At 47.0% G+C, this 1,153,433-nt stretch overlaps 5 protein-coding genes and 2 long non-coding RNA genes across 11 annotated transcripts in view; 4 read left to right on the plus strand and 3 right to left on the minus strand.

The window, feature by feature from the left end:
- LOC119967323 (synaptotagmin-like protein 2) overlaps window positions 1-148,221 on the plus strand; it is a 572,979-nt gene extending 424,758 nt beyond the window's left edge. For all 5 annotated transcript variants that reach the window (XM_038799699.1, XM_038799698.1, XM_038799700.1 and 2 more), the window contains 10 exons: window positions 18,216-19,520; window positions 99,483-99,577; window positions 100,933-101,052; window positions 111,370-111,545; window positions 115,795-115,897; window positions 118,443-118,604; window positions 122,712-122,790; window positions 123,863-123,962; window positions 136,030-136,235; window positions 147,248-148,221. In XM_038799699.1, coding sequence (XP_038655627.1) covers window positions 18,216-19,520; window positions 99,483-99,577; window positions 100,933-101,052; window positions 111,370-111,545; window positions 115,795-115,897; window positions 118,443-118,604; window positions 122,712-122,790; window positions 123,863-123,962; window positions 136,030-136,235; window positions 147,248-147,387 — 2,486 coding nt within the window. In that variant the 3' untranslated portion in view covers window positions 147,388-148,221. The remainder of the gene's footprint in view (window positions 1-18,215; window positions 19,521-99,482; window positions 99,578-100,932; window positions 101,053-111,369; window positions 111,546-115,794; window positions 115,898-118,442; window positions 118,605-122,711; window positions 122,791-123,862; window positions 123,963-136,029; window positions 136,236-147,247) is intronic.
- Window positions 148,222-182,142: 33,921 nt separating this feature from the next.
- On the minus strand, window positions 182,143-531,117 carry tbc1d32 (TBC1 domain family, member 32). The gene is given in 35 exon segments (XM_038799703.1): window positions 182,143-182,730; window positions 200,108-200,296; window positions 233,730-233,870; window positions 235,259-235,413; window positions 253,321-253,436; window positions 268,623-268,692; window positions 295,711-295,788; window positions 314,741-314,857; window positions 323,577-323,670; window positions 342,351-342,459; window positions 342,560-342,682; window positions 350,410-350,498; window positions 353,773-353,892; window positions 373,269-373,387; window positions 392,081-392,168; window positions 397,311-397,449; window positions 399,264-399,352; window positions 402,491-402,689; window positions 413,257-413,384; window positions 414,864-415,006; window positions 415,352-415,444; window positions 422,188-422,325; window positions 426,838-426,934; window positions 434,787-434,846; window positions 473,267-473,417; window positions 473,760-473,821; window positions 473,915-473,955; window positions 473,958-474,017; window positions 485,291-485,369; window positions 499,303-499,428; window positions 499,901-499,972; window positions 517,185-517,362; window positions 518,873-519,034; window positions 520,897-521,055; window positions 530,882-531,117. Coding segments are annotated over 35 exon segments (3,903 nt in total). The 5' UTR covers window positions 530,890-531,117; the 3' UTR covers window positions 182,143-182,619.
- Window positions 531,118-542,784: 11,667 nt separating this feature from the next.
- Window positions 542,785-548,031, plus strand: LOC119967326. The gene is made up of 2 exons (XR_005460960.1): window positions 542,785-543,086; window positions 547,353-548,031. It is a non-coding gene; the product is annotated as an uncharacterized LOC119967326 (long non-coding RNA).
- A 2,760-nt stretch (window positions 548,032-550,791) lies between these two features.
- Window positions 550,792-579,036, minus strand: hsdl1 (hydroxysteroid dehydrogenase like 1). Its single transcript, XM_038799704.1, has 5 exons — window positions 578,951-579,036; window positions 578,291-578,774; window positions 554,967-555,412; window positions 554,049-554,273; window positions 550,792-551,006 (listed from the first exon to the last, which is right to left on the minus strand). The coding sequence occupies exons 2-5, from the start codon at window positions 578,508-578,510 to the stop codon at window positions 550,920-550,922; spliced, it is 978 nt and encodes a 325-aa protein (XP_038655632.1). The 5' UTR covers window positions 578,511-578,774; window positions 578,951-579,036; the 3' UTR covers window positions 550,792-550,919.
- A 1,783-nt stretch (window positions 579,037-580,819) lies between these two features.
- Window positions 580,820-668,075, minus strand: LOC119967328. Its single transcript, XR_005460961.1, has 4 exons — window positions 668,004-668,075; window positions 598,462-598,586; window positions 592,801-592,930; window positions 580,820-580,885 (listed from the first exon to the last, which is right to left on the minus strand). It is a non-coding gene; the product is annotated as an uncharacterized LOC119967328 (long non-coding RNA).
- Window positions 635,871-660,343, plus strand: LOC119967327 (gap junction Cx32.7 protein-like). The gene is made up of 2 exons (XM_038799706.1): window positions 635,871-635,948; window positions 658,766-660,343. The coding sequence occupies exon 2, from the start codon at window positions 658,781-658,783 to the stop codon at window positions 659,672-659,674; it is 894 nt and encodes a 297-aa protein (XP_038655634.1). The 5' UTR covers window positions 635,871-635,948; window positions 658,766-658,780; the 3' UTR covers window positions 659,675-660,343.
- A 14,116-nt stretch (window positions 668,076-682,191) lies between the features above and the next one.
- Window positions 682,192-700,648, plus strand: gja1b (gap junction protein alpha 1b). The gene is made up of 2 exons (XM_038799707.1): window positions 682,192-682,442; window positions 697,113-700,648. The coding sequence occupies exon 2, from the start codon at window positions 697,124-697,126 to the stop codon at window positions 698,270-698,272; it is 1,149 nt and encodes a 382-aa protein (XP_038655635.1). The 5' UTR covers window positions 682,192-682,442; window positions 697,113-697,123; the 3' UTR covers window positions 698,273-700,648.
- Window positions 700,649-1,153,433: the final 452,785 nt, after the last annotated feature.

Raw genomic sequence — 1,153,433 nt, forward strand, 5'->3', positions numbered from 1 at the left:
CCCGCAGAGTCCCGCCACGTGGTTCACCACATGTGGTCCTGCCCGGCAGGACCTCGGCCTTCTGACCATGCTGATGGGGACGGCGGGGGGATCCGACTCCAGGGGGAGGCCTCCATGGTGGCCAGGCCCGCGATCGGTTGGCACGCTTATTCTCCTGTAGGGCTCCGCCATGTTCCGTGTGGGCCAGCACGAAGACAGCCGCCGCGCGCATGCGTGGCCCCGCAGCCAGCCGCCGTGCATGCTGGGCCCCGCCGGCAGCCAGAGCTGCGGGAGGCATGCCGGGGCCCTGCTAGCCCCCTTGACGACGGAATCAGCCCGGGCTTTCTATGAAAAAGTCTGGAGTGATTCCCGCCCATTTTCCGGCAGGCGTGGGGACTTAGTCCCTAGAAGGGAGAATCCCACTCCAGGTTCTTCCCAAACTGCAAAAAGACCTCAAAATGGCTTAGGCCGGGATTGAATGAAAATTGTTTTCCACTGGAAAAAAAACACAGACAGCATTTTGCACTCCAATTCCTGCCTCGTTTTAGCTATAGAAATCTGGCCCTAGGCCTCAAATGTTAAACTTGTTGGTACGACACAAAAGAAGCACTTGTATAACCATTAATTCAGTTATATACAGCCCTGATTATAATCTCAGTAGGTATACTGGGAAGATGCTCTTTACCATAGAAGTGGCGTTAAATTATGAAAGAATAGTATTAAATTATGAAACCTGCCGATAAATGTAAGCAAGGAAATCCAGCATCTACTAGTCCAACCCATATTTCTATAGCGTGCTGTCTAACGAGAATGACTGTAAATGATTTCTCCCCGCGCAAGCCCAAAAATTGTGTTTACACACCTAGGGCAGGATTCTCCGACCCTCCGCGCCGAAATCGCACTCAGCATGGGGATGGAGAATTATCCAAAATAGGCTCCCACGCCGGCACACAATTCTCTGGCAATTTTAGAACATAAGGACATAAGAACTAGAAGCAGCAGTAGCCTCGCTCTTCCATTCAATACAATCCTGATTGGCCTCATCTTGGCTTCAACTCCACTTTCCTGCCTGTTCTTCATAACCCTTCGACCCCATTACTAATTACAAATCTGTCTATCTCCTCAAATTCATCCACTGCACTCTGAATCACAGTCACAGAAAGATAGGGCAGCACGGTAGCATTGTGGATAGCATAATGGCTTCACAGCTCCAGGGTCCCAGGTTCGATTCCTGGCTTGGGTCACTGTCTGTGCGGAGTCTGCACGTTCTCCCCGTGTGCGCGTGGGTTTACTCCGGGTGCTCCGGTTTCCTCCCACAGTCCAAAGATGTGCAGGTTAGGTGGATTGGCCATGCTAAATTGCCCTTAGTGTCCAAAATTGCCCTTAGTGTTGGGTGGGGTTACTGGGTTATTGGGATAGGGTGGAGGTGTTGAACTTGGGTAGGGTGCTCTTTCCAAGAGCCGGTGCAGACTCGATGGGCCGAATGGCCTCCTTCTGCACTGTAAATTCTATGATACAGTGCAGAAGAAGCCCTTTGGCCCATTTAGCCTGCACCAACACGTGTGTAAGTTTCCCCTCATGTCTCCACAGCTTCTTTTGCCAATTAACTTAATGCTGCACCCTTCCATTCTTAAACCTTCCATGTGGGAACAGTTATTCTCTGTTTACTCTGTCCAGACCCCTCATGACTATGAATGTCTCTATCAAACCCCCCTCGGTCTTCTTTCCTCTTAAGGAAACCAGCTCAAGCCCTGAAGTGGATTCGAACCCACAACCCTCGGAGTCACAATGCATGTCACCAACTGATCCATGGATCAACTATCTCAAGTTGAATGGCTCAGCGCCGTAGTTTCTAAACACAGGCACAGAGCAAAAACAGGAGAAGCTGCTTTTCCTTCTCTCTCTGGGCGCGATTCTCCAAAATGGAGACAAAGTCTCGACGCCAGAGTGAAAACCGGAGTGTTTCACTCCGGCATCGGAACCCGCTCCCAGCCCCCTATTCTCCCGCCCCCGGGGGGCTAGGAGCGGCGTCGCATATTTTCCGCGCGTTGGGCCTTGCGCCGTGTAAAAAGCGGTGCCGCATAAAAGAAGCAGCCGGCGTTGCGTAAATGAAGTCACCCGCGCATGCGCGGTTGCCGTCGTCCCCGAGGCCGCCCCGCAAGAAGATGGTGGATGGATCTTGTGGGGCAGCGGAGGGAAGGAGGTCCTCCTTTAGAGATGTCGGCCCGTCGATCGGTGGGCCCTGATCGCGGGCCAGACCCCATCAGAGCCCCCCCCCGGTGCAGGAACCCCCCTCCCCCCCACAGGCTTTCCCACACAGTTTCCGCGGGCAGCAACCAGGTGAGGACGGCGCCGGTGGGAACCTGTTGTGTTGGTGCGGCCGCTTGGGCCATCCAGGCCGGAGAATCGCCGCTCGCCTTTTGCAAACGGCGAGCGGCGATTCTCTGAGAGCCAGCAATGATTCTCGCCACGCTGGTTTGGGGGGGGTGGGAGAATCGGGTGCCGGGGGGGCGTGGCGGGACTCGCGCGGCGCCCCGGCGATTCTCCCACCCGGCGTGGGGGGGGGGGGGGGGAGGGGGAGAATTCCGCCCTCTCTCTCTGCTGACTGTCCAGGCCTGGCTCTGTAGATTCACAACACTTTGAGAGAAGAAATTGCTCCTCAACTCTGTTTTAAATCTGTCACCCCTCTTCCTAAAACTATGACCTCTCTTCGAGATTGTTCTTCAAGAGGAAACATCTGTTCTACATCTACTTTGTCAATGCCTTTTATAATCTTATATACCTCAATTAGATCTCGAGAGAGTATAGGACTAAACTGTTGAATCTCTCCACATAAGACAAATCTCTCATGAATCAATCCAATGAACATCCTCTGAAATATCTCGAATGCAACTACATCCCTCCTCAGGTAAGGGGACCAAAACTGTACACAGTACTACAGGTGCGGCCTCACCAATGCCTTGTACAGTTGCAGCAAGACTTCCCTATATTAGAACATAGAACATAGAACAGTACAGCACAGAACAGGCCCTTCGGCCCTCGATGTTGTGCCGAGCAATGATCACCCTACTCAAACCCACGTATCCACCCTATACCCGTAACCCAACAACCCCCCTTAACCTTAACCTTACTTTTTAGGACACTACGGGCAATTTAGCATGGCCAATCCACCTAACCCGCACATCTTTGGACCGTGGGAGGAAACCGGAGCACCCGGAGGAAACCCACCCAATTCTATTCCTTTTGCCAAAAATGGCAAATTCCATTTGCCTTCCTTATTACCTGCTGTACCTATATACTAGTTTTCTGCGATTCATGCACGAGGACACCCAGATCCCTCTGCACCAAAGCACTTTGAAGTTTCTCTTCATTTCGATAATACATTGCCTTTCTGTTTTTACGACCAAATGGATAACCTTGCACTTCCTGTCCATATCCATTTATAAATTCCTTATTTCCTCATTGCAAGTTACTATCCCACCTATTGTAGTGTCATCTGCAAATCTGGTTTCTATCCCTACAACCAAGTGATTAATATGCTACTTCTCTGGCCTCGTCCTTACTGGTAGGGCAACAACACTAAATTGTCCAGAGCTGACTTGGCACATTGGCCTCTGTTGATATGCTGGCCACTGTCTGAACCAATAAACTGTGGACACCACCCCTCACCATCCACCCCCCACCCCACCCTTCCAATCCCACATGTCCCAACCCTACCACAGGAAATCTCCTGCACCTGGTTCTATCCAGTTTACCATATATGCCTTATAAGGAATGGGTGACAGCTTTGCCTCTTACCAGGCTAATAGTAAACGTGCTGAAAAGATTGTAGCTCTGGCTTAAATAAACCTCTTCTGTCTCTGGGAGGTTCTGCTGATTTCTTGCTGAATTTATGGCAGGAGAATGCACAAAATCTCAAGGAACTTTGGCTCCTTTATGCAAAATAACCATTTGGACCTCATTTTGCAGCAGCAACTACTACGTCATCACAACTCCATGAAGATAACAATTATTCATTAGAAATAAACACCTCAGCACACAGGACTACCAATATGCAGTAGAATACATCGATAATGGATCAGGATTGAAATTCAATAAGAAGTTGAAGACTTAGGAAAGTGAATAAATGGAAAGAAATAATTTGCACATAACCCTTAAGACAGTTAAATTATTATAACAGAATGAATGATAGGTTCTTACTCATGAATCACAGATGGTGTCAGTCTGGCAAATGTTGTCACATAAGTAACATTCCTTCTACATCTCTATTCAACATGGCACGTGTAATGTTAATGTGAAAGCTTCTCATTAAAAATACATCTATTTCATAACAAACATGATGGATGGTGTATTCGGGCTAATGTTGATGAATTATGCTTGAATGTACTTCTCCAATTCTGGTAATTCTAACATCTGGCATCTCATTTTTGCATTTTTCTAATGCATCTATTGTGATTCACACTGTAGAAAACTAAGCAAGAAATTGTCTATAAAGTTTGCATTTGGTTTCAATCATGCTATGGTAGGAGTTCCAAAGCAATGTAAAAATGTTGTTCAACTGAACAAGCTCCCATCCTTCAAATAGCTGAGACAAGAGACAACTCAGTACTAAGCTAGGTGGAAATGTAAGCTGTTGGAGGACACAAAGATGCTGCAAAGAGATATAGACAGGTTAGTGAGTGGGTAACAAGATGGCAGATGGTCTACAATACAGGGAAGTATGAAATTATTTAATATGGCCATGAGAATAGAAAAGCAGAATTTTTTTTTAAAGGTGAAAAACATGGAATTGTTGATGTTCAAAGAGACTGTTGTGTCCATACAAGGAACACAGAAAGTTAGCATACTGATGTAGTAAGTCATTCGGTAGGCACATAGCATGTTGTCCTCTCCTGCAAGTGGGTTGGAATACAAGAATAAAGAAGTGTTCCTGCAAGGTTTTTGTGAGGTCACATCTGGAATATTGCGTGTAGTTTTGGTCTCCACATTTTAGAAAGGATAGGCTTGAAGGATATATTTGAATTGAAGGCAGCACAGCGAAGGTTCAACTAAATTTCTCCCTCGGATGAGGGGTTTGTACGATGATGAGAGGCTGAGTAAGTTTGACCTAGATTCTTGGGAGTCTCGAAGAATCCGAGATGATCTTAATTCTGAAGGGGTTTGATAGTGATTGTTTCCACTAGCTGGGGAGTCTGAAACGTAGCGGCCTAGTCTCAGGAAATGGGCCAATCATTTCGGACTGAGTTGGGGAGAAATATCTTCACTCAAAGGGTTGTGAATCTTTGAAATTTGCTACCCCAGTGGGCTGTGAATGGTCAATCATTTAATAGTTTTAACGCTGGGAGAGACAGAGTTTTGGTCTCTTGGGATTAAGGGAAAAGGGGAGTGGGCCGGAAAATGTGATTGAAATCCAGAATCAGTCATATTGAATGGTGAAGCATGCTTGATGGGCCCTTCTGCTCCTAGTTCTTGTGTCCTCCAAGGAGATTGTGAACAGATTTTATTAATTTTTAATATCTAACTTTTGTGTCAAGGCACAGAATGATTCTAAAATAATCATGTCCTTCTTTGCTGTTTATTAAAGGTAATGTGTGGGTCTGCAACATATAATAATTCCAGGATGGGGACGTACTGTGGAGGGCAGGTGACCAGGATTGAATAGTTGAACCATTGAGATGAATATTTAAAATAGATAAAATCAAAGTTTTTATTTTGCTGGTTCAAATACAAGGTTAGAGTAATTTCCCAAAGTGGGACCACTATGTTGACAAGATTACTTACTGAAACAACAAAAAATAGACACTTGTGCATTTAAATTGGTACATGAAGGTTGATTGGCATACTAAACTCCCAGCATACTGGCCAAGAAATGCATGAACCTGTCCAGCTGAGCACAACCCGCCATAATGGCTACTGCCTGAAATAGGCATCAGTCTTTTTGCATATGTAAATAAGCAGCTAACATCTTTTAGGCCCCCACTTCCAGATTGGTTTGCCCAAAGGCCCTCAATAAAACCAGACATTTATATTGCCCGAGACCTACAATGTAGGTTTTTCACATTTACTTACTTGACCCCACATTCAACAAAAACTCAGCACCTCTGCTGACTCACCTGATCGGAGACACTCTCTTCACCTCACTCTGATCACCACCTTCCCAACCTCACTTTGCCCCCTACTCCTACCCTCCCTCCCACGCCACCCACACACATCACCACTAATCCCAACGCCACTTACGTGAGGTCCTATGCAGAAATTTCGGCAGCCTGACCAGGCACTAGTGGATGTACCATGAGCCTCACTATTCAGGCACTGGATAGCAATCTTATGTGTTCAACAATAGGCATGCTTGAACTTCTAGACCATGATTATCGCCAAAATATAACTATTATATTAAAAATGGTGGTTCCATAATTCAGTTTTCCAAGCTCAAATTGACACCTGAAACATTAACGTCATGAGTGGTCATGGAAATTCAGTCCATGATTTTCCATCCATTTAAATGGCATATCCGAAGATTTGATCCCCTAGAGTATGGAATCATTTCCTAAAATGTTAATTGCAAATCTAAGAGTGATTGAACTGCCCAATAATCTCTGCATCAACCATGAGTCACTCCTTTACAAACGACAGTGGTCAGGACATGGTGGAGGCTGGGAGCTGCTATTGTCTTGTGCAGATACTTAATCTCTATGCAACAAGATGTTGGTAACTGAACTGTTATTTTTAATGCCCCCATACAATTCTGGTAGAGTTTCTCAAGTCTAAATATATAAAAGGACACAAAGTTCCTCAAAAAGCAATTATTTCTTTAATTTTCAGAAATAGATTTTGGGATGGGAAGGTGTAATGAACTCCAATTGGCTTTATTGGTTGGCCAATTGGAGTATGAGCTCCCTCAATGATAGCTCATTGAGGGGGGCCCATATAAGCACCTGTGTAGGCTTTATCAGCAGTCTTAAGTTGACTGGACTGCTAGCAGCACTTTTTGTAGCTGCTCCTGTAATATCGTTATTGTAAATAAATATTGGTGTGGTGACGGAACTCCTGCCTCCCGTCAGCGCCGGCCCCAGGGTTGCCGGCCCCAAAGGGGGGCGGGGCCGGGGCCGGGGGGGGGGGGGGGCGGGGCCGGGGCCGGGGGGGGGGGGGCGGGCGCGGGGGGGGCGGGGCCGGGCCGGGGGGGGGGGGCGGGCCGGGGGGCGGGACCGAGGGGGGGGGCGGGGCCGAGGGGGCGGACGGGGGGGGCCGAGGGGGCGGACGGGGGGGGGGGGGGGCGGACGGGGGGGGGGGGCGGCCGAGGGGCGGACGGGGGGGGGGGCGAGGGGGTGGACGGGGGGGGGGTGCCGAGGGGACGGACGGGGGGGGTTGCAGACGGAGGGGGGGGGCGGACGGAGGGGGGGGTGGACGAAGGGGGGGTGGACACCCTGGGGGAGGGCGGCCACTGCGCATGCGCTGGCTGGCACGGGCCCAACTGCGCATGCGCGGGACCCGAGTCTCTGGCGCCCCCTTGCACATGGCGCCCCGGGCGACTGCCCGAGTTGCCGGTACCTTGGGCCGGCCCTGCCTCCCGTGGATTACTACAGAAAGACTCCGAGCAGTTGCAAAAAACAAGAAAAACTAGCTTTTTTTCTTCTGCAATTGCCCCATACGTTTACTTCTGTGTGACACGTAGGAAAATATGGCTCTTATTGTTACAAGAGTTTGATTGAGTTGCAATCTGGTATATTGGGTATAATTTAAACTGGCATTTTTAACATTGTCGTGTAAAATACAAATCTTGAGCAGATCGATGCAAAGACAGATTTGACCGAAAGCCATCTCGATATTGATTTAACATGTGTAGTGGTACTAAGTACTGTCAGTCTGATAAGTTATCATGACTTCAATCAGTTTTATAACTTCAGTCATCAAATCAAAGCAAAATATTCCACTAGTTATTCGTAACTCTTTGTAAGTTCAGCGTTATTTGGCATAAGAATGCCGTTGCAGTCAGTTACTATGTATGCCCGACACAATTGTTGTCAGATATGTGTGCTTCAAATCAGCTTTAGATTCTAGTTCCTAAGTCTATTATTCTAATTCTCATTCAAATCTGTTTATTGCTAAACAACCATGTTCTGCTGATTGAGCCATTATGTTGCAACAATATAGCAAGCATTTCTTTGCTAAATTAGGAAAGATAGAATTTGATAAAAGTTGTGAATTGTAACGTCAAATGCAGAAGAATAAGAAATGAGTAGCCTTTAAATTAGAACAGTGAATTTGTGGAATGAGCTATCCAGAAGGCAATGGAAGCAAATGGTACTGAATTGTCATTAAAGACTGGATAGATATTTGACTTAGCAAGTGATTGCAGAGAATGAAATAAAATAAACACTCAATTGTGCTTTGATGATCTCCCCATAACCAGAGTAATGTTTTGGAGCACATTATGGGACAGCTGGAGAAAGTGTACTCACTGAGCTAAAGGGGAAAATATTGGAGTGTTAGGTTGGGGTGAAAATGTTGTTGAGACAAAGAGGTTTACAGGCATATTTGTGATTACTTTGGATGATTTTAAAGCCTGTGTTATACGATAAACAGGACAAATTTTATTATCTAATGTTATTCATTGGAACTGGTATAATTCCTATTTACAGTGCAGTCTGTAGCTTTTTATACTGGCTTAACAACAGTACTAGGCTCACTGGATGATGCGATTTGCCGTCCTTCGATGAGATATTAATTGGCTAAAGGTCAGACCTGCTGTGGAGGCAAGCCCACCATCAAGAGTTGTCTGTCAACCAAATGACTGGCTGCTCTGAAGTCCAAACAGCAGCAGGTTCCAGCGGTGGCCACTGCTGGGACTATAAATAGCCCCTGAATGGAGTCTGGACTGAAGGTAAGTCCAATATATTGGCAGGGTTGAGCTGGCAGGCCCTAGTGAATAGGTAAGGGCTGAGTTTGAGAGGTTGGAGAGCGAGGGTTAAAGAGGGGGAGGAGGAGTATGACCTTGTTGGAGTGGAGCATTCCTCTGATGGACACAGGGAACACCCAATGGTGGCATACCACCCTTGGCCAACATTAGCCATGTTGCAGGTAAAATAGCAGCGGGGATGGGATGAGGCACTTAAGTGGCCATTAATTGCCTCAGTAGTCACAAGGATAGGCAGGCTGCATGATGCCTCCACTGCATCAGTAAAATGAGAGACAGGTCGGGAGCAGGTAGGTGGGTGGCGGGTAGGCCATCGACTGCATCTTATGATCCTGCCTGCCTTCAAATCTGCTGGCGGGGGACCGTAAAAGTACCACCCTATGACTAGGAGTTGGTTTTCACTAGTCATGGGGTCAGATAAATAAGTGCAGTGCCCAGAAAAACATGCAATTTCATTACCCCAGGGGCTCTAATTTGCACTGAGCATTCATAATCCATTCTGACATATGCTGTGGCTTGATGTTTCTGACACCCTCTGGAATTGTTATTGATTTATGTTTGTTCCTCTGATTCAGTGGAATATTTAAATATCACTTATCTTCAAGAGATGATTTTTGAATCCTTGCTGCTGTCAGAGAGCCTCACTCATGGCCGACCATAATCAGGAAATAATTACTGAGCTATTGACAATGCTCTACTCATTAGTGCTAATGGACAGAAAATTGAGGGGAGCATGCCCATTACATTTTGATAAATACAGCTATAAGAATGGCTCTTCAATGTTAATTAGAAAAGTCAGCCTTTAAGTCTCAGAATGTGGGCTGTTTTCCCCATTTCATTTGGTATTATTTAGTGATACTTTAAAAGTATACTGTATGTATAAAACAGAAATTGCTAATGCTAGATTGGCGATAGTAAGTGTCAGGTAGTTTGTGCTGATAAAGTTGGTCGATAATATTTTGTGACAGTTCATCTGCAGCATTTGATTTTGGACCTTTTTCAATTTCTTTTCATGGTTTCTGTTTCTCGTGTAAGCAGTTTCATTTAGTGTTATAAATTCCTTATCATTTGTGCATTGTTGTTTTTGGGTAGCTATCTATTCAAAGCTTGTCAGGATTCATAGTTTTTAGGGTTTTAAAAAAAGTAAAAACGGAAAATATTTATCTTTTGTTCCCGTACCAGCCTCCCCGGACAGGCGCCGGAATGTGGCGACTAGGGGCTTTTCACAGTAACTTCATTGAAGCCTCCTCGTGACAATAAGCAATTTTCATTTCATTTTCACATGAGGGCCCTGTAGGCTAGCATTTGTGTTGTTCCTGTTAAAGTTAGGTATCTATGACGTTCTGCTTCATATTTTCAGTGTATATGATCATTTGTGTTCGTACTTTTGAAATGTCAGTCACTAATGCTCCCATATCTTCATTTGAACAACCTCCCTTCATTTTTGTAACGAGGTATGTTAATTGTATAAATTAAGATCAAGTATCTGCAGTGGTTGGGAGGGGGGTGGGAGGCTGTTGCCACTCATTGAATGATGATATGTGCACATGTAAAGAGACACTTCTTAACACCAGACGTCGGTTGTAGGGTTAGGAGCCATCCATATTCACTTTGTGAATTAACCTAAAACTGACAAAAGAATTGATTTATGGTCTCCTCCTTCACCAACTGTCTATATGAAGTTTAACAAGGTATGGGGAATTAATACTAAGCTTCAATATTTCCAATTTGTTTTACATTCACTTGCATGCAGTTCACATTGTTAGCATGCACTTCCACTCATGTTTTTGGCTGTTGTAAAATTACTGGGGAATATTGGTTGGATTTCACTCTGGAATGTCAAGACATTGCTTGTCATTTTCTGAGACCTCCTGCATAAAACCGTGTAACTCTACATTAATTAGCACTAAATAGCTAGTTTCGTTCCAGATGCCGCTAGCATCTGTGGTGCAGAAATGGAAGTGTCACTCTGTTACTTCAGGGCGTTTCCCTGAGGACAACATTGACGTGCAGTGAGCTATTTAAACTTGGGAGACTTTGATACTGATCTTGGATGCCATAAGTGGAAATGTTTCTGTTCCCCAGCAGTGATTATCATATCATGAGGAGAACACGGTAGATTTCATGAATGATAAACTGATTGAATATTTCATTTGACAAGGATTATTCGCATGTTTTTCAAAAGACAGTATGCAATTTCTTCTCAGAATCTTTATGTAAAAGTATTTTTTTGGCTCAGAAATTGATCCAACTCCACACAAATAAAAATAGTTCTCATTCTCTTTGATCACAAAGAACTTGTAATCTTGACATAAAATTTTCACCATTTCCTTTCATTGACCATCTGTCTGGGGGATGTTTGTTAATTATTTGTTGCTGGATAATAGTGTTTTCTGTCCATTTATTTTCAATATCCTACATTCAACAACAGTCAGATATATGAGACCCCATCCTCCACTCTCCTATCTTTAATAGTTCTATTCAGCTTTGGCCAACAATGATTAGGTTTTTTGCTCACTATACCCAAATTCAAATCGTCTGGAACAAAATGGGCCCAGTACTCACACCTGGAGTACATTGCACCTAACCTTTATCACATTTATCAAGATCCTTGTTTCCTATTTAATGTGCACTTCATACACACATAGATTGAACTTTATGTTTACCACCTTCCTCAATGTTTAAGCCAATGTGAGCCATCTTATCAAAAAGCATCTGAAAATCCACAAAGAGTACATCATATTCCCTATATCGATCTTAATCACTACTCCAAAAGATTTGGTGGCGTGATTTGGTTTTTACAAATCCATGCTGTCTCTCCTTCATTAATTCATTAACTTAATTTCTAAATGGTCTGGCATAATAACAAATTAAGATTCTAACAGTTCACCGTGATATTAGATTTTCTGGTTTACAGATATCCAATTTATCCTTGTTCCCTTCTTCTACAAATCGATGGTGAATCTCACATCTCAGGCACCATTTCATGGAGATGTAGCAGAGTCCTATTTTGGGCTTGTTTAGCAGGGTGTTTCCCGGTGCTTGCAGTGCCAAGGCCAACCCTGCTATTAAACGGAGGAGCGCCCCTCCAAGGCTGCACAGGCTCAGTTTACCAGTCCAGGAAGAGACCAGGTGCTATATTTAACTGGTGCCCCAATCTCTGGGCCCCCAACATGGCCTCTGGACTCCACAACACCCCAACTTACCAATGAAGGTGTCCTCAAGCACTCCACCTCATAAGGGCAAGGCACCCTTGGGCACCTTGGCACTGCCAGCCTGGTACATTCGCAGTGCCCCTGCCAATCTGGCAGGGCCACCTTAGCACCCTGGCACTGCCTCGTGAGATTTACCAACCTCATCACATCATGCGTCGAGTGCGATGAGGCCGTTAGATCGCGCCCAGTGTGTCTCAATTTGGATATCAAAGCAGGACCGAAAGACGTTGGTTGAAACCTTTCCACTCTTATTTCCAAATTCTTTGAACTGCATAGATGCATTGATGGGCGGCATGGTAGCACAGTTCTTAGCACTGTTGCTTCACAGCGGCAGGGTCCCAGGTTCAATTCTCGGCTCGGGTCACTGTCTGTGTGGAGTCTGCACGTTCTCTCTGTGTCTGTGTGGGTTTCCTCCGGGTGCTCCGGTTTCCTCCCACGAGTCCCGAAAGACTGTCAGGTGAATTGGACATTCTGAATTCTCCCTCTGTGTACCCGAACAGACACCGGAATGTGGCAACTAGGGGCTTTTCACAGTAACTTCATTGCAGTGTTAGTGTAAGCCGACTTTTGACAATAAATATTATTATTATATATGCTTGACATCAAGGTTTAGTTGACTTGCTCCAATATGAGTTGCAGGTAAATGAAATCAAATTTTGCATTCTTCAGTGGGATATCAACTGTGACCTAAAGCTTTCCATGAAGCAAAGCAACTGATCACAATATCTCGAACAGCAGGACATTTTTTCACATGGAAAGGGATCACATTACAGGTTGACATATGACGGGCCAGGTTAGATGTCATTGCTGGCTGAAAACTCTTGGCGAATAGAACGTTACCCATAAAAGAGAGAAACTCCAGGATTACGATGCAAGATTTCTTTATGATCATAAAGTCAGATGGTTCAAAGCAATGTTGGCCAAATCCACTTGTATCAAGGAATATTTGTGTTTGTGCGATGAACTGATGGTAGAAAATGATATTAGGCTGAATTGAAAAGCTTTCAAGGCACCTCTGCAGAACATTCAGGAAACAAAAGGCTGGAGATCTTGTCAACTGACCAGACATGACCAGAGACATTCAGAAGGTTTTACAGTGATCTACTTTGGTCAGTAAAAAATTAGAATTAACCAACAAAAGAATATTGCAGGAGAAAGTGAGTCTGGATAAGTTGATTGTAGGGAGCCTACAGTTACCAGAGATGTAAACAGGAGATCCGACTACATCAGAAATAAATAATAATTACGGGACCTGCCCCTGCACAGTAGATGAGACTATGGGCGCGATTCTCCGGCCTCATTGCACTCTCGCTCGAGTGAAACAAGGCCGGGGAATGTGGGAAAGGCCAAAAACAAGAACTGCGCCAAGTGCCAAACAGTTTGCGATGCAGCCAGCCCGCTCCCATAGGCAAAATCGGGATCTTGGCGTGGCGACGCGAGAAACCAATTATCACCACTTAAGGCCCATCCCCATACAATTAACGGGAGCCACCCCTTATCAAATGATTCATCGGGTTCCCAAACACATGGTCACGCTGGCGTCGATTAGTACAGTGCTTCTGCGGGGAGCCAAGGCGGTGAGTAGCCAACTTTACTCAGCCAAAGAGCCCAGGGTTGCTGGGCTTGCCACCCAGTGTTCGATGAGGGATGGGGAACCCTGACTGGGGGTGCGGGGTGAGGGTTGGGAGGGGGCAGGTGCTGGATGGGGGTGTAACCATGTGCAGCACCACCAAGCCAACCCCTAGATTGTGAATATCCTCAGGATGGGGTTCTGATGTCTCAACCATTCCGGTGGTGCCCTGTAGTACACCATCAGGAGGGCCGTCCGCTTTCTGCTGGTCTGCTGTGCCCTCCACAGGGAGGAACTGGAGGATCTACTGGAGGCGGCAGCGGCGATGGTCCGGCAAGCCCGGAGGGCCATTCTTGCCCGATTAACATAGGACGTGGCCTAGTCAGGCATAGCTACCTTACCCACCCCCACCCCATTTCCCACCCTCCCAGGGTCTCTGTCACATCACCCCAGGTGTTGGGACGGTGTTGGGAATGTGTCGGCACTGTCAGCGGGTGACTGCCGAGGGCAGGGAGGGTGATGATAACCCGCAGTGAGCTGGGCGCTGGTGCTCCTCAACCTATGACATAGTCTGACCCCTGTCTGTCTGCTGAGTGCTCAATCACACCCATCACCTGCATGCAGTGTGCCTGTTGAGAGGAGGAGATGCCTGGAGATATGGCCCAGGGTTTAGATGTCGGTCCGCATTGTGGAAGAAAGTGACAGACTCGTCATGATGGTTGTGCACAAGGTTGTTTAATGTCTAATACAAACCCCCACTCCCCAGCCCCCTCACCCCCTACCTGCATCTTCCCCCCCCCCCCCCCCCCTCAAAGAACAAAGAACAATACAGCACAGGAACAGGCCCTTCGGCCCTCTAATCCTGGACCGGTCATGATACCAACCTTGGCCAAAACCCTCAGCACTTTGTTATGCTGTATCACTCTATGCTCATCCTATCCATGCATTTGTCCAGATACCTTTTGAATGTCATTATAGTATCTGCTTCCACAACCTCCCCTGGCAACGCGTTCCAGGTCCTCACCACCCTCTACGTAAAAGCCCTGCCTCGCACATCTCCTCTAGACTTTGCCCCATGGACCTTAAACCTATGCCCCTGGTGACTGACCTCTCCACCCTGGGAAAGAGTGCCTGCCCATCCACTCTATCCATGTCCCTCATAATCTTGTCGACCTCTATCAGGTCTGCCCCTCAACCTCAGTCTTTCTAATGAAAACAGTCCGAGTCTATTCAGCCTCTCCACATAGCTAACACCCTCCAGGCCAGGCAACATCCCAGTAACCCTCCTCTGCACCCTCGCCAAAGCCTCCACATCCTTCTGGTAGTGTGGTGACCAGAATTGTGCGCAATATTCCAAGTGCGACCGTACCAAGGTTCTATACAACTGGAGCATGACTTGCCAGTTTTTATACTCGATGCCTCGTCCAATGAAGGCAAACATTCTGTATGCTTTCTTGACTACCTTGTCCACTTGTGTTGCCACCTTCAAAAATCTGTGGACCTACACGGCCAGGGCCGGGATTCTCCCCTACCCGGCGGGGCGGGGGGTCCTGGCATGTTGGAGTGGCGTGAACCACTCCGGCGTCGGGCTGCCCCAAAGGTGCGGAAGTCTCCTTTAGGGGCCAACCCCTTACATTGAGGGGCTAGGCCCATGCAGGAGTAGTTCCCACTCCGCCGGCTGGCGTGAACAGCCTTTGACGCCACGCCAGCCGGGGCTGAAAGGCCGGCATAAGTCCGCGCATGCGCCGGAGCATCAGTGGCTGCTGACGTCATACCGGCGCATGCGCAGGGGAGGGAGTCTCTTCCGCCTTCGCCATGGTGAAGACCATGGCGAAGGCGGAAGAAAAAGAGTGTCCCCATGGCACAGGCCCGCCCGCCAATCGGTGGGCCCCGATCGCGGGCCAGGCCACCATGTGGTCACCCCCCGGGGTCAGATCACACCGCGCCCTCCCCCAGGACCCCGGCGCCCGCCTGCGCCGCCAATCCCGCTGGTCAGGTAGGTGGTTTAATCCACGCCGGCGGGAGAGGCCTGTCAGCGGCGGGACTTCGGCCCATCGCAGGCCAGAGAATCGCCGCGGGGGGCCCACCAACCGGCGCGGGGGCCCGCCAACTGGCGCGTCCCAATTCCCGCCCCCGCCGAATCTCGGGGGGGCGGAGAATTCAGGACACGGCAGGGGCGGGATTGACACCGGCCCCGGGCGATTCTCCGACCCGGCGGGAGGTCAGAGAATCCCGCCCCAGGTCTCTCTGACTTTCTATATTCCTAAGAGTTTTACCATTTACGGTATATTTTCCCTCTATGTTAGACCTACCAAAATGTATTACCTCACATTTGTCCGGATTAAACTCCATTTGCCACTTCTCTGCCCAAGTCTCCAACCTATCTATGTCTTGTTGTATCTTCTGACAATCCTCAACACTATCTCCTATTCCACCAACCTCAGTGTTATCCACGAATTTACTAATCAGATCGGCTACATTTTACTCTAAATCGTTTATGTACACCAGCACCAATCCCTGTGGAACACCACTAGTCACAACCTTCCATTCAGAAAAAACACCTGCCACCCTTTGCCTTCTGCGACCGAGCCAGTTCTGTATCCATCTCACCTCTGATCCCGTGTGACTTCACCTTTTCTACCAGTCTGCCATGAGGGACCTTGTCAAAGGCTTTACTGAAGTCCAAATAAACAACATCCACCACCCTCCCCTCATCAATCATCTTTGTCACCTCCTCAGCATGACCTCCCTTCACAAAACCATGCTGTCTATCACTTATGAGTCCATTTGTTCCAAATGTGTATAAATCCTGTCCTTGAGAATTCTCTCCAATATTTTACCTACTACTGATGTGAGGCTCACCGGCCTATAGTTTCCAGAATTATCCCTGCTACCTTTCTTAAACAGTGGTACCACATTAGCTATTCTCCAGGTACCGCGTCAGTGATCACCGTCAGTGATCCTCGATGTGCTTAGACTTCCTGGCTCTACCACTATGTCTAGGTGTGTCTCCAGGATGCACATCAGAGGTGAGGGTAACCAGCTGTTTACGCCATCCCCTGACCTTTACTGCGCCTGACGGGCATCCTCTGGGGCCCGAGGATCAGGTGCACTTGTCAACAGCACATGCACAGCCGTGCTGCCCTGTCCCGAGTGCTGACTTCGAGATGGAACTCGGGGGTGCTGGTGATCAACATCTCCAGTCCATAGGATGATTCTGGATTGGCACCCAGCACTCCCTCCTCCTGGTTGGTGCCCATAGGACTCTGGGGTTTACCTCGGTGTCATCCGTTAACCTCCGATTTGCTGAGGAGACACAGAGATGGCATCGTTAGCCACACATATGATTCACAGTGGTAGGAGGGGGTGATGTGACGGAAGGGTAGTGGGGTGAAGGGAGGGTTGGGGTGAGTTGAAGGGGGGGTGAAGGGAGAGTTGGGGTTTACATGGTGAGTTGGGGAAGGTCTTGGATGGGGAGGAGGACGTTGGTATTTACTCACTCATGCTGCCTAGTGTAGGTCATTGACCTTTTTTCGGCACTGGAGGCCAGACCTCCTGGTCACAGATGGTGCAGATGTGAGGAAAGGGAAAGATTCCTGGCTTGAATCTTCAATGAACTGTCTGATTTGCTCATCAGCTCTCTGGCAGAGCAGTTCAAAGTGAGAAGACCACTTCAAAGTTCAAACAAGTCAGACAAGGATGACTGTTTTGAACATCGGGTTGCCTAAGATAATTTATCAGGAGTGACCTTCAAGTTGCCCAAGGCTAGTAGGGGAAGTACAGATATGGGACCTGCATCCTGGGGAGAGACCTAGAGTCAACCCACATCCCACAGCTTGAGCCCAGCCAACCCACAGGACCCTTGGGGCCCTCCGTCTGCAGATTGGCAGCAGGAGAGGGACGCATGAGCAATGGGTTAACTCTCTTGGCCTAGAATGTCAGGCTAGTGTGTCACTACCAGGGTGTTAGTGGCAGGGGGAAGTGCACTGTTGACAATGCCAGAGGGCATGGCCTGGAGCGGGGACTTGTGGGGGGGTGGAGAGATCGGGTCGCCCTCATGCATGCATGGTATGGGGTGAAACCCATTATTCCCATGGTGGGGAAGGATGCCCTCCTTAATGAGGGTTGGTGGGTAATGTCCTTGTCAGTAGGGGGGGTCAACATTTGCATTGTGGGGTGGAGGTGAGGGGACGCCTGTCTCCGGACTTTGGGATTGAGGTGCCCATTCAAAATAACTGCCCAAGACCAGTAACTGCAGGGAAACTGATGTGTTTGCCGCTATGTATAATTTATCACAGTGAATACCACCTCAGCGATGCTCCGAGAATCAATGGAACAGTTTGATTCTTGAACTATGGTAATTCACTCTTCATTCCTGACTCAGTTTCAACCATATTTTGTGTCTTTAATTCTTTCAGTTTCATTTGAAATCTGCTCAGGAGGTTTTTCTTAATATTTGAACGTTTATTAGATGCACATTGCTTATAGAATATAAGCCTTGACCTTTTCTCATACAGCCTTCATTACATTTTCACAGGAGATGACCTCAAGTCACACATGAAAAGAAATAATGAAGATCCTGAGAGTGACTCTGTAATTCCAAGGTATGCAAATGAGGTGCTTCTGTCCAACAAGCACTCATCCGATTCAGCAGCTGTGTCTGAAACAAATCCATATTCTGATTTTACTATTCGTCAACCATCACACTCAGCCAAACAAGAAGAATTGTGGACACCAAGGGAAGACACAGCTCTGCAGAGTGCAAGACAAAGTACCAAGAACCTAGACGCAGAGACAGACAGAATTGGCCAATCCGGTTTTTCACCAGTGGAGACTGAAGCATCCGGAAGTCCGGATGTTTCTGCACAAATTGGTTATTTTGAACATAGTCCTACAGCTGCACTTGACACTCACTATTCCGGGATGCCAGGCAATGATGTAGAAATTATGCAAGAACCCACACCAAACAATGGAACACCTGTGTCAAGTGCAGAAATACCCTCCAATTCCAAGGAAAACAACATGCGCAATACTGATATGAAGAGAAAGAACCCATTCTTAAGATATTCATCAACATTGCTGTCAGAAATTATGCAGGGTGCGTCAAAGTCACTAAAAGATGATGCTGAAACTGCCATAAAATCAAACAAAGCGGCAGTGAAAAATGAAAGGGTTGTGAGTGAATCTCCTGACATGGTTAGTTCAAGACCTTCAGTTTTAAAGTCATTTGCAGCCAGCACAAAGCTCAATGAATCAAAGGAGAAAGGTCAACAGAGGCGCACCAACTTGGACCAAAGTTCTGAGTCAAACTTAATGAACAACGCACCTAGCCAAATCAAGAAGCCAGGAGAATATAACGATGACACACCAAATCTAACGTTAGGAAGAGGAGAGACTGAGCATTCGAAAAGAAAAGGCATTCTAAAGCGCAGTCCAAGTACTAGCTCCACTGAGTCAGAAAACCTATCCAAATGGACCCCCATTCGGCCCACAGAAGAGGTGGGAGTAATGTCACTCCAATCTGAGGATTCAGATGGCAGCACAAAGATGGAGCCAGGTAGCAAGCAAGTGAGATTCTTTGCTACAATGAGAAACAAGCCTCTGGAAAATATAGTTGAAGGGCAAAAAGCTGATAAAGCATTGGCAACGGGCAAAAAAAAATCCATGCAAGAAGACCACAACGTCAGCATATTCCCCTCAATGTCTCCAACTCCAGCTCAAAAGTATAAAGATGAGCCAGATGTAGATCAGTTTTTGACAGACAAAGGGACGACGGAACAGGACTATTTTCCATCACTGAAATGGGGCGAGACCTTGGACACATTACAGAAAAACTACCAAGGTATGTTTGTAATATAAACAGAAATTGCTGGATTTGAAATTGCAGCATCTAAAATTGCAGCATCTGTGGAGAGAGAAACAGAGTTAACATTTTGAGTCTTGAGGCGGCACAGTGGTTAGCACTGCTGCATACGGCGCTCAGGACCCAGGTTTAATCCCGGCCCTGGGTCACTGACAATGTGGAGTTTGCACATTCTCACAGTGTCTGCTTGGGTTTCACCCCCACAACTCAAAGATGTGCAGGTTAGGTGGATTGGCCAAGCTAATTTGCCCTTAATTGGAAACAAATATATTTGGACACTCTAAATTTATTTGAAAAAAATATTTTGAGTCCATACCGAGGTAGCCCCCCACCCCCCCCCCCCCCCCCCCCACCCACACCCTGCCAACTGTGGTTGACAGGGCTCTCAACTGTGCCCAACCCATCCCCTGCACCTCTACCCTCACCCTTCCTTTCCCTCCCAGAACCATGACAAGGGGCGAGATTCTCTGACCCCCCCCCCCCCCCCGTCGGGCTGAAGAATCGCTGGGGGGGGCAGCCTGAATCCCTCCCCCGCTGGCTGACGAATTCTCCCGTGCCGGGGTTTTGGTGGGCACTGGAATCGCGCCGTGCCAGTCTGCAGCTGCTGGCAGCGGCCCCCCCGCCGATTCTCCGGTCTGCGATGGGCCGAGTGGCCGCCCATTTTCGGCGGTCCCGCCGGCGTAAATCAAACCAGGTCCATACCGGCAGGACTTGGCTCTATGGGTGGCCTGCAGAGTCCTCGGCGGGTTGGGATCTGGGCCAGGGGGTTTCCCCCACGGTGGCCTGGCCCGCGATCGGGGCCCACTGATCCATGGGCAAGCCTGTGCTGTGGGGACACACTTTCCCTCTGCGCAGGCTGCTGTCAACCTCCGCGATGGCCGGCGGGGAGAAGAACCCCCCTGCACATGCGCTGGGATGATGCCAGCACACGCTGGTGCACCCGGGCATGCGCCAACTCGCACCAGCCGGCGGAGGCCCTTCAGCGCCGGTTGGCACGGCTCCAACCCCACCGGCGCTGGCCTAGCCCCTTCTGGGCGGCCCGATGCTAGAGTGGTTCACGCCATTCCTCGGCGTCGGTACAGCCCATCCCGCCGGGTAGGGTAGAATCCCGCCCAAGGTCCCCTTATCCTCACTTTTCATCACATCAGCCTCCATTTTCAAAGGATCAATCTCCGCCAACTCCAGCTTGATGCCACAACAAAATATGTCTTCACCTGTCAGCATTGCACAGTGGTCCACAACCCATCAGCTCCAACCCTTCATCCCATTTCCAGAGCACCTTCCTGAGCAATTGCAGAAGATGCAACACATCCTTTACCTCCTCCCTCCTCACCGTCCCCCGGCCCAAACGCTGCTTTCTGGTTTAGTCGCATTTCACTTGCGCATCCTTAAATTTAGTCTACTGTATTCACTGCCCCCAATGTGGTCTCTTCTATGTTGGGAAGACTACCCACAGGGTGGGTGACTGTTTTGCGGAACACCTTCGCTCTGTCAGCAAGCATGACCTCAAATTTCTAGTGTTGGGCATTAGAACTCGGCATCTTACTCTCATGCCCACATAGCCAGCTGCGGTGTGCTCAATGCTCCAGTGAAGCCCAACTGGAAGACTAACACCTCATCTTCCGATTAGTCACGCAACAGCTTTCTGGACTCGACACTGAATTCAACAACTTTAGACTGTGACTTGATTCCCCCCCCCCCCCCCCCCCCAACCCATCTTGACCCCCTTGACTTGTCCCGATACAACCCCACAGAGCCATATGTCCTTTTTTTTTTAGTTTTGCTTCCACTGAGCACTGACCTCTGTTGTCCTATCTACACTTCTGTTATATTATCTTTATGCCACTCTTAGGACTTCTCAATCCCTATTGGAACCATCAACACCCTCTTTCTCCCATGTCCATGACATTTTTGTCAATCTCTCCTCAGTTTGGATCTATCCCGGACCTTTCACTGAGTCCCACTGGCCTCTCCAATTATATGATTCATCACATTTCTATTCCTCTTCAGTTCTGCAGAAGGGTCACATGAACTCAAAACATTAACTCTGCTGAGTTTATCCAGCATTTTGTGTTTCCATTTCAGATCTCCAGCAATTGCAGCATTTTGCTATTATCATAAGTACGCTTGTAACCTAATTGTCTAAAGGCATTTAATTTATTTCTGTTGAAATAATGAAAGTCCTTTTTCTTAATAGCGTTGGCAATTGCTATTTTGTTATCCCTGGTGAAAATGAATGATAATTTAGCATTTTCATGTTGATAAGAGTCAGATTTCAGAGAATTTAGGAGAGTGAGGGAGATAAGGAAGTGGATAAGGATAGAGGGAGGGAAGGAAAGATATGTTGGGTAGAAGAGAGAGAGAGAGAAGGCAGAAACGAGTGGAAGTGGGTGAGAGGTGAGAAGAGGATACAAGACATGGGTGAGTTGGGTGGAAGTGGAAATGGGCAGAGAACAGGAGTGGCGGAGAAGGAGCAAATATTTTTGATTTTATCCTTAAGAAGGTTAAGGTTTGAATGAAAATGCCTAAATTAAATGAGTAAAATAGTAGGGGGTAGGGAGCTGCCAGTGAACAAATACAGAACAATTTTGAGGCAGTGAGCAATGCGCTGACATGGGGCCTGCCGATATTCTGTCAGCAGAAGGGCAATTTGGTTCTGACCCTGATGATAGCTATCTGCATCAAGTGAGCCAGAAAGGGTGTTCATTATCATGCAGTGCGAGTTTGAGGGAATGAGTTTGAAGCGGTTCAGCAGTGTAGGAACAGAATAGCAAAGCGGTCAATGAAAAAGTAGCAGATATAGTGGTTCCAGTGTCATGAGAGGTCTGGTGCACAAAGAATAATTTGGGAGTGAAATTACAGATGCATTATTAACTTAGAGATAGCATGCCTGGAAAGTAGCATATCAGGATATCCTGCACTTCTAGCCTTCCGCTGTATTGGACTAGCTTGGTTGGCATCTGGGCCCACAGGTAGGTAGACGGGGGAGGCTATTCTTTGGGGGACTGCAACAATCCTTAACAGCCCAAGTTATTTTTAATGAAGCCATGTGGAGAACTCCTGTCCCTCCTGACCTTATAAAACAGCTGGGTACTTATCTATATGTAATTCTTCAACTGGGAGACCAGCTGTTACTGGGCAGAGTTTGTGCTGAGAACCCTTCACCTAGTTGAATCCTAAATTGTTGGTCCTCAGTCTAAAATATCTACATTGGATGTGTTCTTGTTTCTGTGGCCCCTTATTCTGAGGACCGATATAAATGGTGAAGCCACAGTGACAGCTGAAACCTGGTAGTAAGCTCTATCCTGTGACTTTCAGATTGCTACTGCTCCATTTCGACTGGGCAGGTGGCCTCAAAATCTCCCTCCTTCAAGTGGAGCAGAATCAATAACTTTACCTCTGATTGAATGATGGGCCTATTCTATTCTAAGTGTTTTGAGATTCAGTGAATGACTACACCAAAGGCAGGTGAAAATACTGAAATGATGCTGGTAATTGTTCATATTTTATCTGGTTTTATCGAGGCGATTTTTTCCCGCTGTATCTTAAAATATAATTTTGGAATGGTTTTAATATGAACTTGCATAATGTGGTGTGCGTATCTATATTTTGAAAGCTAAGATATGCTAAGTTTGTGGACACGGCTGCAGAATTTTCAAAAATATGATTATGCAATTAGTGAAAAGTATGTAACCATTGTTTGGATTTCCAAAAAAGTCCACTGTAAAATAGACTGTTCTTTGTGTTGCTGAATTCAGGATGGTTGGCGTTGTGTTCACAAAGACTACACTTCATACATGGATATCTAGCTCCCTCTAGTGATTGAATTAGACATTTCATTAACCCTTGCAGTTCTTACATTTATGTCACATTGACCTAGAATGATTATCTCTTGTCCTTTTGGAATCTACTTCCAATGGATCTGACTCATTCTCTAAACTGAGTCTGTTTTTCTTTTGATGATGCTTTGTTTCTCACCCGGGATTAGAAACTAGAGACTTATTTTTGATGTTGGAAAAAGGTTGTAGATGCTTTTATTGAGAATTGCCTGTTCACTTCTGAAATACTCTCCTATAATTGAAGTTTTCTTTTGTGACCTTTTCTGCCACTTTGAACTCCTGTCAGTACATTGACATCCAGAAATCGAAGCTGCCAGAAAGGGAGAAGCTTTACCCCTGTGGCTCATAGCAACCAGGCATGTGTTCAGCTGTGTGAACAGTTGGTGTTACCCAGAGGTTGACATCAAGCTCAAATCATTATATGTGGTATAAAGCTTTATAGTGCTCAACCACGGGTCAAGTGAAAATCTATCAAACAGAATTTGCAGTTTGTGTCCAGCAAACAGTCCATTTCAATTGAGGATTTTACCACCCAAACGTTGAGATGAAGTACGTCTGCATAAGAATCAGATCGCTTAATCCTTGAAACATTCCTGCTTGTTTTACAAAGTACACTAGTGTAACCAGTGGAATATTTTATCCACCCGTAAAATCATATTTTCTCAAGTTGTAGTTCATAGATTTCTCACTTTTCTCATTCATTTTCTCAACTCTTGGAGTAAAATATGTAGAATCCACATTTTTCTCAGAAGTTTGTACATGTATGGGACAAACCACCAAAGTTGATAGTGTTGAGTTCTTCAAAGTTTCTTTTTAAAATTGTACAGCCTGTTAATTTCACAGGGTTGTAATCCTGACCCACTGCAGACCTCCAACCGCTGAGGTTTTCAGTTTGTCAGTGGGATGGGTAAGTTCTGGATTTCTGCATATCTGATGTATCCTAGCAGATCTCACCTGGGAAATTCCTCCAGTCGTTTGCTTGCCCTAGGCAGTGTGCCAGGTTCCCCCTCTTCTGGAAGAAGTATCTGGATATGCAAGCAGTCCTCTTACAAAACAGTTTTTTTTTACCCTTCACAACGACGCTTATCGACGCATCTTCAACAGTCCTGACCCCGACCAAGCATTCACCTGAGGAAGGAGCTGCGTTCCGAAAGCTAGTGATTTGAAATAAACCTGTTGGACTTTAACCTGGTGTTGTAAGACTTCTTACTGTGCCCACCCCAGTCCAACGCCGGCATCTCCACATCCTGACCAAATTTGGTCCTGAAGAAGTGTCATATTGGATTAGAAACGTTAACTTCTGTTTCTTGCTCCCAGACCTGCTGAGGTTTTTCAGCAGTTTTAAAAATTTATGATCCTTTAATGCACGGCTAATTTCCATTTCAGGCAATGATTCACCAGTCAGTAGCCTCCTTTATCCAATCCCCCTCACTGTCACATAAACATGTATCTCCATGTAAGGGGATCACCTTTGTTTGGCATTTTTGCTGAACCAATGATGAAGTTTCAGAGTATTAGTTGGAAGATCATAATCCACCAACCCATAAACAAGATGTGCAAAAACATGACCGTACACCAACCAACTTTACCGTCAACTTGATATTAGCCTTTCAAAAAGAGGCTATTTGGAAAAGAAAGAAATACAGCACATTTCAGGACCACTGGAATTCTCAAAGCATCTTATAGCCAATCAAGTACTTTTGAAGTGTAGTCAGTGCTGTAATGTGGAAGCCAAAATATACGTGGTGAACTCCAGCAATGTGATAATGGGGAGAGAATGCAGGTTGCGTATCGTTAATCCGAAACCCTTGGGGCCAATTACATTCCAGATTTCAGATCATTTTGCTTTTTGGATATCCATAAAACTATGGTACAAAATTCAGTTTGTTAAATAAGTTTCCATAAACTTGCACCACAACAACAGAAGCCTAAGCTGGTTATAGTCTAAAGTGAATAAAATGGCGAGAAAAGTATACATCACTGAATAATAAATGCGTGCAGATATGTGCACCACAACAATTGCAATCCGACCCATTCAGCCAGACAGCTAGATTTCCCATGCTAAAGATTGCGGAGGTTCAAAGAAAGTGTTTTCTGGATGTGTTCAGTTTTCAGATTTATAGATATTTGATCTGTATATGTTTTTGTTTGAACAAACAAAGACCAATACAGCACAGGAACAGGCCCATTGGCCCTCCAAGCCTGCGCCGATCACGTGTTCTATCTAGACCAACTTCCTCTATCCTTCTATATCCCGTTTGTTCAAGTGTCTATCCAGAAAAGTCTTAAAGGTTGCTAATGTATCTGCCTCAACCACCTCACTTGGCATTGCATTCCAGGTCACCACCACCCTCTGTGTAAAGAACGTCCCCCGCACATCTTTGCTGAACCTTTTTCCCCTCACCTTGAACTTGTGCCCCCTTGCAATTTTCCTTTCCGCCCTGGGAAAAAGCCTCCAACTGTTCACCCTAACTATAACCCTAATCATTTTATAAACTTCATCAGGTCGCCCCTCAGCCTCTGTCGCTCTAAGGAGGGCAATCCCAGTTTATTCAATCTCTCCTCATTGGTAATCCCTCCATATCAGGCAACATTCTGGTAAACCTTTTCTGTACTCTCTCCAAAGCCTCCCCATTCTTCTGGTGACCAGAATTAGACACAGTTTTCCAAATGTGGCTTAACTAATATTCTATATAAATGCAACATAATTTTTGAGCTTTTATTCTCGATACCCCGTTCTATGAAGGTAAGCATACCATATGCTTTCTTCACCACCATTTCCACCTGTGCTGTCACTTTTAAGGATCTGTGGAACTGCATGCCCAGATCTCTGTGTCTCTACACTCCTGATAGTAGAGATTTATTTAATTTAATTTTATAGTTCCCACCTGAATTGGGTCGACTGAAACGCATCATGTCTTATTTGGACTCGTTAAATTCCACCTGCTATTTCTCAGCCTATCTATATCGTGTTGTATTCTCAGACAATCTTCATCACTATCCGCAACTCCTGCAGTCTTAGTATTATTCACAAACTTGTTAATCAGACCTGCTGTGTTTTCTTCCAAGTCATTTATATATATTACAAAGAGCAGAGGTCCCAGTACTGATCCCTATGGAACAACACTAGTTACAGACCTCCATTCAAAAAGACACCCTTCCACTGCTACCTCCGTCTTCTATGGCCAAGCTAGTTCTGAATCCATCCAGCTAGTTCACCCCTGACCCCAAGTGATTTAATATTTTGCACCAGCCTGCCATGAGAGACCTTATCAAATGCTTTACTTAAGTCCATGTAGACAACATCAACAGTCCTTCCCTCATCAATCATTTTTGTCACCTACTCAAACAATTCAATTAAATTAGTGAGACTTGACCTCCCTCGTAAAAAATCATGATGTCTGTCACTAATAAAACCATTCACTTCCAAATGTGCATAGATCCTGGGCTGGATTCTCTGAGCCCATGCGACAAAATCGCATTCAGCGCGGTGGCGAATGGGCGTTCGCGCGGGAATTGTGGCCGGTGCCACTGAAGCGATTCTCCGGTACCTGGAGAATTGCTTGTGAATCGTGCGTGCGGTCTACTTGGCGCGGGTAGGGGACCATTGACAGAGGCCCCGGGATTCACCGAGCGTAACTGCCCGAGTTCCCGATGGCGTGGGTCTACCCACGTATCGGCCGTCGGGAACCTCGGGTGGTGCCTGTGGACTCAGACCGTGGCTGCCCTGGTGGTGGGCAGGGGGATCCCTCACCGGGGGGGGGGGGGAGGCTACATTTTGGGCACCGCTCTGCGGTGCGAATATGCCATGTTGCACAGGGCGGCCGCCGCAGTCCGCATGCGTGGACTACCGACCGGAAGTGCGAGGCCCTGTATCCACAGCCAGAGCTGCGAGAAGCACTCCGGAGCCCTGCCAGCACCCTGCAGGTAAGAGAATCGCTCAGGATTTTCTTAAGGAAAGCCCAGAGTGAAACACCAGCGTTTTGACACTGGCATGGGGACATAGTCCCATTTTTGGAGAATCCAGCCCCCTATCTCTGAGAATCTTTTCCAACAATTTCACTATCACTGACGTCAGGCTCACTGGCCTATAATCACCTGGATTATCCTTGCAACCCTTCTTAAATAACGGTACAACATTAGCTATCCTCCAATCCTCTGGGATCTCACCTGTGGCCAATGAGGACACAAAGATTTCTGTTAGAGGTCCAGCGATTTCATCTCTTGCCTCCCTCAGTAAACTATGATGCTGTTTGAGGGATAAACGTTGCCCAGTATAACTCTCTTTCCACTTCCTTGAAACAATGTTGTGGGATCTTTCACACCCACACAGGCAGATAAACGAGGCCTCATCTTAATTGATAGGCTGCACTTCTGACAGTGCAGCACTCCCTCAGTACTGCATTGGGGTGTCAGCCTTGAATTCTGTTTTGCAAAGGTAAATTTGGCATATTACCTTAAATTGCTCAGCAGTTCTTTCCAGGTGTATAATCATGGATGTCAATTTGACCAACATACTTTTACTTGTGACACTCGTAAACATTATTATTAATATTAGTTCTACAGAAAATACTGGACAATCCCAGCAGGTCTGACAGGATCTGTGGAGAGAGAAGGGAGCTAATTTTTCGAGTCTGGATGACTCTTAAGACTCAAAATGTTAGCTCTTTTCTCTCCACAGATGCTGTCAGACCTCCTGAGATTGTCCAGTATTTTCTGTTTTTGTTTCAGATTCCAGCATCCACAGTAATTTGCTTTTACTTTTACTTCGATACATGTCAATTTTTGAACACCAGCTCAAGGCTTCAGTCTTAACAGAGGCCTTAAGGTAGAAAGCCACAAAGATTGTACTGCCAAAAGACTACAAGTTATTGGATTTCTACCTTATGCTAAATTTTGCAGTTATTTTACTTTGATATCAAAATGATTAAAGTAGAATTTAATTATAGTTGAAACATTTGACGGGATGGAATGAAAGACACATTGATTTTCTTTGTGTTATGTGAGAAGAGTTGGTGAAATTATCTCCGCTTCTGACAGGCATATGCAAGCAGTATGCAAAAAGAATGAGTAATTAAATTTAATTAATGTATGAGCAGTGAGGGAAATACAACCTGGGGACAGGCAAGATTATATTTTTTGAAAGGTTAGGAATTATTGACAACTTTGAATATGGTGAATGCAATTGCTATGTCACATGGTGATTAAAACATAAAGGGCATAATTTATCGAATACAATATTTACATAAATAAATAAAACAATGTGCAATAAACCAAAGCTGGCTAATTCTTGGAAAGTAACATTAGGTCTTGAAAAAATACATTTTGCCACAAAGTCCTGTGGTGATATGCATCACTTTAGATACACAGGGGATTAATGTAAATACACGTAGACTAACTAAACACTAGAGGGAGCACCAGAGACATGACACACAGACACTCAACCAATAGGTCAGTAAGATAGGATACGACCGATGGGCATTCACAATACACACAGAGGTGACACTACCAGAGGGGGGCATTACACCAACCCATATATAAAGGACACAGCACACATGATCTTCCTCTTTCCAGTGGAGATACTCAGTGAGTACAGACACAGGGTTGATTCAATATCACACCCACCACGTGGATTGTAGAAGACCGGTTTATCAGTCTGAGTAGCTATAGAAGGATTAACAGTCGTGGTGAACCCAAGTAGGAGAATTGTAAATAGTTCAATAAACGTGTTGAAGTTATCTCCACGCCTGAACCTTCCTTTGTCAGAGTGCACATCAAGGAAGCCGCTTATGCTACGCCAAGAGCATAACAAGACAAATCCTATTTACATTATCGGCAGAATTTAAGTAATTAATGACCAAGGTTACACAACACACTTGTGAGCCATTGCTGCCCCATTCACACCATGTAGTGGCATTTAAAAATAAATACATTGTATTTTTTGTGCCGTAGTTTTATCCATTTGAAAATATTATCTCGGACCTTCAGCAACTCCTTGTCTACTTTGTCAGATTCTGTTCCCTCTTCCCTCAGTTTTGTAACAATGAGGGAACAATAACCTAATGATTATCCTACTAGATTGGTAATCCAGAGAATCTGGCCCAGATTTCCATGCCTCCATTTGCATCCCAGGCAGGGTCCGATTTAAAAATGGTGGGCAGGATCTAATTACAAGGTTCTCACCCCATTACAAAGAAACAAAGAAAAATACAGCACAGGGACATGCCCTTCAGCCCTCCAAGCCTGCACCAACCACGTGTCCTATCTCGACCAACTACCTGTATCCTTCTATACCCCGTCTGTTCATGTGCCTATCCAGATAAGTCTTAAAGGTCACAAACGTACCTCCCTCAACCACCTCACTTGGCAGCGCATTCCAGGCCACCACCACCCACTATGTAAAAAAATTTCCCCCACACATCTTTGCTGAACCTTTCCCTCCTCACCTTGAACTTGTGCCTCCTTGTAATTGTCATGTCTGCCCAGGGGAAAAAGCTTCCAACTGTTCACCATATCTATACCCCTAATAATTTTCTAAACTTCTATCAGGTCGCCCCTCAGCCTCCATCTCTCCAGGGAGAACAATCCCAGTTTAATCAATCTCTCTGCATAGCTAATACCCTCCATACCAGGTTACATCCAGATACCTTTTCTGTACTCTCTGGGATAAGGGTGCGGGTATTGACCGGCAGGTAGCAATACTTCCTTTGCCTACTCTATTGTAGGAGTGGGTATTTCAGACCGGTACAATTTTGGTGGATTTGTGCTGGCTTTTGTAGAGGTAGTTCATCAAATTTGAAAGGTGCTGCCAACCTTAATTTTCATACTTAGATGGTGTATGTTTTTTTTTCCAATTAAGGGGCAATTTAGCATGGTCAATCCAGCTGCACTGCACATCTTGGATTGGGGGGTGAGACTCACACACACACTGGGGGAATGTGCAAATTCGACACGGACAGTGACCCAGGGCCGGGATCGAACCCCGGTCCTCGATGCCATGAGGCAGCAGTGCTAACCACTGCACCACCATGCTGCCCAGTGTATAATTTAAGTATGATTTAATGCACTGATTCTGAAAGGTTAAGGTTATCATTAATTGACCAAGTGTTCACATGCATTAGAATACTTTATCGACTGGATAATGGGCTCTTCTGCATTCAACACTATTGAGAATTTGACAATCTGCCCTCTTGGGTACTGTGTTTTCATCTTCAGATTGATTTTAAAGTCTGAAAATCTGTTAAGTCTTTGAAAAAGTCTTACAGTATTCACTATGGGCAGAGCTCGTAAGATAATTATAATTATAACATATAATTAAATGTTCAGAAAATTAATAAGATAAGGAAATATCCATTTATAATGTTGGGGAGGTTTTAAACTAATGTGGCAAGGGAACAGAAACAAAAGGCAGTAAGGGGGAAAGTCTAAGGCAAAGAAGCCACAGTCAAAAATCAGCAAGGGCCACAGTACAGGGTACAGTGACTGAGGAGAGCTCAGTGAATAGGCCCAGTAATAATAAAAGGAATAAAACGGGAAGTAAAAACATAAATGGAAAGTGAAGCAGCAGGTTATTACATGAAGATATGGGTTCAACGATAAGGAAATTAGGAGAAAAGTTAAAAGGAAAAATAACTTTGGAGAGGTTACTGATAGAGGTGTTAAGATTCAAAATGGAGGTATAAAAGCCAACATAAGGGTACTTTATCTAAATGCTCGTAGTATTCGGAATAAGGTAAATGAGTTGATAGCGCAAATCATCGTGAATGACTATGATTTAATGGCCATTACTGAAACATGGTTAAAGAATGGTCACGACTGGGAGTTAAATATTCAAGGGTATTAAACTATTCGGAAGGACAGAGTGGATGGTAAGGGAGGGGATGTAGCTCTGTTATTTAAGGATGACATCCGGGCTATTGAGGATAATGATGAATCCACTTGGTTGCAAATCAGGAATAGTGAGGCAAAAAAGTCACTGATAGGAGTAGTCTAGTAACATTATGGTGGGGCAGGCAATAAACAAAGAAATAACTGATGCATATCGAAATGGTATAGCAGTTATCATGGGGATTTTAATCTACATGTCAATTGGTTTAACCAGGTTGGTCAAGGCAGCCTTAAGGAGGAGTTTATAGAATGTATCCACGATAGTTTCCTAGAACAGTATGCAATGGAACCTACGAGGGAACAAGGGATCCTAGATCTGGTCCTGTGTAATGAAACAGATTGATGAATGATCTCAAATTTAGGGATCCTCTCAGAAGGAGCGATCACAATATGGTGGAATTTAAAATACAGATGGAGGGTGAGAAGGTAAAATCAAACACTAGTGATTTGTGCTTAAACAAAGAAGATTACAATGGGATGAGAGAAGAGCTGACTAAGGTAGACTGGGAGCAAAGACTTTATGGTGAAACAGTTGAGGAACAGTGGAGAACCTTTCAAGTAATCTTTCACAGTTCTCAGCAAAAGTTTATACCAACAAAAAGGAAGGACGGTAGAAAGAGGGAAAATTGACCGTGGATATCTAAGGAAATAAGGGAGAGTATCAAAATGAAGGAAAAACCATACAGAGGGGCAAAGATTACTGGGAGACTAGAGGGTTGGGAAATCTTTCAGGGGGAAACAGAAAGCTACTATAACAATCTATAAAGAAGAGTAAGATAGATTATGAGAGTAAACATAGAATATAAAAACAGACAGTAAAAGTTTCTACAAACATATAAAACAAAAAAAAGAGTGGCTAAGGTAAATATTGGTCCTTTTTTAGAGGATGAGATGGGAGATTAAATAATGGGAGATGAGGAAATGGCTGAGGAACTGAACAGGTTTTTGGGGTCGGTCTTCATAGTGGATGACACAAATAACATGCCAGTGACTGATGGAAATAGGGTATGACAGGTGAGGACCTTGAGATGATTGTTATCATTAAGGAGGTAGTGATGGGCAAGCTAATGGGGCTAAAGGTAGACACGTCTTCTGGCCCTGGTGGAATGCATCCCAGGATACTAAAAGAGATGTCTAGGCAAATTGCAAATGCACTCGTGATAATTTAGCAAAATTCACTAGACTCTGGGGTAGTCCTGGCGGATTGGAAATTGGCAAATGTGACACCACTGTTTAAATAAAGGAGGTAGGCAGAGAGTGGGTAATTATAGGCCAGTTAGCTTAACTTCGGTAGTAAGGAAGATGCTGGAATCTACCATCAAGGAAGAAATGGCGAGGCATCTGGATGGAAATTATCCCGTTGGGCAGACGCAGCATGGATTCAGAAAGGACAGGTCGTGCATAACTAAATTAGTGGAATTTCTTTAAGGACATTACCAGAGCGATAGATAACGGGGAGCCAATGGATGTGGTATATCTGGATTTCCAGAAAGCCTTTGACAAGGTGCCACACAAAAGGTTGCTGCATAAGATAAAGATTCATGGCATTAAGGGTAAAGTAGTAGCATGGATAGAGGATTGGTTAATGAATAGAAAGCAAAGAGTGGGGATTAATGGGTGTTTCTCTGGTTGGCAATCAGTAGCTAGTGATGTCCCTCAGGGATCAGTGTTGGGCCCACAATTGTTCACAATTTACATAAATGATTTGAAGTTGGGGACCAAGTTCAATGTGTCCACGAGTGGTAAAGCAAAATGTGCAAAGGATATTGGAAGTCTGCAGAGGGATTTGGATAGGTTAAGTGAATGGGCTAGGGTCTGGCAGATGGAGTACAATGTTGACAAATGTGGGGTGATACATTTTGGTAGGAATAACAGCAAAAGGGGTTATTATTTAAATTATAAAATATTAAAACATGCCGCTGTGCAGAGGGATCTGGGTGTCCTAGTGCAAGAGTTACAAAAAGTTGATTTACAGATGCAATAGGTGATTAAGAAGGCAAATGGAGTGTTGTCCTTCATTGCTAGAGGGATGGAGTTTAAGACTAGGGAGGTTATGCTGCAACTGTATAAGGTGTTAGTGAGGCCACACCTGGAATATTGTGTTCAGTTTTGGTCTCCTTACCTGAGAAAGGACATACTTGCGCTGGAGGGTATGCAACGGAGATTCACTAGGTTAATACCAGAGTTGAGGGGGTTGGATTATGAGGAGAAGTTGAGTAGATTGGTACTGTACTCATTGGGATTTAGAAGGATGCGGTGGGATCTTTTAGAAACATATAAAATTTTGAAGGGAATAGATAGGATAGATGCGGGCAGGTTGTTTCCACTGAGATGGTGTAATTTTTATTCTGTCCTGCAAAAAGTTTTTTTTTTCTTTTTTTTTAAATTTAGAGAACCCAATTCATTTTTTTCCAATTAAGGAGCAAGTTACTGTGGCCAATCCACCTTGCCTGCACATCTTTGGGTTGTGGGAGTCAAACCCACGCAAACACGGGGAGAACGTACAAACTGCACACAGACAGTGACCCAAAGCCAGGATCGAGCCTGAAACCTCGGCGCCATGAGGCAGCAATGCTAACCATTGTGCCACCGTGCTGCCCGCTGTCCTGCAAAAAATTGGCACTGAAAGCATCTCTGCCAATATTGGCTACTGCACCGCAATTTAACGCTCCAATGAAATTTAATTGATTAGATATAGGACTTCTGCCCCTTACTCTGGAGGAAGTCCTGCTTCAGAAGCTGCAGTGGACGGACTGAGATTTCAAGCAGTCTCCAGAATCTAAGTCCCTGGAGTCCAGGACTAGGAAGGTTTGGGGGCTCAGGGCAGTGTGGGGCAGAAGGGTTGATGGAAAGACCAGGGCGGAGAGAGAACTCACAGGGTGTTGGGGGTGGCGGTACGGGGAGTTCTGATGTTGAGAAAAGGCTGTCGATGGAGATACTACCTCCCCCATTTTCAGCCAAGACTGAGCAGGGTCACTTTCTGATCTTCCTCCCATACTAAAAATGAGTTATCAGGTGACTGAGGTGACCAATGCATAACCTACAATCCATGGCGGGGATTTTCCCATACCCGGCGGGGCGGGGGGTCCCGGCGGGACAGAGTGGCGTGAACCACTTTGGCGTCGGGTCTCCCCAAAGGTGCAGAATTCTCCGCACCTTTAGGGGCTAGGCCCGCGCCGGAGTGGTTCCCGCTCCGCCGGCCGGCGCGAACGGCATTTGGTGCCCCGCCAGCCGGGGCCGAAAGGCCTTCGCCGGCCGGCGGAAGTCCGCGCATGCGCCGGAGCGTCAGCAGCTGCTGACGGAGGTCTCTTCTGCCTCCGCCATGGTGGAGACCATGGTGAAGGCGGAAGAAAAAGAGTGCCCCCCCGGCACAGGTCCGCCCGCCGATTGGTGGCCCCCGATCGCGGGCCAGGCCACCATAGGGGCACCCCCGGGGCCAGATCGCCCCACGCCCCCCCCCCCCCCGGACCCCGGCGGCCCGCCCGCGCCGACACCAGAGGTGGTTTAATCCACGCCGGCGGGAAAGGCCTGTCAGCGGCGGGACTTCGGCCCATCGCGGGCCGGAGAATTGCCGCGGGGGGCCCCCGACCGGCGCGGTGGGATTCCTGCTCCCGCCGATTCCCGGGTGATGGAGAATTCAAGACACGGCGGGGGCGGGATTGATGCCGGCCCCGGGCGATTCTGCCCCATGTCACCGGTGTGGCAGGTGATGGTTAAAAGAGCAGGTGGCTGGCCTCCACCTTTGGTGATCTTGGTGATGTGTTGGGTTAGCTGGGTCTACGAGGACTGCGTTTACTGCAGTGATGAGAAAGACAGGCTTCCAACACTCGATTTTATTGAACATTTAACCATAATGCATACTTTAACTGTGGGTTGAACTATGCTGACTTGACTGGAGACCTGAGGCTAACCTGACCAGACTATCTTACTACCACATGGTGTTTGTTCTAATTGCTGCTCACGAGTTCTGACTGTCTCAGAGGCTGGATCCTGAGAGAGCAGGAAAACTAGTGCCCTCTGGCTTTATAGTGGTTGTGTCCTGTCTGGTGATTGGCTGCTGTGTTCTGTGTGGTCATTGGTCATCCTGTGTGTCAATCACTGCCTGTCTGCACACCATCATATACCTGGATGTATATTATGACACTTGGGTCAGGATTCCCAGGTATTGGTGAGGATATTGTACTTTTTAAGGAGGTTTTGAGGGTGTCCATGAAGCACTGGAGGTGGTGGCCTAGTGGTATTGTCACTCACTGGACTCGTAATCCAGTGACCCAGATACTGCTCTAGGGTCCCAGATTCAAATCCCTCCACTGCAGATGGTGAAATTTGAATTCAATAAAAAACATCTTTAATTAAAAGTCTAATGTTGACCATAAAACCATTGTTGATTGTCGCAAAAAACCATCTGGTTCACTAATTTCCTTTAGGGAAGGAAACCTGCCATCCTTACTTTGTCTGGCCGATATGTGACTCCAGGCCCACATCAATGCGGTTGACTCTTAATTTCCCCTCAAGGGCTATTAGGGATGGGCAATGAATGTTGGCACTTCCAACTACGCCTACGTCCCATGAACGAATAAAAAAAAGTTTCCTCTGCCCTTCTGGGGCTTGCTTGCCATGTCATCGTGTTTTGGGAATTTCACTTGAGGCATGTTGCCGATGTGGCCTGCACAGGCGAGCTGATGGAGCATGATCAATGCTTTGCTACTCGGGAAGTTGCCCTGAGTACACTGATGTTGTGCACCTACCTTGCCAATGGATTTGCCGAATCAATGCTGCGGTAAATTCATTTATAAAGGCTTTGATAAACAGCTGTGCAATGGGATCATGTTTCTTTGAAGTGGATTTTAAATGGATGTTTGATTATTTTGATAGTTCTATGAGTATTTCAAAGCCTTCAGTACCATTATTACAGGACTCTTATATTTACCTAATGAGTAGGGCTCCTATAATATAGCTCCTGTCTGTCATAGATACTGTAATAATGAGTATGGAGAATGCATGGTGTCTTGGTGGTATGGAGGGAGCATGGGCATATGGGGGGCATGCAGGGTATAGAGGGGGCATTTGTGTTATGAGTGTGGCATGGAATGCAAGAAAGATGCATGGGGTACGGGTGGGGATTGAGGGGTGAGTTTTTTAGCGGATGAGGGCTATGGAGCCTAAAGACCATGTTGAGAACTGGACTAATGACGCAGCAGATAAAGGTGAGCCTTCTAACCTGCCAGCCTTGGCATTTGTCTGCCTCGTTCACCACCTCAATCATGCTTTTGGAAGCAGCGGGCACACCTTCAGCTTGTGCCTATCCGTACGAAAAGCAGGTGGGCACTACCGGGAGGGAGGCACGATCAGGGAGCTGCGAAATAGCACCGTCCAGATTCCTCGTGATCTTTTAAAAATAAAATTAGAGTACTCAATTATTATTTTATTAAGGGGCAATTTAGCGTGGCCAATCCACGTAACCAGCATATCTTTGGGTTGTGGGTGTAAAACTCGCGCAGACATGTGGAGAATTTTCAAACTCCGCATGGACAGTGACCCAAGGCTGCGATTCGAATCCCGGTACTCAGCTTCCTAATCCCAGTGCTAACCACTGCACCAATGTTGCCCCATTCCTCGTGATCTTGAACATCTCGTCAAACTTCCTCTGTCTTTTTTTTGTCCAATGAAAACAGTCCTAACTTCTCCAATCTATCTTCATAATTGAAATTCCTCTTCTCTGGCACTTGTGAACGGTTTCTCACATTCTCCAATGTCTTCAAATTCTTTCAGTTTTGTGGCTCCCAAAACTGGATGCAATACTCCAGTTGAGGATGAACCAATGCTCTGTATAAGTTCAACATAACTTCCTTACTTTTGTCTCTAGGCCGCTATCAATAAAGCCTCGGATGCCATATGCTTTATTCATCGTGCTTACAACTTGTCCTTCCACCTTGAATGCTTTATATTCACATACATCAGGGACCGGATTCTCCCAAAATGGGACTATGTCCCCACGCCTGGTGTTACACTCTGAAAATTCCTATAAAAAAGATGAGCCGATTCACTGACCTGCACAGAGATAGCAGGACCCAGAGCGATTCACGTAGCTTTAGCTGTGGATACAGGCCCCTGCACTTCCGGTTTTGAGTACGCACATGCGTATGGCAGCAGCCTCCACCGGCCTTGCCAAGCGCCATGGCGGACTCGGACCGCGGAGGCAGATAAATGTAGACCCCACCGATCGGCCACGAGCCCAAAGGTCCTACCGCGCAAACTGTCTCAGGGCCGCTTATAAGGCCCCCCCCCCCCCGTGACCGATCCCCCTCCCCTCCACCAGGGCTTCCCGAATGGCGATATGTGGTTAGAACCATGCCGTCAGGAACTCGTTGGGTCGGGAGCGGAGGATCGCTGGACGAGCCTCTGCAATGCGCCCCACGGAGTACAACCACGCGAAGTATTCTCGGGTCCCGGAGAATCACCAGACTGGCACCGGGCCCGATTTCGGCGTCAAATTGGATTCTCTGTCCCTGTGCCAAACACGATTTTGGCACGGGGCTGCGGAGAATACAGCCCCAGGTCTTTTTTGCTACTGCTCCTCTACGTTATCTGTTCTCCTTGTTTTTCCTCCCAAAATTAATCACTTCATAGTTTTCTGCATTAAATTAAATTTACCACTTGAACACCCGTTCCACCAACCTGTCTTTTAAAAAAAAAATATATATATTTTTTAATTTAGATTACTCGATTCATTTTTTCCAATTAAGGGGCAATTTAGCGTGGTCAATCCACCTATCCTGCACATCTTTGGGTTGTGGTGGCGAAACCCACGCAAACACGGGGAGAATGTGCAAACTCCACACGGACAATGACCCAGAACGGGGATCGAACCTGGGACCTCGGCACCGTGAGGCAGCAGTGATACTCACTGCGCCACTGTGCTGCCCCTTAAATATATATTTAAGAGTAGCCAATTCTTTTGTTTTCAATTAAGGGCCAAGTTAGCGTGCTAAATTCACCTACCCTGCACATCCTTGTGTTGTGGGGTGAGACTCATGTTGACAGATGGAGAATGGGCAAATTCCAAACAGACAATGCCCCAGGGCCGGGATCGAACTTGGGTCCTCGGTGCCATGAGGCAGCAATGCTAACCACCGCGCTGCCGTGTTGCCCCACCACCAACTGTGAATGCCCGTTTGAAGTTCTACACTATCATCCTCAGAGTTCATGATCATTTGCAAGTTTTGTCTGATCCACACGTTTTGAAGTTGTGGGCTGTACATCAAGGTCCAGGTCATTAATATTTATCAGAAATACTGAACCTTAGGGAATTTCCACTAAAAACCTTCCTCCAATTCGAAAAACATCCATTGACCACAATGGATTCCTATCAACTTTGTAGCCATGTTACTGTTATCTTTTATTTTCCCAGTAGCTCTAACTTTGCTGACATGTCCATTTTATGGAACTTTTATCAAAAGCCTTTTGGGAGTCCATGTAAACTTTGTCAAAAGTATTACCCTCATCAGTCCCAAATCAACAGGATTACCTCATTAACCCTGTTTGAAGAAAAGGTATATTTTGAGGTGATCTAGGTTTTTAAAAAATATATTTTTATTCAGGTTTTAATTTTATACAATACAAAATAAACACGTTTGTGTAGACCAGATACAATTTACAAAAGCCAAACATTAGAGATAACCCCCAAGTCCTTAAACACTCCCCCATCCTTTTTATTTTACTTTAAAATATTTTTGTTGAATTTTTACAACTTACATGTGGCCGTGGTTGGCTCAGGCTCCCCGACACCGTTCACGTTTGTCCACCACCTCCAGGAAGAACCTGTTCATTCAGGTTCTAGTTAGGTGTGCTCGATGCACCACTTTAAACTGCATGAGGCTTAGCCTTGCCCAGTAGGAAGTGGAGTTGGCCCTACTCAGTGCTTCGCTCCAGAGTCCCCACCCAACCTCCGTCCCTTGTTCGTCCACCAATTTCCGTCTTGCTCTATCTCGTGGTGTCCTCGCCCTTTCTACCAGTCGTCCATACATGTCCCCACAGTTCCCCTTCTCCATCCCGTCCACCTCTAGCAGTTCCTCCAGCATTGTGTCTTTCGGGACCCTAGGTACCTCGTCGCCCCTTGCAGAGAAAGTTTCTGATTTGTAAATTCGGGGCACCTGTCCGTTTGGTAGTTCCAGTCTTTTTGTAAGCTCTTCCAGGGTTGCGATTCTGTCTCCCATGCAGAAGTACCTAATCGCTGGCACACACCGCCCCCCCCCCCCCCCCCCCCCCTCCATCCCGTCTTCATTTCTTACTAGTGGCGTCTAGCATGACGTTTTTAACGTAGCTCCCTCCACTGGATTGGATGGGTGGATGGCAGCGCTGTCCTGGCGAGGGCCCGGAGGGTTGTTCCTGTACAGGAGGACTTCTCCATTTTCATCCACTTCTTGCTCCGCTCCCGACTCATCCCCCCACTCATTCACTATGGCTGCCTGTATGCAGGTGCGGAATGGCCAGACCTCCCGTGTTTCTTCTCCTCTGCAGAGTATTTTTGGGTATTATTGGATTACCACCCCATCCCACACACACACACACACACCCTCAAACGCCATAATAATTTAAAAAATTCCTTGTAAAAAGGCCTTGGGGATGAAGATCGGTATGGAAGAGGAACCTTGGCAGTACGTTCTACTTGATCGTCTGCACCCTCCCTGCCAGGGAGTGCAAGAGTGCATCCCATCTCTGGAGGGCACTTTTAACTACCGCCTCCTGATTGGTCAGATTCCATTTGTGGATCCGTGTCAAGCTGTGGGCTGTCTGAATCACCAGGTAGCGGCATTTGTTTTAGGCTGGTTTGAATGGTAGACCCTCTAGCTCCAAAACCTCCCCTGTTCGGGTTCAATGGGAATACCTCACTCTTGCCCAGGTTGAGTTTGTTATCCGCGAATTCCAGGAGCCTCATGATTTCCTTCAATCCATTCAATGGTTCCGAGATGTAGAGGAGCAGGTCATCCTCATAGAGTGAGGCTCTGTGCTCTCTGCCTCCTCTTCAGATGTCCTTCCAGCCTTTTGCGTCTCACAGTGCAACGCCAGGGGTTCAATTGCCAGGGCGAACAGGAGCGGGGACAGGGGGCATCCCTGCCAGGTGCCTCTATGCAGCTGGAAGTATTCAGAGCTGGTGGTGTTGGTCTGAACGCACGCCTTGGGGATATTGTACAGGAGTTTGGCCCAAGAGCTGAACCCTGTCCCTGGATCAAACTGCTCCAGTACCTCAATGAGGTACTTCCATTCAAACTCTGTCAAAGGCTTTTTCTGCATCCCGGGAGATGATCACTTCTGGTGTTCTCTCCTCAGATGAGGTCATTATTACTTTCAAGAGCCTCCTGATGTTCGCAGTTACCTGTCTACCCTTGGTAAAGCCCGTCTGGTCCTCTGCAACCACTTCTGGTGTGTAGTTCTCCAGTCTCTTGGACAGGACTTTCGCGAGTATCTTTGCGACTACATTAAGCAATGAAATTGGTCTGCATCATTCGCATTCCGTCGGGTCCTTGTCTTTTTTGGGTATCAGTGATATCGTGGCCTGTGTTAGGTTTGGAGGCAGGGTGCCCCTTGCTAGCGACTCTGCGAACATCTCCCGTAAGTGCGGGGCCAGATCTGGTGCCTATGTTTTATAGAAGTCCGCTGGGAACCAATCAGGTCCCGGTGTCTACCCCGCCTGCATGGAGTCGATGCTCTCATTGACCTCTCCCAGTCCTATTGGTTCTTCTAGTTCCCTCTGCCTATCATCCCCGACGACTGGCATGTCTAGTCCACTGAGGAACCGTTTCATCCCTGAGTCCCCATCAGGGAGCTCAGAGATGTACAGTCTCCGGTAGAAAGCCTGAAATGCTTGGTTGACCTTTTTAGTTCGGCTAGCAGTCTGCCTCTTTTTCCTGTCTTTTACCTGGGCTATTTCCCTCGTGGCTGCCTGCTTTCTCAGCTGGTGAACCAGCAGACGGTTAACCTCCTCCCCATGCTCATAAAAGGTCCTCCGTGTCTGGCAGAGCTGGTGTGCTGGTTGTGGATAGCAGGTTAATGCCCATTAGCCGCTTTTTCCTCTCCACCAGGAGCTCTACGATCGGGACCTCAGCATATTTTCTGTCGACCTCCAGGACGGCAATCAGTTGTTACCTAGCGTCCCTAACTTTACTAGCCTTGCAGGCTACAACCTCTCCCCTAATCACCGCCTTCAGTGCCTTCCAGAATGTGGAAGGTGAGACTGCCCCATTCTGGTTGTTAATGATGTACTCACTTGCGGCCTGTGATGTTTTCTGGCAGAAGACCTTGTCAGCCAAGAAGTCCGTGTCCAACCTCCATGTGGGGTGTTGGGCACAGTCCATCTCCAACTTCACATCCATGTAATGTGGAGCGTGGTCGGAGGTGACTATCGTGGAGTATTCCGCTCTTACTATTTCTGGAAGCACTCATTTCCCCATTGTAAAGAAGTCGAGACGGGTGTATACCTTGTGCACTGGTAAAAAGAATGAAAATTCCATCTCACCATGGGTCTACTGCCCCCATCTGTCCATGAATGGTCCAAGTTCCCTAGCCATGCCTGTTTTTACCCCATTGTGGGGTTCGATCAATTGTTAATGCGTCCTGTACACAGTTAAAGTCCCCGCCCATGATCAGTTGATGTGTGTCAATGTTGGGGATTTCCGTCATGGCATTCTTTATGAATCATCCCAGTTGTGTCATCCCAGTTGGGCGCGTACAGGTTTACTAGGACTACTGGTGCCCATCTAGAACACCGCTGACCATGGCATACCATCTCTCTGGGTCCGCAACTGTCCTTGGCGCTGTAAACATCGTCCTCTTCCAAATCAGAATTGCTAGCCCCCTGGTCCTCATTCCGTAACATGAATGATACATCTTTCCCACCCAGCCCTTCCTTACCCGCAGTCGGTCTTTCTCCATCAGGTGCGTTTCTTGAAGATCATGCCAGCTTTCAAACTTCTTAAATGGGCAAAGACTCTAGAACTTTTCACTGGGCCGTTAAGTCCCGTAATGCTCCAGGTGACAATCCTGGTGGGGTTTTTTTGTGACCCCCCAACAATACTTACCATGATGTCGGGGCCCCTGTGCTTCGGGGTTTCCCTTTGTCCTGGTGTCAGCTAACATGGCTACCAACTGTATGCCTGCCATGTGGGCATGCCCCCCACACTACAGGGTTTCCCTTTGTCTAGGGACGCTCCAAAGTGGCTACTTGCTGCGCCATCTTGTTCCCTCAACCTGCACCTTACCTGCTCAATCTGAGACCCATCTCTTTCTTCCCTCTTGCCCCCACCTCCCCCGCTACCCCCTCTCCCCCGTGCCTCCCGCTAACCCTCTCCCAAACGTTCCCCCTGCTACCGCCTCTTCCCCCCATGTCCCCCCTCCCCATCTCCCCCCTTATGTTCCCCATCCGTGTCCCTGTGGTCCCCCCTCCCTCCTGCCAGGCGCTGCCCCCCTGCTGGGAGGTAGGCCTCAGCCCCCTCTTGCTATCTATCATACCTTTTTGCGCTCGCTTTCCCTGCTAGTGTGATAGCCCTCTCCCAGGGCTGTTCTTACCCCTGTCCCATGCCTGCTAACTATCCATTCCCTCTGTCTATACCTCACCCTCTCCTGCATTCCACCACCCTCGACCTTCCTGTGATCTGATCTTTCTGATCAAATCGAGGCAGTGGAGTCCCGTGCAAACATATTGTGTGTCCAATCATAGTTATTTTTTTCCCTCTTTTGTCCTCTGCTTTGCCTTTTAGCGTTGCCTTCCTGCCCCTTGTCCAGGCTGCTTGTCTGAACAAACCCGCCTGCCTCTGCTGGGGTGTTGAAGTAATGTTCTTTATTTTGGAACGTGACCCAGAGCCTGGCTGGGATCAGCATTCCAAATCTCACTCTGTTCTTACACAGGGCCAATTTTGCCTGGTTGAACTAGGCCCTGCGCTTTGCCAAGTTTGCTCCAATGTTCTGGTAGACCCGGATTCTATGTCCTCCCCAGCTACTCACCTTTGTCTGCCTCACCCACCTCAGGATCCTCTCACGATCCTGATGCAGTTTCGCGATTATCGCCCTTGGTATTTCCCCCGCTTTGAGCTTCGGCTAGGGGCGATCTGTGCGTTCTGTCGATCTCCACGAGTTGAGGAATCTGCCCATCCCGACTAGATTACCCAGCATTGGGGGCCACATAGTCTGTCGGGACCCTGCCCTCGATCTCCTCTGGCAGACCCACGATCCGTTTATTCTGGCGTTGGGATCTATTCTCCTGGTTCTCGACTTTCCCCTTCAAGCTCCCTGGGTCGCCACCAACCTTTTGATCTTGGCCTCCAGAGCGACAATCCTGTCGCTCTGGTCGATCAACGCCTTTTCCAGCTCAAGGATCGTCTTCCACCGCGCCTCCACCTTCTTTCCCAGTGCATCGATCGCCACCTGCTTGGCGATGAATGCCTCCCCTACTGCCACCTTGACTGCTACCTGGATTTCCACCTCATCACGGTCAGTTCCTTCGTCAGGAACATCTTCCATCCATCTCCAGGTGGGTGAAGGCCGTTGCTCGTCATCAGTCTCCTTCCGGGGTGGCCGGGGACCCCTTACTCATGGGGTCCGCCGACTCATCCACTCGCTGATCCTGACCTTTCCCTCCACCGTCTATGCTGTCTCACAAGCTCGCGTTTGCTGGCACGATGGTTCTGTTCTTTACCTTTCTTAATTGTGGGTGAGATTCTACTGAATTTTCAAACTAATTTCGACCAGAAGTACTAATTATTTTTTTTTAAATTTAGAATACCCAATTACTATTTTTTTTCTCAATTAAGGGGCAATTTAGTGTGGCCAATCCACCTAACCTGCACATCTTTGGGTTGTGGGGGTGAAACCTACGCCGACATGGGGAGAATGTGCAAACTCCACACGGACAGTGACCCAGGGCTGGGATTCAAACCTGGGTTCTCAGCGCCGCAGTCCCAGTGCTATCCACTGCACCACATGCCACCCATAGAAGTACTTATTATGCCATGTTCTGGAGAAGAGCCATCTGATGTGCATCTGCTCAGCACATCACTGTCACCGGAAGTCCGTGAGCTAGGATTTTTCAGTCCTTAAATGACCATTTTGTGTTATATTCGAGATCAAGATTGTACATCAAAGTCGAATACAGTACGAACCTGCATTAATCCCAGGAAAATACACACATGACATTTTCACTCAACATCATTCCCCAAACTCTTATCTTCTCTTTCAAACAACTCTTTGTTAACCTCTAATTTTTGAACAGCCTTTCATGTTGAATTTTATTGGAAATTGCTGCATATTTACCCGTGTCATGCTCCTCGTGTGCGATGTGGGAGCTCAGGGACACATCCACTGTCCCTGGCTCCTTCATGTGCAAGAAGTGTGTTCAGTTGCAGCTTCTGTTAGACCGCTTGACGGCTCTGGAGCTGCGGATGGACTCACTTTGGAGCATCCGCGATGCTGAGGAGGTCGTGGATAGCACGTTTAGCGAGTTGGTCACACCACAGGTGAAAGTTACTGAGGGAGATAGCAAATGGGTGACCAAAAGACAGAGCAAGAGTAGGAAGGCAGTGCAGGTGTCCCCTGCGGTCATCTCCCTGCAAAACAGATATACCGCTTTGGATACTGTTGGGGGAGATGGCTCACCAGGGGAAGGCAGCAGCAAGGTTCATGGCACCGTGGCTGGCTCTGCTGCACAGCAGGGCAGGAAGAAAAATGGCAGGGCTATAGTGATAGGGGACTCGATCGTAAGGGGAATAGACAGGCAGTTCTATGGACGCAATCGAGACTCCAGGATGGTATGTTGCCTCCCTGGTGCAAGGGTCAAGGATGTCTCGGAGCGGCAGCAGGACATTCTGGGGGGGGGGGGGGGGGGGTGACCAGCCAGCTGTCGTTGTGCACATAGGCACCAACGATATAGGTAAAAAATGGGATGAGGTCCTACAAGCGGAATTCAGGGAGTTAGGAGTTAAACTAAAAAGTTGGACCTCAAAGTAGTAATCTCAGGATTGCTACCAGTGCCACGAGCTAGTCAGAGCAGGAATGTCAGGATAGATAGGATGAATGTGTGGCTCGAGAGATGGTGCAAGAGGGAGGGATTCAAATTCCTGGGGCATTGAGACCGGTTCTGGGGGAGGTGGGACCAGTACAAACCGGACGGTCTGCACCTGAGCAGGACTGGAACCGATGTCCTAGGGGGGGTGTTTTCTAGAGCTGTTGGGAAGGGTATAAACTAATGTGGCAGGGGGATGGGAACCGATGCAGGAAGTTGGAAGGTAGTAAAACAGGGACAGAAAGCAAAAGGAAGTAAGGGGAAAAGTGCAAGGCAGAGAAGACATAGTCAAAAATCAAAAAGGGCGACAGTACAAGGTACAGTGACTGAGGAGAGCTCAGTGAATAGGCCCTGTAATACTAAAAGGAATAAAACTGGAGATGTTAAGATTCAAAACAGAGGTAAAAAAACCAACATAAGTGTACTGTACCTGAATGCTCGTAGTATTCGGAATAAAGTAAATGAGTTGATGGCACAAATCATCATGAATGACTATGATTTAGTGGCCATTACTGAAACATGGTTAAAGGATGGTCATGACTGGGAGTTAAATATCCGAGGGTATCAATCTATTCGGAAGGACAGAGTGGATGGTAAGGGACGTGGTGTTGCTCTGTTATTTAAGGATGACATCCGGGCAATAGTAAGGGATGACATCGGTGCTATGGAGGATAAGGTTGAATCCATTTGGGTGGAAATCAGGAATAGTAAGGTGAAAAAGTCACTGATAGGAGTAGTCTATCGGCCACCAAATAGTAACGATATGGTGGGGCAGGCAATAAACAAAGAAATAACTGATGCATGTAGAAATGGTACAGCAGTTATCATGGGGGATTTTAATCTACATGTCGATTGGTTTAACCAGGTCGGTCAAGGCAACCTTGAGGAGGAGTTTATAGAATGTATCCGCGATAGTTTCCTAGAACAGTATGTATTGGAACCTACGAGGGAACAAGCGGTCCTAGATGTTGTCCTGTGTAATGAGACAGGATTGATTCATGATCTCATAGTTAGGGATCCTCTCGGAAGGAGCGATCACAATATGGTGGAATTTAAAATACAGATGGAGGGTGAGAAAGTAAAATCAAATACTCGTGTTTTGTGTTTAAACAAAGGAGATTACAATGGGATGAGAGAAGAATTAGCTAAGGTAGACTGGGAGCAAAAACTTTATGGTGGAACAGTTGAGGAACAGTGGAGAACCTTCCAAGCGATTTTTCACAGTGCTCAGTAAAGGTTTACACCAACAAAAAGGAAGGACAGTAGAAAGAGGGAAAATCGACCGTGGATATCTAAGGAAATAAGGGAGAGTATCAAATTGAAGAAAAAAGCATGTAAAGTGGCAAAGATTGGTTGGAGACTAGAGGACTGAGAAATCTTTAGGGGGCAACAGAAAGCTACTAAAAAAGCTATAAAGAAGAGTAAGATAGAGTATGAGAGTAAACTTGCTCAGAATGTAAAAACAGACAGTAAAAGTTTTTACAAATATATAAAACAGAAAAGAGTGGCTAAGGTAAATATTGGTCCTTTAGAGGATGAGAAGGAAGTTTTAATAATGGGAGATGAGGAAATGGCTGAGGAACTGAACAGGTTTTTTGGGTCGGTCTTCACAGTGGAAGACACAAATAAACTGCCAGCGACTGATAGAAATGAGGCTATGGCAGGTGAGGACCTTGAGAGGATTGTTATCACTAAGGAGGTAGTGATGGGCAAGCTAATGGGGCTCAAGATAGACAAGTCTCCTGGCCCTGATGGAATGCATCCCAGAGTGCTAAAAGAAATGGCTAGGGAAATTGCAGATGCACTAATGATGATTTACCAAAATTCACTAGACTGTGGGGCGGTCCCGGTGGATTGGAAATTAGCAAACGTGACGCCACTGTTTAAAAAAGGAGGTAGGCAGAGAGCAGGAAATTATAGGCCAGTGAGCTTAACTTCGGTAGTAGGGAAGATGCTGGAATCTATCATCAAGGAGGAAATAGCGAGGCATCTGGATAGAAATTTTCCCATTGGGCAGACGCAGCATGGGTTCATAAAGGGCAGGTCGTGCCTAACTAATTTAGTGGAATTTTTTGAGGACATTACAGTGCAGTAGATAACTGGGAGCCAATGGATGTGGTATATCTGGATTTCCAGAAAGCCTTTGACAAGGTGCCACACAAAAGGTTGCTGCCTAAGATAAAGATGCATGGCATTAAGGGTAAAGTAGTAGCATGGATAGAGGATTGGTTAATTAATAGAAAGCAAAGAGTGGGCATTAATGGGTGTTACTCTGGTTGGCAATCCGTAGCTAGTGGTGTCCTTCAGGGATCCGTGTTGGGCCCACAATTTTTCACAATTTACATAGATGATTTGGAGTTGGGGGACCAAGGGCAATGTGTCCAAGTTTGCAGATGACACTAAGATGAGTGGTAAAGCGAAAAGTGCAGAGGATACTGGAAGTCTGCAGAGGGATTTGGATAGGTTAAGTGAATGGGCTAGGGTCTGGCAGATGGAATACAATGTTGACAAATGTGAGGTTATCCATTTTGGTAGGAATAACAGCAAACGGATCTGTGCAGAGAGATCTGGGTGTGCTAGTGCATGAGTCACAGAAAGTTGGTTTACAGGTGCAACAGGTGATTAAGAAGGCAAATGGAATTTTGTCCTTCATTGCTAGAGGGATGGAGTTTAAGATTAGGGAGGTTATGTTGCAATTGTATAAGGTGTTAGTGAGGCCACACCTGGAGTATTGTGTTCAGTTTTGGTCTCCTTACTTGAGAAAGGACATACTGGCACTGGAGGGTGTGCAGAGGAGATTCACTAGGTTAATCCCAGAGCTGAAGGGGTTGGATTATGAGGAGAGGTTGAGTAGACTGGGACTGTACTCGTTGGAATTTAGAAGGATGAGGGGGGAATCTTATAGAATGATTTAAAATTATGAAGGGAATAGATTGGATAGATGCGGGCAGGTTGTTTCCACTGGCGGGTGAAAGCAGAACTAGGGGACATAGCCTCAAAATAAGGGGAAGTAGATTTAGGACTGAGTTTAGGAGAAACTTCTTCACCCAAAGGGTTGTGAATCTATGGAATTCCTTGCCCAGTGAAGCAGTTGAGGCTCCTTCATTACATGTTTTTAAGGTAAAGATAGATAGTTTTTTGAAGAATAAAGGGATTAAGGGTTATGGTGTTCGGGCCGGAAAGTGGAGCTGAGTCCACAAAAGATCAGCCATGATCTCATTGAGGGGCTCGAGGGGCCAGATGGTCTACTCCAGCTCCTAGTTCTTATGGTCTTATTTGTAACCTAATGATTTTCAACTCAACCCCTCTACTACTTTCCTCAATCAAATGGCTGCTTTTGGACTGTTCGACTAGTTGTCTGACATTAAAGGCTGGATTTTCAAGCCCTGCTGGGCTTACAGGATCAGAGGTGGGCTGGCGTTGAAAATAATTCACCGGCCTGGCGTTATGGTTCCCTGGCACCTTCTTTCCCCTGGGACGTTTTCCTGAAGGAGGAAGGGGAGGTTTGAGGGTGTGAGGCAGCAGGCGGAAACCAAATGGCTCTGTTAAGGGCAGAAGCCAACTCGGGTTTTCCAGTTGGCGACCAGGTCCCTGTAAGCAGGGGGGGGGGGGGGGGGGGGGGGGGGTAATAATTGGGAGCAGTGCAGCTGCCTAGGTGACAGACCTGGGGAGCCAATGCCCCAGACAGGCTTAGAGACCCCCACCAGCCTCTGATCTGCAGCCAGCAGCATCCCTGTGGAGCGATCCCCTGCTCCCCAAAGTGATGGCATTGTTGCCTGATCTTTTTTGATTTTACATGTCAAAAGGTTGGGGAGCTCTCTCTCTCTCACTTACCTTACATCACAACCTGCTACTGTTTTCAAACTGTAGGGTCTCCTGTTGGCCAACCCGTTTTGAGAGCCTGCCTCACGTCCTTAATTGGATGATGAGTCATTTATTAGCCAATTGGAGTAAACTCACAGGTGAGTGACTATTCTCCAACCAGTGGGGTCTTCTGGTCCCCATGTGAGCCTTAGGATCCTGAGGCCTGCAGGGACAATCCTGCCCTGTGTTTTATATGAGTAACAAATTCCTCCAACTTCACAATAACCTATTGTTATGGCCCCTCATCATCCTTGCTGACTTGTCACTGCTGTAGTTCACTTAAAGGCCAGTGTCTCAGGTTGAATCAGGCAGTTTGTAATATGGGGATCTTTTTGACTCCAAGCTGAACATTAGATCCCACATTCTATTCATTCCAAGACATTTTACATCTGCAATTTTGCCCACTAGCTTGTCCCCTGCACTGCCGCAGTCCGTATCACCAGATAATCTCCAGATTCAACCACATATAATACTCATCCTGCTGGATTCTCATTCTCATTCTTCCATAAATCTCACCTTGTCCAAAATCTGATTAAAGAAAAAGTATACTTTGCGGTGTTGTAGTTTTGTTTACGCTGCGATTAACATTTTGCATGACCTAAAGCAACCTACAGATTGTTTGGTCATTCTCACTTTGTTTTCAGTCATTTATATTGAGAGTAACATAGATTTATTTCACCATTTTCAGTGAAGATATTCCAGTTTTAAAATGGAGACAAAACCATAACAAATACTTGGTCATCTCCATTGAAGCCACCAGACAGATAGATAGCATGACCTTGAAAACCTATGACCCATCAGATTGCATCTTCAGGCAGTTTGTCTTCTGTCATTGATATTGGTACAATTGACACAATTGAACTGGTGGCCAACACAGGACAAAATAGTTTACCTGTCAAAACCGTTAAGGATTTGCGATTTATTTAATAAAAGTTGAATACACAAGGAAAGGGGTGAGAAGTTTTATTAGCATCTTCACTCAGTATAACATTGTGAAATTTCAGCATTCCATTTATCTCTTTGGACTTGGATATGATTGCTATGCCTCCAGGTTAGAAGCACTATACCTGTCAAAATTGCAATATTTAACAAATACATACAGAAGAGGAAAAACGTGCCCTTCAGAACCTGCGTGTGTCTCTGTATGTCAGTCATTAATGGTTAGCTGCCATCAGACTATTTCTGTCCAAGTTGAAAACCTGATTGTTTTTCAAGCCTCCATTCACTCATTCAAGATTGTAAGAGCAAAAAGTTAAGAGGACAGAGCTTGAAGATCACTATATCTTGTGTCAGCGAGTTGGAACACAATGGGCGCGATTCTCCGCTCCCCACGCCGGGTGGGAGAATCGCGGGAGGGCCGCTCTGGCACCCCCCGCGATTCTCCCACCCCCGCAAAATGGCGTGTCGCGTTTTGCGACACGCCGCTCGGAGAATCGCTGCTCGCCGTTTTTCCCGGCGACCGGCGATTGTCCGGCCTGAATGGACCGAGCGGCCTGACGACCCCGACAGGTTCACTCCGGCGTCGGCCGTTGCGGAGAATTTCGGCCAATGAGTGGATATGGTGCTGAGAAATTGTTATTGTGTTTGTATAAATTATAAAGCTTTTCAAATATATTTGTAAATTAATTCATTGTCTTACAAACAATTCAAATGGCGACAATTCATATGGCTGTCTAGTTTTGACACACATTATACAAATGTAAATGTAAATTTTAGTGATGACCCAAACATTATTTATGAAGAAAATATTGCTTCTATTTGTTGAATAACAGTTGTTTAATACATCACACAGTTTTTAATACATTAGCAGCTAGAGGTGGTGTTTCCAAAATTTTCATTTTGTCTCCTTTCTCACCTTGCTGGGATATTTGGATGGTAATTTCCTCAGAGTTGCTTCCACTTAACCAATATCATTTTATTGGAGATGTGGCAGAGCCCTGGTTTTGTCACACAAAAGAGGGTTTTTAACATACTTCCAGCATTCGAAACCTGCTCATGTATCGGGTTACATTTTCACCAAAGAGCCAGAAATAGGAGCTGTATTTGTTTTGGAGTCAGAAACCTGCCTACGGTGGGAAGCTGATTTAAGTTCAGGGGCGAAATTCTCCGACCCCCAGCAGGGTCGGAGAATCGCCTGGGGGCGTCTAAAATCCCACCCCCGCCGTGGCAGAGATTCTTCGCCACCCGGGAAGTGGCGGCGGCGGAATCTCGCCACTCTGATCGGCGAGGCCCCTGCGGTGATTCTCCAGCCCGGATGGGCTGAAGTCCCGCCGCTGGGAGGCCTCTCCCGCCGCCGAGGTTTAAACCACCTCTGGAACGGCGGGCTCAGTGGAGCGAGCAGGCCCCCGGGGTCCTAGGGGGCGGGGGGGGCGATCGAATCCCGGAGGGTGCCCTCACGGTGGCCTGGTCCACGATCGGGACCCCCACTCAGACTCCGGGCCAGTGCCCTGGCTGCACTATTTTCCTCCACGCCCGCCATGGCGAAGAGAACCCCACATCGCGCATGCGCCGGCAGTGATGTCAGCGACCAGCTGCCGCTGAAGTCACTGCCGGCGCATGCGCTGACTGGTGAAAGCCTTTCGGCCAGCCCCACTGCCGGGGACGCCGGTTTTTTGCACCGGTCTTCTGGTGGCAACCACTCCGGCGTGGGGCTGGCCCCCAAAGGTGGGGAGAATTCCCCACCTTTGGGGAGGCGCGACCCCTGAGTGGTTGGCGCCACTCCCCTACTCCGGAACCCTCCGTCACGCCGGGCAGGGGAGAATGCCGCCCCAGGTCTGCACATGGGGAATCCCTTGTTTGTCAAGGAGACAGGTTTCTGGACTGAAGTGTTGGCTAGTGTAGACTTGAGAGATGAACAGACACTTCCAACACTGATGAAGGTTCAACATAATTTTATTAACTACTTCTAACTAACTAACACACGTTGACTGTGGATCTAAATTATGCTAACTTAAACTAGAGACCTAAGCCTTGTCCGAACCAGTTGATTCCCTCAGCATGTGGTGTGAGTCTGTGCTGGGCTGGATGAGTTCTTGTTACACTGAGAGGCAGCACCCAGAATGAGCGGGAACCGTGGTGCCCTCTGCCTTTATAGTGTGTGTATTCTAACTGGTGATTGGCTGCGGTATTTGTACATGCTGATTGGTCCCTGTGTGTGTCCGTCAGTGTGTGTCTGCACCATGATATACTGGTGTATATTATGACATGGACCACTAGGAGTCAGTGGGAGCAGGAAAGGAGGCGGATCATATTAAGTGTGGGTCTGATTTTGACACCAAATGGTATCCATCACTGAGGCTACTGGTTGACTTAAGGAAAAAATCTGCTGATTGTGCCAACATCTTCCACAGAATCAGAGGGAAGTGTGATATCACAGGTGAGCTCAAGGCCTTGATCAAGTGGCAAGGCTACCCTTGGTTTCATCGATGCTCACTTGGATCTAATGTTGGAGGCCAGGAGTGGGAGGTGATAGATTATCTTCCTGGAGGCTGGTGCATGTTGTACAATAGGTAGGTCTCTGTTAAGGGGCATCTCCCTCTGCCTTCTCTTCCTCTTCCTTTCTCACCACTTCCTCCTCTCAGTTGACCAATTTCCTTTCACGGCCTCATTGTCCACACCTATCACGAGAGACATGATGGAGTGCACAGCTAACTACCACATTGACTGGAGGAGGGTACTGGAGGACCCCACCTGACCAGATCCTGGAATCACATCTTCAGAAACCAGCCCAATAATTGTCCTTGTGAGCCTGCAATATTAGTATATAAACTCTGTGCCTGTGTCTCGGCTGCTGGTAGAGGGGAGGAGATTATCCTTTTTCTTCTGATATCCGTCCAAGCACTTTGGGGTAAGAGTGAGGATCTAAGACAACCTGTACTACCAGAGGATGAAGGAATCATAGTAGCTGCCAAGAAAGTGAGCGCGGACATACGGGAAACTCTAATTGCGGTTGCAGATCAGTCAACTTTTGAGGCAGTGAAAGTAATTTTAGTTGATGAAACTGATTAGATGGTCATCTAGGGAACAATTAATGTTGCCCTGCAACTGTGCGAATCCAGCGATGACAGCGAAACCCAATGCACTCAGGCGAGGTTTTTGTGAAATGGATGTAAGGGCTGGCTCTCACAAAGAGGCGAATGATGACCTGGGGCATACAGTGGTGGGCAGCCTCTTGAGAGATGCTACTGAGGTCCTCAGCTGATCCTTGGATGGTGCCAGAAGTGGAGACGTTCAAGGCCAGAGTGACTTTGACGGCTACTGCCGACTTGGCAAACAGATTTGGCTGTTGCCGGTTTCCCTGAGAGGTCATTCACCTGAACAATATCCAAATCGGTTTATCCCTTTTGCATGGGATTGGCCACAAGAGATTCCTATATTGCCTGCCTAGCTCTCTTGTTCAGCCTGGTGGTCACCCATTCCCTTCCTGCCTGTGCCTGCGGTGTAACCACATCTCTATACGTGCCATCCACGACACTCTCCGCCTCGCGGTTGTTCCACAGTGTACCCAGCCACCTCTCAGCTCTGAAACCTAGGCTTCCAGGAGCTGTAGCTGGAGACACTTCCTGCATACATGGCGGCCCTGGCCACTAGAAATGTTCCTGGCCTCCCACATGGAGCAAGAGGAGCAAATCAAGGCTTTGAGTCCTCCTGCCATGACTTACCATTTTAAATTAAAGCTTTGGAAGATGCTTGATATTAGATTAAATCCATTTCTCTATGCCCCTCCTTGTTTGGCCTCGTCACTTGAGAGCAATAATTGGAATTTTAAAATTGAGGCATTCTTTAACTGAACCAATTTCATTTTTCTAGTTCCAATGGTAGGAAAACAACAATTTATCGAGTTATGTGCACTGAAACAGCTGCAATGTTGATTTTGATAAGCAGTTTAAGTGTGTGGCATAAATCAGCCTTTGATTGATGATCAGACTTTTCAGGAGACTAGCGTGCTAAATGTGTCAATGCAATACTGCCCTAGCTCCATGTTTAACCAGGAGTGAAATCAGATGTTTGCAGCAGTATAAATTATGATCTCAAGGTGCTCTCAGTCCAAAGACCAAATCATATTACCTTTTATTCCTTTACCTACTGCTAACTGTTCTGTGCTGTATTTTTCTATGTTCTATGTAATTGTCTAGAGATATGCAAACATGGTCTTTATGATGTCAGAATGGTCCCTACAGCATGCACATTGATGTTGTTATGGACAGGAGGAGGTTGAATTTTAGCACCCATGAGTTCTCCTCTCACAACCCATCCCATAAACAGAAAGGTGGTTTGATTTGCTTCCCCCTTTATAAGCGATGGTATATTTCTCAACCATTCAGTTTTGGTGTGATCCCACTTTCGACGAATAACCCCACAGCATGAATGAGGAGAAGAATCACCACACAGCCTCCTTTACACTCATACAATAAAGGTGGGTTAGAGAAAGGAAATATTTACAGGGCAAAGACTACAGAGAAAAGAATTATTGTTTCACATGAGTAAAGATCATCATAGTCCAATGGTGCATTCCTTCACTGAAGTTTGCACGCTGGAAACTGATGCCAGATAATTCTCTTTTCCAGTAGAGTTGACTTCCACGATGAGATAGATATGCAGAGATGAATTAGTTTTGTGGGTGATGCTACACAAGTTCAGAAGTTCCGGTACATGGGGCCAGGCATTCAAACCTGGGCAGAACCCCTCGATGCAAAGACTTTGCAGCTCCACAAGGCAATGTTACAGGTTCCACCAGCTACTGGGTGATGTCACATGACTCCCACCTCTCCACTTAGGAGGGGACAAAGGGTGTATATCCATTGACTGCGTTCTGAAATTTCAGATGTTCCAACCATTAAGAATTTGAAAGAAAATTTGCAGGGCTTTTGTCCTAGTACACTCTGGAGGACCAATCTGGGTTCTGAAATGTGAATGGCCTTGGTATTGTTCCTTTCAATTTGGTCTCTGCAGCCCACATGGGTCATTATGGTCTCTCCATTGATAACAATGTTTGTACTTTCCTGATACTGCCTGATTAGCTCCCATTGTTCAATGGTCACGGACAGACATAGTTTCATCCATTTAAAAAGATAATTTTCCGGTTTTAAAATTTTGAAAATTAGCCATGATGATATATATTTAGCAAAATCTAGAGTTTTAGCTCCGTTATAGTATTTTACACGCCATATAGCTGCATCTCCAGATCTAAGAAATTCATGGATAGGCACAGTGGAACAGTGGTTAGCACTGCTGCCTCACAGCACCAGGGATCCGTGTTCAATTCCAGCCTTGGGTCATTGTCTTTGTGAAGTTTACACGTTCTCCCTGTGTCTGCGTGGGAATCCTCTGGGTGCTCCGGTTATCTCCACATCGAAAGATGTGCAGGTCAGGTGGATTTGCCGTGCTAAATTGCCCCTTCATGTCCAAAAGGTTAGATTGGGTTACAGGGATGGGCAGGTCGTGGGCCTAGGTCGGGTATTTATGAGAAGGTCGGTGCAGAAACGATGGGTTGAATGGCCTACTTCTGGACTGTAGTCCAGATGATGCTAATTGTTTATTTCTCATTCTAATTTTGGAGTTTTACTGATTCACTACTGAAAATAACCTGGGGATATAACAATGAAAATTATTAAAAACTGATGAAAAAGTTCACGCCCATGAACTTAACGTAACTGACAATAATTTCATCATGCTTCAGAGAAGTCACAGAATAAAGCCTATGAACGTCACACTACTGTTTGGGAAGTTTTCCTCGCACTGAGGTTTAAGCACACAGAGGCTTAAGCACAATGCTATAGGATTGTCTTACTTAGACTAAGGACAGAATCTTGAAGCAATGGGGTTCTCAGCCATCAACTGGAGAGCCAGCGAGAGTGCTTCATATCTTTCAGGAAGACCCATACCATCACGTTCCACCTTGGAAGTTGACAGGCCAGTGAAGTCCTTCTCCTCCTCCTTCCAGCCCACCCCTCCCTCCCCCTCCCAATTCCCCCTCCACGGGAAAATGCACAAGATTCCATCCTAAGTTTCCCCAGACATAAATAAATACATTGTTCTACTTGATTGAGCAACCTGTGTCGCAGGAGAAATATTTTGCAGGCCCATACTTTCTGACTGCTTTTAGAAGGTGTTGGTCAAGTTTCTGTTGTGTTCATTTCAAAATGAGACAATGACATTTAGAGTCCAGGCAGTTAATTCATCCTAGAGAACAAGGATTTGAGACACTGTAGCGAAATGCAAAGAAACACAGTGATATAAACGAACAAATGGAGAGAAATTAAAAAGTAAAAAAGGTTGAAAGATGGCCTAACTCCGAATCTAACCATTATTATATATTGTAATGTTTCTGCACCATGTACATGTTTTAATCCCAATAGCGATGCAATCTTCTGCAGATGAGGGAAAAGCTGTGCAGGTTAGATGAGACTTCTGATCTGACAGCATCACCCAAGCTCCATTAGAAGATTCCATTTTCCAACACTATGATTACTCTTGCTGATGAAATGTAAATGCCAGTTACAACTTTTCCATTGATAAAGCGTTCTGTGATACTCTGATTATAATACTTGTTCTCATTCTGCATTTGAACAGGATAATTGTCATGTCACACGGTCGCTATTAAAGTACTAAAGTGATGAAACTTGACCTTTTTTCTCAAGGAAATTAAATCAGATTTTTACACATTTGTCTTCATCTTTAAGCATTAATGTTGTAATCGCTTTCATCCTTTATGTAATGTGTGCAAATTCTATGTGCTACTGTTTTCAGTTTTGACTGTTGCTCTGTAACTAAGATGATATAACCTGAAGGTAATTGTTTTGACCTGCAAGTGTTAGAGAAACAAGAGTTGAGCTCCAATTTATCAAAAGTTAGGTTCAGGTTGAGGATCAGGTTTGATGAAACTCACAAGGAGTGTTACTTGATCTAATAGACATCTAAAAGGTTAGGATCATTATGGTAAGGAGTCTTCCTGAGCAATTAATCATCTTTACAAACAAAGAGTATGGTGACGTTTAAATTGATGACACTTGACAAATTACTTTTATAAAATGTAAACATCTAATACACAATGTTCAATAGCCGGCAGTTTCCTTCAAATTCAATTTGGTGATTTTGCAATATAGGGCGTGATTTTTCTGCCTCATTACCCACGAGCTCAAGATAAACGAGGCCGGTGAATAGCAGGAGAGGGCAAAAACGAAATCCGTGCCAGGTGCCAAACAGTTATCTGTACAACCGGCCCTCTCCCCTAGGCAAGATCGGGATCCTGCCATTGGATGACAAGAAACTATACAATAAACGAGAGCCACCTGTTATCGTACAGGCTCCCGTCATTCACCGGCCTCCTCAGCAAGTGGCCACGCTAGTGCCGATTAATACTCCTTTGTAAAAACGTGAACCCGGCGGAAGGGTTTCTGTGGGAAGCTGAGGAGGTGAGTAGTCATCCTTGCTTGCAGGCATAGAGCCCAGAGGTGCTGGACTTCTCGCCGCTGTGCTCAGCAGAGGATGGGGTACCCTCGGCTGGGGGTGGGAGGACCCTCTGCAGGGGTGGCCCACCATGGGAGGGTGGGAGGGGGCAAATGAGAGGCAATTGCTCGCAGCATCACGCTGCCAACTCCTAGATCGTGTGTACCCATTCCTGCCGCAATCTTATCCCTGCTCGTCTGCTCCATCAACCCCCACCGACTGCTGAGGTCTTGGCTGTGCGGCTGAAGGTGATTACTAATAGGGAATGGCAATCGTGGTTAAGTGAGCGCTTCACACAACCCACATGTATTTCCATGGGTGGGCAGGCCATGTAGCAGGTGGGAGTCGTTTCCTAGCATCCCAATCACACCTTGATACCTGGACAGTATGCCAGAACATTGCTGGAGGCAACACCACACATGCAGCAGCAAACATCTGAAGACCCAGCTCCGAAGACATGTCCATGGCCGGAGGTGGTGTGAGTGCCACAGGGAGGGGGCCAGCGCCTGGTCCGGTTGAAGCCAGTGAGTGTCCGGGGTACAGGGTCTGGGGCCCGGTGAGGGGGATCTGCTGCCGCAGAGTGTGCGTGGACAGGACGTTCCAGGTAGGGGCGAGGGGGGAGGGAGCAGTGGAGGAAAGGAGGGTCCCGGGGTTGGATCCACTGCTGTTTGTCAGTCTAACGCTCATCCCAAAGCCTTACAGATATTGAACGCTAAGGCAGGGATGTTGGATGCACAGGTTGCCCGAGTGGTGCTGGTGCTACGCGATGTGGCCAGACGCCAGAGAAGGCAGCAGCAGCAGTGCCTGCAGAGGCTCGAGGGGGCAGCCCACGTGCTGGGCCCCACCCCACACCCTGAGCACCTGGCCGCCCATCAGGCTAGGGAGGGACGCAGAGGGGGAGTTCAGTGACGGCGCAGGGTATACAGGTGCCGCTGGTCCTTTGAACAAATGACGGACAGTGTGTGCCACCGGAGGCTCCGCCTCAACAAGGAGACAGTGCAGCACCACATTCTCACTGACTTGGCATCACAGAGGGGAGGAGGAGGGCACCCGCTCCCAGTGGTTGTCAAGCTCAGCGCAGCCTGAACTTTTTCATTGTGGGATCGTTCCAGGGCTCGAGTGAGGACCTGTATGGTATCCCACAGGCAGAAAACTACATTGAGGTTGACATGGACCAACCCCAGCAAGATGTCCGGGCAGTAGGTTTGCCTGCCATCACCGGGATTCCCCAGGCCCAGAGGGTCAGAGATGGCACGCGTATTGCCTTGCACTCACAGGATCATCTGGGTTCCCCTATATCAACAGAAAGGGGTTCCAGTCCCTGAGCTGAGCATCCTAGGAAGCATCCACGACAGCTACATCCTGGAGCAGTCATCCCTGGCCTCTTCGAAGAACATTCCAGGATGGGCGGCTAGCTCTTTGGGGATGAGGACCTAGCCTATGACGTCAGTCGGGGGGCCAGAGACCGAAGCAGAGACCCTGTACACGGAGGTCCATGCGGCCACCCGAGCTGGCATTGAGTGATGCATCAGACTCATCCGATGCCTCAACTGCTCCGGAGATACCCTCCAGTACACACCCGGAGGGTCGCCCGCTTTGTTGTGGTCTGCTGGCTCCACAACCTCGCACAGCAGTGGGGCGACGAGCTGGAGGTTGGTGATGAGGAACATGCGGCCACCTCGGAGGAGGGAAGGAGAGGGACGGGGGCGAGTGTGATGAAGAGACGCCAGACCAGCAGGGGCCAGCAGTGGAGCCTGAGGCCCAGCCAGAGGCTGCAGCACAGGCGGCAGCAGTGAGGGCCCGGCAAGCCCAGAGGGCCATGGAGGCTCACGTGCTCGCCTGCCTCACCCAGGACGTGGCCAGGTTCATTGTCGCATCCTTACTCACTCACCACCCCCATTTCCCACCATCTCGGGTGTGGGTCACATCACTCCAGGGTGATGGGATTGTGTCGGCACTATCAGCGGGTCACTGTTGACGGCGGGGAAGTGATAACCCGCAGAGCTGAGCGCCAGTGCTCCTCAATCTATGCCATAGTCTGGCCCCTGCCTGTCTGCTGTGTTTTCGCTCACACTCATCACTTGAACGTGGTGATGCATTGCAGAAGAAAGTGACACAGGCATCTTACTGGTGTGCACAAAGGTGTTTATTGTTCAATATATGTCCCCACCTGCCTGAAAGTGCAGCCCCTCCCCCATGATCCTCGATGTGCCTGGTCCTCCTAGCTCTACCACAATGTTTAGATGTCTCTCCACATCAGAGGTGGAGGCAGGCAGCTGCTTACCTCATCCCGTGCTTTGATGCACCTGGTGGCCTTCCTCTGGGGGCTCTGGGGCCGGCTAACGTGTTGACAGCACATGCACAGCCATGTTGCCCTGTCCCGTGTGCTGACACCGAGGCATGGCCTCATCAGAGGGGTGGTACTCGGGAGAGCTGGTGGCCACCATTGTTGACCCATGGGATGGGTCCTGATTGGCACTCAGCACCGCCTCCTCCCGGTCGGGGCCCGTAGGGCCCTGTGGTTCACCTTGGGATGGATGGGCAGCTGGTTTGAGCGCCGGATGCAGCTGCATCATCTGGCTCTGCCAGTCCTGGTAGCTCCCCGATGCCTGCACCATCGTGCCAATGCCCACAGCGGTGCTCCTCGGTGACTGGGACACATCTTCCGGTGACCAGGCCACGCTCTGCAGCGCTGCGGCAATGCCCACCTACGACTGGGACAAGCTCCGCAGAGCCTCGGCCATTCCCATCTGAGAGCGGGACATGTCACGCATCACTTCATTATGGTCGGCCTGGTACTGGGTGACATCCCCCAGTGAGGTAACATACTGCCGAGACCCTCAGCCATGGTCGTCACTGGCTGCATGGCGCCTTGGACACCTTCACTCATGATACCGATGTCGTACACCAGACGCTCCACTGTGGTCGTCACCCTAGCAGTGACCTCGGTGCCACTCATTGCTGTCGCTATCTCCTGCGTGCGTAGCCTCTGGGACCTCTCCAAACTGCTATGGATCTGCTGATGTGACACTGACATCTCCATCTGAATGTCCCTGCCGCTCCCTAATGTCTCCATCAGCAATAGATCATATTGGGAACTTATTACCAAGTATTACGCAATGTTCTCTATCTGGATTGTCAGGTGAATAAAGGTGATCCATGTATTTATTGATCCTCTTCTTCTAAACCGGTGAAAATTTGAGATCTACTTTGCACCTCTCCTAACCAATACGAAAAAACAGAGGTGGAGGAGAAAGTGTTGCCATTGTCATTCCCGCTGGGGCATCAGTGCAGTTGGAAATAAGTCGCAGGAGAAGGAAGAGGCCATTCAGCCTCTTAAGCCTGCTCTGCCATTCATTAAGATCATGGTTGATCTGCTTGTGGTCTCACCTCCACTTTCCTGTCTGCTCCCTCATATTCTTCACTCCATTGTCTATCTAACAGCCTTAAGTAAATTCAGTGACCAAGCCTCCACTGCTTTCGAAGGAAGTGAATTCGACATACCAATGATCCTCTGAGAGAAAACATTCTCCTGATCGCCCTGCACTGAAATGGTGGTTTAAATCAGGCTTAACTAACATGAATCAGCAACTTTATGCAGTGCAGAGCTGATCCAGAGTGAAATGCCAAGGGCGCGATTCTCCCAAACAGGGAGAAATCGTAAGGCTGGCGTCAAAAACGGGCGGGTTTGACGACAGCCTCCCCCCCCCCCCCCCCCCCGACCGGGAACCGATTCTGGTCCCCGGTCGGGGCTAGCATGCCGCGGCCGTGAACTCCGGCATCGCAGGCTTAACGAATTTCGTTAAGCCCGCTTGCCAGAGTTTGCGACGGCTGACGCGTCATATGACGTCAGCCGCGCATGCGCGGATTTGAAGACTCCAACCCGCGCATGCGCGGGTGACGTCATCGCGCATTTGCACGAAACCCGCGCATGCGCGGGCCGGGATGCCCCTCAGCCACCCCGCGTATTGATACAGCGGTGCGGCGGAAGGACAAAGAGTGCGCGGGAATCGGACCCGCTGCCCGCGATCGGTGCCCACCGATTGCGGGCCCATGGCACCCTTGGCACGGCCGTGGTACTGCCGTGCCAATCGGTGCCATGGTTGGCAAGATCCGAACTTTACGGCCGTTTTTACGAACGGCCAGACCAGGTGTGTTTGCCGTTCGTAAAAACGGCCGTAAAGGGCTTGGACTTCGGCCCATCGGCCAGCTGAGAATCGCTGCTCGCCGTAAAAAAACGGCGGCAGCGATTCGTGTCGGGAGTCGGGCGTGGGGGGGGAGGGAGAATAGCGGGAGGGCGTCAGACTAGCGTGGCCGTAAAAATTTACGACCCCCTCTATTCTCCGCACCGTCGTGAGTGTGCGGAGAATTGCGCCCCTTGTTTCTTTTGTGGATGAATTGCAAATAGAGTTACAAAATCTCCTCCACAGCAATTAATTATTTGAGAGGAAGTTTTGCAAAACATCTTTCCATCTTTATCAGGTCCATGTGGGCTGCAGGTTTATCACAAATCTGAAACATAAAAGTTACTGATACTAATCTAGCAGTGCAAAGCCAAAGTCAGGGCTCAGCTCAATCTGACTCCAGAGAAAAATTAGCTGACTGTAGTTACCTACTAAACAAGGCAGTAGGTAAACACTTTGAAGCTAGTTTATTGCCATACACCGTGGGATGAAGATGTGAAAGGTACTATGGATACTGGGGAGTAGTGGGGGTGGGGGTGGGGGGGGGGGGGGGGGTGCAAATGAAAACTCCTTTATTTTCATAAGCTGGATAGGAGTTGTTTAAATTTTTTTGGAATAGGTTGTGGCCTATTTCCCCAAACCCTCTGTGAGGTCAATTTGTTAGGTGATTCACTGCAAACTCTATTTAGGGTCACAGCAGAAGTCTAGTTTACTTACACATTCAGACCTGGGGAATGGTCACATAGGGTTTGAGGAGGCTGACACATGATGCAGATTGCAGGTCAGCCTGGAGTCCCACTGTGATATTTGCAGGCTGCACTTCAAACAACAAACTGAGGTGTGAATTTCAAGTGCAATATTAAAACTTGCTAAAGACCAGCACCTTAGGCCATTTGATATTGTCCATTAATGAGTCAGTTGCAGACTAACAACCAGTTTCTAGGCCTGTGGTCAAAATCCATTTTCATCACAGCAGATAAATGGTGGCATTTAGTGCCGCTACAGGAATAATGGGTTTTGAACAATGGAACATTACAGCGCAGTACAGGCCCTTCGGCCCTCATTGTTGCGCCGACCTGTGAAACCAATTTAAAGCCCATCTACACTATTCCATTATCATCCATATGTTTATCGAACGACCAATTAAAAGCCCTTAATATTGGCGAGTCCACTACTGTTGCAGGCAGGGCGTTCCACGCCCTGACTACTCTCTGAGGAAAGAATCTACCTCTGACATCTGTTCTATATCTATCTCCCCTCAATTTAAAGCTATGTCCCCTCGTGCTAGACATCACCATCCGAGGAAAAAGGCTCTCAATGTCCACTCTATCTAATCCTCTGATCATCTTGTATGCCCCTATTAAGTCACCTCTTAACCTTCTCTCTAATGAAAACAGCCTCAAGTCCCTCAGCCTTTCCTTATAAGATCTTCCCTCCATACCAGGCAACATCCTGGTACATCTCCTCTGCACCCTTTCCAATGCTTTCACATCCTTCCTATAATGCGGTGACCAGAACACGCAGTATTCCAAATGCGGCTGCACCAGAGTTTTGTACAGCTGCAACATGACCTCATGGCTCCGAAACTCAATCCCTCTACCAATAAAAGCTAACACACTGTACGCCTTCTTAACAACCCTATCAACCTGGGTGGCAACTTTCAGGGATCTATGTACATGGACACCGAGATCTCTCTGCTCGTCCACACTACCAAGAATCTTACCATTAGCCCAGTACCCTGTCTTCCTTTTATTCCTTCCAAAATGAATCACCTCACACTTTTCTGCATTAAACTTCATTTGCCACTTCCCAGCCCAGCTCTGCAGCCTATCTATGTCCCTCTGTAACCTGCAACATCCTTCCGCACTGTCCACAACTCCGCTGACTTTAGTATCATCCGCAAATTTACTCACCCATCCTTCTACGCCCTCCTCCAAGTCATTTATAAAAATAACAAACAGCAGTGGTCCCAAAGCAGATCCTTGTGGTGCACCACTAGTAACTGAACTCCAGGCTGAACATTTCCCATCAACCACCACCCTCTATCTTCTTCCAGCTAGCCAATTTCTGATCCAAACCGCTAAATCACCCTCAATCCCATGCCACCGTATTTTCTGCAAGAGCCTACCATGGGGAACCTTATCAAACGCTTTACTGAAATCCATATACACCACATCAACTGCTTTACCCTCATTCACCTGTTTGGTCACCTTCTCAAAGAACTCAATAAGGTTTGTGAGGCCGACCTACCCGTCACAAAACCGTGTTGACTAACCCTAATCAAATTATTCCTTTCTAGATGATTATAAATCCTATCTCTTATAATCCTTTCCAAGACTTTGCCCACAACAGAAGTAAGGCTCACTGGTCTATAGTGTAGCCACCTGGGTTGGCCACTTCCTCACACAAAATGGAAGAACGCAAAGGTTACAGGGAAAAATGGACAGTTGCAAAGAGACAAGAAGTTTGCAGAATCCCCTGTGTATTCTAGCTGCTAAAGAAACCAGACAGCATTGTAACTAATGAGCTGCGCATATTAAGTGAGCGATTCCCGGTGATTCCCAGGCACAATGGACACAACGATTAGAAGAGATTGAAACATTCTATAGAAGGTCAGACATCCCGGCGCCAGTGGAGTCTGAAACAAAGGACACAAATAAGGTGGAAAGAACCGCCCAGTGATCGAGGAACAGCCCCGTTATTGGGGAAATTCAAATCAATCGATTGGGAAGAGACCCAATCGATTGCAAGTTTATAGAGGGTCCACCCAGATGGGCGCGAAACCCAAAACAGTATAAGATGGAGACCCCGACCCCAACTCGCTCTCTTAGCCAGCCTCTCTTAGCCAGCCTCTCTCAGCCAGGCACTCCGCTCTCTCAGCCGGCCCTCCCAGCAGAACACCTGTGCAGCAACTCTCCAGGACCGTGAACATGAGACAGAGAGGCCAGGCCAATTGCTACACTGACAAGTAAGTGTTATACAACACACGCTACGAGAGTAGACACTCCTGACCCCTTTAGTCCACACCAACTGGAAGCCTGTGGATCCAGGACAAAGTAAGAGGCCATTGTTCCCTGATCCGGCAGTTCCCTTATTCCAGATAAGTATTGGCCTGTTAGTGGTAGGAATAGCCTAGTCTTTTAGTGTTATATGCATGAGTAGTAAATAACTGTGTAATAATAAACGTGTCTTGTTGAACTTACTAACTGGTGTATTGAGTCATTGATCTGAACTTGAACTTGAATCTTGTGGCGGTATCTTAATGATACCTCGCGACTCCAGAGCTAAGTAATAAACAGAGCCAATTGAGTGTAAAGCACACTCACCCAGAACGAGCAACAATAGATACCGGGGTTGTCTCTACTCCCCTTCTTGAACAAGGGGACAACATTTGCTATCCTCCACATGATGGCTGCTGTAAATAATACGACCAGACTGGGGAGACAGGTGGTCTGCTGGTCCCTGGTTTTGTTGATTATAATGTCATCACAACGAGAAGTGTGAGATTTCACAAGAATGAGTGTTTAAGTTTTGTCCTGTAACTGATGTTGGAAATTTCAAGAAACTGTGGCCAGCTAATGAATCATGTGACCTGTAACAGCCACCTCTTGGTTCAACAAAGTCCACTTTTTAACATAAGACAAAAATATTGGGCTGAATACTCCATTCCTGTGACTAAGTGTTGATGTCAGGACAGGATTCACGACAGCAAATCTGGCACCAAACCTGGACCAATTCAGCGATTGTGGAGTGGCTAGCATCAATACTACGTGGAACGCAATTGATTCCAATGGAAAATGGTGCGGGATTCGCTGGGCCCTCGGGATTGACGCTTGGAATGCTGAAAAGCTGAAGCCGCATATTACAATCCCTACACAAACTCATCCCAGCCAATAAAATGGCACTGGTTGTGCTAGAGCGCAGCCACACAGCTGATGGGTCGGCTGGGGCCAGAGGGCACCTAGGGCCATAAGTTCACAGTGGGATGCCAGTGTGCCAGTGGCGTGCACGGCTGCCTGGCTGCCTTTCCGGCTGCGGCAATGGTGTTCCATGCCCATCCACCCCGATCCCTCAGCATACCTCCTGGGTACCCCTGCTACTCCTCCCGACCCTGCAGAAGCCCCCCCCCCCCCCCGGCCAGCGGCACAACGATCAGCAAACTATGGCGATGTTGGACAATTTCCGTACCCCCCCTCTCCCTCTCCCTCAGCAGCCAACACGCCGGTTTCACGATTTTAAAAGCACAAGTGAACTATCATGAATTCGGCCCATCGGAGGCGGAGATTTGCGGAAGCCCTGGAGTATGCCGGATCAGGCCTGCTAATGATATGCAAATGGTGTTTACTGTACATGAGTTCTGGACCGCATTGATGCCGCTGTCAAGGTGACGGAGAATTGCGATTTGGCGTCAAATCGGCGTCTGCTGCGATTTTGTCAGTCGGCACCCATTCTCTGCCCAATCATCCTTCCCCATTTCAACGTCAGCCAATGGAGAATCCCGCCCATTATGTTTGATTTACCAGTTTATGATCTCTTTCATATCTTAGGGACATGGCAGCAAGTTCGTTCATCTTTCTATCAAAAAGAAGAAAAATCTATAAGAAGGTATTTTCACAAAATACGGACTTGATACATCTAGCGGCCTCCCAGAGAGTTTTGGAAAGGAGGCAGTGGTCCCTACCAACATATACTTCACCTGCACTCGGGCCTGCTCAATTATTGCTGCACTCGGGCCTGCTCAATTATTGCTGCACTCGGGCCTGCTCAATTATTGCTGCACTCGGGCCTGCTCAATTATTGCTGCACTCGGGCCTGCTCAATTATTGCTGCACTCGGGCCTGCTCAATTATTTCTGCACTCGGGCCTGCTCAATTATTGCTGCACTCGGGCCTGCTCAATTATTGCTGCACTCGGGCCTGCTCAATTATTGCTGCACTCGGGCCTGCTCAATTATTGCTGCACTCGGGCCTGCTCAATTATTGCTGCACTCGGGCCTGCTCAATTATTGCTGCACTCGGGACTGTTGCTGTTCCAGAAGTGATCTGTTTGAGCTGCTCGCTGAAAAATACGTTTCACTGTACCTCGGTACACGTGACAATAAACAAATCCAATCCAATCTAATGGCCATTGGAAGCGGTATCACCTTTTGGCAAATCTACATATTAGAGCGAGACATCTAGTCTCACTCTAATATGCAGCTTCCCGAGGCATTGTGATCTATCCCCTTTGCCTCGGAGACCTCTGCAAGCACTGGTTTCCACAAACCGGGACTAGGTGGAACGTCACTTGTGGGGGTCTCCCAGGGAATCGAAGGTCCCCAGGTGCATGCCCTTTAGAAAGGGTGGTATCTTGGCCATGTTGGCACCATCTGGGCATACTGGCAGGGTGTCATCCTGGCACTGCTGAGGTGTCCAGGTGGCACTGCCAGCTGGCAGGGCAATGAGCACCGGGAAACACATGGCTAAATGTGCTCGTAGTGGGACTTTGTTCCCATTCCATTAAATTGTGCCCATAGTTCCAAGTCAGGATTGTGTGTGACTTGGAGGGAAACTTGAAGATGATTGTATTCCCATGTGTCTGCTGCCCTTGTCCTTTGGAAGGTGCCACTGAAGGAGGCATGGTGATCACACTGCTACCACTGTGCAGTGGCGAATGTTTAAGGTGGTGGATGGGGTGTTGACCAAGCGGGCTGCTTTGTCCTTAATTGTATACAGCTTCTTGAGTGTTGTTGGAGCAGCGCTCATCCAAGCAAGTGAAGATCATTTAATCACAAACCTGACTTGTGCCCTGTGGCTAGGCTTTGAGGAGTCAGGAGGTGAGACAGAATTCCCAGCTTCTGACCAGCTCTTGCAACCACAGTATTTATTTGTTTTTTCTAATTAGGTTTCTGATCAATAATAACACTTGGGAAGTTGATAGAGGAGGATTCAGCAACGGTAATGCCATTGCACCTCAATAGGTGATTAATTCTCTCTTGTTGGAGATGGTCATTGACTAGCGTGAATTATAAATGTTTACTTATCTGACCAAACCTGAATGCTGTCCAGGTCTTGCTGCATATGAATACAGATTTGTTAATATCTGATGAGTCACAAATGGTGCTGAACATTGTGAAATCATCAGCAAACTTCCCCACTTCTGATGAAGACAAGGTCATTAATGAAGCAGCTGAAGATAGTTGGGCTTAGGACTGTTCTAAGGAAATCCATCAGCAAATTTCTTCGTCTCCAACAATCAGAAGAATATGTGAGGGAGAGGGATCTGTTCAGAAATCCTATTCTGCATGTTTCCACTTGTAGTTAATCAGGGAGGAGATTATTAGTTGAGAGCAACCTTGGCATGGATTTTAAAGTCATTAGACATATTAGATTTAGATTTATTGTCACGTGTATCGAGGTACAGTGAAAAGTATTGTTCTGTCTACAGTCCAGGCAGATCATTCCATACATGAAAATATAGAACATATGATAAATGCACAATGTAAATACATAGACACAGACATCGGGTGATGTATACGGAATATAGTGCCACAACTGTAGAAAAAATGTGTTCAGTCCATGCGAGCTCCATTCAGGAATCTGGTAACAGCAAGGAAGAAGCTGTTTTATCAATCTATTGGTGTGTGTTCTCAAACTTTTGTATCTCGTGCCCGGTGGAAGAGGTTGGAAGAGAGAATAACTCGGGCGGGAGGGTCTTTGATTTTGCTGTCGGCTTTCCCAAGGCAGCAGGAAGTGTCGACAGATTCAATGGATGGGAGGCGGGTTCGCAGGATGGCCTTTGCTGTGTTCACGCCCCTCTAGTTTTTTACGGTCTTGGGCTGAGCAATTACCATACCAGGCTGTGATGCAGCCAGATAGGACGCTTTCTATGGTGCATCTACAAAAATTGGTAAAAGTCATTGTGGACATGCTGAATTTCCTGAGGGAGTATACGCTGTTGTATTTCCTTGGTCATAGCGTCAACGTGGGTGGACCAGGACATATTGTTGGTGATGTTTACTCCTAAGAACTTGAAGCTGTCAACCACCTCCACCTCGTTTCTATTGATACAGACAGTGGCTTGAACTACCTTTCGCTTCCTGACGTCGATGACCAGCTCCTATGTTTTGCTCACATTGAGGGAGAGATTGTTGTCATTGCATCATGCTACTAAGTTCTCTATCTCCTCCTGTTCTTCAACTCACTGTTGTTTGAGATCCAACCCACTACAGTCATATCATCAGCAAACTTGTAGATGGAGTTGGAACCGAATTTGCCACATAGTAGAGTGTGTATAGGGAGAATAGTAGCGGGCTAAGTACCCAGCCTTGCTGGGCCCCAGTATTGATGACTATCGTGGAAGAGGTGTCGTTGTTTATGCAAACTGATTGTGGTCTGTGGGTCAGGAAGTCGAGGATCTAGCTGCAGAGTGAGGAGCCGAGTCCTATGTTTTGGAGTTTTGATATGAGCTTGGCTGGGATTATTGAAGGCAGAGCTGTAGTCAATGAATAGGCACCTGACATTGGAGTCCCTGTTGTTGAGATGCTCCAGAGATGAGTGTAGGGCCAACGAGATAGCATCTGCTGTGGACCGATTATGATGGTATGTGAATTGCAGTAGATCAATGCAATTTGGAAGGTTGGTGTTGATGTGTCTCATGACCAACCTCTAGAAGCACGTCATTATAATAGATGTCAGTGCCACCGGTCGATAGTCGTTGAGGCACTTTGCCTGGCTATTCTTCAGCACCGGTATGAGATGAATATTCATACATTGCATTTGCATAATCAAAGGCCCCTCCCACCCGGCTCATTCACTCTTCCAACTTCTCCCATCGCGCAGGGGATACAAAAGTCTGAGAACATGAACTAACAGATACAAAAACATCTTCTTCCCCACTGTTACCAGACTCCTAAATGACCCTCTTATGGATTGACCTGATTAATACTACACCCCTATATGTTTCACCCGATGCCAGTGTCTAGGTATTTACATTGTGTACCTTGTGTTGCCTTATTATGTATTTTATTTTCAAGTACTAAATGATCTATTTGAGCTGCTTGCAGAAAAATACTTTTAGAACATAGAACATAGAACATAGAACAGTACAGCACAGAACAGGCCCTTCGGCCCTCGATGTTGTGCCGAGCAATGATCACTCTACTCAAACCCACGTATCCACCCTATACCCATAACCCAACAACCCTCCCCCCTTAACCTTACTTTTAAGGACACTACGGGCAATTTAGCATGGCCAATCCACCTAACCCGCACATCTTTGGACTGTGGGAGGAAACCGGAGCGCCCGGAGGAAACCCACGTGCAGACTCCGCACAGACAGTGACCCAGCAGGGAACCGAACCTGGGACCCTGGAGCTGTGAAGCATTTATGCTAACCACCATGCTACCCTGCTGCCCCCACTGTACGTTTTCACTGTACGTTGGTACACGTGACAGTAAACAAATTCAATCCTATCCATTTAATGATCTGAGTAAATAGGAAGAATAAAAATGTAAAAGTTGAAAGCTAAGTGATAATTTTAAATACCAAAATTTAAAAATGCAAGCAGATATATTTATATTTATCGACATTAATATTTCATGATGTTCCCGAGTGATGATGCTAGTGATGTTGTGACATGTATTGCAAGAATTCCCTATTTGCATCTTAAAGGAGGTCATCTTCAAATAATCGATCTTTGGCATTCAGAGTTTAAAAGTAGAGCACGGTCTGCTTTTGAATGCATCATTGAAAATCAAGTACTAAGAGAGTGGGCCATCATATCGCCCTAATTCCTATGTTAAATAAACAGACATTGTAAAATTGCAACATTTAAAAAAATTTTTTTTTATAAATGTTTTTTATTGAGTTTTCAAGTTTTATATTGAACAAATTACAAATTATTAGAGAGAGAACAAAAAAAAAACCACGCAAAAATTAACATATATATTTACAGGTAAGCATCTTCATAATAACAACTGTGGCCGCCCCCTTTAGCCGGCTTACATATTTTACACTCCCCAATATGGCCGAGGCACATGTTTATAGGCATTTATTTACAGTTTGGTTTTGGGCCTTAGCTAGCCATCAAACCCCCATAACGAACCCGTAGCGCCCCCCCCCCCACCTCCCCACCGCGGCCACCTTCCCCCGATTCCCATCCATTTTCCCCTGATTCTTGGCCACCTGACTATTCTTCCTCTTGTACGTTGGCCACAAACAGGTCCCGGAACAATTGCATGAATGGCTCCCATGTTCTGTGGAAGCCGTCGTCCGACCCTCGGATGGCGAATTTGATTTTCTCCATTTGGAGAGATTTCGAGAGGTCGGACAGCCAGTCTGCAGCTCTGGGCGGTGCTGCTGACCGCCAGCCAAACAGGATTCTACGGCGGGTGATCAGGGAGGCAAAGGCAAGGGCGTCCGCCCTCCTCCCCAGGAATAGATCTGGCTGGTCTGAAACCCCGAAGACCGCCACTATCGGGCATGGCTCCACCCTCACCCCCACCACTTTGGACATAGCCTCGAAGAAGGCTGTCCAGTACTCCACAAGTCTGGGGCAAGACCAGAACATGTGGGCGTGGTTGAAAATTCCAACATTTAAAGAACTTATTCATTGATATAATTTACAGTTCTTGTAATTTCAATATGCAATATGGGTTAATTGATGATTTATGTGGACAAAGCCTACAAATACATACACGTGATCAGTAATAAAGAGGTTAAGCTATTTTCAAGCAGAAAAATCCAATCAGATGGGTTTCTGGCTCAACTCGAAACAAAGGTTGTGTATAATATTATGCCTTGCACAAAAGTCAGTGATCCATTCCCCAATGATTTACTCCTCAGTGATCTACCATATGAATACATTGGTGTGTTAATTCATGTATAATTAATGATTGAACTAGGTTAGAAGGTCCAGCAATCAGACCTTTAATGATTTTTAAAAAGCACTTCTTGGAAATATTGCAAGTATTTACTGGGATTTTTGGAGGATACTGACTGCATTGTTGGAAGATTCAAGTCAAATTCAAGTTAAGCTACTTTATTCCTGTCTTATTTTGTGCTGCATGGGTTAGTGCAAGGTAATGAGGACACTTCCGGAACATAAAACATGCAGGAAGGCAGATTTAAGTCAGTCCTATTCCCAAGGGAAGCACAAACTGATATGAGAAGCACATGCTATATTACTGAATTTCGACTACTTTGTAATTTGCAAAAAGAAATTTGCTTTTGCAGATCAGAAACTGTGTCCTACTTGGATTTCTTTTGATTTGATTTTTTAAAAGCAATAATTCATTAGCATAATAAAAATGTTGCAATCTTTGTGGGATTTCAGAAGCATTTCTACTTCAGAATACTAGAAAATGATTTACATTCATTTCATATTTAATAAATTACATTGCTATAAACCTATTTGCTCACAGCCATTAGAATTTTCCAATCTTTTTTAATGGTATGTACCAGAAAAATATGTGCCCATTTGGAAAAGATATTAACTACAGTTTTTAAATTATATGTTTTAATATCAAGGCTTATTTTTTAAATATGTTTTGTGAACACATTCCCAATCGCGTTACTGGTGCAATGAACTCTTCTTTGAATTGGTGCCCAATAATGTTGTTAAATAGTATTTAACCTTAACCAACCATTATTTTTTTTAAATAATGAATTTCCAGGAGTTCAAATCCAGTCATTAAACAGTGATAAACCAAAAAAGAGATTAACATATCTCTTAGCCTGAACCATGATTTGATTACAGTTTGAAAATCGTTCCCCCCACGTTGATATTTTCAGCATATTATTTTTAGATATATTTCCTTTATTTTTTAGGAGGAGTAATTGTTATTATAGTGTCTGTAGTTGATAAGTGTCAGATATTAAAAATAAAATTGATTAGACTACAATGGACACGATCTAACGGTCACATTCTGCCGGAATCGGGATGGAACATGGCCAGTAGATCCCGTGAGAGGCCTCTCCCAGGATTTTCGATGGTCGCTACACGTTGTGAGATCTAACGAGACCTCGCGAGATCTTGAGATATGAATCCCGTCCACAATGACGGGAACCAGACTTGCAGGCACCAGATTGAAACAACACCCAGGATCTACCAGTTTCACTGAGGAGACCCCAGCCAGGCGCCATTTCGCGCTGGTCCCAACAAATGGGGACCAGGCTGAATGCCACTTGGGAGGGTGTCTCCCAGGTGATTGGAGGCCCCTGGGTGGTCAGCCTCCAGGCAGGGTAGCATCTTGGCACAGTTATCCTGGCATATTGGAATTGACCAAGTGGTACTGCCATGGTGCCAGGCTGGCAGTGCCAAGATGCTCAGGCGGTAAAAAAAACAGTGTGCCGTTAGATAGCAGGGATGTTCCGGGCACTTGAAATCTCACCAGAACGTTTTTTTTTTGGTTGGATTATATTCAATATCTATTTCGATCTTATTAAAATATTGCAGTTGTATAACCTCACTTGACATCTTGTTGCTATAGTTTTGTGATCTTTTTATAGGAACCTTTTTTTAATTCACATTCTTACATCCATGTTTCCAATTGGTTTTGTATGTGTAAACTCCGCTCGAGTTGCACCTGGCTATCCAAGGTGAATAGTGGGAGAGCTCCTAAACGGGGTTCATGTCAGGCGCTGAACTGAGTGCGATGCACCCGGCCTACAGCACCTGATGTAATCTGTTTTACGCCCAGTGGGGCAGTGAATCAGATGAGCATGTTTAAATGAGCATTTCAGTGTGCTCAGATTGTTTCGAGCCGTAGTCTCCTGGCTCCCGAGATTCACCACCATCATCACCACCACCCACAATGGTGGAGCTGGGGCCCGCACGAATCACCACTAGAGACCAGAACAGTTGACCACACCAGGGTGCTTGGAGGCCATTCGAGCTGCTGGGTTGCGAGGGACATGGCAAGACTCCCTGACACCCTGTCAGTGCTAACCTGGAGGGGCCATGAACGGAGGTCAGGGATGAATTTAGTGACCATCTAGAGGGGGTGTCATTAGGGGGACTGAAGGGAGACCCTTTGGGAGGGCTCTGAGGGAAGCGATCTCTGCAGGGGTGCTGGGGAGGGGAAGGAGGGACCTATATTCTTACTTTGAAATCGGGGTGACCTTTAAAAACGGTGTCCCAATCTCTTGAGGCCAGGCTTGCTGGCTTCTTCAGGTCCCACACATCACTTTTTCGTCGTGTTTCACCACGGCTCCAAAAAAATGATTTAGCTGTGGAAAAACTGCGACGGGAATCACAGTAGAACAGCCGGTGCAATTCGTAACAGTTTTCCCACCTGAAATGGCAATAATATTTGGTGATAATTCCACCCCATGTCCCTGCACTGCAATTACATAACTTGACTGCAATGTAATTTTGTGTACTGTTTGTGAAAACTTTTGATTTCCATTCTGAAAACAGGATCACAGCCTCCATCCATTATGTTTATTTCCCTGAAGCAAAGTTTTGCTTTCAGTTTTTATTATTTTCTGTACTCTTTATGACCATTTAATTTTACGATCCTTGTTCTTATTGAAGACACAGTTGGCGTCCAATTTATTCTCTCATTCTTGAAATAAAAATAAACATTGACATGCCTCTGTGCCTTAACCCTGAGAGTGAGTGCCTGCACCTTCACTCTTATCAGATGTAGCTGAACACCTGATTGGTCTGCCTTCATTCAAGTACCATCACTGCTCGGGCTGCTCTGTGCTACAGAATGCTTCATTCTGTCCATACTCCTTTGCTGCTCCTGCATCCTCTTGGTGAATTGTTGCAAATGAGTCTCCATAAACTGGCCATTCTTCCATTGCAGGATCTTATGCGCACATATACCTGATACATTGCAGTGCTCACGTCGTGAATGGCTTCCTCCATTTCTCACACCAGGGACTTCACTGCCAAACTCTGCAACATTTCCATACATCTCCCATTACTGCTCTATCAGTACCCACCTTGTTTATGCTCCTCGAAGCTCAATATCTTGGCCCATAAACACGTCTGCCCAGAGTGATGGGGTTGCTCATAGCGGCCTATGCTTCCCTCACCGATGCCTGCTCACATGTGTTGTAATGTTTGTGCTGTCTCACTAATTCCAAAGTCCCTTGAGGGACGGTCAATATATCTGCATTGATGGAGGGTGCAGTTGACTCCTGTGATGGTGGTTCCTTAGAGTATAAGTCATCCTCCTGTGGTAGTCGTGGCCTCCTGATGATCCTTCAGCATTGGTCCTTGGTAAGATCAAAAATGTCTGTTATTTTACATTCCTCGTTTCAGCAGATATCTGTCAGTGCATCAAGTGGTATCCATTGAAAATTACACCACAAAGTTGGAAGCCTTTCCAAGGCCTATTCAATAAACTTTCAAACTCTCTGCCCCAAACCAACCTCGCTGCCACACTTCCAATGTCAAAGGTTGTCTTCATCATGGCTTCTGTATTGACTGTTATGGGCCAGGGTTTAAAGAACCCCAAAGTGTATCATGGCGTTCACCTGACCCACAACTTTTAATAGATTGTGGTATGGGGAGCACACGGCCCACTCTACAGGTGTGGTACAGCAGAAATGGAAAAGTATTTTTTAAATTAAACAATGTTTATTCTATGAACTCAAGTTAACCTTTTTAAAACATACAGTAAACATCTTAGCAACCATTAATTCAAATACAACCCCCAAAGAGTACAACACTAAGTAAACCTTTAAGCTTTCCTATTTAACATCCATACAACTTAAAAACAAAACCTTTATCAGAAGCACGTCAGGTTAAAGTCACTACTGAAAACATATATAATTTTGAATTCACCAAATGATCAACAGATAGTCTTTTGATGGTAGAGAAAACAGCAGTACACCTGCTTGGTCTGGCTTCAGCTCCAACACTGAAAACAAAACTAAAACACACCCTGCAGCCTGCTCAAAAATGAAAGTAAAGGGCTGACAGACACCTCAACACCACCCACTCTCTGACATCACTGCAGTAGTAAACACCCATTTTGTAAAGGTACTCTCACTACAGATATTTATATACACACCATTTATAAACACTCATTTCTTAAAGGTACTCTCACATGACATGACCACGCCATCCTCTGAACAAGTCCTGAAGCCATTTGTACCAATAATGTGGCTCAATTGGTTGCTTGAGAATTGTTAAATGGTTTATTACTACAACTACAACTACAAACATAATTGTTTTCATTTCTGCTCACCAAATAACAATACAAGTAAACAATTTTTTCTATTTGAAACATTAAGTTCCAATAATTTCATCAGCACATCTGAAATAATGATTGAAAATAGTTTTGACTTTTGACCAGAAAAATAATTTCCTGACATACTTTGAAGTAGATAAACAAATTTCTCTTACCAGGATTACAGCACTGTTTGTAACCGATGTCCCAAATTCAATAATTCCATGAATCCCATCTGTTAACAATGCTCTTTTTGTTTTGCAAATTTCTGAACGTCTACTGTAGTTTTGTTTTCAAGTATACTATGAATGAAAATGTAGGTGGAATTTTTCAACGCAAAAGGGATTAAATATACATTTTGCTATGTCGCCAAGAGCTTTGTGCATTTCTGTTGGATAAGTTGGTATAACAGTTATCTGTTCTACTTCAGACCATTAAGACCTCACTTGAAGTCTGCATGGATTCAAAAAAACTCGAGAATAGATTGGAAATGAGATTTTGTGCTTTATTGCTTTCTTGTTATACTGGATCCGAGCCAATAGTGAGGTCAACCATGATTGCTATTTGTTACTTACATAGCGGCAAAAGAAATTCTGATTTTTCAATTGTATCTTTTCTACATTGCTGTTACAACTTCACTACAATGTGCAAACCTCAAGCAAAATCCCTAAGTTATGATTTAATTACTGAAGTACTTCCAGGTGTGTAGTTTGTATCCTATATTGTTTCTTAAAATAAAAAAGTGCCTAATTTTTGTGGCAGCAACGAGAAAAGTCAATTCAGACCACTCCTATTCACCATTCACCATCGAGTCAATTTGACTGATTTAACCTCCTGAGGGCACATTCGGGAAATGTTTTGCATTACCTTCATGCTGGTTCAGACCTCCAATCATTAATTCAGCCCAATATTCCCACATCACCTGTCTATACTTGACCCTACAACCTTCAGTCTAGCTAAATGGGGATGCAACTCTTTTTGAAGAGATTAATCACATATCACGAACTGAGTTTGTGGTTGTTTGGTGGGGGAGGAAACCTGGCAGAAGTTAGTTCATTTTGCTTTTCATTTAAAGTCAGTGTACTCATTTCTGAGCCAAAAGGCTGAGGTGGGCCTTAAAGAGCCAGTGTCACCATCAAATAGAGGGTAGCTTTCCTTGTGTACAACAACATCCCTTTTTCATTCTCATCTAAAAAGCAGAAAAACATTTATCTCACTGCTGTTTACGGGATCATAGTGAGTACAAAATGCCGACATACCAATAATCATTATCCTTCACATATAATTCAATGAAGTGTTTGCAAACAACTCTGATAAATGTGATATGGCACTTTATTGGGGTGCAAGGCTGGCAGTGTCAGGTGCCCAGGTGGCATTGGCATGCCAAGGTATCACCCAGCCTAGGGCCTGACCACCCTGGGCCCCGACTGGCTTGGATAACCTCCTCTTCTCTCCCCCCCTCCCCCCAAGTACTCCTGGTCCACATTTGTGGAAACCACTGCTAAAAGGAGCCTGTTCGGGAACTCCCAGGCGAGGCTGCTCGATCCCGTGCCTTGGGTAACTCCGGCACAAACATATTTAAGTGTGCTTAACTGGACACTTAAATATGCCAATCAGATCGTAATGCCCCGCAAGACCAAGTTAGATCTCTCGAGGTGCAACGAACATCTTCAATCTCACAAGATTTACCGGCCTGTGGCCATTCATTTGCCCATTGCAAATCGGGCATGATGAGGCCAATAGATCATGCCCATTGAGTTTATGGAAGATGAAAGCTTGCCATATGTCTATGTTGGGTAGAATAGGATTATCCTCAATTATGATACCTTTCACAGTCATGTAACCCATAACACTCTCTGTCTAGCTTCAAAATAAAGAGTGGCTATTTGTACTGAGAGGACCAGTGGCAATTGTTCCTGAGAAGAATTGATGGGTTAAGTTTTACAAGAAAGGAGAGATGGGCTTGGGGGTGCATGTATGAAGGTGAGCAAGAAGTCTCTTGGCAGCTGTCGGGGAAGGCACTTGAATATTATAACAAACAATTAAATTATGTTTTAGCCAAGCAATCTGGATTTAACAGCCAGTGAACTTTGCTTTGAGCAATGTGAAACTTTCCAGTGTCTCTGAGGTGTACGCATATGAGGGAGAGCTTCCTCAGTGGAACTGGGAAGATATGGGGCTGGATTCTCCGATTGCCGACGTGGAAATCGCGGGGCGGTGCCATTTTTACGATGCTCCGCCCCTCAAAAACGGCTTACTCGGAGAGTACACCGCACGTTGTATGAACGGCCTCAGAACGTCACCTGAGGCCCTCCCCGATGCTCCGCCCCCCCAATGGGCCAAGTCCCCGATGGCGTGTGGCATGTGTGCTCAAACCGTACGGGACCTTGCGAGGCGGCTGGGGACTGAGTCCAGCACCGCCACAGTCTGGGGGAGCCGTTCTGCCGGCAGGAGGGCTTCGGCGGGGGCTGGGGGGACTGGTGGGGGGTAGTCTGCGGGTGGTGAGGCTGGTCGGGGAGGGGGGGCAATTTTTGGCAGGCCAGGTCTGCACGCGTCCGGCACCATGTTGCACAGCGTGGCCACAGACCCGGCCATCCTGCAGCCATATCCACAGGTAAAGCCGGGGGCTATACGCTGGGTGGCTGTGAGCTCCTCCCACCCGACGGAGGATCTGGTCGTAAGATCGGAGAATCCAGCCCATATTTCTGAGGCTGTTTGCCCATTATTTTTCTGGCTTCTCCATTTTTGCATCACCTTGAGCTCCTCAGCTCTTCAAATACCAGAGCAGCACAAAAACAAAATACTGTGGAAGCTGTAAATATGAAATAAAAACAGAAAAGGCTGGAAATACTTAGCAAGTCTGGCAGTATCTGTGGAGAGAGAAAGCAAATTCAGGTTTCAGGTCTGTGGCCATTCATTCAAGCCAACATGACTTGAGCCTGCTGCTTGGACCAAGTTCAGTCAATCGTCCTTGTTTTTTTTTGCTCTTGCGGAGGCCAATCTCCTCATACAAGTTTAGCTGAAATATGAGACTCCTAGGGTGGGGGATTAAATTACAGCCACCATTCTATGTGTCGTTGTATTCCTGGAGCTCCAAGCTATGTCAGAGGAATAAACACCTGATTCAGCTACAAAGAATCCTAATTAACATTTAAATTGCTTTTGGTATTTGGCTGGCATACTGGCTTTGAACTTTATGCGTTCTGTATGTAGATTTGAATCCAGATGAGACTGATTAGATGGAAGTTTCCTTTACAGGTCCGATGTGAATTGAATTTAGACAGTTTTGGCCCACTTCCTACAAATCTTAAATTCACATCACAAAACTATCCAAATCTGATAATAGTTTGCCCTCAGAGAGGCTAGGAGGATGGCTAGCTCAAGGACTGGAAAATATTACAAATATCAAATTGGCAGCAACATACTTATTGGACTCTTTTTGGTTTTAAATTCTATCCCCGAAATGCCTTTAATTTATATAATTTGGGCAAAGCAAAATTTAATAAGAATGAAGAGATTAAAGTCTGTGAGGAAAAATTGATTAGTAAATGTATTTGTCGGACGGACAAGCTGGGATTTTACGAAGTGGTGGTCGCCTGGTTCACAAGACAGAGTCATAGAATCCCAACAGTGCAGAAGTAGCATTCTGCGCCGACCCTCCGAAAGAGCACCCTACCTAAGCCCACTCCCCCGCCCCATCCCTGTATCCCCATATACCCAGCTAACCGTTGGACTCTAAGGGCAATTGATCATGGCCAATCCACTTAATCTGCACATTTACGGGCTGTGGGTGGAAACCGGAACAGATGTGTCAGGGGACATAAAGTCAGGGGAAATTCCACCTCAGCTGTTTCTAGGTGTCCTGACTAGACCTTGTAGGCATCCAATAATTAATTGCCTGATGTCTGGCCCCCAACTCTTTTAAGGGATAAAATAGCACCCCAAAGCTACCAATCAGTCAGAAGGCTAGCAACTCTTTAGCGCCAGCAGCACTATTGGAACGGGTAGTCACTGCTGGCTCTGCATGTGTCCCAGAGCAACATCATGGACACCGCGAGGGAAGTGAGATCAGGTTATCCAGGGTCAATCACTGGAAGCTGTTTCACTATCACCCATTAGCACTATTGCGCAAAGTCAGAATTACACCAGTAGATGCTGGAATTTTTGAAAACACATTCTTGATGGGAAAAACTGGCCTTTAGTTTTTGTCGCAATTTACCGTGGCCAATCCACCTACCCTGCCCATCTTTGGGATGTGGGGGCTAGACCCCCGCAGACATGTGGAGAATGTGCAATCTCCACACAGACAGTGACCCAGGGCCGGGATCAAACCCGGGTCCTCGGTGACATGAGGCAGCAGTGCTAACGACTGCACCACCATGCTGCCCAAAACTGGCCTTTTAAGTAAAAATATTGTTCATAATTCATGTTTAGAAAATAAATTAATCATCTGGATTAGTCACCAATCATGAAAATAATAAAATTCCTGTGGCTGAGAATCTCATTAGAACTGGTGTGACTTCTTCACTGTAACTTCCACTTATATTCACGTATATGTAATCTTCAAATGCATAAACAGTCTAAACTGACACTGTCAGCCTGTGGGTTTTGATTATAATGTAAAAGGAATGATGCTCAAGCAAATGTTACCTCTAGGTTAATATTCCCATTAACAGGGGATACCCATTATTGAGCTGTGTAGTAAGTGTAAATATAACTTAAGTGCAAACAGAAAAGAGAATTAGATTTAGTGACATATCTGTAAGGTATGATGTAAATGAGTTCAAGTGACGTAGACGAAGATGAATATCAAACTGGTTTATTTGAACTGCTATACCTTGCAAATGTTATGGCTTTGGGGACAGGGCACTGAGAAGATTTCCTGGATGAATTTGGACACGGTGAGCCATCACTGCTCGTTGAAATGGATATAGCAGAATAACAAATGTATGCATTTGAATGCATCATTTATATTTCCCAAACCCATTTTGAAAATAAACTCTCATTAAGAGGCTTTGTAATAGAATCATTCAATACATTGTTCTGTGTGGGCAAAAAATAATTAACAATTGACAGGGCTATTGGATAGTTTATTTGACAAACAGGTCTTTTCATATTTGTGTATTTTCATATTTCTATTATGTGTAGCACAATAGTCAAAACATTTCATCATGAGAATAAACAAAAATATTAGATGGCACATAATTTTTTTATAAGTTAATGAGCCCTGAGATATTCCTGTCAATTTGTATTGTACCATCAGCAGTCATTTAACATTTCTCCTTATCATAATGTTATGGGCCAGGGTTTAGAGAACCCCAAAGTGTATCACATCTCAGCAACCATTAATTCAAATACAACCCCCAAAGAATACAACACTCAGTAATCCTTTAAGCTTTCCTCTTAACATCCATAAGACTTAAAACACCTTTTACCAGAAGCACATCAGGTTAAAGTCACTACGGTTATTAGTTTTAAATCACCAGGATTGATTTACAGTCTTTAGATTACAGAGAGAGATTCATACACCTTCTGGCTGTGACTGCAGCTATCCAGCTCTGAAAACGAAACTAAAACACACCCTGCAGCAAACAGCCTAAAACAAAAGTAAAAAACTGACAGACAGCCCAGCTCCACCCACTCTCTGAGATCACTGCAGTAATAAACACCCATTTCTTAAAGGTACTCTCACATGACACCTCCCCAGGAAAAATAAATAAACCATCAACTTCAAGATGGTTTCATTTTTCACCTTTTCTCTATCCTATAAGAAATGCACACAGTAAATATACTTTTTCGTTTCAAAAAACAACACACGCAAACTCACAGTCATCTGGATTTGGTTCATCACTTTGAGTTAGAATCATTAAAACCTCCTCCTTTTTCTCTCCTTCCTTTTCAAAGTACCTTTGAAGCATATTCACATGACACACTCGGTGAATTTTCCTTCTATCTGGCATCTTTACCACATAATTCTCCTCTCTTACAGTTGGTGGATAGCGATGAGGATAGTGAGAAAGAGCGTCATAGTCAACGGCTTGGTGGGAATCTATTCCCGTACCAGCCTCCCCGGACAGGCGCCGGAATGTGGCAACTAGGGGCTTTTCACAGTAACTTCATTGAAGCCTACTTGTGACAATAAGTGATTTTCATTTCATTTCATTTCATTATTTAAATATGTCCAAGCATTGCCAAGGTTTGACGAGAAGGAGGTATAAGCCTTTTTCGTTTCATTTGAGAAGGTAGCTAAACAAATGAAATGGCCACAGGACATGTGGGTATTACTGATTCAAACAAAGCTGATAGGTAGGGCTAGTGAACTGTTTGTACTACTACCGGAGGGGGTATCTGGAATGTATGAGGAGGTGAAAAAATCTATCTTTTGTGCGTATGAACTAGTGCCTGAAGCCTACAGAGAAAGGTTTAGAGATTTAAGGAAATAATTTGGTCAAACATACATGGAGTTTGAAAGGCTCAAACAGAGTAATTTTGAAGGTGGATAAGGGCTTTGAAAATAGACCAAACGTATGAAGCTCTCAGAGAAATTATAGTTTTGGAGGAGTTAAAAATTCAATTCCTGATGTAGTGAGAACTCATGTGGAAGAGCAGAGGGTTAAAACGGCGAGATAAGCAGCAGAAATGGCAGATGATTATGAATTAGTTTATGAATCAAAGCTTGGTTTCCGACATCAGTTTCAGCCTGTGAGGGATAGAAACTGGGGACATGAGTATTACTCAAGTGGTAAAGGTAAAGGAGATCTGATGGGACATAATAAGGAGAGTGTACCTCAGATCAAAAAATAAATCCAGGAGGGTGGAAAAGAAATGAAAAGTTTCAAATGTTTTCACTGTAATAAACTAGGCCATGTAAAGTCACAGTGTTGGTGGTTGAAGAAAAGCAATGGGAAGGCTGATGTGGTAAAACAGAATAAGACAGTGGGGTTTGTTAAAGTGGAAAAGGAAAGCCCAAGTGAAGCGAAGGAGATGCAAAAGATTATACAGCCTGATCAAGAGGTGATTGATAAGAACGTGCCAGATCTCATTAAAGAATTTACTTGTGTGGGTAAAGTTTACTCATGTATCAGGAGGAGCAGATAAAGAAGTCACAAATGTTGTACCTATGGAGCCCCTCCCCCCCCACAATCCCGAGCAACCTGCACCCCCAGATAACTAAAGTGAATCCTGCCCTACAGAATGGCAAATCCCCCCCCCCCCCTCACCCTGACCCCACCCACGGCCGAGTCACCATGGAATATTAATTCTCGTCTAGATTTAATTTGTACCCCTAGAAGGATCCAAACAACCGAAGCAGCTCCAGTATTCCTCCTATTGACACACTCGTTTCCGACACATACAATAACAAGTCACCGGCATTTAAGGACACCCTATGCTCCATCCCCCGCCCCCCACGCTATCCCTTTCCCCGAACTTTGGGCCAATGGCTCAATCGTGAGTGCAGCAGCAGGGGGGACATAAGACATCTCTGCCTAGTCCTACGGTGGAGAGGAAAGTATTCCGAGCTGATGTTACTTGTGCGGACACTCGCCCTCGGCTCCTTATATAGTAGCTTTACCCAGTCCACAAATCTTGGTCCAGTCCCAAACTGCTCCAGAACTGCCATTCAACCCGGTCATATTTCTTCTAGGCGAATTAATGCCACAACCACCACTGTTTCCTTCCCTTCTGCCAGTGCCATAACCACGTTCAATACCCTCCTAATGTTCGAAAAGAGCTGCCTCCCTCTCACAAACCCCATCTGGTTTAGGGGCTGATTTAGCTCACTGGGCTAAATCGCTGGCTTTTAAAGCAGACCAAGCAGGCCAGCAGCACGGTCCGATTCCCGTACCAGCCTCCCCAGACAGGCGCCGGAATGTGGCGACTAGGGGCTTTTCACAGTAACTTCATTGAAGCCTACTCGTGACAATAAGTGATTTTCATTTTCATTTCATTTCACATCTGCCAATTTTAGCTGACTGTCATGTTTCATGGCCTTTTTCTGAAGTTCAAACTCTCTCTCTTTATCTTTTTGCCTGATCTATATCTCCTTTTCTCTTTCTTTTTGTTCTTCTAGGGCTATTCTTTCTGTTTTCCTTTCTTCTTTCTCTTTTTCCTCTCTCTCTCTTTCTCTCTCTCTTTCTTTTTCCTCTCTCTCTTTCATATTCAAGCTTCTTTAATTCTTTCCAATGTTCCATTTGTTTAATTTGTAACTGAATTTTTGCCATTTCCAATGAGTCAAACTGTATCTCAGGTAACTTTAAATGCTTAGCCACCGCCATAATTACCTCATCTTTTCACATTTTGTCAGGTAATATTAACTGCAATGTTTTTGCCAAATCTAACAGTCTGTACGTAAGGTACTGCATGTGACCGTCTCCACCCCCAAAAACCTCAAAGCCTCTGAAAGCGCCATTGTCCACAATACACTCCCGACTTAAACTGAAATACCACACCTGAGTAGCAACCACAATATGCTCACCCCTCACTGTCTTTAAGTTCACTAAGCCAATCTAATAGATAGACTTTTATCCCCCTCGAGCCCCCAATTTGTCATGTGCCAGGGTTTAGAGAACCCCAAAGTATATCATGGAGTTCACCTGACCCACAACGTTTAATAGATTGTGGTATGGGGGGGCACACAGCCCACTCTACAGGTTTGGTACAGCAGAAATGGAAAAGTATTTTTTCAAGTAAAACAATGTTTATTCTATGAACTCAAGTTAACCTCTTTAAAACATACAGTGAACATCTTAGCAACCATTAATTCAAAACAACCCCCAAAGAATACAACACTCAGTAATCCTTTAAGCTTTCCTTTTAACATCCATAAGACTTAAAACACCTTTTACCAGAAGCACATCAAGTTAAAGCCACGACTGTTATTAGTTTTACATAGAACATACAGTGCGGAAGGAGGCCATTCGGCCCATCGAGTCTGCACTGACCCATTTAAACTCTCAGTTCCACCCTATCCCTGTAACCCAATAACCCCTCCTAACCATTTTGGACACCAAGGACAATTTATCATGGCCAACCCACCTAACCTGCACGTCTTTGGACTGTGGGAGGAAACCGGAGCACCCGGAGGAAACCCACGCAGACACGGGGAGAACGTGCAGACTCCGCACAGACAGTGACCCAGTGAGAAATCGAACCCGGGACCATGGCGCTGTGAAGCCACAGTGCTATCCACTGTGCTACCGTGCTGCCCTTCTGGACCATAGTTTTAAATCACTAGGATCAATTTACAGTCTTTAGATTGCAGAGAGAGACTCTAATATGCCTTCTGGCTGTGACTGCAGCTATCTAGCTCTGAAAACAAAACTAAAACACACCCTGCAGCAAACAGCCTAAAACAAAAGTAAAAAACTGACAGACAGCCCAGCTCCACCTACTCTCTGACATCACTGCACTAATAAACACCTATTTCTTAAAGGTACTCTCACTACAGATACTTATATACACAGCCATTTATAAACACCGATTTCTTAAAGGTACTCTCACATGACAATAAATAATCCATATTAGACTAGTTTTTTCATAAATATTTTAGTCCCTTTTTAAAGGTTCTCCTGCTCTCCTACATTTTCCCTGCCATGCAGCATCTCCCTACTTAGCAATGGAAAATAGGTGGGAAGGATACCTTGTTACCAAACCCCTTCCAATGGTTACTCTCTAACACTATGAATCCAGTCATAGTACATATTTTCGGACGGTGGAATTTAACTTTGTACCACCAGAGAAAAGTATGGTCAACCCAGTTCTAAAGTTGACAAACTGACAACTATAATAAGAACTAGGAGAACTTAAGAGCTAGGAACCGGAGTAGGCCATCTGGCCCTTCGAGCCTGCTCAGGCATCAATCTCAAGCATTATTCTGGCTGCAATTTAAAAGGTTAACTCTGGGATTTTCACATCTAGCCTTAATATTATCTGAGAGAGAAATAGATGGCTATCCCTTTGACTCTCAGTTAACTGTAACGTATAAAGAAAAGTAGTCACCATAGTCCCAGGTGACCATAGGCTGCCTTCCCATACACCTATTCAGGATTACCACACCTCAGGGGAGGAGAGAGGTTGAGAAGATGTTGAGAAGGAGAGAGGTTGAGAAGGATAACCTCAGCCAGTACGAGAATCGAACCTGTGATGTTGGCCTCGCTCTGCATCACGAATCAGCTGTCCAGCCAACTGAGCTAAACCGATCCCCAGTGTATTTTTTATCAATTTTTGAAAACATTGAGTGTACGTATATGTGCTTGGCTATTTGGAATTTGGAAGAAGGTTCACCAGGATGATCCCTGGGCTGAATAGGTTGTCTTATGAGGAAAGATTTTGCAGACTGGGCCTGTGCTCGAATTGGAGTTTAGAAGAATGAGAGGTGATTTTATTGAAACATACAAGATTCTAAGGGAGCTTGACAGGGTGGATGCTGAGAGGATGTTTCCCCTCCTGGGGGAATCGAGATCTAGAGGTTACAGTTTTAGAATAAGGGGTCTCCCATTTAAAATGGAGATGAGGAGAAATTTATTCCGTGAGGATTGTAAATATTTGGAATTCTCTGCCCTAGAGAGCAGAGGAGGGTGTGTCATTGAATGTATTCGAGGCCGACGTAGACAGAATTTTTGCTTGACAAAGGATTCGAGGATTATGGGGTCAGGCAGGAAAATGGAGTTGAGGCCACAATATCAGCCATGATCTTTACGGGCTGAATAGCCTAATCCTCCTATTCCTTATGTTATTTGTCAGGAACTTCACTTTTTTAACACAAAGAAGTCACGTAGAACTAATTGCATATCACCCGCTACGCATTATTCTAAACAGATACCAATCTCTGTTTTGTTGAAAATTTAGAATGCCCAATTTTGTTTTCCAATTCAGGGGCAATTTAGCGTGGCCCATTCACATACCCTGCACATCTTTGGGTTTTGGGGGTGAATTCCACACAGACACGGAGAGAATGTGCAAACTCCACACAGACAATGATCTGGGGCTGGGATCGAACCTGGGTCCTCGGCACAGTGAGGCAGCAGTGCTAACCACTGCGCCACCATGCCGCTTTACAGGTACCCGATGGCTGTTTGCTTCAGCTCAGTTTATGACCCAGACTACAAGGTGAATAAAGAAATTTGCAGGTGGGATTACGTAGCACATCTGAATTCTGTCTCTTTAAGACACAATATAGTAATTTTCAAATACACTGCAACAGTGTATTTTGACTGATGATGTGTAGCACTTCAAGCTTATTCTCATAATGTAATGTCAGAGGCTGCAAACGGGTCGCTCAAAGCTATACCTGTTTGACTGAGGAAAACTGTGAATATAAATAGATGTCATCTGTGACATTGTGAGATGATAAGAAGCTGTGAGGCATGAGCCGAGTTGTTTCCAAATTATCCAACAGATAACTGAAAAATAACCAGTCGCCTGCCCAGTCCCTTCTGGAAATCACAGCACCAGTTCCAACGGGGTGGAAATCTGGAGGAACCAAGTTCCACCCTATTTTCCATCACAAATAAACTTCCATTTACCTGCTTTTTGTGGGTTTTAATAGCCTAATTATTTGAAATATCTAACTTTATATAATGGGGCAAGGCATGTGTTAGAATGGGTCAACTGGGCATGAGTCTTTGAGGCTACAACAACCAAGGGGGAGAAGGTCTGGGAAGGCTGTTTCCCCCACCCCCTCACCAGGAGGTCACGCTGCAGGATTTGATGGACTGCAGTTAGGTGAGCTCTCCCAAGGACGATGGAAGGGCACAAACTCTCCAATCAAGCACGCGTGAATGGAAGTGACCAAGGATGTCAGCAGTGGAAGTAAGGTCCCGCCAGTTTAGGAATGTTTACCCAAGAGGATCCAGAACTTCCTGAAGGTGGCAAAGGTGAGTGGCAGAACATTTACGGGTGCCAAGCCCCACACTGTCTTGCCCAGCATCCTCCTGCACAGCACTTCTCTGATCTACAGATCTTGCAACTTCACTCGTTCTCCTCACTCTGCAGGCACCTCACATCCCCGTTTGAACAGCCTGCGCATATATTGTTCTCTCTCACTCATACCTCAGTCTCCCTCCCTCAATGTTGTCCTTCCCTGCCAACAAAACACAAACTCTCTGCTTTCTCTCCACAAGCAAATAGAGAGGGAGAGCCCCAGGGGATGGCATTCCAGTGACAGGCATCTTGGCAGTCACTGGCAATGTGTGCCTACCTGACCCACTGGGAAGGGGCTCCTGCTCTAGGAGGCTGCAGTTGTCAGCAACCTGTGAAATCATGAGCTTCCCAGGGCACTACCTCTTAGACATGTCAGGAAATCTTACCCTCTGCCTATAGTCCCCATGTTGGAGGTCTCACCTCCTTGGAACTGGATCTCTGTTCTGTCCTGTGGAGTGGCCTGCGGCTGTGTTGAAGGCAACTGGTGCTGTTAGTACGTGGCTTCTCTTGTTTTCCATCAGCGATACAAGATGGATCGGCTAAAGCTACCTCCATGACCGAGTGAAGGTTGGCTGCAGGGAAATGCCGTGATCAGAGTTCCCTCCCCCCCTCGCGTGATCTCATGAGATGTTGCAATGTTAAGCCTGTCAATTATGGGCAGGATCACTGTTTGACAAATCTACTAGATTTCACTCCAATAGCTCATCTCACTCTAATATGCAGTTTGCTGAGGTAATCAAGGTGTTGTTATCTATCCCCTTCGCTTCGGAGATCTCGGGCAAGTGCCATTTAATGCTGGTCTCCCCAAACAGGGACCAGATGGAATGGCACTCATGGGGGTCTCCCAGGGAATTAGAGGCCCCCAGGTGCTTGCCCTCTGGGCAGGGTGGCACCCTGGCACTGCCAGCCTGGCACTATCTAGGTCCCCTGGCATTTTCTGCAGAATGGTGATCGGGCTGGGGGCTGGGGCGGCGGGGGGGGGGGGGGGGGGGTGCACTGTGCCGGTGTGAGGGTGCAGTGGAGGCTACAGGGGACGCCTGGGACCCCTTATGGTGAGTCGGGTATGGGGGGTCGGTTTCGGGGATCGCGTCGGGAGCTCAAGAGATCGGGGCGCCATTTTTAAACAGCGTCCCGATCTCATGCTGCACTGATGGTTTCTGGCGAGCGGAGCTCCTCAGTGCAGCAAACGAGGCTCGGTGCAGCCTCGGGAACCCGTTCACCCCTGAGGCCCCATCTCGAACCTTTGGGCATTAGGTAGCGGGGTGTTTCTCGGCGCTGCAAGTGCCGGGAAACATGCGGCTAAACAGGCTCGCTATAGGACTCTGTTCTCACATGGTTAGATCGGGCTCTTAAATTCTGCTGTCTTTATCAGAGCTTGTACCAAGTCCTGTTCACACATTTCCCTTGTAATCCCTGATCTACATTAACTCCCAGTTAAGGAATATTTTGATTTTAATAGTCTCAAGCAATTTTTAGATTCCTCCATGGTCTTGCACCTCTATATCTCTCTAATAACCTCCAGCTTCGCAACCCTCCAAGATATCTGTGTTCATCTAATTCTGGCTCCTTGAGCATCCCCAATTTTAATTGCTCCGCCATTGAATCAACTGCCTCAGCCCTAATCTCGGAAATTCCTTCCCTAAACATCTTCACCCATCTACCTCACTTTCCTCCTTTAAAATCGACCTCAAAATCTATCTGTTTGGACCAATCTGCCCTAATATCCTCTGATATGGCTCGATGTAAAATTTTGTTTCAAAAAGCTCTTGTGTAATGGCTCGGGGCATTTTGCTGCTTAAAGGTGCTTTACGAATACAAGTTGAGTTTGCTTTTGACATTTAATCTACTTTATGTAGTCTGTTGTAAGACTCGCCACTGCTAAAGGAAGAGCCTGAGGTCACCAGTATCTACAGGAGACAGTGAATCAATTTGGGATGTGAATGGTTCTGCTACAACAATAAAAATCTGAAAATTGTCGTGTTGCATTTTTATACCTTAGAGGTAAATTTGGACTAGGGTTTAAAATAAAATAATGTTTCTGATAGAAAGAAGAAAGATATCCATCTTTTAAACCTACTTTTGTGATAATGTTAGCAGCGTAAAACAGCTTTCAAATAGATTGAATCTTGGTGTATTTATTTCTGTCTGTCCAAACTCAATATCTGGCTGCCCTGCGGATATATGTCCTCTCCTTCAATCATTCCTTCCACAAAATGAGCTATAATTTTGGATTGAAACTGTGTTTATCCCCAGTCAATCTGATGTTTGTCCGGTGTGAACCTACCTCTTTAATCAGTTTAATTGATTATGGTGCTTGGCAAACCATGTGTTTATGATCATACAAACAAGGAGCAGGAGTGGGCCATTCGGATGCTCAAGCTTGCTTTGCCATTCAATAAGATTCTGGCTGATCTGTAACCCCAAATCTACATCTCGCCGACCCCTGATAACCTATCACCCCTTTGCTTACCAAGAATATGGGCGCACGGGTAGTGATGTGTTGGGCAAGCTGGGTCTATGTGGACTGCGTTTGATGCAGTGTAGAGAGAGACAGGCTTCCAACACTTGATGAGATGCAACGCGATTTTATTTAACATCTAACTATATTACATGCTTAACTGTGGGTTGACACTATGCTGACTTGACTGGAGACCTGAGGCTAACCTGACCAGACTAACTGACTACCACATGGTGTTTGCACTGGCTGCTGCTCACAAGCTCTGACTGTCTCAGAGGCTGGATCCCGAGAGTGCGGGAAAACTGGTGCCCTCTGGCTTTATAGTGGTTGTGTCCTGGCTGGTGATTGGCTGCTGTGTTCTGTGTGCTCACTGGTCATCCTGTGTGTCAATCACTGCCTGTCTGCACTCCATCATATACATGGATGTATATTGTGACAGGTAGCATAGTGGTTAGCACTGTTGCTTCACAGCTCTTGGGTCCCAAATTCTGTTAGCTATGAGGAGAGGTTGAATAAACTTGGTTTGTTCTCACTGGAACGAAGGAGGCTGAGACCTGCTAGAGGTCTACAAAATTATGAGGGGCATAGACAGGGTGGATAGTCAGAGCCGTTTCCCCAGGGTAGAGGGGTCAATTACTAGGGGGCATAGGTTTAAGGTGTGAGGGGCAAGTTTTAGAGGAGATGTATGAGGCAAGTTTTTTACACAGAGGGTAGTGGGTTCTTTAGAACTTTAGAACAGTACAGCACAGAACAGGCCCTTCGGCCCTCAATGTTGTGCCGAGCATTGACCACCCTACTTAAACCCACGTAACCCGTATACCCTTAACCCAACAATCCCCCCTTACACTACGGGCAATTTAGCATGGCCAATCCACCTAACCCGCACATCTTTGGACTGTGGGAGGAAACCGGAGCACCCGGAGGAAACCCACGCCCACACGGGGAGGACGTGCAGACTCCACACAGACAGCGACCCAGCCGGGAATCGAACCTGGGACCCTGGAGCTGTGAAGCATTGATGCTAACCACCATGCTACCGTGAGGCCACCATGCTACCGCGAGGCCCAGGTTCCTGGAACTCGCTGCCGGAGGAGGTGGTGGAAGCTGGGACGATAGTGACGTTTAAGGGGCATCTTGACAAATACATGAATAGGATGGGAATAGAGGGATACAGACCCCGGACGTGTCGAAGATTTTAGTTTCAACAGGCAGCATGGTCAGCGCAGGCTTGGAGGGCCTAAGGGCCTGTTTCTGTGCTGTACTTTTCTTTGTTATTTGTTTGTTCTTGTTTGTTCGATTCCCACTTGGGTCACTGTCTGTGTAGAGTCTGCACGTTCTCCAGGTGTTTGCATGGGTTTCCTCCTGGTGCTCCGGTTTCCTCCCACAAGTCCCGAAAGACGTGATATTAGGTCATTTGGACATTCTGAATTCTCCCTCTGTGTACCCAAACAAGCACCGGAATATGGCGACCAAAGGCTTTTCACAGTAACTTCATTGCAGTGTTAATGTAAGCCTACTTGTGACAATAAAGATTATTATTATCTATCCAGCTCTGCCGAGATTCTTGGTCATCAAGGGGATGAAAGGTTATCGGGGGTAGGCTGGAGGCAGATTTGAGGCTACATCAGATCAGCCATGATCGTGTTAAACGGCGGAGCACACTCGAAGTCCTGAATGTTTGATCTCAGTATCAGTATTTTAAAATATTAAAATTGCTATTTGAAGGTAGTAGAACCACACCAGCAACACCCCACTCCCCGCCCCTCCCACACACATGAAAAGCCCAACTGCCAATCCATCAAATTAGAAAAGTATGGCAGTTGAATGCTTTCTTTGAAACTCCAGACCATGATCATGGGCTCAAATGCAGGTGGAACCCACTTTGATACTTTGTGAGATTGCCCAGACCTACATCTGCTGACCGCATGCAGTGTCCCAGTTTAATATCAATCCCACCTGCCATATTACCACTGATTATGGAGTGGCAACATGCTGGAAGTCCCACCCTAGTAAAACAAGATAAAACCATTTCTTGTTTAATTCCAGTGACTGGTCCCACTGCCTGAGACAATAATCCAGTTTTTAATATTCTGAAATAGGCACCTGTGAAATATAAGTTGCATATGTACTTTTGAAGCTTCCTCCATTGGTAGCTCAGATCATTTTATGTGTGCTTGGATATCACTACTTCAATGTCAGCTTGCTGGTGGATGGCCTGCCTGAAGTAAGGAGCAAGTACAATTTGCATTTTTCCATGGAACCAAAATAAAGGAGAATCGCAGGGTGGAATTCCCCCATCTGGGACAAAATCCCGCGGCGGAGGTGGGAATGTGGAGTGTTTCCCACCGCAGAGGCTGGTCTTCCGGCCCTGGACTCGTGCAACTGGGTGTTTAGCGCCGTTTCCATGGCAGGGAAGACCTGATGTCTCGCAGTCTGCCATCCTATCTGGGTGCCATAATTGAAAAGGTGCCTAAAATCACTGACCACTATTGAAGGAAAAATATGGACCTCTTAAAAATGAACAGGTATCTTCAGGAGCTCTCTGTGGCAGGGAAATGGACCTACTGTGAAAGAAGATGAATCTTCAGGAACATTGAAGCTGGAAGATGGACCTCCTTGATGACAGTGAATCTGGAAGGTCCACCTGTAAATGCGGCCCCTGCCCACTGCTGTGGTGTTCCAAGGTTGTTAGTGGCCTCCATCCTGAACTCTGGAGGTAGCCCCGGGAATTTGTGAAGTGAGTCCTGACTTCTGCAAGCCATGTTGCTCCATGGCCTTGTGGAGAATCAGGAGTGGGTGGAAGATTCCAGTCAGGATTTCACCTGCTTCCCATTAGCGGGATACAGATCAGCTTCACACTGACTTCCAGCGGGTTTCCCGATCCACGATGGAGGGCGCCAGCTGAAGATACCTCAGGAACTTTTTTCATTCCCGCTGTTGAACCTGTCGGTAGGGGGCCTTGCGAGAATTCCACCCTCAATGTCTTTTATAGTTGAATTCATTGATTTTTGCAGGATTCTGAGAATGCAGTCTCAAATGAAATGAAATGAAATGAAAATCGCTTATTGTCACGAGTAGGCTTAAATGAAGTTACTGTGAAAAGCCCCTAGTCGCCACATTCCGGCGCCTGCCTGGGGAGGCTGGTACGGGAATCAAACCGTGCCACTGGCCTGCTTTGCCAGCGATTTAGCCCAGTGAGCTAAACCAGCCCCTGGTTTGATATGAAATGACAAACCTTTCTTAATAATTTCCATTGTACATTAATCTCTTTACAGTTTTTAATATTTATGTTATTATCTCTCTTTTCCACCTCTGCCTTTGCCTCTACAGATGGATTCCACCAGTGCAATTTACTACACTATGATTATAATAGGGGCCTGCTTATTAGTTGTATTCCCGAACTAGTAATCCTCTAGAGAACATGGGATTGCCCTACTTGAGAATTAAAATTCTGTTTAAATAAAAAGTGTTCACCGTGACCTTGGATTCTTTCATATTGTTTTAAAAATCCAACAACCTCTAGGGAAGGAAAAGTGCTGTCTTTATCTTTGCTGGTCTCTATGTGATTGTAAACCCATAGTAATCTGGTTGACTTTTAATTGACCTCTGAAGTGGTCTGGAAAGTCACTTTAATTGAATGAAACTGCTCGAGAGATGCAAGGCAACCCACAACTACCTGCTCAGAGCCTTGGGATGGGTAATAAATGCCTGCTGTGCTAGCAACATTCATATCCTCAAAATGAATAATATAAAAGAGCCCGAGGGATTTTTAATGAGAAAAGTGTGCACTTTGAGGAGATTTGATTGATGCCTTTAAAATAAAGGTTCATACTCAATTTGCGTGCATTGGCTGTTTGAGCTAAGCGCAGTAGTAGGATCTGAAGCTGATGATACTCTGAAAAAAGTTGCCTCTCACAACTAATTTCGTCTTTGACTTGTGTAGTACAAGTCAAAGATGAAATTAGTTGTTGGAGGCAACTTTTTTCAGAGTATCATCACCTTCTGGAACAAGTTTCACAGAACTACATAGAATCTACAACACAGTAGGCCATTCAGCCCGACTAGTTTGTGGCAGCATTTCTGCTGTGGAGAATGTAGAAAGTGTAGATTTATTGCAGAGTATTTTTTCAAACAAGCCTCTCTATTTTTTGTCGGTCTCATTTTTAAAAATCTCTACCAGGATTTTATTTGATATCTGGGTGGAAGATAAGTCAAATGGAAATGATGGAACATTGTCATTACACCATGACAGTTTCAGTGGGCTGGCTTGTCCTATCCTGTCCTTTGTTTTTGTACATCCACTCTCTAACCATCCTATTAAGAGGTATTCTTTGGAATGGGATCCACTGCAATAGAAAAAGGAGGGCAGAGAGGAATGATGCAATGAAAACAGAATTTGATGCCTTGATTTCTGGCAGGGGGTCAGTGCTGGCGTATTGTTGTCAGTAGGCTGGGGTTTAGAATAGCAGGCCTCAGATGTGTGGAACTTTTTCCAGAGTTGGAAAGAAAAAAAATGCACATCCTGGAAGGACACAGCAGTTCCATCAGAGTAGTTACTTAATTACAATTCCGGAAGGTAGGCCTGGATGAGAAAGCCCAGCCAGACAATTTCAGCTTGGGTAATGTAAGTTTTTTGTTTTCTGATCAGTCTACTGAGCTGATCTACTTGGATTATATCTTAATCACAAAGTGTAAACTGTGGAAATATTTTCTTTTGGAACAATTGCAACATTGAAACTCCCGATTTTCCAAACTTGCAATATTCTGAGAAATATTCCATCCTTCAGCAATGAAGAATGTAGCTGGGACAGGTTTAATAGTTCTAAGGTAATCATCACGAACCTTGGAGATTATTTAATTCTTATGTTCCGCTGATGCTTTTGGCAACCTTAATGAAATTTGAAATGAGTTACAAGCCTTCCAGTGTAACTATATTGTCAGATAATTGCATTTGTGCATTAAAGCCCTGTTGAAAGATTGAGAATTTTTTAACTGACAGCTGTTCATTCAAGACGTATGGTGGATTATATACTTTCTAAGTAGCAATTTATTTAGCTGCTGTTATTAAAAAAAAAAATCCTACTGTAATGAAGAAACGATGAAACATCTTGGCAAATTCTTTAGGCACTGGGGACATGGCAGCAAATTATGTAGCTTGATTTAAAATATTTCCAGAGCCCCAGAATGGATAAAAAGCTGAGTGTAGATTAATCAACCCTCGCACTTCAGAAGTTATCATCACTTTTTCCTTTACTTGTTATTATATCATGCCACTGCAGTTTCTAGATAGTCCACAAAGGTTCTTCAAATGGGGCAGAAGTTATTACTGCAGTTCCTGAGAGCACAGCCTGACGTCGAGTACAATTTCAAATCCATGCACATAACTAAGATGAAGAGTTTAAAAACATGACCAGCACTGCTGATGAGCTAATAGTGCAGATGACAAATCATGTTGAATCTGTAGGGGTTATTCAGAAGGATCGCAAGTGGCTTAAAGTTTATGATTGCAAAAGGACATGTATTGTTTTTAAAATAATTACTGCGATTGACAGGATGAATGATGGTGACATAAAGATGGCAGAAATGATTTGAGGTTACCGTAGATCAGTCTGAAAAATGACTTTTCAACAAGAAATAACTATTAATAAAGCTGTCAGAATGTTGGGAAATTAGCCAAAAGGTCAATTCTATATAATTCAGCAGTTTTGAATATTGCATTCAGTTTTGAGCATCAAGCTTCCCAAAAGGATAATGATACAGTAGCAAGTGTACAAGGCATTTGGGGAAATTAAGAAAATGAAATGGAATGAAATGCCCATCTTTCCTTATTTTCTTTCAGGTTGAAAGAGATACAAGGACTTCATCTCCTTAAGAACTAAATGTTCAGAATTCACGGCCATAGTTAAATAAGTCCCGAGATCTACCCGGTTCGTAATGCCTTGCAAAATCCAATGAGACCTCGCGAGACGTTGCAATGTAAATCCCACCCATTGTAAATGCAATCACTTGGCAAATCTGCATATTAGAGTGAGACAGCTAGCCTCATTCTACTGTGCAGATTCCCGAGGTACCTGAGGCTTTGGGATTAATCCCCTTTGCCCCAGAGATCTCGGGTGAGCGCCATTCAGCACTTGTCTCCACAAATGGGGATCAGATGAAACGGCACTTGTGGGGGTCTCCCAGGTGATCGGTGGCCCCAGGTGTTGGCACTCCACTAAAGCATTGGCCCGCTGCAGAGGAAGCAGCTAATCAGCAGAGTTCACCCCAACCGGAGGACACCTGCACCATGGCCTTTGGAACCCTCCCTGGTTCTCTGTCCCTCTCAGGGCAGCAAGTTCACTAGTTCCCCATCCCTCTGGATCGCCAGCTGTCTCCTCCTTGTGAGCCTGGCAGCAGAGATGATGTTCAGGAGGGCAGGCTTGGGTTTTCTGGCCCACCCTAGGCAAGAGGTGTAGCTCTGCTCCTCACTGGCGTGGAACTGTGGGCCCAACCTCGGAGGACAGGTCTTCGATGAGCCATCCTGGTGGCTATCGTGAGTGTGTGCAAACTGAAGTGCTTAAAAACATTTCTATCTGCCAAGCTCTTCTACTCTGGCCCCAGTGTTTAGAATGCCTGCTGGGCCGGGAATTGCTTTGAATTTGTGCTGGCGGAATGCTGGCCTATTTGCATGTCCTGCCTTTCTGACTGCATAGCGCCCACAATAGGAACGCAAACCACACGAGATTCATTCCGGACGGCAACTCTTGAGGTAGAGAGCTGGAACTGCCACGAGCTTCCTGACGCTCGACAAAGTGAGGTTGCCACTGGTATCAAATGTTAATTGGTTGACTTAACGAGGTCCCACGGGCTTCACACTGCAAATGATGGTCCTGCCGACTGATTTACCGCCAACAAAGGGGAGCAACCCATAAACCGATCCCGCAGAGCAAATCCCACACAGCGTGCAGTCATGCTGAGAAGACCAGCCTCATGATTCAAGGATACTGTCCTGGCCAGATTGTTGGACGCGATTGAGTCCAGATGTTATGCCCTGTTCCCCAAGGAGTTTGGAAGTTCAGCCAAGGGCAGCCAGTGTCATCTGGGATGAAGTGGCAGTGGCCATCATCCCGGGGAGTGTCACCAGGAGAATCTCCATTGGGCCACACTGGTTGGTTGAATCTGACCCCCTGTGCCTCCAGGCTCTTTGCCTTGGAGTGAAGATGGCCAATCACCTTCTTGGTTCTCCACAGCAGCTATTCTGCCAGCTTCATGTTTTTTAAAAGGTGCACTCATTGGCGCCCGCATGACCACTTGCTGGGGAGGCGGTTAGATCACCGGAGGCCACTAACGCTCCCGTTAACGGTATGGAGATTGAGCTTAGTGGTGATTTATTGGTTTCTCGCCACACCACAATAGGAGTGGGCTGGTTAGATCTCAAACCAATTAGTGCCCGGCGTGGTTCCCGATTTTGCCTCTCTTGCGATCTAACGGCCCCGCACTCTCGCTTAAGCATGGCACTGCATACAATCACGTCCTTTGCCTCCCAAATGGAGAATCCTGCCCAGATCTGCAACTTTTCAAGTTTACATTAATAGCCCCTCAGCCCTGTACTCTTTGCCAACATGAAGGACTAGAGCAGCATAAACGAATACTCTCAGCTCCAAGCCACTCGCCATGTCGATGTGGGGATTTCATTAGGTCAAGATTCTGGAATTCTCCATCATGAAATACTATTACCACAGGGACAGCAGTGATTCAGGTAGAAATCCCACCACCTCCTTTTTTGGACAATTGGGGGAAGGACAGTAAATTCAACCTTCACGTATCAGCCTCCCCGAACAGGCACCAGAATGTGGTGACTTGGGGCTTTTCACAGTAACTTCATTGAAGCCGACTTGTGACAATAAACAATTTTCATTTTTTCATTTTTCAATAAATTTAAAAACAAAATACACCCCAGGAAACTCTACAATGTATGCAGCTTTGAAACTATTAACCAGACTCATTATTCCTCCTTGTTTTTTAAATAACATTAAAAAATCAATAGATAACGTACTCAGGGGATGCACCCCTGCTGCAGTTGAATTGCAAATCAAGCCGTGACCTCACCCAACTTGTCTTTCAATTGAAGCCAATAGTTTTGTTATGGAATTAAATGTTGAATTAAAAATATCTGATAATTGATTTTAATTATAACCATTATTAATAATTCATACATTCACTTTAGGGTTTCAATGAAATACCTCAATGACAATAATTATGTTGGGCTTTCTTCTGATTATTTTGTCCTTAATGAAGGAACAAAGGAGCCAACTAGGTTAAGAATTTTTCAAATAGCTTTGTTAACAATGAATCATCCACAAAGAGCATTGATCTGCTTGGATTACCAAAATGGAACTTCTCTACTGCCGGAATTTTGAAATAAACAGCTCCATTTCTTGAAAGAATACTTTCTTGGCTTTGAGGAGCCAAGCGATAGCAGGTTCATAAATGTCTTCTTCCCACGGATGGATCAGTGATTTTGTGCAATGACAGAAGATTGTAGTTCAGAAAACAGTGCCAGTGTCCCACATTTACATTCTTGCAAAGGCCTCACGGAAGTGCTACAGTTGCCAGAGAAGTATTTATCATAACAACGAATGATCATACAATGCTGTTATTTTGTAGCACTGAAGACTGTGTAGGTTGGGGAGTACAAAAGAGAACATGGCTTGAATTGTCTAATGAGATTATCCTTCAGCTTTATCAGAGTGTGTAGATCAGAAGCATCTTCAGGTCGCGGTGGGGTTGATTGTTAATACATTGATTTCCTTTTCTTCTGGAAATATGCTCCTGTTGATCAGTTTGGTTGAAAATTGAAACATTCTGTGCAGCCATGTTTGAAGAAGGAAGAATGAATGCAGTAGAAAATAAGCTTCTGAAGTGGGATTTAAAATGACAAAAGGGGAAATGTAATGTTGCATCTAACTCTAAGTACCTGCAACAAAGTATTTGCCTTAAAAGTACTTGAGGCTAAACTGGGTACTGAAATTAAACTGTTTCATTACCATCACTAACATTGTCCATATTAATGTCCACAAAACTCACTACAGAAATAAGGACTGTGGCTAACTGTCAAATGTTCTGTTCCTAATTTCAGTGCCTCGTAATGATTATTCAGACTTCAGTTTCAAAACAAATAAACCCTCCTCACTATCGACCACCAGTGAAGTCTCAGTTTCTACTTTGCCATCGGTAAGCTTTCTGAGAATATGAACCATTTTACCTTGCCATGCATCATGCAAAATCAATTGTAGTCCAATAGATATTGTATAATTATGAGGGACGATTTTGGAGCTCACACCAGTCATGAATGGGATCGGCGACGTGGTTGGAGGGGGGGGGGGGCGGAATTCAGAGAGAATTGGGAAATCTGATTCTCTCCAGAGAGACCATGATTCACGATTTTCCCCGCCCCTTACTGCCAGGTCAAGAGGTTCACGCTCTTAGATTTTAATGCATTTAAATATTGTTATCGGGCCCCCGCAGTGGTAAGTATAGCCTTCGGGACAAGTGGAAGATTCCTGGGCAGTGGTTTGGCACTGACGCCTGGCACAGGTGTTGGCACTGCCAGGCTGACACAGTGTTAAACTGGCAGTGCCAACCTGTGCCAATGAGTAGTGGCAGGGGAGGGCCCCAGTGGGAACCCCGTGGGAGGGGTTATCTATCTGTGAGCGGGCACTGAGGTTGGGGGGGGGCGTGGATTTCCGGCGATACCTCTGCGCTGATGGTATGCGTTGATGATTGAAGAGGTGGAGAGGAGAGCTCCGAAAACTCTGTTGTGTGGGCAGTTAGTTCTCAGTGCTGATTGGGGCGCTCTTTAAAGATGGCGCCCCGATCCCTGTGTAGCCCGTTGCTGGCTCTGTCAGCCCCGTCCCATTAGAATGATGGCATAAACCACGCCCACTCATTTTTTTCTCTTTAAAGAGACTCAATATCTGCAGAGAAAACAGGTTTCTGCAGCTGCAAAGTTACACACTAGTTTCAGTCACAGTCATAGTCATAGAGGTCTGCAGCACAGAAAAAGCCCTAAGGCCCATTGCCTCTCTGCCGGTCAAAAATAACCACCTAAGTATTCTGATCCCATTTTCCAGTCTTGGCCCATAGTCTTGTATGCCTTGATATCACAAGTACACATCTAAATACTTCTTAAATATTACGAGGGTCTCAGGAAGTGAGTCTGAGCCTGACACAGCCAAACGCTGGTAAGATTCCACCCATGAAAAGTATAAATTTGCTCCTGTAAAAATTGCGTTGCTTAAAGAATAGATTATCCCTCTGAGATGGACAGCCAAGAACCAGTAATGCACCATCTCATTAAGTTTATATTTGTCTTCAAAGTTAAATGCTCTGTTAATATCCCATTCTTGCATTGCAAATAGAAAGCCCCTTGTTGGTTTGGAGCTGAGCATTTATTTTATTATTGATGTGTATGAAACATTTATTATTAATGTGTATAAAATCCATCATGTGTGAAAAATAAACACTAGGCTTTCTTGTACATAAAAATTTCAATAGCTTCACTGATTTATGATTCTGATTCTTGCTAGAATGATCCACAAAATGAAGAATATGATTATTTTGATGATTTAACATCCGAATCTAGCTTTGGATCAGACATCCTGAAGCAGACAGATGTGTCTATTGGTTCAAATCTTCAATCTTCCAAGGTGAGTCAGACTGTGAATACGTTCGGGTGCTTCCATGCTGTACTAAAATTAAACAGGCTATATGGTTATTTTTGTTAAGGCAAGTGGGCAGATTTTGCATTAGGGCCATTTGCTTGATTGAGTACTAAAAGGCCATAATTATCATCATCACAGAATGCCAATCAAATCAATGATCTATGATCTCTAATTTATGAATCTATGAATTTGGCATGTGTGACCATGGAGGAAAGAATCTAACCCTGCTTCACTCAGATTGGCCGTATTGTTGGACCATACCTTTTGTGTTGTCGCAAAGAAAAACTAGTGGAATGATGCTACATATATCATTTGATATACAAATATTGCTAATGTACGAGATATACAGCAAAACTGTGAATGCAAGAAATTTCACCGTGGGTAAATCAGCACTTGAAGGAGAAAGCTGATGACACACAAAAATAATCACAATGGGAACGCAGTTGGACACGAACTTGGCATAATGTCAGCTATACCTGAATCCAATATTCTCAGAATTGTAGTGCGAAGAATGAAAAATGTACATAAAATTTAAATTTTTGAAGTAGTGAGTTTTGAATTATGAAGTTTAAAAAAGGGATTCAATGATCCAATTTGTACTCCCTCGAGGTTTAAGGGTGACAATCCCACTGAAATTTTAAGACCTCTGATCATCTTTTTAAAATGTTCCCGTGTTCTTTTGATTGCCATCCCAATAAACCCCTTCACCACTTTTCCTGAAGAATAAATATTTCAGTAATTTACTGCGTAGGGTAACACTCTGTAAATTCCCTGGTTTACAAATGTCGTCGTGGAATATTTCACATCTAGTCAAGAAGTCAAGAAGACAGACATCCCATTTGAAAGACAATACAATACTCTCTCAGTGCTGCATGGATTGCCTCCCTTAATTGCACTGTGACTAACTGCACCGCAAGGACCACTGCAGTTCAAGAAAGCAGGTGGCCACCAACATTTAAGGGCAGTTAGGATTGAACACCAAATGCTGACCTTCCCAGTGGCAGTAACATCCTCGGAATTAATAAAATAACAACATTGAAGCCTCAGCCGAGATTATGTGTTCAGGTCCTGGAGTGGGTGTAGAACTCCCCAACCTGCTGACTCAAAATGCAAGAGTGCTCCCACTGAATCAAAATCATAATTAGCAATAGAAAAAGTCACTCTCGTCACCACCCACCTTTCCATCTCTAATGCTTAATTCCTTTCTATAAAATGTATCAGAGTTCTTCTTGTTTATTTCATTTGTTCCCATTTTCATGGAAACATAGGGCGAAATTCTCCCCCCCCCCACGACGGGTGGGAGAATAGCGGGAGGGCCTTCCCGACTTTTTTGACGCCCTCCCGCTATTCTCCCCCCCCCCCCCGCCGAAATCCCGACCCGAATCGCTGCCGCCGTTTTTTTACGGCCGGCAGCGATTCTCAGCTGTTAGAAGGGCCGAAGTCCCAGCCCTTTACGACCTTTTTACGAACGGCAAACACACCTGGTCCTGCCGTTCGTAAAAACGTCGTGACAAACTCGCAAAAAATAACCATGGCACCGATTGGCACGGCAGTACCACGGCCGTGCCAAGGGTGCCATGGGCCCGCGATCGGTGGGCACCGATCGCGGGCAGCGGGCCCGATGCCCGCGCACTATTTGTCCTTCCGCCGCCCCGCAGTATCAATACGCGGGGCGGCTGAGGGGCAACCCGGCCCGCGCATGCGCGGGTTTCGCGCAAAAACGCGATGACGTCACCCGCGCATGCGCGGGTGGAATCTTCCCACCTGCGCATGCGCGGCTGACGTCATATGACGCGTCAGCAGGCGCTAACTCCGGCAAGCGGGTTTAACGATTTTCGTTAAGCCCGACTTGTCGGAGCCTCCGACGTCGGGCTGCTAGCCCCGACGGGGGACCAGAATCGGTCCCCCGTCGGGAAGGGGCGCGCTGCCGTAAAACCCGCCCGGGTTTTACGGCAGTTTTACGATTTCTCCCGTTTTGGGAGAATTTCGCCCATAGAATTTACAGGGCAGTGGAGGCCATTCGGCCGATTGAGGGACGAGCACCCTTTTCTTTTCTATTATTCCATGGACCCACTTTGAAAAATGAAATGAAAATGAAAATCGCTTATTGTCACAAGTAGGCTTCAATGAAGTTACTGTGAAAAACCCCTAGTCGTCACATTCCGGCACCTATCGGGGAGGCTGTTACAGGTATCGAACCGTGCTGCTGGCCTGCTTGGTCTGCTTTCAAAGCCAGCGATTTAGCACAGTGAGCTAAACATGCCTTTAAGCAGAGGACTCAAGCTGAAACATGCTGCTTGTCAGGACATTGTGTAGCTTGATTTTGTATTTTGGAGAGGAGAAACAGACTTGTCAGCGTGAGTGAAATCTTAGGAACCAGCTTTGGAGTAAGTCAGCTCGATTGGCTAACAGGCAACAGTGGGTTGGTCAGGGACGTTGCTCTGTCTGGCAACAGTCAGAGATCGGTTCCTGCTTCATACGAGGACTGGGCAGAAGTGTTTGACTTTGGAAGTGAAAGGGACAGTCTCTCTCTCTCCCTCTCGCTGCTGGTGAAGAAGTGCTTTATTGCTCCAAAACCTATGAACGCCTTGCACATCTTTGCTGTGAACCGGAAATAATGCTGAATCTACAGGGAAAGTAGACAACCATGCCAGCGAAAATTATCTCAAGCCGAGAAGGAAGAAATCCTGAAATGAAAGATGGACCTCAGAACGACATAACTTGAAGTCACCCTACTACATCAAAGAACCCTTATTCTTCTATTTTTATTATTGTTTACCTCTCAATCATCCTTTGCCCTCTGTGTTGCTTGTCTGTGTGTGTGTTTATAGAGAGAGTAGGTGAGACGGGTTTGCAGATGGGGAGGGTTGAAGGTGTATTAAACAGTTAGTTACTTTTTTTGTCAATTTAATTATAATACGATACATAATAAAAGGTTCCATGTGTTAAAGTTACAAAACCTGATGACTGGGCTCAGCCAGTCATTTGATAAAGTTCCCCATGGTAGGCTGATGGAGAAAGTAAAGTCTCATGGGGTCCAGGGTGTACTAGCTAGGTGGATAAATAATTGGCTAGGCAACAGGAGACAGGAAGTAGTAGTCGAAGGGAGTTTCTCAAAATGGAGAACTGTGACCAGTGGTGTTCCACAGTGCTGGGATCACTGTTGATATACATAAATGATCTGAAGGAAGGTATAGGTGGTCTGATTAGCAAGTTTGCAGATGGCACTAAGATTGATGGAGTAGCAGATAGTGAAGGGGACTGTCAGAGAATACAGCAGAATATAGATAGATTGGAGAGTTGGGTGGAGAAATGGCAGATGGAGTTCAATCCAGGCAAATGCGAGGTGATGCATTTTGTAAGATCCAATTCAAGAGCGATCTATACGGTGAATGAAAAAGCCCTGGGGAAAATTAATGTACAGAGAGTGTTAGGTCCATTGTACCCTGAAGGTGGTTGCGCAGGTCGATAGAGTGGTCAAGAAGGCATACAGCATGCTTTCCTCCATTGGAAGGGGTATTGAGTACAAGAGTTGGCAGGTCATGTTACAGTTGTATAAGACTTTGGTTCGGCCACATTTGGAATACTGTATACAGTTCTGGCCGCCACATTACCAAAAGGATGTGGATGCTTTGGAGAAGGTGCAGAGGAGGTTCACCAAGACGTTGCCTGGTATGGAGGGCGCTAGCTATGAAGAAAGGTTGAGTAGATTAGGATTATTTTCATTCAAAAGACGGAGGTTGAGGGGGGACCTCATTGAGGTCTACAAAATCATGAGAGGTATAGACAGTATGGATAGCAAGAAGCTTTTTCCCAGAGTGGGGGACTCATTTACTAGGGGTCACGAGTTCAAGGAGAAAGGGGTAAAGTTTAAGGGAGATATACGTGGAAAGTTCTTTACGCAGAGGATGGTGGGTGCCTGGAACGCATTGCTGGCGGAGGTGGTAGAGGCGGGCACGATAGCGTCACTTAAGATGTATCTGGACAGACACATGAATGTGCAGGGATCAGAGGGATACAGATCCTTAGAAAATAGGCGACAGTTTTAGATAGAGGATCTGGATTGGTGCAGGCTTGGAGGGCTGAAGGGCCTGTGCCTGTGCTGTAATTTTTCTTTGTTCTCTTTGTTCTTTAAAAAAAAATCCAATTTCAGTTGTGTTGTGACTCCAGCTCAAGTGGGGCTGGAACTAGCCCAGGCTGTTATGGTAAATGTTGTATTTAATTATGTTGCCTGAGTAACAATAGTCTAAAAGGTATTTTATTGTGTGAAGTATTTTGAAAACTTTCAATGTAATATGGCACTGTTCCCAATAAAATTTTTAAATCAATGGACAATTGAACACCAGTGTTAGAAAGAATAAAACAGTTCAGATTGAGACATAGGTTTGGTTGATAGGAAAATGTTAAGGTTTAGTACAGAAAGATTGGATATTGCTGTTGCCACTCTCCAGTGTGAGGCAGCACAGAACAAAGAAAAATCAGAAAATGCGGGAACCTCCGCAGGTCAAACGACAACTGCTGAGGGAACATGGAAGTCAACAAGTTGGAGGTACAGACCCTTTGCCTGACTAGAAGAGCACAGGTGAACGTTTTTGTAAGAGGATCAGAGCAAGGGAAGCATGATTGAGGGGGGAGAAAACAAAATCACACACATACCGGCAACCCTGGTAACCCCACCCCACCTCCAGTCAGCTTCATAGTAAAGAGGGGGAAGACTGAAAGCAGCAGTTTTAACAAATTCTAACACTGAGCATATATATCGGGCGGTTAAAGGGAGCTACTGAAGAAATGTGGATGTTTGAGAACTGTGCATGCATTTTGTAAGGCACGAGTACTTAATTCTAAATGCTGAATTATTAGACATTTCAATTCTATTGCTGTCAAAAGTCATACAGTAGTTCCATAAAAAAAGCTATAATGTTGGTACATAAATAGATATTCTTAACACAATGTACATTATCGGAAGTTAATGGTATAATGGTTATATTATTGGATCAGTAAATATGTAAGTTCAAATCCCACAATGCTATGAAACATGCCATTGTCACATCTTTACGATGTGCTCAAGTACTTCAAAGTCGATGAAGTATTTTGGAAGGGCAAATGTTATAATAGTCAAACAATATGAAGTACCACATTGAGCAGTGAGATAAATGAACACACACTTCTATTTTAATAGTGTTGGCTGGGAATTCAATATTTGTCAGCACAACTCCTTTCCCTGAACAATATCACAAGAAAATATATGTTCATTTGAGCGGACTGATGAGGCCTCAGTTTAACATCTTATCTTAAAGAAAACACCACAAACAGTGCAACATGCCCTCAATACTGCATAGCTATATCAGGTTAGACTAAAATTTCTTCTCAGTTAGAGACTTTTGGTTACTATCACTAAATAAAGGCTGGCCTTTATAAAGGTTGGTCATTTATCTGCTGGCATCAGGAACACATGAACAAGGAAACTGTTAGTTTTTTTTCAAATTCCAATTAGTTCACTTATACTCAATTCATTACAACCAATTTTTGCTTGTATGCCACACAAAACCAGATTGCATTTTTGACTTTGAGGGTGCAATTCTCCCCTTTGCAGACCACATGCCCTGGCCAGCTGGAAAATTGGAGTGATTCCTGCTGGTGCTCAGAGTGACATTGAGGCACTTATAAAATCTATTTCACAGGATCAGGGTTCTCGTGCCATTCCATCGCACATAGTAAATGTTTTAAAGAGGATTGGGGTTTTCACTGGACCTGAGAGGGGTGGGGCCTAATCTCTCTAACTGGTCCGACTCCTCGGAGATCTGGGCGCCCTGTTCTCAGAATACTGTTACAGCGCCCCTCTCCCCTCTCCCCGATCACTGGCAAGCCCTCCCCAGCATGTTGTGCTCCAAGAGGTGCAATGGGTTGAGTACCCTTCCTAAAACTGGTCTTTCTTAGAAAGTCTTCAGAACAAAGACAGCCTCCTTTAAAAACAAATCTGTAGTTAGAGAAACAGCTGCTCCTTGGTGTTATGTAGAGCTATATAAATAAACAATGGTAATCCTTCCTTTGAAACTGCCTGGACCTGCCAATCAAAAAGCTTTTAAAAAGTAAAGGTCTGTGAAATTGAATGTAAACAATGTAGTTTAAAGCTTTTAGGCTTCAAAGGCTTCAAAGCTTGCAGAGAGGCTTCAATTAGTTAAAGGGCTATGAAACTGACAGTGAAAAACACTTCAAAGGTATACTCACAGACACTTGTACTTCCATTTCACAGATCTTAGTTCCTTTTCCCTTTGAGGGGAAGAGCTGACTAGTGGTGGTTTAACCTGAGGATCACCACACCTTAGGTGAAAGGCAAAGGCGGGCCTTCATGAATAACCTCAGCGGGTACGGAGTTGAACCCGTGCTGCTGGCCTTGCACCTGTTAGTTCACAAACCAGCTGTCTAGCCCACTGAGCTAAACAGACAGTTTGAAGGGTTTAAGGCTACATATGGAAAAAATTTCCCTTTATTCTCAGTAGATTTTAACATTGACATACTAACAGTTAGTTTAAAGGTTGCAGATGGGAAGACCAGCCAAACAACCGCCATACCAGGAAAGACCCCCCGACCCCCACCTCCCATGAAGGATCCCTTCAGCACCATGGAGGCAAGAGTAGCGAAGGTACTCACACTCTTGCCGCCATGCAAAGTTCAAGCCACCAGGTCCCTGTTTCATAGGACTTGCACCAATTCACACCAGCGGGACTCTTGACTGGACAGTGGCATCAGAGGAGGCTGCTGAGTCAGGCTTCCAATCTGATAATTGCATTGAAATAGATACAGATTAGAACTTTGCATGTTCCGGCGGGGCGAGGTGGGAAACCTGTCATGGCTGGTAGGGCGGACCAGGAGGCTTGCAATGAGTTTGACACTTGGGATGCAACCCTATTTTTTCTCGATGCCCAATACCAGGGGCCATTGTGAATCCTGCCGTGAGCTAGCAGACTCAGAGAATCCTGGGCTTAATGGCATTTGAAATAATCTAGTGGGAAGCTTAGTTGCCAAGACAGCTAGCAATGCGGTATTAATTTAGACTTACTGACCATGCTTTGAACTGGACCAGCCATAATCAACACCATTGCAACAAGTGCAGGGCAAAGGTTGATGGACTACTGATATTTGTCTGATAGACAAACTCACAATGCTCTAAAAGCTCAAAAACATATAGGAAAGAGAAGTTTGTTTCATTGCTCCCCTGTAATATCTATCCGTCCCTCTCGAACTGTAACATTTAGAGTAGAAAGTTAAGGAAACACCCTCATCGCTAAGTTGCCTGTTCAAACACACATGATTTTAGAGACATAGGGCGGGATTTTCCGACCCCCCCCCCCCCCCCCCCCCCCCCCCGCTGGGTCGGAGAATTCCCGGGGGGGCGGCGCGAATCCCGCCCTGCTGCTCCGACGTTGGCTGCATTATTCTCTGGTGCCGGTTTTCAGACGGGGATCATGCCACGCCGGTTGGGGGCCGTTGGCAGCGGTCCCCCTGGCAATTCTCCGGGCCCCGATGGGCCAAGCGGCCGTCGGTTTCTGGCCAGTCCCGCTGGTGTGGATTGGACATAGTCCCACACAGCAGGACCTGGCTGGTAGGTCAGCTGGTGCGTTCCTCATGGGGGCGTGGGGGGATCCAGTCCCGGGGGAGTCCCCAATGGTGGCCTGGCCCATGATCAGGGCCCACCGGTTCTCTGGCGGGCCTGTGCCGTGGGGGCACACCTTCCTTCCACGCCGGCCCCTGTAGGGCTCCACCATGGCCGGCATGGAGAAGACAACCCCCTGTGCAAGCGCCAGAATACGCCGGCCAGTCTGCGCATGTGCTAAACCATGGCGCCGGTTGTGCACATGCGATTGCTCACGCCGTCCCTTCAGCGCTGGCTGGCGTGGCGCCAACCCCTCCAGCGCCGACCTAGCCCCCGGAAGTGCAGAGAATTCCGCAACTTCCTGTTGGCCCGACTCCAGGGTGGTTCACGCTGTTCTTGGCACCGGGCCAATTCACCGATTACGGTGAATCCCGCTCATAGAGTCATAGAGTTTTACAGCACAAAAATAGGCCATTCAGCCCATTGGGTCTGCACCAACCAACAAACACTTCTCTGTTCCACTCCCATTTCACAGCACTTGGCCCTTACCTTTGGTAGCTATGCTGTAGAAAGTGCTCACCAGATACTCCCCTTTAGAGAGAATCCCCACCAAAGAGGGGGTGACCCAGCAAATCTGTCGTGGGTTGGTGATGGAAGTGCATTGTGGGGGTGGTGGAGGAGGAGGAGGGGAGTCCACCGCTGGACTGGCTATCAGGCCGCCTGCACAAAATGGCGGTCAGATAGCGAAATTCGCGAGGGAATCCTTCACAATCCCCACCATGCAACAATTTGCATGTCAACGGATAGTGATTGCCTCTGGATTCTTGCTGCCAGCGTGAGCACAAATTGAAGGCGATTCATCTCTGTCGGGAGAACATTGGGCTGGATTCTCCGATTACCGACGCCAAAATCGCATTCAGCAATTGGCCGGAGAATCCCTTTTGATGCTGAAATCGGTGACGGTGCCTGTTTTTGGATGTTCCGCCCCTCCAAATCGGCGTCATCGGTGAGTATGGGCTGACTTTCCGACAGCGTGGATCACTTGTGCTCTGAGTTTTCGTCAACCTCGCATGGCGGCAGCGGACTGTGTCCAGCACCGCCATAGGCTGCAGAGGGGGGCGAGCCGCTCCACTGGCCAGGGGAGCTTCGTTGGGGGCTGGTGGGGGTTGGTTCGGTGGTGGTGAGTGGGGGTTACAGGGTGGCACTATCTGGCAGGCCGTGTCCATGCGCTGCCGGCGCCATGTTGTATAGTGCGACCGCTGCAGGTCGCCGCCGTGCACATGCGCGGCCATGGACCCGACAATCCGTACCTGCAGGCAAAGCTGCGGGATTTTCCATGGCGCGGCTGCTCGCTCCCCACCAGACTGAGCACCGGCGCTGACTTTCTGGTCATAATTCTAGACCTATGCTCTGGACATAGCCTCAAAATTGGAGAATCCAGCCCGTAGTCTCCCAAATGGAGAATTTAGCTCATTATCTTCCTTTGAGAAAGCCATGCTGACTATGCTTGATTAATCCTTGCCTCTCTAAGTGAAGATTAATTCTTGTATCAGAATTTTTTCCTACCACTGACGTTAGACTCACTGGCCTTTAATTACCCAGTTTATCTCTACTTTCCTTCCTGAGTAATGGTACCATATCCACCATCCACCAGTCCTCTGGTACCTCTCATATGGCAATCTCACCCCTTGCCTTACACAGCAGCCTGGGATAGATTTTATCTGGGCCTGGGGGTTTATCCGTTAATACCTCCCTCCCAATATTTATTTGTTCAGTTATATCACAGTCCCCCCTCTTATTTCAATACCTACATTGTCCTTCACCGAGAACACAGATGCAAAAAACTAATTTAAAACCTCACCCACGTTTTCCGGCTCCTCGCACAGATTGCCACTTTGGTCCCTAAAGGGCACTCCCCTTTCCCTATTTTCCTTCTTACCTTTAGTATACTTATAACACAGGGCAGCATGGTGGAGCACTGGTTAGCACTGCTGCCTCACAGCGCCGAGGACCTGGGTTCTATCCTGGTCCCGGGTCACTGTCCATGTGGAGTTTGCACATTCTCCCTGTGTCATGGGTCTCACTCCCACAACCCAAAGATGTGCAGGGAAGGTGAATTGGCCATCATAAATTGTCCCTTAATTGGAAAAAAATTAAGTGGGTACTTTGAAATTATTTTTAAAAAATATATATATATATACTTATAAAATGCTTAATATACTTCTAAAACATAATTTTATTTGGAAATTCCTTCATCAACTCCAGGCTAAAGTCCCATAGCAGCTTTCTAAGATCAAAATGGGGAGAACTGGCATGTACAGATAGCAGTGGTTAAAAGATCAGGGAAGCACCTTTGAGGGTAGATACGGATGAACAGTAAATACAACATTGCCTGTGTTGCCTATATCCTGAAGCCAAATTACAAAAATATATATTTGACCCCATTTGCAAAATCTGCCTATTTGTTTCTGAAGTTGGAAGGCAGACATCTATAAAGAAATGATACAAATCGTTGCTCATTCTCGTCTTATTGTTAAACAGCTTAACAAATAAATAGACGGGCTATTCAATTATTTTGATAATTCTGCAGTCCTTTGTAATATCTGCTTTGTATCATAGTGGTTTAGTAATCATATTTAGTGGTTTGTAATTCTGGAATTTCATGTTTGAAATAAAATATTGAATTCTGCTTTGTTATTATGTTCTAGCTGAGTGGCAGTTTGCTGAGTCTATACAGTGATGCTGGGGACTTTGGAGACGTTCCAATTCAGGGAGCTGTACAATTTAAATTGCATTATGAAGAAGTAAAAAAAGAATTCCAGATCCATGTGATTCAGTGTCGAGGGTTGGCTGTGGCTAACATCAGAAAGTACACCTCCGATCCGTAAGTAAACTCTTGCCTTTCATTTTTTTTCAGGAACTTGACAATTGCAAGCATTCTGCTCAATTAATTTAAAAATCTACAAGGCCACAGGTGATTTACTATCGCAACAAATAAAATATGGTTTTCTTAAAAGACAGCTCTCTACTTAAATTTTGACACTTCAGTTTCCTTGGTGGAGAATGCTACTCTACTTGAATACTTTCTGCTTTGACAGAATTAATGTATGTGCAATTGGCGTGTTTTGTAGGAACCAGACTTATTTTGAAAGACAGACGATAGGAGCAATGGCTTGATTATTTTAACCCTTCATAGCAATGGGTCATTTGTGTTCACTCAGTAGTTTAAGAGTAATCTGGTTGTGATTTTCTGGTTTATTGTTTGCTTGACCAATGTTTTGGAACATATAAAATGTCCAAAGTTCAGTACGTACTTGCAAGATGGAAGGATCTTGGAGTTCACAATGCATCCTCTTCAAGCAAAATGACATTTGACACTAATTTATGATTGGTACAAATATTCTACGGCAATTTAGTGGTCGGAGGGGCGGGGGATTAGGTTAAATCAACTTCTTAGATATTCAGAAGAATTTTTTATTTGATGTGTGGCATCTGTCTATGCAATGCAGATATGTCACATCTGGGTTACATGGCGCGGAGGCAGGGGCTGGCGCAGAAGAAAATAGGCCTGGGGAGCGAGAGGTCGGCCCACCGATCGGTGGACCCCGATCACGGGCCAGGCCCCATCGAAGGCCCCCCCGCTCCCCCCCGGGGTCAGAGCCCCCCCCCAGGTCAGAGCCCCCCCCCCCCCCCCCCCCCCCACCCCCCCCCGCAGGTCGCCCCCTGATCCTGCGTGCAGAGTTCCCATCAGCTGCAACCATGTGTAAACGGGGCCGGCGGGAATCTGCCTGTTTAGAGCGGCTGCTCAGCCCATCTGGGCCAGAGAATCAGCGACCCGGCTGCGCATAGCAACCCGCACCAAATGCGCGGGCGCCGATTCTCCGCTCTGCAGAGAATCGCGCGCTGGTGTTGGGGCGGCGTGGCCCGGTTTCGGGGATTCTCCAGCCCGGCCCTGGGCTGGGAGTATCCAGCCCAGGGTTCTGGCACCGATGCTATTTTTCATGTTCTTTCTTTACTCCTGCCATAATCCTGCAGTTAATCTACAGAGGCTGTCTTCTTACAAACAAGAACTCATGGAAAGCTGTGTAGCCTTACTGAGATCCTGGACACCAAGTCCTCATCAGAAAGTTATTCTCTGCTGACAATTCTAACATTCCATAACAAGGAACACTTTCAGAGGCAAAGGGTCAGACTTTTTGGTGCCAGTAAAGAGTCTTATTTGACCATCAGCGTCAGGAATACAAATGTCATAGACCATGATGCAATACTATAATCTATCAGCATTGACAATGTGATGTTAGAGGATGTTGATAAGTTCACTTATCTATCCCAGAGAGTTGTGGATGTTCCATCATTGAGCCTATTCAAGACTGAGATTGATAGATTTTTAGTCTGCCAGGGAATCCATGAATACTGGCGACAGGCAGGAATGCAAAGCTGAGGTAGAAGATCAGCCATGATCGTATTGAATCATGAAGCAGGCTCGAGGGGCCGACTGGTGTACTCCTGCTCCTAGTTATATTCTTAGGTGTATGTTAGTGCTTGAGCTTACTGTTAATTGCCCTTGACAGTCTTGAAATTTGTTCCATTATCTGCCAAGTCAGATTGTTCTTATCTCAGGTGTTTTACTTTATTGTCAATACATATGCATTTGTCAGCTCTTCAAATAAGATCTGAGCCTCCTTTCAATTTGCATAGGTTTTCTTGTGCACATTAATTGGATTTATTCACAGCAGGCATTTTTTTCAGGCAATTTCTCTCTGAACTGCAGTTGAGCCAATTGAACAGGATGAATGGCATGTTATGTTGTTGATAACTGGCTAATCTGTAATAATACTTGAATAGATTTAATTACTCATGCCTTTTGAAGTTTTTTTATGAAGCATTCCTAATGAGTATCCAATTAGAATGTATTTAGACTACACAGTATCTTTAACTCATGACATTAAAAAATTATTTTAACTATATTGTGTTTAGCAAACTCTACCTCCAGTTTATATGCATTTCATTTCAAATAAAGAAAAGGTATGAAATTTTAAAATGCAAAACTAGTCAGATTCCATGGCGAATGTAAATTTGGGAAATCCTTAAAATTCCTTTAGCTATCATTTGCTTATAAAGTAGCTTTTCTGTAATAATCAATGCTGTGAATGCAGCCAATTTCAAAGATTAGGGGGCTGCTAGAGAGGTCCATTTTTGAGCCTACAATTTAACTACTTGGGGTGTTCCAAATTTCAGCTTTGATATCACAAAAATATGGTGCATCGAGGTCATGTGCATCCAGCATAGAGAGTCGGGGCCAGGAATATCCTAGCTCAATTTCATACAACTTTTAGTACCTGCTTACCAATTGGCATTAGTTAATTGGCATTTTCATGGTTTGAGTCCTGTGTGTGCCATTACGAGACCAGGAAAGGAAAATGTCCAGGCAAAACCACACATAAGTATAACAGAGGCATTGAAATGTTTATAATAAGCTTATGGCTGGAACTAAATCAAATGATTTGATTTGACGCTAGTCTTTGCTGCATATGAAACAACAAGCTGCAAAATATTTCAGGAGAACAGTAGGCACTAAACATCTCTACATTGGGCAGTGATAAAATGTAATGAGACAGAAAATAAACTGAGAAAGAAATGTTGGAATTTGAAAGGTGATGCTACTAAAAGGTATTACTTTCAAAATGGTGGTCAGCTGTAACTTCAATCAACATTGATAGTTCAACCAGTATTTATAGAAAAGTGACATATACTCCATCACATGCAAGACAACCTCAATTGATTTTATATGCCGGAGGAGAATTCTGTCAGAGGATTGTCATTATGTTATATTATGCTTGATTGGTTTATATACTTTACAACTAAAATTTGAAAACCAACACAGTGTTCAGAGGCCAACGTAATGATGCATTGTTATATCAATTTGTAGGTATTTAAGCTATTCCCAGCTAGTTTATTATGAACAGGAAATCCCCAATTTTAAAAGGTTATTGAAATTCAAAATATTTTAAAACTCGTTGAGGTGCCCGAGATTGAGGCCATAGGCTGATATATCCGTGTTGGGCCCACAATTGTTCACAATTTACATAGATGATTTGGAGTTGGGGACCAAGGGCAATGTGTCCAAGTTTGCGGATGACACTAAGATGAGTGGTAAAGCAAAAAGTGCAGAGGATACTGGAAGTCTGCAGAGGGATTTGGATAGGTTAAGTGAATGGGCTAGGGTCTGGCAGATGGAATACAATGTTGACAAATGTGAGGTTATCCATTTTGGTAGGAATAACAGCAAACGGGATTATTATTTAAACGATAAAATATTAAAGCATGCCGCTGTTCAGAGAGACTTGGGTGTGCTAGTGCATGAGTCACAGAAGGTTGGTTTACAAGTGCAACAGGTGATTAAGAAGGCAAATGGAATTTTGTCCTTCATTGCTAGAGGGATGGAGTTTAAGACTAGGGAGGTTATGTTGCAATTGTATAAGGTGTTAGTGCGGCCACACCTGGAGTATTGTGTTCAGTTTTGGTCTCCTTACTTGAGAAATGACGTACTGGCGCTGGAGGGTGTGCAGAGGAGATTCACTAGGTTAATCCCAGAGCTGAAGGGGTTGGATTATGAGGAGAGGTTGAGTAGACTGGGACTGTACTCGTTGGAATTTAGAAGGATGAGGGGGGATCTTATAGAAACATTTAAAATTATGAAGGGAATAGATAGGATAGATGCGGGCAGGTTGTTTCCACTGGTGGGTGACAGCAGAACTAGGGGACATAAGGGGACAAAATAAGGGGAAGTAGATTTAGGACTGAGTTTAGGAGGAACTTCTTCACCCAAAGGGTTGTGAATCTATGGAATTCCTTGCCCAGTGAAGCAGTTGAGGCTCCTTCATTACATGTTTTTAAGGTAAAGATAGATAGTTTTTTGAAGAATAAAGGGATTAAGGGTTATGGTGTTCGGGCCGGAAAGTGGAGCTGAGTCCACAAAAGATCAGCCATGATCTAATTGAATGGCAGAGCAGGCTCGAGGGGCCAGATGGCCTACTCCTGCTCCTAGTTCTTATGTTCTTATGTTCTTATATCGAATATAAGCATGAATCCCAGAAACTGTACTTATGAAGGTTTTTTTTGTCTTCAAACAGGTACGTAAAAACCTACCTTCTACCTGATCATTCACGACCAAGCAAACGCAAGTCATCTGTAAAGAAAGCTACACTGAATCCTCAATATAATGAAATTCTGAAGGTATGTATTTTTTTTAAATTAGAGCTTGTAGGTTACTTTCCATCTGCAAATTAATACAAAATATAGAAAAACTGCTCTCTCCTGCTGCTGGAATAATGGCACCAAGAGAATTGCTCATTCAAAGTGCTGGTGCAGACACGATGGGCTGAATGGCCTCTTTCTGCACTTTCACAGTTCTGTGATTTTGTATTTTTGTTCAGTGACTACTCAATTCAAGCTTTCTTGAGCCACTTTCTATAACTGAAACAAACCTATAAAGTGAGAGTTTGAGAAAAATGAAATAAAAACAAAATGAATTGAATCGGTATATTAGAAAGGAAAACTATGCAAAATACACCAGTAAAGCTGTGATTTGCTTCTAAAGCTGTGATGTGGAGATGCTGGCATTGGATTTGGGTGAGCACAGTAAGAAGTCTTACAACACCAGGTTAAAGTCCAACAGGTTTGTTTCAAACACTCGCTTTCGGAGCACTGCTCCTTCCTCAGGTGAATGAAGAGGTATGTTCCAGAAACATATATATAGACAAAATCAAAGATGCCAGACAATGCTTGGAATGCGAGCATTTGCGGGTAATCAAATCTTGACAGATCCAGAGATAGGGGTAATCCCAGGTTAAAGGATTAAAATCCCAGGTGTGAATTGTCTCAAACCAGGACAGTTGGTAGGATTTTGCAAGTCCAGGCCAGGTGGTGGGGGGTGAATGTAATTGCAAGTCCAGGCCAGATTGTGGGGGGGTGAATGTTACCCCTATCTCTGGATCTGTAAAGATTTGATTACCTGCAAATGCTCGCATTCCAAGCATTGTCTGGCATCTTTGACCTTGCCAAATATATGTTTCTGGAACATACCTCTTCATTCACCTGAGGAAGGGGCAGTGCTCCAAAAGCTCGTGTTTGAAACAAACCTATTGGACTTTAACCTGGTGTTGTAAGACTTCTTACTGTTCTAAAGCTGAGTTTAGGATAAAGCAATGATGAAGAAAAGGGGATGTTAAAAATGAGTTACTCAAAGCAAGTAATAGAACATAGAACAGTACAGCACAGAACAGGCCCTTCGGCCCTCGATGTTGTGCCGAGCAATGATCACCCTACTCAAACCCACGTATCCCCCCCATACCCATAACCCAACAACCCCCCCCCCCCTTAACCTTACTTTTTAGGACACTACGGGCAATTTAGCTTGGCCAATCCACCTAACCCGCACATGTTTGGACTGTGGGAGGAAACCGGAGCACCCGGAGGAAACCCACGCACACACGGGGAGGACGTGCAGACTCCGCACAGACAGTGACCCAGCCGGGAATCGAACCTGGGACCCTGGAGCTGTGAAGCATTTATGCTAACCACCATGCTACCGTACTGCCCACTAATCATCCTTCTTGAGTGAGTGGGGGAATAAGTAAGGTCTGTATGGGACTATGTTGATTCCAACTTACTTGACATAACTAATAATGGAAGATTACAAACGAGTTGGTCTGCTGGACATACTCAGTAATTCCAGGGCCATTGATGACTGATCTGCTACATTGGCTCATAGATGAGAGTTTAACTGGTTAAACTCCAGTGGTAGCTCTGTACACAGGATACCTTAACCTTATCTTTGGCTACCTTATGACTAAATTCTCAGGACATAGGTAGGTAGGGTATGTGCAACTTAACGTGGATTTCTCAATAATTTGATTGAAACATAGGCCAGGATTTTCCAGAGATGCCAGGAGTGCTGTTACCTGGGCCGGAAATGGGGTTTGACCACTTTGGCTGGCAGCGGAACCTGAAGCTTCATTTCGTAAAAAGTGATGAGGTTCCGTAGAGATGTCATATTGGACTTGAAATGTTAACTTTGTCCCTCCCTCTCCACAGATGTTGCCAGACCTGCTGAGTTTTTCCACCATTTTCTGTGTGTATTGTTTCTGAGGTTTCATTTTGCAGACAGCAGCCAGTTCAGTGGATGCTGCAAAAGCTGCAGTTCTACTAAGGAACCCTGCCCATCCTCAAGACCTGCTGGTCCAATCAGAGGGTTGGCAGCTCAGCAGCTTCAGCAATGTCACCTGGACTGGTGGTCACTGTTGAGGTAATCGGCTAACTTGGGTCCCCAGCAAGCAGATCAAAACTAACATGTAAAAACTTACAGGGCTGAGTGCTGAAGTCATTGTTTTTTTTTAGCATAATTACATTTATTCTTTTATACTATTTTCATTTTAAATATTTTTACAAGTTTAGAACATGACTAAGAATCTAATGTTGTCAATCCTGATAACCCGATGGCCAAAGATATAAAATAATACTCACCTAAAATGCTATTCGGTAATTTCAGTATCATCACTCTTGTTATGGGTTGAGATAAATATCTTTAACTCTGGAAAAACGTTGAGTAATCAGAATAACCAATTAACATAAAACAACCTTGGGCAATATCAAAAGAAATGCTTGCATTGCACAATCACAGATAAAGCAGTTAGTATAACTCTTGTATAGAATTTTGCAGAAACGCTTATAATATATCCTGGATTGGTTGAGTTAATGTTTATTGAAATGTTCTTTTCAGTACAAAATAAAGAAGCAAGAGCTCCGGAATCGAACACTGAATCTCTCTGTGTGGCACAATGATACTCTTGGTCGAAATGTGTTCCTTGGTGAAGCAGAGGTGGAGATGAGTAATTGGGACTGGAATGATAACATGCCAAACTGGTACAACCTGCAGTCAAAGGTAAAAATTGCCTTTTGCATGAGAGATAAATTTTTAACCATACAAGTCAACAACTATTAGTCATCCTGAATCGTGGGTTCTAATCAAGTTCTTGGAAAATGATTTAAAGTTTAAACCCCCAGTGATCCTGAAAAACAGAGAAATTGTAGTATTGGAAACTGATCACCCTGCATTGTCACTCTGGGGATTGGGTGGGTGGGCACTGAGGCAGGTGGCAATCTGTCTTGATCGCAATGAAGGAAAGCAGCAGCTGGCCAACAGTTTGCAGAGAAATATCAGACACCAAGAGGCCACCACCAGAAAGGTATGTCTTGGGAAGGTGTTACTGAAGTACCTGCTGCTTGGGGTGGGAGAGGAGGGTTACGTGTGCTCAGGGTTAGGGTTTTATCCCTTGTGCAACTTGGGGTAGGGCACCTGTTCCACCTGGTCTCAAAGAAAGTAAAAAAATGAATGTAAAAACTTGCTTCTATGGGTTTCTTCAATTCCTCTAAATAACACCAGGAGTATTGTTGATACTGTGCCATTCAGTTCATTTATTTCCAAAACCATAATGATTTAAAACTTGTCTTATGATGTAGTTATTCACTCAGTTCTGCCGGTGAACTCGGTGTTGTTGCATGTACCATGTTCCGGTAAGACATTAGGAATTTGTTCACTCTTCTTTCCAATGTTCTCTGGTCCTTCGATGTTTTGATGGAATATTTCAATGATTGAACAAAATGTTTGGCCATTCCATTTTTAATTATAGTTTTTATAGTATTTACAGTGCAGAAGGAGGCCATTCTGCCCATCGAGTCTGCACCATTTCCTGGAAAGAGCACCCTACCCAAGGTCAACACCTCCACCCTATCCCCATAACCCAGTAACCCCACCCAACACTAAGGGCAATTTTGGACACTAAGGGCAATTTTATCATGGCCAATCCACCTAACCTGCACATCTTTGGACTGTGGGAGGAAACCGGAGCACCCGGAGGAAACTCACGCACACACAGGGAGGATGTGCAGACTCCGCACAGACAGTGACCCAAGCCGGAATCGAACCTGGGACCCTGGAGCTGTGAAGCAATTGTGCTATCCACAATGCTACCGTGCTGCCGTGTTGCAGGATGATGCACAGCTGACCTTTTATGGTTTATACTGTTTCCCTTCAAGTAGCCCTCAAACCCCTTCGAAGTGAACTGAGAACCATTGTCACTGCCAACCTGCTCCGATGTTCCAAATCTTGTGAATATTTTGTCCAGTTTCTCAATGGTCTGCTTACTCATCATGCAACTTCCAGGCAGCACGGTGGTGCAGTGGTTAGCACTGCTGCCTCACTGCACCGTGAACCTGGATTTGATCCCATTCTCCCTGTGTTTGCATGGGTCTCACCCACACAATCCAAAGATTTGCATGGTAGGTGGATTGGCCAGACTAAATTGCCCCTTATATTGGAATTTTTTTTTCAAATGATCGCAACTTCCAGCCATTTAGAGTGTGTGTCCACAATCACCAAAATCATGTGACTATCCAGTGGACCACCATAACCAATGTGTTTTCTCTGCCATGGACGAGTCGACCATTTCCCATGGATGGAATTGAGTGTTCCTTAGTTTTGCACAGGATTGACATTGCCCTACTTTATCTTCAATTTGAGCATCTAATCCTGGCCACCAAAAATAAATACATGCCTCATCCTTACCACACCAGGTTGTGCCTCATGTAGTCGGTCAAGGATTTTACTATGCAAACATGGAGGAATAATTATAATGGATTCCCCATAATAGAAACTCCATTCTGTACCGTGTGATGTAGGGTTTGAAGTCTGGATTTTTCTTATGGTGAACGTCTGACAGCGTTCCTTTTAGGACCAAGTCCATCACGTTTCAAATCACTGGGTCACTATCTCTGAACTTGAGGTGAAGTCACAGGTACACAATCCAGGAGTGAGAAATAGAGGATATTGACGAATGGTTATTCAGATTCATGCTTGACTTGTAACAGCAATCTTGACAAAGCATCAGCATTTGCTTGCTGCTCTGCCTTGCTTTGACAATATCAAAGACCATCTTTGTAACCTACTAGCTACAAAAGAGGGTATACTTTATAAGGCCCAAAGATTGTCATCAAGAGCCGATGATCTGTCAATGGAGTAAAATGATGCCAATTAAGGGGGCACTGAAAATGATGCTCAATGCCTCTTTTTCTAGCTGAGTTTAATTTGTTTCTGCACTAATAAGAGTGCGTGAAAAAATTATATCAGTCGTTCCTCTCCTGAAGGTATTATGTGCGAGACAACTGCACCCACCCCATAGGGCAATGCATTGCAAGCAAGTTGTAACTTCAGTTTGGGATTGTAGAGAACCAACCACTCTAAAATCTGCAAGGCATCTTTTACCTCATTGCATGCATTTTTGCATTCTTTTCACCATGCCATGCCAAAATGTGTAAAGACTTCAACCGTATTATTATCAGTAATAATTGATCAATCCTAAAAACAGCCTTAATTGTGTCACATTTTGAGGATAGAGATAGAGATAGAGAAATACAGCACAGAACAGGCCCTTCGGCCCACGATGTTGCGCCAAACTTTTGTCCTAGGTTAATCAAAGAATTTTGGACAATTTATCATGGCCAATCCACCCAACCTGCACATTTTTGGACTGTGGGAGGAAACCGGAGTACCCGGAGGAAACCCACGCAGTCAAGGGGGGGTTGTGCAGACTCCACACAGACAGTGACCCTAGTCAAAATCGAACTTGGGACCCTGGAGCTGTGAAGCAATTGTGCTATCCACAATGCTACCGTGCTGCCCTTAAGATTGCTACCATCTTCTTGGGTATCTTGTGTAACCATCTTTATCGATAATATGATCAAGGTAATTTATGATTGACTTGAAAAAGTCCCACTTTTCCCTTTTAACTCTCAGGTTGTAACTGCTTCAGGGTAGCTCCAAAATTCTCCAAGTGTTCCTGTTCATTTGAACTAGTGATGAGTATATCATCTAAATAACTTCTCACCCCATTCAGTCCACTTAAATTTGATCCAATGATCTCTGAAAAAGAGCAGGAGCAGATGTTATTATAGATCATAGATCATAGAATATACAGTGCAGAAGGAGGCCATTCGGCCCATCGAGTCTCCACCGGCTCCTTGAAAGGGAACCCTACCCAAGCTGACACCTCCACCCTATCCCCACAACCCAGTAGCCCAAGCCTTCTTTGGACACTAAGGGCAATTTTGTATGGCCAATCCACCTAACCTGCAATCTTTGGACATTTTATTCCAAAAGGGTGGGATCCTCCGTTTGCGAGATAATGTTCTCCCGCCGGAGTTGAATTGCATCTGATTTGTGCTCCCAGGAAATGATTCCCAACCTTTGCCATGCAAATTTATGCACGGTGAGGATTGCGAGGGATTCCCTAGGGAATCCCGCTCTTGGGTCGCCATTCTGAGCAGAAAGCCACATACACCATGAGGGCGGCAATCGAGGGATTCTACCGGTTCCACTGGAGATGGCAGCTGTTTATTCTGTACTTTAAAAAGCAGTTGATCACCCAGAGTTGCTAGGGTGGCGGGGAGGAGGAGGAGGGAGTTGGGGGTTGGGGGGCGGACTTTGGTGGGGATCTTTTCAGTTTGGGGATGGGGGGGAGGGGGGGGGGGCTGGTTTTGGGTTGTTTGTTATTGTTCTATTGTTATGTTTAAAATTGAAAATGTTAAATAAAAATATGCTTTTTAAAAATTGCTGAAGTATGACACTAATGCCAAGTCACACTTTAAGAGTCCGGAAACCTTGTAGACCTACTTTCAATATTTTTAATGGCAAATATAAGTGACTGCTGTTACCTACTGTCTTCGAAAATAACAATAAAAAATAACCAAGGGCGTGGGGTTTTTCACAAACACACAAGCATGCACATGCAGTGATCTATTGCTCAATTTATGTAACCTGCGTCCACCAGTGATGCATTGTACTTTTAAATATTGTGGTATAATTGTAGGTTAATCTATTGGAGGAGTTCATCATGGCAATATGTACCAAAACATCTGAATTAATTGGGGCATATATACGGTGGGCTGCCATCTTTATCTAATATTATGTGATCTAACTTCTATTCACTCTCAGCCATCCAATCTACCTGAGGGAAACGTCAATCAAGGAGAAATCTGTGTGGCTCTCAAGTATATTCCAGCTGACTTAATAGGTAATCTCCCTTTCATTTGTAACACTAGGATCAGTGTTTCCAATCAAACACTATTTCAACCCGGTGGAAATGCATTATGATTTCTCCACCTTGGAGTTTAGAAGAATGAGAGGGCCTCTAACTGAAACATTAGAAATTTTTAAAGGGTGCGACAGGGTAGATCTAAGAAGATATTTCCTTTGGCGAGAGAAGTTATAATATGGGGCGAGCCTCAGAATAAAAAAAGCCAAGCATTTAGGACTGAGATGAGAAGAAATTTTGTTACTCAAAGGGCTGTGATTCTTTGGAATTCTTCATATGTAAATGCCTAGTCTTGGAGTAGATTCAAGATATGGGCTGAAAGATCTCTTGAGCACTAAGGGAATTAAGGAAGCTGAGGTCATGTTCTTATGAAGACACATTCTTATGTTCTTTTTGCTCTTTTACTTTCAAAAAATTAATGCATGGGATTAATTGACAGACACCTGAACTATTTTGTTTCATGCCACCTGGGTCTGCAAGAAGATAAGCAAGATTTTACCTTATGCATGCAATAAAGTTTATAGCACTAAATAGTGTAACAATACTGTCCTCCCTCCTCCTCCCCCACACTCAAAGGTACAATGCTAGTGTCTAGCAATGCAGTTTAAATACCTTAATGGTATTATACTTGCTTCAGGTTACAAAATGTAGCGTTGCAATTGTAACCCATCCTGATATACTCCTGGTACCAAAATATTGAACTTCAAGGTTAAAAGGAAACTTTAGTGGAGGAGCAAGATGATGGGGTTAAGTCGCTATTCACATAAGCCTATTCTCTAGAATAAACAGTATTAAATATAACCAAGAAAATGAAACGGTCGGTAAATTCTGTCTCTTACTGCAATTAATTTTGTTTAGAATCTGAATAGAGTAATTGTTCCTATATTTCCCTCCTCCCAAACCCTCACATCTGGGTAAATTGGGTTGTTAACTTCAGACCATTTACATGAGAAAAGCGCAAACTCATTCATTTAAGTTTTGGTGACAGATATTGTGTTCAAGATTTCTTGAAACAATCAATGCATAACAGATAATGTGCAATTTCCTTTAGATGGGAACGTACCACACAATGGGGAAGTTCATATATGGCTGAAAGAAGCAACACAGTTACAGCCACTAAAACCTGGCGGTGTGGATTCTTTTGTGAGATGGTAAGTTCTATTAGACTCAGAAGAGTATAATTTTTTTGTATACTGCAGTTATTTGAAAATATTAAATAGAACATGCAGTGAATACATTCAAAAGTCTCTGGTGATGCTTTACATAACTCAGCTAAAAACTTTGCTGTAGAGGTTACAAGAGGACATTAAATTTTGAAGCTCCTTTCCATTTAAAAGCACACTTTAAAAGCGGAATTGATATTTGCTCTTGGGTTTTGCAAAGGTTTTTAAATTGAACTTGGTTGATGCACGTCTTCAAGAATTGATGCCTCCTTCTTCATTATCTCTCAGAGAAATTCAGTACATTTTCTGGTGAGATTGTAAGGATTTCTCTGAGTACTGATCCTTCTATTTGCACGCCACCCTGCTGCAGTTCCATTCCTTTCTCTTCCTTCCCTCCAACTTGGATTTATCGACTGAAGCTCATTGTTTTGAAAATCTGGTTCATCATTAAATACCTTTAGGTCTAGGAATGAAGGATTTAACTGTAGATAAATGGGAGCTTCTGAACGAGAAACTGATGTGTGACCCTGAAGCTTGGATTAAATTACAGTTTAAAAGCTAATCTATGTTTATCTTGCAAGGTAAGAAGTAGAATAGTAACACTCGAACAATGAATGAATTATCTCTAGGCTTGTAATGGAGTCTACACTTACTTCAATAAAAGATTTGAATTGTGTCACTAGTTTCTACATCAAAGGAAGGTAAAAGCAGGTTGTAAACAAGAGAGTTCTCTAACAGAGCCAGCCACTCTGGGAAAATGGGGGCAGAAAACTCCATTACAAATATGAATTATTATTTTATTTGTTGAAAATAAATTTCAAGTGACAAATTCATTTTCTTTTCCAATTAAGGGGCAATTTAGCGTGGCTAATCCACTTACCCTGCACATCTTTGAGTTGTGGGGGTGAGACCCACGCAGACACGGGAATAATGTGCAAACTCCTCATGGACTGTGATCGGGGGCCAGGATCGAACCTGGGTCCTGGGCATCGTGAGGCAGCAGTGCTAACCACTGTGCCAACCCAAATATTAATTATTGATATGGGTTATAAAATCAAAGAATTATATTGAAGGTGAAATAATTCATTTACATTTCTGTTTTGGACCATTTCAGAACATGCCGCCTTGCCGTAGAGATAGTGATTCAGGGTGGTACCTTGGTTAGAAGAATTATTTTTGTCTAATTGATTGATTGTTTGTTGATAGAAGTAGGAATGTTCAGTTCGAGAACAGCCTTAGGCAAATGCACATTTGGTCTTCTGTGGACTACAGCTCACTGAATATGAGAGAGCCAAAGGAAATTAATGCTAGCCAGGTCTGCGTTTAAGCAGAGAAAATATTAATTTTATGGTTCACCATGCTGAATGCAATCGGGAGGGGAAAATTGCAGGAACCAAATTTGTCCTGATGCTTAAATCCCGAAGATGACAGTGCAGCCCACACTCGAATTGAAAAGTTCGTAGTCATTTAAAGAAAACTGGAGGACTACTTGGCCAAAAGCAAAGGATCCACATAGAATCATAAATAAAAACCATAAGTCCTGGGAATACTCAGCATGTCTGGCAGCATCTGTAGAGAAAGAAACAGAGTTTATGGGCACAATTTTCCCCAAAACGTCAAGGTGTGGTCTGCTGTGGGAAGCAAAGTGCAATTCCCGCTGGTTGAATCGACGCAATCCATCCACAGTTAGAAAATTTAATTGGTATCCAGGCGAGGGTAGCGGTGAGATGTGGGTGAGGAGGATTCTGGGAGAAGTCGGCTCATCCACGACAACTGAGAAGGGAGTTATGGAGAACCCAGTGTCCAAGAACAGTAAAGCTCCAAACATTGCATTGCTGCAGTGTTCCCATCCTTCCCTCCTCCTCAAACCAAAGGAAGAGATAGAGACTGTTAGATAATTATTTGTGGCTTAAAAACAGCAGAGCTGAACTTCCGCTGAGGGGGATGTGCTGAGCAGTAGCAGGGAAAGTGGCTCTCCTCTGGGAACTCAAAAAAATGGTATTTTTAACATGAAGATAGCCCACCAAACTTGTTGCACACCCCCCACCTGCTCCCTCACAAGACAGCCCCAACCACCGAAAAATTATTGGCATTAACTCCAAGACCTGGAGGGTTGGCAGAGTCACCCAAAACCTGGTGAGGAGGAACGGGACGATAGCGAGTCAGAGCCAGCCACACCTGAGCAAACTGGGCTGCCGGGACCACGCCAGACTGTCCACTGATAAGTGAGTGGATGGACCTCATGACACAGAGCTCCAGAATCACAGAGATGCCATCAAGCTGGAAATGATGGTGACAGTGAAGCCGGTGGTCACAGACACTTTGGCCCCTTCAAGGTTGCCTTGGAAAAAACAGAGCGGCGACTGGACGCAACAATCAGGGACCTAGAAAAAGCGGCACCCGACCAGAGAGACTGAATTGCCTCCCTTAAAACATAAATGGCAAGATTGCTGGTGATGCAAGGGGCACTGAAGGGGAAGGTTGAGGACCAGGAGAAGCGGTCCCGTCACCAAATCTCTGTATTGTGGGGCTACCGGAGAGCATCGAGAACAGAAACCCCACAAGATATGTGGCCCAGATGCTGGGTACTCCTGTCAGAAGGGAGCTTGAATTGAATTGAATTGAATTTGAGTTATTGTTACGTGTACCGAGGTATAGTGCAAAGTATTGTTCTGCTTACAGTCCAGACAGATCATTCCATACATGAAAAATGAAAATGAAATGAAATGAAAATCACTTATTGTCACAAGTAGGCTTCAATGAAGTTACTGTGAAAAGCCCCTACTCGCCGCATTCCGGCGCCTGTTCGGGAGGCTGGTACGGGAATTGAACCGTGCTGCTGGCCTGCTTGGTCTGCTTTAAAAGCCAGTGATTTAGCTCAGTGTGCTAAACCAGCCCCTAAAACATAGGGCATGCATGAATACACAATATAAATACATACGCACAAGCTTTGGGTGTTTGGGTGAGCATAAGGAGTTTAGCACGGTAGCATGGTGGTTAGCATCAATGCTTCACAGCTCCAGGGTCCCAGGTTCGATTCCCGGCTGGGTCACTGTCTGTGTGGAGTCTGCACGTCCTCCCCGTGTGTGCGTGGGTTTCCTCCGGGTGCTCCGGTTTCCTCCCACAGTCCAAAGATGTGCGGGTTAGGTGGATTGGCCAGGCTAAATTGCCCTTAATGTCCTAAAAAATAAGGTTAATGGGGGTTGTTGGGTTACTGGTATAGGGTGGATACGTGGGCTTGAGTAGGGTGATCATTGCTCGGCACAACATCGAGGGCCGATGGGCCTGTTCTGTGCTGTACTGTTCTAAGTACCACATCTTTAGTAGAGAAGATGTGTGAAGAGATCAGATTAGTCTATAAGAGGGTCATTCAGGAGTCTGGTAACAGTGGGGAAGACGCTGGGCGGGTTTTTCCATCCCGCTGCACCAAATTTGCACCGGTAGCACAGTGGTTGGCACTGTTGCTTCACAGCACCAGGGTCCCAGGTTCGATTCGCAGCTTGGGTCACTGTCTGTGGAGAGTCATCACAAAGAACAAACAAAGAACAAAGAAAAATACAGCACAAAAACAAGCCCTTCAACCCTGCAAACCTGCGCCAACCATGCTGCCCGTCTAAACTAAAATCTCCTGCACTTCCGTGGTCCATATCCCTCTATTTGCATCCTATTTATGTATTTGTCAAGATGTCCCTTAAACGTCACTATCGTCCCTGCTTCCACCACCTCCTCTGGCAGCGAGTTCCAGGCACCAACTACCCTCTGTGTAAAAACTTGCCTTGTACATCTCCTCTAAACCTTGCCCCTTGCACCTTAAACCTATGCCCCCTAGTAATTGACCCCTCTACCCTGGGAAAAAGTCTCTGACTATCCACTCTGTCTATACCCCTCATAATTTTATAGACCTCTATCAGGTCGCCCCTCAACCTCTTTCATTCCAGTGAGAACAAACCAAGCTTATTCAACCTCTCCTCATAGCTAATGAAAAAATGAAAATCGCTTATTGTCACAAGTAGGCTTCAATGAAGTTACTGTGAAAAGCCCCTAGTCGCCACATTCCAGCGCCTGTCCGGGTAGGCTGGTACGGGAATCGAACCGTGCTGCTGGCCTGCTTGGTCTGCCTTATAAGCCAGCGATTTAGCCTTGTGAGCTAAACCAGCCCCTAATGCCCTCCATACCAGGCAACATCCTGGTAAATCTCTTCTGCACCCTCTCTAAAGCCTCCACTTCCTTCTGGTAGCGTGACGACCAGAATTTAACACTGTACTCCAAGTGTGGCCTAACTAAGGTTCTATACAACTGCAACATGACTTGCCAATTTTTATACTCAATGCCCCGGCCAATGAAGGCAAGCATGCCTTATGCCTTCTTGACTACCTTCTCCACCTGTGTTGCCCCTTTCAGTGACCTGTGGACCTGTACACCTAGATCTCTCTGACTGTCAATACTCTTGAGGGTTCCACCATTCACTGTATATTCCCTACCTGTGTTATACCTTCTAAAATGCATTATCTCATGTTTGTCCGGCTTAAACTCCATCTCGCCGCCCAAGTCTCCAAACTATCTAAATTCTGCTGTATCACGTTCTCCCTGTGTCTGCGTGGGATTCATCTGGGTGCTCTGGTTTCCTCCTACAAGTTCCAAAAGACGTGCTGTTAGCTAATTTGGACATTCTGAATTCTCCCTCTGTGTACCCGAACAAGCGCCGGAATGTGCCAACTCGGGGCTTTACACAGTAACTTCATTGTAATGTTTGAAGGCTGATCTGACTTCACAAGTTGTGACGGTGGGTATGGGTGTGTCAAGGGCAACCGGGGCAGTTGACAGCGGTTTGATGGTTTCCTGCTCGAACCAAGCATAGAATGCATTGAGTTCATCGGGAAGGGGGCGCTGCTGCTGGAGATTCTACTCGACTTCGCTTTGTAGCCCGTTATGTTGTTTAAGTCTTGAAAAACCGACGAGAGTCTATGTCGTTAGTCTGTGACTCTAGCTTAGGCTGGTGCTGTCTCTTGGCATCCCTAATGACTTTGCGAAGGTTGTACACTGTGATGGTGGTGGCATACTCGTTTAGGTTGGCCACTGAATTCTTGAATACTGACTAGTCCACTGACTCCAAGCAGTCACGTAGGAGCTCTGCTGCTGCCTCGGACCAGCATTGCACAACCTTCTTAACTGGATTCTCCCGCTTAAGGTTCCACTTGTATGCCGAGAGAAGGAGCACCATCTTATGGCCCGATTTTCCGAAGTGCGGTCGGGGGATGGAACGGTAGGCGCCGTTGATGTTTGAGTAGCAGTGGTCGAGAATGTTGGCACCCCTGGTGGGACAGGAGATGTGTGGTGGAATTTTGGCAGTACGCTCTTGAGGTTGGCCCGTTGAAGCCACGATGAACAAGGCATCCGGGTATTCTGTTTCATTGTTATTTGTAGTGATGAGCAGGGTGGCATGGTGGAACAGTGGTTAACACTGCTGTCTCATGGCGCTGTGAACCAGGTTCAATCCCGGTCTTGGGTCACTTTCCATGTGGAGATTGTACATTCACCCCATGTATGCGTGGGTCTCACCCCCCCAGAACCCAGAGGCGGGGGGCGGGGGGCATGTTGGTGGTCTGGTCAGACCCTAGGATTCCGGACTCCCGGAGATAGGCAGAGTCCACAGGTCACTCTGGCCGAAACCTAAAGTGGGGCAGCAGCCAAGAGCCATAATAGCAAAGCTGCACCGATACTAGGATCGGGAGTGTCATGTGAGAATACCTTTAAGAAACGGGTGTTTAAGAAATGTACCTTTACGAAATGGGTGTTTATCAGTGATGTCAGAGTGTGGGTGGAGCTGGGCTGGGCTGTCAGCTTTTTACTTTTGTTTTAGGCTGTTTGCTGCAGGGTGTGTTTTTATTTTGTTTTCAGTGTTGGTGCTGAAGCCAGACAGAGCAGGTGTACTGCTGTTCTCTCTGCCATGAAAAGACTCTCTTGGTCATTTGGTGAATTCAGAATTATAAATGTTCTCCGTAGTGAATGTAAACCTAATGTGCTTCTGCTAAAATGTGTTTCTTTTGTCTTCTGGATGTTGTTTGGGAAGTTATTAAGGATTACTTAGTGTTGTATTATTTGGAGGTTGTATTTGAATTGATGGTTGCTGAGATGTTCACTGTATGTTTTAAAAAGGTTAACTTGAGTTCATAGAATAAACATTGTTTTGTTTTCAAAAATACTTTTCCATTTCTGCTGTACCACACCTGTAGAGTGGGCCGTGTGCTCCCTGTACCACAATCTGTAAAAAGTTGTGGGTCAGGTGAACTCCATGATACACTTTGAGGTTCTCTAAACCCTGGCCCATAACAGGAGAAGATCTTTAATTGGGCAAGGCACATTCGGTCCTGCCAGTGAGAAGGCCATTCAATCCGAGTTTACCAAGACTTTGGGGCAGACCTTGCCAAGCACCGAGCTGAATTTAATACAAGATTGAGGTGTGATTTGGGATGCTATACCTGGCCAAACAGTGGGTAACCTTCCAGGGGAAGGGATTCTACTTCACCACCTTGGCCAAGGCAGACGGGTTTGTGCGCAGACATGAGCTGGGAAGGCAGCAACAATAGTGCCAACAGTGACGACAAACCCGTTTAAAAAAAAAAGACATTTGGCCTGGACAGAACTGCCTCACTATTGACCTAGCTTTAACCACTAGGAAGGAGGGCGTGAGAGTAGAGAGGTGCGGAAGCAGGTGGAGGGGGGTGGGGGGAGGGTGGAGAAACACCAGGTGAGGGAAGATGGTGGGGGGGCACCACACTAGTAAGAAAGCAAGTGCTGGTGAAGGGAAGGCCGCGGCACAGCTCACCACAGGGAGGGAGTGCGTGACAGAAGTGTGGGGGGTTGGAGGAGTTGCACTCGCAATTGGGGGAGAAGACAGGAGGTGTAATAGGTGGGTGGAGGAGGGGGGGGGGGCTCACAGGGGCATGAAGAGAGGATGACAGATCCAAGAATGCGAATTGGGAAGGAGGAGGGGTGGATAAAATACTGCCTACAATAGGTCGCACATAATGGCAGCAAAAAGAGCGACACGAAGAGCAGCCATCTTGGATGGTCCCCAAACTGAGGGAAACTCCGGAGTGCAGGGGCACATCCACAAGGTGAGTATGGTTGATCCCGCAGGAGGGGGGGAGAGGGGGGGGGTTGAACAGAAACACTCCATCAGGATAGTTATCTGGAACATCAGGGAACTTAATGGCCCGGTGAAAAGATCTTGAGTCTTTGCCCATCAGAGAAGTCGGAGGGGATGTTATCTTCCTCCAGAAGACACACCTGAGGGAGAAGGACTGACTGCGGGTAAGGAAGAGCGGGGTCGGTCAGACGTACCAATCGTGTTATAGGACGAGGGCTAGGGGGGTGGCCATTCAACTGAACAAGAGGACTGCATTCGTGGCAGCAAAGACGGTTATGGACCTGGGTGGACGGTATGTCATGGTTAGTAGTACTCTGGAAGTAGCACCAGTGGTGCTTGTGAACATGTATGCTCCCGACTGGGCTGATCCGGAATTCATCCCAAAATAGATACACTGACTAATCATGGAGTTGGGGGGGGGGGGGGGGTTGAAAGTGGTAATGACCCCATCCGGGGAGAGAACACTAGGTGATCATCTCCCTGGTCGCAGAAAAGGCCTTTGGCAGGGTCGAGTGGAACTGGAACAGTTTATGTTTGGGCCAGGATTCACCTCCTGGGTGAAACCTCTGTACAGTGCTCCCAGGGTGAGCATATGGACAAATATCACCAGCTCTCGATACTTCTCGCTGCATAGACTCATGAGGCAGAGATGTCATTGTCCCCACTATTGTTTACTCTGGCAATTGCCCTCAGAGCATCGAAGGGGTGCAGATATCCAAAGGTGATAGGATAGAGTCTAACTCAATGTGGATACCTGCTCCTCTGCATCTCAAAACCCCAAACCATCGGTGGCGCAGTGGTAGCAATCTCACGGCGCCGAGGTCCCAGGTTCGATCCTGACTCTGGGTCACTGTCCATGTGGAGTTTGCACATTCTCCCCGTGTTTGCATGGGTTTCACCCCCACAACCCAAAGATGTGCAGGGTAGGTGGATTGAACATGCTAAATTGTCCCTTAATTGGAAAAAATGAATTGGGTACTTTAAATGTTAAAAAAAACCCGAACCATCATGGAAGGGATAATGAAACTTCTCAAAGATTTTGGAGCCTTCTCAGGCTACAAGCTTAACCTAAGTAAGAGCGAGATCCTCGCTGTGAACCCACAAGGGGGAGGGGGAGAGCTGTAGGGACTGAGTTTAAACTGGCCCAGGCCAAATTCTGCCAACTGGTGATCCAAATAGCCCATGGCAATAATTTGTTGGATATAAAATATTAAAACTCCATAAAATCATTTTTTTTAAAAAGACTTTTTTTGGGAGGGGGACGAGCTTTGCATCAACATTGAGAGGGGTGCGGCCTAAACAAGCCGGCAAGCCTGGCTTCATAGTCCTTTGTAAAGGGTGCTCCATCTCTAAGAGACACCAAGGCCTGCAGCACCCACCCCCAACCCACCAACATCACCGGTAACATGTCCTCAGGGCTCCCTCCCACCATTCTCGCTGGCATCAACTCTCTCTTTTTCTCCCCCCCCCCCCCCCTCCCCTCCCCCCCCCCACAAAAGATCTCCGGCATTGGAGGATGTGGGCCCCCCACCCAGTGGGTCTCTTTTCATACTCTTTCCTACTCAGTTCTCGCTGGCATCACCCCCACTCCGGAATCACCAGTACAAGCCCCCCTCCCCATGAGAGCGACATTTTGCCACAGGCTCGCCAGATGCCCTGCACCACTTTCATGCCCCACCCCTTCAGGCCCTTGACAGCGCCAACCTAGCACTGTCCCCAGCTCGCTTGGCGCTGCCAGGATGGATGGGGCAGTGCCAAGCCACTGAAAACCTGGGGGCTCCAATGTCCTCTGAGCCCCCCCTGGAGTGGTCATGATGTCTGGTCTCCGGTGGTGGAGCCCAGTAGTGATGACCACTAGCCTCAAGTTGCGACAGTTGGGGGGTGGGAATACCACGAGCCGGGAGAATCCGACTTTAAACGGACGCAGCATATGCTAATCTTGTTCACACATAACGAGGGCGTGAACTAGATTACATCACCTGCAGCAGGCTGGGAGCATCTTTTACTGGTTTGCGCCCTGCGCAAACCCCATTTTGAAGCTATCCTGTTATCCTCCCGGCAAAGTGGGATTTGTGGCAGGCATGATGCAGCCGAAGAATCGCCCCCAATGTTTTAAGTCAAATATGGCTCTTCAGAACCCATAGAATCTTACCTCAGAGAGTAGTTAAAGCACTGAGTGGCATGGTAACAGTGGGTAGCACCGTTGCTTCACAGCGCCAGGGACCCGGATTCAGTTCCTGACTTGGGTCACTGTCTGTGTGGAGTCTGCACATTTTCCCTGTGTCTGTGTGGGTTTCCCCCACAAGTCCCGAAAGATGCGCTGTTAGGTAATTTGGACATTCTGAATTCTCCCTCTGTGTACCCAAACAGGTGCCGGAGTGTGGCGACTAGGGGATTTTCACAGTAAATTCATTTCAGTGTTACTGTAAGCCTACTTGTGAGACTAATAAAAATTATTTTCAAGATTATTAAAAGGCAAATTATTTCCGGATGGCAGTGGCATACTTTTGAGGTGATCCTTAAAGAAGTAAATGAACCTTCAAGATTTTGTAAGATAAAGGAAATCTTTAGGATGGATTGGTGGGGAAATGTTGTGGGGGAGGCAGCAGTAACAAATAGAACTGAGTGTATGGCATAAGTCTTTCTAAACTGTAGTGTTAAGGTCGTGGTGCTTGCTTTGTTTAATTTATTTTTGTATACACTTACAAACGTTTTTGGTTCAAAATATCAAATCTTGTGGGGTAGTTCCGTCAGTTGTTAGTGGGTGTTTCGATTTCTTCTATAAATGGTCCCGAACAGGACTGTAGCGGCATTAATTAACCACTAAAATACTGGCAGCCTCTTAACAGTTCTGACACTGCAATAATGAATAAGTGTGCATTAAAATCCTTTAAGCAGAAAAACCACAAGCTACTGTCAGAGAATGTCTCCAAAAGCTATATACAACTTTAACTTTAAATGCACCTTGGAGAATCGCGCGCCGGGGTCGGGGCGTCGTGGCACGGTTGCGACGATTCTCCGTCGCGGGGCTCAGAGAATCGCCCCCATAATCTGAGATTTTAAAATCAAGAGGCGCAATTCTCCGCGCTCACGAAAATTCGGAGAATAGCGGGCGGCGTAAATTTTTACGGACACGCTGGTCTGACGCCCTCCCGCTATTCTTCCCCCCCCCCCCCCCCCCCCACGGCCGCCCCCCGACACGAATCGCTGCTCGCCATTTTTTTACGGCGAGCAGCTATTCACCCCTGGCCGATGGGCCGATTTCCAAGGCCTTTGACGTTTTTATGAACGTAAAACACACCTGGTCTTACCGTTTGTAAAAACGGCCGTAAAGTCCCGATCTGGGGAACCATGGCACCGATTGGCACGGCAGTACCACGATCGTGGGCAGCGGGTACTTAACCCGTGCACTCTTTCTCCCTCCGCCGCCCCGCTGGATCCATTCACGGGGCGGCTGAGGGGCATACCGGCCCGCGCATGCGCGGGTTTCACGCGTATGCGTGATGACGTCATCCGCGCATACGCGGGTTGGAGCCGTCCAATCCGCGCATGCGCGGCTGACGTCATCTGACGCGTCAGCCGTCGCTAACTCTGGCTAGCGGGCTTAACAAAAATCGTTAAGCCCGCGATGCCGGAGTTCACGGCGGCGCGATGCTAGCCCCGACCGGGGAGCTGAATCGGTTCCTGGTCGGGGGGCGGAGGCTGGTGTCAAACGGGCCCGTTTTTGACGCCAGCTTCCCGAGTTTTCGTAACTCGGGAGAATCGCGCCCAAGATTTTCAGACGGGTAAATACTGAAGGTTTATTTCCACTGGAAGATGAATCACTAACAAGGTATTAACTAAGGATTAATAATAAAAGATGATTGCGAATGTTGAAAGAAACAAAGATTGCTAGTAACTATTGAAGCAATGATTCTAACATTTAACAGGGAATTGCCATTTATTTGCAACGGAAAAATATAAAAGAACATTGTGAAAATGAGGTTTGAAGAGACAATTGCAGCTGATGTAATGGTCTTTATCTGTGCTGTAGATGTCATGATCCTATTTACTTAGTGATTGATCAGTTATTTAATTTGAACTTTTGTGACCCTACACTGACATTCACAGGTTGAATATTTGCCTTCAGTAATTTTAACAGACCACATCATTAGGTTTTCCATGTGGAACATTTTTGATGTTAAATGAGAGTTCACCTTTAGGCAGCTCTACTGCAACTAATGTTCATCTCTTCCTACCTTTTCAACATTGAGAACATCAAAAAGATAAGTTCAGAAAAGATTGATTGAAAGGCAACCAGTTCTGATAGTTATTCAATCCTATTACTGGGTATGAAACTTTCTTGGTAAACTGGTCACAATTTACCATTGAAAAATGGTAAATCTATCTGAGATATTTCAATTTTAGCCTCTTCTCTCTGCTCTGGAAACTAAAAGTTATGATTTTAATATAAAATTATTCTGTGGACAAGTAGAAAAAGAATGATTTGGCTCTAGTGGGTTAGCAGCTTACATAGAGCTGCCTGTTATTTTTTATGACTGCTCCTTTTTTAATATATTGATGTGATTTCTTTCATGTTGTGTTAAGCTATGGGGAAGATAGATGTATAAAATACAGCTTTATTTTATGCTTTCAAAACTGGTTGGTTCTTTCATGCATCTGTATTTTATAAAGGTGTTCCCACACATTAGACATAAAATTATAACATTTTTGCTTCTTCAACATCATCTGAATAGCTGGTGAGGTTGTAAAATATGTATGGCCGAATTTGGTCCTCAGCAAGATTCACTGGATGCATGAAGCACAACTTGAAAACAAATGTATCATTGTAGAATTTGTATAATATTAGACTAAGTAATATCTGAAGCTGTTGACTGTCGTATTTTACTGATTCTTTTCTTCTAGTTATATTCTACCAGACACCAGTAAGAACAGCAGACAGAAGACTCGAGTCGTAAAGAAAACTCTTAATCCGATCTATAACCATACAATGGTATACGATGGATTCAAGTTGGATGAAATAATGGAGGCCTGTGCAGAACTATCCATTTGGGACCATGAAACCTTCACCAATCAGTTTCTTGGGGGAGTTCGCCTTAATCTAGGCACAGGTATGAAAACTTTGAATTGTAATTTTCTGTCTGTAATCTATTTATAATGTAATGTCGAGTGGAAGGCAGGAGTTTAGATCCTGACAGGCAGAGGTAATCTTTGGAAATATTCTGTAATATACTTAACCGTTCCAAGTGATGTGATCTTGGACAGGCTTACCTTTCTTCTTTGCTGATGGGTTGGTCACAGAACAAATTGATCATCATGTATCACTCATCACAACCTTACCACAGAGACTGCTGAAAAAAAGTGGAAGTTGCACAGCTTTACCCCAAATACGTTTTTAAAAAATACAGTACTGGGACACAGCAGAGCTGAAAAAATGTGAGATTACAGCTTTTGAAAAGCACTTTTCCTTTGGGGAAACTATTTCCTATTTTTAAAAAAAAATTTCTATTCTAAATTTTCACATTTTCTCACAAATTTACACCCGACAACGAACAACAATTAGTAATGAATGCAATGTCAATCCCCATATCAATAACAACGATCCCATCCTCCCACCAAACATTAGCCCGCATGTTAACATAAACAGAAAGGAATCAGGAATCACCCAAAGTCACTATTAACACATATAGTCCCCCTCCCCCTACCCTGCCAGATCCCCCCCCTAATAGTCGATCTAATCCAATTTTCAAAAATGCATAATGAATAACGCCCATGAGTTGTAGAACCCCTCCCATCAGTTCAAATTTGACCTTCTCAAGAGTCAAGAATTCCAGGAGGTCCCCCCACCACGGTAGGGCACAGGGTGGAGAGGTTGATCTCTACCCTAACAGGATCCGCCTTCAGGCGATCAACGAGGCGACGCTACAACATCTGCCTCCGCACCCGCTTCCATCCCCGGCTAGTCCGACACCCCGAATATGGCCTCCCGAGAGCCCAGGTCCAGTTTCATGTGCACCACTTTAAAGATTACCCTAAAAACCTCCTTCCAGTAATCCTCTAGATTTGGGCCAAAACACATGAACGTGGTTTGCCCCCCCCTCCCCCCCCCCACCCCCCCCCCCACCCCCCCCCCCCCCCCCCCCCCCCCCCCCCGCGGCAACATTCATACACATACTCTACCCCCTCAAAGAACCGGCTCATCCTCGCCCTTGTAAGGTGTGCTCTATACACCATCTTCAGCTGTATCAGCCCCAACGCCGCACACGGGGTGGAGGCGTTTACCTTCCAGATTACCTCACACCAGAACCGCTCCTCCATACCCTCTCCCAACTTTCCTCCCACTTTGCCTTGATCCCCTCCAGCAGTGTCTTTTCCTATTTCAAAATAGCCTTGTAAACCACTGATACTACCCTCTTCTCCTGTCCCCCTGTTGTCAGCACCTCCTCCACCAATGTGGAAGCCGGCTCTACTGGGAAGCTCTATCTCCTTTCTGGCAAAGTCTCGAACCTGCATCTATCTAAATATTTCCCCCTGCTCCAGCCCATACTTCGCTCCCAGATCCTTCAATCCTGCAATCCGACCCCCAAGAAACATATCTTTTAGTGTCTCAATTCCTTTCCCTTCCCATCTCTGGAAATTTCCATCCCCCTTCCCTGGCTCAAATCTATGGTTCCCCGGAATCGGCAAATCCCTTGACCCTACCCCCAATCCAAAGTGCTGCCGAAACTGCCTCCAAATTCTCAACAAAGCCGGACTACCGGACTTCCTGAGTATCTCCTAGAGGCCATCGGGAGCGGCGCTCTTGCTAGCGCCTTCAATACCGACCCCCTGCATAAACTCTCCTCCATTCTGACCCATTGGGAGTCAACCCCTCTGACCCAGCTCCGCACCTTCTCCACATTCACCGCCCTGTAATAATAAATCAGGTTCGGAAGACCCAAACCCCCTGCCTGCCTTCCTCTCTGTAGCAGCACCTTTCTAACTCCGGCCACTTTCCCTCCCCATATGAACGAGGTAATCATCCCTTCAATCTCTCAAAAAAATGTCTTTGGCAGGAAAATCGTCCGGCATTGGAAAATAAACAGGAATCCCGGCAGCACATTCATTTTAACCGCCTGTCTCCGAACCGCCAGTGACAGAGGGAGACCATCCCACCTTGCCAGATCAGCTTTCACTCTCCCCACCAAACTAGAAAAGTTGTACCTATGAAGCCCCCCACAATCCCAAGCAACCTGCATCCCCAGGTATGTAAAGTAAGTCCCTGCCCCACGGAATGGCAGCCCCCCCCCACCCCTGCCCCAACCCCGGACAAGACACCTCAAAATATTCACTCTCATCTAGATTTAATTTGTACCCCGAGAAGGACCCAAATGCTTGATCCGGCTCCAGTATTCCTGCTATTGACATACTCGGTTCCGACGCGGATAATAAGAAGTCATCGGTATATAAGGACGCCCTGTGGTCTACCCCCCCCCCCCCCCCCCCCCCCGCACTGTAATTTCCCATACCCCTAAACTTCTTAACGCGATGGCCAATGGTTCAATCGCAAATGCCAACAGCAGGGGAGACATAGGACATCCCTGCCTCGTCCCACGGTGGAGAGAAAAGTATTCAAGCTAATAATATTTGTGCGGCTTTACCCAATCCACAAACCTTGGCCCAATCCCAAACCGTTCCAGAACTGCTATCAAGTACCCCAATTCTACCCGGTCAAACGCTTTCTCGGCTTCCAATGCAACAATCACCTCTGTTTCCTTCCCCTCCGCCGGTGCCATAACCACGTTCAATATCCTCCAAATGTTCGAAAAGAGCTGCCTCTCTCTCACAAATCCCGTCTGATCCTCGCCTATCACCTTCGGGAGGCACGCCTCTAGCCTACCTGCCAGTATCTTCGCCAATATCTTTGCGTCCACGTTTAAAAGTGATATGGGTCTATACGACCCAGACTCCGTCAGATCCTTATCTTTCTTAAGTAACAGGGAAATCTTTCGTAGGTAACAGTGATGCCTGCCCCAAAGTTTGTGGTAACACCCCCGTCCCTATTGCCTCCTCAAACATCAATGGGACCAGCTTATCTTTGAATTTTTGATAATATTCCACCGTAAACGCATCCGGCCCTGACACCTTCCAATTGCATCTTTTATCTTCTGTTCCACTATCGCCCCTTATAATGTAGCCCTGTCCCCCTCCCCTAACCTCGGGTACTCCAGCCCATCTAGAAATTCCTGCATCTCCCGGTCTCCCCCAGGTGGCTTTGACCTGTAAAATCTCTCATAGAATTCCTTAAAGACCTTGTTAATCTGATCTGGAGCTACCAATAACTTCCCTTCCTTGTCCCGCACCTGGACAATTTCCCTTGCCAGAGCCTCCCTCCGGAGCTGTCCCGCCAACATACATCCCACCTTCTCTCCATGCTTGTAAACTGTGCCCATTGCTCACCTCAGTTGGCGAGCCACCTTCCTGGTAGATAGTCAGTCAAAGCTCGCCTGGACTTCCTTCCTCTGTTCCAACTTTGCTGGGTCCCCATCTTCTGCATAACTCCTATCTACCTCCAGCACCTCATCTATTACCCTCTGACTCTCCAGCCTCTCCTCTTTTTCTTGCCTAGCCTTGAATGAGATCACCTCACCCCTCACCACCGCCATTACAGCCTCCCAGACAACCACCTTCAACACCTTCCCCCATGCAGTTAAAACCTACATATTCCTCAATTACTTTTTCAATTTTGTCACAGAACCCTCGGTCCCCCAATAGTCCCACATCAAACTTCCACCCTGGTCTCTGTACCACCCTCTTCTCCAGTACCATACCCACCCAATGCAGAGCATGGTCTGATATTGCAATTGCTGAGTACTCCGACCCTTTAATCCCAGCTAGTAGTGCTTTCCCACCATGAAAAAGTCGATCAGCGAATACACCTTATGGACCGCAGAGAAATACGAGTACTCCCGCTCTCTCGGGTGCAGAAACCTCCAAGAGCCCGCCCCTCCCAATTCCACCATTAGTCCAGCCAGTGCCTTTGCCCACCCCCTTTCCCCCCAGACAGGACCAGCGAGCACGGCCGTGACCTGTCCAATCTTCGCGACCACCTTCGCGATTCCCACATCGTCCCAATTGGGACCATATACACCCACCAGCGCCACTCGCCTCCCCTCCAGTGTCCCTGTCACAATCATATACCTACCCCCCTGATCTACAACCACCTTCTCCATCTGGAACCATACCCTTTTGCAGACCATTACCGCTCCCCCTCTGGCCCTTCCGTCAAATCCAGAGTGAAACACCGAACTAACCCAGCCCTTTTTAAGTCTCACTTGATCCTTCACCCTCAGGTGCTGGATCCTGCAGCATTGCTACATCGACCTTCAAACTTTTAAGATGCGCAAGCACCCTTGACACCTTGGCTGGGCCTCATGTTCCACATGACTATCCTAACTGGGGATCTCTCACCAACCCCCCTCACCCTTCTTATCCATCATCGTCATACCACCGGGCCCTGCCCCATGAGCCTGACCCTTCCCAATCCATTATTAGCATCAAATCCCTCCCAGAATCCCGCCCTGCACTTCCCCTTGAAAAAACCTCACTCAGTATCAATCCTCTCCCCTGCTCTTATGGGCCTATCGAAACCTGGTAACCAGGCTCCAATGTCCACAGCCCTCCTCTCACCTTACCGGTCACTAGCCGACTTTACTTAGCTAGCAACCCCCCCCCCCCCGCAAAGGCATGCTGTCTCCTCCCACCCAGTCGCAGAAGAAAAAGAAAAACAATCTAACCCATACAATTCAATACAATAACACATAACCGTTGCAACAAAAAAGGGGAACAAAAATGCCAATCAAACCAAACAAAAACTTAAACTCTATAACAATGTGAAGTCAAGTAATTACAATACAGGTCAGTGAAAGGAAAGTTATAACATTTATACATTTTCCAGCTCCCCAATCACAGTCCATGATCTCTACTCCAGCTCCTCTCCTCACTCCAGTCCCAAGCCTTGTGCCTTCATGAACGTCTCAGCCGCCTCCACCGTTTCAAAATACAAATCTTTGGCATTGTACGTCACCCAACTATTTCCTATTTACATAAAAGCAAATTACTGCGGATGCTGGAATCTGAAACGAAAGAGAAAATGCTGGAAAATCTCAGCAGTTCTGGCAGCATCTGGAGGGAGAGAAAAGAGCTAACGTTCCGAGTCCGATGACTCTTTGTCAAAGCTGTGAAGCTTTGTAGCTTTGACAAAGAGTCATCGGACTCGAAATGTTAGTTATTTTCTCTCCCTACCGATGCTACCAGACCTGCTGCGATTTTCCAGCATTTTCTCTTTATTTCCTATTTAAGATGGTTTCATTGCAACATGTTAGGTCCCAATTTCCTAGTCTCGCTACTAATTAATTAAGAAAGTCGCTATTTAAACAGATGACGACAAAATTGTGTATGCATCCTCATGTTTGCCATTTAACTTTCACAAGGACCATGTCAACTATAGTTTTCTAGCTAAACTAAGTTGTTTTACATAACTTTGTACTCAATAATATGAGGGATATAAGTCCTAGTGAATGCACTCCCAGGTTAGGCATAGTTTAGGCCAGAAATAGAGTTAATCTCCCTCTTATCTGCTGCATCAATATCTTGCAGCAATTGCAGATCAGGAGACTACATCAAGGAGACAATTTCCACTTCTCACAGCAGTCTCCACAGTAAGACTGCCGATTAGTGATAACTGACGGTCCGTTTGTTCTGTGAACAACCCACCAACAAAGAACAAAGTTGAGCCTGTACAAAATCATTTCACTTGGGACCTTTACAACAAGCAATGAAGAGATTTTCATCCTTATTGCCCTCTGTCGACTTTAATCCTAGATCCCAATGATGAAAGAAAAGTGTTTTACCAAGTAAACCACAGTCTCCTTTTTTCCTAATATACTATGACAGTAACACAATAAATTCAGTTGTCAAGCTTTCCATAACTGTTGCCATTTCAGTCTATCTAAAGTTAAAATTAATTATTTAAAATTCACATAGGATAGCATTGGTTCCCCTCATTATTATTCCTAACACAAGTATAGCAAATAATATTACAGGAGAGGGGTTGGCGTAGTGGTACTGTTGTTGGGTTAGTAATCCAGAGGCTAATGATCTGGAGACCCAGGGTAATGATCTGGGAAATCTGCCGTCCTTTCCTGGTCTGGCCTACATGTGACTCCAGACCCACAGCAATGTGGTTGACTCTTAAATGCCCTCTTAAATGGGCTAGTAAGCCACTCAGTTGTACTCAACTGCTACAAAAGCACACAAAAAGAATGAAACCGGACAACCATCCAGAATTGACCTCGTGGCCAGAAAGGATAACGGCAAACCCAGCTCTGTCGACCCTGCAAAATCCTCCTTATTAACATCTGGGGGCTTGTGCCAAAGTTAGGAGAGCTGTTGCACAGACTAGTCAAGCAACAGCCTGACATAGTCATACTCAGATTCATATTTTACAGACAATATCCCAGACACCACTATCACCATTCCCGTGTATGTCCTGTTTCACCAGTAGTAGTATACAGTCAGGAGGAAGTTGCCCTTGGAGTCATCAACATCACATACAGTGGCAGTCATGTGTACCATCTACAAGATGGACTGCAATAACTCACCAAGGTTCCTTAGACAGCACCTTCTAAACGCTTGACCACTACCATCTAGAAGGACAAGAGCAGCAGATACCTGGGAACCCTGCCACCTGGAGGTTCCGCCTCCAAGTCACTCACCACCCTGACTTGGAAATATATCACTGCTCCTTCATGGTCGCTGGGACACAATCTTGGAATTCCTCTCTAACAGCACAGTGGGTGTACCTACACCCCAGGGACTGCAGCGGTTCAAGAAGGCAGGCTCACCACCACCTTCTGAAGGGCATCCAAGGATGGGCAGTAAATGCTGGCCTAACCAGTGACGCCGCATTCCAAGTGAATAAATAAGAAAATGACTCATTTCATGCATTATAAAAATATAGGACTACTTAGTTAAAGTGCAAGAAAGGACATTTTTATTTGCTAGGCTGCGTCAGTGACATTTTCAGTGTGAGGTTTTCCATTAGATCATTTTTTTTTTATAAATGTTTTTATTCAGTTTTCATATTTTATATTGAACAAATTACAAATTGTTAGGAGAGAAAAAAAAAAACAAACACGCAAAAATTAACATACATATTTACAGGTAAGCATCTTCGTAGTAGTAACTGCGCCCCCCCCCCTCAACATGTTTATTTAGTTTGGTTTTGGGCCTTAGCTAGCCATCGAACCCCCGTAACGAACCTGTAGCCCCCCCCCTCCCGCTACCTTCCCCCGACTATTCTTCCTCTTGTACATTGGCCACAAATAGGTCCCGGAACAGTTGCATGAATGGCTCCCACGTTCTGTGGAAGCCGTCGTCCGACCCTCGGATGGCAAATTTGATTTTCTCCATTTGGAGAGATTCCGAGAGGTCGGACAGCCAGTCCGCAGCTCTGGGCGGTGCTGCTGACCGCCAGCCAAACAGGATTCTACGGCGGGCGATCAGGGAGGCAAAGGCAAGGGCGTCCGCCCTCCTCCCCAGGAATAGATCTGGCTGTTCTGAAACCCCGAAGACCGCCACTATCGGGCATGGCTCCACCCTCACTCCCACCACTTTGGACATAACCTCGAAGAAGGCTGTCCAGTACTCCACGAGTCTGGGGCAAGACCAGAACATGTGGGCGTGGTTGGCCGGGCCTCTTTGGCACCGTTCACATCTGTCTTCCACCTCCGGGAAGAACCTACTCATACGGGTTCTTGTTAAGTGGGCTCTATGTACCACTTTTAGTTGCGTCAGGCTGAGCCTTGCGCACGTGGAGGTGGAGTTGACCCTATGCAGTGCTTCGCTCCAGAGTCCCCACCCTATCTCCATCCCCAGGTCGTCCTCCCATTTCCTCCTTGTTGCGTCCAGTACGGTGTCGTCCCTATCTACCAGTCGGTCATACATGTCACTACAGTTCCCTTTCTCTAGGATACTTGCGTCCAGTAGGTCTTCCAGTAGTGTCTGTCGTGGCGGTTGTGGGTACGTCCTTGTCTCCTTTCGTAGGAAGTTTTTGAGCTGCAGGTACCGTAGCTCGTTCCCCCCAGCTAGCTGAAATTTCTCTGTCAGTTCGTCCAGTGTTGCGATCCTGTCGTCCGTGTATAGGTCCCTGACTGTCAGTGTCCCCCCGTCCTGCCTCCACCTTTTGAAGGTGGCGTCAGTCAGTGCTGGTGTGAACCTATGGTTGTTGCAGATGGGAGTCCTGTTCGACATTTTGGTCAGGCCAAGTTGCTGCCGCAGTTGGTTCCAGGATTGGAGGGTGGCTGTCACCACTGGGCTGCTGGAGTGTTTTTTGGGTGGGGATGGGAGTGCTGCCGTGGCGAGGGCCCGGAGGGAGGTTCCCATGCAGGAGGCCTCCTCCGCACGCACCCACTCAGCTTCTGGCTCCTGGATCCATCCCCTTACTCGCTCGGCTGTTGCTGCCCAGTGGTAGAATTGTAGATTCGGGAGGGCTAACCCTCCCCTGGTTTTTGTTTTTTGTAAGACCTTCTTTGGGATCCTAGCATTTTTACCCCCCCATACGAACGCCATGATGAGTTTGTCCAGCGCTTTGAAAAAGGCCTTGGGGATGTAGATCGGAATGGATCTAAACAGGAAGAGGAACCTGGGCAGTACGTTCATTTTGATCGTCTGAACTCTCCCCGCGAGGGAGAGCGGGAGTGTGTTCCATCTTTGCAGGTCCTTTTTAACTTCCTCCGTCAGGCTGGTGAGGTTCCATTTGTGGATCCCTTTCCAGTCATGGGCTATTTGGATCCCCAGGTAGCGGAATTTATGTCGGGCTTGTTTGAACGGCAGCCCCTTTAGTGCTGCCCCCCCCCCCCCCCCCCCCCCCCCCCCTTGCGGGTGTACTGGGAAGATCTCACTTTTGCTCATGTTGAGTTTGTAGCCCGAGAAGGCTCCAATCTCTTTCAGGAGCGCGATGATTCCGTCCATGCTGCTTTGTGGGTCCGAGATATAGAGGAGCAGATCATCCGCATAGAGTGAGACTCTGTGCTCTCTACCTCCCCTTCGGATCCCCCTCCAATTTTTTGCTGCCCTGAGCGCGATTGCTAGCGGTTCAATTGCTAGTGCGAACAGCAGCGGGGACAGTGGGCATCCTTGTCTGGTGCCCCTGTGCAGCTGGAAGTATTGGGAGTTGGTATTGTTGGTCTGTACACTCGCCATGGGAGCGTTGTACAGGAGCTTTACCCAAGCGGTGAACCTTGTTCCAAGCCCGAACCGCTCCAGTACCTCTATGAGGTATTTCCACTCGACTCTGTCGAAGGCCTTTTCTGCGTCCAGGGAGACGATCACCTCTTGTGTTCTCTCCCCGGAGGGGGTCATTATCACGTTCAGCAGGCGCCTGATGTTTGCGGTAAGCTGTCTACCTTTGACAAAGCCCGTCTGGTCCTCTGTGACCACCTCAGGTACACAGTCTTCTAGCCTTTTGGCTAGGATTTTGGCCAGTATTTTGGCGTCTGCATTCAGCAGAGATATGGGTCTGTATGACCCACATTCCGTTGGGTCTTTGTCTTTCTTAGGTATCAGCGAGATTGAGGCCTGTGCTAACGTGGGTGGCAACGTGCCCCTAGCTAGCGAGTCTGTGAACATCTCCCGCAGGTGCGGGGCCAGCGCTGTCGCAAATTTTTTGTAGAAGTCCGCCGGGAATCCGTCCGGTCCCGGCGCCTTCCCCGCCTGCATGGAGCTAATGCTCTCCATGATCTCTCCCAGTGCTAGTGGTGCTTCCAGATCCCGTTTTCTGCCCTCTCCCACAACTGGTATGTCCAGTCCGTCAAGAAACCGGTTCATCCCAGCCTTCCCCGTTGGGGGCTCTGAGGTGTACAGCTCTTGGTAGAAGGCTTTGAAGGTTTTGTTAATCCTCTCTGGTTCTGTTTCCAACGTGCCTCTGGTATTCCATTAGATCATTGAAATAAATTAGAGATAGGACTTAGAATCATAGAATCTAAGGCAAGGAGACGGGCCTTTGACCCAAACTCGTCCATGCCAACTAAAAAGCCTATCTCAGCTAACCTATTTGCCTACATTTGGCCCATTTCCCTCTAAATCTTTGCTGTCCATGTATCTGTCCAAATACCTTTTAAATGTTTTCAATGTCCCTGCCTCAACCACTTCCTCTGGCAGCTCATTCCACATACACATTGTGTACAAAAGTTGACATTAATTTTTTCCTCTCTTAACTTAAGCCTATGCCCCTCGTCTGCGTGGGTCTCCGAGATTACCACCCTCGAGGTCCTGCTTGACCTTTTTCCTAGCTCTCTCTAATCACTCCTCGGGACCTCAACCCTATTTCTATTTATATCATTTGTGCCAAAGTGCACAACAACTTCTGGCTGCTCCCCCTCCCCCTTGAAAATGTTCTGCAGCCGCTCTGAGATATCCTTGACCCTGGCACCCAGGAGGTAACATACCATTCTGGACTCCCCTTAGTGGTCACAGAATTTCCTGCCTGTCCCCCTTACTATCAAGTCTCCTATTACTATGGTCCTGTGTACCGTTACCCTTTCCCACAGTCCCCCATTAGCACCATTTGGACAGGCACTGTTCAATCCTGGATGTCATGTCACTAAGAGAGGTTTCAGTTGGTGAGTTTGATGGTTGAAGCTTCCCTTGCATGTCGGTGTTGATTTCAGTGTCACCCCAGAAACTTCTTCAATAGAAAATAATGATACTGGTGAAGCATTATTCAAGATTGTAATTCAGTATAATTAGAATTTCATTGAATACACAGCACACAACTGGCAATAAGGCCCAAATAATCCCAGCTAGTTTTTATACTCCACAAAAGCCACCTCCACACTAATTACATCTTCTTCCCTGCCTTCTATTCCCTTATCCCTCATGTTTGCATCAAGGCACCCCTTACACACATCAATACAACCTCTTGAACCACCCCATGTGACAAGATCCATATTTTAACTACTGTCTAATAATTCACCTCTCCTTTTATTAAACAGCAATACAGTAAGGATTTTATGTTGAAAATGCTAAACTGCCAATCAGTATTAATTTCCTTTAAGATTGTTTCCAATTGTTTCTTCCACAGGGATTAGCTATGGGCGAAGTGTGGATTGGATGGATTCCAATGAAGAGGAAGCTGCTCTCTGGAGGGACATGATAACCAGCCCTAATCAGTGGGTGGAAGCAGCTCTGCCCCTCAGACCTACTATGTCGAAAAGAAAGTGATGAGCTCTTTAGTTACTTTGTCCCCTGACTTTGTTTTTTACACAGAGGGTAGTGCCTGGAACTCGCTGCCGGAGGTGGTGGTGGAAGCAGGGACGATAGTGAAGTTTAGGGGGCATCTTGACAAATACATGAATAGGATGGGAATAGAGGGATACGGACCCCGGAAATTAGAAGATTTTACTTTAGACAGACAGCATAGTTGGCGCAGGCTTGAAGGGCCGAAGGGCCTGTTCCTGTGCTGTACTTTTCTTTGTTCTTTGGATGCTTTGATATAACTTAATGATTTGCTCGTGTCAAGAAAAATATGATGTCTTTGATGTTTTTTTTCCATTTATCAGCGATTCTTATTTTCAGGGGTGATGGGTTGTAGAGACATGCCAAAGTAAAAAATAATTAAACTGGACAAGAACTAAGTGGACAGGAGCATTTGGAGAGTGGTAAAGTACTCGGCGACCACAGAAATGTGGATATTTCTGAAGAATGAAGACAGAACAAGTGTGAAAGTTAAAGAACTAAAGAAAGAGATTTGGGAAATCTAAAAAGCAAGTAAATGAAAAACGACTAGGATATAAAGTGTGGGAGGTAGCTATTTTAATGAAAGTCAGTGTTGTACTCATCCCGAAGTTGGCAAGAAAATGTCTAAAAATGTTGAAAGCACAAGTGCTTCATTGCTAAAGCCTGCCTGTCCGTGAAATGTCGAATACAATGTTGAAAAGGTTGAATAAGCAAAACGATTTATTTTTAGGCTGATCATAATCATGTAAACATTTTATTCAAACTTTGCACCTTTTCATATATCAAAATGTTATTATAAATATAGTATTTGAAATTAAACACCGCATTCATCTCCTTTTTTTGAAAATCATGGTAGTGTTTGAGTAAGTAAACAATTCAAAATGAGTCCAAAATGGGTATACCTGGGGCGTGATCCTCCGACCACACTGTGATGAATTATAAACCTAGTAATTCACACTGTGTTGTATCATATGTATTGCGTCCTTGTGGGCTCTGTATACGAGCCGTTGCGCGGCTCTGCCCATAGGGGGAGATGAGGAGTTTGTATTGGGCTCCACCCTTGGCTCCGCCCATGGCTCCTCCCACTAACCGGAGGTATAAAGATCTGCAGTCGTGAGCCTGCTGCCAGTTCATCTCGTCGCAGGCAGGCTCAGTTGTGAGACTATTAGAACCACTGATCACTTCCAATCATGTGTCTTGTGAATTTATATTCTCATCAGTTTAATAGTCTTAGGAAACTTGAAGAAAACAACTATAGAATCAGCCCTCAAACCTGACCGACTAGAACTCGACCCGCAGGCTGCAGAGGCGAAATAAATCTTTCTACACTGGCTCAGATGTTTCAAGGCCTACCTGGCTGAATCAAGCACTTCAGAAACTACGGAGGAGCAGAAACTCAGCCTACTGCACGCAAGGGTGAGCCACCGTATCTCTACTCAACTTAACAGTACTACCTCATAGGGCAGCACGGTGGCCTAGTGGTTAACACAACCGCCTCACGGCGCTGAGGTCCCAGGTTCGATCCCGGCTCTGGGTCACTGTCCGTGTGGAGTTTGCACGTTCTCCCCGTGTCTGCGTGGGTTTCGCCCCCACAACCCAAAAATGTGCAGAGTAGGTGGATTGGCCACACTAAATTGCCCCTTAATTGGAAAAAATAATTGGGTAATCTAAATTTAAAAAAAAAAAACAGTACTACCTCATATACGGCGGCCCTCGCCATGCTCGATCGAATGTATGTGCGGCCCATCAACGAGGTCCACGCACGTCACATTTTTACGACCTGCCGCCAGCGCCCCGCGGAATCGCTGGACGAGTTCCTGCGCGATTTAAAAGACTTAGCTCGGGACTGCAATTATCAAGCCAGCAAGCATATGGAGCTCGCTGTTCGAGATGTGTACGTGGCAGGGCTCAGGTCAAACTATGTGCGCCAGCGGTTGCTTGAAAAAGGGTCCAGAACTTGGAGGACACTGTAGAGTTAGCAACAACCATGGAGGTCTCGTTCCGCAGCCTCACCTTGTTCCCCGCGGACCAAGCGACCCCATCCTGGGCCCCCATCCAGCGACTGCCCCAGGCCTGCGCCGCGCGGCTACCCACTCACTACGCAGCCCCAACACCCACGGCAGCACTGCCCGGCCCGCAACGCAACCTGCAGCAGCTGCGGTCGCAAAGGATACTTTGCCCGGGTCTGCCTGGCGAAGAAATCCACCACTCCAAACTCTCCCGCAGCCTAGAGCACTCGCTTCCAAAACTCGCAGGCCCCGAAATGCTGCAGCCTGTATGCTGACTGCTGACTCCGCCCCCACCCGACACGTGCGACTCATGGGGGGTGCCATCTTGGCAACCCTCCTCCACGCGGCCGGCCCCGTGCGACTCGTGGGGGCCGCCATCTTGGGCGCCATCTTCCTCGCCGCCCGCCACGTGCGATCCACAGGGGTGGCCATCTTGGGATCCATCCACTTCAAACTCTGAAACTCACCTCGAAGACTCCAACCTCAGCGGACAGTCATCACAGGGCCACTCCAGCACAGCTGATCGAGCCGCCCGGAGGACCGCCACTACATGGCGTTCGAGGCAGATGGCCGCCTCTTCCATTTCCTCGGGGTTCCCTTTGGCGTCACGAATGGGGTCTCGGTGTTCCAACGAGCAATGGACCGAATGGTGGACCAGTACGGGCTATGGGCCACGTTTCCGTACTTGGACAACGTCACCATCTGTGGCCATGATCAGCAGGACCATGATGCTAACTTCCATCGATTTCTCCAGACTGCCCAGAAACTCAACCTCACGTATAACACGGAGAAATAGGTTTTCCGCACGACCCTCCTGAAATCAGTCCGCGACCCACTTGCTGGGCGCGGCCCTGAGTTTGAAAATGACTGGTGGACAGCAGAGCTAAATAAATAAATTTTTCACTGCTGCATCTCTTCCAGATTACAAATTAGCACACCAGGGAACCTGCATATGTTTTACTTCACTGAGTCAGTGGTTTATATTGGATGGGATTGGATTTGTTTATTGTCACGTGTACCGAGGTACAGTGAAAAGTATTTTTCTGCGAGCAGCTCAGCAGATCATTAAGTACATGGAAAGAAAAGGGAATACAAGAAAATACATAATAGGGCAACACAAGATATACAATGTAACTGCATAAGCACCGACATGGGATGAAGCACACAGGGTGTAGTGTTAATGAGGTCAGTCAATAAGAGGGTCATTTAGGAGTCTGGTGACAGTGGGGGAGAAGCTGTTTTTGAGTCTGTTTGTGCGTGTTCTCAGACTTCTGTATCTCCTGCCCGATGGAAGAAGTTGGAAAAGTGAGTAAGCCGGGTGGGAGGGATCCTTGATTATGCTGCCCACTTTCCCCCGGCAGCGGGAGGTGTAGATGGAGTCCATGGATTGGAGGCAGGTTTGTGTGATTGACTGGGCGGTGTTCATGACGCTCTGAAGTTTCTTGCGGTCCTGGGCCGAGCAATCGCCATACCAGGCTGTGATACAGCCCGATAGGATGCTTTCTATGGTGCATCTGTAAAAGTTGGTAAGGGTTAATGTGGGCATGCTGGATTTCCTTAGTTTCCTGAGGAAGGATAGGCGCTGTTGTGCTTTCTTGATGGTAGCGTCGATGTGGGTGGACCAGGACAGATTTTTGGAGATGTGCACCCCTAGGAATTTGAAACTGCTAACCATCTCCACCTCGGCCCCGTTGATGCTGACAGGGGTGTAGGGCAGCACGGTAGCATGGTGGTTAGCATAAATGCTTCACAGCTCCAGGGTCCCAGGTTCGATTCCCGGCTGGATTACTGTCTGTGCGGAGTCTGCACGTCCTCCCCGTGTGTGCGTGGGTTTCCTCCGGGTGCTCCGGTTTCCTCCCACAGTCCAAAGATGTGCGGGTTAGGTGGATTGGCCATGCTAAATTGCCCGTAGTGTAAGGTTAATGGGGGGATTGTTGGGTTACGTGGGTTTAAGTAGGGTGATCATTGCTCGGCACAACATCGAGGGCCGAAGGGCCTGTTCTGTGCTGTACTGTTCTATGTTCTATGTTCTATATGCTCCTACGTGAGGGAATCATAGAGGCCAGTAATAGCCCCTGGAGAGCTCAGGCGGTGGTCGGCAAGACCGGGAAGAAATTCCGAAAGGTAGTGGACTATAGCCAGACCATTAATCGGTTCATGCTCCTTGATGTGTACCCCCTCCCCAGGATTGCAGACATGGTGAATCAGATCGCCCAGTATCGCATTTTCTCCACGGTGGATCTGATGTCTGCATACCACCAGCTCCCAATCCGCCCGGAGGACCACCACTACACGGCGTTCGAGGCAGATGGCCGCCTCTTCCATTTCCTCGGGGTTCCCTTTGGCGTCACGAATGGGGTCTCGGTGTTCCAACGAGCAATGGACCGAATGGTGGACCAGTACGGGCTATGGGCCACATTTCCATACTTGGACAACGTCACCATCTATGGCCATGATCAGCAGGACCATGATGCTAACTTCCATCGATTTCTCCAGACTGCCCAGAAACTCAATCTCACGTATAACACAGAGAAATGGGTTTTCCGCACGACCTGGCTAGCCATCCTCGGCTATGTCGTGGAAAACGGAGTCCTGGGCCCCGACCCGGACCGTATGCCCCCTCTTACAACTCCCTCTTCCTCATTGTCCCAGGGCCCTCAAAAGGTGCCTGGGATTTTTCTCTTATTATGCACAGTGGGTCCCTCAGTATGCGGACAAAGCCCGCCCACTATTTAAGGCCACACTCTTTCCTCTATCAGATGAGGCTCGCCAGGCCTTCACTCGGATCAAGGAGGATATCGCCAAAGCGGCCATGCGGGTGGTGGATGAATCCGTCCCTTTCCAGGTAGAGAGCGATGCCTCAGAGGTAGCTCTCGCTGCCACACTAAATCAGGCAGGGAGACCAGTCGCCTTTTTCTCCCGAACCCTCTCCGCTTCGGAACTTCGACACTCCTCAGTCGAAAAGGAAGCACAAGCCATCGTGGAAGCTATACGTCACTGGAGGCACTACCTCGCAGGTAGGAGGTTCACCCTCATCACCGACCAAAGTTCGGTTGCCTTCATGTTTGACAACTCACAAAGGGGCAAAATTAAAAATGATAAGATCGTACGGTGGAGGATCGAACTCTCCAGCTACAAGTATGATATTATGTATCGACCGGGGAAGCTCAACGAGCCCCCAGATACCCTGTCCCGCGGTACGTGCGCCGGCATGCAAGACGACCGCCTGAAAGCTGTCCACAATGACCTCTGCCACCCGGGGATCACCCGGCTCGCCCACTACATCAAAGCCTGAAATCTGACTTTCTCCACCGAGGAGGTAAAAGCCATCACCAGGAATTGCCCAATCTGTGCGGAGTGAAAACCGCACTTCTATAGACCAGACAGGGCCCACCTGGTAAAGGCCTGCCGTCCCTTTGAACAACTAAGCATCGATTTCAAAGGGCCACTCCTCTTGACCAATCGGAATGTGTACTTCCTGAACGTCATCGACAAGTTCTCCCGTTTCCCCTTTGCTATCCCGTGCCCTGATATGACCTCCTACACCAGGGGTGGGCAAACTTTTCCGTGCAAGGGCCACATTCAGAAATTTACAATTTTAAAGGGCTGCATAGTATATTAAGTAAAATAATTAATATTTAAAATAGCCAAAATAAAAGGTTTTTAAAGAAAAAAAGAGCAATTTTTATTAATTAATATTTTAAAGTAGAAACTTCACATGAAACACATGTTGTGCCGAGCAATGATCACCCTACTCAAGTCAACGTATCCACCCTATACCAGTAACCCAACAGCCCCCCCCATTAACCTTAAAATTAAAAAAAAATTAAAAAAAAAAAATTTTTTTTTTATGACTTGATCTTGGTGGGCCGCATAAAGACCTTTGGCGGGCCGTAGTTTGCCCACCCCTGTCCTACACAGTCATCAAAGCAGTGCACAGTATCTTCACCGTGTTCGGTTTCCCCAGCTACGTACACAGTGACAGGGGTTCGTCCTTTATGAGCGACGAGCTGCGTCAGTACCTGCTCGACAAGGGCATCGCCTCGAGCAGGACTACCAGCTACAACCCCGGGGGAACAGGCAGGTGGAGAGGGAGAACGCGACGGTCTGGAAGACCGTCCTACTGATCCTCAGATCCAGAAATCTCCCGACCTCCTATTGGCAGCAGGTCCTTCCCGACGTGCTCCATGCTATTAGGTCCCTCCTATGTACAGCCACCAACCAGACCCCTCACGAACGGCTATTTGTTTTTTCTAGGGGCACTACCACGGGGGCTTCGCTCTCAGCATGGTTGAAGACACCGGGCCCAGTTCTCCTCCGGAAGCACGTCCGGGCCCACAAAACTGACCCACTCGTAGAGTGAGTGCTCCTACTCCACTCGAACCCCCAATACACCTTCATCAAATACCCTGATGGCCGTCAGGACACTGTTTCCCTCTGGGACCTGGCGCCTGCAGGATCCAATCCTACCACTACTACCGCCGAGGTACCCCTCACACTACACCCCGCACAGCCCTCCGTGCCCTGCGCCCCCGCACCTCCAGGTTCACTGCCTATGGGTTTCTGGCGCTCCTCGTCGCCAGTCGAACCAGTTGGGTACGAAGCTCGGACCGAATCACCCCCGGAGTCCACCATCGTACCTTCACCGACCGCCACCACTCAGCCACCAGAAGCGGCTGCAACCCCGGTGCTTTGCTGATCCCAGAGGACGACTCGGCCGCCGGACCGGCTCAATTTGTAGACCCATCACCCCTGCCGGACTTGATTTTTTTACAGGGGGTGAATGTGGTGAATTATAAACCTAGTAATTCACACTGTGTTGTCTCATATGTATTGCGTCCTTGTGGGCTCTGTATATGAGCCGTTGCGCGGCTCTGCCCATAGGGTAGATGAGGAGTTTGTACTGGGCTCCACCCTTGGCTCCGCCCATGGCTCTGCCCATGGCTCCTCCCACTAACCGGAAGTATAAAGATCTGCAGTTGTGAGCCTGCTGACAGTTCATCCCGTCGCAGGCAGGCTCAGTTGTAAGACTATTAAAACCACTGTTCACTTCCAATCACGTGTCTTGTGAATTGATGGTCTCTTCACACACTGTGCCAGTAAAGCAGCTCACCATGGCACAGTGTGGCTGGTGAAAGCCGGGAGACCCTGGGCGGGATTCTCTGATCCTGAGGCTAAGTGTTGACGCAGTCGGAAACGCCATCGTGTTTCTCGACATTGTCAACACGGCCTCAGGATCAGCAATTCTGGCCCCTACAGGGGACAAGAACGGCACTGGAGCGGCCCGCACAGTGGCTCCCTTCTCCGCGCCGGCCCCGACACAACATGGCGTAGGGCTACAGGGGCCAGCGCGGAAGAAAGGAGGCCCCAGCCCGAGAGGCTGGCCCGCCGATCGGTGGGCCTCGATCGTGGCAAGGCCACAATGGAGGCCCCCCTGGGGTCGATTCCCCCCCCCCTTCCACCCCCACAGGCCGCCCCTGGACCCTTCCACGCCGAAGTCCCACCGGCGGACAGCCGGTTAAAATGGCGGCGGCGGGACTCGGGTTTTCTGTTAAGGCCAATGGTGCTGATTCTCCACTCTGCAGGGAATTGCATCCTGGCGTCGGGGCGGCATGGCGCGATTCGCGGCAGTTGCGGCTTTTCTCCGGCCCAACCCCGACCTGAGAGAATCCCGCCCTCTGCTCCCGGGATCTACACGGCTCACAACGTCTCGTGAGATCCATCGCAATCTTGCGAGGCTTTGCGATGTAAATCCCGCCCATTGTGGGTGGGATCACTTTTTGGCAAATCTGTATATTTGCGCGAGACAGTAAGTCTCACTCTAATGTGCAGATTCCTGAGGTACCTGAGGCTTTGGGTTTCATCCCCTTTGCCTTGGACACTTTCGGCGATCTCCTTTCAGCAGGAGTCCCACCAATGGGGACCAGAATGAACGGCACTTGTGGGGGTCTCCCAGGGAATCGGAGGCCCCCAGCTGCATGTGGTGCCACCTGGGCACCCTGGCAGCATCAGCCTAACACCGTGGCAGTGCTACCAGGTGACATTGCCAGCTGGCATGTGTACTGCCAAGCTGGCATATTTTGCATGCATGCGATTGGGCCAGATGTGCCCTGCGTTGGGGAGCAGGGAACCATTTCATAGTGCGTTTGGGCTAGGCAAGAGGTAGAGGATTGCTTCGGGGATCTCAGATCGGGACGCCATCTGATCTCTCGCTAGGCTGGGAAGTTCCAGCAAGCAGAACTCCCCAGTGGCCGAAACAAGGCCATGTGCAGCTTCCGCCCTGCGTTCCCCGTTGAGGCACCTTACACGACCCGAGTCACGTGGAATAGCCATGTGGTTCTCAGCACTGCGAGCCCCTGAATTATTTCAATCCAGTGACCCAACAATAAAAGTAAATTGAATCTCCGAGTTGTTAAACTAAAAACATTTTTAAATGTTTTGCCCTGCGAGGTAGGTCAGGCTGAATGAACAGGATTGATTGAACTGTTTGAATAGGTGACTCAAGTAATGGACAAGGCGACATATATGTGGACTTTATTTTTAAAGTGTTATGATGCAAGTTGTTAATACTGGAAAATCAGATCTCAAAGATAGAATCAACCAAGCCAAGTTTCACTCTTTTATTTTAGAAATGGTGGAGATCAGTTACATTCACTTGAGTCCACCAGTGTACTTTTAGCACAAAGAATAAAATGGTTATTAAACAAAAAAAAAAATTCTGTATCACACTGGAAGAAAACGTTGGAAAGGTTTCAATACTAATAACACCAAATGATTCAAATTCACACTATTCCTTTTTTCCCCAGTAACCCTTACAAACACAAAACCCCAGTGACAATTTACCACTATCTCAACACCAGGCTCAATTTCAAATAATTTCTTCCAACGGATCTCTGAGCAAACACATTTGCTTTTCTTTAAACTGTATCTCTACTTGAGATGTCAAAACTGCAATTGAAACTTGCTATTCTTTCTACTTCAGGCCAAACATTCAGTTCCCCATTCAGTTGTCAAGCAGTTCTGCAGGATTTTGTATTAGAGAGATCAGACCTTCTGACTTTACCCTCTGGTGTATACACTCTAACTGACAACTCTTCTGTGGTTCTGTTTGTGTGTGTGTCTGTATCCCTATCACTAGGCAACAGCAGGGTATTTTCTACTTTTTTAATGTGACTAAACCACTCTCACCATCGTAACCCATCTCTTTACTTCAAGAGTTGTGAAACCGCATTGAAAATAAATATATCCAAACAGGGCCCCAGAAAAGCATGAAAACCTCCAAATGAAACTAAACTAGATTTGACCTTTCTTAACAAATACTAACTAGAAATTCAACTTAAAACTATGCATTGTTCCTAACAAATGTCCCTCATAAGAAACTTTTTGTTCAAGTTAAAGTACATAGAGCTGACAACAGATTATTCAGCTGGTTTGGAAATTGGCTGAGTGACAAGAGAAAGAGTTGGGACCATGGGAAGGTACTTAATAGGCAGGAGTGTTCTTCAAGGATTAATTTTGGGGCTTTTACTGTATTTGTTGCTAGTTTAGACGATGGGGGAGTAAGTCAGGTTTGTAAATGACATAAGGATATTAGCATTGTTAACAGTGTAGATGAAAACATCAAATTATAAAGAGATATTGACAGATTAAATGAATAGGCAAAATTGATGCAAGTGCATTTTAATGTAGGTAAATGCAATGTCATCCGTTTTGGACAAATAAAGATAGATGATTCCACCCTCAATGGTGAAAAGCTCAAAACAGTGACAGTCCAAAGAGACTTGGGTCCATCTACAAAGGCCGTTAAAATGTTAAGGACAGTTACAGATTGTGGGGCTAACAATTGCACACAAAGACTCGAGGCATTTACAATCAAGGCTTTATTGCTGTGTGATGCTATTCCTCCGGCGGCAGCTGTAGAATAGGATTTCAGTGACTCACATGCATATTTATACACAAGCTCCCTGTGGGCGGAGCTAGCCGGCAGAGGCTTACCGGTGGAACCTGTATTACAGGTACAGCCATACATCCCCCTACTGAAAGTACACATATCAACAGTGGTTATATCACCACACAGATCAATCAAAAGGCTGATTGGAATACTGGGCTTCAAAATCTAGAGGGCTAGAATACAGGAGATAGAAATTATGCAAGTTATACAGAGCTCTGATTGGACTGCACTAGGTGTACTGCGAGCAGTTCTTAGCACCATATTTTTAGGAAGAATATAGAACAGTAGAGCACAGTTTAGGCCCTTCAGCCCACGATATTGTACCGACCACTCATCCTAATCTAAGATCAACCTAACCGACACCCCATTCAATTTACTGCTGTCCATGTGCCTGTCCAAGAGTCGCTTAAATGTCCCTTTCTCATAATGACTCTGACTGCACCACCTCCGCTGGCAGTGCATTTCACACACCCACCACTCTCTGTGTAAAGAACCTGCCTCTGACATCTCCCTGATACCTCTGGTGTTCAGAGCAAGGAGCCGACAGCCCTGCCCACAATGGAGCAGCTGCTGCAGACTATGCAGGAGGGCTTTTTGGCTTTGAAGCGTGACAACTTGGAGCTGCTTCAGAAGTCGATTGATCGGATGGGAAAAAGGCTGGATGATCAGGCTGAGAAGCTCCAGCAGTTGGAGAAGTCAGTGGAGGAGCAGGCTGACTTTCAAACGGTGGCGGAAGTGGATATTCGGAGGTTGAGGGACCAGCAAAAAGTGCTTCTGGAAAGGCTGGAGGACCTGGACAACAGATCTCGCCGGCAGAACGTGAGAATCGTGGGCCTCCTGGAGGGGGCAGAGGGGCTGGACGCTGACGCGTATGTGGAGGGTATGTTTCAGAAGTTGCTGGGGAACGAGGTGTTCCCGCGTCCGCTGGTGATGGACAGGGCACACAGAGTGCAGGTGAGGCAGCTGCGACGAGCGAGTCCCCCACGAGCGATGGTGGTACGCTTTCACAGGTACCTGGACAAGAAACGGGTGCTGCAACGGGCAAAGTGCACACAAAGCTGTACTTGGGACAATACCACCCTGCGTGTGTACCAAGATTTGAGCGCAGAGGTGGCCAGGAGAGGGGGGGGGGGGGGGGGGGTGGTGCGGGTGTGCATTTAGTTGGGTTAGACCAGGGGTTGGAGGATAGGATGGTGTTGCTAGGGGGTGGAGGGGGGGAGGTCGTTCTGCTGACGGGGATGGAAACAGGGCATGACAAAAGTGAGGAGGTCATGGTGGAGCCGGTCAGGAGGCAGGCCAGATGAAGTGTGGCACATGGCTGGGGGGCTGGCCAAGGAAAGGGGATGGCTGATCGGCAAAGGGGGGGGGGGGGGGGGGGGCGAAGTGCCCCCCAGTCAGGCTGATCACCTGGAATGTTAGAGGATTAAATGGGCCAGTGAAGAGGGCGCGTGTGTTTGTGCATCTGCGGGTTCTGAAGGCGGACATAGTCATGCTGCAGGAGACGCACTTGAAAGTGGCAGACCAGGTTAGGTTAAGGAAGGGCTGGGTCAGTCAGATCTTTCATTCGGGGCTTGATTCTAAGAGGAGGGGGGTTGAGATCCTGATTAATAAAAGGGTACCATTTGAGGCGGAGGGCACAGTCATGGATGGGGGTGGCAGGTTCGTTATGGTGAGGGGTAAGCCCAAAGGGGTGTGAGTAGTCCTGGTCTGTGTGCATGCCCCTAATTGGGATGATGTGGATTTTATTAGGAGGATGCTGGGGAAGATCGCCGACTTGGACTCGCGTAAGCTGATCATGGGCGGGGACTTTAATACAGTCCTGGACCCGAGTCTGGACCGGTCATGCTCAAGAACGGGCAGGTTGCCAGCGATGGCAAAGGAACTGAGAGAGTTCATGGAGCAAATGGGGGGAGCAGATCCGTGGAGATTTAGCCGGCCGACGGGGAGGGACTACTCGTATTACTCCCACGTCCACAAGGTGTATTCCCGAATTGACTTCTTTGTGGTGAGTAGGGACCTGCTGGCCGGAATGGTGGGGACAGAATATTCGGCAATTGCCATATTGGACCATGCTCCGCACTGGGTAGACCAGTAGGTTTGTAAGGACAGCTTTCAGCACCCACCATGGAGGCTGGAAGTTGGATTACTCGCGGACAAGGCGGTGTATGAGAGACTGAGGAAATGCATGCAGAAAAACCTGCAGATGAACGATACTGGAGAAGTCTCGGCAGCGGTGCTCTGAGAGGCGCTGAAGGCAATGGTCAGAGGGGAGCTGATTTCAATCCGGGCATACAGGGACATGCCAACTCAATCTATCTTTACTAATATCTGAAATAATCAACTTGATGATTCACTCAGAAATTTACTCAACCCACTCAGCCATACTCTCAAATCAAACAACACAATCTTGTTCCTTTAATTACCTAGTTTTGAGTTTTGAAATTAATGGAAAAGATTAGCAACAACCCTTTTCACACTACTGACGTAGGCCAGTTTCATTCCCAAGATATCGGGAGGATGACCTTCAGTGCTTATTAAATTGTATGGAAAAGGGAAATCTAAAATTTACTGCAAGCTAATTTGTAATATGAAGATAAAGAAACTCAACATTGAACTAGTAAAAGGAAAATTTATGAGAAGTACACAAAAGTTCGTCACCCAGGCAGTGGTCAATGTACAGAATGACATTTTGGATGGAGTAATGGGGGAAAACACTTTGGAAATATTTAAAGAAACAATTAGATACTGTTTTGGGTGGCTTAAATATTTTCCTGGATGGTTGGATTTGTGATGATAAGTAGATTGTCACCTGTATTATCATCTGTATGTAAATAATAATATATGTATAACTGTTGTAGTTCCAGCATCCGACCAGCAGGTGGTGCGAGTATGCAAGCCCATGAGTCGGACACACCATGTGTTCCAGGAGGTGTTAGTAAGGAGTTGGTAGCTGTTTGTATTATATTAGAGTAGCTCTGTAGTATCTTAGTGTAAGACCATTATTTCCAACAGTATTAATCTTAGACATTTTAGTAATTTATTGGTGTAGTGTTAGTAATAAATAACTTTGTTTATGAAACAAATGTTCTTTATTTACACTACAATATCAAGATTCACATTAGCCCAATCAAAGAACATTACAGGATTTAGATGGCCTTCCTTATCCATAATTATCTAATGATTTTATAATCCAGTTAGATTAATTTACTGTTCATCTCCTTAATTAGAGGAGATCAATTATCTCATACATCCTCAATTCCACCAGCACATTTATAATACATTATCACCGATGCCTGTTCAGGGAAAAATCAGCAATCAGCAAAACTTACTCTCTCAGCATGCCAACTCAATCTATCTTTGTTTTTATAAATGTTTTTATTGGGTTTTTTTTGAACAAGGTTTAATTACCGTTATGTACACAGAATAAGAAACACATATATATATATACACACATTTAGAGGAGAATGGCACACCCCAACATAAAAAAAAATACAATAACATATGAAATGGAATAACTGGTGGAGTCTTGTGCACCAGCTTGACAGCGGCATCTCTGTACATCTTTCAAAATTACCCACACCACATAAGTAGGTGACTGCCTGCGGTGGGGGGTGGGGGGGGGACTGGGGGAGGCAAGCACACCTTTGGGTGCCGGGGAGAAAATCACAGTGTGCGATATTTGGCTGTGCTGTGTGTTGCTGTCGCCCGTCCTTCCCGGACGGGTCTCGCTGCCGTCCCACGCTCGCCTCCGCTTCTGCCGCTCCTCCCGTCCTCCATCTCCAGTTTCCTCGTTCCCCGCTCCTGGAGATGTCATGCACATTTTGGCATCCCGTGTCCTCCCTCCAGCTCCCGCTTCCCTGCCCCCCGCCGGCCCTCCTCTCCCCCCCCCCCCCCCCCCCCCACGGTTCGCCTCCGTCTCCCCAGGTTTAGCTGTCTTCCCCCCTCCCCCCTCCGTGGTTCGCCCATCTCTCCTCAGGTTTAGCCATTCCCCCCCCAACTCAATCTATCTTTACTAATATATGAAATAATCTACTTGATGATTCACTCAGAAATTTACTCAACCCACTCAGTCATACTCTCAAATCAAACAACACAATCTTGTTCCTTTAATTAACTTTGCAATTGATATGCTCAGCTGAGAAGCCCAATCAGTACAATTCAACACAGCGAGCACCAATTTGTGTTCATCCCAAACTTGCTTGCATTCCATTAAAGCTTGGCCTGGGTTATTCTCACATTAGAAATGCTTTTTTCCCTTCTCTTTCTGAGTGACTATGAGGGTAAAACTGACCGAACCTTCAAAGGTCAACGATAGTATAATAATAATTATTAGCAAGGGCAGTTGGGTGGCACAATGGTTAGCACTGCTGCGTCACAGCCCCAGGGTCTCAGGCTCAATTCCAGCTTCAGGTGACTGTCTGTGTGGAGTTTTCACTTTCTCCCCGTGTCTGCGTGGGTTTCCTCCCGATGCTCCTGTTTCCTCTCACAGTCCAAAGATGTGGAGGTTAGGTGGATTTGCCATGCTAAATTTCCCCTTAGTGTCCAAAAGGTTGGGTTACAGGGATAGGGTTGAGGCGTGGGCTTAAGAAGGGTGCTCTTTCCAAGAGCCAGTGCAGACTCGATGGGTCGAATGGCTTCATTCTGCACTGTAAATTATATGATTCTAAGTAGGCTTACATTACACTGCAATGATGTTACCGTGAAAATTACCCAGTCGCCACACTCCGCCTGTTCGGGTCCACTGAGGGAGAATTCAGAATGTCCAATTCACCTAACAAGCACGTCTTTGATTTAATTCACTGTCAGAATGTTCTCAGCCCAGCTCAACCTGGTTTCCTCCCACAAGTCCCGAAAGTCCCGTGCTACATCCAAGGTAAACCCTATGGGCAGCACGGTAGCATAGCAGGTAGCTCTGTTGCTTCACAGCTCTAGGGTCCCAGGTTCGATTCGCAGTTGGGTCACTATCTGTCTGGAGTTCTCTCCGCGTCTGAGTGGGTTTCCTCCGAGTGCTCCAGTTTCCACCCAGAAGTCCCGAAATACGTGCTAGTTGGTAATTTGGACATTCTGAATTCTCCCTCCGTGTACCCGAACAGGCGCCAGAACAGGCGCCAGAACAGGCGCCTACTTGTGAAAATAAAGATTATTATTATTGTGGGAACTTCAAGCGGGATTCCCCAGCGCATTTTTGGGATCCCCAAAATGTGATGCTGGGGAGCCAGGGACTTATGGTCTTTTACATGGAGCTTTCATGATTACAAGGCAGACCAAAGTGCTTTACAGCTAATTATGTACAGTCACTGTTATAATAAACATGGCAGCCAAATTCTACACACCATGATCCCAAAGCGAGTAATAGAAACAAGACCAGATAATCTATTTTAGTGATGTTGGATGAGGAATAAATATTGGGGATGACATTGAAGTACTTTCCTGCTTATCTTTGAAATACTGTAATGGGGTCTTTTCTGTGCATCAGAGGAAAGCCTTAGTTTAATATCTCATCTGAAAACTGGTAACCTCCGATAGTGCAGTGTTCCCTATGTTAACCTAAATTAGATGTTCAGGGCTCTGGAGTGAGACTCACACACACAGGGTGCAACCACTGAGCCAAGATGCCAGCCTTAATGTTGACATACAGGCACTTAAATGATCATTGGATAACAGGCAGTAGAGGATACCTGGGAGACAATTCATTCTTAACCTAGCAGTGCTCAGTCATGGGGCAAAATGTAACCAGAACATTCTCCCACTAAACTGGTTGTGATCATTCATAATATTTTCATGGTATGCATTGCTTAACTGTTCACTATTCAAACTCATTGGGCTACAAAGTTGGATGAAACCAGTGAACAGGCAGAAGAATCATAGGGTGGAATCTTACCAGCAAATGGGAAAGTGTCAGTTCCGGTGACAAAACAATACAAATCGAGGGAGATTTCTCATGGAATTTTCAGTCTTTCAAGCAAAAATGTTTCTTTTGTTTTGGCCAAGCTCTTCCGGTACAACACTGGCTTGGGCCTGGCAATGTAGAAAATTGTCCACATATGCCCTGTACACAAAAAGCAGGACAAATCCAACCCAAGCCAATTACCGTTCTATCAGTCTATTCTCCATCAGCAGCAGTGTGATGGAAGGGGTCATCAACAGTGCTATCAAGCGGCACTTACTCAGCAATAACCTACTCACTGACGCTCAGTTTGGGTTCCACCAGGGTCACTCAAGTTTCCTGACCTCATTACAGTCTTGGTTCAAACATGGACAAAAAAGCTGAATGTCAGAGGTGAGGTGAGAGTGACAGACTGCCCTTTACATCAAGGCAGCATTTGATCAAGTATTGCATCAAGGAGCCCTAGCCAAACTGGAGTCAATGAGAATCAGGGGGAAAACTCTCCACTGGTTGGAGTCATACCTGGCACAAGGGAAGATGGCTGTGGCTGTTGGAGGTAAGTCATCTCAGTCTCGGGACATCACTGCAAGAGTTCCTCAGGGTAGTGTCCTGGGCCCAACTATCTTCAGCAGCTTCATCAGTGACCTTCTTTCCAACATAAGGTTAGATGTGGGGATGTTCACTGATGATTGCACAATGTTCAGCACAATTCGTGACTCACACTGAAGCAGTCAACGTGAAAATGCAGCAAGACCTGGACAATATCCAGGCTTGGGCTGACAAGTGGCAAGTAACATTCGCGCCACACAAGTACCAGGCAATGACCATTTCCAATAAGAGAGAATCAAACCATCACCCCTGAACATTCAATGGCACCACTGGCAACATCCTGGGGTTACCATTGACCACAAACTGAACGGGACTAGTTATATGAATATTTTGGCTACAAGAGCAGGTCAGAGTCTAGGAATCGTGTGGCGAGTAACTCACCTCCTGACACCCCCAAAGCTTGTTCATCATCTACAGTCAGGAGTGTAATGGAATATTCCCCACTTGCTGAATGAGTACAGCTCAAACAACACCCAAGAAGCTCGACACCATCCAGGACAAAGCAGCTTGCTTTATTGGCATCCCTTCCACAAAAATTCAAACTCTCCACCTCCAGCGCACAGTGGCAGCAGTGTATACCATCATCAAGATGCACTGCAAGAACTCACCAAGCCTCTTTAGGCAGCACCTTCCAAACCCACGACCATTGCCTTCCATAGATAGAGCAGCAGATAAATGGGAACACCACCACTTAGACATTCTCCTCCAAGTCACCAGCCTAGCTTGTAAATATATTGCCATTCCTTCAGTGTCGCTGGGTCAAAATCCTTGAACCCCCTCCATAATAGCACATTGGGTGTACCTACACCACATGGACTGCAGCGTTTCAAGAAGGCAGCTCACCACCACCTTCTCAAGGACAATTACGGATGGGCAACAAATTCTGGCCTAGCCAGCGAAGCCCACATCCCATAAAAATGAATTAAAAAAAAACTCCAAACCTGAAAGTCTTATGAGGAGCTTCACACTATTATCAGCAGAGTCCCGATGCCAGAACACCTCTAATTACTGGGGGATTTCAACGCAAGAGTGGACATGGACCATGAGGCCTCATTGCTTGGGAAAGATAAATGAGAACTGACAGAGACTACTTGAGATTTGCTGCTAACATGCACTTTGTGCAACAAACATATTCTTTCAGAACAAATCATGCCACAAAGTGCCCTAGAGGCATTCAAGATCAAGCCATTGGCACCGGCTGGACCTAACCGGACATGACCCTCTCGTCAGCATTCTCAATCCCTGCAGCTATATCAGGATCAGCCATACTGCCTATGCAGATAAACACTCTCTGTCACTTCCACACAGAATATAGAAGCAAAATGGGACAACATTCGAGACCATTTATAATTCCACATTCTCAACATATGAGAAGCAAGAGTAGAAAACGCTGACTGTGTAAGGTTATCATCATTTCACTGAAGCCAAGTAATCAGCTTTCATTAATTGTAAGAGAGATCTGAACAAGAAAACTCTGAATGCACTAAGAGCTGCTCAAAGTAAGGTCCAACATACAGCTAGGTAGTGCACCAATAGCTACTGGTTAACCTTTGCCAGAATATCCAGATGTCCTCTGTCATAGGGACGTGGATGATGGCATCAAAAAGGCAACAGCTCCAGCAAAGAAACCAGCTCCATTGAATAAAAAGGCAGGGGAGTCATTACCAGCTGCAATAATCAGTTAGAGAGATAGGTGGAGCACTATCTAGAGACAGCAAAAATCACTAAGAGCTCTGGACCCCCATAGAGTGCCTGTGTCACATGGATATTGAACCCACAGAGGCAACGCTATTAGCTCACCTATCATTGCCAAAGGTCCAGGTGCTGATACTATATGACATGAACTCATCAAGGATGGAAAACGGGAACTCCAGAACTCCAGCTGCATCACCATGAACCTCACTGTCCTTGCTGGAGGGAAAAGGCAGTTCCGCACGATATATATGATGCACAACTTGTGACCCTGTCCAAGAACAAGGGCAACCACAGTAATTACAGCAACGATTGAGGCATCTCCCTGCTGAGCTTCATGAGAAACGTATTTGCCCTTGTCAGACTATACATCTTGGCTGAACGCATCTATCCCAAATCCCAGTGTTTTTTCAGAACTAAAAAAATATTCTTTTAAAAATATTTTTATTAAAGGCATTTTCACATACATACAAACCAAAGAGAAATAGCACTAACATCAACACACAACATACCATAACCAAACTCCACCCCTCTCCTCCTTCCAGCCCATGCCCCCCATTTCTTTTGTCAGAACAGCAAGCAAAATAAAAGAAACCCAGCCCCCACAATCCCCTGCTGACGTTTTACCACTCGTTAAAGTAGTCGATGAACAGCCTCCATCTTGAGAAGAACCCCCTCCTCCAAAACCCTCAATAGCAAACTTTATTTTCTCAAGGTTCAGATACTCCGCCAAATCACTCACCCATACTAGGCGGCTCGGAGTCCCGCCACCCAAGCAATATCCGCCCTTGGACTATCAGGAAGGTGTCATAATATACATCTGTGTATATAATGGAGTGCAGACAGGCAGTGATTGACACACAGGATGACCAGTAAGCGCACAGAACAGAGCAGCCAATCACCAGACAGGACACTACCACTATAAAGCCAGAGGGCACCAGGTTTCCCGCTCTCTCTGGACCCAGGCACTGAGACAGTCAGAGCTCGTGAGCTAGCCAGTGCAAACACCATGTGGTAGCTAGTAAGTCTGGTCAGGCTAGCATCTGGTCTCCATTCAAGTCAGCATAGTGTCAACCCACAGTTGAACATGTACAATAGTTAAGACATTAAATAAAATTGTGTTGCATCTTATCAAGTGCTGGAAGTTTGTCTCTCGCTACACTGCATCAAGTGCAGTCCACATCGACTCAGCCTGCCCAACACATCAGAAGGCAAAGACCAACAAGTCGGCCTCTGTCACCCACTGCTCACCCGGATCCTTCGACACCCCAAATATTGCCACCCGGCTCAGAACCACCCTCAACCCCAGAATCTTTGACATTGTGCCTGCAAACATTTTCCAGAACTCCTCCAGGCTCAGACGTGTCCAGAGCATATGGATATGGTTTGCTGTGCGCGCTGTACACCGCCCATATCTTTCCAACACCCCTGCAAAGAACTGGCTCATCCTGCACACTGTCCTGTGTGCCCTATACACCACCTGCCCTCCCTGGCCCCACCATCCCACTCTCTCCCTCTCCTCCAGCTACCCCACCCGCCCCGCCACCACAGACAGACCGATCCCAAATCCCAACTGTGAGTGGGTGAGCAGAGACACAGCATAATCAATTTAACCCATGCACCAATAATCAATTGAACACAGTGGGAAAAACAGCAATAGCAAACAAACAAACTGGCATAAACACAACCCCTTCCCTCACAGGTATCTCCCAAGTCCAATGGTCTCACAAGTCCCCCAGTCCATGGTATAGAACAGAACATAGGACAGTACAGCACAGAACAGGCCCTTCGGCCCTCCATGTTGTGCCGAGCATTGTCCGACACCAAGATGATCTCATAAAATTACTCGCTACCTCTAGCATATTGAAATAAAACTCCTGATTCTGGAACGTGACCCACAAATGAGCAGGATACAACATACCGAAAACCACGTCTTTTCCCAGTAGGTCTGCTTTGACCCTATTAAACCCAATCTGTCGCTTGGTCATCTCCGCGCCCTCGATCCCCTAATGCAGACCTACAATCCGAAGATTGTGTCTCCTCGGGCGATTCTCCAAGTTGTTCACCTTCTTCTTTAACTTCTTCTGACCCTCCACCACCAGCACGACTTCTGCCTCCAACGAAGCCAACCGATTCTCGTGGTCAGCCACAGACTCCTCCACCTTCTGGAGTGACACATGATGCACCTCCAGCCTCTGCTCCATTCTCTGTATGGCCGAGCAGCTCTGGCCAGTTCCTCGGAGGCCTTCATTCTCAGCAGCTCAAAGTTCGCCGTCAGGAGCTCCAGCAACTTGTCCGTGGACCACTGCACAGGCAATGACGCCAAAGCGCTCTTTGCCACCTCCCTTATGTCGTGGTCCAAGAGATCTCTTGGTCTGATTGTTGCCCCTTACTTGTTGCACTTCTCATTTGATAGACCCCAGATATGCCCTAGCGAAGGAGAATTTTTAGTCCCTTATACTCAAACACTTTCCTCCTGCATAACTGAAATGGGCGAAAAGAGCCAAAACAATTCCACTTTGAGCAAGAGCCACCTATGTGTGGCCACTCACACCAAGGCTGCCATCTGAAGACCAGAATAGAAAATTCACAATTGATATGTCCTTCTCAGTCTGACAGCTCCAAGAGAAATGCCGTGAACAAAGGAGACCATTATCTTTTGCCTTCATTGGTTTCACTAAAGCAATCGACCATGTGAGCAGAGGTGATCTATTTAAGTTGCTGGAGAAAACTAGCTGCTGTCTGAAGTTGCTCGTTGCGATCTCCTCTTTCCATGGCGTGGCAGATAATGCCAGCTATGAGGGGCATCATCAGAACCCTTTGAGGTATGTGGTGGTCAAACAGGGTTACATTCTGGTGCCAACACTTTTTCACTTATTCTTCTGCTTGCTGCTGTCATATGGCTTCTGTTCATTTTCTGATACTGACAGAAAGCTGTTCAACCCACCTGATATCCAAGGCGCCAAGTCCTCATCAGAGAATTGCTCTATGTGGAGCATGATACACCAACCTTCCATACTGAGGAACACCTTCAGCGGTAAATAGACAGACTCTCTCACAACAATGATGCATTTTGTTTGACCATCAACATCAGGAAGACAAATACCATAGTCGAACAGAGAACCCGCGACCTGCGGGTGGGTGTCGGGAGGGTCGCGGAGCCGTCCGTCGCGGCGCTCCCGATCGTGCAAATCCGCGCGCAACAGCCGGCTGTTAATAATGCCAGCTGCAAGCGGCCTTCAAAATGTCCAGGAACAGATGAAAAAAATTCGGCCGCACTGCGCATGCCGCAAAACTAAGCGCATGCGCACTGATGATCGGGCACGCATGCGCAGTGTGGCCACATTTTTTTTAATACGGTCGCAGCCTTTTCTTTTCCAAGTTCGGGGGGCCAAAGCAACCAAAGGGACAATTGGGACCCAAGGGACCTAAAACCATTTCCTCCATTTTTTCAGAAAAAAACAAGGTAAGAGAAAATGGTGGGTAGCGCAGGTCGGCTGGCCTGGGTCGCGAAGGTCGGCCGGCGTGTGTCGCGAAGGTCGGCCGGGTTGAGTCCCGAAGGTTGGCCGTTTCGTAAAAATGGGTCCCCGGAAAAAACATTTGAAAAACACTAGTCTAAGATGTTGCCATACCACCATCTATCAACATTGACAATGTGAGACTGGAGGATATTGATAGTTTCACAAATCTATGCTCTGCAATCATCTGCCACGTGACGGTAAAATCTACACATGCACTGCAAAAGCTGCAGCTGTTATGTCAATACTGAGTTAGAGAATGTGTAACAACAACAAACTGAATAAGAACACCGAACTGGGAGTCTACCAAACCTGTTCATTTCTCTACAGCAGTGAGGCCTTGACGACATATTATATGTCGAAGAAAAGGCTGTACAGTTATCACCTTCGCTGTCTCAGATGGATCGTTGTCATCTCTTGTCAGGCCATGATCGCCAATTTAGTTCCTGGAGTGTGCTAATTCCATCAGCATACATTTCTTGCTAGGTCAACAATGTCTGCACTGGCTCAGCCACATTCTAGATGGATGACAGCCATATATAAAAACAAACCCTCTTTACAGTGAATTGACCAATGGATTTATTGTCTTCCATCTTCTTTGGATGCCAGATTACCACCTCGTTTTTCGGTTTGCCTGATGTTGCTCCTGGCATGCCCTCCTGCACTCTTCATTGAACCAGGGTTGATCCCTGGATTGGCAGTAATGGTAGATTGGGGGATATGCCGGCCATGAGGTTGCAGATTGTGGTTGAATACAATTATGTTGTTGTTAATGGCCCACAGTGCCTCATGGATGATTAGTCTTGCGTTGCTAGACCTCTTTGAAATCTATCTCATTTACCACGGTTAGTGCCACACAACACAATGGAGGGTATCCTCAATGTGAAGACGGGACTTTGTCTCCATAAGGCTGTGCTGTGGTCAGTTCTACTGATTTTGTCATGGCCAGATGCATCTGCAGCAGTCAGATTTGTGTGGATGAGGTCAAGTATGTTTTTCCCTTGTTGGTTCCCTCAACACCTACCGCAGTCCAGTCTAGCAGCTATGTCCTTTAGGATCTAGCCAGCTTGGTAGTACTACTGAGTCACTCGTGCTGATGGACATTGAAGTCCCTCACTTGGCTAGTCTCACTCAGTTTCTGGTCAATGGTAACCCCCAGGATGTTGCGAGTGGGGGAGTTTCAGCGATGGTAATGCCATTGAATGTCAAGGGGAGATGGTTAGATTGTGTCTTGTTGGAGATGGTCATTGCCTGCCACTTGTGTGGCGTGAATGATACTTGCTCCTTGTCAGCCCAAGCCTGAATCTGGCCAGGTCTTGGTGCATATGGACATGGATGGTTGCCTCAACAAAAACTCATTCAAGTTAATTAATTTTCTTGAACAAATTTGTTCAGGCTTTCTTTAATTTATCCGCACTTGCCTGATGATTGTCAACTTTGTCCTACTTATAGTTTCTGAATGTTTTCCAACTACCGAGGTTACAACAACTGGTCAGTAGTTGCTGGGTTTAATCCTTACACTATTTAAAACCCCGACTAGATCATGCAAACTGTATATCATGGATACGCATGGATAGGCCGATGGCTGTCACTTTCGGTTCTGAAAAACGCCTAGTCCATGTCAGACTACCCTGAAATGTGAAGGTCTCTCAAAGATCTGTGCAAAAGATGCAGCAAACTGTTTCACATTACTACCATTCAGCAGCAACAAGAGTGGTATTCACTATTCTTCAGACTTCTTATTTAAACCAGAAGCGGTGCTGTATCTTAAGAATCTTTTCCTGCAAAGCCCCCAATTTAGCGATTGGCCTGGGCCTTGGATTAGTCCAAATTGATTTGGAAGTGTGGAATTGTGATCCATGCTCAAATTTTTTTAAGTATATGTTTGGCTTTAAGAGCTGTCTGAATTTCAAGATAGCGTCCTCTTTCACCTGGAGACACAGGGGCTTCGTGGTTTCAGTGGACTCCACTACTCAGCTTGAAAAAATAATTTAACTATGGCTGCCTGGATCAGCTGCCTGCAGACTTCTCTTGTTTTCATATTTTTGAGTTACAAGTCCATCAAATTTGAGCTTTTGCTTGCCTTTTAATGAGTTGACTAGTTTCCATGTTCTCAAAATATTTAATGACCTTTTTTAAAATTTCTGACGAGCTTCGAGGTGTTCAGACGTTGGGAATTGGGTTTTAGTGACAGGTTTGTCTAAAACTGCGCTTCTGAAGCTGAATTACTTTAAAAGACTTAGAACATAAGAACTAGGAGCAGGAGTAGGCAATTTAGCCCCTCAGGCACGCTCCATAATCCAATATGGTCACGGCTGATCTCATCTCGGACTCAACTCCACTTTCTTGCCCGTTCTCCATAACCCTTCATTTCTAATTTAAAAATCTGTCCATCTCCTTAAATTTACTCCATTTCTCAAGGCTTGCTGCCCCCTGGAATTTTAAAAGCTGTCCACTATAGTTCTGCTGACTCTGCACTGTGAAGTTGGACTTTCAAAGGAGACTCAATTAAGTCTTCTTCTGCAGTCAGAAATTCTGAATTTGTACCTTCAGCTTCCAAGCCGTGGGAGATTTTTCCTGGCAACGTTTCCCTCTGTGCTAATTTTCAGGTCAGAGTGCTTTTTGAAAGCTTCATCAGTCTTCCAGCAGTTTGGCTTGTCTGTGCATTTTCATGAGATTTGGGCTTTTTCCACGAGCTGCCACCATGTTGTGGGGTATTGATTGTGTTTCAGAAGGTTTGAAGAAGACTTCATAGCTTTAACAGGTTGATTATAAGTTTCCATTAACTACAAGAACCATTTGCAAACATCGGGCAAAGGGTACAGGCAAGGAGCTGAGGTCTGCACTCGACTGACTCTGGGTGCAGGCTCTCTTACATGATCATTTGGGTGGTACTGTACTCAGTCTCACACTAACTCTATATATGCCAGACCCTATTCTTCAAATCCATACTCCATGTGCTTATCTGCAGCTGCAGCTCATCAACCCTATTTAACATGTAGTTATGTTTCAGTATAACCTATAAAGGGTTGCAGGAATTAATATATATCTTAATTTCATGAATATACTTTAAAATTTGTTTTAAAAATCATAAATCTGGAAATTATTGTTAATACTGGTGGACAATTTGTACCACATTCCTTTACAATTTTAATGATATTACTAATTTTCTCAGTTCAAACAAAAATAAGACTGAGGAATGTTATATGAACACATTGAACAATTGTTCACCAATTAATTCTAAAAGCTATGCTAATTAGTGTTAATATTGAACAGATGACAGTACTGTTTTCGTGTGACTCTTTATTACAAATCATTTGCAATTAAGCACAGATTTCCATACTTGTAGGATGGGATTGCAATGGACTTTGCTCCTGCTACAACTGATTTGACCCTATTAAATCTCTTAACATCAAGTTTAATTACGTACTCCCCAAAAAAAGTACGTCATCAGAAGCTTGCTGTTTGGATGCAGCAGGATATTGGCCCTGTTTTCTCAGGCTTGCAGTAGTTAAGTGTTCCTTGAATAAAAGTAATACTGTGATAGAACATAGAACAGTACAGCACAGAACAGGCCCTTCGGCCCTCAATGTTGTGCCAAGCAATGATCACCCTACTCAAACCCACGTATCCGCCCTATACCTGTAACCCAACAACCCCCCCCCCCCTAACCTTACTTTTTAGGTCACTACGGGCAATTTAGCATGGCCAATCCACCTAACACGCACATCTTTGGACTGTGGGAGGAAACCGGAGCACCCGGAGGAAACCCACGCACACACGGGGAGGACGTGCAGACTCCGCACAGACAGTAATCCAGCCGGGAATCGAACCTGGGACCCTGGAGCTGTGAAGCATTTATGCTAACCACCATGCTACCGTGCTGCCCTACACCCCTGTCAGCATCAACGGGGCTGAGGTGGAGATGGTTAGCAGTTTCAAATTCCTAGGGGTGCACATCTCCAAAAATCTGTCCTGGTCCACCCACATCGACGCTACCATCAAGAAAGCACAACAGCGCCTATCCTTCCTCAGGAAACTAAGGAAATCCAGCATGCCCACATTAACCCTTACCAACTTTTACAGATGCACCATAGAAAGCATCCTATCGGGCTGTATCACAGCCTGGTATGGCGATTGCTCGGCCCAGGACCGCAAGAAACTTCAGAGCGTCATGAACACCGCCCAGTCCATCACACAAACCTGCCTCCAATCCATGGACTCCATCTACACCTCCCGCTGCCGGGGGAAAGTGGGCAGCATAATCAAAGATTCCTCCCACCCAGCTTACTCACTTTTCCAACTTCTTCCATCGGGCAGGAGATACAGAAGTCTGAGAACACGCACAAACAGACTCAAAAACAGCTTCTCTCCCCACTGTCACCAGACTCCTAAATGACCCTCTTATTGACTGACCTCATTAACACTACACCCTGTATGCTTCATCCCATGTCGGTGCTTATGCAGTTACATTGTATATCTTGTGTTGCCCTATTATGTATTTTCTTGTATTCCCTTTTCTTTCCATGTACTTAATGATCTGCTGAGCTGCTCGCAGAAAAATACTTTTCACTGTACCTCGGTACACGTGACAATAAACAAATCCAATCCCATCCAATATAAACCACTGACTCAGTGAAGTAAAACATATGCAGGTGTGCTAATTTGTAATTTGGAAGAGATGCAGCAGTGAAAAATGTATTTATTTAGCTCTGCTGTCCACCAGTCGTTTTCAAACTCAGGGCCGCGCCCAGCAAGTGGGTCGCGGACTGATTTCAGGAGGGTCGCGGCATGATCGGTCACTGCGTTCCCGATCGCTGAAGGAATGGCAAACGGCCGAGACTGGCTTTTAAAAATGCCGGCCGCGGCAGACGTTTTAGATTGCTGTACATCCCGCTCGCACATGCATGCCAGATCAAGCAGAGCGCAGGTCCGGAGCCCAGCGGGATGGACCAACCCCACCTTGAACTTGTATCCCCTCGCGATTGACCCTTCACCTAAGGGGAACAGCTGCTCTCTATCAATCCTGTCCATGCCCCTCATAATCCTGTACACCTAGATCAGGTGGCCCCTCAGTTTTCTCTGCTCCAGTGACAAGGAGCCCCAACCCAAGCCTATCCAACCTCACTTCATAATTTATATGCTCCATCCCAGGCAACATCCTGGTGAATCTCCTTTGCACTCCTCCAGTGAAATCACAACCTTCCTCGAATGGGTGATCAGAATGCACAGTACTCCAGCTGTGGCCTCACCAAAGTTCGACACAACTCCAACATGACCTCACTGCTTTTGTAATCTATGCCTTGATTGATAAAGACAAGTGTCCCATTGTGGTGAATTCATACTGTATTGTAATTCACACTGTATTGTATTGCATAGTATTATGTCTTTGTGGGCTCTGACTGGGAGCCGTTGCGCGGCTCTGCCCATAGGGGGAGATGAGGAGCTTGTACAAGACTCCCCCTTGGCTCCTCCCATTGCTCCACCCATGGCCCCTCCCACTACCAGAAGCATAACGTGCTGCAGCCGTGAGCCTGCTCTCAGTTCTTCTGGTCGCAGGCAGGCTCAGTTTTAAGACTATTAAAACCATAGTTTACTTCCAATTGTATCTCAAGTGAATTGATGGTCACATCACCCATATGGCTTTTCACCACCCTATTAACCTGCCCTTCTGCCTTCAGAGATCTATGCACAAACACTCCAAGGTCCCTTTGTTCCTCGAAATTTCCCAGTGCCAGGCCATTCATTGAATACTTCCTTGTCACATGGGATACAGGGAAACTTAATAAGTTGGATTCAAAATTGGCTTAGTAGTAGGAAACAAAGGATGATGACAGCTGGCTGCTTTAGTGACTGGAAGCCAGTGTCCAGTTGTGTACCACAGGGATCTGTGCTTGGTCCCCTATTTTTCATCATTTGCATAAATGACGTAGATGACTATGTGGGGGTTAGGATCAGTAAGTTTGCGGATGTGGTAAACCACTGTTACATCTGTATTAGGTGATGTAAGGTAGGACCTGTACTACTGGTTCGCCGGTAGCCTCTGCCTGCTGGCTCCGCCCAGTAGGAGGAGCGTGTCCTCTATTCAGCAGCCATTTGGTCAGCTGCTGTGGGAGGCCACACATCTTACTGCAATAAAGCCACAGTTGTATCCAACCTTAGTCTTTGTACAATTGATCGTGCATCAATTTATTGCAGTAAGATTTTCTAAAAGATGGACCTCCGAATCAAACCAGATCGCCTGCAGCTGGATCCGCACTCAAGCGACGGCAAAAAGGACTTTAATCAGTGTCTAGCTTGCTTCAAGGCCTATATCAACTCAGTGACGACCCCTCCGACGGAGGCTCAGAAGATACAGATCCTGTACTCAAAGTTGAGCTCCAACGTGTTTCCGCTGATCCAGGACACTCCGACCTACGCGGATGCCATGGCGCTCCTCAAAGAAAACTACGCACAGAAAACGAACACACTCATCGCCAGGCACATACACGCCACTCGCTCTCAACTCCCTGGTTAGTCCATAGAAGACTTCTGGCGGGCCCTAATCCCACTTGTCCGGGACTGTGACTGTCAGGCCGTTACGGCCACTGAAAATTCCAACCTTCTTATGCGCGATGCATTTGTCATGGGCATTGGGTCGGACCTCATACGCGAAAGGATTGCTAGAAGGGGCCACGCTCGACCTAGCTGAGACTAAAAAGCTAGCACTCTCCATGACGGTCGCCTCACGTAACGCTCAGGCCTACCCCTCCGGGCGTGCGGCCCACCCCTCCTATCCCCCGTGGACCTCACAGACGGCCGCCCCAGCCGGGGCTTTACCCAGCCAGTACGCCTGCGCCACATGCCAACCCGCGCACCCCGGGGGTCCCCGATGTTACTTCTGCAGCCAGCAGAAGCACCCTCGCCAACGCTGCCCGGCTCGCACCGCCATTTGCAAGGCTTGTGGCAAAAAGGGGCACTTTGCCACGGTATGCCAAGCCCGCGCAGTCGCCGCTATTGCCCCCTCCCCCCTGACCTACACACAGTGGGCGCCGCCATCTTCACCTCCCCGGACCACGCGCAGCCAGCGGACGCCGCCATCTTCACCTCCCGGGGCCGCGAGCGGCCAGTGGGCACCGCCATCTCCCCCCCCCTTTGAGGCGGACGGTCGTCTCTATCACTTCCTCAGGGTTCCTTTCGGCATCACTAATGGGGTCTCGGTCTTCCAAAGGGAGTTGGACCGAATGGTCGACCGGGATGATTTGCGGGCCACCTTCCCGTACCTAGACAACGTCACCGTTTGTGGCCACAATCAGCAGGACCATGACGCAACCTTGTCAAATTCCTCTACACCGCCACTCCCCTCAACCTCACCTACAACAAGGATAAGTGCGTGTTCAGCACAACCCGCTTAGCCATCCTCGCCTATGTGGTCCAGAATGGAGTTCTGGGGCCAAATCCTGACTGCATGCACCCCCTCATGGAGCTTCCCTTCCCCCACTGCCCCAAGGCCATCAAACGCTGCCTGAGGTTCTTCTCCTACTACGCCCAGTGGGTCCCAAACTATGCGGACAACGCCCGCCCACTCATTCAGTTCATCCACTTTCCACTTACGACCAAGGCACACCAGGCCTTCGCCCGTATCAGAGCTGATATAGCCAAGGCCGGGCTGCACGCAGTAGACGAGACACTGCCCTTCCAAGTAGAAACCGATGCATCAGACGTCGCCCTAGCCGCCACCCTCAATCAGGTAGGCAGACCCGTGGCATTATTTTCCCGCACCCATCATGCCTCAGAAATTCAGCACTCGTCCATTGAAAAAGAGGTCCGAGCTATCGTTGAAGTTGCGCAGCATTGGAGGCATTACCTGGCCGGCAGGAGATTCACTCTGCTCACTGACCAACGGTCGGTAGCCTTCATGTTGAACAACACGCAGCGGGGCAATATCAAAAGCGATAAAATCTTGCAGTGGAGAATCGAGCTCTCCACCTATAATTACGAGATTTTGTATCGCCCCGGCAAACTCAACGAGCCCCCAGACGCCCTATCCCGAGGTACATGTGCCAGCGCACAAGTAGACCGACTCCGGGTCCTGCATGACAGCCTTTGTCACCCAGGGGTCACATGATTGTACCATCTTGTCAAGGCTCGCAATCTGTCCTACTCCGTCGAGGAAGTATGGACGGTCACCAGGACTGCCACGTCTGTGCAGAGTCCAAGCCGCAATTCTACCGGCCGGACCGTGCACACCTGGTGAAGGCCTCCTGCCCCTTTGAACGCCTCAGCGTGGTTTTCAAAGGGCCCTACCCCTCCACCGACCGAAACACGCATATTCTCAGTGTGGTCAATGAGTACTCCAGATTCCCCTTTGCCATCCCATGTGGCAAAAAGGGGCACTTTGCCACAGTATGCCAAGCCCGCGCAGTCGCCGCTATTGCCCCCTCCCCCCTGACCTACACACAGTAGGAGCCGCTATGACGTCTGCCACCGTCGTCAAAGCCCTAAACACAATCTTCACTCTGTTAGGTTTCCCTGCCTACATCCACAGTGACTGGGGATCCTCATTCATGAGTAATGAGCTGTGTCAGTTCCTGCTCAGCAGGGGTATCGCCTCCAGGACGACCAGCTATAATCCCCGGGCAGGTAGAGAGGGAGAACGGGACGGTATGGAGGACCGTTCAACTGGCCCTACGGTCCAGGAACCTCCCAGCCTCTCGCTGGCAGGAGATCCTCCCTGATGCACTACACTCCATCCGGTCACTACTGTGTATCGCTACGAATAATCCATGAATGTCTTTTTGCCTTCCCCAGGAAGTCCACATCTGGGGTGTCGCTCTCCACTTGGTTCGCAGCTCCAAGACCAGTCCTGCTCCGTAGGCACTTCCAACTCCACAAGGCGGACCCGTTGGTGGATAGGGTGCACTTGCTCCATGCCAACCCCCAGTATGCCTATGTTGCGTACCCCGACGGCCGCGAAGATACTATCTCCCTCAGGGACCTGGCACCAGCAGGCGCCCGGCACCACCCTCCCCTCCTCCGGCACACCCAACATTAACCCCACCAGGACCATCCCTCCTTCCCCTGCCCACGCCAGAGGATGAAGAGGATTTTGGCACACTCCCGGAGTCATCCAACATCAGGCCAGCATCGACATTGCCATCGCCGCCACCGCTACATCACTCCCAGCGGAACGTCAAGGCACCAGACCGGTTGAATCTCTAACTGGCACCGGACTTTCAAAGGACATTTTTTTTTCCCTGATAAAACACTGTACATAAATTCACTACTGTATATAGTTCTCCACCACCCCGTCAGACTCATTTTTAACAGGGGGTGAATGCAGTAAACCACTGTTACACCTTTATTAGGTGATGTAAGGTAGGACCTGTACTACTGGTTCGCCGGTAGCCCCTGCCTGCTGGCTCCTCCCAGTAGGAGGAGTATAAATATACGTGTCCTCTAGTCAGCAGCCATTTCAGCAGCTGCTGTGGAAGGCCATACATCTTACTGCAATAAAGCCACAGTTGTATCCAACCTTAGTCTCTGTACAATTGATCGTGCATCAACGGATGACACAAAGATTGGCCGGATGGTTAACAGTGAGGTTGAGTGTCTTGGATCATGGGAAAATATAGACGGGATGTTCAAATAGGCAGAAAAGTGGCTGAAGGAATTTAACCCTGAAAAGTGAGAGGTGATAGTTTGGAAGGAGTAATGTGACTAGGAAATATTCAATGAATGGCCTGACACTGGGAACATTCTATAAGTCACCCATGTGAGATCTTGTCAAAGTGTTTGCTGAAGCCCATGTAAACAACATCAACTGCACTACCCTAATCTACACACTGCTCACCTCCTCAAAAAGTCCAATCTAACCTGTTAGGTATAACCGCCCTCTGACAAAACCATGCTGACTATCCCTGATCAAACCTTGCCTCTCCAAGTGGAAATAAATTCTCTCCTTCAGAATTTTCTCCAATAGTTTCCCGTCCGCTGACGTGAAATTCACTGGTCTGTAGTTCCCTGGCTTATCTCTACAACCCTGCTCAAATAGTGGAACCACATTAGCTGTTCTCCAGTCCTCTGGCACCTCCCCCATGGCCAGAGAGGAATTAAAAATTAGGGTCTCAGATCTTGCAATTTCCTCCCTCGCCTCCCACAGCAGCCTGGGAGAAAATTCATTCGGACCTGGATATTTGTCCACTTTTAAGCTTGCCAGCACCTCCAATACCTTATCACTCAAGAACCTCACAGTCTCTCTCTCCCTGAACTCCCTCTCTCAACCAGTGCTGAACAGTGCTCACCCGAGGTGGAGGTGATGAATCCCAAAGCCTCCGGTACATCAGGAATCTTCATATTAGTGAGGCTCACTGCCTCTCGCTAAAATGCATTTACCAAAATGTGGTCCCGCCCACAATGGGCGGGGATTTACATTGCAACATCGTGTGAAATCGCGTTGAACCTTGAGAGGCATTGCAAGCCGGGTAGATCCCAAGAGCACAGTATCCTGGCTTTTATCAGTCATGCTGCGCCGTGTCGAGCTGCTTTTCCAGTGCAGCGTGGCTGTTGGGCCCTTAGCCTCCAGAGAATCCTGCCTGTGGAATCCTGCGACTTTATTTTATTTTTAAAATTAAAAAAAAAAAATTAGAATACTCAATTATTTTTTTCCAATTAAGGGGCAATTTAGCACGGCCAATCCACCTAACCTGCACATTTTTTGGGTTGTGGGGGTGAAACCCATGCAAACATGGGGAGAATGTGTAAACTCCACACAGACGGTGACCCAGGCCCGAGATTCGAACCCAGGTTCTCAGCGCCGTAGTCCCAGTGCTAACCACTGCGCCACATGTGGCTTTATTTTCTTATGACATGTTTTGAATCTCAAACTTTGTTGGCTTTAAAAAAAAAGGTAAATGGTCCCCAGTCCGATCTTAACAAACACTTGGGGTCTGGTCCAGGGTCCGAACAATGGGCGGGTTTCTCCGATTGCCAACGTGTTTCTCGGCGGTATGCCAAACATTGATGGCAGGATTCTACACTCCCACCATTTGTCAATGCGATTTCCCATTGAAGCCACCTCATGCTGCTGGTAAACATGCAGGCGTGGATGTACTGCCAGTTCAAAAAGTGAATCACACGGCTACAGAATTCCTGCCAATGTCTTGAACTCGTATTCATATATGTTCCTGACACTTTTAGTCTCTCAATGCTGCTTCTCTATTTTCAGGACAAAATGAGTCATGAGAGGGAACACAGATAATGATGGGATGAGGGCCCTGTAATTTAAAGCTATTGATATATTTTGAAAAAGATAACCGGCAAATAATTGGCATAGAGGACATGAGGAGGTATGGGAGGATGAGATTGAAGGCTTTTTCCCACTTTCTTCTTTTTTTAAATAAATCTAGAGTATCCAATTCATTTTTCCAACTAAGGGGCAATTTAGTGTGGCCAATCCACCTACCTTGCACATCTTTGGGTTGTGGGGCGAAACCCACGCAAACACAGGGAGAATGTGCAAATTCCACATGGACAGTGATCCAGAGCCTGGATTGAACCTGGGACCTCGGCGCTGTGAGGCAGCAGGACTAACCACTGTGCCACCATGCTGCCCCTTTTCACATTCTTAACGAGTGATTTACCAATTACTTAGATGCCACAGCACAACTTGAGGTGGAATAATTTTTACATTGTAAGAGGTATTAAGTAGATCCCTCTTCCTTGTGGATTTTCCTATCCAGTGGAACCATTGGATTGGGCAGCACATTAGCTCAGTGATTAGCATTGCTGCCTACAGCGCTGAGGACCCGGGTTCGATCCTGGCCCTGGGTCACTGTCCTTGTGGAGTTTGCACATTCTCCCCGTGTCTGCGTGGGTGTCACCCCCACTTCCCAAAGATGTGCTGGTTGGGTGGATTGGCCACGCTAAATTACCCCTTAATTGGAAAAAAATAATTGGGTACTCTAAATGTTAAAAAAAATTATAGTAGTGAAGCCTTATAAAAGGTTGAACCACTGGATATTTATTTGCAGTTGGGTTCTCTTTAATATTGAAATCAATGTTTATGAATAGGGCACTCTAAATTTATAGAAAAAAATAAATAGTAATTACTGGGAATATTCATCAACAAGTTAAATTTCATTAAATGGGAGGGATGTCGGACAGATTGTGACTCTCCACCCAACCCCTCATCTCAGAAAAAAGAAGAACTCACATATACTTTTAATTCAACAACCCAAGAATCCAATGAACAGTATCCTACCGGAATTTTGCCAAGTGTCAGGCTCAGACTGAAAACTGGTGTGTAACTCTCCAGTTGCACAGACCAGATTTCTCTCCAAATCTTAAGCCTCTTTAAAGAAAGAAAATGTGGACATGATTTACACCATCACTCTGGCAGGCGACCCCCTGATAGACCCAGCAACAGGCTCCACAGAGATCAGGGTGCCACCTTTAAAGATCAACACTGAAACAGAACGGCCCTCAGCTCTCACCACAGAGGTATTGGGAATTCTCCTCCATCCACTCCTGGCAATCGCCGGCGTAGTACCTCCCCACACCCAACAATCATCGGCGGCATTCCCATCTCCCTGCCAACAATCATCGGCTGCATTCCTCCTCTTCCCCCCCCCCCCCCACACATAAATTAACCCCCTTCCCCCATGGGCACGTCACTGGCACTGTCCTGTGGTACTGGGTGGCAATGTCAGATTGGCAGTGCCAACCCTATCAGGGGGCGCATGTTTCCCCCCATTGGATTTTGCGCCCATGTTGCCAATCTTGCGCACGGCTAATGTGGGCTCAAAATTGCCCCCAATATCTATTATTTTACACAAGTGACATTTCCAGCCTATTTATATGTTAGGAGATTCAATGAAGTCACATCAGCTACAGTCTCTTGAGATAAGCCAATTAACAAATGCCCCCATAATTTTAGCAAAAGGTTCATGTAAACCTCAGAGACAATTGTGGAGAACCATCATGAGGGCTGTGAAAATTGAGCCCCCACTGTTTTCAACATATATGCTCCCATGATAACATACTACAGAGAAGATTATTTTGGTCAGCAGAAAACAGAAAAACGTATCCACATAATCCTCCCAAAACTAGATTTTATTTAACTTGCTACAGAAACATTTTGAGAGATTATGGTAAAATTTATTCAAACCTTTGCAGAATTGCTGATAACATGTTTTTCATTCAATGAGAAATCATATTTATTGCACATGTAATGAACTATCCAAACCCATACAGCAAGTATGTTCTTAGAGAATGTCATCCACTGTGAGGTTATTTCCCAGCAGTTAGTCAGCAAGATAGGCATAGTGTCTTGGTAGGCAGATAGTTTTCTACCAAAGTTGCCCACTTGGCTTTCGTTCTAGAAGATTCAGAAATGGAGTTAAAGCATAAAATGTGCAAATCTGTAACACAATAGCTTTACATTGTTCAAATAAGATACTTTGAAACAATTCTGTTATTATCATGGTGAAAACATAACACTAATAAGAATTAAAGATGGTGGAGCTAGTCGGTAGTAAATACATTTTTAATTTTTGAAGTTGTTTTCACTGTTTATGATTTAATGTTCTTCATTTCTGTCAGTATAGTTGTTCTGTAGGATTGTTCCAGATTTCCCATAAATTCCAGGTAACTGCTAACGCGAAATCCATGGATTGCTTCCTCCTATATAACCAAAAATGAAAAGAAAGAAAATCATTCTGATAGAATGCTGAAGCACGTAGTCAGGATTAAAACACCATGATACCTTCTCTGAAATTATAAAGGCACCATTTTCTCAATTGCAAAGGCCAATGAAAATGGGGAAAATAACTTTAATACACTTTTTTTCTCATTACTACTGCTATTTAATATAGGGATACAGTACATTATATTGTGGTTTTAAATATTACCACATATTTGTAATTTATGAAGGAATATGATCTAGCCATCAAAAAGATAATGCCAATATAGAACACTTCAAAGATCTCATAGAATTTACAGTGCAGAAGGAGGCCATTCAGCCCATCGAGTCTGCACCGCCTCTTGGAAAGAGCACCCTACCCAAGGTCAACACCTCCACCCTATCACCAAAACCCAGTAACCTCACCCAACACTCAGGGTAATTTTGGTCATTAAAGGCAATTTATCATGGCCAATCCACCTAACCTGCACATCTTTGGACTGTGGGAGGAAACCGGAGCACCCGAAGGAAACCCACGCACACACGGGGAGGATGGGCAGACTCCGCACAGACAGTGACCCAAGCCGGAATCGAACCTGGGACCCTGGAGCTGTGAAGCAATTGTGCTATCCACAATGCTACCATGCTGCCCCAAACTGTTATTTAATCATAGATGAAGACATGTTTGAGGAAATCCCCAACTCCCCATCAAAGATGATCTTGGACTCCCATTAACTCTGGATGAAGTCGAAGCAGCTTTTAAACATGTTGAGTTTGGAAAAGCTACAGGCGTGGGTGGAAATTCCTGTGGCGATTTTGAAACTTGGAGAAGAGATCACCCATGGGCGGCATGGAGGCACAAAATAGCCTCCTTCTGCACTGTAGGAATTCTATGGAATCTTCATCAGTTCTTCCTGAAAAGCTGGGACAAAGAAGAAATTCCTGCCAACCTCAGGGATGCCGCCAACTTCAAGAAAGGAGACAAAGCGGATTGTGGGAACTACTGAGGAATCTCCCTACTCTCCATCGCCATAAAGATCATCGGCCAAACCCTCGCTAGCCACCTCTCCCAGTATCTGAAGAAATCTTTCCAGAAAGCCAGTGTGGCTTCTGACCAAACGGTGGAACACTTGGACTTGATTTTCACTGCTTGACAACTGCTAGAGGAAGCAAGGAGCAAGATCAGCCACTCTACATGGCCTTCGTTGATCTGAACAAGGCTTTGACTCAGTCAATTGGGAAGTGCTGTGGAAGACCCTGTCAAAGGCAAGCTGTCCAGAGAACTTCATCAATATCCTCCGACTCCTCCACGACAAGATGTTGGTGACTGTCCTCACCAACTGAAATAAGATTGAAACCTTTGAGGTCAAGACTGAAGTCAATGAAGTACCATTACCCCCACCCTTTTCTCCACCTTCATCGCTATCACCCTTTACCTTGCCAAGAAGCTTCCCAGTGGAGTGGACGGTCTACAGGTTGGATGGAAAACTTTCAACCTCAACTCGTTAAAATCCAAGAAGAAAATGCACTCTCTCTCGTGGAACTTCAGAATGAGGATGACATCGCCATCTCCACTCTCTCAGAAGAGAATCTACAAGCCATGCTTGATACCTTCGCAGAAGCACATCAAAGAATCAGTCTCAGCCTCAATCTCAAGAAGACGTCCTTTGCCAACCCGCCCTAGGGCAACATCCGGTCTCTCCCTCCATCAAGATCAATGGAGAAACCCTACCAAACTTAGGATATTTCCTCCATCTGGGAGCCACCTCCCATCTAAGGCTGACATCGATGAGGAGACCCAATATCGTATCCAATCAGCAAGTGCCTCCTTCCAACGCTTAACGCAGGAGTCTTTGATGTCCGCGACATTCATGCTGAAACCAAGTTCCTCGTGTACAAGGTAGTCCACCTCCCAACTTGTCTATGCAGCTCAAAACCTTAGGACTACGTACAGACGCCATCTCAAGGCCCTGCACAGGTACTATCAACACGGTCTGAGATGGATTCTCCACTTCAGCAGGGAGGACAGGTATACTAACATCAGCGTCCTTGAAGGAGCCAAGAGTACCAGCATCGAGGCCATGATCATTCTAAACCAACACTACTGGGCCTGCCATGTGCTTAGGATATAAGAGTCCTTACTGCCAAAGTAAATCTTCTTCGCCCAGCTCAAGTAAGGCTTCCGAACAAGATGAGAATAAACGAAGCACTACAAAAAACCCTGAAGGCTTACCTCAAGTAATGCAACATAAACGTCAACACCTGGGAGATCCTTACACAGAAGAGGCCTACTTGGAGGAACTTTCCGATTTAAGGGTTGATCACAATCAATGGACACGAAACGTAGGTGTAGTCCGAAACAAAAGGCTTTAATCAGCAATAAGTGTGCCCAGCAGCAGGAGTACAGAAATGACCTGGCTGCTGGGGAATACGGGTTCTTATACCCCGCCTCACAGGCAGAGCTACCTTCCTCTCGACCAATGAGAATAGAGGACACGATACTTGGGCCAATGGGCAGTGAGCTCTCTGCACCAATGGCAGCTCACACTCCCAGGTACTGTAATACCCCTAGTCATACTACCAAATTCACCCCTTGTTGAGAAAGGAACTGTGTTGGGGGGGGGGGGGGGGGGGGAAACGTGTGTGGGGAATGAGGACGTGGGGGGGAGGTGTTCCGTGCGAGTGGGTAAGAGACTGGTAGTATGACTAGTGATGTTGGTTCAAACCTCTCCAACGGTGGCTGCCCACTGGCCCGAAACTGTGTACAGGGTGTCAGAACACGGTAACTATATACAGATTTGAAGGAGAGAAAAAAAAACGAGAGAACAAGCAACAAGGTCCATTAATAGTTCACATAGACACAATCAGCCGATCGGGGGCCTTGGACGTCCTCTGTGACCTGCAGACCTTCGCTGGAGACGTTGGGGTTGAGGGCGTCCGTGACTCCGGGAGCGACGATCCGGTCCTTGTGGCTGCGTCCGTACCCCTAGGCGGCGTTGGCGAGGGCCGGGGAAGGGGCATCCGGTCCTCTAGGCGGCGCGGATAGGGTGTTGGCGGGCTGGGGGGGGGGGGGGGGGGGGGCCTGCTGGGAGACGTTGCGGATGAAGGGGGGTTGGCGCCGGGGGTGATGGCGGGGATCCGGCGGGTGACAGGTCCCGTAGGGAGACCGTGTCCTGTCGGCCGTCGGGATACTCCACATACGCGTACAGCGGGTTCGCGTGGAGCAGCTGGACTCTCAACCAACGGTTCCGACTTGTGCACCCGCGCCCGTTTCCGGAGCAGAATGGGCCTGGGGGTAGCCAGCCAGGCCGGGAGTGGGGTCCCTGAGGAAGAGTTCCGGGGGAAAACAAGAAGGCGTTCGTGGGGCGTTTGGTTAGTGGATGTGCAAAGTAGTGACCGGATTGAGTGGAGGGCGTCTAGGAGGACCTGTCTGCAGGAGACTGGGAGATTTCTGGACCGTAGGGCCAGCAGGCGCTCTTCCAGACCGTACGGTTCTCCCTCTTGACCTGTCCGTTCCTCCGGGGGTTTTAACTGGTCGTCCTGCTTGAGGCAATGCCCCTGCTGAGCAGGAATCGACGCATTTCGACACTCATAAAGGAGGACCCCCTATCGCTATGAATGTAAGCGGGGAGTCTGAACAGCGAGAAAATGGTGTGAAGGGCTTTAACGATGGTGGGTGTGGTCATGTTGGGGCAGGGGATGGCGAATAGGAAGCGGGAGTACTCGTCAATCACGTTGAAGAAGTACGTGTTGCGGTTGGTGGAGGGGAGGGGACCTTTGAAGTCCATGCTGAGATGTTCAAAGCGGCGGGAAGCCTTTATATCAGATGCATTTTTTCATGGCGGTAGAAGTGCGGCTTGCACTCCGCGCAGATGTGGCAGTCTCTAGTGACTGTCCTGACCTCCTCAATGGAGTAGGGCAGGTTGCGGGTCTTTACAAAGTGAAAGAAGCGGGTGACCCCCGGGTGGCAGAGGTCCGCGTGGGGGGATCGGAGGCGGTCCACTTGCGCGTTGGCACAGGTGCAGCGGGACAGGGCGTCGGGAGGCTCGTTAAGCTTTCCAGGACAATACAAGATGTCATAGCTGTAGGTGGATAACTCGATCCTCCACCGCAAGATCTTGTCGTTCTTTATCTTGCCCCTCTGTGAGTTGTCAAACATGAAGGCCACCAACCGTTGGTCTGTGAGGAGGGTGAACCTCCTGCCAGCCAGATAGTGCCTCCAGTGTCGCACAGCTTCTACTATGGCCTGTGCTTCCTTCTCGACCGAGGAGTGGCGGAAGAAGGCCATGGGTCTGCCTGCTTGGTTGAGGGTGGCTGCCAGAGCTACATTGGATGCGTCGCTCTCGACCTGGACGAGGAGGGACTCGTCGATAGCGCGCATCGTGGCCTTTGTGATATCCGCTTTGATGCGGCTGAAGGCCTGGCGGGCCTCCGTCGACAGGGGGAACGTGGCTGATTGGGCGGGCTTTATCGGCGTAATTGGGGACCCACTGGGCGTAATATGAGAAAGAAACCAAGACAGCGCTTGAGGGCTTTGGGGCAGTGGCGAAGGGGAAGCTCCATCAGGGAGCACATGCATTCTGGGTCGGGCCTATTACTCCATTACGCACTACGTAGCCGAGGATGGCTAGACGGTCGGTGCGAAACACGCATTTGTCCTTGTTGTAGGACAGGTTTAGGAGCTTTGCGGTTTGGAGGAATTTTCGGAGGTTGGTGTCGTGGTCCTGATCGTGGTCGCAGATGGTGACATTATTGAGATACGAGAAGGTTGCCCGTAAACCGTGTTGGTCAACCATTCGGTCCATCTCCCTTTGGAAGACCGAGACCCCGTTTGTGACACCGAAAGGAACCCTTAAAAAGTGGTAGAGCTGCCCGTCTGCTTCGAACGCAGTGTACTTGCGGTCGCTTGTGTGGATGGGGAGCTGGTGGTTGGCAGACTTGAGGTCCACCGTGGAGAAGGCCTTGTACTGCGCGATCCTGTTGACCAGGTCAGATATACGGGGGAAGAGGGTACACGTCCAGCTGCCTAAACCTGTTGATGGTCTGACTGTAGTCTATGATCATCCTATTCTTCTCTCCGGTCTTTACCACCAGAGCCTGTGCTCGCCAGGGGCTGTTACTAGCCTCGATGACCCCTCTCTTCAGGAGCCGTTGGATTTCGGACCTGAAGAAGGTCCAGTCCTGGGCACTGTACCGTCTGCTCCTGGTGGCGACGGGCTTGGAATCCGGGGTGAGGTTTGCAAACAAGGACGGGGGATCGACCTTGAGGGTCGCGAGGCTGCAGACAGTGAGGGGGGGGCATGGGGCCGCCGAATTTAAATGCTAGGCTCTGGAGGTTGCACTGGAAGTCTAACCCAGGAGTGCGGCCGCGCAGAGGTGAGGGAGGACGTATATCCTGTAATTTTTAAACTCCCTCCCCTGGACCGTGAGGTCCGCTATGCAACTCCCCGTGATCAGTACTGAGTGAGAGCCGGAGGCCAGGGCAATTTTTTGCTTAACTGGGTAGACAGGGAGAGCGCAGCGCCTTACCGTGGTGGGGTGGACAAAACTCTCTGCTCCCGGAGTCCAGCAGGCAGTTCATCTCGTGGCCGTTGAGCAAAATCTTTGTTGTTGCCGTGTAGAGGGTGCGGTGTCGAGACTGGTCCAGAGTGACTGAAGCGAGTCGTGGCAGATAGTTGGAGTCTTCATCAGGCAGGGAGTAGTCACCCGCGGGGTCCTCGGTGCTGATCCAAGATGGCGGCGCCTGTCGACCGCACATGGTGGGGGGGTGGAAAAAATGGCTGCGCCCGTTCCCCGCATGTGGAGTCGGGGGTCCAAAATGGCAGCGCCCAAGGGTCGCACGTGGCATCGGAGGCGTAAAATGGCAGCACCCGGAAATCGCATGTGCCGTTGGGGGATGGGGGTAGCGAGGTCCGCGGGCCGCATGGGGCTCCTGAAGAGAGCGAACGGGGAGTCCCGCGGTCGCTGCCTGGTTGCAGAATGGTCTGGGCAACGTTGTCGGGGGTGCTTGGCCTGGCCGCGAAAATAGCAACGGGGTCCCGCGGGTTTCTCGGGGCGCCCTGCGGCGCAGGCCTGGGGGGAGTAGGTGTCCGTGGGGGGAGAGAGATGCTGGATTCCACGCTGCCCAGGGGGCCGCTGCGCGGTCGGGGGCGTACAAGCGTGCGTTTTGGTTTGCGACATCTAGGGAGGTAGCGAGGGCCCGTGCCTCCATGAGGCTTAAGGTTTCCCTTTCTAACAGTCTCTGGCGGATCTGCGAGGACTGCATGCCTGCAATGAAGGTGTCTCGGATTAGGAGTTTAATGTGCTCAGCAGCAGATACCTGTGGGCAGCCGCAGTTCCTCCCCAGCACAAGGAGGGCACGGTAAAATTTGTCCAGTGACTCACCAGGGATCTGTTGTCTTGTGGCCAGTAAGTGCCGAGCATAGACTTGATTAACCGGCCGTATTAAGTGTACTTTAAGTAGGTCGATGGCCACGTCGTAGTCTGTCGTGTCCTCGATGAGCGTGAAGATGGCGGTGCCGACGCGCGAGTGGAGGATGCGCAGTTTCTGCTCCTTCGTCAGGACGTTTTCCGCCGTACTAAGGTAGCTGTTGAAACAAGCCAGCCAGTGCTTGAATGTGGCTGTTGCATTCGCTGCGTGGGGGCTGAGTCGTAGACACCTCCGGCTTGATGCGGAGCTCCATCCTTTAAAATCTTGCAGATTAAATTGATGTACAATCAATGGACATGAAATGTAGTTGTAGCCCGAAACGAAAGGCTTTAATCAGCAAGAAGTGTGCCCAGCAGCAGGAGTACAGAAATGACCTGGCTGCTGGGGAACACGGGTTCTTATACCCTGCCTTGTAGGCGGAGCTACCTTCCTCTTGACCAATGAGAATACAGAGGACACGATACTTGGGCCAATGGGCAGTGAGCCCTCTGCACCAATGGCAGCTCACACTCCCAGGTACCGTAATACCCCTAATCGTACTACCACAAGGGTCACAATTCTTCGAGGACACCCAACTGACAAGGGGTGGCCTGGGAAAAGAATACCAGTGATCTTGAGCCCATCTCCCGGAAACATCTGCCAAGTGTGCGGTCAAAGCTGTGGCTCTAGGATTGGGCTCATCAGCAATGCATGGACCCACAGAACCCATGAACTGTAATACGGAGTTTCTTAGGTGGATAATCACACTCGTTAACGAGTGATCTGCAAAGTTGAACCGAAGATTGCAAATAAATTCAAAAGTGATAACTGAAGACTAAAGAAATTACAAATGAAGTCCCTATCGTATCTTACTACTGGTCAAAAAACATTATAGCACAGACTTTTAAAACTGGCACAGGGATTGGGATTGCAACCTTCCACATGCTGCAGTTACAGCACACCATCTTCCTTGCCATGACTATACAACTTTATTGATTTGATCAAAATGTATTAATTGAATTGATAATTTTAGTTTTATTAGTAATTGACATCCAATGTTACCACCATTGCTGAATCCCCCACTATCAACATCCTGGGGGGTTACCAATGACCAGAAACTGAACTGGACTAGCCAGATAAATACTGTGGCTCAAAGGCAGGTCAGAATCTAGGAACATTAAGGCAGGTAACTCATTTCCTGATTCCTGGAAGCCTGTCTACAATACTCTCCACTTGCCTGGATGATTGTAGCTCCAGCAACACTGAAGAAGCTTGACACCATCCAGGACAATCTGCTTGATTGGCACCCCTTTCACAAACATTCACTCTCACCTATGCACAGTGTGTATGATCAACAAGATGCACCACAGCAACTCTTCGACAGCACCTTCCAAACCCACAACTGCCACCTTCTACAAGGAAAAGACTGGCAGACACATGAGAGCACCACCACCTGGAAGTTCCCCTCCAAGCCACACATCATCCTGACGTTGAAATATATTGCCGTTTCTTCGATATCGCTGGGCCAAAATCCTGGAACTCCCCTACCTAACAGCACTGTGGGTGTACCTAGGCCACATGGACTGCAGATGTTCAAGAAGGCAACGAACCATAACTTTCTCAAGGGCAATTATGGATGGGCAATAAATGCTGGCCGAGGTAGTGATGCCCACATCCCATGAGAGAATGAAAGAAAATTGATTTATCTGGCTTCTGCACCAAATTCCACATTTTAATATTTTTTCTGTGCTTTACACTTGGTGAATGGAGAATTAGGGATTGTTACTCGCATCTCAGATTGTTAGGCTGTTCACGGACAGCTCAGCCAGAAATGGACGGCCAAGGCTGTCTCCTCGCTTCCTCTTCCTGCTCTTCAGCTGCTCACTGTAAAGCTGGTGGCAAGAGATAGGCCCTCATAATTACAAGCTTTGTGAGCATACAGCAGAGAACTATAAATCTTAACACCCATTCTGCCAAGTACTGCACGACTCGTCCAGAAAGGTGGAGGCAGTGGACGCAGGGACAGTGGAGGTAGGGGCTGGTTTAGCTCACCAGGCTAAATCGCTGGCTTTTAAAGCAGACCAAGCAGGCCAGCAGCACGGTTCGATTCCCGTACCAGCCTCCCCGGACAGGCGCCGGAAAGTGGCAACTAGGGGCTTTTCACAGTAACTTCATTGAAGCCTACTCGTGACAATAAGCGATTTTCATTTTCATTGTTTCAGCACACCATTATATTTCATGTGGCAGCATGGCTTTTGGTCTATTCATGCTGTGCATGTGTATGAATTGTGCACTGGCATCATGAGCAATACCATCAATGGATAGCCCCTGTTACAAATACTTCTTTAGCCTGGAATGAGCCCGACGCATAAAGGTTCCTGGCCATGGTCACCTTCACAACCATGAGCAATGAGTTATTCATCCAACTCCAAGATTACCGTTGTGACTGCAGTAGCCTACAGATTCCAGTTGAGGTCATCATTACTGAAGTACAGATGGCTGACACATTACTCCTTGCTGAGGTTCAAGTAGTGAAATCGCTCCTTTTACATCATGGCTGGATACAGTCTCCTGTTCAGAGCCTTCTTCTTCTCATTCTCTTCTGACAGTTTGTCCTGTTCTGTGTGTTCTGCCCATTTTCCCAGGCATTATATACCCCAAAGGAAATATACCTACTACAATACACATAAGAACATCTGATACACCACTTCAATGTAGAATTTAGCAATTTTAAAGAACTGCTGAAGACATCAAACACTAAAGCGTCGCAACAGCCACTAGAGATCAATTAGCACCTAGCATGAAGGCAGTTGATGATCCCTTTAAATGGCAGTAGTGGTCCTTCATATTGTTAAGCATGATTAAGAGAAGGCATTAGATGGAGTTTGACATCCAAATGACAACGTTGGCGTCACGTCAATGTTATGGCTGATTGACGTCATCACCCGTCTACTGTATGTACTTCCAACAGATATTCACTGATATGCCACAGACTCTTTTGAACCTCTAAGGTCAGTTGTACTGTTCAGACAAAGAGCTATGCACCTGAATGAATTTTTAAAAAATTAATTAAAAGTGGAGAGGAAACTTAACGCTTTCCACAATGTTAAATGGCTTCCTTTAATCTTTTCTTACATCTCAAATACTCTCCAAAATACAAATATATTGTTGAGCTACGTCACGGTAGCACAGTGGTTAGCACTGTTGGTTCACAGCGCTTGGGTCACAGGTTCGATTCCCGGCTTGGGTCACTTGTCCGCATGTTCTCCCTGTGTCTGCGTGGGTTTCCTCCGGATGCTCCGGTTTCCTCCCACAAGTCTTGAAAGACACGCTATTAGGTCATTTGGACATATTGAATTCTCCCTCTGCGTACCCGAACAGGTGCCGGAATGTGGCAACTAGGGGCTTTTCACAGTAACTTTATTGCAATGTTAATGTAAGCCTACTTGTGACAATAAAGATTACTATTACTATTACAAGTGGGCTGCAGGAAAGGTGGATAAGATTGGGGGGGGGGGATTAAATGCATATTAAGAAAGAAAGAAATGGTAAAAGACAGTTAAAATGAAATGAAAGGGTGTTTTCATTTCATTTTAACTGTCTTTTACCATTTCTTTCTTTTTTAATATACATTTAATTTCCCCCCTCCCCAAATCTTATCCGCCTTTCCTGCACCTTTCTCCTCTTTGCTTCCCCCTTCCCCTCCCACCACACCTACAGTTCATCCTCTGATGTTAGTTTCCCTGCTGTTTGACATTTCACATCTATTGTCCCCTCTGGGGACTGCCATTAACACTCTTTATCCTTGGTATCTGTGGCCAATAGCACAGAAAATAGGTTTCCCTGGGTTTCTGTGGCTATGACACATCTTTCATTCTCACTCCACAGTATAAATATTTCCCACTTTCTCTGTCTGTTAGCTTTGACAAAGAGTCATCGGACTCAAAACGTTAGCTCTTTTCACTCCCTACAGAAGCTGCCAGACTTGCTGAGATTTTCCAGCATTTTTCCTTTCGTCGAAAATAATGAGCACTTTCTCCACAGTTCTCTGTATATCAAGTTACGGAAGAGGCCGTGACAGCACCAATTACACTATTTGGAAGGCAGGATATGAACTTCAGATACATAGTTGGAAGGAAAAATACGAACATAGAAAAATAATGCCGGTCTATGCCATTGAATAATTACAACATCACTAATGCAAGAAATTTAGCCATAGTTTACAGACTACATGTATTTAAAATGTAACAAATTACACACAGTGATGCTTTATACTCATTACACACAATGAACTACCGGCATGGTGGCACAGTGGTTAACACTGTGGTCTCACAGCAACAGGGACCCAGGTTCATTGAGCCATGGGTGACTTGTGTGTGGAGTTCACGCATTCTCCCAGTGTCTGCTTGGGTTTCATCTGGGTGCTCTGATTTTATCCCACAGTCCAAAGATGTGTAGGTTAGGTGGGTTTACGGAGATGGGGTGGGGGAATGGGCATAGCTAGGGTGATCTTTCAGAGGGTGGGTATGTACTCGATGGACCGAATGGGCTGATTCAGCAATGTAGGGATTCTATGAATACAGCTAGAGATGGAACTTAAGATATTTACAGTTTAGTTACATGTATATTTAATTTGTTGCACATAATAGCTTTAATTTAGAAAAGCAAAACAAGAGTCAAAAAATTTGAGAATAAATTGGAGTATTCTACATGCTGTAGAATGAATGGTAAACTACAAGAATTTTTATGGAGTAAAAAAGTATTTAAATATTAAAAAATATTTTGATATAGCAAATATCTACAAGTACATGCTAACAATTGTATTCCAATTTGAGTACAACATGAATACCAATACGTCAGTTACCGAATAGAAAAATATCCAAGATATCCAACTTCAATCATATTTCACTAGTTACCACCTGCCAAAATCAATAATATTCAGGATTAAATTACTGGAAAAGTACTTTATTTCACCATAAAGTACCGAAACAGCAAATTCTCTGAACAAAAAGTCTTCTGAATCCAAGGTAAATAATGAAGCAGTTACTTTTCTGCTCACACGCTTGGTTTATGGTTGTTCAATTACCATTACTGCAACAAAGCTCTGCCATCTGACTTTAACCTCATATTTTGTCATTGCAACTACATTTTCTTATTAAAAAATTATTGCGCTGTTTAATAATATACTTATGCCTCAGTGTATCAACGGATGTTTATGCATTTTTCACCATTTTCCTTCAGATTTGCAAATGCAAGCCACTTGCTTGGAAATACACTATAGGGATAATTTTTGAAAAGCAAACATCTACATAGGTTCTGTGCTTAACACAACATCATCATATTTTCTTTTCTTTGGAAGAGTAACTGGCAGAGTGTGTCTTGTACATCGTGTAATCTGCCTAAAATGATACATTGGGCTAGTGACTTGCTGTCAAATTAAGTGAGGCCACTGCCGTTTTGTCATTATTCCTGTGCAAACTTCATGAGAGGGACAGATGCAGATTTAGAAGTGTAAATTCTAATATTCTACTCTTATCTCGCTGGCGGGATCTACTGGTCTCGCGGATGGCGAACACCCACCGTGGGTTTCCTGGCAGCGTGAGGTTCAAACAACGGGAAATCCTGTTGGCAGCAACGTTACCAGACGATTCTGCCACTGGCCCAATGGCGGGCTGCATCCACCGCTGCAAAACGCTGCAAGGACGAATGGAAAATCCCACCCACATATCATTGCCCGCCGTATCAATTGAATGGCCAGAAGCTGCTCCATTTCAGTCTGAGTAACCTTATGATGGTAAGTATCAATTACTGCCAGATAATCTCATTGGCACAGATAATTACGTATTACATCTGAACCAAATTTCAATTCTGCATCGGGATCCCAGGTGCCAAAACAATTTGGGGTCCTGCATTCATATCACAGATGCGATGCAATTTCAAATTTAAATTAACTGATTGGCAATGAAGCAGGTTTGGTGTCAAATCAGAGGCACCAGAAGCAGCCTAGAGTGTGACTTGGTCCCCAAGGAACCTTGAAAAGGCAAACAGAAACCGTAACTGAACACCAGATTTTTAAATCCCTTCCTTGATAGATTATGTGGCTAAGAGGCAGGAGATTTTCTTCCTGGACTTTGGCTGAATCAGGGTCCTCCAGGAGAGAAAAATCGCTTGGCCTTCAACAGCCATGGCATCACAAGAGAACCTTGGCCCAGTGCTGCAATATGACCTCCTAGGCTAATGAAAACAATGTAGGTGAGAATGTAAACTGTGAACAGGACACAAAGAATCTGCAAAGAGATATAGATAGTTTAAGTTTGAGGTCAACAAGGCAACAGATGGAATATAACTCAGAGAAGTATGAGCTTGTTTACAGGTAATGAAAAAAATATATTTTTTAAAGACATGAAACTTATAAATGTTGATGTTCAAAGACACTTGGATGTACTCCTACCCTTTAGGACTGAGGTGAGGGGAAATGTTTTCACCCAGACAGTGATGAATCCGTGGAATTCAGAGTTCACACAATTTTACCTCTCTCCCACCCATGTCCCCCCTCCGCCCACACCTACACCTTAACCTCTGATTAGTGTCTCTGCTGTTTGGCCTTTCACACCTTTATTCTCTCTGGGGACTGCCATTAGCATATCATTGCCCGCTGTATCAATTGAATTTTCCCTTGGTTCGGTGGCTATGACTCATCTTTTATTCCTTCACCCTACAGTATAAATATCTCCAACTTTCTATGTCTTTTAGCTTTGACAAAGGGTCATCTGGACTCGAAATGTTAGCTCTTTTCTCTCCTTACACATGTTGCCAGACCTACTGAGATTTTCCAGCATTTTCTCTTTTGGTTTCATCACCCTCCTGCCTTGTATATTGACCGCTGCCAATGCTGACACAGACCATTCACCCTGAGTGACATAACACAGTCCCTGGGAGGGTGGAACAGAGCGTTTGAGAGGACAGGTAATGAGTGGGTGAGTGGGGGGATGGTCGGTGGGAGGGGAAGGAGAGGGTAGTCTGAGTGAGGCGTTGGGACCGGGGCACGAGTGGGAGGGGCGGGGGGAAGATAGCACAGCGGTTAGTACAGTTGCTTCACAGCCCCAGGGTCCAGGGATCGATTCCTGGCTTGGGTCACTGTCTGTGCAGAGTCTGCACATTCTCCCTATGTCTGTGTGGGTTTCCTCCCACAAGTCCCGAAAGACATGCTTGTTAGGTAATTTGGACATTCTGAATTCTACCTCTGTGTATCCAAACAGGTGACGGAAGGTGGCGACTAGGGGCTTTTCACAGTAACTTAGTTACAATGTTAATGTAAACCTACTTGTGACAATAAAGATTATTATTTTTATTATTAGATGACGGATGAAACCCTATCCTATGTGAAGGGGGTGAGGATGAGGTACCCCTGGACATGCCAGACCCTCGCTGCCTTCCGCCACCCTCCGGTTGGTACCACGGGTCCTCCTGAGCTTGGCTTCCAGCCCATCCTTGACCAGTTCCTCTTCGGGAGTGGCCACATGATCCTCCTCCTCCAGCACGTCGTCCTCCTGCTGTTCCAGGTTGTGGAGGTCACAGCAGACCGCCACAAAGCAGACCCCCAGTCTCCGTACTGGCATCATTAACCAGATCTGCATCATTAGCCAAGTCCTAAGCAGGTACCTCTTATCCCCCAAGAGCCAGCGGGTCACCGACTGGAGACATCCCAGCGATGGCGGAAAATCGTGCTGCCCGGGCACTTTGGTGGGATTGGTCCAGGTCAAAATTTATGTAGTTGACTGCCTGTGCAAACAGGACAACTGTGACTTTACAGATGCACTTGTGGGCTGTTGGTTAGAATATGCCACACAAGTCCCTGCTCGAGCCCTGGAATGACCTTGAGGTGTACAAATTCATGGCTGAGGTCACCTTGACGGCCACGGGAACGGGTATCCTCCTCCTCCACGTGGTGCCAAGTTCACAAGATCATGGCATGGGTGTTGTACATCTCCTTGTCCGGGCGAAGCCTCCTGCGGTATACGCTGTCCGTCATCTGTTCAAAGAACCAGCGATGCTTGCACACCCTGGGTTGTTGCCAGCCTCCCCCTAGGTTTCCCTCCCTGGCCTGATGGATGGCCGGTGTGTGGGGCAGGGCCCTTCACATGGGCCGCCACCTTGAACCTCTGTCTCGCTGCTGCTTCCACCTTCCCTGGCGGCTGGCCATCAAATGCCACTAACGGCAGCTTCCGCAGGGTATAAGATATCATGCACAGTTTAATATCTGTAAGGAATTGGAGAGGGTGTGAGACTGAGACTGACAATTGGATGTGGTTTCCACTCTGGAACCCTCGGATCCCCAAAGCGTACCCCACCCTCACATCCCTTACCATCCCTCAGGGTGCCATCCAACATGCCCTGCACATGCACCCCTGGCCGCAGCGGTGACCCCTGGGCTGCGGACCCAGAACTCTGTACCCTGTAGCCTAAACACCCACTGGTACCAGCACTTGGACCAGGTGCTGGTTCCCTCCCCAGTCAACAGACCCACTTTCTAGTTGTGGGGATGTTATCAGTGCTGAGGTCCAGCTCTTGGGGTTTCTAATGCTACCTGCTGCCTCTGTGATGTTAATGCCTCTCGAGTTCAGGACAAGTAGCCAGGCCTCAGATCCTGATTGGGATGCTAGGCAGTAACAACTGCCTGCTTTCCTAAAAGGGCACTACTTAAACTATCCAAGATATGGAGATGCCGGCGTTGGATTGGGGTGAGCACAGTAAGATGTCTTAAAACACCAGATTAAAGTCCAACAGGTTTGTTTTGGATCACTAGCTTTCGGAGCACTGCTCCTTCCTTAGATGAATGAAGAAGCGGGTTCCAGAAACATATATGTAGACAAAAAGCACTGGGCTAAATCGCTGGCTTTGAAAGCAGACCAAGGTAGGCCAGCAGCACGTTTCAATTCCCGTACCAGCGTCCCCGAACAGGCGCCGGAATGTGGCGACTAGGGGCTTTTCACACTAATTTCATTTGAAGCCTACTTGTGACAATAAGCGATTTTCATTTCATTTCGAAGTCAAAGATATAATACGATACTTTGAATGGAAGTCTTTGCAGATAATTAAGGCTGCAGGTCCAGACGGAGCAACTGGAGAGAGGAACAATCACAGGTTAAAGAGGTGAGAATTGTCTCAAGACAGTTGGTAGGATTTCGCATGCCCAGGCCAGATGGTTGGGGGGGGGGGGTTCTCACGTGTAATGGTGGTACCCATGTTGATGACCTGGCACGTCTTGCAGAGATTGCCTTGGCAGGGTTGTGTGGTGCCGTGGTAACTGTTCTGAAGGCTGGGTAGTTTGCTGCAAACAGTGGTTTGTTTGACGGTGCTCCAGTTTCCTCCCACAATTGCCGAAAGATGTGCTGTTAGGTAATTTGGACATTCTGAATTCTTCCTTTGTGTTCCTGAACCGGAATGTGGCAACTAAGAGATTTTCACAATAACTTCATTGCAGTGTTAATGTAAGCCTAAAGATTATTATTATACCCCTCTTCCTCATGTGCGAATCCTTAGCCTTAAATGCTATTTGTTTCAACCACTTCACGTGGCAGCAAATACACATTCTCATCGTTATGAAACTGAAATGTCCTCAAATGTGTTGCTTACATTCCTTGCTCTGAACTCACCCACAGAACCTCAATATAACATCTCATCCTAAACCAGCCCTGCCAATAATGCAGTACTTAGAACTAAGCCAAGCTGAACCATCATATAATGACTAGATTTTATTGACTTTAGTTTGGACTTGAACTGACTACGTTACTAGCCTTGTCGTATAACCACATTATGAGATCAAGTTCAGTACGCGAGGCTTTGTCTATTTTTGATGAGCAGACTTGGCCTATTGTCAATAATCTTGATCTCACAATGTAGCATATGTGGTGATATGCATCACTGTAAATACACAAGGGGTTAATGTAAATACACGTAGGCTAGCTAGACACTAGAGGGAGCACCAGAGATGCTGCCTGCAACCCTGGACCCTGAAACACCACAGCAGTGTGTGGAGGGAGCATTTCATTCTCAGAAGGTTCATCTTCCAGTCTCACAGTGCTCCCAGAGATCCATCTTCATTTTCAGGAGGTCCCAGCCTCTTTCTTCAATAGTGGGTCAGTGATGTTGGATGCCTTTTCCATTTGTTGCCCAGATAGGATGGCAGATGTGCTATCAGGCGTTCCCTGACATGAAAATTGGTACAAAACGCAGTTGTATAATTCATGGGATTGGGGCTGGAAGATCTGGCTTATTTTACTGCCCGACTGAACAGCGGGAAACACTCCACATTCCCACTTCTGTCACGGTACTTTCGACAATTCCATCGACAATTCAAGTAGAAAATCTCATCAAAATATGGGACAAAGAACACTGGAATGGGCTATTTGGCTGATTGAGTCTATCAACTGCATTGGTATTTATTTACTCACAAATATCATCACTCGTAAAACAATAACGTTTTTAGCTGACTTGAAAAATTAAGTCATACAGAGAACCTACTGTATTTAGATGAACAAAGAAACCTGACCTGAAACTAATTCCACTGATAATGGGTGGGATTCTCCGTCCCGCCAGCCCCGTTTTCCGGCGCGGTGCGCCCCCGCCGGCAACGGGATCCTCCATTCCAGCAGCCGGCCAATGTGCTTTCCCATTGTGGCTATCCCACACCACTGGGAAACCCCCAGGCATGGGTCCACTGTCAATGAAGCGGAGGATCCCGCCGACAGAGAATCTCGGAGAATGACTTCACTGATCTTCAAAGTGAATTGGCTGCACCATCAATTCTTGCCATCGTATTATTTTTATTGTTATAATTCCATTCAGTCACTGTCAGAAAATCTCAGCACACACTTTGTTTAATATGCAGATATAAAGGATTTATCTAGTGTCGCTTATTGCTGTAGGTACAAAGTGCTTTAAAAAATATATATACTTTCTGTGCTTACCTTGAGAAAAACCTGGAGATCTTGAGTCTGCATGTGGTGAAGAATGTCTTGCTGTAAGTGTTTCAGCAAAGCTATGCACATGTAAACTTGATAATCAGGGCCCAAGATAATACAGATGGCAATGTAGTGTCCAATCTCAGTCCAGTTTAAATAGTTCCAGAAGCATTGAGCAAGCCAGTGTTGACAAATCTGTGCAGCATAAAGAAAAACAAATTATTTACAGATTTCTACTGGCATAATGAAACTCAATCTTGAATTCGATCAATATGCAATGTTACAATCTCAGTCGAGGCCAATAACTCTACTTAAAAGCAGAAATCTCAATTATTTACTACATGAAGCCACAATGAAAACAAGAATTTTTTATAACAAATCACTTATACACTGAAACCCCAAAGTCACTATGAGTTAAATAGGAATTTATAGACAAATTATGGTAGCATCACCATAGTTCTAAGTGACCACAGGCTGCTTTTCCTTTTGAGGGAAGAGCTGACTGGGTGATTTAATCTGAGGATCACCACACCTCAGGCGAGGGGCAAGGTTAAGAAGACAGGGCCTTCATGAATAACCTCAGCTGGTACAGCAATTGAACCCGCGCTGCTGGCCTTGCTATGCATTATGAACCAGCTATAGCTATATGAGCTAATCTGACCCCCCAGGTCAATTATTACACGTTAAAAGGCAGATCAACGAAGACAGATCTTATGAATTAGCTCTGCAGCCAATTCAGCATATACGTCATCAATTTCAGTCATAAAATTATATTTAAAAAAAAATGCCTTCCTCACAAAGCATTTCAGCTCCTCTTCTTCTAGGACTTAAACGGATCCCTCAGCTAACAAGAGAGTAAAATCAACCTGAGTTCTATTGGCTCAGTCTTCCCAAAGTGGCAGCTGTCTGCAGAAACCCCTCAACTCTGCTTCCAAAAGTCTGGATGGCGTAGATCCACCAATTGTATCTTCAAGAAGCAGAATGGGGCAGCACGGTAGCACAGTGGGTAGCACTGTTGCTTCACAACTCCAGGGTCTCGGGTTCGATTCCCGGCTTGGGTCACTATCTGTGTGTAGTCTGTACATTCTCCCCATATCTGTGTGGGTTTCCTTTGGGTGCTTCGGTTGCCTCCTACAAGTCCCGAAAGACGTGCTGTTAAGCAATTTGGACATTCTGACTTTCTCCCTCTGTGTCCCTGAACAGGCGCCAGAATGTGGCGACTAGGGGGCTTTTCACAGTAACTTCATCATTGCAGTGTTAATATAAACCTACTTGTGACAATAAAGATCATAAATAATTGCAGCAACTACGGCCGGAATTCTCCCATGCCCCCGCCAGCGGAATTAATGCTCGGTGGAGACGTTGGGGGAATTTGACAGGAGGCACAAAGGTCAGTTCAAAATCAGTGGGAACTTCCAATTATGTCTGCCACGGCAGATTAAGAATCCTGCTGGAGGCTGGTGTGAAACCAATTTGCATCCCACTAATGGGATGCAGATGAAGGCCTGATAAAAATTTTCTTCTGGCACAGAATCTCTGTGATACCAGTGGGAAAATACATCGGCCCAGAACACGTCTGGACCAACGTAACTTACAGAAAGTGATGCTGACCTGAAGAAGGCCTGGAGTTCCTTCCGGAGTTCCTGATGGAGACTGCCAGCGAGCTTGGACCCTAAACACCACAGTGGGTTGCAGACCATCTATCAGGTGGATCTTCCAGCTTCAGTGTTTTTGAGGAAGTCCCATCTTCCAGCCGCAAGAGTGTTCCTGGATATTCATCTTCATTTTTTAATGGTGGGCCAGTGATGTCGGATTCCTTTTAAATACGGCATCTGAGTACGATGGTGGGACGTGCGCTATCAAGGCTGCATCACCACGAAGACGGCGCAAAACCTCCAGATGCACAATTAATTACACCGACGGGGGACAGAAGATATGGCACAGTTTCCAATCAGCCTCTGCAGCAGGAAACATTCTCCATTCCTGCCCCTGGATTTGTGCCATTTATATATATATATATATATATATATATATATATGCTTATTCTCAGCTTCTGTATATAGCCTCTTCTTCAGCCTGCCTACACTGCACGGAATCATCATCTACTACTGAACTCTGATTGTTCCATCTCATTTTATAGCTTCAACCAGAAATTTTGGTTTCAATCTCAGTTTCAGTGTTAGTTTCCTTTGCAACTGGATGGTCAGTTTCCCTTTTCAACTCGGGTCTGACTCAAAAAATACAAGATTTGAAACCATGGATTCCATCACAAGTATGATGAAACATGTTGGTCAGTGAAAACCAGATGCTTTAGAACATAGAACAGTACAGCACAGAACAGGCCCTTCGGCCCTCGATGTTGTGCCGAGCAATGATCACCCTACTCAAACTCACGTATCCACCCTATACCCGTAACCCAACAACTCCCCCTTAACCTTACTTTTTAGGACACTACGGGCAATTTAGCATGGCCAATCCACCTAACCCGCACATCTTTGGACTGTGGGAGGAAACCAGAGCACCCGGAGGAAACCCACGCACACACGGGGAGGACGTGCAGACTCCGCACAGACAGTGACCCAGCCGGGAACCGAACCTGGGACCCTGGAGCTGTGAAGCATTGATGCTAACCACTATGCTACCGTGCTGCCCATTATTTGAAATGGTTTGAAATTATTTGGTCCTTGAAGACTATAACTCAAAACGTTGAGTTCGTCTTTGGACATCGCAAGCACAATGACAGCTCCGACACAGAAAGTGATGATATGGTCCTTGAAGACTACGACTCAGACGATATAAAGCTCCCCTTTATTTATAATGCACTCAGTCTCTGGTCATTACTAATTTTTTTAGTTGGTCTTTTTCAAAAGAATTTATTTTAATTAAAATACTGCAAGAGATACACTCATTATCACCTTATTTTATACAAAATATGGTGGCACGGTGGTGCAGTGGTTAGCACTGCTGCCTCACAGCAGGTTTAATCTCGGCCCCAGGTCACTGCCCATGTGGAGTTTGCACATTCTCCCTGTGTCTACGTGGGTCTTACCCCCACACCCCAAAGATGTGCAGGTAGGTGGATTGGTCATACTAAATTTCCCCTTAATTGGGGAAAAAAGAATTGAGCACTTTAAATTTATATTTTAAAAAATGATGTAATACAAACATTCCGGGTAAGAATAGTCTTCACATTTAAACCAGCAGGAGTGTGTGTGTGGTAATATGCATCACTATAAATACACAAGGCTTTAATGTAAATACACTAAGACTAAATAAACACTAGAGGGAGCACCAGAGACATCATGACATACAGACATACAGCTAATCAACACATAGATAGAACTCGACCAATGGGCAGTCAAGACACCCAGAGGTGACACTACCACAAGGGGGCAATCCATATAAAAGGACAGGGCACACATGTTCTTTCTCTTTCCGCAGGTGACACCAAGAGAGAATGACAGGAGCAGGTCGGAAGCATCACACCCACCGCATGGCTTAGAGCAGACTGTTTAGTTTGACTAAGTTACTACAGCAAGATTAGCAGGAGAGTCAAACTCAAGTAGGAGAATTGTTAAATAAATGTGTTAAACCTATCTCCAAGTCTGAACCTACCTTTGTCAGAGCATACATCAAGGAAGCAGCTTATGCTACATGAAGAAGCATAACACAAGCTACCAGTAGTGCCCTGTTGAATCCATAAAGTTCAACTCAAGATCCGTGACTACCAGCAACAGCATCCAGACAAGATGTTCGAGATTCCGGTTCCATAGCAGCGCAGGTATCACGGCAATCTCAATGCCGTGCATTCAAACAGAGATTTGAGATCTACCTGGTAGTGTCCGACCTAGATGGCATGGCGGATGCAGAGAAAATAAAGATTCTACTCACCATTGCGGGTGCAAGTGCAGCAGAAATCTTCAAGATCTTCAAATACTCAAAAGGGCAAGACAAGAGAGACTTCCAGACAGTCCTGGACATGTTTGAAAAATACTGCGAGGAAAATACGAGAGAGAACGGTTAAAGAGGCGCCAATACTCACGACGAGGTGAAGGTAGGCCTGCAAATGCAGAAAACGGCAGTTTTGATTGGCAGCTATCTTGAGAAAGGAGCCGCACATGCGCAGTTCCCCAAAAGACGAGAACCAGCAAAACAGTGTTTTGCACATGCGCGAGAAGCTGCGCATGTGCAGTTGAGCAAAGTGCGCACAGAAAAGGAAGGTTCATTTGCGCATGCGTGTGAAGCCACGCATGCGCAGTGCGCAAAGAGTGCACAGTAAAGGAAAAGCGATCTGCGCATGTGCAATCCATTCCTACACTCTACGCCACAAGCATCATGACGTCAGAGGCCCCGGATCATGCCCACTTAAAGGGGAAATGTCCCAAAAGAGTGAAAAAAAATGTTAAAGCTGGAAAACACAATTCTTTCACCTGGGATGATAGCACAATGCCTGAACTTCGACCAGTAGCTGAAAGCATCCTCTACAAAACCCTACAACAAGCCATTAGCACCGCCCAAAGAAATGATTTAGTCCTTGAAGACTATAACTCAAAACGTTGAGTTCGTCTTTGGACATCGCAAGCACAATGACAGCTCCGACACAGAAAGTGATGATATGGTCCTTGAAGACTACGACTCAGACGATGATTTCACCATTGGACGTGGCGACCTCAGTACCAAATCCGAACCGCAACGAGATGTGTTGTACAGTGAAGAATCGGACACAGACATAGACGTGTTCTTTGGATTTCAGGATCCTCAGACCAGCACAGACGACATCCTAACCCAGAAGTATAGGATTCTGCTGCGACCTGATGCTAAGAGAAGAGCGGTACAAGCCCACAGAGAGCGGCCTGATGCCAAGAGACAGAGTGAGGTCAAAGCCCACAGAGAGTGGCCTGACACCACACCAGTGATCCACGCACCACGAACAGTACTCCACGCACCACAAAGAGTCCTCAAATCCGCACAGAAAGCGATGACAGATTCCACAATGAGACCACTGCACATCTCCACACAGAGAACACAGAAAGAGCATTTGTGCCCTGCTCTTTTATATGGGTTGCCCCCTTGTGGTAATGTCACTGATGCGACCATCAATTCATTTGAGACATGAGTAGAAGTAAACCGTGGCTTTAATCAACGTAGAACAGTGCCTGCCTGCGACTGAACCAATGCTGAGAACTGCCTACGGGTCGACTGCTCTTTATACCTCCCTTCAAGGGGGAGGAGCCATGGGCGGAGCCCATACCTGCCCCAACATGATCCCCTATGGATAATGCCATACAATGGCCCATAGGAGAAGCCCACAAGGGCAACAGTGTAGCACAGAAACAAATATACAAATACAACTGCGACAGCACAGATACAAATACACTGGTGGATTATTAGTATAATACATTCACCAGTCACCTCTGGGTGTCTTGACTGCCCATTGGTCGTGTCCTTTTCTATGTGTTGATTACATAGAATAACATAGAACTTACAGTGCAGAAGGAGGCCATTTGGCCCATCGAGTCTGCACTGGCTCTTGGAAAGAGCACCCTACCCAAGGTCAACACCTCCACTCTATCCCCATAACCCAGTAACCCCCCCAACACTAAGGGCAATTTTGGACACTGAGGGCAATTTATCATGGCCAATCCACCTAACCCGCACATCTTTGGACTGTGGGAGGAAACCAGAGCACCCGGAGGAAACCCACGCACACACGGGGAGAACGTGCAGACTCTGCACAGACAGTGACCCAACCGGGAATCGAACCTGCGACCCTGGAGCTGTGAAGAGATTGTGCTATCCACAATGCTACCGTGCTGCCCAATAAGCTGTATGTCTGCATGCCATGATGTCTCTGGTGCTCTCTCTCGTGTTTATTTAGTCTTAGTGTATTAACATTAACCCCGTGTGTATTTACAGTGATGCATATCACCACAGAGTGATTTGATAGCAATCAGAACAAAGAAAGTCCGGCACAGGAACAGGCCCTTCGGCCCTCCAAACTGCCACCTCTGGAGAACTCCATCATTTACCTCCTCAAGGCAAACTTTATTTTGTCCAACTTGAGAAACCCAGCCATGTCACTGACCCAAGTCTCCACACTCAGGAGCTTCGAGTCCCTCCACATTAACAGGATCTGTCTCTGGACTACCAGGGAGGCAAAGGCCAGTATGTCAGCCTGTTTCACTCCCTGAACTCCCGGGTCTTCTGACACACCAAAGATCGCCACCTTGGACTCGGCATCACCCGCGTACCTAGCACCTTGGACATTGCTTTGGCAAACCCCTGCCAGAATCCACCAAGCTTCGTTAATGCCCAAAACGTATGGACATGGTTTGCTGGGCTTCCTGCACACCTCGCACATCTATCTTCTACCCCCAAAAATTTGCTTATCCTCGCAGCCATGTGTGCCCAGTGTACTACCTTAAACTGTATTAGACTGAGCCTGGCATATGATGAGGAGGAATTAATCCTGCTTAGGGTGTCTGCCCACAGACCCGCCTCTAACTTCCCACCTAGCTCCTCCTCCCACTTGCCCTTCAGTTTCTCCACCAGGGTCTCCTCCGCCTCCAACTCCTGATAGATATCCAACACTTTCCACTCCCCCACCCAGGTACCGGACACTACTCTGTCCTGTATCCCTCGTGGCAGGATCAACGGGAAAGCCAACACTTGTTTCCTCAGAAAGACCTGGACTTGTAAATATCTAAAACGATTCTTGGGCAGCAGCTTGAGCTTGTCCTCCAGCGCCTTCAGACTGGGAAAGCTCCTGTCAATGAATAGATCTCCCACCCGTCTAATTCCTGCTCTCAGCCAACATCGGAACCCGCCATATATCCTGTCTGCCGCGAACCTGTGATCATTGCAAATCGGGGTCCAGACTGACGTACCCTCCACCTTCTTATACCTCCTCCAATGCCCCCAGATCCTCAATGCCGGCGAGAACGGCAGAGGTGCCATTACCAGTGTTCCCAAACTGGTGCCTTTGTATGACGCCGCCTCCATCCGCTCCCATGCTGACCCCTCCCCCATTACCCACTTCCTAATCATCGCTATATTCGCTGCCCAGTAGTAGCTGGAGAAGTTCAGCAGCGCCAGCCCACCCTCCCTCGACTGCGTTCCAGCAACATTCTCTTCATCCGGGGGGTTTTATTCGCTCATATAAAGCCCGAAATAATCTTGTTTACCCGCTTGAAAAAGGCCTTAGGGTTGAAGATGGGGAGGCACGGGAAGACAAAGTGCCTCCCGTCATTTTCACAGTCTGCACCCTCCCTGCCGGCGATAGCGGGAGCATATCCCATCTTTTAAAGTCCCCCTCCATTTGTTCCACCAGCCTGGTTAAGTTGAGGCTGTGTAATGCCTCCTATTTCCGAGCCACCTGTATTCCCCGGTAGCGAAAGCTCCTCTTTACCATCCTGAGCGGCAGCTCCTTCAGTCTCCTCTCCTGCCCCCTTGCCTGGATCACGAACAATTTGCTTTTTCCCATGTTCAATTTGTACCCCGAGAACCTGCCAAATTCCCCCCAGATCTGCATAGCCTCCCCCATCCCTTCCACCGGGACCGAAATCAATAAGAGCAGATTGTCCGCATACAGCGAAACCCGGTGCTCCACCCCACCCCGAACCAGTCCCTGCCACTTCCTTGATGCTCTCAGCAACGGGAAGAGGGGGCACCCCTGCCTCATTCCTCGGTGTAGCTTAAAGTACCCAACCTCAGCTGTTCGTGCACACACTCGCTACCGGCGCCTGGTAGAGCAATCACACTCAGTCGATGAAGCCCTCACCAAACCCAAACCTTCCCAGCGTCTCCCAAAGATACTCCCACTCCACCCGATCAAAAGCCTTCTCCGTGTCCATTGCAACCAACACCTCCGTCTCCTCTCCTTCCGAGGGCATCATAATTACATTTAAATGCCTCCAGACGTTACCATTGAGCTCTCTACCCTTAACAAATCTGGTTTGGTCCTCCCCTATCACCCCCGGATACAGTCTTCTATCCTAGTGGCCAAAACCTTAGCCGGCAGCTTGGCATCTACATTCAAAAGCGAGATCCAGGTCTTGTTCTCGTTTAAGGATGAGCAAAATCGAGGCCTGCGACATCGTTGGGAAGAAGATTCCCCTCTCTTTAGCCTCATTAAAGGTCCTCATCAGCAGCGAGCACAACACCTCCGACACCTTCTTATAAAATTCTACTGGGTAACTGGGTCCCGGAGCCTTGCCCGACTGCATGCCCTTCGGTCGTTTAACAATTTCCTCTGCTTCAATCGAGGCCCTCAGCCCCTCGACCAGGTCCCCCTCCACCCTAGGAAACCTCAACTGATCCAGAAACTGCCTCATCTCTTCTACACCAGGCGGGGGTTCAGACTCATATAGTTTATTACGAAATTCTTTTAAAACGTTGTTCACCCACCCTGGGTCCAAGACCATGTTACCCTCCCTATTCCTTACTCCCCCAATCTCCCTGGCCGGTTCTCCCTTCCTAAGCTGGTCCGCCAACATCCTGCTCGCCTTTTTGCCATATTCGTAAACCGTCCCCCTTGCCCTCCTCAACTGCTCTACCACCCTCCCCGTGGTCAATAACTCAAACTCTGCGTGTAGTTTCCGATGCTCCCTCAAGGACTCCGCGTCCGGGGCCTCGTTCCACCTTTTCTCTGTGGGACCGAATCAAAATTAGTTCCCCTCTCACAACTGCTTTCAGAGCCTCCCAAACCACCGCTGCTGATCCCCACATCCAGTCTCCAGAGCAGGCGCTGCCCTCTCTCCTTACTCAACCGCAAATCCACCCAATGCGGGGCATGATCAGAGACTGCAATCGCCGAATACTCCGTCCCCGCCACCTTCGGAATTAGTGCCCTGCTTAGAGCAAAAAAAAAATCAATGCGAGAGTAAACTTTATGGACATGAGAAAAAAACGAAAATTCCTTCGTCCTCTGCCATTCAAATCTCCACAGGTCTACCCCCCCCCCCCATCTGCCCCATGAAACCCCTCAATTCCTTCGCCGCAGGAGGCCTCCTTACAGTCCTGGATTTTGACCGGCCCAGATCGAGGTCAATGACCGTGTTAAAGTACCCCCCCGTGATCAAGCCATGAGACCCCTGGTCCGGGATCTTGCCTAATACCCGTCTCATAAATCCCACATCGTCTCAGTTCGGAGCGTATACGTTTATAAGCACCACTTGTACACCCTCCAGCTTCCCACTCACCATAATATATCTACTCCCTTTATCTGCCACAATTCTTCCAGCCGCAAACGCCACCCGCTTACTGATCAATATCACTACCACCCTGGTCTTTCAGTCCAGCCCAGAGTGAAACACCTGACCCACCCACCCCTTTCTCAATCTTGTCTGGTCAATAATCTTTAGACGAGTCTGCTGAAGCATTGGTAGGTCTGCCCTCAGCCCCTTTAAATGCGCGAAAACCCCTCATATTCCACGTAATCAGTCTGGACAGGGGGCTGTCAACCCCCACTTGCTGACTAGAACATAGAACAGTACAGCACAGAACAGGCCCTTCGGCCCTCGATGTTGTGCCGAGCAATGATCACCCACCTTAAACCCACGTAACCCAACAATCCCCCCATTAACCTTACACTACGGGCAATTTAGCATGGTCAATCCACCTAACCCGCACATCTTTGGACTGTGGGAGGAAACCGGAGCACCCGGAGGAAACCCACGCACACACGGGGAGAACGTGCAGACTCCACACAGACAGTGACCCAGCAGGGAATCGAACCTGGGACCCTGGAGCTGTGAAGCATTGATGCTAACCACCATGCTACCGTGAGGCCCCCAAATGCTACCGTGAGGCCCCGTAGCCTTAACCTTTTAATGGCCAGCCAAGAGCCCACGCCCCCCGCTTCCCCGAGCTCCCCCACAAGCAGCAACCACCACCGACCTCCCTTTTGTTCCCCGATAATAGTTCCTCCCCTGTCAGCGAAGTCACCCTTTCGCCCTCTCCCCCCTCCCACACCAGCCCCCGAAACCTAATCCCCCAGGTCAAGCACCTCTTAGCACATGTGCACCCCCCCACCATGCTTCCGAGAGTCAGCTGACCCATGCTGACCCCGACAGCCCCCGCCCTTGGTGCCAAACAGTCTGGCTCCCTATTGTTCGAACCCCTCTCCTAACATGCATAAACCATTTTTTTTTATCATAGAATTTACAGTGCAGAAGGAGGCCATTCGGCCCATCGAGTCTGCACCGGCTCTTGGAAAGAGCACCCTACCCAAGGTTAACACCTCCACCCTATCCCCATAACCCAGTAACCCCACCCAACACTAAGGGCAATTTTGGACACAAAGGCAATTTATCATGGCCAATCCACCTAACCTGCACATCTTTCGACTGTGGGAGGAAAATGGAGCACCCGGAGGAAACCCACGCACACACGGGGAGGATGTGCAGACTCCGCACAGACAGTGACCCAAGCTGGAATCGAACCTGGGACCCTGGAGCTGTGAAGCAATTATGCTATCCACAATGCTACCGTGCTGCCCTTTAAACCGTCATTTAAAAACTTTGCAGTCCCCAGCAAGTAAAATAAATTAACATAAATGCAGAAACAATCGCTTGAAACCAGACCCAGTCTCCCACAGAATCGGGGCCCCCCTCCCCCCTCCGCATCCAATCTCTGCAAAAACAAAGCACCCTCAAATCACCACCCCAGCCCAATACTTAACCCAGAACTACATAGTCTTATTTGAACCGATTCAAGAATTACAAAAATTACAAACCGCAGCCACACAACTCCTTTAAGACTTAAGTGTCCTTTAAGACGCTTCCAACTTCTTTTCCTTGATAAAAGACCATACATCATCCAGTGCCTCAAAGTAAAAGTGCCGGTCTTCGTGCGTAACCTAAACCGCGCTGGATACAGCATCCCAAATTTCACCCCCTTCTTGAAGAGGATCGCCTTCACCCGGTTAAACTCAGCACGTCTCTTGGCCAGCTCCGCTCCCAGGTTGAGAAAACGCCCCGGGCCCCATCAGCGTCTCCAGCATACTCGCCACATATGCTCCCGCATTCGACCCCTCAATTCCTTCGGGGAGGCCGATGATCCTTAAGTTCTGCCTCCTGGACCTGTTCTCCAGGTCCTCCAACTTCTCTATCTAAATAAGTCTTAAAGGTTGCGAACATGTCTGTCTTAACCACCTCACTTGGCAGTGCATTCCAGGCCACCACCATCCTCTGTGTAAAAAACTTCCCCAGCACATCTCCACTGAACCTTTCCCCTCTCACCTTGAACTGGTGTCCCCTTGTAACTGTCATTTCCGGCCTGGGAAAAAGCCTCCAACTGTTCACCCTATCTATAACCCCTCATAATTTTATGAACTTCTATCAGATAGCCAGAAATATCTGGCTGATATTTCCATTTCCCAGCTCAAGCAGCGCTCCAGCCAAGATTAGCTAATTTAGTACAAACTAGAAATTGAATCAAGGACTTTCTTACCTTGATGGCCAAGTGTTGCATATTGCAACCCTTTTATTCAGGGGTGTCAGCCACATTCCAGCTGTTGCATGTACAGCTGGAGGAGGAGCATGTACCCCTGAGACGGAGTCCCCATCGCATGAGGGATCAGTCGTATGTGGTACGTTATCTTAAAGACTGAAGTCAGACATTGTCAGAAAGTAAGGAACACCAGTCTCATCTCACAGCAAATCTTCATCCTCTGTCCTGCAAACAAGACCGCGGATACTGCCAACCTGGTGGTGATGCTGAGATGACCCTTGCAGGGGGGACGTGTGGTTTTGGAAAGGAGTGAAAGGCTAAAGGAGAGGGAAGTAGGGAAAGGTGGAGAAGGAAGGGATGAAAGGTTAAGGGAGAGGGAAGAGGGGGAATTGGGGTGTGTTGCATGAAAGAAGGTGGAGGATCTGCAGATGTTTTGACCTCCTAATCGGTAAATCAGGAGGTGATCAGGTTGTCCCTGGTGCGACGGCACTGAATAATGTGTTCAGCGGCCTGCTGAACCAGTTCCAGGTCCTTGCCTGGGTCCTCTTGGACATCACCCTCTTCCGATGAATCCTGCTGTTCTTCCCCCACCTCCTGTGCGATATTCTACAGGACTTAGGAGGCCATCATGATGCATACAGCCTTCTTGGGGCTATGTTGGAGAGACCCTGCAGAGTGACCCAGGCAGCAGAAGCATATCTTGAGGACACTGATACACCGCTCGATTCTTGTTAAGGAAGGGAATTCCCTGTCCAGCTGGTGCTCTGAAGGTGACATGCGTGTCCCTGGACTTGGGATATTCCAGCAATGGCAGCAAATGCAACACCCTGGGCATCCTGGTTCTGGTTGGAGTTTGTTGCCCAGGATTAAGAGTCTTGGGTGCACCTGTACACATGCGATTGCAAGATTCCACAGGTCCCTGCTTGAGCCCTGGAACAGGTGAGAGGCATAGAAGTTTAGGGAAACTGTCAACTTGACTGAGCTGTGAGCTCTGTTTCACAGAGACATGGCTCACCCCTGCCTCACCGGACTGTGCCATACAATCTGAAGGCTTCTCAATTCATCGTGCGGACTGCACTGCACCGTCTCAGGCAAAGCGAAGGGTGGGGGGGTTTGCCACCTCACCAACTCCTCCTGGTGCTTGGATGTGGTGACCCCGGCGACCTGATGCTCTCCGGACCTGGATTACCCTGAAGTGGCGCCCATACTATCTTCCACGTGAGTTCACTTCAGCCATTATCACAACTGTCTACATCCTACCCCAGGCTGAAGTGAAGGCGGCGCTGGACGAACTGTACACAGTTATAAACAACTATGAATCAGAAGGCCTTGTTCATCATGGCCGGGGACTTCAACAAGACCAACCTCAAGAGTATATTGCCAAAATTCCATCAGCACATCTCCTGTCCCACCAGGGACGACAACACTCTTTGACCACTGCTACTCAAAAATCAAGGGCGCCTACCATTCCATCCCCCGACCTCACTTTGGTAAATCAGACCACAAGGCGGTGCTCCTTCTCCCGACATACAAGCAGAAACTCAAGCGGGAGAATCCAGCTAAGAAGTTCGTGCAGTGCTGGTCCGAGTAATCAGAATAGCTCCAACGTGACTGCTTGGAGACAGTGGACTGGTCCATATTTAAGAACTCCGTGACCAACTTAAATAAGTATGCCACCACCGTCACAGACTTCATCAGCAAATGTGTGGTCGGAATGCGTTGCAAAGAAAGCAGTACGTACGTTCCCAAGCAGAAATCATGGCTCAATCACGACAGTGACTCCCTACTGAAGGACAGGTCTGAGGCATTCAAGTCAGGCGACCCTGACCTATACAAGAAATCCAGTTAGGACCTCTGCAAAGTCATCCGCGATACCAAGAGAGACTATCAGACCAAGCTAGAGTCACAGACTAGCCTTACAGACTCTCGGCGGTTGTGGCAAGGCATAAACAACATAACGGGCCTCAAAGCGAAGCCAAGCAGTGTATCCAGCAGCAGCACACCCCTCCCTGATAAAGTCAAGGCATTCTATGCTCGGTTCAAGCAGGAAACCAACTGTTGTTGAAAATACAGAAAAATGTGTCATTTGAAACATGGAAGTCTGGCAATATCTGGTCTGAGAGAAACATGAGGGGATACAGGAAAAGATCCCATGAAGGGTTAATAGCAGCTGCAAAGAGCAGGATTAAAAAATGCAGATTCTTTCTCACAAGCAGGCTTAGCAAACACACTGGATTCTTGTATTAAGCTAAAAACAATGGTTCACACCTTCATTGAAAGTAACTATCTTAGGAAGCATCTGGAAAAGCATGGATGTGAGTTTTAATTGAATTAAGTGACAAACGTTTAAAACAGGCAGGTCTTTCGAGTTATAACCAAGTGGATTTTAGCATACAGCTAAAAGCAATGGTTCACACCTTCATTGAAATTAACTCTCTTAGTAAACAGCTGGAAAGGGAAGGTTGACGTTCAGATGAATTTGGTGAAAATTTTAGGTGTGAAATTCTACTAACATCAAGTAAATTAAAAAAAATTGGAGATAACCTGTCTACGAGAAACATAATTTAAAGTCAGAATCAAAGTCAAAGTTATGAGCTGGGGACACAATTGGAAAATCAAACTATTGAAATGACAGGAATTAAAAGTAACACCTATTGAAAACAAAGTATTTTTTGAATATCACAAAGCAACTTTGAACATCGCAAAGGACACTGTAATCAGATCTGAGAGGTGAGTTTATGCCCAAAATGAATACTTAGTTGTATTAGAATGTTTAGATCAAAGATACTTTTTAAAAATCAAAGTGAAATAAGTTAATTGACAATAAGGTCATAAAAACTGAATAACTGTAAGAAAGAAAATATAAACCCAGGGAGCAGAAGCAGAAGGAGAGAAGAACCAGAACTCAGAGAGAAGCAAGCATATTCAGCTTAGCCAGCTCGGTCATGGGAAAGATGAGACAAGCAGCTGATCTTAAACAGATATACATCCAAGGAAGACTAGAATTTAAACAGGAGTCAGAGTCAGCTGAGAGATAGCTAGCAGAGCCAGCTCTCATAGCTCAGTACATGGAATCGACAAGACACAGCAACAGAGCTAACCAGCGAATACATCTCAAGAAGACCAGACTTTAAAGACGATTGATTGTCACGGTGAGCTTGAAGGTCCCTTCAACCAACCAAAAGGTTCCACAAGCAAGATCTTTTTACCTTTCTGTAAAGAAAGTGATTTCAGCTTTTAAAAGAAAAAATATAATAATAAAATAACTTAATTTAACCTGAAATAGTGGTTATTCCTAAAGTCTACTTTACTTACTTAGCAATGCAGGACCCAGGACATCGATGCTACTAAGTGGTGAGTAGATAAAATCTTCGGTTAAAGTATGGGTTATACCGGGGGATAACTTGAAAATATAGTTTGTCCTGAATAGCACCCACCGAAGCCTGCATCGGAGTCAGGGAGTGAGAATCCCTGTTCACCATTTAGAATGTCGGCCCTTTTTGGTATAGGGGGAATTCTAAGAATAATGGTGAGTTTTCAAAAACACAACGATTCGCTGTCGAGTGCCGCAGCAGCCCATTACACACCCATACCCACATCACAGCTTCCAAAGTCAGATCGGCTTTCCTGAAAGTGAACCCTCGGAAGGCGACGGGTCCGGACAGGATCCCTAATCATGTACTGAGCCTGCGCGGTCCAGCTGGCAGTTGTGTTCGTGGACATCTTTAACCTGTCCCTACTCCGCTCCGAGATCCCTACCTGCTTTAAGAACACCACCCATCATACCGGTGCCAAAGGAAAAAAAGGCAACATGCCTCAATGACTACCGTCCGGTGGCCTGACTTCAGTCGTAATGAAGTGCTTCGAGAGGTTGGTCATAAAGCGCATCACTCCATACTCCCAGAATGCCTTGATCCACTGCAATTTTCATACTGTCGCAACCAGTCCACAGCAGACGCCATCTCCCTGGCCCTACACTCATCCCTACAGCATCTCGAAAACAAGGACTCCTACATCAGACTCCTATTTATTGACTACAGCTCCACCTTTAACACCATAATCCCAGCCAAGCTCATATCAAAGCTCCAAAACCAAGGACTTGGCTCCTCAGTCTGCAACTGGATCCTCGACTTTCTAACCCACAGACCAAAATCAGTAAGAATAAACAACAACACCTCCTCCACAATAGTCCTCAATACCGGGGCCCCGCAAGGCTGCGTACTTAGCCCCCTGCTATACTCCCGGTACACACACAACTGCATGGCAAAATTTGGTTCCAACTCCATCTCCATGTTTGCTGACGATACAACCATAGTGGGCTTGATCTTGAATAACAACGCGTCAGAATACAGGAGGGAGGTTGAGAACCTAGTGGAGTGGTGCAGTGACAACAATCTATCCCTCAATGCCAGCAAAACTAAAGAGCTGGTCATTGACATCAGAAAGCAAAGTACTGTACACACCCCTGTCAGCATCAATTGGACCGAGGTGGAGATGGTTAGCAGTTTCAAATTCCTCGGGGTACACATCTCCAAAAATCTGTCCTGGTCCACCCACGTTGACGCCACCACCAAGAAAGCACAACAGCACCGATACTTCCTCACGAAACAAAGGAAATTCGACATGTCCACTTACCAACTTTTACAGATGCACCATAAAAAGCATCCTATCTGGCTGCATCACAGCCTGGTATGGCAACTGCTCGGCCTGAGACAGCAAGAAACTTCAGAGAGTTTTGAACACAGCCCAGTCCATCCACAAACTGCTCCCATCCATTGACCTCCATCTACACCTCCCTCTGCCTGGGAAAAGAGACCAGCAGAATCAGAAACCCCTCCCAACCAGTTTACTCGCTCAAAGAACAAAGAAAAGTACAGCACAGGAACAGGCCCTTCGGCACTCCAAGCCTGCACCGACCATGCTGCCCGTCTAAACTAAAATCTTCTACACTTCTGGGGTCCGTATCCCTCTATTCACATCCTATTCATGTATCTGTCAAGATGCCCCTTAAACGTTACTATTGTCCCTGTTTCCACCATCTCCTCCGGCAGCGAGTTCCAGGCACCCACTACAGTCTGTGTAAATAATTTGCCTCATACATATCCTCTTGTCCCTCACACCTTAAGCCAATGCCCCCAAGTAATTGACCCCTCTACCCTGGGAAAAAGTCTCTGACTATCTACTCTGTCTATGCCCCTCATAATTTTGTAGACCTCTATCAGTCACCCCTCAACCTCCTTTGTTCCAGTGAGAACAAACCAGGTTTATTCAACCTCTCCTCATAGTTAATGCCTCCATACAGGCAGCATCCTGGTAAATTTATTCTGCACTCTCTCTAAAGCCTCCACAATCCTTCTGGTAGTGCGGTGACCAGAATTGAACACTATACTCCAAGTGTGGCTTAACTAAGGTTCTATACAGCTGCAACATGACTTGCCAATTTTTATATTCAACGCCCTGGCCAATGAAGGAAAGCATGCCGTATGCCTTCTTGACTACCTTCTCCACCTGTGTTGCCCCTTTCAGTGACCCATGGACCTGTACATCTAGATCTCTCGGACTGTCAATACTCTGAGGGTTCTACCATTCACTCTATATCCTCTACCTGTATTAGACCTTCCAAAATGCATTACCTCACATGTGTCCGGATTAAACTCCATCTGCCATCTCTCCACCAAAGTCTCCAAATGATCTAAATCCTCTTCCTACTTCTTCCATCGGGCAGGAGATACAAAAGTCTGAGAACACGCACGTCCAGACTCAAAAACAGCTTCTTCCCCGCTGCTACCAGTCTTCTAAACGACCATCTTATGGACTGATCTGATAAATACTACACCCCTGTATCCTTCACCTGATGCCGGTGTTATGTAGTTACATTGTGTACCTTGTGTTGCCCTATTATGTATTTTCTTTTATATCCTTTTCTTTTCATGTACTTAATGATCTGTTGAGCTGCTCGCAGAAAAATACTTTTTACTGTACCTTGGTACACGTGACAATTAACAAATCCATATCCAGCTGGACTCTGCTGTTCTGGGACAGGCTCCTTTCATGCAGGATCTTCCCTGGGCTAGCCCTAGCGTTTACGCAACTGTGCATCTGTGACAACAGTAATGGCCAGGCAGATAGCTAGCCGAGTTGAAAAATCCATTTCTATGCAGGTGAAGGGAGGAGAGACAGAGACTATCACCAAGGTGAGCATTCCGTTGACCATCCAAAGCCACATGACTACATGGTCACCCTGCGTTGCACTGCTGAGCCACCCTCAAACATTTCCCACCCCTCACCATCTTCCCCCGGGCCATTAGATATCATATCGCCCATGCTGCCTCCTTTTCCCCATCAGAGACTGACAGCCGGTCCTTGATGTGGGAAGCCGCTCTCCTTCCCACCCTTCCCTGCCACCTGGAAAACTGCTGTTTGCCACAACAGGTGTTAGCGAGGGCTCTGTGGTTTCTGTCCTGTTTTTCACTGTGGGTGTCCTCATTGGGTGAGCTTTGTGGCCTTCATGCCAGAAGGGGGCAGCTGGTTGTGTGGTGGAGACATTCATACAGTGATGTCATGTAGCTCTAATCTAAGAGACAGGAATTCTTCTTTTCGCCGGTACATAAGGTTTATTTGTGTATTCATTTATTTGTTATGGGGCGATCTCTGTTGCTGGCGGTGAAGAAAGCCGAATATTCTGCGATTGTTATCTCTTGGTGGATGTGGCACTAAGAGGGGGGGGGGGGGGGGGGGGGGGGCGGGGGGCGGAGAGGGGACATGTGGGCAGGTCCTACAGATGGGTGTCACTGAAGGATGAGCGTGTTTGCTGGGAGCTGAACTGCAGTGTACTGTGGAGCCAGGATTTCACACAGAGGTTGTGACAAGGAACTGGTCAGCTTTCCTGGCTGGGCGTGGGATGGTTGGGATCAAGCTGTTTGATAACAATGGAGTGCGCCGGACGTCAAGTGGTGACATGTAGGAGGAGGTCGCATATTCGGTAGCTCCCGTCAGAGATCTTGATTTTTGACCCTTTTCACCCAACTTTTGGGGAGAATTTGAATGGAAACTTGTGCCAATTGAGAGTGGGTTCATAAAGGATGTCTCAGAACCAAAGAAAGAATACAGGGAAGAAAGGTGTGAACGCTAGCCCACCGGCAGAATCAAGTGTAGTGCAGGGTGCGTTGGGAGGAAGATGGCGGAAGAAACCTCTCTGAGTGGGGCCGCTCCTATCAACAGTGGACAGCTGGCGCAGGTGATGGTGGCTGAATTCGAAAGGTAGTTCAGCAAACATTTTGAACAGCATGGGAGAGAGATGTTGACGTGTCTCAAGCAGTCGATGAAAGACACACTGGCCCCGATAAAGGAAGCACTTGGCAGGATGTCAGAGACGGTGTGGGAGCATGGTGAGGTGTTAAACAGGGTGGAGGAAGCACTGTCGAAGCATAGTGATCAGCTCGCTTTGCTGGAGGCTGAGCTGCTGAAGGTGGAGGACAGGAACTAGGGCCTGAGAACGAAGGTCAAGGACCTGGAAAACAGGTTGGGGCGGTAGAACGCCAAGGTTTGTGGGGCCGCCCGAGGGGATTGAGGTCCCGAGGCTGACGGAATACTTTTCAACAATGTTTGCAAAGCTGTTGGGAGAGGAAAGGGTGGTGGTGCCCCTCCCCTTTGAGCTGAATAGGGTCCATCGGTCACTCCGACCGAAGCCACAGGTGAACAAGTCACCAAGAGCCGTGATAGTCTGTATTCAGAGCTACCGGATGAAGGAAAAGGTACTGTAATGGGCCAAGCAACACCATTAGGTGAGGTTTGATTTGATTTATTATTGTCACGTGTTAGTATAGTGAAAAGTATTGCTTCTTGCATGTTATGCAGACAATGCATACAGTACATGGGGAAGGAAGGAGAGACTTCAGAATGTAATGCTACAGTGAAAGCTAGGGTGTAGAGAAAAGATCAACTTAATACAAGATAGGACCATTCAAAAGTCTGATGGCAGCAGGGATGAGTCGGTTGGTATGTGACCTCAAACTTTGGTATCTTATTCCCGATGGAAGGTGGAGGAAAAGAGTACGCCCGGGGTGCGTGGGGTCCTTAATTATGCTGGTTGCCTTTCCGAGACAGCGGGAATTGTAGACAGAGACAATGAATGGGAGGCTGGTTTGTATTATGGATTGGGCTACATTCACGACCTTTTGTAGTATCTTGCGGTCTTGGGCAGAGCGGGAACTATACCAAGCTGTGATACAACCAGAAAGAATGCTTTCTATAGTGCATCTGTAGAAGCTGGTGAGAGTTGTAGTTGACATGCCAAATTTCCTTAGTCTTCTGAGAAAGTAGAGTCGTTGGTGGGCTTATTTAACTAACGTGTCGGCATGGGGGGGGGGGGGGGGGGGGGGGGGGGGGGGGCAGGACAGGTTGTTGGTAATCTGGATACCTAAAAACTTGGAAGCTCTTGACCCTTTCTACTTCGTTCCCATTGATGTAGACAGGGGTATGTTCTCCTCTACGCTTCCTGAAGTCGATGACGATCTCCTTCCTTTTGCTGACATTGAGGGAGAGATTATTGTCGTTGCAGCAGTTCACCAGATTCTCTATCTCATTCCTGTACTCTGTCTCGTCATTATTTGAAATCCGACCCACTACGGTGTTGTCATCAGCAAATTTGAAAATTGAGTTGGAAGGGAATTTAGCCACACAGTCATAGGTGTATAAGGAGTATAGTAGGGGGCTGGGGACACAGCCTTGTGGGCACCGGTGTTGAGGATGATCGTGGAGGTGTTGTTGCCTATCCTTACAGATTGTGGCCTGTGGGTTCGGAAGTTCAGGATCCAGTTGCAGAGGGAGGAGCAGAGGCCCAGGCCACGGAGTTTGGAGATGAGTTTTGTAGGAATAATGGTGTTGAAGGCTGAGCTGTAGTCAATAAATAAGAGTCTGACATTGGTATCTTTGTTATCTTGGTGTTTCAGTGTTGAGTGCAGGGCCAGGGAGATGGTGTCTGCTGTGGACCTGTTGCAACAGTCGGCGAACTGTAGTTGGTCAAGGCAATTCGGGAGGCTGGAGTTGATTCGTGCCATGACTAACCTTTCAAAGCACTTCGGCAAGGTGGGAAGGTAGTGGCATTCGGAAATACCAAGATGTCATGGTGGAGCTGGTGTGAAGGCGGGGGCCTTCAACAGGGTGAATGCAGCACTTTACAAGAGGGGAATGTGCTTTGGATTGGTCTACCCGCCAAAGCTGAGGGTCACACATAACTCCAGGGATCACTTCTTTGAGACAGTGGAGGAGGCATTTGTGAAGACAGAAGGACTTGGACTGAACTAAGGGTGGTGGAAGTGGGACATAATGGGGGTTCTTGGGAGGGGTATGTTCGGGATGTTGGGGTAATAAGGGGAGTGTTCGCCTGTTTTTGTTCTCCTTTATGACGCACCGTACTGTTTCTTCTCTATGTAGTTATTGTTAATTGAAAATAGGTTTGAGGGATGGTTCTCTGTGAGTTGCTTCTTTCCTTTTCCAGAGGTTCCAGGCGTTGGAGCAGGCATCTGGAATCGGAGAGGATACTAGCAGTTGCTGGCGGAGTGGGCGGGGGAAGTTTTGATACTTCAAGGTGGATCGGTTGGGTGTGGAGGGTTTCTGGTTTCTATGTTGGTCATTGGGGGTGGAGGGGGACCGGACCGAGCGGTTGCTTTGCTAGTGAATGGGAGCAAGGTGGGGCGGGGGGCTGCTGAACGGTTTAGACAGGTTTCGGCATGCCGAGGAGGTGTGAATGGTGGTGGGGGGGGGGGGAGGGGGGGATGAAAACAGTGGAAAAACGTGTTGGTTCAAGAGGAAGTGGCTGGAGGATTTCTGGAAAAGCCGTGAGGGGTAGCTTGCTGACGGTCACTGGGGGTTGTTCTTTGTCTTATCCAATGGATGGGGCTGGGTGGCATCTTCGCTGAGCACTCTGAGGAAAATGATGGGGGGATGGGGGTGTAGGACCCCCGTCCGTTTGGTGGAGTTTCTGTTCATTTGAAGGCCCATGTGGTGCGTTTGCAGGTAACCCACTCACAGATGAAGGTACAGGCAAGGGTCTGTAAGGGTTCGGTAGGCCATGTGCTTCACTCAGGCTGGTGTCGTTTATAAGAAAGATGAGGGGAGCAGACCCGTGATGGTTTTTGCACCCGGGGGGACAGGGAATTCTTCTTTTCACCGATCCATAAGGTCTATTCGCGTATTGATTTCTTTGTTATTGGGCAATCTCTGTGCCGGTGGTGAAGAAAGCCGAATATTCAGCGATTGTTATCTCTTGGTGGATGTGGTGCTGATGAAGGGGCCGGCTCAATGGCTGGCATGAAGTTAAGATGTGAGGCTGTTAGTAGATTTGTGGTTTTCCATGAGGGCGAGTGATGGAATATTGATGGATGTGCAGATTAGTTGGATTGGCCGTGCTAAATTTCCCCTTAGTGTCCAAAGGACGGGTTACGGGGGATAGGACGGAGGCGGGGGCTTTGGTAGGGTGCTCTTTCCAAGAGCCGATGCTGACTTAATGGGCCGGGGGCCTCCTTCTGCACTGTAGATTCTATGATTCTATGAATAAAAACAGGGAGCTTTCGCATTCGCGCTGTGGGAAGCCTGGAAGGCAGTGGTGATAGGAAAGATAATTTCACATATGGCGCAGATCGATAGGGAGTCTAGAGAGGAATGCCAGCGGCTGGTGGATTACATTTTGGTGGTGGACGGACATTCTCTCTGCTTTTTTGTGGATTTCGCCCCCATAACCCAAAGATATGCAGGTTAGGTGGATTGGTCACGCTAAATTGCCCCTTAATTGGAAAAAATGTATTGGGTACTCTAAATTTATTTTTAAAATGTTGGCGCAAAAGATTTTGACTAAGGTATTGGCTCTCAGGTTGAAGGACTGGTTCCCTCAAATTGATGGGGAGGATCAAACGCGATTTTAAAGGATAGGCGGCTGTCCTCTAGTGTGCAGTCCTTGTTGAATGTGATTTTGTCTCTGTCAAATGAAGGAGCAGGATGCTATTGTGGCATTGAATGCAGAAAAGGCCTTCAAAAGGGTTGAGTAGAGCTACTTGTTCGTGGTGTTACAGGGATTCAGGATCGGGTCCAAGTTACTATATAAATGCCCTAAGGCCAGTGTTCATATGAATAAGGTGATCTCAAAATATTGCCAGTTGCACAGGGGAACGAGGCAGAGGTGCCCTATGTCCTCTCTCTTGTTTGCATTGCCAATTGAGCCTTCAGCCAAAAATTTTGAGAAGTGGAGGAGGATAATGAGGGGGTTGGTGGAGCATAGGGTATCCCTGTATGTGAATGATCTGTTATTATAGAACATAGAACAGTACAGCACAGAACAGGCCCTTCGGCCCTCGATGCTGTGCCGAGCCATGATCACCCTACTCAAACCCACCCTATACCCGTAACCCAACAACCCCCCCCCCCTTAACCTTACATTTTTTAGGACACTACGGGCAATTTAGCATGGCCAATCCACCTAACCCGCACATCTTTGGACTGTGGGAGGAAACCGGAGCACCCGGAGGAAACCCACGCACACACGGGGAGGACGTGCAGACTCCACACAGACAGTGACCAAGCCGGGAATCGAACCTGGGACCCTGGAGCTGTGAAGCATTTATGCTAACCACCATGCTACCGTGCTGCCCTGTTATTGTATGTTGCAGATGTGGTCCCTACAATAGGGAACATAATGGCCCTGATGAAGTGGTTTGGGGCTTTCTCCGGATACAATAAATTTGGAAGAAAGTAAGTATTTTTCGGTTACACCGCCGGGGAATAATAATAATCTTTATTGTCACAAGTAGGCTTACATTAACACTGCAATTAAGTTACTGAGAAAATCCCCAAGTCGCCACACTCCGGCGCCTGTTCGGGGACACAGAGGGAAAATTCAGAATATCCAAGTTACTTAACAGCACGTCTTTTGGGACTTGCGGGAGGAAACCAGAGTACCCGGAGGAAACCCACGCAGCTACGGAGTGAACGTGCATACGCCGCAGAGACAGTGAGCCAAGCTGGTAATCAAACCCAGGACCCATCGGCTGTGAAGCAACCGTGCTAACCAACTGTGTTGCCCTAGGGAGCTAACCTGGGGATTTGCCATTCCGTTTGATGGTCACTTACTTTAGGTACTTGGGGTTGCAAGTGGCTCGGGATTGGGCCCCAGCTACATAAATTAAAATTTATTGAGATAGATGAGTAGGGTTAAGGCCGATCTACAGAGCTGAGATAGCCATCCTTTATCGTTGGCAGGCAGTGTTCAATATCTGAAGATGAACATTATGCCATGTTTTGTTTTTCAATGCCCTACCTATTTTTTTTTAACCAAAAGCATTTTTCACTGGGGAGGGGGGTAGATTGATACGTCCTTCATTCGAGCAGGCAAGGTAGCCAGGATTTGGAAAACGATTCTGCAGAGGTACCGGCATTCTGGGGCTTGTCATTGCTGAGCGTGATACACAATTATTGGGCTACAATTGAAATGAATGAAATTAAAATGAAATGAAAATCACTTATTGTCACGAGTAGGCTTCAAATGAAGTTACTGTGAAAGCCCCTAGTCGCCACATTCCGGCGCCTGTTCGGGGAGGCTGTTACGGGAATCGAACCGTGCTGCTTGGCCTGCTTGGTCTGCTTTCAAAGCCAGCAATTTAGCGTTGTGCTAAAAAGCCCCTGCAATTGGAGGTGTTGCACTGGTGCGGGAAGGCAGGAGGCAGTTTGGGTAAATTTGGAGTCAGGTCCACATTAGGGGTCAGGGTTGAGGGATTGGCGAGGAATTTGTTTGTCGAGGGGAGGTTTATGAGTTTAGAGTAGCTTTCAGAGATGGTTTGGGCTTTCGCAGGCGGAGAAAGCTTTCGGTATCTGCGGGTTCGGGACATTACAACGAAGATTTCCTGTCATTCACAGCAGTGCTGCCATCGTCGCTCGTGGAAACGGAGGAGGGGAGTACATCTGGACTTTACGGGGAGGATCTTGGTTAGAGGATGTTGCATCCCTGGAGGGGATTTAAGGCCAAATAGGCGGAGTTGGGGGCGGAATTGGAGGAGGGAGTGGTGTGCTGTGAAGCCCTGTGAAGATGAATGCTACTTCTTCATGTGCGAGTCTCGGTCTCAACTCAGGATCTTATTGAAACTTACAGGATACTGCGAGGCCTGAATAGAGTGGATGTGGAGAGCTTGTTTTCACTTGTAGGAAAACAGAACCAGAGGACACCATCTCAGACTAAAAGGGTGATCCGTTAAACAGAGATGAGGAGGAATTTCTTCAGCCAGAGGGTGGTGAATTTGTGGATGCTTTGCCCCAGAAGGCTGTGGGGCCAAATCACTGAATGTCTTTAAGACAGAGATAGATAGGTTCTTGATTAATATGGGAATCAGGGGTTATGGGGAGAAGGCAGGAGAATGGGGATGAGAAAAATATCAGCCATGATTGAATGGCGGGGCAGACCGATGGGCCGAGTGGCCTAATTATGCTCCTGTGTCTTATCGTCTTATTAAGAAGTCTTACACCACCAGGTTACAGTCCAACAGGCTTGATTCGAATCACTAACTTTCGGATTCAAAACAAACCTGTTCGACTTTTAACCTGGTGTGTAAGACTTCTTACTGTGCCCACCCCAGGCATCTCCACATTATAGTCTTATGGTTTTCAAGGCGGTATGCCATGTGCATTTAACAAGGGCTGGGATGAGTTGGCTGTTTGGAGAGGGAAGGTGCCTGGCAAACCAAGTGCATATGTTCTGGCCATGTCCAGAACTGGTGAGAAAGTGATTTCTGATCCATGAAAATATTGGTTTCCCATGATGCACTTCATGCAACATCATTTTTCAGTGCAAACACAGAATTCCAAAAGCCTAGATTTTTAATCACTGCTGTTGTAATTAATGCTGGGCAAAATTTTCCAACATCAGGGTAAAAATGGGTCCTGAACCACAGTGTTTGCAGTAGGACCAGCTCGGGGATTTTTCTGGAGGCAGGCTCCTAATTGGTTGACTCCAGTCTTAATGTCCTAATAAGGATGGCCTACGGTTTCCTGATACTGCTGGCTCAATCACAGGGCTGGAAACTCTGAAGTCTCTGAAGGGCCACTGGGAGGGGTGACCATTACTGAGGTATAAGGATGCCGAGTTAAGTTTAAAAAGAAAAAAAAACAAACAAGTCAAAAAAATTTAAATAAAGAGGTTAAGAATAAAGGTCCATCCAGATAGCCCCTTTGGGGCTGGGGGAAGGTGAAGTGGAAGAGGCGTACATGGCCCCCTGCTTAGACCATAAAATATCCAGCTCCATTGACACAGTCGGTTGCATTAAGGGGGCTACTCTGCAGCTGGCAAGATGCCAGGTGACTGATTTGATGGCCCAGTTGGTGTCTTAATGCTTCCAATCCTGCATCCAGTCCGCTGCTGAGAAATGTTTCTGGTAATAAGAGTGTGCTGGGAAGCTGCCTCAATGTGGCTTTCCAGCATCATCTCTGTGCCCCACCTCGTCTCCCAACACCCAGGGTTAATTTTGTCCCATGTAAAATTGTTTGGGTTCATGTCAATGTTAAAATAGTGACCACTGGAAATTTCGGTTATGTGGCCACTGGCATTTTAGAGCAGGGTTTTTCAAAGTACAGATTGCGAGCTGAGGCTGCTTGTCGGAGGGTCACGGAGCGATTGACGGTGGCATTCTCGTGGTGGTGTAGTTAGCTCTGTACAGAGCTCCTGTTGCTTTCATTAACAGCCTACAAAGAAGAAACTTAATTTGGGAACAAAGTACAAAGATGATTTCTTGAGTATGGTTTTGTCAATTATGCCAATGCAAATAAGAATGCGAAGCCATGTGTATTATATGTAGGGAAGTACTGGCAAATGTGAGTAGTGTCAGATTTTGAAAGAGGAGGTGTGAGTGAAAAAGTCAATTATTAATTTATAGCTGCTCCAAATGAAAAGACTATGCTGCCTGTACCTGACCTGTGATAGCACATTAAAAACGTGCCAAAAGCCCATGAGGCTGTCAGCATTCTGGAGTAGCAACTCCCAGGAGTATCCAGTGCTGAGTAAAACGAGCATTGTACTTTTCTTGCCCTGAGCAATGACCTACATGTGTGAGGTAGAATTTTTGTTCTCACAAAGATGAAGAAACTGGCTGACGTCTGCAGGCCTTATCTGCACACACTGAATAGATGAAAATCCATGCCAGAATTAACGTTTTAGATTGGGACCTTCATCAGAACCTTTCCCACTCATCCCATTCTAATTACCTCTCCCAAATCTACTCCCAGGATCTCTATTTCTTTTGCTTGTGAGAGTCAAGGCTTCTCAAGTGCACTGATACACCTTCAATTACTTCACATGACAGCTAGTATCACATTCTCATCATCTCCATGTAATGAAATTCCTCCTAAATTCTTCATAACTTTCTATATTCATGCCCATCTGTTTTGGACTCAGCTACAAGTTAATCTTTTATACCCTTAACACAGCACCTACATAAATGTAGTTCACACAGTGATAAAATGAAGTAGTTGCCTATATTATAATTAGGTTTTGGTGTGATGCTTGAAACCATGCTCTGCTCAGAGTAAAACCAAACTCAGCCTTACCAGACCGTAATATTTCCCTGTGGCATTGTTTATTCATCCTCACAGTTTGTTCTTTTATTGACTTGGTATCATTAGCAAACTTGAATCTAAGTACAGATGATTTGCAGATAAGTCAGTCTGAGAAACATTCATGTTGCACAATACTGCAGGGAATTTCAATCTCCATGAATTGGTGGGTGAGAGTGGGTGAGGAAGGGGATTTTTTTCTTTTTAGAGCAGGAGTTTAACCCTGTTCCAAAACATTGATTCTAACTTAACAAAGGTGCATTTGGATACTGGCGAAGAATCAACTTGCTGAAATTGGGATTTCAATGGGTGTGGGTGGATATTTACTGGAGCAATTACCATCCATAGATGTTAATTAAGCATTTTAAATAGTTTTTAGTTTGGCTCCAAATTTTACTTGAGCAGAATAGGTTTTGCAAAGCTTGGAAAACTGACTGGGGAAATAGAACCACATTTGAGCAACAGTTCAGCTGGGTTCTTAAATTTGCCATTTCTATCTAAATAAAAACTCACTTAATGCAGTGCTGTATCAGTTCCCTTCGGCATATGTTTGTAGAGAAGGTTGATGGGAATGCTATATTTTTCAACTTTTGAGGATTTAAATGAACTAGATCGCAATGGAAGGCACTGGGATATGTTCAACATCAGAAGAGTGAGAGTATCACATTTGCGCAGTGATGACATGCTGTGGAAGAATTGGGCCATGACAGGAGACAGGTTTTCAAAGGAAGAGGTTAAAGGGGCTCAACACTGAAATGAGAACTGGAGAACAGCATGAAGATGGGGTGTCATTTGCCAGATAATCTGCTAATTCTGCTACATGGGATGCTCCAATATCTCCAATTTCACCTTGTCTAAAATACAGTCTTCTCCCAAGCAACAAATGCTTGTCAGGAAGCATTCAAGGCTCAACCTTTCAGCTGCTTCAAGAACAAGTCAAGTACAGCACAGGAAGAGACCCTTCGGCCCTCCAAGCCCACGTGACCATGCTGCCCATCTTAAACTAAAATCTTCTACACTTCCTGGGTCCGTATCCTCAATTCCCCAATGACCTTTCATCAATGACCTTTTCTCCATCTTTAAAGTCAGAAGGACAGGATGCTCGCAGATGATTACACAATATTCAGCAATCATTCACAACTCCTCAGATGCTTGAAGAAGTCCATGTCCACATGCAGCAAGGCCTGGACAACATTCAGGCTTGGGTTGATATTTGTCATGAAGCACTGAAAGTATGAATTGGCCCTTGGGATGCAATAATAGGAAGACATGGACGTAGTATGAATCATTAACTTTTATGTGGCATTATTAAAGATAGGAACTGAAACAAAATAACATTTGGTAAACACCTATGTACAAACCATATAGAATGACAATTTCTTCCACTATGCATCTACTGTTTCTATGTGATGCAAATGGTGGGTTCAGCAGATCCACATGCTGATCGCTCTGCAAGTGAAGGTTGAGATATTGAAGGATATTCAACTGAAATCTCAGACAGTGCCAGGGAGGCAGATGGGATTGACGGTGTGAGAACCTTTGTGGCAAGGGCTGGAGACAATGATTTTGACGTACCCAATGTTTAACTGTAATCCACTGTCATTCCTCTCAGTTTTCTTTCGACTGGCGCAAGATTGATGGTCGATAATTGTCTGGTGTCTTTCTAGAGGCGGAGGCTTGAAAAATATCTCCAACCTCAATGATGGGGAAGGCCAGCACATCAGTGCAAAAGATAAGGCTGAAACATTTGCAACAATTTTCAATGAGAACTGTTGAGTGGACGATTCATTTCGGCCTCTTATAGAGGTCCCCAACATCAGAGGTGCCAGTCTTCAGCTAATTTGATTCATCCACATGGTTTCAAGAAATGGTTGAAGATACTGGATAACTGCAAAGGACATGAGCCCTGACAATAATCCGGCAATAGTGCTGAATGCTTGTGTTCCATAAGCTGCCGTGTTCTCAGTCAAGCTCTTCCAGAGCTGGCATCTACCCCGGAAAATGTGGAAAATTGCCTAGGCATGTTTTGTGCACAAAAAGCTGGACAAAGCCAACTCAGCCAATTACCACCCCATCAGTCAAATTTTTTTATCAGTAAATGATAGAATGGGTCATCAGCAGTGCTATCAAGCAGCAGTGCTTCGCAATAGGCTGCTCATTGATGCTCAGTTTGAGTTTCGCCAGGGCTACCAGCTCCTGACCTAATTAAAGCATTGGTTCAAACTAGGACAAAACAGCTGAACTCTCGAGGTGAGGCAAGAGTTACTCCCTGGACACCAAGACCGCATTTGACTGAGTGTGGCATCAAGGAGGTCCCGAGAAAATTGGAGTCAATGGGAGTCTGGGCAAAATCTCCACTGGTTTGATTCATACCTAGCACATAGGAAGATGGTTGCAGTTGATGGGGATCAATATCTCAGGCCCAGGAGATCACTGCAGGAGTTCCTCAGTGTAGTGCTCTACGCCCAATCATCTTCAGCTGCTTCATCAATGACCATCATTCAGCTCAGAAGTAAGGATGATCACTTGCACAGTGCACAATGCTCAGCATTCTTCCGAATTCCTCAGATACTGAAGCCATTGATGATCAAGTTCAGCAAGACCTGGACAAAATACAGGCTTGGCCTGACAAATGGTATAAAAGTGCCAGGCAATGACCACCTTGTATAAGAGATAACCTAACTATCATCCCATGACATTCAATGGCATTGCCATTGCTTATTCCATTATCAATATGGGATTAGCACTGGCCAGAAACTAAACATATAAATACTGTACCTACAAGAGCAGGTGAGAGGTTAGTAATCTTACAGCGAATAACTCACCACCAAAGCTTGTCCACAATTTACAACGCACAGCTCAAGTGTGGTGGGATACTCTCCATTTACGTGGATGAGGGCAGCTCCAAAAATGCTTGACACCATCCAAGATAAAGCAGCTGCTTGGCTTGCACCCCAACCATAAACATTTACTATCTCCACCACAGATTCACAGAGGCAGCAGTGTGTACAGGATGCACTCCAGCAACTCACCAAGGCAGCACCTTCAAACCCACGACTGTAACTGTAATGAACTCCAATTGGCTTTATTGGTTGGCCAATTGGAGTATGAGCTCCCTCAATGATAGCTCATTGAGGGGGCCCATATAATCACCTGTGTAGGCTTTGTGAGCAGTCTGAGTTGACTGGACTGCTAGCAGCACTTTTTGTAGCTGCTCCTGTAATATCGTTATTGTAAATAAATATTGGTGTGGTGACAGAACTCCTGCCTCCCGTGGATTACTACAGTAAGCATCTAGAAGGAAAAGGGCAGCAGACTTATGGGAAAACCATGAACTGCATGTTCCCCACCAAGCCAAGTATCATTCTGACTTGGAACTAAATTGCCATTCCTTGGATTCACCTGAGGAAGGAGCAGTGCTCCGAAAGCTAGTGTTTGAAACAAACCTGTTGGACTTTAACCTGGTGTTGTAAGACTTCTTACAAAGATTACAGCGAGATGGATGTAAGATGCTGATGAAATTTACTAATCCAGCATTTATCACAATTATTTATTTGGCTCTATATATGTACACCCGCATAAGTAATAAGTAATAGTAAAACATTAATATTTTACTTAATTAATGTTCATTGATTCTCAGTTGGCAGAACCCTAAATATTGGGTCAAAAGGTTGAGTGCTCATACTTGTTTGAACTCTCAACCTCAGCCGACAACTCCAATGCAGCACTAAAGGAGTACTGCACTGGTAAAGGTGCTGTGTTCAAGTTGAAACATAAACCAGAAATCTTGGGCTGGATTCTCTATTCTCGAGATGAAGTCCCCATGCCAGCGTGAAAAGTGAGGTGTTTTACACCAGCTAAACTGGCGCAAAACGGCCACCGAGTCCCTGTTCCGTAGAGGGAGGGGGAGGGGGAGGTGGCTAGCAGCCAGGCAGCGTAGAGCTCTCAACTCTAGCTGCCAAAGGGCAGCACGGTGGCCTAGTGGTTAGCACAACCGCCTCACGGCGCTGAGGTCCCAGGTTCGATCCCGGCTCTGGGTCACTGTCCGTGTGGAGTTTGCACATTCTCCCCGTGTCTGCGTGGGTTTCGCCCCCACAACCCAAAAAAAATGTGCAGAGTAGGTGGATTGGCCACGCTAAATTGCCCCTTAATTGGAAAAAATAATTGGGTAATCTAAATTTATAAAAAAAAAAAAAAAAAAACTCTAGCTGCCAATACAGCCTGGAGAGTTGTTGGGTCCGTGGCCATGCAGGCAGATGGCCTGCAGCAGCCGCGCCGTGCTTCTTGGTGGATGCCACTCATGGACCCGGCACGTGGAATAGTCTCCCACTTCGGTTGGCTCGCATACTTCGGACCGCCGCACCACAGTGCCCCTCCCCCGCCAGCGGATCGGCCCTCCTCGGACTGTGGCGGCACTGGACTGAGTCTGCAGCCACCACGCTGAGATCCCGACGGGCGAGACCGTGAGAGACCCACGCGTCGGGAACGTGGCTGGCCGAGGACGAAGCATCGCAGGGCAGGCCTCAGCCAACGCATGGAGGCTGTGGATACGGCGCATAGAGTATGCTGCTTTTCAGGGGCAGAGCATTGCAAAAGCAGCACCGCTCCCGATTTCAGCGTCATCGGGGATTCTCCGCCCCATTGCCAAACGCGATTTCGGCGTTGGGGATCAGAAACTCCAGTCCCTTACCTGTTTGTTTTGATGGTTCATGTGAACGTAAACTTTAAAAAAATAAATTTATTCCCCCAATTAAGGGGCAATTTAGAGTGGCCAATCCACCGCACATCTTTGGGTTATGGAGGTGAGACCCATGCAGACATAGGGAAAATGGTGTGAATATAAACTTAACGCAATTCAAAGAAGAGCAATATCCAGTCCCTCCTAACCAATGTCTGCAAAAGGAAAATAGCTGACAAGTCATTTCTCTCATTATTGTTTGGCACAGATTTTGTTTATTCATTCATGGGATTAATTGCCATTCTAATAGCCCTTGTTCAGAGGGAATGTTTTATTTCTCTGGGTCTGGAGTCACATGAAGACCAGGACAGCTAAGGGTAGCAGGCCTTCTTCCCGAAAGAACATTAGTGAACCAGATTGCTTTTTATAGCAGTTGTAGTCATTGCTAGACTTTTTAATTCCAGATTTTTATTGAATTCAAATTGCACAATCTGCCATGGTGGGATTTGAACTTTGGTCGTTGGATTACTAGTCCAATGACAATACCACTACTCCACTGCCTCCCCAACCCCAATATCTGGTCATTATTTCAATGTCCTTTGTGCGATCTTGTTGTGCACAATTACACTGCAACAGTGACTACACTTCAAAAGTGCTTCACTGATGGCGATGTTCTTTAAAACTTTTGGAGATTATGAAAACCACTATATAAATTAATTGATGACATTATCCGCTTAAAATAGTTTGAAATTGAACCACTGAAAATTTTAAAAAGTGGGATAAAATTCTATCTTCTCAGGAACAAGCATCCAAGGGGGATGGGGTCGCATTTCTAGCATGAGAGATTCTAAACTCCACCCATGCAGAAGGGGGTGGGGGATGGTATTTTCTGCCCTTATTTACGTGGGACAGTAATGGAGGAGAGGGCGAAGAATTGAGCAGGAGACACAAAGCGGCTTTTACGCCAGTGGATATCCTTGCATCCCGCCAATGATGTAGCGGGGATCCCGACTCTATTTACATCTACGTGCATATGCATAACAGACATTTACTCCTGATTGTCCCCCCACATTAGACTGTCTATTCACAAGGGCATGCGTGAGTAAAGACAGGTTCTCCATGATATGCACCTGGCAAACAGAACCCACCAGAGGTGCACAGCTCAGTACAGGCAGGCTCACCCCTTGGCAGTACCCGATCACGAAAAATGATATAAACATTAGCCTCGATTTTGAGACACACGCAGTAATATTATCTAACAAGCGATGTTCAATTCAGGAAAATCTAAACAGAAGGCAATCTTCCACGACTTATCATGAGTCCTTAGAAATATGGTAACAGATGCAGGGCAGCACGGTAGCATTGTGGATAGCACAATTGCTTCACAGCTCCAGGGTCCTAGGTTCGATTCCGGCTTGGGTCACTGTCTGTGCGGAGTCTGCACATCCTCCCCGTGTGTGCGTGGGTTTCCTCCGGGTGCTCCGGTTTCCTCCCACAGTCAAAAGATGTGCAGGTTAGGTGGATTGGCCATGCTAAATTGCCCTTAGTGTCCACAATTGCCCTTAGTGTTGGGTGGGGTTACTGGGTTATGGGGATAGGGTGGAGGTGTTGACCTTGGGTAGGGTGCTCTTTCCAAGAGCCGGTGCAGACTCGATGGGCCGAATGGCCTCCTTCTGCACTGTCAATTCTTTGGTAAATTCTATGGTAAATACCAATATGCACATACAGGTATTGCTACAAAACCCAGATTTTTAGAAATATCTTCAACACATGAAATTAAATTTGGGCTCATTGCTAGGTGTGTACACAATCCACAGGTCATTAAAATTAATATCATAAAATAGGTTCAAACTTCCAATTGTAGCTATGAAACTTACACATGCATGCCTTTGATTTAAATTAAAATTTCACCTGTGAAGGAGTGAATCCTGACATGCGGAATGCTGAGAAGACAAGTGGCACCTCTGACTTCAGTAACATCTCAATGTAGTAAGCTGTGCAGGAGTACACAGGATGAATACCGGACCCTGCACTTTCCACAGAAAGGTGGATCTGCCAAAGTGACAGCAAAAACAAAATAGCAACATGAATGAGATTGATTAAAAACTAGAGGTGTCCTCCTTTTGGAAAATCTATCAAACATATTATCCACTTGATTATCTTGATTCATTTTCACATTATTTTATCCCTAAATATAATCGAGCTGGAAAGAAACAATTATCCTTCAGTAAGCTTAAAATTCAGAATATGTTTTGAATACAATGGCAAATAACATCTAACTGTGGTCATTTGGACTAAAACTGGGAAATATTATCATATAAAAATTGGTGGAGCCTTTCAGCTGCATTAGTATCCCACTTTCATCAATTTAAAGAAAACACCCAATGGATTTATGTCACCACCATCCCTTTCAAAGAAACAACTATCCTCACTATCTTAACACTCAAAACTAACTGATAGTTAGGAAAATATCTCTCTACACATTCAATCCCCGTTGAACTCTGTGCATGTTGAACAAAGGAGGCAGGGAAATCGAAGGTTCAGATTGTTCATACTGTTTTTTAAGTATATTATTTGGTCTTTATTGCATATGGTTTGGTGTTTGATATAGAAAGATCAAAATGAAAACAAACATAAGAATACAAGAAACTGGAGCCCTTTAAGCTGGCTCCACCATTCAGTAAGGTCATGGTTGATCAGATTGTGGCCTCAACTCCATTTTTCTGCCTGCCCTATGATTTTAGACTCCCTGTATATCAAAATATGTCATACCCAGCCTTGGATATATTCAATGATTCGGTCTCCAAAGTTTAATGAGGTAATGAATTCGAAAGAACCTTATTATACAAATGAGCTTTTCTCTCAAAGTGGTTTGGGCCTCTCACCAATGACCCCTGTGGGAAGCCCATTGCTGGGTTGAAATATGGTAAAGTAAAAATTACACCATTCACTTTTTGCTAGAATATGGAATTAGTCAACGTCCAATATCTCATCCAAGTAGGAATTATTCATATATGAATGTTGACAGTAAAAGATAGGTTTTCCTGAACAGCATGTTTATTGAATGAAATGTGCCTGGATTACATTTTGACTTGTGGGTCGGATCAACTCTGATAATAAAGGCAGGCTCCTTGTTCTACTTGCATCTTTGCCCCAGAGGGAAATCAACAATTTTTTTTTACACTGAATTAAACTCTCAAAATGCAACAGTGGGAATAGCCATTATAAACCTCTATTAATATAACCAGTACTCTGCTCCTGTCCTGTGGCCCACTGGCACAATGCCAATGATCCCAGCTCTCAAAATGAACTACTCCTCCCATCATCCTTCGGCTGAAGTCCTCTGGGTGTGGTTGGGTGGTGCATCTTAAAGTTTTCCATATAGAACGTAATAAAAAAAGTTAGTAGTTAATTCCAGATTTTACATCAGGAAAACATACAGAAGAATGCAGACGGGCCAGCCAGAGAAAGGCCGAGGTGAGAAGGCTCGAAAATTGTTGCAGAAATTTGATAGTTCTCTCTCCATCCCCTGACATTATCAAAAATGCAGTTGAGGCAAACCAGTCATGCCCAACATAACCTCCCTGTTGACAGCCTGTAAGCTGCAGTCAAGGAAATCTAACAGCATAAATCAATTTTGAAAAACACATCTTTGTTGTCATGTTTGCAGCACTGAATTTGAATTCGGATTTCACATCTACTTAAGTGCAAAGCAACTATGTTACGTAGGTCTACAGAATGCATGTTTTTACATCATCTTTAAATAACTAAAGTGAAAATTATGGTAACTATAAAGCAACTTAATTAATAGGATGCATAAAAGATAAATGTTCCATTAAATAATGGATCAATTACAACCTGAATGTTTATCTTAAGTAGCATGTGCCCGGTTTAGATAGAACATAGAACATAGAACGATACAGCGCAGTACAGGCCCTTCGGCCCTCGATGTTGCACCGACATGGAAAAAAACTAAAGGCCATCTAACCTACACTATGCCCTTATCACCCATATGCTTATCCAATAAACTTTTAAATGCCCTCAATGTTGGCGAGTTCACTACTGTTGCAGGTAGGGCATTCCACGGCCTCACCACTCTGCGTAAAAAACCCACCTCTGACCTCTGTCCTATATCTATTACCCCTCAATTTAAGGCTATGTCCCCTCGTGCTAGCCACCTCCATCCGCGGGAGAAGGCTCTCGCTGTCCACCCTATCTAACCCTCTGATCATTTTGTATGCCTCTATTAAGTCACCTCTTAACCTTCTTCTCTCTAACGAAACAACCTCAAGTCCATCAGCCTTTCCTCATAAGATTTTCCCTCCATACCAGGTAACATCCTGGTAAATCTCCTCTGCACCCGTTCCAAAGCTTCCACGTCCTTCCTATAATGAGGCGACCAGAACTGTACGCAATACTCCAAATGCGGCCGTACTAGAGTTTTGTACAACTGCAACATGACCTCATGGCTCCGGAACTCAATCCCTCTACCAATAAAGGCCAACACACCATAGGCCTTCTTCACAACCCTATCAACCTGGGTGGCAACTTTCAGGGATCTATGTACATGGACACCGAGATCCCTCTGCTCATCCACACTACCAAGAATTTTACCATTAGCCAAATATTCTGCATTCCTGTTATTCTTTCCAAAGTGAATCACCTCACACTTCTCCATATTAAACTCCATTTGCCACCTCTCAGCCCAGCTCTGCAGCTTATCTATGTCCCTCTGTAACCTGCAACATCCTTCCGCACTGTCTACAACTCCACCGACTTTAGAGTCGTCTGCAAATTTACTCACCCATCCTTCTGCGCCCTCCTCTAGGTCATTTATAAAAATGACAAACAGCAACGGCCCCAGAACAGATCCTTGTGGTACGCCACTCGTAACTGAACTCCATTCTGAACATTTCCCATCAACTACCACTCTCTGTCTTCTTTCAACTAGCCAATTTCTGATCCACATCTCTAAATCACCCTCCAGCCTCCGTATTTTCTGCAATAGCCGACCGTGGGGAACCTTATCAAACGCTTTACTGAAATCCATATACACCACATCAACTGCTCTACCCTCGTCTACCTGTTCAGTCACCTTCTCAAAGAACTCGATAAGGTTTGAGGCATGACCTACCCTTCACAAAACCATGCTGACTATCCCTAATCATATTTTTCCTATCTAGATTATTATAAATCGTATCTTTTATAATCCTCTCCAAGACCTTACCCACCACAGACGTTAGGCTCACCGGCCTATAGTTACCGGGGTTATCTCTACTCCCCTTTTTGAACAAAGGGACCACATTTGCTATCCTCCAGTCCTCTGGCACTATTCCTGTAGCCAATGATGACCTAAAAATCAAAGCCAAAGGCTCAGCAATCTCTTCCCTGGCTTCCCAGAGAATCCTAGGATAAATCCCATCAGGCCCCGGGGACTTATCTATTTTCACCGTGTCCAGAATTGCCAACACTTCTTCCCTACGCACCTCAATGCCATCTATTCTAATAGCCTGGGTCTCAGCATTCTCCTCCACAATATTATCTTTTTCCTGAGTGAATACTGACGAAAAGTATTCATTTAGTATCTCGCTTATCTCCTCAGCCTCCACACACAACTTCCCACCACTGTCCTTGACTGGCCCTACTCTTACCCGAGTCATTCTTTTATTCCTGACATACCTATAGAAGCTTTTGGGTTTTCCTTGATCCTACCTGCCAAAGACTTCTCATGTCCCCTCCTTGCTCGTCTTAGCTCTCTCTTTAGATCCTTCCTCGCTTTCTTGTAACTATCAAGCGCCCCAACTGAAATTTCACGCCTCATCTTCACATAGGCCTCCTTCTTCCTCTTAACAAGAGATTCCACTTCTTTGGTAAACCACGGTTCCCTCGCTCGACCCCTTCCTCCCTGCCTGACTGATACATACTTATCAAGAACATGCAATAGCTGTTCCTTGAACAAGCTCCACATATCCAATGTGCCCAACCCTTGCAGCCTACTTCTCCAACCTACACATCCTAAGTCATGTCTAATGGCATCATAATTGCCCTTCCCCCAGCTATAACTCTTGCCCTGCGGGGTATACTTATCCCTTTCCATCACTAACGTAAAGGTCACCGAATTGTGGTCACTGTTTCCAAAGTGCTCACCTACCTCCAGATCTAACACCTGGCCTGGTTCATTACCCAAAACCAAATCCAATGTGGCCTTGCCTCTTGTTGGCCTGTCAACATATTGTGTCAGGAAACCCTCCTGCACACATTGTACAAAGAACTACCCATCTAATGTACTCGAACTATATTTTTTCCAGTCAATATTTGGAAAGTTAAAGTCTCCCATAACAACTACCCTGTTACTTTCGCTCTTTTCCAGAATCATCTTCGCCATCCTTTCCTCTACATCCCTAGAACTATTAGATGGCCTATAGAAAACTCCCAACAGGGTGACCTCTCCTTTCCTGTTTCTAACCTCAGCCCATACTACCTCGGAAGAAGAGTCCCCATCTAGCATCCTTTCCGCCACCATAATACTGTCCTTGACTAGCAGCGCCACACCTCCCCCTCTTTTGCCCCCTTTTCTGAGCTTACTAAAACACCTAAACCCCGGAACTTGCAACAACCATTCCTGTCCCTGCTCTATCCATGTCTCTGAAATGGCCACAACATCGAAGTCCCAGGTACCTACCCATGTGTCAGTTCCCCTACCTTATTTCGTATACTCCTGGCATTGAAGTAGACACACTTCAAACCATCTACTTGAACACTGGCACCCTCCTGCAAAGTCAAATTTGTGCTCCTGACCTCTATACTCTCAATCTCCCGTAACCCAAACTACAATCCAGGTTCCCATGCCCCTTATCTTATCAAATCATACGTTTGAAGGAACTTATGGTATTTATATATCGATTGTTTCAAGCATAATGGGGTTATTGCAGTGCTTCATCTTGCTGGAGAACCAGCATACCTTGCTATGAACAGGTGTTACAATCCCAGTTGATGTTATAACTGGACAGAAAGATCCCAGAATGGAACCCTGGTTCAAAAAACCGCAATTTTTAAAAATCAAATGTGCAGTAAGAGTCAAAGGAGTGTTAACTGGTTTTAACAACAAAAAATGTTTTCTTAAACATGAAAAAATTAGGTAATACAATACTCCTTTGTTCCTTCCTTAGCTTCACAGTTACACAGATTTTAAGATTAACATGGATGACAAAGTACACTTGAAGGGGCAATGGTCTCACGAGCACACAAAGTCCCTTTGATGCACACAAGAGGCCAGTGGTCAATAAACACTCCACTTTATGGGTGCCTCTTCAGAATCCCCCCAGATGACTGCCACTTAAACGTTTTCAATCTCTACTTTTCAAAATACGCTTTAAAATCTTCTCTCGTAATCAATCATGCTTTCCTTCCATGAGGGGTTTGCATTCCAAACTCCATCCAGTTTCAAAAGACTCATGCGAACAGAGTTTCCACTCCACTTTCGCCAGCAATCCACTCCAGGTTTTACACTAACCCCTTTTTCGGATTTATTTGACATGCTGCTTTTACACACTCACATTCCAAACTGCATCTGGTTGCTTGACAATTATTTCAATTAATGTCTCACAAACTGTGGAAAGACATCACAACCTTCAGGTATTTTACTGACTCCCCACTAACTAGCTCATTGACAGTTCTTCTCCCAGTTCTTCTTTGCTCCTTTAATAGGCTCCCTGGAAACTCCTCTTCATTTCTCTAGCTTCCGTAAGGACCCTCCCTTTAGATTTCTGGCACTGGCTTCCTTAACCATTACTCCATTGTATGGCTTTTCTTCAGCAAAACAGAGAGAAGCTCCCTCTCTAGCTGCCTGTCCCCAACTACTGTAGCTTCCAGTTAAAACCAAATAATAAAGGAAAGGTTTTTTTTCCCCTTACAAGGGCATCTAATTTCTAAGCAATTAGATTTATTCTTCATGCTGTAGCTCTCTCTATCACAGTTGAAACTTAACCAACTCCCTCGCACATACAAACATCTTTGTCTAGCATGGATCTAACTACAGGTCATTTCTAGGCACAGGGACATTAAATTAAACCCATCTAGTACTATAACGTATTTGTAATATTAACCCGTACAAATATAAATCCCTTAAAATCACCTTTGGCTTCCCATACTAGTAAAGCATGGGGTTCCAACCTATGATCACCTCACTGGTAAATTTCTGGAGGTCAAGAGTTTTGCTATAATAGGGAGGAATAATGAGGGGCATTCCTGGATGTTCATGGCACCTCTCTGTCAACTAAGAACATCACAAGCAGAGGCCTGCCAGCAGAATGTTTTACTATAATTCTTAAATAGTTAAGAGAACATTGTATGAAAAGAGTCTTGTTAATCATTTAAAAAAAGAAAATGCCTGTAAGGTTAGTTCTTGACCAAAATTATTTTGCACTCTATGTGTTGGGTTTTGATATCAAATGTATTTCTGAAAGTTGGAAGCAAAATGGCTTAATTCCCTCTGTAGCTAGAAGCAATTTTGCAACACAGTTGCATAATAAGTTGGATGTTAAAATAATCAAATTCATACTGTGCTTGCAACTGTCCAGTTGAGACAGGTTGGAATATGTATATATATGCCCGCCATCAGCCGGACTACTTTATAGAGTTACATTTTCCTGATTTTCAAGATGGACAATTACTGCGCTGATGAAATAGCTCCAGATGATCACATGTAAGCTTCTGAACAGTTTGAAAGTGAAAAGAGACGGCATAGTGGTGCAGTGATTAGCACTGCTGCTTCACAGCAACCAGGATCCGACTTTAATCCCGGCTCTGGGTCACTGTTCGTGTGCAGTTTGAACATTCTCCCCGTGACTGCGTGGGTCTCACCCCCACAACCGAAAGATGTGGCAGGTTAACAATAATAATCTTTATTATTGGTCACAAGTAGGTTTACATTAACCCTACAATGAGGTTACTGTGAAAATCCCCTCGTCGCCACACTACGGCACCTGTTCGGTACACTGAGGGAGAGTCAGAATATCCATTGACCTAACAAGCACATCTTTCGGGACTTGTGGAGGAAACCAGAGCACCCGGAGGACACCCACGCAGGCATGGGGAGAACGTGCAGACTCCGTGAGATAGTGGTGCAAGCTGGGAATCGAACCTGGGACCCTTGCGCTGTGAAGCAACAGTGCTAACTACCGTGCCGTATGGTGGATTGGCCACGCTAAATTTCCCCTTAATTGAAAAATAAAACACAAAGTGAAGAAAGGCTAATGGTTCACACCTCCTGGAATAAAACACTCCTTTTATTGCATAATCATCCCAGCCAAACCAACCCAATGGTCTGCAGATGAGATGGTGTGCCTCAGCCAGCTATGAACAATTCCTAGTCTCCAGTGTGGTGCCAATGGCTTAAGCACTACCGTTTCCAGACACAATGGTTTCAACTAGAGGGCTTTGTTTAGTCAACCTGAAACCAGTGTCTCCAAGAACAAAAGGAATCCTGACTCCTATTAAACACCTCAAGATTTCAGCCCTGGAAAATACATCCTTTGTCTAACATCTAGAAGTGGAAGTAGGTATGTCACATGACCTCCCCCAACCTGCTAGAACTTGTAATATTGCACTGTGAACCTGAACTCGGGCAGTTATGGGTTGACCTCTGAAGAGAAACAGTAGCTTCAGGCAAGCAGTCTTGTTTGTCTACAATCTTACCATCAAGCACATGGCAGCAGAAAGACTCTGGTCCCTTATCAAAACTGAAAACTACTGGAACATTGGAACTTGTGTGTCTTCAAGGCTAACTCAACTCCAGTTATGCCACTTCGCCTGATGGAAGCCTCATTTCTGGAAAGACCGGTCACCTTGCAACAGTCAACCTCCCCTCTGAAGAAACATTTCATTCTACTTTTGATTCTGGACACACAAACACTAACTTGCATTTTTTTGAGGTCTGCCCTGAACTCCTTCCTTTCCCTTATTCCTCTTTGTATTGCATGGAGTGTAAAATGAAAGGGGCATACGATGCAAAACCCCTTTCTGTATGTTGTGGACGTGTGAAATAAACAAAGCCCATTTATTTTATCTTACCTCGAGTTTGCTGCGCTACTTACACATAAGGATTTGAACACTCCAAATTTGAGTGTTGGGGTAAACATACCACCCTTTATAAAGGGAGGAAATCAAAAAACAAAACACTTTCTGTTTACGGATGGATAGAAATCACAGTAAGTATGCAGTCCAGTAAAGTAATAAGCGACCTGTCGTCAGACACACCATGTTCAGAAACCAGGTGACAGTTGCCGCCCCAAAGAGCTGTTATGGATTTCTCATTAATTTCCACCCAGACGCTTGTCACCCTGTGAGCCAACTGGCCTCACTGGAACTTGTGTGAAGCATTGCCAATGTCAACATTTTTGAATCTTCTCCCAAGCAAACCTTTCTTTTGGACGCTTTCCATAAGGACCCACCTCCAGGGTTTTGAGTCTCATTCCAATGTTCCTCTCCCCTGGATCACCATGTGCATTGAAGCTTCCACACATTCTCTCAGGTATTCAGCTGTACCATCAGAACACAACTGCTTCAAAGGCCCGTAGAAAGGAGTTACAAACAATCTGCTTGGATCTCTGGCTTCTCAGAGGCTTATTTTGCTTTAGTCTGCTTTCTACAGCTTTGATACTTTAAACTTGGGGTCTTCCTCTGCTCCTCACTTTAAACTTCATGGAACAGTGTCAGTTCCAAATTCTCATTCCTGATCTTCAATGTCTTAGTTTAGGACCTACTCCCTGCAGTTTCCTCTCCCAGTAGACTGCTTAGTATCTTCTTTGAGATCCAGAACTCACTTCACGTTCACTGTTACTTTAACTTGACAGCAACTCATCTAAGACTCTTCCCTTTATTTTCCTCAGCAAACTGCTAGCATGTCTAGCATGTTAGACAGATTTAAACTGCTCCCTTCATCTTACAGCATAGTCACAAACAGATCAAAAAACTGCTGTTCTGTGTCTGTGGGTTCTCCTCTCTGGTCCTGTGTTGCCAGTCAGTAGTTTTTCTCTACTTAGTTTTTTTTTACCTTCATTAAACTACTTCAAGAGTTGTAAAACTAACCTCATTATAATGTAGGTATACAAATAGCTCCAGACCTGCTGTTTCCACTGGAAAGTGAAACCATACCCAGGTTTCACCTTTTTGTTCCCGATCTGGCGGAGAATAGACCACCGAGGGAAAAAAGAAGTCAGTACCGGTCTGTTGCGATGCTCCAAACCCCTGCCAGTGGCCTCAGTGTGTTACCTGCCCTATGCCAGCGGGACTATTTGCAGTTGATTAATGAGCTGGAAGCCCAAGTCTCCACCCACTGTTATACACCAACCCCACAGGAGGGAATCTTTTGGGCAGGATTTGGTGCATGTTGGCCCAAGTGAGGCTCTGATGCGGTGGTCCCCGCTGTGGGCAAAACAGGTCAATGCATAACTGAGGTGCCCCCTAAAGTCCATTGGAAGGCTCCCCCCGCCCGACAAAGAGAGGCATCCTCCCCTCATACATTACTGAACTAACTGGTCCCAGCCCAGCACTTAAGAGGGTGACCCCTCCCATCTCCGAGCCCGATCCATCAAATCGCTCCATCAGAGACCTACATCAGTCACCTCTGCCTGAAAGCTGAAGAGCAATCCAGGCAGTAGAGTTAAAACTCACTGCATTTTAATGTACACCTCCTTAACAGCTGCTGCCTCAGACTTTTTTGAAAGCAGCAGCTGCTACAAGTGTCAAAGACTTCCTTGAAAGCCAAGTACACTTAAAACCCCATGATAGTCATTGAACTGAAAATATTTCTTTCAAATTCACACAATACATTGCATTAACCTGTGATTGACAGTTTATTATTCCAGAGACAGGTGCTTGGTATGTTCATCTATCTTATCCTTTATGCTTGAATGCATCTCAAGAATCCTGATTTGATGTTAACCGCAATGTTTAAACATTGTTGATATGATTTAACAGCTCCACACCACATCTAAAGCACTAAGTGTTTTCTGCTGTGAAAAGGAGTAAGTGAAAGCACATGTGGGAGAAGGGAGGCCGTGCCGGACCTTGGTATTGGCGGCCTGATATTATATTCCAACGGAATCTGGCGAGCTCGCCCTAATGTATAAGTTAGTATGATAAAGGAGAGACACTTGCATCTGGGCGCCACTTCCAGTGCTGGCAGAGATAGTAGAGATTCTCCAGACATTTAGGTCTCCAGAATGGATGGGATGAATTTGTCCTGTATTTCATATCTGTGATTCTCAGGCATGCACATAACACAACTGTGCATGCAAAATGTGCTTTGCTCCTTCTTTTTGTTCCCACATTTTTAAGCCCCCCCCTCCCCCCCCCCCCCCCCCCCCCCCCCCCCACATACACAGCCTTGACAACCCCTTCTGCCCACTCCCACAGGATCCCTAGTCCCAGTAACTCCACCGCCCCCTAACTCCATTGACCCCAGCTCCCACAGGCTTGTCACAAAACCTCCCCACTCCAGGCTCGTACAGCCCCCCATGCCTAAGTGTCCCTTACTTTTCCCCCCCAGAGTTGGTTGCCCTGGTTGTCAACATTTCAAAACAAATTTAACGCTGAATTAGATTGAAAATCAACCCGAGCTAGTGCTAGAAAAAGAGAGAAAACTGAGTGAATCTTGCAAAAATGAAATAGTTGCCACAATAATGGGGGAAAAAACATCCTACTATCCAAGCGATAGCCTGAAGAATATTCATAGACAAGAAAAACAAGTTATAAAGACTCTTAAAATGGTCAGTGTATTAGAAAAGTCATTACTAATCTTCGTTAGATTAGAAAAAAAGGGAGCAATAATATAGAGGCATAACATATTATTTAAAGAAAGAGAAATGTTATATTATTCATAAAGAGCTGCTAACTAATTGTTATGGGAACATATATCCTGGAGTGCCACATCTTACTGCTGCACTGCAGTCACATGCAGAGTACAATGTACCAGCCCACCAGCCACAGGAGAGATGAAAGAAATACACTCCTGCATTTTGAGTCTAAAGTGTGATTTTTCTAGCTTATGGGAACCAGATGACATGACAAAATATTTACCTCTTTCACCAAGCGTTTTGTCATTTTTTTGAGGATCAGTAGCAAAATTCAATATACAATGAACATATGAAGTGCCTTTGGTACTGGCACTGTAAAATTTATTGTAAATGGTACACTGATCAGCATCTGCAAAAAGTCCTCCTTTTTGGTGGGAAACCTTTAGTCACATGCAGTACCTTACGGACAAAGACTAAAAGCAGACTGTTAGATTTGGCAAAAACATTGCAGTTAACATTACCTGACAAAATGTGAAAAGATGAGGTAATTATGGCAGTAGTTAAGCATTTAAAGTTGCCTGAGATAGTTTGACTCATTGAAAACGGCAAAAATTCAGTCACAAATTTAAAAAATGGAACATGACAAAGAATTAAAGCAGCTTGAATACGAGAAAGAGGAAAAGAGAGAAAGAGAGAGAGGAAAAAGAAAGAGAGAGAGAGAGAGAGGAAAAAGAAAGAGAGAGAGAGGAAAAAGAAAGAGAAAGAGAGAGAGAGAGAGAGGAAAAAGAAAAGGAGAGAGAAGAAAGGAGAAAAGAAAGAATAGCCCTAGCAGAACTAAAAGAAAGAGAAAGGGAGATATATATCAGGGAAAAAGATAAGGAGAGAGAGTTTGAACTTCAGAAAATGGTCATGAAACATGACAGTCAGTTAAAATTGGCAGACGTAAAGGGAAACGTACAGTTGGATGATTGTGATGAGGATAGTGAGAAAGAGCATCAAAGTGGAAGGCTTAATGGGAATCTATTTAAATATGTCCAAGCATTGCCAAGGTTTGATGAGAAGGAGGTAGATAGAGCCTTTTTCATTTCATTTGAGAAGGTGGCTAAACAAATGAAATGGCCACAGGACATGTGGGTATTACTGATTCAAACAAAGCTGGTAGGTAGAGCTAGTGAAGTGTTTGCATCACTACCAGAGGAGGTATCTGGGACGCATGAGGAGGTGAAAAAAATCCATCTTCAGTGCATATGAACTAGTGTCTGAAGCTTACAGATAAAGGTTTAGAAATTTAAAGAAAGAATTTGGTCAAACATACATGGCGTTTGAATGGCTCAAACAAAGTAATTTTGATAGGTGGATCAGGGTCTTTGAAAATAGACCAAATGTATGAAGAACTCAGAGAAATTATGCTTTTGGAGGAGTTTAAAAATTCAATTCCTGATGTAGTGAGAACTCATGTGGAAGAGCAGAGGGTTAAGCTGTGAGGTTAGCAGCAGAAATGGCAGATGATTATGAATTAGTTCATAAATCAAAACTTGGTTTCCGACATCAGTTTCAGCCGGTGAGGGATAGAAACTGGGGACATGAGAAATACTCAAGTGGGAGAGGCAAAGGTAACCTGATGGGAGAATAAGGAGAGTGTACCTCAGATTAAAAAAGAAATCCAGGAAGGTGGAATTAGAAATGAAAAGTTTCAAATGTTTTCACTGTAATAAACTAGGCCATGTAAAGTCACAGTGTTGGTGGTTGAAGAAAAGCACTGGGAAGGCTGATGTGGTTAAACAGCATAAGACAGGAAAGCCTAAGTGAAGCAAAGGAGGGGCAAAAGATTGTACAGCCTGATTAGAGATGATTGATAAGAAGGTGCCAGATCTCTTTAACGAATTTACTTGTGCGGGTAAAGTTTACTCATGTGTATCAGGAGGAGCAGTTAAAAAAGTCACAATTTTAAGAGATACAGGAGCTAGTCAATCTTTAATGGTAAGAGATGAGGAGTTATGTAGTTTGGGAAGTATATTGCCAGAAAAGGTGGTAATATGTGGAATTCAGGTGAGAGGAGTAGTGTTCCATTATAGAAGATAAGGTTGGAAAGTCCAGTGAAGAGTGGTGACGTGGTTGTAGGAGTAATAGAGAAACGGTCTTGTCCAGGAATACAGTTTATTTTGGGTAATGATATAGCTGGATCGCAGATGGGAGTGATGCCTACGGTGGTTGATAAGCCAATGGAAAATCAGACAACTGAAGTGTTGAAGGACCAATATCCTGGGAGTTTTCCAGATTGTGTAGTAACAAGGTCGCAAAGTCATAGGTTAAGACAAGAGGAGAAATCAAAGAGTGAAGATGATGTTGAAGTGCAATTAGCAGACACAATTTTTGATCAGATGGTTGAAAAAGAACAAGAACAGGTGGAGGATGATGCGAATATTTTTAGTTCAGGTGAATTGGCTAGATTACACAAAATGTGATGAAACAGGTGGCGGACAACAAATCCAAAGTTCGTAGTTTTGCCAGTGGAGATAAAGTTTTAGTATTGTTATCAGTGGTAGGTGAACCTTTGAAAGCAAGGTTTTGTGGACCGTACCAGATTGAAAGGAAATTTAGTGTGGTGAATTATGTGGTAAAAGCACGAGATACAAGGAAAACTCACCGAGTGTATCATGTGAATATGCTTCAAAGGTACTTTGAAAGGGAAGGAGAGAAAAAGGAGGTTTTAATGATTCTAACTTAAAGTGACAAACCAAATCCAGATGACTTGGAATTTGACAAACCTCAAATTAAATTGGAAAATGAGGATATTCTTAAAAATTGGGATAAATTGTTGAGGTACCTGCCAGAGGAAAAACAAACTGACCTAAAAGAGTTATTGATCTCACATGGGCAAGTTTATAGACATAAATTGGGAAGTACTAAAATGGCTTTACAGGATGTACATGCGGGAAATGCTGTTCTAATCAAATTCAGAATTATAAATGTTCTCAGTAGTGAATGTAAACCTAAAGTGCTTCTGTTGTTTTCTGGATGTTGTTTGGGAAGTTATTAAGGATTACTTAGTGTTGTATTCTTTGAGGGTTGTATTTGAATTGATGGTTCACTGTATGTTTTAGAAAGGTTAACTTGACTTCATAGAATCAACATTGTTTTGTTTTAAAAATTACTTTTCCATTTCTGCTCTACCACACCTGTAGCGAAGACCATGTGTTCCCCATAACCACAATCTATTAGACGTCGTGGGTCAGGTGAACTCCATGATACACTTTGGGGTTCTCTAAACTCTGGCCCATAACAAAAGGGATAACAGTGAACCAATTCCACCAGAAATGGGGGGCCTTCTATGATCATGGGAGCACGGACAGCCACCTGCTGGCTCACCAGTTGTGAATGCAGGCAACCACAAGGGAAATAGTGCAAGTGAGATTAATGAGTTAATTTGCGACTTTCTACTGAGAGCTGTACACTTCCAAGCCCTTGAGTGCGATTTGATGACAAAACGGTTCCTCGACGGGCTGGACATACCAGTTGTAGGGGAGGAAAGTAGGTAGAGCCTGGAAGCTCCGTTAGAACTGGGGAAGTCATGGAGAGCATTAACTCCATGCATGCGGGGAAGATGCCGGGTTCGGACGGATTCCCAGTGGACATCTGTAAGAAATATGCAACAGCACTGGCCCTGAACCTGTGGGAGATGTTCAATGACTCGCTGTCGAAGGTACCCTGCCAGCACAGGCCTCTATATCACTGACCCATAAAAAGGAAAAAGATCTGACGGAGTGCAGGTTACACAGACCTTTCTCACTCCTAATCACTGATGCCAGAATTCTGGCGAAAGCCCTGCCGAGGGTGACAGGGAGTTGCGTGCCGGAGGTATTTGCAGAGGACCACATAGGCTTTTTCAAGTCAGACAACTAACAGCAAACATCAGATGCCTGCTGAACGTGATCATGACCTCACCCAGGGGAGAGACACCAGAGGTTATCATCTCTAGAGATGGACCGGATCGAATGGAGGGTACCTCATAGCGGTACTGGAACAGTTTGGGTTCGGGCCAGAGTTTACCTTGAGAGTGAAGCTACTGTACAGTGCTTTCATGGAGAATGTACAGACAAACCCCATCAGATCTTGATAATTCCTGCTGCACAGAAGCCCTAGCAATTGAGTCACTGACAATCGCTCTTAGAAAAGAGAAGGGTGGAGAGGCATTTAAAGGGGGGACAGAGAGCATGGAGTCTCAACTCGATGCGGTGACTTGTTCATCCACGTCTTGAACCCCGTACCCAACATAGGAGGAATACTGGAACTACTGAACGAGTTTGGAGCCTTCTCAGGTTACAAACTCAATCTAAGCAAGAGCAAAATCTTCCCAGTGAACTAGCGGGGGAAACCAGAGCTGGTTACCTTTTTTCGTAAAGTGGACACAATCATTTCTGACTTTGTATGGGTGGGGAAGGGGAAGGTACCAAGGGTAGGGAGGACCCTGCTCCAGAGGCAGAGGTACCGGAGGGGTTGGCGTTGCCAAACTTGCTTCATTATTATTGGGCGACGAATGTGGACAAGGTGCGGCAGTAGTGGGAAGGAGAAGGGGTAGAGTGGGTTAGGATGTAGGAGGAATCTTCTGAGGGGTCTAGTTTGAGGGCTATGGTGATGGCAACATTGCCAATGGCTTCGAGTAGGTATTCAGGAAGCCCGGTGGTGCAGTCCACAGTGAAAGTATGGAATCAGCTGAGGAGGCATTTTAGGGTGGAAGGGATGTCTGTGCGAACGCCGCTGTGCGAGAATCAGGAGTTTGTGCTGGGGGGATGGATAGTGTATACAGGAGGTGGAGGGAAGTGGGCTGGTCAAGGTGAGGGAGATGTATTTGGAGAAACGCTTTACCAGTCTGGAGGAGCTAAGGGAGAGGGCAGAGCTGCCGAGGTGGAGTTAGTTCAGGTATCTGCAGGTTAGGGACTTTGCGCGAAAGCTCTGGAGAGGATTCCCTAGGTTGCCGGGATACATCCTGCTGGAGCAACTGCTGCTCCCAGATGTGGAAGGGGAGAGAAGAATTGGGGATATATATAAGTGGCTGGGGTGGGGGGGACGAGCGGGGGGTGAAGATGAAAGGGAAATAGGACGCGGAGTTGGAAGGGGAGATCAATTGGGGAGCATGTAGTGAAGCACTGCGTAGGGTAAAAGGGACCTCCTCATGTGCAAGGATGAGCCTGATACAGTTCAAGATGGTGCACAGGGTGCATATGACACGGCGAGAATGAGTGGGTTCTTTCAGGGGGTAGCAGATGAGTGTGAGAGGTGTGCCTGCGAATCACGTGCACATGTTTTGAGGTTGTGAAAATTGGGAAGATTTTGGGCGGGAGTGTTCGCAGTCTTAGCCAGGATAGTGGAGGAGGAGGTGGAGCCGGACCATTTGGTGGTGATATTTGGGGGTCTCAGTAAAGCTGGAGCTCATGGAGAGGAGGAAGGCCGATGTCTTGGCCTTCGCCTCTCTGATTGCACGGCGGCGAATTTTGCTGGAGTGGCGGTCGGCATCGCCACTGGGGGGTAGCATCTTGGTTGGGTGACCTGTACGACGTCCTGCATTTAGAGAAGGTAAAGTACGAGTTAAGGGGCTCTTCAAGGTGGTTTTAGGAAAAGTGGGATATGTTTGTGACCGTGTATGAGGGGCTGTTTGTCACGGGGGAGGAAGGGGGTGAAAAACAGGAAAAATCTGTACAGATTGGATAGTTGATTGTAGGGAAGCATGTTTAATGGGGTGTTTATTTGCTGTAACCTGTTTTGATACATGTTTGTAATAAAATACATTAAAAAAAAGTTACTGTTCAAACTGGCCAGACCAATTCCGATTCCTGGGGATCCAAATAGCTCACATTGGACATGTCTCCATAACTGAAACCTGACAAGTCTGGTGGAGGAGGTAAAAAGGGACCTGCAGAGGTGGGACACGCTCCCACTCTCTCTGGCAGGGAGAGGAGCAGATGATCAAGATGAACGTGCTGCCCAGGTTCCTTTTCCTGTTCAGATCCTTCCCGATCTTCATCCCCAAGGCCTTCTTCACCTCAGTTGATAAACTAATCATGGTGTTTGTGTGGGGAGGTTAGAGCCCGAGGATCATGAAAAAGATACTGCAAAGACGGAGAAACATGGGAGGCTTGGCCCTCCTGCACCTCAAATTCTACCATTGGGCTGCCACTGGAGACAAGGGGCCGATACTACCGCAATGGCCGACGCCGGAGTGAAACCCGGAGTGTTTCACTCCGGCGTCGGAGGCCACTCCACGCCCCCTATTCCCCCTCCCCCTCAGGGGGCTAGGAGTGGCATTGCGAGAAACTCGGCCGCTGGGCCTTGATGCTTGCGTCAAGGCAGCGCGCCGAGAATGACGCGGCCAGCGGCGCCCAAGTGACGTCAGCCGCTCATGCGCAGGTTGGCCGGCTCCAATCCGCGCATGCGTGGTTGCCGTCTTCCCCTCCACTGCCCTGCAAGACGTGGCGGCTTGATCTTGCGGGGCGGCGGAGGGGAAAGAGTGCATCTCTTAAAGACGCCGGCCTGATGATCAGTGGGCACCGATCGCGGGCCAGTCCCCTCACGAGCACACCCGTGGTGCTCGATCTTCTCTCCGCCCCCCACAGGCCCCACACTTACCTGTCGCATGCTGTTCACGCCGGCAGCGACCAGGTGTGGTTGACACCTGCGTGAACAGGTCGGGATCGTCAGGCCGCTCGGCCCATCCGGGCCGGAGAATCGCCGGTCGCTGTGAAAAACATTTTGGGGGGGGTGGGAGAATCGCGGGGGGTGCCAGAGCGGCCCTCCCGCAATTCTCCCACCTGGCCTGGGGAGCGGAGATTCGCGCCCAAGGTACGGGGATGGGTCAAGAAACTGGAGGCGGAATGAGTCAGGATTGAGGAGAGCTTCTGTGCAGAAATGTCCCCCACGGACAAGCTCCAACTTCCAAAAGGAGAAGATACAGGCAAATAGGAAACTTCCTTCGAAAAGAGGTGACGACGTTCCCCAGATACCAGGACAGACGTCTGACCGCGGACGAACTATGGAACAGCAACTGCATGGACATGTATGGACAGATACTAGAAGAGGTACATACACCCCTTGACAAGACACGGGAGAAAGGGGAGGGCAAACGGGTCATGGAGATAGGGGGAGGACTCTGGATCGAAGCGTGCACAGGGTGAACTCCACCTCCTTATACTCAAGGCTGAGCCTGATGCAGCTAAACGTGGTGCATAGGGCGCACTTAATAAGAACAGAATGAGTGGGTTCTTCCCAGCGGTAGAAGACAAATGTGAAGGGTGCCAGGAAGGCCCGGCCAACCACACCCACATATTCTGGTCTTGCCCCAAGCTTGTTGGTTACTGAACGACCATATCTGAGGCCATGTCAAAGGTGGTGAGGATAGGGGGAGCCATGCGCATTAGTGGTCGTCTTCGGGGTATCGGAACAGCTAGAGCTCTTCGTTGAGAGAGGGGCAGATGCCTTCGCCTTTGTGTCCCTGATGGCCCAACAAAGGTTCCTGCTCGGTTGGTGATCGGCTGCGCCACCCAAGGCGGCAGACTGGCTGTGTGATGTAGCAGAATTTCTCAAACTGGAGAAGATAAAATGAGCCGTCCAAGGTTCAGAGGAAGGCTTCCATTATGCATGGAGGGTTTTCATCAGCCTGTTCCAAGACCTGTTCATGATCAGAAACCAATATGTAAAGCGGACGGGGTGGGGTGGGGGTGGGAGGGGGGGGGGGGGGGGGGTGCAGGGAACAAGATCAAGATGGGCAATGGAAAAGCAAAGGGGTGTGAGAAGTATAAGTGGGGGGGGGGGGGGGGGGGGGGAGGAAGCAAGGAGCAAGGGGGTGGGGAGTGCCATCATGCAAAACACAGGGCAAGTAGCGAGCCAGAAGGGACAAGCAGCAGGGACGCAATACCAAGGTGGACAGCCCTCGTATGTTCTAATACCAGGAGGCGGCATGTAAATAATCAAAACATGACAGTTACGGCAACTGACCATCAGGGGCAGAAACGTAGGGGCCCTCACAAAGAGTAATCTATTTGTTGTGTAATATTGTTTCGTTTTGTCTGTTTTCCTTTCTGTACACCCACCTTTTTTGAGATTCCTCTGTAGTATTGGGTGTTAACCCTGGAGAATGCATGGTGAATAAATATAAAACCAATAAAAATATTAAGAAAAGAAACTATTTCTAACAGAAATTGCAATGTTGCAATTTCATGCTTATGCTGATGAGCTGTAAACCTAGCACTTTATAACGAACAAGGTGCAATATGAAGAGACATAATTTATAGACATGGTGAGTTATTGAGATGTAGAATACACTGCCTGATGCTAGAATTTAATTTGGCATACAGCATGACATAATCTGAGTGAAAAAATATAAATAAATTCCTGATCATTATGTCTCTAAACAAACCTACACGGCTCTCTACTTCTCGGAACCACATTAAAAAAAAAAAAATCACTGGTGAGTTATATTGTTGGGACTATTCTGATTAACGAACATCAAATAGAAATTAGTAATAATAATGAAAACAACAAATAACGGTTTGGATTTGAAGTGGGATCAAGACATGAAGGCAGAGTTTTGAGAATACAAAGTAATCAAATCTGTCCAGTACATGTAATTCATAGTAAAAAAAACAAGCGTACGGCTTTGCACAAGCAATGACTGTTTAAAAGCCAAAGTATCAAACTGCACAGAAGGATACAAAGTGAGGAGCTTATGGTAGTTTGTTGCTGTTTCATAAATCTTTCACAACGCATCAGCAAAACTGAAAGCTCCTGGTCAGAATCATCGTTTAGTAAACCAAGAAACCTGCCATATCTGAAACAGAGAGATTTTGAAACATACTCAGTAATTAGTTATATCTCAGCATCCGAAAAAAAGTGAGACTTGTGGATTGGTATCTTTTTGTCAGTTAAATATACTGCTTAAGAGCATCAGCCAAAATATATTGCATTAAAATCTTTATTATCCCACATGTGCAGGTGGTTCCAGACAATCAAAGTGCTGTTTACCGATGGAATACCTTACAATGCTCATCGTATGAACAAAGATGCAAGTAGTTAGGAAGTAAGAACAGTATTATTTATATGACTAACCTTCAGAGGTACATTAACCATAAATTTAAGTATAAAATAATACAGTACACAGGTGCAGGTACCGGATATATTCTCAATTGCTTCCTTGGTAAAGTGACGTGTCCTTATGGGGACACACCAGAAATTCCAGCTCGATGAGAATTTCAGCTGTCGTGCCTGATAACACAAAGTTTACTGTAGTTTTATTTGTTATGTTATGTTATAGAACATAGAACAGTACAGCACAGAACAGGCCCTTCGGCCCTCGATGTTGTGCTGAGCAATGATCACCCTACTCAAACCCACGTATCCACCCTATACCCATAATCCAACAACCCCACCCCCCCCAACCTTACTTTTTAGGACACTACGGGCAATTTAGCATGGCCAATCCACCTAACCCGCACATCTTTGGACTGTGGGAGGAAACCGGAGCACCCGGAGGAAACCCACGCACACATGGGGAGGATGTGCAGACTCCGCACAGACAGTGACCCAGCCGGGAATCGAACCTGGGAACCCTGGAGCTGTGAAGCATTTATGCTAACCACCATGCTACCGTGCTGCCCTATGGGCCAGTGTTTAGAGAACCCCAAAGTGTATCATGGAGTTCACCTGACCCACAACCTTTAATAGATTGTGGTATGGGAGCACATGGCCCACGACTGGTGTGGTTTATTCTATGAACTCAAGTTAACCTTTTTAAAACATAGTGAACATCTTAGCAACCATCAATTCAAATATAATCCACAAAGAATACAACACTAAGTAATCCTTAAGCTGTCCTTTTAACATTCATAAGACTTTAAAAAACCTTTAAACAGAAGCACATCAGGTTAAAGTCACTACTGAGAGCAGTTATTAGTTTTAAATCACCAAAGGATTGATTTACAGTCTTTAGTTTACAGAGAGACTCGTATACCTTCTGGCTGTGACTGCAGCTATCTAGCTCTGAAAACAAACTAATACACACCCTGCAGCAAACAGCCTAAAACAAAAGTAAAAAGCTGACAGGCAGCCTAGCTCCACCCACTCTGACATCACTGCAGTAGTAAACACCCATTTCTTAAAGATACTCTCACATGACACCTCCCCCTAAGAAAAAAAAATAAACCATCAACTTCAAGATGGTTTCATTTTTCACCATCCAAGAAATGCGCACAATAAATATACTTTTTCATTTAAAAAAATAACACACGCAAACAAATATAATAATATAGTCCATTTTTGTTCTTCTTCCTCCAACTGAAATCCTTCTTGATTGACAGTCTCTTTGAAAAAGAAGGTGTCTGCATGATCCGTCCATTGCTCTACGTCTCGACATTTCTCTTTATAGTCAGATACTTCAGTTCAATCAGTTCTGGGCAGCAGGGTAGCATGGTGGTTAGCATAAATGCTTCACAGCTCCAGGGTCCCAGGTTCGATTCCCGGCTGGGTCACTGTCTGTGTGGAGTCTCCACGTCCTCCCCCTGTGTGCGTGGGTTTCCTCCCACAGTCCAAAGATGTGCGGGTTAGGTGGATTGGCCATGCTAAATTGCCCGTAGTGTCCTAATAAAAGTAACGTTAAGGGGGGGGTTGTTGGGTTACGGGTATAGGGTGGATACGTGGGTTTGAGTAGGGTGATCATGGCTCGGCACAACATTGAGGGCCGAAGGGCCTGTTCTGTGCTGTACTGTTCTATAATCTGATCACAGAGTCCCTTGTAATTCTCCAACACAGGAGCATTGGTTATCACAGCTTTCAGGCAGTCAAATGCCTGTTGAAAGTCCGCTGTTTACTGAAATTTGATGTTTCTTCAGCAAGTCTATCAGTGGAGCAACCACGCTACAAAGCTTTGACACAAATATTTTATCAAATCCACTCATGCCAAGAATCACATTATTTCCCTTCGTCTTGAGGGTATTGGAAACTCCTCAGTAGCTGTTGGTTTCACATCACGTATGACCATGCAGCCCTGTCCGATTGTATGGCCAAGGAAAGTGATATGGCCTTTTCCAAATTCACTTTGGCTAGGTTTATCACCAAACCCGCCTCCTGAAGTCGATCGAATAACTCCATCAGATGTTTTAAATGTTCTTTCCATGAATAGGTGTCTACCATCTGGAGTCACAAAAGCTGAAATCTCCTTCGCCCTTTCGGATAAAGGTACCTGCCAGTAACCTTTAAGTAAATCCATTTGAAAATAAAAGCTGATTGCCCCATTTTCTCAATGCAATCCCCCAAACATGGGATAGGATAAAAGTCCATTCTTGTAACTGTATTAACCTTTCTATGGTCCACACAGACAACCGTTGGGTACCGTCTGGTTTAGGTACCATCACTATGGGGGAGCTGCATTGGCTGCAACCCACTTCAATTATGCCATTTTTTTTTTAAAACAAACAATTTTATTGAGGTAGTTTTTTGGCATTGTAAACAGTTACAAACATCAACAGAAAGAAAGCAAAAAAGGCAAAAATGTGCAAGCATCCACGTACATTCAATACTTCAGTCGTAACATACTGCACAAGCCCACTCCTCTCCCACCGGTACTACCCGCCATTTTACCCTTCTACTCTACCCTCTCTCCCCCCCCCCCCTCCGCTGGCGTTCACTCTCCTGCAAAAGAAGTCAATGAACGGTTGCCACCTTCGGGCGCTGACGTTCACTCTCCCGCAAAGAAGTCAATGAATGGTTGCCACCTTCGGCGAACGCCTGTACAGATCCCCTCAAGGCAAACTTAATTTTTTCCATACCCAGGAACTTGACATGTCCGTAAGCCACAACTCAGGTCTTTGGGGGCTTTGAGTCAATTATGCCATTTTTAAGCATACTCTCAATCTCTTTGTTAACCTGTGCCAATTTTAAAGGGTTAAGTCTGTATGGATGTTGTTTGATTGGAACAGCATTTCCCACATCTACATCATGTATAACTATTTTAGTACTTTCCAATTTAACTCCACCAACTTGCCCATGTGAGATCAATAACTCTTTCAGGTCAGTTTGTTTTTCCTCTGGAAGGTAACTCAACAATTTATCCCAATTTTGAAGAACATCCTCGTTTTCCCATTTATTTGAGGTATGTCGAATTCAAATTCAAGTCATCTGGATTTGGTTCGTCACTTTGAGTTAGAATCATTTAAATCTCCTCCTTTTTCTCTCCTTCCTTTCAAAGTAGCTTTTAAGCATATTCACATGACACACTCTGTGAGTCTTCATTCTATCTGGTGTTTTTACCATATAACCCACCACACTTAATTTCTTTTCAATCTGATAAGGTCCCCAAAACCTAGCTTTTAAAGGTTCACCTACCACTGGTAACAATAATAAACTCTATCTATACTGGCAAAACTACGAACTTTGGATTTCTTGTATGCTGCCCGTTTCATCACATAATGTGAAACTTTCAAATGTTGTCCATCCAATTCACCTACTTTATTTAATCGTTCCCTAAAATGTGACACGTAATCCAATAATGTAATTTCCGATTTTCACTCACCAATTTTTCCTTCATCGATTTAAGTGGGCCTCTTACCTCATGATCAAAAATTAGTTCAAAAAGACTAAATTTTGTTGACTCATTCGGTGCATCCCTAATTCCAAACAGTACGAATGGAATTCCTTTATCCCAATCCTTTGGTTAATCTTGCCAATAAGCCCTCAAAATTGTCTTTAATGTCTGATGCCACATTTCTAACGCTCCCTGTGATTCTGGATGGTACGCAGTTGATTCAAATTGTTTTATTCCTAAACTGTCCATAACTTCTTTGAATAACCTGGAGGTAAAATTTGATCCTTGATCCGATTGTATTTCTGTGGGTAGTCCATATCTAGTAAATAATTTAAATAACTCCTCCACAACCTTTTTAGCTGTAACATTATGTACTGGAATGGCCTCTGGAAACCTAGTAGACACATCCATTATAATCAATAGATATTGATTCCACTTTTCATTTTAGGAAGCAGTCCTACGCAATCAATTAGGACGCGTGTAAAAAGGTTCCTTAAATGCTGGAATGGGTACTAAGGGTGCTGGTATTAACACTGCTTTACGTTCCCTATCACTTGACATGTGTGACATGATTGACAACATTTAACTACATCTTTATGTAGTCCAGGCCAATAAAAATATTTTTGGATTTTAGCTTGAGTTTCCTTATTCCCAAATGACCTCCCACTGGTACCTCATGTCCAACTCGCAATACCTCCATTCTATACCCTATCGGCAATATTACTTTCATTCGCCTGCATATGTAAAGGTCTCCATTTTCTCATCAAGACATTACTTTTGCGGTAATAACACTCTGGTATACACTCAGATTCCTCTTCCGTGTATGCTTTCTGATACATCCATTTTATTTCTATATCTTTTTGTTGTAACTCCGTCAATTTTCCTGAACTTAAAATATCCCCTCATGCTCCACCTGTTCGTATTCTTTTTCAACCATATGATCAAAAATTATTTCTGGGGCGGCACGGTGGCACAGTGGTTAGCATTGCTGCCTACGGCGCTGAGGACCCGGGTTCGATCCCGGCCCTGGGTCACTGTCTGTGAGGAGTTTGCACATTCTCCCCGTGTCTGCGTGGGTTTCACCCCCACAACCCAAAGATGTGCACGTTAGGTGGATTGGCCACGTTAAATTGCCCCTTAATTGGAAAAAATGAATTGGATATTCTAAATTTATAAAAAAAAAAAAAAAAAAAAATTATTTCTGATAATTGTACTTCAACTTCATCTTTGATTTCTCCTCTTGTATTAACCAGTGAATTTGCAACCTTGCTACTACACAATCTGGAAAATCCCAGGATATTCGTCCTTCAACACTTCAGTTGTCTGATTTTCCACTGGCTTATTAACCACAGTAGGCATCACTTCCCACCAGTGATACAGCTATATCATTACCCAAGATGAACTGTATTCCTGGACAAGATACTTTCTCTACTACTCCTACTACCATTTCACCACTCTTCACTGGACTTTCCAACCTTACCTTCTATAATAGAACACTACTCCTCTCACCCTAAATTCCACGTATTGCCACCTTTCTGGCAATATTCTTCCCAAACTACATAACTCCTCATCTCTTACCATAAAAGATTGACTAGCTCTCGTATCTCTTAAATTGTGACTTCTTTACCTGCTCCTCCTGATACACATGAGTAATCTTTACCCACACAAGTAAATTCTTTAAAGAGATCTGGCACCTAATCAAGCACCTCTTGATCAGGCTGTACAATCTTTTGCACCTCCTTCGCTTCACTTGGGCTTTCCTTTACCACTTTAACAAAACCCACTGTCTTATCCTGTTTTACCACATCAGCCTTCCCAGTGCTTTTCTTCAACCACCAACACTGACTTTACATGGCCTAGTTTATTACAGTGAAAACATTTGAAATTTTTCATTTATTTTCCATCGTCCTGGATTTCATTTTTAGTCTGAGGTACACTCTCCTTATTATCTCGCATCAGATCACCTTTACCTTTAATACGTGAGTATTTCTCACGTCCCCAGTTTCCGTCCCTCACAGGCTGAAACTGATGTTGGAAACCAAGCTTTAATTTATGAACTAATTCATAATTCATCTGTCATTTCTGCTGCTAATCTCGTGGTTTTAACCCTCTGCTCTTCCACATGAGTTGTCACTACATCAGGAATTGAATTTTTAAACTCCTCCAAAAGTATAATTTTTCTGAGACCTTCATACAATTGGTCTATTTTCAAAGACCCTGATCCACCTATCAAAATTACTCTGTTTGAGCCTTTCAAATGCCACGTATGTTTGACCAAATTATTTCCTTAAATTTCTAAACCTTTGTCTGTAGTCTTCGGGCACTAGTTCATATGCACCGAAGATGGATTGTTTCGTCTACTCATACGTCCCAGATACCTCCTCCAGAACTTCACTAGCCCTACCTATCAGCTTTGTTTGAATCAGTAATACCCACATGTCCTGTGGCCATTTCATTTGTTTAGCTACCTTCTCAAATGAAATGAAAAAGGCTTCTACTTCCTTCTCATCAAATCTTGGCAATGCTTGGACATATTTAAATAGATTCCCACCAAGCCTTCGACTTTGACGCTCTTTCTCACTATCCTCATCACTATCATCCAACTGTACATGTCCCTTTACGTCTGCCAATTTTAACTGACTGTCATGTTTCATGGCCATTTTCTGAAGTTCAAACTCTCTATCTTTTTCCCTGATCTGTATCTCCCTTTCTCTTTCTTTTTGTTCTGCTCGGGCTTTTCTTTCTTTTCTCCTTTCTCCTCTCGCCTTTTCTTTTTCCTCTCTTTCCTTTTCCTCTCTTTCTTTTTCTGCTCACACTCTTTTCTTTTTCCTCTCTTTCGTATTCAAGCTACTTTAATTCTTTCTCGTGCTCCATTTGTTGAATTTGTAACTGAATTTCTGCCATTTACAATGAGTTAAATTGTAGCTCAGGCAACTTAAAATGTTTAGCCACTGCCATAATTACCTTATATTTTCGCATTTTGTCAGGTAATGTTAACTGCAATGCTTTTGCCAAATATAACAGTCTGCTTTCAGTCTCTGTCCGTAAGGTACTGCATGTGACCGTCTCCACCCCCAAAAACATCAGAGCCTCTGAAGAGCCATTGTCCACAACACACTCCCTACTTAAACTGTAACACCACACCTGAAAATCAACCACAATATGCTCACCCCTCACTGTCTTTAAATTCACTAAGCCATCCAATAGATGGAATTTTAACCCGGACGAGCCCCCAATTTGTTATGGGCCTGGGTTTAGAGAATCCCAAAGTGTATCATGGAGTTCACCTGATCCACAACGTTTAATAGTTTGTGGTATGGGGAGCACATGGCCCACTCTACAGGTGTGGTCCAGCAGAAATGGAAAAGTAATTTTTAAAGCAAAACAATGTTTATTTTATGAACTCAAGTTAATCTTTTAAAACATACAGCGAACATCTTAGCACCATCAATTCAAATATAATCCACAAATAATACAACACTAAGTAATCCTTAAGCTGTCCTTTAAACATCCATAAGATTTTAAAAAAAAACCTTTAAACAGAAGCACATCAGGTTAAAGTCACTACTGAGAGCAGTTATTAGTTTTAAATCACCTGTAGCCACCTAAGATGGACACTGGGCTAAAAATGGAGAACTGCTAAGACTTTAGGGAGAGAACAGTTTTAGCCAGAACAAGCAGTTGTGTAGAAAGCTAATTAGCATTCTGCACGTATCGAAACCAGTTATGGCCAGGTGCAAGATCTCAACCAAAGGTGTAAATGGCAACAGCGTTTGCATAGTAATGAGGTGCTCAAGATCCAGGACAGCACAATAGATACATTTAGATATGAATAGATACTTTCGAGAGAGGCCCAGACGAAACGGCACCATAAGTATCTATCACAAGACCCAGAGAGACCGCCCCACCCATCGAGGAGAGACCCTCAGATTGGGGGATTTGTAAAATATTGATTGGGACATAACCCAATCGATACAGGGCAGGTAAAGGCCCGCCCCGAAGAGGCACGGACATTGGGGGACCTATAAAGATAGACCCCGCACATGGTTCTGTCTGTTTTGTGGCTCCGGCGTTTGCTGATACATCGCATCCTGACTCCAGTTCCATCACCAGCCGTTGAGCCACCAGCCATCGAACTGTAAGTTTCACCACGACGCTCACTACGCGAACCAGCCCTGCTAGACCCTGACGACCTGTAAGCTTTCTGAGAGTTGCAGACCAAGAACGGGACGAAGGTCTCGCTCCCTGACCTTGCCTGTTCCTGTTTAGCTAAGTATTTTAGTCGTTTAGTTTAGTAGTAACTTAGTCTCTTTAGCGTGTGCATGTGTATTTATTATATTTGTGATAATAAATATCAATCGTTTGGAACTTACTAATCGGTGTAGATTTATGACTTTGAACCTGACCTTGATATACTTGTGAGGTGTCTAGATACGGCACCTGGCGACTCCTGAGCTGAATTACACACACAGAGCTGTAGTAGTGTTAAGCACACGGCCTTTAAACGGAGGCGTGTTAATACACTCCAATAAAACGTTTCACACTCAAGTAAAACGTGCAACACACCAAAGGATCGATTTACCGTCTTTAGATTAGAGAGAGAGATTAATACACCTTCTGGCTGTGACTGCAGCTATCCAGTTCTGAAAAACGAAACTAAAAACACTACCCTGCAGCAAACAGCCCAAAATGAACGTATAAAGCTGACAGACAGCCCAGCTGCACCCACTCTCTGACATCACTGCAGTAGTAAACAACCATTTCTTAATGTACTCTCACTACAGATATTTATATACACACCCATTTATAAAGATCGATTTCTGAAAGGTACTCTCTCACATGACAGTTACGACACCTTGGGTTCGTGTGCAGTCAATTCCGGCTCCATGTGGCGACTAGGGGCTTTTCACAGTAACTTCATTGAAGTCAGCTTGGGTCATTGCCTGTGCAAAGTCTGCATATGCTCCCTGTATCTGAGTGGGTTTTCTCCGGATGCTCCGGTTTCCTCCCACAAGTCCCCGAAAGATGTGATATTAGGTGAAGTGAACATCTGAAATCTCGCTGTGTGTACCTGAATAGGCGCCGGAGTGTGGCGATTCGGAGATTTTCACAGTTACTTCATTGTAGTGTTAATGTAAGCCTACTTGTGACAATAATAAATATTATAATTACTTTAATTTGCCCCAACCTCTATACACACACAGACACAAGCACAGAGGGGAGGAGAGGGGTAAAAATAATAATTAAAAGTCTTTGTATCAGATCGTTGTCTTTAAGCAGATCTTCCTTCAAAGTAAGCTTTCTAATCTAGGTCTCTGTTTGTAGCCTGTAACAGTTTTTCTGCAGATTCATTCATTTAGGTTCTCTACAGTTTCAGGAATATATCAACTCAGAGCCTTTCGAGAGAGAGAGAGAGAGAAGAGCAGGTCCTTCCCCTGTGTGCCCAGGATTCAAAACTGTCCAAAGCTAGCAGCACCATATACTACTTTGCAACTTCTTGAATTCCTAATTCTCTCTGCTGCTTGACTTATTGATGCAGGGACATTAAGGATCCATGGATCAAAATGATAACATCAAAAATAAAGAAAAAGGATAAAAGGGAAATCAGCAGGATTCCCTGCTCCTAACCTTTTACTCCTAACCTTCAGATCATAAATTAAAGTCTAAAATAACACAGTATACAGATGCAGGTATATGGCACCTCCCTCTTGCCCTGAAAGGAATGAAATGTCAGGGCACTGATGTTTCATTATGAGGTATGCAAGACATAAATCACAAATACATATCCATTCATCCAACCACATTATACAAGTTCCCTTTCCAGTCTTTACATTGGTAACCAGTCAGCCCTTAAATCTATTATCCTTTCCAGGAAGGTCTACAATTTGAACATTGAAATGTTGAATTAATAAAGTCCGAAGGAATAATCTTGCGTTCTGGGTTTTAAAACCTATCTATAAATGCAAGCGGTTTATGGTGTAAACCATGTTTTGTTTGTTGTTGTGTCGGACAAATGCTTCAAAGTGCTGAAGGGTTAGTATCAGTGCCCCTACTCCTGTCACTGGCACCTGTGGCTATTTTAATAGTCTGGAAAGTCCAGGACAGCCAACACCCATTTGCCCATTAACATGGCCTTCAATCTCCCAAACTCCACTTGATGTTCATTGGTTCACGGCTTTTTCGCTTGTTTCTGCTACATATCCAACATGCACTGTATTTCAGTCTCTAGCTGAGCCAGTCTCCGTGGTTGTAGTCGAGACGGATGTGATTTTATTGGTCCAGAGTTTCTGTAGTCCATCATGATTAGTTATTGTAGTGCACCTTGGTGAGCCTCTATGAATCTGTCTATATATTTTTCAGTATCTTTATTAGATCTTCTCTCTATTCTACTGCTGCTAAAGTTTGCATCTTTGGTTTTAGAGCTCTCTCTGATACCTTGTCGGTCCATCGGAGCCCAGAGAATCGCCGGGGGGCCGCTGTCAACAGCCCCCGACCGGAGTGGCGGGAATCCCACCAGCGCCTGAAAAACAGCGCCAGAGGATAGGGACGCCGACATTGGGCGGGATATGGGCCTCCCCCCGGGGATACTCTGACGCGGCGCAGGGTCGGAGAATCCTGGCCAATGTGCCGCCCTTTATCAGGTTTCTGACTGTCCAAATTGGAGGGGGCCCCCTGGATGAGTTTCTCCTGTACTTGTCTCTTTCTGTCTCTCGTGTAATGCAGTCAGTCTTTCCTGATTGTTCAATGAATGTTCAACCAAATTTCGAGGAACCTCTGCAGCCAAATTGCCAGCAATAGTGTCAAATTGAGGTAAATATTTGGTTAATTTTTAATCGACAAACACTCTTCAACCCCTCCAGCTTTACATTCTCCCTTTTCCTTCACATGGCTACTTTGAGTGACAAGTTGAGGGTTCAATTTTCGCAGAGTTCGTTGGCTTAAATGCAATATTCTTCGTTTACAGTTTTTGCCTCTTCCCCAAGTCTCCATAATCAGTTATTATCTCTACTTAGTGACAATTTGTGCTTTCCAGTTTTCAGCTGTTCTTATTTACTCTCAGAATCAGAGGGTAACACATTGTTGGTTCCATGAACTTTCAGTTTTTTGTTCTCAAATGTGGTTGCAGAGTCATGATATGGTTTTTCACCCATCTTCCTTGTCATTTTCAAAAGGAATTGATCACTAATTATGTAATCTTCTTTGCTATTTGCTTCCTTTAACTGGGAGAGACACTGTGGGCCTTGAAAAGGATGTGGGTTAACTGGCTGTTTGTTTTGTGTCACTTCACAGTCATTGCTGTCCTCATCCTGAATATTTGATGTCGTGATGTTACGTATATTGTCCTTCACAATGGGCGTGCTCTCGGAAATATTTGCACCTGAAATGAATAGCAACGGATTTTACTGCAAGAGACAGGAACAAATTATTTTTAAAATGTCCAGTTCACTTTCTTCCTCCAATCTACTGTCTTCTTTCCTAGCCATGGAAGAAATTCTTGCCATTTATTCAAGATCAATTAGTGACAGGTCTTTTCGCTAGCAGTTGTTTATCTATTCTTCATAATCAAAACCTAAATCGAATTCACAATTCTCGTCTGACTCTTCATTACTGTTATTATTAGATTCAAACCCCTCTTTCTTAGGGTCACCTTCCGTTTTGAGGATTCCAGAATCTGGTTCTCTACTGAATTTTTGACAAATTTTTGTGAGGAATCATTCTTGCAGATATAATTTCATCATGGGCGGAACGATAGCACATTGGTTGGCACTGTTGCTTCACAGCACCAGGGTCTCAGGTTCGATTCCCAGCTTCGGTCACTCTGTGCGGGATATGCACATTCTCCCCAAGTCTGCGTGGGTTTCCTCCAGGCGCTTTGGTTTCCTCCCACAAGTCCCAAAAGACGTGCTGTTAGGTGAATTGGACATTCTAAATTCTCGCGAACAGGCGCCGGAATGTGGCGATTAGGGGATTTTCACAGTAACTTTATTGCAGTGTTAATGTAAGCCTACTTGTGACAATAATAAAGATTATCAGTGTCAGCAGAATCAGATTCACTACCATGGTCACTTGATGTGTGATTAATGTCTTTCAACATTTCTTTCTTTGAGCCATTTAATGCCCAATGAGTTTTCCCACTTCCCACGCCCTGCCATTGGCATCTCATGTGCTATCTGCAGTACTTCCCTTGGGCTCTCTGCACTCATGCGTGAAGCTACAACCTTCACTTCTGCCATATCATTCCCAATAATATGTCTACTCCATCCACTGGGAAGTTCTCAAAGATCCTGACAACTACTGGATCCGACACTAAATCACGCTTGAATTGTACTGTATACAATGGAGCTGGGATATAATCTCCACCTGTTCTATTCAATGAAAGCTTAGCTTTCATTCAACTTTCCGGAGGGAAAAGCAAATCTTTCTCTCGTAAGGGAGTTTGAGTAGAACAAGTGTCCCTTTAGATAGTTGTGGGTTTGGCTACATCTGTTGAGGAAAATGGGGTGACCTACCCCTTAGACAAAAAGCCTGCATATCTCTCCTCTACCTCATTCATCACACCTGCTCCCACATCAGTATTTACCTCAGGTCTCCAAAGTCCTGTTAAAGCTACAGACTGCCCTGTGGTGTTCTCCACTTTTTTTTTTCCTTTTCATAATCCACTTCATAATCCACCTTATGAATTCTAAGTCCCATGGGCCTTCCTTCCAATGTCCAACATGCTGAACGAACGTGTCCCACCTTATCACAATGGTAACACCTAGGCCTTCGAGTCTCACCTCTACCCTCAGTACCTTCCTTCCTGGTCTGAGGAGATCTTGGAGCATTCCCAGCTATCCATTCCTTACCTTGACTATCTGCTCTCCTTTCACTCTCCCACTTCCTATCCCTTTCAAAATTATGGGAGTGATAGAACCAAGGTTTAAATTTATGGATTAGCTCATAATTGTCAGCTATAATTACTGCTTGTCCAGCAGTCATCACACTTTAGTCTTCAACATGGGTTCTTATCTTACAAGGTTGGGAATTCTTAAATTCCTCTAAGAGAATGACCTCTCTCAGAGCCACATGAACTGTTGCAGCTCTCAATACTTGTATCCATCTATCAAAATTGTTCTCATAGATAGATTTTTCATAGAATTTACAGCGCAGAAGAAGGCTATTCGGCCCATCGAGTCTGCACCGGCTCTTTGAAAGAGCACCCTACTCAAGGTCAACACCTCCACCCTATCCCCATAATCCAGTAACCCCACCCAACACTAAGGGCAATTTTGGACACTAAGGGCAATTTACCATGGCCAATCCACCTAACCTGCACATCTTTGGACTGTGGGAGGAAACCGGAGCACCCGGAGGAAACCCACGCACACACGGGGAGGATGTGCAGACAGTGACCCAAGCCGGAATCGAACCTGGGACCCTGGAGCTGTGAAGCAATTGCGCTATCCACAATGCTACCATTCTGCTTAACTCTTTTGGATTCAGCATACGTCTACCCAGCTGTCTCCTTAAATTCGGAAACTTTTGACTATGTGCTCGGAAACCAATTCTTATGCCCCCAGAATAGGCTTTTTGTACCTCATCATAATTCTTAGACACCCCCTCTGACAGGGAAGCATAAACCATCTGTGCATGCTCCGTCAATTTACTTGCATGGGTAATGCCCACTTTTCTTCTGGCCACTCCATTTGCATTGCCATTTTCTCAAATGCCATCTACCTCCTTCTCTTCAGATTTTGGGAGGACCTGATATATTTAAACATATTGCCGTTGGATTCCGTTCTAAGATTAAGCTCTCCTCTAGTTCCTGGCAGCTCCCCTCTAATTTCCAGTGCCTTAAGCTGTAACACTCTCTCTTTGCTTTTTCCTTTCTCTCTAATTCCAACCTCTTCATTTCCAACTCCATTTCATTTTCTTTTTGCTGCATCTCCATTTCTTTTTTTTTCTGCATCTCCATCTTTTTCTTTTTGCTGCATCTCTAATCATTTCATCATAACTGAATTTTAGCTAATTCCACTGTGTTTCTGGCATCTCTTTCAAATATAACTGTTGAGTAATCGCTTCAGTTATCTCTACCGTCTTAGTTTATTGCTAGTATCTCTGTTGTTAATTCACCTGCCAATTTGGCTAGCTAGTCTTTTCAAATCTTTTTGAATAAACCAGAGACAAGTTGTCCACCTGAATAAAAATCTTAGCAGCTTCCAGAGACATCCTGTTATATTGCTACACATCTGGTATCTCTTTTTAATTTATATGCTGCTGTCTAACGTTCCAAAGATTCTGGAACCGAGGCCCCAAATTATGTTACAACACTCTGGGCTAGTGCGCGGTCAGTTCCAGCCTCACTTGACCTGGAGTCACAACACAATTGAATTAACCAATAATTTTTAGAGTCTTTGGCTATTGGCTGCCCATTAATTGCAGTCACCAGCTTTGTAAATTTAAACACAATTAATTGTTATTTATATGAAGGACTATAATGTAGCATGCAACAAATACAACTGGTTAACTATTATCTAAATCTTAATCCCCACTTGAACTTGCGCTCCCACCCTCGCTACCCACACACCCACACCCACAAACGTTTAAGCAGACCTTCCTTCAAAGTAAGCTCTCAGATCTCGGTCTCTATTTATAGCTTGTAATTGTTTCACTGTAGATTCATTCATTCAGGTTCTCTGTAGATTCAGGAATACATCAACTTGCAACCTTTCTGGAGAGAGAGAGCGATAGAGAGCAGAGCAGATCTTTCCCCCAAATGTCCAGGATTCAAAAACTGAACTGCTTGGGCCTCTGACAATCATTCCACTTGAGTAGGACCCAATCATCACCTGTCACTGGGCAGCACATGGCTTTTTGGCCAATTCATTGGCTACAACCAATCAATCGAACTGAATCCCAGCCCATCTCTCGGGTGCCGAGAAGTTTGTACCTTGCTTTCCAAAGCTAGAAGAACCATATACTATGTTGTAACTTCTTGAATTCCTCATTCTCTCTGCTGCTTGCCTTAAACATACATGTACATTAAGCATCCATGGATCAAAATGCTAACAGCAAAAATAAAGAAAGGGGAAAAAGGGGGATCAGTAGGAAGAACCCTTGCATAATGATTAACAATCATTGAAGTATGGTGCCAGTATTAATGATATGTCAATGTGTAATATTATGAAATATACAACTGGCATACTGTAAAAAAAAACTATAAATCCTATAATTGTTACTTATGAAATGTTTATATATTTTGCAATGGTTTAGCGCCACCTAATGTTAAAAAAATACATCAACATACTTTAACGGAATTCAATGTTCTATAGCCCACCAAGAGTTATCTGCACATGTCCAATCTCACAATTAGAAATTCAGAATATTCTTTGTGATTGATCCAATGATCTGCTACATTGAAAACAAATTAAACACACAGTTTAAAAGTGCGCAAAATACCTCACAACTATCTTTATTCCAAGCTGTTGAATGGGAGAGTGGCTGAGATGTTTGACACTTGGATCAGAAGCTATGAAAAGAAAACAAGGAAATATTCAGTGCAATTTTCAGATGTAAGCCCAGCATCTCTACTACAATATATCGCGGCAAAATTTCAAAACCTGAACAGCAATGGAATAAGAAAGCAGAATTACTGATTCAATCAACGAACGTCTTCCTAATATTATTGCAACCAAATAATACTGTCCTTGCATTACTGGGGAAAAAAAAACAGAGGGGCAATGAAGAGATGTTCTTTTAGATAACCATTTTGGCTCAAAACACTGAGGGTGGAATTTACCGGCTGTTCACGCCAACAGGATTTTCCGGTTTCACCGACGGTGTGCGGGTTTCCCGACGACGCGGGGTGCAGTCAACAGAAAATCCTGCTGACAATGGCGGGACCAGAAAAGCCTGCTGGAGGGCCACCTCTGCCGCCGAGAAACACTCAGCGGGTTGGTTGGTAAGTCCCGCCCTTAGTGCAATATCTGAAAAGGTGGCAGACTCAATGGCAAATTTCAGAAGAAAATTGGAGAAATATTTGGAAAAAGGAAAATACACATGATATGGGCAGCACGGAGGTGGAACTAATTGAATAGCTCTTTAAAAGAGCTGCTACATGATGGGCCGGTCCTGGTGTTGCCCCAGACCAATTAGATACTGGACATCCTTCTTCGAGGTCCAGGGTTGTGGGGCGAGGGTGGAGCCTTGCCCGATGATGGCGGCCTTCATGGTATCAGAACAGCCAGAAATTATTATGGGGAGAGGGGCTGATGCCGTGCCGTTGCCTCCCTGATCACCTACTGAAGACGCCTGCTCAGCTGGAGCTTGCCAACACCACCCAAGGCTGCAGACTGGCTGTCCGATCTGGCAGAATTTCTCAAGCTACAGAAAATAAAATATGCCATCAGAAGATTGGCAGCTGGCTTCCACAAAACGTGGAGGATGTTCACCAACTTGTTCCAGGACCCGTTTATGATCAGCACCCAGTAAAGTAGGAAGGAAGGCAGGAATGAGTGGGGCCCAGGACAGTCCCCAAAATAAGGAAGATAAAAGGGGAGAAGAAGAGTAGAAAGGGAGGAGGGGCAGGGAGGTTGGAGGATAAAAGCACCAAAGGAAAACTTTGTCAAAAAGTCAACCAGTCCAGGTGGGACACATATAGGTTATGGGGGGCTCTGGCTACAAATATCCAAACCTCCTTGGATATGGGGATGGTGCCAGAGAACTGGTATCAGAACAGCCAGAGCTTTTTATGGGGACAGGGGCTGGGGATAAACTTGGCAACTACAAACCAACTACATACAATGATGGTGAGTAGAGAAACTATCAGACAATAATTCAGCATTAAATCATTTCACATCTGCAAAAATATGGATGAATAAATGAAGGTCAGAATAGGTTTTTTAAAAAAAAGGAAAATCATGCTAGACTAACATAATTGAGCTTTTTGATGAACAAAGGACATGGTTAGTGATGGTAGTGAAGTTTGTACGTGGACTTCCAAAAGGCATCTATCAAAGTGCAACATAATAGGCCTGTAAGCAAAATTAAAGCCCATGGGATTATTGAAACATTATGGATTCAAAATTGGCCATAGAACAGAAAACAGGAATTGTTTTCAGACTGGAGGGGAGTACATAGCAGTTTTCCTTGAAGTCAGTATTAAGAATACTGCTTTTTTGATAGATGTTGGTGTCATGGACTTAATACAGGAGGAATAACTGCACGGTTCAATTCCCGAACCAGCCTCCCCGAACAGGCGCCGGAATGTGGGATGAGGGGCTTTTCACGTAACTTCATTGAAGCCTACTTGTGACAATAAGTGATTTTCATTTCATTTTCAATTTTTCATTTCACAGTTTGCAGATAATATAAAACTTGGAAATGCTATCATCAACGTTGAGGGTAGTAGTGGACTTCAGGGGGATATAAACTGACACAATGGCCAGACACATGGTGAATAACATTTAATGCAGAGAAGTGTAAAGTGATACATTTGGCGGGAAGAATGAGGAGAGGGAATATGAACTAAATGGTACAATTTAAGGAAACAGCAACCCAGAATATGTGCACAAATATGTGAGAGTTGCAGCACGGTAGCATTGTGGATAGCACAATTGCTTCACAGCTCCAGGTTCGATTCCGGCTTGGGTCACTGTCTGTGCGGAGTCTGCACATCCTCCCCGTGTGTGCGTGAGTTTCCTCCGGGTGCTCCGGTTTCCTCCCACAGTCCAAAGATGTGCAGGTTAGGTGGATTGGCCATGATAAATTGCCCTTAGTGTCCAAAATTGCCCTTAGTGTTGGGTGGGGTTACTGGGTTATTGGGATAGGGTGGAGGTGTTGACCTTGGGTAGGGTGCTCATTCCAATGGGCCGGTGCAGACTCGATGGGCCGAATGGCCTCCTTCTGCACTGTAAATTTTATGAAGATCAAGTTGAGAACACAGTTAAAAGAAAGATGTGGAATCCTTGGTTTTATTAATACAGAAATAGAACACAGAAGTTGTGCTAAACCTTCATTTTTTTTTAAACATTCGCTCAATTCTGGGCACCACATTTTAGGAAGGATATTAAAGACTTGGGGAGTGTATTATTATAATGGTACCAGCGACGAGAGGCTTGAATTAAATGTAGAGATAGTAGAGATAGATGTAGAGGTGGCTTTGATATCTATCATTGTGAAGTCTTTCGAGAGGTTGGTCATAAGACACATTAACTCTATACTCCCAGAATGCCTCAATCCACTGCAACTTGCACAACCGGTCCACAGCAGACGCCATCTCCCAGTGCTACACTCAACCCTGGAGTATCTCAACAAGGATTCCTATGTCAGACTCCTATTCATTGACTACAGCATCGCCTTCAACACTATAATCCCAGCTAAGCTCATATCAAAACTCCAAAACCTCGGGCTTCACTCCTTCCTCTGCAACTGGATCTTCGACTTCCTGATCCATAGATCAGTAAGGATAAACAACAACACCTCCACAATGATAGTCGTTAATACAGGGGCTCTGCAAGGCTGCGTACTTATCCCCCTACTATATTCTTTATACACACACAATTGTACGGCAAAATTCAGCTCCAACTCCATCTACAAGTTTGCTGATGACATGACAGTAGTGGGTCTGATCTCAAACAACGATGAGTCAGATTTCAGGAGGGAGATAGAGTCTAGTGACATGGTGTAACGACAACAATCTCTCCCTCAATGTCAGCAAAAGTAATGAACTGGTCATTGACAGCTTCAAATTCCTAGGTGTGCATGTCACCAACAATTTGTCCTGGTCCACCCACTTGGTCACCACGACCAAGAAAGCACATCAGCGCCTATGCTTCCTCAGGAAACTAAGGAAATTCGGCATGTCCACATTGATTTTTACCAATTTTTACAGATGCACCATAGAAAGCATCCTACCTGGTTGCATCATTGCTTGGTATGGAAACCGCTCGGCCCAGGACCGTAGAAACTACAGAGTTGTGAACACATTCCAGTCCATCATGTGAACCCGCTTCCCATCCAGTGACACCAAATCACCCACAATCAACATCCTGGGGGTTACCATTGATCAGAAACTGAACTCGATTAGCCATATTAATACTGTGGCTACCATGGCAGGTCAAAGGATAGGAATCCTGCGGCGAGTAACTCACCTACTGACCCCCCAAAGCCTGTCCACCACCTACAAGGCACAAGTCAGGAGTTTAATGGAATGCTCTGCACTTGCCTGGATGAGTGCAGCTCCAATACCACTCAAGAAGCTCGACACTATTCAGGGCAAAGCAGCCCGTTTGATTGTACCTCCATTCACAAGCATTCAAACCCTCCACCACTGGCGAACAGTAGCAGTCGTGTGTATCATCTACAAGATGCACTGCAATAACTCACCAAGGTTCCTCAGACAGCACTTTCCAAACCCACGCCCACTACCATCTAGCAGGACAAGAGCAGCAGATACCTGGGAACCTCACCACCTGGAGGTTCCCCTCCAAGTCACTCACCACCCTGACTTGGAAATATATTGCCGTTCCTTCACTGTTGCTGGGGCAACATTCTGGAACTCCCTACCTAACAGCACAGTGGATGTACCTGTACCGCAAGGACTGCAACGGTTCCGGAAGACAACTCACCACCACCTTCTGAAGGGCAACTAGGGAGGGGCAATAAATGGTGGTGTAACCAGCGATGCCCACATCCCATAAATGTAATTAAAAAAAACACTGTCTACACCTCTCTGCGTTGAGAAAGCAGGCAGCATAACCAAAGACCCCTCCCATCCTGGTTACTCCCTTCCATCAGGCAGAAGATACAAAAGTCTGAGAACACACACTAACATATTCAAAAACAGCTTCTTCTCAACTGTTACCAGACTCCTGAATGACACACCTATGGACAGAACTCTCCACACATCTGTTCTACTGTGTAGCACTCCATTCCGTATGCTTCATCCAATGTCTATGTATTTACATTTGTGTATTTATCGTATGTCCTCTGCTTTTCATATATGGAATGATCAGCCTTTCACTGTACCTTGGTACACGTGACAATAAATCTAAATCTAATCAAAATCTAGACAGAAGAAGTTGGGATGTTTTACTTAAGAGCAGAGCAAGAGTAGAATTGATTAAGGTGTTCAAAATCATCAATGGTTTGGCTAGAGTAAAGGTGAAGAAATTATATTCAGTGGCAGGAGAGTCGGTAATCAAAGGACACAGGTTTAAGGCAAAAGATCCAGCGGCAACATGAGGAAACCTTTACACAGCAAGCTGTGATCTGGAATATACTACCTGAATGGATGTTGGAAACAGCTACAATGATAACATTAAAAAGGGAATTGGACAAACAATTGAAGGGAAAATAAACAAACAATGGGGAAAGACTTAGATTAAATGGAAAAACAATGAAGGAGAAGATAAGAATTAGGAACAGGAGTTGGCAATTCAGCCGCTCGGGCCTGCCCCACCATTCTATACAATCATGGCTGATCTCATCTCGGCCCCATCACCACTTTCTCGCCTATTCTCCATAACCCTGCAATACATTTCTAATTTAAAATCTATCTCCTCCTTAAATGTACTCAATGTCTCAGCATCTACTGCATCATGTGTCGAGAATTCCACAGATTAACGACCCTTTGAGAGAAGTAATTTCTTCTCATCTCTGTTTTAAATCTGCTGCCCCTTATCCCAACACTATCATCTCTCAATCTAGATTACGCCGCAAAAGGAAGCATTGGTTCTATGTCTACTTTGTAAATACCTGTCATCATCTTAGATACCTCAATTAGATCTCCTCTCATTCTTCTAAACTGGAGAGTGTACAGGCCTAAATGGCTCAATCTCTCTGCACAGGACAATTCCCTTTTCCTGGAATCAATCAAGTTTTTTTTAAATTTGCCCATGGGATGTGGGTGTCACTGGCTGTGTCAGCATTTATTGCCCATTCCTGAGGGGATTTAAAAGTCAACCACATTGCTGTAGGTCTGGAGTCACGTGTAGGCCAGACCAGGTAAGGATATCAGATTCTCTCCTTTACAGGACATTAGTGAACCAGATGGGGTTTTACGACAATCAACAATGGTTTCGTGGTCATAATTAGACTTTTAATTCCAGATTTTGTGCAAATTCCACCAACTGCCCTGGTGGGATTTGAACCCAGGTCCCCAGAGCATTACCGTGGGTCTCTGGATTACTAGTCCAGTGATAGTACTACTACGCCACTGCCCCCTCTGAACTGCCAGTAATGCAGCTACATCCCTCCTTAAATAAGGGGACTAAAACTTTACAGTCACACCAATGCTTTGTACAGCTGCCATGATGTGGAGATACTGGCATTGGACTGGGGTGGGCAAAGTAAGACAATCAGGGGAAGGAGCTGCGGTCTGAAAGCGAGCGACTCCAAACAAACCTATTGGACTCGAACCTGGTGCTGTACAGCTACAGCAACACTTCCCTACTTTAATACTCTATTCCTTTAGCTATAAAGACACAAAGGACTAAATGGCTTATTTTTGTGCTGTATCTTTGGTGATGGTGCAGGTTGGACAAGGTATTTGAATACATGTTTATGCATATGCAAGGGTCACAACTGGAAGTGATACAATCGCCCATGTGGAGGCACTATGATGCCGAATTGGGATTGCATGTTAGAACAGTCTCTCAATACCCAAGTACATCTCTGCTGAATCTACGACTGAGTTTATATTGATCTAAGCAAAAATAATACAACATAGTGGCAGTGGTAGTGAATCAGCAGCCTAACAAGAAACAGGAAGCAAGTGGCGCAATCTGATCTTAAGTCTCCAAATAGAACAAAAATACAATAAATACAACAGCAAAATTAGTCAGTGAGACAGAGCAGGAAGACAATACTTCCAAGCTCTGGAATCTGGGGCAATTCCTGCTGTGATATCAAGTGCACCTAACCAGAAGACGACTTGTGGCAATTGTAGGTTCTCCCATCAGCTGCGCAAGTGCTCAGCTTATACGTAGAGACACATGCAAGGCCTGAAGATTCAAAGGATACCGGGTTAAGTACCGCAGGAAGTCTGGCAGCAAAGGCAAAGGGAACAGCCGAAATAGACCAAAAGTGGGTCCAAAAATGAGATCCCTATGTAGCAGGCAATTTAGGAGTTAAACAGACCAAGGGGAAAAAAAATCTGCTAGCACAGTTGGAGGGAAATGCCCACCCCTAGCTGAGTTACGTTGTCGCCATCAGACATAAACACTCTAGTGGGAATACACAGGATGCCACAGATTCATTGTTCTTTGGGACATGCCTGTCTGACCTGCTATTAGCCCTTTATAGAGTCTGATGGCCTCTTTGTCCATCAATGGGAGTTGCATATCAATAGAATGGTTCTGTTCTTTTGTGTGCGCAGCAGTGGGCAATCAGGCAGCCATGTTGGCACTGATGAGTTTAAGCCTGGAAACGTCAGCAGAGCATATTTGTCTGAGGGGCTGGGCAGAGCGGAGAGTGAGATTGAAAGAGAGAAAGAGCGAAAGAAACTGGGAGTGGACGTGAGAGTGAGCGAGAGAGAGAAGGAAGGAATGCTGTTTTGAACAGTTATAGAGGAGAAGTCTTTGGAAGTTTTGAACAGTTACAGAGAAGTCACCACCAAGGCTGGCTTTGGAAAAAGGGTTCAGAACGAATGTCCCTGACAGAAGAAAAATTGCTTCGTAAATGCAAGTATAGCCTTTTCTGATTGTGAAAGTGGCATGAGAACTGTAAGCCCTCATTTCCACCCTATCCCCGTAACAGTGTTGTTTTATGGAAACTAGTGTGTTACGATTTAAAAAACTGCATTTAATCTGTTATTGTTAGGGTTCACGTTTACAAGTTTAAATTTAGTTTATTTATTTTCACAAAGTTTGTTTATAAAATAACCAAGCCCCATTTCCTATATGATCACTCCTGGAATGAATCCATCTTTTCGCAATGTCTTAAAACTTTGAAAAGTTATGACTCTGGTTCAGCCTCTTAGTCGCCTCTGGAGAGTTGTTTTTCTTTTTCTTTTGTAAATTTGAGTACCCAATTACTTTTTTTTCCAATAAGGGGGCAATTTAGCATGGCCAATCCACCTAACCTGCGGTTTGTGGGGGGGAAATCCATGCAGATACAGGGAGAATGTGCAAACTCCACATAGACAGTGATCCAGGGCCGGGATTCAAACCCGATCCTCAGCGCAGTAGTCCAGTACTAACCACTGCTCCACATGCCACCCCAGCCGCTTTGATAGTTGACCAGGTGTCCATAACAGTGGACTACAGGAAGTGAATGTCGTCACCAAGTGGGAATTGTTTCCTGTGCCACAGTTGGAGGATCATACTGAAGAAATCAGACAGTCTAAATCCATCACAAAATTAGACTTACTAAAGGGATATTTGGCAAGTACCTTAGTCCGAGAGGCATGGTGTCAGTGGTGAGCATTGCTGCTACCAGCGCCTGGGACCCAAATTCGATTCGAGCTTGGGTGACTGTCTATGTGGAGTTTGCACGTCCTCCCAGTGCCTGTGTGGATGTCCTCCGGATGCTGCTCCAGTTTCCTGGAGGTGCAGGTTAGGTGGATTGGCCATGATCAATGCATGGGGTTATAGGGATAGTGTGGAGAGTGGGCAGAGGTAGAGTGCTCTTTTGGGGGTCAGTGAAGACTTGGTGGGCCGAATGACCTCCTTCTTTGCTGAGCATCTTCGGTCTGTGAGCATTCAGGATCCTGACCTTCCTGTTGCTTGCCATTTTAACAAAAGACCCTGCTCCCATGCCCACATGCCTGTTCTTGGCCTGCTGCAATGTTCCAGTGAAGCGCAACGCAAACTGGACGAACATCTCACCTTCCGGTTAGGCACACTACAGCCTTCCGGCCTGAACAGTGAATTCAACAACTTCAGATGATCAGCCCCACCTCGTCCCATTTGTTTTCATTTCATTTTAACTGCCTTTTACCATTTCTTTCTTTCTTAATATACATTTAATTCCCCCCCCCCCCAATCTTATCCACCTTTCCTGCACCTATCTCCTCTTTGCTTCCCCCTTCCCCTCCCTCTGATGTTAGTTTCCCTGCTGTTTGACATTTAACATCTTTTGTCCTCTCTGAGGACTGCCATTAACACTCTTTCCCTTGGTATCTGGCCATTAGCACCCAGTTTCCCTGGGTTTCTGTGGCTTGACTCATCTTTCATTCTCACTCCACAGTATAAATATTTCCCACTCTCTCTGTGTTATCTTTAACAAAGAGTCATCGGACTCGAAACATTAGCTCTTTTCTCTCCCTACAGATGCTGCCAGACTTGCTGAGATTTTCCCTTTCGTTTCAGATTCCAGCATCCGCAGTAATTTGCTTTTATCCAGTAGCAATATGGAAATCCAGGATACTTCCAAACAGTCCAAGTGAGCATTAAATGCCTAAGTTATATGCAATGGTTGGAGCCGAGTCCACAAAAGATCAGCCATGATCTCATTGAATGGCGGAGCAGGCTCAAGGGGCCATATGGCCGACTCCTGCTCCTAGTTCTTATGTTCTAACCATGCCATGTATATGCCTTCAAAACCTCTTCGGTGCAATTTAGCAGACTGTGGTTGAAGTCTGCTGAACGGCGTGTTTCTCAGTAGCAGCAGCGCCGGGAAACATCCTGCTATCCAACAACACTTTGCCTTTGTTTTGGTCTGGAGTTTCTCCCCACCGAGGTCGCACTTAGAGAATTTTCTAAAAGGCTCCTCGCAGACCGGTGTGCCATTTTGTCCAGCAGCCCTGTATCTCTCCCCCACCCCCCTCAATCCCTCCAACCTTTCCCCCGGGAAATCCTTCTCCACCCCCCCCACCCCCTCGCTCACCTGGCAAGGCTCCCCACCCCACCCCCGGGCCCAACCATTGGCAGTGCCAACCTGACACCAGGGCATCCTGGCACTGCCAGCCAAGCGCCCTGACAGTGCCAATGAACCTATCCTGTCCCCGACCACCCGGGGGTCTCCAATGGCCTGGGAGACTTCCCCAGGTGCCATTATGACTGAGTCGCATTTGTGTGAACCAGTACTAACAGCACCCTGGCGAGGTCTCCCAGGGGTGGCTAGTGAGGTCTGAGGCATGGGTGAATCCGTCATCCTTTCGTTTAAATGTCCAATTATGCTCATTTAAGTATTCCGATCTGGATGTTGCCCAGTGAGGGTGAGATACAGATCGTGCCGGGCAGAGCAATTTGGGTGAGTTGCGTAAAGCCCATTTTGGGTTTAGCACGCGATTCACCCATTGTGCCCACACTCATGCCCGGTGCAACTGGGTTGCTGAATCACACTCCTGATCTTTTTTCCTACTTCTAGGTGCAGCAGGCGTACTGGCATTGCCACTGGACTGATGAACCTGAGACCCAGGATAATACTCTAGGGACGCAGGTATGAATCCTGTCATGACAGATGGTGGAAATTGAATCAAATAAATACCTGGAATTAAAAAGTTTAATGGTGACCATTATTTATCGTCATAAAAACCCAACTCGTTCACTAATTCACTTTCAGGAAATCTAAAGTCCTCACCTGCTCTGGCCTACAGGTGATTCCAGATCCACAGCAATGTGATTAACTCTTAAATGCCATCTGAAATGGCCTAGCAAGCCATTCAGTTGTAGCAAACCGCTACAAGGTCAATAAAGAGGAAAGAAATCGGGTAGACCACCCAACATCAACACTGACACTGGAAACAACAACTGCAAACCCAGCCCTGTCAACCCTGGGGGATTGTGCCAAAATTGGAAGAGTTGCCTCACAGACTAGTCAAGCAATAGCCCAACATAGTCATACTCACAGAATCAGACCTTAATAGAAAAGTGAAAGGATTCTGCCTAAGTAGGCTCCCTTATCTCAGCAATGTCTCACTCTGTTGACATATCTGACAACTGGAGATTGGAGACAGCCTCACTGGCTTTCAAGGGGAGCGCTGTCTTGTCTTCAACATTTACATGGGCCTGCTCCTCCGCAGCTAATTCTGTGGTTTCCTCGTAAAAGATGCTGAGCACTCCTGTCTGACACTCCTCTGTATTCACTCAATTACACTGCCTGGTGGCCTTACGAGTGTCACTTACCCTGGCTGAATGTATCAGATAATTCATCCTTTTCCTGCATATCTGTGCAGTTATTTTGTGGTCCCCATGGGCGCTAACCTCTGGCACCTCTGTTTAGGCTGTCATGATCAGTCACAAGGGTCTCCTGTGACATCTCTTGGAAATAAGACCACCCGCCTTTCCTGGACCACCTGGAGGAGAACCGTGGGGCCACACATTTTCTGCTCTGAGACATTATGATGGATTTTGAATCCGGATCTTCTGGTTTATAATGAGTGAATGGCTGTCCAGGTACCCTTTAAATCCACTGCCATGGCGTTTTAGCCCCAAAAGTGAAAGGTGGGGAAGGTGACTTCCTGCCCCTACCATTGCAAGATTCACTGAAATCCCAGTGTATGCATATATGAGCTAAACAGTGAGTTTAGCTTCCCACTTCATGCCTCCCACTTCAAGCAGAAGTCTCATTTCCGCTCTCATCACGCGATGTAGACTCCAGAACACATTCCAGTGCCCTGTTCTCTCCCAATAGTTTTGAACTAGTTATAATCTTTTCTCTTAGAAAGATGCAATGATCTCTGCTCGATTATTCACTGCAGCAAATCAATCTCCTGCAATTCATTATGTAGAGAATTTTTTCTAAGCTCCTTTTTCACATTTTGTGTGACAATTTTAAATTGGCATGATCTTTGTCATTTTTTTCTATTCATTCGTCAGAGTATTGCTAATCCCTAGTTACATTTAAGATGGTGCTGGCGTGTCTCTAGAACCACTGAAGTTTGTTTGTTGAAGGTACTCTCACTGAACTGATAAGGTAGTGAGTTCCAAAATTTTGATCCAATGATAGTGGAAGAGCAGTAATATATGCCTAAGTCAGCATACTGTGTGACTTGGAAATGATGGTGTACTCTTGCACCTGATTCTCTTATCCATTATCTTTGGAATCCCCAAAGGTGAAGAGAAAAAGATTGGTAAAGACAAATGTAGGTCCCTTAGTCAGAAACAGGGAAATGTATAATAGGGGACAAAGAAATGGCTGAACAACTGAATGCATACTTTGCTTCTGTCTTCACAAATGATGCCACAAATCAGATACCAGAAATGTTGAGGAATGCAGGGTTTAGTGAGAGGGAGGAACTGAAGGTAATCAATATTAGAAAAGAAACTATAGAGCAGCACGGTGGCGTTGTGGTTAGCACTGCTGTCTCTCGGCAATTCGATCCCGGCTGGGTCCATGTGGAGTTTGTACATTCTCCCCGTGTTTGCATAGATTTTGCCCCACAATCCAAAGATGTGCAGGGCAGGTGGCCACACTAAATTGCCCCTTAATTGATAACAAATTAATCTAAAATAAGCACCTAAGTGTTCTAATCCTATTTTCCAGCACGTGTTCCATTGCCTTATATGCCTTGGCATCGCAAAAGAACATCTAAATACTTTTAAATATAGGCTCCACAAATATTGCCTCCACAACCCTTTCAGGCAGTGAGTTCCAGACTCCCACCCTCTCTCATAAAGTCGTAGAGGTTTACAGCATGGAAACTGGCCTTTCGGCCCAACTTGCCCATGCCGCCCAGTTTTTAACCACTAAGCTAGTCCCAATTGCCTGCATTTGGCCCATATCCCTGTATTCTCTGACCGATATAACTGTCTCGAGTCATAGAGGTTGGGTGAAAAAGTTTTTCCTTGCATCCCCTCTAAATTTCTTGCCCCTTACCGTAAATCTACGCCCCCTAGTCATTGATCCTCCATCAAGGGAAAAAGTTTATTTCAGTCTACTCTATCTCTGCCCCTCATAATTTTACACATCTCTATCATGTCCCCCTTCAGTCTCCTCTGCTCCAAGGAAAACAACCCCAAATATCCAATCTCTCTTCATGGGTAAAACTCAGCAGCCTGGCAACATCCGAGTAAATCTCCTCTTCACCCTTTCCAGTGCTATCACATCCCTCCCATATTGTGGATTCCAGAACTGTACACGATACTCTAGCTGTGGCCTAACCAATGTTTTATACAGTTCCAGAGTAACCTCCCTGCTCTTAGACTCTAAGCTAAAAAAGGCAAGTGTACCATATACCCTCTAAACCACTGTATCCACCTCCCTGCTACTTAGGTCTCGGATTCTCGGTGCTGCCCAGGACCCTGCCATTCACCATGTATTCCTTTGCCTTGTTTGTCCTGCCCAAGTGCATCACCCTCATACTTATCTGGATTGAATTCCATTTGCCATTGAATAGCCCATCTGACCAGCCCATCTATACCCTCTTGTAATCTAAGGATGTCCTCCTCACTATTTACAACCCCACCAATTTTCCTATCATCCACAAACTTACTGATCAACTCTCCTACATTCATGTCTAAACCATTGATATAAACCACAAAAAGCAATGGCCGAAACTTGATCCTTTGGGGCCCTACTGGACAAAGGCTTTCAGCCAGTAAACACCACTTAACCATCACCCTCTGCTTCCTGCCACTTTCTGGATCCAATTTGCCAAATTTCCTTGATTCCCATGGGGCTTTTGGCTATCAGTCTACCCTGTGGGACCTTATCATTTGTTGAAGTCTAAGTAGACTATGTCAAATGCATTTCTCTCATCTACACACCTTGTCACCTCTTCAAAAAATTCAATCACGTTGGTCAGACATTGACCTCACCTTAATAAATCCATGCTGACTGTTCTTGATTAATCCCTGCCTCTCCAAATACAGATTAATTCTGTCTCTCAGCATTGCTTCCAATAGTTTCCACACCACAGAAGTCAGACTGACTGGCCTGTAGTTTCCTGGTTTACCCCTTCGTCCCTTCTTGAATAACATTAGCTATCCTCCAGTCCTCTGGCATGTGTGTCTGGCCAGACAGGAATTGAAAATTATTGTCAACACCCCTTACTTCACTCAAGAGCCTGGGATGCATTTCATCTGACCATGGCGATTTGTCTACATTTAAGCCTGCCAGACTTTTGTCTTCCTCTATCTCCTCTTTCAGTTCTCTATGTGTCGTAAGACCATAACATCATAAGAGATTGGATCAGAAATAAGCTATTTGGCCCATTAAAATTACTCTACCATTTAATAAGTCATGCCTGATCTGATTGTGAGCTTTACTCCCCTTTCCTCTCTGTGCCCTATAACCCCTAACTCCCTCGTCAATCAAATTCAATAACTGTTCGTCAAAGCTTTGCTAAAGAGTCATCCAGACTCAAAACATTAGCTCCGTTCTCTCTCCATAGATGCTGTTGGATCAGCTGAGATTTCCAGTATTTTCAGTTTTTGACTTCCTAGTTACTTGCTGTATCTGAATGTTGACGTTTTGTGATTCATGCAAAAGGACACCCAGATCCATTTACACTACATCATTTTGCAGTTTCTATTTAAATTATATTCTGCTTTTCTATTCTTCCCACGAAAGAAAACAATCTCTCATTTCCCATATAATATTCCATCTGCCAATTTTTTGCCCACTCACTTAACCTATCTATATCCCTTTGCAGAAACTTTCTATCCTCCTCATAACTTGCTTTTCTGCCTATCTTTGTATCATCAGCAAATGTGGCTACGGTGCAGTCTGTCCTTTCATCCAAGTTATTAATATATAATATTGAGAGATTGTTATTACTTGTGCTCATGGCTGAGCATCATGGCAATGCCACATGGCTAATTGCATCACTTCTGGTTAAGACACGTACTTTGCATAACCATGCATTCAAATAGTTTTGCTAACCTCCATTTTCACAACATCCCCTGAATCTGTTAAGTTAAACACTGCTTTGCATACAAAGAGATATTTCTTATGGGGTATCAGTGCTACATACTGTTAGTGTAGTATTCTATATAATCTTCAAATTAATACCTTGAAATGCATTTTACTTTAACACATTCTCACATTAGTAACACTATAAACCTATATCTATCATTGAAATAAGTCCTTACTTCTGAGCAACAATAAACACTCCTTTAGATAGAACATTATACCAATAACAACTTAAAATGGAAACTCTCCAAAGTGCTAACTACATTCCATTTTCTTGGAAACGTGCTGCTTAGCGGCAGACTTGACTTGACCAAGTAACAGCTATGTGTGATTGTGATTTTGAACTGTCTGCTTTATTGGTCTGAAATTCGTTTTGGAATGGTTGCCTTCAGGTGTCAATGTGCTCAGTTTGGTACCTGTTCTTGCTTCATCGGCAAACTGCATACCTTCGCACACAGGCAATTTGTTTATGGGATGTGGGCGTCGCAGGTTGAGCCTGCATTTATTGCTTTTCCCTGAAGACATTTGAGAGTCAACCACATTTCTGTGGACCTGGGAAGTCACACGTAGGCCAGACGAGGTAAAGATGACAGGTTTCTTTCCCTAAGGACATTAGTGAAACAGATGTTTTTTTACGCCAATTAACAATGGTTTCATGGTCACCTTTAGATTTCTAATTGCACATTTTTATTGAATTAAAATTTCCCCATCTGCCATGGAGGGATTCAAACCTGGGTCCCCCGAGCGTGGCTCTGGGTCCCTGGATTACTGGTCTACTACACCACTATCTCACGGATGCTGTCGGATGCTCTGTTGTATGGCTAGTGGAGTTCTTTTGAGGTGTGACCTATTTCTCTTAGTGTAGCTCCAATCAGCATCTTGTAGGATAGTGGTTCCTTGCAAACCAGAAGACATAGGAGTAGAAGTAGGCTATTCGGTCCATCAAGTCTGCTCTGCCATTCATAGAAACATAGACATATAAACTTGGGAGCAAGATAGGTCATTCGGTCCTTCAAGCCTGCTCCGCCATTCAGTATGATGCTGGCTGATCCTCGATCTCAATGGCATATTCGCTTTTTCCCCCCATTTCCCTTGATGCCATTAAAATCTAAAAAAATGTAGCTCTTTAATACATTCAGTGACTTGGCCTCCACAACCTTTGCTGGAGAAAAATCCACAGGTTCACTACTCTTTGAATGAAGAAGATTTTCCTAATCTAAGTCCTAAGTGATCAACCCGGTTTCCTGAGACTGTCTCCTCTATTTCTGGATTCCCCAACCAGGGAAAGCATCCTGCATTTAGTCTGTCCAACACTGTTAGAATTTTATGCGTATCAATCAGATCTCATTGTGAGTGCTTAGAGACAGTGTGAAGGTTAAAAGACTGAATCTCTGCACAGTAGTCTGACCAATTGAAAACCAGAGCTTTCCTAGATGTCACAAAAATGATAAGGTGTGCACATCCAAATGTTCTCGTCTCTCCTGTTCAATTGTAATATTAATATTGTAATATTGAGTTAACATGCAACTTTGGAGGGAACAGGTAAGTTAGACTTGATTGCATGTAGGATTATAACTGTTTGTGCAATTGACTGCAGCCTTTCTGAGACTTCACATGGCAAATGTTTGGCCGGTTCATCCCCTTATCAAGGGTATGAACAGACCTTGCATCACAGAATTGCAATAAAATTGCACTGGATATTAAAAGACTGGAGAATTATCCCATTAGGTGAGGGTGAGCAGAATGTGTGTTGGACCGCACAGTGGACTGAGAGGCTACCTATGCGAAACATCAAAAGCTCTTACAGGGCTCCGAAGGGTCCATGCAGGAAAGAATTTTAACAGTTGGGGCATCCAGAATGACAGATATGTCTTGCAGTAATACTCAGGGCATTTAGGACTGAGATTTGTAGGACTCTGTGCAATTGGAGGATCATGTTTAGTTGGTCCTCACCACCCACAGTACAGTTGAGGCACTGTCAGTGAGCACACTCCAACATTACTTCAATATTTTCAGGATGATAAATATTCCAAGGGTTATGGGGTTAGTATGGGCAAGTGGTGACCGGGGACAAGTTATAAGAACTTCCAGAATCAAGATGTATGTAGGAGGATTCTCAAGGGGCCAAGTGGTCTACTCATACTGTTCTTCTCTGTGCATCCATGTCTCTGATTCTGCCTGAAGGAGCTGGAAGAACAATGCAACTTGCTTGATTGGCACCTGTAGCCCTGTTCCTTAGCCTACTGGGAAATATGGGAACTCTGTGGCCTGATGGGAAATATGGCCAAGTAACAAAGATACAAAAGAAATCACAGAGGCTTTCTGGAGACTTTCTGGGAATGCAGTTTCTACAACAGGATGCAGGACAGCAGGAGGCCCCTGGCTTCAAAACGAGATCATTCACAGCTACGTGATAAGGCAAAAGACATAAAAGGAGGGTGATTAAAATCAAATGACAGCAGACAGTTGCAGATCTTGAGCAAGGAGCCACATAATCTTTGTAGTCACAGAAACTGTTAATCTGCAAACCGTTTTATGGCACAATGGAAACAATGGATTCTGTTTACTGGATCTGTGAAACAACCCAGCAGCCCGAGGGTCGTAAAACTGACATCATTGAATCTTCGAAAAGCTGGAAGAAATCATATAAAGAACCAGGGATTCAAAGCAGTAGTGAAAACCTGGGGACAAACCATCACAGAAGACTACCTCGAGTCAAGGTCTCACTGACCAGTAAAACATCCTTTGAGAAAGCTTGACCAGCTGTTCTGATTAAGGTGGCATTTGGAGTTTGATTCATGAGTTGAGAAACAGTTACCACTTATTGAGTTAAAAGTCTGTGTGACACTTTATTAAGGCTATGTGTTAGTCTATGTGACAATAATTAATTGCATAACAATCGTGTGACACATTTGATCGGAATAAAGTAATCTTTATTCAAGAATACTTGTAAAAGTAGTCTGTGTGACGTGCCAGTTGTGACCCTCGTCGAGGAGGGGCAACACACCCCATCCACCGTTAACATTCAATCTCTCCACCATTGGTTGATGGTGGCAACCTTGTATACCTTCTACAAGATGCACTGCAGAAACTTCCAAAGGCTCCTTCCATACATATTGGGAGTGATTCTCCCTTCTGAGGACTAAGTCCCCATGCGCACCGGAAAACGGGCGAGAATCACTCTGGGCTTTTTCCTCCAAGGTATGGGGTGATTCTCCGTTTTCCAGGGGGATAGCAGTGCACTGGCGTGGGTCCCAGAGCTCTTGGCTCTGGCCGCCGGCGGGACCCTGCTAGCCAGACCACGCGGCCGCAAGCAGGTCCATGCATGAGCGCGGCGGCCTACCTCGGCGCATGCGCCGCCGACATAGCGAAGCCACACAGCGGGCCAGTGCGGAGGAAGATAGGTCCCTCCCAGATAGTGATGGCCCGCCGATCAGTGGCCTCCGATCGCAGGCCTGGCTACCGCTGAGGCACCGCCCCCCTGCCTTCCTGGAGTCAGATACCCCTCGCCGGTTGGTACCCCCATGTAAATCACACCGGCGGGAGATCGACCGGTCGACCTCGGAGAATTGCCGCAGGGGCCTGTTCCAACAGCCCCAAACTGGTGCCGCGTCGACCATGCGCGCGGGGCCGGTGGGTCCGCAGAAGCGCCGTCGCGCCGAATGTCCGGTATGAACGACTATTCTCCGCCCCTGCACCGGGCGCAATTCCGGAGCGGAGGGTTCGAGAATCCCGCCCAAGGACTTTGTGAAGGTATAGGAAAGCTTTTAGTTCCACTTACAGTTACCCGAGGTCATAGAAGAACAGAGCGCCTTGCCCAATTCTGCTGTAATAAATCAAGGAACAGAAGCCTGCCAGCCATCAGAGAATTTAAAACCAAATGTAAAGGATAAGTATCGGCAGCTTTTTCTGCCTGAAATCTATTAGCTATTAGATTGTCACTGGTCCATTGTACCCTTGTAATGGTTTCTGCATCTGTCTCCATGACATCCTGAATCAGAACACAGGCATCCTGAGAGCTCAATGAAAACTGTGCAAAAACATGCATTGTCATATGTCATAATTGATCACATATCCGCGACGCGTTCAAAGAGTGGAAACTTTTCCTGGTAATGAATGTGACTGACTGATGCCAGGGATCTCTCAACGATATGTGTTGCATTTGCAGGAATTCAGCATTCTGGCTAGCTGGCTCTCAGGATTCAAATGGAATTTGACAATGTTCTCCTGAACATGGCATGTATCACCTCATAGGCACACTTGTGAATTACTGACTGGGAAATAGATCACAAGTGGACCAATTGGTTTAAGACCACAGTGAACCTTCGGCTCGCAGTCAACTGGCGGCTGGTTCCTAGCATCCAAACCTTCCTGACATCCTGCTGCCCTAGCTGCTCTGGCCACTGCTCCTCCTGGTCTTGGATTAACCTGTGTTGGTGCCTCCTCATCAGGATGAGATCCAGTAGGAAGGCAGGGTTGCTTGATGCCTGCATTAACTATGCCCCATTTCATCTGTAAATGAATTGCAGTGATCCATCGAGCCACTATATTCTTTGTAGATTAGCTTCCATCTCCGAGCCTCGAAACATGGCATTCCCATCCCCACCCATTCCCGGTGAAGAACATCCTGGAAGGCCGCAGATGAGTGTTCCTTCAATTTACACATGACTGTCCAAGGAGAAATTGCACATTGATCATGTGTGAGAAACCTTCCTCAGAAATGATTCAGCTTGCCTCCATTATCCGTGAGAATCCACGGATATCATTGCCTTGATATTACAGAAAGACTTACCACATAAGCTCTTGGCAGCTATGACTATTTACCCGGGAAGATTAGGGTTTGGGGTAGGGACTCGCTGCCATCCACCACCCATGCTCACTGGAGGTATCCATCTCCCTTCCTTGCTCCCTTTCTCCTTCCTTGCCTCCAACAGCAGCAAATCCTAATGAGCAAAGATTGTCTGGTAGCTCCAGATCTTGATGGGCCTCCATTTGAATGTAACCCTTTAGTCATGGAGCAATTCTGGATTATTGGACATTGGAGTCTGGAGAGAAGAACACAGCGGAGCCTGGTTCGCCACAGAATGGACGAACGAATAATAGGGTGCCCCTTTGGTTAGCCCAAAAAACTGGACATTAATTGCTGCCACCCAAAAAGAGACTTCTCCCATATGCTTCAAAAAAAAAGCAAAATACTGTGAATACTGGAGATCTGAAATATTCAACAGATCTGGCACCATTTGTTGAGAAAGGCTCTAAAGAGTCATATTGGACTCGAAATGTTAACTCTGTTTTCCTCTCCACTCTTTCCTGCTCATCGTGGCTCCCTTTCCAGCCTCCACACAGCTTGGCCCACCAGCATCCGATCTCATTCAAGAAGCTGACATTTCTGAGCAGTCCCCAAGTAGAACAAAGCAGTGGCTACTCACTACAAAAGCCCGGAAGAAGTCAACATCACCAGGTGCACGCCACTTATATGTTTTGTAAATGTGAATGCAAAGGTTTTTTGTAAATGTGAATGCAAAAGTGTCGGAGAACTTAATTTCAAATGCCACTTAATTCTGGTGAGCTGGCCTTTTAATGAGCATGTGACATGCAAATGTACACAAAAGAGTTTAATGATACAGTCATCAGGAAGGTCAGGACGTTTTTAAAGTTCTGAGAACTCAATTGCAAAGTTTAACTGTTGGGAAACTGATTTTGAGGAAGTGGGACCCAGACTTAATAGACAGTTCCGAATGAGATTCTTTTAATAAGTTCATAAGATATAGGAGCAGAATTAGGCATTTGGTCCATCAAGTCTGCTCTGCCATTCTATCATGGCTGATATGTTTCTCAATCTGTTACCTACAATGCTACAGATCAAGAGTTGAACTGCAAAATCAACCAGAGCATCTCCTCCCGAGAACACATGAGCATGAATAGACAATTTAGCCCCCCGAGCCTAAATACCTTCAAAATAATCATGGCTGATCCCATCCTGGCCTCAATACCGCCCTGCCTGTTCACCATAACCCTTCAACCCATTAGCAATTAAAAATCTAACTCCTCCTTAAATTTACTCACTGTCCCAGCATCCATCGCAATCTGGGGAAATTAATTCCATAGATTCACAACCCTCTGGTAAAACCAAAAAGAAAATGCTGGAAAATCTCAAGCAGGTCCGGCAGCATCTGTAGGGAGAGAAAAGAGCTAACGTTTTGAGTCCAGATGACCCTTTGAAACCCTGGTTTCAGATTCCACCATCCGCAGTAATTTTCTTTTATCAGCCTGGTAAATCTTACTGCACTCCCTCCATAGCAAGAACATCCTTCCTCAGATAAGGACACCAAAACTGCAGATAACATTCCAGGTGTGGCCTCACCAATGCCCTATGCAACTGCAGTAAAACTTCTCTATTCCTATACTCAAACCCTCTCGCCATGAAGGCCAGTATACCATTTGCTGCCTTTACTGCCTGCTGTACCTGCGCGCTTACTTTCAGCGACTGATGCACAAGGACACCAAGGTCTCATTGAGCATCCACCTCTCAATTTACATCCATTAAAATAATAATCTGCTATCCTATGGGCATGATCTGCTTCAGTATTTGAGGAGTTATAAATGGTACTGAACACTGTGCCATCATTGTTAAACATTCTCACTTCTGACCGTGTGATGGAGGGAAGATCGTCGATGAAGCAGCTGATAGTGCACAAAGTGCACAAAGACACCAATGTCCCGCTGAGTATCTACATCTCTCAATTTACACCCATTCACATTTTTGCTACCAAAGGGGATAACCTCACATTTATCCACATTATACTACATCGGCCATGTAATCGCACACTCACTCAGCCTGTCCAAATCCCACTGAAGCATCTCTGCATCCTCCTCGCAGCTCATTCTCCCACCTATCTTTGTATCATCTGCAAATTTAGATATAATACATTTAATTCCCTCGTCCAAATCATTAATATATAATGTGAACAGTTAGGGTTCTAGCACAGATCCCTGTGTAGCGAATTCAACCTCGTATTCAAAAAGGGAGGTAGAGAGAAAACCGGAAACTATAAACCAGTGAGCCTAACGTTGGTACGATGGAAATTGCTGGAGTCCATTATCAAGGATTTCATATCACAGCATTTTGAAAGCAGTGGTGTAATCAGACAAAGTCAGGATGGAGTTGCCCTGGGGATCCTCTGGACCCCATGAATTCTCCTGGCACATGGACAAGGAAACCTCCTGCTTATTACCACGTACTGTACCCCCTCGGCTGATAAATCAGTAGTACTCCATGTTGAACGGCATTTGGAGGTACTAAGGGTGGTAAGGGCACAGCATGTACTCTGGGTGGGGTACTGCAATTCCATCACCAAAAGCGCTTGGCAGTACCACCACAGACCGAGCTGGCCAGTCATAAGGTCATAACATAAGAACTAGGAGCAGGAGTAGGCCATCTGACCCGTCGAGCCTGCTCTGACATTCAATAAGATCATGGCTGATCTTTTTGTGGTCTCAGCTCCACTTACCCACCTGCTCATCATAACCCTTAATTCCTTTACATTCAACGAGGTAGCCTCAACTGTATCACCGGGCAAGGAATTCCACAGATTTACCACCTCTTGGATGAAGAAATTCCTCCTCAACTCAGTCCTAAATCTGCTCCCCATCATTTTCAGGCTATGCCCCTTCGTTCTAGTTTCACCCTCCAGTGGAAACAACCTCCCTGCTTATATCTTAACTATTCCCTTCATAATTCTATGTTTGCAGAAGATCCCCCTTCATTGTTCTAAATTCCAATGAGTATAGTCCCAGTCTACTCAGTCTCTCCTCATAAACTAATCCTTTTAACTCAGGAATCAACCTAGTGAATCTCCTCTGCACACCCTCCAGTGCTAGTACATCTTTTCTCAAGTAAGGAGACCAAAACTGTACACAGTCCTCCAGGCGTGGCCTCACCGGTATCCTCTACAGCTGCAACAAACCAACTTTTTGCGATTCATGCGATTAGGGGGCAGCAGGGTAGCATGGTGGTTAGCATAAATGCTTCACAGCTCCAGGGTCCCAGGTTCGATTCCCGGCTGGGTCACTGTCTGTGTGGAGTCTGCACGTCCTCCCCCTGTGTGCGTGGGTTTCCTCCGGGTGCTCCGGTTTCCTCCCACAGTCCAAAGATGTGCGGGTTAGGTGGATTGGCTATGCTAAATTGCCCGTAGTGTCCTAATAAAAGTAAGGTTAAGGGGGGGGTTGTTGGGTTACGGGTATAGGGTGGATACGTGGGTTTGAGTAGGGTGATCATGGCTCGGCACAACATTGAGGGCCGAAGGGCCTGTTCTGTGCTGTACTGTTCTATGCCAGGTCCCTCTGCACAGCAGCTGGCTGCAATTGTTTACCATTTAAATAATAGTTCATTTTGCTCCTATTCCTACCAAAATGGATGACTTCACATTTACCAACATTATATTCCATCTGCCATACTCTTGCCCCTCACTTAAACTATATATATCCCTCTGCAGACTTTCAATGTCCTCTGCACACTTTACTCTACCACTCACCTTAGTGTCTGCGAACTTTGAAACATTACACTTGGTCCCCAACTCCAAATCATCTTTTTAAATTGAAAACTCCCTGAAGCACACCATTACCCACTGACTGCCAACCAGAAAAACATCCATTTATCCCCATTCTTTGCTTCCTATTAGTTAACCAATCCTCTATCAGTACCAATACATTAGGCATAATGCCACGCACCCCTATCTCATGCAACAGCCTTTTGTGTGGCACCTTGCTGAATGCCTTCTGGTAGTGATGATGAATTGTGTTGTCTATGTCTGTCTTCGTTGAGAGGAGGCTCCTAAGATACGGAACTAGGTCCACATTTTTCAGGATCACCACTGATCTTAATCGATGTCAGGGTGCGGGAGTTGTCATACTATGGTCGCTGGTTGGAAGAGAACATTAGTTTTCTAGATGTTTCGCAGAAGGTACATTTTCTCAAATGCTTTAGACAAGAATTCAACAATGATGTAGAGTTCAGTTTTGAGTGAGCACACACAAGCTTCATCAGTAAACTGATTTCATAGAGATGTTCTAAATCATGAGGGGCTGGGCAGAGTAGGTAGGGAAAAATTGTTTCTGCTTTGTTCAGATTTAAGACTAGTTTCAGATGTAACTAAATCGCCCTCAAAGCCAATGTAATATTCTATTGTCATACAATCGCTCTTCTCCAGTCGCTCCATTACTACTGGGCTATTAATTACATAGTACAACAATCGGCATATTAAAACTAATTTTTGCTGCTTGAGACACTTCAAGTAATTCTATAATGCCTGTACTCATTATTTATCATAACTTCAGCACACCATGTGAACATTTATTTTCCCTTTAAGTGTAAAATGTAAATATTTATTCAGTAACATCAGGATTTATATAACAAAACTTGCATTGCTCCTAGTCCTTTTCATGGCTGAATATTTTATCCAAATGAAGATCATTATTCATGTTATTTTGTGAACAAATTTACACATTTGCAACAATCACCAGTTGCACTATGATGGAAATTAAATCTGTTAACATACGTGACTGAAATAAATATATTGTCAGACTGGTCTTGAAAATTATCATTTATTTTCCTTCTTTCCAGTGGTCTTCCCTCCCACCTCTCCATCCCCTCACCCTCTGACTGCGTAGTGGTAGTATTGCAGGTTCGGTAGGGATAAGCTGCCCAAATGTTTCCCCCTTTGCAATGTCACCGCGGGGATCTTTGGGGTCTTTTCACCCCACACAAATTCCATGACCATTTTGTCTATCCTTTGGAAAAAGGCCTTGGGGATGAAGGTCGGTATGGATTTAAACAGGAAGAGGAACCTCGGCAGCACGTTCATCTTGATCATCTGCACCCTTCCCGCCAGGGAAAGCGGGAGTGCATCCCATCTCTGTAGGTCTTTTTTAACTTCCTTCGCTAGACTGGTCAGATTCCACTTGTGGATCTGTGTCCAGTTATGGGCAATTTGGATCTCCAGATAGCAGAATTTGCTTTGGGCTAGTTTGCATGTATTCCCTCCAGCTCTGTCCCTCCCCCGCACGGGTTCACTGGGATTGCCTCGCTCTTGCCAAGGTTGAGACCGTAGCCCGAGAAGGCCCCAACTCTTCCAGAAGTTTCACGGTTACTTTCAGGCCATTCTGTGGGTCCAAGATGTAAAGGAGAGCATAACTCTGTGCTCTCTGCCTCCTATTTGGACGCCCTTCCAGCCTTTCCCGTCTCGCAGAGCGATCACTGGGGGTTCGATTGCCAGGGCAAATAAGAACAGGGACAGTGGGCATTCCTGCCTTGTGCCTCTGTGCAGCTGGAAATATTCAGAGTTGGTGGTGTTGGTCTGAGCGCTCACCTTGGGGGCGTTGTATCAGGAGTTTCACCACGTGGTGAACCCCGTCCCCAGCCCAAACCGCTCGAGTACCTCAATGAGGTACTTCCATTTGACTCTGTCGAAGGTCTGTTCTGCATGCAGGGAGACAATCACCTCTGGTGTTCTCTCCCGGATGGGGTCATTATTACATTCAGTAGTCGCTTGATATTCGCAGTTAGCTGTCTACCCTTGACAAAGCCTGTTTGTTCCTCTGCGCTCACCTCTGTATGAAGTTCTCCAGTCTCTTAGCCAGGTTGCAAATATCTTCGTGTCTACACTGAGCAGCAAAATGGGTCTATATGAACCGTCGTGTCTTTGTCTCTTTTGGGTATCAGTGATATCATGGCCTGTGTTAGCATTGGAGGTAGGGTGCTCCTTGCTATCGAGTCTGCAAATGTGACCCGTAGGTGTGGGGCTAGGGCTGGCGCAAATCTTTTCTAGAAATCCGTTGGCAACCCATCAAGTCCCCCCCCTCGGTGCCTTCCCCACTTGCATGGAGAAACACATCTTTACAAATACCATGAAGAGCATGTGAGGGATACCGTACTTTTCTATTGGATTACTTCAGCAAATCAGAAAAATTGCATAAGATAACATTACAAACATTAAACTTAAAATAAACTGCTGATCAGTACAAATTTTGAGTACATCCTTTGCTTCAGATTTCTAACCATTTCATAACATTTTATATTCTGACCAACAAGTGTGCAAGTTCCATTTTCACAACAACTGCTCGAGTCCATTTTGTATTTGCTACAAATTAATCTCCTGTGTACAAAATTACTCAAAGCATTTGGAAAGAATGTTTGCTCAGGAATAACTCCAGATGTAAGCTGGGTGTTCTCTTTTCCAAATGTGCAAATGCTTCAATATTACTCGACAGATTTATAATAAGAACAGCTGGGAAAACAAGATTGATTTTGGAAAGACTTCTGGGGCGAAATTCTCCGCGGACCGACGTGACGCCCATTTCCGGCGGGTAAAAGCGGTGCGGATGACTCCGGCGTCAGGACCTTCTTTTAAGCCGGTAATCTCCGTTCCCGAAAGGGCCAGCGTTACGCGTCAGTTTCACCCGCTGCGGAAGTGGCGAGTCCCGGCGTTTGTGTGGTGGGGAGAGAGAGACCCGGCGTTTGGGGGGGGGGGGGGGGAGGAGGAAGAGAGACCCGGCGTTTGGGGGGGGGGGGGGGGGGAAAGAAGAGAGACCCGGCATTTGGGGGGGGGGGGGCGAGGAAGAGAGACCCGGCATTGGGGGGTGGGGGGGGGGGGGGGAAGACGAGAGACTCGCCGTTGGGGGGGGGGGGGGGGGAGAGAGGGGGGGGGGGAGGGGAGGAAGAGAGACCCGGCGTGGGGGGGAAGAGAGACCCGGCGTTGGGGGGGGGGGGGTTGCGGCGTTGCAAGAGATGGGGGGGCGGCGATGGAGGGGGGTAGGGGCGTTGGAGGGGGTAGGGGCGTTGGAGGGGGTAGGGGTCGTTGGGGGGTAGGGGTGGTGAGGGGGGTAGGGGCGTTGGAGGGAGGTAGGGGCGTTGGAAGGAGGTAGGGGTGGTGAGGGGGGGTGGTTGGGGTAGGGGGCAGCGCCGTGCAGAAGGGGGGCGACGGTGCGTTGGCCCCGGGCATCCGTCGCCCCCCCTCTCTGCACGCCGCTGCCCCCAAACACCCCCCACCATCCCTACCCCCTCCCCACCGCCCCTACCCCCTTCCCCACCGCCCCTACCCCCTTCCCCACCACCCCTACCCCCCTCCCCACCACCCCTACCCCCCTCCAACGCTGCAACCCCCCCTCCAATGCCGCAAACCCCCCTCCAACGCCGCAACCCCCCCCCCCCCCCCCCCGCATCATCATCAATGGTTGACGCCGTATTAAAGCTACTCTGTTTTTCGCCGACGTGACCCATGGCCACGTCGGCGGGACTTCGGCCCATCCGGGCCGGAGATTTGGTGAAAGAAAAATGTAATGAAATCCCGCCGGCGCCAGCTGTTTTCAGAGGCTGCCGGCGGGATTTGCACAACGCCGGTTTTTGGCCGGTCGGAGAATTTCGCCCCTGAACAATCATATTCTTCTCAGAAACACATTTTAAATATCAACTGATTGATTACTTAAACCCATCAACCTATGAACTGTGATTTTGATGACATTATTCACAGCATTTTCTGGGCCCATGTTTTAAAACTTGACTCACTGAATTAAACACCTTATTGCTAATCCTAAGAAGAATACTATTTGAATAAATTTTGTTTTGAAAAAATAAGTTTGACGTTGGCACAATTAGTATTTTAATTTTTAAATATTCTTGTAAATCAAAACAGCTTTCAATGTCAGGTTATGTTGCATTTATTCTCTTGGGCAACAGATAAAAACAACTCACCATCATGTGGTCTGAAGAAACACTCTGATGGATTGTCAGAGAGGTGGTCCACAACTTTTTCAAGCAATTCTGCAAGAACTAAAATTTGAAGAAATAAATAAGACATTCTTCGACAACACAATAAGGTCTGCCATTATTAAAACGGCTATTTTTTTTAGCCAAGTTATATTTTATCGATTTAATGTTGGAAAATAAAAGAGTGAACATGGTTTTCACTTTTTTATGACATTTCAACAATAGTATTCAGTCTGTTAGAGATAGCACTAGAAAAGTGCTCAGTTGAATTATAACAAAAATAAGAAATAAGTAATAAAAAGTGTGCAAAGGAAATTAATTAAAAAGTGACCACAACAAACTAAATGTAGGGAGTTATTTTCAGAATTTCATTTTGTTTATTATTTCCATTTTATTTGGAGGAGTGCATTTTGGTCAGAAAATCTGTCGGATTAGTTGTTTGCCAGTAGTACTACAGACTTCAAATCAAGGTGTTTTGTTGGCAATGGCATTGGAGGGAATTAAGTTCAGGAGTACGAATCAGGAGCTATCCGGGTTGCATTGAGCTAGGGCTTGGTTGAACTGGTGTTGTAATGCTTCTGACTTTGACATGCTCTCATCTTCCTTTTCATCTTACCTTTTCCTTAGTCAGAGTGAGTCAAGAATTCTGAATTCCCATTCCCAGAGAGCAGTGCAGGGAGAGTTATTGAAAGGCCAAGTGAGTTAATAATAATAGGTTCTTTATTAAAAATGTAGTCAACACCTTATAGGGGGTAGACACAAAAGTAGAGTTGAGGCCTGAGGGGCGTACGTCTGCTCCAAATTTGTATGTTTATATGTATGTATACATTGAAACCAGGGCCAAAGAAAAAGAAAGACTTGCATTTATATAGCGACTTTCATAAACTCGTGATAACCCAAAAAACTTTATAGCTAAATAAGTACTTTCGAAGTTTATTCACGGCTGTCGTGTGTCATGTGAGAGTCCCTTTAAGAAAAGTATTTTTTATCAAATGGCTGCAGTGATGTCAGTGCGTGGGTGGAGCTGGAATGTGATTCTGCTTTTTACTTTCGTTTTGAGCTGGAAGCTCTTTTTGGCTCTGTGTTTTAGTTTCACTTTCAGTTTGAGAGCCGCATTCAAACCAAGCAGATGTGTATCGCTCTCTCTCTCTCTGCGATCTAAAGAATGTCTCCAGATCACTTGATGATTTCAAAGTAATACCTGTTTCTGTAGAGAATTCAAACCTACTGTCTTTGTTAAAAAATGTTTTGACTTATGGATGTTGTTAGGAAAGATGTTAATGGTTACTTAGTGTACTGTATCTTTTTGGGAGGTTATCAGTGTTGGTAGTTGATAAGATGTTTACTGTGGGTTTATAAAATGTTAACTGGATTCAAAAACATTGTTTTTGTTTTAAAAATCTTTAGATCTCTGTTGCATCACACCAATTAAGTGGGCCCTTGTGCTCCCCATCTAACCAAAATCTATTCAAAGTTGTGGGCCAGGTGAACTCCATGATATACTTTGGTGTTCTCTAAACACTGGCCCATAATATGTGCAGCAAACCGTCAGCCAATTGTTATTACAATCCCACAGAAACAGCAATTTTATTATGTCCTGATAATCTATATTTATTGTACTGACTGAGGTATAACTATTAACAAAGGTACCAAGGATAGCTCTTATTTAATATAGTGTTCTTTTTGCCCACCTGAAGGGGGCATATGGCTTGGTTTAATGTCACATTCAAAATCTTCCGTGGTACGCCACGGAAGAAAACCCTGCTTTATATAGCATGTCTCATAACCACTGGACATTTCAAAACACTTTATGCCAAATGAAGTATTTTCAAATTGTAATCACTGTCATTGTATGGTATGCACAGCTAATTTGAGTACAGCAAACTCTCACAAACAGCAATGTGATAATCTGGTTTGTGATGTTGTTTGAGGGATAAGCATTTTGTAGGATGCTGGGGATAACTGTCCTACTATTCTTCAAAATACTCCCATGGAATGTTTTTACATGGAGGCAAATGGGCCTCGGTTTGACATCACCTCTGAAAGGCAGAAGCTCAAAAAGTGTAGTGCTCGCTCTGTATTGCAATGGAGTGTCAGCCTAGACATTTGTGCTCAAGATTCTTGAGAGGGACTTGAACCCACAGCTTTCTGACTCGGTGGCAAAAGTGCTAACTGAGCCACCATTGATAAAGCATCACCCATGTTTGTTTTCAAGTGTTTGCCAAATCAGAACACTTGGCTTATTCTGCACGAAAGGACAAGGGTTACAATTTTCAGAGGACAAGAGGTTACACTTTCTTGAGATACATTCCAGCCATATGAGCAGAGGTTCCTCTGTGAACTGATCTTCCTTTACAAAGTTAAAGATGTTTGGTAAAGATAACATCTATACTTTCACAATTTATTAAAATACTGTACTAGTTTCTCAATTCAAACTGATAGATCAAAGTTATTAATTTAAATGATTTTCCTCAATTCTAACCTGAATTCCAATTCATTCTATTTTACAAATTCAAATTGAAATCCATCGTCTCAAATCAAATTGACTTGTATTGTTAATTCAACAGAGGTTCCAGTTAGTTATACAAGTCGCTGTCAGTCCTAATTGAAATTCTAATCCCTCTTCTTAATTAAGTGCTGTAAATATGCTTTTCGATTTCATTACTCACTCTCACCACTGGGCACTCCCAGGTAATGTGCAGAATACGCCTGATTATGCTCCAATGTGCTGTAGCTCAAACCCAAGAAAAACATATCTTACTGCATCATTATGAATTTTCCATCAGCCATCCTTGTAATTTCTGAGCAAGATTACTAATTTAGCATCAATTCTGTCCTACTCCTGACTTCTGTCCAATTCCGATAATTGATTGTGCATTAATACAAATCACACAATCTATTTTACTTACATGCTGTAGTGTAATTAGCTGATTGCTACAAGTTTGTAGCGCAGATTTCTGAGTTGTTATGAGCAAGATTTGAATTCTCGAATGCATGAAAAGTTGCAAAAGCTGTGAAATGCTAAGCATTTTAAAATGAAAGCGACAACAGAAAATCTAGACTGAAATTTCAGGGGAACTCTTTTGGTGTGGATCAGGAGTAGGACAGAACTTTCAGCAGCCCTCATAGATACTGAGTCACATGGTTCCAAATTTTGAGATCTGGGGCGGGATTCTCCGAACCCCCCCACCGGGTCGGAGAATTGCCCGGGGCTGGCGTCAATCCCGCCCCCACCGTGTCCCGAATTCGCCGCCACTTGAGATTCGGTGGGGGCGGGAATCGCGCCGCGCTGGTCGGCAGGCCCCCCTTGGCGATTCTCCGGCCCGCGATGGGCCGAAGTCCCGCCGCTGACAAGCCTCATGGATGAAACCACCTACCTTACCGGCGGGAGCAGGCGGCATGGGTGGGCGCCAGGGTCCTGGGGGGGGGGGGCGTGGGCCGATCTGTCCCCGGGGGGGGGGTGAGGGGGGGTGCCCCCACAGTGGCCTGACCTGCGATCGGGGCTCACTGATCGGCGGGCGGGCCTGTGCCGTGGGGGCACTCTTTTTCTTCTGCCTTCGCCATGATCTTCACCATGGCAGAGGCGGAAGAGACCACCCCCCCTGCGCATGTGCCAGGATGACGTCAGCAGCCGCTGAAGCTCCAGCGCATGCGCAGACTAACGCCGGCTGGCAAAATCCTTTCAGCCCCGGCTGGCGTGGCGCCAAAGGCCGTTCACGCCAGCTGGCAGAGCGGGAACCAATCCTGCGTGGGCCTAGCCCCTCAACATGAGGGCTTGGCCCCTAAAGGTGCAGAGACTTCCGCACCTTTGGGGTGGCCCGACGCCGGAGTGATTCACGCCACTCCAACACGCCGGGAAACCCCGCCCCGCCGGCTAGGGGAGAATCCTGGCCCAGGTGTATTTACATATGCGTGACAGATGTTGGGCGAGATCTACCAGCCGCGTTGTACCCGAAAAGCAGCGTAGCTGGTGGAAGACAGGAGATTCCTCTTCCGGGATCTACGCAGTTCACCACGCTTCCCGAGAATGAACGTGATCTTGTGAGTCGTCGCAATGTGACTCGCGCTCACTGTGGTGGGATCACTTTCTGGCAAATCTGCATATTAGAGCGAGATAGCTAGTTTCACTCTAACATGCAAACGAAGGCATAGGATTTAACCCTTCGTGCGAGTGCTAGTCTCCACAAATGGAAACGGCACTCTTGGGGGTCTCTCAGGGGATCAGATGTCCCCAGGTGCTTGCCCTCTGGGCACCCTGGCACTGCCAGCGCCACCTGAGTGTTAGTCTGGCACTGCCAAGGTGCCAAGCTCGCATATTTCACAACAGGGATCAGGCCCAACAATGCCCTGTGTGCAAGCAGCGGGGGGGGGGGGGGGGGGGGGGTGTTGAAGGGCGGGGGGGGCAAGGCGGAGCATGATTTCATACTAGTGTCATGTGAGAGTACCTTTGAGAAATGGGTGTTTATCAAATCGCTGCAGTGATGTCAGAGTGTGGCTGGAGCTGGGCTGTCTGTCTGCTTTTACTTTCGTTTTTGAGCTGGCAGCCAGAGTATCTGTTTAGTTTTGTTTTCACTGTTGGAGCTGCATCCAACCAAGCAAGGTGTAAGTTTGATCTCTCTCTGCATGAAAATAATATCTTCAGGTCACTTGCTAATTTAAAAGTGATAACTGCTCTCAGTAGAGAATTTAAATCTGCTGTCTTTGTTAAAGAGGGTATTTGTCTTATGGATGTTGATGGGAAAGATTAAGGTTACTTATAGAGTACTGTATTCTTTGGGGAAAGTATTTGAGTTGATAGTTGCTCAGATGCTTACTGTGCGTTTCTAAAATGCTAACTGGATTCATACAATAAACATTGTTTTGTTTTAAAAGTACTTTAGATTTCTGTTGCATCACACATGTAGAGTGGGCCCTTGTGCTACCCATAGCCAAAATCTATTAGAAGTTGTAGGTCAAGTGAACTCCATGACACATTTTGGGGCTCTCTAAACCCTGGGCTGTAACACTAGTCAGCACTAAGGATGGCATATCAATGGAAATCAATCCACATTGAGGATTTGTCAATGCTGAGGACTCTGTGGCTACTAGCAAGACAAACGTTTAGGGAAGGGCTATATCTGGAGATTTCCTAAGTTGCTGAATTGTACAGAGAGCTTGACACAATCGGAAAGTTGACTACCGATTGTTGAGTCATGGTAAACCGTGGTCGTGTTTAGACCAATTCAAATGGTAAACAAAGGTATTTCTGTTGCAGTGACTGATTTGCTTTCTATTATAACTGGCTGGAAAAAAGTACCCCGGCCACTCGCTACTGATCTCTGCTGGCGCTAGGAGCGGCACCCAGTTGCGATTCCCTCCCCTTTACCATGTAAATTTATGCATGGAGGAGAGGTCATCAGATTCCGTTGGAATTTTTGTATCAGGCCGCCCACCATTTTGAGTGAGCAGTCCAATACAGAGGCCAAGCAGTGGAACCCCCTTACCCTATAAAGCAAATACTGTCCCCCACCCCAGGGGGTTTCCGCTGTTAAAAAGGAGTGAAAGCACTTAACTGCTTTTGAAGTGGTGAGGAACTATCAATCATAGAAAGAGTGTTCATAAACACCGTGGTGAGCATAAAAGTAGGGTACTTGAGATGCATTCAAGCATCAAGGGAAAGAAAGATCAATAATCCACCAAGCACTTAGTCTCTGGAGTAATAAGACTGTCAACCACCAGCTAATGCAATGTATTCCAGCTAAGCAATTTATTGCTGTATGAAATTGAATGGAAAATTTGCATTTCAAAGCCTGATATGGGATTTTGAGGCCTTTGAAGTGCACTTGGCTTTCGAGGAAGCCGCTGCCACTTGCAACAGCTGCTGCTTTAAACACTTTTTATCTGATTGGTGTCTGAGTGTCTCTATTTCTATTGGTGTCGGTGTCTCTATTTCAGAGTCAGAAGATACAACATTGAGCATGTTGGCGTTAAGAGAGTTTGGAGGCGACCCAGCAGGCTGGTTCAGCAATGGAGACAGATAATCGAGAGGAACCTCGCAAGCGAGCATCCTTCATGAGTGAATGCGATCTAAATGTCGTTGCATCAGTTGCCCCTGGAGCCAAACATGGTAAGAGACTGGTCCTGTTTAGCAGACGACAATCTAAGAGAGCCAGCGATCACTGTCATTGAACACTGTGTCGTCAGGCATGAAGTACTAACGAGGTCGATATTGAACTAGGCAAGCCCTTATAAATCTTGGTTATGGCACAGCTTCATGGGATAATCAAACTTAGTCGTGAATGAAGCCTGCGACCCATTAACATCTCAGCTTTGAAACCCCAGTTACTGCCTGTGGCGTGGTCCTGTATGAGAATATACATCTTGCTAGCTTGGTGATCATTGAGCCCGAAGTCTGTTTCTTTAATAATAATAATCTTCATTAGTATCAAAAGTAGGCTTACATGAACACTGCAATGATATTACTGTGACAATCCACTAGTCGCCACATTACAGCACCTGTTAGACCCCATTTAGCAATCTGCATGGCCTTCTCTACCAAGCCATTTGATGTTGGATGGTATGGGGCAGTACGGACATGGCGAATCCCATTGAGCTTGTAGCCACCTGGGGTGACCACTGCCCAACACAAAATGGAAGATTGCAAGGAATGCAGGGAAAATGGACATGTTGCAAAAGCAAGCAGCTTGCAAAGCCCTTGTGTATTCTGGCTACTGCAGAAACCAGTTCTGAATGCTGCAGAAACCAGACAGCACTGTGAAAGAAAACAAGTAAGCATACTAATGAGGCGATACCGGGCGATCCCCAGGTACAATGGAAACAAGTTAACACAAATCGATACATTAAATGGAAGGCCAGATTTTTCGGCGCCAAAAGAAGTCCAAAACAATAAGTCCCAAGAACCGCCCAGGGATCGAGGAACTGCCCCGTTATTGGGGAATTCAAATCAATCGATAGGGAACAGACCCAATCAATTGCGAGTGAATAAAGGGTCCGCCCAGACCCTGAGAGAGGTATAAAACAGAGACCCCGACCCCAGCTCGCTCTCTCTGCCAGCCTCTCCTTGACCAGCCAGCCCGCCCAGCAGAACACCGTTGCAGCAGAAGAACCTTGAGGAGAAGAGGCCTGGACAGTAGCCGCCAACACGCAAGTGTCATACAACGCACGCTACGAGAGTAGACACTCCTGACCCCCTTTAGTCCAATACTACTGGAAGCCTGCGGACCCAGGACAAAGCTAGAGGCCGTTGTTCCCTGATCCTGCAGTCCCCTTATCCAGATAAGTATTTGGCCTATTAGTGGTAGGATTAGCCTAGTCTTAATAGTTTTATATGCATGATTAGTAGATTATTGTAATATAATAAACGTGTTTTGTTTGAACTTACTAACTGGTGTATGGATTTATTGCTTTGAATTTGAACTTGAAACTTGTGGCGGTATCTTAATGATACCTGGCGACTCCACAGCTAAGGAACGAAACAGAGCCAAATTGAGTGTTAAGCACACTCACCCAGAACGAGCTTCACAAAAGTAGCAAACCTTTCACACGTGAAAGAGGCCCCATTACTTGTTACGAGCACCTCAGAGATTCAGTGGGTGGAAAAGGAAATGTGCAATCACTCAACGATCACCCGAGAGATGATCATCGCCACCTTATGGACCTCCGGCCACTCTGAGTGGGCATTCACCAGGACAAGAAATATCAAACGCAGGAATGAACCAGCAAAATCGGTGCATGCAAGTCGAGGGGCATCCCTACCACTCCAAGGGCGTAGGATTGCACCTGGTGCTCTTGACAGATGGAGCACTGTTGGGCCAATGTCTCGACATCCGTGTCCAAATCCAACCACCAGACATAGCTTCTCGCCGACATCTTTATTTTGGACACTCAGAAGTGCTTGTTGTGAAGTTCCTTCAACACAGTTGCTTAGCCTTTCTTCAGAACAACAACCTGTTGCCCCCACAGGAGGATACCATCTTCCATGGTCAGCTCCGAGAACTTGGAGGGGAAAGCCTTCAACTCCCTAGGTAGCTGTAGAAGCTGGCCACCGTATAGCACCAGATGCCGCATTTTGGCAAGGACGGGATCTGTTTGCGTCCATTCACAAATACACGAGCCAGTGATGGGCAAGGTGTTAAAAATTCAGGACAGCGAACACTCCGTGCTGTTTGGGGATTTGCGGATTCGGTCTGCAGGGAAAGATGGCTCAACACATCAGCATGTGCAATCTGGGTTCTGCTCGAAAGAGCATTAATAGGTAGCCAATATACAAGGCCCAGCACGAAATTCTCGCAAACACAATTCACAGAAGAGGCCCAGCAATGGCTTGTGATCCGTGACAATATAGAAATGGTGGCCACAGGTGAACTGATGAAAACGCTTTACATTAAATATGACCTCCCGACCTTTTTTTATTTGGGCATATTTTTTCTTAGCTGCAGCCAGCATTCAGGTGGTAAAGGTGATCAGACATTCACACCCATCGCTCATCCAACGAGACACGACTTCCCAAATGGCGAAGCATTGCACATGATGTATAATGGTTTTGAAGGGTTGAAATGCATCAACACCTTCAAAGAGGCAACCGCTGTTTCACATTCTTAAACGCCTCATCGCCGACAGGGTGCAATGTAGTGGAGATGTTCCACATCGGGTAGCTCCCGCTTAAAATTTGTTTGTAAGAAGTCTGAAGTCCGGTCCTGGGGGAAGGTTTTTTTGGAACTTTTTTTTGAAAGAGTGAAAGAAAAAGAAAAATAATAAGTCGTTAAAGGATCTGAAAAGCAGCTGGGAAGAAGGGAGCTAACGCGGGTTCACCGTCGAATGAGAGGACCAGCAAAAGCGCTGAGAAGATGGCGGATGCTGGACCGCATGGTGGGGCCGTAATGCTTCCGGTGAAAAAAGATAACCGAGGTGATGGCTGTGGAGGTGGAAAAGCAGTTTGCGAGGCACGTGGAAGCGTTGAGGAAGGAGATGGCGGTCGCACTGAAGTCATTGGTGGAGGAGGCAATTGCCCCGGTGAGGGTAGCTGTGGCAAAGACATCGGCCGAGGTGAGAGAGAAGGGCAAGAAGATGAAGGAAGTAGAGGAGGCCGTGTCGCAGCACAGCGACCAGCTCACCTCGATGGGGGACGAGCTGCAGGGGGTTGTGGAGGTCAACAGAGGACTCCGAGCAAAGCTCGAGGACTTGGAGAACCGCTCAAAAAAGCACAATCTGAGAATTGTGTGCTTGCCCAAAGGGACAGAGTACTCCGCTAAGATGCTGGCAGAGTTGATGGGGCAAGAGTGAGAACCCCTCCCGGTATGAGCTGGACCGAGCTTATTGTTCGTTAAAGCCGAAGCCCAAAGTACATGAACCGCCAAGAGCAGTAATTTACTGCTTCCATAAATACCACATGAAGGAGAAGATGTTAAGCTAGGCGAAGCATAAGCGCAAGGTGCAGTGGGACGGTGCTAGAGTTCGGATTTAACAGGACTTGACGGTGGAGTTGGCAAAGAGACAAGCGGCGTTCGGCTGAGTGAAGGCGGCACTGTACAAGGGGGTGCGATTTGGTATGGTATGCCTGGCGAAGCTGAGGGTGACATATAACGCCAAAAATTTTTTTTTTCAAACCAGTGGAGGTGGCTGAAGCGTTCGCGAAGGCAGAAAGGTTTGGGACAGACGCGAGGAGCGGAGCTGGGAGAGAGATTGTGGACTGTGATTGGGGAGCTGGAAAATGTAAAAATGCTATAACTTTCTTTTCATTGACTTGTATTGTAATTTACTTCACTTCACATTGTTATAGAGTTTAAGTTTTTGTTTGGGTTGATAGGCATTCTTTGCTGCAACGGTTATATGTTATTTTAGTGAAGCGTATGGGTTGGATTGTTGTTATTTTTTTGGGTGTTTTGTTTTCTTTTGGGACTGGGTGGGAGGGAAAGTTATGCCTTGGGGGTGGGGGCCACCGCCCTAGCTAACTAAAGTTGGCTAGTGAACGGAGGTGAGGGGAGAGGGGTGCTGCGGACATCGGAGCCTGGTTAGCAGGTTTTGGTGGGCCCACAAAGCGAGCAAGGTGGGGGGGGTCAATACTGGCAGATGTTTTTTCGAGAGGAAGTGCAGGGGGGGATTCTGTGAGGAGGGGGAAGGGGTTCGATGTTAATAATGGACAGGGGCGGATAAGGCTCATGAGAGGGGCCCGGTGGTATGATGGTGATGGATAAGAATGGGGGGGTGTGCGGTGAGAGACCCCCCAGTTGGGATAATGAGGTGGAATGCGAGGGGGTTAGGAGGTCCAGTCAAGAAGTCAAGGGTATTTGCGCATCTTAGAAGTTTGAAAGCTGATGTAGTAATGCTGCAGGAGACTCACATGAGGATGAAGGATCAGGTGAGACTTAAAAAGGGCTGGGTTAGTCAGGTGTTTCACTCTAGATTTGACGGAAGGGCTCGAGGGGGAGCGGTAATGGTCAGCGAAAGAGCATGGTTCTAGATGGAGAATGTGGTTGCAGATCAGGGGGGTAGATATGTGATTGTGACAGGAGTGCTGGAGTGGAGGTTAGTGGCGCTGGGAAGTGTATATAGTCCCAATTGGGACGATGTGGGATTCGCGAAGAAAGTGTTTGGGGCCATCCCCGACTTGGACACACACAAACTGCTAGTGGGGGAGGGGGGGGGGGGGGACTGGAACTTGGTGCAGGAGCCAAGGTTGGACAGGTCACGGCCGCGCTCGCTGATCTCATCATGGGGGGTGGGTAACTCAGCAATTGCAGTATCAGATCATGCTCCGCATTGGGTGGATATGGTACTGGAGAAAGGGGTAGTACAGAGGTCGGGGTGGAAATTAGATGTGGGACTGTTGGGGGACTGAGGGTTCTGTGGCAAAATTGAAAAAGTAATTGAGGAATATGTAGATTTCAACTGTATGGGTGAGGTATCGAAGGCAGTTGTCTGAGAGACTCTAAAGGCAATGGTCAGGGGAGAGATGATCTCGTTTAAGGTCAGGGTGGACAAATCAGAGAAGTTGAAACGGCAGAGAGTAATAGATGAGATGTTGGAGATAGATAGGAGTTATGCAGAAGATTGGGACCAAGTTGGAAAAGAGGAAGAAACTGCAGGCGGGCTTTGACTATCTACTAGGAAGACAGTGTGCAAACTGAGGTGAACAAGGGGTGCAGTTTACGAGCATAGAGATAAGGCATTAGCAGGTCAGCTTCGGAAGACAGCGGCAGCAAGGGAAATTGTTCAGGTGCGGGACAGAGCAGGGAAGTTGGTGGTGGCTACAGATCTGATTAACAAGTTCTTTGAGGAATTCTATGAGAGGTTGTGCAGGTCAGAGCCACCTGGGGGACACCGGGAAATGCAGGAATTTTTAGATGGGCTGGAGTACTCGAGGTTAAGGGAGGGGGACAGGGCTACATTAGATGGAAGGAAAGTGGAGCAGGAGATAAAAGATGCAATTGGGAGGATGCAGTTGGGGAAGGTGGCAGGGCCGGATGGGTTTCCAGTGGAATATTATTAAAAAATTCAAGGATAATCTGGCACCCCTAATGGTGGGGATGTTTGAGGAGGCGATAGGGAAGGGGGTTTACCACAAACTTTGGGGCAGGCATCAATTTCCCCGTTGCTTAAAAAAGATAAGGATCCAACGGAATGTGGGTCATATAGGCCCATATCACTTTTAAACATGGATGCAAAAGTATTGGCAAAGATAGAATCATAGAATTTACAGAGCAAAAGGAGGCCATTCGGCCCATCGAGTTTTCACCGGCCCTTACAAAGAGCACCCTACTGAAGCACACGTATTGACCCTATCCCCATAACCCAGTAACCCCCACTTCACATTTTTTGGACACTAAGGGCAATTTATCATGGCCAATCCACCTAACCTGCACATCTTTGGACTGTGGGAGGAAACCGGAGCACCCGGAGGAAACCCACGGACACACGGGGAGAATGTGCAGACTCCGCACAGACAGTGACCCAGCCGGGAATCGAACCCGGGACCCTGGAGCTGTGAAGCAACTGTGCTAACCACTATGCTGCCGGCAGGTAAGCCTCCCGAAGGTGATAGGTGAAGATCAGACATGGTTTGTGAGAGGGAGGCAGCTCTTTTCGAATGTGAGGAAGGTATTGAGCGTGGTTATGGCACCGGCGGAGGGGCAGGAAACAGGTGGTTGTGGCATTGGACACCGGGAAAGCGTTTGACCGGGTAGAATGGGGGTACTTGATGGCAGTTCTGGAGCAGTTTGGGATTGGACCAAGATTTGTGGACTGGGTAAAGCTACTATACAAGGAGCCGAGGGAGAATGTTCATACAAATAACATCAGCTCGGGATATTTTTCTCCCCACCGTGGGACTAGACAGGGATGTCCTAGGTCCCCCCTGCTGTTTGCTCCGTAGATACAACATTTCTAGTTTGGTGGGGAGAGTGAAAGCTGATCTAGCAAGGTGGGATGGTCTCCCTCTGTTACTGGTGGGTCGGTACAGGCGGTTAAAATGAATGTATTGCGGCGATTTCTGTTTATTTTCCAATGCCTGCTGATTTTCCTGTCAAAAGCATTTTTCGGAGAGATTGAAGGAATTATTTCCTCATTCATAAGGGGAAGGAAGGTGGCCAGAGTTAGAAAGATGTTGCTGCAGAGAGGAAGGCAGGCAGTTTGGGTCTTCCGAACCTGATGTATTATTACTAGGCGGCGAATGTGGAGAAGGTGCGGAGCTGGGTTGATTCCCAGTGGGTCAGAATGGAGGAGAGGTTGTGTCGGGGTTGATATTGAAGACGTTAGCAACAGTGTCACTCACGCTGGCCCCGAGGAGATACTCAGGGAGTCCGGTAATAATAGCTTCATTGAGAATTTGTAGGCAGTTTCGCCAACACTTGTGGGCAGGGTCAAGGGAAATTTTAGGAAATTTGAAGAGAAGGGGATTAAGACACTAAAAGATTTGTTTCTTCGGGGTCGGTTTGCAGGATTGAAGGAGCTGGGAGCGAAGTATGGGCTGGAGCAGGGGGAAATGTTTAGATAGGTTCGAGATTTTGCCAGGAAGGTGATACAGAGCTTCCCGGTGGAGCCGGCCTCCACATTGCTGGAGGAGGTGCTGACGACAGGGGGGCTGGAAAAGGGGGACAATGTCGGTGGTTTACGGGGTTATTTTGGAAGAGGAGAAGGCACCAGTGGAAGGGATCAAAGCAAAGTGGAAGGAAGAGTTGGAAGAGGGTATGGAGGAGGGGTTCAGGTGTGAGGTGCTCCAGAGAGTGAACCCCTCCATCTCGTGCGGAAGGTTGGGCTGATATAGCTGAAGGTGGTATATAGAGCACACATCACAAGGGCAAGCATGAGCTGGCACTCTGAGGGGGCAGAAGATGTGTGTGAACGTTGCCGGGGGGTGGGTGGGGGAGGTTGGGGGGGGGGGGGGGGGGGGGGGGGGGGTGGATGGCTCCGCAAATCACGTTCATATGTTTTGGTCCTGCCCAAAGCTGGAGAGTTACTGGAAGGAGGTTTTTAGGGTAATCTCTAAAGTGGTGCACGTGAAGCTGGACCCGGGCCCTCAGGAGGCCATATTTGGGGTGTCAGACCAGCCGGGGTTGGAAACGGGTGCGGAGGCAGATGTTGTAGCCTTCGCCTCGTTGATCGCCCGAAGGCTGAAACTGTTGGGATGGAGATCAACCTCTCCACCCTGTGCCCTGGCGTGGCGAAGGACCTGTCGGAATTCTTCACTCTTTAAAAGGTTAACTGAACTGAGGGCAAGGATGGTGGATTTCTACAATTCATGGGCGTTATTCATTATGCACTTTCAACAATTGGATAACATCGAACATTAGTGTGTGTGGTTGGGAGGGTTGTGGGGAGGGGGACCGTATGTGTTAATGGTGACTATGGGTGATTCCGGATTCCATTTTGTCATTTGTTTATGTTAACATGCGGGCAGTTGTTTGAGGGTTGGTGGGAGGATGGGATTGTTGTTGATATGGGGATTTACATTATATTCGTTACTGCTTATTGTTTATTATTGGTGGGTGCAAATTTGGGAGAAAATGTGTAAAAGGAGAATTAAAATATTTTAAAAATCGAAAATGCCTCATCATGAGCCTTGCTCCATTCCCAGGGATGGTGCTTCTTGAGGAGCAAGCGTAGGAGGGCTAGGACAGTTGCTGGAATTGGAATAAATCACCCATAGTAATTTACTGGTCCAAGAAAAGGAGCAAAGCAAGTGGCGTCTCATAGGGCGGTGGCATTTTGATAGCTCTCATTTTCTTGGCAATCATGTGCAGGGGGTCTCGGTCCACCAGGTACACTAACTACATGCACTTGGCACGGTGCAGGCAGACGCCATACTCTGAAAAATGTTCAACATTGCATCGAGGTTCTTCAAATGTCCCTGATCTGTGGTCCCGCGACTAGCACATCGTCTAAGTAAATCGCAATGCACGGTAATCCACGCAGAATGTTCTCCATGACACATTGGAATACTGTGCATGCCGAGGATACCCCGAACGGGAGCCGGGTGTACTCACAGAACATAATGTTTGTATTAATCGTGATGTACCTCCACCATGATGCATCAAGCTCCAGCTGTAGATAAGTAAATGTAAATAATCTTTATTGTCACAAGTAGGCTTACATTAACCCTGCAATGAAGTCACTGTGAAAAGCCCCGAGTCGCTATATTCTAGCGCCTGCCCGGGTACACAGAGAGAGAATTTGGAATTTTTAGCTAGTACGGGAATTGAATCCGTGCTGCTGTCCTTGTTCTGCATCACAAACCAGCTGTTTAGCCCACTGAGCTAAACCAGCAATGCTAATGTCCACTTTCAGAAATGTACAGCCACCAGCCAATGTTGCATACAGATCCTCGATGTGCGGTAAAGGATAACAGTCCAACCTCGAAGCTGTGTTCACCGTCAATTTATAGTCACCACAGAGGCGGACTGTCTCATCCGGCTTCATGACGGGGATCACCAGTGCCGCACCATCAACGATGCAAACAGGCCTAATGATGCCCAAACTCTTCAGACAATGAAGCTCAGTCTTGACGTTCTCCAATAAAGCGTAGGGAACTAGGCGGACAAGGAAATATTGGGAATGGGTCTCCAGGTCCACCTGGATCTTGGCCAGAGTTCCTTTTTTCTTAAATGTTTTAAAACATTTCCAATTAAGGGGCAATTTAAGATGGCCAATCCACCTACCCTGCACATCTTTGGATTGTGGGGGGTGAGACCCATGCAGACACAGGGAGAATGTGCAAACTCCACATGGACAGTGACCTGGTGCTGGGATCTAACCCGGATCCTCTGCACTGTGAGGCAATAATGCTAACTACTGCGCCACCATGCCACCCACGCCACAGCCCCTTTAATGGTACCCAAGCAACGCTGGAGCACCTCCGGGAACTTGCTCAGTACTGCACAAAGACTACCAGATCCCACTTTAAAGATGTGTTGCCAATCCAACTACAGCAGGTGTCGCCAATTGCAGCCCAACAGGATAGGTCTGTTTCCTTGCACAGCAATGAAGGGAAGATGAACTGATTGGCCCATAAACTACCGGAGTTAGGGTGGAACTCACAATATTCAGTCGTACCACCGTATAAGTGGCCAAATGAGATGCTGTGTTGTGCCAAAGTCAAAGTATGCACACCTCCACCAAGCCAGGGGATCAACCTTGGTTCAATGAGGAGTGCAGGAGAGCATGGAAGGAGCATCATTACGCATATCTAAAGATGAAGTGTCGACCTGGTGAAGTTACAGCACAAGACTACTTGTGTGCCTTACAGCATAAGCAGCAAGTAATAGACAGAGCTTAGCGATTCCACAATATTCGCATCAGATCTAAGCTCTTCAGTCCTGCCACATCCAGCCGTGAATGGTGGTCGACAATTAAACAACTCGCTGGAGAAAAAAGCTCCACAAATATCTCCATCCTCAATGATGGAGGAGCCCAGCACATATGTGCAAGAGACAAGGGTGAGGCATTCGCAACAATCTTCAGCCAGAAGTGCCGAGTGGATGATCCATCTCGGTCTCCTCTGGAGGTCCCCAGCATCATAGATGCAGTCTTCAGCCAATACGATTTACTCCATGGGAACGGTTGAAGCCACTGGATACTGCAACGGTTAAGGACCCTGACAATATTCCAGCAATAGTACTGAGGACTTGTGCTCCAGAACCTGTTGCACCGCAAGCCAAGCTGTTCCAATATAGCTACAACAATGGCATCTACCCGGCAATGTGGAAAATTACCCAGGTGTGTCCTGTACACAAGAAACAGCACAAATCCAACAAAGTCAATTATCGTCCTATCAGTCTACTCTCCATCATCAGAAAAGTGATGGAAGGAATCATCAACCATGCTATCAAGCGGCACTTACTTAGTAATAACCTGCTCACGGATGCTCAGTTTGGGTTCCAGCAGGGTTACTCAGCTCCTGACTTCATTACAGCCTTGGTTCAAACATGGATAAAAGAGCTGAATGTCCGAGGTGAGGTGAGAGTGACTGCCCTTGGCAGCAAGGCAGAATATGGCAAGAAGGAGCCCGAGCTAAACGGGAGTCAATGGGAATCAGGGGGAAATCTCTCCGCTGGTTGGAGTCACACCTGGCACAAAGGAAGATGGTTGTTGTGGTTGGAGGTCAATCATCTCAGCTCCAGGACATCACTGCATGAGTTCCTCAGAGTAGTGTCCTAGGCCTAACCATCTTCAGCTTCAACATCAATGACCTCCCTTCCATCACAAGGGCAGAAGTGGGGATGTTTGTGGATGACTGCACAATGTTCAGCACTGTTTGCGACTCCTCAGATAGTGATGAAGTCCATGTCCAAATGCAGAAAGACCTGGATAATGTCCAGGCTTGGGCTGATAAATGGAAAGTTACATTCGCACCACACAAATGCCAGGCAATGACCATCTCCTACAAGAGAGGATCCAACCATCGCTCCATGACATTCAATGGCATTACCATTGCTGAATCTCCCACAATCAACATGCTGGAGGTTACCTTTGATCAGAAACTGAACTGGACTAGCCATATTAATACTGTGGCTACCAGGGCAGGTCAAAGGCAAGGAATCCTCTGGCTGGTAACTCTCCTCCTGACCCCCCTAAGCCTGTCCACCATCTACAAGGCACAAGTCAGGTGTGTAATGAAATACATTCCACTTGTCTGGCTGAGTGCAGCTCCAACAACACTCAAGAAGCTTGACACCATCCATGACAAAGCAGCCCCCACCCACAAACATTCAAACCCCTCACCACTGGCGAACAGTGGCAACCACCTACAAGATGCACTGCAGTAATTCACCAAGGTTCTTTAGTCAACACCTTCCTACCCCAGGACCACTGCCGTTTTTAAGGACAAGAGCAGCAGATATCTGGGAACTCCACCACCTGGAGGTTCTCCTCCTAGTCACTCACCACCCTGTCTTGGAAATATATTACCGTTTCTTCAGTACCGCTGGGGCAAAATCCTGGAACTCCCTCCCTAACAGCACAGTGGGTGCCTACACCTCAAGGATTGCAGCGGTTCAAGAAAGCAACATACTACTAAAGGGTGGCTTACCCTTCTGAGGGGTAACTAGGGACGGTCAATAAATGCTGGGCTCACCAGCAATGCCCACATCACGTAAATGAATTTTAAAAATAAACTTGTTTTATAATATCATGGTTCTCTGTGCCACCACAGAAATGCCAGACCTCGTATCCAACTCTACTTAGAACATGTGGCCATTCACCTGTATCAAAACATGAATAGATGCTACACAGGGTGATGCCAAACAGTTTAGCTGCATCTAAACCTTATCCTCGGCTTCTTCTGGGTCATCCGGATACAAGGCCAGGCCCCGGGTCTGACACCTACCTCGGCCCGGATGCCTGGACGGCTGGCCCTCCTGCGAGTACACCTAGACCGGTGCCCACATGCTGCACACGGGCAGGAATTGCCTTCAGTCAAGTCTGGTGACTTCCACGCCTCGACAGCCGTCTCTCTTCACCCAGAGACCAGAGTCGCAGCAGCATTCTGTCCTGACCATGGGGATCAACATGTTCCATCCCTTGTATCTCTTGGATGTCGCTTTCTGCGTTTTTCCGGGATAATGAGATCCGCTGCCTGCTGAAAGATCAGGGAAATTTTGGCCAAAGACTTTTTCTGTTTTTCGATATTATTTAGACCACAGTCCAAACAATTGCAGAGCATATCTGATAAAGAGGTTCCATACTCTCAAAACTCGACTATTTTTCAGAGCTGTGATACAGACTCGGCTACGGATTCACCGGGGAACCTCTCTGTCGTATTAAACCAATATCTTTAAACAATCACTGATGGGGTTGGGTTATAGTGTGGTGCGCCACAAATGCCACGAGCTGGTCGAACAATTACATATTTGGCACCGCCTCTGGATCACCCCGAACGTGTGAGCGCAATAGTATGACCATCTGCAGTTTGTTCTCCCTGATGTTGTTGGTCCAGAAGAAGTAATGCATTCTTTCTGCGTATTAGCTCCAGTCTTCAACACCAGCATCAAATGCATCTAACCATCCAAACAGAGGCATGGTGAATGGAGTAAATCCAAATCTGGGTCCAGAAAAATCAGGGAGGTGGCTCAGTTGAGTCGGTCGCAGCGTCAACAGTAAACCAGTTCACTCCTCGTCGCCAGTTTAATAAGGATACAGTGAGTCCACACCGAGTAAAATAAAGAAACATTGTTTTAATTACAACACGATATGTACACTGCCCGGTGAATCCCTCCCAGGTTCCTATTCTGGTCAGTGCCTTAAATGTCGATCTTCTTTACAAAGGTTAATAGAGATCTCGTACCCCACAAAGACCACAGGGAACATCATCCTTCCCACCTCGTAGATCCCGTGTTGGCTATTACACGATGATACTAAAACAGAATTGACAAAACCATTGTTGTAAAAGAAAAATACAATTTTAACATTCAATGATACTGCAAAGTTTCCACTAGAACTGCTGATAGTTGGAGTATATTTTGTGCTTGAATAATAAAGCTAGTTGCCATGTACAATCACAATAAGTTGGTATCTGTGTACTTACTGTTTCCTTTGATGATGTCAGGTTTGGATGTCATGATTTTACAGAAGTGCTTTTTGCAGTTCCCCAGCCATCCTGTCTGCTTCTCTGAATTTTTCAGCATCTTGTTAAATTCATTATCTAAATAATGACCAGATTAGCTATTATTACATTGCATAACATTATCCAAATATGAAAAAATACCTTATTAATTTTGTTTCAGGCAATATTGTAGTTGAGTGAGATAAAGGAAGAACAAGATTGCATTTATATAGCACCTTTTACACCCTCAGCGCTTGCCAAAGCACATTACCGCCAATTAAATACTTTTGAAGTGTAGTTAATTTTCCAATAACAGAGAACATGGCAGTCAACTGATCCCACAAGTAACAATGAGATGACGACATCATTTCTTTTGGCGATGTTGACTAAGAAAAAATATTGATTGGAGCACCTCGGAGAACATTTCTGCTCTTCTTTGAATGGTGCCATGGGATTTTTTATTTCTGTGTGAGAGGGAAAACAATGTAGAATTCCTTTCATACTCCACTGGGGGTTAATTATATGCTCAAATTTCTAGTGGGATTTGAACCAATAAAATTTTGTGTCAAAGGTGGGAGTGCTACCACTGAGCTAAAGTTGATATCCAAGATAGATATAAATGTACTCAGTCCAAACTGTTACTGAACTAAAATTAATAATGTTGGTTAGCTGACATAATTGAATTTTATACAGGTAAAAACACATTAATGGCAATATTATCCTGGAAACATTTAAAACAGAAAAGTTCGTTCGGGCATTTTTGATGCCTCGGCATTGTTTCCAAGTCAGGTCGCAGGGGACCTCAAAGACAAAATGTTGGCTCATAACTATGGAAATTTAATTTACATTCAATACTGGAGCAATGATTTTCCTAGACATGATTAAACCAACAATACTGATTTGGGGCCAAATGTTCACAGGTTTCCAGCTTAAAAGTTATATAAAAATTAGGAAGAATGACTCATCACATAAATATCAGAAAAGTTTGCTATTCTGGCTGTTCCACTTGGTTCGATGGCTTAAATAGCTCAGTTCAGAACTTAATTTATATTCAACATTACATTGGACTGACTGCTGCACACTAAAGGAGAACACCATTAAGTAGTTATTATTACTGTGTACTTACATAGAAACAAACAGAAAATAGAAACATGACGAGGTCATTTGGTCCTGCGAGCCTGCTCCACAATTCATTATGATCATGCTTGATCATCAAGTTCTACCCTGATCTAATTTTCCCCGCCTCCATACCCCTTGATTCCTTTACCCCCAAGAACTATATCTAATTGCTTCTTGAAATTTTACAGGTGCACCATAGAAAGCATCCTATCGGGCTGCATCACAGCCTGGTATGGCAACTGCGCGGCCCAGGACCGCAAGAAACTTCAGAGAGTCGGGAATACGACCCAGTCCATCACACAAACCTGCCTCCCATCCATGGACTCCATCTACACCTCCCACTGCCTGGGGAAATTGGGCAGCATAATCAAGGATCCCTCCCACGCGGCTTACTTACTTTTCCAACTTCTTCCATCGGGCAGGAGATACAGAAGTCTGAGAACACGCACGAACAAACTCAAAAACAGCTTCTCCCCCACTGCCACCAGACTCCTAAATGACCCTCTTATTGACTGACCTCATTAACACTACACCCTGTATGCTTCAACCGATGCCAATGCTTATGTAGTTACATTGTCTTGTGTTGCCCTATTATGTATTTTCTTGAATTTTGTTTTATTCCCTTTTCTTCCCATGTACTGAATGATCTGTTGAGCTGCTTGCAGAAAAATACTTTTCACTGTACCTCGGTACACACAATAAACAAATCCAATCCAATCCAATACAAATTACACAACATTCTGGCCTCAATTACGTTTTGTAGTAGTGAATTCCACAGATTCACTACTCTTTGGGTGAAGAAAGTTCTCCTCATCTCAGTCCTAAAAGTCCCTTAACCTCACACAATGACTCCTAGTTCTGGACTCCCCCTCCATTGGAAACATTCTTTCTGAATCTGCCCTGTCTAATCCTGTAGAGTTTTTATGAGATCCCCTCTCAATCTTCTAAACGCCAATGAATATAATCCTAATTGACTTTTCTCTCCTCAAATGCCAGGCCCACTATCCCAGAATCAGCCTGATGAACCTTTGCTGCACTCTCTCCACATCAAGAACATCTTTCCTCAGATAAGAACACCAAAACTGCCAATAATACTCCAGCTGTGGCCTCACCAATGCCCTATTGCAGTAAAACATCCATATTCCTAGACTCAAATTTCTTACCATGAAGGCCACCATACCATTTACCTTCTTTACTGCCTACTGTACTTGCACACTTTTACTTAGAGCGAATGATTCGTGAGGTCACCAAGGTCTTGCTGAGTATCCACCTCTCTCAATTTACACCCGTTCAAATAATAATCTGCCTTCCTATTTTTGCTACCAAAGCTTATAACCTCACATTTATGCACATTATACTGCATTGGCCATGCACATGCCCACTCACTCAGCCTGTTGAAATCCCGCTAAAGCATCTTGACATCCTCTTCACGACTCACCCTCCTACCCAACTTTGTATCATTTGCAAATTTGGAGATAATGCATTTAGGTTCCTCCTCCAAATCATTAATATATAATGTGAATAGTTGGAGTCCGAGCACAGAATCCAACTAGTCAATACCTGCCAATCGAAAAAAAAACATTTATTTCAACTTTTTATACCCTATCTGCGAACCAGCTTTCTAGCCATCTCAAGACACTACCCCACAATCCCATGCGCTTTAACTTTACATCATAATCTGCTGAGTGAGACCTTGTCGAAAGCCTTCTGAAAGTTCCTTGGTCAATTCTACTAGTTACATCTTCAAAGAATTCTAGTAGATTGTTCAAGCATGATTTACTTTTCGTAAATCCATGCTGACTTTGTCCGATTATAACACTGCTTTCCAAATGCTGTGCTATGAAACATTTAATAATGGACTCGAGCAATTTCCCTTCTACCGATGTCAGGCTCTCTGGCCTACAGTACCCTGTTCCCTCTACCTACCTATTTGATCAGCGGGGTTATATTTGTTACCCTCCAATCTGTAGGAACCATTCCAGAGTCCAAAGAATTTTAGAAAATGACCAACGGTTCTACTATTTCTCGGGCCACTTCCTTAAGTACTCTGGGATGAAGATTATCAGGCTCTAGAGATTTATCTGCCTTTTTCCATTAATTTCCCCAACCATTTCTCTACGAATATTAATTACCTTAAGCTCCTCACTGAAGCTAGTGTTACTCAAAACATCCGGTACATTATTCATGTCCCCTTTTGTGAAGCAGAAGCAAAGTACAAATTTAGAAATTTAATTCCTAGGCCATTTCTTTGTTCACGGTTATGAATTCCCCCGTTTCTGACTGTAAGGGGCCTACATTAGTTTATTTTTGTAATTATTTTTGTAAATATTTTTATTCTCCTTTTTCACATTTTCTCCCAAATTTACACATAGCAATAAACAGCGAATGCACTGTCAATCCCCATATCAATAACAACAAACCCACCCTCCAACCAAAATTAGTCCGCATGTTAACATAAAAAAATGACAAAGAGGAATCAGGAATCACCCATAGTCACCATTAACACACACAAACCCACTCCCCCAACCCTCCCAACACTCCCCGCCCATCTGTTTGATGTAAACCAATTCTTGAAAGTGCATAATGAATAACGCCCATGAATTGAACAACCCCTCCATCCTTCCCCTCAGTTCAAATTTCACCTTCGCAAGAGTCAAGTGTCAAGAATTCCAGCAGGTTCCCCCTCCACACCAAGGCACAGGGTGGAAAGGTTGATCTCCACCCTAACAGGATCTGCCTTTGGACGATCAACGAAACAAAGGATACAACATCAGCCTCTGTGTCTGTTTCCATGGCCCAATAAGGAGGCTGCTAGCCGCCGCTGTTCCCCAGGCCTGGGTGCAAGTGGCAGAAGCCGTTAGTGCCATCAGCACACTGTCCGGGCCATCCAGCAGTGTCGGACGAAACTGCATGAGCTTATCATGGCGGCCAGAGTGAGTAGGCAGCACTGTGCCCCTGGCACAAACTCCCATCACACATACGGGTCACTGCCCCCCCCCCCCCCCCCCCCCCAACCACCACCGGAACCTGGAGGGCGTCCGACCCCCACACTGCACCACATTACGCTACCCATACCGGCTGTCATGGCCGGGTACTCTGACCACTGAAGCCATCACCTATCCACGTCTTGGGCTGCCTGCGATGGACAGTCTAACACTGTGTATTTTCTGTTTCTCCCTCCCCCCAGGAGATGGCCGCCCATTACCGTCGGGAGTGGAAGACGACTGGAGGGGGACCTGGACATGGTTCGCCGGCTGAAGGAAAGGGCATCCGCTGGATTGGAAGTCAGCATCAGGCTGAGATCCGGTTCCACATTACACGTGTGTCACCCTCCTCCTTCTACACCACCCTCACACACCTCCGCTCCACCACCACCCCCCAACACACATCCCTCCCCCTTGCAAACCCCGCCCCCCCCCCCCCCCCCCCCCCCCCAATGAGTCTTGCCTTATGTCTTGCAGGACCTGCTGGTGATGGGGCAGGCCCTTCTGGTGTCCCCCATTCTTGTCCCCAGCCACAGCCAGAACCACAGGTGCCGACCAGCGACGATGACAGCAACACGGATGCAAGCCATAGATCTGAGACCCAGGACACCCCAGAGCTCAAGTCCGAGGATGACACAGACTTCCCGTCACAGCTGTCTCCAACACCCTCCACCATCCCAGAGACACTCACCTCGGTTGAGCATGTTGGTGAAGAGGCTCCTGGGGCACTTTCTGATGCGCACCACACCACATACAGCAGGTGGAGGTAAGAACACCCAAGGGGGTGGACGACCCTAGGATCTAGCTGCCGTCCAGGCGGGTTTCGGGGCTTCTGTAACGGGCAGTCCCATCAATCTTGGAGATGCAGTCGCAGAGCCAGGGACTACATGAGGGGTTGTTGGCGTGCATCCAGCAGCTGCAAGCCCTGGAGTCCAACCGTGTACAGGAGCAGGAGGTGATGCCAGCTATGCCTGCAACACACGCCAACACTGCATGGGTGGTATTCGTGGTGGAGGCCTTGGGGACGAGGGTTTACAGCTTTGGATTAGCGGGCCCTGGCTGAGAGCATCGGCGACTTTGCCCAGGCCCTGCCCAACGTGGTGCAGGCAGAGAGGGAGGTGGCCCAGTCCCAGAGGGAGATAATGCAGTCACTGCTGATGTGACGCAGACCCTGGTTGAGATGGCAGGGGGCCTCAAGGACTGACAGCACCAGAGGAGCCTCAGGGGTTAGCTCCGCTCACACCCTGTTCCATGGAGTAGTCCCGGGGCCTGTGCCGGTGACTCCTGCAGGGGAGGTGCCGGAACACTGCAGTACCTTGGATTCCACCCACCACCATCTCCCCCCGGTCCCCTCCGCATCTGGTGGGCAGCAGGCAGAACAGGGCGGCACATCTGTGACAATCGAGCAGCAGCTGGGCCCATCCAGGCCCGGTCGGCCGATAAGACACCCACCAAAGGGGACCAAGGCCGCAGGGCGGGAATCACAGCAGAGTGCCTCCACTCTTGATGCACGTTCTGGGGATTTACCGTTATGGCCCGTAAGACCTGAAAGATAAGCACCAGTTAAGTTGGCACGGGTGAAAGGCAGTTTAGCAACAGGGGCTAGGGCCCTGAATCTATATATATGTTTTCACATTAAATACCTGGCCTGTTCTGACCTGCCTTGGCGCTCTGTCAGAAGGGTGCGAGGGGTGGGTTGATAGGGCTGGCCACAGAGGGGGTGGGGTGCATGGGTGAACATTGGGAGTGGGCTTGGCCCAGGAACGCAGTTCAGCCAGTGCTCACCACTCAGGTGTCCCAATCCTATCCCACGGATTCAATGGAAACGTGTGATGGAATGGCCAGTTCGCATGCAAGGATCACCCAGAAGATGGCGGTGGAAAGTTCTACTGTGGGCAGGAGTCAGATTTTGTCAAACAATACGGAGCACCAAAGCTCATCGCAGAGCAGGTCATGATCCTCCTCAATCCATGGACCATAACTGCAGTTCCTGCTAACCCAAGGCCCACACCCCATAGTGTGGCAGCTATGAATAAAGAGGTTACAGGCAGGGGCAGAGGGGGTTGGGGGGGCTGTGGCTGTTCGTGTAAATAACTCATCCATCTTTTGAATGCTCAGAGCATTCAGGTACACAACCTTATTGCTAGTCCTTTTAACGTTCCTTGTTCCATCCCTATCATTGTTTTTTACAGTGACATTATGATACAGGCCCTTGTGTGGGATGGGGGTTGGTGCCAGAGGCACTGTGCTGCCCACTCACCCTGGCCGCCTTGAACAGGTCGTGTAGTTTCCTCCGGAAACACAGGCCAGTATGGACGGTGTTGCTCGTGGCACCCACTGCCTCCGCCACCTTTGCCGAGGCATGGCGAACGACATGGCTGAGAGCTTCCTTCCACGGTACAAGGTACCTTGTCCAGGAGAGTTGAGCTCAGCGTCTGCGAAGTCGGTGCTGCACGTCTTGCTGCCATCTTATTGGCTGGGATGGCGTGTGTGGGAAGTGAAGTGTGTATATGCAGCTGCAACTTGTCGGCCTCGAGTGCCAATCACGAATCCGGCACCATTTCTCATTGGAAACGATTGTGTTCCATGTGGCACCGGTGCTAGCCTCTTAACAGTCATTGAATCAGTCCAGGTGCGGCGCCAGTTCTGCTGTTGTGGAAGTGCATGAATCCTGCACCGGTGTCAACACTTCGTCTAAGGCACAGAGAACCCAGCTGAAAGCATCTGCTAAGACTTTCAGTCAGAAACGTCGAGTGGATGATCCACCGTGGCCTCGTCCTAAAGTCCCCAGCATCACAGATGCCGGTTTTCAACCAATTTGATTCACTCCACACATCAAGTAACAGTTGAAGGTACTGAACACTGCAAAGGCCCATGGGCCCGGCCAATATTCTGGCCATAGTACTGAAGACCTGTGCTCTGGAACTTGCAGTGTCGCTAGCCAAGCTTTTCCAGCACAGCTACTGCACTGGCAATGTGGAAAATTGCCCAGGTATGTCCTGTCCCCGCTCCAGCATATCCTTCCTGGCTTGGGTCACTGTGTTGAGTCTGCATGTTCTCCCCGCGTCTGCGTGGGCTTCCTCCAGTTGCTCTGGTTTCCTCCCACAAGTCCCGAAAGACATGCTTGCTAGGTGAATTAGACATTCTGAATTCTCCCTCAGTGTACTTGAACAGGTACTCGAGTGTGGCGACTAGGGGATTTTCACAGTAACTTCATTGCGGTGTTAATGTAAGCCTACTTAGACAATAATAAAGATTATTATTATTATGCCCTGCCAGCAGGGATGCATACTGGTCCGATTCACAACTCGATCAGTGTGGCATGCACATTTCCTACCTCCTTGCTCTCCCTCATCAGCCACGACGCCGGTTTCACGATTTAAAAAAACACAAGTGAACCTCACCATCAGGACTTTCGGCCCACTAGAGGCTGAGACCCCGGAGAATACCGGGTTGGGCCCAGTCATGATATGCCAACGGTGTTTACTGTACATAGAACGCTTGTAGAACGCTATGATGCCGCTGTCGAGGCGATGGAGAATTGCGATTTGAAATCAAATCAGCGACCCGCCGTGATTTCGGCACTGGAACCGATTCTCCGCCCAATCCAGATTCCAGCGTCAGCCGACGGAGCATCCCGCCCCATATCTTTTACACTGATGTGCTGTGTTTCCCCACTATTGTGTATGGGGATATTTGTGGGGCCTCCTCCTGAATTGTTTAAGTATGATTATTGGAGTTTGCACATTATCATAGTGTCTGCGTGGGTCCCAGAAACGTGCAGGTTAGGTGGATTGGACACGCTGAATTGGCCCTTAAGTGGAAAAAAAATCGGGTACTCAATTTATAACAAAGAAAAAAAAAATGATTATTAAGGTTGACATTTTAGAAAATTACGCAACAAAATTATACATCGCCATAAACAAGGAAAAAAACAGCCCGAGTACAGAGGGGGACTGGACAACAATATTACAACTGTCTCGATACAATAATTAGGCATAATTAGATACCTCCACAGCTCCATCTGAGACCAAGGGAGAAAAATGATGAGGCCATGAAAACATGGTGCACACCCTCCCAAGACACGTCAGCTTGCAATTAAAACGAGAGTTTCAGTATACATTTTCCACGTCAAGTTTGGGTATGCAACATAATCTCCCTCAACTCTAGGAGCACCAAAGGCACCAACGAGTCACCACAGTCTCCTTTCTTCAGATACCAGACACATCTGTACCCATGCAGTAGCCAAGTACGGATTCTTCAATCCCAATCTTATAAAAAACAAAGGAAATGCACAAAAGCCCCTGTTTTAAGGGGAGTTACATGTATACCACACAACGCTACGTAACATGGGCAGCACGGTAGCACAGTGGGTAGCACTGCTACTTCACAGCTCCAGGTTCCCAGGTTTGATTCCCGAATTGAGTCACTGTCTATCAGCTGGTCTATCTCCACCCTTAGGATTATTTTTTCTAGTTCTACAGTTATAATCAGAAAGTATTCAAGCAATGGCAAAGGCGTTTATTCCATCTACAGCAATCTACACAAAATAATCCTCTCAATAATACGGGAAAACCATGTTACCTGGAAAGAAATATGAAAGAATGTTATGTGGAATCCTTAACTGAAGTGTTTGGCAGCTTGTTTCCATTACATTAAACATTGCAAAATGCAAACTACACTGGCCACTAATGCACTAATTTCTGGAATCTTACCTTGTTTTAGAGTAAGATTTTTCAATGGCTCTCGTAGGTAACACTTTGGTAAAGGGTAAGAAGAAAATAGTGGCCAACGATATGGGTCATTTCCCTGGGGTGGGGGAGAAAGAATGCAATGTTAAATTGTAAGAACAAATGTAAACCAATGTTTCCCCACATCGCAAAGCATAGCTTATATATTTATTGAGACTTTGTAAAATAGTATCTTGGGTCTTTGATGTTTTTTGTGTTCACTGCTTTCTCACTGTAGACAGCATATTGTAATGCAATGCCACTAAACTGTAAAAAAATGCTGAATGATAGATAGCCTATTCTTTCTCTGTGAATATAAAAGCTAACATAGCTATCCATGCAGGCACCATTCTTAGATCATACCGATGTCTATGCATGAGATGTTGAAGCCGCAAGGGAAAATAACTACTGTAATTTCAGCAGGATAACTAATATTTCTCAATGACAGTAATTTCCTTGTCCTTTGTATGAAGTTGACGGCTAATAGAAGCATGTAGCATACAAAGGAAACACTGCAGCAAATACTACATCCAAAGCATACTGATGAGCATTATCACAAAATGCGTCTTAGTTTGTCTGAAAATAAGCTAAAAAAAAAAGAACTGCCACAGAAAGATTATAGATCACATCCATCATGAATTGCGCACAGCTCAAATTATTATTTAATATTTAAAAATCCAGACTGCAGTGATGATGTAAGTTTTACTAAGAGTGCAGAATTCAAATAATTATGTATTGTTATTATTGATCATTAAGCATTTGAAGAATTCAGTAGAATTTGTGACAAATCAAAAATATGCACTCGTATGGATCTTGAAACAATACTAATTCAATTTTTATTGCTACAATTTCTCACGCTGAGAATTCATCATAGATTGCATTAAGAAAGCTAGAAAGGTCCTTAGTAAGAAAATACTTTGTTGTGGCTGTTACCACCATATCAATAGAAGTTCTAGAATGTTTTAAAGTAAAATTAACTACTCAAAAATCTTTGAATTGCTGAGTTAACAAAGTGGATATTTAACAAAGTTTACAATAAAAATAAATAATAATGGTGAGGGAAAAATAAAAGCCACCTGGAAAATATTTTAGCTAATTTATTATCAAGACAAGGAGAAAGAGCACTTCAGTGGCATGATCTGTTCAAACACTGTACTTCTCAGTTTGAAGAAATTCTGTAATATTTCTCTCTGATGCTGTTACAGATTCTAAGTTAAATGAGTCTGGACTGTTTTAATCAGATTCCCAGTGAATAGATATTTGTAACTCATCGTCTCCCTGATGTGGCACTTACTGGCATTAGTTCCCCAATACTGCTTGATAAAGCAAGATGTTAATAAATTCATGACCTAACAGTAATCCATGATTAATGAAGTTGTGTGTGGGCTGTGCCAGCCTGCCCGTGAGTTGAATATTTCTTTATTCAATAGTTCTCCACTATAATACTAAAATGACAACAACAAAAAAAAGTATAAAAAAAATCTCCAGGGACGTGGCATCGAAGGCAAAAACATATTTATTCCCTATGTTGGTCTGTTGTCTTGATTTAAAAAAATAATGTTTTCAATTAAGGGGCAATTTAACATGGCTAATCAACCTACCCTGCACATCTTTAGGTTGTGAGGGTCAGACCCACCCAGACAGAGGGAGAATGTGCGAATTCCACAGACAGTGACCCAGGGCCGTTCTTAATTTTAAGAAAATGACTAAACCATCTTAGATATTATGCATTATCAATGTGGGGAAATACAGTGAGCACAGAGGTCACAGGCTCTCTCTCCTGAATGACATTTGCATGGGTCCTTCCTGCTCCTTCATGTTTATTCCCTATCTGTTTCCTTGTTTTCCTCTCTTTTATTTCTGTTGCATTTTTGATCCAGGGTTGTTGAATGGACCTGTGACTTTAAGGCAAAGCAGCCTGCACCTTAAATTCAATCAGCAAAATCCCAAAAGCCGTGCTGTTTTAGATGGATATCAGTGATGACCTGGATGGATTGATGTGGATTGATGTGGCTGGTGGCCACTGAATTGGCCTAGAAGGCTGTGATCTTGTCTGATGATTCTGTTCCCACTGAAATGGTTCAGAGACCTAAAGAGATATCAGTTTAGCTTTTGGAAGCTCAGGGAGAATAGTTCGCTTTTCCCCCCAGTGTTTTTTCCAGAAATAACCAGCAAATTATCACCATAAGGTCACTGTATTACAGACTGTAAACCAGAGAATTTAGACCATGCTCATACTCTGAGGAAAGTGCACAGAAGAACTCATCATCTGAAGCAAGGACTCTTATTTTTTTTTAACCTCAATACATATTATTTTTACCCCTTTCCACCCCTCTTTGTTTTTCTTCTGTTTGTGGGTAGAGGGTGGGCAGTTAAAGGGGAGTCAGGTATTACCTTGATGCTAGTAGCTGTATTCACTGCATATTACATATTCGTACTCGTCATAAAAAAACGTAATTGTGTTTAAGCTGGGAAACTTGGTGACTGTAATTTTTTGAGAGCCATGGGCCAAAGATTTTGAGTATTTGTATAGGAAGTACTGATCAATTCCGGCACCAAGGACCTGGGTCAGTGTCTGTGTGGAGTTTGCACATTCTCCGTGTCGTGTGGATCTCACCCCCCCCAGAACCCAAAAACGTGTAGGGTAGGTGGATTGGCCACGCTAAATTGCCCCTTAGTTTGAAAATTTGGAAATAAAAAAAATAATTATTGATTAATTCACTTGTGTTGTGATTCCAGGCGTGTGGGGCTGGAATTGACCTCTCACTAGCCCTGGGTGTCATAACACATTATTGAAGAGATTGGGTTCTCAAAAAAAGTTCAGTGGTTTTCATGGTGATGCTTTTCTGGTGCCTGTCCACAATTGATTTTTTCCCTCCATTTCACAACTTGGTATAGTGCTACGAATAACTAATTAATATGTTTTAGAATTTAACTTTTAATTTTAGGAATTAAAGTTTTCACTGCAGACAAATGGGGCATCTAGTTAAGAAACTAATAAGCAATCCTGCAGTAAATCGAATTCAAATAGGTTTGGAGTCAATTACAGATTAAAAACTAACTTATGTTTATCTGACATGGTCATAGGTAAAGTTGTGAAAGCAATCAACACTAGGGGCCTTCTACTTTAGCATATTAGAGTTAGAAGATATGTTCTTACTTCAATAAAATACTTAAATTATCTATGCAGTTCCCAGATCAAAATAAGATAAAATCCTTTTGTAAACAAGAGAGTTCCTTAATAGAGTCAGCAATTGAGGGATGGGTTAGTAAAACTGATCAGCAATACAAATTATCTATATGGGTTACAAAATCAAAGAGTAGCATGAAAAGAAAATGATTGGTTTACTTTTCTGTTTGAGAGCATCCAAGAGCATGCCGTGTTGTCAGGGAAACGAGGTGTTAGAGTGGAACTTCCTTTGTTAATTTATGCGTGTATTTGCTGACAGAAGCAGACAGTTCAGTTTGGGATTCATAACGGAAAAGCATCTGGTAGGTTTACTCTAGCTCACAGCTAGCGGAAGAAATTTACAATGCTTTTCACAGAGCCTTCTAGTAGAATGCAGGCAGCTTTAATTATTAGATTAGAACAAGCTATACAGAATTTGTGGCAGCAAACGGGGGAAAAAAAGTTTATGTATGTCCAAACATAGGGCAAGGAACCGAAGAGTCACAGTTGAGGTCTTTAAAGACAATTGGAGGATCGCTTAGCCAAAACTTAATGGAAGAATCCCCATATATTTGGTATCTGAATTAATACATGGAATACTAAGGGGAAGTAATGTAAAATCCAGAGGGCTGTGATGTAGCTTTTGGGTTGGTCCCAGGAAAAGTGAATGAACCTTGAAGATAAAGGAACTTTTGGCGAGAGAAAGGGGTGGGGAGAAAGACAAAGTAAAACGAGAGTTTACAGCATAAATCCTTATAATCTATTGTGTTAAATTGGTGGTGTTTGTTTTTAATTTCTCCTATATACAAAATAAAGTTTTTTTTGTTGAAAAAAACATGAAATCTTGTGGAACAGTTCTGTCGGTTAATTGTGGATTGTTTTATATCTTTAATTATTTACAGTACCTAACAGAGGATTGTTACAGTGGTGCAAGTTGAAGTCTTAACATCTGGGTTGCAGTCCCACTACCATGACCATTACACTATTACATTCAACACAACTTGTGGCCAGGCAAGAGCCATATTGAAAAAAAATCATATAAGCAATGATTTAATTTAAGATGTTTTCCAAAATAACATCAGTGGTACCTCTATGTGACCAACCCTGTTCTTACACATTATAGAAGAGCTTGCTTTGTCCTCCAGCTCCATTTGCTCCAAAAGGCATTTCCTCAAAAAAATTAATTAATCATTTTTATTTCTGACATGTCTTGGGAGATGGCCGAATGAATGCCCCTTATGCTCAGGATATTCCATGGAATCATTGTGATGCTGTTAAATGAAGTGGATAATCTTTGTTTATAGATTGGATGCTCCATACACTGCTGGTGATTGAACAAACGACACCTTGAGCAAAGAGATGAATAATTCCTTCAATGACTACAGCTCGTTATATGAACGATAGAACGAGTAACCTATAGAAGTCCATTAAGAGTGACCACTTATATGAATGACAGTTAGCCCTATGACATTATAGATTATTATTATAGAATTTACAGTGCAGAAGAAGGCCATTCGGCCCATCGAGCCTGCACCGGCCTTTGGAAAGAGTACCCTACCCAAGGTCAATACCTCCACCCTATCCCCATAACCCAGTAACCCCACCCAACACTAAGTGCAATTTTGGACACTAAGGGGCAATTTACCGTGGCCAATCCACCTAACCTGCACATCTTTGGACTGTGGGAGGAAACCGGAGCACCCGGAGGAAACCCACACACACACGGGGAGGATGTGCAGACTCCGCACAGACAGTGACCCAAGCTGGAATCGAACCTGGGACCCTAGAGCTGTGAAGCTTTTTGTGCTATCCACAATGCTACCGTGCTGCCTCGAGTTGCAAAACACTTTTCACAAAGAAGATTCTTAAATTAAGTTCATTGTTGTGGGGGTGTGTGGGGTAAACACTGAGAATGGATAAGAAACTGTTGGAAGAGTGGAAAACAATTGGGATAAAATTGGTCTTCGGCAGGAGTACAAAATGAGCAATAGCAAACTGGCAGCCTGCTTAACATTGCACTCAATTTTCTTTTCTGATTAATGTGGGAAGGTGTGCAGATTAATCAGATTGATACTCAAGCTTAACGTGATGAATTATGAGGATACTATGCATAAACCCAGCAATCATTTTTTAAAAGGTTCTTTCCAGGAACATGGCATCGCTGGTGTCATGACAATGGATCATAGCCCCAAATTACTTATTGACATGTTGAACTTTTAAATAAGACGTGATTTTAAAGAAAGGGCATACGAGCTGATACTGTAAAATAAGCCCAGGCTGAACATTCTGATATTGATTAACTTGACCAGAGAGAATTAATGTTGGGCTGGATTCTCTGGTTTCACCAGCCATGTGTTTCTTGGTGGCGTGCCATTTGCTTGTGGCGGGATTCCATCAATGGGATTTCCCATTGAAACCACCACATGCTGCAGCAAAACCTGCTGGCTGGGCTGCCCTGCCAGTGGGAAAAGTGAATCCCGACGATGGGAGAATTCCAGCAGCTGTATTTTTTTCAGACAGGTACATTCAAAGGAAAACCTGCAATGCAAAATTGAACTGTAATGTCCTATAGAGACAATGGAGGTTGATTACTATCTCAGCAGAAACCATTATCCTGTGAGATATATATCCCAGAGTGTAGTTATGGTCTGAGTTGAAATAAAGCAGCTCTGGGCGAATGCCACGTTTGTGTTTTTCAACTTCCAGGAATACACGAGAAAAGGAATTAAAAACCATCGGCAACCCTGATTTGTGTGGTAGTTTGGTGTTCTCGTTCTACTGTGCTAGTCTGCTGTGCAGGCCACATCTGAAGAACTTTCACCAGGCATCCCTGCACTTTCAGGTAAAACAAAGTCTCTTTCTCTCGGATTGCTAGAAGCAAGTCATAGACGAAAGAAAAAAACTGGACAACTCCTTTTAATTAACCTGAGAACCAAAATCGCCAAACCCACTGCTCAACTGCCAAAGTCAATGCTACCGGAATCACCCAATTTAACGGCCGCGACGTTTCACCATCTACGGACAAGCCTAAGACTGATATTTTTTAAACTTTTTTTTTTTTTTTTACTTACTTTTCATTTCTAATCTGTATGTGTGTTGTGTTATAATTTTCTTCTCATGTGTTGGTAACCAATAAACTCGCTCTTTCTTTAATTCAAGAAGACCTGGTGAAATTGGCTCCTTTTAGGACATAAATATATTTATTTAGACTGGGAAAAGGTATCCCTGAAGGAAGGGGTCCTTTTTAAATCAACCTTGTTGTGACCAACAGAAGGGGATGAATAAAAAGGGGAGCTAGTTCATTCCTCCTCATCCAGGGGCATAAGAATTTGGGGGCCTTTGGTCCGGAATCAGAACACTGTCTGTGTGGAGTTTGTATGTTCTCTCCGTGTCTGCGTGGGTTTCCAAGACAGGAGTGGCTTGGAGGAGAACTTGTAAGTGGTGGCATTCCCTTGCATCTGTTGCCTTGTCCTCCGAGATGGTAGATTTTGCAGGGCATGAGGTTCAGGCAGTTGACAACTAAACTAATTGAGCTGTTTAAAATGGTTAAGAGATTAGAAAGGTATGACAAATAAATTATTTCCACTGGTGGTGGAATAAAGAAAAAAAGACAATCATAAATTTAGAGCTGGGCCATTTAGTATGGGATCAGGAAGCAGATTTTTCACACAGGATAGTAGAAATCTGGAACATTCTCCACTAAAATTATGCTAATATGGAGGAGGGGGAAGGTTGCATCATGGGCAAAAGAGGTGAATTCAAGAAGTCAGGTCAAAGTCACTGTCCTTGGGCGGGATTCTCCCCTACCCAGCGTGACGGGGGGTCCCGGCATAGGGGAGTGGCGCCAACCACTCCGGGGTCGGGCCTCCCCAAAGGTGGGGAATTCTCCGCACCTTTGGGGGCTAGCCCCGCGCCGGAGCAGTTGGCACCAGAAGACTGGCGCAAAACAACGGCGCCCCCGGCAGCGGGGCTGGCCGAAAGGCTTTCGCCGGTCGGCGCATGCGCCGGCGGTGACATCAGCGGCCAGCTGCCGCTGACGTCACCAACGGCGCATGCGTGATGTGGGTTTCTCTTCCACTTCCGCCATGGCGGAGGCCGTGGCGGCCGCGGATGGGAAAGAGTGCACCCAGGGCACTGGCCCGGAGTCTGAGCGGGGGACCCCGATCGCGGGCCTGGCCACCGTGGGGGCACCCCCGGGGTCCGGTCGCCCCCAGCCCCCCCCCCCCCCCCCCCAGGACCCCGCTCGCGCCGCCACCAGAGGTGGTTCAAACCTCGGAGGCGGGAGAGGCCTCCCAGCGGCGGGACTTCGGCCCATCGCGGGCCGGAGAATCACCGCAGGGGCCTCGCAGATCGGAGTGGCTTGATTACCGCCGCCGCCACTTCCCGGGTGGTGGAGAATCTCTGCCACGGCAGCGGCCAGATTTTCGGCGGCCCCAGGCGATTCTCCGACCCTGCTGGGGGTCGGAGAATTTCGTCCCTTGATACCGATGCAGCATTTGGCCAACTGTGGCATCAATATGCCCAAGCAAAATTGAAGTCAATAAGAATCAGTGCAAAAACCTATATTAGCTGGAGTCATACCTAACACAAAGAAGGATGGTTGCGGTTGCTTGAGGCCAATCATGGAATCATACAAAATCTATTACACAGAAAGAACCCATTTGGCCCATTGTGTTTGCACCAGACATTAATCTCAGCCCTAGCATATTGGTGCACAAGTTCCTCAGGGTCATGCTGTACAGGATGAACCACTTTCAGCTGCTTCAACAATAATCTTCCCTCCGTCACTAGGTCAGAAATGGGAATGTTTGTTGATGATGCATGAAGGCCACCTCGGGTAAATAGAACCAAATTACATCGAATATTTTAAAATAATAAAAATAATTCTCTTTATTGTCACAAGTAGGCTTACATCAACACTGCAATGAAGTTACTGTACCTGCAGTGAAGAATGAGGCCACCTGACCCATCGACTCTGCACAGACCCTCCGAAAGAGCACTCTACCCAGACTCAGTCCCCTGTCCCATTGCCACAACCTAACCCGCACATCTTTGGACACCAAGGGGCAATTTAACCTGCCCAATCCACCTAACCTGCACATCTTTGGACTGTGGGAGGAGACCAGAGCACCCAGAGGAACCCATGCAGACACTGGGAGGACGAGCAAACTCCACAGTTAGTCATTCAAGGACGGAATTGAAACCAGGTCCCTGGTGCTGTGAGGCAGCAGTGCTAACCACTGTGCCACAATGCTGCTAATGCTGACCTTGGCATACAACATGCAATAGGCAATCCTTCATCATCAAAAGTATCCATGCTGCCCATGTCTTCATTATACCATTGTGAATAATTAGTTAACATTAGCTCTAAAAACAAACTGCACGAATGATGATATGCTGCCCTTTAGAAAATGTCACCTGCTCCAGTCAATTGTTTTACAGACCAAGCTTTTCACATGCAAATTATGAAAATTAAGGGAGCAACCCACGTCAAAATATTCTGCATAGCCCAACCACAGTTCTCGCTGATGCTTCAGTCACCTCAATGCTAATCTTTTCAATTTTGTAAAATGAGGACTTGGGATATTTTTCTCATATGTAGCAGCTCAAACCACTTTCATAAGTGAATCCCAACTTGCTGAACTTGATTGTTAGGCCCAGCTAAAGCTGGGATCGAAAGGCTGTGGATGCCAAAAATGTGCACTGTCAGCGTGCTGACTCCCCAGCTACATTCCACTTTTGGGCCATTTGTGTGGAAAACACCTTTGACCACAAGGCAATGAAGTAGTGGTCAGCACGTAATGTACTCGAGGCCCTCAAGGGAAAAGGAGACTGTGGAAGATGTTGGATGGTTCGCTGAGCAGACTGTCGGAGTCGTCTGGCAGAACGCCTCACCACCAGAACTGTCAAACAAGCACCAAGACCTAGCTTGGCTGGTGGTAAGAAGGGCCCTCCCCGTCAGATCCTTCATGTACGCCCAAAGTCTCAGCACCGTCGCACGCTGCCCTCGGAGTGGCTTCAGGGCAGATGAGACGGTCGCCCACCTCCTTGTGGAATGTGCTTTTGCAAAGAAGGTCTGAACAAAGAACAGTACAGCACAGGAACAGGTCCTTCGGCTCTCCCAAGCCCGTGCCGACCATGCTGCCCGTCTAAACTAAAATCTTCTACACTTCCTGGGTCCGTATCCCTCTATTCCCATCTATTCATGTATTTGTGAAGATGCCCCTTAAATGTCACCATCATCCCTGCTTCCACCACCTCCTTCGACAGCGAGTTCCAGGCACCCACTACCCTCTGTGTAAAAAAACGTGCCTCGTACATCTCCTCTAAACCTTGCCCCTCGCACCTGAAACCTATGCCCACTAGTAATTGACCCCTCTACCCTGGGAAAAAGCCTCTGACTGAGGAAGTGAACAAACGCAGGGGGTGGACCGCAGGACCCTGAGCGTACTGTGTTCACAGACAGAACAAAGGAAAGAGCAGAGCATAGCATGGCTCGCGGGGGATGGGAACCTCGTGGTGAGCATGGTGAAAAGGATGCTGGGGTTACAATGCAAAGTGACCAATTAGGATATAGGGCCAGGTCAGGAGGTGTATAGAATGACCAATGGGAAGCTTATATGTGAATCTTACTGTGATTTTGAATATATCAGCAGAAGTTTCTTTGTATACTTTCTCTTTACTCCTGGCTGCTACAGAAGACAGTGTGTGTGTCCTGTAGCTCTATGGATTGATGCAGCCTTGCAAGTTAGTTATTATTAAATGATATGATACCTGCAAATCCATCTCAGATTTTATTGAATCTAGACTGACAGCAAATTAACCAGGAATCAACATGACTATCCACTCTGTCTATGCCCTTCATAATTTTGTAGACCTCTATCTGGTCGCCCCTCAACTTCCGTCGTTCCAATGAGAACAAACCGAGTTTTTCAACCGCTCCTCATAGCTAATGCCCTCCATACCAGGCAACATCCTGGTAAATCTCTTCTGCACCCTCTCTAAAGTCTCCACAGCCTTCTGGTAGTGTGGTGACCAGAATTGAACACTATACTCCAAGTGTGGCCTAACTAAGGTTCTAAACAGCTGCAACATGACTTGGCAATTCTTATACTCAATGCCCCGGCCAATGAAGGCCTTACCTCACATTTGTCCGGATTAAACTCCATCTGCCATCTCTCCGCCCAAGTCTCCAAATGATCTAAATCCTGCTGTATCCTCCGACAGTCCTCATCGCTATCCACAATTCCATCTACCTTTGTGTCGTCTGCAAACTTACTAATAAGACCAGTTACATTTTCCTCCAAATCATTTATATATACTACGAACAGCAAAGGTCCCAGCACTGATCCCTGTGCAACACCACTAGTCACAGCCCTCCAACTAGAAAAGCACCCTTCCATTGCTACTCTCTGCCTTCTATGACCTAGCCAGTTCTGTATCCACCGTGCCAGCTCACACCTGATCCAGTGTGACTTCACCTTTCGTACCAGTCTACCATGAGGGACCTTGTCAAAGGCCTTACTGAAGTCCATATAGACAACATCCACTGTCCTACCTGCATCAATCATCTTTGTCACCTTTTTGAAAAACTCTATCAAGTTAGTGAGACACGACCTCCCCTTCACAAAACCATGCTGCCTCTCACTAATACGTCCATTTGCTTCAAAATGGGAGTAGATCCTGTCTCGAAGAATTCTCTCCAGTAATTTCCCTACCACTGAAGTAAGGCTCACCGGCCTGTAGTTCCCTGGGTTATCCTGGCTAACCTTCTTAAACAAAGGAACAACATTGGCTATTCTCCAGTCCTCCGGGACATCACCTGAAGACAGTGAGGATCCAAAGATTTCTGTCAAGGCCTCAGCAATTTCCTCTCCAGCCTCCTTCAGTATTCCGGGGTAGATCCCATCTGGCCCTGGGGACTTATCTACCTTAATATGTCTCTGGAGAGAGATGCAGTGGTATTTGTCAAGGTTCATCCCGAGCAGCTCTGTGACACAGGACTCTGCTCTACGGACTTTTTCCAGGGACACACACCGAGACATCAACTGCTGCTGGAGGGTCATCAACTCGGTGAAAGACGATCTTTGGTCTGCCCGAAACTTGCCGATCTTCCAGTGCAAAGAAGATCGAGTGTTGCAGACTGGCACTTTCCAAGGTCCAGGACTACGTGCTGAGGGACACACTCAAGCTTGGGGCAGCTGCCGCCAAGAGGCAATGGGGAAAGGCCACTGTGTAAGGTCTTCCAACAAATGTACACCGAGGGGCTTGTAACAGTGTAAAACCCCTCGGTCTGGTCATTAACACTCCAATGTATAAAGGCATTGAAAGAAACATGACGATATAAATACTTACGAAAGAATTGTAAAGTAAACAGGGAAACGTGCGGAATGTCATCCCAATTGAATGTAAGAAAGCCAAGTGAATATGTAACTTAGATGGAAATGTACAATCACAACAATTCAAAATGTTCTGTAATGTTTATTAGAAAATTTATGAATAAAGTATATTTTTTGAAATAAAAAATTTGTGCGGAAACTGGATGGGGAAGGGAGGGAGCAGGGCCTTCCTGCCTGGATGCAGCAATCAATGCAGGTTGTGAACTGGCTGAAAAAGCAAATTTTTTAACTTAAATTTTAAAAGGTTGGCGGGCATTCCCATACTTTGCATTGATTGCAACCTCTGATTGGCTCTGCAGCCTCAAGATCCACCCACCTATCTTAATTGGATGACAAATTTCCCATTAATTGCCAACCCATGAAAAAATAGAATGCGTGACTGTTTCCCACACACTGGGCTGAATTGAATATGTGATGTGCAGGTCTCACGGTAGACCCAGAAGCGGGTGCCATTGCCACACTAGAGAAACATAACCTGCAAATGACACAGCAGCAATCTGGAGAAAGCACTGTTTTCAGAGTGGAGCCCTTCATCTTGAAGGCTGACCTTCTTGAATCTGAGGTTAACTAGTGCGTACTGCAGCAACCTGAATACTAACCAGTGTAGAATCCCACGTGAGGATTGCGGTTCAACCAGGCTACTCTTCATAAGAGATCGCAAGCAGAGACTGTCTGTGTGGAGTTTGCACGCTCTCCCCGTGTCTGCGTGGATTTCCTACCGGTGCTCTGGTTTGCTCCCACAGTCCAAAGATGTGCAGATTAGGTGGATTGGCCATGATAAACTACCCTTAGTATCTAAAAAGGTTGGTGGCGTTACTGGGTTATGGGAATAGGGTGGAGGTGCAGGCTTAAGTGGGGTGCTCTTTCCAAGGGCCGGTGCAGACCCGATGGGCCTCCTTCTGCACTGTAAATTCTATTATTCTATGACTCACCAAGGAGGTCTGGAGAATGATCAAAGTGGAGGTGACTGCATGGAGGTCACCATACCCCATACTCCCAAGCCTGGGTGCACTGCCACAAAGTGTCAATGACATCCTCCCTTCTGCCAGAATGAGTCCGACCGACCACTCCCTTCATCAGGGATTGCAAATGGCAACATGGAGTGGAACGTCACATGAAGAGGGTCTGACCAACTGGATGCAAGGGGAAGCACCAAAAATAGCTGACTGATGACACATGGCAGCATCTCAACAACAGCCAACCATTTATCACTGTTCACATACATACACGCATGCACTTACACACACATACAGAACACCCACCACCAAAAATCTCCTGTGGACATAATTTGGGAGTCCACTTCTTGGGCCAACGGGATGCCACCAGCTTGTGTCATGATGGTTCCTGCAGGAGAAATGGGCCTTCAATAGTATTGAGGGGTCAAGAACTGCGACGGAGTGCCTAACATTAGAGCACTGATGCTGGAAATGGATTGCAGGATGATTGCAGATGAAGAAACTGAAATGGAAACCCAAAATAGTGAAAATGCATTGAGCTCATGATCCCACCACTGAAAATAGAAATGCATAGCAAGGAGGAGAAGGAGGAGATGTGCATCTCAATCTCTTACTCTGTTCTTTCTTACAGGTACAGCACTCGAGAAAGACAGGCAGTCTCAAGAGACCAGGGGCCTGCAGTCAACCTTTGAAAAGCAGATGTTTTGTGAAGAAACAAACTTTTTTTTTAATAGTTATGACAGAGCTCATTTGAATCGAACTGAAGCCGTCTTAATGACCAAAATACGATTTGGTGTTTGTTTTTAAATCCGTTTGAGGGAATGGTTAAAACAGTGTGAAATTAGGATGACACCTTGGGCGGCAGTCTCCATTGGCCGATGCTGAAATCGGGAAACGCAATTGGGTGGAGAATCGGTTTTGACACCAAAATTGTTTCATGCCAAATCGCAATTCTCTGGTGTCTCGCTGGCAGCGTCAATGTGTTCCACTCTGCACATACAGTAAACACCCTTAGCATATCATTAGCGCGCTCACCCGGTATTCTCCAGGGTCTCGCAATCTCTGCTTCCACTGGGATGAATTCTTGACGGCACAAATCACTTGTGCTGTTAAAAATCTTGAGGGGGAGAGAGGAAGTAGGACACGGCGAGGCGCGACCGTGGGTTACCGGTCCTGACACCGGCCGGGCTATCTTGGGTGACCGGGGGGAGGGAACCCCCCCACGGGACTGGGGCGGTATCCAGACATGGACCGCTATTGCTGCGGCCTACAAGGCACCCATCTTTTTTCTTATATAAATTTAGAGTACCCAATTATTTTTTTCCAATTAAGGGGCAATTTAGCATGGCCAATCCACCTATCCTGCACATCTTTTGGGTTGAGGGGGTGAAACCCATGCAGACACCGGGTGAATGTGCAAACTCCTCACGGTCAGTGACCCAGGGTCAGGATTCAAACCTGGGTCCTCAGCGCTGTAGGCAGCAATGCTAGCCACTGTGCCACCGTGCTGCCCGACAAGGCACCCATCTTGTTGCGCACGCCACCGACCACCCACCTTGTCCACTGGTTCTGCAGAGTGCCACCGGACGTATGCATCCCCTACCCCACCATACGTCATGTTAGCTTAGTGCATTCCCCCATGCCCAAACAGGTCCAACTGGCTATACAGTGGTTCCGGTTGGCATTGTTAACTCTGCCCCCACATGTCCTCCTACCACCCCGCCTTCTGCACCCCTGGCCCTATCTGTACAGGTGCCACGGGGATCACTGCTCTGGCACCCGTCCCTGCTGTGGTTTTCATAGCCTAAGAATTGCTGCTTCTGCTGACATTCTTGTACCAGGCCACTCAGGTCCCTTGCATTGCAGAGTTCTCCAATCTCTCTTCATTTGGGTAAATACTGCTTTTCTATTCTTCCTGCATAAGTGAGTTCACATTTTCCTACATTACACTCCATATGCCAAATTTTTGCCCAATCATTTAACCTATATCTATCCCTTTGCAGATTCCTTGGCCTGGATTTTCGTCAAGTTGGATGACTCAAGCGCCCTTTAAAAATGGTGGCGTGTTCCCATTCTGGGATTCCTAACCCCATTCATGGGCAGTGTGATTGTCAGATTGCCTTTTAAGGGTACTGGCTGCTTTGGGTCATGAGCCTGGACTCTGTAAATCCGACCTGTTTGACTTTTGCGGAACCAAGCATTCATTCCCTCCACCATGACACACAGTAGGAGCAGTATGTACCATCTACAGGATGCACTGCAGGAAATCATCAAGGCTTCTTAGTCAGCACCTTCCAAACTCGAGACCACTACCATCTAGAAGGACAAGGGTAGCAGGTACAGAGAAACATCACCACTTGGAAGTTCTCCTCCAAGTCACACTTCATGCTGACTTGGAAACATATTGTCGTTCCTTCATTGTCTTTGGATCAAAATCCTGGAACTCCCTCCCTAACAGCACAGTGGGTGTACCTACACCACGGGGGCTGTCATGGTTCAAAAAGGCAGCTCAGCACTACCTTCTCAAGGGCAATTAGAGATGGGCAACAAATGTTAGTCTAGCCAGCGATGCCCACATCCTGTAAAAATGAGTTTTTAAAAAATGTCCTGGTTCTCAGAATTTTCATGAACGAGGGGACCTTTAAAAGGGTGAGCTCAACAGGAGCCTCCTATGCCAAGCTATGCTCCTATCCACCTCCATGACCCTCATGTCAAGCTATGTGCCCCAACCACTTCTCATTCCCCCAAAGCCTAAATATGTGCCCCACCCACCTGCATTGCCTCTCATGTTCCCCATGCCAAGCAATGACCCTTACCCATCTCCATGGGCCCTCATGTCACTTGCATGCCCATTGGTTCAATACAATGTATAGGTAATGAACCCAATATTGACAACAGGATGTGTTTAAAAAACTTTTCACTATGTTAAAAAACTCCCTGCACTGCAGAATAATAAAAGTGAGTTTCACCAAGAGGACCTACAGGCACTTCAAAACTCTCGATCTTAGGTAAACAAACATTGTGAAATTAGGAGCAATTTTTTTTGGAGGATTAGGTGCTTCATCAGAGTAAGGGATGTCTGGAATTTCAGCCAAGCCTCATTATACAATCTATGGGGGAGGTATGCAGGGCTATATCCTGCCTTGGGACGAAGCGGGGGGGGGGGGGGGGGGGGGGGGGGGGTCTGCGTAGGCATAGGAATAGGAGTCAGTGCAGAAATTACAACAGACCAGGTAAGAATGGATACAAGATAAATCATTACTGCAGACGTGGACCACGAGTGGAAAGGTAGTGAAGTTTATTCAATGTATTTGAGCGCAAGGAAGTTATTATACAATGGCCATAATCATAAGGATGCCCCTGATCACTTTGACCATTCTCAATGGTTTCAAACTGATATTGATACAACAGGTAATTAGAGAGGTAGATGACAGTTAAATGGAACAGAGGTTAGAGATAGAATGAAGGGAGTCACGAGCAACATTTTTAAGAAAATGATGATCACAGCAATTTTGCTATACTCCTACTACAGTAGTCCCCCGTTATACCGCGCTCCGCAATACCGCGGTTCGCGATATACCGCGGGGGGGCTTATGGACCCCAACTGTCAGTTGTGTCAATTTCAGCGGCCGGCTCACTTTGATCCGGAGAGGGAAGCTGCTCTCTCACTGAAACAATCATCCGGCCGCTGAAATTGACACTGCCGGCTGCTCTCTCCCTCCAATCCAACTTTTAAGTTTTAATGTTTCTGATTGGAGGGAGAGAGCAGCCGGCAGTGTCAATTTCAGCGGCCGGCTGATTGTTTCAGTGAGAGAGCAGCTTCCCTCTCCGGATCAAAGTGAGCCGGCCGCTGAAATTGATACTGCCGGCTGATTGGAGGGAGAGAGCAGAGAACACAGGAGGAGGGCATACGGGCCTCTGCAAGACCAGCATGGTCTCACATCGCCCCTCCCCTCTGTAGCTGGGATTCAGGCTGTGGCTGCTGGGGTACAGGCTGTGGCTGCTGGGGTACAGGCCGTGGCTGCTGGGGTACAGGCCGTGGCTGCTGAGGTACAGGCTGTGGCTGCTGGGGTACAGGCCGTGGCTGCTGAGGTACAGGCTGTGGCTGCTGGGGTACTGTGGCTGCTGGGCTTCAGGCTGTGGCTGCTGAGGTACAGGCTGTGGCTGCTGGGGTACTGATTGGAGGGAGAGAGCAGCGGGCAGTGTCAATTTCAGCGGCCGGCTGATTGCTTCAGTGAGAGAGCAGCTTCCCTCTCCGGATCAAAGTGAGCCGGCCGCTGAAATTGACACTGCCGGCTGCTCTCTCCCTCCAATCAGAAACATTAAAACTTAAAAGTTGGATTGGAGGGAGAGAGCAGCGGGCAGTGTCAATTTCAGCGGCCGGCTGATTGTTTCAGTGAGAGAGCAGCTTCCCTCTCCGGCCACTGAAATTGACACTGTTTTAATTAGATCCACGATGGGGGTTTTAAATTTATTTAAAAATCTATGCTAGCGCTTCCCATTGTGAGTCTACGGGGGTCTGACCTCTCTCCCCGCCCCCCGTAGACTCTCAATGGGAAGCGCTAGCATAGATTTTTAAATAAATTTAAAACCCCCATCGTGGATATCCGCGGCTCGGTTGCAACGCGGGTGGCTGTCTTGGACCCCGACACCCGCGTTATAAAAGTGGACTACTGTATACCCCTGTGCACACAACTCCATCTACAAGTTTGCTGACGACACGACCATAGTGGGCCGGATCTCAAATAACAGGAATAGAATACAGGAGTCAGAATACAGGAGGGAGATTGAGAACCTAGTGGAGTGGTGCAACGACAACAATCTATCCCTCAATGCTAGCAAAACTAAAGAGCTGGTCATTGACTTCAGAAAGCAAAGTACTGTACACACCCCTGTCAGCATCAACGGGCCGAGGTGGAGATGGTTATCAGTTGCAAATTCCTAGCGGTACACATCTCCAAACATCTATCCTGGTCCACCCAATTCAATGCTACCACCAAGAAAGCACAACAGCACCTATACTTCCTGAGGAAACTAAGGAAATTCAGCATGTCCACATTAACTCTTACCAACTTTTATAGATGCACCATAGAAAGCCTCCTATCTGGCTGCATCACAGACTGGTATGGCAACTGCTCGGCCCAAGACCGCAAGAAACTTCAGAGAGTCGTGAACGCAGCCCAATCCATCAAACAAACCTGCCTCCCACCCATTGACTCCATCTACACCTCCCGCTGCCTGGGGAAAGGTTTAGCACACTGGGCTAAATAGCTGGCTTGTAATGCAGAAAAAGGCAGCAGCGCGGGTTCAATTCCCGTACCAGCCTCCCCGAACAGGCCTCCGGAATGTGGCGACTAGGGGCTTTTCACAGTAACTTCATTGAAGCCTACTTGTGACAATAAGCGATTATTAATTATGATTAATTAAACCAGGCAGCATAATCAAAGATCCCTCCCACCCGGCTTACTCATTCTTCCAACTTCTTCCATCGGGCATTGGGCAAGATACAAAAGTCGGGGAACACGCACGAACAGACTCAAAAACAGCTTCTTCCCCGCTGTTACCAGACTCCTAAACGACTCTCTTATCAACTGACCTCATTAACACTACACCCCTGTATGCTTCACCCGATGCCGGTGCTTATGTAGTTACATTGTATACCTTGTGTTGCCCTATTATGTATTTCTTATTTCCTTTTCTTTTCATGCACTTAATGATCTGTTGAGCTGCTCGCAGAAAAATACTTTTCACTGTACCTTGGTACACGTGACAATAAACAAAATCCAAATCCAATTGTAGAAGAACAGGAGGAACATAATTGTTATAATTATGAGTTTTATAAGATTGTTATGATTTGGGACTGTGTAACTAATTTAGGGCGATATGAAGGGGGTCTTGCGGCTTGTTCTGAAGTATGCCAGTCAACAGATCTTGGTGAATTATTTGTCTGTACAGGGATCATGGCACAATGGAAAGGTAGCTATTTATGATGTCTGTGAAGGATACAAAGGAGGAGCAGGTGCATAGCATGGAGATGATTTTTATGAGGACTAAATGTCGGAGAGGTAAGTCAGGAAAAAGGGATAGTAGAAGAGGAGGAAGAAGGTAACAGATACTATCAAGGCTGGAGATAAAGAAATCAATGAGTCAGCAGTGGTCAATAAAAAACACACATCATTCTATTTGAAATAACAAAACTTATACAAGAAAATAAAAAAAACAATGTTTTTCCAACCTTTTGCAAAACTCTTGGAGGTAAAACCCGTTCTGATGGTCCCCCAATCAGATTCATACGGACAAGTATATGATTCCTCTCCACAGAGAGACCATCAATTATGAAATCTCTGAAATAAATATTTTAATTACTACAGGAAAAAAAAAAGAGTTACTTAGTTTTTTCAATGTAAATCATGTAGTATGTTAAGGATATTACCACTTCCTTACCCTGGATTTTCCAGGTTTTCTCTAACATTTTCTTGTTGTGCATTCAAGAGAATTTCTGATACATGGTACTGGGATTCTAAAAGTAGAAGAATATCCAGATTGCAACACATAACACTTAGTAGCCTAGGAAAAAAAAACAAAGACAGAGATTTATCAGTAGTCACTGAGTAATTGGTTGCTTGGTACAAATGAAATGCATGACTAATAAATTTGTTCAAACTTACAGATGAGAAAAAATCAGGGGGAAAAGTACTGCTTTGCCAAGAGGGGATACACATGAAGCATGGAGGGCAGTGTGACCACAATTTTCTGTCTGTTAAAACTTACCTCTATTCAAATTCTCAGAATGTGCTTCCATAGTGCAAGGTTCTTTGTCAGGAACGTCAAATTGTTTAATTTACCATGCATTAAATCAAGATGAAAAACTCCACTGACATTATGATGTACTTAGGTTTCGAACAGATGATACATTTTATGTTCAATGCAACGGAAATAGTTGGATGATTTTATTTACAGTTATAAAGACAACCCAGCAGTTACATCCATTATATCCTTGAGAAGTGGCAGGAGTTCTTCTGAGACTCTAGATGAGACTACAGAAGACATTAAGTTAAAGATAATCTGGCAGGGTCTGGAGACCTTTATTTAAAAGAATATTGGCTTGTTTCAAGTAATCATGTTTATCGTCGGCGTAGGAGATGACTCTCACAAGGGTCTCCAACGTACTACTTTGCCTTCTGTGAGCTCCATTTGAAGTCAAGGGCCAGAATTCAGTGGCCCTGAATAGAAAAAAAAAGAGATACTGTGGAGGAAAACCATAGAATAGATAAAATAGATGGCGGGGAGGAAAACACACTCTGGAAATGTTATGGTCGCCCATGAGAAATCAAAGATAGAGGCAAAAATTCAAGAAAGATCACACTACCCCCTTACATAGCATATTACATTATGTCTCATTAGGAGCGAATAAATTATGTAGAGTTTGATGGAGGAGTGAGCATGAGAGGGATCGAATTTTTGAGGAGCTGCTCCTCCAATCACACTGTCTGGCTCTCCAACTCTCAATGCTCCAGCTCCCCCAATCACAGGTTCCCTCTTTCCTGCTCTTAGTGCTCTCCAGAGTCTCTATGGTTGAAGAAATAGCAAGGCGCGAGTGCCAGACTGTGTGATTGGAGAAGCTGGTACAGATTTTCTCATCGGTCCTCCTTCTGCCATGCAGGAGACATTTGGCTACACCATTACCAATTACGTTGAGAAGAGGGCGAGGAGAAGCCGGAAAAGAAAAGAGGAGGATGATGGTGGCCGTAAACCTAGTAACGAGGCCGGAAATAAGGCTGAGGGAACTGCCACTCAGCCTCGTGCTAGCCTAGTTCCGGCTGCCAACCGTGTGGATGAGGCCGGAGTTCTTGGCTGACCTTTCACCCTTCCACACTACAAGGGTCCCAAGGATTTTGGGGGATGACATTTTGAAAGAAGGTGACAAATGAAGAAAATTTTCAGAAGCACTGCTGAATAGGATTTGGGGTTTTCAGGTCTGCTGACCATAAAAAAACTGTTGGTCGATGAAGGCGTGTCTGGGACCTCAAATGAGTTGTGTCCAGTAAACATAAACATCATCTCCCTTCTGTTTCCTAAAGCGAAACCCACAAAAAAAAACCCTCTTTGAAATATGAACAGTAGACCTTTTGTTGAAAAGGGGAAATCATTAGTACTGACATGTTAATAACCAAATAGTAGCTTTATGATCACTGGAAGCCATGTTCTATTTGAGGTTGTTTTGTTTCTGATTTCATTATCGATTGATTCTCCCGAACCAGCTCTACTGATAATTAAACATCTAACCTTTAATTTTTAAATTGGTCAAAATAACCAGAATTAATGCTCATTTGGTCCATCCAATCTATGGGGGATGGCAACTGGATCTAGGCTAGCACGAGGCTGAGTGGCAGGTCCCTTAGCCTTGTTCCCGGCCTTGTTACAAGGTTTACGGCCACCACCATCCTTCACTTTTCTTTTCCGGCTTCTCCTCACCCTCTTCTCCAGAAAATTTCAAAAGTGTTTTAGCGAGCAGGAATTCCCGCTGGTTCCCGGTGCTCGGCCCAGCCAGGCTGGCAATGCTATTCAACGTTAATTGGTCCACTGAATGAGGTGTCACAAGGTCGCTGCAAATGAAGGTTTGCCAGCTCATTCGCCGGGACCATGCTCACCGGCCCCCGCTAACAAGGTCGAGCAGCACTTAAGCTGCATTTTCTCAGTCAACCACAGCCAGCTGGCAACAATGCCGGAAGGAGACCAGCTACAAGATAGAGGACGCAGACCTGAGGAGGCAGCTAGACACTGGAGGCCAGGAGGGTTGTCCTGATCCCCCAAGGCTCCAGAAGGGTCAGCCGTAGGGCAGCCTGTGCCGTCTGGGACGAAGTGGCGGCGGCAGTGAGCTCAGGGAGTGTGTCCAGGAGGACTGGCCTCCAGTACAGGAAGATGATCAATGACCTAGACCGGGCAGCACGAATGAGTACATATCAACACCACCCCACTCCCCCACCCTCCACCACAACAGGATCCACTCTCTCCCCCTTCAACTTCCCCAACCCTACCTTCACACACCCTTCCCACCACTGCGAACCATGCATGTGGCTAACAATGCCCTCTTTGTGTCTCCTCAGGAAAAGATCTCCCATAATTGTTGGGAGAGGGCCTCGACTTGCAGTGGTGTGCCAGGCATCAGGATCCTCATCACCTTCGAGGAGCGTGCCCTACAGATGACCGGCGTGGCTGAGGTCACCAACGTGGAAACTGGCGGATGCCACAGAGATGAGGAAGTACCGGGCCCCATCTGGAGGACCTGTCAAACTGAGATGCCTTACTGACTAACCCATCCCTCCCACTGACTATATATCCATTCGCCCGGAGGTCCTCCAGTCGACAGAGCAGGCTCATCCCGGGTGGCACCCTCTCCAGCCTCCCAGGAGACCACCTCGGAGGAGAGCTCAGAGGATGCCACCTTACTAGTCGCATCACAGCTGTCATCCCCACCCTCCACCAGATACACGCACCTCAGTGGGACATGTTAGTGGCCAGACTTCTGGGGCACAATCTGGTGAGCACCACACTTCTGATGATGTGCCTCTGATGGAGGCAGCACCCCCAGGCAAGACAGCAGTCGGAGGTCTGCTGAATCCCAACCTAATGCTGAACAGGGTTACCCGGAGCTGATGGAGACGATAGGGTGCGGCCGGGACCTTCATAAAGAGATGTTTGCGACACTCCAGCAGATCCACAACGGTTTGGAGGAGTCCCAGAGGCTACTGGCAGGGGAGATGTCGCCGGCAATGCATGGCACCGAGGCCAACACAGCAAGTTGGGCGTCCGGAGTGAAGAGCCTGGTGCACAACTTTGCCACCTTTAGTGAAGGTGTCAAAGGCGTTATGCAATCAGTGATAGCCATGGCTGAGGGTCTCGACAGAACGCCTGCCTCGCTGGGGGATGTCGTCCAGTACAAGGGTGACCTTGATGAGATTCGGCAGGACATGTCCCGCTCTCAGATGTGAATGCCCCAGTCACAGGTGGGCAGGGCTGAGGTGCTGCAGAGCATGTCCTACTCACTGAGGAGCATCGCTGAAGGCGTCAACACGATGGTGTGAACCATGGGGCACCGCCAGGGCTGGCAGAGCAACATGGTACAGGGGCAACTGCCCCTCCGTTCCATGATGAAAACCAGGGTCTTATGGGCACCGATTGGGAGGAGGGAGCGCTGGCCGCCAACCCGGACCCATTCCATGGAGTGGCGACAGTGGCCACCAGCTCCACCCCTCTGATGAGGCCGTAAATCTCAGCCAGCAAATGGGACAGGGCAGCACGGCTGTGCATGTACTGCCGACAAGTGAGCCAGGGCCCTCCGGCCTCAGAGCCCCCAGAAGACGCCTGCCAGGGGAATCGAAGGCTATGGGATGTGGTAGGCAGCTGGCTGCTTCCACTTCAGATATGCATTGTAGTGGTAGAGCTAGGAGAGCAAAGCACATCAAAGATCACTGTGGGCACTGGGTGGGAGGGGGCGTTGGTAGGGAGTGAGGGTGCTGGGGGAAGGGGCAGCACCATTGGGAGGGTGGGGAATTGTCAAACACAATAAACACCTTTGTGCACAACCAGTATGATGTCTCTGTCACTTTCTTCCACAACCCTTGGCTCACCTTTCCAGGCATCTCCCTCTCCCTATGGCACTCACCCACCATTCGCCATGGAAATGTCCCCAGCGCCGCGTCCTATCCACTAGGTGTTTGGATGTTGGCTGCTGCAGGTGTGCGTTGCCTCCCACAGTGTTCAGGCGCAGTGTCCATGCATCAAGGTGTAATTGGGATGCTAGGCAATGGCTCCGATATGTGACATGGACCGCCCACCCACAGGAATCTACTTGGGTTCAGTGAAGTGCTCACTTAACCACGATTGCCAATTTCCTATTAGTGATAGCCTTCAGCCACACAGCCAGTGGCCTCAGCATCTGTGTGGGTCATAGACGGTTAGTGGGGCAGACAGGCATGGACAAGGCTTGCCCCAGGAATGGGTACACATGATTCAGGGGTTGGCATGGTGGTGCCACATGGGTTGCCCCCTCCTAGCGCCCCCCCCCTCACTCTCTGATGGCAACCCACCTCTGCAGAGGATCCCCCAACCCCAGGCGATGGTCTCCCATCCACCAGCAAAGCACGGAGTTGCCAAGCCCAGCGCCCCTGGGCTCTTTGACTTTGAACAAAGAAGGCTACTCACCTCCTTGGCTCCCCACAGAAGCCCTTCTGCCAAGTTTACGTTAACCAAAAGGAATACTAATTGGCGCCAGCATGACCACTTGCTGGGGATGCCGATGAATGACGGGAGGCCGTTGGATATGGAGTGGTTCTCACTAATTGTATGGAAATGGGGCTCAAGTGTTGATAATTGGTTTCTCGTCATGCTACAGCGAGATCACAATTTCGCCTCTGGGAGCGGGCAGTTTGCAACACAAACTGTTTGGCGCCTACGCGGTTCTTGTTTTTGGCCTCTCCTGCTATTCACCGGCCTCATTTTGCTTGAGCGAGACCGTAACAAAGCTGGAGAATTGCGCCCCGTGTCAAATTTAAGTGTGAATGATCATTTGAGGTGCAATAGCTTGGAAATGAGAAGTAGCTTGATGCAGAAACACTGATTTGTGTATTGTCCTTATTGCATAATTGGACCTTTTAAGTCAGTACCCTGATGTGTTTGTCAGCACTCACTTTAAACAAAAGTATTAAGGGGAAAGAAACTTGAAACTGGGAGAACAAACGCAAATAACGCTGGAGAGTACTAAATATTTACAATTAAGTTGTAAAAGGGGCTGCAGATGTGAGACTCCTAAAATTGAATAAATGCTGAGAATCTACAAAATTAATTTGACAAAATAAGCAACCAGATGGAAGAATGGTGGATAAAATTATTAGAATGGTAGCGACACCTATTTTCATGAGAATTAAGGCAAGTGCAATACCAAATGAGAGTTTTAGATGGTGTGTTAGCAATTGTATCCCTGAACACAAAACCTCTAAAGTTTCCAATGACAAAGAAACGGTGTGCTATTGTAACTCTTGTAATTATGTACATACTACCCAAATGGCTTGAAGAAAAGTAATGATCCTGTATTCTTATTCAACTTGTAAAGGCCTTAACCACCTGTGTGAAATAACAGCTAGTCTTGAGTTAGCCGTAATTTCTTCCAGCCATACATTTTTAAGAGTATATCATCACCATCAAGTCCTTGCCAAGGACTCTTAACCCTACAAAACTGTTTTCACCCCTTAATATCTGAAGCAGACTGTTAGAAATATTTCATTTGTATTTGTTCTATTTAACCCCGAAAATGAGCTTCCAACCCCACGTCCTCTCCATCACAAACTCACACATCATCCATGCTTTCACCTGCATCACAGCCACCTGTCATTAAAACTGTCATCCAACGTTCTCCTGGTTGACTGCCTATCCTCCGCATTTCGCTCATTCAAAATGGTTCTGCCTGTATCCCATCTTGCATGTCTATTCCTGTCTATTTCCCTGATATTGCTAACTTAAATTGTTCCCCAGTCCCTGAAAAGATAATTTAAAATTCTCATTCTTGTGTTACATCACCATTTCCTGGCCTTTCCCCTCTCAAATCTGTAAAGTATTATAGCAACTCCTGTCCAACCCAACTGGACATCTCCTTTCTCTAATTCTTGGCATTTGTGCATCCTGACGAGCCCACCACCCCTCCCTTTCCATATGTTCGGAAATTACATTTTCAGTTCCCAAGGCACCATGATCTGAACCACAAATCCTAATTTTTCTGCGCCCCACAGCTTTAAAATTTTCTTTAAAGGCAATGCATTGATCGCATATTTTAAGTTACCTTTCTTGGTTTGGCATTAATATTTTTCGTACATCCCTGTAAGGTACCTTGGGACTTTTTTTTCTATTTAAAAACGCTTTAGAAATTGCAAGTTGTCATTGCTGTTGTAAAATTAATTTTACAAAATTTAAGGGGGGGATTTTCCAGGTCCCCACAATGTGTTTCGGAGTGGCAGGAGGCAGCCTGCTGTTGGTCGGTGGCGGGATCTTCTGGTCTGGCCACTGTAATTGGGAGTTCCCATTGAATCCACCCCCACCGCCAGGAAATCCACGGCTGGGGTTCGCCATTGGTGGGATCAAAAGATCCCACTGGCGAGAATGGCCAGAAAAATCACACTGCCTTGTGTCTCATCTACAAACCAGGAATAAAATTGTGCCTTCCTTTTACAGTAAAAATTGTTGATATTACAAATGTTTGAAATAATTTGTCAAGAGAGACCAGGAACCTCACCCATTCGATATAAAAGAAAAGCTCTGTAATTTCCTTAACCCAAGCATCGGTTGCAATGATACCCCTGCAGTACATTCAGAATAAAAACAGAAAATGTAGGATAAACTCAGCAGGTCTGCTGCCAGGTCTGCTGAGTTTATCGGGTATTTTGTTTCATTTTAGATTTCCAGCATCCACAATATTTTGCTTTTATTTGCATGCACTCAGAATGTTTGAATAAATAGTAAGTAAATAATTCTTTAGGAAGGATAATAGCAGAAACAATGTCACCTTCTGGAATGATAAATAAAACAATACACCAATGCATCACGTCATAAAACACACTAAACATAGCTAGATTTAGTCATTACGCCCAGCCTTGAAATCTAAACGTTGTATTTTAAAAGATGGAAATCCTGGACCTTCTTACATAACAACAATGTGGAATGCCTACAGTACATGATTACAGTACCTTCTCAAGAGCAATTAGGAATGGGCAATAAATGCTGGCCTTGCCAGCAAAGCCCCCATCCCTTAAACAAAAAAATTAATGATGTTTCAAGAGTATCAAGAATCTAATTTCATTCCACATAGTTCTCTAGGTGACAAGACCGAAGGTGACACAAATCACTCAGTCATAAATATGCCTGCTGCACAAACTTAATATAATTTCTTAACAGAGATGAACATATCCATCAGCGATTGAAATTAACACTACAACTCAGTTCTCTCTATAGTTCAGTCATTTTATCCAATGGTTAGCTGAATTATATGCATGTCTCCCAGACACAGTCCCTCATGTATGCCAAGTTGCTTTATCTCTCTTGGGGTGATCGTCAGGATACTAAGATTAATTTGAACACCCATTTAAAATTAGGGAGGGAGGAATAACAACTAAGGATTTCTAAGCACAGGCTACATTTGAAATGGTCAATAAAGAATTTCCAGTACAATATTATTTAATATTTGAAATTAACAAGTATGTCAATCAACAAATTTTGCAGCTTTAAAGAACAGGATTCCAGCTTACCTAACACCAAACATATGGGAATGTTCATAGTTAAATAGGGAGTGTATTTTGGCATTCGAATTCACAATTATCAGCCGATCAATTACATCCTTTGAAGAAAAATAAATAAAAAATCAATTTTAAGTACCATAAACACATGTTTAAAAGTATAAATTATAGAAAATGACTAGATTCGAAAGTTTACTTTATATATTTTGTGGACATATACACTTCAACAAATTAATCGTTCAATGAGTCTGTATAAAGGATCTATATACAATCATGGAATATAGAATCCCATTTTGTGAATATTTTAAACTAGTATTCTCGCAGGGAAACATCATATGGAGGCAATTTTAAAAATAAATATAAAGAATCCAATTATGTTTTTCCAATTATGGCTCAATTTAGCATGGCCAATCCACCTACCCTGCACATCTTTGGGTTGTGGGGATGAGACCCACGTAGACACGGGGAGAATGTGCAAACCCCACAGCTAAAGTGACCCGGGTCCTCGGCACCGTAAGGCAGCAGTGTTAACCACTGCGCCACCATACCGCCTGCATTGGGGCAATTGACTTGGGGTGAAATAAATGAGTACATGTAACTGTATGTCATTTACAATGCAATATATATGCCATATACTGAAAGATTGCTGATGTTTGGAAGCAAAAACAGTAAGGCAGATTACTATTGAGTGGTTGTAAATTGGGAGAGAGGATGTGCAGTGTCCGTGTGCATCAGTCGCTGAAGGTAAGCATGCAGATGCAGCAGGCGGTAAAGGAGGCTAATGGTACGTTGGCCTTCATTGCAACAGGTTTCGAGTACAGAAGCAGGGATGTGTTGCTGCAATTATACAGGGCCTTGGTGAGGCCACAACTAGAATATTATATGCAGTGTCGGTCTACTTTTCTGAGGAAGGACGTTCTTGCTCCCGAGGGAATGCAGCGAATGTTTACCAGACTGATTCCAGGGATGTTGAGATTGTCATACGAGGAGACATTGACAAGGTTAGGATTGTTCTTGCTGAAGTTCAGAAGAATGAGGGGGATCTCATAGAAACTTATAAAATTCTAACAGGACTATACAGGGTAGATGCAGGGAAGATGTTCCCGATGGTGGGTGTGTCCAGAACCAGGGGTCACAGTCTGAGGATTCAGGGTAAACCATTTTGGACAGAGATGAGGAGACATTTCTTCACCCAAAGAGTGGTGAGCCTGTGGAATTCATTACCACAGGAAATAGTTGATGCTAAAACATTAAATATATTCAGGAGGCGGCTAGATATAGCACTTGGGGCGAATGAGATCAAAGGCTATGGGGGGAAAGCAGGATTAGGCTATTGAGTTGGATGATCAGCCATGATCGTGATAAATGGCAGAGCAGGCTCAAAGGGCCAAAAGATCTCCCCCTGCGTCTATCTTCTATATATCTATGTTGAGATCAAAATGTTTAAACAATGATATTCAATGGCATTACCACTGTTGAATGCCCACCATCAACACCCTGGGGCATTGCGATTGATAGAAACTTAACTGGACGAGTCACATGAATATTATGGCCACAACAGAAGATCAGAGGCTGGGCATTCTCTGATGAGTAACTCAACTCCTGACTACCCAAGGTCTTTCTCCCATCTACAAGGCACAATATCTGAAGTGTGCTGGAATGCTGTCAACTTCCTTAGGTGAGTGCAGATCCAACACTCAAAAAACTCTACACCATCAAGGACAAAGTACCCTGCTTAATTGACAGCCTCCATTGCTTTAAACATTCACTTTCTCTACCAATGGTGCACTGTGGCTACATTGTGCACTATCTACAAAAGAGCATACTCACCTCCTCTTCACAGTCAATGACATTACCATCACAAAGTTCCACAGTATCAAAATCATGGAACAGTAAATGCACTGGGTCAGCCACATAAATGTCATGCTTACTAGATAAGGTCAGGGAGAAATCGTAAGGCTGGCGTCAAAAACGGGCGGGTTTGACGCCAGCCTTCCCCCCCCCCCGACCGGGAACCGATTCTGGTCCCCGGTCGGGGCTAGCATGCCGCCGCCGTGAACTCCGGCATCGCGGGCTTAACGAATTTTGTTAAGCCCGCTTGCCAGAGTTTGCGACGGCTGACGCGTCACATGACGTCAGCCGCGCATGCGCGGATTGGAAGACTCCAACCCGCGCATGCGCGGATGACGTCATCGCGCATTTGCGCGAAACCCGCGCATGCGCGGGCCGGGATGCACTTCAGCCGCCCCGCAAATGGATACAGCGGGGCGGCGGAAGGACAAAGAGTGCGCGGGAATCGGACCCGCTGCCCGCGATCGGTGCCCATCGATCACGGGCCCATGGCACCCTTGGCACGGCCGTGGTACTGCCGTGCCAATCGGTGCCATGGTTGCCAAGATCCGAACTTTACGGCCGTTTTTACGAACGGTCAGACCAGGTGTGTTTGCCGTTCGTAAAAACGGCCGTAAAGGGCTTGGACTTCGGCCCATTGGCCAGCTGAGAATCGCTGATTGCCGTAAAAAAAACGGCAGCAGCGATTCGTGTCGGGAGTCGGGCGTGGGGAGAATAGCGGGAGGGCGTCAGACTAGCGTGGCCGCAAAAATTTACGACCCCCGCTATTCTCCGCACCGTCGTGAGTGCGGAGAATTTCACCCTGGGTATTTTGCATCAAGGGGCTCACCTCATGACTCCCTGATGCCTCTATCTGTGCACGGCACATCAGGAGTGTAATGGAATATTCTCCACTTGTCTGTATAGATGTAGCTCCAACCCCACTCAGTAGCTTGACACTGACTACGACAAAGCAGTCTCTTCATCAATATCCCATCCATTGACTGAAACATTCAATCACGTCATCGCTGACATTCCATTGTTGCGGTGTGTACTAGCTTCAGGATTCATTGCAAACAGTGAGAGATTCTTCAGCAGCATTTCCCAAATGTTTAACTCCATCATCTGGTAGGACAAGGGCAGCAGGTGCATGACAACACCACTGTGTTCAAGCTACCCTCCAAATTATACACTATCCTGGCTTGGACATACTATTTCTTCAATGTCGCTAGTTCAAAATCCTGGAACTTGTTACCTAGCAGCATTGTGAGAGCATCTTCATCACACAGATTACAGCATGAAAGGGAGGTTCACCACCACCTTGTCCAGGGCAACTATGGATGGGTAATACATGCTGGCCTTGCCAGTGACACAACAACCCAAAAAGGAATTTTAAAAAGAAAACTGTCACTTCATTTGACAAAAGAAAGCTCCTATTGCTAAAGTTTAAGGTAAACAAATTTATCTAAAAAATATGCAGAACTTTTAATAGCAATAATAAATCAACAACTATAAAGTAATTGAAAACAAATGCTGTTCACTTACAACAATTGAGGTGGGCACTTCACGCAAGGAGTATGATCCCTTGTTTGGCAATGGCAGATTGCCTATAAGTTCATACACAGCGTAGAAAGACGAAAGCAGGTTCACCAGAGCTAGGAATGACTTGAAAACATGAAGACACAAACATGATATTAATATTTATAAAAATGAAATGGGTTTCATAGTTATAATGAAGAAAAATTATCCAACATAAAACCATAAATATGATATAGTGATTAGAAGAGGTTTAATGCACATGTATTTTTTGTTTAGAATACAAATTGCAACGTCATATTCAACAAGATCATGACCAGTTAATTGTCCCCAGCCCAAATACACCTAATTGTCACACCTATATATAAACTGTCTTCATGGTAATTACAAACATCCACAAAAGTGACTACACTTCAAAGTACTTCAGAGACTGTAAAGTGCTTTGAAACATTTGGTGATTGTGAAAGAAACTATATAAATGCAAGTCTTCCCCCAACCCCCTAACATCCCCCACCTCCTCCCCTAACCTCCCCCACCCCCTCCATACATGGCTAAATGTGATAACTGACAGACCTGTTTTGAACAATGGACATGGACTGATAGATATTTTAAATAGTTACTAATATGTATTCATATCTAAGGTTCTATAAAACTCACATCAGCTTGGCTCAGTGAAACAGATCCATCTCAAAAGGATTTCAGTTCAACCCTCACTCCAGATCGAGATGACATTTCTGAGCCGTACTGAGGGAGTATCGTGCTGTATTTCAGGTGAGATGAATGCAAGGCCTGTCTGCTCTCTCAGGTTGAAGTATATGATCATATAATACAACATGAAGAAAAACAGGCACTTCACCCATTGTACTGGCCAATGTTTATCTTTCAACTAAAACAGGGGACAGCTGTTTGTCCCAGTACGGTTTGTAGGGCCTTGCCACATTTTCTGCTTTACAACAGTGCCCACACTTTATTGGCCAAAAAGAAAATTGAGTAATCTAGAAGTTCTTTATTCTTATATTTTGCAAATATGCCATTCTTCCAAAAAACAGCAGTACTCTGGCACAGAGTCTGTCCCTGTTGCTCAGAAGGGAAGGGAGAAGAGGAACAGAGCACTTGTCATTGGGGACTCCATAGTTAGAGGAACAGACAGGAGGTTCTGTGGGAACGAAAGAGACTCACGGTTGGTGTGTTGCCTCCCAGGTGCCAGGGTCCGTAATGTCTCTGATCGTGTTTTTGGGATCCTTAAGGGGGGGGGGGGCAGCCCCAAGTCGTGGTCCAATAGGTACCAACGACATAGGTAGGAAGAGAGATGGGGATTTGAGACAGAATTCAGGGAGCTAGGGTGGAAGCTGAGAGCTAGAACAAACAGAGTTGTTATCTCTGGGTTGTTACCCGTGCCACGTGCTAGTGAAGTGAGAAATAAGGAGAGAGAGGAGTTGAACACGTGGCTACAGGGATGGTGCAGGAGGGAGGGTTTTGGTTTCCTGGATAATTGGGGCTCATTCTGGGGTAGGTGGGACCTCTACAAACAGGATGGTCTTCACCTGAACCAGAGGGGTACCAATATCCTGGGGGGGAGATTTGCTAGTGCTCTTCGGGGGGGTTTTAAACTAATTCAGCAGGGGGATGGGAACCTAAATTGTAGTCCCAGTGTACAGGATGTTGAGAGTAGTGAGGTCAGGGACAGGGTTAAAAGTTCGAAGAGGGCACCGGCAAGCAGGACGCTGGTTTGAAGTGTGTCTACTTCAATGCCAGGAGCATCCGGAATAAGGTGGGTGAGCTTGCAGCATGGGTTGGTACCTGGGATCTTGATGTTGTGGCGATTTCGGAGACATGGGTAGAGCAGGGACAGGAATGGTTGTTGCAGGTTCCAGGATTTAGATGTTTCTGTAAGAACAGAGAAGATGGTAAAAGAGGGGGGGGTGTGGCATTGTTAATCAAGGAAAGTATTACGGCGGTAGAAAGGACGCTTGAGGACTCGTCTACTGAGGTAGTATGGGCCGAGGTTAGGAACAGTAGAGGAGAGGTCACCCTGTTGGGAGTTGTCTATAGACCTCCGAATAGTTCCAGAGATGTAGAGGAAAGGATTGCAAAGATGATTCTCGACAGGAGCGAGAGTAACAGGGTAGTTGTTATGGGGGACTTTAACTTTCCAAATATTGACTGGAAATACTATAGTTCGAGTACTATAGATGGGTCAGTTTTTGTGCAGTGTGTGCAGGAGGGTTCTCTGACACAGTATGTAGACAGGCCAACAAGGGGCGAGGCCACATTGGATTTGGTACTGGGTAATGAACCCGGCCAGGTGTTAGATTTAGATGTAGGTGAGCACTTTGGTGATAGTGATCACAACTCGGTTATGTTTACTTTGGCAATGGGCAGGGATAGGTATATACCGCAAGGCAAGAATTATAGCTAGGGGAAAGGCAATGATGATGCTATTCGGCAAGATTTAGGATGTATAGGATGGGGAAGGAAACTGCAGGGGATGGGTACAATCGAAATGTGGAGCTTTTTCAAGGAACAGCTACTGCGTGTCCTTGATAAGTATGTACCTGTCAGGCAGGGAGGAAGTTGTCGAGCAAGGGAACCGTGGTTTACTAAGGAAGTTGAAGCACTTGTCAAGAGGAAGAAGGCGGCTTATGTTAGGATGAGACATGAAGGCTCAGTTAGGGCACTTGAGAGTTATAAGTTAGCCAGGAAGGACCTAAAGGGAGAGTTAAGAAGAGCGAGGAGAGGACACGAAAAGTCGTTGGCGGATAGGATCAAGGAAAAACCCTAAGGCTTTCTATAGGTATATCAGGAACAAAAGAATGACTAGAGTAAGATTAGGGCCAATCAGGATAGTAGTGGAAAGTTGTGTGTGGAATCAGAGGAGATAGGGGAAGCGTTAAATGGATATTTTTCGTCAGTGTTTACACTGGAGAAAGACAATGTTGTCGAGGAGAACACTCAGGTTCAGTCGACCAGGCTAGATGGAATTGAGGTTCAAAAGGAGGAGGTGTTAGCAATTTTGGAAAATGTCAAAATAGATAAGTCCCCTGGGACAGATGGGATTTATCCTAGGATTCTCTGGGAAGCCAGGGAGGAGATTGCAGAGCCTTTGTCCTTGATCTTTATGTCGTCTTTGTCGACAGGAATAGTGCCGGAAGACTGGAGGATAGCAAATGTTGTCCCCTTGTTCAAGAAGGGGAGTAGAGACAACCCTGGTAATTATAAACCTGTGAGCCTTACTTCGGTCGTGGGTAAAATGTTGGAAAAGGTTATAAGAGATAGGGTTTATAATCATCTTGAAAAGAACAAGTTGATTAGCGATAGTCAACACGGTTTTGTAAAGGGTAGGTCATGCCTCACAAACCTTATTGAGTTTTTTGAGAAGGTGACCAAACAGGTGGATCAGGGTAAAGCTGTTGATGTGGTGTATATGGATTTCAGTAAGGCGTTTGATAAGGTTCCCCACGGTAGGCTATTGCAGAAAATAAGGAAGTATGGAATTGAAGGTGATTTAGCGGTTTGGATCAGTAATTGGCTAGCTGAAAGAAGACAGAGGGTGGTGGTTGATGGCAAATGTTCATCCTGGAGTTCAGTTACTAGTGGTGTACCGCAAGGGATCTGTTTTGGGGCCACTGCTGTTGTCATTTTTATAAATGACCTGGAAGAGGGGTGTAGAAGGATGGGTTAGTAAATTTGCAGATGACACAAAGGTCGGTGGAGTTGTGGATAGTGCTGAAGGATGTTATAGGATACAGAGGGACATAGATAAGCTGCAGAGCTGGGTTGAGAGGTGGCAGATGGAGTTTAATGCGGAAAAGTGTGAGGTGGTTCACTTTGGAAGGAGTAACAGGAATGCAGAGTACTGAGCTAATGGCAAGATTCTTGGTAGTGTAGATGAACAGAGAGATCTCGGCATCCAGGTACATAAATCCCTGAAAGTTGCCACCCAGGTTAATAGGGCTGTTAAGAAGGCATATGGTGTGCTAGCCTTTATAAGCAGGGGGATTGAGTTTCGGAACCACAAGGTCATGCTGCAGCTGAACATAACTCTGGTGCGGCCGTACCTGGAGTACTGCGTGCAGTTCTGGTCACCACATTATAGGAAGGATGTGGAAGCTTTGGAAAGGGTTCAGAGGAGATTTACTAGGATGTTGCCTGGCATGGAGGAAAGGTCTTACGAGGAAAGGCTCAGGGAATTGAGGTTGTTTTCGTTAGAGAGGAGAAGGCTGAGAGGTGACTTAATAGAGACATATAAGATAGTCAGAGGGTTAGATAGGGTGGACAGTGAGAGTCTTTTTCCTCGGATGGTGATGACCAACACGAGGGAACATAGCTTTAAATTGAGGGGTGATAGATATAGGACAGATATCAGAGGCAGTTTCTTTACTCAGAGAGTAGTAGGGGTGTGGAACGCCCTGCCTGCAACAGTAGTAGACTCGCCAACTTTAAGGGCATTTAAGTGGTCACTGGATAGACATACGGATGAAAATGGAATAGTGTAGGTCAGATAGGCTTCAGATGGTTTCACAGGTCGGCGCAACATCGAGGGGCGAAGGGCCCGTACTGCGCTGTAGTGTTCTATGTTCTATGTACTGGACCATCTTATTGACCAAAGATTCATAGATGCTTGTACCGTACGAGGAGGCCATTTGGTCCATAATGTCCATGCTGGTCAACAAAGATCTGACTATACTAATCCCATTTTCGAGCGCTTGGCCCAAAGCCCTGGCAGATTCAGCCACCCTTTTCAGGCAGTAAGTTCCAGACTCCCACCAATCTCTGGGTGAAAAGGTTTGGTCTCAACTTCCTTCTTAGCCTTCTACCTCTTAGTTCAAATCTATGCTCCTCGGTTATTGACCCCTCAATTGAGATTTAAAAAGTGCCTTCCTTTCCATCCAACCTATCCCTCATAATATTATATGCCTCTATAAGGTCCCCTTCTCAACCATCGCTGCTCCAAGGAAAACAGACTCAGCGGGCGGGATTCTCCGAAATGGAGAGAAACATGCCGACGCCGGAGTGAAACCCGGAGTGTTTCACTCCAGTGTCGGAGGCCGCTCCTCGCCCCCAATTCCCCCCCACCCCCCCGGGGGGCTACGAGCGGCGGCGCGTGAATCCCGAGCGCCTGGCCTTGACGCTTGCGTCAAAGCAGCGCGCCGGGAATGACGTGACCAGCGGCGCCTAAGTGACATCAGCCGCGCATGCGCAGGTTGGCTGGCGCAAACCGCTCATGTGCAGTTTCCGTCTTCCCCTCCGCTGCCCCGCAAGACATGGTGGCTTGATCTTGCGGGGCGGCGGATGGAAAAGAGTGCATCCTTTAGAGCCGCCGGCCCGACGATCGGTCGGCACCGATCGCGGGCCAGACATCTCATGAGCACACCCGTGGTGCTCGATCCTCCCTCCGCCCCCCACAGGCCCTACACTTACCGGTCGCACGATGTTCACGCCGGCAGCGACCAGGTATGGTTGACGCCGGCGTGAACCGGTCGGGTTCGTCAGGCTGCTTGGCCCATCCGGGCCGGAGAATCGGCGGTCGCCGTGAGAAACGCTGAGTGGCGATTCTCCGAGCGGCGTGTCCGCGTTTGGGGGGGTGGGGGGGGGGGGGGGGGGGAACGTTGGGGGGGGGGGGGGGTGCCAGGGCGGCATGTCGTGATTCACCCGGCCCTCCTGCGATTCTCCCACCCGGCGTGGGGAGCGGAGAATCGCGCCCAGCATTTCCAATCTATCCTCATAGCTCAGACTGTCCAGCTCAGCCAGCATCCTGGGCGGCGGTGGCGTAGTGGTATTGTCACGAGACTGGTGAACCAGAGACCCAGGGTAATAATCTGATGACCCGGGTTTGAATCCGCCGTGGCAGATGGTGGAAATTGAATCCAATAAATATCTGGAATTAAAGATATAATGAATCCCAGCTGGTTCACTATGTCCAAGGCGAAGGGGTTAGATCCCAAAGCCTCAAGTAGATTAGGTGAGCGCATGTTAAGAGTGAGACTGATTATTCACTCTAATAAGTAGATTTTCCAAATACTGATCCTGCCCACAATGGGTGGGATCCAGATCGCGGAACCTTGCCAGATCCTGTTCGATCTCTCGAGGCGTGGCGAGCCAGAAGAGGCCTCTCCCGGCCGTGTCAGGACCGGTAGATCGTGTCATCGGTCTCTCAGAATTCTTACTGATAACTTTCCCCCCCCCCCCGGACTCCTTCCGAAGTTAGACTGACTGCATACTTTCCTGATCAATCCTCGCCTCCCTTTTTTTTAATAATGGGACAATATTAGCAGTCCTCCAGTCCTTGGCACCTCACCTGTGGCTAAGGAGAATTTGAAAATTACTGCCAGTGCCCCTGATATCTCCTCCCTTGCCTCCCTCGACAGCCTGGGTCTGCGGATTTATCCACTTTTAAGACTGCTCACCCTGCTAGTACCTCCTCTTTATGTTAATTTCCTCTAATAGTCCTAATGTCTACACTTGGCTTCGCCCTTTTTCATCGTGAAGACTGACCAAATGTTAATGAAGTTCTCCTTACAGAATACAACTGGTTGACAGTGAGATGAAATGTTTTGTTCAATAAAATGTCACTAATTATTTTTCTCAACTCAGACCTTTGAAAATTTTAACTGCTTCATGGTCTTAACTGAATAGACCAGTGGTGGGGAGGACAAGAAACCAGAGCTGGATGCACCACTGGAGTTTGATGAGATTATGGAAATGCATTAATTCTATGAGGTCAGGGAAGATGCTGGGATTAGATGGGTTCCCGGTAGACTTGTACTAAAAATTTGCAACAATGCACCTGCAGGAGATGTTCAATGATTCACTGTCGAAGAGGGCCCATCAAGGACAGGGGAGGGAATCTATGCGTGGAGCCAGAAGAAATGGGCGAGGTTTTAAATGAGTGCTTTGCATCGGTATTCACCAAAGAGAAGGACTAGATGGATAAAATTGCTTAAGGCTGCACAGTAATTAGTTTAGAATGTTGCTGAAAATGCTGTTATACAATCATGTGTATAACTAATTCACCAAATGCATTGACATTATGATGACATTTTATTGTTTGAATAAAATATAATTATACAGAAATATCAGGACCGTGGGGCTGAAGTGCCAAGAAAACCTCAACAACAACATTGTCAAGAAACCAAAAAGGGAGTGCAGCCTAGGACAGACAACATAAATGTGCTCCACGGTCTCCACGAGGCCACAAAAGTGGCAGGTCTATGGCAAGGCCGTGAAGTGATTTAATCGATAGTTGCACGGTACTGCCATGCGCAGCACCCTCCACCCCAGGTCCCCTAGTTTTATGGGGAGGACACCACCCTAGAAGGACCTCGAGTGGGGACCTCCGCCATTGGACGGCAATGAGGCAAGGCGTGCCCGGGCGGCGGGCGAGGACAAAGAGGAGGACGGTGTGCAACAGTAGACCGTACAGGAAACCCCTCCGCGTGGTGTGAAAAAGCACGGAGGGCATTTCCACGAGGCGGCTGGTGTTGTGGGGCACCAGCACCCGGGGGGAGGGGGGGGGGGGGGGGGGGGGTGTTCCGGGGTTTGGGACCAATGTGGAATTCCGTCCGAGCAGTGGTCCGCTCAGACGGGATGCCACCGCACAACCGCGCCGTCTCAAGTCCCAATGTGCCCACAGGGCCGAGCACGACCGTTTTGAGGGCTTTGATAGCATTGGCCGCACGCTGGACAGACACCGCTCCATGCCTGGCAAGCTCGTAGGGTGTCATCCAGCCCGCTCCTCCGCCACCCAGTATGTCCCCGGTCCTGGTCACCCCGGCATCCACAGCCCTTCGCTCTGCCAGCCACCTGAATGGATATTGGCGGAGGTGCGGGTTCCTGAGCAGCGGCTTGCTTACGACAGCCACTACTCCTGATGTGGGAGAGCTGCGGCGCGTGGCGGCCGTGTTCCAGACTTTGAGAAGGTCCTGGTACAAACGGGCAGCGCCAACAAAGCGTTCCAAAGACCTTTTGGCCAACGACCAGGAGGCTGCACGTCGTAGTTCAGGCCGGATACACCTCACCAGGGCACACCATATGGAGGAGGCTCAACGTACAGGTATCGCTGCAGAGTCTGAAGGTGGAAAGTCGCGACCTGGATGCGAAGGCACACCATCGCACAAACGCACTCCGCAATCGGGAGACTCAGGACCTCCACAGCGACCCCGTGCAATCCTTTGTCCCAGAAGAACCGAATCAGAGTCTCTGGATGTGAGGAGCAAATTCAGGGGGATGGGTGCAAGTGACCACTGGTCCCAACAGCATTGGAGGCGCTCAGCTGGTTTATGATGAGAACTCGACTCCTGTGGGACAGCACCTCGCGGCAGTCTGTCCAGCGTCCCAGGTGAGTGGTGATCTTGGTCTCCAGTTTCCTGCCAGTTCGCTGACTAGTTTCCTCTTGCCGGGCAAAGATGGATTCCCAAGTACAGGATAGTGGTCCAGCTTTAGCTGAAGGACCTGAGCTCCTCTGGGAGGGGGTCCATTTTCACGGACAGACGAGGAGAGTCTGGAACATTAGCCCAGTTGAATCCTAGCAGAAGACGCGGCGGAGTACACAGGCCTGGCACTCTCGCATCCTCACAGGTCACTGGGTCAGTGAACATGAGGAGCACGTCATCAGCGTAAGCCAAGGTGACCAACTCAGTGTCCAGCTCGCGCAGAACCAGCCCCGACAACCTCCTCCGCAGGAGGCGCAGGAAAGGCTCCACGCACAGAGAATAAAGTTGGCCGGACAAGGGGCAGCCCTGACACACTCCTCTCCCAAAGCGAAGGGGCGTCGTCAGGACCTGTTAACCTTAATCAGACACTCTGAGGCAGTGTACAGTGATCGGATCTAGGCGACAAAGTGTGTCCTGAACCCGAAAGCTCGCAGAGTCCCGAACAAATACTCGTACCCCACCCTGTCGAACGCCTTCTCATGGTCAAGAGACAGGAAGGCACTTGACATACTGGTCCTCTGGGTAAAATGAATTATGCCCCAGACCAGACGAATATTATCGTAGGTTGTGCGGTCCGGGACTGTGTAGGACTGGTCAGGATGGATCAACTGGTCCAGCACGGGGCCAAGGCGTAAAGACATTGCCTAGGCCCCGGCCTGAGGAGTGAGACCGGTCACCAGTTTGAGTAGGCGGAGATCCCCCTTCTTGGGCAGCAGGGCAATGAAGGCCCTGCGCCACGAAAGGGCATCTCCCCAGTCGCGATACATTCCCCCAGATCCCCCGCATAGTTGCTCCCCAGGACATCCCAGAACACCCTGAAGAACTCCATGGTCAGCCCGTCCAGCCCTGGGGTTTTGCCCCGTGACAAGCTGTCCAGGGCGCCAGCCAGCTCTTGGAGATTGATGGTTTGATCGAGTTTCCCAGCGCCCTTCGGGCCAACCTGCAGCAGGTCCTCCCACAAAACTCAGCAAGTGCCCTCGCTGGATGGCTCCGGAGAGAAGAGGTTGGAATAAAAGTCCCTAACCAGGGTCCTCAGCCCCTCCGGATCTGAGACGAGGGACCCGTCGTTGGCCAACAGCATAGAAATCTGCCGACGGGCCCCGCGTCCTCTTTCCAGCGAGTAGAAGAAGGGGGAGCCGTGGCCCATGTGCATCAGGAGATGGATCCGCGACCTCACGCACGTGCCTCGGGACCTGGCAAGTTGCAGGTTCCGCAGCGTGCCTTTCTTCTCTCTGTACACCAGCCACAGGGCCAGGTCCTCATCGGGCTGAGCAAGACCTGACTCCAGATTGAAGACTTCCTCAGCCAATTTGGCGACCTTGGAGTTTCTGCCCCGCCGTAGACCCCTTTGTGTACCCGTGACAGAAGGCGCGGACGTGAGTCTTGCCCATGTCCCACCATAGCCTCAAGGAGGTGAAGCCACCCCGCTTCTTTCTCCAGCCGGCTCAGAAACAGCGAAACGAGTCCAGGAACCGCCCGTCCTCCAACAGCAGGTTGTTAAAGTGCCAGTACGCGGACCGTGCCCCAGAGCGGGACGCAGCGAGCCCTGCCCACACCAAGTGGTGATCCAAGCAAGGCACCTGCTCCACAGAGGCCGTCGGAATGCTGGGCAAGCACATCTTGGAAATGTAAAGACGGTCGATCCTGGACGCTCTGAATGGAGGGAGCACAAAGGTTACATCCGCAATTCAGGATGAGAGTCCACCAAGTCGAAGGACCTAACCATATCCGCAACTTCACCACCGCCGGCGAGCTGCGCTGGACTCCACCACGGTCCTTGTCCTGGAGGTGCAGTTAAAATCCCCTCCGAGGACGATGCACTCGCCCACCTGGGTGATGCCTAGAAGAGGTGGACACTTTTCGTAGAAAGTCGCCTGCTGCGGCCCCGACCAGGGGGAGGCGTAGACATTCACAAAGTGAAGCACCACATCCCCGTCGCGGACCAATAAGTGCAACAGATGGCCTGGCACCGGCTCCTTGACCACCAAGATCACCGGCTGAAAATATGGAGCCAACAAGATGGCCCCACGTTCGGGAAGGGTGGCTAAGTGACTCATGAAGACTCCCCCCTTGCCACTCCAGGGTCCACTGAGCTTCGTCACCCGGAATGGCATGGGTTTCCTGCAGGAAGCACACCCCGTCCTTTCCGTCCTGGAGGATAGAGAGGCACTGGCAATGGCGACGTGCGTCCTTGCTGCCGTTGATGTTGAGGCTGGCTATGGTTACCTCCATGTCAGTTGTAGCGTGTGTCTTTCACCAATCATCTCAGTGCTCGGGGGAAGTAGAGGGTCGTTGCCCCCTCCACTTCCTCAGGAGCCCCGCGAGGAACAGAACAGCTTGTCCCTGCTGCCCCTGGTTTGGTCCTGATCAAATTCCCGCACCTCTCTGGCATAGATGCGGGCGGACCCGAGGAGCAGCCCCAGATTTCCCCAACTGTCCTGGGCTTGCCGCACACCGTCCTGGTGACCGTGATGCATTTTCAAAAATGCTCGGAGTTCTCCCGCAGAGATGAGGGGAGATTCGGTGCCGGGTGTGAGGGCGCCCTCTGTCTCGCTGCAGAGTGTGTTTAAATCCTCCTCCTCACTCGTCACCGAGCAGCCTTCCTCCTCCAAGCGGTCACCACCTAAGCCCGAGCCCGCAGCCACATGGACTGTGGCGGGTGCCACAGGCCCACCAGCTAGCCCTAGGCCCGAGTCGATCCCACCCCCAGGATCGTCCTCCGGCGGGTCCCTCGCAGGCTCCCCCCGCGATTCAGGGCAGCGGTGGCTCCGACCCCGCCTCTACCATCGTGCTGGGCCCTCGGAGGGACCCGGGAAAACTCCTGTGAAGGAACCTGGGCTCCCTGGCATCGTCTGCTTAGGTGTTGTGAGCGGGGAACCCTCCTCGCCGTCGCCCCATCCCCCCATGACCGGAATATGTAGGGACACTGTTGGCTGCCGCCAGCCCCGGCGATGAACAAAAGGAGGTGACCGGGGTGGAAAACTGCACCTGGCGGAATGAGCCCTCGGGGGTCATGTCTCTGCCCGGCCCCGGGCCTCCCTGCTCGGGGACGATGGCAGCTTGGACGCCTCGGTGGCTTTGGAGGCCTCCCTGGCTTTCTTTTTAACAGGGCTGCGCGGCACGGTGATGGGGACAAACACTGGAGACACCCAACCCCACTCGCCCGGGAAGGGGGTAGCGAGCTCCACCACCGCTTCCAGCCCAGGCAGGCTGCGCTTGTAGAGGGCAGGCTCATCTCGCTGCGGGGCCTCCACCGCTGGAGGGACCTCGGCAACATCCCCCCCCCCCCCCCCCCCCCCCCCCCCCCCCGCATCACCCAGCTCTTGGGACTGTGGCGAGGCCGGGACAGCCTCCAGCTCGGGGCCGTACACAGGCTCCCCACTGCCCTCCGGAGCATGTGAGGTGGTCTCTCCGGGCCCCTCATGTTGTTGTGAGGCGGCGGCGGTATGCCAAGGTGAGGCTGCGGCCTCTGAGTTGGTTGGGACGGGCACGGGGTCAGTACTCGTGGTGGGGCCAAGGTATGGATGGGCCCGGTCCGACCGCCATGCTGTCAGGCTAATCATAGCAACTGTTATCAGTTTCTCAGCGTAGACCAGGAATCAAATATGTGACCTTCTAACATTGAATGACTTAGTTTTCAAATGTACAAACTTGTAGAACTATCACTTGGATTACTTCAATTTACATATAGACTGGGTAAACCTAGTCAGCACTAATGTTAACAAAATGATGAGGGCATGGACAGGGTGGATAGTCACAACTTTTTCCCAGGGTGGAAGGGTCAATTACTAGCGGACATAACGTTTAAGGTGTGAGGGACAGAGTTTAGAAGAGATGTGCGAGGGAAGTTTGATTACACAGAGGGTAGTGGGTGCCTAAAACTCACTGCTGGAGGACGTGGTGGGAGCAGATACGAAGGTGAAGTTGAAGGAGCATCTTGACAAATACATGAATAGGATGGGAATAGAGGATTACAGGGCTTGGAATGTGGAGAAGGTTTTAGGTTAGATGGGCAGCATGCTCAGTGCAGACATGGAGATCCTAAGGGCCTGTTCCTGTGCTGTACTTTTCTTTGTTCTTTATTCTAATACTGCGGAGGATTAATTCTTGGAGTAATACATTCAGCCAAACTCGTGGCACCACGGTTGGTTCTGCTGCAGAGGGGAGGGGTGATAAGTGTGACAATGCAATAGTTATAGGGGATTCAATTGTAAGGGGAATAGACAGGCATTTCTGTGGCCGCAAACGAGACTCCAGGATGGTATGATGCCTCCCTGGTGCTAGGGTCAAGGATGTCTCGGAGTGGGTACAGGACATTCTGGAGGGGGAGGGTGAACAGCCAGTGGTCGTGGTACACATCGGTACAAACGGCATAGGTAAAAAAAAGGGATGAGGTCCGAAAAGCAGAATACAGGGAGCTAGGAAGAAAGTTAAGAAATCGAACCTCGAAGGTAGTGATCTCGGGATTACTACCGGTGCCACGTGCTAGTCAGAGTAGAAATGACAGGACATATTGGATGAATACGTGGCTGAAGGGATGGTGTCAAGGGGAGGGTTTCAGATTCCTTGGGCATTGGGATAGTTCTGGGGGAGATGGGACCTGTACAAACTTGACAGGTTACACCTGGGCAGGACTGGAACTGATGTCCTAGGGGGGCTATTTGCTAGAGCGGTTGGGGAGTGTTTAAACTACTGTGCCAAGGGGATGGGAACTGATGCAGGAAGTCGGAAGGTAGTAAAACAGGAACAGAAACAAAAGGCAGTAAGGGGGAAAGCGTAAGGCAGAGAGGCCATAGTCAAAAATCAAAAAGGGCGACAGTACAAGGTACAGAGACTGAGGGGAGATCAGTGAGTAGGCCCAGTAATACTAAAAGGAATAAAACGGGAAGTAAAAACATAAATGGAAAGCGACACGGCAGGTTGTTACATGAAGATATGGGTTCAACGACTAGGAAAATTAGGAGAAAAGTTAAGAGGAAATATAACTGAGGAGAGGTTACTGATTGAGGTATTAAGATTCAAAACATAGGTATAAAAGCCAACATAAATGTACTTTACCTGAATGCTCGTAGTATTCGGAATAAGGTAAATGAATTGATGGCGCAAATCATTGTTAATGACTATGATTTAGTGGCCATCACTGAATCATGGTTAAAGGATGGTCACAACTGGGAGTTAAATATCCAAGGGTACAAAACTATACGGAAGGACAGAGTGGATGGTAAGGGAGGTGTTGTAGCTCTGCTATTTAAGGATGATATCCGGGCAATAGACAGGGATGACATTGGTGTTATGGAGGTTACGGTTGAATCGATTTGGGTGGAAATCGGTAACAGTAAGACGAAAAAGTCACTGATAGGAGTAGTCTATAGGCCACCAAGTAGTAACATTATGGTGGGGCAATACAGAGAAATAACGGATGCATGTAGAAATGGTACAGCAGTTATCATGGGGGATTTTAGTCTACATGTAAACTTGTTTAACCAGGTCGGTCAAAGCAGCCTCAAGGAGGATAATTTCCAAGAACAGTATGTAATGGAACCTACGAGGGAACAAGCGGTCCTAGACCTGGGGCGGTATTCTCCCCTACCCGGCGGGTCGCCAACCACTCCGGCGTCGGGCCTCTCCAAAGGTGCGGCCTTTGGCGCCACGCCAGCCGGCTTCGGGGCTGGCCGAAAGGCCTTCGCCGGTCGGCATGAGTCCGCACATGCGCCAGAGCATCAGCGGCCACTGACGTCACCACCGGCGCATGCGCGGTGGAGGGGGTCTCTTCCGCCTCTGCCATGGTGGAGGCCGTGGTGGCAACGGAAGAAAAAGAGTGCCCCCACGGCACAGGCCCGCCCGCCGATCAGTTGTCCCCAATTGCAGGCCAGGCCACCTTGGGGTCACCACCAGGGCCCGATCGGCTCGCACCCCCCCAGGACCCCGGGGCCCGCTCACGCCGCCTGCTCCCGCCAGCACAGAGGTGGTTTAAACCATGTCGGCGGGAGAGGCCTGACAGCGGTGGGACTTTGGCCCATTGCAGGCCGGAGAATCGCCGCGGGGGGCTCGCCAACCGGCGATTCCCGCCCCGCCGATTCCCGGGTGGCGGATTATTTGAAGAATAAAGAAGAGTAAAATAGATTATGAGAGTAAACTTGCTCAGAATATAATATATAAAATAAAGAAAACAAAAAAGAGTGGCTAATGTAAATATTGGTCCTTTAGACTAGAGGATGATAAGGGAGATTTAATAATGGGAGATGAGGAAATGGCTGAGGAACTGAACAGGTTTTTTGGGTCGGTCTTCACAGTGGAAGACACAAATAACATGCCAGTGACTGATGGAAATGAGGCTATGACAGGTGAGGACCTTGAGATGATTGTTATCACTAAGGAGGTAGTGATGGGCAAGCTAATGGGGCTAAGGGTAGACAAGTCTTCTGGCCCTGATGGAATGCATCCCAGAGTGCTAAAAGAGATGGCGAGGGAAATTGCAACTGCACTAGTGATAATGTACCAAAATTCACTAGACTCTGGGGTGGCCCCGGCGGATTTGAAATTAGCAAACATGACACCACTGTTTAAAAAAGGAGGTAGGCAGAAAGCGGCTAATTATAGGCCAGTTAGCTGAACTTCAGTAGTAGGGAAGATGCTGGAATCTATCATCAAGGAAGAAATAACGAGGCATCTGGATGGAAATTGTCCCATTGGGCAGGCGCAGCATGGGTTAATAAAGGGCAGGTCGTGCCTAACTAATTTAGTGGAATTTTTTTAGGACATTACCAGTGCGGTAGATAACGGGGAGCCAATAGATGTGGTATATCTGGTTTTCCAGAAAGTTTTTGACAAGGTGCCACACAAAAGGTTGCTGCATAAGATAAAGTTGCATGGCATTAAGGGTAAAGTAGTAGCATGCATAGAGGATTGGTTAATTAATAGAAAGCAAAGAGCGGGGATTAATGGGTGTTTCTCTGGTCGGCAATCAGTAGCTAGTGGTGTCCCTCAGAGTTCAGTGTTGGGCCCACAATTGTTCACAATTTACATAGATGATTTGGAGTTGGGGACCAAGTGCAATGTGTCCAAGTTTGCAGACAACACTAAGATGAGTGGTAAAGCAAAATGTGCAGAGTATACCGGAAGTCTGCAGAGGGATTTGGATAGGTTAAGTGAATGGGCTAGGGTCAGGCAGATGGAATACAATGTTGACAAATGTGAGGTGATCCATTTTGGTAGGAACAACAGCAAAAGGGATTATTATTTAAATGATAAAATATTAAAACATGCTGCTGTGCAGACAGACCTAGATGTGCTATTGCATGAGTCGCAAAAAGTTGGTTTGCAGGTGCAACAGGTGATTAAGAAGGCAAATGGAGTTTTGCCCTTCATTGCTAGAGGGATGGAGTTTAAGACTAGGGAGGTTATGCTGCAATTGTATAAGGTGTTAGTGAGGCCACACCTGGAGTATTGTATTCAGTTTTGGTCTCCTTACCTGAGAAATAATGTACTGGCGCTGGAGGGTGTGCAGAGGAGATTCACTAGGTTAATCCCAGAGTTGAGGGGGTTGGATTACGAGGTTCAGTCGACTGGGACTGTACTCGTTGGAATTTAGAAGGATGCGGGGGGATCTTATAGAAACATATAAAATGATGAAGGGAATAGATAGGATAGATGCGGGCAGGTTGTTTCCACTGGCGGGTGAAAGCAGAACTAGGGGGCATAGCCTCAAAATAAGGGGAAGTAGATTGAGGACTGAGTTTAGGAGGAAATTCTTCACCCAAAGGGTTGTGAATCTATGGAATTACTTGCCCAGTGAAGCAGTTGAGGCTCCTTCATTAAATGTTCTTAAGATAAAGATAGATAGTTTTTTTGAAGAATAAAGGGATTAAGGGTTATGGTGTTCAGGCCGGAAAGTGGAGCTGAGTCCACAAAAGATCAGCCATGATCTCATTGAATGGCGGAGCAGGCTCGAGGGGCCAGTTATTCTACTCCTGCTCCAAGTTCTTATGTTCTAAGAACCAGCACTGTCTCAGAATAAGGAGTGGGCCATTTAGGACTCAGATAAGAAGGGATTCCTTCATTTACTGTGATGAATCTATGGATGGTGGAATCAAGAAAAAAAAGACAATATTAAATTTAGAGCTGGGCCGTTTAGTATGGGATCAGGAAGCACATTTCCCACACAGGGCAGTAGAAATCTGGAATATTCCCACTAAAATGATGGTGACATGGGGAAAGTGGGACGATGGTTGCAACATGGGTAAGAGGAGCAAATTCAAGGGGTCAGGTCAGAGTGACTGTCCTTGATACAGCATTTGGTCAACTGTAACATCAATAAGCCCAAGCAACGTTGAAATCAATGGAAATCAGGGAGAAAACCTACACTAACTGGAGTCATTCTAATGCAAAGAAAGATGGTTGTTTGAGGCCAATCAGAATCAGACAAGGTTTATGGCACAGAGCCCACTTGGCCCTCTGTTTTTTCGCCAGACATTAATCTCAGCCCTAGGATATTGCTGCACAGTTCCTCAGGCTAGTGCTCTGTCGGAATAGCCATTTCAGTTGCTTCAACAACAATCTTTCCTCCATCACAAGATCAGGGGAGGAATTCCCCGCCGTGTCCCGAATTCTCCGCCCCCCCAAGAACCGACTGGGGATGGAATTGTGCGGCCTTTCCCGCCGGTGTGGTTTAAAACACTTCTGGTACTGGCGGGATTGGGAGCGCGGGCGGGCTCCTGGGTCCTGGGGGGGGGACGCGGGGCGATCTGACCCATGGGGGTGCCCACGATCAGGGCCCACCGATCGGCGGGTGGGCCTGTGCCATGGAGGCACTTCTTTTTCTTCTGCGCCCGCCATGGCCCCTTCACCATGGCGGGGGCGGAAGAGATCCCCTCCCCTGCGCATGCGCCGGTATGAAGTCAGCAGCCGCTGACGCTCCGGCACATGACCTGACTTCCGCCGGCCGGCGAAGGCCTTTCGGCCCCGGCTGGCGGGGCGCCAAAGGCCGTTCGCGCCGGCCGGCGGAGCGGGAACCACTCCGGCGCGGGCCTAGCCCCTATTTGGGGAGGCCTGACGCCGGAGTGGTTCACGCCACTCCGTCCCGCCGGGACCCCCCGCCCCGCCGGGTAGGGGAGTATCCCGGCCCAGAAGTGGGACTGTTTGCTGATGACGGCACAGTGTTCAGTATTATTTACAGCTCCTCAAGTACTGAAGAAGTCCATGCCCATATAAAGTTAGAACTGGATCACATTCAGCTTAAGCTGATAAGTGGCAAGTAACACTCACATCACAAAGGTGCCAGGCAATGGTCACCTCCAACAAGAGAATCTATTTCTCCTCGACATTTATTGGTATTATCATTGCTGAATCCCACACCATCAAATCCCGAGTGATATTATTGACCAAAAATTTAGTTGGACGAGACATATGATGGTGAGAAGAGTAGGTCAGAGGCTGGGGATTCTGCAGTATCACACCTTCTGACTCCCCAAAGCCTGCCCACCATCTACAAAGCACAAGTCAGGAGTATGATGGAAAACTCTCCACTTTCATAAATGAGTGCAGCTTCAACAACATTGAAGAAGCTCAACACTGTCTGGGAGAAAACAGCCCACTTGTCAACACCCTACCCGCCACCTTAAACTTACACCCTCCATCACTGCTGCATAGCCCTAGTAGTGCACACAATAAGCAACTCACCAACTGCAGCATCTTACACGACAAAAACCCTGTTCCTCATATGTTTAGTCAGGCTTCCCTTAAATGCAGCTGTACAATTTGACTCAAATACTCCCCGAGGTAGTAAGTTTCACATTCTCACCACTGGATTCTCAATTTAATTTCTTGGTGACTACTATATTGATGTTCTGTAGTTTTGTTCATCCCACAAGTGGAAACGGTCTCTGGGTTTAATTTATCATAATTCTGATTTTTAGTTGGGTCAGTTAAATGATAGATTTTCTGTTTTACTTGGCTACAGGGATCCTTTGTAAAGAAAATGTAGACAATTAAATTCTCCCCAAAAATGATTGGGTGACATTTTGGGCAGGTTTCACAGGGTGATTCCCAACGAGTGTTTGGGCGCGATCCAGATCTCCATTCTCACACACATAAATCATTTTTTTGGAGCTTGGATAGTTTCAGTGAAAAATCCCACACTTCGAATTTTTTTCTGCAGTGGGGATCGAAAGACGCTGCCAAGATCAGTTCCTCAGAGACTGGGGCACTATTTTTGAATGCTGCCCAGATCTCAGGTTGATTGTCACCCACAACCCCCACTCACAGGCATCACGAACCCCCCAAACATCCCATCACTAAAAGTCCATGTGACCGTCCCCCCCACACCATCCAGGCCTGCGGGATCAAGTGAATATACCTTGCCATGGGGTTGCTGAGGGCACCCGTTCAGTTCACCCTCTTTCAGACCACCTCACCCCTCCATACCCCCTCTTTATGGGTATAGCCCTCTCTTAGGCCCCGCACCTTGTCAATGCCCCTTGGCATCCTGGCACTGCCAACCTTGCAGGGTGCCAAGTTGGCACTGCCCAGAAGCCAGTCCTGTCCTGACTACCAATGGCATTCAAGTCCCTCGCCCCTCACATTTCTGGAAATCAGTACTAATTTGTGCCCGTGAGGTCTGGCTAGTGGGGCCGGCGAATATCAGGAGCTGCAAAACAATGAGCTAAAAGCTGCGCGTATTTAAATGAGCCTAATGACTCATTTAAACGTGTTTATCTGGATCTAACCCAGCAAGGTCGGGTCGGGTACACTGCATGTGGCTTGGCACCCGGCGCAAAACCCGTTTCTGTCCTCTCCTGCTGTGCACCCGGTGTAAAGGGATCAGCGCCGGACTCAACGACTTGGAAAAATTGTTCCGAATTTTAAACTATCCTAATCCAATTGGAAATTGGCAGTCTGAGAGTCCACATAATAGCTGGTGCAAGATACAGATAACTTTTGATCAAAGGGAGCTAATTACTACACTATATCAAACCTGGTTTTGCTCTGGGATGAATTACCTGAAATGGAAAGCATATAATTCCTTAGACTGAAATCACCTAACATCCACGCCACCATTTCAAACTTCCTCCCTACCTTCTGACAGCTTCTGTCTATGGGCTCCACTGGTGTTGGTTTGGGGTTGATCATTCTTGCATCATCTCTTCCGCACTCCAGAACAGACCATAGCTCCATTACAAGGGCTTTAATGAACCCTAACAGCAAAAATAGATTCCATTGTTCAAATGATGGCACACTAAAAATACAGTACAAAATATGACAACTAACATATACTATATTGAGTAATCAGATATTCCTTGTCAAATGGGCTGTCAGGCTAGCTGAAGTTACTCACTTATGACTTGCTACCTTACATATTTTCTTCGTCCTGTGGCTAAGATTGTAATCTCATTACTTGCAGCTTACATTTCTCAAAAATGTGAAAATCCAATATCATCAAAACAAGAAAGAAATAAGGCCTGAATGTTTGGCAGCATTCATTTAATATTCTTAAAAGTGCTAAGAAGAATAACAATGGAGTTTTTTACATTATTTGCATTTGGCAAAACTGCATTATAAATCTTCAGCTGCACACATAAATTTTGGGATGCAGGAATACTTATTGAAACTATGGACATTGAAGAATCTGGCGCCTATACTTATAAGGTGGTGATGGTAAGTTTTTCGGAATACTGAGAGGACTGATAGGTTTATGAAGAATCAAGGGGATTGCTGTAGGCAGTCAGGGAAGAGACCAGAGATTAAGAAAACAAGTATGAGAGCAGTGAGAGCAGCTGCAACATGCAGACAGTAAGATGGGTTGTTGTGTAGAAGACATGGAACTGCAACTACCGATGGGGCCAGCAAGCAGTGGAAGTGGTAAACCAGAAGCAATCAAAACTCACTCTTCAATCACCCTCACTACCCTTCTCCACCACCCTTTTATTGCTTTCTCTATCCTTTTACACTGCCCTTCACCACTTTATTCTTCCATTTCTTTTTAATTTTTTTTGATACCAAACTGAAGAACATCATTGTTGCAATCCCAAGAGCAAAGACAAAAGGTACGAGGCAAACAACATGCTGCTAAATATTTTTATATGTTGCACTGGGAGATGAAGGCTGATATTAGGTGAACAGGATAGTCGGCCTAAAGCAGCCCATTAAAGTGACAGCAATTAGATGGGATGTGATGAGAGAAGAGCTTGAAGCAGCACTGCAATGAGCTGACAGTAAAGGTGGGAGCAGGAGCTATGAGAAGTAGGAGGGCGGCTCCTCACTCTCTTAGTGACAATTTTAAATTGGTGAACATTTGTCACAGACTCCATAAATAGAACCAGGGTAAGCTCAGTTGGCTGGACAGCTGGTTCGTTATGCAGAGCAAGGACACAAACGGAGGTTCAAATCCCATAATGGCTGAGGTTAGTCATGAAGGCCTGCCTTCTCAATGTTGTCCCTCTTGAGGTGTGGTGATCCTCTGGCTAAATCACCACCAGTCAGCTCTCCCCCTCCGAGGGAAAATGAGATCCAAACTTTTATATTAAAAAGAACAATTAATATAAAATCAAGCAGAGTTCAGATATTAAATACTGTCTGATGTTTAGGCATTTCAATTAATATACCAGTGATGTAAAGGGTATGGTGCATATTGGTAACATAATACCATAAACTAGAAGATATAATTATGAAGAAAGGCTGAAATTGTTGAAATTTACTCAGCTTAACTTGGACAGTATGTGACTATGGGAAAGGTTTTAAAAAATTGAGAAAAGTTTTTCAGCGAGCAAGTGGCGATAGTTTGTTGCGACTGATTGACACGACGATTACAAGGGAACAAAGAAAATTCTAAAAGCATTAAGGGCACGATCTAATGAAAAATCTAACGGTGTGAGAATTGACAGGTGCTTCCCAAGGGCCGACCTAGCGACACCACCACCCATATCAAACCCCAATTAGGGCCGGTAATGATGCCCCAGGGACTTCACGTCGGAAATGACTGTCCCACCACCTGACTCATCTGGACCATGCCCGGCAGCCCCCTGCTAATGAGGGGGAGCTGCTCTTAAACCGATACTACAGAGCAAACCCTAGACGGCACGTAGCCATGTCACCACGCAGACCGGCTCGACAATTCGGAGATGCTAAACAGCCAGGCTGTTGCACGCCTGTTGGAGTCCAGACAGGACGCCCTGTGCCGCGGGCAGCAGTTGCTGAACATCAGAGTCCTCGCCCCAGAAATCGCAGGGGAGTACGAGGAGAGAGAGCGGTCACCGACGTCGAGCTTAGCCTGGGTCACATGTGTATTCATCGTCCCCCACCCAAATGACCTGCCACACGTGTGTTGTTCATGCCAGACAAATTGATCCTTCCCTCCAACTGACAACATGTCCATTCTCCTGCAGAATGGTATCGGCCCATCTGGGGTAGCCCCACCACCCCCTGCATTGCAAGGTAGTACCTCTGAGGAGAGTTCCAAGGGTTCTACCATTGAATCGTCACAGCGGTCATTCCCACACTCCACTCGCGCAGAGACATCCACCTCACTGAGCGAAAGTAGTGGACAGACTTTTGGGGCACAATCTGATGAGCACCACACAGTTGCTGATTCACATCAGATGGAGACAGGAGAGGAAGCAGTCGGAGATCTGCTGCATCCCAGAACCTAGCTGGGTCCCAGTTCGATGCCAAGCCTCCGGACCAGGTTATCCTGGAGTGATGCAGACACTTGACTGCTTTCGTGAAATTCAGAAAGGGTTGTCAGCACAGCCGATTGGAGGAGTCCCAAAGACTACGGGTGCAGGAGATGGCACCGGCAATGCGTGGCACCGAGGCCAACATTACTAAGGTGGCAGCCTCAGTGGGAAGCCGAAGCACGATGTCAGCACCATGAGTGGTGGTTCCCAAGGGGTTGCTCACTCAGTGATGCTCAGCAGCATATTCCGGTCACTGGGGATCGTGTCCCTGATGCAAGTGCACCTTTCCGAGGCACTGCAGAGCATGTCCAAGTTTCAGGTGGGCATTGCCGAAGCGCTGTGGAACATGTCAAATTCTTAGGTGGGCATTGCCAAGTTGCTCCAAAGTATGTCCCAATTGCTGATGAACATGTCCCAGACACAGGTGGACATTGGCAAGTCACTGCAGAACATGATCCAGTGACAGAGAGGTATTGCTGAAGGCAGTGACACCACGGTGCAGACGAGGAGCAGCCAGGGCTGGCATTGCTAGATTACACAGGGGCCTCTGGAGCTCAACTGCCCATCCGATCCAAGGACCCCAGGGCCCTCGAGGCACCGACCAGGAGGAGGAAGCACTGGAGACCAACATAGAGTCTCCCTACAGGAAGACAACGGCGGTCAACGGTTCCCACGAGTCCCCCCCTTCCTGACAACGGCACATCCCGGGGTCAGTGGGCGAAACAGTGCGGCAATTCGACGCGGCCCTCCTGTCCCAGGCCCTCCCAAGGATACCTGTCAGGGACATCAAAAGCCACAGGGAATGCTAAGAAGCTGGCTGTATCCACCTCTGATGTGCACACTGGGGACACACCAGACGTAGCGGCAGAGCGCGGAGGGCTTAGCAAATAGAGGATCACTGGGAGGGCACTGGGGAGCTGACAGCCTCGGTAGCTAGGTTCAGTTAGGGTCACCATTGTACACCGTTAAAACACATTACACCCGAGACATGGCAGCCTCTGTCACATTAATCTGCACTACGGGCCAGCCTGCACATCCCACCCCCAGCATCCTGGGCACCTTGTTCCCAGATCTGGGCACTCCCCACCCCTCCCATGGTGTTGATCAGGTGGAGGATTACGAGAGGACGAATGAAGCCACGCCCTATCAGAAGCAGGCAAGATTGACGGCTTCCCAGTTCCTCCGGCATGCCGGACCCTCGCCTCCGCCCGTTCTCCATCGTCTAGCAGCTCCCGCGAGTACTCCAGAGCCCATCCTCCAGCCTCTCCTGGTCTAGCCCATCCTCGCCCTCCTCCTCAGACGAGGCTGCATGTTCCTCCTTCTCCACATCCAGCACATTGCCCCGCTGCTATGCCAGATTGTGGAGGGCACAACAGCCCACCACAAAGCGGGCGACCCTCCGGGGGGTATTCTGCAGTGCACCACCAGAGCGGTTGAGGCATCAGAACCACATTTTGAGCAGTACAATGCACCGTTCAATAACAGCCCAGTGGCCAGATGGGCCTCGTTACATCGTCTCTCCGATCTCTTTACTGGCATTATTAGCCTGATAGTCAGCGGGTACCCCTTATATCCCAAGAGCCTACTGGTCATCCTGCGCAGTCCCTCAAAGACAGCAGGATCTCCAACTGCCCCATGATGTAGCTCTCGTGTACACTCCCTGGACACATCTTCAGGTGGTGATTGCACACAAGTTGAACGTTCAGGGAGCGGAACCCTTCCTGTTAATGAAGGGCGCTCATGGACCACCTGCTGCGCGCAAGGTGACAAGCATGCCATCTACTACCCCCTGGACCTGTGGCGTCCCGGCGACAGCGGAGAATCCTGCTGCCCGGGCGCTTTGTTGGACCTGGTCCAGGTCAAAGTTTACAATCCCTGCGATATCTCAGGTGCCTTCCACAAGCTGGCAGACCTCACCCTGCACACTCACCGCTGGCCACACCAGGCACCCCTTAGCACCGGACCCTAGCCGGAAACATTACTTGGACCGGTTGCAGATTCCTCCCTAAACGACACACCCACCGCTGGTCGCGAGCAGCTGTGGCCAGCTTTTGGGTGTTTGATTGTTGCTGCTGTCTCAGCGGTGTTGATGCCTCAGGGGTTCAGACAGTGTCCAGGCTCACAGTGATTGGGATGCCAGGCAAGTAACAGCGCGCCGATGTCATGGCATGCCTTCTGCTACTGCCTGTCTCTGTGGGAATCCATTTGGGAACTGTGGATTGCTCGCATAACCAAACATTGCAATGCCCGATTAGCAATAACCTTCAGCTGTGCAGCCAGAGGCTGCCAGGGTCAGAGGGAGTTAAAGCGACTTGCACCATAATACCATGAACAGGGGTCTGTCTTGAAGGTGTTCTATGGGCCAGACAGGCAGTACTAGAGATTGCCTGTGTTATGGGTATACACAATTTGGAGGGAGGGTGGCATATTGGACCCACAGGCGCTGAGCCCCTCACCACCCCTCCAGCCGGGGCAACCCACCCCCCGATAGGGCACTGCCAGCTGCCACGAGCTGATTGCTCGATTTCGAAGATGGCTACTCACCTCCTCTGATCCACACAGCAGCCATTGCGCTAACTTTGTATTTTTAAATAGGTATGCTGAAGGGTGCCCGCATAACTGCTTGCAGGGGAGTCAGTTAGATCACGGGAGGCCATTCGATAGGATCCTTCCTGTTAATGAGATGAAGATAGACCTAAAATGGTGATTATTGGTTTCTCGCCATGCCATGGCGGGATCCGGATCTAGGCAACGGGACCGGGCCAGTTTAGTTGGAAACCGATCGCCGCCCGGCACGGTTCCCGATTTGGCCAGCCGTGATCCAGCCGGTTAGAGACCGCAGTCTCCCGCCCCAGGAGTCACCAGCCTGAACGTCGAGGCCTCACCCGGGCACCTATTAGTCACTCGTCTCCACAAGCGGGACCGGATATGACGGCCACTCTGGGAATCACAGTGGTCATTGTCACCCACCAGGTGGTCAGAGCGGGATGGAGTAGTGCCCTGGCACTACTCCTGGTACCTGGAAACCGTAGCAGCAGCAATCTGGCATTGCCAGGGTGTCAGGGACAGTGCCCAAGTGCCAGGCTGGTAGTGCCCCATGCAAGGTTGGCAGTGCCAGCCAAGGGGTGGGGCCTGGGAGGGCATTCCCATAAAAGGGGATGTGAAGACAGGGTATGAAGGTGGTGATGTTGATATGAGGGAATCATGCGTTTGAGCCAGGGAGGATGGATGTAAGGTTCAGGAGATGGGAGGAGAAAGGGGTGAAAGAGATGAAGGACCCGTTTCTGGAGGGGAGATTTGCATGATTAGAGGAGTTGGGGATGAAGTATGGGCTGCAGCATGAAGAAGGCTTTAAATATATGCAGGTGTGGGATTTCGCAGAAAGAGTCTTCCAAGTTGCCCGATGGCGCTGCCCTCCTCATTCCTGGAGGAGGTACTGCCAAACACACCCTTTCAAAATGGCACCCCAATCTCTGAGGAGGTGGTCTGGCTGGCAATTTAAAAAAAATAATAATTTAATGTACCCAATTCATTTTTTCCAATTTAAAAGGGGCAATTTAGCGTGGCCAATTCCACCTAATCTGCACATCTTTGGGTTGTGGGGGCGAAACCCACGCAACCACGGGAAGAATGTGCAAGCTCCACACGGACAGTGACCCAAAGCCTGGATCAAACCTAGGACCTCGGCGCCGTGAGGCAGCAATGCTAACCACTGCGCCACTGTGCTGCCCCTGGTTGGCGATTTTAGTTCCCCATTGTAGAACAAAATTCTAAGTGTGAGACTGACCGATGAGAAAATCCCCAGCCCCAAAAAATGACTAAGGGCGTGATTTTATGGACATGGATAGAAGTCAGGAGACCCCGCTCCCAGGATCTACCTAGCTCGCATCACCTCGCGGAAGCTAGAGCGATCTCGTTACAACATTAATCCCGCCCATTGTAGGTGGGATTATATTTGAGCAAATCTGCGTATTAAAGCGACACAGCTGGTCTCGCTTTAATGAGCAGATTCCCGAGGTACCCGAGGCGTGGGGTTTATCTCCTTTGCTTCGGGGATCTTTGACGAGCGCTATTCAGTACCGGCCTCCACAAACTGGGACAAGACGGAATGGCACTTGCGGAGGTCTCAAGGGGATCGGAGGCCCCCAGGTACATGCCCTTTGGGTAGGTTGATACGATAGCAGTTCTGGTGCCATCCGGGCACTGCCAGCCTGGCAGTGCTCCCATAGTGCCATCCTGGCACTGCCAAGGTGTCCCAGTGGTGCTGCCAGGATTCCAGATTGGCACTTCCAAGGTGCCAGGCTGGCCTTTTTTGGGGCAATTGCGATCAGGCCAGGGGTGCCCTGCGTGGGTGCAGGGGGTTGGGAGGAGAGTCGGGGATCGTTTTGGGGCTCCAGAGATCTCTTACTACACTGAGGTGTTCGGAGAGCAGAGCTCCTAAGTGCAGAAAACGGGGCTACGTGAGGCTTCAGGTGCATTCACCGCTGAGGCCCTTATCTGATGCGAGTGTCGTTGGAAAGTGTTTTGTTTCTTGACGCCGCGAGCGTCAGGAAACACATGGTTAAATGCGCCTAATATGGGATTTTGATCCCATTTAGATAAATCATGCTGTATGTGTGGGTGAATACAGATTTGGATCTCACCCAAAATTCCAGTCGAAATCACCCTGCCAAAAACACCCAAAATGTCATTTGCACCCTAACTGTTTCCAGCTAAAAAGCTTGGGAGCTACAAATTCCTGGTTCATTGCCCCATGCCAATGCCTTGACTAATCACAGCCAACTTGCCGATTTTGAATTTGAAACTAAAGCTTGCCGGTTAACTGTTCTCAGTTTCATTTTCTATGTCAATGCCTCTACCAATCAGATTCCATTTGCCAAACACCCAGCACTCTTCTCATGCAGTATAATTTGTTTCCCTTACTGTTGGTTTACCTTGTGTAGCTTGTCCTGATGAGTGCAAGAGGAAAAGCTCTGCGATTATATTAGAATTGATGGCTCTAGCTGAGTTAGCAACAGCACAGTTGTGAGGATGGAATAACGTGCAATTTCTACTATTTTACTAGTAAAGAGTTATAGAAATATTGGTTGAAGGATTTAAGCAAATCTTCTGTTCACTTTGGCATGAGAATTATATGATGATAGCCTAAATAATGAATTTGTTTGATGAACATGATCTGAAAAGTGTTCAACAATAGTATTAAGGGTTAATATACTACTTACTTTGCATATAGAATTTACTTTGCATTGCAAATGTAATATATTCAACCATTCCATGGTTTTAAATCACAAAATCAAGAAAGATTGTAGGAAGGGGATAAAGGGGATAAAGGTAGGACAGCTCAAGAGAGGTCAATAAAAGTAGAGGTTAGTAAAGTTTCCAGAACAAGTAATAAAGCACACAGTATGGAAAAGGACAGGACTCGAACCAGGCATGGCAGATAAGGGGACAACTAGAAGGGCAGATGGTCAATGCAGCACTGAGGGTGCTGTATCCAAATGCACACAGTAAACGGAACAAGTTAAATGAGCTTGTAGTGCACTTGACAATGTTGTACAATGTTGTGGGAAACACAGTGGCTGCAAGGACAGGGATCTAAATATCCAAGGATATGTATGCTATCGAAAGAACACACTAAGAAGTCTTACAACACCAGGTTCAAGTCCAACATGTTTGTTTCAAATCACTAGCTTTCGGAGCACTGCTCCTTCCTCAAGTGAATGGAGAGGTATGTTCCAGAAACATATATATAGACAAAGGCAAAGACGCAAGATAATGCTTTGAATGTGACCATTTGCAGGTAATTAAGTCTTTACAGATCCCGAGATAGGGGTAAGCCCGGGTTAAAGAGGTGTGAATGATCTCAAGCCAGGACAATTGGTAGGATTTCAGAAGCCCAGGCCAGATGGTTGGGGATGAATGCAATGCGACATGAATCCAAGGTCCCTGTTGAGGATGTATACTCATGTGTGCGGAACTTGGCTGGAAGTTTCTGCTCAGCGATTTTGCGTTGTCCCGCGGCCTGAAGGCCACCTTGGAGAATTCTTACCCGGAGATCAGAGGCTGAATGTCCTTGACTGCTGAAGTGTTCCCCGACTGGAAGGGAACATTCCTCCTGGCGATTGTCGCGCGATGTCCGTGCATCCGTTGTTGCAGCGTCTGCATGGTTTCGCCAATGTACCACGCTTCGGGACATCCTTTCCTGCAGCGTATGAGGTAGACAACATTGGCCGAGTCGCACGAGTATGTACCACATACCTGCTGGGAGGTGTTCTCACGTGTAATGGTGGTACCCATGTCGATGATTTGGCATGTCTTGCAGATATTGCCATGGCAGGATTGTGTGGTGTCGTGGTCGCCTCAACTGGGACCTTGGATTCATGTCGCATTACATTCATCCCCCACCATCTGGCCTGGGCATGCAAAATCCTACCAACTGTCCTGACTGGAGACAATTCACACCTCTTTAAGCTGGGGTTACCCCGATCTCTGGATCTGTAAAGACTTAATTACCTGCAAATGCGCACATTCAAAGCATTATCTTGCATCTTTGACTCTGTCTATATATATGTTTCTGAAACATACCTCTCCATTCACCTGAGGAAGGAGCAGTGCTCCGAAAGCTAGTGATCTGAAACAAACGTGTTGGACTTTAACCTCGTGTTGTACTCGTGTTCTTATTGTACTCACCCCAGACCAACGCCGGCATCTCCACATCATCGAAAGAACAGGCAGATGGGCCAAGTAGTAGCAAATTAAATTAAATCGATAGCAAGAAGCAATAGAGGGTCAAAAGGCGTAGAATCTGTGTGGGTACAGTTGAGGAATCGCAAAAGGAAAAAAGATGCTGATGGGAGTTATGTACAGGCCCTCGAGTAGTAGTTAGGATGTGGGAGAGGAAATAAATCAGGAGATAAAAAAGGCATACAAGAAAGGCAATATTACAATTATCGTGGGGGACTTTAATATGCAGGTGGCATGGGAAAATCAGGTTGGTAGCAGATCCCAAGAAAAGGGATTTGTGGAATGTCTGTGTTTTTGGATCAGTTTGTGGTAGAGCCCATTTGGGATCAAGATTTGGTGATGTGTAATGAGGCAGACTTAAGGTAAAGGAGCCCTTTGGGGCAGTGACCATAATATGATAAAATTCATCCTGCAGTTTGAGAGGGAGAAGCTGGAATCAGATGCAACAATTACAATTGAATAAAGGTAACTACAAAGACATGAGGGAGGAGTTGGCCAGAGTTGTTTGGAAGGGGAGCAGGGAAGACAGTTGAACAGTAATGGTAGGAGGCTTTGTGGGTTATTTGAGAGTCAGAACAGAAATTCATCCCAAGGGGGAAACATGCTAAGGGGAGGATGAGGCAACCATGGCTGACAATGGAAGGCTGGGACAGCATAAAAACAAAAGAAAAAGCATACAATATGGCGAGGATTAGTGGGAAGCCAGAGAATGGGAAGCCAGAGGATAAACTAGCAATTAATATAAAAATGGATAGCAAGGGCTTCTTTAAATATATAAAAAGAGAAAGGCCAAAGTGAACCGAGGCACCTTAAGAGAAAGAGACTGTAGAAATAATAATGGGGGACCAGTAAACAGCGGAGGGCTTAAATAAATACTTTGCATCAGTCTTCATGGTGGAAGACACAAAAACATTTCAAAATACAAAATAGTAAAGACATAGAAGGGGGGAGGAAATAAATACAATAACAATTATGAGTTATAAAGTACTCAGGAAACTATTGGGGCTAAAGGCTGACCAGTACCCTGCACCTGATGCATCCCCATGTTAAAGGGAGTAGCTCCGGAGATGGTGGCCGTACCGGCCTCCCCAAACAGGCACCGGAATGTGGCGACTAGGGGCTTTTCACAGTAATTTCATTGAAACCAACTTGTGACAATAAGTGATTATTATTCTTATGCACTGCCAGTAATATTAACAGAATCCTTAAATTCTGGAATAATCCCACAGTAACATCTTTTTGGAAAAAGCACGTAGTTACAGGTCAATCAGCTTAACATCTGTCATTAGGAAAATGGTAGTGTCCATTCTAAAGGATGTAATAGCAAAGCAATTAGAAATACATGATATAATCAAGCTAGGTCAGCATGACTTTATGAAGGAGAAATTATGCCTGACAAATTAATTAGAATTATTTGAAATGGAAATGAGTAGGATAGATGAAGTGAAACCAATAGATGTAATATACTTGGATTTCCAAAAAACATTTGATAGAGTACCACGCAAAAGGCTACTGAATAAGATAAGAGCATATGGTGTTAGGGGTAGTATGTTAGCATGGATAGAGAATTGGCTAATTGATAAAAAACAGAGTTGGGAAAGAGGGGCTTTTTCAGGAAGCAGTAACTAGTGGAGTGCCTCAGAGATCCATGCTGCGGCCACCATTATTTACAATGGCCACAGTTCTCCGCCCTTCGCTGGGGACGATATTCTCTGACCCCGCCGTCAGCAGCACACCCTGCCTACGGGTTTCCCAGTAGCATGGAATGGCTTCAATGGTAAATCGCACTGACAGCAGCGGGAGCAGAAAATTCCACCACCAGCCAATGACGCGCTGTCTCCCGCAGCCGAGAAACACACAGCTGGGATGCCAGTGAATATTCCCAATATATAGTATTGATTTGGAAGAGGAAAATTAATGCACTATTGCCAAATTTGCACATGACACAAAATTAAGTTGGAAAGCACGTTGTGAGGATAATACAGAGTCTACAGAGGAATGTAGACAGGTTCGGTGAGTGGGCAAAAACTTGTCAAAGGGAATATAATGTAGGAAAATGTGAAGTTATGCACTTTGGTAGGAAAAATAAACAAGCTGAATAATATTTAAATGGAGAAAGACTCCAGAAACCTGTAGCACAAAGGGGTTTGTGGGTCCTCGTGCATAAATTACAAAAAACTTGTGTGTAAACTAAGGAAATTCGGCATGTCCACACCCACTCTTACCAACCTTTACAGATGTATCATAGAACGCAACTGTTCGACCTAAGACCGCAAGAAACTTCAGAGTCATGAACACAGCCTAGTCCATCACACGAACCTGCCTCCCATCCATTGACTCTATCGACACCTCTAGCTGCCTGGGGAAAGTGGGCAGCAAAATCAAAGACCCCTACCACCCAGCTTATTCACAATTCAAACTTCTTCCATCAGGCATTAGATACAAATTCTGAGAACCACATGCACAGATTCAAAAACAGCTTCTTCTCCGCTATTACCAGATTCCTAAACGACCCTCTTATGGACTGACCTGATTAATACTACACTCCTGTATGCTTCACCCGATGCCTGTGTCTATGTATTTACATTGTGCATCTTGCATTGCCCTATTATCCATTTTCTTCTCTTTTCATGTACTAAATGATCTGTTTGAGCTGCTCGCAGGAAAATACTTTTCACTGTACCTCGGTACAGGTGACAATAAACAAAACAAACAAAAAAACAAGTTCAGCAGGTAATTAGGAAGGCAATAGGAATATTGGCCTTTATTTAAATGGGAATGGAGTATTAAAATAAACAAGACCTGCCGAAACTATACAAGGCACTAGTTAGGCCACATTTGGAACACGGAACAGTTTTAGTTCCCTTATCTAACGAAAGATACAGCATTGGAGGCAGTCTAGGTAAGGTTGATTCGGTTGATCCCTGGTATCGGGGGATTTTCTTATGAGGAGAGGTTAAGTAGGTTGGGCCTGTACTCACTGGAGTTCAGAAGAGTGAAAAGCTACCTTACTGAGACAAAAAGGATTCTCAGTGGGCTTGAGCTCTCGGGTTGCAACCTCTGGATTACTTCCAGTGCCATGTGCTAGCAAGTATAAAAATAGGAGAATAGCACAGATGAATGCGTGGCTTAAAGAGTTAGTGCAAATGATTTGGAGGAAAATGTAACTGGTCTGATTAGTAAGTTTGTGGACGACACAAAGGTTGGTGGAATTGCGGATAGCAATGAGGACTGTCAGAGGATATAGCAGGATTTAGATCGTTTAGACTTGGGCGGCGAGATGGCAGATGGAGTTTAATTCGAACAAATGTGAGGTGATGCATTTTGGAAGGTCTAATGCAGGTAGGGAATATACAGTGAACCCTCAAGGGTATTGACAGTCAGAGAGAATTTGGTGTACAGGTCCACAGGAAGGGGCTACACAGGTGGAGAAGGTAGTCAAGAAGGCATACGGCATGCTTGCCTTCATTGGCCAGGGCATAGAGTATAAAAATTGGCAAGTCATGTGCAGCTGTATAGAACCTTAGTTAGGCCACACTTGGAGCACAGTGTTCAATTCTGGTCGCCACACTACCAGAAGAATGTGAAGGCTTTTGAGAGGGTGCAGAAGAGATTTACCAGGAAGTTGCCTGGTATGGAGGGCATTAGATATGAGGAAAGGTTGAATAAACTTGGTTTGTTCTCACTGCAATGAAGGAGGTTGAGGGGAAGTCTACAAGATTGGATTGGATTGGATTTGTTTATTATCACGTGTACCGAGGTACAGTGAAAAGTATTTTTCTGCAAGCAGCTCAACAGATCATTCAGTACATGGAAGAAAAGGGAATTAAACAAAATTCAAGAAAATACTAGAAAATACATGAGAATACATAATAGGGCAACACAAGATATACAATGTAACTACATAAGCATTGGCATCGGTTGAAGCATACAGGGTGTAGTGTTAATGAGGTCAGTCAATAAGAGGGTCATTTAGGAGTCTGGTAACAGTGGGGAAGAATCTGTTTTTCAGTCTGTTCGTGCGTGTTCTCAGACTTCTGTATCTCCTGCCCGATGGAAGAAGTTGGAAAAGTGAGTAAGCCGGGTGGGAGGGATCCTTGATTATGCTGCCCGCTTTCCCCCCGCAGCGGGAGGTGTAGATGGAGTCCATGGATGGGAGGCAGGTTCGTGTGACGGGCTGGGCGGTATTCACGACTCTCTGAAGTTCCTTGAGGTCCTGGGCCGAGCAGTTGCCATACCAGGCTGTGATGCAGCCCGATAGGATGCTTTCTATAGTGCATCTGTAAAAGTTGGTAAGGGTTAATGTGGACATGCCGAATTTCCTTAGTTTCCTGAGGAACTATAGGCGCTGTTGTGCTTTCTTAGTGGTAGCGTCAACGTGAGTGGACCAGGACAGATTTTTGGTGATGTGCACCCCTAGGAATTTGAAACTGCTAACCATCTCCACCTCGGCCCCGTTGATGCTGACAGGGGTGTGTCCAGTACTTTACATCCTGAAGTCGATGACCAACTCTTTAGTTTTGCTAGCATTGAGGGAGAGATTGTTGTCGCTACACCACTCCACTAGGTTCTCTATCTCCCTCCTGCATTCGGACTCGTTATTTGAGATCCGGCCCACTATGGTCGTATCGTCAGCAAACTTGTAGATGAAGTTGGAACCAAGTTTTGCCACGCAGTCATGTGTGTACAGGGAGTAGAGTAGGGGGCTAAGTACACAGCCTTGCGGCGCACCGGTATTGAGGACTATTGTGGAGAAGGTGTTGGTGTTCATTCTTACAGATTGGGGTCTGTTGGTCAGAAAGTCAAGGATCCACTTGCACAGTGGAGAGCCAAGTCCTTTGATATGAGCTTGGCTGGGATTATGGTGTTGAAGGCGGAGCTGTAGTCAATAAATAGGAGTCTGATGTAGGAGTCCTTGTTTTCGAGATGCTCTAGGGATGAGTGTAGGGCCAGGGAAATGGCGTCTGATGTGGACCGGTTGCGACGGTATGCGAATTGAAGTGGGTCAAGGTGTTCCGGGAGTATGGAGGTGATGCGCTTCATGATCAGCCTCCCGAAGCACTTCACTACAACTGACGTCAGGGCCACCGGGCGGTAGTCATTGAGGCATGTTGCCTGGTTCTTCTTTGGTACCGGTATGATTGTGGTCTTCTTGAAGCAGGTGGGGACCTCGGAGTGGAGTAGGGATAGGTTAAAGATGTCTGTGAATACCTCTGCCAGTTGGTGTGCACAGGCTCTGAGTGCACGACCAGGGATCCCGTCCGGGCCCATCGCCTTCCGTGGGTCACTTTCAGGAAGGCCGATCTGACTTCGGAAACTGTGATGGTGGGTATGGGTGAATTATGGGCTGCTGGGGCACTCGACAGCGGATTGTTGGTTACCTGCTTAAACCGAGCATAGAATGCATTAAGTTCATCGGGGAGGGGTGCGCTGCTGCCAGAGATACTGCTTGGCTTCGCTTTGTAGCCAGTTATGTTGTTTAGTCCTTGCCACAATCGCCGCGAGTCTGTCTGTGACTCTAGCTTAGTTTGATATTCTCTCTTGGCATCTCGGATGGCTTTGCGGAGGTCGTACCTGGATTTCATGTATAGGACAGGGTCGTCTGCCTTGAACGCCTCAGATCTGTCCTTCAGTAGGGAGTCAATCACGCGGTTGAGCCATGGTTTCCGGTTGGGGAACGTACGTACTGCTTTCTTTGGCACGCAGTCGTCCACACATTTGCTGATTATGAAGGGCATATAGAACATAGAACAGTACAGCACAGAACAGGCCCTTCGGCCCTCGATGTTGTGCCGAGCAATGATCACCCTACTCAAACCCACGTATCCACCCTATACCCGTAACCCAACAACCCCCCCTTACCCTTACTTTTTAGGACACTACGGGCAATTTAGCATGGCCAATCCACCTAACCCGCACATCTTTGGACTGTGGGAGGAAACCGGAGCACCCGGAGGAAACCCACGCACACACGGGGAGGATGTGCAGACTCCGCACAGACAGTGACCCAGCCGGGAACTGAACCTGGGACCCTGGAGCTGTGAAGCATTGACACTAACCACCATGCTACTGTGCTGCCCTTACATAGACAGAGTGTATAGTCAGAGACTTTTTCCCAGGGTAGAGGGGTCAATTACTTTGGGGCATAGGTTTAAGGTGTGAGGGGCAAGGTTTAGAAGAGATGTACGAGGCAAGTTTTTTTTTTTTTTTTTTTACACAGAGGGTAGCGGGTGCCTGGAACTCGCTGCCGGAGAAGAGGTGGAAGCAGGGACGATAGTGACGTTTTGACAAATAAATGAATAGGATGGCAATAGAGGGATACGGACCCCGGAAGTGTAGAAGATTTTAGTTTAGACAGGCAGCATGGACGGCGCACGCTTGGAGGGCTCAAGGGCCTGTTCCTGTGCTGTACTTTTCTTTGTTCTTTGTTCTTAGAAGGGAGGGTTTTAGATTCCTGGACCACTGGGACCGTTTCTGTGGAAGGTGGGACCTATACAAGCGGGACGGTCTACATCTGAACCAGAACGGAACTTACATCTTTGCTAGTGCGTTTGCTAGTGCTGTTGGGATGGGTTTAAACTAATTTGGCAGGGGAGTGGATGCAGATTGTTAGCAGAATAGGGACACCGCATAACACAGGAAAGCAATTAAGTCAGAGAGAATACAGCAGTAATAAGTTTCAGGAGAGTAAGACAAGGCTGAATGTCCTCTACTTTAATGTCTGGAGCATTACAGGTAAAACGGATGAGTTAAGGGCGAGGGTTGACGCGTGGAGTTATGACATAGTAGCCATCATTGTTGAGGTAGGGACAGGATTGGTAGCTTAACATCCCGGGATACAGAATCTTCAGGAGGGACAGGGAAGGGGCAAAATAGGGGAAAGACATTGCACCAATAGTTAAGGAGTCAATTACTGCTGGAAGGAGAGATGATATCTTGCGGGTGGAGTTAAATGAAGTTTTGTGGGTAGGGTTTAGGAATAAAAAAGAGACAGCCACAATGTTGGGTGTTTATTATAGGCCCCCAGATAGCCAGCGGGAAATTGAGGAGCAAATATATGTGCAATTTGCAGAAGTGCATAAAAATAATAATTGGGTAAGTATAGTGGGTGATTTCAACTTTCCCAACATTAACTGGGTTAGTCATTGTGTTAAGGGCTTAGATGAAGCAGAGTTCACAAAATGTATACAAAAGAACTTTTTAGCTCAATAGGTGGAGGGTCCAACAAGGTATGGTGCAGTGCTGTACCTAATTCTGGGGAATGAAGCCGGACAGGTGGTTGATGTGATGGTGGTGGAGCATTTTAGTGATAACGACCACAATATGGTTCAATTTAAATTTGTTATGGACAAAGAAATAGACAAATTGCAGAAAAAGGTCTTGGATTGGGGAGAGCAGACTTAGTAAAATAACCAAAAAGAAAATGCTGGAATATCTCAGCTAGTCTGGCAGCATCTGTAGGGAGAGAAAAGAGCCGTTGAGTCCAGATGACGCTTTGTCAAAGCTTCAGTAAAATAAGGCAGGATCTGGCCAAGTTGGATTGGAACAAGTTACTGGTGGGGAAGAGCAGTGGGGGAGAGCACAACATGTTCCCTCTAGGAAGGAGCAACAAGCCCAGAGAACCATGGATGACCAGAGATATTCAGGATCCAATGAGAAGGAAGAGGCTTTTAATAAGTAAAAGGGGAGCAAATCAACAGGGGATTTAGTGAAGTACAGAGACCATTTAGGAAAGCACAGAGGGGATATGAGGAATCTCTAGCTGGTAAAAGCAGGGAAAATCCCAAGATACCTCTAAGTATATCAATGGGAAGAAGATAACTAGGGAAAAAGTAGGGCCCATGGGGGTAATCTGTGAGTGGAGACAAAGGACATTGGTGGGTGTTAAATGAATATTTTACATCTGTCTTTACCCAAGAGAATGAGGAGGCAGATATGGAACTTGGGGAGAGAGACTGTGAGAGAGACTATTCCAATTATGGCATAGATTAAAAAAGCTAGAAGTCATGTTGGAGTTATATAGAACATTGGTGAGGCCACAGCTGAAATGAAATGAAGTGAAAAATCGCTTATTGTCACAAGTAGGCTTCAAATGAAGTTACTGTGAAACGCCCCTAGTCGCCACATTCCGGCGCCTGTTCGTGGAAGCTGGAACGGGAATTGAACCGTGCTGCTGGCCTGCTACGGTCTGCTTTCAAAGCCAGTGATTTAGCCCTGTGCTAAATATGCAGTTCTGGTCACCACATTATTGGATTGGATTGGATTGGTTTATTGTCATGTTTAACGAGGTACAGTGAAAAGTATTGTTCTGCATGCAGCTCAAACAGATCATTCCGTACAGGAAAAGAAAATACATAATAGGGCAAACATAAAATACATAATGTAAATGCATAGACACAGGCATCAGGTGAAACATACAGGTGTGTAGTACTACTCGGTAGAGAAGATGTGTGAAGAGATCAGATCAGTCCATCAGTCCACAAGAGGGTCATTTAGAAGTCTGGGGAAGAAGCTATTTTTGAATCTGTTACTGTGTGTTCTCAAACTTTTGTATCTCCTACCCGATGGAAGGAGTTGGAAGAGTGAGTAAGCCGGTGGGAGGGGTATTATAGGAAGGAAGGATGTGGTTGCACTGGAGCGGATGCAGAGGCGCTTCACCAGGATGTTGCCTGGGATGGAACATTTATGTTATGAAGAGAGGCTTGGTTTTTTTTGGCTGGAGCAGAGAAGACTGAGGAGGCGACCTGATTAAGGTGTACACGATTATGAGCGGCACAAACAGGGTTGATAGAAAACATCTGTTCCCTTTGTTGAAGGGTCGGTTTTGAGGAGACACAAGTTCAAGGTGAGGGGCGGGAGGTTCAGGGGGGTCTTGAGGAAAAACGTTTTTATCCAGAGGATGGTGACGGTCTGGAGCGCGCTGCCTGGGAGGGTGGTAGAGGGGGTTGCCTCACATACTTTAAAAAGTACTTAAATGAGCACGGTACATCTTAACATTCGAGGCTATGGGCGAAGTGCTGGCAAATGGGGCAGATCAGGTGCCTTTCATGCAGTGGTGCGGACTCAATGGGCCGAAGGGCCTTTTCTGCACTGTATTTTTCTGTGTTTCTATGACTAGGTAGATGCTGACCAGAGGGCAGGATCAGAGTAAATGCCGCCCATTTAAGGCAGAGATGAGGACAATTTTTTTTTCTTAGAGGGCAGTGAATCTGTGGAATTCTTTACCGCATAAAGCTGTAGAGGATGGGCCGTTAAGTATGTTCAAGGCTGAGACAGATTTTTAATCAGTGAGAGAATCAAGGGTTATGGGGATAAGGTAGGAAAGTGGAGTTGAGGATTATATCAGATCAGCCATGATCTCATTGAAGAGCAGTGCAGAATTGATAGGCCAAATGGCCACCTTCTACTCTTACCTGTTAGACTTATAGTCATCGGCTCAATTTGGTAGATATATCTTGCATGAACATTTACCTGAACTTTGCAGTGCCACAATGCCAGGGGCTGTTGCAGCTACCTGCGTAACCATTACTCCATATCCAAACTTTTCACATTTGCTGACCTGTCAAGTTAAAAGAAAAAGCACGGTAAGTAAATTATCTGCATATAATTTATGTTTCGCATTATATCACTTAGCATATCAATAATACTATCAATGTTATTTAAATACATTGAAAGTTTGAATAAAACAGGTCTGCCAGTTTGTAATTGGAATTCCAGTGCTTTTGTGCTGGATTTACTATCAGAAATTAGGGTGAGCACTTCATACCAATAGTGAAAGTCATTTTGCTGGAATTTCAAATGACTGCAATGGTGATGGTCACAGAGAATACTCTATTAATTGGCAGCAAGAGAACCTCTGAAATGGCAAATTATTCTTTTGTGGGCATACAAGACAAATATAGATAAATGTACTCTAACAAGTGTAAATGGACTAAAAACTAGGCAACAATATCTTCAAGAAAGAAGTTGTCCTATTGTTTGCATGGTTCAGTGATCAATTATTAGTCCTTGAAAAACAGTAACCAAAAAACAAAGTTAGTTAGTCAAAAGCATCTTTGTATTTGGGGAGAATGGGAAACCACCAAGGTTCTGCTGGAATTCCTATTTGTAAACAATGGTTAGGGATAGAACTGTCCTCGACTCTGGCAATTTTGTTATTAAAACAATGATTGATACTCATTGCCTGGGCTGACTCATGATGCTTGCCCACTTAGGTATGTTTCAGGGCACAGCACTCATAGGGCAATTCACAAATGCCACTGTGTCCTCCCTCTGAGGACACAGTGAAACCAATATGCTGTATGATAAGCCCCCAAATCACCTCAAACTGCATTGGGGGTCACGCCATGTCAGTGAGGCATTTAATTTCAGTGGCCCTCAACTTCTGCACCTCTGGTTCATTTCAGGGCTCAGCGGAGGATTTGTGCAAGATCTCGCAATCAGCTACACATAGTTGTGTCAAGCTAATGACTGATACCATCTTCAGACATACCTGCACCTTCATCAACCTAGGATAGACGAGGGCAGCCAGACAGAGAGAGCATGAAGGTTTGCAGCAATGGCTGGGCTCCCCCTCCGTCTCCAGGGTGCTATAGACTGCATGCATGCAGCCATTAGGGAACCAGCAGGAGAGCCAGGAGAGTTTAATCAACATGTGCATGTACGACTTGATGAATATACAGATTGTCTGTGACCACACGATACAGATTCTACAAGTCTGTGCCCATTATCCAGAGAGCTCACACGATGCATACATCTTGCAGTTCTCCCAGGTACCAAGGCAGCACATGGTTCCTGAAAATGTGGACTAATGGCTCCTAGGTGCAAGGGCTATTCCTTGAAGAGGTGGCTGATGACCCCACTCTGTTATCCAAGAACTGAGGCAGAGGAGACAATAGGAAATTATCAGTGGATGACCATCACCATCAAGAAACCAATTAGAAACTGATCATGCACCCTTAAACCAATCATGGCCTTCGCACGACAGCGTGAGAGTGTGGGACCACATTTTGCCTTATGCCTTTGGTTGAATCAGGAAGCAAGAACCACATTGAGTCAGTAAAGTCATTGCCTAGCTTTATTAAATATAACTTTTATGGCTTGATAAATGTTTTTAGAGTTACATCACTAAATTGTCTCCTATGCCTGAATCGCTAAAGTCTTAATATAAAAAATGAATATTGAGAAAGCAGATTTGGAGGTGAAATACCTCACTTAAAAACTAACAGCCCAGATGACCATACCAGGATGTTGCAGATGAAATTTGCCAGGCAAATAGTTGAACTAAAAATGACATAAGAATCTCTAATTTGTCATAGTAAATGAACTTTCATTAAAAGAATACAAAAGAGTGTACAGTTATAAAGTGCCTGATTTCATTTCAGAACCTTTTCAAATTAATTACTGTTCAGTTACTGTTGTTATATTAATAAAATAGATCACCATTTCTCGCACCTGCATATCTCAAACAGTAACGAGATGAATGAAACATTGCACTTGTTTGATGTTGGCTGAGATAAAGAGATGGTGGACAGGACACAGAACAACATTATCTGCTCTTCTTCATGTAGCACCACGGGAATGTTAGCAATCATCTAAACCATCGGACAGGTAGGTGGGGTTAGAGGTTAATATCTCACCTGAAATCTATTATTGCCACTGACAATTTAGCTGTCAATTCCGCACTTGGGTATCTGCCATGCGTGGCGTGTCAACCCAGATTATAGGCTGGATTTTCATTGTACAAACCGGAATCGGGAGTCACGGATTTCCCAATGTCATAATCCAGGCTCCAGACAACAGTGGCCACCACACAATCTTCATGGCAATTTGGTGGAAAAGGGCCATAATCATTATGTCTCCTGCAACAAACCCAAGTCAGCGCCGGATGCAGAAGTGGAGACGCGCGGACACCAAGGTGGCCAGGTTGAAATGGCCCATTTCAGGAGATAAGTGTGAGGCTCCCTAACTCCGCTAACTACCTCACCTCCTAGCCCAACCTCACTCCCTTTATCCTCCCCTCACCCCCTAATCTACCCTCACACCACTCACTCCCTTTATCCTACCTCCACTCACCCATACACACTTCCAGTATCTACTACATATAAAACTCAGGAACGTGATAATAACATTGGGAAATCTTTAAAGAATTCAAAAATCTGTCAAAATAAAACAAACAGTACTCCAAACAATGCTTCGAAAACCATAATCCTCGGAAACAGCTCATAAATATGTCAATATAACAAAGTTTATATTTCCCTTAACAGTTGTGTTAACACTCCTATTGAGCTGAATCCATGAGTGTGGCTTGGAACTCAGCCAAGCATTTCATCGATTAGAATCCCTACAGAGCAAAAGGAGGCATTCAAGCCCATTGAGTCTGCACCAAGCCTCTGAAGAGCTCCCCCACCTAGGTCCATCCCCCGCCCTATCCCTGTAACCCCATCTAACCTTTGGACACCAAAGGACAATTTAGCATGGCCAATTCACCTAACCTGCACATCTTGGACGTGGGAAGGAACGGGACCACCTGGAGGAAATCAACACAGATAGGGGGAGAATACGCAAACTCCATACATTCACCCAAGTCTGAATTGAACACAGGTCCCTGGCTGTGTGAGACAGCAGTGCTACCACTGTGCCACCTTATAATTTACAATGCGATTCCCTTGCATCTGTACAAACTATTCTTACTGAGCTGAATCCATCAGGTAAACGTCAAACTCAGCCAGGTTTTTACAGTGAATGGCATTTTTGAACAGCCATATCAAACACAACTTCCATAGCTGAATACATCAGAGCATTGAAGCCAGTCAGAAACTGTCATCTATTAAAGCTTTCAAACAACCAAAAAGATAGCTGAGCTTAATTTCAAGAAAACATCAAATCAAAGGGGTGAATTCACACAGTGATAATCGTATTTTCACTATTGAACAATACAGAATAGCACTTTACTACGGGATAATGTACTCAACTGCATCTGAAACTTCATTTCGATTACCATTCTGTTAAATTTAATGTTCATTTACCATTCCTAAAAAGACCCTATCATCAATCACTGTATTAAAAGAGATATAATTTATGATAACAGTATTTCACTGTGACATTTGAAGTTGACAACACTTCTTGAACTTAGCTGTCATACAGTTCCCGACTCCAAACTATAGTTCACGACAACCTCTGAGCAGGTGTTAACCATGTTGCCTTCAACAAACCTTGCGCTCTGACCCCTTGAAAATTACCGGCGGGTTGAAATTCTAAATGAAAATGGCAATTTCAGTATAGCTGGATACAGATACCTCCCATTAAACCACATGATCGAAATTGTTTGCATCAGGAATGGGAGTGGGAACGTCTTCTCGTTCCAATATAGGTAGACCTGTGTCAGAATGGGAAAATCTGGCCCTATATCTTCAGGATCGGGAGGAAGATGTAAACTCAATTAAATTTGAGTATAAAAAAGATGACCTATGCCAGTGCTCATGATGATGGACAGATTATGGAGTGTGAAGCTCAATTCAGGGTCAAGTACGATACCAAAGTGGTGTACTGTCTGAAATAGAAGCGGAAAATGCTGGATAAACACAAGAGCTCTGGCAAAATCTGTGGAGAGAGAAATAGAGTTAATGTTTCGAGTCTGTATGACTCTCCTCCTGAGAATTGTCTGATTCATCTTAAGTGACCATATGCAGAAAGAATAGAGGCTAGGTTGCTGTGATATCGCATGAGCTATATCACAGAGTGGCTTTCATTTTGAGAAAATTCAGGATCATTGATAAATTGAGAGTGAGAATCAATGTTTGTCAATGAGTTGAGGGTGATTTAGAAAATAATTAGGTGTCTTCAGCATATATGTGGATAATGTACTGAAATGCATCTGAAATTTCATTACTTTCACAATTCTGTTAAATTTAATGTTCACTTACCATTCCTAAAAAGGCCCTATCATCAATCACTGTATTTAAAAGAGATATAACTTATGATCCAGTATTTCATGATGACATTTGAAGTTGACAACACTTCTTGAACTTAGCTGTCATACAGTTACCGACTCCAAACCATACTTAGAAAAGAATTAGGTGCCTTCAGCATATATGTGGAACTAAACCATGGGTGGGATTCTCCTTCCCGCCAGCCCTGTTTTTCGGCACGGCATGCCGCTACTGGCAGCTGGATTCTTTGTTCCCACAGCCGGCTAATGAAGGTTGCCCATTGTGAGCACCCCCATGCCGTCGGGAAACCCGTGGGTGCACTGTCGGCGAAGCGGACAATCCTGCCAATGGAGAATCCCGGCGCATATCTATGGCGAATGTAACAAAGAGGCAATATGTAAACAAGGAAGCGGTGGATACCAAAGATAGAACCTTGGCACTCTCCTAAATTAACCATGCAGGGAAGGAGACAGAATCAAGCTATACTGGGACAGACAGCAATGTAAAGAGTGGTTCCACAGATGGACAAGGCTGAAGGAACCACGTAAAAGGACAGATTTGTCAGTCATCTCAAATGTTGGAGCGGTTGAGGAGGACAAGAAGAACTATAGCTAATCATGGGTTCAGGGTGATACAGGAAAGAATGATCAAAGGTCAACAATCCAGAATTCTAGACACAAGTTTGGAACTGATAAAATAACAGATTATAAAAGGGACAACATATACATCTCTTCATTCCCAAAAGATGAATTATCAAATGATTCACATACCTGCAACTTTTTAGTAAATCTACTGAACATGAAGATCACACACTCATTGAGTGCTCCTGTTTGCTGCAGAAGTAACAACCCTTTTGGAGTAGCAGCAAAGTTTAGCAGATTGTCCAGCAACATTTCTTCTAAGATCATCCTGACAAGAGAGTTAAAGGGTTTCATTTTTTATGGTGCCCAGGAAATCATGCTAATTTATTCAATCATGGTTATGATAACATACCAAGAATAGGATTCCTCCTAAATGCAGTGTAGTACCAAAGACAGAAAAGTAAACAAAAGTAAAACAACATTCCGTAATATACTCATGTAACAGTCAAATGTTTGTGATCAATTTTTCGACAAAAAGTTCAGGGGTTGACTTTTACACAGGTAATTGAGGGGCTTACGTTGAACTAAAACACTTCCATTTGATACAGCTAACATGCCTCAAAAGGACCATAGGGTAATGGGGGATGCGTAGTTCATACCAGCTGTTATTGTCTCTCTCACTCTGTTTTTATTACGGAGACCCCCACAACCAACACACTCCAAGAAAGGAAGCAGCAATTTGGCTGGTACTATGGTTTCAATGATGCTCAAGGGTCAGGGAAAGGAAAGGGCCACTGATGTATAACGATGATGGCTCCCAGCCCTTGTCCTGAGCCGTACTGCAAGGGAACTCCTCTGACTGCATTTGCAAGGGTTAGATTAGCAAGGCCTGCACCTTCCTATCCCCAAAAAAGGCTGAGAGCTGAGGACACAAGACCGGGAGTTCATTTATTTCAATTTTGCTCTGGAAGCTGATCCCTGCAAGCCCAGTGCCATGTGCACTGTTAATTACTCTTTTCTGATCTCTTAGTTTCTCCCCACAAAAATCAATTTACATTCTTTATGCCTTAATTGACAAGAATGAACTGGAGGAATTATGGTAAGTGTAACTATTTTAACAAATAATGAATGTATTTTTTTGATGTGATTGTAGAGCTCTGAAATGTTTGGCTTTGATCCTGAAAAAGTAGGGTCATACGAGGTGCTTTAGATCAACAATCATGAGATTGACTTTTACACAAGCATATATGTACAAGAGGAAAAAAAAGATTTCTAATTTTTTAAAAACCAGCTTTACTAATATGTATAAGTATAAGAAAGATTAATTTTCTTTATGATTCATCCAGTCTCATAAATGTACTTTATGTTGTGTTTAAAAAAAACATTTTGTGCTGAATTATTCCTTAGGATTCCATAGCAATATATATCTCTGCAAGATGATGAAAATAATACTTAAAACAGGATTTGATTTTTTTGTGTTCATTCAGATATACGATTTTTATCTTCACTACATGGGTGGTAAACATCCATAAATACCAGCCAAAGATTACTGTTCAGCAGTAAGATGAAAATTAGGTGCACTATATAAAACCCAAATCTGGCGAGAGTTAGAAGAATAGCCAAAAGATGTTAGGAAAGTGAGTTTTTAACATTTTGGTGAGGTTTCCTTGTGGGTCAAGAGGAGTACTCTCCTGGCTGCCATAATGAGCATGTGGAGCTCCGAAGAAGGAAGAAAGGAGCAATGTAGGTTGGAGGAAAGAGCAGCAAGAGTGCCTTTCAGAAGCCACACCCCTGCCGATGTATCCAATTGAGGGATCTGAGAGTGCCAGATAGTGGGGGAGGCTACTAGCAAATCCAACAAGGTTTGCTGGGTAACCTTTCAAGGGAGTTTAATCCCAGAGCCACTATTGAATTGGCTCTTAATTGGCCGAGGAATCCCGCATCAACCCCTTCTGTCTTTTTCAGAGGACTTAATCGGGAGAGGATTCTTCAATGCCAGGAGACGAATATGAGGCATTCCCATAATCAAGTGGGCCCAGATGCCATGTTTTGCTGTAATTGGGCATGCATTAAATCCAGATCATTGCTATTAACCAGTATGATCACGCACAATTGCAAAACAACAATTCGGGTACACACTACGTATTTTGTAATCCTTGAGCAGTTGACAGAGTCCTTGATGTTCCACTTCCTGCTGTTGGAGTATGGTATCGTTCAGAAAGTAAACAGGCCTTAGTTCACAAAAAAAATTGAATTTGGAAATTTCATATTTACAAAGATTTTGTGAAGTCCCTGTTTAAAAAAAATATAGATCCATAAAACATATTTGAATATTCAAGTCCCACTCACCATGTGCATGAAAATATAGATAAAGACTCATTCACCAGCAAACAAACCAGAGCCTGTATTCATTTTTAGAACTACATTTTTACTAGCAGATGCCCATGATAACTCTCCTGGTGAGCCAAACAATTGTCTGTTTTTTAACAATAAGGGGAATTATGTCATGAAACTGATAAGATCAGGGTGCTGTTTCACAGCAAATGGATAAATGAAATTCCATTTTAGCAAAGGCATTCTGATATTTTTTGCTAGTGCTTTGGGAATTCAATTCCATCACTGTTAATTAGCTATGAAGACAGTAAATGAGTAACCTTTACATGTATTAGTATTCATACCTGTGTGTTTCATTTTATCGTTTTTCAGTCTTAAAGCTGAAAATATGCTAGTATGTAAGATGTGCAAGATGGAGCAAGATATTTAGCAGTGCTGGACAGAATGAAGTTTCAAACGCTTAGATGAGCCGCTTAGATGAGCCTTGAAACGTCACAGCGTACAAGGCCACGGACCAAGTGATGGAAACTGGAATTAGAATATAGGTGTTTAATGGTTGGCACAGACTGAATGAATCTCCTTCTGTGCTGTAAAATCTTCGAGAATTGTAAGAAAAATCGGGTAATAATAGTAAGGGATTTCAACTTCCCCAATATTAACTGTATAGTCAAAGTGTGAAAGGCTTAGAGGGGTGGAATTCTTAAAATGCATCCAGGAGAGCTTCTTACGTCAGTACGTAGAAAGTCCTACAAGAGAGGGGGTGGTGCTGGACCTAGTTTTAGGGAATGAAGCCGGGCAAGTGGTCAAAATTTCAGTGGGGGTGCATTTCAGTGACCATAACTGATTTAAGGAAGTTACGGAAGGGACAAGGATGGACTTGAAATAAAGGTTCTGAATTAGGGAAGGCCAATTTTCATACAATAAGACAGGATCAACAAAAGTCGACTGTGAGCAGCTACTTGTAGGAAAATCTACAACAGAACAGTGGGATTCATTCAAAAATTAAATGAAGAGGGCAAAGGGCCAACATATATCAGTAAAACTGAAGGGTGGGAGCAATAAATCCAGAGAACCCTGGATGTCAAGGGATATCCAGGGACTGCTAAGGAAGAAAAAAGGGAGGCTGATGGCAGATACAGAGGTCTCAAAATAGCGGAAATCCTAGAGGAGTAGAGGGAGTGAAGGGGTTACTTTTAAAATAAATTGGAACGAAGATAAGCATGAGAAAACACTGGTGGGCAAAATAAAATGTCATGGGATTGTCACTTTAAGAAATGTTTGTCTTGTCAAGTGGCTGCAGTGATGTCATTGTGTGGGTGGAGCTGGGCTCTGGCTCTGCTTCTTACTTTCGTTATGAGCTGGAAGCTGATTTTGGCTCCGAGTTTCAGTTTTGTTTTCAGTTGGAGAGCTGCATTCAAACCAAGGAGGTGTATTTTGGTCTCTCTCTCTGCATGCTAAAGAATGTCTCCTGATCACTTGATGTTTTCAAAGTAATCCCTGGGCGCGATTCTCCGCTCCCACGCGGGTGGGAGAATCGCGGGAGGGGCGCTCTGGGACCCCCCCGCAATTCTCCAACCCCCCTCCAAAATGGCATGTCGCCGTTTGCGACATGCCTCTCGGAGAAACGCGGGCCGCCGTTTTTCACGGCGGCCCGCGATTCTCCGACCCAGATGGGCCGAACGGCCTGTCGTTCCCGACCGGTTCACGCCGGCGGCAACCACACCTGGTCGCTGCCGGCGTGAACATGGCGCCAGCAGCTGTTTTGTGGCTTGTGGGGGGGCGGAGAGGGGAGTGAGCACCACGACTGTGCTCGGGAGGGGACTGGTCCGCGATCCGTGCCCACCGATCATCGGGCCGGCATCTTAAGGGGACGCACTCTTTCCCCTCCGCCGCCCCGCAAGATCAAGCCGCCACATCTTGCGGGCAGCGGAGGGGAAGGCGGCAACCGCGGGTTTGAGCTGTCATCCATCGTGACGTCAGCTGCGCATGTGCGGGTTGGAGCCGGCCAACCTGCGCAGCTGACGTCATTAGGCGCGCCGGCCACGTCATTCATGGCGCGCCGGGCCTTGACGCCAACGACAAGGCCCGCCGGCCAAGATTTACGGCACGGCTCTCCTAGCTGGTTGGGGGGGGGGGGGGGGGGGGGGGGGTGATAATAGTGGGCCAGAAGCGGCCTCCGAAGCCGTCATGAACCTCTCCGGGTTTCACGACGGCGGCGGGTGTTGCGGAGCATTCCGCCCCTCTTAAGGAATGCAAACTACTGTTTACAAAGCAAACCTTTGTTAAAAAAGGGTCTTTGACTTATGGATGTTGTTAGAATGTTACTAAGGGTTACCTATAGATTATGTATCTGTGGGATTATCAGTGTTGGTAGCTGATAGATGTTTACTGTGTGTTTATGAAATGTTACCTGGATTCATAGAATAAACATTGTTTTGTTTAAAAATACTTTAGATTTCTGTGCCTCACACGTAAAGTGGGCCCTTGTGCTCCCCATAACCGAAACTATTAAAAGTTGTGGGTCAGGTGACCTCCATGATATACTTTGTGTTACTCCCTAAAACCCTGGCCCGTATATAAAAGGAAATCCCAAGGGATTAAGGGCAATAGGTTGACCAGAGAACGATAAAGGGCTCATTATGTACAAACGTGGCAATGTAGTGTGGGGGAGCTGGGATGTAGGGAGGTTTTATAATTGAGTACTTTGCAACTGTGCTCACTATAGAGAAAGATGATGTAGGTAAAGAAATCAGGGAGGGCGTCTGTGATGTCCTTGAACAAATTAACATTGAGAAGGAGGTGGTATTAACGGTTTTACCACGCTTAAAAGTTTTGTCTGGTTCACAATTTCATTCACACAGAGAAATATAATTAGTGCAGAGTTAAGAATAATTAATAAAATGAAGAAAGATTTCCTCAGTTTAATCATTAGCTTATCCCTGTCAGAATTTCCATAATACTTTTTCTAAAAAGGTTCGACTTAAGGGGAAAAAAAGGTAGGTTGCAGCTATTAACGCTCTATTTGTAATCATTACCTTTTTCCATGCTTTAGATATGGCTTCATGTAAGCCATAAGGCATCAGTACCTCCAGACCCTCACATGTATTGTACATCTGACGACAGACAAAGATAAAAGCACCCTTCAGAGCAGAGGATGGTTCTGTTGAAGCTAAAATAGGAAGCTCCCCATCAAGTAACCTTTTGGTGAACTCGGCAATTACTTTTGCAGAAGGACTGGCAACATAAAAACAAAATATAACTCTCGTGATACACAGCTCATTCAAAATTCATCTTTTAATTTGTTACAATTAAACTCAGCTTTGTTGCCTGGTTACCTACCACCATTCTTGACAGGATGTACCAGGACTATAAAATTTTGCTCTGACCAATTGGGATTGCCGATTGCTGTTTTTAGTGTTTAACATGAAGATCGCCCAGTGTAGTAGCTTCATTAAGCACTTCATTAAGTACTTCCATATCCTAAGATATATCTGGTGATACCCCAAGCATGCTATTTGAGACTGCACTGAACTAGGATTAGTCTCCTGTCTTTGATATTTGTCAATAGTAGGGACATGTTGGTCCATGAGTTCAGATTATGGAGGTACACAATTTTGTTACAGCCCCCTATGCCTTCATTTTGGAATGCTTGATCAATCCTTACTGTCCTATTAGCATGGTGGTCGGGCCAGAATACACAATAGAAGATATCTTTACAGAGGTGATGAGACTTGTCCGGATCAGAACTGTGTGATAGTTGCTAAATTCTCCAGGACTTGGTCACTGTGCTAATATGGCCAATCCACCTTTGGTACACGGAGTTTATTCTGCACTCCGCTTCCCTCAATTTCCTCCAAATTAGTTTCAGCTGCAAGACTACAGCTGAAAGGTGATGAACAGATTTCCCTGATTTTGGGTCCGAAATCGCAGAATTCATCAATGTTGAAGATTCACGCAACGTCCATGTGACTATATTACTGCTCCTCACACATGATGGTATACCCTACCAATCGGAAAGGGCAACTCCATGATGGCGATGGAAGAGTCTGACATGTTGATTAATTGCTATGATTGCATAGGGTATGGCAGCGTGGTGACGCAGTAGTTGGTACTGCTGCCTCAAGGCACCGAGGGCCCGGGTTCGATCCTGTGTGGTCCGTGTGGAGTTTGCACATTCTCCCCGTGTCTGCATGGGTCTCACCCCCACAACCCAAAAAGATGTGCAAGGTAGATAGATGGCCACACTTGATTGCCCCTTAATTAGAAAAAAATAATTGGGTATTCTAAATTTATACTTTCAAAAAATTATTACATAGGATATACGGCAATGAAACAGACCATTCAGCCCAACTAGTCCATGATGATGTTTATGCTCCAATCAAGCTTCTTCCCATTTTTTCTTATCTAAGGCTACCCTCCTCCCCTCATATGTTTGGCTGGTTTTCCTATTGATTCATCGATACTATTCATTTAAACTACACCCTGTAATATTAATTTTCATATTCTTACTAGTCTTTCTGTCAAAAAGGTTTTTCCCTTATCCAATTCTCTATTGATGTTGTAGGAGTATGTCAAGCAAAAATAAAAGAGGAAAGGTGGCTCAACCATGGCTTACAAAATAAATTCAGGATACTATTAAAACCAAAGAGGAAACATACAAAATTGGCAGAAAAAGCAGCAAGCCTGAGGATTGGGAACAATTTTTTTTAATTTTCAAATTAAGTGGCAATTTAGTGTGGCCAATCCGTCTACCCTGCACATCTTTAGATTGCGGGGGTGAGACCCACACAGACACGGGGAAAATGTGCAAACTCCACACAGCCAGTGACCCAGAGCCGGGATTGAACCTGGTTCCTCAGCCCTGTGAGGAAACAGTGCTGAGGGAACAATTTAGAATTCAGCAGAAGAGGATGTTGTTTGTGGGGATTCCGCAATGGTAATGCCAAGGGCTGAAGGTTAGATCCTCTCTTGTAGGAGATGGTCATTGCCTGGCACTTGTGTGGTATGAATGTAATTTGCTACTTGTCAGCCCAAGCCTGGATATTGTCCAGGTCTTGCTGCATTTGGACATGGACTGCTTCATTATCTGAGGAGTCACGAATGGTGCTGAACATTGTTTAGTCATCCGCAAACATCCCTCCTTCGGATCTTATGATGGAAGGGAGGTCAGAAGCAGCTGAAGAAGGTAGCTGTTGCCATTATACAAAAAGAAAATATACATTAAATAGACAGTTCCCCCACCTGAGCCCCCCCCCCCCCTCCCCCCCCCCCCCCCCCCCACCCCAATTTCTGCTGCTGCTGACATTTTACCACTCCCCGAGAAAGTCAAGGAAAGGTTGCCACCACCGGGAGAACCCCAGCAAGGACCCTCTCAAGGCAAACTTTATTCGCTCCATGCTGAGGAACCCAGCCATGTCACTAACCCAGGCCTCCACACCCTGGGGGGGGGGGGGGGGGGGGGTGGTTCGAGTCTCTCCACATTAACAAGATCCATCTCCGGGCAACCAGGGAGGCAAAGGCCAACACCTCAGCCTCTTTCGCTTCCTGCACCCCCGGATCCTCTGACATCCCAAAGATCGCTATTGTTGGACTCGGCTTCACCCTTGTGTCCAAAATCTTGGACATAGCCCTCGCAAAGCCCTGCCAGAATTCTTCCACTCCTCACCTCCTCCCACTTGCCCTTCAGTTCCTCCATTGAGGCTTCCTCCGCCTCTTGCAGCTCTCGGTAGATGTCCGACACCTTCCCCTCTCCTACCCAGATGCCAGACACCACCCTGTCCTGTATCCTTCGAAATGTCCCGACCTGTTTTTCCCCAGGGTAGGCTGAACTTCTCCTCTAGCGCCGTCAAGCTAGGGAAAGTCCGATCTATAAACAGGTCTTCCATCCTTCTAATGCCGGCCCTATGCCAGCCTTGAAACCCCCCGTCTATCCTGTCCGGAGCAAATCTAAGGTTGTTACGTATCGGGGGTCCAAACTGAGGCTCCCTCCTCCATCCTGTGCCTTCTCCACTGACCCCAGACCCTCAGTGCCGCCGTCACCACCGGGCTTGTGGTGTATTGTGCCGGCGAGAACGGCAGCGGTGCCATTACTAGTGCCCCTAGGCTGGTGCCTTTGCATGATTCCGCCTCTAGCCGCCCCCCTCCCCCCACCGACTGCGCTCCAAAAACAGCCTTTTAACTCGCGGGGTCACACAAATCCCGTAATTATCCTGTTCACCCGCTTGAAGGAGGATTTGGGGATGAAGATGGGAAGGCACTGAAAAACAAACAGGAATCTGGGGAGGACCGTCATCTTCACAGTCGCCACCCTTCCCGCCAGGGAAAGCGGGAGCATATCCCACCTTTTAAAGTCTCCCTCCATCTGCTCTACAAGCCGAGATAGATTGAACCTGTGGAGGGCATCCCAGTTTCTAGCCACCTGTATACCTAGGTAACGAAAACTTCTCTCCACCATCTTGAGCGGGAGCTCCCCCAGTCTCTCCTCCTGACCCCTAGCGTGGATTACAAATAGCTCACTTTTCCCCACGTTCAACTTGTATCCCAAGAAGATCGGGGGAGTGAGGAATAAGGAAGACAATATGGTCTTGGGCCCAGAGAAGATCAATGAAGTCTTCAAGGAGTTTTATTGTAAACTGTCGGAGTCAGAACCCCCGAGGGGAGGGGAAGGGATGAAGACCCGGGGCCTTGCCCGACTGCATACTTGCTAGGCCCTTAACTATCTCCTCCAACTCAATCGGAGCCCCCAGTCCCTCCACCAGATCTTCGTCCACCCTTGGGAACCTCAATTGATCCATAAAGCTCCCAAAGTCCCTTAGGATCTGCATGACCTCCTCCATCCTCTCTATCGGGTCCGAAATATACAATAGCAGGTCGTCTGCGTAGAGTGAAACCTGGTGCTCCTCCCCCCCACCCCCGGACCAGCCCGCTCCTGTTCCTTGAAGTCGTCAGCGCTATGGCCAATGGCTCAATTGCCAGGGCAAATAGTAGCAGGGATAGGGGGCACCCCTGCCTCATCCCTCAACGCAGTCTAAAATACTCCGACCTCAGCCGGTTCATGGATACACTTGCTATGGGGGCCTGATACAGTAGCTTGACCCACCCTATGAATCCCTCACCAAATCCAAACCTACCTAATACTTCCCAAAGGTACTCCCATTCCATCCTGTCAAAGGATTTCTCTGCATCCACTGAAGCGACTACTTCTGCATCTCCTCCTTCTGAGGGCATCATAATAATATTCAAGCGCCTCCTCACATTTGTGTTCAGTTGTCTGCCCTTGACAAACCCGCCTGGTCCTCCTCAATCACTCCCGGGACGCAGTCCTCTATTCTGGTTGCCAAAATTTTTGCCAGCAGTTTGGCATCCACATTCAGGAGCGATATCGGCCTGTAGGACCCACAGTGAAGCGCATCCTTCTCCCTCTTCAAAATGAGCGAGATCAATGCCTGCGACATCGTCGGGGGCAGGGTTCCTCTCTCCTTTGCCTCGTTAAAGGTTCTTAGCAGGAGTGGGCTCAGTAGCTCCGAGAATTTCTTATAAAATTCTACAGGGAAGCCATCCGGACCCGGGGCCTTGCCCGACTGCATACTTGCTAGGCCCTTAACTATCTCCTCCAACTCAATCGGAGCCCCCAGTCCCTCCACCAGATCTTCGTCCACCCTTGGGAACCTCAATTGATCCATAAATTGCTTCATCCCTTCCCCTCCCCTCCCCTCGGGGGTTCTGACTCCGGCAGTTTACAATAAAACTCCTTGAAGACTTCATTGATCTTCTCTGGGCCCAAGACCATATTGTCTTCCTTATTCCTCACTCCCCCGATCTCCCTGGCCGCCTCTCTCCTGCGAAATTGGTGTGCCAGCATCCTACTTGCTTTCTCCCCATACTCATAGACTGTCCCCTTCACCTTCCTCAGCTGTGCCTCCGCCTTCCCAGTAGTCAGCAAATCGAAATTCGCCTGCAATCTCCGGCGCTCCTTCAGCAGCCCTTCCTCGGGGATCTCCGCGTACTTCTTGTCTACTCTAAATATCTCTCCCACCAGCCTCTCCCTCTCCGCCCTCTCCCTGTGGGACCTAATAGAAATTAATTCCCCTCTAATAACTGCCTTCATAGCCTCCCAGACCGTTGTTGGTTACCTCCCGTGTCATTTGTTGTCACATAGTTTTGGATGCTCCTCCTTATCCACCCACACATCTCTTCATCCGCTAGCAGTCCCACATCCACCCTCCAGAGGGGGCGCTGCCCTCGCTCCGCCCCCAGTCGCAAGTCCACCCAGTGCGGGGCATTGATCGAGACCGCAATGACCGAATACGCGACCCCCTCCACCTTCGGGATTAACGTCCTGCTCAACACAAAAAAGTCAATCCGCGATTAGACTTTGTGGACGTAGGAGAAAAAGGAGAACTCCTTCGTCCTTGGCCGTGCAAATCTCCATGGGTCCACGCCCCCCATCTGATCCATGAACTGCCTCAGGACCCTGCCGGTCTTTTTCCCGACCTGGAGTTAGACCGGTCCAGTGCCGGATCCAGGACAATGTTAAAATCACCCCCCATGATCAAGTTACTTGACTCCAAGTCTGGGATTTTACCCAACATGCGCCTCATGAATTCCACGTCATCCCAGTTCGGAGCATAGACGTTCACTAACACCACTCGAGCCCCCTGCAGCTTGCCATTCACCATTACGTACCTGCCCCCCCCCCCCCCCCCCCCCCCCCCCTGTCCGCCACAATACTCCCTGCCTCGAATGCCACCCGTTTACTAACCAGAAGTGCCACCCTCTGGTCTTCGGGTCCAGCCCCGAATAGAACACCTGGCCCACCCATCCCCTCCTTAACCTCGTTTGGTCAGCGAGTTTTAAGTGCGTCTCCTGTAGCATGGCCACGTCTGCCTTTAATCCCTTTAAATGCGAGAACACGCGGGCCCTTTTGACCGGCCCGTTCAGACCCCTCACATTCCACATGATCAGCCTGGACAGGGGGGGTGGGGGGGGGGGGGGGGGAATGTTGACTCCCCCCCCCTCCCTGCTGACTCGCCATCTCCCTCTTTTAGCCAGCCACGTGCCCGCGCCCCCCGCTCGCTCAAGCCCTCCCGCCGGAGGCCCCCCAACCCGACTCTCCATCCGTCCCCAACAGTTGGCTCCCCGTCAGTCAGCAAAGCAGTGCCCCATCCCCCCCAACCCCCCAGTCCCAACCCCCCGTGCCAAGCACCCACTTAGCACTGATTTCCTCCCCATTACGCTTCCGTAAGTCAGCTGACCCCGGCCGCTCCCGCCTCTATCTCGAAACTTACTATTGTCTCCTCCTTCGGGCCCCCAACACCCCTCCCCCACAGGGTAAGAAGGCAAGAGCCATCCACATTCTTCCCGTGCAACGAAAAACACAACCCGGTCGTTACCCCGCGCCCTGAGGGAAACACAGAAAAAAAGAGAAAAACCCCAGAAAAAGAAAAGCGAACAACTTAAATTCTACTGCCAATTTTACATCAGGCCAACAACCGGTTACACATCCCTGCCAGAGTGTTTCACCACGTGCAGCTGCCTCTTAGTTCGAGTCCAGCTTTTCATGTTTAATAAATGTCCTCGCCTCTTCCGGCGTATCAAAGTAATAGTGCCTGTCCTGGTACGTTAGCCAAAGCCTCGCCGGATGCAGGATCCCGAACTTCACCCCTTTGCTGTAGAGGACTGCCTTAGCCTAGTTGAATCCCGCACACCTCTTAGCCAGTTCAGCTCCCAAGTCCTGGTATATGCGAATCTCGCCGTTCTCCCATTTACTGCTCCGCTCCTCCTTTGCCCAACGCAAGATACGCTCCCTGTCTGTGAAGCGGTGGAACCTTATCACCATCACCCTCGGTGGTTCGTTCACCCTAGGCTTCCTCGCAAGGACTCTATGCGCCCCGTCCAGTTCCAAGGGCCGCGGGAAGACCCCCGCGCCCATCAGCGTCCCCAGCATTGAAGTCACATACGTGCTCACGTCCACCACATCCGCACCTTCAGGGAGGCCCAGAATCCGCAGGTTGTGACTCCTGGACCTATACTCGAGGTCATCCAGTCTCTCCTGCCATCTCTTTTGTGTAGGGCCTCGTGCACCTCCACTCTGACCGCCAGGCCCAGGATCTCATCCTCATTATCAGATACCTTTCTCTCCACCTCTTTAATCGACTTCTCCTGGATCTTCTGAGTCTCCACCATCTTTTCACTGGGGGCCTTCATAGGGGCCAGCATCTCCGTCTTCAGCTCTGCGAAGCAGCTTCTCAAAAACTCTTGCTGCTCTCTCGACCACTAGGCCCACGCTGCTTGGTCCGCGGTGGCTGCCATTTTGTCCTCCAGGACCCGCTCCGCTTGCCTCCCCGCAATCGCTCTTTTAACGGCCCCGCTCCTGGTTCCCTCCATGCAGCAGTGGGAGGAACCTCTCCAGCATCCTTTGCCACACCGGGAATCACCGTCAAAGTGCCACTGCCACTCCGTGTAAAGGCCCAAAACTCCGAACACGGCGGGAGCTGCCGTGTGCGCGACCTATTTGGACATGGCTGCTACCGGAAGTGCTGGCTCCTCCATCATTGATGATGAGGATATTTATGGAGCCTCCTCCTCCAGTAAGTTGTTTAATTGTCCACCACCATTCACAGCTGGATGTGGCAGGACTGCAGAGCTCAGATCAGATGTGATCATTGTGGAATCACTGAGCTCTATCTAATATTTGCTGTTTATGATATTTGCCACACGAGTAGTCCTGTGTTGTAGCTTCACCAGGCCAACACCTCATTTTACCTCATGTTGCTCGTGGCATGGTCTCCTGCACTCTTCATTGAACCAGGGTTGATCCACTGGCCTGGTGGTAATGGTAGAGTAGGGGATATGTCAGACCATGATTTGCAGATTTTGGTTGAATACAATCTGCTGCTGCTGATGGCCCACAGCGCTTCATGGATGGCCAGTCTTGAGTTGCCAGATCTGTTTGAAGTCTATCCCATTTCGCACGGTGGTAGTGCCACACAACACAATGGAGGTATACTCAATGTGAAAAAGGGAGTTTGTCTCCACGTGGACTGTGCAGTGATCACTTACTGTCATGAACAGATGCATCTGCAGCAGACAGATTGGTGAGGATGTTTTTCTCTCTTGTTGGTTCCCTCTCCATCTGCTGCAGTGCCAGTTTAACAGCTATGTCCTTTAGGAACCGGCCAGCTCGGATTGTGGTGGGACTAGCAAGCCACTCTTGATGATGGACATTGAAGTCCCCCACCCAGAGCATATTCTGCACCCTTGCCACCCTCAGTGCTTCCTCCTTCATCAGCTGAAGGTGGCCGGTACGTGATAATCAGCAGGAAGTTTCCTTGCCCATGTTTATCCTGAAGCCATGGGGTCCAGAGTTGATGTGGAGGACTCGCAGGGCAACACACTCCCGACCACTGTGCCGCCACCTCTGCTGGGTCTGTCCAGCCGGTGAGACAGGACATACCCAGGAATGATGATCGCGGTGTCTGGGACCTTCTCTGCAAGGTATGATTCTGTGAGTATCATCAAGTCAGGCTGTTGCTTAACTAGTCTGTGAGATAGCTCTTCCAACTTTGGCACAAGCCCCCAGATAGAACATACAATGCAGAAGGAGGCCATTCGGCCCATCGAGTCTGCACCGACCCATTTAAGCCCTCACTTCCACCCTATCCCCGTAACCCAATAACCCCATCTAACGTTTTTTGGTCACTAAGGGTAATTTATCATGGCCAATCCACCTAACCTGCACGTCTTTGGACTGTGGGAGGAAACCGGAGCACACGGAGGAAATCCACGCAGACATGGGGAGAACGTGCAGACTCTGCATACTGACCCAGCCGGAAATCGAACCTGGGACCCTGGCGCTGTGAAGCCACAGTGCTATCCACTTGTACTACCGTGCTGCCCAGTTAGTAAGGAGGTTAGTAAGGACGACTTTGCAAGGTTGGCAGGGCTGGGTTTGCAGTTATCATTTCCGGTGCCTAGTTCGATGCCGGATGGTCCGTCTGGTTTCATTCCTTTTTTGTGTTTTCTTAGTGGGTGAGTGCAATTGAGTGGCTTGCTAGGCCATTTCATAGGGTATTTAACAGTTAATCACATTGCTGTGGTCTGGAGTCACATGTAGGTCAGACCAGGTAAGGATGGCAGATTTCCTTCCTTAAAGGACATTATTGAACCAGATGGGTTTTTACAACAATCAACAATTGTTTCATCGTCATCATGAGACTTTAATTCCAGATATTTTATTGCGTTTAAATTCCATCACTTTTGTGGTCCCCAGATCATTATACTGGGTCTCTGGATTACTATTGCAGCGATAATACCACTATGCCACTGCCTAATGACACAAAACTGGACAGAATTGTGAATTGTGAGAATGCTAGGAAGCTTCAAGGTGATTTAGACAAGTTGAGTGAGTGGGCAAACACATGGCAGATGCAGTACAACATGGCTAAATGCAAAGTTATACACTTCAGTGTGAAAAACAGAAAAGAGTGCTATTTAAATGGTGATATATTGAGAAGTGTGGATGTACAAAGAGATCTGGATGTCCTTGTACATCAGTCAATGAAAGTGGGGAGGCAGGTGCAGCAAGCAATTAAGAAGGCAAATAGTTTGTTGGCCTTCATTGCAAGAGGATTTTAGTTCAGATGTAGGGATGTCTTATTGCAGCTACATAGGGTCTTGGAGTACTGCTTGTAGGTTTGGTATCTCTACCGAAGAAAGGATATACATGCCAGAGAGATAGTGCAGCGAAGGTTCACCCGGATTGGCTGGACTGTCCTATGAGGAGAGATTGGTTCAACTGGGCCAGTATTCACTTGAGTTTAGAAGGATGAGAGATCCGATTGAAACATCTAAAATTCTAACAAGGCCAGACAGACTAGGATATTTTCCCTGGTTGGGGAATCTAGAACCAGGTGACACAGTCTCAGGATATGGGGTGGACCATTTAGGACTGAGATGAGGAAAAATGTCTTCATCTGTGGAATTCTCTACCACTGAAGGCTGTGAAGGCCATGTCACTAAATGCATTCAAGAAAGATTTTTTTTTAGATTTTACTGGCTTAAGAAAGAAGGAATATGGCCTTGAGATAAAGTATTAGCCATGATCATATTGAATGGCAGAGGAAGCACGAAGGGCCAAATGTCCTATTCCTGCTCCTAGTTTCTATGTTTTGTTTGAACAATTGGTTTGAAAATTTGAGCACCAGTCACCAAATGTTGTTAAAACAATTTTAGAGGGCTGACTGGACTAAGGTTACTTTAGTTATCTCAGTATGATGCCTAGACCATTGTTGGTAGCTCCATCTAAATTTGAGAAGACATTTCATAATGCTCTGTATTTTATAAGGAAGATTTGAATTAATGGAATTAATGTCAAATTAACTACCTTGGCTGAAAATGTAGCAGTGGAATGCATGATGCAACAATGAATGGGAGAGCAGCTCAGGAGAAGTTTCCAACAGAATTTAGCAAAGAAAGTTTCCCTTTGTCCTTCAGTTTGAGGTATTGATATGTGGCATGGAGGAAGGAACATTTATATTAAACTAAAATATACAGATGATTGAAAGTTATATGACCAAACAACATGCAATGCAAGGTGTCCCATTTGTTTAACTTAAAGGGCAAAACCAGATGGAGAAATCGGAAGTCATTTAGCAACTAGACAATGTACCCATTTCACTTGTGAACTGCAGTTGGCAAAAGAGAATCAAAACTGGTTTGCAAGAGATTAAAAAATACATATTTTAACCACAGTCTCGTGATACTACTTTTATTTTCTCTTGAGTTGTATATATATTCTTACCAGTTCCTTGCAGCTTCTTTGTTATTTTCACCAAAAAGGAGCAATGAAAGTCCTCGGTCTGTGGAGGCTATCCTTGCCAAAATATCTGCTGTATTTATCAGCACTGTTTCAATACCGGTAACTATCATCTATTCAAAGTAAATAAATTGGTATGATTACCATTACACCTTTACTTCAGAACAAAATAAACTAACCGGCGCAGCATTTTCCACATATAAAACTTTTACAGATTTTTTTTGCAGTTGCTGGTTGCAGACAAATATCGCTTTTTGTGACTTTTTAATAATTGAATTTCTGCCCTTGTCAGGCTGAAGAATGCAAGTGCTGGGAGCGCCATGTTTGACATAATAAGAGTAGATGGATGGTAAATCACTCTCTTCTCTTTCCATTGACAAACCTCAGCAGGATAACACAAGATACTCTCATAATTTCCGACTGAGACTACTAACTTCTGTCAAATTAGAAGACAAGATATAGAAGAATTAGGCCATTCGGCCCATCGTGTCTGCTCCGCCATTCAATTATGTCTGATATGTTCCTCATCCCCATTCTCCTGTCTTCTCCCCAAACAATTTTGTACTGTCCACATTCATTTCTGCATAGAACCATGTTGCAATTTGCCAAATTAATTTCATAAAGGTTCCTGACTATTGATAAAGTCAGGAAATTCACCTTATTAGTTTCACTAATCTCAGAAATGAAAATCACAGCACCAAGCAGTGTTCCTCTATTTCAAAATTAAATACAAATAAAGGATACCACTTTTCTACATTATATTTTGTATTGGCTGCTCCACGGTAATGAAGCAAATTTACTATTGTGCCACATTATTACCAATGCAAGTAAAACAATTACATATCTTAATGATATTGAAAGGTACAGACTTCAGTGTTATATGCCCAGCAATTCAGGCATGTAATTCCTATCCCTGAATAAGGTTACCCCAATATTGGGTCACAGACCTAATTTCCATCGAGTCAGTGAGTCATGTAGTACTGCTGGCAAATAATTGTTGGCCATCAGCTCACTGCTGGCATCACAGTAACCCTCAGGCAAGTGAGTTTGGGTGAGGGTATGACGATCAGTAGCCAAGAAGGCAGAGCAACAGGATGTAAAGAGGTAATTAAAAGCCAGGGAAGATCTGACTAGGGAAGCTGTAACAGCTGGGAGTGGCAAGTGCCATGACTGGCAGTGGGAGGTGGGTACAGGTGTTGAGGGAAGCAGAAGGACAACAACTATTGCTCTCAAAATCATATTCAGCAAGTACAGTGGCCTTCCAGAGGATTGGCACCACACTGTGCTGCACTTGGCGAGACAAACACAAGGATTAAAAAATTGAAAATAAGTACATCAACATCATTTATTCTGTCTGATGGGAATGCCAACCTCCAGGGATCTATCTTATCTAATGTGTTAGGAGGTACACTTCCGGTTGCTGTTTTGGGAGCACAGTCGACCATTTTGTGCCTAAAAAGCAAAATAGAATAGTAACATTTTTGGGAAGTTGAAAATGTTATGGCTACATGCAAGTTAAAAGCATACATCAAAAATGTATAATTATAACTAAAAACCTAAAGCACTGATAAAATTGAATTAAATTACCCCACCTGTTCTCCTTTCAGCAATGTGGATATTGGAAAGAGAAGTGAATCTATAACAATGCTTCTGTAGAGGCATTCAGTAGCACATTCTTTTCGGCCACATAACATGCGCAATACTTCCATCACAAGATTTGCAGGAGCATAAGAATCTAAAAGAAAAGTGTTTGACACATACTTAACAATGCTCAACTGTTGACTTTTCAAAATTTGATGGAAAACCACAGAAGGCCCAGCAGCATTTGAATAGGGAAGAGATGGTTGTCATTTCTAGCAAAGTTCTGACAAATGGATTTCTATTCGAATGATGACCTTGACATTTGATGTAGACACCTTTTGTCAGAACCATTACAGAAAACAATAGAATATCTTCATTTTTCAGATACTGGCAGATCCCATGTGTATTTCTATTTTTATTTCTAATTTTCAATTGCAGTCTTGTTCATTTTGGCCGTATGGAGCTTTAGTAAAATTGTATCACAGTGTTTGGTTATTACCTGTTTGTGTAATATTTCCATTCTGTGCTGATTTTGGGTGTTGATACATCATCCGGATTAACAGTACTAACAAGTCCATTAGAGATACTGGTTCTAGTTTAAAACAAAATATTAGTCAGTTTTTGGAATCAATTTTTGCTGAATACATGGCTCCTGGCTTCAATCCTTATTGCATTGTAGGTAAAGTCACCATAAGCACAGATGACCACAGGATGATTATCACACCTCAGGCAAACTGGCCAGTTTAGCTCAGTTGGCTGGATAGCTGTTTTGTGATGCAGCAGCATGGTTTCAATTCCCATACGGCTGAGGTTATTCATGAAGGCCCACCTTTTCAAGATTGGGACTAGACTCATTGGAATTTGGAAGAATGAGGGGGGATTTGATGGAAATATATAAAATTGTGAAGGGAATAAGATAGAAGCAGGGAAGTTGTTTCCAATGGAGGGTGAAATTAAAACTAGGGGACATAGCCTCAGAATAAGGAGGAGCAGATTTAGGACTGCATTGAGGAGGAACTTCTTCACCCAAAGCGTTGTAAATTTGTGGCATTCCCTGCTCAGTGAAGCTGTTGAAGCTATCTTGTTGGATGTTTCTAAGGCAAAGATAGATAGATTTTTGAACAGCAAAGGAATTAGGGTTGTGGTGAGTGAGCAAGTAAATACAATAAACAAATAATCTTTATTGTCACAAGTAGGCTTTCATTAACACTGCAAAGAAGTTACTGTGAAAAGCCCCTAGTCGCCACATTCCGGCGTCTGTTCGGGTACACCAAAAATTCAGAATTCTCAGCTGGTACTGGAATTGAACCCGCGCTGCTGGCCTTGTTCTGCGTCACAAACCAGCTGTCTAGCCCACTGAGCTAAACCAGCCCTGTTGTGTGGAGCTTTTAAAAGATTAGCTGTGATCTTATTGAATGGTGGAGCAAGCTCAAGGGCCAAATGGCCTACTCCTGCTCCTAGTTTTTATGTTCTTGCCCTTCACCAGAGGTGTGGTGATCCTCAGGTTAAATCACCACCGGTCAGCTCTCACTCTCCAAGGGGAAAGCAGCCTGATTGCATCATGTATGAGTAACCCATCACAAGAAATGCATATAAAAGTTGTTCATTGGAACCTTGCCCGAAAGGCAAGACTTTCTGGACAATCTATGCATCAGAATAGTATTTAAGTTAATACGATCATCAATTCTGATGAGAATTTCAGAGGTCACAGCAGTATTCATAAAAGGGAGGATGATATGAAAGGAAGAGAAATAGGGAATTCAAACAAGGTATTTTACACAATTAAATATGCAGTGTACAGTTACCAATTTCTGGTAAACAAATAAAGTGGTTGGATTTAAAATTAAAAAGAAAATATTTTCAGCATGATAGGCATTGAAGTTTCACTTCTTCTGGATAATTATGTATTTTGTTGTTTCCTGGCTGCAAAAGCATATTTCATTGTTCTCTTTAGTGCTTGCCTTTAACTCTAATTTTGCTCCAACCTAGAAATTTAGGAATGTAAGGTGGAAAAAAAGCTTCAGTGTGTAAAACATTTACTTGGTGCTTCCACTGGAACAAACATCTTTTGACAGAACTGCAGCATGCCAGGGCTGAAAGGAATCTACTCTAAGATGTCAGTACAATAATGCCCAATTTGAGCTCAGTGCTTTGTTAGGGAACAACAATTCTGATGTTTTATCTCTCAGCAGGTTCCTTATGCTCTCCAACACTTCTGCTCAGGTTCACAGAACAGGTGCGTACTGATAGTGACAGTATTTTTGATCCGTGCCTCGATAGCTTCCCATGGTAATGCAGCTCTGCTGTAGAAAGTGTGTTGGCGTGCTGAGATGCAGTACTCTGAAACCTCAACCTAAACTCCTTTGGGACATGCCGCTAAAGATATGCGAAGTATGACTGATTTTCAGCAAATTTTTCTGCAGGCTTCAAATGTATTCTTTCAAAAACAAGGAGCACATACGTTTATATTGGGAGAATGGCCTCAGAGCCCTGAAATGGGTTCTGTGCTTGGCACCGAACAGAGCGCGATGCTGCAAGCCCCCTGCAGGTGATGAAATCTGTTCAGGCATTCGCCGGGCATTTAAATATGCTGCGTCCAGATAAATCCAGATTCTCCAGACTCCCTGTATTCCCCCCCCACCACTAGCGTGATGCAAGGCCACGGGGATCACTACCAGAGGCCGGATGTGATTACTATGCTGAGCGGCGAGGCAGGGGGGAGCAGTGTTAGTTTGCCACTGCCAGGGCCTGAGGTTTGCACTGCCAAGGAGCAGGGCCTTAAGGGGGAGGGGGGGGGGGGGGGGGGGGGGGGGGCAGGGCCATGAAGGGGGGGTTGGGAATTTGGTGGACCCATAATGGGGTGTTCACTTATCAGGGTAGGAGGGGGCTGGTACCAGCGATGGTGTAGGGACGTGCCTGATGCCGGCTTCGTTGGGGGGAGGCTGAGGTGGAGAGGTTTTTGCCAGCAAGAAGGGTTCAGGGTCTGATGGGAGACCCTTTGGTTCCTGATGAGAGGAGGGACCGCACGTCACTCAAGCCCAGGTGCCTGCAATGTTTGGGAAGGGTGGTTGGGGGTAGGGCTGTGCTTTCACTTTGAGATCAGGGCATTCTCTGTGAAGCTGAAACTTGCATCTTTGGGTCCCACATCACTTTTTTGGTGGGTGTCATCCCCGACTCCAAATAAATGACTATGTGTGTGAATTGCGATGGGAATCACGCGAGCACAGCCTGCGTGATTGGCACCGGTTTTCCCACCTGTAATAACACTTTGGGCAGGATTTACTGGCTGTTCACAACGGTGGGAAATTCCAGTCCCACGCCGGCGCACGGGTTTCCCAGCAACGAGGGGCGCTGTCAACGTGATTTCCGCCTCCACCACCGCAAAACATGCTGGCTGGTCGGAAATCCCCGCCCATAGTCATTTTTGGGAGAATACGATCTACAATCTGCAAAATTTTTACTTTTGAAAAGATTCGCTCATTTCTTAAGTAAAATATTTTTCTCCTTAACCAATTGACAGGAAAAATACACCATGTGCTCCAGAAACAGAATCAACTAAAAATGGATACACACAAAGACCAATCAGCATCTGTGAGAAGAACAGGTAGTATCATCAGAAAAATAAGAGATGGGCAGGCCTGTTAATAATATGGATAAAAGAGGAAGGAAAGGTCACAAAGAAGCAGAAGAATTACCGGTTTACTAATTGCTGGATGATGCATCATATCATCAAATAAGGACTACTTGTGTGCCAAACAGCATAAGCAGCAAGTAATAAGACAAGATCTATGTTTCCACAACGAACGCGTCAGATCCAGGCTCTGCAGTCCTGCCACATCCAGTCATATATGGTGGTGGACAATTAAACAACTTAATGGAGGAGGAGGCTCCACAAATGTCCCCATCCTCAATGATCCTCACCTGAGAAAGGAGCTGCGCTCCGAAAGCTCGTGTTTGAAACAAACCTCTTGGACTTTAACCTGGTGTTGTAAGAATCCTTACTGTGCTCACCCCAGTCCAACGCCGGCATCTCCACATCATCCTCAATGATGGAAGAGCCCAGCTCATATGTGCAAAAAGAGATGGCAGAGGCATTCACACCAATCTTCAGCCATAAGTGCCGAGTGGATGATCCATCTCGGTCTCCTTCAGTGTTCCCCACCATCACAGATTCAGTCTTCAGCCAATATGATTCAGTCTACGTGATATCAAGAAACGGCTGAAGGCACTGGATATTGCAAAGGTCTTGGGCCCTGACAATCTTCTGGCAATGGTGCTGAAGACTTGTGCTTCAGAACTTGTCACATCCTTAGCCAAGCTGTTCCAGTACAGCTACAACAGTGACATCTACCCGGCAATGTGGAAAATTACCCAGGTGTGTCCTGTACACATGAAATAGGACAAATCCAATCCAGCAATTACTGCTCTATCAGTCAACCCTCCATCAATAGCAAAGTGATGGAAGGAGTCATCAACAGTGCTATCAAGCGGCACTTACTCAGCAATAACCTGTTCATGGAGGCTCAGTTGAGTTCTGCCGGGGCCACTCAGCTCCAGACCTCACTTCAGCCTTGGTTCAACCATTGACAAAAGAGCTGAATGTCAGAGGTGAGGCGAAGGACTGCCTTTGACATCGAGGCAGCATTTGATCAAGTATGGCATTGAGGAACCCCAGCTAAACTGGAGTCAATGGGAATCAGGGGGAAACTCTCCACTGGTTGGAGTCATACCTGGCACAAAGGAAGATGGTGTAGTGGTTGGAGGTCAATCATCTCAGCTCCAGGACATCACTGCAGTGTCAGGGTTGTATCCTATGTACAGCCATCTTCAGCTGCTTCATCAATGGCCTCTCTGCCATCAGAAGTGAAGATGTTTGCAGATGACTGCACAATTTTTAGCTCCATTTGCAATTCCTCAGATAATGAAGCAGTCCATTTCTAAATGCAGTAAGACCTGGACACTATCTCGGCTTGAGCTGATAAGTGGCAAGTTACATTCACGCCACACAAGTAGCCAGGTAATAACCATCAACTACAAGAGAAGATCTCACCATTGCCCCTTGGCATTACCATCGCTGAATCCCCAGAAACAACATCCTAGTGGTTACCATTGATCAGAAACTGAACTGGATGAGCCATATTAATACTGGGGCTTCCAATAAGGTACCAAAGGTTAGGAATCCTACCGCAAGTAACTCATCTCCTGATCCAAAACCGGTTCACCATCCACAAGGTACAAGTCAAGAATGTAATGGAATACTCTCACTTGTCTGGATGAGTGCAGCTCCAACGACACTCCGGAAGCTCGACTCCATCCAGGACAAAGCAGTCCGCTTGATTGCTCCCCTTTCCACAAACAGTCACAGCCGTGTGTACCATCTACAAGATGCACTGCAGTACTCACTAAGGTTCCTTAGACGGCACCTTCCAAACCCACGACCAATACCATCGAGAAGGACAAGAGCAGCAGTTCCCTGGGAACCACATTACCTTGATGTTCCCCTCCAAGTCAGTCACCATCCTGACTTGGAAATATATCGCCGTTCCTTCATTGTCGCTCGGTCAAAATCCTGGAACCCCCTCCCCAACAGCTCATTGGATGTACCTACACGTCAGGGACTGCAGAAGTTCAAGGAGGCAACTCATCACCACCTTCCGAAGGGCAACTACGGATGGAAAATAAATATTGGCCTAACCAGCAAAGCCCACATCCCGTAAGTGAATTTAAAAAAAGACTACCCCCCACTGAGCACTCCGAAAATGATGAATGTGATGTGATTTGCAGTTACTGAAAAAAAAAATTCTTAGAACCACCATCTATGCTCAGCCAATTAGCTTTATTACCATCTTTGCTCTCTGCTTTATAAAAGAGTGTGTTAAAAGATTAACTTTCAATGCTTAATCCTGCACAAATACTATCAATGCCATTACTCATCTCAAGCCACTAACTGAGACTGAACCTGACTGTTCATAAACTTGCATCCTATTTTAAGCCCAAATTGAGTTTGTGACTCCATATCCTCGGCATCGCACTGTAAAATTTGTTTTAAGATGTGGCACAAGTCAAAGGCACTATACAAATTGAAATTCTTGTTTCTAGTGCTAGTAAAACTTGATCGTGAAAATCCCTAACATTACACCATCTACAGTTGTGAAAGGTATTGCTTTTAATGGAGGCATCTTTACAATGGATTAATGGAGGCATCTTGACAATGGAATTTTCCATCGGGCATGTTGATGTAAGTGTTTCATATATATTTTGAAATGAAATGTGTGCATCTCCTAATATTGTTACCATATAACAGATTTTTCATTTTACCTCTTTAAAACCCAATTTACAACATCAGCAGCACTGGGGGAAGAGGTCCTGGGATTCAGGAGTAGTAGAAGAAATCTTTTAACTTGTACTGAGGATCTGGGAGTAGGGAAAGTTTTCCCCCAGGATAGCAGAATAGGAGAGGGAAGTCTTGACAGCTGATAGGGTGAAGAACAGAGTATGGGAGTATGGTAATAATGGGAGAGTGATGGCTGGGCTTGGGCAGCAGTGCAGTGGTGTGGCTACTTCAAATTGCATGAAAGTAAAAGATGTGGGGCGGAATGCTCCGATCTCCCAGTTGTGTGTTTCTCAGCAATGCACCGTTCATGGCCGCAGGAATCTCTCTTCCTGCCGCTTGTCAATGGGATTTATAATTGAAGCCACTCACACCACCGGAAAACCCACGGGCAAAGTTACACTGCCAGCGAGAAAAGAGAATCCCCCCAGCCATAGTCTGACGTAGCAAACCTCTTTAGGATCTTCAGCTGCCATCTTATTGTGACTTCAAAATTATACCTAGAGTCCAAGAAGCATGAATCCATTAAGATCTCTGCCACAAGCTGGAAATACCCAATAGTTCTCAACAGTTCAAAGCACATATTGTACTTTCAAACTTGTTCCCCTCTGGCAGAAATTCTTCCTAAAATGGAAATGGAATTTAGGGCCATTTTGTGGCAGCCTCTTAGGCCTTTCACAGTGTAGGAAAACTGCCAACTTTTGTGTTGTGTACAAAATCCAAATTTCTTTAAATGCTGTTTCCTCCTATTTATCCTGTTCAAGATTTCTGTGTCATCCAGGAAAATAAAAATTGAGGGATCCCACCACATGTAATATGTGATTTGTATATACTTCAGCGGCTTCACACTATATCTGCGTATTTTTACATTTCAAATTTCATACATAGACTCTCTAAATATGCATATTAAAAGTATAAAGCTGTTGGCACGCTAAAGCAGCTCAGAAGAAAGCATCACATCGTATTTTATAATTCAATCTGGTAACTAATTTAGATATTTGTACCTTTTCTGTTTTTCACCTTTACAGGAAACAGCTTTCTACCATGCGTATACATTAACAATCTTCCCAGAAGACAAAGTGAATGCACAAAGTAAATATATTGCAATTCATGTCCTGTGTAGTATGTCCTCCGGTCACTGTCTTTAGAAACAAAAGAAAAATTAGAACCTGTGCAAAAGAAGTAGAATTTTCTCATTGACATTCAACTTGGCAATAATCCCTCCATAAAACATAAGCTAGTAAAGAGATTGTTTTAGGACTTCCGGTGGCGGCACATAGAGGGGAAGTCGCATGTTGGGTGGCTCCTGCTTGAGATGTGTTTTTAGGAATTTAAAATCCGGCCCTGGGGGCAACTTACGAATGATTGAATGAAGGAAGATATAAGGAAGACAAAGGATGTCAAAAGGATTAAGAAAAACAGCCATGAAGAAGGGAGGGAGTGAGTGTTCACCGTCGAGTGAAATGGCCAGCCTGGAGATGGCTGAGGCAGGGCTGCTGGGTGGGGCCAAACTGCTTACGGCAGAGATGACGGAGGTGATGTTTTTGGAGCTGGAGAAGCAGTTTGCGAAGCGCACGGAGGTGTTGAGGAAGGAGACGGCGGTGGCTTTGAAGGCGGTGATGGAGGAGGCAATTGCCGCAGTGACGGTAGCTGTGGCGAAGACATCAGTAGAGGTGAGGGAACAGAGCGAGAAGATGAAGGTTGTGGAGGCCACGTTGCAGCACAGTCGAGGCAATAAGGGGCTTCGAGCACAGCTGGAGGACCTGGAGAACTGCTCACGGTGACAAAATCGGAGGATTGTGGGCTTGCCTGAGGGCGTGGAGAGCTCGAGGCCAACCGAGATGTTGGCGAAATTGATGGGGAAGGGTGAGGAGCCCTCCTGGTATGAACTGGACCGAGCCCATCAGTCGCTGAGGCTGATGCCAAAGTTAAATGAGCTGCCAAGGGCTCATCTGCTTCCACAAGCACCATATGAAGGAGAAGGTGTTGAACTGGGCGAAGCAGAAGCAGGAGGTGAAGTGGGCTGGTGCTGGAGCTGGCATATACCAAGAATTGACGGTGAAGCTGGCAAAGCGGCGAACGGCTTTCGGCCGAGTGAAGAAGGCATTATACAACAGCGGGGTGTGATTTGGTGTGGTGTATCCAGCGAAGCTGAGGGTGGCGTCCAGCGCCAGAGATTTCTACTTCGAGACGGTGGAGGCGGCAGAGGCGTTCGTGAAGGCAGAAGGCTTGACAGAAGTGAAGACTTGAAGTGAAGAGGGGTTGTGGACTGTGAATGGGGAGTTGGGAAAGTATATAAATGTTTTGTTTTTTTGACCTGCATTGTTATTTATTTACTTCACACTGTTATAGAGTTTAAGTTTTTTGATTGTCATTCTTTGTTGCAACAGTTTTACGTTACTTTATTGAGATGTTTGGGTTTGGTTGTTTTTCCTGGGACTGGGCAGGAAAGGAGGGGAGGTAAAGCCTTGGGTAGGGGCCCCGTGCTAGCTAACTTAAGTCGGCTAGTGAACGGAGGTGAGGTGGGGGGGGGGATGGGGCTGCGGACACTGAAGCCCGGGGACACTAAATCCCGGGGAGCAGGTTTCGGTGGCCCTAAAAGGTGGTTTGGGAAGCTCCAAAAGCGGTGGCGAGGGGGGTGATGATCTCGTTTAAGGCAAAGGTGGCTAAAGAGGAGAGGGTGGAGCGTCAAAGAGTAATAGATGAGATGTTAGAAATAGACAGGGATTATGCAGAAGGCAGGGAATCAACGGAGTTGGATAACAGGAAGGAGTTGCATGTGTGTTTTGACCGGCTGTCCACAGGGAAGGCAGTGCGCCAATAGAGGCGGGCAAGAGGAGCGGTTTACAAATATGGAGAAAAGGCCAGCTTTGGAGGGATGCAGTGGCGAGGGAAATTGTTCAGGTGCGGGATACAGCTGGGAAGTTGGTGGTGGCTCCAGATTACATTGATAGGGTGTCTGAGGAGTTTTACGAGAGATTGTATAGGTCGGAGCCACCCGGTGAGGATCGGGAGATGCACGAATTCCTGGATGGTTTGGAATAACCGAGGTTGGGGGAGGAGACAGGCCCATATTGGAGGGGGCGATAGCGGAGCAGGAGATAAAAGATGCGAATGGGAGGATGCAGTTGGGGAAGGTAGCAGGGCCAGATGGGTTTCCGGTTGAGTATTACAAGAAATTTAAAGATAAGTTTGCGCCGCTGATGGTGGGGATGTTTGAGGAGGCGATAGGAAAGGGGGCGTTGCCACAGACTTTGGGACAGGCATTGATCTCCCCGTTGTTCAAGAAGGATAAACAGAATGTGGGTCATACAGGGCCATCTCACTTTTGAATGTGGACGCAAAGGTGTTGGCAAAGGCACTGGCAGGTGGGTTGGAAGAGTGCCTCTCGAAGGCGATAGGGGAAGATCAGACAGGTTTGTGAAGGGGAGGCAGCTCTTTTTGAACATTAGGAGGGTATTGAATGTGGTCATGGCACCAGCGGAGGGGAGGGACATTGTGGTTGTGGCATTGGACGCCGAGAAGGCGTTTGACCGAGCAGAGTGGGGGTATTTGATGGCAGTTCTGGAGCGGTTTGGGATTGGGCCACGATTTGCAGATTGGGTAAGGCTGCTGTATAGCGAGCCGAGGGCGAGTGTCCGCACGAATAACATGAATTTGGGATATTTTGCTCTGCAGTGTGGGACCAGGCAGGGTTGTCCTATGATCCCCTGTTGTTCGCACTTGCAATTGAGCCATTGGCCATCGCATTGAGGAGTTCGGAGGTGTGGAAAGGGATAATGTGGGGGGGGGGAACATAGGGAATCTTTGTCTGCGGACAACTTGCTGTTGTATGTATCGGAACTGAGTGGGTCGATGGGGGTCATAATGGAGCAACTACGAGTATTTGGCCTTTTTCAGGATATAAACTAAATTTAGAAAAAAGTGAATATTGTGTGTGTCTCAGCAGGGGTGGGGGGGCTACCATTCCGTAGAATGGGGACTCACTTTAGATATCTGGGGGTGCAGGTGGCACAGGATTTGGGGGGGGCTCCGTAGGTTTAATATTACTAGTTTGTTGGGGAGAGTGAAAGCGGTTCTGACATGGTTGGGTCGTCTCCCTCTGTCACTGGCAGATTGGGTACAGACAATTAAAATGAACGTGTTGCTGCGATTTTTGTTTATTCTTCCTGTACCTGCCAATCTTCCTGCCAAGGGAGGTTGAAAAGATGATTACCTTATTTATATGGGGGGGGGGGGGGGGGGAAGAGAGACTCCCAGTGGGTTAGAATGGAGGGGAGTCTGTGCAGGGGGTTGGGGCTGATGGCGTTGGCAACAGCATCACTCCCGATGACTCCGGGGAAATACTCGGAGTCCAGTAGTAGCAGCAACGTTGAAAATCTGGAGGCAGTTGCTAGGCTGGGTATGGGGGTCAAGGGAAATGCCAACTCGGGTGAATCACAGATTTGAGCCAGGAAAGTGGGCATTAAAGGATTTATTTCTAAGGGGGCCGGTTTGCAGGACTGAAGGAGCTGAAGGTGAAATATAGTTGGGGCAGGGGAACTGTTTCGGTATATGCAGGTCCAAGATTTCGCTCAGAAGGAGTTACAGAACTTTCAGGCGCTCTAGCCTCCACACTGCTGGGGGAGGTGTTGACGACAGGGGGAATGGAGAAGGGGGTGGTGTCTGCGATTTATGGGGCGATTCAGGGAGAAGAAGAGGCACCGTTGGAGGGGATTAAGACAAAGTGGGAGGAAGAGTTGGGAGAGGGCATGGAGGAAGGGTTGTGGTGTGAGGTGTTTCGGAGGGTGAATGCCTCAACTTTGTGCACGAAGTTGGGGCTGATACAGCTGAAGGTGGTGTTTAGGTCACACCTCACAAAGGCGAGGGTGAGCCGACTCGAGGGCGTAGTGGATGTTTGTGAGCGTTGCGGGGAGGGCCCCCACAAACAACGTTCGTATGTTTTGGTCCTGTCCAAAGCTTAAGGGGTATTCAAGGGTGGTCTTCAGGGTAATTTTGAAGGTGGTACATGTGAAGCTTGAGACAGGTCCTCTGGTGGAATATTCGGGGTATCGGATCAGCCGAGGTTGGAAGTGGGTGCGGAGGCAGATGTTTTAGCCTTCGCCTCGTTGATCGCCCGAAAGTGGATCCTGTTGGAGTGGAGGTCAGTTTCTCCACCTGTGCCCTGGCGTGGCGAGGGGATCTGTTGGAGTTTTTAAACACTCGAGAAGGTGAAGTTCGAGTTGAGGTGAAGGATGGAAGGGTTCTACAATTCATGGGCTTTGTTCATTATGCACTTTCAAGAATTGAATGACAACGAACATTGTGTGTGTGTGTGTGGTGTGTGTGTGTGTGGGGGGGGGGGGGATTGTGTCTGTTGTTGGTGACTATGAATGGGGTGATGGTGGATTCCTGATTCCTTTTCTTTAATGTTTGTATTTAAAATGTTGAGGGTTGTTTGGGGGTTGGTGGGAGTGAGGAATTGTTGACCAGGGGATTGACATTGTATTTGTTACTGTTGGTTGTTTGTTGGTGGGTGTAAATTTGGATGAAAATGTGAAAAAGGAGATTATTTTATCTCATGACTTTTAATAAAAATTACATATGAATACTTGATTGAATCTTTTTCAGTGCATTGCTCTAAAGATAAGAATACAGATAGCAAAGCTACTTACTTAGGTGATACAGCATAGTAGATAAATTGTCAGTACCATTGTCCTCTAAATTTTTCGAATCAAAATAATTTAAGCACTGGCGAACAGCGGCATTTATCTGTACAAAAATATATAATGAATGCTTTAAATTTTGCAATGACACTTCATATTACTACTTCAGCACTGAACATTTTCTCTGTAGCTATTATAATCGGCATATAAGAGAATTACAGAATTGTTACAACACAGAATTGTTACAGCATAGAAGGTTGTAGCTCCACCAGTTCTTCAAAAGAGCCTTTTCCCGTAACCTGCAAAGTCTTTTTTTTTCAATTAATAATATAAGTTCCTCTGAATGCCTTGATCGAAGCTGCACGGCTTCAATAGACTTAGTAATTAATATATTTGCTTTTCTAATGCTAATTATAAAAAATACATTATATTTGGAACAACACATTTCCTTATTCTTAACAATCTTTGAAGTCCAAAAATGTTAATGATTTTCTTATCTCAAGGAAATCTGGGAATTATTAAAGTGATAATTACCACACATTTTCTAAATCAAGGATCTTCCATTAATTAAAGAGACATCACTAAATTTCAGATTTTCTCTGCATGACCTGGTGCAGTTAATAAATTGGATCTCTAATTGGAAAATAATGTGCTGCAAAATTAGTCAATAACTCAGTCTTCAGTTTTTTTAAAACAAAATTGAGGAATTCCTTCTGAAACAGTAATTTCAAATGAATATTTTAACGCTACAATGAACACCAGTGCATACTATAAGCTTTTGTATTTCTACTTTCAAACTGATCACTGTTATTTAGCAATCCTTCAGACCAGCATTCTTTCACAATCATGTTATATGTATCACAATCAAGAACCAATGGTGGACTGAGAAAGCTAAGAAGCTGCAACTCCTCGGCGACAAGCACAACACCCGGGCTTTTTCAGTGTCAAAGCAATATATGGACCGAACATCCTAGGCCTTAAACCGGTGCGGAGTAAAGACAGAACCCTTTGAGAGTCAGAGAAATCATCAGCCTTCGATGGAGAGGACACTTGAAAATGAAAAATGAAAATCGCTTATTGTCACGAGTAGGCTTCAATGAAGTTACTGTGAAAAGCCCCTAGTCGCCACATTCCGGGGCCTGTCCGGGGAGGCTGGTACGGGAATCGAACCGCGCTTCTGGCCTGCTTGGTCTGCTTTAAAAGCCAGCGATTTAGCCCAGTGAGCTAAACCAGCACTTCAAAGAATCCTAAATAATGATGCAATCATCGATGAAGACATGTTTGATGGGGAATATTTAATTCCCCATCAAATATGATCTTGGGAATCCCACCAAGCGTGGATGAAGTTGAATCCATCATTAAATACCTGAAGAATGGAGAGGCCGCAGGAGTGGATTCCTGTAGAGATTTTCAAACTTTGAGGAGAAGAGATCACCCCTCATCTCCAGCAACTATTCCTGAAAATCTGGGACAGGAAATAAATTCCTGCTGACCTCAGAGATGCCATTATCGCAACCATATTCAAGAAAGGAGATAAAGTGGACTGTGGGAACTACCAAGGAATCTTCCTACTCTCCATCACCAGGAAGATCATCGCCCGAATCTTCGCAAGTTGCCTTCTCCCAGTCACTGAAGAAATTCTTCCTGAAAACCAGCATAACTTCCGACAAAACTGTGGAACGATGGACATGATTTTCACCACATGACAACTTCAAGAGAAATGCAAGGAGCAACATCAACCACTCTACATGGCCTTCATCGATCTGACCAAGACTTTTAACTCAGTCAATCGAGAAGTGTTATGGAAGACCCAGTCAAAGGCTGGCTAGTCGGTATACAGGTACAGCATGTAATTAAAAAGGCAAATGGAATGTAAGCATTTATTGCAAAAGGACTGGAGTATATAAGTAAAGAATTGTTGTTGCAATTGTATAGGGTGTTGGTGAGACCATATCTGAATATTACGCCCAGCATTGGTCTCCTTATTTGAGGAAGGGTATGGTGGCATCAAAGGCAATTCAGAGAAGGTTCACCATATTGATTCCGGGAAAGAAAGGGTTGACATATGAGGAGAAATTAAACAGTTTGAGCTTGTACTCGCTGGAGTTTAGAAGGATGAGAGGGGATCTGATCGAGGTGTAAAAAATAATAAATAGGATTGATAAATAAATGTAGACCAAATGTTCCCCCTTGTGGGTAAATCTAGAACAAGAGGTCACGGATATAGGTTGAGGTGGTAGATATACAACTGAGATGAAGAGGAACTATTTCTCACAGAGGATAGTGAATTTGTGGAACTCGCTGCTCCATCGTGCGTTGGAATCGGAGTCACGAAACGTTTTCTGGAAAGAGATATATTTTTGATTAAACAACAGGTTAAAGGGATATGGGCAACAGGTGGGGAGGTGGATTTGAGACCTGGAAGAGATAAGCCATGATTGAACTTCTCATAAAATTCCAGGTCCCGGGGCTTTACCCGATTACATTGCCTCCAGCCCCTCCAACAACTCTTCATCGACCTGCGGGAACTCCAGTACCTGCCAGAAATCGTCTCGTCGTCTCCTCCCCGGCTGGTTGTTACCGATTTATACAGCTTACTGGAAAAATCTCAAAACACACATTCACCCCATCGGGTTCAAAACCAGCTTTCCACCTGCGTCCCTCACTTTCCCAATCTCGCTCGCCACCTCCTGCTTCCTCAACTGATGAGCCAGCATCTTATTAGCTTTCTCCTCGTATTCATAGACCGACCGCTCCCCATACCCTCCTCAGCTGCCCCACTGCTACCTGCGGATAGGAGACCAAATTCCAACTGCAGCCTCTGGCATTCTTTCAAAAGCCCATCCTCCGGAGTCTTGCATATCTCCTGTCCGCCCTCAAGATTTCTCCCACCAACCTTTCTAACTCTATCTGCTCCGCCTTCTCCTTGAGTGCCCGAATAGAAGTAAATTCCCCTCTAATAACTGCCTTCAGCACCTCATAGACCACACCTTCTGCCACCTCACCCCTTTAATTGATTTTTTTGTATCCCTCTCACCTGCTCACACACCTCCTCCTCCGCTAATAGCCCCACATCCAACCTCCATTGCAGGCGCTGGGACCTTTCTTTACTCACTCGCAAGTCCACCCAGTGCGGGGCGTGGTCTGACACTGCTACTGCTGAATATTCAGCCTCTACCACCTCTGCCAGCAGAGTTTTGTCCATCACAAAGACATCTATCTGGGAATATACCTTATGTACATGAGAGTAGAATAAAAATTCCTTACCCCTCGGCCTCCCGAATCTCCACACATCGACCCCCCCACATGCTCCCTAAACCCCCCTGGCTCCTTCGCCATAGCTGATACCTTCCCTGACCTAGAACTCGACCGGTCCAACCTTGGATCAAGGACCGTGTTGAAATCTCTCCCCATAATCAATCGATGAGAATCTAGGTACGGAATCTTCCCCAGCACCCTTCTCAAACTCTATGTCATTCCAGTTTGGGGCATATATATTCAACACCACCCACATTCCCTCCAGTTTCCTACTAACCATAACATATCTCTCACCCCCAGGATCCGCCTCTATATTCCCCACCTCGAACGCCAGCCACTTATTAACCAAAATCGCCATCCCCTTCGTTTTAAAGTCTAACCCCGAATGAAACACTTGTTCAATCCATCCCTTCCTCAACCTAATCTGATCCCCCACCTTCAAATGTATCTCCTGCAGCATGGCCACTTCCACCTTTTCACGTTAGTGTCCCTTTAAGAAATGTTTTTGGCTTATCACATGGCTTCAGTGATGTCATTGTGTGGATGGAGCTGCGCTGTGGCTCTGGGAGTTGTTTTACTTTCACTTTGAGTTTGAACTAGTTTTGTTCTGCACAGGTTGAAAGAAAGTTTTTTTCTCTATCTGCATTTTAAAAGCTGTTTCCAGACTGCTTGATAACGTGAAAAGAAATAACTATTTTCTGGAAGAAATTCAAACCTGCTGTTTTGGAAAGGAAACAGGAGCATCCATACCAGGTCTTGAGTGCAGTGCTGGGCCACCCCTTTGAAAAAGGGTTTCTGGTTTATGGGATCTTGTTATTAAATTGGAACAGCTAAAGAGGGAATTTATTAAGGGTTATACATAGATTACTGTAGCTGTGTGGGGCATTTGTGTTTGTAGTTGATAAAAATGCTTATCATGTGTGTTTCTAAAAATGTTAACTACATTCGTAGAATAAAGCTTGTTTTTGATTAAAAGTGCTTAAGGCCTCTGTTGAATAACACCTGAAAGGCAGGCCCTTGTCCTCATCATAACCAAAACCAATAAACAGTTGTAGGTCAGGTGAACTCCATGACATACTTTGGTGTTCACTAAACCCTGGCCCATAACAAATTGGGGGTGTGTGGGGTAAATGTCTATCTTTCGTGATTGGGTTGGCTTAGTGAACTTAAAGGCAGTGAGGGGAGAGCCTATTTGTGTTTGCTTTTCAGGTGTTGTAAATATTAGTTTAAATATGGAGTGTGTTATGGACAATGGCTCTTTCAAAGGCTCAGAGGCTTTTGGGGGTGGAGAAGGTCACACGCAGTACCTTACAAACAGAGACTAAAAAAAGGCTTTTAGATTTAGCAAAAACATTGCAGTTAACATTTTTGTCTGACAAAATACGTAAAGAGGTAATTGCGGCGGTAGCTGAGCATTTAATATTGCCTGAGACACAGTCAGAATCATTGGACATGGCAAGAATTCAATTGTAGATCAAGGAGCTTGAACATGAAAAAGAATTAAAGCAGCTTGAATACAAAATGAGGGATAAAGCAAGAGAAAGGGAGATACAGACCGTGGAAAAAGAAAGAGAGAGATTTTGAACTTCAGGAAAAGGGCCATGAAACGTGACAGTCAGTTGCAATTGGCGGATATAAAGATCCCCAAGTCACCCCCCCCCCGCACTGTGCTTCCGTGAACTAGCCCGCCCAGCTTGCCTGGCAGCCCACGCTCCTGGCGCCTAGAATCCTAGCTGATTCCCTTTCTCCCCCTTCAACTGTGCAAACAATCAAAAGAAGAGTAGAAACGAACAACCCCTCACCAAGCCCAAACACAGGAACCAAGCCCTCATCCCTTAGCAAAGAACGATAAACAGACCTGAAGCCGAAAAAGAGAGAAAAGAAGAAAAAAGAGGGGGGGGGGGGCAAAGGGCTATGGCAGCCTTGAACACCAAAAACATTAGTTTTTTCCCCATCCACAGTACAGAACAGTAACTTCACATCTCCTCCACCAATGTTCAAAGTCCTCCTTCTCCTGCCAGTCCATTGCCGTTCATGAACTCAACTACCTCTTCCGACGAGCCAACATGCAGCTCCCGGCCCCCATATGTCAGCCATAGGCAAGCCAGGTACAGTAGTCCAACTTTACGCCCTCTTGTATAGGGCTGCCTTGACCTTGTTGAAGCTCGCCCTCCTCTTAGCCAGGTCTGCACCCAGGTCCTGGAATACACGGATCTTGCCACCTTCCCAGGCGCAACGCCTCATCTGCCTGGCCCACCTCACGATATGCTCCTTATCAAGGAACCGATGGAGCCGCACCACCATTGCCCTCAGTGGCTCGCTCCCCTGGGGCTTGCGCATCAGTGCCTTGTGGGCTCGATCCACCTCCAACAGCCGGTCAAATGCACCTTCCCCAAGCAGCTTCTCGAGCATCTTCTCCATGTACACACCAGCATACGCTCCTTCGCAACCCTCTGGCAGATCCACAATCCGAATGTTCTATCTGCGTGACCGGTTCTCCAGATCCTCCACCTTCTCCTGCAGTCGCTTCTGCTGGTCCCGCACCAGTCCCAACTCCGCTGCCGTCGAGGCGAACTGATCTTCATGCTCCCCCACCAGCTCCTCCAACTTCTGGATCGCCTGCCCCTAGGCTGCCAGTCTCATCTCAACGCAGTCAACCACCGCCTTGATCGAGTCCACCACCCGGGCCAGGTCCTCAAAACTTTCTTTCCGTTGCTGGGTGAACTCTCATTCAAGAAGCTCACCAGCTTCTCCATCAAACACTGAGCTGGTAGGGCCCTACCCTTCCACCATCTCCGTGTGCATTGCCACACCTGCTGCACCAACTGATTTCCTCTTTCTCGGGCACTTCTGGTCCGCAGCTCCATAAATGAGGGGGTCAATCTCCTCTGCTCACACTCCTACACCTTTGTCCTTCACAATTCCAACTGAAAACTGGGGGAAAGTCCATAAAAAGACTGCCACAAGCGGGAGCTACTACACGTGCCACCACTCACTCCATGGCCGCCACCGGAAGTCCTCCCAACTCTTCTACATGATTTAAAAACTTGGACTATGTACAGACAACACATCAACGCACTGGAGAGGTACCATCAGCTCTGTCTGAGTCAAATTATCTGCATCAGCTGTGAGGACAAGCGTACTAACATCAGCGTCCTTGAAAGAGCCAAGAACACAAGCTTCAAGGCCACGGTCACCCAAAACCAACTCCGCTGGGCTGACCATGTTCTTCAGACACCAGAGTCCCAACTGCCAAAGCAAATTTTCTTTGGCCAACACAAGGAAGGTACCCGAATAAGAAGAGGACAAAGGAAGTCCTTCAAAACACCCTGAAGGCTTACCTCAGAAGAGACCTTCTTGGAGGTGCCTCCTGACTAAAGGGGCACAATTCTTCTAGAACACTCGATGGCAACAGGAGATCAGTAAAAGGAGCCGGAGAAAGAAGTACCAGCAATCTCGAGTCAATGGACCAATCCCATCTCCCGGACACACCTGCCAAGTGTGCAGTTGGAGATATGGCTCTTGGATTGGGCGCATCAGCCACACAAGAATCCATAGAAGCCATGACCAGTGACACGGAGTTTCTTAGGTGGACAATGATACTTGTTAGCAAGTAATCGCCAAGAAGATATGTATCACATACTAAAGTACAGTTTTCTTGACGATCCCCCAGATATGCTGAGAAATTAAATGTATACCAGAATATTAAAAGCACAAACTTACCTAAAAATATTTACATCACTATAAACTCTAACAACTTCCTACTTAAAGGTGGCTGATGCAGCCTAATGAATATATCTTCCTCCCAAACTTTAAACCTTAGCCTGTCCAGTTTAACACCCTGGCATTCCAAACCTTGGCCGGGATTCTCTGAGCCTCCGCGCCAAAATCGCGCTCGGCGCGGGGGCACAGAATGGGGCATCAGACTCGTGATCCCTTCCCGCAATTCTCCATGGGAGTCGTGCAAGTGCGGTCGACGCGGCGCCGGTCGGGGGCCATTGAAAGAGGCCCTCGCGCCGATTCTCTGCCGGCAGCTGGCCGAGTTCCCGCCGGTGTGGTTCTAACATTGTTCCAACCGGCAGGCACTCGGAGTGGCGGCTGTCACGGCCACCCCGGTGGAGGGTGTGGGATTCCGTCACCGGTGGGGAAAGGATCCTCCAGGATGGCCAGGGTTCCGATCAGGGGCCACCAATCGGCGGGCGCACGCAATCTGGGGGGAGCCGGCTTGCTGGGTGGGTCTGCCATGTTGCGCAGGGCCGCCGGCGCAGCCACGACCCGCGGCCGCAAGTGCAGGGCCCCACATTGGCAGTCGGAGCTGCGCGGAGCATTCTGCTGCCCTGCTGGCCCCCTTCAGGTAAGTGAATCGCTGGGCCAAGGGGCCCGATGACGCCGGCGTGAAACGCTCTGGTGTTTACGCCGGCGTTAACACTTATCCACCGTTTCGGAGAATCCCAGCCCATAAATGTACAACTCCCCTGCAACGTATGATTTGATTCCAATCACAAAACGTACAAACATAAAGCATAATATATTGTGAGTCTGATGTGACCTAACAAGTAATCATACTACAACTAGTAGAAGCCAAGGTGTGTTTCCAGACATTAATACCCTTTCTATTCAATCCTTCAATTTCTCCAACATTTCATGTTACTTCTTAAGATGCAAGAAAAATACACAGTTCTTAAGTGTGGAAGACTTACCAAGGACTTGTATTTATTTTCAAGGAGTCTTAGAATGACTGTTCTGCTGTAGTAACCATGCTAGGAAATAGGAACAAATTGTATTAATCTCCTGAAAGATCAAATAGCTGAACATGAAGAACCAAGTTAATTTATGTTTTATGTAAATAACGTCTTAAGTATGAAAATGTTGAAAAGCAACTTCGTATTATCAACATGGTTTGGCACAGTTGACTTCCATTACTCCCAACAAAATTCTGATTCATAAAATCATTTCCCATTACATATTAATTCATAACTGGATTATGGCCCTTTAATTATGATTTCTCTTAATGTTTACACTGGATTTGCTTCTCTTAATGCTTACACTGGATTTGCCAAGTATGACCACTGTACACATATTCTCCTGCCTTAATTTTTATATGTCTGATATTACACATATAATACTTTGCTGAAAAGATCATTTTATTTTCTGCAATTTAATATTTTTGGTTTCTGCAATGTTACAAATAGTTGTGAGCATTTGTATCTGTTTGCATGTGTAGATTTACACATTGATGTGATTTCAAATGTCATATTTATAATTAAAGGCTAAAATAAATCTGACACGTGAGCCCAGAATAGTGGGGTGTAAAAATATTCCCCATCAAGTAGGATGCTTCTATTTGAAATCATCGAGAAGCTTCAAACCAGACCTTATTAGGTGAATTCATCCCCAAAATGCCTACAATCTGGAATTTTCATAGATGGCCGATAGGAGGACTGATACAGCTAACGTAAATGCTGAGCTAGAGTGTCAGAAAATGGGCAAAATTATAGAATTTACAGTGCAGGAGACCATTCAACCCATCGAGTCTGCACCGGCCCTTGGAAAGGGCACCCTTATTAAGCCCACACCTCCACTCTATCCCCGTAACCCAGTAACCCCACCTAACCTTTTTGGACACTAAGGGCAATTTAACATGGTCAGTCCACCTAACCTGCACATCTTTGGACTGTGGGAGGAAACCGGAGCACCTGGAGAAAACCCACGCAGACTCAGGAAGAAAGTGCAGACTCTGCAGTGATCAAAGTCAGGAATCGAACCTGGGACTCTGGAGCTGTGAAGCAACTGTGCTAATCACTATGCTACCATACCATGCGTAATTCTCCCAAAAGGTTTTGAAGTGTGGTCTCTGGCAGGTAAAACAATACGATCCCTGCCGGGTGGGTCTGTGCAATCCAGATTGCCATCCACACACACTTAAACATGAGGTTAGGTGTGTGGACCTAGATATCGGCAAGCTTGGCTCCTCAGAGTTTGAGGTGCCTTTTTTTTTTTAAAAAAAGGTTCCATGAACTTAAGACAACCTTACAGAACTCCCCCCCCCCCCCCCCCCCAACCGTTCTCCCCAATGCAAATCACGTTTCACGTTACGGCCCTCTTGCGAGTCTCCGGCCATAGCACAATCTGCGCCTGCGCAAGCAGGGTTGGAAAATCACACCCCCAGCCCCTCCCTCCCCTCGCTCCAACCCCCAGGCACCCCTCCCCTGCCCCCCACCTATCTGACTCATTCAATTCAAGGTCTGGAGATAATTGAAGCAGACACTGAGGCCTGGATATTAACAGTGGTGAGTTACATAGGTGGATCAGGAGGTTTCCAATAGGGGAAGTCTAAGTTTCCCTGCATGGAGTGGGGTTTTAACTTTTAACCTTCACAGCTTTCCCATCTGCAAGACTGCCTGTTCAGAAGAGTTTTCTAAACCAGCAAGGTGGTTTTTTTATTCCCAAATGTGTTCATGGGACTTGGGCTTCGCAAGCTGGGCCAGCATTTATTCCCATTCCTAATTGCCCTTGAGGGGGCAGTTAAGAGTCAATCACATTGTTAGTGGGTCTGGAGTCACATGTGGGCCATGCCAGGTAAGGACGACAGATTTCCTTCTCTAAAGGACATTAGTTAGCCAGGTGGAGTTTTACAATTGGCAATGGTTTCTTGGTCATTATTAGACATTTTAAATTCCAGATTTTTAATTAATTCAAATTTCACCATCCACAGTGGTGGAATTTGAACCTTGGGGCCCCAGAGCATTACTCTGGGTCTCTGGTTTACTCGTCTAGTGACAATACCACTACACCACCACCTTCTCCTCCCCAAACACTACCGCCTCCCCAAGGTCTTCACAGTAGGCTGCAGGAGCCGTCAAGTCTGATCCGCAACCTCAGGTGGTGCCAACGGCGCAATCTACTGGCCGCTTTGCACCCGAATGGCTTCCTGACAGTCGTTACACTTTGCGAGATCTCCCCGGGTCTCCTGAGATGTTGCAATCCAGATCCCGCCCACAAAGGGTGGGATCCAGTCCCGCAGAGTGAAGTCAGCGTAGAAGCTGAGTTGCCTCTGCACTGGCTGGATTGAGGCCGCATCTACCAGCCTCACTGAGGAGACCCTAGCTGGGCGCCGTTCAAGACTGGTCCCCATGAATGGGGACCAGGTGGAATGGTACCAGTGGGGAGGGAGCTCCCGGCTGGACAGCTTCTGGACAGGGTGGCACTCTGGCATGGTTGAGGCACCCACCTGGACACCATGACAGGGCTACCCAGCCCTATTACATAATAGGGGTTAATATCAATAGATCTACCATAGGTATGAAAAAGTTGAGAACACAGAGGGCTATAGGGCCAGGTTTAGCATAGTGGGCTAAACAGCTATCTTGTAATGCAGAACAATGCCAGCAGCGCAGGTTCAATTCTCGTACCGGCCTCCCCGAACAGGCACCGGGATGTGGCGACTAGGGGCTTTTCACAGTAACTTCATTGACACCTACTTTTGACAATAAGCGACTATTATTATAATTAGCCAGCCTTGGTCATGACCAAAGCATATGCAAGTGTTGCAGGAGCCAAATGGTGTCACGTACATGCAGGATCCAGCTAGAGTATATTCCAGTAAGTCTTGCCCTAGGCAGTCAGAGCCTACGTTGACTATTAAGTTAAAGAAGACCATGTCTAATACACAGTGTGAAGAATACATTCTTCAATGCATGAAAAGACTCGACTGCCATAGATGGCAAGAAAGTTCAGTATTCAAGTCCCACTCCCAAGATGCCTTAATATTAGCCAAAGACAGACCAAAGAGTTTTTGAATAATGTTATTAATGCATGAAACAGTTTCATGAAACATTGGTAAGTGGTGGAAACTTGCCAGCAGAGCCGGCGGGAAACTCCCTGAAAATCCCGCCACAAATGAACTCTCAAATTTTTCCGCTGAATCAAGCCCAGACAAACAAAGAACAAAGAAAATTACAGCACAGGAACAGGTCCTTCGGCCCTCCAAGCCTGCGCCGACCATTCTGCCCGTCTAAACTAAAATCTTCTACACTTGGGAGGAGCTGAAAGGGAGCAGTAAGATTCCCTACTTTTTAAAAAACGTAACTTGCAGTTTTGCAGTGAGTGGGAGGAGCCAAATTGCGCTCTGGGAAGGTGAGTGAATTGATTTCACCTGGCAGTTTCAGTGCTTGGGAGGAGCTGAAAGGGAGCGGTAAGATTCCCTACTTTAAAAAAAGCTTAACCTGCAGTTTTGCAGTGAGTGGGAGGAGCCGAATTGCGCTCTGGGAGGGTGAGTGAACTGATATATTTGGGCAGCGGCTAAACCCGAGACACTACACATGTAGTGTCTCCCACCCGCCCTCCTCCTCTAACCAAAAAAAAAGACTATGTTGAAAAGGAGCAGCGGACATCAGGTTCTCAGTGGGAGCAGTGGCGAGGGGTCTTTGCGAAGGTAAGTTTACCTCTTTAAAACTTTAAAAACTTACCTGGAAGAGCGACATCACAGCAAAGCAGAGATATGATTGGCTGGTAAGGAAAGTGCTCCAATTAGCAGCAGCTAGGAGAAATTTAACTCTTCGTGTGTTGGTAAGTATTGTGATTGGTAAGTAAAATCTTTGTTCCTTTCACTTATTAATTATTTGATAGTATAGTTTGTAGTCAGTTAAGGTAAAGGGTAAAAATGGCAGGAGATCCCAGACCCGTGTTATGTTCCTCGTGCTCAATGTGGGAGTTTAGGGACGCGGCCGATGTCCCTGACTCCTTCATGTACGCAAGGTGTGTCCAGCTGCAGCACCTGTTAGACCGCATGACGGCTCTGGAGCTGCGGGTGGACTCACTTTGGAGCATCCGCGATGCTGAGGAGGTCGTGGATAGCACGTTCAGTGAGTTGGTCACACCGCAGATTAGGATTGGTGAGGGAGACAGGGAATGGGTGACCAAAAGGCAGAGAAAGAGCAGGAAGGCAGTGCAGATGTCCCCTGCGGTCATCTCCCTCCAAAACAGGTATACCGTTTTGGATACTGTTGGGGGAGATGACTCACCAGCGGAAAGCAGTAGTAGCCAGGCTCATGGCACCGTGGCTGGCTCTGCTGCACAGAAGGGCAGGAAAAAGACTGGCAGAGCTATAGTCATAGGGATTCAATTGTAAGGGGAGTAGACAGGCGTTTCTGTGGTCGAAAACGAGACTCCCGAATGGTATGTTGCCTCCCGTGTGCTCGGGTCAGAGATGTCTCCGATCGGCTCCAGGACATACTAAAGGGGGAGGGTGAACAGCCAGTTGCCGTGGTGCATATAGGCACCAACGATATAGGTAAAAAAAAGGATGAGGTCCTACAATCAGAATTTAAGGAGTTAGGAGACAAGTTAAAAAGTAGGACCTCAAAGGTAGTAATCTCAGGATTGCTACCAATGCCACGGTACAATCAGAGTAGAAATTCAAGAATAGTCAGTATGAATACGTGGCTTGAGAGATGGTGCAGGAGGGAGGGGTTCAGATTTCTGGGACATTGGAACCGGTTCTGGGGGCGGTGGGACCATTACAAACCGGATGGTCTACACCTGGGTAGGACTGGAACCAATGTCCTAGGGGGTGCTTTTGCTAACACTGTTGGGGAGGTTTTAAACTAATGTGGCAGGGGGATGGGAAGAGATGATGAACGCAAAGGGACAGGTGGTCTGTCATGCATTTGTTTTAATACGACAAATGTAGCAGGTAAGGCAGATGAACTTAGGGCTTGGATCAGTACCTGGGAATATGATGTTATTGGTATTACTGAGACTTGGTTGAGGGAAGGGCAGGACTGGCAACTGAATATCCCAGGGTATAGATGCTTCAGGAGGGATAGAGAGGGAGGTAGAAGGGGTGGAGGAGTTGCATTACTGTTCAGAGATGATATCACAGCTGTGATTAAGGAGGGCACGATGGAGGTTTCGAGCACTGAGGCAATATGGGTAGAGCTAAGAAATAGGAATGGTGCAGTAACATTGTTGGGACTTTACTACCAAAACTTCAAGGAGGGCTTGCTTTGCCAAATTCTTCCCATAATTTTAGGTGTGCCAGTATTCATAAGCTTATATATTTGGGTCCACTTACTTTAAGGTAATGACAAGCCTGTTTGGACAACTGTGGAATATTACTCTTGCCTCTCTGTCTCTCCTGTTTCCTCATTATGTTCACAGTTACCAGCTTGTATGAATCGCTAAGCACAAAATAGCATTGTGTTGAGCTGTATTTTGGAAGGTCTAATGCAGGTAGGGAATATACAGTGAATGGTAGAACCCTCAAGAGTATTGACAGTCAGAGAGATCTTGGTGTACAGGTCCACAGGTCACTGAAAGGAGCAACACAGGTAGAGAAGGTAGTCAAGAAGGCATACGGCATGTTGGCCTTCATTGGCCGGGACATTAAGTATAAAAATTGGAAAGTCACGTTGCAGCTGTATAGAACCTTAGTTAGGCCACACTTGGGAGTATAGTGTTCAATTCTGGTCGCCACACTACCAGAAGGATATGGAGGCTTTAAAAAGGGTGCAGAAGAGATATACCAGGATGTTGCCTGGTATGGAGGGCATTAGCTATGAGGAGAGGTTGAATGAACTCACTGGAACGACAGAGGTTGAGGAGCGACCTGATAGAGGTCTACAAAATTATGAGGGGCATAGACAGAGTGGATGGTCATAGACTTTTTCCCAGGGTAGAGGGGTCCATTACTAGTGGGCATAGGTTTAATGTGCGAGGGGCAAGGTTTAGTGAAGATGTACGAGGTAAGTTTTTTTTTAACACAGAGGGTAGTGGGTGCCTGGAACTCGCTACCGGAGGAGGTGATGGAAGCAGGGACAATAGTGATGCTTAAGGGGAATCTTGACAAATACATGAATAGGTTGGGAATAGAGGGATATGGACTCCGGAAGTGTAGAAGATTTCAGGTTAGACGGGTAGCACAGTCGGCGCAGGCTTGGAGGGCCGAAGAGCATGTTCCCGTGCTGTATTTTTCCTTGTTCTTTGTATTTAGTCTGTAGCCTGAAAAATTACCAAACTGGAGCAGAATGCCAACAGCATTGACACACAAAGGTCAGACATGTACAACAAAAGATCATCAGCATAAAGAGAGACCTTATGAAATAAACCAGCCCGTTAATTCCAATGACATCCTTATTGGATCGAAGGGACACAGCAACTGGTCCAATAGCAATAGCAAAAAGAAATGGAGATAAAGGACAGCCATGGCTGGGGCCTCTGTAGAGGGGAAAATAAGCAGTGTATGAAAGGTTGGTTTGAATCAAAGCTACAGGTGGTGAATATAACATTTTTTTTTTTTTTTTAATATAAATTTAGAGTACCCAATTATTTTTTCTATTAAGGGGCAATTTAGCGTGGCCAATCCACCTACTCTGCACATTTTTGGGTTGTGGGGGTGAAACCCACGCAGACACGGGGAGAATGTGCAAACTCCACACGGACAGTGACCCAGAGCCGGGATCGAACCTGGGACCTCAGCGCCGTGAGGCGGTTGTGCTAACCACTAGGCCACCGTGCTGCCTTGTGAATATAACATTTTAATCCACAAGATAAAAACTGGATCAAAACCAAATTTTTCTAAAGCTTTGAATAAATAATCCCATTTCCACGGTCAATTGCATCTTTGGAAATTATAACTTCTGGTAGAGAAGGAATGTTGAGGTAAATAATATTAAATAGCTGCCTTGAGTTGGAGAATGACTGTCAATGCTTAATAAAGCCAAATGAATCAGAAGAGACAACAGTTGGCAAAATGGGCTCCAAATGGAAGGCAAGATCTTTGGTTTGTATCTTGTAATCTCTTTGTAGCAGAGAAATAAGGCAATAGGAGCTTCAAGCAAGGGGTCTTTAACATTTTTCAACAATAGTGAGATACAGATTACCATAAGAGATTCTGAGAAGGGTAAACTAAGCAGAGGAGATAAATGGGAGGCAAGCATTTTCTAAAAATCAACAGAAAAGCCATTAAGTCCTGGAGATTTACAACTTTGCAGCTTGATTGCTTGACCTATTTCTAGGGTTGAAAGGGAACTATTAACAGGTCTCAATGTTGGAATATCAACCTTGTCAAAAAAAGAATGAAAACTAGAATTGCCAGCCGCTTGAGAGGAATACAGGGTGGACGAGAAAGTTTTAAACTGATTGTTTATATATCTAATGTGGAAATACCAGTTTCGATGCGAATTTTAGAGTACCCAATTATTTTTTTCCAAATTAAGAGGCAATTTAGCGTGGCCAATCCACCTAACCTGCATATCTTTGGGTCGTGGGGGTGAAACCCACGCAGACACAGGGAGAATGTGCAAACTCCACATAGACAGTGACCCAGGGCCGGGATGCGAACCCGGGTCCTCAGTGCTAACCACTGCGCCATTTGCCACCCTCGAGAGGTGCGAAATTGGTAACAAATATTTTGCTAGCTTTTTCACCATGTTCATAGTACCGTTGTCTTTTTTCAGAAAAAGTTGCTGAGCCTAGTTGGTGGATAAAAGATCAAATTCTGTCTGTAAACTGTCTGGGTGCTTTCCGAAGGAGGAGCAGAAGCGTTCTGCCAATCAATTTGGAGTATAAGGTCAATTAATTCAGATAGGGGGCAGCACAGTGGCGCAGTGGGTCAGCCCTGCGGCCTCACGCCGCTGAGGTCCCAGGTTCGATCCCGGCTCTGGGTCACTGTCCGTGTGGAGTTTGCACTTTCTCCCCGTGTTTGCGTGGGTTTCGCCCCCACAACCCAAAAAAAAAAAGATGTGCAGGCTAGGTGGATTGGCCATGCTAAATTTCCCCTTAATTGGAAAATGAATTGGGTACTCTAAAAATATTTTTTTTTTTTATTAATTCAGATAGAAGATTTGAATGCTGCTTAATGATCCTTACAGTGTATAAAATGATCTAACCATGGATCAGATGCCTTAAATGCTTCCCAAATAGTGGATACAGTTACATCAGGTGTCATATTGATGTTTAGAACAAATTAATCTGGGAGGAGTTAAATTTAATAAATTCTTCATCAAACAGGATCAATATGCCAAGTACGTGGAGAGGCTACTTTTTCAGGAAAGCATCGCTTCATTGATATGGGCGGCACGGTAGCACAGTGGTTAGCACTGTTGTTTCACAGCACCAGGATCCCAGGTTCGATTCCCAGCTTTGGTCACTGTCTAGGCGGAGTCTGCACGTTCTCCTGGTGTCTGCGTGGGTTTCCTCCGGGTGCTCCGGTTTCCTCTCACAAATCCCGAAAGAAGAGCTTGGACATTCTGAATTGTCCCTCAGTGTCCCCGAACAGGTGCAGGAGTGTGGTGACTAGGGTTTTTTCACAGTAACTTTATTGCAGTTAATATAAGCTTACTTATGGCAATGATATCAATTAGTATTATGGTCAGATATAAAAATGCTATGAAATTCACTGGAATCTAAAAGCAAAAGAAGTTTAATATCCAAAAGAAAAAATCTATTCTTGAATAAGAATAACGATCTGGAGACTTGTAAAATGGAATTAATAACAAAAGCTGATCTAGCAAAAGCATATTAACCAGCTTTAGAGTGGTCAAGAAGAGGATTTAAAACAGAATTGAAGTCCCCACCCAGAATCAGATGATAACTGCGAAAGTTAGGCAAAGAGAAAAACTGAGCATTATCCCAACTAGATGTATATAGATTGCCAGATTTATATGTTTACTAAATAAACTACCAGATGCAATCACATAACAGTCTTTAGGATCTATAAGGATCTGAAGTGACAAATGGGATATTTTTATGAATTAAAAATTAGGAATTGAAAGCTCCCTGATTTAGAGTGAAATTGGGAGTGAAAGACCTGCATCCCATCCCTCTTCCTGAGCCTAAAATGATCTAAATTGCACAAATGAGTCTCTTGAACAAAAACAATATCAGCCTGGAGTTTCTGCAGGTGAGAAAATACCGTATGCATTTCACAGGGTGATTCAGCCTTTTTACATTTCAACTAACAAAATTTGTCGAAACTTTGGACATATTGCATACAATGTTTTTTGATGTCATTGCAGAAAAAAGGAAAATTATCAACTGACCAAACAGGCACCCAAGGGGAAACAAATAGCGAACTGATGACGTCTACTTAAAGAGCAGCCAAAGAAAGGAAAATAAGAGAGAAGAGAAAAGGAACAAAAATAGAAAATTGACCCCAACCCCAGCCTTCCCCAAATGGAGGCTCTTCTAAAGCTAGATGTGAACATAGCCATCTTAAGATAACCCAAAAGAACTTGGGTCCAAAACCCCAGCTTGGGCTCGGCAATAGCATTAATATTTCAATGCTGAAACTGTAATCACAATAGGGCCGCATGGAGGCAGTGGTTGGCACTGCTGTCGCACAGCTCCAGGGTCCCAGGTTCAATTCCGGCCTCGGGTGACTGTGTGTGAAGTTTGCATTTTCTCCCCGTGTCTGTGTGGGTTACCTCTGGGTGCTCCGGTTTCCTCCCACAGTCCAAGGATGTGCAGGCTAGGTGGATTGGCCATGCTAAATTGCCCCTTCGTGTCCAAAAGGGTAGGAGGGGTTACTGGGTTACGGGGATAGGGTGGAGGCGTGAGCTTAAGTAGGGTGTCTTCCCAAGGGCCAGTGCACTCACTGGGCTGAATGGCCTCCTTCTGCACTGTATCGAAGTACCAAGTGATTACAAATATCATAATCAGAGGGCGCGATTCTCCGCAAATGCGGCGAGTCGTAAAGGCTGCCATGAAACTGGCCATGTTTCACGGAAGCCTCCACGCCCCCTCCCGGGATCCGATCCGGGCGGGGCTAGCAGTGGGGCCCCGTGAATCACAGCATCGCGGGCTTAGCAACCGTCACTAAGTCCGTGTGCCAAGCGTCACGCCGGCTGACGCGCACGATGTCAGCCGCGCATGCGCAGATTGGATGGCTCCAACCCGCGCATGCGCGGGCCCGTCATCTCTCTCGGCCGCCCCGCGGACTGATCCTGCGGGGCGGCGGACGGAGAAAGAGTGCGTTCGTTACGGACGAAATTCCCGCGATTGGTGGGCACCGATCGCGGGCCCATGCTCCCCTTGGCACGGCCGTGGTACTGCCGTGCCAATCGGGGCCCTGGATGCCCAGAACGGGCATGTTGCGGCCGTTTTTACGACGGCAGCAAGCAGGTGTGTTTGCTGCCGTAAAAACGGCCGTAAAGGCCTGGGAACTCGGCCCATCGGCCTGGGGAGAATCGCTGTTCGCCGTAAAAAACGGCGAGCAGCGATTCGTGTCGTGGGGCGGCCGTGGGGGGGGGGGGGGGGGGGAGAATAGCGGGAGGGCGTGAAAAATGTCGGGGACACCCTCCCGCTATTCTCTGACCCGTCGTGGGCAGCGGAGAATCGCGCCCAGAGTCTTCCAACCTTCGCGGTTGCTCTTATTATAGTATTGCCTTCATGCATTCAACATCAGCAATATGTTGAGGCAGCTGTATAAGAGGAGACAAAATACTTGAAAAGAGAAAAATAAGCTTCCCACAGCTGAAATTCAATGGAATGTTGACAGCCATCGCAGGCTATCAAACAAATCAGTGAGTCGACCAGGAGCCATGCTTCATGTAATACAATATTTAGCTGATTCTGGATCAAGGAATATTTTCTGAGCACCATTGCTATCCTAATGACTATTAATCTGGAAGGATTGCAGTAGGAGATCCTTAAGCTTCACAAAGGCAGCTCTTTTCTTGGCTGCCATTGCAATGAAATCTGGAAAAATAAATATTTTGTTGCTTTTACCTTTCTGTCTAGTCAGCTGCAGAATCTCTTCCTTGATGTGTTTGTAATGGAATTTAATAATGGAAGGCCTTGATCTCATCCAGGCCGTGGTGTGCTGTGATTAGCAGCAGCATCTGAGGCAAATCCAGCAAATTTTTCAGCAGCTGTGCCACAAATTCAGTAGAGCGAAGGCCCTCCCAGTTCTCCCCAACTCCAGAAATCCTGAGTTGATCTCCTCGACCTTGCTTCAAGGTCTTCAGTTTTAACCATCAATTTGTGGACTACTGATGAGAGTGAAACCACTTTATTCTTAAGCTGTACCACTCTGTCTGAATACTTATTGGTGATGTACTTGAGACTGGCAAGGCGCTTCCCATGTGATGAGCAAACAGCATTTGATCAGACAGTAGCAATCTGACCATGAAGTTCAGTAGATAAAATTCCACCTTGTTGTCGATTTTAAATCAAAGTTCTGACCTCCGAGAAGCAAGAGCAACAAGAATTTTGTGTTTTCCATGTTTGGGAGTTCTTTTGTCAGATGATCAGCAGACATAAACAATGCAAAGGCTTGACGGACCAATCTGTGCTTTCGATCTTTGATCGAGGCGGCACCAAGATGAAACAAAAATGGCACTCAAGTCTGGCAAAAAATAGAATAGACCCGGAAAAAGGAAAAAAGATGACAGTAACAGCTAGGTAAAGCTTGGGCACTATGTAAATTGAACGGACAAGGGAATTGTTGTGTTTTGTTCTTCAAAACTAAGTTGATCTGGTTGGCAGCTTGGAAAAAAAAACAATCTTCACATCACATTGCTTGAGAGCACTCCTCCAAGACATCCATTTTTGAGTGTTCAAATTCAACCCAAAACATCAAACGTTTACCATCATAGAAATTATTGTTTACCTCAAGTACAAATTTCAACTCACCCAAATCTGTGAAATTGAACTTGGCTGTGTCATTTGATGCCGAGTGTAATTTTACCTGATGGAGTCCATGTTGCACAAGCAGACTTCTGATGCCAAAAATGGTGGATTTCGTGTTAGCATTAGCAATTGAGCATCTGCCATTGGTATGCAGTGCAGGCAGTTCATAATGTAAACCAGTGTAACATTGATTTGATACCAGCAGTGCAATTTTAGAGCTCAAGCTTTCAGCGATTGTGATGACCGGGATAGGAGGAGTGTACAGTTTATATTTTTTCACTACTCCACAGGTCGCACCAATAGCTTCCCTGCTGTTGGACCCAGAATAAAACAGACTTGAACCAGGCTCGAGCAATACACTCAATGATTGATAGGTGAGGCGAGAGGGACTGCCTTTGACATCAAGGCAGCATTTGAGTATGGCATCAAGGAGCCAAAGTTAAACTGGAGTCAATGGGAATCAGGGGGAAAACACTCCGCTGGTTAGAGTCATACCTGGCACAAATGAAGATGGTTGTGGTGGTTGGAGATCAATCACCTCAGCTCCAGGACATCACTGCAGGAGTTCCTCAGAGTACTGTCGTAGGCCCAACCATCTTCAGCCATTTCATTAATGACTTGCCTTCCATCATAAGGTCAGAAGTGGGGATATTTGCGGATGATTGCACAATGTTCAGCACCATTCACAACTCCTCAGATAATGAAGCAGTCCATGTCCAAATGCAGCAAGAACTGGACAATATCCAGGCTTGGGCTGACAAGTTGCAAGTCACATTCGCACCACACAAGTTTCAGGCAATGATCATTGCCTACAAGAGAGGATCTAGCCATCACCCCATGACATTCAATGAGATTACCACCGCGGAATCCCCCACAATCAACTTCCTGGGGGTTACCCTTGATCAGAAACTGAACTGGATTAGCCACATTAATCCTGTGGCTACCAGGGCAGGTCACAGGCTAGGAATCCTAAGGCGAGTAACTCACCACCTGTCAACCATCTACAAGGCACAAGACAGGATTGTAATGGAATACTCTCCACTTGCCTGGATGAGTGGAACTCCAACAACACTCAAGAAGCTCAACACCATCCAGGACAAAGCAGCCTGCTTGATTGCTCCTCCTTCCACAAACATTCAAATTCTCCACCACCGACCAACAGTGGCATCCATGTGTACCATCTACAAGATGCACTGCAGTACTCACTAAGGTTCCTTAGACAGCACCTTCCAAACCCACGACCTCTACCATCTAGAAGAACAAGAGCAGCAGATACCTGGGAACCCCACCACCTGGAGGTTTCCCTCCAAGTCACTCACCATCCTGACTTGGAAATATATTGCCGCTCCTTCACTGTTGCTGGGACAACATCCTGGAACTCCCTCCCTAACAGCACAGTGGGTGTACCTAGACCTGAAGGACTGCAGCGGTGCAAGCAGGCAACTCACCACCACCACCTTTTGAAGGGCAACTAGGAATGGGCAATATATGTTGGCATAACCAGTGACGCCCATACTCCGTAAATTAATTTTTTTTAAATACAAGACAAACTTGTTTCATAAAATAAGTTTCAAGAACTGCTCAACACACAATTGTACTCTGGAAGTATAACTATCTATCAGTTTCTAAAAATTAATGCACAGACACCTAAATAAAAGGTAAACAGACTATGCGGCTGCTTAAACAATGTATCCACTACCCAACCATTCTGGAAGAACCCTGCAGTACTTGGTAGATTGCATGCCAAGATTTGTGGTGGTCTTCTGCATACTACACAACTCTCCTATCATGAGGTCTTGCTCTAAACACAATAAATTGGTACATTGCTATCTGTAGTGCACCACAACTATATAAGCTATAACTTTAACCCATTACATGGATGGGTTTTAAATGGATGACATGCTGGAGTAAACAAAGGTACAATAATAATAATCTTTATTGTGATAAGTAGGCTTATATTGCAATGAAGTTACTGCAAAAAGCCCCGGGTCGCCACATTCTGACGCCTGTTTGGGTACACCAAAGGAGAATTCAGAATATCCAATTCACCTAACAGCATATCTTTTGGGGCTAGTGGGAGGAAACCGGAGCACCCGGAGGAAACCCATGTAGACACAGGGAAAACGTGCAGACTGCACAGACAGTGACCCAGCCGGGAATCGAACCTTGGACCCTGGCGCTGTGAAGCCACAGTGCTAACCACTGTGAGACCATGCTGCCGGCAAGAAGAAATGGTTTAAGAGTTGGGTTTTAACAAATATTGTAAAGATGTAGGGAAAGTAGAAGTGGTAGTGCCTGTGGAGAAAGTTCCAAAGATTAGAACCTATTCAGCTTAAAGATCATCCTCGAAAAATGGGCAGAGGGATGGCAAATCAATGTAAAGCTGAAGTCACTGCAGTAATACGTTTGAGAACAGTTACAGGACTGATGAATTTGCAGAAGTAGGGTGGTGTCAAGATGAGGAGCAAATCTTTTTTGTTTTGAAGGCTAAGAAGTCAATGAAGGTGAGAGAAGAATGAGAATTTGGGCAAAACTAGAGAACAATTTGGACCAAGTGGAATTAAGAGGAAGGAGGATAGGCATTTTGGAAGAAAAGCACTGGAATAACAGAGTCTGGAATTAACAAAAGAATGGATGAGGTTAGGTAAATTGGATATTCTGAATTCTCCTTCAGTGTACCCGAACAGGCACCGGAGTATGGCGACGAGGGGATTTTCAGAGTAACTTCAATGCAATGTTAATGTAAGCCTACTTGTGACACTACTAAAGATTATATTATTATCCCACACTTCCCTGGGTGACACCCCTCTTCAAGCTACCCCTCACAGGCCCCCCAACCCTTCCAGAACCCCCCAACTGTCATCCCCGTCCAACATCCCAGAAGCTCCGACTTACCTGCCCTGTACCCCCCACCCTCCCCCAAGCCATCATGGGCACGGCCTCCCTTGGGCCCTGGGCCTTGGCAGTGCCATCCTGGCATCCAAGGTGGACTGCCAGCCTGGCATCCTGAAAGGGCTCCTGCCAGCATGGCAGTGCCACCCAGGCACCTTGACAGTGTCATGGTGGCAGCTGGGTAGTGCCACGGCGCCCACCTTCCAGGGGGAGGGCCAAGGAACGAAACTGCACTGTCCCCGACCACCCAGGGGCCTCTAATGGCCCGGGAGAACCCCCCCACCCTCCGGCCTGGTCTATCCATGTGGACCAGTACTGAATGGCATCCGGCTGCAGCCTTGCTGGGAAGGATGGTAGAGTGGCTTCTCTTGGGATCTACCGGCCACATTCCTTTCTTGCACGAGCGCAATGCAGCCGGTTAATCGCGCCCAAAGTCTGCTTAACTAAGTTTAGGTAGAATTTTTGCATTTCAAATTTCATTCCAGCAGGCTGAATTCCAGCCTGATCCCCAAGCCGAATAAACAACAATCCAATCATTTTAACATCCAAAAATTCAATTAATCCTAAAAATAAATTTCCTTAAATTACTTACTGCATTAATTAGATGTTAGCTATGCATGAATCTTTTCATTGCCTGATCTTTTTGAAAATGATGCCTTTGTCTTAATTAACTGCATGTTGATGCTGATTCTGCTATTTTGAGTGGATTTAAGTAATTTCTATATATGAAAGCAATCAAGTTGCAAGAGGTCAGTAGAGAAGGCAGTGAGAAACTTCAGTAAGACACTGAAGTGCAGTTAACTTGAAACTGCTTTCGATGATGTGAAACTCGGAATCATTTGAGTCACGTATTAAGGTCATCGGCGGTCCTTCGAAATCAAGGGTGATGTCCTAGTCTTCACGAGTTTTCAGATGACTGAGGAGTGATTTTATGTCCTCAAGCTCTTCCACAGTGGGGGCATGTTGTTGCACAGGGGAGTGCAATTCACAGCCCTGATTGGTTTCCCTCTCTTTCCTCTGCCACCTCCGTTCTGTCTCGCTGTCAAGTCACTGAACCACGAAGCAGCTCGATGGGCCAGGTGCTGAGTGGTCAACAGTCTTCTCATCCCAGTATTAATGCCTCTGTGCTTTAAGGTGGTTTTAAGTGTCTCCTTTTACCTTTTCTTTTGGCTGCCATTAGAGCATTGGCCAATGGAGAGCTGGGAGAAGAGAAACTGCCAAAGGAGGCAGTTTCCAGGCATATGGACTCAATGGCCCATCCATCGCAGTTGGTTCCGCAGAAGCAAGGTTTCGATGCTAATAGACACAGCTTCAAGGAGGATGCTAGCATTGGTCTAACAATCTTCCCATTTGATGGCCAGTGATAGTAATCCACTATTTCCTGATAGATCGGATAGGTAAAAAGACTATTCTAATGTAAAAATTTAAGTCCAGTTTTAATACCCATTTTTAAAATAAAGATTTCAGCACTCATAACCTCAGGTCATGATAAAAACACATAGCTTCAACAGAGACACTAAAAGCCTGACACATGCATAAACTAATTGGAGATAAAAACAAAATTTTCACTAAGGAAGATGAAAAAGCTATCGTTCTAATGAACATATTTTCAAAGTCAGTTTGACACATTAAGAAATAAGCTGTACCAGTAATCAGATCAAGGGCAAGGAAGCACCATAGCAATATGAAGGCACCATTGTCCAGAATGTGGATAAAGCAAAGTCAGCAGAAAACCAATAGAAACCAGTCTTGATAATGCATTCCATAACATACACAAATATTCAAACGTGAAACATTCAAAACTTCTGTTGCACATTAAGAATCGACAGTTAACCATTGAATCAAATGTATTTGATTCTAACCCAAACCAATTACGACGACATAGAGATGTAGCCAGATGGCTCTACCCTTAAACATGATGGTCCGTACGGCCATCTTTTTTCGGGATCATTCTATACTTTGATCTAAAGACTCGCTATCTTTATTTTCATATTTTCACTTTTCCACTCTAACCCTTGAAGTTAATGCAAGCTGTTTTCCCATAAGCAAGAAATCATTTCTGTATTATTTTGAAATTGTTTATAAGTTACTTCTCTTTGAGTCGTTTGCTAGTCGGCCTTTATTGAGAATAGATTTAAGTTTCTACTAATTGTAATCCAATAGAGGCATTAAAAGATTCCTGTCTGCATCCGAGAAATTTAACCCAAATTTTTACTGTTTCAGTGTCGCAAGACTTCACTAAATCCGCATGGTAGATCTCTTCAGCCAGGATTCGACGCAAGTACTGCTAATGGAAGCTCTCATGGATCGTAATGTGGTCTCGCTACAGTCCCGATTTTACTACAGTAGAGGAGGATGGTTAAAACAACGGCCTTATAAACTAGAACCCTTGCAGGCTTGTAATGGTCCATGCTGTCAAAGACATGTTGGTACAGCTTGAAGGCAGCAGCACTGGAGCTGGTGAGGTTTAGGGTTTCCTCATCAATGGTAGTTCCTTGGGAGAAGTAGCTGCTGAGATACGGAAAATACTGCACATACTCCAGGACCACCCCATCTAAATGGCTGGTGCGGGGATGCTCATCTGGCCTGGGAAAGTTTAGTGAAGCACCTTTGTCCAAGCAATGTTTAAAGACAAAGCCTCTTACAGAAGGTGCTGAAGAAGCCAAACATTCTTTGCATGTCCTGTGCGCCAGCACGCAGCAGTCACCCCCATAAACTGAAGGTCTCAACCAAGGTTGAAAAGCTTCCAATCCAGACGATACTGGATGCTGACAACAGGTGATAGGTCATCTCAGGTGTGAGAAACTTCAGTTTAGACACTGAAGTGCAGTTAACTTGAAACTGCTTTCAGTCATTTCGAACTCCTGAATAATTTGAGTCACATATTATGGTAAGATAGTATTGTAAAGCAGTGTTGCTCAGCATTTGTAAAGGTTTCCGGATACCAAGAATGTCCCAAAATGCCTGTTCTCAGTTGGACTTGCTCTTTTGTTCCATTTGAATGTGTTTTGGCTGCCACTTCAGACATGTTCATGACTTCCATCTCCCATTTTCCTTGGCCCCTCTCAGGCCTGTGCCTGCTCTCTCTTCTTTCTAACTTTTACTTTTCTTTATCAAGGTATTTTGTAGCACCCTGCATTCATCATTCAACACATCTCAGTGTTCTGCCTTCCTACTCTCCTATTTTTCTAGGCTTCAATAAGCTCAAAAGATGATCTCTGTACAGCTTACTACCTCAAGATATTTTCCCTGAACCTCTCCAGCTCCCCAGCCTCATTTAAGGTTTCCTTAAAAACTTTGACTAAACAAATTCATCTTTCATTGGCTTGTGTTCGTTTAGATTCCTTATGCCCCTGTGGGCTAAGCGATCCTACACCCAACAAATCAGGGGCGGGATTCTCCCGCACTTGGCGGGATGGCCCGACGCCGGCTCCAAGAGCGGCGCGAACCACTCGCGCGTCGGGACACCCGGAAGTTGCAGAATCTTCCACACTTCTGGGGGCTAGGCCGGCGCCGGAGGGGTTGGCGCCGCGCCAACCATCGCCGAAGGGCTGCCGCGGGCCGGCACGGGTTGGCGCATGTGCAGAACCGCCGCCGTGTTTCCTGCACATGCGCAGGGGGTTTCTTCTCCCCGCCAGCCATAGCGGAGCCTTACAGAGGCCAGTGCAGAGGGATAGAGTGCCCCCACGGCACAGGCCTGCCCGCAGATTGGTGGGCCCTGATCACGGGCCAGGCCACCATGGGGGCCCCCCGGGGCCAGATGCCCCCACCTCCCCCTTTCCCCCCGCAACGAGGACTCCGCTAGCCGCCCTCCAAGCCAGGTCCCGACAGGATGGACCATGTCTATTTCACGCCGGCGGGACTGGTCAAAAACGGATGGGCGCTCGGCCCATCGGGGCCTGGAGAATTGCCGGTGGGGCCGCTGCTAACGGCCCCCGACCGGCGCGCCGTGATCCCCACCCCCGCCCGAAAATCCGCGTTGGAGCGGCGGGGCAGGATTCACGCCGCCCCCCGGCGATTCTCCGACCTGGCAGGGGGTCGGAGAATCCCGCCCCAGATCTCAGCTCTACCACATCCAGTTGTTAATCGTGGTGAACAATTAAACAACTAATGGCAGGAGGCTCGATCTCAGTATCCTCAGCCTCAATGATGGAGAGCCCAGCAAATCATCGCAAAAGTCACGGTTGAAGCATTTGCAACAATCTTCAGACTGGCCAGGTAGGTGATCTATCTCAGCCTTCTCCTGAGATTTTTAGCATCATAGATGCCAGTCTTCAGCCAATTCCAGTCACTCTACGTGATATTAAGAAAGGGCTGAAGGCACTGGATACTGCAAAGACTGAGAGCCCTGACCACATTCTGGCAACAGTACTGAGGCCCCGAGATCTAGAGTTAGCTGTGCCCCAAGCCAAATTGCTCCACGACAGCTATAACACTGCCAGCTATGTAACAATGTGGAACATTTCTCAGGTATGCCATGTAGGCAAAAAAGACATGACAAATCCAACCTAGCCGATTACTACTCGCGGGTCTATCCACGATCATCAGCAAAGTGATGGAAGGGGTTGTTGACAGTGCTATCAAATGGCACATACTCAGAAATAACTGCTCACTGATGCTCAGTTTGGATTCTGCAAGGTCCAATCAGCTCCTGTTTGCATTACAACCTTGATTAAAAATAGGCAAAAGAGTTGAGCTCAACAGTGAATGATGATCCATCTCAGCCTCCCAAGGTTTCCGGCATCCCAGATGCCAGTCTTCAGCCAATTCACTCTACATGATATCAAAATAATGGCTACTGCAAAGGTGAAACTGAAGAGTTGCGTTCCAGAATTAGCTGTGCCCCTAGCCAAACTGCTCTACTATAGCTACAACACTGGCAACTACCCAGGAATGTGGAACTGCTCAGGTATGTTCTGTCCGCAAAAAGCAAGACAAATTGAACCCACCCAATTACCGACCCATCAGTCTACTCAAAGATGGAAGCGATTATCAACAGTGTTATCAAGCGGCACATTCTGAATAATGACCTGCTCATTGACATTCAGTTTGGGTTCCACCAGGGCCACTCAGCTCCTGACTTCATTACAACTTTAGTCCAAATATAGACAAATAATCTGAACTCAAGGTGAGGTGAGAATCAGTGCCCATGATATCAAGGCCGCATATGTCACAGTATGGCATCAAGGAGCCCTAGCAAACTGGAGTCAATGAGAATCAGGAGTAAAATTCTGCACCAGTTAGTTATACCTAGCACAAAGGAAGATGTTAGTGGTTTGCAGGGTAGTATCCTAGGTGCATGCACCTTCAGCTGCCTCATCAATGGCATTCCCTCCATCATAAGGTCAGAAATGGGGATGTTTGCTAATGATGATACAACATTCAGCACCATTCGCATCTCTCAGTTACTGAGACATATGTAGCAAGACCTGAGCAACATTAAGACTTGGGCTGATAAGTAGCAAGTAAAATTCACACTACACAAGTATCAGACAGTGATCAGCTCCAACAAGAGAATATAGCCATCAACCGTTGAAATTCAATAGCATTACAATCGCTGAATACTGCACTATCAATATCCTTAGAGTTACCCTTGACTAGAAACTCAGCTGGCTTAGTCATACAAATACTGTGGCTACAGGAGGACAGTGGCTTGAAATTCTGCAGCGAATAACTGACCTCCTGACTTCCCAACTTTGCCCATCATCGACAAGGTACAAGCCTGGACTGCAGCTCCAACAACACACAAGAAGCTCAGCACCATCCAAGGCAAAGCAGCCCACGTGATTGGCACCCCATCCACCACCTTCAATATCCACTCCCTCCAGTGAACCCACAGTGGCAACAAAGGCCTTCACCCTACAGGCTCCCGAGACCTGGAAAACACTGCAGAAGCTGGGACCTTCACTCTGCTGTTCTCCAACGACCAGACCAGCATCCCAGCAGCTGGAGCCCACTACCCCCACAGCTCCCAACCCCTCTGACCCGGAGAGCTGCGACCTCCTGCAGGCCTCAAGCACTCCATCCACTCCCCTCCTCTACAGTCGCCCCCACACTCCTAAAAATCAACTCCCACAGCCTAACAATCACTAATACTACTCTTTTAAATTTACTTGCAGGTCTAGATCCTCCGTCCTCTGAAGGAAGACCACGATCTGGAAAGGACCCTGCGGACCCCAACACATGGACAAGGCCATCGCCTCATCCGCAACCGCGACCCCAGAGACGTCATCCACTTATCGGCCTTTGACCCACCCATTCCAGAGCGTGGTCTGGACATCCACCAACCTGTGAAGACAAACCGCAGCCAGAAAGCGACCCAGAACGCGCGACCGCGCAGATCCACCTACCGACACAGGAACCGCAAGCAGGGCAACAAATCCTTCATCCACACACCGACCAGAGTGAATAACCTCATTGGACAGAACTATTCCCTGAACAGTGCATACTCTCACCGTCTCCCAGACTCGAAAAGAAGCTGTCACTCCAGGAAGCGTGGAAAACGTGCAGGCCTGCAGGTGAGAGTGAAACAATGCGGCCCCAAAGCCCCTCTACCTAGCTTACTCCGAGCTAATATCCAATCTCTAGAAAACAAGCTAGACGAACTTAAAGCCAGACTCACTTTTCAAAGAGAACTAAGGGACTGGTGTGTGCTCTGTTTCACGGAGACATGGCTCAATTCTGCTTCACCGAACCGTGCCCTACAACCAGGGGGCTTCTCAATCCACCGAATGGACCGGACAGCAGCCTCAGGTAAAGCTGGGAGAGTTGGGGTCTGCCTCCTAATCAACATCTCCTGGTGCCTAGATGTAGCAACACTGGCGAGTTTCTGCTCCCTGGACCGAGAATACCGGACGCTAAAATGCCACCCCTACTACCTTCTGGGGGAGTTCCGCTCCGTTATCCTGACGGCAGTTTACATCCCACCCCATGCGAAAATCGCACTGGAAGAAATATTCACCACCACAAATAGCCTTGAAACGGAACATCCCGAGGCTTTGTTCATTGTAGCTGGGGACTTCAATAAGTCAAAGGTCAAGAACGTACTACCAAGTTACCACCAACATGTCACCTGTTTCACCAGAGGCCCAAACATCCTGGACCACTGCTACACAAATATCAAACGTGCCTACCGCTCTATCGCCCGCCCACACTTTGGCAAATCTGACCACAATGCTGTGCTCCTGCACCCGGCTTATAAGTAAAAACTGAAGCGGGAGAAACCGTCACAGAAAGTCGTGCATTGTTGGTCTGAGGAATCAGATGATGTCCTACGGGACTGCTTAGTCAGTGGACTGGTCAGCATTTAAAAACTCTGCATCCAGTCTGAACGAGCACGCCGCTACAAAAGACTGTGTGCCAAAGAAGCAAATCTGCGTGTTTCCCAATCGGAAACCCTGGATGAACAGAGGGTATCCAACTGCTTGCTGAAGGTCTAGGTCTGAGACGTTCAAGTCAGGCGACCCTGACAGCCTTCGGCAAGGGTAAAGCATTGGGCTTACTGTTGGAGGCTTACAACTATGTTTTTCAGCATTAGTCTGGACGCAAATTGTTTATAAGGATGCATTAAATCACCTACCCCTACCCAAGAGCATTCTGCCACCATCTGTACCCCAGGAGATCATTCTAGCTTTAAACCTCCTAGATACACTGCCAGTGTCCCCAGGACACATCCTCTGCTACACCCACAGTGGCACAGTGGTTAGTTGGATGGCACAGTGGTTAGCACTGCTGCCCCTCCCTGGGTTCAATTCGCGCCTTGGTTTACTGTCTGTGTGGTTTGTACATGCTCACTGTGACTGCGTGGGTTTCTCATGGTGCTCCAGTTTCCTCCTCCAGTCCAAAGATGTGCAGGTTAGGTGGATTGGCCATGATAAATTACCACTTAATGTTCCAAAGGTTAAGTATGGGGTTGTGGGTCTAGGTAGGGTGATCTTTGAGAGGGTCGGTGCAGACTCGATGGGCCGAATGGCCGCCTTCCGCACTATAGTGATTCTATTCTATTCTAACACCGGTGCCCCACAAGCTGTGTCCTCAGCCCCCTACTATACTCTTTATACACCTATGACTGTGTGGCTAAACCCCCCTCCAATTCGATTTTCAAATTTGTTGATGACACCACCGTGATGTACAGAGTACAAGAATGAGATAGAGAATCTGGTGAACTGGTGCAACAACAATAATGCCTCCCGCATTAAACAAAACAAAACAGATTGTCATCGACGTCAGGAAGCATAGTGGAGAACATGCCCCTGCCTACATCAATGGGAACGAAGTAGAAAGGGTTGAGAGCTTCAGGTTTTTTGGTGTACAGATCACCAACAACCTGTCCTGGTCCCCCCCATGCCGACACTATTGTTAAGAAAGCCCACCAATGACTCTACTTTCTCGGAAGACTAAGGAAATTTGGCATGTCAGCTACAACTCTCACTTCTACAGATGCACCATAGAAAGCCATCTTTCTGGTTGTATCACAGCTTGGTATGGAGCCTGCTCTGCCCAAGACCGCAGGAAACTACAAAAGGTTGTGAATGTAGCCCAATCCATCACGCAAAACAGCCTCCCATCCATTGGCTCTATTTATAATTCCCGCTGCCTCAGGAAGGCAGCCAGCAGAATTAAGGACCCCACGCACCCAGACATACTCTCTTCCACCTTCTTCCGTCAGGAAAAGATACCAATGTTTGAGATCACTTACCAACCGACCCAAGAACAGCTTCTTCCCTACTGCCATCAGACTTTTGAATGGACCTACCTCATATTAAGTTGATCTTTTCTCTACACCTTGCTCTACACTGTAACATTATATTCTGCAGACTCTCCTTCCTTCCCTATGAAAGGTATGCATTGTTTGTACAGCATGCAAGAACAATACTTTTCACTGTATACTGGTACATGTGACAATAATAAATCAAATCAAATCAAAAATGCACAAGATGCACCGCAGCAACTCAACAAGGCTCCTCTAACAGAACCCTCCAAACACTCATCCTCTACCACCTGGAAGACCAATGGCTAAAGATCCATGGGAACACTACCACCTGCAGGAAACCCTCCAAGCCATACACCATCCTTGGCTTGGAACTATAGTGCCACTCCTTCAGTTGTTGGGTCAAAATCTCGTAAAACATCGTCGGTGTACCCACACAACATCCAACTTGAAAATTATTATATTAATACAATTTTTTGTCACTATTAACGATTGACTAAAAGTTGCAGAATTGTATAATGCATGAGGTACTAAATCTACAGGGGAAAGCTATGAGGAGTCAGGAGGTGTAAATGTTGCAATACCTATATCTGAATGTGGCCAGCATTAGTGAAAAAAGCCAAGCCTCTGGAAGCAGTATTTAGAATGGAGAAATAAAAACAAAATAGATGAAGGAAGGTTGATAAACATTTGGAGAAAAGAATAACTTAAAAGTGGTATAGAAAACTCCCCAGAATCTGAAATTGCCTGATAGATAAACAACATCAGATATCCGACACAGGAATGGATGCCGACTCACAACAGAAATCACAAGGAGTGCGATGGGAACATGAAGCAACATTATTACCCGAAGAAAAAATTTGATAGCAATGGGAAAACATAAGTATTGCATAAAGGAATTGATATATTTAATGCAATAAGGGTCTTTTGTCTTTCAAGTGCCTGGATAATGATAATACCTGATGTAGGAGGGGGTGACTTCAACACGGTCCTAGATCCGAGAATGGACCAGTCAAGTTCTAGGTCAGGGAAGATATCAGCAATGGCAAAAGAACTGTGGGGATTCATGGAGCATATGGGAGTGGTTGATCCGTGGAGATTTGAGAACAACGACACAGAAGAGACCGTGGCTGGGGTGGTGTGCGAGGCACTGAAGGCGGTTATTAGAGGGGAATGTATTTCGATTCGGGCCCACAGGGAGAAGACTGAACAGGCGGAACTGGACAGGTTGGTAGGAGAAATCTTACCGGTGAAAAATGAAATGAAATGAAAATCGCTTATTGTCACGAGTAGGCTTCAATGAAGGTACTGTGAAAAGCCCCTAGTCGCCACATTCCGGCACCTGTTCGGGGAGGCTGTTACGGGAATCGAACCATGCTGCTTGCCTGCCTTGGTCCGCTTTCAAAGCACACTCCCTTCCACCACTACTCTCTGTCTCCTGTTGCCCAGCCAGTTCTTTATCCATCTAGCTAGTACACCCTGAACCCCATACGACTTCACTTTTTCCATCAACCTGCCATGGGAAACTTTATCAAAGGACAGATGTGGGCAGTGTGCAGGTAGCCCAGCGAACCATGTACATATGTTGCGGGCATGTCCGAAATGGAGGGGATTCTGGCAGGGATTCATTATGTCAGAAGTCCTGAAAGGGAGGGGAACTCCGAGTTCAGAACTGCCAATATTTGGGGTATTGTAAGATCCAGGGGCCAAGGTGGGGGAGGGAGGCATATGTCCTGGCCTTCTCCTCCCTGGTGGCCCGGAGACGGATTTTGCTGGGATGGAGGGACTCAGAGCCGTCGAAGGCAGGAGTGTGGGTCAGCGATAGGCAGAGTTTCTCAGTCTGAAATTAATCAAGTTCGCCTTGAGAGGATCAATTCAAGGGTTCGCCCAGAGATGGCAAACGTTCATCGATTTCTTCAAGGAAAATTGAACGTAAGGTTGGGGGGGGGGGGGGGGGTGTGTGTGTGTGTGTGTGTGTGTGTAAACAGGAGTCAAGGCAATGTTAGATAAGAACAGGGAACTTAGTATACAGGTAATTAAGGAATAGGGGACATAATTTTCTGTTTTTTGTTTGTTTAGGTGTTTCGCGTGTGTAGGCCATCGCGCTTGTTTAAGAAATGTTAATGTGTTAAACTGTGAAAATTACAAATGCTTCAATAAAATATTTTCTAAGAAAAAAATAAGTGATGTAGAACATTCGGAAAAGGTCAATGGAGTAGCCTAAAGTTATGGTTCACATTGCAGCACACGTAGAAAAAAAAAGGATAGAGGACTAGGCCAGGGAAACATCTACAAATAGGATCTGCTTTAACAAAACTGAACGAAATATTTACTGAGGTTTTGCACAGAGTCTAAATGAAGCAGTACGGGAGGAGATTAATCACAAAGTTAGTGGAAAGGAGCTAATGTTGAAGTATTTTACGAAGGAATATGTGACTCAAAAGTGAGTATGGAAAGACAAGTTTGATTAGGAAGGACAAAGAAAGGTGTGTATGTGTTAGAAGGCATCAGTGCTCCAGTATTTATTTAATTCATTTATGTAAGCATTGCTGGCTAGGTCAGCATTTATTGCCCATTTCTAATTGCCCTTAAAAAGATACTTGAACTGCTGCAGTCCCTGATATGTGGGCACACTCACCATGCTGTTGGAGGGGGAATTCCAGCATTTTGATTGAGCAACAGCGAAGGGTGAGTAGTGAATATACAGTAAATTGCAAAATTCTTAGGAATATAGAAAGTCAGAGAGATCTGGCAGTGCAGGTCCACAGATCTTTGAAAGTGGCAACATAAGTGGACTGGGTAGTCAAGAAAGCATACGGAATGCTTGCCTTCATTGGAAGGGGCATCAAGTATAAAAACTGGCAACTCCTACTCCAGTTGTTCAGATCCTTGGTCAGGCCGCATTTGGAACATTACGCACAATTCTGATCGCCATATTACCAGAAGGATGTGGAGGCTTTGGAGAGGGTGCAGAGGAGGTTTACCTGGATGTGCTTGACAATGCCTCCTCCACCCCTTTAAACACCTCACCTGGCTCCCCTACCACCATTGACGTCTTAGCTAAAGCTTCCTTTACCAGGTCAATAGTCTCACCCACCACTGGTGGTCATCATCTCTTTCCAATGAATATCAAAATGCTTAGAGAACAACCGCTCAAACTCCCCCACCATCACTTCGGCCAGATTATCCACCGTAATGGGCGGGGCCCCATTCGGCAAGCTTGCAGCCGCCATCTTTCTTACTGCTGGACTCAAACCAAACTTGCCGGTGGACTTTAGCTCGCCCCCTTCTTCCCAGATTCTTCTTCTGGAACTTGGACATCCTCAGAGTTCTTCACACTTTCCAATACCTAATTAGCCAAAATTGTTCCCCCCAAAACACTAATAATAATAATTTTAATTATTGTCACAAGTGGGTATGGTAGCGCAGTGATTAGTACTGTTGCTCTACAGCACCAGCGTACCAGGTTTGATTCCCGGCTTAGGTCACTCCCCGTGTCTGTATGGATTTCCTCTGGGTGCTCCGGTTTCCTCCCACAAGTCCCGAAAGACGTGCTGTTAGGTAATTTGGACATTCTGAATTCTCCCTCTGTGTACCCAAACAGGAACCGGAATGTGCGACGAGGAACTTTTCACAGTAACTTCATTGCAGTGTTAATATAAGCCTACTTGTGACAATAAAGATTATTATTATTAAGTAGGCTTACATTAACATTGCAATGAAGTAACTAAAAATCCCCTAATCGGCACACTCCGGCTTCTGTTCGGAGATACAGGGAGAATTCAGAATGTCCAATTGACCTAAAAGGAAAAAAAAAATTAGAAGTTCTCGCAGGAGCCACCCAACGCGTGACCTCCACCTACATATCGCCACTGGAAGACCTCCTCGTCAAACATTTAAAATAGAAAAGCAATGTTAACTTACAAAATATTGCACCTACACATTTTTAGGAAAAATAGAAAAAAATGAAAGACTGGTCATATTCAACTGCTGGTTTAATTGCATACTTAAACAGGCAAGCTTTTATTTAAACATGATGCTCGGATTCAGGGGAAATAACAAGTAATAAAGCATATATTTAGAATACAACAAAGGAAGGCCAAGAAACTGATAAAGGGGAGAACAGAATATGAATGCAATCTAGAAAAACATAAAATGGACTGTAAAAGCTTCTATAGGTATGGAAAAAGGAAGTGTTTGGCTCAGACACATGGGTCCATTATAGGCAGAGTTAGGAGAATTCGGAGTAGAGTGGCAGAAAAGCTAAATGATTACTTTGTGTCTGTTTTCACTGAAGAAGATATAGGAAATTGCCCAAATGTAGAAATCTAAGGGATTAGGAGGAATGCAGAATTGAAGGAAATTGGCATTGACTGATTGATATTTGTCACATGTAACGAGGTCCAGTGAAAAGTATTTTTCTGAAGCCAAGGGAACGTACACAGTACGTACATAGTAGACAAAAGAATAATCGACAGAGTACATTGACATTGGTTACAGTGAAGAACAAGGCCAACAAGAGCGAGCATAAGGCGTCGTCAATAGTGCTGGTCTTCAGACTTCTGTCTGATGATAGGGCCTGGAAGAGGGCAAAGCCTGGGTGTGAGGGGTCTCTCATAATGCTGTCTGCCTCTGAGGCAGCGGTAGGTGTATACAGAATCAATGGGAGGATGGCAGGTTTGTGTGATGCGCTGGGCTGAGTTCACCACACTCTGTAGTTTCTTGCGATCTTGGGGCCGAGCAGTTGCCATACCAGGCTGTAATGCAGCCGGATAGGATGCTTTCTTTGGCACATCTGTAGAGGTTTGTGAGAGTCGATGCAGACATGCCGAATTTCCGTAGGAAGGAGACGTCGTTGGGCTTTCTTGACTGTTGCATCAACGCGCCTGGACCAGGACAGACTGTTGGTGATGGTGACCCCCAGGAACTTAAAGCTATCGACCATCTCTACTTCAGAGCCATTGATGTAGACGGGGTGTGGTGGGGTGGGGGGGGGGGGGGGGGGGGGGGGGGGGTGTAGTGCTACGCTTCCTGAAGTTGATGATCAGTTCCTTGGTCTTTCCAGCATTTAGAGAAAGGTTGTTTTCGGTTCACCGTGCAACCAAATGATCTATCTCCCTTCTGTAGTCTGATTCGTCCTTGTTGAGATACGACCCAACCACAGTCCGTATCATCTGCAAACATATAGATTGAATTGGAGTGGAATCCTCGCCAGACAGTTGTTGTGTGTAAGGGAGTACAGTAGAGGTCTGAGCACACATCCTTGCAAGAGCCCGGGTTTGAGGACTATTGTGGAGGAGGTGCTGTTACTTTCCTGGACAGATTGCGGTCTGTTGGTGAGGAATGCAGGATCCAGCCGTACATGGAGGGGTTCAAGTCCAAGGTTGCAGAGTTTGGTTATTAGTCTTGTTGGGATAATGGTATTGAAGGCAGAGCTGTAGTCTAGGATCAGCGTCTGATGTAGGTGTCCTCATTGTCGAGATGTTCGAGAGTTGATTGTAGGGCCAAAGAGATAACATCTGCTGTGGAACGGGTGCCGCGGTGGGCGGACTGCAATGGATCGAGACCATCTAGGAGGCTGGCGTTGATCCGCCTCATGAATAGCCGCTCAAAGCATTTCATGATAACAGACGTCAGGGTCACCAGTCGGTAGACGGTGAGGCACGCTACCTTGTTCTTCTTTGTACGAAGTACTTATAAGTACGAAGGTTCTATTGGAGAAATTAATGAGACTGAAATTTGATTAGTCGGGACATGGTATTATGATCCCAGTGTGTTAAAGGAGGTTGCTATAGAGATGGTGGATGCATTGCTGATCATCTTCCAAAATTCCAGATTCTAGAATGGTTCCTGAAGATTAGAAGATCGCAAATGTACCCCGCTATTTAAGAAGGGAGGGAGAGAAAACAGGGACCTGCTGACCTGTTATCCTTATTCAATGGTAGGGAAAATGCTGGAATCTATTAAAAGGTTATGATAAATAGACACTTAGACAACCATGATTTGTTGGGCAGAGTCAGCATGGATTTATGAACGGGAATTCATGTTTGATGAACTTGCACAAAAATACTTTTTACTGCACTTCAGTACATGTGACAATAAATCAAATCACATCAAAATGTTGGAGTTTTTTGGAGATGTTACTGACAAAATTGATAAAGAGGGTCATGGATACAGCATATTTGGACTTTCAGAAAGCTTTTGATAAAGTCCCCTATAGGAGGTTAATTAGCATAATAAAATCACATGGGATAGGAGGCAACATACAGTGATGGATTGAGGATTTAAGACCTGGGTGTCTTTGTCCACACGTCACTGAAGAATAGTGTGCAGGTGTAGCAAGGTATTAGGAAGGCGAATAGAATGTTAGCCTTTACCTCAAGTGGATTTGAGTACGGGAGGAGTGAGGTCTTCCTTCAATTGTATAGGAATTGGTTAGACCACAGCTGGAGTACTGTGCAGATTTGGTCCCCTTACCTCAGAAGGGTATTATTGCCATAGCGAAAGTGCAACAAAGGTTCACCAGAATTGTTCCATGGATGGCGAGATTGTCTTATGAAGAGAGAATGGGCAAATTGGGCTGGTATTCTCATGAGTTTTGAAGAATGAGAGGTAATTTCATGGAAACCTACAAAATACTTGCAGGAATAGACAGGGTAGATGCAGGTAAGATGTTTATCTTGGTCAAGGAGTCAAGAACTAGGGGTGCAATTTTCAAATAGGGTGGGAAACACTCAGGACCGTGATGATGAGAAATATCTTTACATGGAGGGTTTTGAATCTTTGGAATTCTCTACCCCAAAGGGCTGTGGAAGCTCAGTCATTCTGTATATTTAAAGCAAAGTTGATGTGGGTGTAAAAGGCATTGAGTGTCCATTCAGCCATGCTGGTGATGGCAGAGCAACAGGTCGAATGGCCTACTTCTGTTCCTATGTGTTACCATTTTAGCAGTAAATTATTGAACAGAGAGGGGCCCATTCGTGCAGTTGATTAGGTGGCTAGTGTGTGGTTCAGAATAACACCAACTGCACATCTTGTTTCCGATACTTAAAAAAATTATTCATGGGATACGGGCATTACTAGCCACTAGCATTTATTGGCCATCGTAATTGCCCTTCAAAAGGTGGTGGCATGCTGCTTTCTTGAACCGTTGCAGGCTCTGTGGTGCAGGTACAGTGCTGTTCAGAAGGGAGTTCCAGGATTTTAACCAAGCGACAGTGAAGGAACGCTGCTATAGTTCTAATTCGGGAGAATGTGCAGCTTGAAGGGGAACTTGCAGGTGGTGATGTTGGTGTTAGAATAGAATAGAATCACTATAGTGCCGAAGGAGGCCATTCAGCCCATCGAGGTCTGTGCCACCCTCTCAAAGATCACCCTACCTCGACCCACAACCCACCCTATCCCACACCTAACCTTTGGAACACTAGGGGTAATTCACCTAACCTGCACATCTTGGACTGGGGGGAGGAAACTGGAGCCACCTGGAGAAAACCCACGCAGACCAGTGAGTATGCAAACCACACAGACAGTAAACCAAGGTGGGGATTGACCCAGGGGCAGCAAGTGCTAACCACTGTGACAGTCCACTAACCACTGTTGATGTAGCAGAGGATGTGTCCTGGGGACACTGTCAGTTACTGTCCATAATATACCACAAGTATATGATGGGTGCACAGACAGACATTGATTGACACACAGGATGACATGAACACACAGAACACAAGCAGCCAATCACCAGACAGTGACACGGCCACTATAAAGCCAGAGGGCACTAGTTTTCCCACTCTCTTGGGATTCAGCATCTGAGACAGTCAGAGCCCGTGAGCAACAACTAGAACATCCACCATGTGGTAGTAAGATAGTCTGGTCAGGTTAGCCTCAGGTCTCCAGTCAACTCAGCTTAGTGTCAACCCACAGTTAAAGTATGTATGATAGTTAAAAATTCAATAAAATAGAGTTGCATTTCTTCAAGTGTTGTAAGCCTGTCTCACTCACTGCTACAGTAAACGCAGTCCTCGCAGACCCAGCTTACCCAACACATCACGTGGCACTGGCTGGACTCTGAAGAACCTGGGCATCAAATCCAGATTTACACATATCTTGGTTCTTACACCCTTAATCAAGCCCAATTATTCGTGGAAGACGTCTTTATACCTCCTTAAAACATATTGGAGGATGCCATCAGATATTTTGAAGATATCTAGCCAGTTGAGCCTAATCATCGGGTCGCCACTCGCTTCTCAACAGACGGGTCTATGTTGTTCCGACCAACCAGAGATATGACTCGTGTCCTCTGTGAGGCCAGTGTACTGGCTGTTCCAAGGATATTCAAAATTTCTCCAGTGTATGTTTAAAGCTTAGCTGTAGTACTCTTCAAGTTTAAAAGACTGCGTTCCTGCAAGAAGATATTGGATGGTCTGCTCACCTACCAAGTTCACCGAAGTCCCGGGGCCAACTTCCATTTTAAGAGGTCTACCATTTACCCGCAAGACAATTTCAATTGGAGGCACCTTAATCCATTGGAGTGTATTCAACCAATGTGCTCGTCTTCAGAGCTCTTCTCATTTTCAGTGGTACTGTGGACTGCTGCTGCTGTCTTTTTTTTGCACTGGCACGCTTTGCATCGTGCTGCAATGTGCTTGTATGTGCCTCCTTCAGTTACATCGGAAAGCACTGGAACTCCCGTACATGGCAGGTCTCCTGGGGATGGTTCCCGCTCCGCAACGATAGCAGTTCAACTCCTTCCCGCTCCTCGAGTTCTGGTCCTGTCCCGTGCACTTTTATCTAGCCACAGATATCGCAGCCATACCCTAGTTGGTTAACCTCCCCTTTAGCAATGCTTTGAAGCTCGGCAGTACCTTGTTTGCCGCATTATATCCTCTGAGCTATCTCCGATTGCTTTTTCCAATGCAATTATGGTCTCTGCCAGAAGTTTCTTCAGGATATTAGGCTATGGATCCCACAAACCAACCGACTGCGCAACATGCCACTCAGCATGGTCCCCAACTCAGTGCTCATCAATCTGACGAAGCCTGTATATGAAGGCTGAGACAGACTCTTCATGGTCCCTCACTGTAGAGTTAAACTTAAAACGTTGGGAGGATAATCAAGGTCCTTGGGTTAAACACCTTAACTTGATCGCCTCTCCACCATTAAAATTCAAAAGGGAACACAATCCAAGTTTATACAGTCTGTCATCATTAACTTAATTCTTTAAGCCCTTGTAAAGTTCTACGTGTCTGTACAGTACCTTTCCAGAGTCAATGTTTCTTTCCTGAGATCCATTGTCCAAAACTGAACTCTGGACTCCAAAAGGGATATGTCCAGAGCATTGTGTGAAGTGTCATGGGGAGGCCATGGTGTAGTGGTATTTTTACTGGACTATTAATCCAGAGACCCAGGGTACAGCTCTGGGGACATGGGTTAGAATTCCACCACGACAGATGCTGAAATTTGTATTCACTAAAGATCTGGAAAATCTACTGATAACCATGAAACAAATGTTGATTAGTGTCCTTCAGAGAAGGAAATCTGCTGTCCTTAACTGGCCTACACGTGACTTGAGATGAACAGCAATGTGGTTGACTCATAACAGCCACTCAGTTCAAGGGCAATTAGGGATGGGCAATAAATATTGGCCTTTCCAGCAATGCTCACATCCCATGAAAGAATAAAAACTCACTTTAATTGCTACATTCTATTCAGCTTTTAGGTATTGTGGGGGCAGCAGGGTAGCATGGTGGTTAGCATACATGCTTCACAGCTCCAGGGTCCCAGGTTCGATTCCCGGCTGGGTCACTGTCTGTGTGGAGTCTGCACGTCCTCCCCGTGTGTGCGTGGGTTTCCTCCGGGTGCTCCGGTTTCCTCCCACAGTCCAAAGATGTGCGGGTTAGGTGGATTGGCCATGCTAAATTGCCCGTAGTGTCCTAAAAAAAGTAAGGTTAAGGGGGGGGGGTTGTTGGGTTACGGGTACAGGATGGATGCGTGGGTTTGAGTAGGGTGATCATGGCTCGGCACAACATTGAGGGCCGAAGGGCCTGTTCTGTGCTGTACTGTTCTATGGTTCTATGGTGAACCTACGATCCAACTTATAGTAATTTATGCACATTGACATCTAATTTTCCTTTGCTGCTCTTCAGCTCTCAGACTGCAAATAATAAAATATCCCAAAGTCTTGGCTTCCTTCCAAGTGTATGTCCTCACACTTCTACACGTAGAATTCCATCTGCCAGAGTTTTCCCCCCCTACTTTCTTTTCTAATCCACAAAACCTGTTGTGCTTCCTAACCTAGTGTTATCCAAAAACTTTGATGTACAATTCTCCATTATAAATGCACACATTTATGGGAAGTTCAGGACCCAGTACATAGAAACATAGGAATTATGAGCACTAGCACATCTTTAGTCTGTGGCAGGAAACCAGAGCACCAGGCGGAAACTCACGCAGACACCGAGAGAACATGTGTCACCGTGCCACCCTGCTTCAGTATATGAGGAGTCATGAATTGTGCACTATCATTAATGACTGGTGGCGGCAAGACTACAAGCTCATATCTGATTCTATGGTTGCGGGATCGGTTAGCTTTGTTTATCGTATGCTGCTTCCACTGTTTGGCTGCAAATAGTTCTGACATTGTGAAATAATCCATTAATATCCCTATTTTTGACCTTCTGATGTAGGTAAGGTTGATGAAGCAGCTCAAGATAATTGGGTCTAGTTCACTACTATGAAGAGCTTCTGCAGCAAGGTCTCGGGACGGAGATGATTGACTTCCAACAACCACAACCATCTTTCTTGGTGATAGGTATAACTCTCACCAGTGGAGAGTTTCTCCCAGATATCCATTGACACCGGTTTTGCTAGGGTAACTTGGTGAAATCACCTACCTCTTATGTCCATGTTTGGAGTAAGGCTGTAATGAAGTAAGGAACTGAATGGCCCTTGCAGAACCTAAACTGAGCCTCAGTGATCAGGCTATTACTGTGTAAGTGCCGCTTGATAGAACTATCGAAAACGCTTTACATCACTTTGCTAATGATCAAGAGTAGACTGTTGGGCCACGTTGAATTTGTCCTGCTTTTTGTGGACAGGACATACCTGGGCAATTTACCACATCGTCAGGTAGATGCCAGTGTTTTAGATGTACTGGAATGGCTTGGCTAGGGGCACAGTTAAGTCTTCAATACTATTGTTGGAATGTTGTCAGGGCCCACAGCCTTTGCAGGATCCAGTGCCTTCACTCATTTTTCAATATCAAATGGAGGCCAAAGAATGACATCTGTGATGCTAAGGACCTCAGGAGGAAGCCAAGATGTATTATCCATTATGCACTTCTGACTGAAAATGGGTGCAAATGCTTTAACTTTATCTTTTGCGCTGATGTATGGGCTCCCCCATCATTGAAGATGGAGATATATATGGAGCTTGCTCCTCAGGTTAGTTGTTTAATTGTACACTATCATTAATGACTGGTAGTGGCAAGACGACAGAGCTCGTATCTGATTCCATGGTTGTGGGATCATTTAGCTTTGTTTATCGTATGCTGCTTCCACTGTTTGGCTGCAAATAGTCCTGTATTTTAGCCTCACCAGTTTGACACCTAACTTTTCCATATGTGTGGTGCTGTTCCTGGTTCCAGCTAAGAGAAACGTGTGACCTGCCTCCTCACTCTGCCCCTGAGAATGGAAAGGAATGGCAACCCATCCCTGGCAACTGCTAAGAATAATAGTTTAGCATAAAGAATCAGCAGACAACAAGACAAGTACATGCCTTCAGACACAGCACACATGAAGGAATTAATAATATTTCACAGAGTAGACTTCCGGTGGCGCCCTCGAGGAGGCAGGTCGCAGGTCGGATCGCTCCCGCCCGAGATGGGCAAACGGACCTTTGTCAACGGACTTTTTAGGGACCTGGCAGCCTGAATTGGTGGAGGAGACGACAGGGAAGAGGCTTTCTTCCCGGGGTATGGGCAGCTGGACCAGAAGCGGTCGAGTGGAGCGGCAAGGATCGAAGCGGGAGCAGCGGGAACCCAGGCCGGGCGGCCAGCATGGCGGACGGCGGGGACCGGGGAGCGGAGGCTCACTGGCCAAGGGAGGAGCAGATGGAGTTTTTCAAGAACTGCTTCGCCGAGCTGAGGAGGGACACGTTGGACCCGATGAGAGCGGTGATGGACCGAATGGTCGAGACACAGGCGGCCCAAGGGAAGGCGCTCAGGAGGTCGAGGCGAAGCTCTCCAGTCAGGAGGGCACGGTAACGGAGCTGGAGCACGAGGTGGAGGAGGCTGAACGCCCGTCAGAGGAGGATGCAGGAGCAGCTTGAAGAGCTGGGGAACAGAGCCAGGAGGCAGAATTTACGAATCGTTGGCCTCCCCCGAGGGGTCGGATGTGGGCGCATACGTGACGGGTATGCTTGAGGCGCTGATGGGACCGGAGGCCTTCCCTCAACCCCTGGAGTTGGATGGGGCACATAGAGCCCCCGCAAGGAAGCCCAGGACGGGTGACCGACCGAGGGCCTTGGTGGTCCGCTTTCACCGGCTTGCTGACAGGGAACGTGTGCTGCGATGGGCCAAGGCGGAGAGGAGCAGCAGATGGGAGAACTGCGAGGTACGCATTTACCAGGACTTGGGAACGGAGCTGGCCAAGAGGCGTACAGGATTCATCAAGGTAAAGGCAGCCCTCTACAAAAAGGAGGTGAGGTTTGGAATGCTATATCCTGCAAAGCTTTGGGTTACGTTTGAGGAACTCCACTACTACTTTGAGACACCAGAACAGGTTTGGACCTTTATTAAAGACAAGAAGCTGGACTTGAACTAATGGGCACTTAGTTCTTTCAGTGCTGTACAGTGGCGGCGGCCTGTTAACTTAAAATTGCTCTGATTAGGACTTTTACTAAAAAAAGAAGCTGGACTGGAACTAAAGGACTTGGGGCTTTCAGACATTTTTGTGTGGCGGCGGTTTTGTTAAACTATCCTGTACTGTAATGTTTTATCCAAGATTGTTTTCAGCCTGGGACAGAGAGAGGGGGCTGGAGGGCGCACTGTTTAGGGTCCTTTGGGGGGATTGCATGGGGGGGGGGGGGGGGATTGCAATGGGGGGGGGGGGGGGGGGACCTGTGCTTGGTACCTTTTGGTGCGAGATCGGGGCCTCTGATAGGGGGATGGGCTAGGCACGGGACTTGAAAGGGCTCGGTGGGATACAATTAGGTTAATGGGTCCCTGGCGTGTGGGGGGAGGGCCTGAGTGCTGGGACGGGAGACAGGTAGGTGCCAAGGGCAGGGGTCAGTGAGACTAGCGTAGGTCAGGGGGCACCAGGGAGATCGGAGGGGGGGGGCGGGGCGGGCTAGGGCCAGCGCAGGGCTGACCTGGCAGGGTCAGGCCTGGGGGGAGTAGGGGAGACCAGGCGGGAGGGGGGCGGGGAGGGGGAAGAGGGTTAGGGCCACGTTAGTTTAGTTGAACACGTGTGGCATGGGCAAACAGAGCTGGCAGGAAAGTGCCTTATGGAAGGATCTTTGGCTTCAACACTTATTAACATGTTTATTCTTCCCACTGTTCGTTTTCACTATGTTAAGGCTCTTTGCACAGGGCCATTTTTCGCTCTGTAACTGTACAAATTGTGTTAAATAAAAACTTCAAAAAAAAAAAATATATATATATATTTCACAGAGTAGTGCTAAGAGAAATCGAAAATGAGACCGTGTGAACAATTTTGAAGTGGTACAGTCTTAAAGCACACAGAGATAAATAGAGGGCGGGAGTCTCCAATCTCGCAGCAATTACGACGGGTGAACGGGCCGCTCCCACGACTAATTCTGCCCCTACGGGGGCCAACACGGGCACTGGAGCGGTTCGCACCGCTCCAGCTGCAGATCCCGGTGCGAATTGTGCGCCGCGGGATCCACGCATGTGCAGTTGCACCGGTGCCAATGAGGACATGCACAGTGGCGCCAACGCGCATATGCACAGTGGCCTCCTTCAACGCGCCGACCCCGATGGAACATGGCGCAGGACTTCAAGGGCCAGCAGGTAGGAAAGGAGGCCCCCAGCCACTGAGGCCAGCCCGCCGATCGGTGGGCCCCGATCGCGGGTCAGGCCACATCGAAGACCCCCCACCCTCCCACCCCCAAAAGCCGCCACCCGACTCTTACATTCCGAGGTCCCGCTGGCCCACAGCAGGTTAGAACGGCGCTGGAGGGACTCGGCTCTTTTCTTACGGCCGCTCGGCCCATCCGGGCTGAAGAATCGGCGGGTCGGCCACGTAGAGGGCCCACGACCGACGACACGCCAACCACACCAGCGCGATTTCTCCGCTCTGCAGAGAATCGAGTGCGGCCTCGGGGCAGCGTGGTCCGTTCGCGATGATTCTCTGGCCCGGCCCAGGGCTGGGAGAATCCCACCAATGTCTTTGATTAAAACGGGGAGGGAATCTTAAAGTGCATTCAAGGAATTTGCAATGCTAATTTGGTTGTAGATAATAATGCAAATAAACCAAGTGACCTCAACCTTGGACCAAAATTGGGTAATAATGACCAAAAACCCAGTTAAATCACCAATAAAAACTAGTAATAGTGCAGTCCAAAATTGAGAGTGTGAATTCCATGATTCTATTAATTTGTCAAAAATCCACCCTGTGGGCAGCACGGTGGCCTAGTGGTTAGCACAACCGCCTCACGGCGCTGAGGTCCCAGGTTCGATCCCGGCTCTGGGTCACTGTCCGTGTGGAGTTTGCACATTCTCCCCGTGTCTGCGTGGGTTTCACCCCCACAACCCAAAAATGTGCAGAGTAGGTGGATTGGCCACGCTAAATTGCCCCTTAATTGGAAAAATAATTGGGTAATCTAAATTTATAAAAAAAAAAAAAAAAAATCCACCCTGTATAGAATTATTACCGTTGTTTTAAGGTTTACTGTATGCTATCATTATGGTTCTTTTATATTAATTATTTTTACCATCCACTTATTGAACCAGGAGGCCTTTGTATCCAACAATGCCAGAAAATGGACAGGTTCCAGTACACGGTGTGAAGTTTCAGCTCTGAGATTCTGTTCATGAGTTACTGACAGCAATGACAAAGTGCTCTCCACTATCTCCTCCATAAACCTTTAGAAAATTGAAAATCAGAGATTTACAACTGCTGTTAATGCTGTGACAAATTCTTAGCTGTGAATCACATAGATACACATTACAGTATTATTCATGCTACTTTTTAAGGTGACAAGCTAAGCAATATATTTTATTTTTGCAGGAAAAGTTCCATAAGCAAGGTTTATGTCAAGGTTTCTCATCTGTCAAAATTTTTGTGATTTGAATTTTTCTCAAATATATATGATTAAGCTCTCAGAATGTAAAGCCACAAAAAGTAAATGACTAAGTTTTTAGTTATAATGTAAAATAATGCTCATTAGTTCTAATGCATAAAATCGCAATAATTTAAAAATATACTTCTCTGGATGGCGTATCCAAAAGGATGGAACTTCTTTCTGAAACTCATTAAGGAGGCGAAACTGTAAGCAATATTAAGGTTATTAATTTAGAAAGATATAAAAAAAATTACAAAATATTATATTACAACTTGCATCAACAAACATTAAAGTTACCTTTTTAAGTAACTGTACAATATCAGGGCTTGTTATATCATGCCAGCAAAAAGAGTGGGAACTGGACTTTGCTGAGAAGTAAAGCAGGACTCCAAATGCTTCGCTACAAGTAAACAGATATACATTAAGATACATATGTAATAAAGCACTCCATTATGATACAGACAAATTACCAAAAAAAAGGTAAGATAGCAAGTAAATAAATAGTGATAAATTCAACATGTTAAATAAAGTAAGAAGATTTAACGAAATGGTGCTACTGAACCACTCTTGATGGATACTGAAGTCCCTCACCCAGAGTACATTCTGTGCCGTTGCCACTCTGTTTTCTCCAAGTGGTGTTCAACATGGAGCAGTACCAATGCATCAACTGAGATAACCAGTAGAAAGTTTCTTGCCAATGTTCGACCTGATGCCATGAGGCTTCATTGGGTCCAGTTAATGATGAGAACTCCCAGGGAACTCCCACACAACTACAGACTACTGTACCGCAATCTCAGTTGTCCCTTTCCTGGTGTGAGAGCACATATCTAGAGATGGTAATGGTGGTGTCCAGAACATTGGCTTTAGTATATAGTTCTAAGAGGAGGAGCATAGGGATATTGGAGAAGGAGAACATCATTCGTCCTCTCAAGTCATTTCCACCATTTAACTGAATCATGGTTAATCTTCTACCTCAATGCCACATTTCCACATTATCCCTTTAATATCTAGAAATCTATCAATCTCTGTCCTTAATATACTCAAAGACTGAACCTTCACAGCACTCTGGGGTAGAGAATTCCAAAGATTTACCACCCTCTGACTGAATAAATTCCTGCTAATCTTTGTCCTATATGGCTTACCTGTTATTCAGGTACTGTCCTTCCTAGTCCTCGATCCTCTCGCCAGGATAAAGGTCCTTCCTGCATCTATCCTGTCAGGCACTGTAAGAATTTTGTGCGCTTCACTAAGATCTCTTCTCATTCACTTAAACTCAGAGTACAGACTCAGTCTCCTCAATCTTTGCTCTTTGGACAACCTTATATTCCAAATTCGTTGAGGACTTGTTTCGTCAGCCTGTTGCTTGTCTAGACCTTGGGATAGCTCTCCCAAAATTTGGCACAGGCCCCTCAGATGTCAGCAACAAGACTTTATAGGGTCGGGTATGTTTTTCTCATTTCCAGTGCTGAAGTTGATGCCTGGTGAACTGTCCAGTTTTATTCCTTTTTCAAATTTTCTGCAGCAGTTTGGTACAACTGAGTGGCTTCCCAGGACATTTGGGCAGCACGGTAGCATAGGTGGGCAACACGGCAACATATTAGTTAACACAGTTGCTTCACAGCTCTCGGGTCCCAGGTTCGATTCCCGGCTTGGATCACTGTCTGTGTGGGGTCTGCACGTTCTCCCCGTGTGCACGTGGGTTTCCTCCGGGTGCTCCGGTTTCCTCCCACAGTCCAAAGATGTGCAGGTTAGGTGGATTGGCCATGCTAAATTGCCTTTAGTGTCCAAAAAAGGTTAGCTGGGATTACTGAGTTACGGGGATAAAGGGGATAGGGTGGAGGCATGGGGCTTAAGTAGGGTGCTCTTTACAAGAGTCGGAGCAGACTCGATGGGCCAAATGGCCTCCTTCTGCACTGTATATTCTATGATTCTATGATTTCAGAGGGCAGTTAAGAACCAACCATATTTCCACGAGTGTGGAATCATATACAGGCCAAGCCAGACAAGGATAGCAAATTTAATAATAATAATAAACTTTATTGTCATAAGTAGGCTTAAATTAACACTGCAATGAAATTACTGTGAAAATCCCCTAGTCGGCACATTCCGACGCCTGTTCGGTACAGAGACAGAGAATTCAGAATGTCCAATTCACCTAACAAGCATTAACGGAGGTAGTAGTGTGCATGGATGAGGAGAAGGCATTCGACTAGGTGGAGTGGTGGTACCTGTTTGAGGTCCGAAGGTTTAGATTTGGGTTGAAGTTTGTGGCATGGGTGCGTCTGTTATATGTGGCACCAAGGGACAGTGTGCGTACCAATGACATGAGTTCACGGAACTTTGAACTACACAGGGGAACAAGGCAGGGTTGTCCGCTGCCGCCGCTGCTGTTTGCACTGGCTCTAGAGCCTCTGGCAATAGCTCGTGGTAAGGAGAAGTGGTAACAAGAAGTGGTAAGGAGAGGTGGTAAGGAGAAGTGGCAAGGAGAAGTGGGAGGGAAGATAAACTGGGGAGTATGGAGTGAGGCGCTACAAAGGGGAAATGCGACCTCCTTGTGTGCAAGGATGAGCCTAATACAGTTGAAGGTCATACATAAGGTAGATATGATGCAGGCAAGATTGAATGGGTTTTTTCAGGGGGTGGTTGACGAGTGAGAGAAGTGTGGGCGAGGTCCAGCGAATTACGCACATATGTTCTGGGGCTTCGAAAAGTTGGAGAGATTCTGGGCGGAAGTGCTTGCGGCACCAGCAAGGACAGTGGAGGTTCAGCCGGGCCTCTGATGGAGGGGAGGAAGGCCGATGTTGCGGCCTTCGCTGCTCTGATTTCCCGAGGACTAATTTTATTGCAATGGTGCTCAGCAACGCCACCGAGGTTAGTGGCCTGACTGGAAAAGATTAAATATGAGTTAAGGGGTTCAGCGGAGGATTTCGAGGCAAGATGGGGGATGTTCGTGTTCGTGACCATGTTTGAGGAGTTGTTCGGGGGGGGAGGGGGGGGCAAAAAAGGGGAAAGATTTGTACAAACTTTATAACTGAGTGTTGGGAAGTTTGTTTGCCCGAACTGTTTGTGTGTTGTAACTTTTCATATACATTTGGAATATAATATATTCAAATGGGAATGTCAAAAAAATACTTCTCAGAAGCCTTCTTCTATTGCTGCAGCTGCAAAGGCATAGTATATTGTATCACAGTGAGATGTATGACTTTAGGGAGATTAAACAACATCAACATTGTGTTCATCTGCAATAGAGCAGTTCTACATAAAATAATAAATGCTAAAATATTGGTAAATGACCAAGTCCAATGATCTCCAACAGACAAGTGAGGTTATCTTCAAAGCCTGGACAGAATACCAAGTTGATGTCTGGTTCAACAGGCCATGGCAAGTCACTCGCATGGAGGCAGATAAACAGGTGAGCTGTGAAAGCTTTAAAATAACTAGTTCAATGGAAGCAGACTCTGAACTATTTCACCTGGCTTAGGGCAGATCAGCAAACATAGATAGCTTACTTGCCAAATTCCTAAAAATTCTAAATGGAGGAGGGAGAAAGAGGGAATCAGCTATGTGCTTGGGGGAAGAGTACTAGGAGCTAATGTCTTGCCTCCAAGTTGACCTTCTACAACTGTAGAAAGATGTTCTCTTTGAGTCACACAACTCTAGATACAACAACTCTAGATACAGTCAGCATTGCATAATCCAATTCTGAACTTTTTCCATAAAACGGATGGTCCCAGTAAGCCCAGAATGTACTGTGGGATCTCACTGGTATCAGTAGCTCTTAAGGTAGTTCATTTTAGCATGCATATGTGATCATACTGTGACGCTTCATGGAGTCTCCTCATCCTTTGGCAATCTCTCTGCATCTAGATTGTCTTTCTTCCACTAAGATTTAACCCTCGGATGAGCTGGATGGGGTTCAGCTTGTAGTGTCGGAGTCGCTGTTGAGCGGTCTCTCACTTCGGTGGTGTTGTGTGCATCCGAATGATGGCCGCCATTGAAAACGTTGTCTTGGATGTAAATCTCAGTCCTGCAATGCAAGTCGCCAGAGCTCCCTTGGAGGATTCTGGGGTAACTTTGAAAGTGCAGTGGAGGCAAAGAGAGGTTTTTGCACTCATAAGAGCACTTTCCCTGGTGATCGGCCAGGGCCTATGCTGTGGACCGCCTGGGCGTTGGAGAGATGACATTATGGAAGTGATGGTGCCTCATGCTTTGATTGTTGGAATCCTCGAGAGATCCCGAAGCGGGCTCACTGATCGTGACTTTATCCTGCATTTTACCCTGCAATTCATCTACATTCATAGAATCATAGACTTTAACAGTGCAGAAGGGGGCCATTCAACCCATTGAGTCTGCACCGGCCCTTGGAAAGAGCACCCTACCCAAGCCCACACTTCTTCCCTATCCCCATAACCCCACCCAAACTTTTCTGGATACCAAGGGCAATTTAGCATGGCCAATCAACCTGACCTGCACATCTTTGGACAGTGGGAGGAATCCCAAGCACTCAATGCCGGAGAACGTGCAGACTATGCAGACAGTGACCCATGCCTGGAATTGAACCTGGGACTCTGGAGCTGTGAAGCAATTATGCTAACCACTGTGCTACCATGCTGCCCCATTCTACATTCCTGGACATTGAGCCCTTGTGTAAGGTTATCTGTTCTCCTGCAAGGAAGTGCACTATGTGAGCGTGAGGGCGGGTGTTGTCGATATGTTTGAGTAAAGTTATGTTGAGTTGATTATGTGAAGTGTGATCTGTGCAGTTTTACTCCATGTTTGTCTATGTTATGTCTTATAATCCTTGTGGTTGTGGTAGGGTAGTGTTCAGATTTTAATCACCCCCTATCTTGTTCATAAGGAGGATGAGTGCAGCTGGACCAGGATGGCGGGTGGTTGGTTGGGGTTGGTAGGATCAGTTCAGTCCTCACCAGAAGCAGAGTTACACTTTTGGGGCCCCACACTCTCCTTGTTTGCAAGAGCCCCACGTCACACCCCAACCCCTGGTCACATGGCAACCTATCCCCAATGACATTGAGCCCCACCCCCAATAATGTCAAGCCGCGCCGACAGTGACATCTCTGCTCACCTCTCGCCTCTTGCTTGATTGGCCAAGTCTCGACAACCGCATATGCTCCTGACTGGCTGCTGGTTATCTAGCCAGGACTCTGCTCTCTCTTGCCCTCGTTGCCTTGTCATTGCCCATCCGCCACCCTCAGCCCTGGATGTGAAGTCGCCATGCTGCTTCCCTTGGCATCCATTGGCCAGCACCGCTTCCTGGCCTCACTGAAGGCTTAGTAGACTCACACCCCAATGCGACATCGGCAACCTCATTTTTGCGTCAAGCTGCCCGCCAGACCGAATGCCAGAAACCTGGCTACAGCTTTGCACCTTGACTCAATGAATGCATACCAATTATGAGATCCGTATTTGAACTGCTCCAAGACTCCACCACCTCTCAACTTCTGGCAAATGTTTTCCGCACTAAAGGGGAGTCACCAATCAAAGCATGATGTTGTTTCGTCTTGACTGCTGATGAGCCTATCAGCAAATTTAGAGCTACCAAGGCTCTCATTGGTGTTTCCATGACATTCCCACCAAAACAGTCACCTCTCCCTACGGGCCGCCCCAAAGGTCAGGGCTCCACCCTACAGCATTATGTATTTCATTGAAAGTTCGTCTTGGGTCCTCACTGAGATTGAGGATAGTCCATAGTTAGAGCAAGGAGTTTTTTTTTCATATATTATTTTTAATTTTGAGGTTTTTTAATTTAAAAATCTGCGTTTTTATCCTCGGATAGCCTTGCCAGATTTTGTAATCTGGGGAGGACTGGGTTACTACTTTGAGTCCCTCTCTGTGGTCCTCTTTAGAGCTAGTCGAACAACATGACTTAATACTGAGCACGGTTAGGTGAGACCGGTTAGCTGTGGTCCGGTTGTTGACGAGAATGATCGCTCTTTCTATCCATTCTGTGATAGTGGTCATTCTGAGTTATTTCAGGTGTCTCTTGCCAGGGGCTTTATTTCTCTCTCTTCATCCAGGTGAGCAGGGTGCTGTTTCTAATCCTGGCCTGGGCTGGTGGTCTGGGGGAGGTTACCCTAGTTGTACCAGGGAAGAGGGAATTGGCACTCCCTCCCAGGACACCCAATTGTTGGGAGTCTTGATGATTCTTCTTCTTATTGGGTTGAGATCCTCCCCATCTGGGGCTGAAGTGATCATCCTTCTCTTCTGAGTATTAGGGGGACGGTGATTTTCTTTGGATGGGATGGGAGTGGTATGGGCTCATTTGGGAGGCAGGGTGGGCAGCATGGTAGCATTGTGGATAGCACAATCGCTTCACAGCTCCAGGGTCCTAGGTTCGATTCCAGCTTGGGTCACTGTCTGTGCGGAGTCTGCACATCCTCCCCGTGTGTGCGTGGGTTTCCTCCGGTTGCTCCGGTTTCCTCCCACAGTCCAAAGATGTGCAGGTTAGGCGGATTGGCCATGCTAAATTGTCCTTAGTGTCCAAAATTGCCCTTAGTGTTGGGTGGGGTTACTGGGTTATGGGGATAGGGTGGAGGTGTTGACCTTGGGTAGGGTGCTCTTTACAAGAGCCGGTGCATACTCGATGGGCCGAATGGCCTCCTTCTGCACTGTAAATTCTATGAAATCTATGAAATCTATGAGACCCTGGGGGGGGGTATAATTTCCTGAGTGTTGGGATGTGCTGGGCTAGGCCAGGTCCGACACTGTGGCGAGTATCCTGTTGCCCCTGGGGCGTCCATTTTAGAGTGTACCTGTTGGGGGCATCCTGGGTAGTTAGGCTTTGCTTCTTCGATGCGGGGGGATGCCATTTTCGTTGATTTGCTTGCGCCGCAATAATATGGATAGGTCCGAATCCCTTGTTAACCTGTGGATTGGTTCTGGCAGTTCTAGCTGTTCCTTCATTTTCCGTTCTTGGGAGTGTCTGAAGGTTTGATCATAATCTGAATATGTTGTTACCGGTCCACTCTGCACAATAGTATGGAATGATGTTGGTTCTGCACTAAGACTTAATTTGGGGTGAAATTGGTTTGTGTAGTGCAATCAACTCCTCTTAGTACATGGGTTGTCACATATTTTCTTTATTTTTGTAACGATAGGTATGGAGAATCTGTGCTTGACTCCTACATGGGTGCTGATGGGACTGGTGTCCGAGGAGGCTTTGATGGGTCGTTGGTGCCTTTGGTGACATTTGATGTCTGTCGATTGTTTCAAGCCAGTTATGTTGTTCTCCTATTTCTCTCTCTATTCATGCATTGAGCCATTTTTTTCCCTCGATACTTTCTTATGGGACGTATTATTTTGTTGCATTCTTTAAAATGTAAAATGTTAATAAATATACTTTGAAAAAATGAATATTCATGATATTGTGCCTTAACTTAAAGGTAATTTCAGCTTTTAAATCTTTCACTATACTGTATATTTCACATTCTAGCATTGAAAGCACTGAAAGGTCATTGGAACCCAAGGACTTTTAAACCAAAGCACATGTTACAGGCAGGGGAAGAGAGGCAAACCTGAACTCCCTTGTCGTCTGTCCATAAGCAAAGGTGTTAATTTTTGAAGTAGGATGTGGCATGTTTCCTGCAACCTTCAGTTTATGAGCTCAATTTTTAAAGTGACTTGCAACAAATGATCTTTAAAAGATAAATCAGAAGTATTGTTTATTCAAACATTCGAATCTGGGGATGGGTGCAAATTCATATGCACCCACATACACACGCACATAAAAAGAAGACAGGAAAGAGGGCATTTTATAACTATGAATAATTTAAAAGAAAAACGGATCTTAGTTCCCATAGATATGGATCTCAGATCCTATAATTGCCAGAGTGCAAAACGTCAGAGTCCAGTGACGGTTCCTTCGCAGAGGATTACAGTTCCTTTAAAGTTGATGGTGACACAGTGAGATGAGGTTAGTACTTTGTCTGCTTGGCAGGCATCTTCCAGAGAAGCAGGCTTTGTGAAGACTTAAACTTGATGCAATTGTCAGTCAGTCTCGAATCCTGCTGAGGTGTTTGCAGGCTGGAGGTCAAACAGCAAATTGAGTTGTTAGTCTCAAAATGCAATATTAAAACTTTCCAAAGGCCAGGCACTTAGTGATGTTGTCCATTAATTAATCAGTCGCAGGCTGAAGAACAGTTTCTATGCCTCTGGTCAAAAATAGGAGACAGATGATAACTACTAGTGCCTCTATAGGTATAATACATTTCAATAGTTTGCTATAGGATTAGGCTGAGAATACACATCTCCTGCTTGTTCCTGGTTTTGTTGATTGCAATTTGTCCTCACGATGAGATGCAGGAGATTCCACAGAATGAGGGTTGAGCTTTTAGATCATAAGACATAGGAGCAGAATTAGGTCACTCGACCCATCGAGTCTACTCCACCATTCAATCATGGCTGATATTTTCTCATTCCCATTCTCCTGCCTTCTCCCCATAACCCCTGCTCCCCTTTGTAATCAAGAACCTATCTATCTCTGTCTTAAAGACACTCAGTGATTTGGCCTCCACACCCTTCTGCGGTAAAGAGTTCCACAGACTCCCCACCCTCTTGCTGAAGAAATTCCTCCTAATCTCTATTTTAAAGGATCATCCCTTCAGTCTGAGATGGTGTCCTCTGGTTCTAGTTTTTCCTACAAGTGGAAACATCCTCGCCACGTCCACTCTACCCAGGCCTCGCAGTATCCTGCAAGTTTCAATAAGATCCCCCCTCATCCTTCTAAACTCCAACGAGTACAGACCCAGAGTCCTCAACCGTTCCTCATATGACAAGTTCTTCATGCCAGGGATCATCCTTGTGAACCTCCTCTGGACCCTTTCCAAGGCCAGCACATCCTGCCTTAGATACAGGGCCCAAAACTGCTCACAATACTCCAAATGGGGTCTGACCAGAGCCTGTATTCTAGTCCTCTTGACATAAATGCTAACATTACATTTGCCTTCTGAACTGCTGACTGAACCTGCCGATTAACCTTAAGAGAATCGTGAACAAGGACTCCCAAGTTCCTTTGTGCTTCTGATTTCCTAAGCATTTCCCCATTTAGAAAATAGTCTATGCCTAAATTCCTCCTTCCAAAGTGCATAACCTCACACTTTTCCACATTGTATTTCATTTGTCACTTCATTGCCCACTCTCCTAGCTTGTCCAAATCCTTCTGTAGCCCTCTTGCTTTCTCAACACTACCTGTCCCTCTACAGATCTTTGTATCATCTGCAAACTTAGCAACAGTTCCTTCTTCCAGATCATTTATGTATATTGTGAAAAGTTGTGGTCCCAGCAGACTCCTGAGGCATACCACTAGTCACCGGCTGCCATCCTGAAAAAGACCCCTTGATCTCCACACTCTGCCTTCTGCCAGTCAGTAAATCCTCTATCCATGCCAGGATCTTACTCCTAATACCATGGGCTTTTAACTTATTTAACAGTTTCCTATATGGCACCTTGTCAAAGGCCTTCTGGAAATCTAAATAAATTGCATCCACTAGTTCTCCTTTGTCTAACTTCCTTGTTACCTTTTGTCTTGTAACTGGGATTTTACAGAAAGTGTAGCTAACTTGCGAATTATGTGATCTGTAACAGCAATCTTTCAGTTCAGCAAAGCCACTTTTTAAAATAATCAACAAAGAAAGGTTTGATTTAAATAATGTGTTACCTCTTTGATGTCTTAGGGACAGGATACATGTAAATTGCCTCATTTTTGAGGGTGGTAATGAGGGAGAACTGTTTGTGGAACACTGCTATGCAAAGAAAGTGCTCCCACTTTTACCAAAAGTGTGACTACAGTTCAAAATTACATAGTTGGCTGTAAATGGGTTAGGCAGTCTCAGAAAGTGATAAGGCTCCATATAGGTGCAAGTTCTTTCTTATTTCAATAATATTAATTTCTTCAAAGAATCCAACATTTTTGATATTTTTCTAATTTCCTGAATGTGACTTTGACAATGGAATGGTGAGCTGAACCATTTCCACATGAATCAAACAGTGAATGAGAAGAATAACCAGATATTTTTATGGTGTTGGTTGAGGTAAGAGTGTTGGTCAAGACTTCAGGTCTGCATGCTTTTTACATACCATCGCAGGATATTTTGCTTCTACCTGAGCAAGGAGGCAGAACTTTAGTTTAATACCTCATTAAAAATTGCAGCAATCCCTCAGTAGAGCACTGAAAGGTTTAGATTATCTGCTTAAATCACAGATTGAGATTTAAACTCTCAGCATTCAGATTCTAAGACTGGGTTGCCATCTGAGATAAACTGGCACGTCCTAAATCTTTTCTATAACATAAATTTTATTTTCTATTTGTCACATTTTTCATGTGTAGAACAAATAACATCATCTTTCCAAAGCTATACTTATTCCTCTTCCTGTCAGTTCCAGATGGCATTGTCCTTCAACAATTACTAGCTCTTCACTAAACTACTTCAATATTTTTTCCTTCCAAATGTAGGAAATCACCTCATAAATAGTGCACTCCACCTGTGCTTTCACCAAACCGAGTGCAGCAAACATATACATTAAATGCTTCAAATCCTAGATGCGTTTAAAGACCTTAACAAATGAAGTTGCAAAACTGGTGACAGCTAATCTATGCTAACAAAGCAAATAGAATTAATGGAGGTAATCAAAATCTGTGAACCGATCAAGTGTAATGAATCGAAAGCAGGTAAAAGTCAAAGAATGTATACAGGTCATAGCAAATAAAATGGAGTCAGACAGTCAAATTAAAGTATTGTAAAACTCAAAACAGTTGCTTTAAAATATGCTGTAAACAGCACTGTGTAATAAACTGCTGTCACCTTACATGAAGTTGATCATTGTACTCGGGTTTATTGCACAAATATTATATATAAAGAGATCAAAGATTAGATGGCCATAATAGGGTAAATTGATAACTATTTTATTCGCAATGGTTTCAAATAAAATAAATTGAAAACCACAAGGTGGTTGCAGAAAATTGTAAATTAGAATTCTTTTACCTGACAACTGAAAAGATTACTGAAATACTCGTTCCTTACTGAAGAATAAATCAAGTGACAACTATAAATCAAACACCCATCCAAATAGATTTAAAAGGCGAAAGAAGTTATTATCTATACATAGTCAGCTAAGGTGCATGCAGCAATTTGTATTTTTCGTTGTGGAAATTTCCTCTGATTAGGATAATAGAGTAATGCGTGATCACACTGTGCAATCACTCATTTACCAATTAACTTTATTTATAACTAGCTGCATGAACATCAATATTTTTTCCAATGTGAACATACAAAATTAATCCATTTAAGGTCATAAAATTGGAACAAAACATAAAAATGGAAAATATAAATTCAGCAAACAATTCATATCAAATGGGCTCCAAATGATATACCGGCAGAATAATTGTGTATGTGATACGATAGTATAATCTCCTTCACATTCAATTGGATTTCACTTTACTTCCAATAAATGAATCCAGGAATTTAATTACTCTTAACAACTCTAAGCACAAGAGTTTGTTGATGTAGGTCTATTTATTCATAGATATATTTTTTTCTATATATGTTTTTAAAACATTGCAACAAGACACATTCATATGATCAAGCCACAAAGAACAGATTCAAATTTCAGTAAGGTTTTAAATGGTTTAAATTGTAAGCATTTTTTAATCCATACCCAGACTTGTGTAGGTTTCTCTTGTAGTGGTGAATGTTGATGATGAAAATGTTTTTGCATAAAATCGTAGACTTTTGTCCTAAAGAAAATGAGTGCAATGCATCATTTTTAAATCACTGAACATTCTGTCACTATTGCATGCATCTACAAATTTTAACCATTCAGTAAAACATGAATACTTAAAGTTGGGCTTTCATGTGAAAGTGTGTGGTTTAAAAGCAATTTCAAATCAAGCAGCTATGATGTACAGGGGAATGGATTCTTATTAAGACCAATTCTATGCAAGCAGTTTTTCTTCAGGAACCAGACTTGCTTTGAACAATAATGCTTTGCATAGACATGATCCTTGCCAAATGTCAGATAATTTAATGTTGGGTGATCATTTTATATCAATATATTTAGCCAGTCCATCCCCATTTAGTGGTCTACATAGAGACAACTCCTCACTTTCAAGTATCATAAAAACTCTACTCAATGTAAATTATTTTCAATTTAAGCCTGATGCACCCCCACCCAAGTATCATGATTAATACGCTATTTAGCCAAGGAAACATGGCTGCCCATGTGGATAATTCTATTTTTTCTCCCCAATTGTTTCTACTCACTATCTTGCAAGTACAAACAAATATCAGTAACAGAGCAAAAAGAAAATTTTGAAGACCTATTTCTCCAAGTTATGGTACACACGGAACTGCACAAAATGCAATTCCCTTTTAATGTATCACGTGAAAGGAATTATAAAATTATAAAATAACATTTATTCTTAAATCTATAATTATTTTCCAACTTCACATTGATGTGTTAGGCAGGCTGGGTCGATGTGGACTGCACGTGATGCAACACAACACTTGATAAGATGCAACACAATTTTATTTAACGTCTTAACTACTACACATGTTCAACTGTGGGTTGACACTATACTGACTTGACTGGAGACCTAGTACTAGCATGACCAGACTTGCTAGCTACCACATGGTGTTTGCGCTGGCTAGCTCACAAACTCTGACTGTCTCAGTGGCTGGGTCCAGAGAGAGCGGGAAACCCAGTGCCCTCTGGCTTTATAGTGGTAGTGTCCTGTCTGGTGATTGGCTGCTCTGTTCTGTGTGTTTACTGGTCATCCTGTGTGTCAATCACTGCCTGTCTGCACTCCATTATATACATAGATGTATATTATGACACACATTACTGCTGTTTCTTTCATATTGGGGAGACAGCAGTGTAGTGGTAATGTCTCTGAATTAATAATCCTGAGGTCCAAAATAAATTTGGTGATAGGGATTCAATCTCACCATTTGAGTCAGTGGAATTTAAATTCAATTGATAAATCTGGAATATAAAGCTAGTCTCCATACAACCATAAGAGCCCACTTGGTTTACTAATGCCCTTTAAAGAAGGAAATCTGCCAACCTTCCCTAGTCTGACCGACATGTGATCCCAGATTTACGATGGCCGACCAAGTCACTAAATTCAAGGACAATTAGGGATGGGCATCAAGAACTGACTTTGCCAGTGACACCCACGTCCCATTAAAGAATAAAGAAAACAAAATCCCATTGTATATTTTTGGCCTCTTCCAAATGCTTTAAGGCAGGGGTGGGCAAACTTTTCCGTGCAAGGGCCACATTCAGAAATTCACAATTCACAAAGGGCCGCATAGTATATTAAGTAAAATAATTACTTCACCCGGTTATGATTCTGGGCGCCTCATATAGAACATAGAACAGTACAGCACAGAACAGGCCCTTCGGCCCTCGACGTTGTGCCGAGCAATGATCACCCTACTCAAGTCAACGTATCCACCCTATACCAGTAAGTAACCCAACAGCCCCCCCCCCATTAACCTTAAAAAAAAAATTTTTTTTTTTAAATTTTTTTTTTTAATGACTTGGTGGGCCGCAGAAATACCTCTGGCGGGCCGCATGCGGCCCGGGGGCCGTAGTTTGCCCACCCCTGCTTTAAGGGCATAAGAAGAATGAGGAGTAGGCCATACAGCCTCTCAAGCTTTGTCCATCTTTCAATACTATTATGGCTGATCTTCAGCTCTAATTACACATTTTCCACCCAATCTCCATATCCTGGAGTCAACCTATTTCAGACTTGAATATACTAAATAGCCGAGCAGCCAAAGTCCTCTGGTGTAGAAAATCCCAACTACTCACAACCTTCTGAATGAAGAAATTCCTCCTAGGGCAGTACGGTGGCGCAGCAGTAGCACTGCAGTCTCACACCGCTGAGGTCCCAGGTTCGATCCCGGCTCTGGGTCACTGTCCATGTGGAGTTTGCACATTCTCCCTGTGTTTGCGTGGGTTTTGCCCCCACAACCCAAAGATATGCAGAGTAGGTGGATTGAACATGCTAAATTGCCCCTTAATTGGAAAAATGAATTGGGTACTCTAAATTTACTTTTAAAAATAAATTCCTCTTCATCTAAGCCTTAATTGATCAACGACTTATCCAGAGACTATGACTCCAGTTTGAGAATCTCCATCCAGGGAAACAACCTGTGTCTACCCTGTCAAGCCGCTTCAGGATCTTAAGTTTCAATGAAGGGTATTGGCCTAAACTATTCCATCTATCAAAGGACAACCCTCTGGTCCCAAAAATCAATCTAATGAATCTTAGATGTGCTGACTCCAGGTAAAGTACATCTTTTCTTATCTAACAAGACCAAGTCTGAGCACAGCATTCAAGGTGTGATCGCACCAAAGCCCTGTACAAGTGTAGCAAGACCTCCTCCTCCTCCAAATCCTCTTGCAATAAAAGACAACAGGTCCTTTTTAACATAGAACATAAAACATAGAACATACAGTGCAGAAGAAGGCCATTCGGCCCATCGAGTCTGCCCCGATCCACTTTAAGCCCTCACTTCTGCACTACCCCGTAACCCAATAACCGTTTGGACAGCAAGGGCAATTTAGCATGTCCAATCCACCAAACCTGCACGTCTTTGGACTGTGGGAGGAAACCAGAGCACCCAGAGAAAACCCACGCAAACAAGGGGAGAACGTAGACTCCGGACACAGTGACCCAGTGGGGAATCAAACCTGGGACCCCTGGTGCTGTGAAGCCACAATGCTAACCACTGTGCTACGTGCTACCCACAGCTAATATTTTTCTTTCTTTCCTTGACCTCTCGGTCTCCATTTCTGGTGATAGACTGACCACCAATATCTATTAAAAATCTACCGATTCTCACAGCTACCTCCACTGCAGCTCCCCACGCCCCGTTCCCTGTAAGGACTTCATTCTTTTTCCCCAGTTTCTCCATCTCTGTTGCATCTGGTCTGATAATGTCACCTTCGAAAATGGTGCTTCTGACATGTCTGCTTTTTTCCCTAACCAAGGTTTCGCCCCACCTGTGGTTGACAGGACACTCAACCGGGTTGGACCTATTTCCTGCACCTCTGACCTCACCCTTTCCTTTCCCTTCGCTCCCAGAACCTTGATGAAATCATCCTTGTCCTCAATTTCCACTTCACTAGCCTCCGCATTTAAAGATCATCCTCCGCCATTTCCACCAACTTCAGCATGATGCTACCACGACCCCCTTTCAGCATTCCATATGGGCCCCTCCCTCCATGACATCCTGGCCCATCACATCCACCAAATGGAGGAGCAGCATCTCATCTTCTGGCTAAACAAGTTGCAGCACTCAGGACTCAACATTAAGTTTGACAGCTTTCGATTGTGACCTTTCTTCTCCACCTTAAACCCCTTTTAAAAAATATCCCAGACATGTATTGCCTCAATGCAATCCCTTCCGCCCACGCTACTTAAGTTGCTACGTTTGGTTGCAATCTCTCGCAGCTATATTTCAATATCTAACATACTATTCCTCTCTTTAGCTCTGAAGAACAGCCAAAAGGACTTGAAAGAATAATTCTACTTTCTCGTCTTACAGATGTTGCCAGATCTGTTGAGTTATTCCAGCATCCTCTGTTATGTAATTTGTCTTCCTAATTGTTGCGTTCTTGTGCTCGCCTGAACATTAACATTTATAACTTTCTCACCATATGAAAAACATTTTGCTTTTCTATTCCTCCTTCCAAAGTGGATTACCACACAATTCTCCAAATTACATTTTATCTGCTGTATACTTTGCGGCCTCCTCACAACTTACTTTTCCACCTACCATTGTATTGCCAGCAAACCTGGATATAGTATTGCTGGTATGTTCATTTAAATGATTAGTATAGATTGTAAACAACTGAGGCCACCGCACCAATTCTTGTGGTACGGCACTCTTTTTTAAAAACAGATTATCAATTCCAAAAGTTCTGCTTTGTCTGCTATCCATATTATCCCAACCCCACAACTCCTTATCCTGTGTAATAACCTTTTATGTAGCACTGTATCAAATGCCTTTTGAAAATGTTGCTATACTACATCCATTGGTTCCCCTATTAGTTACATTCTCATAAACACTTCCTAATTTTTCATACACAACTTCCCTTTCATAAAACCTATGTTGACTCTACCCGACATAACTATACCTTTCTAGGTGCATTAACACCACTAATAATAGATTCAAGCATGTTCCCAATAACTGATGACACACCAAGTGGCCTGTAGTTCAGCTTTGTCCCTCTCTTCTTTCTTCAATAGCAGTTTTATATTTATTAACTTCCACTGGGTCTGTTATAGAAACTAGGACATTTTGGAAGATCACAACCAATTCATCCACTGTCGCTGCAGCCATCTGTTTAAGAACTTTAGGATGTAGGCCATCAGGGCAGGGGATTTGTTGGCTCTCAGTCCAATTAATTTCTCTAGTGCTTTGCTTCTACTAATATTATTTTCAGTGTTTTACTCTCATTAACTCTTTGGCTGTCTCCTATTTTAGGCATTTTTTTTGTATTCTATGATGTGGAAACATATACAAAATAATTGTAAAACGATTGTAAGTCCCTTCCATTTTCTTATTGCCCATTATAAGTAGCACAAGGTGTAGAGGAGAGATGAGGAGGAACCTTTTTTCGCAGAGGGTAGTGGGTGTCTGGAATTCGCTGCCTGAGTTGGTGGGGGAGGCAGAGACCCTAAACTTATTTTAAGTATTTGGATCTTCACCTTAAGTGCTGAAAGCTAGAAGGGTAATGGCCTGGTGCAGTAAGGTAGAATTAGAAAGGGCACCTGGTTCGCCTCAAGATAGGTCGAATGGCCTCCTTCCGTGCTGTAACTTTCCTATGGTTCTATTGTAATTTCTCCCATCTTAGCCTAAAAGACCAACATTTACTTTAGTTACTTAGGGCGCGATTCTCCCAGAGAGGGAGAAATCGTAAGGCTGGCGTCAAATCCGGGCGGGTTTGACGCCAGCCTCCCCCTCCCCGACCGGGAACCGATTCTGGTCCCCGGTCGGGGCTAGCATGCCGCTGCCGTAAACTCCGGCATTGCGGGCTTAACGAATTTCGTTAAGCCCGCTTGCCAGAGTTTGCGCCGGCTGACGCGTTACATGACGTCAGCCGCGCATGCGCGGATTGGAAGACTCCAACCCGCGCATGCGCAGATGACGTCATCGCGCATTTGCGCGAAACCCGCGCATGCGCGGGCCGGGATGCCCCTCAGCCGTCCCGCGAAGTGATACAGCGGGGCGGCGGAAGGACAAAGAGTGCGCGGGTATCGGACCCGCTGCCCGCGATCGGTGCCCACCGATCGCGGGCCCATGGCACCCTTGGCATGGCCGTGGTACTGCCGTGCCAATCGGTGCCACGGTTTTAAAAATTGGCACTTTACGGCCGTTTTTATGAACGGCCAGACCAGGTGTGTTTGCCGTTCGTAAAAACAGCCGTAAAGGGCTTGGAACTCGGCCCATCGGCCAGCTGAGAATCGCTGCTGGCCGTAAAAAAACGGCGGCAGTGATTCGTATCGGGAGTCGGGCGTGGGGGGGGGGGGGGGGGAAGAATAGCGGGAGGTCGTCAGACTAGCGTGGCCGTAAAATTTTACGAACCCCGCTATTCTCCGCACCGTCGTGAGTGCGGAGAATTGCGCCCTTAGTTTTTTTTGTAGAAAATATTTTATTGAGGTATTTATAATTTCAACATTTTAACATTCTAAATAGAGCAGTCAACACATGCAAAAACCCCACAATAACATACCTAACTACCCCCCGCCTAACTCCTAGCTACCCATATATTAGATTCCCTGCCCTTATTCTTCACTTCCATGGCTCCCCCTTCCATGGTCACAGTTCGGTGACCATACCAACGCCCCCTCCAGTTTCATGTGTTGCTTCCATTGCCCCCACACTCGCAGGGCTGCCACTACCACTGGACTTGTGGAGTTACGAGCCAGCGAAAACGGCAGAGGTGCTGTTAACAGAGCCTTCAGACTCATGCCCTTGCAAGCTGTCGCCTCCACTCGCTCCCACACTGACCCCTCCCCCAATACCCATTTCCTAATTATAGAAATATTGGCCGTTCAGTAATAGTTAATAAAGTTCAGAAGGGCCAAGCCCCCTCCACCGCGTCCCCGCTCAAGAAGGACCTTCTTCACCCCCAAGGGCTTTTCCGGCCGATATAAAACCTGAGATCGCCACATTCATCTTCCTAAAAAGTGCCTTGGGGATGAAGATTGGGAGACACTGAAACACAAAATGCTATCTCAGACAGACTGTCATCTTCACAGTCTGTACTGTCCCCGCCAATGACAACGGCTGCACGTCCCACCTACAGAAGTCCCCTTTCATTTGCTCAATCACCCTGCCCAAATATAGTTTACTGAGCTGACACCAGTCCCTTGCCACCTGAATCCCCAGGTACCCAAAACTCCTTCCCACCACTTTGAACAGCATCTCCCCAGTCTCCTCTCCTGCGCCCTTGCCTGGATCGCAAAAACCTCACTGTTGCCCATATTCAGTTTGTAACCCGAGAACCGGACAATTCCTCCAGTCTTCCCATAATTCCAGCGATTCCCCCCACCGCATCTGTTATATAATGGAGTGAATCATCCACGTAGTGTGAGACCCTATGCTCAACACCCCCTCTCACTATTCCCCACCAAATGTTCGATGCCCTCAGCGCCGTTGCCAAAGGCTCTATGGCCAGGGCAAACAGTAGTGGGGAGAGTGGACACCCCTGCCGTGCCCCCCTGCACAGACTAAAATACGCTGATCGAACCCGGTTGCTCCTTATATTCCCTACTGATGCCTGAAAAAGCAACCGGACCCAATCCACGAATCCCTGTCCGAACCCAAACCTTCCCAAGACATCCCACAGGTGCTTCCCCTCCACCAAATCAAAGGTCTTTTCTGCATCCATGTCCACCACCACCTCGACCTCGCGCTCCTCCGCAGGCATCATTATTACATTTAGGAGCCACCTAATGTTGGACGTCAGGTGTCGTCCCTTCACAAATCCTGTCTGATCCTCCCCTATAACCCCTGCAATCCTCTATATGCATGGCCAAGATCTTTACTAGCAATTTTCCATCCACATTCAATAGGGAGATAGGCCTATACGATGCCTGCGATAACATTGGGGGTAGCACTCCCAGCTCCTTGGACTCATTAAAAGCCTTTACCAGGAGCGGCCCCAACAGCCTGGAAAACTTTTTATAAAACTCAACCGGGTATCCGTCAGGCCCCGGGGCCTTACCTGGTTGCATTGCCCCCAATTCGTCTATAACCTCCCCTAGCCAACTGGGGCTCCCAAACCCTCCACCAATATCTATTGTCCCCGAATGGCCTCCCTCACCCGCTCACACAACTCCTCCTCCGCTAACAGCTCCACATCTAACCTCCACTGCAGGCCTTTACTTTCTTAACTTGCAGTCCTACCCAGTGTGGGGCGTGGTCCGACACCACAATTGCTGAATATTGAGCATCTACCACCTCAGCCAGCAGCGTTTGTCCAACACAAAGTCTATCCGGGAATACACCTTGTGCACATGGAAGTAGAATGACAACTCCTTACTCCTTGGCCTCCCAAATCTCCAGGGATCAACGCCCTCCCCCCGCCCCCGCCGCCCTCCCCGCCCCCCATGCGCTCTATAAACCCCCGCAGCTCCTTTGCCATAGCTGATACCTTCCCAGACCTGGCACACGACCGATCCAGCCTTGGATCCAGGACCGTGTTGAAATCTCCCCCCATACTCAAATCGATGCGAGTCCAGGTCTGGGATGTCCCCCAGCACCGTCTAACAAACTCAACATCATCCTAATTTGGGACATATATATTCACCAATACCATGTCTATTCCCTCCAATTTCCCACTAACTATATCTACCCCCCAGGGTCCACCTCTAGATTCCCCACCTCGAATGCCACCCGCTTATTGACCAGGATTTCCACCATCCCTCGTTTTAATGTCTAATCCATAATGGAACTCCTGCCCAAACCATCCCTTCCTTAACCTAACCTGGTCCCTCACCTTCAGATGTGTCTCCTGAAACATAGCCACATCCGCCTTCAGTTGCCTCAAGTGCACAAACATATGGGCCCTTGTGACTGGCCCATTCAGTCCCCGAACTTTTCACATGACCAGCCTGGTCAGGGGGTACCCTATCCCCCCTCCCGACTGATCAACTATAACCTCGCCTAAGCCAGTCTTTGGCGCAGACCCGCACCTCCCCTGGCCCGCCCTCGGGGAACTACCGTCATCAACCCTCCTTCTCCTCAACCTTGAAAGTCCCCTCTCCGTTAGCAGTCTACTCTGTTTGCGTCGATAATTTTGAATCATTTCTTATAGGTTTGCCACTGCTTATAATAATAATCTTTATTGTCACAAGTAGGCTTACATTAACATTGCAATGATGTTACTGTGAAAAGCCACATTCCGGCGCCTGTTTGGGTACAGAGAGAGAATTCAAAATGTCCAAATTACCTAACAGCACGTCTTTCGGGACTTGTGGGAGGAAACAGGAGCATCCGGAGGAAACCCTCGCAAACATGGGGAGAATGTGCACACTCCGCACAATCACCCAAACCCGGAATTGAACCTGGGACCCTGGCGCTGTGGAGCAACAGCGCTAACCACCGTGCCACTGTGCTTGCGCAGCTCCATACCTTTTAATATATTTTCCTAATTAATCTATCCAATTGCTCAGACCCATGTAAATTGTTTCACTTAAGACTCTAAAACCTAATGTGAAACACTATTGTAGTATGATCAGTTTCCCCATAAAATTCTTTGCTTTGAAGTTACAAATTAATCCTACTTTGTTTCTATAATCTTCTGTCTGCAAGATTTTTTTTAAATTATGGATGGGATGTGAGCATTGCTGGCAAGGCCTAATTGCCCTTGAACTGGGTGACTTCCTAGACCATTCCAGGAGGCAGCAAAGTGTCAATCACACTGTCATTGGTCTGGAGAAACATGCAGGCCAGACCAGGAAAGGATGGCAAATTTTCAGATGGGTTTTCACGATAATTGATAGTGATAGTTTTATGGTCACCATTACCGAGACGAGTTTTCAATACTAGATTTATTATTTGAATTTAAATTCCAGCAGCTGAAATTTTTTGTTTTTGTTTTTAATTCATTCATGGGATTTGGGTGTCGCTCATTTATTGCCCATCTCTAATTTCCCTTGAACTGAGTGGTTTGATAGGCCATTTCAGAGAGTATTTAAGAGCCAACCATATTGCCGAGAGTCTGGAGTCACATGTAGGCCAAACTAGATACGAATGGCAGATTTCCTTCCCTAAAGGGCATTAGTGAGTTTCATGGTTAAATTTCACAATCTGCCTTGGTGGGATTCTGGATCCCCAGGGCATTAGCTTGGGTCTCTGGATTACACGTCCAGTGACAATACCACTATGCCACTTAATTAAAGGGATGACTGTGGATAGGCAATGGCAAACATTCAAGGAACGCATGGAGGAAATACAGCAACTGTTCATTCCTGTCTGGCACAAAAGCAAAGGGGGTAAGAGGGCCAATCCATGGCTTACAAAGGAAATTAGAGATAGTATCCGATTCAAGGAAGAAGCATATTAGATTGGCCATGAAAAATAATAGGTCTGAGGATTGGGAGCAGTTTAGAATTCATCAAATAAGGCGAAGGGATTGATTAAGAAGGGGAACGTACAGTACGAAAGGAAGCTTGCAGGAAACATAAAGACTGAAACTAAGAGTTTCTACAGATATGTAGAGAGAAAGGGATTGGTAAAGTGAAATGAAGGACCACTACAGACAAAAACAGGGGAATACACAATAAGGGACAAAGAAATGGCTGAGCAATTTAATACATACTTTGGTTCTGAATCCCAGGGCCTGAGAATCTGCATAAGGAGGTGGCTCTGGAAATAGTGGATGCATTGGTGGTCATCTTCCGGGATTCTATAGACTCTGGAACTGTCCTTGCAGATTGGAGGGTAGCTCACGTCACTCCGATATTCAAAAAGGGAGGTAGAGATAAGGCAGGGAATTATAGACCAGTAAGCCTAACATCAGTAGTGGGGAAAACGCTCGAGTCCATCATCAAGGACTTTATAGCGGAACATTTAGAAAGCAGTGGCAGGATCAGTCAGAGTCAGCATGAATTTATGAAGGGAAAATCATGCTCGACAAATCTGTTCGAATTCCTTGAAGAGATAACCAGTATAGTCGACAAAGAGGAGCCAGTTGATGTGGTATATTTGGACTTTCAGAAGGTGTTTGACAAAGTCCCGCACAAGAGATTATTGTGCAAAATTAAAGCACATGGGATTGGGGGAAATATATTGAGGTGGATAGAAAACTGGTTGGCAGAGAGGAAACAAAGAGTAGGGATTAATGGGTCCTTTTCAAATTGGCACAGTGACCAGTGGGGTACCACAGGGATCGGTGCTGGGAACCCAGCTATTCACAATATATATTAATGATTTGGATGAGGGAACACAATGTAACATATCAAAGTTTGCAGATGATACCAAATTAGGTGAGAAGGTGAATTGTGACGAGGATGCAGGGATCCTACAGCAAGATCTGGACAGGTGGGCAAACCAATGGCAGATGCAGTATAATTTGGATAAATGTGAGGTTATTCATTTTGGAAGCTACAACAGAAGGCAGATTACTACCTGAATGGTTGTAAATTGGGAGAGAGGAGTGTGCAGCGGGACCTGGGTGCCCTAGTGCACCATTCGCTGAAGGTAAACATGCAGGTACAGCAGGCGATAAAGAAGGCTAATGGTATGTTGGCCTTCATTGTGAGAGGTTTCGAGTATAGAAGCAGGGATGTGTTGCTGCAATCGTACAGGGCCTTGGTGAGGCCACACTTGGGAGTATTGTGTGCAGTTTTGGTCTCATTCTCTGAGGAAGGATGTTCTTGCTCTCGAGGGAGTGCAGCAAAGCTTTACCAGACTGATTCCAGGGATGGCGGGACTGTCATATGAGGAGAGATTGACTAGGTTGGGATTGTTCTCACTGGAGTTCAGTTCTCATCAAGACTTATAAAATTCTAACAGGACTAGACAGGGTAGATGTTACCACTGATGGGTGTGCCCAGGACCAGGGGTCAGAGCCTGAGGATGCAGGGTAAACCATTTTGGACAGAGAGAAGGAGACATTTCTTCACACAAAGAGTGATGAGCCTGTGGAATTCATTTCCACAGGAAGTAGTTGATGCTAAAACTTTGAATATATTCAAGAGGCGGCTGGATATAGCACTTGGGGAGAATGGGATCAAAGGCTATGGGGAGAAAGCAGGATTAGGCTATTGAGTTGGATGATCAGCCATGATCGTGATGAATGGCGGAGCAGACTTCAAGGGCCAAAAGACCCTGCTCCTATCTTCTATGTATCTGTGCCACAATTTCCTCAATCATCAACAACTATCACTTTCAATGGCTTCTCTTCCTTCTCCCATATTGTGACTTCTTATGTCCCCCAAGGTTCTATTCTTGGCCCCAGCCTACTTCTCATCTACATGCTACCCCTGCTACATCCGAAGGCACAGTTAGTAAGTTTTACACTAATAAGACCCATCTCTACTCCATAACCACCTATTTCAACGCCTCCATTGTTGATAAATCATCAGACTGTTTATTTGACGTTCAGGGCTAGATTCTTCGGCTGCGCCCACCGCAAGATCACCCCAGGGCAGGATGCAGACCACTTAAAGGTCCACTGACCTTGGGTGGGAATTTCCACAGCTGGAGGAGCCCGCCATCAGAACTGAATAAGCAGAATTTTTTCCAATTTAAGTCACTATTTTTAGGTTCCCACACCAAACTATGTGACCGAGCTACCTGTTCCATCCCTCTCTCTGGCAGCTGTCTAAGACTGAACGAGTCTGCTCAGAATTGTAATAATCGTGTTAACAGAATCGCTACAGCGCAGGAGGCCATTCAGCCCATCAGGTCTGCATGGATCCACCGAAAGAGCAGTCTACCCAGCTCCACTCCCCCGCCCTATCCCCATAATCCACCTTACACATCCCTGGACACTAAGGGGCAATTCAGCCTGGCCAATCCAGCTAACCGGCATATCTTGGGACGAAATCCACGAGACATGGAGGCAACGTGCTAACTTCACACAGACTAGGCCAGAATCGAACTTGGGTCCCTGGCAATGAAGCAAAAGTGCTAACCACTGTGCCACCATGCCACCCATATTTGGCACAAAGGTAATTGGCCAACCATATATTTGCAACATCACCAAGATCATCTATTTCCACCTCTCTATCATTCGGCTTTGCCCTTCTCAGCTCATCCATTGCTGAAACCCTAATCGGTACCTTTGTTACACCTGACTATTCCAGTATATGCTGGTTGGCCTCCCACATGAAACTTATAAACTTGGGGTCATCCTAAACTCTGCTGTCCATGTCCGAACTCTCAGAAAATCCTGTTCTTGTGCTTGCTGACTTACATTTGCTTCTGGTCAAGCAAAATTTTGATTTTAAAATTCCCCCCCCCCACCATGGTTTTTAAATCCCTCTGTGGGCTTCCCCTTCCTAATTTCTGCTTTTGTTTTGGAAAAGATTACAATTTGAGATATCTGCATTCATCTGATTTTGCCTCTTGAACCACTGTTAATTGTTTCATCACTAGTGGCCATGTCTTCAGAACATTAGGCCCTAATCTCTGGAATTCCCTTCTCTATCTCGCTATTCTCTTTTTTTAAAACAAATTTAGAGAAGCCAATTATTTTTCTTTTCCAATTAAGGGGCAATTTAGTGTGGCCTCCTAACCAGCACATCTGTGGGTTGTGGGGGTGAAACCCACACAGACATGGGAAGAATGTGCAAACTCCATACGGACAGTGAACTCGCTATTCTCCTTTAAGACACAAGATATTTCTCAACACCTGCATCTTTGGCCAAACCTCTGGCCGTCTGAAAGTATATTCGTATCTGGCTTGGTGTCATATTTTGTTTTGTAATGCTTCTGTGAAGCATCTTGTTTTTTTTATTATTATGTTAAAGGTGCTATACGGTGTTGTTACATCAAGCTGTTTCTCCACATCCGAGGTGAAACGGGTTTAACTCATCCTAGAGTGGCCTTCTGAAGATTTACTTTATGAATGCAAGACAGAGCAGCGAGGGATGCACATTTTTCCAAAATTTCCAAGTATTTAATATTTGATTTACATAAGCAGGAGGATTGCACCCCTAATAGATCCCAAATCATCTAAGAGTTATCAATAAACACAAAATTTTAACTATAAAATTAGATAGAAGATAGAATCCCTACAGTGCAGGAGGCTATTCGACTCATCGAATCTTCACTGGCCTTTGGAAAGAGCACCCCACACCTCAACTCTCCCCGTAAGCCAGTAACCTTACCTAACCTTTTGGACTCTTAAGGGGCAATTTAGCATGGCCAATCCACCTAACCTACACATCTTTGGACTGTAGGAGGAAACCGGAGCACCCAGAAGAAACCCACTCAGACATGGGGAGAAAGTGCTAACTCCACACAGTCACCCGAGGCCAGAATTTAATCCGGGTCCCTAGAGCTGTGAGGCAGCAGTGCTAACCACTATGTGCCACCAGGCCGCCCGTGTCACAGTTCCACCCCTTACTTTATTTCTAAACCACTAGTTGCGTACCAATACTTAGTAAATTGGAGTACTGATTTTAAATTAATTACATTCAGTGTCGGGTCTGGATCTGAAAGAGCGGTTGCAAGGTGCTTGCGAAGAGTGACCCAGCATTCACAATTCAATACATCAGATGGAGGAGCACAACAGAGCGTCTGCAAAGCCTCCCGTCGAACCTAAATAAAAGAAATTTGAACAATTTCTGACAAAAGAATGTAATGCAAATTCTAATCATTAAAGAAAAGCAAATGAATATTAAAAATACAATATATATATATAAATAATATATATGTATTGCAAATTATAATCATTAAAGAAAAAGCAATTGAATATTAAAAATACATTATATATAAATAATATATATATTAATGACAAAGATCTTATGATCTCAGAATAGTATTACATATGCTTAAATGGGCAACTCTAAATATTATACTGCCAAGTCAGATTGCGAACAGAGGGAGTTTGCTCAGGGCTACAAAATTGAACTGTTTACTTTGCCAGCTTTTGTCTGTTTGCTGAAACCAGCCAAAACATTCACTTACACAATTTTCCTTCAACTGCCAGGACAACAGAAAAGTACTCCAGAAACATTGTCATCTGCAATAAAATAGTGGACACCGAATAAATCCCACAAAGAACTCTTACCTCCTTTGGTTGGCTGGGATCCATTCTTCCTACTATAATCTGTAATTGTTCCTGATTCATAAATGTGTAGCTCTGCAGTAAAATATTAAATTGTACTTACTAATTTTAATTATTTAAAGTCTTATTAAAAGCTTTAATTAACACATGCTTCTCCACAACACATGATGCGAATAAATCTTTCATAGAAATCTTCCATGCAACATGGAAACCATCAGTTTGTACACTGGACTCGACTTATATTGATAAAAATCCTGAGCCGGTAAGACACTTGTAAATGCACATTACCTTCTGGATACATTTTTGCTCATGGACCTTATGGCAAATTTAATGTACTACATCAGGGATTTCAGATTAATGTTCCCTTGACTATAAACTAACTAATGTCAAGAAAACTATGGCCATGGGACAAGATGTTTCAATTCCACCCTTGATCACACTAAATAACACAGCATCGAACGTTGTTAATAAATTCTGCTACCTTGGGTTCATGGTGACAGACAATCTGTCCCATGATGCAACATTGACATATACATAGGGAAAGTGGTTACCACCTTTTGACAACTCATGAAACATGCATGGACTAACATCAAGCTGATGGTTTATAAGGCATTTGTTCTCAGCACCTTGCTCTCTGGCTGTGAAACATGGTCTATTTACAGCTAATAAGAAAAGCTCAAAGATTTCCATCTTTGACAACATAATGGGGTTATGGACAGACAGAAATCATGAACACTGCAGTCCTCTCAAAGGCAGAGCTCGCCGGTTTATTAGCACACATCAAACAAAGAAAGTTCATTGGCTCAGGCTCATCTGCAGGATGGAAGACGATTGCACATCCAAGAACTTTCCATATGGTGAGGCAGTGAAGTCAGATGACCAGTTGGATGCCCAAAGCTCTATTTCAATGACGCTTACAAGTTTGACATAAAGACCGTAAACATCGGTTAGCAAACCTGGGAGTCACTAGCTGACGACAGAGGAAAATGGTATCACTTCCTGCACCACCACACTGATTGGAGGCAACAGATGCCAACACCGAAAACAACAACCTACAATGATACCTGATAGCTGTGGCAGACCTTGTCTCACAACAAGTGGCCTCTTTGGCCATCATAAAAAGTGTGCCATATGAAGACTCTCCATTGGATTGTTTGAAGCTTGTCCATCATTGCTGTAGATGTAAGGATGCCAACGATGAAGGGTTTTATAATAGTTGTTCAATAGGAATCTAGCCAATACACACTATCGGGATTTAATATCAGGATAAATATCAGGATTTAATGTCCATACTTAAAAATAAATGTGTATCTAATTTTCTGTAACTGGAACATGTTGTACTAAGATTATGCAATTTATAATAATATTTATAATAATCTTTATTATTGTCACAAGTAGGCTTACATTAACTCTGCAATGAGGTTTCTGAGAAAATCCCCTAGTCGCCACACTCCAGCGCCTGTTCGGGTACGTGGAGGGAGAATTCAAAATGTCCAATTCACCGAACAAGCATATCTTTTGTGACTTGCGGGAGGAAACCGGAGCACCCGGAGGAAACCCACGCAGGCACGGGGAGAATGTGCAGACTCCACACAGACAGTGACCCAAGCTGGATATCGAACCTGGGACCCTGGCGCTGTGAAGCAAGATTGCTAACCACTATGCTACCTTGCCACCCTCTCTGAAATGTTTCCCTTTATTCTTTCATGAGATATGAGCACCGCTCACAAGACCAGCATTTGTTGCCCATCCTTAATTTCCCTTGAATTTATGAGTCAACCACATTGCTGTGGACTTTGTGTCATATGCGGGCCAGACCTTGAAAAACAGATTTCCTTCCCTAGAGGACATTAGTGAACAAGTGACAATGATTTAATGGTTAATCCCACATTTTTATTGAATTCATATTGCACCATCTGCAGAGGTGGGATTCAAACCCACATCCCCTCGATTACCAGTCCAGTAACAATACTATCATGTCACCACCTCCTCATTTCCCGGTGACAGAAGAAACAGATGATATTAGAGACAAGGAAACGTCAGAATTAGAGTCAAATTAAACAGGAAGAGGTACAACAATAGTTGAAATAGACAGAAAGGAAAAATAAAACTGAAAAGAGCAAGCAGAAGAAGAGGCCAAGCAGAAGTGCTGTGGCATGGTGGCCCACTGGTTAGCACTGCTGCCTCACCGCTCCAGGGACCCGGGTTCTATTCCATGGTCAAGTGACAGCGCAAACTCCACACATTTTCCCCATGTCTGCATGGGTTTCCTCCGGGTGCTCCAGTTTCCTCCCACAGTCCAAAGATGTGCAGGTTAGGTGGATTGGCAAAGTTAAATTGTCCCTTCGTCCAAAAGGTTAGGTCGGGCTACGGGGATAATAATAATAATAATAATCTTTTATTGTCACATGTATGAAGCTACTGTGAAAAGCCCCTAGTCGCCACATTCCGGCACCTGTTCGGGTAAGCTGGTACAGGAATTGAACCCGTGCTGGTGGCCTTGTTCTGCATTACAACCCAGCTGTCTAGCCCACTGAGCTAAACGAGCCAGGGTGGGGGCGTGGGCTTAAGTAGGGAGCTCTTTCCAAGCGCCGGTGCAGACTCGATGGGCCAATTGATCTCCCTCTGCATTGTAAATTCTAATCTATTCTACAATGTAACCTAGCCATGTAGAATAATTATATTGATCCTTAATAGGTTAATGAACAAATTACAGGGTAGGTGAGCAAATTTTACAAAGATTCATGAAATATAGAATCATCAGGCATGATCCATAATTTTTCGCAGTGTTTTCATAGGAACTGCGAGATGAGAAAATTATATAATTCTTAAATAAAAACCGAAAATGGAAATTCTACTAAATTTCTATTTTCAACATCCACAGTATTTTTATTTTGCACCTTTTTAATTCTTGAGTTCTACCATTCTGATAGATGCATAATACAATGGCAATGGAATTGTTGATTAATCATCACAATCAATCTCTACCAATAAGTCTCCAATAGACTCAAAAATGACTCGAGAAAGCGCCACAGTTGGGTGGTGAGTGTCTCGAACGAGCTATCAGAGACAGTAGCAGAGGCGGGTACAATTTTGTCTTTTAAAAAGCATTTAGAGTTATATGGGAAAGCTGGGTATGTAGAGATACGGGCCAAATGCAGGCAATTGGGACTAGCTTAGTGGTAAAAACTGGGCGGCATAGGCAAGTTGGGCCGAAGGGCCTGTTTTCATGCTGTAAACGTCTATGATTTTATGAGTAGAGAGCTTTGGGAATTATAGGTTCAAAATCACCTTCTGCTTCTCAATCATGCTAAACATAAAAAAAAGTCTTAAACGACTCATATACTGTATTCCAAAATGTTATTTTCTGAAATAATCAATCCAATATGCATTTGAGTGTCAAAAGAGCTAAAAGTCATGGGCCGCAAGGTTGCACATCATGTCAGAACCATAAATCACGTCATTAGCAGGGTACCTATGATATTAATTACCGGTCCTAAATGACTGAGGCAGGATTAATTTGCATCAACTTCATAAATCGAGCTTTTTCCTGACTTATTGGGGAGTCTCCCTGCAAGATGGTAACTTGTTTGATTTTGTCAAGGTTAACAATAGAGCCCCACAAATCACCCAGCAATTAGTAGCGAATTGGAACTTGTTGCACATATTCTCTTTGCTGCAAATTGATGCCATTATGAACAAATAAGGGCAAACATTATTTTTCTAACAATTGCTGGCCCATTGGGTTTTTTGATCAACGTTCGCCTTTTTTTCCAGTGAGAAAGAGGGCTAGGCACAAATACAAACTAAGCAACGACTTTCTTCATTTCAGAAGGAGAAAATCAATTTAAGGTGATGGGTCACTAGCCTTTGGAATCCACCCTTGAGAGAAGTAAGTGGAAGCGGATGGAGGGTTGAGGGAGAGTTGAGTCACCATTGAGCAAAAGGAAGAGAAGGGCACAACAATTGAGTGGGTCAAAGTAGAGGAGTTAGGAAGTAGGATAGAGGATTTGGTATAATAATAAGCTTTTTTCATATTAATCTTTACTGTCACAAGTAGACTTACATTAACACTGCAATGAAGTTACTGTGAAAATCCCCCAGTCGCCACATTCCGGCGCCTTTTCAGGTACACAGAGGGAGAATTCAAAATGTCAAAATTCACCTAACAAGCACGTCATTCAGGACTTCCAGGAGGAAACCGGAGCACCTGGAGAAAACGCACAAAGACACAGGGAGAACGTGCAGACACCACAAAGATATTGACCCAAGCCAGGAATCGAACCTGGGACCCCGGGGCTGTGCAGCAACAATGCTAACCACTGTGCTACTGTGATGGGGTAACAGTCATGATGGGGATGAGGGGATGTGAGGAAACTTGAATAATTGGGGAGCAAATGAAAAGGCACGTCGTCCCTACAACCATCAGCCCAAAGTACATGTGTTGTCCTCGGTGGATGAAAATTGACTTCACTATTCATTCTGTGGCTCCAGTGATGAATCTCACTCTATAAACAGCCAGATAATGTTTGTTTCTGACTTTCTTCCTCAGAGGTATAAGCTTAGGACCGAGATAGCTGGAGGACACTCATCCAAAAATAAATTTCTCATGGTATGTTCATACAGGGAGTCATGTCCAAGAGTTGTAATTAGGCTCAACTGCAGGATATGGCAGAGGAATAACTAGGCCAAGATATCATAGAATTTACAATGCAGAAGGAGGCCATTCAGCCCATCGAGTCTGCACAGGCTCTTGAAAAGAGCACCCTACCCAAGGTCAATATCTCCACCCTATCCCCATAACCCAGTAACCCCACTCAACACTAAGGGCAATTTTGGACACTAAGGACAATTTATCATGGCCAATCCACCTAACCTGCACATCTTTGGACTGTGGGAGGAAACCGGAGCACCCGGAGGAAACCCACGCACACATGGGGAGGATGTGCAGACTCCGCACAGACAGTGACCCAAGCTGGAATCGAACCTTGGACCCTGGAGCTGTGAAGCAATTTTGCTATCCACAATGCTACCGTGCTGCCCACCCCTTAGATGCGAGGTGAAAGAGAAAAAGAGGTGGGGAGAGAGACCGGAATGGGAAAAAAAAGAGAGAGGAAATGTAGTGGGCTGAGGAATGAGAATTACATGGAAGTTACAACTCGGAAAAAGACACTTCACTTTGTTACTCATTCTCTGTATGCTTAATCTTATGTCATCACCTTGATCCTCTACCAAAATCATTTTTTTTTTTTTAAATGTTGACATGCAGTCTGCCTTTAATATATTACATACATCTTCTTCATTCTAGATTAGTCAATTACTTTTCTAGTCTGTGTTTAGTTACTCTGTTTCAGTCCTTCACAATTATAAACATCACAAATCACTCCATAATTTTACAAGGAAAATAATGCAAATGTTTGAAATCTGATGTAAACACAAAAACGCGAGAAATACTCAGGAGGTTTAGTTGCATCTGCGGAGACAAACACGGATAACATTTCAGGCCTATGGCTTTTCAAGGTCATTGACATGACACAATAACTCTTTTTCTCTACAGATACTGCCAGGCTTGAGTATTTCCACTCCATAACAAAGAACAATACAGCACAGGAATAGGCCCTTCAGCCCTTCCAGCCTGTACCGGTCAAAATACCAACCTTTGCCAAACCCCTCAGCTCTTCCCTGTGCCAAATCCCTCTATACCCATCCTATCCATGTGTTTGTCAAGGTGCCTTTTGAACGCCGTTCATGTATCTGCTTCCACAACCTCCCCTAGCAACCCGTTCGGCACTCACCACCCTCTGCGTAAAAAAACCTGCCTCGCACATCTCCTCTAAACTTTGCCCCATGGTGACTGACCCCTCTGCCTGGAAAAGAGTGCCTGCCCAGCCACTATCCATGCCCCTCATAATCTTGTAGACCTCTATCAGGTCACCCCTCAATCTCCAACGTTCTAATGAAAACAGTCTGAGTCTATTCAGCCTCTCCGCATAACTAACACCCTCCAGACCAGGCAACATCCTGGTAAATCTCCTTTGCACCCTCTCCAAAACCTCCACATCTTTCTGGCAGTGTGGCAACCAGAATCTTGCGCAATAGTCCAAGTGCGGCCTTACCAAGGTGCTATACAACTGCAGCATGACTTGCCAGTTTTTATACTCGATGCCCTGTCCAAGGTCACAGTAAGAAGTCTTACAACACCAGGTTAAAGTCCAACAGGTTTGTTTCAAACACTCGCTTTCGGAGCACTGCTCCTTCCTCAGGTGAATGAAGAGGTATGTTCAAGAAACATATATATAGACAAATTTAAAGATGCCAGACAATGCTTAGAATGCAAGCATTTGCAGGTAATCAAGTCTTTACAGATCCAGAGATAGGGGTAACCGTAGCTTAAAGAGGTGTAGCCAGAGAGGTTCTCACACAGGGTCCCATTGCCTGAAACCGATTCCTGGGATGGTAGGACAGACATATGAGGTGAGATGGAGTTGGTTAGGAATTTATTCGCCGGAGTTCAGAAGAATGGCGTTGGGGGCGGGGGGGGGGGGGATTTCCTAGAAAGCTATAAAATTCTAACATGACTAGACAGGGTACATGCAGGAAGAAATCAAATTACTGTGGATGCTGGAATCTGAAACCAAAAGAGAAAAAGAGAAAACGGTGAGATGTGATCAGCAATGATCATATTGAATGGCAGAACATGCCTGATGGGCTGAATTGCCCACTCCTGCTCCTAGTTCTTATGTTCTTCTTAAATGTAGAGTACTTAGGTTTGCAGGTCAGAGTCACCTAGGGGAGACCGGGAGATGCAGGAATTTCTAGATGGGCTGGAGTACCCGAGGTTAGGGGAGGGGGACAGGGCTACATCAGAAGGAGCGATAGTGGAGCAGGAGATAAAAGATGCGATTGGGAGGATGCAGTCAGGGAAGGTTGCAGGGCCGGTTTCTGGTGGAATATTATAAAAAATTCAAGGATCAGCTGGCAGCCCTGATGGTGGGGATGTTTGAGGGGGCGATAGGCGATAGGTTACCACAAACTTTGGGGCAGGCATCGATTTCCCTGTTGCTTAAAAAAGATAAGGATCCGACGGAGTGTGGGTCGTATAGGCCCATATCGCTTTTAAATGTGGACGCAAAAGTATTGGCAAAGGTACTGGCAGGTAGGCTGGAGGAGTGTCTCCCGAAGGTGATAGGTGAAGTAAGGGCGTGGAATGCCCTGCCTGCAACAGTAGTGGACTCGCCAACATTAAGGGCATTCAAATGGTCATTGGATAGACATATGGACGATAAGGGAATAGTGTAGATGCGCTTTAGAGGGGTTTCACAGGTCAGCGCAACATTGAGGGCCGAAGGGCCTGTACTGCGCTGTAATGTTCTATGTTCTATCCGACAGGGTTCTTCAGAGGGAGGCAGCGCTTTCCAAATATTAGAAGGGTATTGAACGAGAGGCGGAGATTGTGGTGGCATTAGATGCGGAGAAGGCCTTTGATAGGGTTGAGTGAGAATACTTGTGGGAGGTGTTAGAGGGGGTTGGGGAGGGGTTTATTAAATGGGTGAGCTTGCTGTACGAGGCCCCGATGGCGAGTGTAGCGACAAATGGGAGGAGGTCCGAGTACTTCAGGCTCTACCGTGGGACGCGGCAGGGGTGCCCTCTGTCCCCCTTGCTTTTTGCGTTGGCAATTGAGCCTCTGGCCATGGCGCTAAGGGAATCGGGGAGGTGGAGGGGTCTGGTGCGGGGTGGGGAGGAGCACAGAGTGTCACTTTATGCAGATGACTTGTTGCTGTACGTAGCAGACCCGGTGGGGGGAATGCCGGAGGTGATGGAGATTCTTGCTGAGTTTGGGAGTTTCTCGGGCTACAAGTTGAACCTGGGCAAGGGCGAGCTGTTTGTTGTACACCCGGGTGATCAGGAGGAGGGGATTGGTAGGCTCCCGCTAAAAAGGGCAGTGAGGGGTTTTAGGTACCTGGGGGTTCAGGTGGCTAGGAGTTGGGGGACTTTGCATAAGCTTAATTTTACTAGGTTGGTGGAGCAGATGGAGGAGGAGTTTAAAAGGTGGGACATGCTGCCGCTGTCGTTGGCGGGTAGAGTACAGTCCGTTAAAATGACGGTGCTCCCGAGATTTTTGTTTTTGTTCCAGTGCCTCCCCATTCTTATTCCGAGGGCCTTTTTTAGGAGGGTGAACAGCAGCATCACGGGATTTGTTTGGGCGCACGGGACGCCGAGGGTGGGGGGCTCGGTGGAGGCCCCGCTGCAGGGGAATCACCTGTTTGTCCCAGGGAACATTGATGGCGGGTTCCTGGGGTGGCACAGGGCGGGCATAAGGAAGTTGGGAGACCTGTTCATTGACGGGAGGTTTGCGAGCCTGGGTGAGCTGGAGGAGAAGTTTGAGCTCCCCCTGGGGAATATGTTCAGGTACCTTCAGGTCAAGGCGTTTGCTAGGCGGCAGGTGGAGGGGTTCCCTTTGCGGCCCCCGTGGGGGGTAAGGGATAGGGTGCTTTCAGGGGTGTGGGTCGGGATGGGAAGGTGTCTGACATCTACCAGGTGATGCAGGAGGTGGAGGAGGCGTCGGTAGAGGAGCTGAAGGCTAAGTGGGAAGTGGAGCTGGGGGAGCAGATTGAGGGAGGGATATGGGCGAACGCCCTGGAGAGGGTGAACTCCTCCTCTTCATGTGCGAGGCTTAGCCTCATCCAGTTCAAGGTACTGCACAGGGCTCATATGTCCGGGACAAGGATGAGCAGGTTTTTTGGGGGTGAGGACAGGTGCATTAGGTGTTCGGGGAGCCCAGCGAACCATGCCCATATGTTTTGGGCATGCCCGGCACTGGGGTAATTCTGGCAGGGGTTGGCGAGGACGGTGTCGAGGGTGGTAGGGTCCAGGGTCAAGCCAGGTTGGGGACTCACGATATTTGGGGTTGGGGTTTAGCCGGGAGTGCAGGAGGCGAAAGAGGCCGGTGTTTTGGCCTTTGCGTCCCGAGTAGCCCGGCGGAGGATCTTGTTGCAATGGAAAGATGCGAGACCCCCGAGCGTGGAGACCTGGATCAATGACATGGTGGGATTCATTAAGCTGGAGAAGGTCAAATTCGCCCTGAGGGGGTCGGTACAAGGGTTCTTTAGGCGGTGGCAGCCTTTCCTCAACTTTCTGGCTTAACAATAGGGAACTAGGTCAGCAGCAGCAGCAACCGGGGGGGGGGGGGGGGGGTCAGGATACTTTTATCTCCACCATGGGACTAGGCAGGGATTTGCACTCGCGATTGAGCCGTTGGTTATCGCATTAAGAAGTTTGGGGTATGGAAAGGGATAGTGCGGGATGGGGACAGAGCATAGATGTCCTTACATGCCGATGACTTGTTGTTATACGTGTCGGAACCGAGTGTGTCAATAGGGGGAATATTGTAGCTACTTGGCTGTTTGGGTTTTTCTCGGGGCACAAATTAAATCAGACAAGAGTGAGTAGTTTGGTCAGAATGGAGCTTTGACAATGAGTCATCGGGCTCAAAACGTTAGCTCTTTCATCCCCCTACAGATGCTGCCAGACTTGCTGAGATTTTCCAGCATTTTCTCTTTCGTTTCAGATTCCAGCATCCGCAGTAATTTGCTTTTATTAATACAGTAGTGAGTATTTTGTGGTGTCTCGGCCGGGGGTGGGCGCAGGGACTCACTTTAGATACCTGGGGGTGCAGGTTGTCCGGGAATGGGGGGGGGGGGGGGGGAGCTCCGCAGGTACAACATTTTTAGTTTGGTGGGGAGAGTGAAAGCTGATCTGGCAAGGTGGGATGCTCTTCCTCTGTCACTGCTGCGTCGGGTGCAGGTGGTTAAAATGAACGTGTTGCGTTCTGTTTAATTTCTGTTTATTTTCCAATGCCTGCTGATTTTCCTACCAACGGTATTTTTCAGCGAGATTGAAGGAATGATTACCTCGTTCATATGTGGAGGGAAGGTGGCCAGAGTGAGAAAGGTGCTGCTACATAGGACAAGGCAGACAGGGGGTTTGGGTCTTCCGAACCTGATGTATTATTACTGGGCGGAGAATGTGGAGGTACATAGTTTGGTCAGAATGGGTCAGAATGGAGAAGAGTTTGTGCAGGGGGTCGGGATTGAAGGAGCGAGCAACAGCGTCGCTCCCGATGGCCCCGGGGAAATACTCAGGGAGTCCGGTAATAATAGCTCCATTGAGAATTTGGAGGCAGTTTCGCCAACACTTCCGTTGGGGGCAGGGTCAAGAGAAATGCCTATTCGGGGGAACCACAGATTTGTGCTAGGGAAGTGGGATGGAAATTTTCGGAAATGGCAGGAGAAGGGGATTAAGACACGAAAAGCTTTTGTTTCTTGGGGGTAGGTTTGCAGGACTGAAGGAGCTGAGAGCGAAGTATGGGCTGAGCAGGGGGAAATGTTTAGATATATGAAGTTTCAAGATTTTGCCAGAAAGGAGATACAGAGCTTCCTGGTGGAGCCAGCCTCCACACTGCTGGAGGAGGTGCTGACGACAGGGGGACTGAAGGGGGTAGTATCCACGGTTTACAGAGATATTTTGGAAGAGGAGAAGGCATCACTGGAAGGGATCAAAGCAAAGTGGGAGGAAGAGTTGGGAGGGGGTATGGAGGAGGGCTTCTGGTGTGAGGTGCTCCAGAGAATGAACGCCTCCACCTCATGCATGAGGCTGGGGCTGATGCAGCTGAAGGTGGAATATAGAGCACACCTCACAAGGGCGAGGATGAGCTGATTCTTTGAAGGGGTAGAAGATGTGTGCGAATGTTGCGGGGGGGGGGCAGCCGGGGCTGGAAACTGGTTGATGTTGTAGCCTTTGCCTCGTTGATCGCCAAAGGTGGATCCTGATTGGATAGAGAGCAACCTCTCAACCCTGTGCCCTGGCGTGGCAGGGGTGCCTATTGGAATTCTTCACTCTTGAGAAGGTTAAGTTTGAACTGAGGGGCAGGATGGAGGGGTTCTACAATTCATGGGCGTTATTCATTATGCACTTTCGAGAACTGGATAACATCGAACATTAGTTGGGGGTAGGGGGGTTGGGAGGGTGGGGGGAGGGGGGCGGTGTGTGTTAATGGTGACTATGGGTGAATGCTGATTCCTTTTTGTCATTTGTTTATGTTAACATGGGGGCTAGCTAATGTTTGGGGTTTGGAGGGAGGATGGGATCGTTGTTATTGATATGGAGATTGACATTGCATTCGTTACTGATTATTGTTTATTGATGGTGGGTGCAAATTTGGGACAAAATGTGAAAAAGGAGAATAAAAATATTTTTTAAACAAAATGTAGAGTACTTTGATGTTCAGTTGGATGTTCAGTTCCCAGCCCCGGTCACCCTGCAGGCATGTCTCCGTAATATCATACCCGTTTATTTCAAATAATGCTCTTATCTACTTACCTTATTGCTAATTCTCCGTGCAATCCGATACAGTGCATTGATACTTATCTTTTTAACATTTTTACATGTAGATTTTTTGTACTGTTGCCCTTTTTGTTGCTAGCCCTCATTTCCTCTGCTTTCCACTTTTGCTTTCTACTTTTCTATCTTTAATTTCTAGCTTTGTTTTCTTCTGTTGTGTCTCCACGCTCAGATTCCCACCCCTTGTCACTCGAGTTTAAACCTTCTCCAACAGCACTCGTAAATACCCGTTCAATATTGGTCCTGCTGGGGTGTAGCCCATCCCGCTTGTTTTAGTCTGATCTTCCCCAGAATCGGTCTCAATGCCTCAGGAATCCAAATCACTCCCTCCTACAATATCTCCCCAGCCATGCATTCATCTGGTCTATTCTCATATTCCCTACTCTCGCTGGTACTTCACATTCTAATAATTATGCATCATAATACTTAGTACTAAGTTTGTATGTTGTAAAGGATATTCTCTACCCAAAAGGGTAAAACAGATGAGAAAGCCAACACAGATGAGAGCCTGCAATATTGCGATGAAAACATCCTTCCTGTATCAGCACAAAGGACAGTTAACTAGTTTTACTCACTGAAACAAAAGAAAAGTGAATCATAAAATTAATGTAACAAATTCAAAAGTATTTTCTCACATCTTGGGACTGGTAAAAGTGTGCCAGGTTTTGGTGATACTGTATGTCTGCATGGCACAAATTTTCCATAGTAAATACATGCGCTGGGATTCTACGCGGACCAGAGAATAGCCGCCAGTCGCGCGCAGTCGACGTGGCGCCGGTCAGGGGCCATTGAAAGATGCCCCCGCGGCGATTCTCAGCCGACAACTAGCCGAGTTCCTGCTGCCGGAAGTGCAGGGCCCCGTATCAGCAGCCGGAGTTGTGTGGAGCACTCGGGGGCGCTGCAAGCCCCCTTCTACAGGAAAGTCCAGAGTGTTCACACCCGGTTTCAGAGAATTCCACCCATGGTATTTGAAAGGAATCTGCTTTAAAGTCAACCTGATCTGTTTTTGTGATTAACATTCTTCGAAAGCATCATTCCTTCCAACTGCCATCAACACTTGCAGAGTCACTAAACCGGCCTATTTCTGCAGCCTCTGTGCCCTCTTCACAGCTTACATTCCGACCTAGCTGTGCCTGATCACTTATAAACAAAGAACAAAGAAAAGTACAGCACAGGAACAGGCCCTTCGGCCCTTCAAGCCCGTGCCAACCATGCAGCCCGACTAAACTACAATCTTCTACACTTCCTGGGTCCGTATCCCTCTTTTCCCATCCTATTCATGTATTTATCAAGATGCCCCTTAAATGTCACTATTGTCCCTGCTTCCACCATCCCCTCCGGCAGCGGGTTCCAGGCACCATTACCCTCTGTGTAAAAAAACTTGCCTCGTACATCTACTCTAAACCTTGCCCCTCACACCTTAAACCTATGCCCCCTAGTAATTGACCCCTCTACCCTGGGGAAAAGCCTCTGACTATCCACTCTGTCTATGCTCCTCATAATTTTGTAGACCTCTATCAGGTTGCCTCTCAACCTCCGTCGTTCCAGTGAGAACAAACCGAGTTTATTCAACCGCTCCTCATAGCTAATGCCCTCCATACCAGGCAACATCCTGGTAAATCTCTTCTGCACCCTCTCTAAATCCTCCACATCCTTCTGGTAGTGTGGCGACCAGAATTGAACACCATACTCCAAGTGTGGCCTAACTAAGGTTCTATACAGCTGCAACATGACTTGGCAATTCTTATACTCAATGCCTCAGCCAATAAAGGCAAGCATGTTGTATGACTTCTTGACTACCTTCTCCACCTGGGTTGCCCCTTTCAGTGACCTGTGGACCTGTACACCTAGATCTCTCTGACTTTCAATGCTCTTGAGGGTTCTACCATTCACTGTATATTCCCTACCTGCATTAGACCTCCCAAAATGCATTACCTCACATTTGTCCGGGTTAAACTCCATCTGCCATCTCGCCGCCCAAGTCTCCAAACAATCTAAATCCTGCTGTATCCTCTGACAGTCCTCATCGCAATCCGCAATTCCACCAACCTCTGTGTCGAATGCAAACTTACTAATCAGACCAGTTACATTTTCCTCCAAATCATTTATATATACTACGAACAGCAACGGTCCCAGCACTGATCCCTGCGGAACACCACTAGTCACAGCCCTCCAATTAGAAAAGCACCCTTCCATTGCTACTCTCTGCCTCCTATGACCTAGCCAGTTCTATTACACATATATTACACAGTTATATTACACATTTTCGAACAAAGGTTATTTAATTGTTTTCAAAATTTACCTTTTCTGAACAATGATCAAATGCTGTGGCAGCTCTCAATATTTCTTCATCTCAGTGTATCTATTTCTTTTTCTCTCTTCTTAAAATACAGATGTGCAACCAGATCTTTTTCCTCACTCATTTACACAGACATAACCTTTATTTTAAATACTGCTTGATATAAATGTTCTCTCAAAAACAACCTTCAAAAAAATTTGTCCTCTCTTCACGAGGTGATATACTATACAAAATAGCAGGTGTTGCGTATCATACAACGCTTAACACTGAGAAGATCTGGCACAGCACCACCGATAGGAGTAACAAGTAATACAGTAGTCCCCCGTTATACCGCGCTCCGCAATACCGCGGTTCGCGATATACCGCGGGGGGGCTTATGGACCCCAACTGTCAGTTGTGTCAATTTCAGCGGCCAGCTGATTATTTCAGTGAGAGCAGCTTCCCTCTCTGGATCAAAGTGAGCCGGCCGCTGAAATTGACACTGCCGGCTGCTCTCTCCCTCCAATCAGAAACATTAAAACTTAAAAGTTGGATTGGAGGGAGAGAGCAGCCTGCAGTGTCAATTTCAGCGGCCGGCTCACTTTGATCCGGAGAGGGAAGCTGCTCTCACTGAAATCAGCCGGCCGCTGAAATTGACACTGCCGAGGGGGGGGGGGGGGGGGGGGGGGGGGGGGGGGGGGGGGGGGCGGGTGTTGGGGGGGGGGGCGGGTGTTGGGGGGGGCGGGTGTGGGGGAGACCCCCCTGTGGGTGTGGGGGAGAGAGGGTGGACCTGCGGGTGTTGGGGGGGGGGGGGGGAAGAGGAGGGGGGCGGGTGTTGGGGGGGGGGGAGAGAGGAGGGGGGCGGGTGTTGGGGGGGAGCGGGTGTGGGCGGGTGTGGGGGAGACCCCCCTGTGGGTGTGGGGGAGACCCCCCTGGGGGTGTGGGGGAGAGAGGGTGGACCTGCGGGTGTTGGGGGAGAGAGGGGGGCCCTGCGGGTGTTGGGGGACGGGGGAGGAGAGGGGGTGGGGAGGGGGAGGAGGGGGGAGGGGAGGGAGCGAGCCGGAGGGTGTGGGGAGGGGGCGAGCCGGACACTGTGGGGGAGAGCAGGAGGGTGTGGGGGAGAGAGAGCGAGCCGGAAGGTGTGGGGGGAGAGGGGGGCGAGCTGGACGCTGTGGGGGAGAGCAGGAGGGTGTGGGGGAGAGGGGGAGAGGGAGCGAGCCGGAAGGTGTGGGGGGAGAGGGGGCGAGCTGGACGCTGTGGGGGAGAGCAGGAGGGTGTGGGGGAGAGGGGGAGAGGGAGCGAGCCGGAGGGTGTGGGGGTAGAGGGAGCGAGCCGGAGGGTGTGGGGGGAGAGGGGGCGAACCGGAGGGTGTTGGGAGGGGGAGAGGGGGCGAGCCGGAGGGTGTTGGGGGGGAGGGGTCTAGTTGGAGGATGTGGGGGGAGAGGGGGCGAGCCGGAGGGTGTGGGGGGAGAGGGGTCTAGTTGGAGGATGTGGGGGGAGAGGGGGCGAGCCGGAGGGTGTGGGGAGGGGGCGAGCCGGAGGATGTGGGGGAGAGGGGGCGAGCCAGAGGGTGTGGGGGGGAGAGGGGGCGAGCCGGAGGGTGTGGGGGGGAGAGGGGGCGAGCCGGAGGGTGTGGGGGGAGAGGGGGCGAGCCGGAGGGTTTTGGGGGGGGAAGAGGGGTCTAGTTGGAGGATGTGGGGGGAGAGGGGGCAAGCCGGAGGGAAAAAAAAATAAATTGACACTGCCCGCTGCTCTCTCCCTCCAATCAGAAACATTAAAACTTAAAAGTTGGATTGGAGGGAGAGAGCAGCGGGCAGTGTCAATTTCAGCGGCCGGCTGATTTCAGTGAGAGCAGCTTCCTTCTCCGGATCAAAGTGAGCCGGCCGCTGAAATTTTAATTGGATCCACGATGGGGGTTTTAAATTTATTTAAAAATCTATGCTAGCGCTTCCCATTGAGAGTCTACGGGGGTCTGACCTCTCCCCCCGCCCCCCCGTAGACTCACAATGGGAAGCGCATGCATAGATTTTTAAATAAATTTAAAACCCCCATCGTGGATATCCGCGGCTCGGATACAACGCGGGTGGCTGTCTTGGACCCCAACACCCGCGTTATAAAGGGGGACTACTGTACATAACAAGTAATACATATATTTATTCAATTTTTGAGAACAACTGCTTTGAACAGAATCAGTTCACAGGCATACCATATGAAGGTTTATGATAAATAATAATAATCTTTTATCGTCACAAGTAGGCTTACATTAACACTGCAATGAAGTTACTGTGAAAAGTCCCAAGTCGCCACATTCCGGCGTCTGTTGGGGTATATAGAGAAAGAATTCAAAATGTCCAAATTATTTAGTAGCACGCCTTTACAACTTACTTGTGGGAGAAAACTGGAGCACCCAGACAAAACCCACGCAGATAGTGACCCAAGCCGGGAATCGAACCTGGGAACCTGGCGCTGTGAAGCCATAGTGCTAACCACTATGCTACCGTGCTGAGTAACCATTTCATGGAGATACATAAAACAGAGCATGAAAATATTTCTACCACTCCTGTATTTTTCATCAATTTTCTTAACTGTTCCTTTTACAAAATTTTAATTTCCAGTTCTAACAAAATTTCATAAGTAGGGACAAATAAAATATATTTTCCACTGGCAACCCACTACACACAATTCTACGTGACTATTGGAAGGCTATTTATCTGTTGGGTTAATTAGTAACAGATTATGATCTCGTACAATATCAAACATGGTGCCTACTAATTAACTATAGGAATACTGACCAAAAATTCTGCCTCAGTTCACTCTCTCATGCAGCTTCCCAGTTGGCTGCAGGTTGCTAATCATGGTTCAGGGCTTGAACTCATGCTGTTGGCACTACTCTGCATCACACTCAAGCCACCTAGCCAATTGAGCAAACCCACTTACGTCCCACTCAATACCAGAAGAAATTACCTCTAGTGCCGAGTAAAATCTACCCCCAAAAGTATCAAACTGATCACCATCCAATATTTAAATTTCATTCTGCCACATTGTGTAAAGCCCCTTGATATACCACATTGATCTGTAACTGATTACAATTCATCCAGGATAGCATATTTTCAAAAAATAATTATATTTTTATAACTGACTGTTATATTGCTCTTGAATGGATTTTCACAGCTAATCGCTGTTGACAAGGTGAATAATACAAAATGACTTTTAGCATAACTAGTCAAAAAAGATGGAATTAATCCAGAGAGATATGATGATTTGCAACACAACTTAAAATTTTAAATTAGAAAAATCAGGTAACAATGGAGTAAAGTATTTTAAAAATAAAATATCTCACTCATCTGGCAGATCAGTGTACTATTTATAGTAATGCAGCCAATACACACGACCAAAAAGGGCCCAAACTCAACTGCCAGTTTGCACTGACATAGCCAATGAAACACTGCAGTTTGATTGTTTTTACTCAGATTTAAAGAGAAACAGAATTCACCAAGTTTCTTGCACTTGATAACTAGCTAACAACCATAATTAGTGGCCAAATTGTTAAAATTCACTAATATGGAATACTCAAAAAAAACTCCATTGAACAAGTAACATGTTATCTACCTGATTGAATGAGGATCCACTGTCAGAGCAACTGTCCATGCAGTAACTAGTGTGCTGCTCATGTTGTTTTCTTCGGTGTAGCTCTTCTTTCTTTAGCTGATCTTCTTCAAATTTATTAATCAGAGATTCAACTACTATCATCATAGTATTTTTCAATGATTTCATCATCTCCTTGTATCTGTAGCAAAGTATGAAAAATCAAAACTTTGCCAAGTAATAAACTTTAGCTTCTTAAACTAGTAATGCTGTACTTATCCTTTATCCATTTTACAAAGCAGAAATTTGATCCTGTTGGCTTGGTATGCTAAAACACCATAAATGAGGAAGTAAGTTTAAAAATCACTCTGATAAAGGTAGTCCCTGACCAAGACTTAAAGCAACAAGTAAATAACCACTTGCATAGAAAACTGCATGAGGCAGATTAGGATCTCAATCCTAACAGTCACAAACAGACTGGGCAGCACGGTGGCATGGTGGTTAGCATAAATGCTTCACAGCTCCAGGGTCCCAGGTTCGATTCCCGGCTGGGTCACTGCCTGTGCGGAGTCTGCACGTCCTCCCCGTGTGTGCGTGGGATTCCTCCGGGTGCTCCGGTTTCCTCCCACAGTCCAAAGATGTGCGCTTAGGTGGATTGGCCATGCTAAATTGCCCGTAGTGTCCTAAAAAAAAGTAAGGTTTAAGGGGGGGGGGGGGTGTTGTTTGGTTACGGGTATAGGGTGGATACATGGGTTTGAGTAGGGTGATCATTGCTCGGCACAACATCGAGGGCCGAAGGGCCTGTTCTGTGCTGTACTGTTCTATGTTCTAGACAACAGCATCCTTGATCCAGAAGCAGATGGTAGAAAGGTCAATGAAAACTACGACTTAGGAATTACAAGCAGAGGTTGGCAATTCAGCCCTTCAAGACTGCTCTGCCATTCAATCAAATCATGGCTGATCTCTTCCTGGTCTCAAATTCATCTCTCCATCTGTTGCCCATCACCCTTTAACCTGTTTTTTTTAAATCAAAAATATATCTGTCTCTTTCTTGAAAACATTTAATGACTCGGATTCCACTGCACTATGGAGCAGCAAGTTCCACAAATTCGCCATCCTCTGAGAGGAGTAGGTCCTCATCTCAGTTCCAAATCTACCACCTCTCAATCTATATACGTGACCTCTTGTTGTGGATTTCCCCACAAGAAGGGACATTTGGTCTACGTTTCCTGTATCAATCTCATTTAGTATTTTATAAACCTCGATCAGATACCCTCTCATCCTTCTAAACTCCAGCGAGTACAAGCTCAAATTGTTTAATTTCTCCTTATATGTCAACGCTTTCATCCTCCGAATCAATCTAGGGAGCCTCTTCTGAATTGCCTCCAAGGCCACCACATCATTCCTCAAATAAGTAGACCAAATGTTGTCGGAATACTCCAGATATGATCTCACGAACACCCTACACAATTGTAACAACACTTCTCTACTTTTATACTCCAGTCCTTAAACATTAAACTCCATCTACCAAATTTTGGCCCAATCTCCAACCCATCTATATCCATTTATAAAATCTTTATCTTCTCTTCACTGCCTGCTTTTCCACCTATTTTAGTATCATCTGCAAATGTTGCTATATTACGCTTTGTCCCAGCTTGCAGATCATTTATATAGATGCAGGGGAAACATTTGGCCATAATAATAGAACTTACTCATCAGATTCCCGAGTTTTTCTTGTAACTTGTTGAACAAGTGTGTCTTGGCCAGAACCTAGAGATCGGCCCTCTGCAGAAGTACATTTCTCAGTCTCCTCATCAATCACAGAGCCCAAAGCAGTGTCGATATAATTCCGTAAATACTTCACCAGCTCATAACTAAGAAAAGGATAGAAATTTGAAAATTAGAAATTAAGATCTAACTAAAAGCAAGAGTGATATCTTCATCCATTTAATTTAAGCCATTTTACAAATGTACTCAAAAGACATTATGATAAAAATTATACGATGAACAAATGGATCATGTACATAAAAGTTCTACTTTGTTGGTTTTCTTCATAATTTGTTCACTCAAGTCAAATAAAAGTAAATAAATTGTGATGTTTATGAAGTCTTTTAAGCTTTAGTTCGTAACTTTAGATTTTCCCCATCTTATCACAGAATCAGCAAGTGAATAAGGCATCACAATCAATTTAACTGTTCAACTTCGGTCCCAGATAAACAAACATTAAACTCTGCACTGTATCCTAGAATAATGGAAACATCTGGGGTTAAAGATATTCTCTGTGGTTTGTTTCAATGGAATCATAAATCAATTTAACGCAAATATATTCACAATATCTCCATAGAGAGCAGGGAATAAAAATATTCAGTCAACTGGAACCTACAATAAGAAATAGGAGACGTAGCTCATTTGGCCGTTTGAGCCTGCTCTGCTATTCAAAAATGTTATGGCTGATCTTCTATCTCAACACCCAAAAGGTTATCAAACTCTATTAGAATAGAAAATTAAGTTGGCATGACCAAAGTAGCACAGACTAAGGAATTTATTATAACATGATGAGTTACTAATCTCATTGGCACCATCAGCGAAAAAGCAAAGCCCAAATGGTTCCGACTAGAAGATGAGCTGGGGTTGGGTAGACCGGTGCTTGGAGGACGATCTTGGACAGGCAATAGGCAATGCAACTTTTGAGAATCTCCCACCGAACTTTGAGATGAGCTATATTACCAACCACTCTCAACTGGAAAATGGTGTAGAGTGGAGAACACAGGATAAGAAAATATACTCCTGCTACTGGTTAAAATGTATTCTTAATTTCATTTGTAACATATCTTGTAAAATATTATTTATAATCGGCTTTGTTTCTAATAATTTCTGCTTTTGATGCATTTTACTATGCTCTTCACAGGGGAACTTCACAGCCTTGCTTTTTGCTTAAGGTCTATACAATGACATCACTGGTAGGTCAGAGAGCTGAAGTGATCCAAATCTACCTTCCGTTCTCCTGATAATATATTTAATATTTCTCCAGGTAAATGTTATGCCTGATTAGGTGCAGTAATGCTAACATCTGGCTCAAATATTAAATCAAACTGTACTAAAACCCAGATTACGTTTTTACAGTCCAAAATGAAGAGTCAAAAAACTAAAACAGAATCAGTTTAAGTTGGCCATAAAAAACATTTTGTAAGAAGTTGAGGATAAATAATCACGACCATTATTTAATTCCAAGAAAAAGGATGTCACTTTTTTTGCCTCTGACGTACAATACTGAAAGTGGAGATCGTTACAGCTGCATGTGACAGCACAGAAAGTAAATGGAATGTTCCCAATTATTTTGTGATTCAAACAACAATTTTCATTTGCTTTCCCATATTCTCAGATAACATCCTTTCCCATATTCTCAGATAACATCCTTTTGATAAAACTTTTAAAATGTTTCCATATTATGAAAGTCTTTTCAATTTATGTTGTAATTTTTACACTTCCCACCTTGATCTATGCTATCCTCTATTGAGGAAAGAGTAAGGTGAGTGTAGCAAGTACTGAAGTTTGATTCCCCTCACGGGAAGTCATACAGAACTATGGAACAAATGTCAACTATTTCTTACCACCGTCTAGATTAATTTTGCTCCAAGAAAACCAGTGTTTGAATGCCATTTGAGACTATAAATCAATTAGGGCCAACCTCATTTTAGAATGGAAATCAACCAGTGGTGGCATTTTCTCAACATACTTGTGAAAATTTTCATCCGTTTCCTCCAAGTGTAGCAAGATCTCTTCCGCACATTCGACTGAAGGTGCTCCTGAGATTCTCTCCTTTATGCTCTTCAGTAGTTGCCTCAGCAAAGGCTGAAGCTCCGATTCAACCTTGCTAGAAAGGTGAGACATTTTGCTGTAAATATAATGAAAACGAACTTCAGAATGTGACAATGCAGTCTATTCTTGATAACTCAAAATATGTGCCTGCGCCAAAAAATGAATTAAACAACACAAATAAAGGAAGTGAACAAAAAAGGACAATATAGGTATCAAATTAGTTGAGTGATACGAAACTAGTGACCGGTTGTTCTTTTGGATTGAAGGAAGATTTATACTGGAGTTCCCCAGGGATCAGAGCGAGGATCCCTGCTATTTCTCACATATATTCAATGACTTCGGCCTTCGTGCCTAGAGCACAATTTCAAACTTTGAAGTGATACAAACCTTCAAAGCATTGTGAACCATGAGGATTGGGAAAATTCAAAAAGATATAGACGGGTTGGTGGAACGGGTGGATATGCGAAAGGTAAATATTAATGCAGAGAAGTATGAAGTTATTCATTTTGGCAGGAAGAACACAAAGACAATATAAAACAAAGGGTGCATTTCTGAAGGGGGTGCAGGAGCAGAGGGTTTGTGTGTGTATGTGCATAAATTACATCAGGTGCCAGAGGCAGCACGGTGGCACAGTGGTTAACACTGCTGCCTCACAGCACCAGGGACCTGGGTTCAATTCCAGCCTTGGGTGACTATGTGTGCGCGAGTTTTCACTTTATATCCATGTCTGCCTTGGTTTCCTCTGGGTGCTCTAGTTTTCTCCCACAGTCCAAAGATGTGCAGATTAGGCAGATTGGCCATGTTAAATTGCAAAAGGTTGGATGGGGTTACGGATTACAGGAATAAGGTGGGTGCTTTATCAACAGGGATATCAAGTATAAAACCTGGTTCGGCCTCAACTAAAGTATTGCGTCCAGATTTGGACACTTTAGGAAGGGTGCAGAAAACATTCCTGAAAAGGACTGGCGAAGTCGGGACTGTTCTCCTCGGAGACAGGATGGTTGACAGGATATTCAATAGTGATATTCAAACTCATGGATAAGGTACATAGAGATGTTCCCATTAGAGGTGGTCGGATTGAGAACCAGAGGAGACTGATTTAAGATAAAGCAATGGCAACATGAGGAAAAGCTTTTAAAGCATCAACTGGTTAGAATCTGGAATGCACCGCCTGAGAGAATAGTGGAGGCATCCTCAATTGAGACATTCAAAAGAGAATTGGAAGCTATCTGAAAATGAAACATTTACAGGGATATGGGTTACAGGGATGTGGGGAAAGGGCACAGCGAGTGGCACTAGGCAAATTGCTTAGTCAGAAGACCAACACAGACACAAATGGGCCATTGGCCTCCTTCTGTGCTGTAACAGTCCTAAGATTCTACATAGCACAACAAAATGAGAAACTTAATGTGAGAAATATTTGAATGGTCAGATAATCAGATTAAGTATCATTGAGGAACAGACAGCATGTAAATTCTAGATTCATTAAAATTAAAAGACACACTAGAAAATACATTAGTTTGTGTCAAAAAATGAATAAAATTTGGAAAACATTTAGGGGCTGGTTAAATTCAATAGGTCCTAAAAACAGGCGCAGGAATTGTGATGTCCATTGCTTCTAATGCAGGGAGCAACTCTGGCCATCAGCGCTAACTGCACTCGAGATTGCATGCTTCAGCAGATAGCCCAAATTCAAGAGAGGCCTGAACCTTTTGACATTAGGCTGCACTACTTTAAAGCTAGCCTGTAAGTCTTAGACATGCACTTTACCCACAGATGGTTCTGGAACTCATTCTACACCGATTCAGACCTGAGAAAGTCATGAAGAATGTCACAACATAGGAGAGAAAAGCCTCCAAGATCTTACACTGCACTGCAGGCCTTGAGTAAGTGGAAGTCGGAGACATATCATATCAAGGGGCTTTTCACAGTAACTTCATTGAAGCCTACTCGTGACAATAAGCGATTTTCATTTCATTTTTCATGTATCTGCTATAAGCAGGAGGCAAACTCTCAGAAGTAGTGGGTCTAGATAGCCATGTTGGTCCTTTTAAATAGCACTGGTTGGGGTCCCTTCCTATTACTGAACACATGAGAGTTGGAGCATACAGCTCCAAAAAGCAGCAAGTTAGTTTTACATGCTAAATGACATCACAACTGCCCACTCTGCATTCTTCTGGTAGACACTCAGTGGGCACACTCCAACATGCTTAGAGATATGATGTCTGGCACGATTTACAACAGAAGTGCATATGCTGCAACAGATAGGCCATTAAGACAATCCAAAAAAAAAAAATATGTTATGCACCTGGATTGTTTGCCATTAGATCTTGAAAATTTCACTTTTGCTTGTTTTTCTGCAAGTAGACTTAGCATCTCTACTATTTTATTGAAATTGAGAAACTATAATTTCAGTCCCAATTTTCCTCTGAATGAGATAAGTAGTGTTTAGGCTGGACTGATAAAAATTTCCCAATGTGAGCAAACACAAATTTCAACAAGGAAGCAAAGTCATGTTTCCTGCTTTTATATTTTCTGAAAAGCTTCTCTAATATGAATTCACAATTTCTATATCTGCCACTAATATTCTAAGCAGTCATACCCTCCTGACCAATCAGAAATAACGTTTGGTGAAGTGTGATGGCATTACACAATTACATATATATCTGGAACCTGCACTCTTAAAAGCCAACCGGCCATTGCGTCTATAGCTGAAACCAGAAAATCAAGTTGTCATTCTCAGCTGCAGAATTACGCAAATAAAACTTGGCTTTTGTGGTCTCAAGTATTTATTTCCATGACTTTGTATACATTTACATTAAGATAGAATCATAGGATGAACATATAAATTAGGAGCAGGCCATTAGGCCCCTCGAGCCTGCTCCACTATTCAATAAGTTCAGCTGATCTGGTTGTGACCTCAGCCAGACATTCCTGCCTACTCCCTTTCACCCAATGTCTTTTTCTAAAATAATTTTATTCCAAACAAATTCAAATATAAATAAATCAGAAAACATTCTCCATCTCTCAGTTCAGCTTGTGCACGCTTTTCCCCCTTTTCACCCCATCCCCTCCTCCCCCCACCCACGATGAGTAATTCCTCAAACGTAGTTACGAACGGTCCACACTGCATCTCAAAACCCTCCATTGATCCCCTGAATTCGAACTGGATCTTTTCCAGCCGGAGAAAGTTGTACAGGTCCCCCAGCCAGGCAACCAACCCCCGGTAGCATTGTTGACCATCATTCCAACGTAATCATTCACCTGGCAATAAGAGAGGCACTGGCCACAACATTGGCCATCCTCCCCTCCGTCAGCTCTGGCATTTTTGTCACCCTTAAAAATCACCACTATCACTTCTGGTGGCGGCTATGAAGGAGCAAGTCGCACATTTGGTGGCTCCTGCTCTCGTCGGACTTTTTGACCTTTCCCTGACTTTTTTCTGGTTTTTAAGCTGCAAATTCGAAGGCTGAGGCTATTGAGCACCGTTTCCACGCATCGGTGTATGGAGAAAAGAACCAGAAGTGCACGAAAAGGCAGAAATAAAAAGACAGGCAAGGGCTGTGCTGAAGCTGCAGCAGGCGACACCATGGCCAAGGACCGGACCCCTGGTGTGACCGCCCAGCGATCAACGTAGCAGTAGATGCAGGTCATCCAGGACGGCTTTGCCAAGCAGCAACGGGACTGCCTGGACCCGATTAAAGAGTCGATTGACCTGCTGGAGCACAGATTGGATGCCCAGGATCGGGGCGATCCAGAAGGTTGAGAAGGTGCTGACTGAGCAGGAGGAGCATCAAACAGCGGTGGAGCTGGAAATGGGGATGCTGAGGGACCTACAAAAGAAGCTTCACGAGAAGGTGGAGGACCTAGAGAACAGGCCGCGTTGGCAGAACTTAAGAATTGTCGGGCTGCCGAGGGGTCTGAGGGAGCTGATGCTGGGGCATACATAGTGGGTATGTTCGAGAAGCTGCTGGGGGAGGGGACATTCTCCGACCCTTTGGACAGGGCGTACAGAGCGCCTGCGAGGAGGCCGCGAATGGGGGACCCTCCGAGGGCAACGGTGGTGAGGTTCCACTGGTCCCTGGACAAGGAATGTATTCTTCAGTGGGCCAAGCGAACACAGAGCTGTAAGTGGGACAACAGTATCCTGCCGGTTTACCAGGACCTGAGTGTGGAGGTGGCCAGGAAAAGGGCAGGCTTCAACCAGATTAAGTCAACCTTCTTCAAGAAACAGGTGAAATTTGGACTGCTGTATCCGGCTCGTCTCTGGGTCACATATGAGGACCAGCATCACTTTTTTTAGTCGCCCGAAGACAAGCTGGCCTTCGCAAAAAGGAAAGGACTGGTGGTGGGGGGGGGGGGGGGGGGGGGGGGGGGGGCGGCTGAGGACTTTTGAACTTTGATTGGCTTTTATTGGTTATTTATTTTTTCTCTTCTGTTTTTTGAGTACTGTGTAAGAAGGGGGGAAAAGTTTATTGTTTTCGGGTTTTCTTTCTGGTGAATATTGGTAATGCCTTTTGATTTGATGTGCACTTTTGTGGGATGGAGACGCGTTTGTTTGGATTTCGGTGTTTTTCTTTCAGTTGGGTTGTGTGGGGATTGTTAGATGAGGGAATTTGTTTGTATGAGCAAAGGGGGGGGGAGAGGAGTGAGGGAACAATAGGTGGGAGACTATTTGGCGCCAGGGGCCACCAAGCTAGCTGGGTGAGTTAGCTCACGGAAGCGCAGTGACGGGTGTGCATATGTTTAGTTTATTGTATGGGTTAGGTTTCAGAGTGGTGTTGCGAGGGGGGGGGGGGGGGGGGAGGAGGGGAGGGTAGTTGTTCGGCTGACGAGGGAGGGACTTCGGTTGAGGGACAGAGAGGAGGTCGGTGGCAGGGGCTGCCAGGAGCGGGTCGGAGGAGATGCGGCGCAAGGGCTGGAGGTGTGCCCAAGAAAGGGATGGCTGATCGGCGGACGGGGGGCACTTTGCCCCCCCCCCCCCCCCCCCAACCAGGCTGATCACCTGGAATGTTCGAGGGCTAAATGGGCCGGTCTAGAGGGCACGTGTGTTCGCACACCTGAGGGGACTGAAGGTGAACGTGGTAATGTCGCAGGAGACGCACCTTAAGAGTGGTGGACCAGGTTAGACTGAGGAAAGGCTGGGTCAGTCAGGTCTTTCACTCGGGGCTGGACACAAAGACCAGAGGGGTTGCGATCTTGATTAATATGCAGGTCATATTTGAGGTGGGTAGAAAAGCTTTGGATGTGGGAGGTTGATATATTATGGTTAGTGGTAAGGTGGAGGGGATGAAGGTAGTGCTGGTTAATGTGTACGCGCCAAATTGGGATGGCGTGGAATTCATAAGAGGATGCTGGGGAAGATACCGGACCTGCACTCCCACAAGTTGATCATGAGAGGGGACTTTAATAGTTATTGATCCCGGCTTGGATCAGTCATACTCGAAAACTTGCAGGGTGCAGCAATGGCAAGGGAACTGAAAGGGTTCATGGAGCAGATTGGGTGGATCCATGGAGATTTAGGCAGCCGAAGGTGAAGGAGTTCTCCTTCTACTCCCACGTGCATAAGGTTTACTCTCAGATCGATTTCTTTATCTTGGGTAGGGGCCTTGCTGGCAGGGGTGGTAAACGCAGGGTAACTCTGCGATCACAATCTCGGACTATGCTCCACACTGGGCTGACCTGCAGGTTAGTAAAGACAGAAATCAGCGCCCGCAATGGAGGTTAGATGCAAGGCTGTTGGCAGACAAAGCGGTGTGCGAGAGGTTGAGGAACTGCATACAGGTTTACCGACAGGTAAACAATACGAGGGAAGTCTCAGCAGCGGTGGTCTGGGAAGCGCTGAAGGCAGTGGTGAGAGGAGAGCTGATCTCGATCCGGGCTCACAGGGACAGGACAGAGACAGACTGACAGGTAAAAGAGATTCTACAAGTCTGCAAGTACGCGGAGACTCCAGAAATAGGGCTTTTAAGGGAATGGCGGTGGCTACAGACAGAGTTTGGCCTGTTAACCACAGGGACAGCAGTGGAACAGCTCAGAAAGGCGAGGGGGCGATGTATGAGCATGCAGAAAAAGCCAGCAGGATGCTTGCACAGCAGCTCAGAAAAAGGAGGCAGCTAGAGAAATAGGGGGGACTTATTTATAGAGGGGAGCTTTCAGAGTATGAGGGCACTGGAGGAGAAGTTTGCATTGGTGAGGGGTAACACATTTAGGTGTCAGCAGATGCGGGACTTTCTGCGTAGACAGGTATCAACCTTCCCACTCCTGCCACTAAGGGGGATTCAGGACTGGGTAGTTTCCAGAGGATGGGTAGCAGAAGGGAGAGTCTCAAGACATTTATAAGGAGCTTATGGGGTCAGAGAAGACGCAGACTGAGGAGCTGAAGCGAAAGTGGGAGGAGGAGCTGGGGGGAGAGATAGAGGGCCTTTGGGTGGACGCATTGAGTAGGGTCAACCTGTGCCAGGCTCAGCCTGATTCAATTCAAGGTCATTCACCGGGCTCACATGACAGTGGCCCCGCCCGGATGAGCAGATTCTTTTGGTTGGAAGACAGGTGTGCAAAGTCTGCGGGAGGACCAGCGAATCATGGCCACATGTTCTGGTCATGTCCAAAGTTTAGGGGATTTTGGCAGGGGTTTGCTGAGGTCATGTCCAAGGTATTAAAAACGAGGGTGGCAATGAGTCTAGAGGTGGCGGTTTTCAGGGTGTCGGAAGATCCGGGTATCCGGGAGGAGAAAGAGGCAGACGTTCTGGCCTTTGCTTCCCTGGTAGCCCGGAGACGGATATAATTAGCTTGTAGGGTCTCAAAGCCCCGAAGCTATCAGACATGGCTAGCTTTCTCTGTTTGGAGAAACTTTTGGGGAGGGAGGCGGTATTTGCACTATGTTTATATTCTAATGTACATAGTTTATATTGCTGCTGTTACAATGCCAAAAAAAACCTCAATAAAATGTTTATATGTGTTTTTTAAAAATCACCACCAGGTGATTGGAGAGGGTCCAACCCGTCCTCTACCCCCACAATCTTTGATAACGTCCCAACAACACCCCCCCCCCCCCCCCCCCCCCCCCCCCCCCACCCCGCCCTCCCAGTATCTCTCCAACTTCTCACATCCCCAGAATATGCGCGCTCTAACACTGATCTGCCACCCCTGGAAGAATTCAGTCATCTTCACCCAATTCATATGCACCCTAAGGACCGTCTTAAACTGAATCAAACTCATCCTCGCACATGAGGGGGTTGAATTCACCCTACTCATCAGCTCACTCCACACTCCTCATCCTATCTCCCTGCGAGTTCCTCCTCCCATTTCTCCTTAATCCTCACTTTCTCCTGCACTCCCCCCTGCTCCCCCAGCCACCTGTATATATCCCCACCCATACCCTCTCCTTCCATGTCTGGGAGCAGCAACAGTTCTAACAGGGTACACTCTGGCACCTTGGGAACCCTCTGCATTCCTTCTGCACAAAGTCCCTCACTTGCATATACCTGAACTCGCTTCCCTTCGGGAACTACACCCTCTCCCGCAGCTCTTCCAGGCTTGCAAACCTCTGGACCACCTACAGTACCCCTCCTCCTCCATCCCAACCCACTAATCACTCTCCTTCCCATTACCACCTCACCTTCTCCGCATTCACCCCCCAGTAATAGTGCAACAGATTTGGTAATGCCAACCCCCCCTTTCTGCCTCTGCAGCAAGACCCTCTTCACCCTAGATACCTTCCCCAAGGTACTCCAAAATCACTGGATCCAGTTTCCGGAAAAAGGCCGTCAGAATGAAGATCGGGAAGGTCTTTGCAAGTAATTAAGTCTTTACAGGTCCAAACGGAGCTACTGGAGAGAGTGATAATCACAGGTTAAAGAGGTGTGAATTGTCTCAAGCCAGGACAGTTGGTAGGATTTTGCAAGCCCAGGCCAGATGGTGGGGGGTGAATGTAATGCGACATGAATCCAAGGTCCCGGTTGAGGCCATACTCATGTGTGCGGAACTTGGCTATAAGGTTCTGCTCGGCTATTCTGCATTGTCACGCGTCCTGGAGGACACCTTGGAGAACGCTTACCCGAAGATCAGAGGCTGAATGCCCTCGATTGCTGAAGTGTTCCCCGATTGGAAGAGAACATTCCTGCCTGATGATTGTCGTGCGATGTACATTCATCCGTTGTCGCAGCGTTGGAAAGACTTAATTACCTGCAAAGACTCACATTCAAAGTATCGTCCTGCATCTTTGACTCTGCCTATATATATGTTTCTGGAACCTACCTCTTCATTCACCCGAGGAAGAAGCAGTGCACCGAAAGCTAGTGATTCGAAACAAACCTGTTGGACTTTAACCTGGTGTTGTAAGACTTCTTATTGTCTTTTGAGGAAGAGGTCCAGAAACTCAACTCTCACACAAAATATTTCTCCTCATCTCCGCCTTAACTGAGCAACCCTTTATTTTTAAAACGGTGACCCCTAGTTCAAGATTCTCAAACAAGAGAGACATCCGCATCCACCCTGTCAATGACCCTCGGGAACTTTAAGGTTCCGATCAGGATGCCTCCTGCTCTTCAAACTTTAGTGGATGTCAACCTAATCTCTCCAATCTTTCCACAAAACATAACACGCCCATTCCTGGAATTAGTCTGGTAAACCTTCTCAGAACTGCTTCTAATGCATTTACTTACATCTTTCCTTAAATAAGGAGACCAATACTGTACATAATACCCAAGATATGATCTCATCAATACCCTGTACAACAGAAGCTTAACCTCCCTACTTTGGCAATCAATTCACCTCAACAATAACATTCTATTAGCTTTCTTAATTACCTGCTGTACCTGTATACTAACTTTTTATGATTCATGCACTAAGACACCACAGATTCCTCTGCACTGTGCTCAGCGATCGCTCACCATTTAAATAAGCACCTTTTTTATTCTCACCGCCAAAATTAACATTTTCCCACATTATATTCCATTTGCCAGATTTTTGCCCAGCGGCCATTCAGCTCTTCACCTCTGCAAATGGAAATTTCTAGGCCCACTTTCCCATCTTTTCCCTGTAGCCCTGCAAATACATTTTCTTAAGACAACTATCTAATTCCCTTCCAGCCTCCACCACACCCAGAGGTAATAATAATCTTTATCAGTGTCACAAGTAGGCTTACATTGGATTGGATTTGTTTCTTGTCACGTGTACAGTTGTAGAGTGAAAAGTATTTTTCTGTGTGCAGCTCAAACAGATCACATTGTACATAAAAACACAAGGTACACAATGTAAATACAGACACCAGCATCGGGTGAAGCATACAGGAGTGTAGTATTAATCAGGTCAGTCCATAAGAGGGTCATTTAGGAGTCTGCTAACAGCAGGGAAGAAGCTGTTTTTGAAGCTGTTTTTGAATCGGTTTGTGCGTGTTCTCAGACTTTTGTATCTCCTGCCCAATGGAAGAAGTTGGAAGAGTCAGTAAGCCGGGTGGGAGGGGTCTTGATTATGTTGCCCGCTTTCCCAAGGCAGCAGGAGGTGTAGATAGAGTCAATGGATGGGAGGCGGATTTGTGTGATGGAATTGGCAGTGTTCACGACTCTCTGAAGATTCTTGTGGTCTTGGGTCGAGAAGTTGCCGTAACAGGCTGTGCTGCAGCCAGATAGGATGCTTTCTATGGTGCACTGTGGAAATGTCAAATGGCCTTTGTTTCCTGAGGAAGTATTAACACTGCTATGAAATTACTGTGAAAATCCCGAATTCCAACCTCGCTCATATCTTTCCTGAAGTTCGATGCCCAGAATTGGACAAAATGCTCCATTTGAGGACTAAGCAGAATTTAATACTAGTTTATCATACACTTCCTTGCTTTTGTATTCTATTTATGAATCCCAGAATCGCACATGCTTTCTTCATTAACTACTTTCTCAACCTACCTTGCCATCTTCAATAATTTGTGCACACATGCAAACAGATCATAAGACGTAGGAGCAGAAGTTGGCCGTTCGGCCCATCAAGTCTGCTCCGCCATTTTCCCCATATCTCTTGCTGATTAAAAATCTGTCTGTCCCAGCCTTGAATATATTTAACGACCAAGACTCCACAGCTCTCCATAGTGGTAAAAATTCCATAGATTCACTAAATTCAAGAGAAACAATTCAAAGAACAAAGAACAATACAGCACATGAATAGGCCCTTCGGGCCTCCAAGCCTGTACCGGTCATGATACCAACATCGGCCAAAACCTCAGCACTTCCCTGTGCCACAATCCTCTATACCCATCCTATCCATGTGTTTGTCAAGATGTCTTTTGAACGCCGTTAATGTATCTGCATCCACAACTTCCCCTTACAACGCGTTCCAGGCACTCACCACCCTCTGCGTAAAAAACCTGCCTCACACATCTCCTCTAACTTTGCCCCACGGATCTTAAACCTATGGTGACTGATCCCTCTACCCTGGGAAAGAGTGCCTGTCCATCCACTCTATCCATGTCCCTCATAATCTTGTAGACATCTGTCAGGTCGCCCCTCAACCTCCGTCTTTCTAATGAAAACAATCCGAGTCTATTCAGCCTCTTCACATAGCTAACACCCTCCAGACCACGCAACATTATGGCAAACCTCCTCTGCATCCTCTCCAAAGCCTCCACATCCTTCTGGTAGTGTGGCGACCACAACTGTGCGCAATATTCCAAGTGCAGCCTTTCCAAGGTTCTATACAACTGCAGCATGACTTGTTAGTTTTTATACTCTATGCCCCGTCCAATGAAGGCAAGCATTCTGTATGCTTTCTTGACTACCCTGTCCACTTGTGTTGCCACCTTCAAAGATCTGTGGACCTTTTACACCCAGATCGCTCTGATTTTCTATATTCCTAAGAGTTTTGCCATTTACGGTATATTTCCCTTCTATATTAGACCTACCAAAATGCATTACCTCACACTTGTCCGGATTAAACTCCACTTGCCATTTCTCTGCACAAGTCTCAAAATACCAGATTCCTCCTCTTCAGTCTTATAATATTAATCTTTATTGTCACAAGCAGGCTTACATTATCACTGCAATGAAGTAACTGTGAAATGCCCCTGAAAAGCCCCTAGTCGCCACATTCTGGCACTTGTTCGGGTACAAAGAGAGAATTCAGAATGTCCAATTCACCTAACAGCATGTCTTTCGGGACTGGTGGGAGGAACCCGGAGCACCAGGAAGAAGCCCACGCAGACACAGGGAGAACATGCAGACTCCACACAGAGTGTGAAGCTACCGTGCTACCCTCCTTAAATGGGTGACCTCTTACTCTGAGATTATGCCCTTTGGTCCTATACTCTCCCACAAGGGGAAGCAACCTCTCAGCATCTACCAAGTCAACCCCCCTGCGAATCCTACGTGTGTAAATAAGGTCGACTCTTCTAAATTCCATTGAGCAAAGGCCCAACATATTCAACCTCTCTTCATAAGAAAATCCTTCCATGCTGGGTTCAACCACATGAACCTTCTCTGGACTGCCTCCAAAGCCAGTATCTCATTCCTTAGAAAGGGACCAAAACTGTTTACAGTATTCCAGGTATGGTCTAATTAGTGCCTTGTACAGTTTTAGCAAGACTGCTCCATATTTATATTGCATTCTCTTTGAAATATAGGCCAATGTTCGATCTGCTTTCCCCATTACCTGCTGAACTTGCATGATAGCTTTCTGTGATTTATGCAAGAGGACCCCCAAATCCCTCTGTTCTGCAGCTTTCTCCAGTCTTTCTCAAATTAAATAATATTCAGCTCCTTTATTATTTCTACCGAAGTGCATAACTTCACATTTTGCTCCATTATATTTCATCTGCCAAGTTTTTACCCACTCACCTAATCTGCCTAAATCCCTTTGCAGACTCCTTGTGTCATCCTCACTACTTGCCTTCCCTCCTATTTTTGTGTGTTATCCGTACATTTGGCAATAGTATACTCACTTTCCATGTCATTAATATATATTGTAAATAATTGTGGCCAGAACTGATCCCTGCGGATAGCCACTAGTTACAGATTCCCATCCTGAAAATATCCCTCTTATCCCAACTCTTATGAATACGCTGCCTTAAGCAGGCCCATGAATACGCTGCCTTAAGCAGGCCCATAATTACTGTTTTTCCTACGCAAGCCAAGCACATGAACTAGGAAACTATTCTTGCTACAGCCTGTAAACGTGCACTGGTCTCTTGCATGTGTGCACATATGTTTGTGTGCGAGTGAAGTAACGTTTAGACTTTCGGGGTGAATGCATGAATAAATAATCTAAGCTCGTTACTATTATTTAAATTGTCTACATTTAGCGGTGGGCTAAGAATTGAACACATCTTCATTTTCAAAAAACACAATACACAATGATTATGGACAGAAAGGGCAAACGGTACAAGGGTTTCAGTTCTCTCTAAATCCTGCCCGTAATAGTAACGGACACGGTTTAGAGGCACCAACAGTAACTATAACATAGGACAGAGTGCAGGGGAAAATCTCAGCAGGTCTGGCAGCATCTGTAGAGAGAGAAAAGAGTTAACGTTGTGAGTCCAGGTAACCCTTTGTCAAAGCGAAAAGACAGAAAATGGGAGGTATTTATACTGTGGGGTGAGGGAATGAAAGATGAGTCATAGCCACAGAAACCAAGGGAAAAGAGTGATGGCAGTCCCCAGAGAATACAAGGTGTGAAAGGCCAAACAGCAGAGAAACTAAAATCAAAGGGTAAGCTATGACAGTGTAGGGGGGGGCAGGTGGAATGGGAGAAGCAAAGGGGAGAAAAGGTAAGTGAATGGGAGCGGGGAGGGCGGGGGGAAATATATATATTAAAGACAAGAAATAAATAAACTGTAAAAGACAGTTCAAGTGAAATGGAATGAAAACAAAGGGGTCGAGGTGGAGTAGAGCCAACCATTTGAAGTTGTTGAATTCGATGTTGAGACCGGAAGGCTGCAGCGTGTCTAACCGGAAGATGAGATGCTGTTCCTCCACTTGGCACAAGGACAGAAATGCGGGCATGGGAGCAGGATCTTGTGTTAAAATGGCAAGACACGGGAAGGTCAGGGCCCTGAATACGCAGACAGAAGGTGCTCAGCAAAGCGATCACCCAGTCTATGTCTCTGATATAGAAGAGGCCACATTGGGAACAGCGAATGCAATAGATCAAATTGAAAGAGGTGCAAGTGAAATGTTGCGAAACCTGGAATGAGTGTTTTGGGCCTGGGATGTTAAGCATGGAAGACCATAGGACCATAAGACATTAAAGCAGAATTAGGCCACACGGTCCATCAAGTCTGCTCCGCCATTCAATCATGGAAGAAGCATACACATCAGCCAGGAAAATAATAGGTCTGAGGATTGGGAGCAGTTTAGAATTCAGCAAAAAAAAAGGACCAAGGGATTGATTAAGAAGGGGAAAATGCAGTACGAAAGTAAGCTTGTACAGAACATAAAGACTGACACAAAGAGTTCTATAAGTGCGTGAAGAGAAAGAGATTGGGGAAAACAAATGTCGGTCCCCTGTAGACAGGAATGGGGAATGTATAATAGGGTAAAAGAAAAGGCTGAGCAACTGAATACATACATTGGTTCTGTCTTCACAAAAGAGGACACAAATCAGATACTAGAAATGTTGGAGAATGCAAGATTTAGAGAGAGGGAAGAATTGAGAGAGATCAATATTAATAGAGAAATGGTGCTGGGGAAATTGATGGGATTGAAGGCTGATAATTCCCCAGGGCCTGATAATTTACGTCTCACAGTACTTAAGGAAGTGGCTCTGGAAATACTGGATGCATTGGTGGTCATCTTCCAGGATTCTACAGACTCTAGAGAAGTCCCTGCAGATTGGAGGATAGATAATGTCACTACAATGTTCAAAAAGGTTGAAAGAAAACAGGTAATTATAGATGAGTACGCCTGACGTCGGTAGTGGGGGAAATTCTCAAATCCAGTATCAAGGACTTTAGAAAGCAATGGCAGGATCAGACAGAGTCAGCATGGATTTTTGAAGGGGAAATCATGCTTTCCAAATCTATTGAAATTCTTTGAAGATGTAACTGGTAGAGTTGCCAAGGGGGAGCCAGTCGGTGCGGTATATTTCAGGAAGCATTTGATAAAGTCCTGCATAAGAGATTATTGCACAAGATTAAAGCGCATGGGATCGGAGGAAGTGTATTGAGATGGATAGAAAACTGGTTAGCAGAAAGGAAACAAAGAGTAGGAATTAACAGGTCCTTTTCAAATTGGGAGGCAGTATCTAGTGGGGTGCCGCAGGATCGGTGCTGGGACCCCAGCTATTCACAACATAGATTAATGATTTGGACAATGGGACAAATGTAACACCTCAAAGTTTGCAGATGATACCAAGTTGGGTGGGAAGGTGAACTGTAACGAGGATGCAGAGATCCTTCAGCATGACGTGGGGAGTTGGGTGAATGGGCATATCAATGGCAGATGCAGTATAACTTGGATAAATGTGAGGTTATTCACTTTGGAAGCAAAACCAAGGCGGCAGATTACGACCTGGGCGGCACAGTAGCAGTCCTTAGAACTGTTACTTCACAGTGCCAGAATCCCAGGTTTGATCCCGGCTTGGGTCACTGAGTGTGCAGAGTCGGCATGTTTTCCGTGCCTGCATGGGTTTCCTCCGGGTGCTCCCGTTTCCTCCCACATGTCCTGAAAGACGTGCTTGTTAGGTGAATTGGACATTCTGAATTCTCGGAGTGTGACAACTAGGGGATTTTCACAGTAACTTAATTGCAGTGTTAATGTAAGCCTACTTGTGACACTAATGAAGATTATATTATTACCTGAACTGCTGTAAATTGGGATAGGAGTGTGCAGTGGGACCTGGTGTCCCAGTCGCTGAAGGAAAGCATGCCGGTGCAGACTCAGTGGGCCAAATGGCCTCCTTCTGCACTGTAAATTCTATGAAGACCACTGTATGGTTCTCTTGCCAGCACCATTCAACATCCTGGTGGAGGAGGAGGAGGTCTGGTAACCTCACTATAAACATGGAATAAATTGAAAAGCTAATTTGTCAATCCAAGCAAATGCTGCAGGGCATGCTGGTCCACAGGAATATGCTGTACAGTAGTGTTTTTCAAACTTTTTTCCCCCCTAGGACCCACTTTTACAACCGGTCGACCTTCGCAAACCACGCCAGCCGACCTCTGTGAGCCACGCCAGCTGGGCTTCACAACACACCATTATTGTTTACCTTTAAATGGGACAAGTGAGCCTGCTTGGTCCTCATGATCTCACTTACTTTGTCATTTAATGTTACAATTCTGCTCAAGACTTCAGCTGACGATAAATTCTCACTGCATTCTTTGACAAAAATCAAGAGGTTTGTCCTTGAACTTGTCAGGCTTAGTCTTCAAATGCCTTTGATGTTTTAAGGGTTTTAAACTTCCCAGTACTTCCCTGCATATAACACACGTGGGCTTTGAATCCTGATTCGCATTGGCCAAATTAACAAGCCATACCTCAAGAAATTATCTTTCTCCTGCTTTGTTCCCAATTTCAGTTTCTTCTCAATTGTTTGTTCACCCGAGTCACTGGAGCTCCGAATACAGCTCACACCAGCACTACTTTGTCCTACCGTGAACTCTCTTGTGAAGCTCTCTTCAGCAGATTCATTTGAGAGATCTTGGCCTGTTTCTGTCTCTGGCCCTCTCTTCCTTTGTAACAAAATGATCCATCTAGAGTTCTTCACAGTCCCTTTGCTTGCTTGTTGGCAGCTACAAAACGGAGGAATCTCTCCTCTGTGATTTCACGCCCAGAGAATGTGACGGCTGCTTCGGACCCATTGATTGAAAAATGAAATCTGGTCCTGGGACAGCACGTTGATGTCAGGAGAAGGTGGTGATCTGCTGGGCTCTGGACCTGCGCACTGCTAGAAAAGGCTGAGGGGGCATGCATGCGCGGGTCGGCAGACACTCTTGAAAGCTGTTCACGTTCGTTGGGTGCTTCTTCCCATGATCAATCTCTCTGCGACCCTCCCAACACCTGCCCATGACCCACCAGCAGGTCGTGACCCCGAGTTTGAAAATGACTGTTGTATAGCCACCATCTTTGTCTGGATCACACCAGTGAGTAGATGACCCACATAAGCAACCTGGTTGACACTACATCTGCACTTCGCAAGGTTAAGCTTCAGCTGTATGGTCCTGATTTTGTCACCGGCGAGACAAAGATGTTCATTATGTTCTTGAAGGATGTCATCAACAATGATTCTGCATAGCTAGCCTGCAAAGAGTTGTTCCATGCACCGCTGGGAGACCTAGCTGACAGTGCATAACCCACAGGACATACAAAGAAAACAATATCAGCTTACTGGAAACATAAATGTGGTTGGTTTCAAAGATTCTTCATCTAACGGGAACTGCCAGAACCCACATTTCGCATTCAGCATGCAGAACACCTTAGCATATGGCATGTCTGCTTTCATCTGTTCAAGTGTCACAAAATTATGAGGTCTGAACTTTAAGTACTCTAGGTCAATACATATCCTGACCATACCATATCCTGACCATACCATCTTTCGGCCACAATTACTGAAATCCATTCTGTGGCCTCATCTATTAGAATTATGACACCCAATGTTGACATCCAATGCAGCTCATTAACTACTTTCAGCTTAATTACTACTGGTACTTTTCTTGGAGCACAAGATGTTGATGGCACCGAACCATCTAGTCTCATGTGGTATACAACTGGGAGCTTACGAATTATGTCACAGTTGAAGAGATCTTTGCATGCTTTCACTTCTGGGGCCTTGGTTCTGGACCAAGTTGAATGAGCCCCATTGTAATGCTGTGCTGAAGACCTAATAGCAGCATTCTTGTCAGCTATATGAAACTTGAAACTACTGTGTGCAGTGGGAGAGTAGACACATCTTTAGTGAGGATGGTTTGTCCACCATAAGCCACAAGATCCACATGGGTGCTGGAATCTGGTGCTGCACATGGGTCTCGTTCCCCTAACATTCAGCTGGACAATACAGCACACTTTGCTCCTGTCAATCTTTATCTTCAGTTTTGTGTTACTGCAAATAATGTGGAGGATGGTGAAGATCTGTGACAGCGTTGACACTCTCGCAACAGTGTTATTGGATACTCTAGCTTCGTTGCTTTGCCGGAGATGCAGCTCATTCACCTTGCTGACACTCTTGCCCATGGATGACCGATCAGTTGCCATATTGCTGACAGCAAAGGCTGCTGTGGTTTCGATCTGCAGCATTTAGCAAAGTGATTCAATTTTCCACATTCATTGCATCTTTTACCATACGTGAAACAAGCTGCTCTGCTCAGAGGGTGATGGCCACTGCACTTGGTGCAGGTACTTTGAATACTTCTGTTTACTGCCTAAAATCTCTGCTTTTTTCTGAATGCTTATTTAACATACAGATACTAATGGTTGTTTCTAACATTAAATCTTTCTCTCGGAGCAGCTGCTGTAAATTCCACAAACTTTTTGATCACTAACTAGTTAATCAATCAGTGATAGTTCCAAATGCACATTTTTTGCCAAGATATTCAGGGTGGCCATGTAAGATTGTATTGATCCCTCTGCTCTTTGGTCTGTTGACAGATATTCTTGAATTTCTTCAGAATTATTTCAGGGTCCTCCATTTCCTCCACCATCTGGAAAACAAACAACTCTAATTTCCCAGCGGCTTTGGGGTCTGCTAAGTTTAGTAAAGTAAAAATTTTTGTAACGTAAACTGGCCTTAGTCCCAGATGACCATTGCTGCTTTCCCATTTGAGGGGGGAGAGCTGACTGGTGGTGATTTAACGTGAGGATCACCACACCTCAAGGGGAAATGCTGAGAATAACCTTAGCCAGTATTGGAATTTAACCTGTGCTGGTGGCCTCTCTCTGCCTCACAAACCAGTTATCCAGCCAACTGAACTAAAACAGCTAAGCTTAATACTGTAGCTTTTTTTGACATGTCAGGCAATGCAAACACCGCGCAGTAAATACGCCACACCTCAAACTTTTCCCAACTGTCTGCAATGTTTTCATCAAAGATAAGCAGGTTAATGCAGCAATGTCCTGTGCCATAGATAGAGAGTATAAGGGGTTATGGGGAGAATGCAATAGAATGGGGAATGATTGGCAGAGCAGACTCAATAGGCTGAATGGACTAATTCTGTTCCTGTGTCTTACGGTCGCATACTGCCAACTCCTGACACGGTGTAAACGTGCTGGGTTCCTGAAACACGGACTACAAGAACTTCTACCGAAAATGAAGTTTATTTAGTAGCTTAGCAGCTAGTCCATGCTTGGAAGTAGAGTACTTCTGTAAGTTTTAGGGTACTTTTGGATAGGGATGAGGTTAACAGGCAAATTACGATAATATTGGACAGGAATTGAAGAATTTGGATTGGGGGCGGCTGTTGGAAGGCGAATCAACATTGGAAATGTGGGAGCCTTTCAAACGACAGTTGATTAGGATTCAGTTAAGTCAAGTTCCTGAGAGAACGAAGGATAAGTATGTGAAGCTTAGCGAGCCTTGGATAACAATATTGTGAACCTCGTCAAAAAGAAAAAGGAGGGATGGCATGTGGCGCAGTGGTTAGCACTTGGGCGGTGACGCTGAGGACCCGGGTTAGAATCCCGGCCCTGGGTCACTGTCTGTGTGGAGTTTGCACATTCTCCCCATGTCGGCATGGGCTTAACGATGTGCAGGGTAGGTGGATTGGCCATGCCAAGTTGGACCTTAATTGGGAAAAAAAATTGGATACTCAAATTTATAAAACAAAGAAATAGAAGACTTTTGTACGGTTTAAAAGGGTGGGGACAGTCGAAACCCTTGAGGAGTATAAAGAAAGTAGGAAGGTACTTAGAAGGGAAATTAGGAGGGCTCGGAGGAGTCATGAAAAGTCATTGGCAAGTAGGATTAAGGTGAATCCCAAAGCTTTTTTTCATATGTAAAAAGCAAGAGGGTGGTCAGGGAAAGATTGGACCACTAAGGACAGTGGGGGAATCTACATGTTGAGCCAGAGGAAGTGGGTCAGGTACTAAATGGATACTTTGCATCAGTGTTCAGCAAAGAAAAGTACTTTGTGGAAGATGATTCTTGGGTAGTGTGGATAGTCTGGGTCATGTTGACATCGAAAAGGAGGTAATGGGTCTTTTAAAGATATTAAGGTAGATACTTCTCCTGGGCCAAATGGGATTTACCCAAGAATACTGACGGCAGCAAGGGAGGAAATTGCTGGGGCTTTGACTGACACCTTTGTATCCTTATTGGCTACAGGTGCTGGTTTAGTACAGTGGGCTAAACAGCTGGCCTGTAATGCAGAACAAGGCCAGCAGCGCGGGTTCAGTTCCCGTACCGGCCTCCCCGAAAAGGCGCCGGGATGTGGCTTCAAGGGGCTTTTCACAGTAACTTCATTCAAGCCTACTTGTGACAATAAGCGATTATTATTATTATTGTGAAATCTCAGAGGACTGGAGAATAGCTAATGTGGTACCGTTGGTTAAGAAAGGTAGCAGAGATAATCCTGGAAATTAAAGGCCGGTGGTCCTCACGTTGGTAGCAGGTAAATTACTGGAGAGAATTCTGAGGGACAGGATTTATACCCATTTGGAAACAAATGGACTCATTAGCGAAAGGAAGCATGGATTTATGAAGGGAGGTCGTGCCTCATTATCTTGATCGTTTTTTCTGAGGAGGTGACAAAGTTGATTGATATGGGGAAGGCGGTGGATGTTGTTTACATGGACTTCAGTAAAGGCTTTGACAAGGTGCCTCGTGGCAGATTGGTACAAAAGGTGAAGTCACACAGGATCAGAGGTGAGGTGGTAAGATGGATGCAGAACTGGCTCGGTCACAGAACGCAAAGGGTAGCAGGTGTTTTTCTGAATGGAAGGTTGTGACTAGTGGTGTTCCACAGGGATCTGTGCTGGGGCCTCTGTAGTTTGTAGTAAACGATTTGGAGGAAAATGTAGCTGGTCTGATTAGTAAGTTCGCGGATGACACCAAGGGTGGTGGAGTGGCAGATAGTGTTGAGGACTGTCAGATGATACAGCAGGACATAGATAGGTTGGAGACTTGGTCAGAGAAATGGAAAATTGAGTTTAATCCAGACAAATGCGAGGTAATGCATTTTGGTAGGTCTACCAAAGAGGGAAAATATACCATAAATGGCAAAACTCTTAAGACTATAGAAAGTCAGAGAGATCTGGGCGTGGAGGTCCACAGATCTTTGAAAGTGGCAACACAAGTGAACAAGGTAGTCAAGGAAACATACAGAATGCTTGCCTTAATTGGACAGGACATAGAGTATAAAAACTGGCAAGACCTGCTATAGTTGTATAGAACCTTGGTAAGGCCACACTTGGAATATTGCGCACAATTCTGGTTGCCACACTACCAGAAGGATGTGGAGGCTTTGAAGAGGCTGCAGAGGAGGTTTACCAGGATGTTAGCTATGCAGAGAGCTGAATAGACTCAAACTGTTTTCATTAGAAAGACGGAGGTTGAAGGATGACCTGATAGAGGTCTACAAGATTATGAAGGGCATGGATGGAGTAGATGGGCAGGCACTCTTCCCCAGGGTGGTCAATCACCAGGGGGCAAAGTTTAAAAGTGATGTGTGAGGCAAGTTTTTTTTTTTTTAAAACACAGATGGTGGTGAGTGCCTGGTACGCATTGCCAGGGGAGGTTGTGGAAGCAGATATGTTAACAGCGTTCAAAAGGCATCTTGACAAATACATGGATAGGATCGGTATAGAGCGATACGGAAGTGCTGAGGGTTTTGGTATCATGACCGGTACAGACTTGAAGGGCTGAATGGCCTGTTCCTGTGCTGTATTGTTGTTTGTACTCTACCTGTGCTCCCAGGCAAAACTTCCAGGATCCCGACACATGACCCTTCTTGGAGTCACATCATCACGTGACTCGTCTACACTCCCAAACTATCAGACAGAAATAAAAATGTACAAAATAAAAGCAAATTACTGCAGATAGTGGAATCTGAAACTAAAGAGAAAATGCTGGAAAATCTCAGCAGGTCTGGCAGCATCTGTAGGGAAGAAGAAGCAGAAGAAAAATAAATCGCTTATTGTCACAAGTAGGCTTCAAATGAAGTTACTGTGAAAAGCCCCTAGTCACCACATTCTGCCGCCTGTTCGGGGAGACTGGTACGGGAATTGAACAATTCAACGCCAGCGATTTAGCCCTGTGCTAAACCAGCCCCTGAGAAGAGCTAATGTTGAGTCCAGATGATCCTTTGTCAAAGGCCATGTAAAAATTCGCATATTGTCTATATTTAAATTGAACTGAATTTGTCGTGTAATTGTGCATTTTTTCTATTCTTAAAAAAGATAAACACCGTTAAGTCAATATTTTTATGTGCTGTACTATAAAGGTACAAACTAGGTGTTTTTTTTAACAAAAGCAACTCACCAAAATTGGCACACCATTAAATACGGTAAACGCGCGTTAGTTTCCAATTACTAGGTAACCCATAGTCAATAAGGGAAGAGAGAAGGAAGCAGAGAATTAAGGTAGGTCATTTGCAACATTAGGTGTGGACTGTACCCAAGACATTCACTCATTCAAGGAAAGGGTCGGCGGATATTTCTTCTAGCCTCGGCCCTCAAAGCAAACGTTTAAATAAGAACGTACCGAAACAAAGTTGCCTTCCTTCAGTTCACCAAAGTTCACGGCATCTGATTCTGCGCAGCATTAACCCCTCGGTGTCTGCCGCCTCCTCGGCGCATCCGTCCGACGGCCGTCGCGTCGCGAATGTTCTCTCCCAAAATGGTCGCTATCGGAGATTCCGTGGACGAGCTCGTGCCGAGGCCGTTGGAACGCGCCGGCTTCGGGTCGCGCGCGCCGTCCGCCCGCGGCCTGTCGGAAAATCACTCCCACTGACTGGAGGGGGAAAGCAGTTTAAAAAATAATCGCAAGGAGTTAGGCGACCTTAATCGGGAAGTGGCCGTGGTAATTGTGGTCACAGGTGTGAAGCTTGCTGGGATAATTTATAAGAGTAACTGGGAGTAAATTATAGGAGGCCAGGAGTACTGGGCACTTCTGGCTGAAGATGGTTTCATGCTTCAGCTTTCGCTGAGTTCCCCATCATTGAGGGTGGAAATATTTGTGGAGCCTCCTCGTTCTCCAGTGAGTCGTTTAACCGTTAAAGACTGGATGTGGCAGGACTGCAGATGGTTCAGTTTTGCTTGTGGGGATGTCTTATCACTTGCTACTTCTGGTGTTTGGTGTGCAAATAGTCCTGTGTTGCAGCATCGCCAGATTGACACATCGTTTTTAGGTATGCCAGGTGCTGCTACTGGAATGCCCTCCTGCATTCTTCAATGAACCAGGGTTGATGGTAATGGTACAGTGGGGTTAATGCCAGGTTATGAGGTTACAGATTATGGCTGTGTGCAATTCTGCTGCTGCTGCTTCACAGTGCCTTACAGAAGCCCAGTTTTGAGTTGCTGGATCTGTTTGAAATCTATCCCATTTAGCATGGTGGTAATACCACACAAAATGGAAGGTATTGTTACAATCTCAGCTTTTAATACTGGACAAGTCAGATTCCAGACTGAAACCTGGCATGATAAATCCTAACTTTTTTTGAAATCCTGGAGGGTGTTACTGAACAAATTCACAAGAATCTACTGATGAACGTTTAACACAAAGAGTAAAACATCTATTAAACAAGAAAAATGGACTATATTACACTAGGTTGAAAAGGTTGCAAAGATCTCACTACAAGCACAGGACTATGATTCAAATATTCATTATTCCTGCACCCAGCTGTATATTTCGAGAAACATAGGGCGCATGGCTAAACAACACCATTTGCCTTAAATAAGGGGCCTCGGTGGGAAACATGCATCCGAGGCCACATGGGCAGCATGGTAGCACTGTTGCTTCACAGCTCCAGGGTTCCAGGTTCGATTCCCGGCTTCGGTCACTGTGCAGAGTCTGTATGTTCTCCCCATGTCTGTGGGTTTCCTGCTGGTGCTCCTGTTTCCTCCCACAAGTCCCGAAAAGACGTGCTGTTAGGTGAATTGGACATTCTGAATTCTCACTCAAGTTCCGGAATGTGGCGACTAGGGGCTTTTCACAGTTACTTCATTGCAGTGTTAATCTAAGCCTACTTGTGACAATAAAGATTGTATTATTATAGCCCCCTTTTTAACTCCGAGAAGCTCCACTCGCCAGAACTCCTTAGTGTCATGAGAGATCGGGGCGCCATTTAAAAATGGCTGCCCACCCCCAACACCCGTGCAGGGCACCCCGGCCTGATCGTCAGCACACAAAAATGCCAGACTGGCAGTGCCAGGGTGCCCAGATGGCACCAGCATTACCAGAATACCACCATGCCCAAAGAGCGTGCACCTGAGGGCCTCCGATCCCCTGGGAGATCCCCATGTGTGCCGTTGTGTCTGGCCCCCGTTTGTGCAGACCAGTGCCGAACAGCATTCGCCTTAGGTCTCCGAGGCAAAGAGAATAAATACTTGGGAAATTGTACATTAAAATAAGATGAGCTGTCTCGTTTTAATATGCAGACTTGCTAAAAAGTTTTCACACCTACAATGGATGGGATAGACATCACAACGTCTTGTGGGTTGGTGTTTGATCTCGCGAGGCGTTGAGCCGGGTAGATCCCGGGAGCAGGGTCTCCCAGCTTCTATCGGCCACACTGCGATCACGGTAAGCTGTGTTTTGGGCTCAGTGTGGCCATAGGACCGCGCTCATAAATTAAGATGAAACAATTTACCCATCTATCTTATGTTCCATGTGGTACATGTGAACCAACTGGCAAGCAATATTCAAACACACAACATTCCATAGTATATGACTGGTGCAACCAAAGCAGATTTTATGGATTTCTCAATACCACCCAGACATGTAGCCCTGGCCCTAAGCTTTCTAGGAAATATGGCCAAATTGCAAGAGACACTGCAGCCTGATGGGAAATTTGGCTAAGTGACAAGATAGCAAAGAAATCACAGACGTCTGGAGAACTTCTGGAAATGCAGTTTCTTTAATAGGATGCTGGATACCCCAGCCTCAAAAGGAGATCGTTAGCAGCTACATGATAAGGTAAAACATAACAGCATGTGACAAAGAAAGCTGGAGGGTGATTGAACCAGGTGACTGGAGATATTGAAAAAGGGGCCACATAACCTTTGTAGTCATAGAAACTGTTAATCTGCAGGCTGTTTTATGGCGCAATGGAACAAATGGACCCTGTTCACTGAATCTGTGAAACAAAACCTCAGCAGCCAGAGGGTAATAAAACTGACATAATCAAACCTTCAAGAAATATAAAGAAGCAAAGATTAGAATCTTCATCAGTGAAAACCCAAGGGAATAACCATCATAAAAGCATACCCCAAGTCAAGGGCTAGGTGACCATCCTTCCAGAAAGCCTGGCCAGCTGTTCTGATTGGGGTTACATTTGAGTTTGATTCATGAGTGTGGGTAACAGTTGTTACTTATTGAGTTAAACTCTGACGGCTTTTATTAAGGGTTAAGTATTAGTCTGTGTGGCAATAATTAACGGCATAAGAGTGTGTGTGATATATTTGATCCAAATAAGTATCAGTGAGACCTGTGCCCCTCCTGGATGAGGGTCACAACTGATACGTCACTACTTATACAGGTATTCTCAAATCAAGTTTATCTTAATAATAATGAAGTTACTGTGGAAAGCCCCTAGTCGCCACATTCCGGCGCCTGTTCAGGTACAGAGGCAATAGCACTGCCAGAGGCCTCCGCGGTCAGTGGGAGTTATGGGTAGTGGGTGGGGGCAGACAGGCAGGGACTAGGTTTGCCCCAGAACGGGAACACACGAACAAGGGGTTGGCATAGATGACCTGCGCTCGGTCCCATCCCGCAGCTCCAATACCCCCAGCCCTCCATGGCAGCCCATTCCCAACCAGGACTGCACTCCCTCAGTTGCCACTCCACCACCTTGGGGGCACAGGGACAGCATGTCCAATGCCCCTGGGATCACTGCCGAAGGTTCCTGCTGCAGCTTCTGGCAGGTTCACGTTTTTCAGAAGGGGTACTAATCAGCACCAGCGTGACAACTTGCTGGGGAGGTGGCTGGATCATGGGAGGCCGTTGGATATGTGGTGGCTCCTGTTAATTGTATGGAAATAGAGCTTAAGTGGCGATTATTGGTTTCTCCCCAGGCTACGGCCGGATCCTGATTTCACCTGCAGGAGGGGCCAGTTGCATTGCAAATGGTTTGGTGCTCAGCCTCTCCCACTATTCACCAGCCACTTCGGGCTATTGTGCGAGCACGAGGCCACTGAATTGCGTCCTTCATCTCAACAAGGAAAATTATAAAATTTCAGTCAATATTACAAAATCCATGTAATTTAAATATGGCAAAAATAGCACCATTCCTAGCACTGGCCCTTGGGGAACACCATTGTCTACCACCCTCCAGTGCAAAGAACAACCATATACCATGATACATAGCTTTCTGTCCTTAAATCCAATTTTACACAGGCCCTCCTATCCATAAACAGATCTTTATGTGGTATGTTGTCAAATGCTTTCTTAAAATCCACCATATTCCCCTCATCAATCTTTTGTTACTTAATCAACAAATTCAAATTGATCAATCAAACACGTATCACATATCTTACTCCTCTCTTACTAATTACATGCTGGTAGAAAATTTCAGGTTCCCTTTCATGTTGACTGCCATTTTATTCACGTACGCTTTGCCAGTTTTACTTTACTTTTCACTTCCCTCTCAACATATTGATTTTGACATGGTTCTCACTTGAAGAATTCCTCTGACATGCTGTCATACACCCTCCTTTTTTTTGTCGCATCATAATCTCGATCTCCCTGTTTCTGGCTCCCTTACCATTTGCCCCTGTTGGAATGTGCCTCGCCCACTGTCCAACAGATTTTCCTGTAAGTATATGTTTTTTTTCTGTGTTGCTTGATTCCTTCGTCAAGAAAGTCCCTGCTGCCGATGAGCATCACTTGGGCTCCCTCACTGTCCGATTTTGAGACAGAATTTCATGTAGCCCTGACCAATAAGAAAGGCTCCATCAAGTGGCTTGCAGAGTACCAGGAGAAGAGAAGAGAAAATTACACTTGTAGTAGAAATAGCAGAAATGTCAACCTCTTAAAGCTTATTTTCCATACCGGAAAAATACTTTTCCATGATCCCATTAGGCAGATCTTTATGTGAAGGTGAAAAACACACCCTGCTCTTCACAGCGAAGAGAAAACCTGGGAAACAAAGCAAGTAAGCGCCAAAATATTTTTCCTTGACTCAAGGAGAAATTGTACCCATGGAAATGAATACAAATGCAAGGAATCTCAGCTATTTTGTTTCATGTAATATATTTCTTATTGTCAAAACTGAATCTTTGAACTCGGCATACATTTCTCTTACAGGAAAAAAACGCATCTAAGCGTTTTTTAGCGTAAAAAACCCTAAGATCTTCCATTTTGCAACACTTGTCCAGATTCAGAAGACCCATGATCCTTAGATTATATTGATGCCCTCAAATGTTGTGATGTGACAGATGAAGTGACTGCAAAGTTCATGGAAATCTTCAGAAAAGGACATTCTCCTTCAACTATCCTTAACATGTGCCAGCTGGATTTTCAGTTTGAACATGGTCCTGAGTACCTCTTTGAAGTTGCAGTTTGAGCAGAGTGTGTAGGTTATACGTCTATACATTTCCGCATTTATATTATGATTTCAGAGAGCGACAGGTTGTAATTGAGGCAATAGTTAATGGATTGCTGAAGTTGGTGTTTTGTATCTTGAAATATTAACTTAGCTGAGTTAACCCACCTGTGTGCAAGTTAATATATCAGGGACTGGATTCTCCAAAAATGGGGCTATGTTCCTACATCAGAGTAAAAACACTGGCGTTTCACTCTTGACTTTCCTTAAAAAAGTCAAGAACGATTCTCCTACCTGCAGGGGGCTAGCAGGGCCTCGGGAAGCTGCTCGCAGATCTGGCTGAGGAAACGGCCCCGCATGTTCGGTTGGAAGTCCGCACATGCACACGGCGGTGGCCTGCAAAGGCCGCCTCATGTACCATGGCAGACTCGGACCGCGGACTGTCAACAAAAATGTAGGCACCCCAAGATGGCACGCACCCGCGGATCCAAGCCGCCCATGAGCTCCCCCGCACCAGGGCGGCCGCGGACAGAGTCCGCAGCTGCCACCCGAGGTTCCCGACCAGCGATACATAGTTAGAACCACGGCGTTCGGAACTTGACCAGTTTTGCCCGGAGAATCATTAGGGGAGCTCTGTCTACCCAGCTGCGCCGCGATTCCCGGGCAAACCGATTCTCTGCCCCCGCACCAAATGCGATTTCGCCGCGGGGCTGCAGAGAATCCAGACCCAGATCTTTAAGTAATTTAATGTTATTGCACATCGAGACCTTGCAGAACTCCAAACCCATGCATATACATCCGAAATGTCCAATGAATTCAAATGCTGATGGGCAGAATTACATCTATCCCCTTCCCGCTGTAGAAATGTCTCTGACACTGACCTCAGCCTCGGAGACTTTGACCTAGCCTGTTACACACTACCCACATGGATACTTAGGTGAGTAGGCCTGCGGTGATTAGTGAAGCCCAACCCACCACACTCCTCTCGTCAATCACCGCCACTTCCCCTTACAGGAAGGTTAATGGGAAATTATGGATCGGCAGCAAATGTTGGTCTTGCTAGTGATTCTCCCACCCCATGAAAGAATGATCTATTATATATGAGTGTGAATTATGTTATTTTAACTTGTTTAAAAAGTATGACTGAATTTAGATGTGTTTTTCCGTAAGGCACAAAAACGAGTAGAGATCATTGGCAACAATATTTTTTACCAAAGGGACAACGCATGCACAATAAGTGTTTATGTATTGATATAAATTGTTTCCTTTATTTTTGGAAGTTAAACAGGGGAAAGGGGGAGACAGGAGTGGGGGTGAGGAGAGTCAGGCGGAGAAAGGCCTTCTCTCTCCGCATTTAGCTGCCTGACATGTTGAGTATCTCCAGCATTTTCAGTGTTTATCACTAGTATGCTAGCTGATACAAGGAACTACAAGCAAAAGACAAGTGTCATTCCACCTGACCAGTGCCCAAAGGCTGTGGCAGTGTTGGCTTCTGCATGGGGAAGAAGAAACTATTGGAAATATAATGAAATAAATGTTGTGAATTTTAATATCAACTTGTACAAAATAGGATCAATTACCAAACTGAAACACTGAAATGTACAGATTTATGCACTCAGAATGTATATTTTAATATATTCTAGTTATTTGTTACAGAGGCCACACCAGAACATCAATAAGATTTGGTTGAATATCTTTCAGGATAGCAGATTATTTAAAACAAAACTGTGTTCCAGAAACCATAATAGAGCACTTTACCTCATGTTACTTTAAGCAACACTCAATTCTACTTTATGGGACTTGAATCAGCACGAACAAGTATTCACCTGACAACAATGCTAGAAGTTGTTTGAGAAGCCAGTAAGATTGGTATTGTAGGAGGATGTGATCAAATGGGTTGAAGGGCATACCCAACAAAAAAGTTGTGGCATTGTAACAATTTTGATTTATTATAGTTTAACACAAGTGTCCCACACAGCATTAACTGTTTATATTCAAAATTCAAAATATACCACACGAGTAGCCCAACAGCTATGAACACTACTTATCTGCACTTCAATACTGAAACTTTCCGAAAATGATAAGCAGGTTAATGCTGAAAAATAGTAAATATTTTGGCTGGAGATCCGGAGGAAACCCACGTTCATGTACACTATGATGCCCATAAAAAATAGAAGACTGTAGGCAAACTGAAGTTCATTGATAAATAAATAAAACCAGTGAATAATTAATGTGAAGCTAATTAACAGTTTGTAGCCTAATAACCAATTTTTTGACATTGGTGTGTAGTATATGTGGATGCAAATAAGATTAAAATAAATATGGCAAGCATTTGAATGTACATTAGAGACGATACTCAATAGTTATCAGGAAATTAATGAATTCATGTATATTCACAAGCAGAATACTTGACTTGGAGTCATAGAATACCTACAATGCAAATGGAGGCCATTCGGCCCATCAAGTCTGCACCGACTCTCTGAAAGAGCACCCTACCCAGACCGACTCCTCCACTTCATCCCCGTAACCCCACCTCACCTGACACTAAGGGGCATTTAGCATGGAAAATCTACCTAACCTGCACAGCTTTTGACTGAGGGAGGTAACCCACGCTGACACGGGGAGAAAGTGCAAACTCCACACAGTCACCCAAGGCCGGTATTGAACCCAGGTCCCTGGTGTTGTGAGGCAGCAGTGCTAACTACTGTGCCACCATGCCACGGTAATAACAGACCCGAATAAATAGTTCTTCATATTTTCAAACCACACATTTAAAATATATATTTTAACTTAGATATTGCTGGAGATGAATGGAAGTATGATGTGTGCTCCAATATTTTTAATAGTTATCCACAGCTTTTAGGTTTCTCCAGTGGTATTTCATTACTGTAATTCCAAACAGAGCTGCTTTTAAAGCTGGATACAGTTAGAATTTTGGGGGGATTTTGGCCAAAATAGAATTCATATTTTGCTTAGAAATACTACTTGGAACATCTCCGAACCAATATGGTTCATTCATTTATCAGATTAACTCAGTGAGGCAAGCAGTAATTTTGTGGACTTAAAATCAAATTTTTATCTGTCCTGATGTTATTGGTACACATAATATTTTGATGTTGAGAGTTTTAAAGATATACAAGGGATATCAAGTGTTATATGCTTGCTCATGACTCTTCCCATTACGTGAGTCTGAGTGAAATGATTATGCAATATAAATCTTTTTATTGCCACAAACATCACTATATTATTTCATCCCGCTCACAGGTTGTAAATAGGTTTGCACACAAATATGATATGCTGTCAGCCAACATGTCTTTGGGTTATGATTTTTATGCCGCCTTTCTGCACATTCTGTTGTTCATTAGAGTCGCTCCCCATACCCACAGCCATTCAGGCATGTACTGGGCAAATAAAAACTGCAAAAGAAAGAAAAAGAAAAATCACAAGAATAATTTTACACAAAAGACCTTTTTAAATTCATACAATAGATTCCTTTCATTTAAACATGTTCTGTACTTATCAAAACAACTTAACAGCCTAATAAAGTTAGCTGTGTTCATTAAACTGATTCCCAAGTGCAAATGTTAAGATCATTAAGGAAAACTGGAGTCAATGGGAATCAAAGGGAAAACCTTCCACTGATTAGAGTCATATCTGGCCCAAAGGAAGTGTTGGAGGTCAATCATCTCAGTTCCAAGAAATCGCTACAAAGTTTTTCAGGATAGTGTATTGAGCCGAACCATCTTCAGCTACTTCATTAATGACCTTCCTTCCATCACCATGAGGTTAGCATTGCTGCCTCATAGCGTTAGGATCCCGGTTTGACTCTCGACTTGGGCAAATGTGTGGAGTTTGCACGTTCACCCTATGTCTCTGTGGTTTTCCTCCAAGGGGCTCCAGTTTCCTCACACAGTCTAAAGATGTGCAGATTAGGTGGATTGACCATGATCTATGCGTGGGGTCACAGGGATAGGGCAAGGGAGTGGGCCTAGGTAATGTGCTCTTTCAAAGGGTTGGTGCAGACTTTCTAGGCTGAAGGGCCTCTTTCTGCACTGTAGGGATTCTATGGATTCTATAAGGTTAGAAGTGGGGATGTTCACTGATGATTGCACAATGTTCAGCACATTTTGCGAATCCTCAGATACTGAAGCAGCCCACGTCTAAATGTAGCAACCTCTGGACAATATTCAGGTTTGCGCTTACAATGGCAAGTACTGTTTGTACCATATAAGTGCCAAGCAGTTATCATCTATAACAAAAGAGGATCTAATCATCACCCCTTGAAATTCAGTGACATTACCATCGCTGAATCCCCATGATCAATATCCTGGAGGTTGCTATAGAAACTGAACTGTATATAAATACTGTGCCTACAAGAGCAGATCAAGGGCTAGGAAACCTGAGACAAGTTACTCACTTGCTGACTCCCAAAAATAAGTCAGGGTGTGATGGAATACTCCCTACTTGCCTAGATGAGTGCACTCCAAAAAAAATTAAGATAATCGAGGACAAAGTAGCCTGCATGCTTCCTTCCATAAACATTCACTGCCTCCACCACCGATAAACAGTAACAGCACAAGGCTGGGTCATTGCCTATGTGGAGTCTGCACGTTCTCCCCGTGTCTGCGTGGGTTTCCTCTGGGTGCTCCGGTTTCCTCCCACAGTCCAAAGATTTGTACCATCCACAAGGTGCACTGCAGAATCTCACCCAGACTTCTCAGGTAGCACCTTCCAAGCCCACAACCACTACCACCCAAAGGGACAATGGCAGCAGATACTTGGGAACACCACCACCTGGAGGTTGCCCTCCAAACCACTCACTATCCTGACTTGAAAATATATTCCCGTTCCTTCACTGTTGCCGGGTTTAAATCCTAGAGGTCCCTCCCTAACAACACAGTGGGTGTACCCAGACAACATGGACTGCAGCAGTTGAAGACAGCTCATCACCACCTTCTCAAGTGGAATTATGGGTGAGCAATAAATTCTGGCCTAGCCAGGGATGCCCACATCCCATAAATGAATTTTAAAAATAATCCAGTGTCCCAGGTATATCCTTTTCCTCCTTCTTGGTTTTCTGCCATTCACCCTTCATCACATCACGTCAGCACATGCCGATTCAATAATTTTGGCTTTTTCTAATGGTACACAACAAAATACACTTTTTCTGTATCATTGCCAGCATTTCTTGATTTTTTTTTTCTTTTCTATTTTACTTTCTCCATGCTTCTCTAAGCTATTTTGAAGCCTGTCCTCCTGTTTCGGCATCACTCTCCATACCAAGCCATTCAATTCCCTATTCTACAATAGGAATTCTACAATTCCCTACACAATTGGCCACTCAATATCCTCTTCCTGATATTAAATGCAACATTTCCCATGGTAATCTTAGCTCGCACCACGGGCAGCACGGTAGCACAGTGGTTAGCACAGTTGCTTCACAGCTCAAGGGTCCGATTCCCGGCTTGGGTCACTGCCTATGTGAAGTCTGCTCATTCTCCCCGTGTCTGCGTGGGTTTCCTCCGGGTGCTCCAGTTTCCTCCCACAGTCCAAAGATGTGCATGCTAGGTGGATTGGTTATGCCAATTTGTCCTTAGTGTACAAAATGTGGGGTTACGGGGATAGGGTGGGGTTGTGGGGATAGGGTGGAGGTGTGGACTTAGATTGGGTGCTTTTTCCAAGGGCTGGTGCAGACACGATGGGCTGAATGACCTCCTTCTACACTGTAAATTCTATAATTCTATGATTCTACCTTCTTGGCTCATCTGTCATTGCTAGTTTTCATACTTCCCAGGTACTTAAATGATCTCATCTGATCAAACCACTCATTCTTACATCCCCAATCCTAGAAACTTTTATTACTTGGGTCTTACACACTTTTTTCGGTCAGAATCTATCTCCTCTCTCTCCCCTCCGTTCCCCCCCTCCCCCGGCCTCTGTCGTAAAAGGGGGGAGGGACTTACCTCTGCACCGCAGTTACTCCACGACGACACTGCGGAGACTTACTTCGCTGCTCCTGTCTCTCCAGTTTGAGTGAGGAAGGTTGGGTGAGACAGGGGCTTCGGAATCTTAGTGAAGCTAAGTCCGCCGAGAGTGGCAATCCAATGGAGATCGCTACTCTGAGGAAGTTACGGGCCATAGTCATAAGAAACCACTGCACTGGATGTAAAAGATCCATGGCACTTTCAAAAAAAATCAGAATTCTCCCATGTACTGGCCAACATTTATCCATCAACCAATATGACTAAAATATGTTCTTTTAACTTATTTTTCTTTGTGGCACTTTGCAATTCAACACATCCCTACATTGACTACGCTGGTGACTATGCTCGTAATAAACTGCATTAGCTGTGAAAAATTTCAGGATGCTCTGAAGTTGTGAAAGGCACTTTATAAATTTAAGTCCTTCAATGTCATTTTTGGATCTCAACAATTCCAACAAGCTGCATTATAATCACCTGTATTGAATGCATCCAATAACCAGAAGTCCTGTGGGAAATTCCAAGGGTAGAAATTGCATGGCGTGCATAAACATTAGCTGATGGTGCTATCCAGGAGTAGATGCACAATCCATCGCTGTGTGCGGTTGAGTTTTTTACATAAAACGGCAACAAGCTTTGAACAAAGATTCCTTTAGATGCATATTCAAAATGCAAAGCTCTACTAAAATGGTCCAAATAAGTCTGAAAAACAATAAAGCTATATCTCAAAATGCATAATTTATGAAAACTGATTCAGACTAATTCTGAATTAACAGAGCACAAAATTAACTGTTTGTCATTAAAAGTCAAGATGATAGCCCTAGAATTAATAAAAATATCATTATATACAGCAGTTTATTGTTCCAGTGTTCCTTGTGAGAAATACTGCCAACAGAAAGTTAACAGTCAACAAAGCTCTTTTGAATTCTGCTAATTCCGCAGGCAAGCCTTCCCCCACCCATCCCTGCTTTTGCGATGTTTGTCATGTACTTGCACCAGGTTCCTTGCTATCCTCAATGTAGGATAATCATAAAGATATCTTTTTTAAATAGGAAGGAATTTGCAATCAACATTCGTCCTGATTAAAAACATAAGGTTCTAGTGAGTGAAAAACCTAAATATCTCATCAATGACCATTTAAAGCATTCCTTGTGCAAAATCCCAATCTAAATAAATAATTGTGCCTCATGGGTATCATTATACTAATAATAATCATTATTAATCTCATGTATTTGGAGAGTAAACTTTTAGATATAACATCCAGAGTTAAAAATTTCAGAAGAGTTGTTGACATAGTAGTTTTGAGAAGCTTTCTGAAGCGTCTTGCTATAATATCCTCCCCTGTGGGCACACTGTTATAGAGCATACTATAATTGCAGAAATCATTAGAGATACCTGAGCGCTTGAATATGTGGCCATCTGTGGTGTGGGTTTACAACAAGATCCTGAGGAAATGTTAACAATAGCTCCCTTCTTCCTCTGTATCATTTTGGGTAACAAAATATGGATCATCATGTTGGTTGCAGCGATATTTAGATTTATAAAATCCCAGAGTTTGTCCTCCGATATGTTTAAGAAAAACTGTGGGTGCTCATGAGGCACATCCACACTATTCACTAGGATGCCTATTTCTTTATCCTTCACAGCTTCTCGGATTGGTTGGTATATCTCTCGTCCTTTGGTAAAATCAGCTTCTATTATGATGGTTTCAATGTTAAACATCTCTGAAATGGCTGTGGCTGTAGCTTCCAGCTTGCTTCGGTCATGGCTAATGAGAATCAGATTAATGCCTTGGCTAGCCAACTCCTCAGCATAGGCCTTGCCAATCCCATCTGCTCCACCTAAGGAAACAATGATAAAGCTGTTACTATCAGAATGAATTTAGGTACCATTCCATGGAGGCTGACGGAAAGATTTAACTCAGTCCTACACATTAACACACAAACAGAAAAGTATAAATATTATTCTAAAACCTTTTCACAACATTAATTTAAAATGTCGAGAGACTACCCAGATTTAAACTATGGCTTGAAGCTTCATTCAATACAATGAATGTCAACACTTCTTTTGAACAGCGATTTCTTCAAGATGAGCATAAACACTGGACTCTACAAAAGCAGAGTAGAGATTAAAATATTCAAGAAATGTTTCCAATTTCTGTTGTTCTGTGGCGGACACATTTACCTGCCACTTCAACGACAGTGGTTGTTATTGATTCAGAAGCATTCAATTATTCAAAATATTATGCTTTAAATTATTCAAAACATTGCTGGTATATACTTTGTGTGGACTGTCAAATAGAACAAAATCAATTCACAATTTTTTAAAAATTCATTTACGGGATGTGGGCATCACTGGTTAGGCCAGCATGTATTGCCCATCCCTAGTTGTCCTTCAGAAAGTGGTGATGAGTTGCCTTCTTGAACCACTGCAGTCCATGAGGACTGGCTGTAAATTCTGGGTATTTACAGCCAGATCCTGTCAGTAGAGTCCGCTCCATTGGATGAGGTAAAGAATGAAATAGGGGGGGGAATTGGGTCTTATTATGGATGATGAGGTGGGGAGCGAGGCCCTTCACAGGGTAAACTCCACATTCTCTTGTGTTCGGCTTAGTCTGATCCAATTTAAGGTAGTACACAGGGCTCATTTGGCAAAGGCAAGGATGGCACTTATTTTCTCTGGGATGGAGAACAGGTGTGAATGTTGCTCTTGAGGGCCGGTTAACTACACGCGTTTGTTCTGGTCTTGTCCCAAGTTGGTGAGATTCTGGATCTCTTTCTTCAGCACCATGTCAGAGATTCTTAATGTTGATCTGGGGGCCATGCCAGTTGGTGACCATTTTCAGGGTATCAGACTTGCCAGTGCTGCAAACAGGGGTGAAGGCAGATCCTTGCCTTCGCCACCTCTATAGCCCAGAGACGAGTTCTACTTGGATGGAGATCTTCCGCTCTGCACATTGCCTCAGCTTAGTTGGGTGACCTCATGTCATTCTTGCACGACTTGGAGAAGGTCATGTACACCATTAGGGGGTCGGTGGAAGAGTTCTAACCAAGATGGCAGCCATTCATTTCCTTTTTTAAAGACAGTAAGAAGTCTTACAACACCAGGTTAAAGTCCAACAGGTTTGTTTCAAACACGAGCTTTCGGAGCACGGCTCCTTCTTCAGGTCACCTGAAGAAGGAGCCGTGCTCCGAAAGCTCGTGTTTGAAACAAACCTGTTGGACTTTAACCTGGTGTTGTAAGACTTCTACTGTGCTCACCCCAGTCCAACGCCGGCATCTCCACATCATGGCTTTTTTAAAGAGTTAGTCATGGTCAGTTAAAGAGTTTGGTTTAACGTTGGGGGCTTAAGTTAGTGAGTGTTCTTGATAGTGTTCTGTTTGCATTGTAACCTGTATTAACTGTTTCATATTATTGTGTTTATAATGAAAAATATAAATTTGTGTCTCAGTCTTGAACAGATCTAATGACCCAGCCTGCACAGACCTCTGCGGTAAATAATTCCACAGGTTCACGATCCTCCTCATCTCTGTCTTAAATGGACGTCACCTTACTGTATGATTATGCCCTCTGGTCCTAGACTTTCCCACAAGTGGAATCAACATCCCAGCACCTGCCCTGAGAAGCCCCGAGAATCCTTTCTGTCTCAATAAGGTCACCTCTCCTTCATCGAAACTCAATTGAGTACAGGCCCAACCGGCTACGCATCTCCTCTTAAGAAAATACCTCCATAGCTGGGATCAGCCTGGTGAATCTTCTCTGGACTGCCTCTAATGCCAGTATGTCTTTCTTTAGATAAGGGAGCAAAACTGTTCACAATAACTAATGCCTTGTATAGGTCTCACAAGACTTCCCTACTTTTGTTTATTCCCTTTGAAATAAAGGCCGACATTTCATTTGCCTTCCCTCTGGCCTGCTGAACTTGCATACTAGGTTTTTGTGATTTAGGTAAGAGGGCCCTCAAAGCCCTCTGCCTTTCGACAGTCTTTCTCCATTTAAATAATATTCAGCTCCATCATTCTTCCTACCAAGGGCTGCTGCATTCTCGATGGGCCGAATGGCCTCCTTCTGCCAAGTACATTCTATGATACCAAAGTATGATACCTGTTCATATCCCTCTTGTGATATCAAGTAAGGAGTTAATCTCATTACTAGGGATTGCTGATCACATTCCTGAAGGACAATGAGCTCACTGGAAATAAACTGAAAGATGTGGGGCGGGATTCTCCCCCCTCCAACCGCCTGGTTGGAGAATCGCCGGGGCGTGGCGCGAATCATGCCACGCCGCCCCGACCCCCGCCGCGATTCTCCCACCCCCTCTCCCCCCCGCGAAACAAGCGGCGCGCGAATCGCACCGGGACACGCGGAGAATCGGCGCAAACGGCGGGCGACGATTCTCCGGCCCGAATGGGCCGATGAGCCGCGTGTAAATGGCCTGGTCCTGCCGACGCGTCCACACCTGGTCACTGCCGGCGGGTACTCATCGCGAAGGCTTGAGGGGCGGCCTGTGGGGGGGGTCTCCGTTCCCGGGGGGGCCTCCGATGGGGTCTGGCCCGCGATCGGGGCTCACCAATCGGCGGGCCAGCCTCTCCCCCCGGCCTACTTCCTGGCGCGACCGGCCCCAGAACCCCGGTGCCATGTTGGTGAGGGGCCGGAGCGCTCCGCGAGGTTACCGTGTATGCGACAATTGGCACCGGAGCCACTGCGCATGTCATCGTTGGCGCGGTGCAACTGCACATGCGCGGATCCCGCGGCGCCCAGTTCGCGCCGGGATCTGCGGCTGGAGTGTCACAAACCACTCCAGCGCCGTGCTGGCCCCCTGTAGAGGCCAGAATTCATAGATTTTTTTTTTACATAGATTTTGCAGTGCAGAAGGAGGCCATTCAGCCCATCGAGTCTGCACCGGCTCTTGGATAGAGCACCCTACCCAAGGTCAACTCCTCCACCCTATCCCCATAACTCAGTAACCCCACCCAATACTAAGGGCAATTTTGGACACTAAGGGCAATTTATCATGGCCAATCCACCTAACCTGCACATCTTTGGACTGTGGGAGGAAACCGGAGCACCCGGAGGAAACCCACGCACACACGGGGAGGATGTGCAGACTCCGCACAGACAGTGACCCAAGCCGGAATCGACCCTGGAGCTGTGAAGCGATTGTGCTATCCATAATGCGACCGTGCTGCCCTTCGATGTGGGAGCAGCCTGTTCACACCGTCGTAAAACGCGATGGCGTTTGCGACGGCGTGGATACTCTGCCTCCATTTCGGAGAATCCCTCACGTGGTACTTCCTGGAGTATTGTACAGTTTAGGCCTACACTCTCTAGAATTTAGAAGAATGAGGGGAGCTCAAATTGAGGTGCACAAGATGGTAAAAGGTATGGATAAAGTAGACGTGGAGCGGATGCTTCATCTTGCGGGGCATTCTAGAACGCGAGGTCTTAGGATAAGAGGTAGCAAATTGCAAACGGAGTTGAGGAGAAACTACATCTCCCAAAGGGTTATGAATCTGTGAAATTCGTTAACCCAGATTGCGGTGGATGCTGGGACAGTGAGTAAATTTAAGGAGAAGTTAGATAGATTTTTAATTGGTAATGGGTTGAAGGGTTATGGAGAACAGGCAGGACGATGAAGTTAAGGCCAGGATGAGATCAGCCATGATAAAATGGCGGAGCAGACTCGATGCCCAAATTCTGTTCCTATATCTTATCAACTTACAACCAATACCACAACAGAATTTATTACATTTAGAAACGGAGATATCCCTACCAGGAGATGGACCCATTTGGGTGGATTCTGCACCTCTCACCACTGGTAGTGAGGTTCCCAATGCAGCACAGAATCGAGCGTCAGGCTAAGAACGCCAATCCCATTTCAATGCTCTGGACCCCACCAACGGCGACAGCAGCTGCTTTCAACGCTTCTGTCTGAGGCAGCAGGTGTAAGGGACTGGTATGTTAAAAAGCAATGATTTTTCAGGGCAGCACGGTGGCGCAGTGGATAGCCCTGCAGCCTCATGGCGCCGAGGTCCCAGGTTCGATCCCGGCTCCGGCTCACTGTCCGTGTGGAGTTTGCACATTCTCCCCGTGTTTGTGTGGGTTTCGCCCCCACTACCCAAATATGTGCAGTGTAGGTTGATTGGCGATGCTAAATTGCCCTTTAATTGGGAAAATGAATTGGGTACTCTAAATTTATTTTTAAAAAGCAATGATTTTTCACTATTTCTGCCTGGAACGCACTTTTTAGCTTCCAGGCAGGGGTAACTGACGCGAGGGAGAGATCTCTGATGGGGAGTGGTTCAGGTCACCTACATGCCTGCTTGCTGTTGGGGGAAGCGGTGACACGTAATTCCCATGGTGATGGGTGGTAATGGAGGCTCCTACTTGTGGGGGGAGGGGGGCCAGCCACTGTATCAGGCCACCTGCTCAAAGTGGCAAGCTGATAACGGAATTCCAAACGGAATTCCATGAACTCCCGGCATGCATAAAATATCATGGTAAGAAGTCTTACAACACCAGGTTAAAGTCCAACAGGTTTGTTTCAAATCACTAGCTTTCGGAGCACTGCTCCTTCCTGAGGTGAATGAAGAGGTATGTTCCAGAAACATATATACAGACAAAGTCAAAGATGCCAGACAATGCTTTGAATGCAATTCAAAATATCATGGAAAGGCAGAACCGCTCCTGGGCCTGCTCCGAGCGCCAGTGCAGACAGGAGAGACTCCAACAGAAGAACTCTTCCCAAATGTGTACAACAGGACAGCAGACAAGAGCCGCTAACTATCGGCAATTCAGCAGGATAGGCCCAGGCAATGAATTGATTAACAGTACAAAACTACCAATTGGGAAAGAAACAGGGAAAGAGAGAGAGTGAGGGAGAGCGAACACGAGACCGGGACCAACCCTCCAGAAAACAGCCCAAATTTGAGACTTCGCAAAGGAGTAGACCCCTGCAGCAGGCCGCCCCTGTAAAACGTGTGAACAACACAAGAGCAGACAGGTAACATCACATACACACAAGAGAATAGTTTTAATTTATGTAACTGTGATATTAATTAATAAGTTGCTTTTAGTACAATAAAGCATTGTGATTGTTCAAACTAAAATTTATGTCTCGGAGTTGTCGCTCAATGCCACTGACAAGCGGGTGAGATGTTGTTCTGGACCCAGGTAAACTGGCAGAACTGGCAGCCCAGATGGGACTCGGCTGTCATACTTCTCGCAAAAGGTTCCGTCAAGTCATAAGTTGAACTTAACTGATCAGTGAATGATATTGAGTAGCAAGCTATGAGAAATGGCCACAAATTCAAAACCAGAATGTGGAAATAACAGGACAGTGGGTGAGAGATTGTAAAGCCCCGAGGCGATCCGCAAGGTCTCCCTCGAGGGAACAAGTCTCCGGATGCGATACGGGAATGAAACTGATATGGAGGGTGTAACCCACCTTAAGGCAGCGGGAAACAAAGGAAATCTGTATCCAGTGCACGATTCATAACAGCTTGGATTTACAGAGGGTTAAAGCAGCATAAAGAGTGACGGGGACAGGCCTCGATTGAACAGATGTGAATTGTGAATTGAAATCTTTTGGCCAACCAGTGGTTATCTGTGGGGTTGGAGGCCGCTCTATTAAATTTTTATGGGACACTGGAGGCTCGAAGACAATCTTAAACTCTAGTCAACAATACAACTCAGATTGGCAAACCACCCAATCATTTCAAGCAGATTTACAGGATATTCACAAACCAGTATTATCACTCAATCATTAACTTTCCGTGTGGAAAATTGTGAATTCCAACTTACGGTAGAATGATGGGGTGTGGATTAATTTGTTCTTAACCTAGGACAAAAGTTTGGCACAACATTGTTGGCCGAAAGGCCTATTCTCTGCTGTATTTTTCTATATATACACGTGTTCTCGTAGATTCGGAGAGGGATAATTTGAACATTTTAGAACAAAATGCTATGAGGAAGTAAGGCTTTTGTGGGACACAGTTAACCACTGTATCTGGCATTACCCTGATAGGGCAGCACGGTAGCATTGTGGATAGCACAATGACTTCACAGCTCCAGGGTCCCAGGTTCTATTCCGGCTTCGGTCACTGTCTGTGCGGAGTCTGCACATCCTCCCCGTGTGTGCGTGGGTTTCCTCCGGGTGCTCCGGTTTCCTCCCACAGTCCAAAGATGTGCAGGTTAGGTGGATTGGCTATGATAAATTGCCCTTAGTGTCCAAAATTGCCCTTAGTGTTGGGTGGGGTTACTGGGTTATTGGGATAGGGGGAGGTGTTGACCTTGGGTAGGGTGCTCTTTCCAAGAGCCGGTGCAGACTCGATGGGCCAAATGGCCTCCTTCTGCACTGTAAATTCTATGATAAAGAACAGGAACAGAACCATTGCTCCTGACCTTGGGGGAGGTTATGCAGAATAAATTTGTTAGGGGAATTTGAAGCTAGGTGGGAATTCAAAGCTTGGGGGGAGGAGGTGCTTCTTATCCCTGGTAAATGACTGGTAAGTAGTTTTTCTTTTTCTTTTCATTGGTATATTTATTTTTTTCTTCGTTTTTTTTTGGAATTGTAGTTCTATAAGTTAACCGAATGTTTAAGACATGGCATGAGAACCCAGACCCATGCTCCTCATGTGCAATGTGGGAGCTCAGGGACACGTCCACTGTCCCTGGCTCCTTCATGTGCAAGAAGTGTGTTCAGTTGCAGCTCCTGTTAGACTGCTTGACGGCTCTGGAGCTGCGAATGGACTCACTCTGGAGCATCCGTGATGCTGAGGACGACGTGGATTGCACGTTTAGCGAGTTGGTCACACCGCAGGTGAAAGTTACTGAGGGAGATAGAAAATAGGTGACCAAAAAACAGAGCAAGAATAGGAAGGCAGTGCAGGTGTCCCTTGCGGTCATCTCCCTGCAAAATAGATATACCGTTTTGGATACTGTTGACGGAGATGGCTCACCAGGGGAAGGCAGCAACAGCCAAGTTCATGGCACCGTGGCTGGCTCTGCTGCGCAGCTGGGCAGGAAGAAGAATGGCAGGGCTATAGCGATAGGGGACTCAATCGTAAGGGGAATAGACAGGCGGTTCTGCGGACGCAACTGAGACTCCAGGATGGTATGTTGCCACCCTGGTGCAAGGGCCAAGGATGTCTCGGAGCGGCTGCAGGACATTTGTGGGGGGGGGGGGGGATGGTGAACAGCCAGCTGTCGTGGTGTACATTGGCACTAACGATATAGGTAAAAAACGGGATGAGGTCCTACAAGCTGAATTCAGGGAGTTAGGAGTTAAACTAAAAGTAGGACCTCAAAGGTAGTAATCTCAGGATTGGTACCTGTGCCACGAGCCTGTGAGAGTGGGAATTTCAGGATAGATAGGATGAATGCGTGGCTCGAGAGATGGTGCAAGAGGGAGGGATTCAAATTCCTGGGGCAGTGGAACCGATTCTGGGGGAGGTGGGACCAGTACAAACCGGACGGTCTGCACCTGGGCAGGACTGGAACCGATGTCCTGGGGGGGGTTTAAAATAAAGTGGCAGAGGGATGGGAACCAATGCAGGAAGTCGGAAGGTAGTAAAACAGGGACAGAAACAAAAGGCAGTAAGGGGGAAAGTGTAAGGCAGAGAAGCAATAGTCAAAAATCAAAAAGGGCAACAGTACAAGGTACAGTGACTGAGGGGATCTCAGTGAATAGGCCCAATAATACTAAAAGGAATAAAACGGGAAGTAAAAACCTAAATGGTAAGTGATGCGGCAGGTTGTTACATGAAGATATGGGTTCAACGACAAAGAAAATTAGGAGAAAAGTTAAGAGAAAATATATCTGAGGAGAGGTTACTGATTGAGGTATTAAGATTCAAAACAGAGGTATAAAAGCCAACATAAGTGTACTTTACCTGAATGCTCGTAGTATTCGGAATAAGGTAAATGAGTTGATGGAACAAATCATCGTGAATGACTATGATTTAGTGGCCATGACTGAAACATGGTTAAATTATGGTCAAGTCTGGGAGTTAAATATCCGAGGGTAACAAACTGTTCGGAAGGACAGAATGGATGGTAAGGGAGGTGGTGTAGCTCTGTTATTTAAGGATGACATCCGGGCAATAGTAAGGGATGACATCAGTGCTATGGAGGATAAGGTTGAATCCATTTGGGTGGAAACCAGGAATAGTAAGGCGAAAAAGTCACTGACAGGAGTAGTCTATAGGCCACCAAATAGTAATATTATGGTGGGGCAGGCAATAAACAAATAAATAACTGATGTAGAAATGGTACAGCAGTTATCATGGGGGATTTTAATCTACATGTCGATTGGTTTAACCAGGTCGGTCAAGGCAGCCTTGAGGAGGAGTTTATAGAATGTATCCGCGATAGTTTCCTAGAACAGTATGTAATGGAACCTACGAGGGAACCAGCGGTCCTAGATCTGGTCCTGTGTAATGAGACAGGATTGATTCATGATCTCATAGTTAGGGATCCTCTGGGAAGGAGCGATCACAATATGCTGGAATTTAAAATATAGATGGAGGGTGAGAAGGTAAAATCAAACACTAGTGTTTTGTGCTTAAACAAAGGAGATTACAATGGGATGAGAGAAGAACTAGCTAAGGTAGACTGGGAGCAAAGACTTTATGGTGAAACAGTTGAGGAACAGTGGAGAACCTTCCAAGCGATTTTTCACAGTGCTCAGCAAAGGTTTATACCAACAAAAAGGAAGGACGGTAGAAAGAGGGAAAATCGACCATGGATATCTAAGGAAATAAGGGAGAGTATGAAATTGAAGGAAAAAGCATACAAAGTGGCAAAGATTAGTGGGAGACTAGAGGACTGGGAAATCTTTAGGGGGCAACAGAAAGCTGCTTAAAAAAGCTAGAAAGAAGAGTAAGAGAGAATATGAGAGTAAACGTGCTCAGAATATAAAAACAGATAGTAAAAGTTTCTACAAATATATAAAACAAAAAAAAAGAGTGGCTAAGGTAAATATTGGTCTTTTGAGAATGAGAAGGGAGATTTAATAATGGGAGATGAGGAAATGGCTGAGCAACTGAACAGGTTTTTTTGGGTCGGTCTTCACAGTGGAAGACACAAATAACATGCCAGTGACTGATAGAAATGAGGCTGATTGCTATCACTAAGGAGGTAGTGATGGGCAAGCTAATGGGGCTAAAGGTAGTCAATCTCCTGGCCCTGATGGAATGCATCCCAGAGTGCTAAAAGAGATGGCTAGGGAAATTGCAAATGCACTAGTGATAATTTACCAAAATTCACTGGACTCTGGGGTGGTCCCAGCGGATTGGAAATTGGCAAACGTGACACCACTGATTAAAAAAGGAGGTAGGCAGAAAGCAGATAATTATAGGCCAGTGAGCTTAACTTCGGTAGTAGGGAAGATGCTGGAATCTATCATCAAGGAAGAAATATCGAGGCATTTGGATAGAAATTGTCCCATTGGGCAGACGTAGCATGGGTTCACAAAGGGCAGGTCGTGCCTAACTAATTTAGTGGAATTTTTTGAGGACATTACCAGTGCAGTAGCTAACGGGGAGCCAATGGGTGTGGTATGTCTGGATTTCCAGAAAGCCTTTGACAAGGTGCCGCACAAAAGGTTGCTGCATCAGATAAAGATGCATGGCATTAAGGGTAAAGTAGTAGCATGGATAGAGGATTGGTTAATTAATAGAAAGCAAAGAGTTGGGATTAATGGGTGTTTTTCTGGTTGGCAATCAGTAGCTAGTGGTGTCCCTCAGGGATCTGTGTTGGGCCCACAATTGTTCACAATTTACATAAATGATTTGGAGTTGGGGACCAAGGGCAATGTGTCCAGGTTTTCAGATGACACTAAGATGTGTGGTAAAGCAAAAAGTGCAGAGGATACCGGAAGTCTGCGGAGGGATTTGGATTGGTTAAGTGAATGGGCTCGGGTCTGGCAGATGGAATATAATGTTGACAAATGTGAGGTTATCCATTTTGGTCGGAATAACAGCAAAAGGGATTATTATTTAAATGATAAAATATTAAAACATGCTGCTGTGCAGAGAGACCTGGGTGTGCTAGTGCATGAGTCACAGAAGGTTGGTTTACAGGTGCAACAGGTGATTAAGAAGGCAAATGGAATGTTGTCCTTCATTGCTAGAGGGATGGAGTTTAAGACTAGGGAGGTTATGTTGCAATTGTATACGGTGTTAGTGAGGCTACACCTGGAGTGTTGTGTCCCGTTTTGGTCTCCTTACCTGAGAAAGGACGTACGGCGCTGGAAGGTGTGCAGAGGAGATTCACTAGGTTAATCCCAGAGCTGAAGGGGTTGGATTACGAGGAGAGGTTGAGTAGACTGGGACTGTACTCGTTGGAATTTAGAAGGATGAGGGGGGATCTTATAGAAGCATATAAAATTATGAAGGAAATAGATAGGATAGATGCGGGCAGGTTGTTTCCACTGGCAGGTGATAGCAGAACTAGGGGGCATAGCCTCAAAATAAGGGGAAGTAGATTTAGGACTCAGTTTAGGAGGAACTTCTTCACCCAAAGGGTTGTGAATCTATGGAATTCCTTGCCCAGTGAAGCAGTTGAGGCTCCTTCATTAAATGTTTCAGGGTTATGGTGTTCGTGCCGGAGAGTGCAGCTGAGTCCACTAAGATCAGCCATGATCTCGTTGAATGGCGGAGCAGGCCTGCGGGGCCAGATGGCCTACTCCTACTCCTAGTTCTTATGTTATGTTCTTATGTGGTTACTTTTTGGTAAAGCCAACAGAAATGTCAGATGATCCAACGTGCAGAGGGTAATTCAAACTCATGAGCAAGCCTTTGCCACCTACAAGCACAATTGCGGAAAAACAGAGGGTGAGATCCTCTTGGAGGAATCTGACCATCACCCTCAGAAACAGTAGGGGTTTCCCACCTGAGGGAGATGCAAGAAATATGGTGGCTTGCTTGCTCCAACAGGGGGTTCTGCAAAATGTCATCAACCACTATATGGCCCGTTCAGAAGCCAGACGGATCATGGCAATTAACAATCGTCTATAGAGAACATAACAAACAATAGCTGCTATCTCCCCAACAGTAACCACTAGCCCTGAAATACTAATGAAACAAATGCCAAGAGCCAAATGGTTCATGGTTCTCAATATTAGTAATGGGCTTTTGGTCTGCGCCCTTAGCGAAACAGTGGCAATATAAATTTGCGTTTACATTCCAAGCACAACAGTACACATGGACATTCCACCCCCAGGGTTTCCATAACCCAGACTCTCTTTCACCAAATAATCGCGATTGGATTAAAAGGATTCTCACATCCAGAATGTTTGTTACAGTATGTTGATGACTTATTGTTACAAGCAAAGGTCAGGGAAAAGCACCTAACACATCCTAGGTGAACAATTAACTCTATTAACTTAGATAGGAGTCAAGGTATGGTGGCACAGTGATTAGCAGTGCTGCCTCACAGCTCCAGGGACTCAGGTTCAATTCGGCCTTGGGTGACTGTGTGGAGTTTGCACTTTCTCCCTGTGTCTGCATGGGTTTCCTCCAGGTGCTCCGGTTTCCCCCCACAGTCCAAAGATGTGCAGGTTAGGTTGATTGGCCATGCTAAATTGCCCCTTGGTGTCCAAATGGTTAGGTGGGATTACTGGGATAGGGTGGAGACATGGGTTTAAGTAGGGTGCTCTTTCCAAGGGCCGGTGCAGATTTGATGAGGGAATAAAATGTAACATCTCAAAGTTTGCAGATGATACCAAACTGGTGGGAGTGTGAACTGTGATGAGGATGAAGGGATCCTCCATCATGATCTGGCAGGTTGGACGAGTGAGCAAATCAATGGCAGATACATATAATTTGGATAAGTGTGAGGTTATTCACTTTGGAAGCAAAAACAGGAGGCAGATTACTATCTGAACAGTTCGAAATTGGGAGAGGGGAGTGTGCAGCGGGACCTGGGTGTCCTTTTGCACCAGTCGCTGAAGATAGGCATGCAGGTGCAGCAGGCGGTAAAGAAGGCTAATGGTATGTTGGCCTTCATTGTGAGAGGTTTAGAGTACATGAGCAGGGATGTTTTGTTGCAATTGTACAGGGCCTTGGTGAGGCCACACCTAGAATATTGTGTGCAGTTTTCTCCTTTCCTGAGGAAGGATGTTCTTGCTCTTGAGGGAGTGCAGCGAAGGTTGACCAGATTAATTCCAGGGATGGCGGGACTGTCATATGAGGACAGATTGACTCGGTTAGGATTGTTCTCGCTGGAGTTCAGAAGAATGAGGGGGGAATCTCATAAGGGCAGACAGGATAGATGTTACCAATGATAGGTATGTCCAGAACCAGGGGTCACAGTCTGAGGATTGAGGGTTGTCCATTTTGGACATAGATGAGGAAACATTTCTTCACACAGAGCGGCGAGCCTGTGGAATTCATTATCACAGGAAGTAGTTGATGCTAAAACATTGAATATATTCAAGTGGTAGCTAGATATAGCACTTGGGGACAGTGGGATCAAAGGCTATGGGGAGAAAGCAGGATTATGCTATTGAGTTGGATGATCAACCATGATCGTGACAAATGGCGAAGCAGGCTCAAAGGGCCAAAAGGCCTCCTCCTGCTATATTCTATGTATCTATGTATGTCTTACAAGTGATAAGTCCAACTCCAGTGGCTGGGAAGAAAGCTGGAAAAAAGACTTATGACCGTTCAAGGCAGGAAAATCCAGAGAGAGAGAGAGAGAGACAAAAAGAGAGACTGGGACCAACTCTCCAGAAGATGGCCCAAAGTTGAGACTTCGCGAAGGAGTACCCCTGCACCAAGCCTGAACCATCCAAGGACAAATGGGTAATATCACACATACACAGACGCACACAAGGATAGTTTTATTTCATGTAATTATGATAATTCATTAGTAAGTTGCTTTTAGTGAAATAAAGCATTATGATTGTTCAAACTGAAATTTATGTCTCGGGGTTGTCACCCAATGCCACTGACAGACGCGTGGGATGTGGTTCCGGACCCAGGCCAATACTCTAGACTCTGTCATCCTCACCACTTGTCTTCCTACCTATTTTTGTGCCATCCCCAAACTTGGCAAAAGTGCATTCACTTCCTTTGTCCAAGTCATTAATAAATATTGTCAATAATTGTGGGCCCAGCACTGATTACTGTGGCACTCCATGGACGTCAAATAAAGTGATGAATTCACTTTGAATCTAGGTTAAGATAATGTTACCTTCATAACTCTGATGACTTGTTGGTAATGGTTTATGAATGTTTCCAGGTTAATGCTGCTGAAATACGAAAACCTATTTGGATGTAGGTGCTCATTAATTGGATTTTTTTCACGAATGAAGGAGTGAAATCAATCTGCAGGCAGATATAACTTTTTCAAGGTTTGCACTGCAATCTTTAGGGTAAATTATCATTTGGGTGCATAGCCTCATACACACTGAAAGCGCAAAACAGGAGTATGCTCTCAGCCGATGTTAAAGATGTAGATTTACCATTTCCTATTCCAGTATTACTTCTCCTTAGAACAGAGATGAGAAAAGGAAATAACATATGGGGTCAGGTACACAGAGCATGCCATACAAATGCTTGGTGCAGGGCTGTACCCTACCTTTTCTGGAATCTGATGCTCAGGATATTGCACAGAGTCTAAGAATATTGGCGCTGAGTGGAATTTTGAAACTTGTGTCTTACAAAACTGTGTTTTGTGGATGCCGAGAATATAATTTAGTTCACAAGTTTCCTTTACGTTAAAAATTATTCAAGAAAAAACCCACAACTAGGCTACTTTGTCCTAATAGCATGTATCAATGCCGCTAATATATGTGTGATCTTTGCTTATTTCAACTTATCCATTTAAAAAGGAAAATGGACAGGTTCCTCAATGTGATCAACACTGCTGCATAATTGGGGGATTTGTCTCCCAGTTACTGTGGTCTCCTGGAACTTGGTTACTTTCAGACATTGGAAAGGATTTTCTTGAGATTTTTTATCTGAATTGGCATAAGACTTTTTTTCTCGGTTTACCTGCTTCTCCTGGAAAATTGCATGTTTGCTGGAGGAGGGGCTAGGGGAGAGAGGGAGGAGTAAATATGCAGAAGTTATGCCCTGACAGGCACCGAAAAGCAACAAGAAAAATATTCTTGAACTGCATTAAAGTTTACTGTTCATTTAATCCGTTTTATAACATTTGATGGAAATAATTCTGCAGGAACCCTTTAACACTTCTAGATTCCATCCCTATTTATTCCACATTTCTAGTTCTTAGCCAGAACAACAATGTGGATATGCAAACAGCTTCAAAGTCAGTGAAACAGAGGTGGAGAGGGGAAAGGGGATAAATTCATGATCACATGGATACCATTGGACAGTGAGTAACTGGAGTGTCATGCAATAAGTAAAAATAGCTAATAAATTGCCACAATATTAAATTTACCTCACTTTGCCTGGCAACAGAACTAAAGAATGCATGAACCATAAGTGAAATGCTGAACCTCATAAATCTTCTCAATAGACAACAGCATTTGTCTAACCAAGTGATCACAACAGACAGATAAGCTTCCCTTCACTAAACATGAGTGGGCCTTGGCGAAAAAGAAAGTAAACTTCAAAAACTTTCAATGAAAGTTGCAAGTATGGTGACTTATCTGTAAAATGGAGTTGGAGTGCACAAGAAATTAAAAAGGATATAAGGTGATAACATAATTCCATCTGCCTTTGAAATTTGTCCATTTAAATTGTTAGTTTGCAAAAAAAAATCAAAAAATATTGTAAACCTTCTTCTTCTGAATCTCCAGAGTCTATGCCTCAAGTCAGGCGTTTTAATGGAATTCTCTCCAGCAGACTGAACAAGTGCAGCTTTAACACCATTCAAGAAACTTAATGCCATCCAAGACAAAGTAGCCCATTTGATCAGCACCTCATTCACCATCTTAAATATTCACTCCCTCTGCCAACACCACAGAGTGGCAGCAGTGTGCATCGGCCATGGGTTCACTGCAGCAATTCCTCAAACATCCTCTGAAAGCATCTTCCAAATACGTGACAACTATAACTTAGAGCAAGGGTAGGAGACACATGGGAACACCACGATCTGCAAGCTCCCTCCACGTCACACACAATCCTGACTTGGAACGATCCTTCATTGTCACTGCGTCAAAATCCTGGTACTCCCTCCAACCACATGGACTGCAGCAGTTCGAGGCACAGCGCCACACCACTTTCTTGAGGCAAATTGGGGAGGAGAAATAAATGCTGGCCAAGCCAGCGGTGCTTACATTCCAAAAAGAATTTTAAAAGAGCAAACAAATGCAGTTGATGTGCTGAACTTGGATCAATAACATGCGGCTGCACAGTGGTCAGCACTGCTGCCTCAGCGCCAGGGACCCGGGTTCGATTCCGACCTCAGTTGACCACATGTGTGGAGTTTGCACGTTCTTCCCTTGTCTGCATGGGTTTCCTCCAGGTGCTCTGGTTTCCTCCCACAGTTCAAAGATGTGCAGGTTAGGTGGATTGGCCATGCTAATTAGTGTCCAATAGGTTAGGTGGGGTTACGGGGATAGGGTGGACGTGTGGACTTAAGTAGGGTGCTCTTTCCAAGGGCCGGTGCGGACCCGATTGGCCGTACAGCCTCCTGCACTGTATATTCTAAGATTCTATGATTCTAAATTGCTTCAAAGGTTAGGTGGGGTTAAGGGGTTACAGGGGAGTGGGCCTAGACAGGATGCTCTTTCAGAGAGTCGGAGCAGACTTGATGGATCGAATGGCTGGCTTCTGCACTCTAGGGATTCTATGGTATTCTCAACTGTAAAAAAAAAATGAGACTTTCTGGAAAAAAAGATGAACTGGATATCCATTTGGTCCAGTCCTTTTTTAAAAGAAAATTTGAGCAATACATCCAGGGGGCTAATCAGCATGGCAACTCATGGTGAGGGCATTTAAAAGGGTACAGTTTCCAAGCAAAAATATATACCAGAAGAAAAATAAAGTCATTTTTAAAAATGTATATTTAACAAAGTCCATCACAGTGCCTTCAAAATGTCCCTATATTTCTATACTGATTATATTACATGACAATAATGACATATGCTAGTCCAGTGCCTGCAAATTAAAAACATTTGTTTCATCGTCAAGATATTACTTATTTCAAGGAAAAACGCATTCTTTACTATTAACAGAATGTTAAAGACATATGACTTAACTCTTAAGTCTGGGCATGTTTTAAAAGTCATGTCATGTCATGTGTGCTCTGCGCAAAGGCAGGTTTTTGTCTCATCGTCTGCTGGTGTTTCATCCAGAGTTGTTTTCTTGGCAGTTTGTGGTCAATGGCGATTGCCTTTCATTCATAGGGGCAGAGGATACGAGGTAGAACCTTAACTTACTTCAGCCAGTATGGGAATCGACCCCATGCTGTTGGCATTACTCTGAACCACACACTAGTCATCTAACCAACTGAGCGAGTTAGTCCCCATTTAGCAGTTAGAGGTCGGAGTATATCTCTGATTTTGGACTTCCAGTGTGGGCCATGGGGTGAGTGGTCACATATGGGCAGCTATTGCTCAAAGTCACAGAAAAGAGCTAATTTTAACCAATAATGGGTGGAATTTTGATGAAAAAACCTAGGTGAATGTTGGAGAAGTAATTTCCCCCAGGAGTGGTGTGTCTGTGGTTACCAGACCCGGCAGAAAACAGTGAGAGATTTGGCTGAAAAATTGGAACAAGCTTCTGCTGCTGCAGCAACAACAAAAGCCACTTGTAGCATGCAGATGAGGGAAGGGCTGATGCAAGCTGGAAGGCTTCAACTTGACTTGATGACCTTTATAAAGCTGAATTCCAGCAACAGAGGGAACAAATGTGGGAAGATCGTGCAAAGGCCATTGAAGAAGTGGTGGCACCCCTGAAGAGTTCTTTGGATCGGGTGGAAATGTGTTTGGTGGTGCAGGAGTCACAGATTCGGGAGATTGAAGGAGTGATCTCGGACTACAGCGATCATGTGCTGACTCTGGAGGCAGAGATGTGGAGCAGAAGAATGCTTTGAGAAGGCAGAATCTACGAATAGTGGGCCTGTCTGAAGGGGTGGAAGGTGTGAGTGCCACGACGTATGTCTCAAAGATACTAGCGGGGCTGGTGGCAGAAGGGGTGCCAAATCAGGTGCCTGAAGTGGACGGAGAGCATAGGTCCCTGAGGCAGAAGCCTACAGCTGGGGAGCCGCCGCGGGCAGTGATGGTGAGGCTCCACAAATTTGAAGAGAAAGAGAAGATTCTGCGGTGGGCCAGGGAGAGCATACATGCGACTGGAAGGGGAATAAGGTCCGAATTTATCAGGACGTTGAAGTCGAGTTGGCAAAGCGACAGGCAAGCTTCAACTAGGCCAAGGCAGTTCTGTACCGGCGGCAGATCAGGTTTGGGCTGCTCTGCCCGGCGAAATTATGCGTGACGTTTGGAGGTCGGGAGTATTAAAGACCCCAGAAGCGGCCGAAGACTTCATTAAGGAGCATAAACTAGGGAAGACAGGGTGGATAGTGCATAGTATGGATAGTATCCACCTGCATTGTGGATAGCACAATGGCTTCACAGCTCCAGGGTCCCAGGTTTGATTCAGGCTTGGGTCACTGTCTGTGCGGAGTCTGCACATCCTCCCCGTGTGTGCGTGGGTTTCCTTCGGGTGCTCCGGTTTCCTCCCACAGTCCAAAGATGTGCAGGTCAGGTGGATTGGCCATGATAAATTGCCCTTAGTGTCCAAAATTGCCCTTAGTGTTGGGTGGGGTTACTGGGTTGTGGGGATAGGGTGGAGGTGTTGACCTTGGGTAGGGTGCTCTTTCCAAGAGCCGGTGCAGACTCGATGGGCCGAATGGCCTCCTTCTGCATTGTAAATTCTATGACATGATGAGACCCGAGTGGAGAATGCTTGGGAACCAGGGTGCTGGCACTATATAATGGTTGGGAGCACGTTTGAAGTGGAGGTAGTGATTGGGGAATGTTCATCTTTTTTTGGGGGGTGTTGCTGTTTACTGTTGGGATTGTATGGGGTGGAAAGTTTATGTGGGGATGGATGTTACCGTTCCCCCCCCTCCTGTTTTTTGGGACTGTTTGTGTTTAAATGAGGAGTGGGGGGAGGAACGGAAGGTTATTAATAAGTGCCTTTGGGCAGGGGCTGCTGCACGATAAGGTTATGCTGGTGAACGGAAGTGAGGTGGTGGGGAGAAGGCTGAGGGGTGGCCGGGGGAGGGGGAACAAGGGCTGGAGGCGAATGGGGGAAAGGTGTGGGGGGGGGGGGGGGGGGGGGGGGGGGGGGAGGTTGTTGCTACGTGGCAGGGGGTGAGAGATGACATGGTCATGGGCAGAGAAAGGGGCCACCTGGGATGGACTAGGTACAGGGTGGAATTAAAGGGGCGGGAGTTAAGTGGGGAACATGACAGAAGGTAGAGGGGATTGGAGGCAAAAGGCTCCGGTAAGGCTGGTAACGTGGAACATCTGGGGACTGAATGGGCCAGTTCAAAGGTCACAGGTGTTCACGCACCTTAGGAGCTTCAAAGCGGGGGTGGTCTTTCTGCAGGACACGCACCTCCGCGTGAAGGACCAGATGAGGTTAAGGAAGGGGTGCGCAGGCAGGTTTTTCACTCAGGGATTGATTCAAAATCGCGGGGTGTGGCGATTTTAATTATCAAAAAAATGGGATTTGAGAGTGTGAATGAGGTGACGGATCCAGATGGCAGATATGGGATTGTGAGTGGGGTATTGGAAGGGGCACCAGTGGTGTTGGTAAATGTGTGCGCCCCAAATTGGGATGATGTGGGTTTTATGACGGGGTTGCTGGCAGCAATCCTGGATTTAGCCATGGACCAGTTGATTATGGAGGGAGATTTTAACTGTGTCCTGGAGCCGAGGGCTGATAGACCGAGCCCCAGGTCGATGGGCAGGGTATGAATGGCAAGGGATCTGGGGGAGTTTATGGAGAGGTTTATGGGTATGGTGGATCCATGGCGCTTTCAGAACACAGGGGGAAGGGAATATTCCTTCTTTTCACATATCTATAAGGTCTATTCGAGGATTGATTACTTTGTAGTGAATCTGGAGATTTTGGTTGGGGTGTAGGGGCAGAGTATGCAGGGATAGTTATCTCGGACCATGCACTCCGCAGGCTGGAGATTCGGTTTAGGTCAGGACAAGAGCAGAGGCCGGGGTGGAGGTTTGACTCGGGGTTGTTGGCAGTTCGAGGTTTTTGTGATAAGGTGCGGGTGGCGATTAAGGAGTATGTGGAGTTGAATCAGAATGGGGAGCTGTCGGCGGCCATTTTTTGGGAAGCACTGAAAGCAGTGGTCCAGTAGGGAAATTATTTTGTTTAAGGCTCATGCGGATAGGGAAAGGAAGGAGGAACATGACCGTCTAGTGAGCGAGATAGTGGAAGTGGCCATGGAATATCCGAGGGTGCGCACCATGGAGGGATTGACGAGCAGGAAAAAGTTGCAGGGGCAGTGTGACTGGTTGACAACAGGGATGGTGGTAGGGCAACTGCCTAGGGCAAGGGGAATGCAATACGAGTATGGGGAGCTGCATGCTGGCGTACCAGCTGCGGAGGCAGGCTGCTTCCAGGGAAATATTGAAGATCCGGACTGGGGCTGGGGATGTGGTGTCAGTGCCAGGGAAGATTCATTTAGGGAGCACTACCGGGGACTTTATGAAGTAGAACCAGGAGGAAAGGAGGGGGACATGGGGTGGTTTCTGGACGAGCTGCAATTTCCCCAGGTGGAGGAAGCAAAGAGGCAGGCATTGGAAGAGCCCCTGGGTCTGAGGGAGGTGCTGGATAGTATCAGGGGTATGAAATTGGGGAAGGCCCCTGGGCCGGATGGGTACCCGGCGGAGATTTACAAGGAATTTGCAACGGACCTGGCACCACATCTTTTGGGGGCGTTTAATGAAGCATTGGAGAAGGGGGAGTTGCCAGAGACGATGACGCAGGCAGTAATCACACTAATCCTGAAAAAGGGGAAGGACTCGGTGGAACATAGGCCTATTTCACTATTGAACACGAATGTGAAAGTATTGGCTAAGTTGTTGACGGGCAGGATGGAGGAGTATGTCCACGGGGTGGTAGCAGAAGATCGAACAGGCTTTGTGAAGGGCAGGCAGCTCACGAGTAACATAAGAATGTTAACTGTGGTGATGAATCTGTCAGGGGCTCTGGTACCCGGAGGTGGTGGAGTCCAGGAACGTGGAGAAGGCATTTGATCGGGTGGCATGGCAGTACTTATTCACGGTTTTGGGAAGGTTTGGGTTTGGGGCGAAATTTGTGGCATGGGCATGTTGTATGTGGCACCAAGGGCGAAGGTGGGGACGAATGATATGAGCTCACGAAGCTTTGACTTACACAGGGGTACGAGGCAGGAGTGCCCGCTGTCACTGCTGCTGTTTGCGCTGGCCATAGAGCCATTGGCGATGGGTGGCAGGGGATAATGAGGGGACAGAGGGAGCATTGGGTGTCGCTCGATGCCGATGACCTCTTGCTTTATTTTTCGGACCGTTGGAGAGTTTGGGACAGATTACGGGCCTCCTGGGTAGGTTTGGAGGGTTCTCAGGGTACAAGCTGAATGCAGGGAAAAGCGAGGTATTCCAGTAAATGAGCTGGCACTGCGGGTTAATTTAGGGGGGGTGCCATTTACGGTAGTGAGGGATAGGTTTAGGTATTTGCGGATTCAGGTATCGAGGGAATGGACGGGGCTCCATAAGTGGAACTTAATAAAGCTGGTGGAGGAGGCTAAGGAGGATCTTAAGAGGTGTGATACATTGCACTTAACGGGGAGGGTCCAAATGGTGAAAATGAATATTTGAATATATGAAGATTCTTGTTTATCTTTCAAGCTCTCCCGATCTTTATATCAAAGGCCTTTTTTCAAAAAAGGCCACAATCATTTCTGACTTGTATGGTCGGGGAAGGTGCCGAGGATGGGGAGGACCCTGTTACAAAGGTACAGGCAGCAAGGGGGGTTGGTGTTGCCAAACTTGCTTCATTATTATTGGCAGCGAATGTGGACAGTTGCGGCAGTGGAGTATGGAGTGAGGTAGTGCGTAGGGTAAACGGGACCTCCGCTTGTGCAAGGATGAGCCTGATACAGTTTACGATGGTGCACAGAGTGCATATGACTCAGGCGAGAATGAATGGGTTCTTTGAAGGGGTAGCAGATGATTGTGAGGGGTGTGGGCAGGGGCCAGCGAATCATGTGCACATATTTTGGGGTTGCGAAAAATTGGGAAGATTCTGGGCGGGAGTGTTCGCGGTCTTAGCCAGGATAGTGGAGGAGGAGGTAGACCCGGAACTTTTGGTGGCGATATTTGAGGTTTCAGAGAAGCCGGATCTCATGGAGAGGAGGAAGGCCGATGTCATGGCCTTCGCCTCTCTAATTGCACAGCGGCGGATTTTGCTGGAGTGGCGGTCGGCATCGCCACTGGGGGTAGGGGGTGGGTTGGGTGACCTGTACAACTTCCTGTGATTAGAGAAGATAAAGTATGAATTAAGGGGCTCTTCAGGGGGGTTGGAGGAAAGGTGGAGATGTTTGTGACTGTTTAAGGGGCTGTTCGTCGCGGGGAGGGGAGGGGTGAAAAGGAGGAAAAATCTGTTCAGACTTTTTAGTTGATTGTTGGGAAGTATGTTTCCTGGGGGTTTATTCGCTGTAACCTGTTTTGATACATGTTTGTAATAAAATACATTTTTTTTTTAAATCTCTGATTTTGAAGCATATATCAGTTCACCTAGTCTGCTTCTTCCCTCCCCCACAAACTTTGAAACTGCTAGTACTAACTTTTGTGGACTGATGATTCTCCTGATTTTTTTTTTTTTTACATGGTGCATCAGGTATTACTCTGTTTGCTATGCTAAATGCTACTAAAATAACCTGGCACAATGTATTGTTACTGGAATTTCAGTTGTAGGTGCATAACATTTTCATACCTGGCACAAACCATAGTGCAATGACAGGAGATGACCTTCCAATTTTTTGTTGTGACTGTCAAAAGCATTTTGAGCAGAGGACCACTGAGGCAACGGCTTATTTTTATATAACATAGAAAATATGCAAAATATAACACTGATAAAAGTGCATTCACACAAATGTAACATTAGTTTGTGTTTTTGCTTTGCACCAGCATTAACCATGCAGCACCTCCGCCAGCAAATCTCACTTTTTTACTGATGTCAGTTCATGCCACGATTTTGGAGTTTAAAAAAAAATTAGGGACATGGGTGACACTTGCCAGACATTCACTGATTCCCTATTCTGAATTGACCTTAAGGGGATATTTCTGGGCTGTTTTCTTGAACCTCTACAGTCCATGTGAAGATATTCCGATAATACTATTGGGTAAAAAGTTCCAGAATTTTGAACCGTGACGATGAAGGAACTGCAATGTACGCCGAAGTTGGGATAACTTGAAGGTTATGGTGTTCCTATGTGCCTGCTGTTCTTTCCTGGACAGTGGAGGATGCAAGTTTTGGAGTTGTGGCCAAAGAGGTTTTGGCAACTTGCAGCCACAGTATGCTGACAGCAGAACAATTGGATATTTAAACTAGTAATGCGATGTTTATCTAGCAGACTGCTTTGTTCTGAATGGTTTTTAGTTTCTTGAGTGTTGTTGTAGCTGTGTTTATTGTATAACTGCAGTATGAGTGCAGATTAAACTACTTTGCACCACCACTACAATTCAATTTACCTGGTCAATGCCATTCACATAAAGACTGAGAAAAAGAACGTACCAGTCACCAAGGCCCATTTGCCGAAGTGTTTCAGCAGATCTCTTCTGCTTACCAGTCTCGGGATGAAATGTAGTCGGACTATGCTGTAGAAATCACAGATAAGGCAGATACTTTTCTTTGTCACGTACCATGCTCCCACAATGGCGAGTGCATCCATATAGGTATTACATGTCCTGGCAATCTGTCTGTACAGTAATTGGAAACTGTCCACTGCTGCCATCGCATACGGCAGGGATGACCTCTATCCTAGAGGAAGGACAGCGTAGTAATTCGTCACAGCATGAATTTGTGACTTCAGTGCAACTCAGGCAAATGTTCTAAGACAGATGTCTGACTTTCAGAATGGACTGCCAAATAGAGTTTGCTGAAAAATAATTCAACACAAAATCTGACAGTTAGTTATGGAATAGTATTCCGTAGTGCTGCAGCCCTTTGATGATAGTCTGTCATAGTCCACTCACGAAGTTTCTGGGTTTTTTTTTACCTGTTGTAAGCAAACAAATAAACAAGACTGATTATTATAGCATAAAGTACTTACAAAGATTTATTCTGAGCTATAGCTTGCACTTGGTTTAAACTGTCTATGCAGATGTGTACTCCTTCATTCTGCTAAATGTCTCCTATTTCACAAGATTATAGAGTAACTGAAATAATCTCTACCTGAATTCAGTTCACAGGCCTGCTGAACTGAAGCAGTCACTTGCTGTTACAGGCAGTGACCTCTAAAGGTCCCCAATGAGAGTGTGGAGGTGGAGCTTAAAGGATTTAGGTGTTCAATGCAATGCCTGACAAAAGAACAAATCCTTCATCCTATTAATGTAATTTTATTTGATATGACAAATAGTAGATAATTGAAAGTAACCAATATTGCTACTAATTTGATTTGATTCCATTGAAATCGTGTTTCTAGTTTTGTTTCTGTCCGGCCCCTTAAAGAATTTGATTTAATCTAAAATCTACTGTTTGCTGCAATTGCCCGAACCTGCTAAATCTTATTTATTTGTTTAACTTTAAAAATGTAACTTATCTACTTATCTTGTTGCACTTTAAAATAAAGTAAATACCCTTCATTAACTTAAATGTGTTTGACGTTTCTCTCACTCTCAGAACAAAACACCAAATAGATAAGAATATCAGTTACATTTGAACCATATAAACATGGTTTTAAGTGGCAACTGTAGGTCACATGGTCCATGAGCATATTACACGAGGCATTAATGCATTCTTTCCCCTCTTGTTTTGCCTATTTTTGCTGCGCTGGCTACATATGCAGATTATCAAACAACACTATTCCATCAATCTCTTTCCAGAAATAAAAATCAGCCTGTCCTGTGTGTTCATTTACTGACTAGTGCGTCTACACAGTGTTTCCCCAATGAAGCAATTGGAAGATTGCTGAGCTTAAGGGCACTTTATAGATGGGCGTGCGTAATGACCGCAAATAGCTCTGAGTCATGTGGGTCCGACTGATTTTGTGGCACGAACAAGCACACTCCTGGAGTGGGTGCTGCGCAGGCATGCTGCCATCCTAACACCCTCTGCAGTTAACGTGAAAATTAGAGTTTGAGTTGTCATGATATGCAGGCACACACACATAATGAAATGCAGACAAGCAGCTAATGGACACAGAGAACAGGACATGACCAATAAGTAGGCAGGACACTCAGGGGTGGGATCTGACTATAAAATACACGAGGCACTCACACTCCGCCTCTTTCCACTGATGAACATCTAGAGAGTCAGCCAAGGGTGTTGTTACAATCTCACACCTCCACCACGTGGCTAAGAGCTAGTCTGGTTCAGTCAGACAGTAACCACACATAGGTTAGCAGAGAGTCGAACTCACAGAGAACTGTGCTAACTGTGCTATTAGTTCAATAAACCTGATTGAACTAACTTCAAGGTCTGGAGTATCTTTCTGATCTAAACTGATCCAGTTGCAGCCAGTGTTAGACCAGTGTACCTAACACAACATGAGCATTCACAGTGGGTTGTGTCATGTTTCATATGTTAACAATTTAAACACATCCCTATGCCCTAACTTGGTCGTGTCTCTCCAAACTTTTTGGTGAGAGGAGGGTGGTAAAATCCCCCCTCCCCACCCCCAGCCCATGGATTAACTTGACGGTTCTTCACTACCCCATGTCCATGGTCTGAATGTTTCTACTGTCCTGATTGTCAAATTCAGGGACAACTTTCAAGGTGATTTTTTTCAACTCCACTATATGTTTCAAACATGACATTTCCAGACTAATGCTCCAGTGAATAAGCAATATGTTTCAGCAATTTATTCACTTGATTTGTTGCTGCTACAGATGATTAGATGAGTTAAGTCTGAATATATTATCACTCCAGATTCCTTTCAAATTAACCTTTACATTCATAATGTTGGCACGAAAACCATGACACTCATTACTTCAACAGCTTTTGGTCTCTGAAGGACACATGACATTTTTAAAATATGAAAGGCCAAAGCCTATATTAATACTATGAACACAAAAATAGAGAAAATGAATCGAAAATTAGCACACCTCAAACAGCATGTGAGATTAGGCGAGCTTGTTTACCTCACATAAAAGATCTGGAATGTGCTCCCTGCAAAAACAATTAATCTTGTATTGATTCACACCTTTGAAAATAGTTGGATTTTATCTGCATACGAGTGGGATTGAAGGTTATGAAGATAAGCTCGCAAACTGTAATAGAATCCTGTGTGGAACATTATAGTTCATGAACTATACGTTATATCTTAGAGACATTAACCTAGAAATTAGTTCTGCAGCACCCACTTTTAGGAACTAAATAGCCTCAAAAACATTCAATATGATGGATAGAAAGTGTGTCCACATTTCCAGCTGGAGGTGCATCCCACCTTACAGACATAAAACACAATCTGAACAGATCCTGTCAATCTTAATGCCTTTTTCTACACATTCTTTAGAGTGACACAATCATAGAATGGTTTCAGCACAATCAGAGATAGTTCAGTTGGTCTTAGAATAGAATCATAGAATCTTGCAGTGCAGAAGGGGGCCATTCAGCCCATCAAGTCTGCACCAACCTTCTGAAAGAACATCCTACCAAGGGACAGTCCCCACCCTATCCATGTAGTCCCATAACCCCACCTAACCTTTGGATACTTAGGGGCAATTTAGCATGGCCAATCCACCTAACCTGCACACCTTTGGACAGTGACAGAGGTTGGAATCAAACCTGGGTCCCTGGCACTGTGAGACAGCAGTGCCAGACACAGCCACTGTGACATCTTGTCCATGCAAGTTATCTTTAAGAGGAACTGAGCTACTTCACCTGCCACGCCCTTTCACACAGCCTTGCAAATTTTCTCTCTTCAGGGGCGAAATTCTCCGACCCCCAGCAGGGTCGGAGAATCACCTGGGGGCGCCTAATATCCCGCCCCCGCCGTGGCAGAGATTCTCCGCCACCCGGGAAGTGGCAGGGCAGGAATCTCGGCACTCCAATCGGAGAGGCCCCTGTGGCGATTCTCCGGCCCGGATGGGCCGAAGTCCCGCCGCTGGGAGGCCTCTCCCGCCACCAAGGTTTAAACCACCTCTGAAACGGCGGGCTCAGCGGCGCGAGCAGGCCCCCGGGGTCCTGGGGGGGGCGGGGGGCGATCGAACCCCGGGGGGTGCCCCCACGGTGGCCTGGCCCGCGATCGGGGCCCCCCCCTCAGAGTCCGGGCCAGTGCCCTGGCTGCACTATTTTCCTCCGCGGCCGCCACGGCCTCCGCCATGGCGGAAGTGAACCCCACATCGCGCATGCGCCGGCAGTGACGTCAGCGGCCAGCTGCCGCTGACGTCACTGCCAGCACATGCGCGGACCGGCGAAAGCCTTTCGGCCAGCCCCGCTGCCGGGGGCGCCGGTTTTTTGCGCCGGTCTTCTGGTGGCAACCGCTCCGGCGCGGGGCTGGCCCCCAAAGATGGGGAGAATTCCCCACCTTTGGGGAGGCGCGACCCCTGAGTTGTTGGCGCCACTCCCCTACTCCGGGACCCTCCGTCACGCCGGGTAGGGGAGAATGCCGCCCCAGGTGTTTATCCAATTCTCTTTTGAAAGATACAATTGAATCTGCCTCCACAATATTATCAGGCTGTGCACTCCTGTTCCTAATAACTCACTGTGCAAGAAAGCTTTTCCTCATGTCATCTTCATTCCTTTTGCCCATCATCTTAAATTGGTGTGCTGAGTCTTCCATTCTGCCAAAGAGAAAAGCTTCTCTCCATCAACTCTGTCTAGACCCTTCATTTTTAACACCCCTATCAAATCTTCTCTAACGAAGCAAACCCCGCTTCACCATCTATCCACATATCTCAAATCTTTCATTCCTGGAACCATTCTCAGAAATCTTTCCTGCTCATTCCTAAAGTCTAGTGCTCACAATAGCCTTTGACCTGCTCTGGTAGTCACAGTATTAATATGGCTAGTCCATATGGCTAGTTCAGTTCAGTTTCTGATCAATGGTGTAGGATCTCCTATTTTCTAACAAGAGACGGGTCCGGTGGTAGTTTGAGATTGAGTTTATTGCAAAAACTTGATTAGTGCACGTTTAAATACAAACAAAAATAAACAAAAGCCCAGCAGGGGAAAGAGAAAGAGCAATGGAAAGAGAACAACGAAGAGAGAGCACCACACGCACCAAGAGCTTTTTAACCTACACTCTCTGGTACCGCCCCACCTCTCTGCCCCGAATTGGCTTACAAGTTATGAATTGTGACATCTGAATGGTGCTACATACCAGCACTCACAAGGGTGTACTGGCTGTGCACCTTTGCAATCTGGATCCTGAAAGGCTGGTGTAACATTTTACTTTTATTACTGCCAAACTACAAACGTATAATCTGACCTTGACTCAGAACAATGCAAGCTTGTATTTCATCTGCAACCCAACTAATTCTTTATTTGACTTTCCCACAGTTACAATATTTTCAAAACTTGGTTTAATATTTCACTACAATCCTCCTTTGATTCTTCTAAAATATTTTTTAAAAGAATAAATCATTATTATTATTATTAAAGGCAAGCAGTGGCAAATATCGCAGAGGAACACATCACAGATGTCTTTGATGGCCCCTTTGTTTAGGAACAGCCTCAACACTGGAATTGGCAAGCCGATAAACTGTTACAATCCTTTAAATATAAGAAGCATGCGTATTTTGCAAGTGGGGATGATGGGTAGTCTTGCGGGGCATAAACCTAGCAGGGGTTTCAGTTAATTGTTTACAGCAACACTTAGTAAGCATCAAGCAACAGATATAACAATATGGTTAAACATATTGGCAAATAAGAATTGTCCTTTTAAGAGACAGGGGGCAGGATTCGCTGATCCTGAGGCTAAGTGTTGACACCGTCGTAAACACCGTGGCGTCAACATGGCCTCAGGTGCAGCAATTCTGACCCCTACAGGGGGCCAGCATGGCACTGGAGTGACCCACGCCACTCCAGCTACCGGTCCCGGCATCAGATAGGCGCCGCGGGTCTGCGCATGTGCAGTGGGGCCGGCACCAATGTGCACATGCACAGTGGCTCCCTTCACCACGCCAGCCCCGACGCAACATGGCGTCGGGGTACAGGGGCCGGCGTGGAACAAAAGAGGCCCTCAGACCGAGAGATCGGCCTGCCGATCGGCCTTGATCGCGGGCCAGGCCACAACGGAGCCCCCCCCTCCCGCCCCCCCCAACCAGGCCACTCCCAGATGCATCCATGCCGAGGACCTGCTGGATGAGAGCAGGTGTGGATGGCGCCGGCCGGACTCGGCATTTTTAGCATGGCCGCTTGGCCCATCCCAGGCTCAGAATTGCCAGAGGGGCCCCGTAGAGCGGCCCCCGACCGGTGCTGCGCCAACCGCGCCATCACCAATGGCGCCGATTCTCTGCTTTCGAAGAATTGGTGCACCGGCGCGGGGCAGCATGGCGCGATTCGTGCCGGTCCTGGCAATTCTCCTGCCCGGCCCCAGGGTGAGAGAATCCCACCCAGAAGTTTTAATCACGGTGTGCTTGTTTAACGTGAGATGCGTGAATCCAAGCTTTCTTCCCATGCACTTTAACAGCTGCTAGGGTGGTCAGTAGTGCTTGATCGGGTCATTTCCATTTAGCATCCAAAAGTTCTTTATGTACTTTCTGCATGTAAACTCAAACTCCAGGGATGTCGTGTCCTTCTGGTGGGTCCCCCCAGGCCGCCGATACATGTTGAGAAGCAGAACCAATAGCATTTGTTCGATTCTGAAAATATTCTAGTAAGGCATCACTCATCAAGTGATAGTCGGCTTTTTGCAAGTTAATTGTTCCTGGTAGAGACATGGGTCGCCCTGTTATGATTTCAAACGGACTCAGATCCATGGTTCTGTTAGGGGTTGCCCTGCTTTTGGTAATGCCTGTGGACTTGGCATTCCTTCCTGATGGTGTTTGGCAAGTTGCTGTTTAAGAGTTCTGTTCATTCCTTCCACTTGCCCTGATGATTTGTGTGATGAGGACAGTGTCAGTCCCAGGTAATGTTTAGTGGTCTACAGACTTCTTGGCAGACAGCACATGTAAAGTGAATTCTTTGGTCAGTGTCAGGGCTGGTCAGGACTCCCCATTGGGAAATGTAATCCTTACACAGTTCCTTGGCCATGTGATTGACTGTGGCACTTCAAGTTGGAATGACTTCGACCCACCTTGAGAACTTCTCGACCACCACAAAAACCTTTGTGAATCCGTGAGATGAAGGAAGGAAGATATAGACAACCTGCAAATGCTGGACTGGTCCAACAGAGGCAGAGGACCTCAGATGGGGCATAACTGTGATAGGTCCAGGATTGTTCTTCTGGCAGACCACACAGTGATCTGCTACCAACTGGGCGTGTTTTTGTACCCCCATCCCCACCAGCCTTTCTGGAACCATGCGGCCATTTGTTGCAGGAACAAGTGCCCCAATGAATGAATCTGTTGGGCTAGAGCATCAGTGCTTGTGGGGTGACTGGCTTGTCAGTACCTCTTTGTCTCCAGATGCTTTCATCACATTCTTGCCTCAGTCCATGTCCACTCTTCCTCTCAAGAGCAGTTGCCTTGAATTGTCTGTGGACTCGAGTCAGACTGATTGCTCCCGGTCTGCATGTTTGGGTTGGTTCCTCTGGTGAAGCGCATTGTGAGGCTGCTTTTTTGGCTGCCTTGTCGGTTAGGGCATTTCCTTGTGCTGCTGTTATATTTTCCTTTGTATGGGCCTCACACTTCAAGATCGACACCATGGGTTAATTGTATGACCTCTAGTAAGTCCTGTACCTTCTTCCCATTTCAGACAGGTGTACCAGCGTCAGTGAGAAATCCTTTTCTCCGGCATAACTGGCCAAATTTGTGAGCAATCCCAAAATTGTACCTTGAGTCTGTATAAATATTAGCCGTCTGTCCCTTTGTTATCCGGTATGCCTCTGCCAGGGCCCACAACTGTTGGGTTGAAGTACCTAAGGGCAGAAAACCCTTTGCCACAATCTCCCATCATGCTTTTGGAATGCTATTGTCAACAAAGGAGGAGCCATCTTTAATAGGATCAGGTCTGGGTTATGCAATGGTTCCTCTGCCGCCAGGCTCGATTCCTCCATTTTGTTCAAGATCTCCACACAATCATGCCCCTCTTCTCCCCTCCTCTTGCTCCTTGGGAAATGGGAGCATAGATGATGGGTTCATCGGGCTAGCCCGGACACTGCGGAGATTGGATGCTTCCAGGATTGCTGTCCATCTTGTCCATTTGGCTGCAGTCATCTAGATACTCTGCTCATGCACAGCAGAATGTGTACGGTGTGATGGCACTTGATGATTAGCTTTTAGTCCAGGACCAGCCATTAGAGTCTGACATGTGGCTTCCATGGCTCTCAGGCAACTTCCCCAACCGAGGGCCACTGCATCCAGCTTTCCTGAATAGTACCCAATAAGGTCTCGGCTGATCCCCATGTTCTTGCGCCAGTATTGCTGTCATGTATCCTTCTTTCTCATGGACAAACATGGTAAATGGCTTCCCATTGACGGGGATTCCCAGAGCCGGAGCCAAACACAAGGTCTTTTTTAGATTCATGAAGGCCTCCTATTCTTCCCTCGTGAGGACAATGGCTTTCTTGGATTTCTGTTTCCCCCTTTAAAAGGTCATTCAAAGACTGAGCCAGCTGTGTGTAGGAGTCGATCCAATTCTGGTTAAAGTTACACTAACCCAAAAAGGACCTGAGTTCTTGGATAGTAGTGGGCTGCTTGGCTGCCCGAATGGCTGTGATCCTATCCTGGATAAGTTTTCTCTTTCCTTCTGAAATTTTTTATTCCAGGTACACAAGCTCTTCTTGGGCAATTTGTGCTTTGGCAATGCTAGTTTTGTGTCCTCTCAGGTGGACGTTGTCCAACATGGTACATAGGTCTTGTTTATGTTGTTCTTCCGTGTTGGATGCCAACAGAATGTCAGCCATGTACTGGATAACGTGGAATGCATGGTAGGTAATTCTCCCAGATGGTTTTGTAAGGCCATGTGAAATACCATAAGGCTGTTGTGAAAACTCAGTGGTAGTCGTGTCCAGGTGTATTGCTGCTGTTGGACAGTAAATGCGAACCAAGGTTGAACCTCAGGTGCCAATGGCACTGACCAAAATCCATTTGCCATATCAATTGCCGAGAACCTTTTATGTTCCGATGTTAGAGCATTAAAAATGGAGGAAGGTTGGGCTAACAAATGTGCCCTTTGATCAATGCACTGGTTTGCCTTCCTGTAATCGATAGTCAGACACCAAGTCCCATTGGGTTTCCGTACTGGCCATACGAGGCTGTTAGAGGAACTATGTGTTTTTACCAATACACCTTGCTCCTCTAGTTGCTGGATGACTGGCAAGATGCCAGCAATGGAGGTTGGGCTGATGTGGTACTGTTTGGTGCATGGTGAGGCAATCTCAGTGAATGATGCAGGTTCCATCTGGTGTAGGCTGCAATCATTTTTATCTTTGGCCCATATTGGGTGTTATTCCAACTTCTCCTTCTTCAGACTTCTGATCAACCATGTTACCTGGCCATCGTCAAAATGACTGACTAGATGAAGGAGCTGCGCTCTGAAAGCTAGTGATTCCAAATAAATCTGTTGGACTTTAACTTGGTGTTGTAAAACTTCTTACTATGTCCACTCCAGTCCAACGCCGGCATCTCCACATGTTCAAAATGCAACAACAAATTCAATTTAGTCAGGACATCCATGGCCAGAAGGGCTTATCCCACTGGAGCTACCCAGATTGGTGTGGTCAATTTGTGTAGGCCAAGTCAAAAGAAAAAAACAAAGAACAAGGAAAAGTACAGTACAGGAACAGGTCCTTCGGCCCTCCAAGCCTGTGCTGACCATGCTGCCCATCTAAACTAAAATCTTCTACACTTCCGGGGTCCGTATCCCTCTATTCCCATCCTTTTCATGAATTTGTCAAGATGCCCCTCAATATTGTCCCCACTTCCACCACCTCCTCCGGCAGCAAGTTCCAGGCACTCACTACCCTCTGTGTAAAAAGCTTACCTTGTATATCTCCTCTGAATCTTGCCACTCGTACCTTAAACCTATGCCCCCTAGTAATTGAGCCCTCTACCCTGGGAAAAAGTCTCTGACTATCCACTCTGTCTATGCCCCTCATAAGTTTGTAGACCTCTATCAGGTCGCCCCTCAACCTCCTTTGTTCCAGTGAGAACAAACTAAGTTTATTCAACCTCTCCGCATAACTAATGCCCTCCATACCAGGTTATATCCTGGTAAATCTCTTCTGCACCCTCTCTAAAGCCTCCACATCCTTCTGGTAGTGTGAGACCAGAATTGAACACTATACAGCTGCAACATGACTTACCAATTTTTATACTCAATGCCCCGGCCAATGAAGGCAAGCATGTCTAATAAGTATAGGTTGAGTTCTTCTGATTACCAAAACGTGCCTCCCAGCCCCGTGGGCAATTTGTACCTTGCCATCTAGAGGTAAAGAGTTTTTGTATCGTAGGGGCAAACATGTTAATTCGGCCACTGCATCTAGGAGGCAATCTATATCTTGATCGCCAACCCTCGTAGTGATATACAATCCATCTCCTCGTTGTTGGATTAGTGCCAGAAGAAGTATTTGGAGAGTGAGGGCGGGCTCCCTAGTTTTTTGCAACCTCCAGCAACTCCTTCTGCTTGAATCTTTGCACCAGGTCGTCGCCACAAGAGGGCGTGCCTAGTTTGTGTGTCGTATTGTTTCCCTGATGTAGAACATAGAACATAGAACGATACAGCGCAGTACAGGCCCTTCGGCCCTCGATGTTGCACCGACATGGAAAAGAAAACTAAAGGCCATCTAACCTACACTATGCCCTTATCATCCATATGCTTATCCAATAAATTTTTAAATGCCCTCAATGTTGGCGAGTTCACTACTGTTGCAGGTAGGGCATTCCACGGCCTCACCACTCTTTGCGTAAAATGTCATTTTATCATCCTTTTTCTTTGCACGTCCTCGCCCAGCGGCCTTCTTTTCTTCAATGATAACACTTTCCAGGTAATTTTCCTTGGTTGTTTTGATTGCCAGGATTCTTGGGTTTACATCCTGCCTGAATGGTTCAGAGTTTAGCTCCCATATCCCGGTGTAATTGGTTACACCGCTCCACTAATACTGAAAAGGTTGTTTCTCAAGTCTCCCACCCGGGCAGAGTAGCCTTCAGGATCCATGCCAATTCTGGCTTTAATGCAGCAACAAAGACAGCTTTTCTAGGTCCGTAAGTGCTGTCGTCCATATCTTTGGGTCCCTGATTGTTCATTCCTGAGTGTTCCAACCATACAGATTGGAATCGCTCATCGTGCTCTAACATTTCTTCTGCCCCATTTTGCTGGCAAGCAAAATTTCCTCAATCCATTGTTGCTGGACTGAAAACCTGTAGCCAGTGCTTGATCGCAGTCCATCCTGCCCATAATTGCTGCTCCTTGTCCCCAAGGGTGGCTCAAACATCTTTATTTAATTTCTTCCCATCTTGCCTGAGTACCATTACCGTCAGGATCCATACCCCATCCCACAGGTGCAGATTATAAATGCCCTTTAAGCATTCTAACTGTTCCCATGTTTTCACTCCCCCTTTCTTGGCGTGTGGCAATTTTTTAGACCCTTTATAAATTTCTTCCGGGTCCGCTGGGACAGGGTGTAAATACTGGGCGTATTTAACTTCAATTGTTTTCTTGCCACCTTCGTCAGTAGTTTCTTCTGACTCAATTTGAACCCGTTTTTTTCTTCAGAAAATTGAGCCGCACCGAGGGTGGTTCCTCCACTGAACTACTTTCTCTGCTAGAGGACTCAGAATTGGTTCGAGACCGGCTTCGCGTAACTGCATTTTTCGCTGTCCTGCTCCTATTTCTTCTAGGCAAGGGTACAAATAGGATGACTTACTCGTGGGCAATCCGAGGGATGTTTCGGAACTTTTACTGGTTCTTTGCGTAATTGTTTCTTAAGTTCTTTTATTTCGGAGTTTATTTCAGTCTTAATTTTCTTGATTTTGGACTTAAGTTCTTTTAATTCGGCTTCTAACTTTTCCGATTTTAGTTTTTTCTTTTTTAACTGTTTGCTTACTTCCCTCAGATGTTCTTTTTTAAAAATCAATTTAGAGTACCCAATTCACTTTTCCAATTAAGGGGCAATTTAGTGTGGCCAATCCACCTACCCTGCACATCTTTGGATTGTGGGGGCGAAACCCACGCAAACATGGGAGAATGTGCAAACTCCACATGGACTGTGACCCAGAGCCGGGATTGAACCTAGGATCTCACCACCGTGCAGCTGCAGTGCTACCCACTGTGCCACCATGTTGCCCCTCAGATGTTCTTTCAGTGGTCAATGCACAATCATGTTGTGATTGACTCGTAATTTTGTTTCTTTATGGAAGCCAGGCCGGTATATCTATCCAGTATACCTCCGAAATCCAGACATCTGTTAGGGGCTTGAGCCAACTACCGTACCAGAAATGCTTGAGGTTGCGTAAGAAGGTTACTGAGTCTAAACAACGACCGAGGACATCTTTTAATAAAGAGGTGTCTTTACCTCCAGGGCTCGATATAGGTCCAATATCCAGATCTCCGGATCCTTTTCCCTCTAGCAACCCTGTTTGCAGCGCCAAATTGTCGGATCTCTTACTTTTTAATAAGAGACAGGGTCCGGTGGTAGTTTGCGATTGAGTTTATTGCAAAACTTGATTCGTACACATTCAAATACAAACAAAAGAAACAAAAACCCAGCAGGGTAAAAGAAAGAACAATGGAAAGAGATCGAAGAAGAGAGAGAGCACCACATGCATTTTTACTTGCACTCTGTGGTCCCGCCCCACCTCTCTGCCCCTAAATGGCTAACAAGTTATGAATTGTGACTTCTGAATGGTGCTCCATACCAGCACTCACAATGGTATCTAACTTACTGGCTGCGCACATTTGCCGTCTGGATCCTGAAAGGCTGGTGTAACATTTCACTTTTATCTCCGCCAAACTGAAAATATATAATCTGACCTTGACTCAGAACAATATCAGCTTGTATTTCACCTACAACCCAACTAATTCTTTATTTGACTTACCCACAGTTACAATATTTTCAAAACTTGGTTTCAATATGTCCCCACAATGGTAAGCCCCAGGATGTTGATTGTGGGGGTTTCAGCAATGGTAATGCCATTGAATGTCAAGGAGCAATGTTTAGATCCTCTCTTGTAGGAAATGGTCATTGCCTGATATCTGTGTGGTGTGAATATAACTTGCCACTTGTCAGCCCAAGCCTGGATATTGTACAGGTCTTGCTGCATTTGCATACGGACTGCATCATTTTCTGAGGACGGGCGAATGGTGCAGAACATTATTCAGACATCTGCGAACATTCCCACTTCTGACTTTATGATGGATGGAAGAGCATTGTTAAATTAGTTGCAGATGTTTGAACCTCAGACACTACACTGAGGAACTCCTGCAGTGATGTCCTGGAGCTGAGATAATTGATCTCCAACCACCACAACTATCTTCCATTGTGCAAGGTATGACTCCAACCAGCAGAAAATTTCCCCTGATTCCCATTGACACCAGCTTTGCAAGGGATCCTTGATGCCATACTCGATCAAATACTGCCTTGAGAGGGCAGCATGGTGGCGCAAGTGGTTAGCACAGTTCCCTCATGGCACCAAGGTCCCAGGTTCGACCCCGGCTCTGGGTCACTGTCAGTGTGGAGTTTGCACATTCTCTCCGTGTTTGCGTGGGTTTCGCCCCCACAACCCAAAAGATGTGCAGGGTAGGTGGATTGGCCATGCTAAATTGCCCCTTAATTGGAAAAAATGAATTGGATACTCTAAATTAAAAAATAAAATACTGCCTTGATGTCAAGGGCAGTCACTCTCACCTCACCTCTGGCATTCAGCTTGTTTGAACCAATACTGTAATGAGGTCAAGAGCTCAGTGATCCTGGTGGAACCCAAACTGAACTTCCGTGAGCAAGTCATTGCTATCACTTCCCCTCACAATAAATTATAACATTCTATTAACTGTCCTAATTACTTGCTGTACGTACATACTTATCTTTGTGATTTATTCACCAGGGACACCCAGATCCCTCAGAGCTCTGTAATCTCTCACAATTTAGATAATAAGCGTCTTTTTATTCTCCTGCAAAAATGGAGTATTTCCCATTTGCCCATATTATGATCCATTCACTATACTTTTGCCCACTCACTTAGCCTATCTATGTCTCTTTGTAGCCTCCTCATGTCCACTTCACAATTTACTTTCCAGCCTATCTTTATGCCGTAAGCAAATTATGTAACAATACCTTCAGTCCCTTCATACAAGTCACCTGGGCGGCATGTAGCACAGTGGTTAGCACTGTTGCTTCACAACTCAAGGCTCCCAGGTTCGATTGTCTGTGCAGTATCTGCACGTTCTCCCCATGTGCACATGGGTTTCCTCCGGGTGCTCCGGTTTCCTCCCACAGTCCAAAGATGTGCAGGTTAGGTGGATTGGCCATGCTAAATTGTCCTTTAGTGTCCAAAAAATAGGTGGGGTTACTGGGTTATGGGGATAGGGTGGAGGTGTGGGCTTAAGTAGGGTGCTTTTTCCAGGGGCCGGTGCAGACTTGATGGGCTGAATGGCCTCCTTCTGCTGATAAATTCTATGATTTATATAAATTGTAAAAGATCACAGCCCCCTATATAGGTATAACATATTGGCATGGATAAAAGATTGCCTAGCTAACAGAAAACAAAGAGTTGTCATAAATAGATCTTCTTCTGGATGGCAGGCTGCATGGAATGATATGCCACAGTGAAGTTCCCCTCCCTGTCCCTGCATCTCCAACACATCTCTTAGGGCTGAGTTCGGAGGCTTGTCTTCTGCATGGTAAAGACCAGGGGCCTGGTCTCCAGCAGTCACACAAGTGTCAGAACATCAGCTATCACTTCCTCCTCCAGCTACAGACCCCTGTCAGTGATGTGCTCAACAGATAGTGACCCCAAGCTTTCTTGACAACTTGCACCCACTGAGGTGAATGACTTTGGCATGATAGAACGCCATCATGTTCCCTCCTAAGATGCGCATCATTTGAGGTTGGTTTGGAGATGGTTCTGTTAGTGGTCTCCCTTCTTTTCCTTCCCCTTTTCTTGTTGGTACCTGGAATAGAAAAGAGAAAGGTTTAGTGGATGCCTAAGCAAGCTCACTTATCTATGTTTCACTCTGTCAGGACATCTGGCAACGCAGGCTAGAGACATAGGGCGAAATTCTCCGCACCCGCGGAAAGTCGGCAAACGGTCGTAAAAATCGGGACCGTTTTACGACGGTCGCGAAGGCTTCATTTCCCGACCGATTCACTTCCTGGAAATGGGCTAGCAGCGCGGCCGCGTCAATTACGTGCGTGATGACGAGGGAACGCGACGACGACACGAACCCGCCCATGTGACGCCGCCCGACGCCGTAAAAAGGCGCGGGCGACCACAGAATCTGTCGGGCAGGATGTCGGAGCCTAGGCGAGCTGTACCTCGCTTTATTGATGCAGACGTCGAGGCGCTGCTCGATGCCGTGGAGCAGAGGAGGGGCATCATCCGCCCGCGGAGAGGGCATCGCCAACCTGCCAGCACGGTACGCCAGGCCTGGCGTGACGTGGCTGCTGCCGTCAGTGCTGTGGGGCAGACCCCTCGCTCAGCAGAGCAGTGCCGAAAGAAGCTACACGACCTCACCAGGTCTGCCAGGGTAAGTGCCATGAGGGTGCCCCCTAGTCACAACCATCCCTCCCCCTTAACTGCCCGGGGGGGGGGGGGGGGGGGGGGGGGGGAGAGGGATTGGGGCAGAGTTATTTGAGGGTGGTTCACAAAGTTGTCACAGACCCAGCGCTCTGGCCCCGAGGAGAGATGCAATCATCTGATGACAACTTGCCCCCCCCCCCAAACTGTGCCAGTATCAGAACGGACTTCTGATACCTACCGTTTTGTAATGATCTACCTATGTTTCCTCCCCCAACAGGCCAAGGCCGGTCATAACCACCGTGAGCGACACAAGACTGGAGGGGGTTCGCCCAACATGCACCCCCTCAGCACCTTTGAACAGAGGGCACTGGACCTTGTTGGGGGGTCTGCCACCCGCGATATCGCGCAATGCGAGGTTGGCGGAACTGCAGCAAGTGAGACAACCCTCCCTGACAAACACCCTCCCCCCCCCCCATCCTCTGTCCCTTCACACACCCTGCCCACTGGGACACCTCCCCATCCTCTGTCCCTTCACACACCCTGCCCACTGGGACACCTCCCCATCCTCTGTCCCTTCACACACCCTGCCCACTGGGACCGTCCAGCGGCCTGCCGAGCAAATCGAAATAACCCGTCTCATTCTCTTCCCTAGGACGTGATGCCGAACGACCAGGGCCGTCTGGCTGCAGACGGAGACAGGAATCTGCCGCCACCTCACCCGGGGCCTCACAACAGAGGGTGCCCGATCAGCGGGCAGCCCTATCTGCCCCAACCCAATCTGCGGGCCAGGACGCACAGAGGGTTCGAAGTCCACCACCACCACTAGAAATGGCCAGGGACAACCCTCCTGTCGCTGAGCGGCCCCACACCCTGGACGAGGACCTAACCATTGAGAGCGTCGGGCTTGCGGCACTGCTTTCTCCCACCACTTCCATCATCCCAGAGATACACACCCCGGCGGGCCTATTTAGTGATGAGTCTCCTGGGGCACAGTCTGGTTGGCACATCACAGATGAGCAGGTACAGCAGGTGGAGGTCGGAGCAACAGAGGGCCCGGACTCGCGGAGGCCAGACCAGGCCCAGGATGCAGCTGGCTCCCAGACGTTTTCGGAGTTCCTGGAGTTTCTCAACCCACCCGCACAGCCGATGCCTCAGGAAACCCAGGGAAACAATGACGGGATGAGGGCTTCCTTTCAGACTCTGCAGACGCTGTTAGAGGAGTCGATCCGCGTCCAAGAGCAGGGAGTGGTGCCGCTCATGGCAGAGACCCAGTCCGACACCGCACGGGTGGCATCCGCGGTGGAGGCAATGGGTCAGGTTATGCAAGACGTTGGGATTAATGTGCACGCGTCATCCTCGGCCCTGGACAGGGTTGCCCTCTCACAGGCAGCAATGTGCCAGAGCCAAACCGACATTGCCGGCGCCCTGCGGGCCATGGCCGAGTCTCAGCAGGTCATTGGCCAGTCGCAGCAGTCAGTCGCCGAGAGCATCAACCGCCTGACACATGTGCTGGATGGCGTCGTGCACAATCAGGTTGAGATCGCACAGTCCCTGGCGGGAATGTCTAACTCCCTGGACTCCGTCTCTGCAAACCTTCGGATCCTGGTGGATACCGTTGCAGGCCTCCAGGACTGGCAGCGCCAGGTGTCGGTGGTGCGACGGGGAACCTCCCCGCTCGCACCTCTGTCCCAAAGTGAGGCCCGGGGGCCACCGGGCTCCCCGAGGGAGGAGGAGGTTTCGGGGCCCGTCCCATTAACTCCATCACGGGACGTCCCGGAATTCTCGGCCTCCCCCCGTCCCATCCCTGGTGCATCGGGTGGGCAGCAGGCAGAGCAGGGTGGCACAATGTCACCCGAGACGCCCGCAGAGCAGCCTGGCCCATCAAGGCCGGGTCGCCCCAGGAAACGCTTGGCCAAGGAGAAACGAGTCGAGGGGGGCGATTCGCAGCAATCCTCCTCCACTCCTGCTGTATCATCTGGGGATTCACTTAGACGTAGTGGTAGGGCCCGTAAGGCAACTAAGATAGACACTGAGTAAGTTGGCACGGGTGAAGGGCACAGTTTAGTTGTAGGGGCTAGGGCACCTGTAAATAATTGTTAATATTAAACGCACTGTTCCACCTTACTTGTAATACCGTGTGATTGTTCCACAGCCACAGGAATCGTGATGGTGACCGAGTGTCGCTGGGGGTGACGGGTGGTGAAACCTCGGTGCCGGGTGTGCAGTCCCTGCCCCTACCCCCCTCCCACAGCTAGCCCACGCGGGCACGTGATGGAGTGTCAGTGATGAACTCAGCGGCCACCAAGGTGGATGGTTCAGCTATTGCCATGGGTCAGACTCTCTCTAACGATTCTGAGCTCACAGCTCTTCGCAGAGCGGGCTGTCATCATTCCACATGGCACTGATCACACCCGCTGACACAGCCATCAATGTTGTGCCATTCCGTCTGGACCCAGTGATAAGCGTCATGTCGAAGTGGAGCAGTGTACACTGAGGGGGGGGGGGGGGGGGGGGGGGGGTTGTGGTGGGGGCAGTTGTGTGGTGACCCTCTGCATGACTAGCGATGCAGGTGGTGGTTTGGTGTTCATCGGGGACGTCACATGCGATGCGTGAACCGTGCTGCCACCATGGCGTCGCGTGCCCGCCGTCCTTGCCGGGTCCGTCGTGCCGCCTCCTGGACATCACCAGCACCTGGGTCGTGTCTGCGTGCTGCGCCCGCCACTCCGCCAGCGTCCTCCTCCTCCTCCTCCTCCTCCTCCTCCTCCTCCTCCTCCTCTGTGCTGGCACCACTGCCACTAGCTTCTCCCTCCGCCTCCTGCAACAGGTCATCTCCCCTCTGCATCGCGATGTTGTGCAGCGCACAGCAGACCACTACAATGCGAGCGACCCTGTCGGCCTGGTACTGCAGGGCCCCTCCGGAGCGGTCCAGGCACCTGAATCTCATCTTCAGGAGGCCAAGGCAGCGCTCCACCACACCCCTGGTTGCTGCATGGGCCTCGTTGTATCGTGTTTCCGCATTGGTCTGAGGCCTCCGTATCGGCGTCATCAGCCAAGACCTCAGCGGATAACCCCTGTCACCTAGCAACCAGCCCCTCAGCCGGGGGGGACGTCCCTCAAACATCGCAGGGATGAACGACTGTGCCAGTATGTAGGAGTCATGCACACTCCCTGGGAACCTTGCACAGACGTTCATGAACCTCATGTGGGGGTCGCATACCACCTGGACATTAATGGAGTATGTCCCCCTCCTGTTTGTGAACACGTCCCTGTCCACAGCAGGCGGGCGCATGGGGATGTGAACACAGTCGATTGACCCCTGAACCCTCGGTATCCCGGCCACACTGGCAAATCCACGGGCTCGTGAGTCTTGACTTGCTCGGTCCTCGGGAAAGGTGATGTAGCGATCGGCGATGGCATAGAGGGCGTCGGTCACATCCCGGATGCACCTGTGCACCGATGACTGGGAGATCCCAGAGACGTCCCCGCTCGGAGACTGGAAGGAGCCGGTAGCATAGAAGTTCAGAGCGACCGTCACCTTGATGGCTACCGGGATCGCGTGTCCTCCCCCCGTTCCACGTGGGGCGAGGTGCGACAGGAGTTCGCAGATATGTATCACCGTCTGCCTACTCAGCCGGAGTCTTCTCCTGCAGGTGATGTCCGGCATTGTTAGGAAAGAGACCCGGACACGGTACACCCTCGGCTTTGGTCGTCGCCTCTGACGCCGTGGCTGCACCCTCACTCTCTCCTCTTCCTCTTCCTCCTCCTCCTCCTCCTCCCCCCCCATGCTGCTCGACGACTGGCAACTCCTCGGCCCTTCCCTCTGCTGCTGCAGCTGGCCCTGCAGCCACTGCAGGTTGTGGGTGTGGATGCTGCTGCATCTCCTAATCCAGTAGAGCTGCCCCAACCACTGCGCAGAACATAGCCGTTCTGTTCCCATGCATCGTGCTAACCTACAGAAGGGTGGTGGGGGGCAGAGAAACGGGACATGTTAGACGGACGTTAGTCGACACCTCGGCAGCCGCCAGCCATGGGATACCAGTGTGTCCCGGTGGCCTGGTCGCGCTGCTGACACGCGGTCAGCCTAACCCCTGGTCACTTTCTGCATCCAACGGCCAGTAAACTATGGCCTCCTCACGGGTGCGTCAGTGGCCTGTGGCCGGAAGCCACAGGGGAACCAGCGGCCGTGTCCTCGTCACCTGCACACCATGGCATGGTGGCAGACATTTTGTTACGGGGTTGGACGGCTCACTCTCTACCTAACCCCCCCCTCCGTCGCCCCCCACTGCCCCCTCCGTCTCCCCCACTGCCTCCCCCGTCTTCCCCCACTGCCCCCTCCGTCTCCCCCACTGCCCCCTCCGTCTCCCCCACTGCCCCCTCCGTCTCCCCCACTGCCTCCCCCGTCTTCCCCCACTGCCCCCTCCGTCTCCCCCACTGCCACCTCCGTCTCCCCCACTGCCCCCTCCGTCTCCCCCACTGCCACCTCCGTCTCCCCCACTGCCTCCCCCGTCTCCCCCCCACTGCCCCCGCTCTGGACCCCCTCCCGTTCCCAGGGATGCCTTCCCCGTTGTGGCCAGACTCGAGCGGTGCGCTGAACGGTGCGCTGAGCGGTGCGCAGAGTGGTGCCCTGACCTCCTCCAAGCAGTCGTCAGCCAGGCCGACTGGTTGACGAATTTAAAAAGCAGGTGTGTTTCACGACGTCCAAACAGGGCGCCATGACGTCGGGACTTCGGCCCATCCGGGCCGGTGAATAGCGGGGGGGCTCTCAGTGGCGATTCTGGTCGTGTCAGGGGCGGGAAGGAGGCGTTTGTCGGGAAACGCGACTCCGACAATTTGCGGGGTTCGGAGAATAGCGGGAGGGCGTCGGAACAGCGTCGCCGTAAAAATTTCCGACGCCCGCTATTCTCCGACCCGTCGTGAGTCCGGAGAATCTCGCCCATACTTCCTGGGGGAGTCCTGTCTTACCTTTGGCACAGGCTTGCTCCTGTTCCTCCCCTTGCAACCTCCTCCTCGAGGCTGGTTAGAATTCTAATAGCTGGCATGTCACCACCAGTCTTGGAATGCCCCCTTTTGTTATGGATGTTCTTGTCCTGCAGAAAAAGAGAAGGATTGAATATCTTCCCAATAGGAGCAGTCTGGGAGAATGCATGCCTATGGTGGCTCCTGAGTCCTTCCCAGTGAATGATGAACAAGTGGGATGTCCTACAACTGATATAACATTGGGAGCGTGAAGTGGCTGGCACACTTTCAGTCCACATGTCTCATCTGCTATAGGGTCCTGTAAACCAAAATTGTGTCTGACATCCTTGCTAGCTTGCACTTACAGAGCTCTTCTCTTGCAGTGAGCGAATGACTGTCTGGGTGCCAGGACCTTTGACCCCATGAACTAATGACAGGGATGCTGAATTCCTGTCTGCCCTGCCTCAAGATGTGTCATGCTCCTTGTGCATTCATATATGATGAGCTGAACAGCATGAGATCGCCTGTGGTCAGCCGACCCACCTCTGAGTGGATATCATGCTCATTTCCACTCCAGCCACCTTAATTTATATCTCAGAACAGAAAATAGCAGCCAAAAAACTTGTCAGTCATTACCTGGCCTCCATGATACCAAATGATGTTAATGGCTTCATAAAGGGTTGCTATCCGTATTCACAAATAATCTCCCAATTTACTGTGGTGGGGTGGGATTGTTGGTCAAGGATAATTGTTTGGTGGGGGTGGGTAATGGGTGTGTTTGTTAGCCTAATGGGGAATGATTTGTGGTCGGGTGGTCAGCCAATCAAGTCTTGAGTCAGGGGTGGGTGGGGTGTAGATTGATTGGAGGCTGAGTCAAAGGATTGAAGTTTATGGCAGGACGGCCTAGTCTTTGCCCTCCCATGCTGACCAGTTTAAAAGAAGGCTGCCCTGCAGTGATAGCTAGATTGGTTAGCAGCTCAAGTAGCCCCAACAACACCAAAATTCATTAGTGGACTCTGCTGGGACTTCAAGCTGGCCCTCGATGATGTGGATCCCGGTAAATAAGGGATTTTTGCGCAGAGATGGGTTGGGCACCCAAGGGATAGAAAGTGAGAGGGCTGGGGAAGGTGGTCTTCAAGGTCTGGCAGGGAGCCACAAAAGCTGGTATCACCTTGGGGGGAGGGTGGGGTGTCTCCCCCCCCCCCCCCCCCCCCACCCAGTGCGCAAACCCCCAAAAGAGGCAACTGACTCCATCCTTCCTACATTTTCACCTCAGATGGTGGAAAGGTGGACTCCTCATTCTTGCCCACCTGTCTGCAGCAACCACATTATGGTATGGGCAGCGTAATATGTGCGTTAACAAGCCCATTATTAATTTTTTTTTTAAATGGTGTGTGCTGCTGACTTCGGCACCCGTAGCACCTACCATGTTAAGGGAAAACTGTGAGTTAACATTGGGATTGCGCATTGACATCATCACACAGGATTTTAAGCACCTAAATTATAAAACCATAAGACATAGGAGCAGAATTAGGTAATTCGGCCCATCAAGTCTGCTCCACCATTCAATCATTGCCGAGATGTTTCTCGTCCCCATTCTCCTGCCTTCTCCACATAACCCTGATTCCATTATAAATCAATAACCTATCTATCTAAAAGACACTCATGATTTTGTCTCCACAGCCTTTTGCGGTAAAGTGTTCAACAGATTCACCACCCTTTAGCTGAAGAAATTCCTCCTTATCTCAGTTTTAAAGGATCGTCCTTTCAGTCTGAGGCTGTGCCTTGGGTTCTACTTTTTCCTAATCGTGGAAACATAATCTCCACGCCCACTCTGTCCTGGCCTCTCAGTAAGTTTCGATAAGGTCCCCCCTTAATCCTGCTGAACTCCAATGAGTACAGACTCAGAGTCCTCAACCGCTTCTCATATGACATGTTGTTCATTCCAGGGATCATTCTTGTGAACTTCCTCAGGACCCTTTCCAAGGCCAGCACATCCTTTCTTAGATATGGGACCCATAACTGCTCACAGTACTCCAGAGCCTTATACAGCCTCAGAAGTACATCCCTGGTCTTGTATTCTAGCCCTCTCGACATGAATGCTAACATTGCATTTGCCTTCCTAACTGCCGACTGAACTTAAGCATTAATCTGAAGAGAATCTTGAACTGGAACTCCTAAGTCTCTTTGTGCTTCTGATTCCCTAAGCCTTTTTTCAATTTAGAAAATCGTCTTCCTACAAAAGTGCATAAACTCACATTTTTCCACATTGTATTCCATCTGCCACTTTTTTGCCCACTCTCATAACCTGACCAAGTCCTTCTGCAGCCTCCCTGCTTCCTCAATATTATCTGTCCCTCTGTGTATCTTTGTACCATCTGCAAATTTAGCAACAGTGCTCTCAGGTCCTTCTTCCAGATAGTTAATATGTATTGTGAAACATTGTGGTCCCAACCACGAGGCACCAGGCACACACTAGTCATTGGCTCATTGGCTGCCGTCTGAAAAGAACCCCTTTATACCCACTCTCTGCCTTCTGCCAGTCGGCCAATCCTTTATCCATGCCAGTATCTTACCCTTAACACCATGGGCTCTTAACTTGTTTTTAATAATAACCTTTTATTGTCACAAGTATGGAGTTATTGTGAAGTTACTTTGACAGCCTCCTACACAGCAACTGGTCAAAGGCCTTCTGGAAATCTAAATAGATCACATCCACTGGTTCCCCTTCATCTGACTTCTTTGTTACCTCCTCAACGAACTCTAACAAATTTGTCAGACATGACCTCCACTTGACAAAGCCGTGCTGACTCAGTCCTATTTTGTCATGCACTTTTTTTAAAATTTGAAATGTCAATACCTTTTTATTCCAATTAAGGGGTAATTTAGCATGGCAAATCCACCTACACTGCACATCTTTGGATGTGGGGGTGAGACCCACGCAGAAACAAGGAGAATGTGCAAAATCCACACGGACAGTGACCCAGAGCCAGGATCGAATCCAGGTCCTCAGCGCCGTGAGGCTGCAGTGCTAACCACTGCACCACCTTGCTGTCCATTTATCATGCACTTCCAAGCACGCCGCAATCTCATCTTTAATAATGGACTCTAAAATCTTACCAATGACAAAATCAGGCTAACCGGCCTATAATTTCTATCTTCTGTCTCCCTCCCTTCTTAAACAGTAGTATCACATCAGCCATTTTCCAGTCCTGGGATCCTCTCTGCCTCCAGTGATTCCTGAAAGATCACCACCAAGCCTCCACACTCTCCTCAGCTGTCTTCTTTAGAACCCTCCAATGTAGTTCCTCCAGTTCAAATGATTTATCCACCATCAGACCTTTCCATTTTCCCAGAACATTCTCCTCAGTGATGGCCACTACACTCAACTCTGTCCCTGAAGTTCTGGTATCCCACTGGTATCTTCCACCATGAAGACTGATGCAAAGTAACTGTTCAGTTCCTCTGCCATTTCTTTATTTCCTATTTTACTTCTCCAACCACATTTTCCAGTGGTGCAATGTCTATTTTTGCCTCTCACTTACCTTTTGTATATTGAAAACATCTTCTGCTATCTTTTTTCACATTATTATCTAGCTTGCACTCATATTTCACCTTCTGTCTCCTCCCACCCCCCCCTCCCCCTATTTCTTTTTTAGTTGTCCTCTGCTCACTTTTAAAGGCTTCCCAATTCTCTGGCTTCCCACTAATCCTTGATCCAGCCCAGGATTTTGGGAGAGATGTGAAGTGAGGCAGCCTGCATTCTTTTTGCGTGAGTTCCCGAAATGTTTCCCTGCACAAGGAATGACCTATTGTTGTTGAACTCCAAATGTAATGACAAGAAAGTCAACGGATGAACATTTAAGTATTGATAACAGCTTATCGATTTTTTACCTAAGAGATCCAACTTTTTCTTTGGGGCGAGGGAAGAACTTTGCCGATGCAGTACTCAGCAGAGTAAATAGGCAATGTAGAGTTCAAGATAGCATGTGTACTCATATGATACATGGAAGGAATTTGTTTTTTGAGCCAAATGGATATTTCTCATTCAATTTCTCCTTGTTTTTGGCCTTTCCCTCCCTATTTCTTTAACCTCCCCCACCTCCTTCTGCACCTCTTTCTGAACTTTTCTCGAACCCAGATGCACACCCACTCTCTTTTTGCCACTCTGGCAACTGTGACTTCAGCTGTCTCAGTCCTACTCTCTGGAATTCTTTTCCCTAAACTCCTCCACTTCTCCAGCTCCAGTGGCCTGCAGAGGTCTGGTGATGCCCGGGGCAAATCTTGATTTTATGCCCCAAAGACTCGTCTCGAAAGTTGTGCCTCCCTCCTCTGCAACCCCCATGGAGAAGGATAAGAGCAGCAACGTCATGGAAATACTGTTATGACCCTTGTGGAAACAAACTACAAACAACCCAACTAAGACCAATATACAAGACTTCACTTTTATATTAGCAATCACACCAAAATCAACGTAAATTAAACATGAATTAACAGGAAAATTGCAATAATATGACCGATAAATTACACATAGCAGAAACAAAGACATATCTCACACATTTCTCAGTCAGCCCATTCAGCACGTATCGCATTCATTTCAGCCACAATATCCTTCAAAACGTTGAACTTCTTCAAATCAAATTCCATCTTCATTTCTCTAAAGCTTTAGCACCAAGTCTCATCAAACACCGGCATTACTTCACTCAATTTCCACAAATATAATTTTCACAGTCGACACATTTCCAGATCCCTTCTTCTTCACAAAACCCTGGTCATGTGGGGCCTGTTTTTGCACTATGCCAGTGCATAAAGGGTCCCCAAATCCAGATATAAAAGCTCTGTTCAAGATCCGAGCTCCAGCAGCTTGCAGTCAAGTCTCTGAGAATCTCCCATTTATAGGACCCTGGGCTTTAAGTATAAAGGGTAAGAGGGCAAAAGTTAAGAGGCCATGATGAATCTTTATAAAATACTGGTTCTGTCCCAAATGGGTGCCCCTGGCCCAAATGTCAAATTCTGGGCACGACAGTTTAGTAAGTTGACAGCTATAGAGAGGGTGCAGAGAAGAGTTTTAAAATGGATCAAAAGATAAAGATAAAGAATAAAGAAAACGCACCCATGGTGGCATTGCCGTCGATTCGGGAGAATTTGCGCCCTTTCTGTTCCCGCTCCAGCCGCCGAGTGGAAAGCCGCCTCCTCACCAGTGGCGACCGCGGTGCGCAGGCGCGCTCCGGCCGACCGCGGTGCGCAGGCACGCTCCGGCCGACCACGGTGCGCAGGCGCGATCCATTCTCTGCACGCCACTGCCCCCATCCAATGGATGCCCGGGGCCAATGCACCGTCGCCCCCCCCCCCCCCCCCCCCCCCCCTCTGCACGCCACTGTCAGCTCAATCTTGTCTTTTGAGATTCCTGTTAAAACCCACCTCTTTAAACAAGCATTTTCCTAATCCTCTTTCATTGGCTCAGCACTTGTGTTCCTCAGATTTTTGAGAATCACCTTGGAACAAGCTTTTATGCTGAAGGTGCTCGATTGATGCAAATTATTTTAATGTTTTTAATCACATACAAGGTTGGCTACCTCCAGTTAATAAGGTGAGTGGGAAAATGACCTTGAACAGCACACCATGCATGGAGATTGGTTCAAGGACGAATGGCTCAGTGGCTAAATTAATGACATGATAGTTCTTTGACCTGTGGCTCAAATCAAAAAAAAACACACATGCAATCGAACCACAAACATTCTGCACAGAAAGTAAACTTACTGACCCAATAACAGCAATGAAACATCCAGCACTCTGCAACAGACTCGTGACACACAATGCTCATTGTTAAATATCAAAAAACATTCCAATGTTAATGTAAATTACAACCTACAAGGTTGAATAAAATGTTTAATTTATGAAGCACAATAATAGCCAAATCTAGAATAGGCACCAACAAAAAAACAACAAAGCATCTAATCTGCAAACATTTCAAGCAATACAAACAATTTTCATTTAAATTAATTATGGTTTTAACATAGTAAGATGTCCCAAGCTGCTTCACAAGAACGTTATCAAATAAATTTGTCACCAAGCCACAAAAGGAGGTATTAAGACAGATAACCAAATACATAATCAAAGAGGTAGGTCTTAAGGATGATCTTAAAGGCGTAGAAGGAGGTAGAGAGGTGGAACGCTTGTTCTTCTCAGTTTGGATCTACTCTATCCCTTAATGGGGGAACAATTTGAATTTAAATTGTTTTTTTATAGTGAGCAAGGAAATTAATTAAGGGTTTGCGCATTGGCTTTGTAACTTTGAGAAAGGAACAAAACATTTTTTCTATAGGTCGTAGGAAATGCCGTGAGGGGGTGGGGAGTGGGGGTGAAGTTCAGGCACTTCCAGTGAACTAATTTAGACCAAAGAGGGATGACGGATGAATTGGATTTAGGTTGAGCTCAAACTAGAAATCCTGTGACCCAGGCTAATGCTCTGGGGTCAAGAGTTCAAATCCCACCACAACAGCTGGTGGAATTTCAATACAATTAGCAGGAAAATCTGGTACTGAAAATTAGCGTCAGCAATGGTGATCATGAAACTATAATTGATTGTCATAAAACCCTATCTGGTTTACTAATGTCCTTTAGGGTTGGAAATCTGCCATCCTCACCTGGTCCTGCCTAGATGTGGCTGCAGAATCACAGTAAATTGCTTGATTCTTAACTGCCCTCTGAGATGGTCAACAAGCTACACAGTTCAAGGGTGATTATGGGTGGGCATCAAATTCTGGTCTTGCCACATCCCACAAAGTAATTTTTTAAAAACAGTCGCACAACCAATGGATCAGATCTAAGTTCTGCAGTCCTACCACATTCAGCCGTGAATGGTGGTGAACAATTAAACAACAAAATGGAGGAGGTGGCTTGGCAACTATCCCCATCCTCAATAATAGGGAACCCAGTACATCAGTACAAAAGACAAGGCTGAAGTCTGTTAAGAAATGCTGAATAGATGATCCATCTCAGACTCCTCCTGAGGTTCCCAACAATAGAGATGTCAAAGAACAAAGAACAAAGAAAGGTACAGCACATTAACAGGCCCTTTGGTTCTCCAAGCGTGCGCCGAGCATGCTGCCCGTCTAAACTAAAATCTTCAACACTTCCGGGATTCGTATCCCTCTAATCCCATCCTATTCATGTATTTGTTACGATGCACCTTAAACGTCCCTATTGTCCCTGCTTCCACCATCTCCTCTGGCAGCGAGTTCCAGGCACACACTATCTTCTGTATAAAAAACGTCCTCGCACATCTCTTCTAAACCTTGCCCTCGCACCTTAAACCTATGCCCCCTAGCAATTGACCCCTCTACCCTGGGAAAAAGTCTGGGACTATCCACTCTGTCTCAGCCCCATATAATTTTGTAGACCTTGTCAGTCTTCAGCCAATTCGATTCACTCCACGTAATATCAAGAAATGGTTGAAGGCACTGGATACTGCAATGTCTATCAACTTTACAACTTTCCGCCAGTAGTACTGAAGACGTGTGCTCCAGAACTAGCTGCACCCCTACCCAAACAGTTACAACACCAGCATCTATCTGAAAAGATTGCCCAAGTTGCCCAGTCCAGAAAAAAAAACAAGACAAATCCAACCCAGCCAATTATCACCACATTGGTCTACTCTCAATCATCAGCAAAGTGATGGCATTGCTATTGAGCAGAACACACTCAGCAATAGCCTTCTCACTCAAAGCCACTCAACTCCAGACCTCATTATAGCCTTGGTCTTTCGACAAAAGAGCTGAACTCAAGAGCTGAGGTAAGAATGACTTCCTTTGACATAAGGCAGCATTTGATCCAATGAGGCACCAAAGAGCCACAGTAAAAATTAAATCAATGGGAATCAGGGGGAAAACACTGCACAAAAGAGATTGTTGTGAGTATTGGAGGTTAATCATCTTGGTCACAGGAAATTGCTGAAGCATTTCATCAGGGTAGTGCCTTAGGACTCACAATCTTCAGGTGCTTCACTAGTGACCGTCTCTCCATCATGAAGTCAGAAGTGGGGATGATCGCTATGATTACACAATGTTCAGCACCATTCACAACTTCTCAGATTTTATGTTCATATTTAACACATGCACTGGACAGTGCCCAGGATTGTTCCGATAAGTGGCAAGTTACACTTACACTGTACAAGTGCCAGGCAATGATCACCTCCAACAAGAGAGAATCTAATCAACTCCCTTTGACATTCAATGACATTACCATTGCTGAATCCCCCACTCTCAACATCCTGGGGGTAACCATAGACCAGAAACTCAATTGAACTGAACCAGTCATATAAATACTGTGGCTGCAAGACCAGGTCAGAGGTTGGGAATTCTGTGGCATATAACTCACCTCCTGATTTCCCAAAGCCTATCCACCTTCTATAAGGCTCAAATCAGGAGTATGACAGAACATTCCCCAATTGCCTGGATGAGCGCAGCTCCAAAAACACTCAACCGTCCAGGACCTCAATTGGTACCCCATCCACCACCTTCAATATTCACTTCCTCCGCAACAGATGCACAATGGCAACAATGTGTGCTATCTACAAGATGCATTGGCAACTTGTCAAGGCTACTTCGGCAGCACCACCCAAATCCCTGACCTCTCCTGCCGAGAAGAGCAATAGATGCATGGGAGCACCAAAACCTACAAGTTCTTCTCCAAACAACTCACCATCCTGACTTGAATGTCACTGATAAAAATCCTAGAATTTCCTTCCCGACAACACTTTGGGTGTACCTACACCACATGGACTACAGAGGTTCAAGAAGGCCGCTCACCACTATCTTATCAAGGGTAGTTAGAGATGGGCAATAAATGCTGGCAGCACCCGTATCCCATGAACAAATAAAAAAATAAAACATGACGATATTCTCATATCTAATCTTCCTTCTCATATTCCACTAACATCCCATTTTATAATCTCTTCTGAATTACAAGATACAGGTTGTGTTAAAGTGCGCTTCTTATTCTAGAAACACAATGCAAAGGGAGCAGGACGAGACAACTACAGAGGTAAATCCCAGGAGTGTAGCCTGAGGATCTGGATGTGTTGCTGCAAGATATTCAATGGCCTCACATGAGCGGGCAAGGTTGGTGACTACATCTTTAAATGGCATATCTTACCCACTGTACCAGTACCCTCAGTCACAGTTCAATTTGCCACATCCTCGTAACTCACCTACCAACATTCTCTATAAATCAGGATGAATACCTAACATTCAACAACAGTAACAGTAATCATCACATTTAACAAAATAAAACATGCTAAGATGTTTTACAAGTGTATCGTGGAACAAAATTTGAAACTGAATCACACATGGAAATTTTTGGCCAAATGACTGAGAGCTTGGTCAGAGACGTAGATTTAAAAGGGTGGCTTAAACAAGGAAGAAAATTTAGAAAGACAGAAAGATATATGGTGCGATCTGCCCAAATGGGGGAGATATAGGGTGCGATCTGCCCAAATGGGGACAGAGTCCCGTAGCTCGGAGCACCGGGAAACACCACTATCTAACCCCATCTGGGTAGATTGGGGGCCTCAGCGGGGAATGTGCAGGGTGCTAGTACCAGGGTACCTCCCTGCCCAGAGGGCAACCACCTGGGGACCTCCGGTCCCCTGGGAGACACCCACAAATGCCATTCCAATTTGTGGAGACCAGCACTGAACAGCTCTCACCCAAGGTCTCCAAGGCGAGGGTATTAGATCCCACACCTTGGTTAGATCTCAGGAATGCATACTAGAGTGAGACTAGTTATCGCAATCTAATATGCTGTTTTGCCAGAAAGTGATCCCATCCCATCAGCAGGATTCACATTACGATGTCTCACGAGATCACATTAGATCTCGTGAGGCGTGGCGAGCCCAGAAGTCGGATCTCCCGGTATCTACCGGCTGTGCCGCACTGCTTTTCGGGCGCAACACAACTGGTAGATCTTGCCCAATAGAAGTGAATTCCAAAGTTCACGGCCTAGGCAGCTGTTGGCAGAGCCACCAATGGTGAAGTAATTGCTGTCCTGCTCTCACCTTGTCCTGGTTAACATTACTGCTCCTGAGAACAGCGTCCTGAAACTGACAGACTGTCCACCACTAGAAGTTTTGAGCCCCTCCCACTTGTTGCACTCCCAACCTCTTGGAGGCCTGAAAATTCAGCACATGCACTCTGACCTGCCTGATGTTCTGATGTTCACCGTGCCAAAGTGATCCGCGTTATGTTCAGACCCAAAACCCCTGTGGAACTTACAGATTGTCACAAATACTAAATCAGCATGTAGCAATGTAATTTTCACTGGAAAAGAATATTGCACAATTTAAACTTTAAATTTGAACTTTTTCTTCAAATCAGGAAATCAAATGGAACTAATCATGAACAAATTACCAGTAAAAAGAAATTTATGCAAACACTCACAGAAAATTAATTGTGTTAGAAACAAAGTCAGCCAAGAATATTTATACGGAAAGCAAAATCAGCTGAATCAAATTGAAAAAGGCACAAAATCAATGCTGTAGATGAACTGTCGCAAGTTGTTATTGATTAACTTTATCAGCACAAACTACTTGATCCTTGTTCTCTTAAATCTGTCATCAACAATTAAACAACATTTACAACATGAACCAATGAAAATTTCCAAACAACAGAAAAGAGCATGCAGCACGATGAACCACAAACGTGCTTTGTGACCGAATATAACATTCACGGAAAATATAGAGTTTTTAAAACAAAGGTACAAATTGCAAACATAAAATTGTTTTGATCAATATTTTTAATGATACTGGGGGGATTCTCCGCTGCCCACCACCGGGAACAGAATTCCCGATGCGGCAGAGAATCTCGTGTCAGGGAAAAAAACAGATTGGCGTTGGGCGCACATCCGTTTCTGATTCTACAGTCCCCCACTGGCAGCGGCATCGACGTTCATGCCCAGCACCAGCAGGGGGATGCAAATGGGTCAAATAAATGCATTTATATCCTATTAATGGACTGAGCACCGGATTCTCTATACCTCCGTGATGTTCTGGCCATCTGGGCCCTCTAGGCTGGCATGGTTTGGACAGCACGGTAGCACAATGTTTAGCACAGTTGCTTCACAGCTTTAGGGTCCCAGATTCGATTCCCGGCTTGGGTCACTGTCTGTGTGGAGTCCACACATCCTCCTGTGTCTGCATGGGTTTCCTTCGGGTGCTCCGGTTTCCTCCCACAGTCGGGTGGGGTTACTGGGTTAGGATGGAGGTGTGGGCTTGGGTGGGGAGCTCTTTCCAAGGACCAATGCAGCCTCAATGGGCCAAATGGCCTCCTTCTGCACTGTAAATTTTATTATTCTATGATTCTATGAAGTATTTGCCAGCATGGCCCTTATGTGGTGGAACACCCAGTAGGCCAAGGGGATAATTATTCAAGGTAGGTGCCCTAAAAGTCCATCAGAGGGCACCCTCCCCCCACAACTCAGATTTTGCCCACCCCATCCAACCCCCCCCATCAGAGATCAATGCCAGACCCCCGTCAGAGACCCACTAGACCCCCATCCAGCAATGATTGACAGTTCCTGGCCATACCATATCAAAAGTAGTTAAGTTCTGTCTGATGAGAAAAAGAGGAAATTAAAGTACTTAACTCCTTGATGCTTATAAACATTTGTTTTGGTTCACAGCAGGGTACTTGAAATGCATTCAAGCGTGAAGGGAAATTAAAATAAACAGTCCAGACATCTGGCTGTCTGGAAGCAATTGCCCTGCCAATTACAGCCTACCAAAATCTATTTCTCTTTGAAAGTGAATAGAAGTATGACAGACGAAAAGGGTCATAAAGCCTTGTGATCTGTTTTGACTTTCTAACAGCTGCTTCCTCCTACACTTCTGTCTCCCTGAAGCAGCAAGTGTTAGGGACAGGTGAATGAGAAAGCAGTAATGTTTCACTGTTTCTGCCTGGACTGTTCTTTAGCTTCCAGGCAGGGGTGACTGACAGGGGATCTCTGTTATTGAGGGGGTTCGCTGATATGCAAGGTCTCTGATATGGGGGTTCTCTGATATAGGTGTCTCTGATTGGGGGTCTCTGAAATGGGGGTCACTGATGGGGGCCTCTGAAATGAGGGAGTCTCTGAAATGACATGGCATCTGATGGGAGAGGCCTCTGATATCAGTGGGTTTCTGATATGGAGTGGCCCTCTGATTGGGGGTCTCTGAAATGGGGGTCTCTGGTGGGGGCTCTGGTGGAGGTATCTGCTGGCATGTCTCTTATGGGGGGGTCAGTTGGGGGGAGGGACATCCTCATGCTGGTCTGTGGGGGTGCAATGACCCAGACATTCCCATGTTTGGAGGGGGGGGCGGGGTGTTGAATACCCCTACTTGTCAGCGGGGAGGTCACCGGTGTGGCGAGGATTTGCATTTGCAGCCCAACAGAATGCCTTGTGATTCCTGCCATGCATAAATTTGCATGGCTGATGATAGTGAATCGTTTGTGAGCACCATTCCTAGCCCCAGCGAGAGCCACAAGCGAACCAGCTCTGACGGGAGAACATAGTCCCCCAAATGGAAAATCCAGCCCAGTATAACTGCAATAATCCCAAAATAAAGGAGACCAACTTGCTACTGTGCAGAATCATTTTAGTAAAAACTTAGTGGCTAAAACTCTCATTAAGAGTAAGAATGCTGCAATGAAAACGGATTTCAGTCCAAAGGGGAAGCAAGGATACAATTTAGCGCTTGGCAACATTCAGACGCAGCCAGTAGAGGAGGAGAGGGTTCATAACACAGCTGTTAAGAGCAGAGACAGGGTCAGGAGCTAACAGAAGTTGAATCACAGGCCTACAGAGGTGGAAAAGCTGGCTGAGGAAGGAGAGAAGTTGATCAGAAACGTCAGTGATACAGAAGAAACTGATCCAAGAATGCAGTGGAGAAATGAAGCTGCATCCAAAGAAATCAGAAGAAATATGAACCACTGAGTAAGGGAAAAGTGTGCTTGGGTTCAGAAGCCAAGATGTGGAGATTCCGGCGTTGGACTGGGGTGAGCACAGTAAGAAGTCTTACAACACCAGGTTAAAGTCCAACAGGTTTATTTGGAATCACTAGTTTTCAGAGTGCAACTCCTTCATCAGGTGAGTCGGGGGATTCAGAATATTAAGGAAGAAGAAAATGTAGTGAGTAAAAGTAAAGATTGACTCCAGGACAGCAGTGGGAACCAGGAAAACGTGAGTTGCTGCCACTGTGCATCTATGGTGGAGGAAGTGAATATTGAAGCTGGTGAATGGGGAACCAATCAAGCGGGCTGCTGTACTGGATGGCGTTGAGCTTCATGAGAATGGTTTTGGAGACGCACTCATTCAGGCAATTGGAGAGTTTTCTGTCACATTCCTGACTTGTGCCTTGTAGAAAGTCAGGAGCTTTGGGAAGTCAGGAGGTAAGTTACATGCCACAGAATTCCCAATGCCTGACCTGATCTTGTGGTGTAGCCATCTAAGATGGCCACCTGCAAAGGACCATGGGAAATATGGCCAACCCAGGACTCAGACAGATGCACAGCCTTTGTGCATCTAAAACACAGATAACCAGACCTCACCGAAACCCCCGCTCGTTTACATTTCAATGGCCCATTTTCCCAGGACATTTTCCCAATCAAGCAACCGGTACAGCCACAGACTGATCAGTGCCACTCCCTTGCTTTGAAAGCACAACTGCCAAGGTCAATGACCGCTAAGGACCCGCCCAGCTATCAAGGCACCCGCCCCTTTATTGGCCGAAATCGAAAAGAGTGCTCAGAGCCCTGTCGAACTGTTGGGTCCAAGGTTAAGGACCACCCCAAAGAGCACGAAATCCCAAGGGGATAAAAGAGAGTACAGCCATGTGTTTTGTCTCTCTTGGATCCGGCCAGTGCCTGCCCAATTGCAGCAGGAACAGCCAGCTAAGTTCAAGATCAACGATCGCTACCTGACGGTTGAGCCCAGCAGAGACAGAGCCACTTTCTTTGAACCAGCCAAGTGAAATCCAGATAAAGGCCTTTATCCATTTGCACAGTGCCGGCCGCCCTGAAGTTAAGTGTAGGTTATTGTAGCTGATAGGTGTCATTTAACTCATAGTAGATATTGTGTTTGCATGTTGAGATAACTTTTGTGTATGTAAATAAATCATCTTTTGAACTAACTAACTGGTTGTGTGGTCATTTGATTGATATAAGGGAAAGGCTTGTGGTTCACCGAGATAAATAAATAGAGCAACATTATTGGTGACCTCTGACGGGACTCGATTAGAAGTGACTTTGTCACTCAGAGAGAACCCACAAACTTTGAATCCAATTGCGAGAAAGAACCACAAGTGCAAGTCCCATATCAACCAAATAACCAATTTCGGAGGTGTGTACGAACCCACATGCGTATCTAACAGGAAGAGTAAGGTAAACTCGTTAGAATTGTGTACAACTATCGAGGGATTGTGAACCGGAAAATAGCTTAAGCCATACCCGCTGTTCAAATCGCTGCCTTATTCCCCTGTCCCAAAAAAGTAGAGAAAGAGATAAGAGAAGTAAGGGCCACTAAAGCAATGGAAAGATTGATGAATCCACAGGAACCCGAGGTCGCAGCGACCAACAGAGCAGAGCAATGCCCCATATGGGAGGGAGAGTTAAGGAAATACTGAAAGGGGAAAGGATGGCCCATTTGGTCGAATTTTTGCACCAATGGTGAGTCGGATCCAGGAAAGATAGGACAGACTTGGTGGGAGGACCGAAGTGAGGTTCACAAGAAAAACATAGGGAAAGTCAGAAAGCCGATGGCAATAGTGTCCTGTTTGGCACAGTTTCAAGGCACAGAGGAGGTCATGAAGACGCTCCGTAGGCAGTTAATTGAGAAGGAAGAAAAGAACGAGGAAACAGTAATGCAGCTAAGGATAAGGAAATGGCCGATGTAAAACGCGCACATCAATCTTGCCTAGTTCACCTTAGTAGCTTCCAGACCCAGTATGATAAAGCCTACCAAGATACACAGCACGCAGTCCTGGTAAGAGAGGAAACATAACAACAGGTTGCCCGGCTAACTAGCAAATGCGCAGGTTTAAAAGCAGCTTTGAGAGCGCTCCACAACTCCACTAAGGAAAAGAGGCAGAGTACCGTTGACCATGCTAAATGCCGACAGAAGATAGAAAAGTTACAGTCGCTACTCTCGGTGCAGAATGGCTTCAGGTACACTTTCGGCAGGATTTAGATGAGGAAGATGCTCCCGATTGGCAAGAGTTAAAGAAAGTGCCCAAAAATACGTACAGGACACGGGAAATCAAAATCAAACCCCCCACGCCCCAAAATGAAAAGCACCTGCAGCACCGACTGCACAGGCAGCACACACCCCCACTCACAATTCGACCCCCATGAATCCGGTTACCATAGAACGCAGGCCATCGGATCAGGAGGAGCCTGATATCGTTTACACCAGCCCACTATCCAAAACCCAATTAAGAGACCCAGCCCATCACAGACCCGCACAGCTTCTTTGAGGAGGTGCGCCAACAAAAGGTTATGTACAGCCTAGATGAGAGGGAGGAAGTAAAGCTAATAGTTATGAGCCTTAGCCAGTCCATTAGGTCAGCTTTGCAAGATCCCCAAAATGTAGCAGGAAGAACCCTACAAGAAATGAAAACAGCCATGTTAGATGCCATCAGGTATAACAAAGGAGATCAAGTCGAGGGTTTAAATCACTGCAGGCAAAAGAAGGGAGAACACCCGACCGCGTTTGCTGGTCGTATATGGATTAATTTCATGGCAATCTACGGACAATTGAACCGCGCACACCTAAATGAGGAAGACACTACCAAATGGACCTGCACTTTAGTCTCCCACGCCACAGAAGCAGGTAAAAAGGCTTGCGTAAACTTCTATCCCACAGAACAGGCACACAATGAAGCATGGGTACTGAGACATTTATCTAGAGCATGGGAACAGTTACTGCAGGAACAGATACAACAGAATGGCCAGGAAGCCACCATGCATCCAGTTAGGACTAGTCAGGGACCCGCATGGATAAACGAGGGTAGAGAAGTCCAATATCCCAGGGAACCATACCCAAGGGAGCAATACACCAGAGAGCCTGCTCCATCTTACGTGCCCTGGGGGTCATGTTACAACTGTGGGCAGTCAGGACACTTTGCCCGAGATTGCTGGAGACCCCCACCACCAGCTAGACTGGCCCCCAGATATGAAAGAGAACACCACCCACAGCAGCTAAAAGATCCCAGCCCCCATGCAAACTGAGTGCTTACCCACCACTTCACATGGCAGGGACACCTCAGCAATGCCACTTCATTTTTGTTTCTCTCCTCCTTCCTCTTCTTTGGTCACACTCCACCGACTCCATATGCTAGTTACACACCAGGCCAAATGTGATTGCGGCTAACAAATATATAAAACTGGCCGCCTTGCAATTCGGCTGGTTAAGATAAGCCTCAACCACCACTGGTTGCAAGTAAAGAAAAGACCACTCCCTGTATCGACCACAAGCTGCGAGAGACTCTGTACTTTAAAAATCTGCATTTCCTTTCTCTCCGAAATGGTATTTCAAAAAACATTTGAGGGAGTCACGCATGGTGTCAATCATAACGGGTAATTGGAGTAAGGAGCGAAAGTCGAATAAAATGAGATATTAACCAAAGATAATAACAGATACTATGTTTGCATCCCCAAGATTACACGGAAAACAGAAAACACAAGATGAAGCAAAGACTGCTGACATGCGTTAGGATCATCGCTGGACTTCTGCAACTGCGTGCGCTGATGGAACCATCAATTCTACGGACACATGCTTGTAGGATTAGAATAGCGGTTTTAATATACTTACAACAGAGCCAGCCTGTTCGCCGTTGAACTTTCGATGAACTGGCCGGCTGGCTCTGTGGCACGGATGTTTATACAGCAGCTTCAGGGGGAGGAGTTCTGGGCGGAGCCATGGGAGGAGCCCAGTACAAACTCTCGAGTACTCCCGGAGCTACTCCCCTGGTGGTCAGGTAGTGCAACTGCACTTACAATATCGGTACGTATATACAATGGGAACTAAGTGACATTGGTAACTTATAATACCGTGTGAATCTCATTCACCACATGCGCAACGGACTTTTGTTACAAACCCCACACCTGTCCCGAACACTACCACCCAACAGACCACCACCAGCCCAGACACTACACCACACATAAAGACAGACATCGAAACCGCCACCTGGTGCGAAAACATTGCCAAAGGAGCCCCCTTTCATACATAGTATAGGCCCTTCTAGTAATTGCAATAATCTGCAGTGTCATTCAGACACTCCGACTCCGTAAATGGCGAGCAAAAGCCTCCCGATCCCCGATATATACAGTCCGAGCCCCCTTTTTTGGAATTCAACAAAATGAACTCATGTAGCAATCGCTGCTAAAAATAAACCATGTACCTCTTTAACTTTATTAGGATTAAGTAGAAATGTGATGCTGCGGTTTAAAATTTTGTACTGTATATACGTTCTTTGATATCCACCAGCAGCATGAGAGTAGCTTAGATAGGGCTAGCTAGAGATCAACTATGCAGATAAATTAAATATTTTATAGTGACCTAAATTATAGTAACCATTAGAGATGAATTAATTTATGAATACATTAATGGAATATTAGGTAAATGTCCCAAACCATAAGATAGAGTAGAGTAGAACCTTGCCTCGACCAAGGGTGACCGGTCCATCAAGGATGAACAGGATCAATAGTGTGATCCACCACGCTTCGCGTTCAGGATCAAAAGGACGGAATGTAGCCATCTAAGATGGCCACCTGCAAAGGACCACGAGAATTATGGCCAACCCAGGACTCAGACAGATATACCGCCTATGTGTATCTAAACACAGGTAACCAGACCTGACTGAAACCCCCGCTCATTTACATTTCAATGGCCCATTTTCCCAGGACAATAGAACTCCAATCAAGCAACCGGTACAGCCACAGACTGATCGGTGCCATTCTCCTTGCTCGGAAAGCACAACTGCCAAGGTCAATGACCGCTAAAGACCTGCCCAGCTACCAAGGCACCCGCCCCTTTCATGGCGGAAATCGAAGAGAGTGCTCAGAGCCCTATTGGGTCCAAGGTTAAGGACCACCCCAAAGAGCGCAAAATCCCAAGGGGATAAAAAAGAGTACAACCATGTGTTCTGTCTCTCTTGGATCCGGCCTGTGCCTACCCAATTGCAGCAGGAACAGCCAGCTAAGTTCAAGACCAACGATCGCTACCTGATGGATGAGCCCAGCAGAGACAGAGCCACTTTCTTTGAACCAGCCAAGTGAAATCCAGATAAAGACCTTTATCCATTTGCACAGTGCCAGTCGCCTTGAAGTTAAGTATAGCTTTTTGTAGCTGATAGGTGTAGTTTAACTCGTAGTAGATATTGTGTTTGAGATAACTCTTGTGTATGTAAATATACCATCTTTTGAACTAACAGGTTGTGTGGTAATTTGATCGATATAAGGGAAAGGCTAGTGATTCACTGGAGCAACAGTAGCCACATTATTTATATGACTGGTTCAGTTGAGTTAGTCAATACCAGAGTAATGAGATTTAGCCCATTTTCACAAGTTAAAGAAAGTATTTGCATTTACAAACAAATGGGGCCGATTCAGTAGTCCCATTTCATTTGGACAAGAGAGTAACAAGGGCGGCGAATAGCAGGAGAGGCCGAATAGAAGAACTGCGCCGGTTGCCAAACCGTTTGCGATGCAACTCGCCGCTTCCGTAGGTAAAATAGGGATCCCGCCGTAAAGTGGCGAGAAATCAATTATGACCACTTGAGCCCTATTTCCACACAAGTAATTGGAGCCATCCCATGTCCAACGGCCTCCCGCAATCCAGCGGCCGATTTATGGTGGGAGTTCACTTTCAGCATTTAATCCAGTTCCTGAAGTGGGATTTGAATCCAGAACTTTGTGATTCAGCAGCATGTGTACTACCAACTGTGCCATAACTGATACATATCTCAGGTTAACATCTCATCTGATCATTTTTCAGAAGGATCCAGAGGACAAAGCAAAAGAATACCTGGTAGCAGAATACTGCTGTGCATCTACAAAACAACACTTTTAAAACACTCTAACACGTATCTTCACAAACCTTGCTCATTATTCCTAAATTAAATGCAGAGATTATATAATTCTGCATCATTGAACATTATCAAAAAAGATCCCTTGAAAATTAGATAATGGACAATTCCAAAAAAAATCACAAAGCATTCCTAACTTCCCTCCAATCTATTACATTATTACACTGGTGGCCAATTAATTACTAACAAATTATTCTTGCAGCATCATATCTCACAATCTTATAACTCAGTCCCAGAACATTCACATATAATTTGAAACAAATCTCAATTGGCAGACTATCAGCTGAATCACCATGCACAACTCTCATTTCCATTTTTTCAGTTCTGCGTCAATATAAGCTGGACAGTCTGTAGTTTATCATTTTCTCTTATTAAGCAATTAGACGCTGGTATTATTTTATCTGTGTGCCTGAGGAACACAGTTCCCATGTGTAAAGCAAGGGAAAGAGTGGTAGAGACTCATGGGCCGATAACTTCTGATCTCCAGGGCATTGTATCTATTGGGGGGGGGGGGGGGGGGGGGGGCGGTGGTTACCCCAAAGATGCACAGAGGGATCACCATCTACCCCCCCGGCCAACCCCTCCCCAGCACACTCACACGCACATGTAGATGCCCACACGCTCATACACCTGCACACACAGGCAAACAAAGGACAAACAGCTAGGGTCTCGAAAGAGTTGGGCTTTGGAAGATTGGCTTCATAAAAGAAAGGATAAAGTTCGCAGGGTTTTGGAGCTGTCAATCTGGGTCTCCCTCATGTGAAGATGGGCCCGTTGGTCCCAGTAGATTTCTGGAGGTTCTCATCAAGGGAGTTTTGCTCTGGATAAGAATATAGAACTCGATCAATCCTTCTTGTCTCAGATTTTCAGTTTCTCAAATATAGACAAGTTATCCTTAGATGAGGATTCTCTGGCTGCAGGTTGATAACCACACATGGGGCGAGATTCTCCCAAAACGGGAGAAATCGTAAAGCTGCCGTAAAACCCGCCCGGGTTTTACGGCAGCGCGCCCCTTCCCGACCGGGGACCGATTCTGGTCCCCGGTCGGGGCTAGCAGCCCGACGCCGTAGGCTCCGGCAAGACGGGCTTAACGAAAATCGTTAAGCCCGCTTGCCAGAGTTAGCGCCGGCTGACGCGTCATATGACGTCAGCCGCGCATGCGCAGTTTGGAAGACTCCAACCCGCGCACGCGCGGGTGACGTCATTGCGTTTTTGCGCGAAACCCGCGCATGCGCGGGCCGGGTTGCCCCTCAGCCGCCCCGCGAATGGATACTGCGGGGCGGCGGAAGGACAAGTAGTGCGCGGGCATCGGGCCCGCTGCCCGCGATCGGTGCCCACCGATCGCGGGCCCATGGCACCCTTGGCACGGCCGTGGTACGGCCGTGCCAATCGGTGCCATGGTTATTAATAGTGAGTTTGTGACGCCGTTTTTACGAACGGCAAGACCAGGTGTGTTTGCCGTTCGTAAAAACGGCGGAAAGGGCTGGGACTTCGGCCCATCTAACAGCTGAGAATCGCTGCCGGCCGTAAAAAAACGGCGGCAGCGATTCGGGTCGGGACTTCGGCGGGGGGGGGGGGGGGGGGGGAGAATAGCGGGAGGGCGGCAAAAATGTCGGGAAGGCCCTCCCGCTATTCTCCCACCCGTCGTGGGGGGCGGAGAATTTCGCCCATGTAATTTTAGGAAAAGCAGGGACCACTCAGTTTAACATCAATGGTTGGCAAGATTCTAGAAACAATTATTCAGGATAGAATTAGTAGTTGTAAGAAAATGTGGGTTAATTGGGAAGAATCAGCATGGATTTCTAAAGGGGAAATCATGTTAACAAACTTGCTGGAGTTTTTTGAGGTGGTAACAGAAAGGGTCGAAGAGGGTAATACTGTTGATGTAGTGCACATGGGCTTTCAGAAGGCATTCAATGCAGTGCCACACAACAGACTTGTGAAAAAACATTATAGCTCATCGAATAAAAGAGACAGTAACAATGTGGATAGAAAATTGGCTTAATAATGGGAAGCAGAGAGTAACGGTCAATATGTTTTGAGCTGGAGTGTAGTGGTGTTCCCCAGGTCTCGGTATTGGGAATCTTGCTTTTCCTGATATATATCAATGATTAGAATTTGGTATGCAGGGACAATTTCAAAGTTTGTGGATGATACAAAACTTGGAAGTATTGTCACCTGTGAAGAGGACAGTGGAGAACTTCAAAAGGGCATAGGCAAGTTAGTGGAGTGGGCAGGTAGGTTGCAGATGAAGTTCAATGTGGGGAACTGTGAGGTGATACATTTTGGTAGGAAGAACATGGAGGAGCAACAAAAAATAAGGGGTAAAATTCTTAAGGGAGTACAGGAGTAGAACAACCTAAGTGTATATGTGTACAGATCATTGAAAGTGGCAGGAGAGGTGGAAAGTGCTATTAATAAAGTATATAGACTTCCGGCGTTTATTAATAGAGGACTAGAATACAAGAGCAAGGAAGGTATGCTGGACTTATGCAAGATACTTGTTAGAACTTAGCTGGAATATTGTACATAGTTCTGGGCACCACACTACAGGAAGGATGTGAACCCATTGGAGGGAGTGCAGAAGAAATTTACAAGAATGATTCCAGCGATAAGAAACTTCAGTTGTGAGGATAGGCTGGAGAGGTTGGGACTGTTCTTCATGGAGAGAAGAAGAGGCAGCACGGTAGCATTGTGGATAGCGCAATTGCTTCACAGCTCCAGGGTCCCAGGTTCGATTCCGGCTTGGGTCACTGTCTGTGCGGAGTCTGCATGTTCTCCCCGTGTCTGCGTGGGTTTCCTCCAGGTGCTCCGGTTTCCTCCCACAGTCCAAAGATGTGTAGGTTAGGTGGATTGGCCATGATAAATTTCCCTTAGTGTCCAAAATTGCCCTTAGTGTTGGGTGGGGTTAGTGGGTTATGGGGATAGGGTGTAGGTGTTGACCTTGGGTAGGGTGCTCTTTCAAAGAGCCGGTGCAGACTCGATGGGCCGAATGGCCTCCTTCTGCACTGTAAATTCTATGATAATCTATGAAATTCTATGATAAGACTAAAAGGAGATTTGATAGAGATGTTCAAAATCATGAGCGGGCTGGACAGAGTAGATAGGGAGAAGCTGTTCCCACTCATGAAAGGATCAAGAATGAGAGGGCACAGATTTAAAGTGATTTGCAAAAGAAGCAAATGTGATGTGAGGATGTTTTTTCACATGAGTGGTTCAGGTCTGGAACTCACGGCCTGGGAGTGTGGTGGATGCAAGTTCAATTGTGATATACAAGAGGGCATGAAATTATTATTTGAATAGAAACAATGTCCAGGAATTCAGGGAAAAGGCAAGGGAATGGCACTAAGTCATGATGCATGTTTGGAGAGGCAGTGCAGACACATTGGGCTAAATGGCCTCCTCTGTGCTGTAACAATTCTGTGTTAAAAATATCGTAGCTCCAAGAACATGCTAGAAGCTGGGAATTCTGTGATGAATAACTCACTTTCCGACTCCCCAAAGCCTGTCTACTATCTATAATGTGAAAGTGAAAATGAAAGTGAAAATCGCTTATTGTCACGAGTAGGCTTCAATGAAGTTACTGTGAAAAGCCCCTAGTCGCCACATTCCGGCGCCTGTCCGGGGAGGCTGGTACGGGAATCGAACCGTGCTGCTGGCCTGCTTGGTCTGCTTTAAAAGCCAGCGATTTAGCTGAGTGAGCTAAACCAGCCCCTAAGGAGTATGATGGAACATTCCCCACTTACCTGGATGAATGAAGCTCCAACAACACTCAAGAAGCTTGACAGCATCCAGGACAAAATAGCTTGTTTGATTGGCATCCCATACATTACCTTCAGCATTCACTCCCTCCACCACAGATGCACAGTGGCAGCAATGTGTACCATCAACAAAATGCACTGTAGAAACTCATCAAAGCTCCTTCAAAAGCACCTTTAAAATGCATAATCTCCATAACCTGGAATGACAAGGGCAGCAGGTGTACGGTAACACCACCACCTGCAAATTCTCCTCCAAGCCACACACCATCCTGTCTTGGAACTATACTGCCTGCCGTTCCTTCCTGTCACTGGGTCAAACACCTGGAACTCACTTCCTTACAGCACCGTGGGTGTACCTACATCACCTGGACTGCATCAGTTTAAGACGTAATAAGGGATTGTCAATAAATATTGGCCTAGTCAGAAAAGCACAGACCTCATGAAAGAATAACATTTAAAAAAATAACTGCAGCTCTCTGAGGTTTAGGTAAAATAATTGCTTCATGAACACCCTGGCTGCATTTGGCCTGCTACTGAGGGCTCCTCCTCTCTCTTCCAGAAGCTTGTGCTACCCTGTCATGCTGTATCCAAGTGGAATACAAACTATTCCATCCGTGCCTGGAAGAAATTAGCTTGTGCAGAATCCTTGAAGCCAGGACAAGACCCTTCAATATGTGCCTCACCACATCTGTGCTCTTTACAGCTTTGAACACCTCCGTAAAAATTCTACACATTTACAATTGTAGCAAGAATCAGTAGAAAGGAATCAATCAGGGTCTAATCTCAAAGTAGTTGATGAAATATTCAAATAGCGGTGGCGGTGTAGGGATGGGTGTGGGCCTTTCTACTGCTGCACATATATTTGGTTGTGTCTGGTTAGGAGAGGGCATTAGCTGGAATATTGATCTCCAAAATGCCAAGTTAGCATAAAATCAGCACTGACTGATGTCACAATCTGTCTGCTCTTCCTGCTTCCAGTGGACACTCCAATTGCATGTTCTAATTGCCTTGCCTTCATCGCACCTAATACCAGGGCCTTAATTTTCAGGAGGGCGGGGTTTGGAACACATCCCCGCTGACTCCAGCAGTCCTAGTATCATATTATGCTCAAATAAGCAATGACTTGCAATCAGATTGGCTGAAAGCTATCCAATCCTTCCAGGTATATTACTGCAGAGGTTAGGAGAGACACTGAGGGGAGCTGCCTGGCACTAAGTCATGGGAACTGGAGGACAGGTTCGTGGCAGGGGCCCCAAGGTGGGGAGGACAGAGAACACTTGGCGGCTGGTGAGGGGCCAATTAGGGTTACAGGGAAATAGACTGGGGAGCAAGGCAGGTCATCGGGCTGCCCTCAAACAGAGGGGGCTTCCAATGAAAATGAAAATGAAAATCGCTTATTGTCACGAGTAGGCTTCAAATGAAGTTACTGTGAAAAGTCCCTAGTCGCCACATTCCGGTGCCTGTTCGGGGAGGCTGGTACGGGAATCAAACCGTGCTGCTAGCTTGCCTTCGTCTGCCTTCAAAGCCAGTGATTAGCTCAGTGAGCAATGCATTCCAACACTCCCCCCACCCCCCACCCCATCCCTGTTGCCCCTGAAGAGTCACCTATGTTTTTGTGTTCTGCCCCTATTCCTGCTCAAGGGTAAAATCACTACCAAATCAAGGTGGATGGGAACCCAGAGAGGAAGACCACCCTTGCCCCAATTAAGGCCCTTTTTTGCACCCTAAATCCACCGAAGAACCAGCTGGGCGAGGGGGGTTTACGAGAGGGGGGGGGGGGGGGTTGTAGGAGGCAGGAAGGATGGCGGTATGGTCAGCGGGTAAGCATAGAATTCTGGCGAACAAGTGAACAATGGAGGAACAACAACACTTGCAGCAATGTAAAAAGATAACAAGCTGAATGTTTCGACATTTATTTTCCTTTCCCTTGGTCTTTTCCTTAGTACAGCTGGTTGATTTGACATTCTTCCTATATTATCTTTATTTCTGCTTTATGTTAAACTGTTTATATACTGTTTCATCTGCTTCTTTATTCTCAGCTTGCTTTTTCTAATTATTTTTAGTTCCCCCATTACGAGTTCAAATGATTCTTATCTTTTTGACAGAAATGTCTCAAGTTTACGTTGCATTCAAAATTAAAAGATGAGACTGTTTGGCCATGCTTTTCTTAAATGCAAGTGCATCCCTGAACTCTGTAACTGGGCCAACATCTATGATCATGTTTAAAACAGTTTCAGTCTCGCTATTGATATTTCCACCCATTAAACAAAACCAGCATTATTCAGATGTTTAATTTTATAGTTCTTAAATAGAATTATTATTGCATATTTATTATAACAGATGTTGAGTTAGTATGTTCTATCCAAGGGTGGAGAGAGCCTGATCTACAAGGGACAGCTCTACTGGGACAGCTGATAAATACAGAGTGAGGTTTGGGGCCTTCATTCACCTGCCGGGAGAGGAGAGAGCTGGGTCTGCAAGGGACACCTGTACTGAGACAGTAAATAAATAGTGAGGCTTGGGGCCTTCACTCACTTTCCGGGAGAGGAGGGAGCTGGACCTGTGAGGGACTCCTCTACTGGGGCAGCTGATACAGAGTGAGGCATGGGGCCTGCAGTCACCTTCAGGGAGCAGACAGAACCAGACCTCGAGGGACATTTCCACTGGGGCAGCTGATACAGAGTGAGGCATGGGGCCTTCACTCACTTTCCGGGAGAGGAGAGAGCTGGATCTGCGAGGAACACTGATGTACCATCAATCGGACTCGAGTCGTGAAGAAGTTCTAAATATCAGGCTTTAATGAACTAGTTGTGTGCCCGGCAGTCGACTTACAGAGAAAGGCCGACTGTCGGCTGCTACGAGTTCTTATACCCCGCCTCGTAGGAGGGGCTACCGGCCTCTCAGCCAATCGGCGAGCAGTCACATGACTGGCCTCAGCCAATTGGCGGAGAGACACATAACCTGCCTGAGCCAATGGGCAGCGAGTCCTCTGAACCAATGGCAGCATTACTCTGAGGTAAACCTCCTAGTCATACCACCACAGACACCTCTACTCGGGCAGCTGATGAATATGGAGCGAGACTTGGGACCTGCAGTCACTTTTCGGTAGAGGAGAGAGCCGGACCTGCGAGGGACACCTCCACTGGGTAATGCACTATCAATTACCACAAAGACGAGAGTAGTGGAATAATCGAGGCTTTATTGAGCAAGGATGTTGTGCCTCCTGTAGCTGGAACCAGAATGGCTGCAGCACCGGCGAGCACACACATTTATACGCCGCCTACTAGGCGGAGCCAGCAGGCAGGGATTTACCCATGTACCTCTAGTATATGTGTCTTACCGTAATACATATAATACTGCTAGTGGAGACTACTACATTCACCCCCTGTTAAAAAAAAGAGTCCGGCAGGGGTGGTGGAAAAAAATTTACAAGTTCAGTCTGTTGGGTACCTTGACCCTTCTCTGCGATCGCCTCAGTCCTGGTGGTGATGTGGGCGCCGACTTGGTCACCTGTGACTCCGGGAGCATGTTGTCATCTACTTCGTCACCCCTGAGTGGAACCAGTGGGAGGACGGATCCTCCTAGGGCGGGGGCTGCGGTGAGGTTCGCTGGTGGGAGGGTGAGTGGCGTCGGGGTGAATGAGGCAACCGGGGGTGGGGGGGGGGGGGGGGGGGGTCGGGTCGGGGACCGTGGGTGGGGATCCAGCGGGTGCCAGGTCCCGGAGGGAGATTATGTCCTGGCGCCAGACGGGGTGTGCCACGCAGGCGTCCTGCGGGTTCGCGTGTAGGAGGTGGACCCTTTCGACCAAAGGGTCCGGCTTATGAGTCCGCACGTGCTTGCGAAGAAGGGCAGGTCCAGGAACTGTCAGCCATGTTGGGAGCGAGGCTTCCTGGGGAAGGCAAAGAGACGTTCATGGGGGGTTTCGTTAGACGCGGTGCAGAGGAGCAATCGGATGGAGTGGAGTGGACCGTTCCCGTCTGTCCCGTTCCCCCTCTCCACCTGCCCGTTTCCCCGGGTCGTCCTGCTCGAGGCAATGCCTTTGCTGAGTAGGAACTGACACAGCTCACCACTCATAAAGGATCGCTGTGGACGTAGGTGGGGAAACCGAACAGAGTGAAGATACTGTGGAGGGCTTTAATGACCATGGCAGAAGTCATATCGGGGCATGGGATAGCAAAAGGGAACCGGGAATACTCATCCACCACATTCAGAAAGTACGTGTTGCGGTCGGTGGAGGGGAGGGGCCCTTTGAAGTCCATGTTGAGGCGCTCAAAGGGGCGGGAGGCCTTCACCACGTGCGCGTGATCTGGACGGTAGCAGTGCGCTTGCACTCCGTGCAGACCTGGCACCTCTGGTGACAGTCTTGACCTCCTCAATGGAGTAGGGCAGGTTGTGGGCCTTGATAAAATGGAAGAGCCAGGTGACCCCCGTGTGGCAGAGGTCATAGTGGAGGTCCCGTAGTCGGTCCACTTGTGCGCTGGCACATGTACCTTGGGATAGGGCATCGGGGGGCTCGTTGAGCTTCCCGGGGCGATACAAAATCTCGTAATTATAGGTGGAGAGCTCGATCCTCCACGTCACGATCTTATTGTGTATTATTGAACATGAAGGCAACCGACTGTTGGTCAGTGAGGAGAGTGAATCTCCTGCCGGACAGGTAATGCCTCCAATGCCGCACAGCTTCCACAATGGCTTGGGCCTCCTTTTCGACAGAGGAGTGCTGAATTTTGGAGGCATAGAGGGTGCGGGAAAAGAAGGCCACGGGCCTGCCCGCCTGGTTGAGGGTGGCGGCCAGAGCTACGTCCGATGCATCTCTCTCGACCTGAAAGGGGAGAGACTCGTCGACCGCGTGCATCATGGCCTTGGCGATGTCTGCCTTGATGCGGTTGAAGGCCTGGCGGGCCTCAGCCATCAGGGAAAAAACTGTAGACTGAATGAGTGGGCGGGCCTTGTCCGCATAATGAGGGACCCACTGGACATAGTAGGAGAAAAACCACAGGCATCATTTCAGGGCCTTGGGGCAGTGGGGGAGGGGGAGTTCCATGAGGGGGCGCATGCAGTCGGGGTTGGGCCCTAGAACTCTATTTTCCACTACATAGCCAAGGATGGCTAAGCGGTTGGTGCGGAACACGCATTTCTCCCTATTGTACGTGAGATTAAGGAGTTTGGCGGTCTGGAGAAATTTTAGGAGGTTAGCATTGTGGTCCTGCTGATTGTGGCCGTAGATGGTGACGTTGTCTAGGTACAGGAAGGTGGTACAGTCCATACCGGTCAACCATTCGGTCCATCTGACGTTGGAAGACCGAGACCCCATTAGTGACACCAAAGGGAACCCTAAGGAAGTGATAGAGGTGGCCATCTGCTTCGAACGCAGTGTATTGGCGGTTCTCCGGGCGGATAGGGAGCTGGTGGTAGGCAGACTTCAGGTCCACCGTGGAAAATACCCGATACTGCGCAATCTGATTGACCATGTCAGATATGCGTGGGAGCGGGTACGCGTCGAGCTGCGTGTACTGATTGATGGTCTGAGTGTAGTCAATGACCATCCTGTGTTTCTCCCCAGTCAGTACTGCTATCACTTGGGCTCTCCAGGGGCTGTTGCTGGCCTCAATGATCCCTTTCCGTAGAAGCCGTTGGACCTCCGACCTGGTGAAGGTCCTGTCCTGGGCACTGTACAGTCTGCTCCTGGTGGTGACGGGTTTTCAATCCGGGGTGAGGTTCGCAAGCAAGGAAGGTGGATTGACCTTAAGGATCATGAGGCTGCATAGGGTGAGGGGGGTAGGGGTCCGCCGAATTTTAGGTTAAGCTTTGGAGGTGGCACTGGAAGTCCAGGCCAAGTAACAGGGCAGCGCAGAGGTGGGGGAGGATGTAGAGCCGGAAGTTGCTAAACTCTACGCCTTGAACGGTGAGGGTCACGATGCAGTACCCCCGGATTTCCACAGAATGGGATCCGGAGGACAGGGAGATCTTCTGGGTGACAGAGTGTACCGCGGGGGAGCAGCGCCCTACCATAGTGGGGTGGATGAAGCTCTCTGTGCTCCCGGAGTCAAAAAGGCAGGCCGTCTTGTGCCCATCGATTTTCACCGTTGTCGTTGCGGTCGCGAGGTTGCGGGGCCGGGACTGATCCAGGGTGATTGAGGCGAGCTGCGGCAGATGCTGGGAGGCCCCGGGCTGGTAAGCGGTGGTGGAGGTAGTCACAGGTGATGAACGGCCAGGCGAGCTTCCAGACGAGCAGGGGTCCTGAGGCGCCATCCAAAATGGCACCGAAGATGGCGGCGCCCACGGTGCACACATGTCGGGCAGCATCAAAGATGGCGCTTCCCACGGGCCGCACGTGGCATGCGGAGAAGAAGATGGTGGCGTACACGGGCCGCACGTGGCTTGCGTGGAGGAAAATGCGGCACCCCTGGGTCGCACGTGGGGGGGTGTAGGAACGCTGGGCCTAGAAACAGCGGCGACCGACCAGGTCTGGCACACAGAAATAAAGTGTCCCTTCTTTCCGCATCCGTTTCAGGTTGCGCTCCGCGCCGGGCAGCGCTGCTGGGGGTGTTTGTTCTGCCCGCAAAAATAGCATTTGGGCCACCTGGGGTTGGCTGGCTGCTGTGCGGCGCAGGCTTGCGGTGAGCTGGTGTCGGCAGCTGGTGGGGCCCACGATGCCCATGATGTTACTGGAGGCCACTGTTAACGAGTTTGCAAGCTGCCTAATTCCCGCAAGATCAAGCATACCCCTTCCAATAGGCGCTGGCGGACGTATGCAGACCTCATGCCCGTAACAAAGGTGTCTCGGATTAAAAGTTCTGTGTGCTGGGCTGCCGAAACTGCCTGGCAGTCATAGTCCCTCCCCAGGATGTGCAGAGCACACCAGAAATCATCCAGGCACTCACCGGGGAGTTGCTGTCTCATGGACAGGAGGGGCCTGGCTTATAGCTGATTGACTGGCCGAACGTAATGTCCCTTCAGGAGCTCCATTGAGTCGGAGTAAGTGGGCTTACCCTGGAAGAGAGGAAAAACGTCCGGGCTCACCCGTGAATAAAGGACTCGGAGCTTCTGCGAGTCCGAGGGTTCCTCAGCAGATGTTTGGAGGTAGCTTTCGAGGAGCAGGCTAACCAGTGGTCAAAAGCGGACGTAGCATTGGCTGCTTGAGGGCTCAGCTGCAGGCTATCAGGCTTGATGCGGAGATCCATTGTTTTAAAAATCCTTGCTCAATCAATTGATGCGCTATCAATTACCACAAAGATGAGAGTAGTGGAATAATCGAGACTTTATTGAGCAAAGATGTTGTGCCTCCTGTAGCTGCGACCAGAATGGCTGCAGCACCGACGAGCACACACATTTATACGCCTGCCTGGGCAGAGCCAGCAGGCAGGGATTTACCCATGCACCTCTAGTATATGTGTCTTACCGTAATACATATAATACTGCTAGTGGTGACTACCATACTGGGGCAGCTGGCGAATACAGAGCGAGCCTTCGGGCCTTCATTCACTTTCCGGGAGCAGAGAGAGCCAGACCTGTGAGGGACATCTCTACTCAGGCAGCTGATGAATACAGAGGGAGGCTTCGGGCCTTCCCTCACTTTCCGGGAGCAGAGAGAGCCGGACCTGCAAGGGACACCTCTACTGGGGCAGGGGGCTGAGTTCGACAAATAATCGAGGCACAACATCACAGGAAAATGGTAAGTTGGTAGATGAGAATTTGCTGAATAAATAGCTTAAACACAAAAAATGGATCTTTTAGAAAGATGTAGCTCCTTGAATTTCAGTAAGGAATACTAGCAAGAGGGAAGTAAAGTTAAATCAAGTCAAAAAGAAGTAAGGTAATTTAATAAACAAAGTAAAATAAGGTTAGAGAGCAAAGTCGGGGAGAGAAGAGAGTGCCAGAAAAAAGGAGACTGAGAACGGAATCGGGAGTATAAAGAAGAGCGAAAAAGAGAAAGATTGAGAGTGGAGCTGGGAAGATAAAAGAGAAGGCGAGAAAGTGCAAAACTGAGAGCGGAGCCTGGAGGATAAAAGAGTGCAAGAAAGAGCCAGACTGAGAGTGGAGTGGGGATAAGGGGGTCTTTTTCAGGATGTCAGCTGGTGATGAGTGGTGTGCCTCAGGGGTCTGTGCTGCGACAATATACATTAATGATCTGGAAGAAGGAACTGACGACACGGTTGCTAAGTTTGCAGATGATACAAAGATCTGTGGAGGGACAGGTAGTATTGTGGAAGCAAGGGGGCTGCAGAAATATTTGGACAGGCTAGGAGATTGGGCAATGAAGTGGCTGATGAAATACAATGTGGAAAAGTGTGAGGTTATGCACTTTGAAAAGACATGATGTGGAGATGCCGGCGTTGGACTGGGGTGAGCACAGTAAGAAGTCTTACAACACCAGGTTAAAGTCCAACAGGTTTGTTTCAAACACGAGCTTTCGGAGCACGGCTCCTTCTTCACCTGAAGAAGGAGCCGTGCTCCGAAAGCTCGTGTTTGAAACAAACCTGTTGGACTTTAACCTGGTGTTGTAAGACTTCTTACTTTGAAAAGAGGAATGGAGGCATAGTCTATTTTCTAACTGGGGAGATGCCTAGGAAATCAGAAGCACAAAGGGACTTGGGAGTTCTTGTTCATGGTTCTCTGAAGGTTAATGTGCAGGTTCAGTTGGTAATTAGGTAGGCAAATGCAATGTTGGCATTCATGTCGAGAGGTCAAGAAGAAAAGAGCAGGGATGTACTTCTGAGGCTAAATAAGGGTCTGGTCATACCCCATTTGGAGTGTTGTGAGCAGATTTGAGCCCCATATTTAAGGAGGAATGTGCTGACCTTAGAAAGGGTCCAGAGGAGGTTCACAAGAATCATTCCTTGAATGAAGAGCTTGTTGTATGAGGGAAGGGTGAGGACTGGGTCTGTACTCATTGGAAGTAGTAAGGATGAGAGGGGATCTTATTGAAGCTTACAGGATACTGCGAGGCCTGGATCGAGTGGACGTGGAGAGGATGTTTCCGCTTGGATGAAAAAACTAGAGCCAGAGGACACAATCTCAGACTGAACGATCCTTTAAAACTGAGATGAGGCGGAATTTCTTCAGGCAGAGGGTAGTGAATCTGTGGAACTCTTTCCTGCAGAAGGCTGTGGAGGCCAAATCACTGAGTGTCTATAAGACAGAGATAGATAGGTTCTTGATTATTAAGGGGATCAGGGGTTATAGGGAGAAGGTAGGAGAATGGGGATGAGAAAAATATCAGCCATAATTGAATGGTAGAGCAGACTCGATGGGCTGAGTTGCCTAATTCTGCTCCAATGTCTTCTGGTCTTGTGGAGTTGGGTGAATAAAGGAGTGTGAGAAATAGCAAAGCTGAGAGCAGAGGTGGGCAGATAAAGAGTGCAAGAAAGGGCCAGAGTGAGACCAGAGCCTGGAGGATAAAGAGCATCAGAAAGGGATAGACTGAGAGTGGAACCAAGATAATAAAGGAGTGAGAGAAGCGGGCAGCACGGTGACGCAATGGTTAGCACAGCTGCCTCACAGCCCCGAGGTCCCAGGCTCGATCCTGGCTCTGAGTCACTGTCTGTGTGGAGTTTGCACATTTTCCCCGTGTTTGCGTGGGTTTGGCCCCCACAACCCAAAGATATGCAGGGTAGGTGGATTGGCCACGCTAAATTGCCCCTTAATTGGAAACAATGAATTGGTTACTCTAAATTTATTTTAAAAGGGAGTGTGAGAAAGGGCCAGATTGAGAGTGGCACTAGGAGAATAAAGGAGTGCGAGAATGAGCAAAACTGAAAGTGGAACCGGGAGGATAAAGGAGTAGGAGAAAGCAAGACCGAGAGCGGAGTGATAACTTGGAGTTTGGAGCTCCTGAGGTAACATCAGGATTCAAAAGTGACGTGTCTGCATGGGTCTCACTCCCACAATCCAAAGATGTGCAGATGTTGATTGATCACACTAAATTGCCCCTTAATTGGAAAATAAGAATTGGGTACATTAAATTTAAAAAAGGGATGCAGAAGTGATGCGGGGCAAATGGAAGCAGCTGATTGGGTGTCTATGGTTCGGGTAAGTATTTGCTAATTTTATTGTTTATAGTTTGTAAGATTTATATTTTGTCTCTATAGTTTGTAAGGGCTACATTCTGTAGAAAGGAGGACCAGGGAAAAAGGGACCTTAGAATTATTGATATTATTTGATTTAAAATATCTTCCAAAAGGTTTAATTTAAAGCGGTAAATCATGGCAGGAGAGCTCGAAGCTGTGGTGTGCTCATCCTGCTCTATGTTGGAAACTGAGAACATTTCTAGTGCCCGGGGCCAGCATGTGTGCCGAAAGTATTTCCAGCTGAAGCTTCTAGAAGCCCAGGTTTCGGAGCTGGGGAAGTGGCCGGGGACACCATGGAGCATCTACGAGGTGGAGAGTATTGTGGCTAGCATGTATCAAGAGGTGGTTACACAGCAGGCTAAGGGAATGGGTGACCACGAGGTAGAACACGAGGATTAGGCAGAAGTGCAGGCATCTCCTGTGGCCATTGCCCTGCAAAACAGATATACCGCTATGGGTGCCGTTGGGGAGAATGGCCTCTCAGGAGAAAGCAGCAAAAGCCAAATTTGTTGCACCGCAGTTAGCTCCCCTGGAGAGGGAAGGAGTAAAACATCTTGGTATTCAATAGTTATAGAGGATTCAATTGTAAGGGAATATATAGTGTGCAGGGTAGGTGGATTGGCCACGCTAAATTGCCCCTTAATTGGAAAAAATGAATTGGGTACTTTAAATTTATTTTAGAAAGGAGTGTGAGAAAGGGCCAGACTGAGAGCGGCGCTAGGAGAATAAAGAAGTGCGAGAACGAGCAAAACAAGACTCCAGGATGGTAAATTACCTCCCTGGTGCTAGGGTCAAGAATGTCTCAGTGTAGCTACAGGACGTTATGGAGGGCGAGGATGTACAGTTCATGGTACACATTGGTACAAAGGACATAGGTTAAAAAATATAGGGAGTTAGGATGTAAGTTTAAAAGTAGGTAGTGATCTCATGGTAACATGCTAGTCAGAGCAGAAATTACAGGATATATCTGATCAATACATGGCTGAATAGATGATGCGAGGGAGAGGGTTTCAGATTTCTGATTGGGACCAGTTCTGTGGAAGGTGGGGCTGGTACAAAATGAACGGGTTACACCTGGGGAAGATGGGTCCTATTTTAAAGACATGCTTTAAGGCTTTGTGGTTTAAAATGGGCATCTTTTGCAGTAAAGTGGATGAATTAATCATGCAAATAGATGTAAATGAGTATGATATAGTTGGGTTTACAGAGACATGGTTTACAGGGAACCAGGGATAGGAACTGAACACCCAGAGGTATTCACTATTTAGGGAGGACAGAAATACAGGAAACGGAAGTATAGTTGCATTGCTGGTTAAAGAGGAAATTAACACTATAGTGAGAAAGGATATTAGCTCCGACAATGTGGATTCTGTAGGATAGCATTGGGAAACAACAAGGGGCAGAAATCATTAGTGGGGTTGTATATAGACCCATTGAACTCTAGTGGTGATGTTGGGAATTATATTAAAAAGAAAATTAGAGAAGCATGTGCTAAAGGAACGTCTCAAATTACGGGGGACTTTAATCTGCACATAGATTGGGAAAATTAATTGAGCAACAATACCTTAGAAGAGGAATTCCTGAAATGTGTACGGGATGGTTTTGTGAACCAATACGTTGAGGAACCAGCTGGAGAACAGGCCATGCTAGAATGAGTATTGTGTAATGAGAAAAGAATAATTGCCATTCTAGTTGTATGAGGCTTCTTGCGGATGAGTAACCCTAATATGATAGAATTCTTCATCAAGGTGGAGAGTGACGTAATTGATTCTGAGACCAGGGTCCTAGATCTAAATAAAGGAAACTACGATGTTATGAAATGTGAGTTGGCTATGATGGATTAGGGAAAGTTGCTTAAAGGGATAATGGTGGATAGCAAATGACAAAAATTCAAAGAGCCCATGAGTGAACTGCAAAATTTGTTCATTTCTGTCTGGCCGATAAATATAACAGGAAAGGTGGCCTAACCATGGCTTGCAGTAGATCCAAAGGAGAGGCATGTAAATTGATTGAGAATACAGCAGACCTGAGAACTGGGAACAGTTTAGAATTCAGCAAAGAGAACAAAGGGTTTGATTAGGAAGGGGAAAATAGAGTACGAGAACATAAAAACTAACTGTAAAAGCGACAAAAAGGTTTGTGAAGAGAAAAATATTGTCGAAGAAAATGTAGGTCCCTTACAGTCAGAAGCAGGGGATCTTATAATCAATTATAAATTAAACTCTTAGAGTCAATGATAAAAGATTTAATAGCAGAACATTTGGAAAACAACAGCAGCATTGGACAGAGTCAGCATGGATTTACAAAAGGGAAATCAAGCTTGACAAATCTACTGTAATTCTTTGAGGACGTAACTAGTAGAGTTGATGAGGGTAAGCCAGTGGATGTGGTTTATTTGGACTTACAGCAGGATTTTGACAAAGTCCCACATTAGAGATTAGCACGTTAAATTAAAGCACATGGCATTGGGTGTAGTATATTGAGGTGGATAGAAACTGGTTAGCAGACAGGAAACAAAGACGAGGAATAAATTGGCCTTTTTCCAAGTGGTAGGCAGTGACCAGTGGGATACCACACGGATCAGTGTGAGGACCCAGCTATTTGCAATGTATATTAATGATTTTGATGAGGGAACTGAATGTAATATCTCCACACTTGCTATTGATACAAAGCTGGGTGGAATGGTGAGCTGTGAGGAGGGTGCAGTGTGATTTGGAAAAGTTAAGTGAGTGGGCAAATGCATGACAGATGGATAAATGTGGGGTTATCTACTTAGGTTGCAAAAACAGGAAGGCAGATTATAATCTACATGGCTATTGATTGAGAGAGGGGAATGTGCAAAGAACCCTTATACACTAGACATTAAAAATAAGCATGCAGGTGCAGAAGGCAAATGGTATGTTGACCTTCATAGTGAGAGGATTCAAGGAGCCGGGAAGTCTTACTGCATTTATACAAGCCTTGGTGAAACTACACCTGGAATATTGTGAGCAGTTTTGGTCTCTTTATCTGAGGAAGGATGTTCTTGCTGTAGAGGGAGGGCTGCAAAGGTTTCCAGACTAATTCCTGGGATGGCACAAATGAATTATGAGGAGAGATTGAGTTGGTTAGAATTATATTCTCTGCAGTTGAGAATGAGTTGGGATCTCATAGAAACCTGTAAAATTCTAACAGGACTAGACAGTGTAGAAGCAGGAAGGATGTTCCCAATGTCGGAGGATCCAGAAGCAGGGGTCACAGACTAAGGATACGGTGTGGATCATTTAGGAGTGAGATAAGGAAATATTTCTTCACCCAGAGTGTGGTGAGCCTGTAAATTCACAGAAAGCAGTTAAGGCCAAAACATTGTGGGTGCAATTTAATGGTCTCATCACACCCGATTTGGTGTTGGGTAAGGCCGTTCAGTCTCACGAGAAACCTCTCACGAGATCAAATGCCATTACTGGGTGAGATCCAGGTTAACATATTTAAATGAGCCGTTAGACTCATTTAAATATGTCCATGCCGGATTCTCATGAGGCCTGGGAACCAACAGCCTTGCCTGGAAGTCCTCACCATGGCATCATTTAGCACTAGTCCACACAGACATGGACCAGGCATAACGGCACCTGGAGGTCTCCCAGGCCATTGGAAATCCCTGGGTGGTTGGGCTGCGGGCAGGGTGGTGCCCTGACACTTCCGCTGACACCTGGGCACCTTGATACTACAAGCCTATCACCTTGGCACTGTCACCTGGGCATCATTGGTGCCAGGGTAGCACTGCCAGGTGGGCAGAGGCACTGCCTGGGTGGCATGCTGGAATGCCAAGATGCCAGGCTGCATATTTCCTGTGCCAGGGATCAGGCATGGTGGTGCCCTACCCTTAAGAAATATGGTGAGGGGGGGGAGCTTGAGGACTTCCTAAAAGCTATATTGGGGCAGTGTGAGAGTCTTGAGGCCACGGTGGGGATGCCGAGGGGTCAAAAGATCGGGGCAGCATTTAAAAATTGGGGTCCCGATCTCTTCTTGCACTGACGAGAGGTACATGCGGCCTCAGCATGGCATTCCCAGAGAGGGAAATAAAAATGGCAGAATCCCAATAGATAGCAGGGCCGTTCTCGGCACTGCACTGCCGAGGAACACCCCGCTATACACGCCCAAAACGGAACTGGTCCTTTTCCCGTTAAATCGTGCCCTGTATGTTTTCAAGAAGGAGTTGGATATAGTTCTTGGGGTGAAAGGGGTCAAAGGATATGGGGGAGAGCTGGGAACATTCTACTGAGTCGGGTGATCAGCCATGATCATAATGAATGGCAGAGCAGGTTCGAAGGGCCAAATGGCCTAATCCTGCTCCTATTTTCTATGTTTCTACGTTTGTAGTTTGGCAAGACTAACCTTTAAAGCAGAGAAAAATAAACTGGTGATTACAACATTTTGGAACAGCAAACATTTGAAATTCTTATGCAATACCCTGTTTTCTCACATAATATTTAAACAGCTGCATGTTTTAAAGATCATTCTATGCTGTTGGAGGCTGATTGTCTTTTTCTGAGTTATTTAAAACAGGTTAGTGATTCTGTTTCCATTCAATGTTATTCAATTAACCAAGTTCTTTCATGGCATGATTCTTCTTTGGCTTGTGGAAAAAATAATTTTGCTCAGCTTGAATTTCCACATCCCAGTTTTGAATACATTAATATCGCTCTAAATGTAAAAACAATTTATGCATCTTTAACAATCCTGTGATTTATGTTTCTGAGTTCATAATCCACTTAATTTATTTTTTCTCTTACTGATTTTTGTTACTCTACTAAATATGTTTATTTTCTATTGGGGTATGTATGAGCCATGACTGGTGGGGATATTACAACTCACCCTGATGTTGTACAACGTTTTTGTGAAGGTCGCTAGGTATTGAATCATTCTTAGTTGCTTTCTGCTCCCCTGACTCTGGCTCACTGGGGCTGATTGTAGCATTTTGTATTGCCCCTATCATTGAGCAAAATGAGATGACCTAACTTAACAGAGACTGGAGATCAAAGCAATCATGTATAATCACTTTCAAATTAACCTAATATAAACTGTACCGTATATACCATCACACTATGGACTCCAATTTGGGACCAGTACTTAGTGGGACAGTCTGTGAGCACTAAGTTATACAGACAGGGTCAGTAACATTCTCTAACCTGGAAGAGGAATGCTATGCTTTCATGCTTACGTACTCTGCTTACTAGACTCCAAATGCCAGTTGAATTTTAATGTTGGCTGAGTCTGCAGAACATTGCCTCTTATCAAATGGCTAACAGGATAGTGGATTTATTATCAGAGCATTGATAGAAAAGTCATTCTGTGCGAAAATTTGAAAAATCGAAACAGCCTTTAAAGTTTCTGTGTTGGTAGTATTGAAGCTTTGCTTTGCACTGACTGCAGTTATATTACAGCATGGGTGAAGGAATTATATAAGGCACTGGCAAATTACACTGAACATTTTGCTGAATCAATGTTAGACTGATCTGCTTCAGCACAAATTGTCCATCATAGTACAAAAACCCTATAGCTGTGGGAAAGAAAACTCTAATTCCATATTGTAATTTTCCAAATAGATTGCTTATATACATATTCCACTTCTTCAAAAAGCTGTTGAGGTTAGGTGAATTGAAAATTGCAAAACTGAGATTGATAGATTTTTGTTAGATCAGGGGATTAAAGGATATGGAACAAAGGCAGGTAAATGGAGTTAAGATACAGATGAAAAATGAAAATGAAAATCGCTTATTGTCACAAGTAGGCTTCAATGAAGTTACTGTGAAAAGCCCCTAGTCACCACATTCCCGGCGCCTGTTCGGGGAGGCTGGTTTGGGAATTGAACCATGCGCTGCTGGCCTGCCTAGGTCTGCTTTAAAAGCCAGCTATTTAGCCCAGTGTGCTGAATCAGCCCCTGCAAGATGTAACAGAATGGCAGCACACATCCGAGACACTCAGTAGCCTCTTCCTGATCTATTCTGTTACACATCTTCACCCTTCATGAATTAACCCCAACCTAACTGTATGGCAAACAATTTGCTCTTCGTCCCCTGCCACTGTTGCTCTAACGGTTACCCAGTGCACAAGCTTGACTGAGAGAAGCCACACACTTTAAAGTGCAAAAGTGTTATCTTGTAAAATACTTCTATAAGTGTGAAGTATAAATAGGAGTTCCTCTGTTTGCTATCTGTTAGCAAAATTGTAAACACTTTGGGGTGATTTACATGAGTAATTTTGACTTGGGGTGATAGTATAAAATGGACACTATCAATTCAGTCATCTGTTACAAATCTCTCCAATCTTTTATTTTCATCGACTTCTAAGTATTGCAGTAATGTAACACACTTCCTGGAATCTGGGTCTAATGGAGGTACTTCTGCAGTGTGGCTGCACTGCATGGGGAAAACTGCAGCTGGTTTATCTGAATAGCATTGTCTTCTGCATTTCATGCACCGTCAATTGGAAATTAAATCCTCCGTTGTGTAGTAAAATACTAAACTCTGTGGAAAATAACATTATTTTGTCATCAATTACCATGAACAGGGCTTGCCAATATTTTAGTGACAGGCGTCCAACTAAGTGACCTGGATTAAAATTAATGTTTTCATTTCTGTTCAAGCTTCCTAAAGGGATGAATTTACATAGTGTCTGGGAGAGGGTAAAATACATAGATTGACCAGTGAGTAATGATGAAGCACTCTTACAAGTGTTGTTCAGAGACTGGATGCTATTGATTTAGTAGCATAATAAGGATGAAGATGGGACAGAAGTGGATGTATAGAAGGAAACATGTGCAAAGAGAGGATTGAATGGTGGCATTGTTTTTAGGAGGGAAGAAACCTATAGGAAGAAAGTTAATCACTTGGTGAAACAAAATCAGACAGGATTTCTGTCCTTGGTTAATGTCAAGTGAGCTACACTGGATAATGTGCATGAATGAATAATGGGTAAGAACCAGATTGTGTTTGTTTGTGATGTTCCCTTGGGGAAATACTGAAGGGCTAAAATCATCTATGGAACTGCAAAATGTTGCACCTTCATTAATGAAAGAGAAGAATTGGGAAAAATAAACCCTGGCATTAATATCACAGAAACATCGCTTGGATTGTTCTTATGGTGATGTTTTTTAAAACATGAATTAAATCATTATGTTGTATGTTTTAAATAAAGCAAAAAGCTTTCCCAGGAACTTTACAAAAGTTGTAATTTTATTAAGCTCAAAAATTTACTGTACTTCTAGGATCGATATGCAATAAAGGTTGCTGAACGTGTTGTATGTTCAATAGCTCTCATGAAGAGGTTCTGAAACTTATATGGTTCAACATTAAGTGTTTATTTAAAGCACATAACTTTGTACATAAATGCTGAACATTACCTGCGCTCTGAGATAATTCCATGCTTGCTTCTACACAGGTCTCTGACAAGTCCACAGCGCTCTCTAGTCTTAGGTCATGTATCTCTTTACATCACATTGGGCGCTACTGTTTCCCAGTCCCAGATTAATGCTTGTTATGTCAGATACCCTTACACTACACCTCCCTCAAGTCTTTACCAAACGTATTTGAGGCATACAAGATGATCAGAGGATTAGATAGGGTGGATAGTGAGAGCCTTTTTCCTTGGATGGTGATGTCTAGCACGAGGGGACATAGCTTTAAATTGAGGGGAGATAGATATAGGACAGATGTCAGAGGTAGGTTCTTTACTCAGAGAGTAGTAAAGGCGTGGAATGCCCTGCCTGCAACAGTAGTGGACTCGTCAACACTAAGGACATTCAAATGGTCATTGGATAGACATATGGATGATAAGGGAATAGTGTAGATGGGCTTTAGAGTGGTTTCACAGGTTGGCACAACACTGAGGGCCGAAGGGCCTGTACTGCGCTGTAATGTTCTATGTTCTATGTTCTATTTCCATAAAATTTGTACTACCTGTTCTCCCCCCACCCCGTGTCTCTGGCTTGATGAATTCAGACAGTATGTTGACTGATAGGGCAGTAATTAGCCGGATTGGATTTGTCCTTTTTCTTGTGTACAGGATATACCTAGGCTTTTTTCCACATTGCTGGGTAGATGCCAGTGTTGTAGCTGGACTGGACAGCTTGGCTGGAAGTGTGGTAAATTCTGGAGCACAAGTCTTCAGTACTATTGCCTGAATATTGAGGCTGGGGATATTTGTGGATCCTCCTCCTCCAATGAGTTGTCAAATTGTCCATCACCATTGAGGAGGTGGTGGCATAGTGGTAATCCAGAGACCCAGGATAATGCTCTGGGGTTCTGGGTTTGAATCCCACCATTGGTGATGGTGAAATTTGAATTCAATAAAAGTCTGGAATTAAACATCTAATGATGACCATGAAACCATTGCTGATTCACCATGCTGTTCACTAATGTCCTTCAGGGAAAGAAATCTGTCATCCTTACCTGGTCTGGCCTACATATAACGCTAGATCCACACAGCGATGCGGTTCACTCTTAACTGCCTCCCACTAAAAAGGCCTAGCAAACCACTCTGTTCAAGGGCAATTGGGCATGGTCAATAAAAGCCAGCAACACCAATATCCCAAGAAGAAATTAAAATTCACAACCGTATATGTCAGGATTGTAGACCTTAGGATCTGATCCTTTGGTTGTGGAATTACTTAGCCCTGTCTAGTACTTGCTGCTTATGTTGTTTTGCACACAAGTGGCCCTGTGTTGTAGCTGCATCAGGTTGATATCTTGTTTTTAGGTACACCTTGTGTTCCTCATGGCATGCCCTCCTGCACTCTTCATCGAACCAGGGTTGATCCCCTGGCTTGTTATAGAGAGGGGTATGCTGGTCCATGACATTACAGATTGTGGTTGAGTAAAATTCTGCTGTTGCCGCTGAGCCACCATGCAGTGCCTCGTGGATGCCCAGTCTTGAGTTGCTAGATCGGTTCAAAGTCTATCCCATTTAGCAACAGTGGTAGAATAATGGAGGATATCGTCATTGTGAAGATAGGACTTTGTTTCCACAAGGACTGTGTGGCGGTCACATGATATTGTCATGAACAGATGTACTTACAGCAGGCAGGATGAGGTCAAGTATGTTTTTACCTCTTGTTGCCGTAGATCCAGTCTAGCAGTTAGGTATTTTAGGATTCAAGCAGCTCGGTCAGTAGTGGTACTCCGAGCCACTCTTGATGATGGATAGGGTTGGTTTAGCTCAGTGGGCTAGACAGCTGGTTTGTGATGCAGAACAAGGGTAGCAGCGCGGGTTCAATTCCCATACCAGCTTACTCAAACAGGCGCCGGAATGTGGTGACTAGGGGCTTTTCACAGTAACTTCATACTTTTGACAATAAAAGGTTATTGCTATTATTATTGAATTCTGCTCCCTTGGCACCCTCAGTGCTTCCTCCAGTGGTATCCATCAGCTGAATGGAAAGGCAGCAGAGGGTATGGGAAAGGTTAGTGATAATCAGCAGGAGTTTTCCTTACCCAAGGATGGTGACGGTAGTGATGCCATGTTGCCATTATTATTTCTGCTACCTAGGTCGATGCGGTCTGGTTTTATACCTTTTTATTGACTTTGTAGGTGTTTGATACAATTGAGGTTCTCCGATGCTTTTTGGAGACGGGCCATTCAAAGGAGAAAAGTGTGTCTTCCACACCAGGGAGGTTGTCTACCGGAATGGTCTGCATCCAGCAGAAGAGAAGGAGCGAGCGATTCATCAAACCCCCACTCCAGGAAACATGACGGAATTGGGCTCCATTCTGGGGCTCTTAATTATTGTGGAAGTTCATCCCAAGCCACGCGACCATACTCGCTCCCCTATGCACCCTGCTGCCCTGCTGAATAAACATCAGGAGCAGGCATGGAGAACATCTCAGAAGGAAGCATTTGCCTGGATAAAAGGCAATTGACGTCACCTGGCCTGTTGACGCAGTATGACTGCGCTAAACCGCTTGTGGTCATATGTGACCCTCACCACATGGCATTGACAGCATGTTGTCACATCGCATGGACCATGATAAGGAACGCAGAGGAGCGAAACTATGCGCAAATTGAAAAGGAAGGTTTGGCCATGATATTTATGGTAAAAAAATGTTATTTTAACCATTCTTTAAAGAAGACAAGGCAATCCCGCCAATAGTGTCTATCAGGATCCAGAGGTGGGCCCTATTACTAGTGGCATATGGATATACATTCGAGTATCGGACAGGCACACAGGTTACGACCACCAAGCCCACCATCTCCTAAAACTGATGACATCGACGCCACTCTAAATTTCATGGATATTTTGCCGGTCACCGCTGCCCAGATTAGGGAGTGGATGCCAAGAGACCCCTTATTGTCAGATGTCCGCCATATCATTTCATAAGGAGGTCAACACTAGAGATTGCCCGATGACTTGCGGGCATTTTCGACCAAGATATGGGAGTTCAGCCTCAAGGATGGTATCCTCCTGTGGGGAACTCACGTCATGATCCCTTGCCAGGGTCAGGACCCCATACAATGGGATCTGCACACCAGACATCCAGGTGTTTCGAAGATTAAAATACTCGCCTGTAGTTATGTCTGGTGGCTAGGCCTAGATGGGAAAATAGAATGACTGGCTCAACAGTGCGGTGTCTGCCGAGAGCAGCAGAAACTTCCGCCCATTGCACCCATTGGAGTATCTGGGCAGACATTGGATGTGGCTCCATGCCGAACTTGCCGGTCCTTTCCTGGGATCCATGGTTCTGATCATTGTCGACGTTCATTCAAAGTTGCTTCAGGCCCACATGATGTCATCCATTACATCGAGGGTGGCAATCGAGAAGCTTCAGCTCTCATTCAATACACATGGAATTCTGGAGGTGCTGGTCATGGATAACAGCACGCTCTTTACCAGCGGGGAGTTCAGGGGTTTTATGAATGCCAACGGGGTGCGACACATCCGCACAGCCCCGTATCACCCACCCTCAAACAGACTGACTGAAAGGGCTGTACAAACTTTAAAAAGATATTTGAGAAAGCTGACCTCAGGGTCCATGGAAACATAACTGGCTAGATTTTTATTTTGCGACCGTACCACGTCAGATGCCGCGACCGATTTTGCACCGGCAGAACCTTTAATGGCAGGCAGCTCCAGAATCACCAACCTCACGTTCCTGTATATTGGCAAGAAAGTGTGGTGCAGTCAGGAGAAACGGGCATAGCCCAAACCAGCAAACACGGGCCAGACGGTTCGAACCAGGTGACACAGTTTATATTCGGAAATTTTCCAATGGTGCCAGGTGCGTTCCTGGGACGGTAATACAACAGACAGGGCCAGTTTCATACCAAGTATGGGCACAAGACTGAACAATGAAGAACCTGTGCACCACCTCAGGGGCTGAAGACCAGCATAACTCTAAAACCCCTCCAGAGCAGCCGATTGCTAAACAACTCTCCCAACACCGGCGTGTTATGGGGCATCGCCCCCCACCCCCAACTCCCCACACCCTGGGACCCAACACAGAAATGCAAGACGTCGCCGACTCTGACTCAGATATGGAAACTCAGGTATCGGATATTTCTCACGGTGAACAAACCGGAGAACAATTGCCAGGAGTGGTATCCCCCAGGTGATCAGCCAGGAAATGTCATTCCCTGACACGATTCATACCCTCTGATGCAGCCTCGCAGGCACAGGAAGCGTAGTCGTGGGTGAAGAAGAACAGGCGCCCTCCTGCTCCACCTTCCTCGCAAGAGTCTTCGGACTGGGGGGGGGTAGGGATGTTATAACCCGCACTAGACCTACAGGATGAGCTGATTAACCTCCCATCAGCCTCGTGGAATACGAGCTTCCCCAATGAGAGGCGGCACCTTATCAATAGAGTAATGGACTCTAACAGAAAGGTCTCTTCAGATAGGAACTGAGCTATAGTGGTCCTGGCTGGGACCTGAATGTTGCGTGTATATAGTTGCTGAATACAATAAATAGTTTTCTTCATATGCTTGAACTGGACTTCTCTGTGACCACTAAAACTTCCAAATACATGGGGCGCGATTCTCCCAAAACGGGAGAAATCGTAAAGCTGCCGTAAAACCCGGGCGGGTTTTACGGCAGCGCGCCCCTTCCCGACCGGGGACCGATTCTGGTCCCCGGTCGGGGCTAGCAGCCCGACGCCGTAGGCTCCGGCAAGACGGGCTTAACGAAAATCGTTAAGCCCGCTTGCCGGAGTTAGCGCCGGCTGATGCGTCATATGACGTCAGCCGCGCATGCGCAGTTTGGAAGACTCCAACCCGTGCATGCGCGGGTGACGTCATCGCGTTTTTGCGCGAAACCCGTGCATGCGCGGGCCGGGTTGCCCCTCAGCCGCCCCGCGAATGGATACTGCGGGGCGGCGGAAGGACAAGTAGTGCGCGGGCATCGGGCCCGCTGCCCACGATCGGTGCCCACCGATCGCGGGCCCATGGCACCCTTGGCACGGCCGTGGTATTGCCGTGCCAATCGGTGCCATGGTTATTAATAGCGAGTTTGTGACGCCGTTTTTACGAACGGCAAGACCAGGTGTGTTTGCCGTTCGTAAAAACGGCGGAAAGGGCTGGGACTTCGGCCCATCTAACAGCTGAGAATCGCTGCTGGCCGTAAAAAAACGGCGGCAGCGATTCGGGTCGGGACTTTGGCGGGGGGGGGGGGAGAATAGCGGGAGGGTGGCAAAAATGTCGGGAAGGCCCTCCTGCTATTCTCCCACCCGTCGTGGGGGGCGGAGAATTTCGCCCATGATCACCATTTTCTATCTAAACAGATTGAGTCGGTGCTCAGTAGTCATCTGAGACATCTCCAGCTTGATACTTGTTACTAAATGAAAGTGATGACTGCCAGAATATTAAGGGTAATAATTTATTAATCACACATTATTTGAAAATAGAGCCGTGCCCCTGTACAAATTCATTTCCAAGTAACTTATATAAAAATAAACAACCTTTAAGATTAGAAAAATGAAATCACCCTCAATAGTCAAAACTGGAAGCATTTTCTCCTCTTCCCAGGCATGAGACCCATGCGGGAAGAGGTCTTAAATTCTTCCTTGTTACTAATTTTGAGTAATTACTTCAAATCTTAAATGACTTAGCATAACTTAATTCCCTGCACTCAGTTGCCTGCGGGAACAAATGTGCAGCAAAACAACTTGCATATGCATATGCATTTTACAATCTCTTGATATCCTGCTCAATATTAGAAATTTACTCGTGATTGTGGATCTAAACTCACATCCTACAATTGTAACCACACAAATAAAAACACAATTCTACTGTATTTCAGTCAATAGTTTTTCTTTAAGATTCTGCCCTGCTTGGTGTCCAATGATCTGTGGCAGGTTTAAGGACTACACCCTACAATAATAATCTTTATTGTCACAAGTAGGCTTACATTAACACTGCAATGAAGTTACTGTGAAAACCCCCTAGTCGCCACATTCTGGCTCCTGCTCGGGTACACAGGGGGAGAATTCAGAATGTCCAATTCACCTAACAAACACATCTTTCGGGACCCGGAGGAAACCCAAGCAGACACAAGGAGAATGTGCAGACTCTGCACAGACAATGACCCCAAACTGGGAATCAAACCTGGGAACCTGGTGCTGTGAAGCAGCAGTGCTAACCACTGTGCTACCGTGCTGCTCTGTGTTAAGAGGACATAGAAGTAATTTCATGTTTAAACACATATCTGATATTAACAGAACAGCCTCCCTCTGTGCCACTCAGACTCTTATGCCCAGAATCACCATATGCTCATCAGCCTGAGATTTTAGGAATGATTGAATCGTTTATCAAATTGGTTCGTCATGTCTGTTAGGTCAAATTTAGCCCACCTGTTCCATATTGACTATGAATGATCTAGAATAAACAGTGCGTAAAATATACCATGAAAGCACAGTACCAGATTTCATTGCTAATTGCCAAAAAGCACTGTCTGGACAAACATCATTTAGCAGCAAATGAGCCCATTACAACACACTTTGAAAATACTATTTAAAGCAACCATGAAATCACATGAAAAGAATTATCCAGAGGATTAGGATGAATTTCCTAATTTAAAGAAGCCAGAAATAATGGGCGGGATTCTCCGACCCCCTGCCGGGTCGGAGAATCGCCAGGGCCAGCGTGAATCCCGCCCCCGCCGTCTCCCGAAGTCTCCAGAGATTCGGCGGGGCGGGAATCGCGCGCGCCTGTCGGCGGCCCCCCCCCCCTCCCCCCCCAGCGATTCTCCAGCCCGCGATGGGCTGCAGTCCCGCCACTGTCATGCCGGTCCCGTCGGCGTGAATCAAACCACCTACCTTACCGGCGGCGCCAGGCGGCGCGGGCGGGCTCCGGGGGGGGGGGGGCGTGGGGCGATCTGGCCCCGGGGGTGCCCCCACGGTGGCCTGGCCCGCGATCGGGGCCTACCGATCGGCGGGCGGGCCTGTGCTGTGGGGAACTCTTTTCCTTCTGTGTTCGCCATAGTCTTCACTATGGCGGACTCTTCTGCGCATGCGCGGGAATGATGTCAGCAGCCGCTAACGCTCCAGCGCATGCGCTGACTTCCGCCGGCCAGCGAAGTTGCCTTTTCCCCAGCTGGTGTGGCGCCAAAGGCCGTTCCCGCCGGCCGGCGGGGAGCCAACCACTCCGGCGCGGGCCTAGCCCCTCAAGGTTAGGGCTTGGCCCCTAAAGGTGCGGAGACCTCGGCACCGTTGGGGCGGCACGACGCTGGAGTGGTTCACGCCTCTGCATCCCACCGGGACCCCCAGCCCCGCCGGGTAGAGGACAATCCCGCCCAATATTTGGAAGCATGGTATATTGAGTCTTGAGCAGCTTGAACCTAACTTATTTCTCATGGTGGGAATTCAGAGATCCAAGACAAGCTTCTGACATGGATCCCAAGAAAACAATCTCCGTGTTACTGCAATGAGAATGCAAATAAAGTAGCAGAAGAACCAATACGTGACCTAAAAGGAGCGAAAGCGTCCTGAAGATTCTTCCTGCTGAAGGCTGAAACTAAGGCCTTCACTAGGTCTTTGTTGGGCTGTGAGAGAAAGGAAAGGGATACCCTGGGCGAGATTCTCCGGACTCACGACGGTTCGGAGAATAGCGGGCGTCGGAAATTTTTACGGCGACGCTGTTCCGACGCCCTCCCGCTATTCTCCGAACCCCGCAAAATGTCGGAGTCGCGATTCCCGACAAACGCCTCCTTCCCGCCCCTGACACGACCAGAATCGCCACTGATAGCCCCCCCCGCTATTCACCGGCCCGGATGGGCCGAAGTCCCGACGTCATGGCGCCCTGTTTGGACGTCGTGAAACACACCTGCTTTTTAAATTCGTCAACCAGTCGGCCTGGCTGACGACTGCTTGGAGGAGGTCAGGGCACCACTCTGCGCACCGCTCAGCGCACCGCTCAGCGCACTGCTCGAGTCTGGCCACAACGGGGAAGGCATCCCTGGGAACGGGAGGGGGTCCAGAGCGGGGGGAGTGTGGGGCGACGGGGGAGGCAGTGGGGGAGACGGGGGAGGCAGTGGGGGAGACGGGGGAGGCAGTGGGGGAGACGGGGGAGGCAGTGGGGGAGACGGGGGAGGCAGTGGGGGAGACGGGGGAGGCAGTGGGGGAGACGGGGAGGCAGTGGGGGAGACGGGGGAGGCAGTGGGGGAGACGGGGGAGGCAGTGGGGGAGACGGGGGAGGCAGTGGGGGAGACGGGGGAGGCAGTGGGGGAGACGGAGGAGGCAGTGGGGGCGACGGGGGAGGCAGTGGGGGGCGACGGAGGGGGGGGGGGGGTTAGGTAGAGAGTGAGCCGTCCAACCCCGTAACAAAATGTCTGCCAGCATGCCATGGTGTGCCGGTGACGAGGACACGGCCGCTGGTTCCCCTGTGGCTTCCGGACACAGGCCACTGACGCACCCGTGAGGAGGCCATAGTTTACTGGCCGTTGGATGCAGAAAGTGACCAGGGGTTAGGCTGACCGCGTGTCAGCAGCGCGACCAGGCCACCGGGACACACTGGTATCCCATGGCTGGCGGCTGTCGAGGTGTCGACTAACCTTCGTCTAACATGTCCCGTTTCTCTGCCCCCCACCACCCTTCTGTAGGTTAGCACGATGTATGGGACAGAAAGGCTATGTTCTGCGCAGTGGTTGGGGCCGCTCTACTGGATTTGGAGATGCAGCAGCATCCACACCCACAACCCGCAGTGGCTGCAGGGCCAGCTGCAGCAGCAGAGGGAAGGGCCGAGGAGTTGCCAGTCATCGAGCAGCATGGGGGGGGGGGGAGGAGGAGGAGGAGGAGGAGGAAGAGGAAGAGGAGAGAGTGAGGGTGCAGCCACGGCGCCAGAGGCGACGACCAAAGCCGAGGGTGTACCGTGTCCGGGTCTCTTTCCTAACAATGCCGGACATCACCTGCAGGAGAAGACTCCGGCTGAGTAGGCAGACGGTGATACATATCTGCGAACTCCTGTTGCACCTCGCCCCACGTGGAACGGGGGGAGGACACGCGATCCCGGTAGCCATCAAGGTGACGGTCGCTCTGAACTTCTATGCTACCGGCTCCTTCCAGTCTCCGAGCGGGGACGTCTCTGGGATCTCCCAGTCATCGGTGCACAGGTGCATCCGGGATGTGACCGACGCCCTCTATGCCATCGCGGACCGCTACATCACCTTTCCCGAGGACCAAGCAAGTCAAGACTCACGAGCCCGTGGATTTGCCAGTGTGGCCGGGATACCGAGGGTTCAGGGGTCAATCGACTGTGTTCACGTCCCCATGCGCCCGCCTGCTGTGGACAAGGAAGTGTTCACAAACAGGAGGGGGACATACTCCATTAATGTCCAGGTGGTATGCGACCCCCACATGAGGTTCATGAACGTCTGTGCAAGGTTCCCAGGGAGTGTGCATGACTCCTACATACTAGCGCAGTCGTTCATCCCTGCGATGTTTGAGGGACGTCCCCCCCGGCTGAGGGGCTGGTTGCTAGGTGACAGGGGTTATCCGCTGAGGTCTTGGCTGATGACGCCTATACGGAGGCCTCAGACCAATGCGGAAACACGATACAACGAGGCCCATGTAGCAACCAGGGGTGTGGTGGAGCGCTGCCTTGGCCTCCTGAAGATGAGATTCAGGTGCCTGGACCGCTCCGGAGGGGCCCTGCAGTACCAGGCCGACAGGGTCGCTCGCATTGTAGTGGTCTGCTGTGCGCTGCACAACATCGCGATGCAGAGGGGAGATGACCTGTTGCAGGAGGCGGAGGGAGAAGCTAGTGGCAGTGGTGCCAGCACAGAGGAGGAGGAGGAGGAGGAGGAGGAGGAGGAGGAGGAGGAGGAGGAGGCTGGCGGAGTGGCGGGCGCAGAACGCAGACACGACCCAGGTGCTGGTGATGTCCAGGAGGCGGCACGACGGACCCGGCAAGGACGGCGGGCACGCGACGCCCTGGTGGCAGCACGGTTCACGCATCGCATGTGACGTCCCCGATGAACACCAAACCACCACCTGCATCGCTAGTCATGCAGAGGGTCACCACACAACTGCCACCACCACAACCCCCCCCCCAGTGTACACTGCTCCACTTCGACATGACGCTTATCACTGGGTACAGACGGAATGGCACAACAGTGATGGCTGTGTCAGCGGGTGTGATCAGTGCCCCCGCTCTGCGAAGAGCTGTGAGCTCAGAATCGTTAGAGAGAGTCTGACCCATGGCAATAGCTGAACCATCCACCTTGGTGGCCGCTGAGTTCGTCACTGACACTCCATCACGTGCCCGCGTGGGCTAGCTGTGGGAGGGGGGTAGGGGCAGGGACTGCACACCCGGCACCGAGGTTTCACCACCCGTCACCCCCAGCGACACTCGGTCACCATCACGATTCCTGTGGCTGTGGAACAATCACACGGTATTACAAGTAAGGTGGAACAGTGCGTTTAATATTAACAATTATTTACAGGTGCCCTAGCCCCTACAACTAAACTGTGCCCTTCACCCGTGCCAACTTACTCAGTGTCTATCTTAGTTGCCTTACGGGCCCTAACACTACGTCTAAGTGAATCCCCAGATGATACAGCAGGAGTGGAGGAGGATTGCTGCGAATCGCCCCCCTCGACTCGTTTCTCCTTGGCTATGCGTTTCCTGGGGCGACCCGGCCTTGATGGGCCAGGCTGCTCTGCGGGCGTCTCGGGTGACATTGTGCCACCCTGCTCTGCCTGCTGCCCACCCGATGCACCAGGGATGGGACGGGGGGAGGCCGAGAATTCCGGGACGTCCCGTGATGGAGTTAATAGGACGGGCCCCGAAACCTCCTCCTCCCTCGGGGAGCCCGGTGGCCCCCGGGCCTCACTTTGGGACAGAGGTGCGAGCGGGGAGGTTCCCCGTCGCACCACCGACACCTGGCGCTGCCAGTCCTGGAGGCCTTCAACGGTATCCACCAGGATCCGAAGGTTTGCAGAGACGGAGTCCAGGGAGTTAGACATTCCCGCCAGGGACTGTGCAATCTCAACCTGTGTGTGCACGATGCCATCCAGCACATGTGTCAGGCGGTTGATGGTCTCCGCGACCGACTGCTGCGACTGTGCTATCGACTGCTGGGACTGTGCTATCGACTGCTGGGACTGTGCTATCGACTGCTGGGACTGTGCCATGGCCCGCAGGGCACCGGCAATGTCGGTTTGGCTCTGGCACATTGCTGCCTGTGAGAGGGCAACCCTGTCCAGGGCCGAGGATGACGCGTGCACATTAACCCCAACGTCTTGCATAACCTGACCCATTGCCTCCACCGCGGATGCCACCCGTGCGGTGTCGGACTGGGTCTCTGCCATGAGCGGCACCACTCCCTGCTCTTGGACGTGGTTCGACTCCTCTAACAGCGTCTGCAGAGCCAGGAAGGCTGCCCTCCTCCCGCCATTGTTTCCCTGGGTTTCCTGAGGCATCGGCTGTGCGGGTGGGTTGAGAAACTCCAGGAACTCTGAAAACGTCTGGGAGCCAGCTGCATCCTGGGCCTGGTCTGGCCTCCGCGAGTCCGGGCCCTCTGTTGCTCCGACCTCCACCTGCTGTACCTGCTCAGCTGTGATGTGCCAACCAGACTGTGCCCCAGGAGACTCATCACTAAATAGGCCCGCCGGGGTGTGTGTCTCTGGGATGATGGATGTGGTGGGAGAAAGCAGTGCCGCAAGCCTGACGCTCTCAATGTTTAGGGCCTCGTCCATGGTGTGGGGCTGCTCAGCGACAGGAGGGTTGTCCCTGGCCATTTCTGGTGGTGGTGGTGGACTTCGAACCCTCTGTGCGTCCTGGTCCGCAGATTGGATTGGGGCGGATATGGTTGCCCGCTGATCGGGCACCCTCTGTTGTGAGGCCCCGGGTGAGGTGGCGGCAGATTCCTGTCTCCGTCTGGAGGCAGACGGCCCTGGTCGTTCGGCATCACGTCCTAGGGAAGAGAATGAGACGGGTTATTTCGATTTGCTCGGCAGGCCGCTGGACGGTCCCAGTGGGCAGGGTGTGTGAAGGGACAGAGGATGGGGGAGGTGTCCCAGTGGGCAGGGTGTGTGAAGGGACAGAGGATGGTGGAGGTGTCCCAGTGGGCAGGGTGTGTGAAGGGACAGAGGATGGGGGAGGTGTCCCAGTGGGCAGGGTTTGTGAAGGGACAGAGGATGGGTGAGGGGTGAGTGTTTGTCAGGGAGGGTTGTCTCACTTGCTGCAGTTCCGCCAACCTCGCATTGCGCGATATCGCGGGTGGCAGACCCCCCAACAAGGTCCAGTGCCCTCTGTTCAAAGGTGCTGAGGGGGTGCAGGTTGGGCGAACCCCCTCCAGTCTTGTGCCGCTCACGGTGGTTATGAGCGGCCTTGGCCTGTTGGGGGAGGGAACATAGGTAGATCATTACAAAACGGTAGGTATCAGCAGTCCGTTCAGATACTGGCACAGTTTGGGGGGGGCAAGTTGTCATCAGACGATTGCATCTCTCCTCGGGGCCAGAGCGCTGGGTCTGCGACAACTTTGTGAACCACCCTCAAATAACTCTGCCCCAATCTCCCCCCCCCCCCCCCCCCCCCGGGCACGGGGGGGGGGGGGGGGTGCTTAAGTTAAGGGGGAGGGATGGTTGTGACTAGGGGGCACCCTCATGGCACTTACCCTGGCAGACCTGGTGAGGTCGTGTAGCTTCTTCCTACATTGCTCTGCTGAGCGAGGGGTCTGCCCCACAGCACTGACGGCAGCAGCCACGTCACGCCAGGCCTGGCGTACCGCGCTGGCAGGTTGGCGATGCCCTCTCCACGGGCGGATGATGCCCCTCCTCTGCTCCACGGCATCGAGCAGCGCCTCGACGTCAGCATCTACAAAGCGAGGAGCAGCTCTCCTCGGCTCCGACATCCTGCCCGACAGATTCTGTGGTCGCCCGCGCCTTTTTACGGCGTCGGGCGGCGTCACATGGGTGTGTTCGTGTCGTCGTCGCGTTCCGTCGTCATCACGCACGTAATTGACGCGGCCGCGCTACTAGCCCATTTCCAGGAAGTGAATCCGTCGGGAAATGAAGCCTTCGCGACCGTCGTAAAACGGTCCCGATTTTTACGACGGTTTTGCGACTTTCCGCGGTTGCGGAGAATTTCGCCCCCTATTCCCACTGTGAAGAGGTCTGGATGGGGAAAGGGCTGAGGGACAGGGGGGCAATGTGGTATCTCTATAGGGGTTGGTTTAGCACTGTGGGCTAAACAGCTAGCTTGTAATGCAGAAGAAAACCAGCAGCGTGGGTTCAATTCCCATACCGGCCTCCCCAAATCGGCGCCAGAATGTGATGAGGGACTTTTCACAGTAACTTCTTTGGAGCCTACTTGTGACAATAAGTGATTATTATATTATTTTATTATTATTATTTGCAGCACACAAACAAGTCCATCCTCCACAAAAGCCGCCATCCTCGTTATTTCACTTCACCCTATCAACCAACTATCTGCCTCTAGTATTTACTCAATTATTCCATGTGGTAGCAAATTGCATGTTCTGAATAAAATATGAGCGGCATGGTAGCACAGTGGTTAGCACCGTTACTTCACAGCTCCAGGGACGTGGGTTCGATTCCCGGCTTGGGTCACTGTCTGTGCGGAGTCTGCACATTCTCCTTGTGTCTGGTGGGTTTCCTCCGGGTGCTCCAGTTTCCCCCCACAAGTCCCAAAAGACGTGCTGTTAGGTGGATTGGACATTCTGAATTCTCCCTCTGTGTACCTGACAGACGCTGGAATGTGGCAACTAGGGGCTTTTCACAGTAACTACATTGCAATGTTAATGTACTACTTGTGATAATAAACTTATTTATTATTATTATAAAATAATTCCTTTTGGAATTAAATCATGACTATCTAATAATAATGATCCCCAGTTTTGAACTTCTCCACAAGTGGAAATATTTTCTCATTTGAAAATAAAACATCAGGTACTGCAATGACTTTGACGACACCCAGCTCTACCTCACTACCAAACTTTAATGACACCTCCACTTTCTCTGATTTGGCACACTGCTTGCCTGACATCCAGGATGAGATGAGCAGACATTTCCTCCAATTAAATATTAGGATTGCCAAATCCATTGTCCTCAGTTCCCTCCACAAACAGTACTCTAATCACTGACCATCCCTTCTACTGGCATCTATCTGAGGCTGAACAAGACAAAACATTGGAGTTTTGTCTGACTAGAAACTTCTGACCTGATATCCACTTCATAACCAAAACTGTTTACTCTCATCTCCATAACATTGTTCCACTCTACGCCTGCCTTGGCTGAGCTACTATTGGAACTTCCAACCCTGCCCTCGCTGCCATTAGAATTTACTATTTTAATACGCTCCTGAGTGTCCTTCCATCATCTACCCCACATCGTTTGAGCTCTTCTAAATATCTATTGCCCATAACCTAATTTGCTCCACATTCTGTTCACACCTCTCCTCGTTGACTTACATTGGCTTCCAGTCCAGGAACACCTTGATTTTAAAATTCTAATTTTTGCTTTCAAATCCCTTCATGCCTTGCCCCTATCTCCCTCTGCAATATTCTCCACTATTACAACCTGTGAAGATCACTCTCCAAGCTTCTTGCTCATTCCCACTTTTAGGTCACTCCATCATTGGCAGCCCTGCCTTCAGCGGTCTTGGCCCTATGCGTTGAATTTCCTTCCAGAATCTCTCCATCTCACCCTACTCCTTTATGACATTCCTTAAAACTTCTCAATGTGACGGCATCTTTGGTCATTTTTCCTATCATCTCCTTCTGTGGCTTGATGTTAAATTTTGTTTGATAATGAGAAGCACATTGGAACATTTTACTGCACTAAATGCAAACTGATATCTAAATCTACCCTGACCAAATCCTTATTATTTAAAAAAAACTCTATTCTGTCACTTTCTAATCTCCTCTTTTGTAGGAAATATAGCCTCAGCCTGTAGTCTATTCCAGTAGTTGTAGCCTCTTAGTTTTGATATCATCTTTGTAAATCTTTCTTATACCTTCTCCAGTGTCACATACACGTTTTGTACTATGGGTACCAGAATGTATAGCTGATCTATCTATTTGGTTTGGGCACTTACCTTCATCCATTATATTTGTGAGATGTATTACAATGCTTTTGCTTGAAATGTGCTCTTTCTCTGGGCAGTATTCAACTCCCATTCACTTTCATAGTCCCAAACTCAGTGGAGTTGGGTTGCTCACCTAAAACCGATCTCAGGAGGGCCATACTATGTTTGGGCTTGGGATTCATTGAAATGCAGCCATAGATGTGAAAGGAGCATCCTGCTGCTTGCTAGGTGTGGGAGGGCAAGAAATCGGCTGGCTTTTGTATTTTTCAATTTATGAGCTTTTGTTTTTCAGGTAAGAAATGGTCATCATGGTTTTTGCAGATGATGCTGCAGTTTGTGGTGTGAATGTTAAATCAGGGGCATTTGCTACTTTAAGTTAGGCCTTGCATAAACCGCAGCTTTGTTGATGATAAAATGTCCATTAAATTTTCTCATCATCGTGTCACGGCTTTCAGTGCCACCGTCTGTCTGTCTCAATCCGATGAGAATATTGTCTGCTTTATTACCTGTGCAGTAAATCATTGTGTTTCCTTGTCTAATGTTCCACTCTATCTGCTACACTTGACACATTTCCAATGCTTTTTCCAGTTTGGCCATTCCTCAAGCTTGAAAAATTCAATTTCAGTGGAGGAACGACAGGGATACCCTCTGTCATATTTAGTATCAGAATTTAACAAATATTTTAAAGTGTTTTGACAGAATTTCACCTGCGTCTCTATCGTCTTTGACTTCCTTGCCTGATGCTCACACTGACTTGTTTCCTCTTGTTTACTGAGAGCAATTTGTTGTTTAAATTAAATTAAATTAAATCATTTTGTTTCTGAGTAGATGCAATCCACCTTCTGATGAGGGAATAGAGTTTCAGCTTCACTTACTAGGTGGTAATCTGAGGGGCACGGATATATTTTATGACCTTCATTGAAATACTGAGACAAATCTGACACCAATGTATGCAATGTAGAAAAGTGCTGCAAGAATATAGATCAGTTCTGAATCGGCAGTCTCTAAAACGGAGGGCAATGTATCCTTCGTAGTGCTCTCAGGACTAACATAGAGTGTAACAGGAAGAAGCTTCACCCAGTTTATTGAAAAAAATCTTCCAAGGCTTAATTTTATTTCCATTACTCTGCAAGAATTCTGCAGATCAAGAAGATTCAGCACTGTGCTTAGCATAATAATGTAAAAATTATTTAGGGGAGAAATACATAACATGAAATGAAATGAAAATCGCTTATTGTCACGAGTAGGCTTCAATGAAGGTACTGTGAAAAGCCCCTAGTCGCCACATTCCGGCGCCTGTCCGGGGAGGCTGGTGCGGGAATCGAACCGTGCTGCTGGCCTGCTTTAAAAGCCAGCGATTTAGCCGAGTGAGCTAAACATAGACACCCTCATTACTGTCACATAGCTGGATCTTATAGACTGGCATCAATCTTGTTCATTCCTACAGCCTTATTTATCTTAAATAACAAAAAGAATATCACCAATGTAAGAGACTTCAGTACTTCTTGTTCAGGTATGTGACAAGGCCAACAATTATTGCTCACCTCTAATTGCCCTTCAGAAGGTCTTCATCTCCCAGACCAACAAACATCATCTCCTAGATGAACAACCTTTATCTCCGAGTCTGACAAGCTTCACATCCCAGACCCCCAAACTCAATCTCGCAGACAACCAACCTTCATCTCCTAGCTGAACAACCTTCATTTCCCAGACCAACAAGCTTTATCTTCCAGACCAACAAACATCATCTCTCAGACGAACAACCTTCTGTGGTGATATGCATCACTGTAAATACACAAGGGGTTAATGTAAATACACGTAGACTAGATAGACAGTAGAGGGAGCACCAGAGACAGGACACACAGACACTCAACCAATAGATCAGTTAGATAGGACACGACCAATTGGCATTCACAATACACACAGAGGTGACACGACCACAGGAGGACATTACACCAACCCATATATAAGGACACAGCACACATGATCTTCCTCTTTCCAGTGGAGACACTCAGTAAGTACACAGGGTTGATTCAACACATCATACCCACCACCTGGATTGTAGCAGACTGTTTTGTCAGTCTGACTAGCTAGAGCAGGATTAACAGGAGAGTCGAATCCAAGTAGGAGAATTGTTAACAATTTAAATAAACGTTTTAAAGCTATCTCCAAGTCTGAACCTTCCTTTGTCAGAGTGCACATCAAGGAAGCAGCTTATGCTACGTCAAGAGCATAACAAAACACCTTCATCTCCAAGATCGAAAACGTTTACCTCCAAGACTGCCAAACTCCAATTCCCAGAACAACTATCTTCATCTTCTAGAGTGACGATGTTCTTCTCTCAGACCATCAATATTCATCTCCAAGACTAACAACTTTCATTTCCAAGACCAACATCCTTCACCTCCCAGATCAACAACCTTCAACTCGCGGAAGAACCACATCTCATCTCCCAGACCTTCACCTCCCAGACTGACAATGTTCATCTCCCAGACCAACAAGCTTCACCTCCAAGACCAACAACTTTCATTTCCCAGACCAATAATCTTCCTCTGCCAGACGAACATCAATATCTCTCAGAACAAAAGTCTTTAACTGATGTATATCCTGTGCTCAGTCCATGGAGTGAAGCAGGAGGCTGTTACCAGGAGAATGTCACAGGGCAGATAAAGAGTGAGTGGCCTCCAGAGTTCAACAATGTTTCCCTGCAGGTTTGTCTCCAGGCTGCAGGGGAGCAGTGAGGATTTATGTTCCCTATGGACAGCAGTCCCCCCCCCCCACCCCCCCCACCCCCCCCACACCCCCACACCCCCCCACAACCCCCCACACCCCCCCTCATATGGTTTCCCATACACTGTTGCAATCACTTCTCTATTTGTGTCCATTGTCCCTGGGATCGTTCCATTGCTATGTTAACTATCCCGTAGATTGCCTCATTAGTATGCGGAATGTTCGTTTCGGTGCTGTCTGCTCTCTTAGCAGACAGAATACACATTGGCTTGGTGCAGCCTGCTTGTGCTGCAAACATTGTCCATTTTAACCTGCAAGCTTTGCGTTCCTCCATTTTGTATTTAGGGAATGGCCAACTTGGATGGCTACAGTGTGAAGGCCGCTGATGGGTCTTCCTGCCCAGAACATAATTCAGGTGGAGACAGGAAGGCGACAGGGTTCTGGTATGCCACCACCAATGTTAAGAACATTCCCTTTCCACTTCCAAGCTTGGCACCGGTGAGAATACAATATTCCACCACATGTCTCCAGAGCTTTAGGCATAATTTGAGATTATTACTGCAGTAACATTACCACTACTGTTCCCTGTTACATCTTCCATTCAGGATCGTCATTAAATGTTTGTAATTCACAGGTGGATATCTAGGTTTTGAAGAACTACATATGGATCCTGACATCAATAAATGATTTATTCAACCATAGATATGGAATAGTCCATCTTATTGTACCTCAAAAAAAGGAAAAGATCAATTGGGTTGGACTCTTCCTGACCATTGAGAGGACCACATTTTGTTTTATTAAGACATCCTAGCAGTAAAATTCAAGAGGCTCATATACACATTCCACATAAGGGCATTCATGATCAAAGGCTGGGTACAAAATATCACGACATGCATGCTAAACTGAGATTGCAATAATGACTGCATTGCAGAATCTCCAGGTCTAGAGAGTTGCGTCACCCAATTATTAAAATGGTTTATAAAGCTTAAATAACACATACAATATTATTTTAAAGAGGTCTTTCTGCCTTTTGTCTAGGATTGCATTTAATCTTTATTCACTGCATAATGCTCAGGAATATTTTTCACTCTTGCTTTTTAAATTAATGACAGTTTTAAAACCAGGAGAAACTGCATTTACCATCAGTGAGGATTAGCAGTGAGATGGGGGATGGGAATTTTGTACGTGCTATGAATAAATGCTTCTTCCATTGCTTCAATACTAATTGCTCAACATTTAAGAGAGGTGAGATAAACCATGACATAAATACAATTTTCAGTCAAAAACAATGCTGGAGTAAAATATTTGTCATCTCCCGCTCTTCATGTTTTACAGTTGAGAACCAGAATGGCTAGCAGTTTAACATCCCCCCCCTCAAAAAAGAGTACCATCAGGAGTTTCATTTTAACAACTATTTAAATATAGTTTTTGATTATTTTGGTATTTATTTTCTCCTAGATCAAACATTTTCACTATTTCACCTTTGGGGAGAGGAGGGGTGACTTTCCAGAGAGGCTCCTGCTTCTCCATTTGTATAATTTTTCCAGAATTCCTGTAGCAGCTCCTCTGCTGACATTACAGCAAGAGAGGGGGGGGGGGGGGGGGGGGGTCTTACAGAAATTCATCCCGTGGATACAGGAGAGAAGGCTGAGGGGGACCTGATTGAGGTGTACAAAGCTATAAGAACATATATAGAGATGATAGGAAGAATTATTTCTCCTTAGCAGAGGCCTCGATAAGTAGATGGCATGGATTAATGACCAAGGGCAGGAGATTTCGAGGGGATTTGAGGAAAAGTTTTTTTTCCCAGAGGATGGTGGGAATCTGGAACTCACTGTCTTCAAGGATGGTAGAGGTGGAAACCCTCACAACATTTAAGAAGCATTTAGTTGAGTACTTGAAAAGCCATAGAATGCAAGGCCACAGACCAAGTGTCTCAAAATGGGATGAGCATAGATAGGCACTTGATGGCCTGGGCAGACACGATGGGCCAAAGGTATCCGTTCTGTACTTTAAAGCTCTAGTTTTCTATGACTCAAAAAATCAGTACATTATCATTTGCACAATAACTTAAATGATTTACTTCAAATTTATAATTCAGCTTCTGTTTAATTTGACAGATTTCATTTTGAAGAATGGGAGACTGGACATTTCTTGGAAGACTCCTGGATAAAGTTCAGTCACAGTCTACAGTGATTGGGAAAATCTGGCTCACTACATTGTTTGTGTTCAGGATCTTACTGCTTGGGGCTGGTGCAGAGAAGGTTTGGGGTGATGAACAGTCTGGCTTTGTTTGCAACACTCGCCAACCTGGCTGTGAAAATGTCTGTTATGATAAAGCTTTTCCCATCTCTCACATTCGCTTTTGGGTTCTTCAAATCATTTTTGTCTCAACCCCAACCTTGTTATATCTTGGACATGCTTTACACATAATCCACATGGAGGGCAAAAGAGAAACCAATGGAAGTGAAATCATATTCAGAAAGGCCAAGAAGACAAAGTACATTATAACTCGTGGGAAAGTAAAGATACAAGGAATCCTATTATTCACCTACATACTCCAAGTTTTGTGTAAAATTATATTTGAAGTTGCTTTTATTATGGGTCAATGGTATTTGTTTGGATTTTCTTTGGGTCCCATTTATGTATGTGACAGATATCCCTGTCCACATAAGGTAGATTGCTTTATTTCACGCCCAACAGAAAAGACCATCTTCATTCTTTTCATGTTGGCTGTGAGTGGTCTGTCACTTGTTCTAAATTTGATTGAAATAATTTACCTAGTTTTCAAGCAAATAACTTTTTCCACACGCAAGAAATATCGCTATCAAATTAATCCTGGAACTGTTTTCGATAAATCTGTCCAGTCTGATGATGTATCTCCATCAGGTTCTAAATCAGAGTTTTTGAAAGGAGAGGAACAATCCAGTAGCCAGGATCCTAATTCTCAGAATAAGTTTAACTATAATTTTGAAAAGTCTATAGAGAAACCAAAGAACGATCAAGAAAAAACCTCTAAAGAAGAATGAATGCAAGATTTTTCTCAGAAAGAGTGCCAAGAATATAAGGCAGGAACAAGAGTAGACAAAAGTAACAATTATTGCATTCTTGTATTATATGCATTAACACGATAAAGTGATTTGCTGTTAATTATCATGAAACAATTTCTGTTGTCACTACAAGAGGGCAAGAGTTCAGATTAATGACTTCAGGAGCAACTGAACCAAAATATATAACTTTGATAACTGGGCCAATTTTTCTAGCTGTAACAGTCATTTGTCATGGGAGGTTTTGCCAAAAATCATTCAGCACACATGTGCACGATGTAACTGAGTGCAACTGTCACACTGTTTGCCAATTGACAGGTGACAGTGCATTCTTACAATCAGATAGACAAGTGACAATGACAACTTATATGAATCAGAGAGCTGTAGTTTAGATTGTGTGCATGAATGTATGAGGAAAAATATTTGCAGTTCAGTTATGCTGGATCTTGAAATGTATAAGAAGCATTTTAATTACTCAAATGGTATACAAATCAGAGTTTGTCATGTGATGCTATTACACATTGTTAGCCTTAATCATAACTTAAGGACCTGAAAATATTTTCATTGTTAATTAGTATTACCATGTGATAAGTAATGTTTTAAATTTGGAAACTGGAATAGAGGATAAATAAAGTATTTTTTAAATTTAAATGTATTTTATTTATTTACTGAGATACAAAATAAGACTGCAGTGGATTGCAGTTATTGTTTCTTTAACAGTTATTTTTAGATAAAATCTAAGAATACTTAATATAACAGAGACAGGTGAATATTAAACACAAGTATAAAAGAAATGGACCATTCAGTGTGGGAGGGATCAAAATAAAAATCAAAGGAAAGGATTTTTAAAAAAAGCTTTCGAAAGGAGTGAAATATTGCACTGAATTCAATGGAACCCTCAGGGATGAGCAAGATTGTGGGCAGACAGTAAGATTTGTGCTGGAGATCGCATATCCGACTTCCCGTGATGGGAAAAGTGTCCTTTATAATCAGGTGGGCGGGAGGAGCAACACTGAAAATCCACCTTCTGTTGTTGAGATGTTGTTAAGGCTTGTTAATGAGTCAACTGAAACAAATTATTCTTGAGCTCACTGGGAGTTAATGATGACCCTGAGATTTGACTGGACCAAATCCCCCATGCCCACAGAATGCTGTCCATCAAAATACAGTCCAAAGATGTGCAGGTTAGGTAGATTGGCCATGCGAAATTGCCCTTAGCAAGCTTTTGAAATGAAATGAAAATCACTTATTGTCACAAGTAGGCTTCAAATGAAATACTGTGAAAAGCCCCTAGTCGCCACATTCCGGTGCCTGTTCGGGGAGGCTGGTACACGAATTGAACCGTGCTGCTGGCCTGCTTTGGCCTGCTTTAAAAGCCAGCGATTTAGCCCAGTGTGCTAAACCAGCCCCGTTTCACAGGAACGTCATTGAAGCTGACTTGTGACAATATGCAATTATTATTATTATTGTCAAATTGTCTGTTGCCGACTGAGGGTCCCTTGTTCACAGAACTCAGTCTCCAATCGAGGGGCTCAGCAGAAGGTGAGGGCAGCTGCTGAAAGTTACCCGCTTGTCTTTGCACCTGACCCCAACTTGCTGTCCCTCACTGACGACTTTCACCCTGAGAATCCCATTCTGACTTGTTTACCTCTCTCCAGGAGTCCAGCAATGATCCATGGTGAAAGGTCTCAGTACATTACTCGAAATGGCCACCACTCTTGGGGGCACACTTCTGGTAATAGAGAGCTGGTGGTCTTGAATTGGCTGGCCGGCCTCCAGTGCAGGATTTCTGCTTTAACAGAGACTTTATCAAATGTGAGGCCTGAAGCTGTCCGTGTAAATGCTGAATTTCACTGAAATTTCCCGGGAAAGGCGACACAGGGTTCCCACCAGTTCGCCAGCTGGTGTGGGGGACCTCTGCCACCAGAAATAAATTCCATTCTTCAGAGGGATTCCAATGAACAGAAGCATCATGGTTTGAAGAGTGACCTAGGTGGTGGAGCAAAGGTACAAGGACTGCAGACTAATCTACTGTTGGAGGAGCAAAGAGTAGATTCAATGATATATAATTGCAGCAGAGAAAAGGCCTTGGGATTGAATTTTCAGTGACAGTGAAGGAATGATAACATATTTCAAAGTCAATATAGAATGTGACTTGAAGGGAAACTTGGAAGTTGCAGTGTTCCCATGTGCCTGATACTATTTACCTTCTGGATGGGAATCTAGAACCAGAAGACACAGTTTCAGGATAAGGTGCTGACCATTTGGGATTGACGTGGAGGTGAATTTCCTCATTCAAGAGTTGTGAATCTTTTGAATTCTTTATCCCAGAGGGCTGTGTATGTGCTATCGTTAAGATGGACAGGTTTTTGGTATCTCATGGAATCATGAGGTATGGGAGCAGGCAGGAATCAGAATCACAGAAAAATACAGTGCAGAAGAAGCCCTTCAGCCCATCGACTCTGCACCGACACATGAGAAACATCTGACCTACCTACCTATCCCCATTTGCCAGCGTTGCTTCATAGCCTTGAATGTTATGACGTGCCAAGTGCTCATCCAGGTTCTTTTTGGATGGATTTGTCTATTGTCACATGTACCGAGGTACAGTGAAAAGTATTTTTCTGCGAGCAGCTCAACAGGTCATTAAATACATGAAAAGATATGGGAATAAAAGAAAATACATAACAGGGCAACTAAAGGTATACAATGTAACTACATATTAACTACTTTTTAAAGGATGTAAGGCAAACTGCCTATACCACTCTCCCAGGCAATGCAGTACAGACTGCCACCACCCTTTGCATTAAAAAGATTCACCTCAAATCCCTCCTAAACCTCCTGACTCTCACCGTAAACTCTTGTCCCCTCAGGATTGACCCTTCAACAGAGAAAATGAAATGAAATGAAAATCACTTATTGTCACGAGTAAGCTTCAAATGAAGTTACTGTGAAAAGTCCCTAGTCACCACATTCCGGCGCCTGTCCGGGGAGGCTGTTACGGGAATCAGACCGTGTTGCTGGCTTGCTTGGTCTGCTTTCAAAGCCAGCGATTTAGCCCTGTGCTAAACAGCCCCTGGGAGGACCAGCTGCTCCCTATCCATGCCCCTCATTATCTTGTACACCTCGATCAGGAAAGTGGAGTTGAAGCCCAAGATCTGCCAAGAATTGTGGAGCAGCTTCCTGCTCCATGTTCTTTGAGAAGGTGCAAATTATAAGCATGGCCCAATGCGGAGGGAGTGAATGTTTAAGTTGGTGACTGGGATGCCAATCTAATGAATTGCTTTGTTCTGGATGTTATTGGAACTATATTCACCCAGGAAAGTGGAAGGTCTTCCATTCAACACCTGACTTTGTGTGCCTTATAGATGATGGACAGGCTTTGGGGAGTTAGGAAGTGAGTTACTTGCCACAGAATTCCCAGTCTCTTACCTGTTCTTGTAGCCACAATATTTATGTGGGGCTGGTCCAGTTCCATTTCTGGTCAATGATAATACCCAGGATGTTGATGCTAGGAAATTTGACCCATAAGAATATGGCCTTTGCCTGTCACTTACACGGTACAAATGTATTCATTCATGGGATGTTGGAATTGTAGGTTTGCCAGCATTTATTGCCCATCCCTAATTGCCCTTGAACTGAGTGGCTTGCCAGGCCGTTTCAGAGGACATTTAACCTCATTGCTGTGGATCTGGGGTCACACATAGGTCAGACTGTGTAAGGATGGCAAATTTCCTTCTCTATATTAGTGAACCAGGTGGATCTTTGCGACAATCACCAATGGTTTCATGGTTATCTTTAGACTTCTAATTACAGATTTGTTTATTGAATTCAAATTTCAACATCTGCTATGGAGGGATTCGAATCTGGGTCCCCAGACCATTACTCTGGGTGTGTGGATTACTAGTCCAGTGACAATACCAGTGTGCTACTGCCTCCCTTTATTACTTATCCTCTCAAATCTGTGATGCAGGACTTGCTGCATCTGGGAATGGACTGCTTCAATATCTGAGAAGTGCAATTGGACCTGAATACTGCATCATCAGCAAGCATTCCTAATTACAGGTGAAGGATAAGCCTTGGTCTCTGTAATTGATGGAATGTGTTTGATGGTTGAGTGATCCACTCTTGCTTCTAATTCTTATGCTCCTATGTCCTTATGTCATGAAATGAAAAAATGAAATGAAAATCGCTTATTGTCACGAGTAGGCTTCAATGAAGTTACTGTGAAAAGCCCCTAGTCGCCACATTCCGGCGCCTGTCATTGATGAAGCAGCTAAAGATCGATGGGACTAGAACTCCCTCCTGAGGAAATCCTGCAGCAATGTCTTGGGGCTGAGATGATTGGCTTACAACAACTTTGTATGAGATATAACTCCAGCCAGTAGAGACTTTACCCCTAATTACCATTGGGTCACATTTGGTCTAATACTGCAGCCACTCTCAACTCACATTTTGAATTTAGCCATTTTGTCAATGTTTGGGGCCAAGGTTACAATGAGGATGGAGCAGAGTAGCTCTGGTGGAACTCAAACTGGGTGTCAGTGAGCAGATTATTGGGGAGTAAGTGCTGCTTGTTAGCACTATCGATGACCCCTTCCATCACTTTGTGGATCAATCAGAGTGGGTGATGGAGTACTAATTGGATTGGATTTGTCCTGTCATATCTGAGCATGTTCCCAGATTCATAGACTGCCAATGGAAAATATGTAAACAGGAGATTAAATGCTGGAGGAACAAAAAGTACATCAAAGGCTAGAGTTACATTGTTCAAAGGAGTGATTAAGTCAAATTGGAATCGAAAGAAACATTTGTCCTGGATTTTCAATGAGCCGAGGTGACTCAGGAGCTCTTTAAAAATGGCAGACAAGCTCCCAATTCTGAGATTCCTGACCCCATTCCCAGGCTGTCTGAAGTGCCTTTAAAGGGCTCGAGATGGTTTGGGTCAAAAGTCTTCCTCTGGCTCTCGCGATCTGGCTGGCTCCATTGCAAATATAGACATATCCTATTGCTATGCAATTTTCATGGATACGGGCCAGTGTTTAAAGAGTCATTGTTCACGGAGCCTCAGAGGAGTTCAAAGGTCCTCCTCATGCACCCTCTGGCAAACCACGCCCCTCCAACCGCCGCCTCATGGCCCCTCATACCCCCTATGGCAAGCTATGGCACTTCCATGACAAATTACCTGATATGATGGATGGAACCAATGAACCCTACAGCCACAGTAGCATGTATTAAAAATAAGCTTTATAAAAGTAATTTATTACTTCTCACTATGTAAAAAATGTCTTTCTGTTACAGGGAAATCATAGAATTTACAGACCAGAAGGAGCCAATCGGCCCATCGAGTCTGCCCCGGCTCTTGGAATGAACACCCGAGCCCATGCCTCCACCATATCCCCGTAACCCAGTAACCCAACCTAATCTTTTTGGACACTAAGGGCAATTTAGCATGGCCAATCCACCTAACCTGCACATCTTTGGACTTTGGGAGGAAACCGGAGCAGGCGGAGGAAACCCACGGAGACACAGGAGAACGTACAGACTCTGTACAGGCAGTGACCCAAGCCGTGAATGGAACCTGGAACCCTGGAGCGGTGAAGCAACTGTGCTAATCGCTGTGCTACCATGCTGCCCAAGAAGTGTCGACTCTTTGAAATATTAATAACAGAGACCACAAGCCCTCGAAATCACTTAACCTTGTAAATGGACATTCGGGAATTGACTGCAGAGATCAGAGAGCTAGAGCTGTCAATAAACTAAAATTTTCTCAGGGTTCTCAGGTTTTTCAACAAGAGTAACGGGTGTCTGGACTCTCAGCCAAGTCTCAGTATGTATTTTTGGCAAGGGAAAATATTTTGAATGCTCTGACTATAAATTTAATGAAATTCTGCAGGAAGGAAATTTGTGTCAGAAGATAATTGGGGGGGGGGGGGGGGGGGGGGGAACGTAACTGTTCTTTGAAGAATGAAACAGGGATAATCCAGGAAATTAAAGGTATTTCTTCCGTTGTTGGCAAACACTAGAGATTAAATTCCTTGAGCTTCACTTTGCTGGTGGAAGTGCTGCACAATTGGGTCTCTGCTTCCAGTTCCCGGGATTGTGTCATTTCATAAAGTTATAAAGTGAACAGGACAGATGCCATCAAAAACATTCCCTGGAATTCTGGCATGTTTGAGACTTATGTCAAAGATGATGGCACACCAAACTAGGGGGAAATATCTCCACATGGATGGGGGAAGGATAGAGCGTGAAAAACAAAGGTTTGAGGTGATGGAACATTGGGTGTGCATCCAAAGACATAGGCCACGATTCTCCATTGCAAATCATGCCCTACTACCGCTGCTATTGAAGATGGAGAATTTGACTGCGCCGTTTGTCGAGGGGATTTACCATTGAAACCGCACCACCCTGCCGGAAAACTGGCGGGCAGGACCAGAGAATCTCGCCATCAGTGAACGGCTGGAAAATCCATAGAATACATAGCAAGGCAGGGCAGCATGTGGCGCAGTGATTAGCACTGCTGCCTCACAGCGCTGAGGTCCCAGGTTCAATCCCGGTCCTGGGTCTGTCCGTATGGAGTTTGCACATTCTCCCCGTGTTTGTGTGGGTTTCATCCCCATAATCCAAAGATGTGCAAGGTAGGTGGATTGGCCACGCTAAATTGGCCCTTAATTGGAAAAAAAATAAATTGGGTACTCTAAATTTATTTTTAAAAATAATACACAACAAGGAATCAACGTTGAACGTGTGCAAACCCTTGGTTAAGCTGCAATTGGAATGTTGTAAGTGTTGTTGGACAAAATATGTATTAGCTTTACAAACAAAACATTTGTGAGTGATATTGAAGAATAAGCGGCTGGAACATTACCATGCAACAGTCCATATGCTGAAGGAGAACCAATGGTGCCCCCCAGTGGTGAAAAAACAGATTTCAAGCTTTTGTTTATAAGATCTGGGTCATATCAATTGACATATTTTATCAGTAAACTACCTAACTGTCAATTGTTCAAGTGTAACATATAGAGGCAGAAATTCTTCAGCAAAAGACAAATATTAAAAGACAATATTAAAGCAAGACTTGCTGAATAGAGAATGGATGGGTCAGACTCTGCCTCCCTCTCCCCCCCATGCTAACAGGCAAAGAGATTCCATACACATTGTACGTCAGCACTGTAGGCTCTGGTGAAGGTGCCAAGCAAATGTGAAATAATCCTTCTCTATTAATACTCCCAAACTCTCATCCTAGTTTTGGTTAAAATATTTTAAAATATGTTCCATTTGTAAATCTGATGCAAGCAGCAAAAAACCGTTCCAAATGTTCAAGGAGAGGGTCAATATGTATCACAATTTCTTTCCGAAATTCTTTCATAGTGAACACTATGTAAAAATGTGAAATCCTTTCCAGTAAAAATGTGAAACCCTTTCCACTATTCCTGGGTTTCCCAGTCACTAACAGGTACACCCTCGCCTACCACTTGCCGCAACTTCTCTAAAATAATATTACAATAATAATCTTTATTATTGTCACCAGTAGGCTGACATTAACATTTCAATGAAGTTACTGTGAAAAGCCCGTAGTCGCCACATCCCAGCACCTGTTTGGGTACACAGAGGGCGAATTCAGAATGTCCAATTCACCTAACAAGCACGTCTTTCGGGACTTGTGGGAGGAAACCGGAGCCCCAATCTGTGGGAGGAAACCAGAGCACCCAGGGAAAACCCTAAATATCGGGGTATCAGGGCCTTCAGTTTTTTTTAACTCTTTCACCATGCCTTTGGCATAGATGAACTTCCAGGATTTAGTACAACATGTTCATTGTTTAGATATTGATAAAGCCTGGTGCAAGCACCACACCCTGTGACAGACAATTATCCATGTCCGACTGGTCTTGTGAAATTGATGCCAGCCCACACATGATCAGACTGTGTGCACTAGTTCATCAAGAACCTGTCAATTAATGTCATCAAGAAGATGACAGAACGTCTGAAAGTCGCATCCTGATCTGAAAAGCATGAAAGCACCTACTGCAGTGTGAGTATCTGAGCTGGTGCAGTCTCATGAGACATGTGATGGTGAATGACCTCCTCACAGGAGCCATTGCTGAACTCCTAGATCACCACTCCTACAGCATACTCAAGGTAACAACGTTTTAACAGATCATGATGCATGTGATCATATTTCAGTGGCCAGTGACATCAGATCAATGTGATTGAGTGTTGTAGGCCATGTTAATTCTGTCACCAGGTGGCTGGGAGGTCCATCTCTGATGGCCAATCATGTCAAGAATTCATTCATCCCAGGCACTACCTCCTCTTCAGATGTTGTTTGTGAGGTTGATGGATGTCATCTCTGTCTCTCTCCACTTCTCCCTGCTCCTGTGGTTACTGCTCTGCAAAGAGGAAAAGAAGAATTCCAGTGATTGAGAATATTAGAAAGAAATAGATGAATAGGCAACATTTGCTGAGGGATCTATGAGGGAGAAGCATGGCATTGCACAAAGTTGAGGGTGGGTGAACAGATATGTGGGGGAAGTGCATAGACTGAGTTGGATGGGTGCACTTGCAAGGTAAATTGGTGTGAGAAACAATGTGCTGGATTTGATTTGAGAAGGCAATGTGAGCAATTTGGGATGATATACACATTGGGATATAGCTGAGTGTGCCATTGTACTCACATTTCTTTGCCTGCTTAGATCATCAAACTGCTTTTAGTACTGAATCCAGGAGCAAGGGGCCATACCCCTGCTGCTGACTTCATCTGATTCCTCCAGCTATATCTTCTTTCATCTTCTGGCATAACTCTTGGAACATTGTGATTCCATTCTGATAGTTCCTTCCTCTGTTCTATTGGTTCTACTCATTTATGCAGTGTCCGATTAAGTACTGGAGTTGAAATTGCGCCCACTCAGCCTAATTGGGCAGTAAATGAAGAGGTCGGATGTACATAGTGGTTGGATGAAAAAATCCCTTGACAAACATGCTACACATACTGACTGGTTCCCTCTGCACTAGTGAAGCACACCTCCTTGCCCATTCCCAGCATTTTATCAAGCTAAAATACCCCCGTAGAATCACAGAATGAAGCAATGCGCAGTTCAAAATATTGCAATGGATGTCTGCCATAATTATTGTATTTATGGATCTTTTAAGGTATCGCAATGTCTGAAACAGCACTTGAGTAATCGGGACTCACGCTGTGTTAATGATTGCATGGAGATTTGGCATTATTAGGACTGAGAAATCTAATTATTATTACTGCCAGTAATGTTTCAGTTTGGAGATTGGAAAGATCACTGGATGATTACAAAGACATATTCCTTGCTTTCACTTTTGTATTACTTGAAGATACATACATCTGTAATGGAAGCAAAATTAAGTAGCTGGTTCACAGGAAGGGGGAGAGTTCCTCCATATGCTAAATGCAGTAAAATGATAAACCTCGAATGAACACACTTACAATGGAGCACACAGAGGAAATCATCTTCTTCCCTGATAATTTGCAACAGGCTAACAAATACTTGGATAGACCAGATTTAGTTTAGGTGAATCAACTTGACAGGATTATAAAATAAAGGGAAGACCTTGCATCTTTCATGATGCCTCAAAGCATTTCAGAGCCAATTCACTACTTTTTGAAGTGTTGTCGATGATATAATGAAAGGGAGACCAGCTGTTCTATCATTAGATATTCAGAGAGGTAAAGACCTGGGCATGAGAAAAGCAATGAGTGCATTTATATTTCAATGATATAATTGTTTGGGTTTCCTCTTTACATCAATGTCTTGTTCCGGTACAGTCAGAGCTGGGACCTTCCCTGACTCACACGCAAGAGCTGTTCAGTCTTCTAGGAGCAGGTAATGTGTGTTGTTTGGATAGAACAAAGAAGGTCTAAAAAGTGCTCTGTTTGATGTTATCTATCCTGGAATCAATTTAAATGTGTACAATCACACATGAGCTTACTCTCCGGGAGAGGCGAATCGCAATAAATCATGCAGCGAATTGCCCTGTAACTTCCTTGGGGTGGCAATCAGCAGTGGATTGCCACTCCATAGCGACTTACCTGCACTGAACGAGCTTGTCTCGCCCAACCTTCCTGACTCGGGATGGGTGAGAGTGAAGAAGAGGAGAACGTCCTCAGCTCCAGCAGTGAAGTGAAAAAAAGAGTGGAGTGCAGGATAATAATAGTAGCTTATTGTCACAAGTAGGCTTCAATGAAGTTACTGTGAAAAGCCCCTAGTCGTCACATTCCGGCGCCAGTTCGGGGAGGCCAACACAGGAATTGAACCCTCGCTGCTGCCTTGTTCATTACAAGCCATCTGTTTAGCCCACTGTGCTAAACCAGTCCCTGGATCTGGGATCTGAGCATGTGGGGCATCAAGACATGAGAGGTGGGGAGTTTGGACATTGGGTGGAGGGAGGGGTCGGGGTTCTGGGCATTGGGAAGGGTCAGGTCAGGGGATGTCTGGTTGGGGATGGGGTGAAGTTTGGATCAAAGAGGGTGGACGGGTCAGTGAGGGTCAGGTCGGGGGGGATCAGGTCGGGGGAAATCCGGGTAAGGTTGGGCGGATTCCTGTGTGGGTGGGGAATGTCCCATTGAGGCTCAGTCTGGGGATTTAAAAGTTATTCTGCAGTTGGAAGTGCTTTATTTCTGTGTGGAATATATTGGGTTGGGTTCTCCGATTGCTGACACCGAAATCGCGTTTGCCGCTCGGCCGGAGAATCCCCGTTTACGACATTACCTGAGGCTCTCCCCCGAAGCTCCGCCCCCAATGGGCTGAGTTCCCGATGGCACGGAACACTTATACTAGTCTTTTTCGTCGACTACATGTGGCGGCTGCAGACTGTGTCCACCTCCGCTACAGTTTGGGGGGAGCTGCGCCACTGGCCAGGGGGGCTTCAGCGAGGGCTGGGGGGGGGGGGGAGTACTGGTGGGGGGTGGTCCGGGGGTGGCGAGGGGGTTACTGACGGTCATTATTTGGCAGGCCGGGTCTGCGCACGGCCGGCGCCATGTTACACGACGCGGCCGTCGCTGTGCGCATGTGCGGCCACAGACCCGGCCATCCTCCAGCTGGTTTTGGCGTGGGAGCCGGGAGCTCTACCCGGCGCGGCTGCTAACCCCCAACAGTCCCAGAATTGGTGCAGCTGTTGCGCTGTTTTTTCTGGTGTAAAACGCCACTGTTCCCACGCCGGCATCAGCACTTAGTCCGGAAATGGGAGAATCCAGCCCATTATGTTTGTAACAAGTCAATTCATGTTAACATTCTTACTTCTAATTGGTTGACTGTGTAAAATGGATGGTTGTGTCCATCACACAACCCAGCCTCCCATCCATTGACTCCATCTACACCTCCCGCTGCCTGGGGAAAGTGGGCAGCATAATCAAAGACCCCTCCCACCCGTCTTACTCACTCTTCCAACTTCTTCCATCGGGCAGGAGATACAGAAGTCTGAGAACACGCACAAACAGACTCAAAAACAGCTTCTTCCCCGCTTTTACCAGACTCCTAAATGACCCTCTTATGGACTAACCTGATTATTACTATAATCCAGTAAACTTCACCCGATACCGGTGTCTATGTATTTATATTGTGTACCTTGTTTTTCCCTATTATATATTTTCTTTTTATTTTCTTTTCTTTTCATGTACTTGATGATCTGAGCTGCTCGTAGAAAAATACTTTTTACTGTACCTCGGTACACGTGCCAATAAACAAATCCAATCCAATCCAATGTAACTGATTAGAAACCATTGTTTTAGGGATGGTGTGGTGTTCTTAAATCTCCTGGGTTCCTGTCACATATTATATACCAGTATGTGATGGATGAGATAAATGTAGGGTTGGACGATTTTACGTGCTGATTATTAAGTTAAGAATGTTTGGCAATAGCTGACTTGCCCATAAACTCTGTTTGAACTAGGTTTTACATTCCTTGAGTCTAATATGTAGGCTGAAGCTTTATTCACAAATCTAGATGAGTCTATAATTGCATGGTAAGCTGTAAATTTCTAGTCTATTATAAAATGATTTTTAATCTTTGTGGGGATGGAGAATGGAGTGCAGCTTCTTATATGACTTTTGGACTTCAATGCCCACTGGCTTGAGTATATGTTGTAATTTATGCACGGTGGAACCAATATACAGGATTCTAAATCTTATCTTCATAGAACGGTTGTTATGGAGTGAGAAACTAGGTGGGCATGTGTTAATTTTGTGTGAAGGAATCCATTGAGTTGAAGTGTAGACTTAAAATGGCAATATTCTTGTAGTTGCTTTTTGTCATTGATGGATAAACGGTTCTAATGAGGGTGTTGGAAACTGATTTGAGAGTGGAAGAATGATGGAAAGATTGGTATTTCTGGTATCTCAGTATGAGTGGACTTATGTACACTTGCTGCAATGGTATGTCACATTGAGACTTGCTGATGAGAACATCAAGAAATGGCAAAGGAAGTTGACAAATACAGTAAATGGGACAGGTCAGTTATTGTCAAACACATTGTGGCAAACTACTGTCTTGTCAGGTGAATCTTTGCACTTGGTGGTCAACTCTATGGGCGCGATTCTCCGATCTCGTTACGCTCTTGCTCAAGTGAAACGAGGCCAGTGAACAGCACGAGAGGCCAGAAACGAGATCCAAACCAGGCTCCAAACCGTTTGTGATGCAACTGGCTTGCTCCCGTAGGCAAAATCAGGATTCCGCTGTAGCGTGACGAGATACCAATAATCACCACTTAAGCCCCATTTCCATACAATTGACGAGAGCCACCCCATATCCAATGGCCTTCTGTCATTCAGCAGCCTCCCCAGCAAGTCCTCATGCTGACGCCGATTAATACTCCTTTTGAAAAACGTGACTCTGTTGGAAGGGCTTCTGTGGAGAGCCAAGGAGATGAGCAGCCACTGTGCTCAGTGGGGGATAGGGGACCGTTGGCAGTGGGTGGGCACCCTCTTCAGGGGTGGCTGCCATAAGGGGGTGGGGGGTGCGCTGGGGGGAATCGGTGGGGGGGGGGGGCAACCACTCGCAGCACCACCACGCCAATCCCTGGATCATGTGTACCCATTCCGGGGGAAACCTCTGTCCCTGCCTGTCTGCCCCAATAACTACCACTGACTGCTGAGGTCTCTGGCTGTGTGGCTAAAGGCTATTGCTAATAGGGAATGGCAATTGTGGTTAAATGAGAACTTCAAACATGCCTTGTGGATTCCCGTGGGTGAGCGGGTGATGGAGTACGTGGGAGTTATTGCCTAGCATCCCAATTACAACCTTGATGCCTGTACAGTGTGATTGAACACTGCAGGAGGCAACACCACACACGCAACATTCAAACACCCAGGGGATGGGACACAGCTCCTTATCAACCCCCTAACCTGTAGCCCGGTGCCCAGTGATTCCCAAAGTGCTTGGCCCTCCGACCTCTACCACTACGTCTAGAGTTTTCCCCAGGATGCACATCTGAGGTGGAGGCAGCCAGCTGCTTACTTCATCCCGTGGCCTTCGATGCCCTGGGGGGCTCAGTGCCGGAGGGCCCCAGCTCACTTGTCGGTGGCACATGCACAGCCGTGCCGCCCTGTCCCATGTGCTGACCTTGAGAAGCGGTCCCATCAGAGGGGTGAAACTCAGGGGAGCTGGTGGACACCGTCGGCACTCCATGGGACAGGTCCGGCTTGGCACCCAGCGCCCCCTCCTCCTGATCAGTACCCATAGGGCCCTGGGGTTCACCTTGGGATGAAAGGGCAGCTGGTTCGAAGCCCAGCTGCCCCTGCATCATCTAGCTTTGCCAGCCCTGGTGGTTCCCCATGGTCTGCACCATCGTGTCAAGCCCTCGGCCATGCTCTGCAGCACCTCTGCCATGCCAACCTGGGACTGGGACAAGCTCTGTAGCGTCTCGGCCATGCTCATCTGAGAATGGGACATGCCCTGCAGGGCCTCGTCAAGGTCGGCCTGGTACTGGGTGACATCGCCCAGTGAATCGGACATTCTGCTGAGACCTTCGACCATGGGCATCACTGATTGTGCAAAGGCTTGGACACCTCCACTAATAGTGCTGACTTTGTGCACCAGGCTCTCAACTGCGGTCGTCGCCCTTGCAATGTTGGCCTCGGTGCCACTCATTGCCGGTGCCATGTCCTGTGCCCCGAGCTTCTGGAATTCCTCCAAGTGGCTATGGATCTGCTGGAGTGATGCTGATGACAACTGTGCCGCGACTACGGTTGCATCCTCGGTGCTCTCTGAAGTGTTCTCCCCGGAGTTAGGAGACACTGCATCCTGGGATGGGTCAGAGCCATCAGCTGGAGGTGTGAAGGAGGAGTTTGGGGGGGTTGAGGGGGGTGGGGAGTGGAGAAAGGGCTGGTGATCACATGGGGAGTTGAGGGGTGGATGCTCCCTGGGGGAGTGTCTACTCACTCATGCTGCCCAGTGTAGGTCGTTGATCTTTTTCCGGCAGTGAAGGCCAGTCCTCCTGGTCACACTCCACAAGCTGACGGCTACCACCACCTCACCCAGGCAGCAGTAGTTACCTTGTGGCACACCGTCCGGGCCTCGGGAGAACAGGACATCCCTCCTGGCCTCCACACCGTCTAGCAGCTTCCTCAGGTCAGCATCTCCAAGTCTTGGAGCTGGTCTCCTGAGCACCATTGATTCAAGCTGGCTGCGGTTGGGTGAGCAAGTGCAGCTTACATGCTGCTCGACCTTGTTAGAGTGGGGCTGGCGAATGCGGTTCTGGCGAATCAGCTGGCTGAAGCCCTTAAGGCCTCCTTAAGTGGACCAATTAACGTTGAATTGTGTTGCCGGCCTCGCTGGGCCGAGCGCTGGGAGGCTCGTGGCAATTCCTGCTCACTACCTCACTTAAGAGATTTTTCCGAAAAATTGTGCCCTATGTCTTTTTAAAAAATGCTTAAAAGTAAGTTTAGCGTACCCAATTCATTTTTTCCAATTAAAGGTAATTTAGCATGGCCAATCCACCTATCCTGCACATCCTTTTGAGTTGTGGAGGTGAGACTCATGCAGACATGGGGAGAATGTGCAAACTCCACACGGTCAGTGACCCAGGGCCGAGATTGAATCTGGGTCCTTGCTACGTGATGCAGCAGTGCTAACCACTGTGCCACCATGCTGCCCCTGGTCAACTCTATGTCAAATAGACTTGGCACTGTCTCCATCCAGAATAGTAGACCAATATTCAATCTAGGGCCCTCACTGTCACTGAAACTCATTCTACTCAGATTGAAAAGGACCTTCTCGCTCTACCTAGTTTTTGCCTATCAGGAATGACATGGCTTTGTATGTGGTTGTCCTGCAAGTGTTGAAACTGATCATCAGCCATTCATAACTATTCTAAAAAAGCCAATACACACTGTCAGCACGGCTGCAGCACATGGTGTTAAAGCTACAATGCTACAACTTCAGTGCCATCTACAAAAGTGGTAAGGAGATATACTTGGCTGATGCCCTTTCCAGAGCTTTCCTACACACCACTGACCAGGAAGGTCATGAGGAAGACATAGACATCATGGCCATACAGGTGCTTTCCTCTTGGAGAATCTAGAAACTCAAAGATGTCTCGACAGGCGAACATCACATGCAGACAACTTCACAATATCATCATGAGGGGTTGGTCAGAATCTTCAAGGCAGCTTCCCCACAATTTCCACACATTCTTCACCATCTGAGATGCCGTACAGGACAGACTGTCACTGCGTGGCCAGCGATTTGTAATTCTTACCTTTCTCCAGAAGTTCTACACGCAGCAGCTTTATCAATGGCACCCTGGGTTGGAAGCAACCAGATGCAGAGCAAAGGAATCTCTATATAGGCCTTCCATGTACGCTGACATGGAGAGGGAGGTATCCAGATGTGCACCATGCAACGCACTCAGGCTCCATAAAGCCAAATAACCTCTGCACCTCCCATGGTCATATACAGTAGCTGACATCTTTTACCGGAATAGTTAACAACATTTGGTCCTAGTTGACTCATACCCTGGGTGGTTTGAACTTGACTACATGTAACACTGTAATTATCAAGCTCAAGAAACATTTGGCCACACATGTCACCTCTCGGAGGGCAGTGATGAACAATGCTTGCTAGTGAGTTTAGGAAGTTTTCACACACATGAGCATTTTACGAGCAGCCCCCTCTACCCACAGTCAAACGGCCAGGCAGAATGGGTGGTACCCTTAGGCAGGCATCTCCCAGAAGAATGTGCTCAAAATCAGATTATTATGATGTACTCCTTAGCCTGCAAAACATATCAAAACAGGTCCTGTCCTCGTCAGCACAGCTACTGCTTTCCAGGCACATTGGGACCACAATTTCTCCTGCCTAGGCTCTCTTGCAGTCCAATATCAAAGCCATTGTAAATGGCGCCCTTATGAAACACCGACCAGGAGGGAAAAGATACTATTTTGTACTGCCAAGAGACTTGGCCTCTAACACCTGGTCAAACAGTCAGGATCCAGATCACATGTGACTACAACAAGTTACAGGTGAAACACAGTAATACCCAACAGTCAAACAATTACGTGGTTGCCTCAGATAGTGTCCACTATGTACAAAACCAGCCTCATCTACTACAAGTATCAGAACCAGCAAATGGCACAGTATCCCAGTCATCCAGCCGACAATACAGGCCCCTACAACAGTAGAAATGGAGGCTCCTGCAACACCCTACGCAGCAAGCCCTGCACTCACTGGATATACCGAAGGAATGTCTCAGGTTGTCCACACTAAGGACACCATTCAGAAATCATCTCCAGCACAGTCAGCTGGCGCCATCACATGGTCAGGATGTATGACCAAACCAAACACAAGGTTCCAGGACTACGCTACAGCTTTTGTCTTTATTTAAAACAGCAAAGCAGGGCAGCATAGTGGCCTAGTGGTTAGCATGGCTGCCTCATGGCGCTGAGGTTCCAGGTTCGATCCCGGCTCTGGGTCACTGTCTGTTTGGAGTTTGCACATTCTCCCCATGTCTGTGTGGGTTTCTCCCCCACAACCAAAAATGTACAAAGTAGGTGGATTGGCCACACTAAATTGCTCCTTAATTGGAATAACTAATTGGGTAATCTAAATTTATAAAAAAAGCAGCAAAGCGATGCTGGACGGCACGGTGGCACAGTGGTTAGCACTGCTGCCTCAAAGCACTAAGGACCCTGGTGGCTCATGTGGAGTTTGCATGTTCTCCCCGTGTCTGCGTGGATTTCCTCAGGGTGCTTCGGTTTCCTCCCACAGTCCAAAGATGTGCAGGTTTGGTGCATTGGCCATGCCCACGCTAAATTGCCCTTAGTGTCCAGGTTAGATGGGGGATGTTGGTGCACTCGATGGGCCAAATGACCTCCTTCTGCACTGTAGTAATACTATGATTCTATGATGAGGGAGGAGACATGATGGGCTCTGCATAATCTGTTTTACTCGATTTAAGTGACATTATGACACCGCTACTTAAAGGATCACATGTTCTCCTTGGAGAGACAAAGTGAAAGCCTGTAAGAGCTGCTCAGAGTACTTAATACACTATCGCTGTTATAAGTCCTTGCTAGTGATTGCAACCCAGCACTTCCATAGCCAAGTTTAACAATGTTGTTCAATACTAAAACCACGTAGGGAAAAGCTATAACTTTGTAAATTATTTGTATTTCGATCTAGATAGAGCTAAAACAATTTAGCACCAGCGAATTGGAAATGTTGAGGCTCCAAAGCGAGACTTTAAATCTACCGATGATTTTACAGGTTTTAAACGAGAGGGCGCAATAACACCACACTTTTGAGACTGTCCATTTCGCATCTATCGCAATGCCGGAATGTTCCTGCGTAAACCGCTGGATGTTTATTCTAAGCAAACTTCGAAAGCTAGAAAACGAAATCTATTAACGAGGTCGGTTATGTTTTCGGGAAGGTGAAAAGCTTTCCTATCCGGCCAGTATGTCCAGAGGATTTGACAAATGGCTGGATTATTGCCCTGGAATATGATGAAATGTATAATTTCATGCGAATTTAGTGATCATTATTGGTCCCTTCTCCATCAGATAACTTTCCAGCAATGCTTTCCACTAATCCAAAGAGCCATTAAAATGACTTGGACATATTCTCGGTGCAGGAATAACATTGAATGTAAACTACCAATTGCCAAGTTTTGGGAGTTAATAGATGTCTACTAACTTCACATTGTTGGTGAAATCAGACTCCCCCCTCCACCCCCACACGCTATCTACATCGATGCAGGGGAAATCCTTTTGGTTGCTATGGCGACTTTACACAAATGCCCCTTCAGAATGCATTTACCATGAGCACTACTACACCAAGAGGCCAGAATCATTCTTTCCCGTTAGAATGTTGACTTTTAACAATCACCACAGGACATAATGATTGGAATCATTAACGACACGGACTCTAAATAACTCTTTACATTATTTGGGGACAGAACCTTGAAGAACTCCTGAAATTGTAGCATCTCAGGTTTTCTTCCTGCCGCCGCCCCCGCGGGTTATTTGCTGGAGAGAAACACACATTTAAAGTGAGACATGAGCAGTGACTTTATTTATTAATTCTTGATGGGTCTTTCTGAGATAAGAATACCCCATGTCATCCTGTGGCGTTCCAGAATGGGATTGAAACATTGGAACCCTTTTTGCTTACATCATGTACATCATAAAGCGAAGAATCTAAATTTCTCTCAATATCATCATGCGTTTACTGGAACTCACGAGTGAATATCACTTTTCCCAAAAAGTATCGATAGATTACAGAGTTTCGCTCGGGGAGTCACAAACACGTGGATTAAAGCAACAACTAATTCATTGTTTAAAAAAAAACAGTGCATACGGAAATCAAATCAGAAATTTCTGGAAAAACAATTATTAAACGTATCTACCAGGTCCCTGTGTATTTAAATTGCTGATTTCTGAGTCGCTCGATGAGAAATCAATGTACCCCACATGTGTACTTTAATAGTTCACGGTTTTGTTTGAAATGTATTTGAAGTAAAAAATAAATAAATAAACTTTATTGTCACAAATAGGCTTACATTAACACTGCAATGAAGTTACTGTGAAAAGCAAATATTGGGTGAGTGGAAAAAGGCTGTCCATTGCACGAATCACAGCATTGGAAACCTGCTCAGCAGTTTGCACCATGTCACTGTGGCAATCCAGTGGCGGACTGGCCAGGGTGTCAGCTTGCCCGATGGCAAGTGGGCCCCTGATGAAGTGGGCCCCCTATATCAAATAAAAATGCAATAAAGAAACAAACACAGACAGCTGTTTTAGTAATAAAAAGGAATAAGAAAAAAAAGAGAACAGGACACAAATAAGCAGTGCATGAAAAGGAACAAAGCAGGGGAGGTAGTGGAAGGATGTGGAATAGGGGGGCCCGGGTCGGGCATAATTAAGGAAATTCCATGTTTTCAGCAAGAGTGTGTGAATTTAAAGATAAAGTTACAATTCGTGATTTGAGATGGTCGGCAACTTCAAAGGATATCAAGCAGTAGTCTTGGTTCAGCCGGTACATCGGTCCGGGGCCCAGAGAGCCAAGAAGGGGCCCGTGAATCACTGAAGGGCCATTAAAAATTATAATTAATTAGATAAATAAATCTCCAACTTCTTTCCTGAGATTTGTATTCTAACTTAATAAAATATAATTGTTTTTAAAAAGAGCAATACCAAATAATAATGCAATAAAGAAACAAACAAATAATCACGCAGTGTATGAAGGAACGAAGCAGTGTTAAACAGTTGTGAAAAGGAGTGGAGGGTGGGGGGGGGGGGGGGGGGGGCTGGTTCACCCGGGTCGGACATAGTTGGAAATCCACGTTTTCAGCAAAAGTGTGTGAACTTAAAGATAAAGTTACAGTTCGTGATTTGAGATGGTTGGCATCTTGAAAGTATATCAAGCAGTACATAGGGTCGTGAGTTCACCGAAAAGGAGAAGCGGTACCTTTGACCGTGAATCATGAGGTCAAAGATATTGAAGTGATAAGCCATGATCGGTAAACTCAAAGGGTTGCGACTTGTAACACTACACTGGTATCAAACTGGACATGTTAACTTTGGTCGTGGGACCATTCTTAATGTCTTACTATAGTCGGACCAAACTTCTAAGTTTCATCTGTTGTCTCAGTTGCTTGCTGGTGTGAACACTGGACAGTGGATTGTCTCCTCTTCTGAAGCTGCATAGGCCACAGTAGTATTGACTAATGAACATAGCCTATTGAAGTGTAAGTAAGTTATTTTACATTTTTTTTATCAAGTAGGAGTTTATCTGGCATTCCTTCAAGTTATTCTTGCAATCTTCAATATTCTAAACAAAGAATCAAACGATTAGAGCAACAAGGAAAGGCTCAAAGTAAAGGCCGTGGTGGACTTGTTACATACCTGAGTAAAACAACTATAAACATGTTAATCAAAATAATGAAGAATATGATACAAGAAAGAATTAGTCATGAAGTTTCTCAAGCAAAATATTATTCTATTCAGGTTGATTCAACACAAGATAATTCATCCATCGATCAGTTTAGCATTATTATTCGGTATGTGCTTAAAGGTATTATCTTTCAGTTGTGCCAAGTAATGATAGTACAGGACAGGGACTTTTTGATCTATTGATTGAAACATTACAGAATCTTAAAATTGACCCCTAAAAATGTTTATCTGATAGCACAGATGGTGCTGCAAGCTACCATGGCCAGTATAATGGTTTGCAAAGCAAAATTGCTGATGTGGCTGATCAACATGTTCATATATGGTGCTATGCCCATGTCTTGAATTTGGTGATAACTGAAACAACAAAATGTTGTGTGCCTGCAGTTTCTTTTTTCAATTTGCTCCAGAATAAAGCAACTTTTGTGAAAGCATCATACAAGAGAATGGCTGTATGGATAGAAGTTGTTGGAAAACATCTAGGACAAGAAAAAATGAAATGATTAAAGCTAATTGGTGAGACCAGATGGTCAGGAAAATCCAATGCAGCAACAACTATATTTGGATGTTTAAATGATGCCGCTGCCAGTACTTTCGTAAATCTATTGACATGCTTATCAATGATACAAGATTCAGAAAAGTTTGAAGCAAAAACAAAACATGAAGCAAATGTTTTACTTCAAAGTCTTCTAAAGTTTGAAACCATATTGACACCATTTACTTACTTGTGTATATTTGAAACTACAACCCCGTTATCAAGTTATCTACAGACAAGTGGTTTAGATATATTTACTGCATGGAGTTTGGTAGATTCAGCTACAACAAAGTTGAAGGAACAGACAAGAACATTTGATAACGTTCACAGCAAGGCTTTGGAATTTGTAAATAAATGTAATGACAGGATTTCACAGATGAATATGGATGAAAATCAAACATTGGAAATTGATGCGTTGGAAACAGCATTGCCAGTTAAGAGGCAGAGGAAGAAGAAAAGAATGGCAGATGAGCTTATTGATGATGAAAGAAATTCCTCAGATTCTCTAGCTGATTTTCAAGTAAATGTGTTTAACCTAATAATGGATCGCATTGTCCAGTCACTAGAATCACGCTTTGTACAACACAAACAGTTGTATAAAGATTTGTCCTGCTTGGACCCAGCAAAGTTTAAAACTATTGCAGAGAAGGGCCTTGAAGATGAAGCATTGGAAGGTATTATTAAGCTGTTTCCACAAATCAGCAAAGATCAAGTAATATTGGAATTGTTTTCTTTTGCTTCAAACTTTGATGTATTAAAGCTATTGCTTAATGATGGTGAGAATATGGATTCCAGTTGCAACAATTGTAAAATTTGCAGCACTTGCCCATCATGTGTACTAAAACTTCTGGCATCCAACAGACTTCATGGCAAGGCATATGATAACCTTTATGAACTTTATAAAGTCATCTGCACACTATCAGTTACTCAAGTCCAATGTGAGAGGACATTTTCAAAGCTAAAGATCAGGTTATGAAATTCGCTGTCTGAGGAGAATTTGGAATCATACATGTTGCTATCCATTGAAAAGGAATTGTTAGATGAATTGGATGCAGAAGCAATTATTGGCAGATTCACACAATCATCTAGCGAACACAAACGATTGCTCTTAATATAGTGGACTGCATGCAATGCTCTATTGTGCTTTTGAACTATCTGTTAATGTGTAAATTGTGCAGTAAACTATTAAAAAATATCAACCAATTACTTAAAATTTAAAAAAATAAATAAAAAATTCAATAACATTCTGTATTTACATTTGGTATCTACTGCCAGTAATATGTACAGTACATGTACACTGTAATTACTAAGAAATACACATTTTTTCCACAAAAAATTTAATTGTACCCTTTTTTCCATATGTATTTTTTGAAAATTTTATTTATTCGTTATGAAAATTAAATGATAGCATTGTAGTTGTGGGTGGGCCCCCTTTGTCTCCTGGCAACCAATATTTTTAGACCCAGTCCGCCACTGAATGTAACAAGCCCCCACATAGAAAAGTTGTGCGGTTCCAGCTGAGATAGACGGCCGTGCAGAAGGAGTGTGCCAGGAGATGTGCGGTGAAATGACAAGCGGCCGCTCAAACCCTGCAACTTTCTCCAGTCCACCAGAAACCGTGACGTAAGGGTCAGATGACTCTTAAAAAACTTTTTTTTGGGGGAACTAAAAGAGCTTTAAATCGGCCGGCAGGCTAGAGAGCGCGTCCTCCTTCACCTAGCAGTGCAACAACATTCGGCTGATTAGTTTCATTCCCTCCGACCTGACCAATTCCACGGTTTCTCCCAAGACTTCGCGGGTAAGTTGTGAAACTTTGTGCAGGAGTTCAGCTCCATAATCGCCGTGGATTTGAACTAGTCGAGCTGTTGGAAGTAACTTTTTTTCCTCCACGCACCGCTTGTTTTTTTAAAAAAGTGATACCGTTCTTTCGGATCGACGTTCATAGTTTCAAAACTATTCCTGCATTGCAGATATTGAGGGAATGTGAAGGGGATGGGAGGAATGCCTCCCAGCTGCACAAGGTAGAGAGATGACTGCTAATACAGGGGAGAGAAAAAAACACACATGACAGTCCAGAGGATTACACTTCACAGGCTTGAATTTACAAAACTTACAAAACTCACTTTTCCCAACCAACTGGTGCTTTTGAGAGCAGATAAAAGGGGCGGATATTACAGCTCTTTGCATTCAGTTAGAGAGTTCCTCGCATTTTAACAACTTAGCCCGATGTTGCAGCATCTTTGCGTGAACCGATTTATTTTTAACGTCGATATGAATTCGCTTAACTCTCGTATGTAAACTTTGAAAACTCTCCTCTTGAACATAATTCATCTCCTCAGCTCACCACCCGTGTTATCTGAGTTTGAAAAAGCTAGCGGCATACCACCTCGTGATAGCTAGGCTGAGAAAGCAAATCCTCCCTCAGACAAAGTGTTGCAATTTTAACACTTGTACTGAAGTGGAGTGAAACTTTCACCGGGTCCCCGGGAGAGGCGGACGGCAGGTGCAGTGGGCTGCACCGTTTCACCTTCATTCTGTGCTTATGAAGTCCGTGCTACATTAGTCAATTCACATTGAATAAAGCGATATTAAAATTACCTCAGCGATGAAATACTTACTGTGATTTCCTGCATATTAATGTTCAAAGATACATGTAAGAATATACAAAGGGCGAGTAGGACATGTATGAGTTAATGTTATTGCCAAGCAGGACATGTATGAGTTAATGTTAATGAAGAGCTTAGTAAGGAGCCGGTACAGACTTCATTTCAGAATTCAATACAGACCCAGAAAGATGTGGAGAGAGGAACGATAGGGAGTTCACCTCTGGTTAGCTACAGAAAGTAAAAATCCGCAATTTGAAAAGTGCCCCAAAAGAGGTCAAAATCCTTTAAAAGAAATATACCACTTCTTGGGAAACACTTCAGAACAATGTATTGGTAAATTATTTGTACAAATATTACATTCTGATATTGAGTACAGGCTCATAGTGATTGGTTTTAATGACAACACTCGGTGCACATCTGTATTATTTCACATCGGCGTAATTTGAATATCAAAGAAACCAAAAGAAGGGACGTTAAGAATGATAGTGTTCCCAGAAATGTGGTGAAAATGGCACGCAATGCGGATAGAGTGCAGTGGCTTGTTCCAGAGAGAGCATAACATAGTAGTTAATGAATAACTCAGGCGAGATTTGATTGAGAGATCGCAGACAGTGAACCCTAGGAACAGAAAGTATTGAATTGCAATTTTAAACTAAAGCATTCCCAAAGAATGCAAACATCAAAATAAAACTGGAATTCAATCAACAGCGCTCTGGTGACGCTTCAAACCATGTATTTGCACAATGGTTCCGATTATGTTGCCCCTAAAGGTCCATCTTATGTACAGATGAATGTTACTCGCGGTAAAACTGTAAACACATAAAAATGGACTCATCAGTTTCCACAATTTTTCATGCGCGCGTTTAACAGAATGGAAGGTCCCAATGCGCTTCATATGAAGGAACTCAACAAGACAAAATATAACACGAGCCACATATAGAGTACGCTCGGTCAAAGAGGCTTCTTAAGGAGCACCCTGCAAAGGGGAAAGCAATTGTGGGGTAATTAAAATCGGGGTTGCGCAAGAGGCCAGAATGAAAGGAGTACTGATACCTCAGGGGGATGTTGGTCTGGAGGAGATTACAGAGATAAGGAAGCGGGAGAGCAGAGAGGGAATATGAACATCAGGATGAGAATTGAGGTTGGTTGACTGAGAGCCAATGTTGTTAATGAGCACTGGGGTGAGAGCGGAATGAGATTTGCTGGAAGTTAAGACACGGCAGCACATTTTTGGATTACTCAAGTTTACAAAGGGTAGACACGGTAGAACAGGCGGACTGCATTGAAATGGTCAAGCCTAAATGAATGAGGGTTTCAGCAGCAGATTAGCTGAGATGGATGACAGGAGATATTACAAACATTTACAAAGGTGGCCTTTGACAAAGGTTGGTATGAGGTCAGAAACGTATCTCAGACAAATAATAATAATCTTTATTAGTGTCAAAAGTACATTACATTAACATTGCAGTGAAGTTACTGTGAAAAGCCCCTAGTCGCCTGTTCGGGTACACAGAGGGAGAATTCAGAATGTCCTCTTCACCTAGCAAGTCTTTCGGGATTTGTGGGAGGAAATTGGAGCACCCAGAGGAAACCCACGCAGGCACAGGGAGAACGTGTAGACTCCGCACAGACAGTGACTCAATCGCACCTGGAACTCTGGCACTGTGAAGCAACAGTGCTAACCATTGTGTCACCGTGAACAGACTGGTTTAATCTTGAACTAGGGAGAGGAATGGAACCAATAGTTAGGGAATGGAGTTTGGAGAGGGCACTGACAAAAATGGCTTCAGTCTTCCCAATATTTGATTGTTGGAAATTTCTGTTCATCCTGGAAAGGTATTGGATAAGCAGCCTGATAAATTAGCAACAGTGGAGGAGTTGAGCCAGGTGGTGGTGAGGTGGTGCTGGGTACAATTGAAAACAAACACCCTGAGTTCAGACGATGTCACTGCGGGAAAGCACTTAGATGAGAAAAGCAAAGGATCAAGGATAGTCCTTTGGGGCAACAGCAGCAATTGTTCAGGATTAGGAAGAGAAGGCATTGATTCATATTAGTTGTGAACTTCTACCATAGCCCCCAGTACTAAACCTCTGGCTCACCCCATCACATTTTAAACCAGTAATGGATATATGAAGTGTTTCCTGGCTTGCTAAATCAAGGAAGAGGTTGTATCAAGTTGTACACATCTTATGTACCTCTTATAGGACGGTCCTAAATTTCCACTGTCAAATTGTGAATATCATAGAATCATAGAATTTACAGTGCAGGAGGACATTTGGCCCATCAAGTCTGCACCAGCCCTTGGACAGAGCACCCGACTCAAGCCCATACCTCCACCCTATCCCCAATGGCCCCACCCAACCTCGCCATTCACCTGAGGAAGGAGCTGCGCTCCGAAAGCTCATGTTTGAAACAAACTTGTTGGACTTTAACCTGGTGTTGTAAGGCTTCTTACTGTGCTCACCCCAGTCCAACGCCGGCATCTCCACATCATGTCAACCTTTTTTTGGACACTAAGGGAATTTAGCATGGCCAATCCACCTAACTTACACATCTTTGGACTGTGGGAGGAAACCGGAACATCCGGAGGAATCCTACGCAGACACGGGGAGAGCGTGCAGACTCCACACAGACAGTGACCTAAGCTGGGAATTGGACCTAGGTCCCTGGTGAAGTAACAGTGCTAACCACTGTGCTACCGTACTGCCCATATACAATATATAACATAATGTACAATATAAGTTATTGCCAACCCATTTATGATTTTTTCCCAGAAGGTTAATTGCCCAGTTAATTGCGAAAGAAAGTATATTCAATTACATGATAAACACATTTGTTGTCATGATGGGGTGGCACGGTGGCACAATGGTTAGCACTGCTGCCTCAGCACCAGGGACCTGGGTTTAATTTCAACCCTGGGTGACTGTGTGGTTTGCACTTATGTCCAGTCTGTTTTAAGGGTTTGGGCTTAGGAATAGGTGCTGATAAGGTCACTTGGAAGTCTGCCAGCTCTTTTCATATGTCATTACTTTTACATCCACCCGAGAAGAGAGAAAGTCTTGGTTTATTGGCTCATCTGAAATTTATCTCGGACAGTGCAGCAAGCTTTTTGTGCATTGAAATGTCAGCTTAATTTGTACACATATTTCTGGAAGGGAGCTTGACCCCACAGCCTGTGACTCAATAGCAAGAGTACCAGCACTGATTCTCACTCAGATTGATACTTTTGCTTATAGAAAGCTGGTTTATCTGAATTATTTTAGTAATTAAATAATTCACTTTAAATACTGTCCTTAGTCATATTGAAGTTCCGTATGTAAACAGAATTTTAGATTGAGAATTCATTCTTGTGATAGTTAAATTTATGTAAGTTAACAAGCATAGAGAGTTTTATTGTGAAAGCCCACTCAGGCAAAGATGCGGAAATTATGAAAAATAGGTTTAAAATGTACAATTAGGGAAGGTGGTGGGGGCATAGTGGTACCGTCACTGGACTAGTAATCCAGAGACCTAGGGTAGGAACCTGGTTTCCAAATCTCACCATGCCAGATGTTGAAATTTAAATTCAATAAAAATCTGGAATTAATCGTCTAATGGTGACCCATGAAATCATTGTCGATTGTCGTAAGTACCCATTTGATTCATGAATGTCCTTTAGGAAAGGAAATCTGTCATCGTTACCTGGTCTGCCCCACATGTGACTCCAGATCCACAGCAATGCGGTCGACTCTTAAAATGGCTGATCAGTTCAACAGCAATTAGAGAAGAACAATAAATGCTGGCCCAGCCAGCGATGCCCACATCCCCTGAATGAATTTTAAAAAGTCAAACTACTCTCAAATGCAATGGGCACACAAACACCCCCCTTACAGTATGCAAAAACAAATTTCAGGAAAAAAGTATTCACCGATTGTCCAGAAACGTGTTTGAACCTGAAGGGTTATTTTCCACAGTGGCTGCTAGTATTTGTGTTTATTACTGGAGCAACAGTCATGGCTGGTTGATTCTCTTTTCTCTTGGAGACAGTAGTGTTGATTTGGAATCCTCCTCTTCAAACTCTCGGTTTGCAGCAATGACGCCCTCCAGTGGGTTTTCAAATAATTAACAACTTATATTTGATAAGAGAGGTTTCAGAGAAAGAAAGAGGGAGCAAGGCTGATACCCTTTCTGTTTCTGTGCCATTCTCTCTGACTGTTAGTATAAATCCAATATATTTTACACCCAAGAGCTGGGTCACATGAACTCTCTTTCGTTTCAATGTGGACTTATCATATTAGCCGCTGTACCAGAGAGATCCGTCAAATCTTGAGTCTCAATAAAGCAGCTTGTGTTCTTCACAAATGAAACGTAGTAGTTGCTGAGGTAAGTGTCCTTTGTGTTCTTTAAAAAAAGTTTTATAATATGTATTTATGTATATATATATATATATATATATAATATAGATGCATATTTACTTACCCATTTGATGACATTATCCATTATATTATGTATAACACATCTCTCTATGAACATAATAAACGTACTGTGCACAAGTTACTTAAAAAAATATTTAGTCCTTTTTCTTCCAACATTGTCTCCTTTCTTGCTCATCCCTAAACGTGTTGACCTTTTACTGGAGTGCAACCCCAATTGTAACCTCCAGTAGAACACTTAGTTAAGCATGTTACATATGATTTTTATCATGTGTGTGATGACAGGCTAAAGTAAGGGATAAGGATCTCAGGCTGATCTCATGCTATCTAACAAGCATATGTATTTCTAGCTGAGGTCACTGTATAGTCAGTGTTACCATTGAATGTGTTCAAGAAAAAGGCTACAATCCCTCGGATGTAGAACAAACCCTTCTCTATAAGAACTTTTAACAGAGCTTTGATGAATGGATGAGGCTATGCACTCATGGAGAAGAATGTTCTGGGCCCATCTGAGATAGAAAGCTTGGCGGGCAAGGGAACTTAATTTAATGGGAGACAAAAAGTCAGTTTACGACTGTGGGGTGAAGTTTGCAATTAAGTTCTCAGAACCTTTAGAGGTGGGTCGAGCATCCCAATGATCAATATATGGAAGCTAATGTGCATGCATTTGCATGGCGTGCATACTCATTAAAAGGCCAGCTCGCCAGAATTAAGTGCCCCCTCCAAATTAATTTCTCTGTGAGTGAGAACATTTTGCGTTCAGATTCACAACTGCATATATAAGTAGCGTTCACCTGGCGAGGTGCACTTCTTCTGGACTTTGGAGTCAGTAGTCATTTTGCCTTTCTGGGAACTGCTCATAAATGTCAGCCTCTTGATTAAGATTGTGTGCCGATAGTCCAAACTGTGCAGAGGCTGGGAATGAAGAGGCAAGGTTAGTGGGAAGGGGTGCGGGGAGAATGGGCAAGGGAAGCAGGGTCAATGGGGAAGGATGGAACAAAGGCTGGGCAAGGGGGGGGGCAGAGTTAGCAGGAAAGGACAAGAGCGTGTTTAGATTGTCTGGGGCTTGTATGGAGGGCAAGCATGTCACACGTAGTCCATCCTGTTGTAGGGCAGTAAATGGGCTTCCTAGGCAGTGAGCATTGTAGAGAGATGTGTCTAAAGGGTGGGTTGGTGATGTCAAGAGTTTGATCCTCAACACTTAAATGAGAGTACTTGGTGGCAGGTGTTCAGTGAAGTCAGAGGAAGGGTGGAAGTGTTAGGGTCCTGGACAGATTGTGGCTGCCAAGAATTTACATAGTAAATCTATGACGTCAAGGAAATGGTCTCCATGTAGTCTCAAGGATCATGGAGGCAAGTTGAATAGTGTCCAAGATGGTGCTTTTGCACATGGCTGCCATGACCCCAGTCAGTACACCATGTCCTTATGCAGCCAAGTATGAACTGGAGGAACACTAATTTGTGGCCCTCCATGATGTCCTTCACCATGAAGGAATGGGGTGGGAAGCCATATCTGGACAGATACCTAGACATAATCATTTACCCAGGAGAATGGAAGTTTGGAGTCAGGACGTTGCTGCTAGCACAATCCTTAGCATTGGTTTAAAGGCTCGGAGATGCTGACTGGATGGATCACCGTAATTTGTTCACAGATCCACATGCACAAATGACACAGGCTCCAGGCAACACTGCCATTTCTACTGGCTCTTGACCAGATGAGAAAGAACCAGCACAGGTTAGCCCAAGGCTAGGAAGGGCAACAGCCAGAGCAGCAAGAGGCAGCGGGCCACAAGAAATTCAGGATGCTGGTGACCTGGTGCCAGTGATTTCTGCAGATGAGCAAAAGGCAATATTAGAGGCTCCTTAGGATGTCCCAGATTGTGGTTGCTCACATATGCCAGCCTATCTATCAATATCTGTGTCTGCAAAAACCTGAAGGCAATTGCATGCCGGCAATCACAAGTGCAAAGGGCTATTGACTGCACACATGTGACATTGAGAGTGCACTAGCATCAGCTAGTTACATTCATCAACAGAGAGGTTTCTGCTCTTTGAACCTGCGGTTGATGTGCAATCACACCGGACAAATCCTGTACATTTGTGTGTGGTTCCCAGCAAGCTCTCACGATTCTTGCATTCTGAACCAATCCCAGGTGCCACAGATATTTGAGGGATCTTGGTGATTTCAGGGCTGGCTTCTTGGGGACGAGGGATATTCCCAGAAGACTAGGCTGATGATGCCAGTTTGAGGGCCACTGAGGAGAGGTACAATGCTGTACATGTCTCCACAAGGGCCATCACTGAACAGATGATAGGCCTCCTAAACATACGGTTTAGATTTTGGAGACACCAATATTCCTCACAGAGAGTGTCCTGGATCATCATTGTCTGCTGTGCACAGGCGGTCTTTCAATGAAACACATCATGCCTAGGCACAGAGCTGCAGCCAATGGTGGGGCCCCATGCTGGCCAATAGCTCTGTGGACACTAATCAGAGCCTGATAGCTCTGAATATGCTGATTAGGTATCAGCAAGCAATGCAGAACAACATTGGACTCTGACTGGTCGTGTTCCTTGGAATGGAATAACATTGTTCAAGATCGTTGATAGGTGATAGTGACCTGGAAAGAGTGAGATTATTAATGAGGGTCTCTGAAAAATATTTTTAAAGATAGCCAGGCAGGCAGCCAGTGAGTCAGCACAATGCCTGAGGTTGTCGTTGACCAGAGCTCGAGGCAAGGTGTGAGGGCCATGAGGCGCCAGCAATCATTAAGGGGAGTGGCATGGTCAGGCCAGCAGGGTTCAGGAGGGCTGGGCAATGATCTGAGGGTGAGGTGAGGAAGCCAGATAGTCAGGCAGGCAGCCAGTGAGCCAGCACAGTGCCCAAGGTCATCGTCGAGCAGAGCTCGAGGTGAAGTTCAAGGGTCGAGGAGGCTCTGGCGGTCAGCGAGGTGGGCAGTGAGGTGGGCAACTCGACCATCCATCAGGGCTGGAGAGAGCTGGACAATGAGCTGAGGATGAGGTGAGGAGGCCAGATAGCCAGGCAGGCAGCCAGTGAGCCAGCACAACACTGAAGTTGTCGTTGAGCAGAGCTTGAGATGAGGTGCGAGGGCCAAGGAGTTGCCAGGGGTCATCCAGGAGAGCAGCAGGGTGACTTGACGCCCAGGTAAAGTGCTGGGCAACTGAGGGTGAGACAGACGAGATAGCCAGGCAGGCAGCCTGAGCCAGCAGTGAGGCGCGCGAGGTCAGCACGGTCAAGGGGAGCAACAGCACGGGCCGCTTGACCAGGGCTGAGCAACTGAGGATGAGGCCATACCATTACCAGGCAATCTGAGCCAGCAGTGAGGCGAAGTTGTCAAGGTGAGTAGGAGAACTTGAACCTAGGGCTAAGGAAGGCAAAAAGTACCTGCTGTTTCAGAAAATTCATGTTTTAAAATCAAGAAAGATCAGTCCATGTGACACTATCAATCTTACAGTCAAAAGCACAAAAAAATTGAAGGTGGGGCAATGCTAGAAAAAAAGGCAGTTTGTCATTTTACTTCAGAAAATTCAAAGTATTGGGCAGAGAACAAACTGCACATACATCCTCATCCACCAAAAGTATGGCTGAAATACCTGATGACTTTGAATTCCTGATTTCTGGACACACATCTCCTAAAAGGTTGAACAAGAATAAGAAGTGGACTTTGAAATGGGAATGGAACCACAAGATACTGCTGATTCTTCTGCTGAAATGAGGGAAGAAATCTATCCTGATGATATTACTTATGGCCAAAATCTGTTCCACTGTGCATGATAGAATATTTCATACTAAGTACATCAGAAAACATAGCTAATGTGGAAAATTTGAGAGGAGCATTTGAGGTTGGAGGCCAAAAGCAGGTTAGAGGTCCTTTAAATCCAGTTTTCTAAGGATGAAGAGAAATGGGATGGCTGAAGATAGGAATTGGTTGATTTTTTTCAGCAATCTATTTTTCTGTTTGCAAATTATTCCCTGACCCTGGTAAAAGGAAACAAGCATTTGTCGAGTTAGAGTACTCGAACTGGAGAAATGTTTGAAAAGATCTTGCTGATCATGAAAATGCCAAATGTCAATTTAAAGCTATGTTCAAAGATGCAAGAATTGATTCTGCGCTTCTATCGGCTCAGTTTGAAAAGGAATATTCTTACTGGAGGAAAGTTCGGAGATGTGTTGTTGCCACAGTCAAACTGCTGGCTTCTTTGGGACTACCTCTAAGAGGACATGATTAGTCATCAGTATCCAATCGAAGAGGTAATTTTTTACCTGCCTTGAATATCTTTGTAAATGTGACGAACATCTCAAAGAGCATTTGGAAAAGTTATCAATATTATGGCTCAGGGAAGACCCAGTTTCAACAGACTAAACCTACGATGTCTTCATCACTATACTGGCAGAGTGGCTCAGAAATAATTCACTAATGAAGATGCCAAATACTATTCCATAATACATTTTCTTAAATTTAGAGTACCCAATTCGCTTTGTCCAATTAAGGGGCAATTTAGCATGGCCAATCCACCTCGCCTGCACATCTTTGGGTTGTGGGGGTGAAACCCAAGCAAACACGGGGAGAATATGCAAACTGCACATGGACAGTGACCCAGGGCCGGGATCGAACCTAGGACCTTGGCGCCTTAGGCAGCAATGCTACCCACTGCTCCATCCTGCTGCCCAAATTTTATTTTTCATGAAGTTTTGGAACTAATGTCGAGAAGTTTACCACGAGCCAACCAGATGTCGAACCTGGCATCTCCTGATCCATTGTCAAGTGCGTTATCTATTGTGCCACTGGCCCACCTATTCCATAATAGTTGGTTCAACACCAGATAGGAGTAATGTGGACCAATTAACAATAATTTTAATATATGTGGCCAGCAATGGTGAAGTTGGAGAGCGATTTCTTTGTTTTGTCCAGCTATAATCCCACACTTCTGAGTGTCTGGAGACAAAAGTTTTGGAAATAATTGCAAATTTAGGTATGGACATTGTCATGGGCAGAGCTTCGATAATGCTGCAAAGATGGCAGGAAAATATTCAGATCTACGAGCAAGATTGAACAATGCAAGCCCCTGTGCATTATTCATCCGTATTCCAGTAAGTCCTTGAATTTAATCAGCCCACTGAATCTTTTGAGGCAACCATACAGTTTTTGATTTTGTTCAAAAGTTGTATCTTTATTTTGGTTCCCACGCAACATTAGAATATGTTGCAGTCGCGCTTGGAGTAGGCACAGGGAAAACATTTGATGTTCAAACGAATTTGTGATCCACCATTTGATCCGCTCATGCAGATGCTGTTTTGGCTTTGAAATGGAACAAGATTTTACCTAAGGTGATGTAATTGATGATTTTGTGAAGAAAGAGCGTAGAAGAAAAGCAAAGTAAATTGTCATGCCAAAAAGGGGTCATCTAAGAAAATCTTTAAAATATGTCCCTCTTCCATATTCTCTTGTTTAAATTCTGTTTTTCAAAAGGGTATTACTGAATCTTGGTTGAGGGAAGGGCAGGACTGGCAACTGAATATCCCAGGGTATAGATGCTTCAGGAGGGATAGAGAGGGAGGTAGAAGGGGTGAAGGAGTTGCATTACTAGTCAGAGATGATATCACAGCTGTGATTAAGGAGGACACTATGGAGGATTCGAGCACTGAGGCAATATGAGTGGAGTTAAGAAATAGGAAGGGTGCAGTAACATTGTTAGGACTTTACTACAGGCCTCCCAAAAGCGAGCATGAAGTAGAGGTACAAACATGCAGACAGATTATAGAAAAATGTAGGAGCAATAGGGTGGTTGTGATGGGAGATTTTAACTTCCCCAACATTGAATGGTACTCGTGTAGTGTTGGAGGCGTAGATTGAGCAGAGTTTGTAAGGAGCATCCAGGAGAGTTTTTTAGAGCAGTATGTAAATAGTCCAATTCGGGAAGGGGCCATACTGGACCTGGTACTGGGGAATGATCCCGGCCAGGTGGTTGAAGTTTCAGTCGGTGATTACTTTGAGAATAGCGATCACAATTCCGTAAGTTTTAGAATACTCATGGACAAAGACGAGAGTGGTCCAAAAGGAAGAGTGCTAAATTGGGGAAAGGCAGAGTATAACAAAATTCGGCAGGAGCTAGGGAATGTGGATTGGGAACAGCTGCTTAAGGGTAAATCCACATTTGAAATGTGGGAGTCTTTTAAGGAAAGGTTGATTAGAGTGCAGGACAGACATATCCGTGTGAAAATGAGGGATAGAAATGGCAAGATTAGGGAACCATGGATGACGGGTGGAATTGTGAGACTAGCTAAGATGAAAAAGGAAGCATACATAAGATCATACAACTCAAAACTGATGAAGCTTTGGAGGAATATCGGGAAAGTAGGACGAATCTCAAACGCGCAATAAAGAGGGCTAAAAGGGGTCATGAAATATCTTTGGCTAACAGGGTTAAGGAAAATCCCAAAGCCTTTTATTCGTATATAAGGAGCAAGAGGGTAACTAGAGAAAGGATTGGCCCACTCAAAGACAAAAGAGGGAATTTATGCGTGGAGTCAGAGGAAATGGGTTAGATTCTTAATGAGTACTTTGCATTGGTATTCACCAAGGAGAGGGACAGGAAGGATGTTGAGGCTAGGGATGGATGTTTAAATACTCTAGGTCAAGTTGTCATATGGAAGGGGGAAGTTTTGGGTATTCTAAAAGACATTAAGGTGGACAAGTCCCCAGGACCGGTTGGGATCTATCCCAGGTTACTGAGGGAAGCGAGGGTCGAAATAGCTGGGGCCTTAACAGATATCTTTGCAGCATCCTTGAGCATGGGTGAGGTCCCGGAGGACTGGAGAATTGCTAATGTTGTCCCTTTGTTTAAGAAGGGTAGCAGGGATAATCCAGGGAATTATAGACCTGTGAGCGTGACGTCAGTGGTAGGCAAACTGTTGGAGAAGATACTGAGGGATAGGATCTATTCACATCTGGAAGAAAATAGACTTATCAGTGATAGGCAGCATGGTTTTGTGCAGGGAAGGTCATGTCTTACAAACCTAATAGAATTCTTTGAGGAAGTGACAAAGTTAATTGATGAGGGAAGGACTGTAGATGTCATATACATGGACTTCAGTAAGGCGTTTGATAAAGTTTCCCATGGCAGGTTGATGGAAAAAGTGAAGTCGTATGGGGTTCAGGGTGTACTAGCTAGATGGATAAAGAACTGTCTGGGCAACAGGAGACAGAGAGTAGTGGTGGAAGGGAGTGTCTCAAAATGGAGAAGGGTGACTAGTGGTGTTCCACAGGGATCCGTGCTCGGACCACTGTTGTTTGTGATATACATAAATTACATGGAGGAAGGTTTAGGTGGTCTGATTAGCAAGTTTGCAGATGATACTAAGATTGGTGGAGTTGCAGATAGCGAGGAGGACTGTCAGAGAATACAGCAAAATATAGATAGATTGGAGAGTTGGGCAGAGAAATGGCAGATGGAGTTCAATCCAGGCAAATGCGAGGTGATGCATTTTGGAAGACCAAATTCAAGAGCGGACTATATGGTCATGGTCAATGGGAGAGTACTGGGGAAAATTGATGTACAGAGATCTGGGAATTCAGGTCCATTGTACCCTGAAGGTGGCAACGCAGGTCGAAAGAGTGGTCAAGAAGGCATACAGCATGCTTGCCTTCATCGGACGGGGTATTGAGTACAAGAGTCGGCAGGTCATGTTACAGTTGTATCGGACTTTGGTTAGGCCACATTTGGAATACTGCGTGCAGTTCTGGTCGCCACATTACTAGAATGATGTGGATGCTTTAGAGAGGGTACAGAGGAGGTTCACCAGGATGTTGCCTGGTATGGAGGGTGCTAGCTATGAAGAAAGGTTGAGTAGATTAGGATTGTTTTCGTTGGAAAGACTGAGGTTGAGGGGGGACCTGATTGAGGTCTACTAAATTATGAGAGGTATGGACAGGGTGGATAGCAACAAGCTTTTTCCAAGATTGGGGGTGTCAATTACAAGGGGTCATGATTTCAAGGTGAGAGGGGGAAAGTTTAAGGAAGATGTGCGTGGAAAGTTTTTTACGCAGAGGGTGGTGGGTGCCTTGAATGCTTTGCCAGCGGAGGTGGTAGAGGCGGGCACGATAGCATCATTTAAGATGCATCTAGACAGATATATGAACGGGCGGGGAACAGAGGGAAGTAGACCTTGGAAAATAGGAGACCGGTTTGGATAAAGGATCTGGATCGGCGCAGGCTGGGAGGGCCGAAGGGCCTGTTTCTGTGCTGTAATTTTCTTTGTCTTTGTTCTTTATTTGTTGGTCTGATATAATGGCTACTGGTCACATACAGATAACCACCATCTTCCACTGCTCTCAAAACTGGCCTTTAGAAAGTCTCTTCTTGAACAAAGAATGGAATCTGGCCAGGCAAAGCCAGGCCACTGATATTGGACTTGGACTCATTGGACTCCACTTGATTGGAGTATTTACTCCTGCACTGGACATTTTCTGGATCATTCTGTCCTGCACTGGCTTGTGCTGCAGTCATGTCATCAGCTGATATTTCCATCTCATTGGCCTGTTCCATGTCTGCCCACCAGGAAGGCTGTGACAACATTGGGGGAGGAGTATTGTGTCATGGGGTGGTGTGCCATCAGGAAGGGGGCCCTCAGCAATGAAGGTGTGCACAGGGCCCCCCAAACTGTAAGTTCACCTTGTGCAAAGGTGGGCTTGTTTTTGCAGAGGGAGACACAAAGGACCAAGCTGTCTCCTCCGATGATGAAGATGTTGGATGGTATTCTAGTAACAAGGGCCAGTGCCGTCATAGCCTTCCCGACCCCAGCAACAGAATGAAAGGCACAAACCACAAAAATACACATATTGATCACTGCTTAACTGCTTTGGTGCTTTTTAATTTATAAAAACACGTCTGCAATTGCTGAATTGAAATCCAAGCCTACCTCCTCTCAGAACAGCAGACAAACCAGTGACAATCTAACAGCTACAGATTCCAGGCAGAGTAAGCTGCTGATATTTATCCTTTACTATTTTGTTTCCAATCCTCTACTGGTTGGCATGCTGCAGATTCTTATTTGTAACAAACGGTATAGTTTATTCTCATGTACCTTGATTTATGACAGCTGAATTAAATTGCAGTACTTAACGCCAGCCTTGCTGGTGGTGTTATCCTTTGCATGTGCCAAACTGTGCTGACATACAGGCCCCTTGCACGCACATGGAAACCTGCAGAGCCCTCCATTCTCCCGTGACCTCAGGCTTAAAGGACATTAGTGAATCAGATGGGCTTTTGCAGCAATTGATGATAGTTTCATGGTCACCATTAATGAACGAATGCCATTGTTAAAGGAAATAAACAAATTAAAAAACAAGCTTTGTTTTAAAATGAACAAAATCGTAAGAAAGTTTGAAGTCTCCTTACACAATTATTGTCTTCTTTCTTTTGCTAAGGTTAAAGCAGAATGGGTGACTGGAGTGCTCTTGGAAGACTACTGACTAAAGCACAGTCTCATTTGACTCCGGGAGGTAAAGTATGGCTCACTGTGCTTTTCATCTTTCGCCTCTTGGTCCTGGGGACTGCTGTTGAAGCTGCTTGGAATGATGAACAGTCTGCATTCAAGTGCAACACATTGCAACCAGGTTGTGATAATGTCTGCTATGACAAATCCTTCCCGATCTCCCACATTCGACTCTGGGTCCTTCAAATTATTTTTGTCTCAACACCTACTCTGATCTACCTAGCCCATGTCTTTCTCATTTCTCACAAAGAGAAAAAAATATCCAAGAAAGAAAAATATTTAAAGTTCCTCCAAGAAGAGGGTGAAGATGTTGGCCTCGCCTTGAAACAGTTAGAATTGAAGAAAATCAAATATGGTGTGGAGGAGGAAGGCAGAATTAAAATCAAAGGATCCCTTCTACATACTTATGCAGTCAGTATAATCTTTAAAATAATTTTTGAAGTGACTTTTATTTTAATTCAGTGGTGCATTTATGGTTTCAAATTCATGCTGGATGCAATTTATACTTGCGAGAGGTATCCATGCCCACACAAAGTAGACTGCTTCCTCTCAAGACCCACAGAGAAGACCATCTTTGTCATATTCATGTTGGTGGTATCCGTTGGTTCAGCTTTGCTGAATCTGACAGAGCTGTTCTATATCATCTTCAAAAGCTTAGCAGATCGTGTTAAGCAGAACAGCCATTTATTTCAAGGTTCTCAAAAAATGGGCTTGAATCCTGTCAAAGACCCGTCCTCTTCAAAGTATGCCTATTATAATGGATGCTCCCCACCAACAGCTCCCATGTCCCCTCCTGGATACAAGCTTGCTACTGGGGACAGGAATATGTCCTCCTGCCGAAGCTACAATAAGCAAGCTAATGAACAGAACTGGGCAAATTACAGTACCGAACAAAACAGGATTGGCCAGGCTGGTAGCACCATCTCCAACTCCCATGCGCAGCCATTTGATTTTCATGGTGAACATCCAACCATACAAAAGCTACCATCAGTAACTGAGATGCAGCCGATTGTTCTCACGGAACAGAGACCACCCAGTAGAACCAGCAGCAGAGGGAGTAGCAGGCCACGACCGGATGACCTGGAGGTCTAGCCAGACTTATTAATTCAAGACATTGCCTCATTTCTACAGTATGAATAGACACATTTTTGGAAGTGCACGCTCGGTGTTGGTACCAAGTAGTTATGAGGTGTGCTCAATACCAACTAACATTTCAGTGGCATCTCCTTTTAAGTACAACCATGATAAGGCACAAAAATACCTCTATTCTTGAGGATGTGCACACCAGTAAAATCATTGAAGAAAAGCCAGCTGAAAAATGTCATAAATCCTTCCAGTGGAGAGGTTTTCACTGATTTTACACATTCCTTGCCACATTCTGGCATTTTGCCAAAGTCTTCCTTCAAAGCCCATTTCAAATTTAACTTTTTTAGATATGATCTAAGCCCAGGAATAACATTCCGAGATACCATCCTGCACTTTGAAGTTTTCCTCCATTCAGAATGAAAGATCTCTTTTTTGCACCAATTGTTTAACACAATAAGATAATTCAATTCTGGGTGACACTGTGGCGCAGTGGTTAGCACTGCCGCGTCACAGCGCTGAGGACCGGGTTTCAATCCCGGTCCTGTGTTACTTTCTGTGTGGAGTTTGCACATTCTCCTCATGTATGCGTGGGCCTCACCCCCACAACCCAGAGATGTGCAGAGTAGGTGGATACATCACACCTTAATTGGAAAAAAATGAATTGGGTACTCTAAATTTATAAAAATAAACAAAAAGGTAATTCAATTCTGGGCATACTTCAAAATAACTTGGACAAAGATTATGTTACAGAGTAAAATAAAAATCAGAAACCATGGAATTTCTTTCCAATTCATTTGCATCAGACTTCTCACTCTGCATTTGGAATTATTTATCCAGTAAAACACTTTCCAATGTACCTTCGTATCTTTCTTTACTAAGTGTATGTTTGATATTTTAAGTAACTTTGTGTCAAATCAAAAATTTGGCTGAATATGTTTCCAATACCATGTCCATTTTTTGACTTGTTTATCAATTAAAATATGCTCATCTAAATAAAGAGGAACTTCATTTAGTTAACACAATTAAAATCATGATTAATTCTTAGGGGATTTTAAACAACATAAAGATCTTTGTCGATCAAATAAGTGTTTTAAAGTCTTTTAACAAAACTATCAATTATTTTGTTCAAACATTCTTTATTTAAAGTAGACTCTATTTAAAGTAGACTTTATTTAAAGTGAGCAGTAAGTGCAAAGTATTCTGGAAAAAGGTTGCATGTTGATAATTCTTAAATATTTGTATGTTTTTGAAGAATTTGTCTGATAATGGAGCCTATCTGGTGTGTGTTTCTTTAAATATCTGAATAAGAATGGCAAGTCTAACTCCACTGTCTGCAATATGAATAATTATGTATCCAGGGAGGATACTGTGGTTTATTTGAGAAAAGTAAGAATGATTGTTAATTTGTGCAAAGCAATAATAACTTTGTCCTTGACGTGAATGAGAATTTAAAAAATATATATTTAATCATTGCTGTGATAGAGGTTGTAGTACTGTTTTAGTACTTTTGAAGTGAAGTTTTCAGTAGTATGAGAAACCTATAGTCAATGTGCTTAGTGCTGGACTAATATTTAGTCAACAAGTAATAAAGGTATTCGCCAATATAGCATCACAAATATCTGCGTTCACTGACTAAACCATATTATTCTGATCTTGTAAATAGCTTATCCATAATGTCACATAAGCAGTTCTAAAATTACAGTTCTAAGGTTTGACTTGGTCCTCATGCATCCAAGTTTTGTTTATTACTTTAGCTATAATGGCGTTTGCACTGAAACTTTATATTTGCTTAGAATGCACAATGATGTAGAAAGGTGTTACAAATTGTCAAGTAGTGTGCATGTAACTATTTATTTTGAAGCAGAAGATTCAAGTCTCTTTCCAATAGCTCATCCAAATTACTTTAAAAAAAAGCATATCCATAGTTGGATTCATTTTCAGTTGCATTTATCGTTCAAAGACAATTATTGGAAAATCCCCAAGTATTGTGACCATTTCTTAAAATAATGAGATAGCTCACTAATTTGTGCTCAGAATGCTGGAGTGCCAAGTTGTTATCTGATGCCTGTTTCGGCTGTCAGGTGCACCTCTGCAGGACGATCCATAGAGTCACCCATGATACTGGTAAACATTTCTTGGGGGAAAAAGTTATTACCCATAAAGAAAAGCATATGAACCAGTGATGTGCTCACTTATCAGAGTGTTATTGTAAAGTGCTGGTCAGTGTTTTCTAGTTTTCCATTTAACATTCCATGTTAATCACTGACAAGCACCCTCACCTGTACTGAGAGACTTACACAATTGTTGTTACCATGCATGTGAGCAATCTCCTGTTTATTAAAACCTGATAACTTAAAACAATAAAGTGACTTTTTCCAAATGGCTGTTTGTCGATTTTGCTTCATGATGTTAATTTTACAGATGTTAAAACCCTCAGGTGTTTGAGTGTGAGATTCACATCAGGCTTTTCTACTTTCCCATCCAAATGATATTAAAGTTTCAAAACATTTTTGCTTCTGCTCATCTGCTCTGGTTTACTAGTTTCTGTTTTTTGCTTCTTTTGCAGATGAATCATGTTTTCTTTTGCTAGTAAAGTACAAAACCTTAGGGGTCACATTTCCTCATTAGACAAATACATCTTTTTTAGAAGAAGAATCTTTCTTATACATGTAAAGTTTTGTTCAACCTGTGCTGACTATCTTTTCATGAAATAAAAATATAAATTACAATGCAAAGAGGAAAGTATTTAAACATTAACAAATATCAATCAGTTTAGATGTAAGCATGGGTTTCCGTTGAAATATTTTTGAGAAAGAATGTGCATTGGCTTACTTATGGGTGTCATGCCTGGTATGGAGGGTGGAGGGTACTAGCTATGAGGAGAGATTGAACAAACTGGGATTGTTCTCCCTACAACGACGGAGACTGAGGGGGCGACCTGATAGAAGTTTCTAAAATTATGAGGCGTATAGATGGGGTGAACAGTTGGAAGCTTTTTCCCAGGGCGAAAATGACAATTACAAGGGGGCAAAAGTTCACGGTGAGGGGGAATAGATTCAGTGAAGATGTTCAGGGGAAGTTTTTTACACAGAGAGTGGTGGTGGCCTGGAATGCACTGCCAAGTGAGGCGTTTGAGGCAGCTACATTAGCAACCTTTAAAACTTATCTAGATAGACACATGAACAGATGGGGTATAGAGGATACAGTCGGTCAGTCTAGATAGGAAACGTGATCGGCGTAGGCTTGGAGGGCTGAAGGGCCTGTTCCTGTGCTGTATTGTTCTTTGTTCTTTGGATTCTTAAAAAGGCACTAGAACACAACGATGCTGAGAGATGTTCCAAGTTGTTGAGTAATAATGCAGACGTTAATGGTGTCATGTTTAACTTCCATGTCAGAATACTCACATCCCAGTGTGATGCCAGAGCTCCAGGAGAATCAGGGGGCAAAGGTGAGTGTAGTGGCCATCACTACGGAGAAAGCTCTGGGGAAACTGAAAGGTCTGAAGATGGATAAATCACCTGGATTGGATGAATTACACCCCAGGGTTCCAAAACCGATAGCACAGGAGATTGTGGAGGCATTGTTGGTGATCTTTCAGGAATCACTGGAGGTAGGGAGGGTCCCAGGGTTGGAAATGTAACACTGCTGTTCAAGAAGAGAGGGAGGCAGAAGGTGGGAAATTATAGGCCAGTTAGCCTGACTTTGGTTATTGGTAAGATTTTAGAGTCCATTATTAAAGATGAGATCGTGGCTTACTTGGAAGTGCATGATAAAATAGGACTGAGACAGCCGGCTTTGTCAAGAGGAGGTCATGTCTGACAAATCTGTTAGAATTCATTGAGGAGGCAACAAGGAAGTTAGACAAAGGAGAACTAGTGGATGAGATTTATTTAGATTTCCAGAAGGCCTTTGACAAGGTGACGCATAGGAGACTGTTAAATAAGTTAAGAACCCATGGTGTTAAGGGTAAGATCGTGGCATGGATAGAGGATTGGCTGACTGGCAGAAAGCAGAGAGTGGGGATAAAGGGGTATTTTTCAGGATGGCAGCCGGTGACTAGTGGTGTGCCTCAGGGGTCTGTGCTGGGACCACAACGTTTCACAATATACATTAATGATCTGGAGGAAGGAACTGAAGGCTCTGTTGCTAAGTTTGCAGATGATACAAAGATCTGTAGGAGGACAGGTAATGTTGAGGAAGCAAGGGGTCTGCAGAAGGACTTAGACAGACTAGGAAAGTGGGCAAAGAAGTGGCAGATGAAATGAAATTAAAAATGAAAATCGCTTATTGTCACAAGTAGGCTTCAATGAAGTTACTGTGAAAAGCCCCTAGTCACCACATTCCAGCACCTGTTCGGGGAGGCTGGTACGGGAATCGAACCATGCTGCTGGTCTGCTTGGTCTGCTTTAAAAGCCTGCAATTTAGCTTAGTGAGCTAAACTGGAATACAATGTGGAAAAGTATGAGGTTATGCACTTTGGAAGGAGAAATGGAGGCATAGACTATTTTGTAAATGGGGAAATGTTGAGGAAATCAGAAGCACAAAGGGACTTGGGAATCCTTGTCCAAGATTCTCTTAAATCCGAGGGAAATGACGGCCCCGCGCATGCACGGGTTGGAGCCGTCCAATCCGCGCATGCGCGGCTGACGTCATCGTGCGCGTCAGCCGGCGTGATGCTTGGCGCGCGGACTTAGCGATGGTCGCTAAGGCCGCGATGCCGTGGTTCACGGGGCCCCGCTGCTAGCCCCGCCCAGGGGGGAGAATCGGGTACCGGGAGGGGGCACGGAGGCTGCCGTGAAACACGGCCAGTTTCACGGCAGCCTTTACGACTCTCCGCATTTGCGGAGAATCGCGCCCATTCTTTCTGCATCTAACCTGTTAGAATTTGATGAATTTCAATGAGATCCCCTATCACTCTTCTAAACTCCAATGAATATTATCCTAACCAACGTATCTCATCACAGTCCTGTCATCCCAGGAATCAATCTGGAAACCTTCGCTGCACTCCCGCTATAGCAAGAACATCCTTCCTCAGAAAACGACACCAAAATTGCACCTAATATTCCAGACGTGGCCTCACTAACACCCTGTACAATTGTGTAAAACATCCCTAATCCTATCCTTAAATCCCCTCGCTAGGAATGCCAATGTACCATTTGCCTTCTTTACTGCCTAAAATATATTATCATAACAATAAATATTAAATAATAACATTAAACTATTAAATATAAATGCAACTAATTTTATTACCAACCTTTTCATATTTGAAACAATTGACATGTTGATGCTCTGGCAACATTTTGTTATAAATATTAGAGTCTCGAATATAGGCTTGGAAGAGATACATGAAAGACTTGCACATTATGATGAACTTCTTTAATTGACAATTGGCTGAGGGTCATCAGAGCTTCTGTTGAAGACGGACATCTGAAGAAGAGTGCATACATTTACATGAAAGAACATGTTTGCCGTAAGCAGTTAACTAGAACGATACAGAATTTTCTAGCGGCAATAAAATTTTCTCAATTTTGATTAGACTAATGTATAGCTCATTTTTAATTCTGGAGCAGATAAGCAATTAGCCCAGCTGCTCAGACGCATTTAAAGGATTATCCACAGGCAGAAAGCAGAGAAAAAGAGATGTCTACTGTTATTTATACTCCAATATTCTTCAGAAGAAAATATGGACCTGAATGACAAATGTGTTTTTAAAATTAATATTCCACCTTTCTTTGTTTTTGACACCCTACTAGACAAAATTTCAACACTATGAAAGTACATTTTAAACAAAAGTCCTTTTTAGTCTTTTAGAAGTTTAGAGGTCATTAAATATTTAGTTAACAAAATTGTTGGAAGGCAGCCATGCATTTTATCTCAGTGCTGAAAAGTGAAATTAAAAGGGAATATTTATAGTAGCAGACTAACACTACAATAAAGGGAGACACATCTTTAAGAATGCTGTTATATCACCACTTTGCTACAAAGCAGTTTTTACTTTTTGAGACATGAAAAGGGAATAACCGTGGACTCCAAATCCTGCCAAGAATCTGAGGAGAAATTTGAGAGATTACATGAAGAAGACAGGTTTTGCATCACTTATGTTTGGCATTACCTAATTATAAGTCCAGTGTCAAGTCAAACCTAATTTTAAGAAGTGAGATGACTTCGGTCTTCCATATACTTTATAAACTGAGACAGCATTGTTTTGCAAATGTCAAGGCTCCTGCTTCCAAGAGTGGAGCTGTATATATACTCAGGCTGAACTCTCTCCAGGGCCAGGCCCAGGAACTTGATTTGGAGTGAGGCAGCATAAATCAGGCTCAGTCAGGCTGGAATTGATTTTGTAGCAACTAGTTTCAGACCTGTAGCTACAGTATAAATACAGTCTAATATACATAGCATTTAGTGACCAGTTGGTGAAAAGCAGAAAAGAATGCTGTATGTTTCATAATGACAGTAAAAAGTAGTCCTTTCAACATTGTAAAACAGACATCTTCTTAATTTGCATTTGACAGGCTGTCAATCTATATATCAATGCCTCTTATTCTTCAAATGATGTGCCATTTGGATGAATATATAATCTCTCAGTATTAATATAAATATATACTTTTGATTGCAATTGTTTCAGAGTCGTAGTTCCGGTTTCTAAGAATTATTTTTCATGTGCTTTTGGAACACTGGAATCAATCAATCCACTCGACAATTTGAGTGTCACTCTTTTGCATCTAAAATTGTCACTGAACCTATTGTCACTGAACCTTTTACATAAACCGAACACCAAAGCATAAGTTTGAAAGCATTTTTGTGACCACATGTGGATTTCTAAATCAAATCTACTGCCTTTGATCCAGTGTTAATCAGTTTAAACTGCAATGAAAAAAATATTTTTATGTATTTCATGTTTTATAGGATGCAATTTTTATTAAACCAGGTTTCAATGAAGCTGCTATGAAGCTTGATTGAAACCAGGGGCTTGAGGTTTAGGCGAGGAACAGAGTTGATGAGGCAATGAAAACACTGACATGGCTGATGTGCTGATTCCCCGGTTCCATCTTTCCCAGGCCAGAATCCGAGTCCAATGAGAATTCTTTCATGCTGGCTGAAGGCCGGAGTCGGAGAATTGGCTTTATGGCTTTTGCAAGGTGATGTAGGTACACAAAGACTGGATCAGTTCTGCAGTTGATGATAGGACATCTTCTGCCAGAGACAGACTTCAGGAGCAGGCTGTTGTGCTGTCTGGAGGGCTGCTTCTTGGTGCTGCACCAGTTGGATGTTAAACTGCACACAATTTACCGGAAATGAAAGAGAGTCCCGTGTCGAGTGTGTTCAGCCTGGTGCTTCCCGGTGTCATAACAACCCCGCTATCAAATGGGACACTGCTTCATTTGGGGGCCTCAGCAAGGAAAGACCTGCTATGGCCACACTCAATCCCATTTCCTGCACTAACCAGCTCTGCGCATCATTGCGGAAGAGGTTGGGGTGTCATTTCTTGAGATGCCCCCACTACAGCGTCTGGACCCCGCAAAATACCCCAGTTCACCTATAACTGGGTCATCATGCATCTCGCACCCCAGCTCACAGGGCACCCCTGGGCGTGATCCCCAGGTGGCACTGCTAGGGTGTCACACTGGTACTGCCAGAGTGCCAGGAGGCACTGCCAGAGTACCCAGGTGGCACCAGGGTACTTCTCTGCCCAGAGCCCAACTACCCAGGAGCCCCCAATGACCAACCCCCCCAAAGTGCCAGTACGCCTGGTCAACGATTGAGGAAACCAATGCTTCTCCGATGCACAGAAGTTAGATCCTGCGCTTTGGGTAACTCCGGCGAGTGCACATTAAAATGTGCCTTACTGCACACTTGAATATGCAGATTTGGGTCCCGTTCATTGTGATCCAGATAGCGACGTCTTGTGAGATCCCGTTAGATCTCTTGAGCCATAGCAAGCCGGGTAAATCTCGCAAGAGGCTTCTCACAAGATTTACTGGCTGTGTTGCGTCCCGTGGTCGGGCGTGAGCATTGGATTTTGCCCATTAAGTCAAAACTACGCATAAAATCCAGAGGCTTTGGTCATGTGGCATTCATGGTTAATTGCAACTTTAAAATCAATTTCAGCACTTCCAGCCAGAATGACATTGTTTCTCCAAAGGAGAGAGACAAAATGCTTATTAAGATCTCTTCCAGGATGAGTTTCAAGGTGAGATTTAACCAACGGTTTCTAAGTGTGGTAGCGAGAGTGGCTGCGAGCTTTCTGGTGCTTAGCCCGGTGAGACTGTCACCGCTATAAAACGTTAAAGGCTCCTCCAAATAAGGCCTCACAGGCTACACGCTGCAAATGGTGGTCCAGCTGGCTGATTCACCAGGACTACGCCTGATGGCCCTCCACTAACAAGGGACAGCAACACAATCAATCCCTCTCAGTTCACAGCCCTGCAGCCGAGAAGACCAGCCCCATGATTCGGCGATGCCGACCTGGGCAGACTGCTGGACAGGGTACAGGTGAGGCGCGATGCCCTGTTTCCCCAAGGGTCTTGGAACATCAGCCACAGGGCAGTCAGTGCCGTCTGGGAGGAAGTGGCAGAGGCTGTCAGCTCAGGGAATGTGACATGGAGGAACGGCACCCAGTGCCGCAAAATGACCAATGACGTCTACTGGGCGCAGGGGTGGGTTGGTACCGGAACCCCGGCCTACCCCCCACCGCGGGCGTGCGTCCCCGCCCAGCACCGTTCCATGCCCCGGCCCACCCATGTCCAGCAGTGCCGCACACCCACATCTCCCTATTCCTTCCACACACCCCCAATACCCCCAATCTCCCGACCCCCACCCTTTTCTGAATACCTCCCTACCCCTGCGATGAATAATGCCTGTGGTTAACGATGTGTCCTCTGGGTGTTCCTGCAGGAGAAATTGGCCCACAACTAGTGGGAGAGACAGAAGGCAGGTTGCCAGACATCAGAGTCCTCATCTGATACCAGGGAATGGGTCCCAGATCGCGGGGGTGGCGGACGACAGATCAGTAACCAATGTGGAGGTTGGCGTACGACGCAGAGATGAGGATCCACTGGCCCCCATCCAGATGCACTGTCGTGAGTCATTAATGCCATACAATCTGACCCATCCCACCCACTGATAAAGTTTATTCCGAAGCAGGATCTCCACCCGGCCCATACAGGGTGGACCCCCCCCCCCCCCCCCCCCCCGCTCCCCCCCCCCCCCCCCCCCCCCCCCCCGCCCCATGAGAACACCTCGAAGGAGAGCTCCAAGGATGCCACTGTTGAAGCGTCACAGCTGCCATTCCCACCCTCCACCAGCACAGAGGCACGCACCTCGGTGCCAAATATTAGTGGACAGGTTTCTGGAGCACATTCTGTGAGCACCAGACATGCACATCAGATGGAGGCAGGAACGACCAGGTGAGACGGCAGTCGGTGGTCAGCTGGATCGCAGGAACCAGCTGGGTCCCAGTTAGATGCTGAGCCTCTGGACCAGGTTTACCCGGAACTGATGAAGTGGCTAGGGTGTGACCATGATATTCAGGGGGGCGGGGGGGGGGGGGGGGTGTCAGCGTCCCTACAGCAGGTCCAAAGCCAATTGGAGGAATCCCAGAGGCTACAGGCACAGGGGATGGCATCGGCAATGCGTGGCACTGAGGCCAACACTGCCAAGGGTGGCAACCGCAGTGGAGACCCTGTGGATGACGTCAGCAGCATGAGTGGAGTGGTCCGAGGCATGGCTCAGTCGGTGACAGCCATGGCTGAACGCTTCGACAATGTATCCCAGTCGCTGGGGTCGTGAGCCAGTACCAGACGGACCTTGATGAGGCATTGTGGGGCATGTCCCAGTCTCAGTTGAACATTGCTGAGACCTTCCAGAGAACCTCCCTGTCACGAGGGGAGGTCACCCGGTCCCATATGTGCATCACCGAGGTGTGCGGGAAATGTCCCATACTCAGGTGGGCACAGCCGAGGTGCTGCAAAGCATGTACTGGTCACTGGGGGATGTATCCCAGTCACACGTGGGCATTGCCTGGGCACTCTGGAGCATGTCACTGAGGAACATCGCTGAGGGCATCAACATCATTCTGCAAACATTGGGGAGCCACCAGGGCTGGCCGGATGACACAGGGGCAGCTGGGGCTTGATCCAGTTGCCCCTCTGTTCCAAGATGAACCTCAGGGCCCTCTGGGCACAGACCGGGAGGCAAGGGTGCTGGATGCCTACATGGAGCCTCCCTATGGAGTGGCGACAGCAACCAGCCACTCCACTGAGACCCATCCCACTGACAGAACCTGGAACAGGGTGACATGGTGGGGTATGTTTTGTCAGGGTCCTCTGGCAGAGGATGACCGCCAAGGGCATCGAAGCCCACGGCACCATTTTTAAAGGCTATCTCAATCTTTCAACCCCCCCTCACCTACATCACCGGACCCCCCCCCCCCCCCCCCCACTGTACCCAACTTACAGGATCCTTCAGCCCTGCCACTGCCACCTTTGAACTTGGATGGCCAGGGTGGTAGTGCTGATGTACCGCTTATGGCAGCACGGTAGCCTTGTGGATAGCACAATCGCTTCACAGCTCCAGGGTCCCAGGTTCGATTCCGGCTTGGGTCACTGTCTGTGCAGAGTCTGCACATCCTCCCCGTGTGTGCGTGGGTTTCCTCCGGGTGCTCCGGTTTCCTCCCACAGTCCAAAGATGTGCAGGTTAGGTGGATTGGCCATGATAAATTCCCCTTAGTGTCCAAAATTGCCCTTAGTGTTGGGTGGGGTTGCTGGGTTATGGGGATAGGGTGGAGGTGTTAACCTTGGGAAGGTTGCTCTTTCCGGGAGCTGGTGCAGACTCGATGGGCCGAATGGCCTCCTTCTGCACTGTAAAATTTATGTCTATGTCTATGTACCATCAATTGAACGCGAGACGAGTTGCTGTACAAAAGTATGGCTTTAATAAGCTAGATGTTAGCCCTGCGGTCGACTACAGTAAATGGACGACCGCCGGGCGCACTGGGTATTTATACCCCACCCTGGAGGTGGGGTTAACTCAGCCTCTCGACCAATCGGGGAGCCGTCACATGACTGGTCTCAACCAATCGGTCGAGAGGCATATGACCGACCAGGGCCAATGGTAAGCCGGTGTTCTGCACCAATGGCAGACAGCTATGTTAATCATACCACCACAAGTGCCAAGGTGCCCGGGAGTTCCAGAATAACACCCTGCCCAGAGCCCAACCACCCGGGGGTCTCTAATGTCCTGGGAAACTCCCCCAGTTCCTCCTATTCCTAGAAGGCGCTCTGGCGAGGTCTTCCAGGTGCATCCTTAGTTCATGAGCACCAAGAGCATACGGTGCAGGCTATTTAAATGAGCCCAATGGCTCATTTAAATATGCAAATCTGGATCTCGCCCAGCGTCGTGAACCATTTGAGGCCTCTCACTAATCTCAACTGACTCATCGCATCACCAAGTAGGTCTTAACGAGGCTGGTAAACCGCGCCCGAGGAATGATTAACAAACACAAAACAGTGGGAACAAATGAATCATTTTTTGGTTGGCACGTGCAGCAAGGATAATTACTGGACCTTAGTTGTTTACAATCTCTTTCAATTACTTAGATGAAGGGATGAATGTAATGTATCCATGTTTGCTGATGACACAAAGTTAGTTGGGAAAGTAAGCTGTGGGATGGATGCAAAGAAGCTTCAAAGACAGAAGTGAGGTTAAGTGCAAGGGGAAGAATATGGCATTTGGTATATATTGCAGGAAAGTGTGGTTAACCACTTTAGTAGGAAAAGCGGAAAGCAGAATAATTTTTAAATGGTCAGGGACAGGGAAATGTTGCAGTTCAGAGGAACCTGGATGTCCTACTACATGAATAACAGAAGCGTTACAATCCATGTAGAGACCAGTAACCTGAGAAGGAAGCAATCAATGGACACTATTTCACCTTTTATAGCTTTTACTGCAACAGTCAAACCCCAAATCAACACTTTGCCATGACAATCCTGAAGATGCAGCTTTCCAAATGTCTTTTTAAGCCAACCAAGCTACAATACTTGGTTTACTACCTGGTCTTCGAATACTAACTCTCAGCTCTTTATCATGCCTGATCTATTCTTACTGCTTTTAGGATTCAGTCACTGATCATGTGTTTATTCCCCTGCAGGATCTCCATCCGAATGGCGCCGGCCCATATGGGATGGACGTCCCCCGCCTCCCATGAGAACACCTCAAAGGAGAACTCCAAGGATGCCACTGTTGAAGCGTCACAGCTGCCACCCCCACCCTCCACCAGCACCACCTTGGTGGGAAATATTAGTGGACAGGTTTCTGGGGCACATTCTGTGATCACCAGACATGCACATCAGATGGAACTCATGCATATGTGGCTTCCCAAAGAGCTTCTAGAGTTCTATTTCCCTTCTTATTGCCAAACAGAAAACCTACCTTCTCATGGAGACCTAAGCTTGCTTTTCCTCACTTGGCAACATGGTAACATAGCGGTTAGCACTATGGTTTCACAGCATCAGGGTCCCGGGTTCGATTCCCAGCTTGGGACACTGTTTGTGCGGAGTCTGCACGTTCTCCCCGTGTCTGTGTAGGTTTCCTCCGGATGCTCCGGTTTCCTCCCATAAGTCCCGAAAGTCGTGCTGTTAGGTAATTTGGACATTCTGAATTCTCCCTCTGTGTACCTGAACAAGTGCCGGAATGTGGCGACTAGAGGCTTTTCACAGTAACTTCACTGCAGTGTGAATGTAAGCCTACTTGTGACAATAAAGATTATTATTATTATTGACTTCTGTTTTCTGCGACGGTGTCTTGCAGCAGCAGAATAGGCAGAAACACCACACAATCGCCAGTCAGCTTCAATCAACCTTTCCTTTTAGCTTTTATCGCCATAACAACCTCAGCCAGAGTTTAAATTATTAGAAGTGATGTCATACCCTAGAAATACAATTACCCTCCCTTTCCAGAATTCTCTTTAGTTTCAATTTGGAATTGGAGGGATACCTCAGAAATACATGGGCCAGGATTCCCCTTTTTGGGAACTAAGTCCCCACGCCCGCCGGAAAACGGGCGAGAATCTCTCCAGACTTTTTCCTCGAAAGTCCGGGGTGATTCTCCTTTTTCCAGGAGGCTAGCAGTGCGCCGGCGTGTGTCCCGCAGCTCTGGCTGCCGGCGGGACCCTGCTGTCCAGACCACGTGGCCGGGCATGCGCGCGGTGGCCGCAGGTGGGTCTGTGCATGTGCGCGGTGGCCCACTTCAGCACGGGTGCCGCCAACATGGCGGAGCCATATAGCAGGCCTGCGCGGGGGAAGGTAGATCCCCCCCAGATCGCAATGGCCCACTGATCGGTGGCCCCCGATTGCGGGACTGGCCATCGCTGAGGCACCCCCCCGAGTCAGATGCCCTCCACCCCCCACCAGGACCGCCACAGCGGCTGCGGGTCCGAGCTCCCGCCGGTTGGTACCAGATGTAAACCACGCTGGCAGGAGTTTGGCCGATCGCCCGCAGGAGAATCGGCGTGGGGGCCTATTTCAGTGGCCCCCGACCAGCGACCGCGATTGCCGCCGATTCTCCAGTCGCCGGAGAATCGGTGGCCCAGTGTCGGATCGGCGTGGCAGGAATTTCCTGCACCCCCGGCAATTCTCCCACCCGGCGCGGGCTCTGAGAATCCCGGCCAAGCTTTCTGTCAAGTACCGAAATTGCCACAGAAAGTTAAAATGCACCAAACAATTCGCAAGAAAACAGAAAGTTAGCCTTAATTACAAAGTAAGAAGTCTTACAACACCAGTTTGTTTCGAATCACTAGCTTTCTGAGCACTGCTCCTTCTTCATTCACCTGAGGAAGGAGTTGCGCTCCGAAAGCTTTTGATTCCAAACAAACCTGTTGGTCTTTAACCTGGTGTTGTAAGACTTCTTACTGTGCTCACCCCAGTCCAACGCCGGCATCTCCACATCTTAATTACAAAGGGAATGGAGTACAAGAGTCAAGAAATAGCACAATTAGATCGGACTTTTGTGAGTCTTTTGCCGCACATTGGTGCTATATACAGTATTGGCCTCCTTACCCAAAGAAAGATATAAGTGCCTGAAAGGAAAGTTCTCTAGTTTGATTTCTGGGATTGGGGTATTTTCCTGAGAAGAGAGATTCAGTAAACAATGCTTGTAGACTCTAGAGCAGGCTTGTCTAACCTTTTAACTTGGGCGGTGGGGGGGGCACGTTTCCATTTTCTCACTCAAGGGGCCAATGAGCAAATTTCGGAAACTTCGGGTTTCGCACAATTTGACACTGGATTAAAAAAAATACAGCTTTCCAGGTTTTCGGTTTGGCAATAAGAAGGAAAATAGAACTCCAGAAGCTCTTAGGGGAGCGATATATGCATGAGCTAAACGTGACTGAATCCTAAAATTAAGGAACAATTGTTGAGCAAAAATAAAGAAATGCCACTGTAATGAATTGCGAAGTTAAAAAAGGAGTAAATAATAAATATGACCAGAATGTGAGAGAATCATAGAATCATAGAGTTTACAGTGCAGAAGGAGGCCATTCGGCCCATCGAGTCTGCACCGGGCCTTGGAAAGAGCACCCAACTCAAGCCCATACCTCCACCCTATCCCCGTAACCCAGTAACCACACCTAACCTTTTTGGACACTAAAGGCAGTTTATCATGGCCAATCTACCTAACCTGCACATCTTTGGACTGTGGGAGGAAACCGGAGCACCCGGAGGAAACCCATGCAGACACGGGGAGAACGCGCAGACTCCGCACAGACAGTGACCCAAACTGGGAATTGAACCTGGGATCCTGGAGCTGTGAAGCAACTGTGCTAACCACTGTGCTGCCCAGGTTTGAGTTTTTGTGTCAGGTTTACTCCCAGTCTCAGGGTGCTCATTCAATTACCCTTACCCACTGTGAGTGGGTGTGTGCATGTGTTTGTGTGTGTGGCGGTGACAGTGAGTGAGAAACCTGAGACTGGGAGTAAGGCAGACACACATTCTGACACTCTCGCACTCTGGTGCCAATCAGCAGCAAACATGGGGGATGAATAGCTGGTGATTGGATGAGCAGCTGCTTACAGACTCTTTTACTCCAATTTAACAGTTTGATCGGCATTTTGAAAATTGTCTCAGCGAGCCACAAAGGATGGCTACCGGGGCTGCATCTGGCCCACGGGGTCACTGCTTGGACAAGCCTGACTGGAGTTTAGTGGAATGAGAGTCGGTCTCATTAAAACATTTGGGGGAAATTTGTGCCGATAGTGCAGAAATGCGGGTTTGATATAAAATATCCACAAAGGCGTTATTGAGTGGTGGAGCAGGCTCAAATAGCCAAAACACTTACTCCTGTTACTACATCTTCTGTTTGCATAATGTTAAACTAATTCAGCATGGAAGGGTGTGGAGGCCTCTCAGTTTGCACCTTTATGGCTACCAGCTAGTTTTGAACAGGCATGCATACCTGTTTAAGCTGTCATACGCTCTTCATAAAACATGGTTATTTTCATGATAAAGTTAGTAGAGCGCACAGTTGTCTAAAGATCTTGGGCTGGATTCACCATTTCTGAGCCTGAGTGCAGACGCCGGCGCAGGATTCATGGAGTTCCCCGACAGTCAAATTGCGCCGCACCTGAACCGATTCAGCTACTGTTACGGTGATAGCACCAGCACCACGTGGAACACAATCAATTCCATTGAGAAATGGTGCGGGATTCGCCGGTTTTACGATTGACACTCAGGATGCTGATAAGCTGTAGCCGCATATACACACTGCACTCCCCACACACACCATCCCAGCCAACAAGATGGCAGCAATGCGAGCGGCACCAAGATTCACCAATGCAGAACTTGAGACCCTCGCTGGACCCCCTCACCCCACCCTCTCCATCACCCCATACCACCTTCACCCTCTCACCCCCACCACCACACTCCCTCCCGGGCCTTGGTCTAATCGTGCGTCTTGTCTTGTGTCTTGCAGGACCTGCTGGTGATGGGTCAGGTCCATCCGGTGTCCCCCTCCCCCAGCCAGTGCCACAGCCGGAGCCCCCGGAGAAACCCCCCTGCCATGAGCTGAGATCGGATGGCAAGAGCAGCTTGGAGGGCAACCCTCGACTCGAGACCCAGGACACCCCGGAGCCCGAGTTTGAGGATGACACAGATTTCCCGTCACAGCGTCTCCAACACCCTCCACCATCCCAGAGACAATCACCTTGGTTGGGCACTTTAGTGAAGAGGCTCTTGGGACACTCTCTGGTGCGCACTACACAGCTGATCCGGTACAGCAGGGGGAGGTAGGAACATCCGAGGGGCGGACCGACCCCAGAGACGAGCTGCTGTCCAGACGGGTTTCGGGCTTCTGGAACGGACAGTCCCATCAATTGTGGTGATGCAGTCTCAGAGCCAGGAACTACATGAGGGATCATCGGCGCGCATCCAGCACCTCCAGTGCAGTTGGAGGAGTCCAAACGCGTACAGGAGAAGGAGGTGGTGCCGGCAATGCATGCTACCCAAGCCAACAATGCACGGTGACATCCACGATGGAAGCATTGGGGATGGCGGTTTTGGCTATGGATCAGCATGTCCAAGACCTGGGGTATTCTGTGCAGATGCTGGCCAAGGCCCAGGACAGGGTTGCTGCGTCACAGGCAGCCATGTGCCAGAGCCACCTGGACGTCGCAGCAGTGCTTCTGAGCGTGGCCTAGTCACTGCAGGTCATGGCTGAGAATGTTGGCGGGATTGCGGAGGCGCTGGCCGATGTGACGCAGTCACAGAGGGAGGTTTCTCAGTTCCGGGGGAGATGGCGCTATCACTGGCTGATTTGACACAGACCCAGAAGGTGGTGACACAGTCAATGGGTGATGTGGCACAGTCCCAGATGGAGATGGTCCACTCCCTGTGCTTCATGGCCATGAGCACGGAGACCCTGGTTGAGACCATAGCAGGCCTCCAGGACTGGCAGTGCCAGGTAGCAGGTGATCCTCAGGGAGACTCCATCCAATGGAGTAGCCCGGGGGCCATCGGGCACTCCGAGGGAGGAGGATGTGATGAGGCCCATGCTGTTCCTGTGAATGCCCACACATTGTGTGTTTGAGTGTCCATGGTTGTTTTTTCTTTTCTTTTTAAAATAATTTTTATTCAGATTTTTACAAAATATTAATAACAACAAATTATATATTAACAACTGAGAAAAACCAAAGAGAACAAACCCCGCCCCCTCCCCCACCCGTAAATACAAAACAGAAAAAATAGATTAAAGAACATATGTACACGTCCCTTCAACCCCAACCACCGAGATGACCCCCCCCCCCCCCCCCCACCGGGCTGCTGCTGCTGCTGGCCTCTTTCCCTATCGTTCTGCTAGGAAATCTAGAAAAGGCTGCCACCGCCTGAAAAACCCCTGAACTGATCCCCTTAGGGCAAATTTCATCCTTTCCAATTTGAGAAACCCCGCCATATCATTGATCCAGGCCTCCACGCTTGGGGGCCTTGCATCCTTCCACTGAAGAAGAATCCTCCGCCGGGCTACTAGGGACGCAAAGGCCAGAACACCGGCCTCTTTCGCCTCCTGCACTCCCGGCTCCACTGCAACCCCAAAAATTGTGAGTCCCCAGCCTGGCTTGACCCTGGATCCTACCACCCTCGACACTGTGCTCGCTACCCCCTTCCAAAATTCCCTCAGCGCTGGGCATGCCCAGAACATATGGGCATGATTCGCTGGGCTCCCTGAGCACCAATTGCACCTGTCCTCGCCCCCAAAGAACTGACTCATCCTCGTCCTATGCAGCACCTTAAACTGTATGAGGCTGAGCCTCGCACAAGAAGAGGAGGAGTTCACCCTTCCTAGAGCATCCGCCCACGTCCCCTCCTCAATCTTCTCACCCAGCTCCTCTTCCCATTTATCCTTTAGCTCCTCCACCGAGGCCTTGTCCAACTCCTGCATCACTTGGTATATTTCCGAAATCTTCCCCTCTCCAACCCACACCCCCAAGAGCACCCTGTCCTGGACCCAACGCGGGGGCAACAGCGGGAACCCCGTCACCTGCCACCTGGCAAACGCCCTAACCTGCATGTATCTGAAGATGTTCCCCGGGGGAGCCCGAACCTCCCCTCTAGCTCACCCAGGCTAGCAAACCTCCCATCTAAAAACAGGTCCCACAACCTCCTAATACCCGCCCTATGCCAACCCAGGAACCCACCGTCAATATTCCCCGGGACAAACCAATGGTTCCCCCGTATCGGGGACCTCATCGAGGCCCCCACCTCCCCCCTGTGTCGCCTCCACTGCCCCCAAATTTTGAGGGTAGCCGCCACCACCGGGCTCGTGGTATACCTCGTAGGAGGGAGCGGCAGCGGCGCCGTCACCAGCGCCTCCAGGCTCGTGCCCACACAGGACGCCATCTCCATCCTCTTCCATGCTGCCCCCTCCCCGTCCATCACCCACTTACGCACCATCGCTGCGTTAGCAGCCCAATAGTACCCACAGAGATTGGGCAGCGCCAGCCCCCCCTATCCCTGCTCTATCAAGAACACCCTTCTCACCCTCGGGGTCCCATGCGCCCACACAAACCCCGTAATGCTCCTGTTGACCCTCCTGAAAAAAGCCTTCGGGATAAGGATGGGAAGGCACTGGAACAGGAACAAAAACCTCGGGAGCACCGTCATCTTGATGGACTGCACCCTACCCGCCAGCTTCAGCGGCAACATGTCCCATCTTTTAAACTCCTCCTCCATTTGCTCCACCAGCCTTGTAAGATTGAGTTTGTGTAGGGCCCCCCAGCTCCTGGCCACCTGGACTCCCAAGTACCTAAAACTCCTCTCCGCCCTTTTTAGTGGGAGCCTATCAATCCCCTCATCCTGTTCCCCCGGATGCACGACAAACAACTCGCTCTTCCCCAGGATGAGCTTGTATCCTGAAAACTCCCCAAATTCCCTAAGAATCTTCATCACCTCCGGCATTACCCCCACCGGGTCGGCCACATACAACAATAAATCATCGGCATAGAGCGACACACGGTGCTCCTCCCCTCCTCGCGCCAGTCCCCTCCAGTTCCTCGACTCCCTCAACGCCATGGCCAGGGGTTCAATTGCTAACGCAAAGAGCAGGGGGGGCAGGGGACACCCCAGTCTCGTCCCTCGATATAACCGAAAATACTCCGATCTCCTCCAATTCATGGTCAAGCTCGCCATCGGGGCCTCATATAGTAGCCTCACCCATCAGACAAACCCCTCCCCAAACCCAAACCTATCCAGCACCTCACACAAGTACCCCCACTCAACCCTATCAAAGGCCTTCTCCGCGCCAGCGCCACCACTATCTCTGTCTTCCCCTGCTACCGCCGGCATCATTATAACATTCAAGAGCCTCCGTATGTTGGTGCATGGTTGTTTTTTCAATGACTAGTTACATCACCACTTGCTGTTTGGATGCCATTGGCTCACTGAAGGATGAGCTCATTCAACTTTTGCTGGTATTTCTTCCAGCCTCTTTTCTGACAGAAGCTCTCAACACTTTCTCGAGTTGGCTTACTACTGCCTGCAATTCAGTGATGACGAGTTACAAGTGGCACTGTCATTACACTAGCAGGTTTAAGCACCTGGCACAACACCATTATTACACATAGAACCATAGAACCCCTACAGTGCAGAAGGAGGCCATTCACCCCATCAAGTCTGCACTGACCTTTTAAACGACCATGGTACATTGGCCCAATCCCCCGTCCTATTCCTGAAACCCCACACAAAGGGACAATTTAGTATGGCCAATCCACCTTAGCTTCATATCTTTGGACTGTGGGAAGAAAACAGAGCGGCCCAAGGAAACCCACGCAGACACAGGGAGAATGTGCAAACTCCACACAGTCACCTGAGGTCAGAATTGAACCTGAGTCCCTGGCACTGTGCTAACCACTGTGCCTCCTTGCCGCCCTGTGGGAAAAGAGTGCACTAGAAATAATAAACAAAAGGTTTGAATTATAGTTTCATATCTGACATAATACCCTACTTATGTCAATTGTAATAACAGCCACTTCAGTCGGGTACTCAGATGATTTAGACACAAAGCTCTCACTACATTTTGGCTCCACAATCACAGAGCTTAAATTTAAACCTATTTGAAATGTTGGTTAATGCATGAAACATAGTCCAACAACCTTTATTCAATTAGTGCCCGTTCACAGATGCAGGAACTGCAAATAGTTTTACATCTGACTATTGTCAAAGCAACATATGGCTTCTTGAGTGACTTCATATTGGATTAACTAACATGAAATGTGTTCGATTTTTAAAGTATTCAACACCCAAACAAAGTAATGGCAACTGTAAGCACCATTGGGAGTTTACCCACCAGCTCCATGATGTGATCAACGGGAAGCAGTGACGTAGTGATAATGATTTCTGGACTAGTAATTCAGAAGCCCAGGCTAATGTTCTGGGGTTCGAATCCCAACACTGTAGCTGGTGGAATTTCAGTTCAGTTAATAAATTGAAAAGCTAGTTTTGATAATAGAGAGCAAAAATCCATCTGGTTCACTAATGTCCTTTGGGGAAGAAAATCTGCTGTCCTTTCCTGGTCTGGCCTACATGTGACTTCAGACTTACAGCAATATGGTTGACACTTAACTATCCTCTGAAATTGCCTAGCAAACCACTCAGGCGTATCAAACCATCACAAAATCTAAAGCAATGAAGTCAGATGGACCACTCGACATCAACCTAGGCATTGGAAACAACAAAGGCACCTCCAGCCCTGTCAATCCTACAAAATTCCCCTTATTAACAGCTGAGAATTGTGCCAAAACCTGGAGAGCTATCCCACAGACTAGTCAAGCAACAGCTTAACATAGCCATACTCACAGAATCATACCTTACAGACAATGTATATCCTGTTGCACCAACAGGGCAGATTCATCAGAGATGGCGATAAGAGGTATACGGTTGGGAAGATGTTTCCCTGGGAGTCCTCAACATCGATTTTGGATCCCATGGCATCAGGTCAAACATTGGCAAGGAAACCTCCTGCTGGTACTGTAATGAACTCCAATTGGCTTTGTAGGCTTTGTGAGCTAGTCTTAAGTTGACCGGACTGCTAGCAGCACTGTTTGTAGCTGCTCCTGTAATATCGTTATTGTAAATAAATATTGGTGTGGTGACGGTACTCCTGCCTCCCGTGGATTACAACAGTGGCGACGAGGTAAACTATGAATTTTGCGGAGACCAGCTGCCGCACTTGGAGGGTAAGCCTTGCCATTTTAAAAATGCCGTTTTTTGGGAGGTTAGAGGCATTCGACCCGGCTATTGAGGACTGGTCCCAGTATGTGGAGAGAATGTGTTACTTCTTCCGGGCAAATGATATACTGACGGACGAAAGGAGACGGCTTATCCTGCTGTCGGCATGCGGACCCTTCGCTTTCGCCATTATACGTAGTCTGACTTATCCCGATGCGCCGGACACGAAAACTTTCCAAGAAGTAACGGAATTGGTGAAAGAGCACTACGACCCAAAACCACCCCTCATTTTGCGTAGGTACAGATTCTACACAGCGAAGCAGGAAGACAGGGAGTCAGTCACAAATTTCTTGACCCGCCTGAGAAGGCTGGCGGAAAAATGTGAGTTCGGCTCGACGCTAAATGAAATACTTCGGGACCGGTTAGTGCGTGGTATAAACAACCTCACAATACAGAAACGCCTGTGGCGGAAACGGAGCTAGACTGCAGGCAGGCGTTACAGCTCGCACTGTCCCTAGAAAAGGCAGCAAGTGGGGCACGCCAATGGAGGTAGATACCTGTGAGAGGGACTACCACAACGTGTCCTGCTACCAGATAGCCGCTCTCAGGAAAAACTTGCAGAATAGAGGGAAAAATGAAAACCCCAGAACTGCCCCCAAGTCTGCCAGGACTAACTGGAGACAGAGGGAAGTACCGGCTGAGGCTCCCCCAACAGAGAAGGACCGTTTCTGGCACCAGACAGAGTGGGGTAACAACGACAGAAACCCTAGAAGGAGGTGGCAAAAGAGGAATAGCAGGTGGGGATGCAGGGAAGTACACAACCTAGACGCCCCATCCTCCTCCGACGGGGAACAATTATATAATATTACAACGAAGAAAGCAGAACCCATTAGGATTACCCCACGGGTGAACGGGCGGCCGACAATAATGGAAATAGACACGGGTGCGGCTGTATCAGTAATGGGAGTGGCAGCATTTAGAAAAATCAAAGATGGATTCCAGCCACTAACCCTAACAAAAACATCGACGAAACTTAAAACCTACACGGGGGAACTCCTGGAAGTTCTAGGCACGACTCATGTACCTGTAGAATATGAGAAACAATTGCTCAGATTACCGTTGACGATAGTAGAGGGCTCCGGACCGAGCTTAATTGGACGGAACTGGCTGAAAGACCTAAAATTAGATTGGATGAAAATTTCCAGAGGGGAAGCGGGCAGTTGAGTGGAGTACTCCAAAAATACCCGAAGGTCTTCCAGGAAGGTTTGGGGGAAATCATAGGCGCCAAAGCAACTTTGCACGTGGACCCAGAAGCCCTTCCGAAATTTTGTAAGGCCAGGCCGGTACCTTTTGCATTAAGGAAGAAAGTAGATGACGAAATAGAAAGGTTACGGCGCGACGGCATTATCAGACCAGTACAATTCTCGGAATGGGCAGATCCGGTGGTACCAATTTTGAAGCCAGACGGCTCGATACGTCTCTGTGGAGATTTCAAACAGACAGTAAACAAATACGCACTGCTGGACAAATACCCAATCCCGAAAATAGACGACCTATATGCCAAATTGGCAGGTGGGCTTTTGTTCACGAAACTAGACATGAGCCACGCCTACCTGCTGTTAAAACTGGACAAGGGCTCCCAGAAGTTCGCTACGATCAACACCCTGAAGGGCCTTTTTCGTTATACTAGGCTACCTTTTGGAGTGTCATCAGCCTGCGCTATATTCCAGCGTACGATGGAAAATATTCTGCAGGGACTACCGCAGGTGGCGATTTATTTGGACGATGTCTTAATCACGGGTAGGACAAACAGGGAACACTTAAGGAATCTGGAGGAAGTGCTCAGGCGTTTCGCAAAGGCAGGCATACGGCTAAAAAGGTAAAAATGTGTTTTTCTGGCCCCACAAGTGACGTACCTGGGATATAAAGTAGACGAGTCAGGCTTACATCCATTAGAAGACAGAGTAAGGGCAATAAAAGAAGCCCCAGCTCCCACCACGGTCCAGGAGTTACGATCATTTCTAGGGTTGGTAACCTATTATGGAAAATTTATTGAAAATAGGGTGTCCATCCTAGAACCCCTCCACCAGCTACTAAAAAAGGGGCAAGAATGGAAATGGTCCACCTGCCAAAACCGAGCATTTAGGGACATTAAGGAACAGCTGTCATCCGAAAATGTCCTAGAGCATTATGACCCAAGGAAGGAATTGGTGGTCACTTGTGATGCATCCCCCTACGGGGTAGGAGACGTCTTAGCCCATAGAGGAAGGAATGGGGAAGAACGGCCAATAGCCTATGCTTCGAGGACCTTGGCGATGGCTGAGAGGAAGTACGCCCAAATCGAGAAGGAAGGACTGGCGGTGAGATTCGCAGTAAAGAAATTTCACCAGTATCTGTACGGACCGAAATTCACCATAGTGACGGACCATAAACCGTTATTAGGGTTATTAAAAGAAGACAAGTCAATACCCCCGATTGCATCAGCTAGAATCCAACGCTGGGCGTTGCTACTGGCGGCATATAGATACGTTCTGGAGCACAGACCGGGAACGCGAGTAGCACATGCAGATGCTTTGAGCAGACTTCCCCTCCCGGACACTCCGCCGCAAATACCAAAAGTAGAGGAGACAGTAATGACTCTAAATTTTTTGGACACCCTACCAGTAGACGCACAACATATTCGGTTGTGGACGCAAAAAGACCCAGTTTTAGCCAAGATGAAGCATTTACTGCTAACAGGGGAACTGGAAAGACCAGTGGAGCCCCAGATGCACCCATTCTGGAGCAGAAGGGACCAAATAACCGGAGAAGATGGTATCCTATTATGGGGAGCCCGGGTAATCGTCCCAGCTCAGGGCCGTCAGGCAATCTTAACTGAGTTACATCACGGACACCCAGGGTGTCTAAAATGTAGATGCTAGCTCGAAGCTACGTTTGGTGGCCAGGTTTGGACACAGACATAGCAGCCTTGGTACGTCAGTGCCAGGAGTGCCAACGGGGCAAAGAGTGCCACCAGCGGTGCCATTGCACCCGTGGGAATGGCCAGGCAGACTGTGGACCCGCCTGCATATTGACCACACCGGCCCTTTCATGGGCTCAATGTTTTTGGTGATAGTGGACACCCACTCCAAATGGTTGGACGTCCACCGGGTAAACACGGCAAGCACAGCATCGACAATTGAAAAGCTCAGGGCCTCGTTTGCAACACATGGACTTCCGGAGGTATTGGTGTCGGACAAAGGAACGGCATTCACAAGTGGGGAATTTGGAAAATTCCTGAAGGAAAACGGAGTCCGTCACATCAAAACGGCCCCTTACCATCCAGCGACCAACGGCCTGGCAGAGAGAGAGGTCCAGACACTTAAAGCGGGACTCAAGAAGCAGCCGGCAGCGTCAATGGACACAAAGCTCTCCCGCTGGCTGTTTGATTACAGGACCACACCGCATTCCACAACGGGCATACCGCCAGCTGAACTCTTAATGGGAAGGTGGCTGCGAACGAGGCTGAGTCTCCTTTTCCCAAATTTAACGGGGAAAGTGGAGAAACAACAGGAGGCCCAACGCAGGGGGCATGATAATAGTCGGCAGCAGAGACATTTCCAGGTGGGGGCACCGGTTTGGGTCAAGAATTATGGGAATGGACCAACGTGGGTCAAAGGCACGGTAGAGTCCCAAACAGGGCTCATATCCTATGAGGTTTCAATAGGAGGTAAGGTGCTGAAGAAACACCTAGACCAAATAAGGGCAGCGGAACCACACCTGGAGGCAGGCGAAGCAGGACCGCCTCAAGCTGGGATAGCCCAGACGGAAAGGATACCCACACCCCAGCCCCGAGCAATTTCTCCAGACCCCGTCATCCAGTCATCAGAGTCGGAGATGGACACACTCGACGAGGCCGCCGCGACACCTCTCCCCGAGGAGAAGGAAGAACAATTTTCAAGGAGGTCGTCAAGGAAAAGACGGGCACCTATAAGGTACACCCCGCCCACTTCGGAGAACGACCCGGCGGTCGACACAGAGGTGACAGACCCAGACATGAGGAGCAGGAAGAAGCTCAGAGGAATGCCAGCTGGCAGGAATTCCTCGGACCTTGGGGGGGAGGGGTGTAATGAACTCCAATTGGCTTTATTGGTTGGCCAATTGGAGTATGAGCTCCCTCAATGATAGCTCATTGAGGGGGCCCATATAATCACCTGTGTAGGCTTTGTGAGCTAGTCTTAAGTTGACTGGACTGCTAGCAGCACTGTTTGTAGCTGCTCCTGTAATATCGTTATTGTAAGTAAATATTGGTGTGGTGATGGAACTCCTGCCTCCCGTGGATTACTACAGGTACCACTTACCATCCCCTCAGCTGATGAATCAGTACTTCAGCATGTTGCCACTTGGAGGAAGCACTAAGGATGGCTAGGGCTCAGAATGTGCTCTGAGTGGAGGACATCAATGTCCATCACCAAGAGTGACTCAGTAGCATTGTTGGACCATTATTTTTATGAGATGGTGCAATACTGATTTAGTTCATAAATATATTTATTCAAATATTTATTTCTATATAATTTTGTGCACTTCCATATGCAAACCTTTCCAAACAAAAATAATTTGATAGTACTGTACAGTTTTCTGGAACTAAATTGACATCCCACATACCAATTCTATGTTGGCAATTCCTATGCTGAAAGTGCATAAGAAATCTGGCAGCCACCATTTTGGTTAAGCAGATGTTCCTAATGGAGTTTTGAAATGAATACTGGACTCAGTAAAATACTTAAATGGGGCCCCTGTGCTTGTTAGAAGACTCCCTTTTTTGGTGTTTGGGATAATTTAATGTGATAATTTTTGAATCGCTCTGAAAAACATGGTGCAAACCTTCAGGAAGTATTAACAATTAAAAAAATCTCTACCCCCACTCTGGTACATCCGTAGCTTGGTATTTGTGACTGCCAAAGGTTTAACTGAATTTGGAAAATCTTTAAGATGGAGAGTTAACTTTTGGCTGCAATTGTGCTCCATCGCTTCTCAGGCGGAAGATGGGCATACTGCTGAGATTGCCATTGCAATTCTCACATTAGGGGAAACAGCAGCAGCAAGCACAGCTACACATACCTGCAAAGACCAAAAAAAGAGTGCGATGAAGCCTTAAAGCATGCTTGCGATTTTCAAATATGAGCTGCCAATTGATGAGGCGCTCTGCCTCAATACATGTTCAAGGAGGGGGGCCTCATAAGCCAATGTCCTGTCTAAATTTCTTTAATTCAACAAATGGGATTCCTTGACAACTGACAAAAGAAGTATGTTGTGATAGAATGACCCTTTTACCTATCATGTCGTATGAATGGCTCTCTGGCAGCAACTGCCTGCAACTGGTCCCTCATTCCCACCTAATGGCTTCGGTGGGACTCAGGCAACATTTATTGTTGGAGGGAGGAGAAAGGAGGAGAAAGAGGCCCAGGGGGTGGGGAGGCAGAATTAATCCAAATTCCTGCTTATTTCCTCAGACTCTTCAAAAGGTTGTTTCTCCCCAGGATTAGAAAAGGTGCCTTGATAATTCACAGCGCAGAAGCCTTTCTGCGCTGTGAATTATAAAGGCAGAACCCAGAAACTTTGCCAAAAGTTTTCCCCTCTCTCTCCGCGCGTTTTTCCTGTTGTTGTGAAACTGACCTGAAATCGCAGAGGCTGAAGCTGAAATAGACAAATCCAGACACATCTCCCACCGCGGGATCCCAGCATTTCCCTCTGCATTCTAACCAGGCAATATTCCTGGGTTTAGGCAGATTGCAATATACTCACCAAAGCCCTGCTCTCAGCCAGAGGACGGACGGGACTTCCTCTCTCTGTCTGTCTCTCTCTGTCTGTCCCCCAAATCTCCCTCTCTCTCTCAAACAAAGACAAGGCAGCTGGGAGGAAGGGGAGCCTTGAGGAAGATCTGCTGATGCCCCCATCCAATGGATGCCCGGGGCCAACGCACCGTCGCCCCCCGCCCTGCACTCCGCTGCCCCCTACCCCATCCCCCCTACCCCCCACCCCTACCACCCCACCCTTACCCCCCCACCCACCCCTACCACCCACCCCTACCCCCCCCCACCCCTACCCCCCACCCACCCCTACCACCCACCCCTACCCCCACCCCTACCCCCCACCCCCCACACACCCCCCACCCCTACCCCCCCACCCCCCCACCCCTAACACCCACACCCCCCACCCCTACCACCCCCACCCCTACCCCCCCCACCCCTACCCCCCCACCACCCCACAAACGCCGGTACTCTCACCTCCCCCCCCACCACCACCCCACAAACGCCGGTACTCTCCTCTCCCCCCCACACAAACGGCGGTACTCTCCTCTCCCCCCCCCCACCCCCCCCACAAACGCCGGTACTCTCCTCTCCCCCCCCCCACCCCCCCCCCCACAAACGCTGGTACTCTCCTCCCCCCCCCACCACACAAACGCCGGTACTCCCCCCCCCCCAAACGCCGGGCGACGTTGATGATGTCGCCCGACGCGCCACTTCCGCAGCGCATGAAAATGACGCGTATCGCGTCAGTCCGCTGCTGGCCCTTTCGGGAACGGAGATTAACGGCTTAAAAGAAGGCCCCGACGCCAGAGTCATCCGCACCGCTTTTGCCCGCCGGTAATGGGCGTCGCGCAGGTCTTCGGAGAATTTCGCCCGACTCTGTTTTATATGAATCTCCAATTACAGAACATTCAGTACTTGTCTAAAGGCCTGTTATGTCTATTACGTGTGAAGAAATCCAAAACTAACAAATACCTAACATAGCTGCTGCATATTTGCACTTCAGTCTTTACTTTGTCTTTGATGTATATTTAAATATTTTAATACTCTAGCTTTAATCATGCACGTTCAGTTGACAGGAGAGTTTAGTAGATTCCAAAAACTTCGTCAAGTTGCTGAAAGGAAGGTTGACTCGTCACCTCTTTTCAAAATATAAGACTTGCCTGAATCATGCGAGTAGAATCACGTTGTCTATATCACCACTTACTCAACTGTGAATATGTATTTGAAAAAAAATTCTATAACTCTAAAGCATGGAAATAAACCACAATTTGCCAACCCATAGAATTAAGGAAGTTTTTGCACAATATTCCCACTGTTGGTATTGGAATGAGGCAATTTTGATTTCACACTATCATCAAAGTATTCAAATTTCCAGTAGGTGAGGTGCTTCACATTTACAGCATGTGAAGATATATAACTGCTGATGATTTGGAATGGTCTTTACAAAAGTTTGCTGCACCAGGTCACTTGTTCATCCTTTTGAAGAGTCAATTCAAAGTCTATGCAAACCAGATGAATTTTGCTGGACTGCTGAGAGTGTAGCCTTTGTAAAGCGAGATTTGCATGTAGATTTCAGCATAGAAAGTTAACGACAGGAGAAGCTGGCATAGGCAGCTAAGTAAGAGGCCAAGGCATGGCACACAGGCAGTGGAGACAGAGCTACAGGTCCATCGACACTGAACTGCACGTTTACATCAATGAAACTGGATGCAGATTGGTGGCAGACTATGGTAGAAACTTGCCAAAATTGTCGATTACGCTCCATGGAAGGCATAGGCATTGGCACTTATTGCCAACTCACTCGCCCAGTGCCCAAGAAGTAAAATCAAGTAAGATAACCATCAGACACTCTTTCATAAAACGCTGGAAATATTTAGCATGCCCATTTGTGGAGAAAGACATCAAGTTAATTCATTAGGTCAGTGACCTTTAGTTAGAACTGACAAACATTATGAGTATGACAGGTTTTAAGCAGAGAAAAGTGTGGGGGGGGGGGGGGGGGGGGGCGGGGGCGAAAATGAGAAATGAACAAAAAGGAACACCTGTGATAGCCATAAATAAAACAATTGAATCATTTCCTATTGTTCAAAACATGGGGCTAAGGATATGACCTGAAATTGTTGAACTCAATGTTAAGTCCAGAAGGCTATAATGTGCCAAATCAAAAGGTGAGGTGCTGTTCCTTGAGCTTCACTTGAACATTGTAGGTAGTCAAGATCAGAATGGGTGTGGAGAATTAAGATGACAAGCAGCTGGAAGTTCAGGGTCATTATTGTGGACTAAAGGGATGATTTTAGTAAAGTGATCATCAATTTGCATTTGACCACACTGGCCACAATCTTAAATGGACCAGCCAAAAAAATACCATGGATACAACAGCAGGTCAGAGCCATGGAATTCTGTGGGAAGTCACTCACCTCCTGACTCCACAAAGCCCGTCCACCTTCTCCAAGGTGTAAATCAGGAATGTGAAGGATTACTCTCCACTTGCCTGGATGAGAGCAGCTCCAACAACAATCATGAAGCTCAACATCATTGAAGATGAAGAAGCTCATTTGATTGGCACCCAATACACCACCTTAAACATTCATTCAATCTATCACCCTGGAACAGTGCCATAATGTGTGCCATCTACAAGTTGCACTCCATTACTTGCCAGGACTCCTTCACAATAACTTTCTAAACTCGAGAACTCAATCACCCACGAGAACAATCAAGCAGATGCATGGAAAATCAACTACCTCAAAGTTCTCCCCAAGTCACTCGCCATCCTGACTTCGAACTATATCATCGTTACGTTACTGTCACTGGGCTAAAATCCTGGAACTCCCTCCCTAACAGCACTGTGGGTGTACCTACACCATTACTTTCTCAAGGACAATGAGGGATGGGGAACAACGGCTGGCCATGGACATCCCATGAACGAATAAAAAAATGTAATGGAAACCTCATGGTGAACATCAAATAGAGCATACTAAATTGAAATAATTTAATCTGGAGAGAGCATTTGGGGCCTGGATGGGAAGAGGGGGGGAGTAGCTAGGCTCTTACACTTGCACTGGAAGGTGCTGTGGGAGGGGAATGGCTGTTGGAGGAACAGTAGACCAGGATGCAGAGGGACGTGTTCCTGTGAAATAGAATCATTGAATCCATACGGTGTGGAAGGAGGCCATTTGGCCCATCGAGCCTGCACCAACCCTCCAAAAGTGCAACCTACCTAGGTCCAATTCTCCACCCTATCCCCGTAACCCCACCTAACCTGCACATCTTTGGACACTAAGGGACAATTTTAGCATGGTCAATCCACATAACCTGCAAATCATTGGACTGCTGAAATGTTGAAAAGAGAGAAGAAGATAGTTGGCTAATGGTACCATGTTGTAGATGGAAAGGATTATCCATTAAATGTGGAGGCGGATGGGGTGGAAGGTGAGAACAAGAGACCCAATTATGGCTCTGGGGGAAAGGGAAGTGTTGACAGCAGAAGTGCACAAAATGCAATGGACATGGTTGGGAGAATGCCCTTCAACCGTGGTGGAAGGGAATACTTGATTGAGGAAAAAGGGGCACTTCAGGAAAGATGGCATTGACAGTACGTAAGCAAGGGGACAAAGAAACAGAGAATAGAATAGAGTCCTTACTGGAAGGAATGGAGAAGGAAGTGTAATCACGATAGCTGTAGAACTCAGTATGCTTATAATAGATATTGGAACAGGATTTCTAGAGATAGAGATGCAGAAGTTAAGGGAAGAGTCAAAGGTGGACCATATGAAGACATGGGGAGAATGGAAATTGAAGCAAAGTTGATTAGATTTTCCAGTTCATGGCGAGAGTAGGAAGTGGCACCAATGCAGCCATCAAAGAGGTAAGGGAAGGGGCATGAGTTGGATTGTGGATATGGGGGAACCAGTCTTGATGTACTCAAAGTCCCATGAGTGTGCAAAGTCTTAACTCTCTGGAAACAAACTGACGAGCATTGTTTGTCATTATCCATTCCGGGAAACTATCCGTTCCAAAGTGTCTATAGAGCTTGTTTATAACCGTGTTATTCTTCATGTCTGGTAGGTGGTTGATTTCAAAATAACCAGAATGTGAGTCGACTAGGGCCAAGTGCTGTTTACAGTTTCATTCGAAGATATCAGCCACTGTGAAAAACCATGGGAGATCTAGGACCTCATGAAGATACATTGGTTCCTTGGTTTGATGCAGCTTGAGTGCCCTGCATAATGCACTCCTGTATCCCCTTCTCTCAATGTCCACGTACATCGCTAGCCAGTATATAGATTGCTTTGCCCTTTACCTGGCTGCCTCCTACCCTGGGTGCCCTTGGTGGTGTTGCTGGGTAGTACAACTGCAGGGAGGCAGTCTACCGGAGAGTTCGCACTCGAGAGATCATGAATATGCATTATTGCTTTGCTTATTATTGCTTCACTTTCTTGACTCCCTTACTGTAAATTGAATAGCTGTTCACCTGAGGGGCGGTGGGGGAGCTGAGTGTGGAGGGTCTCAGGTCACTGTGGAGGGATGACGTGACCCATTGTTTTAGTGGTGGGGGAAAGGATGCCCCTCAATGCTGAGAGGTTGGGGTGGTCCCCTTGTCAGTGAGGGGGTCACCATTTCCATTGTTGTGGGGAAGGTGGGGGTGCTGTCTGTAAATTATTGAATCGGAGCACCCTTTTTAAGTCGGTGAAGGTCGGCTGGCTGGTGTGCTTCTCGATATGTATATTTTAAAATACTATAGATGAATGAATCCCACCTGAGAGGCACTACACCGCCAGTGGGAAGCGCTATGGTTTCCCCACTGGAGGAGCACTTAGTCTGCAAACGGGAGAATCACACCCCTTATTTCCTGATTCTTGTGAGAATTTGTGCCCATGTCACAGTTTCAGCTGATGGCAGGCATGGGTGCAAATTGCCCCCTGAATATGCAGGGTTGAGCTTTAATTGTATGATCCTGATTCTCTCAAGGACTTTCAGAAGGCTTTCGACAAAGTTCAATGTAAGAGATGGCGTGTAAAATTAAAGCGCATTTGATTGGGGTAGTGCATTGAGATGGATAGAAAATGAGTTGACACACAGGAAACAAAGAGTAGGAATTGAGGGATCTTTTCCAAATGGCAAGCAGTGACTCGTGGGGTACCGCACAAATTGATGCCGGGACCCAGCTATTCACAATACATTTAATGATTTGGATGAGGGAACAAAATGTAATATCTCCAAATTTGCAGATGACACAAAGTTGGATGGGAGGGTGAGCTGTGAGGAGGATGCAGTGATTCTTCCATGTGATTTGGCCAAGTTGAGTGAGTGAGCAAATGAATGGCAGATGCAGTATCATTTGGACCATCGCACAAGCGAACTGTGGCATCTGGCTTTATTACAGGTACAATTGGCGCTGCCCAGTCATCGAAACTGGATTGAATTGGATTTGTTTATTGTCACGTGTATCGAGGTACAGTGAAAAGTATATTTCTGCGAGCAGCTCAACAGATGATTAAGTACATGGGAAAAAAAGGAAATAAAAGAAAATACATAATAGGGCAACACAAGGTATACAATGTAACTACGTAAGCACCGGCATCGGATGAATCATACAGGGTGTAGTGTTAATGAGGTCAGTCCATAAGAGGGTCATTTAGGAGTCTGGTAACAGCAGGGAAGAAGCTGTTTTTGAGTCTGTTCACGTGTGTTCTCAGATTTCTGTATCTCCTGCCCGATGGAAGAAGTTGGAAGAGTGAGTAAGCCGGGTGGGAGAGGTCTTTGATTATGCTGCCCACATTCCCCAGGCAGCGGGAGGTGTAGATGGAGTCAATGGATGGGAGGCAGGTTTGTGTGATGGACTGGGCTGTGTTCACAACTTTCTGAAGTTTCTTGCGGTCTTGGGCCGAGCAGTTGCCATACCAGGCTGTGATGCAGCCAGATAGGATGCTTTCTATGGTGCATCTGTAAAACGTGGTAAAGGTAATGTGGACATGCCGAATTTCCTTAGTTTCCTGAGGAAGTATAGGCGCTGTTGTGCTTTCTTGGTGGTAGCGTCGACATGGGTGGACCAGGACAGATTTTTGGAGATGTGCACCCCTGGAAATTTGAAGCTGTCAACCATCTCCACCTCGGCACCACTGATGCAAATATGTATGATATTTTGCTTCTTGAAGTCATTGACCAGCTCCTTAGTTTTGCTGGCATTGAGGGAGAGATTGTTGTCGCTGCACCACTCCACTAGGTTTTTAATCTCCCTCCTGTATTCTGACTCGCCATTATTCGAGAGAAGCGGACGGGCCTGATAATACCCAAGGACTCCAAACGAGTGAGCTCCACCTCTACCTTCTCGAGCAAGGCGTAAGCCACCGGGCGCGCCTGGAAATAGCACGGCATGACCCCTGGTTCAACTTGGAGGAGTGACTCCCTTGCTGCTCATTCCTCTCTCTAGCTGGTTCCAAACTGGCCAGCTGTATTTATGCAGGGAATCTACTGATGATTTCTCCGCTCCTCTCATTGGGGAAACTTATACTCTCAAAGGATTGTGGGATTGCCATTAGTCCCCAGTGGTGAGCAGGCAGGCTATAACAGAAGGCAAAAGGTATATTGGCCTTCATAGTGAGAGGATTTGAGTACAGAAGCAGGGATGTACTGCTGCAATTATACATGGCCTTGGTGAGGCCGCATCTGGAATATTGTGTGCAATTTTCATCACCTCAACTGAGGAAGGATGTTCTTGCTCTAGAGGGAGTGCAGTGAAGGTTTACCAGACTGATTCTTGGGTTGGCAAGAGAGATATATGAGGAGAGATTGAGTCGGTGAGGATTGTATTCACTGGAGTTTAGAAGAATGAGGGGGGATCTCATAGAAACCTATCAAATTCTAACAGGACTAGACAGGGCAAATGCAAGAAGGATATTCCTGATAGTGGGGATGTCTAGAACCAGGGTCACAGTCTGAGGATATGGGGTAGACCATTTAGGACTGAGATGAGGAGAAATTTCTTCACGCAGAGAGTGGTGAGCCTGTGGAATTCGTTACCACAGAAAGTATTTTAGACCATGTATGTTTTCAAGAAGCAGTTAGATGTAGCACTTGGGGTGAAGGGGATCAAACAATATGGGGGGAAAATGGGATTAAGTATTGAGTTGGATGATCAACCATGATCATATTCAATGGCGGAGCAGGCTCAAAGGGCTGAATGACTTTCTGCTCCTATTTTTCATGTCTCCAAAGCAGAAGAGGAGAAAGTAGATGCCTTCTTCCCAACAAAGGCAGAAGTCAAGACTGCCAATGACCTTCGTATCAGATACATGGGTATTTTCCTAAAAAGGAGGATGTTTGGTACACTGAAAGTGATGATTCTGAAGTCAATCTCCAAGATGTATTAAGCTTATACTGTAGTACTCATTTATGATAATATCTTTGTCCTGGCTGTGAGCTTAGGGCAAACTATTTGGAATTTTCAGCAAGTAGCCACCTCAGAACTGGTCAAGGATCATTCTGATGGAAGTGCAGACTGCAGTTTCGACGGCAATAGAGAAGAGAATATATAGGACACCGCATATGATGTTGTGGAGCATAGAAATAGGGTCTGCAGAATGGTGATGGCTGGAGATCACCAACATGGTGCTGCCATCTTTCTAAAGACAGTTGCCAGGCATCCAGCTTCCCGCCTTAGAGAACATCACCAGTGAAATTTGACTGGAGGCTGGAAACTGCCACGGTACCAGCTCTTAAAATGCGGGCAGCAGCAGCACCCTGCCAATTGCAAGCTGCCATGATAGGAGAGCTATTGCAGTATATGATCAATTTTCAGAAAGTGAACAGCTTGTAAAGTGAACACAATATAACCACTCAGGAGAAGCACCAAAATAGGTGAAAAGAAAGGCATGCGTGGACATCTCAGGGAAACATAGTGTTAGGAAAGAGTAGGATGGCTTGTGTTCACTGTCATAAAATTGAATGTGCAATATATCATGCTTTGTTATTCAATGAGTTTAGAATCAAAAAGGAAAGGGAGCACTTTCTTAGTGTTGTATTATTCAATCAGGTGATGATTATTCACATGCTGATATACGGGGTGAGAACTGAAGTGTTGTCATGTTGTCAGATGGGTAGTTGATTGAAAGAATGTTTCTTTATTTAAAAGTGGGGGAGAAGGAGATAAGGCTCTGGCCTCAAAGGTAGATCATGCTAAGCAGAAGAGAAGAATTGCGTAATGAAATATTTTCTGATGGCCGTGTTAGCTGTCACCAAGGACTCCTTTGTATACAAGTCATTGTGATACTCTCTTGCATGCACTTCTGGCTCCAACACAGAGTAAGCAATGTCCCCTTCTATTTCTATCTGTATGATGAAGCTGTGTGGGCAAAATTAGGTTATGACATATGTGACGCATGCTTTGGAGCATATTTCATGATCTGCTTAGGCAGCAAAATCGAGCCTTTACAACCCCAATGGAGGCCAATCTTGTAAAAGCATGTGTCTCATTACAGCATGTCTCATTAGCCCTATACCACCTGTTATAGGTATTTTCAGTTAGACCCTACCAAAATCATGAACAGAGGTGCATGTAATGTGCAAATGGACCAAATTTCAGGCGAGAGAGCATTTTTCATTTTTTACCCCAGCATTACCTTCTGAAATAGGCGTACATGAAGCATAATAGAGAAGACAATCTCATCTTTGCACATGTTAACATAGGGTGTGAGAGGTTCTGTCCTGCCTTGGAGGCTTCTAATGTATATAAACGATGAAAAACCTGATAAACATTTCCAAGCACTATGAGTATTAAAGCTAAAACTTGGCACAATGTATCTCTGATTGCGATAAGTTTGAGTTTTATTAATTTGACCTGATGTGCACAAATCCACACTGCATTGTAGCTAAAAAGAGACAGATGAATTGGTTTAATTTGCAGAATGGTATTGGAAGAAAATGTTCTAGATGATTATACACTTTTGATAAAATGTAGACGTCAGTTTTAAAAAGCGATGCAAAAAATTGACAGAATCAATAGATGGTTAATGTTTTAAAAATGGAACTGCTATAGTTGCTGATAAAGATAGTTTTAAAGAACCAAACTTCTCTACTTGTGGTGCTGAGAAAACACTCTACACACTTGGACAGTCTAACACTTAGGAGTTACATATCTGCAATACTTTTAGATTTGTTTATATAGTGACCAAATAAAACAATTAACATGCATTTCGGTTCAAAATGTCACCTTTCATTTTTCCATGCTGCTCATACATTCCATTAGTTTTATGCCATGCGCGTACCATATAATTACCATGTGGGACTGATATTTGCCAGTGAATGTTCACTGTGTACAGAGCAAAACATATCATAATGGTATAAACTTTAATAATTCGACACATTTCATTCACACGTTTTCCAACTAGAATCTCACTGCTTCATGAGCATCAGATAATTGTCGGCTAAATATTTGCTAACTTATTTATTTGAAGAATATAAAACATTTATACTTCATAATATGGTGCAATGTGTCACAGACACTTATTCACAAGCATTAGGTTGCGAGCTCTCTCCTCACTGAATCACAATTCTGATTTCAATTATTTCCTTCCTGTGAATGACACACTTTCCAATTTGCTCCAATCAAATATTTCCTTCATTTAGATTTGACAACACGGCATGGATACTTTTGTTCATGTGTCTGAAAGTTCTGAAGCAACACCACTATGTTATATTTATGGTCTGAGCAGAAAGTTGCAAGAGGTTGTTCTGAAAGTTCACGTGTCGTTCAGATGCAAAGCTACAGAACAAGTTCCAGTAACGCAAATATGAGCAACAATAACATGCACTGCCTAAAAGTGAGAGTTTCTTTGGGAATTGGCTGGAGAATGGTGAAGTAGTTCAGGTAAAATATAGATTTTACTCTTACTGTGCCAATCAATAAACAGCTAATATAAAATTGTTAAAATCAAAAAGGTGGCAGCTAGTGATTGATTATTCCTAAATTAGAAAACTTCACTTTGTCAGAAGCAGTACGATGCAAATTAACATACCAATCTGACAGGTTAATGAGGGAAAATAGTTACAAATCACAGATGGGTGTATTAAGATAGTTCTTAGTTCGTGGGAAATGGTGTCAGGCAGGTTGAATTAGGGAGATTTGGATACAATGTAGTGAACACATTTTATATTAATAAGACACACTGTGCTACTTTGTGTCTGCACATATTCTGGAATGTGTTCCAACTTTGCCATCAATTCATTTTATGAAGCACAATGGCTAAGATGCTCCCTCAAGTTTTTTCCCCAAACTGGATTCTGTCAGCATATGATAATGTGGCTAACTTTATTTTTGGAGCAAAAAATGTCACACCCCTTTGATCATCCAATGGTTATTTCTCTGCAAAGTCTCTTTGTGCTTCTGATTTCCTAAGCCTTTTCCCATTGAGAAAATAGTCTATGCCTCCATTCTTCCTTCCAAATCTCACTGTTTTCCACATTGTATTTCATCTGCCACTCTCCTAGCCTGTCCAAATCCTTCTGCAGCCCCCTTGCTTCCTCAATATTATCTGAACCTCTGCATATCTTTGTATTACCTGAAAACCTAGCAACAGTGCCTTCAGTTCCTTCTTCCAGATCATTAATTTATATTGTGAAAAAGTTGTAGTCCCAACACTGACCCCTGAGGCACACCACTAGCTGCCATCCTAAAACAATACCCCTTTATACCCACTTTCTTCTGCCAGTTAGCCAATCCTTTACCCACGCCAGTATCTTACCCTTAACACCAATAATAATAATAATTGCTTATTGTCACAAGTAGGCTTCAATGAAGTTACTGTGAATAGCCCCTAGTCGCCACATTAGGGCACCTGTTCGGGGAGGCCAGTACTGGAATTGAACCCGCACTGCTGGTCTTGTTCCTCATTACAAGCCCACTGTGCTAAACCATGGGTTCTTAATTTATTTAACAGCCTCCTATACAGCAGCTTGTCCAAGGCCTTCTGGAAATCTAAATGTGTCCCGTCCACTGGTCTAACTTCCTCGTTACCTCCTCAAAACATTCTAACACGTTTGTCAGACATGACCTCCCCTTGACAAAGCCGTGCTGGCTCAATCCTACTTTATCATGCACTTCTCAGTGCTCCACGATCTCACCTTTAATAATGGACTCTAAAATCTTACCAATGACCAAAGTCGGGCGAACCGGCCCAACATTTCCAGTCTTCTGCCTCCATCCCTTCTCAAACAGGAGCGTTACATTAGCCACTTTCCAGTCCTCTGTGACCCTCTCTGCCTCCCGTGATTCCAGATAGATCGCCATCAATGCCTCCACAATCTCTTCAGCTATCTCCTTCAGAATCCTGGGGTGTAGTCCATCTGGTCCAGGCTATTTATCCACCTTCAGACATTTCAGTTTCCCCAGATCTTTCTCCGTAGTGATGGCCACAACACGCACTTCTGCCCCCGATTCTTCTAAAGTTCTGGTATGCCACTGGTCTCTTCCACCACAAAGACTGGTACAAAGTAACTATTCAGTTCCTCTACCATTTCTTTATTTCCTATTTCTACTTCTCCAGCCTCATTTTCCAATTGTTGAATGTCTATTCTTGCCTTTTATATATAGAAAAAAACTCTTCCTATCTTCTTTTATATTACTAGCTAGCTTGCGTTCATATTTCATCTTTTCTCCCCTTGTTGCTTTTTTAGTTGTCCTCTGCTCGCTTTTAAAGGATTCCCAATCCTCTGGCTTCCCGCTAATCCTCGCCACCTTGTATGCTTTTTCTTTTTCTTTTATACTGTCAGCCATGGATGCCTCGTCCTTCCCTTAGTATTCCTCCTCATTGGGATGAATATCTGTTGTGCCTCCCAAATAACACCCCCAAAACTCCTGCCATTGCTGTTCCACTGCCTTCCCTGCTAGGCTCCACTTCCAATCAACTCTGGCCAGCTCCTCCCTCATGTCTTTGTAGTAACCTTTATTTAATTGTAAAACCGTTACATCTGATTCTAGCTTCTCCCTCTCAAACTGCGGGGTGAATTCTATCATATTGTGTTCAATGTGTTCCTTCACCTTAAGTTCCCTAGTGGGCAGTTCTATCTAAATCTGTTACTAATTTTAAATTTGAGACAGATAGATTTTTGTTGAGCTGTAATATTAAGGGATTATAGAATCATAGAATCACCACAATGCGCACCACAGTCTTAAAAGGCAGCACTGAATTTACATCACCAAATCCAGAATTGCCTGTTCCCTAGTGGGCAGTTCTATCAAAATCAGTTATTAATTTTAAATCTGAGATAGATAGATTTTTGTTAAGCAGAAATATTAAGGGATTATAGAATCATAGAATCACCACAGTGCGCACCACAATCTTAACAGGCAGCACAGAATTTGCATGTTGTCTTCATCACCTCAAGATGCAATACATTCTGCCTGCACCTGCTAATGGGCCTTATCAAATTGTGAGCCCACAGACAATGATATAAAGACTATGGTATGAATTCAGCTCATAGTTCGTCAAGATTTTTAAACAGTGACTGCAGAGAATGCAAAATATATTTCTACCTGAGAGAATAATAACATGGGGCAGCTCGGTAGCACAGTTGTTAGCACTGTCGCTTCACAGCTCCAGGATCCCAAGTTCGATTCCAGGCTTGGGTCACTGTCTGTGCAGAGTCTGCACGTTCTCCCCGTGTGTGCGTGGGTTTCCTCCCACAGTCCAAAGATGTGCAGGATGGTGGATTGGCCATGCTAAATTGCCTGTGTCCAAAAAATGTTAGGTGGGGTTACAGGGATAGGGTGGAGGTGCGGGAATAGGGTGGAGGTGTGGGCTCAGGTAGGGTGCTCTTTCCAAGGGCTGTGTGCAGACGCGATGGGCCTATTGGCCTCCTGCACTGTAAGTTCTATGATTCTATGATTGAATTTTCAACTATTAGTTTCCAGTTTTTTATTTCTCTTTTTTTCATTTAGCACTGTGTTGATAAGCTTTGGCAAATATTCCCTTTTTGAAAATCAGCAAATTCATTTAGCTGGAGGAACAACTGAGGTATTGTGCATACACAGTAAGTAGTGCTGGTAATTCAACTGAAGTTGGATTAAACTGTTACAGCTTGGTAATTCAGAGAATTCATTAATTTTAATGATTTTGCCAACAATATAACAAAAGGCCATTGTTTAAAACAGTGCTTACGGATTTTCAATGGCAACCATGCCATAGACGGTCGCAAACTTGATGGCTCCCACGCGAGGAAGAATATTCTGACCCATTAAACCTGATCAGATGGTCAAACGCGGCAAGATTCTGTTGCAAGCATTAAGTGGTGAAAGCGGCTCCACATTGCGGTATGTCCTGCACTCACCCTCCCAAGTTAAACGTGAAAATAAAGCGACCGCAGACGGACTGGGAGGTCTTTGAGAGCGCAGTTGAAGGTACAATGGTGACGAGCTCCGAGATGGCGCATTCAGCGCAGTGGTCGATCGGCCAACTGGTCGACTTCCTAACACTTCAATTCAAAATTCACAGGCTTGAAACCTCTGAAGACCTGAGTAATGGATCCGAACCGGGCAGCTATGGAAAGAATGGAGCAGAAACCTGAAACCCACGGTGCGTTGGTGCAAAAAATGGAAGTGTCTGTGGCCGACCCCAAGAACCAGCTGGCCTCATTAGAAACGGAACTTATCTTGGTGGCTGATAGCCCTAAGAAGCTGCGGGACAATGTGGATGAGCTTGAAAACCATGAGCGACACCAAAACCTTTGCATAGTGGGGTTGCCGGAGGGGACCGAGGGTTCGCACGGATGTTGGAGAAATTATTGGGGAGAGAGCCTTTGATCGTCCCGAGGTCGGCCGAGCGCATAGAGCGCTGAGAAGGAGGTGGAAGGCAGGCGAGCAGCCGAAGGTGATGGTCGTGTGCCTGCTCCGGTACCTGGACAAGGAGAAAAGCTTGAGATGGGCCAGACAGATGAAGAAGAGTATGTGGGAGAGGAATGTGATCTAACTTTATCCAGATTGAAACGGAGTTGGCTAAGCGTTGGGCCGGATTCAATAGGGTCAAGGCGATTCTACATAAAGAAGGCATGAAATTCGGAATTCTTTATCCGGCTTATCTGTGAGCCACGTTTCAGAATCAGGAGTATTGCAGGGGCACTCGAGAAGAAGTGAGCAAGTTTTTACATGACATGGGGATCAGGAGTTTGTAAATATGTTTGACTGGATTTGAATTGTGTTGTTGATAGTTCTGCTGTTGATTATTTGTGTTTCTCTTCCTCGCTTTCTCTATTTTCTCCTCCCTGTTTTCTTTTTAATTTTGGGAGTTATTTGTTTTGGGTTTGGTGAGGTGAAGGGCGGGACATAATTTATGATGTGTTGGGTGTGAGTGTTGAGAAGGGACCAGGAAAGGCGGAGGAGCTCATGTGGGGGCCGCCATGGAAAGCTAGTAAACGGAAGAGACGCGGGGACGAAATGGAGATGGAGAGAGGAGGGTAGGGTTTTAATTATTTTCTTTCATTGTTTAGATTTGGGGGGAAGGGTGGGTGTAGGGTGGGAAGGTTTGGAAGGGCTGATGTTGAAAGTGTCGTTCTGACGCAGAGGTATAAGAGTCGATGGCGGTGAACACCTCATGGAAGCCTCACGGGGTGCGAAATGGTGACCTGGGGTAATTGGCTTAGACAAAAATATGGCTGATTTAAGTGGAGGTAGCGGTGGGTACCCCTTTACTCGATTGGTGACTTGGAATGTTCTGGGACTAAATAGACCGTTAAAAGGTTGCGCATGATTGCGCATTTGACGAATCGAACGACGGACTTAATATTCTTACAGGAAATTCATTTGAAAATGGCGGATCAGACGAGACTAAGGAAGGGCTGGGTGGATCAGGTTTTCCACTCAGGGTTTGACATGAAGATGAGATGTGTGGCTGTGTTGATTAGCAAGAAGGTGGCTTTCACAGTGAGAAAAATCATGATTGGTCTGGGTGGCAGATTTGTGCTGGTGACTGGGTGGTTAGAGGGTTCCCCAGTGGTGCTGGGCAACATCAAGGCCCCAAACTGGGATAGTGTGGAATTCATGAGGCGGGTTCTGGCGGGATTTGGATATTCTCCGATAGATCTTGGGGGAGACTTGAACAAAATGCTACACCCGGAGTCAGGCCATTTGGGAAGATGTCGGCAATGGCTCGGGAGCTGTCGGGGCTTCTGCAGTTTATGGGGGGTGGATCCATGGCACTTTGAGAGACCTAGAGGAGGGAGTTATCCATTTTTTCTCATGTCCATAAGGGCTATTCCCAGATGGGCACTTTTGTTATGGACAAGACATTGATGACACGGCTGAGGTGGAATACTCGGCAATTGTGGTGGCTGATCATGCACCGCACAGGGTGGATCTATGGGCAGAGAGATCTCAGTGGAAGATGGACGTAGGACTTCTTTCAGATAAAGGGATTTGAGAGAGGACAAAGGGGGCTACGTATAATTATGTGGACCAGAACGACATGGATGAGGTTTCCGCTGGTATGGTGTGGGAGGCACTGAAAGCTGTGGTTAAGTGGATCGAGCTGAGCAGGAGGCAATTTTGACTGTTGATCGTTAATACTCGTAATCACATGAGAAGGCGCTATTTAAGGAGCGACAGAGGCTGCAGATTAAGTTTACATTTGTTTCTACTGAAATGACGTTGAAGAAACTGCTTAAAGCTAGAGGGGTGGTATACGACTGTGCGCAGAAGGCCAGCAGGATGCTTGCTCATCAATTGAGGAAAAAAGTGGCGGCAAGGGAGATAGGTAGGTTGAGGGATGAGGGTGGCAAAGAGGTAACAGATCCGGAGAGGTACAATGGAATTTTTAGACTTTTCAATCGGAGATTATACCGGTCAAAACTTCCACTGGGGAACATGGGGAGATGATGCTTTTTGGATAGGTTTGAGTTTCTGAGATAGAACAGGCAAGAGCGCAAAGGTTGGGGGCTCTAGCAGGTCATGGGAGGTGTTTGAGTGTGTGGGGTTGATGCAGCCAGATGCATGCCAAATTCTACAAGCAATTTGGGTGTCTGCTGGGTCCCTTGCTGGTCCAGATGTATAATAAAGCACTGGGGGAGCTCTCCCAAATGCTGTTGCAAGCATCCATCCCACTTACCCTAAAGAAGACAAAGATCCTGAAAAGTGTGAGTCTTATCGGTCGATCTCACCATAGAACGTTTATGCAAAACTTCTGGCAAAGATTTTCCAACACAAATTGAGGGTTGTGTGCTGCATGTGGTTGGGGAAGACCAGACTGGGTTTGTTAAGTGTAGACAATTATCATCTAATATAAGGAGGCTATTGATGTAATTATGATGTCTACGGGTGGGAAGTGGGTGGAAGTGGTGGTGGCTATGGATACGGAGTAGGAGTTTGACTGAGTGGGGTGGGTGTACCTGTTTGATGCATTGGAACGGTTTGGGTTTGGGCAGGCTTTTGTAGACTGGATCAGATTATTGTACTGAAACGGCTATGGGCCCTGACAATATCCCAGCATTAGTACTAAAAACATGTGCTCCAGAACTTGCTGGATCCCTGTCCAAGCTGTTCCAGTACAGCTACAACACTGGCATCTACCTGGCAACGTCCTGTACACAAGAAATGGAACAAATCAAATCCAGCCAATTACTGCCCAATCAGCCTACTCTCTATCATCAGCAAAGTGGTGGAAGGTGTCATTAACAGTGCTATCAAGCAGCACTTACTCAGCAATAACCTGCTCATGGACGCTTAGTTTGGGTGCAGAGACTGAGATTATTGAGCAAGTTATCATAGGGAGTGACAAGGTATTGGCGGGCATAAAAGTGAAGAAATCTCTAGCTCCAGAAGAATTGTGTCCCAGGTTGCTGTGGGAGGCGAGGGAGGAGATTGCAAAGGCCCTGATCCAAATGTTTAATTCTTCTTTGGCCATGGGAGAGGTGACAGAAGACTGGGGAACTGCGAATGTGGCCCCACTATTTAAGTAAGGCTGAAGAGATAAGCCAGGGAACTACAGGGCAGTGAGTCTCACGCCAATGGTGGGGAAACTAATGGAGAAAGTTCTGAAGGAGAGAATCTATTCCACTTGGAGAGGCAACGTTTGATCAGGAACAGTCAGCACGGCTTTGTCAGAGGGAGGTCATGCCTAACAAATGTGATTGTATTTTTTGAGTGTGTAGATGAGGGTAGTGTAGTTGATGTTGTTTATGTGGTTTTAGCAAAGCATTTGAAAAGGTCCCACATGGGAGACCTATAAGGAAGGAAAATGCACATGAGATAAAGGGGAACTTGATAAGGTGAATTCAAAGCTGGCTGAACTGTAGGAAACAGAGGGTGATGACAGATGGCTTCTTTAGTGACCGGAAGCCAGTGTCCAGTGGCGTCCCCCATTATTAGTAATTTATATAAATGACTTAGATGAATCTGTGGGTAAGTTTGCAGATGACACAAAGATAGGCCGGGTAGTTAACAGTGAGGCTGAGAGTCTTGGGTTATAGGAAGATTTAGACGGGATGGTCAAAGGGGCAGAAAAGTGGCTGATGGAATTTAATCCTGAAAAATGTGAGATGTTACACTTTGAAAGGAACAATTTTCAAGGAAATATTCAATGAATGACACCACACTGGAAAGTCCTGAGGAACAAAGAGACTTTGGCGTGTTTGTGAATAGATCCCTGAAGGCAGAAGTGCAGGTTAATAGGGTGGTGAAAAAGGCATATGGCACACTTGCCTTTATCAATCGTGGCATAGATTACAAAAGCAACAAAGTTATGTTGGCATTATATAGAACATTAGTGAGGCCACAGCTGGAGTACTGTGTGCAGTTCTGGTCGCCACATTATAGGATGGATGTGATTGTACTGGGGCGGGTGCAGAGGCGATTCACCAGGATGTTGCCTGGGATGGAATATTTAAGTTATGAAGAGAGGTTGGATAGACTTGGGTGGTTTTCACTGGAGCAGAGAAGATTGAGGGGCGACCTGATCGAAGTGTACATGATTATGAGGGGCATGGACAGGGTGGATAGAGAGCAGCTGTTCCCCATAGTTGAAGGGTCGGTTACGAGGGGACACAAGTTCAAGGTGAGGGGCGGGAGGTTCAGGGGGGATTTGAGGAAAAACCTTTTTACTCAGAGGGTGGTGACGGTCTGGAATGCACTACCTGGGAGGTGGTGAGGCGGGTTGCCTCACATCCTTTAAAAAATACCTAGATGAGCACTTGGCACATCTTAACATTTGAGGCTATGGGTCAAGTGCTGGCAAATTGGATTAGGATTAGCAGGTCAGGTGCCTTTCGTGCGGCGGTGCAGACTCGATGAGCCGAATGGCCTTTTCTGCACTGTATTTTTCTAAATACACTGGGGCAGGTCAAAGGGTAGGAATTCTATGGTGAGTAACTCACTTCCTGACCCCCCAAAACCTGCCATATCTATAAGGCACAAATCAGGAATGTAATGGAATACTCTCCACTTGCCTGGATGAGTGCAGCTCCAACAACACTCATAGAACATAGAACAGTACAGCACAGAACAGGCCCTTCGGCCCTCGATGTTGTGCCGAGCAATGATCACCCTACTTAAACCCACGTAACCCGTATATCTGTAACCCAACAATCCCCCCATTAACCTTACACTACGGGCAATTTAGCATGGCCAATCCACCTAACCGCACATCTTTGGACTGTGGGAGGAAACCGGAGCACCCGGAGGAAACCCACGCACACACGGGGAGGACGTGCAGACTCCACACAGACAGTGACCCAGCCGGGAATCGAACCTGGGACCCTGGAGCTGTGAAGCATTGATGCTAACCACCATGCTACCGTGAGGCCCCAAGAAGCCCCAAGAAACTCAAGAAGCTCGACACCATCCAGGACAAAGCACCTTTCACAAACATTCAAACCCTCCACCACTGATGAACAGTGTCAGCTATGTGTACCATCTACAAGATGCACTGCAGTAATTCACCAAAGTTTCTTAGATAGCACCATCCAAACTTACGACTGCTATCATCTGGAAGGAAAGAGCAGCAGATACCTGGGAACCCCACCACCTGGGGAAGTTCCCCTCCAATACACTCATCACCTTGACTTGGAAATGTATCGCCATTCCTTCACTGTCGCTGGGGCAACATCCCTCCCTAGCAGCACGATTGACGAACCTATACCTCAAGTACTGCAGCAGTTCAAGAAGGCAACTCACCACCACCTTCTGATGGGCAACGAGGGATGGCAATAAAATGCTGGCCCACATCCTGCACATGAATTTTTTAAAAATCCACCGGCCCCCATCTTGATGACCTGTCACACGTGAGGCCAGGCACAATGATCCTTCCCTCTCACAGGCCACATGTCCATTCTCCCGCAGGATCTCCATTTGATGGTGCCAGCCCATCCGGGGTGACTCTTCTACCCTGCCTTCCAAAACCTCTTCCAGAGGAGAGCTTCAAGGATGCCACCATTGAGGCATCACAGCTGTCATCCCCACCCTCCACCAGTGCAGAGGCACACACATCGGTAGGCAGAAATAGTGGACAGGCTTCTGGGGCACAATCTAGTGAGCACCACACAGTTGCAGCACATCAGCTGGAGACAGGAATGACCAGGTGGGACTGCAGTCGGAGGTCTGCTGAATCTCAGGAGCCAGCTGGGTCCCAATCCGATACTGAGTCTCTGGCCAAGGTTATTCCGGAGCTGATGCAGACCTGCTGATGGTGCGGCCGGGAGATTCAGAGGGGGATGTCAGCGACACTCCAGCGGATCCCTAGCTGACTGGAGGAGTCCCAAATATTATGGACGCAGGAGATGGTCAGCATCGAGGTCAACACTGCTAGGGTGGCAACCGCGGTGGATAGCCTGGAGCACGGCGTCAGCGCCATAGTGCCCAAGACATTGTTTAGTCAGTGATAGCTATTGTTGAGGGGCTCAACAGCATTTCCCAGTCACAGGGGTATGTGTTCATGATGCAGGTGGTCCTTGCTGAGGCGCTGTGGAGCATGCCCCAGTCTCGGATTGGAATTGCTGAGGTGCTCCAGAGCATGCTCCAGTCACTGAGGACTATGTCCAAGCTCAGGTGAACATTGGCGAGGCACCGTCGAGCGTGGCCCTGTCGCAGAGGGGCATCGCTGAGGGCATGCCACCCCGGTGTATACAATGGTGTGCCAACACAGATGTCAGAGCCAGATGCCACAGGGCCCTCTGGAACTCGCTCCAGCTGCCACTTGGTCCAAAAGTGACTCCTCACAGCCCTACGGGTACCGACCGGGAGGAGGGAGTGGCAGATGCCAATCAGGAGCCTCCCTATAGGGAGACAACCCTGGTCACCAGCTCCTCCATGTTTTCCCCTCCTGAAAACGGCCCGTTATGGGGACAGCGGGTGGAACAGGGTGGCAGACCTAGGCCTGTACCACCGGCAAGACGGCCGGGGTCCTCCAGCCTCAGGCTCCCAGAGGACGCTCACCCTAGGCAGCGAAGATCACAGGTCTCAGTGAGTAGCAGGCTGTCTCCAGCTCTGATGCGCATCCTTGGCGGGGGGGGGGGGGGGGGGGGGGGGGGGGGGGGGGTTGAGATGACGGATGAAGCTATGTTGTATGAGAAGTGGGTGCGAATGAGATCCTCCCTGGTCCTCTGGGCAAGCCGGACCCTGGCCACCGCTGCCTATCCTCCATCGTCCGTCTGCTCCCACCTTCCAGCTCCTCCTGGTCCGGCTCCTCCTCATCCTCAGACGAGGCCGCTGTTCCTCCACCTACATCATGTTGCCCTGCTAATGTGCCAGGATTTGGAGAGCGCAGCAGACAAACACAAAGCGGGCAACCCTCTGGGGGATGTACTGCCAGAGAATGAGGAAACGGAACCACATTTTCAGCAGTCTGATGGACCGATCAATTGGATTGGATTTTGTTTATTGTCACGTGTACCGAGGTACAGTGAAAAGTATTTTTCTGCAAGCAGCTCAAAAGATCATTGAGTACATGGGAAGAAAAGGGAATGAAAGAAAATACATAATAGGGCAACACAAGGTATACAATGTCACTACATAAGCACTGGCATCGGATGATTAACGGACTATTAACATACAGGGTGTAGTGTTAATGAGGTCAGTCTATAAGAGGGTCATTTAGGAGTCTGATAATAGTGACTCAATGACAGCTGGGTGACCACATGTGCTTCATTATATCGGGTCTCTGCACAGTCTCTGGCCTCTGCACTGGCATCATTAGGCAGGACCTCAGCAGGTATCCCTTATCTCCCAACCGGTCATCCTCGGGTGTCCCTTGAAATTGACAGGGGTCTCTGACTGCCCCAGGATGTAGCTGTCATGCACACTCCCAGGGAAGCGTGCACACACGTGCATGATCTTCAGGTGGTGGTCGTACACAAGTTGAATTTTCAGGGACCCTTCCTGTTAGTTAATTGTGCTACCAGACCGCCTGGTGTGCACAAGGTGGCATGGGTGCCATCTATTATCCCCTGGATCCGGGGCATCCCTGCATTGGCGGAAATTCCTGCTGCCCGGGCATCTTGAAGAACTTGGTCCAGGTCTAAGTTTATTTAGTCAGCTGGTCCGGGCAAGCAGAGAATCCATGACTTCACTGATGCACTTGTGGGCTGTAGGCTGGGATATGCCGCAAAGTCTCTGCTCGAGCCCTGGAATGAACCTGAAGCGTAAACGTTCAGGGCTGCAGTGATCTTGATGGCCATCGGGAGCAGATATCCTGCTCCTCCATGTGGTGCCATGTCCGCACGAATATGGCATAGGTGCCGCACGGTCCCCTTGATGAGACGTAGCCTCCTGCGGCACATGCTGTCCAACATCTCCTCAAACCACCAGCGATGCCTCTACACCTAGGCCATCACTGGCCTCCCCCTCTGGGTCCCTCCCTGGCCTGGTGGGCAGCCAGTGTGGAACAAGCCCCTGCACATGGGCTGTCGCCTCGAGCCTCTGTCGATGATGCTGCCGCTGCCTTCTCCGGCACTTGGCCACCTGGTGTGCCACCTGCACCATGAGGGCAGCTGCTGTGGGGTCCACAATCTCATCTCTAATGTGATAACTGTAAGGAATTGGAGAGTGGTGAGAGACCGACAACGGTTAGGGCTTCCACTCTGGGACCCCCCGGGCCCCCCAGGCCACCCCCACCCTTACATTTCCTGCCATCTCTCAGTGTGTCATCCAATGAGCCAGTTGAGCTGGGGGGACCCACCCTACACATGTACCCCTGGTCACAGCAGGGGCCCCTGCGCAATGGACCCCAGTCCCCCGCCGGGAACATAACTTGGATCGGGTGCAGGTTCCCTCCTTGACCACATACCCACCCTATGGTCATGGGGATATCCCCAGTGCTGCAGCCAGTTAATGGGTGTTTGATTGTTGGCTGCTGCCTCTGTGGTGTTGCCACCTCCAGTGTTCAGACAAAGTGCCCAGGCCTCACAGTCTGATCGTGTTGCCAGTCAGTAACACCCACCTGTGACATGACATCTCTATCCACAGGGATCTATTTGGGAGCTGTGAAGTGCTTATGTAACCAGCAATGCCTATTCCCTATTAGCAATGGCCTTCAGCTGCACAGGCAAAAGCCACCTTCATATGACCATGGGCGGGGCTCGGTCCTGGGCCGGGGGGGGGGGGGGGGAGGGATGTTTGGTGGGACGAACAGGCAGCAGCTGAAGTTTTCCCCAGTCTGGGACACTATTGGGGGGAGGGGGAGGGTGGCATTTTGGACCCATGGGCGCTGGGCCCCTCACCCCGAAGCCCAGGGGCAACCACCCAATGATGGTGGCGCCCCCCCCACCCTCCTGACTGGACCCATCCCACCACCCCCCGCCCGGGTGCTCCCCCACCCACCCTGAGGACTGGGGCAGGAGCCCTGATTGCCCGAGTTTGAAGATGGCAATTCGCCTCCTCCGATCCCCACAGCAGCCATTGCGCTGGTTTCATGTTTTTAGAGAGGTGTGCTAAAGGGGGCCCACGTGACTGCTCGCTGGGGAGCCGGTTAGCTCACGGGAGGCTGTTAGTAAGGGAGATTTCTTGCCACATCTCGGCGGGTTCTGAATCTCGCCAACGGAAGCGGGCCAGCTAGATAGGAAACAGATTGCTGGTCAGTGCATGTCCCAATTTCGGCCTCTCCTGCGATCTAACGTGCTTGCATGGATCTGTGCCCACTATCTTCATTATGTAGAGTGGTGAGAATGGTCTGAATTTAGAACTGCTACTTCCAAGGCCAAGGGTAGAGATGGAGGTGATCTAGCCAGGAGGTTAGACCCCCCCCCCTCCCCATTCTGTTCATTGGGACATTAGTCCAGTTATGTACATAATGCGAGGCCCCCTAACCCTCACCCCCTAACTCCCTCACCACCCTTCCCCTTTCACCAGCCCATAGCCCTTAATCTCTATGCACCTTACCTCCCTCACCACCCTACCCAGTCACCAACTATCCAATATAGAAAGAACTCAGTAATCCTATAATAACATTGGGAAGTCTTGTGAAGTTTACAAAATTATCAAAATGAACAAAATAAGTAATTCAAAATAAAAACCAACAGAACTGTAAACTCAATTTGAAAATGAACTTTCCTCTTAACTGCTCATAAATATGTCAATATATCCAAGCTCTTTGTCATTTGTGTCAACAACCCCTTCTTTTGTTAATTTTTTTTAGAGTAGGCAATTATTTTTCTTTTCCAATTAAGGGGCAATTTAGCATGGCCAATCCGCCTAACCAGCACATCTTTGGGTAGTGAAGGTGAAACCCACGCAGACATGGGGAGAGTATGCAAACTCCACAGGACAGTGACCCAGGGCTGGGATTCAAACCCGGGTCCTCAGCACTGCAGTGCCAGTGCTAACCACTGCGCCACATGCCGCTCTGTCAACAACCCCTTCTGAGCTAAATCCAGTAGGTTTGGATCTCAGCGAAGCATTCATGGTGAGATTTGGTTCAACAACAGTGGGTGGGATTCTCCAGTCCCCCAGACATGTGGTTATCGATGACGCACCTATTGCTGGCAGTGGGATTCCAGCTTTTCGATGTTCGTCAATGGGATTTCCCATTGCAACCATCCTACGCTGCCAGGAAACCCATGGGCAGGGGTGCGCTGTCTGCGGGACCAGAGGAACCCAACATCCAGACATTCCGGTCAATTTCAAGAAACCTCCAGAGTTGAATACATTAGTCAGCCAGAAGCTCAGCCATCTGTCAAAGCTGTGAAGTAGCCAGACATATGGCTGAGCTGAACCCCCCCAAAAAAACTCAGCCAACCTTTGAACCAGCTAAACAGAAATCTGAGCTGAAATTAAATGCAAGTATGAAAGCAATTTCAATATCATACAATGCAGAATAACACTTTATCTCATTGATAATGTATTCATGGAATCATAGCATTTACAGTGCAGAAGGAGGCCATTTAGCCCTTGAGTCTGCACCTGCCCTTGGAAAGAGCACCCTGCTTAAGCCCAGACCGCCACCCTATCCCCACCTAACCATTTTGGATCTTAAGGGCGATTTAGAAAGGCCAATTCACCTAACCTGCATATCTTTGGACTGTGGGAGGAAACTGGAGCACCCGGAGGACATCGAGAGAACGTGCAGACTCTGCACAGATAGTGACCCAAGCGGGAATTGAACCTGGGGCCCTGGTGCTGTGAAGCAACAGCGCTAAGCACTGTGCTACTGGGCTGCCTCCTGTGCTACTGTGCTGCTAATGCATCTGGATACTTTCCCACTTTTACAATGCTATTCAATTTATTGATCACTTCAAAACAAAACCCTTTCACTAATTACTGCAGTAAAACCATATGTAAGTTATCATATAGCATTACATTATGACATGTGAAGTTAAAAGAAACTTTTAAACCTCCCCGTCATTGGGTTCCCGATTATAAACAAGGGAATCCCAAAGGTTCACAACATCTCTGAGTTAGTGTGAACCATGCCAACTTCAAAAACCAGTCCAATTCCATGAAAATTGCAGGGGTTTGAAATGCCCACTTCTGTATTGGAACCGGCAATGTCAGGACAGCGGTATGTGGGCTCACGACCCTGTACTCCTACCTCATGCTGTTCCAAATTGCTGGTGATGGGAATGGGGCGGGTGTGGGAATCCCAGAATCGGCTTCTGTCCACCATTTTTAAAGTCTGCCCAACCTGAGTCGTCCTGTGATGGAAAAGGAAAATCCAGCCACTTCACTTCAGTATATTCACTTTTGTCATTTTGTTGTCTTCATGACAGCTATCAGTTTAATACACAAATTATTATATTGACATTATCGTTTGTTAACTTAGGAAACATAAAAGTTAGGCTTTTGTTTACATTTTGCTTCAGGTGTTTCTACTGATAATTAGGTTACAGCTACTGAATATTTGACAAAGTCCTTTGTTTCCTGTAAATGAAAAGGTGCAAACATGTAGCAGAAGATCTGACATTATATACAATAGAGGTAAGAGCATTGTCAAGACAATCAGACAATTTTAATGCATCTCAGAAATCCGAATTATGCTTTATTCTAAAATTACATAAAAGATTAGAAAGACCCACCAATTGTAAATAATAACACAACCTAGTTTCGTGGCTTTGGGCTGCATTTTGTGTGCCCCTGCAGTCGTGTTTCCAGTGTTGGGGGGTGGGGGGGCTGATGCTGCATGTAAAATGGCTTGGGGCGTCTACCTCACCAATGTCCCACCCACGCCAAAATCGGTTGCCCGCCAGGTTTCAATGAATAATTAAGGGTCAATTCGCCTTGTTACTAGGCAGAACGTTACTGATAATATGCTGCCATAAAATATTTGATGTGAGCATTTGGGTGGGAGTGGGCAGTGTGATTTTTAACATAAATTCTTTAAATGGTGGAAAGGAAGGGAGGATTCTATCTTCAAGAGCTGCCCTTTGTGGTTCAGGGGGCACTCCTCTAAGATGCAGCCCTAACTCTTCCTACCTACCCACTGCTTTAAACCCACCCCATCCCCATCCCTGACCAGTCTACGCCCTCCCTGCCCAACACCCTGGCTTACCTGTTTCCAGGGATCCATGGGACTTCTTCCTCCTCCAACAGTCCGGTGCTTCCAGGATTGTTGGAGATGCTGGCCAATTGGAGTGGTCAGCAGCTCCCAAGAGTGGGACTTACTCCCCAGTGAGGGGTGGAAGGCCCACAGTGGCCCTGTTAAGACCACTGCAGCACTATATAGGGAAGGGGTGGGCTGGTGTGGAGGAGGTCAGCTCCATGCGGACTTTTCTTCTGAGAGGGAGAGCCATTCATTCCCCCCCCCCCTCCGCTCCTCCTCTCCACCCTACCCCTTTGTTTCATTTTTTATAAATGGGTACTTAAATATCAAATTTCTCTAGAAAAAACATTGAAGCAGATAGCAAACCTTTTTTACGGGATGTGGGCTTCGCTGACTAGGCCAGCATTTGCTGACCATTCCTAATTGCCTATGCGAAGGTGGTGGTGAGCAACTTTCTTGAACCACTGCAGTCCATGTGTGTAGGTACACCCACTGTGCTATTAGGGAGGAAATCTGACCTGTTGTTGCAGCCACTGTATTTATATGGCTAATCCAGTTCAGTTTCTGATGAATGGTAACCCCAGGATGCTGATAAATTCCATTCTCGACCAAAAGCTGCCTTGATGTCAAGGGCAATCACTTTCACTTCATCTCTGGAGTTCAGCTCATTTGTCCATGTTTGAATCAAGGCTGTAATGAGGTCAGGAGCTGAGTGACCCTGGCAGAAACCAAACTAAGTGTTAGTAAGCAGGTTAATGCTGAATAAGTGCTGCTTGATAGCACTGTTGATGATTCCTTCCATCACTTTGCTGATAATGGAGAGTAGACTGATAGGGTGGTAATTGGCCGGGTTGTATTTGTCCTGTTGTTTTGTGTACGGGACAGACCTGGGCAATTTTCCACATTGCCAGATGGATGCCAGTGTTGTAGCTGTACTGGAACAGCTTGGCTAGGGGTGTTGCAATTCTGCAGCACAAGTCTTCAGTACTAATGCTGGGATATTGTCAGGGCCCATAGCCTTTGCAGTATCCAGTTCATTCTGCCATTTCTTGATATCACATGGAATGAATCGAATTAGCTGAAGGCTGACATCTGTGATGCTGGGGACCTTTGGCGGAGACCGAGATGGACCATCCACTCAGCACTGCTGGCTGAAGATTGTTGCGAATGCCTCAGTGTTTTGCACATATGTGCTGGGCTCCTCCATCATTAAGGTTAGGATATTTGTGGAGCCTCCTCCTCCAGTGAGTTGTTTAATTGTTGTGGTGAACGTATTGCTGTTTGGGGGTGGTATATAAATCTGCAGCCTGTAGGCAGCACTCAGTACAGAGCAGTCGCAGGCAGGCACAGATCTAGCTGATTAAAACCACTGTTCACTTCTACTAATCGTCTCGTGTGAATTGATGGTCGCATCAATTGTCCACCACCATTCACGGTTGTATGTGGCAGGATTGGAGAGCTTAGATCTGATCCGTTGTTGTGCAATCGCTTAGCTCTGTCTATCACTGTCTGCTTATGTTGTTTGGCATGCAAGTAATTGTGTGTTGTAGCTTCACCAGATTGACATCTCATTTTCAGATATTTCTGGTGATTCTCCTGGCATGCTCTCCTGCACTCTTCATTGACCAGGATTGATCTCCTCCTTGGTGGTAATGGTAGAGTGGGGGATGTGCCCGGCATGAGGTTACTGAGTGCTGCTGAGTAAAATTCTGCTGCTGCTACTAGCCCACTGCACTCATCCACTCATGGATCTCTTTATTGCATCTTCCAGTTTTTTTTTAAATTTAGGGTACCCAATTCATTTTTTCCAATTAAGGGGCAATTTAGCATGGCCAATCCACCTACTCTGAGCATCTTTGGGTTGTGGGGGCGAAACCCACGCAAACACTGGGAGAATGTGCAAACTCCACACGGACAGTGACCCAGAGCCGGGATCAAACCTGGGACCTCGGCGCCGTGAGGCTGCAGTGCTAACCCACTGCGCCACCGTGCTGCCTCTCATTTGCCACAGTTGCAATAAGCAATTGAGACCAATATCGTATTCTACCAGTGTCAATTATAGTAACTAGTCTAAGACTATTTCATTTCTTCCCTCGGTAAGGAAAAGCAGGATGACAGAGCATGTGGCTTTGCCTGGATAATAGAATCTCTGATGATGCAGGGCAACTTAGACAGCACGCTCTGTACTTCCCCCCCCCTACCTTCCCGGTGTGAGCGAGGCACATCCACTGTCTTCCGGCTTACATGGAGAATGACAGGCTGGCTCCCAGTAAACGCTGCCAGTGTATATATTTATTAATCAATTTAAGAAGCTTTCCTTCTACATCCTCTTGATGACTAACATTAAAGCTTATTATAGATAAGGGAAACATTTGTCAAAAATTTTGAAATGAGGACAGCTGACCAGATGTTGAACTTCCTTGTGACAGTAATAGCACAGTTGTTTGAAGATTGGTTACTTCAATAATAGCAATATCATTGTGCATGTACTCAGGCACAAATTAAGACCTAGCTAGTTATAAATTTTGAACTTATTTCACGCATTTCCAGGATCTGAAATAGTTGCAAGATGCTGAAATGTTTTGCTCAGACGCTATTTCTGGTTACAGAAGGAACAAATGCTATTGGTATTTCAGAAGACTTAGTGATAGGAAGTAAATTTCTTCTTACTTTTAAAGTCATTTGTGTAACTTACTTTATTTTCCAAATTCAAGGAAATGGACAGAAACCCTGTGGAGTATGGTAACAAATGTGCCAAATGTACATTAATACACGGAAATTATGTGTCTTCGTGACAAACAAACTGCCCTCACGTTTGCCATGTTGAAAAAACTTCTTCAGGGAGCAGGGCATTTATGACATAGTTTAATGTGTGCTTTTAATATCCATCATTTGTTAAAACTTAGGGGCAGCATGGTGGCGCAGTGGATAGCACAGTTGCCTCACGGTGCCAAGGTCCCAGGTTTGATCCCGGCTCTGGGTCACTGTCTGTGTGGAGTTTGCACATTCTCCCCGTGTTTGCGTGGGTTTCACCCCACACCTCAAAGATGTGCAGGGTTGTGCCACGCTAAATTGCCCCTTAACTGGAATAAATGAATTGGGTACTCTAAATTTATTTTAAAAAATTAAAAAGAAAAATCTGTTGAAACCTCATCAAGTAAAGCAATACCTTCATACATTCTTAGTGTCAAATTTTCTCTGATAATTGCTAATGTGAAGTGTCTTGGGATCATATATAAACACACATTGTTGTTATATGTGGATTTTGCACTAACTGCTCTGAAACAAAACTAAGGATAAAACAGCAGAGCAAGCTACCAGGCATATTGCACTGAGAGCTTAGCTCACATTAGAGGTATTGCCGCACTGGGTTTGGAGGAATAATTCTCATTGAAATTAATATGGGGACTGCAGATTCCATGACTTCGATGGAAATCTTTGAGGAAGGTAAATAACAGCTGTAGGAAAGAAGGGAAGTAAATTGTTTCCTCCAGGACTTGGTCACAATTTGTGGGTCATGTAGGTATTGGAACAAAGTCAATTTCTTGTGACTAACACTGAGCATACACTTCAATAGGGAAACTGACAGCTTTCGGCCCAGTGATAATTAAGTGGTTGGGGCTGGTTTAGCTCACTGGGCTAAATCGCTTGCTTTTAAAGCAGACCAAGGCAGGTCAGCAGCACGGTTCGATTCCTGCACCAGCCTCCCTGGACAGGCATCGAAATGTGGTGACTAGGGGCTTTTCACAGTAACCTCATTGAAGCCTACTCGTGACAATAAGCGATTTTCATTTTTTCATTCAAGTGCAGTTCTGCCACTAGTAGTGAAAGTAAATTTTTGTCACTAGCTGCTTTCTTTCACGTGCAGGAGATAGTAGTTAGCCACTTTTCTACAAGTTCCTGCACTGCAGCATTGCTGATATCATTGATGCTCAATTTTGGCATAACAGCAGGTATATCCTTGTCAAAATAGCAAAGGCAAACAGCTCTTTACTTGGTGTGGCAGTTCCATGGTACAGGGCCTTCACTACTAATTAATTCAGCATACACTCATAACCCTTTGGAAAACAAAGTAATACTTCTAAATAGTAAAGGATATTACAGTCTGTGACCACACAAAATGTTAATGTTTGAAGGGAACTTGGAGACCATAACATTCCCATGCACCTGCTGCCTTTGCCCTTCACAGGTTTGGGAAGTGATGTTGAAGAAACTTTGAGTGTTACATCCTGTCGATAATACACTCTGCAACCATGGTATGTCTGTAGCGGGAGGAAATATATTTTATTTATTTATTTGTAAATTTAGAATACCAAATTAATTTTTTCCAATTCATGGGCAATTTAGCGTGGCCAATCAATCTACCCTGCACATCTTTGTGTTGTGGGGGCAAAACCCACGCAAACACGGGGAGGATTTGCAAACTCCACACGGACAATGACCCAGAGCCGGGATCGAACCTGGGACCTCGGCGTCGTGACACAGCTGTGCTAAGCACTGCGCCACCATGCTGCCCGAGGGAGAAAATATTTAGAAGTCCCAGTCAAGTGGGCTGCTTTGCCCCTGGATGAGCTTCTTGAGGTTTGGCATATGATAAACTGTATTGTTCAGCCTATTGTTGCAACATAGAAACAGGAGGAAGCCATTTGGCTCTTCAAATCTGCTCCGGGATTCATTATGATCATGGCTGATCATCCATCTCAATAGACTAAACCTGCTTTCCCCTCATATCCTTTGATCCCCTTCATCCCAAGAGCTAGATCTAACTGCTTCTTGAAACCATACAATGTATTGCCTCAACTGCTTCCTGTGGGAATGAATTTCACAGGCTCACCAGTCTTCGGTTAAAAAAATGTCTCCCCATCTCTGTCCTTAATGGTCTACCCCATATCTGCAGATTGTGACCCCTTGGTTCTGGACACCCCCTCCATCAGGAACATTCTTCCTGCATCTACCCTGTCTGGTCCTGTCAGAATTTTATAGGTTTCTATGAGATCCCCCCCCTCATTCTTCTGAACTCCAGTGAATACAATCCAAACCAAACCTCTCCTCATGTGTCAGTCTTGCCATCCCAGGAATCAGTCTGGTAAACCTTCATCCTTCCTCAGATAAAGAGACTAAAACTGCATACAATATTGCAGGTGTAGCCTCACCAAGGACAAGTATAATTGCAGCAAGACATCCCTGCTCCTGTACTCGAATCCTCTCGTTACAAGGCCAACGGATCATTTTGCCATCTTTACCTCTTGCTGCACCTGCATGGTTACCTTCAGTGACTGGTGTACGAGGACACCCAGGACTCATTGTACATTCCCCTCTCCTAATTTATGGCTATTCAGATAACAGTCTGCCTTCCCGTTTTTACTACTGTGATGAATGTTATCAGTAGCTGATATAATGGTACCTTACCTTTAATGCATTGGCCCTTTAAGACCGGGCTTGGAACCTTGGAACCCCGCCCCCAGGAAACAGTATATAAGATAAGGCTCACTGAGGCAACATGTGATGAGCACACTTCTCGGCTGCTGTACAGTTCTCAGATGATTAAAGCCTTTGAATCATCTATCTTCTCTCTTGTGTCGTGATTGAGGGTATCTCAACTACCTAAGTGCATTTGTCCAAATTATACATCATCTACCATTCATTTGCCCACTCACTGTCAAAACTATACTGAAGGATCTCTGCATCCTCCTCACAGTTCATCCTCCCACCCAACTGTGCGTCATCTGCAAATTTGGAGATATTGGACGTGATCGAATGGCCTCATCATGCTGACTCAGTGATATGATGAGGCTCTTAAGTCTCACAAGATTTGCAACGCTCGGAACCCATCGCGAGATCGTCAGTGCAGGAAATGAAGTAAGTGCAACCTCGACGGGGCATTCCTGACCAAGACCAGAAAAAAAGAGTCCCATTTGATTGCTGGATCATTCTCAGTGCTGCAGGCACTGAGAAAGACCCCGCGATATGCGCCCAAAATGGGACTCTGTTTTTTGCGTGTTACATCACATTTTGTTCCCTCATCTAAATCATTGATATATATTCTGAATCGCTGGGCTCCTAGCACCGATCTCTGCAGCATCCCACTAGTCACTGCCTGCCATTTGGAAAAATACCCGTTAATTCCTGCAAGAATTCCAGTAGATTTGGCAAGCATAATTTCCCCTTCATAAATCTATGCTGACATTAAATGCTCTGCTATAAAATCTTTGATTATGGATTCTAGAATGTTTCCCTCTACCGATGTCAGGATTAATGGTCTTAGACACAAAGTTGAAACAAATTGTCGATGAGACAGCAAAAGGTAAGGTGTTGCAGATTGTAATACAAACTTTAACACTGGTTGGCCGAAAGGTTCATGCACAAAATATCATGAAATCAGATCTGAGCTAAGTGTAGTAAATGGACTACTATTAAGGCAAGAAAGAATTACGGTTCCGCAGTCTCTATGCAGCGATATACCAAAACAAATTCATGAGGGTCACCTCAGGATTGAGAAGTGCAAACGGAGACCCAGAGATACTGGGCTGGATTCTCCATTCCCCGACGTTGAAATCGCGTTCAGCGACGGGGTGGAGAATCTGTTTTGGTGCCAAAAATTCTATGCCCCTGAAAAGCGGCGTACTCTAGGAGTACGCCATGCCGATTATCCACCACCTCAGATCATTGCCTGAGGCCGCCCTGCAATCCTCCATCCCTGACCAGCGAATTCCTGACGGCGTGGGACTCTCATGGTCCCAGTCGTTTGGAAACCTTGCATGGCGGCTGCGGACTCAGTCCGGCACCGCCGCAGTCGGGAAGAGCCGATCCGTTGTCAGGGGGGGCTTCAGTCCGGGCTGGGAGCTCTGCGGGTGAGCCATCTGGGGCATGCGAGCAGCTGATGGGGGGCACTATTTTGGCGGTCCAGGTCCATGGGCTGAGTCTGCCATGGAGCACGGCACAGCCGCTGCAGGCTGCCGCCGTGCACATGCGCGGCCTCTGCACCGGAAGTGCTGGAGGCGTTTTGGCCGCTGGAGCTGCAGGCTCTACGCTGCCTCCCTGCTAGCCCCCAGAAAAATGGGAAATCAGTGGCCTTTTGATGCCAGTTGTCCTGGTGTAAAAGACCACTGTTTTCATACCGGCGTGGGGACTTAGTCTCCAAAATGGAGAATCCAGCCCGCTGTGTATTGGCCTAGTATAAATAAGGATATACAAGGCATGATGCAGAAATGTGAAACGTGTTAAAAATATCAGCACCGGCAAGCGAAAGAAACATTGAACATACCATCAGCTCCGTGGCAAAATGTTGGAATGGATTTATTCTGTCTCAATGGCAAGTAATATCTAATAGTCATTGACTATTATTTGAATTATCCAGAAATAACCCTTCTGTCAAGCTCCTCAGCAAGTTGTGTGATAATGCACACGAAATCCACTTTGCAAGACATGGCATACCTAAAAGTGCGGTGAGTGATAATGGTCCATGGTTTAATTGCAAAGAATGGCAAGAGTTTGAAATGCAATATTATTGAACATTACTTCGAGTCCATTGTACCCACAATCAAATAGTAAAGTGAAGAAGGGAGTTCAAATAATAAAGTAGCTAATAAAAAGACTATGGGCTGAAAAACTGATCCATATCTAGCTCTACTGAGTTATAGAACTTCACCTTTAAGCTCAGAGCAAAAACAGAAGGCATACAGATAGAACAACCAGGAATCTTAAACCATAGTTACCAAGCAATGTTATAAGGATTGAGGATCCTGATGGATGGTCGAGAAAAGTTACTGTGCTACAAGAGACAGGTCCAAGATCCTACACATAAATGACAAAAAAGGACAGATATTGAGAAGAAATTGTCGGGCACTATTGGAAACAAAAGAACCTGCTCAAGGACAGCAAGACGATGGTGTTAGTGAAGACTACTAACAACCGGAACCAACAGGAAGATTGGAAGAGTCAGACTTGAATATACAGAACAACGTTCAAAACAGTGACACAACCTTATCAGATACACTGATAGATGTTCAAAGTAGTAACACGGGTTCACCAAGCATACCAAGGTTGAGAAGATCGACAAGGAAGATAAAGAAACCAGAGCGGCTGAATCTGATTGGACAATAAAATTTGTGAATTGTGTAAAGTACATTGTTACTCATATCATGTGTATTGTTTACATAAACAATGTGCAGTATGTTTTAAAGATCTCAAGGAAAGGGAATGAAATGATATGCAGTAACAGTGTATATAAAAGTGTATATAGTCTCCAACCATTAGGTTTCATGTAAGAGGAACAGGACACTGGAACCGGAAAAAAAAAGTCTTGATCAGAGTTACAGGAGCTGTTAGTAGCATGGTTAGCAGTTCCACAGTTTGGTTAGCAATTGTTTAGTCTACCCACAGTTTTAAATAACTAGTCTTGAACTAGATTTTCTGTCATGCACTGATTCATTTATTATCATAGAACACGAACATAACAACTGTTTCGCAGCCTACAGAATCCTGGATGATGACCACCAATGCATCCATTATTTCTCAGACCACTTCCTTAAGTACTCTGGAATGTAGATTATCAGGCCCTGGGGATTTATCAGCCTTCAATGCCATCAATGTTCCCAACACCATTTCTCTACTAATATTGATTAATTTCAGTTCCTCCCTCTCACTAAAGCCTGCATTTCCAATACATTTTACCTGTGTCTTATTTGTGTCCTCATTTGTGAAGATAGAAACAAAGTATATATTCGTGCCTTAGTGGTTCTCATTCAAACTGTTCAATAATGAAACTTTAAACCTCAGTTCACTATTTGTGCAATGGCGTTGATATCATTGTAGAACCACAATGGGAGAGACAACAGGAACACACGGTAGTGGAGAAATAAACGACTGGTTTATTACAATATACATAGAAAAAACAAAACTACTATACCTTTCCCCGAAGGGCCACCCTCTCTGACCTGCACCCAGGTCAGCGTCTTTTTACATAGTTTCCCCTTGTTAGCGAGGGAGGTCCATGGTTTTGACCCAGTGACAGTGAAGGATAGACTTGGAGGGGAACTTCCAGGTAATGGTATTCCCCAGGTATCTGCTGTCTTTGTTCTTCTAAATGATAATGCTTGTGGTTTAAGGTGTCTTAAATGGCTTTTTTGAATGGATGAGGAGATTTCAATTGGTGCCTAAGACTGTCAGTCTTCCAACTCTCTCACCTGTTAAATCACAGAATTTACAGTGCAGAAGGAGGCCATTCAGCCCATCGAGTCTGCACCGGCCCTTGAAAGGAGCACCCTTGGAAGGAGCATGCCGCTCCATGTAGTCTTGGATGTAGTCTTTTTCTGAAGTAAAAGGGAGCAGCATCATTCTGCAGCAGAAATGTAAAACTTGTCATGATGAGGTGACGTGTGCATGTGGAGTTTTCATCTTTAATTTAATAGACTGCTCAAATGTTTTTTATTGAACTTCTTTAAAAGGACTTTTTTTTAAAGCAAACGCTTTGAATTCTGCTATTGCAAGAGTGTCAGTTTCTGGAAGTGAATGTGAATTTCTATTGGGGCATGCCAACGCAAACCACCTGTAGAATTTCACATCTGCTGATACCAATAATTACTTCAAAGATGAACTGAAACCTGTAACTGGTTCTCACAATTTGCATTTCTATAAAACTATCTGGCATCTGCTGGGGCTATGTAGAAGTATTGATATGTTCTTCTGATCTCATCACATGGAAGAATGTTCTATTTACAAGTGATGGCTGGGATATTAAACAAATTAATTTCCTAGGCCTTAATACAATAGGCAAGATCAGTCCAGGTGTAAATTAATCACTTGCCTTCTGTGATGGGAGAGTGGTCTTGTGATCAGAATAATAGTTTTGAAATGTATTTTATTATAACGCCATGATTGGTTTTGAGCAGTCTAAAATAAGAAGTCTCATGGAGCAGTAACATCAGCTCCCTCTCCCCTGTTCTCTAGCTCAGAGTCCTATTTGTGTTACATTTTGGAATTCACCACAGCGATAGAGAATTTCAATTGAAAGGAACTTCATGTACAATATCTCTTCTGGACTATTGGAAAAGATGAATTACAGTTTAAAAGAGACTATCACCGGAAATTGCAGGGTAGATTTTTGAACCTGTGTTAGCCATCTGCGAGAATGGCAATGCAGGCACAAAATCTTGTGAGAGTCTGGAAACGCACCTCGCCTGTAACAATGTTCCCACCAAGGAAGGTCAGCAACCTCATTTAAATAAATCACAATATCAGTAATGATTCTTCCCGCCGGGTCGTCCCCCCCCCCCCACCCCCCCACTAATTTTTCATCACACTCCACCATGACGTCACGCTGGTGCGGTTTACACCAGTTGTATAAAAACGAGAACCTGCTGACCTCCAGCAGGGGGGACGCGGGGACGTTAGGGGGCTTATGTCTCAGAATTTTCAGGGGGGAGTTTGCTCACAGGCCTTAACAACCCTTCATTTCTGAGGTCTTCATTTTCTTAAGGGGCCTGGTGGCAGGTATGCATGATAGTGCTTCTTGGGTGAGCCTGATATATAACTCTTCACTCTCATATTGAAGTGAGAGGAATGGCAATGCTGGTGATCATGTTGGTTAATGAGACAGGATTCTTGTCCAAGATGGTACTCATTGCAACTCCTCATCATTCTGGTAGAACCTGGTGGCATTGAGGTCCTGATGGGCAATCCTGCCTCATTTGAACCATTCTCTGATCTCTTCCCTGACAGTCTGGGATTCTTTGAGCTCATCACCATCAACCCTTTTGAGGTCCTCCTCATCGAGGGAAATGTGCAGCTCCTCCATACCACCAGATAGTGCATCATGCAGCAAGCATCATGCCATTGAACCCCACACAGAATGTACTGAAGTGTTTCACCAGACCTGTCCAGGAAATGTAATCGCATCTTTAGAATATCTATGGTGTATTCTACCAATGCCTGGCTGGCAGCATGAGCCTCATTGTACCTTCTCTCTGCAGGAGTCTGAGGCAACAGCACAAGCATCAGCAGTCATGTCCTATGCAGACACCTTTTGTCACCGAGAATCAAGCCTTGGATCCTGTGTGGTCCCTCGAAGACGTCCAGCATCTGCGATCTACTCAAGAAGTACGAGTTTTGGATTAGATTGGATTAGATGTGTTTATTGTCACGTGTACTGAGGTACAATGAAAGGTATTTTTCTGCGAGCAGCTCAACAGATCATTAAGTACATGGGAAGAAAAGGGAATAAAAGAAAATACATAAATACATAGTTGTGGATGCTTCCTGTGTATCTGATCAAAACCTGTATAACAAGTTTGTTATGGTTGGAGACCAGCTATACATTGAACAAGTGGTCCCCTTTTTGGTTTATGCATTAGAGTGGCTGCTTCCAGGGAGGTTGTATAGCCACATGAGTGCAATCAATGGTACCCTGCACCTGTTGGAGAAATCTCAATAAAGGCCAGTGCTCTGGCATCCTGGCTTGCTTGATCTCTGTTGACATTAACCTAATTGTGGACCTTGGCACAAAGGGCATTTGTGACCTTATGAATGCCTCACCATGCCAGAGATTCGGGTTTAATTCCAGCTTTGGGACACTGTCTGTGTGGAGTTTTCACATTCTCTGTGTCTCTGTGGGTTTCCTCTGGGTGCGCTGGTTTTCTCCCACAGTCCAAATATGTGCAGGTTAGGTGGATTGGCCATATTAATTTTTCACTTAGTGTCCAGGGATGTACAGGTTAGGTTATGGGGTTACAGGGATAGGGCAGGATGGAAGGGAGCTTGTAAATGGGTAACTCATTCAAAAGGTTGGTGCAGATTCGATGGGCCAAATGGCCTCCTTCTGCACTGTATAGATTCTATGATTCTATGTCTCTATGATTGCATTTGTGTGTGGATATTTGGGAGATACCACAGAGATCCTCAGTGGAGACCTGGAAGGAGTCATTGGCATGGAAATTCACAGCTTCTGGCAAGGATGCCCTCCCAGGTACCAACTCCTGGTGAATGTAAGTCTCCAGATCCCTGGGCATGCGGAGACATCAGCAACTACAGATAAGACAGGTGACTTCTATGGACCCTGGTCTTCTGACATCTGTCTGTGCACAACTTATGTGAGCCTCATTCCCTGTGTCTGTAGGAGGCCCTGCTGGACTTTGGCCTTGAGGGTTTTGTTCCTCACTTGCTAAACCAGGTGCCACTCCTTCTTCTCTCCTCCCTGTAATTGAAGAAGCAATAAACGCAGGCTCTTCCTGATGATCTCCTTTCTGCAGTATCAATGAGACATAAACAAGAGTCCGCATTATTCCCCCAACGTCCTCTTTTTGTCAATGTCTCATCAGTGAATGTGGGTTCAAGGGCTTTGTTTCTTGTATGACAGTATTTGTCCATGAAATGATGGCCAGTGCAGGGTGTGTATCAATCCTCCCCCCAACCTCGACAACATGACTGGCTACTGTGACATAGCTTTGGCCAGGCATTTGGATGTGTTGCTTTCTGCCCAGACACTGAGATCCTTATTTACTGCACTCTTATACAACACTCTTTTGAACAAAAATGAGAGCAAATATTCATTCAGGGAAGTAGATTACTGGAGGGGGGCCTGGTGCTTCTTTTCAGTGAACCGTGCAGCTCCAATTATCTGACAGGTTTCTGGAATGGGTTCATTTGCCCCATTGCTCTGGAGTTTGTTTTGACTCTGAGGAATTTCCATACTGTGAACAAGGGGTTAAAAGAAGGAAATTGATTACTTTGCACTTGCCACTTTATACCACCACTATACAGGATTAGTCTCGCATGAATGGGAATCATTGCTTCACTTTTCTGATCCCTGCATTGTCATTGAAAGGCTTCCAACGTGTCTTAGTTGTGCCTCTCTCCTCCTTTGGAAATGCGTAGTTCAGTTCCATGTCGATGTAATGAGCCGCATCCCCCCCCACTCCCAGTACATGCTGTTGCCCTCCAATCAACGTGCAGAGCCCTCACCAGCAGAGCTTCTCCTCGTTTTAATCTTGTACTGCGCCATCGCTGCAACTTAAAATATATTAATGCAAAATTTTCACTGCTACTACCAGCTTGTACCCTCCCTATGTATGGAAACTTCTCCTGTTGTCCCAGAGGTGCTTAACTTTCCCTCCCCCTCAGAATACTCAATCCTCCCCATATTCCTTCTTCCCATCGTTAGCCCTTGAACATTTTGTCGTGGATGTGCCTATGCCCCATTTTAACTTAGCACCTCTCCATCTTGAGGCCACTTACACAGTTACCTTTCCCCTGCCCAACACTTTTGGGTACTGCCACAATGCCCTTTCCTCCATCTGAAGGCTGCAGATGCCTCCCCTGACTGATTATGCCAGCTGCGGCTTATTGTGATTCCAGAAACCTAGCAGCCGAGGCGCACAACCTTGTGCACAATGTGCTGGGCACCACTGACACTGGCTTGACTTGCCGTCCTCCTGTCTGGACTTGGACAAGGACAGTCTTTGCAAGCTCAACAATGTATAAACTTAAGTGCTTCTTTGCTCAGCGCTCTTCCCATTATGGCCCCTAAGTGGCTTATATTAAACATTCTCTCTCCCCATCCTAGCACTCAAGTTGCTAACCCCATCTGTCCTGCTCCCGGTTATATGTCAGAGTGCAGCTTTCCCCTCTTGTGCCTCGCAGTGGGGCCCTAGACCTGCTGTTGCTTCTTCTGCCTGAAGACATTTGTTCCCCTTCTCCAGTACAGCTCTGTGCTGCTTGATTCCTGTGAGTGCTGTGAAATGCAAGGTAGGCCAACTAAACTTGAAGAGATAAGCAAAGTGCAGGTTGGCAGGTGCACCGTTGTGAAACACACTGTTCCAATTGCATGCTGAGCTGCCCAGATGGTTCAGCATGGGTAGAATCCGGTGAGCAGGGCTTATAATGAGATGTGGGAAACACAGCCTGCCATTGACAACTGGATGACACAAATGTAACCTGGTTTTACATTTTGGCCTTCTCTGAAAATTATCCACTCCCACCCGTCATGATGCCTGTCGTAGATGGCAGCAAGAAATCCTGGCCATGGACTGATTTACAGCGTAGCATGAGGCCATTTAGCCCATAGCATCCGTGCTGGTGGTGTATTCTATGAACAGTCAGAAAGAATCCAATAAACAATCCATCAGAGACACCAAAAATGTTGAATGCATGCTCATTTGTCCATTAAGTGTTGACTCCGGGGAAGGATTTGTGGAGTTCCACAACAGCAAAACTGGTGCCGTACCTGGACCGTATCAGCTACTGATAAGGGGCTAGCACTGGCACCATGTGGAACACAATTGCTTCCATTGAGAAATGGTGCCGGATTCGCCGGTTTCGCAATTGACACTCAGGATGCTGACAAGCTGCAGCCGCATATACACACTTCACACCCCACACACACCATCCCAGCCAACAAGATGGCAGCAAGGAGAGCAGCTCCTTGCATCGGGCAGGAGATACAAAAGTCTGAGAACACACACAAACAGACTCAAAAACAGCTTCTTCTCTGCTGTTACCAGACTCCTAAATAACCCTCTGATGGACTGACCTGATTAACACTACACCCCTGTATGCTTCACCCGATGCCGGTATTTACATGGTGTATTTTGTGTTGTCCTATTATGTATTTTCTTCTATTTCCTTTTCTTTTCATGTACTTAATGATCTGTTGAACTGCTCTCAGAAAAATACCTTTCATTGTACCTCGGTACACGTGACAATAAACAAACAAATATAAACAAATACAGCTCCACGTTTCACTGATGCCGAGCTTGAGACCCTCCTGGATACGGTGGGGAGGGGAAGGGCACCAGGGAAGGAGGCTGACAGCCGCCATCGTTCGACATGCCTGGGGCACAGGTGGCACAGGTGGCACAGGTGGTCAGCGCCACCAGCAACACACCAGCCAGCAGTGCAGGAAGAAACTGTGGAACCTCCTCAGGATGGCCAAGGTGAGTAGGCAGCACTGTGCCCCTAGCACGAGCCCCGTCCCACACACCTCTAACCCCCCCAAACTGGATAGCGTCTGAACCCCCATCCAGCTGGTCCCCACACCGGCCACCATGGCCAGGCGTTCTGGCCACTGAGGCCACCAGCGACCCACCTCCTGGGCTGCATGCGTCAGACTGTCTAACACTGCCGTTTACTGTTCCCCCCCCCCCACCCCCAGGTGAAGGCCGCCCATAACCACCGGGAGTTGGAGAAAACTGGAGGGGACCACCAGACCAGTGGCCCCTGACCGTGGATGAGCAGAGGGCCTTTAACATAGTCGGCGGCCCAGAATCAAGGGTTGTCGCTGGGATGGTGATTGGCCGCGGGCGAGGAAGTGAGACCCCACTGAGTTGTGGTTCCCCATGCTCCCTGTGTCAACACCACCAACACCGCCCCCAATCCATATGTGTCCGCAGTGGAGACATTGGGGGTGAGAGTTGTGGCTATGGATCAGCAGGTCCAAGACCTAGGGTATGCTGTGCAGTCACTGGCCGAGGCCCAGGACAGGACTGCTCTCTCACAGGCAGCTACGTGCCAGAGCCACCTGGACATTGCAACAGCGCCCCAGAGCATGGCCCAGTCAGAACACGCCATGGCTGGGAACATCGGTGGCATTGCCCAGGCACTGGCCGACATGGCGCAGTCACAGAGGCAGGTGGCCGAGTCCCAGAGATGGCGTAGTCACTGGCTGATGTGTCGCAGTCCCAGACGGCGATGGTCCACCCCCTGTGCTCAATGGCCACGGGCATGTAGACTCAGGTCGAGACCAGAGCGAGCCTCCAGGACTGACAGTACCGAGTGACAGGAGAGCCTCAGTGGATAGCTCCAATCACACCCCTGTCCCCTGGAGTAGCCATGGGTCAGTGGGCACCCCAGGGATGGAGGAGGTGGTGATGTCTGTGCTGGTGACCCCCGCAGTGGAGGTGCCAGAACACCACAGCACCTCGGACTCCACCCCCCCCTCCCTCCTGTTCCTGGCGCAGCTGGTGGGCAGTGGGCAGAAGAGGGTGGCACCACGCTACCTGGGAAACCCAAGCAGCAGCCAGGTCCATCCAGGACGGTCGCCCCAGAAGACAATTGCCAACGGGGACCCAGGTTGTAAGGCAGGAATCACAGCAGGCTGCCTCCACTCCTGATGTACCCTCTGGGGATTCACCTAGATATAGTGTTAGGGCCCGTAAGGCCACACAGTTAAACACCAGTAAGTTTGACGGGCGCACGGCACAGTTTAGTTATAGGGTCTGAGGCATGTATCTGTATATATTGGCATGTATCTGTATATATTTGTGCGTATTAAACACCTGTTCATAGTGTTACAACCTGCCTCTGTGCTCTGTTAGATGTGTGTGAGGGTTGGGCTGGTCTGGGCTGGCCAGTATTGGGTGTGGAGTAGGGGGGCTGGGCGGATGTTGTGGGTCGGTTGGGCTCCCCACTTCCCAGGTCGAGACCAGATCGAGCCTCCAGGACTGAAAGTACCGGGTGACAGCGGAACCTCAGTGGATAGCTCCAATCGCACCCCTGTCCCATAGAGTAGCCAGGGGTCAGTGGGCACCCCAGGGATGTAGGAGGTGGTGAAGTACGTGCTGTCTGTCCGTCCCCGCACCCCCCCCCCCCCCCCCCCCCCCCCCGACTGTCCTCAGCACTGTCACCCCAGGGATTCAATAGGACTGTGTGATGGAATGGCCAGCTCGCATGCAGGTGAACGGTGGAACGTGCTACCATGGGCAGTGTCATATGATGCGGAGCACGAAAGCTCGTCGCAGAGTGGGTCATCATCCTCCATCCCATGGACCATACCCGGTGTTAATGCCAATCCAGGGTCCCCACCCCGGTAGTGCAGCAGGAATGTACCACAGAGGGGTTGCAAGCAGGGTTGTGGCCGGAGGGGGGAGGGGGTGGGGGGGTGGGAAGAGATGTCCATACCCCTGGCCATCCCCCCCCCCCCCCCCCACCCCATCACACTCGATGAACCTGGACATGATCAGAGTGTCCCATTCGTGTTGGCGCCGGCACACAGGTTGTGCGGCCTCGCGTGCCTGCCTGGGCCCCATGTCTGACCTATCCTTGCCCTCTCCCGCATCCTCCTCAGTGTCTGAGGCCTAACGTTCATCCTCCTCCTCCAGCATTTCTCCTCTCTGCTGCACGATGTTATGGAGGACGCAGCAGGCTGCCACAATGCGGGCAACCCTCTCAGCATCATACTGGAAGGCCCCGCCAGAGCAATCCAGGCATCTGAACTGCATCTTCAGGAGATGGAAGCACTGCTCGATCACACCCCTGGTTGTTGCATTGGCGTTGTTGTAGCGGGTCTCGGCGCCGATCTGTGGCCTCCGGTTAGGCATCATCAGCCATGACCGTAGTGGATAACCCCTGTCGTTCAGGAGACCACCCCCCAGCCGGCGGGGGGGGGGGGGGAGTCCTCGAACAAATCAGGAATCAGCGAGTCTGACTGGATATCGGCCACAGACGAACATGATGCCCATCTGTTGGTCGCCTACCAGCTGCACGTTCAGCAAGTGGACCCCTTTCAGTTTGTGTAGGGCGGCCTGTCACTTTCAGCTGCTCTTAGGGTGACATGCATCCCGCTGATCACCCTCTGGACCCTGGGCATCCTGTCGATGGTGGCAAACCCAGCTGCCCAGCCTCCTGGTGGATTCTGTCCACATTTAAGTGGATGTATTGTGCTGCCCAGGCACATAGGGCCTCCGTGACTGCATAGATTCACCTGAGCACCGAGCTCTGTGAGATCCCAGACAGGTCCCTACTCGGCACCTGGAAGGACTCCATGGTGTAGGGCGGCTGTCACCTTGACGGCCACGGGACGGATGTCCTCCCCCATTCCCTGGCAATGCCAGGTGCCCCATGATCTGGCAGTCTTCAATGGCATGCCCGGTCCGGCAGGTCCTCAAATGACAGGCGCTTCCGGTACACACAAGGCCTGATGTGGTACCTCCTCCCTCCTCTTCGGCCTGTTGGGCTACCAGCTCTCTATCATAACAAATGCCCTCTGTAACTTGGGGGCAGGCTCCGTGCTGCAGAGTCCTGCCGAGCAGCTCCAGCTCATACAGCCTCAATGCAACCCTCAGGGCTGCGGCAGCTAGGATGAAGACCACCATTCCTCGTTGGATTCCAAAGTCCATTATCTGTAGGGGGTGGAACTCAGACATGTTAGCATGGTGTGTACCCCTGTGCCCAACCAGGTCTACAGGACTACATGGTGGCCCTGGTCTGCATTGCAGACTCTGCTCCTGCTCTCCTCCCCCATCCCCACATCCAATCCCAGCCTTTCCCCAGCACTCTGCACAATGTACCGCATGCCTGGCCCTGTTGGTGCCCTGCACTGTGGGGGCCTCTGGCCCTGCTGCCCATCCCTGCTGCCAGGGCTACTTTTGGCTAGCAGCACCCATGCCAGCAGTACGTTCCGCATCCCCGTCTCCCGCTGTAGGGGCTACTGAGAGCCATGTGATGCCCTGTGGCAGCTGGCCGGCAATTGTGGGGCGCGGGGGTGGGGGGGGGGGGGGGGGGTGGAGGGTGTGGGCAGGGGTTGATTGGTGGGGGCACCCATATGTCCGGTGTCACTTTGCACAATGACGGGCCTCTGAGGGCAGTAAGTGGGGTGCGCAGCAAGCTGACAGTGGTGCTCCGTGTCTGGAAATCCCTGTCTGGAGGCGTCACCTCAACCCCACGGTCTGTCCATCCTCTGGTCATCCCCCGGTATCCCCTACTGGCCCTCCGGACCTGGAAGGCATCAGAGTGTTAGCTTGGGTGGCACGCATGGTCGGCACTGCCTCCTGCCGGGGTTGGACCGGCATCCCACAGTCGTGCCTCTGCATGCCCTACCACTTTCCTCATCAGCCATGTCACCTGTTTCCCGATTTTTAAAACCACAAGTGAAACTCACCATTGGAAATTTCCCCCGGTGGAAAATCGCGGAGGCCCAGGAGAATACCACGTCAGGCCGGCTAATGATAGTGGTGTTCACTGTACATACGGAATAGAATGCATTGACGCCTCTGTCGAGGCACCGGAGCATGTCATCCTGTCGGGTGCCCGGTGCCGGCTACGATTTCTGCCTCACGAGTGATTCTCCGCCGAACCGCCTTTTCTGATTCTGGAGTTGGCCGACCGAGAATCCCGCCCCTTGTAGTTTACTAGCAATGTGTTAAATATAAATAAGAGAAAAGAATTAATCTACGATTTAGCAATCTTTTTTCTGCTGGTATTAGTAAGAATCGGCGGATGCATTTTATCAGGCTACAATGATGTAAATATTTTCAACAAGTAATTTAAAAATACACTTTGGATTTTTCTAGTTTCAGGAAAGCGATATTCTTTGAAGTTCAATATTGTTTTGGAATATTCTGTTCAGTTGACCCAGTTCAATCAAATTCCATTTAAAATTCTGTCCAAAGAACTTCTTTGTCGTGACTCAAAACTTTGGCTTACTGACAGGTTTTCTTCACTAATATGTTGTTTCACTTCTGCACAATGCAGTTAAAATTTCCATCTTATTAAGTTTATTTAATTTTACAGTTTGTAGTCCCAAAGCTTCCAGTGGCATATTTGTTGCATGTATTTTTGGTAAAAACTCCAGCCATAATTTTACAGTTCACTTTTTGATTTATTTTAGCAATTTAATTCTATCTTTATTTATTCCCACCAATAGTCTGCTGCCGAGTACTGGTGCTCCATTTAGTTAAAATATCTGGTCTTCCTCATCAAGTATAACTTTGGCAGAATTTTACTCTCGCACCCATCCCGAGACTAAAAATCCCTGCCCAAGGTCAACCGACCTGAAAAGGGTCCGTCAACCTTTCCATCCCGCCCGCGACGATTCCTGCAGCAGACAGGACGGGAAAATTTACCACAAAGTAGATTTTTCAAGGGTACAATTTTTCCACCGTGTTGAAACCTCACGCGAATCACCTGACTTGCGGCACCGACGTGATCTGAATCACGGCCTCGCTGGGCAATCCAGATACTGTACTGATATTTAAATGTGCTATTAGACTCATTTAATATCCGGTGCAATATTCACTCTGTGCCCGGGAGGGCTCAACTGGGAGCCTTTTAGCACTGGTTTCCACTTTGTGGACCAGGCGTGATGGCACCTGGGGGGGGGGGGGGGGGGGGGTCTCGCAGGCCATTAGAACCGCCCAGACGCCCGGGGCAGAGTAATACCCTGGCACTTCCCCTGGCACCTGGGCACTATCAGCCTGGCACCCTGGCAATGCCACCTCGCACTTCCAGGGTCCCAGGGCACTGCCAGGGTGCCAGGATGGCAGTGCCACGGGTCAAGCCTGAGGGGGCCATGCCCATGTAAAGATTGGGGCAGACCTTCAAAATGGCACCCTGATCTGCGAGCTCAGTTCCCCCAAGTGCAGGAAATCTTTTTTTGTGTGGCCTCAACGGGGAGAAACACCCCAATGGCCAAACAAACGTTAAGTGCTGTTGAATAGCGGTGTCAATCCCGGCACTTCAGCCTCCGGGAAGCACCCTGCCGAGTGTTCCCAAAACCGGACTTCAAACATTTTCTGGTGAATCTCGCCCAAAGACTACTCCCTTTGCAGGGCTTCACTTGATGGGAGAGTGAATGGAAAATGGACAGAGTTAGTCTGCCTCATTCATTACTCTGAGTTTACATTAATTAAAATAAATCACGAGGACATCCATGCTGGGAGTGGAGGTTCCCAAAACTTGACCATGTTAGCTCTGAATACACAATTAAAAATGGTTCCTATGATGCAATACAGGGTCTGTTCTATAGAACGTAAGAACTAAGAATTTCTCGTTAAGCGTGTATAATGTCAACTGTAATACGCTCACATTACCTATTTTTAACTTTGTGGCTGGAGATATTGAAATCTCCAAGAGAATAAGGAGTCTATTTTCCTGTAATTAACACCGAAAGCATGGTTATTTTTCAGGAACTGAGTGCAGGAAGCAGGGCAGTGACCTTTGATGCTAAGCTTTCATCCTTAATGTTGCTCCAGGATTTCCAGAGTTTCCCCGAAGGACAAATGATGACTGCTTGCTGCTGCAATTAACACAGACTGGAGCAATCAATCAAATAAGGCAGGATGGTGAACGCAAGGCCCTGCACTTCATTTTCCTCTTTCATTACAGCCTGCTGCCCAGTTGACAGTCTTGTGAAGAAGCAGACCTCAAAGTCTTGTGCTCAGCCCCAACCTTCACCGGTATTGGGTACATGAATCTGTCTTTATGGTTTCCAGGCTTGCACCAACTATTAACTTTTCTCTCTATGTCTCTGCTAAATTTCAAGGCGAGACCAGCATGCTGATCTGGAATTTTGTTGTTGATGTGGCACGGTGCCACATTGCTGCCTCACGGTGTCAGGGACCCGGGTTCGATTCCAGCCTCAGGTGACTCTCTGTGTGGAGTTTGTACATTCTCCCCGTGTCTGCGTGGGTTTCCTCCAGGTGCTCCGGTTTTCTCCCACAGTCCAAAGATGTGCAGGTTAGGTGGATTGGCCATGCTAAGTTGCCTCTTAGTGTCCAAAAAAGTTAGGTGGGGTAACGGGGATAGGACATGGGCCTGGTGGGGTGATCCTTTGGAGGATTGATGCAGACTTGATTGGCCGAATGGCCTCCTTCTGCACTGTAGGGATTCTATGTTTCTATGTGCTGTTTTGCAGCTGTCATACAAGCACTTAAGTGCCTCGTATGGCAGGCAGTGTGCACACAAATATTCTGCACTGGAAGTGGCTGCCAGTCATTCTGGGAACGTCTCCATTGTAAAGGGAATCTGAACTTGCCCATATTGGATTGGCATATGAACTTGCTCCTGACTACCTTTATTAAATTTATCAGTGACACGTGCAGACTCTGGTCAGTATTCCCCGGCACAGGAAGTTAAAGTAACAGTGCTGAAACAGACTTTTTATTCAAAAATTATACTTTATTCATAACATTTGTAAAAGCATATTACAAAAAATTCCAATTTCAAAATTTGAGAAAGTGCCATAAAATTTGATGTGTCTCCATACACCATGTCGCACTCTGAGATGCCTCAATACAATTTCAATACTTTTGATATTCCCAATAAACATTCAATATCGTGTATGCAGCACATGGGAGTTCTCCAAACAATCTTTCAGAGGCTGTGCCAGGCAGTCTCTTGAAAGGATATTTGTATTACCTACTTTACTGTCAACCCAGAGTGCTCTTTTCAGCTTCATCTTAAATGTGCAGATTACTGGTGGTTAACACTCACATGCCTCTCTCCGCATGTTATGTGCCACCTCAGCTGGTGATAGTTTACGATTTATATTCTTCCTGAAACTGGCAAGCTGGGAAAACAGACAATTGAAGTTGTAAGATTCTACCATCAGCCTCATTGGTTACATGCTGTTGCGTTACTCAAGTGTCCCTGATTATTTTGCTGTCAGTCTAGATTCAATAAAATCTGAGATGGATTTGCAGGTATCATATCATTTAATAATAACTAACTTGCAAGGCTGACTCAATCCATAGGACCTCAGGACACACACAGTGTGTTCTGAGAACCCGGGATAAAGAGAACCTCAGAACAAAGGAACACTGGAGATATACTTCAAATTACATCAAGGTTCACATACAAACTTCCCATTGGTCATTTTACACACCTCCTGACCTGGTCATATATCCTAATTGGCTCACTTATCCTGGGCCTCTTTTTACCCAGCATCCTTTTCACTATTCTCACCACGAGGCAAAGCTCCCCTCCCCCTTCCTAGCCATGCTGTGCTCATCCCTTTGTTCTCTGTCTGTGAACACATTACCCTCAGGGTCCTACTGTCCATCAGATTCGTTTGCTCAGTTCCTCAGTGTTGCACCCCAATCATGGTGCAATTCAATTTCCAAGCTACTGTTCCTATTTAATACTCAGGATTGGGTGGAGGTAGTACAGAAAGATCAGCACCAAAATCTGGGAAGTATGTCTGCGTGCCCAAAGATATCACGGGGAATTCTACAAGTTATCAATCCAATATTATCAGACATTTTATTAACCTTAATAAAATAAATAAAAATAACGGAGTCTCAGGTTTAAGACAGTATGTTCTTCCTCCGAGCTGAATTGCACCAGTTTTACGATCCCCTTGGTGTGCTGGGGGTAATCGTGTAGGTGGGGGTGAGGGGATGGTGAGGATGGTGGTGGTGTAGGGTGAGATGGGAGGTGAGGGTGGTGTAAAGGGCAGCACGGTAGCCTTGTGGATAGCACAATCGCTTCACAGCTCCAGGGTCCCAGGTTTGGTTCCCGGCTTGGGTCACTGTCTGTGCGGAGTCAGCACGTTCTCCCTGTGTGTGCGTGGGTTTCCTCCGGGTGCTCCGGTTTCCTCCCACAGTCTAAAGATGTGCGGGTTAGGTGGATTGGCCATGATAAATTGCCCTGAGTGTCCAAAATTGCCCTTAGTGTTGGGTGGGATTATTGAGTTATGGAGATAGGGTGGAGGTGTTGACCTTGGGTAGGGGGTAGGGTGCTCTTTCCAAGAGCCGGTGCAGACTCAATGGGCCGAATGGCCTCCTTCTGCACTGTAAATTCTATGTAAAAAAGTTGGTGTTGGGAGAGGAGGGTTGACACATGTGTCAAGGGGAACCGCAACTCAGCAAGGTCTCACTTTCTTGGCGTTGGTGAAGCGTGGGGCCGCTCTCTTTGCTGCCATCTTTTTGGCTGGGATGGTGTGTGGGGAGTGGAATGTGTGTATGTGGCTGCAGCTTGTCAGCCTCCTGAGTGTCAATTTGAGAACCGGCGAATCCCGCACCATTTCTCATTGGAATCGATTGTGTTCCATGTGGCGCTGGTGCTAGCCCCTTAACAGTAGCTGAATTGGTCTAAGTGCGGCGCCAGTTTTGCTGTCGTGGAACTCCACGAATTCTGCGCCGGCATCAACACTTAGTCTCAGAAATGGAAAATCCAGCCCATCAAGTCTGGCAAAGAGCGCCATATTGAAAATGGTGCAAACCTTAATCCAGTAGAACAAGAGGAGGTGGCTAAGCATTCGATATGTAGCAGTGCCGACTGAGGCTTCACTTTTACACTCGTCGCCAATTTAATGGTCACAGAGGAATCCTGTTTGTGAACTTAAAAAAAAAACTATTTATTGTATTAAACAACCATACACACAACATTCAGGCCCCAGCTGGGACTACTTTAGCTCGGCTCCTATCTGGACAGGCTTTTATGTTAGAGTCCATTACTCTATTGATAGGGCCCCGCCTCTCATCAGGGAAACTCGTATTCCACGAGGCTCGAGGGGAGGCTAATCGACCCATCCCTGTCATGATATGCACTCATGCACATAATGAGATACAGACAGGCAGTGACAGACACCCAGTACAGCCAATCAACACGCAGGACAGAATGCAACCAATCACCAGGCAGAACATGAGAAGGTGGTCTCCCACTATAAAACACACGAGGCACCGACACTCGGGCTCTTTCCACTGGTGACAACTGTAGTGACAGTCAGGGTGTATATATCAGTTAGCACCTTCTACACGTGGCTCAGAGCTAGTCTGGTCTAGTTAGTTATAGAAGCATGCTTAGATTAGTAGAGTGTCAAACCCACAGCGAACTGTGTGCACTGCTTAACAAGTTCAATAAAGCGTATTGAACTAACATCAAAGTTTAGAGTCTACTTTCAAGTACAACTGCATCCAGTTGCAGTCCGTGTTACCCCAGGGTGATTAACACAAAATGGTACCAGTAGTCTACTATCTCTAAGTGGTTTACCTCGAGTGATTCCGTGATGACCAGAAAGTGCCTTCCGGCGGCATGGAGAAGATCCAGGCCCCTCCACAGCTACGGATCTCCGGCAATCTCGGTGCCAACTGGCACTTCAAGCCTCAGTTCCTTCCCTACATTGAGGCCTCAGACCTCGAGGATGCGTCCGATGCCAGAAAAGCGCTGCCCCTATCAACTGTGGGGGACCAAGCCATCCAGATTTTCAACTTGCTTAGTTTTACCAACGGCCAGGCAAAGACCAAATTCAAAACCGTTTTGGAGAAGTTCGACAGTCACGGTGAAGTCGAAACAAACAAAACCTTTGAGCGCTATATCTTCCAGCAACGCCTTCAGGGTAAGGATGAACCTTTCCAATCCTTTCTAACTCATCACCGTATATTAGCGCAGTTCTGCAATTATGGTGCAACCGCTGATTTCATGATTAGGGATCAGATTGTGTTTGGGATGCACTCCGATTCCTTGCGGCAGCAACTCCTCAAAATTAAGCACATGACCCTACCAGTCGCAATCGAGATGTGTATAGTGCATGAGCATGCGAGATATAGGTACTCCCATTTCAAATCGGAAGAATATGAAAAACTTGCCTCGCACGAGGCAGACAGCGTACAGACCATCGCCCGGATGCAGCGCCTCAGTATTGATGAAAGTGGCCATTTCGCGTGGTTTTCCCAGGGCCCCACGCATGTGCAACACGAATGGGAGAACGATGCAGCTGAAAACCAAACTGCGCAGGTGCGAACGTCGGCTGACCGCACTGCGCATGTGCGACGATGCACGTAACGTAACGACGTCAACGTCATGACGTGCCCGAATTGTGGCACCGCCCACTTAAAACGGAAATGCCCTGCAAAAGACAGGCGATGTTTAAATTGCGGGAAGCCTGGACATTATGCAGCCTTGTGCAGGTCTGCACCACCAGATCCTACTTTTTCATATGTTGTTATGCCTCCTCCGGACAACTCGCACCATGAGGCCACCAATCTCCACTTCTCAGGCGATCGACAAGGATCAGACGCAAGCCCCAAAGATTGGACTTAAATACATTTATCTTGTTAATTTTGTTCTGCATCTGCACGCTAGACACCTCGTATGTATATAACCATCCACTCGCTTTCATCCACTCGCCATTTAATGTAAATAGTTCTACATGTAAATAAAGTCGCATATGCTCCAAGCAACCAACATTTTTTTTTAAAAAAGGGAGATGTTATGATATGCACTCATGCACATAATGAGATACAGACAGGCAGTGACAGACACCCAGTACAGCCAACCAACACACAGGACAGAAAACAACCAATCACCTGGCAGAACACTAGAAGGTGGTCTCCCACTATAAAACACACGAGGCATCGACACATGACACGAGGCATACTCTTTCCACTGGTGACAACTGTAGTTACAGTCAGGGTGTATATATCAGTTAGCACCTTCTACTCGTGGCTCAGAGCCAGTCTGGTCTAGTAAGTTATAGTAATCACGCTTAGATTAGTAGAGTGTCAAACCCACAGCAAACTGTGTGCACTGCTTAACAAGTTCAATAAAGCGTATTAAACCAACATCAAAGTTTGGAGTCTACTTTCAAGTACAACTGCATCCAGTTGCAGTCTGTGTTACCCCAGGGTGATTTACACGACAATCCCCATAGGTCCCATGCGGGTTATAACAGTAGCTATATATCTATATAACTCCATTTACCTTTTCGTGATTTTACAAATTGGTAAATGATTCAATAAAGAGTGACTGTGTATCCTTAATGCTGGGATCATTTAGCTTTGTAAAACATGCTGGCAAAGAAACAGCATTAAACTGTGATTACCTTAAGCCTTTATATCTGTTAAACAGAGATTCAGAGAAGAGAAATTCATGTTAAAAATTGCTGTTACGTTAAACAGCTGATAAAAGAATTATGATATGTAGTCCATCGCAGAGATATAAATAGCGACTTTTACGTCCATCATACCCATTGGAAATGGCAATATGTCTGAAAGAGACAAAGTGACTTTTTACATGCTACAGTAGCTAAGTTGGCCTGAGTCCATGCCTATGTTATTTTTTTCCCTATAATGGAAATGACTGAACAGAAACATTGCATTGATTCGTCCTTCCTCTGTGGCTTGGATCTTCTCCCATGTGCACAGTTAAGAGGATAAAAAGATATTCTGCCCATTCTCTGGCACACATTGTTAATGTTTTGCTCAATGTAAGCATTGTGTTCTTATTTGGCTGCATTGGCAGACTGCAGAGCACTTAGTTGCAACTTGAGGAATGTGCAACTGATGACAATGAAGGTACTTACTTAAATCACTGCTCTTGCAATACATGTGTGGTTAAATGGACATCAGGAGGAAGACATTACAAAAATACAATGCAGCATTGCTGCTTTGCTATTGATTGCTGACATAAGCAATGTTGTGAATGTGAGGCTAGTTAGAATATGTATTGTATCACATTACAGGACCATGTATATACTCTGCTGCTCACTGGACCTTGAGATAATGTAGCGGCAGTGACAAGGCAATGCCTGCACCGAGCCCTAAAGTAAACATTTAGTTGAGTTTGAGTTTTTACCTCCTTGGGTTTAAGTAGGAAGTATTTACACTGTACTTTGAGCTAAATTAAATTAAACTGGATTAGGTAGATTAGCTGCAAACGGCACTTTCACTCATAATAAAAAAAAATACTGCAAAAATACTGGATCAATACTCTGACTTGAATATGAATTCAAGGCATCAGACAAAACCTTAACCCTTCGCCTTAACGCCTCATCATGGAATCATCAGGAATTTACCCCCATTTATGCCAAGGAGTTAATGATACCTAAATTTGGAACTATTTTACATCAGCCAACTTTGATTATATTGACAGCTAGGGGCTGGTTTAGCACAGTGGGCTAAACAGCTGGCTTGTAATGCAGAACAAGACCAGCCTCCCCAAACAGGCACTGGAATGTAGTGACTGGAGCTTTTCACAGTAACTTCATTGAAGCCTACTTGTGACAATAAGCTATAATTATTAGTTACATTACCACCCTCACATCAGCATTCATGTAATTGAGCTGCTGACTTAACAATTAAAAAAAAATTAAATTTATTTTTAATATAAATTTAGTTTGAGGCCACAAGTGAACAACGCCGTCAGGAACTCGGCCCATCGAGGGCGGTGAATCCTGGAGGCTCCGGAGAATAGGGTGTCAGGCCCGCTAATGATATGCCTACTGTACTTTCACCCCACGTGGCGAGCAACATATTTATGCCATTTTCAGGTGCCAGAGCATCCCGATTTGACGTCAAACTGGCGCCCACCCCAATTTTGGCGTCGGAGGCTATTCTCCACGCATTTGCATTTCACAATTTCGGTGTCGACAAGTGGAAAATCCCGCCCTTAGTTCTCCTGCCAGAGTTGAATCGCTTTTGGTTTGCGTAGACGCGTGTTTCAGCGCAGAGAAGCAATCTCCTTTGCCATGCAAATCTATGCATGGCCGGGTGCGCAAAGGGTTCCATTCCAAACCCTGGTATCGGGTCGCCATTTTGAGTGCCGGGCCCGATAGCGAGGTCGTGGGGCTGCCCCTCTCCTCCCTGCAACCCAAATCCTCCCCCCCCGGCTGACAAGTAGAGGCACCCTCCCAACCCCCACACCAGGAATTGCTGGGTCACCCCGCACGTAACATGTGTGCATGACGGTGATCCCATCAGAGACATCCATCAGACCACCCTATCAGAGACTCCTGCTAGACCACCTCATCAAACCTCTCATCCGAGGCATGGAGAATCCCATGTCCAGTCCGGGAGTAGGGTGATAACGGGTTCAAATGACCCAGTTGCATCCTCCCTCTTGGATAGTGTACAATCCTCGATGCCCCCAGCAGTGGGGGTCTGGAGCATCGGAACTGCTGGTGCCGATCCTGCTTTTTTCCCGATATGAGATTCTCCATCGCATTGGCAACCCTGCTGTTAGTAGCGGGTGCTGGAGAATTTGAAAAGGTGCTGGAGGAGAGGTGGTGGTGTAGTGATATTGTCACTGGACTAGTAAACCTGAGACCCAGAGTGATACTCTTGGGACCCAGGTTCAAATCCCACCACTGCAGATGGTAAAATTTGAATTTAATAAAAATCTCAAATTAGAAGTCCAATGATGACAGTGAAACCATTGATTGTTGGAAATACCAATTTGATTCACTAACGTCCTTTAGGAAAGGAAATCTGCCACCTTACCTGGTCTGGCCTACCTGTGACTCCAGACCTACAGCAATGTGGTTGACTCTTAACTGCCCCCTCAAGGGCAATTAGGGATGGGCAATAAATGCTGACACAGCTTGTGATGGCCATGTCCCATGAACAACTAAAAAAAAGACAGGCAAATTGGACCAGATACAATTTGGGAAAGTAAAGGTCATACTATGACATATAAGTAGTGTATGAATTGAACTAGATTAGATGTCAAGAGGTTTCTTTTTTAGCAATAGTTAAAAAATATTTTACGTTCTTCTTCACCCCTGTATATTTTAACAAGATTGATTGATAATTTATATCCAGTGCCATGTCTGGCCTTTACCGAACCCTGTCTGCATTCCATAAAATTAAGAAATCAAGTTCTAATGTGGCCAACTTAGGTCTGATTTGTATGTTGAGAAACAACATTGCAGCTGACTCCATACTAGTAAAATGTGGAGCTTTGCAATAAGGGAACAGAAAGTTTGACAGCCAGTAATGTGAGGAAAATTGATCCAGCGATTTATGTTTCTCTGAGGACTCTACAACATTTGAGAAGCCAAAATTGTACACATTGACAAGCAGAGAAAGTGTGAAATTTGAGTATAGTTCACACAACATGTCATCATTAACTTATTGAACATCAGTTTTGTTCCTTTAAACAAAAGTCAATTTGGCATACTTAAGTCTGGGGACGTCATGATATCAATACGTATATTTTAGGCTTTGAATGATTGTAAAATTGTTTTCTGGGACTTGGTTTACTAATTTAAACTGGAGAGTATTTATTTAAGAGCTAAAAAATATAATTAAAATGCATGAAATGTTAAATTCTGAACTAAGAAAATAAATGGCAGGAAAGATAAGTAGATTGCAATCATCACCTGAAAGAGGAAATAGGTTTACAAACTATAAAACTGGGTTATTCTTCACAGTCGCCATGATAAGGGGCTGAGAATGATGAATGGTGGTGATGTCTACCTGCGTAATGCCTGACCTAAAAACCTGCAGCAAGCTCGCTCCAATTTGACTGCCTGAACTCAAGAATGAACATCTAATAGTCCCACAGACGATTACAGCACAGAGGGATGGAATTCAGTCCTTTCTGTCTGTGATGGATCTCTGCCAGAGCAATTCAAGATTATTCTGTTCACAAGGAGTCTTATAATGAATTTTAGCTGTGGACAAGCTCAATGGTTCAGTTTTAAATAGCGGCAGCATTTGGAAGTGATTGATTAAGATATTATCTTGATTCATTAAGTAGTGAGGATCCCCGGGTTCGAATCCCAGCCTTGGGTCACTGTATGTGTGGAGTTTGCACATTCTCCCCGTGTCTGCATGGGTTTCACCCCACAACCCAAAGATGTGCAGGTTAGGTGGATTGGCCATGCTAAATTGCCCCTTTATTGGATAAAAAAATAATTGGGTACTCTAAAATTCAAAAATAAAAAAAATAGTAGTGAGGATCTACAGAAGGTTGAGGAATATAAAAGTACTGCGTGCTTTAGGTTTGGTAATGACAATACACTGAGGTGAATAGAGACAGTTATGTGTATAAGTAAAATAACTGGAGTACTGACGTCTCTAGTATGATGCATATGCTTTTGAATAACCATTCGATACAATGGAATAAAGGAAACTTTGCATGGGAAATGTTGTTCTTTATCTTGGGAAGCCAAGAAAATAAAATGATTATTGAAAGTGCTCTGGCTGCAGGAACATAAGCTGATGTGAAGGCAATGAATGGGATTCCATTTGTCAAAATTTTTGTCAAATTTTATAAAATGAGCATGCCTATTGAATGTTATGTGGATAATCATTATTTCTCCATGGACTAGAATCCATGGATTCCCTGCAGTGCAGAAGGAGGCCATTCAATCCATTGAATCTGCACTAACCCTCTGAAAGAGCACTCGACGTTGGCCGACTCTCCTCCCTATCTCCATAATCCTTTAATCCTACCTAACCTGCACATCCTTGAACACTAAGGGGCAATTTAACATGACCAATACACCTAACCTGCACATCTTTGGACTGTGGGATGGAACTGGAGTATCTGAAGGAAACCCATGCAGCCACGATGCGCTAACTTCATATAGACAGTCACCCAAGGCCGGAATTCAACCAGGATTCCTGGCTCTGTGAGGCAGCAGTGCTAACCACTGTGCCACCATGATCATGTACTCCATGAAATATGTGATTAAAAAAGGGTCTGACTGACGTGCTGGCATGGTGCAAATGCTAGAGGCAAAGGAAATCTCAATAATTAAATTGTTTCACTGAAAAACTAGGTGTACAAAGAAATTCAGAGGGGTGTAGAGCTGAGGTGTCTTGCAATACTGGCCTGAATTTTACGATGGCAGGGTATCACTTCCTGCCATCCGAAGAGTCGCCGCTAAACATATCCTCACCAACTCTGAGTGTCCTAAGTAATTTCATGCTCCTTTCAGCATTATATGGTTGCTGGTGGGACTTCTGCCCCCATTTGGGAGGAAGTCCTGCCTCAGAGAGCTGCTGATCTCTTCCGCCCCTACAGCATTAAAGCTACGGTTGACAGAACTAGAAATACAGGAGGATGCTTCAGACTAGGTCCAGGTAACTCCAAGGGATCACAGGGTTTGGAGGGTGAGGAAGGCCTTTCGGGGGGGGGGGACACGCAAAGTGCCCCCAATTGGAATCTCAGGGGAGAGGTCGAGTTGGGGGAGATCCGGAGGCCTCTGAACCTTTATAGGGAGACTTCAGAAAGGACCTTCTGAAGGACGCACTTCCTGAGATGTAACTCCTTTGATTTTCAGCCTTCCCCATGCGAGTTCAATCCTCCCGCGAGCCTAAAGATTGAGGCTGGGTCAGAAGTGGCACTTAAGTGGCCATTAATTTGCAAATTATGTCTCTCAATTGGGGCAAGGGTGTTTTCTGTTAGAAGTCTTGCCCGCCCAGCGTAAAATCACTGTGTGGTAGGGAATGGCAGTAACCCGGGGGAATTCCATCCCTTCAATTTTATTGTACCCCCCGCCCCCACCAGCTAAAACCCACCGGTGGGAGAGCATATCATTCTGGCCATTATATTTTGTACAGAATATGGAACTTTTTTGATTTATATATTTTTTTGTTTGATTATACAATTTACTCAAATTCCTATTTAAAGTGTTACATTCCTTGTGGGGACCAATAACATGTAAGAATCAAACTTTCCAAATGATCCCAATGGAAAAACCAATGGAAAAAAATTATCGTTTTAAAACTTTTATTGCAACAATCAAACCAAAATCAACAAACCTAAACATGAACTAACTGGCAAATTGTATTCAATACAAACTATGGCCCAGATTTTCCCATCTCCAAAGGGTTGTAGCCCCGAGGTACCCCAGATGATGTGCGAGGGGCGTCAGGGGTGGTCCACAGGCAGGAACTGCACAGCAATTTCCAGAGATGTTTCTATTTCCGATGGGCAATTCTGTTGCTTGTGGAACTATCCAATACTCGGCCTTATACCAGAAACTTCAGATGACTTTGACTCTCAGCAGACTAGTTACCCAGGAAAGGTTAGAAGGAGTAAAACCACCTCTAACTCTTGGTTAACTATGGTAATGACCCCTTGGCTCCCCACTGGACTTCTTACCCCCCCCCCTCCCCCCCCCCATTGACTATCTGCCAGGCCCTCTCTGACCACACAAAGCCCATGACCATCCTAACCCAACGCCAACCACCTACTCCCTCATCCACTTACCTTACACACTTAGGTTCTCCCTGGCTTCTCAAAATGGTTGGACCTTTAAACTTAGTTTATGTCAGCTAGTGCAGTAAAAAGAGTGAAGAGCCTCTTTTCTCCTGATGTTTCTGCCCTGTATTGGAAGGACTCCAGAGATGTTCAACTGTACATGCCTCACCAGGCCCTAATACCAAAGATGGGATAAGAAATGTGCAGTTCCAGCCGCTCTGCTCCCAGATGTTGGTCGCCGCCAACCTGAGAGCCTCCAGGAAGAAGGTGCAGCAGCTGCGCTGCGAGCTGGGCATCAAGAGGCTGAAGGTGTCTCAAGCTGTGACAGATTTGAAGCAGTTTTGTCTGCAGAACACTCAACATAATCCTTTGCTGACGGGAATACATCTGAATACTAATCCTTTCAGGCCAGCTAAACCCTGTTTGCTATTGTAGCTGAAATGTGATTCTGTAAAGGTAAATGAAATAAAGCGGAATGGATATTTCAGACAGCACTCTTAGCACATATGTGATGCCACCAACTGGAAGTTCCCCTCCACACTAATCACCAGCCTGACTTGTAAATGTACTGTAAGAAGTCTTACAACACCAGGTTAAAGTCCAACAGGTTTGTTTCAAACACGAGCTTTCGGAGCACGGCTCCTTCCTCAGGTGAATTCTTCAGTCATTCACCTGAAGAAGGAGCCGTGCTCCGAAAGCTCGTGTTTGAAACAAACCTGTTGGACTTTAACCTGGTGTTGTAAGACTTCTTACTGTGCTCACCCCAGTCCAACGCCGGCATCTCCACATCATGTAAATGTACTGTCATTCCTTCTGTGTTGCTGGGTAAAAACCCTGGAACTCCCTCCCTAACAGCACTATGGCTATACCGACACCATATGGATTGCAGGAGTTCAAGAAGGCAGTTCACCACCACCTTCTCGAGGCAAATTAGGGATGGCCAATTGAATGCTGGCTTTGCCAGTGATGACCACATCCTGTGAAGGAATTAAGAAAAAGGGCAATTTTCACCTCTCACAACTCTATCTTCCTCTGGTGGATTTTAACTACTCTTGGTCACACAATATCTGATCTTCAAGCAGTCTCTGACAACTGCTATAGTCCATATGAGATCCAAGGAAACAATTGTTCCCAACAAGGCGCACTTTTGTGGAACTTCTTTCAATCAGCTCACAACAGCCCTGATGATGTAGCTTTCCTGGATTCTCCTACATCCGACCACTCAATAACAGCCTGGCACATGCTATGGTCAGTTCTGGTAAAATAACTCACCCAGCTTTATCATGCGGGGGTGGCTGACAAAGGTTTTTAGATTTCAGTCTTTTCAGCTAGCTCTTACACACAGCATCACGAGAGCCCCTGTTTCTATATCCTTTCTGCTGAAAAGGGAAGAACACTAGGATGGATTTGTTCTACCTACAGGCTGAAATCCAATCTCCCAGTCTATTTACACTTCTCAATTAGTTTCCACTTCTGTACCAACTGAATGGACTGGTTCATTTTTTGAAGTTTGATGTCATAACCAGGAAACCCAATGAATAATCTCATCACCATTCCCCTCCACACCCCTCACCCTGAAGCCTGGGCATTGGCCTCGATGTCTGTGCAGTCGGATTAACTCCTTTTGCCCCCACAACACTAGATAGGATCCAATTCTGGACTTCCTGCACCCTGCACCCCCCGATCTGGCCAGGTCCATTGCAGGGATAGGTAGCTCCTTGACCCCCATCATTTCCATGGAGCCGTGTCCATTTCTGGATGACTAGTGATTAATGTCAACTCAGTAAGACTTGAAGCATAGTCTGAATTTAGAAACCTTATGAAAGTTAAATTCATGAGGTCTTAGCCATATACTTCATGCCCATTCCATGCACTCCATGCCCCCTTCATTCTAGTTCAGTGCCAACCCATATCTCCATCTATCTCCCATGGTCCCTCACACCCTCGGTGCCAACTCAATGTCCATTCTATGTCCATTCATCCAATATAAACTATACACAGAACCAATAAGCCATTTAGTATGGTATGTGTGGAACAGCTCAGAAAAACAATTCCTGTTTTTGGAAAATAAACTGCTATTCGTACTAACCTATAAAAACATCAATTGGACAAACCATTGCAAGGTATGGATATCAGAGGCTTCAAACTCAAAAACAGCTTCTTCCCCGCTGTTACCAGACACCTGAATGTCCCTCTTATGGACTGAACTGATCTCAGCATGCATCTTCTCTACTGAGTTGCACTACACTCCACATGCTTCACCCGATGCCGATGTCTATGTATTTACATTTGTTATTTATCGTATGTCCTATGTTTTTCATGTATGGAATAATCTGTCTGGACTGTACGCAGATTAATACTTTTCACTGGACCTCGGTACACCTAACAATAAATCCAAATCTTAGTCTTGTGCAAATAAACATTGAGGCATTGACAAAAGAGATCATAGAGAGAACAATTTATTGTAACCACTTAAAGATGTTAATCAAGAACATTCAACATTTCTCTCCAGTTTTCCAAACAGAACTCCCCGTGAGATAATCCATTAATTTAATGGCCAGAATGCTTCAGCTCCTTCCTTCCCCCTCCTGCCACAGGGGTCAGTGAGCCATTGAAAGCTCTGTTCACATTGGCAGGACAGGAAAATCCCACTGGCATGAAGGGCTGGGAAATTCCAGCCAATATGCCTGGTCTCTCAGTCAAACATGCTTACTGAGGATTGGTGTAAGAATTATTTCAGGAGGACTGGATGGCCAAAACTGTTCTGTAAATTGCTGCCTGAACTTGTTCTTTTGTGAACTGTGTTTGACATTCTCTCAATAAAGTAGCTTCATAACTAAACTATTGTTGTCACACCTGATCTTGTTGTTAGTAAGGTGTTTAATGCTTACAACACATTGTCCTGGTGAATGAAGGTACACATATTACTACAAAGGATTTAGGTATGCACACTGTTGCAATGGTCTTAGATATACATGTTGCGATGCAACAACATACGCATATTTGAATAGGTTTCAATCAGCTTTGCAAAGATACCTGAATACAGTCATGGATGAGCAATTGTGGCAGAATGGTGGCGCAGTGGTGAGCACTGCTTCCTCATGGCGTCGAGGTCCCAGGTTCAATCCCGGCTCTGGGTCATTGTCCGTGTGGAGTTTGCACATTCTCCCCGTGTCTGCGTGGGTTTCGCGCCCAAAACACAAAGATATGCAAGGTTGGTGGATTGGCCACGCTAAATTGCCCCTTAATTGGAAAAAATGAATTGGGTACTCTAAATTTATAAAAACAAAATAGATGAGCAATTATTTTCAGTTCCTCTAAACCCCAGATTTAAAACCTTTGACTTGTGTTTGAACCGTCTATGTCTTTTGTAACTCTGAAACCACTGCCTGCTCACTTCAACCACTGACCTTCCCTGCCACTATTTGTTCCTCTAATTCTAGCATTTTTTTGTCACCCTCTCCCTTCACTACGCCTTTGGCAGCAATAGTTTCCTCAATTTTCAGTCCTTTTGGCTCCACACCTCCCTCTTCTTAAAATATTTTGGACATTCCCTCCTTTCATAAGATAGGTGCAGAATTAGTTCATTTGGCCCATCGAGTCTGCTCCACCATTTAATCATGGTTGATCTTAACTCCACAGTCCTGCCCATTCTCCATAACCCTTCAACCCATTACCAATTAAAAATCTGTCTAACTGCTCCTCAAATTAACTTACTGTCCCAGCATCCACTGCATTCTGGGGAAGCAAATTCCACAGATTCACAACCCTTTGGTAAAAGTAGTTTCTCCTTAACTTCGTTTTAAATTTGTTACCTCTTATACTAAGATGATGACCTCTCGTTCTAGAATGCCGCAGAAAAGGAGGCATCCGCCGCACATCTACTTTATCATTTGCTTTTATCATCTTATATACCCCAATTTGATCTCCCCTCATGCTTCTAAAATCTAGAGAGTATAGGCCTAAACTGTTCAATCTCTCTTCATACGACAAACCCCTCATCTCTAGAATCAACCTAGTGAACCTCCTCTGAACTGCCTCCAATGCCACTACATCTTTCCTCAAATAGGGGCACCAAAACTGTGCACAATACTCCAGGTGTGGTCTCACCAATACCTTGTATAGTTGCAACAACACTTCCTTACCTTTATACTCTATTCCTTTAGCTTTAAATGCCAACATTCCATTTGATTTCTTTATTATCTGCTTTACCTGCAAGCTCGTTTTCTGTGACTCATGAACGAGGACCTTCAGATCCCTCTGAAATGGAGCACCCCAAAGTCTCTCCCCATTCAGACAATAAGTTGTCTTCTCATTTTTTCGACCAAAATGCATGACCTCACACTTATCCATGTTTAGCTCCATCTTCCACATATTTGGAACTGGGGCAGCAGGGTAGCATGGTGGTTAGCATAAATGCTTCACAGCTCCAGGGTCCCAGGTTCGATTCCCGGCTGGGTCACTGTCTGTGTGGAGTCTGCACGTCCTCCCCCTGTGTGCGTGGGTTTCCTCTGGGTGCTCCGGTTTCCTCCCACAGTCCAAAGATGTGTGGGTTAGGTGGATTGGCCATGCTAAATTGCCCGTAGTGTCCTAATAAAAGTAAGGTTAAGGGGGGGGGTTGTTGGGTTACGGGTATAGGGTGGATACGTGGGTTTGAGTAGGGTGATCATGGCTCGGCACAACATTGAGGGCCGAAGGGCCTGTTCTGTGCTGTACTGTTCTATATTGGCCCACTCACTGAACCTATCCATATCCATTTGTAAGGTATTTATTTCCTCATTGCAACTCACTGGCACATCTATTTTTGTGTCATCTGCAAATTTAGCTGTAGAACTTTCTATCCCTGTATCCAAGTCATTTATATAGATTGTAATAGCTGGGCCCAAGGACCGAACCCTGCCGCACACTACTAGTTAGATCCATTTAACTCTACTCCCTGTCTTCTATCTGTCAGCCAGTCTTCTAACCAAGCTAACGTAATCATGTGATCTAACCTTGTGAATTAACCTTCTGTGCAGCACCTTATCAAACACCTTCCAGAAGTCCAAATATACCACATCTACAGGATCCCCATTTCCACTTTGCTTGTTACATGTTTGAAGAACTCTAGCAAATTAGCCATACCATGCTAACTCTGATGGATAGTGTTTTGACTTTCCAAATGTCCTGATATCACTTCCTTTCTAATTGATTCTAACAATTTCCCAACAACAGACAAACTAACTCATCTGTAATTTCCCATATTCTGCCTCCCTCCCTTCTTGAATAAGGGCATTATGTTAGCATTTTCCCAATCCACTGGAAACTTCCCCATGTACAGGGAATTCTGGAATATTGTAATGAATGGATCCACTATCCCCGCTGCTACTTCCTTTAACACCCTAGGATTTGTGTGCTCTTAATCCCAATAGTTTGTTAAGTAGTGTTTCTTTCTTTCTATTACCTCTAAATTGCCCATTCCTCCCTTTCTATTACCTCTAAATTCCCCATTCCTATAGGAATGGTACTAGTTTCCTCTACCGTGAATACTGAGGCAAAGTATTGATTTAGCATATTTGCCATTTCTGTGTTCCCCACTATTAACTCTCTGGTTTCATCTTCCAAGGGACCAACATTTGCTTTTGTGATTCTCTTCCTTTTATGTACTTTTGCGATTCTTTTTGATATTTTGCGTCAGTTTTCTTTCATAATTTACCTTTGCTCATTTTCTTATTTTTTAAATATCCCTTTGTTTATGTTTGAAAGTTTTCCAATCTTCCATCCCGCCACTGGCCTTTGCAATATGATATACCTTAGTTTTTGTCTTTATAATGTCCTTGACCTCCTTGTTTAACCATGGATCTTTTCTCCTCCTCTTACCATCTTTGTTCCTCACTGGGATGTATTTTAGTTGTGAGGAATTGAGTATCTCCTTAAACAACTGCCGCTGCTCATCAGCTGTCTTACCCTTTTAGCCTTCCTGCCCACTCTACTAGGGCCAAATCTGTCCTCATGCCTATGTAATTTGGATTGCATTTGATTTATTGTCACGTGTGTTGAGGTACAGTGAAAAGTATTGTTCTGCATACAGTCCAGACAGATCGTTCCATACATCCTCTGTTTAATTCCAGAATGCAAGTGTGGGACTCCACTTTCTCCCTCCCAAACTGAATCTTGAATTCTGCTGTACTATGGTCACTACTCCCGAATGGATCCTTAACTATGACTCTCATTAATTAATCCCTCCTCATTACACAATACCAAATCCACAGCAGCCTACTCCCTGGTTAGTTCCCCAACATACTGTTCCAAGAAATAATCTCTAATACATTCAATGAACTCTGCCTCCAGGCTACCCTTGCCAATTTGATTCTATCAGTCTAAGTGGATATGAAAATTGCACATTATTATTGCCGTACCTTTCTTACGAGCCCGTAGTATTTCCTGGTTTATACTGTGCCCCACTACAGAACTACTGTTTGGGGACCTATAGATTACTCCTACCAAAGTCTTTTTCCCTCTGCTATTTCTTACTTCTACCCAGACTGATTCCACATCTTGATCTCCAGTGCTTATGTCATTTCTCATTCCAGCACTCATCCCTTTCCTCAACAGCAGGGTTGCGCCACCTCCTTTTCCTTTCACCCTATCTTCCTGAAATACTGCGTACGCTTGGATATTCAACTCCCAGACCCGGTCTTTCTGTAACCACGTTTCAGTAATTGCAACCAGATCATACCCTTTTGTTTCTATTTGCGCCGTTAACTCATTAACTTTGTTCTGAATGCTTTGTTCATTTAGATACAAAGCTTTTAAATATGTTCCACTGTTAAATGTCTCTACTCTTCTATAAATCTTGGTGCATAAAGACATTCGCCCGTTCTATTCCTCATCTTTATTTTCTGGTAACCATCCGCCACATCGCTAACCAGTACTCTTACTTCCTCCTTTAATTTTGTTTTATAATTTCCCCTACAACTGAACCAACACTCCTCCCCTATTCAGTTTAAAGTCCTATCTACAGCCCCATCTAAGTCCTAAAACCTCCTTCTGTTTTATCCATTTTTTCTTTCATTTCCCTGTAATATCTTGGAATGCTTTATAGATTAAAGTTTCTATATAAATGCACAAACTGTTATTTTCATTTAAAGTTGTTTTTGTTTTAGAAGACCACTGAACTGTCCAGGCATCACTTGGAAAAATGTTTGCCCATCGTTATTCTGGTAAATGCACCATATATTCATCCTCCATTGTGATTTTAACAAGTGTGTGCAATCCAGAATTGCAGACAATATAATTGAGCACGAAATACCCTCAGAGTTTCCACCATTATTCTTGTGAGGTTACAGTGGTGGAGTGTGCCAGTTCTAAGGAAACACCTGCCGTTGTTCTTCTACAAGCCATCCTGTAAATCTGTCTTCTCCAGGTGGGATTCAAGTGGTGGGGTCAGTCTCGATCTTTACAGTAGTTACCCAGAAGTCTGAAGAGATTTTAATTTTTCCTACATTTTCTGGATAACTATTTATGTAACACAGCCAGAACCATCTGAAGTTTGCGATTTAAATCGCATCTTCTGTGCAGGGCAATTGCCCAGAGGAAGTTTGCGCTTTTCGACAATTGCTCTGTAAACTCTTACCTGGGAAGTTCCAAGAGAGATTCACCAACATCTCTTTGGAGTACCCCTTCCACCCCCCCCCGCCCTCCCCCCCCCCCCCCCCCCCCCCCCCCCCACCCCACCACCACCACCACTCAGTCTATACTGCGGAGCACAGAACTTACAATGGTAACCTCATAGAGAACAAATAAATAATTGGGCAAACAAATTATCAAGATGTCTATGTATTACTAGATTCCCCCAGAATTATGTTGATTTATTTTAGTCCTTTATTATAATATCATGTTAAATTAGAGCAGGCATTTAAAACTGCCTTAAATACCATTTAAGTATTTTCTTTTGTGTGGGCCATTGTTAATTATATGGCAGCAATTTAGAAGCAACATTATCCTGAGCAAGAATCATCCTTTTGTATGCTTTTTAACCATGGTTTCTGAATGAGGAGAGAATCACTGCAAGGGTAAGTTAACCAATGTTCTAATCCGCAAGTACAAATGCTGGTAAAACAATAATTGCTCTTCCTAAATTTTTCATGTTGATATTGATTCTACAGATAGAAAGTAATATGCAAAATTTTTCAGTAACTGAAATTAGTTGTATGACAAGCGTACTTCATGTTGCTTGTACTCTTGAACATCATGTTGTTATGCACAACACAGCTATTGTCAGTTTGATGAATATTTCATTCACTGTTTTTCAGTGTTTATTTTATATTATTAATATTCACTGTCTGCAGTTTTCAGACATTATAAATCATCAATCTTTGCTGTTTTATTTTCCATTTATTGATATTTGGCTTTGTTAAATTTACTACTTTAAATGAAACTAAGCTCGGTACATTCAAAATGCTGGTTCTAGAAATCTGGGTATACTTCATAAATTAAAACTGCAATAAATTCAACAAATATAAAATAAGGAACTTTTCCTCTAACTGTATCAGGCTAAATATTTATCATTGGCTGATTTCTTATTATAATTATTTGACTTATAATGTTCACCAGTGCCAATTATATGATATTATGGCTGAACTTAATGTTTTAAATGTTTGTAACAGTAGCTCACTCTGTTTTATTTCATCATGTTGTCAGTTTTTGTAACATGATTCATGATAGTATTACAGCTTTGCATTCGACTGTGGGTAATGTAAAATATCCAGAAATAAGGCATCGTTGACTCTGATTTACAATGTAACGCAACAATAATTCTGGATTTCTGTTTTCTTTTTCAAATTTGATGGTTTAATCTGTTATATCTTTGTGTGCAGTGTCTGTTAATTCATGACAACACACTGCATTCCTGTATCAAAAGGCTAATGCAAATGAAGCTTACCTTTAAGTCACTGTTGAATGTAATTCAAGCAGGCTTGCAAAATGGACAAAATAATGTTTTCCATATGAATGCACTATTAGGGATACCCAGATCCATTGATCCATACCACACATTGGGCGCAATTCTCCACTCCAGCGCGGCATCGGGAAGGCCGTCGTGAACTCGGCCAAGTTTCACGACGGCCTCGGAGGCCGCTCCTCGCACCCTATTCACCGCCACACCCCCCCCCCCCCAGAGGGCTAGGAGCGGCCCTCCGTAAATCTCAGCCGCCGGGTCTTGACGCTAATGTCAAGGCGGCGCGCCGAGAATGACATGATTGCGGCGCCTAAGTGACACCAGCCGCGCATGCGCAGGTTGGCCGGCTCCAACCCGCGCATGCGCGGCTGATGTCACGACGGCTGACGGCTCCAACCCACGCATGCGCGCTTGCCGTCTTCCTCTCCACTGCCCCGCAAGATGTGGCGGCTTGATCTTGCGGGGCGGCGGAGGGGAAAGAGTGCGTCGCTTGGAGACGCCGGCCCGACGATCGGTGGGCACCGATCACGGGTCAGTCCCCTCCCGAGCATGGCCGTGGTGCTCACTCCCCTCTCCGCCCCCCATAAGCCACCAACGAAGATTTGGCGTCATGTTCATGACGGCAGTGACCAGGTGTGGTTGCCGCCGGCGTGAACAGGTCGGGAACGTCAGGCCGCTCGGCCCATCCGGGCCGGAGAATTGCCGGTCGCCGTGAAAAACGGTGAGTGGCGATTCGGCGAGCGGGGGGTGGGGGTGGGGGGTGGGAGAATCACGGAGGGGTGTCAGGGCAGCGTGTCATGAGTCGCCCGGCCCTCCCGCGATTCTCCCACCCGGCGAGGGGAGCGGAGAATTCCGCCCATAGAATCTCTAATGAGTTAGCTAATGGTTCAAATGATCACCATAAGTTACAGACCTTTCTTTGTGGGTCAGGACTGATTCCTCCTTCCTCCCTTCAGTTTACATTATCCTTTCTTTACTGAATATTTTGGGATAAAATGTCAATTTTGATGATTACAGCTGAAGAGAAAGTCAGCAGGTTTGCCAATACATCTTCACACATATGCTACATTTTCCATCAAGGAATGAGCACCTCCAACTTAAAATCTTCAACAGCAAGCTTCTGTTTTGCTTCAAACAAATAGCAAAAGTTCACATTATAAAATATCTTTACAAAAGATTGGAAACATGCATTTTTGAAAATCATGTTCAGTTTCAGTTTTTTTATTTCATAGTTTATAAAGATAAATTCCAGTACATAATTCCCCAAGTGTGTGTGCTTGTATTTAAAGCCACAATAAAGGCCAAAAGGACTTTGGGTTTTGTAAATAGAGATGTAGCAAAGCAAGAAAAGCAGAAAAATCTGCATTTACCAGTATATTGCAATCTTCATGACCTCAGGGCATCTCAAGATACTTTCTCGCCACTGAAGTAACATTCTGAAGTATAGTCACTGGTGTAATGTAGGTAATGGAAGGGAATCATCATACAGTTCAGTTTTCTGTGTAAATTGAAACGCAATGGTCTCATGTATGACATATGTAAAGAATTACTCACAATTGGATGAAATGTAAAATTGCTATGAATGAAAACAATGTTTATACCCAATATTCTATCAATTATAATATAAACAAAAGGCTGAAATACATAAAATGTACAAAATCTAGTCTGAGATTTAGACATTTTTGAAGGAATCAGTGATTGTGCAAAATGTACTTCCACAAGACCGGACCTGAAAGTATGCCCAGAGGCAATTTTTGAAATTAGTTTGGTACATTTTCCAACATTTTTGACTCCATTGCTATTTTTTAAGTTGAAAATGATGGTGATTAGAAGAGTTCCTTCAGCAAGTTGAACAGAAACACAATGGGCTGGGTTCTCCAGGCCGGAGAGGCAATGCTCGCGATGGAGTAGAATCGTTCCTTGTCTCCGCTGGAGCTAGGAGCAGCATCCTAAGCAATTTCTTCTCCTTTTCCATGCAGATGTATGCATGGAGGAGAGTTTGTGGGATTATTTTGGAATCCTGGTATCACGCCAGCATTTTGAGGGGACGGCCCGGCAGCCCCCTTCCCCCAACAATGCAAATCCTATCTCCACTCCGCTGACAGGTAGGGGCATCCTCCCCGCCACCACAATGAAATAATGGGTCCCACGCACACAGCAGGCATGCATGAGGGTGCCCCTCCCCTCTCCTCAACAAGCCCCCATCAGACACCTCAAACTCCATCAGAGCACCAACAGAGACCACCCCATCAGACCCCCAACAGAGACCCCCATCAGATTCCCAACAGGGACCCCCTACAGACACCCCCATTAGAGCCCCTGCTACAAAAAAGAGGAAGTCAAAGCACTTAGCTGCTTTTGATGTGGTAAGGAACTGTCAATCAAAGCAAGTGTTTAAATATATTGTGGTGAGCATTAAATGCAGGGTAGATGCATTCAAGCATCAAGGGAAAGATATAAACATTCCACCAAGCAGCTGCCTCTGGAGTAATAAAACTGTCAATCACTGGCTAATCCAATGTGTTGCTGTGTGAAATTGAATGGATGATTTGCATTTTAAAGCCTGTAAAAGGATTTCAAGTCCTTTGAAGTATACTGGGATTTTGAGGCTTCTATTCCATTAATCAGATGCAAATGACTCATTTACATCTTCTTGCTGGCACGGAGTGTGTAGCTCACTTTCACCGCCAGTGGGTGACCGGAGCATCAGTAAGGCGCTGATTCCGTTTTTGCCCAGCGTTCGATTCTCTGTCAGATCAGCAAATCCACCCCAATGCTATTTGTGATGTGGGGTACATTTCAGAAATGCCTAAAACAGGCACTTTGAGCACATCCTTTATGATGCCATTCGACACATCATTCAAACATTGAACGATTTTGATGGAAGCAGTGGCAGAGCAAGAAGTGCAAGGTCAGGAAGACAGGGATGAAGTGGAAACATCACCACTTTCTCTTACCGCAGCCACCAACTTGCATCACCACTTTCTCTTACACGCAGCCACCAACTTGCATAGTGATACCATGCATACTTTAGAGCGTATCTTTATAATAATAATCTTTATTGTCACAAATAGGCTTACATTAACACTACAATGACGTTATTGTGAAAATCCCCTAGTCGCCACATTCCGGCGCCTGTTCGGGTACACAGAGGTAGAATTCAGAATGTCCAATTTACCTAACAGCATGTCTTTCAGGACTTGTGGGAGGAAACCGCAGCATCCAGAGGAAACACACGCAGACACGGGGAGAACGTGCACACTCTACACAGACAGTGACCCACGTCAGGAATCAAACCTGGCTCTGGAGGCTCTGGAGCTGTGTATCAACAATGCTAACCACTGTACCAGTGCCACCCTTAGAGATGTGATTTGCAATGGTGTGATAATAATAATAGCTTTTTGTCACAAATAGGCTTCAATTAAGTTACTGTGAAAAGCTCCTAGTCGCCACATTCAGGCACCAGTTCGGGGAGGCCGGTACGGGAATTGAACCCACGCTGCTGGCCTTGTTCTGCATTATAAGCCAGTTGTTTAGCCCAGTGTGCTAAACCAGCCCCTCTGGGTACTCTGCATGAGTGGCCTGCAGCCAATACAGCGCATAGGCTAGTGTAAATGTCAGCTCACCGGAAGCTAGGATCACACATGGGTTATGCTGCAAAGAATTCAGATGGGAACTTTGATAGGGAGGCCTACAGAAGAAGGCTGATTGCCATATGCATTGTAATGCATGTTTGCTCTATTGGTCTCTGCAAGAGAGAATTAAATGCATTCAGCTCTCCTTGCATACAGAACAGATGAGGAATGTTGAAGATATCGTCTGCTCCATTTAAAACAAAGAATACAGATGCATAAATGTTCAGGCTTGATCTAGAATAACTGACAATGGTCCTTGCCAAGTTGCAGGTACAGTAACTCCTTACTGGAGGGGAAATGTCTGACACACTGGGCAGAATTCTCCGACCCTCCGCCGGGTTGGAGAATCGCTGGGGGGCGGCGTGAATCCCACCCCGCCGGCTGCTGAATTCTCCGGTGCCAGGGATTTGGCGGGGGTGGGAATCGCGCCGCGCAGGTCGGCGGCCGCTAGCAGCGGCCTCCCCGGCAATTCTTCGGCCAGCGATGGGCCGAGTGGCCGCCCATTTGCAGCCAGTCCCGCCGGCGTATATTAAATCAGCAATGGTTTATCACCGTCTCATTTATTGATAAATAGGAAGATAAGAACAACGTTGCCATGGGCTAGATTCTCCGCAGCCCTGCGCCAAAATTGGGACCGGTGTCGGGGCGGAGAATCCACTTTCACGCCGAAATCGGGCCCGCCGTCAGTTGGCTGGGGCCCATTGAACGAGGCCAGCCCAGTGATATTCCGCTCCTGACCGGCTAGGTTCCCGACAGTGCGGAACTAACCACCGATTGCCGGTTGGGATGCTGGTCGGTGTAGCCATCTGGGATGGCCACTTACAACAAGAAACATGGACGTTCGCAAAGCCTAAAGGGAAATGTGGCCAATGTAAGATTCAGGCAGGCACAGAGCCTGAATGTATATTTGTGAGCAAAGAATCCAGACAGCATCGAAACCCCCAGCCGATTAGCATTTTAATGACCCATCTCCGTAAGACAAAGGACTGATACTCAGGTAACCGATACAAGACACATCGGCACCACTCCCTTTACTCAGGAAGCATAAACAGCGAGGTCAATGACAGCTTAGGACACGCCCAGTCATCAAGGCACCCACCCCTTTATTGGCTCAGATCGGAGGCAGTGATCGAGAACTGCCCAATTAATTGGGTCAAAACCTAAGGACCGCCCAAAAGAGCGCAAAACTCCCCAAGGATAAAGAGAGACACTTCCATGTGTTCGACCTCTTTTGGACCTGGCGCTCCGGCAACGTCCATCTCCAACTGCAGCACCACAACCAGAAGCAAGTCCAAGTTCAACACTCGCTACCAGACGGATGAGCCCAGCTGAACAGCAGTTACTGCTCCAGACCCAGTAGAACCAGATTCGAACAAAGGCTACTGTTCCTCTGACCTAAGCCGGGTGCCTGAAGTTAAGTACAGGTTGTCATAGTTGTTCAGTGTAGCAAACTGTTTATGTTGCGTTTATGTTGCGTTGTATAAGTAATCGTGTGTGTAAATCAGGTATTATTGAACTTGAACTAATTAACTGGTTGTTGGGTCTTTGATCGATATCCGGTTGAACCTTGTGGTGGTATCATTTGATACCTGGCGACTCTGAAAGCAATATAATATCAAAATCTAGACAAAAGAAGGGCAACCTTATTGACTGCCATATTTATAGCGAGTAAAAGGAGCAACACGGGGTGGGGTGATTGGAGGCTGGGGGTTAGATCCACGGGGTTAGATGATCGGGCGCACAGCCGATCGGGGTGGGTCTCCTTTCTCGGTGTGACTCTGCGGTCCGAGTCCGCCATGAATCTCGGCATAGCCGCTGGAGGCCGCCGCCATGCGCATGTGCAGACTCCGAACCGGAAGTGCTGAGGCCTGTATCCGTAGCTAAAGCCGCGAGATTTACTCCGGGTCCCTGCTAGCGCCCTGCAGGGCATTGAATTAGGTGAACTTTTTTATCGGCATTTCGTGAGTAAAACTCCACCGTTTTTACGCCAGCGTGGGGAAGCACCCCATTTTGGGAGAATCCAGCCCCATCTTTCAAATCAGCAACCAGTAGTAAAATAACAAATCAACTGAAGTCTCAAAAGAAGAAACAGAAGAGATACTATGACAGGTCAACCAGGTATCCTTTAGAACAATCTGAAGATGCACACAGTAAGGTAATTCCACTTGAATGTCAACCAGATTCAGCCAATCAACAAAAGCCTTGAAGGTCTATCAGCCAACGACAGAAGCTGGACAGAATGAATCTGTAATGGACAATGAGTTGTAAATAATTGGAATGTTATGCTATGCATATTATCTGCATGATAATTGATTTAAATGATGTATGTTGATTTTGTTAAACTCTAAAGGACAGGGGGTGTAATGATATGTATGAGCAATTCTGTATGTTACCATGCCAGACCTCCAACCAGCAGGTGGCAGTAGAGATGTACCACGTGATACTGCAGCCTCGAGGAGTCTGGGGTTAGGAGTCATCGTGGATAGTCGTGTTTTATATTAGCTCTCATATTATAGTTATCAACAGTTCATAGTTTAGTAATATTAGTATTGCTTTCCTTCCCACGTTATTGTACATTAATAGATCGTTAACTAATTACGAACTAGACGTTCTCTGGCACTAGAACATAATACTGATCACTGCTTCATGAAAGATCTGGGCCAATGACCCAGCCAACATCAAACATAGAAACATAGAAAATAGGGGCCATTCAGCCCTTGGAGCCTGCTGCGTCATTCATTATAATCCTGGTTGATCATCCAGCTCAACAGCCTGTTTTCATCTTCCCCGTGACCTTTGATCCCTTTTCCCCCAAGTGCTATACCTAACTACTTCTTGAAAACATACAAAGTTTTGGCCTCAACTGCTTTCTGCGGCAACAAATTCCACAGGCTCACCACTCTGTGGGTGAAGAAATTTCTCCTCAGCTCTGCCCAAAATGGTCTATCCTGTATCCTCAGTCTGTAACCCCTGGTTCTGGAAATCTTCACCATCAGGGACATTCTACCCTGCCCAGTCCTGTTAGAAATTTATAGGTTTCTATGTGATTCCCCCTCATTCTAATGAATTCCAGCGAATATAATCTGAATTAACTCAATCTCTCCTCATGTGTCAGTCCTGCCATCCCAGGAATCAGTCTGGTAAATCTTCGCTGCACTCTCTCTATAGCAAGAACATCCTGCATCAGATAAGGAGACCAAAACTGCACACAATATTCCAGGTATGGCCTCAGTAAGGCTCTGTATAATTGCAGCAAGACAGCCCTACACCTGTACTCGAATCCTCTCGCTATGAAGGCCAACATACCATTTGTCTTCTTTACCACCTGCTATACTTGCATGCTTACTTTCAGAAACTGCTTTAGAAGGACACCCAGGTCCCGTTGCACATTCCCCTCTCTCAATTTATAGCCATTCAGATAATAATCTGCCTTCCTGTTTTTGCTACAAAGTGGATAACCTCATATTTATCCACATTATACTGCATTTGCCATGCATTTGTCTACTGATGCAGCTTGTCCAAATCACACTGAAGCATCTCTGCATCCTCCTCACAGCTCACCCTCCCACCCAGTTCACAGTGCAAGGATCAATGATCAGTTCCAGTGTCCTGGCTGGGCTGGCCCATATTTGATTTTTGGTGGACAGAGGGTGGGAAGCACCTACCTCCATCCTCAATATCTTCTGTCCCAGAACGCGAGGACGCACCTGATAGTGACTTACAAACTGCACATGAAACACCCTTTACTTGAAAACACGGAAATTCCGAGCAAAATCAGTCATGAATCTGGGGCGGCATTCTCCGACCCCCCCGTGAACCACTCCGGTGTCGGGCTGCCCCAAAGGTGTGGAATTCTCCGCACCTTTAGGGGACAAGCCCTCACATTGAGGGGCTAGGCCTGCGCCGGAGTGGTTCCCACTCCGCTGGCTGGCGTGAACGGCCTTTGGCACCACGCCAGCCGGGGCCGAAAGGACTTCGTCGGCCGGCGTAAGTCCGTGCATGCACCGGAGCGTCAGCGGCGAGGGCGGGAATCGTGCAGGTCGGCTGGCCCCCCAGCGCCGGCCGGTGGGCCCCCCCGGCGATTCTCCGGACCGGGATGGGCCGAAGTCCTGCCACTGACAGGCCTCTCCCGCCGGCGTAGTTTAAACCACCTACCTGACCGGCGGGATTGGCGGCGCGGGCGGGCTCCGGGGTCCTGGGGGGGGGCACGGGGCGGTCTGACCCTGGGGGGTGCCGCCACGGTGGCCTGGCCCGCGATTGGGGCCCACCGATCGGGGGGCAGGCCTGTGCCGTGGGGGTACTCTTTTTCTTCCGCCTTCGCCATGGTCTTCACCATGGTGGAGGCGGAAGAGACCCCCTCCCCTGCACATGCGCCGGTATGACGTCAGCAGCCGCTGACACTTTGGCGCATGCGCGGACTTACGCCGGCCGGCGAATTCCTTTCGGCCCCGGCTGGCGTGGCACCAAAGGCCGTTCATGCCACCCGGCGGAGTGGTTACCACTCCGGCGCGGGCCTAGCCCCTCAATGTGAGGGCTTGGCTTTAGGGCGGCCCCCCGCCCCGCCAAGTAGGGGAGAAGCCTGGACCAGGTGTGTGTTTTGGAAAGCTCCAAGAATCCCAACTTGTATTTCTCGAGCCTGAGATGTAAATTCAGTCCTGAAGTTCCGGTAAAGATTGGAACAAAGTTGGTGGAACATTCAGGGACTTTCAGAGAGATCTGAAGTTGGGTATGGGTGGTAGTTTGTAAGGTCAGAAATGCCAAGATTTGAATTTTTGAGGAGTAGGATGATAACAGTTAATTTAAAGGAAACTGAATAACACCTAAGGAGCGGGAGGTATTAACAATATCAGCGCCCATGGAAAGCAGGAAGTTAAAAAAATGGTAAATACTGTGGATGCTTGAAATCTGGAAGAAAACAAGTCAACGTTGAAAATATTGAGTTTGGAGAGATAAATTAGGTTTCCTTTTCCATTTGGTGAACTGAATTCTGATGCCAGGTCATCAGTATGAAATGTTAACTCTTCTTCTCTCCCTACTGAAGCTGCTAGCCAGGGTGAGAAGTTGGGTGGTCAGTAGTTTAGTGGGAATAGGCTCAATAGACCAGGAGGTGGATCTCACATACAAGCTGAGCACTGGAAAGGCATAAGAGGAGATAGGAAAGAAACCAGTGAAAAATGTAAGTTCAGGGCTCGGCCGTGGCAGCCTTGGAGGCCGTTTGGCCCAGTGGGCTATGGAAGGGAAGCTGGAGATAGAGGCCACTGAAAGATGGTCTTAACCTAATAACAATGAAGTCCTTGAACTTGCAGTGATTGTTTCCTCCATCCTCACCTCTAACAAGTGGTCCCGGCTTGGGTCATTGTCTGTGCGGAGTCTGCACGTTCTCCCCGTGCCTGCGTGGGTTTCCTCCTGGTGCTCTGGTTTCCTCCCATAAGTCCCGAAAGGTGTGCTTGTTATGTGAATTGATCATTCTGAATTCTCCCTCAGTGTACACGAACGGTAGCCAGGGTGTGGCGACTAAGGGATTTTCACAGTAACTTCATTGTCATGTTAATGTAAGCCTACTTGTGACGCTAATAAAGATTATTATTAATTATTATTAGATGGATTTAAGAAGGTGGTTTGCAGTAGGCAAAGGAAGCAGGTGTTATTGCTGCATTGTAAACTGATCCTGGAAGAGTGAGCCATTTGGATAGTGCTTTAAGTGACCTTGCCAGATCTGGCAGTGGTCAGCGAAACTACTTGTCCACCTTATAATTCCAGTCTAAATTCCTTGATTTTCAAGGACGGGAGAGGAGGATGGCATGAGGGGGAACAGTCAAGGTTACAGAATACCAGGGGTGGAGATGAAAGCATGGTTGAGCTTATTGAATATATGTATGCCAGGTTCTGACCTTACACAGGCATTCCTTCTCAGCTTAGTTGGGGTTGGAATCTTTGGCCCCACCCAACCAAGAGGGGATAGGCCCAAGTGGGGCACGCCACCCAAGCCATGAGTATTCCCTGCCTTTCAGAGGAGCACCAGAACAAAAGCCATAGAATACCTGCAGAACAAGGCTGACAAATAACTGAAGTGATACAAATCTAAGTCTTGACCCCAAAGATTTGCGGGTAATATGTTTTTAAAAATGGCCCCACAGCAAGTGCACATTTTTTTTAACCTTTCTGGCAAGACTTGGCACTCCTCAAGACCTACCACAGTCCATGCAGACACTATGCGGCCTCTGAGTGCAGACTGATCATAATCCGAGTAGAACAGATTAAATTAAAACATTCGTATGAATAATAATGGTTTCAATTTAAATGAATTCTCCTGAATCTGCAATTAATACAAATCAGTACCCAGTAGTGAAATGAATCATTGAGGTTAAAAATAATTATATTCTCCGTGAATTCAACTGGTGTGGCATAGCTTGTTTTAAACAAGAATTTCTCGAGGTTGTGTGTATAACCAGAATGATTTTGACTGATGTTTGCCGTAGATTTTCTATCTGCACTTCAGTGTCTTCCCGTTTTGCCAGGAGTTGAAATCCAGGACTCTGTCATGAGAAAGTGTTCACTTTTGCAAACACTATACAGCTTTTGATGCAAAACCATTGCACTTCATACTTCAATGTTCGTTCAAGCTGAGAAAGCTGTGGTTATCATTGCCACATGATGGTAATCACTGCAGAAAACACGAGTTCTTGAGCATTGTCGTGCTCCCTGAGATTAAAATAGGCCAAAAATAAGCACAGAAAAATCTTGTTTTCCAAAAGGCTGTTTCAAGATATTTTCTTTGTCATCATGACAATGTCATGAGTGTAATACTTATCTTTCAATGTTTGTGACCAATGTATGGCATTCTAGTTTGAGGTTAAAGGCTTTTTGGCTGAAACTTGCTTGACCTTTCTTTACTTGTGAAAGTCTAAATTAAAATCACAGTATTTTCTGTATTTAAAATCTTGAAACTGCAGTTTTCCTCCTATGCGAGCTTTAAAAATAGAACCAGATGACAGGTTTACTCCACTGAGAATGTGCTGCATATTAACTGTGCTCTATTCTCCTGCATGTTTTCTACAATTCTGTTTTACAATATACATTAACACATAGAAATTCGGAGAAGGTCCTTGTAGGTTATAATAAATGAAATGTTTAGCTTTATACACAAGAACAGTGAAAGACATTCATGGGGGGATGCGACCCCGAGGGGGGCCTCCACGGTGGCCTGGCCCTCAATTGAGGCCCACCGACCTGCGGGCGGCCCTATCCATGGGGGCACTTCTTCCTTCCGCGCCAGAAAATAGAGCACCTGTAGGGCTCCGCCATGGCCGGTGCAAATAAAAGAATCCCCCACGCATGCGCAAAAATACGCCAGCCGGTCTGCGCATATGCGGAACCACGCCGGCGGTTCCACGCATGCGCGAGATCACGCCAGCCCTTCACCACAAGGAACTCGCGTCGTCCATTCTGTGCCGGCTGGAGCAGCGACAACCCCTCTGCCGTCCACTTAGTGCAGCGAATTCCGCACTTTCGGGGGCTTTTGACGCCGGAGTGGTTGGCGCCGGTTCTCCCGCCTATGTGGAGACTTGGTCCAGAAGGGAGAATGCCGGCCCAGATATCCATCTCTGTTACAGCGCTGAAACAGACCAAATGGGGATGATTCTCCGGTTACATTCCACCCAGTACAAATCTCGCTGTCGGGGGAATTCCGGGAGAGGTCCAAAACACCATTTGTGCCAAACAGTTTCCCATGCTCCCAGCCCACTCCAGCTGGCATGATCTGGTTCTCGCCCTTGTTGGGTATGAACCAGATTGGCATATTTAAATCTTTATTTAAATATGCAGGCCGGGTTTCTCCCTTCCCCGCTGCTAAGATTGAGAATCTCGATCTGGCGGAAAATCCTGCGGCGGGTGAAATTTGAGACTCATGCCAGGTGACGAATCGTTCATTAGAGTTATTGTACACATCATTGCCGGGCGGGATGCACCATTCACCAGCCAGCTGGGATGCTCTGCACACCCCCTCCCCCCCCCCCCCCCTGCAGTCGAGGGTCCGCGAACATGAATTGATGCAATGGTTGAGGAATCTGGACCAGGCGGCTTTCTGTCCAAGGGTTGGCAAAGTAGTAAGTACCTTCCCAACAACAGCCATCAGGGTGCTGAGGGAGGTCCTTCCTGGAAAGTAGGGGTTGGGGGCTTGTGCTGACCTGCAGAGGCTCAAGTTGGGGTGATGGGGCTCCTTTGGCTGCTCTCCCCATCTGCAGCCTTTAAATCCATTAAACAGTCATTCAGTATTTAAAAAATAAAGTTTGCCTACAATTCTGTGAAAGGGTTTCTATCTGTAGCCAAAAGCCATTTAGTTAGTCTGTCAGTGTGTAAGAAATAAAGTTTTCTCATCATAAAATTAATGTGATCCCATCTATACCCTCAAACCCTTTAAAATGTCTGTCCATATGCCAAGTTTAAAGGTCTGCAAGATGAAGGTCAAAGTAATCCTTTTAAAGTGGTGGAAACCTTTGAAGTGGTTTGCACACAGTCAATTCAATTTATTTTGAAGTGCTGAAGTCAATGTGTATGGCTAGGGGACTGATTATAGAACATAGAACATAGAACAGTACAGCACAGAACAGGCCCTTCGGCCCTCAATGTTGTGCCGAGCCATGATCACCCTACTCAAACCCACGTATCCACCCTATACCCGTAACCCAACAACCTCCCCCTTAACCCTACTTTTATTAGGACACTACGGGCAATTTAGCATGGCCAATCCACCTAACCCGCACATCTTTGGACTGTGGGAGGAAACCGGAGCACCCGGAGGAAACCCACGCACACAGGGGGAGGACGTGCAGACTCCACACAGACAGTGACCCAGCCGGGAATCGAACCTGGGACCCTGGAGCTGTGAAGCATTTATGCTAACCACCATGCTACCCTGCTGCCCCGAATTACTTTGATTACTTTGAACTGGATTCTTTTCATTGAATTTCACACCCCATTGCCTGCTAAAAGCATCATGATTGACAGCTTGCTGGAACTTCAAAGTGTAGAATAAGATTGTTTATTTTTACAACTCTGCAGGGATCCATTAAGTCAGGGTGGCAGCTGTTTCTCTAACCATAACTCTTTTTGCGAGTTTGGGAGTCTGCCTCTTTGTTCTCTAGGACTTCATAGAAAGTGAAGGGGCCGCCCTCACAGCTGTTTATAACCATTCTTGTTATGATTGACAGCTGCTGACCACTGCCAGTTCCTCCCAGGCGGCACTGGCCATCCTTTGTCAGACCCTCCAAGCCGCTTGGGGTATTAGGGCATCCGGCCTGGCTTCCATCATGGCTGGCCAAGTTGGCATCTCCAAATCTTGGAGCTGGTCTCCATTGTGGCATGGTTGCATGCTGTGTGGGGTTGAAATAATCATATAAAACATAAGTTGGGATGAGCTATAACTAGCAATTGCACTCTGGCAGTACCAATTTAATGTGCTGTCTGCAGCTCAAGGAATGGGCGGGGATTCATTGCATATTGTGAGCTCCATGCCAGATTTCACGTGCTTAATTGGAGATAATTGCAGCTCATCTAGGACTGAGTGATGGGCAAGCAGTTTGAGAATGGGAACAGCAATCTGATCAAGAGAGGTAGTGATGAGATAGACTTAGGTGTCATCCGCATACACATGGAACCTGATGACATATCTTTGGATAATATTGTCATGGGATAGCATGTAGAGCCGATATCCAGCCTTTTTCAAAGATCAAATTCTCAGTTCTAGCATCACTCTTGTAATCTCTTCTGTCTCATTTCTAGTGCTATCACATCCTTTCTATAATGTGGTGACCAGAACTGTATGCAATACTCTAGCTCTGGTCCAACTAGCTCAGAAGACGAGTCATAAGAGCTGGCAACATTAACTCTGCTTCTCTCTCCACAGATGCTTCCAGACCTGTTGAGGTTTCTTCCAGCACTTTCAGCTTTTATTTCTTATTCCTAGCATTCACAGTATTTTCCTCTTAACAATTAGGCTATGGGTGCAATTTGAAAATAGCAGTGGTGGCTTACAATCAGAGTGATTACAGTTATAACCTACCTGCTCTGTATTTCCCTGGTGGTTGTCAGGTTGTTGCACAAACCTCTTTACCAAGATGGTGGTCTGTGCACTTCATGGCGCATGTGCACCTGCATCTCAACCTTATGGCCACACAGTACCCAAACATCCAGTGCAATCTGGCCCAATTTACCTCTCATAGTCTTTGGTCATCCCTTTCATAACTTGAGGAAGTCAGCTGTAGTGGAACTAAGATTTATTAAACCATTGTCATGTGAGAGTACCTTTAAGAAATGGGTGTTTATAAATGGGTGTGTATATAAATATCTGTAGTGAGAGTACCTTTAAGAAATGGGTGTTTATTACTGCAGTGACATCAGACAGCTGGGCTGTCTGTCAGCGTTTTACTTTCGTTTTAGGCTGTTTGCTGCAGGGTGTGTTTTAGTTTCGTTTTCAGAGCTGGATAGCTGCAGTCACAGCCAGAAGGTGTATTAGAGTGTCTCTCTGTAATCTAAAGACTGTAAATCGATCCTGGTGATTTAAAACTAATAACAGTTGTGACTTTAACCTGATGCGCTTCTGGGTAAAAGGTATATTAAATCGTATGGATGTTAAAAGGAATGCTTAAAGGATTACTTAGTGTTGTATTCTTTGGGACTTGTATTTGAATTAATGGTTGCTGAGATGTTCACTGTATGTTTTAAAAAGGTTAACTTGAGTTCATAGAATAAACATTGTTTTGCTTTAAAAATTACTTTTCCGTTTCTGTTGTACCACACCTGTAGAGTGGGCCGTGTGCTCCCCATACCACAATCTATTAAAAGTTGTGGGTCAGGTGAACTCCATGATAGACTTTGGGGTTCTCTAAACCCTGGCCCATAACAGTATATTCAATATTCCACCCATGGCAGTCAGTTTATCCCAGTCCAATCCAGTCCTTGTTGGGAAAACAAAATTCACCAGGTTCTGCCTGGACTGGCTTTTATATGCAGCCTATTCTGAGCTCTGCCCTCTATCTTGAAAGCTCGTGTTCCATGAGCCCCATGGGGAGGTGAACAGTGATTTTCCCGTAGCCCTCATGGGGTCATAACACACATACCCCCCACCAAAGTCCGAAACCTCGCTTCAACCACCGACGATGGGGCCTTCTGCGTCGCTCCACCCGAGGCCATGCTTTAGTGTGCGGAAAGTCTCTAGGTTGGGCGGTGCTCATTGGTTTGTCTACTGCCTTTTTCTAGCTGACCTCTTAAGCGTTATTGCTGGGATCTCAATCCCGGACCTGTGATGAGCACGGATATGTCCGTGTCCATTTCTGAACAGGAGTCATCGTCTTCTTACTGGATTGCGGGCTGGGGTATAGATGGTTGAATCCCCCTGCTGAGGGGTGGTTCCTGGCATGGAGGGGACATCAAAGCTATTAACTGGTCATTGTGTAATGTGGGCTCCCACTTCTTGAGGCAGTCCATATGCTTGCGCTGAACTTGCCCTGAATCCTGACTTTGTAGACCTGTCCTGTTCCTTCCAGTTCAGCAGCTGGGAGCCAAAGTGTCCCATCTCCAAAGTTGCGGGCATAGATCACGTCCACTGAGTGAAACTGTCGCCCTGGTGTTCTCAATCATGGTGGTGCTTCTCTGCCTCCTGCTCCACCTCCACACTCCTGCCATGGCTGGGAAAGTGAGACTCAAACGGGTTCTAAGCCTTCGGCCCATCAGCAGTTCTGCAGCGGCGATTCCCGTTGGCATGTGTGGATTGTGCAGCAGTTAAAAAGGAACTGTGCCAGCCATGATTTGTTTCTTTATGCCTCTTTTGAAAGTCTGACCATCCCTTTCTACTAGGCCGTTAGATGAGGGATGGTACGGGGCGGATCTGAAATGCCGGATGCAGTTCCATTTTGTAAACGTGGCAAACTCGTCAGCAGTGAAGTGCCTCCCATTATCCATTACCAGGACCTCAGGGATCCCATAGGTGCTGAACAAGCACTGGAGCTTTTCTATCATGGCCCTGGAAGTTGCAGAGATAATCTTGTACACGTCAAGCCACTTCGAGTGGGTATCTACGATAACGACGAGAAACATGGACCCCAAGTGGGTGTCCTGGCCATTCCCATGGATGTAGGGAGGCCACTGGCAGGAGTTCCTGATGCTCCTGGCACGCTGGGCTGATGTGAGCAACCGTCTCAATGTTCCCATTGATACTGGATCACCAGACATATCTACAGGCCAACATCTTAGAGGCACTCGGCTGTCCACTGTATAGGTCCTTTAGCAGGGTCTCCTGACCCTGTGGCGGGATTGTCACAGGAGCTCCCCACAATATGACACCATTATCCATGCTAAGTTCTGAGAGCTTCTGGGCAAAGGGTGTAGCAGACTGAAAATGAAATGAAAATGAAAATCGCTTATTGTCACGAGTCGGCTTCAATGAAGTTACTGTGAAAAGCCCCTAGTTGCCACATTCCGGCGCCTGTCCGGGGAGGCTGGTACGGGAATCGAACCGTGCTGCTGGCCTGCTTGGTCTGCTTTAAAAGCCAGCGATTTAGCCTGGTGAGCTAAACCAGCCTGTGTTCCGTCGCTCAAAAGCATGTGGTGGAGTTTCCCCAGCTTTGGATCCCGCTGCGTCCAGGCGCGCACCTGAGTAGCCATCACCAGCAAGGTATCCATAAAGTTGAGATTTGTGACTACTTCATCTGCCACTGATGGGGATGGGGAACTCACAGGCAATGGTGGATGACTGAGAGCGTCATCTGTTTAGAGTGTTGCCCATTTGTACCCTGGCTATTCCCCAATGCTCAGCTCTGGCAATGGTTTGGCAGTCTTGTCAAATTGAAATTTGACTTTCTGTCATTTTACCTTGATCTTTTCACTCGTGCCCGTTACTAGCTCTGGTTTCAGTAGCCTTTGCGCTATTGGAAGTATGGTTTGCATGCGGTCTGAGTCTCTGGATAGGACCACTTTCTTGTAGAACTGCTTCATTAATCTTGCAACCATCTAGCATTTTACTTGAATATTGTCTCCCTCTCGCTGAGGTCTTTTGTTTTCCTCTCTTCGGGGCCCTCTGTTGCCCTTTCTCTGAAGTCTTTTGGTGGTTACCTGTTGGCACGTTCAGGGTTATAATCCAAGATTTAGACTGGTTTCAGGTGAAATGAGTGACCATTGCATCCCATTTATGAACTGGAACTTTAGATCTTCCTTCTTGCCATTGCATTGGGCTGTCAGATTAATTTGGTATGAGTCTTATGCCGTCATAGGCAGCACGGTGGCACAGTGGTTAGCACTGCGGCCTCACATGCCTGGGTTCAATTCCGGCCTCAGGTGACTGTCTGTGTGGAGTTTGCACATTCCCCCGTGTCTGCGTGGGTTTCCTCCCACAGTCCAAACATGTGCAAGTTAGGTGGATTGGCCATGCTAAATTGCACCTTAGTGTACAGGATGTGCAGATTAGGTGGGGTTACAGGGACAGGGTGAGGGAGTGGGAAGAGCCTAGGTCGGGTCCTCTTTCAAAGGGTCTGTGCAGACTCGATGGGCTGAATGGCCTCCTTCTGCACTTTAGGAATTCTATGACATAGCCTCAACCTTACTTTAGAAGATTTCATTTCCAGTTCGCCATGTTGAGCCACTACACACAGGTTTGTGAAGGTTATTATGTTGGATGATGCCCCTGTGTCTGTCTGACACTTCGTGTTCACCTGATACTTCCCCCCTGTGGTCGCCGTACTAACGTTTGCAAACCATTTGTTATCTATAGACTTGACTGAACCAACCTGTTGTATTATGCATGGATGTCCCTCAGACTCTCCTGCTGAGAGCCTTCCAGTAGCCATCTGTATTGGCTTGTTTTACATCTTTTTCACCAATCAGTTGTGATTGAAATTATTCTGCGTCTTGCAGATAAAGCACTGCTTTCTCTATGCTGGGCAATTTTTCTTTTCCTGTGTATGCTATCCTCTGCAACATTTGCATTCTGCCCTTTGTCTACGATTGCTTCACTCTTTTGGCTTAGACTGTCTCTCAATTTAATGTGTGTGCTGGTCTGCTCTGCCATACATATGCTCTAGCACATGTTTCACAACTTCCACATTTTGACACCCGCCTATCACTTTCTGCCGCCTCAATTCCTCATCTTTCAAGGGTCTCACATGCATAACACTGACCTACCTGTAATGAGATCATCTTTGAGCTCTCCAAATTAACATGATGCCAGCTGCCTTACTGCCATCACGTACCATTCAATGGTCTAATTTTCACTTTGAATTTTAGTGTTGAATACATAACATTCATATGTAACATTCACTCCAGGTTCAACATGTTTATTCAAGGCTTTCACAATCTCTTCTGTCTGTTTTCTTTGTTCATCCGCAGTGTTAAAAGTGTGGTTGCTCTTCTCAGTTCAGGCTTGATTATTGCAATCACATAGTTTTGCCATTGTAAGTGGAAAAAATGCCAATTCTGTCATATATCACCATTCATTTTGACTGGAGATGGGATTGGAAAGTTTACAAAGTTAGCCATGTTTACTTATCTAGCATTTTTAGTGGAGTTCTGCATATTTGTGCGTTTGCCTGTGCCTTTTTGAACTGTATCTCTCATAGCCTCTGTCTATTTTTCCTTGTTCAACAGGTTTCTTTTCAGATTTGAACCTTTCTGTGTTCTTAGGGTCTCAGTGTCTTCTCTGCACAGTTCTAAAATGTATTTTGTCTCCACTTTTGTACAACATGTTTCAAGTATAAGAGCAGAGACCTTCATCGGTGTTTTGTCTCAGTGAGTCTTTATTAAACTGATCAGAAATGGCCACCTACAAGTTACCTGTCTCATAGCAGAGTCACATAATGATGGCAAGCCACTGGTAATACACTTAGTAAGATTGCATTTCCAAAACGCAAACCAGATCCTAATCCTAGATATGACCATCCTGTATTTCCTTGAAAGTTCTAATGGACTCCTGCCCTCACTTGGACAGGAATCAGGCAGAACCCAGCAAAAAATGGGAGGGACTTGGTTGCACTGGATCACCACTGATACAGGGATTTCCCAGGCAGCTTTGTAAGGAGTGATGTTGCTCTTTACAAAGCCAGTGACGTCATGTGTGACCCGGTGGATAAAGTCAGAGGCAGGGACTTCCTATGATAGCAATTCCATATAATGAAAATCTCATTTATATTGCTTCATAGTATCACATGTTGTTGGCCAAGAGCTTTCTGTTTATTACTAAATATTGTATAAGTACGTAACTTTTTCTTTTAGGTTAACGGTTAATTTCTGTTTGAGCTTCACCATTAATTTTAACTTGACTTGTGTACAATTAACAATAAATGAACAATTGTGTGACTTACAGCCATTTGAGATTTAAAGTCCCGTAATGTTAGGATGATAATTACAGACATGAAGCAACTTTTCCAACAGGCTAGACATTTCCTATTTATCCCATTATGTGTGCCAGTGAATGAATGAGTATAATACACGATACATAATGAATCATTTTCAGTCTCCATATCCAGTGAACTCCTGCATTTATAGTTCTGTTAACAAAATTGCTCTCATTAAGTGTATTTTATATAATGTAATATAAAAATGTACGAGGGTAAAAGTTTCAGTTGTTCACTCCTGCTAATTGTGGATAGAGTGGGTGTAACTAGTCGGAAAATGTACAAAGATCTATCATGCTGGATTTCAGTCCATTTAGTGAACAATTAAGTTTTGGGTTGGGCTTTTTACTGTTAACTGTTTGTCATATTAAACTGAGGCCCTGATGGCATCTTTTGGACTCCCACACTGTTGCAGTGTGTACACTGTTACAGCAATCAATGATTTACTCACCTATATAAAATGGCTATCTAGTGTTATAGGAGTTGATGTAAATATTCTTGTAAGATTTGAAGCAGAATGTTTAGGCTGTTTTTGAACAATTCTGCTGGTGATTTTCATTTTGTTTCTTTGCTCTTTTTACTAAAATGTTCAGCATCAGTTAACTCTCTAGCCAGCGCAACTTAAAGTCAGCCACCACCTATTAAAGCAGGGGTGCATTCTGGCTCCAGCAGACAGGGGAGGTCATTATGGAAGAATGTCTGACCTACAGGAAGCGTGAAGATGATTCAACATGATAGATTTTCTGATGCAGTTCTCGAGGGCCTGGTGCATCGGGTGGACAGTTGGAGAAGTGCATTCTATTAATAGGGAGAAGGGAGGCTCCAGGCAGGAACTCAGAGGGAAATGGGAGCAGATAAACACAGGAAACAATGCAAACTGCATCATCCCAGGAACCAAGATGTAGTACATTTAATGACTACATAAGAGTGGTTAATAAGATCAGTGAATTAATCTTCAAATGCCATAATCCTACCAACTCAATCACTAATTTCATACATTGTTCAATTCAACATGCTGCCTTCATGCACTGACCAACAAGCTTTATTAAGCACAACTTATAACTAATAATGACAGGTTCAATTTAACCTTAAAAAGTAAACACGGCTACAAACCTCACACTCACACCTCACTGGTTCCACACATTACCCAAACTATTCAAATATGACAGTTTCATCAGCCAAACACATTACACCACACTTAATGACAACTTCCCTCATTCTTGCCAGACGATGTGGCGCACAACCAGAGGATACCAGTGCTCCAAGACACACTGAACCTCACAGCAGTTGAGTAAGCTGTCCTTCAGCAGATTATAAGGATTTCTGAGGCACTTCTGTGGGGGAGTGGCAGTGACTCCATGGAGCACAGGCATGTTGTCCTCTCTTCAATGACAGTATTCATCCTCTTACCACTGTCATTGTACATGTGATGTTGCCTGTCAGTCAGCCTGCCCAGACTGCTGCCATCCATGCCAAGATGGTGCAGTCCACAGCCGGGCCTTCATCGTCCAGAGCTACTTGAGGTTGTTCTGAAAGGCCATCTGTAGTTCCTTAATGAAAATCAGAAGCCTTCCACCAGCCACATGTAGGAGCAGGAGGACAGGCAATGCACCTGCAAGACAGGTACTAAGGAATTGATTATTTTTGCATGAAATATTGATCTTGTATATATTGGTATGGAATGTTTGTTTTGTTGAGGTATTTACTTTAGCATTTTGGTCATAAGGACACTGTGCATCAAGAGAGATATTACAGTGTGGCATTATAACTGTGGGAATCTGAGGTTGTGATTATGGGAAATGTAATTAAATAAAGAAACAAAAATAGCCTGACCTGAGTTTGCGTTTGTCATTTGCCTCCCCATTCCTTCGCTTTAAAAAAAAATTAAAGTGTCCAGTTCTTTATTTTTTCAATTAAGGGACAATTAGACAACTAAGGGCAGCACGGTTGCACAGTGGATAGCACTGTGGCTTCACAGAACAGGGTCCCAGGTTGGATTCCCTGCTGGGTCACTGTCTGTGTGGAGTTTGCACGTTCTCCCCGTGTGTGCGTGGGTTACCTCCAGGTGCTCCGGTTTCCTCCCACAGTCCAAAGATGTGCAGGTTAGGTGGATTGGCCATGCTAAATCGCCCTTAGTGTCCAAAAAGGTTAGGAGAGGTTATTGGGTTACAGGGGTAGGGTGGAAGTGAATGCTTAAGTGGGTCGGTGCAGACTCGATGGGCCGAATGGCCTCCTTCCGCACTGTATGTTCTATGTTCTAACTAAGCGTGGCCAATTCACCTGCCCTGCACATCTTTGGATTGTGGGGGTGAGACCCAGGCAGACACGGTGAGAATATGCAAACTTCACATGGACAATGAACCGGGGCTGGGATCGAACCTGGGTTTTCAGCGTCGTGAGGCAGCGATGATAATCACTGCACCACTGCGCTGCCCAACCACCCCATTTCTTCTCTTAATGAAGTATTCACTGCACACCTGATTTTAACCAAACCGTTCCTAAGTGTGCCAGAACTGCTGCATGCTTCCGACGCTCAGACCAGTGAAGCCGTCACTACTATAAAATGTTAATGTTATTGTTAATGTAAATATTAAGGGAGCATGTTAGCATATTGGTTAGCCCTATGGCTTCACAGCGCCAGGGTCCCAGGCTCGATTCCCAGCTTGGGTCACTGGCTGTGCGGAGTCTGCACGTTCTCCCTGTGTCTGTGTGGGTTTCCTCCGGGTGCTCCAGTTTCCTCCCACAAGTCCCAAAAGACATGCTGTTAGGAATTTGGACATTCTGAATTCTCCCTCTGTGTACCTGAACAGGCGCCGGAGTGTGGCAACGAGGGCTTTTTACAGTAACTTCATTGCAGCCTACTTGTGACAATAAAGACTAGAAAAAAAAATATCTGTCCACTAAACAAGGTTCCATGGGCTTCTCACCGCAAATCATGTTCCCGCTGGCTGATTCGCCGGGACCATGCTCGGCAGCCCCCTGACAACAAATGAGAGCAGGACTTATACTGTTCCTGCACATCCAACCCCACTTAGCGCGCAGCCATGCTGCCGAGATGACCAGCCCCACAATACGGCGATCCTGACCTGGTCAGACTCTTGGTCACGGTGGATGCCGGATGCGATGCCCTGTTTTCCCAAGGGTCATGGAGGGTCAGCCACAGGGCAGCCAGAGGAGATGTTCTGCCAGGACACTATGTTTCAGCAGCTGCTGCTTTTGGACATTGACCTTATCAATTAACAATTGCCAAACCCGTCCTCTTCCCTCCCTCCCCTTCCCCCTTCCCTCGCTCCCACAAATTGACGGAACTGTCATGTTTAAGTGAGAAAACATATTCTATTGCAAGAAATTTGTCAAAGTTGAAGTAGTTTTATGCCATTGTTCAGCTGATAAAGTTAAACATTAAGTTAAATGTTAACTGGTTTCTATATTTTGTATTTATAAAATTATTTTTGTTCATAGATGTTTTACATTAAACTTTACAAACTTTGACAAATGTCTTCCTGAAACATCAGAACACAACATTTAAATGAATAAGTTAATTGAAGTAAACAAGGCAGAAACATATTTAATACGGATAATATTGTGGCACATTATTTAGCACTGCTGCTTCACAACACCAGGAACCCGTGTTTTATTCAGACCTTGGGCGACATTCTCGCTTTGTCTGCAGGGTTTCCTAGAACCATGGAATAGAACCACAAAATTCCTACAGTGCAGAACAAGGTCATTCACCCCATCAGGTCTGCACCGTCCCTCTGAAAGAGTACCTTACCTGAGTCCTGGAACCTAACCTGTACATCCCTGGATACTAAGGGGCAACTTAGCATATCCAATTCACCTAACCTGCACATCTTTGGACTGTGGGACAAAACCGGAGAACCCAGAAGAAACCCACACTGACAGTGGGAGAATATACAAAGTCCACACAGACAGCCGGAATTGAATCCAGGTTCCTGGTGCCATGAGGCAGCAGTGCTACCTCTGTGCCAGTGTGCCGCTGCCGTTTCCTCTGAGTGCTTTGGTTTCCTCTCATAGTTTATGTTAGGTGCAGGTTAGGTGGATAGGCCTTGGAAAATTGCCCCTCAGTGTCAAAAGGTTCGATGGGGGTTATGGGGATAGGGCAGGGGGGCTGGGTGGGATTAGGTAGGGTCCTCTTTCGGTGTATCAGTGCAGACTGGCTGGGACGAATTATTTTCTTCTACACTGCAGTGATTCTATAAACACTAATTTTAAAAATCAGATTTTACAAGGGCAATGATAGCAAAAAGCCCTGGGGAGCTTTTAAAATCTTATGACCATGATCTAACTTACATAGAATTTACAGTGCAGAAGGAGGCCATTCGGCCCATCGAGTCTGCACCGGCTTTTGGAAAGAACACCCTACCCAAGGTCAACACCTCCACCCTATACCCATAACCCAGCAACCCCACCCAACACTAAGGGCAATTTTAGACACTAAGGGCAATTTATCATGGCCAATCCACCTAACCTGCACATCTTTGGAATGTGGGAGGAAACCGGAGCACCCGGAGGAAACCCACGCACACACGGGGAGGATGTGCAGACTCCACACAGACAGTGACCCAAGCCTGAATCGAACCTGGGACCCTGGTGCTGTGAAGCGATTGTGCTATCCACAATGCTACCGTGCTGCCCTGCTATCCACAATGCTACCGTGCTGCCCTTAAAACATATGAACATTTTTAAGAATGCCACACATTAAATTATATCATAATATAGTGCAGAATTAAACAGTTTCACAGATTTAAAACAAATAACCAAACATATATGCTCACTTATAAATAATCACCTTTAATCATAAAAAACTTTAAAAGAGTTAACAATAATAGTAATGTCTGTTTAAAAGAAAGAGCAAAACAAACTGTTAAAAAAAACATCTACATACATTTAAAACACCGATCATCTTCTATCTAAATCTATTGTTTAAATGCCTGTCCTCAATGGACATCCCCAAGGGGCCGCATCATAAAGGGGCGGGGCTGCACTCCTCCTGCGCTACGCTGGAGCCTGCATAGACCCGAGCGCTGGAGACCCCAGGCTGCCGAAGAGAAAGGAAGGTTCGACACATCATCCGAGCGCAGTGAAATGCACACATTTCTCTTTTAAAATTGGCGGCCCATGGCTTCCTGCGCGAGCAGGAAGTTACGGGCCAAGAAATCTTCATAACATCACCACGCTTTGAAAATAAGTGTCAAAAACTGACAAGGGGCATGTATGCAAATTATGATATTACTGGCAGCAATTCGCAAAAAAAAAAGAACATCCAATTTTCCCCACATGAAGACAAAAGAGTATTGGAGGTAAAAAGCAAGTGGTGCAGATAAGAGTAATAACACTATATATTGTATGATGAAGGAGGATCTATTCCTGTTTAGGTATTCAACTGTATCTCACTTTTGAAAATATTTTAGCTACACTCATTTGAAAAGTTGAAAACAAGAAATAGTTTAGAAATTACAGATTCAAGACTGAAATTACAGATTGCCATAGAGGGAGTGCAGCAAATGTTCACCAGATTAATTCCTGGGATGCCAGGATTGTGGCATGAGAGGAGACTGGATTGACTGGGTCTGTATTCACTGGAGTTTAGAAGAATGAGAGGGGATCGAATTGAAACATATAGGGCGTGATTCTGGGGCCTTGTTGCACTCTTGCTCAAGTGAAACGAGGCAGTGAATAGTGGGAAAGGCAGAAAACTAGAACCACGCCAGGCGCCAAACAGTTTGCACTACAACCGGCCCGCTCCCATAGGCGAAATCGGGATCATGCCGTAGTGTGGTGAGAAACCAATTATTACCACTTAAACCCATTTCCATACAATTAACGGGAGCCACCCATTACCCGACAGGTTTCCATCATTCACCAGCCTCCCCAGCAAGTGCTCACGCCGGCGCCGATTAGTACTCCTTTGTAAATACGTGAACCCGACGGAAGGGCTTCTGTGAGGAGCCAAGGAGGTGAGTAGCCAACCTTTCTCACAGGCAAAGATCAAGGGGGCGCTAGGCATGCCACCCAAGTGCTCGGTGGAAGTGGGGGTCCCTCGGCAGGCGGTGGGGACCCTCTGCAGCGGTGGCCCGCCATGGGAATAGGGGAGTCGCTGGGGGGCAACTGGTGGCACTCACTGCACCACCATGCCAACCCCTGGATCATGTTTACCCATTCCGGGTAACAACCCTTGTCCCTGCCCATATGCCTCACCAACCACCCGTAAGCCCCACTGACTGCCGAGGCCTCTGACCGTGCAGCTGAAGGCTATCTCTAATAGGGAATTGGCAATTGTGATTCAGTGAGTACTTCACAAATGTCAAGTGGATTCCTGTGGGTGGGCGGGCCATGTAGCATGTGGGAGTCATTAACTAGCATCTCAACCAGACAGTGCTGCCTGGACAGTGTACCTGAACACTGCGGGAGGCAACACCACACACGCAGCAGACTACATCCAAACACCCTGGGGATGGGACACAGCTCCGGGGGACATGGCCTCTGCCAGACGGCTGGTGAGTGCCACAGGGAGGGGACCATCAACTGGTCCAGGTGATGTTACAAGCGGGTGCCCGGGGTACAGGGTCAGGGGTCGGGGGGCACACAGCGGCCCGGAGTACGTGGGGAGGCCGTTCCGAGTAGGGTGGTGGGAGGGGAATCATTGGGGGAATGGATGGTCCCGGGATAGGAGCCACTGTTTGTCAGTCTAACACCCTCTCCCAATTCCTTACAGATATTGAACACTATGGCAGGGATGTTGGATGCAGAAGTTGCCCTAGTGATGCTGCTGCTAGGTTGTGTGGCCAGACGGCGGAGGTGGCAGCAGCAGCAGCGTTGGCAGATGTTGGAGACGACGGCCCATGTGACAGACCTCCCCCCCATACTCTGTCGACCCAGCTGTCCTTTAGGCCATGGAGGGACCCAGTGGGGGAGTCCAGTAAAGCTGGTCTTTTGAACAGATGATGGTATGCTGCAGGAGGTTCCCTTCAACAAGGAAACTGTACGACTCCTGTGCCATGTTCTCACGGACTTGGTACCATACTTCCGGTGGCCGTCAAGGTTACCGCAGCCCTGAACCTTTCCGCCTCGGGATCATTCCAGGGCTCGAGCGAGGACCTGTGTGGCATCTCACAGGCCACAGGTGCATCTGACTAGTAATGGATGCCCTGTATGTCCAATGGAAAACTACATCATCTTTGACATGAACCAAGCCCAACAAAATGCCCGGGTAGCAGGTTTCTCCGCCATCGCCGGGATGCCCTCGGCCCAGGGGGGTCACAGATACCATGTATGTCGCCCTGCGCTCACCCTATGCTGACAGAAAGGGATTCCTCTCGCTCAACATACAGCTCATGTGTGACCACCGGATGAAGATAATGCACGTGTGTGCACGCTTCCCGGGGAGTGTGCACGACAGCTACATCCTGGGACAGCCGGTCATCCACAACCTCTTCAAGGAGCACCCCAGGATGGGCGGTTGGCTCTTGGGGGATAAGGGGTACGCGCTGAGGACCTGGATTAAGACGTCAGTACGGAGGCCGGAGACCGAAGCAGAGACCCAGTACAACAAGGCCCCTGCAGCCACCCAGGCTGTGATTCAGCGATGCATCAGACTCCCCAAGATGCGGTTTCAATGCCTCGACCATTCCGGTGGTGACTCCATATACCCCCAGATGGTCTCCTGCTTTGTAGTGATACTGTGTCCTCCGTAACCTTACTCAGAGCAGGGCAACATGCTAGAGGTTGGGGATGAGGAACCTGTGGCCACCTCAGAGGAGGAGGAAGAAGGGGCGAGGATGATGAGGTGGCACCCGCCCAGACTGGGGAGGAACTTGAGGATCAGCTGCAGGACAGTTGGCATCGGTGAGGGTCTGGCCAGGCAGGCCCTCTTTCTCACCCGATTCACTTCGGACGTGGCCTGGTCCGTCATCCCCCATTCCCATTTCCCACCCTCCCAGGGTCTGTGTCACATCACTGCAGGGTGCTGGGATTGTGTTGGCACCATCAGCGGGTCACTGCCGAGGGAAGTAGGGTGAAGGTAACCCTCAGAGAGCTGAGCGCCAGTGTTCCTCAATCTATGCCATAGTCTGAGCCCTGCCTGTCTCTTAGTGCTCGCTCACACCCATCACCTGCACATGGTGTGCTTGGGGTGGGGCTGATGTCTGGAGAGATGCGCCATGAGTTCAAAGGTCGGCCCGCATTGCGGAAGGAAATGATAGAGGCATCATATTGTTAGTGCACAAGGATGTTTAATGTGTAATACAATTCCCCACTCTCTCAATGGTGCTGTCCTCCAACCCCTCACACTCACCCACCACTACCTATCCCCCAACCCTGTTCCCCCATTGCCCAGTGCCCTCAATGATACTCGATGTGCTTGGCCTTCCCAACCCTACCACTACGTCTTGGTGTCTCCCCAGGATGCACATCAGAGGTGGAGGTAGCCTGCTGATTACCATGTCCTGTGTCCTTCGATGCCCCTGGCGTGTGTCCCCTGGGGGCTCTGGGGCCTGAGGGCCCAGGCTGACATCAATGGCACATGCACAGCTGTGGTGCCCTGTCCCATGTGCTGGCTGTGAGACGCATCCTCATCAGAGGGGTGGAACGTGGGGAAGTTGATGGCCGCCATCCCCACTCCATGAGACGGGTCCAGGTTGCCACCCAGCAACCTCCCTCCTCCTGCTCGGTGCCCTTAGGGCCCCAGGGCTCACCTTAGGTTGGAGGCAGCTGTTTCTCGCCTCGGCTGCCCCTGCATCATCTGGCTCTGCCAGTCCTGGCGATTCTGCACGGTCTGCATGGTTGTGTTGACGCCCTCGGTGATGCTCCTCACTGACTGGGCCATGCTCTGCAGTGCCTCGGCAATGCTCTCCTAGACTGGGACACGCTCCGCAGTACCTCGCCGGGACATGTCACACAGAACCTCAACAATATCAGCCTATGGGTCACATCGCCAGCGGGTGGACAATCTGTCGAGACCCTCAGCCATGGCCGTTACCGATTGCCCATCACCTTGGACACCTCCTCTAATGGTACTGATATTGTGCACCAGGCTCTCCACTGCAGTTGCCACCCTAGAAGTGTTGGCTTCGGTGCCAATCATTGCCGGCAACATCTCCTGTGCCCTTGGCCTCTGGGACTCCTCCAAGTGCCTATGGACCTGATGTAGTGACACTGACATCTCCCTCTGAATGTCCTGGCTGCCCCCTAATATCTCCATCAGCTCCGTGGAACCCTGTACCACAGACGCAGCATCAAACTGGGACCCAGCTGGGCCCAGGGATCCAGCAGACCTCCGACTGCTGTCTTGCGTGAGGGTTCCTGCCTCCACCAGGTGTACATCAGCAGCAGTGAGGTGCTCACCAGATTGTGCCCCAGAAGCAGGTATTGTGTATCTGTGCTGGTGGAGGGTGGGATGACAGTTGTTATGCGACTATTGTGGTGGCATCCTCGGAGATCTCCACTGGCGTGGTGTCCTGGGAGGTTTGGGAGGAGGCCACCTGGGATAGTCAGGCACCGACGGCTGGAGGACCTGCGGGAGAATGGACATTTGGTCAGTGGGAGGGATGGATCAATCAGTAAGGCAATCACTCCTCACGTTTTGAGGACCCCCGGGTGGAGCCCGGTGGTTTCCCACCTCTGAGGTGTTCGCCAGCCTCTGCGTGGGTGACCGCTCTATCCTCGGCCACACTGGTCATCTCCAGGGCATGCTCCTCGAAGGTGGTGAGCATTCTAATGTTTGGCACCCTTCCGCCAGTCTGGGCCAGCTCCCGGTGATTATGGACGTGCTTTTCCTGAGGAGACAGAGAGAGTATCTTTAGCCACATGCGTAGTTCACAGTGGTGGGAGGGGGTGTGTAAAGGGAGGGTTGGGTGCATTGAGGAGAGGGGGTTTGAGGCAGGGTTGTGGGTTGCATGGAGAGTTGGGGTTGGATTGCTCCCTTGGGTGCAGATGGGTCTCAGCTCGAGGAGGGGAGGGGGTTGGCGCGTTGGTGTCTACTCACTCATGCTGTCCGGTGTAGGTCATTGGCCTCTTTCCTGCACTGCTGGCCAGTCCTCCTGGTCACACACCCGATGCTCACAGCCGCCGCCACCTCATCCCAGGCAGCGCTGGCTGCCCTGTGGCTAACCCTTCTTGACCCTCAGGGAAACAGGACATCTCTTCTGGCCTCAACAGCATCTAACAGCCTCCCCAGGTCAGAGTCCACGAATCTTGGAGCTGGTCTCCTTGGCACCATTGTTGCGAGCTGGCTGGGGTTGGCTGAGCAAGTGCAGCTGAAGTGCTGCTGAGCCTTGTTAACGAGGGGCTGGGGGGTGCGGTGTCAGTGAATCAGTTTCTTTGATGCTAATACATTTTTCGTTCTTATGGCACTAGTCAATTCTCCTTCTGATCCCACGATCATAATGTCCCATGTGATAGTTTTCTCAAGGTGTGTGAACCTTTTAGCTAATTCCAGGACATGACCATTTATTTAAATTTTCACTTCCAGTGCTAGTTCTCTGATTATCATCAATATCTTGGTCTTCTTCACATGAATTCCTAACCCATGTTTCTCACTTCATGGGTGGGATTTTCCGCTCCAAATGCAGCATGTTTCCCATGGGCAGAGGTGACATGTCATAGCCGCCAAAAGGATCTTCAAGTCCCGCTGATGTCAATGGCATATTGCGCAGCCTGCCTGTCCCGCTGCTGGGGAACCTGTTGTGAGGGAATGGGAGGGGTTGCCTTCTGCAAAATCAAAAGATGCTGCTGGTGGGATGAGCCAGAAAATCCCACCTCTTATCTTACCCTATTTGCAATTAAATAATAATCTTTAATAAAAATAATAATCTTTATTATTGTCACAAGTAAGCTGACATTAATACAGCGATGACGTTACTGTGGAAATCTCCCAATCGCCACTTTCCGGCGCCTGTTCGGGTTCACAGAGGGAGAATTCAGAATGTCCAATTCATCTAACAAGCACATCTTTCGGGACTTGTGGGAGGAAACCGGAGCACCCGGAGAAAACCCACGCAGACTCAGGTTGAACGTGCAGACTCCGCATAGACAGTGACCCAAGTGGGAATCAAACCCAAGTCCCCGGCACTGTGAAGCAACTGTGCTAACTACTGTGCTACCATTCCACCCATTTCCAGCCGTGCCTCTTCTGTCTCTGTAATCAGTGCAGTGTCATCTACATATGACATCGTTGTTATTCAACAAACCCAGTCTGCTAACCTGGTAAATCTATGTCTCAGATGCTAGTTTCAGTTTAGGAATTTAACCAATTTGGGGACACAACACATCCCTGGCACACTTCTCTTTTGACTGGGAAACTCTCTGACAAGCTGCTATCAACTCTACTCATTGATACAAGCACAGATTTTGAATCATTCTTTTGCCGCTTTGTCAATTTCTGTTTTTTCTTCGCTCTCCGTTATTTTATGACTGTAATCTCTATCAACGGCTTCTCCCAGTTTGTAAAGCATACACTCACAGGTTTTGCACTTCAGGTATTTTTCAATGACTGCTCTCAGGTTAAATTAGAATTAAGTTCAAAATCAAGTTAGAATCAAAATCACATTGGCACTGAAAGGACACTGGCCTGGGTAATGGGTTTAAAGGCCACTTCTTATTTTTCAGAGAGAAGGAGAAATGTGGCATTGTGGTAATTTACTGATCTGGAAGCCTGGACGTGCTGTGGAGATCATAGAATCATAGAATTTACAGTGCAGAAGGAGGCCATTCAGCCCATCAAGTCTGCACCGGCCCTTGGAAAGAAAATCCTACTTAAGCCCCATACATCCACTCTATCCCCGTAACTCAATAACCCCACCTAACCTTTTTGGTCACTAAGGGCAATTCAGCATGGCCAATCCACCTAACCTGCACATCTTTAGACTGTGGGAGGAAACCAGAGCACCCGGAGGAAACCCACGCAGGCACAGGGGGGGGGGAGACGTGCGGACTCCGCACAGACAGTGACCCAAGCTGGGAATCGAACCTGGGGCGCTGGAGCTGTGAAGCAACTGTGTTAACCACTATGCTACCGTGCTGCCCAGATGCAAGTTAAATTCTGCCAAAGTAGCTGGGGTGGAATTAATACATCTAGAATAGAACGTAGTCTCATTAACAATGATCATGAAACTACTGAAATGTCGTAAAAACCCATCTGATTTTCTCAGTGAAGGAAATCTGCCATCCTGAATTAATAAAATCAAATAAATAAATAATCTTTCTTGTCACAAGTAGGCTTACATTAACACTGTAGTGAAGCTACTGTGAAAAGCCCCTAGTTGCCACCTTCCGGGGCCTGTTCAGGTACAAGGAGGGAGAATTCAGAATTCTCAGCTGGTATGAGAATTGAACCCGTGCTGCTGGCCTTGTTCCAGCATCACAAACCAGCTGTCTAGCCCACTGAGCTAAACCAGCCCCGTACAAGAATCTGCCGACACCACATGGGCTGCAGATCAACAAGGTGGCTTGTTACCTTTTCAAGGACAATTAGAAATGGATGATAAATGCTTGCCTTCCCAACAGTGGCGTGCAGAGGTCTGGTGATGCCCGGGGCAAATCTTGATTGTATGCCCCAAAGACTCAAGTATAAGGCCTAATATACTGAGAAATATTATGAGAAAGGAAAACATTGTGAATATATAAACATGAAATAAACGCTTTATTCGATTTTAATATAAATCAATCAAATTTATTAAGTTCTTTTCCCCAAATGATACCTCCTGTCACAAAACACCTGAACTACTTCACTTTTTACATCAGCTGTGAGAAATTCTTTTTCAATGCTTATTAAAGCCAGGTTGGTCAGTCGCTCCTGTGACATAGAAGACCTCAGATATGTTTTTATTAATTTCAGTTTTGAAAATTACCTTTCACAGCTTGCGACTGAAAATGCGATTGTCAGCAGTAATCTGTATGAAACACACAGCGTCGGAAAGACATCCCTCCCATACTGCAGTAAAGACTCTAGAGCATCTTTAGGATCAGGGGGAACTCTATTCCCTCCAGCTTGAAGGAGCATCACAAAATCAATAATTTGTCATATAACTGAATTGCAACCACATCATTGTCATAATAATTTGCAAAGTCTGAACATTCCTTTTTTAATTTCTCTCTTTCTTGTTCATCTTCAATCACTACTGAATTCAAGATCAGAAGAAAAGAAAATCGGTCACTGAGTCTTTGAAGACGGACACTGCGGTCTTCAATTTCAGTTTTTAATCTGTTCACAATCTCTACCATTACTCTATTCATTTCTTCTTGTGCCGTCAGTCCACTATCTCTTGCTGATTCTCCAGGCAATATTACTCCTTGTTCGTGCAATTGGTATTCCCCAATTTTCACAATATTCATTGGCTAAATCTATTGCATTGTGGATAATTTCGTCATTCTTCAAATTCAAGATATGAATAAGTCCTCTCAGATCATAAGAAGCTTCATGGAACCCCATTTTCGGATCCTGCAAACGTTTTGAGACTTTCTCCACTGATGATAAAACTGAGTACCAAAAATTTAATAAAGCTATAAACGGGAACTGTTGAATAGAGTTCAGTAGCGATCCTGCATCAGATTTAGTTTCCCTTGAAAATTCTCCTTCCAGCAGGTGTTGAAGGCTTGCAATAGCGTTGTCACACTCTTCGTGGATTACTTGCACAGCATCATGGCTGGAACTCCATCTTGTGTCAGACTGTCTTTTCACAGTCCGAGTGACAAATGATTTTAACACTTCCCAACGAGAAGTAGATGAAGAAGAAAAAGTAAAGAGTTTTTCTAGAATGCCAAAAAATGTAACAACAACAGGTTGCACCTCACTTGCATGGACACAGGCCAAATTGAGGCTGTGGTTCTCGCAGTTCACAAACACAGCTTTTGGGTTAACTTCAAGAATTTTTTGTTGAACACCTCCTCTCACTCCAGCCATAACTGCTGCGTTATCATATGCTTGACCACGACAGTCATTCATGGAAATTTTGTCTTCTTCCAATTTTTCCTGAATTTTATTTACCAGGCTGACTGCATCTTTCTTGTTGGCTTGAAAAAATCCCAGAAATGTCTCCTTTATTTCTACTTTTCTGTTTTCATCAATATGAACGTAACGCAGAATTTCAGAAACCTGATCTTCATGGGCAATATCTGGAGTTGAATCCAGCATTATGCTAAAATATTTTGCGTCCTTAATTTCAGAAATTATATTTTTCTTGACAGTTTCACCAAGAAGATTGATTATTTCGTTTTGAATTCTGTTGGACAAGTAGGTGACACTTTTTGGTTTCTCTTTCCCTCTCTGCAAGTGTTTTGCTAAGATGTCATCATATTTGGCCAAAAGTCTGATTGTTGCTAGAAAGTTTCCTGTATTTTCACTGACTGTCTCCCCTGGCTCTGATAACCCAGATTTTCCTTCTCCTCGATGTCCACGATAGGCCAGATTCTGTTTTGCCAGAAAGGATATAACCTCGACAATCCGTTCAGTTATAGCTTTCCATCTTTTCTTTTCAGCAGACATTTGCTGTTGAAGTTCAGCATCTATCGTAGTTGAATGATGGAGTCGAACTACGGTTTCTTCAAACAGCCAAAATTGCTTCTTTGCAAAAATATGCTAAAATCTTCTTTATTTTCTTCACATGGATCATCATCCTGACAACGAGACTCAGGAGAGAGAGTATTATGTTCTGACCGAGCTGAATCCGTATCAGAAAAATCCTTCTCTGCACCCACATCATCTTTTACTTCTCCAGGTTCTCCTACTTCTTCTTTACTTCTTTTTATCCATGCATCTAATGCCCCTCTTTGATGGGACTCTTCTTCGACTCTGGCCCTCTTTTTTTTCCTGTTCTGTGCTCCACTCGGTTGTACACGAAATACTCGTAACATTTCATTTTCTATCTCAAAAACCGTAAGACGCATGAGAAAATGGGAAGAAAATGGTAAACAATCGTTCAGTTGCAGACGGATAAACCATATTTCATTTCTTTGTTCCTTCGTATCAAATTATTTCACATAATTTTGTGCAATTTATATCATAGACTTGCAAATTAGTGGTATCTGTATTCGAATATTAGCATGTTAAGGAATAATGTCTCCTATTCCGAGATTAAATGCCATAGCAGTCCTCTGATCATCCAGGCTTCACTCTTACTACATCCCACGTAAATATTTCATTAAATATCACCAAAAAACCTATAAAAAACGTAGTTGCACCCGTTCTAGAGCTATTCACTGACCTGAGTAGGTAAAAGAACTAATCTAGATGCACAAAAAGCTGAAGAAAAGACAAGTTATGACTCGAGGAAACGTAGGAACGAACAGCCACGTCTGCTTGTTGCTTGTGATGGTTGCACCACGTACATCATGCGCATGCGTGTGGGGGGATGGGGAGAAGCACCATTTTCTCTAGACAGAAAGGGTACACCATGTTAAAGGAATAAAGGAATAAAGGGCTAACAACTGCCTCTGCAGTGCGGTGAGCCTCCAAAAATTGATTTATCACCGCTGAAATTTTAAAATTACTATCTTATTTCCTTCTCTGGGGCAGCACGGTAGCCTAGTGGTTAGCACAACCGCCTCACGGAACTGAGGTCCCAGGTTCGATCCCGGCTCTGGGTCACTGTCCGTGTGGAGTTTGCACATTCTCCCCGTGTCTGCGTGGGTTTCGCCCCCACAACCCAAAAAATGTGCAGAGTAGGTGGATTGGCCACGCTAAATTGCCCCTTAATTGAAAAAAATAATTGGGTAATCTAAATTTTAAAAAAAAATTTAAAAAAAAAACAACATTTCCTTCTCTGATTGGATGCCCGGGGCCAATGCCCTGTCGCCCCCCACCCCCCTGCACGCCACTGCTTCCCAAGATTGAATAAAATAAACCTGCCCTCTATTCCTGAAGACTCACTATGATTCAAAATATCAGTTATGGTCACATCCTGCAGTTAGGCAGTAAGTATTTCTTGTGGGAACATCCTTTTGTTAAGATCTCACAGCAGAACATAGGATGTGAGTATACAATGTTCTGGCACACAGTGTTGTGGATCAATAGATTTCCCAGACTACATGAGAACTGCACTTTATCAAGATAAGGCTTAATTTGTAAACAGGAAACAACGTGACAGGTCAGAGTAGCTGAGCACTAATACCATTTTTTTGTGTAGGAACCTTGCTGCCTTATACAGAAAGCAGGTAAAATACTTCAGCAGAGAAGGAGAATAAGGACAACAATCATTTTTGCATCAATACTGGATAGCATTTTTCAGCAATTCTTGTGTACATTTCTGAATGACAAATCAAATTTGATTGTGAGTGGAGAAGTTTTGATTATTATTTTTACCATGAACCTTAGGAATGATTAAAATTTTGCCTTTATGTAAGGATCATTAATTGTTTCAAAAAACTTAATTGCTACCAATTTGTTTATACAATGGATGCTCCTTTAAATTGATGCACCAGCCTGGAAGATTTGGGCTAGCTATTTGGAGACAGACCTGTGAGTGGAGTACAGAACAGGATTTCCCTGTGAATACGCTACTGACCCTATTCTATTGTCCCAATACCCTGGGGTCAGGGTATGAGTATCCACACCATTTATTGCTCTCCTGGGGCATCTGCCTCACGGGGTGGTATAAGGGGAGGATGAGGCAGTGATGCGAATTATTTCATTATGACACTTGCCACAACATCAAAAGGCAAGCAATGTAGACTTAAAAGCTCCCCTTCCTAGCTTCAGAAAAATATTGGGCCTCTCATTGCTCCTGATTGCCCCTTCCCATTTCCCACACCCGGCCCTAGGGTTGCTGGCGCCCCGGGCAAGCTGAACTTCGGCGCCCTTGGGGGGGGGGGGGGGGGGGGGGGGCGGGGGGGGCGGACCGAGGGGGGGGCGGACCGAGGGGGGCGGGGGGGGCGGACCGAGGAGGGGGGCGGGGGGAGCGGACCGAGGGGGGGGGGGGGGCGGGGGGCCGCCCTGGGGGAGGGCGGCCACCGCGCATGCGCTGGTTGGCACCGGCCCAACTGCGCATGCGCGGGACCCGAGTCTCTGGCGCCCCCTAGCACATGGCGCCCCGGGCGACTGCCCGAGTTGCCGGTGCCTTGAGCCGGCCCTGCCCACACCACACCATGCCCCAGGACTTAACTGAGTGCTGGCATGCAATCAGTTTGGATTGCAGCAAGGGCTTCAATCTTCAGACTCATTTCAAAGGTGCCACTCTTCCCATGGCAACTCTTAGAGTAAAATTAACCTGAAATTGGATATTAGTGAGGATGTCAATTCAAGCAAGATTCTGCCTTGCTGGAGGGATACTTTTATAGCATTGTCATAAGACACTTCCCACCTAGTGGATCTGTGTAGCTACACAAATTAACAAGTATGAGAGCCTCAGATGCAGCCTTGCACAGCCAGAGGTGATGAGCTGCATCAGTATAGCATGTAATGTTTCAATCTCCAACAATTTACACAAGTGGATGTTGGACCTGTCAAAACTACTTCCAGAACACCAGTGAAGCAACTCTGATAGGTTCAAGGTTCGCTTCTACAAATCAGCATCGTTTGAAACATTCCACACCATGCTAATATTGTTACATAATGTAATTCAGCTAATTATGTGAGGCTGTGTTGGGGACTCTTGTACTTATTGGTTTGGGTCAACTCGTCCTCCTCGTGGCTTCAATAACTTCATCATAAGAACACAAGAACTAGGAGCAGGAGTAGGCCATCTGGCCCCTCAAGCCTGCTCCGCCATTCAATGAGATCATGGCTGATCTTTTGTGGACTCAGCTCCACTTTCCAGCCCGAACACCATAACCCTTAATCCCTTTATTCTTCTAGAAACTATCGATCTTTATCTTAAAAACATTTGAAGGAGCCTCTACTGCTTCACTGGGCAAGGAATTCCATAGATTCACAACCCTTTGGGTGAAGAAGTTCATCCTAAACTCAGTCTTACATCTACTTCCCCTTATTTTGAGGCTATGCCCCCTAGTTCTGCTTTCACCCACCAGTGGAAACAATCTGCCCGCATCTATCCTATCTATTCCCTTCATAATTTTATATGTTTCTATAAGATCCCCCCTCATCCTTCTAAATTCCAACGAGTACAGTCCCAGTTTACTGAACCTCTCCTCGTAATCCAACCTCTTCAACTCTGGGATTAACCTAGTGAATCTCCTCTGCACACCCTCCAGAGCCAGTACGTCCTTTCACAAGTAAGGAGACCAAAACTGAACACAATACTCCAGGTTTGGCCTCACTAACATCTTATACAATTGCAGCATAACCTCCCTAGTCTTAAACTCCATCCCTCTAGCAATGAAGGACAAAATTCCATTTGCCTTCTTAATCACCTGTTGCACCTGTAAACCAACACAAACCTAAGGGGAAGGGGTAGGTTCCTGGTTTAGGAATCCCTGCCCAGGGACAGTTTCATATTCTAACACTGTGAAAGAACTCTTTGCTCACCAGTTCATGTCAGATACTTTGCTTCGTTATCCTACTGCCACCGGGCAGATGTCCTTTCTCCTGCTGACCTCCTCCACCATTTCCTGCATCACCTCATTTGAAAAATGGGGAGACCAACTGGCTTCTACTGTGCCTGCCATTATTGATAATCTTCAGTGTCAATTGTCCTACATTAAAATTTCACTTCCTCTTTATGGTGGCACAGTGGCACTGTGATTAGCACTAAGGCCTCACATCACCAGGAGTCCAGGTTCAAGTCCGGCTTTGGGTGACCGTCTGTGTGGAGTTTGTACTTTCCCCCCGTGTCTGCATGGGTTTCCTCGAAGAGCTCTGGTTTCATCCCACAGTCCAAAAATGTGCACGTTAGGCGGATTGGCCATGTTAAAATGACCCCTTAGTGTCTAAAGATATGCAGGTTAGGTGGGGTTGCGGGGTAGGGTGGCGAGTGGGCCTAGGTAGGGTGCTCTTTCAGAGTCTGTAAATTACAGGCTTGATGGGCTGAATGGCCTCCTTCTGCAGTGTAGGGATTCTATGGTTCTATAGTGTGCAGTCTGCCTTTAAACGGCTTCAACAATATGTGAAATTGACGCAAGGCAAGGTGACAAGGCAAGCAGCCAATCAACAGCATGAGTATGCGGAACAATTTGGGTTTTCGTTGGATCCACATGATCAGTTATGCATCCGGAGTGTGGTGGCCATTCTATGCCTGAGCACAAGCTTAAATTAACTGATCCCATCAAGCTTTTTAGGTTGCTGAGAGCAGCAATGTTAAGTGAATGAGATTTAATATGATATAATAATGGAGTTTTGGATGACCTGGGGTTGGTGTGCAACATATCTCAGAATGTCAGTAAGAAGAGCATGGCAAAAGATTCTGGAAGCATTAAAATCATGGATGAAGATGAGGAAGATGGAATATATACATAGAGCTTCTTTGTTAAAATTTCTCTGTCAGCCAACATAAACAAAAATGGATTAACCAGTCGTTTATTTAATGGTTATTTGTGTGATCTTACTGTGCTTATGAAGACTGCTGTGGTTACCAATATGACACTCACGAGTGGATTTTGTGTGGATTCCATGAAATGGGGCTCTCCCATACTGGAGAAATGCTCAGTGATCGTAAGATTATTATGGGATGGCTTTATCTATTAATTTTCTTAGGAATTGATAATGCGGGAGATTTTCAACTTGCAGTTGATCGCGAGCTTCTAATGGAGGATGCTGCTTTTCATTTAATTGATTTAATTGATGGAAATGAACATTAGGAGATGTAAATGACAAGGAAGTGAACTGCGACGCCATCTTTATTAGAGGGACATCAATGAACCTGTACAGGAATGGTGGATGGTCATGGATCCAAAATGCTGGGTGGGATTTTCTGGTCCTTTTGGCCACTCTTCAAATTTCCCCTTCCTCTCCACGTTGAAGCCCCCCCCCCCCTAATCAGGTAGACTGGAAAATCCTCCTCCCTTGTTAACTCTGCTTATTCCTCCACAAATGCCACCTGACATTTATTTAAAATTTCCTGTATTTGCATAGTTTTTCTTTCAAATTAACTTGCATAAGGATCTGAGACTAGCTGGAGTATTGTGTTGAGTCCAGGAAGCCATAATACAGCAAGGAGATTCAGACACTGGAGTTAGGGCAGGAAAGGATAGTCAAACAGCTTAAGCCATCTGAACTATGATGAGAGTTTGGAGGGTGGGATTGTTTATATTGAAATTGAGGCGAGGCAGAGAAACATTGGCCTGGATGTTTGCTGAGTCAAATGCTCTTTAAAAATGGCGTAGATATGCTATTACTGTAATTATTGATTATAGGGTTCTGTCCTGCAGAGATAAGTTGACTATTACATTGTTCAGCAGTGTGTAAGTGTTGAGATGCATTAGAGCACTTTCCCATTTGGAAAAGTGGCATTATGCATTAAAAATGAAGAAAATGGTGTTTGGGAACTATGCTACTTTGATCTGCAGCGATTTAAATGTCCATAGCCCTTTAAATTCGAAACAAAACTTTCAGTTGGAGAAACAATTGACAGCTGCTCCAGTCTGCATTAATTGACAGGCTACCTTATGTAGTTTAAAAACCATAGCCACCTGTTTTTTTGCAGATTCATTAGGCTTTATCGTTTGCATTTGTAATAGTTTGCTTTGACAGCTGGAGTCATTATTAATGCTTGGCTGAGTTTTACAAGTTACAGAGTAAAATAGCTCAACAGGGGTCTGTTTCGACAGTTTGATTGAATTTTAAGAGGTCATTAAAAGATTATCTATGTTTGGTGTGGTTACTGAATAGATGTTTGTTTTTACAATAAACTGATCACTTGACGCAAATTAAATCTTTTTGAATGGCTTCTTTGAACAAATCGTTTCTTCAGTATGGTGTGTGTTTGAGTGAGAAATGTTTTGATATATGCATTTCAAAGACATGGGGGGGCCATTCTCCGATATTGAGGCCAAGTGTTTGCGCCGTCGTTTCACAATGGCGCGAACAGGGCCCGGGCATGATCTATTCTGGCCCCCATAGGGGGCCAACACAGCCTTGGAGTGATTCACGCACCAGCCTCCTTTGCCGAGCCAACCCGCGCATGCGCAGTTGGGCCAGCTCAATCCTGTGCATGCACAGTTGGGCTGCGCCATCCTGCGAATGTGCAGGGAACTTCTTACCCGCGTCGGCCCCGACCCAACATGGGATCGGTGTTCAGGGACCGGCCGCGGCGGAAAGTAGGCCTGGGGGTGGGGGGGGGGGGGGGGGGGGGGGTTGGGGGGGGTGGGGGGGGGTGGCGCGGTGGGGGGAGAGGCCGGCCCGCCAATTAGTGGGTCCCGATCGTGGACCAGACCCCTTTGGAGGCCCCTCCCCCGGTGAAGGAGCTCCCCCCCCCCCCCGCAGGCCGCCCCACCCCCCCGTGCGTTCCAGCAGAGTTCCCGCCGGCAGCGACCAGGGGTGAACGGCGCCGGCGGGACTCTGTCGCATCGGGAGGCCGCTCGGCCCATCCGGGCCGGAGAATCACTGGCCCCACCGATTCCAGCAGCCGGCGACGTGCCAATTGCGCCGGCGCAAATGGCGCTGATTCTCCGCACCTCAGAGAATTGTGCGCCGGCGCTGGGGCGTCGTGGCCCAGCGCGGGGGCCTCGGAGAATCGCCCCCATGGCTCCTGAGATCTTCACATTGTGGATGATTGACTATGCAGGATATATGTGGACATAAAGGGACATGAGGGATATAAGAGGGGCATGGAGGATAATGGAGTTACCAGAGGGCATAGAGTGTTAAGGAGAATAAAGGGACATGGGGGCATGTGAAGTGGGTGAGGAGGTGTGAGGTGAGGGTTTGATGGCCTGAAACTCATCACGACAAGCGGGTCAATGTCCAAGTAAATGGAAGTGGCTGTTCAAACCTTCTGGCTTTGCCAACTGGCTGTTTCCATTGCCACTTTGGGTCCGGCCCTAGAAGCAGCATACCTGACTGCATCCCACCTCTGCCATCCCTGAATGAAAATATTTTGGGTCGGGAATATTTTAAAGGAGATGGGTCTGGCAAATTGGACAGTTTCCTGACTCGACCCTCCCACCTCATTCACAATAATCCAGCCATTCTTCCACCTTTCAAGATTTTTGTGGGAATTAAAAATTGAAAGCTAATAATATGGGCAGGCGTTTCTACCCATGCAGACACGGGGAGAACATTCACACTCCGCACAGACAGTGACCCAAGCCGAGAATCGAACCTGGGACTCTGGAGCTGTGAAGCAACGGTGCTATCCACTGGGACACTGTGCTGCCATAATAACAGTAAGAAGTCTTACAACACCAGGTTAAAGTCTAACATGTTAGTTTCAAACACTAGCTTTCGGAGCACTGCTCCTTCCTCTTCATTCACCTGAGGAAGGAGCAGTGCTCCGAAAGCTAGTGTTTGAAACAACGTATTGGACTTTAACCTGGTGTTGTAAGACTCCTTACTGTGCTCACCCCAGTCCAACGCCGGCATCTCCACATCATAATAACAGCGTTCACATTTCGTCAGAATAGTATTCTTCATCTCTGTCCTGACTCCTGAACACCTGTGCCCAATATCCCACCATATGCAGATTACTGTCGGCTTCTAAAATTCAGGTCTGTGACCTTTCATCAGAATGCACTGAATTACTTTGTGCAGATGACAAATGTGTGGAATTGTTTATTTAAGGTTGCAGTGAAGGAAGATAATGTGGAAAAATCTAACAACGAATTAGAGGGATTGAGTGATTTGAATAATTGGGACTGGCCTCAAGCAATGCAATCTTTTCTGCTCCTGCACTGATCTGTGTCCTGATGTTCTTTAAGAAGATATAGCGTTTGTCATGGACAGTGTGTTTTATCATAAAGGAAGTGTGTGTTTTCTTACCCTCAGAGAGTGTATCCCAATTAAATAATTTCAGAAATAAGCTTTTGTGAGTTTTAAAATGAAGATTAACTTTTTATTCTCACACATTTACTCCAAATCAAATTCAACATCTTGCACAACCTCTCACACACACCTCGGGGCAGTTCGGTGACTCAGCATTAGGGACCCGGGATCAATTCCGGCCTCGAGTGACTGTCTGTGTGGAGTTTGCACTTTCTCCCCATGTCTGTGTGGGTTTCCTCCGGGTGCTCCGGTTGCCTCCCACAGTCTAAAGATGTGCGGGTTAGGTGGATTAGCCATGCTAAATTTCTGCTTAGTGTCCAGGCATCTGCAGATTAAGTAGGGTGATAGGGATAGGGCAGAGGAGTGGGCCTAAGTAGAGTGCCCTTTCAGAGGGTGGGTGCAGGGTCAAAGGCCTCCTTCTGCACTGGAGGGATTCTATGGTTCGATACAGATGAAGGTAATGCACTGTTAGTTTATAATTATGATCTCCAGCTCTCACTTGGTAGGTCTATGGGCGGTTTTGGTGCATTAAGATTGAAGTGAGAGTCTTTTTGAGGGAAAGATTCTCAGCAGGGCTAGGAGGTTGGCTCTCAGGTGAACGTGAAGGTAGAACAGGTTGGGGGTGTCCTTCCCTCTGTTGGGATCTCCTGCTTTCGATGTTTTGCTGTATTTATTTGGCTGCTTGGTGCCTTGATAGATAATTGATGATCTGGCTTTCTGCCCACTGGTTGGTTCCATGACTTTCACCAGAATTATCTGCAAACAGCTTCAAGCCTCTCCTTTAGGGAGACCAAAAAAATATGTGGGGTGGGATTCTCCATCCCTCCAGCCCCATTTTCCCACACGGCAGCAGGGTTCTCCGTTCCTGCAGCCGGCCAATGGGGTTTCCCATTATGGGCCATCCCACGCCATTGGGAAACGCGCGGGGGTGGGTGCGCTACCAGCGGGGCGGAGGATCCCGCTGATGGAGAATCACACAGGTGGTTTTACTTAATTTAGTTTTACAAATTCAACATCCTTTTCCAAATAGAATGTGTGTATATGTTGATTCCAACACCTTGGGAGGGATTTTCCACACCCCTCCATGCATTCTTAATTGCGGGGGGATTCCCAAAATGGCTTTTACGCCGGCAGGATTTCCCCTCTCGATTGTCCCCACACTCAAATATAATGCCATGAGGTTCCCACATGTAACACCTGGAACCCCATTATAATACATTTCAACATAATAAGCGCGTTCCCCCACTGGTAAATCGCTCCATGTAGGAAAGCATCCTGCCCCACTGGCAACATGGCATTGTGCCGCCAGGGCTCCTCAAAGGTTTTTAAAAATGGGGAACTGGTGAACAGAACCTACCAGGGGACAGGGTCTTGCTCAGACAGTACCCTGGCATTGCCCTGTATCCACGTGGAGTGGGGAGGGGGTTCTCTGGAGGGTGGGGGGGGGGGGGGGTTCCATTTACATGTGAGGGTTCCTTTTTGTGACAGCATGCATTTTAAAAACAATGCCCCAATCTGTCAGGAACCAAGGTTGTTGGTGGGGCGGGCCCATTCAGAACCAAGCCCACCAGCATGATATTGTGAGAACCGCCTTCTGGATGTTATTTTTTCAGATTGTTTAAAAATGGAGTGGGAAAAGCCAGCTGTGCAGCCAGAGGGCTGTACATCGCTTTTCCTGCCCAAGTTGACACTCTGACTGAAATGAGAAACTTCCACACCTTATGTTATGCTTCAACAGGTGTGATTTAAAGGCCTCATCGTGCCCGACTTGGTGTCGGGACAAGGCTGTTGAATCTTGCGAGATGCTTGTCACGTGATTTGCGACGTTCGAAATGTTTGCCAGATTTAACGGAGTCTCCACAGACATCGAGATCTGACTCTTGTCCTATTGGGCTTGATCCAGGTCAGCATATTTAAATGGGTCATTAGTCTAATTTAAATTAGCGTTTGCAGGATTCTCCTGGCGCTCGGGACCTAACGGCCGTGCCTGGGAGACCTTGCCAGAGTGCCGTTTAGTACTGGTTTCCACAAAAATGGACCAGTTGTAATGGCACCTGGGGGGTCTCCCAGGCCACTAGAGACTCCCGGGTGGTCTGGGGCAGGGCATGGTGGCACCCTGGCACTCCTGCTGGCACCCGGTACCACTGCCAGGATGCCAAGGTGGCACTGCCAAGGATCAGAGCTGGGGACGGCGGGGGGGGCGTTGCCAGATGGAGAGACAGCTAGGGGTTCTTCCCAGGGAACTCCCCAAGGTTGGAGGAGAGGGGGTTCGAAAACAGGAGGCTGAAACGTTGGGGAAAGGTCAGGGCAAACCATATAAAGTGGCCCCCCCGAACTGTGAGGAGCCTTTTCTGCTGAGCTTGCCAGGAGGAAATGACTCGAAGTGCGGCCTCAGCTGAAAGAAACTCCCCCAGGTTAAAATAAAAAGCAAAGTGCCATTGAACAGTGGAGTTGTTCTGAGCACTGCAGCCGCCAAGAAGCATTCCGCTAAACACGCCCAAAACTGCATATAGATTTTTTTTCCCAATTAAATCGTGCCCAACATCTTTGACAATCACTCAGTCTACTTTGGATGGAGAAAACGATCATGATACAAGACAATCTTGCTGACATTTTGGAACTTCACCACGTATTTTCTATCTGAGGGTGGAGGAAGGCTTCCTAAATGCATGGAGGCAGTTTGTCGGCCTGTTCCAGAACCTGTTTAAGGCCAGCAACAATGAATAACATGGGGAAACTGGATCGTTAGAAAGAAAAGGAAGAGGAAAAAAGAAAATAAAGAAGGGGGGCGGGGGGAACCACAGGAACGCCAACCCGGGGGGGAGGGGGGGGGAAGAGGAGAAAAGCTGGAGGGACACAAAAGGGACAACATGGGAGAGAGGGGGCAACCCCCTCCCCCAGTCACAGGTGAAACACAGTCACAGTTGATGGGGGAAGAAAAGAAAGGGGGAAGGGGAGGAGAAACACCCCCCCACCCAAAATCGAGCGGGGGGACACATGAGGGGGGGGACGGGAGGAGGGCGGCAGGGAGGGGAGGGAGGGACCACACGCCGTGCCAGAGGGCGGCAGAATGTGAATAGGAGAAATTAAAGGAAAGAAAAGACAAAACTTTCTGCATAATACAGGAAACACACACGGCCAATAATGTACATAAATGTTTAGAAATTTTAAAAATGCCAATGTAGTCACCGAAGTTGGCCATTCCCTCAATACAAAATGGAGGAACGCAAAGCTTGCAGGGTAAAATGGACAAAGTTTGCAGCACAAGCAGGCTGCAACAAGCCACTGTGTATTCTGTCTGCTAAGAGAGCAGACAGCACCGAAACGAACATTCCACACACTAATGAAGCAATCTCCGGGACAGTTAGCATAGTAATGGATGATCCCAGGGACAAAGGACACAAATAGGGAAGTGATTGCAACATTGTATCGGAAGCCAGACACCCCGGCACCAGCGGGGTTCGAAGACAAAACACCTGAAGGCCCACCCAGTAGTCGAGGGACAGCCTCAGTATTGGGGGGATTCAAACAAATCGATTGGGAAGAGACCTGAAGTTAAAACTCACCACTATTCTTAGAATTCCCCCTATACCAAAAAAAAAGGTTGATATTCGAAATGGTGAACAGGGATTCTCACTCCCTGACTCCAATGCAGGCTTCTGTGGATGCTATTCAGGTCAAACTATCTTTTCAAGTTATCCCCCGGTATAACCCATACCTTCACCGAAGAATTTTACCTACTTACCCCTTAATAGCATTGATGTCCTGGGTCCTGCGTTATTAAGGAAGTGAAGTAAGCTAATAACCACTTTTTCAGGTTAAGTTATTTTTATTATTATATTTTTTCTTTTAAAAGCTGCAAACACTTTCTTTACAGAAAGGAAAAAAGATCTTGCTTCTGGCTGCTGGTTGCTTCAGGCCCACCTTGGCAATCGATCTTCTTAAAATCTGATCTTCTTGAGTTGTATTCGCTGGTGAACTCGGTTGCTGTGTCCTGTTCTTCCCATGCACCGAGCTGTGAGAGCTGGCTCTGCTAGCTATCTCTAAGCTGACTCTGACTCCTGTTTAAATTTTAGTCTTCCTTAGATGTATAACTGTTTAAACTCGGCTGCTTGCCTTGTCTTTCCCATGACCGAGCTCTCTCTCTCTCTCTCTCTCTCTCTCTGAGTTCTCCTCCCCTTCTCTCCTGTTGCTGGTGCTGTTCTCTGTCCTCTGTTTCTGCTCCCTGGGTTTATATTCTCTTTCTGAGAGTTATTAAGTTTTAACGACTTTATTGTAAATGGGCTTGTTTCACTTTGATAGTTTAAAAGTATCTTTGATGTAAACATCTTACTACAACTAATTATTCATTTTGGGCATATCGTCTCCTCTCAGATCTGATTAAAAAATGCTTTGGTTTCAATAGTTAACTTTTATTTCTGTGATTTCGAATCATTTAATTTTCCAATTGTCCCCAGCTCATAACTTTGCCTTTGATTTTGACTTAAATGATGTTTCTCGTAGACAGGTCGTCTCCAATTTTCTTTTAATTGTCTTGATGTTCATAGAATTTTACACTTTAAAATTGACACCAAATTCGACTGGGCATCTTCCATCCTTTCCAGCTGTTTACTAAGAGAGTTTATTTCAATTAAGGTGTGAAACTTTGCTTTTAGCTGTATGCTAAAATTTAACTTGGTTATGACTTGAAAGACTTGCCTGTTTTAAACATTTGTCACTTAATGCAATTGAAACTCTCATCCATGCTTTTTCAGATGCTTCCTGAGATAGTTACATTCCATGAAGGTGTGAGCCATTGTTTTAGCTTACCACATGAAACCTGTGTGTTTGCTAAAACCTGCTTGTGAGCAAGAATCTGCATTTTATAACCCTGCTCTTTGCAGCTGCTATGAAACTTTTGTGGGATCTTTCCCTGTATCCTCTCAAACCAGATATTGCCAGACTTCCATGTTTCAAATGACACATTTTTCTGTATTTTCAAGAACAGACCCAATCGATCCCCAGCAGATAGAGGGTCCGCCCAAAAGGGCGCGAAGCCCTGGGACCTATAAAAGACAGGTCCCAAACTCAGTTTGTTCTTCTTGGCCAGCCCTCCTCTCTTGACCAGCCCTCTCGACCAGCCTTTACCGAAGAAGACCTTGACCGAGAGAGAGGAGAGTTTCGGTCAGCAGCCACCAGCAAGTAAGTGTCTCACAACGATCGCTACCAGAGATACACACTCCTGACCCCTTTTAACTCGTACCAACTTGAAGTCTGCCGGCCCAGTGCAGAGCAAGAGGCCATTGTCCCATTGATCAGGCAGTTCCTTATTCAGATAAGTATTGGTCTATTTAGTGGTAGGAATAGTTTAATCATCTTAGCGTGTGCATGAGTAGTTTATAATTGTATTATAATAAACTAATTTATTTGAACTTACTAATTGGTGTATGGTTTTATTGCTTTGAACTTGACCTTGAAACTTGTGGCGGTATCTTAACGATACCTGGCGACTCCAAAGCTAATGAACGAAACAGAGCCAAATTGAGTGTTAAGCACACTCACCCAGAACGAGCAACACCAATAAAAAGATTTAAAAATAAAATGATACAAGGGGCGGTATTCTCCCCTACCCCGCGGGCGGGGGTTCCCGGCGTAGCGGAGTGGCGCCAACCACTCCGGCGTCGAGCCTCCCCAAAGGTGCGGAATTCTCTGCATCTTTAGGGGCTAGGCCCGCGCCGGAGTGGCTCCTGCACCGCCGACTGGCGGCAACGCCCTTTGGCGCCACACCAACCGGCGTCGGGGCTTTCGCCGGCCGGCGTGAGTCTGCGCATGCGCTGGAGCGTCTGCGGCCGCTGACATCGCCACCAGCGCATGCGCGGTGGAGGGGGTCTTGTCCGCCTCTGCCACGGTGGATGCCGTGGTGGTGGTGGAAGAAAAAGTGTGCCCCCACGGCACAGGCCCGTCCGCCGATCGGTGGGCCCCGATCACGGGCCAGGCCACCGTGGGGGCACCCCCCAGGGTCCGATCGCCCCGCACCCCCCCCCCCCAGGACGCCGGGGCCCGTTCGCACCGCCTGCTCCCGCCTACTGCTCCCACCAACACAGAGGTGGTTTAAACCACGTCGGCGGGAGAGGCCTGACAGCGGCGGGACTTTGGCCCATTGCGGGCCGGAGAATCGCCGCGGGGGGGGGGGGGCGCCGACCGGCGGGGCAAGATTCCCGCGCCTGCCGATTCCCGGGTGGCAGAGAATTCTGGCCACGGCGAAGGCGGGATTTACGAAGGCCCTGGGCGATTCCCCGACCCAGCGGGGGGTCGGAGAATTCCGACCCAGGTTGATAATGTCCATTCGCATCTGCCTGCCATAGATCGAGTTTCGATCTTCCCTTATTATCAGAATGAAACAGAGACACAGGCAGATGGGAAATTCTATAGACCTTTCATTTTGATCCGTCTTAAACAAAGAGGTGTATGCATTCCCGTATCAGCCTCCCCGGACAGGTGCCGGAATGTGGCGACTAGGGGCTTTTCACAGTAACTTCATTGAAGCCTACTCGTGACAATAAAGCGATTTTCATTTCATTTCATTTCATTTCATTTCATTTGCTGAATGGCTGTGAATATCCATATTTAATTTGGCATTCGCTTGAGGCTTGATCCTGTCTGTATCTCAAATGCCAAAAGTCACATAGTTTGCAGTAGCCATTTAAATAAGTTGTTTGTTTCCACTTTTAAAAGCGTTCACTGTAAGTTTGTCAGATGACATCTTTGTATTTGACCTGACAAGCACTGGTACGGAAAAATTACAAATATGTTCCCCAAACTGCATGGTTTTATTAGGAAAGAATGAATAGTTTGGAAATTCAACCAGAAATAGTCTATGCCTAGTTATGGGTGTGTGTAGAGGCGAGTTTCTCGGCACCACAATTCAATAGCACTTTGCCAATTGTTTTTGACTGAGGCCGCAGTTAAATCATTACCTACTCAAGCACACCAGCAGGACAGGCTCTTTGCAGGTCGGGGCACCATTTTGGAGGGCTGTCCTGATCTTTCCTCCCTCATTCAATGCCCCCCCCCCCACCGAGTTTTCAACCTTCCCTCCTCCTCCCTCAAACTTCGGGGAGCCCCCCCAAAACATACACTCACTCCCAATTTTGTGCCAGCGTTAGCCATGTGCAGGATCACTGATGCAGGTGGAAAATCACGTTTCCTGATTTCCAAGCCCCTTGCCAATGATGTCATAAGAACTAGGAGCAGGAGTAGGCCGTCTGGCCCTTCGACCTGCTCTGCCATTCAATGAGATCATGGCTGATCTTTTGTCGACTCAGCTCCACTTTCCCGCCCGAATACCATAATCTTTATTCCTCAAAAAACAATCTATCTTTGTCATGATGTCATAAGCTTCATGTCCACCAATGGCAAGAACCTTACTGTAATACTTTTGAATAGATTTCAATATAATTACCCAGCCGCCCCTCCGCCACATGATACCACCTCATTGAATATTCAAAATTGGGGGTTTACAACTGTTATAGAAGACAGGAATCAGTCAAGGGGAATCCCCCAGGAAAGGCAGGTATAGCCGTGGGGAGAGAGGGACATGCCTGGGCAATGCCCTATCACTGCTCCATGGTACAGGTTGGCACTGCCATATTGGTACAGTGCCAATCTGACAGTATCAACCTGTGGCAAGGGGCAGTGTCAGAGGGCAGTGCCAGGGACCAGTCGCTCTGAGTAGCCACATTGGAGAAAGGCGGGGGGCTTTCACATTATGTATGGTGGGGTGCGGGAAGAACACTCTTGAAGCCATTGAGGGGAAAACTTTCAGGCACGGGGGGAAGCAGTCAGTGAGGGATGGAGCTTCAAGGCCAGGGGAGGGGGAAGCATGCAGTGAGGGGGGAACCTGCAGGCATGTGTGGGGTGCGGGGAGTGAGGGGAGAGGGGGGGGGATGGAATACCAGCGATGTTTCTGCAGTGGTGGAAAGGAACAAGCCCCGAATGGTTATGCTGGCGTTAGGGGAGGATGAACGGGTGCGATACCTCCACAGTGGGCGGGAGGGGGGAGCGTGGGGTGAGTTGATTTTCAGTTCTGATCAGGGCACTGTTTTGAAAGGACACCCCGATCTCTGTGGAGCCAGCCTTGCTGGCTCTATCAGGCTCCGCCCCACCAGGCTGACAACATAAACCACACCCACTCATTTTCTTTACTCAGAGAGGCCCACGATCTGGAGTGAAACCTGGACTGTGCAGCTGGAGAGCGACACACCGGGTTTCAGTCTTAGCCTGAAACTAATGGTAAGATTCTGCCCACTGAGTCAGCTGATTCATAATCCTCAATAAAATAAAAATTGCCTTCCACAACATCGATAACAGGAATCAATTAAATGAAGCTCAGAAAGATAAATAAGATGAAAGGCTTCAAAATTTTACTTTCCCGTGTGTACCTCATATGATGATCAGTTCAGGTGATTGGCAGAAAGAGGAATGTGAGTTTCATTATTCTCCCTGTACCCTCCTTCCAGTTTGTAAAAAGGTTGGGGACTTTTGGTCAAAGGATAAAAACAGGTGCTAAATTGTAGCAAGAGAAAGTTATATTTGTGCTGTGCCTTTCAGAACCAAGGAACACCCCAAAGCACTGAAGACAGTTTGTATACAGCAACCTTTCCCAAACAATCAATTTTAATGATGCTGAATAATGGTTAGATATTAGCCAGGACCCCAGGAAAAGCCCCGCTGATCATGAAAAATAGCATAACAGTTCCTTGCATTCAGCTGACAGGACAGAATAGGTCTCAGTTTAATACCTCATCTGAAAGATGGCACTTCTGCCAATGCAGCACTCCCCTGGAATGGAGATTTTTGCACCCAAGTCGTAGAGTGGAACTCGAACATACAAACTTCCTCTTATTTATTTTATGTATTCTTTCATGGGATGCGGGTGTTATTGGCTGGGTCAGCATTTACTGGCCATGCCTAATTGCCCTTGAGAAGGTGATGATGAGCTGCCACTTCTGATTTAGGAGTGAGAGTGTGACCAACTGAGCCACAGCTGATGAAAGATTAAACTCTTTGAGAGTTCAGATTTATCACACAATGTTGGTCCTAAATGCTGATGACCATAATTTGTACTTGCCTGGAGGTGCTAAACAGACACCTGCAGATTTCGCAGTTAAGTTCCAATTATTCGTGGGCTGGTACATGTGGGCCCCTTTCATTCACTTCCACCGAGGGTGTGGAAAATATTGGCTGGTGCACGTGGGATGTTGCAGACTGGTTCCGTGACCAGCTGAGAGGACATGCAGGTTCTTGGCTGTGACATTGAATCTCTGACGAAGAGGTTCAGAAGAAAGCATGGAGTCTTGTACCCAAAGGTGGAAAAGGTCATCACCTTCTCAACTTATCCTGCTCTTTTAACGCAGCTCGTGCTACTCTTCTTGGTCCCGTGTACTCCTCCATTCCTTCAGCAGACCATGATGGACTCTTAGCTAATGCCCATCATTAACCACTCCCTTTATCCTGGTGATTTCTTGAAAGTATCCAATAATCTGCAGCAAAGGGTCCACAGGAGGTTCAGAAGAATGATCCCTGGAATGAAGAGCTTGTCATATGAGGAATGGTTGAGGACTCTGGGTCTGTAATCGTTGAAGTTTAGAAGGATGAGTGGGGATCTTATTGAAGCTTACAGGATACAGCGAGGCCTGGATAGAAAGGATGTTTCCTCTAGTTGGAAAAACTAGAATCAGAGGACACAATCTCAGACTAAAGGGACAATCCTTTAAAGCAGATATGAGGAGAAATTTCTTCCGCCAGAGGTGGTGAATCTGTGGCACTCTTTGCCACGGAAGGCTGTGGAGGCCAAGTCACTGAGTGTCTTTAAGACAGAGATAGATAGGTTCTCGATTAATAAGGGGTTATGGGGAGAAGACAGGAGAATGGGGATGAGAAAAATATCAGTCATGATTGAATGGCGTAGCAGGCATGATGGCCGAGTGGCCTAATTCTGCTCCTATGTCTAATGGTCTTATAACACAGTTTTTCCTTTCTTAAGTATTGATGAAATCTTGACAAAGTCCCCTAATTTGTTTTGGATGTCCTCTTAACACTCCAACAGCAGTAACTATGAAATGGCATTCACCTGAAGAAGGAGCCGTGCTCCGAAAGCTCGTGTTTGAAACAAACCTGTTGGACTTTAACCTGGTGTTGTAAGACTTCTTACTGTGCTCACCCCAGTCCAACGCCGGCATCTCCACATTATGAAATGATCAGCATGTCTTTAAGTGGAATATCCCCTTAAGTACGACTGGAAATCAACATCAATGTTTTTGGTCACTGTAAGTAAATGGCATAAGTTGAAGCTCGATCCAACTCAAGTTGAAGCTCGAGCCACGCAGCCTCGTTAATGAGTATTAACAGACATTTTAGGAGGCAAGTGGCGGGTTAACATGCCTTCAGGACAGCTATTCATTGTACTGGCTTCAATGACTCTGCCAAATGATACCTGTAACAAAAGAGGGCTTAATCAGCATTTCAGATTAAAGCCCCATCTTGCCCACCTCTCCACCTCTTTAGCACTTAAAGTATTCAGTGAAATTCACCCCCCCCTACATTTAATCCTTTCTAAACATCTTTATGAAAACATACATAGAAATATTTAGAGCTGTGCAGTGTTAAATGTCTGCAAGATAGGCACTTGCTGTGCCAACACTTTGGCAAGGAACAAAAATTCAAATTAGGTGTTGAATAGTTGACTCTCTAAATTTTTAGACAATTGCGTTCCCCACCACTTCCAAGTAAGGAAAACTACTTATTGTTTATTTATAGAATATTACATAACAAAATAAGTATGAATTCTTGTCTTATTCACACTAATATCCACAGCATAAGTTTTTCTTATGTCAACTGTAAAAATAGAAAATATTGTTTTGTTATGCAAGCTGCTGTAAAGGTTAAATACTGAATGGAAAACAGTATAAAAATTAACCATGAAACCTTCTACTCACAATCATTCCACCCCGTGTTTGTTCATTTTTACCTTGCCAAATATTCCAATTTGCAGGATTATCTGTCCAGTGATTAAAGATAGGATTAAAATATAAGCAGTGAAGAACCCAATTATCTCAGAAATGATCATTTACAGGATGTCGCAACTCAGATTTTAAGTATTAATCATTTTTAAAACTAAAATTGATCATAATCAACCGAAGAATCAAGATAGATGGGTGACGGTGGGAGGGGCTGGGAGGAAGCAGTCAGTGCAGGGATCGTCTGTGGTTGTTCCCCTCAGTAACAAGTATACCACTTTGGATCTGTTGAGGGGGACGACCTACCAGGGGTAAGCCATGGTGAACAGATCTCCAGCACTGAGTCCGTCCCTGTGGCTCAGAAGGGAAGGAGGGAGAGTAGGAGAGCAATAGTTATTGGGGACTCGATGGTTAGAGGGACAGATAGACAGTTCTGTGGCAACGAAAGAGACTCACGGATGGTATGTTGCCTCCCGGGTGCCAGGGTCCGTGACGTCTCGGACCGTGTTTTCAGAATCCTTAAGGGGGAGGAGGAACAGTCACAAGGTGTGGTACACATCGGTACCAACGACATAGGTAAGACAAGGGACGGGGATTTAAAACAGGAATTTAGGGAGCTAGGGTGGAAGCTGAGAGCCAGGACAAACCATGTTGTCATCTCTGGTGTGTTGCCGGTGCCACGTGCTAGCGAGGTGAGGAACAGGGAGAGAGTGCAGATAAACACGTGGCTGCAGGGATGGTGTAGGAGGGAAGGTTCCAGTTACGTGGATAATTGGAGCCATTCTGGGGAAGGTGGGACCTGTACAGACAGGACGGTTTGCACCTGAACCAGAGGGGCACCAATATCCTGGGAGGGAAATTTGCTACGGCTCTTCGGCGGGGTTTAACCTAATTTGTCAGGGGATGGGAAAACGGGCTGTAGTCCAGAAGCCATTGTTGAGAGTAGTGAGGTACTGAGGAGGGTATCAAGGTCGCAGAAGTGTACCGGCAGACAGAAAGGTGGGTTGTAGTGTGTCTACTTCAATGCAAGGAGCATCCGGAATAAGGTAGGTGAACTTGGAGTGTGGATTGGTACTTGGGACTACGATGTTGTGGCCATCATGGGGACATGGTTAGAACAGGGACAGGAATGGTTGTTGGACGTTCCAGGGTATAGATGTTTCAGTAACAGTAGGGAAGGTGGTAAAAGAGGTGGAGGAGTAGCATTGTTAATCAAGGATAGTTTAACGGCTGCAGAAAGGCAGTTCGAAGGGGATCTGCCTACTGAGGTAATATTGGTCGAAGTTAGAAATAGGAAAGGAGCGATCACGTTGTTAGGAGTTTTCTATAGGCCCCCAAATAGTAATAGAGATGTGGTGGAAGAAATTGGATGGGGCAGTTTTTGTACAGTATGTGCAGGAGGATTTCCTGACACAATATGCGGATAGGCCCACAAGAGGAGGGGGGGGGGGGGGGGGGGGGGGGCGCACATTGGATTTGGCACTGGGTAATGAACCGGGCCAAGAAATAGATTTGTTTGTGGGAGGGCACTTTGGAGATAGTGACCACAATTCGGTGTCTTTCACTATTGCAATGGAGAGGGATAGGGCTATACGGCAGAGCAAGGTTTGTAATTGGGGGATGGGTAATTATGATGCGATTAGGCAAGAATTAGGGAGCATAAGATGGGAACAGATAGGTATGTCTCTGTCAAGTAGGGAGGAAATGGCCGTGTGAGGGAACCATGGTTCACAAAAGAGGTTGAATGTCTTGTCAAGAGGAAAAAGGAAGTGTCTGTAAGGATGAGAAAACAAGGATCAGTTGGGTCGCTTTAGGATTACGAGGTAGCAAGGAATGAACTAAAAAAAGGGCTTAGGAGAGTTAGGAGGGGGCCTGAGAAGTCCTTGGCAGGTCAGATCAAGGAAAACCCTAAGGCTTTTTACTCTTATGTGAGAAATAAAAGAATGACCAGGGTGAGGTTAGGGCTGGTCAAGGACAGTAGTGGGAACTTGTGCATGGAGTCAGAAGAAATAGAGGTGTTGAATGAATACTTTTCTTCAGTGTTCACCAAGGAGAGGGGTCATGTTTTTGAGGATGAGAGTGTTATACAGGCAGGGAGGCTGGAGGAGGTAGATGATCTGAGGAAGGATGTATTTGCAATTTTGAAAAGCCTTAGGGTCGACAAGTCCTCTGGGCCAGATGGGATATATCCAAGGATTCTTTGGGAGGCAAGGGATGAGACTGCAGAACCTTTGGCTTTGATCTTTGGGTCCTCACTGTCCACGGGGATAGTGCCAGAGGACTAGAGAGTTGCGAATGTTGTTCATCTGTTCAAGAAAGGGAATAGGAATGACCCTGGTAATTATAGGCCGGTTAGTCTTACTTCGGTGGTCGGTAAGTTAATGGAAAAGGTCCTGAAGGATAGGATTTATGACCATTTGGAAAGATGCAGCTTAATCCGGGATAGTCAACACGGATTCGTGAAGGGTAAGTCTTGCTTCACAAATTTGATTGAATTCGTTGAGGAGGTAACTAAGTGTGAAGATGAAGGTAGAGCAGTTGATATCGTATACATGGATTTTAGTAAGGCGTTTGATCAGGTTCCCCATGGTTGCTTATGAAGAAAGTAAGGAGTTGTGGGATAGAGGGAAATTTGACCAATTGGATAAGTAACTGGCTATCACATAGAAGACAGAGGGTGGTGGTGGATGGAACATTTTCAGACTGGAGACCAGTTACCAGGGGTGTCCACAGGGATCAGTGCTGGGTCCTCTGCTATTTGTGATTTTTATGAATGACTTGGAGGAGAGGGCTGAAGGGTGGGTCAGTAAATTTGCTGATAACACCAAGATTGGTGGAGTAGTGGATGAGTTGGAGGGCTGTTGTAGGCTGCAAAGAGACATTGATGGGATGCAGAGCTGGGCTGAAAAATGGCAGATGGAGTTTAACCCTGATAAGTGCGAGGTGATTTATTTTGGTGGAAAAAATTTGAATGCGGATTACAGGATCAACGGCAGGGTTCTGAGGAATGTGGAGGAACAGAGAGGTCTTAGAACATAGATAGAACAGTACAGCACAGAACAGGCCCTTCGGCGGCCCTCGATGTTGTGCCGAGCAATGATCACCCTACTCAAACCCACGTATCCACTCTATACCCGTAACCCAACAACCCCCCCCCCCCCCCCCCCCCTTAACCTTGCTTTTTAGGACACTACGGGCAATTTAGCATGGCCAATCCACCTAACCCGCACATCTTTGGACTGTGGGAGGAAACCGGAGCACCCGGAGGAAACCCACGCACACACGGGGAGGACGTGCAGACTCCGCACAGACAGTGACCCAGCCGGGAACTGAACCTGGGACCCTGGAGCTGTGAAGCATTTATGCTAACCACCATGCTACCGTGCTGCCCAAATGTCTTGGGGTTCATGTCCACAGATCTCTGAAGGTTGCCACTCAAGTCGATAGAGCTGTAAAGAAGGCCTATAGTGTGTTAGTGTTTATTAACAGGGGGCTTGAGTTTAAGAGCCGCGGGGTTATGCTGCAACTGTATGTGACCCTGGTGAGACCACATCTGGAGTATTGTGTGCAGTTCTGGTCACCTCACTGTAGGAAGGATGTGGAAGCATTGGAAAGGGTGCAAAAGAGATTTACCAGGATGCTGCCTGGTTTGCAGGATAGGTCTTATGAGGAAAGGTTGAGGGAGCTAGGTATTTTCTCTTTGGAGCGGAGGAGGATGAGAGGCGACTTAATAGAGGTTTATAAGATGATGAGGGGGACAGATAGAGTGGACGTTCAGAGACTATTTCCTTGTGTGGATGTAGCTGTTACAAGGGTGCATATCTATAAGGTTCAGGGTGGGAGATATAGGTGGGATGTCCGAGGTAGTTTCTTTACTCAGAGAGTGGTTAGGGTGTGGAATGGACTGCCTGCTGTGATAGTGGAGTCGAACACTTTAGGAACTTTCAAGCAGTTATTGGATAGGCACATGGAGCACACCCGAATGACAGGGAGTGGGATAACTTGATCTTGGTTTCGGGCAATGCTCGGCACAACATCGAGGGCCTAAGGGTCTGTTCTGTGCTGTACTGTTCTATGTTCTATAATTTAATATCAGCTTATGTTAAATTTTGTGCCTGTTGCCAAATCGCTAAAGAGCAATAAATAACCTCTGACCATGCCCAAATGATACTAAAACTAAGTAATGACTAATCTTGTATCAGTAAGAGTGGGGAGATGTACCCATTAAAGTCAATGATGTCACCTCTCCCCCATCGTCTGAGCAAAGTAGAATACCACAGTTATAGTTGTCTCTGGTGTCCAATCTTCCTCAGGGTGTACATGAGAGAAATATTTGCTGTCTTTTATTGCTTTGCATTTGAGTACATTACGCCCACCCCAAATGAGAAGCCAATAGACAAGGGGGCATAACTATAAGGTTCAGGGTGGGAGATATAGGTGGGATGTCCGAGGTAGGTTCTTTACTCAGAGAGTGGTTAGGGTGTGGAATGGACTGCCTGCTGTGATAGTGGAGTCGGACACTTCAGGAACTTTCAAGTGGTTATTGGATAGGCACATGGAGCACACCGGAATGACAGGGAGTGGGATAGCTTGATCTTCCCAAAATGCCAATGTTTTCAACACGACTAGAAAAAAATAGAATCCTGTCAGATTTGGGTTTCATCCAAAATTGCAACATTTCTTCCCTGTGAACGTTGCTGCCCAAATTGATCCTCTCCAGCCTCCAGAATTTGAATATAATTTTTTTTTAAATCTTCTTTGTTCTGGGAATTTGAAGCTATCAACTTGTTGGTACTACATAAAGTAAGCAATTATTCGATAGGCATTGAGGTACCTGATGAGAGAAAGTGGACAGCCAAGTAAAGAATCATGATTCAAGAGTTATTTTAGTTGAGGGTTAGTGCAGAAGAAACATCTTTGTTGTTTTGACATTTCACGGAGAGAATGAAGTTTATCATTAATATAAAGATACTGCATGTGTGAATATTGTTCATTAACTGGTATAATGGTCAAAAAGGTACCTAGGGATTGATAGCTTGAACCATTGTCTGATGAATTGTGTGTTCCCAAGCTAATCAAAGACAAAGAAATCACATTTTGGCATGATACGTTCTATTAAACCAGAGTACAGCAACAAGAATTTTCTGTGGGATGGTGGGGCTGGAATTTTCCAGCTCAAATCAGACAGAAAGGGAGATAGGATCGAAAAACATGGCAAAAAAACCACAATTTTCTGGGATGTTTAAGATCACAATTTGGACTACTAAAAGTTTCTGGGAGAATATGTTCAATGTTTTTGGATCATTTCTAATCTTCTTACTTGGGGTTATTTGGGTGTTTGGAACTTATAACATTTTGATGGGAAAGATGCTTTCCTTCAGGATTGCCTACTCTTCCCTTGGGACTTGGGTAAACTTCCATAACATTGTCTGGGTAATGAACAGCCAATCCCAACAGAGAATTATTATTAAGTTATTGAAAAATAATATAGATCTCCACAGGGCTCTAAGTGGAACTACAAAAATGACAACTTCTTTGAGAACTTCAGGAGATCATGGACAGACTGATGAAATGAGAAAACGTATGGCAGATCAAAGTTTACGCAAATGAGCGTGAGCATTTGGAAGGAAAAACAAGAGGAAATATATACTAGATTAGCCAACATAGATGCAAGGACAGAGATACCGGATGGTTTATTTACATAAATCTTTCAGGGGCTGGAGAAGTGTTAAGGCCATCAAGAAAGCATATTGGATCCTTGGTTTTATAAGTGGAGACCAGGAGTTGAAACGCCAGGAAGTTACAGTGAACCATTATCAAATCAGAGGTTCGATCTTTGGTTAGAGGATTGTGCGCAAGCCTGGATATCACCACTTTAGGGCGGATTTCAAAGCCTTGGACCGAGTGAAGGAGAGGTTTACTAGAACAGTTCCAGAAGGGGAAGGATTACACTGGAGACGCTGTGCTTGTTCTCCTTAGACCATAGAAGAGGAAATTTACCTGTAACAGTGATTTTAAAAATGATGGCTTTGATATGCTAAATTAAGAGAAATTGTATTCGTAACCAGAGGACAAGATTTAAGGTCACTGGTAAAAGAACTGGAGGGGAGATGACAAGACTTTATTTTTCATGTTGTGAGTTATAATCTGGAATGCACTGCCTGAAACAGTGTTGGAAGCAGATTCAGTGACAACTTCCAAAATGAAATTTGATATAAACTTTAAAAGGGAACCTTTCCAGGGCTGTGAGTACAGGGCAGGGAAGTGGGACTAAGCAGATAGCTCTTTCAAAAAGCTGGCACAAAGACCCTCCGTGCTGTGTGTTTCTACATTTTAATATTCTGTTGTTCTGAATAACTTTGAGGTGCAATGAGTAAGCAAAATTCAACCTTCGATGCACATAGCCCTGGTATATTTCCAAACAAGACTGCAGAGCACGATTGGTATTGAAACCCCAGTCTGATTTTAACCCTGTCTGAATGGAATGGTTCAAATTGATTGAGGAACAAACCGTTTACACCATCTGGCATTTTAACTGACTATGTTTACTTTAATGTGGAGATGCCGGCATTGGACTGGGGTGGGCACAGGATGCAGTCTTACAATACCAGGTTATAGTCCAACAGGTTTGTTTGGAATCACTAGCTTTCGGAGCGCAGCTCCTTCCTCAGGTGAATTTATAAGGAACTGCGCTCCGAAAGCTAGTGATGCGAAACAAACCTGTTGGACTTTAACCTGGTGTTGTAAGGCTTCTTACTATTTTTGCGTTAGAATGGGCACCCAACCCACCCAGCAGTGCTTAATTATGATGGCAAAATTGTACTCATGTCAGCTCAATGCACTCATCATTTTAATTGCAGATTGACAGAGAGAGCATCAGTCTTGAACCAGTTAGAAACCGCAGTCAGAAGAGGTCCGGGTAAGTGTGATTTTTTTCATTATATATTTACAGGTTTCCTTATGGGGTGAGAGCAGGAATGCCTACATATCCTCGGTTCCTGCCTCTTTTCACCTGAAATACCGCCCACCAGAATCTGTGTGATACTTGCCGGGTTTGGTTGAAGCCTCTTTAGAATCATTCAAGTTGGGTCCGCAATGTAAAAGCTCCTTCTGTATCAGCCTCTGTCCACTGCAGCCCTGGCCCAGTTTAAAACTGGGACTATAATCTTTAAATAAATAAAATCACTCTTTGAAGTTTGCAAAAGTAAAAAAATGTCAGCAGCACAAAGGACTCTGTCGACATAATTCTAAAGCAGACAGCAAATTATTATGTAATTTTGTGATTGTGAATGTTTGATAAAAATGATAGCTGAATTACAGAACAATATTTACATAATTAGTACTGCTCAACTAATCAGAATCCCAAATTCATTATTCCAAAACTCAAGGGAATCTAAACCGTGTTTCAGTCCCATGAAAGGTACAGTAGATAAAGGTCACAACTTTGGAATTTCTTGCCATTTTAGTGGCTTTAAAAAAAATTAGTATTGGATGATGTGCTCAGAGACAAACTAAAGAGTGAGATTGTTTGGTCCTGTGGCAGCTAATTGTCGAGCACTCAAGCAAAGTAACTCCACATGCAGTCCAACCAACAGTCCTTCGAGTGACACTTGGATTTGTTTATTTTCACGTGTACCGAGGTATAGTGAAAACCACTGGGCGGGATTCTCTCAGCATGGGGACGGGAACGGGTCACGACCCCCCAATGGCGGCATGTGATTCTCCGCAGAGTGGAGAATCGGCGCCATTGGCGCTGGCGTAGTTGGCGCGGCGCCGGTCGCAGGCCGCTCTATGCGGCCGGCCCGCTGATTCTCAGCCCTGGATGGGCCGAGTGGCCGTAGTGAAAACGCTGAGTCCCGCCAGCGCCGTCCACTTTGTGCTCGCAGCCGGCGGGAACTCTGCATGGAAGGGCCGGGTGGCAGCCTGTGGGGGGCGGCAGGGGGGCACTGATCGGCGGGCCGGCCTCTCTGTTCCCCGGCCTCTTTTCTGCTGCACCGGCTCCTGTACTCCTGCGCCATGTTGCGTCGGGGGCCGACGCGTTGAAGGAGGCCACAGCGCATGTGTGGATCCCGCGGCGCCCAGTTCACGCTGGGATGGGCAGCTGGAGTGGCGTGAACCGCTCCAGCACCCTGCTGGCCCCCTGTAGGGGCCAGAATTACTCCTGGCAGCGGCCCGTTCACGCTGTCATAAAATGTGGGATGGAGAATCCCGCCCATTGTTCTGCGTCCAGTTCAGACAGGTCATTCCATACTTGAAAAGAAAATACATAGGGAAAAGATAACATACACAATTCCTAATAGATGCGTGTCAGGTCATGCCATTCAGGAGCAGAGACTGGCTTAAAATTCTTGGCCAATGCATGTAAAATCAAAGGAAAGGAAGTGATATTGGGCACAATCGAATGGCCCTGTTGCATCTGGCGCAGATCCGTGTGAGCCGGGTAGATCGTGCGAGAGACGGAAATTGTGATCAATGCCGGGCGTCGATCAGTTTCCGATCTAACCGGCCTGCTCCCATTGGTGGGTTCTGGATCCGCCCAGGGATAGCGAGGTACCAATTAACAGCATTTTAGGGCAATGTCCATCTTATTGATGAGATGAATGCTCTATCTAATGGCCTCCCGTGATATAACCGGCTCCCCAGCAAGCTGTCACGTGGCCACCCTTTAGCACACCTATTTAAAAACGTGAAGCTGGCGCAATGGCTGCTGTGGGGATCTGAGGAGGTGAGTAGCTATTTTCAAAATTGGGCATGCAGTCCAGGGGCACTGAAGCTGGAGCTGCAGCCCCAGTGCTGGGGGGGGGTGGTTACTGAGGAGCCCCCAGGGGGTACAGGCCTGGTTGTGTGGCGGGGGGCGGGGGCGGGGCGGAGGGGGGGGGGGTGGCTGGGCACTATCGGTGGGGTTTGCATCTTGGCAGCTGGGAGATTGGCTTAGTGCCTGCATGACCTACCAGCCCTCTGAATTGTGTATATCTGTATCAGGGTACCCATGACATGCTGCCACTGTCCCACCAAACGCATCCAGGGCAGAGCACTGTCTGTGGTAATATGGTGCAGGTCACTTTAACTCCCTCTGACTGTGAGCAGCCTCAGGCTGCACAGCTGAAGGCTATTGCTAATAGGTTATTGGCATTTTTAGTTATGTGAGCACTTCATAGCTCTCAAGTGGATTCTTGTGGGTACATATGCAATGTCTCAGATGAGTGTTATTGACCAGCACTTCAGTCAAACTGTGAGGCCTGGATACTCTGCCTGGAGCCTGGAAATGCCGGCACGACAGAGGCAGCAGCCAACAATCAAACAATTTCGAGCTGGGCTTCAGCACTGGGGATATCCCTGCGGCCAGAGGGTGAGCGCGTGGTTGGTGGAGGGTGTTTTGTTATGCTCTTGACGTAGCATAAGCTGCTTCCTTGATGTACACTCTGACAAAGGAAGGTTCAGACTTGGAGATAGCTTTAACACATTTATTAAATTGTTAACGATTCCCCTACTTGGATTCAATTCTCCCGTTAATCCTGCTATAGCTACTCAGACTGATGAACCAGTCTGCTACAATCCACGTGGTGGGTATGATGTGTTGAATCAACCCTGTGTACACACTGAGTGTCTCCACTGGAAAGAGGAAGATCATGTGTGCTGTGTCCTTTTATATGGGTTGGTGTAATGCCCCCCTGTGGTAGTGTCACCTCTGTGTGTATCGTGAATGCCCATTGGTCGTGTCCTATCTTACTGACCTATTGGATGAATGTCTGTATGTCATGTCTCTGGTGCTCCCTCAAGTGTCTATCTAGTCTACGTGTATTTACATTAACCCCTTGTTTATTTACAGTGATGCATATCACCACAGAGGGTACCTGAGCTTAGTCCCCCTAAAGTTCCAAGCAGAGGTCTGGTGTCCAGGGTTTAGGGGCTCCTGCAGTAGCTGGGTTGCGCATGTAGAGCGGGGTCCCCCAGCACAACTGGCTCAGTGGGTGGCACTAAGAGAGAAGATGGAGCATGTAAAGGTGGGGGAGGCTTTGGGGGGCATCAACGCAGACTCAAGGCAGCACCCCATGTGCTGGGGGGGGGGGGGGGGCACCGCACAACATGCAAACCCAGCCGCCCATCAGGTTGGGGAGAGGCTTGGAGGGGAAACTCAAGCAACTGCACAAGTGCCTTTGGTGAATTGAGGAGATGTCAGACAACATGTGCAGCAGGAGGCTTCACCTCAACAGGGGGATGATGTGGCACCTGTGCCGTGCCCTTGGGGATTTGGAACCCCGTGGAGAGGAAGACCTGCTCCCGCTGTCCGTGAAGGTCACCACATCTGAAGTTTTATGCCACTGGTTCATTCCAGGGCTCGAGTGGGGACTTGAGCGGCATATCACAACCTACTGCCCCCGGGCATCAGAATTCTTCACCATTGTCACAGTGCCCCAGGTCCAGGGGGTAACTGATGACACCCATGTTGCCTTGTGTATACCTTGTGCATTAGGGAGTGCCCTTCATTAACAGGAAGGGGTTCCACTCCCAGAATGTTCAATTCGTGTGTGACAACCCCCTCTGATCATGCGTGTGTACACGCTTCCCATGGAGCATGCATGATAGCTACATCCCAGACCACTCCGAGATCCCCAACCTTTTCGAGGACCCCCCCAGGATGACTGGTTGGCTCTTAGAGCCAACCCACTGAGGTCCAGGCGATGACACCAGTACGGAGGCCAGAAACGATGCGGAGACTTTCTATAATTACGCCCATGTTGCCACCCATGCTGTCATTGACAGGTACATCGGACTGCTGAAAATGCAGTTCTGATGCCTGGACCGCTCTGGTGGTGCCCTGCCATACACACCCCAGAGAGTCTCCCGATTTGTGGTGGTCTGCTGTGCCCTCCACAACTCGTACAACAGCAGGACGACGTGCTGGAGGTGGAGTCGGAGGGACATGCAGCCTTGTCTGAAGAGGTGGCAAGGAGGGGCTGGACCAGGAGGGGCTGAAGGACGAGCCTGGGGAGGACCCACGGAATCAGCCAGGGGAAGAAGGACAGATGGCAGCAAGGGTCCGACGTGCCAGGGAGGCACTCATCCTCGCCCGCTTCTCATAGGACAAGGCCACATCCGCCATCTCATCTCATCCACTCCCCTCAACCCTCCCAGTTCCCCCTTTCCCCCCCAACTCCAGTCCCCTTTCCTCACCCAGTCTCCCTCCCCCACCCTCTCCCACCTCACCCCCATCCCCGTTCCCCTGACTATCGACTTGCACCCTCTCAGGGTCTGTGTTGCATCACTCCAGGGTGATGGGCCTGTGTCAGCACTGTCAGTGGGTCACTATACAAGGCAGGAGAGTGATGATAACCCGCTGTGAGGTAAGATCTGGTGCTCTTCAGTCTATGCCATACTCTGACTCCTGACTTTCTGCTGGTCCCTTGCTAATGGTGGTACTCCACTCTTCCTCCCCAAGTGCCCCCTCCTCCCACTCAGTGATCCTCAATCTTGTTAAGCTTCTGTGCTTTGCCACTATGTCTTGGTGTGTCCCCAGGATGCGCATCAAAAGTGGAGGCAGCCAACTGCTTTTCACATCCTGTGGCCTTTGATGCCCCTGGCGGGCGTTCTCTGGAGACCCTGGCTGACACTGGCATTGCTGTGCCACTCTATTCTGTCCGCTGACCTCGAGACGAGGTGGGGCAATGAGAGGGGGATCTCAGGGGAGCTGGAGACTGACGTTGTCCATCTGTCCCCGGGTTGGCTTCCAGTGGCCTTCACGGGCGGTGCCTGAGGGGCCCGAGAGACTTTATGGGATGGAGTGGCAGCTGGAGTGAGCTCCAGAGGTCCCTGCATCACCCGGCTCTGCTGGTCCCGGGCCTCCCCATTGTCTGCATCATAGTGACGATGCCTTCAGAGATGCTCCTCATCGATTGAGACATGCTCTGGAGTGCCTCGGCAGTGCCCACCTGCCCCTGGGACATGTTCCACAGTGCCTCAGAAATGTCCACTTGCATCTGCAACATGTATTCCAGTGACTGGGGCGTGCTGTTGAGGCCCTCAGCCATGGCCATGATTGACTGAGCCTTGCCTTGGACACAACCATTCATGGTGTTCTGCTCCAGGCTTTCCACTTCAGTCAGCACCTAGTGCGTGTTAGCATTGCCAGCGTGGGGTAGTCACCACTGATACTGTATATATATGTGTTTTACAGTAAGGCCCCTGTACTACAGGTACGGGCGTAGATCTCTGCCTGCTGGCTCCACCCAGTAGGCGGAGTATAAATATGTGTGCTCTCCGTACAGCAGCCATTTCGTCAGCTGCTGTAGGAGGCCACACATCTCTGTGTAATAAAGCCTCGAATACATTCTACTCTCATCTCGTCGTAATTGATAGTGCATCCCAGCGCTAACTCCTGCGTCCATACCCTTTGGGGCTCCTCCAATGGGCTATGCACTCGCTAGATGTCGGTGACTTCCCCTCCTGAATATCATGGCCGTGTCCTAGCAACTGCCTCAGCTCTGGGATAACGTTGTCCAGAGCGTCGGCATCTGACTGGACCCATCTGAGTCCTGGTATCCAGCAGACCTCCGACTGCTGAGTCCATCAGGTGTTCCTGCCTCCACCTGATGTGCATGGGGGTGGGGGGGCCCGACCCCATCGATGGAGATCCTGAGAGAGAAAGGACATGTGGTCAGTGAGAGGGAAGGATTGTTTTGTGTGAGATCGGTCATCTGGGTGAAGGGGCAGTGGATCCTCACCTTTGCAGGCCAACCTCACCTTTGGTGACTGCTCTATCCTCGGTCAGCCCCGCGATCTCCAGGGCCCGTTTCTTATAGAGGCGAGGACTCTGATCTCTGGCACCCCGCCTCCCATCTGGGTCCTTTCCCGCCTATTATGTGCCAGCTTCTCCCCCGGGACAGAGCCTCCCGCACCAGCCTCCCCGAACAGGTGCCGGAATGTGGCGAATGTAACTTCATTGAAGCCTACCCGTGACAATAAGTGATTTTCATTTCATTTCATTTTCAGCAGTAAGCATTGGGGGGGGGAGTCCACGGCTGGCAACATGTGTGGGTTATTATGGTGGGTGACAGGGTATGCTTGAGTACAGGCTGGAGCACAGGTGGGGCGGTGGGGGGGGGGGGTGAGATGCCAGCTGTCGACCTGTGGGAGGGAGGAAGGTACAGTGGGTGGTAGACGGGAGCGATGCCAGGCAGTGTCGACTTACCCATGCGGCCCGCAGGAGGTCGTTGGTCTTCTTCCTGTGCTGAACTGATGTCATTCTGGTCATGCTGCCTGAACTGACAGCCGCTGCCACTGCCTCCCAGGCGGCATTGGTGGCTCTGTGGCGATTGTCCGACTCCCTCAGGGTAATAGGGTGTCCTGTCTCACCTCCATGGAATCCAGCAGCCTGGCCAGGTTGGCGTCCCAAAGCATGGAGCAGCTTTTCATGGTGTCATGGCTGTGTGCTGTCTGGAGTGTGCTCTGAGGGAACGGTTTATGGACTGCTCGCCCTCGTTAGCAGGAACTGTTGGGCGCCGTCCAGGCAAATCAGCTGGCGGGACGCCCCTTTCTGCTGTGAAGCCCAGACGGGACCATTTATGACCCTAATTGATCTTATATATCGCTGCGTACCCACCGGGTCGGCTGTTGGGAAGCACCCAGGAAGTCACGCTCGCTCAGTGCTTCTCCCGTTAGATCTTAGATGAAATATACTGTTTTATCAGGACATATATCACTTTTTAAAATTGAATATTTGTACTCAAAATCCAGTTGTGTGCCCTTTACACACATACTTGAGACCATAGGAATTTGGAGCAGGATTAGGCCACTTCTAAATAGCAGAATATGACAATGTATTTCTATGTTATGTATTATATTACAGAGTAAATATTAATGAAGAGTAGGTGACAGGTATCTATCTTTAAAAGAGTTTCACTGGCCCAGAATATCCTCTGAGATGGTCCTACCTTTTTAAAATTAGTTCTTCTTTCATGGGATGTGGGTGTCGCTGGGAAGGCCCAGATTTATTACTCATCCCTAATTGTTCTCGAAGTGGGTGGCTTGCAAAGTCATTTCAGAGGGGCAATTAATCCAATGCTGTGGATCTGGAGTCACATGTAGGCCAGATTAGTGTGGTGTTCTTTGTGGTTCAGACCCTCCGGTGTTTGGCGTAGTGTTCACAAAGACCATGACTAGCTTTTGTATTGAACAAAGCTAAAGATTTATTTACACTACATAACTGAATTTGACTCTTACTTCTATATAATATACAATTGATAATAAATATACAATCTACACTCATCTACCACTAATCGCTACACTAATATAAAAACTGTAATCTGCTCTCACTCACACTAGCTTTCCTACAGTCTGTCTTCTAATCTTCTCCTCAATACTCTCCCAGAAGGCTTGGCATCGATGCTTTATATAGTTCTGTATCTAGCTCCCTCTAGTGGTTGATTCAGACAGAACATTAACCCTTACAGTTCTGTTCCTTTTTCATAACATCACAACCAGGTAAGGTTGGCAGATTTCCTTTCCTAAAGGACATCAGTGAACGATATTGATTTTTATGACAATCGAGCAATACCATCCATGGCCATACTTGTAAATAGTTAAAACAAACCAATAAAGTTGCTCGTGTTTAACACAGAAGTTTCAAGATCCTATAAATGAGCCACCACCAACACAGCATAAAGAACCAACATTATTACAGTATCTGCACATGTATGTGGCTAGCACTGTTGCTTCACAGCGCCAGGGTTCCAGGTTTGATTCCCGGCTGGGTCACTGTCTGTGCTGAGTCTGCAAGTTCTCCCTGTGTCTGCGTGGGTTTCCTCCGGGTGCTCCGGTTTCCTCCCACAACACCCCAAAAGATGTGCTGTTAGGTAATTTGAACATTCTGAATTCTCCCTCGGTGCACCCGAACAGGTGCCGGAGTGTGGTGGCTAGGGGATTTTCACAGTAACTTCATTGCAGTGTTAATATAACCTACTTCTGACAACAATAAAGATTATTAGATTATTATTATGTGAATAAACATGCATCATGTAATTTGGTTTCCTTGAGAATTTTATTTCTGGCCACACCTTTACAGATGTTAATATAATGTTAGATCTAGTTTGAAGTTGCAATTTGAATGTTTGCCCTGTGTAGGCATATATATGAAAGCTGGGAAGCAAGTGAGTATGTCTGAGTGCTTTGCATAGAGCTTTAGTAAAGATAGGACAGATTTGGAGAAGTTTAGTATGTATACTTTACCCAGTTACTTTGTGGTAGGGAAATGCTGGATCATCTCACCATAGCATCTTTCAAACCTTCGCAAACATTTTCTTCATTGTATCCAAGTCCTCTGAATATTAGATAGTATAGTGACCCTTTCTGCCACCCCAGTGTGCCTCTTCCTAGCTTTCTTACTTATTAACCTTCACAACCAGACAGCTACTATATTCCTACTATTTACCTTGTCTGCACTTCAAGTTTCATCCTATAGAACAATTGAGTCACTGCTCAGTTACTACCTTCCCACAAGTAAAGACTGTAAAGGCAGTCGTGACTATATCTATACCTTCGAGATAGATTTAATCTAATTCTGGCATCACTAAGCCTGCTTCACATCCTGCTTTCTAATCTTTTCCTCCATCTCCAGAAAACTTCATTTTAGGGTCTTTCACTCCTTTTGTTAGTATTTTGGCCCCATTGTTAGTATGGTGGGAGATATCTGATGTGCAGAGATCTCCATTGGTTCCGGCAGTTCACTGCATGCTTTTTTAAGGGAGGGCATCTCCAACTACCCCTTACAATTGGTAGATATCAGTCAGGGAGCAGAAGCAGGAAGCTTCTGATTCTCATGGAGAATGGAAACTCGGCTTATCAGTGGAGGTCGGCATACCAGATGGGTGAAGGTGCATTAGATTCCCAAGGGAATATGTGGACCCAGCCAAACAGGGGGAGGTGAATTTCTAATAAAATGTAACTCCAGATCATCTCCCTTACTCAGGAGGCCAACAGATGAGTATAATAGTCCTCAGAATGCCAAAGATTACGCTGACAACTAATTTAAGATTGTCATTCGGGTTTGCAGTGTGGTGTATTTGCATGTACTAGAAGCAACGTATATTAATACCCAGGGAGCTGTTCTTTGCACACAGAAATAAGATGTACACACATTGCGCTGTTTCAGCGAAACGAAGTAAGTGACATTCATTCATTGGTTCATTCCACAGGGCAATGCCTGACCAGAGTCAAGCGTCCTAGTTTAAATTTCAAACAATGTTCAACAGTTAACTGTCAGTCACCTTCAACTGGTTAATTTTCTATGGCAACACCTCTACCAATCAGCCCGCTTTCCAACCAATCAGCATACACTTCTCATGCAGTAAAAAGTTGTTGTTTCCCCTGACATTGCTATTCTTGCAATTGTTCTGATGAGTGCAGATGAGTGCTTTGACAAAATGTCCTTTTTCTAAGGTTGTGTTTGGGGAGGAACCATGTGATGAGACCATTAATTCACAAGACACGTGACTGGAAGTGAACAGTGGTTTTAATAGTCTTCCAACTCAGACTGCCTGCAACGAGATGAACTGGCAGCAGGCTCACGACTGCAGAGCTTGATACTTCCAGTTATTGGAAGGAGCCATGGGCGGAGCCAAGGGTGGAGCCCAGTACAAACTCCTCATCTACCCTATGGGCAGAGCCGCACAACGGCTCGTATACAGAGCCCACAAGGACACAATACATATGATACAACATAGTGTGAATTACTAGGTTTATAATTCACCACATTCACCCCCTGTAAAAAAAATCAAGTCCGGCGGGGGTGATGGGTCTACAAATTGAGCCGGTCCGGCGGCCGAGTCGTCCTTTGGGATCGGCGAAGCCCCGGGGTTGCAGCCTCTTCGGGTGGCTGGGTGGTGACGGTCGGTGAGGGTACGATGGTGAACTCCGGGGGTGATTCGGTCCGAGCTTCGTACCCGACTGGTTCGACTGGCGATGGGGAGCGCCGGAAACCCATAGGCGCGGGGGCACGGAGCACGGGCAGTGAACCTGTAGGTGCGGGGGCGCAGGGCGCGGAGGGTTGTGCAGGGTGTAGTGTGAGGGGTACCTTGGCGGTAGTAGTGGTGGGATTGGATCCTGCAAGCGCCAGGTCCCGGAGGGAAACAGTGTCCTGACAGCCGTCAGGGTATTCGATGAAAGTGTATTGGGGGTTCAAGTGGAGTAGGAGCACTCACTCTACGAGTGGGTCAGTTTTGTGTGCCCGGACGTGCTTCCGGGGGAGAACCGGGCCCGGTGTCTTCAACCATGCTGGGAGCGAAACCCCCGTGGTAGTGCCCCTAGAAAAAACAAATAGCCGTTCGTGAGGGGTCAGGTTGGTGGCTGTATATAGCAGGGACCTAATAGCATGGAGCGCGTCGGGGAGGACCTCCTGCCAATGGGAGGTCGGGAGATTCCTGGACCCGAGGGTCAGTAGGACGGTCTTCCAGACCGTCACGTTCTCCCTCTCCACCTGCCCGTTCCCCGTGGGGTTGTAGCTGGTAGTCCTGCCCGAGGCGATGCCCTTGTCGAGCAGGTACTGACGCAGCTCGTCGCTCATGAAGGACGAACCCCTGTCGCTGTGTATGTAGCTGGGGAACCCAAACAGGGTGAAGATACTGTGCAGAGCTCTGATGACTGTGTGGGAGGTCATATCGGGGCATGGGATAGCAAAGGGGAAGCGGGAGAACTCATCGATGATGTTCAGGAAGTACACATTCCGATTGGTCGAGGGGAGTGGCCCTTTGAAATCGATGCTCAGGCGTTCAAAGGGCCGGGATGCCTTTACCAGGCGGGCCATGTCTGGTCTATGGAAGTGCGGTTTGCACTCCGTGCAGATCGGGCAATCCCTGGTGATGGCTTTTACCTCCTCAGTGGAGAAAGGCAGATTTCGGGCTTTGATGTAGTGGGCGAGCCGGGTGACCCCCGGGTGGCAGATGTCATTGTGGATAGCTTTCAGGCGGTCGTTTTGCGCGCTGGCGCACGTGCCGCGGGACAGGGCATCTGGGGGCTCGTTGAGCTTCCCCGGTCGATACATAATATCGTACTTGTAGGTGGAGAGTTCAATCCTCCACCACAGGATTTTATCATTTTTAATTTTACCCCTTTATGAGTTGTCAAACATGAAGGCAACCGATCTCTGGTCGGTGATGAGGGTGAACCTCCTACCTGCAAGGTAGTGCCTCCAGTGTCGTATAGCTTCCACGATGGCTTGTGCTTCCTTTTCGACTGAGGATTGTTGAAGTTCCGAAGCGGAGAGGGTTCGGGAGAAAAAGGCGACTGGTCTCCCTGCCTGATTTAGAGTGGCTGCTAGAGCTACCTCTGAGGCATCGCTCTCTACCTGGAAGGGGACGGATTCATCCACCACCCGCATGGCCGCTTTGGCGATGTCCTCCTTGATGCAGGTGAAGGCCTGGCGAGCCTCATCCGACAGAGGAAAGAGTGTGGCCTTAAATAGTGGGCGGGCTTTGTCCGCATACTGAGGGACCCACTGGGCATAATACAAGAAGAATCCCAGGCACCTTTTGAGGCCCCTGGGACAATGAGGGAGAGGGAATTGTAAGAGGGGGCGCATACGATCCGGGTCGGGGCCCAGGACTCCGTTTTCCACGACATAGCTGAGGATGGCTAGCCTGGTCGTGCGGAAAACGCATTTCTCCGTGTTATATGTGAGGATGAGTTTCTGGGCAGTTTGGAGAAATCGATGGAGGTTAGCATCGTGGTCCTGCTGATCATGGCCGCAGATGATGACGTTATCCAAGTACGGAAACGTGGCCTGCAGCCCGTACTGGTCCATCATTCGGTCCATTGCTCGTTGGAACACCGAGACCTCATTCGTGATGCCAAAGGGAACCCTGAGGAAATGGAAAAGGCGGCCATCTGCCTCGAACGCCGTGTAGTGGCGGTCCTCCGGGCGGATTGGGAGCTGGTGGTATGCAGACTTCAGATCCACCGTGGAGAAAATGCGGTACTGGGCGATGTCATTCACCATGTCTGCAATCCTGGGAAGGGGGTACGCATCGAGGAGCGTGAACCGATTAATGGTTTGGCTATAGTCCACTACCATTCGGAATTTTCCCCCGGTCTTGACGACCACCACCTGAGCTCTCCAGGGGCTGTTACTGGCCTCTATGACCCCCTCACGTAGGAGCCTATGGACCTCGGTTCTGATAAACGCATTGTCCTGCAGGCTGTACCGCTTGCTGCGAGTGGCTACGGGTTTGCAGTCTGGAGTGAGGTTAGCAAAGAGTGGAGGGGGGTCGATTTTTAGCGTCACTAGACTGCAGATAGTGAGTGGAGGTAGGGGCCCGCCGAAGCTGAGTGTGAGGCTTTTGATGTTGCACTGGAAGTCGAGTCCCAGTAAGAGTGGGGCGCAGAGTTCGGGGAGTACGTATAGCTGGAAGTTCGAGTAGCTGCCGCCCTGAATCGTTAGGGTCGTGACGGTGCACCCTTGTAGGTGAACAGAGTGTGAGCCCGAAGCAAGGGAGATAGTTTGCCGTGCAGGGAAAATAGGGAGCTCTCAGTGTCTTAACAGATCTGGGTGTACAAAGCTCTCAGTGCTCCCGGAGTCGAAGAGGCACGGTGTCCTGTACCCGTTGATTTTAACGGTGATCATCGAGTTGCGGAGGTGTTTAGGACGCAATTGGTCCAACGTGACCGCGCTGAGTTGCAGGTAGTCGGCGGCTCGATCAGCTGTGCTGGAGTGGCCCCGTGATGACTGTTCGCTGAGGTCGTAGTCTTTGAGGTGAGTTTCAGAGGTTGAAGAGGATGGATCCCAAGATGGCCACCCCTGTGGATCGCATATGGTGGGCGGCGAGGAAGGTGGCATCCAAGATGGCGGCCCCCATGAGTTGCACGTGGCCGGCCACGTGGAGGAGGACTGCCAAGATGGCGGCCCCCATGAGTCGCACCTGTTGGGTGGGGGCAGAGTCGGCATACAGGCTGCAGCATTTCGGGGCCTGCGAGTTTGGGATGCGAGTGCTCTGGGCTGCGGGAGAGTTTGGAGTGGTGGATTTCTTCGCCAGGCAGACCCGGGCATAGTGTCCTTTGCGACCGCAGCTGCTGCAGTTCGCGTTGCGGGCCGGGCGGTGCTGGCGTGTGTGTTGGGGCTGCCCACAAAAATGGCACATTGGAGCTGCGTAGTGGGTGGGTGGCCGCGCGGCGCAGGCCTGGGGCAGCCGCTGGTCGGGGGCCCATAGTGGTGTCGCTTGGTCCGCGGGGAACGAGGTGAGGCTGCGGAACGAGACCTCCATGGTTGTAGCTAACTCTACAGTGTCATCCAAATTCTGGGCCCCTTTTTCAAGCAACCGCTGGTGCACATAGTTGGACCTGAGCCCTGCCAAGTATACATCTCGGACAGCGAGCTCCATATGCTGGGCGGCTGATACAGATTGATAATTGCAGTCCCGAGCTAAGGCTTTTAGATCGCGCAGGAATTCGTCCAGCGACTCCGCGGGGCGCTGGTGGCAGGTCGTAAAATTGTGGCGCACGTAGACCTCGTTGATGGGCCTCACGTACATTCAATCGAGCATGACCAGGGCCTCAGTATACGAGAAAGTACTGTTAAGTTGAGTAGAGATACGGTGGCTCACCCTTGCGTGCAGTAGGCTGAGTTTCTGCTCCTCCATAGTTTCTGAAGTGCTTGATTCAGCCAGGTAGGCCTTGAAACACCTGAGCCAGTGTAGAAAGATTTATTTCGCCTCTGCAGCCTGCGGGTCGAGTTCTAGTCGGTCAGGTTTGAGGGCTGATTCTATAGTTGTTTTCTTCAAGTTTCCTAAGACTATTAAACTGATGAGAATATAAATTCACAAGACACATGATTGGAAGTGATCAGTGGTTCTAATAGTCTCACAACTGAGCCTGCCTGCGACGAGATGAACTGGCAGCAGGCTCACGACTGCAGAGCTTTATACTTCCGGTTAGTGGGAGGAGCCATGGGCGGAGCCAAGGGTGCAGCCCAGTAGAAACTCCTCATCTCCCCCTATGGGCAGAGCCACACAACGGCTCGTATACAGAGCCCACAAGGACACAATACATATGATATAACACAGTGTAAATTACTAGGTTTATAATTCACCACACCATGGTTACATGATTTTAAAAATTTCCACCAGCAAAAGGCTAGCAGTATGTGCACCTAGTGGCAGACATGATTGTTTGACATATTGCTAATTAGGTGCCCTTCCATTGACTCAACAAATTCAGTTGCGATTTCGAGGGCACTGGTGAGCTTGATGCTGAGAAATGTTTAGGATTGCATCATTACTAACCTTGGGATTCTGAAATGAACCCAATACACATTTAGGCCAAACCAATGAATAATTCAGTAATGCAGCTTTAGGCACTTGAAAGTCAAGAGCATGCTGACTCTTTATTGTACATTTTATATGGTGACATGAATAGAACAACATATTCCCAATAAGAGCATCTGGAAATCTTGAATTTAGTTAATGTGATCCACACATTGGATGGAGCTCCCCCACATTTTGCACACGAGCTCTTTGAGTCAGCCTGGCACAGATCCGGCAAATGGGTCCTTGCCAGGTTATCTGACGTTTTCACACGTGCACATTGGAAAATTTCACCTATACTGTCACACATTACAAAAAAAATATATATTAGAAATGGATAATGCATCCAAATGGCATCCTGTTGGTACAGGGAAAAACAGAAGTCAGTTTTAATAATTTCTAGTGGAAATCATAGGAGGCTTGTAAATTTGGTGGTTGCCTTATCCGTTTTGCTGAGACATTTACTGCAATAATGAATATGAGTGATAGGACTAATATAACACTGTCTCAGGTGCATCTGTGCCTTTTTTTTCACTCCATGAGAAATCATTGACAACTGTCTAAATCATTCACTATCAGTTCCCATCGAGAGGTCTTATCTTATTATATCAAAGGTGGATGTATAGATAAAAACCATTAACACTACTTTAGTGCACAGTTATGGTATTAAACTTGTCAGCAACAAGAGGAGCAATGGCTATCTTTGAGCTTTAATGTGCCACGAAAGGTACAATTTCACCTAAATGGGTTGCATTTGCATTTCACTGTAGGCAGAGCTTGACCATGTGATGTGGCTCACTGAGATTTCAAGAAACTTCGAGTACTCATAGTCTGCTGTGTGCTTTGGTTTAACTAACCAGATATGTTTCAGTCTACTTACTGAGATGATTCAACAAATCTGGAGTCAAACTCAGACTAGAAACTAAGTAGAGCTGTTTTATACTATATGGCATGATGCACATTGGAGTATGGAGCACTGTTTGCTTCTAATCTCTGCATGGGATTTAGGACTGTGCTATTCCTTTATCAATCTACACATTCAGTTTAACTTGCTAGTCTTACAACACCAGGCTAAAGTCCAATATGTTTGTTTCGAATCACTAGCTTTCGGAGTACTCACCTGAGGAAGGAGCTGTGCTCCGAAAGCTGGTGATTCAAAACAAACCTGTTGGACTTTAATCTGGTGTTGTAAGACTCCTTACTATGCCCACCACAGTCCAACGCTGGAATCTCCACATCATAACTTGCTAGTGACAGCGAAACGAGGCTGGACTGAGAATTAGATGTCTTATTGTAAGATTTTCTTTTACTGAGTTCACTTTATAATTGCCATGAATTTGGACCACAATTCAAGTTGAAATTTGAAATCCTTTCCAAGCTTTGGGGCATTGCATTTTTCCAGAGTTGTTCCCAAAGAATTGTGTATAAGCCTATTTTCATGTGTGTTTGGTAATGAGGCTGGTTGCTTACTGCTGAGAGCAGCGTGTTAGTTTTGGCAGGCATGCTAATTTTAGCACAATGAAAGCCGGGCTGTATGTTCCATTTGGCATTAAACAAAAAATTATTGCATCACCTCTATATTGGTTAGAAACGTAAATCAAGTTATAAGACAGTCAATCTAATTCAAATAACTCAGGCTCTGATTTTCTACATTTTTTGAGGTGTTAAACACAGGTGTCCAGTAGCATTCATCAGCACTTTGCATCAAGTAAAAGGTAGGAGTCTGAAGTGATGAAAGAAAAAATAATTAAATAAATAACTAAAGGATGGTGGAGTAAAAGTAAAATAGTTAATGGAACAACTAGAAAAGGAAATAAGAAAAACATGGAGCTGCCAATATCTGCCTCTTTACTTCCCAAAAGGCATTGACTTGAAGGTGAATGCAGCTTATGAAGGTTTATAGCTTTAATCTTCCGAGAACAGACATATGTCCTGCTAAGGAAATGGGATTCTGTGTTGCATGACTTGATAATATTAAGTGATAGCAATAACATACAGGGAATGAAAGCCAAGGTATTCCTGAGTGAAAACATCCCTAGCATGATTGAGCTTATATAGATTGGCTGGGTGAAACTGTTTAACATCTAAGTTTAAGATAAGCAAGAAGCAGCACATAAACCACAGTGACACATGAGCATTCCTATAACCTACCAGGCTGACATTCAGGAACATCTCAAAAGCAACATGTAGAGAGCTCTTACTCAGCTGCAATAAGTGCTGATGATTTCAGCCCAATGTCAACAGGTAACCAAATAGAAAGTAAACCAATTCTAATAACAGAGATGGGAGCAGATTGGTCAGCATCAGAAACAGTACGTTCTGCCCTTGCAGACTTTTGCCTTCTGCATGTTCTGGATATGAAACAATGGTTATTCCCTGATCATTCTGCTTTTTGCCCTCTTTCATATTTTCGCTATGGCCAGATGAATGAACACACTTTTAAAAAATAAATTTAGAGTGCCCAATTCATTTTTTCCAATTAAGAGGCAATTTAGCATGGCCAATCTATCTAATCTGTACATGTTTGTGTTGTGGGGGTGAAACCCACACAGACAGCAGCACAGCAGCATACAGGCGAGCACTTGCCATTGGTCCCAGGTTCAATTCCCGGCTGGGTCACTGTCTGTGTGGAGTCTGCACATTCTCCCCGTGTGTGTGTGGGTTTCCTCCGGGTGCTCCGGTTTCCTCCCACAGTCCAAAGATGTGCGGGTTAGGTGGATTGGCCAGGCTAAATTGCCTTTAGTGTCCAAAAAGGTTAGGAGGCGTTATTGGGTTCCAGGGATAGGGTGGAAGTGAGGGCTTAAGTTTATTGGTACAGACTCGATGGGCCTAATGGCCTCCTTCTGCACTGTACTTTCTATGTAACATGAAGAGAATGTGCCATTTCCATGCGGACAGTGACCCAGAGCTGGGATCGAACCTGTGACCTCGGCACTGTGAGTCGACAGTGCTAACCACTGCGCCATCATCCTGCTGAATTACCACACTTTTGGACCTATGGGGGAAATGGAAATGTGGCCACTTATTTCAGCTATTATCGATATGATTATCACCTGATGAAGGAGCTGTGCTCTGAAAGCTAGTGATTCAAAACAAACCTGTTGGACTTTAACCTGGTGTTGTAAGACTTCTTACATCTGTAGAAGTTTGAGAGAGTCGATGCAGACATTCCATTTTGTTTCCTGGCAAGTAAACCACTGACATTGTTAAGTTAAAATCCCTCCCACTGTTTCAGAAATCTTGGGACACATTGCTTCCTTTCTTTTCTTGCAAATGCCCAAAATTTGAAACCTGAAAAGGTTTAAGATTTTCATCATTACTTTAGTCTGGAGGAATGCCCTGTGTAATTAACACATCAGCCTTTAACACCTTTGGAGGAAATTGCTGGTTTAACAGACATGCTAACCCATTTATTTTAAATGTGTTAACGCCTCTATGAAATGAACAGTCGCTTCATATGAAAGCTTAACCGCTTGTATGATAATATTTCACAGCATGACAGCTAGCGAGGATATGAGAATTTTGTGCAATAAACCAAACTGAATTAAATAGATCAAATGGGTCATGTCAGGTTATTAATGGCCTAAATTTATATGATTAAAATGACTTTCCTTTAATGGGTCTTTACTTATTGCTGTGAGAAACAGCTGTGTGGTTATGTAGAAACTGACAGTCTTACAGATGTGTATTAATATGTGTAGTTATGCTGGTTTGATGCCAGTATGTACTCACATTTCGTTCGGCATACAGTTAAATCATATAATCTTAGAATTATAGGGCGTAGTCTAATGGGAGAAGCACAAAGTGCAGTAACAAGCGCAAATTTGCCAGGTGCTTCCCGATGGCTGCCCAGCGAGATCACAACCAGTATTTGACACCAATTAGGGCAGGTATCAATGCCCCACAGGCTTCACGTCGGAATTGCCGGTCTTGCCAGGTGATTCACCTGGACTGCGCCCGGCAGCTCCACGTTAACGAGGGAGGGCAGCTCTTAAACCGCGCTCTCTGAGCAAATCCCAGAGAGCACACAACCTTGCAACCGCGCAGACCAACTCACGATTCGGACATGCCGATTTGGCCCGGCTGTTGGATACAGTGGGGTCATGACTGTTCCCCCAAGGAGGTAGGAGAGTCAGCCACACGCAGCCAGTGCTGCCTGGGGGGCAGTGGCTGTGGCCGTCAACGCGGGGACTGTCACAAGGAAGACCACCACCCCGTGCTGCAAGAAGATCAATGACCTCCAGCGGGTCACATGGGCGGGTTGTCATCACCGTCCTGGCATTCGTCCGGCCACAACACCCCTTCCACCCCTGCCATGCCACTCCCCCACGCCCCGATGACCCAGCAGCTGCAGCGCACGCCCCCAACACGATACCATGCCTGTGCCCCAGCACAGTCTGATACCAACCTGCACAGCCCACTCATGCCCAGCGGTGCTGCCCAAGCCTGAATCCCACCATAGACCCCACCCGCGATGCATGAAGCAAATGGCTCACAATGCTTTCTTTTTGTTGGCCCATAACAGGCAGGAAAGGACCCCCATGGGCTGCGGGGTGCAGGCCATAAGAGTTCTCACCCCCTACGAGTAACAGGCTCTGGACGCCGCGAAGGGTGACGAGGACAGAGCGGCCACCGACGCCGAGATTGGCCTGCACCGCAGAGGTGAGGATCCACCAGCCCCCACTCAGATGATCTATCACAAGTGAGTTCTTCATGCCAGACATAATGCCCTAACCTCCCACTGACCACATGTCCATTCTCTTGCAGGATCTCCATTTGTTGGTGCCAGCTTTTCCGGGATACCCCCCCCCCCCCCCCCCCCCCCCCCCCGCCCCCACCTTCAAAGAGAACACCACAGAGGAGAGCTCCGAGGATGCCAACATTGAGGCACCTCAGCTGTTATCCCTACCCTCCACCAATGCAGAGGCACCTTGGTGGGCGACACTAGTGGACAGGCTTCTGGGGTACAATCTGGTGAGCACCACACAGTTCCCACATTAGGTGGAGGCATGAATATCCAAGTGGAACAGCAGTCAGAGGTCTGGTGGATCCCAGGACCCAGCTGGGTCCCAGTCTGATACTGAGCCCCTGGGAACGGTTATCCTGGAGCTGATGCAGGCGCTAGAGTGAGGCTCTTGGATTTAGAGAGGATGTCAGTGACACTCCAGTGGGTCCATAGCCGAGTGGAGGAGTCTCAAAGACTATGGGCACAGGACCTGGCGCCGGCAATGCGTGGCATCGAGGCCAAAACTGCTGTGGTGGCGACCGCAGTGGAGAGCCTGGAGCATGGCATCAGCACCATGAGTGGTGGTGTGCAAGACGCTGCTCAGTTAGTGATGGCGAAGGCTGAGGGCCTTGACAGCATGTCCCAATCATTGGGGGCCTGGAACTTGCAAAGGCGCTGCGGAGCATGTCCCAGTTACAGGTGGGAATTGCCTATGCACTCCAGAGTGTGGCCTGGTCACAGAGCGGCATCGACACCATGGTGCAGACAGTGGGGAGCTGGCAGGACTGGCAGAACCAGATGATGCCAGGGGCCACTAGAGCTCACTTCAGCTGCCCCTCCCTCCATTCGAACGTGACCCCCAGGGCCTTATGGGCACGGTCCGGAGGAGGGAGCGCTGGAAGCCGACTCGGAGCCTCCCAACAGGAAGACGACATGGGCACCAGCTCTCCCGTGTCACCCTCTTCTGACAATGGCACGTCGCAGTGTCAGCGGGCAGAACAGGCAGGCACGGTGAGGCCTGTGCCACCAGAAAGGTGGCCAGAGCTCTCTGGCCCCAGGGCCCCCAGAGGATGGCAGGCAGGGGCATCGAAGGCCCCAGGGTGCGGTTAGCAGCAGACTGCCTCCACACACGATGCACATCCTGGGGACACAACTAAACGTTATGACAAACTAAGCAGTTTGAGGATCACGAAGAGAGCACTCAGGAAGACAGCACCATCGGTAGATAGGCATAGTTTGGGTTATGATTATTCACCATTAAAACACCCGAGACATGTGAAGACTCTGTCACATTATTGTGATCTGCCGGGTCTACCTGCACCACCCACCCCCATTGCCCTCCACCCTCCGCTGGCCCCAGCCCCTTGGGCACGGTAGTCCGAGATCTGGGCATCCCCCATGAAGCATTCCACGTACAGGGGTTATGTGTGAGTGCCCTGTCAGCAGTCCGATGGGAGTCAGACTATGGTATAGATTGAGGATCACAAGGGGGGGGGGGGGTGAGTGGTGAGGATGAGGGCCTCTCTGTCCTCTGGACATGCCGAACCCTTTCCACTGCCTGTCCTCCATCCACCGGCTGCCCCCACGGTCCTCCCCGGGCCTGTCTGGTCTGGCTCCTCCTCACCTTACTCCTCCTCGGACAAGGCTGCATGTTCCTCCTCCTCCACCTCAAGCGTGTCGCCCAGCTGTTATGCCAAGTTGTGAAGGGCACAGCAGACCACCACAAAGCAGGCAACCCTCCGGGAGGGTGTACTGCAGGGCACCAAAAGAGTAGCTGAGGCATCAGAACTGCATTTTAGCATTCCAGTGCACCGCTCAATGACAGCCTGGGTGGCCACATGGGCCCCACCCCCCTGCCCCCCCATCTGGGGGGGTGACTTATTGGTCCCTCGCGCGCTGAGCCCCTCACCCCGCGCCCCCCCCCCCCCCCCCCCCCCCAGCCCAGTGGCAAGTCCCTCACCGATGGTGGGTGACCAGGCCCAACAAACCCCCACCCCCACGCCGAGCACAGATATCCCACCTTCAAAGAATGCTCCTCAGCTACTCTGGATCGGACAGTGGGGATCCCACAGAGTCATTGCTCTCTTTTCATGTTTTTCGAGAGATGTGCTAAAGGGCGCCCATGTGACCGCTCGCTGGGGAGCCGGTGAGCTCACAGTAGGCCGTTTGATAGAGGGTCTATCCTATTAACGATATGGAGATTGGCTTTAATTGGTGATTATTGGTTTCTCGCCATGTTGGATTTCGCCAACAAGAACAGGCCGGTTAGATCGGAAACGGCGCCCAGCGCGGATTCCGATTTTGGCCTCTCCCGTGAACTAACCGGCTCACTTGGATTCGTGCCAGGCGCGACATGGACATTGGCTGCCGGCCGGGCCATGGTATTTTGTATGGTTCGCCCACCTCACCACCATGGAACACACTGTGGGCGTTGCCTTCGGCAGGGCCAGAAGATTAAGCTGGCGGGAAGGCCTGGAATATCCCTTTCATAGCAACAAACTTGGCTGCTCCTGCCATGACCAGCTCTTTGAAAATGTCATTGTGCTCAATCACAGGCCCTCACAGATCCCTAAGCCTGCACACTCCTCAATCTCCTGGCCAACTCGCTTTTAACATTATTTATGACTTTCTCCTGATGCACTACCAAAATTGGTCCAAACACATAATACCACCTGTAATCAAGAGCAAATATATTTTATGAGTCTCGCACAATGTTCACAACCTTATTTTATGGATCACATGGCTATCTATTTTTTTTTCAGTTTTACAAAATTTCCAATTAAGGGGCAATTTAGCGTGGCCAATTCACCTCTCCTACACATCTTTGGGTTGTGGAGATGAAACCCAAGCAGAGTGTGGAGAATGTGCAAACTCCACATGGACAATGGGCCGGGATCCAACCCGAGTCCTCTGCGCCGTGGGGCAGTAGTGCTAACCACTGCGCCACAACATGCCGATCCAATTAAGCATTATGTATGATTCCTAGTCTCAAACAGCTGTGAGTGAAACCAAGAACCATTTATTCAAGCAATTACACCCTTGAATTGTAACAAGAAATCTACTCATTTCCTGCACTATTAGCAGTGGTAGTTCAACGAACCTTAGATTAGCTAGCACATATTTAGTTCGGATGAAAGGTTGATGAGATCCTTTTGTGAATATGTGTTGCATTGAGTTCCATTGGGTCTCAACCACTCTTGTACTTTGTAAGTGGAGCAAAGAACAAAGATAAAACATTTCTTCGGATGGATGCCCTTAATCATTCACAGATGCATTTAACTCCAATATAATTGGTTTTGTCATTAAAGAGTAAATTAAACTTGCCTTTACCCCAGATTGGGTTTTGGTGTTCACCATCTGGCCTAAGAACTGGAAAAATGAATTATTCATCCATTGTAAAATTTTCATGATTTTCAATTCCATTGCAAAGAATGGGTATAAAATCAGCCTTGCTCTATAAATAAGTAAGTAATTTACTTGTCGAACTTACTACTGCCCAAGTGTTGAAGACATTCCAGATGTTCATCTGTATCAATGTAGCCATTAAATTACAAGGCAAAATCTTGTAAAATCAATACAACTAAACTGTCACTAAACTGCAACAAAAATATAAAATTAACATGAATGCACAGGACCATGACTTTCAGGTCAAGTTAAAATTGGAATTGCTTGAATTAAAAATATTCCTTGACACAACGAAACATATAACTTCCTTGTATACAAGGTTTGGTGAGAGTGATTGCCCTTGACATCAAGGCAACATTTAACTGAGAGGGTCACCAAGGAGGCCAAGCAAAACTGGAGTCAATGGAAATCAGGGGAAACTCTCCAGTGGTTGGAGTCAGACCTGGCACAAAGAAAAATGGTTGCACTGTGAAGCTCAATCATCTCATGTCTGGGACATTACTACAGGTGTTCTTCAGGATAGTGTCCTACGTAGGCCCAAATATCTTCAGTTTCTTCATCAATGACCTTCCTTCCATTGTAAGGTGTGAAGATGGGGTTATCGCCGATGATTGCACAAAATTCAGCAGCATTTTCATTTCCTCAGATACTGAAGCAGTCCAGGCCCATATGCTGAAAGATCTGGACAACAGTCAGGTTTGAGCTGATAATGCACCATCCTGTCTTGAAAATATATTGGGCGGGATTCTCCGGTCGTCGACGGCAAAATCGCATTCGCCGATAGGCTGGAGAATCCCGTTTTTGACAAAATCGGGGGTGGCGATCTTTCTCGTTGCTCTGCTCCCTCCAAAATGACGTACCGGCTCTAGCTGCCGATACAGCTCGGATAATTGCCGGGTCCATGGCCGTGCATGCACATGGCGGCAGCCTGCAGCCGCCACGCCATGCAAAATGTCGCTGGCCTCCAAAATAGTGCCTCCCCCTTTGGCCGGCTTGTGAGCCCCGGACTACCCCCCAACAGTTCCCCCAACCCCTGCCAAAGTCCCCCCTGCCCTCGGATCGGCTCTCCCCTGCTGTGGGGGCACTGGACTGAGTCTGCAGCCACCGCACCGAGTTGCTGATAGGTAATACCATGAAAGACCCACGCCATCGGGAACTCGGCTGGTCAGGGGCAGAGCATCAGGTTGACGGCGCGCTTTCACAATGCTCTGCTCCCTCAAAATGACGCACTCCTAGAGTACGTCATTTTGGAGGGAGCAGAGCATTACGAAAGTGCGCCGTCGACGACCGGAGAATCCCGCCCAATATATTTTCACGACAGGATGGTGCATTATCACCTCAAACTTGATTGTTGTCCAGATCTTTCAGCATATGGGCCTGGACTGCTTCAGTATCTGAGGAATTGCAAATGGTGCTGAATATTGTGCATTCACGCTGCCTTCCTGCTAGCCCCCAGCCAAACGGAGGATCGGTGACCGTTGTGCGCCGAATGTTCAGTCATAAAAGGCTACCATTCCCACGCCGGCGTTAGGAGATAGCCTGAGAATCGGAGAATCAATCCCACAGTCATTCCTTTATTGACACCGGGTCAAAATCCTCAAACCCCCACCCTTCCATCACTGTGAGTGTAGCTACAGTGCATAGACTGGGGTAGGTCAAGAAGGTGACTCATCACCACCTTCTCAAGGACAATTAGGTTTGGACAATAAATATTGGCCAAGCGAGCGTCACCAATGTTCAATAAAAACATTTTTTAAAAGTGACAAGTAACATTCACGCCACACAATTGTCACCTCCAACATGAGTGAATCGAACTATTCCCTTTGACATTAAATCCTCCACCATCAACATCCTGGGGTTTATAATTGTTCAGAAACTGAACTGGACTGGCCATATAAATAATATAGCTACAAGAGCAGGTCAGAGACTGGGAATTCTGTGGCTAGTAACTCACCCCCTGATTCCCAAAGTCTGTCCACCATCTACAAGACACAAATGAAAATGAAATGAAAATCGCTTATTGTCACGAGTAGGCTTCAATGAAGTTACTGTGAAAAGCCCCTAGTTGCCACATTCCGGCGCCTGTCCGGGGAGGCTGGTATGGGAATCGAACCGTGCTGCTGGCTTGCTTGGTCTGCTTTAATAGCCAGCGATTTAGCCGAGTGAGCTAAACCAGCCCCAAGAGTGTGATGGAATACTCTCGCTTTGCCTGAATGAGTTAAACTCCAACAACACTCAAAGAGCTCAACACCATCCAGGCCTTGGCAGAGAGCTTGATTGGCACTCTACACACCACCTTTAACATCCACTCCCTCCACCTTATGCACAGTGGCAGCTGTATGCCATCTACAAGATGCACTTCAGCAATTCACCAATGCTCCATTTTTTAATGATTGATTTATAGGATGTGGGTGTCACTGGCTAGGCCAGCACTTATTGCCCTGCCCTAGTTGCCCTTCATAAGCAGGTGGTGAGTTGCCTTCTTAAACCGCGGCAATCCTTGAGGTGTAGGTACACCCACTGTGCTGCTAAGGAGGAAATTCCAAGATTTTGACCCAGCGATGCTAAAGGAACGGTGAAGTTTTTCCAAGTCAGGATGGTGACTAAACTGGTGGGGAACCTCCAGGTGGTGGTGTTCCCAGATATCTGCTGCAGGTGGTTGTGATCATGGGTTTGGAAGGTGCTGCAGGAACTGGTGATTTCCTGAAGTACATCATGTAGATGGTACACAGGTCTACCACTGTTTGTCAGGGATTGAATGTTTCTGGAAGGGGGAGCAAGCTCAGCGAGCTCAAACGGGCTGCTTTGTCCTGGGTGGTTTTGAGCTTTAGCTTGGGTCACTGTCTGGGTGGGGTCTGAACGTTCTCCTCGTGTCTGCAATGGTTTCCTCCGGGTGCTCCGGTTTCCTCCCACAAGTCCCGAAAGACTTGCTGTCAGGTAATTTGGACATTCAGAATTTTCCCTCTGTGTACCCGAACAGGCACTGGAATATTATGACTAGGGGCTTTTCACAGTAACTTTATTGCAGTGTCAATGTAAGCCTACTTGTGACAATAAAGATTATCAAATTATAAATTCAGTTTCCGGTCAATATAAATCCCCAGGATGTTGATTGTGGGGGATGAAGCAATGGTAATGTCAAGGGGTGAGGTTATAAGCTCTTGTTGGAGATTGGTCAGTTTGTCATTGCCTGACACTTGTGTGGCATGAATGCTCCTTGCCACTTGTCAGCCCAAGCCTGGATATGATCAGGTCCCTCTGCATTTGAACATGAACTGCTTCAGTATCTGTGGAGTCACTAATGGTGCTGAACATTGTGCAATCTCCTGCCAACATCCCCACTTCTGACCTTATGATGGAAGAACGGTCATTGATCAAGCAGCTGAAGATATTTGGTCTGAGAACACTACCCTGAGGAACTCCTGCAGTGATGTCCAGGAGCTGAGATGATTGACCGCCAACTCCCACAGGCATTTTCCTTTGTGCCAGGTGTGACTCCTACCAGTGGAAAGCTTTCCCCCTGATTCCCACTGATTCCAATTTTGCCAGGGTTCCTTGATGCCATGCTCGGTTAAATGCTGCCCTGATGTCAAAGCCAGTCACTCTCACCTCACCTCCTCAATAGCACCTTCCAAACTGTAAAATTTACCATCTGGAAGGACAAGGACAGCAGATACATGGGAAGACCACCGTCACACCCCATCCTGACTTGGAAATACATTTCCGTTTCTTCACTGTTGGTGGGTCAAAACCCTGTAACTCCCTCCCTAACTGCACTGTGGATGTATCTACACCACATGGATTGCAGCAGTTCAATAAGGCAGCTCACCGCCACCATTTCAAGGCCAATTACAGATAGACAATTAAAAATACTGGCCTAGCCAACAATCCCCAAGGTCTACAAAAATAATGAAGAAAACCAGCTCATTATGCCAATGAGATGCCTGAAAGTGGTCAGATCCATTCAATTACTTTTCGAAGTGCAGGCATTGTTTTGTAGGTTGGGTCAAAATCCTGGATTTCCTAACAGCGCTGGGAGTGTACCTACACCGCATGGACAATGATTCAATGGATGGACAATAAATTAATTCCTTGCTGTAGATGCTAACATACTCTGACAGGATATGTATAAAAATGCAACAATTTGCAAATAAAATTGAACAGTAAATGTGACGAATGCATAATGTCTTAATAAACATTAGCGAAGGCAGTTGTTGTCCTGTCCTCTCTTCCACTGTCCTTCTTCAAAACATGCCACAGAAGTAAGTGCTTTACACTTCAGGCTTGAGTCACTTTGAAGTAGTCAGCAGTGAAACTAAAATAAAGCACTTAATTCTGTTTGAAGTGATCCAGGAGTTGTCAATCAAAGCTTGGTCTTTATAGACATTCCAGTTAGTTTCAAAGCTGGCCACTTCAAAGTTACTCAAGCCTGAAGCGAGATGAATAGAACAATGTTGACAGCTGTGTGTGTGGAAGCTGTCAATCACAGCCTAGTAAAATCAATATCAAAGATAAATGAATGGGGGGGGCAGCATGGTGGCGCAGTGGTTAGCATTGCTGTCTCACCGCGCCAAGGTCCCAGGTGTATTACCCAGGTGACGTTTTAAGCAGTGTTTTTTTTTCCACTGCCTCTGCTGGACTGTGCTGTATCTTCCATACAAAGGTCCCTCTTCTGGGGACTTACAGACATGGGTCTCACTTCTGGGGGATCTCTATGGGGAGTCTCATTAATTAGGGGTCTCTGTGGAGCTCTCCTTAACTAGGGGGTGTCTAAGAGGGGATCTCATAAATTAGAGGATCTCTGGGGGAACACTTTAATTAATGGGTCTCCGGCAGGGGGCTGCGGGTGGGGTCTGGTGGGGGTGGGGTGGGCAGGCCTTGCATTCTGGGTAACCCTCCGATGAACTTTTGGGCCAACCCCCCCGGCTCACCGCGGGATCCACTGCGTCAGGAGCACGCTTGTCAAGACCTGTACCAACCTTGCCCATGTGATTCCGGGCCCGTGATTAGGATGCAAACGGGTCTCAATGACAAATTTGCATCCTCCTGATGCGGGGGGTGACGCCAGTGAGGGACTAGAGCATCGGAAAGGAGGCCAATCTGATTTTTTTCCCCGATGCTGGATTCTCTGCTTTTTCGCGAATTGCCCTGCCACCATTGCAAAGTGGAGAATCCAATGCAGAACCTTTTACACCTATCTTAACAGAGATATATGACATGACCGCAGGTGTAACTTTCAGCTTCACTTCATGGCATCTTCTGGCAAACAGAATAGAACTGCCTGTTGTACAACCTGTATGATTTGCCATAGGTGAAAATTAAATGAGTTCTATAATGGGTGGGCGAACCATTCCACGGGATTACTAGCCAGGTGATAAAGGAGCCACTAAATTGGCAGAAAACACCTACTTCAAAATTTTGCATTGTTGCATTTCTTAATGTACTTTCGCTTTCTTTGAAGCTATTATACATATAGCAGCACATTTGTACACATGCTTTCCAAGCTATTGTACACATGGCAAATTACATTCATGGTTCAATTTTCTCCCAATATAGTGAGAAATGTTTGGTTGATGGTTCTAAAATTTAATGTAAAATATGTTTTTAACTGTGACAAAACTGCAGAAAGGGGGTTTAAGAAAGACTGTTCACTAAATAAGTGAAACTCCTAAATTTCAAAGAATCCCTACAGTGCAGAAAGAGGCCATTCAGCCCATCGAGCACCCTACCTCGACCCACTCCCCCTATCCCCAACCCCGCGCATTGATCACGGCCAATCCACCTAACCTGCACAAGGCGGCACGGTAACACATTGGTTAGCACTGTTGCTTCATAGCGCCAGGGTCCTAGGTTCGATTCCCAGCTTGGGTTACTATCTGTGCGAGCCTGCACTTTCTCCCCGTGTCTGCGTGGGTTTCCTCCGGGTGCTCAAGTTTCCTACCACAAGTACCGAAAGACGTGCTGTTAGGTGAATTGGACATTCTGAATTCTCCCTCTGTGTACCTGAACAGGCACCGGAATGTGGCTACTGGGGGCTTCTCACAGTAACTTAATTGCAGTGTTAATGTAAGCCTATTTGTCACAATAAAAATTATTATTATTACTACATCTTTGGACTGTGGGAGGAAACCAGAGCACCCGAAGGAAACCCACGCAGACACGGTGGGAACGTTCAAACTCCAGATTGAATTGAACCAGGGTTCCTGGCACTGTGAGGCAGCAGTGCTAACCACTGTGCCACCGTGCAACCCTGAAGATGTATTTTTGTAAATTTTAAGCAACATCTTAGTCCAAGGTTTTTAAAACTCAGGGTCGTGATGGGTCGCAGGTGTGTGCCGGGAAGGTCGCGGAGCGATCAGTTGCGACATTCCCAATCGCGGGAGAAGCATCCAACAGCCATGATCGGCTTTTAAGAATGTTGGCCGCGACCGGCCTTTAAATACCGACGATGGAGTCTTCCCGCCAGAAGTGGTGGAAGAGAGCAAGTCATGAGTGCGGCAAGTACACTGACATCACTTGCTCAATACATCCGTGGGAAAGGCGCAAAATCAGAAAGTAGAGATTCCTCCATTTGTAGCTACCAGCAAACAAGAAACAGGACTGTGTGAAGAATTATAGATGGATTATTTTGGGATAAAGAAGAGATGGCCAGTGACACAAACACGCCAGGATTTAACAACTGAATCTGCTGGAGGGAGCTTCACAGGAGATTCCACGGCAGGATAAAGCAGCGCTGGTGTGAGCTGTATACAGAGCTCCAGGGCCTCTGGTGAACACCCAACAAAGAGAAAAATGAAGTCGGGTACACAGCAGTCTAAAAATAATTTACTGAGGCATAGCTTTCTTAATAATGTCAATAAAAATCAGGATTCAAAGCCCATGTGTGTTATATGCGGGAAGGGTACTGGTAACTTAAAATTTAAAACTTTACCCTGAAAGCTTCAAAGGCATACTAAGTTTGAGGACAAACCTCTTGATTTTTTTCAAAGGATGCAGCAATATATTAAATCATCAGCTGAAGTCCTATGCAGAAATGTAACATTGAATGACAAAGTAAGTGAGATTGTGAGGCCAAAGCAGGTTCACCTGTTGCATTAAAGGTAAGAAATAATGGTGGGCCAAGAATGTTGGCCTGAAGATCGACTGGCCTGGATTGTGAAGGTCATGGGTCCCGAAGGTTAGCTAGTTGGTAAAAGTGGGCCCCGGGAAAAAAAAGTTTGAAAAACAATGCCTTAGTCTCACGAAAGGAATAATTACACCTATTTGTCACTAAATAATGACCACTTCTAAATTGTAGCATTGTATAAACTATTAATTTAAAAACTGTAACAAATTGTGTGTAAGAGTACAGTGTATCTTTGTTTGGAACCAATTTTATTTATGAGTCTGTGACCCCTGTTTAACTTTAATCTTGAAAACAACAATGAATTCTCACATTGTCAACTCAGAGACAGGAATTTGGAAATTTCTTTTCCATGGTAATAATGCTTTAACTCCCTACAGATTTTGCTGACAAGAGTATCAGCGTGAACAAAGCTATAGCTGGTTTCCCATGAAGTTACCGTTCCTGACAATTCTGGTCGAGGCTCGGACAATGTGTTACAAAGTAATAAAACATCTGTAGATGAGTTACATCCTGAGCTCCCAGAATTCACTGATTCATGTTCTCACAAAAAAGGGAAGAATTGTGTGAAACTCCTTGGCACCTTAAGCGCAGTGTGGGAGGTTTGTTGGAAAATAATTACCTATATTGTTAGTACTCCCAAGTATTTCTGTATTTTAGTTCTGCCTGTACTGGCCTCATAAGACCATAAGACATAGGGACAGAATTAGGCCTGTCCGCCTGCTCCGCCATTCAATCATTTTCTCATCCCCATTCTCCTGCTTTTTCCCCATAACACCTGATCCCCTTATTAATCAAGAACTCTGTCTTAAAGCCTCCATTCGTGACAATGGATATAAAATTATAGCCCGGATATGCAGCAAGTTCCCACAAATTACCTTGCTGATGATGCCGTGTGCCTTTCTTGCCATTTGTCAGCTGAGGCTTTCATGGATGCCAAGGGCCAGGAAGACACATGCATTGGCTGCCGGGGTCAAACTGCTCTACACCTGGGGCGGGATTCTCCGACCCCCTGCCGAGTCAGAGAATCGTCGGGGGCTGGCATCAATCCCGCCCCCGCCGTGTCCCGTATTCCCCGCCACCTGAGATTCGGCGGGGGCAGAAATCATGCCCCGCCTGTCAGTGGGCCCCCCCCCGGCGATTCTCCAGCCCGCAATGGGCCGAAGTCCCGCCGCTGTTAAGCCTCTCCCGCCGGCGGAACTCGCGGTGCGGACGGGCTCCGGGGGTTCTGGGGAGGGGCGCGGGGCGACTTGGCCCCGGAGAGTGCCCCCACGGTGGCCTGACCCGCTGATCGGTGGGCCCTGATTGCGGACCAGGCCACATCGGAAGCCCCCTTCGGGGTTGGACCCCACCCTTCCCCCCACAGGCCCCCACCCGACCCTTCAATGCCGTGGTCCCGCTGGCTCAGAGCAGGTTAGAAGGGTGCTGGTGGGACTTGGTTCTTTTCTTACGGCCGTTTGGCTCATCCGGGCTGGAGAATTGGCGGGCCGGCTGCGTAGAGCGGCCCGCGACCAGCGCCATGGCAACCACGCTGGCGCCAATGGCGCCGATTCTCCACTCTGCGGAGAATCACATGCCGGCGTCGGGGCGGCGTGGCCCGGTCGTGGGGATTCTTCGGCCCGGCCCAGGGCTGGGAGAATCCCGCCCACTGTCTTCAGTTTTAGCGAAGCAAAGTCTGCTAGGTTCGAATTTTGATCTTAGCTGGCTGCCTGTTTAGCAATAACTTGTTTTCAGGAGATTATTTCTGAAACTGGGTGTAGCTGATAATAGCTGTGCATGTATTTGTCTCTGTCTCCATTTCCCCCCAGTCATTGTGCTGTCAATAAACCATTTTCCCATTTCATGTTTTCCACCCTGTGAAGTCAGCTTTTTGCGTACACGTGTCAACTTTCTTATCTCCCCACTTTGAAGTTACCTTTTCTATACCCCCATTTTTCCTCTAGTCACCCAGGTAAACTCTTGCTTTTCAACATCTCTTCAGACATCGTCCTGTTTTATTTTCAATTTTTAAATTGTAATTTTCCACAATTCTTAACACACTCCAGCACACTCATATCACTCTCTCCAGCTGACCCATATTCAACAGATTGTGCAGGATGTCAGTATCCCAGAGGCACAAGGTTAACAGCCTCAAGAAGAAGGCAGAACCAACTTTTAACGCCAGTACCCTCTAAACCCTTATTTAGGGATCCCGGGCCCATCAGCTTGTGCTCTACTAGAACATAGAACAGTACAGCACAGAACAGGCCCTTCGGCCCTCAATGTTGTGCCGAGCCATGATCACCCTACTCAAACCCATATGGAAGGGATAGCTCGAGAAAGCACACAAACCTCATCTCTCTAACCTGGGAGACTGTTGCCCAGGAGGTCAGCGTGGCTGTCATCCAACTGCGAAGCGCCATTTAGTGCAGGAAGTGGGTGAATGATCTCATCTGCCTCTGCCAGGGTAACTCCTATCTCAGCTCCCTCCACTATTATTAAACTCTCAGTACGGTACCATGTAATCAAACAGCTACTCTTCAGGAATCTCACACATTCAGTCATAAGGGACAAATATCAGCACTCACTCTCTCAACAAGACTTCCACAACACCACCATCCCATCTGTCTTGTTGCCCACACTCCATTCTCTGTCCCTTCTGGGCAGGGCACATCACACACAGGGGACATGCATTTCATCTAACCTCTGCTTCACCCCCTCTGATCACATCTCTTTTTCCTGTCTCCATACAGGTCAAACCTGCGCACAACAAGCGAGAGCGAGCCCACCGAGGGAGGGACGGCAGAGACCATCACTCTCACTGAATTCCAGAAGGCTGCTGCAGAGCTCACCAGTGAGGACTAGGATCACTCCTCTGGTGATGCAGAACTTGCCCTCTTGCAATAAGTTAGTATTGCCAAATCCTTCAATTCATACTGAGTGCCTTGTACTCAGAAATACTGCAAAGGTTTTGGGCCGTGGAAATATTACCGACGACTTGTACTCCGGAACCTGCCCCACCCCTAGACAAATTGTTCCAGTACAGCTACAATACAGGCACCTACCCAGGAATGTGGAAAATTGCCCTATGCACAAAAAGAAGGACAAATCCAACTCGACCAATTACCGCCCCATCAGTCTACTCGGGACCATCAGTAAAGTGATGGAAGGGGTCATTAACAATGCTATCAAATGGCACTTGCTCAACAATAACCTGCTCACTGACGCTCAGTTTATGTTCTGCCAGAACCACTCAGCTCCGATCTCATCACAGCCTTCATTCAAACAAAGAGCTGAACTACAGAGGTGAGGTGAGAATTATTGCCCATGATATCAAGGCCGAATTTGAACGAGTATGGCTTCAAGGAGCACTAGAAAAATGGGAGTCAATGGGAATCGGGGAAAACTCTCTGTTGGTTGAACTCATATCTAGCACAGATAAGATGATTGTGGGTGTTGGAGGTCAGTCATCTCAGCTCCAGGACATCACTCTAAGAGTTCTCCACCAGTGCTCACTCCTCAGATACTGAAGCAGCTCATATCCAAATGCAACAAGACCTGGACAATCTCCAGGTTTCGGCTGGCAAGTGGCAAGGGACATTTGCGCCACAAAAATGTCAGCCAATAACCATATCCAACAAGAGAGAATCTAATTATCAGCCCTCATTACTGAATCCCTCACTTTCAAAATCCTGGGGGGGTTATCATTGTCCAGAAACTCAACTAGACTAGCCATATAAATACTGTGGTTACAAGAGCAGGACAGAGATTGGGAATCCTGCAATGTGGAACTCACTTCTTGACTCCACAAAGCCTGTCCACAATCTACAAACACAAGTCATGAGTGTGTTAGAATACTCTCCCCTTGCCTGGATGAGTGCAGCTCCAACAACACTCAAGAAGCTCGGCAACATCCAAGACAAAGCAACCTGCTTGACATCCTTTCAAGAGACATTCACTCCCTCCATCACCAATGTACATTAGCAGCAGTAAGTACTATCTATATGATACACTGCATGAACTCACCAAGGCCTCTGAGACAGCACCTGGAACTCCCTCCCTAAAGGCACCTATGCCACATGGGCTGCAGTGGTTCAAGAAGGGAGTCCACCACCACCGACTCAAGGGCAATAAGGATTGGGCAATGAATGCTGGTCTAGGCAGCGAAACCCACATCCCTTGAATTTATAAAGAAAATAGGTGCAGCTCATCCACTAAAAGCGCCCTTTTGTATTTTTCAGGTACCAACAGACATCTAGCCAGCCCAGCAACTCCCTGAGCCACCAAAGCACATCAGAGAATGAAGGGCTTCAACAAGAACTGTTACAGTGCTCACCCACACCCTCAATGGTGGTATGTAGTTCAAGGTTAGGCACAAAGTCACTTTCTGGGGAACACCTCGCAGACAGAACCCCGCAACAGTCAGAAGCAGGGATAGCCCAAGTCTCCGGCACTTGGAGGGCTTCTGAAGGCCAGCCGCACAATCAGTCCCAGTCAGATGTTGAGCCTCTGGAACAACTTTCAATTCACCGGTGGCGATGAAAGGCAGCATAAAATCGGATAGAGCTTCAAGAGTCACATTCATTTAACAGTGACCCCGGTTCCGAAGAATGCACCCTCTGCCCGTGGATTAGCCCTCCCCCGACTGTGGCGGCACTGGACTGAGTGAGACGGGTGAGACCATACGTGTCCAGCTGCCGGGAACTCGGCCGGTCAGGGACGGAGCATCGCGGGGTGGGCCTCGTGTGGATATGGCATGCGGCGTACTCATAGAATATGCTGTGTTTCAGGGGGCAGAGCATCGCAGAAGCGGCGCTGCCCCCAATTTCATCATCATCGGGGATTCTCCGCCCCATCGCCGATTGCGATTTCGGCGTCGGGGTTCAGAGGATCAAGCCCCCTGCATTTCAAGACTATTTAAGTAAACTTGAAGAAATTCCATCGTGTCCAGTATCCCTGATTGCCCATTTCAGAGGAACAAAGAACAAAGAAAAGTACAGCACTTCGGCCCTCCAAGCCTGCGCCGTCCATGCTGCCCGTCTAAACTAAAATCTTTTACACTTCTGGGGTCCGTATCTCTCTATTCCCATCCTATTCATGTATTTGTCAAGATGCCCCTTAAATGTCACTATCGTCCCTACTTCCACCACCTTCTCCGGCAGCGAGTTCCAGGCACCCACTACCCTTGTGTAAAAAACTTGCCTCGAACATTTCCTCTAAACCTTGCCCCTCGCACGCTAAACCTATGCCCCCTAGTAATTGACCCCTCTCCCTAGAAAAAAGTCTTTGACTATCCACCCTGTCTATGCCCCTCATAAGTTTGTAGACCTCTATCAGGTCACCCCTCAACCTCTGTCGTTCCAGTGAGAACAAACCGAGTTTATTCAACCGCTCCTCATAGCTAATGCCCTCCATACCAGGCAACATCCTGGTAAATCTCTTCTGCGCTCTCTCTAATGCCTCCACACCCTTCCGACCAGAATTGAACACTATAGCCTAAGGTATACAGCTGCAACATGACTTGCCAATTTTTATACTCAAGCTATACAGCTGCAACATGACTTGCCAATTTTTATACTCAAATCTCAGGAGCTGGTAGCTGTCTCAGTGTTTTTAAAAAAAAATTTTTTATTTTTTAGAATACCCAATTATTTTTTCCAAATGAAATGAAAATCGCTTATTGTCACGTGCAGCTGCTACAGGCCGCCGGCGTACGCATTTGCGGGAATGGACCTGGCAATTCTGCAAACCTATTCGGGAGATAGAGCTGAGAGCCGATTTGTGCCAGTTTTCCTGATGTACAACACCACTGTTTTCACGTCAGCATGGGGACTTGGTCTCCAGAGTGGAGAATCCAGCACAAGGTTTTATGAAACAACATAACTTTTTTTGTTCTTTTTGCTGATGTGATTTCAATTTTCATGGCCGGGATTCACCGATATCGCGGCCAAGTGTTGACGCCGATGTCAAAACCGGCACGAGCGACGCCAGCATTAACGGGCCTCCAGGCCCAGTAATTCTCCTCTATTTTGAGGGCTAGAATGGCGTCGGTGTGCTGTGCGCACCATGGCCAGCACGGGTACGTGCATACGCGCCACGGCCATCTCTGCACCGGCGCATGCGCGTGGTTGCCGTCTCCGCGCTAGCGCGGAGCAACTTGTCAGCGACCGAACAGTGGGCTTGCGCGGCAGGAGATAGGCCCCCTTCAGATCGTGGCCGCCTGCCGATCGGAAGCCCACCCACCGAAGAAAGATCCCCCCCCCCCCCCCCCCCGCCGACCAGGACACCCACATCGGCTGCGAGTCCGGGCACCTGCTGGGTGGTACCAGTTCTGAACCACGCCAGCGGGACTCGGCGGAACTCGTCGGGAGTTCGGCCCATCGCGCCGAGAATCGGCGCAGGGCCTGTTTCAGCGGGCGCGAATGCCACCGATCCTGCGATCGGCAGAGAATCGGCGGCCCGACGTCAGAGTGGCATGGCGGATTCTTGCGCCCCCGCCGGTGATTCTCCGACCCAGCGCGGGCTCGGAGAATCCCGGCCCATGAGTCTGGCAATTGCTGAAATGCTACAGTTTCTGCCAACATTGCAATAATGGGCCCAATCTAACCGAATTGTAGCAGAATTGTAGGGAGGAATGAGAAGTGCGGGGGGCGTGGACATTTGGTTGGCCGAGGAAGAGTTATGGCTAGTTGGCTGGGGAGCGGGGCTGGTAGCCCCCTGATCCGGCTGATTACCTGGAACGGGCCAGTCAAGCGGGCACCTGAAGGGGCTTAAGGCAGATGTGGTCATGCTTCAGGAAATGCATCTATGGGTGTCAGATCAGGTAAGGCTAAGGAAGGTGTGGGTAGGACAGGTGTTCCATTCAGGGCTGGATGCAAAAAGTTGGGGGGGTGGCGATCTTGTTGGGGAAGCGGGTGTCATTTGAGGCGCTGAGAATTGTTGCAGACAACGGAGGTAGGTATGTGATGGTGAGTTGCAGGGGGTGTGGGTGGTCTTGGTAAATGGATATGCCCCGAATTGGGACAATGCAGGGTTTATGCGGCGCATGCTGGGCCGGATCCCGGATTTAGAGACGGGGGCTTGATACTGGGCGGGGACTTTAACACGGTGCTGGACCCGGCATTAGATCGCTCTAGGTCTAGGATGGGCAGGAGGCCTGCGGCAGCCAAGGTGCTGAGGGAGTTTATGGACCAGATGGGGGGGGGGGGGGGTTGGATCCATGGAGGTTTGTGAGGCCGGGGGCGAGGGAATTTTCATTCTTCTCCCATGTTCATTAGGCCTACTCTCGGATTGAATTTTGTAATGAGCCGGGCGCTGATTCCGAGGGTAGAGGACACGGACTACTCAGCGATAGTTACCTCAGACCATGCCCCATATTGGGTGGACCTCGAGCTGGGGGAGGAGAGGGACCAGCGCCTGCTGGGGCGCTTGGAGGCGGGTCTGCTGACGGACAAAGTGGTTAGCGGGCGGGTCCGGGGGTGTATACAGAGGTACTTGGAGACCAACGATAACAGGGAGGTGCAAGTAGAGGTGGCTTGGGAGGCGTTGAAGGCGGTGGTCAGTGGAGAGCTGGGGCGAAATTCTTCGACACCCCGCAGGGTCGGAGAATCGCTCGGTGCCGGCGTAAATCCCGCCCCCGTCTATCGGCGAGCCCCCTGCGGCGATTCTCCGGCCTGCGATGGGCCGAAGTCCCGCCGAGAGGCCAATCCCGCCACCGTGGTTTGAACCACCTCTGGTGGCAGCGGGATCGGCAGCGCGAGCGGGCCCCCGGGGTCCTGGGGGGGTGTGGGCGATCGGACCCCGGGGGGTGCCCGCACGGTGGCCTGGCCCACGATCGGGGCCCACCAATCGGCGGGCGTGGCCAGTGCCGTGGGGGCACTCTTTTTCTTCCGCCGCCGCCACGGCCTCCACCATGGCCGAGGTGGAAGAGAATCCCCCAGCGCGCATGCGCCGTGGTGACGTCAGCGGCAGCTGACGCACTGGCGCATGCGCGAACCGGCAAAGGCCTTTCGGCCAGCCCCGGCGCCGGGCTTCAAAGGTTGTTGGCGCCGGTTTTGCCGCCAGTCGACGTGGTGTCAACCACTCCGGCGCGGGCCTAGCCCCTCAATGTGAAGGCTTGGCCCCTAAAGGTGCGGAGAATTCCGCACCTTTGGGGAGGCCCGACGCCGGAGTGGTTGGCGCCACTCCGCTACACCGGGACCTCCCGCCCCGCCGGGTAGGGGAGAATCTCGCCCCTGATCATCATCAGGGCCCATAAAGAAGGGAGGGGGAGGAGAGAGAGGAAGAGGCTAGTGGGGGAGATGTTTAGGATAGATAGGAGGTACTCAGAGGCCCCGGAGGAGGGGCTACACAGGGAGCGGAGCAACCTTCAGGCCGAGTTTGACTTGTTGACCACCAGGAAGGCGGAGGTGCAATGGAGGAAGGCGCAAGGGGCGGTGTACGAGTATGGCGAGTAGTCCAGCAGGATGTTGGCACACCAGCTTAGGAAGCGGGAGGCAGCGAGGGAGATTGGGGGAGTGAGGGAAGGAGGGGGGAGCACGGTGCGTAGTGCGGCGGGGATTAACCGGGTCTTCAGGGACTTCTGTGAGGGACTGTATCGGTCTGAGCCCCCATCGGAGGAGGAGGGGCTGGGTCATTTTCTGGACTGGCGAAGGTTCCCGAGGGTAGAGGAGGAGCGGGTGGCGGGGCTGGGGGCTGCCGGTTGGGTTGGAGGAACTGGTTAAGGGACTAGGGAGCATGCAGGCGGGGAAGACACCGGGGCCAGATGGGTTCCTGGTGGAATTCTACAGGAAATACGTGGACCTGTTGGGCCCGCTGCTGGTTAGGACTTTCAATGAGACAAGGGAAGGGGGGTCCTGCCCCCAACGATGTCTAGGGCGCTGATCTCCCTGATCTTAAAGCGAGACAAGGACCCTTTGCAGTACGGGTCTTATAGGCCGATTTCGCTTCTCAATGTAGATGCGAAACTGCAGGCAAAGATATTGGCCACGAGGATTGAGGACTCTGTCCTGGGGATTATACACGAGGATCAGACGGGTTTTGTGAAAGGGAGGCAGCTGAATACCAATGTACGCAGGCTCCTAAATGTAATTATAATGCCGGCGGTGGAGGGGGAGGCGGAGGTAGTGGTAGCTATGGACGCAGAGAAGGCCTTCGATAGGGTGGAGTGGAGATACCTGTGGGAGGTGTTGAGGAGGTTTGGGTTTGGGGAGGGGTTCATCAGCTGGGTGAGGCTGCTGTATGAGGCCACGGTGGCGAGTGTGGCCACGAACAGGAGGAGGTCGGAATATTTCCACCTATACTGAGGAACGAGGTAGGGGTGCCCCTTATCCCCCCTGCTCTTTGCGCTGGTGATAAAGCCCCTGGCCATGGCCTTGAGGGAGTCTAGGAACTGGAGGGGGTTGGTGCGGGGTGGGGGGGAGGAAAACTGGGTATCATTGTATGCAGACGATCTGCTATTGTATGTGGTGGACCCGGTGGGGGGGAATGCTTGAGGTATTGAGGATCCTCAGGGAGTTTGGGGATTTCTCCGGGTATAAGCTGAACATGGGGAAGAGTGAGCTGTTCGTGTTGCACCCGGGAGACCAGGAGAGGGGGATTGGTGAGCTTCCGCTAAAAAGGGCAGAGAGGAGTTTTAGATACCTGGGGGTGAAGGTGGCTAGAAGCTGGGGGGCCCTGCATAAGCTCAACTTAACGAGGCTGGTGGAGCAAATGGAGGAGGAGTTCAAAAGGGGGAATATGTTGCCTCTGTCCCTGGCAGTAGGGCAGTAGGGTACAGTCCATTAAAAGTACAGTGCTCCCGAGGTTTCTGTTTTTGTTTCAGTGCCTCCCCATCCTGATCCCTAAGACCTTTTTCAAACGGGTTAACAGGAGTATCACGGGGTTCATGTGGGCTAAGAAGACCCCGAGGGTGAGAAGGGTGTTTTTGGAGCGGAGCAGGGATGGGTGGGGGGGGGGGGGTGTGCTGGCATTGCCTAACCTTGTGGGTATTACTGGGCTGCCAACGTGGCAATGGTACGCAAGTGGGTAATGGAGGGGGAGGGGCGGCTTGGAAGAGGTTGGAGATGGTGTCCTGTGTGGGCACGAGCCTGGGGGCGCTGGCGACGGCACCGCTGCCGCTCCCTCCGATGAGGTACACTACAAGCCCGGTGATGGCGGCGACCCTCAAAATGTGGGGGCAATGGAGACGTCATAGTGGGAAGGTGGGGCCTCGGTGTGGTCCCCGATACATGAGAACCATCGGTTTGCCCTGGGGAAAATGGATGGGGGTTCTGGAGCTGGTACAGGGCGGGTATTAGGAGGGTTGGGGACCTGTTCATCAACGGGAAGTTTGCGAGCCTTAGGTAACTGGAGGAGAAATTCGAGCTCCCCCCTGGAAACACCTTCCAATATATGCAGGTAAGGGCGTTTGTTAGGCATCAGGTGGTGGAGTTCCCTCTGCTGCCGGCGCCCAGGGTCCAGGATAGGGTGTTGTCGGGTGTGTAGGTTGGAGAAGGTAGGATTTCGTCAATTTACCAATTGAAACAGGAGGAGGAGGCCTTGGTGGAGGAGTTAAAAGGTAAATGGGAGGAGGAACTGGGGGAGGAGATCTATGAGGATACGTGGGCAACTACCTTGGGAAGAGTGAATTCCTCCTCCTCTTGCGCCAGGCTTAGCCTGATACAATTTAAGGTACTGCACAGGGTGCATATGACCGGGGCAAGGCTGGGCCGGTTCTTTGGGAGTGAGGATAGGTGTGTGAGATGTTCGGGAGGGGGTTCTTCAAACCATACCCACATGTTCTGGGCATGCCCAGCTTTAGAGGAGTTCAGAGGGGTGTAGCGAGGACGTTATCAAAGGTGGTGAACGCCAGGGCTAAGCCAAGTTGGGGGCTTGCAATATTTGGGGTGTCAGATGAGCCGGGAGTGCAGGAGGTGAAAGAGGCCGGTATTCTGGCCTTTGCGTCCCTGGTAGCCTGGCGAAGGATTCTGCTTCAGTGGAAGGATGCGAGGCCCCCAAATGCGGAATCCTGGATTAATGACATGGCAGGGTTTATTAAATTGGAGAAGCTGAAATTTGCCTTAAGGAGATCTGTGCAGGGGTTCTTCAGGCGGTGGTAACCGTTCCTAGACTTCCTGGCGGAGCGTTAGGGGATGGCCGGTAGCAGCAGCAACCCGGGGGGGGGAGGGGTGGGGGGGGGGGGGAGGGGGAAGTGGGGAGGGGTTTGTTTATGTTTGGTTGGGGAACTATTATTGTTTATTGGTTATGGTTCATTGTACATTGTATTGTTTAGTTGTTTATTGATTTTTGCTGTTTCACTGTTCTGTTCAGGGGTGGGGGGGTTTGTTTTTTCTTCTATTTCTATTTTTCTTTTCTGTTATTTATGAGGTAAAAATTTAGAATAAAAATATTTAAAAAGAAAAAGACTTAATTACCTGTAAATGCTCGCATTCAAAGTATCGTCTTGCATCTTTGACTTTGTCTATAAATATGTTTCTGGAACCCACCTCTTCATTCACCTGAGGAAGAAGCAGTGCTCCGAAAGCTAGCGATTTGAAACAAACCTGTTGGACTTTAACCTGGTGTTGTAAGACTTCTTACAATGTCATAATTATCATTACCTTTTATATTTTGAGGTAAATTTGGAGGTGCCTAGAACAATGAAATGAAAATCGCTTATTGTCACGAGTAGGCTTCAATGAAGTTACTGTGAAAAGCCCCTAGTCGCCACATTCCGGCGCCTGTCCGGGGAGGCCGGTACGGGAATCAAACCGTGCTGCTGGCCTGCTTGGTCTGCTTTAAAAGCCAGCGATTTAGCTCAGTGAGATAAACCAGCAAGGGTGATGATCTTAAAGTTAGAGGTAGTCCATTCATAAGTCGAATCTAGAAGCAATTTTTCACACAAATTGAGAACATCCTGACTAAAAAAAGTTGTCGGTGAATGATTGAGATTTTTGTTAGATAAGAGTATCAGGGTGTGGAGCAAAGACAAAAAGTGTAGTTCATGTGCGCTTCATGATGCAGCTGAACATTGGAGCAGCCCGAAGAGCCAAATGATCGAGTTCTGTTCCTAAGTTCTAGACTGCCACTCACGATATGAGCAACATAAAATTAGGAAACAGAAATCTTTTAACCAAATAGAATCAAACATAATAGCAGGGGAGCACGGTGGCACAGTGGTTAGCACTGCTGCCTCACAGTGCCAGCGACCCAGGTTCAATTCCTACCGTGGGTCACTGTCTGTGTGGAGTCTGCACATTCTCCCCATGTCTGCATGGAAATCCTCTGGGTGCTCCGCTTTCCTCCCACAGTCCAAAGATGTGCAGGTTAGGTGGATTGGTCATGATAAATTGCCCCCTAGGGCGAGGTTTCAGGGTGGGGGATTGGGTCTCGGTAGAGTGGCCTTTCAAATGGTCCGTGCAGACTCAATGGGCCGAATGGCCCCTTTCTGTACTGTGGGGATTCTATGGGCCGGAATTCTTCACTGCTGCGATTCACTTTTCCCATCGTCTGTCCACCCCCCTCCTGTGGATTTCCCAGCGGCATGGGATGGCTTTAATGGGAAATCCCTTTGACAATTGCCGAGAGAAACGCACCTGGGGAACTGGAGAATCCAAACATGGTCGCAGTTAAGTCGAACGTTTATACTCCTGGGTATAAAACATTCAGGGATACAGAAAAAGGGAAAAAAGGGGAAGAATTTCAGTACTAATTAATTGCAATGTCATTTTGATTGAGGATAAGAATTTATTTCTAAATTATGAAGGCGGAGATGGGGGCCAGTTGGATTATTGACTGGAGACAGTGAAGTTTTCAGCAGCGGCTGAGTTGAGATAGGTGTCAATGTGGGTGATGCTACGGATGTCAAAGAGAGGACATGAGGTTGCAAACAACCTTGTGTAGCTGATGTGATGAGACGTGTTGGCTTATTAGTCGGCTCTGACAGTCCTCGTTTCTTCTGCAGCCGACTGGAACAGAAGATGTGTTAGAATTCTGTTTGCGAAATACTGTTTGCAAAACAGTGTTTACAAGGCAATGAGTGGAATGCAATTATGTTGATTGTATACCTCTGTGATACCTCTGTGATAATAATTAATGTAATTGGAGGACATAACAAAAGAAACATGATTGTGCTGCTCAGCTGGGGAAAGACCTCCAACTTCATCTCGCACAATTAAAGCCCTTCCCAGAGAAGTGTTTGGTGACTGGAGGCATTTATTCGGGTGGACGAAAGCCTTCCTTCCACTGCCTCCATTAAGTCTGGGATGAAAAGGCTTTGATGACCTTGCCACTCGTTCAAAGACACTCAGTGCCTAATTGAGGAACCAGGTATTGGGAAGGAAGGCCCCACCAATTGCCCTTGATTCCAATGATGCTCCCTGCCCAGGGATACCCATGCTGCAACCCACAACCCACCATCATTCACCGGTGGCCTGAGCCCCTCAGTGATCCTGGGCCTCTGTTGCATTCACCACTCCCCCTGGTGGCACTGCCAAGTATTGTATATTCATCGGCTTCCGACTGATTACAGGTAGTATGATTTTCACCCTTGGGAATCTTGATCCCAGGGAAGACCCTCCGCTAACCAGTTGAAAAAAGACCTTGTTAAAAAGTTTTCTTTGTGATATTGATTGGTACGCCAACTTTTCTCCGAGTCCATGGAAATTGGTTCTGATTTAGCGCTGGAGGGAGCACTTAGGGTGGGATTCTACTTTCGGAAAACTAAGTTCTCCTGTCAGTGGAGAATCATGTAAATATGTGCTGCTACTGGGAGCACCGGCAACGAGCTATTCAGAACATGCAAATGGGCCAGCACCTGGGCAATGTGCAGATAGTGCGATTAGAAGAGCTGCACTTTGTTTTCTGGACACCGACATTGATAGACTGCGGGATGCCATTGAGGAGAGCAGGGTCTCTCTCTTCCCCAGGGACCCAAGCCTGCCCTTCTCAATCAGGCTTGGGATGAGGAGGCAGAGGTCACCAATGCTGCCAACATAATCAAGAGAACCGGCATGCAAAAGGTAACCAAGAGAACCGGCATGTAAAAAGGTGTACAACCTCCTTCAAGCACCTCAGTGCCTCTGGCATCACTCCCGTTGCCACCCCTGACACCTGTACCCAATCCCGTAGAGGCCAACAACACCCCACTTGCCTGCAATTCCCTTACAACCCACCCTCCCCTAACTCCCAACCCATGGATTGCCCTCCTTGGCAAAGAACCTTGCAAACACATGCCAACAGAACATATCCTCCATCAAACTCACATCCCAGCATCTCAATATGCCCTTTCTGTACCCCCAAAGAAAAAATGGCCCATAACCACCAGGAAGGGGAGAAGACTGGAGGGGGCATTCCTGATCTACTGGCCCACAACCCGTTTGAAGAAAGGGCACTCCAAATTGCCAAGGAGGTAGAGGAGAATGCAATGGGTAGAAGTAGTTCAGCAGAAGCCAAATAAGTGAGAGGTCAGTGCAACGCAGATGTCCCTATAGCAACTGAGTTGGTGCAGGCTCGATGGGCCGAAGGCTTCTTCTGCACTGTATTATTCTGTGATTCTGAAGTGAGGCTATCATCTCCCATAGACCTGTCTTTCCCAAGGTCTCAACCCTTGTCTTGTCTTGAGGAATCACCATCAGACGAGGCCAGGCTGTCTGGGGTAGCTGCCCCCCATCCAGACCCTCAAGACACCCCAGAGCACGACTCTGGAGAAGACACTGACATCTCGGTAGTGTTGTCACCTGCACCATCCACCATCGCAGCGACTGTCACCTCAGTGGGTAAGTTTGTGATCAGGCTCCTGGGTCACCCTCTGGTGAGCATTGCACACATGCTGCAGCACATCAGCTGGAGGCAGGGACCCCCCCAAGGGAGAGGATGGTCGGAGGGCTGCCCAATCCCGGGAAACAGCGGTGGCCCAGAGAAATGTTGGGGTTCTGGAAAAGTTGATCCCAGCATTTGTGCAGATGCAGACTCAGAGCCAGAATCTACAGGAGGTGGTCTTAACGACATTCCAGCGCCTGCAAGGTCAGCTGGAGGAGTCCACTCGCCTTCAGGGACAGGAGTTGTTGCCGATAATGAGTGGCACCCATGCCAACACTGAAATGGTGGCGATGGGGGTGGATGTTCTGGGGCAAGACATTAGAGCCATGCGTTTTTCCCATTATCCATGAATATTGGTACATTTGAGATTCTGCAATTCAGTTTAACTTTGATTTTCTGACCGCAGGTAGGTGAGCTGCTAAATGTGGTTTTCCCACCGGGTTGGGGATGGAACAGACTATTTTTAGGGTACGTTTTCCAGTCCTTTCCTCATGAGAGGTGAGCAGAGTGGATCCTGAAGACGGCGGCTCAGTTGTGAAGAAAGCGGCTGAAATGCCCTCCAGTTCCTATTCCAAGATCAGGACTACTGTATCAAACTCCACCACCTCTATGCTGGTCCAAAGTGATGAACTTCCAGATCTCACGGCCCTGTCCCCGTTACCTTTCTCCGATTGCCACAGGGCTCGTCTGTGTGGGGGGTGTGTGCTGGTTTTCTCGTGGTAGATGCCTGCTGCGGGACATCTTTTACCATGGGTATGCCGTTGCACATCAGCAGACTCACGGTCCTTGACAGAGGGTAGGTCCAGTTCCTGTGGCAAGGGAATCTTGACGATTGGGAATCTCCCTACTGCTGCAGCCTTCATTCGCCATTGCAGCTGTTGATACCATGCAAGTATCTTCTTTCTGATTCATGTTGAGGACTTGTTTTGGATTGTGCTTTGTCTGGTTCCTCCCCTCTGACCTTACCATCATGGCTACCCTGCCAGAAGCTTAAGGCTCTCAATAGCATTGGTCTTGGGATCAATGGAACGTTCAAACATCTCCACTATGGCAAGGTGGCAATCCAAAGAAAGGGCTCACTCGCTAACAGCGCTGTGGGTGTGCCTACACCTCAGAGACTGCAGTGGTTCAAGAAGGCTGCTCACCACCAGCTTGTCAAGGGTAATTAGGGACGAGCAATAAATATTGGCTGAAAAGGAATTTAAAAAAATTCCATTGATATTTAAATGTTTGAAAATAGTCGAACTGACAAGATATGTTCAGTTGAAGCTCATGATAATTTAACAAGGTCTAAATAAAAAAAATACACCAAGAAAGATTGCCTAACAATGAAATATGATGGAATCATGAAAGCAAACAGTTACTCATGTGGTTGCCTTGATGCCATTTGCACCATAACTTAGACTTACTGCCTGTGGTACAGCTTACTGGCTGCCACTGAATTACTAACATATGTTTAGACTGAGGGGGGAATGTGTTTGAAGTTTGAGAGAAGATGTTGACCAGCTGCCAGTGACTTTGTGCAATGGAACAAATGGTTATCAGCATTGATGCGTTCACAAACCTTTCCCTTCCCTTTTGTAACTTCCATATGGTGCTGAAATCTTCGGGCGAAATTTTCCCAAAGCGTAATTTTGGGAAAGAACGCCTCAGTGAGTGAGCACCAGGAGGTCTACCGCATCCCACAACACAGCTGTCCCTCAGCCTCCGGACAAGTTCCTCCCAGAGCTGCTGGAGATGCATAGGCAAAATCGGGAAACCCTCGGGGGTGGGGGGGGGGGGGGGGGGGGGGGGGGGCTGCCAGCAAAATTCCTGCAAGTGAAAACTGAAAATCGCTTATTGTCACGAGTAGGCTTCAATGAAATTACTGTGAAAAGCCCCTAGTCGCCACATTCCGGCGCCTGTTCGGGGAGGCTGGTACGAGAATCGAACCGTGCTGCTGGCCTGCTTGGTCTGCTTTAAAAGCCAGCGATTTAGCTTAGTGAGGTAAACCAGCCCCTAAACCAGTGCAAGGCAGATCGGAGAAGTCCCGCCTTCAGTCGCTGTAGATGTTGCTAGCAATGTGTGACACCCAGGCCAACACTGCAAGAGTGGCGACCGCAGTAGAGGGCTTGGGGCAGGACATGAGTGGTGGAGTCCAAGGCATGGAGTAGTGTCTGAGGATCATGGTTGAGGGCCTCAAGAGCATGGCCGAGTCACAGAGGGCCATTGCTGAGGGGCCCCAGAGCTTAGCGCAGGCAGAGTCACATCGATAAAGTTTTCAATGCCATGGTGCAGACAATGTCGGGTCTCCATGACTGGCAGTATCAGGTGATGTACAGGCTTCAGGAGCTCACTCCAGCTGCTACTCCAGCCCATGGAGTAATCCAGGGGCCCACAAGCACCCAGAGAGAGGAGGGAATGCTATTGCCCATGCCGGGGCCTTCTACTAAGGAGACCTTGGCAGTACCCAGTTCTTCTGAATCCCCCCTGCGCATCTTGGGGCAGCAGGCAGAACAGGGTGACACGGCAGCACCAGTGACACCTGAAAGTCGACTGAGTCCCTCCAGGTCGGCCCTCCAGAGGATGTCTGCCAAGGGCATCACAGGCCACAGGCAGCGGAAGGCAGCGGGCCACTTCCCCATCTGATGTGCATCCTGGGATAACACCGAGACATAATGATCGCTTATTGTCACAAGTAGACTTCAATTAAGTTACTGTGAAAGGCCCCTAGTCATCTTATTCCGGCGCCTGTTCAGGGAGGCTGGTATGGGAATACATGCAGGTAAACCATGAGAGATTAAGAAGTTGAAGGTGCACAGAGTAACATGGATGAAGTTAGATACCGTTAATCATAGAATCATAACGTTACACTGTGACGAATCACCATATTAAATAATATTGCACCTCAAAGCCATAACACCTCTGTCTTTGACCCCTCTCCAACTGGGATTTTCATCTCCCCATCTAAACTGAGAAAATCTTGCAGGTCCTCCAAGCAATCCCAACAGTTAGGCCCCCATGAGACCAGTGACAGAAATACAGCAAAGACTGCCTCATCTCTCAGTGAGCTCTTAACGGTGCCTCATCTTCCCCCTTGGAGTTGTGGGAAAAAGGAATGTGGCCCCCACCATCACTCAGCCATGAGCCCAGGAGTCAGTGCGCAGTCAGCAGACAGACAGGAGTCAGACATAAACCAAACCTAAGGAGCATCGGGCAGCACGGTAGCATAATTGCTTCAAAACTCCAGGGTCCCAGGTTCGATTCCCGGCTTGGGTCACTGTCTGTGCAGAGTCTGCACGTTCTCCCCGTGTGTGTGTGGGTTTACTCCGGGTGCTCCAGTTTCCTCCCACAGTCCAAAGACGTGCAGGTTAGGTGGATTGGTCATGCTAAATTGCCCTTAGTGTCCAAAATTGCCCTTCATGTTGGGTGGGGTTACTGGGTTATGGGGATAGGGTGGAGGTGTGTGCTTGGGTCGGGTGCTCTTTCCAAGAGCCTGTGCAGACTCGATGGGCTGAATGGCCTCCTTCTGCACTGTAAATTCTATGATCACAGCTTTCCTCACAGCAAGTCGTCATCGTTCTCCTCCATTGACCAGGGACTTACTTATATACGGCCAATCCAGGCCCATCACCCCGATGACATGTCAATGAGACCTAGGGGGTCAAGGGAAGGGGTTGAAGGTTTGGTATGTGCAGAGGAGGGGGCTATGGAGCTATGGGTACCATGTTTCTTAATGGGTGAACCTGGAGGCTATGAGGGCATCCCTGGTCCTCCTGTTGAGAAGCACCCTGGCCGACACCTGTCCTCCTTCCTCAGTGTCCTCCTCAAGCTCTTCCTCCACTCCCCCTGGTCCTCCTCCACATCAGAGGAAACAGCATGTTCCTCCTATTACGATCCCAGATCAAACCCCAGCAATGGCTAGGATACTGGACCGAAACCCCAATATTTTATTTTATTTTGTATACAGAAAGAATATTTGCTCCAGGAGTGATTGCACAAAGAAATAGGGATTTGGTAGTGTAAAACAAAACGCTATTATTATTGACACAGTATTGAATACCTTTAACCTTACAAATGAAAATAGCTTACAATTACTCCTTAAACAATTCTACTCAATATAGTAATACCCTTAATGACTATCTCTAATGCCAATTACACAAGAAATAAATAACACACAGCTCTCATGCCATCCTACATCCCAATGGCACAAAGTAATACTTGCTTTCCAGAACAGATTTGGCTTATAAACTCCCGCAGATATCTCTGGCTGGATATCTTCAAAAAGCTGTTTCAACTGGTCTGTCTCAGCTTTCCCTTTGTCCTCTGAAAAGGCTGCTCTGCTTTAAATAGTATTAATCTTTTTTAACTATCCGCACGTTCTCCACAAAATACCTTACTTGTGAACTCAGTCAGAAATCAACTCAAAAGCTTTCTCAAAATCATAGAATCATAGAATTTACAGTGTAGAAGGAGGCCATTTGGCCCATCGAGTCTGCACTGGCCCTTGGAAAGAGCACCCTACTTAAGCCCACAACTCCAACCTATCCCCGTAACCCAGCAAACCCACCTACTGAGTGACAGAATGAGCATAAATTTAAGATTCACCAAAATAATTAAATGAAGTTAGAGAAAACATCAGAAAATTGTTAGAATGTGAAATTCTCTGACACAGAACAGTTGACGTAATCTGTAAATACTTCTAAAAGGGAATCAGACAGTTCCTTGAAAAAGAGGCATAATAAACTTTACGGAGAGAAAGCAAGAGAAAGGAATTAGATTCGGTAGTCATGGACAAAAAACAGTGCAATTTTTGGCCGAATACCCTGTTCCACGCATGTCTGTAAGTCTAAACTGTCTGTTAAATTCCCCTTTTCTGATATTGACTTCATGCCACCTTGATGAAGTTTGTTTTGCCATTTTATTCTGGTTCAGTTTATCTGTAGTCTTTAGAAGCTTGAAAATTTTGATAGAATTCTTCCAAGTGTTTTTTCCGCAGTGACCAGAACTATATACACACTTCAAGCAGAGCTGAATAAGTGCTCTCTAAAACCTCCGTCACTAGTACTTACTTGTATTCCAACCCTTTGCCTATGTATGCCAACACCCAGTTTATCTCCATTTCTGTGTCACATCGTGATTGTTTAAGTGAGCTTTTTATCAGTATCCCGAGATCTATCCTGTCCTACGCATGTTCACCGTATATGTTCACTAGTTAACCCATTTCTCTAATCACATCACTTTGCTTTTTTTGGCTATTCTAAACTAGTAATTGCAATACCACATATACTTCACAGCGATTCTGCTTGTGTTATTTGCAGTCCCCTGCCCTATATATCAGCAAATTTATTCAGTTGTTCCGATTTAAATGTCTGCCAACCTGAGCTTCACCCAGCACTGACATCAAATTCTCCTGAAGCTGAAAACAAATTGGGCGGGATTCTCCGATCCCCCGCTGGGTCGGAGAATTCCCAAGGGGCAGTGCGAACCCTGCCCTGCCGCCAGCTGCCGTATTCTCCGACGGCGTGTTTTGGGCAGGGGCGGGACTTGCGCCACGCTGGTCGGAGACCATTGGCAGCGGCCACCCTGGTGATTCTCCAGGCCCCGATGGACCGAGCGATCTGTTTTTGGCCAGTCCCGCCGGCGTGAGTTACGCATGGTACCACATGGCGGGACCTGGCAGATAAGTCAGCGTGGGCGGTCCTCGGGGGGGGCACGGCCTTATCCGACCACGGGGCCTGGCCTGTGATCAGAGCCCACTGATCTGTGGGCGGGCCTGTTCCGTGGGGGCACTTCTTCCTTCTGTGCTGGCCCCTGTAGGACTCCGCCATGGCCCGCGCGGAGAAGTGAACCCCCTGCGCATGCGCCAAAACACGAAGGCCGGTCTGCGCATGCACCAAATCATGCAGGCAGTTCCGCGCATGCGCGAGATTACAACGGCCTTCCTGCGCATGCGCGAACTTGCGTAGTCTCTTCGCCGCCGGCTGGAGCGGCGCCAACCCCTCCGGTGTCCACCCAGCCCCCGAGACAGGTGAGAATTCCCTACCTTGGGGGCCCTTTGACGCCGGAGCCGTTGGCGCCGGTTTTCCCGCTGGCATGGGGACTTAGTCCCCGGAAGGGAGAATCCCGGCCATACCTTGGCCGGATTCTCCGAAAATGGGGCTATGTCCCCATGCCTGCCAGAAAACGGGCACGATAACTCCAGAATCTTTTCAAAAAGTGCAGATTGATCTCTAGTTTGAAGTGAGATAGCAGGGCCCCGGAGTGCGTCGCGCAGCTTCTGCTGCCGATATGGCACCCTGCACCTCCAGCTGCCGGTCTGCGAATGCTCGCAGTGGACGTTTCACGCCAGCTTCCCGCGCAACATGGCGGAGCCACACAGCGGGCCACACAGAAGAAGATAGGCCCCCCTGGCTCGTGCGCGCCCGTCGATCAGTAGCCCCTGATCGCAGGCCTGACCGTCTGATTCCTCCCCACCCCCCACCAGGACAGGCAGTGCGGCCGCGAGTCCGAGCTCCCGTCGGGTGGAACCAGGTTGGAACCACGCCGGCAGAACTCGGTGGGAACTTGGCCGGTTGATCGCGGAGAATCGCCACAGGGGCCTCTTTCAACGGCCCCCGACCGTTGCCTCATCGACCGTGTGCGCGGCTGGCGCGATGATTCTCCGGTCCGTGGAGAATCACGTCCAGGGCCTCGGGTCTGAGACCCCATTCTCCGCCCCCACGTCGAGTGCGATTTCGCCGCGGAGGCTCGGAGAATCCCGGCCCAGAACTCCCATGACTTCCCATAGTCAAACAACAGTAGATTAGCCCAGGCTTTTACGATGGTCAATTCGTCTCTGGCTCCTAAAAGCTTTCTGGTCGTGCAAAACAAGACTCATTGTAGTCAAATACACCCTAACACAGGCTTTTAACCCTTAAATTGCCAACTGTTTATCATCTAATATATTCAAAATCCTGCATTGACACACTCCTCCTCCTCCAGCATGTCACCCTGCTGCAGCTCCAGGTTGTGGAGGAGACAGCAGCCGATAACAATGCAGGACGTAATCTGAGAGCTATACTTAAGAGCACTGCTGGACCAGTCGAGGCAGCAGAAGTGCATCTTCAGCAGCCCTATGCACCATTTATTTATTGTCCAAGGGACACTGTGAGCCTCTTTATAACCTGAATCAGCCTCAGTCTCAGACATCCGGACTGGCATCATCAGCCATGACCTCAATATGTAGTCCTTGTCCCCTATGAGCCATCCCGGCAGCCTGGGGTGGCCCTCAAAGACCACAGGGATCTGTGAATACCCTAGTGAGAAACTGTGATGCATGGTCCCAGGGAATCATGCCCACATGTACATGGCACTCTTCTGGAAGACTAGTGGACATTCAGGGAGTGGAACCCCTTACAATTGATGCTCACTAATGCCATGGTGCTCTCAAGGCCATCCTGGCGATGGTGGCAAATCCTGCAGCCCAGGTATCTTTGTGAGCTTAATCGAGGTCAAAGTGGATAACGTCAGATGCCCGGGCACTCCAAGCATCTGTGACCTCTCAAAAGCACTTGTGGGCTGATGGTTGAGATATCCCGCAAATATCACCAGATGAGTCCTGGAATGAGCCAGTGGTGAAGAAGTTCAGGGAAGCCATGACCTTTATGGCCCCAGGAAGCGGGTGCCCTCTGCCTCCAAGTGCCAGGTCTGCAAGGATATGGAAGAGGTGCCGCAATGTCTCTCTGTGCAGACGGAGAGTCTTTGGTGGCACATGGTGTCCAACAGCTCCAGGAAAGATGGGCTGGATTCTCCGATTTTGAGGCTGAGCCCGGAGGAAATGTCGAGTTTTCCGATGAAAAAATCGACAAGGCCCCAGCACCGACCCTCCGACCGGTTAGGGGCTTGCACCACGCCATTTAAAACACGTAGCCTTTACGAAATAAACGGCTGGAGAATTGCCGGGTATGTAGCCGCACATACCCACGCGATGACCTGCAGCGGTCACACTGTACAACACGGCACTGGCCGCGCAGACCTGACCTGTCAGATAGTACTCCCCTGGACACCTCCTCGTCATCCCCAGACCACCCCATACCAGTCCCCCCAGCCCTTGTGGCACGGATCCTCCCCGATTGCTACAGCCGCCATGCCTGGTACACAAAAACTGAGAGCACAAGTGAACCGCCTTCCTTTCTGCTTTTTTGAAAAAAGAAAATACATACAGCACAAGCAAAACAAAGTGAAACTGGGAGTGCGGGGTGCCTGGGCAGCAACCCCTGATGTTACTTGCTTCTCCCGGTCGGTTTTCGCTGTTGTTGTGTGTTTGCCTCCGCCTCGGCGGTCTATCGTTCCTTCCTTCTTTACTTTCTTCCTCTCTGTTGCCCTGCTGTGCTCGTCGTGGTTTCCCCGGCTCTCCTTCCAGTTTGTGTTCCCTCGTCTGTCCTCCCCTCTGGCTCCCCTCTATTATTCTCAGCCCCTTGTCCTTCCTTCTTCCTTGCGCCCCCTTCCCCCCTTCCTTGCCCCCGCTTTCCCCCCTTCCCCCTTCTCTCGCTCTCTGCAGCTCCACTTTCTTTTCAGCTGTGTTTGCGTACCCCCTCTTACACTGTTTCCCACTGTTGCTCATTCTGGGTGAGTGTGCTTAACACTCAATTGGCTCTGTTTTATTCCTTAGCTCTAGAGTCGCCAGGTATCTATGATACCGCCACGAGGTTCAAGTTCAAGTTCAGATCAATGGCTCAATACACCAGTTAGTAAGGTTCAATCAAACACATTTATTATTACACAGTAAATCGATACTCATGCAACTAATACTAACGGACTAAACTATTCCTACCACTATAAGCCAATACTTATCTTCGATAAGGGAACCCATTGGATCAGGGAACAATGGCCTCTTGTTCTTTCCTGAGACTGCAGGCTTCCCAGTTGGTACGGGCTAAGGGGTCAGGAGTGTTTACTCTCGTAGCGTGCATTGGTTGACACTTACTTGTCGATGTAGCTGTTGGCCAGGCCTCTCCTTCTCACGTTCAAGTTCTTAGAGAGCTGCTGCAAAGGTGTTCTGCTGGGAGGGCCGGCTAAGATAGAGAGCTGGACTTGGGATCTGTCCTTTATAGGTCACAGGGGCTTCGCGCCCATCTGGGCGGACCCTATACCTGCTGGCAATCGATTGGACCTCATACCAATCGATTGGTTTGAATTCCCCAATACTGGGGCTGTTTCCCGATCGCTGGGCGGTTCTTGGGGCTGTTTGTAACTTATTGTCTGGGACTCCTGCTGGCGCCTAAGAGTCTGGCTTGACCTTTGTTATTCTCGATTGTGTCCATTGTGCCTGGGAATCACCGGGAATCGCTCAATTAGTATGCAAACTTGTTAGATTCAATGCTGTCTGGTATCTTCGCAGGCAGAATACACAGTGAGATTCTGCAGCCTGCTTGTCTTTCTGACATTGTCCAATTTTCCCTGCGTGCATTTCAATTCTCCATTTTATGTCGGGAAGTGGCCAACTCCCCAGGATCTCTCTCCAGTCCCGTTCTTTTCTCATGTCTTGGCTACTTTCCCTGACTCTTGGCTACTTGGTTATTTAATTGTTTGTTCGTTGGCCACAAACAGTTGAGTGAATGGCTCCTATGTTTTCAAGAAGCCATCTTCTGACCCCAGGATGGCAAATTGATTTTCTCCATTTGGAGAAATTCTGATAGGTTGGACAATCAGTTGGCAGCTTTCGGTAGTGCTGCTGAACGTGAACAGGATTATATGGTGGGAGATCAGGGAGGCAAAGGCAAGGGCGTCTGCCCTCCTTCCCGTGAAGAGATCTGGCTGGTCCGATACCCCGAAGACCGACACTTTCAGGCATGGCTTGACCCTCATCCCCACCAATTTGGACATCGCCTTGAAGAAGGCTGGCCAGTACCCAGCAAGTCTGGGGCAAGACCAGAACGTGCCGGGCCTCTTGGCACCATTGACATCTGTCCTCCACCTCCAGGAAGAACCTACTCATTCGGGTTATTGTTAAGTGGGCTCTATGTACCACCTTTACTTGTGTTAGGTTGAGTCTTGTGCAAGTGGAGGTGGAGTTGACCCTATGTATGGCTTTGCTCCAGAGTCCTCACCTGATTTCAAGCCTCAGGTCTTGCTCGTCGCATCCGGGTCAGTACCGTCCCTCTCTACCAGTTGTTTGTGCATGTTGCTACAGTTTCCTCGACCTAGAATGTTTATGTCCAGTAAGTCCTCCAGTAGTGTCTGTTCCGGTGGTCATGGGAAGAACAACCAAAACAAGGAGATCTCCGGGGGACGTTTTGAAGCTGCAGGTTGTGGTAGTATAGAACAGTACAGCACAGAACAGGCCCTTCGGCCCTCGATGTTGTGCCGAGCAATGATCACCCTACTTAAACCCACGTAACCCCTATACCCGTAACCCAACAATTCCCCCATTAACTTTACACTACGGGCAATTTAGCATGGCCAATCCACCTAACCCGCACATCTTTGGATTGTGGGAGGAAACCGGAGCACCCGGAGGAAACCCACGCACACACGGGGAGGACGTGCAGACTCCACACAGACAGTGACCCAGCCGGGAATCGAACCTGGGACCCTGGAGCTGTGAAGCATTGATGCTAACCACCATGCTACCGTGAGGCCCCTAAATGATGAGGGGTATTATGGTACCTGGTAGTGTGAGCTGCCATTGGTGCAGAGGACTCGCTGCCCATTGGCCCAGGTATCGTGTGCCTCTTAGCCCGATTGGCTAAGAGGAAGGTAGCTCCGCCTACGAGGCGGGGTATAAGAACCTGTGTTCCCCGGCAGCCATCCATTTTCCTGTACGTCTGCTGCCAGGTTCACTTCTTGCTAATTAAAGCCTTTCGTTCGGACTTCACCTACGTTTCGTGTCCATTGATTGTGCATCACAGGTATCTGGGTTTGTTGTTCTTAGTGAGCTGGAATCTCTCCGTTTGTTCGTTCAGTGTTGTGACGGTCAGTGTCCCCCCCGTCCTGTCCCCACCTTTTAAAGGTGGCTTCAGTGAGTGCCAGCGTGAACCTATGGTTGTTACAGATGGGGGCTTTGTCCAACATTTCAGTGAGGCCGAATTGTTGCCGTAGCTGGTTCCAGATCTGGAGGGTGGCTACCACCACTAAGCTGCTGGAGTATTTTTTGGTTGGGAATGGGAATGCCACCATGGCGAGGTCCTGGTGCGAGGTCCCCATGCAGCAGGCCCCCTCCACACGCACTCACTCAGCTTCTGGCTCCTTTATCTATCCCATCATTATATCTGCTGGCGCCGCATTGTGGTAGCACTGTAGGCTTGGGAGGGCTAGCCCTCCCCTGGATTTTGTTTTCTGTAAGACCTTCTTTGGGATCCTAGCATTCTCCCCCCCACCCCCTCTCATACAAACGCCATGATTAATTTGTCGAATGAGTTGAAAAAGGCCTTGGGGATATAGATCAGGAGTAGGAAGTTAGTAGGAAGAGTTACCTGGGCAGTACGTTCATTTTGATTGTCTGCACTCTTCCCGTGAGGGAGAGTGTGAGTGTGTTCCTGTGTTCTATATCTGCAGGTCCTTTTTGACTTCCTCTGTTAGACTGGTCAGGTACCACTTGTGAACCCCACCCAGTCGTGAGTGATTTGGAACCCCAGGTAGTGGAATTTGTGTTGGGCTTGTTTAAACAGCAGTCCCACCAGCGCTGCCCCTCCCCCTTGCAGGTTTACCGGGAAGATCTCGCTTTTGCTCATATTGAGTTTGTAGCCCGAGAAGGAACTGATTTTTTTCAGGAGCGCGATGATTCGTTCCATGCTGCTTTGTCGGTCTGAGTTGTAAAGGAGCAGGTCATCTGCATAGTGTGAGACTCTGTGCTCTCTGCCTCCCCTTTGGATCCCCCTGCAGTTCTTTGCTGCTCTCTGAGCAATCGCGATGTGGTTCGATCGCTAGGGCAAACAGAAGTGGGGACAGCGGGCATCCCTGCCTGGTGCCCCTATGCAGCTGGATGTACTGGGAGCTGGTGGTGTTTGTCTGTACGCGTGCCAGAAGAGCATTGGACAGAAGCTTCACCCAGGAGGTGAACCCTGATCCAAACCCGAACTGCTTCAGTACCTCTATGAGGTACTGCCACTCGACTCTGTCAAAGGCTTTTTCTGCGTCCATGGAGATGATCACCTCTGGCGTTCTCTACCCAGAAGGGGTTATGATCATGTTCAGCAGGCGCCTGATGTTGGATGTTAGTTGCCTACCTTTGACAAAGCCCACCTGATCCTCTGCGACCACCTCTGGAATGCAGTTCTCCAGCCTTCTGGCTAGGACCTTGGCCTGTATTTTGGTGTCTATGTTCAGTTGTGATGGGGTCTGTATGACTCGCATTCCGTTGGGTCTTTTTCTTTCTTAGGTGTTAGCAATATTGAGACCTGTGCTAGTGTAGGTGGCAGTTTGCCCCTACCCAGCAAGTCTGTGCGGGGCTGGTGCTGTCGCAAATGTTTTGAAGACGCCCTCCGGGAACCCGTCTGGTCCCAGCGCTTTCCCCGCTTGTGTGGAGCTAATACTCTCCATGATCTCTGTGGTATTCACCACTGATGTATTATACTGTATATATATATATATATACAGTTTTTACGGTAAGGCCCTGTACTACAAGTACGGGGGTAGATCCCTGCCTGCTGGCTCCGCCCAGTAGGCGGAGTATAAAAACGTGTGGCCTCCGTACAGCAGCCATTTCGTCAGCTGCTGTAGGAAGCCACACATCTCTGTGTAATAAAGCCTCGATTACATTCTACTCTCATCTCGTCGTAATTGATAGTGCATCCATTTATTACACAGAGATTTTTCAGAGATGGACCTCCGCATCAAGCCGGATCACCTGCAGCTGCATCCTCAAGCAGACAACGCCAAAAAAGACTGAACATTGGCTAGCCTGTTTTGAAGCTCACATCGGTCTGCACCAGACTCAATCCCAGAAGCACAGAAGCGCCAGATTCTGTACACGTGACTGAGCTCCAACGTCTTTCCCCTCGTCCAGGACTACGCAAAAGCCATGGCGCTACTGGAGGAGAATTACGCTCAGCGGCCCAACAAAATCTATGCCAGGCATCTCCTATCCACACGGCACCAACTTCCCGGTGAGTCTGTGGAAGATTTCTGACGTGCCCTGCTCGCCCAGATGAGAGACTGTGACTGCCTGGCCGTTTCGGCCACTGAACACTCAAACCTGCTAATGAGAGACGCATTCGTTAAGGGCATAGGGTCTGACTACATTCACCAGCACCTCTTAGAAGGAGCCATGCTTGACCTCCCGGTGACCAAAAAACTAGCGCTCTCCCTTATGGTCGCCTCATGCAATGTACAGGCCTATGCCCCCGACCTCGTGGCCCACTCCCCTGTGCATCGTGGACCCCGCCGACAGCCACCCCATCATGGACCCCAATCAGCGACCGCCCCCAGCCAATCCCACGCCTGCGCGCGCAACAGCCAACCAACCCCGGGGGACCCAAATGTTACTCCTGCGGACAGTCAAAACACCCCCGTCAGCGCTGCCCGGCTTGGAGCGCGCTCTGCAATGCCTGTGGCAAGAAGGGACATTTTGCTGCAGTGTGCCAGATCTGCTCAATCACACTATTGTCCCGACACCCCCCACGTGCGGCCAATGGGCACCGCCATCTTCCCATCCTCAGACCATGTGCGGCCCGTGGATGCTGCCATCTTTCCTGCCTCAGAACAAATGGGTGCCGCCATTTTGCCTGCCCCAGGACATGTGCAGCCCGTGGGCGCAGCCATCTTACCCGACTCAGGACCCCTGCCCGCCGGGCACCTCTTCAGGCTGCTCATCGCCTGCAACCGCCGACGACCAGCCGGGTCTCGCCTCGGTCACGATTGACCAGTCTCGACCACACAACCTCGCAACCGCTTCAACAAAGGTGAAGGTCAACGGGAACAAGATCTCCTGCCTGCTGGACTCTGGGAGCACTGAGAGCTTCATTCACCCCGATGCGGTAAGGCGCTGCTCCCTCGCGGTACACCCCGCTAACCAGAGAATCTCCCTGGCCTCCAGATCCCACACCGTGGCGATCCGGGGGTACTGCATCGTCACCCTCACAGTCCAGGGTGTGGAGTTCAGCGGCCTCCTCCTCTACATCCTCCCCAACCTCTGCGCTGCCTTGCTACTCGGCCTGGACTTCCAGTGCAATCTCCAGAGCCTAACCCTGAAATTCGGCGGGCCCCTACCACCCCTTACCATGTGCGGCCTCGCGACCCTTAAGGTCGACCCGCCTTCCCTTTTTGCAAATCTAACCCCGGATTGCAAACCCGTCGCCACCAGGAGCAGACGGTACAGTGCCCAGGACAGGACCTTCATCAGGTCTGAGGTCCAGCGGCTGATTCGGGAAGGCATCATTGAGGCCAGCAACAGCCCCTGGAGAGTCCAAGTGGTAGTGGTCAAAATAGGGGAGAAAAACAGGATGGTCGTTGACTACAGTCAGACCATCAATTGGTACACGCAGCTCGACGCGTACCCCCTCCCACGCATATCTGATAGGGTCAATCAGATTGCACAGTACCAGGTCTTCTCGACAGTGGACCTGAAATCTGCCTACCAACAGCTCCCCATCCGTAAGGCGGACCTCCCATATACTGCGTTCGAAGCAGACGGCCACTTTTACCACTTTCTTAGGGTCCCCTTCGGCGTCACCAATGGGGTCCCGGTCTTCCAACGGGCGATGGACTGAATGGTTGACGGGTACAGACTATGGGCCACCTTCCTGTACCTGGACAATGTCACCATCTGCGGCCACGATCAGCAGGACCATGACGCCAACCTTTCCAAATTTCTCTACACCGCCAATCTCCTCAACCACACGTATAACAAGGAGAAGTGCGTGTTCAGCAATAACCGATTAGCCATCCTCGGCTATGTGGTCCAGAATGGAGTTCTGAGGCCCGACCCCGAGACGCTGCCTTTCCAAGTCGAGAGCGATGCATCAGACGTCGCTCTGGCCGCCACCCTCACCCAGGCAGGCAGGCCCGTGGCAATACTTTTCACACACCCTCCATGCCTCCAAAACTCGGCACTCCTCCGTCGAAAAGGAGGGCCAGCTATCATAGAAGCTGTGCAACATTGGAGGCATAGCTGGCCGGCAGGAGATTCAACCATAGCGTACCCCGATGGCCGCCAAGACACAGTCTCCCTCAGGGACCTGGCACCAGCTGGTTCCACAAACACGCCCCCCCTGCCCCGGCGCCACCCTCCCTTCCCCTGACGCACCCCCCCCACCAAGCACTGTCCCCCCATAGCGCGTGGTCTTGCTCTGTTGTATACTCCAGGCGCTAGCTTTCCCACTCGTGCGGTGAGCCCCCTCCAAGGAGTTACTGTCTCGTTTCTCTCTCGCCCACTCTCTGTAGTTCCTGCCCGCACTTTCCCCGTCTTACCCTGCACTCCTCTTGCTTGCCACTTTGCTTTCCCTTCTCCGCTGCTCTCGTTCTCTCAAACGAGGTCACGATCTCTCGTCAGAAACGTTCCCTCGGGTGGTGGCTTGTCGCTCAGGGTGTTTTTGATGGGGGAGGGGGAGGGAGATGTTTCCTCCCGCCCCCCGCCGGCTCGTCGCCGTGCTGTTGTTCCTTGCCAGGAGCCCCTTATCGCTTCCCCTGCTGTCGCTGATCCAGCCCGCATTCCACGACAAACCTGTCTGCCTCGGCGGGGGCTGTAAAGAAGTGTTCTTTGCCTTGGTATGTGACCCTGAGCTTCGCAGGGTACAGCATTCCAAAGTGTATGCCGTTCTTGTACAGGGCTGCTTTTGCCCTGTTGAACTCTGCCTGTTTCCTGGCCAGGTCAGCCCCAATGTCCTGGTATATCCTTATTCTACGTCCTTCCCAGCTAAAGACTGCCAGGCCCAGCGCAGGATTCTTTCCCGGTCCTGGTACCGGTGCAGTTTGGCTATTACTGCCCTCGGTTGCTCTCCAGTTTTGGGTTTCGGGTCCAGCAACCAGTGTGCCCTGTCTATTTCTGGTGGGTTGGGGGAAGTTTCTCTCCCCACCAGGTTGCCCTGCATCTCGGCCACAAATACCGTGGGGTCCCTGCCTTCGATCCCCTCTGGTAGGCCTACAATCCGCAGGTTTTGTCTTCTTGAGTGGTACTCATGATCCTCGACTTTACCCTTCAGACTGCCCTGTGTCGCGACCAGCCTCGCCATCTCTTTCTCCAGTGTCACGGTCCTTTTCCATGTCCTTGATGGATGCCTCATGGGCTTCCAGTCTCCTCTTCGCTCTGCTCAGGGAGAGCTGTATTTGGGCCAGGGTCTCGGCCACCGCGGCCTTCACTGTGGCTTTAATATCCACTTTTATCTCCACCTTTATCTCCTGTTGGTGGTCCCTTAGTGCCTCGGTGAAGGATGCCTTCCAGCTGCCCCCCCCTCCCCCCTCCCCCCACACCCCCCTCCCCGCCCCGGTGCGTGGGGAGCTTGTTCGTGTCTGTCTTGCTCCTTTTGTTTTGGCAAATCTTTCGCTCCGCCTCCTCGTGCTCTGGTTGGCTCGTCTGAGTGTGGCCGTTCCTGGCCCCTTCCACTCCTGGCCTCTAGTTTGGCTTTTCACAGGCATTTTTCCTTTCTTTCTTCCTCTCTTTCTTCCTTCCTCTGGCTTACTATGTGATGCACGATCAACTGCACGAAAGACTCAGATTGGTACAACTGTGGCTTTATTACAGTCACATGCGTGGCCTCCTACTGCAGCTGGCAAAATGGCTGATCAGGAGAAGGACACGCATATTTATACTGCCCCTTGTGGGCGGAGCTAGCCGGCAGGGGCTACCGGCGAATCTGTAGTGCAGGTCCTACCGTACATCCCCTAATACAGGTGCACAGTGGTTGGGGAATGAGTTACTGTGTCTTTTTGGAGAATTGGCAGCCTGGCGTCGGAGCCGCACGATGGGAATTTCCCGCATCCTCCTGGCAATTCTACGACCCAGGGTGGGCTCGGTGAATCCCGCCCAAAGACTCCATTAGGGTGCAATGGTTGTGCCAATACCCTTATTTTATATAAAACTTAAACTATTAAAACTGTAGTTGGCAATTGCTGTAACAAAGGATTCCGGATTTCTGTTGTCGACAGTCCATGTTGGTGGTGACGATACCTCCTCTATTATGAGTGGGTTAAATTATAAAAATTATAAATTGTTATCACTCGAACCCGCCTCCCATCCATTGACCCTCTCTACACCTCCCGCTGCCTTGGGAAAGCGGACAACAAAATCAAAGACCCCTCCCTCCCGGCTTACTCACTCTTCCAACTTCTGCCATTGGGCAGGAGATACAAACGTCTGAGAACACGCACAAACAGACTCAAAAACAGCTTCTTGCCCGCTGTTACTAGACTCCTAAACAGCCCTCTTCTGGACTGAGGGACTTATGGACTTCTGATCTCTTCACACATCTTCTCTACTGAGCAGTACTGCATTCCTGTATGCTTTTCCCGATGCCTGTGTTTATGTATTTTATGTTTTCCCTATTATGTATTTTCTTTTCATGTGCGGAATGATCTGTTGGAGCTGCACGTAGAACAAGACTTTTCACTGTACACGTAACAATAAACCAATCCAATCCAAAAAGACAAGATCTTACTTTTGAGATTTTGTTGCTTTTAGCTTCTTATGTATAAACTGGGAATTTTTTACAATCAGGGTCCTTAAAACACTGATGTACTGGTTTCCTTTTGAAAGACATGCACCAATTCCCAATGGAGAAAAAAAATGACTAAAATTAACAAGTTCCCTCAACATCAGAAATAAAATCTCATATTGTTTGTGTTCTCTTTCTCTCTTTTTGTCTCCGAATCTAGATCCTCATTACTCAGCGACTAAACGCAAGTGGGTTGGCTTGGTTTAGTTTGAAATCATTTCCCTCAAATGTTCATCAACCCATCATTAGTCATCCCACTATTAGCTTTGTCATGTGAATTTTGTAAGGAATGTGCTGATGGGCTAAGCTGAGCAAAACACTTGCATATTTCCCATTCAGCGACTGGAAGGAAATGTAATTAGTATAGATCAGAGATGTCTGCAGTCAAGCGAGCGGTACACACCCAAACTGAGTTAAACCTCGGCGAAGCAGTCCCCTGGGTCAGCATGAGAATATATTAGCTGCAAACACATTTTTCAAACTTATATTAGTCATTTAGTGCCAAAAACTAAAACAAATTACTGAATAAAGTAAGTCTTGACCTATTTACAAAGTCATAGAATCATAGAATCATGGAATATATAATGCAGAACGAGGCCATTCGGCCCATCGAGTCTGCACTGGTCCTTGGAAAGAGCACCCTACTTAAGCCCACGCCTCCATCTCCGTAACCCAGCAACCCCACTGTTGTGTTATGTACTCTGGGATAACACAGGCAACAACTGGATGCAGCTTTGACCAAAAGATATTCCAGACCTTGAAGTTAGTTCAATCTGATTTATTGAACCAGTAGCACAGTTAGCACAGTTCTCTATGAGTTCGACTCTCTGCTAACCTAAGTGCGGTTACTCTGTCTGACTGAACAGACTAGCTCTTAGCCACGTGCTGGAGGTGTGATACTGTACATACACCCTGACCCACTCTGTAGATGTTCATCAGTGGAAAGAGCCGGAGGGTGAGTACCTCGTGCCTTTTATAGTAAGATACCACCCCTGAGTGTCCTGTCTGCTCATTGGTCATGTCCTGTTCTCTGTGTTCATTAGCTGCCTGTCTGTGTCTGTCTGTATATCATTATCTACATGTCTGCATATCATGACACCCACCTCACCTTTTTGGACACTAAGGGCAATTTATCATGGCCAATCCACCTAACCTGCACATCTTGGACTGTGGGAGGAAACCGGAGCACCCGGAGGAAACCCATGCAGACATGGAGTTATCGTGCAGACTTTGCACAGCTCCAATTTTAACCTGGGGATAGGCTTCAGCATTTACTGCCTCAATGGACATCCCAATCACTGTATGGAAATGATTTTAATGAAGTTTCTTAGTGATCTTTCTAAACCGTGATAAACACAAATATTAAACAAACTCACATTGATCCAAATGTTTCAGGTTTAGTAGAATCAAGCTTAAATAGAGGGTGTGATTTTGTGGCCGTGTTGGTCTTAAGCAAGAAGGCGACCAAGCCGTTAAATTGTAGAAGAGACCAAAAACAAGAACCGCGTGAGCGCCGATCTGTTTTCGATCTAACCGGTCCGCTCCCATTGGTAGAATCAGGATCATGCTGTAACATGGTGAGAAACCAATAATCACCACTTAAGGCCAATCTCCATACAAGTAATGTGAGTGGCCCCCTATCTAAAGGCCTTCAGTGAACTAACCCCCTCCCCAGCATGTGGTCACGCGGGTGCCGATTGGTACTCAATTTTAAAAACGTGAAACTGGTGGAAGGGCTGCTGCAGAAATTCGAGGAGGTGAGCAGCCATCTTCACTCCCAGGCAATGAGCCCGGGGGCACTGGGGTTGCTGCTCTGGTGCTGTGAGGGTGTTCAGGAGCTTCCGAGGGGCCAGTCTTGGTCTGGGTGTTCTGGCATTGCACGGGTGGCAGTTGCGGAGCAGTTGGTCGTGGGGGGGTGTCCGTAGATGGCCTTGGCTTGAAGAGGGGTGTTTGGGTGATGGCCTCGCGCGGCCGAGTGTTAGGAAGCTCGCGGCAGTTCCCGCTCACTACCACACTGAGAAACGTTTCCATTAAATCGTGCCCAAAGTTATGCTAAATATGGCAATTGATCTATTTTTCTATTCTTTAACAGAAAGGCAGCTTGGGGAGGATCTGTCTACTGAGGTAGTGTGGGCTGAAGTTAGGAATAGGAAAGGAGCGGTCACTTTGTTAGGAGTTTTCTATAGGCCCCCAAACAGTAACAGAGATGTGGAGGAAAAGATTGCAATGCAGATTTTGGATAGGTGCTGTAGTCACAGGGTAGTTGTCATGGGTGACTTTAACTTTCCAAATATTGATTGGAACCACTATAATTCAAATAGTTTGGATGGGGCTGTTTTTATCCAGTGTGTGTGCAGGAGGGTTTCCTCACACAATATGTGGATAGACCGACAAGAGGCGGGGCCACATTGGATTTGGTACTGGGTAATGAACCGGGCCTAGTGTTAGATTTGGTTGTGGGTAAGCACTTTGGAGATAGTGACCACAATTCGGTGACTTTCACGGTAGCAATGGAGAGGGATAGGAACATACGGCAGGGCAAGGTTTATAACTGGGGGAAGGGTAATTACAATGCAATTAGGCAAGAATTGGGGAGCATAAGATGGAAACAGGAACTGTCAGAGATAGGCACAATTGAGATGTGGAGCTTGATGAAGGAGCAAATACTGCGTGTCCTTGATGTGTATGTCCCTGTCAGGCAGGGAGAAAATGGTCGAGTGAGGGAACTTGTCAAGAGGAAGAAGGGGGCTTTTATAAAAATGAGAAAACAAGGTTCAGTTAGGGCACTTGAGGGATATAAGATAGCTAGGAAAGAGCTCAAGAAAGGGCTGAGGAGAGCTAGGAGGGGGCATGTAAAGTCCTTGGCGGGTAAGATCAAGGAAAATCCCAAGGCTTTTTACAATTATTAGTGAGGAATAAAAGAATGACCAAGGTGAAGTTAGGGCCGGTCAAGGACAGTAGTGGGAACGTGTGCATGGAGTCTGAAGATATAGCAGAGGCCCTAAATGAATACTTTTCTTCAGTGTTCCCAAAGGAGAGGGGCCATGTTGTTGAGGAGGATAGTGTGATACAGGCTGGTAGGCTGGAGGAGGTAGATATTCGGAAGGAAGATATGTTAGAAATTTTGAGAAGCCTGAGGATAGATAAGTCCCCTGGGCCTGATGGGATATATTCTAGGATTCTTTGGGAGGCGAGGGATGAGATTGCAGAGCCTTTGGCTTTGATCTTTATGTCCTGACTGTCTACAGGAATAGTGCCAGAAGACTGGAGAGAGGCGAATGTTGTCCTCTTGTTCAAGAAAGGGAATAGGTATAACACTGGGAATTATAGGCCAGTTAGTCTCACTTCGGTCATAGGTAAATTATTGGAAAGGGTCCTGAGGGATAGGATTTATAATCATTTGGAAAGATACAGCTTAATCCAGGATAGTCAGCACAGATTTGTGAGGGGTAAGTCTTGCCTCACAAGTTTGATTGTATTCTTTGAGGAGGTAACTAAGTACATAGATGAAGGCAGAGCAGTTGATGTCGTATACATGGATTTTAGTATGGCGTTTGATAAGGTGCCCCATGGTCGGCTCATGCAGAAAGTAAGGAAGCATGGCATAGAGGGAAATTTGGCCGATTGGATCAGTAACTGGCTATCACATAGAAGACAGTGTGGTGGTGGGAGATGGTAAATTTTCATCCTGGAGCCCAGTCACCAGCGGTGTACCACAGGGATCAGTGCTGGGTCCTCTGCTATTTGTGACTTTTATCAATGACTTGGATGATGGAGTTGAAGGTTGGGTTAGTAAATTTGTTGATGACACCAAGATTGGTGGAGCAGTGGATAATGTGGAGGGCTGTTGTAGGCTGCAAAGAGACATTGATAGGATACACAGCTCGGCTGAAAAGTGGCAGATGGAGTTTAACTCTGATAAGTCTGAGGTAATTCATTTTGGTAGGACAAATTTGAATGCTGATTAAAGGGTTAACGGCAGGGTTCTGAAAATGTGGAGGAGCAGAGAGGTCTCGGAGTTCATGTCCTTAAATCTCTGAAAGTTGCCACCCAAGTGGATAGAGCCGTGGAGAAAGTCTATAGTGTGTTAGCATTTATTAACAGGGGGATTGAGTTTAAGAGCCGTGGGGTTATGCTGCAACTGTACAAGACCTTGGTTAGACCACATTTGGAGTATTGTGTGCAGTTCTGGTCACCTCATTATCGGAAGGATGTGGAAGCATTGGAAAGGGTGCAAAGGAGATTTACCAGGATGCTGCCTGGTAGGTCTTATGAGGAAAGGTTGAGGGAGGTAGGGCTTTTCTCTTTGGAGCGAAGGAGGATGAGAGGTGACTTAATTGAGGTCTATAAGATGATGAGAGGGATAGGTAGAGTGGACATTCAGTGACTTTTTCCTCGGATGGATGTAGCTGTTACAAGGGGGCATAACTATAAGGTTCAGGGTGGAAGGTATAGGAGGGATGTCAGAGGTTCTTTACTCAGAGAGTGGTTGGGATGGAACGCACTCCCAGCTATGGTAGTGGAGTCGGACACTTTCGGAACTTTCAAGCAGTTATTCGATAGGTATATAGAGTGCACTAGAATAACTGGGAGTAGGTGGATTTGATCTTAGTTTCAGACTAGTTCGGCACAAGAAAATAGAAAATCGCTTATTGTCACGAGTAGACTTCAATGAAGTTACTGTGAAAAGCCCCTAGTCGCCACATTCTGGCACCTGTCCGGGGAGGCTGGTACAGTAATCGAACCGTGCTGCTGGCCTGCTTGGTCTGCTTTAAAAGCCAGCGATTTAGCCCAGTGAGCTAAACCAGCCCCAACTAGCTCCAGCTAAACCAACATCATGGGCTGAAGGGCCTGTACTGTGCTGTACAGTTCTATGTTCTATGTTCTAACAGTTGGCCCAGATTCAATGACAGGCAGTATATTTACCTTTCACTATTTTGCAAACCAGCACTGACCAGTTGCTTCCCAGATGGGAGTTAGTGTTTCCAGGTTAAAGCTAAGGCTACTTGTTATGAACTCATTTCGTAAAGCAATCAGGATAAGCCTCACCTTACACGAAGAAAGAAAGAGTTTCCATTTACATATTGCACTATATCACAAACTCAGGGCATCCTTAAACCAAAGGTTTACGATTAAAGTACAGTTATTGTGGTTAAATAGGCAAATAGGACAGCCAATTTAAACACAACAAGGTCCAACAAAACAAAATGAATAAGCACATAATCTTTATGTGATATGTCAATGGAGAGAACAATGTTGGTCAGACACCAGGAGCATGTTCGGCTCTTCATTAGTCTCACAGGATCTTTCTGCCTCCATGCAAGGACTTTGTTTAACATCTCACCCAGAAGGCAGCATTATTGGCGGCGCATTGTTTCCTCACTAACCATATCAGGTTAGATTATGGACCAACTTGCCGGCTGGGTTGTACCTGGTGCCTATCCCGCAATTCCCGGTGAATAACGGGAGACCCCCAAGTGGGTTTTGGACCAGGGGCGGGATTCTCCGACCCCGCGCCGTGTTTCAGAATTGCCGGGGTGGGGCGCAAATCATGCAACGCCGCTCCGACGCCGGTCTGCCGATTCTCCGGCCAATGGTGCCGGTGCAGTCGGCGCACCGCCTGTTGGGGACCGCTCAGCGCTGCCCCCCCTCCCCCAGCGATTCTCCCCACCCGATGACCCTGCCCGCTGAGTTAGTCCGAGTCCCGCCGGTGTCGTTCTCGTGTGGTCCTACCCAGCGGGACCTCGCTGTTCATGCTGCGGGGGGGGGGGCTGCTTGGGGGCGGGGAGAGAGAGGATCTCCCGGGGCAGCCTGGCCCGCGACCGGGGCCTACCGATCGTTGGGCGGGCTTATCCCAGTGTTTATCCGCGCCAGGCTCCTGTTGGTCTCCGCCATGTTGAGTCAGGGACGGCGCGGAGATGGCAACCCACGGGCATTCATGAACCCGCGCCGGGCGTGGCATGCATGCGGGGACCTGCGCTGCCCGTGCTGACACCCATATTGGCAGCTGTAGCAGTGTGAAGCACTCCAGTGCCGTGCTGGCCCCCTATGGGGCACAGAATCACTAATCCTAGGGGCCAGATGACGGCGTCATAAAACACTCTGGCTTTTACGATGGCGTCAATACTTAGCCCCAGGATTGGAGAATCTCGCCCCTGGTGTTAAACCGATCGTGATGCCGCCGACCCGCGGTCCCCACCGCGATCTGGATCTTGCCCGTCGATCAGCATATTTAAATGATTCTTGAAATTCATTTAAGTATGCGCAGCCCGTTCGAGGCCGGAGTCTCCCTGGCTCCCAGGATTCACTGGCCCCAGCAGCACAGCGAGAGGCTGCCATGAATCAGTACTGATTTCAAAAATAGAAACCTGGGGCGAAATTCTCCGACCCTACGCAGGCCCGGGGCCGCCGAAAATCCCGCCCCCGCCGTGGCAGAAATTCTCCGCCACCCAGGAATTGGCGGGGGCGGGAATCGCGCCACGTCGAGCGGCGAGCCTCCTGTGGCGATTCTCCGGCCCGTGATGGGCCGAAGTCCCGCCGCTGGGAGGCCTCTCCCGCCGCCGAGGTTTGAACCACCTCTGGTGGCGGCGGGATCGGCAGCGCGAGCGGGCCCCCGGGGTCCTGTGTGGGGCGCGGTGCGATCGGATCTCGGGGGGGGCGTCCCCACAGTGGCTAGGCCCGCGATCGGGGCCCACCGATCGGCGGGCGGGCCAGTGCCGTGGGAGCACTCTTTCTCTTCCGCCGCCGCCACTGCCCCCACCATGGCGGAGGCGGAAGGGAATCCCCCAGCGCGCATGCGCCGGTGGTAGCTGCTGCTGACGTCACCACTGGCGCATGCGCGAACCAGCGAAGGCCTTTCGGCCAGCCCCGGCGCCGGGCCAGCCGGCTGGTGCCGGCGTGGTGCAAACTGCTCCGGCGCGGGCCTAGCCCCCAAAGGTGCGGAGAATTCTGCACCTTTGGAGAGGCCCGACGCCGGAGTGGTTGGCGCCACTCCCCTGCGCCGGGACCCCCCGCCCCGCCGGGTAGGGGAGAATCCCGCAGGACTTCGGCCCATCGCAGGCTGGAGAATCGCCGCAGGGGGCTCGTTGCTCGACGTGGCACGATTCCCGTCCCCACCAATTTCCTGGTGGCAGAGAATTTCTGCCACGGCGGGGGCGGGATTCTCGGCGGCCCCGGGCTTTTCTCCGACCTTCCGTGGGGAGGTGAAGGCGAAGAATTTCGCCCCAGAAGTGATGGTCACACTTGATGGAGAGGGGGCCACTGGAGTGCCAGGTGGTCGGGGACAGAGCACTAGCCCGGTTCCTCGGCAGTGCCAATGTGGCATCCTGGCACCTTGGGACTGCCAGCCTGTGCCAGGGGCAGTGCCAGGGTACCAAGGAACACTGCCAATGGATGGGGTCTGAGGGGGGCCATTTCCATTAAAGGGTGTGGGTGAAGAGGTGCATGAAGGGGTTTCATAATAATAATCTTTATTGTCACAAGTAGGCTTACATTAACACTGCAATGACGTTACTGTGAAAATCCCCTAATCGCCACATTCTGGCATCTGTTTGGGTACACGGAAGGAGCATTCAGTATGTCCAATTCACTTAACAAGCACGTCTTTTGGCACTTGTGGGAGGAAACCAGAGCACCCGGAGGAAACCCACACAGACACGGGGAGAACGTGCAGACGCCGCACAGACAGTGACCCAAGCCGGGAATCGAACCTGGGAACCTGGTGCTGTGAAGCAACAGTGCTAACCACTATGCTGCCATGCCGCCCTAAAGGGGGTTGGTGTGACATGGACATTTAATGATAGGTGGGGGAGGTTACCCCTCGGGGGCCAAGGGTTGTGGATTGTGCCCCTGTCTGCAGGGGGAGGGTGGACGGAGGTGGATGCAATATCTGTGGGTAGGAGGTGTGTGGGACGCTCAACTTAACTTTGAGATCTGGGCACCCTTTCAATTGGGCATTGCGATGTCTAAGGAGCCGGCCTTGCCAGCCTCTTTAGTTCCTCACTGCAGAAGAAAGCCTAAGTGGCGATCAAACCAAACGGGAACAAAGAACCGTAACAAACGTGTTTAGCTGGGTTCTTCCCGGTGCTCGCAATGTCGAGAAACGCCGTGCTATCTACCGGGACGCTGGTTCTATTTGGGGCCTCAAGTGGGAAGCCCCCGATGAGGCCTCACTTCGTCCCATTTCGTGAACTGAAGCGCTCTGCTCGCCGGAACTCCATGAAACTTCAATGAAACTTTGAAAATATGTTAAAATATATTCAATTGATCAGACTGCAGATATCTGACATGTCACAAAAATGACATTAGGTTTTCCAGGCTAGAGGGGTTTTTCGCCAGAAGTTATGAATTTAGCGCACCGTTAATAGTCCAGAAACACCTCAAAGTTGAAGTTTTCCACAAAAGACAGACATGCAAGCCAGTACAATTCCATGCAGGAGGAGATTGGGATGCCATTTCTAAATAGCATCCCAATCTCTCAAACCCTCGATGCAATCTCAGAACCACCAACTCACCAATAAGGGATCCTTAGGCCTTCACCTCACCCATGCAGGGCACCCTGGGCTCGATTCCCATCGCAGGAAAAATGCCACATTGGCCCCTCGACATTGCCAGCCTGGAACCCTGGCAGTGTCCCTGTCAGTGTCACCTGGGCACCTTGGCAGTGCCAGGCCTTCACACAGTCCAGCAGTGCCATGGTGCCACCCTGCCCGGAGGTCAAGCACCAGGGAGACCTCTGAGTTCTGTTCCACCTGGTCCCCATTTGTGGAGACCAGTACTGAACAGTGCTCACCTGAAGTCTCTGAGGTAAAGAGGTTAGATCCCAATGCCTCCTGTAGATCAAGGAAGAGCATATTGCAGTAAGATTAGCATCCTAACTCTAATATGCAGATTTGCAAAATAAATACCCCCCCCCCCCACCCACCCACAATGGGAGGGATTCAGATCGCGATGTCGTGTGCGATCTAGTTAGATCTTGGGAGGCATGCAGAGTGGGGTACATCCCGCTAGAGGGATTCCCCCGGCATCCACCACCCGCGCTGCACGGCCGATAGATCGTGCCCTTAGTGTGGGATAATTCCGTTAAAATCTCCCAAGCTCCAAACAAGTGCAAGTGAATTGCGACCTGGACTGCTTCCATGGATATCACCCCGCGATTCCTGCACTAAATGACACTTTGTTCTTGGGAGAATTTCTGTGTTCAAGTCAATTCTGAGCTTGTACTTTCTGATTCAATGATGAGAACATTATTGACTGAACTAAGATGATATCAAAAGGGAGAAAATGGACTATAGGACATGGTTACACAGACAAATAAGTAACACGGAAATTAATCTTGGGTGTATTAAACATTTCATGTGGAGACGTTAAGGTAGATTTGTCTACTTGATTCTGCTTTGACAAGTTCCCACCTGGAGTGGCATTGGATGTACAATATGCCCATTGAAATTTAGAAGGCATATTGTAAAATTTCACAAAAAATGGGAGTTATATTGTCCTAATAAGGCATATTTCCACTCTACCAACAATTGGCATTCAAAATATTGTTATGTTTCTGTATGATGGTGAAGTCAGCACAGGGGATTTGGAACTTTAAAGGACAATCTTGTCTAGTGACACAATGGATGAATTAAAAGGGTAAAAATATTATTTTATGGTCATTAGTCATGTCGTGCTGTGCCAGGCACTCCAGCAATTTCCGCCCACTTCAGACGGATAAACTGGCGGTGGCAGAGATTCTGCCAAGATCCCAGAAAAACTGTCAATGACTCTGACTTTGGAAATCAGGTTCAAGAGTATTGCTATGGATAAGGGAAGTTCTGCCCTGCTGAAGATGCATTGCCACAAGGAGGCAAGAGGTAATCTGACCTTTTTTAAAATAACTATACGTGCAAAAGAAAAAATATCCTAAACTGGGAAAGAATGAATTTGTATTCTTCTGATTGGAAGAATCAAGATCCAGTGTCCAGTTGTGTTATACGCAACAATCCACTTCCTGGTCTACAAACAGAAAAAATAAATAAATGCTATGCTGCTGAATCACATGGGTGATGCAGTGGTTATCACTTCTGCCTCACAGCTTTAGCGACCCCGGTTCAATCCTGACCTTGACTGACTATGTGGAGCTGCACGTTCTCCCCATGTTTGCGTTGGTTTCCTCCGGGCGCTCTGGTTTCTTCCCACAGTCCAAAGATGTGCAAGTTAGGTGGATTGGCCTTGCTAAATTGCCCCTTAGTATCTGAATGGTTAGGTGGGGTTACTGGGTTACAGGGATGGGGTGGCAGCATGAATCCAGTTAGGGTGCTCTTGCAAAGGATTGGGGCAGACTCAATGGGCTGAAGGGCCTCCTTTTGCAATGTATGATTGTATGGAATTCTTCAAGACAGCCTTCCTCCTGGTTGACAGGTTTAGCAGTGAGGCAGAAAACATTAGGAACTGATTATTTTTATTATCCACGTTGATCATAGAGTATTAGTCAGAACTTTGATTCTATGGCTCCACCGTTGAAGAATTTCTTAGTTTTAATTTTACAGATTGCATAACACCTTTCAACTTTTCAAGTGGGATTTATGACACACAGAGTTAAGTTTAGGAGGCAGATGCTTCCTGACTAACAAGAATCCTGATAGTACAGATTTAGCACAGATGTACTTTTTATTTTTCCCATTGTAATTCTCAAAGAACAAAGAACAATACAGCACAGGAACGTCCCTTCAGCCCTCCAAGCCTGTAAGGGTCATGATGCCACCCTTGGCCAAAACCCTCAGCACTTCCCAGTGCCGTATCGCTCTATACCCATCCTACCCATGAATTTGTCGAGATGCCTTTTGAATGCCATTAATGTATTTGCTTCTACAACCTCCCCTGGCAACGTGTTCCAGGCACTCACCACCCTCTGTGTAAAAAGCCTGCCTCGCACATCTCCTCTAAACTTTGCCCCATGGACCTTAAACCTATGCTCCCTAGTGACTGACCCATTCCACCCTCGGAAAGAGTGCCTGCCCATTCACATTATCCATGCCTCTCATAATCTTGTAGACCTCTATCAGGTCGCCCCTCAACCTCCTTTGTTCTAATGAAAACAGCCTCTCCGCATAGCTAACACCCTCCAGACCAGGCAACATCCTGGTAAACCTCCCCTGGACCCACTCCAAAGCGTCCACATCTTCCGGTAGGTAGCGACCAGAATTGTGTGCAATATTCTAAATGCAGCCTTACTAAGGTTCTATACAACTGGAGTATAACTTGCCAATTTTTATACTCGATGTCCCGTCCAATGAAGGCAAGCATTCCATACGCTTTCTTTCCTACCTCGTCCACTTGTGTTGCCACTTTCAAAGATCTGACAGGCCCAGATCTCTCTGACTTTCTATATTCCTCAGAATTTTGCCATTTACTATATATTTCCCCTCTATGCATTACCAAAATGCATTACCTCACTTTGTCCAGACGAAACTACATTTGCCATTTCTCTGCCCAAGTCTCCAACCATCTATGTCCAGCTGTATCCTCTGACAATCCTCAACACTATCTGCCACTCCACCAACCTTGGTGTTATCCACAAACTTACTAATCAGACCAGCTACATTTTCCTCCAAATCGTTTCTGTACACTACAAACAACAGATCCCTGTGGAACACCATTAGTCACAACCTTCCATTCAGAAAATCACCCTTCTACTGCTACACTCTGCCTTCTGTGACCGAGCCAGTTCTGTATAACATCTTGCCACCTCACCTCTGATCCGGTGTGACTTCACCTTTTGTACCAGTCTGCCATGATGCATTTTGTCAATGGCTTTACTGAAGTCCATGTAAACAACAACCACCACCCTCCCCATATCAATCATCTTTGTCACCTCCTCAAAAACCTTGATCAAGTTAGTGAGGCATAGCCTGCCCTTCACAAAACCATGCTGTCTATCGCTAATGAGTCCATTTGTTTCCAAAAGGGTATAAATCCTGTCCCTAAGAATTCTCTCCAATAATTTATGTACTACCGATGTGAGGCTCACCGGCCTATAGTTTCCTGGATTATCCCTGCTACCTTTCTTAAACAGCGGTACCACAGTAACTATTCTCCAGTCCTCTGGGATCTTACTTGTCGTCAATGAGGAGACAAAGATGTCAGTCAAGGCCCCAACAATTTCCTCCCTTGCTTCCCTCAGTATTCTGGGGTCAATCCCATCAGGCCCTGGAGACCTATCTACTTTAATATATTTTAAAACACGCAATACCTCCTCCTTTATGATGTCAAAATGTCCCAGACTATCCACACACCTACCCAAGAATAAACTTCCACAAAGTCCTCTTCCCTGGTGAACACTAAGATGCAAAGTACTCATTTAGTACCTTGCCCATTTTGTCTGGCTGAACATATAGATTCCCTCCACTGACCTTAAGTGGTCCAATCCTTTCCCTGTCCACCCTCTTGCTTTGTACATATGAATAAAAAGCTTTGTGATTCACCTTAATCCTACTTGCCAAGGACTTTTCACGATCCCTCTTAGCCCTCCTACTTTCCCCGCTTAAGGACCTTCCTACTTTCTTTATACTCCTCAAGGGTTTCAACTGTCCCCCACCTTCTAGACCGTACAAAAGCCCCCTTTTTCTTTTTGACGAAGTACACAATATCCCTCGTTATCCAAACTTCCCATATTTATCCTTTGTTATCACAGAAACGTGACTTTCATGAATCCTAATCAACTGTTGCTTGAAAGACTCCCACATGTCTGATGTTTATTTACTCTCCAACAGCTGCATCCAATCCAAATTCTTTCCATCCAAATGTCCTCTCATATGCTTAATCTAAACCTATGTCCCTCCACTCATCCCAAAGGCCCCCATACCCACCATGCCAACTAATGGCACTTCCATGCCCATTTACGCAATACACATGCTGTATAGAACCAATGGACCCTATAGTTACAATGGCAAGTATGCAAACAGCTTTAAACAGTAATACATTCGTAATTTTCTTCAATGAACTACATTTACTACAGCCCTTTAAAAGTGACAATCAGATCTGTAAAGCATTAATACATAAACTACAAACTTGTTACCTCTATAACTTGTGCAAATAAACATTGTGCAAATGGCAAAATAGATCCAAGAGATAGATATGTCAATCAAGCAATATTTTCCCTTGAGCATAACTGTTTAACAGACTAGTGGATGCCTGGGCTTTCGGCCAAGAATGCAAAATAAGGCATGGCTCCAGACTGGGCTAGCTTTCAACTGTTTCCCGGGCAGCCGGTCCTCCTCCCACACTCCCTGAATGCAAATCCTGCCATTGAAAGCTTTTCTCCCCCAGAGGGACATGCTGAGCCAGGAAATTTCCCGACTCCTTCTGCCCACCTCTCGGATCAAAATCCAGGCCATTAATGAAATGAAAAAATGAAAATTGCTTATTGTCACAAGGAGGCTTCAAATGAAGTTACTGTGAAAAGCCCCTAGTTGCCACATTCCGGCGCCTGTTCGGGGAAGCTGGTACGGGAAGTGAACCGTGCTGCTGGCCTGCCTTGGTCTGATTTCAAAGCCAGCTATTTAGCCCAGTGTGCTAAACCAGCCCCTATCATTATGCCTGGATGTTCTGTAAACATTTCAGGAAACATGTCATTCATACTTGCCTAAATTGATTGTCTCTGCTGGGCTACTTCCAGACAGCCCAGCTCTTTGCTGATGGCTTTAGACTTTGTCGAGTACAGTTATGTAAGTGTTCAGACATCTTAGGAGCTGCTGCTTAAGTAATTTAAAATCCTATTGTTCAGTTTTTTAAAACTATTCTGATGGTTTCAGTTCACTCAACAATTTTCAATTTAAAATAATGATTTTTGCAGTCCAGGGAGGGAAAGGCCAAAATACAGAAAATAGCAATTTGTTTGCACTTTTATCACTCTACTTGGCTTGCTTCGAGAAAACCCTTCTATGCTTTATAATTCTGCAGTCGAGTGGCATGGTGTTTTGTGTACTATTGGAGGAATTAATTATTTCCCATCCTGGCATGATTCACCACTCCACCAGCTTTCTGTCTGACCACATCCTTATTAGGATTGCATATTTTATTTTATGTTGGCTCTCCTTATTCTTCCAACCAATGTATAACACTTCACACTTCTCTTCAATAAATTTCATCAGCCACGTGTCCACCCATTCCATCAGCTACTTTATATTGTCCTGAAGTTTAACTCTTAGGGGCAGCACGGTAGCATGGTGGTTAGCATAAATGCTTCACAGCTCCAGGGTCCCAGGTTCGATTCCCGGCTGGGTCACTGTCTGTGTGGAGTCTGCGCGTCCTCCCCGTGTGTGCGTGGGTTTCCTCCGGGTGCTCCGGTTTCCTCCCACAGTCCAAAGATGTGCGGGTTAGGTGGATTGGCCATGCTAAATTGCCCGTAGTGTCCTAAAAGTAAGGTTAAGGGGAGGGGGGGGTTGTTGGGTTACGGGTATAGGGTGGATACGTGGGTTTGAGTAGGGTGATCATTGCTCGGCACAACATCGAGAGCTGGAGGGCCTGTTCTGTGCTGTTCTATGTTCTTGTCATCCTATAGTTTAAAATATGTTCAGGTTTTGTGTCATCTGCTCATTTTTAAATTGTATTGTGCACACACCAAGCCATTAATATAAATGTAAAAAAACAGCGATCCCATGGGGAACCCCAGCGTATGTCTTCCTCCAGTCTGAAAAACAGTCCCAGTTTGCTGTCATTCAGTCAACTTCATATTCATGCTGCTTACATTCTATAATAAAATGGTTCCCTTAAATTGTTTCTACAATTCTCTCCAATATCGTCACATCCTGTGGTGAAGTGTAGCGCCCAGAGTTGGACTCAAAATGCCAGTTGAGGCCTGAGCAAGAAACTGTTTTCATAAGCAGAAGTGTTGAGAACCAGAGGACAACAATTCAAGATGAATTGCAATAGAAGCAAAGGATTTTAACTTTGCTGATAAAATGCAGTTTATCAAACGCATTTTCGAAGTACATGTACACCATATCAACTGCGTTACCTCATCAACCCTCTCTTACTTCATAGAATCATAGTATTTACCGTACAGAAGGAGGCCATTTGGCCCATTGAGCCTGCACCGGCCCTTTGAAAGAGCACCCTACTTCAGCCCATGCCTCCACCCTCTCCCCGTAACCGAGTAACCCTACCTAACCTTTTGGACACTAAGGGGAAATTTAGCATGGCCAATCTTTGGACTGTGGGAGGAAACTGGAGCACCCGGAGGAAACCCACGCAGACATGGGGAGAAAGTACAAACTCCATCACAGACAGTTATCCGAGGCTGGAATTGAACCCGGATCTCTGGAGCTGTGAGGCAGCACTGCTAACCACTATGCCACCTGTGGTGATCACAAGTTAACCAGATGCAACACAACTGAGCGACCACTAGAGGGAGCACGGGAGAGCCATACAAATACATCAGGACAGGAAGTGAGGACACACTCTTCACAGCAGGGGGGCTGGTAAGCAGGACACACAGCAAGCAAAGCTGGTAGCTAGCACTGGAAGGTAGTTCTAGGTCGAGCTCTGGAAACTGAACGAACCCACAATAAAGCATCTTCTCCACACTTGAGACTGCGAGCTTTATTAAGACACGAGGAACAACACATGGTACCTAGGAGTGATTTCAGACGCTTACGACAGGACAACTCAGCTGCAGATACAGAAAGCACAAAATGGCATGGAAATCTCCTACTGGACATTTGACTGGGGAAGACATCGCTAATTCGAGGATGTGGCATGGATACCCACCTCAGCTGGACACGACTGGTAATGTAATAAATGTCTGGAAAAGGTTCAAACAAATGTTCGATTTTTATCTCATAGCTAATGATGTAGCAGACGCCTCAGACAAAATTAAAATAGCAATTCTCATCGAAGGGCCTGTCAATAAGAAAGTGTATAATGGATTTAAACACTCAAAAGGTGAAGACAGGAACAGCTTACAAACGTTACTAAACAAATTTGAAGAGTACTGTGAGAAATTTGAACAGCAAGGCATGCTCACAGTCCAACCTGCACAGAGACTGAGTGATGCAAGACTTAAAAAATCACAAAAAGATCAGGAAATTGCGAATGCACAGTACAGATCAAAAAGAAGAAATAACATGAATTTTTCACAAAGCCAAAACGCTGAAATCCAGTCCAGATCGGAAAGAAAAGGTAACTTACAACTTTTAGAAAGAAAAAACGCTGAAATCCGCGATAAAATGGCGTCGGAGCACATTTTGCAGTCTCTGGTAAGCAAAGAACTACAAATCGCGTCTGCGCATGCGCCGGAACCGGAAGTTGCGCATGCGCCGGAACCGGAAGTCGCGCATGCGCCGGAACCGGAAGTCGCGCATGCGCAGTTTACAAAAGATCGCGTCGCGGATCGTTATGCGCATGCGCAAGCCGCGCATGCGCAGTCAAAAAAAGTCTTCGTCGCGGACCGTCATGCGCATGCGCAAGCCGCGCATGCGCAATGGACACCGAACCGCACAAGGAAAGAAAGCCGATTTGCGCATGTGCAAGTCGTTCCTACGCGTGACGTCATGACGTCTGAGAATCCTGACCACGCCCACTTAAAAGGGAAATGCCCGAAAATTGAAAACAAGACACTTAAAGTGGTAAAACCAAATTTTCTTGCCTCAGAACACAGAAAAACGCCTGAACTTAAACCAACAGTGAAAAACAACTTGCACAAAACCTTGGAAAAAGCTGCCTTCACCACACACAGTGAAGCGAACAAAAAGAATTCCGAAACAACAAAAGATGATTTGTTTTTCGACGATTACCTCTCAGACCTGACTGGGTCAGTCGGATATGCTTATCACAGCATCAGCGACACGGTCGCAAAGCACAACACGAACCAACTCGTGGTAGATGAATCCAACCAAGATGATTTGGTTTTCAAAGAATACTACTCAGACATGGCTGAGTCAGTCGGATATGCTTATCACAGCATCAGCGACACGGTCGCAAAGTTCAACACGAATCAACTCGTGGTAGAAGAATCCAACCAGGATGATTTGGTTTTCGGAGAATACTACTCAGACACAGCTGAGTCAGTCGGATATGCTTATCACAGCATCAGCGACACGGTCGCAAAGTTCAACACGAATCAACTCGTGGTAGAAGAAGCCAACGAAGATGAAATGGGTTTCAAAGAATACTACTCAGACATGGAGGAGTTATTTGGACATGCTGATCACAGCATCAGCGACACCGTTGCAAAGCTCAACACGACTCTACTCATGGTGGATGAATCCAACACCATGGTGCCATGGCAGCTCGTCGATACATTGGATGACAGCAATACCCAAGACGAAGACGACGCCACACAGAGAGCACAGGAAGACTCCACGGAGCGAGCGATGACAGGCTCCACAGTGCGAGTGATGAAAGACGCCAACAGGGATGCAAGCAAACACTCCCGGGCGGACACCAAGCATGAACAAGACCATGAAGGAAAACCCGCTGTACCTGAGCAACCGCAAGCAGACTATGAAAGTCTACCAAGCTCACAGGAACAAGAAGAAAGAGCGGACTATGAAAGTCCAACACGCTCACAGGAACAAGAAGCAAGAGCAGACTATGAAAGTCCAACACGCTCACAGGAACAAGAAGAAAGAGCGGACTATGAAAGTCCAACACGCTCACAGGAACAAGAAGAAGACAATGCACCTCTGCCCACTGCATGCGAAGACAGTGACAAGGTGATCACACTCAACGTACAGGATCACAGTGAGACTGACAGTTCTCAGCTTGTCTGTACCGAAGCACAGAGCGAAAACAGTGACAAGGTGCTCGCACTCGACGTACAGGATCACAGTGAGACTGACAGTTCTCAGCTTGTCTGTACCGAAGCACAGAGCGAAAACAGTGACAAGGTGCTCGCACTCGACGTACAGGATCACAGTGAGACTGACAGTTCTCAGCTTGTCTGTACAGAAGCACAGAGTCGGGCCACCCAACAGTCCAGAGAGACGATGCCGAAAGAAAACATGCAGATTTTGACTCCAGAAGAGGAGCACCTGGAGCCCAGAGAGACAACGCCAAAAGAAAACATGCAGATTTTGACTCCAGAAGAGGAGCACCTGGAGTCCACAGAGACAATGCCGAAAGAAACCATGCAGATTCTGACTCCAGAAGAGGAGCACCTGGAGTCCAGAGACATCAAACAAAAAGAAACCATGCAGATTTTGACTCCAGAAGAGGAGCACCTGGAGTCCAGTGAGATAACATCAACAGAAATCATGAAGATTTTAACTCCAGAAGCGGAGCACCAAGAGTCTAGAGAAACCACGTCAACTGAAATCATGCAGATTTGGACTCCAGAAGAGGAGCGCCGAGAGTCCACAGACACCGCGTCAAATGTAATCAAGAAGACTTTGACTCCGGAAGACGAGCACCAAGAAAGCAAAGATGCGGAATCCAATTCTCCACAACTGATTGATGTCACCTGCACCGATGCAACATCAGATCATTCGCACCACTCGCGAGACGGAATGCTCAATGACTCAAATTATCCACTCGGGACACTCATAGAGTATAACAAGAAAAACAAAAGTCAAAAGAAACACAGCAAGAACAAAAACAACATGAAGCGCGACAAGACCAACAACAATAGCAAGAAGCACAGCAGAAACGAGAACGACAACAGCAAGAAGAAAAGCAACATGAAGCGCGACAAGACAAACAACAATAGCAAGAAGCACAGCAGAAACGAGAACGACAACAGCAAGAATAAAAGCAACATGAAGCGCAACAAGACAAACAACAACGTCAGGCACAAAGATAGCGACAACGACAGAGGCAGAAACAACAAGAATGGCAACAAACACAACAAAGTCAGGAGCAAAGATAGCGACAACAACAAAGACGGAAACGACAAAAACAGCGACAAGTACGGCAACGGAAACAACAAAAACAGGAACGACAGAAACAACAGCAATGAAACAACGACTTGTACACAATGGCACTACTTGGCACATGATGGACGATGCCACAGCACACTGCAAAACGATAACAAGACTACAAACATGTCATGGGATGACAACGAATCGCACAAACTCACGTCTGCTCCAGAACAAGCAAGCACACCAGCATCCAAGGCGGATGAGACAATAAATCAACACCACAAGCACAAAAAAAAAAAGTCCATGCCAGTCAACATCAGTGATGTGACCATGCAAACACCTCGGGATGACGCATTGGGTACTTAAGATAACAAGGAACACCAACAACATTCAGCAATATCAATATCACCACGTCATCAACAACAAAAAGAAAAAAAAAAAAGCTCTGAACACATTCATCAAGTTTGGACTCATAAATGTGTTTATTAAGTTTGGACATATAAATACATTGGCTTTGTTAACCAAGGCAATAGCATCATCACTTGTATAGATACGCATATCATAAGTTACTGTTTTGTATAATTTTCCTTAATGATGTACAGAAACTATGTAATGAGAAAGAGGGGGATGTGGTGATCGTAGATTGACCAGATACAAAAACAACAGAGCAAACACGAGCGGGAGAGCTATAAATACACTGGGACAGGATATACAATTTTCTTTAACGATGTTCAGAAAATATGTTAAGAGAAAAAGGGGGATGTGGTGATCACAAGTTAACCAGATGCAACACAACTGAGCGACCACTAGAGGGAGCACGGGAGAGCCATACAAATACATCAGGACAGGAAGTGAGGACACACTCTTCACAGCAGGGGGGCTGGTAAGCAGGACACACAGCAAGCAAAGCTGGTAGCTAGCACTGGAAGGTAGTTCTAGGTCGAGCTCTGGAAACTGAACGAACCCACAATAAAGCATCTTCTCCACACTTGAGACTGCGAGCTTTATTAAGACACGAGGAACAACACACCACCCTGCTACCCCCTCATTAAAAATGTCAACCAAGTTGGTTAAACATGATTTGTCCCTAACAAATTCATGCAGTCTATCCTTAATTAATCCACATTTTTCCAAATGACTTTTAATTCTGACCTGGATTACTATTTCAAAAAACTTTCTCAGCATAATTTTGCAATTAGTTGCTCACAGACTAGGGTCACCAGAGGTTACATTGAAGCATCTGAATGTGTAAACTGATGTCAGTTTATCAGCCTCAGACAAGGTTGTTCTCCTGGTGTGAAGAAGCTACAAGTCACATTCAAATAGCTGCCATATTTGTGTGATGGTGTCGGAGGAACATACAGCCTTGTCAGGCAGTTCATATGTGGAAAATCCACAAGGGCTTCCTTGATCTGTAGCCACTGTTGCCTGCATTCACTTGGCTATTTTCTCCATTCAGTATAATCATCCCCCCCCCCCCCCCCACCCTAGAGGTACAAGAGCAATCAAATCTCAGAGAGAAATCTATAATTTCATGATGCAGTTCCCAGGATGTTTCACAAAGTACCTCAACAATTTTAGAAACTGCTCTTTCAAAGTGGTAGAAGTTATAGTGTAAAGGGTTAATAGCTATTATGCTAATGGCCAATATATATCGTCAGTGATGTCAGATCACAATAGACCAAAGCTCAGAGACAGTTGGTTCAGAAAGCAGCCTCCTGCTTATCTGCACTTGCACATTTTTATATATAGCAAATAAATGTTTGAAAATTCCTGGAGGCCTTGGTTCCATCCGTCTATGTTAAACACACACTGGGACTGTTTGCAATGTTACTTCAGAAATGACTTCAGAATTATAAGAATCTCACGCCTGTGTGATCTTCCACTTTGCGCTCTGCTCCTCCTGCCTGTGGGCCATTGTACATGCTCAGCATTAACAGTAGCGATCATTTTCAGAGGTGGCATTTGACTGAGAGTGCAGGTAAATCTCAGGGGGCAGTCATCACAAGCTCCTCTCAGTGTGAATATATACAAGTGGAACAGCATCAAATTGCAGTTACAGAAGCCAGTTTCTGCGCCAGAGTTTTGGCAAAGGACTTCTCCCTAATTTACTTGCCAGATCATTACTACACCCAAAAATGACTAATTTTCTTACAAAAATCCAGGCTGAAGAGTGAAACTTTTACTGTTACTACAGTCTTGTGTAAACCCAATGAGACCTAGGTAGACAGCCGACCCCGCTTCTTTACAGGAATTAATCAATCACTTGTTTCTTTTATGATACTCTCATGGTGACTGTTTCTGTACTGTCAGTCCACATATTATCAAACATATTGCATTCAATTTCTCAACTCTCCACAATGGGATTTAAATTCTTGAACGATGGGTGTACCAAATTGCCGTTTTAACAGTTCTAGGCTCCGGGGACAAAGTGATTTGCTTGCTGCCCAACATTATAACTGGTAATAAAATATAAAGACTGCACAGTGAGGGTTAGGAACATAGAACATAGAACAGTACAGCACAGAACAGGCCCTTCGGCCCTCAATGTTGTGCCGAGCCATGATCACCCTACTCAAACCCACGTATCCACCCTATACCCGTAACCAACAACCCCCCCTAACCTTACTTTTATTAGGACACTACGGGCAATTTAGCATGGCCAATCCACCTAACCAGCACATCTTTGGACTGTGGGAGGAAACCGGAGCACCCGGAGGAAACCCACGCACACAGGGGGAGGACGTGCAGACTCCACACAGACAGTGACCCAGCCGGGAATCGAACCTGGGACCATGGAGCTGTGAAGCATTTATGCTAACCACCATGCTACCCTGCTGCCCTTTTTTTTTTTTAAACCTCCTTTTAAACATGTCGTACAACCGATCGTTATTGTAGGCAAATAAAACTTTTGCCTTTCCTTCAGAACTGTAACTCAGAGAGTTGCTTACCACAAAATTAGAAACTATTTTTGCTGTATGGAGTGCAGAATTTTAAGTGCTAGTTTTTGAAAATAATCTCATCTAAATACCTGGGGGTGTATTCTCTGGTTCAGTAGCTCTGTATTTCCCAACAGTGTGCTGTTCGCTAATGGCGGGATTTCTACTCTCGCCGCTTGTCAATATGATTTCCTATTGAAGCCAACACGTCGCCGGGAAACCCACAGGTGCTCTGCAGGGAATCCCAACGACTGAAGAATCCCAGCCCTGTTGTGCTCTCCAGTCTTAGACGGTGAAGATTGTTGTTTCTCTCAGTGTCTGACTGACAGAATTAAAATCTTGCAGGTATGCAAGAGTAAGGATTCTATGGGCTGCGTTCTCAATTTAGGAGACTATGTTCTCCCACCGGAGCTGAATTGCACCAGTTTTATGATCCTTCGGGCTGCCCTTTGGCTCATAAAGCGGGATGCAATTCCATATTCCTTGCCATGCAAATATATGCATAGCATGGAATACAAGGGATTCCCGATTGCAAGGTCCTGTGGCCAGCCACCAACCCCCCGTACCACAAATCCACCCTGAACCCCACACCCTCCGCACCGCACAGCAAACCCCCAGCCCTGGATTGCCTGGGTGCCCCACACTACCAGTATGGGGGTGACCCAACCCACTCTCCCCTAGGGATCCCTGTAATGGGGAGACCCCCCACAGGACCCCAGTGATAGGGGGCCTTCCACAGGGAAGACTGTAATAAGAGACCCCCTCTCACAGGGAGCCCTGTAACAGAGGAACCCTTCACAGGAACCCCATGCCTAAAGGGACCCCCGCAGACCTTCCACCAACACAGAACCCCCCCCCAAAAAGAGAGGCAAGTGTATTTCAAACACTAAGTGCATCCTAATTACTCAAGCATGTGATTTCACTGCACTTACCTCTCTTTGCTGTGGTGAATTGGGGTTTCGCCACTTAGGCCACTGAACTGCAAAGGTAGATGAATGAATCACAGCTACAGATGGTCTGGATAAACTTCAATCATAGACCACCATGAGAAAGCTATGCATGGTTTCTATTTATTGGATTGGTGGGAACCAGGTCACAGCTGCTCTCCTTTGAGAAATGGACACATGGAGCTGCAAGGTGTGTTACAGCTGTGATTCCTCTCATGGCCCCTGTCTGGACTGCTATCTAACTTCCAGACAGGGGTCTCGTTTCTGAGATGGGCTCTGTGTGGGGGGTCCCTTTAGGCAGGGGTCCCTTTGAGGGTTTTGCCAATTACAGGGGTCCCTGTTGGGGGGTCCCCAAATTACAGGGATCCCTGTTGGGGGGGGGGGGGGGCTACCCCTATCACAGCACATGGGGATGGAGAGTCTGGTAGAGGAGGCGTAAGCAGGCAGTGCATTGTTGGGAGGAGTGGCCCTCAGACGGGCTAGGATGGTCTCTACCAGTGTGGCCTTGGCATGTGGACCTCCTAGTAGGCTCCCTTGACCTACTGCAAGGTCCAGCAGGTCAAGGCCTTGCTGCTAGAGACAACAGGTGATCCACACCCATGTGATTCCTGGCCTTGGGGTATGGAGAATTATGGGAGGCGAGAGCACAGGGTGCCGGTCCCACTAAACAGACACAGCATTTATTTACACCCCCCCCCCCCCCCCCCCCCCCGCTGGCATGCATCATGGACCTCATTCATGCCACCAGCATTGCGTTTGGATCAGTGTCTGGCGCTGATCCCGATTATCCCGATGTCTGATTCTCCGCCCCAATGGAGAACGTAATCCGGACATCCCGGGATGGAGAATCCACCCTATAATTATGTATCTGAGCAGGAAAATATGGGCTAGATGTTTTCTTGCTGTAATGCCACTATAAATGTATGAGGTACCACTGAAGAGGCTTCTTGTATAACAAAGAGGTTTATTGAAATCAACAATAAGGGTTAACTATATACAGGCAGAGAGTATATCGTACAGGACTTTGCTCCTTTACTCCCAGGTCCACACTGCCATGGCCCCTGCTCCCAGGGCCCTGGGCTTTTTCCCCATTGGCTGGGGTTCATGTGCTCTTGTGCGATAGGCTCCGAGCATGTCACATGGCCTGAGAATGATCGCCCCTTAAAGAGACCATGCTGCCACTACCTAACCCCCCCCCCCCCCACTTAAGTCCCTCAGCACATTTATATATATAATGCAAGCTTGTTTACATTTAACTATGCACAACAAACGCCATAAAGATGGTGGAGGGTGGGGAGAGGTAAAACCACATAGTCGGACATATATTTGTAAGTGTAATCCATGGATCATAATGTTCACACTAGCGACAAAAAAATTATTGACAGCATTAAATAAGTTGATAAACCAGAATAATGCAAATAACAGTTATTATATAATGTGTGAATTTCTCTGATGTCCTCAGTTTCACTTGAGTGTTGAAATTTGGTGTTAGCCATTTATGCAACTCATGTGCCATTCAAACTCTTCCCCTGAGTTTCTTCAAGCCTTTAAAACTTTTCTGCAGATGGTCCACCAGGTCCCTGCTAACTCCATCTGGATTGCAATCACACTTTGGCTAAAATAGACTGAGATGATCAGTTGAAGAGAGATGTTTGTAGGCGGGTTTGGTGGTGGGAAGGTGTTTAATTCGGCTAGAGGGTGATGCCCGTGGATGACTATCCTGTCATAGAATCATAGAATCATCGAATTTAGAGTGCGGAAGGAGGCTATTCGGCCTATCGAGTCGGCACTGGCCCTTGGAAAGAGCACTCTACTTAAGCCCACGCATGCACCCTATCCCCGTAACCCCACCTAACCTTTTTTTGGACACTACGGGCAATTTATCATGGCCAATCCACCTAACCTGCACATTTTTGGATTATGGGAAGAAACCGGAGCACCCGGAGGAAACCCACGCAGACACGGGGAGAACGTGCAGACATCCACAGACAGTAACCCAAATCGGGAATCGAACCTGGGACCCTGGAGCTGTGAAGCAATTGTGCTAACCACTGTACTGCCGTGCTGCCCAATAGTCCTGCAATCAATTGATGCCCTGAAGTGGGAAAATAATGCCCATTTAAGGGCCTCATCTCACCGCTGCTGGTATTCACCCACCGACAGATGGGGTGTTGCTATGTGTGAAACTGGAAAAGCAAATCTTGTTGAGGTTGCCATGGGAATTCTGGCACCAGCCAGTGGGCAGGCAGGTCCTCGTTCAAAGGCACTCAGGGAAAGATCCAGCATCTGGAAAGGAGTGGGGTGTCTGAGAGCCACCCCTCTGTTCTTCCTGCTCATACACCCCTCCCCTGTGGTCACCAGTCTGCGACATCCCTCCCAGCTTCACTCACCTGGGACCATAGCAATCCAAGGCCTCGGGTGGGTGAAAGGCAGCAACAAACCATCTTTTGGCAGCACTGCAAACAAATGAAGAGCTTCAGGCCTCTGATTGGCTGGCAACTCTCATTGGGCCAGACCTCCACAGCCTGGGGCTCTTTAATCCCAGGAAAAGGCCCACCATTGCCTAGTTAAGTGCCTGAATAGCATTTAATTAATGGAGCCTTCTCCAAAGCAGGAAATAAAGAGTTCTCTCTGGCACTCCAGCCAGCAGGCAGGACCCCCATCAATAGAATAAATGTTGCCCTGTGAGGTATTAATTGCCCATGTAATGACATAGTTGCAGGATGGGAAGGTCATCCACTGGTGCCCATAAGCAGTAAGACCTGGACGACATTGAGGTTTAAGCTGATAAGTGGCAAGTAACATTCACACCACACAAGTACCAGGCAATGCCCATCTCCAACAAAAGATAATCTAACCATCCCCCCTTGAAATTCAATGGCATCACCATTGCTGAATCCCCCAAGGTAGATACTCCTGGGTGTTACTGTTGCCTAGGAACTGAACTAGACAGGCATATAAATACTGTGACTGCAAGAGCAGATCAGAGGCTGGGAATTCTATCAAGAGCAACTCATCTCCTGACTGCCAAATCTTGTCAACTACCTACAAGGCACAAGTCAGAAGTGTGATGGAATACTCTCCACTTGCCTGGATAAGTGCAGCTCCAACAACACTCAAAAAGCTTAATACCATCCAAGATTGCTTGGTTTGCTCTCCATCCACCACTAACAAACAGTGACAGCAGAATGTAACGTATACATGATGCACTGCAGCAACTCACCAAGGCTCCTTTCACAGCACCTTCTAAAACCGCACCCTCTGCTACCAAATATAACAGATGCATGGGAATATCACCACATGCAAGTTCTCTTTCCAAGCCACACACCATCCTTACTTGGAACTATATTGTTGTTCTTCATTGAGGTTGGATTAAAATCCTGGGCATGATCCAATGGCCACGCTGCTCCTGTAAAGCCATGGCGCTGCATAGCCGCTGGATCCTGCCCAGGAGTTTGATCCAAGCACAACCCGCTCTCGGGATATGATTGGCTCGCAATGTCTCGTGATCTGTTCAATCTCGCGAGACGTTGCAATGTAAATCCCGCCCATTGTGGTGGGATAATTTTTTTAGCAAATCTGCATATTAAAGCGAGACAGCTGGTCTCACTTTAATGTGCTGATTCCTGAGTTACCCGAGGCTTCGGGATCTATCCCCTTTGCCTCAGAGACCTTGGGTGAGTACTGCTCCCCACAAATGGGGACCAGGTGGAACAACACTCGTGGGGGTCTCCCAGGGTTTTGGAGGTCCTCAGGTGCATGCCCTTTGGGCAAGGTGGTTCCCTGACACTGCTTGTGGCAGTCTGATACCGCTCAGTGCCACCTAGGTGCTATAATGGAACTGCCCAGGTGGCACTGCTGGTTGGCAGTGGCACTGACAGGTTGGCACTGCTAAGGTGCCAAGCTGGCACTTTTTATGTGCTGGAGATTGAGCCAGAGGTGCCCTGTGAGGGTGTTTGGAAGGATGCCAGGGAGACCCATAGTGTGTTGGGGCTTGGGGGTTGTGTTGGGGGCTTTGGAGATCGGGACTCTATTTAAAAACGGCGAGCAGAGGTCCTCATTGTAGAAAATGGCACTATGTACAGCCCCGGCCATGCGTTCTCTGCTGATGTCCCTTATTTAATGCGAGTGGTGTTGTATAGCCATGTGTTTCTCAATGCTGCGAGTGCCGGGAAACATGCGGCCAACATGCTCGCTAAAGGTATTTGTTCCCACTTAGTTTTTAAAAATATATTTTGAGTACTCAATTCATTTTTTCCAATTAAGGGGCAATTTAGTGTGGCCAATCCACCTACCCTGCACATCTTTGGCTTGTGGGGGTGAAACCCTCGCAAACACAGGGAGAATGTGAAAACTCCACATGGACAGTGACCCAGAGCCGGAATCGAACCTGGGACCTCGGCGTCGTGAGGCAGCAGTGCTAACTACTGTGCCACTGTGCTGCCCTGTTCCCAAACCGCTGCAACAGGTCCACAGTAGACATCATCTCCCTGGCTCTGCACTCAACACTGGAACACCTAGATAACAAAGACACCTATGTCAAACTCCTATTGACTTCAGCTCAGCCTTCAACACTACTATTCCTTCGAAACTCATCTCCAAGCTCTGTGGCCTGGGCCTCGGCTCCTCCCTCTGCGACTGGATCCTGAACTTCCTAACCCAGAGATCACAATCAGTAAGGATAGGCAACAACACCTCCTCGCTCATCCTCCACACCGGTGTCCCACAAGGCTGTGTCCTCAGCCCCCTACTGTCAGGAAAAAGATACAAGAGTTTGAGGTCACGCACCAACCGACTCAAGAACAGCTTCTTCCTTGCTGCCATCAGACTTTTGAATGCAACTACCTTGTATTAAGTTGATATTTTCTCTAAACCCTAGCTATGACTGTAACATTACAAGGTTAGGTGGATTGGCCATGATAAATTTCCCTTAGTGTCCAAAAATTGTCCTTAGTGTTGGGTGGGGTTACTGGGTTATGGGGATAGGGTGGAGGTGTTGACCTTGGGTAGGATGCTCTTTCCAAGAGGCGGTGCAGACTCGATGGGCCGAATGGCCTCCTTCTGCACTGTAAATTCTATGTCTATTACATTCAGTAGTCTCTCCTTCCTTCCCTATGTACGGTATGCATTGCCAGTATAGCATGCAAGAAACAATACTTTTCACTGTAGACTAATACATGTGACAATAATAAATCAAATCAAATCAAACTTAGTTGAATAGCGCCCCCTGTAACTCTTTTCCTAACACCACTGTGGGTGCACCGCATGGACTGCAGCAGTTCAAAAAGGCAGCTGACCAGCACCTTCACAATGGTAGTTCGGGATGGGAACAAATGCTGACCTTGACAGTGACACCTACACCACATGAAAGAATAGTTTAAAAATCCCGTGCCATTATTAATATACTATGAGCATGTGTTCTGGCAATCTTGCTGTCTGTCTCTCTCTTTACAAATTCCTCCCAATATACAAGAGATGATGTTGATATGGTTTTAAAGTACAAACGTTTTGACAGCAATTTCTAGCCGGCATTTGATGAACAAAATAAGCTAGCTTCCAGTGACCTACCTGCCAGGATGGCAAAGAGTTTTGACTGCTTTGTGCTGAGCCTCTTTGTTGCTGAAAATGTGTGGCTGTATTCAGTCATAGACTGCTGTTGGGCTCAAGTGTCCATTTTCTTATGACCACACTAGTTTTGGTGAGTTTGTTCTTATTCGGCTGACTGATCTGTTGTATCACTGGTACAGACAACCACCGGATCACTGCATTCGAAAATGTGGCAAAAATGAATGAAATGAAAATCGCTTATTGTCACAAGTAGGCTTCAAAAGAAGTTACTGTGAAAAGCCCCGAGTTGCCACATTCCGGCGCCTGTTCGGGGAGGCTGGTACGGGAATTGAACTGTGCTGCTGGCCTGCCTTGGTCTGCATTCAAAGCCAGCAATTTAGCCCTGTGCTAAACCAGCCCCAGTGGTTGTGCTGGCCAAAATGGTTGTGCTCAGGCAATACATCAGAAGGTGAGAAATATATAATAGATGTATTCTCTATATATCTATATATTGAGAGCTATTCAGTTCACACATGAAGAGAATGGACATGTTTGTGAGAGCCAATAATAAATTAGAGTTCAGTGGTGCAAGTGAAGAGGTCCATGCTCAAAATGGAACAATTCCTGACTACAAAAAAGCCATTTTATTCATCGTGATCGGCCCAGAAGTGTATGGCGCATTAACAAACCTTCTTGGTCCCAAAAAGACAAAAGATGTACCATTTAAAATAATCATCACCAGGTTGAAGTTGGTTTTAATATTAAACCACCGGAGAAAGCAGAAAATTTCAAAACCAGAAATCAAACAAAAAAAATTGAAACAATTGATGAGTATGTTGTGGCACTGAAGAATGTATTATTACATTGCAACTTTGACACATTCTTAGCATGAGACAGATTTTTGTGTAGATAAATGGATGAAAGAATCCAGTCAAAGTTACAAAACAGCTAAACTATTACATTTGAACTCGTATGCAACATCATTCTTGCCATGCAGCTGGCATTAAAGAATACTCAGGAATTACATCCTATGTAAATGATTCATACAGCTTATGTTCAATGCCAAAATTAAGGCATCATCCGAACCTAAAACAGGGCGATCTATTCAGAAGAGTGCTGGCAATAGGGGTTTATTGACTTGTTATCGCCTTAATGGCAACCACATAGTCCAAGAATGTCTATGCACAAATTTCAAATGCTTTAATTGCCAAAAGATGGGCAACATTGTGACTGCAGAGCGAAGGCGAAAAGTAGGACAGAAAACTCATGCCAGTGCTAATGGAAGCCAACAACATCATAAAACTGGAGTTCACAATCTTGCAGTGAATTCAGTGTGTTGAAGCGGAGAGGAGCTATGGGCTGTGCAGGTTTATGCCACTCAGTCACCCAAGTGACAGACGTTTGTGCAAAAGCGTTGGCAACTTAACAGCATGTTAACATGTGCATCAATAAGGCTGCAGATTGCTCTATCAATTTAGAGACATGTACGAGAATGATTCAGTGACATTCTTCAAACTAAGAGTATAATTCAATTGAAAACCTGCTCTGGCAAGGCATTAAAAATGTGTGAACATGGGACTGCAGTTTTCAATGTGAGGACAAGAGCATCAAGATACCTATTCTAGTGAGATATGTCAACAAACCAATGTGAATAGCTTTGTAACCTGGAAGCATGTTGTTCAAGCTGACCAAGAAACTAAGTCTGCACTTTCAAAGACCCTTATGAATATATCAATGATGTGAAAATTCACTTCCTGAATCAGGCCCAAGTGCTGCATTGCTTGTGGACTCACAATGGTGAATTAGAACATAGAACAGTACAGGCCCTTCGGCCCTCGATGTTGTGCCGAGCCATGATCACCCTACTTAAACCCACGTAACCCGTATACCCGTAACCCAACAATCCCCCCCATTAACCTTACACTACGGGCAATTTAGCATGGCCAATCCACCTAACCCGCACATCTTTGGACTGTGGGAGGAAACCGGAGCACCCGGAGGAAACCCACGCACACACGGGGAGGACGTGCAGACTCCACACAGACAGTGACCCAGCCGGGAATCGAACCTGGGACCCTGGAGCTGTGAAGCATTGATGCTAACCACCATGCTACCGTGAGGCCCCTATTGATTGTGACTGCGACAGAGGAAGAGAACCTTCAAGAGTTGGATGACATTGGATGAGCTGTTGACTACGGCGAGGCAGTGGTGTAGCGGTATTATCACCAGATTAGAATCCAGAGACCGTCGGTAATGTTCTGGGATCCCTGGTTCGAATCCCACTGTGGTAGATGGTGAAATGTGAATTCAATAAATATCTGGAATTAAGAGCCTAATGATGAAACCATTGCCGATTGTTGTAAAAATGAATGTCCTTCAGGAAAGGAAATGTGCCATCCTTGCCTGGTCTGATCTACATGTGACTCCAGACCCACACAGTGTTGCAGGTGACTCTTAACTGCTGAAAACCACTCAGTCCAACAAATGCTGGCCCACATCCCAAGAACAAATTTAAAAAAAGACTATTTGTGGGCAGCACAGTGGTTATCACTGTTGCTTCACAGCTCCAGGATCCCAGGGTCAGGCACTGTCTATGTGGAGTCTACACTTTCTCCCCGTGTCTGTCTGGGTTTCCTTCGGGTGCTCCAGTTTCCTCCCACAGTCCAAAGACGTGCAGGTTAGGTGGATTGACCATGCTAAATGCCCTTAGTGTCCAGAAGGGTTATGTGGGGGTAGGGTGGAGGTGTGGGCTTAAGTAGGGTGCTCTTTCCTAGGGCCGGTGCAGACTCGATGGGCCGAATGGCCTCCTTCTGCACTGTAAATTCTACGAACCCATGAACAAGGTCAATGAGAGCAAGTGTGCCATTATGCAATCAGAAGGAATTCACCCTGACCTGAAAAACAATATCAAACGGCCAAAACTCCAAAAGCAGATGTGTCTTTTCTAGGAGTGATTCAATATTACTCAGAATTTCTGCCTGAGCTTGCAACGGTATTAGCTCCACAGCATGAGTTGTAATACCAACAATGGCAGTGGCTGTACGTCTCTCACAATATGGTTGCAACATTGAATATTGTAGTTCAAATGAAAATGCAATCATTGGTGGACAATTGGTTTGCTGCATGAAGGCTCTAACTAGACTGCGAAGGTGCAACCTTCACAATAGGAATAGAGGACGAGGACTTCCAATCACTGCAACTGAAATTTAAACTAATACCCAGAAAGACTTAGGGCACGATTCTCCCAAAAGTGAAGAAAGCCCCTGAGCGAGTGCTGTGGCATTCCTGGCGCTGGCAGTGCTGAGAAAAACATGGCTACTCAACACGACTCGTGCTAAATGAGGGACCTGAATGGGAAACGTGGTCAAGCCGCAAATAGGGCCATTTTGCACATTGGGAGCTCTGCTCGCTGGAACTCCCCGTTGTGGTGAGAGATTGTGACGCCATTTTCATAAAGCGTCCTGATCTCCAAGGCCCCCCCAAAAATTCCCTGCAGCCCAAACGCACTATGGTGGGGTCCCCTGCCCCTCCCAACCCCCCCCCCCCCCCACACCTCCCAACTCTCGCAGGGTAACACCTGCCTGATCGCTCGCACGCAAAACAGCTAGCTTGACAGTTCTAACCTGGCACCCTGGCAGTGCCCATGTCAGCTGGCAGTGCTACCCGGGCACCTTGGCAGTACAAGGCTGGCACCCAGGTGGCACTGCCAAGGTGCCAGATTGGCACTGCCAGGGTGTGGGGGGATGTGGGGTTTTGGGTGAAGGGAGGGGGGTGTGAAGGTTGGGTTCGGGGGCAGACGGAGGGTTGGGGGTTTGTGGGGAGCTGCTCACGTTGGGGGTTGGGAAGGTTCCGGGGTGGGGGCACATGTGTCAACTTACCCATGCTGCTGGGTGAAGGTCGTTCACCTTCTTCTGATACTGGAGGCCTGTCCTCCTGGTCACACTGCGGCTGCTGCTACCTCGTCCCAGGTGGCACTGACTGATCTGTGACTCAACCTCCGGGATCTTCAGGTGAACAGGACATCCCTCCTGGCCTCCACCACAGCTAGGGGCCTCCCCAGGTCTATATCCCCGAATTGTGGGGCTGGTCGTCTCGGTGCCATGGCTGCGTGCTGAGTGCGGTTGCCTGTGGAAGAGCTGTTTAAGTGCTGCTCTTAGTAGGGGGGGGGGGGGGGGGGGGTGGGGGGGGGGGGGAGGGAGCTGGTGAGCGCAGTCCTGGCTAATCATCAGGCGAGCCTTCATTTGGGCTTTATTAAGTGGCCAATTAATGTTAAATTGCGTTGCCAGCCTTGCCGGGCCAGGCACAGGGAAGCTCGTGGCAATTCCCCACTCAGAAATCTGTCCAGACAATCGCACCCATTGGCTTCACACATGCCTTTCCTTGCCTAATTTGACAGCTCTCTGTGCAATTTCAAAGTGCTGGCAAGGGTCACAGAGCCATCTTGGGGGGGGACATGCTGGCAACGGCCGGATTCTGAGTTGGGTGCGTCACTTTTTAAGGGCACATGGATATCGGGACCCTTTCCAAGGAGATTGGGACCCCCATGGAGGTCGGGACCCCACTCCCAAAGAGATAGTGACTCCCTCAATGGAGATCGGGACTCCCATGCGACAGAGCAGCATGGTAGCACAGTGGTTAGCATATTTGCATCACAACTCCAGGGTCCCAGGTTCGATTCCCAGCTTGGGTGACTGTCTGTGTGGAGTCTGCATGTTCTCCCCGTGTCTGCGTGGGTTTCCTCCGGGTGCTCTGGTTTACTCCAAAGATGTGCAGGTTAGGTGGATTGGCCATGCTAAGTTGCCCTTAGTGTCCAAAAAGGTTAAGTGGGGTTACTGGGTTACCGGGATAGGGTGGAGGCGTGGGCTTAAGTAGGCTGCTCTTTCCAAGGGCCAGTGCAGACTCGATGGGCCAAATGGCCTCCTTCTGCACTGAAAGTTCTATGATTCTAAGGGGAACACTCTCCAACCCCCACATGCAGAAGAGCAACCGCCTCCACGCCACAAAAAAAACAGCGCCCCCATACCACGCAAGCATTGGGATGACCCTACCCCCCCCCCCCCCCCCCCCCCCCCCCCACAACTGCATCGGAGAGGTCCCCCACCTCAGTGGCACTTCCCCACTCTTCCCACCTCTGGCAGCATCCCCACACCCCTCCACTGTTACCAGCCCCTCCCCACCCTACTGCCAAGCTGGCAGTGCCAACCTGGGTACCAGGGGGCAGTGGCAACATACTGCCGAGCCATGCCCCTCATCACCCTCAGGTTACATTCACCTTCACGCCTTGATGTGGTCATCACAACTGGTTGTCGCTTTGGGAACCAGCTGTGATTTGGGTCAGCTTGACGCCATGTTGACTGGGCGGGAGGGCATGGCGGGGGATGGATGTTATAGTCCGGTAAGTACACGTAATTATATTAAACATTATGGAAATCTGAACCTGACCACTTCACGACAGGAGCAGGGATGATCTCAAACTGGGATTTCACCAGTGCAAATCCGGTTATTGCAAGATTTAGTGGCCATAACGAGATTTGCGCCCATGGCGAACAGGCCTGCTAAATCCTTCCCATGGGGTTAGTGCTATCCTTGATCAGAGTGATATGTGAAGGTTCAGTTGTGTAAGTGCTCTGGAATTAACAGTTCAGCAGCACACTGGGTGGCAGAGATGAACTCTAATTGGCTCTTCCACTTTAATATCTAATAATATTACATGTTTCAGCAATTTGTTTTACACTTGTGCAGAATTATGATGATGCAAACACCATCAGGATGCAGATAACAACAGGACTTGGCAAGTTTACAAGTAGCTTTCGTATATCTACACATGGTATTGAGCATGTTTTACACCAATAGCAATGTGAATGAGTAGACAGTACTTATTTGACAGGGGCATCAGTTATCTCATTTATAGGAAGGAAATTTTAGGTTAAGTGTTCTTGTGCCGGAAGAACAGCGAGAGAAAACTGTCATCTGAGTCAAGGATACAGACCTTAAAATTAAGACAGTCAAAGTGGTTCTTATCTTATTGAGATTCCTCTTTTGATAATGTTAGAACCAGCTAGGGCCTTCAAAATATCTTGGAGTAATGAAAGGTTTGTAATAATAACAGCCTATTATCAAAATATTCACCAGCAATTTTCTTAAAATCTGGGGCAGTAAAGGAACTTACTGGATCTATTCCTATTCTGTCATGCACACCCTTGTAGCAATAGCTGCATTGTAAAATACAAATATTTCTTACATGGTACCCTTGAGTTGGGGCATGCTATGTGTATTGACGTGAACGTTTACATTGCAATTATATTGGCTCAAAACTTGAATCATAGCATATATTATTGTAGATGTTGCAGAAAATCCAGGCCCTGGACCTCATGTAGACAGATACGACATGAATAAACACAAATATTGTCCTGATTATAATTGTCTCTACCTGGCAGTAACTTGTTGGGGGCAGTTCAAATGGAGAATGCGCAACGGGACCAGGATGTCCTCGTACACCAGGCACTGAAGGTACGCATGCAGGTGCAGTGGGTGGTAGCTGTAATATCCCGCACGGTACCTACAGGGTGGGAATGCTTATTTTTCCCTTGCTCCTGTGGAGTATGAGCACCCCCGCTAGGGGTGGGATATCTCACTTAGCCAATGATTAGAAAAATTGGCCAGTAAGGAACCAAGGAGAATAGGAACCCAGTAGAGATCTACCAGGTAGTGTGCATATCGTTTGTGTAACTAAAACTTTGCTTCTTATTTTACCGGTGTGGACTTCCCATGTCCTTATTATCTTACCTTCATAGCGAGATGATTCTAGTACAGGAGCAAGGATGTCTTGCTGCAATTATACGGGGCCTTGGTGATGCCACACCTGGAATATTGTGGGCAGATTTAGCCTCCTTACCTGAGGAAGGATATTCTTGCTATAGAGGGAGTGCAGAGAAGGTTTACCAGATTGATCTCTGGGATGGCGGGACTGATATATGAGGAGAGGTGGAGTTGGTTAGGATTGTATTCACTGGGATTCAGAGGAATGAGGGGGGATCTCATAGAAACCTATAAAATTCTAACAGGACTGGACAGGGTACAAGAAGGATGTTCCCAATGGTGGGGAGTCCGGAATCAGGGGGCACAGTCTGAGGATACGGGTAGACCATTTAGGACTGAGATTAGGAGAAATGTCTTCAGCCAGAGAGTGATCGACCTTTGGAATTCACTACCGCAGAAAGAAGTTTAGGCCAAAACATATATTTCAAGAAGTGGCTAGATATAGCACTTGGGAAGCAGCCCAGCGGCTCAGTGGTTAGCACAGCTTCCTCATGGCGCCGAGGTCCCAGGTTCGATCCTGGCTCTGGGTCACTGTCTGTGTGGAGTTTGCACATTCTCCCCGTGTTTGCGTGGGTTTCGCTCCCACAACCCAAAGATGTGCAGGCTAGGTGGATTGACCACGCTAAATTGCCCCTTAATTGGAAAAAATGAATTGGGTACTCTAAATGTATTTAAAAAAAGATATAGCACGTGGGAAGAAGGGGATCAAATGATATGGGGGAAGGTGGGATCAGGCAATTGAGTTGGATGATCAGCCATGATCATAGGGAGTGGCAGAGCAGGCTCGAAGGGCTGAACGGCCTCCTCCTGCTCCTACTTCATATGTTTCTATGAATGTTGGTTAACTCCATCAATATTGTTCCCTTGCCATTATGTCTATACATAAGCTACTATCTAGCCTTTCCATCCCCCCACATAGTTGTCCTTAGCCTCAGACCCCACCAAATATTGGCGACCATCCTTACAGGTCCCCAACTGTGACCTCCTGCTGCTTGTAGGTGCTCCAGCCTGCTGACCAAGCTGTTAACTTGGTCAGCTGTCGGGTGGGAGACTGCAGTGTTTTACTGAAATATAGCCCTGTATTTAAAACCGGCTAGACCTCCTCAACCCCAGGTTTCTTGGACTCGGCCAATTACAGCTTCCATCGTGCCCTCCTTGTCTCAATGTTAATATTGGCGCTGTAGCGTGCAGCAGAATATTTGTTTGAACATAAAGCTAGTTTTATCAGCCACATAACACCTTTAAATGAGAATTCATTCCGAATGGCATGTTCTGCTCTCTGAGACATCTGGCTAGAAGTGTGAATAATGAATTTATTCTAATCCTGAATTTTGGGAGTGAACGGTTTATGGCAATGCCCAGTGATGAGGAATCTTTGGCTGAGCACAACCTTGGCTGTGGGTTTTTGTATTGAGTGGGTGTAAGTCGCAGTCTTTTATTAGCAAATTTTGTGAGAGCAGGGATCTTCAGCATAGGCATTCGCCCAGTAATGTCCCTGGGAAATGTAACATCCCCAGACACATGTATCATATGAAGTTGGGCAGAGACTCAGGGTGCAATTTTCCCCCAAAATGGTAAAGTGTCAGGTTCTGATGAAAAACCCACGTGTTTCTTCCTGAAAAACAGGTTTGCTCTTCAGATCTTGTGACACTTTGTCATAAAAAAGCAAGGTGGCATGTTTTGTGCTATCATTCCTGAGGGGTGGGGCCTAAAGACAGCAATAAACCCAGCTCCACAGAGTGCCATTTATAAAGCATGCCCCAATTCAAATTGAACTTAAAGACTCCCCTCCCGCATCACCACTGGCATTGGAGCATTTGCCCCCCCCCCCCCTCCCCCCCCACCAATGCAGCCATTCCCTCCCCCTACATCCCTGAAAAGCAGGCATCACTCCCACCACCTCCGCAATGCAGGAATCTCCCTTCACCCCACCCCACATCTCCAATCCCTCCCCCCCCCTACAAAATGGGAAGCCCCCAATTGGGTTCCCGAGAGGCTCCGCCCCTGAACCTGAAAACTAGCCCCACACTGGCACTGCCAACCTGGCACTGTCCATCACTACCTGAGGGTTATACTCACCTCTGAGCCCCAGTATGGTCATCGCGACTGGTTTCCATTTTTCAGTCTCATGTTGTCGTAAAACCAGGGCCGGGATTCTCCACTACCCGGCGGGGTGGGATGTACCGGTGCCGAGGAGTGGCGTGAACCACTCTGGGGTCGGGCCGCCGGGAAGGTGCAGAATCCTCCGCATCTTGAGGGGCTAGGCCGGCGCCGGTGGGGTTGGCGCCGATGGGATTGGTGCCGCGCCAGCTGGCACCGAAGGGCCTCCGCCAGCGGGCGCAAGTTGGCGTATACGTGGGAGTGCCAGCGTGTACTGGTGTCATCCTAGTGCATGCGCAGGGGGGTTCTTCTCCGTGCCGGCTATGCCGGACCGTTACAGCAGCCGGCGTGGAGGGAAAGAGTGCCCCCACGGCACAGGCCCGCCCGCGGATCGGTGCGTCCCAATCGCAGGCCAGGCCACCAAAGGGCACCCCCCCCCCCCCCCCCCCCCCCCCCCCGGGCCAGATCCTCCTGTGCCCCCCCGAGGACTCCGCAGGCCACCCACAGACCCAGGTTCTGCCGGTAAGGACCTGGTGTATTTCACACCGGCAGGACCGGCCGAAAACGGGCGGCCACCCGGCCCATCGCGGGGCGGAGAATCGCCGGGGGAGCCTCTGCCAACAGCCCCCGACTGGCGCGATTCCTGCCGAAAAACCGGTGCCGGAAAATCCTGCAGCCGGTGTCAGGGCGGCAGGGCGTGATTCACGTCACCCCCCGGCGATTCGCCAGCCCGGCGGAGGGTCGGAGAATCCTGCCCCAGGTCACGATTGTATGCTCCAATGGCAGGCTGCGTTTTCCAATACGGCATGTATATATTTGCATTTTATTATGTCGCCTCGCTAGAATCAGCCTCCCTATGCTGGATCTTCCAGGCTCGTTGGTGTGCAACATTTTTCACAACAGAACCTAAGTGACGTGCACCTGGTAATCTGCACTTTGCTTATGACATTGAGGTTAGTCGATCTAACCTACATCATGCAGCACTCCCAGGAATCAGCACAAGGCTTCTCAGCAGCACCAGGATAGTCTCACACGCAAGACTCCACCTACCGCACCAGCAATAAGGCTGAAGTGGCCTTCAATGTGCTGCAGGGAAAAGCAGGAGTGGGCAGTGAGGCAACTCCCCTCAAGCAGGAGAAGGCGCTGCAGGGCTAGGGTTGTACTGGGGGTGGGTGGTTTGTGGTGGAGCAGGGGTGGGGGGTACAAGTGGGAAAGGTTGCACTCAGACACATGACTGGAGGAAACAATGCAGGGGGGTTTAGTGTCCTCAGTGCCAGAGGGGGGAGATAGAATGTTACAGATTGACATCAGCCACTTGGGACCAAAGTGGGCACAGCACAGAGTGAAGAAGCGCTTCAGTTTATGTTTTTGAGCTTACAAAGACTGTCCTTGTCCCAGCTCAGAGAGGGGGAGTGCATATCTGGCCAGTCTCAATTGTGCCCAGTATGTTGTGTGCAGTTGATGGTCATACCATTATGTGCCTCGGTCTGTAGGGGTTTATGGAATCATAATGGCTGCAGCTGGCAAACTCACACAGGGAAAGCATTTACAGCCTTCAGATCAGAGAATCATAGAATCCCTACAGCGCAGAAGGAAGCCATTCAGCACATTGAGTCTGCACCGACCCTTCAAAAGAGCACCCCACCCGGAAAGAACGTACAAACCACACAGTCACCCAAGGTCAGACGTGAACTCCAGGGGTGAGAGGAAGCTGCTCCTGATGGACCAAAAAGCTTTTAACTGTGATGTTACATTCTATGGTTCCCACATGGAAATCGCTGGGGGGGGGGCTGCACGAATCGAGTCATGCCAGCAGGCCAGAGAATCGGCGGCATTGGGGCAGGCGTGGTCGGCACGCCACCGGTCGGGGGCCGCTCTACGGCCCACCCCCCCACGATTCTCCAGCCCGGATGATCCGAGGGGCCGTTAAAAAAAAACTCGAGACCTGCCGGTGCCGTTCTAACATGCTCCGAGCCGGCGGGACCTCGGCATTGAAGGGTCCGGTGGGGGCCTGTGGGGGGGGGGTTCCAATCTCGGGGGGGGGGGGCACGATATGGCCTGGCCCGCGATCTGGACCCACTGATCGGCGGGCCGGCCTCTCTGCTCCCGGCCTCCTTTCTTCCGTGCCGGCGCCTGTACTGCTGCTCCATGTTGGTTCGGGGCCGGCGTGGGGAAGGGAGACACCGCGCATGTGCGGAGATCACAGAAATGGGACTGCGCATGCGCGGGTTCACGCCGGACCCACTGTGCATGCGCGCATCCCTCGATGCCCATTCCATGGCCGGATCAGCAGCTGGAGCGGCGTGAAGCGCTCTAGCATCGTGCTGGCCCCCTGTCGGGGCCAGAATTGCTGATCCTGGGGCCGTGTTGACGCCGTCGAGAAACGTGACGGCGTTTCCAACGGCGCCAACACTTAGCCTCACGTTCAGAGAATCCCGCCCCCTCTATGTTTCAATGAGATCACATCTCATTCTTCCAAATTCCAATGTGTAGAGTCCCAACCTATTTAAACTTTGCTCATAAGACAATCCCCCCATACCAGGGATCATCCTAGTGAACCTTCTTTGAACCGCCTCACAAAAGGGAGAGTCCAAGCTAGTCTGGGAATGAGAATCCTGCACCATCACCTTCCAACCTGCAGACAGATTGGAGGGGAGCTGCATGCACTGCAGGTGGGAGTGCGGGGGGCTGATTAAAGGGGTACACAACTGAACTGTACATCCCCAAATAAGGAGAGGGGTACAGCTGAGACACGTTGGGAGCCTTTCATTGACAATGCAGGGAATCAGGAAAGTGATGCAATGATGCCCATTGATGTGAGACTAATCCTGAAAAGTGGCAACACTTGATCTCCTTTAACCGCTTGTTCACAGCGTGGCAATTCCCCAGGGTCATAACAAACTCCAAAGCAGTTGGCCGAATGATCAAGCTTCTTGAAGCCTGTTAGATATTTGATGCTGGATGATTCACAGAGAAGCCTTGGGCCCTCCTCAAATAATCTAATTTCCTGAATGAACGTACCCTCATATTTATTTCCAAGAGTGCAGTGCATGAAGATAATAATAATAATCTTTATTAGTGTCACAAATAGGCTTACATTAACACTGCAATGAAGTTACTGTGAAAATTGCCCAGTCGCCACACTCTGGCTCCTGTTCAGGTACATTGAGGGAGAATTCACAATGTACAAATCACCTAACAGCACGTTTTTTGAGACTTCTGGGAGGAAACCGGAGCATCCGGAGGAAGCCCAAGCAGACACGGGCAGAATGTGCAAACTCTGCACAGACAGTGACCCAAGCTGGGAATTGAACCTGGGTCTCTCGAACTGTGAAGAAACAGTGCTAACCAGTCTTCTACCGTCCGCTCGGTCATAGCACCTGGGCTGAAAGCAGCACATTCAAGTACCTGGCCAAAATAGTGTCATAGCAGTTGGTCATGTTTCATGTTGGGGGAGAGGGTTGAACTTTGACATGCATCCCATATTGGCTATCCTTTCAGGGGCAAGTACTCACCATCACAGGATCAAAGCCATTGAACCCACATTCACTGACGTGCCATTGGCAGCAAGTGGATCTTTGCAGACTAATGCAGACACTTGTCTGTTTCTCATTGATACGACATAAAGAGGAAACAATCGGGAATGTGGGGCGGAATTATCCGACCCCCCGGGGGGTTTGAGAATCGGCCGGGGCCAGCGTCAATCCCCCCCCCCCCCCCCCCCCCGTGTCCCGAATTTTCTCCGCTCCCTGAGATTTGGCGGGGGCGGGAATCGCGCTGCGCCGGTCGGCGGGCCCCCCGCGGCGATTCTCCGGCCCGCGATGGGCCTAAGTCCCGCCGCTGACAGGCCTCTCCTGCCGGCGGGAATCAAAACACCTACCTGACCGGCGGCAATGGCGGCGCGGGTGACTCCGGGGTCCTGGGGGGGGGGGGGGGGGGGTTGCGGGCCGATCTGACTCCGGGGGTTGCCCCCACGGTGGTCTGGCCTGCGGTCAGGGCCCACCGATTGGCGGATGTGCCTGTGTTGTGGGGGCACTCAATTTCCTCTGCCCCGCCATGGCCTTTACCATGGCGGGGGCGGAAGAGACCCCCTCCCCTGCGCATGCGCCGGTATGATGTCAGCAGCCGCTGACGCACCGGCGCATGCGCGGACTTCCGCCGGCTGGCGAAGGCCTTTCGGCCCCGGCTGGCGTGGCGTCAAAGGCCGTTCGCGCTGGTCGGTGAAGCAGAAGGCACTCCGGCGTGGGCCTAGACTCTCAATGTGAGGGTTTGGCCCCTAAAGGTGTGGAAAATTCTGCACCTTTGGGGAGGCCCGACGCCGGAGTGGTTCACGGCTCTCCATCCCGCCGGGACACCCCGCCCCGTCGGGTAGGGGAGAATCCCGGCCATGGAGTCTGATATTATCACTGCCTCCCTTACCGCTTCCAGGCAGGAGAGAAGACAGAGGATTGCGACAGAGGCATCTGGATCACCAAAAGGAAGAGCAAAACTCCCAAAGCCAAGTGCCAGCAGGGCCCCGTTCAGATGAGGAGATGAGACTCACAGATATGTCAATGTAGGTGGCTCACAGGATCCAGGGTGTACAGAACTCACAGGTCTGATCTGCAGATCAGTGAGAACCAGTGTTGCTGATGGTTCACAAGAGCAAGGTATTGGGGCCATGTCTTCAGGAGAACAGTCCTGGGTAGGTGACATTGAGAAGGCTGTGTATGGTTGCACTTTAAAAATGGTACCCTCGGAGTGAGGAAGCGATCCGAGGGCAGATCAGAGGCCGCCGGCCTGCAATCTGTCGTCTTTCCATGAGTGCATTATTAATGTGCTGGGGAATGGATGATATGGTACAAAAACCCACCATAGCGGCCAGAGGGTATAACTCATGCCCGCTCTTGAATTTAGTAAATTGGGGGGGAAATCGCTCCCATTGATGCACTTCAGGGATTAGGCTTAGGTTGTGGGTGCCAGGGGAATCTATTCCCCTCAAAAATGATGACTTTTTGCATTTAAAGTCTGATATACTCTGGTTCACTTTATACAATTGATATGTATCCCAAGCAAAGGAAAAGCAAAGTGACCTTTGGATTTCAATAAACCAAATTACTCAAAAGTTACAACAACAATTAATCTCCATTATCCACCCTCTCTATTCTCATTCATAAAGGTTGTCTTGTCTCTTCAGGCTGACTTAACAGAGCCATTACCTTCCATCTAACTCCTGTACCTTTTATAAAGATGGGGGACTGAATTTTCAAATAGGTGTCAGGAACCCAATGCCTGGATCATTTCCTGGCCCTGATTTTGTACTGCAACTGCATTACTCTTGCGACGGAATCTTGAAATGTAAATGCCCCATTGGGCCAGAGGTAAGATGGGGCCCAATTAGTGGTGCCGTGAGTTACCAGGAGGTGGGAGCTGCTGCAGAGCATCAAGACAAAGGCAGATGGCAGCCATGTTGGTGCCTGGTGCTGGCTTGGAGAAGAAGGCCAGCAGCCTCAACAAGCTCCAAAGATCTCATAAAATATATGATCTGGTGCAAAAATCCTCAACTTCTGTTCTTGGACAGAGGTCGTGCCTTGTAGCGTTGTTGACCAATCAAATTGGCTGACAGCTCTCCAGCTCCTCCTGGGTTCCTGCGTGAGTTTCCACCGGGTGCTCCGGTTTCCTTCCACAGTCCAAAGACGTGCAGGTTATGAAATGAAAAAATGAAAATCGCTTATTGCCACAAGTAGGCTTCAAATGAAGTTACTGTGAAAAGCCCCTAGTCGCCACATTCCGGCACCTGTTTGGGGCGGATGGTATGGGAATTAAACTGTGCTGCTGGCCTGCCTTGGTCTGGTTTAAAAGCCAGCTCTTTAGCCCTGTGCTAGATTGGCCATGCTAAATTGCCCTTTGTGCCCAAAAAAGGTTGGAGGAGTTATTGGGTTGCGGGGATAGGGTGGAAGTGAGTGCTTAAGTAGGGGGATGCAGACACGATGGGCTGAATGGCCTCCTTCTGCACTGTATGTTCTATGTTCTCCAGGTACAGCACTTCAGTGGCCAGAAGAGGTACGGCAGAACTGTGCCTGAGCCAAAATTCTGGGACCGCACTTCAGGAAAGTACCAGGGGCCTAGGTGGCACGAGCATATGGAATGTACTGAGGGTCAGAGGGGGTCAGCCTTGGTGTTGGGAGATAGGCTGGTGGGGGAGGGAGATTTAGAGCTACCAAGTCCTTGAGGAGAGGGTGCCCCACATCTGAAGGGGTCTTCAGATTGAGGTGTCCCCCTCCTGCCCTTCAACAACCCCCCCCCCCCCCCCCCACCCCCACCCTTCCTGCCAGAGATTGAAATTGTTAACTTTTTCTATTTGGCATAGAATTCACCTGAACATTTTGTCTTGATTGCTTGAGATATGCTCGGAATGGTATAGGTGTCCACCAATTCACTAGTGTAAGGTAAATGTAGGGACCTCTCCCTGACCCTAAAATCCTTATATCAATATATGCTGCCGGGTCACAAAGCAGTGTAGGGGCAGAACGGTAACACAGTGGTTAGCACAATTGCTTCACAGCTCCAGCGTCCCAGGTTCGATTTCCGGCTTGGGTCACTGTCTGTGCGGAGTCTGCACGTTCACCCCATGTTTGCGTGGGTTTCCTCCGGGTACTCCGGTTTCCTCCCACAATCCAAAGATGGGCAGGTTAGGTGGATTGGCGATGCTAAAATGGCCTTAGTGTCCAAAAAAAAGGTTTGGTGGGGTTATGGGGATGGGGTGGAGGTGTGTGGATAGGGTGGAGGTATGTGCTCTTTCCAAGGGCTGGTGCAGACTCAATGGGCCGAATGGCCTCCTCCTGCACTGCAAATTCTATGAGATTTGATGTTATGAAATCCTGAGGCTACGGACAAAGTATTGCTGGTAAGGTAAATTTTCAGATTGAGTGCTGCTTCTCCAGGACAGAATAAACCTCCATGAAATGATTGTCTTCCTTTTTTTAAAACATTTTTTTGTTAATATTTTGGAGTGCTGAAATTTAGTGGATATGAATGAAATGTAAGAGTTTTAAGTGTCTACTTTTTTAATGAACACATGCATGAAATTCTGTGCATGAAATTTGATTGGTATATTGCGGCTTTCACTTTATTGCTTGTACCCTATAAAACATGCATTCACAAAGCTCAAGGGACTAATGTTCTTTATCTCAGGCAGTAAATTTTCAATATTTCTTCTAATTTACTACTAAATAGCATAAAAACCATGGCCACCCATATGACAATAAAAAAATGCTAAATGTGTGGCTTGGCAGTATGTACTCACACACATGGGGGCTGGTTTAGCTCACTGAGCTAAATCGCTGGCTTTTAAAGCAGGCCAGCAGTACGGTTCGATTCCCGTACCAGTCTCCCTGGACAGGCGCCGGAATGTGGCGACTAGGGGCTTTTCACAGTAACTTCATTGAAGCCTACTCGTGACAATAAACGATTTTCATTTTCATTTCACATGCACTCATATCACAACTGTTATGTATTCTTTCTATCCAATAATTGATATAATCTTCAACTCGTGATCCAACAATCAGCCTCGAGCTTAAATTGTAGAGCTAAAAAAAAATGTATGTTAAATAAACCCATGTATTCATTTACAGGGCGTTGAAACGCAATTAATAACTTTTTCTCTCGTTCTGTTTTTGAAATTCACATGCAAGGATTTGGAAACATGCTTATTGTTGTTTAACAAGAATTTTTCTTCCAAATCTTTGAAATCAGACCTCAGAAAAGGGATTAAGATGACTTAGTTTGAATAAATTAATGTATGAACTTATGTTGTTTTGTGGAATTAGACCAGCACATGAACACAAATGTACTGGCAATCAGCAGGAAGGAAATGGCTGTGTTCTATTCATGGGATAAGCAAATGGTATCATTGGTTATACAAATATTTTTCTGTCTCCCACTGTTAATGGTGTGTACATAGCTTGAACCCAGAACATGCCTGTTAACATTTGAGAACTGGGATGGCACTTTTCCTCTCAAGTGAAAAAGAATAATGAGTTGTGAGTCTATTATGAGGGGCTGGTTTAGCTCACTGAGCTAAATCGTTGGCTTTTAAAGCAGACCAAGCAGGCCAGCAGCACGGTTCGATTCCCGTACCAGCCTCCCCGGACAGGCGCCGGAATGTGGCGACTAGGAGCTTTTCACAGTAACTTCATTGTAGCCTACTCGTGACAATAAGCGATTTTCAATTTATTAGGAGTCAAAGAACATAATTAATTATGAGTACATTTGGATTCTTACAATTATCTCATTTGCTGCTCCATATTGGGCAGCATTTTTGCAAATGATATACGTGTTTTTTTTTATATTCAAAGGTGATGTAAATTGCCAACTAAACCGGGTACCTAGATGAAGCTAGCTTTCTGTTCCTGGAGTTACAAAGGTATCGCCACATTTTCAGCACCTTAAAGTGCAGGACAAGGGTTAGTTTTAAGCTCAGGAAATAGCTCAAAAAGCAGCTCTCATTTGCCAGGCAGACTCTGTAGGATGGGATAGAAGGGATAAGGAGGATGAGATGTGAAGAAACGATAGGTGGCATCCCCACCAGTATTGTCATTCCCTTGACCAAGCCACCCAGTACCTATGTTGACCATGAGCTTTCCTTCCATTGGGAGAAGGTGTACAGGAGGCCTTTCCCTCCTCCAATGGCAGATGCCTGGAGCAGATTATGCATGAACTTCTGCTGCAAAGAAGAAAGGAGTTTACCTTCCACAGTCAAGTAGCTGACATGAGGACATGATTTAACGACCTCATCTCACTTGACTTGGAGTCAGAAGCCTCTCATGAGATTCGCGACAACCTCGTGAGATTCATCCGAACCTCGCAAGACGTCATGATCTGGATCTCGCTCTCGCTGGGCGATATCCAGAAATGCATATTTAAATCAGCCATTAGGCTGATTTAAATACACGCTTGCCTATTCGCTCGGGCTCCAGATTTACTGGCCACGCCTGAGAGACTTTGCCAGGGCGCTATTTAGTACTTGTCCACACAAATATGGACCAGGCATAATGACACCTGGGGGGTTTCCCAGGCCAATGGAGAACCCCAGATGGTTGGTGACAGGGCAGGGTGGCACCCTACCACTCCGGCTGGCACTTGGGCAACTTGGCACTGCCATCGCGTGTGCCCTTCAGCAGTGCCCTGGCACTGCCAGGCTGTCATGGTGCCAGGCTGGCAGCACTGAGGTGCCCAGGTGTCAGGTGCCCGTGCCAAAAATTGGGCCGAGGGTGCCTTACCCATAAGAGGTGAGGTTAGCAGGGATTTGAGGACCCTGGAAGAGGTAGGTTAGGTGATGTGAGGGGGGAAGGATCAGGAGGCCGCAATGGGGGCGCTGAGGGGGGATCAAAAGGTTGGGGTTCCCTTTAAATATGGTGCCCTGATCCCCGAGCCCCAGTGCAGGAAATGACTAAAGTGCGGCCTTGATGGAACGTTCCTCACTGAGGCCAAAAAAACTGATAAAGTGCCATTGAAGTCGGTACAGACTCAATGGGCTGGATGGCCTCCTTCTGCACTGTAGGAATTCTATGCTTCTATGTTTCTATGGAATAGCAGAACTGCAGGTGCCAGAAAGGATAAACATGCCTGAAACCGGATATAGAATTATTTTCAATGAATGGCACCCACAGTGTTTAAGACAAAAGACAGAGCAAGAGTAGAAAAGCAATGCAGGTGTGCCCTGCGGTTATCTCCCTGCAAAACAGATGTACTGATTTGGATACTGTTGGGGGAGATGGCTCACCAGGGGAATGCAGCAGCAGCCAGGTTCATGGCACCGTGGCTGGCTCTGCTGTGCAGGAGGGCAGGAAGACGAATGGCAGGGCTATAGTGATAGGGGACTCATAAGGGGAATAGACAGGTGGTTCTGTGGACGCAATAGAGACTCCAGGATGTTATGTTGCTTCCCTGGCACAAGGGTCAAGGACGTCTCGTAGATGCTGCAGGACATTCTGGGGCGGGGGGGGGGGGGGGGGGGGGGGGGGCGCAAATAGCCAGTTGACATGGTCTACATAGGCACCGACGATATAAGTAAAAAATGGGATGAGGTCCTACAAGCTGAATTCAGGGAATTATAGTAATCTCAGGATTGCTACAAGTGCCATGGGCTAGTCAGAGTAGGAATGTCAGGAGAGATAGGATGAATGCGTGGCTCGAGAGATGGTGCAAGAGGGAGGGATTCAAGTTCGTGGGGCATTGGAACCAGTTCCGGGGGAGGTGGGACCAGTACAAACCGGACGGTCTGCACCTGGGCAGGACTGGAACCGATGTCCTAGGGGGGTGTTTGCTAGTGCTGTTGGGGAGGGTTTAAACTAATGTGGCAGGGGGGTGGGGACCGATGCAGGAAGTCGGCTGGAAGGAAAACGGGGCCAGAAACAGAAAGCAGTAAGGAGGAAAGTGTAAGGCAGAGAAGACATAGTCAAAAATTAAAAAGGGCCACAGCATAGGGTACAGTTACTGTGGAGAGTGTAAAAGGGGAGGTGGTCAATGCAGGATTGAGGGTGTTGTACCTAAATGTGCGCAGTATACGGAACAAGGTAAATGAGCTTGTTGCGCACATTGAAATTGGCCGGTACGGTGTTGTGGGCATCACAGAGACGTGGCTGCAAGGGGATCAGGGCTGGGATCTAAATATCCAAGGATATATGTCCTATTGAAAGGACAAGCAGATGGGCAAAGGGGGCGGGGTTGCATTGCTAGGAAGGAATAAAATTAAATCGATAGCAAGGAGCAATATAGGATCAGAAGGCATAGAATATCTGTGGGTAGAGATGAGGAATCACAAAGGTAAAAATGCCCTGATGGGAGTTATGTACAGGCCCCGTAGCAGTAGTCAGGAGGTGGGGCAGAAAATAAATCAGGATTTAGAAAAGGCATGTAAAAAAGGCAATATTACAATAATCATAGGGGACTTCAATATGCAGGTGGACTGGGAAAATCAGGTTGGTCGTGGATCGCAAGAAAAGGAATTTGTGGAATGTCTAAGAGATTTTTTTTGGAGCAACTTGTGACAGAGCCTACGAAGGAATAGGCAATTCTGGATTTGGTGATGTGTAACGAGGCAGACTTGATTAGGGTACTTAAGGTGAAGGAACCATTAGGGAGCAGTGACCACAATATGATAGAATTTACCCTGCAGTTTGAGAGGGAGAAGTTGCAATCAGATGAAACGGTATTACAATTAAATAAGGGTAACTACAAAGACATGAGGGAGGAGCTGGCCAGAGTTGATTGGAAAAGGATCCTCAAAGGAAAGACAGTGGAACGGCAATGGTAGGAGTTTTTGGGGGTTATTAAGAAGGCACAACAGAAATTCATCCCAAAGAGGAGGAAACATGCTGAGGGGAGGACAAGGCATCCATGGCTGACGAGGGATGTCAAGGACAGCATAAAAGCTAAAGAAAAAGCATACAAAGTGGTGAGGATTAGTGGGAAGCTGGAGGATTGGGAAGCCTTTAAAAGTGAGCAGAGGACAACTAATAAAGCAATAAGGGGGGAGAAGATGAAGTATGAGTGCAAGCTAGCTAGTGATATAAAAGAAGATAGGAAGAGTTTTTTTCAATACATAAAAGGTAAGAGAGAGGCAAAAATAGACATTACACCACTGGAACATGTGGCTGGAGAAGTAATAATAGGAAACAAGGAAATGGCAGATGCAGACACCAGTGGGATGCCAGAGCCCCAGGAGAATCAGGGGGCAGGGGTGAGTGCAGCGGCCAGCCCTAAGGAGAAGGTTCTGGGGAAACTGAAAGGTTTGAAGGTGAATAAGTCACCTGGACCGGATGGACCATATCCCAGGGTCCTAAAAGAGATAGCTGAGGAAATTATGGAGGCATTGATAATGATCTTTCAGGAATCACTGGAGGCAGGAAGGTTCCCAGAGGACTGGAAAGTGGCTAATGTAACACCACTGTTTAAGAAGAGAGGTAGCTCTTGCCTTAAAAGTCTTATTGACTTCTTTGAGGAGGTGACCAAGCATGTGGATGAAGGTAAAGCAGTGGATGTAGTGTACATGGATTTTAGTAACGCATTTGATAAGGTTCCCCATGGTAGGCTTATGCAGAAAGTAAGGAGGCATGGGATAGTGGGAAATTTGGCCAGTTGGATAATGAACTGGCTAACCGATAGAAGTCAGAGAGTGGTGGTGGATGGCAAATATTCAGCCTGGAGCCCAGTTACCAGTGGCGTACCGCAGGGATCATTTCTGGGTCCTCTGCTGTTTGTGATTTTCATTAATGACTTGGATGAGGGAGTTAAAGGGTGGGTCAGTAAATTTGCAGATGATACGAAGATTGGTGGAATTGTGGATAGTGAAGAGGGCTGTTCTCGGCTGCAAAGAGATATAGATAGGATGCAGAGCTGGGCTGAGAAGTGGCAGATGGAGTTTAACCCTGACAAGTGTGAGGTTGTCCATTTTCAAAGGACAAATATAAATGCGGAATACAGGGTTAACGGTAGGGTTGTTGGCAATGTAGAGGAGCAGCGAGATCTTGCGGCCAATGTTCATAGATCTTTGAAAGTTGCCACTCAAGTGGTTAGAGCTGTGAAGAAGGTCTATGGTGTGCGAGCGTTCATCAGCAGAGGGATTGAATTTAAGATCCGTGAGGTGATGATGAAGCTGTACAAATCTTGGAGGCAGAAGACGGGAAATTATAGGCTGGTTAGTCTGACTTTGGTCTTTGGTAAGATTTTACAGTCTGTTATTAAAGATGAGATTGTGAAGTACTTGGAAGTGCATGGTAAAATAGGACTGAGTCAGCACGGCTTTGTCAAAGCGAGGTCATGTCTGACAAATCTGTTCGAGTTCTTTGAGGATGTTACAAGGAAGTTAGACAAAGGAGAACCAGTGAATGTGATTTATTTAGATTTCCAGAAGGCCTTTGAAAATGTGCCGCATAGGAGACTGTTAAATAAGTTAAAAGCCCATGGTATTAGGGGTAAGATCCTGGCATGGATAGAGGATTGGCTGACTGGCAGAAGGAAGAGAGTGGGGGTAAAGGGTTCTTTTTCAGGATGGCAGCCGGCGACTAGTGGTGTGCCTCAGGGGTCTGTGCTGGGACCACAACTTTTCACAATATACATTAATGATCTGGAGGAAGGAACTGAAGGCACAATTGCTAAGTTTGCAGATGATACAACGATTCATAGAGGGACAGGTACTATTGAGGAAGCAAGGGGGTTGCAGAAGGATTCGGACAGGCTAGAAGAGTGGGCAATGAAGTGGCAAATGAAATACAATGTGGAAAAGTGTGGGGTTATGCACTTTGGAATGAGGAATTTAGACAGAGACTATTTTCTAAATGGGGAAACGCTTTGGAAATCAGAAGCACAAAGGGACTTGGGAGTCCTTGTTCACGATTCTCTTCAGGTTAATGTGTAGGTTCAGTTGGCAGTTAAGAAGGCAAATGCAATGTTATCATTCATGTCAAGAGGGTTCGAATACAAGACCAGGGATGTACTTCTGAGGCTGTATAAGGCTCAGACCCCATTTGGAGTATTGTCAGCAGTTTTGGGCCCCACATCTAAGGAAGGGTGTGCTGACCTTGGAAAGGGCCCAGGGGAGGTTGACAAGAATGATCCCTGGAACGAAGAACTTGTCGTATGAGGAACGTTTGAGGACTCTGGGTCTGTACTCGTTGGAGTTTAGAAGGATGAGGGGGCATCTTATTGAAACTTACAGGATGCCGCAAGGCCTGGATAGAGAGGACGTGGAGAGGATGCTTCTACTTGTAGGAGAAACTAGAACCTGAGGACACCACCTCAGACTAAAAGGACGATCCTTTAAAACAGAGATGAAAAATGAAAATCGCTTATTGTCACGAGTAGGCTTCAAATGAAGTTACTGTGAAAAGCCCCTAGTTGCCACATTCCAGCGCCTGTTACAGGAATCAAACCGTGCTGCTGGCTTGCCTTGGTCTTCTTTCAAAGCCAGCGATTTAGCCCTGTGAGCTAAACAGCCCCTCGAGGAGGAATCTTTTCAGCCAGAGGATGGTGAATCTGTGGAACTCTTTTTTTTTTTTTTTATAAATGTTTTTATTCAGTTTTCATATTTTATATTGAACAAATTACAAATTGTTAGGAGAGAAAAAGAACAAAAAAAAAAAAAAAAAAAAAAAAAAAACACAACAAACAAACACGCAAAAATTAACATACATATTTACAGGTAAGCATCTTCGTAGTAGTAACTGCGCCCGCCCCCCCACCCCCCCCCCCCCCCCCCCCCCCCCCCCCCCCCCCCAACATGTTTATTTAGTTTGGTTTTGGGCCTTAGCTAGCCATCGAACCCCCGTACCGAACCTGTAGCCCCTCCCGCTACCTTCCCCCGACTATTCTTCCTCTTGTACATTGGCCACAAATAGGTCCCGGAACAGTTGCATGAATGGCTCCCACGTTCTGTGGAAGCCGTCGTCCGACCCTCGGATGGCAAATTTGATTTTCTCCATTTGGAGAGATTCCGAGAGGTCGGACAGCCAGTCCGCAGCTCTGGGCGGTGCTGCTGACCGCCAGCCAAACAGGATTCTACGGCGGGCGATCAGGGAGGCAAAGGCAAGGGCATCCGCCCTCCTCCCCAGGAATAGATCTGGCTGTTCTGAAACCCCGAAGACCGCCACTATCGGGCATGGCTCCACCCTCACTCCCACCACTTTGGACATTACCTCGAAGAAGGCTGTCCAGTACTCCACGAGTCTGGGGCAGGACCAGAACATGTGGGCGTGGTTGGCCGGGCCTCTTTGGCACCGTTCACATCTGTCTTCCACCTCCGGGAAGAACCTACTCATACGGGTTCTTGTTAAGTGGGCTCTATGTACCACTTTTAGTTGCGTCAGGCTGAGCCTTGCGCACGTGGAGGTGGAGTTGACCCTATGCAGTGCTTCGCTCCAGAGTCCCCACCCTATCTCCATCCCCAGGTCGTCCTCCCATTTCCTTCTTGTTGCGTCCAGTACGGTGTCGTCCCTATCTACCAGTCGGTCATACATGTCACTACAGTTCCCTTTCTCTAGGATACTTGCGTCCAGTAGGTCTTCCAGTAGTGTCTGTCGTGGCGGTTGTGGGTACGTCCTTGTCTCCTTTCGTAGGAAGTTTTTGAGCTGCAGGTACCGTAGCTCGTTCCCCCCAGCTAGCTGAAACTTCTCTGTCAGTTCGTCCAGTGTTGCGATCCTGTCGTCCGTGTATAGGTCCCTGACTGTCAGTGTCCCCCCGTCCTGCCTCCACCTTTTGAAGGTGGCGTCAGTCAGTGCTGGTGTGAACCTATGGTTGTTGCAGATGGGAGCCCTGTTCGACATTTTGGTCAGGCCAAGTTGCTGCCGCAGTTGGTTCCAGGATTGGAGGGTGGCTGTCACCACTGGGCTGCTGGAGTGTTTTTTGGGTGGGGATGGGAGTGCTGCCGTGGCGAGGGCCCGGAGGGAGGTTCCCATGCAGGAGGCCTCCTCCGCACGCACCCACTCAGCTTCTGGCTCCTGGATCCATCCCCTTACTCGCTCGGCTGTTGCTGCCCAGTGGTAGAATTGTAGATTCGGGAGGGCTAGCCCTCCCCTGGTTTTTGTTTTTTGTAAGACCTTCTTTGGGATCCTAGCATTTTTACCCCCCCATACGAACGCCATGATGAGTTTGTCCAGCGCTTTGAAAAAGGCCTTGGGGATGTAGATCGGAATGGATCTAAACAGGAAGAGGAACCTGGGCAGTACGTTCATTTTGATCGTCTGAACTCTCCCCGCGAGGGAGAGCGGGAGTGTGTTCCATCTTTGCAGGTCCTTTTTAACTTCCTCCGTCAGGCTGGTGAGGTTCCATTTGTGGATCCCTTTCCAGTCATGGGCTATTTGGATCCCCAGGTAGCGGAATTTATGTCGGGCTTGATTGAACGGCAGCCCCTTTAGTGCTGCCCCCCCCCCCCCTTGCGGGTGTACTGGGAAGATCTCACTTTTGCTCATGTTGAGTTTGTAGCCCGAGAAGGCTCCAAACTCTTTCAGGAGCGCGATGATTCCGTCCATGCTGCTTTGTGGGTCCGAGATATAGAGGAGCAGATCATCCGCATAGTGTGAGACTCTGTGCTCTCTACCTCCCCTTCGGATCCCCCTCCAATTTTTTGCTGCCCTGAGCGCGATTGCTAGCGGTTCAATTGCTAGTGCGAACAGCAGCGGGGACAGTGGGCATCCTTGTCTGGTGCCCCTGTGCAGCTGGAAGTATTGGGAGTTGGTATTGTTGGTCTGTACACTCGCCATGGGTGCGTTGTACAGGAGCTTTACCCAAGCGGTGAACCCTGTTCCAAGCCCGAACCGCTCCAGTACCTCTATGAGGTATTTCCACTCGACTCTGTCGAAGGCCTTTTCTGCGTCCAGGGAGACGATCACCTCTTGTGTTCTCTCCCCGGAGGGGGCCATTATCACGTTCAGCAGGCGCCTGATGTTCGCGGTAAGCTGTCTACCTTTGACAAAGCCCGTCTGGTCCTCTGTGACCACCTCAGGTACACAGTCTTCTAGCCTCTTGGCTAGGATTTTGGCCAGTATTTTGGCGTCTGCATTCAGCAGAGATATGGGTCTGTATGACCCACATTCCGTTGGGTCTTTGTCTTTCTTAGGTATCAGCGAGATTGAGGCCTGTGCTAACGTGGGTGGCAATGTGCCCCTAGCTAGCGAGTCTGTGAACATCTCCCGCAGGTGCGGGGCCAGCGCTGTCGCAAATTTTTTGTAGAAGTCCGCCGGGAATCCGTCCGGTCCCGGCGCCTTCCCCGCCTGCATGGAGCTAATGCTGTCCATGATCTCTCCCAGTGCTAGTGGTGCTTCCAGATCCCGTTTTCTGCCCTCTCCCACAACTGGTATGTCCAGTCCGTCAAGAAACCGGTTCATCCCAGCCTTCCCCGTTGGGGGCTCTGAGGTGTACAGCTCTTGGTAGAAGGCCTTGAAGGTTTTGTTAATCCTCTCTGGTTCTGTTTCCAACGTGCCTCTGGTATCTCTGATTTGCGCAATTTCTCTGCTGGCTGCCTGCTTTCTCAGCTGGTGGGCCAACAGGCGGCTGGCTTTGTCTCCGTGTTCGTATAGGGCCCCGCGTGCCTGGCGGAGTTGGTGTACTGCTTTCCTGGTGGAGAGCAGGTCAAAGTTCCTTTGTAATTCTTTCCTCTCCGCCAGGAGTTCTACGGTCGGGGCCTCGGAGTATTTATGGTCTACCTCCAGTATGGAGTCGACCAGCTTCTGCCTAGCCACCCTTTCCTCCCTATCTCTTTGCGCTTTGTAGGCTATGATTTCCCCTCTTAGTACGGCCTTAAGCGCTTCCCAGAACGTGGAGGGTGAGACCTCCCCGTTTTGGTTGATCTCAGTGTACTCCGCTATGGCCCGCGCTATCCTTTCGCTGAAGGCCTTGTCAGCTAGTAAGGCACCGTCCAACCTCCATTTGGGGCGCTGGGCCCTTCCCGTCTCTAGCCGCACATCCATGTAGTGTGGGGCGTGGTCTGATATCACAATTGCGGAGTATTCCACCTTGTCTATCTCTGGAAGCACCGTTTTCCCCACCACAAAGAAGTCAATTCTGGTGTACACGTTGTGTACTGGGGAGAAGAAAGAGAATTCTTTCTCCCCCGGGTGGGCGAATCTCCAGGGGTCTACTGCTCCCATCTGCTCCATATAGTGACTGAGTTCCCTTGCCATGTTTGAGGTTTTCCCCGTTCTGGGGTTTGATCTGTCCGTCGTTGGGTCCTGTACACAGTTGAAGTCCCCCCCCATGATTAGTCGGTGCGTCGCTATGTCCGGGATTTCTGCCATGGTCTTTTGGATGAAGCTCGTGTTGTCCCAGTTGGGCGCATACACGTTAACTAGGACTACCGGCGCCCCATCCAGGGCCCCGCTGACCATGACATACCGTCCCCCTGGGTCCGTAACCGTCTTTGTCGCCCTAAACATTGTCCTCTTGCCAATCAGGATCGCCACCCCCCTGGCCCTTGCCCCATAACAGGAATGATAGGTTTGTCCCACCCAGCCCTTTCTTACCCGCAGTTGGTCCTGCTCCCTCAAGTGCGTCTCTTGGAGGAAGACTATGTCGGCCCTCATGTTTCTAAGGTGGGTGAGGACTCTAGATCTCTTCACTGGGCCATTAAGTCCCCTTACGTTCCAGGTGACTATTCTGGTGGGGGGCTTCTGCCCCCTTGCTCCTGTGGGGTTAACCATATTTGTCCGGTGGACGCGCCCCTGCCCTCTGGGGTTTCCCTTTGTTAGGGGGCCGTCCAGGATGTCCACTATCACTGCTCTCCCCATGCGGTCGGGTCCCTGCGCTCCGGGGTTCCCCCTTGTCCCGGGGACACCCGCCATGGCCGTCCACTGTGTGTCCGCCACGCGGGTAGCCCCCTGCACTCCGGGGGGCCCCTTCACCCACAGACCGTACTGGGTGGGTGTTTGCAGCAGTTCCCTGTTTCGAGCCCTTGTCTGTGGCACTTTGTGGCCCTATTCCCTTTCTGGCCTCTTTTGTCCCTTCGTCCCTGCATTTCCCCTCCCTGGTCTCTCGCCCCCCGAGTGCCCCCCCCCCCCGCTCTATCCCTTTCGGGGATACCCCTGTGTACCCCTCCATTGCCCCTCTCTCCCCCATTCCTGTCCCCATTTGCTCTCCCACCTTTGATGGGTGATCCCCCCCCTCCCCTGCCTGGCGCCTTCCCCCCTGTTGGGGGTGCGCTGCGGCCCTGCTCTGTTGCGCGCCCCCTTCGCTAGCTTTCCTGCTAGCACGGTGGCTCCCCGCTCGGAGGTTGCTGTCCCCCTTCCCCTCTCCCCTCTCCAGTACTCCCGTTCCCTCGTGCCGGGGCCTGGCCTCCCACCTGGAGCGGGCCCTTGGGCATTGGGTTGTTTTTCCTGGGTGCTCCTGCCAGGGGGGAGGGGGCTGGCTTTGCCTCGCCCCTCCCCCTGTGGAACTCTTTAGTGTTTCATAGAGTGGTTTAGTGCTAAACACATACTGCAGAGTGCATCAAAAGATCGTCAGAATATCTGGAATTTATCTATTTATTTATCCTCCTCTCGAACACAAGTAACTCCCTCTGATAGTTTTACACCGGCTTTCAATGGCAGGAATTAATGTGATATGAAAAGCAAATAAAATTATATAGTTCTTATTGGCTGCATCTGAACAAGCAGTTAACAAGCGAGAAATCAACACATTAGCCTAGACCTGTTTTAAAATGCATTAGAAACATTCACTTTCAGCAGAAAAGCGGACAAAGGTTAATACCTACTCTATTAAAACTAACTAGTAAAATCTTCATGAACAATTAGCACACTTACTGCCTTGAACCTTTGAGCCTAATATGAATTTGTGCTGATTAATGAGGCATCTTTTGCTGAAATTAAATCTACCGAGTAATAGATTCAGATAACCCAAAACCATTTCAAACAGCACTTTTACAATTAGTATCAATAGAAAGTCACTGGAGTGAAATCTTTCTTTATCAATTGTGCAAAATGGGCTCATAGCAAATCATCAAAAAAAATGGCAAGCAGGATGTAGAACAGGCAATGACCAATAAGACTGTTGCATTCTGCTTGTGAAGACCATTTTCACCCTCGCCAGTTTGCATTGGGTTTGAACCAATGGCTCAGATTCTCCTCAAAGCTAGAACCGTGAGGAACCATCTTTTCCTCCCACATAATCAACCTGGCACTGACTCTGATAAATCTCCCTGGGTCTTCTTCAGTCGCGTGCTTTATAGGTTCATGCTTTCATTAGGGACCCGACTGTAGACTTCCAATACCTGCAATAAGCATCTGAAGGGCAGTGACGCTCCGGCCTTGATGAGAGGCCTTTTTTCAAAAAATCTCACTGCACTTCGATTGGCCCACGCCCTACGAGGGCTGCAGCCGCCACGCTAGTTTCCCGACCGGCAGGACCACATAAGATCCACGCCATCAGGACTTCGGCTGGTCAGGGACAGAGAATGGCGGAGCGGGCCTCCAGCAATAGCCCCAGGTAGGTGCTCTGCGGCACCGTGTACTCTCCGAGTATGACGCTTTTCGGGGCCCGCAGAATCGGGAAACCGCCGCCCATCCCGATTCTTGGTGGGAAAATGGATTTTCCGCCCCAGCGCTGGCCCCAATTTTGACGTTGGGGTGCCGAGAATCCAGCCCACTTTTTCTCGGTTTTCACGCCACCTCTATGGTGGGCAGAATCTGTTTCGCCTGTCCCACCATCAGCTGAGTGCTTAAACTAGTGGGTTGCTCCATTGAATCGCATCTCCAGCACTTGCTCAAACTGCACCAAGCAGGACTCCGAGGAAGTCTGTCCCAAGGCTTTCGGAGGGAGCCCTGGCCAGAATGTTTGATGCTGTGGAGGGGAGACGCCACATCCTGTACCCTCAGGCAGGGGAAGACCCTCCAGCAAGGCCACCAACCCCACATGGAAGGCAACGGCAGCACTGGTAAGTGCCTCTTCCCTGCACAGGAGGGCAGACATCCAGTGAAGAAAGAGGATGAATGACCTCTTCTGTTCAGCCAGGGTGAGTCAACCTTCTCGTCTGTCACCACTCAACCACTCATACACCCTGCACACATCCACCAGGATTTAACTAATTTCCAGCCCTCAGGGCCACACCACTCGTCCTCCCACACACTCCCTCAACTCTCCTGTGGCTTCTCTCCTTATCACACCCCTGCTCCCACTCACCAATCACACAAAACAGGCATTCTTACCATCTGACCTGGTACGTGACCTACTTACATCCGCCTGTTCTCTTACAGCACAAACTGACTCACATAAAAGAGTGAGCACAGCCTTGTGGAGAATTGGCAGAGTTAAAAATCCTACTTGTAGCTCTAGGAGAGAACCCTCCAGCTGTCTGGGGAGGAAGAGGATCACCCCTGTGCTGAAGGTGAGGTGGAAATGGAAAAAGCAAGTGAGCACTTTGTAGCATTGTAGATTGCCCCTTATAAGGAGGCAAGTTCTCATAGGGCCATGAGGCCTGTCGGGCTGATTGTGCTGGAGCATGCGAATCCTGGGGCTGAGTACGAGTTTTATTATTAGTTAGATGTTTGTAATCATGGAATACGGTAGCCTTTATCTCACTCGCTGTAAATAGTTATTTGCCATATTAAACCGTTTATTTATTAATTTCCTTGTTGGCCGTCATTCTTTCAAGATGCTACATTTGGCCATGAGGATCAATTGCAGTGTCTTCCTACTGCTACAGAAATCATGTGGAAGCCTTTCCTCTGAAGAAAACTTGTTCAGCAGCCTGTGTGTCAAAATGCCCTTTTTTGGGAAACTTGAGCCATTCAATCCTCATACAGAGCAGTGTGTGCTCTATGTAAAATGCATGCGCTTGAAGTCCACTGAAATTTTGGGGGGGGAGAAGAAATAGTGGGTGGTCCTATTTAGAGTCTGCAGAACTCAGACCTATAACCTGATTAGAAGTCTTACTTCTCCAGATGCCCCCAACTCTAACACGTTTGAGAAGCTTGTGGAATTAATCAAGGGACATTATCATCCAAAGCCTTTGTTGATAATGCAACAATACAAACTTAATTAGACAACAAGAGCTCTGGGGAAGTGATGATGGCGAGCCTGAAACTAACGGCTAAGCATTGCGATTTCAGGATTGCACTCAACAACATGTTGAGAGACAAGCTCATCTGTGGTATTAACAACACGGCCATACAAATTAAATTGTTAACAGTGGCAGAGAGTACCTTAAAGAAGCTTTTAGAGGTCACCCAGATTATAGAAAATGCCTAAAGGGGGGCAATGGAACTGTAGAGCGTGCAATCAGGCGAGGTATGCCATGTTTGTTGGGAAGCTGCTGGCAATCATGGTGCCAAGGATAAAAGCACAGAAAGTAATGAGCAAAGAGGCTCAGAGCAAAAGAGAGTGCAGAGATATAGGAAATTAGGTCCACAGGCCAACAGCTATGAAGAATGCTACTGGTGTGGGGGAGGTCACTCCCAGGAGAGATGTAAATTCAGGGAAGCTACATGTTATGCCTGCAATAGGAGGGGGCACATTAGCAGGAAGTGCAAGGCTAGGCAGAGCCCACAAGGGGCCAACGAAAAAAATCCAACTCCAGTGCACAGCATTGAGCATAACCTTGAAAACAGATTTGAAGTGTACAGTTTTGGGTGGCACGGTGGTGCAGTGGTTAGCACTGCTGCCTCACAGTGCCGAGGACACGGGTTCAATCCTGGACCCGGGTCACTGCACATTCTCCCTATGTCTGCATGGGTCTCACCCCCACAACCCAAAGATGTGCAGGATAGGTGGATTGGCCACGCTAAATTGCCCCTTAATTGGAAAAAAAAATAATTTTCTACTCTAAATTTATTTAAAGAAATGAAGTATGCAGTTTAAACAACATTAAGGTGGCCCCAATTACAGCTGTGTTAAAAGTAAATGGTCAGCCACTTAGAAAGTTCGTGAACACGGGTGCCTTTGCTGCAGTTGTTGGTAAGCAACCACATTCTTTGCTAATTGGACAAAGGCAGGAGTAAGGTTGAAAGAGGAATGTACATTCCAAGCTCATTTTAATGACTCAGAGGAGACCAGCGGTAAATTAATATAAATGTATTTATATTATTTACAAAGGTCTGCATAACACAGCATATTGCTCCCAGTACAATCCTTGCTGGAAGGACTAACAGGACAGCAGGGCCTGCTTTGGGCTTGCTTATATGTTAGCTCATAACCAGCCCCAGGTAGTTGGCCACCACCCCCTACCTGAGAAGCTCAACTGAATGAGTCACATGAGGAGATCAATGATGATTTCCCTGTGGTCCTTGAGGGGGGGGGGGGGTTATGCGCTTATGAAGTGACGTACTTAGGATTTAGGGTAGACGCCTAAGGACTGCACCCTATGGAGGAGAAGATAAAAGTAATTAAGGAAGCAGTCGCCCCCAAAAGTATGGCAGAATTGAAATCCATTTTAGGAGTGGTGAACTATTATGACAGATTTATTCCTAATCTTTCTAAAAGTTGACACCCCTGCACACACTGCTCAAAAAGCACCAGAGGTGGTATTTGTGAGAGCATCAGAAAGAAGTATTTGAACAAGTCAAACTAGCTTTGCAGTGACCCAGTCTTTTGGTTCATTTTGACCCCTCAAAATAGATCATTCTTACCTGCGAGGTGTCTCCTTATTGAATCAGAGCGGTTTTAGCAAACAAGGTGGAAGATGGTACAGAAAGGCCAATCCTTACACCTCAAGGACTCTGACCAATGCTGAACAACCTTACTCGAAATTCAAAAAGAAGGACTAGCCGTAATCTTTGGAGTGATAAAGTTGCACAATAGGTTTATGGATTTTCGCAGTTACGTCATTGCAGTGTTAATGTAAACCTGCTTGAGACAATAAAGATTATTAAAATACATTTAATTAAATTGGATGACATTCCATAGTAGTTACCGACTACAAACCGCTGTTGGGCTTATTTAGGGTGGATAAGGCTTCAGCTGGGGTCCAACGCTTGGCTCTATTGCTAAACAGCTATTATTGCACAAGCTATTCTGTGCCATCATGGGATGACAAATGTAGCCACCGAAGTTGGCCATTCCCTAAATACAAAATGGAGGAACGCAAAGCTTGCAGGTTAAAATGGGCAATGTTTGCAGCACAAGCAGGCTGCACCAAGCCACTGTGTATTCTGTCTGCTAAGAGAGCAGACAGCACCGAAATGAACATTCCGCATACTAATGAGGCAATCTCCGGGATAGTTAACATAGTAATGGAACGATTCCAGGGACAATGGACACAAATAGGGAAGTGATTGCAACAGTGTATGGGAAACCAGACACCCCGGCACCAGCGGGGTTCGAAAACAAAGCACCTGAAGGCCCGCCCAGTAACCGAGAGATAGCCTCAGTATTGGGGGGATTCAAACAAATTGATTGGGAAGAGACCCAATCGATTCCCAGCAGGTGGAAGGGTCCTCCCAAAAGGGCGCGAAGCCCTAGGACCTATAAAAGTCAGGTCCCACACTTAGTTAATTCTTCTTAACCAGCCCTCCTCTCTGGACCAACATCCCGACCAGCTTTTGCCAAAGAAGACCTTGAACGAGAGAGAGGAGAGGTTTGGGACAGCAGCCGCCAGCAAGTAAGTGTCTCACAACGATCACTACCAGAGATAGACACTCCTGACCCCTTTTTAACCCGTACCAACCTGAAGTCTGCAGACCAGAGCAAAGCAAGAGGCCTTGTCCCCTGATCTGGCAGTTCCCTTCGAGATAAGTATTGGTTTATTTAGTGGTAGGAATAGTTTAATCATCTTAGCGTGTGCATGGGTAGTATTATAATTCCATTATAATAAACTCAGTTGTTTGAACTTACTAATTGGTGTATGGTTTTATTGCTTTGAACTTGACCTTGAAACTTGTGGCGGTATCTTAACGATACCTGGCGACTCCAGAGCTAAGTAACGGAACAGAGCCAAATTGAGTGTTAAGCACACTCACCCAGAACGAGCAACACAAAGATGAAGGTGCTCATATGCAGTTATGTGTAGTGGCCCGGGATGGATATCGACAAGAGAATCCGGCCAAACAATGTGACCGGTGTCAAATGCAGCAAAACATGCTGTGTCTTTGGTCTTCATCAAACCATGCAGTGGCCAGGTTGACCTTGGGTGCGACTACACATAGGTTTTTCTGGCCCATTTATGAGCTCCATGTTCTCGCTCATCATAGATGCTTACCCCAAGTGGTTGGGCGTACACAAAATGAAGTCCATGACCTCATCAGCAACGGCAGAAGAATTATGACAGATATTCGCTACTCACAAGTTGCCCAAGGTGATGGTCTCAGATAATAGAACTGCTTTTACTAGTTCCAAGTTCCAAGAATTCCAACATTTCATGAGAACCAATAGTGTTCAACGTATTTGAACCGTTCCTGCTTCAAATGGACTGGCTGAGAGAGCTGTCCAAGCATTCAAAGTCGCCATGAAGAAAGGTTCATTAGCCTCTCTACAAACCAGACTGGCCCATTTCCTGCTCACCTATAGAGCAACACCTCATGTCACCACAGATATTACACCCGCCGAGCTGTTCATGGGTAGATGCATTAGACACAGTTGGATCTGATATTTCCGAATTTGCTGGGAAGGGTGGAGGAAAAACAGAACTCACAGAAGAAACATTGTGACTCGAGGAAACCCGAGAGAATATTTGAGGCGGACGACTTGGTGTATGCAAAGAATTTTAGTGCTGGTCCAAATTGGATCTCTGAAATGGTCGTGACCAGAACAGGTCCAGTGTCGTTTATCATAGATTTCCAATGAAAAAGGATGAAAAAGTACTGAGACCATTTGAGAAGGAAAGATTCGCAGACCGACAGTGTGGCAGCCTGTCCCTAATATGTCAGTAATATTGCAATGGATGAAAGTAATGCTGCAGGAAGCTACCCCAAGATAGGGCCCAGTAACGTTCCAGGGGGAACTGAGGAAATGATCTGCACAGACGCACCTTCACAGAGTCAAACCATTGAGTTTCAATCTAATGTTACCTCTACTGCGGGAGCAACCGTTAGTGAATTCGGAAGGATCAGGAAGTCACCAGACCGATTTATCTGTTAAGGGACTGTGCTGAGATCTATTTGTTGTATAATCATAGAATTCCTACAGTGCTGTTTAACCCATCAAACAGTCTACCGAGGCCCATTCCTCTGCCCTACCCCGTACCCCACATAACCTGCACATCCTTGAACACTAAGACAGTCACCCAAGGCTGGAATTGAATCCAGGGGCGGATTTCTCCAACCCCCCGCACGGTCGGGGTATCGCCCGGGGCTGGCTTAAATTCCGCCCCCGGCGTGGCTGGAATTCTCCGCCACCCTGGAATCGGCGGGAGCGCGAATCACGCCCCGCCGATCGGCGTACCCCCCGCGGCGATTCTCCGGCCCGCGATGGGCCGAAGTCCCGCCGCTGACAGGCCTCTCCCGCCGGCGTGGTTTAAACCACCTCTGGTGCCGGCGGGATTGGCGGGGTCCTGGGGGGGGGGTGCGGGGCGATCGGACCCCGGGGAATGCCCCCACGGTGGCCTGGCCCGCGATCGGGGTCCACCGATCAGCGGGCGGGCCAGTGCCGTGGGGGCACTCTTTTTTTTCCGCCGCTGCCTCGGCCTCCACCATGGCGGAGGCGGAAGAGACCCCCCTACCGCGCATGCGCCGGTGGTGATGTTAGCGGCCGCTGATGCATCGGCGTATGCGCGGACCGGCGAAGGCCTTTCGGCCAGCCCCGACGCCGGGCGGCGTAGCGCCAAAGGCCGTTGGCACCGGTCAGCGTAGCGGAAGCCACTCCGGCGCGGGCCTAGCCCCTAAAGGTGCGGAGAATTCCACACCTTTTGGGGAGGCCCGACACCGGAGTGGTTGGCGCCATTCTGCTGCGCAGGGACCCCCCCACCCCGCCGGGTAGGGGAGAATCCCGGCCCAGGTCCCTGCAGCTGTTTTTGTTTTATTCATTCATGGACATGGGCATCGCAGGCTGTGTCAGCATTTATTGCCCATCCCTAATTGCCCTTAGTCAACCACATTGCTGTGGGTCTGGAGTCAAGGTCGGCCAGACCAGATAACGATGGCAGATTTCCTTCCCTAAAGGACATGAGTGAATTAACTGGATTTTTCCAACAATCGGCGATGGTTTTATGGTCATCACACTTTTTAATTCCAGATATTTTATTGAGTTTAAATTCCATCACCTGTCGTGGTGGCATTCGCACCTAGGTCCCCAGATCATTATCATGGGTCTCTGGATTACTAGTCCAGCGACAATACCATTAAGCCCCTGCCTCCCTATATGTCTGTGAGACAGCAGTGCTAACCATTGTGCTACAGCGCCACCTGTAATATAAATAGTTCCATTCTTGTTGTTATGTGTTATACAGGGACTTAAAGGGGGAGGGATGTGGAAGCATGCCCCTTTAAGGGGATGGGTTCTTGCAGGGTAATGTGACCCATAGGGCCAATCGAGCCGGAGTGCGAATCCTGGGGCTGAATGTGGGTTTTAGTTGTGTTTAGAGTTGTGGAGTACGGTAAATAGATACTTACCTTAATAAACCATTTATTCATTTATCTACTTGGTGGTCACCAGTCTTTCAATATACTACAGTCACACACCATCATCCATCTCGCCAACCTTACGTGAGTTCCATCTCTTATATCCCTATGCTCCTGCCATGAACTAATGCCATCTCCCTTCTTTTGCTGGTGCATCAAAGGAGGAGCTCAGGGCCTCTAGCAGCCAGGCTCCCGACAGCAGCTCTGTTGACTTCTTGAATGTGCAGATAGCTGAGGTATCACAGCTTCACTGCACCCTCCACCAGTGCAGTGACACACACTCAGTGAGGCCTAGTACTAGAGAGGGTTCGAGGTCACAAACTAGTGAGCACCTCTCTTCTGATTCACAGCAGGCAAAGGCAGAGATATTCCAGGGATCTGGAACTCAAAGGTTGCTGGAGACCAGGACTCTGATGAGTCCCAGTTAGATGATGTGCCTCTGGGCTCAGTCATTCCTCAGTTGCAGGTCCAAAGGTAGAGTCAGGAACATCGGGAAAGGATATGTGTGCATCATTCCTCGGATTGCAAGGACAACTGGAGGAGTCCCAACATTTTCTGTCTGTTGAGATCAAGTCAACACTCCAAGACTACCAGGCCAACACGGCAAGGGTGCTGGATGCAGTGGAGACATTGGTGCAGGACATGCACTTCATGGTGGCGGGCATGTATCCCATGGTGCAGGGCATGTACCCCATGGTGAAGAGCATGAACTCCACGGTACAGGACATGTACCCTATGGTGCAGGACATGTACCCTATGGTGCAGGGCATGTACCCCATAGGGCAGGGCATGAACTCCATGGTGCAGGGCATGCACCCCATGGTGCAGGGCATGAACCCCATGGTGCAGGGCATGTACCGCATGGTGCAGAGCATGTACCCCATGTTACAGGGCACAAACTCCACGCTGCAGGGTATAAACCCCATTCTGCAGGGTATGAACTCCAAGGTATATGGTATGAACCCCATTGTGCAGGGTATGAACCCCATTGTGCAGGGTATGAACTCCAAGGTATATGGTATGAACCCCATTGTGCAGGGTATGAACTCCAAGGTATATGGTATGAACCCCATTGTGCAGGGTATGAATGCCATGGTGCAGGGTATGAACTCTATGGTGCAGGATATGTACTCTATGATGCAGGGCATGTACCCCATTGTGCAGGGTATGAACTCCATGGTGCATGGACTCTATGGTGCAGGAGATGTACCCTATGGTGCAGGGCATGAACTTCATGGTGCAGGGTATGTACCACATTGTGCAGGGTATGAACTCCATGGCGCATGGACTCTATGGTGCAGGGTATGAACTCCATGGCGCATGGACTCTATGGTACAGGGCATGTACTCCATGGTGTAGGGCATGTAGTGCATGGTGCTGGCAATTATGGCCATCCATGACTGCCAGTGCTGGAGAATAGTGGGGCTCCTTGAGCTCACTCCAGCTGCCCTTCTCTCCCAAGGTGGGAGCCAGGGATCTTTGAGACGATGCTGATGCATAGTTCGGTGCCTTCCATCCTGGAGTATACAACCCATCTGACTCCCCTCTTCCTGTGACGAGACAGCCCCAGCCCCACACACCAATGAGGGTGGCAGCACCACACTTCTGCACCATAAAGGTAGGCTGGGCCCTCCAGGTCTCAGCCCTTCAGAAGATGCCTGCCAAGATCATCTTGGACACCAGGGCATGGCAGACATCAGGCTGCCTTCACCTCAGCTGTCGATCATAGGTAGACACCAAGACATAGCGGCAGGGTTAGAAAGGTGATGGAAGTATAGTTGCACAGCATGGGTACAGGTGTCTTTAGGCACTAGCAGATCCTGAGAACTTATGTAAGTCTTCAACCATCTTTCTCAATGTATTAAACCTCAGTATTTGCATTCTCTTGTGCCTCTCTTCTCGCATTTGATTTCTGCATAAAGTGCCATTAGACAACTGCACCCGTCTAATACACACAACCTCCTCCATCTCCTCCCTGCAATGCAGCCAGATCATTGGTTGGTGTTCCCTCAAAGTGACATCAGCCATGCCAGTGTCTCCCTGGTAATTAAGAATGCCACTAAAATGGTCAACCCAGTCAGTGGAAAGGTCTGACCTCAGCACATGGATCCCAATGACTAGACGCTTGTGAGACCTGTGCCTCTGGTAGCGATGCCTCTGATCCTCAGGGCCACCCCTTACTACGGAGGAGCTTGCATCTGGAGCAATTAGTTTGTCATGTATCATCACCTATGTTTAACTCTGGCCATTGGAAGTTTGCGAGTTGCCTTCAGGAGACAGACTTTGCTGGAGCTCTTTGAGGAGCAATGTTCTGTCTTCACTGCAAGTCATCATTATCCTCCTTCGTTTCTGGGAATGGGTAAAAAGCGCCCTTCCTATGACCCAAGCTATATCAGGTTTGGGTGATCGCTGCCAGCAGAGAGTCCAGAATGTCCATATTCCATGATGGGGCTCTAGCATGGTCACCCTAATCCTGTTCATCAGTGAAGTGGGAGACAATGAGGGTTTTCCGAGCTCTCCTCCTCTTTCTGGCCTTCGCCACCTCATGATGGCCTTCCTCCACCTCCTCTAGTGCTTCTTCTTCATCAGCCATCTCAACATCATCTTCATTCGAAGAGATATGTTGCTCATCCACCTCCTCCTCTGCCAGCTCCTCATCCTATTGAAGCATCAGGCTGTGGATGGTGTAGCACCCAACCACAATGCGACAGACCATCTGGGGACTGTATTGCAGGGCTCCATCTGCCTGGTCCAGGCATCAGAACCATATCTTCAACATCCTGATGGTCTGCTCTACCAAAGCACAAGTTGCAGTATGAGCCTCATTACATTGGGTCTCTCCTGCACTCTGTGTCGACTGCATAGTTGTCATCGGTCACGTGACTCGGGGGTGACCAAAAGACCATAAGATATATGATCAGAGTTAGGCCACTGGGCCCATCGAGTCTGCTCCGTCATTCAATCTTGGCTGATATTTTCTCATCTCATAACCCCTGATCCCCTTATTAATCATTAACCTATCTATCTCTGTCTTAAAGACACTCAGTGAATTGACCTTCATAGCCTTCTGCGGCAAAGAGTTCCACAGATTCACCACCGTCTGGCTGAAGAAATTCCTCCTCATCTTTGTTTTAAAGAACCGTCCTTTAGTCTGAGATGATGTCCTCTGCTTCTAGTTTTTTCTACAAGTGGCAACATCCTCTCCACGTCCACTCTGTCCAGACCTCGCAGTATCTTGTAAGATTCAATAAGATCCCCTCCCATCTTTCTAAACTCCGAGTACAGACCCAGAGGCCTCAAACGTTCCTCATACGACAAGTTCTTCATTCCAGGGATCATCTTGTGAATCTCCTATGGACCCTTTCCAAGGCCAGCACATCCTTTCTTAGATACGGGGCCCAAAACTGCTCCCAATCCTCGAAATGGGCTCTGACCAGAGCCTTATACAGCCTCAGAAGTACATCCCTGGTCTTGTACTCTCGCCCTCTTGACGTGAATGCCAACATTGCATTTGCCTTCTTAACTGCCGATTGAACCTGCACATTAACCTTAAGAGAATCGTGAACAAGGACTCCCAAGTGCCTTTGTGCTTCTGATTTCCGAAGCATTTCTCCATTTAGAAAATAGTCTATGCCTGAATTCCTCCTTCCAAAATGCATAACCTCACATTTTTCCACATTGTATTTAATTTGCCACTTCATTGCCCACTCTCCTAGCTTGTCCAAGTCCTTCTGCAGTCCCCTTGCTTCCTCAACACTACCTGTCCCTCTACAGATCTTTGAATAATCTGCAAACTTAGCAACAGTGCCTTCAGTACCTTCTTCCAGATCATTAATGTATATTGTAGACCATTAATGTATATTGTCCCTGTCCACAAGAAACCACCCCTGAACCTCGCATACAGGGAGTTCAGGGAGTGGAAGCCCTGGATGCCTCAGGGATCGGAGAACTATGTGTGACACAAATAAATATTATTATTATTATTATTATGATCGTAGGAAGCCAGCTATTTGGGCAAATCCTGTGGTTCTTGAATCCTAGTTCGCTTGGTCCTGGTGAACCCTTGTGAACAGCACATATGTGACCTCCCCGATGCATTTATGCGAAGAGGCCTGCGAGATGCCTTAAACGTAACCAGAGGAGCCCTGAAAGGAGCCACACACAAAAATGTTTCGGATGGGTGTAAGCTTCAGGGCAAAAGGTAGTGGGTGCCCTCCAAGTCCATGTGGCGTCAACTCCCGTAGCAGGTGGCACAGTTGAGCGACCGTGACCCTGGACATACAGAGTCTCCTCTGACACTGATTCTTACTCATCTTCAAGAGCGTTAGAGGCCATTTGTAAACCCTGGCCATAGATGACACCTTTGAGAGCCCCTCTCTGGGCAGCCCCCGCTGGTAGCTGAGCAGGTCTTTCCACCCCTTCCTTCTCAGGGTTCTGATGCTGCTTTCAGACAGCCAATTGTCAACAACGTTGTCTTTCTTGCCTCACAGTAAGAAGGATCACAGCGAGATCTACTGGCTCCATATCTCTTTCGCGCTACTATATGCATGGGGAGAAAGAGAAAGAGTGAACATTATGGAGTCGACTCCATGCCCTGGCCCATTGCCCATCCAGCTCCAGGAACATACTTCCATTGGTCCCTGACTGATTTGCTGGCCATTTAAGCAAGGTCCAATCCATTACTATCTCCCAGAATGGACAAGACCCATACACCACCCTCACCCACTTAGCCTGACTGACTGGCCTCAGCTTTGGAGAGCATCCTGTGCCCTGAGGTCGCATCTGCCCAAAATTAACTGCCCTGTGCGCAAACCTTTCAAGGTGCGAGAGGTAGGGGTTGGCCAGTGAGAATGCCACTGGAACAACATCTGTTGGAGCAAGGCGCCCAGCTGAGCTTGGTATCCTTTGCCACTTGACAAGGATCTTGCATATCTGCTTGGCCTTTCATCAGATGCTGAAGGCAACCCTTGGGATTCATTGAATGGGGAGTTCAGCAAGCAAAAGGTTAACTGGTGACCAGTAATCGGTGTTATGCTTCTTGAAAGAATGCTCGAAGTCGTCTTTAGGTTAAGGATGATTTATTGTGTCCCACAATAAATTACAGATAACACTTGATAAAAGGCTGCTCTTCAATGTTCTGCAACTAGGCCCCAAACAGACTAGCACCCTCCAGCTTCTTGCACCTCTTGCCACTCCAACCCCTCCGGTTCCAAGTGCGGAGGCGGGCCTTCGGCGTTCCTTTTATGGGTGTCCCCGCGCTGCCCCCTGGTGACTCAGGCGAGGATCACCACATCCCCCTTCTTCATTTTTTTTTTTTTTTTTTTTCGTAGTTGCAGAGCTGTAGTAAAACACAAAGGTAAAGAGTTAGGTTTATATATGTATATACACAGAACAGGGCAGGGCGATGCATTTGTCAGTCCATGTTCACAGGTTCAGACGGTCAGGTGCACGTCTGATCCGTGTAGACCTCCTGAGTGGGCTTGGAGATCCAGGGTCGTTTGTGTCCGTGCGGACATCTGCTGCTGGGGTGTCAGGAAGATGTATGACCGTGTCCTGTGGATCCAGTGTGTCCTGCAGATCGAGTGTCGGAAGGACCCGTGGACGAGGTGTGACCTTCAGAAGGTCTCGCCGATTTCGTCGAACCATTGTTCCATCATCCGACTGCACGACGTAGGACCGTGGCGATGTTAGGCGGAGGACCACCGCCATTTTGGACCAACCCCAGCTGGGTTTCGCAGCCTCACTGTGTCGCCGATGGCCAACGGTGGCAGTACCTTGGCCTGCTTGTCATAGTGCTGCTTTTGCGCTTGGCGCTGTTGACGCATTTGATCCAGGACAGGCGAGTGATCAGGATTGGTGAAGTGTAGCGCTGGTAAAGTTGTCCGCACATCCCTGTTGAAAAGCATCTGAGCTGGTGATAGTCCCGAGCTCAAAGGTGACGAACGGTACGATAGGAGGGCCAAGTGTACGTCAGATTTGGAGTCCGCAGCCTTGCTGATGAGTTGCTTGACTATGTGGACACCTTTCTCCACCCTGCCATTCGATTGCGGAAAGTGGGGACTCGACGTTATGTGCTGGAAATTGTAAATCTTGGCGAAGTCCGTCCACTCCCAGCTGGCAAAACAAGGACCATTGTCGGACATGACCGTCCGTGGGATGCCATGCCTGGAGAAAGTTTCTTTGCAGGCCTTGATGACGGCTGCTGCTGTGAGATCCGGGAGTTGCAGGACTTCCGGGAAGTTGGAGAAGTAGTCAATGATCAGGACATAGTTGCGGCCCATGGAGTGGAACAAATCAATGCCCACTTTGTCCCATGGTGACGTGGCCATCTCATGCTGCTGCAGTGGCTCCTTGCATTGTGCCGGTCGATGTCTTTGGCACGTGTCACAGGAGAGCACCATGTTGGTGATGTCCTCGTTAATCCCTGGCCAGTAAACAGATTGGCGCGCTCTCCTTTTGCATTTTTCGGCACCAAGGTGCCCTTCGTGAATCCTGTGGAGGATGTCCGCCCGGAGAGCCATTGGAATGACGATCCTGTCGTTCCGCAGTATAATGCCATCGACCACGGATAGTTCAGTCTTGACATTCTGGAACTGTGGGCACCGCCCCTTTGGCCAGCCATGCTGCAGGTTGTGTAGGACTTGAAGGAGGGTGGCGTCCTCCTGTGTCGCCTGACGAATTTGCTGCAGCTTCTCATCCGTTGCCGGGAGCGTCTCCTTGCACCACTGTGCATGAGCTTCCACATCATTGATGGACGCCAGTGGCGGGTTGTCAGCGTCCATGGCTCGTGATAACGTGTCAGCTATCACAAGGTCCTTGCCAGGGGTGTAGACCAGCGTGAAGTCGTACCTGCGCAACTTCATCATCATGCGCTGTAGGCGCGGCGTCATATCATTGAGGTCCTTGTCAATGATATTGACCAGCGGCCTATGATCCGTTTCCACGATGAAAGTGGGGAGACCGTACACATAGTGGTGGAATTTGGTCACTCCTGTTATTAGCCCTAGGCACTCCTTTTCTATCTGTGCATACCTGCACTCTGTGGCGGTCATCGCCCGTGAAGCGTAAGCCACTGGAACCCAGTCCAACTGGTCATCCTGTTGCAGTAGCACAGCACCAATCCCATGTTGACTGGCGTCAGTGGAGATCTTGGTAGGTTTCACCGGGTCAAAAAATGCAAGCGTTGGAGCTGCCATCAGCTGGTATCTTAGATCATCCCATTCAGCCTGGTGAGCCTGGGTCCAGGCAAACTCCGTGTCCTTCCGTGTCACGTTCCTCAACGCCTTTGTCCGTGCTGCCAGGTTGGGTATGAATTTACCAAGGAAGTTGACGAATCCCAGGAACCTTAGAACCGCTTTCTTGTCCTGTGGTCGCTGCATGCTCTGAATTGCAGCGATCTTCTCAGCGTCCGGCTTCACCCCGTGATCTGAGATTGTGTCGCCCAGGAATGTCAGAGAGGACTGTGCGAAAGTGCACTTGGCCCGGTTGAGCTTGAGTCCAAAGTGGTGTATCCTCTGGAAGACTTGCTTCACCCTCGCAATATGGTCTTTCTCCGTCGCCGACCATATGATGATGTCATCCACATAGACACGTACGCCTTCGATGCCTTCTACCATCTGCTCCATGATTCTGTGGAAGATTTCGGATGCAGATATAATGCCGAAGGGCATCCGATTATAGCAGTACCTTCCAAACGGCGTGTTGAAGGTGCATAGCAGGCGGCTGGACTCATCGAGCTGCATTTGCCAGAAACCCTGTGAGGCATCAAGCTTGGTGAAGATGCGAGCATTTGCCATTTCGCTCGTGATTTCCTCGCGCTTGGGGATCGGGTAGTGTTCCCTGCGAATGTTCTTATTCAGGTCTTTGGGATCTAGACAGATCCGAAGTTCACCAGACGGCTTCTTGACGCACACCAGCGAGCTGACCCAGTCGGTCGGCTGTGTGACTCTTGAGATGACGCCTTGAGTCTGGAGACGCTGAAGTTCGGCTTTTAGCTTGTCCCGCAATGGAGCCGGGACCCTCCGTGGGGCATGAACAACCGGTATGGCTGTCTCTTTGAGCAAGATTCTGTACGTGTAGGGCAGTGTACCCATGCCCGAGAAAACGTCGGGGTAGTCGGTGAGTAGCAGCTGTATGTCCTCGTAAATGCGTGATGATGCAGCCGTGTGCATGAAAATCCGCTGAATGAGCTGCAAATCCTTGCAGGCTTGAGCGCCGAGCAGCGAGGACCTGTTGTCTTCCACAATCTCAAAGCGTAGGCCTGTTACGACAGTTTTGTTGGCAACTTGTAGGTGGCAGGATCCCTTGGAGATGATCGGGTTGCCGTTGTAGTCAGTGAGCTTGCATGCTGCAGGTAACACCTCGTGCGTCCCTGGGACCGATGCGAGATCTTTGCTCGTTAGCAAGTTTGCTGAGGCTCCCGTGTCCAGTTTGAACGTGATGGGGAAGTCCTGTACGTGCACCGTGGCAGTCCATTCACTTGCAGAGTTGATGGCATGCACGTGTCGAGGTTGTGTCGTCAGCTCCTGTGGTCCCGCTGTGGCATTAATAATGCCAATGCTGTACGTGTGCTCCCAGGAGTTGAATTCTTCATGGTCGGAAAAATTGTCGCCGGGAGCCTGAGTGTTCGTGACATCAACCGTGCGGACTTTCAGGTTGCCATGCCGTTGAGTGGACGAGTGAAATTTAGCTGTGGATTGACATTGGGAGGCAAAGTGATTCATTTTTGAACACTTTCTGCACCTTTTTCCTTGGGCAGGACATTGCCCTTTTAAGTGGGAGGAGCCGCAGTAATGACACGTCATGACGTCATGCGTATGCTGCGTTCGCGCATGCGCATTGCGGTTTTCAGACCAGGGCCGGTATTGCGAGTAGTGCGCATGCGCGGACCGATCACTTCCGGGATCGCGTCTTTCAGGACGGTGCGCATGCGCAGACGGGCCAGAGAACGGAAGAGACGGCCTGGAAAACGGAAGAGACGACCTGTGAGGAGAATTCACCATCTTTATATCGTCCTCGTGGTGGATGTTTTGTAAGGAATGTTTTTCAAATAGCTCCTGTACCTGCTGCATTTTCTGCTCCTGTAACAAGCATTTTTCTATGGTAGTTTTTAGTGTTAAATCGTTTTGCAGTAATAGTGAGTCTCTTAGTTTTTTGTCAGCAAGACCATAGATTAGCTGATCTCTGATGAGTGAGTTTGTTAAATCACCAAAGTTGCAGCCTTGTGCCAGCAAGCGTAACTCTGTGACCAAGTGGGTGATAGTCTCCCCTTGTTTTTGGAGTCTGTGACGGAGGGTGAATCTTTCAATGATTTCATTGGATTGAGACTTATAGTGTTCATCCAATTTTGCCATTATCACTTGAAACTTAGTTTTGTCTTCAGTATCCGCATATGTGAACGAGTTATATGTGTCTACCAGTTGCTGGCCACACGATGTGATTAAAAGTGCAATTTTCTTTCCATCGGTGGCTGTATGTAAGTCCTGAGCTAACAAGTACATTTCAAATTGTTGTTTGAACATTTTCCAATTATAATTTAAATTACCTGTAGCTCTCATTGGCGCTGGAAGTACCGTGTGTTCCATTGTTGCAGAAAGTCGTCTGAAGTTGAGAGGCTGCAAAGTCTGGTGGCCTGCCTGTTGCTGGTGCTTCTTCTTTGCCTGCTGTCTTTGTCTTTCTTTGTCTTGCTGGTAGCGCTGGTTCCCTCTGTTCAGAGAATCCACTCCTGTACCATGTTATGCTTCTTGAAAGAATGCTCGAAGTCGTCTTTAGGTTAAGGATGATTTATTGTGTCCCACAATAAATTACAGATAACACTTGATAAAAGGCTGCTCTTCAATGTTCTGCAACTAGGCCCCAAACAGACTAGCACCCTCCAGCTTCTTGCACCTCTTGCCACTCCAACCCCTCCGGTTCCAAGTGCGGAGGCGGGCCTTCGGCGTTCCTTTTATGGGTGTCCCCGCGCTGCCCCCTGGTGACTCAGGCGAGGATCACCACAATCGGTAGCACTAACACACATCAGTGCAGAGTTGATGGGCAATATCGGCTAGTTTGCCAAGCAAAGGAATATTAATTGATTAGTGGGTGAGTCATCTGTCAGGCAAGGGTGAGCTAATTGATATCATGGCTCCACATTAGTTAAGGTGTTTAGTCATTTACTCAATGGCATCTCCCACCATCCCCACCTCATGTAGTTGTGGGTCCTACAGGCCTTGTCTGTTGGACACCCACTAGCCCAGCCCTTTGCCTGAACCCTTCAAGAAGGCAGATATCTTTCAGTTCAGGGTTTCAGATCCAGGGTGAGTGAGCGTCAAGGTCTCCCTCTCCTCTTGTCACTGAGTCCTTCCACCCTTATGGGACCAGATCGATTCATCATCTCCGAGACAGACCAGACCCCCTTCTGCACTCCCCTTCCACTCATACCCCTGCTGATAAGATCTGCCCTCTCCCCTATTCAGTCCCCAGTGTCCTGGTGCCTCCTCACACTGTTCAGCTGCCAGTGCCCCAGTGCTATCCCGCCATTCATAACCCAGTTCCCGGGTGTCTTCCTCCCATTCCCATTCAGCCCCAGTATGAAGCTGGCCTCTAAAAACTCATGAGCGCCCTGTTCCTACAAACTCCATCCGACCCGTGAACCGCCCAAACCCATGAGCCTGCCCCGGGTTGTGATCCCCCACCCACAACGCAATCCCTTAGCTGGCTTCCCTCAAACTGTCTGGTACTCCCTCTCCCCTGGGTTCGCTGGTGGCCAGTGGCGACCCGCACCCTCACCTCCGAACTTCCCTTTGGAAGTGAGGTTGCCAGGTTCCTGTTTTTAAAACCCCACTGGTGTGATGTCATAACACTGGGGTAAGAATATTCAATGTGGCGGTAGCTTATGGTGGGAATGTGCACCAATGAGATGGTAGTGAATGATAATGAAGTTCCTGACCATTCTGGGCATGGGAACCGCACTATGCCAATGATGGGGGGGGGGGGGGGGGGGGGGTTGGCAGGGGAAGGGGTGGTACTGTCACTTCAGGAAATCTTCCCGTCAGAAATCCCGTCTTTCTGCTCTCGCAATATTTTTCACCTCTGGCTCCATTTCCACCAACCACAAAACTCAGGCCACGGTCACAGCTGGATGCACATGAATTAGCCCAGGAAACTGCTAACCAAGGTCTTCAAAAGCCGATGACACTGTCTACCAAAATAGGACAATTCAAGAATTCTAAGCCTATCAAAAGATCGAGAGTTGCGACTGACTTCCTTACCTGCGAACTGAATCAAGAATGAGAGTTATAACATCCTGACAATTACACTGAAGGAGTCTGTGCCAGGACAGGCGGGTAAAAGAGCAAAGATATTTCTTGCAGATGGGGCGCCCTTCAAGCTTTGGAACTTGTAAATGGAGCATGCTTGTGAGAATGAGCTCTATGGAAAGGAGTGAAGACAGAAAACCTTCAGAACAGCTGTAAAAGAGAGACTCTAAGGTATAATGTTGAGAAGCAAGTGACCTCTGTGGGGTTTTACTGGGTCCGGCTCCTCTTCTTGCAAGTTTTATTTTGACAGGAGGTTTCTCTGGCTTTCCTGCTCAGTGCTTGGGATGAAATAGCAGTTGAGGCCCCTAATTTGCACATTCGTCATATGCCTAGAAAAATAAATTAAAATCAAAAACTATGGTGGGTGATTAGGATTAAACTGAATCATTGTGTGTTTGGAGTGAAATTGTTTTATGGAAATTGAACTGCCTATCTTTTAACGGACAATTTGATTGAAGTCATCAGTGGAGGATTGTATAAGAGTTTTCAGATGTGGCATCAATAGTTTTACTGTCTCCACCCAATCTTCCTTTGTGGTGATTCTTCGCAATCCCTTTTCCTTTGGATACCATTTATCAGCTAAGTGTGAGGGAGAATCTTTGCTTCTTCATCAATTCAAGCTGTATGTTACAAGACAGATTTCCCCCATAAAAATATTGCTGCAATTAAAATTAATCTTTTTATAAAACACAATCTGGTTTACCAGTAGGAGGGTAATCACAGGAATAAAGCTGAATGTGTACTGACTACTGTATATTCTGCAATCTGTAAAACAAAAAGGCACATTATGCTGGTGTGAGGCATATGAATCAAATTACTTCATTGTGACTGTTGCAATTGGATGACTTGTCATATTCCAAATCTGCTTCTGGGCCATTCTGTCATGCCACCCGACAGTGCAACCTCTTTCCATGCTCTGTTCCCCCTCAGCAGCTGCCTCGCTCAGGCAGATTCTGTGCCATTCATTACATTCATTATACATTATAAATGCAACGGAAATTGTTTCCAGAGATTCACTTTGATGCTTTTTAGAATGGACAAACGGACTGTATCTGTGCTGTACTCTAATCCTTTCTAAAAGACGCGTAACATCTGTCTCTGTATGCTGCCATTATCCAGACATTCTAAAGAATGATAAGAAGGTTGACCTCGGATGGGAAAAAGAATTCTTCCTTTATGGTGTTGCATACGTGACTTTATATTCTCGTCATTCACAATGATAAATTATTTTGCGAGAAGGAGATAAAGTATTGGCTCCAGCAGTCTGACTGCCCAGAGCCATCTGAAACACTGGTGTTTTTCTCTCTGAAGCATTGGTATGGTTCTTCATGAAAACCTTGAGGCAGGAATCAGACATTATTACACCCATCAGTGTAAAATCCATCAGAGTAAAACAGCACAATCAGGACCAACGTCAGGGGTCAAGGATGCTTTAAATGATGTCAGACCATGGGCGGGATTCTCCCCTACCCGGCGTGACGGAGGGTCCCGGCGTAGGGGAGTGGCGCCAACCACTCAGGGGTCGGGCCTCCCCAACGGTGGGGAATTCTCCCCACCTTTGGGGGCCAGCCCCGCGCCGCAGCGGTTGGCACCAGAAGACTGGCTCAAAAAACCGGCGCCCCCGGCAGCGGGGATGGCCGAAAGGCTTTCGCCGGTCGGCGCATGCGCGATGTGGGGTTCTCTTCCCCTTCCGCCATGGCGAAGGCCGGCCGTGGAGGAGAAAGAGGGCAGCCAGGGCACTGGCCCGGAGTCTGAGCGGGGGCCCTGATCGCGGGCCAGGCCACCGTGGGGGCATCCCCCCAGGGTTCGATCGCCCCCCCCCCCCGCCCCCCCCCAGGACCCCGGGGCCCGCTCGCGCCGCTGATCCCGCTTTTCCAGATGTGGTTCAAACCTCGGCGGCAGGGAGGCCTCCCAGCGGCGGGACTTCGGCCCATCCGGGCCGGAGAATCACCGCAGGGGCCTCTCCGATCGGAGTGGCGAGAACCCCGCCACCGCCACTTCCCGGAGAATCTCTGCCACGGCGGGGGCGGGATTTTCGGCGGCCCCAGGCGATTCTCCGACCCTGCTGGGGGTCGGAGAATTTCGCCCCAGATATGTGCTTGGGTGATTTTTATTTTTAAAGTTTTTATTTTTAAAGTTTAAAGATTTTTATTTTGAAAGTAAACAACAACAATTTTGATTTGTATAGGGCCTTTAACTAGTAATACATTAGAAAGCACAATGCAAACAAAATTTGAAACTGAGTCCTGTAAAGAGACAAGACGACAGGTGACCAAAAGCTTGAACCATGATGTAGGTTTCAAGGAGTGTCTGAAAGAAGCAATGAGAGGTAGAGTGTCAGAGAGGTGTATAGAGGGAATTCTTCAGGCAAAGGCATTGGCAACTGAACACAATGGAGTGATAATATTTTGTGGACACACAAGAAGCCAGCATTGAAAAGGTTCTGAGATCTTAGACGTTTGTGTGGCTGGTGGAGGTTATAGAGATAGAATCGTCCTGCTTATACAATGATGTATAAGCAGCAATCAACCATAAAGGGATTAAGTAAATAATCAAATGATGTCAATGTTTTCAGGTAACGATGATTCATCAGCTGCGTGTTCATGAAAAGCTGCTGTGGAAAGAGAACCAAGGTGACTGAAGAAAGAACCAGGGTATCAACGAAGGAATTGGATCCTTGGAATGCTAAAAGCGGACGGGAGGGGAAGATATGTTTGGTGGAGTTGGTGGAAATGGCAGAAAATTATCTACAAATGAGCCAAAAAGTATGAGGACGGATAATTTGCCATTGTCACTGTCACATAACCCACCTCCCCCGGGTAACCCGCATTGCTGTCAGCAGGACCGGAATATCCGACTGGCGAGAATCCCCCCACAATATGGAATTTAGTTCATAACTTGTCACTTATCTCCAACTGTAACAGCTCCCTGAACCCCAACTGATTGTGCCTCAACATGGTGTAAAATATGGGTTAGGAACTGGGCAACAATGGGTTCAAGGGAATTGTTGGGCTTCCTGAATAAGATTAATTTGTTCATGGTATTGGGAATGTGGAAAAGGAGAGTCTTTGTAATAAGAAGTGGTAAGCACAAGACTCAAGTACATCAGTTTATGCTGACCACATACTCCAGAATAGTAATTTCAATTGTGACCCCATAAAACCAATTTGCTGTTGGCTCACTCAACCCTAGCCCAAAATGACTTCTTAAACTGTCATGTGTTCTGAGATTCCCAGTGAATTATTTTATTGTTAATTCTGAATTTACAAAATGTAATAATCACTATGTCCCCTTTTCTCAAAGTACTGCAATAGAATGGCTTTTCTTTAAATTGCTCATCAGCTTCTCAATGAGTAATATTGTCCTCCAGGATTTTGTGTGCAGAACTAAAATACTCCAGAAACCACATTTAAAAAACCTTATTTCCTCTGTGTGGATATTGAGAATCTGCTGTGAAGGCTGTTCTGGGAAACCTGCATCCTTTTTCTTGGTCGTGCAGATTGTAATTTTTTACAACCTAAATCCCACAGACATCCTGTAAAGCAGATCTCAGTTGGACCACAGATTTCCTGGTCATTTAAAAAACATTTTGAATGCTAATTGACAGGAATAAATAGTCTAAAATGTGGGTTGTTCCTTTCAGAGTATGATTTGACAAACTGACTTATTGCTGCATGGAAGAGAGTTTTTATGTGTCCAATTCTATTGGGTGCAAGGGCCAAAGATTGTAAATCCACCAACAACACAAATTAGGCTGGGCCTCATTTAAATCAACTCAATTAGCTGCCTGGTTCTTAGTAATACTGGGTCAGGATAGCAAATCTGATGGTTGCTCTGTGAATGTGAGCTGGAAGTGGAGTCTAGCTCAGGTTCTCACAGAGGGCCAAAGCAGCAAGTGAGAAGAGTTCTGTACGCTGGGGGAACATTCCCAATACCACTGAACCTTTTATACGGTCTAACTACTATAATTTTACGGCCAGAAAGGCAAAAAGATAAAACTTTTTTTTTGTTTTCGTTTTTTTGATGTGCTTTTATTTTTGTTTTTTTGTGAAATGATGACCTGCTACATTTATCTACACGTAGCAGGAGTTTATCCGGCATCCGCCACTTATACTAGCGTGATGCTCGGTGTGTCAACTAAGCAAAAGAACAAAAAGTAACTGATCGATAAAACAAAAGGGCAGCATGGTTGCACAGTGGTCAGCACAGTTGCTTCACAGCTCCAGGGTCGCAGGTTCGATTCCCGGCTTGGGTCACTGTCTGTGCAGAGTCTGCACGTTCTCCCCATGTCTGCGTGGGTTTCCTCCGGGTGCTCCGGTTTCCTCCCACATCCAAAGATGTGCAGATTAGGTGGATAGGCCATGCTAAATTGCCCTTAGGTTAGATGGGGTTGCAGTGGGTACGGTGATAAGGTGGAGGCATGGGGTTATGTAGGGTGCCATTTCCAAGAGCTGGTGCAGACTCGCTGGGCCGAATGGCCTCCTTCTGCACTGTAAATTATATGAAATATGAAAAGGGAGATGCTCCAAAACAACGAGCGGAGCACAGCCCAAAACAAAAACTTAACCAAACCTGTCAAATCAAAGTTCAAAAGTCAGGGTCGATAAGGTAGTCCAACCCCTGCAGTGCCCACCAAGCACGGAAGGCCTCGAGTGTGCCCATGGACACCGCATGCTCCCGCTCCAGGGACACCCGCCCGCAAATGAGGCCGCGGAAGTTGACCCCCTCGGTCACTCGCTGCCTGGACCTATAAATGGCAAGTTTGGCCAGGCCCAGAGCAGGTTCACGAGGAGCCAATACCACTGAAAGTGCTTCAAAAACTTTTACTTACCAATGACGAGTGATCTCCAGCAGTCTTGATTACTCATCTGTACTGGAAGCATCAGCTAGCAGAGTATGCAAATTACAATCCCCAAGATGGTCCTCGGCCCAACCACCTTTCATCAGTGACCTTCCTTCCATCATAAGGTTACAAGAGGGACAGCACCATTGGTGACTCCTCAGATACTGAAGCAATCCATGTCCAATTGCAGCAAGATCGGGACAATGTCAAGTGGCAAGTTCATCAAACAAGAGAGAATCTAAACATCGACCCTTGACACTTGCTGGAGTTCGCAGCCGCCACACTGAGTTCCTGACGGATGAGACCATAAGACTCCCACGCCCTGCCCTGTCCACCCTACCCTTCACTGCAGTCCACACCTCCCCCGCACCCCCCACCCCCCTCCCACACCTGCACCCCCATATGCGCTTCCCACCTGCTTCACTGTGTGTGCTGGCCCTGGGTTGTTAGTATCAGCGGTTCTGGTTCATGGGATGGAGGATGATGATCACCTGCTCTGCAATGAGCTCTGGTGCTCTGCCTCGTTTGACAGAGTCTGATTCCTGTCCTCAGTAGCTCTTTCCACTGTCCGCCCAGGTGATCCCTTCATGCCTGCTGGCCATTCCATCTCACGATTCTATTGAACCCCGAGGATGGCAGAGGTTGGGACTGGGTCTGAAAAGCGGCGTGCTCCACCAGTACGCCGCACGCTGTATCCATGGCCTCAGGCCATTGCCTGAGACCCGGCCCACGATGCTCCGTCCCCGACTGTCGGCCCCCTCGGGAGTTCCTACCTCCACCTGATGCCCAGCTGCATGTGTGTTATGTGCACCAGGTAGTGTCCCAGGAGCCTCCTCACCAAAGTGTCCAGCCGAGGTGAGTGTCTCTGGGATAGTGGAGGCTACTGATGATAGCAGTGACGTAAAGTCGGTGTCGTTCCTGGACATGCACTCCGGAGTGTGCAACAGGTTGCAACAGGTCACCTATAGGTCCTGCCTCGTCACTGGGTGAGTCTTGGTGTTTCAGCAGGGGGAAAGGGACCCAAGATGGATCCACTTGTCACCAGGTAATCCCGAAAAACAAAAAAGAAGGCGCAAGGTTAGATCACAGGTAGGTGTTGCGAGAATGGGCGAGAGGGACACAGGTGCCAGGGGCATGGTGCTGGTGGTAACTCACCCTGGCCGCCTTGAGGAGGTCATACAGTTCCTGCACTGCTGCCCGGTCCTGGCAGTGGGGCCCACAGTGCTCACAGCCTCTGCGCCCAGTCCAGTTGACATGAGCTGGTGGCACATGTTTCCACCCCGCGGAACAGGGTGTCCCGCCTCTCCTCCATGGCATCCAGCAATTTCTTCAGTTCTGCATCTGCGAATCTCGGGGCTGCTTATTGGGGTGGCATCTTCTTGGCTGGAATGAGAATGTCTGGGGAGTGGTGTGCTCATATGTGGCTGCAGCATGTCAGGCTCTCCAGTGCCATTCCTGACCGCAGTGAATCCGTTGCCAGCGTCCGTTGGAATCGCACTCGTTTCAGGTGGCGCCAGTGCTGGCCCATTAGCGTGTCCTGAATTGCTCAGACTTGGAAATATATCACATTCCTTCACTGTCTCTGAGTTAAAGTCCTGGAACTCCCTCCCTATATTGGGTGGATCAGCAATGAGAATGGGACATGAGGTAGGACACTTGTTGTCTTGGCCAATTCCCACCCAAAATCAGGGACAAAAATTAGCCCCATGGTTTCTAATTTACCAACAAAAGACAATGGGCTGGATCCTCCGCCACTGGCCGCCGCTAGTGGATCCCTCATGCAGTGGAGAATCGGGCATCCAGGAAAAATCGGAATCACTGCCCAATCACAATGCCTCTCCTTGGCAGCGGGATCAGGGTTCGCACCCGCACGCTAGGGGCAGTAAGTAAATGGATGCAAATTGGTGTCACTGACCCATTTGCACCCACTTAGCTGGCCGGGCACCTTAATCTCTGAGCCTGTGTTGGAGGGATTCACAACAGATGGGATTCACTGGGACCATCATCTCAGCACCGACCAGGGTGATTAACCTCATTGGACACAACCATGCCCTCAACACTGCATACTCTCACCGTCTCCCAGGCTCAAAATGAAGCAGTCACTCCAGGAAGTGTGGAAAACGTGCAGGCCTGCAGGTGAGAGTGAAACAATGCGGCCCCAAAGCCCCTCTGCCTAGCTTACTCCCAGCCAATGTCCAATCTCTGGAAAACAAGCTGGACAAACTTAAAGCCAGACTCACTTTTCAAAGAGAACTAAGGGACTAGTGTGTGCTCTGTTTCATGGAGACATGGCTCACTCCTGCTTCACCAGACTGTGCCCTACAACCAGATGGCTTCTCAATCCACCGAATGGACTGTACGGCGGCCTCAGGCAAGGAGGTGGGGTCTGCCTCCTAATCACCACCTCCTAGTGCCTAGCTGTAGCAACAATGGCGAGTTTCTGTTTCCTGGACCTTGAATATCTTGAATATCTGACGCTAAAATGCCGCCCCTACTACCCTCCGCGGGTGTTCAGCTCCGTTATCCTGACGGCAGTTTACATCCCACCCTATGCGAACGTGCAAATCGCACTGGATGAAATATTCACCACCACAAATAGCCTTGAAACGAAACATCCCGAGGCCTTGTTCATTGTAGCTAGAGACTTCAATCAGGTCAAGATCAAGAGCGTACTACCAAGTTACCACCAACACGTCACCTGTTCCACCGGAGGCCCAAATATCCTGGACCACTGCTACACAAATATCAAACATGCCGACCGCTCGATCGCCCGCCCACACTTTGGAAAATCTGACCAAAAGGCTGTGCTCCTGCTCCCGGCTTATAAGCAAAACTGAAGCGGGAGAATCCATCAAAGAAAGTTGTGCATTGTTGGTCTGAGGAATCGGATGATATCCTATGGGACTGCTCAGAGTCAGTGGACAGGTCAGTATTTAAAAACTCTGCGACCAGCCTGAACGAGTATGCCACTACAGTAACTGACTTCATTAGTAAGTGTGTAGAAGACGGTGTGCCAAAGAAACAAATCCACGTGTTTCCCAAACGGAAACCCTGGATGAACAGGGATACCTACTGCTTGGTGAAGTCTAGGTCTGAAGCTTCAAGTCAGGCGACCCTAACCTATTCAAGAAAGCCAGATATGATCTAAAGAAATCCATCAAAGATGCCAAAAGACAGTGCCGGACCAAGCTCGAGTCCCAGGCTAGCCCCGCCGTCTATGGCAAGGTCTGCAAGACATAACGGGCTCCAAGATGAAGGCATGTAAAATCATTGGCTCCAACGCACCCCTCCCTGATGAGATCAACGCATTCTATGCACGCTTGAGCAGGAGGTCAGCGAGAGTGAGCCCTCCACCCCAGAAACCTCAGATGAACTTGTATCTGAGATCACCATTGCAGACATCAAAGCAGCCTTCTCAAAGGTCAACCCACGGAAAGCCACCGGCCCGGATGGGGTACCCGGACGGGCACTCAGGTCTTGTGCGGATCAGCTGGCGGGGGTATTCGCAGAGACTTTCAGTATCTCTTTAGAACAATCTGAGGTCCCTATCTGCTTCAAGAAGACAACCATCATTCCTGTCCAAAAAAAAGCCAAGCAGCGTGCCTTAATGACGAACGTCCAGTGGTTCTGACATTCATCATCATGGAGTGCTTCGAAAGGTTACCCATGGCACGAATCAACTCCAGCCTCCCGAATTGCCTTGATCCATTCCAGTTCACCTACCGCTGCAACAGGTCCACAGCAGACTTCATCTCCATGGCCCTGCACTCTACCCTGGAACACCTAGATAACAAAGGCATCTATGTCAGACTCCGTTTTATCGACTACAGCTCAGCCTTCAACACCATCATTCCTACGAAACTCATCTCCAAACTCCGTGGCCTTGGCCTCGGCTCCTCCCTCTGCGACTGGATCCTGAACTTTCTAACCCACAGGCCACAATCAGTAAGGATAGGCAACAACACCTCCTCCACGATCATCCTCAACACCGGTGCCCCACAAGGCTGTGTCCTCAGCCCCCTACTGTACTCCTTATACACCTATGACTGTGTGGCCAAATTCCCCATCAACTTGATTTTCAAATTTGCTGATGACACCACCGTAGTGGGTTGGATTTCAAACAATAACGAGACAGAGTACAGGAATGAGATAGAGAATCTGGTGAACTGGTGCGACGACAATAATCTCTCCCTCAATGTCAACAAAACGAAGGAGATTGTCATCGACTTCAGGAAGCATAGTGAAGAACATGCCCCTGTCTACATCAATGGGAACGAAGTAGAATGGGTCGACAGCTTCAAGTTTTTTGGTACATAGATCACCAACAACCTGTCCTAGTTCCCCCATGCCGACACTACAGTTAAGAAAGCTCACCAATGATTCTACTTTCTCAGAAGACTAAATAAATTTGGCATGTCAGCTACTACCCTCACCAACTTCTACAGATGCACTATAGAAAGCAATCTTTCTGGTTGTATCACAGCTTGGTATGGATCCTGCTCTGCCCAAGACTGCAGGAATCTACAAAAAGTTGTGAATGTAGCCCAGTCCATCACGCAAACCAGCCTCCCATCCCGCTGCCTCTGAAAGGCAGCCAGCATAATAAAGGACCCCACGCACCCCGGACATACTCTCTTCCACCTTCTTCCATCAGGAAAAAGATACAAATGTTTGAGGTCAAGTACCAACCGACTCAAGAACAGCTTCTTCCCTGCTGCCATCAGACTTTTGAATAGACCTACCTCGTATTAAGTTGATCTTTTCTCTACACCTTGCTATAACTGGAATATTATATTCTGTAGTCTCTCCTTCCTTCCCGATGTATGGTATGCATTGTTTGTACAGCATGCAAGAAACAATACTTTTCACTGTATACTAATGCATGTGACAATAATAAATCAAATCAAATTAAACAGGTATCACCAAACGTGAACCAGATGTGGTGGATTCACAGCGGGCCAACTCCCTCAAGGAGTTACCTTAAAGTCCATCCAAGGGCTATTCTCCCCACAAAATGGATTATCTTCCCACCCCTCATGCAGACCACCCCCCAGAGACTCCCTAAGAATATAGACCCCCACAGGGATGCCCTAATTGAAGGAACACACCAGAGATTGAGAGACCCCACATGGACCCCCTAACTAAAGGGACTCCTTCACAGACTCCCCCAGAAAAAGGACCCCTGTCAGGAAGCTGAAGAGAAGTCCAGACAGGGGCAGTGAAAAGAATTACAGTTGTGACACTTACCTGGAAGCACCAGGTGTCCATTCCTGGAAAGAGAACAGCTGTAACTTTACACCCCAAAGATCCATCAGCTGCAAGCCATTCATTCATTCATCGTAGTGGGCTTTGATTGACAGCTTCCACAAAACAGCTGTGAGTCTTTTTCATGGATGAGTAACTCTAAGTCCTGCAACCAGGAGCGGCATGGTGGCACAGTGGTTAGCACCGCTGCCTCACAGCACCAGAGACCCAGGTTCAATTCCGGCTTCAGGTCACTGTCTGTGTGGAGTTTGCACTTTCTCCCCGTGTCTGTGTAGGTTTCCCCCGGGTGCTCTGGTTTCTTCCCACAGTCTACAGATGTGCAGGTTAGGTGGATTGGGCATGCTAATATTGCCCGAAGATTAGGTGGGGTTACAGGGATAGTGGCGGGGAATTGGGCCTAGGTAGGGTGCTCTGTCAGAGAGAGGAGTTCTCTCAACAATGTCTCTGTGATAGCAATAATATCATACTTCCATGTGTTAATCAATGTTCTCAGTTCATTTGCCTTACTTGTAAGACTCCTTGCATTAAAATAAATGCCATCCAGCCTCGCCATATTCCCCTTTGCCTTAACATGTCTATCTTTGCTTTGATTTCCAGACTGATGTGATTTTCTTCAACATATGGCTGTGGACCACCCCTGTTGTTCCTTCACTCCGTAACCTATCCCCCTGACAAATCAGTTTGTTTTGTTGGGTTAGCTTTTGGACATCTAGCACTTGCTTTTCTTGATGATTAAAAAAATACGAATTGCAAGGTATATTTAAATTATACCAATTTTTGTGCATAAAGGATTGTTATATTTGAGTGTGTGTGCTGTTCAAGTTTTTAGTGTATATTCCTGTTGTGTTTCTGTATACTATTAAGTGTTCTGTTGGTTGAGAAAAGTGTAATGTTGGATGAGTAACAGGTCAGCTTCTTGTGATTTAGAATTCATATTCTCTGCATCTGAGAATTACCCTGATTGGTTCATAGAAGGGCCGGGCGAGTACTTTGTTAAAGCCTTGTAGTGATGTTTACTTTGTCACGTGCTGACTGCAGCCACATGGTAGCACAGTGGCTAGCATTGTTGCTACACAGCTCCAGGGTCCCAGGTTGAATTCTCGCTTGGTTCACTGTCTGTGCGGAGTCTGCACCTTCTCCCTGTGTCTATGTGGGTTTCCTCCGGGTGCTCTGGTGTCCTCCCACAAGTCCCGAAAGACGTGGGGCTGGATTCTCCGCAGCCCCGTGCCAAAATTGCGTTTGGTGCGGGGGTGGAGAATCAAATTTCCGGATGGAATCGGGTCCGGCGCTGCTCTGGCGATTCTCAGGGCCCCGAATATCTGCACTTTCGTGAATTATGCTGCGTGCCTGGGGGCCATTGCCAGAGGCCCGCCCAGCGAACCTCTCCTATGGGCCGAGTTCCCGACGGCAGGGAACTAACATGCTACGGCCGGTCGGGACTCTTGTGTGGTGGCTACAGACTCAGTCCGCAGCTGCCCTGATGGGGGGCGGTGGGATTTGGCACTGGAGGGGGCCTCATGGGCAGCTAGGGAAGAGTTTGGGCCGGACGGATCCTCAGGGATGCAGCCGATCGGGGGGGGGGGGGGTCTAATTTCTTTGTGTGCGGCCGTGGTCCGAGTCCGCCATGGTGCTTGGCACAGTCGCTGGGGGCCTCCGTCGTGCGCATGCCCGGACTCGGAACCGGAAGCACGGGTGCCCGTATCTGCAGCCAAAGCTGCATGAAACACTACAGGTCCCTGCTAGTCCCCTGCAGGTAATCGGCAGGTATTTTTTTCAAGAGACTCAGGAGTGCAATGTCTGCGTTTTTAGGCTGGCGCGGGGACATAGTCGCATTTTAGGAGAATCCAGCCCGTGCTGTTAGGTGAATTGGACATTCTGAATTCTCCATCTGTATACCCGAACAAGCGCCGGAATGTGGCGACTCGGGGATTTTCACAGTAACATCATTACAGTGTTAATGTAAGCCTACTTGTGACAATAATAAAGATTATTATTACAGAGTTATATATAGAGGCTCACAACTGCTATTGCCGTAACTGATTCTTGAAGCTTCCTGTGACTCATCATTCATTCTTCAAGTGGGAGCCACATTTGGGAGGGGTGATTGGGTGAGGTGGATAGGGTGGAAGTGAGGGCTTAAGTTGGTCGGTGCAGACTCGATGGCCGATGGCCTTCTTCTGCACTGTATGTTCTATGTTCTCAAAAGTCACTGATAAGATTGAGCGCAAAAAAATTGCAATCCATAAACTCCTGAAATTGTGTCCTTGATGGGCAGCTGTAAACATTATTGAAATAAATGGAAATAAGCTTTCACTTGCTCTCAGATCCCAAACCATTCACAGAAACATGAGTAATATTGAAGACTAAACCATGAATTCTTCATTGTAATTTCTGTTTTACATCTTTGCATTTTGCTGACACTAAATTCATCAGGACCTATTATTTAGGTAGCTCAGATGGACCTTCAAAATGTACATATTTCAACTTTGCAGATGCTCCCAGGGTTATCAAAACAAATACAGTGCGCCACTGGACCACTGCCAGCCCACGGTCATACCACCCACCCCCAACCCACCTGCACCTTCACAATCTTTTGTAAAAGTGTTTGTTTTTTCTTCATTCACTATTAAAATGTTTAATGACCAAACTAAAGTTTAAATATCTTTACATGTATTATACAACTATAAAATTTACTATAGCAATGTTAATATTACCAATTAAAATGTCTTTTGTTTTTTGATGCCTCTATTAAATGTTTTATTTCAAAACGTATTTGAAAGCCTTTGATAAGATGATTTTATCTCACAGCGGTTGGAGAGAGTTTTCAACCACATCTGTAAACACTGAGCATGTGGAATTTGCAGAATTCACCAGCAAGCAATATGTGCATCAGCATGAATTGATCTAAAAGGGTTATCTCCCTCTTTGGATTAAAAATGTCATTCCTTTTTCTAAAAACCTTTTGCCTACATTGTCTGCATGGGTTTCTCTACAATTTGCAGTGTTCAATTGTTCAAGGTGGTGAGTCTGTTTACTATTAATGCTCACCGTGCTTGATTAGTTAAGTCTGGCTGTGTACTCAGAGAAAAATAAACAGCCTGTAGAGAGCTGCTAGAAGGCTCTGTAAGCCAGAGCTATAAGCATGGAACAGTATTTTCAAAGAACCGTAAATAAACCTTGTCTCACGCGCATAGAAACTGGTGCCATCTCTGCATCATTCCAAGATATAAAATGGACAACACATACAAGAACCATCATATATGTTTTTCACTGTGCTACACCAGGGAACTGCAGTTAAAAAATTCAGCATTGTAGCATCTTTGGTTTTGGCAATAAAGGAACCAGGAATGCTTCAAAAATAGCATAAGTCTGCCCTATCGACTTCCAGTAATTGCACGCTTTCACCATGTTAGTAAAAGTGATAGTGTTGACATACTGTGCATTCACCGGTATAATATAGTGATGTGACTCAACACCTAATACTGATTTGATGCTTGAGCTGCCTGGCCAGTCTATTCAGAACATGAATTCAGCAACACAAGCCCATCCCATCCACACTATATAAATTGTAACTTATAGATCAGGTGCCGTTATTTTTATTTGTTGTTGCAGGGCTAGTGCATGTGCTGTGGACCATGTTGTTGGAGGGGCTCACATTAGTTCTTAGAGTCAGAAAGGAGTGAACTGGACCGTTACAAAGATTAGAATGGATCTTAAAGGCCTCTAAGCAGAAACATTGCTCTCAATTATGGGGGCCATAGTTGGAGTCCCTTTTGGGCCTCAGCATGATAGGGAGATAGTGCAGGTACAGCAGAGTGAAAATGTTCACAGAGGGAGAAGACAAAGAACGGTCAACAGACAGCCATAATTTCTCATGTCTCCAAAGGGCACTCCCTCCATCTCCAGCTCAACTAACAGCAGTGCCTGAGGTGGCTACACTTCAACAAGGAGGTGATACCAGACTGATTCCTGGGATGGCGGGACTGACATATGAGAAGAGATTGAATTGGTTAAGATTGCATTCTCAGAACAATTTCTACAAGAACCCTTCTCGAGAAGGGACAATTGACTCAAAGTTTTAGTTATGGTTCTCTCTCCACAGATGCTCTCAGACCTGCTGAGTTTATCCAACATTTTCTGTTTATTCTCTGCTCGGAATCTGGTTGTGACCCCGGAGTCTGTAAACGTCACCGTTGCCCTCTCCTTCCTGCTGCTTCCGATAGGACCTGCAGCTCTTGAGAGTGGGCCACTATCCTTAATTGTTGTGGTATTATACATGCCAGCAAATTAAGGATTAATAAAATGTACACAGAGAGCCACTAGAGGGAGCTCGTCTCAGAAGTATATAAGGGATGATGCAGAGCCTTGTGGGACAGAAGGTTGGAGCAGGAGCTGGCTAGAAGCACTGAAGATAGTGAGAGAGCAAGAGAGTAGTTTAATTTGTTATGAGTTAGATGTAGATGAGTGTAGTGAGTATAATTTATGTGTGATCAATTAACTTTGTTTCTTAGGGATATGTGTTGAATTCAGTTAGTAGTGTTCAATAAAATAGTTTTGTTGGTTTACAAGATTTGTTGTTCTCTGATCAATACTACACATGGAAGCCATTCATATAGAGCAAGGCAGAGAACAACACACTTGTGATGCAGCCATTTAATTGATAACTTTTATGAATATGCCTCCCCACTGTCTGAGTGGGGTCATTTCCCACTTCAGGTTCCGCTGGCAGATTGCTCTGCCTGCACAAGATCTATCCCAGTGTGTGGCTTGAAGAAGAACTTTGCAGCGATGGTATTCCCAGGCCAGAACAGAAAATCATACCAATCCATAAATCTTCAGGTGCCTTATGACCACCAGAGCATGATCCTGCTTGTTAATAAGGGAACAGCAAGATATTTCCGGTGAGATGCAGGTCACCATGATTGCATTACTTGAAGTATAGAACATAGAACATGCAGGAGGCCATTCAGCCCATCGAGTCGGCACCGACCCACTTAAGCCCTAATTTCCACCCTATCCCGTAACCCAATAACCCCTCTTAACCTTTTTGTTTTGGTCACTGAGGGCAATTTATCATGGCCAATCCACCTAACCTGCGCATCTTTGGACTGTGGGAGGAAACCGGAGCACCCGGAGGAAACACACGCAGACACAGGGAGAACGTGCAGGCTCCGCACAGACAGCGACCTAGCAGGGAATCGAACCTGAGATCCTGGAGCTGTGAAGTCACTTGTGCTACCATGCTGCCCATATCCAAAAGAATGAACAGTTGGCAGACCAATATTCTCACACAGGACTAGAACACAGATGGGCTTGATTTACTGGTGGCTTTTCGAACCTCAATGTCGTGCGCATATGAGGGACCAGAGGCCACCCATGTCAGCAATGTTCCTGCCCGGTTGCGCCGTCCAAATTGGCTGCCTCCTCATCACTACCCTATTCGGGCTAGCAGGACCACTTGGAGAGGTGGGTTCTGCCAAGGTAGGCAGGGGAGCATCAAGGGGTGCAGGGTAGCATGGTGGTTAGCATAAATGCTTCACAGCTCCAGGGTCCCAGGTTTGATTCCCGGCTGGGTCACTGTCTGTGTGGAGTCTGCACGTCCTCCCCCTGTGTGCGTGGGTTTCCTCCGGGTGCTCCGGTTTCCTCCCACAGTCCAAAGATGTGCGGGTTAGGTGGATTGGCCATGCTAAATTGCCCGTAGTGTCCTAATAAAAAGTAAGGTTAAGGGGGGGGGTTGTTGGGTTACGGGTATAGGGTGGATACATGGGTTTGAGTAGGGTGATCATGGCTCGGCACAACATTGAGGGCCGAAGGGCCTGTTCTGTGCTGTACTGTTCTATGTTCTATGTTCTAAGGCATCAAAATGGAGGCACCCTCAGTTGTCTGTAAAATCCATGAAATAATGTCAGCCAAAGCTATTAGCACATCACTGGATTGGAGGGGATAACCGTCCACAAAACAAACGTAATATATGCAACGGCATTCTTTTATCAATAATTGTAGCATGGGGCCTCCCAACTTCTGCTGGAAGGTCACCTTGATTTAGTTGGTGGGCTTCACATGCAGGTGGTGGGCACCACTCTCATGTTGGTAAAATACTGGCGCCATCACAAATTGGTTACTAAGTGTTGTATTAATTGGACTAATTGGCTGCTTGTCTTTCTGGAGTGGACAACCGACCAGGTTCCCATCCCACCTCTGGGAAAGTGGGATGTGTCAAGGAGCTGTTCCAACATGGTACCCCTCTATCTTCCTGTCTACCTGCACACTATGGACATGCAATTGTGACAATTCAGTTATTTAGACCATATACTTTGAGAGAAGGTCTGTGGCCCAGACAAAACTCCTCAAATCACCATTATTTAGATTTAGATTTGTTATGGAGGTACAGTGAAAAATATTGTTTTGTGTGGAGTCCAGGCAGATTGTTCAATACACGAAAAACATAGGACATACGATAGATACACAATGTAAAGATATAGATTGGGCTGAGCAGTTGGCATACCAGGCTGTGATGCAGCCAGATAGGATGCTTTCTATCATGCATCTATAAAAATTGGTAAGAGTCATTGGAAACATGCTGAATTTCCTAAGGAAGTATAGGCGCTGTTGTGGTTTCTTGGCCATAGAGTCGATGTAAGTGGACCAGGACAGATTATTGGTTATGTGTACAGCTAGAAATTTGAAGCTGTCAACCATCTCCACCGTGGCACCATTGATGCAGACAGGGGTGCGTAGGACACTTCACTTCGAAGTCAATTCCCAACTCCTTAGTTTTGCTGATATTGAGGGAGATATTATTGTTATTGCACCATGCCACTAAGTTCTCTCTCTCTCCTCTGTACTCATCCAACCCACTACGGTCATGTCGTCAGCAGACTTGTAGTTGGAGCCTAATTTAACACAGTCGTATGTGCATACGTAGTGTAGTAGGGGGCTACGTATGCAGCCATGCAGGGCCGCGGTATTGAGGACTATGGTGGAGGAGGTGTCGTTTATTGTTACTGATTGTGGTCTGTGGGTCAAGATGTCGAGGATCCAGTTGCAGAGGGTGGAGGCAAATCCTAGATTTTGGAGCTTTGATAGGAGCTTGGCAGGGATTATGGTGTTGAAGGCGGAGTTGTAGTCGATGAACAGAAGTCTGACGTATGAGTTCTTGTTGTTGAGATGCTCCAGGGATGAGTGTAGGGCCAGGGAGGTTGCATCTTCTGTGGACCGGTTGTGGAGGTAGGAGAATTGTTGTGGATCAAGGCCACATCTACTGAACTCTGGATATCCCCAGAAACAGCCTACCACTGTTGTTTCCGCTGCCAAGATGTCTGTAAGCATCTTGATCACCAACGATGACCTGCGCTATCGAAGTGGCCTTTGCCATTTATTCAACAGACGAGCCTCAAGGGACTTCCGACTCAGGCGACGAATCTTTAGTTACCTGCTTCTTGGACCTAGATTCTCTGGCCTTTTTTTCCATGTGGGACCCTTAACTTTGATCTTTGATTTGATTTATTGTTACATGTACCGAAGTACAGTGAGAAGTATTTTTCTGCGGCCGTGGGAACGTACACAGTAATTACATAGTAGACAAAGGAATAATCAACAGAGAACATTGACAAATGGTACATCGTCAAACAGTGATTGGTTACAGTATGGAACAAGGGGCCAAACAAAGCAAATACATGACAAACATTCAAATTCTTCCAGTTTTACCCCAAATATCCCCTAAAAGCCAGGTGAAAAGGGTCAAAAACAAAACAGCCAGGCGGGAGCCATCTTGTATGTGACTATTCCCTACATGCTGCCACCGGAACTCAGAAGGATTCATATTTCAATAGTTCTTTAGCTGTGTAGCAAGAGCTCAGACCAGAAATTCTGGCATGCACTACGCCTGATTTTCCTAGAATCAAGGTCATGCGTGGTGCAATGGAATTTTGGCTGTGTGTTATTGGTGGGTGAAGTTCCTGCCAGGAACATAAGGTTGGAAAGTTTATTTGGCAATCATACCATTATTTTCCATTGGATAGTTGGCATAGTCTTTGAAAGATTGGGAGAGAGTTTCTGTGGCATATTATTATTTGCAGGGTAGAACTTCACAAAAAGATGGTGTAGGGTAATGCGTTAATAACTATAATCTTTATTATTGTCACAAGTAGGCTTACATTAACACAGCAATGAAGTTACTGTGAAAATCCCCTCGTTGCCACACTCCAGTGCTTGTTCGGGTACACTGGGGGAGAATTCAGAATGTCCAATTCACCTAACAAGCACATCTTTTGGGACTTGTGGGAGGAAACTGGAGCACCCGGAAGAAACCGACGCAGACACGGATGGAATGTGCAGACTCCGCACAGGCAGTGACTCAAGCCGGGAATCGAACCTGGGACCCTGGCACCCCATCGGTTTCTGAAGCTGATTTAATCTAAAATCAGAGGTCCTCACAATTGTCCATAAAACATTATGGAATAAAAAGAATGAAATCAAGATTTATAAATCAAAATCCAAGATCATTTAAGATTAAAGCAACAATATAATGACATTTTAGAAGAGCTCCAAATGATTTGATGGCTTTGTAAATGCTGCAGTGATAGCAAGCGCATTCAGCAAGTAAAACATTAAAATTAAGCTTCAACAATCCCCCCTGGTCTTGTAATGTCCAAATGTAAACTAATCAGATAAGGAAGGTAATATTACATAAATTAAATGAGAATGATATGGTGGTTATTTGAAAGACTGAGCATTACTGGATTGGATATTCATTTCACCAAACGTTTTTTTTTACTGTTAATTATGCCAGGTCCTCCATTATTTTCTTTAATGAAATGGCTATAAATTCCCCAGATATACTTATATTCCAAAGTTAATAAAACAAATTAATAGGCTTTCATTTCCTGCCTGAGGGCAGACTGGAGGCCAACAGCTTGCTCTCTAACATTTTCTGGAAGTGTAAAGTTAGAGAGATATCCCTACCGGGAATTCTGAAAGTCACTCCCAAGTCAGCAGCCAAATTAATGAAATAGTCACTTAAATTCAATCGATCTTGCCACAAAGTACAAGGCTTCAGCAAAGAACTGTCACTAGAGATGGACAATAAATACAGACCATGTCAGTATTCAGTAACACCCATATTCCAAGAACAAATAAAGCACGGGTTGTTTTCAGCCCAGCAACTCCCATTTATTGCACACTAATTCACAATTTTTTACAAACTACTCATTTGAAGATCCAACAAAGAAGTTGCCCGCTGTTATGCATGGAATTTAAAGTTATTGTCAGGCATAAGTTTTACTGTGAGGCTGCTTACTAAAGTGCATTGTTGAAACTCCTGGTGAGTTTTGGTTTTGGACGACAGTGCTGAATGTTTTAACTGTGAGCTAAAATATCTTTACTGGCTGTCAAAGAAGACCCCAAGACCAAACTCTTGTATTGAGTGGCACAGTGGTTAGCATTGCTGCCTCACGGTGCCAGGGACCCGGGTTCGATTCCAACATTGGGTGACTGTCTGTGTGGAGTTTGAACATTCTCCCCATGTCCCCGTTCGCCCCATGTCTGGGTTTCCTCCGGGTGCTCCGGTTTCCTCCTACAGTCCGGGGATTGCAGGTTGGGTGGCTTGGTCATGCTGGTTTGTCCCTTGGAGTCCAAAAGGTTAGGTGGGATTGTGGGAGTGGTTCAGGAGCGTGGGTCAAGGTTGAGTGCTCTTTCGAAGGATCAGTGCAGATTTGAATGGCCTTCCTCTGAACTTCAACGATTCTATGATTTGTGCTCATGCATTCAAAGGTGAGTGTCCAGAGCTCCTCCAATGATAGATTGAAAGGCAGAGGGAGACCAATTTTCATAATCTGGTGTGGGGGGGGGGGGGGGGGGGGGGGGGGGGGAGAGAGAGAGAGAGAGAGAGGAGAGAGAGAGAGAGAGAGGGTAAATAAAGCAGACAGCAGCGAAGGGAATTAATGTGGCAACAACTCATGGTTTCAATATCATTAAATTTCAATGATCTAAGCAGAAGTGGAAAGGTAGGCATGCATCCTTGAGCACCTTATACCAATAAGTAATGTGGCTACCACTTGAACCAAGCACCTTTGTGGATACAGGAAAGCCATTTTGAAAGTATTTACAATCACAGTCCACTCCGCTCCCCAGTAGTGATGGAACTTGAAAGGAGTATTAGAATCATACTCAGCTCCCCAGCTGAAAGCAGCGATTTACCACTGATGGAGGGTCAGTCACACTTCTTTTTTTTTTATAAATTTAGATTATCCAATTTTTTTTCCAATTAAGGGGCAATTTAGCTTGGCCAATCCACCTACTCTGCACATTTTTGGGTTGTGGGGGCGAAACCCACGCAGACACGGGGAGAATGTGCAAACTCCACACGGACAGTGACCCAGAGCCGGGATCGAACCTGGGACCTCAGCGCCGTGAGGCGGTTGTGCTAACCACTAGGCCACCGTGCTGCCCCGAGTCACACTTTTTAAAGTTCCATCCTTTGAATAGCAAATCACAAACAAACGACAACAAAAACTTAAAAATAATAAAATGTTCCAAAGTGCATTATAGGAAACATCATGGAAGAAAATTGGACACTGAGGCAGACACACAAAGAGATATTAGAACCGATGACCAAAAGCTTGGTCAAAAATACTGGTTTTAAGGAACGTCCAAGGAAAAAGAGGTAAGGAGGCAGAGAGAAATTGGGAGGGAATTTTAAGGCTCAGGGAACAGCCAGCAATGGTGTAGCAATTAAAATTGGGATTGCTCCTGAGGCCAGAATGGGCAGAGTGCAGGGAGCCAATGGCGAGGGAGCGGTGCGCTAATATAACTAAAGCGGACAATAGAAATAGGGAAGGACAAGAAGGTTAAGGAAGGATATGAAATCAAAGATGAGAATTTTAAAATCAAGGTTCCAGAAACATTTATATAGACAGAGGAACCTACCTCTTCATTCATTTGAGGAAGAAGCAGTGCTCCAAAAGCTCGTATTTGAAACAAACCTGTTGGACTTTAACCTGATGTTGTAAGACGTCTTACTGTGCTCACCCCAGTCCAACGCCGGCATCTCCACATTAAAGGTAACAATGGCAAGGAGGAGTGTTTTAGCATCAGAGAATCTGAGGAACGGAGGAATGTGGTAAGAACTTCAGCTCAGGGTTAAATATAACAGCACAAACTGTAAATATTGGATGCAAGGTTTTATTCAGTATAATTGAAAATGGCAATAAAAATATTCAAAAAAAGAAAAACAAGTAACACTAACGGATGAATTTTCAGTCCCTTCCCGTCACCAGGGTATTTTTCCTCTGTAGGTGGCTACCTCCCCTTGGCAGTTCTCCGACGGCATGGCTGACCAACAAAGCAAAATGCCATTCACATCACCAGAAAGTATGCTGGGGGGGGGGGGGGTGCGAAAGTTCCCACCCAAAGATTGTGAACAGTCCGCTTCAGCCTCAAATAGTCCCCTGGGAGAGAGATGGGGTCAGTTCTTAATGAAGGGAGTGTGTGATGTGTCATTTATTTCTGACTTCTCAATGATTAATTAGAGAAAATGTACTTTCATTGAGTATTGGATGTCAGACAAGCAGTCAGATAGTTTGAAGGTGGAATAGTGTCAAGAAAGACGGAAGAGCAAGGAAGTTAGGTATCATCAACATGCATCTGGAAAATGATGCTGTGGTTTGGATGATGTTGCCAAGTCGTAGCATATAGATGAGAAACAGGAACAAGGATAGATCAATCATTAGGGTCCATCAGGTGTAATGGAAACAAGAAGAGAAGCCATTACAGACGATTCTGTACCAATGACAAAATAGAGAAGAACGAAACTAGGTGAATCTCGGACCAGCCAACTGGATGATGGTGAAGCCGTATTCTGTGATCAACCAGGAAACTGGGAAGGTGAGACAGGAGGAATTCACCCATGTCTTTGGTAACCTCTGGAGTGTAACTGAGCGGTAAGCATCCAAAGTGGCATCCTTGTAACAAAGCAAAGGATTTTCACATTGAGCCAGCTCTGGCTCTGAATCATAAAGTTCCATGTTCAGGTTCCCACTCCCACACTTGTAGGTTATAATCAAGGCTGACACTCCAGGGGCGAAATTCTCCGACCCCCAGCAGGGTCCCCCGCAGTGATTCTCCGGCCCGGATGGGCTGAAGTCCCGCCGCTGGGAGCCCTCTCCCGCCGCCGAGGTTTGAACCACCTCTGGAATGGCGGGATCAGCGGCGCGAGTGGGCCCCTGGGGTCCTGGGGGGGGGGGGGGGGGGGGGGCGATCGAACCCCATGGGGTGCTCCCACGGTGGCGTGGCCCGCAATCGGGCCCCCCCTGCTCAGACTCCGGGCCAGTGCCCTGGCGGCACTCTTTCTCCTTCCACGGCCGCCATGGCAGAAGTGGAAAAGAACCCCGCATCGCGCATGCGCCGGCAGTGACGTCAGTGGCCAGCTGCTGCTGACGTCACTGCCGGCGCATGTGCGGACCGGCGAAAGCCTTTCGGCCAGCCCCGCTGCCGGGTGCGCCGGTTTTTTGCGCCAGTCTTCTGGTGCCAACCGCTCCGGCGCGGGGCTGGCCCCCAAAGGTGGGGAGAATTCCCCACCTTTGGGGAGGCCCGACCCCTGAGTGGTTGGCGCCACTCCCCTACGCCGGCACCCTCTGTCACTCTGGGTAGGGGAGAATGCCGCCCCAGGGCAGTACACTGAGCATTATGAGGACTGTTCTCTTTTAGATTAGATGCTGAACTAAGGTCCAGCTCATATTGATTTAAAAAGATTCCATGGAACTATTTTGAAAAAGCAGGGGAGTTGTTCCAAAGTCCTGGCTAATGTTTATCCCTTAATCAACAGCACAATAGAACATTTTATCTCATTATTATTATACTCCAGTTTGCGAGTTTGCTCCATAAATTTTATTTATTCAAAAAGGGAGGGAGACAGAGAGCAGGAAACGAAAGATGAGTTAGCTTACCATCTGTCAGAGGGAAAATGTTTGAAGCAATTATTAAATATCTTACAGCACTTAGCTACATTTAAGGTAATTAGACAGATTCAACATGGTTTATGAAAGGGAAATCAGGTTTAATTCTTTGAACAGGTGCTGTGGAAAAAGAGGAACCATCGGATGTACTTACTTAGATTTCCAGATGGCATTTAATAAGGTGCCACATGAAAGATTATTGCTGAAATTAAAGCTCATGGTGCAGGGTGTACCATTTTGGCATGGATAGAATATTGGCTGGCCAACAGGAAGCAGAGGGTCGACATAAATGGATAATTTTCTGATTGGCAAGATGCAAAGAGACGTGACCCATAGGAATCAGTGCTGGGGACTCAATGTTTTACAACTTGGATGAAGGGACTGAATGTACGGTTGGTAAATTTGTTGATGACACAAAGATAGGTCGGAAGGTAAGTTGTGAAGATGACATGAGGAGGCTACAAAAAGATACAGATAGGTTAACTGAGTGGGCAAAGATCTGAGAAATTGAGAAATTGGGGTGGAACGCAGCACAGTGGTTAGCACCATTGCTTCACAGCGCCAAAGTCCCAGATTAAATTCCCAGCTTGAGTCACTGTGCGGAGTCTGCACGTTCTCTCTGTGTCTGCGTGGGTTTCCTCTAGGTGCTCTGGTTTCCTCCCACAAGTCCCGAAAGACACGCTGTTAGGTGATTTGTACATTCTGAATTCTCCCTCTGTGTACCCAAATAGATGCCGGCATGTGACGACGAGGGGCTTTTCACAGTAACTTCACTGCAGTGTTAATATAAGCTTACTTGTGACAATAACAACTATTATTATGATGCATGAAAACATGAAATTGTCCAGTTTGACAGTGTAGTAGTATGACTAGAGGTACTACGGTACCTGGGAGTGTGAGCTACCATTGGTGGAGAAGGCTCGCTGCTCATTGGCGCAAGTGTTTGTATTTCATTGGTTGGATAGAGCTCCCCCTTCCCCACTGCCCCAAGGCCCTGAAACGCTGCCGCGTGTTTTTCTCTTATTACGCTCAGTGGGTCCCCAACTACGCCGACAAAGCCCGTCCCCTCATACAAACTACCACTGTCGATGGAGGCCCGCCAGGCCTTCAGCCGCACTAAAGTGGATATCGCAAAGGCCATGATGCGTGCCATCGACGAGTCCCTCCCCTTCCAGGTCGGGAGCGATGCATCCGACGTAGCTCTGGCAGCCACCCTCAACCAAGCGGGAAGGCCCGTGGCCTTCTTCGCGCGAACCCTCCATGCTTCTGAAATCCGCCACTCGGTTGAGAAGGAAGCACAGGCCATAGTAGAAGCCCTGCGGCATTGGAGGCATTACCTGGCCGGCAGGAGGTTTACCCTCCTCACAGACCAACGGTCAGTGGCCTTCATGTTTGACAATGCACAGCGGGGCAAGATAAAAAAACGACAAGATCTTGCGGTGGCGGATCGAATTATCCACCCACAACTGTGACATCTTGTATCGTCCTGGGAAGCTAAACAAGCCTCCCGATGCCCTGTCCTGTGGCACCTGTGCCAACGCACAAGTGGACCGCCTCTGAACCCTCCACAAGGACCTCTGCCACCCGGGGGTCACCCGCTTCTTCCATTGCGTGAAGACCCGCAACCTGCCCTACTCCATCGAGGAGGTCAGGACAGTCACCAGGAACTGCCACAGTGCAAGCCGCAGTTCTACCCCCCCTGAAAAAGCGCATCTGATAAAGGCTTCCTGTCCCTTTGAACGTCTCAGCATGGACTTCAAGGGTCTCCTCCCCTCTACCAACCGCAACACGTACTTCCTCAACATGATTGACGAGTACTCCCGTTTCCCGTTCACCATCCCCTGCCCCGACATGACCACAGCCACCATCATAAAAGGCCTCCACAGCATTTTCTCCCTGTTCGGATTCCCCACTTACATACACAGCGATAGGTGGTCCTCCTTTATGAGTGACGAACTGCGTCAATTCCTGCTCAGCAAGGGCATTGCTTCCAGCAGGACGACCAGTTATAACCCCCGGGGCAACGGACAGGTTGAGAGGGAGAACGGTACGGTCTGGCAAACCATCCTACTGGCCCTATGGTCCAGAAATCTGCCAGTCTCCTGCTGGCAGGAGGTCCCCCCGGTGCTCCCCACTCAATCCGGTCACTGCTTTGCACATCTACCAATCAAACGCCTCACGAACGCCTTCTTGTCTTCCCTAGGAAGTCTTCCTCAGGGACCCCGCTCCCGACCTGACTGACTGCCCCCGGGCCCATCCTGTTCCAGAAACACGTGCGGGCGCACAAATCGGATCCGTTGGTTGAGATGGTCCAGCTGCTCCACGCTAACCCTCAATATGCATATGTGGAGTACCCCAAAGGCCGACAAGACACCGTCTCCCTCCGGGACCTAGCGCCCGCCGGATCCCGGCCATCCCCCTCGTCACCAGCCCCACCCACCTCTCCTCAGGCTATGGCAGGAACCCCCCAACTGCAATTGCTCCCTTCAGGCGCTCCCCTTCCTGGCCCACCAACCCCCTCACCTGCGTCGCCTGGAGGACTAGACGCACCCCCTTCCTGGCCGCACCGTCTGGAGGACTAGACCCCCCCCCCCCCCCCCCCCCCCCCCCCCCCCCCCCCCCCCCGGCCAGGCCATCACCAGCTCCGTCTAGGGGTGTTGAAACCACCACAAGGACCGGATCATCGCGCCCGGAGTCATGGACGCCCGCATCTCCATCAACATCTCCGCCAAAGCTCCGTCGGTCGCAAAGGACGTCCAAGGCCCCCGATCGTCTGATCGAGTCGATATGAATTCTTAATTGACTTTTTTTTCTGTCTCTGTAAATAGTTACGGGCCCACAGTGCCATGTTTATAACATACTTCCTGACTCTGTACATAGTTACGGGCCAGTGGGCAGCCGCTGTTCGAGAGGAGTGTAGTACCATATCACTAGTCATACTACCAGTAAATTATCCCACCCGCACCGGATTACCAGTCATGGCTGGACGCCCGAGCAGTTCCCAACCCCACCCCCCCCCCCCCCCCCCCCCCCCCCCCCCCCCCCCCCCCCCCCATCCCGGTTCCTGTCTCAACAAGGGGTTAATGTGGTAGTATGACTAGAGGTACTACGGTACCTGGGAGTGTGAGCTACCATTGGTGGAGAAGGCTCGTTGCTCATTTCATAGATTTCATAGAATTTACAGTGCAGAAGGAGGCCATTTGGCCCATCAGGTCTGCACCGGCTCTTGGAAAGAGCACCCTACCCAAGCCCATACCTCCACCCTATCCCCATAACCCAGTAACCCCACCTAACACTAAGGGCAATTTGGACCCTGAGGGCAATTTATCATGGCCAATTCACCTAACCTGCACATCTTTGGACTGTGGGAGGAAACCGGAGCACCCGGAGGAAACCCACGCACACACGGGTAGAACGTGCAGACTCCACACAGACAGTGACCCAAGCCGGGATTCGAACCTGGGACCCTGGAGCTGTGAAGCATTTGTGCTAACCACTATGCTACCGTGCTGCCCACAATTTTAGATTAGCCAATTATTTTTTCTAATTAAGGGGCAATTTAGCGTGGCCAATCCACCTACTCTGCACATTTTTGGGTTGTGGGGGCGAAACCCACGCAGACATGGGGAGAATGTGCAAACTCCACACAGACAGTGACCCAGAGCCGGGATCGAACCTGGGACCTCAGCGCCGTGAGGCGGTTGTGCTAACCACTAGGCCACCGTGCTGCCCTTAAGTGTTTGCATTTCATTGGTCGGAACGTAAGGTAGCTCCGCCAGTGAGGCGGGGTATAGGAACCCGTGTTCCCCAGCAGCCGGTCTCTTTCTGTACTCGAGCTGCTGGGGAAACATCTTGTTGATTAAAGCCTTCAATTCGGACTACATCCTCGTTTCAGTAGTTATTGATCGCGCATCAGACAGGAAGAATTTGAAAGAAGCATATTATCTAAATGGTGAGAGATTACAGAGATCTGAGATGCAGAGGGTCTGGGTTTCCCAGTGCATGAATCGAAAAAGATTGGTAAGCAGGTACAGCAAGCAATTAGGGAAGCTAGTAAAATAGTGTTGTTTATTACAAGGAGAATTGAATACAAAAGTACAGAGGTTATGCTTCAGTTTCAGAGGTCATTGGTGAGAGCACATCTGGAGTACTGTGTACAATATTAATCTCCTTATTTAAGGAATGATGGAAATGCATTGCAAGCAGTTCCGAGAAGGTTTACAAGACTAATACCTGAGATGGGCAGGGAACATAGAACATAGAAAATAGAACCAGGAGGAGGCCATTCGGCCCTTTGAGCCTGCTCCGCCATTCTTTATGATTACGGCTGATTATCAAGATCAATACCCTGATCCCACCTTCCCCCCATATTCCTTGATCCCTTTAGCCCCAAGAGCTATATCTAACTTCTTCTTGAAATGAAACCTTGGGCGAGATTCTCCGAGCCTCCGCCCCAAAATCGCGATCGGCGCAGGGACAGAGAATAGGCGTCGATGCCGAAAGTTTGTATATTTGCATGCGGCAGCCCAGACTTTATGCAGATATTCCCACCTGAAAATGGGCCATTGGAAGACAATTAAAGGAGCAATGAGATGATCTTGTCCATCACATCATCTTCCAGACTATGCGGCACCAAGCCCTTGCTCGGAGCACTCCCAGGATTGGCCACTGAGTGCCTACCCCAAAAGTGAATGGCAGTCCCTGATTGGATGTGACGATCAGAGGGTGGAGCCCTGAGCAACTGATTGACAGTGACCCAGAAACCACCCACAAAAGAGGTGGGGACAGCTCAAGCTGGTTAAAAGGCAGTGCAGGCCTGCTTTTTCTCTCTTTTGGACCGGCTCTCGCACCTGACATCCGATTGCAGCACAGCTACCAACATCAGCCAAGTTCAAGGGCCCGTGACATCTACCGAAGGATGACCATAAAACACAGACAACCTACCCACATTCCAGCCGCCATAAGTGAGGAAACAGATAAAGGCCTTATCTATCCTACACCTGCCGGTCATTTGGAAGTTAAGTTAAGGTCGTTTAAGTGTGATAGTTAAAGTCTTAGTGTGCATGAACGCGTGATTACTTAAGTATATAACCTTGTGTTCAATAAATAAACTGTGATTGAACTGAAATACTTACGTGATTATTTGTCCACCATACGGGTTAAGCACACACTGTGGTTAAAAAAGAGCAACACTATGAACCAGCTATCCATCCATCTCCTGACACTACCTGCAATCTCATATCTTTAACTTTACATAGTTACCTGCTATGTGAGACCTTGTCACAACCCTTCGGAAAGTCTAAATGAACCACATCCACCAGTTCTTCCTGATCAACTCTCCTGGCAACATTTTCAAAAAATTCTAGTAGATTTGTCAATCATGATTTTCCTTTTGTAAATCCATGCTGACTTTAATTATGATGTGGAGATGCCGGCGTTGGACTGGGGTGAGCACAGTAAGAAGTCTTACAACACCAGGTTAAAGTCCAACAGGTTTGTTTCAAACACGAGCTTTCGGAGCACGGCTCCTTCTTCAGGTGAATGGGCCATTCACCTGAAGAAGGAGCCGTGCTCCGAAAGCTCGTGTTTGAAACAAACCTGTTGGACTTTAACCTGGTGTTGTAGGACTTTAATTATACCACTGCTTTCCAAATTCTGTGCTATGAAATCCTTCATAATGGACTCTAGCAACTTCCCTACTACTGGCTCACTTGTCTGCAGTTCCCTGTTTTCTCTCAACCTTTCTTTTTGAAGGTTGTCTTATGAGGGAAAGTTGCACAGGCTAGGATTGTATCTGCTGCAGTTTAAAGGAGTAAGAGGTAACTTGATTGAAACCTGAAAGATCCTGAGAAGTCTTGTCAGAGTGAATGCGGTGAGAAAATTAGAACGAGGGGTCACTGTTTAAAAATGAGGGGGTCACCCATTTAACTCAGTGATGAGGAGAATTTATTTTTCTTAGAGGGAGGGTCATGAGTCTTTGGAACTCTCTTCCTGAAAAGACAGTGGAAGTAGAGTCTTTGAATAATTTTAAGACCGTACGAGATAGATTCTTACTAAGCAAGGGGGTGAAAGGTTATCGAGGGTTGGTGGGAATGTGGAATTGAGGTGACAAACAGGTCAACCATGATCTTATTGAATGGCGGAAAAGGCTCAAGGGGCCAAGTTGGCTACTCCTAATTCGCATGTCCGTATGTAAACAGGCTGTTGTATCGCCCCCAAAAGATCAGCCATGATCTAATTGAATGGCGGAGCAGGCTTGAGGGGCCAGATGGCCTACTCCTGCTCCTAGTTCTTATGTTCTTATGTTCTTATTACAACAGTGACTGCTTCATAAAAGTACTTCAGTTCTTTGAGACATCAGGTGCTCTCAAAAGCACTATATAGCATTTTGCATTCCTTTTTTTTGTGATCATCCTCAAATTCACCAAAGCAACAACCTATCCCAACAGACCCAGATGTGAGGCACATAAAGCTCCTAATTGTGATGAGTTTTGCAAACCATGGGCGCGATTCTCCGCTGCCCACGACGGGTCGGAGAATAGCGGGAGGGCCTTCCCGACATTTTTCCCGACCTCCCGCTATTCTCTCCCCCCCCCACGGCTGCCCCACGACACGAATCGCTGCTCGCCGTTTTTTACGGCGAACAGCGATTCTCCCCAGGCCGATGGGCCGAGTTCCCAGGCCTTTACGGCCGTTTTCATGAACGCAAACACACCTGCTCTCACCGTTCGTGAAAACGGCCGCAAAGTGCCATCCTGGACAACCATGGCACCGATTGGCACGGCTGCACCACGGCCGTGCCAAGGGTGGCATGGGCCTGCGATCGGTGGGCACCGATCGCGGGCAGCGAGTCCGATACCCGCGCACTATTTGTTCCTCCGCCGCCCCGCAGGATCAGTCCGCGGGGCAGCTGAGGGGCATGACGGCCCACGCATGCGCAGGTTTGACGCATATGCATGATGACGTCATCCGCGCATGCGCGGGTTGGAGCCGTCCAACCCGCGCATGCGCGGCTGACGTCATTGTGCGCGTCAGCCGCCGTGACGCTTGGCGCGCGGGCTTAGCGACGGTCGCGAAGTACTTGTGCGTTTCAGAAAAAAAACGATTGAATTTGCATCTGAATTAATCAACATTAACTGCTCCCACTGATTCCTTAGGAATCTGATTCCACAGATTGCCCAATTGATCCCTGGAATATTATTTCCTTAGATCTGTTTTGAACTCCCTTCTTCCGAATGAACTCTTGCTATCAAGATAATACTTGAAATTGGCTACAACAAGATCACTCGGTTAATGATGAGGCCACAGTTCATGGAATGGCACGCCCTGAATTTTCCTGCTGCCCTTATGCCACTTTTCAGCCAGAAGCTTACAATGGAATGTAGACAAAACTCCATTCCACACTGAAACCCTCCATTCACAATCAATCATTGATTGTTGGAATACTCTGAACCTCAAAGTGCTCTGTGTGGATAACACTAGGTAGCTGGGGCATGGGAAGAAACAGGCTGGGGTACCTTTTGCATTTTGTGTCTTCAATCCTCATTTTTCACAAATCCAACCACTCATGAAGCTCCATGGCAAAAACATTAAATTTTCTAACCTCAGACCAATTGGGAAAGTCACTTCCAGGACAAGCACTCGGACTTTTGATCCTACATATTTCATAAACCAAAACAAGTCCAATTCTTGAAGTTTTAAATGGTCAACATCCCACAAATTATGCACTGAATGTGTCCAAATAATTGGTTATCAGACACCTACCCAAACATATGTATTTGCATGTGACAATACTACAGTTCCACCTTGATTTCAGAGAATTAGCCATAGAAAATTCTACTTTCCATTTTTCTTTGGCACCAATACTTTTCATTAACTGTAGCTTCAGTAATAACAGTAACATCTTCTTTAATAGTTGAGCCAGACAGAATATTTGCTGGAAGGATGTCTCGTGGATTTTTAGCGTACCAGAACTGAGAATCTTCAACAAAATTCTAATCAGCTTTGATCATAGAATCACTACAGTACAGAAGGAGGCCATTTGGCCGATCGAGTCTGCACCAATGATCGAGTCTGCACCAATCCTTCAAAAAAGCACCCTACCTAGGCCCATTCCCCACACCATCCCCGCAACCTAACCCATACATCCTTGGATACTAAGGGGTAATTTATCATGGCCAATCCACCTAACCTGCACATCTTTGGACTGTGGGAGGAAACCAGAGCACCTGGAGGAAACGCCACAGATACCTGAGAGGACGTGCAAACTCCACACAGTCACCCAAGGCTGGAATCAAACCCAGACCCCTGGTGCTGTGAAGCAACAGTGTTAACCACCGTGCCACCATGCCACTGTTGGGAGCAATACTTCTGCAAAGTGCTTTTTCTAACAGACATCTGACACTAGGGAAGGAGCCTTGCCTTCCAGGAGGACGCAATCATTTTATACTGTCTTGACATTGAGATCGCTTCAAATGGCAAGTATTTTTTGGCTGAAAATGGGAACAGATTCTGATCAATAGGCTTCCATGGTGGCTTCAGAGAAGCCTCTCATAGTTCCTGATGTGTAATTTACCACTTTTATGAGAAATGAGAAGAAAAACACAGCACTCATTTTCCTTTTTTTGTTCAGGATTGTTCGGAAATGATTGCCATAAACAAAAGGTTATTGAGATCATTGACACAGTTTATGTTTGAAGTATGTACGTAACATCATGCACATCTAGATTTGAAAACAACAACAAAGACTACATTAGCAGAATGGCTGTGCAATTTCATTTTCCTGTGAATGAGTCAACAGCAGATATGGAGATAGGTTTCCATGGTTTACTAAACAAAAACAAGTAGTGTACTAAAATATACATCTTTGATAGTGCAACCTTTTGGGTGCGTTTGTAGGGTCAATCAGTTGAGGATACGCTGACAATAAAGAATCTTGTTGTCGCAGAGTGCAGGACGATCCGATCAGACACACAGGATAGTGAACCCAATTTAATGTTAGGTTCATTCAGTCCTGAAGAATGGTTATTTTTGTAGCTTGTGTTTCTCTCTCCGCAGGTATTGCCCTGCTGAGTGTTTCCAGTATTTTCTATTGGCACAGAAATGTCCCGGGTCCCTTTGCAGCTTTCTCTTTTAGCCATCCTGACATTAAAGTGCAAGAGGCGCATAGATCATTAAGTGTTGTCCAAGTGTGTGTGTGTGGTACATCATTATTTTGTTCAGATGCTATGATAGTGGGGGGATGGTGTTAAACGGTCTGTCATATCGGTGATGGTTTCACCTTGTAGAGGTGTGTTGGCCTCACCGTTGTAGAAGTGGCGAGTGTGGCATTCTTTGAGAGTGCATGGCTACTTTGTCAGGGGCCAAAGCTCCTTGAGGGGAACATATGCCTTGGTATGATGTAAAGTTAAGGGTAGCCATCGGATGGCTCACTGTCTGATCCCCCTCTGTTGATAATGCAGTCAGAGGGAAGTTGTGAAGGCCAATGGAATGGAGGTCTGAGTGTTGGGTGCAATAACTGAGTTGGGCATCCATGCCCAATTTCAGAGCTGTGCTGTGAGCTGCTGCATGTTTATTTGGTACAGCCACTTGCAGGGAGGAGCAGCAGGGCCCTCAGATGTAGGACTTCACAGTCAGCAAATGAGGGCAATCCTGCAATGGACCAAGAGGTCACTAATGGGCTTTCCATGATGGACCTGCTTCCACAGGACAATTAGGTTTCAACAATCAATTACACTAACAATGACAGTGTGTACTCCGCACAGGTCAAAGTTCAGTCCTCCCTGAATGACCTTCCAGTGTATGACTTTGGAATAGGGCCTTTATCGGGCCCCCGATTATGCATGTGCCCTGCTTTGGGAGGTCACAGCCATCTCTAGCCCACCCCTGACTTTGCAGGGTGAAAATACAGGGGGCAGGAAGAACCACTTAGAAAGTGTTGGGATTTCATACTCTAATCTTTAACTTTGTATCAATCATCCTCACCACTTGAAACTTCAGGGTCCCCCAGGTTAAGAATTGGACTTATTTTGGTTTATGAAATATCTGGTTAAAAAGTCCAAGTGCTTGTCCTGCAGTGACTTTTCTAATTTGCCCTGAGTTAGAAAATTGGATGTTTTGACATGGAGTTTCGGGAATGTTTGGATATATGAAAAATGAGGCTTATGCCCCATAATTTCCAATAAGCACCCCTGGCAGCTGAGGCCCCTGTCTTGGATAAAGTTACCCCAATGGTTGGGGAGCTGAACAGTAACGTATAGAAGTTAGTATAATTTGAAAGAAAATCATTGGGTGGAATTTAATGCTCTCATAGGTGAGCCTGTCTACCAGCTGGAGAGCCAGTGGCAATGTCATTGTAGCCATTCCAAGCTCACACCTCCATCCCCCAGACGCAATTTAACACCAATCTGGCACTTATCTGATTGGCATTGGGGTCCTCATCGTGTTCAGAGTGAATACCCTGCCTCCGAGAGCTGCTGACCAATCAGAAGTTTTTTTTAAAATTTAGAGTACCCAATTATTTTTTCCAATTAAGGGGCAATTTAGCGTGGCCAATCCACCTATCCTGCACATCTTTTGGGTTGTGGGGGTGAAACCCACGCAGACACGGGGAGAATGTGCAAACTCCTCACGGACAGTGACCCAGAGCCGGGATTCAAACCCGGGTCCTCAGCGCCGTAGGCAGCAATGCTAACCACTGTGCCACCGTGCTGCCCTGACCAATCAGAAGTTGACAGTTTTCCAGTCCCAGCTGTGCCATTGAGAGCAATGGCTACTGCTGCCACTGCAGGAGGCCCAGGCTGCGGGATTGTCACTGGAGCCTGGAGTGATGGTAGGTAAGGCAGTCGTATTAGGGCCAGTCGGGGAATCCCTGGCAAGGGAGGGATTTAATTTTACGGGCAGGTGAAGACTTTCCCCGATCGGTAATCCATCGCTGGTCTCTCTATTGAGCATGATGCTGCCAAAGTAAAAGGGATGCCACCACCCCACTCGGTCGGGGTTTCCACATGGTATAACCCCTGCCTATCACTGGTTGAATACAAATGATGGCAGGATGAGGCCTTGAAGTATCCCACGGCCTTTGATTGGCTTTCAAGCAGGATATCATCCTCCACCCTTCCTACCTTGGAGTTAATTGGGCTGCAGGGGAAGGTGTGTGGGGGACGGGGGGACGGGGGGGCGGGGGGGGGGGGGGCGGAGAGGTCAAGAAGGTAGCAGGATCTCGACCCCACATCTTCCTGCTGGATCAAACGGCTCACCCATTGCCTCCCAGCTTAGCTCCAGGGTGGAGATTTCAATTCTTTCTGACTCGTCTACCAGTTACAATCTAAATGAATAGAACAGGCCTTTTGGCTTATGCAAGTTCAATTTTTTTGATCGTCACCCTCAGGAACACATGTTCTCCAGCTCAGAAGTTCAGAAAGGGAGGGAAAAAACCTGCAATGCCAGGTTCTGTTGCCTTTATGCTGCGTGGGATCTAAAGGGACATCTTGAAAAACTCTCATCCCTTCAACCTTAGAATAGAGAACTGAAAAAGTAGTGGAAAGACTCTCTCAATCATAATTTGTTATTCTGGTTCACAAAGTGACAGTCCTTCTATCGTGCAGTGATTTACTCAATGGCAGCAAAAATTCACATCAATTAGATTTAATGAATATTAAGTACTGCAATTACACTCTCCGATATGCCCAAATTGCTAACGTGTTTCCAAGGCAAAGTTTAACATTGAGAGCTTAAATTCATAAAATCTATCTCACTGTTGTTTTAAACTTCACTAAGTTACTTAGTCTATATTGTATTGTACTTGCATATATTTCTATTACAGGGTCACACTGACCAACAAGCCTCTAGATTTTAGGATTATGTTTCAGCATTTTTTTAAAAGAATGGAATAGCATGAGATATTCTCCAATATCCTAGTAATCTACTTCCTGTAAATTTAAACCATTCCCTAGATCCTAATCATAGTTTCATTTTTAATGCCCTTTAATTCAAGTCTTTGATTATGTTACAATGTTGCTGACACTTGGAAGATTGCGCTGTGGTGGGACTCCTCATTATTTTCACCAACATTCTTTCAGAGGAAGAGGATACCGTTCTGACTGGCTAGAAACAGACTGAGTATTTCAGCTAACCTGGGCAGACAAGCAAAGCTTTTGCACTCCCTAGCCTATGTGCACCTGCTCTCGGCCTAGTGGGAGGCCAGGCAGCCAAAGTAAAGTTTTAAGCAAATAAATGAGCTCAATTTTGCCATACATCACTGGTGGCTTTGTAGGTGGATTAGCCTGTAAAATTCTCCAGGTGGGTCTTCTTGCCCATTCTCCTTCAGACCCTTAATCTATCTGTCTGTAATTTTACAGAAGGAGGGGGAGGGGGTCTCGGGCAAGATGTCATCTTACTCACCCTCGCTTCATTGATGCTTTTAAATGACCACTTATTGCCACTTAAGGGCTGCTTCCTACCTGCCCCAATTATGAGGCTGGAGGGAGGAGTTCAGAGCCGGAGGAAGGGTGGGCAGCGCCATCTTTAAGGTTTGTCTCTGCAGGTGCCCCCTTCCGCCCAGCCACTACATCACCACCCCCACCTTCATTTTTCCACCTCCCCCCAGGCCTCATTTCTCCACCTTGCTGTGAGACCCTCTCACGTTTACCTGGACCTGGATTCAGAATCTGGATACTGTTTTGTAGTCACAGCCCTGGCCACTTCTGCCGCTGGCGCTGCTGGGACAGAGCTGCTTGCCAGTCAGATTGGCCAGCAGCTCTCTGAGGTGGGACTTCTGCCCGAATGAGGGGCGGAGGTTCCTTCTCCAGCTAAGCAACACTCCTCGGAGTGTTAAATGGCTGTGGGGCTGCTATGATCAGCGGGGATGGTTCCCCCACCAACTCTGCTTTCTGCAAAATCCTGGGCTGGACTCTCAGCCCTGCCGCCCCACATTTCTGTTTCACCCCACCAACGGGATGCTCCATCGCACTGGCTGGTCAATGGGGTTTCCCAATGTGAGGCAGCCTCATGCCGTTGGGAAACCCCCGGGCTGCCGGCAAAACAGGGCATCCCTTCCGCGGAGAATCCAGTCCCCTGTTCTTTGTGTATAATCTTGCACACACTCACCACTAATTGGAAAGTTCAGTCATGCATCATAACTATAACCTGTAAACATCTTCTTAATCACTGAACTACACAATGGAAAATGTTTGGTAGTACAGCAATCTACTTCTAGAGACTAGAAACTGACAATCATTGGGCTTTTGAAGAATTTTTGCAATGCAGACAGCCGATTGCCTATATTCCATTTGGGCCTTGTGAGTTATCTATATTGAACTGTTTCAAATTTGTATCAATCACTTTCCTATTCCTTTATTATTAATCTCTATTTTTGTCACTTTCAAAGAGATGACCAGGTGTGTAGATAGAGAGATAGAGCCATACAATTTACAGTGCAGAAGGAGGCCATTCGGCCCATTGAGTCTGCATTGGCCTTTACAAAGAGCACCCGATGGAAGCCCACGTATCTACCCTATCCCCGTAACTTAGTAACCCCCACTTAACATTTTGGGGCACTAAGGGCAATTTAGCATGGTCAATCCACCTAACCCGCACATCTTTGGACCGTGGGAGGAAACCGGAGCACCCGGAGGAAACCCACGCAGATACGGGGAGAATGTGCAGACTCCGCACGGACAGTGACCCAGCCGGGAATCGAACCTGGGACCCTGGAGCTGTGAAGCAGCTGGGCTAACCACTATGCTATCGTCCTGCCCTACGGGCAATGCATTTGATGTACTCTACTTGGACTTCAGCAAGGCTTTTGATAAGGTCCTACATGGGAGACTGATAACACAAATAAGAGCCCATGGGATCCAAGGAAATTTGGCAAATTGTATCCAGAATTGACTGAGTTGACTGAATGGGAGGAAGCAGAGGGGGATGTTTTCTGACTGGAAGCCTGTGTCCAATGGTATCCTGCAGTGATCAGGGTTTTTAACCCTTACTGCTTGTGGTTTGTATAAATGATTCAGACAGGACAGTGGGAGGGTTGATCAGTAAGTTCACGGATGATATGAAAATTGGTGGGGTGGTAGTGAGGAGGAGGAGGCTAGCCTGCGTTTACTGTAAGATATAGACAGGATGGTCAGATGGACTGATCAGAATTCAATCCAGATAAGTGTTGGATGATGCACTTGGGCAGGACAAGCAAGGGCCCATGTTTCAGAACCACCTAGGTGACATCTTGGTGCCTAGGTGGCACTGCCAGCTGGCATGGGCACTGCTGGGGTGCCAGGTTGACATTGCCAAGGTGCCAAGCTGGCATTTTGTGTGCCCATGCGATCGGACTGGGGTTGCCCAGAATGGGTGTTGGGGGGGGGGGGGGGGGGGGGGGATGCGGGGACCTTCCTCTATTGTGTTCAGGCTGGGGAGGGAGGTCGGGGATTCTTCTGGGGGCCTCGGAGATCGGGAGCTCACCATTGTAAAAAATGGGGCTATGTGGAGCCTCGGCTGTGCGTTCCCCATTCAGGCCACTTATTCAAAACGAGTCCCTCTGAGTAGGTACAGTAGACAGAAAGAAACCTTTCCCTTTGGTGGAGGGATCAGTGACCAATGGGCATAGATTTAAGAAGAACAAAGAGCAAAGAACAATACAGCACAGGAACAGGCCCTTTGGCCCTCCAAGCCTGTACCGGTCACGATACCAACCTAGGCCAAAACCCGCAGCACTTCCTTGAACCGTATCCCTCAATTATATCCCATCCTATCCATATTTGTTCAGATGCCTTTTGAACGCAGGAGGTTGAGAGAGGATGTGAGGAAAAACTTTTTCCTCTGGCTTTTTCACCCAGAGGGTGGTGAGAATCTGGAACTCGCTGCCTGAAAGGGTGGTGGAATCAGAGACCCTCATAACATTTAAGAAGTATTTTGAAGTGCCCCTGCAAAGCCAAGGCATACAAGCCATGCGTCAAGTGCTGGAAAATTGCATTAGAATCGTTAGGTGGTTGTTTTTGACTGACACAGACGTGATGGGCTGAAGGACCTTTTCTATGCTGTAGACTTGTTTGACTCTATGACAAACTTGGATCCAAGTCTACCTTTGTTTGACAGAAATAGGCTATCACTGGCCATTTTATTTTAAATGAAAAAAGACTAGTAAAATGTCCTTACTAAATTTCCAATGGCACTTAGGGCAGCACCGTAGCATGGTGGTTAGCATAAATGCTTCACAGCTCCAGGGTCCCAGGTTCAGTTCCCGGCTGGGTCACTGTCTGTGCGGAGTCTGCACGTCCTCCCCGTGTGTGCGTGGGTTTCCTCCGGGTGCTCTGGTTTCCTCCCATAGTCCAAAGATGTGTGGGTTAGGTGGATTGGCCATGCTAAATTGCCCGTAGTGTCCTAAAAAGTAAGGTTAAGGGGGGGGGTGGGGTTGTTGGGTTGTGGGTATAGGGTGGATACGTGGGTTTGAGTAGGGTGATCATTGCTCGGCACAACATCGAGGGCTGAAGGGCCTGTTCTGTGCTGTACTGTTCTATGTTCTACTTGTCTTTTTTTCAATGATACTTCATTTATGTGCCTGAGACATTAAAAGGCATCAGGAGAATGCTGCACAATTTTAATAAGATGGATGATTTAAAGTAGTTTTACCTCTATGGCAACATAGCTTTGATGGTATTTTGTCTTTTACCAAATTGGGTTTGCCTTCATTTTTACATCATAAATTAACAGCTTGCTAAAAGCAAGTCAAATATGGTAATGAAACAGGGAACCTTCAGAGCACAGTCAGAGAGCAAGCGATGTGCCGAGGAAGTTGATCTCATTTTGTATGCCTGTGTTTTCTGTAAGTTTCTTATTTGGTTTGAGGAAGTAGGCATGATTGATGAGGACTATATTTGAATTGGACATTGATGGAACTTTGCTGTGGGATCAATATATGCCCAGGTTGGGTTCAGACACTTGAAAGAGAAGCACATTGTATACCAATTTCAATCCCAAGGTGTTTCAAGTGCCATGAACTCTACATTAAGGACAGATTTGCTTACAAACCCTTTAATAACTTGCAAATTTGTAGACGTAATGCTCAGTTTCTCTAGTCTTCGATTTCACCTTCGATGCCCCCCGGGCAAGATCCTTATAGTGCTTGCAGAGAAATTCCTGAAGGCTGAAATGTCCTCAGAAGGACAGCAGGGCAGTTTTTAACCATTTGCCTGTCGGCTTTTGTAATGAGGGAGCCTATTAATGCTATCAATAGGGATTTCAGGGCTGTCTTGCTCTTATGGAGTGACAAGTTGGTCTGATCTGGTCTAAGAAATCAGCATTTAACATTTGAACTGCTGGCTGTTTAATTTTTGACTAGCTGCTCTTCCCCCAGAGACAATTAACAACCTCTCGAAGATTAATGGCCATTGGAGAGCAAGCTTGTCTGTTCATGCAGCTGAACTTACTATTAGCCAAATGAAAATGTTGTAACAAAAGGGTGTAGGCAGAAGAAACGTCATTGCCTTGCCCTATTGGGATTTTATACATTGTGCAGAAAGGGAAGAAACCCATTTGGAACAGATTCTCTCCTATTTCTTTCTCCCGCTCTGGATTATGTTAAGCAAATGCCCAAAAGGGTTGAAATTCCTCTCCATCTGACATCTTGCCATATTTTGTTTAATTATTAATGTGATGTATGTGTGGTAGTATGGATATGAGCACTGCCATTGGTGCAGAGCACTGGCTTCCCATTGGCTCTGGCTGGTCATGTGCCTCTCGTCCAAATGGATGGGACTAGTCATGTGACTGCTCTCCAATTGGTCGAGAGGCAAGTAGGCCCCGCCTTCGAGGCGGGGTATAAGTACCCAGAGTTCCCGGCGGTAGGCCATTCTCTGTAGTCGACCACCGGGCTAACAACTAGCTGATTAAAGCCACAGTTCGGATCCTAAATGTGTCTTGAGTCGAATTGATGGTACATCAATTTAATCTGCTAGAATTTTGGAATGGAGCTTCGCATCAAGCCTGACTGCCTCCGCACCAGCCCGCATGCTGCAAATGCGTCTGCAATCTTTAAATATTGGCAGGCGTGTTTTAATAGCTACCTGACGACTGCAGCCGGCAAGCCCACCAAGGAGCAGAAATTCCACATCCTCCACTCATGCGTGAGCACATCGGTCTACGCAATGATCAAGGACGAAGGCGACTTTGATGTGGCCATGGAGATTCTCAAAGGACACTTTCTCCGGCCGGTTAACGAAGTATACGCACGGCATCTCCTGATGACCAGACAACAGTTCCCTGGTGAGTCCCTCGACGAGTTTTACCAGGCCCTCTCAGCTCTAGGGAGAACGTGCACATGTCTCCAAGTTTCGGCGACGGAGCACATGGAACTTCTAATCAGAGACACTTACGTTGCTGGCATTCAATCTCCCTCTATCCGCCAACGATTGTTAGAGAAGAACACCCTCAGCCTAGCTGAGGCACGGACTCTTGCAACCTCCCTGGAGGTTGCTGACCTGAACGCCCGCGCATACGCCCCCGGCCGCGCAGCAACCCCCTGGACTTCATGGCACGCGCCACCCCCATCCTCCGTGGACCCCGACCCCCCCCCAAGCCTGCGCCACGGGTCGCTCCGATAAACTAGCGGGGCCCTGTTGCTATTTCTGTGACCTCTCCAAGCACCCCCGCCCGCGCTGCCCGGCCCGCTCTGCTCTGTGTAAGAGCTGCGGGAAGAAGGGCCACTACGCGGTGGTCTGCCAGACCAAGTCGGTCGCTGCTGTCCCGCGCAGCGACCGCGGATCGCCCCCCCTGGGCCCCCCCAGGGCCCCACGCCGTGCACCAACCTCTCCGGCCCGTCTCCCGGCTCCCGCAACGGCCCCACGGTCCTCCCGACCCGCGCCCCCAGCTGCCCCGACCGGCCCGCGGACGCCGCTGACACTTCCCCCAGCCGCCACGAGGCGCGCCATGTGCGGGCCATGGGCGTCACCATCTTGGGGCCCCGGCTCCACATGCGGGTCCTGAGCGCTGCCATCTTGGGCCAACACGGAAGACCCTGCAAGCGATTACTCTGACATTGAGGAGGATCTGGAACTCTCACCACGACTGGTTTCCATCAAGCTCGACCAGTCGCAACCACGCTCGCTCGCTAAGACTACAACGACGGTTCAGCTCAACGGACACAAAACAAGGTGCCTGCTGGACTCCGGAAGCACGGAAAGTTTTGTCCTCCCCGACATGGTAAGATGCTGCGCGCTCCCCATCCACCCAGTTAAACACAAAATTGAATTGGCCTCAGGTTCGCATTCCGTTCAAATCACCGGGTGCTGCATAGCGGACCTCACAGTCCAGGGGAGGGTTTTCAAAGATTTCAAACTCCTCATTCTCCCCCGTCTATGCGCTCCGGCACTCTTGGGCCTGGACTTCCAGTGCAACCTGCAGAGCTTGACTTTTCAATTCGGCGGCCCTATTCCTCCTCTTACTGTTTGCAGCCTCGCGTCCCTCAAAGTGGACCCCCCTTCCTTGTTTGCTAATCTCACCCCAGATTGTAAACCTGTCGCCACTCAGAGCAGACAATACAGTGCCCCGGACCGGACCTTCATCGGGTCCGAGTTCCAGAGGTTCCTTAAGGAAGGAGTTATTGAGGCCAGCAACAGTCCCTGGAGAGACCAAGTGCTGGGGAGAAAAACCGGATGGTCATCGATTACAGTCAGACCATCAGCAGGTTTACACAGCTGGACGCGTATCCTTTCCCCTGTATTTCTGACCTGGTTAACAGGATCGCGCAGTACAAAGTCTTCTCCACGGTGGATCTTAAGCCCGCCTATCACCAGTTCCCCATCCGCGCGAGTGACCGAAAGTACACCGCGTTTGAGGCAGATGGGCGCCTCTACCACTTCCTCAGGGTTCCATTCGGTGTCACAAATGGAGTCTCGGTCTTCCAACGGGAGATGGACCAAATGGTCGACAAGCACGGTTTACGGGCCACCTTCCCGTATCTCGATAATGTCACCATCTGCGGCCACGACCAGCAGGACCATGACATCAACCTCCAAAAATTCCTACGAACTGCAAAACTCCTTAACTTAACTTACAATAAGGATAAGTGCGTGTTTAGCACCGACCGTCTAGCCATCCTTGGCTACGTAGTGCGTAACGGAGTGATAGGCCCCGATCCCGAACGCATGCGCCCCCTGATGGAACTTCCCCTCCCCAACTCCCTCAAATCCCTCAAACGCTGCCTGGGCTTCTTCTCATACTATGCCCAGTGGGTCCCCAACTACGCCGACAAAGCCTGCCCCCTCATCCATTCCACCTCCTTTCCCCTGTCGATGGAGGCCCGCCAGGCCTTTAGCCGCATCAAAGCGGATATCGCAAAGGCCACAATGCATGCTATTGACGAGTCCCTCCCATTCCAGGTCGAGAGCAACGCGTCTGACGTAGCTCTGGTGGCCACCCTGAACCAAGCGGGCAGACCCGTGGCCTTCTTTTCACGAACCCTCCACGCTTCCGAAATCCGCCATTCCTCGGTGGAAAAGGAGGCACAGGCCATAGTTGAAGCTGTGCGATACTGGAGGCACTATCTGGCCGGCAGGAGGTTTACCCTCCTCACAGACCAACGGTCAGTAGCTTTCATGTTCGACAATGCACAGAGGGGCAAGATCAAGAACGACCAGATCTTGCGGTGGCGGATCGAGTTGTCCACGTACAACTACGATATCTTGTATCGTCCTGGGAAGCTCAACGAGCCTTCCGATGCCCTATCCCGCGGTACCTGCGCCAGCGCGCAGATTGACCGCCTCCGCTCCTTCCACACGGATCTCTGCCATCCAGGGGTCACCCGTTTCTACCATTTTATTAAGACCCGCAACCTGCCCTACTCCGTCGAAGAAGTCAGGACCGTCACGTCTGCGCCGAGTGCAAACCGCACTTCTACCGCCCCGAACGAGCGCATCTGATCAAGGCATCCCGCCCCTCTGAACGTCTCAGTATAGACTTCAAGGGTCCCCTCCCCTCCAACAACCGTAACACATATTTCTTGAGTGTTATCAACGAATACTCTCGATTCCCTTTCGCCATTCCCTGTCCCGACATGACCACAACAACCGTCATAAAGGCCCTCCTATCCATCTTCTCCCTGTTCGGTTACCCCGCGTACATCCACAGCGACCGGGGATCCTCTTTTATGAGTGACCAACTGCGTCAGTTCCTGCTCAGCATGGCATAGCCTCTAGCAGGACGACCAGTTATAACCCCCGGGGTAACGGTCAAGTCGAGCGGGAGAATGGCACCATTTGGAAGACCATCCTGCTGGCCCTACGGTCCAGAGATCTCCCTATCCCCCGTTGGCAAGAGGTCATCCCCGACACCCTTCACTCAATCCGGTCTCTCCTCTGTACTACCACTAATCAAACACCTCATGAATGTCTTCTTGTTTTCCCCAGGAAGACGTCCTCAGGATCCCCTCTCCCGACCTGGCTGGCCACCCCCGGGCCCATCTTGCTCCGGAAGCATGTGCGGGTGCACAAGTCCGACCCGTTGGTTGAGCGAGTCCAGTTACTCCACACCAACCCGCAGTATGCGTACGTAGAGTATCCCGACGGTCGGCAGGATACGGTCTCACTCCAGGACCTGGCACCCGCCGGCGTGCGGCCTTCTCCCCCTACACCAACGCCTTTCCCCCAACCCCAATTCCCCCCAGCGCTCCCCACGCCCCCACGACCCAGCGCACATGCCCCCTCTTCCCCGATTACAGCGTCTCCACCACCGGCCCGGGGTACAGAGACACATCTACGACCAATGCTCCCGGAGGCAAGGACGACCATCGGCCCGACATCACCGGCTCCACTGCGACGGTCCACCAGAACACCACGGGCACCCGACAGGCTGATCGTCTCCATCTGATGCGGCCATGGGACTTTTTTGGACATTTTTGTGTTATTCTGTTGTTATTAGTAGTAGTAGTATTGTTTTGCCACGGGCCAGTGGGCAGCTCACCCCTATCGATTTTCGATGCTCATACCACCAGTCCTCGGACCCCCCCCTCTCTCTCACACTTATACCCCCCCTTTCTTTCTCCACAAGGGGTGAATGTGGTGGTATGGATATGAGCACTGCCATTGGTGCAGAGCACTGGCTTCCCATTGGCTCTGGCTGGTCATGTGCCTTTCGTCCGATTGGTTGGGACTAGTCATGTGACTGCTCTCCAATTGGCCGAGAGGCAAGTAGGCCCCGCCTCTGAGGTGGGGGATAAGTACCCAGAGTTCCCGGCGGTCGGCCATTCTCTGTAGTCGACCACCGGGCTAACAACTAGCTGATTAAAGCCACAGTTTGGATCCTAAATGTGTCTTGAGTCGAATTGATGGTACATCAGTATGTTGATTATTGATTTCAGAATTGTAAAATCTAAAGGGAGGGCTACAATTTTATCTATTCCCCCTTCGATGAGAACAGAACGAGTAGATAAAATGGAGCTTAATTCCTGACCTCTGATTTTAATGACATTGATTTTCGTGGCAGATAGGTTGCTTCCCCTCTCCATCTTTCAGCCCAAATTGAGGTAGGAGCCATATGCATAAATTGGAGTCCTACAAAAATAAGAGGGCCTCAATGGCAATGTATTCGTGACCTAAGCAGAAAAGCCGCAATAAATTTCCCACCAGGCTGATGCAGATCAGCAGTGTCTGCAAAGGATGAGAACAACCTCAGCTGAGAAAAAATTATTTTGTGGGGCCAAGAGGAGCCAAAAGTCCTCCCAGGGCAATGAACTGAGACCCGTGAGTTAAAATACCCTGGGCCTGAAACTTAGGCCAGTCAGACACTCGCCCTGTGTGAAACCTACTCTGGATTCAAATCAGTCCCCTGAACTTGTTGTGAGAACCTCAGTTCTAGCTTTGCACACATTCCAATGCTAAAATGCCTACAATTGTACTGTTAAATTGCACTGTGTGGCTCCTTGGCACATGCCATGATCGCATTATACAAAATTGCACACTCCTGCAATTTTATGCCTATTAAAGTTAATGGACAGAAAGTCGCAAGCTGGGAGAAGTCCACGATTTTTCAATATGGTTTCCTGGCAGAAGCCCAGCAGCAGTGCCCTGGAATTTTTACTTCACATTTTCATACATTTGGTTTGATCATAGTCCTAATATTTATGGTAACAGGACAGTTGCATTTGAATGTATAACAGTGACTCTTGAGGAATTTAGTTTTATCAGAATAAAAACATACTTGATTACTGCTTATTGTTTATTCGGCACAGCCAAACGTGTAATCTTGGCCCGGAGGCAGCAATCTTTCCACGTAAGGCAAACCTAAAGATGCTAGTGAGCGATTTGATCACCATGAGTTGCTACAGAAAAGAATTGTACCGTGAAATTCTAAATGTTGTACTATTTAGCAACCGGTGACTATGTTTAATTCATAAATCATACACTGGCAAACATTGCCACAGGTGGCTGTCCACATATTGACCATTACAGGGTGTTTTCGTCGTGGGTAAATAGGACATTCCAGCATTAGCAATGAAACTCAAAGCTGGATTGTTCTAGTTCTCCTTTCTGTCCTCTCTTTCATGGCTCAGAAATCTTTGTGTTAAATAATTAAATAATCACTCACAACAAGCAAACTATGCCTCACAGATGTTAAATCCCTCACTCCAGTTCCTGAATTATGCCAAAGTTGCATCTTGTGATAAATCTACTGACATGGTAGGAGGGGGGATAGTGCTTGCTGATGGCATGGATGTAAATGAAGGGGAAATCAGAGAACGTGAGTGGAATTCTCTCATCCTGACCACAGTGGGTGGGAACCAAAAAGAAAAAAACTCGTCAGCATAGAACAGTTTGAAATTCCCCAAAATGGAGGTTTGTGGCAGATCGGTTCTCCCACTGCCTGGTAGCGTGAATGACATTTGTGTTAATTTGCATCTCATGAATGTTCATTAAAACAGCTGCTCACAGAATCTCCTTAGATGCTCGCCGGAATCTCTTAGACAATAAGACATAGGAGCAGAATTAGGCCACTAGGCCCATCGAGTCTGCTCCGCCATTCAATCATGGCTGATATTTTCTCATCTCCATTCTCCTGCCTTCTCCCCATAACCCCTGATCCACTTATTAATCAAGAACCTATCTTTCTCTGTCTTAAAGACACTCAGTGAATTGGCCTCCATAGCCGTCTGCGGTAAAGAGTTCACAGATTCACCACCCTCTGTCTGAGGAGATTTCTCTGTTTTAAAGGATGATGGTCCCTTTAGTCTGAGATGGTGTCCTCTGGTTTTAGTTTTTCCTACAAGTGGAAACATTCTCTCCATGTCCACTCTATCCAGGCCTCGCAGTATCCTGTAAGTTTCAATAAAATCCCCCCTCATCCTTCTAAACTCCAAAGAGTACAGACCCAGAGTCCTCAACTGTTCTTCATACGACAAGTTCTTCATTCCGGGGATCGCTCTTTTGAACCTCCTCTGGACCCTTTCCAAGGCCAGCACATTCTTCCTTAGATACGGGCCCAAAACTGCTCACAATTCCTCAAATGGGGTCTGACCAGAGCCTTATACAGCCTCAGAATTACATCCCTGGTCTTGTATTCTAGCTCTCTTGACATGAATACTAACATTGCATTTGCCTTCTTAACCACCGAATGAACCTGCACGTTGACCTTAAGAGAATCGGGAACGAGGACTCCCAAGTCCCTTTGTGCTTCTGATTTCCTAAGCATCTCCCCAGTTAGAAAATAGTCTTTCCAAAGTGCATAACCTCACATGTTTCCACATAGTATTTCTTTAGACACTTCATTGCCCACTCTCCTAGCTTGTCCAAATTATTCTGCAGCTCCCTTGCTTCCTCAATACTACCTGTCCCTCGACAGATCTTTGTATCATCTGCAAAGTTAGCAACAGTGCCTTCAGTTCCTTCTTCCAGATCATTAATGTATATTGTGAAAACTTATGGTCCCAGCACAGACCCTGAGGCACATCACTAGTCACCGGCTGCTACCCTGAAAAATACCCCTTTATCCCCACTCTCTGCCTTCTGCAGTCAGCCAATAATCTATCCATGTCAGGATCTTACCCTTAATGCCATGGGCTCTTAGCTTATTAAACAGTCTCCTATGCCCCACCATGCCAAAGGCCTTCTGGAAATCTAATAAATCACGTCTACTGGTTCTCCTTTGTCTAACTTCCTTGTTACCTCCTCAAAGAACTCTAACAGATTTGTCAGACATGACCTCCCTTTGACAAAGCCGTACTGACTCAGTCCTATTTTACCATGCACTTCCAAGTACTTCACAATCTCATCTTTAGTAACAGAGACTAAAATCTTACCAATGACCGAAGTCAGGCTAACCGGCCTATAATTTCCCGTCTTCTGCCTCCCTCCCTTCTTAAACAGCAGTGTTACATTAGCCACTTTCCAGTCCTCCGGGATACTTCCTGCCTCCAGTGATTCCTGAAAGATCACCACTAAAGCCTCCACAATATCCTCAGCTCTCTCTTTTAGGACCCTGGGGTGTAGACCATCCAGTCCAAGTGACGTATCCACCTTCAGACCTTTCAGTTTCCCCAGAACTTTATCCATAATGATGGCCACTGCACTCACCTCTGCCCCCTGATTCTCCTGGAGCTCTGGCATCCCACTGGTATCTTCCACCGTGAAGACTGATGCAAAGTAACTATTCAGTTAGTCTGCCATTTCTTTTTTGCCTAGTATTACTTCTCCAGCCACGTTTTTCAGCAGTCCAATGTTTATTTTTGCCTCTCGCTTACCTTTTATATATTGAAAGAAACTATTCCTATCTTCCTTTATATTACTAGCCTTCCAATCTTGCGTCATGCCAGTGGGAATTTACGTTGGCCTCAAACCCATTTGAAAAAGAGTGGTATGCACAAGAAACATAGAAACATGGAAAATTGGATCAGGAGTAGGCCATTCGGCCCATCAATCATGCTCTGCAATTCAATATGATCATGGCTGATCCTCTATCTCAACAGTCCTGCACTCTCTATATCCCCTGACCCCTTCAGTGTCTAGAAATCTATTGTTTTCCTTCTTAAATATATTCAGTGACTTGGTAGAAAATCCCACAGGTTCACCAACCTCTGAGTGAAGAATATTTGCCGAATCTCAATCCTAACTAGACTACCCCATAACTTGAGATTGTCGCCCATTGTTCTTGATGCCCAGCCAGAGGAAACAACATCCCCAAACCCAATCCATCCGGCCCTGTCAGAATTGTATATGTTTCAATGCAATCTCCTCCCATTCTTTTAAACTCCAGCAAACATAGGCCCAGTCAATCCAGTCTCTCCTTGTACAAAATCCCGCCTTCCCAGGAATCAGTCTGGTGAGCCTTCGCTGAACATCCCCTATGCCAATATATATTTTCTGAGATAGGGAGACCAAAACTGCACACAATACTCCAGGTGTGATCTCACCAAGGACCCTGTACTGCTGCAGTAAGAAATCCTTGCTCCTTTACTCACATCATCTTACAATAAAGACCACTTGCCTTCCTAACTGATTGTTGCACCTGCATGCTTGCTTTCAGTGACTGGTGTACTAAGACACCCAGATCCCTTTGTTTACCAACATTTCGCATCTATCACTATTTGAATAATACTCTGTCATTCTGTTCTTCCAACCAAAGTGTATAACTTCACATTTAACACATTATACTGCATCTGCCATGTATTGGCTACCCAACTTGTTTACATTGCCGTGAAGCCTTTATACTTCCTCCTCACCACTCACAATTCCACCTAGTTTTGTGCCATCAGCAAATTTGGCAACATTACATTTGACTTCCTCGTCCAAATCATTGATATAAATCGTGAATAGCTGAGGCCCAAGCACTGATCCCCACAGTACCCCTCTAGTCACTACTTTCCACTCTGAAAACAATCCATTTACTCCTACTCTGTGTTTCCTGTCTGCCAACCAATTCACAATCCATGCCAATCCTATGCACCTTAATTTTCCACACTATCCTTTTATGTGGGACCTCAGGCAGAACAAAGGCAGAACTCAGTTTGTTCGAGACTTTGGGATGATTGCAACATACATATTCTGCCAGCCTTAGAGCCACGCTGCTCCTGATGCATTGAACGTGACTTTACTGGGACACACTGGCCCCCTAGCTCCATGCCGTGCTGCTTGACTCATGCAGCCTCTAATTCAATAGCCCAAAGTTCACCCGGGGGCACAAAGACTCCAGATGGAGTGGTAGAGATAACTTGGGGCATGGGTGCCTCGCAGATGATGGGTTTGTGGGGGGAGGGAAGAATGTCCTCCACAACAACAATCAGATCCATTATTATTGGGGGAGGCTGGAGAATACTGGGAGATATTTCGACCTGCACATGGTGAGGCTCCAGGCAAATCAGAGGCATGTGGGCAGTGAGGGAGGGATTGTTGAACTCCATCCTGTAGTAAAAGTCAATTACCATCATCTTAAAATCCCAGAACAATGGTATTGGGTAAAAGCACTGGGCTATAAGGTTCCTTCTTGGGATGCAAATTCATTTCTATGATGCTATGGGGGTCAGGACTGTAGCCACTGTAGCCACCTAAAATGGACACTGAACTAAACAAAATGGAGAATCGCTAAGACTGCAGGGAAAAACAGTTTAGCCAAGGCAAGCAGCCTGCAAACACTCATTAGCATTTTGCAAGCAGCAAAACCAGTTTCTGGCCAGGTGGAAGATCTCAAACCAAAGGTGATAATGGCAGAACGTTTTACATACTAATGAGGCAGTCCAGATCTAGGCACACACAATGGCAACATTTGGGTTTGAATAAGATACTTGAGTGGATGTCCAGACAGAGCGGCACCAGAAGTATCCACTATAGAAACCGCCCCCACCATCGAGAAAGACCCTCACATTGGAGGAATTCAAAAGATATCGATTGGAAGCGATCCAATCGATACCTGAAGGTAAAGCCCGCCCAGGAAAAGGCAAGGACATTGGGGACCCCTATAAAAGTAGACCCCCACACATGGTCCTGTCTGTTGTTTCGTGATCCGGCTTTGACCAAGACCTTGAACGTGTATCCTGACTCCAGCCGTTGAGCACCAGCCGCCGAACCGTAAGTGCCAATACGACGCTCGCTACGCGAACCAAGCCCGCTAGACCCCCAGTGACCAGCACGCTTTCTGAAGGTTGCTGACCAAGACCGGGACGAAGGCCTCGCTCCCTGACCTTGCCTGTTCCTGTGTAGTTAAGTATTCTGTTTGCTTAGTTTAGTCATAGCTTAGTCCCTTAGTGTGTGCATGCGTATTTATTATAATTGTATAATAAATATTGATCGTTTGGAACTTACTAATCGGTGTATCGTTTTATTACTTTGAACCTGACCTTGGAATATTTGTGAGGTGTCTATACGGCATCTGGCGACTCCTGAGCTGAAAAATACATATACAGAGCCTAGTGGTGTTAAGCACACGGCCTTTAACAGAGGCAAGTTAATACACCCCAATAAACGCGTTTTGCACCCATAGCAAAACGTGCAACAGGACTAGGTAACTTACAAAGAACAAGGACCTCATACATCCCATTTGAGAAGACCTGGTGCCACATGGGTTTGGAGGTCTCCCCCTGCTTGTGGCATTCAAGGTGATGACAGCAATCAATGTCTTTTTCTCTGTCTCTTTCCAGGGATCAACAGGAGACCTGTGTGCCATGTTTATGTCCACAACATATTGCTGCATAAAGGAGGTTTGCCTTTTACCAGAAGGTCCATCATTATGTCATGTTTTCTCTGGCTGTATATCCAGACTCAAAATTCACCTCTTTGCCGCCATCTACCCAAGAGTGCTGGGTGCAATAGACCGCACCCATGTGGCTATACAGGCTCCCTGGCAAATTCCACTTATTAACTGCAATGGCTACAATTCCATCAACATACTTCTCATGTGTGGCCATCACAAGCACATGATGCACCTGTGCACGTCACCCTCGGGGTTGCGATGACTCCTACATCCTCAGTCATTCCCAGCTGCCCGGGATTTTGAAGGGGACAGACGTCTGCAGGGATGATTACTGGAGGATAAGGGCCACCCATTTAAACACTGGCTGATGACTGCTGTGCGTTGTCTTCAGATTTATACTGAGGAGATGTACAACAAGGCTCACCCCTCCACACTGTCGCTTTTAGAACAGACCATCAGACTTCTGAAGATGCAATTCAGATGCCTGGACGGCTCAAGTGGCTCTCTGCAATACACACAAGAGAGGGTTTACTACGAGATCACACTTTGCTATGCCTTGCAATCTGGCAATGTAAAGAGGGGAGCCCTCCCCAGAAGAACCAGAGGATGGCACAGGGTGGCACAGTGGTTAGCACTGCTGCATCACAGCCCCAGGGACCCGGGTTCAATTCTGACCTTGGGTGACTGTCTCTGTGGAGTTTGTACACTCTGTGTCCAAATCCAAAGATATGCATGTTCGGTGGATCGGTCATGCTAAATTGCCCCTGTGTCCAAAGGTTAGGTTGGGTTATGTGGATAGGGCAGGGGATTGTGTGCTCTTTCAGAGGGTCAGTGCAGACTTGTTGGGTCAATGGCCCCCCTCTGCACTGTAGGGATTCTATGAAGTCTTTCTACTCTTCTATGATGGATTATGAACAATGTTACAAATCGGATGGTGGTGATTTCAAAGTGACTGTGAGAGAATATGTGCCCTGACTAATGAATGAGGGAGATTCATGAGGAGAGTCACAGTTTCAGTACATGATGGCATAGTGAGAGTCTGATAGTGGAAGGAGCTGAGAGAGGACTTACCTTGGCGGAGCATGTGAGATCATCCATTCTCTTTGTGCACTGCATCACGCTTCTGGCGAGGTTTCCAATCATGCTGATGTCCTGGGCAATGGCCTCCCAGTCCGGAGAGGTGAGGTTGGTTGACTTCCTAGAGCAATCTCTTGGGTAAAGGTCATGCGTCTGCATCCGGACTCCATGAACCAAGGCCTCCAGGGTATGGTGGTTGAATCAGAGTACAGACTTCATCTTCAGGCTACTAGCCTTTAGCCTCTGGGTTCTGGATATCCTGCACCGTCCTATGAAGACAGGTGGTGTGGAGAGAGTGAGGTGAGTGTGCTAGACTGGCATTTACATGTGGTGCTCAGACCTTTGAACCCGCTAACTGATGGACGGGCAGATGAATCAGCTCCTGATCTGTCAGGTGATTCAGAGAGATGCTTGTGCATAATTAATGAGGCTTCAAGTGCAACATTGAGTGCGAATTCATGCCATTCCGACCAGCTGGATGGTGCCACTGGATTTGCCCACCACCACGTGAAGAAAGGATGGCTCATTTAACACTATTCAAAAATATTAAAATTACCCCTTTGGATTCCAGACTCCAAAGCATTCATTGATTATACCAGAAAATGTGGGAGAAAATAACTCCCTTCCTCCTTTAAAAGTGTGAGGTGATTCATTTTGGAAGGAATAACAGGAAGACAGAGTACTGGGCTAATGGTAAGATTATTGGTAGTGTGGATGAGCAGAGAGATCTCGGTGTCCATGTACATAGATCCCTGAAAGTTGCCACCCAGGTTGAGAGGGTTGTTAAGAAGGCGTACGGTGTGTTAGCTTTTATTGGCAAAGGGATTGAGTTTCGGAGCCATGAGGTCATGTTGCAGCTGTACAAAACTCTGGTGCGGCCGCATTTGGAGTATTGCATGCAGTTCTGGTCGCCGCATTATAGGAAGGATGTGGAAGCATTGGAAAGGATGCAGAGGAGATTTACCAGGATGTTGCCTGGTATGGAGGGAAGATCTTATGAGGAAAGGCTGAGGGACTTAAGGCTGTTTTCATTAGAGAGAAGAAGGTTAAGAGGTGACTTAATTGAGGCATACAAGATGATCAGAGGATTAGATAGGGTGGACAGTGAGAGCCTTTTTCCTCGGATGGTGATGTCTAGCACGAGGGGACATAGCTTTATATTGAGGGGAGATAGATACAGGACAGATGTCAGAGGTAGGTTCTTTACTCAGAGAGTAGTAAGGGCGTGGAATGCACTGCCTGCAACAGTAGTGGACTCACCAACACTAAGGGCATTCAAATGGTCATTGGATAGACATATGGATGATAAGGGAATAGTGTAGATGGGCTTTAGAGGGGTTTCACAGGTCGGCGCAACATCGAGGGCCGAAAGGCCTGTACTGCGCTGTAATGTTCTATGTTCTATGCTCTATTTAGCTCAGGCTGAATATACCATTGCAAATCCAGCACAAGTTAATTTGCATATCTAGGATTTGCTGCCCATACTTGCAAAGGTGCATCATAATCATAGCAACTTAGGAGAATGAGAGGTGACCTTATTGAATCGTAAAAGATTCTTAAGGACTTGACACTTAGAATGCTTCTCCACATGGGGGTGCTAGAACTAGGATCAAAATCAGGGACCACCATTTAACCGCGAAGAGAAGGATTTTCTTACTCTCAGAGGTTCATTCATCATTGGAATTCTGCACCCCAGGAAGCATTGGAGTTTGGATCATCGAATAGATTCAGAACTGAGTTAGACAGATTTTTGATCTTACAAGGGAGTAAAAGTGAGCAGGCAGTGAGGCAATGATCAGACCAGCCATGATCTTGTTGAATTGTGGAGCAGGCTCAAGGTTCCAAATGGCCGACTGCTGCTCCTATTCTTTACGCTCTTATAGCTAATACCTTCCCTGGCCAAACCCAATCCTTCTGTCTAAAGTGGAAAAACAACTTACCATACCTTCTGAAGTTCCCAAAGGACCCAAATAATGTCATAAATCTTAAAAACAATTTCCGTCTCACTGAAGCTGACTTTGACCAGATTTTGCACCACGACCAATTAATTTATCAGAGTAAAAATACATAGAATCCTTTCAGTGCAGAAGGACGCCATTTGGCTCATCAAGTTTGCACTGACCTTCTGCAAAAGCACCCTACCTAGGCCCACTCCCCTCCATATCACCGTAACCGCACCTAAACTGCACATCTTTGGACACTAAGGCGCAATTTAGCAAATCCACCTAACCTGCACATCTTTAAACTGTGAGAGGAAACCAGAGCACCCGGCATGGTGGCACAGTGAATTTAGTGAGAATATTCAGAAAGATCTCAGAGAGAATGGAGTGTATTTCATTGGTCCTGGAAAATAAGTAAATAAATAAACAAACAATATGTGTTTTATTCCTACAAGTAGATTTTAAAAATTTCCTTCACTTAACACAGTTACAAAAATAGGTATGTTCATATATATACCCAGGGAAGCAAACCTTTTTTCATTTCTGTCCAGATGTTCATACTATGTATTTTTATACCGAGCAACAAGGAGACAAAATAGTTTAGAAAGATTGAAACAATTTGAACATTTATTCTTCAGAGCCTGATCTGCATAGTTATATATACCTGAATTAGATCTCTTCACATTCTTCTAAACGTGAGAGAGTATAGGCCTAGCCTGCTCAATCTCTCTTCATAAAACAAATCCCTCATCTCTGGAATCGAGGGAACCTTCTCTGAACTGCCTCTTGCAACTACATCCCTTCTATATATATATAATGATCCTAGAAGGGGCAACATGTGGTGCAGTGGTTAGCACTGGGACTGCGGCGCTGAGGACTCGGGTTTGAATCCCGGCCCTCGGTCACTGTCCGTCTGGAGTTTGCACATTCTCCCCGTGCCTGCGTGGGTCTCATCCCCACAACCCAAATATGTGCAGATTAGGTGGATTGGCCATGCTAAATTGCCCCTTGGAAAAAAAAATTGGGTGCTATAAATTTATATTTAAAAAAAGTTATGATCCTGGAAGAGTGAATAGTTTTGGATGAGGGGAGCAGGACCCAAAGGTTCTTTGAGATGTTGAACCAGATCTGGGCCTGAATATTCGTGATGGTGACTGCTCTCTGTCCATCATCCATAGGGTCAGCAGGGAATGCATCCCTGCCAACTCTGACAGATTTTCTACCATTTCACACTCCAACAAGGGTTGACTGGCAGCAGACTGCACTCCGTCCATCCTTGGAAGGAAGTTCCAGCTTGGAGAGCTGTCAGCCAATCAGATAGTACGCCAGCCCATCCAACCCAGTACTGTGTAACGAGAAGAGGTACTGCAGCATCATGCCTGAGACAAAGCTCCAGGAACTGCAGTCATGGTAAGTAGCAGGAGGGGAGAAGTTAGGGGATGCCCTGGTGGGTCACAAGGGGGTGCGATCTCCTTACTGTTGGCGGGTAGGCCGAGAGAAGAGTGGACGGAGGAGGGGCAGTGGGTGGGGCGGGGAGTAGTGGGAGGAGGACCGTAGGGTAGTGAGCTCAGAATTGGTCCTGGGTGGATGGTAGAGAAGGAGAACTTAAATGAGAGGAAAGAGGGGTTCAATGTGGTGAGATACTCAAAGTGTAGAAAGTGCCACTAGAGTAGAAGAACAGATCAAGGTGTGGTTTGTTGGTTAAGCCATGCCGCCACGCGAGCAGTTTGCGCAGGTCACGTGACAGGTGGCACGATGGTACAGTGGTTAGCACTGTTGTCTCACAGCACCAGGGAACCGAGTTCCATTGGGTGACTGTGTGGGCCTTGGGTGACTGTGTGGAGTTTACACATTCTTCTCGTGTCTGCGCAGGTTTCCTCTGAGTGCTCTAGTTTCCTCCCATCATCCAATAATGTGCAGGTTAGGTGGATTTGCCATGATATATTGCCCCTTTGTGTCCAAAGGTGTGTTGGTTGGGTTAGGATGGGGGAGTGGGCATGGGTGGAGTACTCATCAGAGGGTTGGTGCAGACTCGATGGGCTGAGTGGCCTCCTTATGCACTGTAGGGATTCTATGTTATCATTGTCATCATTCTCAGCCAGGTTTCTATCAAGTTGTAATCACCTATTAGCTTGCCTCTACTAAGCCTCTTTACTTTATCAGATTACATTGTGTACTATGAGGAAGTATTGCAAGAACCTAGTAGTGTGTTGAAATGAAATGAAATGAAAACCGCTTATTGTCACAAGTAGGCTTTAAATGAAGTTACTGTGAAAAGCCCCGAGACGCCACATTCTGGCACCTGTCCGGGGAGGCTGGTATGGGAATTGAACCGTGCTGCTGGCCTGCCTTGGTCTGCTTTAAAAGCCAGCGATTTAGCCCTGTTCTAAACCAGCGCCTAGATTCTTAATGAGGTTAATTTTCCATTTACTCCCCTTGGACGGAGCCTCACTTGCTGAGAGAACATATCAGATGATCTGGCATGTGCACAGTTCTCTGACCATTAGTTTAAATGATTGTCAAATCATGTCTAACTCATGCCAGAATTACTGACATGTACTCTCAGTCGGCAAGGCTTCATGCTGGGAGTGAAAGTTGTAAAATTACTCCTAATGAGTGTTCCCAGGTTTTCTAACTAAAATCCTGGAATAAACATTGGATAACTGAGAGAAGCATCTTCTTGATCATGAAAAGATGAAAATCATTTAAAAAATTTTTAATTTAAAAAAAATTGTTTTTTAATCTTTCCAATTAAGGGGCAATTTAGTGTGGGTTGTGGGTGTGAGATCCACGTAGACACGGGGAAAACATGCAAACTCCACACGTAGAGTGACCCGGGGCTGGAATTGAACCACTGCACCACTATGTCGCCCTGAGCATCATTTTCTTTTCAATCATAATTTTGCAGGTAGCACATGGAAATCTGTCTATCTTCAGTAATCGTCAATTATTGCCGACATGATTTTCTGAATGAACTGTACTTTGCTTCGACCAGTTGCAGTTTTTACTTTGCTAAAAACGATAATTGAAAATTCATTTTTCAAAAGTTGAAATTAAGGATCCACAATGAGTATAAAATAAATGCTCTTTCCAGGTTCTGTAATCAGTGTTAATCTGATTGGTAACTTAACTCAAACCCTGAAAAATCTAATTTAGTCGATGTGCCAGGCTCAACTGCCCATTCGATGAGGAATTGGGCTCGTTTGTGCCTGTTACAAATAACCGTACACCAGATATGTGCACAAAAGTACACAAATATACACACAAATACATGTCGGTTCATGGAGGTGGTTGTGCTCAGTGCTTAGCCATCCTGCCTCTGAGCAATGAGGCCCACGCCAGGACTAGTTGGCTGCAAAAGAAACCCAGCCACTGGTGCAGGAAAGTCAGCGCATATCAGTGCCTGTCCCCAATCAGTGGTGGGAAGGGCCTCTGGCTGTAAAAGCTACCTAACTGGTGGTGCTTGATAGGAAGGAGTGATCAACCAGCATTGTGGTGACCCCATGTAAAATGGGGAAAGCTGAGAGAACAATATACACCAACGACTTCCGGTTGCGGCTATGCGGAGCTAAGCCGCACGTTCGGCAGCTCCCGCTTTAATAGGACTTGTGGGCTCTTTTAAGGGCCCCAAACGGCGCTGATTCGACGATTCCTGGTGGATAAAGGGGTCTGGAGCAAAACCCCCCGGGATTTATGGTGCGGACCCGGAGTGGGGCGAGGAGAAAAACGGCAGCAGCTCCCCTGGAAAAGCGGGGGAAGGTGGACAAAATGGCGGCCGGTGGAGCCCCTGAGGAGTGGAGGCAGTGGGCAGAGGAGCAGCAGGCGGCCCCTCTGCGCTATTTTACGGAGCTGAAAGGGGAGTTGTTGGAATCCCTGAAGGTAACGACAAGTAAGCTGCTGGAGACCAAAACAACTCAGGGTGCAGCGATACTTGAGTTGCAGCAGCAGGCCTCTGAGCACGAGGATGAGGTCTCGGCCCTCGTGGGGAAGGTGGAGATGCACGAGGCGCTCCACAAAAAGTGGCAAGATCGTTTTGAGGAGATGGAGTTTCAAGGAGGAAGAACTTGCAGATCCTGGGCCTCGCGGAGGGGCTGGAGGGGTCGGACCTGCCGGCCTATGTGGCCGTGATGCTGAACTCGCTGGTGGGGGCAGGATCCTTCCATCTGCCCCTGGAGCTGGAGGGGGCACAGAGTACTGGCCAGGCGGCCTAAGGCAAATGAACCCCAGCGGGCGGTGCTGGTGCGGTTCCATCAGTTCAGTGACCGGGAGTGTGTTCTCCGATGGGCCAAGAAGGTGAGGAGCAGCAAGTGGGAGAATTCGGTAGTGCGTATCTACCAGGACTGGAGTGCGGAGGTGGCCAAGCGGAGGGCCGGGTTCAACCGGACGAAGGCGGTGCTCCATGGCAAGCAGGTGAAGTTCGGCATGCTGCCGCCTGTGCGCCTGTGGGTCACCTACAAGGACCGACATTACTATTTTGAGTTCCCGGAGGAGGCGTGGGCCTTTGTGCAGGCTGAAAAGTTGGACTCGAACTAGGGCCTGGGGGCTGTGGGGGGTTTTTTGTATCACTGTTTATGATGTTGCTGGTTATTCCGTTTGGTTTTTTTTCTCTCGCTTTCGGATGATGTTGGTTATGGTTTTGTGTCTTCAGGGGGGTGTTGGGGTCTGTGGTTGATCTGTTTTTGTTTGTACGGGGTTGGTGGATGGGGTGCGACTGCTATTTGGGAGTTGCGTTGTGGGGGTGGGGTGGGGTAGTGGGAAAGCGCGGGCTTTCCTTTGGTTTCCCGCGCTGCGGGACGAGGGGGGTGGAGCTGGAGGCAAGGAGCGTGGATATCAGATCCGTTTTCCCGCGCTGAAGCGGTGCCAAGGAGCTGATGTAGGGGGGGAGGGGTGACCCATATCGGGAGGGGTCGGAGTTAGGGCAGGAGCTGCCGGGGTCAGCAGAAGTCAGCTGGCTCACGGGAGTACTATGGAGGGAGCGTCGCGGATAGAAGGGGTCCTAGCCTGGGGGGCTGGGGGGGGGATTCCGGGTTGCTGCTGGATTGGCCAGGGAGGAGTTCGGGGGGGGTCGGGGTGAGGTTCTATTGCCGTGGGAAACGGGCCGAATGGGTGCTGGCCAGGGGCGAGCAGTCGATGGGCTATGGCTAGTCGACGGGGGAGGCGGAGGCGGGGTGCCCCCTGATCCGGCTGACCACATGGAACGTGAGGGGGTTGAATGGGCCGGTTAAGCGGGCCCGGGTGTTTTCGCATCTGAAGGGGCTGAAGGCGGACGTGGCCATGCTCCAGGAGACTCACCTGAAAGTGGCGGACCAGGTTCATCTGAGGAAGGTGTGGGTGGGGCAGGTTTTCCATTCAGGGCTCGACGCGAAGAATCGAGGGGAGGAGATCCTGGTGGGGAAGAGGATGGTGTTTGAGGCGCCTGAGGTTGTGGCTGATAGTGGCGGCAGATATGTGATGGTGAGCGGTAAGCTGCAGGGGGAGAGGGTGGTGTTGGTAAATGTATACGCCCCAAATTGGGATGATGCTGGTTTCATGAGGCGTATGTTGGGCCACATTCCTGACCTGGAGGTGGGGGGCCTGATCATGGGAGGGGGGACTTCAATACAGTGCTGGATCCCCTACTGGATCGTTCTAGTTCAAGGACAGGCAGGAGGCCGGCGGCGGCCAAGGTGTTGAGGGGGTTTATGGACCAGATGGGAGGGGTGGATCCCTGGAGGTTTGGGAGGCCGAGGCCTCGGGAGTACTCTTTTTTCTCCCACGTGCACATGGTTTATTCCCGTATTGATTTCTTTGTCATGAGTAGGGGACTGGTCCCGAGGGTGGAGGAGGCCGAATATTCGGCTATAGCGATTTCGGGCCATTCTCCGCATTGGGTGGATCTGGAGATGGGGGAGGTGCGGGACCAGCGCCCGCTTTGGCGTCTGGACGTGGGGTTGTTGGCTGATGAGGAGGTGTGTAGGAGGGTCCGGGGATGTATCGAGAGGTACCTCGAGGTCAATGATACTGGGGAGGTCCGGGTGGGGTTGGTGTGGGAGGCTCTGAAGGCAGTGATTAGGGGGGAGATGATCTCCATCCGAGCCCATAGGGAGAGGGGGGAGAGGAGGGAGAGGGAGAGACTGGTGGGGGAGCTGTTGAGTGTAGATAGAAGATATGCTGAGGCCCCGGAGGAGGGATTGCAGGGGGAGCGGCGTAGCCTGCAGGCCAAGTTTGATTTATTGACCACCAGAAAGGCGGAGACACAGTGGAGGAAGGCGCAAGGAGCGGTCTACGAGTATGGAGTGAAGGCGAGCAGGATGCTGGTGCATCAGCTTCGCAAGCGGGACGCGGCTAGGGAGATTGGTGGAGTGAAGGATAGGGGTGGGAATGTGGTGCGGCAGGAGGGAAAGGTCAATGGGGTCTTTAGGGACTTCTACAGGGAACTGTACCGGTCGGGGTGGTGGGAGGGGTAATGGAGAGCTTTTTGGACAGGCTGCGATTTCCAAGGGTGCAGGAGGAGCCGGTGGAGGGACTGGGGGTGCCGATCGAGTTGGAGGAGCTGGTCAGAGGGATTGGCTACATGCAGTCGGGGAAGGCGCCGGGACCGGATGGGTTCCCAGTTGAATTTTATAAGAAATACGCGGACCTGTTGGGCCCCCTATTGGTTCGGACCTTTAACGAGGCATGGGAGGGGGTTGTTTTGCCCCCGACGATGTCACGGGCGCTTATTTCCCTGATCCTGAAGCGAGATAAGGACCCCTTGCAGTGTGGATCATATAGGCCAATTTCACTGCTGAATGTGGACGCCATGTTGCTGGCGAAGATCTTGGCCACTAGAATAGAGGACTGTGTGCCGGGGGTGATACATGAAGATCAGACGGGTTTTGTGAAGGGGAGGCAGCTGAACACTAACGTGCAAAGGCTGCTAAATGTGATAATGATGCCGGTGGCAGAAGGAGAGGCGGAGATTGTGGTGGCATTGGATGCGGAGAAGGCCTTTGATAGGGTTGAGTGGGGGTACTTGTGGGAGGTGGTAGAGAGGTTCGGGTTTGGGGAGGGGTTTATTAAATGGGTGAGGTTGCTGTACGAGGCCCCGATGGCGAGTGTAGCGACAAGTGGGAGGAGGTCCGAGTACTTCAGGCTCCACCATGGGACGAGGCAGGGGTGCCCCCTGTCCACCTTACTTTTTGCGCTGGCAATAGAGCCTCTTGCCATGGCTCTCAGGGAGTCGAGGGGGTGGAGGGATTTGGTGCGAGGTGGGGAGGAGCACCGAGTGTCGCTGTATGCGGACGACTAGCTGTTGTATGTAGCAGACCCGGTGGGGGGAATGCCGGAGGTGATGGAGATTCTTGCTGAGTTTGGGAGTTTCTCGGGCTATAAATTGAACCTGGGCAAGAGTGAGCTGTTTGTTGTACACCCGGGAGATCAGGAGGAGGGGATTGGTAGGCTCCCGCTAAAGAGGGTAGTGAGGAGTTTTAGGTACCTGGGGGTTCAGGTGGCTAGGAGTTGGGGGACTTTGCATAAGCTTAATTTTACTAGGTTGGTGGAGCAGATGGAGGAGGAGTTTAAAAGGTGGGACATGCTGCCGCTGTCATTGGCGTGTAGAGTAGAGTCCGTTAAAATGATGGTGCTCCCGAGGTTTTTGTTTTTGTTTCAGTGCCTCCCCATTTTCATTCCGAGGGCCTTTTTTAGGAGGGTGAACAGCAGCATTCTGGGATTTGTTTGGGCGCACAGGACTCCGAGGGTGAGGAGGATCTTTTTGGAGCGGGGCAGGGATAGAGGGGGGCTGGCGCTGCCCAGACTCTCTGGGTACTATTGGGTGGCTAATGTCTCGATGGTACGCAAGTGTGTAATGGATGGGGAGGGGGCAGCATGGAAACGGATGGAGATGATGTCCTGTGGAGGCACAGAGCCTGAAGGCACTGGTAACGGCGCCGTTGCCGCTCCCTCCAACGAGGTACACTACGAGCCCGGTGGTGGCGGCTACCCTCAAAGTTTGGGGGCAGTGGAGGTGACACAGGGGGGAAGTGGGGGGCTCGGTGGAGGCCCCGCTGCGGGGGAACCACCGGTTTGTCCCGGGGAACATTGATGGCGGGTTCCTGGGGTGGCACAGGGCGGGCATTAGGAAGTTGGAAGACCTGTTCATTGACGGGAGGTTTGCGAGCCTGCGTGAGCTGGAGGAGATGTTTGAGCTCCCCCTGGGGAATATGTTCAGGTACCTTCAGGTCAAGGCGTTTGCTAGGCAGCAGGTGGAGGGGTTCCCTTCGCTGCCCCCGCGGAGGTAAGGGATAGGGTGCTTTCGGGGGTGTGGGTCGGGGATGGGAAGGTGTCTGACATCTACCAGGTGATGCAGGAGGTAGAGGAGGTGTCGGTAGAGAAGCTGAAGCTGAAGAGGTGTCGGTAGAGAAGCTGAAGGTTAAGTGGGAAGTGGAGCTGGGGGAGCAGATTGAGGAGGGGACATGGGCGGACGTCCTGGAGAGGGTGAACTCCTCCTCTTCATGTGCGAGGCTTAGCCTCATCCAGTTCAAGGTATTGCACAGGGCTCATATGTCCGGGACGAGGATGAGCAGGTTTTTTGGGTGTGAGGACAGGTGCATTAGGTGTTCGGGGAGCCCAGCGAACCATGCCCATATGATTTGGGCATGCCCGGCACTGGGGGAATTCTGGCAGGGGGTGGCGAGGACGGTGTCGAGGGTGGTAGGGTCCAGGGTCAAGCCAGGCTGGGGACTCGCGATATTTGGTGTTGGTGTGGAGCCGGGAGTGCAGGAGGCGAAAGAGGCCGATGTTTTGGCCTTTGCGTCCCTAGTAGCCCGGCGGTGGATCTTGCTGCAATGGAAAGATGCAAGACCTCTGAGCGTGGAGACCTGGATCAATGACATGGCGGGATTTATTAAGCTGGAGAGGGTCAAATCAAATTCGCCCTGAGGGGGTCGGTACAAGGGTTCTTTAGGCGATGGCAGCCTTTCCTCGACTTTCTGGCTCAACGATAAGGAACTAGGTCAGCAGCAGCAGCAACCTGTGGGGGAGGTGGGGAAAGGGGGGGGGGGGGGGGGGGGGTGGGGGTCTCAGGGGGGTATTGTTTAAGTTAATTTGCTTATTGTTAATTTATTTTGTTGTTTATTGGGTTTGGGGGGGTGGGGGGATTTGTTACATGCGTTGTTACGGGTGCTGGGGGGTGTTTATTATTGTTATTATTATTATTGTTCTATTGCACGGCGCTGAGGTCCCAGGTTCGATCCCGGCTCTGGGTCACTGTCCGTGTGGAGTTTGCACATTCTCCCCGTGTCTGCGTGGGTTTCGCCCCCACAACCCAAAAATGTGCAGAGTAGGTGGATTGGCCACGCTAAATTGCCCCTTAATTGGAAAAAATAATTGGGTAATCTAGATTTATTAAAAAAAAGTTTTAAAAAATTATTGTTCTATTGCTATATATTTTTCAAAAAATTCCAATATAAATTATTTATTAAAACAAATATACACCAACAGATATCGGCGTGTGATGCATGAGCAACACGCAATTGTACATAAACTCTACACATAAAACCCAACATTCATGCAATTAACTGTGCATGTTAAAGTAATGCTGCCATACAAAATAAATTGATATTTTCATGATTAAAATACTTTTTATTGGATTGGTTAAGTTTCCGAGTTTCAGTTCAGTTAGTATTAGGTCAAAGGTAGTACTTTCAGCTGTGCCAGAAGGTTGTGAATCAAAGGCTCACTCCCGAGATTTAAGTACATTAGCTGACAGTTCTGCCATGAGGTGATGCATTTTGAAGGAGACATTAAATTGAGTCCCCTTCTGCCCTCCCAGGTTAATATATAAAATGGCCACAGCATTAGTTGAAAAACATAGGGGCAATCTCTGGCTGTTCCGGAAATGGTTATCACTCAACAAGCGTCACCAAAACAGATTATCTGGTCATTCACTTCATTGCTGTTTATGGAACCATGCTTAATATAAACTGGCTGCTAGCTTTCCTTATATTACAATAGTTATCAAACTTCAAAATGATTCATTGGGTGTGAAATGGCTTGGGATATTGTGAAAGATACCAGAGGAAGATATTTCCTTTGTTCATACAAACCACTTCCTGTTAAAACCAAGTAATTTTGTACATTTCATTTTCAATTGATAGAAATGCAAAAAATTAGTAAGGAAGCAAATGCAGCTCTTTTGGAATTAGGCTGACTAGTCATGTATTCTTGTTCATATAGAATTTATTGGAAATAGGAATGAGACATCCAGGTCGATTGCTTTGCCCTGTGCTTTTAACTTTGTCATTCAAGCTTATACTTCACACTCCTTTTCTACAATTATTCCTTCACTTCATTTCCTTCGTTCCGATCATGGGAAATGGCTAATACCTGAGGAATGAAAACAGATTTCCAAAGCAGTGTGCATAATGGAATTAGTTGACAAGCTATTAGGTTAGTTGAAAATGACAGATTAGCAATATGAAAGAGCAGAGTCATGCTTAAAATATAGAGGTAAGACTCTCCGAATATACAGAATCCCCACACGTAGTGCTTGCAGCTTATAATGAACTTCCGTCTGCCAGGTCTACCACTGGGACTGGCATGCTAATTGAAAACAGCTTTGGTGATGTGTGTGGAATTTAGCACTCCATGAGGCCGTAAAATATGCTTTGTGGTTTCTGCAACAGCTTGAAAAAATAGCTTTGTTCGGTGTATTATACATTTATTTTTTTAATACTCAATTTAGTGTTTTGATATATAGAGTCTTGGTACATTATTTTGATTAGTTATGGCAATAAAATGGAACAGTTAGGGGGAGGGGATAATCAAAGTAAGATTAGTTGCAGGGATGCAAATTTTCTTCAACAACCTGATTATATTGCACTTTTATAATCTGAAGGGAATGAAAGTCCAATTGTTACAGAATAATAACGGAATAATTAATACTGAGGGATCAAAGTGTGCTTCATCGGCAAAATGATTAGCCTTTCTGAAGCAGAAACACTTTCCCACCCAGAGTCAACATTTAGCACCCTAGTCAGGTATAGCATTAGATTGACGCAGAGGGAATTTTTATTTCCTTTGGTTTATACATTTCTCAATATAGGCCCTACATTCTACTAAATCACAATGATTCTTTCATTTCTCACAGTGCACAGATCAATCCCCTTTAAATTACTGCATAACACAGCTAGGGGCAGCACGGTATCTGGGGGTTTGTGTGATAGACGGGTCGGTATTTGTGTGATAGACTGGGCTGTGTTCACGACTCTCTGAAGATTCATGCGGTCTTCGGCCGAGCAGTTGCCATACCAGGTTGTGATGCAGCCAAATACATGGGGCAGCACGGTAGTACAGTGGTTAGCACAATGGCTTCACAGAGCCAGGGTCCCAGGTTCGATTCCTGGCTTGGGTCACTGTCTGTGCAGAGTCTGCACGTTCTCCCTGTGTCTGCGTGGATTTCCTACGGGTGCTCCGGTTTCCTCCCACAGTCCAAAGGCGTGCAGGGGAGGGTGGATTGGCTGCGCTAAATTGCCCTTAGTATCCAAAAAGATAAGGTAAGGTGGGGTTATGGAGATAGGGTGAAAGTGTGGGGATAGGGTGGAGGTGTGGGCTTGGGTGGGGTGCTCTTTCCAAGGGCCAGTGCCGACTCGATGGGCCAAGTGGCCTCCTTCTGCATTATAAATTCTGTGAATCTGTGAATAAGCTCAAGCCTGATCTTTAACCTCAATTCCGTTTTCCCATTGTTCCCCAAGAGTTTCAATGACCCTTGTGATTGATAAAAGAGGATAAGGGAGGAAGGATTCAAAGGAATGGTTGGAGCATGGGGGAGGAATGATGGTGGACCATTGCCAGGTGAAATGCACAAAACAGGCGAAATTAAGAACTGTACTCCCTCTTATTGCTGTGTTCATATGTTCATATCTTTGAACATTTCCTTGCACTGTGTCTTAGTCACTGTTAGTTATTGAAAAGCGAGACACATTGCTGAAGCCTTTCATCTTGCACTCATGAGCACAAATGCAAGAATGCCAAATATCAATCTACCAAAGCGATTTCTACTATGGGAGACAAGAGTGTTGATCGGTTGTGAAGGTGACTCTGATTGGCAGAGGCATTAACATGGGGAATGCAAAGGGAAATTATAGGCTCCCAGGCAATTCAAATAAGATCGTTGTTGCTGTCCAGAATAAATGAGCTGCATTGTGAGCTTGACCGATTCTCTTAAATTGGTTGTTAGTGTAGCTATAGGAATACTCAGGATTGTTCAGCAAGTATTGCTCCATCGCGGAATGACGTATTACAAAAGATGTTTTAGGTTTTGTAAGTACAGGCTTGCTCAGTATGGTGCCCATTACCAACATCCAAAGGTACATGGGGCACGATTCTCCGCCCCCCACGCCGGGTGGGAGAATAGCGGGAGGGCCTCCCGACATTTTTCATGCCCTCCCGCTATTCTCCCCCCGCCACGCCCGACCCACGCCATGAATCCCGCTCGACGTTTTTTACGGCGAGCGGCGATTCTCCGAGGCCGATGGGCCGAGCGGCCGGGCCTTCACGCCCGTTACAACATGGCAGCAAACACACCTGCTCGCTACCATCGTGAAACGGGCGCCAGATGCCCAATTGGCACGGCAGTACCACGGTGCCCACCGATCGCGGGCCGTGCGTCCGTAACGGACGCGCTCTTTTCCCTCCGCCGCCCCGCAAGATCAAGCCGCCACGTCTTGCGGGGCGGCTGAGGGAAAAGACGGCAACTGCGCATGCGCGGGTTGGGGTTGTCCAACCTGCGCATGCACGGCTGATGTCATTGGCCACGTCAGCCGGCGTGACGCTTGACGTGCGGCCTTGACAGACCGTCGTCAAGGCCGCGCCGCCGTGACGCACGGGGCCGCGCTCCTAGCCCCGCCCGGGGGGGAGAATCGGCCCCGGAAGTGGGCATGAAGGCTGTCGTGGGTCACGGCCTGTCCCACGGTAGCCTTTATATTCTCCGCATTTGCGGAGAATCTCGCCCATGCTGTTTACTGCAATCAACCAATTGTGAGACGTATACCCTATGAACCTGACATCGCACCAACACTGAAATTCATCCACAACGGGCAGGGTTTTCTGGCTCTTCCCACAAATGGGTCTTCCATCAGGCCATAAGTCATAGGAGCAGAATTGGCCACTCGGCCCATTGATTCTGCTCCGCCATTCAACCATGGCTGACATTTTTCTCACACCCATTCTCCTGCCTTCTCCCCATAATCCCCTTATTAATCAAAAACCTATCTATCTCTGACTTAAAGACACTCAGTGATTTGACCTCCACAGCCTTCTGCGGCAAAGAGTTCCACAGATTCACCACCCTCTGGCTGAAGAAATTCCTCCTCATGTCTAGATGACTAAAGGATCGTTCTTTAGTCTGAGATTGTGTCCTCTGCTTCTAGTTTTTCCTACAAGTGGAAACATTCTCTCCACGTCCACTCTATCCCAGCCACGCAGTATCATGCAACTTTCAATAAGACTCCCCTCATCCTTCTAAACACCAATGAGTACAGACCCAGAGTCCTCAACCGTTCCTCATACGACAAGTTCTTCATTCCAGGGATCATTCTTGTGAACCTCCTCTGGACCCTTTCCAAGGCTAGCACATCCTTCCTTAGATACAGCACCAAAAACTGCTCACCATACTCCAAATGGGGTCTGACCAGATCCTTCTCTAGCCTCAGAAGTACCTCCCTGGTCTTGTATTCTAGCCCTCTTGGACATGAATGCTAATTTTGCATTTGCCTTCTTAACTGCCGACTGAATCTGCACATTAACCTTAAGAGAATCGTGAACAAGGACTCCCAAGTCCCTTTGAGCTTCTGATTTCCTAAGCATCTTTGCATTTAGAAAATAGTCTATGCCTCCATTTCTCCTTCCAAAGTGCATAACCTCACACTTTTCCACATTGTATTCCATCTGCCACTTCTTTGCCGACTCTCCTAGCCTGTCCAAGTCCTTCTGCAGCCTGCCTGCTTCCTCAATACTACCTACCCCTCTACAGATCTTAGTATCATCTGCAAACTTAGCAACAGTGCCTTCAGTTCCTTCCTCCAGATCATTAATGTATATTGTGAAAAGTTGTGGTCCCAGCACCGACTCTTGAGGCACACCACCAGTCACCGGCTGCCATCCCGAAAAAGACCCCTTTATCCCGACTCTCTTCTTTCTGCCAGTCAGCCAATCCTCTATCCATGCCAGGATCTTACCCTTAATACTGCTCCCTAGGCTCTGTCACAAGCTGCTCCAAAAAAACATCTCTTAGACATTCCACAAATTCCTTTTCTTGGGATCCACTACCAACCTGATTTTCCCAGTCCACCTGCATATTGAAGTCCCCTATGATTATTGTAATATTGCCTTGTTTACATGCCTTTTCTATCTTCTGATTTATTTTCTGCCACACTTCCTGACTACTGCTACGGGGCCTGTACATAACTCCCATCAGGGTCTTTTTACCTTTGCGATTCCTCAACTCTACCCACAAAGATTCTATGCCTTCTGATTCTATATCGCTCCTTGCTTTCGATTTAACTTCATTCCTTACTAACACTGCAACAGCACCCCCTTTGCCCATCTGCCTGACCTTTCGGTAGGACTCATATCCTTGTATATTTAGATCCAAGCCCTGAGGCCCTTGCAGCCTGTGCTGCCCACAACACCGTACCGGCCAATTTCAATGTGCGCAACAAGCTCATTTACCTTGTTCCGTATACTGCGCCCATTTGGGTACAACACCCTCAATCCTGCATTGACCACCTCCCTTTTCACACTTGTCACCTTTTTTGCTCTGCCTGAGGGTGATGTTGTTCTCTTATTTCGGTTCTCTATTTCCCCTTAGTTATCACACCTTCTAAGCTCATATTCTGGTTCCCACCTCCCTGCCATACTAGTTTAAATCCTTCTGAGTGAATTTAGCAAACCTCCCAGCCAGAATATCAGTGCCCGTCCAGTTTAGATGTAACCCGTCCTCCTTGTACCGGGCCCACCTGCCCCGGAAGAGATCCCAATGGTCCAAAAATCTGAAACCCTCCCTAACCATCAGTTTAGCCACGTGTTTAGCTGCACTATCCTCCTATTTCTAGCCTCACTGGCACGTGGCACAGGGAGTAATCCCGAGATTACAACCCTGGATGTCCAGCTTTTTAGCTTACTGCCTAACTCTCTGAACTCCTCCTGCAGGAGCTCGTCACTCTTCCTGCCGATGTTGTTAGTACCTATGTGTACAACGAGCTCTGGCTGTTCACCCTCCTCCTTCAGGGTATCCTCTGTCCATTCAGAGACATCCTTGACCCTTGGCACTACGGAGGCAACATATCATCCTGGAGTCTCTTTCACGACCACAGAGGCGCCTATCTGTGCCCTTACTATAGAGTCCCCTATAACTATCGCTCTCCTGCACTTTGCCCTCCCCTGCTGAGCAACAGAGCCAGTTGCAGTGCTAGTTTTCTGGCTGCTGTTGTTTTCCCCTGATAAGCTATCTCCTCCAACAGCATCCAAAACGCTATTCCTGTTACTGAGGGGGACAACCACAAGGGATTCCTGCGCTGACTGCCTGCCCTTTCTAGCATCTACCCATCTGTTTGCCTGCACCTTGGGTGCGACCATGTCTCTATAACTCCTATCAATGATGCTTTCGGCCACCTGCATGCTCCTAAGTGCATCCAACTTCTGCTCCAACCGAATCACACAGTCTGTAAGGAGCTGCCATTGGTTACACTTGCTGTAAATGTAGTCGACTGGAATGCTGGAAGCGTTACAGATGTGCAACATCTCACAGTTGGAGCACTGCACCCGATGAATGACATTTAAGCACTAGTTAGTTAATTTAAAATAAATACTTGAATTATTCCGGTCCCACTGATGCCAATCCTCACTATAGGTTTGATGGCAAGCGAAACACATTATAAGGAAATACTCTTCAGTGGAACTGGAACCAGAAACATTCGCCAATGGTAAACCACTTCTGCCACGGGAAAATCTACCGTGTGTGGGGCCTGTAAAATTCTAGCCAACGTTACTCAATTGTGTGGTTGGCAAAACATCTTTTTGGACGGCATCATGTGAGTGGAAAATACCACTCGTGTAGCCACTGTATTGTAGCAGCATGAAATAACATCCTTAAATGTTGTTCAAATTGTTGAGCTACTTCCCAGTGCAATGTATGATAGACTGGGTCTGAAAGTGACAGCCTTTAGCCCATTTGCCATCCTCTTTTTTAATACCCTCCATGATCTCACCCCTCCCTGTCTCTGTAACCTCTTCTAGCCCCTCAGCCTTCTGGGATATCTGTGTCCTTTAATTCTGGCCTCTTGTGCATCCCCAATTTTAATTTCTCCACTATTGGTGGCCATTTCTTCAGTTGCTTTGGCGCCAAGGTCTGGAATATCTTCCCTATATCTCTCTACTTCTCTTCCCTCCTTTAAGACACAGATTAAACCTACCTCTTCAACAAAGGTTTTGGTCATCTGCCAAATTATCTTTGTGTGTGACTCGGTGGCATGCCTTGTTATATAATGCTTTGGTACATTTCATTACATTAAAGGTGCTGTATAAATAAAAGTTGTTGTTGTTCTCTTGCTTACTTAGACCTATTGGTGGAAGGTGTCACAATATACATCTATGTATATAATGGAGTGTAGACAGGCAGTGATTGACACACAGGATGACCAGTGAACCCATAGAAGCCAGCAGCCAATCACCAGACAGGACACAACCACTATAAAGCCAGAGGGCACCAGTTTTCCCGCTCTCTAGGGATCCAGTCTCTGAGACAGTCAGACCTCTGAGCAGCAACTAGAACAAACACCATGTGCGGAATTCTCCGCAACGGCCGACGCCGTTGTGAAACCTGGAGTGTTTCACGACAGCGTCGGAGGCTGCTCCTCGCCCCCTATTCTCCCCCCCCCAGGGTGCTAGGAGCGGCGTTGCGGAGAACCTGGCTCGCCAAGAATGATGTGGCCGGTGGCGCTTAATGACGTCAGCCGCGCATGCGCGGTTGCCGTCTACCCCTCCGCTGTCCCACAAGATGTGGCGGCTTGATCTTGCGGGGCGGTGGAGGGGAAAGAGTGCGTCTCTTGGAGACGCCGGCCCGACGATCGATGGGCACCGATCACGGGCCAGGCCCCTCCCAAGCACGGCCGTGGTGCTCACTCCCCTCTCCGCCCCCCCACAGGCCCCAAACTCACCTTTTGCGATATGTTCACGCTGGCAGCGACCAGGTGTGGTTGCCACCGGCGTGATCAGGTCAGGAACGGCAGGCCGCTCGGCCCATCCGGGCCGGAGAATCGCGGGCCGCCGTGAACAATGGCGACCCGTGATTCTCCGAGCGGCGTGTCCCAAAATGCGACATGCCATTTTGGGGGGGGTGGGAGAATCGCGGGGGGTGCCAGAGCGGCCCTCCCGCGATTCTCCCACCCGGCGTGGGAGCGGAGAATCGCACCCCATGTGGCAGTCAGATAATCTGGTCAGGTTAGCCTCAGGTCTCCAGTCAAGTCAGCATACTGTCAACCCACAGTTAAAGCATGTATTATAGTTAAGTGTTCAATAAAATCGAGTTGCATTTCTACAAATGTTGGAAGCCTGTCTCTCTCACCACTGCAGTAAACGCAGTCCTCGTAGACCCAGTTTACCCAACACATCAGAAGGAATCATTCTTTCTCCTTGTGTTGCGCTCTCTGCATTTTTGTTCCTTGCCTATCTCTCTCCTACCTTCTGCATTTACAATACAAGTAACCTTTTATCAAAGAAAAAACAATCAATTTAAGAAACGACTTATAATCTTCTCTACCAACTATTCATTACATCGGCTTTTATTTTCTGATCTTTATTGTTCTCTTTAGAAGGGATAAATAAGCATACAAATCAAAGCAATTGTTCACTCCTGTGAAAAGGACTATCTTAAACCCACAATTGTATTCCACATCCATTAAGATCTGAATCATGTGTATAATAATACTATTAGCTACTGATTGTGGTATGTTTCCATCAGTAGTAACCCAACCCAGATGGTGCTTAATGCTACTTTACATTTTAACTGTATCTTCAGAACACCTCACATTGAATTAATCAATAATTACGTTACTAATTAGTTGGCAGATTTCAGTAGAATATTTAGAATTTTACACATTTTTATGAAAAGTAGCATACAGAAGCATTCTGAATCATACTTTAGGTTAGCAAAGCTTAAGAATCTACAGAATCCCTACAGTGCAGAAGGAGGCTATTCGGCCCATCAAGTGTGAACTGAACCTCCGAAAGAGCATCCTACATAGGCCCACTCCCCCACCCTATCCCTTGTAACTCCACCTAACCTGCACATCTTTGGACACAAAGGGAAAATTTAGCACGGGCAATTTTCCTAACCTGCACAACTTTGGACTGTGGGAGGAAACCTGGGCACCTGGAGGAAACCCATGCAGACACGGGGAGAATATGCAAATCCCACAGTCACCAAGGCTGGAATTGAACTCGGATCCCTGGCGCTGTGAGGCAGCAGTGCTAACCACCAGTGTCACCGTGCCACTGTATTAGTAGGTTCACATGAACTATTATCTGCCTCGGACGTCCGGTGACGGGGACCTGCTGAGCGGTCGCACACCAGTTGGCTCTCCTCCGAAGGACAAGAAAATAGGCACTTTTAACTGAAATTAGCCTGCAGAAACTGGACTAAAACATCCCCTCGCCCTCAGTAAAGCGAAGACTAGAAGCAATGCCAGGGAGCAGTTGCTCCAGAGGCCGCAAAGAAACAGGAGAAGCAGGCGAGCGGATCAGAGGACCCACGAGGCGGGGGGGTCTGCAGCATACCCGAGAGAGGGAGACCAGCGACCTGTATGATGAGTTCTCTGAACACCCCCGCCCCCCCCCCTGGAGGATGGTTGGAAGACGTTCCTCACTAGAGAACTGAAGGAACTAAAGGAAAAAATAAAAATCAAGATGAAAGCGGCGGTCAAGGTGGTGGTGACAGACGTTTTGGCCACTGCGCAGGTGGCCTTTAACAAAGTGGAAAAGAAACTAGAGGCCCAGGGAAATATAATTAAAGAACTGGAAAAAGCCTCGATGGACTAGAGCAACCGAATCGTGGCCCTGGTGGTGGAAATAAAGAGGTTGGTGGTGACTCAGGGGAACCTGAAGGGGAAGATGGAGGACCAAGAGAACTGGTCGAGGCGCCAAAATATTAGAATTGTGGGCCTGCCAGAAGGAATCGAGGACAGGTACTCAATGGACTATGTGGCCCAGCTGCTGGGAACCTGGTGGGGAGGAACAGCTTCCCCAACCCACCTGAGATTGACAGGGCCCATAGGTTGCTCCGGCCAAAATCCAAGGCTGTGGAGCAGCTGGGAGCGATCATCGCCAAGCTATACCGATAACAGCACTGGGAAAGAATCCTCCGTTGGGCCGGGGAAACGAAGGCTTGCAGCTGGGAGGGATACAGGATCTGGAGCAGACCTGGAAAAGTGCGAAGTCGGCCCCGTTCAGGAACAAAATCAAGTTTGGGATGCTGTACCCAGCCTTACTTTGGGTAACATACCAGGGCAGGTTAACATTATTTTACCACCCCTAGAGATGCAGATGAATTCATTCAAAAGAACAAATTATGAGGGGCATAGACAGAGTGGATAGTCAGAGGCTTTTCCCAGGGTAGAGGGATCAATTACTAGGGGGCATAGGTTTAAGGTGTGAGGGGCAATGTTTAGAGGAGATGTACGAGGCAAGTTTTTTACACAGAGGGTAGTGGGTGCCTAGAACTCGCTGCCGGAGGAGGTGGTGGAAGCAGGGATGATAGTGACATTTAAGGGACATCTTGACAAATACATGAATAGGATGGGAATAGAGGGATACGGACCCAGGGAGTGTAGAAGATTTTAGTTTAGACGGGCAGCATGGTCGGCACGGGCTTGGAGGGTCGAAGGGCCTGTTCCTGTGCTGTACTTTTCTTTGTTCATTGTTCTTTTGTACCAGACAGACAGCAGAGAAGGCAGCGATGAAGCAGACACCAGAGACACGGAGAACGTTAAGGACAATTTGTACGGGACTGTACTGTCTCGTTCTGAACCGGGAAACTAGTTCACAGAAAGGATGGAACGGGAGCAGCAGAGCGCAAAAGAGGGTGAGGAGGACACAGAGGGGAAATCAAAGCATCAGGCATAAGGGGGTGGGGGGGTCAGGCCGACACCGGGAGAGGGGTCACCACACTAGCTAGAAAGCTAGTGCCAGGGGATACCAGTGGTTGGGGGGGAGGGGGGGGGGGATCCACAGTGCAACGCCCACAAGGGAGGGAGTGCCTGGGAGGGTAAGCCACCAAGGGGTGGGGGGGGGGGGAACTAGGGGAGCAGACAGGGGGGAAATAGAGGGGGGAACAGCAGTAGGGAAGGGGTGTAGCAGAAGGGGAGAGAAGCATATCTACAGTGGAATGGGGAACAAAGAGACAAGGGGGGAAGGGCTCTAGCCTGGCTACAATAGGCCACACATGGCAACAAGAAACAAAATGGCACTGCAAGCAGCCACTTTAGTGTCCGCAAACAAAGGGAAACCCCGAAGTGCAGGGGCTCACCCACATGGCGTACACATAGTTAGTGGCCATGTTGGATAGCCCCTGGACAAAGATTAACTCCAGAGCACAGGCGCCTGGCCTCATGGTGAGTGCGGCGTGGCCATTTCTGATGGCTCCCTTACAAAGGGAAACCCCAGAGTGCAGGGATGCATCCACAAGGTAAGTATGGTTGATCCTGTGGGTGGGCGGGGGTGGAGGGGGGTCAGGGGGTGGGGGTGGGGGGTGTGGGAAGTGGGGGTGTTAGGGGTACAAACCCCCCCATCAGAATTGTCACCTGGAACATCAGATGGTTTACCAGCCCATTGAAAAGATCCAGAGTCTTTGCCCGCCTGAAAAATCTGAAAGCCGACAGAGTCTTCCTCCAAGAGACGCACCTGAGGGAGAAGGACTGACAGTGGGTAAAAATGGACTGGGTGGGATAGACATACCATTCATGCTACGGGACGAGAGCCAAGGAGATGGCTATTATGCTCAGTAAGAGGAGGCCATTTACTACGAAGAGGATGATTACAGACCCAGGAGGTATGCCATGGTCTGCGGTGTCCTGGTTAACGTATACATGCCCAAGTGGGATGGCACGGAATTTATAAATAAGACCATGGTTGAGAGCTCCGACATAGACAGCCACAGACTAATCACGGGGGCAAACGTTAACTGTGTTAACTGATGGACAATAAAACCCTAAAATGGGGAAAACGGCAAGCATGGCAAGAGAACTATGGTCATTTACAGAGCAGATGGGGGCAGTGGACCCATGGATGTTCATGCACCCAGAAGGGAAGGAGTTCTCATTCTTTTCACAGGTCCACAGAGTCTATACCCGTATTGACTTCTTTGTCGTGGGGAAATCGGTGCTTCCAGGGATAGTAAGAGCGGAATACTCCACGATCGTAATCCTCGACCACGCTCCACGCTATATGGATGTGAGGTTGAAGCTGGGCCGTGCTCATTGCCACCCCATGGAGGGTGGGTGTGGCCCTCCTGGCCGACAAGGTCTTCAGTCAGAAAATATCACAGGCCAAAGATGAGTATACAACTAACAACCGGAACAGGGAGGTCTCACCCTCCATGTCCTGGGAGGCGCTGAAGGCTATGATCAGAGGATAAACTATCGTCTCCAAAGAGTGCAGGGATAAGGAAGAGAGGGTGGCAAGGCAACAACTGGTTGACTCCACACTGGTCGGTACTACGAGACCCCAGAGCTTCTGATGGAGAGGAAACAGCTGCAAATGAACTTTAACCTGCTATCCATCAGGAATGATGTGGAGATGCCGGTGTTAGACTGTCAGGTGACTCACCTGATGAAGGAGCTACGCTCCGAAAGCTAGTGATTCCAAATAAACCTGTTGGACTTTAACCTGGCATTGTAAGACTTCTTACTGTATCCACCAGGAAATCAGTGCACCAACATCGCCAGACACTGGGGAACTCATACGAACAAGCTAGCCCCCTGCTGGCCCATCAGCTGAGAAAATAGGCATCCATGACGAAAAGGTGGAGGTGAAAGATAGCAAAGGCAAAGCAAAAAAGGTCAATGAATCATTTGAGGCTTTCAACCAAGGGCTGTATACCTCCGAATCTCCCAATGGGGACTCTGGAATGAAACAGTCTATCGATGGACTGGTCATGCCATGATGGTCATGAGGGAAGATAGGAGGAGGAGCTGAAGCACTGCTAAAACTGGGAGAAGTCATCCCTGTAGGATCTTGGGTTCACCCCCTCACCCTACACAAAATGATAATTTTGTCGACTGAGTTAAAGAAGGCCTTGGGGATGTAGATTGGTATGGATCTGAACAGAAAGGGGAACCTCGGCAACACGTTCATCTTGATCGCCTGCACCCTCCCTGCAAGGGAGAGTGGGAAGATGTCCTTTCTTATTTCCACCGCGAGAGTGGTCAGGTTCCATTTGTGGATCCATGCCCAGTCATGGCCAACTTGGGTGTACAGAATGCAGAGTTTGCATTGGGCTTGCTTGACTAGCAGTCTCTTCAGCTCTGCACCCCCAACCCCTTGAGTTCACCGGGCAGACATCACTCTTGCTCAGGATGAGCTGGTAGCCCGAGAAAGCACCAAACCCTTTTAGCAGCTTCATGATTTCTTCAATGCTTCTTTTTGGGTCCAAGATGTAGAGAAGCAGGTCACCTCTATAGAATAGAGTGAGACTCTGTGCTCCTCTCCGGATTCTCTTCCAGTTTTTTGCCATTCTGAGGATGATCACCAGCGAGCAACTCAATTACCAGGGTGAATAAGAACAGGGACAACGGGCATCCCTGCCTTGTGCCTCTGTGCAGCTGTAAGTATTCAGAGCTGGTGGTGTTAGTCCATACGCTCAGCATGGGGGCGTTTCACCCCAGAGGTGAACCCTATCCCCAGCCCAAGCCACCCGAGTACCTCAACGAGGTACTTCCGCTTGACTCAGTCGAAGGCCTTTTCTGCATCCAGGGAAATGATCACCTCTGGTGTTCTCTCCCCGGATGGGATCATTATCACTTTCAGCAGTAGCCTGACGCTCGCTGTTAGCTGTCTACCTTTGACAAAGCACGTCTGGTCCTCTGCGATCACCTCTGGCACACAGTTCTCCAGTCACCTGGCCAGGATTTTTGTGAGTATCTTTGTGTCTACATTGAGAAGCGAAATGGGTCTGTAGATTGGGTCTTTGTCTTTCTTGGGTACCAGCGATACAGTGACTTGAGATAGTGTTAGAGACAAGGTGCCCCTCGCTAGTAAGTTTGCAACATCTCCCGCAGGTGCGGGGCCAATACTGCCGCAAACCTGTTGCAGAAGTCCGCCGGGAACCCATCTGGTCTTGTAATCGTCCCTGCTTGCATGGAGCTGATCCTCTCCATGACTTCTCCCAGTTTTAGCAGTGCTTCCAGTCTCTTCCTCCTATCTTCCCCCACGACTGGCAGGACCAGTCCATCGAGGGACTGTTTCATTGCAGAGTCTCTGTCAGGAGGTTTGGAGCCCTTGGTAGAGTGCCTCAAATGCTTCATTGACCTTTTTTGGTTCACCTTTGCTATCCTTCACCTGATGAAGGAGCTATGCTCCGAAAGCTCGTGATTCCAAGTAAACTTGTTGGATTGTAACCTAGTGTTGTAAGACTTCTTACTGTGCCCACCCCAGTCCAACACCAGCATCTCCACATCATAGAAAAATAAGCATGGGGGGCCTGGCCGTCCCAAACCTACAATACTACCACTGGACAGCCGCAGCAGAAAGAGTGAGGGGATGGGTGAATGAACCCGAAACAGAATGGGTTAAGATGGAGGAGAGCTCCTGCACAGGGTAGACCCTCCAAGCCCTCGCCATAACAACACTCCTATCCCCACCAGCCAAGCATTCAACAAGCCCAGTGATGGTAGCCACACTCCAAACCTGGAACCAAATAAGACAGCAATTTGGTCTGACCAAAATGTCCACTAAAGCCCCCATCTACAGCAACCAAAGGTTTGCACCAGCCATGATGGTCGCGACCTTTAAGAGAGGGAGACAGGACAGGGACTCTGACAGTTAGAAACTTCTATAAGAAGGACAGACTAGCGATGCGAGAGGAAGTACCAGAAAAACTACAACTACCCGAAGGGAACGAACTGCGACATCTGAAGGTAAAGAACTTCCTCCACAAGGAAGTGACATCATACCCACGGACACTGAGACATTCAATGTTAGAGGAACTATTGGATGTGGGAAATTTGGATGGAACTGCGGGTACCTATACGGACAACTGTTAGAAGGGGCACGCTCCCCGCTGGACCAGACGTGGGAAGAATAGAAGAACTCGGGATTGAAACTGGGTGGGGACCCTGGAGTGAAGCACTGAACAGGGCCAACTCCACCTCCATATGTGCAAGACTAAACCTCATGCAACTGAAAGTGGTGCACCTAACCAGAACCCGAATTAGCAGATTCGTCTCGGAGGAGGAGGACAAATGTGAAAGGTTTCAGGGAGGCCCGGCCAACTACACCCACATATTCGCGCCATAGCCCAGAATGGTTGGGCTCTGGACAGCCTTCTTTGAAGCAATGCCCAAGGTTGTGGGGGTGAGGGTGGAGCCAAGCCCGAAAGTGGCAGGATTCAGGGTATCACACAGCCAGACATATTTATGGGGAGTGGGGCCGATGCCCTTGCCTTTGCCTCCCTAATCGTCCGCCGAAGAATCCTGCTCGGCTGTCGATCAGCAACACCACCCAAAGCTGAAGACTGGCTGGCCGACCTGTCGGAATTTCTCCACCTGGAGAAAATCAAATTCACCATCCGAGGGTTGGAAGAGGGCTTCCACAATACATGGAAGCCATTCATCAACTTGTTTCAAGACCTGTTTGAAGCCAACAGCTAATAGAGTGAGAAGGGGACCTGCACAGAGGCCACTAAGTCACCAAAGACAGGAAGAGGGAGGAACGAAGGGTGGAGCGTCGGGAGAGTGGTGGGGGCGGGGAACAGAAGCAGCCGGATAGACAACGGGGTGCCGAGAATAAGGCCACAGAAATAGGACTCTACAGTAGGGACAAAGGGTCCCAGGTCAGAATGGGGGCCAGCTCAGACCGAACCAACCTGATATGGGGAGGGGTACCAACCCCCCCACCCCCGCCCCCAACTCCCTCCTGGCGCAAAAGTCCATTGCAACCACCAAATAAGCAGAGCCAACTGCATGGCCAAGGATTCTGTCTGGGTCGACACAAGTGAACAAGCAAAGCTCTGTAAACATGCAAGACAAGCCAAGCTGCCAGGGGAACACCTAAACAGTGGAGCAGGAGGAAAGGGAGGGCAGGGTTATCCAACTGGGGGAGGGGGGTTATTCCTGTGTAAATACATGACAATCTCTTTCTATAAACTCTTAATAAAAATATTTAAAAAAAAACTATTGTCTACCTCACCTGATCACTTTATTCCAGTACATGAACTGAAGACAATTAAATAAGCATTGATATTCAATGGTAACAAATTAAAAAATATGTGGAAATGTTTCTTAATGCAGCTGTAACCTTAAACCGCCTAAGTGGCTTGAATGACAGGTTAAGTTTGCCCTTTCAGGCAGTTGTAAAAGATCTCACAAAACTATCTGGAGTAGAGTAGTGTACGTCTCCCAAAGGTCAACATCTGTCCCTCAACCAACATCTCACTCGAATAATACAGACTTCAAATTTTGCAAAGGTGAAATGGTTCCATGCCTTAGACAAAATGGTGCCACAACCTGGAATCCAGAATTACTGTCCATGAACTTGGCATCCACCAGTTCCACTGGGGGGGGGGGGGGGGGGGGGGGGAGCGGGGGGGGGGGGGGGGGGGGGGGGATTCACATACAAGTGTGTAACTGCTTTCAAACAGAAACAATTTTGCTTACCCAGGTTTCTGAAACACAACTCCTGCCATTTAGGCATTTGAGGGAGGTCGAAACCTGCTGGAGTTCTTTGGAGTGACAAGGTAAACACCTGGGAGAGGTCAGGGACCCTTTGGGAAGATCACATTCCCCTTTGAGATTGTTAAGAGTATACATGGCTGTCCATAAAAAGACAGTGGTTTTTCTAATGAACATTAATTTCGGGCTCATACCATCTGAAAGAGCCAACCTTCTGCTCAATAGTCTGAAATTAATTCAATCCTTGTAGCCAGAGACAGACAATGGCATTTTACAATTTAGGCTCTCCCTTAGCATCTGTATCTAATTAAAGGCATCTGGGGTCAATGATTATAAACGCTCCATTACTATAATTTGTTTGATTAAGCTAAGTAATGCCTCCGGAATCATGATTGATTATAATATTCTGATAAATATTGGATAGCTAATGACAACTCAGTTTCCAGACGATCGCTTGCATGTGGAAGGATTTTAGAACACTGCAGTCTTTCACCCTATAGCAATGATCGTGTGACAAACGTACCAGAATAAGGAGCAGTTTAAGAAATATGTTATTCAGCATTAGCTAAATTAATAACTAAAATGGAATTCATTGCCACAGAGGGCGGTGGAGGCCGGGACGTTGAGTGTCTTTAAGACAGAAATTGATAAATACTTGATTTCTCGAGGAATTAAGGGCTATGGGGAGAGAGCGGGTAAATGGAGTTGAAATCAACCATGATTGAATGGTGGAGTGGACTCGATGGGCCGAATGGCCTTACTTCCGCTCCTATGTCTTATGGTCTTATGGTCTTAAAAGCAGCTTTTTATTGCTTGTCTTGTGTTACATGCAAATTAACATATGGAAACGAACAAAGGTAAAAATAGATTCACGCAAGCAATCATGATCTCAGAAGCTGTGCTACCACTAAAATCATTAAAGGGGATGAAATGCTATTAAGAATATTCTGCCAAATAAAGAATTGCGAAGAATTACTATAACTTTAGCATCCTCTCTGCTCTTGTGTAGACTCAGCTGAGATTGGCAATAGTAGGCTGCTAAATTAACTTGCACTCAGGTCAATTAATTGTTGAGCATCTTGTTTTAAGATTTGTGGCCAGATTTCTTCTGTGTACGCCTGTGCAGAGGTATCTAATTTTGGTTGGATGGACATTATTTGCAGGTATAGAAGACATTTTATTTATATTTCTACACAATTTTATGGCAACTGTAGATATTTCAGGCACGTCTTAAAAAGATAAAATAACTTAAGATCCATTATTGAAAAGGAAAAAACTGGACAATAAGTTAGTTGCATCTTGTCAATTGTCCACTCGTTTTCCAAGACCCACAGACATCTTTGAACCATCAGTGTTCCCTGCTAACATCAGGCATGTATCTTAATTTTGATCAACGATAATTTTACTTTTGAAAATCCCAACCTCTGTTTTTAATGCTCATATTTAAATATTAGTATTTCATTTCAATTCATTTGCAGTCTGACACAATTTGTATATAAAGTTACAATCCCCATAGAGACCGATGACTTTAAGAAAGATATTCACATTCTCATTGGTTGACTGTGTAGGAGCAGATGGTTATTTTTGTAGGAGTAGATGGTTATTAATGTATGCAACTGCTGTGGTCAGCAGCAGATGTTGTGGAACTAAGTTAAAGTTACGTGAAAAACAACACGAGTTCAGTTACTCAGTAACCAACATCGCTGAAAACACAAACGGTTGTATGCGATTAAGACATAAACCAAATCAGTGTGGGATAAACGCAATCAGTGGGGGTAACATCACACTGTTATAACCAATCCCTGTAAGGAACTGACACTGTCAGAGCCCTGCCTCTGAGAGGAGTGATAAAAGTGGTGAAAGTTGTAGATATTGAGGAGAAAGAAGTGATACCAGCATGTAACGTTGAAGACTGAACAAAGTTTCATGTGATTGTACCACAACTCTGACTCAAGTCTCATGAATATAACAATCAGAAGGATGATACAACAAGGGCTTAAGTTTTAAGACCTTTACTGTAACAAACAAACTAAAAGCAATTTTAATTAAACACTGAAGTAAAGTCATACAGATTCGAAACATTAACTGTGTTTCTCGCTCCACAGATGCTGCTCCCGGACCTGCTGGGTTTTTTCAGCATTTTCTGTTTTTATTTCCATTTTCCAGCATCCACAGTATCTTGCTTTCATTTTATTGAATCGGCTCTATTTCCAGAATCACCACATACTCCGTAACTACAGAACGGTTTCTTCACTTAACTTATAAAACAACTGAAAATCCCTCTCCATGGTTAAACTTTACTCCACCCCTAAAGTAGACATTTCATTTTCCAAGAACTAGTCCGAAGCTATATTCCAGCTGCCGATGTCGTGCTTCCTTTTTCTCTTTTCCAGCCAGATAATCTCTAATCCCTGAACTGAAAATGCAAACTATGCAGTTTAAAACTGCAGGAATATTGTCCTGAGCTTCTAATATCTGTTGCGTTGATAAGAATGTGTGCAAACTCGTCTGCTTCTGTTTGTTCTCCTTGCAGCTTCCTTCTACTGTTCCTTCAGCTCCGCCAGAGAGACTCTAAAGAAGAATATAGTGCTTGATCAGAACAACCTCAAGAACTCAGAAGATTCCATGGCAAACAAATACTTTGAAATTCCAGAAGTTGCTTAAAAATGGACCATTATATAATGCAAACAAAATCGTTTCCGGAAGTTTTCTAGTGGTTTTTTTTCAGAGTGCTGAGGATTCTTTAAATATCACCAGAACTGTGCACCTTTTGAAGTATTTGCACATGCAGGCAGGAACTAGTGACTGTAATGTGACAGAAATGAAAATGGTTTTGGAGTGTTATGTTCTTTGTTGTAGTCACAAAGGGAAAGAATCAGCAGTGGTACACGTCAAGTTGATATAACAAAGTGCAAGGGGTTTAATACAAGATGCTGCTCAAACAGGGTACAATAATGAACTCCACAAAAGCCCGCAGAACTGTCATCACTGTGCAACACATGACATTACACCAACCAATAATGTGTTACTCTGATACATAACACCCCTCTCTCTTTACTTCTTTGTGTCCCCGACATTTTTTTACTTGATCAAACATTTTAACACAGATCCAACACATTATGTCATATCTAACATTGTTATGTTGTGGATACGTATGTATATTAGTAAGACAGTCTCTTGGATGAACATCTGCTCGTGTGCAGAACCCGACATTCAGGAACTTGGCTTTTATGGTACTTGGAATATCTTCCTGTAGACTGGTTGGAGCTACATCTGCCAAAAGCACCTCAGCAACTGTCTCTGGTTGTGTGGATGATTCTATCATAACAGATTCTGTAATTTTGGCAGTTGTAGTCCTCAAGTCAGGCATGTCGCTGTCCATAGTCTCCGTGGTGTAAACATCTGGTTCAGATTCTGTACTCTCACTACATGTAGACAATAATTGGTCGGAGTGCTGACGCCAAATTTGTTCGGAATCAGACCATACAGTATATGAAATTGGAGCCATTTTGGCTGATACAATTGCTGGATTCCACTTTTTTGCCTGCCATGTAATTTCTCGCAAGAACATGTTCCCCACATTCAAAGACTACGCTTTCAGAATGCTGTCCTTTCTAGCCACTTGCACTTGGTGTTGTGACCTGACTTTCTTTGAAGTTGAAGGAGCAAAAATTTGATCTGTGGAACATCAGTATAGTTGATGAGCTTTGTGTTGTTGAATGGGTGGTGTATCCCTCTGCCATTAGAAAGCGATTGACATGTTTAGATGGAGAGCCTTTACCCTTCAAAACCTTCTCCGCATGCTTGCGCAATTGTAGAAACCTTTCAGCTAAGCCATTGCTAGCTGGATGGTAGGGGGCAGATTTCATATGACGGATGCCACATCTTTTCAGGTAGTCCTCGAATTCAACAGATGTGAACTGCGCACCGTTACTGCTCATGAGTTGTTCAACTTGCCCAAGTATTGCAAACACCTTATCAAGTCTTTCTATGGTCTGTTTCACAGCAGTTCTCACCAACTGCTTCATTTCCGTAAGATAGGGTTTAAGATCTGGATTATTTCTTGTGTTCGAGTGCCTATTTGAATCATGTCCATCGCGTTCCGCTTCACCGGATCTGTTTGGGTAAATTTCCGCACCTGAGAAGACGTTACCGGAACATTTTCCACATGAAACAGATAGAATATGTCATTGACGCTTTCATCAGATTCGTGCTTATCTTTTTGATCTTGTTGATCTTGCAGCGGCAGTCTAGACAAAATGTCCATGTCACGTGCTGTTCAGACCTACAATATTTGATTACATAATTGGGTGCCGACAAGATTAATGCCCCTTGGTAATCAGCCTGCAGCGAAGAGATCGCCTTATGAGGCCCAAATATTGTTATTATGGAATAATTGTCGGTCAGTAGAGTAAATTAACATCCAAATAAATAATGGTGGAATCTTCGAATACCAAAAATAATGCTGAAAGCTTCTTTCTCAAGTTCAGCATAGTTGGACTCAATGCAAGTAATCTGGAAATATGATGTGATTTATACTGCTGAGAGGTGGGGAGAAGGGACGTGGTGGTCTGGAGCAGCAATAGGTGGAGATAGAAACAACCTTAACTGAGTCATGTTCTGCGGCCGTGGAGCATCCAGGATCTCCCACATCACTTTAAGCACTTTGTGGAGGCCGCTGGTGGTAAGAGGCTCAATAACCTCTGTCTTCAGTAACCTCTTGAGTTCTTCTTCCATTTTAGACCGAATAGGGTAGGGTACAGTACACACTTTCAAAATATAAGGCATGCTGTCTGCCTTTATCTTGAGTTTCATTTTGATTCCAGTCATGGATCCAAGTGACTCCTCGAATAACTTTCTCAAAAGTGGTTGAAGATTGTTCGAAGAATCAACAAATTGTTTCACAATGATCTGGTTTAGTTTAATCTTCCTTAACCAAGATCTCACAGACAGTGCTGGAAAGTTCCCTTGAACAATGTGAAGAGGTAACTCCGCTTTCTGCTCATTAATATCCTTTCAGTGGCCCTTCAGTGGCACGACCTCTTGGTATATGTCCTCACGATTACATCAGATGGTTGCAATGGCAGATACTCAAATTTCTGACAGTATATCAATTCAGGTATAAGTGATACTGCTGTGCCCATTATCCACTTCCATCTTAACAATGTTCCCATTTAAGTTGGGATCAACCCCAAATAGTTGCTGGTCTCCTTGTATTGCTAGAGCGCTGAACTTAAATTCCTTAAGCTGACTTGACACTTTTGTACTTGGTGAGACTTCAGCTGGATCACTTAACTGGTAAACACACCTTGTAGACTTTGCAGTATGATTCTTGGTATACTTCCTTTTTGCTGATGAGGGTTGGTGTGAACAACATGCCTTGCCACTGTGATGAACTTTACCATCATTTTCTCCTTGCTCCAAACAGGGTTTTAAAAAAATTCACGAAGGTATTAATTCAGTGCCTGACCATTTATGTGCTGATTGCAAATTACCTAGTCTGACAGGCTTTCTTGCATTTATTTTAATTTTTTTTTTATATAGCTTTTTGTCACAAGTAGGCTTCAATTAAGTTACTGTGAAAAGCCCCTAGTCGCTGCATTCCGGCGCCAGTTCAATGAGGTTAGTTTTTATTGTACTAACAACCCATCCAGGTAAAGATATATAAGGTAAACACATGTCCTGACCTTTGCAACATATACACACACACAAACACACACATGCAAAATTACAAGCTATACTGTAAGCCTCTTGACCAAGTTAAGATTCAATGATAAAAGGTAAAAAATAGAGAGTTCACTGTTTATGAGTCCTTCGCTGCTGTTTATGCCTGGGGAAGATTTTTTCTGAAATTCCACTGGGCTGAAGCCAATGTAAATTGTAATTTCTGGAGACAGTTTCTTTTTTGAACATAATCCATTTTTCCAAAGGTCAATGAAATTGCACCTGAGGTTCCTTTCAATTAAAATTCACAACCTCTGTCATGGATTCCATAAAGTAACAGAAGCCTAGGTTCTCTACCCCATGATGCCAGTTTTAACACTCATCTGGAAGCACCATGTGCCCATTCCTAGAAAGAGAACAGCTGTGACCTGTGTTTAAATTCCTAAGATCCTTTAGTAACAGCCTCCCCGAACAGGCGCCAGAATGTGGTGACTAGGGGCTTTTCACAGTAACTTCATTTGAAGCCTACTTGTGACAATAAGCGATTTTCATTCATTCATTTCTCGTAGTGGGCTGTGATTGACAGCTTTCACAAAACAGCTGTTAGCCTTGCTTAATTCATCTTCTTCACAGTGCTGTAACCACAATGTTCAGAAACATCAACCACATCAAAGAGAGTTAAGTGCATTACAATCATGGCTCTTCACCCTTGAGTAATTTTGGAGCGCTAATCTGGAAATTAACAGCACTTAACTCTCCCAGCAGGAGAGCAAATCAGTCGCAATTCTCCTCAGTCTCCAAATGGAGAATCCTTCCAGAGAAGGTGCTCTGGACTTGGGGACAGAGAAATGATGTGACTGGTCTAGATTTCACCTTGACTGCTTTTAGCAGTTTGTGTTTTGTAATAAAAAATAGTTCAAAATGGTTATTCTGGTCACATGACTTGTATTCCCATAATATTGAGTATTCTACAAAGAGCATTGATGATTGATTAGCTCATGCCTTTCCAGACCTTGGCTATTATATTATGACCTTGGTGATTAGCTTCTTTAATGTCCCAGCCATCAATTCTCAGTGCATATTTTTGGCTGCGATGAGCCAGGAAGGGTATGATATAGCCATTGTGGTAGACTTTCTTTCCCTGCTTGAGAGGTATTTTTATAGAAATGGAAGTAGAGAAAGCCATTTGCAAGTTTAAATACATATTTGAAGTAATTCTTGACATCAGCAGGTATGAAATTGCACATAATTTTGTCTTGGCATATCCTAATTGTAATCCATATAGGAAAGTTCCATAAACTGACCAATTTATAATAACAGATGTATTAGGTGACCATTGGCAGCCATCGGAAGTCAGTGTTTTTGTTTTAAAAAAGTAATTTTAAATAAGTATATATTTGACCAGCCAAATGATATTAAAGAATTAATATTACACGGGCACACATCATCACCTTGCACTTTCCACAATGACTAAATCATTATTAATTAAAGATTGTATGGGAAAGGAAAAAGCAATTAAAGGTTACCAGATCTGGAAGTGTAGGATGGAGCATTCTAAGAATCTTTGCCATCTGAACATATGGTTAATAAAAATTTTATCATCAATCCTGGCCTCAATAACATTGTTTTGGCATTCAAATCACTAATTATTTTCCCTGTATTGAAGTTTTATAATTTTTTTTCACTTAATTGTCAAAGCTCAAAATAGTATACTTACAAATCTGAGAGCTGCGTGGCCATATCTGACTCTTTTGCAAATCACGCTGTACCTTAAGTGCCCTCAAAAATGCAGTCGTACTAACTTGCATTTATTAGCATTTCCTAATGCATCTGGACATATGTAAATAATAATTTGATTGAGAGTTTTGGATTTCTAATAGTAAGTTAAATTATGTTGCAAAAGACTTCCGGTTGCGGCTATGCGGAGCTAAGCCGCACGTTCGGCAGCTCCCGCTTTAATAGAACTTGTGGGCTCTTTTAAGGGCCCCAAACGGCGCTGATTTGACAATTCCCGGTGGATAAAGGGGTCTGGAGCAAAACCCCCCGGGATTTATGGTGCGGACTCGGAGTGGGGCGAGGAGAAAAACGGCAGCAGCTCCCCTGGAAAAGCGGGGGAAGGTGGACAAAATGGCGGCCGGTGGAGCCCCTGAGGAGTGGAGGCAGTGGGCGGAGGAGCAGCAGGCGGCCCTTCTGCGCTATTTTATGGAGCTGAAAGGGGAGTTGGTGGAATCCCTGAAGGTAATGACTAGTGAGCTGCTGGAGACCCAGACAACCCAGGGTGCAGCGATACTTGAGTTGCAGCAGCAGGCCTCTGAGCGCGAGGATGAGGTTTCGGCCCTCGTGGGGAAGGTGGAGGTACACGAGGCACTTCATAAAAGTGGCAAGATCGGTTCGAGGAGATGGAGTTTCGGTCATGGAGGAAGAACTTGCGGATCCTGTGCCTCACGGAGGGGCTGGAGGGGTCGGACCTGCCGCCCTATGTGGCCGTGATGTCGAACTCGCTGGTGGGGGCAGGATCCTTCCATCTGCCCCTGGAGCTGGAGGGGGCACACAGAGTACTGGCCAGGCGGCCTAAGGCAAATAAACCCCCGCGGGCGGTGCTGGTGTGGTTCCATCGGTTCAGTGACCGGGAGTGTGTGCTGTGATGGGCCAAGAAGGTGAGGAGCAGCAAGTGGGTGAATTTGGTCGTGCGTATCTACCAGGACTGGAGTGCGGAGGTGGCTAAGCGGAGGGCCGGGTTCAACCGGACGAAAGCGGTGCTCCACGGAAAGCAGGTGAAGTTCGGCATGCTGTCGCCTGTGCGCCTGTGGGTCATCTACAAGGACCGGCATTACTATTTTGAGTCCCCGGAGGAGGCGTGGGCCTTTGTGCAGGCTGAAAAGTTGGACTCGAACTAGAGATTGGGGGCTGTGGGAGTTTTTTAAATTTCTGTATCACTGTTTATGTTGTTGCTGGTTATTCTGTCTGTTTCTGTTTTTTCTCTCGCTTTCGGATGATGCTGGTTATGGTTTTGTGTTTTAAGGGGGGTATTGGAGTTTGTGGTTGATCTGTGTTTGTGTTTTTGTTTGTACGGAGTTGGTGGATGGGTTGGGACTGCTGTTTGGGAGCTGCGTTGGGGGAGGGGTGGGGTGGGGCAGTGTGAAAGCGCGGGCTTTTCTCTGGTTTCCCATGCTGCGGGACGAGGGGGGTGGAGCTGGTGGCAAGGGGCATGGTTATCGGATTCGTTTTCCCGCGCTGAAGCGGTGCCAAGGAGCTGATGCAGGGGAGGAGGGGTGACCTCATATCGGGAGGGGTCAGAGTTAGGGCGGGAGCTGCCGGGGTCAGCAGAAGTCAGCTGGCTCACGGGAGTACTATGGAGGGAGTGTCGCGGCTAGGAGGGGTCCTAGCCTGGGGGTGATAACGGGTTGCTGCTGGATTGGCCAGGGAGGGGTTGGTGTGGGTCGGGGGGGTCGGGGTGAGGTTCTACTGCCGTGGGAAATGGGCCGAATGGGTGCTGGCCAGGGGTGAGCAGTCAATAGGCTATGGCTAGTCAACGGGGGAGGGGGGGCGGGGTGCCCCCTAATCCGGCTGATTACGTTCAACGTGAGGGGGTTGAATGGGCCGGTTAAGGGGGCCCGGGTGTTTTCGCATCTGAAGGGGCTGAAGGCGGACATGGCCATGCTCCAGGAGACCCACCTGAAGGTGGCGGACCAGGTCTGTCTGAGGAAGGGGTGGGTGGGGCAGGTTTTCCATTCAGGGCTCGACTCGAAGAACCGGGGGGTGGCGATCCTGGTGGGGAAGAGGGTGGCGTTTGAGGCGTCTGAGGTGGTGGCTGATAGTGGCGGCAGATATGTGATGGTGAGCGGTAAGCTGCAGGGGGAGAGGGTGGTGTTGGTAAATGTGTACGCCCCAAATTGGGATGATGCTGGTTTCATGAGGCGTATGTTGGGCCGCATTCCTGACCTGGAGGTGGGGGGCTTGATTATGGGGGGGGACTTCAATACGATGCTGGATCCCCTACTGGATCGTTGTAGTTCAAGGACAGGCAGGAGGCCGGCGGCGGCCAAGGTGTTGAGGGGATGTATGGAACAGATGGGAGGGGTGGATCCCTGGAGGTTCGGGAGGCCGAGGTCTCGGGAGTACTCTTTTTTCTCCCATGTGCACAGGGTTTATTCCCGCATTGATTTCTTTGTTCTGAGTAGGGGACTGGTTCCGAGGGTGGAGGAGGCCGAGTATTCGGCTCTTGCGATTTCGGACCATGCTCCGCATTGGGTGGATCTGGAGATGGGGGAGGTGCGGGATCAGCGCCCGCTTTGGCGTCTGGACGTGGGGTTGTTGGCTGATGAGGAGGTGTGTAGGAGGGTCCGGGGATGTATCGAGAGGTATTGACCACTAGAAAGGCGGAGACACAGTGGAGGAAAGCGCAGGGAGCGGTCTACGAGTATGGAGAGAAGGCGAGCAGGATGCTGGCGTATCAGCTTCGTAAGCTAGGGAGATCGGTGGAGTGAAGGAAGGAATGTGGTGCGGCAGGGGGCAGAGGTCAATGAGGTCTTTAGGGACTTCTACAGGGAACTGTACCGGTCGGAGCCGCCGGTGGTGGGAGGGGGAATGGAGAGCTTTTTGGACAGGCTGCGATTTCCAAAGGTGCAGGAGGAGCAGGTGGAGGGACTGGGGGCGCCGATCGAGTTGGAGGAGCTGGTCAGAGGGATAGGCCACATGCAGTCGGGGAAGGCGCCGGGACCGGATGGGTTCCCGATTGAATTTTATAAGAAATACGCAGACCTGTTAGGCCCCCTGTTGGTTAGGACCTTTAATGAGGCATGGGAGGGGGGTATTTTTCCCCCGACGATGTCTCGGGCGCTGATTTCCCTGATCCTGAAGCGTGATAAGGACCCCTTGCAGCGTGGATCGTACAGGCCGATTTCACTGCTGAATGTGGATGCCAAGTTGCTGCCGAAGATCTTGGCCACTAGAATAGACGACTGGGTGCCGGGGGTGGAACATGAAGATCAGACGTGTTTTGTGAAGGGGAGGCAGCTGAACACTAACGTGCGAAGGCTGCTAAATGTGATAATGATGCCGGCAGCAGAAGGAGAGGCGGAGATTGTGGTGGCATTGGATGCGGAGAAGGCCTTTGACAGGGTTGAGTGGGGGTACTTCTGGGAGGTGTTGGAGAAGTTCGGGTTTGGGGTGGGGTTTATTAAATGGGTGAGGTTGCTGTACGAGGCCCCGATGGCGAGTGTAGTGACAAATGGGAGGAGGTCCGAGTACTTCAGGCTCCACTGTGGGACGAGGCAGGGGTGCCCCCTGTCCCCCTTGCTTTTTGCATTGGCAATTGAGCCTCTTGCCATGGCTCTCAGTGCGTCGGGGAGGTGGAGGGGTTTGGTGCGAGGTGGGGAGGAGCACCGAGTGTCGCTGTATGCGGACGACTTGCTGTTGTATGTAGCAGACCCGGTGGGGGGAATGCCGGAGGTGATGGAGATTCTTGCTGAGTTTGGGAGTTTCTTGGGCTATAAATTGAACCTGGGCAAGAGTGAGCTGTTTGTCGTACACCCGGGAGATCAGGAGGAGGGGATTGGTAGGCTCCCGCTAAAGAGGGCAGTGAGGAGTTTTAGGTACCTGGGGGTTTAGGTGGCTAGGAGCTGGGGGACTCTGCACAAGCTCAATTTTACTAGGTTGGTGGAGCAGATGGAGGAGGAATTTAAAAGGTGGGACATGCTGCCGCTGTCATTGGCGGGTAGAGTACAGTCTGTTAAAATGACGGTGCTCCCGAGGTTTTTGTTTTTGTTTCAGTGCCTCCTCATTTTCGTTCCGAGGGCCTTTTTTAGGAGGGTGAACAGCAGCATTCTGGGATTTGTTTGGGCACACAGCACTCCGAGGGTAAGGAGGGTCTTTTTGGAGCGGGGCAGGGATAGATGGGGGCTGGCGCCGCCCAACCTCTCTGGGTACTATTGGGCGGCTAACGTCTCGATGGTACGTAAGTGGGTAATGGATGGGGAGGGGGCAGCATGGAAATGGATGGAGATGGCGTCCTGTGGAGGCACGAGCCTGAAGGCACTGGTAACGGCGCCGTTGCCGATCCCTCCAACGAGGTACACTGCGAGCCCGGTGGTGGCGGCTACCCTCAAAATTTGGGGCAGTGGAGGCGACACAGAGGGGAAGTGGGGGGCTCGGTGGAGGCCCCGCTGCGGGGGAACCACTGGTTTGTCCCAAGGAACATGGATGGCGGGTTCCTGGGGTGGCACAGGGCGGGCATTAGGAAGTTGGGAGACCTGTTCATTGATGGGAGGTTTGCGAGCCTTGTTGAACTGGAGGAGAAGTTTGAGCTCCCCCCTGGGGAATATGTTCAGGTACCTTCAAGTCAAGGCTTTTGCTAGGCGGCAGGTGGAGGGGTTCCCGTTGCTGCCCCCGCAGGGGGTAAGGGATAGGGTGCTTTCGGGGGTGTGGGTCGGGGATGGGAAGGTGTCTGACATCTACCAGGTGATGCAGGAAGTGGGGGAGGCGTCGGTAGAGGAGCCGAAGGCTAAGTGGGAGGTGGAGCTGGGGGAGCAGATTGAGACGGGGACATGGGCGGATGCCCTGGAGAGGGTGAACTCCTCCTCTTCATGTGCGAGGCTTAGTCTCATCCAGTTCAAGGTGCTGCACCGGGCCCAGATGTCCGGGTCTAGGATGAGTACGTTGTTTGGGGGCGAAGAGAGGTGTGTCAGGTGTTCGGGGAGTCCAGCGAACCATGCCCACATGTTCTGGGCATGCCCGGCACTGGAGGAGTTCTGGAAGGGGGTGGCGAGGACGGTGTCGAGGGTGGTTGGATCCAGGGTCAAACCAGGCTGGGGACTCGCGATTTTTGGGGTTGGGGTGGAGCCAGGAGTGCAGGAGGCGAAAGAGGCCGATGTTTTGGCCTTTGCGTCCCTAGTAGCCCGGCGGAGGATCTTGCTGCAGTGGAAAAATGCGAGACCTCCGAGCGTGGAGACCTGAATTAATGACATGGCGGGATTCATTCAGCTGGAGAGGGTCAAATTCGCCCTGAGGGGGTCGGTACAAGGGTTCTTTAGGAAGTGGCAGCCTTTCCTCAACTTTCTGGCTCAACAATAAGGAACTAGGTCAGCAGCAGCAGCAACCGGGGTGGGGGGGTGGGGGGGGGGGTTTAGGGGGGATAGTGTTTAAGTTAATTTGCTTATTGTTAATTTATTTTGTTGTTTATTGGGTTGGGGGGAGGGGGGCTGGGGGGGTTTGTTATATGCGTTGTTACGGGTGCCGGGGGGGGGTGTTTATTATTGTTATTGTTATTATTGTTCTATTATATACTTTTCAAAAAATTCCAATAAAAATTATTTTTAAAAATAAATAAATTATGTTGCAAAATATAGCATTCCAATTTAGACAGTAAGTGAAAATAATTACTTACACATAGCAAGCAAAAGAGCCTCAAAAGGGCACAAAAGGGAATGTCAAATATATTGCACTAATATACAGAAGCATTTCATACTTTATTTTTGATTTCATCCTGATAGTTTTTCCTCAAGATGATATTTATCTGGGGTCGGAAAAGAGAGGAGGATGCATTTCTGGACAGTAGGCATGCAAATATGGATTTTCCAGGTACCTTGCATTCAAGGGCATCTTCTAATTTTTTTTCTGTAGGTTTCCAATCGTAGTAAAGGAGTGGAGAGGGAGGAATTATAGAGATTGCAGTCAGGGAGAGAGTAGCAGGTATGCCTGGGGGAGGGGGATTGGTGATTGCAACTGGGAAGGTATAGAGTTGGTGTGAGACCATTGTCAGGCTGCGGAGGGGGAGGAAAACCTGAGGGTGAAGGACAATCATAGGGGGGGGGGGCATTGTCGATGATTGGAGAGCTGGAAGCAGGTAATTTCTTTAGCTCCTGGCCCACGAGAAGTGCTGTAAATCCTTCTGGATGCAGCCCTGCTAACCTTTGACTGTTTATAGGGATTCCTGAGGTCAAAATGGGTGGAATGGTTTGATAAAATTAAGACAAGTATTGCCTTAAAAATTTTAAAACTAACCCATTTCCTTCGAGCAGATTGGCCGTTCGTCCCCATCCTGACTCCGTTAAAAGTGGAAGTGGAGTCATTTTTGAAATGTTTCAGTTTTCTTCACACCTAACTCAAACTACCTGGTTTAAATACTCCCCTTGGTTTCAGGACCTTGGGAATGTTAACTTTTAACTTACTGGCTGTGAAATAAATGTTTCCGCAAAATAACTTCTTGGACAATGTTCCTCCAGTCCTGTGGAAATCTCTGTAACCACTGTAGCTGGGTGGATGTGTATTTTTTGCATTCCAGGCAGTCTCATTGATTCCAGTAAACTCCTAAAGCTGGTATTTGTTTCTTAAATATAACGTCGAGCCAATTCAATGGCCTCAAACAGTGTCACTTAACTCATGCGGCATTCAATTAAGTTAAAAATAATAAAGCAATTCACAATTGGCAAGTTTAATAACAAAAAGCCAGATAGTTAAATACCAGTACAAATAGTTAAAAACTATTGTGTTCTCTTCACTTCGGAAGAAACCTATGCCTCAATTTAGCCTCATAAATGTGTTTAAAGGCGGCCGACTAGACCTGCTGTTGCAACATCTGCTGACCAAATGGCAATGGAAGTTATTTCCGTGTTTAACGTCATCAGACATAACGCAAAACTAATCGGAGAAAATCAAGACAATCTAAGCTCCAGATAAAGAAGAACTGACGGATGCTTTTGTTCCATAGATGGCAAGAATTGGAAACATCACATCTGCTCGGAAGAACACAGCTTTTAATCATTTGCAGCATTAAGAGTTTGTTGGTGCATGATCAAACCACAGAGGCCAGATCCAGATTATTTTCCGAAGTGCATAACAGAAACAGCAAGTTCCCTCTTTTCTTTAAATGTACAATTAATTGTACATGCCGTTCATAAAAAAGACAACATGATTTTCTGTGGCTAATTTTGTTCAACAATATACAATTACTTGGAATTTCCGTGACACTTCTTTTTCATCAAGTCATACTGAAGAAAAGTAGTACATTCTCAGCACTTAAGCATTCCAGTTACTTTAGAAAGCGAAATCAAGTGAAAGGAAAATGCAAAAATTGGAAATCTGAAATAAAAGCAGTCTTTTTAAAATTAACTTGACTGGATATTGGTGTCACTGCTGCATGTTTTGCCCATTCTGAGATGATGGTGAGTTACCTTCTCTGAATACAACTGAAAGACTTGCTCACCATTTCAGAGAGAAGTTGTGAGTCACAAGAACACAAGAAATAGGAGCAGGAGTGTGGCTTGTCAAATCTGTTCTGCCATTCATTATGATCATGGCCCATCTTGGGCTTTAACTCCAAATTCCCATCCGTTCCCCATATCTATCTCCACCGTGGAGGGACAAGGTTTGATCAGGAATAGTCAGCTTGGCTTTGTCAGAGGGAGGTCATGCCGAACAAATTTGATTGAATTTTTTGAGGTGTGTAGATGAGGGTAGTGCAGTTGATACAGTTTACATGGATTTCAGCAAAGCATTTGACAAGGTCCCATATACAAGGCTTATAAAGAATAAATGCACATGGGATACAGAGGGATTCAAAATTGGCTTAGCTGGAGGAGACAGAGGGTGATGACAGACACCTGTTTTAGTGACTGGAAGCTAATGTACAGTGGTTGACCACAGGGGTCTGCACTGGCCACCTATTGTTTGTCATTTATAGAAATGACATAGATGATTGTGGGGGGTAGGATTAGTAAGTTTGTGGATGACACAAAGATTGGCCAGGTGTTTAACAGTGAGGTTGAGTATCTTGGGTTACAGGAAGATAGAGACGGGATGGTCAAATGTGCAGGAAAGTGGCAAATGAAATTCAACCCTGAAAAGTGTGAGGCAATACACTTTGGAAGGAGTAATGTGACAAGGAAATATTCAATGAATGGCCTGACATTGGGAAGTTCCGAGGAACAAAAGGATCTTGGTGTGTTTATCCATAGATCTGAAGTGGATATACCGGTATTGGACTGGGTGGGCATAAAAAGAAGTCTTATAACACCAGGTTAAAGTCCAACAGGGTTTATTTGAAATCATGAGTTTTTGGAGCATAGCTCCTTCATCAGGTGAGTGAAGAGTTAGGTTACACAAACACAGCATATATAAACAAAGCCAATGATGCAAGGTGATACTTTGAATGCGAGTCAATGGAGGTAATCAAGTCTTTACAGTTCTAGATGGTGCGACTGGAAAGAGGGATAATCACAAATTAAAGAGATGTGAATGATCTCAAGCCAGGACACTTGGTTGGATTTCGCAGGCCATACTAGATGGTGGGGGGTTAAATGTAGTGAGACATGAGTCCAAGATCCCGGTTGAGGCTGCCCTCTTACGTGCGGAACTTAGCTATCAGTTTCTGCTCGGCGATTTTGCATTGCCATGCGTCCTGAAGCCGCCTTGGAGACCACTTACCCAAAGATCAGAGGCTGGAGTGCCCTTGACCCGCATCCCATGACACCCCAGAGCTCGAGTCTGGTGAAGACACTGACTTTCCGTCACAGTTGTCTCCAACACCCTCCATCATCCCAGAGACACGCGTCACGTGAAGAGGCTCCTGCAACAGTATCTGGTGTCACCACACACATGCTGCGGTATATCAGATGGAGGGAGGAACTCCCGAGGGGGCGGACAGTTGGAGGGCATTGCCGACCTTAGAGACTAGCTACCATTCAGATGGGTTTCAGGTTTGGCGGGAGTTTCCGGGGTCAGCAGAAGTTAGCTGACCCACAGAAGTACAATGGAGGACGGTTCGCGGCTAGGAGGGTTCCTAGCCTGGGGAGAAGGGAGGGGGGGGAAAGGGGAATACCGGGTTGCTGCTGGTAGGGTCAGGAAGGAGCTGGTGGGGGCTGGGGGGACAGAGGTGAGGTGTTGTCGCTGTGGGGACTGGGTCGGGCAGGGGGTGCTGGCCTGGGGTGGGCAGTCGACGGGCTATGGCTAGTCGACATGGGAGGGGGGCGGGACGCCCTCTGATCCGGTTGGTCACCTGGAATGCGAGAGGGTTGAATGGGCCAGTGAAGCGGTCGAGGGTACTGGCTCATCTGAAGGGGCTAAAGGCAGATGTGGCAATGCTTCAGGAGACCCACCTGAAGGTGGCGGACCAGGTCCGCCTGAGGAAGGGATGGGTGGGGCAGGTTTTCCACTCTGGGTTGGATGTGAAGAACCGGGGAGTGGCGATTCTGGTGGGGAAAAATGTGTTGTTTGAGGCATCTGAGGTGGTGGCGGATAAGGGGGGTAGGTATGTTATGGTTAGGGGCAGGCTACAAGGAGAGAAGGTGGTACTGGCTAGTGTGTATGCCCCAAATTGGGACGATGCGGGCTTTATGAGGCGCATGTTTATCTCAGGCGTATGAGGCGTATGAGGCCTCAGGTGATTATCTGTCAATCACCTGAGGCCTGTTTAGGGGCACATTGTATTCTTCTCTTTGAAGTTAAGGTATTTTTTGAGTCATCGGTTAGCTGAGGTCTGTATAAAAGACAGACAGACAGCGCACACAGTAAGCGAGCACTTTTCCAGGATACACATCCGGAGTGAGACTCATCCAGAGTGGGAATTGAAACTTGGTAATTTGGTGCAGTGAGGTCATTCAGTGCAGAGTGGGAGGAGGTGCTTTTTAACCCTGGTAAGTGACTGGTAAGTAGTCTCTCTTTTTCTTTTCATTGTCTAATTTATTTATTTTTATTTTGAAATTCTAGTTGTTTAAGTTTACCAAGGGTTTAAGACATGGCAGGAGATCCCAGACCCGTGTCATGCTCCTCGTGTGCGATGTGGGAGCTCAGGGACACGTCCACTGTCCCTGGCTCCTTCACGTGCAAGAAGTGTGTTCAGTTGCAGCTCTTGTTAGACCGCTTGACGGCTCTGGAGCTGCGGATGGACTCACTTTGGAGCATCCGCGATGCTGAGGAGGTCGTGGATAGCACGTTTAGCGAGTTGGTCACACCGCAGGTGAAGGTTACTGAGGGAGATAGAAAATGGGTGACCAAAAGAAAGAGCAAGAGTAGGAAGGCAGTGCAGGTGTCCCCTGCGGTAATCTCCCTGCAAAACAGATATACCGCTTTGGATACTGTTGAGGGAGATGGCTCACCAGGGGAAGGCAGCAGCAGCCAGGTTCATGGCACCGTGGCTGGCTCTGCTGCACAGCAGGGCAGGAAGAAAAATGGCAGGGCTATAGTGATAGGGGACTCGATCGTAAGGGGAATAGACAGGCGGTTCTGTGGACGCAATTGAGACTCCAGGATGGTATGTTGCCTCCCTGGTGCAAGGGTCAAGGATGTCTCGGAGCGGCTGCAGGACATTCTGGGGGGAGGGGGAGGGTGAACAGCCAGCTGTCGTGGTGCACATAGGCACCAACGATATAGGTAAAAAACGGGATGAGGTCCTACAAGCGGAATTCAGGGAGTTAGGAGTTAAACTAAAAAGTAGGACCTCAAAGGTAGTAATCTCAGGATTGCTACCAGTGCCACGAGCTAGTCAGAGTAGGAATGTCAGGATAGATAGGATGAATGCGTGGCTCAAGAGATGGTGCAAGAGGGAGGGATTCAAATTCCTGGGGCATTGGGACCGGTTCTGGGGGAGGTGGGACCAGTACAAACCGGACGGTCTGCACCTGGGCAGGACTGGAACCGATGTCCTAGTGGGGGTGTTTTCTAGAGCTGTTGGGGAGGGTTTAAACTAATGTGGCAGGGGGATGGGAACCGATGCAGGGAGTTGGAAGGTAGTAAAACAGGGACAGAAGCAAAAGGAAGTAAGGGGAAAAGTGCAAGGCAGAGAAGACATAGTCAAAAATCAAAAGGGCGACAGTACAAGGTACAGTGACTGAGGGGAGCTCAGTGAATAGGCCCAGTAATAACAAAAGGAATAAAACTGGAGATGTTAAGATTCAAAACAGAGGTAAAGAAACCAACATAAGTGTACTTTACCTGAATGCTCGTAGTATTCGGAATAAAGTAAATGAGTTGATGGCACAAATCATCGTTAATGACTATGATTTAGTGGCCATTACTGAAACATGGTTAAAGGATGGTCACGACTGGGATTTAAATATCCGAGGGTATCAAACTATTCGGAAAGACAGAGTGGATGGTAAGGGAGGTGGTGTTGCTCTGTTATTTAAGGATGACATCCGGGCAATAGTAAGGGATGACATCGGTGCTATGGAGGATAAGGTTGAATCCATTTGGGTGGAAATCAGGAATAGTAAGGCGAAAAAGTCACTGATAGGAGTAGTCTATCGGCCAGCAAATAGTAACGATATGGTGGGGCAGGCAATAAACAAAGAAATAACTGATGCATGTAGAAATGGTACAGCAGTTATCATGGGGGATTTTAATCTACATGTCGATTGGTTTAACCAGGTCGGTCAAGGCAACCTTGAGGAGGAGTTTATAGAATGTATCCGCGATAGTTTCCTAGAACAGTATGTAATGGAACCTACGAGGGAACAAGCGGACCTAGATCTTGTCCTGTGTAATGAGACAGGATTGATTTATGATCTCATAGTTAGGGATCCTCTCGGAAGGAGCGATCACAATATGGTGGAATTTAAAATACAGATGGAGGGTGAGAAAATAAAATCAAATACTAGTGTTTTGTGTTTAAACAAAGGAGATTACAAGGGGATGAGAGAAGAACTAGCTAAGGTAGACTGGGAGCTAAGACTTTATGGTGGAACAGTTGAGGAACAGTGGAGAACCTTCCAAGCGATTTTTCACAGTGCTCAGCAAAGGTTTATACCAACAAAAAGGAAGGAAGGAAGGAAGAGGGAAAATCGACCATGGATATCTAAGGAAATAAGGGAGAGTATCAAATTGAAGGAAAAAGCATATAAAGTGGCAAAGATTGCTGGGAGATTAGAGGACTGGGAAATCTTTAGGGGGCAACAGAAAGCTACTAAAAAAGCTATAAAGAAGAGTAAGATAGAGTATGAGAGTAAACTTGCTCAGAATATAAAAACAGACAGTAAAAGTTTTTACAAATATATAAGACAAAAAAGAGTGGCTAAGGTAAATATTGGTCCTTTAGAGGATGAGAAGGGAGTTTTAATAATAGGAAATGAGGAAATGGCTGAGGAACTGAACAGGTTTTTTGGGTCGGTCTTCACAGTGGAAGACACAAATAACATGCCAGCGACTGATAGAAATGAGGCTATGACAGGTGAGGACCTTGAGAGGATTGTTATCACTAAGGAGGGAGTGATGGGCAAGCTAATGGGGCTAAAGGTAGACAAGTCTCCTGGCCCTGATGGAATGCATCCCAGAGTGCTACAAGAGATGGCTAGGGAAATTGCAGATGCACTAGTGATAATTTACCAAAATTCACTAGACTCTGGGGTGGTCCCGGTGGATTGGAAATTAGCAAACGTGACGCCACTGTTTAAAAAAGGAGGTAGGCAGAAAGCAGGAAATTATAGGCCAGTGAGCTTAACTTCGGTAGTAGGGAAGATGCTGGAATCTATCATCAAGGAAGAAATTGCGAGGCATCTGGATAGAAATTGTCCCATTGGGCAGACGCAGCATGGGTTCGTAAAGGGCAGGTCATGCCTAACTAATTTAGTGGAATTTTTTGAGGACATTACCAGTGCAGTAGATAACGGGGAGCCAATGGATGTGGTATATCTGGATTTCCAAAAAGCCTTTGACAAGGTGCCACACAAAAGGTTGCTGCATAAGATAAAGATGCATGGCATTAAGGGTAAAGTAGTAGCATGGATAGAGGATTGGTTAATTAATAGAAAGCAAAGAGTGGGGATTAATGGGTGTTTCTCTGGTTGGCAATCTGTAGCTAGTGGTGTCCCTCAGGGATCAGTGATGGGCCCACAATTGTTCACAATTTACATTGATGATTTGGAGTTGGGGACCAAGGGCAATGTGTCCAAGTTTGCAGATGACACTAAGATGAGTGGTAAAGCGAAAAGTGCAGTAGATACTGGAAGTCTGCAGAGGGATTTGGATAGGTTAAGTGAATGGGCTAGGGTCTGGCAGATGGAATACAAAGTTGACAAATGTGAGGTTATCCATTTTGGTAGGAATAACAGCAAACGGGATTATTATTTAAACGATAAAATATTAAAGCATGCCGCTGTTCAGAGAGACTTGGGTGTGCTAGTGCATGAGTCACAGAAGGTTGGTTTACAAGTGCAACAGGTGATTAAGAAGGCCAATGGAATTTTGTCCTTCATTGCTAGAGGGATGGAGTTTAAGACTAGGGAGGTTATGTTGCAATTGTATAAGGTGTTAGTGCGGCCACACCTGGAGTATTGTGTTCAGTTTTGGTCTCCTTACTTGAGAAAGGACGTACTGGCGCTGGAGGGTGTGCAGAGGAGATTCACTAGGTTAATCCCAGAGTTGAAGGGGTTGGATTATGAGGAGAGGTTGAGTAGACTGGGACTGTACTCGTTGGAATTTAGAAGGATGAGGGGGGATCTTATAGAAACATTTAAAATTATGAAGGGAATAGATAGGATAGATGCGGGCAGGTTGTTTCCACTGGCGGGTGACAGCAGAACTAGGGGACATAGCCTCAAAATAAGGGGAAGTAGATTTAGGACTGAGTTTAGGAGGAACTTCTTCACCCAAAGGGTTGTGAATCTATGGAATTCCTTGCCCAGTGAAGCAGTTGAGGCTCCTTCATTACATGTTTTTAAGGTAAAGATAGATAGTTTTTTGAAGAATAAAGGAATTAAGGGTTATGGTGTTCGGGCCGGAAAGTGGAGCTGAGTCCACAAAAGATCAGCCATGATCTAATTGAATGGCGGAGCAGGCTCGAGGGGCCAGATGGCCTACTCCTGCTCCTAGTTCTTATGTTCTTATTGTTCTTATGTTGGGACGGGTCCCAGATCTTGAGGCGGGAGGTCTGATCATGGGGGGGGACTTTAATACGGTGTTGGATCCTTCACTGGATCGGTCCAGCTCTAGGACGGGTAGGAGGCCGGCGGCGTCCAAGGTACTGAGAGGGTTTATGGACCAGATGGGTGGGGTGGATCCATGGAGGTTTGTGAGGCCGAGGGCACGTGAGTACTCTTTCTTCTCCCACGTACATAGGGTCTACTCTCGGATAGATTTCTTCGTGGTGAGTAGTGGACTGATTCCGAGAGTGGAGGAGGACGAGTATTCGGCCATTGCAATCTCCGACCACGCTCCGCATTGGATAGAGTTGGAGATGGGGGAGGTGCGGGACCAGCGCCCGTTGTGGCGGTTGGATGTGGGGTTGTTGGCGGATGAGGAGGTGTGTAGGAGGGTCCGGGCAAGTATTGAGGGGTACCTCGAGGTGAATGATATGGGGGAGGTTCAGGTGGGGATGGTCTGGGAAACCCTGAAGGCAGTGATTCGTGGGGAGCTGATATCCATCCGGGCACACAGGGAGAGGAGCGAGAGGAGTGAGAGGGATAGACTGGTGGGAAAGATGCTGGAGGTGGACAGGAGGTATGCAGAGGCACCAGAGGAGGGACTGTTGGGGGAGAGGCGCAGCCTGCAGGCTAAATTTGATTTGCTGACCACTAGAAAGGCGGAGGCACAGTGGAGGAAGGCACAAGGGGCAGTGTACGAACATGGTGAAAAGGCGAGTAGGATGCTGGCTCATCAGCTCCGCAAGCGGGATGCGGCTAAGGAAATTGCTGGAGTGAGAGACAAGAGTGGGAATGTGGTGCGGAAGGGGGTAGAGGTGAATGAGGTCTTCAAGGACTTTTACGGGGAACTGTACCGTTCGGAGCCAACTGGGGAGAGGAGGGGAATGGAGAGGTTCCTTGACGGGCTTTCTTTCCCGAGGGTGCAGGAGGAGAAGGTGGAGGGGTTGGGCGCGCCGATTGAGCTGGAGGAGCTGGTTAAGGGGATCGGGCAGATGCAGTCAGGGAAGGCACCGGGGCCGGATGGGTTCCCGGTGGAATTTTATAAAAAGTTTGTGGACCTAGTGGGCCCCTTGCTGGTGTGGACACTCAACGAAGCGTGGGAAGGGGGGACTTTGCCCCCGACGATGTCGCGGGCGCTGATCTCGTTAATTTTAAAGAGGGACAAGGACCCCCTGCAGTGTGGTTCATACAGGCCCATATCTCTCCTCAATGTGGATGCTAAGGTGCTGGCAAAAATCCTGGCCACCAGGATAGAGAACTGTGTGCCAGGGGTTGTGCACGAGGCCCAGACAGGTTTTGTGAAGGGAAGGCAGCTGAACACGAATGTGCGGAGATTGTTGAATGTCATCATGATGCCGGCGATTGAGGGGGAGGCAGAGATAGTGGTGGCGCTGGATGCGGAGAAGGCCTTCGATAGAGTGGAGTGGGGGTACTTATGGGAGGTGTTGGGGAGGTTGGATTTGGTGAAGGGTTCATCAGATGGGTAAGGCTGCTATATGAGGCCCCGATGGCGTGCGTGGCCACGAATAGGAGGAGGTCGGAGTACTTCCGGCTTTACCGAGGGACCAGGCATGGTTGCCCCCTGTCCCCCTTGTTGTTTGCACTGGCAATCGAACCGCTGGCGATGGCGTTGAGGGATTCAGAGAGGTGGAGAGGCTTGGTGCGAGGTGGAGAGGAACATAGGGTGTCGTTGTATGCCGATGACCTGTTACTGTATGTGGCGGACCCGGTGGGAGGGATGCCGGGGGTGATGGAGTTGCCAGCTGAGTTTGGGACCTTTTCAGGTTATAAATTAAATTTAGGCAAGAGTGAGGTGTTTGTGGTGCACCCTGGAGACCAGGAGGAAGGAATTGGTAGGCTCCCGCTTAGGCAGGCAGGGGAGAGCTTTAGGTACCTGGGGGTGCAGGTGGCCAGGGACTGGGGGACTCTTCACAAGCATAATTTCACCAGACTTGTAGATCAGATGGAGGAGGAGTTCAAGAGGTGGGACATGCTGCCATTATCGTTGGCGGGGAGGGTACAGTCTGTCAAAATGACGGTGCTTCCGAGGTTCTTGTTCCTCTTTCAGTGCCTGCCCATCTTTATCCCCAGGGCCTTCTTTAGGAGAGTGACTAGCAGTATTCTGAGCTTTGTGTGGGCGCATGGGACTCCGAGAGTGAAGAGGGTGTTCCTGGAGCGAGGGAGGGATTGAGGCGGTCTGGCGCTGCCCAATCTTCTGGGGTACTATCGGGCGGCCAATGTGTCAATGGTGCGTAAATGGGTGATGGAGGGGGGAGGGGCGGCGTGGAAAAGAATGGAGATGGCGTCATGTAGAGGTACGAGCCTGGGTGTCTTGGTAACGGCGCCGTTGCCGCTCTCCCCTAAGAGGTTTACCACGAGCCTGGTGGTGGCGGCGACCCTAAGAATCTGGGGACAGTGGAGGCGGCATAGGGGGGAAACAGGGGGCTCGATGGAGGCTCCACTGGGTGGCAACCATCGGTTCATCCCGGGGAACAAGGATGGGGGATTTAGGGGGTGGCAAAGGGCGGGCATCAGCAAATTGAGGGACCTGATTATTGGCGGGATGTTTGCGGGCCTGGGGGAACTGGAAGATAAATTTGGCCTTCCCCAAGGGAACATGTTCAGATACTTGCAGGTAAAGGCGTTTGCTAGGCGACAGGTAGAGGGATTCCCTTTGCTGCCCTCGCAGGGGACGATGGACAGAGTGCTTTCGGGGGTGTGGGTCAGAGAGTGGAAGGTGTCTGACATCTATAAGGTAGTGCAGGAGGTGGAGGAGTCGTCAGTGGAGGAGCTGAAGGCTAAATGGGAGGAGGAACTCGGGGAGCAGATAGAGGACGGGACTTGGGCGGATGCCTTGGAGAGAGTCAACTCTTCCTCCTCATGTGCGAGGCTTAGTCTCATCCAATTTAAGGTGCTGCACTGGGCCCACATGTCCGGAACTGGGATGAGTAGATTCTTTAGGTGTGAGGATAGGTGCACCAGATGTTCGGGGAGTCCAGCGAATCATGCCCATATGTTCTGGGCATGCCCAGCACTGGAAGAATTCTGGAAGGGGGTGGCGGGGACGGTGTCGAGGGTGGTTGGATCCAGGGTCAAACCAGGGTGGGGACTCGCGATTTTTGGAGTTGTGGTAGAGCCGGGAGTGCAGGAGGCAAAAGAGGCCGGTGTCCTGGCCTTTGCATCCCAAGTAGCCCGACGAAGAATTCTGCTACAGTGGAAGGATGCAAGGCCCCCAAGTGTGGAGACCTGGATCAGTAACATGGCGGGATTTATAAAACTGGAAAGGGTCAAATTTGCCCTGAGAGGATCAATACAAGGGTTCTATAAACGATGGCAGCCTTTTCTGGACTTCCTGGCTCAGAGATAGGTAACTGGGTCAATAGCAGCAGCAACCCGGGGGGGGGGGGGGGGGGGGGGGGGGGGGTTCCTTATTGTAGTTTCTATTCTGTAACTTTATATTGTGTTAATTTGCGTTGTTGTTATAATGCTGTGTTGTGCATGGGGGTGAGGCGAATGTTTATGATTGTTAATATTATTGTTATTTTTGGTATTTTACTATGGTGCGTTATTGTTGTATAAATTCAAAATTTTTCAATAAAAATTATTTTTAAAAAAAAGATGCCCAAAGCCTGGAGCACTCTGTGCAGGTGGTGGCTGAGGCCCAGGACAGGGTTGCCCTATCGTAGATAGTCATGTACCACCTGGACATTGCAGTGGCGCTGCAAGACGTGGCCCAGTCACAGCGGGCATCACTGAGAGCGTCGGTGGTATTACCCAGGCATGGCCAGTGTAGAACAGACACAGAGCCAGGTGGCCCAGCCCCAGAGGGAGATGGCTTAGTCATGTGGCGCTAACATAGAAGGTAGTGGTATAGCCGCAGCGTTATGCAGCGCAGTGGCAGAAGGAAGTGGTCTACTCCCTGTAGTGATCTGCATATCTGTATATATATAAGGGGTCAATGTAAATGCACTATAACTAAGAAATCACTGGAGGGAGCACGGGCGATATATAAATATAGACAGACAGGAAGTCAGAGTCACTCTTCAACAAGCAGAACAACGAAAACAACAAGAAGGACAATGAAAACAACAAAAATAACAACAACGAAACAACAACCTGTGCAAAATGATACAACACTGCACATGAAGGACAATTTAACAACACAGTCCAAAACAATGGCAAGAGTACAAACATAACATGGCATGACAACAAACCTCACAAACTCATATTTGCTCCAAAACAAACAAGCAAATCAGTTTTCAAGGCAGATGCCATACAAAACCAACACCACAAGCAGAGAAACAAGTCCAGACCAGACAACGAGGATGACATACAGAATCAATACTGCAAGCACAGGAAAAAGCCAGGTCAGACATCAAAAGTGCTTTGACCACTTGAACACCTCACAATACTTGAACACAGGAACACTGACGATGTTCACAAAAAAATTACAACATCAAGATCACCACTTCAACTACAAAAGAACTCAACCGAATAACCTTGGACTCATATAAAAAAATTTTCATTACGATTGAACCCATAAATATTAATTGGCTTTGTACAATAACCAATATCATTACAGCTTGCACAGATATACATATCATAAGTAATCTAACTGTTTTGTACAATTTTATTTAACACTGTACAGAAAATATATAAAAGAAAAAGGGGGAGATGTGATCTGCATATCTGTATATATAGAAGGGGTCAATGTAAATGCACTACAACTAAGCAATCACTACAGGGAGAATGGGAGATGTATAAATATAGCAGACAGAATGTCAAAGTCACTCTTCACAGCAACAGCAACTGGTGAGCAGGACACAGATAGGCAGCTCAGATGTAACGCATAGTATAAGCGCTGGAGAGAGAACAAACTCATACAATAAAGCATTTACTTCAACTGTAAGACTACGAGCTTTATTCAGACACAAGGAATAATACACTCCCTGCGCTTCATGGCCGCGAGCATTGAGACCCTGGGCGAGGCGAGAGCGGGCCTTCAGGATTGGCAGAGTCAGATGGCAGGGGAGCTTTAAGGGTCAGCTCCTCTTGCACCCCCATCCCATGTAGTAGCCCGGTTCCATTGGGCACCCCAAGGGAGGAGGAGGTGCCAGTGACTCCCGCAGGGGAGGTGCTGGAACACCACACCCCTCCTGTCCCTGGTGCATCACATGGGCAGTGGACAGAATATGGTGGCATCACGCCACCTGAGACACCCGAGCAGCAGCTGGTCCCATCCAGGCTCATCCAGGCGCATTCGGCCCCGAAGGCGGACGCCGAGGGGACCCAGGTCACAGAGTGGGAATCGCAACAGGCCACCTCCACTCTTGATATACCACCTGGGGATTCACCAAGATTAAGCATTAGAGCCCGTAAGGCCAGAAAGGTAGACAGCAGTTAGGTTGGCACTGTTGCAGCACATAAGATAGTGATAGGGGCTAGGGCACAAACCTGTAAATATATGCTCACAATAGACACCTGTTCACTACGTTACAACCAGCCTCGGTATCCTGTCAGAAGAATGTGAGGGATGGGCTGGGCTGGTTTCAGAGGGGGCACTGGGCAGGGGCGGATTGCTGGGCAGAGGGTCAAGAGGACTTGGGCCACGGACACCAGTGCAGCCAGGTCCTGTGACCGCCCCCCCCCCCCCCCCCCACCTCCACAACCCCAGGGGGTCAGTGGGACCATGAGAAGGAATGGCCAGCTCGCATGCAAGGAACAAACACGTGGACAGTGGAAAGTGCTACCGTGGGCAGGAATCAGATGTTGGCAAACGGTGCAGAGCACCAGAGCTCATGGCAAAGTGGGTCGTCATCAACCTCCATCCCATGGACCAGACCCGCTGTTACTGCCAACCCTGGGCCTGCACCCTGTCGAGAGGCAGGTGGGAATCATGGAGAGGGTTGCAAGAGGGTGGAGCTGTGGCACAAGTGGAGGTGTTCATGGGAGGGGGTATTCGGCTGTGGGGGCGGGATGAGATGTCCGTGCTGTTAGCCAGGCCCCCTAGTCGCTGAACCTGGAGGTGATTAGACCATCCCGTGCATGTCGGCTCAGGCGCACATGTTGTGCAGCCTACCGAGGGCTTGGGTGACTAGGAGGAAGGCCACAAGTCCGTATTGGATTGCAATATCCATTGACTGCAGGAGGTGGAAAGCCAACTTGTTCGCATGGTGCGTACCCCCATGCCTAACCACGTCCAAGGTGACCCCGGTTTGCACTGCGGACCCTGCCCCTGCATGTCTCCGTTCCCCCATTGCTGCACACCTGGCCCCGTCGGTGCCTGGTATCGGGGGAACCTCTGGCCCTGGCGTCCATCCCTACTGCCAAGGGTACCGTCAGCTGTTCCTACCCTTGCCAGCAGTACACTCCGCGGCCCCCATCTGGCGCCCCACTGTAGGGGCTTCTTTGGGCATTGCCCTTTGGGTGGGCCTTGTAATGCCCTGCCGCTGACGGGTGGCGGCCGGTTGGGGCGGTGGTATGGTGGTGGGTGGGGTGTGGTGGGCAGGGACTGGGGTGTGGGGACCGCTGTCACTCTCCAGAACCACAGGCCAAGGTGGGTGCGCAACAAGGTGGCTGCCTTGTAGGTTGCGGAAATGGCGGTCTGTGCCTGGACACTCCAGTCCCATGGAGGGGTCACCCTGGCCCCATGGCCTGTCCTTTCATCACATCCTGTCACCACCCCCCTGTCCCTGGCAGGGCCCTCCCACCCCCAGCTAGACCGGCCAGTGGCAGGACCAGCAGCCCACGTTTGTGCCTCTGCACCTCCTCTCTCTCCCTCATCAGCCATGGTGTCTGTTTCCTGATTTTTAAAAGCACAAGTGAACCTTCCCGGTGGAGGCAAAGGATTGCGGAGGCTACGGAGAGGCTGGCAAGTGATAAACAAAGTGCGTTTACTGTATGGGCAGTGTAGAATGCAGTGACGCCACTGTTAAGGCACCGGAGAATTGTGAATTGACGTGAACCCGATGCCAGCCACCATTTCGGCGTCAAGACCGATTCACCGCCCAATCGCCTTTTCCCGATTTTGGCATCGGCCGAAGGAGAATCCCTCCCATAATACTTGGTCCTCAATACCTGACTCATTAAGTGAGAAGCAGAACAGAAGGAAGCAAATATAAAAAAGATGTTATCAAATATTTGTACACTTGTCTCAGCAATCATTGCAAATACATGTCTTCATCTGCTGCTAACACTCTCAATAATCTGCTGCTACCACACTGCCCCAGTTGTGCATTGCACTCCTAATTGACCTCTTCTCTAAGTCGACCCTTCCCTGCAAAACCTATTCCAACAAGTTTTCCAGCATCTGATGACCGAATGGCTGCAAATTGGCTCTAGTCATTTTTGGTTTCACTGCAAAGTCATCCATTTTTTTCCCTTCCATAATCCAAGGGTGTTGAGATTATTTCTTGTGCATCTTCTATTGGTTTAGTTGAGGAAAAGGAAGCTATTTTACGAGGAGCAAAGTTTTGACAATTCAAGGCAACTAATGATAGGGCTATGGTCAAATAAATAAAAGAAAGGAAGTTCTAAGAATTGCATTATGTGTGAGAGATCGCAAGAGTTAAATGGCATTTCACCGTGAAATAAGGACAATGAATTGAATAACGTGCGAAAGGACAGTAAGAAAAAGTGAAATGAGGGACACAGAATGGATCACTTCCTTGTGGTATAAAGGAAAATGAAGCTAGGAGAAGAAGTGAGAGCACTGCCGTTGAGTAATCTGAGAAATACCGGGTGGGATTCTCCATTGCTCGATGCCGATTCTCCGCTCCCTCCAAATCGGCATCATCAAGGAGTACGGCACACGCCGTTGGGACTTCCTCCGGATGTTGCCTGAAGCACCTTCCTCGATGCTCCGTCCCTGATGGGCCGGGTTCCTGATGGCACGGGACACGTGTGCTCTCAGTTTTCGTGAACCCGGCAGGGGTGGGGGGGCGTGAGCCGTGGTGCTGGCCAGGGGGCGGCGGGGGGGGAGGGGGGGGCCTTCAGCGAGGGCTGTGAGGACTGGTGAAGGGTGGCCCGGGGTGGCGAGGCGGTGTCCAGGAGGCACTATCTGGCAGGTCGGGTCCACGTATGGCCAGCACCATGTTGTACGGCGTGACCGCTGCAGGTTGTCGCCATGCACATTCGCGGCCAAGGCCCCGTCCGTTTCTATCGAGAAGGCTGTGCGTATTATGTGGCGTGGCTGCTGGCCCTCACCGGTGCTGGGGCCTCGCTGATTTTTTCATTGTAAAACCAGGCATTGCCTCAAAATCGGAGAATCCAGCCCAAGAATGATAAATGCGAGAACTAAGAATATGATGAACTCAGTACAATTAGGCACGTGAGTAATAAAAGTACAGCCTTCATTCAAGTTCTTTCATGAAACTGACTTCAATAAGTCCAGAACATCCCAAGTGCACTGTTGAATGTTATGAAAAATAAAGCATTCCGGCAAGGCACTGTGAGGAACTAAAATGTCATGCTAAATTTCGACGACTCCTAATAATAAAGTACAATACTCAGTAAATCTTGGCAAAATACTGAGAAGAAAGTGCTTTTTACTTCAACACAGAACAAAATGAGAGTATCATGACAAATCACTTCAGGAACATAGAGTACTATGGCAAGCCCCTGCTGAGGGTGAAGATGTGACAAATTCCGATGCTTAATGAAAGGGTTGTCATGGACCGATGCAGTGGTGAAAACAGGAAGCTACGTGTTATACACTGAAAGCCAATTGCTGAAGGATATCACTGGTACCAATCCTTAAACATTTTGGGCTGGAGTCTCCAATTCTGTGGCTATGTATGGAGGATGCGTCTGATCTTATGGCCAAAAAGTCAGTGGCGCTGCCACACCGGTGTACACAGTCCACAGCCACCGCGTCAGGTTACCGAAAGTTGAGAGGACACCCGACCGACGCCGTCGGGAAGTCGGTCCATCGGGGGCAGAGCATCGGGGGAGGGACTCAGGTGACATCCTGTGGCCGTCGCAACATTGTGCGGCGTATTTAACAACCCTTCAAAAACAACGCCGCCCCCGATTTCAGCATAAAATGAATTCTCCAGCCGATCGGTGAATTAGATTTTGGCGTCGGCAATCGGAGAATCCCGCCCTTTATTTTTGTAAATTAGTTTTATTGATTTTCCAAAAGTGGGAAGGAGCAGGTAAACAAAGTACAATACAGTACTACAATGCAACTCCCCCCAATAAACAGATAAACAAACAAAAACTACACAAAAAGAAAGTAAAATTATCAGTTGACAGTAACAAACTCATTAAAGAAAGAGACAAATAGTTGCCATCTCCTAAAAGATTTCTCAATGGATCCTCTTATGGTATACTTAATATGTCTTAATATAGAAAAGACATTAAGGCTTCCAAACAAGATGAAGCATTTGGTGGCCTGGGGACTTCCAAGTTAATAAAATCCAGCTGTGGGCTATTAATTAAACAAATGCAATGGCGTTCTCCTCAAGCTAAGTGAAACTGACAAAGTAGATGAGATACCTAATATGTCTACCAAAGGACAAAGTTTTAGGTCAATATCTACAACTATGGAAAGAGTGTCAAAGAAGGTTGAGCAAAATCAGCCAGCTTCAAACCGGAAAATGTGGGTACGGTTTGCAGGGGCAAGTGAGCACCTGTCACATTTGTTGCTTATGCTGGAGAAAAACGTACTAATTTTGGCCTTTGTAAAGTGAATTCTGAGCAGAACTTTAAACTGAATTAAGATTAACTGAACACTGGAGGATGTGGAGTTAACCCTAAAAAGGGCCTCCCCCCACCTGTCACTTGTAAGGTCGAGCCCAAGCTCCATTGTGCAATCATTTCTTACCTTATAGGGAGGGGAGGATTCAGGGGATATCATAAACTGTATCACCTTGAAATAGAACCACTGCTGTTCTGATGCAATGACAAAATCCCTTCTAACAATGTGCTCAGGGGGCAGTTGAGGAAATAAAGGAAAGTGTGCGCGACAAAAGCCACGGTTTGAAGATAGCAGTAAAGGCTAGATTCAAGTAAATTAAAATTGACTGCAAGCTTGCTAAAACTGACAAAGTTTCCATCCACAAACATTTCAGTAAAACGTTTGAGTCTCTTCTTCCTCCACAGGGCAAATGCTGAGTCAAGTGTGGAGGGCAAGAATAAGTGGTTATTACAAATAGGACATAATAGCAAAGGAGAGGAAAGTATAAAATTCTAAAAACATTGTTTTCATATTTTTTAAGTAGAAATCACAAAGGGATTTGATGTGTATTTACAGGGGGAAAGTGGGGCACAAATTAAGGCAGGAAGAGAGGATGGGCAGTGTGGTAGTCACCACTAGCAGTATTATATGTATTACGGTAAGACACATATACTAGAGGTACATGGGTAAATCTCTGCCTGCTGGCTCCGCCCAGTAGGCGGCGTATAAATGTGTGTGCTCGCCGGTGCTGCAGCCATTCTGGTAGCAGCTACAGGAGGCACAACATCTTTGCTCAATAAAGCCTCGATTATTCCACTACTCTCGTCTTTGTGGTAATTGATAGTGCATCAATTTATTGAGCAAAGATTTTTTAAATGATGGATTTCCGCATCAAGCCTGATCACCTGCAGCTGAGCCCTCAAGCAGCCAATGCTACGTCCGCTTTTGACCACTGGTTAGCCTGCTCCTCGAAAGCTACCTCCAAACATCTGCTGAGGAACCCTGGGACTTGCAGAAGCTCCAAGTCCTTTATTCACGGGTGAGTCCTAACATTTTTCCTCTCAACTGGGATGTGCCCACTTACTCCGAAGCGATGGAGTTGCTGAAGGGACATTACGTTCGACCAGTCAATCAACTGGTCACCTCCAGTCAGGCACCTCCTGTCCACGAGTCAGCAACTCCCGGGGGAGTCTCTGGACGATTTCTGGCATGCCCTGCACATCCTGGCTAGGAACTTTGACTGCCAGGCAGTTTCGGCAGTCCAGCACACAGAACCTTTAATTCGAGACGCCTTTGTGATGGGCATGAGGCCTGCGTACATCTGCCAACGGCTACTGGAAGGCGGTACGCTTGATCTAGCGGGAACAAGGCAGATCGCGAACTCGTTAGAAGTGGCCTCCTGTAACGTCCAGTCGTATGCCCCCGACTGTGCGGCACCCTCGTGGGCATCGTGGGCCCCACCAGCTGCCAATTCCAGCTCACCACAAGCCTGCGCCGTGCAGCAGCCAGCCAACCCTGGGGGGCCCAAGTGCAATTTTGTGGGCAGATCAAACACCCCAGGCAGCGCTGCCCGGCGCAGAGAGCGATCTGCAACGGTTGTGGAAAGAAGGGACACTTTGTTTCTGTTTGCCAGCCCCGGTCAGTCGCTGCTGTTTCCAGGCCCAGCGTACATGCACTCCCCACGTGCGACCCAGGGTGCCACCATCTTTGATGCTGCAAGTCACGTGAAGCACGTGGGTGCCGCCATCTTTGGTGCCATTTTGGACAGCGCCTCAGGACCCCTGCTCGCCTGGCCGCTCAACGCCTGCCGCTACCTCCGCCACCGCTGAGCAGCCCGGGACCTCCCACCATCTGCCACAGCTCACCTCGATCACACTGGACCAGTGCCGGCCCCGCAAACTCCCAACCGCAATGACGACGGTGAAGATCGATGGGCATGAGACGTCCTGTCTTTTTGACTCCAGGAGCACAGAGGGCTTCATCCACCCCACGACGGTAAGGTGCTGCTCCCTTGCGGTATACCCCGTCACCCAGAAGATCTCTCTGGCCTCCGGATCCATTTCTGTGGAAATCCGGGGGTACTGCATGCGACCCTCGCCGTCCAAGGCGTAGAGTTTAGAAACTTCCGGCTCTACGTCCTCCCCCACCTCTGCGCTGCCCTGTTACTTGGCCTGGACTTCCAGTGCCACCTCCAAAGCTTAACCTTAAAATTTGGCGGACCCCTACCCCTCCTCACCGTATGCAGCCTCACGACCCTTGAGGTCGATTCACCTCCTTGTTTGCGAACCTCACCCCGGATTGCAAACCCGTCACCACCAGGAGCAGACGGTACAGTGCCCAGGACAGGACCTTCATTAGGTCGGAGGTCCAACAGCTTCTGCGGGAAGGTGTCATTGAGGTCAGCAATAGCCCCTGGAGAGCTCAAGTGGTAGCAGTACTGACTGGGGAGAAGCACAGGATGGTCATTGACTACAGTCAGACCATCAATCGGTACACGCAGCTCGACGCGTACCCGCTCCCACACAAATCTGACATGGTCAATCAGATTGTGCAGTATCGGGTCTTTTCCACAGTGGACCTGAAGTCTGCCTACCACCAGCTCCCATCCGCCCGGAGGACCGCCAATACACTGCGTTCGAAGCAGATGGCAGCCTCCATCACTTCCTTAGGGTTCCCTTCGGCATCACTAATGGGGTCTCGGTCTTCCAACGTGAAATGGACCAAATGGTTGACCGGTACGGACTGCGGGCCATCTTCCCGTACCTAGATAACGTCACCATCTGCTGCCACGATCAACAGGACCTCAACGCTAACCTCCAAAATTTCCTCCAGACCGCCAAACTCCTTAATCTCACATACAATAAGGAGAGATGCGTGTTCTGCAACAACCGCTTAACCATCCTTGGCTACGTAGTGGAAAATGGAGTCCTAGGGCCCGAACCCGACCGCATGTGCCCCCTCATGGGGTACCCCTCCCCACTGCCCCAAGGCCCTGAAACGATGCCTGGAGTTTTTCTCCGAATATGCCCAGTGGGTCCCTAATTATGCGGACAATGCCCACCCACTCATTCAGTCCACAGTTTTACCCCTGGCTGCTGAGGCCCGCCAGGCCTTCAACCACATCAAGGCAGACATCGCCAAGGTCACGATGTACGCGGTCGACGAGTCCCTCCCCTTTCAGGTCGAGAGCGATGCATCAGACGTAGCTCTGCCGCCACCTTCAACCAGGCGGGCAGGCCCGTGGCCTTCTTTTCCCGCACCCTCCATGTCTCCGAAATTCGTCACTCCTGTGTCGAAAAGGGGACCCAAGTCATTGTGGAAGCTGTGCGGCATTGGAGGCATTACCTGGCCGGGAGGAGATTCAGTCTCCTCACTGACCAACGGTCAGTTGCCTTCATGTTCAACACACAGCAGGGCAAGATCAAAAACGACAAGATCTTGAAGTGGAGGATCGAGCTCTCCACCTATAATTACGAGATTTTGTATCGCCCGGGAAGGCTCAATGAGCCCCCTGACGCCCTATCCCGTGGTATATGTGCCAGTGCACAAGTGGACCGACTCCGGGCTCTCCACTATGAACTCTGCCACCCGGGGGTCACCCGGGTCTTCCATTTCATCAAGGCCCGCAATCTGCCCGACTCCATTGAGGAGGTCAGGACTGTCACCAGAGACTGCCAGGTCTGTGCAGAGTGCGAGCCGCACTTCTACCGGCCAGATCGAGCGCACCTGGTGAAGGCCTCCCGCCCCGTTGAGCGCCTCAGCATGGACTTCAAAGGGCCCCTCCCCTCCACCGACCGCAACACGCACTTTCTGAATGTGGTCGATGAGTACTCCCGGTTCCCTTTCGCCATCCCATGCCCGAATATGACTTCTGCCACGGTCATTAAAGCCCTCCACAGCATCTTCCCACTGTTCGGTTTACCCACCAACATCCACAGCGATCGGGGATCCTCTTTCATGAGCGATGGGTTTCGTCAGTGCCTGCTCAGCAAGGGCATTGCCTCAAACAGGACGACCTGCGACAACCCCCGGGGAAACGGACAAGTGGAGAGGGAGAACGGGACGGTCTGGAAGGCCGTCCTGCTGGCCCTGTGGTCTAAAAATCTCCCGGTCCCCCGCTGGCAGGAGGTCCTCCCTGACGCGCTCCACTACGTTCGATCGCTCCTCTGCACCATGACTAACGAGACCCCTCATGAGCGTCTCTTTGCCTTCCCCAGGAAGACCACCTCCGGGGTCTCGCTCCCAACATGGCTGACAGTTCCTGGACCTGTCCTCCTTCGCAAGCACGTGCGGACCCATACGTTGGACCCTTTCGTCGAAAGAGTCCACCTCCTACACGCGAACCCGCAGTACGCCTACGTGGCACACCCCGACGGGCGCCAGGACACAGTCTCCCTCCGGGACATGCCACCCACTGGATCCCCACCCACAGCCCCCGACCTGACACCGCCCCTCACCGCAGCCCCCGCCCCAGTAGGATCCGTCCTCCCACTGGTTCCACTCAGGGGTGACGAAGACGAGGACAACATGCTCCCGGAGTCACAGGTGACTATGTCAGCGCCCACATTACCACCAGGAGTGAGGTGATCGCAGAGAAGGGTCAAGGCACCCGACAGACTGAACTTGTAATTTTTTTCCACCACCCCCGCCGGACTCTTTTTTAACAGGGGGTGAATGTGGTGGTCACTACTAGCAGTATTATATGTTTTACGGTAAGACACGTATAGTACAGGTACATATGTAACCCCCTGCCTGCTGGCTCCGCCCAGTAGGCAGCGTATAAATGTGTGTGCTCATCAGTGCTGCAGCCATTCTGGTTCCAGCTACAGGAGGCACAACATCTTTGCTCAATAAAGCCTCGATTATTCCACTACTTTCGTCTTTGTCGTAATTGATAGTGCATCAAGCAGCAGGAGTGAGCTTCCGTAAGACAACCAGTTTAAACTTGGATCATGACGCCATGTGAAATCTTTTGAATACTGCTGCACAATAATAGTACAGTAGGTTCGAAGGAACCAGCCCACCAACTCATCTCCTTCTTTGAAGTTTCGCCCTACAAACGTCTGGAGTTCTGCCTGCCCAGATAGCAGTTGAGATCAGCTTGTTAACCATAACAAAAAATGATTTTGGTAGAAAAATAGGGAGACATTGGAAAAGAAACAGGAATCTGGGCAGAATATTAATTTTTATGGAATGATTTCTGCCAGCTAAGGAAAGAGGCAAACCAACCCAGCGCTGCAAATCCGCCTTCATTTTGGTGACCAGGCTCAAAAGATCTATTTTACGATGAGTCGCAAGAGAATGCATTATGTTCACATCTTAGTAGTGAAAACCAGCACTAGTATACAAAACAGTAAAACTCCTGGGTGGGGGGAGGATTTGCTTGACACTAGAGTTAATTGGGAAACACTCACTTTTGTTGACATTCAATTTATGGCCAGAGAACGAGCCAAAGGCGCTGAATATATTCATGATGCCACCGACACAGGCAACAGGCATAGTGATATATAATAAGAGGTCGTCAGTATATAAGGACGCACGATGCTCCGCACAAGCTCGAAGGATACGCTTTAGAAAGTGTGGACAACTTCAAGGCTATTGACAGGGGCTCTAATGCCAGGGCAAAGAGCAGTGGGGGCAGAGAGTGGAGAGAGTTAGTGTGCACACTTGCTGTAGATGAGGTATAAAAAAGGCAAATCCATGAAGTAAGTTTTGGACCAGAGCCAAATTTAAACAAAATTGCAAACAAATAATCCCACTCCACCCGGTCAAAAGCCTTTTCAGCATCCAGAGAGACAACAATTTTGGGGACAGTCGAGGCAGTTGGGGAAAGTATAATGTCAAGAAGATAACATATATTTGAGGATAATTGGTCTCCCTTTACAAAGCCAGTATGGTCATCAGATAGTATATTAGGGAGACATAGCTCCAAGCAGCATGCCAGTACCTTAGCTAATAGTTTCGCCTGAGTTTAAAAGATAGGCCGATATCAGCCACATTCTTCAGGGTCTCTGCCTTTTTTGAGTACAAGCAAAATGGGTGGCATGGTAGCACAGTTGTTAGCACTGCTGCCTCACAGTGCCAGGGACTCGGATTCAATTCCGGCCTTCGGTGCCTTTCTGCATGGAGTTCGCACATTGCACATTCTCCTCGTGTTTGCGTGGTTTTCCTATTACAGTTCAAAGAAATGCAGGTTAGGTGGGTTAGCCATGTTAAATTTCCCCTCAGTGTCCAGGCAAGTGCAGGTTAGGTTACTGGGATTAGGTGAGTAGGTGGGTAGAGTACTCTTTTGGATGGTTGGTGTGGACTCACTGGGCCTTCTGCACTGCAGGAATTCTATGGTGTCACTGTTTTTGTTATCGTCCTGGCTTGGGGAGTCAGTTCTTCTGTTAATTGTCTCGTTTTATGATAATAATATGGCCTTTTGATGGATTGTGTGATTCCACAAGGATGGCAGTGAAACTCTGCTGTTGTTGTAGTCTTTGTCGGAACATTCCATATCAGATGACCAATCGTATAAGTCATGTGACCTTTAGTAGCCATTCTGTGGTTCAGCAGAAGTCCATAATAATAATCTTTATAAATGTCACAAGTGGGCTTACATTAACACAGTGACCCGAGCCAGGAATCAAACATGGGTCCCGGCGCTGTAAAGCAACAGTTCGAACCACTGTGCTACCATGCCGAACGTAGATAGATTTCTAGTCTCTGAAGGTGTCAAGGGGTATGTGGAGAACTTGGGAGTATGGAAGTGTTCTTCAAACTTTTTTCCTGGGACCCATTTTTACCAACCGGCCAATGTTTGGGACCCAACCTGGCTGACCTTCGGGACCCAACCGGCCAACCTTTGTGACCCATGCCGGCCGACCTGAGCGACCCACCATTTTCTCTTACCTTGTTTGCTGCTGATAAAAATGGAAGAAATGGTTTTGCGTCCCTTTGGCCCTCGTACATGCTCCTCCTATGGAACCTGTTGGATGAAGGTGAAACCTTCCCGTGTCGGAAAGTATGGAGTCTCCATCTGTCCAAAGTTCGGCATTTCTTCCGTAAAATTTTATTAAATAAATCCCCCCCGAACTTGTAAAAAAAAATGAATAAAATAAATGAAAAAAATAAAAATTAAATGAATAAAATAAATGAATAAAATGATTAGCCCCCCCCGAACTTGTAAAAAAAAAATGAACAAAACAAAAATTAAATGAATAAAATAAATGAATAAAAAATGGTTACAGAGGAACAGTACACAGATGAGCATGGAAATACCATTGTGAAAAGGTAATGCAAGAATGAGTATGACTAATCATGATTTGCATTCCTTTTATTCTAATATAGATGGAGACAGGAACATTACACACATAAACTACTTACTTCATTGCACCTTTTAAAATTACTCCAGGTAATCAAGGAACAATGAAGTGAAATGATAAATGGTGCATGCACAAGTGAGTGATTAAGCTGAGACCGTTTAAATAGCGGCCGCACTGTGCATGTGCACCCGATCATGGGTGGCATGCGCATAGTTTGGATTTGCGCGATCAGGAGCGCTGCGGACAATGGCTCCGCGACCCTCCTGGACCCCGCCCGCGACCCACCCGCAGGTCACGTCCCTGACTTTGAAGAACACTGGAGTATGGTGATGGGATAGAAGATCAGGCAAATGGTATATTGGTTTCATTGAAAGAGGACATGAGGACATGAAGTAAGGATGTCTTACTGCAACTGTACATGACCTTGGTGAGACCACACCTGGAATATTACATGTAGTTTTGGTCTCCTAATCTAAGAAAGGATATACTTGCCATAGAGGGAGTGCAACGAAGATTCACCAGACTGATTCCTGGGATGACAGGATTGTCATACGAGGAGCGATTGGGTCAACTGAGTGTCAAGGGGTATGAGGAGAGCGTGGAAGTATGGTGTTGAGATAGAAGATCAGACCTGATCATGTTGAATGGCAGAGTAGCCTTGAAAGGCCGAATGGCCTACTGCTTCTATTTTCTATGGTTTTATATGTTCCAGCACCTAACAGAATCTTCAACAGCCTTCCACCTACAGCTAGACAAAGCTGAGGGGTGGGCGTCAGATGGTCAGTGGGTTAGTAGGTGGTCAGTGGAGTGGTGATCAGTGAGGCCTCAGGTAGTCATTGCAGTGGGCATTAATGGACAGTGGGGATTGGATGGTCAGTGGAGGGGTGATCAGTGTGGGGGGGGGAATCGGATGGTCAGTGGGAGGAGTGATCAGTGAGGTGTCATGAGTCACTGCGGTGGATATCAGGTAGTCAGTGGGGAGTTGGATGGTCAGTGGAGGGGTAGTCAGTGGGGAGTTGGATGGTCAGTGGAGGGGTAGTCAGTGGGGAGGTAGTCAGGGAGTTTGGGTTGGTCAGGATGTCCAGCGGGGTGCCAGGGGTGTTAGTACTATAGTTACCCAGGAGTTAGAAGTGGTTTTAACTCGAAGACTGCGATTTAAGTCCATGTATTAGACGGATCACAGTACAGGGAATGGAATGGAAGTTTGAATTTCCCGGGTATTCGCTGTGCAATCCTTTCTGGGGAGACCTGGGTGGGGCTTGAGGGCTGGTCCCCAAGTGCTCTTTTGGGCAACCCCCTGGTATGATGTCCCGGTGATCAGAAATTATAAGACCATAAGATGTGGGAACAGAAGTCGGCCAAACCTCTTTCATCTGTTCAGTGGAACCCGGAATTGATCTCTTTGCCCATTCGCAAGTAGGTAACACCGACTTCTCTGAAAAAATGTAATCTGGAAAGGCATCCACTAATTAACACTTTTTGGACAATAGCCTCACATCCAACTTGACGGAACGGTGGAGTGGCAAGGGGAGATTTTTCCTTGCAGATCTTAGCATTTTTTTTCCACATTGAACTCCGTCCACTTCATCAAGCTGCTGACACTGAGCAGAGCTGCCTCCATTTCCCAAGCGGAAATGGTGACCTTTCTGAGCAAGCCTCCAGCCAACCAGTGGGTAAATTGTGGTCTGCCTCTCCTCCATGCCATCCAGCAATTGAGTCAAGGCCCTCCTCTGAAAATCTGGGAGCTGGTCTTTGAGCTGTCATCCTCCTGGATTGACATGAGCAAGTGCTGTGGAACCGTTTAAATGCAAAGCCCCCTTGATTAAAGTGCTGTGATCATTGCTGGGGCAATGAATTAGCCGCTTTGGGCCTCAGGTGCAGCATTTCTCATGTTGGGAAGAAATCTTTTTACAAAGTGCCAAAAGATTGCGATCTGGATCGCACCGCACGGTTTTCACATCGAAAATTACACTTTGCTATTTTTCCGAAAACTCTGTCCACTGTTCTTTACCTGAAAACAGTGCTCCCCAAACCGTGTCACAATATTTTAATGCCTCAGACTTTGTATGACCTCAGAGTCAAAATTTGGGGGTCTGTGTGATGGGAAGTGGGGAGGCTTCAATTGTTGAGAAGGACTTTTTGGGGGTGTGGGGTGAGGGGGGAGCAGGTGGGGGCTGCTGCTTTGTTCTGGACCTGGGTGGTGGAGAAACAGGAAGTAAACTTCGGGGGAATTCAAGAAAGAAGACAGGTCCGACTGTGGAATTTACAGAGGGATTTCCCTACTTTCCATCCAGGTACTGCGGTACATTCTGGCAGTGCCAGCCTGGCACTACCAAGGTGTTCATGTGGCACTGGGAGCTGATAGGGGCACTGCCAGGGTACCAGGTTGGTACTGCCAAGGTGCCAAGCTGGCACTTTGCACGTGGCAGTGATTGGGACGGGGGTGTCCTGTGCTGGTTTTGGGGGGTTGCGGGTGGGCCTGGTGACCCCTCATAGTGAGTTAGGGATTGGGTGGGGAGGGAGGGCTGGGGTTGCATCTGGGGCTCCAGAGATGCCATTTAAAAATGGTATCCCGATCTCACATTCCGGCGAGCAGAACTCCTCAGTGCAGAAAATGGATCTGAGGCTCCCTATTGAATACTACGAGCACCGGGAAACACGCAACTAAACGCGTTCGCTATGGGATTTTGTTCCCGTTTAGCTTAATCATGCCCATGAACTTCAGCGTTTGACAAATCCAGGAAATGTGCAGGGAGCAGCATCAAACTCTGTACATGGCCTTCTTTGATCCCTTAAACTCTGTCAACCATGTGGGATTGTGGAGCACCCTTCTCAAATTTGTCTGCCCACAGAAATTTGTCACCATTCTCCGCCTGCGTCACAATGACATGCAAGCCGTGATCCTCCCCAGCAGAACTACCACAGACCAAATACTTGTACAAACTGGGGACAAATAGGGCTGCGTTACCGCACCAACGCTCTTCTCCATCTTCCTCACGGCACCACTCCACCCCATCACCCTAAAGCTCTCTGCTGGAGTAGAGCTAATCTACCGGACAAGAGGGAAAGTGTTCAACCTCTGACACCTCCAGGTCAGAATCAAGACCACCCCAGCCTCTATCACCGAACTGCAGTACACAGACGATGCCTGTGTGTGTGCACACTCAGAAGCCGAACTCCAAAACACATTCACCGAGGCATATGAGAGAATGGGCTTCAGACTAAACATCCGGAAAACAAAGGTTCTCTACCAGCCCGCTCCTGCCACACACAACTGTCCCTCATCCATCAAAATCCATGGTGAGCCTTTGGACAACGTGGATCATTTCCCGTACCTCAGGAGCCTCCTCTCTATGCGAGCAGACACTTCAAATCGTTGGACAGATTTCACCAATGCTACTTCCTCAAAATCCTGCAAATCCACTGACAGGTGTACCAATGTGAGCGCCCTCTCCCAGGCCAATATCCGCAGTATCGAGGCACTGGTTACGCTCGGCCAGCTACGATGGTAGGGCCACGCTGCCCGATTGCCCGACACAAGACTCCCAACACCAATGATCTACTCCGTGTTCCGCAATGGCAAACAATCACTCGGATGGCAGAGGAAACGCTACAAGGACACTCTGAAAGCCTCCCTAAATAAATGCAATGTTCCCATCGACACATGGGAATCACTTGCCTTAGAACACGCAAACTGGAGGAAAAGCATCCGCGATGGTACCAATTACCTCGAGCATCGTAGGTGGAGCACACGGAGGCCAAGCATAACCAGCGGAAGGAGAGCAGAGAATCCAGAGTGTCCCACCCACCTCAGCACCACCTGCCAGACCTGGCAGTGTCTGCGGATCCAGGATTGGGCTATTCAGCCACCGCAGAGCCCATCTCCCCAGAGCAGAACCTAGTCACCCTCGATGCTGAGGTACTGCGCAAGAAGAAGAAAGTGGGAGGTAGGGAGGCTTCAATTGTTGAGAAGGAATGTTGGTTCTTGACCTGGCTGATGTAGAAACAGGAGCTGAACATCAGGAGGTTGATACAATGACAGGAGGCTGGATTCTTCGGTTCCCCAGCTATGTGTTTCTCCGTGGTGCACCATTCATTGGAGGCACGATTCTACCATTCAGCCGCTTATCAATGGGATTTTCCATCAAAAATACATTATGCCACTGGGAAACCCACGGGCAAGGGTGGGCTGCAGTGGGCAAAGTGAATCGCAACGGTCGTAAAATTCTGGCCAGGGTCAAGCTGTCAGATATCAGTCTGAGCCTCTCAGGCAGGGAACACACTTTGGGAAGCACTGCTTAAGCAAAGCTCATTTATTAATTCCAGGGTCTGAGAATGATATCAAATTGATATCATCCTGATAGTTTTGCTCTTTGCCAGGAGCTCAAGATATAATTATTATTCTTTTGAAGGCCACTGTACAAAACAAGGTGGAATTTCTATCTGATTGCCCGGTAGCTCTCTCAGGTGGGAATTCCTCCCAGCAAGGTTGGCAACGCTACTCAACATTAATTGGTCCACTTAACGAGGCCTCACGAGCTTCTCGCCATAAATGAAGGCTCGCCAGCTGATTTCCGGCACCTCGCTCGCCACCCCCCACTAACAAGGTCAAGCAGCACTTAAGCTCCATTGTTCAGCCAAACCCAGCCAGCTGGCAATAATGGCACCATGACCGGCCCCAGGATTCAGGGATGCTGATCTGGGGAGGCTCCTAGATGCTGTGGAGGCCAGGAGGGATGTTCTGTTCCCCCGAGGGTCCCGGAGTGTGAGCCATAGGGTAACCAGTGCTCTCTGGGATGAGGTAGCGGCAGCGGTCAGCTCAGGGAGTGTGACCAGGAGGACTGGCCTCCAGTGTCGAAAAAAAGTCAACGACTTACACCGGGCAGCATGAGTGAATAGACACACTCCACCCACCCCCCCCCCCCCCCACTCCCCGAAGACCTGTCCACCCACACGAGAGAATCCGCCCACGACTCGCCATGCAACCCTAAACCCTCCGTCCCTCCACCCCCATTCCCCTTCACCCCCCAACCCTCCCTTACAACCCCTTCCCACCACTGTGAACAACACAGCACGGTAGCATAGTGGTTAGCACTGTGGCTTCACAGTGCCAGAGTCCCAGGTTCGATTCGCTGCTGGGTCACTGTCTATGTGGAGTCTGCACGTTCTCCCCGTGTCTGCTTGGGTCTCCTCCGGGTGCTCCGTTTTCCTCCCATAGCCCAAAGATATGCAGGTTAGGTGGATTGGCCATGATAAATAGCCCTTAGTGACCAAAAAGGTCCGGAGGGGTAATTGGGTTACGGGGTGAGGGTGGAAGTGAGGGTTTAAGTGAGTTGGTGCAGACTCGATGGGCCAAATGGCCTCCTTCTGCACTATGTTCTATGACTAACACGTGTTCCCTCAGGAAAAGCTCTCCCATAATCGGCAGGAGAAGATCGCGACTGATGGTGGTGTGCCAGACCTAAGAATCTTCTGCACCTTTGAGGATCGTGGAGCCCTGGAGGTGAGCGGTGTGGCCGAGGACAGAGCGGTCACCCATGCGGAAGCTGGCAGATGCTGCAAAGGTGAGAACCACTGGGCTCCACTCGGGTGACCAGTCAAACGTGAGTTGTTTTTGTCTTATTGACTGACTAACCCAACCCTCCCATTGACCACGGCCGTGATTGTCTGACCTGATGCCGGCTTCCCCATTCTCCGGCGCCGATTCTCGGGCACTCATGGGATTCCCGTTGCGCCGGTTGGGGGCCGTTGACAGCGCCCCCCCCCCCCCCCCCCCCCCCCCCCGACGATTCTCCAGGTTCCGATGGGCTTACCGATCGACAGGCGGCCTGTTCCCGTGGGGGCCTAAGTTACGCCGCGCCGGACCCCTGTCAGGCTCCACCATATTATCTGGGGATGGTGCGGAGAAGAGAACCCCTGCGCATGCTTGGAAATACGCCGGACGTTCCGCGCATGCATGGAATCACGACAACCATTCCGTGCATGCGCAAACTCTCACGGGCCGTTCCACGCCGGCTGGAGCTGCGGGGACCACTCCGGCACCAACCTAGCCCCCTAGGAAGGGGAGCATTCCCCGTTATCGGGGACAGTTAGCGCTGCTTTTCACACCGGCATGGGGACATAGACCCATTATTAGGGAATACCGCCCCACATGTCCACTCTCATGCAGGTCCTCGAGCCGACGCCTCCGGCTCATCCTGGGAAGCCCCCTCCCTAGCCTCCCAGGAAACTACCATGGAGGAGAGCTCTGAAGATGCCACCATAATAATCGCGGCATCCCCTCCACCAGCGCTAAAGGGAAACTTTAGTGGATAGCCTTCGGGGGCACAATCTGGTGAGCACCTCACTTCTGCTGATGAACATCAGGTGGAGGCAGGAATCCCCAGGTGAGACAGCAGTCGTAGGGCCCAGCTGGGTCCAAGCCTGATGCTGGGCCTGTGGAACAGAATTACCTGGAGTTGATGGAGATGATAGGAAGCAGCAGGACATTCAGAGGAGATGTCAGCATCACTCCAGCAGATTCATAGCTGCTTGAAGGAGTTCCAGAGGCTACTGGGGCAGAAGATGGCACCGGCAATGAGTGGCATCGTGGCCAAAATTGCTAGTGTGGTGACCACTGTAGAGAGCCTGGTGCACGACGTTGGCACCATTAGTGAAGATGTCCAAGGCGTCGCGCAGTCAGTGATGGCCATGGCTGAGGGGTTGTCCCAATCATAGGTGGGCATGGCTGAGGCACTGCAGAGCATGTCCCAGTCACTGAGCAGCAGGGGGTACGGGCCCTGCGTGCCAACCCGGACCTGTCCCATGGAGCGGTGACGGTGGCCACCAGCTCCCTCGAGTTCCACCTCTCTGATGAGGCCACGTCTAACAGTCAGCACATGGGACGGCTGTGCATGTACTGCTGACAAGTGAGCCGGGCCCAGAGCCCACAGAGGGCGCCCGCCAAGGGCATCGAAGGCCACGGATGAGGTAACCAGTTGGCTGCCTCGACCTATGATGTGCATCATGGGGAGTCACCTAGACGTGGTGGTAGAGCAAGGAAGGCCAAGGACAACGAGGATCACTGAGGGCACCAGGGGAAGTGTGTGGGGGTGTGGGGGTGGGGGGGGTGTGGGGGGGGGGGGAACAGGGGCACCATTGGGAGAATGGGGAATTGTATTACACATTAAACACTCTTGTGCACAACCATTGTAATACCTCTGTAAATTTCATCCACAATGCGGGCTGACCTCCGAACCCTTTTCCCTTCCTTCCAGGAATCTCTCCCTCCCCATGGCACTCACCCATCCTGCGGCCGTGGACATTGCCCGGAGATGTGTCCCACCCCCTGGGTACTTGAATGTTGGCTGTTGCATGCATAGTGTTGCCTCCCGTAGTTTTTGGGCACAGTGTCCATTCATTAGGGTGCGATTGGACTGCGAGGCAATAATTCCCACATGCTATATGTCCCGCCCACCCACAGGAATCCACTTGGGTTGCGTGAAGTGCTCACAGAACAATGATTGCCAATTCCCTATTAGCAATAGCCTTCGGCCGCACAGCCAGAGGCCTCAGCAGTCGGTGGGGGTTATGGGTAGTCATTAGATTTGGATTGGATTGGATTTGTTTATTGTCCGTGTACCGAGGTACAGTGAAAAGTATTTTTCTGCGAGCAGCTCAACGGATCATTAAGTACATGAAAAGAAAAGGAAAGAAAAGAAAATACATAATAGCGAGTCTTAGAATTATATTTTAAAAGATTAGAATGATTGTAAGATAAGTGAAAAGAGGATCTGTTAGGGAGAGCTCGCAGAGAGTTGGCACGCTCTGGCGCCATCATTCTGCATCAATGATGCAGATGGGGCAGACGGGCAGAGACAAGGGTTGCCCCTGGAATGGGGACACATGATATAGGGGTTGGCATGGTGGTTCCGTGAGCGGTTACACGCCAGTTGCCCCCCCAGTGCCTCCCCCCAGCCTCCCACAGCGGCCCATCCCTGCGGAGCACAGGTACAGCAAGCCCAGCGTCCCCGGGCTCTTTGTCTGTGACCAAAGATGGCTACTCACCTTCTCAGAAACCCACAGAAGCCCTTCTGGCAGATTCATGTTTTTCAAAAGGAGTACTAATTGGCGCCAGCTTGACGGCTTGCTGCGGAGGCCGTTGAATTACAGGAAGCCATTGGATATGGGATGGTCCCCATTAATTGTACATAAGTAGGGCTTAAGTGGTGATAATTGGTTTCTCGCTACACCACAGCGAGATTTGATTTTGCCTGTGGGGGCAGGTCGGTTCCATCGCAAACTGTTTGGCGCCAGGTGCGGTTCTCGTCTTTGGCCTCTCCCACTATTCACCGGCCTTTTGCTTGAGCGAGAGCATAACGCGGCCAGAGAATTGCGTCCAATTTATTATTAAATTTAATAATCAGTTGAAATATTATTCTGATTGACAACGTGCAACCTGCTTCTCTTGGGTTGTCTACAATCAGCCCGAAGCATTCCTGTTAATCCTGGAAGATGTGAATTGGAGCTGGCTTCCTGATCCACTGATATTTTTTCTTGTTTCCACCCCCTCCACCCGCACCCAAACACTTACATTACTCCAGATTAAAATTTTCCTCTCTGTCTTCATCAAATCTTCGACACAACAGGTCACACCAGCACAACCGGCTGCCAAAGGCAGCTTGGCCTCCAATTTCCATGCATCAGACTTCTCTTACACTAAGAATAGAAAGATCTGCAATTTCAGCCAAGTTACAGCCCACAGATATATCAAGGAGCTCTCCGATCCATTATTCAGCACTTTCTTTTCACAGGCTGACTGGGGCACAGTAATTTTCTCTTATTGGGGAGTTAATAATGTGGCCATCAATTAAAAAATGTGACTTAGAGAACGTTAGGAGACATTTCTTTGCACAGAGCATTGTTAATGCATGGGATGCTTTGCAACAGGGCACATTTGAGACAGAGATTACTGAATTGTTTCAAGAGAAAAAAGGGATTACTATTTGAAACAGAAAACCTAACGTAATGGAGAGATGGACTTAGTTTTTGATTGCTTTCGCAAAGAGCCAGTGCTGACAAGATGGACTGAATGGCTTCCTTCTCTGCTGCAAGTTTTGATGGGTGAGAAATAGTGGCCAGAATGTTAATGGCAAAATACACTCGGGGTGCATTTGGCCAGACATGTGATATTGTGGTGTCGCTTCCAGATTTTACAACCAGCGGGAGCCATGGAGGGCTGACCTCTGACAGTGATCCACTGGGACATAAATTAGGATATTTAAAAGGTCAATTATCCCAAATTTTGAGGCACATTTCTCATTTGATGAATGGCACGTGGGAACTATGGGGCTTCAGATGCACCTTAAGCTCCTGCACCCCTTCACTGACTTTCCTGCGATGATACTCTTGTTTCAACATCAGCAGTTGCCCGGCCACCCTGAGACACAGCCAGTTTCAATGCCTCTCCTCTGCCAGGGTGATAGCATGAATGTCACAGAATCCTCCACTGGTCCTGGCCCTCACTTTATTATTCTTGTGCTCATTTCTCCTACAAACAGAAGGAGGGACAATGTTAGTTTCCGCACAAACACAATACATATGCAGGTGGTGACAGCCCACTGGTCCATGATGGTGGCTCACAAATGTCTACTCTAATGTCCACTCTCAACCTTGTGGAGATCAACATCGACAGACAGGTAACACGTACTGAGATGGTTTGATGTATCTGACAGGTGTGTTGCTTCCTGACCTCATTGTCACCAAATGTGTGGTCACTCCCTCCCCATCGTACAGTCTCCCACATTGTCACATGAATGCCCCAAAGAGATAAATATCATGGTATAATCACCTTGACAGAGTGAATAAGCCCTTGATCCCCTTGTCGCACTGCACCAGGTTGGTAGGGGGTGGGAGTGCTCCATAAAAGCTGAACACTTCTACAAACCCCATCCGGGCTTGGACTTTCTTGGGGCAAACTGGGGGTGCCTTCCTTCTGCCGCGATTGCTGCAAGATCACATTCAGTTTTTTGGCTGTCAGTAGTGAAAGAGGGCTGACACCAACACGGCACCAGTACCTGACATGGCTTCAGCTGATGCTGCCATTGACCTCCTGTTTCCTGCCTCTGCTATTTATTTGGATGGATCCAAATTCACAAATTGATTTGATCATCCACCATGTGATTCCATTCGGTTGACAACTGGATGCCTGACCAAAGTGACATCCACTTCTGGTGCCGCTGTTGCGACCTGTCACTTGGTGATAAAATTCAGCCCTGTGTATATGTGTTGATTTAATCATATTTTTGTACAAAAAGCTATTGAAGCAATTTATTTCACATGACAGCCATCAAACGCTTTAAATTCATTGGCCTTTTTAAAAAAGACACATCAAAGACACATTATGGACATTTTATTTTCTGTTACATGCAGCATATAGACCACCAGCAGAGAATTGTGTAGGGCAGTATCTGAATGAAGAGTGGAGCAATGGGACCACAGAGACCCAGGTCTGAATTTTCAGGATGGTGAGCACTTGCCGCTCGTTATCCGGAAAGTCGGCAGGACTCCGCAAGACCTGCTGCTATTTCATGCTCAAATGAACATTCATTATCAGTAGATCATACTTCTGTCCTCACTTGACAGAAGGACCGCCTTCCCATCCAGGTACTGGGCGGCAGCGCCATATCTGAGACTAAACGTGGGATTTAGCACCACTATAATAATAATAATCTTTATCATCACAAATAGACTTACATTAACACTGCAAATAAGTTATTGTGAAAAGCCCCTAGTCGCCACATTCCGGCACCTGTTCGGGTACACAGAGATAGAATTAAGAATGTCCAATCCACCTATCAAGCATGTTTTTCAGGACTTGTGGGAGGAAACCGGAGCACCGACCTGTGGGAGGAAACCCACGCAGACACATGGAAAATGTGCAGACTCCGCTCAGACAATGACCCAAGCCGTGAATCGAACCTGGGACCCTGGCACTGTGAAACAACAGTGCTAACCACTGTACTACCGTGCCACCCCAGACGTGGGCGCAAATCCCATGAAAGGCCAAAAACGAGATTTGCACCGGCGAGATTTCCGATTAAGACCTTAAGGTATAGGAACAGAATTAGACCACTCGGCCCATCGAGTCTGCTCCACCATTCAATCGTGGCTGATATTTTTCTAATCCCCATTCTCCTGTCTCCTCCCCATAACTCCTGATCCCCTTATTAATCAAGAACCCAATGTGTGCTACTGTGCCCAAGGGCAGCACGGAAGCACAGTAGGTTAGCACAGTTGCTTCACAGCTCCAGGGTCCCAGATTCAATTCCCAGCTTGGGTCACTGCCTGTGCGGAGTCTGCACATTCTCCTCATGTCTGCGTGGGTTTCTTCCGTGTGCTCCGGTTTCCTCCCACAGTCCAAAGATGCGCAGGTTAGATGGATTGGTCTTTCTAAATTGCCATTCGTGTCCAAAAGTGGTTAGGTGGGGTTGCTGGGTTATGGGGATAGGGTGGAGGTGTCAGCTTAGGTGGGGTGCTCTTTCCAAGGGCCAGTGCAGACTCGATGGCCAGAATGGCTCCTTCTGCACTGTAAATTCTATGATTCTATGATTCTACCTCTGTCTTAATGACACTCAGTGATTTGGCCTCACTATTTCCACATAGCACCAGTGATTCCAAGGGAACAGAGGTTGTTGGACAGTTCTGGGGGCTTGAGGTGGTGCTCGGGTGGTTGAGGGTCTTGGGCACGTGAAGGTCAGGGGTTAGGAGAAAGAGTATGGCACCTATTGGGCAACAGTAGCTATACTCGCGGAGGGGACAATAATATCATAAACGGGGTCAGGGTCAGTGGGCTTGAAGTCTGCTCTTTGTGTTATGTAGGACTGCTCTCTGTGGTATGGGTGTCTGCGGAAGTGGGGAGGTGTCTGGTGCCGGTTACATGTGATTCCCACACAGCCAGTGTGGTTGAGATCCCATAAGACCAAAGCAACTCTGAGCTCACTCAATCGTGGGCGGGCAGAGGGGAGAGGGGAGGGGGGATTGCTGGGTGAAGTGGGTGGTGGTATCGGGTAGGGGTAGTTCAACCTGAGGATTACCAATCCAGTAGGCTTAAATATGGAGGGTTAACACCAATGGGTTCTCTGAAATCTCCAGCCTGATTAAGCAGGGTGCCTATTAGCACAGTTCCTCTCTGAACAAGAAATTAAATGTTGACAGTCAGTACACTGATCTTCATGCTTATGACATTAATTAGCCCTCAGGAGTTAACAATTCGCACTATCAGCTCCGCACAGTTTCAACGACAAGCCTGAGATTCAGCTTTCATGTCAGGGCTGTCAGCTGGTGGTTTGCGAACAAGTAACAAAGGAATAGCATCTCCCCAGCGTTCCCAATGCCTGCAAGTAAGGCTCCATCAGGTGCCCCCACCTCAGGTGAACTGCATTGTCCAGATGCCTACAGCCAGTTGCACTGACCAAACACATTTCCCTCTTGAAAAGTTGTCCAGTGGTCTTATGTTTGAGGGAGGTGATACCCAGACTGACAGCCAGGTGTGAATCAGTGGGTGAGGGCAAATGCAAGGGCAACCCTGTTTCAGAGACGGAAGGGCACCTGAGCTGTGAATGTGTGATCGCAATAGGCGATGTTACTAGACTGGCTGCCCCCAGATCAGGATGGCCAATGGGTTAGGGAATGTTAATGTGCCTTGTCACTGTGAACTAAGCAGTTGGACTGAGAAGCCCTTATCCTTTGGAGGGGATGGAGACCCAGTGAGAACAACTGTGTCCCAGTGGTGAAAGCCATTAGGAGAAACTTAAGCTTCTGAGGTGTTAAAATGGTGAGCAACAATAGTATTTAATACATCGAGATTTGAAAATTGACCAGTCGACAGTGTTCCTGAGCTACTAGTGCCGAACTTCACCTGTGACCGCACTGTGCACCTACACTTGAGACAGAAGGCTTTGAGACTCCTCCATTCAGCCTAGCAGTCACAGGCGTATCACTGACTCCTCTTCCTGGTATTCCCAGCACTGCCTTTGCATCTCAAGCAGCTGAGGGCCGAATTCAAATGCACGTCACCTGGCTGGAGTGCAGTGGAGTCCTGGCATCCCGCACACCTCTGACTGTCCGATCCCCGGAAAGTTCCTGCCTCTGTCTGATGCGCATCAGCTGCAGTGTGGTCCTCACCCGATAGTGACCCTGGAACCTGCTTGATCGCCCACTGAGGTGTGTCTGTGTGCTGGTGGAGGCTGCAGGTGACCTCTGTGATGCATCTTCTGTGTTCCCCGCCGACAACTTCCTCAGAGGTCGTATCGAGGGTTGGTGGTGGAACCCTGCTGGTGGAGAGGCCAAGCTCATTGGTTGATTTCCCTGCAAGGGAAGTGTCATTGTATAGAACATGGCTGGGGCAAAGGCCTGGGACACACAGGACTCACATGAGTTTGGGCAGCTGGCTGAATATGCAGAGGCTCCTCACTTTCCTCTGACACCCATTTCGCTCTCAGCAGAGGCCCGCGTCTGCTCTCTTTGAGGAAAGGAGCACTGGGGGAGATGAGGAAGTTTGTGGAGGTCGGGCAGTGAGACCATGCTCAATGGCAGTATGTGGGGTCAAAGTGGTATGGGGAGGGGTGCCTTACCCTGGCAGAATGGAGGAAGCCATACTTTTTTCACTGGCATTGCATTCCCGTGCTCTTGTGGAGGGTGCTGCCGTTCCCCAACGCAACCACCATCTCCCAGGCTGGGTTGTGATCTTGCTGGAGGGTCTCCTGCCAGCTTGAGGGTGGAATGAACCCTTCTCCATGGCATCCAGAATTCTTGTAAGAAACCCCCTCGGTGAACCATGGAGCTGACTTCTTAGCCGCCATCCTCTTAGTTTGACTGTGTCATGTGTTGTGGAGACATTTAAATGCAACTTGATTGAACTGCTCACATGACCCCCTCCCCCTGGGGTGGACAAATCAGATGGTTTGTGCTGCAAGTGTGGCTTTTTTCACATGGGGAGAATGTTTTCTAACGTGCCTAAAAGTGTGACCTGGATGGCGGCCGCGGGCATTCGCATTGGTTTTCCCACCTAGCCAAATTTGGGGAAAGTTCTGCCCCAAGTCCCAGGACCGCAGTTCTGTTGGATGGAATTTTCCGGACACTCTCACTGACCGGATCTTCAGGAAATGGCCCTTATTCACCATTAAATGACCGGGTATCCAGTCCGAGGCCCAATCTGTCGCACCTTAAGGTCCCACCGAGGTAGGGACATTCCAGGGGAAATCCCGTCCATGTAATTTGACACCCCTGCCCCCACTTCAGGACCTACTGGGGGTGGGAGGGAAGTGTACAGTTTTGTCCCAGGCTAAATACGAGCCAGTCACAGCCAAAGGCAGAACACTGGAGCAAGAAACTTTATGCTTCAACCAGAATTATTGTTCAACACGGATATTTCGAAACGTGCCTGGAATGATCAGTGGTGAGTTTGCAGCACAGATTTTGCTTGAAACACAAGGATTCTTCCAGACCTGTTGTCTGCTGCATGTACTGTAGCTTCACGCAGAAGATCGGCATCACTGGCCAAATTAAAGCAGATTAACAAGGTGTGAATACGAATGACGAATTAGCAGTGATACAGTAACACAGGAGGAACGATTAACCCAAAAGACTCTAAAAGTAAACGATTTACAAAGAATGTCATAGCTCCACCAATTGTTAAAAGGCCAAACCTCACATGACAAGTAGCTGCACTCAGACCATCTCATTCTACAATTTCAGCCTTACGTCTTAAAATTCTATTTATTATTGTCACCTTATGTTTGGCTCTGGCTACATGTTAAATAAACAGTCCATGCAATGTCAAATCAAGGGCAGTGCATTTTTTTCCTTTTTTTGTAGCATGCATAAATGTTGTGTTGCTTCTTAATGGGCGGCAGAGCAGCACAGTGGTTAGCACTATTGCTTCACAGTGCCAGGGACCTGGGTACGATTCCCAGCTTGGGTCACTGTCTGTGTGGAGTCTGCACCATCTCCCCGTGTCTGCGTGGGTTTCCTCCGGGTGCTCTGGTTTCCTCCTACATGCCCCGAAAGATGTGCTTGTTTGATGAATTTGACATTCTGAATTCTCCCTCTGTGTACCCGAACAGGTGCCAGAATGTGGCGACTAGGGGATTTTAATAATAATTATCTTTATTATTGTCACAACTAGGTTTACATCAACACTGCAATTAAATTACTGTGAAAATCCCCTAGTCACCACACTCCAGCATCTGCTTGAGTACACTGAGGGAGAATTCAGAACAATAACTTAATTGCATTGTTAATCTAAGCCTACCTGTGACACTAATAAAGATTATTATTATTAATGGTAGTGCTTTGCTTCAGATATATGTCAGATATATATATTACCACACCGTGTTGAAAGAGTAAGATGGAAGTAAGGTTTTATTGCTACCTGCATGGATTCTGATAGGCTGTGACTTATCAGAGTCTTTGGTGCATGTCTGGCATTGTTTTAGCTAAATGGTTCTTCCTGCTCCAAGACAACTGCTTTGTGCCCTTTTGTGGGGCCATCGCTCACTTAAATGTTATCTTCATGTATTCAATCAGTAACAAGCTAATCTCTCCTTGACTGTTTGGGGAATAGTTTGTAGCTCCTGACATGTGAAATGACTTTCTTATTCAGTGATACATAAATCCACAGTAATTTAACCAGTAATCAGTTAGCTTTACCTTCACAGTGCTATCTCAGTAAGTTAGCTACCTCGGTTGCAGTTCACAGCTGCCCTCGGTTATTAATGCTCTTCCTCAATCATTGACTGGTCTATAGGCTGAGAGCAAATGGCCAGACGTTAGCCCATAATCTTCAAATAGTAGGAGCAAATCCATTCAAAAATCTGCCGCATTCTGCAGTAAACATGAAGGCTGAATACTCAACTTATTTTAGGCAGTCTGGATCCTTGGCCTGGAAAATTCTGCCTAAACGTAATGCTCCTTTCACACGAACAAGAATAGCACATAATAGATGGAATATGGGAAGACAGCAATTTTGTGGACATGCCATTTTAACAACCAGTAATGACAGGATGTCTATGCTGAACAAGTCTAATCTATCCATTATAACACACTGCAAGCTCAAACCCTCTACTATAATATGACAGTAGGTGGGAACCTTGCGAATACTGGAAACATTAAAATTGCTGGCTTTCAAACTATAATTTCTGCAAGTATGAATGTTTCAGACAAACAGCATTTTGCAGGCATGTATCTACCATTATAAGGTGGTTTTATACATTAAATGTTATGATTATCGGATTTTGAATCCTATCCACATATTCAACAAGATTTGCCATTTTGCAACCCATCCAGTATTTATTTTTTTGAAGTTACCTCTTGTGTTTTGTATCAAACAATTATTTTGATCCTCTATTCCATTATTTTTCCACTTGAAGGACCACACAGCCACCTCCTGCTATGTTTCCTTCTGCCATCAAAAGAACTGGATACTTTGGATTTCTCCATGGTAACTGTCGACGGCACCATGAACAGCTCCAGGCTTTGCAGGGCTGGAATGAGTCCGACTGTTTTTCTGTACCTTGTTCTCTGTGACAAAGTATTCCATTCTCTGACCCAGTTGAGAATTGGAAATTCTCACTCACTGAAGTCAATTAATCTCTAATGTCATTCAACAGTGGCATTTTGGTTCTACAGTCCAGTGAGCAATATTAAGGCTCGCTGGTTTATAATCATGCCTTTGCAGTTTAAAATAAATGAGTAATTTATCTATCATTCTTTCTTTTGATTTTGTCCACATCAAACTGGACTGGAGGGGGGACAGGAATGTGTCGCCCTCTAGCAGTCTTACAATCTACCAGAGAAATGTGGGTTACCAGCACCTCTGTTTCACCCTAACTGCAATGAAAGGCTCAGTCAACCTCAGTGTCACAACATATCAATCTACGTCCTGTTCTGAAGATTTGTTTTATTTTTTAACAAAGTTCAAATAAACTACCTACATGATGTGCCATCAATTGAACGCGAGACGAGTTGCTGAACAAAAGTATGGCTTTAATCTGCTAGATGTTAGCCCTGCGTTCGATTACAGTAGAAGGACGACCGCCGGGAGGACTGGGTATTTATACCCCGCCCTGGAGGCGGGGTTAACTAAGCCTCTCGACCAATCGGGAAGCCGTCACATGACTGGTCTCAACCAACCGGTCGAGAGGCACATGACCGACCAGGGCCAATGGCAGGCAGCTATGCTAATCATACCACCACACTACATAGCATCATTCTTCACGGAATCATTTATGGAAACCAACAGGAACCTAAATAAGTTTCATGTTGATAACGTGACACAATTAATGGTAATGGGTGAGAATTTATATTTTTTCAGAGTGTCTGCTCTGGTGAGAAAACCGGGAGAATCCCACCGGCACCGATGGCGGGAAAACTCACCGTATATTCAACCTCTTTAACAACATTTTTTCCCCAATGTGATTCACGCTGTGCTTCGTGGCAGCTTGCATCTGAAACTCTTGCCCCAGGAAAATGAATCTCTGTAATCAGTGGGGTGATCCTTTTAAATGCCTCCCCATCACTTATTCCAAGTCAATTTGGCGGGTTGGCTGCCAGTGAGACTGCGCCATGTTTTACAGAGGGGTCCCTCAGCAAACATGGGGTCGAGCAGAAGCATGAAACCCTCTACCCATGATCAGGTAGACGTCTATTCAGCAAAGTGACCAACTCCACCGGGGAGGCTGTGACCACGATTGCCAGGGTCAGCTCATTCCAAAAGACAATGAGTCTGCAATGTCATAAGAAGATAAATGGTCTTCTTCATGCAACCAGGTAAGTCCACCTCCTCATATCTCCCTCAGCACCCCTTAACACAGCCATCACACCTCTACAGTGATCTCTCTCCCAGCTAACGCACTTGTCATGCACTGCTCCACCCCTTGATAAACCCCCCAGTAGCACTGTACCCCTTAAATGTCCGTTCACACATCTCCCACATATGCCAGACTTCATCCCTATCTGACCTGCAATGACTCCTGCCAGCACTCTTCCCAACTGTCTTATTACAGGACAAACTCAAGCACAACAAGCTTGAGCGGCACAGCTGCCAGAGTGATGCCAGACCTCAAGAATCTAGCCCCATTTGAAAAACAAGCCCTTGAGCTTGCTGGCGAGAAGCAGGTCTGCTCCTTTGCAGAGGGCAAGGTCGGGGACAAAGGTACAAGTGAGAATGTTTAACACAGCTAGCCGCGGCGCAAGTCTCATGTGAGTGACCTTTCTCCTCTGAGTGTTCCCCTGTCCACACTAATACCATCTCCCATCCACTGCAGGTCAACCATCAGACCAGCCCTGGCCATCCTCAAGGCCTGTGGACAACGCGGACCCGAATCAGCTCCAAGGCAGACATCTCGGAGACCAGCATTGAAGAAACTTTTGCCTATAATCCTTGGGAGCCAATTCTATGCACCGTGAATAGCCTTTTTTACCTCGTCATACTCCATATACACCCATTCTGACAGGGAAGCATAAACGTCCTGTGCCCGCCTCATCAATTTACTTTGCACGGATAATGGTCACTTTTCTTTTGGCCACTCCATTTGGGTTGCTATTTTCTCTAATGCCCTAGAAAAGGTTTCTATTTCGTTATCTGGAAATTTTGGGAGGGGCTGTATAAACTTAAACATATCGCCACTAGGCTCCATTCTAGGGCTAGGCTCCCCTCTAGCTCTTGGCAGCTCCCTTTTACTTTCTAGTGTATAAAGCTGGAACTCTTTCTCTCATGCGTTTTCCTATCACTCCAATTCCAACCTCCTCATTTCAATTTCCATGTGAAAAGCCATATCTTTTCCTTTATCCTGCATTTGTGTTTGTTTAAATTCTAACTGGATTTTAGTGAATTGTTGCCATAACCAGGCAGTGTTTCTGGCATTTCTTTCAAATTTAGTGCAGTACAATTGCTTCAGTTATCTCTATCTTCCTAGTTTTTGCTGGCGCCTCTATTTTAATTCACCTGCCAATTCGACTGGCTTATCCTTTCAAAGTCCTTTTAAATAAACCAAAGACAAGTCGTCAACCTGAAGGAATTTATCAGGCGAATGAGGCTCCGGAGTTCTTCCATAAACCCCAAGAGGCCAACAGCGAACCCAATGAGTCAACCAATGAACCGGAACAGCAGACAGAGAGATCTACGGTGCGGCACCCGAAGAGGAAAGAGTCGAATTGGATCCCTCCGGAAGGCCGCTTCCCGAGACTCGACATATATGCTCAAGCAATCAGGAGTCGAGTCAATGCCAGATTCATCAGTCGTATCACAAGATAGCCCCGAACATCACTCAAGCACAACGCAATGCCATCCACGCTCTCAAGACCAACCACAACATCGTCATCAACCAGCAAAGGAGAGGCCACCATCATACTGAACAGAACAGACTACTGCAAAGAAGTGTACCGCCAACTCAACAACCGGGAACACTACTGACAGTTACCCGCAGATCTGACCAAGGAACACACCCGCCAACTCAACAGACTGATCAAGACCTTGGATGCAGACCTTCAGAGCACCCTACATGCTCTCATCCCAAGTACTCCCCGCGTTGGAGATCTCTACTGCCTCCCGAAAATACACAAGGCTAACACACCATGCCGTCCTATCATTTTAGGCAATGGAACCCTGTGTGAGAACCTCTCTGGCAACATCGATGGCATCTTGAAACTGATCGTATAAGGAACGCCCAGCTTCTGTTGTGATGCGACGGACATCTTACAGAAACTCAGCAACCATGGACCAGTTGAAGCAGGAACATTCCTCATCACAATGAACGTCTCGGCACTCTACACCAGGATCCCCCATGACGATGGCATTGCTGCAACAGCCTCAGTACTCAACACTGACAACTGCCAATCTCCAGACAGAATTCTGCAACTCATCCGTTTCATTCTGGATCACAACGTCTTCACCTTCAACAATAAGTTCTTCATCCAGACACACGGAACAGCCATGGGGGACCAAATTTGCACCTCAATGTGCTAACATCTTCATGCACATGTTTGAACAAGACCTTCTCACCGCACAGGACCTTCAACTGACATTATACACCAGACACATCGATTACATTTTTTTCCTTTGGACCCACGGTGAAGAATCACTGAAACGACTACACAATGACATCAATAAGTTCCATCCCACCATGAGACTCACCATTGACTATTCTCCAGAATCGGTTGCATTCTTGGACACACTCATCTACATCAAGGACGGTCACCTCAGCACTTTGCTTTACCGCAAGCCCACAGATAACCTCACAATGCTCCACTTCTCCAGCTTCCACCCTGAACACATTAAAGAAGCCATCTCGAATGGACAAGCCCTCCGTATACACAGGATCTGCTCAGACGAGGAGGAGCATAACAGACATCTGCAGACGCTGAAAGATGCCCTTGTACAAATGGGATATGGCGCTCGACTCATCGATCAACAGTTCCAACGCGCCACAGCAAAAGATTGCACCGACCTCCTCAGACACAACCGAGAGTACCCTTCGTCATCCAGTACTTCCCCGTAGCGGAGAAACTACAACATCTTCTTTGCAGCCGTCAACACGTCATCGATGAAGATGAACATCTTGCCAAGGTCATCCCCACACTCCCAGTCTTGCCTTCAACCAACCGCATAACCTTAAACAGTCCATTTTTTGCAACAAACTACCCAGCCTTCAGAACAGCGACCACGACACCACACAACTCTGCCATGGAAATCTCTGCAAGATGTGCCAAATCATTGACATGGGTACCACCATTTCACGTGAGAACACCACCCACCAGGTACATGGTACATACTCGTGCGACTTGGCTAACGTTGTCTACCTCATACGCTGCAGGAAAGGATGTCCAGAAGCGTGGTACATTGGCGAGACCATGCAGATGCTGCGACAACGAATGAACGGGCATCACGCGACAATTGCCAGGTAGGAATGTTCCCTTGCAGTCGGGGAATACTTCAGCAGTCAAGGGCATTCAGCCTCTGATCTTCGCTAAGCATTCTCCAAGGCGGCCTTCAGGATGCGCAACAACGCAGAATCGCCGAGCAGAAACATATAGCCAAGTTCCGCACACAAGAGTACGGCCTCAACCGGGACCTTGGATTCATGTTGCATTACATTCACCCCCCAACATCTGGCCTGGGCTTGCGAAATCCTACCAACTGTCCTGGCTTGAGATAATTCACACCTCTTTAACCTGTGATTATCCCTCTCTCCAGTTGTTCCGTCTGGACCTGTAAAGACTTAATTACCTGCACATACTCGCATTCAAAGTATCGTTTTGCACCATTGACTTTGTCTATATATATGTGTCTGGAACCCACCTCTTCATTTACCTGAGGAAGGAGCAGTTCTCCGAAAGCTAGTGATTTGAAACAAACCTGTTGGACTTTAACCTGGTGTTGTAAGGCTTCTTACTGTGCTCACCCAATGCCGGCACCTCCACATTATAATCAAATATGCAGCAATGACAACAGGTTAATTATTAACCCCCCCTCTTAACTCATCCCACCCTGTACACGCACACATTCACGACAGACAAACTAATAGAGAGGAAAAGAGGGTGTAAAAATAATAGGCAAAAAGGACAAGTGTCTTTGTTTCAGATGGTTGTCTTCTAGCACGCCTTTCTTCAACCTAAGCTTTCAGTTTGAAGATTCTGCTTTCAATTTGTCATGATTTCTACTATAAATTCAGTTTCAGAAATACAGCAGCTATATTTTATTAATGGGGGGCTTGAGTTTTAGAGCCGCGGGGTTATGCTGCAACTGTACATGACCCTGGTGAGACCACATTTGGAGTATTGTGTGCAGTTCTGGTCACCTCTGTATAGGAAGGATGTGGAAGCATTGGAAAGGGTGCAAAGGAGATTTACCAGGATGCTGCCTGGTTTGGAGGATAGGTCTTATGAGGAAAGGTTGAGGGAGCTGGGGCTTTTCTCTTTGGAGCTGAGGAGGATGAGAGGCGACTTAATAGAGGTTTATAAGATGATGAAGAGATAGATAGAGTGGACGTTCAGAGACTATTTCCTCGGGTGGATGTAGCTGTTACAAGGGGGCATAACTATAAGGTTCAGGGTGTGAGATATAGGAGGGATGTCCGAGGTAGGTTCTTTACTCAGAGAGTGGTTAGTGTGTAGAATGGACTGCCTGCTGTGATAGTGGAGTCGGACACTTTAGGAACTTTCAAGCGGTTATTGGATAGGCACATGGAGCACACCGGAATGACAGGGAGTGAGATAGCTTGATCTTGGTTTCGGATAATGCTCAGCACAACATCGAGGGCTGAAGGGCCTGTTCTGTGCTGTACTGTTCTATGTATATAGCATTTCTGGAGAAAACCAGACAGAGAGAGAGAACTCCTTTTCTCTGAGCATCAGGACCTGACTGCACTTTCCTTAGTTCTCTGAAAATTCATCCCACTCGGGTAGGAGCCAATAATACCTCGTACCGAGCAGAATATGGCCTTTGGTCAATTCATTGGTCACCATCCAACCAATGAAACTGAGCCGTACCGAGCTCTCAGGTGCTGAAAAGTCTGAGTTTTTCTGTCAAAGGCTCGCACAGTGTTCTCTTTTGTAACTTTTGAGTGTGTCACTTCCCCTGCTCAACTTAAAATATAAATGTCCATTAAGCATCCATGGATAAAAATGATAACAGCAATAATAAGGAAATCAACAGGATTTACATGTGTCACCTCTCTGTTAGTATGAGCTTTGGAGTTCAATGCGTGGGCTTCCAACTATTTTGAACCAAATTTCAACATTTGCCATAGTGGGATTCGAACCTAGGCTCTCAGAGCATTACCCTGAATCTCTGGATTACTAATCTACTGACAATACCTCTGCACCACCACCATGAGAAGTTGGCAATGGCACATTCGCAGATGGCAAGTGAACATATACCTCCTTCAAACTGGGAAAGCTTTGTTCACCAGTAAGGTATCGAGCCTGCAACCTCAACGTTATTAACACTATACCCCAGTTGTAACTATCTGCCTTTATTTTTTTTTTTATTTATTTTTTTTTTTTTTAAATAAATTTAGCGTACCCAATTATTTTTTCAATTAAGGGGCAATTTAGCGTAGCCAATTCACCTACCCTGCACATCTTTGGGTTGTGGGGGCGAAACCCACGCAGACACGGGGAGAATGGTATCTGCCTTTATGAGTGCAGTGAGACTCCAACTTGCATTCCAAAGTCAGATATACCTTACCCAGTAAGCCTTGGGACCAGTCCAAAAATCCGGTGAAATGAATAAATACTATCTCCATGTGCATTTCTTGTTGAGACAAAACATATGATAGACACCCATTGCTGTCACTGAAATCCAAGTGGAAGCTGCTGTGGCCACAGCGCAAAGCACTAACTACTACAGCATCAAACTGGGTCCCAATCAATGGCACTCAAGCATTGCAATGGTGACTAAATTGGAACAATTGACTCGCAAGGAAATCAGGGGCCTGATTAAGCAACTGGTTTCCTCTTATGGTAGGCAAGGCACACATGATTTGTGTGAAAACTGCAATTAGTATGTCAACTTCATCCTTCGAGGGAACTCTGATTCCTCAACTCTCAAGGGCTCCATATTAAACAACCCTTTCATCTTGAACAGCCAGTTCCAGACACTAATCCTTGACAACCTGGCCTCCATAAGCAGTGGTCTTGAACTTCCATACAGCTCATGCCCTCTGGCTTCACAATCTTGCCTGAGTGTGGGGTTCATTCTCACTGAAGGCATTCTCTGCCGCTGTGTGAGGGTCTTCAGGCATCATGAGGCATGAAAACACCCCTTGTCAGAATCTCGCTTTCTGCCCATGCAGCCTGACATCTCATGAGACCCCATCCATGAACCTCAAAGTCGCCTCCAGTGCTGACCCTATGGATTCATCAGCTTCCACCCACTTTCAAGATGCCACTATGGATGGACAATCCCTCAGCTGTTATATCGCCACAAGCTCAGCAAGGAGGACACTGGAAGTGCTGCCTGCAAACCAGCTGCCAGATCCCTTTAAACCTAAAGGCTTCCAGTCATAAAGGGCCGCTATAACCTGCGAGCGAACTCACCTGCCGAGGTGCCGATACTGTACACCACCCCACTTCCTGCCCTGGGTTGAACTTATCTGGGTCCCCCCCATGTCTTCTCCATTGCCCCCTCTGCAATTGGCACTCTGGAAGATAATTGCGACCTGAGTGCTCAGCCAGATACCCCCTTCTGAGGTGAGTTCATCAGGTTCTTGTTTTTATACAGCTGTTGTGAATTGCGCTGGCATGACATCACTGAGGCGACTAATTAATATTTAGTAAGGGAGGAAGTCCCGGGGCTGGGCTCGCTAATGATATTATAATGTATCTATCATAGAATCATAGAATCATAGAATTTACAGTGCAGAAGGAGGCCTATCGAGTCTGCACCACCCTTGGAGAGAGCACTTAAGCCCAAGCCTCCACCCTATCCCCGTAACCCAGTGATCCCACCTCACCTTTTTTGGAGACTAAGGGCAATTTATCATGGCCAATCTACCTAACCCTCACATCTTTGGACTGTGGGAGGAAACCGGAGCACTAGGAGGAAACTCACACAGACACGGGAAGAACGTGCAGACTCCGCACAGACAGTGACCCAAGCCGGGAATCGAACCTGGGACCCTGTGCTACCGTGCTGCCCATTTAAATGAGATACCCGCCCTTTTGTGGCGGGACTTTCATTGTGCCACCGGCAAGGGGCCTGGAAAATCAGGAAACGCGATCACGCAGACGGGAATCGTGTTTCCGATTCTCAACGTATTTTCTGTCCTGATTGCCCAGCTGGCTGACGGCTAACATGGGCTCAGAATACCATCCAATATGAGCAAATAAAGAATAGGATAGTGCAGGGAAATGCTCCAACACATGGGAGCTCCTGCCTGCTGTAGTATGGTATGTCATAACAGAGGGTTACATTTTATCAGCCCTATGAAGGAAGCAGGAAAGCTGATAACATGTGGAACATGTGGGAACGCAATGGCTTCTATTTGGCATGGCAATTTACTGACAGCAGGAACCTCAGCAGAGCTTTCCCTCACCAGGCAGCCAATTGTGCCAATTAAGAGTTGTATTCCACACCAGCTGACATTTGACCAATGCCAGGACGGCTGCCAGTACAAGGAGAGACTGCAGGTAAATTTTGGTGACCTCCCAGCCAGTTCCCGCAGCGGAAAGCGCTTCACATTTCCACCCCACCATAGGACATAATTCCAGAATGGGAAAATTCCACCCAAAGTTCAAGAATGAAGTTGACAAGAGTTATGTGCAGACACTTGACCAGGTTATGACTTGGAAAACTCTGAATGGCAAACTGAAAGACATTAAAGAAAGCTAGAAAAACGTGAGAAGAAGTAAATAAAATCAGGCTTGGACAGCAGTAGTTGTTTCATGATTGAAAATGCCTATGGGCAGTTAATTCCTCAAGTTCTTTTTATTTTAAAATGGCTTATAGAAATAATTCTAGGTATTAATCCTTTATGGGCTATCGTGGCATTCCTTAGAAACAACAAACTTAAAATACAGATTAGCAGAAACAGATGGTTTGTTGCCAAACATGTGAGAAAAGGAAACAACTATCGAGCAAAAAATGCAAATTTTTCACAATTGAAAAAAAAAATGTTATCCTGAAATCTGTAGTGTAGCTTTAAAATGAAAATGTGTTTATATCAAGCTTGCAAAACAAGCAACCCCTATTGATGTGAAATTTCTGGCAAGATGGATCTTATTTTCTTTCATAGAAACTGGCAGTAGATGGAGTTCTATTCTTTAGTTTAATGGCACATTGGCACAACTAGGCACTGCTTTCAAACAAAATGATTGTTCAGCAGAATCTATCCTTTTAGCAATGTCCAAACAGATTTCCATATTGGAACTAATGTCCTTGAAAATGAAAGTCTCACATGTTGTTACCAGAGTCAGTCAGAAGTAGTTACAACGGCAGTATTGTCCCAAATGAGGTTACTGCGGTATTGAAGTACTCAAGAAATGAAAGACAGAGCTGGCATCAACGGAAGAGCATTGACCATTGTGTTAGTAACTCCTGAATCTTCCAACCTGTTTACTACTTAGAATGTTCATTTTGGCAGACATCACTGGAAAGACCACAAAATAGGTTGGGAACTCCATCCCAGTTATGCTATTGTTTACCTTTCCAGGAGCTTCCTAAATGTGCTGTCCCAAATAAGACCACTGACACAGAAATAGGTACAGTAAGAAGTCTTACAACACCAGGTTAAAGTCCAACAGGTTTGTATCAAACACGAGCTTTCGGAGCACGGCTCCTTCTTCAGGACTTTAACCTGGTGTTGTAAGACTTCTTACTGTGCTCACCCCAGTCCAACGCCGGCATCTCCACATCATGACAGAAATAGGTGGCATTGCAGACACAAAGCTTGCAGTGCCTGCATCTCGAGCCTTCAAAGGAACCCAAAATAAAATCAGTAGTGGCATGTACCTGCCACCATACAGGTCCCCACCTGTGGGATCATGTTTATGCCATGGAATGCAGCAGAAAGCAATTTGAATCAAGTTTTATCTTATCAAAAGATAACTCACAGGTCTTCTTATGAAAAATGTACAAGTACAATGTGAAAGGACAATTTATCTGTCCATGCCAATCTGACAAATTGGAAAAAACAAACCATCAGTTTCATAAAAGCTAATGGCTCAAAACCTAGTACTGAATGTAGACCTATGACTTGCAAAATAAAGGCGTTAGACACAGAGTGCAGTAAGATAGGCTGTTATGTTTTTGAACAGGGGCTCCGTCTCTAGAATAACACAACGAAAATAATTCCCGTAGTAATTCCATTATTTGTGAACTTTACCTCTATCTGCATTAGGTTGAGCCTGATACAGTTCAAAGTAGTAGAGCGGCATGGTAGCACATTGGTTAGCACTGTTGCTTCACAGCTCCAGGGTCCCAGGTTCGATTACTGGCTTGGGTCACTGTCTGTGTGGAGTTTCCACCCGTGTCTGCCTGGGTTTCCTCCCACAGTCCAAAGATGTGGGGCCTCACGGTAGCATGGTGGTTAGCATCAATGCTTCACAGCTCCAGGGTCCCAGGTTCGATTCCCGGCTGGGTCACTGTCTATGTGGAGTCTGCACGTCCTCCCCATGTGTGCGTGGGTTTCCTCCGGGTGCTCCGGTTTCCTCCCACAGTCCAAAGATGTGCGGGTTAGGTGGATTGGCCATGCTAAATTGCCCGTAGTGTAAGGTTAATGGGGGGATTGTTGGGTTACGGGTATACGGGTTATGTGGGTTTAAGTAGGGTGATCATTGCTCGGCACAACATTGAGGGCCGAAGGGCCTGTTCTGTGCTGTACTGTTCTATGTTCTATGTGCAGGTTTGGTGGATTGGCCATGCTAAATTGCCCTTTGTGTCCATAAAGGGTAGGTGGGGTTACTGGGATAGAGTGGCGGTGTGGTCTTAAGTAGGGTGCTCTTTCCAAGGACTGGTGCAGACTCGATGGGCTGAATGGCCTCCTTCTGCACTGTAAATTCTATCTATGACAGAAATATTTAATGGTGACATGGTGGCATAGTGGTTAGTACTACTGCCTCACATCTCCAGGGTTGCAGGTTCAATTCAGGCTTCGGGTGGCTGTGTGGAATTTGCACTTTCTCCCCATGTCTGCGTCAGTTTGCTCTGGGTGCTCCGGTTTCCTTCCATGGTCCAAAGATGTACAGGTTAGGTGGATTGGCCATGCTAAATTGCCCTTTCGTGTCCAAAAGGTTAATTTGAGTTACAGGGTTGTGGGGTGGAGGCATGGGCTTAAGTAGTGTGCTCTTTCCAAAGGCCGGTGCAGACTCTATGGGCCGAATGGCCTCCTTCTGCACTGTACATTCTATGATTCTATGAATATTTGTACTTCATTAATGCACCTATTTAAAATTCTAACTGTCATAACCCCCACGAGGACCACTGGGAAATTATCATTGAAATCCTCGTGGGACGAGTGGAGCATGAGATTCCCAGATAAGAGGTGGAGGCAAAACACCTGGGGCTTATTGTGTATTAATATACAAGCGGCCCAAAGCAGGGCCTGGTGAGTTTTAGTCCTCCCAGCAAGGACTGTACTGGGAGTGATATGCTGCTTTGAGCAGAACTATGTAAATAGTTAATAAATCAATTATTGTTTATCACCACCGTCCTCATGTTACTACACTGACGATGAGGATTCACGGAAACTCCGGACTCACTAATTAAACCCGCTTGAAGACCTGAAGTTGGAGATTGGGACATAATATTGGAACCATTTAAGATGCCGTTGTTTGAAAGGTTTAATGCCTTCGACGTAGGTTCGGAAGATTGGAACCAGTATGCGGAGCGCATGAGGTATTTCTTTCAGGCAAACTGGATTTTGGCGAAAGACCAGAAGTCCTCCTCCTAACCGCTGTGGAGCCGAGACATTTGGGATCATAAATAGCCTGACTTATCTGGCGCCGTCGAAACCCAAATCTATTGAAGAGCTAATTACAGTTAGTTTAAAAACGCTATGACTCCAAGCCTTCCTTAATGATGCAGCATTACTCTTTTACACAGCAGTGCATTCTCCAGGTGAATCAGTTACTTCTTGGCCCATTTAAGCTGTCTGACTGAACATTATATGTTCAGGACATCCTCCTCTGGGATGCTGAGGGACCGACTCATGTGCAGCCACACAGAGGAAGTTTTTACCGGAACCCACCCTTGATTTGAAACGCGACATTGAACTTTCACTATCTCAAGTGATGTGTTGGGTAAGCTGGGTCTGCGAGGACTGCGGTTACCATAGCAGTGAGAGAGACAGGCTTCCAGCACTTGAAGAAATGCAACTGTATTTTATTAAATTCTTAACTATTAAACATATTTTAACTATGGGTTGACACTATGCTGAGTTGACTGGAGACCTGAGGCTAACCTGACCAGACTATCTTCCTACCACGTGGTGGATGTTCGAGTTAATGCTCACAGGCTCTGACTGTCTCAGAGGCTGCATCCCAAGAGAGCAGGAAAACTGGTGCCCTCTGGCTTTACAGTGGTCGTGTCCTGTCTGGTGATTGGCTGCTGTATTGTGTGTGTTCATTGGTCATCCTGTGTGTCAATCAATGTCTGTCTATTCACCATCATATACATGTGTGTATATTATGACATCTCCCCCCTTTGAAAAAAATGTGTATATGTCAATAAATAGTGAGTATGTGAATGTGCCTGACTATGTACAAAGTATGTGAGCATATTTACATGATTAGGAGCCTGACTATATACAAAATACGTGAATGTATTTACATGGGAAGGTGTCTAGTGCAGACAGAGTGCATACAACAAGTCAGAAAGAACAATATGTACAGTAAACGAAGAACAAGGCAATAAAACATTCAGTCTATAAATTCAGTCTCTGTGGCAGGTGCCAAATTCTGGTTGACCGAATGAGCATTTGGCTCTGTTGAATCGGAGGCCATGCTTGTGGATCCTCTGGAACACTCGCTTGAGGCGATCGATGTGTTCCTGCGGAGTCGTGGACCAGACAATGATGTCATCGACGTACACTCGCACCCCCTCGATGCCCTCCATCATTTGCTCCATTATTCAGTGGAATACCTCCAAAGTGGAGATGATACCTAAGGGCATCCGGTTGTAACAATACCGGCCAAACGGGGTGTTAAAAGTGCAGAGCTTTCGACTGGATGCATCAAGTTGTATCTGCCAAAACCCCTTGGAGGCATCCAGCTTTGTGAAAAACTTGGCGCGAGCCATTTCGCAGGTGAGCTCTTCGCGCTTTGGGATAGGGTAGTGTCCCCTCATGATGTTACGGTTCAAATCTTTGGGGTCGATACAAAGGCGCAGTTCCCCTGGTGGTTTTTTGACACAAACCATGGAGTTAACCCAGTTCGTGGGTTCTATGACCTTAGAAATGATGCCCTGGTCCTGGAGGTCTTGCAGCTGCTACTTGAGGCGGTCCTTAAGTGGCGCCGGCACCCGACGGGGTGCATGAACCACAGGTGTGGCATTCAATTTCAAAAGAATCTTGTACATGAAGACGCTGTGGTATCGTGCAATGATGTCATTTAATTGGATTTGGAAGTTGGCATCTGGCGAGGCTGATGCCTCAGCGGGTGACATGGAGTGAACCCGCTGTACGAGATTCAGGATCTTGCAGGCCTGAGCACCGAGCAAGGAAGCTTTGTTGGACCCTACAATTTCAAAATGCAGGGTGGTTCCTAAAGAACGGTGCAATAGCACAAGCTGGTGTTCTTGAAAATACAGAAAAATGTGTCATTTGAAACATGGAAGTCTGGCAATATCTGGTTTGAGAGGGTACAGGGAAAGATCCCACAAAAGTTTCATAGCAGCTTCAAAGAGCAGGGTTGTAAAATGCAGATTCTTGCTCACAAGCAGGCTAATCAAACACACCAGTCTCATGTGGTAAGCTAAAACAATGGCTCACACCTTCATGGAATGTAACTATCTCAGGAAGCATCTGAAAAAGCATGGATGAGAGTTTCAATTGCATTAAGTGACGAATGTTTAAAACAGGCAAGTCTTTCAAGTCATAACCAAGTTAAATTTTAGCATACCGCTAAAAGCAAAGTTTCACACCTTAATTGAAATAAACTCTCTTAGTAAACAGCTGGAAAGGATGGAAGATACTCAGTCAAATTTGGTGTCAATTTTAAAGTGTAAAATTCTATGAACATCAAACAATTAAAAGAAAATTGGAGACGACCTGTCTACGAGAAACATCATGTAAGTCAAAATCAAAGGCAAAGTTATGAGCTGGGGACAATTGGAAAATTAAACGATTCGAAATTACAGAAATAAAAGTTAACTATTGAAACCAAAGCATTTTTTAATCAGATCTGAGAGGAGACGATATGCCCAAAATGAATAATTAGTTGTAGTAAGATGTTTACATCAAAGATACTTTTAAACTATCAAAGTGAAACAAGCCCATTTACAAAAGTCGTTAAAACTTAATAACTCTCAGAAAGAGAATATAAACACAGAGGACAGAGGACAGGAGAAACCAGCAACAGGAGAGAAGGGGAGGAGAACTCAGAGAGAGAGAGAGAGAGAGAGCTCGGTCATGGGAAAGACAAGGCAAGCAGCCGAGTTTAAACAGCTATACATCTAAGGAAGGCTAGAATTTAAACAGGAGTCAGAGTCAGCTTAGAGATAGCTAGCAGAGCCAGCTCTCACAGCTCGGTGCATGGGAAGAACAGGACACAGCAACCGAGTTCACCAGCGAATACAACTCAAGAAGACCAGATTTTAAGAAGATCGATTGCCAAGGTGGACCTGAAGCAGCCAGAAGCAAGATCTTTTTTCCTTTCTGTAAAGAAAGTGTTTGCAGCTTTTAAAAGAAAAAATATAATAATAAAAATAACTTAACCTGAAAAAGTGGTTATTAGCTTACTTCACTTCCTTAATAACGCAGGACCCTAGACATCAATGCTATTAAGGGGTAAGTAGGTAAAATTCTTCGGTGAAGGTATGGGTTATACCGGGGGATAACTTGAAAAGATAGTTTGACCTGAATGGCACCCACAGAAGCCTGCACTGGAGTCAGGGAGTGAGAATCCCTGTTCACCATTTAGAATATCAACCTTTTTTTTATAGGGGGAATTCTAAGAATAGTGGTGAGTTTTAACTTCACTGGCATGAGCCACTGGCAGCAATGGCATTGCCATTGTAGTCGAGAAGCTGGCAGGTCGATGGAAGGATGCTGGGCTTGAAGTGGGTGTTATCCAGGTCAGACTGCGAAATGAGATTAGCTGAAGCGCCAGTGTCCAGCCTGAAGCGTATGCGAGATTTGTTGACCGTAAGGGTGGCATACCACTCGTCGTCTGGATCAGTGCTCATCACTGGGAAGGGCTTGGCCTTTTTTGAGGAAAGCATCGTATGCTCGGTGATGATGCCCACCTGGAATGGGCATGTGAGATCCTCGGTGTCAGGATCTGGAACCATGTCGGAGTCGGAGTCTGCAACGGGTTGCTGCACTGACCGGACGTTCCTGCGTTGCTGCTGGGATCGATGTGTGGTGGGCAGTTGAGCAGATCTGCACAGGGCTGTGTAGTGTCCAAGCTTTTCACAATGGAAACAGCGTCGAGATTTCGCGGGACATTGCCGCTTTAAGTGGGAGGAGCCACAGTTGTTGCACGTCATGGCGTCGACGTCAGGACGTTCCGTGCGCCACTGCGCATGCGCGGTGCGGTCGAACGATGTGCGCACCTGCGCAGTTCGGTCCTCGGCCTTGCCGTCCCCTCGGTCGTTGCGCACATGTGCAGGAGCCCGGGAAAAGCGCGCGAAATGGCTGCCCTCATCCAGACTCAGGCCCTGGAACTGTTTTACGGCCTGCACCTGCTCCGCATCGTGGGGGCCTTGCCGCGCTATCTCTGCCACCTTGATATGGGAGTACCGGTTAATAGCGTGCTCAAGTAGGACGCAGGTTTCGATGGCGACGGCGAGGGTGAGCTGCTTCACTTTAAGGAGCTGCTGGCGAAGGGGGCCGGAGCGGATCATGGAGTTGGAAGTGGACCCGTAGTTACAGGATTGCGCGAGGATACAGAGATGGGTTAAGAAGGACTGAAAAGGTTCATCCTCTCGCCAACTTTAAGGGCATTTAAGTGGTCACTGGATAGACATATGGATGAAAATGGAATAGTGTAGGTCAGATAGGCTTCAGATGGTTTCACAGGTCGGCGCAACATCGAGGGCCGAAGGGCCCGTACTGCGCTGTTGTGTTCTATGTTCTATCTATGTTCTATCCTTACCCTGAAGCCTCTGCTGTAACACGTAGCATTCAAAGCTCTTGTTGACTTCGATGTCACAGTGGCTGTCGAACTTCAGCAGAACTGTTTTGAACTTGGACTTGTCCTAACCTTCAGCGAATGTGAGGGAGTTGAAAATGTGGATGGCGTGGTCCCCGGCCGTGGAGAGAAAGAGAGCGATCTTTCTGGCATCTGAGGCGGCTTCGAGGTCGGTGGCTTCGAGATACAGCTGAAACTTCTGCTTAAAAATCTTCCAGTTGGCACCGAGGTTGCCGGTGATGCGGAGCGGCGGGGGAGGGCAGACGCTGTCCATGTTACCGGATGGCTGATCGCTGGTCCAAGGCAGACTATCTCAAGGTAGGTCCGTCAAACTCTAACATCACGCACTGGTACCATGATGTGTTGGGTATGCTGGGTCTGCGAGGACTGTGTTTACCACGGCAGAGAGAGAGACAGGCTACCAACACTTGGAGAAATGCAACTATATTTTATTAAACGCTTAACTATTAAACATACTTTAAATGTGGGTTGACACTATGCTGAGTTACCTGGAGACCTGAGGCTAACCTGACCAGACTATCTTCCCACCACACGGTGGATGTTTGAGTTGTTGCTCACAAGCTCTGGCTGTCTCAGAGGTTGGATCCCAAGAGAGCCGAAAAACTAGTGCCCTCTGGCTTTATAGTGGCCGTGTCCTTTCTGGTGATTGGCTGCTGTGTTGTGTGTGTTCATTGGTCATCCTGTGTGTCAATCAATGTCTGTCTGTGCACTATCATATACTTGTGTGTACATTATGACATCAAGAGCAGGACGAGACTGGCGTACAGAAGCTGCAGGGGTCCATGGACAATGGTGTTCATAGTTTGCCCTGCGTTCCTTCCAAAACTCCTCAACATCATGGGATGGTGATGCTCTGGTCAGACTTCCTCCAAAAGGGCAGCCTTAAAGACAGTTCCGCAGCAGGGTGAGGTTACAACCCCGAGGATGTAGGACAGTGGGACACATTTCCAATTGTGTGGGAGGCAAATTTGTGATGGTCAGGGCTGCCAGGTTCAATGCAAAGGACCAACACCAGGACCGCCACAAACCAGGGCCTTGCATGTGAACACCCCGGATGAGGAGGACTGACTGCTTAATACAATTGAATTGTGTCACAGCTCCAAACGTCGTATCAATTTGGGTTACACGACAGGTTAATGGTCATTGGGTGACTATGGAAATAGACATTGGTGCTGCTGTCTCCATTGTGGACCTCTGCACTTTTTGGCGGCTTCGTGCAGGGATCATGCCACTGACACTTCGCGATACCAAGGCACGATTGGTGATCTACATTGGGGAGCTTTTAAAGATTGTGGAAACTACTGTGACTCCGGTGACACATGGGCAGCAGTTGGTTCAACTTCCGTTGGTTGTTGATGCAAGACCAAATGTATTAGGGTGAGGCTGGTTAAAAGTCCTCCATTTCATCTGGCAACAGGTCTTTCGTATGGGCACCGGAAGACATGCTGGGTAAATACTCCGAGGTGTTCCAGGAGGGCCTTGGTAGGATAATGGGGGCCAAAGCCCATCTATGTGGATCCGGAAGCTCAATCACAATATTTCTGGGTAAGATTTGTCTCTTATGCTTTATTGGCAATAGTTGGCGGGCAGCTTTGGTGCCTGCAGGATCTGGAGGTCATCCGCCCGGTTCAGTTCATGGAATGGGCCACGTCTGTGGTTCCAGTAATGAAACCAGACAAAACTGTCCATCTCTGTGGCAACTTTCAACTCATCGTGAACAAGGCTTCGCGACTGGACCGGTACCCAAAGCACCCGGTTGGAGGATTTATATGCCAGATTAGCTATAGGATGCTCCTTCAGAAAGCTGGACATGACCATGCATATCTATAGGTAACATTTGACCTGGAGTCCAGAAGGTTTGCCACCATCAATTCCCATCAGGGGTTGTTTGAATACACTCACCTCCTGTTCAGGGTTTCAAGGTCCCTGGCGATCTTTCAGCGGGTGACGAAGATCATCTTGCAGGACCTACTGAGGATGGCTGTCTATTTGGATGACGTACTCATCACTGGATCCACAGAGCAGGAACACATGGATAACCTATAAGAAGTAATCTGGCAGTTCTATGTAGGCGCTCGGTTGAAGAGGAGCAAGTCTGTGTTCTGCACTAGAGCAGTGACCTAATTCAGCTATAGGGTGGATAGTAATGGTCTGCACCCGGTGGAAGGTCAGGTTCATGCGATAAAAGGGGTCCTGACCCCAAAGAGCGTCACTGAGCTCCAGTCATTTGTAGGCCGAGTCAACTATTATGGGAAGTTCATTGCCAACTTGGTCCCTAATCTTGACATGTGATGCTTCCCCTTATGGCATCTGGGCGGTGCTGGCCCATAGCTGGAAAAACATCACATCACGTTCGCTTCAAGAACTCTGTCGGACGCAGAGCGACGCTATGCTTTGATAGAGAAAGAGGGCTTGGTGGTGATCTTTTGAGATTAAAAAAATTCCACCAGTCCATTTATGGGCAATATATTTAACCGACCACAAGCCACTGCTCGGCCTCTTCAAGGAGAATAAGGGAATCCCTCCAATCGCATCAGCTAGGATCAATCATTGGGCACTCCTTCAGACTGCAGTACTCATTCCACAATTGCTCAGGTACGCAAATTTCTCATGCAAACACTCTCAGAGGACCACAGTGAAGCTATCATTCATCTCCCTGTGGGACCTGCGGAGTATGAGCGTTCCCTATCTGTAATGTACCAATATAAAAGTGCCCAAAGCAGGATCTGGTGAGTTTTAGTCCTGCCAGCAAGAACTGTACTGCGAGTGATATGCTGCCTTGAGCAGAACTATAATTAGTTAATAAATCAATGTTTGTTCATTCCTGGTGTCCTCAAGTTACTAAACTAATAAATCTGATAAAGATTTAAAGTGGGATTACTAAGTATAAGGTATTCAATAAGGACTGTGGAAAAGCTGAGACTGAAGAAAAATGTACCCTCTAATTCTTTATAGTGTACAACTGATTTGACCAAGTGTATGAGCCCTTTAATGTTTTTGTGCGGCCACCGATTTAAGGCCAACTTAAGTGGACCAACTTGTGTACGGTCTGCGTAGGAACTTTTAGGTTGCCGCATGGTTACAGAGAAAATGTCTTAAGGAATGTGAAGATAATTGGCAGGTGACATTTAATATTTGGATGTACGAAATCCAAGTGGTTGTGTTCATTGAATGGCCTTTATACGTTCCACTTTTACAAAGTTTTTTATTTTTATAACCACTTGGTAGTACAGAAGTTGCATATTGCTGAAAAAGTGAGAGGCTGTCGAAGCTTTTCATCTTGCACTTGTCAGGACAGATGCCAAATTTCAAACAGGATGAGAAAAGGTTGCTGATCAGTTGGCACGTTGACTGATTGTTTGCGGAATTGCCATTTAGATTGTTGACCCTGTGTTTAAGTTTAATTTTAAAAAGGCACAATGTCTGCACATGCTCCTTTTGCCTGCAGAGGACAGATGCCTAGTCTACCTCAAATTACCCTCAAAGGATAACCTAGCTGAAAAATCTGAGTAAAAGGCATTTCAAGATGCTACTTTGCCGAAGCAATATGATTTGTATTTTCCATCAACAGAATGCTGCCAGCGAGCCAAAAATATCATCATAGAATCGTAGAATCGCTATGGTGCAGAAGGAGGCATTTCGACCCATCAGGTCTGCACCAACTCGCCGAAAGGACACTCTACCCATGTCCATTCCCCTATCCATGCCACCATATCCTGCTCGTCCCTGGACACTAAGGGGCAATTTAGCATGGCCAATACACCTAACCCGCACATCTTTGGACTGTGGGAGGTAACCGGAGCACCCGGAGGAAACGGACGCAGCCACGGGGAGAAAGTGCAAACTCCACAAAGACAGTGACACAAGGCTGGAATTGAACCCAGGTCCCTGGCACAGTGAAGCAACAGTGCTAACCACTATACCATCGTGCCGCATTGCAGTGTGGACATTGCAGGCTAGGCCTGCATTTCTTTCCCACACCAAGCTACCCTTCAGGTGGTGGAGAGCAGCCTTCTTGAATTGCTGCATTCCCTGAGGTATAGGTGCGCCCATAGTGCTGTTAGGGAGGGAATTCCAGAGTTTTGATCCATCAACAGTGATGGAATGTGATATATTTCCAAGTTAGGGTGGTGACTGACTTGGAGGGGAATCCAGGTGGTGGGGATCCCAGGTGTCTGCTGTTCTTGTCCTTCTAGATGGTAGTGGGCGTGGGTTTGAAAGGTGCTGCCCAAAGAACATTGGTGAGTTCCTGTATCTTGTAGATGGTACATGCCGTGTGCATCCGTGGTGGAGGGAGTGAATGTTTGTGAAGGGGTAGCAACCGAGCAGGCTGCTTTGTCCCGTATGGTGTTGAGTTTCTTAAATGTTATTGGAGCTGTACTCATCCAGGCAAGTGGAGAGTATTCCATCGCACTCCTGACTTTACCTTTCAGGTTGTGGACAGGCTTTGTTGATGTGCGGGATTCAGCGATGGCAATGCCATTGAATGTCAAGGGGTGATTGTTCGATCTTCTCTAAGCAGGAGATGGTCATTGCCTGGCATTTGTGTGACGCAAATGTAACTTGTCACTTGTCAGCCCGTGCCTGGATATTGTTCAGGTCTTGGTGCATTTGGACATGGACAGATGTTCTGCCGGCCACCCAAATGAAATGAAAATCGCTTATTGTCACAAGTAGAATTCAAATGAAGTTACTGTGAAAAGCCCCTAGTCGCCACATTCCGGCGCCTGTTCGGGGAGGCTGGTACAGGAATTGAACCCGCGCTGCTGGCCTGCCTTGGTCTGCTTTAAAAGCCAGCTATTTAGCCCTGTGCTAAACCAGCCCCAGACTAATATGGTATATGCATTTCAATGCCTTTGTGATGCCAGGTATGTAGGCCATAAATCCCTATAACTGGCAGATCATATCAAACAGCATTTCCCTCCAGCTGTTCACTGACCATAGTCAACCAGCCCCTGTTCGAAAGCTCAGAATGTAATGACAAACAAGATTATGATAATCTTTATTATTATCACAAGTAGGCTTACATTAACACTGCAATGAAGTTACTGTGAAAATCCCCTAATGCCACACTTAAGAGATATGATTCCACAATTGTAAAGCACTTGCTGAACGATTCTGAGTGTGATACAAAGTACACGAACAACAAATTTGACATTATCGTTTGGACTCATAATGCGTCTCACTTATTCTTGCCAGCAAGTACATTCATACTGCGTCCAAAAGGCAAAAGGAACATAATCAGGCATTGTGACTAATTTTAATTAAAAGCATGGTTGACAATAGTTCCCCAGCGCATTCACCATGGCAACATCTCAATTAATCAGAGTTGACTTGCCAATCAACTACTACTCTGTCTTCCTCTCAGTACTATTTATCGAGTCCTACAGCCATTTAACCCTCCGAAAGTTAATGGGTGGAGGTGAGATTTCTGCCTCCAAATCAGGAGAAAGACCCACCTCAGTGAGTTACCTATCAATAGGTGGTCACTGCTAAGACTGTATGCAGTCCCACAAACCTAAGTGGTGGGAGCCCCAGGATCAAGTCAGTGGTATGTGTGAGAGTCTCACAGCCGGGATTGGAGAGGAGAGCTTGGGGTGAGGGAGTGCAGAGGATGTGAATTGGAAAGGGCTGGGGGAGGGAGTGCTGGTATAAGGTACATACAGGTGACCCAAATCAGTAAAGGAAGCTTGTGATGGAGGCAGCCCCCTCCTCCCTCTCCAAGGCCCAGGTAAGATAACCTGTCAGACATCCTCCTGTCCTAGACCTCCTTCTGCGGGCCTCAGAATTTCAGCCATTAATTGGTCACTTAAGGGCTACCCTGGGCCTCACATGTCTCCCCCATCCGATTTCAGACAGGCTTATCCGTGGGTAGGCAGTGGGAAGGCTACCAGGCAAATTGTATTTGTGCCCCTGGCTGCAAACCCACAATTGGGGGACTGCACAATTCTGCCCCAGGTGTGGTGTAAAGCCTGCTGCCAGTTCACTACAAAACTGCTCCTTGCTACCTATGCAGAGCAATTTTAATCACAATATGCCTATTTAAACAGGAAGATGTGCCAATGAATAATAATAATCTTCATTAGTGTCATAAATAGGCTTACATTAACACTGCAATGAAGTTACTGTGAAAAGCCCCTAGTCACCACATTCTGGCACCTGTTCGGTACATTGTGGGAGAGTTCAGAATGCCAAATTCACTGTGGTGAGATAACCACTGTAGTTATGTGTACTGCAGTAGGGGGATGTATGCCTGTACCTGTAATACAGGTTCCTCCGGTCAGCCCCTGCCGGCTAGCTCCGCCCACAGGGAGCTTGTGTATAAATATGTATGAGAGCTGCTCAGACCCTCAGTCTACAGTTGCGGATGGAGGGACAACATCGTACAGCAATAAAGCCTCTATTGTACTAGTCTCTCGGCTTTGAGTATAATTGTTAGCGCCACAATTTATTGCTGTACGATTTCCCAGTCACCATGGACATCAGAGTCAAGCCTGACTGTCTGCAGCTGGATCCACATTCGCCTCACGCCAGAAAAGACTTTGATCACTGGCTCGCAGTCTTAGAGGCCTACATCTCTTCAGCACACCCTCCCCCGACGGAGGCTCAGAAAAAGCAACTCCTGTACTCCAGACTTAGCTCCAGCGTCTTTCCGCTCATTCGAGATGCGACCGACTACACCGCAGCTATGGAACTGCTCAAGGAGAATTATGCACCATCGACGAACACCCTGTTTGCGAGGCATCAACTTTCTACTCGCGTCCAGCAGCCGGGTGAGTCGATTGAGGACTTCTGGAGGGCCCTTATACCTCTGGTACGAGACTGCGACTGCCGGGCCCTCACAGCCGCGGAACATTCGGATTTACTCATGCGCGATGCCTTCGTTACAGGCATTGCATCGGACCCCATCCGGCATCGACTGCTGGAAGGGGTCGCCCCCGACCTCGCGGCCGCAAAGGCCCTGGTGCTCTCCATGACGGCCGCCTCCCGTAGTGCGCACACTTACTCCGCTAGCCACTCGGCCCACCCGTCCTACCCCTCGTGGACCCCGCAAACGGCTCCCCAGGCCCATCCGTCCCACCCCTCGTGGACCCCGCAAACGGCCCCCCCAGCAGCCGCCCCCGCGCACTATGCCTGCCGCACCGCACCCGCACCGCACCCCCTGGGGGTCCCCACTGTTACTTCTGCGGACAACAGAAGCACCCTCGCCAACGCTGCCCGGCCCGCACAGCGACCTGCAAAGCTTGTGGAAAGAAAGGCCACTTTGCAGCGGTGTGTCAGTCCCGGACGGTCGCCGCTATCGCGCCGCCGGTCCCCACGCCTCAGCCGCTCCCTCAATGGGCCCCGCCGTCCGCTTCCCCCGACTCCACGTGCAATCAGTGGGCGCCGCCATCTTTTGCCGCCCCCGCCACGTGCGCCCCATGGGCGCCGCCATCTTCATCCACCACAGCCATGTGCGTTCCATGGGCGCCGCCATTTTGTTCTGACCCCATAACGTGCGCTCCATGGACGCCGCCATTTTACCCACAGGTACTGCGGATGCCGCCATCTCGTCTCCAGGGGCCGCCATCACAGGACACGGATCGCTACCGCTCCTCGTCGGACTCATCTGACTCAACCGCCGACCAACCACTGCTCGCCTCCGTTACGCTCGACCAGTCCCGTCCTCGCAACCTGGCACCCTCTTCCACATCGGTGCTGGTCAACGGCCATGTGACCTCCTGCCTCATCGACTCCGGGAGCACCGAGAGCTTCGTCCACCCGGACACGGTAAGGCGCTATTCCCTTGCGATCCATCCCGCCGACCGGCAGATCTCCCTTGCCTCCGGTTCCCACTCTGTCCCGATCCGGGGTTTCTGCCTGGTTAAACTCACTGTACAGGGTGTGGAATTCGACCATTTCCGTCTGTACATTCTCCCCGACCTCTGCACTTCACTCCTACTAGGCCTGGATTTCCAGTGCAATCTCCAGAGCCTCACCCTCAAATTCGGTGGACCCCTACCTCCCCTCACCGTTTGCGGCCTCGCGACCCTCAAGGTCGAGCCCCCCTCCCTCTTTGCCAATCTGACTGTGGATTGCAAGCCCGTCGCCACCAGGAGCAGACGGTACAGCACCCAGGACAAGGCCTTCATCAGGTCCGAAGTCCAGCGGCTGCTTCGGGAGGGTATCATCGAGGCTAGCAACAGCCCTTGGAGAGCCCAGGTGGTAGTGGTTAAGACCGGGGAGAAGCACAGGATGGTTGTGGACTACAGCCAGACCATCAACCGGTACACGCAGCTCGACGCGTACCCCCTCCCCCGCATTTCTGATATGGTCAATCAGATTGCACAGTACCGGGTCTTCTCTACTATTGACCTGAAATCCGCCTACCACCAGCTCCCCATCCGTAAATCGGACCGTCCCTACACTGCCTTTGAGGCGGACGGTCGTCTGTACCAATTTCTGAGGGTTCCCTTCGGCGTCACGAATGGGGTCTCGGTCTTTCAGCGAGAAATGGACCGAATGGTTGACCGGTACGGATTGCAGGCCACCTTCCCGTACCTCGACAATGTCACCATCTGCGGCCATGACCAGCAGGACCATGATGCCAACCTTTATAAATTCCTCCACACCGCATCTCTCCTTAATCTCACGTACAACAAGGAGAAATGCGTGTTCCGCACAGACCGCTTAGCCATCCTTGGCTACGTAGTCCAAAACGGACTACTGGGGCCCGATCCCGACCGCATGCACCCCCTCATGGAGCTCCCAATTCCCCACTGCCCCAAGGCCCTCAAACGCTGCCTTGGGTTTTTCTCTTATTACGCCCAGTGGGTCCCGCAATACGCAGACAAGGCCCGGCCACTTATCCAGTCCACACATTTTCCCCTCTCGGCCGAGGCACAACAGGCCTTCGCCTGCATTCGATATGACATAGCCAGGGCGGGGATGCACGCCGTAGACGAGACTCTGCCTTTCCAAGTAGAGAGCGACGCTTCAGATGTCGCCCTTGCCGCCACGCTGAATCAGGCCGGCAGACCCGTGGCATTCTTTTCACGCACCCTCCACGCCTCCGAAATTCGGCATTCCTCTGTCGAAAAGGAAGCCCAGGCAATCGTGGAAGCTGTGCGGCACTGGAGGCATTACCTGGCCGGCAGGAGATTCACTCTCCTCACTGACCAACGGTCGGTAGCCTTCATGTTCAACAACACGCAGCGGGGCAAGATCAAGAATGACAAAATCTTGCGGTGGAGAATCGAGCTCTCCACCTTTAACTACGAGATCTTGTATCGCCCCGGCAAGCTCAACGAGCCCCCAGACGCCCTCTCCCGAGGTACATGTGCCAGTGCACAAGTGAACCAGCTCCGTGCCTTGCACGACAGCCTTTGCCATCCGGGGGTCACCCGCTTGTACCATCTGATCAAAGCCCGCAATCTGCCCTACTCCGTCGAGGAAGTACGGACAGTCACCAGAGACTGCCAGATCTGTACGGAGTGCAAGCCGCACTTCTACCGGCCAGATCGCGCGCGCCTGGTGAAAGCATCCCGCCCCTTTGAACGCCTCAGCGTGGACTTCAAAGGGCCCCTTCCCTCTACCGACCGCAACACCTACATCCTTAGTGTGGTCGATGAATTTTCTAGGTTCCCCTTTGCCATCCCATGCCCAGATATGACGTCTGCCACCGTCATCAAGGCCCTGGATTCCATTTTCGCCCTGTTTGGTTTCCCCGACTATATCCACAGTGACAGGGGATCCTCATTCATGAGCGATGAGCTGCGTCAGTTCCTGCTCAGCAGGGGTATCGCCTCCAGCAGGACGACCAGCTACAACCCCCGGGGAAACGGGCAGGTAGAGAGGGAGAACGGGACGGTATGGAGGGCCGTCCAGCTTGCCCTACGGTCCAGGAACCTCCCAGCCGCTCGCTGGCAGCAGGTCCTCCCTGACGCGCTCCATTCCATTCGGTCGCTACTGTGCACCGCAACCAACAGTACACCCCATGAACGCGTTTTTGCCTTCCCTAGGAAGTCCACATCCGGAGTGTCGCTCCCGACTTGGCTCACGACTCCGGGCCCAGTCCTTCTCCGTAGGCATGTACGGCACCACAAGGCGGAACCCCTGGTGGACAAAGTACGCCTTCTCCACGCCAACCCTCAGTATGCCTACGTGGAGTTCCCCGACGGCCGCCAGGACACAGTCTCGCTCCGGGACCTGGCTCCCTCAGGTGCCGATCCCATGCCCACACCCCTTCCTGCGCCAACCCCAGCGCCCCCCTATTCGTCCCCATCAGGTCCATCCCTCATCCCCCTGCCCACCCTGGAGGACATGGAAGATTTCGGCTTGCTCTCGGAGTCATCCCGCCAGCAGCCAGCACCAACACCGCCAGCACCTGCACCATCGGGGCCATCACCGCCTGTGCCGACGTCACCACCACAGCTACGCCGATCACAGCGGAACGTCCGACCACCGATTCGGCTCAACCTGTAACCTGCTAACCGGATGGACTCTTGATTTTCCTTGTTGGACCCTCTTGTAAATAGCATCCTTTGTATTAGAGTTACATGTCACCCCCGCCGGACTCATTTTTTACAGGGGGTGAATGTGGTGAGATAACCACTGTAGTTATGTGTACTGCAGTAGGGGGATGTATGCCTGTACCTGTAATACAGGTTCCTCCGGTCAGCCCCTGCCGGCTAGCTCCGCCCACAGGGAGCTTGTGTATAAATATGTATGAGAGCTGCTCAGACCCTCAGTCTACAGTTGCGGATGGAGGAACAACATCGTACAGCAATAAAGCCTCTATTGTACTAGTCTCTCGGCTTTGAGTATAATTGTTAGCGCCACATTCACCAAACAGCACATCTTATGGGAGGAAACCGGAGCACCTGGAGGAAACCCACGCAGACACGGGGAGAACGTGCAGACTCCGCAGAGACAGAGACTCCGACTTCGATATCTGGTTTCGGTCAGCTCCACACCTCTTAACTATCGATTTAAAAAATAAATATTTGAATATTAAAATATTAGTTTCACAGCAATACTCAAAAGTGCTAAAACAGAACTGTCAATAATGAATTAAATCATCCAATTAAATCTAAGCCAAGTAAGGCACATGGATCATCTTAATAACTGGAAATGGGCCATTTGACCTTTTCCAGCAGCTTCGGTTTTATTACCATGAGTGGTTAAATAACAAAAATTTTACCTCAGGCTTCCTCAGCACACAAAGCATGTTTTAAGAAAACAGATCATCATGACCTGCTAATCAGAGAATTTATTATTCGGTGCGAGTATATTGGATCCAGAATGCAGAGTTACCTATCAGCAGAACAGCATCAATCATAAGATCCCGACAGTGTGGAAGGAGGCCATTCGGCCCATTAAGTCTGCACCGACCCTCTGAAAGACCTTTGCCCAGTCCCCCATCCTTTCCCTGTAACCCCCTAATCCCACCTAATCTTTGGACACTAAGGGACAATTTAGCTTGGCCTATCCATCTAACCTGCACATCTTTGGACTATGGGTGGAAATCAGAGCACCCGGAGGAATCCACACAGAGATGGGGAGAAAGTGCAAACTCCACACAGACAGTCACTCAAGGCTGGAATTGAACCTGGGTCCCTGGCGCTGTGAGGCAGCAATGCTAACCACTGACCAAAGCATGACCAAAGATTGGTTGGAACATTCACAATAAACTGAAGCAAAGTTCAGGAATGTTGAAAATATGTTTGTGATGTGAAAAACGCCGCAGAGAATTATAATCTGACAACAATAATAATGGAAACAAGGACAAGGGGATACATGGGCATTAACGAATTGCTCTGCTTTATGAGCAGTCGACTTTCCAAGGTATGGCAAATGTCAAACCACTGGGGCTGTAGCTATAGGTTTGCAAGGCAATTTTGACATGTTTACATCACACAGAAAACGGTGAATATGTGGAATTGATTGCTCAATGAAACAGGCGAGAGAAAAACTGAGATTTAATCCTGACTATGGATTGCAATCGAGGAAGGCATTTAAAATCACCCTGGAGCTGATCTATTAAAATCCTGTTGCCTTTCTGCAGGTTTTGATTTCAATCTGCTCCCTTGATAGATATCATTGGTTGCTAATCCATTGGCAAGAAGCAAAGAACAGAGGCCAAGAAATTGTTGGCTGATGTTGCTGAAGGGGAACATGTAGATGAGAAAAAGAAACGACCCTTGGACAGACCCTTGAGGGACACCAGAGGTAACTGTGCAGTAGTGGAAAGAGAAACAATTGCAGTTGATTCTTTGGCTAAGACCGAATAGATAAAAATGGAAACAGGTTGGTGCAGTCATGACCAGCTAGATATAGATAGAGAGATATTGGAGAATGATGGTGTGGCTAACCATATCAAAAATGTCAG

This window comes from Scyliorhinus canicula, chromosome 6 (genome assembly GCF_902713615.1).
Source record: "Scyliorhinus canicula chromosome 6, sScyCan1.1, whole genome shotgun sequence".
Taxonomy (NCBI): domain Eukaryota; kingdom Metazoa; phylum Chordata; class Chondrichthyes; order Carcharhiniformes; family Scyliorhinidae; genus Scyliorhinus; species Scyliorhinus canicula.

Excerpts from the sequence above, each read along its gene's own strand:
- hsdl1 (XM_038799704.1), bottom strand. The coding sequence starts at position 578,510 with ATGGCAGCAGTGGACAGTTTCCAATTACTGTACAGACAGATTGCCAGG. Across the intron at positions 554,274-554,966 it reads CCACATATTCAAGCGCTCAG|ACTTATTTGGACCATTTTAG; the intron begins GTATCTCTAATG and ends ATTGTTTTTCAG. Across the intron at positions 551,007-554,048 it reads ATTGGATGCATTCAATACAG|TTTTTATTTGCCCAGTACAT; the intron begins GTGATTATAATG and ends TTTCTTTTGCAG.
- LOC119967327 (XM_038799706.1), top strand. The coding sequence starts at position 658,781 with ATGGGAGACTGGACATTTCTTGGAAGACTCCTGGATAAAGTTCAGTCA.
- gja1b (XM_038799707.1), top strand. The coding sequence starts at position 697,124 with ATGGGTGACTGGAGTGCTCTTGGAAGACTACTGACTAAAGCACAGTCT.